This window comes from Chrysemys picta, chromosome 6 (assembly GCF_011386835.1).
Source record: "Chrysemys picta bellii isolate R12L10 chromosome 6, ASM1138683v2, whole genome shotgun sequence".
NCBI classification, from domain to species: domain Eukaryota; kingdom Metazoa; phylum Chordata; order Testudines; family Emydidae; genus Chrysemys; species Chrysemys picta.
The window spans coordinates 15,549,352-16,698,049 of NC_088796.1; the positions used below are offsets into that span (position 1 = coordinate 15,549,352).

Below are 1,148,698 nucleotides of genomic sequence, written 5' to 3' on the forward strand. Positions count from 1 at the left end.
CGTGAGAAGTTTACTAGAAACTTTCTATTAAACAAATGCCTATATTCTCATTTACCATGTGACTCCAGGAGCTGGAGTTTTAAGAAAGACTATCTAATCTTCTAGCTGAAGTACTTATACAGCTCTCATCACTATAGTACCAGAGCACTTCACAATCGCAACAGCCCTATGAGGTAGGAAAGTGCTGTTATCCTGATTTTACGGCTAGGGAGCTGAGGCACAGGGGCTAAGGCTGTGTCTACACTACAGACCTTACAGCGGCACAGCTATGCCGCTGCAACTGCACCACTGTAAAGTCTCCCATGTAGCCGCACTATGCCAATGGGAGAGAGCTCTCTCTTCAGCATAATTAAACCATCCTCAAGAAGCAGCAGTATTGATGCTGGTGGAAGAGCAGCCAAGGGGTGTTTCATTTAATAAATACCCCCAAGAGTAGAGTGAGATCCCAGATAATAAGATCCATGATGATAAGTTACATTCACTTAGCACCTGTTAGTTAAAAGATTCTCAAATACTCAAACTATAGCTGGGGATTGCTTCATCCACTAATAAATGACATTGCCTCAGGGATGGAACACAGCAGCTGTTTAACAGTGCATACAATTTTTTTCTTTCCGTCCTAAAATATTGTTATCCCCTTGATTCTACAGGGGAATTTAAGTAGGTAGAATATAGCTAATTTAGTCATGACATCAGAATTAATACAAACTTGGCAAACTCATGCAAAATGTACTATGGGATCTTAATGATCCCATGTGGTTGGAGTCCCAGTTTTATGTCTCCTCCAAAACCACTAGACTATCACCTACTTAGCCAAGGTGGGTGAGAGATCTTTTTGTTGGACCAACTTCTGTTGGGGTAAGAAAGAAGCTTTTGAGCTTCCACCATGCATTTAACTGTGACAATCTACCTTTTTGAAACCTGAAGAAGAGCTCTGTGTAAGCTCAAAAGGTTTTGTCTCTTTCACTAACAGAAATTGATCCAATAAAAGATATTACCTCACCCACTTTGTCTCTCTAATATTCTTGGACCAATAGGGTTACAAAAACACTACAGATATTACCTACTGCATCACATATATACTACTACCTGCAGGATTTGGGTTTTCTTTGGTTGTCTCATATTTAATTGCATCAATACTTAGCTTATAAGATCTGATATGTTCACAGTCCAATGTGGTGTGACTCCATCAGTCAATGTCCATTTGACTTGTTTAGATTTTAGTTTTTAAATAATTATTTACATTTAAATCCCCCTTTACATTGGAACATTTATAACCTTGACTCACAGAACTTGGGTCCATTCATGGATTCATATGACACCACTTTCCTATAAGACTGGAAACAGAACTATAATGCTGCAGTTGTCATCCTTCTGATTAATTCTGCTTATAGCCAGAGGCTTTTCTCATTACCTGTTGAGATATTCTGGGATATTCCTTAATGTCTTGGCCTAATTTCATTTTCTGATAATAGTACAGTACTTTCAATTAATGGGAACTCAGATAAATATAAAAAGTTGAATGAAAAGCAACTGTTACAGCAATAGGAACATAGGATTTGGCATACTACATCAGACTCTTGCATTATCAAATCACTTACCCTGCTTCCGGCAACATCCAGTATGTGTGTGTGTATATATAGCTATCTAGCACGGTATTTTAAGGTTTTCTATTGTGTCCATCAATATCTATTCAATTAAGAATCTCATTCTTCCGCTGAAGATGAAAACCCTCATAGTGTCATGAGCCCAATCCTGTTATCTGTGTGCACAAAATTATATATAAAATTCGAGTAATGCAAATGTAAGCAATAGTATTTTAACCTTGCTACAGGCAGACAATATATGACAAAGCAACATAATCTGCCTTAGAACATAAGCACAATATATAAATTATCATTTATTTATGCAATAGTGAGTGATTTGGGGTGGGGACTGTAATTTGTTGAAGTGGGAGGAGTGTTTGGGGACTGCAGGAGGCAGTTTGCAGTCACTCCCTAGGAAGAGGGAGATGGTTTGGAGCTGGTACACCCAGAGAAGATCTCCTGGTTAAGCCAGGGTGGTCTCATTCCATACTTCCTCTCATTCCTACGCAGTGTATAGTTTGCTGTTGTGCCCTTAATAATGTCTCCTTGAAAAACTGCCAACTTCCTGAGTTTGCTAAAGTCTGCCTTCTTGAAATCTATTATCTTCATTGTGCTGTTTTCTTTCCTACCATTTCTTAGAATTGTGAACTCTCTCATTTTATGATCACTTTCACCTAAGCTAGGGTTACCATATTTAACAAATAAAAAAAGAGGACCCTCCACGGGCCCTGGCCCTACCCGTTTTCCACCCCCCAGCCCCACCCCAACTCCGCCCCTTCCCCGCCCTAACTCCGCCCCCTCCTCCCTCCCACTCCCAGCCACGTGAAAAGGGCTGCCCGAGCGCTACCGGCTTCACGGTTTGCCGGGCAGCCCCCAGCCCCTGCGCCCCCCGGCCACCGCTTCCCCAGCGCAGCTGGAGCCTGGGAGGGGAAGCGCCCAGCTGGGGGCGCAGGGTCTGGAGGCTGCCCGGCAAACCGTGAAGCCGGTAGCGCTTGGGCTTCAGGCAGCCCCTATGCCTCCGGACCCTGCGCCCCCGACCGGGCACTTCCCCTCCCGGGCTCCGGAGGCGCAGGGTCCGGAGGCATGGGGGCTGCCCGAAGCCGGTAGCGCTTGGGCAGCTCGGCTCTTAAACAGAGCCGAAGAGTCGGGAGGAGCAGAGCAGCCGTGGGAGGGGAACTGCCCGGCCGGCATTTTCCCGGACATGTTCGGCTTTTTGGCAATTCCCCCCGGACGGGGGTTTGATTGCCGAAAAGCCGGACATGTCCGGGAAAAACCGATGTATGGTAACCCTACCTAAGCTGCCTTCCGCTTTCAAATTCTCAATGAGTTCCTTCCTATTTGTTAAAATCAAATCTACAACAGCCTCTCCCCTAGTAGCTTTCTCCACATTCTGAAATAAAAAATTGTCTCCAATCTGTGCCCTGCTGTGTTATTTTCCCACAGATGGCTGGAACGTGGTCTACAGTAACGAGGAAAGTTGATCTAAATTGCACCAGTTAAGTTACATAACTTAAGGCGACATAGCTTAGTTCAACTTACAGCGGTGTCTACTCTGTGCTATGTTGATACTCTCCTGTCAACATAGCTTTCACCCCTTGGGGAGGTCACCAGGAGAGCGCTCTCCCATCAACTTATCGCGTCTTCACCAGACCCACTAAATCGACACCGCTGCAGCAATCACAGCAGTGCCGATTTAGCTGGTGGTGAAGACAAGCCCTAGGCAGGGTGGATTTGATTTAAGTCACTAGTCAGGAAGACTCAATTTAATCATGGATTTCTACATAAAAGGGCATTCTTGTTGGTTGTTATAACCTTAATACATATTCTTCACAACTCAAAGATAGATGAGACCCAAACTGGGTCTCTTTTACGGCCTGCTGCCATTATAGGTTTTCCCTTCTAGTGAGAGAATGGTATGGTAAATCTCAAATCAATGAAGGTGAAAAGGTGGGAGTTGCCCTACCATCTCTAAGAGGCTAATTAATTAAGATGAGGCATTATCAGCGGGAGGAAAAAAAACTTTTGTAGTGATAATCAAGATGACCATTTCAGACAGTTTGACAAGGTGCGAGGATACTTAACATGGGGAAATGGATTTAATGTGTGTAATGGTTCAGCCATTCCCAGTCTTTATTCAAGCCAAAATTGATGGTATCTATTTTGCATATTAATTCAAGTTCAGCAGTTTCTCATTGGAGTCTGTTTTTGAAGCTTTTCTATTGCAAGATTGCCACCTCTAAGTCTGTTACTGAGTGACCAGAGAGGTTGAAGTGTTCTTCTGGTTTTTGAATGTTATAATTCCTGATGTCAGATTTGTGTCCACTTATTCTTTTGCATAGAGACTGTCCGGTTTGGCCAATGCACATGGCAGAAGGGCATTGCTGGCACATGATGGCATATATCACATTGGTAGATGTGCAGGTGAACGAGCCCCTGATGGTATGGCTGATGTGATTAGGTCCTATGATGATGTCACTTGGATATGTGGACAGAGTTGGCATCGGGCTTTGTTGCAAGGATAGATTCCTGGGTTAGTGTTTTTGTTCTGTAAGGGAGACAGACCTGTCCTCGCAAGATCTGTGAGTGAGGGATTATCTTTCAGGATAGGTTGTAGATCTATGATGTGCTGGAGAGGTTTTAGTTGGGGGCTGAAAGTGACAGCTAGTGGCGTTCTGTTATTTTCTTTGTTGGGCCTGTCCTGTAGTAGGTGACTTCTGGGTACTCTTCTGGCTCTGTCAATCTGTTTTTTCATTAAAATAGGAAAAGTTACTGATGTATATTAGGCTATGGCCCACTCTTCCATTGCTTGTGGCTGGAGCCTTATCTCTTGGGATGTTCTAAAACTGAACTTAAAGAGATAAGTCATACAAGAATGTTTCCAATTAATACATGGCAGTGGGGAACTGAACTTCTTATTTTAATATTCCACTTAACAGTTGATTATTTTATTCTGTATGGCACAGGTAACAACGCCTGTAGTTAAAGTTCCACATCATTTCCCATTATAAAAACCCTGTTAAGTTTTTTTTATAACTATGCCAAACTTCAACCGTTCAGTTTGAAATTTTCCATGCTTTAGTGCCTGTCTCAGCCTGAACTCTTTTTTGAAAGTTAAAGATGGTTCAACCGATCCCAAGAACGAGATTAGGGAAAAGTGTTTTGCCGAGGTTAAATTTTTTTCACAACCATTTTGTTGAGAAGCTCTAGGGCTAATGAGCTTTGGAGCAGGAACTTGAAATGTAACCTGGGTCTCTTGTTCCTGTCGCTGTCCCTGTGAACACTTGCCCAAGTTATAAGCCTTTGAAAGATCTCAGTATGCAGATAGTCAGACTTGTTATTTTGGCTTCACAGTTCTTCCAAAGATTCCATTTGTGCTGAGCATGCTCCAGGTCAGGGCTGCAGGGGCCATGCAGGACCTTCCCTGCAATTGATGCTGCCAAGAAAAATTAGATTTGAAACACTAAGGTTGCAAAGTCAAGCATTTGCAGGCTAGGAAATGACACTTGTGGCAGAGGATAATGGGGTGGGGAGGTGAGGAGGGGAACATGGCCTCCAGTGGCAACAGAATCAGATGAGGAGACAACTCATCTGGGGGAGGGATAGCTCAGTGGTTTGAGCATTGGCCTACTAAACCCAGGGTTGTAAGTTCAATCCTTGAGGGGGCCACTTAGGGATCTGGGGCAAAATCAGTACTTGGTCCTGCTAGTGAAGGCAAGGGGCTGGACTTGATGACCTTTCAGGGTCCCTTCCAGTTCTAGGAGATGGGATATCTCCAGTAAATTATACTGAGTCAGACCAAAGTCCATCTAGCCCAGTATCCTGACTTCCAACAGTGGCCAATGCCAAGTGCACCAGAGGGAATGAACAGAACAGGTAATCATCTAGTGATCCATCCCCTGTGGCCTATTCTCAGCTTCTGGCAAACAGAGGCCAGGGACACCATCCCTACCCATTCTGGCTAATAGCCATTGATGGACCTATCCTTCCTGAACTTACCTAGTTCTGTTTTGAACCCTGTTATAGTCTTGGCCTTCACAACATCCTCTGGCAAGGAGTTCCACAGGTTGTCTGTGAGTTGTGTGGAAAAAAGTACTTCCAGTAGAAACAAGAATGGAAACAAATGGTTACAATATAAAACAAAATCATAAAATGTGAATTAGAACTTACACTTGTTACCTTTCCTAGCTAATAAAGTAGGGTTCTACCTCCTCTCCCCCTGTCAAAGTGCAGTCTGGCACAGAGCTGGATGGCTTCCCAAGGACCAGGATCTAATCTTTCATGAAACACCCCTGCTCAACAAAATGTCTCCTCAATGAATGGATGTAGAGTGTCTTTCTCCATCCTGTGATATACTGAATCAGTGTTTTGGCTTTATTCACAGACCGGATGATCTCATGTCTCCTATAATGTTCCTTTTTACTTCCAAGTGGTTTTCACTGTTTGCAGTTGTCTGATTGTTTTCCACTGATGGTTCTGGCATAAGGGAATGGTAGAGATAGGGCTTTACCTTACTGGCTAACCAAGTAGGGGGAAAAACAACCTCCCACTTGAATGGGCCATCACTGAGACAGTCACCAGGGACTCTCAACTTTTACTTCAAGGCCATAAGGAATAGATTTCAATATAGTTACATTATTCCTTAAAACTACCCATACACCCAACTTGCAATGATTATGAGTATTGCTAAGTTACAAGCTTTCAGCTGAGACCTCACATGCTACCCTTCATGAAGAAATACTCTGAAAGTGGTACTATATTAGGTATAATGAGTTTGTCAGGTCTGACACAGGATGGGCTTGTAAAGGACAATAAACCCTTTTTCCAGATGGCACCAATGGGCCTGTCACAGGTGTCTATATGCATCTTTAGGCACCTCATCCTGGCCCTAGGGGAGCTTCAGACTAAACCCCCAGGAGCTTGATCTGCATAATGTGTAAAAATACCACTTAAGAACCAGGCAGAGACAGATGCATCCTGGAGGTGTATGCCTGGCTGCGAGGATGGTGTCACCAAGAGGGCTTTGGCTTCCTTGACCATGGGATGTTGTTTTGAGAAGAACTGCTGAGCAGACCACCTACTGAAGAAGCATCTTTGGATACAGACTGGCTCACCTAGTGAGGGGGGCTTTATATTAGGTTTGATGGGGGTAAGAGACAAAAGCCCACAGGTATGTCAAAAACATGGAGACCTGGGAGAAGGGTCAGAATCTGGGGAGAACAAGGGCCATTATAGCAGGGATAAGGGAAAAAATAGAGGGGAAATCAAATTGGTATCTTAGATGTCTGTATACTATTGTGAGAAGTATGGGGAATAAGCAGGAAGAACTAGAAATGCTAGTTGTTAAACACAACTATGACAGTTGGCATCACAAGTAATACACGACTGGAATATTGGTATAGAAGGGTACAGCTTGCTCCGAAAGGACAGGCAGGGGAAAAAAAGGGAGAAGGTGTTACCTTAGATATCAAAGATGCATACACTTGGACTGAGTTTGAGATGGAAATAGGAGACAGACTTGTTAAGTCTCTGGACAAGGATAAAATGGGTAACAAACAAGGGTGATATCATGGTAGAGGTCTACTATAGGCAACCTAGCCAGGAAGAAGTGGCAGATGAGGCTTTTTCCCCCCAACAAACAACAAAATAATCCAAAACACAGGACTTGGTAGTGATGGGGGACTTCAACGGCCAGGGTGGATAAAAATCAATGATTTAAAAAAAAAAAAGTTTTTTTTTATAATAGTTTTAATTAAGATACGTTATAGCTCAAAGATATCTCATCACGGAATAGGAATTATAAATTCAAATTATATAGTATGAGACAATATTCAAGTAATGTTTAAGAAACATTTTGTAAATGAGTTCCACTAGTTCATGGATTAGGGACCCAATCTTATGAGGTTCCAGGGGCTTCTGTATAGATTATTTAGGTTAATCTTTCTATCTACCCAATGGGACTCAGTGCTGTGTCTCCTAGTTATGCCCTCCATGAACCACCCACAATAGTTCTTCTCCAGACCGGTCATATATTTTTGGACTGTTCAGTAGAAGGAGCCCCTCCTCTGAATTGCCTTGACTCACGTACGATTCCAAACAGAACAGTTGCACTGGAGGTGTATACAGAAAGGGACTATTACCTTTACGCTCTGCAGAGCTGAAAGGCATCTAAAATAGCAGTGTTTCCATTAATAGAGTTAGGAGCAGAGCAGGACAGAAAGCAGCTTTTTCTATTGGGGGGCCAGACCTGGCACTGGATGAGAAGTCAGGAAGCCAGCCACAAACAAAGCAAGCAGTTCAGATGCCATCCCTGTGTTGGGGTCCCGGTCTATATAACATTCCCCTGAGCTTTGAGATTCTTCCATTCCAAGAACTAAATTTTAAAATAGAAAGAAAAAAATACTAGAAACATTTTATAAGAAACAAATGTTTTAATAAAATGCCATTTTGTTTTAATTAAGTTACATAAGCAGGTTAACCAGTTTTTTCTGGACTTATTCTGAATTTTACAATTCTGATATCTATAATCTTAACTATGGCGGCTTGCACACAACATAGTAATTTTCTCATGCTATGTCCCTGCCATTCCTCAGGACTTGCTTTCTGCTTCCAATAAACTAAATAAATCCTGTAAATATTGCACCCATTCTAGCTTATTGGTTACCAGGTGGAGATCTCTTTTTATAAGTTTTCTTCATAGCATTGCCAAGAAACACGCTGGTGTCTTCAGTGCAATCCATAACATCTTTAGCAGGGATGGGAGAGTTATAGCTCTTACAGCAAGAGACTGCACGTTACTCCATCGAACTATATTGGATGAAACCCTAACCTTTTGCCTGAGGCTCTGAGAGCAGAGTAATGAGCTACAATGAAGTTTGAGTTTCAGGAACTGTTCTAAAATACATGGATTTTAGATGCATTACAAGACAACTATAAGAAACTGACACATTTACCATGTAAAGCTTTATTTATTGATAAAAATAAATTAATCTAGGATATCTAACCTTATCTGAACTGCATTACAGATGCAGAGAATTTCAGTGAGTAAAATGTAGTAAGGAATAAGAATAGTTTAAAACAACTTCTCAAACATCTTAAAGAGAGCTGCTAAATTCACCCAGTTCAGTGGCAGAGGAAACCCTCCGCTATAAACAACTCATGCTTCCTTTCAGGTAGAAGGGCCACCAAATCTCAAAGTGGGAACAGTATCACCAGTTCACATTGTACAGCAAAGAAAAGTTTCTTTAATCAGTCTTCTTGTCAGAAACTTTTGTTGGTCCCTTTGCAGTGATTCCATTTGCGACCCCATTGCTTTCAATCTGAAATTGGAAGTAAGAGAGAGTACCATGAACCAATGGCAAAGAAAAACATTCTTCACATTCAGAACCCTAGAGTTTAGTTGGGGAGGAAAGAATGAAGAGAGGAGTTCAGAACATCTGCCTCAGTTCTGAGAAATTTGCACTAACAGACTGAAATTTAAAGAAGTTAGGTAAAGCCTTATATACACAATTCTTACTTTCTAAAAGGCCAGAGGGGGGAAAAAAAGTATATAGAAGAGCTTATGCCCATTTCTTTGGATATTAAAGTGTAATTATGGTAAAAAAAGTTACCGTGTTATAAAAAAAAAAAAAAAAAAAAAAAAAAACCACTTGAAACATGTTGGTCAGTAAACACGACTTTTTACTGGGACTGTAGAGCCAGTACAAGAAACTGGCTTCTGTTCTGCTTAATGCATCAGATGATTTAGGATTAGGATTTAATTGCTGAATTTTTTGTAGTGGAAAAGGAAGGAGTCAGAAAAGCTCTTAAGCAGAACTATTAGATATAGCTGGGATAGAGCATGCCATTCTAGGATGATTCTGTTCCAAGAGGTCTCAGAGGTTGATTTGGGGCAATTGTTCTCCCTATTTAAGAATACTGTACCTGGTTAGACAGTCAACCTTTTCTGTCATATCTGAATTTCCCCCAAAACAATCCTCCATGCCCTTGTGACTTCCAGGTTGGATTGTTATAGGGTGCTCTCCTTGGGGATTCCTTGCTTAGCTACCTCCCTCCCTCCTCTAACGTGCTTTAAAATATATTGCTTACCTTATACATTCCAAAATCATCTGTTGGGCCTAGATTTGTGGTTGAAGTCCCCAGAATAGTTCCAGTACTGTCTCCTTGGCCTTGTTTGGTGGCCAGTGTTCCCTGCACAGCTTTCCTAGGCCATATGCGCTTAACGAAAGGTGAAATTATAGGGTAGACATATGGCTCAAGGAATTTCTTATAGACCCAGAGCAGAATTGGAATGACGATACAAGGAATGCACACCATGGTTCTTTCCAATCCTCTGACAATCTGTTGATATAAGAGGCAATAAAATAGCATCGAAAACCAAGGGACTGACATTTTTAAAAGTCTTTAAAAAAAATAAACTTCTAAAAAAAACTTTGCAATGCTTTAAGTTTAAGAAACCAGTTTAAGTCCGTAATTTACATCAACAAGTCTACTGCTTGCTCTTCATCCTTCCAACAGCTTACACAATAGAAACAGTGAATTTGTTTCTATAATGCAGTGTTCAGGTTGCAAACAATGCATGGGGGAGGGGGGGGGGAGAGAATCAGTCCTCAGCTAAATACTGTTTTTCATTAAAACATTTAGAACTAGTAAAATTATTTAGAAATTCATGTATCAGAGGGGTAGCTGTGTTAGTCTGAATCTGTAAAAAGCAACAAGAGGGTCCTGTGGCACCTTTAAGACTAACAGAAGTATTGGAGCATAAGCTTTTGTGGGTGAATGCCCACTTGTGTCTGATGAAGTGGGCATTCACCCACAAAAGCTTATGCTCCCAATACTTCTGTTAGTCTTAAAGGTGCCACAGGACCCTCTGTTGCTTTTCAGAAATTCATGTTAGTTTTTGTGAACGTTTACCCAAACTTTGGACCTGAACTATCTGAAATTGCCTTTGTGTTGTCCAATTCTGCTTTGCCTGAGGACCACAGCAAAACTCCCATTGACTTCATTGGGAACAGGAACATCCTCTTGGTAAAGCTGAACCACATACAGTATTTAAAGTACGTAACTTAAAATAAGGACTTAAGAAAAAACTTAGTCAAGATAATGAAGATCTTAAACTAGTCATCCTGTTCTGCCTCTTCATGTTGTATAAAGGGAACCTGAAAGTTTTCCTGCTTATTTCTTTATATTAGAAGTTCAGATGCTGTCTAAGAAACTAAGAATGGAGATTTCTTGAAACAAGCAAATAAGAAAGTTAAGACTGAGCAATGGAAAGGGGAAGGGATTTTAGTCAGTGTTAAATTCTTTGTTTTCATAAAATCAATTTAACATTGGGGATAGAGGAAATCTTTGTTAAAACTTCAATTGATCCCAACTCTTCCATTAAGTTATGCAAGCAAACAATATATGTCTTGGGAAGAAGGGGTGTCTCAAAAGTCTTCCAGCAAAGCCCAGAACTGGCTTGCATGACATGTCAATGGCCAGATGGTTTCAAGGTCAGTGTTCTTTTTACACAAGAGGGTGTTTATGTTGCAGCGACAAAGCTGGAATTGAGTGAGAACTTTTCGCTAGAAGCGCAATAGTCAATGAATGACAGGCAGCCTTGCAGGGGTGACCCATCACAAAGGATTTAAACCAACCAACAAAAACTTGAACTCTTTTCCTGTTTATGACACACAGATGCCTAAAAGGGATTTATTTGCAGGAGTTGGAGGGAAATGGTTAGCGCAAAGACTCCAGGGGCCCAGCCACCTCCACCAGCCATAACAAGGCCAGAGGCAAGCCTGGGCATAGGGCAAGAAGGGCCTCCCGTCTTTCAGTGCCCCCACCAAGCACGAGGGGCACACGCGGGGGAGGGGGAAGGGGGGTGTCCAGGGCACCAGAAATGAGGGGAACGAGGAAAGCAGGCAAGGTAGGAGGGGATCAGTCCAGGAAGAAGCAGGTGGGTCAATCAATGATGGTGGGCGTGGGGGCGTCGGGTGGGTTCTCCCTTCACCGGGGCAAGCCACCAGCTCCCCTCGGGGAACAGCGCCCCCTACCCGCAGGGGCAGTGTGCGACACCCGGCAGGAGGCGCGAGGAGGTAGATGGAACAGCCCCCCCCTTATGAGCGGGGGGGGGGAAGGGAGAACAAGGAACTCCCTGAGCGTAACGGACCCACCTGCCGGCTTCTTCTCCCACAACGGCCCTGGACCAACGGCACCAGCTGAGCTCTGACCAACGCCGCACCGGAAGCCGCCCCTTCACTTCCGTCTTCCGGATGGAATTGATGACGTTACCGGCCCAGCGCCAATGGGAAAAGGAGCACTGTTGGTCACGTGCTCAAAACATAAGGGGTGGGAGTTGACGCCAACCGCCATGACACCAGAGGCAAAGCATTAGAGGCCACAGCTGAAGAGCCTGGACTATTCTCCCCCCTCCGGCAGGACACGGCCAGACTGCTAGAGGGTAGAGTCCTGATCGAGCTGGAGAGGAGCTGGCCACCCAGTCCCCTGAGCCGTGGGGGAACTGGATCTTCCAAACAGGAGTTACCCACCCCAGAGTGGGCAAAGCTAGAGCAGTGTCGCACAGGCAGCACGGGCCAGGTTATTTTGCTAACCCCATCAAATGATTTAGGTGCATCACACAACCTTTTTTTCCCCCCAGTCCGCATGATCACCTTGAGCAGCAAAAATTTCTACTTGAAGAGAGCATACGCATTGCTAAGTTAGCTGAAAACCCACAGCGCCAACGCTAAGCTCGAAGGCCCCTTTCTTCCGTATGTCTTAAAGCAGTGGTTCTCAAACTTTTTTCCCCCACGGACCACTTGAAAATTGCTGAGGGTCTCAGCAGACCACTTATTGATCTTTCCAACTGTTTGTACCATTAGCTAACTATTATAAAGCACTTTGGATAAAGGCTCTCTCTCTAAAAAAAAAAAATGTAAACATTTTTTTGTTTTATAAATAAAAGCACACAACTGATAACAGTAGTCTTACCGTTCTAATGCAATGGATGTGCCCTCTCCCCCCTGCCACGGCAGCCCCTGAGCTGGGGCTGGGAAGAAGGGGGGTCTCTCCCTGGCAGCCACAGCCCTGGAACTGGGAAAAGTCGCCTTTTTCTCTGGTCGCCGCAGCCCTGCACATTCCAAATTCCCCCACCCCCTAGTCTCACCCCAATGCCCCCTACCACCATTGCCCCCAAGGCCACCACCTCACCTCACCTGTGCGTCTTCTCCAGGGTCCAGGCACCTAAATTAGTGGAACCACGCCTGCACGGCTCCACTAATTAGATGGGTGGCCCTTCAGTCTCTCTGTGCAGTCACCCAGGCTCGCACCTTAGAGGGACCTATCTGTGGACCACTTGAATGGAGTGGTCCGTGGACCAGTTTGACCACCTCTGTCTTAAAGCACTTGGTGGTCAATATCATTAGCACCATTATCAGTAGTGCTGTTCAATGCTTGGGAAATGGGAATAGGGTTACCACCCTTTCAAAAGGCAAAAGTGCAGGAGCCCCGCCCCCAACCCTTCCTCTTTCAATGAGGCCTCACTCCCTGCTGCTCCTCTGTCCCAAGACCCTACCCCCCTGGCCAGGCAGGAAACGTGAGTTGGGCCATGGTAAGAGGAACACAGGCTGCTGTGGGGAGCCCTAGACCCTCCACCTGCCCTTGGTGGGGGATTAAGATACCCAAGAATAGCCCGTGGCCCTGCCTGCTGCCCAGGGTCCAGGACATTGACCAGGGGTGCACATGCCTGATACGGCTTATACAATCAGGGCCTGTATTACTGGCACCAAATACTTAAGTGTTCATTTCCATAATTTAAAGCAGGGCTGGGAAACTTGTGACTTAGGGGCTGCATACAACCCACCAGATCGGTTTATTTGGCCCACAAACCGTTAATAGATTTATTTTACTATATTTTTTCTTAACATATTGCACATAAAAAAGTGGAAGACTAGTTGGTAGGAGTGGCTGTGCACTTCTTTAGTTTGACAGTAATTTTCATCTGCACGAAGAACTTACAAAGTTAACCTTATTGCAGACAACAAAGGGTCCAGATATTTTTGATGTAGTTGCGGTTGCAGATTTTTGAAAAGTTGGTGGCTGTTGTTACAGATGGAGCACCTGCTGTGAGTGAACTAAAGGTCAAGTTTCAACATTTATCAAAGCAGTAGGGTTGTGTAGAAAAATTGCTGAACACAGATCATGTCATGAATGGGGTTGTGAAAGTTACAAACTTGATTGGAAGTGGCAACACATCACTGCATCATCGCAGATTTGTGGTAAATGCTTTTTGAGAGATTCCTTGCACTTCAAAGAGATAATTGCCTTTCTGAAAAACACTGCAAGTTTTGATACGGAGGAGTTACTGGAAAAGCTGGAATATTCCATTTTTCTTTTTAATAGGGCATTTTTTATTGACACAACCCAACCTCTGAATTATTTGAATCTGCAATTACAAGGCATAGACCACACTGTTAGATCTCATTGATCACCTGGATAGTTTCAGAAGAAAAGTTGGACTTTTCAAGACTCACCTGTTGCATTTGGATTTTGCCCATTTTACTCACTTTTGCCCAGCATGGCATGTACGCAAGTCAGTTTAGCAGGAACACTAGTGATGGTGAAATGATGCTTAATATCACCAAATTTTACACATTTTCAGCCTCACCTGATCCTTTTTAATGATCCACTTGCAGCTGTTGTCAATGCCCAGCCTTCTGAACTGCACCAGTAACTGCAAACTGCAGGCTGATCTTTTCTTGGTTGCAGCTAATGAAAGTGATATTCAGTTTTGGAAACTGCTTTCGGAGTCCTGTTTCCCAAATCTGAAAAACTGGTTGTTTAAATTGTGTTCTATGTTTGGAAGCACTTACATCTGTGAAGGTAACTTCTCTACACTGAATCACTTGAAATCAAAGAAAAGGAATTGACTAACAGATGAAAACACTCTCCCATCTTAATGAGTTAGATGCACTAAAATTGATAGATATAAATTGATATATAGACTGAAGCTCACCCTCAAGTTTCACACAGTAAGATATTGTAACAATAAGCAGCAAAGAAAAACCGTTATTTGCTATTTTCATTTATTAATCCCCTGCTCTTCTGCATATTGAAAAAGATTAGTGAAAAATGTTTAATTTTTTTCTTAATTCAAAGGTGGTGCTGTATTTATATTTAAGAAAACTGGTTTTACACTGTGAATAGTTAGCTGTATGCGAACATGCTGTACCGTAAAACATTTGAGTTGCACAATAAACTAAAAAGGGTTTTAGTGGATTTTGTGGCCCTTTACTTCCTTAAAGTTGCCTATCTCTGCTTTAAAATTAGGATTTCACCTTAAACACTGACTTGTAATTTTTATATTTTGTAGAAGAAATAGATCTAATAGCAATCAATTCAATTTTGTCCACGCATTTACTTCAGTACAACTCAGAATATCAGTTTGAGCACAGGATTTTTAGATCAAATATATTCCTCAAATTTTGCTACACGAGAGATGTAAATACTTTAATCACACACCCCCCCCCAAGGTTTTGGAGTAGAAAGGAAGAGTACTGGGATTAAGAGAACAGGTAAGGAATTATAATTCCTAATTTCAGGAAAAAACATTTTCTGAATGTTTGCATTGTAGACATTATAAAAATGAACAATGTCCTAATACTAACAAATCCCAAACATTCAATTGTTTTTACAATAAAAATGCAAGACTTCAAATGGTGCTATTTAGAGTAACTCTGCAGGTTAACAAGCAAATTAATCTATTCAGAGAAGAATACAAATACACCAGGGACAAGACTGATCAGGGGACTGGAAGCCTTTCAACTATTATCACCTCAAATCCAGCCCTAGTCAATGGTGACCAACATAACTAATGAGAACTGTTTAACAGCCTAGGTGAAATGAATGGCTGGACTCAGTCCATGTTCATGATGGGATAGCTTTCCACACAGAAAACCATCATAATGTACCTATGTGCTCCCCAGATGCCCAGGATCAAATGGGCATCAGTCTCCTCCCAAAAGTGGTCTTTCCGCAGAGCACGATTGAAAAACTGATGGGACAGCATGGAGAAATCTGCACTAACCGTTTGTAGATAAATAGAAGAGTTAAATCTACTGTAATGTATAGCCATCTTTCAGCAATAAATTCAGTATCTGCTAAACTAATTTCCTGCCTCACCTAAGAGAGCTACAAGTAATTCAATCCAATGTTATCTATCTACTATTCTCATTTATGAAAGTTAAAATAATATTGCTTCCAAAGTGATGTAGTGGGGGTAGAAATGAAAGACCAGGCATAACTCTGGACATTACACAACTTTCAAAGGTAAGTAAGTTCATTAAAAAGCAGTCAAAACACTTGTGTAAAAGAAGTTTACACTACCAGTTGATTTTACTGTAACTTTTGTGATGCGTCTTATCATGAAGGCCATAGCTGATAATCCAAACAGAATTTTCAAACTCCAATCTGGAGATAATTTACAAATAACTGCTTAGGAAGGAATAGGAAAAGAAGCACACTTTTCAAAGACTTGATGAATCTCAAATAGTAACATGCAAATATTTAAATAGGGCAAAAAAAACCAAAACAGTTAAATATTGCAAATAAGTTATGATCAACAAAGCAAAACCCTGAAAAAGTTAATCACTCAAGAAAAGAGGCACACACGATATCCGTTTTCTTTTTTATTTATGTACATCTGTTATGTCAGATTTACTCCCGAGCCATAAGTTTTTGCTTCTTCAGCTTCTTTTGAGAGATCTGAAAAATAAAAAGGAAAGAATGAAAATCTGCATCTATCAAGGAGATTATACCACCACTCTATATGTGACCTATCCATCCTCATCGAAAACCTGTGAAACACTTTCAAAAGACAAGCGTGGGAGCTTAAATCCATATCTTTGCTAGACACTAAAAATCATGGTCTTAATAAATACACTGAATTTATGGCTTATTACAAATCTCCCCCCCACCCTTTTTTTGTCCTATAAATACAGGAGTATTTTAACAGGCCACTTCATCTTGAGTCATCCCTTAGAATATGTGCTAACTACACCTCAACCCCCATATAACGCTGTCCTCGGGAGCCAAAAAAATCATACCGCGTTATAGGTGAAACCGCGTTATATCGAACTTGCTTTGATCCGCCAGAGTGCGCAGCCTCGCCCCCTTGGAGCGCTGGTTTACCATGTTATATCCGAATTCGTGTTATATCGGGGTAGAGGTGTACTTAAGTGGTTCTCAAACTGTGAATCCAGACCCCAAAGTGGGTCACAGCCCCATTTTAATGGGGTCGCCAGAGTTCGCATTAGACTTCCTGGGGCCGAGGGCTGAAGCTCTTGGGCTTCGGCCCCTCCCCCAACCTGGGGTGGCAGCGCTCAGGCAGGCTCAGGCTTCGGTCCCCCCTCCTGGAGTTGTGTAGTATTTTTTGTTGTCAGAAGGAGGTCGCAGAGCAGTGAAGTTTGAGAACCCCTGTCCTAAACTGTTCGATCTTCTATTTAGCTATGACACTTAGTACCTTTCCCACACCTGAAGAAGAGCTCCGAGCTTGAAAGCTTATCTCTCTCAACAGAAGTTAGTCCAATAAAAGGTATTATTACCTCACCCACCTTGTCTAATATCCTGGGATCAACACAGCAACAACAACACGGCCTACAATTAGGCCATTGTCATTCTCAGTTTGACATAAGAGTTTGGAAACCTTAGAAATGGGACTGCCCTAAGTGTGTACTATTTCACCAGCTGTCCTCTTAGTGTGACTATTTTAATAGCCCATTTTGAAATAACTGAACAACTCCTTTTACCTTGAAGTTATCATGTGAATTTTTCTTCAGGAACAATTACCATATATACTCGTTCATAAGCCGAATATTTTTGGTAAAAAAGTGACGCCTCAAAGAGCGGGGGTCGGCTTATAAACAGGTCTACACCAAAATTTGATCATTTAAAACTCTATGGAATCATTGAATTGAGTATCTAATACATTGTCGTTTTGTTTACTTGGAGCATCTGCAGGCACGGAGCCCCTCAGCTCCCTGTGGCCTCGGTTCGCCGTTCCCACCCAATGGGAGCTGCGGGAATGGCGCCACTTCCCGCAGCTCCCATTGGCTGGGAATGGCAAACTGCAGCCACTGGGAGCTGAGGGGCTCCGTGCCTATGAACGCTCCAGGTAAACAAAACGTCCTAACCTGCCAGCGGCTTACCCTGACAGGCCGTGAGCCAAAGGCTTCCAACCCCTGAAATACAGGGTCGGCTTATGAAAGGATCATACAGTTTTTACCTATCCATCTGGGTGTGTGTGTGGGGGGTGGGGGTGGTGTCAGCTTATAAATGAATGGGCTAATGAACAAGTATATACGGTATAAGTATTTTTAAATCGGGGACTGGAAGCATACAAATGAAAGCCATCCCTTTCAGTGAAGTTATTTATAGAGAATCCTTTCATATTCTGAATGCTATATTTAAATTGTAACACTATTAAGGTTGCTCAGAATGCATTTTTTTCCATGGTTATTTCCAAAGGTGTCCTAAGATAAAATTGTTGCTATTATGATTATCTGAAAAATGCAAGTTAAAAATTCAGATGTGTTTAAAACACTGACAAATGAACAAGTCTATAATACGCAAGATCAGAGAAAAACCACTCAATAAATACCACTAAAGTTTTCTTACCTTTTTCTTCTGAGCAACTTCCTCTTCTGGCTTTGGAACAATTTGCTCCTTCTCAGTGAGGATCATCTCAATATGACAGGGGGAGCTCATGTAGGGGTTGATACGACCATGAGCTCTGTAGGTACGCCTGCGCATTTTGGGGGCCTTGTTGACCTGGATGTGCTCAATTACCAGAGAATCCACATCAAGACCCTGAAAAAATGCAACAGTAACTTGTAAGATTTATTCTAGGTTTATTTTCCTCTATGAACAAAACATTTTTGTTTGTACCAAAAAAATGACAGAACATGAAAACTGAAGTTATTACATAGGAACATGTGCTAGTTTATCATGGAAAAAAATCTCACAAAAGTACATAGCATTTTTACGCATTTATAAAGTTGAAGAGTCAACTAATAGCTCAGGAAGACTAAAAAATTCAGACAGCCTTTTACAAGAAATATTCAAAATCATATGATGGCTCAGAAATGAAGTTTGTTTCATTGTTATTCGAAAGGTGTCCTAAGATAGTCATCACTGCCACCACAGGTCACTACAATTTAGTTACGACATTATAAACAAAATGCAAGTTTTCCATGTGTAAAAAAAACAACAACCTAACTGTGGATCTTAAAAGACTCATTTTTGACACATGTATTCATTCTTTATGTAGTCAAGTTGATAATTTAGTGTATGAACTAGGTACAATTTATAAGACTTCACGCCATGTTTTGTGCTCCAAAGATGTGCATAAATTTAAATATTTTAAGAGATATGGTGCCAAACCAAAACCCCAGATCCAGACCTCAGTACACAACTCAAAGCTCTCCAGGCTCCTCTGACCTTTCAGATTTTTTAACCACTGTTTAGGAGTATTTGGATCCAAGGTTTTGAGCTGCTTTAAATCAGTGGTACCCAAAATCAATAATGGAATGTGTCCACGTCTCCCCTCGCCCCTCCCCAAGCCAGGGGCAGAGCTGCAGCCAGGAACAGGGGCAGGCGGCCAAGCTGCAGCTGAGCCACACTCCCCCCCCCCCCCCCCCCCAGGGGCTGGTCCATATCCCACTGCCCCCCCCCCCCTACATTCCTCCAAACCGCACACTCTAGTTTGGGGACCACTGCATTAAAATGTACATGTCCATTTGCATTTTTAACATACCTTGAGTTCAGCATTACTCTCAGCATTTTTGAGCATGTGCAGTAGGAACTCTGCACTCTTTTTAGGCCAACGCCCCTGTGTCCAGCCCCACTGCTTGGCCTGGAACGTTTAAGAGTTTTGTTTTAATTTTACTCAAAACAAAAACAATCACCTCTCTTTTACAAAGGTTGCTCAGAATACACATTTCTTTTCATGGTTAATCCAAAGGTGTCCTAAGAAAGTCATCATAGCAACCATAAATGCACATGACTCTACCAGCAATTCTAACCCAAAAATATAGGATGAAATCCCTTTTTGCTTTTTTAGCTAACACACCAAAATGACCGTATCTTCTTTCCAAATGCAACTAGCCCCGCACAAGCTTTCCATTCCCCTTTACCAGTGTTGAGGATCAACCAAAATACATCTGTCTTCTCATTTTATATACATGCCCAAATTGGCTTTGTGGGCTTATTTTTTGTTTTGTTTTTAAAAGATATGAGTGCTATAATGTCAGCCTCCCCGATGCATGTCTGAACACATCAGTTCTGACTTACAGTATCGCTAATGACTGCTGCCCTGGACCTTCTAAGCAAAGGCTGCCAACTATGTGAAGTTACACGGAGGTTTACATTCATTAGAATGGACTGGGCTCACACTTATTTTTTGCTTATGATCTAAATCCGGGGTGGGCAAACTATGGTCCGAGGGCTGCATCTGGCCCTCCAGACATTTTAATCCGGCCCTCGAGCTCTTGCCGGGGAGCGGGGTCAGTGGCTTGCCCCACTCCGCCACGGCTCCCAGAAGCAGCGGCATGTCCCCCTCTGGCTTCCACACATAGGGGGCAGCCAGTGGACTCTGCACGCTGTCCCCGCCCCAAGTGCTTCCCCTGCAGCTCCCATTGGCCGGGAACCACATAGGACCCAGACAGAGGGAGATGCTGCCGCTTCTGGAAGCTGCTTGAGGTAAGCGCCGCCCAGAGCCTGCACCCCGACCCCCTGCCCCAGCCCTGTTCCCTCTCCCTCCCTCCAAACCCCTCGGTCCCAGACCAGACCATCCTCCTGCACTCTGAACTCATTTCTGGCCCCAGCCCAGAACCCTCATCCCCTCCCATACCCCAACCCCTAATTTTGTGAGCATTCATGGCCTGCCATATCATTTCCATACCCAGATGTGGCCCTCGAGCCAGTTTGCCCACCCCTGATCTAAATACACCATTTTTTGCTTGTCATCAGTGGTGGGATACACACAATGCAACCTAGCCCTCTTCTACCATGAGAATCAATTATTCAAAGAGTCTTTCCAAATTTCAATCTCAACTCTTACCTGAGCGCATCTGCCAACTCCACCATTGTAACGACGGAAGGGAACACACTGCTTTTTTAGGGTCACATCCTTTAAGTATTTAGTGGCTTTCCGGATATGCATGCCCTTGATAGCTTGAGCTGTCTCACGAGTGTTCTAGCAACAAAACAAAGTATTGTACATTCATGGATAGGTTTCTCCAAGTTCTTTTTTTACTGGCAATTTAAGTATTCTTCTATCTAGGCACTACTTAGGCCACCCTCATTATAACTGTTTATTTAAAAATAGAAATAATATTTCTCTTGCTTCTCAGCAGAGAAGGGGAAATAGCTGATTAGTTCTAGTTTTACATTTTGTTGCTTAATTTGTGACTTAATAAATGCAAAGAAAGATTTTTTATTTAGTTCTGAATGCGATGAGGTTAGCAGACATTGTCTAGTAGTGAATTCCATATTCATGGACTGACTTATGAATATTGTGCTTCCTGCATCCCTAAGCCCCATCCCTCGCCACTTCAACTGACAGTTTTGTAGTTCTTATATAACCTAGCTGCTCCTTGAGGTCACTGGGGGGGACACACCAGATCTTTCAAGTAACAGTGACCAAACCCTTCACTATACTTCCTATTAATTACACCACTACTGATAGTCGAACAATGTTTGCCAAAATCAAATGCATAAAAAATTACAAATATTCAGCTACTTCAGACACAAAACATTGACATAATTCACTCTTGTATTATGGTGGGGATTGGGCTAATTTAATACTATTTCATCCACTACTTCAGAGCCAAATAGCCAGTAAAGGCTATTCTCAGAACTGTACCAAAAACAATTATAAAATCAAGGAAACAAAAAAAGGGGTCATATTAATTTCAAAGCCATATAAGAAAACTGGAAGGAGGGAGATGAATTAATAGCTAGCAAATGAAGGAAGATGCATGATAAATGAAATTTAACCTCTGGAAAAGTAGCTGCTCAGAACTCCATTTTCTTTTCATGATTAATCCAAAGGTGTCCTAAGAAAGTCATCATTGCAGCCACACAACACTGTTTCTCCAACAATAAAGGATGCACCCTTTCAATATGTAGACAGATATTACACTGCAATTATTCAAATATTTTTCTTTGATGGTCAGTATGACACAATAAGATTGGCATAATGGTCTTTACGAACAGTAAAAAATAATTTAATGAAATTTAACAGAACTCCTCAGATGTCTCTATCCTTAAGCATACGAACAACAAAGCATTAAACCAACATGTTTGAACACTTTTCCACTGGTTGAAAAAAAAAAAAAAAAAAAAAAAAAGAATAGGACTAGATGAACCAGTGGTCTGATCTGATATATATTAATTCCTATGTTCCCCTTATAAGCAGCTACTTTTCCCACTGTGTTGTATAATCTGCTAGGCAGCAAACTTCTTGGGACACAGACTGTCTTGTTTCTATATTTATGAATACAACCACTACAAATAGATTTAATAGATTCCAAGGCCAAAAGGGACCATTGTGATCACCTAGTCTTACACAGTAGAACTACCCATGTGCTGACAGTACTTTATACTACTATTCTTGTATAAGTAGTAACTTTCTTGAATTCATTAAATACAAAAGGAGAAGGTATTTTCTTCTAAAATTAATGTTTTTTCTATTCCTTACAGTCTAAAAAAAACAAAAACAAAAAAAATCCAAACATACACTCCACATACCTTGAAGTGGACTCGAAGGTTAGAACCCCTTGACTTGCATGCTATGGAAACAAAAAACAACATTTTGAACTTACAGAACCTGATCGATTCCTGAAAAGTGCAACCAATACTTGAAAAAACACTTACATTTGGTGGGGTTCTCTGGATCAAGTGAGTAGCGGACCATTTTCAGAGCTTAAACTGCAAAACAGTAATGAAGAGTTAGATTTCAAAGTTCTATCACATGTATGTCCAATATGCTGTTATTTCTTAGTTTGGCTGAGATAGCAGAGAGAAGCAGCTGCTCAGAAATCCATTTTATTTTCATGATTAATCCAAAGGTGTCCTAAGAAAGTCATCACTGCAGCCACAACCTTCTCATGAAAGCGGTTTTTAAGAACAGTTCCTGTACCGTTTGGCAGAGGGTAAACACACTATACATATGACCTAAACCGCTCACATTGTGTGTGGCCTGTTGCAACACAACAGTAAAACATCCTTAATCTATCAGGACTTCTGGAAGATCAAACATATGGGGACTCATGAATATATATATGTATTTCTACATAGAATCATTCTTTGGATTTCCATTCTGAAAACTCGTTATATACCATATACACATACATGCACCCACAGAGAGAACTTGTAACTATAAATCTTGTTACCTAAACATCTTCATCCCAAACAGTTTCAGACAGAAATCTAGCCATTGCCTTAACATTTTAGCCCCAGTGCACTGGGCACCGGTGCTCAGATACTCCAGCAATGAGCGCGGGCAGAAGAACAAGCACGTAATAGCCCAGGCCGCGAGTGGGCTCCTTTCAGCATGTAACAGCCTCACTTCCCCGATCAACACATCAGGAACTAGGGCTCTTACCCACAGTCTAGTCAGAGAGGCAGCGATTAGCGAGCCACGTACAGAGCGCGCCTCCCACTGCAATGAGCCAGCCCAGTCCCCCAATCTCCCCCCCCCCCCCGCTGCAATGAGCCAGCCCAGTCCCCCAATCTCCCCCCCCCCCGCTGCAATGAGCCAGCCCAGTCCCCCCCACCGCCACGTCCGAGCCCCTCACCGCGGCGTCTGGCCCCGACATACGGACTCTGTCGCCCTGCGTCCCCCAACAACTCTAGGCCGCGCGTCCCCTCCCCAGCTCCTCACCCGAGCTGGCACATCCGGGTCATTCGGAGCGTCCATGCGGGGGCACTCAGAGTCCGCCATTTTGCTCCCCCTCCCCCGTCCTCCCTGTGGCGGCCCCCGGGCACGGAAATATCGGTGCCAGCAGGCGGCTGAGCCCGTCCCCTCGCCGCCCGGAGCCGGCTCCGGGACTCCCAGGGCAGGATGGCGCCGAGGGGCGGCGGATTGAAGCCGGATCCGGGGCAGCCGGGAGCAGCTGCCATAACAGACTCACCTCTGGGGCCACCCGCACCGGGGAAGAGAAAGAACAAGGGCTGCTGGGAGATTTCGTGAAACCTCGAAGTCCCGCGAGAGTCTAGGAGGTGGGACGGGATTTCAGTTAGGGAGAGCTGTGGTGGTGCTGAGCTGGGCGACAGACGAGAAGAGCAGTAAGGGACCGTCTGCAAATAACATGTATTTGGGTAATTCAAAGTGTGCTGCAAAAGATTAAAACTAGAGGAGTTGGGGTTTTTCCCCAGTACTGAGACCTCCAGTTTCTACGAAAATGACAAAACTGTCAATTGTGTGAATTCAAACTTATAATTAATATACATTTTTGTAACGTCTTTCATGTCAAAGAATCCCACAGAGCCTGAAATGCAGCCAACTCTGGGGATGTGGAGGGTACCAGGTATAACCCACGGAAAGTGGGCCAGAACCAAAACCCCAGATCTTGTTTGTTACTTATCTGAATCCTGGAGTCAGGGTCCTGGGCACTACCAGACTATAAAATATAATAATTTGATAATAAATCATTAACAACAGCAATTAATAAAAAGCTCCCCCCACATTATGCACCAATCACAAAAATTCTAACTGGCTGCTGCAAGAAGAATTCTGTGGCACCCTTGCAGAAAGTAGGTATGTGGTCATAAACTGTCCCTGTCATGAAATGACTTTCATACTCCCCATGATAATTTGGTGTCACTGATTGTACCTATTCATATGCGTAGATTGTATATTCCTTGGAAAATGGATTCTGTTCTTTGTTCAGTACATCTAACTTTCTTTTAGTCAGGATAACTGGAATACTGGATGGGGTGAAGCAGTAGATGTGATATATTAGAATGTTAATAAGGCTTTTGACACAATTTCACATGATATGCTCAAAAGGAAACGAGAGAAATATGATATAGATTAAATTACTATAAAATGAGTGCATAAGTGGTTGAAACTTCTCAATGAATACTAATCAATGGTTTACTGTCATAGTGGGAGGACATATCTAGTGGAGTCCTGCAGGGGTCTGTCCGGGGTCCAGCATTATTCAATATTTTCATTAATGTCTTAGCTAATGGAATGTATGCTTATAACATTTGCAGATGACATTAAGCTTGGAACGGTTGCAAGCAATGTGGAGGACAGGATTCGAATGCATCAATTTCAGAGATGGACTGCTTCTGCACACCGGAAGGCTGATCTTGCTCCCCCTTGCTTGTTGATGTAGAAGACCATTGTTGCAGTATTGTCTGACATTATCAGGACATAAAAGCAGATAAACAGAAGAAAGGACTCGCACATGTTCCTTGCTGCCTGAAATTTGAGGACATCGATGTGCATTCTGGCCTCTCAAGTTATCCACGTTTCTTGTGCAGTGTGGTTGCCCATATGTAGAGCCTTGTGCTGATACAAAATTTGTATCAACGTCCGATTCGTGATCCTCAAACATGGTCTGCAGATAACTGCATCTGGATATAAAACGGATATTTGTAGGGCTCTATCCCTACGGGCTCCCCAACCTAGTAGGGACACATCGGTAATGATGGTCTTGTCCGGCAAAGAGGGAAGAAAGGAGATTCCCATGCATAAGTGATGAGGATTTGTCAGGACAGTACCTTGGTGGAATCTGCCAGCATTAGGTTCATGGAATGACAGTTTGGGAAGTAAATCGACTGTAGCCATGCTTGAAGGAAACTAAGGTGGAGTCTTGCAAATGGCGTGCATGAGGCCATGTGGCCAAGTAGGGACAAACGTGTTGACCATTACCCAAGGGTAACTTGTGATGTGAGCTATGATATTGTTCATGGTCTGGAATCTGTCTGTGGGCAAGTATGCCCTTGTGGTGATGGAGTTCAAGGCTGCTCCAGTGAAGCCCAAAGAATGTGTAGGGGTAAGAACAGATTTTTCTATGTTTACACAGAGTCTTTACCAAGGTATTTTCAGTGGTAGCAACTCACGTCAGGCATCATGGATTCCTCATTTTCCCATACCAGGATGACTGGGTCCTTGCCACCAATCTCACCAAGAAGTCTGTACGTCAACCTCTCTCATGCCCAATTATCACAACACTGCCCAGAAGGAATTCAGTGAGCCTCTCCCAACAGATAACTGATTCATCCTGGCAGGGACTCTTGCACCAGTCTCTCTAGTGTCATTTTCAATATAGCAGCTAGTCCTTCTTGTATCTGGACTCACACCGCCGTACCAGGCTTCATCTCCCAGGCACAGTACTGCCCACCAGCAACAGTTTACAGAGATTCAAACTCTCTGTCCTCAGAGGTTTTAAAGATTTTATAATGCAATAATTTTTGAAATATTCATAAACTTATCCATGGTACCAGTCAGCTGCAATTAGGGACAATCCATGTGTCATGGAGTCACATCTCAGTGCTCTGAAACTTCTCTGAATGAAGTTCAGACAGGACTCTAGTGCAGTGTGTCTCCCCTCAGGGCACACTTTCACCAGGGCAAGAAGCCTCCTAAGCTTCAGTGCTTCCTGGGTCTGACCTCGGAGCATTCAGCACCCCTGTTCACACCGTGAGCTCCCCGCTGTGAGTCCACCTGGATGGGACACCTGGGGAAGCCTTACATGCCCCCAAAGTGGTGATGCACCCCAACTTCACAGTCAGAAGTGACTCCCAGATCTTAGCACAGAAATCAGGAACATTCAGTAAAATACATCTTTGGGGGATCCAGGACCCTGGGCTCTCTTCCTTGAGTCCCAAACCAGGAGACTGACTAGTTTCCACCAGCCCAGCCTCAGACACCTCTGCTGCCCCACCTCCAGGCTCTCTCTTTCCCAGGCAAACAGGTCACCTGGTCTCTTTGTTCTCCATTGATCCTTGCAGAGGAGAGGGCTTGGCCATCAGTTGCCAGGATACAGACTATCAGCCATTCTCTGTCCCTAGGTAGCCAGTCAGCAGTCAAACCTGCCCTCTAGGAGTCTCTGCAGCAATGCTCCTCGTACCTAAGCTAACGATCCCTGCAGCGGCCAAAAATCCTGTAGGGTTTGCTCATCTAGTGGGTTACTACCAGAACAATTGTAAAGTGAAAGTGGGGATAGAGACGTGCTGAACCAGGGCCATATGAAGGTGGCAGATTGAAAGTGCTGCTCAACCCAGCCTGCTCAGGTGTACTCTATTCCGGTGTGGGGCCCATGGCATAGGAGGGTGGTAGCTTGGAAGTGCTGCTTGACCCAGCCTACTGAGTCCAGGGACATATAAGGGGTCGGCTTGGGAGTGCTGATGAACCCAGTGCACTCAGACACACTCTGATAATGTGTGTGTGTGTGTGTGTGTGTTCGTGTTCATCTGATTCTGGGGCTGGAAGAACCCAGCTGTAGGGAACCTAGGTCCTGCAGAATAGCTCCATTGGGAGAGAACCTGCAGCAGGGAGAAGTAGAGCTCTGTATGAGAACACAAGTGACACAAGCAGTACATTGATATAGTTACAGAACACCCTCCCCCCCCCCAGAAAAGTAACCCTAATAAATGAGCGTACCCCAAAGTAAGAGGCAAATCTAGTAACAAGAAAAACATGAGTAACAGAAAAGCTGCCTATAGTGACATCTAAGGGTTTAATAAGCCAGTGAGTGGCTCCTTGCCCTATCACTTCAGTCACGGTAATACACTGGTGTGTGACATCCCCTGCCGGAATTCTAAGCATTGAAGAGAGACACCCCACTATCAAGCAAAGCTGGCTTACGAATGCCTTCTATAACTGATGACACAGTGGGGCATTCCCACGCATTCAAGGTAATGTAGGTAAGATTCCTGGATGAGTGGGAGGAGGCTGGCTTGCTATCCCTATTGGGGATTGGTTTTTGCTCCATGGTTTGAGCATTGTCCTCCTAAACCCAGGGTTGTGAGTTCAAGCCTTGAGGGGGCCACTTAGGGAACTGGGGTAAAAATCTGTCTGGGGATTGGTCCTGATTTGAGCAGAGGGTTGGACTAGATGACCTCCTGAGGTCCCTTCCAACCTTGATATTCTATGATTGGGGGGTGAAGGAAACGGTTCCAGCCAGCAAACTGCTTCCTACCCCCAAGGTCAGCTCCTGAAACCTCTGCACCTCCTCCTTCTGTTCCTCATTACACCTCTCTTCCTCAAAGGGAATCCATGGGTACTCACAGCTGCCTCCTTTCCCTTGTCTGTGCCATCTCCAACATATTCTGCTTTTTCAACCAAAGTCTGAACATTAGTACGGCCCATATCAACACCGCATGACGGGGTGTACAAACCCCACACTCAGCAACAAGGGCTTGAGGGCTCATTTTGGGATCACCCAGTTCCCCCACACACACACACACACATGCAGCAAATGCTCCATCTGCTGGAGGAATTAAAAGGCAGCGAATTAGCTCAGTTGGTGAGCAGACCTGCAGCCCACAGCTCCAGCAGAGCAGAGTGAAGTGAAACCTAAAGGCTCTGACACAGTTGCCCAAAGGGGCCCTCCATGAGGGAAGGGAGGACCCTCTGCAGAGACAAGCAGAGAGGGAAGTATCCTGTGGCCCTGGATAGTGGTGACTCCCTCTTGCTTCCTTTTGATTTGGATTTTCCCACCAGGCGAAGGCCTGGGACTGAGGTGACCCCAGGGTGGGGGAGATGAGAGGAAGAGGCCCCGGGAGGACAGCCTTAAATAGTCTTGGTTGCCAGGTTACTGGTAGCTCAAAGGGCCCTGGGCTGGAGCCCGGTGGGAGTGGGAGGGCCTGGGCTCCCCTCCCCACAACCCCTTTGGCAGTCTGGGGTTGCGGCCATGACCACTAGGTGACGCTTCCCAACCAGACCCTGAGTGGAGACCAGTACACATCATTTGAACTGCCTCTCTCAGCTCTGGAAGGAGCCCATCTATAATAAGATGTGGGTAGCCTGGATCATCATGAGCTGGATTATTCATAACCAGAGAATAAGCAAAAAAGAGTCAGGCCTTGTCTACACTACCAAGTTTTGTCGACAAAAGTGATGCTGACACTCAAAAATCGGCATAATAAAAATCGGAAAGTCATGTTCACGCTCGCTCCCTCTGTTGGCAGAGCGCGTCCACAGTTGGGGCACAATCACTGACAGTGTGAGCAATGTACTGTGGGTCCCTATCCCACTGTGACGTTGTGCAGTCTATATGGTTTTATAAAAACTTGATAATAAGTCAATATAATGTAACTGAGATTGTTTTAGAGAAAATACGGTAATAAGTGAATGTAAGTAACTGGGATATGCCTCACGCAAAAGGTCTCTTGTAAGGTATCATTACAAAGCTTATAATCTACTGAGTGTGATCATCTGATTTGTATAAATGTACCACTCTTGTATCTAAAACTAGAAATATAAAATGTAACTCTGAGGGCCTATTGTAATTGTGTAAAGTGTGGACCATTAATGATGGTTTGGAATCTTGATGACTCCCATTGTCTGCAGATGGCTGTATTTACCTGTGAGTCTTCCTGTATATGTGTGTGCTGGCAAGTGAGTAATGAAGTCTTGCAGTGACATGTGATCATGTCACCTGAACTGGAATCCATCTTTAACCTGGTGCTTTTCCAGTGAGGGGGGGTGGAAACCCAGAGAGACAAAGAGTTCCCGCCTTATGCAAAAGATATATAAAGGGGGGGAAGAGAACAGAGAAGAGGAAGAAGCCATCATGAAGAATCCCCTAGCTACCACCTGAGCTGCAACAAGAGCTGTACCAGGGGAAAGAATTGTGCCCAGGCCTGGAAGGTGTCCAGTCTGAGAAAAACTTACTGAAACATCTCTGAGGGTGAGATTATCTGTATTTAGTTTGATTAGGCATAGATTTGCGCATTTTATTTTATTTTGCTTGGCGACTTACTTTGTTCTGTCTGTTACTACTTTGAACCACTTAAATCCTACTGTCTGTATTTAATAAAATCACTTTCTATTTAGTAATTTACTCAGAGTATGTATTAATACCTGGGGGAGCAAACAACTGTGCATATCTCTCTATCAGTGTTATAGAGGGCGAACAATTTATGAGTTTGCCCTGCATAAACTTTATGCAGGATAAAACGGATTTATCTGGGTTTAGACCCCATTGGGAGTTGGGCATCTGAGTGCTAAAGACAAGCGCACTACTGCGAGCTGTTTTCAGGTAAACTTGCAGCTTTGGGACAGGAGATTCAGACCCTGGATCTGTGTCTGGAGCCAGACGGGAGTGTCTGGCTCAGCAAGACAGGGTGCTGGAGTCCTGAGCTGGCAGGGAAAGCAGAAGCAGGGGTAGTCTTTGCACATCGGGTGGCAGCTCCCAAGGGGGTTTCTGTGATCCAACCCGTCACACCCACAGTCCAGCTCAACATCTTCTGTTGCTACGTGTTGTGAGAAGAGCGGATCGCGGCGCATCTTGGGGCTGGGCTCCTCAGTGTCCCGTGATGCATTGCTTTCTGTCCCAGCGTTCCATGGGCTTCCGGCTTTCTTTCACAACATTATTCAATGGCCGTTCTTTGCTGTGCACCCTAGCATCTTTGTGAGAAGGGACGGATCCTTCACTGCTCTCCTATGCTCTGTTAACTGTCATGAAGACATCACGGATGGCAGTGCATTTAATCATGAAGTTCCTAACTGAATAAGACTCCCAGTTGCTTGACATGCTGTGTGATATGGATAGGAGCAACTTTAGATTGCTTTTGGCCTCCACACAACAGCTGCATAGGGTAGACCGTTGCTTTTGGGCTCGGGAAACAGGCACTGAATGGTGGGATCATATCGTCATGCAGGTGTGGGATGATGAGCAGTGGGTACAGAACTTTTGGATGCAGAAAGCCACCTTTCTGAACTGTGTGTGGAGGTCACCCCAGCACTGTGGCGCAAGGACACCAGAATGAGAGCTGCCTATCAGTAGAGAAGTATGTGGCAATCACTGTGTGGAAGATGGTGACTCCAGACTGCTACCGGTCAGTCTTGAATCAATTTGGAGTTGGGAAGTTGACTGTTGGGGCTGTGTTAATGCAAGCGTGCAGGGCAATAAATCGCATCCTGCTATGAAGGACCGTGACTCTGGGAAATATGCGTGAAATAGTGGATGGCTTTGCAGAAATGGATTTCCCTAACTGTGGAGGGACAATAGATGGCACACATTTTCCAATTTTGGCACCAAACTACCTTGCAACGGAGTACATCAATAGGAAGGGATACTTCTTCATGGTGTTGCAGGTGCTTGTGGATCACTGTGGGAATTTCACTGACATCAGTGCAGCGTGGTCCAGGATGGTGCATGACGCATGCATTTTCAGGAACACTGGCCTGTATAGAAATCTACAAGTGGGGACTTTCTTTCCAAACCAGAATATTACAGTGGGGGATGTTGAAATGCCCATAGTGATCCTGGGAGACCCGGCATACCCCTTACAGCTGTGGCTCATGAAACCTTATACAGGAAACCTGGATAGCAGTAAGATGTGGTTCAACAACAGTCTGAGTAGGTGCCGGATGACAGTGGAATGTGCCTTTGGCAGATTAAAGGCGCGCTGGCGAGCCCTTTATGGCAGGTTAGACCTCAATAAGGATAATATTCCTATGGTCATAGCCGCGTGCTGTACATTGCATAATCTCTGTGAGGCTAAGGGTGAAAGGTTTACTCAGGGGTGGAGTATTGAGGCAGACCACTTGGCTGCTTATTTTGAGAAGCCAGAAACCATCAGAGGGGCCCAAAGGGGGGCAATTCAAATCAGGGAAGCTTTGAGGCAACACTTTGAAAATGTAATGTATATCTCTGTGATTGGTACTGCAATGTTACATTACATGTAGTTTTCTTAGAAAGCAGTGGTGAAATGTGGGGCCTTACATTCCAGTAAGTAGATGATTAAACGTCCTGTGTATGTATTGGTAGTGACTGCTATCTTAATTTGTAGGAAACAATTAAAGATGAGTTACCATTCAAAAACTTGGCTTTTGTTGCACAAGAAACAACTCACACACACACAAAGATGCTTGGTGGGAAAGAGGCACCAGGCAAGGGCACACTTTCAGAGCTGTGTGTAGGTCCAGCTATCATTTTGAAAGTTGTCCGAGGGGGTGCAGTGAAGGGGAAACCGAGAAGTCCCGGAAAGCAGAAAGACTGAGCAGGCAGAATTTCGGTGGGGCATAGAAAAGAGTTCTGAATGTGCTGCAGGGGAGTGTGGGCACAGATCTGCTCAGTCTGCAGCATTTTTAAGGACTTCAGCATCTGTGTATGCTCCTCTATTGCTTTAATCATCCGTTCAGTAGTGTCCTTAACGAACTCCTGATTTTCTTTTCTGTCTTACCTTTTGGCTTCCCTCCACTACTTGCATTCCCTTTTCTCTGCATTGGAGAAGTGCAGTATCTCCCGGAACATGTCTTCACTGTTCCATCTTGGGTACTTTCTTATCTGGCAGAGATTTTCGGCCGGTGTGTGGGGGGTGTTCCTGAAGGCCACATCTGCCAAAGCACAAGGAACAATGCACAGAAGCACGATTGTTAAATTCACACATAGTATTGAAACATTTCATTAAAATACTTTTGTAACATAACAATCACTTTCTCACTGACCCTTAGCAAGCACACATCTCTGCGAACACCCAAAGCATGGTGAGTGTTGGAGGGGGTGTGCATGTCGGGGGACGGATGCTCCATATGGGAAAAAGAGCACTCACTCAGCAGGTAGTTGGAACAAATCTTTATTAAGGCAAAACACTCAGCAGGTAGTGATCAATTACCCACAAGTGGGAACCCAATGGGACAATCTCATCACAGTCGCTTCCAGCACCAGACAATACAGCTTCAACCTTCCTTTCTTACACAAACTTATTTATGTCTTTGTTATCTTTTCTTATACATATGTATTAGTATCTCCTTTCCACGTTAACTCTTCTCCCCTATCAGTTCAGGTTTAGTGTTAATTCAAACCAGTCTTTTCTGGCTTTTTAGTTACTTTATCTTTTCTTTTTCTCATAAACATGATTACTCTGCAATTTCTTACACATGCACAGTTCTACTTATGCTTATTCTGTTAAATGTTATCAGAACAAACTCTTCAGAGCCACAGCAGGCTTCTGTCAGCCCTAAATATGCCTTCACTCCCAATATACAGGAGAAAGTGTATGAAAGGAAATATACCGAAGTAATAGAACTTGTGGTCTTTGCTTTCCTCCCCTTCATTAATGGTCATACCATGTCCTTGATCCAAAGCAGATCACCCACACTGCAAATGAAAAACCCTTGAAAAAGAAAAAAAACCCACAGAAGCCACTAGGTGGAGCTGGTTAGTAGCCCTATAAAATCAACTAACTATCTACAACAGAGGTTCCCAACCTTTTTCTTTCTGAGGTCCCCCCAACATGCTATAAAAACTCCATGGCCCACCTGTGCCACAATACCTGGTTTTCTGCATATAAAAGCCAGGGCTGGCATTAGGGGGTAGCAAGCAGGGCAATTGCCTGGGGCCCCATGCCACAGGGGCCCCCATGAAGCTACATTGCTAATGTTTCAGCATCAGCCCCTGGGGGCGGGGCTCAGGGACATGGGCTTCAGCCCCAGGCAGTGGGGCTTCGGCTTTCTGCCCTGGGACCCAGCAAGTCTAATGCCGGTCCTGCTTACAGGCCCTCCTGAGACCTGCTTGTGGCCCCATAGGGGGCCCCGGACCCGTGGTTGAGAATTACTGATCTACACATCATTTGCAGGTTAGACTGGTGTGTTTTGCAGACTGTCGGACAACAGCTGTATACTGCACCACTGTCACTTTTATATAAATCATTTTATACCATGGAACAAAAAGTGCAAGTAAAGTTTACTAGATACTGGAGTGCTACATAACATTATGTATGTCTAAAGTTTAGGCTGTGACCCTATATGTAAATAAAACACAGTAGATGACAGAATGCACAAACGAGAATTTCAATTTAAAACAAATTTGCTCCAGTAATTTTGGTGGGATGCATACTGAATGTGAATAATTTGGGACAGCCAACCTGACTTTTAGGAAGCAACATGCCTGGTGTACGCATAGACACCATGTATACAGGAATATATGTATGAAAATCAGAAGCTATCTTGCAATAGCAGTATTTTGGAGAGGTCATAGCTTGTGTGGAGACTAGCTCCTGAAAGACTTGTTTGTACTAAGAAAGAGATGTCTTCCTTAACTACAAGGAATACTTAAACCCTACCGATCAATTAAGATATAGCAGCTGTTTACATCTCAGTGTGCAACACACTTGTGTGCCAAACGTCTTAATGAACGAAATCAGAAATAACCATGGTAGACTCTCAGTCATGTGTTGAAGACATGCACGATGCCTTGTGTTTTGTTTGCATATGCCTGGTAGCAATGCCACATTCAATCTAGTTTTATTAACTACTGGCTCAACAAGACCACTTCTAGTTACAGTAGGAAACAACTAAACTTTAAGAGTGAGAAAAGAATAAGGAGCAAATCAGAGAGCAGCAGCTAGGTGGCAGATTCGGATGAGAATAAAAACAGAACAGGAAAGTGTTTCAATAGGATAAATAAACCAATCTGAGAGATGGACCAAGGATAATAATTTCTCGGGAACAATTTCTTTTATAAATTGCAAGTGATAATAAATAAATTAAAAGCTTCAGAATAAAGGAAGAGAAAGGTGAATGGCTGTATGTTAATAGTGATGATGTGGACTTCTAGAGTGCATTTCATCCACCTATCTTTATAAGGTGCCTTGTACCTTGGCATCTAAGCACAGTCTCTCTGCAGGATCTCAAAGTAATTTGCAAGTGCTGATGAATTAATCCTCACAGTGGGGGATTATTATCATCCTCATTCTATGGATGAGGAAATTGAGGCAGCAGCCCATATTTTCAGAAACTCCCACTAACTTCTGGCACTTAAATATTTGGGGGTCCAGTTTGAAATACCTATTATCCAGTTCTCAGAGGTACTGAGCACCTCCATCTTCCATCAGCTTCAACTGGAGCTCAGGTTGCTCTACACCTTTGACTGGTAGGTCCTAGTTGGACTTTTTAAAATGGAGGCTCCCAAATTAGTGGGCATTTTTTTAAATTTCAGCCTCAATGACTTTTCGCAGGTCACATAAGTGATCTCAAATGAGGATTTATAACTAGACTTTTGTGACTCTCTCAGGGTATTAAATTGTAAATCATGTATACATATTTGGTACAATAGAGCTGTACACATATCTAACAGTTGGATCAAGGGGATGGTAGTTCCAGACAAGATTGCCGTAGGCAGGTCCTAACAGCTTGTTGTCAAGATATCTGGAATCACATTTATTTGTAAACAGGACATACCTACAGATAAGCAAACAAAAACAACCAAAAAAGAGGTATTCAGCTCCTTTGAAAATCAGCCTTTAAGTGTTTTATGTTGAGCTCTGAAAAATGTGAGTCATTCAAAGCTCAGAAGCAACTTTTGAAAATGTAACCTGGATCTCCCAGTGTCTCAATTTCCTCTTCTGTAAAACGTGGACAATGCTAATTTCTAGGAATGCTGGAAAATGTACTTAATTAAGGCTATAATGCAATTTGAGAGCTGTAGATAAAAGTTACATATCAGGGACTTACATGGGCCTATAATCACAAGGGGCCTTAGGTGTTGCAACGCTGAGCCTACGTTTTAGGTGTCTAGAAAAATCACAGAAACATCAAGCCACAAAGCCTGAGCTAAGTGATGAGGCTCCGTGCACAATGAATGGCAGTGATAGGCACCTTAGAATGCGATCCACAAAAGCCAGCACACAAAGCAGGGAGCCACCTAAGCCAGCCAACGGGGGTATGTGCTGAGCCCTGCTCCCGCCCCTCTCATGGAGATGCCTAAGTCAGGCACCTCCTGGTAGCCCATCTGTGCTTAGCAATTCACAAATGGGAACCCAGGCCTGGAGTCAGACAGTTTAGGTGCAGTAATGAGTTAGGTGCCTGCCTTGCTCCACACACACAATTGTGGTGCCACCAGCGCTAGCCTTATAACTTTTAGCCCCTGGTTAGAACACTCACCTGGGAGGTGGGAGACCCAGGTTCAATTCCCCTCTCTGCCAGAAGGAGAGACAGGATTTAAAAGACAGTACTCTGATCACTAATTTATGGGATATGCTGATGTGGGACTCCCTCCGTCTCTCCTCTTGAAGCTGTTCCACTGTGAATAAATAATGAAAGAGTGGTTGGAGTAGAGTGACTGGACCCGGGTCTCTCACCTCCCTAACCAGTGGGCTACGGAGTCATTCACTCTTTGGCTCAGTGGTCTCCTCCTACTGTCAGATTAAACTGAGCATGCACATAACCAAACTCCTGACCTTCCCTCTGAAAGCCTTCTCCACTTCCCCTCTTCTTCATCATTGTGGACACTACCCTTTCTTCCTGTCATTCAGGCTGGCAGCTGGAGGTTATCTCTTTCCCCGCCCCATCCATGCCATGTCCAAGTTCAGCTATTTCTTTCTCTGCAACATCTCCAAGATTTGTGTTTTCTTTCCATTCCCACAGCCAAATCCCTTGTCTGGGCCCGCATTGTAGCCTGCCCTGACTGCTGCCACATTCTTTTCTCCAAAACACACACACCTCAGTCCACACTTCAGTCTACACAAAATGCAGCTCTAAAGTTATTTTATTTGCTTATTGATTTGATCACGTTACTCCCCTTTTTGAATCCCAGCCACCGCTGGCTCCCCATCTGCTGTTGCATGAAATATCAACAACTAGTCACCTCCTTCAAATCATCTATCCTTGTTTACTTGTCCTCCTTGGATGACTTTCACATCGTTCCCTCATTCCCCCTCTCCAGCCCCTCTACTCTGCTTGAAAGACAGACAGACAAGCATAGAAATATAGGCAATCATAGAATCATAGAATATTAGGGTTGGAAGAAACCTCAGGAGGTCATCTAGTCCAACCCCCTGCTCAAAGCAGGACCAACACCCACTAAATCATCCCAGCCGGGGCTTTGTCAAGCTGGGCCTTAAAAACCTCTAAGGATGGAGATTCCACCACCTCCCTAGGTAACCCATTGCAGTGCTTCACCACCCTCCTAATGAAATAGTGTTTCCTAATATCTAACCTAGACCTCCCCCACTGCAACTTGAGACCATTGCTCCTTGTTCTCTCATCTGCCACCACTGAGAACAGCCAAGCTCCATCCTCTTTGGAACCTACCCTTCAGGTAGTTGAAGGCTGCTATCAAATCCCACCTCACTCTTCTCTTCTGCAGACTAAATAACCCCAGTTCCCTCAGCCTCTCCTCATAAGTCTTGTGCCCCAGCTCCCTAATAATTTTCGTTGCTCTCTGCTGGACTCTCTCCAATTTGTCCACATCCCTTCTGTAGTGGGGGGACCAAAACTGGATGCAATACTCCAGGTGTGGCCTCACCAGTGCCGAATAGAGGAATAATCACTTCCCTCGATCTGGCAATGCTCCTACTAATACAGCCCAATATGCCTTTGGCCTTCTTGGCAACAAGGGCACACTGTTAACTCATATCCAGCTTCTCGTCCACTGTAATCCCCAGGTCCTTTTCTGCAGAACTGCTGCTTAGCCAGTCGATCCCCAGCCTGTAGCGGTGCATGGGATTCTTCCTTCCTAAGTGCAGGACTCTGCACTTGTCCTTGTTGAACCTCATCAGATTTCTTTTGTCCCAATCCTCCAATTTGTCTAGGTCACTCTGGACCGTATCCCTACCCTCCAGCGTATCTACCCCTCCCTGCTTAATGTCATCTGCGAACTTGCTGAGGGTGCAATTAATCCCATCATCCAGATCATTAATAAAGATGTTGAACAAAACCGGCCCCAGGACCGACCCCTGGGGCACTCCGCTTGATACCAGCTGCCAACTAGACATCGAGCCGTTGATCACTACCTATTGAGCCTGACAATCTAGCCAGCTTTCAATCCACCTTATAGTCCATCTATGCTTCCTTCCACATGACCCCACATTAGAATAATAAATAACATTAGAATAATTATTAGAATAATAAATAACAATAATACCTAGCTCTCAAATAGCACTTTTCATCAGTAGATCTCAAAGTGCTTTACAAAGGAGGTCAGTATCATTATCCCCGGTTTACAGATGTGGAAACAGACACAAGGAGGTGAAGTGCCATGCACAAGGTGACCCAGTGGGCCTCTGGGAATTGAACGCTATGATTTCTCTGAACTCATCCACCAGGCCCCTATTCTCTCCTGCTTTTAACTTCTTAAGAACCCACTTCTGCTGTGCTGCCTGTAACTGATTTGTATAGACAATTCCTTTCATTGCTCCCCTACCCTGACCTCTATCTACTTGTCTGCCTGCCTGTCCTTAGTCTATGAGCTTCTTGGGGCACGGACTGAGCCTTCTTGAATGTCTGGCAAGCATCTAGCATTTCATCGGGGAAACACAAATAAATAATTAATAATACATACCCCAGTTCCTTATAGTAAACTTGCTCATTTTAATAATATCCATATTTTCTTCACACACAAGCAGCTGATAAAGGGAGTGAGTAATTAAGAGGATAAAAGTTAAGCAATAAATGGTAAATAGCCAGAGCGTAAACAAGAGTTCTATGCTGGGGTACCATTTTCAGATCCATCCTGATCCTTTTCTTCCTGCACATAACAAGAGGTTCTTCACATTTCACACACAATTAGTGTGTAGATTTGTTTATATTAACTTTTGATTGTACATCCAGGGGTCAGGCTGGGGAGAGGGGAAAGGTGGCAAGGCTCTTCTAAGCTCCGCCCAAATGAGTTGTTAGCATGAGATGCCGCTCACAGTATATTAGGCAGATGCTTAAGATATGATAATGCCCGTTCTCTGAATGTCACTGGCTCATCTTCAGGGAGGCTGAAGGTGTCCATACTGGGCTCTGTCAGGCTCCATGTTAACTTGGGGTGGGGAGGGAAATGATGGTTTCTCCTAAATACCACCTACTTGTGGCAACAAAATGAGAGTCGGAGCAATTGTGCAAAACCGTGAGAAATGAAATAATTTAAAATGTCACCATTGTAAACTAATGTCTGAGTTAAGACCTCACTGAGAAGAATGGGAGAGTTCATACCTCTCAGAGGTATTGTTCCAGGCAATCTGCAGGCTCCAGTAGACGTCTCTGCATTAGTTTATCCTTGGTTCACATTTCTGAGATTCTCTTTGCAACCCTAACAATTAAAGACATATTTTATATACATCAAAGGAAAGTTGGAAATCAGAAGAACAAGATAGTAATTTAAGAGAGGAGCTGGTATGTAGTACAGCCTTGTACTGTGTATTTCCAAGAGCTGAATTTATACCTCTCTGTCTTGCTCTTATTGAAATAGAAGACACCGTGTTAAGCTCATTTGTAGTTTAAAATATCAACACATATCCATTAAGATGCGTGACAGGGAATGTAGTAATCCAGTGTAACCCTTCTGCCAGCAACAAGGGCCAGGTTCAATATCTAGGGGTTCCTCTTAACAATTAAAAATAGAACCAGCTCGAGCCCCCACCCAGTAATCTGGGAACACTTGACCCCACCCCAGGCACCTCTAAGAGGCAATATTTCCCCACTTGCAAGCACAGAGTCTGTGGTGACAAAAAGAGAACTTTTAATAAAAGGGAAAAGGAACCAAGCATTAGTTTGGAAAACACCACAACCACATTCAAAAGTATGTAACCATAAGAAAAACCCAATCCCACAGTGCGTTGGGCAGTGCCCTTTGCCTAGTTTCTCACCTTGCGATGGGAAAATCCAACGAATGAATGTCCCTTTAACACATCACTCCCCTCTCCCTCCGCTGCACCCCACTTGTCACTGGCAGTCCTTGGTTAGCGAAGATCCAGGGTTCACAGGGGGAAAGGTCCAGTCAGGGGAGCGAGACATCGAGCAATGTCTGTGGTTGCTGTGCGCCTCTGCAACTGGTGGTTGCTGCAGCCTCCGCTGCTTTTTCTGCTGCCACTGGTGGCATGCTGCCGCTGTCAGACACTCACTGCCCCTTCTGCGATGCCACGTTTGATGTTCCACCACTTAACCCAGGTCTTTTGTGATTTCAGCTCTTAGTGACATCACCGGGTAGCAGAGCTCAGTGTGGACTGTCTGAGCCTATTACAAAACCAGAGGATGCAGACAGGAATAGCAGGTTTTATAAATCCTCTATCTCTATTTAATTCCACCTTTCCATACTCCATGGAATTCATGTCATCCTCTTAAGAAATGTACCCCGTCATCAAATGATATGTCTGATAGCCACATATACAGTCACAAAACCAGGGCAAGTGGATGCTCATTTGAACAATGTACTGCAGTCTATTTTGAGCCTCAATCTGAATGTTCATTTTGTTGGTGTAACCCATGTGACTAATGGTAGATATCTCTTTAAGAGCTCTATAGAGAAGGAGGAATGGGAATGAGTAGTGTCTAAGGCTATGTCTACACTACCGTGGTAAGTCAACCTACGCTACGCAACTCCAGCTATGTGAATAACGTAGCTGGAGTCGACGTACCTTAGGTCGAGTTACTGCGGGGTCTACACCATGGGGGGTCAACAGGAGAAAAATCTCCCGTCGACTTACCTTACTCTTCTCGTTGGGGGTAGAGTACAGGGGTCGACTGGAGAGCAATCTGCTGTCGATTTGGCGGGTATTCACTAGACCCGCTAAATCGACCGCCAGTGGATTGATCTCAGAGCGTCGATCCTGGCTGTAGTGTAGACCTGCCCTGAGTGATGGCTGATAACCACTGGCCTAGCAACATTTTCCATTTCCAGAAAATTTCAAATGGAGGTGCGGATCCCTTTGGAAATTCAACCTCTGGTCCATGGACCCTTACCATAGAAGCCTTAGACAGAAAACTGAGTGAACAGAATTCAACTACCAATGTTGCATGTGCTGGGTATGGCATTTGATGCAGCATGAGAAAGGGCACTAAACTGTGGGCTGCTATGGTAACAAGAACACTTCTGGGTTTTGACCAGTAGGTGGGGATATTCACATTCTTTTGATTGATCAGGAAAAACAGAATGCCTTTTCTGGGAGCTGAAACTATTTTCATAGTCACCTTTCACGGACGCCTTAGACATAATCTGCAGAACTCCAGGGATCCGCAGAGCACAAATTGAAAACCACCGTGCTAGGCTGATGTACAATTAGCACTCCACACTCAGAAGTTTCTGGATTGGGTGTGGCAGTTCTGGGTATGCTCAATAGGTTCCCTGCAGCTGGACTCAATCTCCATGAGAGCACAAAAGGCCATGTGCCCTGCGTGGGTTAGGAGAAACTGAACCAGAGGAGCAGAAAGCAGGCCGTTTTCCCTAACTCTGAAGCATTTTGAAGCAGTTTAGTGATGTTGTTAACTCTCCAACGGGGAAGCCCTGGCACTGTTAGTTATGGAAAGAGGAAACTGGGAGGGAAAACTCATTTATTGTATTTAATTTTAATTGTACACTTGGAATGTTGCTTGATTTTAGCCAAACCGTTTTAGTTAAATGGTCTCAACCAGTATGATTCACCAACTCTTCTCTTATTTAAGATGTGATGATGTGGAAAGAGTCATTTATATTTCGCTCTTCTCAGTTTCGTATTTTTCTTGTTACAGGATTTAAAAAAAAATCTATATATTTAAACTGAGTAATTGGCTAATTAGTTAGCTAACTAGCTAACAGAGTGATTTCAGCCGAGGAGGAGGAAGAGTCTGCATGGATTCCAGCTGAAGATTTCTATGAGCAAGTGGAGGGAAGTTACTGTTGCAGTGCTTCTGACCAGCAGCCTGTATAGCTTTTGGTGATCAAAGACTGTAAGGCCTTGGCTACACTTACCCGCTAGTTCGGCGGCTGGCAATCGAACTTCTGGGTTCGACTTATCGCGTCTAGTCTGGACGCGATAAGTCGAACCCGGAAGTGTTCGCCGTCGACTGCGGTACTCCAGCTCGGCAAGAGGAGTACCGCGGAGTCGACGGGGGAGCCTGCCTGCCGAGTGTGGACCAAGGTAAGTTCGAACTAAGGTACTTCGAACTTCAGCTACGTTATTCACGTAGCTGAAGTTCCGTACCTTAGTTCGAATTAGGGGGTTAGTGTAGACCTGGCCTAACTGAGACTCAGGTGAACTCAATCTAAGATTTTGGGAACTCAGTTACTTCTCACTGTATTTCTGTGTGGACTGACCTGTTTGGATTTAATGTTGTGTTCTTTATTTATGTTTATGTATCGCTGAAGGTAATATATGTGGATTATAAAGTAGCCATGTTATGTTATAGAAATTAAGTTATGATGTTTCTTTATCATGATACGATTTGATAAAGTTGGTATTTAATAATTAAGTACATTTATTTTGTTCTTTTTGGACTTGATTATGGGAGGCTGACCCTGTGCAATCCTTGCTGAAAATCCCCAGTGACTGAATTGTGGGTCTCCGTGTGCTTTTCTGTGGGAGTTGGGTTTTTTTAGGCCCTGGAGAAGGGCAGTGAAGTAAACTCTCCCCCACCCAAAGGTTACTTTGGCATTCACACACACTCTCCTCAGGGACTGGGCAAATCATCCCCAGAGATTTGAAGGAAGAGAGTGAGAGGTCCAGTCTAGTTCAAGGGAGCTATAAACATACTTAGATAAGTAGCAGGGATGGGAAAGTCAGCTGATGCATTTAGAAAACAGGGAAGGAGAAGAAATATTGTTCTTTAAAAAAAAAAAAATCTTGTCCCTGTTACTGGGTGAGGAGAAAAGTGAAGCTAGAGAAGCCAGAAAAACACCATTGAGTATTCATCCCTCTCCCCCACACCTTCAAAGGGTGAGGGCTACTGCAAGGACCAAGTCAGTACTGGGGGTCTTTGAGACAAAGAACAGGTGTTGGTAGGGTGACCAGACAGCAAATGTGAAAAATCCGGATGGGGGTGGGGGGTAATAGGAGAGGTAATAGGAGCCTATATAAGAAAAAGACCCAAAAAACGGGACTGTCCCTATAAAATCGGGACATCTGGTCACCCTAGGTGTTGGAGAGGAGCAATAGCAAGCAGACACCTGTCTGGAAACCCAGTAGCTAGAAAGAGGAAACTCTTACCTGAGACGCTTTGGAAGAACACTGTGTGAGTCAAGAGCAATCTGAACATTAAGGCAAGTCAGAGGTCTCGGGGAGAAAGCAACTAAAAATAAGGATCTAGCTTGGCCGGCACTGGTTAAGAAGGCCAGCGTGAGCAGGGAAGGGTCCCAGGCAAAGAGCCTCTCTTTGGTTAAGGGTCAGCCCACCACAGAATAGGGACCTGCCACGGGGGAGAGGGGATGGATTCAGTTCAAACCATTCTGAAAATCTCACTGCTGACAGAGATGCCTGGAGGCAGGTACACCCTGTAACTCTCCTCACTGCCTGACAACATGAATGGGACTTAACATTTTCCAGGAATGCATGGATTTACTCTTTAGACTGCAGCTCTTAGGGCTACAGTGGGCCTGAACACTGCACCAGGGGAGCATGTGCTTGATAAGAACACGCGAACAGATGCCAGGGGATTTAGTGGTGGACATGAGGCCCATTGCAGGTTTTCAGATCCCTGGCAGGGTCTGTTGTAAATATCTATTCACAATTAGAGGCATTCATTTAAGGATTACGTGCTGTGGTAAAGTAAATTTGCGGCTAACAGAACACTTAGTGGCCAGACAGTTAAGCTGGCCATCTAGCTGCAATTTATCCTCCTTGATCACTTTTACTGCATCTAAATATCAGTGGGGATATTGAACCTGAATGATACGGCATAAAAAACAGATTAGAAGAAATATGAGGTGGAAGGGGGGGTTACCTTCAGCAAAGACAACTTTGCAGAGATCAAACTGGGCCTTCAAGAGAGGACAATGCCATGGAAGATTGTGGCCTGGCATCACCAAACCTCCAGGCCATTAGCTTATTCTGTAAGCAAAAAGACTTGTTTATCAAAGAACATGAAGGAACCGAAGCGTTGTCCTCATAGCCATTCAGTGTTGGAAAGGAATCACTATGGGGGTCGGGGGGAGGAGAGAAGAAATGTGTTTAGGGTGGTTCACAGAGGAATGGCTTTGAAATAAATGGGATGGAATTGAGGCCTCGTTTAAGCCGGGATTTCCAGCCACAGCTGCTAGTGTAACTGCCCCCGTGCAAACCCCTAGTATACACAGCCAATGCCATGATTGACACGAGTGTAGCTTAACCCTGCTAGAAACTTGGGCAAACCACACACATCAGTGCAAATATGGATTTATAGAGGTATGCTGGTGGCCAGCTACCGGTGGCTGTGACCAGGGCAAATCCTCAGTGCAGACAAGTCCTGAGCTAATGAAAGCATCCAGAGTGGAAGCCCTATTGCCTGAGACACGTAAAACTGAACTGGACAAGTCATAAGAATGGGAGCTGTAGGGAATGATCCTGCCCTGAGAGGTAACTAGGTGACCTAATGGAAAAGCCTGCCCTAATTTCAATGGTGGTGAGATTTCAAAGGTGACCTAGACCGTGGGCCAGCCCTATGAAAAAAGTGGTAGAATCCCAGTTGCTGGAAGTAATCAGAGCTAGACCCGGGAAGGTTAACTGGCTGGAGGTAGGCAGGTGTTGACTATGGAAATCACTTGAAAATATTAAGCAGGGAACAATCCTGCCTTGGCAGTGGAAATGGTCTGAAGCAGTGGTTCTCAACCTTCCCAGACTACTGTACCCCTTTCAGGAGTCTGATAGATCTTCCATACCCCAAGTTTCACCTCACTTAAAACTATTTGCTTACAATATCAGACATAAAAATAGAAAAGTGTCACAGCACATTATTACTGAAAAATTGCTTACTTTCTCATTTGTCTATATGAAATTTTAGTGTGTACTGACTTCACTAATGCTTTTTATGTAGCCGGTTATAAAACTAGGCAAATATCTTGATGAGCTGATGTACCCCTTGGAAGACCTCTCCATACCCCTGGATGAGAACCACTGGTATGAAGGATCTTAGACGCTTTTTCCATCTCTACATTCTGCTCTTTGGTCATGAATCTACTCTGTATGTGTGAGCAAAGGGAGACAATGAGATTAGGGTCACCTGCCAATTATGCAGAATTTTCTGGGTTCCTTTCCTTTACTCCACTCATACATTTCCCCCTTAAAGCTTTGTCTACACTAGCATTTTTGTTGGCAAAACATTTGTCTGTCAGGGGTGTGAAAAAATACACCCCTGACTGACATAAGTTTAACTGGCAAAAGCACCAGTGTGCACAGCACTATGTCAATGGGAGATGCTCTTCATCAACAGAGCTACCACCACTCATTGGGGGTGGTTTAGTTATGCCAGTGGGAGAGCTCTCTCCCATTGGCATAGAGCGGCTACAAAGAGAACTTACAGCGGTGCAGCTGCATAAAGTCTGTAGTGTAGACATAGTCTTAATCTCAGTCTAGCCTCCTTGCCCTATTCCTTTGTCCTTGGTCTTTCTGTACTCTTCCTCCCCTCCATTCACCAAAAAACAAACTCTCCTTTCCCTGCCAAAAAAACAAAAGAAAGAAAACCACCAACCAATGCTCAAATCTCATCCCCGGGTTGGCTGTGCTCAAATGTTTTGTATTTCTAACTATTAGGGGCACACTCTGTCCCAAAATGCAGTTTTTATCAGAAAAGATGGGTGGGTAATGCTGGTTCAGTCCTGCTGGGTCCAGTCCTACAACTCTACCTTCATTTCATACACCTCTCTCCATTTTGCACAATCATAGAAGGTTAGGGTTGGAAGAGATCTCAGGAGGTCATCTAGTCCAGCCCCCTGCTCAAAGCAGGACCAACCCCAACTAAATCATCCCAGCCAGGGCTTTGTCAAGCCGGGCCTTAAAAACTTCTAAGGATGGAGATTCCACCACCTCCCTAGGTAACCCATTCCAGTGCTTCATCACCCTCCTAGTGAAATAGTGTTTCCTAATATCCAACCTAGACCTCCCCCACTTCAACTTGAGACCATTGCTCCTTGTTCTGTCATCTGCCACCACTGAGAACAGCCGAGCTCCATCCTCTTTGAAACCCCCTTTCAGGTAGTTGAAGGCTGCTATCAAATCCCCCCTCACTCTTCTCTTCTGCAGACTAAACAATCCCAGTTCCCTCAGCCTCTCCTCATAAGTCATGTGCTCCAGCCCCCTAATCATTTGTATTGCCCTCTGCTGGACTCTTTCCAATTTGTCCTTGGTCTGTAGTGGGGGGCCCAAAACTGGATGCAATACTCCAGATGTGGCCTCACCAGTGCTGAATAGAGGGGAATAATCACTTCCCTCGATCTGCTGGCAGTGCTCCTACTAATGCAGCACAATATGCAGTTTGCCTTCTTAGCAACAAGGGCTCGCTGTTGGCTCATATCCAGCTTCTCGTCCACTGCAATCCCCAGGTCCTTTTCTGCAGAATTGTCATTTAGCCAGTCGGTCCCCAGCCTGTAGTAGTGCATGGGATTCTTCCGTCCTAAGTGCAGGACTTTGCACTTGTACCTCATCAGATCTCTTTTGGCCCAATCCTCCAATTTGTCTAGATCACACAGGACCCTATTTCTACCCTATAGCACAGGGGTGGGCAAACTTTTTGGCCCGAGGGCTACATCAGGGTGCAAAACTGTATGGAGGCCGGGTAAGGAAGGCTGTGCCTCCCCAAACAGCTTGGCCCCCGCCCCCTGACTGCCCCCCTCAGAACCACCGACCCATCCAACCCTCCCTGCTCCTTGTCCCCTAACCGCCCCCTCCCAGGACCCCCCCGCCCCTAACCGCCCCCCTGGAACTCCACCCCTATCCAACCCCTCTGCTCCCTGTCCCCTGACTGCCCCCCTGACCTCTATCCAGAGGCGGGGCTGAGGACTAGCCTCCCCGGCTAGGAGCTCAAGGGCCAGGCAGGATGGTCCCATGAGCCGGATGTGGCCCGTAGTTTGCCCACCTCTGCTATAGCATATCTACCTCTCCCCCCAGCTTAGTGTCATCCGCGAACTTGCTGAGGGTGCAATCTGTCCCATCATTCAGATCATTAATGAAGATGTTGAACAAAACCAGCCCCAGGACCGACCCCTGCAGCACTCCGCTTGATATCGGCTGCCAACTAGAAATTGAGCTGTTGATCACTACCCGTTGAGCTGCCTGACGATCTAGCCAGCTTTCTTATAGTCCTTATACCTTATAGTCCAGTGACACACTCATGACACACACACAATGACACACTCATCAAAGGCAGGCAGAAGGAGGAGCATAGATTCAGGACAGCATCACAGAACCAGACACAGGGACAGCACAAAGGAGCATTATCTGCTTTCTTTACTCCACAGTTAGCACCAGGAAGAGATACCCCTTAAAGCAATAGAGTTTTTAAACTTCTCCTCCACTGATAGGAAATACTGGGATATATTCTGCTTCATGACAGAACATTGGGCTGCATGTTATAATACAAGAAATAATATTGGCCTGAATAGGCACAGAACTGTGTGATGATAAATCAACGTGTGTGATATTGCTTCTGCTGTCGTCGGCCAGGACAGTTACAGGAGCAAACTAGATGTTGTTGCCAGATCGATGGCTGGTGTATGTGTTATATTGATTCCTTAAGAATTCCCAGTTAACACCCTGAGGTTTAATAGGTTTTTGTCCCAAGGACAGGCCCAGTATTATTAACATTACTGCTCATTTGGGAACCCTGATGTGCATGGTTGTAACACTCACAGTTAGGAAAACCCTTCTGTATTTGTAATAGTTTTATTAATGCACTTCACAAAGTCACCAACACTCTAGCCCAGCAAGGTAGATAGAAATAGTACAGAATGTCCATCTGCACAGGATGGTGTGAGTATATGAATGTTTATAAGAACCTGAAATGTTAGTCATTATCTTCCTCATCACCATTATCTCCCTCTTCACCACTGCCAATGGCCATCATCATGGCACCTCCCAACAACAGCTTCATCTCTCTCTCCCCAAACGCACAGGCTGAGATACAACTTTCATAATATGTTATGCTGATACCACTATGCCTAATGCATATTCAATAGAGGTTTCTCCCCTCTGCCTTATTTGTATTTCCTCACCTTACTAATGTTGGGGTGCCCTTATCCTATAGGTTATCCTGCTGGAAAGGCATAACAAGTGGGGTTCCGCAGGGGTCTGTTTTGGGACCGGCTCTGTTCAATATCTTCATTAACGACTTAGATATTGGCATAGAAAGTACGCTTATTAAGTTTGCAGATGATACCAAACTGGGAGGGATTGCAAGTGTTTTGGAGGACAGGGCAAATTGGAGAAATGGTCTGAGGTAAACAGGATGAAGTTTAACACAGACAAATGCAAAGTGCTCCAGTTAGGATGGAAAAATCCGTTTTACATATACAAAATGGGAAGAGACTGTCTAGGAAGGAGTACGGCAGAAAGGGATCTAGGGGTTATAGTGGACCACAAGCTAAATATGAGTCAACAGTGTGATGCTATTGCAAAAAAAGCAAACGTGATTCTGGGCTGTATTAACAGGTGTGTTGTGAGCAAGACACGAAAAGTCATTCTTCCCCTCTACTCTGCTCTGGTTAGGCCTCAGCTGAAGTATTGTGTCCAGTTCTGGGCATCGCATTTCAAGAAAGATGTGGAGAAATTGGAGAGGATCCAGAGAAGAACAACAAGAATGATTAAAGGACTTGAGAACATGACCTATGAAGGAAGGCTGAAAGAATTGGGTTTGTTTAGTTTGGAAAAGAGAAGACTGAGAGGGGACATGATAGCAGTTTTCAGGTATCTAAAAGGGTGTCATAAGGAGGAGGGAGAAAACTTGTTCACCTTAGCCTCTAAGGATAGAACAAGAAGCAATGGGCTTAAACTGCAGCAAGGGAGGTCTAGGTTGGACATTAGGAAAAAGTTCCTAACTGTCAGGGTGGTTAAACACTGGAATAAATTGCCTAGGGAGGTTGTGGAATCTCCATCTCTGGAGATATTTAAGAGTAGGTTAGATAAATGTCTATCAGGGATGGTCTAGACAGTATTTAGTCCTGCCATGCGGGCAGGGGACTGGACTCGATGACCTCTCGAGGTCCCTTCCAGTCCTAGAATCTATGAATCTATGAATCTATAATAATAAATTTAGCTTATTACCATATACATTAAAATTGTTGCAAAGGCAAATTTGTGGTTAAGCATTTGCCAATGATTCTACCCTAAAATATCCAAGTCTAGGATCAATTCAATATTCCTGTGGTTGCCTGGAGTAATTATGTACCAACTTCTCCCTTAAGCACTCTGTTCCCAGTTCCCCAAAATGCACAGGTGACCATTGGGCCATTTATCTGTGCCAAAGTTCTTAGACCTCAAGCATTATACTAACTGCTGAAGCCAATGTCTTACAGGATACAGGCCTGTAGGCCCCCTGCATTACTGCTAAAAAAAATAAGTGCCAAAGCTAGCCTTGTACTTAGACTGTAAACTCTTTGGGGTGGAGACTTTCTCTTTGTACTGTGTACAGTGGGTTCCTGGTCCATGACTGGGGTTCCAGCTGCTACAGTAATGCAGATAAACTGGAAATTCCTAATAGTCCTGCGAAACATGGAACATTTTGTTCAATGGAAGTTATCACAGGGGGACCTTTTCTCCATCTGATCTACAGAACATCCAGCACACAACTGACACTGTGCAAATAATAATTAGCAACCACCCAGGGCTCCTGACTTGTGCTCAGTCAACTACTAGACTGTATAACTTAATGACAAGGGTCAGATCACAATGCCCTTACCCTTATTGACTACTCTTACTCCACAGCTAGCCCCATGGACTTCAATGGTGTTGAACCTGACATCTGAATCTGGCCCAAGATGTGTAACAGACAACATTTCCCATGGGCTAGTGAAAGGCTTTTGCTTTTCTGAACCCAGGAGGAGAAGTAGAGCTCCTGGCTGGTTTGGAGAGGAGGACGCTCTGGAAAAGAGTCAGAAGGAAAACTGCTGGAAAAGGAGACGGTTGTTCTTTTGTATAAAGCAGGGAGCAGTGCACTGTGTGTGCTGTGGTGCTTTCTTTGGAGATACACTAAGTGCCCTGTGCAAGATCATATAATGTGGAATGGAGTCAGTGTCTGCACAGACGTACCTGACACACAGGATGCTGGTAGGTGTAGTCAAACTGAGTTCTTGGGAAATCGAGTGGAAAGAGGTTTCAGCGGGAATCCCAACAATAGGGTGCACTCAACAGCACTCCATTTGCCACAGCTCCCATCAGATCCTTTAGCCAGGTCGGTGTCCCTGCCCAGCATATGCACCTTCTCTGCCCTTTCCCTGTCCCCAGCTCCTGTGTGTTCCAGGGTTACTGCCGGTCAAAACCGTCCCTTCCCCACATCGCTCCATTCATTCCCCAGCATTAGTCTCCCCCTCTCTCTTCCCCGCTCCCATCCCTCTCAAACCCAGATTAGGTGGCGGGAGCTGGGAAGGGAACCTGGTAACCAAAGTCTATCCCATTAAATCCTGATGCCCAAATTGCATTTGATAACTAAACCTTAAAAAAAAAAAAAAAGCTGTAAATCCTTCATTCCACTCCCTCTGCAACTGGAGAAGAGAAAGGAAAATAAAGTGTGGGGGGGAGGGAGGGAGAGTGGATAATATATATGGGAAGAGGTTCTGTGTATTGGTGTGCATGGAAGAGAATTGAAAAGGAACCCTAACAACCTAGTATTGGGTCATTACCATACCCTGGATTTCTGATCGGAGATTAAAATATAAAACTCCTATTCAGTTTTATTTGTATCTTTGGTGTGCAAATCAAAAGTCTTTATTGGAATACCTCCCACTCCTATTGTTGTGCCATTAATTTCAATAATAAATACCCTGCTAACCCCAAGTAGCCCAAAGCCATCATACTCGCAAGAGAATGACTTGTTTGTTTGTGACTAAAGTAAAACACCTAAAGATGGCTTGGCCTGCAGAGAGTTAGTCCCAGTACAGAACCCAATCCACATTTCTTCTCTGCTTTCCTGGTTGTCTATTATATAGTTAGGTCCAAGCTAAGAAGTTCTTATACTGACCTGGATCCAAAGTTCAGAAGGGGCCATTCAGACCCAGCGTTCCACTTTTGCCCAATCTGTAAGGTTAATGAGACAGGTTTATAGTTATAAGAGAGAATAATTTGCAGATCGATTTGGAAATGTACATGCATTATCTGGCTAACTAAATGCACTAGTGCTGGGTAAGGGACTGTTTTGTTCTGTGTTTGTACAGCACCTAGCACAATGGAGACCTGGTCCATGACTAGGGTTCCTACGTGGTGTGGTCATACAAATAATAGGCCTGAGATATTGAACAGTTTATCTAGTGTTAATGAATGAAGTTCCTTGGTGAGAGTTTGAAGTAGCTTGTGAGTTCACTTTCAGCCCCATTCACACAGATTGTTGCTGTTTATTTCCCATTAAAAATTTCAATCTAGATATATTATTCGGACCCTCTGAAGTTCTTTGATCTTTTTGATGTGATTTCACAGGACCCTCGCTTTTCACTTAGCACTTATGTGGCATGGTTTATTCATAGACCTCACAGTGTTTAACAAAGGGAAGGCAAGTGTCACCCCCATTTTACAGAGGGGGAAACTGAGGCACAGAGTTGGCAAGGCCAAATTTTTGAAAAGTGGCTTCTGATTTCAGATGCCTTACTTGAGACACCTTAAAGGCCTGATTCTGGGCATTGCTGAGCCCCTATAGCTCTGAGTGACTTCAACCGGAGTACAGCACCTGTGTAAATCAGATCAAGTGTGTCATTGGTGGGCACCCAAAAATGGAGACACACTAAATGTGAGGCCACTTTTGACAAACTGGCCTTGCCTCAGGACACACAGCGAGTCAGTGGCAGAGCATGGAGTAGAAAATAGATCTCCTGGAAGGGCTTTAAATGGCGAGAGGGAACGGTTTGGAAAGTGCCTGTAAATGTCGAGAGGGTAACGATTTGGAAAGTGCCTGGGGGAGGCAATTCCGTGTGAAAGGTGGCATGGAAATAAACAGTGTTGGTTTTCCGAGTAGAATACACTCCCCCCACCTCAAAACTTAACTCCCTTCCTGTCTTTTCAGCGGGGAGCTCTACTCTGGGTTTACAGATGGAAGATAGGTCAATCCCCGCCTCTCAGGCCAGGGCTGAGATGAGGAGAGTAGACATTTCTCCAGCCCATTCAGGTTACTGAGGGGAGGGGTCACTGCAGATAGTATTTTTGGTCCATGCATTAATACTGTGTCCAAGCCCCTAACTTCAGAATTAGCCTCTCCAGCACAAGGCCCACATTCCATCTTCCACTGAGGCAGCCAGGAATTACTCTGCCGCAATTATTCCTCCTCCTTTCTCTCCATTCTCATATAGTCTTTGCTGTGGGAAAGCTAACTGCAGTGAATGGTGGTGGGATCCATGTGTAACCCTTCAGCCAGGTGGAGCCAGCAGCAACCAGGGCCGGGTTCAATATCTTGGGGTTCCTTTTCAACAATACAATACAGAACTGGCTCAAGCCCCCACTCAGTAACCTGGGGAAATTATTCACCACCCCTGGGTGCCTCTGAGAGGCAATACTTCCCCTCTTGCAAGCACAGAGTCTGAGTGTAGAAAATAAACTTTTAATGAAAGGAGGGAAGTCACCCAGCATTAATTAGGGAAAATGCCACAAGCGGGATTCATAATCACAAAACCGTGAGCAAAACACCCATCCCAGAGTATGTTGGGCAGCGTCTTTTGCCTCAGGTTCTTGAGTCCAACAACCAAAAGGGCCTTTAACCTGCCCCCGCATTCTCCCTCCACCACATCCCACTCACAGTGGTTGTCCTTGGTCAGCGAAGACTCAGAGTTCAGAGCTGTATCTGCTTGAGTTCAACTCCCATGCTGTGGGGGTTGGAAGGGAGAAGGCACCTTGCTCGCTCTTCCATCTGAGCGCTTGCTCTGGTGTCGCCACGCCACTGGTTGCTCCGACCCACTGGCAGGGTAACCCAACAACACAGTTCCTGTCTGCTCATACCTAGGCAGAGTGGGTGTGTTCATGTAAATACAGTCTGGTCCTGAGATATTTTCCCTTCCCCAGCTCATCATTAGCTGTCAGGGGAGAGTTCATTCAGACCTTGCATACATACAGTTATTCCCCTCCTTCTGGAGCAATTCCAGTCTTGGACCAGCTAAAGCTCCCTTGCTGCAATTTAAGCCCATTGCTTCTTGTCCTATCCTCAGATGTTAAGGAGAATAATTTTTCTCTCTCCTCCTTGTAACAACCTTTTATGTACTTGAAAACGGTTATGTCCCCTCTCAGTCTTCTCTTCTCCGGACTAAGCGAACCCAATTTTTTTTCAATCTTCCCTCACAGGTCATGTTTTCTAGACCTTTAATCATTTTTGTTGCTCTTCTCTGGACTTTTACCAATTTGGCCACATCTTTCCTGAAATGTGGCACCCAGCACTTGACACAATACTACAGTTGGTCTCAGTTAACAGTTCTGATCATCTTCACAGCTGCAGTCTAATAGCTACATGACGAAAGACTTCACAAGAACCAAACTATGTAGCAATGAATTAACATTCATGCTTTAGGGGATTTACTGCATTCTACATATTGGCAGGTAGCATTTTAATAGTATAATTTTCTGCCAATATGTAGAATGCAGTAAATCCCCTAAAGCATGAATGCTACAGTTAAGGCCTAATCAGCGTGGAGTAGAACAGATTAATTACTTCTCATGCCTTGCTTACAACACTCCTGCTAATACATCCCAGAATGACGTTTGCTTTTTTTTGCCACAGTGTTACACTGTTGTGTTGTCTCATATTTAGCTTGTGATCCGCTATGACTCCCAGCTCCCTTTCCGCAGCACTACTTCCTAGGCAGTCATTTCCCATTTTGTGTGTGCGCAACTGACTGTTCCTAAGTGGAGTACTTTACATGTGTCCTTACTGAATTTCATCCTATTTTCTTCAGACCATGTCTCCAGTTTGTCCAGATCATTTTGAATGATAATCCTGTCCTCCAAAGCACTTGCAACCCCTCCCAGCTTGGCATAATCCGCCAACTTTATAAGTGTCCTCTCTATGCCATTAAATCATTGATGAAGATATTGAGCAGAACCAGACCCACGACTGATCCCATGGTGACAGGTGCGCTTGGCATATGTAGACAGACATGGGGGCAATGGATCAGGAAGTAGCTGCCCTGGGGGGGGGGGGAGGGAGGGAGGAGAGAAGCAGGCAAGGGGTTGGGTGGAGAAGACAGTGGCAGGGGGGGAGGTAAGGGTGTTGCTGGGAGTCAGAAAGCAGCACTGTGGCAGGGAGGAAGCAGTAAAGCACCAGGGCTGGCTCAAGCAACTCTGGGACCCCGCAAAGCCACTCATTGGGCTGCAGCGCCCAAGTCTCCCTAAGTATAAGTATAAGCAGAGTCTCCTTCTCCCCACGCCAGCCTCCTTTCCCAGAGCAGCTGCGGAAAGGAGAAGGGCTCCCTCAGCCCCGCGGGGAAAGCGAGCGCCTCCCACACGCGGCGGCGGAGGAGCAGTCCCTGGAGGTGTCCTGTTACACAGGAGAAGGGGGGGACAACTGCGATGCGCCCCAGCCTATGAGAAAAGGAAAGATCCCGCTGCCACCCCCGGGCCCAGGACACCGCGGGGCAGCTCGGGCCCCGCGTGGCTGCAAGTCTGGCAGCCGCCGCCAATGCCATGCGGCTCCCCAGTCGCTCTCCTGACTCGTTCCGCCGCTCGCCGGGGGCGGCCGGCTTCATTCAGAAGATTTGGAGCGCTGCCGCCTCGCGTCTGGGGAGGGTCTGACCAATCGGATCCCGCAGTCATGCATAAATTAGTCAAGCCCATCTGGCCATGGATCAGGTGACTCCCAATTCCCGACTTTAACAACTACCCCCCAGCCCGCCTCTTGGCAGGAGCAACGCTTCACCGGCAGCGCTAGGCGCCTTGCAGTTGCTCTTCTCGTTTTCTCCTTTTCTTTCTCTCTCCTCTCTCTCTTTTTTAACTTGCTACGTTCTCTTTCCTTCTTCTAGGGGAGGGATGCTAAGAAGCGCTGTGCCTCTGTCACCCCAGCTCTGATTGGAATACGGCCAGCAGCAGTAAAAGAGAAAAGACCCCCCCACACACACACACAAAAAGAAAAGATCCTGACTTGTTTAAGCAATGAGAAGCTCTGCTTTCCTGCTGTGCATTGGAATCGTATATTGCATTGAAGCGAGGGACTCCGCACCGGTTGCAAAGGAAGAACTGCTGAAAGGTAATTTACACCAGAAATTACTGTAAGGATCGGTGCAACAGTTGTTTCATTGACTTAACGCATGGATTAGGCATAAAACTACAGTCAGAGTCCACAAAAAGAACAGGAGTACTTGTGGCACTTTTTGCGCATACAGACTAACACGCTGCTACTCTGAAACCAGTCAGATTCCAGTCATTTATGTGCCCCACTTATAACTCCATATTGATTTTAACTTATTCTTGTCTATGCTCCTTTGGTTGTTACAGTACCTACTTTCATACTTTTTTTGTATGGGTTATTAAATACGCTGGTATTGTAAACATAAAGTTCATATAAATTTAGTTTAACATAATGGTTTAGTTCAGGTGGATTTCTCCACCTGAGACAACAGTCTTGATTAATAGATACATACGAGGCACTAAAGTTTCAGATTTAAGGGGATAACTGCTGGGAGAGGTTGCTCTATTACTGTAATAGCAAACATCTTAAGAGAAAACTTGCTGTGTGATTTCTTTTGAAGTATTTGACAAGACTAGTGTGTAGAAAGCTGGTACACGCATCATACAGTGTAGGCATAGGTTAGGAAATAGAAGTAGCCTTTTTCAGCTGAACGGGTAGACGAGCTAATGCTCTAGGAATGTATGAACGTTCCCCCTAAACGTTAGAAATATTTTACTCACTCTACAAGCTTTAAGGCATAAGCAATATTCTCTAGCACCCCTAACTAACTGTCACTTCTTTCTTTGGAAGCCTGGATGCAGGAAACCTGTTAGACATTCTCACATACACATGTTTTCATAGCTAGTTCTGCTCACGTGTTCTCATGAGCTGCCAAGTCCTGCTGCATTCTGTAACATGACAGAGACAAGGAAAATGGCATGTTGAGGTGATCAAGACACACGTAATCTCATGTTAACGTGTGCTTGATCCTACGTGTTAGCTGTAAGATGCTAGTAAAGGCATAGAGGTCTAAAGCAGGTGTACTTCCACTGAAGTCACAGGAGTGGCATGAGGGCTGGATTTCCTTTCCGTTTATAAAAGTTGCACTTACAGTAAGACTAGACACCAATTTTGAAATGAAATTAAACTGATTCAGTGTCAAATATAGCACTTGCTGCTCCACAAAAACCCAGCTGTTAATCAGCCCCTGCCTCCACTTCAAGTTCAGATGGGAAGGTGAAAGGCAAATTCTGTAACTAACCCTTTCTCAGAACTACCATCAAAGTCAATGGGGATTTTGTGCTAATAAGGGCTGCAGCATTTTCCATGGATAATTAGATTTTGGAAGGTCAATAAATTTTGGCCATGCTCTTGAAAGCCAATCAACATTATCTACTCTGCATAACTGACTTACACTAATTAAATGGACAGCACAGTATCCCCCCATGGCATCCTTCTGGACACCTCCCCTCACCCCTGTCATGTCTGTGAATTCCAAAGCAAACTACTGTGGCTAGCAGACTGAAGTGACTGGGCAGCTCACCAATCTGTAATCAGGATAGTTTGCCATACTGTGTAGGAGATCCTGGGTGAAGTTCAATTACAGCAAAGTGGCTGAAGTCCCAATCTTCCATTAAAGAAGCCCCAGGCCTCAGAAAAGTTTGGATATTACCGAGAAACCTGTTTTCCAAAACTGTAGAAGAACACGGCATGAAGCTTCTTGCTTTGACAGAACAAAAGCCAGCTGTTGAGCTGGAAAATGCTGCTCTACTGGATGCAGGATAAGTAGGGGGATGTAGTGTCTGACTTTGAATCACTTGCAGAGGATGTAGACAAGGGCATTTACGGAAGTTGAGGTATCCTCCCTATGCAGCTGTCTCTGAAACTACATGCCAGCTGGTATCTTTTAGAGGTATCTTTAGAAGTACTGTATTGTGTAAGCCAGAAAATCACCTCCCCTTCTTCAAATTGAAGAAGTGGAGAATCTGATTTCCCATCTCCCAGCCTTCATTTGATACCAAAAGGGCAGCAAACAAACTCTTAAAATACTCCTCCTTCTCTGTGTTTAAAAAATAAAACCCTACTTTGCACTTACTTTGTTGAATCAGACCATAAAAGTAGTAACCATGCACCCTGCTGATCTGTCTCCAGATGACACTATTGCTGAGCTGCTGAAGAAAGAAAAAGAACTTGCACAGGCTCAAAAACTACAAGTGAAGTTTAATCTTCGCTCCTCCACAGTTCCAGGGGGCGAAGGCTGCTTTCTCTCCATTGGCCAAGACAAATGTTTAGAGGACTGCAAATTCAATTTGACAGCTAAAACCTTCTTTATTATTCATGGATGGACAGTGAGTATGGGGAATTCTGTGTAGCTCTAGGCACTACTTAGTTTTCTTTGTGCTCTTTAACTGGGCAGCACAAATGGCTCTAACAATATTATTTGGTATGCTTGAGTTTCCATGCATGTGTCTGTGTCTAGAACAGAGGTGACCCCTAGAAGGGGTGTGTGGGGGGTCAGAGGCAGATTAAGATTTATTGGGGTCCTGGGCACAAAGAACATTTGGGCCCCTACACATTTCCTCCCCCTTCCTGCCACGGGCCCTGTCCCCTGCTCACTGCCTTCCCGCAAGGCCCTGCCCCCGGCCTGGCTGGAAGCTGGGGCCGGGGTAAGAGCTGCCCAGGGAGCCCAGGCTATTATGGGGAGCCCTTGACCTTTCACCTTCCCATGGGTGGCAGGGACACAGGCCGGGGGCTCCCAGGCACCTCAGCCCCCTGCCCAGGGAAGATGGAGGGCTCTGGGTTCCCCACAGCAGCCCAGGCTCCCTGGGCAGCTCTTATCACAGCCTAGGGTGGTGGCCCCCAAACTGTGGGGTGTGTCCCCTTAGAGGGTCACAGAGGAACATTCGGGGGGGGTACAGTGAGGCTGGGGGAGGCGCAGTGGGGCTTGGCTCAGCCCCCAAAGGGGAGGGGTGGGAGCGCCACCCAGCCCTGCTCTGCCCGCAGCTCCACTCTGGGCCCACCCCAACCCCAGCTATGGCTCCGTTCCCAGCTGCGGCTCCGCTTCTGGCTGCGCCCCAGCCAGACCTCTGGCCATGCTGCTGACCGCGGCCTCACTCCCAGCTCCTGACCGCAGCTCCTGGCCTCAGCTTCGGGGTGGGGGGGAGGGGCGTGGACCATGGATGGGGAGGAGGGGGACGACTGGAAAAGTTTGGGGACCCCTGGCCCAGGGTGACTATATGTCCTGTTTTGGCCCTGGGTGTCCCAACTTTTTTGGCAAAATTGGGCATTTGTCCCTCCCCCTTTGCTCTTGCCAACTGATCACCAGTTGGCAAGACCAAAGGGGACAAATGCCCAGTTTTTCCCAAAAAGGGGCTACGAGAACGGGGGTGACCGGCAGGATCAGGCCAGCCCTTGGTGGGGGGAAGGGGGCCTTGGATGAGCGGCTCGGGATATCTCTGCATGGCGGGAGGGGCTCAGGCAGCTCCAAGCTGGGGGAGTAGCAGAAGAGGGGAGGACTATACTCTCTACCATAGGCTCCTCTTCTGGCCTGGCCTGGTCTCGGGGTGGGGCCTCGGAAGGAGGGGGATGCAGAGGAGCTGTGGGGGGAAGAAAGTACCAGCGCTCCTGCGTGGCCTCCAAATTGGCCAGGGCACCCTGGGCCTGTGCGGTAATCTGCCACTGCAAGTGCCCCCCCAGATTGGCCTTCTGAGGATGGGGAGGGAGAGGGGCTCCCCCCAACATGTTCAGACGCTCTCCCCGGCAGCCAGGTGGCAAGCGGAAGGGAGCTGCTTCTGCATGAGAGAGCCTGGCTTGGAGGCAGTGGCGGCTCACTCCTTGCCCAGGCTCGGCTGCCGGGGACAAGAGCTGAGCGAGCCGGAAACATGCCAGGGCGGAAAGGGGCTCTGGCTTGCTTGGCCCTTGTCCCCGGCAGCCAAGCCCGGGCAGGGAGTGAGCCATCGCTGCTTCCCAGCCAGGCTCTGTGCCAGGGAGAGCAGCCAAACGTGCGGGGGGTGGGGTGAGGAGGCGCAGGGAGAGAAGGACAGAGGCCCTTCCTCCCCCCACAAATAACGTGGGGCGGGGAGAGCTCCATGACCCAGGCTGGGGGGAAGGTGGTGTCACTGGGCAGAGGAGATGTGGGGCAGTCATGTGTCCTCCCCTTTAGATTGTGCCCTTCCCCCACCAGTATGCGGAGGCACAAGTCGTCTCTGGTGTAGAATATACAGGATACTGTACTTTTCTTGTTCTGTACTGTGCAACCTCCTACTCCTTATGCTTGAAGGCATAATTTGAGGTAGTGATGCAATGTTGCTAGCACTTATAAGAACTCGGCAAAATCATACTGACCTGCCCGTGTCTTTTATTCTCATTTTACATTTGTGCCACATGAAGCTGACCAAAGAAATCAAACTTTCTAAATGAAAGCGTGGAGACATTGTTCAAAAGCAGACTTCCTTTTATAGAGGTAGTAGCAAAGTGCGGGATACAAGCACTGGTGCCTAATGAAAGCTGGAACTGTAAAAAGTTGACCATGTAAAATTTAAAGTGTATAAGGCTAACCTAATGGCATGTGTGTGTCCAGCTTTCTATGAGCAGGAAGAACTAATATATTCTCTCTTGTAGATGAGTGGCATGTTTGAAACCTGGTTGGAAAGCCTGGTGGCCGCTCTTCAGGAGAGAGAGAAGGATGCTAATGTGGTGGTGGTGGACTGGCTTGGACTTGCCCATCAGCTCTATACTGATGCTGTGAACAACACAAAGGTGGTTGGAAAGGCCGTTGCAAGGGTGCTCAACTGGTTACAGGTAAAACTTGTAATAATGGCCCCTGTGTTGTAGTGTACCGTATCATTCAGTTTGCACACGGGAACAGAACGTATGCCAGTTCTAGCACTTCCGGAATGTGAAAGATGGTGGTGTAATTCTTGTCCTCAGTTCAGCGGCACGGTCAAGCACCAAGATGTGCCAAATTCAAACCTTGTGTAAGCATGAGGAACTCTTAAGCGATTCTGTTCCTGCTTTAGTGAAGATACATCTGCTTACATTAGGATTGGAGTTCCGGTCAATGGGATGACCTTATCTAATGCTACAGACAAGAGCAGATATACAGTGCTTACTGAATTTAAAGTTTAAACTCTTCACTTGATGAAAACTAAGGCCCAAGTGTTCAAGTGGTGACCAGTGATTTGAGTGCCTCCATTTGCGGATATCCAGATTGGGCATGTGTTCAGAGGTGCTGAGCAACAGTGCTGGAACTGGGGGGGGGGGGGGGGGGGCATTTTTTAACATGGGTGTAGTTTGGGGGGCAGGGGACAGTATTGCCCTCCAAACTGAGCTGATCCCCACCACAAAGCACAGCCCCTGCCAGTGCCTCTCCACGCCTGCCCGAGGCTTGCCGTTTGGGGGGTGCAATGCTGCCCCCTGCCCGAGGCTTGCCGTTTGGGGGGTGCAATGCTGCCCCCTGCCCTCCCCAAACTATGCCCATGTTAAAGTGATGGGCATGGCCCTGTGGCCCCCCGCGTTCCAGTGCCGGTGGGCCCTCCCCACTTCTACAAATGTTCCAGTGCCCTTGGTGCTGAGTACCTGCAGAACTAATTGACTTCAGTTGGAATTTGGGTGCTCAGACCTCTGAAAAATCAGGCTCAAGATGTCAAGTTAGGCATCCAAAAATCAGTACAATTTCTGGAAAAAACGAAAGCTAACCTGCTAATGCTGATACTAAGTTACTAAACCTGTAGGGCTACAAAGCAAAACTCTGAATGCACTGAAGCCCAGACTCATCACTCCAGATAGTTTTTCCAAAGCATACCTTTACTGTGACTGAAGGCTAGAAACAAGAAGGGACTGACTAGTCTCCAAACTACTGAATCATCTTGCCAGTGTCTTGAGAAAACATAACAGTTGGAGGTATGATCCAAAACCACTTTTACACTGGGGATGTGTAGACCTGAACTTTCCAGTTTGAGTCCCTCTGCTAGATAGGAGTTATCAACTCTCTTGAAAATATGAACAAACTTAATTATTTCTACACTTGCAGGAAAAGCAGAACCTCCTGTTTGAGAACGTCCACTTAATTGGGTACAGTCTTGGTGCCCATGCTGCTGGATATGCTGGTAACTATGCACACGGAACAATAGGCAGAATTACAGGTAAGGCTGTCCTAAAATACTACAATGCAATACTTTCGTCGTCTCCTGCAATGTTAATGGGATTGTCAGAACCTCAAAATCCTAACTGCTTTGTTGAGATGTCTTACTCTGCGGTTAGTAATAATTAAAGTATCCAACTTTTCTTTTGTAATTCTCCAGTCAGACACTCCTCACTGATGGTTTTTCTTGCATCTCCAATTCTACCTCCCACTTATTGCCAAAAAAACCCCAAACCCTCGTGGATTTTTATTAATCCTGACACTTTCTCATGAAAGTGAGACTGCTGGCACAGACTGGCATCAGGTCTCACCTAGGTGTGCAAGCTAAACTCTGATTCACTCAAATGCTCTCAGACACATCCCTGATATCAAAATTCTAAATCTCGGAGTAGACATGGCTTACAAGCCAGCCTAAGCGAGAGAGCCATTTGCTTCCCTTTTGGCCAACATCAGATTTTAAACTCTGCCCTTCCTTTGTGAAGAGCTACTGTGTCCCTCCATAACTCGCTTCCTAGTAAAGTGCCATTGGTTCAGAAAGCCAGTACTCTAAAGAGAAACTTTCATCTTTCCATGTGGAATGATTTGGATCTTGTACAGATTATTGTGGTGAACAGAACATTGTTCTGATTGTACAGAACATGGTGGGGAGGGCCGCATTTGAGAACAGGACGTTCCCCGCAATAAAGTGTATAGCTTAATTACCTGCTACAGTAGGGATAAGATATGCATCTCCCCATAAACACTCGCAACAAAGCCAATATAAATGACAGGGGAAAGCAGGTAATACCACCATTTGAATAAACTAGTATTTAAAGTTAATAAACAGTGGAAATTTACATTTCCACCTGGTGAACTCCAATTGTCAATAGTCCTCAATTAAGAGACAACTAGGTTAATTTTTATTAGATACGGCAAAATAGGGGAGTGGGTAGTAGTGGCTTATAACTAGGGTCCTACCAAATTCACGGCTATGAAAAATGCCTCGGACTGTGAAATCTGGTCTTTTGTGTGCATTTACCCTATACTATGAAGATTTCACAGGGGAAGACTGGTGTTTCTCAAGTTGGGGGGTCCTGACCCAAAACAGAGTACTCTTACTTCTGCGCTGCCTTCAAAGCTGGGTGGCCAGAGAGCGGCGGCTGTTGGCCGGGCGCCCAGGTCTGAAGGCAGCACCCTGCCAGCAGCAGCACAGACATAAGGATGGCAAAACCATACCATGCCACCCTTACTTCTGCACTGCTGCCTTCAGAGCTGGGCGGCCAGAGCGTGGCGGCTGCTGACGAGGGCCCAGCTCTGCAGGCAGCGGCGCAGAAGTAAGGGTGGCTATACCATACCATGCCATCCTTGCTTCTGCTGGCGGTAGCTCTGCCTTCACAGCTGGGCTCCTAGCCAGCAGCCACCACTCTCCAGCTGCCCAGCTCTGAAAGCAATGCAGCCACCAGCAGCTGCGCAGAATTAAGGGTAGCAGTATTGCAACCCACCCCCTCCCCCCCAATCCTTTTTGGGTCAGGACCCTTACAATTCCAACCCTGAAGTTTCAGATTTAAATAGCTGAACTCATGACATTAATTACTTTTTAAATCCGCTGACCATGAAATTGACTAAAATGGACTGTGAATTTGGTAGGGCCCTATTTATAACCAGGTCCCTCACGTTAAAAATTGCCAAAGTGCAGGATGGTTCAGACCAAACATTCTGGTTTTGACCCATCTTTAGTTCTTAGTCTTAGCCAGCTACTCTTGTCTAGACCTTATTACCATAAGGAAACTTCCTATTGTCCAAGGTATCAATATGGAATTACTAATAGGAATTTGGATCCCTTGAACACTGGGAAAGATCAATCGTTCAGATTTTCTTCACTACCTCTCTCTCTTCTTCCCCACCAGTCTCTCCTCGGCCAATTTACCTTCTGGAGTCTGCAGTGGTTCCTCTCCCCTATAGAAATTCATGCTTCATAGACTGTCTCCTGTGCCCCTCCTATACTAATGAACCTGTCTCCAAGTCACATGTCTTATGCCCCTACATGGAAAAATCTCAACTAACACACCTACCCCTAGAAGTTACCTTGTGTTGGAGTTACTATTTATGCAGGGTATTACTACAATGCTAATTTAACCATAAATTCCTTTATTAAATCCAAAGGCCAAATGGTATTTATACAATTGCTGTAAACATGCCTAAATAAGTTATTACATCCAAACAGTAACAAAATGTTGATAAGCATTTGATCAAGATACTACAACAGGCTAAACCCAGGAATGCTTAAATCCATATTGGTTGGCTCCAATGTGGTCAGGCAGGTATTCGCAATGAACCCTTTAAGAGTTTACTTTTTTATACCCTTTAACAAGAGATGTCATTGCCAATTATTGACGTCAGCTAAAAACAAATTTGAGACCGTTTACCCTCATTTCCAGTCTCAGTCCAGATAAGATTTACAACCACCTTTCTCCAAGGCTATTCCTCTCCTCCTCCTTTCTGACAAACATTTTTTTTCTGTTGCACCTGGGTTCACATAGGCCCTAATTTTTGAGATAACACTGGTATATGGGGTGGGAAGATCCACGTTGGCTCATTTTAAGACAGAGAATCTGTCTTATTTAAAACCATCTGCAGTCATCGCTATCAGTCAGAGACCTTCTTTTTAGAAACTTCCCTTATTTCATTAGTTACTTTGTGCACCTGCCACCCTCCCTACTTATAACTCGTTACTTTCAAGGCCTTTCTCTTAGTTGCTAGTTAGGGCCTTTCTTTACAACACATTTCTTTAACCAAATTTAAGCTTAACTTTAATCCTCTAGTTTTATATCCATTCTACACCATGTGAAGGGATAATAAAGTGTCCTACAGGGTAAAGGCCTTCACTTGTTCAATCCACTGCTCACTCACTCAACTCCTATTGAAGTTCAGATTTAGCCCTGAATACTTAAGCAGTAAGACTGATGCATTTCAGAACTGTATCAACACAAACGTCCTCCTTTCATGACCTGAATAATGGCTAAACATAAATGACCAGCTTTCTCTCCTGGTGATCAGACACCTCGTGGTGGTACCTGCTCTGGTGTGCCACACCATTGGATCCCTCTAATACAGACTCACAAGTGCCTAGTGGCTGGAGTGTCCAGCACCATGGAGACTTCACAATTTTTTTTTTTTTTGGACTTTTGTTCTTTGCATCACAGCTGCTAACAGCAGCAGTTTTGAAGAAATGTCCCTTAATAACTTGAAGATTCCAGATACTAATGCACACTCTCACTCCACGTGACATTGATTGAATGAAAACTTGATACTTGGTTTTCTAGATTGTACTCTGTGGGGTAGGGTCTGGTTGTGTCACACTCTGCTAGGAAAGTACCTAGCAGATTTTTTGCTGCTGCTGTATTGTGCACTCTGCTTAACAGGTTTGGATCCAGCTGGCCCTATGTTTGAAGGAGCTGATCCTCAGAGACGTCTCTCCCCTGATGATGCAGACTTTGTGGACGTTCTTCATACGTTTACGAAGGAAACACTGGGTGTCAGCATTGGGATCCAGATGCCTGTGGGTCACATTGACGTCTATCCCAACGGGGGAGATTTCCAGCCTGGTTGTGGATTAAGTGATGTTTTGGGAGCAATCGCATATGGGAGTAAGTTCTTATTTTTTCCTATTTAATAATTGATGGGGGGGGGGAAGGGGGCGGGAAGAGAAGAGACACCCACCTTACATAGGCAGGTGTATTGGAATAATAGTTACAACCTAACAAGAGGTAGTTCTCCATCTAAGCTGTCTTTAGACTGCCCTCTCCTCTTTAAATCAGTAAATCTGGTAAATCTGGTGTTAATCATCATGAACTGAAAGATGAATTTTTACTCCAGGCCACATTATACTGGCTCTGAAGTCTTGCCTTCCATCTCTGCAGCTAAATGTGTTTGAACAAAAGTCTGTCAGCTTTAAATGAAGTGTATTAACATCTCGTTGTTTTTCACTGAAAAGTGGTTTTGGTCAGACTTAACTTTTGTGTTGAACTACAATTAATCTAACTCACTAACTTGTGCAGCAGATTGTAGGTGTTGGGGTGGTGAATGCTAAATTGCTGAAGTCTATCTCCCCCCCGCCACAACTTTCTCTATTGAGCTAGATATTGGGGATGTTGTTAGATGTGAACATGAGCGAGCTGTACACCTCTTCGTGGACTCCCTTGTGAACCAAGATAAGCAGAGCTTCGCCTTTCAGTGCACCGACTCCAGTCGTTTCAAGAAGGGAATCTGCCTGAGCTGTCGAAAGAACCGCTGCAATAGCATTGGCTACAATGCCAAGAAAATGAGGAACAAAAGGAACAGCAAGATGTACTTGAAAACCAGAGCGGATATGCCTTACAGAGGTAGCGTTTTTTTAAGCTACTGGGTACATAACTTTAAAGAGGACATAATATTTTTGTCAGAGAGATGAGTAGGTTATCTGCCTCTGTTTCAGAATGCTTGAATTCAGATTTAGAATTTGGAGAGCTTAGCAGAACCTAAAATAGAACAGATGTGTAACAGATAGTGACAATAAAAGCAACTTTCACTAATACACATATGCTTCAGGGTAGCAAGACAGCAACGTTTAGTATTAAGGAAGAACGTTCAAGCTCCACCTCCCCACTAAAACAAATGTTTCCCTGACTACTTCTATAAGAGGACTCTTTCAACAGTGTTCCTCTGTGTGGGGACGGTAAAAGATTGCTATGATTCTGCTGCAACACAAGGCTCAGGGAGTGCTCGAAGAGTAGAATGGTCCTAGAGTTCCATCTGTGGCTGAGTAATTATCAGCTTTCTAATCTGAGCTAAGGCTCATAGGCACCCATCAAGGCTACTTGTATGGGTGATCTTGTCTCTGCCAACAGGCACCATCTTGCAAACCATGACTTGTCATGGAATAAACAATGCCCTCTATTCACAAACTGGGCTCTGTGCTTGTCTCTCTTCAGTTTACCATTATCAGATGAAAATGCACATCTTCAGCTACAAAAGCTTAGGAGAAACAGAACCCACCTTCTCAGTTATCCTTCATGGTACCAATGGCGAGTCTCAACCCCTCTCTCTGGAAATGTAAGTGGAGTACAATTGACTCATCTCCCTATTTTGATGAGGGCAGTGGGAAGGACTCATGGGACTAGAAGCAACAGTTAACAATAAAAGTAGAATTGAGAGAGAATTATTGCTATTGTTGCAGTTGACTCTAATATCCAAAGATCTGCTGAATGATGGCTAATTAGTGCCAGATGTTATTCTTGGGGAGATGAACTGCCATGTAGGAGACAGTAGATACACCCTGGGCTGTAAGGGGTAATGTGCCTTGTTTCCACTTTTCTTTTCCCCACCATCAATCTTACCAAAGACCTTCCCTCTGCCTTGCACGATGGAGGATTTTTATTTGGTTTAAAAGCATCCCCCTATAGTTTGTTCTTGGCAAAAAGCATTCCTCATCCAGGAGAATTACAAAAGGGGTGTATGGTTCCTTCACATCATCCTTCTGGAGGAGTAAGTAAATTGTAACTGCATGTTGCCTTAGGAGGGATGGAAAAAATGGAGGAGCCAAATATGAGACACCCCACAAGGATAACACTAAACCAGATAGCCAGAGTCACTTTCTTTAATCAAACCAGTAACAAACTAGAACCATGATCTTCAACTTCCTGTGTAGAATGCTTGATACTCTCTCAAACTCTTCTTTTCCCAACACAAGTGTTTGAGAAGTACAATAAGTTGCTTCATTAATGAGGAAGAATACTGAGTTTCTGCCTATTTTTCAGACTTGAGCAAATTGGCCTGAATTCTACTAGCCCCTTCCTGGTCTATACTGAAGAAGACATTGGTGACCTCTTAAGGATCAAGCTCACCTGGGAAGGATCATCTCCGTCTTGGTACAATCTGTGGAGAGAGCTCAAAAGTTACTGGTTCCGACCTGATAAATCTTCCAAGGAGCTGCAGATCAGACGTATACGTGTGAAGTCTGGGGAAACTCAACAGAAGTGAGTAGAGCAGTAGTTCTTTAGGGAACACTCGTGACTTGGTGTGAGCTTGAGACTTCTGAATCAAGAGTGTTCAGATGTGTCAAAGACCGCAAGAAAAGTAACTAATTGCTGCGTAGTGAGGGAACTTTGATGGTTCAAGCAATGCCTCTGTTAGATGGCACCCTGTAGCATGGCTTACAGTGGTGGACTTCCTGATGCTCTTGTTAGAGAACAGGCTTTCTGTGAAGCTAATGAATTCAGAAGAATGTACATGCCATGTCAAGGACTTGGCTTCTTACTGCCCCTTACATTACCTGTAAAGCACTAAACTAGAGAAGGAAACTAATTATTTTGAATGCCATTCAATAGCAGACTGATCACTGTTAAAACTAATACTCTAGAAGGGAGTGGTGCAACAGCGTTCTTGAAATAGAAATGGCCCAAATCCGACAAGAATTGCCTTCCTGGCAGTGAACAGTGCTAGAACTCTAGCTGACCCCTTCTCTGACTCTAGAAAAGAATGATGGCTATGTGTTCCATTTAGAAACTACTTTCCAAAGTGTATAAATAACTTGCATCAGTTTGTAAGTGTAATGTCTCCATGGCTTCTGACCTTTTCCTTTCAGGTTAACTTTCTGTGCAGAGGATCTTCAGCTGACCAACATATCTCCTGGTAAAGATCTTTGGTTTGTGAAATGTAGAGATGGCTGGCCAACAAAAAACCGAACAAGGTAGGGTTTAATTAAATGCTTACCTTTTGAAATCCTATTGTCTAAGGCATTAGGCTATGTATAATGAGGACAAGTATAACCAGATTGACACTAAAATTTCAGTAAGTGGGGAGAAGTTTGAAACAGATGTTCTTATAGTCTTGAGCAAGAAAGCTTAATAAAACTCAGTGGACTCCTAATTACTAAAGGTGTGTTAATGAAAACTCAGCTGGCCCATTTAGGGCTATATAACCCCTTCTACAAAAGAGGTACTCTAAACTCTAGTGCACCCTCCTGATCAATTAGGATTGCTACTGCAGTGTGACTTTAAATCCATCGAGTGTTAAGTAGTGAGGATTTGATGACTCCAACTATCCTATGTTTAAAAAAAAAAAAGGTTCAAATTTGTTCTAGATACACTAGAGGTGAACTTGGTCTAGTCCAAGATGTAAAAGAAGAGTCTGTCCAACACTAACATTTTGCATTTTGATTAAAGCTTTTGCAAACGCTGTAACAAAGCCCCGTGTAAAAAGTTTGCTTGCAGTTGCCTCAGATGGCAGATTTCTGTCTTTGAGCAATCTCAGATGGTATCTAGTGCCAGATTTGACAGAAATAGTGAATTGCTCTTAGTGTTGCTACTGTGTGTATTAAGAATTTCACAAATGAAATTGTGCAAAGTCCAATATAAAATTCTCCTGGGAAAAGAATTGGAGAATGTGCTAGCTGAAACACATACCCAGAGCTATCCCAGAAGGTACAAAGGCAGGCTGCAGTAATGCACTTCCCAGTAATGCCTACATAGCAGAAGGATAGCTGGCAAACCCTGCTCTTCCTCATGGTGTAAGTTCACTTCTGGAATTACTGCTTTGGGGCTGGAACCTACCACCCTTCCTCATGTGATGTAGTAGCTTACTTGACAAGTAAGCAGATTGAGTATTAATGGATGGGCAGAGTCTGGCCCTCAGGATATATCTACATTGCAATTAAACACCTGTGGCTGGCCCATGTCAGCTGACTTGGGTTTATGGGGCTTGGGCTACAGGGCTGGTTAACTGTGAGGTAGACATTCATGTTTGGGCTGGAGCCTGGGCTCTGGGACCCTGCAAGGGGGAAGGTCCCAGCCTTGTCTGAATGTCTACACCACAATTAAACAGCTCCTTAGCCTGAGTCAGTTGATATGGGCTAGCCACAGGTGTTTAATTGCAATGTAGATATACCCTCAGTGAGTTGGAGTTAGATAGATTTGTAGGTCAATGTATCAATCCATCCTTTAATACAATTGAATGTGCAGGCTCTAGAGTCAAAGATCTTAAACATATAGTTTGTCTGTTAGTAATTACCTTTTTGCCTTGCGTCACAGCCATCTGCAAGTTTGTCTAAATGCATGTTACACTTGGTACAAGTTGGAGTTCCCATAAAAGGTTCCAGCTCTCTGAAAGTTATTGTAGGAAAAGGTTCCAAATAGGACAAAATACTAAACTGCACCTAGTCTTCAGCCTGTCTCACCGGTCCATGGTTTGCTTTCTTACTAACCCCTATGTTACAATTTTGAACTTAAAAATAAAAAAAAGCAACCTTTGCATTTTACCAGGTATTTCTTCCTATCATCCATTTCTCCCCTTTCTTTCCTTAGATCAGCTTTGAATCTGCACTGAAGGTTTTTCTGAAGACTTGCACAAAAGGACCTAACTATCCAAAACATATGAGAAGACTACTGCAGAAAATTACATAGGTGGAGAGACATTTATGCAGTTTGTCTTAGTACCACTTACTATTCAGGACAGAAAACTCTGTCTTGAACCGATGCAGGCAATATTTCTGGTGAGGAGTGATCCATATGCATTCAGTTGCTGTCCTAGAATAACTTATTAAAATTACTAAACTCATCTTACTTAGGGGAGTCTGGTTTATGTGCATTAACCTACTTTTCCTGATCGGTGGTATGCTCTGCATAGTCTATTCCCAATTGTCCCAGTAAATTGGGACTATCAACAAAGTTGAGATAAATCTGTGCCTTGGTTCTAGTCTATGTGCCATAGAAGTCAAGGGGAAATTGATTTATCTGATCAGAATAGCTGAATACAAAGCTACTGAGAATGCATGACCGTGTCTGTATAGCTTAGGGGGACTACAGAATCTAAAATTGCACTAGATGATGTGGAAGAAGGGGTAGACCAAACCAGCAAAGGGTAAAAAGTCTAAAGTAGTCTCTCCTCTAACTTCCATCTTCTCTCCATTCTGTCCTTTGCTTTTCCCAGAGACCATTACTGTAGATCTGCCGGATAGTGTAGTACACATGGCTAATCTTGTAAAAAAGTCCAATACTCCATCCCACTCTGTTCTATAGAGAAAGCAGATCCTATGTACTGAAGTTATTGGCAGCTACTTTCCTTCAAAATGTTTGTTCTGATAAATGTCAGTATTTTATTTCAACAAGGACTATCCAGTACTTGCTTCATGCAGATTGTATCCTGAAGAATATAGAAGGGCAACAGCCATCTACTTACTGTATACTTGGAAGATATCTGTACTGCTTCAGGCAAACTTGACATTCAATGATATGTATTTTGAGGATGCATTCACCTCTGCAAACTGAACTTGAATGCAACTGCAGCAGCAAGGCACATTTTAAGATTTTGTGTGAGTAAGTGCACACACATGCACTTGACAGGGTTTGGGTACTAAATTAACCTACAACATAGAACCATGCTTCCCCCCCCCCCCCCCCAAAAAAAAAAAGTATTTTAAAGTTATTTTTATTCCATGATTCCAGAGAAGCTTGGTTTTGTAATGGAATTAATCTAATCCACTCTGCAGGAATCTACTGTTCTGACTAGGCCCAATTCTTGCAGGTACTCTCTGCTTAGGCCAGAGGTGACCTGACTGTCTTTTCAGGGGTGGGGGCATTTTAATATATTTGGGATCACTCTTGGCTTTGGTGTTAAAGTGCAATGCTTTCTACACAAACACCAAAAGCTGCTATGAGCCTGATGCTTTAAGTTATGAAGACCATCATCAGCTAGGTCTCTTTAAAGGGCCAACAAGAGTGTGTTAGTTTGGCTTCTTTCTTAGTGTCTCATTCCAACCAAAGTTAAAATTAACCATACACATTTGGAGAATAGTGTGATGTTTGTCTTGGTTATGTACAGTCTTCAATAATTGAAGCCTCTGGTAACTATCTGTGATTTGTCGCCCATATATTTATACAATGGTCTTGAAGCTCTATTTGTATATTACGGTTTTTGTACCACGTGGAACACTATTTCTCAAATGTACATATGTAAAAAGTTTAAACTTTGCTTTGGAGTAACAGTTTTTATAAACTTTAAGCAGAAAAATAAACAAGTCTCTTGTAGAAATAAGTTGCATAGTTTGTAATTCTGGGAAAGGAAAACACCCTGTAAGTTGGCCATGAAATCTTTCTGCCTATTTTATTCAAACTTATAAACCATACAGATCAAACGCTGTTGCCAGTGAAGTCATTGAGAACAGGATGTGGTTGATAAATTCCGAGGCCAGCATGAAGTTTGTGATCATCTAGTCTGACTTCCTGTATAACTTACACCATAAAACTACTCCAAAATAATTCCCAGAGTTTTTTAGCATAACATCCAATCTTAATTTAAGACTTCAGTAATGTAAAATCCAAGACATTACTTACTGTTAAATTTATGCCTTATTTCCAGTCTGACTTTGTCTAGCTTAAACTATGGTGTTTGAGATCAGTGAACATAAGGGTAATGCTAGCCATTGGGAACAGGGGCAAGGAAATACACATTCTACTCCATCTCCATTGCAAAGTTTTCCATACTTTAGTGAGGATAGCTTGGGTGCTCTCTGCTATAACTTTGCCTGCATTTAGATTAGACTCTCTCACTGAAGTGAAGTTATTACACTTGCTTTAAGAAAACAAAGCATAGTCTAGACAAGTTACTGCAGCAGGACAATTTGAGACTTCAGCCATTCTAAACACCCTCATTTACATTCCTCCAAATTAAAAAAAAAATGCTATTGACAATGTTCTGTAACAAACCTGCATTGCCAAAAGGATGACCTTCCCTTTGAAAAGGAACTGCAAAGTGAGTGTGTTCTGAATTTGCACATCTGTATGTTAAAAACGGGAGGTATGGTTGATTATGTAAAGAAAATAGCTACTTTTTGGAAAGGTAGCATAGAAATGATCAAGTAAGGTGGCTTTTCAATGTACATGCTTAGAATCAATCTTCATCCAACTGACAACTCTCTTGTAACAGTGCCACACAGAATTCCCCAGAGTAACCTCGACTCACCCCAGTTTGAGCCCCAATACCAGATTGTTAGCAGGAGTACTTCAGATTTTCTCCTTATCTAGATGTTACAGCGGGCAAGTGGTACCATCTCCTCCCATGCAGACAGTTCCCAAATGATAGAGCAAAATCAATGCCTTGAATTGAAGTGGAAGCCAGTACTGGTGTTTAGCACTGGAAACCATGGAGAATATGCTACACAGATTTTCCACAAGTGAAGTTCCAAAGGTAGCCTCACATGTAGCATATTGCAATAATCTGAGGAACTGAAGGTTATGATCTTGAAACAACAATGGTAATGAGTTGTGATTTTACTCCTGCTAGAATGTATAAATCCCAACAGAAATTATACAGTTCACTGGCTTCCAAGGAATTTTTTCTAGCCTGGTAGTGAACACACAAAATTTAGCAAATTTTAAAATCTGTGCGAAAGTGTCAGCAAACTTTATACTGCAGATAAGAAAGGATAACAGTCTTTCCTAAGGCCTTGGCTACATTACAAAGTTTTGTCGGTAAAAGTTATGCCACTTTAATTAGAATGCTTTAATTAAAACTGCAGTTACATGTCCACACTAGCAGCTCTTGCATCGACAGAGAGAGCAGTGCACTGTGGTAGCTCTCCCACTGTGCAACTGGCCGCAGGGTGCTTTGGGCAGGGTTTGCAATGCCTCCTGGGGCAGGTACAGCGTCACATGATGCAGATTTCTCAATCTCATTGTTTCAGGGGTGTTTTAGTAGATTGGCAGCCGCTTTTCAACTGAAGTGTGTGCAGGGAGGGAGAGGAGAGCGGTGTGTTTGGGAGGAGAGGGGTCAACCAACAGGCAGGGGAAAGGGGACCCCAACCCCATGTCAGCTCCCAGCTCTGCTGCTCAGCACAGCAGTCTTCCCCAAGCAGCCCGCTCTGCCTGCCTGTGGTTCTGTGATTCCCTCGGTGTTCTCCTACGGGAGTGGCATCCCCGGTGTTCCTAGTGCAGGGGAAAACAGCAGTATTCCACCTTAATGATTTGCTCTCTTTGTTCCCAGAACAGAGCAGCACCCACAGTTGTCAGATGGGGCGCATGCCTGCAGGGAAGCAGAGATCTAAACAGTAAGCAGAGCGGTCACTGCAGGCATTGTGGGATGCTGGTGGAAGCCAATTATGTTGACAAAACAAACAGCAGTGTACGCGGACGCTTTGTCGCTTTAACTTTGCCGCAAAAAGCTTTATGCCTCTCATTGAGGTGGTTTTATTTTGTCAGCAAAACAGCAGAGTTTTGCCGCCAAAAGTAGTTTTGCAGTGTGTACACCCCCTTCCCCCTATTTTGCTGACAAAACTTTGTAGTATAGATAAGGCCTAAACAAGAACTGACCCAGACTCCAAACTTAGTCAAATGGAATCAGATCTCTTTCTGAGGTTTGAAAAAAGAATATACTGTTGTACATCCCTACCTTTTTTGTTCTAAGACACTCTGCAAAACGTTTCACCCAGCTCTAGGAGTTTCATGGCCAGCATTACAAAGAAGATATAGAAGGCAGAGTATTCCAAGTAAATTCCTTCTGACACAGATTGCCACAAGAAGGAAAATTGAAGAGGGGTTGAAGGGATAACATTCTTGTTACTAACATAAGATGCCACCAATAAATTCTTTCCTGGTCACACTATTCTGTCTCTTATAATCAGTGATCCTAGTTATATAGGGATGGGCAAATTGGTTGAGATAAAAAAAGAAACTACCCAATACTTGTACCAAAGCCAAGTCTGGTTAAATTTAGCCTCCTTTTGGCTAACAAAATATCAACAGCAAGGATGCTTTTAGTTTCAGCTGAGCAAAATATACCTCAAGAAGTGGAGTACCTTGTGTAACATTATCTAATTAAAATATGACCACGCAAATCATTGTTGCTACCACTGTTCTATAATTGAAACAAATCTTATACAAAGTGTGACACATGGCCAGAAAGCGTTAAGCAGTTTGCAGGCTAAATGACCCAAAGCCAACCTTTAGAGACATGTTAGAAGAGTATGCAAATGGTAATTAGGGCCATTCCATGGTAGATAGGCTAGAAATTTGAAATGCAAACCTATATTGTTAGAGGTGATACTAATTGTATGTGTGTACTCATGTCTTGTTAAAGGTTAGCCATGTAAACAGACAGTTCCTGTCTGCCACTATAGCTATTAATTCAGAGCATGTTGGGTGCAATAATGTCATTGTCTATATGTCTCTTTGAAGTTTATGACAGACTGCCTAATGAATAAATTGCCTTATGTTAATTTGTGTAACTAATTACTGGTGGTGCTTAGGAAATAAGTCTCCATAATTGCCTATTGTTCACTGAAGGACTCCAACCTGTCAAAGGCCTGAAACTGTATAAAAAAGGGCTAGGGTCGTCATCCTTTTTATCTCATATCTACTTGATGCTTCATGCAGGGGAAGCTTAAGCCCAACATTGAGATCTCCAGTCCTAACCTGGAATCACCCTGAATATAAGCATCATATGTATACTGATCTTTTAACCAACACTCTCACTCTTTTCTTTTTTTAATAAATGTTAGTTTAGTTAATAAGAATTGGCTGTAAGCGTGTACTCAGGTGAGATCTGGAATATTCATTAACCTGGGAGGTAATGTGTCTGATCCTTCAGGATTGGTAGAACTTTCTTATATGATGAATAAGATTTCCAGTAATCCTCCTCATATTTGACTTGGGTGTCTGGGTTGAGGACTGAGGCTGGGTTGCTTTAAGGGAACTATGTTGTTGGCTTCTGGGTAACCAGTGAGGTTACTATAGAAGCTGTTTTGTGCTGGCTTGGTAAATCTAAGTATTGGAATATCTGCCAGCTTTGGAGATTGTCTGCCCCATTCTTTGCAGTTCACCATAATTGAGTAGCCTCAGTGGGCTCCCCTGGGACTCTGGTCACACCTTGAGATCACCCTTATTAGTCATTTTCCTCTCAGAAGAGACTACCCCAGAGTATCCTGAAATGTTAGGCAGAAGAGGACCTGTGTTTTTACAGATCTCCATGAAGCAACCACATTTTGTTATTCCCTAGAATGATCTGTTACGGTCATCTTGTGGGAAAGCCCACTTAATAATACATGTACAACCATAGATCTCAAATAAATATCAAATAATGCTAGCAATTGTGCTATAAAGTATATTAATATTGACACATCTATTTTACAGATGTGTAAATTAAGGCAGAGTTCACTGGCCTCAGTCAAATGCATTTGTTGGTCTCAGAACTATCAAACAGGAATCCACATGGCAAGACCTACCACCATAATGGGTATTAACTTGCACCACTGCAAAAAGTCTCAGAAGAGAGGCCAAGAACTGACTGGGCATGGAGAATGGTAGTGCTTCCTGGATAGGATTGAGGCACATTGGATGGGAACCTTTCAGCGCTGTCTCCTGTTCTGCGGGTAAAGTAATGCCCAGTGCTGTTAACCCAGCATCTTTCAGAGAGTTGTGACAAAGTTCCTCCTCTATCTTGGTGGGTCCTGCGCTTATTGGCGGATTTTCTTGCCTCAGAGATTCACCATGTGGGTTGGGGAACAGCCCAGAGACCTTCCCCTCTGGAAGAACCCACAGTCCAGGTCAATTGGGAGGTTTGGGGGGAACCCGGGCCCGCCCTCTAATCTGGGTTCCAGCCCAGGGCCCTGTGGACTGCAGCAGTCTATAGTGCTTCCTGTAACAGCTGCATGACAGCTACAACTCCCTGGGCTACTTCCCCATGGCCTCCTCCAAACACCTTCCTTATTCTCACCACAGGACCTTCCTCCTGGTGTCTGATAACGCTTGTGCTCCTCAGTCCTCCAGCAGCACACCCTCTCACTCTCAGCTCCTTGTGCCTCTTGCTCCCAGCTCCTCACACTCCCACCACAAACTGAAGTGAGCTCCTTTTAAAACCCAGATGCCCTGATTAGCCTGCCTTAATTGATTCTAGCAGCTTCTTAATTGGCTCCAGGTGTTCTAATTAGCCTGCCTGCCTTAACTGGTTCTAGCAGGTTCCTGATTACTCTAGTGCAGCCCCTGCTCTGGTCACTCAGGGAACAGAAAACTACTCATCCAGTGACCAGTATATTTGCCGTCTACCAGACTCCTGTACCCCACTGGTCTGGGTCTGTCACATATCCCTCCCCCCTGCTCAACGCCAAGGGGTTGGGCAGCTTGGGATGCCAGATAGTGCACAGGTGACAAGCCATCGGCGTTGCCATGACGGCTCCCTGCTCTGTGTTGCACACGGAACTGGAAAGGTTGGAGGGATAAGAAACATCTGGTCACCCTTGTATTCTTCTTGCTCCGCTGCATCCATTGAAGAGGGGCATGGTCAGTCACAAGGACAAATCTGCGCCTGAGCAGGTAGTAGCGCAATGTTTCCATGGCCCATTTTACAGCGAGGCATTCTCTCTCCACCACTGCATATTTTTGTTCCCTTGGAAGGAGTTTCCGACTGAGGTATAGAATTGGGTGTTCCTCCTCCCCGACCATCTGTGATAGAACGGCCCCCAACCCTACTTCCGATGCATCCGTCTGCAGGATAAATTCCTTGGTGAAATCAGGGGCTATCAGTACAAGGTTACTGCAGAGGGCCGTCCGTAGGTCTGTGAATGCTTCCTTTGCTGCGTCAGACCATCTCACCAGATCAGGTCCACGGGCTTTCACTAGGTCTGTCAGGGGGCTTGCCCATGTGGCAAAGTGGGGGATAAATCGTCAGTAATACCCCACCACACCTAGGAACGCCCGGACTTGTTTCTTGCGACTTGGTCGGGGCCAATTTTGGATGGCCTCTAACTTGTTCACTTGGGGTTTTACCAGACCTTTCCCCACAATGTAGCCAAGATATTTGGCCTCTGTAAACCCTACAGCCCACTTGGCAGGGTTTGCTGAAAGGCCAGCTCGCCTGAAGGTATCGAGGACTGCCTCCACCTTCTCCAGGTGGGTTTCCCAGTCTGGGGTATGAATGACCATATCGTCCAAGTAGGCAGCAGCATAACTGTTATGTGGGCGTAATAGCTTGTCCATGAGGCGCTGGAAGGTAGCTGGGGCCCCATGTAGTCCAAAAGGGAGGACAGTATATTGAAAAAGACTCTCTGGTGTAGAGAACGCAGTCTTTTCCTTTGCGTCTTCTGCAAGGGGAATCTGCCAGTACCCCTTTGTCAAGTCTAGGGTAGGCAATTACCCAGACGGTCCACTAGCTCATCTATGAGAGGTATGGGGTACGCGTCGAACTGGGATACTTCGTTTAGTCGCCAGAAGTCGTTGCAAAATCTTGTGGTGCCATCAGGTTTGGGCATCAGCACGATTGGGCTGGACCACTGACTGTGGGATTCTTCGATGATCCCCAACTCCAGCATTTTTTTTACTTCTGCTTTTATTTCCTCCCTTTTTGCCGCTGGCACCCGATAGGGCCTCATTGTTACTCTGGCCCCAGGGTTCGTGACGAAGTGGTGATATGTCTCCGTTGTTCGACCCGGTTTTGTCGAGAACACAACTTGGTTCCGGAAGATCAGTTCAGACACCTCATTCTTCTGGTCTGGTGTTAAATCGGGAGACACTTTCACCTGTTTGGAAGGCTCGTTTTCCTGGGTTAGGTCTTTTTGGACCTTTGTGCATGCCTCTTGTGCATGCCAGGGTTTCAGAAGGTTAACGTGATAAATCTGTTCTTGTTTTCTGCATCCTGGCTGCCGCACCTTGTAGGTTACTTCCCCCACGGGTTCAACCACCTCATAGGGCCCCTGCCATTGGGCCAGAAGCTTGCTTTCTGCTATGGGTACCAATACCATAACCCGATCCCCTGGTTGGAACTGTTGCACTTTTGCCTGGCGATTGTAATGGGTTCGCTGGACCTTCTCCAAATGTTCCCGTACAATAGGGGTAACCCGGGCTATCCGGTCTCGCATCTGCATTACATGCTCTATTATATTTCTCCCCTCATTAGGTTCCTCCTCCCAGATCTCTTTGGCAATATCTAGTATGCCACGGGGGTGACGCCCGTATAATAACTCAAAGGGGGAAAACCCAGTTGAGGCCTGAGGTACCTCCCGGATAGCGAACATAAGGTAGGGTAGTAGGGTGTCCCAATCCTTCCCGTCCCAACTTACCACCTTCCTTATCATAGCCTTGAGAGTTCGGTTAAACCTTTCTACCAACCCGTCAGTCTGCGGATGGTAGACCGAAGTTCTCAGGGTATGTATATGGAGAAGCGTACAGAGGTCCTTCATTAGCTTCGACATAAATGGGGTTCCTTGGTCAGTTAATATCTCCTTCGGTAGCCCAATTCGGGCAAAGATCCCCCCAGCTCTTTGGCTATAGTTTTAGAGGCCGTGTTCCGTAGGGGGACGGCTTCTGGGTAGCGAGTAGCATAGTCCAAAACAACAAGTATATATTGGTGGCCGTGAGCCATCTTCTCCAGGGGTCCCACTAGGTCCATGGCTATTCGCTCGAAGGGGACCTCTATGATGGGAAGGGGTACTAAAGGTGCCCTCAAGTGGGGACGGGGACTGTGCAGCTGACACTCGGGGCAGGAGGCACAGTACCTCCGCACTTCTTCATGTACTCCGGGCCAGAAGAACCGTCGTAGGACTCATGCCAGGGTCTTCTCTACCCCCAAATGCCCCCCAAAAAGATGACTATGAGTAAGACTTAATACAGCATTCTGATGTTTTTGAGGTACTAGGATCTGCTGTACCTTCTGCCCCTGTACTGGTGCAACCCGGTATAAGAGATCCTTCTTCATTATGAAGTAGCGTCCTGGTCCCTGGGTTTTCCCTTCCACAGGGACCCCATCTATTTCAGTCACCTCCTTCCTAACGTTGTCATACCTTGGGTCTTCTGCCTGGTCCCGTCCAAAATTTCCTCTCCCGGGGCTAATCTGCCCAAGATCTAGGGGCCCAGTCTCTGTTGCCTCTACTGGTTCAGAAGCGTTAGGGTGGGGGTCAGACTCAGGTGCATCTCCCTCCTGCCTGGCCTCCTTTTCAGCTGCGCGGGTCCGCCTACCTACAAGAGTGACCCTCTGGCTTTGGGTCAGTATTCGGGTTCCCAAGGCCTTAGCTGCCCTTCTTTCCCTTTTTGTCTTTCTACCTTGTCTGGGAGTGGAGAACAAATCTGGGGATATTTCAGAGAAGATTGGGGGTTGAAAGTCTGCTGTGGATGCCTCACCAATTTTAGGGTCCCCATCTTTCTCCAGTCCCCCTATTGGGAGTAAGTTTCCAAACCCTGCAAAGTCCCTCCCTATGAGCACCGGGTATGGGAGTTTAGGGACTACACCTGCTGCTACCTCAGTAGTGTTCCCTTGGATCTCGATTTTTACTGGGATGGTGGGGTAGTAACTAACTGTCCCATGGACACATGTTATCCCCGTACGTTTAGCCTGTAGCAGCTGACTACGCTTCACGAGCTTCCCTGAGATAAGCGTGATAGCACTCCCCGAATCAACCGGTGCCGTGGTCCCTACCCCATTTAGTTTCAGTGGTCTGGTATACATATGTGGGGTTAGTGAGACCCCCCCACAAGGTGGATCAGGGAGCATGGATCTGCCCAGTTCCCCAGGTTACACTGCATAGGCTCCTCAGCATTGGAACACTGTGCAGCTATGTGTCCCCACTCCCCGCAGGCATAACATCTGTATGGAGCCCTAGGCATTCCCCGGTCTCTTGGTTTGGGCAGTCTAACATCACGATCCTCTTCTCCCTCAGTGCTCCGACTCTTTGTGGCCTCTGATGGGTCTTCAGCCTCTCTCTTTTTCCACCTGGGCCCTCCTGGTGGCCCAGTCACCCGAACTTTAGGGCTTGGTGCTGCTAGTTTAACCTGGGGTGCCTCTTCCTTAACTGGTCGGGTCAGCTCCCTCGCTGTCCTTCGCCTCTCTACTAGGGCGACAATCTCGTCATAGGTGGTGGGTTCGTTCTGGCTTACCCAGGCATGAAGGTCTGGTGGTAGTCCCCTCATGTATCGGTCGATGACCAGAACCGCTAGTATCTCTTCCGGACTCCGGGACTCTGTTTGCAACCACTTTCGTGTGAGATGGATGAGGTCATACAATTGGGACCGCGGGGTTTTGTCTTCCTGGTACCTCCAACCATGATACTGCTGGGCCCGCACTGCTGTCGTTACCCCAGATCTGGCCAGGATCTCTGCTTTCAGTTGGGGTTAGTCTGCTGCAGCCTTTTCAGGCAGATCATGGTAGGCCTTCTGGGCCTCTCCACACAGGAATGGGGCAAGGATGCCAGACCACTGATCTTGAGGCCAGGCCTCCCGTAGGGCTGTCCTCTCAAAGGCCAGAAGGTGTGCCTCTACATCATCCTCCCGTGTCATTTTCTGCAGCCAATGGCTGGCCCGTATGAGCCGCGTCCCATCATGGCCGTGATTCAGCTCTGTAAGGGACTTTACCTGGTTTACCAGTTCCCGCAACATAGCTCGGTCTTGAGCAGCCTGGTCCATCAGCAGGCAATTAGTCTCTTGCTGCAGCCATACTGCCTCCTGTTGGGCGGCTGCCTGGACACGGGTAGCCTCCTGCTGGGCCGCTGTAGCTTGTATCAGTGCCTGCACTACATCATCCATTGTGGTGAAAAAAATAATAAACCCTCTCCCTTTTATTCGTTTGTTGTTGTTTTTTTGTTTTTTTTTTAAATCACCCTCCTTCCACCACGCTGTGCACCCCAAGATCCCACTCCTGACACCAGTGTGACAAAGTTCCTCCTCTATCTTGGTGGATCCTGCGCTTATTGGCAGATTTTCTTGTCTCAGAGATTCACCAGGTGGGTTGGGGAACAGCCCAGAGACCTTCCCCTCTGGAAGAACCCACAGTCCAGGTCAATTGGGAGGTTTGGGGGGGAACCCGGGCCCGCCTTCTACTCCGGGTTCCAGCCCAGGGCCCTGTGGACTGCAGCTGTCTATAGTGCCTCCGGTAACTGCTGCATGACAGCTACAACTCCCTGGGCTACTTCCCCATGGCCTCCTCCAAACACCTTCCTTATTCTCACCACAGGACCTTCCTCCTGATGTCTGATAACGCTTGTGCTCCTCAGTCCTCCAGCAGCATGCCTACTCACTCTCAGCTCCTTGGGCCTCTTGCTCCCAGCTCCTCACACTCCCACCACAAACTGAAGTGAGCTCCTTTTAAAACCCAGGTGCCCTGATTAGCCTGCCTTAATTGATTCTAGCAGCTTCTTCTTAATTGGCTCCAGGTGTTCTAATTATCCTGCCTGCCTTAACTGGTTCTAGCAGGTTCCTGATTACTCTAGTGCAGCCCCTGCTCTGGTCACTCAGGGAACAGAAAACTACTCATCCAGTGACCAGTATATTTGCCGTCTACCAGACTCCTGCACCCCACTGGTCTGGGTCTGTCACAGAGTATATAAACTCTTTAAAAAACAGCCACCCCCAACTTGAGGCACAGAGAGAAATAACTGACTGGCCTAACTGTTACTCAACAAATCAGTGGAAGAGCCAGAAACAGAACTCAAACGTGCTGATCCAAATCAACTGTGCTAATCACTAGACATGCACTCTCTCCCCAAGAGGCTTCTATACATATCAGACAAATATTCAGACTTTTGGGCACTTATCTAAAACCTTCTTGTTTTCACCCATCTCCTGCTTATACATCTACCCATACCGAAGAGAAAAGCAGCTGAAAACCCCATTTTGTCATTTCCCATTTTGTACTTGTGCAGTTGATTGTGTGGAGTACTTCTCAAGTGGAATACTTTGCATTTGTCCTTATTGACTTCCCATCCTTGGTATGGAAAAGAAAGGAAAAGCATTCAGTATTACTTCAGAGTGCTCTAGCAGAAACACTTTTAATTAACAAAGAGGTTAGCATTTGTGTACCGAATATTTTCCTTATGTTAATAAATAAAGCCCAATCAATCAAAGTCAAATGATATTTTGGCTTGCATGTAAGCAACATCTACAGAGTTTCAACTTGAAGAAACATCTGCTTTTGTTTTTGACTTTGCATACAAATGAAACATTGTGCAACAAACCAACAACAAACTCGTGTTCTTTTCAGATGAGTAAGTATCCAAAGAAAGTAATTTACAATTACAGTTAAATTATTAGTTGCTATTATGATATATGTAGCACCTCAAGTATACATGAGGCTATACAGAAGGTGGCCCTTGCTAAATAGATAATTATAGAATCATAGGACTGAAAGGGACCTTGAGAGATCTTCTAGTCCAGTCCCCTGCACTCAAGGCAGGACTAAATATTGTTTAGACCATCCCTGACAGCTGTTTGCTCTTAAAAATCTCCAATGACAGAGATTCCACAACCTCCCTAGGCAATTTATTCCAGTGCTTAACCACCTTGACAGTTCGGAAGTTTTTCCTAATGCCCAACCTGAACCTCCCTTGCTGCAATTTAAGCCCACTGCTACTTCTCCTATCCTCAGAGGTTAAGGAGAACAAATTTTCTCCCTCCTCCTTGTATGTACTTTTATGCACTTGAAAACTGTTATCATGTCCCCTCTCAGTCTTCTCTTCTCCAGACTAAACAAACCAAATTTTTTTCAATCTTCCCTCATAGATCATTTTTCTAGACCAGAACTGGACACAATACTCCAGTTGAAGCCTAATCAGCATGGTGTAGAGCAGAAGAATTACTTCTCATGTCACTTCTGCTTATACGTCCCAGAATGATTTTTTTTTTGCAACAGTGTTATTCTGTTGACTCATTTAGCTTGTGATACACTATGACCCCCCAGATCCCTTTCTGCAGTACTCCTTTCTAGGCAGTCATTTCCCATTTTGTACTTGTGCAGTTGATTGTCCCTTCTTAAGTGGAGTACTTTGCATTTGTCCTTATTGACTTCCATCCTATTTACTTCAGACCATTTCTCCAATTTGTCCAAATCATTTTGAATCCTCCAAAGAACTTGCAAACCCCTCCCAGCTTGGTATTGTCTGCAAACTTTATAAGTGTCCTCTCTATGCCATTATCTAAATAACTGATGAAGATATTGAACAGAATCAGACCCAAAAGTGATCCCTGCCCTTGTCCCAAATGGTTTACAATTTGTGGCCCCACTTCTGCAGAGACTTAAGCACAAGTTTAGCTTTGTCCATTGGTGTAGTCATGATGAAGTCAATGAGACTGCTCAGAGCACATAAAGTTAAGCAAATGCATAAGTCTTTGGAGGATCAAGGCCTCAGGGCCCAATCTGATTCCCATTGAAATTCATCGGATTTTTTCCGTAGACTTCAGTGGGGGTTGGATGAAGCCAAAGGCACGACTCTGCTGAACACTGATCCTGCAAGGTCACAAGCACTCAATTCCTGTTGAAGACACTCGGGCTCAGATCCACAAAGCGATGCAGGTGTTGCTATGTCTAACTTTTAGGTGCCTGGCCATCCAGTGGACTCCAAAAGCCCTGGGTTAGATGCCTAGGTTCCCTATAGAATGCATGGGAAGAGACAGATGCCTGAGAACGGGATCCACAAAAACCAGCACGCTAGGCACGGAGCCGCCTAAGCTAGCCAGTAGCAGATGCTGATGAGAGGGAGTTTAGTGCCCAAGTTGGGTCTGGAGGGAGGTGCCTATCTCTGCTTGGGATCCCCAGGAGAGGGTTCCTGGCTGGAGTCAAGCACCTGAGCCCATTTCGTCTAAAAATGGTGAAGATGCAAAATGAGGGGGGTGGGTACAGGGTGAGAAGGAGTAAGATGACAACTCCCTTATATCTTTTAGCCCAGGGGTTAGGGATCTCACCCAAGATGTGGTTCAATGCCCCCCTCCCTCAATGAGAAGGGATTTGAACAGGGGTTCCTCAGCTCTCAGTTGAGTGCCCCTAACCCACTGGGTTATAGAGCGATTCTCACTATCTGAGATTTTTTTTTTTTTTTGCAGAGGAAACAGATGGGGCTCCACTGAAGGGCAGGGTCAGGAAAGGAGTGGAAGGCTGCACCAGTGAGAACTGCTCCCCTCCCCACCAGACAGAGTTCCCTTCAGAGTGGCCCCTCTGCTTTCTCTTCACAGTGGGGGGAGTGAGAGGGGCAGCGAGCTGGGACCACTACACTGAGACCATCCCCCCCCCCCCAGTGTGCACAGCACACCTCTCCCCATGACCTTTGTTTTCAGCTTTTACTGATTTCCCCTCCCCCCACATTTTTTAAATTTTAGAACAAACACTGATAAATTCCTGGGAAATAAAAATCAAAACAGAAAACAAAGGGCCTTAACAACATCCCATAGTCTAGACAGGAAGCAATCAAATTATTTTTGTCAAGGTCCAAATTTCTTGGTCAAGGTACAGGGTCGAGGTCCAGACTCCAGATCAAATACAAAAACAACAATAATGATAGTAATAATAATAAGTAAATAAAGAGATTTCACGGTCCATTCAAAAGCATCTGGTGGTCCAGATTTGGCCTGCGGTCCGCTCATTAACTACCCCTGCTCTAGTGGTTAGGGTACTCACCTGAAAGGCGGGAAACCCCTATACAAATCCCCTCTCATCAGGCAGAGCAGGAAATTGAACAGGGGTCTCCCACACCCTGTGTCAGCCTCATGGAGTTCACTCACCAGAGTGGTGCCTCCTCCTGGCCATCTTGGGGATTAGCTCTCAGGTGGTGTGCCCTCTCCTGGTGATGTCTCCCCCGCCACTTTCTCTCCTGCAGAACTGTCGCAGCCCAGGAACTGCAGTGTCCTTTTTCTGAGTCGGCCCTCTCGCCACGTCAGCATCTGTGTTTTCCCCCTTCCAGGGGTGGGGATTCAGTATCTCCATAAATAGTCCAGCCACTTCCCCAGAGGCAAGTGGGAGGGGAACCCGGGCCTGCCCACTTCTCCAGGTCCTGGCCCAAGGACCCTGTAGATAGCAGCCTCCTGCTGCCTCTCCTTAACTTTTCTGCCAATACTGCTTCAATTCTCTGGGCCACTTCCCTGCAGCCCTAGCACCTTCTTCACCCTCTTCTCCAGTCCACAAGTCCCAGCTGCCAGCCAGGAGCTCACTCATGCACACCTGGTCCCTGCCAGCAACTGCTCTGTCCAAGGTGCTACCTTCCTGCAGCCCACTAGGAACACAGTCCTCTCTCCTTGGGCTCCCTGCAGCAACTGACTGCCTGTGGCCCTTCAGCTCCTTTTATTTTAGCCTGCTGGGCCCTAATTGGCTGCTCTGTGCAGCCTCTTTCCAATTGGCTACTCCCTGTGCAGCCTCCCTAGATTGCTTTTAATCCCTTCCTTTCCGGTGTGGGGTGGACACCCCATTCCAGGTGAGTTTCCTAACCACTGGGCTAAAGGTTATAAGGGAGACCACCAGCCCACCTCCAGCTGTTTTGTGTGGAGTTAGGCATGTTCTCAGCACACCTACCAGATCGGACAGGTAGAACAATGCCTATCTTAGGGTTACCATATTTCAACAATCAAAAAAGAGGATGGGAGGAGCCCCCCTAGCCCCGCCCCTGTCCTGCCCTAGCCCCTGTCCTGCCCCTCCCCCCACTCCTTGTCCCCGTGATTGCCCCCTCCTGGGACCCCTGCCCCTAACTGCCCCCCAGGACTCCACCCCCTACCTAAGCCTTCCTGATCCTTGTCCCCTGACTGCCCCCTTCTGAGACCTTCCCCACATCCTAACTGGCCCCCTAGAACCCTACCCCCTACCTGTCCCCTGACTGCCCCAACCCTTATCCACACCCCCACCCCCTGACAGCCCCCCCCAGAACTCCTGACCCATCTAAACCCCTCTGCTCCCTATCCCCTGACTGCCCCCTCCTGGGACCCCTGCTCCTAACTGCCCTCCAGAACCCCACCCCCTACCTAAGCCTCCCTGTGCCTTGTCCCCTAACTGCCCCCTCCTGAGACCCCCCCCACGTGTACTCTGACTGCCCAAAACCTTACACCCCCAACCCCCAGACAGCCCCCCAGTGAAATCCTGACCCATCCAACCCTCCCCCTGCTCTCTGTCTCTTGACTACCCCCTCCAGAACCTCCCTGCTGCTTCTCTGACCCCCGGCCCCCTTACTGTGCTGCAGAGCAGCGCGCTCAGCAGCAGGGGGAGGGGAGCAGGCTCGGAGCTCCAGACTGCCGGAGGTCCGAGGCGAACGGCCAGCCTGCGATCTGCAAATGCGGGGGGGGGGGAGGGAGAGGAGGGGAGTGGTCTCAAGTTGCAGGGGAGAGGAGGGGGAAGTGGAGGAAGGGCTTGCGAGTGGCATGATCTGGCCGGCAGCACTGTTAGCCGCGCACTCTCTGCATGGGGGGAAATCCGGACATTGACAAATTCCCCCCGGACGCTATTTTTAACTCAAAAAAGCCGGACATGTCCGGGGGAATCCGGACGAATGGTAACCCTAGCCTATCTGCACCTTATTTGATGATCATCCTAAGGCTTAGGCATGAGATAGGCATCCAGTTGCTTGTGTGAGGCACCAGTGCATGTACCCAGAGACAGAGACGTAGGCACCTAGGTAATGTTCACAGCAAACCTTTAGGTGGTGAGTGAGTTTAAGCACCTACAGGGTGAGGCAGCAGCTAAACATAGCTTTTGTGGATTGCAGTAGAGCCTAAATCCAGGATTTAAGCACCTAAATCTCTTTGTGGATCTGGGCCTAGGTGAGGAGGATACTCAGCACTTCACAGGATTGGGCCCTAAAAGGTACAACGCTAGAAGATTAGCTTCACATTTTTGTTGGGTCTCATCTTCCCAGCACCCCCAGTTGCTGTCCTAAACTCTTATCTTAATTCCAAGCAAGTTGCAGTAACAATAACATCGAAATGCGGATTTTGATTGATATGATAGTCCAGCCTACAGGTACTTAAAGGGACACCATTAACTTTAAATCTAGTGTGCTTTTTAAAATTGAGCCCAAAGTAGCTCCAGATCCTATACTTGTTCCAAAGTCCCTTTATCGACTTTTTTGTCTATTTTGTTATTTCTTTAAATGTTCTTCTCCCCCCTATTGCTGAGTGAAAGGCTGTCAGAGACAATTGGGAAAACTGACTATACAGAAGAAAGAGCAAAACTGATTGTATGTAACCTTTGGGTGGGCTAGAGTTTATGTCACCGCTCCTCTCCTAGTGCTTAAACACTGGAAACAAAATTCCTCTGGAAAAGCACATGGAGACCCAGAATTCACTCACTAAGGATTTTCAGCAAGGATTGTACAGGGTCAACTTCCCCACAATCAAGTCCAAAAGATCAAAAGGAATGAACTTAATTATGAGTACCAACTTTATAAAATCTTATAATGATAAAGAAAAATAATAATTGCTTAATTTTGACTACATAACAAGACTATTTCATAATCCACTTACATTATCTTCACAATTATACAGAAATATAATCAAAAATGTAAATCTAAACTGATCACGCCTCACAGAAACTCAGTGAGAAGTAACTCAGAAGGTTGAATTCACCTGAGTCTCCAAGTCTTTGTTCATCAACTCTCTATAGTTTGCTGAGTCTAAAGCACTACACTAACTTCCCTTCTCTTGCTTGCAGACATCTCCAGTTGGAACCCATGCAGACTTTGTCCCACTCTGCTGAACTGCTAGAGTCATTCAATTAGCTAAGTATCAGAGGGGTAGCCGTGTTGGTCTGTATCCACAAAAACAACGAGGAGCCCGGTGGCATCTTAAAGACTAACAGATTTATTTGGGCATAAGCTTTCGTGGGTAAAAAACCCCACTTCTTCAGATGCATGGAGTGAAAATACAGATACAGGCATAAATATACTGGCACATGAAGAGAAGGGAGTTACCTTACAAGTGGAGAACCACTGTTGACAGGGCCAATTCAATTCCCTCCAAGTGTAGTTCCAAAGATGAAGCAGCTGAAAAAGTATAGTTTTCACTGTTGTCTCTGCCTCTCCCCGTGATTGTCCTGTTCTGTGTGGTAGTGAGCAGCCAAGCAGGGAGCCTGTATGGGGCACTGAGAACTGCGTCTTAAAGAGGACAGGCTCAGCCACCTAAAGACCAGTCAGGATCCAACACAGAAGCTGGGGAAAACACTGCATCCTTCCTGTGACTTTGCAGCAGGTAGGGAGCACGACACTTGGTAGCCAGCTCTTTCGGTCAGTGGATTTTATGATACGGAGGCCAGTCCACTAAACTGGATTGAAACCACTGATATTTTTCATATAAGCCACTTAATTGTGGGTAGACTATAATGACTTTCAACCACTATTAGCCCTACCAGGGTTTGACCTACTGACCTAATAGTAGACAGTTTAGGTACCCGAAGCCTATTACCCAACCCCTGAGCCACGCAGTCTTCCGAGGTCAGCTGCATTTAAAGTTTTTAAAAAGCAGTTGCTCCAGAAAGTTATCCACATCCAAGTTTGTGTATGGGAAGGGGGGTAGAGGAGAGAGACCTGAAAAATGTCCTACAGCATAAAATGCTGGGTTTTAAACACATCAGTAACTCAATGTAAATTTTACTAAGAACAAACATGAGAAATTGCAGCTTGAAGATCAATGATTTATAGCCCCCTGAAAACAGGGTCTTGGAATAAAAAGTGCCTCCTCCACTGTAACTCCAGCACAACTACCATGACAATGGATACCATTACGGAGTGTGTAAGGTCTATGGATACTACTGGAGACTTCTGATTGGCTGACATTAATGTCTGACCCATGGCTGATAGGATAATGATTATTGTTTTTCAAAAGTCAAGTGATTGGGAGTAAGGACGCTGGAGGGAAAGGGCCAGGAAATAGGAGGAGCAAGGCTTCTATGGTACGAAGAAAATCATTGTGTTTTCCCTGTACCTAAACCCCATTGTTTTAGCAAAATAAATGTTCTGTTATAGGAACTTAGCATCTCTCTTCTTTCTTCCCACAGCAGAACTCACACCCTACAACATGCATCTAATACACAGTAATGTGTATTCTGATGTTTTAAATTATAAATTCCAGCTCACATTGGAGTCAACAGGAGTTTTTCCATCAACTCCAAAGGTCCTCAAAGTACTTAGTGCCCCTGACATCCTGTAACTTCAGTGGCAGGTGAGGTTGCTCAGCACCACAGCAGAGGATCAGGCCCTTCATTATTAATCTCACTACATTGAGAGAGTCTGAATTAAGTACAACCCCAATCCTGCAAAGACTTATGAGCATGCTTACTTTATGCACTGCAAGTACCACCATTGATTTCAATGTGACTACTCACAATTCATAAAGTTAAACAGGTGTGTAAGTCTTCGTTGCAAAGAGTCCTAGGGTAGCAGACATCTGGGCATGCCAATATTGGTTACTTTCCCATACAGCCTGGCAAAGTGTGTGCACAGCAGTGTAAGGACTTCTTGTTTTAGCTCTTATGCACCCTGCATGAAAACCCAAGACTAGTATTTTTAATGTAGTAACACACACACACACACACACACACACACACACACACACACACTGCAGCCTGGCCTACACTAAAGTGAGGTTGACATAAGCTACCTTGCATCAACCTAGTTGTGCATGACTATACAGAAGTCAATTTGTCGCCCACTGATGTAAATGCCCCCTTACAGCAACATAGTAACACTGCCTCTCTGAGCGGTGTTGAACCATGGTGGATGTGTGGAGGTCAACGCAGCATGAGTGTAGACTCTGTGTTACTTATGTTGACCCTAACAGTCCTCCAGCAGCTGTCCCACAGTGCCCAACACTGACCGCTCTGGTTACAGTTGTGAACTCCACTGTTCATGAGTCATGGAGACTGGAAGCCCCCCCTGCAAATTTTTGAAATGCCTTTTCTTGATTGTCCAGCTTGGTGAACACACCTACCAGCTCCCCACTGTTGTGTGCAACTGCCCAGGCAGCCCAGCTGACCATGCTGGCTACACGCTCCAGACATGCTCTGGCTTGGAGTAGACCGGAGATATTGGATCTCCTGGGCCTGTGGGGAGAAGAGGCTGTGCAAGCACAGCTACGGACCAGCCATAGAAACGTGGACATCTACAAGCAGATTGCACAGGGGATGCAGGAAAACGAGTACAACAGGGACCAGCAGCAGTGCTGTGTGAAAGCGAAGGAACTTCATCAGGCATATCAGAAGGCCAGGGAGGCCAACAGTTGAGCTGGTGCTGCGCTGCAGACCTGCCACTTTTACAAAGAGTTGCATGCCATACTTGGTAGAGGCCCCCACCATCAACCACTACCCCACTCTGTATACCTCCAAGGAGCCTGAGCCACAGGCCCATGGCATGAACAGCAAGCACCACAAAATTAATAGATGCATTGACAAGGTTATATTCATAGATGTGCACCAAGCACCACACAATTCCTAGCAGGGCCAGCTAGAGCACAGTGAACCACAACACATTACTGTGTCTCACTGTTTAAGGGCTCTTTCCAAGCCTTCCTGAGCTATATAACTCCACGTTGAGCTCTTCTAATAGCCCTTGTGTCTGGCTGTCCAAACCCAGCAGACAGTCGCCCCAGCGGCAACTTTCCCCCCTTTGCTTCACAGATATTATGCAGGACACAGCAGGCAGCTGTAGCCACCGAGATGTTTTTGCACTGAGATCCAATCTTGTAAATAAACAATACCGGCGTCCCTTCAGTCTACCAAAAGCACATTCAACTGTCAATCTGCATCTTCTGAGTCAGTTTTTGACTCTTTCCTTGGTAATGTTGAGGTGGCTAGTGTATGGCTTCATGAGCAGGGGAGCAAGGGGTAGGCTAGGTCCCCCTAGGATCACTAATGGCATTTCAAGATCCCCAATGGTAATCCACCACTCAGGAAAGAACGTCCCTGCTTGAAGCTTTCTGAAGAGTCCTGTGTTCTTAAAGATGTGTGAGTCATGCACCTTCCCCCACAGTAACACATCAGCAGCCCCTGTCAGCTCCCCCCTCTGCCCCCAGTGTCTCCCACCCGCCAGCAGCACCGCTGATCAGCACCTAACACGCCATCCCTGCGCCTCCCACGATCAGCAGTTGTGGTGTGCAGGAAGCTTGGGGGTGGGGTGGGGGAGGAGGAGCAAGGGCGCGGCAGACTCAAGGGAAGGGGCGGAGGCCTAGGGGGAAGGAGTGGGGCTGGGGCCTGGGGCAGAGCCAGGGGTTGAGCAGTGAGCCCCCTGTAGCACATTGGAAAGTTGGCGCCTGCAGCTCCAACCCCGGAGTCGGTGCCTATACAAAGAGCCGCATATTAACTTCTGAAGAGCCGCATGTGGCTCCAGAGCCACAGGTTGGCCACCCCGGTCTATATGATCAGAAATAACAAATATTTTCTTCTTTTCTAGTTAATTTAGTGCTGGTGGAAGGTGCTGGGTCATTAGCAATCTGGGGTGTATCACCTGTGGGTCACCATGTTAAAAATCTATATAGCCCCATTCCACACCCTTAAAAAAGGGTATCATGTGCCCCTGTAACAACATGAAGAACAGGAGGACTTGTGGCACCGTAGAGACTAACAAATTTATTAGAGCATAAGCTTTCGTGGGCTACAGCCCACTTCATGGGCTGCTAGCAGGGGTTGAAGTCAGACTCAGCACACATCACTGCCCTCTGAGCTGAAGGGCTGATTACTTATGGCGAGGTGCTGATTTGACAGCATGAGAATGACAAGTTCGAGCCACAGCACACGGAGTAGGCTTCAACAAAGAATGAAGTTATGAATGGGAAGAACATGCTTGTCTACATTATCTGAGACAAAGTGAAGTGGGTGCTTATGCTGTGCTTCAGGGCCCAAAGCTCATCTTCAGCTAAGATCAAGGAAATTATTTTTAACAGGTTTGTCAATAAACAATGGTTAAAGGCAGGTTGCTCTGTTGTAAGGCCAGATGCTGCTTTCATCATACTGGTGCAAATCCAGGGACTCTATGGATACTGGTGTAATAAGAACAAAAGCTGGTTCTTAATTAGCTTATTGGTGTATATGCTATTGGGACTTGACCTTTTGCTGTGCTGAACAGCTTCCTTTCCTAAAGAATCAGAAGGCACTGAGGGTGTAGGGTGACCAGATGTCCCGATTTTATAGGGACAGTCCCGATTTTTGGGTCTTTTTCTTATATAGGCTCCTATTACCCCCCACCCTCTGTCCTGATTTTTCACATTTGCTGTCTGGTCACCCTATGAGGGTGGGATCCACAAAGGGACATGGGTGTTGCAATGCTGAGCATCATGGCACCTAGATAATCACAGGAACAACACCAGGGTCATAGAATATCAGGGTTGGAAGAGACCTCAAGAGGTTATCTAGTCTAACCCCCTGCTCAAAGCAGGACCAACCCCCAGACAGACCCCTAAATGGCCCCCTCAAGGATTGAACTCACAACGGTCGGTTTGGCAGGCCAATGCTCAAACCACTGAGCTATCCCTCCCCCCTGAGGGCTACAAAGCCCATTTATGCACCTTGGCTCCCTATACAATGAGTGGGACGAGAGAAGCACCTAAGAACGCGCTCCACAAAAACCAGCACACTAGGTGGAGCGCCACCTGGGTTAGCCAATGGGAAATGCTTATGAGAGGGGTGTGCACTAAGCCCTGCCCCTCTCTGGGGGACAGGTGCCTAGGTGAGCTTAGTGATCCATGAATGGGAACCCACCACCTGGAGTCAGGTGCCTTAGGCATCTAAACTGCTTTTTGAAGGAATGAGTTAGGCGCTTGCCTTGCTCCACACAAAACAGCCACAGGAGGAGGTTGTGACCGCCTTATAACTTAGAACACCCAGTTCAATTCCTCCCTCTCTGCCAGAGTCGGAGAAAAAAAAGACTCCTATTCAAATCCTACCTTGCAGGAGCAAACTCTAACCAGTGAGATATGGGATATTCTGATACAGGGCTCCTTCAGTCTCATCCTGTTGAAGCCATTGCACTGTGGATAAGTAATGAGAGTCAGTGGAGAAGGGGGACTGGACCCAGGGTCTCCCACATGTGTGCCCTAACGGCTGGACTACAGAGTCATTCACACACATGCACATCATTCCACTGTGGTTAGATATTTAAACAGGCACTGGGCCAGAGAAAGAGACTTAGGGCGTGTCTACACTTACAGCACTGCAGCAGCGCAGCTACACAGGTGCAACGGTGCCGCTGCAGCACTTAGTGCAGATGTTACCCATGCCGACAGAAGAGCTTCTCCCATTGGCATATGTACTCCACTTCCTTAAAAGGCGGTAACTATATGGATGGGAGAAGCCCTTGTATCGAGATAGTGCTGTCTACACCATAACTATGTTGCTCAGGAGTGGGAATTTTTCCACAGCCCTGAGTGACAGTTATACCAATATAAATTGGTTGAGTATACCAGGGCTTAGACGACTGTGCCACTGTCTTCCCCTCAGATCAGGGGTGGGCTAATGTTTTGGCCCAAGGGCCACATCTGGGTATGGAAATTGTATGGTGGGCCATGAATGCTCACAAAATTGGGGTTGGGGTGCAGGTGGGGTGGGGGCTTTGGCTGGGGTTGAGGACTCTGGGGTGGGGCCAGAAATGAGGAGTTCAGGGTGCAGGAGGGGGCTCTGGGGTGGGGCTGGGGATGAGGGATTTGGGGTGTAGGAGGGTGCTCCAGGCTGGAACTGAGGGGTTCAGAGGGCAGGAGGGGGATCAGGGCTGGGATGTGGGCTCTGGCGTGGGGGTCAGAAATGAGTTCAGGGTGTGGGAGGGGGCTCTGGGCTGGGGGTTAGGGGTGCAGGGTGGGGTTGGGGGCTCTGACTGGGGGTGCAGGCTCTGGGGTGGGGCTGGGGATGAGGGGTAGAACCTCAGAGATATGAACAGCTCAGGAATGGAGGTTGTCCATAACTCTGAAATGTTTGTTACTCTGAATAAAATGTTATGGTTGTTCTTTCAAAAGTTTTGAACTGAACATTGACTTAATACAACTTTGAAATTTTACTATGCAGAAGAAAAATGCTGCTTTTAACCATCTTAATTTAAATGAAACAAGCACAGAGATCGTTTCCTTACCTTGTCAAATCTTCTTTAAAATGTTCCCTTTTATTTAATAGTTTACATTTAACAGAATACTGTATTGTATTTGCTTTTTTTTTTTTTTTTTGGTCTCTGCTTCTGCCTGATTGCGTACTTCTGGTTCCAAATGTGGTGTGTGGTTGACTGGTCAGTTCATAACTCTGGTGTTTGTAACTCTGAGGTTCTACTATATTAGTGCAATCTTTGCCACCAGTCCCAGCTGACGTAAACTGGTGTAGTCCCAACAAAGCTATTCTAGTTTACACAGCTGAGGATCTGTCCTGTAGAATTTAAACAGTCATTGAATGCCAAGTGCAGGGGAGATTTCCATGCCTATATTGCCCTGCAAAAAGAGCATTCTAGCTTGTTTGTAAAAAAAAATCCGAATGATCTATTCCAGTATCAATTCACTGTACAGTATGCCAGGCTGTTTCAACCACCCTTTCATCCTCTTTATTATTTCAGTCCAGAATCATTTTTGTTTTTAACAGACTCATATCATTAAGATGTACATTGTTTAGTCCTCTGGCTGACTAACAGAAATTGTTTTGAAAATTCCTGCTGCGTTTTTTGGTTTTGTTGACCCTCACAATTTCAGTTTTTAACTTTCATTAAAGGCTTTTTTTTTTAATTATTAAAAAGAAGCTAAATCTGTTTTTATAATCCTACCGATTTACCTTCTTAAACAGCTTTAGCGGCATTTTCTTTTCCTGACGCAAAATGGAATGCTGGTTGTGCCAAGTTACTCACACTGCTTTGCCAGTGCAATGCTATAGTATTTCATAGCATTACTGGTGACTCAGCATCAGGGAATAAAACTGTAAAATGTAGATGGGTTTGAGCATGTACTGATTTAATTTCTTCAGCCTTCTGTTCAAATGTTTAATTATTATTTTGGTAAGCTGAGGGGGGGGGCAGCTATTGTCCTGTGGATTGTGTATGTGTAGGAGTTACTAGACCTGGGTTCTGTGCCCAGCTGTTCCAGTGACTCGCTGTGTGACCAAACTAGACAGGGTGTCCCTTAGATGCCAGGGGTTGCTCATGTGTATGATCAGATGTGAACCTATTGCAGAATATGCAGCAAGTGTGTGCTTGCTGGATACTATCACCTTATTAAGGAGCCCTGTTGCAAATTCTCCAGAGGCATGGGTACCACTTTAAATGGTCTGCCAGACACAGAAACTAAAGTGGATTAAGTTGCCTCAAAGGCTAATACACAACTGCAAACTGGATTCAAGGCATGGTCGTCTCAGTTATGTATCCAGGGGTCTCACAGCCGGCTTGTGATTTCACCGCGATGAGAGGGAAACTCTTTGAAAATGAAGGTCTGACTATCTATGGCAATCATATCATAGACCCACAGGATAACATATTGAAAAGGAAACACGATGGATACTGGGGACCTCACAAAATGCCATGATTGAGCCCAAATGTCAGGTGGTGGCCCAGCAAAGGGCAGGAGCTAAAACAGAAGTTGGAACCATGTGAGTTTTGCAGAATAACCCGAAAAACTCAAAGGCCCTCTCAGATCCACCCACGTTACCTGATGGGCCTTGGATAAGAATACCACGGGCGCAGGGACAAGAAAAAGGCCATACCTATCTGGTACTCATTGACTCGTTTTCTTTATTTGTAGAAATTCTGCTTCTCACTACACCTGCGAGTCAAAAACCAGTAGAAAAGCTACATGGAATCTTTCCTCATTTTGGCATCTAAAAGATATAGTCACTGACAAAGGGGCACACTTTGAGAGCAGTGAATTACAAGCCTTTGGAATACACTGTGGCTTCAGGCATATTATTTCCAGGTCCCACCACACACCAAGGAATGGAGTGGCAAAGAGAGCAGTACAGATTGCTAGGAGATTTTCACAGCAGAAATCCTATATTAATTCTGCAGAGCTAAATGGCAACCTTTCATTAGTTACTGGAGTTGGCCCAGGTCAGCTGCCTGTGGGTACACAGATGAGAACTACTCTGCTAATTGTGGAAGTAAATTTTGTCTTCAGTGCCCCAAATTTAGAGGTGTTGGAGTTCACAAGCTAGCTGGGTCTGGGCAGCATCCAGAAACTGTCCCAGCTCTGGGTCTCTGAGGCACACGCCCAGGGTGTGGGCTCTCTGCCTGAAACCCTTCCTTGGAACATGAGACTCCTACAGTCCATCCACCGCAGGCCCCCAAGGCCAATGCTCTGAGGCTTCCCAGTTGCTAAGGCAGGCTTCCTCCACCCCAAGTTCCACCACCATGGACCACTCCAGTTTCCAGTTTAACTCTTTGGGACTCATGGCAGCAGGGCCAATGCAAGGAAGTTTCACGCTCTAGGAGAGTTACAGATCTTTAAGTAAAGCAACAAAAACCTATACACGCTCTCCCCCGAGTCTATGCTCACCTCTTCTGTGAATACTTAGGCCCAGTCTATGCATAAGGTACCAGGTGTCCGGTTTTTGACCAAAACACCTGATCAAAAAGGGCTTGTGGCGGCTCTGGTCAGCAAGAGTCTCTCTGCAATTCATGCCTGCATCCTCTGTGAAGAAACTCTGTGTTAGGAGTTATGGGATTTGAACTCTAGTCTGTTACCAAGGAAAACAAGATTTCATTTACTTTTTTTAGTCTCTTGTAACAGTCTTTTCATAATCAGTTTCTAGGGTCCATGTCTGCAAAATAAATGTTTTCTTGGACAGCTTAAAGGGTAGGAGGGTAACTCAAGTCTCCCACATCTGGAAACACCTTTTAATCACACACTTTATAGTTATAGAGCACCTTTAATCAGGATGATGTTGAAGCATTTACAGGCCATAAGCCAAATTCTGCCTTCAATGATATCTGTGCAACACTATCTTGATTGCATGAGGGCTTCATGGATGCAAAGTGGAGCAAAAATTTCCACACTGTCAGTATAATAATACAATGAACCAAATTTGGTTCACAGCGACAGTTAATAGGATGTGGATCTACTGGTATAAGAGGGCAGAATCTGGCACACAGGGCCTAATTATTGTTTGTATTACAGAAGCATCATAAGGCCTTAACTGAGATCAAGGCCCCATTGTGCTAGATTCATAGATTCTAGGACTGGAAGGGACCTCGAGAGGTCATCGAGTCCAGTCCCCTGCCCACATGGCAGGACCAAATACTGTCTAGACCATCCCTGATAGACATTTATCTAATCTACTCTTAAATATCTCCAGAGATGGAGATTCCACAACCTCCCTAGGCAATTTATTCCAGTGTTTAACCACCCTGACAGTTAGGAACTTTTTCCTAATGTCCAACCTAGACCTCCCTTGCTGCAGTTTAAACCCATTGCTTCTTGTTCTATCCTTAGAGGCTAAGTTGAACAAGTTTTCTCCCTCCTCCTTATGACACCCTTATGACAGATGGGCGCCTCCGTCCCCCTCAGCAGAGAGTCTACGACCAACACTACCCTACGTTTCCTATTCGCAGTGGTGGCAGCAGACCTCCCAGCCTTAGGGGTACGAGGCTTCTCCTCCTTTACTGTAGGGGGTGATTCCTTCTTTCCTGTATCAAGAAGAGCATAACGGTTACCTATTACCACGGCAGGAGGGTTCGGAGCAGGGGTGGAGCGCTGCCTGCTGCCAGAAGTAACGAGCTGCCAGTGTCCACCCTGAGACATTTCCTCCTCCACCAGTGGTGTATCAGCAGTCCTGTGTACTGGGACAGCTACCTCAGCTGTCTCCACATTGCTCGTGGATTCGGATGCTCCTCAACCTAGCCACCTCCTCCTGTAGGTCTCCCACCTGCTGCCTGAGAGATTCCACCAGCAGGCACCTCTCACATTGGATGGTCCCCCCAGCCTGGATATCAGTAAGTGGAAATTGCAAGTTACAGTCTCTGCAAAACCACACCAGGATCTGGGTAGAAGCATCCATGCTCAGGCGCTCTGTCTGGCTACAGGCAAAGGTGGAGGAGACAGAAGCAGTGCTGGCACAGGTGTTGTGGGTCTTCCTAACCATCGTAAGCCTCCCTCTGTCCGCTGAAAGGGTTGTTAAGCAAGAAGTTTTGAATGTAGTTGGTTTATAGGTTTTAAGGGGAATAAAGGGAAAACAGATAGAACCGGCAAGGGACCCTCACCCCCTTCCTGCTCCCCTTCCAAACTCCCTTCGAAACTCCCTGTTAGCAGCCCCTGGTCGCAAAAGCTCCCTGGTCGCTTGTGCACTGCTTTATAAAGCCCTGGCCTGTATGAATGCCCCGCCCACTGATTAAGGCTCAGCCACTTACCAGAGGCTTCTAGCTTTCAAACCTTCCTTTGAAGCTCACAGCTAGGTGCTGTATAAACTCTTAGTAAGAGACAGTGACTGCCTCACAGAGCTGACAGTCTAAGAGCTGGTCTGCATTAGAAAGTTGGGTTGACCCAGCTATGTTGCTCAGGGGTGTGAAAGCCCCAGTGCAGACAGTGCTAGGTCGATGGAAGACCTAGCTACCACCTCTTGGGAGGTGGACTTACTACAGTGACGGAAGAACCCCTAAGTGTCTACACTGTAGAGCTACAGTGGCATGGCTGCAGCGCTGCAATTGTGCCGCTGTAGCATTTCTAGTGTAGACATAGCCTTAATAGACAAGACAGAAAGGTGGGGGGAGGGGAAACAAAGGTACAGAGAGGTGAAGTCATTTACCCAAAATTACAAAATAGACTCCAGGTATCATGACTCTGAATCCCTTGCCTTACCTACTAAATAACCCCACCTCTCCATCTATACCTCCAAGTGCTACAGATAATATTGAAAATAACACAACGTTTTATGAGTGTGACAGAATAAAATTCAGACCTAGAGACACAATTTACCCACCACTGGAATGCAGCCACCTCTGGTGTGAAACGTGCAGCTGCCATTCTATACCTGCTACATTGCACCAAGAATTTGAAGCCTGTTGATGTTTAGTGTCTTAAAATAAGGAAAATCCCTATTATCATAACATTGCACGTGACATTGAATGTGGCAACCAAGTCCTTCAGAAATATTTAGAAAACCTTACTAGTAATTTAAACATCAGACTCTACGTATGCTTAAGGGTCCTGACTGCATACAGTACCTACTCCTCAGTAGGCTCCAAGGATAAGTGGTGTGGGTCTGACGGGGCTACTTTGTCAATGAAAAGATTTCCATTTATTCAGTGGTGCAGGTTTGAACCCATTATATTAAATCCTACCTAAGTTGAGTACATGTCAAGGATTTAGTGGGGGATGGGTAGGTTCATTTTCTTTTATCCTTACTGTCACTAATTGTTCACAGGAATAAAAGCGGCAACAACTTATCCTTGGATACCAGAAACAATTGACTTTCCAGGAGGTTTCTCCTAATCCAAATAGAAAATGTTGGTATTCTCAAGGATTCTTGTGATAGAAAACCTGTGACACTCTCACTAATCCAACTGCTTTCTCTGCCAAAATTAACCAATGAACTTATTTCTTTTTTGAAATGTCAACTGCGTGATGGATTGAAGCTGGAAATGCCTTTTTCTCAGGATGAGTTTGTGCTTGGAGCAGAAAGCTGGAATGAGATAAATCCAAACTCATGACATACAGTGGGCTACGGTGCAAACTCACCCCATTCTCATTACCACATTAACGCTATGACCTTGTGGTCCACTTTGGCTGCTCCCAGCCCAAGAGCTGGGAGAAAGAAAGCAGAGGAACTATTCTGCTTGAAAGGCTTAGCTGAAGCACTGCCAGGTGGAGCCCAGCCAAAAGGCAGCAGACTGACAGAGTGACCTATAGCATTTAGACAGCAGCAGTTACTCAGGGAAAGAATCTAGCCAAGGAAGCAAAAACACACACAAGTGGATGGAATTCTGCGTAAGGTCAAAGTCCAGTTTAGGCACTTTATAACTCATTTAAGTCTTGCCTCGCTTTCAAGGGCAGCACAATGATGATGTGTGCACATGAATCCCTATCTCTGCTCGAGATGGATGAGGATTTGCATTTGAAGTGACTCACTGATCCCATTCCCAGGAGGTTTACTTGAGGCAGAGTTTAGCAGGATGCATGGGTTAGTTTATTTACCCCGGAATTTGGCACACGCTGACTGTTCCACATTCACAAAGCATCTGACAGAACATCAGCACTGAATGCAGGCTTTAATTTCACATGCCACATGGAGAAATTATGGGCCTGATTTCTCCTGGGGCTGAGCAATCCCATTGCAGTCACTGGGAACTGAGGATCAAGGTCTAGATAGAGTCTCTGCCCTTGCACTAGGATTCGGAAGAGCTGAAAGCTTTTCTTGGCAATCCTGTCACTTTGACCCAGGGCATGAGTGATATGGGATATGTCTCCACTGCAGCTGGGATGCTGCTTCCCAGCATGAGTAGACAAACATGCTAGCTCTGCTAAGGTAGCATGCTAAAAATAGCGTGACTGCAACAGCAGGGGCTCAGGCTAGCCACCAGAGTACAATCATGCCCAACCCCCTGAGTATGGACTCAGGCATCTAGCCCAAGCTGCCAGGGCCACACTTCTATTTTTAGCACACTAGCTCAAGCAGACCTAGTGTGTGTCTGTTTACCTATGCTGGGAAAACACACTCATCTGCAGTGTAGACACACACACGGTCATGCTACTTATCTGTCATTTGGAACTTGAATAGTAAATATACAGTACATATATAGTTTGCTCATTGTAAATGTTTGAGGAGTTGTGTATGAACTCCAGCTGGGTTATATTATTAAGGGATTGAAGGCCATGCTATGTTAGTGGAAAGTTTATTGCAAAGCTAAGAAAAATTAAGTCTTGAGTTTGACTTACAGTATACTGCTCAAATCTATTCAAGGTATTTGTGTCAAACAACCTCTTAGAAGAATTTTGAGAGAGGAAGTTTCTGCCATATGTGAAGGGAAAGATTATTGTACTTGTATAGGAAATTAAGTGTCATATTAACCCAATGACCCCAGAGAACTGACAGATTATTAATAGTTACTTATTTATAGTAATGCCCACTATGTGCTTTCCAAACACTTGAGAACAGTCCCTGCCCCAGGGAGCTCACGATCTCAGGAATAGATGTAAAACCCTTATAGACTAGCAAGAACTGAAAGTCAGAACACACAGTTGGAAAGATAATTCTACAGTGATTTGTAATTTTGGATTTAATCTGTATGACACAGATGTCATGAAAATATCGCCATCTTAATATTCCTATTCCTCTAATCTGTACTTGTGCAGCATATTTATACTGTATGTCAGCATACTAAATCCCCTCAATATTTCATATATTCATATTTTTGTGCGCTTGATTCTCTACTAACATCCAAACTCTACACATAGTGGACTGGTGAATCTGCTCCGTATATTTAAAATCCCTGATATACAGGGGACAGTGGGAGTTAACATTCACTCAGCCCCTCCCAGTAGACTCTCAGCAACTTGTGGGATCACACCCCCCATTTTCATATTTTTCCACATAAATAAGACACTTTGAAAATATGCATGAATGGCCAAAAGTAAATTACCAACAGGGATTTAGAGGCTACACAACCACCTCAGAATCAGAGTGTACTGCTCAGTTAATGGATTAAACAAACTGATGGATTTTGTGAACATTTTTATTTTTAAATACTGTGGTTGTAGGTGTTGCACTCTGTGTACATCTCTTCTTACACTGTTTTTGAAGAAGCAGAAACTAGGGCTGTCAAGCGAGTTAAAAAATGAATCACGCGAGTCAAAAGGAATCGCAATTAATTGCGCTGCTAAACAATAGAATACCATTTATTTTAAATATTTTTGAATGTTTATTACATTTTCAAATATATTAATTTCAATTAGAACACAGAATACAAAGTGTACAGTGCTCACTTTATATTTATTTGATTACGAATATTTGCACAGTAAAAAACAAAAAAAAAATGTATTTTTCAATTCACCTCATACAAGTACTGTAGTGCAATCTCTTTATCATGAAAGTTGAACTTACAAATGTAGAATTATGTAAAAGAAACTGCATTCAAAAATAAAACAGTGTAAAACTTTAGAGCCTACAAGTCCACTCTGTCCTACTTCTTGGTCAGCCAATCACTCAGACATGATAGATTATAAAGGTGCTTTTTTTTTTTTTAAAAAAAAAGGTTCCTCTTTTAACCAGTTATTGTAAATTCCCCCTCCTTAACTGAATAAATAGTTACAGATGCAGCCAACGCTCTCCTCCATCTATGGGTGAATGGGAGACTGCCCCCAACATGTTGCATTTAGACTTGGTCACTGTCATTCATGCATTTGCAACCAGCAGCCTTCATTACTGAAGTGGACTGCACTGTCCCTGCATTTGGAGCTGCTGATCTTTAAAAAAAAAAAAAGAAAGAAAGAAACACACCTCCAATTAGCACACAATGTAACAGTTCAATTATTGAACAACATAGACTACCCAGGGGACATGACTCTGTTCCAGAGGCAATACTGGGGTGAAGATGAAGGCTTCAGTCCTGATCTTTAAAGGCCTCCACAGGAATGGCGCAAGCTACCTGAAGGCCCAGCTCATTCTCCAAGGGGTTGACCACGCATGGCAGCTATGTTTCATTGCAACAATGGACGCATACATCAACAAAAACCATTATCTGCATCTGTGCAGCTTATCACCTGCCCCTGGTGTCTGGATTCAGGGCAAATCTCCAGTGTAGACAATGGAGAGGAGCAAGATTTGGAGATGGAGGAAAGGGGAAAAAAAAGAAGGACAAAGTAGCAGAGTGTATAAGGAACAGGGTAAAAAAAAAAGTAACCCAAAAAATCAAGGGCAGAAGTCAGTAATGGGACACAGGAAGCTACATACAGTAAAGTAGCAAGTGGATGGGAGGAAACAGACTTGTGTCCTGGTTTTTGTTCAGAAATATTGTCACTCTAGGGTGGAGAGAGGCAGTTGAGTAGAGCCCAGCACAAGAGAAATTATGATGTGGCGCAATCTCAAACAGTACTTCATGGACACGGCCAGGCCAGAAACAACAGACAGATTAAGGTCAAGGGTGGAATCTGGTTATGGATGACATGCATAAAACAAACAAACAAACAAAAACAACACACCACACAGAGTGTAACAAGGGACCAGGCTAAAGGATTTCAAAATAAACTATGATACTTACACCATTATCAGTTCCCAAATACAGTTATGCTGACCTGGGTTGCATGTCCCAGCGACGGTCTCCCACATAAGAGAAACAAGGTCAAGTACAGTCAAACAATAGATAAGGTCTATTGAGCGGGACGCCATGGTCAATACAGGAAAAATAAAACAGCAGCTCAGTTAAACAAAGAATTAAAACAGGGGTTGGAGGAGAAGCTTCTTTGAATCATGAGAGGCCCAGCCAGTAAAAAGTGATTAATAAAAATCAAAGCTGAAGCCAAGATTCAGCTGCATATAGAGCCATTGAGGCACCAAAATAATTGTCTAGATTTTCAAAAGAAAATGCCAAATGTGGGTGCCAAGGCCTCTTGGATATCGGGTTGCAAGTGTCACAATGGAAATTGCTGAGAGCTGAGCACTTTGGGAAATCTGCCTGTGACAGGATGCTGTTAGCAGCTATAAACAGAGCCCTTTGGAGGCCAGCACGCTGGTGACTTAGAACACCAAGGTTACTGGGTATAGTTAGAGAAGGAGGAACGTAGGTAGTTTGGGTTTGGAAGGATAGAAGGGATCACTTGCACCTGTAGAGGGCCTGATGAGCTAATGAGGTTTTTAGCGCACCAACTGGCTGGCACTGAGAAGCAAGAAAGCAGTTTAAAAGGTTGAGCCAGGGAGCAGCAAGGGGACTCGCACAACTGCTGCTATGCAGGGCTGCCCAGAGAGGGGGGCAAGTGGGGCAATTTGCCCCAGGCCCCGCAGGGGCCCCCACGAGAATATAGTATTCTATAATATTGCAACTTTTTTTTATGGAAGGGGCCCCCAAAATTGCTTTGCCCCAGGCCCTCTGAATCCTCTGGGTGGCCCTGCTGCTGTGTTGTGATGAATTTCACCTGGAACATAAAGAATAAAGACAATTGGTGGAGGTACCATGGTGGACTGAGTGCTGCTTAATTCACAAAGAGGGCTTGCCAGACAGGGGGTCCAGGAGCTCAAGGGGGAGCCTGTTCACACTGCTGCTTATCTAGTGCCTAACTGGGATCTGAGCTCTTTCAAAATCAGGCCCCAGCTGTGCGTCCTGAGCACTCGAAAAATCATGGCCATAGCACTCAAAAAATCCAGCGTAGAGGGATTGCATTAAAATGTTTTTCTGTTGTCTTTTCCATTCTGTGGCTGCATATGTGATAACTTTATGTAGAGTGAAATCTGATATATCCAGCTATTGAACCTGGCCAATGATGTGCTGGAGCAGCAGGTAGCTCGCATGGGTTAAAGAGTGCTCAGTTTGCTGGTAGAGGTTCTACTTGGACCATTAGTCTAGTCTAGTATCAGTTACATATGTTTAGAAGAGTCCGACTTTTAATACCCATCTGCTTCATATGGCATAATAGCCCAGAACCATTAGACATCTTCTCCCTGTAATGTCAATCTAGGTTCCTTTACCACATCCAGGATAGAGATGGGACAACGTTCCCCTGATGTGGTATTACTCCAAGAAAGTTTCATTTCCCCAGAACCTTGCAGTAATATCTTCCTCTTATAAAGGAACATTTTGACATGATGGGATATTTGGCATGGATTTGACTAAAATAATCGAATGCTATCCTATTTCTAAGGTATTTATTGCCATGGTATTTAAGTAATGACAAAGAATAGTGACAGCAGAATTAGTATTAGGTGAACCTTAAAAAGTTCAGAGTTAGGATTCCATTTGGATAAGCACCCAAAAGTTTGAATGCTTATCAAAACTCAATGAACCTGAAGAACTTGGCGGGAGAACAGGCTGACTTCCTATATTACTAGTCCTTTCTGATTCCAGTTGGAATGAGCCCAAACTACAAAGTTTGGCTTTGGAACTGAACTTCAGAGGTGTTCAGTAAAATCTAGCCCTGATATTTGTATCCATATTTATGATGATGATGATTATTATTATGGTGGTGGTTGCTCCTAGACACCTCAGTCAACTCAAGACCTCACTGCTCAACAACTGGGTGCTGTACTAACACACAATCCATGTCCCAAAGGGCTTACAAGCTAGAATTCAAGATTTGGATCTGAGCTGCACTAGACTTTGGGGGTGTTAAGATCTGGGCTTTTTGGTCTGGATCCATCTTTAGTTTAAGCACTTGTCATTCTGGTCCCATCTGGAACTTGGAGATGCAGAAGTAAAGAAAATAAAAAATAATGGGGAGAAAAATAAAATTCTGGTTAACTTTAAAACAGGGAGCTTGGAACCTGGGCAGAAGTTCAAAGGGTATCACAGAGCACTGGGTGGGAAATTATTTTCCCAATCGGTAAAAATTTTCAAGATTTCAAAATAGTTTTTCCATTCTGAATCAGGACAAAAAACAGTAGAAGTCTCAATTTATGTGAATCTAAAATCTGATTTTTTTCCAGTGTGGATCAATCAACATTCTTAGATAAAGTTTTGTTTTGATTTCAACCATTTTCATTTTTTTACTCTAATTAGCCTAGATTTTAAAAACAAAGTCATTCTTTTTGCTTCAAAAACAAGACAATTTTGACATTTTTCAAAAATAAATTTCAAGTTGAGAGATTTGTTGAAATTGACCCTATCCCCGCAGTTTTCACAAATCAACTTTTTTGTTGTTGAAAAATGACAATAAAAAATTCCCAACCAGCTCTAATCACGACTACCATCTGTTGACCCAAAACTCAGTCAGAAAAAAGCAATTTAGTGTTTCTTCTGAGTGGGGAAATAAAAATTAAATACATTGCATCTGAACAAATTATTTCCATGTGTGTTGACTAAGGGTTTTCTGTCTGATCCCTCCAAGATGTCATAGTAGTGTATTTAGAGGGTAGTCATGTTAGACTTCTTCCCTCCTTTACCAATTACGGTTCCTTAGAGATTACTAAACAGCCAACACAAGAGATCACAGCAAAACGTTAGAAACAAGTTTATTCACAAATCTTACCTATCAATATTAAACCCATAGTTTTTTTGTAACACACACTGGGGATTAGCAGCCATAGGTTTAAACTATATACACAATAAACATAAGGAAGAACACTTTATGTTGTGCATATAGGAAACTGTCTAAAACAACTTACATTAATCAGAAGAATGATGACTTATCTGACTGTAGAAAAGTCTACCAGTCACCACTTAGTCATTTTATTTTCTTATTCCAAAAACTCCAAAGGACTAATTTTGAAATAGGCTACTCAGGAAAAAAAGTTTAGATGCCTTTCTCCTCTCCACTGCCTTCACTCTTTCAGCATTTGTATCTGTACCATAAATGTAATCAGACAAAAATAAATAGCCTTTGTGAGTGTCTATTCATTGAAATAAGTGCATCTATACACCTCTACCCCGCTATAATGCAGTCGTGGGGAGCCAAAAATCCCTATAGTGTTATAGCTGAAACCCCGTTATATTGGGGTAGGGGCGGCAGGGCTCCGGGGGTGATTTAAAGAGCTCCAGGATCCAGCCGCTGCAGGGAGTCCAGGCGGAGCCCCGCTGCCGCAGCCCCGGGGTAGTGGCAGCAGGGCTCCAGCAGTGATTTAAAGGGCCCAGGGCTCCCCGCAGCAGCTGGAGCCCTGGACCCTTTAAAGCGCCACCGGAGCCCCGCTGCTACCGCGCTATACACGAACCCATGTTATATCGGGTCGCGTTATAGCGGGGTAGAGGTGTATTTATTTAATTGCAGACACTGTCAGAGAGATGCTCACATAAACATGCATCTCTCTTATATGTTGCACTCTAACCACAACCAAAAATCTACACCAAGACTCTTGATCTGATCTTCATGGGTGACTCTTATCCATATAATGGATCAGTTTCCAAATAGACTGAAACACACCCAAACTGTGGACAATCTGGACATGGATCTGGGAGGTTCACCTATCTTTATTTTTAGATTAATAGATTATAAAGCCAAACAGGACTATTAGATCATCTAACCTGACCTCCTGTATAAACACATCATAGAATTTCATCCAATTTCAATTTCATTCAGTTACTCCTGTATTGAGCCCAATAATCTGTTTAACATATCTTCCAGACGGGCATCCAGTCTGGTTTTGAAGAGTTCAAGAGACGAAGAATCCACCATCTCCCTTGGTAGTTTATTTCAATGGTTAACAACCCTCACTATTGATATTTATTCCTCTACAACCATCACCAGTTCTCAGTGGGCATTGAGCCGGACCTTCAGCACCTAAAAATAGTCAGACCTAAATAAGTGCACCTACTAAGGCAGCGTGTTACACTTCCACCATATGAACTATACTAGCTGATAATACTATAGCCAAATTCATGCCCAATGTAAGTCAATGGAGTTACACTAGGGGTGAATTTGTCCAACTCACAGTAAATAGTGGGTTTTCCTATTGCATAGTAATATAGGTTAGTGAAATCCCCACGCTGTATAGATCAAATATGGACTTCTCAGTCTGTACACTCCTCAGGGCAGGGACTGTGTCTTCCTCTGTGTTTGTATAGCACCTAGCACATTAAATCTCTGGCTATGATTGGGGCTTCTGGGCAATATTTAATACCAATAATAAATACTGCTGCTCTTTCTAATGTTTAAAATGCAGCAGCGTTTCTTCATTGAGTGCATAGAAAAACCCTGAAACAGTTTTGAGGAATGAAATTAAAAGTGCCTAGAGAGGAAGATAGACATCTCACACTCATATTTCAGAAACGACTGCACAGATTCACTGGAGAACTTTTCTGTAAAATGTCTTTGAGGACGAGACCAAGCCAGAGAAATTTCAGCTGAAGTGGCAGCTTTGTGAAATAGTTATTATCTGAGGGTTTGAGAACAGCACAGTCCTCTCAAGATTAACTAGAGAAGTGTGCATTAGCACTAAAGTGGGCTTGGTTCTAGCAGAACTTCTGCTGCTCTCAAAAACAAAACAAAAATAAAAAACTGGACCTCTCCTGACACACCTGTCCCCATACTCCTGGCACATCATCACCACCACAGCAAAGAGTACACTAGAGTCTCTCCACAAGTGGCTAGTTGAAGAGGCCAGTGGATGTGTCTGGGGTTAGAACAAAACATCCCTATGTACATGTTATTCTGCCCTTGTGAATTATGGAGTTATATTTTGGCACCTTCCACTGAAGTGTCTGATGCCAGCCATGGTCTCAGACAACATAAAAGACTAGATGGGCCACTGCTCTGAGACAGGATTGCAGTTCCTATGCAGCTCCAAGGATCTTAGCTTAATCCTTCTCCTCTAAAGCATTGCTTCCATGATGAAACATACAGTAGGTCTTGTTCTATTACTGTAAGAAGAAGTCAATGGGAGTTACAGAGCCAATTCTCCTGTTGCAGGATTTGGGTATGTCCCACACAGATACATGAAAATAAAGAAAAGAAGATTGTTAAAAGCTTTGCCCTTCTGGGTCCCGTTTGTACATTTGCAGCTATCAGATGGTTATAAATTAGGGCTGTCAAGCGATTAAAAATTAATCATGATTAAAAAAAATTAATCACATTTAATTGCACTGTAAAACAATAATAGAATACCATTTATAAAAAGGGAAATAAGAACAACCCAAGGAATTACAGACCAGTCAGCTTAACTTCTATAACCAGAAAGATAATGGAGTAAATAATTAAGCAATCAATTTGCAAACACCTAGAAGATAAGGTGATAAATAACAGTCAGCATGGATTTGTCAAGAACCAACCTGACAGCTTTCTTTGACAGGGTAACAAGCCTTGTGGATGAGGGGGGGAAGTGGTAGATGTGGTATATCTTGACTTTAGTAAGGCTTTTGATACTGTCTTGCATAACCTTCTCATAAACAAACTAGAGAAATGCAACCTAGATGGAGCTACTATAAGGTGGGTGCATAATTGGTTGGAAAAAACTGTTCCCAGAGAGTGGTTATCAGTGGTTCACAATCATGCTAGAAGGGCATAACGATAGGGGTCCTGCAAGGACCAGTTCTAGGTCTGGTTCTGTTCAATATCTTCATCAATGGATTTAGATAATGGCATAGAGAGTACACTTATAAAGTTTGCAGATGATACCAAGCTGGGAGGGGTTGCAAGTGCTTTGGAGGATATGATTAACATTCAAAATCTGGACAAACTGGAGAAATGGTCTGAAGTAAATAGGATGAAATTCAATAAGGAACACTCAGCCGCACTCGTACAAAATGGGAAATGACTGCCTAGGAAGGAGTACTGTGGAAAGGGATCTCGGTGTCAGTGGATCACAAGCTAAATATGAGTCAGTGTAATGTTGTTGCAAAAAAAAAAAAAAAGTGAATATCATTCTGGGATGTATTACCAGGAGTGTTGTAAGCAAGACACGAGAAGTAATTCTTCCGCTCTACTCTGCGCTGATTAGGCCTCAACTGGAGTACTGTGTCCAGTTCTGGTCACCACATTTCAGGAAAGATGTGGACAAACTGGAGAAAGTCCAGAGAAGAGCAACAAAAATGATTAAAGGTCCAGAAAACATGACCTATGAGGGAAGATTGAAAAGGTTGGGTTTGTTTAGTCTGGAGAAGAGAAGACTGAGAGGGGACATGATAACAATTTTGAAGTACATAAAAGGTTGTTACAAGGAGGAGGGAGGAAAATTGTTCTTAACCGCTGAGGATAGGACAAGAAGCAATGGGCTTAAATTGCAGTAAATGTAAACAAACTTGTTGGTCTTAGTGATTGACTGAACAAGAAGTAGGACTGAGTGGACTTGTAGGCTCTAAAGTTTTACATTTCACTCAAAAACAAAAGTTATGCAAGAAAACAAGATCTACATTTTTAAGTTGCACTTTAACAAAGAGATTGCACTACAGTACTTGTATGAGGTGAACTGAAAAATACTATTTCTTCTGTTTATCATTTTTACAGTGCAAATATTTGTAATAAAAATATACACTTTGATTTCAATTACAACACAGAATACAATATATATGAAAATGTAGAAAAACATCCAAAATATTTAATAAACTTCAATTGGTGTTGCATTGTTAAACAATGCGATTAATCACGATTAATTTTATTGAGTTAATCACGTGAGTTAACTGCAATTAATTGACAACCCTACTATAAATAAAGAAAAAACCCACAATCTCTTGATTTTTCCTTGTCTTTGCACTCAGAGAATGAAAACTTGATTGTGTTGTATCTGCCAGCTTGGGGCCAGACATTAGAATGGATTTAACCAATTAGCAGATTTCCGCTTCAAGAGGCTGGACGGTCGGCGGGTAAATCTTGCACATTATCACAGCTGATAAGCTAAACCAGGACTCCTGTGATCTATACACAGCCGTCCTGCCAGGGGAGACATAAAAGAGTTTCCCTTTAGGTAAACCAAGAGGAGCGGTCTCTTAGCTGGAACCTGATCTTTCATATCTTACAGAGTAATTTAGGCTTAGAGCTGATACAGCACTTGAGATAACAGCATGCCAGGTTCCAGATCACATGCTCATTTGTTACACACAGGATTACAGAGAGCTGTTATTAGAGACAAGTGCTTCTGTCTGGGCAAATAAAAATGAGTGACCTGCTGCCAGCCAACAGTACTGCACCTATGTTAGAAAAATCAGTTTGATGGCTGGAAAGACCTCTCCCTGCAGGTTTCTCTGCTTCATGCCAGGTGAGAAGATATTGTTTTAAAATGCGCATGTGGATTTTTTAAAAATGAAGTTGCATATCAGGAAACAATAGACTCTGGAATACGATTTACCCAGCTGTCAGTTGTACTGCTACATTGACAGGCGCCCGAGAGCCATACTTAACTAAGATCCAATAGAGCAGATTGTAATTGTTCTCATGTTTAATATGGTAGTATAGCGGTAGAGACTGCAGGTCCCAGTTTGCATTGCTCTATACTGTCACAGGGCCACCCCCAACACATTAAACATGGTAGGAAGGCAGGTGGGGGTCAGAGTAGAACTCTTTGGCTGCTCTTGTAATAGAGCGTATACAAAATAAACACGAGATGCAGTATAAAAGGAGGGAATTCAGCTCAGTCTGGGCTGGTGGCCGCAGGGGAAGGACCTACCTGGGAAGCTCCTGCAGAGGACCAGCCGACACTCTTGAAGCTGCCAGGAATGGAGGCTTCTAAGGCCGGCACGAACCCCTACTGCGGGAGGAACCGGGGGAGGTGACGGACCCGGAGACCCGCGGAGAGCCCTGGGATTCGTGGGAGGCCCCAACTCCCAAGCCGGTAGGAAGCGACCCGAGGTGGTGACGGACTAGTACCTTGCCCCCAGTAAGCCTCAGCGTGTTTTGGTAGGAACCCCCCGCTGAGCCAGTAGTAAGCTCCTACAGCCTTGTAACCAGGGGCAATTCTATGGACTCTGTAAAAAGCAACAGAGGGTCCTGTGGCACCTTTAAGACTAACAGAAGTATTGGGAGCATAAGCTTTTGTGGGTAAGAACCTCACTTCTTCAGATGCAAGTCTTAAAGGTGCCACAGGACCCTCTGTTGCTTTTTACAGATTCAGACTAACATGGCTACCCCTCTGATCAATGGACTCTGTCCACTAGGCTGTGCTGCCCTGTAACCAGGGACGATTACATGGACTCTGTCCACTAGGCCGTGCTGCCCTGTAACCAGGGGCGATTACATGGACTCTGGCCACTAGGCCGTGCTGCCCTGTAACCAGGGGTGATTACATGGACTCTGGCCACTAGGCCGTGCTGCCCTGTAACCAGGGGCGATTACATGGACTCTGGCCACTAGGCCGTGCTGCCCAGTAACCAGGGGCGTAAACCCTCACACACCCAAAGACCAGGACACGCAGCAGAATCCATTCACCAGTGGTCTTAGTTCACTCCTTCTACATGTGTAACATAGGGTGTGAGGCTCCCAGACAGGATTTAAACTTTGCCAGTAAGAGGTTTGACGCTGCACCAGATGCTCACCTTTGAAGGGGGTCTACAACCAGCCTGCACAGCCTCCACATGTTACTCTGCCCAGGTGGAACTGCTGGGGGAGGGATGTGGTGCAATGGCACTGAAATGTGCCCCTTTCTTTCCCCTTAATATTTTATTAATCTTGCAGAGGAACTTAGGGGTCTCAAGAGGAGAGAGACTCTAGTTGTACCCAGGTCAGGGTGGAGTGCTGCCATTCCTTTTGGCAAAATCTCCTTCTGGACAGCTGCCTAACAGAGAGCAAGGTGAAAACTCAGTGTGTGACATTCACTGAATGAGCCTGATGTGGCATGTGACAGGCTTTGCTGATGCCTTAGGCATCAGGTGATTGCTTTTCTCAGTGATGATCTCTATGAAAGGGGGCTGCATGTGCTTTTACATTCAGATGCTCCACTGAGACACTACGTCCATTGTGAGTCATCTGACCTGTCACAGTGCTGCCAGCCTCAAGCATTCACAAATCAGGATCCTGGCCCTTACCAAAAATCACGAGACTGGCTTAAAAATCATGAGATTAAAATGGGTAGTTTCTTTGCCTTCTCGTTTTTTAATTTGTAGGCTACAGTGGGGTCACATTTTCCAGCTTTTCTCCACAATCACACAGACTGGAAGCTTTGTTTAGTTATTAAATGAAAGCTGTGATTATCACAACTGCAGGAGTTGGGTGTTTAAGAAAAAAGAAAAAATGTCAAGACTTGCTATAAAAATCACCTAGATGATCCCCTAGAGGATTCCTTTGGTTTTAAAAATATCAACACTCCAGATCAACTAAATGGTAAAAAAAAAAAAATTACAAAGATGGCTGTCATAGAGGACCAAATACCAGATGCATATAAAGACAAATAGGGGCTTTGTAGTTAAACTCTGAAATTTTGAGGTGAGCTCTTCAGCTGCTTTGGATTTTCCTTTTTCGCCTCCTCAAAAATTCAAAGGAATTAAATGCAGGAAAAACAAAACAAACAAACAACCCCCCCAACCAAGGTAGCACTGAATTATTGTTTAAGGCTGAAAAATTCCAGCCAGGGAATTCTGGAAGCTAGGCTTATTTCCACATTGTTAACTTATGCACAGGCAGATGCCATTTAACAGAAGCGATCTTAACTGACCACGTCCCCAGGAACGTAAACCAGCGTTAGCTCTATGGGTTCTTTCCCTTTACAGGAGTATAACAGAGTTTAACTTTAACTCTTCAGAATGTAGGCATGCAGTGCACATTAAGGTCCTTTAACACTGCCACAGCAGCATCAATGGACCTCAATGTGAGAAAAATAACCCTAGGAGTTCTACAGGACTGGATCACCTAATTATCCAAGCCACTGATTAGCCAAAGCTTCAGGCTGTCCCCTGGACCTTTGGATAACCTGGGTTTACCTGGATAATATTTTTTACAAGGAAAACTTCATGCACATTGGATCTTACTCTTTGTGTTATTAATCAGAGATGGTTGAATTTTTTAATAAAAACTATTTTGGTGGAAAATGGCTTTTTAATGGGAAAAAAAATTGAGGAAAGTTTTCACTTTGGACAAAAATTTTCCACTTTTGTAACAGAACCCCAAATTTTTTGGTAAAAAGTTTGGAGGTTTGGTTAAAAAAGTTTGAGAACTGATTTCCCCCCCCCCCCACACACACACACGTTTTGTTGAAAAAAACCAAACAATTTTCAAGGGAAACTAAAAAAAAAAAAAATTTTCTGCAAAAATATCATTAGCATTTTTCAACTAGTTCTGTTATTATCGTGTACCAGTTAATGCTGCAAGAGAAAACTTTTGAAGTTTGACTTTTGATTGCTTCACTTTGTAGTTTTCCCATAGCCTCAATTCTAGAGGGTTTTTTCCCCCCAATCAAACTTTACTTTAAGCAATGAAGGAGCTCTTTCCCCCTCCCCCCCCGCCCACTTACTGCTATTACTCTGTGGTATACCCCTCAGTAGGTTCTGTCTTGTTAAAACTCCTTCCGACATGATTCCCACTGACGTAAAAAGGTGTTTTAATTGCAGCGTTTCTACAGAATTGGGCCCTATATGAATGAATAAAGATGACTTGGTACAGTGAAGTGAGGGAAGTACAATGGCATATGTCTAGGGTTACCATATTTAAAAAAATAAAAAAAGAGGACACTCCACGGGCCCTAGCCCCGCCCCTTTCCCACCCCTGGCCCTGCCCCAACTCAGCCCTTTCCCCGCCCCTTCCCAAAGTCCCCGCCCTAACTCCCCCTCCTCCCTCCCAGCCACGCGAAAAGGGCTGCCCGAGCGCTACCGGCTTTATGGTTTGCCGGGCAGCCTCCAGACCCTGCGCCCCCGGCCGGCACTTCCCCAGCGCAGCTGGAGCCCGGGAGGGGAAGCGCCCAGCCGGGGGCGCAGGGTCTGGAGGCTGCCCAGCAAACCATGAAGCCGGTAGAACTCGGGCTTCGGGCAGCCCCTATGCCTCCGGACCCTGCGCCCCCAGCCGGGCACTTCTCCTCCCTGGCTCCAGCTGCTCTGCTCCTCCCCGGACTCAGACTTCGGCTCTGTTTAAGAGCCAAGCTGCCTGAGCCAGCGCTACCGGCTTCGGGCAGCCCCCTTGACTCCGGACCCCAGCTGCCGGCTGGGCACTTCTCCTCCCCGGCTCCAGCTGCTCTGGTCCCACGGCACAGGGTCCGGAGGCACGGGGGCTGCCCAAAGCCAGTAGCGCTGGCTCAGGGAGCTTGGCTCTTAAACAGAGCCAAAGTCTGCGTCCGGGGAGGAGCAGAGCAGCCGCGGGAGAGGAAGTGCCCAGCCGGTATTTTTCCCGGACATGTTCGGCTTTTTGGCAATTCCCCCGGACGGGGGTTTGATTGCCGAAAAGCCGGACATGTCCGGGAAAAAACGGATGTATGGTAACCCTACATATGTCTCACAATTCAGCCTTTAATAGTGTGTGTTGGCTCAGAGCACAAGAGGAAGAATTGGACATAGTGTAACTGCTACACTGCTAAGCAATGTTGGTATGCGGTGTATGCTGGTGAACTTATTTAGTAAACACCTTGCCCCTTTCTCCTCTACGAATCTAGAACAAGATTTATTAAAAACTCAACATTGGGATCAGGCATTTCTCCCAGAAAAGATTACAAAAAAACCCACAATTGCTGGATTTGTCCAAGGTTGTGTGTGTGTGTGTGTCTCTCTCTCTCCCCCCAAGGAATAAATATGATCCAGACAAGGTCATAAGCACTAATAGGAACCTTAACTCAGTTTTTACTCCAACCAGACTAGCTAACTAAACTCCTTCTACCTGCTGATGTCTTATGACATTGGCTCAAATTCAGCCCTGGTGAAAGTACTGAAGTCAATGTAGTTGTGCCTGATTACATGAGGATTGAATTTGGCCCATTAGAACTAAAGGGGTCTCAACCAAGCTCTTAAAATTGGGGTCATAATTTTCTGCACCAGCTGTATGTTTCTGGGTAGGCAAAATCTTTCATTTGTGCCTGCATTGGATGTATCTCAATTTACATGCAAAAAATATACTTGTATTCACAAATTAAATAGTTTTTTTTTTTCCCACCCAAAATCCTAGTCATAAAAATCTGGCCCATCAAAAATCACTATGGAAAGTCATGCCTCTTAGAGCAATTTTTGAAATGTCTCATTGTATGCAGGTTTCAGAGGGGTAGCCATGTGTTGTATGTAGTATTTCATAGATCTTGGCAGCCTACAGAAAACAATGGACGATCTGAAAAGGAAGAGTTCTGTGTAAGCTCAAAAGCTCACCAACAGAAGTTGGTCTAATAAAATACATTATCTCACCCAACTTGTCTCTCCAACAGGCGTAGCCAGAGACACATGTATTATAATAAAAAGATGCAGCTAGATGAGCAGAATGTGTAATCGCATGAGTAAATTCATATCTGGAAGCACAGTTAAGTTGTTTCATGGGCTTTTGAAACAAAAATCATATAATCAAACACATGAACACAGCTGCTTATTTTGTAATTTTTTCATTTTTTTATTTTGCTTACTTTGCATCCACTGTGTGGAAGCAGCAGGGAGCTGTGCAAGTAAAGGTTCCTATTTAGCACGCAATCACCTGGTTTTGTCCATACACAGGCACAATTTAAAGCTCTATTGTTGAAAATCAGCATATCCTATATGATCTACATTAGAGGGTGGGCACCTATGCTTCCCCACTTTGGCCTTGTCTACCCTAGGCTTTTGTGCCACCAATTTTCCATCGTTGCTATGATCAGTTTATTTCTACCAGTGGTAGCAACCATGGAAACATTCACATAGGGTCTAACAGGGTTAGATTTAACTTAGGGCATCAGGGAGCGATTTAGTGAAGTCCCGCTAAATCTATGGCAGAGTGCTCTCCGGTTGACCCCAGTACTCCGGCTCTCTGAGAAGAGTAAGGGAAGTCGACCGGAGAGCATCTCCTGTTGATGCAGAGCAGTGAAGACACTGGGGTAAGTCGACCTAAGCTACATCAACTCCAGCTACGTTGTTAATGTAGCTGGAGTAGTGTAACTGAGGTCGATTTTCCCCCGTGGTGAAGACAAGCCCTTAGCTTCGACAACATAGTGCTTAAAATGCTGGCAGCTGCTTGGAGCCCTGTCTTTGAGATCTCCTGCATACAACACAGCTTAACAATGCATGCAAAATATACAATTGCATATTCAGTCACTTGTTCTACTCATGCGATTGCACATTTTTCCATGCACAATTACCCAATTGCAGCCACATGGATGCCACATAGATTAACCACATACAGTGCATGCTAATTACCCTGAGTGTAGGATCAAGTATTCAGAAAGAGTTGTCTGACACACATTAGTTGGTTTGCATTTAGCTTGTCCAAACCTATATTTTTGGACTGAGAACACAATAGCTCAGCTGACCCCTGCTGATTACAGATACCAACCACAAATAAGACAGACAGACAATATAAATAACAGATGTTCAGCTGCACTCTTGGTCTTTCCACTCACCTTTTCTGTTTACAGCCACTGTGTTTCTGTTTACATCCAATGATGCTCTGGCTAAGTATGCTAACTCAGACTCAGAGATGCCTTTCACGGGGAGCAGCTGTCCTTCCTCACATGGGCTCAGAAAACTAGTGGAAGGAAGGGAAATGGAAGCAACAGTAGATCAGTCTCATTCCTATTACTGGCAATGCCTGACTGTGCCTCAAGAATTAAATGCTACATCCGTTGATTTCATCTTAAAGAGACACCATTCCCCTAAACCGGGATATGTCAGTAGTAGTAACAACTTAGATTATTAAAACTGAAAGATTGAAATGTCTCGTTTAGACTGTCTTTGCAGCTGAATCCATTCTGGTGGACTTTTTTCCCCTTCAGCAGCCCAATGGCTCAGAACAGCCATCCTTACTTCTCTGCTGCTGGTGGTGGCAGTGCTGCCTTCAGAGCTGGGCACCCAGCCAACAGCTGCTGCTCTCCAGCTGATCAGCTCAGAAGGCAGCACAGAAGTAAAGGGTGGTACACCTCTACCCCGATAGAACGTGACCCGATATAACACAAATTCGGATATAACATGGTAAAGCAGCGTTCCGGGGGGAGGTGGGGCTGCGCACTCCAGTGGATCAAACCAAGTTCGATATAACGTGGTTTCACCTATAACGCAATAAGATTTTTTGGCTCCCGAGGACAGCGTTCTATCGAGGTAGAGGTGTAATACCATGACCCCATTACAATAGGCTTGTGACTCCCTTTTGGGTCAGGACCCCCAGTTTGAGAAATGCTGTGTACTTTTGTATACTTTTACCCTATAGTATAGTATAGTGGTAAAAGTACTCAAAAGACCAGATTTCATAGTCCGTAATTGGTTTTTCATGGCCACAAATTTGATAGGCCCTACCTATAAGTGAACTCATTGTGATGCATGAATAGGGCCCTACCAAATTCATGGCCATGAAATCTGGTCTCCACCTGTGAAATCTGGTCTTTTGTATGCTTTTACCCAATACTAGACAGAATTCATGGAGGGAAACCAGCGTTCTCAAATTGGGGGTCCTGAACCAGGGGTCTCACAAGGTTATTTTAGGGGAAATGTGGTATTGCCACCCTTACTTCTGCACTGCCTTCAAAGCTGGGTGGCCAGAGAGCAGTGGCTGTTGGTCAAGCGCCCAGCTCTGCAGGCAGTGCCCCGCCAGTAGCATCTCAGAAGTAAATGTGGCAATACCATACCATGCCATCCTTACTTCTGTACCGCTGCCTTCAGAGTTGGGTGGCCAGAGAGTGGCGGCTGCTGACTGAGGGCACAGCTCTGTAGGCAGCAGCTCAGAAGTAAGGGTGACACTCCCATACCATGCCATCCTTCCTTCTGTGCTGCTGCTGGTGGCAGTTCTGCCTTCAGAGCTGGGCTCCCGGCCAGCAGCCACCACTCTCCAGCTGCCCAGCTCTGAAGGCAGCACCACCGTTAGCAGCAGCACAGAAGTAAAGGTAGCAGTACTGCAACCTCCTGCACAATAACCTTGCAACCCCCACACAACTCCTTTTTGGGTCAGGACCCCTACAATTACAACACCATGAAATTTCAGATTCAAATAGCTGAAATCATTAAATTTATGATTTTTAAAATCCTATGATTGTGAAACGAACCAAAATGGACTGCAAATTTGGTAGGGCCCTATGCAGGAGACAGTATTCACACACTGTCTGAATAATGCTGAATATATTCATGATATCTTTTACACTGTGAAAAGGTTTTCAAAAGGAGGTGGTTTAGGTCCTATTGCTTGAATCATTTGAGACTAGACAGGACAAAGCAGTGGAAGACACTCAGGGAAAATTTTGCGCAAGTTGGGAAAGATGAACAAACAAATTGAGGAACACGTTTATCCAGATTAAGAAATAATGGCTCACATCTGCATTTGCCTACAGAAGGATTACAAAATAAACCACATAGTAAAACTAAAGCAAACTCCCACAAAACCTAGACTATCTAATCAAGGATGAAATTCAATTATTAATTACCTGTTATTATTACAATGTATAGCATATGCAACATGCTGGAACATCCACCATGTATTTGGAGTCTGTTGTCATACCAATTTACTTAGCAACCTTCAGCATCTGGGGGTTTCTCCACAAGAGAGAATACATCAGTAATGAAAATTTCAAGCTAGGTCCAATGACTCAGAGCCAGCCTCTCTGCCAAACAAAAATGGGCCTAAGGGGGAAAAAACCCAGAACAAAGAGCAAGTGAAAAAGGAGGCCCTAAAAAAAGGTCAAGAATGAATTGACTCAGACAGAAAGGCTTAAAACCTGAGCCATGAAGAGATCCACAGAGCAACTCTAGCAAACATTCTCAAGGAAGAAGTTCAACAGACTGGGTCTCTGTAGTAGTTTTGGGCCGTGGTTCGGCCCTCAGCGGGGCTGTGGGGTAGCTCACCGCCTCGCTACAGTCAGGAAAGAGCCCCGAGCCCCCAATCAGGGTGGGGCAGTACTCACACAGTCAGGCAAATACCCAGGCCCTTAAGCAGGGGCTGGGTCAGAGTTTGTAGCAGCCCAGGCCCTAGGTCAGGGTGGGGCAGCAAACAGATAGTCAATCGGTGGCCCAGGCCTTTAAGCAGGGTCTGGGTCAATTTGTGGCAGCCCCCAGCCTCTCTAGGCCAGGGAAAAAGGGGGGAGTCTGCCACCCAAGGAGTGGGTGGCAGGGGGGACGCAGGCCCTCCCACTCCACTGCGTCCCAGCCCAGGGCCCTAGCAGCGACGGAAACTCGCTGCTGTCAGTGGGGATCCTAGCCGCAACACACTGACATTGGCTCTGGCAGTGCAGCAGCCAGACTGGGGTCGGCTGCCCCCGGGCTACTTCCACACTCCCCCTCGTATGGTACCTGGGCCGTCTTGCTGTCGTCGGTGCTCTCCACCAGCATTGGCTCCTCTGGGTAGGTGGCGAAAGGCAGGCTCGGCTCGTCCTCTGGGTACCTGGCACAGGGCAGGCTCGGCCGGCCCGGTCGCAGTCTGCGGCTGTTTCCCCAAGCAGGAGCTCGGCCACGGACGTCTGCTCTCTCCGCCGGCCTAGGCTCCATTGAGCTCTGCAGGCAGGCTTTCATACTTCCGGGTTGGGGCCGTGACCTCAGAGGGGCGGGCCCCGGACCCGGTGGCTCCGCCCATGTTGGAGTTAGGGGAGGTTCGGCCCTCAGCGGGGCTGTGGGGGTAGCCCACCGCCTCGCTACAGTCCCTTACAGGAGAAGGCCCTGTTTCCATCCAACATGTTCAGGTAGAACCTCAAGAGAAAAAGAGCAAAGATAATTCAGTTGAGCTCAGGAGTCTTGGAGGGACATAGCAGGAGAGATGATAGCTGAAGTACCTCCAGCTTAGGTACACAATGATTATGCGAAGGACAGAGCTTTAGAAATGGTTGTGAATTTCTTTACCTATGCAGAGGTTTATTTGTTGTCGTTTGGTTACATATGTAACAAGAATACCTAGCTCTTACGTAGCACTTTTCATTTGTAGATCTCAGAGTGCTTTATGGAGGGAGGTAAGTATCATCCCCATTTTACAGCATGGGGAAACTGAAGCACAGATTTGCTCAGGGCAGTGGTTCCAAACTTGAACAACCTGTGAACCCCTTTCACTAAAATGTCAAGTCTCACAAACCCCGTCCTAAAAAAATGACTATTTTCAGGGATTTTGTCCTTTGCTCGAGTATAAATTATAAAAACAGTGCTCTTGGAAATATAAAATTTGTTTTTATGACATGCTTATTACACACTATTTATTATTAATCATTACAGTATTTTTATTACATTATGAAAATGGCAACACTCTTCCAAGATCTCACTTTCGTAGCTTGTATCACTTTAAATAAGCCTGTTATAAGACAAGGCTCCTATGTTTCATCAAGGAGTATCAGATGTGAAACAGCAGGAAGGTATTTCAGAAGCCAACTCAAAGAGTTCCTCCTACACAAGCATTCAGGTCTTGAGCAGTTCAGGCAAAGAACACATGATACAACAAAGCTTAAACTTGTTCTTCATAATAATTTTAAAAACAGTACACGCTGACTACTTAATTTTAAAAACAGCAAAAAATATCCACCTCCCTTTCCATTTCTTAGAAGGAGTCTTGAAGTTTAAATCTCCTCAGTGGGATAGATATGCTTGCTTTGATCTGCTTAGCCCTTGGAAGTCCAGGGCCCCATCACACTGGTGTCTGAACATTTAGGGTACAATCACTTCACATTTTCAAAGTTTTCTTTGCAACTATGAGGGCTAGAAACTTACTTTTTCCAAATGGAAAGCTGAGATTCTGATGCAATCACAGGAATCCAGCAGGTGGGGCTTTAACTCTCTCCTGTTGAAGCTGTTCCACTCTGGGATAAATAATGAAATGGTTCAGGGAGACTGGACACAGGGCCTCCCAGATGAACACCCTAATCCCTGGACTACAGTCTTAGTCATTCTCTCTGACCCTAAGTAGTTGTCCCTAGTGGAACAATCACTGGCTGTAGGCACTCAGGACTAATGAAGTGGTTTACTACCCTGGATAGTTCCTTAGGGTGCAATTTGGCAGCTTCTACGGAGGCTGAGAAAAAGGGTCTCTTTCTGTAATAATAGCCTCAGCATAGAATTTTTGCATGTCTTTGTGTTTCAACCTGTCCATAACATCGCTCTGGGGCTGTTTGAATTAACCCTTGTAGTACATACTTTCTTGTCTGTAGAACACTTTGAGATCCTTGCATGTCAGGTAATATAGAAAGAGAGTTTTTTTTAAAAGGCATGTTAATAGTGATGGGCCTGAAGGCTGAAGTTTGAATTCAAATCAGTACTTTACACTGGTGTGTGTGCACATGCATGGACATACATATAAGATGTCAGATTTGGCATTCCATGTTGGTCCCATCTCTAGTTCACAGTTATGCAACCCCATCTCAACAGCTTTCCAAGGAGTAGCAGTAGCCTAAAGATTTGAGCACTAAGCAATCTGGTTATTGCACATGATATCTACCATGAGTCCAAGTAAGGCATGTTGCAAAAGGAAATTGGTTGGCAGACTTTGGCTGTGCATATCTCACTTTCCTTGGTGAAGTGGTTGGCCATTTTCCCTTTTAAACATTTTTTAAGTCACACTTTGAGGGGAAATGCTGCCTGGAGAGGCTTGATGCATGGGTCTATTTACAGTTTTTCTTACTTTTTGCTAATTGTTTTTGTTCCTCCCTTCCCCACATTCTCTCTTCTGTGAATCAAAACCACAATCTCTCTCACACACACCCTGCCCCTCCCAACTGGTTCTCTTATCATTTTCTGGCATCATTTAACGGCAAAGAGCTCTTACATTTCAGTTTCCTAGAAAACTCTACCTCTGCCTTAAAGGTATATGGCCTGAGTGTAGCTAGTCCTTTTGCATGTGCACATGGGAGTCTTATTTGATCTCAGGACCAGGCAACTTTTAATCCGACCAATCACAACTGAAAATACACCTGAAGTGTATGGGGGTGAAAGCAAGAGGTCAGAGGACAAGATAACACAACTAGCATCTGTTCATTATTGTAGTCAAAACTCTGTAGTGGTTTGGGGGCTGTGTTTGTGAGCAGTGACAAATCTCTTTTGCTCCTGAAAAATGTGCTCCAACCTGCCTGCAGCATTTCTCTGCTCATAGACTCTGATCCTGAGCTGTGGCCAAGGAATACTCAGCACAGCTCAGGTATGGAGAGTAAAAAAGGTATATTTAAGCTGCCTTTGCACCCTTGCCCAGTCCTGGAGCTGACCATCCACAAAGACACTCCCCAAATTGTCCACCTAATTGTGACAAGTTGAGCACCCAAAATTGAGAAATCAAAAATTAGTGGACACCTTTGATACTTTTGGCCCTGTAAAGTTAAGTTTTCTGAAACTATTTAATGTTCAAGTTAGATATTTGAACAGACCTCCCCTGACAATCTATTGATACACCCCCACAACTCCAGTTAGAGTCATAGGAAGTTATTGGAGCCCATGAAGTTGAGGAAGATAGAAGCTTTACAGGGGACACTTGAACCAGAGATAGACATTTCATTGCACTTGTAAGAGTATAAACACAATTTGCATTTAACTCATTTTCAGTTTTGAATGGAGCCAGTGTTTCTCGTTGTTGAGTGGCCGGATAGATACTTCTGGAAAAATGTGTTTATCTAAGTATTGGTGGAAAGTCCCAGATGGATAGTTGCTGAGCTGAAATTCTCTGGTTATCTACAGCCCCACACTACCAAGGGCCTTTGTTAGGAGTGAGAGAATAATTTAGTCGCCACACTCATTTAGTCCATGGCTTCTCAGGTGAAATTGCTAATGGAGTTTCCAACTGAGGTGGTGGGTTCTGAGATATTGGCACTTTGTCTAGTAGTAAGTGGGAAAGACCACAAACTCATTTCACCAAATAACTGTCTGATGTTAACAATTCCACTCACCACCACTCTGAATTGGATTTGAAATGGTGATCTCTCACTACAAGTCACTTGAGCCATCCAGTCCCCTACTGCCGGAGACATTTTAAGCAAAATGGCTTTGGATTGAATATATGCGATATTCAGCTTCATGCTGACACAGAAAATCTACTCACATTTGAGAGAAAAGAATCCTGAAGCTACTGTAGGTCATAAGTTTTCATTATCTGTAGAATGTAAATTGGTGCTTTAATTTATTGCTGCTTAACTATCACTTGAATACCAGCCAATCAAATATTGTCTGACCTTTGTCTAGTGTGAACAAGTGTGTCAGAACTCGTGGGTGAATACCATCTGGTCCTGGTGACTTATTACTGTTTAGTCTATCAATTTGTTCCAAAACCACCTCTAATGACACTTCAGTCTGGAACAGTTCCTCAGATTTGTCACCTAAAAAGAATGGCTCAGGTTTGGGAATTTCCCTCACATCCTCAGCTGTGAAGACTGATGCAAAGAATGCCCTTATCATCCTTGAGTTCTCCTTTAGCATCTCGATTGTCCAGTGGCCCATTGGTTGTTTAGCAGGCTTCCTGCTTCTGATGTACTTAAACATTTTTTTGCTATTACTTTTTGAGTCTTTGGCTAGTTGTTCTTCAAATGCTTTTTTGGCCTTCCCAATTATATTTTTACACTTCACTTGCCAGAGTTTATGCTTCTTTCTATTTTCCTCACTAGGATTTCACTTCCACATTTTAAAGGATGCCTTTTTGTCTCTCACTGTTTCTTTTACTTTGTTGTTTAGCCACAGTCACACTTTTTTGGTTCTCTTACTATGTTTTTTAATTTTGGGCATACATTTAAGTTGAGTCTCTGTTATGATGTCTTTAAAAAGTTTCCATGCAGCTTGCAGGGATTTCTCTTTTGGTGCTGTACCCTTTAATTTCTGTTTAACTTATTCATTTTTCTGTAGACCCCCTTCTGAAATTAAATGATGCAGTGTTGGGCTGCTGTGGTGTTTTCCCCACCTCAGGGATGTTAAATTTAATTATATTATGGTCACTATTACCAAGCGGTCCAATTATATTCACCTTTTGGACCAGATCCTGTGCTTAATTACTTGTCCTATGAACTGACCACTACTAGCAGCAAAGAAAAATAGTAGCTCATTCCGAACTGGAACAAGAACATTGTTTGTTTTAAAGTCTATGTGGATAATTATGATGCTGTTGCTGACTAATGAACTGAATAACCAAAAATACATTACACGACTGTGTTTGTGCTTGCTCTTCTCTCCTTTGATTTATAAGAAAGGCTTTATAAGAGTTTATATTTCCTTCCTGCCATACAACCTCTCTTCCTGGGGAACTTTGGTGGGCACAAAGGTCCTTTCCTCCTTGCATGCCTGGTGTCAACTCTGGATCCAACTGCAGGCCATTCAGTTGGGGGTGGGGGGGAAACATAAGGCTTGCCCCTTCAGGTTCCCCCTTGAAAAAAGTCACCCCCACAGCTAAGACAGGGCTGGTAGCACCATGGCACCACCCTCCTCTATACTAGCCCACAGAGTTGGCTGCATGCATGGAGGGAGCATGCTGTAGCATACTAAGGGATGGTGCAGTGTGCTTATTCCTCTTGTACACCAGAGTGCTCCAGGTAGGAATGTGCCTTTTGAGGCCCGCTCTCTCGTTGAGCTGCTCTGCACTGCCCCTTACCCAAGGCAGAGTCTGGTCCAAAATATTATTAGTAGCACCATGGACTTCAACTACCTAATATTGATTAGGTTCTACAGCAGTAAATTTAAGTTCATTCAGGTATGAGAAGGTCCTCAATTCTTCATGACTTGCCTACAAGGCAGGGACTTTGGATGGTCAGGGGAAATCCATGAAGGAACTTGTTCAGCATTGCAGCATCTATCACAGTACCTAACTTTTAGGCACCTAGAAAAATCACAGGAACATGCAGTGAGCCACACAACTGAGTTAGGCACCTAAGCTTCCCTGTACAATGAATGGGAAGAGAGAGGTGCTAAAGACTGCAATACACAAAAGCCAACCCACTAAGCAGGGAGCCGCCTAAGCTAACCAGTGGGAGACGCTGATTACAAAGCTGTGTGCTAAGCACAGTCCCTCTCTCACATATAGGCGCCTGCATCAGCTCAGTGATCCAGAAACAGGGACCTGCCCCCTTGAGTCAGTCAGCTGAGGTGCCTAAGGGATTTGAGGGAATGAGTTAGGTGCCTGCCTCACTCCATACAAAGCAGGGAGCAGGACTTGTAACTTTTAACTCCATGTTTAGAGCCAGGGCCGGCTCTAGGATTTTTGCCGCCCAAAGCAAAAAGCATTTTGGCCGCCCCCCCCTTCTTTAATTACCCCACCCCCGGCCCCGCCTCAACTCCGCCCCTTCCCCAAATCCCCAGCCCTGCCTCCTCCCCCCAGGCTCTCAAGCCTAGGAGGGAGGGGGAGAAGCGGCGCCCGCGCCGCGGCCACTCAGAGTCTCCCCCTCCCTCCCAGGTTTGAGAGCCTGGGAGGGAGGGGGAGACCCCGAGCCGCCGCGGCGCGCGAAACAGCTGATTCGCGCGCCGCTGCTCCCCCTCCCTCCCAGGCTTGGGCGCCTGGGAGGGAGGACGAGTAGCGGCGTGCAAATCAGCTGTTTCGCGCGCCGTGGCAGCAGCAGCGGAGGTGAGCTAGGGCGGCCGGGGCACATTTTTAGGGGTGGCATTCTGGCGCCGGCCATGCCGCCCCTAAAAATGTGCCGCCCCAAGCACCAGCTTGTTTTGCTGGTGCCTAGAGCCGGCCCTGTTTAGAGCACTCACTTGGCATGTGGGAGACCCAGTTTCAATCTCCCCCCCTGCACCAGAGTGGGAGAAAGGACTTGAACAGGGGTCTCCCACCTTTCAGAGAGTGCGCTAACCACTGAGCTATGGGATATGCTGATGGGGAGCTCCCTCAGTCTCTCCCTGGATAAATAATGAAAGACTGGTTGGAGCAGGAGGACTGGATGCAGGGTCTCCCATCTCCCCGCTGAGTGCCCTCTCTTGCCCAATGACTGAGTATCTATGCACAGTGGAATAGTCACTGGGTCAGAGAGAGGCGGCTGAATGCCTGCCTTCCTCTGGTTTGTGAATCACTGTAGTGCTTGGGCAGGAGATGGGCATCCGGACACCTAGAATGAGGTTGTGATGGGTTGGATCCCTTGGGAAGCCACCTGATGTGCTGAGATACCACTGAGTCTACCTGTTCTGCCAGCATGGATCCCCTTTACCCTGTCTTGCTGAGCCCGGCTCTTAAAACCTCCTCTGACACACACAAGCAGGGCCACACACAGATGCAGCTCAGCTCTGGGAAGACTCAGCTTAAGGGACTTGCTCCAGCACTCAGACGTCCACCTCTCTTGGAGTACAGACCCAAAGATATATTATGCAATTCACTCCTTCCCTCAATGTGGAGAGAGGTGTGCACATTGCTTGCCTCCCCAGTTAGAAATTACAGAAACTGGGTTTAATAAAAAACAAATTTTATTAATTATAAAAGGCAGATTTTAAGTGGCTAAAGGGGTAACAAACAGAACAAAGCCGATTAGTAAGCAAATGAAATCAAACACACAAACTAAGCTTAAGTTTCACTAAAGAAATTGGTTACAAATAGTATTTCTCACCCTAGATATTGTTGCAGGCAGTTTGCAAAGTTTCTGTGGTTCAGAGTTCCAGTTATATTCCTTTTCAGACTGGACCCCCCAACCCCAGCCTTCCCTTTTGCAGTCTTTCTTCTTGGGCAGACAGGCCATGGAGAGGAGGAGTCCTGTTGACCTTCCTCCCCACCCTTAAATAGGATTTACATAAGGTGGGAATCCTTTATTTCCCAAACTTGACCCCCCTCACACACTTCCCTTACAGTGGAAAGTTACAAGAAATCCCAGGTAATGTTTTAGTATCAGGTGACAAGACCACCAGACCCTGTAGTATCACAGCATCCATGAGTCAGGGGCAGTATGGAGGATCCACAGGAAGGCCAAGCTTTTCACAGTCCATTGTCCTCGTTGATGGGCCATCCGCCCTGTCTGGCTGTTCCATTGTTGTACCCAAAGTGTTTGCAGTGGGCATCACCCAAAGTAACAGTTGAAATACAGATACATAGTCAATATTCCTCATTTCAGATATAGAAATGATACAGACATACAAATTGGATAATCGCATTCAGTAAATCATAATCTTTCCAATGATATCTTACATGAGCCATCCTGCATAAAGTATATCTCAGTTATGTCATATTCATATCATAAGCAAATTTTCATAAAGATATGGAATGACATCACAGAGACAGCAGTGCACATGCTCAGAGGCAGGAACATAGGTGCCTGGGGAACTTTTACTCTGAAAAATGTAGGTGCCAAGGTGAATTTAGGCACCTACAGGGTCTGGTGGAAGTTTTGTGGATCACAGTGGAGCCAAAACTGGGACTTAGGTGCCTAAGTACTTCCGTGGATCCCTTAATGTTTAGTTTTCTTCACAAAGCGATCCTATCCTCCACTACTTCTGCCCTAGCACATGGGGCTTTGTACAACATTTTAAATTAACAATAGGCCCAAGTTACAGAGTTTGGGACCTAAACAAAACAAAACAAAAAGGCTACAAAACCAAATTTTACCTCTCACGGCGGCAAGCTGGGCCTCCCCAAAAGCTGTAGTTTTCTCCTTCATCCTCACTATTCCTCCCTCCCTCCCCCATCTGTTGTCTTTTTATTATGTCTTTGGTCTAACTAAAATGTACACCCTTGGTGGTGGGGACCATGCACACTTGTGGCGCTATGTGTGTAATAAATTTTGATGCAGCACTGGATCAAAACAGGAACTTCCTCAAAATGAGTGTCTATGGATCCACTTCTTACAGTTAAGCCACAACAAAAATATGAATAGTGAAATCAGGAAACCAAGATAGTTTCACCCACAGGAAGTTGTTCAAAACAAACAATGTAACTGATTTTGAGATCAGTGAGCCTGTTGCTCTTGTTCCCTTTTGAGTTTCCTGCTTCACAACATACCCCAAGAAGTCTCAGTCTAGTTTTCAGGGCCCCACATTCTGAAAGCAAGATTAATATGTTCGTCCACTTCAGAGAACACTCATCCTACTTTATGGACAAAAACAAAAAAAAACAAAAAACAGGTTGTCATCCCTGAGAGAAAGGGAACGGCAAAAGAACCAAGAAGTCCACCCCTCCCATCCGCCTTGATAGAATTTGGACAAGTTACCTAAACAGAAGCCCTGGACACTCTGAGCATCTCAGAATACATGTGAAACTGCAGAAGGGAACATCTAGAGCTGACAATAATGCTTCCTTCAAAGAAGGTAAACGCCTAGACACCCGCAATAAAGAGTGAGCAGTCCAACCAGTGCTCTATATGGTTGTATCATGACTTCTGTTTAAAGGTCGACATTTCCAAGTCCCCTCTAAAACTGACATGCTTAGTAGGATTCCTTTGAAATTTGGTGTGCCTCTGGAGAGTGTTGGGTAGGTTTAGTGACCCACATTTGAGGTAATTTGGGCCAGGAGTTGGAAATATAAGCCTTGAAAAAATAGCCAAAAATATTCTAGGTGGGTTTTATTGCAGAGCTGGAGACCGAACTATTGATGTGACGTGGGTGAAAATGGTCTTATCCTGTGGAGTTTTACCCAAGGGAGTCCATGGCAACTACCAAATCTTTTGGGGGTGGGCCCAAACTGAGAAAAACATTTAAGAAAATGTACTTTTTTACATCACATACACACCAATACAGAGCAACAGCTAGAGGGTTTCCATTCCCACCATTTTATATGCTTTAAAGCTCAACTCTTGTAACTGCTCTATAATCTGAATAGCTACTTGGCTTGCTTTGGTATTTGGTGTTGCTCATAGGGGCATAGGGTAGTGTTACTGATACAAATTTATGGTTATTTGATCAAGGGTTTCCCCCCCAAAACACCTTCCTTCTGCTGCCTTGCACTGTTAAACAAAGATACTAATGACTGCATGATTCCCAGACCTCATTGAGACTGATGGCTGTGAATTCAGCCTTCAATTAAAATAACTAAAGGATAAGTTAATCACAAGTGCCCATCTAAGACAAAGTTTTGTACTGCATGGCTAAAGGTTGCTAACATTTTGGTGATGGATGGCAATTTTACTTTGCGGAGGGGGGGGAGTGGAATGTAATCAAAATATTTGGGGGGAAATTACACGTGACTGCTTCCTGGGAAGGGAGGGGTATTAAGGGGGAGAGGGATTATAGGTGGGGGAATAAATGGGAACTGGTGGTAGGGGAGGAGAGAAGGGTTGGGAGTTCAGGTGAGGGAGGGATATTCTCCACTCCTATGTGTGTGCTCAAATCTGGGGGGGAATCTTGCCCCTTTTAGGGGTTTAAGCCCCCTTATGAGCTGGGATATGGGGGGGGGGGGCCCTTTGACAATCCTGAGGCCCAAGGCCCTGGGATAGCTCAGTGGTTTGAGCATTGGCCTGCTAAACCCAGGGTTGTGAGTTCAGTCCTTGAGGGGGCTATCTGGGGCAAAAATCTGTCTGGGAATTGGTCCTGCTTTGAGCAGGAGGTTGGACTAGATGACCTCCTGAGGTCCCTTCCAACCTTGATATTCTATGTCTGTGCCAGGATCTGGGGTGTCCATACCCATCTATAGGGTTTGGATCCCCATTCATGTGAGCCAGATTCAGGAAGTATCTGAGGACCCTTCCCTGTCCCCCATATGAGCTAGGATCAACAGAAGTCCTGCCCCTTTGGGTGGGGAGCTGAGAACAGGCAGCCTTGTGTAGAGGAACCCCATTCTTCCTGCTTAATGGATGGGAATTCCAAGTGCTCTAAAATTCACAGGTTTGCACAGATTTTCTTGAAATTTGCTATACCTTGTGGGTGTGCAGAGTTAGTGACCCACATTTGGGATCATTTGAGACAGGGGTTCCAGAGATAAAAGCCCCTCCCCCCAAAAAACTGTTTTTTCAAAGAGTTCTAGGAGTGTGGGGTGGAGTGTTGTGTCGTGTTTTGTTTTGTTTTGGCACAGAGGTAGAGATCAAATTATTCCTGTGATGTGGGTCAAAATGGTCTCAATGAGTCAACTTTTACCCAAGCATGGCACCCACTAAGTCTTTGGAGGACCTAACTTGTGAACGGTACTTAAGCACATGTTTACTTCTCTGCTTGCATAGATGTACAACCCAGAAGGATTAGCATGCATGTGCCCATAACGAAAAGCACCATGAGAGTGTTTCTGTGCAGCTACTTTATGCTTGCTGGGGTAGTTCAAGGGTATGTGCTGATGCCATCTCCCCTGTCGACCACCTCGCCACTGACATTTCTAGTCCAAACTTTGGCAATAAGATTTAATAACTCCTGTTGCTTTCTACAAGCTGTCTGTTATTTTACAGCAAGGTTTACTGTGAACACAGCAGAATAATCAGCCTCTGGTCTAACCAAAATTTGTTAGGGAGGCACCAGAGACTTTGAGCAGGCTCTGGAAGGGGAGCAGGGTTCAGCTGGGGAGGGATTGGGAGATACGGATAGGTGGTAGACAAGCCTTGGACTGGTTATTGGAGAAACGTCTGTATTTTACTATGTCCTGAAGGAGGACTGGAGGCAAGTGTCTATTTCCAGATTTTGGGCAGATTAACATGGTGTGTCTTTGGAACCATCACAGAGGTTTGGAACCAATAGCTCAGGTACCTTGACTGCTGGGAGGGGGGGGGAGAATCTATACGCTGCTAAGGTTGCCATCCTGTGGATTCTGGGTGATTTTTGGATTGTTGCAGGAGCTTGTGGGACAGCAAGGAGTACACCAAGCCAGGAGGACTACTGACCACAGTCTGATTTGGGCAGAGAGATTTGGCCTGTGTTGGTATCCTGTATTCACTGTCTACGGTGGGTAACTGGTGACTTAAGGGGTTGTAATTTATTGGACACTGTGGTGATTCACTTGGGCAGAAATGATCTGGACTTTATTCCTGGTGTGCACCTCATACAATACGAGAGCAGATTTGGACCACATCAGACATGCGTCCAGGAGCAGTGATAGTTCTCTCTGATTTGGCTGAGTGTCTAAATAATGGCTAAAGCAACGATACAAAAGCAAGCAGAAAGGGCTGGGAGAAGATTACTGAGGAAATTGGAGGGCTCATGGCTGACCAGAAAACATTCTGTATGGCAGTAAGGCAGTGTGCTCACCAAATGTAGCGCCCCCTTATGTCAATATGAGGCACTTCAAGGATCCTTGTGACTAGCACCTCCTGCTGGTTGGGGCTCTCTTGCTGGGTCTTCCATAACTCAGCCCTCTTGCCAAGTCAAAGTTGAGCCCCATTCCCAGGTAACAAGAAGCTCCAACTAAAAGTCCACAAAACTTTCCAACACAAATGAGCCTTCAGCTCCCACCTCCCAGGCTTTCCTCACCCCATCTTTCAGGCAGATCAGTTTTCAGCCTCAATATTCCTGCCATTGGGCTTGCATACTCCTTCCTCAGGGGTTGGTAGGGTAGCCCAGGCTCATCCTGTACTCTGGGTTCTAGCCCAGGGACCCTGTAATAAACAGTTAGGTCCACTTCATCAGATGTGCTACTGCTTCCTATCTCTAAGCCCCCTTGTGCTGCTTCCCCACAGCCTCTGCTTAACACAGCCTCCCTTTGGTTCCCAGGCCTCTGGCTTCTCCCTAGGTCCTCTCAGCTTCTTCTTTCTCTGCTGAACTAACCACTCTTCCGCTCCTCCTTAAGTGCTACAGACATGCTTTTACCTGACCCTACCTCAGAGCCACTGCTGCTACCTCCCAAGTCTGGCCTGCTTTTTTTCTGGGTTTCTCACCACTGAGAAATCCTCCCCCAAGTCTACTCCCTCAGTTTCCTTTATAAGGCCCAGATGCCTAATGATGCTTACCTAGCTCCACCTCCCCAGCCAGAAATCAATCAATGACAGGTGCACTAATTGGCTCTTACACCTGTCACCTATTTGACAGGGGGTTAAGCCCCATCACAATAGCATAGACACATTACAAGCTCTGTCACAGCACTGTTTCTCAGAGATGGGGTACATCTTTTGGCCAGGGGTCAGACTCAAAAGCTCTCTCTGTCTCTAAGATAAAACTGTCAGTATTTTGGAAAAGAAACCCCATCTATGATTTCTCTGACCAGCCCTGTCACAAACTCCGCCCTCCACCCATTCTGAAACATGAGCAGGAACACTGTTCCACTAGAACAGCGGTTCTCAAACTGTGGGTCAGGACCTCAAAGTGGGTTGGGGCCCCGTTTTAATGGGGTTGCCAGGGCTGGCTTAGACTTGCTGGGGACTGGGGCCATAATCCGAACCCCACTGCCTGGGACCAAAGCCAAAGCCCAACAGCTTCAACCCTGGGCAGCAGGGCTCAAGTTATGGGCCCCTTGCCTCGGGCTGAAGCCCTTGGGTTTTGGCTTTGCTCTCCCCCCACCCACCCCCAGGGTGGCGGGACTTGGGCGAGTAATCGGGCGGGGATCATGTAGTAATTTTTGTTGTCAGAAGGGGGTTGGGGTGTGTCAAGGCTGCTTCCCCACTCTGAACTTTAGGGTACAAATGTGGGGGCCTGCATGAAAACTTCTAAGCTTAATTACCAGCTTAGATCTGGTCCGCTGCCACCATTCCCAAGTGGATTCCCTTCCCTGGGAAGCCTTGAGAAACTCTTCACCAATTCCCTGGTGAATACAGATCCAAACCCCTTGGACCTTAAAACAAGGAGAAATTAACCATTCCCCTCCTTCCTCCCACCAACTCCTGGTGAATACAGTTCCAACCCCCTTGGATCTAAAAACAAGGAAAAAAGTCAATCAGGTTCTTAAAAAGAAGAAGACTTTTAATTAAAGAAAAAAGGTAAAAATCATCTCTGTAAAATCAGTATGGAAAATAACTTTACAGGGTAATCAAACTTAAAGAGCTCAGAGGACCCCCGTCTCTAGCCTCAGGTTCAAAGTACAGCAAATAGAGATGAACACGCTAGTAAAAGGTACATTTACAAGTTGAGAAAACAAAGGAAAACTAACACGCCTTGCCTGGCTGTTTACTTACAAGTTTGAAATAGGAGAGACTTGTTTAGAAAGATGTGGAGAACCTGGATTGATGTCTGGTCCCTCTCAGTCCCAAGAGCGAACGAACTCCCAAACAAAGAGCACAAACAACAGCCTTCCCCGCCCCGCACAAGATTTGAAAGTATCGTGTCCCCTTATTGGTCCTTTGGGTCAGGTGTCAGCCAGGTTACCTGAGCTTCTTAACCCTTTACAGGTAAAAGGATTTTGGAGTCTCTGGCCAGGAGGGATTTTATAGTACTGTACACAGGACAGCTGTTACTCTTCCCTTTATAGTTATGACAGGGTGCAATGAAGTTTGAGAAACCCTGCACTAGAGCATAGTTTCCTTTGCTGCAGGCACTACATATGAGTTGGGCTGTACGAGTGGGGGAAGTAATGGCAATCCAAACATTTGTATATGAGGGAGTGAGGCCTTCAGGAAGATGTTTCCTGCTTATGGTGGTGGGGGATCTGGGTACAGCAGTGGGGAACGGAGAGGAATAGGTCACAGGCACGGTTAGGTAGCTGTGCCAAAGTAGGGCTGGGGGGCCCTGCATGCAAATTGTGGACCACGATAGGTATAACTGCCTAAGTGACTTTTGGTTCCTGCTGACAACATCTCTCTTCCTGTTTAAAAAAAAACTAGGAAATTCAATGGCATAAAACTCCATTAATGCAGAGTTAAGGTTCCTAGGTGGTAGCTCATCCCCTTGCAGAACACTGAGTTAAGCAAAACTCAAACTTCTGAAAACTAGGGAATGCACAGTTAAGGTTGCTCATGCAAGTAAATGTGCTGCGCTAAATGATAGAGGCAATAGTTGGGCCTCCTTGGCAAAGTGTTTGTGACATGAGGAGGGGTGTGAGTTACTGTCAGGTGCGTGACAGAACTGTGATTACGATATGAGGAGATCTTCAATGTACGTAACCAAAGGGAAGAGCTGCAGGTGTACCTCCAGGCTCCAGTCTGCATCATTTCTGTGCAGAATTGAGTACGTTATAATAGTTAGCAGGGCATAGGGGTTTTAGTACAGAGGGTATTGTCAATAGTGAGCTGGGATATGAAGGCAGTCTAAGCATTAATTATCTGAATACAGTGCAGGTAAAGTGAGTGTGATTGGTGTCCGGTGTATCTGTACTGAATGGTGGAGGCAATAGGTAGCCCTGCTTGGTAGAAGCGTTTGCAAGGTCTGTGGATTACTCTGAGCTGTGACTGTGACATGAGATCTGTGTTTTCCACCCTCTTGTGTGTGAGCAAAGGGCAGAGGTGCATGTGTCCCTTCAGGATGCAGTATCCATCCTTTCTATGGAAAATTGTGTAGGTGGTCGGTAGCAGAGCACAGGACTTTATTACAAAGGATATTGACAGCAGTGAGGTGGCGTATCAGAGGCTTCTAATGCTTTAATGATGGTTAAGTGAAAATGCAGACTGAGATGGTAACCCGTAAATAAGTGCAAGGGAGTTGTACAACTTAAGAACCAGTTCTCAGTCTTTTGCATGTGAGGTATTCTTTCTGGGTAGTTGGCCATGTGTGAACGTACACCAGGATCTGCAGCCTCCTGAATCTTATAGTGCAAATGGCCCGTGTGAGTATGTGCATATGCCGGCATTGCTCAAAGAGGGAAGGTGGCATGGTCAATTTTTCTTCCTTTTTGTCCTTTAACAGGGATAGATGGAATCCAGTGGGTGAGAGTGAATGGACCGTAAAAGGAGGCAAAGAGTTTGTACATTTCAGCAACTGTGGCGTTGGCAGAGCAAATGTATGTCTGTAGCTGAAAAAGGGCAGAGTTAAGGTTCCATAGGCAACCTTAACTGCGTATTTCCTGGCTTTCTGACATTTGAGTTTTGCTCATCTCAGTGTTCTGTGATGGGATGCCCAACCACCAAACAATCCTAACTCTGTGTTAATGTAGTTTTTTGCCATTGAATAAAATCAATACTGATAAAATTTGCTGTTGACCCATGGATTGGCTGAGTGGTAAATAATGAGAACAGGGCAGTTACATAGCATGATCTGGATCACTTGGTAAGCTGACCCATACAAACAATGTGTTTTAATACAGTCAAATGCAAAGTTATTAATGTAGGAACAAAAGACATAGGCCATACATACAGAATGGGGGACTGTATCCTGGAAAGGAGTGACAGTCTGAAAAGGATTTAAGGATCTCACTAGACAAGTAACTCAACATGAGCTCCCAGTTTGATGCTGGAGCACAAAGGGCTAATGTGATCCTTGGATGTACAAACAGAGGAGTAGTGAGAAGGAGTAGGCAGGTGATTTTATGTCTATACAGCATTTGTGAGACCAGTATGGAAATACTGTGTCCGGTTCTGGTGTCAACCTTTAAAAAACATGTTATAAAATTGGGGAGTGTGTAGGAAAGAGCCACAAAAATTATATGAAAGCTAGAGAAAATGCCTTACAGTGAGAAACTTAAGGAGCTCAATCTCTGAGAAAAGGATTTAGCTCTTAGTGAGAGAATGTAACTCAACTGTATTCACTCATTACACAGTTTTAGGGTGGGAGAATGGAGTACAGTTTATGAAACTGCAGGAGAAAATCTGAAGTAGACAGATAATTTATAGCCTGGGAAAAGTATCAGGGGATCTTTAATGACCATAAGTGGTCAGGACCTTGGTTTTATGACTAATCACAAAAGATAAGGGTGAAAAGGGCTAAAAGTTGTGGTCTGAAATTTAAGGGATTTTCTTTTAAACAGTTCTTCACAGTTCATGTTCAAGTGATTCATCCCTTATCTACTGTATCTGCCACTTCTCACTGTGGGAACAGGACTTCCTACTGATATCAGTTCCTGCCTGTGGCTGACAGAGTTGCTATCAATGGAGAAATATATTTTCTGTCTTTTTCTTTTGTCTCCATCTCTCCTTTTTAATAAAATAATACTCCTTCATAGAAAACATTTTATTCAAGGATCTCAAAGAACTTTATGAAGATGGGTAGTTATTATCCCCATTGTATGGATATGAGAGAGGTTTAGGACAAATTTTTTAGACGGAAGTTAGGCACTTTAATCTACCTTCAGATACAATAAAATTAAGTACTTGTGGCTCCCATTTAACTTCAGTGGCAATTCTGGGTGATTAGCACCCCAATAAATAAATCAGGACACTTACTAAGTGTGCCTAAGTACAGATTTTAGGCACCTCTATTTGACAATTATGGCCTAAAGGCCAGATTCTCAAAGTTATTTAAGGGCTGGTTGCAACCATGGGGAGTTAGGTCCATAAATACTTTTGAGGATCTGTGTCTAAGGGTAGGTCTACACTACCCGGTAGTTCGGCGGCAAGCAAATCAAACTTCTGGGTTCGACTTATCGCGTCTTGTCTGGACGAGATAAGTCGAACCCGGAAGTGCTCGCCGTCGACTGCGGTATTCCAGCTCGGCGAGAGGAGTACCGCGGAGTCGACGGGGGAGCCTGCCTGCCGCGTCTGGACCGAGGTAAGTTCGAACTAAGGTACTTCGAACTTCAGCTACATTATTCACGTAGCTGAAGTTGCGTACCTTAGTTCGAATTGGGGGGTTAGTGTAGACCAGGCCTAAGTGATTTACCTGAAGTTACAGTGAAGCGGTATTAAGCAGGGATAGATATAATCATTCCACATCTCCAACTCTGCTGCTCCAATTACTGTACTGAGCTACTCAACGTCCTCCCTCTCCCTTCATCCCATGTACCGCTAGCAAAGTACGAAAAATGCGGTTTGAGAACTCATTAGAGTTCGATTTAAAGATATTTAATTTGAATATTTTGACATCTGGTGAAGACAGTTGTGTTAGTGTTTATGAAGCGTTAACTCTTTGAATCTCATCATCTACTCTCATTAAATAATTGTCTCTCCCCTTCTCTCCTGTGACACCTCATAATTTCCTACAAATTGTGAAAATTTAAATTGATAAAAAAATTAAAACATACTTAAACAAACATCTACATTCTGCCAGAATTAAAAAAAAATATATATTAAATTCTGCCAAGCTTAGTTATTTACTTTTTTCTGTACTACAACCCAGATCCTCAAAGATATTTAGGCACCATTGATTTCAATAGAAATTAAGCACCTAAATATCTTTTGAAGATCTGGGCCTACATCTTTCCATTTCTTAGGAGTCAGCAACAGAGGCAGCAGCTACACTTTGAGGCAGTGATGTTACAGCTGGTTAGAGAGGAGACACACACGGATTTTACTTTTGTCAGGTTTTTGTTGTTCCCCTTACTCTACAGTAAAAGAGAATCAGATGGAAATATGATTGCATGTTGCATTTGGAGAAATGTAAATGTTTACTCATCTCTGTCTGGCATGCAGACTCATTGTAATACCAGGAGGGTGACAAAATTACAAGTATGTTTTTGTATTTTTACTAAAAACTTATACAAAGGAGGAATGCTCTTTACATTAGAGGAGGAGAAGATGAAAACATCTTTAATTCTCTGGGTTTTGCCTTGGCTAAGAGGGCTTTATTGACTTTATACAATAAAATATTTACTATATCCATGTAAAGTTTTCTCCATGACACTTGAAAAAGATAGTATTTAGTATGAAGGCTGCTGAATTCTTATTTAAATAACAGATTATAGCAATCAGAAAAAGTTTCAGAGATAATCCCACTGAAAATCCCTTAGGTGTTGCTGAAAATATCAACAAGTATAGAAAATTTTCCAGCTGAAGAGAAATTGGAACCATTAATTTGAGAAAGAGGAGTCGATAAAGAGCGGTCATGAAATTATATATATAAAGTAAATGATCTAGAGACAGTAGGTTAGGTACTTCTCTTCACAACAGAAGAAGAAGTGGACATTCAATGAAATGGAAAGGCAGCAAATTAAAAACAGATAAAAAATGTGTTACAGTGTTCACTTGGTCTGTGGAACTCATTTCTATAGATGTCATTAAAGCCAACATTTTAGTAGGATTCCAAAGAGGACTGGACACTTGTAAACACGGAACACTTGAAAACACCCAGTGGTACAGCATTAGTAAGGATTAAGCCACAAAAGTTGGGAAGGGCATAAGCCAACCTCTAATTCATGGGAGATGGGAAGAAACTTTCCCAATGAATGCCCACTTCAATGCTTCAGAGGAAGATGTAAGAAATCCTGGAGACAGAATACTGGACTAGATGAACCATGGGTCTGATCCAATGAGGCAATTTCTACTTTACTAATTATGAACTTCTGAGAGAGATGTTTATATAAAAGCCCATCCTTCAAAATCATAGTATCTCTCGTCTGTTATTTTTAGCACAAAAATAAAATAATGAACATTTTGCCTACAAAAATTCTTACTGTGAATTTGTTCAGACATGAAAATGCATAGGCTGCTGTTGAGCAAGTCTGGTAGACTGCAACGAGCTCTTAGGAAAAACATTTAGTCAAATTCTGCACTTAACTACCCCATGCCACCCCATTGGCTCAGTCTTTCCCTCTGTTTTTACTCTCTACTCCACTTTCGTGTAGTGATGTGGACACAATTCTTCAAAGGTTTGTAGGTGCCTAACTTCCATTGATTTTAATAGGAGTGAGAAGCCTAAATATCTGTCCGGAGCAGGGCCATGACTGTTTACAGCTGAAGAAGAGTGGAATTGACTCTCTGCAGACCTTACTATTATTTCTTTAAAAGCCAGCAAGAGTTACTCTTTCCTCTACCACATGGCCTGACCCTACTGCCTTGACACCACTTGCCTGGGAACCTTAGACAAAGATGCCTATCCCTTGTGTGACAGTGCAACTCACTTCACACAGCTGAACTGGCAGAAATGCTGATTTTTCTCAGAGTTCCAGACATACATGCTCTCTCGTTTCTGGATGGTGTCCAGGAACGTGCAATGCATGTTAGTATTTGCCCAATAGTCTTTCAGAGTTCTACAGAGAAATGCAAGTGCCCTTCATCCTCCAGCCTAAAGACTGGGGCATGACCCCTCAGGCCCTGTCCAGGATGTGCTTGGTCTCTGCCAACACAATCTCAAAATCCTTCCCGAATCCAGGTTTCCCATAGGGTAGGACAGTCTCCATCAGCTGCTGCCTCTGCTCGTTCCAAAAACACAGATGTGATATAGGGTGTGGTTGGTGTAGAGGTTGCCAAGGTCATTGGAGCGGAGCACAGAAATTCATTTTAGGTCAGACTCCCCTTTTTACTGTAAAAAAGTGAAGCAGTTCTGGTCTTAACTGACATCTAGTACAAAACTGTTTTTTTGTTTTCAGGTAAATTTTAGTGCATGTGGGGGAGGAGATGGTGTACACACCTTCTAATTGATCTTGAAAACCTTGTTTAATTAAAAGTTATCTACTGTAGTTAAACTGTGAGAGCTCTAGCATTAACTCTTTGCATAGCCTGTGAAAACAGTATCTTTATTATTATTGTATTTGCCTTCAACAATAAAGAATGAAATGTAAACATAAAGGGATGGATCACAGTGTACTAGAATGGAATGTAGCACAACCCCATGCCTACTGTACAGATTTATTCATTCATTCTCTTGCTCATGTTCCCTCATTTTCTCCTCTATTCTCCCGTGACCCCACAATGAGCCAGCACATTCTTCCTAGCGAGGAAAGATGGATGCAGCTTAGGTTGGAGCTTGTCAAATGCTGTTCTTGGGTCAGCCAGAGGCCATCACTCACCTGTTAGCCTTTCCTCCCCACATCCTGGAAAAGTTAAGGAATGAATTTGATTTGAACTAGGAATTCCCCACCCACCACTGCCTCGCTCACTCTCCAAACACTGGACCACAGGGCCAGTCTACTACAAGAAGTGGTGTTGATGTTTCAGCGGGTGACACTTTTTTAACCCAAGAGTCAGTACTAAACCAGTGCCCCAGCATGGAGTTGGTGGCACTGTGCTGCTGGAGGAGGCATCTTTCAGATGGGAGGGAAAAGCAAAGTCCTAATTGCTTGAAGTCATTAAGAATCCCATGGCACTTTTAAATATTTAGTCTGGTATCCCGGCCAAATTCTGGTTAGTTATCTTTTGCCTACATATATTTTCCCCAGCAGTTTCAATAAGACCATAATACAGCCTTCACTTCCTGCTATAAACTGCTGTGTCATTTTTCTTTGAGACTAGTTGTTGTATTTCACTTCAGAGATTAGTGCATTTCAGCAGCGCATGACAGTTAATTGTTCACATACTCGAACTGAAACACAAAGACTCTGGGGCCTTCTGATAGGGGAATTTAATGATTTTTAATTTTGTTGCTTTAGTTCTTTTATTTTTTAAAAAATATTAATTGTTGTTAATTATTTCACAAAGTGAATCTAAATGCAGAATTGCTCCAACTACTGTTGTGCCAGATGTCAGCAGTAGCTTCTTGAGCTGCATTTCTAGCAGAGGAGTTGCTATGAGAAACAGGCTCAATTTGAAAAGTTGTGTTTGCTTTAGGGGCTGCCGGAAACAAGTTTCCTCAGCAGATTCCTCCCCCGCTCGCCAAGCTACTTTCATGAAAGAAAAACTATGAAAGGATCCTGTAATGTCTGAAATGCAAAGAATTAGCTGAATAGGAAGAAGTAACCTGTGGACTTCATGTCCTAGTTACAGTCAGTGCAAATATTACAGCTAATCCCTCTTCTTGAGGCACTGGAGAAGAGACGGATAGCTGCCCATTGGGAGCATTTTGTCTCTTTCAGGCTACACTCGAGAGCACAATTTTGTGTGTGTGGGTAAGTAATAGGACTGAGTCGTGTTAAGAGGCCTATAATATGGTGCTGTAAGGATATTGTTTGTTTGGAATTCCTTCTACCAAGTACAGCACCTAAAATCTTCATATAGAAGGAGGTCTTTATTGACCCATTCATTTCATCGAAGTACAAGAAAGCTATTCATCTCAAGTAAATCCTATTTTACCATGGCAACCCCATCCCTGCCCCTCGCACATAACAGTTGTTCACAAGGATAGTTGTTTTTTTTGTTTTTGTTTTTTTTTTTTAAACTAACTACCACACATAATGTACAGTACTAACATTTTCCACTTTGAATATTTTGGCAATTGCAAGTCTGTACTGTCTAGATAGCCAGATCAGAATTAACCAGAGGGGAAAGACAAACACCACACTTATTTCATCTGTTTCCTAGAAGTCCTTTCCCCTGTCAACCTCAGGGCCTGAAATCTCCAAAATACACCTTATCAGACATAGAAGTGTCTAGCTTTTACCTAAATAGAAGTCACCTGTGTCCCTTGGTCCTGATCTTAAAACGCTCACTTTTTTCCCTTTCTGAATCAATTGCTTCCTACATTATTTAGTTTTGATGACTGTTTCCCTTCAAATGTTTGTCACATATGCTGTGGCTATAATTTAAACCAGGTTAAGACTGCGATTAGTCCTGATGGAAAGGAGAAGCTAATACCACTGTGCAAGGGCTAGACACAGTCTTGGTCCTTGAATGACTGGCAAGTGCTAGAGTTGCCAAAGGAGATGGGGGAAGGGTAGGATGAGGCGGCTGATGCCATGTGTGCTCCCCAAACCTGCCACCAACACATCTAGCCTTTCCACACCCACACAGGGGTTGCGGTTGAAGGAGTAGGAAGGGTATGTTGCCGTTTTAAGTGTATTATCGATTTCCAGTAAAGCACTCCCCTGAGCCAGACATCGCTGCTCTTTGGTGCTGGCTGGCTCACTCAGAGCAGTGGTCTGGCATGCAGAGGCATTACCTCAGAATCACTTTTTAAAATCCAGAACAGGTTGGCAGTGACCAGTACTCATCCTTTGCCAATATCTGTATAATGACCTGTCTGTGAAATGGGTTAGTGGTTTCACTCCAGTTCCCAGGGCCTGTTGTTCACATCTCAAAAATTACCACCACATTTGGAAGTCATTGGTGCCCTTAATTTCAGCAGGGAGCTTATTGAATCCCCGCTAGTTGCCAGCAGAGATTGGCCCTCCAGTTCGGGACTAAGGCACGTTGGTAGGGCCACATGTGGGAAGCTAGAATTTGCACTGCTCACACTGTACCTGTTTTCTTTATATATCTGTGCACATCATCCACTCACCCTCTTTTTTCAAGTCTCAGCTGAAGCCATACGACATTCAGATTCATCCTAGGTGTGATTTAATTGCCAACACTGGACTTATACTGGAGATGCATTTGGTCCATGATTCCTCCTTCCTGAATACCTCTCTCTCATCTGCTCTTCTGTCATTCTAAAACCATCATTTCATTCTGTAAAGCACTTTGGGACAGTTAGCATGAAAGATATGATACACAACAGAGCTTTAGTGTATTGAGTGGGTGGGGGCACCCTGTGTTCATTAAGCGGAACCCAAAACATGTGCCTGAGAGAACCCTGCTTGCCTCCCACAAGGCCCAAATGCCCTGGTTTCCTTCCATAACCCACGTGGGGGAAGGCATTAACTCCAGACAAATGCTGCACTCAGCTATAAAAACATTTTATCTGGGCAGAGGCAAACCCTTGATTAGTACAAGGGACCATTTGGGGACACCTGCGCTGAGTCCCACATACCTCCTCTCCGAGCAGTAGCACAATGGACTGAGTCTCCAATTTCTAGATAGAGGGATACTCTCTAACCCAACTGACTCCAAATAGCGCCCCCCCCACCAGTTCTGGTCTTAGTCCCAAGCACTGGCACCTTATGCCCTTTGCACTGGTAATTGGTGCTGGGTACAATGCAGGTTTAGAGCGTGAAGCCCATGCCCACCCCTAGGGTCACCATATTGGTCAAAACTCCTGTTCTGAGCCTTAGCTGTTCCTTCAGCCTGGAGGTGGTCATGCCCCTGGCCTGCTCACTAGGTCAGGCTCTTAGTTCTGGGTTCAGGCTGCATTTGTGCCTGCTCCTCCAGCAGCAGCTGCATATACCCAAACCTGAATATATGTTCACCAAACCTTCTCCAGCCCCATCCCTGTTTTATCAGACTGGCCCAAAGCAACCAGGTGGCCTGCAACTAATGCCCTTTCTCGACTTGGGCAATGCTGAGCTCCAGCTCTGGAGTGATCTACCTCCTCTCCAATAGAGAGATGGGCTGGCACCAGGCAGTCAGGGTGGGATTGCCTCCCAGACCTCTAGCAAACAGTTGGCTGGGTCCAGCTCCTCTGTCTGCATAGTCCCTAACCAGTCAGAGCTGGCCTTTTCTCATGCTGCTGATCTGTGGAGTGGGGCTCCATGATTGTATAAATCCATTGAGCAACAAAAGATTCCACTTTCCTGGTCTGTAAATCTGGTCCCTTTCACCAGCACCAAATTTATTTGAAAAAGAAAGAAGAACTAGGTATGAGATGTCCATCCATGAGAGGTCATCTTCTCCCACTATAGTCAGGTCTTGGGTGACTTCTTGCACTCTCACAACATTATTTACCACCACTTTGCTGACAATTCCCAGATCTACCTCTATGCCCTGTGCCTCTTCCACTCCATTCTGTGTTGTCTGCAACTGTCTTTCTGACAATTCATCCTGGAAGTCATACCTATGTCTCTTAGCCTGCCCTGAGAGCAAACAGTCCTCGTGCCCCCAGTAGATAACACTACTGCATATAGAGAAAACTGAGGCACACATAGGAGTCATAAAAACATTACAGAAAATTCCCACTTCATCACATGTGCTTCTAAATTATCTCGTCACGTGAACATTTCACCTAGAAAATTAAATATCCGATTATATCTGCTGTGGATGCTACATTCAAATGAATGCAAACAAGGTTCCAGAAAATTAATACAAAACCTCTTCATTAGGTCTCCCAAGAAACAAAATGTTTTAATGGCAGTCTGGTTCTTCCTATAGAGCCTGAGTGGTCTGGGAGGCAGAGAGCGAGAAGAGAGAAAAAAATATCTTAAAGCTGGTCCACACACAAATTTTCACTCTAAGGGTACGTCTACACTTACCTCCGGGTCCAGCAGCAGGCAATCGATGTTCTGGGATCGATTTATTGCGTCTGGTTTAGACGCGATAAATCGATCCTGGAAGTGCTCGCCATCGACGCCGGTACTCCAGCTCGGCGAGAGGAGTATGCGGCATCGACGGGGGAGCCTCCCTGCCGCGTCTGGACCCGCGGTAAGTTCGGACTAAGGTACTTCGAATTCAGCTACGTTATTAACGTAGCTGAATTTGCGTACCTTAGTCCGAAGTGGGGGGTTAGTGGGGACCAGGCCTAAGCCTACATACTGATGTTCTGTTCACACAAAGGTTTGCACTGGTTTAACTACATTGATTTTAAAGTGGATTTTAATGAAACCAGTCAAGTTGTTTGTGTGAACTGGCCCTTATATAATAAATAATGTCATTCAAACTGTGCCTGTTGGTGTGGCGCTGATGTCAGAACCGTTGAGCTCTTTGCATAGTTAGTGATCAATTCACCTCACAGTGGAGGGTCTTTAAAAGCCTCTTTAGGGAGAGGAATGGATACTGCTTTGTATTTAGATACAATCAAACTTGGGAGGTTTTATACCAGACATACCATGAAAATAAATGTCTTTAATCCTTCACCTTCAAGGAGTCTTTTTTCAATATTTAAAAAAACAGCCACCAAAAACTAAAGATCCTTCCCAATGGCAGAGATAAGAAAAGAATCCACAAGACTTTGCCAGATGCACAATACATTAGAAATAGGACAAAACTGGAACCTTTTAACCTCAACTGGCCTCTTGTATCCACCCCCAACCTGGGTGGCTTAGAGATAAAATGGATCCTGGACCTGAACTGCTCCTGCTTTGCAAAAGCCAGAGCTGAAGGATGAGGTTTTGCAAAACTACTTGTTGCCTTTTTATAGAGATGGGAACAAATCCTAACCTTTTATTCAACCCACTGGCGATCTTTGGTGAGTTGCCTAAAATAGAATCTGAATGCAAACTCCTCCCAAATTTGAGGTTTGGTCTTGCAAAACCAAAACAACCTTCTAGGCCCATCTATAAAATAATGCTTTGCATTATCTCTGTATCTCAGCAAATTATTTTCGTCAGAGATAATGAGTGCACTATAAAAGCAATAACCTGAGACAGTGTACTAGATCAGGGCTAACGTACCATGCTCAAGACAACAGAGAGATCAAACAAAGCTCTCTTATTGAGATAACATGCTCTGACAAAGTTAAAGACATCCGTCCTCTGATTTATTTACTTTTATTTTCATGGAAAGTCAGTTGGCATCTTCCTCCCCCCCTTTCTCAAATAGAGTATAGAGCCATAGATTATTAGGGTTGGAAGGGACCTTAGGAAGTCATCTAGTCCAACCCCCTGCTCAAAGCAGGACCAATCCCCAACTAAATCCCCAAATGACCCCCCTCAAGGATTGAACTCATAACTCTGGGTTTAGCAGGCCAATGCTCAAACCACTGAGCTATCCCTCCCCCTACAAGAACTCAACTTTATCTTCCTTCCAAGTAGTTTCCAGTAATTAATTTCTGTGCAATACTTTTGTGACAGGCTCTGTGGGGTGCAGCCTGGGACTGTGGGACCACTGTGCCCCCTCCCCAAACTCTCTTCAGACTGGGCTGTCTCTCACAATGCCTTGCTAGTGTCCAGCAGCAAACCCCTCCAGGTGCCGTTATCACTCAGCACAACCACATGTGGAGACCAAACACCCAGCTTGATTGCATGAATGCTCCCAGAGCCACTCATGAATCTCACAGAGAAAGGCACCAGAGCCAAATTCCCCTAGCTCCCAGCACTGTACCTCAGGAATATACCATCTTGTACTGCTCAAGACGAGCAATGCAGATTTATTAATTGGTTCATCACTTCATCAATGGAAAGTGGATATACACCAGTCTTTGCAAAACCTGAGCAGATTTACCACACACTTCAGACAAACTCACTGGTAAAGATAAACAGTTAAACAAAATTTTTTTGACTACAAAAAGATAGATTTAAGTGATATTAAGTGACAGGCAAAAAGTCAGAGTTAGTTACCAAAATAAAATAAAACATAAGTCTAAACTCTCAACCCTATTAGACTGGGCAACATCTAGATTAAGCAGTTTTTCTCACCCCCCTGGATATTGCAGTTCATAGTACACAGATTTCACCCTTGAAATCTGGGCCAGTCTCCTCTGCTTAAGTCTTCTCAGTGTCCTTGTTGCTTGCAACATAGGCTGGTGAAGGAGAAAGACCAAGCCTGAGCCCCCTGTGTTCAGTTTTATACCCTCAGTCCATGTGCTCATAGAACACAAGTCCAGACATGTCTGGGAGGCATTGCTGAGTCTCCAGATAAGGTTGAGCAAGTCCAGTTACTGCAGGTGAGGGAGGTGGGGAAACACTGAGTCATCACCCACACAGCCCCTACTCAGGTGGGGCTGCCTTCTACCTGCATTGAGCAGCTGCAGCTCCCAGCCCTGGCTCTGCAGGCAAGTCCTTCCCAACACACACAGGGAGGGGGGTAGAGTAGTGAGTGATGGGGGGAGGGGGAAAGAAGAGCAAATGGAGGGTGGAGCCTCAGGAGGAAAGGGTGGGGCCTTGGGGGAAGAGGCAGGGCAAGGGTGAGGCCTGGGGGCAAGGGTGGAGTCTCGGGGAGGGACAGGGCAGAGCCTCAGGGGACAAGGGCAGCACAGGGAAGGTTCTGGCACTCCTGCTGGAGTGTCTGTTTTTCATATATTACAAAATTGGCAACCCTTGAGTATCCAGAAGGGAGCAGTACCTGGAATTGGGGCCATATTTTTAAGGGCATTTATCTCCTATTCAGGCACTCAAATATGTGGCCTGATTTTCAAGAGTTCAACAAGAACGTCTTTTGAAAACCTGGTCTTTATTTAGGTGCCTAAATTCTGACCCCCACGCCTGCTCCGACTAAAGCCAGTAGCAAAATTCCCATTGATTTCAATGGTGCAGGATCAGGCCCTAACTGAAGAGTTTCCTAACAATAGGGCCCACCACTTTGCAGCATTTATTGTACTTTTCACTGGAGAACAGACAATCTCATTGAAACTTTGCTTTTGTGGAGACTCAGCTAGTAACAAAGTACACAACCTGCAGGCAGCAATGATCTTATCCTATAACCAGGCACCCTTTCTATAATTATATTAAAGAATGTTAAATCCATATGTATTAATGGTTTTATGCTGATGGCTTAGGAATTGCAAGGACCCCTGTTTGCTCCCTCAAGCCTCATTAAGAGCAACTACAGCATTAGTACCTGTGGAATCTAAATCTAAAAAATTGCTCTTTTGAGTTCAAAAAGCCAGAATGAAACAAAAGAGCCCATTGTTAAGTTGAAGGGCCACTACTATGCTGGGGCTGAAACTTTCAAACAGAAAGGAATGTCCTTCAGCAAGATTTCAAGTTATTCCATTCTGGCCGCGTTCCTTCTGATTTGCAAATCAGACTCATTCCAGCAGCCAGCGAATGAAGGAAACGGGCTTGTTTGCTGACATTTCAGCCACACTTAACTAGGGAAGACTTAAATATCCAGCCTTGCATTTTCCTTTCCTCACCTCGCTGTCCATCTCTCTCCCCGACGAACAAAAGCAAGAAGAAATCTTTAGCTTATCAGGCTTGGCCATTAATTTTTGATGTCTGCTTTGTGACTGGGTGGCGTCTTCATTTGACATGACTCCAGGCAGAAGGATCTTTCAATCAGTCCAAGGTACCAGCTTACAATCAGACCTTTTGATTTTACCATAGCACAGAAAGTCCTCCAGTGCAGGTGCCCCAGTAAAACTAATAAGACCAGCAGCAAAGTAACTCATGAGAAACATAACAAAAGTTCTAATAGTGTATGTATAGTATCTATCGTATAAACTGATGATTGGACCTATATCCCATCAACAATCCCATAAGACATTTATTTCCCCATGGGAATGAGCTATTTACTCCTTCTAGCCTGGGAAATGGGAGACCCTGACAACACCACCATTCGTTCTAAGGTAGACAAGGCCAGATACAACATCTTCATTCCAATTCCTCACAATGTGTTAACATTCACTGTATGCCTTATGGAAAGTTAATGTCATCATAGCTAATATATAACAGCGTGTTTTTCTTCAAGGGATCCCATTAAATTTAAAGAGGTGGGATGCTCATTGCTCATTAATGTGTTCTGGACTAATAGGACATTTGATCAGTTATCAGAACTGAATTAATCCAGCTTGACGGTGACCAGTCTAAGATAACCCACGTGCTATGCTCTATTTAGCTTTATTGCTAATCTTATGCTATGATTAGGCAAATATGACTTTATATACTGTACAGTGGCTGAGTTGAAGTAAAAAGAGCTCATTGGAAGACACTGTCCAGTGTCCACATTATAGAGAGCTGCCAAGAGACACAAAGTTTCTTCCTAGACTTATTCAGAATAAATGTTTACCTAAACAAGAATTTTCCTAACTTGGTTGCATGGATGCAACTGAGGGTGAATTTTGGCCTATAGGTGTTAAGTTGCCACACACAGGAGCATACTTGTATTGGGTTATTTTATCAAGCAAGGCATTCAGGTTCCTTTAGGCTTGTCAACTGATAGTAACACCCTCCCAGAAATATTAGAGTGTAGCAACATCAGACTTCACTTTCAAGGCCCTTCACAGCCTGCCTCCAATACTACATATCATCTCTCATTCACTAGCAAGAGATCAGCTCCTGCCTCCAATCAACCATTGAACCAATCTTCATCACCTACTTGTTAAGTAGTCAAACAAGCACTGTCTTTTTCCCATGCTGCCCCTTACACTTGGGAGAAGCTTCCTGTAAACATTTCCAAATAACAATAGAATAAATTAATAATAAATAATAATAATCAATTTGGATCATAGAATCATAGAATATCAGAGTTGGAAGGGACCTCAAGAGGTCATCTAGTCCAACCCCCTGCTCAAAGCAGGACCAATTCCTAGCTAAATCATCCCAGCCAGGGCTTTGTCAAGCCGGGCCTTAAAAACCTCCAAGGAAGGAGACTCCACCACCTCCCTAGGTAACGCATTCCAATGTTTCACCACCCTCCTAGTGAAATAGTTTTTCCTGATATCCAACCTGGACCTCCCCCACTGCAACTTGAGACCATTGCTCCTTGTTCTGTCATCTGCCACCACTGAGAACAGCCGAGCTCCATCCTCTTTGGAACCCCCCTTCAGGTAGTTGAAGGCTGCTATCAAATCCCCCCTCATTCTTCTCTTCTGGAGACTAAACAATCCCAGTTCCCTCAGCCTCTCCTCATAAGTCATGTGCTCCAGACCCCTAATCATTTTTGTTGCCCTCCGCTGGACTCTTTCCAATTTTTCCACATCCTTCTTGTAGTGTGGGGCCCAAAACTGGACACAGTATTCCAGATGAGGCCTCACCAATGTCGAATAAAGGGGAACGATCACGTCCCTCGATCTGCTGGCAATGCCCCTACTTATACAGCCCAAAATGCCGTTAGCCTTCTTGGCAACAAGAGCACACTGTTGACTCATATCCAGCTTCTCGTCCACTGTGACCCCTAGGTCCTTTTCTGCAGAACTGCTACCTAGCCATTCGGTCCCTAGTCTGTAGCAGTGCATGGGATTCTTCCGTCCTAAGTGCAGGACTCTGCACTTGTCCTTGTTGAACCTCATCAGGTTTTTTTTGGCCCAATCCTCTAATTTGTCTAGGTCCCTCTGTATCCGATCCCTACCCTCTAGTGTATCTACCACGCCTCCTAGTTTAGTGTCATCTGCAAACTTGCTGAGAGTGCAGTCCACACCATCCTCCAGATCATTAATAAAGATATTAAACAAAACCGGCCCCGGGACCGACCCTTGGGGCACTCCGCAAACAAAAGTTTGTGGTGGCCTCCATTATTATAAAGGGCTGAGAAGGTGGGAGAGGGTAAGCGATTGAGGAAAGAAAAGGTAAACATTCTTTTTCTTTTTTAAATATATTTTTAAGTCATTGTACTTTCGCCATCCAGTTCCACATGGCCATCTTATACTTACTTTTAAATTAAAAGGGGATTTCCCCCCTGTGTTCACAACTTTAGGTTTCAGAATCATTTGCCTAGAGCTGCAGTAGGTTTTAACTTTTTTTTTTTTAACTTAAGAAATTTTGAGTCATGTGCTGCTCTCTGACATATACAGTCAGCTTCTACTATAACCAGTGAGAGAGAAGAATTTAGCCCATAATTTGAAGTTTAGTAGACATATCTATCTCAGATATTCCTATAGCACTAAACACCACAGAATCTAGCTTAAAAATAATATTTTGTGAAATAAGATGAACTGAACAAGAAAAATTCAGCCATTGCAGTGTAGCTAACATGATTTTAATCATAATTCTCACGATAGTTGATGTTTTCTTAAAGCCTCACTGCTGGAAAATCTGTTTTCATTTAAAAATAAAGTTAAGCTTCTAGCTCATGGTTGCAGAGAAAAGCTGAGACATATGAACCCAAAATACTCCGACACATAGAAGACAAATAACTCCTCCCAAAGTATTTTTTGAAATCATGTTTAAACATTTTTTATGATTTGGGTGTGGCCTTACTTGTGACTTTTGAACTGTTGGGGTTGATTGCCATTGAAACTATGATAATACCATGCAAGTATCTGAAGCTGCAAAAGCAAAAGAGGACTTATTTAGCGAAGACTGAATATAACTAGTACTAATGGGGAGAAATGGAGCATAGAATAGTTTCCTAAGGGAAGCAGTAGAAACTTCATTGCCTGGGCCATTTAAAATTAGAGGGGGCCAAAGCAGAATGTAAAATGCAATGCCCCCTTAGACTTCACAGGATTTTGTATTTACATTCACTCTTCAGCCATTTAAGACTGTGTATGAGATTTTGGGGCAGGGGGGTACATGTACTCCCTAGATCACATGAAAGACATTTAACAGATATCACCGACAGCTGCAGCCCAGTGCCTTCAGCTATACCAGGGGTAGGCAACCTTTCAGAAGTGGTGTGCCGAGTCTTCATTTATTCACTTTAATTTAAGATTTCGCGTGCCGGTAATACATGTTAACGTTTTTTAGAAGGTGTCTCTCTCTAAGTCTATATTATATAACTAAACTATTGTTGTATGTAAAGTAAACAAGGTTTTCAAAATGTTTAAGAAGCTTCATTTAAAATTAAATTAAAATGCTGATCTTACGCCACCAGCCTGCTCAGCCCGCTTCCAGCCTGGGGTTCTGTTCACCTAGGCCTGCAGCGGGCTGAGCAGGGCCTGTGGCCGGGACGCCGGCTGGCAAGGGGCTGGCATCCGGGACCCCAGACCTGGGGTGGGGGGTTCAGGGGTCAGGGCAGAGGGTGCAGGGCAGAAGGCTGGGTGTGGGGGGGGGTTCAGAAGTCAGGGCAGAGGGCATTGGGGATGTGGGGGGTTCAGGCAGAAGGCTGGTGGGTGTGGGGGTGCAGGGCAGAAGGCTGGATGTGTGGGGGGTTCAGGAGTAAGGGCAGAGGGCTGGGGTGTGTGGAGGTGCACGGCAGAAGGCTGGGTGTGTGTGGGGGGGTGCAGGGCAGAAGGCTGGGTGTTGTGGGTGACTCGAGGTCAGGGCAGAGGGTTGAGGGTGTGTGGGGGGTGCAGGGCAGAAGGCTGGGGTGCTCGGCTCGTGGGGGTGCTCCCAGCCCCCTGCCCTGAGCGGCTCATGGCAGGGGGCTGGGAGGGATATGCCCTGTTCCACCCCCTTCCCCCAGGGAGAGGGAGGGGGAGGAGGAGGAGGAGGAGGAGGAGGGGCCGGAACGCACCAAGCTGTGGGAAGAAGCAGGGGAGGGGAGAAGCTTGTCTGCCGCAGGACCAAGCTTCTGCCTCCTGCCCCTGCTGGGGAGAGCGGTGGGCGGGGGGCTGAGTGGGGCGGGGGGCCGGGACCCCCCCCACACCGCTCTCCCCTGCCGGGGCAGGAGGCAGAAGCTTGGTCCTGCGGCAGCCAAGCTTCCTCCCTCACCCGCTTCTTCCCCCAGCGTGGCGCTTTCTGGCCCCTCCGCCCCTCCTCTCACCGGGCAGGCAGTGTGCCACTCAAAATCGGCTCGCGTGCCGTGTTTGGCACACGTGCCGTACGTTGCCGACCCCTGAGCTATAGACACTGCGGGGCTCACAAATCCAAAGGCCACCTAACTATAATGCACTATATAGAGACCTATAGAGGTCCAACAAACTTAGGGTATGTCTGCACTTAAAACACTGCAGCGGTGCCACTGTAGCACTTCAGTGCAGACACCTATTCCGATGGGAAGGCTTCTCCTGTCGGCACAGGTAATCCACCTCCCCAAGAGGCGGTAGCTAGGTTGATGGAAGAATTCTTTGTCAACCTAGCACTATTCTGGGGGCTAGGTCGGTAAGGTTACGTCTCTCAGAGGTGTGGATTATTCACACCCCTGAGAGAAGTAGTTATACCAATGCAAGAGTACGTCTTCACTACCCGCCATATTGGCGGGTAGCAATTGATTTATCCGGGATCGATATATCACGTCTCATTAAGATGCGATATATCGATCCCCGAATGTGCTCACCGTCAACTCCGGAACTCCACCAGAGTGAGCAGCGGTAGCGCAGCCGACGGGGGAGCCGCAGCCTCGATCCCGCGCTGTGTGGACCCCAGGTAATTCGATCTAAGATACTTCGATTTCAGCTACGCTATTCGCGTAGCTGAAGTTGCGTATCTTAGATCGATCTCCCCCCCCCCAGTGTAGACCAGCCCCAAGTTTCTAGTGTAGATCAGCCCTTATTACATGGCATTGTCAGTGGAACAGAAATGTGGGTGGTGATGGATAGGGGTGGGCAAAATTTGCCAGATCACATTATCATATTTATCATGGTAGTGCCTACGGGCCAACCACGAATGGGGCCCCCTTGTGCTAGGTGCGGTATAGACAAGAGCAGTAAATGATATTTGCCCTTACAATCTATATAGATAAGACAGTGAGGTAGAATACACCGCCAGTCAACAATGAGATGGTCGCTGTGTGAGTGCCAAATTTTTTTTGGGGGTGGATTGACTCAGGAGAGATCAGCTAAAAGGAAAGAGGAGAGGGGACAGGGCAAGGGAGGAGATGGAAGGAGGGGCAGGTGTGGAGTGAAGCTGAGGTGAAAAGCTATCAATGGATGGGGAGGTTTGGAGCAAATAGCCAATCAGTACAGGGCAGAGAAAGCCAGAACATTCTACAGATTTAACTGGAATGCTGAGAGGTCCCACCCTTGGCTGAACTTCTGAGTTCCCTGTGGCTGGAGTCTCTGGCTCCTCTCTGCAGTTGTCCCCTAAGGCCACATGTCCGGGGGTGGGGGTGGGGAAACAGAGGTGTGTTTCTGAGTCGTCACCCTGTGTGAGGAGTTAGACAGCCATTATGTTCAGAGAGGCTGTCAGAGGGGGACACACACAGATCTATTATGGGATTCAGCTTCATTAGGAAAAAGGTGTGTTCTTAATTGTGTGTTAGCTAACATGCAATAACTAACACAAGGTAAAGTACTAGTGAAGATGAGGCAGTTTGTAGTTTTCACACATGAACAGGTTGAGGTAAAGATGGGGGAAGGGGCTAGGGGCTAGCTTGATCAGCTAACTTGTGTGCAAAATTACAGATTCTCTTGTCTTCATTGGGTTTTTACTGTGTGTTAATAACCACACATCTAAAACAAAAATACAGGTCTTTGCCATTAGAGCTATACAGAGAACTCCCTGAGCAATAGCAGGTTACACCCCCCCTCTATGGACCAGCTACTAGGAGGCAACGTCAGACACAAAGCCAGTATATTACATAGCCTCCATATCTGACACAGCTGAAGGAATTTGGTCACCTCTGGGTCCTGTCACTCTCTGTAATACTTAGCACTTATTTTCAAAGCGCTGTACTAACCTTAACAGAATTTAAGTCCAGAAAAGACCATTATGATCATGCAGTCTAGCCTCCTGCACAAAAGAATCACTAACTAATCCTCGCAGCTCCACAGTGAGGAAAAATGAAGCACAGTGTGGTTAAGGTGGTTGCCAAGATGATGGAGCTGGGCTTAGAACTCAGCAGTCCCTCGCTGCTAGCATCATGCTGTTGGTCTGTTTTTCATTCCTCTTATGGTGTGTTTAATGTTATAACTGTACGGACTAGGACATGGGCAGTCAGGCCTAGTGGTCAGAAACAGGGTTGGATGCCAGGAACCAAAGCCAGAGTCAGAGTTGGGGTCAAGTTCATGCCAAGAGTTGGGGTCAGGACTGGAGTCAGAGAGCTGTGCCAAGGGTGAAGCCAGAGTGAAGAACCAGGGAACAGTGCCAGAGTCCAAGCCAAGCTCAGAGTCAGACAGCAGCATCAAGGATCAAACCAGAGTCAGGGAACAATGCCAAACCACAGTCAGGAGTTAGGGTCTAATACAGCAGGATATCAGATATTCACTCAGGTGGTCTCCTTCTAGCTTAAGTAATGTGTCTGGGCCAATCGGTGGGGCTGGATGTCTGCTCCAATCAGGAGTTTCATGGGCAGGAGTTTCATGGTGAGCCAGAGTTCTGCTAATTCCTTTCTCCAAGGATTTCAGAGAGCTGATAGTGATAGTTGCAGTCTGGGTACCAGTTGGAGCACTACAGACCTGGGTTCAAGACCTGTGATCCTTCACCATAACTCCTTTTGTCCTCTTCAAGGTGGTGATAAAGTAAACAGGAGTCACCAAAAAAGCCCACTTTGTCAGTGTTTATTTTCACATTGTAAGAGCCATATTTAATTACAGTGTGAAGCGTAGTTGCTTGGCAGTCTTTGTAATAGTGTCTCTTCTCCATTATAATGCTCTTCATGGATTCCCTACAGTAATGTTATGTTTATGAAATTGTTCCAACCTCTGCAGTCCAGCCCTCATTTGAACAATGTGCTCAGTGTAAGCTAATGAATAGAAAACATCAGACCATGGTGATATAACACTGGTCAGTGCCCAACCCAACACATGGGATAAAAGTGCTTTTCAATGCATACTTAAGGGGGAAAAAATGCTTACACAGTATTCCCTTCAATCTGCTAATGCTACTAACAGCCATTGATAGTAAGAATTAGCACTAATCTTAGCAAGAGGTTCCCATGACCTTTATGTCTCTGAAATGCTACAATTTTTCTTAAAATTATCCTTGTGGGGAAACAATGGAAAATATACCGAAGGATTTCATGGCAAACAAATGGCCACTTGTTAAAAAGCAAGAAATCTTATAACACTGGATTTGCCTTCTGATTATGAATCTGTTCCTGGGGCTAGAGAAATCCACAATATTGACGTATTAAAGGGCAAAACAAAAGCAAGACTAATCTAAAGATTGCAATATACTTTTTACACATTGGGGAACTCACTGCCACATGATATTTAAAAATTAGACATTTTAATTTACAAACAGCACCAAGTGATCATGGCCACCCTCTCTTTTTTAATGACAGCTTCAGAAGAGGATCTCAACATTTATATTCTATTGTAACATGGGGTCAAGATCTGAGGAAGGCGGAGAGAACCAGTGGGTTAGACTAGAGATCATAGAATGAATCCTTAGGAGAAGCAGCACAAAGCAATGACACAGAGGTAAAGTATTGCATGAAGAGAGGATTGGATTGGAAAAACAGACAAAGTAAATTTACTCTCCCCAATTTCTTTGTATGCAACAAATGTGAGAAAGCTGTTATTCTGGGCTCCACATGACCAGACACTTGCTGAATTGAAGTCTAGAGGAAATATGACAACTGGAAAAAAATGGAAATCCTGGCAAGAAAAATGCATCAAAAGAAAATGGTACAAAAATGGTAACAGGAACAAACCCTGAGAGATTCTGCACCAAAATGAATCTGACAAGGGAACAATATGCAAAACTGCCTTGAGATGGGAAGAAAAAACATTCTAGAAATGTGTCACATCAGAACAAATTAAAGTTTCAGTAACACTGAAAAACAGTTGACAGCAAAATGGAATAGTCCCACTCTTTCATCAATAAATGAACAATTTCATATCAGACCTTTTTTATAAAAATAATTATTCAGCTATTTTTTTTATGATGTGGAACAAGATTAAAAGAAGAACTTATTTTTGTAGTTAAGATCTCAGAGCTATATGTTTCATTTTTGCTAAAACTCCTACACCTCTAACTGTATTTGACTAAACATCTTCTGTTCATGCACATCTGTTATGGGGGCCAGATCCTGAGAGGTGCTTAGTATACTCAGATATGAAATCACAGACTGCCCTCTTTCCTCCCTTCACACCAGCCCATGGGAGAGCAACCTTCTGCTCAATTCACTTCCTGAACAATTCTCTCCCTTCCACTCCAACTTAATTCTCCTCAGCCACCACTACCTCACATGCCATTTCCCTCCAACCTAGCAATTAGCTTCTGTTGCCCTCTGACAATTAAAACAATATGAATTCCTCACCCTCTCATATCAGTGTCTTGACCACAGGAAAAAAAATCACCTTTCAACACTCCCTCTCCGAATGCATTGTCCCTTCAGGTACCTGTCCCCAATCCTCCTTTTCCAAGTCTTGGCTCATTTGTGGCCAGCTCTTACCTCTCCTGCCCTTACCCCTTCCAGAGCCCTCCTTCCTTCCCCAGCCCTACTGTGGGCCTGTTTCTTTCCTCCTACTTCCTTTCCACAGTCCTGTCTCAGCTACTTCCTAGCTCCTATACATTTTAGGGACCCTGCTCCCCAGTCCTTCTTGTTTCCGATACCAGTCTCCTCCTATCCTAAGAAGGTAATGAGGACTCCGTCTCTACCTATATCTGCCTGAAGAATAATTCCGAAGGAAGCCCAGTAGTCTAGCCTGGATTTGACCATAGTCTCACTTCCAAATGAGACTATGCACAACATTGGCGCTCCTTAGAAATAGCAAGACACTTAAGATATAAAAAACCGGGCAATCTTCATGCAAACATGACAAAAAGCATATCCAGACCTCAGGGCAATACTGGACACTTGTCCATGACTCCTGTGAAGAAGACCTCACTTGGTCATTGTGTGTGTGCGCGCACTCATGGATGTCCTAATGTTGTGTCTCATTACACCATGTGCATTTTGTGCTTTATCTACAAAAAAACAAAATAAATGTGCTATGCTAGGCCCTGGGTGCTGGATGACATAAAAGTCGACATACATGTACTCCTGGATGGGGAAATCATTGTGTCACCCCATGGAAATCTGTATATCAGAGGGTTTTTTTCCTTGCATGTGTTTGATTTTTAAAACCTTACACACAAGTAGGTTGTTTTTTTTTAAAGGATAATAAATTGGTTCTAGAAATTGGTCTCCCTCATTTTAATCCAGTTTTAGAAGAAAGTAACATTGAACCTTGCTTGTCCCGTACTCTGATTGCAACTTGATTCCTTTTAGGGTGACCAGATAGCAAGTGTGTAAAATCGGGACAGTGGGTGGGGGTAATAGAAGCCTATATAGGAAAAAAACCCAAATATCGGGACTGTCCCTATAAAATCGGGACATCTGGTCACCCTAATTGCTTTAGGTGTCGTATCTTTTAAACAGCAATTATGAGCCAGAACTGCAGTTCTTACTCAAGCAAAATTCGTTGGCCTTGTCTACACTAGAGGGTTAAGTCGCTGTAAGTTATAAAGCTTAAAGTTATGTAATGTACATAACGTTAAGTATCAGAGGGGTAACCATGTTAGTCTGGATCTGTAAAAAGTGACAAAGAGTCCTATGGCACCTTATAGACTAACAGAAGTATTGGAGCATAAACTTTCGTGGGTGAATACCGACGGAGTGGGTACATAACATTGTCGCAATGTACATAACGTAAGTAGATTACATTGACTTAGTGTGGTGTCTATACCACGATATGTCAGCGGGAGATGCTCTCCTGCCAACTTAGTTTCCGCCTCTCATTGAGATGGAGTACTGAAGTTGATGGGATAACGTTCTCCCATCAACTTATCGTGTCTTCACCAGACCCGCTAAATCAACGTCGCTGCATCAATTGCAGCAGTGCTGATTTAGCCCGTAGTGAAGACAAGCACTTTGTTGCAGACAGTAAGGAGTTTTGTCCAAGTAAGGATAATCAGACACCTGCTGCCCTGGACATCATTTATATAGCTCTCAGTCAGGAGTAATCACTCTGCTTATTAGATGTTGCCAGTAAGAGTGAGAAAGACCTTAAGAAACCTTGAAGATATTGAGCCAAATTGAGTCCTTTTTTAAACAGGTGAAACTCCATTGGCCTGTCCATTTACTCCATAGATCAGTGGCATTTCACCCATTTGCCAGGTCTGATTATAGCTCATTGTTCTCATTGACAGCTTGCATAATGATGGCTAGTACAAATTTGAACCGTCAACAACTGAGAGGATGGAATATTTGCAAAACTTGTTCAATATTTCTTATTCCATTTGGCATTTCATCCACAATTCCTTTTGGGAGATTTCTGCTGCTGCTGCTCAGGGCTTTTCACCTGGACAGTTGAGCTCTCCTCAGGAAACTGTTCAGCATGAAGGAAATTAGATAAACAGAAGTCACCAAACAGCTCAACCAGGGACTGGAAAAGAAAGGATTTTGCTTTCATAATAAAATAGCTGTCAACTTCCCAGGGAAACCTTCATGGGAAATTCCCCAAAACTCCTACTGTGAGACTAGTACTAAAATGATCCTGAGTGAGCTTAAGATGGCTGGTGTAGTGGATGAGGCCCATCTAGCTGCTGGCCTTCAGGGCCAGGGCCTCTAGGAAGAGCTTAATTCCACAAAGAACAGACACAACTCTGTCCTGTCTTTATGAACTGAAAATCACGAGTACAGTATTATCTCTGCATAGGTCAGAAACAAAAAGGAGATGTACAATAAGTCAGCAGAAGCCAAGCAACATGTGAAGTAAGGAAACATCTGAAGCAGGCAAAAAGGCTTCCCCTTCATAAATGCTGTGTACACTGTTTAGTCTAATGGTTTTAACGAGTGCTGGAAATATGCCCAAGCTGAGCCCCACAGTTCAAGTGGAAACTTTGGTAATTTTCATGACAGGAGACTAAATTAAACCCCAGCAGACTAACCCTAATTCAACATTGTCAACTCTTATCCTTGTATTGTGAGTGTCATGATATTTGGTGTTTTTCCTTAAAGCCTCTGGAACTATGACTACAAGAAAATCTCAGCTTTCATTTTTTTTTTAAATGGTGAAAAAAGTGTGGCAACATAACCCATGTGCACCCTAAAGGCTTGAAAACCAAAAGGAAAATAAAAGAACCCAAAAAGTGTATGATTTTTAAGCCAATCTCATGGTTTTTGGGGGAGCCTGTCTCCTGAATCTTGAATGTTTGAGGCTGATAATGTTGCTAGTTCTGAATTCAAACATTCCTACAAGACAGAAAAGGGAGGGAATTTCTAGATTCAAACTTCCTGTAACTTCTGGAGGTGTTCAGATCCAAGGATTTGGTTCATGCCCATATGTAAAAGCTGACAACTAGTCTTAAAGGTTAGCTTTAACTTTGTCTTTGGACAAAGATGGAAATCTTGCAAGAATAGGCTCCCTTATTAGGCTGGAAAGACCATGAAAAGAGCCATTCTCCTGGCACTTCAGCATCTCCTCTCCCTGCTCCAGCTAGAATTTGGAAATGCACATGTGTGGGGAAAGTGAACAATATTTTAAAAACGAAGAAACAAAAACCCTAGAGTGTTGTGAACTTCACAAGAGAGTTTAGGCCTAATTTAGGGCAAACATTTGTGGTGAATAGTTTTCCTCCATCAGAATTAATTTAGCTGTTCTTAGGTTCACGTGCATAGTAGTTGCTTATAACAGAGATAAACAGCAAGAAGAGCCTCTGTTGGGAATCCTTCCAAAAGGGCATTAACATTAGCTTGGAGCTGGAATAGAATTCAGTTTATAAGATGAGGAAGACCAGAGGCATAGTTAAAGCTAAACTTTAAGGCTCCTTGTCAGTTTTGCAGCAGCTGGGCATGTCTGAAGAGGAGACAGAGAGCAATGAAGAGTCATTACAGATAGGAAATGTTGTGACGAAATGGAGACCTTGCGATAAGTATAAAATGTGTCCAATAGATACTTAGACCAAATAAAAATCTCACACGCACAGAAAGTTCCTGGGCCTAAAAAGTTCTGTCTGTTCAGATATTAAAAGCTTAACTTGCTTCTTTTTGAGATGGGCCCAAGCCAAAAACCCAATCCAAAACACTTCTGAACTCTGGGGTAATTTGGATCCACTGTCCAGGTTTTGTGATTTTTGAATAGTTGGGGTTGGCAGTGCTGCAGCAGATCAATAATAATCTTTAATCAAAAGAACAAAACCCCATCTATGTTAGTTGATTTCTCAAAAATGTTTTTTGAACACGTTAGAGGCAAATTAAAGATTTTGTTTCATGTTGCTAATATAGTGGCCTCCACAACCACCAATCCTACCTAAACTTGTACCAAAATTGCAATCATCTAACCACTAGACCAGGACTCAGCAGATGTTTCAGTTTTGCTAGCAAAAGAGGATGATGGGATTTTCCTCTACACAACAACAGCATATCAAATTCCCTGAACCAAGTGCTATTTAGAGAAATGAGAAAGCTCACCAGCTCATCCTGAATGTTCTGGTGTTACAGCTGATTCTCAAGAAATCCCTCTAAGTACTGTACTGTTTGTTAGTCAACTGTCTTCTCTTAAATTGCAGGCAGCTGTTTATATCTGAAAACACTTCATCTCAGTACAAACACACAACAAAGGCTGATTAGCCAGACTAATCCATCTACGCAAAGTTTACTGAAAGGAAGATTTCATAGTTGGATATTTTTAGACGCATATAAACTCTAAACCTTCACTCCACTAACCAGTGAATAACTTTGGAAAGGAAAAATCCCACAGATTCTTCTGCACTTAATTACATTCTTAAGTGGGAGCTGGATTACTGAGGGGACTGTGTGACACTCTGTACCTCAGAGTAGCACCCTGGAACCCTCACATTCACCTCTGTATATAATTATGATATGTTTTGTACAAAGTATACCTTGTGGGGTATTATTTTTGAAGTCTTGATCTGTTGAACATTAATATCTTGTTGGATTGTGTGTGCTATCATTATATGTGAACTTATGAAATATTGCTGTATGTGTTACTGAAATATATTGTGAGGTTGGGAACACCAACAACCAGCCTTTCAGGTACAGCAATGGAATAGCCAGACAGGGTTAATGGCCCATTAAAGGGAATCCACTCTCCCAAGCGCCATCCCAGAGACTTCTCCAGGGGAACACATATACAATGGAGACTGCTTGACCAATGGGGACTGACTGATCCCCACGTCAAAGCAAAATGTCTTTCCAGCAAGCTGGAAGAACATATAAAAGAGAGGCAGTGACATCATCACTTGGCCTCTCTTTTTCCCCAACTCAACACCAGAAAGAAACGTCCGGAGGACAAAGACTTTGAAGTGGGGAAGGGTTGTCCCCGTTTGGAAGGCAGTTCCAGCCTGTATACTGACGATCTTTCTGTAGTTAATAAGCCTGTTTTATATTTTACCTAAAACAGTGTGTTTTGGTTGAAGTGCTTGGGAAATCTCAGCTGAGTTTACAAAGGGGAGTCCATTCCACAGTGAGGGAGTGGCAAACTTAATGAACTTACACTGGTCAGGCTTCTGACCAGTGCAAGATGGTACAGTTCTGGGGTGCAAGGCTGGGGATATGGGGGGGAATTGGCTCCCTATTGATGGTTCATGAGTGCCTGGGAAATCATTCATGTAACTCACTTGGGTGTGTCCCGGCCTGTGGATGTCTATGTAAGTGCAGGATCTGTCAGAGGTTTGTGGATTGACACAGCATCACAGTGTGAGAGGGAAACCCCAGGTTAGGGTGACGGAGAGCTCAGCGGTCTCACAGTCTAGGTTTCACCCCATGACCCTGTCACAGTGGCACAGCTAGCAGGGTAAAATGCATTGTTCTGAGTGAGATTTGCACTTCATACGTGGGTGTAGAGATTTTAAGTGAGACTTTAAGTGTGAACATAAGAACAGCCATACTGGGTCAGACCAGAGGTACATCTAGCCCTCTATTCTGTCTTCTGACAGTAGCCAATGCAGGTGCTTCAGAGGGAATGAACAGAACAGGTAATCATCAAGTGACCCATCCCCTGTCACCCAGTCCAAGCTTCTGGCAAACAGAGGCTACGGACACCATCCCTGCCCATCCTGGCTAATAGCCATTGATGGACCTATCCTCCATGAACTTATCTAGTTCTTTTTTGAACCCGGTTATAGTCTTGACCTTCACAACATCCTCTGGCAAAGAGTTCCACAGGTTGACTGTGCGTTGTGTGAAGAAATACTTCATAAGAACATAAGAATGACCGTACTTTGTCAGACCAAAGGTCCATCCAGTCCAGTATCCTGTCTACCGACAGCAGCCAATGCCAGGTGCCCCAGAGGGAGTGAACCTAACAGGTAATGATCAAGTGATCTCCTTCCTGCCATCCATCTCCATCCACCCTCTGACAAACAGAGGCTAGGGACACCATTCCTTACCCATCCTGGCTTTCTTTTGTTTATTTTAAAACTGCTGCCTATTAATTTCATTTGGTGACCCCTAGTTATGAGGAGTAAATAACACTTCCTTATTTACTTTCTCCATAGCAGTCATGATTTTATAGACCTCTATCATATTACCCCTTAATTGCCTCTTTTCCAAGCTGAAAAGTCCCAGTCTTATTAACCTCTCCTCATATGGAATCTGTTCCATACCCCTAGTCATTTTTGTTGCCCTTTTCTGTACCTTTTCCAATTCCAATATATCTTTTTTGAGATGAGGTGACCACATCTGCATGCAGTATTCAAGATGTGGGCGTACCATGGATTTATACAGAGGCAATATGATAGTTTCTGTTGTATTATTTAGCCCTTTCCTAATGATTCCCAATGTTCTGTTCACTTTTTTGATTGCAGCTGCACATTGAGTGGATGTTTTCAGAGAACTATCCACAATGACTCCAAGGTCTCTTTCTTGAGTGGTAACGGCTAATTTAGTCCACATCATTTTATATGTCTAGTTGGGATCATATTTTCCAATGTGCATTACTTTACACTTATCAACATTGAATTTCATCTGCCATTTTGTTGCCCAATCACCCAGTTTTGTGAGGTCCCTTTGTAACTCTTTACGGTCTGCTTTGGACTTAACTAGCTTAAGTAGTTTTGTATCATCTGCAAATTTTGTCACCTCCCCGTTTACCCCTTTTTCCAGATCATTTATGAATATGTTGAACAGCACTGGTCCCAGTATAGACCTCTGGGGGACACCACTATTTACCTCTCACCCTTCTCTGTGGTGGCTGAGAAAAGTCAAAGAGAAGGTTACAGGTTTGTTATTTCTCTGTTTGATTATTTCAGAAAGGGGAAGTAGGGACAGAAAAAGCAGAAAGATGAGTGAAAGTGATGCAGTTGCGAATTTGGAGCTGTACAGACTGAGGCAGCAGAAAAAAAAGACAAAGAACATCAGCAACTCTTGGCGCTAATAGAACTGGAGATAAAGAAAAAAGAAGAAGCTCAGAAGCAAGAAGCTGAGTTAGGACATCAGCAGGTTCTCAAGCTGAAAATCCAAGAAGCTGAAGAAAGCGAGAGAGCAAAAGCACCAATTGGACTTGCTAGTAAAGCAGAACCAGAACCCGCCCACTTCCCGGAGAAACCTTCATGGGAAATTCCCCAAAACTCCTATTGTGGAACAAGTACTAAATGATCCTGAGTGACCTCAAGGTGGCTGGTGTAGTGGATGAGGCCCTTCTAGCTGCTGGAATAGCGGGCGCCAGATTCTCTGTTACTCTGCGCCAGGGTAGTCATTTACGCTGGTGCATAGCAAGCCGCAAGTGGACATAACCCACTGGTGTGCTGGTGGCTCCCTTTGCTGGTAGTTAGTTCCAAACTCACACCTTTTCCTTGGCAGGAGAAGGATCTCCTACAGGCTTCACTCAGAAATCACCCCAACACCTTTATCAGCAAACAGCCCAGCTTCCCCTCCAGTGTCAGCCTCTCTCTCTCGTTGGGGGTCTGGCTGATTCTCACATGTGGTACATGCAAACTAGCTGTGGCCTGGGCCTGTCCCCCAGCCCTGAGTGCAGACTCTCTATCTGCTATGTTCCAGCCCGTGCAGTTCCTTCTTGAGTGGCAATCCCATTCTTCAGTGGGAGGACAGCTGGCAGTAGGAACTATAGGCAGAAGTTCTTGCCAGCTCTCTGGGCTCTGGTGGTGTGTGGAGTAGGGGCTCCACACTACTAAATCCAGAATGACGATGTACATTGACTGTACATGTTGCAAATGACTGTACATGTTGCAGGGCAACAGTTAGTTTGGCCCCTGATCTTTAACATCTAACTCATCCTGCTATGTCAAACCCAGGGGAAAACAGGGGACACTGGAAAAATCACATCAGACCACTGAGTGAAGCAGATGTTTGTCATGCAGCCGATAAGCATAAAAGAGGTTAAGATCTATTTAACTGAACTCCTCAAAGAGGTGTACAAATATTTCTGTTTGGCAAATAGTGACAGCTGAGCACGTGCTGTTTTCATAAGTAAGAATCATCCTCATGCCCATTCTAGTGGCATTCTTTCCTCCTCTGTCCACCCCACGGCACATGTAGTGCCCCCTTCCTGCAAGGCATCCCAGGCTAATTTACATAAAGGTAAAATTAGCATGTTGAATAATGATGAATAAGTCACATTAAACCAATAAGTCTATCGGCTGGATTTAAAAACTGAAATGAAAGCCAGCATCGCAAACCTCCGGGGCACAACCCCAGAGGAACAGATCCATTCCACTCTGCAAAGTACAGGATATGCCTGAGATTTTTTAAAGGCACTGACAGGACTTAGGAACCCCAAATGACACTGAAATTCAGTGGAAGTTGGGCATCTAACTTCCCGATGTTTCTTTAAAAAATCCCAGCCTCAGAGAAGCCTCAGCGAATATCACCCAAAGACAAAACTTGTTTATGGTATTGTGGGCTCTACTGTTCCTGAAACAGCAGCTCCTATCAGCAGCAGCATGGAAGCAGAATGCCACAGGGTTGCTCCATGAGGCATTGAGCATGAAACAGCCTCACCCCTCCATGCCTACTTTGGAAAGGCTACTGCCAACAGTGCAAGCCTTGCAGTGTCCTCTCAGGACCACACTCTACACAGGCCTTCGGAGGGAGGAAGATTCCTTGCAACGGCTGTACTGCTCCTAGACCCACATGCACATTGTCCCAGGCTAGGCACTGTCTTGCCCTTAAGGTGCAATTTTAAGTTACAGGAACATAGTTTTGCACCTCACCTGGAAGAGGTCACCTCCAGCCCCATAGTGCTCCCTAGCATTATCCAGGGACATTGGTTCAGTAGGGAAGATTTTACCTACTGAATCACCATCATTATCCCTTGCAGCACCTGGATTTTTAGTTGGTGTCTGGTCCAAGCAATGCAAAGAAGGAAGTGATAATTCTCCTCTACTTAGCACTGGTGAGGCCACACCTGGAGTATTGTGTCCAGTTTTGGTCCCCCAACTACAGAAGGGATGTGGACAAATTGGAGAGAGTCCAGCGGAGGGCAACAAAAATGATTAGAGGGCTGGGGCACATGACTTATGCGGAGAGGCTGAGGGAACTGGGGTTATTTAGTCTACAGAAGAGAAGAGTGAGGGGAGATTTGATAGCAGGCTTCAACTAGCTGAAGGGGGGTTCCAAAGAGGTTGGAGCTCGGCTGTTCTCAGTGGTGGCAGATGACAGAACAAGGAGCAATGGTCTCAAGTTGCAGTGGGGGAGGTCTAGGTTGGATATTAGGAAACACTATTTCACTAGGAGGGTGGTAAAGCACTGGAATGGGTTGCCTAAGGAGGTGGTGGAGTCTCCATCCTTAGAGGTTTTAAAGGCCCAGTTTGACAAAGCCCTGGCTGGATGATTTAGTGGATGTTGGTCCTGCTTTGAGCCGGGGATTGGACCTGATGACCTCCTGAGGTCTCTTCCAACCCTAATATTCTATAGGCACAGACAGAGCCGGAGGAGAAATTTTCAGAAAGGAAGTCAACAATGCAAGAAGGACCATTTGATTTCTCTAAACCCCCTAATCTTTAGGTTACTAGTTTTTGATGCTTCTAAACAAAGAAGAAGCTGAAACCGAATATACACCCTTTACATGTTAGTCACAAGAACATTTGGTTCCAGATTTTGCCTGGCCTTTGTTTAGGTGCACGAGAGAAACGGAGGGTGAAGGAACTCTAGTAGTGTAAAAAAACTGCAGGACTTGTGCCTGCATTCTGCCATCCAGGATTTTATATTGGCACCCATCACTGTACAGTAGAATCAGCTGATAGCCTGTGCAAATGAGGAAGGGCACAGGAGGTGAGCCAGGACAACCTTCTCCCCTGCATTAGACTGTGATGTTGGCCAGGTGCAGAGGGAAACATAGGTTGCACCATCTTTAAGGATCGTATGAAGGCTTTAACCCCTTGGAGCTGTAAGGGGACAGCCTCCAGTCCAAAACTGGGGCTTAATGTCAAGGTCAACATTTCACCTTTGAGCTCTTTGTGTAATTCAGGTTCTGCAATGAAGCCATTACTTAGTGCCTTCACTCAAACTTCCATGCTACAATTAAGGGTCAAGTCTCCTAAGGCAATTAAAGGTGTATCATGCCAGACATTCCAATGCAAGTGAGAGAAACAAAATCAAGGAAAGGAACTTTTATTTGTTTAACCATGTTCATTTATTTTAACACTTAATATCAAAAAGGATTGACTGAAACCAGGTGACAGGTCACATTTGTAAGTCAACACAATATGCATGAGAAAGAGCAAGCGAGAATACTCCCAGGGTCTCTAGTGATGCAAACTCAGGCTGTGTACTCATCTACTCTTATAAATAAAGCTAAGTCAATACTTAGATGAAACCTCCAAGAAAAATCCATGCTGAAGGGCATAATTCAATCGGAGGCCATCCAAGTCAGTATTGAACCAATGCCTTCCTGTGGTTAAAAACAGAGCTATGGTTCTCATTGCAATTTTTATGCATAGCCCTATTTTCATTATTAAATCACACATTTCTAAAGTATCTATTCCTGTAGAACCTGGCATAAATTCCAGCTCCAGTCCACCTTAGAGTTCTCTTCAGCTACAGTATTCTTCACTTCCTCTCTTAACTCCTGTCATACAATGTTTCTGGCACAGAATGCTGTCGCCCTTCTCCGTTGAAGTGGATATCAGTGGTCGGTGACTGAGTACTGGGTGAGCAACCCAGAGGTGCAGAATATTGATGGATGGTCTGCTGTGAAGTCAAAATAGTTTTGATTAGATAGAGATCTTCAACCCATTCACACATTGAAGTCAATGTAAGGTGAGCAAGATTTGGCCCCTGGAGACAGATATATGGGGCCTGATTCGGATCACACATCACTGTAATCAAGAGTTACACCAGCGTAAGACAAGCACTCAATAAGCATCAGGCCCTTGCAATTTATCAAGGTTCTGGGGATGCTTCAATGGTCAAAGGCACTTGTGATAGGGGACGAGCACCTCCATTCGATTGGGTGCAAACCTGCACACTCTCTCTCTGCTCCCAGCTCCTCCTGTCAGCTGTTAACCACATCAGGTGGGTCTTCGGTAGCCCAGCCCTCCAGCTAAGTCACACGAAGTCTAACACATGAAGGGACCCTTTCCAGGGTAAAAGGTCCAACAGGGCCTGTCCATGTGCCCTTATTAGAGTCTTTATCCCTGTCTCTGGGCTCAGCCCCTTCTGGATTAGCTTTATGTCCGTGCCTGCCCTGTTATAGAACAGTGCCCCCTTCTCTCGGGGCACTCCTTGCCTTATCAGTTCTTATTGCCTCTGCTCTCCAGCCAGGTCACTCCTTCAAGTTCAGTCCCCTACCCAGGGTAACAAAGTTCAACCAATGGTTGGCCCTCTGCAGGGTCTTCAGCCCCATTCTAGAGCCCTTTAAACTCCAGTTCTATGCTTTGCTTCTACAAGAAACTTGCCCCCTTCTGGGGACTTTGGCCACTCTGCCTGTGGCTAGTAGGGGGACCCGGGCCCATCCATTACTCTGGGTCCCAACTCAGGGACCCTACAAAATAGCAACCACATGCTGCTTCCTTTAACTCCGTTGCTGCTGCTCTTCCCTGAGCCACTTCCCACATAGCCCTTCCTCTTCACCCTGACCTCAGGTTTCTCCATCTGTTCCCTGCTTGAGCAGGGTCTCTCCCAGGCCTCTTTTCTCCATTGAAGTCAAGGGCAAAACTCCCGTCAACGTCCATGGGACCAGGATTTCACCCTGAGTTTATTGCACACGTGGTTCACTCAGTCAGCACAGCCTGTTCGGGTCAGCATTGTGTGTTTATGGAGCTGTTCTGTACAGATTTACTTTAGTTGCAAACTCCAACTATTTCTTATAAACAAGCTCAGCTTTCATGATAGCACTTCCGGCCAAGTGAGCATCTTCTGGGAACACACAGCATTTAATACACAGTAGGTAAACACTCACTTGGTTTTGTATCCAAAGTAAACACAAACAGATGGATGTGCAATAATTATCAGAAGTCTGCTGCTGCAGCCATTCCTTGGCAGTTATATTTCCATGCTGGATATTTACCTGTGTAACCAGGCCTTGTCTTCCACCTTCCACATCATTATACTGATGAAGAACCTTTAATAAAATGGGGACATGGTCACCGTGCATGCTGTAGCTGCATGGCTTTTTATACTGTGTATCTGGCAAGCCATACAGATTCAGGGAAGTCCTGTTCTCTCCTCTCCTGACAAGTCAGGCTCCAGTGTACATTAATACCTTTCCCAAAGAGGAGAAAAACTTGTACTTTTGGGACTGACTGATCTGAGAACAGTGATGTATGTTACAGAATATGTCACTGTCCTGTCATTCTGTTTTCTGTGGATTGGACCTAGTGGAATCCCTGCTTAGGGGCATATTTGAGGTAGCTGCCATCCTGTGCACCATCTCTGGGACAGAGTGTTACAAACTGAGTCACCATGCACCATAGGCGTGCGCAACACATTTCATTAGGGTGTGCACCCAGGGAGTCCCACCCTAGCCCTGCCCTGCCCTAACCCCACCCCCATCCACTCCCTCCTACTTCCCGCCCCCGACTGCCCCCCTCAGATTCCCCCAACCCCCCCTGCTCCTTGTCCCCTGACTGCCCCGTCCTGAGACCCTCCCCCCCTGTAACTGCCTTCCTAGGACCCTACCCCCTACCTGTCCCCCGACTGCCCTGACCCTTAACCACACCTCTGCCCCCAGACAGACCCCCAGGACTCCCATGCCTATCCAACTGCTCCCCATCCTCTGACTGCCCCCGAGACCCTCTGGCCCATATCCAACCCACCCGGCCCAGCCCCCTTACCACGCCACAGCTCAGAACAGAGTCCCCACCAAATCCCACCCCTTGGACATCCCCTTGACCAATGGCATGATGGCACTTACAGGGCGGGCGCAGAGAGCGCCAACCAAGCTGGAGCGCAGTGGTGGAAGAGCACTATGACTGATGTAAGTCAACAAAGGTCATGTGTAGCGCTGGGGAGGCAGTGATTGGCTGGGCGGGGGTAAGAGGGTTCTGTGTGGGGCAGTCTGGGTGCAGGCAGCTCAGTGGGGGATCTGGATGTACAGGGAGATTCCAGGTGCAGGGGTAATGGGAGTCTGCAGGGGGGACCAAGTGAAAGTGGCTGGGACTCGGGGAGGGGGGGCGTTCTGGGTGCAGGGGCTCATTTGGATGGGGGTCTGGGTGTAGGTGGTTGGGGCTCAGTGGGGAGGGTGTCGGGGGGGGCTCATCAGGATGGTACAGATGCAGGGGAGGTGGGGCTTGTCAGAGTGAGGGTTTGAAGGGCCTATTTAACAAGGGAGCCCCAGCTGCTGCCAAGGGGATCTGCATGCTGGGCCCCCATTTCCCCCATCCCCTTCTCTTTCCCATCCCATGCCCCTTCCCCACCACTCCATCTCCTCCCCATCCCACCCCCCTCTTTCCCCCCTGCCCTGCCCCGCCCCACAACTCACTGTTGTACAAGATGAAGGATGGCTCCCAGCACACAGAAGGGAGATCAACCAGCCCTAGGACCCAGAAGGTGATGTCCAGCTGCAAAGTCCAGGGAGCTGAGCATCACCTTCTTTTTTCAGCAGGGCTGCAGCAACTCTGTGTTCACAGAAATGGGGGTGGGGAGAGGGGGGGCAGTGGCATGACCTTGCATCCCATGTGGCCCCCCACCCCTCACCTCTATTTGGGGGGTAATGCCCCCAAACTATGCCATGAACATTCCCAATCACACACCCGTTTCTCCTTCACTTTCTGCGGGGAAGCAAAGAACGTTGCAGGAGGGGGACCTGGGCTGTTTTCACTCCCCCTGGGGCCCAGGAGTACCCCACACAGACCCCCACTGCCCAGCACCATCCCCAGAGACCCAGCGCCCCTGCCTGCCTGCCCCCCAGCCACACTCACCGGCCTGCTGGGTTGGGGCTATTTGCCTTGCCTGGGCTGAGCCAGCGTCACAGCTGGGGTTGGTGGGGGAATCAGAGTGGGAGGGGCCTGCCCCCTCATAATCCCCTTGCCTGGGGCCCAGACGAGCCCTCCCCCCCATGCTGGCCAAGAATGACCCGGCCCCTGCACTGGTCCCAGGTGGCTCACCCAGGAGGTAGGGCAGGCTGAGCAAGACAAGCTGGAGCAGCTCCCTCCCACTCCCTGCTGGGGAGGCGCAGTCAGGGAGCTCTAGTACTGCCCCCCCATAGCTCCCATTGTCCGGAGTTCCTGGCCAATGGGCTGGGAACTGGGTCAGCGCTGGGAGGGAGGCAGCAGGCAGCATTGCCTCTGCCGAGACTCTCCCTGCACGCAGGGGAGGGGGGAGCTGCCCCCGAGGTGAGAGCACCCCACCCAACGCACCCTGTTCCCTGTCCCCCAACTGCCCCCGCCCCTTATCCAACCCCACTCAGGCTCCTAGCAGTGTCTGGCTCAGCACGGAGCCATATACACAGCCGTGTGGGAGCATACAGCCCCGCCCCCCCACAGCTCTAACTGCCCTGCATTAGGGTGTGCACGGGCACACCTGGCACACCCCATGCCCACTCTCTTTCAAGAAGACTGTTTTCCTTCATCTAGGCTGAGAAATCACACTTTGCTCACTGAGCAGGACATAGAGGCAAGTATTAGAAAACATAACATTAGCCATTTAAAAAATGACCCAAAGTCACTATGTCCAATAAATCGGTATTATTCCTGAATAATTTACTCATTGGCAAATCCCCTCTTAAGAATCAGAGACCTGGGATGAGATTTTCAAAGCAATCTAGGACATTTAGGCATATATCATCCATAAATTTTAACAGCAGATAGTGTCTGAATCCCTTACACGGTTTGGAAAATTTCAAGCCTGGTTTCTTTCTCACTTCTCTCTATTTATCCCACTCCATGCTACCTCCTTTTTATTGGAAAGTCATTGTTGATAGAGAGGCCGTATGAACATTTCAGTCAGCTTAATGTTAGCATGCTTTTTGGTCTAACTCACCAATTGTAGTTTACAGTGTTGGAGTTGTGTTGGTCTGGGATATTAGAGAAATAAGGTGTGAGAGGTACAGGGTTCCCTCTAATTTTTCCCACCCATGTGCAGAATGAATTTTGTTATGTGCACCAATATGGAGGTGATGTATGATGCATCACCTTCATAATGGTGAACATAAAATTCATGTGGTGGGGTGGGGGCCAAGGGGTTTGGAGTGTAGGGGGGGCTCTGGGCTGGGGCAGAGGGTTGGGGTGCAGGAGTGTGAGGGCTGAGGCTAGGGCCAGGGATGAGGTGTTTGGGGTGCAGGAGGGTGATCCAGGGCTACAGGAGAGAGAGGATTCCCCTCAGCTCTCTCCCCTCAGCAGCACCTTTGAGCTTACACAGAGCTGCAGAAGAGCTCTGTGTAAACTCAAAAGCTTGCTCTTTCACCAACAGAAGTTTGGTTCAAAAGATATTACCTCATCCACCTTCTCATTTATTGTAGCATGCTTATTCTAGGTAATGATGACTGCAATTATTCATTACTAGAGCTTTGCAAAGTTTTTGGTCCAAAATGGTTTTTATTTTGGACCAAAAATGCAGCTTTGGGGGACACTGAAATATTTAGTGAATTTGTGTTGGTTTCACCAAATGTTGTGTTTAAAAAACACAACTTAAAGTTTAAACTTTTGTTTCAACATTTTAAAACAAACGGTTTCAATTTTTTGATTTGAAAGAATTTTCATTTCAAAATCCCCTTTAATTTTTTTTGACAATTCAAAAATCTTTAAAAATGTTTGAAATCAAAATGGAACATTTCAGTTTTCAAAATAAAATAAAAAAAAATTCAGCTTTTCAATTTGCTGAAAGTTTTGAAATTTCTCATTTTCTGTCTAGCCTGAATTGATTCCCCCCCCCCCCCACCCAACTTTTCAAAATTGCCAGTGAACCAAAAATCTTATTCACACACCCCTACTCAGCACATTGGCTTTTCCATTCTCCAGTCTGCTCATGAATCGCTTGGTACATATTTACTTGGACTTACTCACTGCATATTAATAGGCTGTGTTTCTGTAAGAACATTCATTCCTTCCATCTCCAGAGGAAATCACAAAATATAGACCTCAAACATAACTAACTTTTTGGCCTGAAAGCTTGTATGTTGCAAATTAGCTTCTGATCTAATAAAGGGTGTCACATTCTATGCTGACTTTATCCATAAAGTTGTTAAGGCAGCTCAGTGATTGACAGAACTTTCATTTATTGAACTGCTACCCAGCCATCATTGTTAAAGTACCATAAATTAACCAAAAAAATCCCAGTTCTACATAGGGGTTATAATGCTATCAACATGCATACAAAAAACTTGACAATCATTAAGGAGTGCCATCATGCTGACTACTATTACTTCCTTGTTTCCCTGTTAGGGTGACCAGATGACAGGAAGAAAATATCGGGACACAAGGGGGGGGGAAGGGGGGGTCACTGGCGGAGCAAAAAAAAACCAAAAAACCGAGTGCTGCCGGTGTAAGGACACAAACAGCTCCCTCTCCCAATTCCCTACTGTGACCCAGTGCTGCCGGCAGTCGGGGGCGGGAGCTGAGAACAGCCCAGGGCTGCGGGCAGTCAGAGGAGATTATGCACCCTTCCTTAGGTATGCATACCTTCAGCCTCTGGTTTTTAGGAGCGGGGGGGAAAAAAACCAACAGAGAACAGCTGAGTGCTGCCGGCAGAGAAAAAAAAAAAAAAAGTGGAGTGCAGCGTCCGGACCGAAGATCAATCGGGACGCAGGACAAATACCTAAATATCGGGACGGTCCCGATTTTGTCGGGACGTCTGGTCACCCTATTCCCTGTGCATAGCTGTAAAGGCACAGGACTCACCCCTGTAGCACCTCCTGCTGGTTGTCTCTGGGAATTAGCTCATCCAGCCTCCGGAGCACCCTCTGCAGGCCGGTGTCCCACTACCCCTCCCCCCTCATGTCCCTCCTGGGAGGCAGTGCTCCTTGTCTTTGGGCACTGCCCCCTGGCAATACCCCCACAGTCTCAGGGTCTCCCCACCCAGGGGAACCCCCAACCCTCTATCCCCACCTTGCCTCAGTCATGGGCTACTACCAGTCACAGGCTACCACCAGTCACCAACTAGCCCCCATTCCCTGGGGCAGACTGCAGTATAAACCATTCATCACTGGCAAGGAGGGTTTAGACCTACTGCCTCTGCCTACCCTCTGCAACCTCCAGTACCCATTGGCCTTCTGCTAGGCCACAGCCTGGGGCTTTCCAGGATGGAGCCTCCCCAGCTCCTCTGCTTTTCCCCAGCCCTGCTCCACTCATGTACTCTGCCCAGGTCCCTGCAGCCAGGTCCATCTCCCTCTACAGCTAGAGAGAGAATAAGTGCCTAGCTCCCAGCCTCTTATATAGGGCCAGCTGAGGCCTGATTGGGGTGTGGCCCAGCTGCAGCTGTTTCCCCAATCAGCCTAGGAACTGTTTGCCCCAGCCCCAGCCCTCTGCTGGACTGTTCTAAGCCCCTCAGGGCAGGAGCGGGTGACCACCCCGCTACACTATCCACTTGTTTCCCTTGTCTTATGCTTAAATTGTAAGCTCCCCTTGGAGCAGAGGCCATCTTTTTGTTCTGTGTTTGTACAGCATCTAGCACAATGGGGTCCTGGTCCAGGACTTTGGGCTCCTAGGCGTTACCACAATACAAGTAATTCATAATATGTCCATATAAAAAAGAACTGAAAGCCCTCATAGACTCTTTTTATTGCTAGCTGGTTTTCTTGTTACATTTTTTTACTGAAGCTGTACATCATATTTTGGTGCTGGACTGCAGGATATTCAGATAGGAGCCCAAAACAAAATTTTAGACCTGAATAGCCCTGATTTTAAAAGACACAAAGATAGTTGTAAGAGAAATGGATGGCACTGTGGGTGGAGTGGAACTGATATGACAAGAGATTCAATAATCAAGATTTAAGCATCAACAATAATTTTAAAGAGTGCTTCTTATGTATGCACATCTAAAATACGTTAGGGGAGTTAAAGAGTATTCTTAATAATAGTTTTGGCACTGGAAGTCAGAGGCTCAACAAAATCTACTGAAAATCAAAGGGGCTTTCTGTTTCTTAAACAAACGAGGTACAAAATAGCCACTGGATTTACTACTGTTGCTTTCCCCTACTGTGTTTTAGACTGTAGGGCCAGGGCCCTTAGGGAGAACTTAATTCCACATGGAACAGACACAACTCTGTCCTGTCTTTATGAACTGAAAATCACGAGTACAGTATTATCTCTGCATAGATCAGAAACAAAAAATAGATGGTACAATAAGCCAGCAGGAGTCAAGCAACATGTGAAGTAAGGAAACATCTGAAGCAGGCAAAAAGGCTTCCCCTTCATAAATGCTGTGTACACTGTTTAGTCTAATGGTTTTAACGAGTGCTGGAAATATGCCCAAGCTGAGCCCCACAGTTCAAGTGGAAGCTTTGGTAATTTTCATGACAGGAGACTAAATTAAACCCCAGCAGACTAACCCTAATTCAACATTGTCAACTCTTATCCTTGTATTGTGAGTGTCATGATGTTTGGTGTTTTTCCTTAAAGCCTCTGGAACTATGATTAGAAGAAAATCTCAGCATTCATTTTCTAAAAAGTATGGTCAGAAAAGTGTGGAGACGTAACCCATGTGCACGCTAAAGGCTCAAAAACCCAAAGGAAAACCCCCAAAGTGTTTTTTTTTTAATCTCATGATTTTAAACCAGTCTTAGGTTTTTTGGGGGAGCCTGTCTCCTGAATCTTGAATACTTGAGGCTGATAATGTTGCTAGCTCTGAATTCTAACATTCCTACAAGACAGAAAAGGGAAGGAATTTCTGGATCCAAACTTCCTGTAACTTCTGGAGGTGTTCAGATCCAAGGATTTGGTTCATGCCCATATGTAAAAGCTGACAACTAGTCTTAAAGGTTAACTTTAACTTTGTCTTTGGACAAAGATGGAAATCTTGCAAGAATAGGCTCCCTTATTAGACTGGAAAGACCATGACAAGAGCCTTTCTCCTGGCACTTCAGCATCTCCTCTCCCTGCTCCAACTAGAATTTGGAAAGTGTGGGGAAAGTGAACAATATTTAAAAAACAAACAAACAAAAACCCTAGAGTGTTGTGAACTTCAAAAGAGAGTTTAGGCCTAATTTAAGGCAAACATTTTGGGTGAATTGTTTTCTTCCATCAGGATTCATTTAGCTGTTCTTAGGTTCATGTGCATAATAGTTGATTATAACAGAGACAAACAGCAAGAAGAGGTCAGGCTTTACAAAGCCCTGGCTGGGATGAGTTAGTTGGGGATTGGTCCTGCTTTGAGCAGGGGATTGGACTAGATGACCTCCTGAGGTCCCTTCCAACCCTGATATTCTATGATTATAAGAGCCTCTGTTGGGAATCCTTCCAAAAGGGCATTAACATTAGCTTGGAGCTGGAATAGAATTCAGTTTATAAGATGAGGAAGACCAGAGGCATAGTTAAAGCTAAACGTTAAGGCTCCTTGCCAGTTTTGTAGCAGCTAGGCATGTCTGAAGGGGAGACAGAGAACAATGAAGCATCATTACAGATAGGAAATGTTGTGACGAAATAGAGACCTTGCGATAAGTATAAAATGTGTCCAATAGATACTTAGACCAAATAAAAATCTCACACTCACAGAAAGTTCCTGGGCCTAAAAAGTTCTGTCTGTTCAGATATTAAAAATTTAACTTGCTTCTTTTTGAGATAAAACACTTCTGAACTCTGGGGTAATTTGGATCCACTGTCCAGGTTTCGTGATTTTTTAATGTTTGGGGTTGGCAGTGCTGCAGCAGATCAATAATAATCTTTAATCAAAAGAACAAAACCCCATCCATGTTAGTTGATTTCTCAAAGATGTTTTTTGAACATGTTAGAGGCAAATTAAAGATTTTGTTTCATGTTGCTAATATAGTGGCCTCCACAACCACCAATCCTACCTAAACTTGTATCAAAATTGCAATCATCTAACCACTAGACCAGGACTCAGCAGATGTTTCGGTTTTGCTAGCAAAAGAGGATGATGGGATTTTCCTCTACACAACAACAGCATATCAAATTCCCTGAACCAAGTGCTATTTAGAGAAATGAGAAAGCTCACCAGCTCATCCTGAATGTTCTGATGTTACAGATGATTCTCAAGAAATTCCCCTAAGTACTGTACTGTTTATTAGTCAACCGTCTTCTCTTAAATTGCAGGCAGAAGTTTATATCTGAAAACACTTCATCTCAGTACAAACACACAACAAAGGCTGATTAGCCAGAATAATCCATCTACGCAAAGTTTACTGAAAGGAAGATTTCATAGTTGGATATTTTTAGACGCATAAAAAATCTAAACCTTCACTCCACTAATCAGTGAATAACTTTGGAAAGAAAAAATCCCAGATTCTTCTGCACTTAATCACATTCTTAAGTGGGAGCTGGATTACTGAGAGGACTGTGTGACACTCTGTACCTCAGAGTAGCACCCTGGAACCCTCACATTCACCCCTGTTATATAATTATGATATGTTTTGTACAAAGTATACCTTGTGGGGTATTATTTTTGAAGTCTTGATCTGTTGAACATTAATATCTTGTTGGATTGTATGTGCTATCATTATATGTGAACTTATGAAATATTGCTGCATGTGTTACTGAAATATATTGTGAGGTTGGGAACATCCACAACCAGCCCTTCAGGTACAGCAATGGAGTAGCCAGACAGGTTTAATGGCCCATTAAAGGGAATCCACTCTCCCATGCACCATCCCTGAGACTTCTCCAGGGGAACATGTACACAATGGAGACTGCTTGATCAATGGGGACTGCCTGATCCCCACATCACAGCAAAAGATCTTTCCAGCAAGCTGGAAGAACATATGAAGGAGAGGAAGTGACATCATCACTTGGCCTCTCTTCTTCCCCAACTCAACACCCGGAAGAAACGTCGGGAGGACAAAGATTTTGAAGTGGGGAAGGGTGGTTCCCATTTGGAATGCAGTTCCAGCCTGTATACTGAGGATCTGTGACCTGTTTGTGCCATCTGTCAGGGTGAGACACTGCTTGATTCCAATCCTGTTTAGTTTGAAGCACTTAGGCTGCAAATTTATTTTTCTTAAGTATATATTTCTTAAGTAACCAACTTTGATCTCTGTGCTTGCTACTTATAATCACTTAAAATCTATCTTTCTGTAGTTAATAAGACTGTTTTATATTTTACCTAAAACAGTGTGTTTTGGTTGAAGTGCTTGGGAAATCTCAGCTGAGTTTACAAAGGCTAGTGTGTGTCCATTCCACACCGAGGGAGTGGCAAACTTAATGAACTTATACTGGTCAGGCTTCTGACCAGTGCAAGATGGCATAGTTCTGGGGTGCAAGCCTGGGGATATGGCGGGGAATTGGCTGGAGCCTCCCTATTGATGGTTCATGAGTGCCTGGGAAATCATTCATGTAACTCGCTTGGGTGTGTCCCTGCCTGTGGATGTCTATGTAAGTGCAGGACCTATCAGAGGTTTGTGGATTGACACAGCATCACAGTGTGGAGAGGGAAACCCTAGGTTAGGGTGACAGAGAGCTCAGTGGTCCCACAGTCCAGGTTTCACCCCCAAGACCCTGTCACAGTGGCACAGCGAGCAGGGTAAAATGCATTGTTCTGAGTAAGATTTGCACTTCATACGTGGGTGTAGAGATTTTATGAGAGACTTTAAGTGTGAACATAAGAACAGCCATACTAGGTCAGACCAAAGGTACATCTAGCCCAGTATCCTGTCTTCCAACAGTGGCCAATGCCAGGTGCTTCAGAGGGAATGAACAGAACAGGTAATCATATTGCCCATTCCTGGCTTCTGGCAAACAAAGGCTATGGACACCATCCCTGCCCATCCTGGCTATAGCCATTGATGGACCTATCTTCCATGTACTTATTTAGTTCTTTTTTGTACCCTGTTATAGTCTTGGCCTTCACAACATCCTCTGGCAAAGAATTCCACAGGTTGACTGTGCATTGTGTGAAGAAATACTTCCTTTTGTTTGTTTTAAACCTGCTGTCTATTCATTTCATTTGGTGACCCCTAGTTATGAGAAGGAGTAAATAACACTTCCTTATTTACTTTCTCCACACCAGTCATGATTTTATAGACCTCTATCATATCCCCCCATAGATGCCTCTTTTCCAAACTGAAAAGCCCCAGTCTTATTAACCTCTCCTCATATGGAATCTGTTCCATACCCCTAATCATTTTTGTTGCCCTTTTCTGTACCTTTTCCAATTCAATGATTTCAGATTACCCCTGAAACGTATGGAGTAAAATGTAGGAATCTGAAAAGGGGTATGAGTAATGGGGAATAGGTGAACGAGATGAAAGATTTGATGGGAAAATGGGTAAGGGGAAAAGGGCTTGCAAGTTTTGAAGAAATGTTTGACCTGGTTGCTCAGGAGCATCTCCTGGGTATATGTAAAGATGATGTAAACAGCATCTATGGGACAAAAATGTGAAACCTGTGGCAGATTGAAAGTGCTGCTCAGGCGTACTGTATTCTGGTGCCATGCCCAGGGCATATTAGAGGGACAGCTTGGAGGTGCTGTTCGACCCAGCCTGCTGAATCCAAGGGCCTATGAGGGTGACACCTAGGAAATGCTGTTCGATCCGGCCTACTGAGTACAGTGACAGATAAGGGGTCAGCTTGGGAGTGCTGATTAACCCGGTCCTCTCAGATGCACTCTGTTAGTGTGTGTGTGTTCATCTGATTCTGCGGCTGGAAGAACCCAGCCGTAGGGAACCTAGGTCCTGCAGGATAGCTCCATTGGGAGGGAACTTGTAGCAGGGAGAAGTAGAGCTCCGTATGAGAACACAAGTGACACAAGCAGTACGTTGATAGAATTACAGAACCTCCCCCCTCCAGAAGAGTAACCCTAATAAATGAGCGTACCCCAAAGTAACGGGCAAATCGGGTAACAAACTGGTGGAGGAACGCGGGAAGCACATGATCCTAATCACTTGGTACTTGTTGAGTAGTTGCTGCAGAGTGGGGAAACCGAGGCATAGACCTGAGCAAGCTGTCTCTTTTTTTTTCAGACTAAGCTCCTTTAGTGAGGTCCCTCTCTCATAGAATATTTGGTAATATCTTGTAACTTTTAAGTTAAGAATCATGCTTAGAATAACTGTAGGGCCGTGGAATAAGGAGTTAAAGAGTTGTGCCTTAAAAGTAAAGATTTTAATAAAAATAATAAAAAATAATAAAATTTTAGAGCAATACTGTGACTGCATGAAAGGGCTTTCGGTAGGGATCATTAGTGAGATAAGGGAAGTAAAAATGGCTAAAAAAAAAAAATATTGGCTGCTCGTTTGAGGCAGAAGAAAACCCACATGTTAGAGAAATGGGTAATGAAGAAGAGGAAATGCCACTGGGAAAGGGGGTGCTCTAAGGAGAAGGAGGCCTCTCTTATGTAATCATTTGTTTCCATCAGAGTGGCTCCACATGAATCCTTGAAATTCCTTGAACCATCCCAAACTGAATCTGTCACAGCCAGAGCCATCCCTTGGGTAGGGCAAATCGGAGCGACCACTCTGGGCCCCGCACTTCGACATCATGGTGTCAGATGCAATACTTTGCATGCACCCATCAGAGTGTGCATGTGTGTTGCTCGGGGGATTCGGGGATCTCGGGGGCCGATTGGGGCTGGGGGATCCCGGGGGATCCTGGCAGTGGTTCTCGGGTTCACCCGCAGCGCTGGCAGCGGCAATTGTCCCTGCATGGGCCCCGGAGACGGTGGAGGCAGGATCAGAAGCAGGAGATGGCGCTGGGAGTGCAGGGGGGCAGAGGGGAGTGCGGGGCTGGGGAAGCGCAGCCAGGCAGGGGCATCCCATGGACCGGGACCTCCCAGACCCATCTCGTGGGAGTCAGTGCTGCCCTCCCAGTGTCCCCGGCCCAGCCTGTGGCTGGTTATTTCTGTGCGGGGCAGAGGGCTGATCCAGCCCCCATGGCCCTGGCCCATGAGCTCCCTGCGGGGGTGAGGAGCAGCTCCGACACTGGGCCCAAACTAGAGGGTCCACACACAGCTCAGTCCAGGTGTGGAGCTGCCTCACGATGAGTTTTTTTTAATTATATGAACTTCATTATAATTATACATAAGAACTACAATATAATATAACTCCATTATAATTATACAGCTGGGCACGATCAATATTTAACCTGCAGCTGCCCTTGAAGTTCACTGCAACGAGATTCCACCTGTATTAAAAATGATAAGGGAGGACCCATACAGGCTGATTTGTCCTGGGCCCCGCACCCCACTAGGGACAGCCCTGGTCACAGCAGCTTTGGAGATGTTACAGCAGCGCGTTTTCCTACCCCAACCCCTTCTGTACTTTGAGAAGCAACAAGGAGATACACCATTTTAATGTGAATAAGAGAAAGGTATTGTCTTGGGGCCTGAACAAAGGAGAGGGAGCTGGGAATTCCTGGGTGGAGCTGTCTCTCTCGCATGCATCAAGAGGCCTGTTCTGCTGTCTATAGAACCAGCCTCTCACTCTAGCCCAGTGAATATTTAGTTATTGATACAAAGTGGAACAGCTCCAACAGGAGAGACTGAGAGAGTCGCACCCTAGAATAACCTAAAGCCCCGTGGTCAGGGCACTCATCTGGGATGTAGCAAAGGCAGGTTTGAGTCTCTGTCCTATATCAGGCAGATCAGTGACTTGAACCTCACCCCCTTCCCAGGTGACTGCCCTAACCACAGAGCCATTGGCTATTGTGGGGCTGGTTTTTCAGGAAAAGGTCTGTTTCATCCCGATGTGGAACAGAAAATTTTTCTCCAGATGGGAAAACTTGTTTCTTGGCCAGCTCTGTCCAAGTACTAGTGCTGACTGACTCCCATTAAAGTCAATAGAAAGAATGCCATTGACTTTAACGGGAATTGGATCAGGCCCTTCATGGCCAGCCCCCAGCATGGAAAGTCAGGCTGCTGGAGAAGCTGCCTTTCAGGGTAGCCATAAAACTGAGGCCCTGATCATTTGTGATAATTAAAGGTTCCATGGCGAGCCCCACTAAAGCAGGTGTGTTAACAATCCTAGTGCCCTGGCCAAATTCCAATTGGGGTAATTATATTCTACCTACCAATTCCGCTGCAATTTTAATGAGATGTAGGTGACCCAGTCCCATAGAGGACTGAATATTTCCTCAGACAAACACTGCTTTAGTGTTCTGGGGTGGGAACTGCAAAATGGGGGTGGGGTATTCAGTCTCCTTTTCCCCAGGACAAATTCCTGGCCACTATTATCATAACACCTTTCACGAGGCTGACTGACATGCATCCAAACCTAGCCAAGCCATTTTACATAAAAAGAGTGTGTGTAGCCAGGATGTTCAGATCCTCCCTGCCTCTGAGGCCTGCTGCAGAAGCACAGCCCAGCTGCTCTCAATGGTAGTGACTGGTTTATACTGTTACATTTTCTAGGCTCTTCATATAGAAAAAGGCTAGAAAGTTATTTGCTGAGATCCTCTGTAATAAGATGCTGTTAACCATCCAGATAATCAGTTATATGAGTAGCCCCAAGATTTCAGCCCCCCTGACAAAATAAAAACACATCTGAGAAGTATTCCTATTGAGCATAATTCAAGAATTACAATAGCTCTGATCTGCAGTGGAAAATTTTCAAACCCTTTGCCTCTGTGAATAAGGGTCACTAGTTCAGCAGCGCTTTTGCAGGCTTGTATTAAAGACAAAGCTCATCTCCTGTATGTCACAAGAATATATAAAAACCGTTAGAAATTGTGGTTTGTGATGCAGTATGTGTGTGTGGGGGATGGATAATTGTCTAGGCTAGATTCATAGTTGTGGACATTGCAGCATTGGTTTTCACAATGTGTTTTTGTATCCTGTCCAGTGGAACTGAGTTAGGGCTTACTTCACCCTGGCCACCAAAGTAGGGTGGCAGCTTAACCGTAGAACAGTTGGAAATAACTGACTATTTAGAGGCTGTTCACATAGCAAATTTATGTGACAGCACAATCTGACTAATGCTGCCCTCATCCTATTATTTATTACAATTCCTTTTCTGCATTTGTTTCAAATTAGATTGCAAATTCATCAGGGCAAGAACTATAGATTCATTGAACCTGATTCTCATTTAGGATTATTTATTTATTATTTTTGTCTTACCGTAGCCCTAGGAGCCCTAGTTATGGCTCATGACCCCCATTGTGCTGGGTGCAATACAAACAGAACAAAAACACGGTTTTATACGTGATGTTTCAATATAAAGGGGCCTCAGTGGAAATGAGACGGAGGCCCATAGATTTTAAGTCCAGAAAGGATCATTATGATCATCTAGACTGACCTTTTGCAGAATGCAGACCACAGAATTCTCTTCAATGCAGGTATCAGAGGCTGAATTTAATATATTCCTAGTTATTTGTATGGTGCCTTTGATAATGGGGTCCTGATCCAGACTGGGACCTTTGGGAACTAGTGCTTTATAAATAATACTAACTTTTAGTTACCATTTGGATTGAATCCAACAGACAAAAAGGTTTCATATCCCATTACCAGCCTGTGACGGGGTCTCTGAAGGGCAACCTGGACTGTGGGACTGCTGAGCCTTCTGTGCCACCAATCTGGGGTGTCCCTCTCACACTGTGATGCTGTGTCAAGCCACAAACCTCTGACAGCTCCTGCACTTACAGCCAGGACACACCTCCCCCTTTAGTTTATGGCATGGGTGGTGGGTGGAGCCCCCAGCTCCACCCCTTCCTCCTGCATCCCTCCCTCCCCGCCCAGCAATAGCTCCAAGAAGAGCCCCGGGCTGGCCGGCGGCCCGATCGCCCCTCATCCACCCAGAGGAATCCCAGTCCAGCCAAAGCCCCAAGACCCACCCACCCCCACCTGCCCGGAGGAGCCCCGGGCCAGCCACAGCTGCACCACGCTTCCCCTCCCAAGATCCCAACCTGCCCTGGGGAAAGAAGCTTTTGATATGCCCCATGCAGGTTCCGGGGTGGCTAAGGAGGTGGTATTTGCTACTCAGCTTCCCGGGTTCCTCAGTACTCTCTCTCTCTCTCTGGACTCCAGAGAGATTACTGAGGAACCCGGGAAGCTGAATAGCACATACCACCTCCCCAGCTGCCCCATAACCTGCATGGGGCATAATAAAGCAAAAAACTTGCCCCCCCCCCAACTTAGCAACCGGGGGTCCAGCAGCTGCGGCAGCACCAGGGGAGGCTCTATTATACCTGTTGCCCATGGTTTACTGCAGGATTGTTAGTCACTGACTAATGTGGAGGGAATGTGCCCAAGGCCCTCTTCAGGTTTTGACCATACAACTCCCAAGCATTGCTAAACATTGTTGTGTTACCCACACATGCTCTTGCAAACTTCTGTGTACCTTTTAACACTTTGTGGATCAGTCTGGTAATTTCAAAAATTAGCAAATGTGTTTTCTTTGGGTTGCTAGAAAGCATCTCTTTGTATCTGTGCAGCATTGTTAACTGTTCTGCTTTTCCAACTGGTGTTAAATCAATGCAGATATTAATGTGTTCCAGAGCATAGGTATCTTGGCATTTGGCCATCAATGCCATAAAGAGCATGCCTCAGTTACCCCTTCCACACAGCAGACCAGGTTTATTATGGTTTATCTTCTGTGACAAGCTTCATGCCTGTTTACAGGTACTAGCTGAGACATAGTCTTACAATAGTGTTACCAGATTTGCCCATTACTTTGGGGCATCCTCTTTGGGGGAGGTTCTGTAACCATATCAATGTACTGCTTGTGTCACTTGTGTTCTCATACAGAGCTCTACTTCTCCCTTCTGCAAGTTCCCTCCCAATGGAGCTATTCTGCAAGACCTAGGTTCCCCAGGGCTAGGTTCTTCCATCTCCAGAATCTCTCTCTCTCTCTCTCTCTCTCACACACACACACGCACGCACACCCCCTACCTGAGAGGACTGGGTTAATCAGCACTTCCAAGCTGCCACCCTCATATGTCTCTGGACTCAACAGGCTGGGTCGAGCAGCACTTCCAAGCTGCCACCCTCATAGGTCCCAGGTTCAGCATGTCCCTATCCCCACTTTCAGGTTACAATTGTTCTGCTAGTAACCCACTTGATGAGCAAACCCTACAGGATTTTTGGGCGCTGCAGGGATCTTTAGCTTAGGTTCAAGGGGCGTTGCTGCAAAGCGAATGGGGAAGCCAAAAAACACCCTCGAGGAGGATACAGAGGGGGAAAAAACCCCAGCTTAACCATGAAAGTTATTTGTTACCAGGTAATAACCATACAAGGGGAGCCAAACAAACAAAACAGTTATAATATTAAATCTAACTTAAATTTGATTATAAAAGTCAGGTTTAGAAAACTATAACTGATCACACAGGTCAGGGTCAGAAGGCTATACTGAGAGAGGGAAGCTTGAATCAATCTGGGCTGCCAGGTGATGGTGGTAGCAGAGGGTCCGGAGTGCTGAAGACAGGCAGAGCCCCCAGCACAATCAGGCAGGAGAAGATGAAGTCCCAATGGAGCTGATGAAGATTTTGGATCCAGGCATCCAGGGCCGACTCCAGCATTTCTGCTGCCCCAAGCAAAAAAAAAAAAAAAAAAAAAAAAGCCGCGGCAGGTCCTTCGCTCCTAGAAGGAGTGAGGGACCTGCCACCCCAGAATTGCCACAGGTGCTGCCCTTCTCCCTTAGCCGCCCCAAGCACCTGCTTGTTAAGCTGGTGCCTGGAGCCGGCCCTGCAGGCATCAAAACACTTAGCTGAGTATGGGTAGGGGTTTTTGTAGGGAAACAATGGTTCAAGGGAGAACACTAGATTTGTTTATGGGTAAACTGTGGCTCAAGGGAGTATACCAAAGTTGTTTTGTTCAGGCTAAACAATAGGAACTGATCATTCCTGGCTGTGGGAAGTGTTCCTTTGAGGGAGCTCGCAATGCAATTAGGCAGCTTCTGTATTTAGGATACCAATAAAGGATTTATAACTAGAATTGGTCTGATAACTACTGAGCTGGGTGTGTGCAGGTGTGGCTTCTTTAACATCATGCAGTGCTTCCCTGCATTTTTGGTCCCAGAGTTCTGTGCGGTTCTTGCCTTGGAATTTCTGTTCTCCATTGGTATGCTAATAGAGATGCCTCCCTGTCCCATCTTCGATGCAAATGAGGCTAGGGGAGTTTCCTTCATCCAGTCACCCTTGTCCGGGTGGGGGGGGGATGGGGGGGGATAGGTGCGTCTCCCACTGCCTTTTTATTGCTTTTTGTAAGTTTTTCTTCTAATCGGCTTTGGTACAAGCAGAGGCTGGCGAAGTGAAGTGGGGGGGGGGGGGGGGAAGTCCTTCGTGAGTCAGACAGGTTGGATACTGCGCCCTGGTTCCCCAAGAACACAGCTGACAGGTAACAAGTCCCCGCCGTTGATGGGGCACTTGCGCTGAACAAGTATCCCCATCACATCCTTACTCAGTGGTACTGGGTCTGATCTTCAATCCATTGCAGCCGCTGGATCCAGCCAACCAGTAGAACCAGACCAATTGCTAGTATAATTTGGAAACTGATGATCACCACAATGGGGTGAAGCATGATATTTAAGAGACCTGTTGCACTGGGGCTTCAGCCAAGCAAAGTCTCCCACCAGGAGCGTTGGCCTGTGTTTTTAACTGTAGCTGCTAGCCTAGAGATATCCTGGTTGTGTGTTGAATCTCGAGTTTGCCATTCTCCCCCAAAGTTCGGAGCTTCTGCAGCTCAGTTGGTAAGGAAGGATGAGTTAATAGTCCCTTAATGGCAGTAAGGCCCATTCCCAGTGAAATGGGGGAAATCTCCTTGTAGAGCTCAGGATAGGCTTTCAAGTGTTATACAGTCCATATAGGCACCGTGAACTTAATATTACAACTAACAATAGTGGTTACATTACAGAAACAGCGATTAACGTAAGGCACCATGGGTTGAATCCAATGTTAATTAATACAATATTACATCTCATTTTTACATACACACACCCCCCTTTACCAACATCGATTAAAAACAAAAAGAACAAGGAGTACTTGTGGCACCTTAGAGACTAACAAATTTATTTGAGCAAATTTATTTGTTAGTCTCTAAGGTGCCACAAGTACTCCTCGTTCTTTTTGCTGATACAGACTAACACAGCTACCACTCTGAAATAGATAGAAACAGACTCATTGTTCCTTTGATGTTATCCAGGAAAAGGGGACTTATTCCTAGTTTGTAGGGAAAAGCATTCATCATGTTCTTCCAATGCTTGGTTTTCAGAGATATAGCCCAAACCTTCTTTTCTCCTACACCCCTTTACATTTCTATGTTCCCACCATTATCTTTCTGCCAGGCCCAAGTGTTAGGATCTCTGGAGTACATTACTGATTTATTATTAATCTGTAATCCCAGTGGGACTACTGGGTGGATTACTCTAATTTCTTTGCCTGCCACAGTTATCAGGAATGACTGCAAGCTTTGCTGGTGTTGATTGTACAAAGCGTTAACTAGTCTTCACCAGAGCCAGAGGACTAATTTTTTCTCCATTACATGGGGCCCAATCAAGTTGATTGGCTCCCTGGGAATTTGTCCCTGCTATGGCTTGCCAAATTATTTCCATTATTATGTTCTGGGTGAGAGCTGGAGTCTGCTTACATGCTGAAATCAATGAAACATTATTCTGGAGGGACTGTACACCAAACATTATTAACTTTTCTTTTTTAAAATGAGTCTTTCCCACCCAGGAAATACCTTACTTATTAACTGCTGTTCCTTACTTAACTGTTCCAAAGATGCTGCTAATGGGGTTTTCACCTTTTCTATATTTTTGGTGGCACATGATAGTTTATTAGCCAGAACTTTTATGTTTGCGGCATTAACTAAAGGGATTCCTGTTCCTACAGGTGCAATCCAATCATTTATTTCACTTTTTACTCTATTTACATTGTCGGCCCCTTGCCACATTCTTACCCATTCATCCCAACCCTATGGCTAGTTCCAATCAAGAGAGCGCATACAGGTGCAATGTGAGAGATTTTCATGCCTTCTAAGTGGATTTGAACCTCCTTCAGAGAAGTCTGAGGTTGAAGAATCAAATGTTCTTGTTGATCCAATTTCAACACATGGGGTCCTGAAATTGGGGCTCTTAAACGTCGGAGAGGAGCAAGGTTTGTGATCAGAGGGTCAAAATTTAAAACTTCTTTTTTGTTGTTGGCCCAATTCCATTCTGTACAATCCGGGCTCATGGAATTCCTCCGAAATGGCAATGTAGCCACAGAATTGAAACCACATTGTTGGTATGAATTTGTCACAATGGGTGCCCTTTAATGGAACTACCCAGTCTGGGGGACCCTGCTGAATCAGGTCATGTCCAGCTAAAGTCCCGTTCAGCGGTTCCCAGTTTACGGGATGCCCGTGCTCCGCCCCACCCACGCTCCCTCTGCCCCGCCCCGCCCCACCCCATCCTAGTACTTAGAATTAAAACTTGAAATTGGACGCATTTTTATAAAATGAACCATAGCAACTTTGGGGGCAGGGACAAACTGATGTCGAGAACCAGGACAGCAGGATCTGGGGAAGAGTGGAAAATGGCGGCATTGCACGGGTTAATAGGAGAGGAGGGTAGACGGAGTTAGTTCGTAAGTTACAGAGACAAGGGAAAGAACAGGTTCAATTTACATGCTGGTAAAAATGCCAGAAACCACTGGAGACTTGTCTGGTCTAGGGCTTCCATTGATACTAACAAGGATGCAGTTGGACAAGTGGTAGCAACACAAGGAATACTTTGGTAAAGAATCATGAATGGTGTAGTGAAAATGAATAAGGCAGTGTTATTTACTCCTTCACATAACACAAGAATCAGGGGTCACCAATGCATTTAATAGGCAATAGGTTTAAAACAAACAAAAGGAAGTAGAGTAGAACCCAGTTTATCTGAGCCTCCATTCTCCGGTTCTCTGTATTAACTGAGCCACCAGTGCACACAGAGGAATATGGGAAATTGACACTTCAGCCCCTGGGCAGTGGGGGTCCAGCTGTCAGCCCCTGAGCCCCACCGCCCAGGGGGCTGACAGCATCTTAAAATAATGGATAGAAAGCTCTTTGCCCAGTCTCCTGATTATCCAAATTTTTGATTATCCAATCTGGCCTCGCTCCCAATTAGATCGGATAAACGAGGTTCCACTGTACTGCTTCACACAACACACAGAAGTCAACCTGTGGAACTTGTTGTGAGGAGATGTTATGAAGGCCAAAATTATAACAGGGTTCAAAAAAGAATTAGATAAGTTCATGGAAGATAGGTCCATCAATGATTGTTAGCCAGGATGGTCAGGGCTGTAATGCCATGCTCTGATAGTTCCTAGCCTCTGAGTGCCAGAAGCTAGGAGTGCATGACAGAGGACGGACCACTGCATGATTGCCCTGTTCTGTTCATTCTCTCTAAAGCACCTGGCATTGGCCACTGTCAGGGGACAGGATACTGGGCTAGATGGACCATTGCTCTGACCCATTATGGCTGTTATGTTCTAGAATCCCTATTTTAGGTAAATCTAAGGGCAGTTCAAAGTCTAAGAGAGAGAAGCCTGTGGCTTTGGAACTGAAGAACTAGCATTCTAGTCTCAGCTCCCTTGTGTAACTGAATGCTTTCTCTACAGTTAGGAATTCTAAGGCCATTAGTGACTCACGACCATTGTTACGTTATGAAGGGGAGGATGGTTATTGCAGGAATGCCTTCCAAAAATAAATTGATATACCAGTAAAATCAGATCTGTGAGGAAATGCTTCAAGCAGCTCATTAAATGCATTGAAGGCCAGATCTACCCTCCCTTAGAATCTCCAATACTTTCACTTGCCTATGAAGTTTCAATAACATTCTGCTGGGAAATAATCTAGAACAGGTGTTTTCCCAAGATATGAGGCTTCTAGATAAGCATTTCTCACACCTGTGATAATTGACTCCTTGAGCCAAACTACATCCTATTCTCTCTCTAAGTAAAAGTAAGTATTCTCTCAGAGTAAGCAGAAGAGTATCTTTCAGATAGGACCAGAATCTGTATTTTCAGGGACTGCTTCTTCTGATCTCATGACTGTTTTCTTACCACAAGAGGCAAAATTTGCTGCTGCTTACGTCCTACTGTGAGGTAAGCATGATACTTTGTTCATTATGAATTGCTAGTAATATCAAGCCATTAGTGATCTTTTAGCCCATATGCCAGTAGCTTTTTAGTTTCCTATCTTACCTCCGAGGCCCTACATTTTCAGTTTTTATTTTGAGTCAAATTACAAAAATATTTAAAATGGTGCAAAAAATTAATTTCACAGTTGTGTGTGAGAATATTGGGGTCAATGCTGAGGGAGGGACAGACAGAAAATAGCAACAAAGAGAAAAAAGTAAAAGTATTGAAAGTAAAACCAGTGTAATGCTTTGGTTTATTTCATGAACTGTATATTAATAGGACATACACATATGCATGCATGTGTATCTTCTACTACTTTGCCTTACTTTAACACACAGCTTCACATTTATACTTTAGACTAACTTTCTATAAACTTGTACATATCTACCTAATGTAACGGACTGGATTTTCTTAACATAATCAGTATTTTCATGTACTTAGGTGGTCCAAACCTCAAGTGGAAAAAAAAAGTCAATAAAAACAAAAAAATTACTTTTGTAAAACCCAGGAATTTATCAGTAAAAAATTAGTAAAAACTAAAAAGGAAAGGCCAAATGAAGGGCCTTACTTATCCCTTACACCATACCTGGGTGGTTACCGTTGAGGTCTCGGCATATCTGCTGGGTTGAATATGAGGTTGTGTGTTTGAATGAACCTATCTGGTTCCTGAGCCGATATATGTGGTTCAGCCAGAATGCAGAGTCAGTTTACGAAATCTAGGGATTCAGGGCTATAGAGGTCTAAGAGCGCTTAAACATTAGAACATAGTGTCCATTGTTTGACGGCATGTTAAATATGGTAAGACACTCAGGATCCCTATATCTAGCCTCAGTATTGCATCACATTGGTAGGGCGACATGGGGAAGCCTGGACTGCCATTGTCTGTGTACTGTGCCTTTCCTATGGATAAAATGAAGACCTCATTCTCTAAGGCTGTGTGGTTCTGGTACATTTCATAGACACTACAAGAAACATGCACTATAATGCAAAACAGACATCAGTGTTTCACAGAAAATCAGGCAATTTTGCAGCAGATAATGACAAACACATTCTCTTCATACAGGAATACATGCCTCCAAAGACAGAAGAATTAGAGGAACAAAGCAACAGGCTTAATATTAAAGCAGGATGAATAATTCAAAACCAATAAATTTAATCTGGTAATGTAGCTCCATTCCCTATTTGTGAATTGGCCACAAACAATGATTTTTTTGGACTTTAAAAACTTTGGCCTAGATGTCTTGCCCAAGATCATACAGAGTCACTGTCCAGAATGGGAATAGAATCCTGGTGACCAGAGTTAAAGTCATTTGCTGTGGACCAGAGGTTTTCCAATTAGAGGGTCTCACAAGGGTGCCCAAGGGGTTAAGATCGCCCCACCGTTCCTGTTTTACTAAATGGGAGAGGGATTGGGTGTGAACGCATGGGGGCATGTCCCAGCATGGAAAGGGGGGTTGCAGTACAGAAGAGGTTGAAAACCCCTCTTGTAGACCATACTCCCTCACGGAGAGGAAATGGAATGCAACCTGTTTCAATGAAATTGCAAGTAATGCCAGTTAAGAATCCTTCCGTCAGATCACTCCATAATTCATATATTCATACAGTTGCCTGTCTTTGTGCAGGATTGGAATTTCCTGCTAATAACTGGGTTACCCAGGGAGTACTGTGGTAACATAATATATCCGGTTCAGTAATGAACTATGTTTCCAGCATGATAGGGGGAGGACGAATCATTTGAGAAAACTATTTCCACACCCTTGCACTTTCGTTTCTGTATGAACAAAAAAGGAGAATAAAACTGTGGACATAGTATTAATATTGTTCTTTCATGTGGCTTAAAGGGATATATATATATATCCCTTAGGAGCCAGCTCGCCTTGCCAGAGCACAAACTTGAAAATCTTTGTGTGACTCACTGTGTTTCTTGAGTCTGATTGGTTAACCAACTCTCCTGATTCCACTCTGTTAAATTTGTCTGTTTTCTATTGGGGGAGAGGGCCTGAGCTGTTACCTGTAGAGTTACTAAAGTTCACTGACTTAGAATAACCTCGGATCGTGGTAAACCGTATCTCATGATTTCACACTCCTTCCTCCTATTCATTCATAGCTGAAATGTTAATGATCCTTATAGTAAATACAAGTAAGATGTAAACTCTAGCAGAAATGCCTAGTATCATGTTTGTGGCTAACCTATTTCTGCAAGGTAAAAATATCTGCCAGGCTGACAAAAATTCTCTTTTTTCCTCTAAAGTATTAAACCTGCAGATCTGCTTGGGTACATTTTGAATGAAACAGACCTTTATGAACAGTCTCAGCTTTCTTTGAATTACCTTTAGGTATCAGATCTTGCTCAGTAACAACTCTGGTCTAATCAAGAGAGAGAAGGGCTGGAGATAAATTCAGTAGAGAGAGGTGACTTACAATTAATTTGGAAACATCTTTAAAATCAGGATGGTGGGAGTGGATTTTGCAAATGATTTATAAAGAAAAACTGATGCATAAGGATGCTATGTGGTCAGCACTGGGAGTTTGAGGAGATCCTTACTCCATGAAATATTAGAACCTATTTTTTATAGAACCACAAAATTGTGACCCCCAAAGATTAACGTGTATGTAGCAGTCAAAGTGTACTTGGTACTTTACAAACACACACAAGGTATGTTCCCTGTCCCAAAGAGCACACAGGCCCGGGAAGAAAAAGAGTGTGAGGGTTACTAATGAAAAGGGAGGAGGGGCTGCTTGAAGGAAGGATATTAAGTAGGAGAGATGACAAATGAGGAAAAGGGGACTGTTCTAAGACTAGGAATATGTAAAGCTGAGTTTGGAGGAGACAAAGGAAGAGGTGGAAGTGGCTAGTTTCCCAATATTTCTGCTGTATATTATTTACACCATCTCCTACCCAATGTAATTATTCCACATTCTAAAAATAAAGGTTTCTGAGCTGGGTTAACAAACTGATTATTCAAAACTGAATACAACTTCTTCCAGAGACGCAGTACAAACAGAGCCCATGAACAACTGTATTTCATCTAAAATAAGGTGCAGTCTACATCACTTACCATAGTGCTACTGGAGAGGAGATATTTCCCAGTTACACAGAACTCGGGAGTGATAACATATGAAGCTTCTTGTTTGTTTTTGTTCTTTGGTTTGTGTGTGTGTGTTTTTTTTTTTCTTTTTTTTTTTCTTTTTTTTTTTTAAGGAGAGCATTGTGTTTATTTAATACACATACTTTACCTGTTAGCCAAGGAATAGCACACTTGAAAATCAATTCCTTCCTCTCCCAGTCCCTTTTGGACATACTCCACACACCTCTCAGATGTCCTAATCAGAGGTACAAGATTTGGCAAGTCAGGATGGTGGAGGAAGGGCATTGCTTGTTTTTTTTTTTTAATTACTTTGTTAATGAAAGCTGTGAAATTCTTCAGCTGGGATAGAGAGAGGGCAGGAGAGTGGTTTCTTTGAACTAGAAGGTGTTCACCATACATGACTTGAATAATTGTCTACTGATGTTTCCTGTATTTTTGTGTTTATATATAAAAAATCTTAACGTTATATATATATATATATATATATACACACATACACACACACACACACACACACACAGAGAAATATGCACTTTAAAACTATGCAAACAAAATTACCTACAGACCAGATGACTATATTGTGAAGCTGTGTATGTGTTTTTTATAGATCTTCTTAGTGATCATCTGTTTCTGAACTTACCATGTGCATGAGCCTACACACACACACACACACACACACACACACACAGATAACCTCTCTCTACATTATGTGCATGTGTTCATTATATGGAGTACACATTACAGTGTTGCCCTGTCTTCTGCCACCAGTGTCCCACTCTGACACCAGCGCTATCTCTCTGCAGAGCAATAGCAGATGTCCAGGGCCTTGCAGGACATCTTCACAGTTGAAGAGAACTCAGTGACCCAGAATCTGGATATAGTCTAAATGTAACTTGTTTTATTTGTATATAGACACGTCAGTCAGTCCCAGAACAGAGCGGGCCAGTCCTTTCTTTCAGGAGCCTTAGTTCAGCACCAATGGCCAGTTCTCAGAGAACAACTCTGCCGAGCACTCACAGAGCTCCCTCTCTAAGGAACACTGCATTGAGTCACAAAACCTTGCATAACACAAACTGATGACAGTCCCAAGACTGGACATTTGCTCACACACTAAGAAAAAGAATTTGGAAAACTATGTGAATCAGCACTACCTGGTGACACCTGTCATAACATATATAAAGATATTTTATCCTGGGATTTTTTTATCCTGGGATTTTACTACAGGCACAAGGCTGTTTCCCAAATTACAATATATTAGATTAAGTTAATTATTTCTTGGGCCTTGATAGACGTTTTCCTTTCCCTCCCAATTGATATTTTTGCATATCAAAAGGCATTGTTCCATTTCAAAATGCTGGTGATCTCATGTAAGCAGAGCTCCTTTAAAGTACTTTATCTAAAAAATCCTTAATTTGTTGTGGGTTGTCTTGCCTCACTTCCTAATTTGAAAAGGCCTTCAATCTCCTGCGATGGAGTGCTGGGTGTCCCAGCAAGCATCTGTGATAGAGAAAAGTCTATGAGCATCTTAGCTGCATAAGACCTCTGTTTCTTTAACTGCATTGTCAGTTTAATCTAGTTATTTTAGACACAAGCTTAAACCTATTGTCAGTTCACACAACCCACTGGATGACAAGACAGACCATCACATCATACTGAGGTTTTACTAGCACAACAGTCACCAGGCAGACAGACTCTCTCCATCCCAGATGTTCACACCCCTATGAACCAGCTTATCTCATATTTTGTGGGTAAATTCTCCCCTTTAACTGCAGCCTTTCACCCACTTTTAATCACCAGCATTTCCAAATCTTTCAGAGCATGAGTGGGACCACTGAACTGGCCTGCAGCCACTTATCATAGATGTGGGTGAAGGAGATAGGCACCTTCCCATCCTATGTGCGGAGTGAAGGAGATGGACCTGGATACTTCTGCATTCAGCCACGCTAGCAAAGCCCCCACATCCTTGATCCCCCAAGACCGTAAGTCAGCTTGTCCCAGACCAGCTGACCCCCCTCACGTCGCTGTAGCACAGCCTGCAATAGAGAAGGAAGCACTGTACTGAAGAGCTACGGCAGTACTGACCTTCTCTGTGGGTTACGCAGACTTTGTGTGATGTTCCCCCTTCAGTGCAGTGATCAATAGAAGGAAGATTGGAACTAGAGGGTAAAGAGAAGTGAGAGGTCCAAAGAATGGATGGAGAAGTGAAGGGGACACCTTCTTCCTAGCTGTTTCCTTTGAACACTATATTCTACTCACACTCATTCGGATAATATGATGGGTACGGCACACAGAGAAAGTCACTCACACACTACTGATTCATCAAAACATGCTCTGAAGTGTTCCTAGCCTGTTTGCCGGAAGCTGAGAATGGGTGACAAGGGATGGATCATTTGACAATTACCTGTCTGTTCATTCCCTCTGAAGCACCTGGCATTGGCCACTGTCAGAAGACAGGATACTGGCTAGATGGACCATTGGTCTGACCCAGTCTGGCCGTTCTTATCCATCAACCCTTCGCATAGGTTATTTTCATAGAATCATAGAAGATTAGGGTCGGAAGAGACCTCAGGAGGTCATCTAGTCCAACCCCCTGCTCAAAGCAGGACCAACCCCGACTAAATTTTAGGTAGCTAATTTCCCCATGATCTGTTACCAGGCTACAGTGGTTTACACCCTAAACCACTAGCTACAGATGAGTCTCTTTGAACTCTCAGTTCTCAGTAAGAAGTGGATAATTGCATACTTGCCCCTCTTAGCACTTCTAAACTCTCCAAATGCCACCCCCGAATCATCTTCACTGAAACCCAGAGAAGAAGAGAGCAAAGCAATCAGATGTTATTTCAATCTGACTCATATGCTGAGGAAAATACCCAATCACCCCATACGTTCTGATTTGGAGGCATCATCTGAGAAACGGCAGATAGGGTATGCAAAGAGGGGGGAGGTGCTTACCCATTATGTAAAATGTCACATTACTGATAATATGCAATTTTTAATAGAAATGAAATGCCTTATTTGGTCACCTGCACGGATAGAGAATGGTGTAGAAATGTCTCTTCCGGTATCTTCTCTACTGTTTTGTCCAGCCAATCATGTATAACTCTGCATCATCTGCATGTGTTTAATACTGAGGGAGATAAGGAAAGGGCCACCATTGTGCTCCAAGACACATTCAGCATGTTTCAGAGAGAATTTGATCCTTATTGATATCCACTGTGCCATTGTCAGGCTGGGTCATTCACTGAGTCTAGGGTGCTGCTTATGTGATTCTTACCCTGTGCAGTTTAACTGGCTTCCTAATCTGGCAGAAAGTGATGCAGAAAGAGGAAGACAGAAAGCAAACAGAGCAACAGGAAAACTAATGCTCAGGGAAAAGTTTTATGACCTGTTGGGAGCTGCACATATAAGTCACGCGAAAGACACTCATCCTATTTCTTTACACATTAAGTTTAGACATCTAGACAGCAATTGTCCTCCTGTATTTAAACAATTGACTTCCTTGTGTAAGTTTATTAATTAAATTGCTTAACATCCCTGTGAGGTAGGAAATCATCATCACCACTTTACAACTGGAGGAACTGAGGCATAGAGGTTTAGTGACTTGCCCAGGGTCACATGGGAAGTCCATCAGAGCCAGGAATAGAATCCATATCTCCTGCCTCCTCAGTCCTATACTTTAAACCACAAAACTATTCACTCACTAACACTGACTCTTATTGCACTTAAGGCTTTTCCTGGGAAGTCTGCCCTAGCAATTTTATTACCCGTTCATCTGGAATTTGGGGTGTGGGTACCACAGCCAGGGAGATAAAAGCAAGCAATGCTGTAAAGAGGCAGAATAATCTGGGGAAAATCCAGAACAATGAGTATTTTAATTAACATGAGTCATGAAAGATGGTTACAAACCTGAAAGTGTTCTCCCCTCCCCTGAATAACTTTGGATAGCAGAGACAGGCAAGGCATTACACGTTGTGGGGAAAGGCAGCAATTTCTTCATAAAGGGAAGGTAACTTGGCAAACTTTCCATGCCAAGTTAAGGCAGCTAGCAGCACTGAGAACGAACATGACAGTGGATGATACGCACTGGGCAATGTTTCCTTCCATGATCTGCCAACTAGCCTGTCCAGGCCTGAGACTTTATTAGGTGACAATAATAATCCTCCCTGAGGATCAAAATCAAAAGTAATTATCAAGCTATGAATGGGAGATGTAGAGGTGTATTCTTTATTATAGCACAGGGAAACTTGACTATTTTGGTTTACAGGGGTTCTGTCTGACTCCAGGCCTGTCTGTTGCCTCCATTTCCCTCTCTCCCTCAGATGGTTGATTTTGTAAAGGGCTGGCTCAGTTCAACAAAAATAAACTTTTACTTTCAGGATTGCAGGCTGGGAACTTGCTGCTTTATTCAGCTGCATAACAATGGAGTGGGAGGAGAGGGGCACTCCAACTGACAAAACAGGAGGAGAAGGGTGGAGCATGGCTCCATCCCATAAGTCTATTGGTAACCCTATCATGTCCACTTTAGTGCAGTCAATCACTAGCTCCCAGCACTTTTTAAATCTCTAAGGGTACTTGCCCTCCTGCTTAGTCATAAAAGGAAAGTCCACCCCTTCCAGAGCTTAATCAGAAATGCAAACTGAAGCACAAAACCCAGTTCTCCCACCTCAGCCTGGTGCTAGCCACAACCCTTCCAGCAAGGGTCTGTCCTGTTCCACAACCACCTGCAGCTCTTCTCCTGGGTTCAGCTTCCCTCCTTCCTAGGCTACAATCAGTCACTTTGTCCCCATCTTGTTGGCAGGAGTAGCTGCACCACCTCATAAAGCGGCAGCACAGGAGGAAAACCCACCTCCACCCTCTACTATGTGTTCCTGACCCTGAGACTCATAACAATTGGGCTACCTACCTCATAAATCAAATGGTGCTGTCTTTCTATCCAGGAGCTCTTCCTATGCATCCAATCTAATCCTCCTCATGGCCCCTTTCCTGGCTGGTCTTCTGCTTTTAATGAAGCGCTCCCAAGTCTGCCCTCCTTGTAGTCTCCCTCCTGACTGACCACAGGCTGCCTTTTTAATCTCTCAGCACACCTGGTTTAATCACATGCTTTCTCCTTGTTATGTGACATGTATACTCATTCCTTCCACCTAGGGAGGTGGTCTAAACATGGCACAGGTGTAGCGGAGTTCCCATCCCTTTGGAGGGCCAGCCAACCCTCTGACAGGTTCATGTGAACATTGTTTTCCAGTTTGCTCACATGGGTTTTGCGTTGCGGTTTGAGCAAAACCCCTAACTGCAAAGCAACTAGTTTCACTTCATTCCAGGCCAAACACTCCAGGCTCAGTCAGAACTCATCCCAACAGGACTCCACTTCCTGAAAAGCATGAAAGCGTTCTGCAAACCTGGAGGAAGTTTTGGATTCGCTTTTGTAGTGTCTATGAAAGGCCCAGTGAATGCCACTGTGGGAAAAGCCAGCTGGGAAATTTTCAGCGCAACTGGTTTTTGTCAGAAAATGCCAATTTTTGATACCTAAACTCTTTGCACTAATGTACTGGCTTTGATGGGACTTTTGTTGGGAAGGAGTTCTTAGGTCCACAATGGAATTTCTGGACAAAACCAGAGAGACCAGAATAACCAATAGCTTGGTTAGGACTCTGACCTGTGATGTGCGTGACTCAGGTTCAAAGCTGACCTGAATCAGGCAGAGCAGGGACTTGAATGTGGCTCTTTCACATCCCACATCAGTGCTCTAACCACCAGGTTATTGGCTGTCCAGGGTGCTTTCTCCCCTCCCTCAACAGGTCTCAGTTTCATCCCAGTGCAGGACAGGAAAACCATTTCCTACCCAGCTCTAACTGGGGCCTGGTTTTGAAAACTAAATGGTCATGTGGAGGCTTGAAATGAAACCTCTGCAGTCCATAGGCACGATATCTACCAGGTGAGCTGAACATCCCCTCCCCTTAGCTACACCTGTGAGAACTGAGCAAAGCTCATTCAGCCAGACATTGCTGTCACAGTGCATCATGCTGGGAGACATGCAGCCCTGTTCTGTTTCATTACTACGCTTCTCTACACGTGTCCATAGTGCTTCAGATTACAAATTGATTTCTTCAGGTGGGCTTCTTTCAGGGACAGACATTTTAAAATATTTTAAAAGGAACATATAGGGCGGAAACTAGATTGGATTCAGGCTTCTAGTCTATTGGACCAGCACCTGAGACTAGGGCTGAAATCCTGGCCCCTTTGAAGTCAAGGGAAGTTTTGTCATTGACTTTAACAGGGGCGGTATTTTACCCTAGTTGTCACTGTAACCCACTGTTAAGTGTATGTTATGCAGCGCTCCCTGTGGCTGAGCCACATGGGCTATGAATCTACTACAGCTGTGGGTAGGGGATTTAGTCCTGTAGCTCAAGCTACACAGACAGCCTGAAAGCATGTCTATACAGCAGCAAGCTGTGATGTAAATCTACAGCACAAAGCACACATCTGTGTGGACTCTGCTGCTGAGCACTGGGAGTTCCCCAGGGCCAGGGGTAATCCCAGGCGATCAGAGTTGTTTATAACATCAGGAATTCTGAGCCATTTCCAGCTGTGGCACTGATATGCTGTGTGACCTCAAGCAAGTCACTGAACCTTTCTGCCTCGGTTTCCTTATCTGTAAAATGAGTCTAGCCACACACATGGGGCTTTGCGGGGTTTAACTGATGTTTGTAAAGTACGTTGAGATCTTTGGGTGACAAGAACTACATAGTGCAAGATACATATTATCATGCAGTAATTATAGTGGCTAATATTCCTCCTGTGCTGGGTGTGCATTGTCCCAGTGACTGTAGCTGCAGGTGGAATGCTCGATGTGCAGAACTGCTTTTCATCATCACTGCTGAAGCAAACCGTGTCATTGCAGCAGCCACTCACTCTCCTTTGGCAACTTCTTTCAGGAGAGCAACAAATAAGGAGCGTGGGAAGCATGGAAAGACCAATGCATTGATCCTCCAGGACTCAAAAAATCCTGTTGTGCTTGCTTGTTCTTCTCACTAACCTTGGCCTCTTTGTAGTTGTGACCTCTCGACTACAAAGCTGATGTTTTCCTCAATGGTATTTCAGCATCAACCAGGGGCCTGAACAGAGGAGCCAGAACACAGCTCTCTTTGTTCAAATAATTGTTTTAATATATGTAAATGGAGGGCATAAGAGAAAGGGAATTAAATGTTTATGATTTGAGCCCTTATGCTACCATCAGCAGGTATCTACCTTTCCTTTGATTGACAGAAGATTGTGTGTGTACTCTGCAATCAGGCACATGTTTTTTCTGGATCAATGGATCGTATTCTTTGATCTTCTATAAGAGCCTCTCATCAGGGAGAAATTCAACTACCTGAAAATATAGCTGTTAAGTCTGACATTTTGGAGGACATTTTCCTCTTTCCAGGAGTCTGAAGATTTTGGGGATATCATGAATCTTTGAAGGGTTTCCTGACCAAAACTAATTTCATAGTCATACTACTTTGCACTTTACCTTTTGCTTAGTGCTATGCAGACATAGATCCTTACACTCTAAATAGACTTCAGTAGACACACAAAGGCCTTGGCTACACTCGCGGATTCACAGCGCTGCCGCGGCAGCGCTGTGAAGCGCGAGTGTAGTCGCGTCGCCAGCGCTGCGAGAGCTCTCTCGCAGCACTGCAAGTACTCCACCTCTCTGAGGGGAATAGCTTGTAGCACTGCGAGCGAGCGTGCAGGGCTGCAGGCGCTGATTACACTGGTGCTTTACAGCGCTGCACTCGCTGCACTCAGGGGGTGTGTTTTTTCACACCCCTGAGCGTAGCAAGTGCAGCGCTGTGAATTACCAGTGTAGCCAAGGCCAAAGGGTAGGAGGCCAAACGGGGAAAGAGAAGGTCAGTGACTTGTTCAAGGTCACGCAGCAAGTAGGAAGAGCTCCGATTAGAACTCAAGTGATTTGAAGTCCTCTCTACTGGACAACGCTGCCTCCCCTTGCTGTTGTGTCTTGGGGTACCTGGGATGGTGCTGACATCAGAAGGGCAGAGTTAGAAAAGAGTCCAGATAGCGTAAAGGAAGGCAGGTGGCTAGTGAACACCATGTGGGTACTCAGGCCTATCGAGAGAGAGAGAGAGAGTGTGTGTGTGTGGTAAAGGGTGAGGCGGCCTCCTTTACCTCCTTCTTCCCTTGTAGTGGTGGAACACCTGCGTCTGACACTGAGAGCCGGCATTACAAGCTACGATGTTCTTCAGGGGACTGGATTCTGCAAGGTGCTCAGCATTCGGACCCTGATCCATGTAAGTACGTCCTTAACTTTAAGCACATGCGTAGCCCCATTGATTTGGTCAACAACCAGCAAACTCAAGGTCTGACTGACGGACATGAAGAAGTTTCCACACCCGTGAGAAAGGCGCCTCTGAGAAAAGCTGTGGGCTTTCCCTGTCATTGCATTTGAGACTGAGGTTCATCAAAGTCTATTGTGATACACCCCCATGACACAAAACAGATGAGTGGGACCATGGAAAGAAAAAGCATGCAAGGCCAGGTGCAACTCAGATGCACTTTACCCGTGAGTGCCACATGCCCCACTTTATTTGGTGAGCTTTCACGTGGTAGCAAAGAATTACAGGGCTAGAGGATTAGTAAAAAGGAAGCAAAACATGTTCTTAGAAAGGAGAGGAGTATGATAAAAAAAGCTGAGCACACGGAGAATTGTACAAAGCATTTCTCTTTGAGTTTTGATCTTGTTCCTTTTGATCACATTCTCGGTCTCCTCCCCTAACTTCTTTGTTCAGTTATTGGGCGTGTTATAACTTTCCCTCTTCTCTCCCCACAATGCAAAGAAAGAAATGTGAGTGGATGTGAGGCTAGAAATTTTCAAAGGAGCTCAGTTCCATGTAGGCACCTAAACATGGGCCAAACTTTAAAAAGGGCTCAGCACCAACTGTGAAGACCCAGCTCCCAATGGCACCCAAGAGATCTGGGTCCTTTTCTTGGCTCTGCCATACACTTCCTGGGTCAACTTGGGCAAGTCACTTGATGTCAGTTTCCTTGTATGTAAAATAGAGCTAATTATATTTTTCTGCCTCACAGAAAAACAGGTGGCAGTGTCTGTAAGTATAGAAGTGTTCATTAGTGTTTGTAAAGTGCTTTGAGATCTGCAGATGGAAGGTGTTATGAGCGCAACTACAATGATTATTTAACAGTAATAGAATAGTCGTGTAGTGGTTAGAGCAGAATCCTGGGAAGCAGACTTTCTTGTTTCTATTGCTGATTCTATAACTGACCTGCTGGGTGACAGCGAGCAAGTACTTCATCTCTCTCGGCCTATTTCTTCTCCCATCCTTGGTCTTTCTGTTTAGATTTTTAAGCTCTTTGGGACTGTCCATCATTACGTGTTTGTACAGCATAGCATGATGGGGCCCTGATCTCTTTTGGGGGCTTCCAGGTGCCACTGTAACATGAATAAACAATGATGCCTTTTCTCTTCTTGACAAGATATAGGAATTGGAAGGCTAGTTGTAAAAAACCTACAAAGCTGAGATGAGCAGACTTTCACCGAGCAGAGACCCAGGACACAAGACTAATTATTAGGTTTGTCTAGTAATGTAAGTTGCAATGCTTATAAGCAAAAATAGTTAGAGGTGGCTTGTCAAACAAAGAAATTGCTCAACTCCTGCATAGTTTGTGTCTCTTGTTCAAATTTTAGGGGAGAGGGGTTAATAGGCAGGGTGGAGTACGGAATAAAATCTGTCCTTGATTATTATTTTTTTTAAGTATTGCTTCAAAGTAAGCTGTAATGAATGAGAAAATACAGGGCAAACCCTGCTTCATAGCAGCTGCAGAAAATATTTTGCTTACATTAAAACAGCCACCCACTTCAGGCAGTGATCTCAATCTCTACATTTATCTGAGGGCCTGGGAAAGTAGCTCACAAAGAAAATGTAATATCCATATTTTGAATCTCAATGTAGAGTCATATGAAAAGGGCGATTTTACTCTGCTGGGGAGGATGATGACTGACATAACCTAGAGCTCTTCCAAAGTGATGACAACCCTCTTGAAATGCATGGGGATGGGAATATGGCACTGCTTCCAATAACGTTACAGCTCTCTGATTAGCCCTCAGGGAGGAGTCACCCATGAGCAGGTTAAATAGGTAACTGCAGTATGATATATGCAAATCGCCACCCCCACTATCTTTTACTTCCCATGTTGCACAGTTGTGTGATACAGCCAATTTAAGGTTCCAGAACTGTAGGCAAGACCCAAAGACAATCATTTTCAAGGGGCAGATATAACTTTTAGGTGCTGGTATTAGAGATGAGCAAGAGTTGCAAAGCTGAGATTGTGATCCAACATTTCCTGCAGTTTAGAGGTGTTTTGGGATCCAGAGTTTTATTGTAGCTAGCTTACAGGCCCTTATCCAATACTCACTGAATTCAATGCAAAGACTCATGTGCTTCACCAAGTGTTAGATCAGGCCCCTAATCCTTAAAATGCAGATATGGTTTAAAAAAAAATGGTCAGTGAAAGTGGCACCTTCTTATTTCACAGATCTGACCCCTGTTTCTGCTTGTACTATTCCTTATTTCTGATATTACTGCAGAATCAAAGCAGCTTTGAGAGTGTGAGATCGACCATTTTCTGCTGATGCATTATTAACAGAGTTGTTAATGAAGTCCCAGTTGCAGAATCTTTCTTGATGCTGATGATGGATGAGCATGAAATAACCCACCTTGGTTCTCACATCCCAGGCTGAGTTTTCAGAGGCTAGCAGTTAGAAAAAACATCTTTTTACCTGTAAAGTGAGCTTGTTTGAAAGGGAGGCTTTGAGAAGCAAACAGAACTTCATGATTCCCCCAGTGTTATCCAGGGCCGGCTCCAAGTTTTTTGCCGCCTCAAGCAAAAACATTTTCCCGCACCCCCCCGACCCAACTCCACCCCATTCCAACCCCTTCCCCAAAATCCCCGGCCCCACCTCCTCCCCCGGGGGCGCCGCATTTCCCCTCCTATCTCTCCCTCCCAGGCTTGCCTGGGGGTGAGAAGCGGAGTGGTAGTGTGCTCAGGGGAGCAGGCGGGTGGAGCGGAGGTGAGCTGGGTGGGGGGAAGCGCAGTTCCTCTGCCCCCCCGCCAGGGTTACTTCCTGCGGACCTCCCCGCGTCCCCCACCGCGTCCCCCACCGCTGCAGCTCCACTTCTCCCCCCTCCCTCCCAGGCTTGCCGCAAAACAGCTGATTCGCGTGGCAAGCCTGGGAGGGAGGGGGGAGAAGCGGAGCGGTGGCACGCTCGGGGGAGCAGGCAGCAGTGGAGCGGAGGTGAGCTGGGGGGAGGAGCGGTTCCTCTGCCCCCCTCCAGGGTTACTTCCTGCGGCCCTCCGCGCGCCCCCCACCGCCGCAGCTTACCTCCGCTCAGGGCCGGCTCCCGGCTTTTTGTGCCCCAAGCAAAAAAAAAAAAAATAATAATAATAATAAAAAAAAAGGAGCCGGAGTGCCGCCCCTTGGAAAGTGCCACCCCAAGCACATGCTTGGAGCGCTGGTGCCTAGAGCCGGCCCTGGTGTTATCCAAACATTTCTGAATTTTTAGGCTCTCCTTATATTTCATCCCTTAATACTTTAATTAAACTCTCCAGAATGCACTGTAGAAAACAATAAGGACTGGGAAGGCTGATGTTCCAGATGATCTAATAGGTCTTTCTGTTATTTTTCCATCACTGTATTGCTGTTGTCCTTTCCTTAGAGGTTCACAGAGTGACAATATTGTTCTATCAACACTTATCTAATAACCAAAGAGTCTAGATCATTTTAAGTTTCTTTTTACATATTCTGGCTGGATTATGGCAATCCTCTCCACGCCAATCGTCTCTTAATGATGAAGTTATACCATGAGAAGGGAAATGTGGAGTGGCAGCAGCTTTCTCTTGCACTTATTGCTAGGTCTTACCTTTCTCTACAAGAGTTGCAATTCAGACTGTCTCATTCAATTATCTTCCTGACTTGGCTCCCCTGAAAGATGGAACGGATGGAACCTTCCTTTTTTGCAGCCCAGCAATGGGTTCAGAGACTCCAGAAAGGTGTGTCAGTATCTATTTGCTAACTGGGCTGCAGCGCTGGCTCCCGCCTATTTTTTGACCTTTATGGAAGTATTTTTCTTTTTCCTCTTCCTCCACTGTTTCCTCCTTCATCTTTGAGTGCTCAGATTTAGGACATGACAATGGGCCTTCTTGCTGCTATTCCGGTTCTGCTGCATGTTCTTTGGATTTTGGTATGTAAGGGTTGGTTCTGCTTTTCTGCAAGGTTTTTTTATTATTACTGTATGGTGCTTGAGTTACACTGTCGAGAGTTGGAGGAACAGCAGCAGAAGTGGGAGCAAACTGCTGCTTCTGCAGAGCACTAGAACCACACAGACTTGCAAAGCTTGCCTGAGAGCATGGGTGTAAGGGCAGTCAATGTAACCATTAACTTTCTTTTCCTTGAGGTTTTGCCCCACGGCTGTTGCTGAACATTTCAATTACTTTATGTCGAGAAAAACCTACCTGCTGAGTATCCAAGGAGCCAGTTAGTCCTAAAATTCCATTGACGACCGTGGAATATCAGTGAATAATTCATCACATCAGATGCAGGCCACAAATAGCCAGCAACAAAAAGATCAATGGTGTTACCGAATCCCATGCTTTAATTGCAAGTCTTCTTGTGTTTGGGGTGGGGTTTTTCTTTTTTCCTTACAACCCTAATACACCTCTACTCCGATATAACGTGACCCGATATAACGTGAATTGGGATATAACGCAGTAAAGCAGTGCTCCGGGGGTGGGGGGCGGGGCTGCACGTTCCGGCGGATTAATGCAAGTTCGATATAACGTGGTTTCACTTATAATGCAGTAAGATTTTTTGGCTCCCAAGGACAGCGTTATATCGGGGTAGAGCTGTACCTCCATTCACGAGAATAGGAGAATCTCAGTTTTCATTCAAAAAAATGGTTTTTGCCCTTATGGTTGCACAGAAAAGCTTGAGAATGAAGACCAAATGTAACTTGAAAGCTCAGAAAACAAAAGACAAATAAAATGAACCCAAAATGTACTTTTAAATGATTTTAAAGCCAATCGTACTTTTTTTCTGGGGCCTGACTCATGATTTTTAAACATTTATCTAATTTACTCCTGTAATTACTGTCCCTAAATTCCAGCCCTTTTGATGAAAAGATGGAAAAGAAGCTAATCAAGCATCCAGCACTTTTTATAGCTTCTTGATTAGTTTGGAAGGAGCACTGGGACATATAATACTGAGCCCCTTACCCACTTTGAAACTCAACACATCACCTCTCGGCCTAGCCTCATTGTGAAGTGCCATCTGGCTGCTCTGTGACCCAGATAATTTATTTTAATGGGTACTGACACCACACCATCTCAGCACTTGGCACACTTGCAATATATGAGGCGTAACTTTTGCTGTCAAAACTTTGTAATGTAGACAAGGCCATAATCTGAACATAGAAAGCAAATTTTAGGCACTCAATTTTGAAAATCTTGTGTGGTGTAAATGAATCCCAACACACCACACCCACACAGGATTGCTGTGTGATCACACTCCAGATATTTGAAGGGATCAAACATTAGCTCAGAAACACATTACAAAGTTAAAAATAATATCATGGGGAGCTGCTGAGTGCTTTCAAAAAAACAGGATACTTATTTAGGGGCTTAAATAGGGATGCAGAAGCCCAAATGTAGACACTTGTTTATGAACATCTTGGCCTGTGCCTTTTGGGTAAACCTGCTAAAAAGGCTATTGAGCTGTTTCTAATGTGACAAAGTTCCTCCTCTATCTTGGTGGGTCCTGCGCTTATTGGCAGATTTTCTTGCCGCAGAGATTCACCATGTGGGTTGGGGAACAGCCCAGAGACCTTCCCCTCTGGAAGAACCCACAGTCCAGGTCAATTGGGAGGTTTGGGGGGAACCCAGGCCCACCCTCTAATCCAGGTTCCAGCCCAGGGCCCTGTGGACTGCAGCTGTCTATAGTGCCTCCTGTAACAGCTGCATGACAGCTACAACTCCCTGGGCTACTTCCCCATGGCCTCCTCCAAACACCGTCCTTATTCTCACCACAAGACCTTCCTCCTGGTGTCTGATAACACTTGTGCTCCTCAGCACACCCTCTCACTCTCAGCTCCTTGCACCTCTTGCTCCCAGCTCCTCACACTCGCACCACAAACTGAAGTGAGCTCCTTTTAAAACCCAGGTGCCTTGATTAGCCTGCCTTAATTGATTCTAGCAGCTTGTTCTTAATTGGCTCCAGGTGTCCTAATTAGCCTGCCTGCCTTAACTGGTTCTAGCAGGTTCCTGATTACTCTAGTGCAGCCCCTTCTCTGGTCACTCAGGGAACAGAAAACTACTCATCCAGTGACCAGTATATTTGCCGTCTACCAGACTCCTGTACCCCACTGGTCTGGGTCTGTCACACTAAGCAGAAGAGCTCAGAGCTTGAACAAACCTTTCATTTTTGTTAAGCGACGAAGAAAAGAATTATACAATGGTAAACCTATGAAACCAACTTCACAGTACAATACTTGATGCACTTCACAGCAGCAATTGATTTTTAAAGGTGGCAGAATTGTGTATATTTTAGATCTTTACTCTCTTTCCCCCGCTCCTTTCTTTCTGCAAAATATATTTCCAGGAATCCTCCTCTGAAGAACCTGTGGCAAAGTAGCTTTCATTTCCTCTTGAAGTTACAGAATAAAACAATTGTAACTAACACATGCTCGTTCTTTGTAAACCATTCATGGTTCCATTTCAAGGAACACAGCATGTCATGTAGTCTGCCAGTTGGGGCTTTTTTCTGTATAAAACTTACTCAGATATAAACGATCACTTTCTCCCTTGAACAAACCCTGTGGCCAATTAGGACGTCACAGTTCAGAAAGAAGTCACAGTTGCTGCTGTAATTTGAGACTGGAGTCCAGCTGCCATATTTATCTCTGATTTAACTTTGTTAACTTCTGTGGAGTTATATCAGGGATGTATTTAGCCCCAGACTTCCAATTTCCCAGGTGAGTCATAAAAAAGAATGATGGCTTATGAATATAACCTAAACCGATCTATGTTGTGTCTTCCAAGAAGTTCTACAGACAGATACTTGATTTAATGCAAGGGCATTGGCTAGCAGCAATTTTCTGTTGTGCAGAAGCTAGGGGACACAGAGGAGTCCTGCAATGAGAGCTAAGGAAGGATACATGAAGGCAAGTTGCAAAAATCAGGTGTGGCTAACACTGAGAAATACCAGTGTAACACAGAACACCCGCTCCAACTTAAATGTGCTAACATGTGTGTACCTCTATCCAGGGCCGGTGCTACCATTAAGGCGAACTAGGCGGTTGCTTAGGGCACCAAGATTTGGAGGCGCCAAAAAGCGGTGTCCCCAATTTTTTTTTTACAGCGTTCCTACGCCCCCTCTCTGAGCGCGCAGTCGCCGCTCCACTTCTCCCGCCTCCCAGGCTTGCAGCGCCAATCAGCTGTTTGGCGCCGCAAGCCTGGGAGGGGAGGAGAATTAGAGCGGGGGCGGCATGCTCGGGGAGGAGGCGGAGCAGAGGTGAGCTGGGGTGGGGAGCTGCCACGCGGCTCCCCGGGCCAGGGGGGTAGGAAGCTGCCACAGGGGTGCCTCAGGGCAGGGGGGGGAAGCTGCCGCAGGGCTCCCTACCCCAGCTTACCTCTGCTATGCCCCCTCCCCGAGCACGCCATCGCTGCTCCAATTCTCCTGCCTCCCAGGCTTGTGGCGCCAATCAGCTGTTTGGCGCCGCAAGCCTGGGAGGGGAGGAGAATTAGAGCAGGGGCGGCGTGCTCAGGGAGGAGGCGGAGCAGAGGTGAGCTGGGTTGGGGAGCTGCCGCACGGCTCCCCGGGGGGAGAGCTGCCGCGGGGGGGGGGCACCTCAGAGCGGTGGGGGAGCTGCCGCAGGGGGGATGCCTCAATGTGGAGGGGGGGATGGGGAGCTGCCGCAGGACTGGGGGGGGGGGTGCAATGTGGAAGTTTCGCCTGGAGCGCGAAACTTCCTTGTACCGGCCCTGCCTCTATCACTGCCTTCTGTTAGATCAGATGTCAGACCTGCTCAAGCAGTCAACAGTTTCCAGCAGTCCTGCTCTGTAATGGCTGGCCTGGGAAAGGGAAGTTATCGTACAATAGTGATACTATAGTTATTGTTGAAAAGGCTGCAATCTGTCAGAATTTTTTTTTTCCATTATACAAGCCAAGGATATTAAATGGAAGAAGCTATATAATTGCAATGTTAGGATTGAGATGTATGTACAAATGTCAGGAAAGAAAGTAAGAGGTCCCAGTAACTTGACCATAGTAGTGCACTACCTATACAGAGAGAGTGAGATGGAAATAAGAGACATCAAGATTGCACCATATACAGGAAATAGAGTTAAGGTAGCTGCTAGAACCTTCACTGTAAATTTGCAGAATTTCATGTCTTCAAAAGACCAGTCATAATTTTATATCAATGACTTAAAATAATTTAAGCCCAGTGATTGCTAATGGAGAATCTAGTGTAGTTCAAGCTAGAGACCTACATTTTTGGACCTTGAATTCTATTCTCTGTTGTGAAGGACTGTGACTAGCTAATGCCCATAGTGTTTATGGCACAAATTGTTACACTATGAGTTCTACCGGGAATATTCTTTCTTTCTGACATCTGACTTTGAGGATGTGCTACCTTCTTAGGAATAAGAGACAAAGGCTAGGTCTACACTACCCGCCTGAATCGGCGGGTAGAAATCGACCTCTCGGGGATCGATTTATCGCGTCCCGTCGGGACGCGACAATCGATCCCCGAATCGACGCTCTTACTCCACCAGCGGAGGTGGGAGTAAGCGCAGTCGACAGGAAGCCGCAGAAGTCGATTTTGCCGCCGTCCTCACAGCGGGGTAAGTCGGCTGCGATACGTCGAATTCAGCTACGCTATTCACGTAGCTGAATTTGCGTATCTTAAATCGACTCCCCCCTGTAGTGTAGATGTACCCAAAGAAAACCACAGTAAAATGGAAATGAAGCTTTTTACCTGATACTGTAGCAGTACGTTCACTCTGCAGCAGGGAATGGAAAATGTCTGCTTTAAAAGTGCAGCTTCCTCCCTCTCCCAGATTTAAAGGGCTGACTACCAGAACAGCATGCTGGGAAGTGATTCTATAAAAGAATGAAACCATAATGAAGGCTAGCTAATCATGAAGAAGAGGTGAAATTCCTACCTTTTGGGGGGGTTAGATGGGCTGGGAGGAAAAAGACGTCAAGAGATTATCAGTGCTGTCACCTGCTGTATTTGAGATACTTGAGTCCTTTTGTTTTCTTATTATTAGGGCTGTCAAGCAATTAAAAAAATTAATCACACGATTAATCACGCTGTTAAACAATAATAGAATATCATTTAAATATTTTTGCACATTTTCTACATTTTCAAATATATTGATTTCAATTACAACACAGAAGACAGTGTTCAGTGCTCACTTTATTTTTGATTACAAATATTTGCACTGTAAAAAAACAAAATACAGAACTGTCGCATCTTACGCAGGGGTTAGGTTCTAAAGCCAGAGCGTAAGGCGAAAATTGCATATAGTCAAAACCCCAGACCAGCAGCGAGCTGTGCTGGGCCGGCGGCCGGAACCCCAGACCGGCTCAGCCTGCCACTGGTCTGGGTTCTGTCCGCCGGCTCCTGCCAGCTGGGGACACAGCCCCGCTCAGCCCGCTGCCGGCCCGGGGTTCCGTCCATTGGGCTGAGCAGGGCCAGCAGCCGGGACCCCGGCTTGCAAGGTACTGGCGACCGGAACCCCAGACTGGCGGCAGGCTAAGCGGCTCAGCCACATGACGGTCTGGAGTTCCGGCCGCCGGCTCCTGCCACCCGGGGTCCCAGCTTGCAAGGGGCCGGCGGCCGGAACCCCAGACCGGCGACGGACTAAGCGGCTCAGCCAGCTGATGGTCTGGAGTTCTGGCCGCCGGCCCCTTGCAAGCAGGGACCCTGGCTGGCAACAGCCAGTGGCAGGAACTCCAGACCGTCATGTGGCTGAGCCGCTTAGCCTGCCGCCAGTCTGGGGTTCCGGCCGCCAGCCCCTTGCAAGCCGGGGTCCCGGCCGCTGGCCCCGCTCAGCCTGATGGACGGAACCCCGGGCCGGCAGCGGACTGAGCAGGGCCACATACCCTAGCTGGCAGGAGCCGGCAGACGGAACCCCAACCACGCATAGTTGAATTTGCTTAAGTTAAATGCACGTATGATGCGACTCCGCTGTAAATAGTATTTGTCCATTCACCAAATACAAGTAGTGTAGTACAATCTCTTTATCATGAAAGTTGAACTTACAAATGTAGAATTATGTACAAAAAACCTGCATTCAAAAATAAAACAATGTAAAACTTTAGAGCCTACAAGTCTAATCCGTCCTACTTCTTCAGCCAATTGCTCAGATAAACGAGTTTGTTAACATTTGCAGAAGATAATGCTGCCCGCTTTTTGTTTACAATGTCATTTGAAAGTGAGAACAGGCATCTGCATGGCACTGCTGTAGCTATGTCGCAAGATATTTACGTGCCAGATGCACTAAAGATTCGTATGTCCCTTCATGCTTCAACTTCATTCCAGGGGACATGCGTCCATGCTGATAATGGGTTCTGCTTGATAACCATCCAAAGCAGTGTAGAACGACGCATGTTCATTTTCTTCATCATGAGTCAGATGCCACCAGCAGAAGCTTGATTTTCTTTGTTGGTGGTTTGGCTTCTGTAGTTTCCTCATCAGAGTGTTGCTCTTTTAAGACTTCTGAAAGCACGCTCCACACCTCATCCCTCTCAGATTTTGGAAGGCACTTCAGATTCTTAAATCTTGGGTCGATTGCTGTAGCTATCTTTAGAAATTTCACATTGGTATCTTCTTTGCATTTTGTCAAATTTGCAGTGAAAGTGTTCTAAAACAAACAAAATGTGCTTGGTCATCATCCAAGACTGCTATAACGTGAAATATATGGCAGAATGCTGGTAAAACAGACCAGGAGACATACAATTAGCCCCCGAGGAGTTCAGTCACAAATTTAATTAAAGCATTAATTTTTAACAAGCGTCATCAGCATGGAAGCATGTCCTCTGGAATGATAGCCAAAGCATGCAGAGGCTTCTGAATCTTTAGCGCATCTGGCACATAAATGTCTTGCGACACCAGCTGCAACAGTGCCATGTGAATGCCTGTTCTCACGTTCAGGTGACATTGTAATTGAGAAGTGGGCAGCATTATCTCCTGTAAATGTAAACAAATTTATTTCTCTTAGCGATTGGCTGAACAAGAAGTAGGACTGAGTGGACTTGTAGGCGCAAAAGTTGTACATTGTTTTTGCGTGTAGTTATGTAACAAAAAGCCTATATTTGTAAATTGCACTTTCATGATAAAAAGATTGCACTACAGTACTTGTATGTGGTAAATTGAAAAATACTATTTCTTTTGTTTATCATTTTTACAGCACAAATATTTGTAATAAAAATATAAAGTGAGCACTGTACACTTCGTATTCTGTGTTGTAATTGAAATAGATATATTTGAAAATGTAGAAAAGCATCGAAAATATTTAAAAAATTTCAGTTGGTATTCTAATGTTTAACAGTGCAATTAATCGCGATTAATTTTTTTAATCGTGATTCATTTTTTTGAGTTAATCGTGTGAGTTAACTGCGATTAATCGACAACCCTACTTACTATATCAAGTTTCTATAGTAAACGTAGAGGTTTCTGTGGGCATCAGCTGTTTCTTATGCTTATAGTTTACGACCACTGTATCCCATTGACATGTAGGCACTTAATTGTTGAAACCCAGAGCTGAGCATACTAGGATCAAAACTTGTGTTCTTACAATGTCTGTTGTACTATTAATAATGTTCATTAGCCTGACTCCTAACACAGTTATTTTAAAATCCATGCTGCAAAGGTATCAGATACGTTATCTCCACTTTACACCTGGGTAAACAATGAGGTGACTCAGCCAAGGGGAGGAAGGAGGAAGCCAGAGAAGTCTGATAAAGCAGTGGTTCCCAAACTGGGGTTCGTGAACCCCTGGGGGTTCGCAGAATGTTACAGGGGGTTCGCCAGAAAAATTTCACTAATGGCAGACAGAGGACCCCGGGCATTGGAGACAGCAGGGCAGACACCCTGATCCCCAGGGAGAGTGGGGCCGGGCAGTTGGGGCTGGCAGCCTGAGCCCTGCCACCGTCAGCAGGGGAGCCGGCAGCCTGAATCCCAACCCGAGCCCCAGGGAGAGTGGGGCCGGGCAGTTGGGGCTGGCAGCCTGATCCCCAGTGCTCTGTGGGGGGCTGGCAACCCGAGCCCCAGGGAGAGCAGCCAGGCAGTAGGGGCTGGTAGCCTGAGCCCCGCCCCCATCAGCGGGGGAGCCGGCAGCCCGAACCCCAGCCCGAGCCCCAGGAATTTGCCAAATCTCATCTAAAGCCAGAACCACGGCCCTCCAGCCACAACCTCACCAGAAACTAGAGGTGGGTGAAAAATACCAAGCATTTTTCACAGAAAGTTTTGAATTTTTTTCACATTTTTCAAAATTCCCCAAGAAAAATTTACAAAAAACTGAAACGGAAAAATGGTCCATTTTCAAAAACTGTTTTCATGAAACATTTTCTGATTTTTGAAAACCAAAAATGAATTTATTTTTATTAGAAACCATTTTTTTTAAAAACAAAAGCCAAAAAAACATTTTACAGAAACATCTTTGGTTTCTGGTTTTTCTATGTTCGTTAAAAAAAAAATATTTTTCAGAGGTTCATAGATTCCGGGGCCCAGCAGTTGGGGCATCCATCACACTGAGGAAATGTAAACTTAAATCCCTGAAAATATTCATTTTTAGGAGGGGGTTCACGAGATTTCACAATTTAGTGAAAGGGGTTCGCGGGCTGTTAAAGTTTGGGAACCACTGTGATAAAGAAAAGGTCTTAGAATGAAGCAATTCCTGTCTCCAACCCCTGTGGACAAGAGCTGTTACCTTCATATAACTAAAATGATCAGTAGGAGATGGAATAATAAGTGCTGCATTCAGAGAATCCAAATTAAAACCATTGCACCAAGAAAGATAGATTTTAGACCTTAATTTACTGAGGGAGGGAATGCTGGCCAGGATAGTAGGATTATCTCCCTACACCTTTTTAAAAAGGTCCATAAAGAGGGGGTGTGAGGGCACTTACACTGTTCTATTGGGATACAGGCTTTTCCATGAGCATTGCCAGCACAGACCAAATGAGCACATTATGTGCGTCATTAAGCCCCGTCTTCCTAAGGATCCTGTGTAAGAGGAGTGCTTGAACAAAAAGTGAAATGCTGCTTCTGATGGAAAGAGCAAAGAGCCAAGTTTGCTATTAGTGACTGTTACTATTCATCCGGCTAAACAGCATCTGACATTTGGTCTTGGTGGGTCTCAAGTTTCCATCTAGGAAGATGTGGGCTGACTCCTCAGCGGCCAATCTTGGTTGGAGTTTGCAGATTATGTTGCATGCGGAGAGCCGAGGCATGCAGGCATTGCAAATGACATGGCAAGCCACTACATTGTGGGAATGTAAGGAAAGCCTCAACGGGGATGACCTCAGCTGCACCAGCTGTGTGGCACCACTTCTCATTCCTCCCGCACCTTTCTACTATGTTGCTTTATTGTACAGCTGTGAATTGTCCTCCTGTGTTCACTTTGCTTCTTTTTGGTTTCATTATGTAAGTGGGGGAACGGTCCTGCTATTATGGGGATCTTTCCTGGCTTATACACTACCCCAGTGGAATTGGCTAGTGAAAGGATCTGAGTCCTCGCTCCCACTCCCTTCACCCAGAGACCTGTCTGACCTCAAGGACTCCCCTTCCACTCTCCTGTGCGGCAGAGTCATTGCCACCCTGACAAGGCTGGGCCCAGGATTCCTGGGGGGCTCGACCCTCAATCTTGTCATGGTCACTTAAGGCAGGGGCTAGGGTGTCCCCACGCCGGGGTGCTCTCTCTGCACTGGACACTTCCCTGACCCACTGATCATTACATACAGTTCAAAGCAAATACAATTTATCAAACAGCAACTAATTTAAAAAATGATGAAATGGGAAAGGTTAAAGGAAAACACAGAACGCCACTCTGTGGGCACAGGGAAACCACAAACAGCGTCCCTGGAATGTAAGGGAAGTTCACAGTCTGCTCCTCACATGCCCCAGGCCTCCCTCTCAGGCGCTGGATGTGCTGCAGGGGGTGGGACACTTGCTCTGGCGGTGACCACATGCCCATAGGCTCTAGGTGGCAGGACCCTTCTTCCCAGCCTCGCCCCCCTCCCCCCATTGGGGTTACGATCCCCCTCCAAGTCCATCCTGCAAGGCCTTGTGGCTGGTGGTGTCTCCCTGCGCTGGGCCCTCTGCCCAGGTTCCCCCCTCGCCTTCCCCACCTGCTCATCGCACCCGGCTCCAGACTGCTCCAGCCCCAACTCCACTCTGCCTCATCAGCTCTGTGGCTGCAGCTCTGCCTCCAGTTCAGCTCCCTGGGCTCCTTCTGTGGTTGGCTCTGACTGGTGCGGCTCGGCTCCCAGCTCAGGTTGGGCTCCTGCTCGCTCCTTAGCGTGGCCTGCTCTGGCCCAGGCAGCTCCAGCTCACCCAGAGGACAGGACCCCTGGGGTCCTGACTCCCTCATTGGCCTGCCTGTCCTGTCAATCAGGCTGACCTGGAGTGTTGGCCTCTCCCCATTGGCCCTAAGTCAGTCTCAGGGTCTTGATTTCTCATCAGCCCTTCCGCTTTCTTTTGGTACTGGGAGAAGGCCAACCAAAAAACTCCACTGAGTTTCAGTAAGAGGGCAATAGTCCCCTTACACTTGTTTTATCTAGCTTTGAGAACTGCTTTTTCCCTGTTGTAGGGTTACCATATTTAGTGCCTCCGAAAGGAGGACACTAAAGGGGTCCCAGCCCCGCCCCCAGCCCCGCCCAACTCCGCCCCCTCTCCAAAGTCTCCGCCCCCTCCCCTGCTTCCCGCGAACATTTGAGTAGCGGGAAGCCTGAAGCAGGTAAGGGGGGGTGTGGGGGGAGGAGGCGCTAGGGTTACCATACGTCCGGATTTTCCCGGACATGTCCGGCTTTTGGGGGCTCAAATCCCCGTCCGGGGGGAAATCCCCAAAAGCCGGGCATGTCCGGGAAAATCGGGAGGGCTCGGCCGGGGCCTCTTTGGCCGGGGCCGGTGCGGGGCCGGGCCGGGGTCGCGGGGCCGGGAGCCAGGGGGTCCGCTGGGCCGCGGGGTCCGGGAGCCGGGGGGTCCGCTGGGCCGCGGGGCCCGCGGGGCCGGGAGCCGGTCCGGGCCCGCGGGGCCGGGAGGGTCCGCTGGGCCGGGAGCCGGTCCGGGCCCGCGGGGCCGGGAGCCGGTCCGGGCCCGCGGGGCCGGGAGCCGGTCCGGGCCCGCGGGGCCGGGAGCCGGGGGGTCCGCTGGGCCGCGGGGCCGGGAGCCGGTCCGGGCCTGCGGGGCCGGGAGGTCCGCTGGGCCGCGGGGTCCGCGGGGCCGGGGGCCGGGGGGTCTGCGGGGCCAGGAGCCGGGGGGGCCCACTGGGCCGGGAGCCGGGGGGGGTCCGCTGGGCCGGGGGCTGGGGGGCCTGCGGGGCCGGGAGCCGGTCCGGGCCCGCGGGGCTGGGAGGTGCGCCGGGCCGCCGGGGGCCGGCAGTGCTGGGCGGGCCGGGGGTGGTCAGCCGGGGGCCGGGGCCGGCACCCCAGGGCCCGAGCCGACCCAGGCTGGAGCCGCAGGGGGGCCAGCCTGGGCCGCGCCTCCTCCCCCCACACTCCCCCTTACCTGCTACAGGCTTCCCGCGAATTAAATATTCGCGGGAAGCAGGGGAGGGGGCGGAGACTTTGGGGAAGGGGCGGAGTTGGGGCGTGGGCATGGGCGGGGCTGGGGGCGGGGCCGGGGCCCGTGGAGTGTCCTCCATTTGGAGGCACAAAATATGGTAACCCTAGGAGGCACGGCCCACCCCCGGCCCCCGGCACCGCAGGTCCCCAGCCCGTCCCCCGAGCCCCCGGCCCGGCCTGGCACCCGAGCCCCCGGCCCGGCCCGGCACCGCCGGCCGAGCCCCCCGACCCGGCACCCGAGCCCCCGGCCCGGCACCCGGCACCCGAGCTCCCGGCCCGGCACCCAAGCCCCCGAGCCGCCGGCCGAGCCCCCGAGCCCCCGGCCCGGCCTGGCACCCGAGCCCCCGGCCCGGCCCGGCACCGCCGGCCGAGCCCCCGACCCGGCACCCGAGCCCCCGGCCCGGCTCGGCACCCGAGCCCCCAGCCCGGCACCGTGCCCCCCCGAGCACCGCCGGCCGAGCCCCCGGCCCGGCACCCGGCACCCGAGCTCCCGGCCCGGCACCCGAGCCCCCGAGCCGCCGGCCGAGCCCCCGAGCCCCCGGCCCGGCCCGGCACCGCCGGCCAGGCCCCCCGAGCCCCCGGCCCGGCACCGGGCCCCCCGAGCCCCCGGCCCGGCACCGGGCCCCCCGAGCACTGCCGGCCGAGCCCCTGAGCCCCCGGCCCGGCACCCGAGCCCCCGAGCCCCCGAGCCGCCGGCCGAGCCCCCAAGCCCCCGGCCCGGCCCGGCACCGCCGGCCGGGCCCCCCGAGCCCCCGGCCCGGCACCGGGCCCCCCGAGCACCGCCGGCCGAGCCCCCGAGCCCCCAGCCCAGCACCCGAACCGCCGGCCAGGCCCCCCGAGCCCCCGGCCCGGCACCGCCGGCCGGGCCCCCCCGAGCCCCCGGCCCGGCCCGGCACCACTCCGCCGGGCCCCCCGAGCTCCCGGCCCAGCACCGCTCCGCCGGGCCCCCCGAACCCCCGGCCCGGCACCGCTCCGCCGGCCTGGCACCGCATGTCCGATTTTCCCGGACATGTCCGGCTTTTTGGGATTTCCCCCCGGACGGGGATTTGGAGCCCAAAAAGCCGGACATGTCCGGGAAAATCCGGACATATGGTAACCCTACCTGTTGCAACAAAGAGAACAGGAAGATGTTTTATGAGAGAACAGTGTCAGATTTCCCCTCCCCAAACCTCTAAAATGGAGCTTGGTGCAATGCACCCAACATTCTAATTCGCAGTCCTGTTTGTAAACAATCATCTAAACAGATTCTAGATGGATGGGAATTAAAAGCCATACTAAAAGCAGGTGGTTTGCTGAGCTAGCAAAGAAACATTGCAGGGAGTCTGAGTTCAAATCTTCAACATGGACACTTATTCCCTGAGCTGATCAAGGCCTCACTTACTTGGGTGACCAGATGTCCTGATTTTATAGAGACAGCCCTGATTTGGGGGTCTTTTTCTTATATAGGCTCCTATTACCCCCTACCCTGATTTTTCACATTTGCTGTCTGGTCACCCTATTTTACTCAGAATGTCACAGTTAAATACAAGATCATAGAATATCAAGGTTGGAAGGGACCTCAGGAGGTCATCTAGTCCAACCCCCTGCTCAAAGCAGAACTAATCCCCAGACAGATTTTTACCCCAGTTCCCTAAATGGCCCCCACAAGGATTGAGCTCACAACCCTAGGTTTAGCAGGCCAATGCTCAAACCACTGAGTTACCCCCCACCCCGATGTTTAGCATAAGTAGTTAACACATATTTCAAGGGACCATTAAATGTGAAGTGGCCCATTAACACCTCTCCAGTCACAGGGCACAAAGAAGCAGGGAGGGAGCAGTTGGGCGGGGGAGTTATTAGTGGGCTATAGATTGTTGTAATTAGGGTGACCAGATGTCCTGATTTTATAGGGACAGTCCCGATTATGGGTCTTTTTCTTATATAGGGTCCTATTACCCTCCAACCCGTGTCCCGATTTTTCACACTTGCTGACTGGTCACCCTAGTTGTAATAGGCCTTATTACACCAAGTAAATTGTGTAAGGGCTCGTCTTCACGTACAGCGCTATAGCAGTACAGCTGCACCACTTTAACGCTTTATTGGGGACGCTCCTACACCGACAGAAGAGCTTCTCCTGTTAGCACAGTTAATTCACCTCCCCAAGAGGTGGTAGCTATGTCAGCGAGAGAAGCTCTCCCATCGACATAGCACTGTCTACACAGGGGGTTAGATCGGTATAACTATGTTGTTCAGGTATGTGGAATTTTCACACCCCTGAGCAATGTCGTTATACTGATATAGGTCTGTAGTGTACACCTGGTCTAATCTGCCCAGACCTGAAGAAGAGCTCCGTGTAAACTTGAAAGCTCGTCTCTCTCACCAAGAGACGTGGGTCCAATAAAAGATATTATCTCATCCACCTTGTCTCTCTAATATCCTGGGACCCACACAGCTACAACCCTGCAGCCAGTCAAAATAAGTCAGGTTCATTCTTTGTTACTAAAATAAGTTGCTTAAATACCACTATTTATATTGAGAGCAGAGAACTAAAATACTCCCTGCCATGAGAATGATCAGGAGCAGCATAACATAGCAGGAATTTTGACAATTTAAAAGTTCACCTGTTTAGTTTGCAGCCAAGTATTTGTGAACCTTGCCTGTAATCTTAATGATCAGTCTCTTTTCATTCATTACACTGCTGCCTCAAAAGTACCTGTTGTAGTTGCTAGAAACAGCTTACATTTCCTGGGACTATTACTGAGTGGAGTTTGAATATGTGGAGTTGACTGTGCAGCTTATTTGAAAACTGATCCTAGAGCCTCAAGCCCACTCAATAAAATGACTCATTGAATGACCCTCCAGCAGTGACCGACTCCTTCAGAAATCTATACTTGGGGCACAATCCAGAGCCCACTGAAACTCCCTTTGACTTCAGTAAGATTTTGATAAGGCTTTCAGACTGTTTTTACAGATAAAGGGCAGTCTATGTTCTAATGATTCCATGGCCCCATCTACAGACCATTTTCCAAACAGCACAATATGGGCACTCAGAACATCTCAATCCTAACTGGGGAGAGAACTCAGGTCTCTTCACCAAATCTTACTGAAGAAGAATCTTGTACTTTTTTACATCTTTCCCGCACCAGTGTCTTCTTAAAGTTTCTCTTGGGTGCCCTCATTTGCTCATACCAGTTGGTTTCCAAATGACAGCTTCATGTGGGCATTTGTATGTTAGCATACAGAGTATATGCCCCAAATACGTCCAGCGCTTCCTTCTGATTCCGGTGGAAATGAGCTGTTGGTTGGCAGTCTCTTGGCTCTCTTGTTCGTGATGATGTCTTTCCAGCCAATTCCCAGAACCTTTCATAGGGTCTTATTTTTGAAGGCGTCTAGTTTTCTGCCTAGCGTTTTGGTAGATCTCCAGCTCCCACAGTCATAAATTAGCACCGAGATTACATTTGAATTGAAAAATCTGTTTTGTTCTGGTGCTGATTTCCATATGTTGCTGATTTCAGTAAATGCTGTGGATACCTTTCCTATCCTTGATGTTGCTTCCTTCTTGAGGTCTCCATTGGCTAATATGCTGCAGTCCAGGTAGAGGAACTGCTCTACTTTCTTGATATATTTGCCTTCTAATGTGATGTTACTGCTTGATGTCTGAGTTTCAAGGATGTTTGTTTTCACACAACTGATTTTGAGCCATGGCTGGCCTGCTTTTTTTGCCAAGGTGTCTGTCTTTGTAACTTTTCGGGGGGGGTGTCATTCAGTAACACAATATCATCAGCAAAGTTTAGGCTTTCTAGGCATTTGCCATCTACCCATGCTATACTAGTCTTTGTGTTGCTAATACGTTTCTTCATTATGCAGTCTATGGCTATGCCAAACGACAGTGGCGATAAAATGCAGCCCTGTTTGACACCAGTGTCCACATTGAACTGCTCTGTGTTCTGATTGTTCACCCTTATACAGCATTTTGCATCTCTGTACATGACCCAGATGATGTTGATGACTTTAGCTGGAATTCCATAGGACTGAAGATTATTCCACAATGTATGTCTGTGCAGGCTGCTAAGTGCCTTTTGAAAAAAATCGATAAAACTGATGATTGGGGAGCTTGCCATTCTATGCATTCTCCTATGATGGTCCTTACTGTGAATATCTCAACTACATACGATCTCTTGGCCCTGAATCCCTAAGCTTTGCAGAGACTGCTTCTGCCGCTCTGTGTAGTATCACTCCACAGAAGGCTTCCCTCAAACAGAGAATAATGTAACTCCTCTCCAGTAGTTACAGTCGGTAAGGTCACCCCTTTCTGGGTATTCTGACAATGAATCCATGGTTCCATTGGTCAGGAGGGATCTCTTTTTCCCAAACTTAATTGAACAGCTCCGTCAATTTTATTAGGATGGTGGTATCTATCAAGTACTTTTAGCATTTCTGCTGTAATTTGATCACCTCCCATCACTTTGTTATTTTTCAGCTTTCTGACTGACATTCTGTATAGCTGACATCTCTTTTGGATGAAGATTAATGTCCGGTTGATCAGGTTCATGTTTCATCAAAATCTGGTGCTGAGGTAGGACTTATTTTAAATGCTCTGCCCAGCTGCTTTTCTGTTCTACCTCAGTTGTGAACATTTTTCTATCTTTGTGTTTTGTTGGCCCATGCCCTGTTTTGAAATTTCCACATAGGGTTTTAGTCACTTTGTAAATGGCTGTGTGGTCTTCTATCATAGCAGCAGCTTCAGCTGCTGGGTCTTCAATATATGTTTGCTTATTTTTCCTTGAGTTGCTTTTCATTGCGTTGTCTGCTTTCTTATACTCACAGACTCTGAGGCCAGAAAGGACCATCATGATTCAGGGGTCTCAAACTCAAATGTCTATGAGGGCCACATGAGGACTAGTACATTGGCCCGAGGGCCGCATTTACTGACACCTCCCCCCCGCCGCCCTCGGCCCTGCCCCCATTCCACCCCTTCCATGAGGCCCCACCCATGCCCCACCACTTCCCACCCCTTCCCTGCCCCCATTCCAACCCCTTCCCTGAAATCCCCACCCCAACTCTGCCCCCTCCCTGCCCTCAGGGGGTGCAGGAGGGTTGTGGGGTGTGGCGGGGGCTCAGGGCAGGGAGTTGGGGTGTGAGGTGCAGGAGGGGTGAGGGGTGTGGCAGGGGGCTCAGGGCAGGGGGGGGTGGGGTGCAGGAGGGGTGCAGGGTGCGGCGGGGGCTCAGGGCAGGGTGGCAGGGTGCAGCAGGGGGTTCAGGGTAGGGGGTCAGGGTGCGGGGTGCAGCAGGGGGCTCAGGGCAGTGGGTTGGGGTGCAGGAGAGGTGTGGGGTGCAGTAGGTGGTCGGGGTGCAGGAGGGGTGCGGGGTGCAGCAGAGGGCTCAGGGCAGGGGGTTCGGCTGCAGGAGGGGTTCGGGGGGCGGGCTCCGGCCCGACGCGCACCGGGGGGGGAGGGCAGGCTCCCGGAAGCCGACAGAACCTGGGGAAGGAGGGGCGCAGGGGTGTGTGTGGCTGTTGTTTCAGGCATCGCCCCCAGCCGCTCCCATTGGCTGGGAATGGGGAACCGCGGCCAATGGGAGCTGCTGGGGGCGGGGCATGAAGCAACAGCCACACACACCCCTGCACCTCTCCTTCCCCAGGTTCTATTGGCTTCCCGGAGCGGTGCGGGGCAGGGCCGGCAGGCAGGGAGCCTGCCCTGCCCCCAGTGCGCGTCGGGCCGGAGCCGCTCTAGGTAAACGCTGGGGGAGGGGGGGGGGGGGGGCGCGAGGAGCTCACGGGCTGCAGCAAATAACCCCGGGGGCTGCGTGTTTGAGACCCCTGATCTAGTCAGCCTTTCTGCACATTGCAAGCCACAGAACCTTGCCCACCTATTCCTGCAATAGGCCCACAACCTCTGGCTGTATTACTCAATCCTTGATTTGAAGACTTCAAATTACTGACAATCCTCTGTGACACAGAGGTCCATTTGTGGTTCATTACGCCAAAGTGCTTTACAATAGTTAGCTAATGGTACAAACAATATTTGGAAAGATCATTAAGTGGTCCGCCGAGACCCTCAGCGATTTTCAAGTGGTCTGTGGGAAAATAAATTAGACAACAAAAACAATCAGGGTACTAGACTTTATTTTCATTTACTTCCTATTACTTATAGGAGGAGGATGAAGAAAAAAAGAATGAAAAACGGGGGCGGGAGGGAGATAAGAGAGAATGTTCTTTTTCTTGGCTGGGTCCCAAGGACGGGCTCCAAAAATGAAGCTGAGCCCAGGGCCCCCTAACCCTAAATCCGCCACTGCTATTTACATACAAATCAGCAGGGGGGTGGGAAGTGCACAGGAAGGGAAGAACAGCATGAGGTCATCCTGAGTCTTGGGGAAAAAACAGTACATTTGGGAAGATATAGGGAAAGAGAAGATGCCATCTTGGCTTCCCTCACTGGATAGACATAAGGGGCCAGAGCTTTTGCAAGCTGAGAAAAGCTGAGTCTTTTAACCCAGGGGGTTGGAGTCTCTTGGAATGGAAGATTGGTAAGGACTTTGAACAAAGACTATAGCACTGGGTTGTAGTCATTAGAAAGTATATTTTTGCTTTTGTTTGTTTATAACCCTTTCTAACTTTAATCCTTGTACTTGACATTACTTAACCTATGTCCTTTTGTTAATAAACTTGTTAATAAACTGGGGAGTGTTTGGAGTCACCTTACCAGTTGTTAACCAAGGCTGGTGGAGACCAGTGAAAATCTGTGGTATTGCAGGCAGGCTCCTCGACACATGGCGTTGGACCAGAGCTGCTCAATACATAGACATAGAATGCATGCTTGTTGCTGACTTTGAGCATCACAGACAGAGAACTACAGTATCAAAAGCTTCTAAAACCCTTAAGGGTTACAGCATAAGAGGTGCAAAAAGAAGAACAGGAGGACTTGTGGCACCTTAGAGACTAACAAATTTATTAGAGCATAAGCTTTCGTGGACTATAGCCCACTTCTTCGGATGCATATAGAATGGAACATATATTGAGGAGATATATATACACACATACAGAGAGCATAAACAGGTGGGAGTTGTCTTACCACCTCTGAGAGGCCAATTAATTAAGAGAAAAAAACTTTTGAAGTGATAATCAAGCTAGCCCAGCACAGACAGACAGTTAGATAACAAGTGTGAGAATACTTACAAGGGGAGATAGATTTCAATGTTTGTAATGGCCCAACCATTCCCAGTCCTTATTTAAACCGGAGTTGATTGTGTCTAGTTTGCATATCAATTCTAGCTCAGCAGTTTCTCGTTGGAGTCTGTTTTTGAAGTTTTTCTGTTGTAATATAGCCACCCGCAGGTCTGTCACTGAATGACCAGACAGGTTAAAGTGTTCTCCCACTGGTTTTTGAGTATTTTGATTCCTGATGTCAGATTTGTGTCCATTAATTCTTTTGCGTAGAGACTGTCCGGTTTGGCCAATGTACATGGCAGAGGGGCATTGCTGGCACATGATGGCATATATCACATTGGTAGATGTGCAGGTGAACGAGCCCCTGATGGTATGGCTGATGTGATTAGGTCCTATGATGATGTCACTGGAATAGATATGTGGACAGAGTTGACATCGGGGTTTGTTACAAGGATAGGTTCCTGGGTTAGTGGTTTTGTTCAGTGATGTGTGGTTGCTGGTGAGTATTTGCTTTAGGTTGGGGGGTTGTCTGTAAGCGAGGACAGGTCTGTCTCCCAAGATCTGTGAGAGTAAAGGATCATCTTTCAGGATAGGTTGTAGATCTCTGATGATGCGCTGGAGAGGTTTTAGTTGGGGGCTGAAGGTGACAGCTAGTGGTGTTCTGTTATTTTCTTTGTTGGGCCTGTCTTGTAGGAGGTGACTTCTGGGTACTCGTCTGGCTCTGTCAATCTGTTTTTTCACTTCAGCAGGTGGGTATTGTAGTTTTAAGAATGCTTGATAGAGATCTTGTAGGTGCTTGTCTCTATCCAAGGGATTGGAGCAAATGCGGTTATATCTTAGAGCTTGGCTGTAGACAATGGATCGTGTGGTGTGTCCTGGATGGAAGCTGGAGGCATGTAGGTAAGTGTAGCGGTCAGTAGGTTTCCGGTATAGGGTGGTATTTATGTGACCATCGCTTATTAGCACAGTAGTGTCCAGGAAATGGACCGCTTGTGTGGATTGATCTAGGCTGAGGTTGATGGTGGGATGGAAATTATTGAAATCATGGTGAAATTCCTCAAGGGCTTCTTTTCCATGGGTCCAGATGATGAAGATGTCATCAATGTAGCGCAAGTAGAGTAGGGGCGTCCCCTAACGCCCCTACTCTACTTGCGCTACATTGATGACATCTTCATCATCTGGACCCATGGAAAAGAAGCCCTTGAGGAATTTCACCATGATTTCAATAATTTCCATCCCACCATCAACCTCAGCCTAGATCAATCCACACAAGCGGTCCATTTCCTGGACACTACTGTGCTAATAAGCGATGGTCACATAAATACCACCCTATACCGGAAACCTACTGACCGCTACACTTACCTACATGCCTCCAGCTTCCATCCAGGACACACCACACGATCCATTGTCTACAGCCAAGCTCTAAGATATAACCGCATTTGCTCCAATCCCTTGGATAGAGACAAGCACCTACAAGATCTCTATCAAGCATTCTTAAAACTACAATACCCACCTGCTGAAGTGAAAAAACAGATTGACAGAGCCAGACGAGTACCCAGAAGTCACCTCCTACAAGACAGGCCCAACAAAGAAAATAACAGAACACCACTAGCTGTCACCTTCAGCCCCCAACTAAAACCTCTCCAGCGCATCATCAGAGATCTACAACCTATCCTGAAAGATGATCCTTTACTCTCACAGATCTTGGGAGACAGACCTGTCCTCGCTTACAGACAACCCCCCAACCTAAAGCAAATACTCACCAGCAACCACACATCACTGAACAAAACCACTAACCCAGGAACCTATCCTTGTAACAAACCCCGATGTCAACTCTGTCCACATATCTATTCCAGTGACATCATCATAGGACCTAATCACATCAGCCATACCATCAGGGGCTCGTTCACCTGCACATCTACCAATGTGATATATGCCATCATGTGCCAGCAATGCCCCTCTGCCATGTACATTGGCCAAACCGGACAGTCTCTACGCAAAAGAATTAATGGACACAAATCTGACATCAGGAATCAAAATACTCAAAAACCAGTGGGAGAACACTTTAACCTGTCTGGTCATTCAGTGACAGACCTGCGGGTGGCTATATTACAACAGAAAAACTTCAAAAACAGACTCCAACGAGAAACTGCTGAGCTAGAATTGATATGCAAACTAGACACAATCAACTCCGGTTTAAATAAGGACTGGGAATGGTTGGGCCATTACAAACATTGAAATCTATCTCCCCTTGTAAGTATTCTCACACTTGTTATCTAACTGTCTGTCTGTGCTGGGCTAGCTTGATTATCACTTCAAAAGTTTTTTTCTCTTAATTAATTGGCCTCTCAGAGGTGGTAAGACAACTCCCACCTGTTTATGCTCTCTGTATGTGTGTATATATATCTCCTCAATATATGTTCCATTCTATATGCATCCGAAGAAGTGGGCTATAGTCCACGAAAGCTTATGCTCTAATAAATTTGTTAGTCTCTAAGGTGCCACAAGTCCTCCTGTTCTTCTTTTTGCGGATACAGACTAACACGGCTGCTACTCTGAAACCTTTCAGCATAAGAGGTGACAATTCTTCACCCATCTGGATTGCACCCCAGAACATGACATCCTCCTTTGCCTTTTCCAAGAGTTTGTTGGTCTGCATTCAGGAGTTTTCCTTTCAGTACGTTTTTTCCTCAATGACTCTCTTGGACTACCCAGTTCTTGCTCTGTCTATGCTGATGTCCAACTGTGACTGCTACATCTTGAATCCTGTTGTCTCTGGGCACTACCCGGAGTCCTTCAGGTCCAGGTAGTGGTCCATTCATGTGCCTCTGACAGTGCCTCAAATGCATTCCTGAAATCAGGTTGGAATTTCTCACATTACTCTATTGTTTTCAGTTTCATACTGTTGATTTTCTTTATCTCTTTTGGTTTAAAATTGAGCTTTCTCAAGTTTAATTTAATCGATTCATAGATTTTAAGGACAGAAGGGATGATTGTGGTCACCTAGTTTGACCTCCTGTATTGTACAAGCCATAGACCTTTCCCAAAATAATTCCTAGACCATATCTTTTTTTTAAAAAAAATCCAATCTTGATTTAAAAATTGTCAGTGAAGGAGAATCCACCACAACCCTTGGTAAATTGTTCCAATGCTTAATATGCTCACTGTTAAAAATGTATGCCTTATTTCCAGTTTGAATTTGTCTAGCTTTAACTCCTAAACGTTGGCTGGTGCTATATCTTTCTCTGCTAAACTGAAGAGCCCATTATTAAATATTTGTTCCCCAGGTAAGCATTTATGGATTGTAATCAATTCACTCCTTAATCTTCTCTTTGTTAAACTAAACAGATTAAGCTTTGTGAGCTAATCACTACAAGACATGTATCAAAGGGGTAGCCGTGTTAGTCTGGATCTGTAAAAGCAGCAAAGAGTCCCGTGGCACCTTATAGAGTAACAGACGTATTGGAGCACGAGCTTTTGTGGGTGAATAAGAAGTGGGTATTCACCCACGAAAGCTCATGCTCCAATACGTCTGTTAGTCTATAAGGTGCCACAGGACTCTTTGCTACTACAAGACATGTTTTCTAATCCTTTAATCATTCCCTGAACACACTTCAATTTATCAGCATCCCTCTTGAATTGTGAGCACCTGAACTAGACACAGTATTCCAACAACAGTCTCACCAGTGCCAAATACAGAGGTAAAATAACACTTATACTCCTACTCAAGATTCCCCTGTTTACGCATCCCAGGATCACATTAGCTCTTTTGGCCACAGAGTCACTCTAGGAGCTCATGTTCAGAGGATTATCCACTACAACCCCCAAATCTTATTCAGAGTCACTGCTCCCCATGATAGAGTCCCCTATCCTGTAAGTATGGCCTACATTTTTGTTTCCAAATATATACATTTACATTTAAACTTATTAAAATGCATATTGTATGCTTGTGTTCAATTTATCAAGCAATCCAAATAGTTCTGAATCAGTACTTGTCTTCTTCTTTATTTACCACTACCCCAATTTTTGTGTCATCTGCAAACTTTATCAGTGATGATTTTATGTCTTCTTCCAGGTCATTGATAAAGATGTTAAATAGAGTAGAGACAAGAACCAAGCCCTGAGGGACCTCACTGAAAACACCTGCTCAATGACAATTCCCCATTTGAGATCTATCAGTTAGCCAGTTTTTAATCCATTTAGTGTGTTCCATGTTAATTTTATATCATTCTAATTTTTTTAATTAAATGTTATGCAGCGCAGTATCAAGTTAGCTTGACAGGATGTATTTTCCATAAGCCCATGTTGATTTGCATTAATTACATTACCCTACTTTAACTCTTTCCTAATCAAGTCCCATCTCAGCTGCACATTATCTTGCTCAGGATTGATATCAGGCTGACAGGCCTATAATTACCTGGACATCCTGTTTATCCTTTTAAAAACTTGGCATAACATTAGCTTTCTTCCAGTCCTCTGGAACTTCCCTAGTGCTCCAATACTTACTGAAAATCAACATTAACACTCCAGAGAGCTCTTCAGCCAGCTCTTTTAAAACTCTTGGATGCAAGTAATTTGCATCTGCTGATTTTAAAAAAGTCTAACTTTAGTAACTTCTGTTTAACATCTTCCAGAGATACTAGTGAAATGAAAAGAGTGTTACCATAACTATATGATGAGACTGCATAATCTGTTTTTTCCCCAAATACAGAGCAGAAATATTTATTGAACACTTCTGCCTTTTCTGCATTATTACTGATAATGCTACCATTTCAGTTTAGCTATACAAAGATTGTGGTTGCTGCTAACATCTACTGCTTGATGTTAATGCAGATTTGGTCTGTCTGATTTTTCGTTTTTCCATCTGATGAATTCCATGCTTCTCTGTGTATGTTTTTGTGAGGGAACAGGGTACTTGCAAGAAATAGGTCAGACACCACACACAATTCAATGCGTCTCTTCCTCACTGGCTAGTTCCATTCCTTGTTTAATGCTAAAGTAGGGATGTGACAAAGTCGCTTGTTACACAGAATGAATCATGTGTAAGTATTCTGTCAATGGCATTTTGGAGGCAACTGTAGAACTTTATCCTCATCATTATGTTCCTCTGTCAGACTGTAGCACTGTATGCTTGACATCTTTAGGAATCTGGCTTGGATTCTGGCCTATATGATGCATTGGTTAATAGGCTCCCAGTTGATGAGTGGTTTTTCTGCACAAGCTTTCATAATGAGAACTACTCCTAAGTATTGGTTGGCACTACAACCTGAGTAAATGAGATTTCCCCCCCCCCCCTTGCTTGAAGCACTTATCTGCACCTATTGATCTGATCTCACTTATGCCCAAGATTTCAAGTCTATAATAGTCCTCCTGGCATGTTAGATCTTTGAAACATTGTTCTCATGTTCCAATAACCAACTCTGAAGTGTATTCTAACCAAAATAATGGGGCAATATGCCCACATCTGTGCATCCCAGAGCAGGAACAATGGCTAAAACCAGATGGGAGGAGGGTGTAGAGAAAAATACATATTGGGCCTAATTCGGCATCCATTTCTCATCCAAAATTCTCTGACTTCACTGAACTAGGCAACTTTTGTTATCTTCAGTGAGTGTTTCGGTACACAGAAAAAGGAAACAAAGTTTTGAATCTAGCTCAGAATGTGCTATTTTGTGTCTTTCAGAGGAGAGAGAATTCCACTGTTGAGGGGAACGCTCTGACATCTGTCTTCTAAAGGTTGTCCCATAGGATGGTTAGCAGTTCTAACCCTACCAATCTCAATGATCACAATCGGATGTAAGGCAAAGGGTGGCCCCCTTCCATATGTACGTAAACAAACAAACAAACAAACAAACAAAAAACCTCTTCAGTCTAAAATTACGAGGAGTGTCACGTGCAGCATGACCCTTAGAAGAGCTAGGAGGAAGACACATTGCTGAAGCATTGACTGATTGCCATTTTAACTTTCAGTTAAACCTTGCATACTGTATTAACTTGGCAATAAATTCCACTGATGACGTGGGACTCATTTTCTTAGAGCTGAGATGCGGTGCATCAGTTTGTGTTTAGAAATCTCTCTCTCACACACACACATGCCGGGAACAGCAAACTGCAGCCACTGGGAGCTGCAGGCAGCCATGCGAATGTAAACAAACTGTCTGGTAGCCCACCAGTGGATTACCCTGATGGGCCGTGTGCGGCCTGCGGGCCGCAGGTTGCCCACCACTGGGTTAGAAAGAGCAGTCTTCAGTCTTTAGAGCAATCAATCAGACACTTTCCACCTCCACTGCCCCTTTTGGGCCATTTCAGCTGGAGGTCAAATAGATCAGCACCTTTGGCAGCCCAAAATTCACTTAGAAAATGTAAAACTAGTAAAGAAAACTGCAAGTAGATAACACAGCATTATTTAGGAAGAGCTCTTAGTCTGCAAATAACAACATTCCGTAATTATCACTAACACATCATTTGACCTCTGAGGAATCCAGTCCAGATTTTCCATTCCAAAACAACAGTGAAGAGAAGAGGGGAAGGCTCAGTTGCAAATTCTCCAGGTTGTTTCCAGCTGGTAGTTTAGGCAAGATTAATTTCAGGTGCAGGATCCTAGCAGGGGCTATTAAAATCCAGACTTTAATTAACACTAAATCAATATTATATAGAGCCAGTGATGGCTTAAAAAGCAGTTACTGCCAGACTAATTGAGTCTCACGCTGACCTGAATTGAGCTGGCTGCTCATGTGGCTAGACTTGAGAAGGAATAAAAATTCCCTATTGGCTAAACAATGGGCTGCCCAAATACATTTGTCAGAGACCACTGAAGAGGCTTACTGCCTTGTTGGCAAATGCAAGTGGGGCACAGGCATCGTGCCAACATAACCTCCTGTTACCTCATACTGGATTCAGATTGCAAGTTTCTGCAGCAATTTTGTTGCGTGGAAGAGTCTTGTGGGTCTCAGCTGTCTGCTGTTGTCAAGGTGAATGAAACAGCTGTGCCAAACAGTAAGAGGCTGGGATAATAAATGTGCACAGAGCCCTTTCCATCAGCACATACTGTATCCCAGCCCAGGGCATCTGCTACGATTCTCTTTGATCAATGAGCTACATGGCCATTAAATGCCTGCGCTAGCTTTGCTGAAGCTTGACCTTGTTGCAGAGGTGCTGGCAGCGTTTCCATGTGACACTGTACATGACAGGTTTGAAAGTCAGGTGCTGGGTCATGCCCCAGAGTCTCCTGACTGCCTGTCTATTATTGGCTCCCGCTGACAATAGACTCCCATCTACTAGCATTCCTTGAAATCTAATTGCTTAAGACTAACATGGGGAGTGGGCATTGTACGTGTCCTGACCAATTGCCTGACAGATCTGATGCTTTGAATTGAGGATATCCAGATCATGCAATTGAAAGACAGGATTGGGAGAGGGTGGGAAATACCGTTTAGATCTAGATTACGAACAGTTATTTTTTGGGTGAGGACACTGACAAGATTTCAGATTTTGGGCAAATTTGACTTCAGGTCCAAGTGTCTCAATTGTAGATTATGAGCCAGCAGGCTGGATTGTTCTGGGATGACAACTGGCTTTATTGTGGCCAAAAATGCAACAGTCACATTTTAGTTTTAAAAAGCAGCATGTGCTACTTTAATGTGTTATTTTCATGGGAAGTATTTAAAATATCTAATATTTACTTTACAACAAAATTGTTTCATATCATTAAGCAATATTTAACTAATTGTTTAAAACCATTTAAAAACTCATGTTCCACTCCTGTTCTGTTCATGAGTCTGGGCCTGAGCCAAAGGCCATTGAACTAATTGGCTGTATACTAATTTCAGTGGGGTTTGGATGAGGGCCCAGGAAAAGATATTTGGTCTAGGCATTAGAGCAGAGGATTGGGACTCCAGCCTCTGGAATTCTGTGACTGGCTCTGCACTGTCTTGCTCTGTGAACTTGGACAAACCACTTAACACAGGTTCTGCCTCAGTTTTTTGGGAGTATAGGGGTGTGGGGTTAAGCAGAGATTCATTTCTGTGGCGCTGAAGCTCAAGATCTATTAACCAAGATCAATATTCTCCTCTCAGGCCAATACGCCTTAACAGTCAGGTCAACACAATTCAATATCTGCGTATTATACCCATTTACAGCATAAGTGCAAAGTAGCATTAAAGTGAGAAGGTTTTTCTTTTTTCATGAGTGAAGCTGACCACCATGCTGTAGCAGGAATTCATCTGCCCTCCATCCAGTTACCAAAGGAGTCCAGAGTGGCAGCAACAGGGCCAGCTCCAGGATTTTTGCTGCCCCAAGCAGCAAAAAAAAAAAAAAAAGCTGCGATTGCGATCTGCTCTACCACCGCCGCTTCAATCTTCGGCGGCAATTCGGTGGCTGGTCCTTCGCTCCGAGAGGTAGTGAGGGACTCGCCGCCGAATTGCTGCCGAAGAGCCAGACATGCCGCCCCTCTCCATTGGCTGCCCCAAGCACCTGCTTGCTGGGCTGGTGCCTGGAGCCGGCCCTGGGCAGCAAACAAAAAAAATATCACTTCTGAGGCATCTGCAGACGCTGTCCCTTTCTAATGCATCTTGCTTTCCACATTGTCCTTAATCTAGCTACAAGCATGCCGTGTCTTCTACAGCTGGCTCTAGAACTTGTGACTGAAAGTCAGCCTGGATCCCATCAAACCACATTGCAGCCTCCACAGGATTGTGGACTCTACACCCCCTTGAAGCTTTGCTTCCACTGCGTGTCCCTGAGAATTGGGGATGGGAGGGACTGTTCTCACAGGGTCTGCAGCTAGCACTGATGGCCCTTGGCGCCACTGGTTTTCTATACAGCACAGGAAGGAACAAGGCAGAAACGGCCTTTTTGTTCTGTGGTTGTACAGCACCTAGCACAATGGGGGTCCTGGTCCATGACTGGGGCGCCTGGGTGCTACCACAATACAAATAATAGCCAATCAATTGGAACTACCACCTTTCCTCTGAACCTGCATATAGCATTGAATAACTGGCCATGTACATTATGGAGAGGGGATTGACATGACGCTGAAGAATCAGGTAATGGCTATTTGCTGGAAGCAGAGTACCGGACTTAATCACGGTGACAGACACAGTTTTGACATTTCCTATTGCTTGTCATCTTTAAACCCTAAGCTCTGATATGATTTTCAGCTGATTTCCCTTCTTCTGCAACAGGATCCACAAGTCAAACAAAAGGTTGTGTGGCATGGCGATTTAACTAAGAAAGAGGGAAATAGACTATTAGGCACAATTTACCTGCTGAACCTGTAGTGCTAGATGAACTCACTCCTGCAGAGCTGGGACCAATGGCACATGTACGGGGAGGATAACAAGGAACACCAGTTGGAAGGTCATCTGCCAAAATGATTATCTCAATCAACCCCAGCTAAGAAATTTTTAGGAACAGAAAAAGACGGTGTTGCCCTTTTCTTCAGCTTTAACCTATCCCATAATCCCCCTCCTCTCTAAACAACACTGAATCTCTTGAACGTTTACGCACTGCCGTCTAATACCGTTAGAGCAGGGGACTGGAAAACAGGGTTCCTGCATCCTATTCATACTTCTACCATTGACTCACTATGAATCTTTGGCCCAGTCATTTCAATAATCTGCACTGGCAGTTTATTCTAGATACTCTTGATTTTATCATGAGTTGGCAACAGTGTCTTATGATATTTGTATTCTTCTTGATGCTCCACATCCCTGAGTCATGTGATTGTGAGACTCTGAACTTTCATTACAAACACGAACACCCCCCGCCCCAATTTCTAGCCCTGGTTGTGCAGAGAAGCATGAAAACATGACAGGCGTGCACCCTGAAGGCTCAGCAACCAGAAGCAAATAGTCTAATATTTGTTAATGATCTTATGGTGTTTGGGGTCCAACTCATGATTTTTGAATGCTTAGTGTTGACAATATTGTATACATTTACCACCTCCATGCTATCAGTTCTATCTTTGTTGTTTAGATTATGGCACTTTGTTTTTGAAGCTTTTTCTGGACTTCATCAATATGCCTTCAAGATCTGGAAAGTGTCTATAATGAAACCACTGTTAGAAGAACTATAGAGTGTAAAAATATTCTATTCTTACACAGAAACCACCTCAAGATCTTATGCAGGAGCTCTCTTCTGAAGTTACTTGTCCCAGGGCCAAACATTCATAGAGAGTGATTGAGAGCTTTTCCTGGCCTCATAAGTACAGTTGTACTAGACAAAATAGGTGGAATGATAACACACGTACGCCTGACACAGGAAAAAGACTTGTTTGGACTTGGTACCGTGGTGCTAAAGAACATTTTATCCTTGTAAAGTTATGAGTCTGGAAATGTTGCCAAGGTCAGGATCATACAAGGTAAAGCTGCCTTGGTGGGCTTTACTGTATACATATATATTTTTTCCACAATCCATTTACAGATTAATTTGGGCCAGAAATCAGTAACATCTTTAAAAAGCCTGTTTTGTGTGGCATAAATGAACAAATATTTATTTGATGGTAAGCAGCAAAGCAACATAAAGAGTCTAGGAGGGTTGTTTTTTTAAAACGTAGATTTACTGAGTGAAATTTTCAAAAGGGCCTAAATGACTTAGGAGCCTAAGCCCCATTTTCAAAAGAGACTGAGACTTGGTCTTCAAAGTGCCTAAGTCACTTCTGAAAATGGGACTTAAGCTCCTAAGTCATTTTTCAAAAATTTACCCCCATCTTATTACTTCACCTCTCACTAAGAAATACATATGCCATTCCATATTTTGTGGTCTGTGTTATCTATTACACAGGTAGCAAGAAAAATAACCAGGTATGCAATTTAAACCAGCATGTGTTCCAGTGTGTTTGTTGATCTCAGGTCAGTTGCTACTGAACATGTCACCAAATCAGTAAAAGCATCATCACAACTGGCACCCTTGTAAGCAACATCAGCAGAGGGAAACTGCACCTTCATCATTAGAGCTCCCTACCCCCATTGGTGTAGTCCCTTCAAGGATCAATTCTCTCTCCGATCCTAATCAACATCTACATGCAGCCACTATGTGGATTGGTCAGCACAGCTGCCAACTTTCACGCAGTAAATAAGAACCCCAACTTTCACAATAAGCCAAAAATCAAGCTAATCCCATTTCAAAACAAGGCCAACACAAGCCAATCCCTAAGAACCCCAACACTCTATGTGACTAGATCCCCTCGGCATGCAGTCTGGGACTGTGGTGGGCCCACTGTGCACCCCTGACTCTCTCCCCCCCTTGTCCCTGCTTGCTGGCAGCAGATCAAAAAAAAGAAGCAACAAGCTACAAGCCAAACAAGCAACAAGCTATAAGCCAAAAACTAGCCAACAAGCAACTCACAAGCCAATTAAGCCAAAAACAAGCCCAATTTCTGAGTTTTTTTCATGGGTTTGGCATGTCTGCTGGATTCAAGTGCCAGTATGGTGATGACACATGGCTCTACTTAGCCATCACCACATACAGTCGTACCACTTGGATGAGAGCATCTCATGGACAAACAGCAGCTGGTTGAAGCTGAACCTGAGCAAGACGGAGGTGATGCCGATGGACAGAGCATTTTGAAGAATTTGCAGCCACAGTGCAGTCACCTTTTGTTGAAGTCATGCACCCAGAATTGGTTAAGTCAGTCTATAGTTTAGGAATATGCCTGTAGTCTTCACTGACGCAAAACTTTCACCTATAAAGCATTACTCCCAGATGCTTCTATTATCTCCAATTGACTAGGAGACTCCAGTCCATACTGGAAGACGATGACCTGACCTTGGTTATTTGTTATGTCACCTCTTAGCTGGCCTACACCAGTGCAATCCACCTGGGTAAGAAACCTTCAGCACTTCAGAAAATCTAACTACTGCAGAACACAGCAGCACATGTTTCACATTCTGGGGTGCAATCTAGACCAGGGAGCGGGTGTGTCACCACCTGCCCTGCAACCTGGGTGCCTCACAATGCTTTGCTCTTGTAGCGCCCAACCTGAGATGCTCACAAATAGCCGACCAGCATGCAGGCCACACCCTGAGTGTCTGTGGATAGCCACAGCCCCGGTCCAGCAGCTCTGACCCAACAGCCTGCCAGCAACACTCCAGTCACATACTGGCTTCCACCAGCCTTGCAGGGTGACCTCCCCACACTCCCAGTCCCAAATTTCCCCCAAAACATGTGTTCTGCACTGCCCAACCGTCTCCTGACAGTTCAGATATTAAAGGTCTGTTGCCCCTGTAAAGGATCAATAGTCAACAGTCTGCTACTTTAACTCAAGTTACCAAACAGTTCAGTTTAAACACAGCCCTGGATTGGTTTAGATTAAAGGATAAAACAAGTTTATCAACAAAAGAAGATAGGGTTTTAAGTAAATTGACATAGCAAGTCTTAAAGTCAGAAATGGTTCTAATAGAAATAAAGACAAAACACTTTCTAGTACCTAAAGTTTAACAGGCTAGACGTGGTTCAAGACGTGGTTCCTTACCACATGTTCCCAGTAATATGGCTGACCAAAATTTGCAGATCAGGATCTCCCCCAAAGTCAAAGGGCTGGTTCCTTTGTCTTTGCAGGTGAAAGAGAGATAGATAGCTTGGGGTTTTCAGACCCTTTCTTTTATAGTCCAGTTAACCTTTGAAGTGGATTCTTCTGAGCAAAGCAAAGATTATTCTAACAGTAGAAAAGGTGACGGAGTCTGGTGGTGAAGGAGGCTCCTTGCTTCTCCTGCCAGCTCTTTTCCCTGCTGTCTTGAGGATCCTGTTTACTGCTTAGATGTAAATTGAGGTAAACACATATTTCTTCACACAGGCAGAAGTATCCTGAATGAATATGTGCTAAGAACATCATACGGGGGGATTTCATAACTTTAGATATAATAGTGTTATGTACATTTCACCATGATATTATTGATCAGCAAGTTATTCATTTTCAAATGATACCTCACAAGGCATATTTTGTACAAAGATTATTACAATAGTGGATAGGACATCTCTTCAGCAACATCGCCTATTGCAAACACATCAACACTGTCCTCCTCTCCCTACACTGGCTTCCCATAGGTATCCCTCAAGACTTGAAAACCAGAAATCAAATAAAAATAACCCAACAATTATAGTTTTTAAATCTCATTAATGTGGGGTGGAGGTGAGGGACGGGACTGATTCTTGACTTTCTAATGTCTGTGGTTGGCAAACACTGCAATTTTGTCAAAAAACAAAACAAACAAACAAAAACAAAAACGGACCCCCTTCGTCACCCTCTTGCTTCACACTCCCCTTCAGTCAGCCACCCAATCCCTTCACTCTCCCTAAATACTCAGTTTCCTGTCTCATTTCCACCTCTCCCCCACTTCCTTCCTTCACCTTTTCATTTTCCTGCCCTCCTCATGATAACTAAAAGGCCTACCACTGTTCCTGAGGGAAGCCTGGCTTCAGTCCCCTTGGAAACATGGGACATGGTGGCCAGCTTTCCTAGGGCAACCTCCCTTTTATCTACAAAGGTGAAAGGGACATAGCCATTATTTCGCTGAGCGGAGTCTCTGGCTTCAGTCCCGGTGGCAGCAGTGGGACATTACTGCCATTTTGGATAAGAGCATATAATTCCTGAGACTCAAGGCAGAAATCCAAGAGGACTCTTTTAAAGTCTTGTGCAAGACACATGATGAAATTGTGAGTGCTGGCAACACGGCAGAGGTATTGTGAGGTTTGCCTAAACTTGTGTGTTTAGTGAGCTTTGAAATCCTCTGTTCAGGATGCTATACACATGCAAAGATTAATTACTAGGCCTTTAATCAGATTGTGTAACACAGAGCTCCTAGTACATATTCCAGAAATAGGTGCCCTCACCTCTACAGACATCGTTGCTCCACATGCAGTGTTTCTCCACAATGTGTCTATGTACTGATGAAGGCAAGTGTTTAATTAACAGTTTACTTTTTGGACCTGAGGATACTAGCTTTTCGTGCTCTGTAGGAACAAACATATGATCTGTCCTCTCCTCCTTCTGCTCTCAACCCCTACCTACTGGACAAATTTTTTAGAGAAGACTACAACAAACTGTAGGAGGAGCAATATTACTAACTTGAGCCCAATCCTGTAAAGTGCTGACTACCGTCAAATGCACTTGAAGTCAATGAGAGTGGAGGCTCTGGCTCCTTGGCCCATGAAAAAGATGTGTCGGCATAATGCTGCATTTTCTTTGAAAAAGCAATAAGAATGAGAGGTGGGCCCAAATAACCCAAATCCTGAGGAAATTCAGCACAGAACCTGGCTCTATCTCAAATGAAAAGCAAAACTACTATATGCAGGGCAGACACAATATCAGAACAGTAAGCTCTGTAACATGTTTAAAATATGCCACCTTGTGGCAGTAAGCTTTATCATCATGTCTTTACTCACAAACATGATATGCAGATGGATTCATACTGCACATCCTTCTATAGGCACAAAAGGTTAACTCTTTCCTTCCATACGTCTTCCAAGAAAGTTAAAGCCAAAGATTTTTTACACTTTTATGGTGTAATACTGTAAGAGAGAGGCAAGCCACAGTTATAAACACTCCTGTCAAACACGTACACACCTACTTAGCTGTACATATGCAAGCAGTCCTGTTGCAGTCACCCACTTTTCTTCCAACATTTTTTGTTGACTCACAGCACATCAGAACCAGAAAATACTAGTAACCAGTGTGAATAACATGTTGTCAGTAAAAAGCTCTTTCCTTCCCCTAGTGGGAAGTAGCAACATGCTAACATTGTCCTCTGGAAGCAACAGAGTTCACTGGGGGTGGGGTGGGGGGGGGTGTAGAATAGTTGTTTGTATAGACTGTGGAATGCTTTAGAATGAAGAAAGAAAGAAAGAAAGAAGTAAGACTCTATTGATTTACAGAGACAGGCTCAAACCGAATCCCCAGAGTCAAACATACTTGAACATTGTCGCAATTTGGCTCAGGAACCAAACTTTGCAGGTTGTGTCCATCTGTACTTATTACACAACGTAGTAAAGAACAGCTGAAGTTTTAAAGACGCAACAAGTGTTTGTACAGCACCTCACAATGTGGCTGCCAGACCCGGATTTGGACCTCTATATGCTCCATAATCCAAGTAATAAATAAGTAAACTCACACTGCTCAGGAGCTATAGAAGTAGAACTTAAGACACCCACTCTATCGACAAAGATCATTCAACAGCATTCAAAAGAATGACCTCTCAAAATAGACTGAAGTTCTGATGACTGTTTGGTGGTCTGTACGATATAAACTGTCTCAGCTCCATCAGAGTTTATACTGGCACTAAATAGTACCTTCACTGGCAGCCTCAGCAGAGAATCCAAATACTGAATGGGCACTAGAAAATGAAATCACTTATCTGGGTTTTTTTATACAGTGCTGCTCTTTTTAGTACTTGAGCACAGCTCCCACCACTAATAGTAGTCCATGCAGGTCAGGTGTGAGGCACATAGAGGAGGAAGGTTGCACTGTTACTGACTCAGCTGTTCTTGTTCTGTGGGCAGAGGATTTAGATCTCCAGGACTTTCAAGCTGATACTTTTCTTGAGCGCTAACTGAACATTTACAAAATGGAAGAAAAAGACCAAATATGAATTGACCCTCAAAACAAGTGTATTTCCCTTTCTGGAGTTTCAGAGCACAGACAACTACCATCCCCAACACTAAAAAGAAGAAAGGGGAAAAAAAGATTGGCGGATCTGTGGTGAGAATGACAATAACACACTCTAGAAGCATAGTATGCAGGTGTTCCAATATATATATAAGTATAGTATACAGGTGTCATTGGAAATGCTCTTACCAATCCCTATGTGCTTTCTTTCAATCTGTAATAATAATAACCATCTGTCTAAATAGTTCTAGGTGCTTTACAAATCATGAAAGCTACTGTGGGCTAAAACCACAGAGGAACTTAAGCATGATGACACTTAACTTTAGGTGCCTAGCTACCCAATGGAACTCTAAAACCCTGGGTTAGGTGCCCAGGCTCCCACACAATATAGGGGAAAAGTTAGGGCCTAATAATGTGTCACAATAGCCAGCATTTTGACTGGGGAGCAGTCCACTAACCAGTAGAAAATGCCAAAGAGAAGGGGGGGGGGTCTAAGCCCCACCCCTCAAAGGAAGTTAGGTGCCTAACTCTGGTCCAGAGGGAGATGCCTATCTCCACTCAGGATTCACAGCTGTGAGCCTTCTCCCGGAGTTGGGCACTGACGCCAGGTCAGTCCTTTCTTGGGAAAAAACAGAGGGAAAGAGACTGCCCCCTGCCTCATTGCATTAGATCCACTAGCCCAGTAGGTAGGATGTTCACCTCAGATGTGGGAGATGAGTTTTCAAATCTCTGTTTTACAGATTTGGAGCAAAGGCTTGAACCCAGGTCTCCCCCAGCCCATGTGCGCGCCTTAACCAGCAGGGTCCTGGGTAGTCTGGGGTGGGTTAGTGTCAATCTCTCCTGTTAAAGCTGTTCAACTTTGTATAAATAAATATTCAATAGAGCAGAGTTGAATTTGGATTGCCCATATCCCAAGCGAGTGCCCTAATCACTACGCTGTAGAATCACTCTCTTGCTTCTCCTCCACCACGTAAATAGTTAATGATTTATACAAAGTGAAACAGTTTCAACATGAGAGTGGACAAGACCCACCTCAGAATAGCGTGAGGGGTCAGGGCACCCAACTGATATATGGGCATTGTGGGTTCACGTCCCTACTTTAAATCTGGAAGAGTGGGGACTTGAACCTACATCCCAGGTGAATGCCCTAGCCACTGGGCTACTGGACATGCACAACTAGCCCTCAAAATTCCTGATCTGCGCAGCCTGGTTTTCTTGTGTGCAAGATCCAATGTGACAGGCATGGTCTGAGAACAACTACCGTCTGGTGCCCTGCAGACGAGACAGGCAGGGGAATGCCTAGTTTGCGAATCCCATGGGGGTGAGATAAGTCCTGGTACCACTGAGCTGCTCAGGACCCTAGGCAGGTTTGCACATACCCAGCACCTAGGGAATATGGGAACCTCCAGGGCTAGGCAGCAGTTGAATTGAGGTTTCAAGGATCTCAATGGCACCTAAATGTTGGAGTTGGATGCCTGAGACCCTTTGTGGATCCCCTTCCGTGTCAATATCAAATACCACAAATAAAACTGGGGCGTAGCCACAGATGGGCCATGCCTCACCCAATTAGCACCCAGGCCCACCCAAATCTGAGCTTGAGGGCATGTCAGAGACACACCCACAGTAGCTCTCAAGTTAATGCACTAAAACAGAACGTAGCTGCGGCCACAGCAGCACCAGCAGCGTGGATGAGGGTAGCTGCCCCGAGAGTACACCCATCAGCAAGACTATGTATTCAGGGCAGCTAGCCCGTCCTGCTGCAGCTACACAACTGTTTCTAGGCACTAGTTGGAGCAGAGTTTGCGCAGATACATCTGGCAAAGGTCTACACAGCAGATGGGAGAGTGCTTCCCAGCATGGGCAGACAGACATGGACTAGCTCTGTTCAAACTGGCACAGTAAAAATAGTGGCCCAAAGTAGCCTGGAGAGTATGTAACAAGGGAGTGCATGTAGTCAGTAGAGCCAGCACATCTGTCCTGCTGAGCTGGGAAGCAGAACTTAAGCATGCTCCAGCTGCTGTGTAGACATACCCCAGAGCTCCCAGCCCATCCCAGGACTGTACTCTCCTCGGCAGATGCTCCTGGCCGGGCTTGGGATGGCTCTGGAGTGCAGCTTTGGGGGAAGATGCCGAGAAAGAGCAGGAAAGAGAATCTAGGCAACTCCAGGGACCTGGATGGATCTTAAGGGGGTGCAGCCTGGCCAGCGCTTCAGTCGTCAACACTTCAGAGACACGGTAGAGCAGCAACCCAGCCCAGGACACTTCCCCTCCCCATCTCCTTTCTGTCCCCAATTCCCCTCCATCACCCTCTGCCTTCCCTGGCCCACCCAAGGCTACATCCTTGGGACAAAACATAGACACCCCCCACACATGCGGGTGTAGGGAAGTTCAGTCTGGACTTGTCCCAGGGACAGGTCATTGCTCATCTACCCTATGCTGGGGCCCACCCAAATTTCCACTCTAGCTACACCCCTGGAGTATAGTATGAAGACCATACACTTCAAACATCATCCACCAAAACCAACAATCCTTAATGTCAGCTATGTCCTATGTAAACCGAATTTCCCTGGAAGCAAGACAACCTGGGTTCAAAAGTGATTTCCAGTTTCCTACATACGTTAGTTGAGTCGTACAGACAAGCTGTGGGGCGGATGTGCTCTGGCAGGGGGAAAGAGAGTACAGTAAAGGTTATGGTGTTGGCTACTGTAGTACTGATACAGCTGGAGCAGCATTGGCTACAGAGGCAGTCAGTTGCCGCACCTGCTCTCCCTAAATGACTCATGGCATAGGGACAGTCTTACAGGACAAAGGTAAACAGTGGGCCATTGCAACGCATACAACACCTGAGTTGTGTGCAGCAGACTCCTATTGAAAGAGTTATAGCGGTATGTCAATTGCCATTGAAGATTCAGATATATACAACAGTTACCAGTTAGTCCCTCATCCGAAATACAGGGATGGGAAACAACATCTCAGATAACAGTTCGACTTTTTAAATGTTGAGCACTGAATGATATTGGCAAGGTTATGACCCAAATAAGTCATCTAAACTTATTACACTGATGCACCTTTCTTGGACGAAAAACAAAAATCAATAGGACAAATTCAGTATCATTTTTATTGTTTTATTATGAGGCACAGTGGAGATTTCACATTTTTTTCCTAGTTCTTTCAATATGGCAAGTACAAAATCCACACAGTATTCTGCAATATTTGCTTTACATAGAAACAATCTTCAAACAGAAAAAAAAGACAGCCACATTTTCTGGCAATGCAGCAGGAACACAGATTTTCAAAGATGTTTATCTTAGACAACAGAACTGATTGAAAAAATAATCAAAGCCCATATTGGCATGACTTTGGCACTCTCACCGTAAAGCAGGTTTGGCGGATATTTGACAGTCAGACCTAATTTCCTGAAGAGTTAAGGGGGAATGAGACACACATTTTATTCAACTGGAAAGAGTGTGAAGAAATATTTCAGAAGAGAGAAGTGATAGTGGCTTTACATTTAGTTTAATTACAAAAGACATCATCAAAAAAAAAATCAAGTTATTTGGTTCAGAAATTGGACTTCGCGGCCTTTCCTTCATCTTGCAGGATGGTCACCAGATGAATCTAGATAGCGATGCTCTGTATTTGTACTAGGTATTATCTTTTCATTATTCCTTTATTTGGTGAGCATGTAACAGTCGGAAATAGTTGTGAGACATGCACTGAAGTCTCCAATTTCTCTTAGGCTGTATTCTCAATAATGAGAGCAATACCTTGTCCACCTCCAATACAAGCTGACCCAACTGCGTATTTGCCACCACGACGCCTATACAGAAACAGGAACAGTGAAAACAGAAATTGTCTCCCTGATTTACTACAAAAGGAAGTTAGTCAAAATGCATTGAGAAACAACTATCAAGAGTTTTCAGATGCACAATTAAAGAGAGGGTGTTTTGGAACATTACAAATATATATAAAATTTTAAGCAGAAGCATAAAAAGTGAAATGTTTCTTCAATGGAATTCAGACCTGTTGATCTGGGGCATTCTAAAGGATAGTATGATGGAGTTGTTCTTTGGAGTTCAGGATACGAAAGAGAAAAGTAATTGGAAATCTCGGGTTTCAATGTAGTTTAAATGGCATGGATAGAACATCATTTTACAGTTAAGTAAATTTCTAAAAGCACAGCAGCATTGCTCTGCAAGTTGCACATTAGTGGAGGTTTGCTTTATTACCGAATATTGATAAAGTACTGCAGAAGTATGAATACAAATAGAAAGACAGTCTCTGCCCTCAAGACATTCAAAACCATGAGGAAACTGTTCACGTTAAGAGTGCAGAAAGATCACTCTTGAGGAGACCAATGCAGGAAGAATTTGTGGAAGCAGGTTTGAAGGAGAGGGAAAGCAGTGGAGGAACAAGAAGTGAGAGTTTTCAAGGTGTGTGTGTGGGGGGGGGGGGTTGGGGGAAGGAGTATAAGACAACAGGGAGCAAACAGTGAGAAATAAAAGGCCTAGTCCAATGCCCAGTGAAGTGTAGGGAGTCTTTGTATTGACTTCAGTGGGTTTAGGATCAGACCTAAAGGGAGCAGAGACGATTGGAATGAGAGTAGGAGGAAACAAGAGTGGAGTTGCGGAACCCTGAAGTTAAGGACAACGATGTGAAGTGATGCAGTGAGAGACGGGAAGCCAGTGAAGGGATTCTAGAAGGGTGTTGAATGGCAGGAGAGGAAGAGGCTTTTACAGCTATACAGTGTCCAGCCACAACCTTTTGTACTTGCATCAGCTTTGCAAACAGTGTTGCATGTTTTATCAAGAGCTTCAACTACATACACACCTTAATTCATGAACCAGATGAGCAGTGATCCTTGACCCTGATGCTCCCAGGGGATGACCTAGAGCAATGGCACCTCCATTGACATTGGTTTTTTCAGGGTCTAGGCCCAAAACCTTTTCAACTGCCAAATACTGAGGAGCAAAAGCCTCATTGACCTGAAAACAGCAGAGACACAATCAAAATGTAGGTGCTTGACTTTCCATCAGAATTCACATTTTTAAGGATCTCTTTACAATTGTAAGTTGAAGATTTTTTATTTTTTTAAATAGAACATGGAGCACAGGTCTATGACAAAGCAACAGTGTAAGATTCCCCTTCCCACTCCACCAAGAGACCTCAAACCAGACCTGCAGTAACAATCTCCAGTGAGTAAGTGGACAGTTCAGTCTTCAAAGCCAATCAATCCACAGCTTCTTTTAAACACAAAAATAAAAAATAAAAAAGCCAGCGGCAATATGGATACCTGCCTTTTAGGATTGGACCAGGGCCACTAACATGTTTCCCATATAGCAGTAGATAGCTATCAGAGGGTAACCACTTTTGGTCATTACTGACCAAGGGCTGCATTTAAAAATCATTACCTTAGCCTCTCTGTTGCCTAAGAGAGCATGTCACTCCTAGACAAGTTATGAACTACAGGATGTTTTTTAATAAAGGAATTTTAAGCTCCTGAAAACAGGAGTTTAGTGGAAGCACTGAAAGAAACTTAGTTAAATGGCCAATAGCAGTCACTGCAACAGCCACATTCTAGGCTTTCCTTTCAGTCCATCATACAGCAAAGGAGAACCTTCTAGATTAAACACATCTCATTAGATTATTAACCTACTGCTCCTAATTAGATATAACCTTTCTGTCCACACTGCTCTCCTTACCTCTACCAGATCCATGTCTTTCAGGGAGAGTCCTGATTTCTTCAGGGCCTCAGTAATGGCAGGCACAGGGCCTATTTCAAAATTATACAGACATGAGTAGCTGAAGAATTTTACAATAAGCATTTAAACTATATTGTACATGGGATAGGCTCATCAAGCCCCACCCTGTGAACCTGAAGGTGCTCATCAGGTTTCCCAACCTACTGTGGGCCCCTAGTAAGCATTTGGTGGTTTGTGACACCCTAACCAAGTGTCTTATTAAGCAATTTGAGGGCTCCAAAGCACAAGAACCCTTAGGAGTGGCTAGTTGGGAACTTCTTCAATCCACTATCCCACAAGCTTAAGAAGCCTCATTACTGCTTTCCTCTACATCCACCCACTCCTTCAGGCTCTTACTTAACACACCATACAGCTCTCTAGCCAAAATGGGGCCTGCCAGCTTCTTGCCAATCCAAATGAGGCCTAACACTACCTGCAGTCGTCAGGAGCTCCACGAGGCAGCTGCAAATGCCCCTGATCTTCTCCCCCAAACCAGTTCTTCTCTCCAGATATATAAAGTACATTAATAAAGACAGACTTTTTGAACTGTGGTGAACATGTGTCTAGTTGTGTGTGTCACAAACTGGGGGTCCCCTTACTGCATTTGTGGTAGAAAAATTGTTGCTCAAGAGATGCAGGTCTAAGCTATAAAGTTTGAGGTCAGTGAGAGCGACTTTCTGGTGGATATTACAGGGGGCGATGGTTTAAAAAAAAAAAAAAAAAAAAAAAAAATCACCCTTCTAATGAAACTCAGCTATAACCTAATCTAATTGAATACACTGGGGGAAATTAATCCAAAACACAGAGACACTCAATCCAGAGAGATACTTGAAAAACATAAATGTTAAGGGAGAATTTGGATTACTAGTGAAAAGCAAAGTAGAGAGGAGTATGCAATGTGAAGAGGAGAGGAGACAAATTATTTTTTATACAACACTGGGATGACCCCCCCTTAGAATAGTTTGAGGACTTCAATACTAGAAAGATTTTGGCAACTCAAAGATAAAAGAATATTAATAAAAGCAACAAAAATGAATAAGGGACTGTAGAGAGAGGTAAGTAAAGAATAACTAAGGCCCTTTCTTTTTGGCTTTTACCAATTTTTAACAAAAATATTCCCCGATTTTACAAAAGCTATTATTCAGTATTTACCAACTTTCACCTGAATTTTGGACCATCCAACTGCATGAAAATGCTGGTTATGTTAAGAAAGTCTAATACACTACATTAGGTAGATTCATTTATTAACATAAATACTTCTTAGTGTAAATGCAAGGCTGTTAAGTAACGCAATGTAGTGGAAAACATACACACACACAAATGTGTGTGTATATGTGTACACCTTGTTGACGTACAGTTCATGAAATAAATGACAGCATAAAACTTCTCTTATTTTCAATACTCTCAGTCTCTATTTGTTGCTTTTTTAGGTCTATCCGTCCCCCAGTATTAACCCAATTATTTACCAAAAAAACAAAGTTAATTTTTGTACCTATTTTCATTTGTTTAATTTTTTTAATAAAAACCACTGATACATTTCCACAAAATATTAAATAAAGTAAAAACCAAAACCAGGCCTGGACAATAAACCGAATAAAGGGCCTGATTCAAAGCCCACGGAAGTCAATGGAACGATTTGGACTTTGGACCAGGGCCTACGCGAGGATTTTGCTCACACATGTGTGTGTAGGAGTGTTGGACATATCACCACACACCTGATAATATACACAGTGAGTGCCAAGGAAGGAAATAATTGTTAGTCCTCTAATGGGAAAAATGGGATGAAACCAAGCATGGGAAATTATGTTAAATATCTTGAGCAATATCCTAGCTAGCTGCCAAACAGGCTCCCAGGAGAATTGGGAGAAGCTCTATTTACTTCAGTCACTGAACACTAGCCTGGGAAAAGCAGGGCAGAGAGTACAGTAGGGAACAACAGAATGTGCGGGGGTATTCACCTCCCATATTGAAATACTTTATGTTGTGTCGTTTTCTGAGATGGGGCTCCAACGAGCGAATCCCTTTTCTGACAGAGCTCCTCCTATCCCCTAATGGTCAAGGCCCAGCACTGCAGATGTCATTCTTTAAGCCAAAGAGATCAGTGCCACTCTGCAGTCAGATATAGGAGAGACTTGACAGCAGTCTACCCTATAATAAACAACTCACATAAACTGTTCCTCCATTGCCATCAAGGCCCCCACAGAACGCCCAACACAAGAATACTTTCATATTTTTTCATGCTACCAAAAGTTTTGCTTCACTGCAACTTACCAATGCCCATGATGTTGGGGTCACATCCAGATGCATGATAGGCTACTATTCTAGCCAGTGGAGTGAGGCTGTGTTTTTTAAGTGCCGCTTCACTGGCTATGACAAGTGCCCCAGCTCCATCACATACTCCCTTGTAATACAAAAGGAAAACATTCTCAATGCACTAATTGCACAATCATTTTATGCCAGAGATATTCATGTAAGAGGAACTTGATGGCAATTGTTTATTACACACATTAAATACACAATTCTATTCTTAAAGGTCAGTTTGTTCTAAATAATCAAATTCTTTTCTTATTTTGTGGCATTTGAAAATTAATACTAGACATTGAGATTTTATATATTTCAGTGTTTTAAAGAAAGTAAAATAGATTCTCTGCCCTGTAAATCTATTTCAGATACTTTAAAAGTCAATATGTGGACTGGGGTCATCATTAACATTCAATAATTTTTCAGGGCTGTTAAGGATGCATGACACTTTACAAACACTTGTACCATGTTTTCCCATCTGTGCTGTGTGTTATGCAGGAGGTCAGACCATTTGATCGCAGTTGTCCTTCCAGCCTTAACAAATCTACTAGTCTAGAAGATTTATGCCAAAAGATAGGGTACCTAATGTCACGCTGCTAAGCCCATAGGCTGCTCTAAGTTACATCAGCACTTGGTTTGGCCTACAGATGACTCAATGATCAGGGTCCTCCACAAAGCACAGCTCAGCTGAAGCCAGAGATCTAGCCCATGACTCCTAAATAATTTAAAATGCTCATTGTCCATAAAGGAAAGAACAGCAGCTATTCCCAGCAGAGTTCCACACAATCAGTGCAAAGTCAAATCTGCAGCAATACTGATTCAAGGCAGATGAGAAAGTGTGGATGTCCTGTTAAGTGTGATGGTACCAGCTACTCTACTGCATTGCGTTTCTAGAAGAGAGAAGGCAACTGGAGACTCATTCATTGTAGGGGTGTTGACAAAGCCACCCAGGCCCAAGCTTTGTACTGCAATTTGGGTTCCAGAATCAGAATTATCTTTTGCAGGAGCCACCCTTGGCAGCCCAGTAACCTCTCTGCAAGCAAGAAGTACGGAGAAGAAAGACTATGAGAATCCTTGGCATCTAACCGACATATAACCCTTCTCAGATCAAAATTCTAACTCCTTATAGTCCACGAGCTCACCGAAGCATTCCCAGCAGTGACGGTCCCATCTTTCTTGAAGATGGGAGGGAGCTTTCCCAGCTGTTCTATGGTGGTTTGGGGTCTAGGATGCTCATCCTGTTCCATAGCCTGTTTCCCTTTCTTTGTTTTTACTTCAATTGGCGCCATCTCAGCATTGAAGTAACCAGCATCCTGAGCTGGAATAGCAGAAAGAAATGACAAGATTAGAATTAAACAGCAGCAGGTGACTGATCAGTGCCGGCAAACATGTATTTTCATTTGCAATCAACTTTACACTTGTCTATGTAGGTATTTAGAGCCTTTTTTTCAGACTTTATTTATTCTATTTAAATTGATTTTTTAAAAATTGGGCAAAAGAATGCAAACAGTTTTAATTTTTTACAGTGAAGAGTCACCCAGTTTTAAATTTGAGTGTTTCAGGCTTAAATAGTGATTCTGAAGTTTACAGTTAAATTTGAACAGTACTGAGTGCATATGCACTAGCATTTACATCTCCAATGTACATTCTGTCCTGCTGTTGGTTCTACATCTGTATGGCTTGTCAGAGAGTTCAAAAGCTGCACAGTTCACTGAGACAAGAAGGGAGAAACACGTTGGGCCAGATCTTCAGCTGGTGTAAACCAGTGTAGCTTCTTTAAAACTAACGCCAGTTTACACCATCTGAGGACCTAGCCCCTTAACGTCAGCAGTATCAGTGTGGTGCAGAATGTACGTTAAACAATACCCCAGACAATAAAAAGACAACCCTTCAGATTCAACACCAAGACATTTACATTGGAGGAAGGTCTGAAATAGTCTTATCTGATTTAATCCTAAAGCTACTGTCCCTGTTACTCCCGGGGGAATTCTGTGCCACTGCACTATGCAGAATTTCTGCAGAATTAATGTTCTGCGCAGAATTTCATTTTTCCCTGCAGAATTGGTGCCGCCACTATGGGCCGCTGGACCAACAGAGCCCAAGCTCTCCAGCTTGCAAATACAGCACACTTGCTGCCCGGGGGGGATGGCGGGGGGGAGAGAAATGAGAGAAGGAGGGAGAAAGAGGACTGGAGAGTTCTGGGCAGCTGCGGTTCGTCCTGAAGAAAGGAGGCAGCATACAGGAAACTCCATACAAGCCTGGGACTCAGCATCAGGCTGTTCCTCGCTCTCTCTGGATTCCTGGGCTTTAGGGGATGTGGGTGTCTGGGCTGGGAGGTGCCCCATGGCTGGGCTCTGGGGGTAAGGGATGCGATGTCTATAGTCCCTAACACCTCATTCGGTAAATTAAAAATAAAATCACCTTATAGAGTGACTAGTTTGACCACTATGCAAAGAAGATTGGTGTGGATTATGGTATTATAGCTAGAAAAAAACAAAACAAAAACGTGACTGATCAGGCACAGTAAGTTATCCTTGAGAATTGGTAGTACTTTTCTTGGGGAAAATGTCATGACCTGGTCACGTACTTATGTCCTATACTGAAAGGCTTCAAAATGAGCCATTCCAGTCTGCTAGGTAGACAAATTCTTTTATAAACAAATTTAGAAATACCAATATACCCAGTAGACTGGATATAGAACTGCCTGAGACAGATTTGCCCTCAATATCCTGACAAATCCAGAGGATCCTTTTCATATTTCAGATACATGATACTTGAGTTACACATTTTTTGGATTTTTTGTTTTTAAATTTCTGTACTCTATTGATCCTGCAAAAAGTTATTCATCTGATAAACTTTACTGTCTTAAGTGGCACTTCTCAAATGAGTACAGTTACTTACGTGCATGAGTCCTTACAGATCAGGTCCTAAAATTATTATTATTATTAGGGCTGTAAAGCGATTAAAACAATTAACTGTGATTAATTGCACAATAAAAAAAATTAATCATGATTAATCGCACTGTTAAACTATAACACAATATCAATTAATTTTGGGATATTTTCTACATTTTCAAATATATTGATTTCAATTACACAGAATACAAAGTGTATATAGTGCTCACTTTATTTTTATTACAAATATTTGCACTGTAAAAAACAATAGTATTTTTCAATTTACCTAACACAAGTACTGTAGTGCAATCTCTATCATGAAAGTTGAACTTACAAATGTAGAATGTCGTACAAAGAATAACTGCATTCAAAAATAAAACAAAGTCCACTCAGTCCTATTTCTCGCTCAGCCAATCTCTCAAACAAGTTTGTTTACATTTGCAGGAGATAATGCTGTCTGTTTCTTGTTTACAATGTCACCTGAAAGCAAGAACAGGCATTAGCAGGACACTGCTGTAGCCAGCGTCGCAAGATTAGCGCATCTGGCATGTAAATAAGATTCATATGTCCCTTCATGCTTGAACCAGCATTCCAGAGGACATGCATCCATGCTGATGACGGTTTCTGCTCAAGAAGGATCCAAAGCAGTGCAGACCGACGTATGTTCGCTTTCATCATACGTCGCATTCACCAGCAGAAGGTTGATTTTCTTTCTTGGTGGTACAGGTTCTGTAGTTTCCGCATCAGAGTGTTGCTCTTTTAAGACTTCTGAAAGCATGCTCCACACCTCATCCCTCTCAGATTTTGGAAGGCACTTCAGATTCTTAAACTTTGGGTTGAGTGCTTTTCTATGTTTAGAAATCTCACATTAGTACTTTGCGTTTTGTCAAATCTGCAGTGAAAGTGTTCTTAAAAAGAACATGTGCTGGGTCATCATCTGAGACTGCTATAACATGAAATATATAGCAGAATGCAGGTAAAACAGAGCAGGAGATGTACAATTCTCCCCCAAGTAGTTCAGTCACAAATTTAACTAACACATTTTTTTAAACGAGCATCATCAGTATGGAAGCATGTCCTCTGGAATGGTGGCTGAAGCATGAAGGGACATATGAATGTTTAGCATACCTAGCATGTAAATATCTTGCAATATGGGCTATAACAGAGCCACGCAAACACTGGTTCTCACTTTCAGGTGACATTGTAAATAAAAAGTGGGCAGCATTATCTCCTGTAAATGTAAACAAACTTGTCTGTCTGAGTGATTGGCTGAACAAGAAGGACTGAGTGGACCTGTAGGCTCTAAAGTTTTACACTGTTACATAACTGCACTCAAAAACAAACAAACAAACAAAAATCTACATTTGTAAGTTGCACTTTCATGATAAAAAGACTGCACTACAGTACTTGTATGAGGTGAATGGAAAAATATTATTTATTTTGTTTATAATTTTTACAGTGCAAATATTTGTAATAAAAAATAATATAAAAAGTGAGCACTGAACACTTTGTATCCTGTCTTGTAATTGAAAACAATATATTTGAAACCGTAGAAAAACATCCAAAAATAGTTAATACATTTCAATTGGTAGTCTATTGTTTAACAGTGCGATTAATCGTGATTAATTTTTTTTTAATCACCATTAATTTTTTTTTAGTCAATTGGGTGAGTTTATGGAGATTAATTGACAGCCCTAATTATTATTTTAGACAAGACACGTTCCTCGTACAGTCATAACTTCTTCCCTGGCATTCTTATGGCCTCCGGGAGACAAACTCACTATTTGAAGTACGTGTGTGGGCTTTAATAATTTTCCCAAAGACAAACCTCTCTGCACCGAGTGTTTTAAAACTGCTCTCTTTCTCTCATTTATAATCAAAGTAAAGTAAGTCTTGTTTGGATGAATAATGGCAATTAATTTTTTAAACTATGGAATCATTTTCAGAAAGTAGTTGCTTTATTGTCTTGTTTTCCTTTAAAAAAAAAAATATGCTGGCCGAGTGGAACTGGAGCACGTGCAGAACGTAACTGAGCTCTTGGGCTTTTGGGGTTCAATCACTGGGAAGAATATTGGCTTCCTTCCTTACAGCAAAGCATTGGTACAGTTACCAGCAATATATCTGTACCACCACCAGCAAATAGGCTATCTTTTCAACAGGCAACACTAAGGGAGCTATTTGGTAACATGGGAGAGAGAACAGTACTTTAGGGAAAGATAACGATGCTTTGTATTTCTAAAAGCACTTTCCACCCAAGGATCTAACAGCACTTTATAAAGCACTGAGTTATGCCTCACAACACCCCCTGCAAAGTGAGCAATTCTGATTTTACAGATTGAGACACCGAGGCAAAGGGGATGTTAAGTGCCTTGGCCAAGGTCACAGAGCAAGTCAGTGGCACGGCCAGGACTAGAGATCAGAATTATTTCCTGACTGCCAGTCCTATGCTTTAACCTCTATGCTCCATGAAAGCACTAATTAAAACAGGTAATGGGTTTACAGCAGCAGACGGAGAATCATTTGTAATGATGCAAAATCTGCTGAAAAACGAATGTTAACAGGACAGAGTCAACTTAAGATAAATGAAAACAATATAATGTCTACCTGGAAATCTTTGACCTATTGGTGTTACAAGTAGCTACTAAAACAACTAATTGAAAGAGATTACAGGATTAAAAAAGTTTTTCTTCTGTGGACATTTGATAGCATTTTGTGTATATCATCAGTGCAGTCCCAATCATGCAATGGGATCTGCTAGAATAGGCTTGAGAACCTGACTCTAGCAACTTCCATTGGTGTTTCAGAATCATAGTTACTCTCGTTTGTGCAGGTTTTTTCACTCAGGGCTGGTACACACTAGCTCTTACTTCGGTATAACTTAAATTGCTCAGGCGTATGGAAAAGTCACTCCCCCAGTGACGCAAGTTACACCGACCTAAGTGCAGGCGTGGACAGTGCTATGTCAACAAGAGAAGCTGTCCTGCCGACAAAGCTACCGCCATTCATGGTAGTAGAGTAATTATGCCGACGGGAGAGCATCTGCACTAGCAGCGCTACAGCGATGTAGCTACATCGGTACAGCTGCGCCGCTGTAGTGATTCTAGTGTAGACTAGCCCTCAGCAACAGAGAAATAAGGCACTTAAAAAAAAAAAAAAAAGGAAAAAATGTTAAATTAAACACACAAAAATTGCCAGAGGAACTTGGGGGCAGGTGTACAACCTGAAACTACTTTAAATTGGTGCTTTATAGTTTGACTGGATTTGAAGTTGACGATGTCCATTAAACTTTTAATTCTCAAAGTTTACTGACCAGCTTTCCATCTCTGCTGTGATTTCATTGCATATCGGTCACAGTCCTCTCTCGAGATGTTATATTTTGCAGCCAGATTTTCAGCTGTAATTGCCATTGGGGTATTAATGTGCTGGTCCGTTAGGCCTGCCCACAAAGAGTCTTCCATCTGCCAGAAACATTATTAAAGGGAAAGTCTGACGCAGAATCAATATTACAGTATTAGTACTTCAACAAGATATTCACCAGTGCTTTATAAGTTATCCTTTAAAAAAAAGAAAATCTTGGTCACTAATTATGTTTTAAAACTTTATCCAAAACAGGTGCATGTGGAAAAGTACTTCTGTGTAATTGACTACAAGAACTATAGCAGAACTGAAGTGACAACGTACACAAAGAAAACTGGTGAGATCAACAATGCCACAGAGCAAAAAGCTTCATGTGCAGTTCTACCATCAAAAGGGATTTGGGAAAAATAGCTGTGTTTGTCTTTCAACAATTTCCAAATCAAATATTCTCAAGTAAACTGCCAACCCTTCAAATACTCAGCCGGGGCTTGGCCGATATGTCTTCACTGCAGAGTTACGTTGAGTTATCTACACACCAGTTTCATCTCTGGAGTGAGTAGCCACACTACAAAACAATACTTCAGTTGCTGTATTCACTTAAGTGTGATTCTCACTCATGTGTGCTATTAAGACTTCTGGGAATACATCTCATAGTTCTTAGGGCTGCACTAATCTGCACTCTATGAATTCTTTATCAGAGAAGTGTGTGAGAACTCATCTGTCCTTTCTGGATCCAAGGAGGGAATCATGGGAATGCAATGGAAGACTATCAGAAAAGGTTTTCAATTGTGTTCAGTATTTTGAAGCAATAGATCAACTAAACTGAATTCTGAAAGTTTAGGAGTTAATGGATGATGTTTAATTCAGTATAGGTATTAAAAATAGTTCTGGAATAGTTAGAAAGCTGGCAGTCTTAACAAAAGCTTAGCTGGATCAGACTGACTGTTTTGATAAAACTATTGTACATTAGATAAAACACCTCAACATCGGAGTCTGAACCTAATCCACATTAGTTTTGATTACAAAATTATGGGTCCAGTATTTTCTACTGCTCTGAGAATGAGACCTAATTTAAAAAAACAAACAAACAAACAAACAAAAACACATTATCAGACCTTGAGATCTGTTCCGAATTTGGTTCCAAATCGAATGTTTCGGACGATGTACGGAGCCTGGCTCATGCTTTCTGATCCACCACAAAGAACCACTTCTGACTCGTTAAGGCAAATTTCCTATTAAAATAATACAGATGCATCATGTGTAGGTTTTATGGTATTTTATTTTCACAGACAACAGCAATTGCTTCAGTAACATACCTTGCCAATTAGAAAACTAGGTGCATAACTTAAGAAATAATTCATGCTTATACTGTACTAATTTTCTGACAAGAATCTTCAAAAAGGTGACGCCTTACCAGATGTCACCCACCTTCCCCATGGACACCTGCTAGGTTTCAAAGTCCTTCAAAGCCTTTCAGCAGGGTCTGTCCCTCTTGTTTAGTCTCATGTCAGTTCCATTACGATCCTCTACAGTAGGCTGCCCACTTAATACAAGTCTTAGTTCTTTGTTTGCTGGGCCTCTTGAGGAATATTGGGTTCAGGAGGTGGTACTTTTACCCAACTGTTTACCAGTCTAGGGATTTACATTAGTTACCCCTCAGTGATTTTAGTTCCCGCTAGTTCACTCATGCTAGGTGGACTTCCCCATAGTCATTGCATTGCTTGTCTTGTTTCAAGAAAAAAGTTAACTGTGTCACACCCAATGGGTAACAATACAAGGTGAAAGGGGAAATCGAGTCACTCTCGTTCATAAAAACATATCGGAAGTTTCTCAGTTCTCCACGCTGCTCGCTATTTCAGCTACCCAAGTGGGTACATCAGCAGAAAGTGTGAGAGCTAAAAAATACTCTGAAACTTCTGAAGCCCAACCTGCTTCTATTGACTCAAGTGGGTGCAGGATCAGGCTCCATGACGAAGAGAACAGAGTGCATCTGCAACGCAGCTGAGCTTTATTGAGGTCAGCTGACTTGGGCTCGTGAGGCTAAAAATTGCAGTGTAAACATTTGGGCTGGGCTGGAGCCTAGACTCTGGGACCCTCCTGCCCCTCGCGAGGTCCTACAGCTTGGGCTTCACCCCAACCCTGAACGTCTACAAGCAACTTTACAGCACTGCAGCCTGAGCCCCGTAAGCCTGAGTCAGCTGACAGGGGCCAGCCACAGGTGTTTAAGAGCTGTTTAAGTCCCCTTAATTTTGTAAAAGTTGCTGCTTTCTCGTCCCCCATCCCCTTCTCAACTAGCCCTAATGAATTTTTTTTACCCTAATTATATGAATGTCTTTAGAAGGTTGAACTCTTGTATGCAACACCAGAGCCCCATGGGAAATCCCTATAAATATGGAAAATTAAGCAAACACATTTGATTTTCAGTTCCAAGGCACTCCAACATTTACTGCAAATGCACCTTTAAATTCCTCCTTAAGATACATATTTATTGAAATGCTCACAGGAGATCACTTACTGATAATAGCCGAACACCATCACGGTATTCAGCAGGGAGCCATTTTTCAGCTAATTCAAACCCCCAGCACTTGTGTCAGAACACATCCCCTCTCTCACTACAGCAGTTTGATAAAAGCTATGAATAATATATCATTGTAGCTCATATACAGAGAACAAGTATTGTACCTGACATCCATTGGCGATGGACTGGAAACCAGAACCACAGAGTCTGTTGACAGTAAGGGCAGGAACTGGGATAGGAACTCCCACACGCAAACCAACATGCCTTGCAATATAAATAGCATCTGAGGAGCTCTGTAAAGTGAAAAAAATAGCAGCATTTGTAAACCGCTAATTTACTTGGACAACAACTGTTTCAATCAGCTCAGAATAGGATACCTAATACCTCAGGTAAATGTTAGTTCTGGAGGACCCGATTCCTTGACAATTATAAGCCACAGGAAGTATTTATATGGTTTCAAGAAATCTCTTCCCAAAGTATCTCCTGAAGGCAGGTTTCTGAACGTATTTCAAAGAGAGATCCTTTCCCACCAGAGCTACACATCAGCCTGAAAATGGTACTGCAGCTGAAAAGTTTCAAGTGAGGTATCGGGGGTAATAGTAACTAATTCCCTCCACTAACTGATGATAACCACACACTCAGTAGGAGCATCTATGTTCAGCAAGAAGGTAAATGTATTGATTTATATTTGCTTTGTGTGAGAGTAAAGACAACTGATAGATTTTTTAAAAAGCCCTAACCCATTTGTATAGTAAAATCTCATTTCCTAAGGAGGTTTTTGAGTGAGTTACCAGCCATTGCCCCACTGCTGTTTGATGATCAAAACACCTGTACATAGACTAGTAACATTTAGGGCCAAACCCACAATAACTTCCATCAGAACAAAGAGATCTATTAGTGCAGGGGTCGGCAACCTTTGGCACCCAGCCCGTCAGGGTAAAGCTGCTGGCGGGCTGGGCCGGTTTGTTTATGTGGAGCGTCCGCAGGCATGGAGCCCCTGAGCTCCCACTGGCTGCGGTTTGCCGTTCCCGGCCAATGGGAGCTGTGGGAAGCAGTGGCTAGCATGGCCACATTTTGATTCAAGACAGACATTTGTCTCTTGTGGGGAAAAAAAGAAAGCTTGATTTTGGCAAGACTACCATTACCACTGTGATTTTATTAGCATGGCACTGTTCTTCGTACAAAAAACAGCCTGAAATTTGGATGCACTGATTTGTCTATGATTCTATCTAGACCATACTTATAAAATGGGATGAAACCAAACAAAACTGTTCAGCTGCTAACTGTAGATGACAAAACACGAGTATCAAAGGGTAAAATGTATATATGGTTGGCAGTTATTAATGGGAGAAGAACAAAGCAAAGTTTATTTATACTTCATGACCATTCTCTGGTCTCGGCACTCTTGGAAAAAACAGTCACCAGCCAGGCACAATATTTTTAACACTGAGAGTAATTAACTACTGGAACAATTTACCAAGGGTTGTGATGCATTCTCCATCACTGGCAATTTTACAATCAAGATTGGACGTTTTTCCTAAAAGACATGCTCTACGAATTTTTTCAAAGAACTTCTATGTTATAAAGGAGGTTAGAGACCTATACAGGAGACTAGACAGTTGTTCCTTCTGTCCCTGGAATCTATAGGTTGAAGATGAAAAAGATCCTAATAATGCTTAGTCAGCCTGTTCAAAACAAAGCTAGTGACCTAGCATGTGGGTAAGTACAGACTACTGCATTGTGCCTTGAGACAGTAAGCTCTTTGGGGCAAGAGCTTGTTTGTTGTTTCATCCACCCATCCAGGCCACTAACTTGCCTGGTGCAATCTATAAGATATCACATTTATTTTGCATTTCTTTAGAGAATTTCTAGGGTTCTCAGGTATTATAAGCCCCAACCTGTTACATGGTCTCCAGCAAAACAGCAATGAACTAAAACCCAAAGAAAACAATGTCTGTTCAGTTCTAACTCTGAAGTCATGGACTACTAAGAAGAGCAGTATACGTAGGGGCTTGAAATTCAATGAGAATACAAACTGTTTTTTTAGTCAGATTGTATTTCACAGAAAGACAGGTTTACCCAGTTTAAATTATCCTGGTCCCAACAAGGTCAATGGAAGCATGGTCAGCCCCTTAAACATAAAAGAGAATCACTTTATTATTAATACTTTGGATTTCCAGCCCCTTGATTTATTTTTTGGCTCATTCAACAACAACCAATTGAACAACAGATGCAGTTATATGTAGAAATGCATTAGGGAAAGGTGTTCAGCAAGTAACTAGGTAGCAGCAATTATTCCTTCCTACCAACCTGCATGACATTACCAACAATGACACTGTCAATGATCTCAGGGGAGACTTTGCCAGCAGACAGTGCAGCGCGTGTAGCACATTCAGTCAGGTCAGTGGCTGTGAAGTCCTTGAGCAGACCTCCGTAAGTCCCAAAAGGCGTTCGCTTGGCTGAAACAATGAACACACCTAGAACACAAACAAGAAAAATCCCTAAGTTTAAATTAGGAAGAGGATGGACAAGATTCATTTGATTTTCTTGAATGAGATATGGATCAAATCTGTGAGGAAGAGAATGGACATTGAATAAAGAGATGTTTCAGGTAAATAGCAGAGGTGGATTACATCAGTGGTTCTCAACTTTTTTCCATTTGTGGACGCCTAAAAATTTCAAATGGAGGTGCAGATGCCATGGGTCCGAGGACCTCAGGTTGAGAACCAGATACAGCCTGGAAAAATATTTTAGAGAAGGAGGCACGTGTGAAATGACTAGTCAGGAGCAGAAGCTAAGAAGGATTCCATGAATAAGTGTTTTTTAAAGAGGAATTTAGAGGAAAATAAGGGAGCGTGAATGTGCAATAGACAGAAATTGTCATATCAGATCAGTCCAGTGCTCCATCTAGTTTAACGTCCTATTTCTGACATTGGTCAGTACCAGATACTTCAGAATGTACAAGAAAGCCCAAAATGGACAACTATAGAATAATCTGCCTATTGGGGAAATTTCTCTTTAGTTGCCATCAGTAAATTGTTGGCTTAGACCAGGAAGCAGAGAGGGCAGCCTCTAAGTTGAAGCAAATTATTTTAAATCACCTCATTTTTTTAAATTTAGAGGCTTTTACTTAAAAACAAAACAAAACAAAAACAAAAACGCAATTCCCTCATCTAAACATGGTTTCCGAGGGGAAAAAATTCACATTAAACCTCAGCTGATTGCATGTGCGTGCATCTCATACAGACCCACACACAGTGAAGAGAAATAGCCTAACTTTAATTTTCTATATCACAAATGGAACTCTCTGCATCTAGGTGAAAAGTGACAGGAGCAAGCCACAAACGTTTACCCATAGCTACTTCCTCAATTTCTCGTCTGGTGAAGGGTGCCTAAGGTATCTAAACGTATTGCCACACTTGCCATAAAGTATCTAAACGTATTGTAAGAAACTTTAAGAGGCTGTATGAAGATGTCGTAGTGTGGAAAAATGACAGTGATTGTTCCTTAGGCCAGTATTTATCCTCATGAATATGTCAAGGCCTTCTGCCAGAGACGTGCGTCATCTGTTACTCTGAAATGGAAAACTACCTTCTGTTTCTCCCACTCTTTTTATATTTTTGGAGCCTACAATGCTTGTGATTGTAATGATGGCTATTGTAAAAGAACTGCCACTTTAAGGGAACTTTCTGAACTGACCAAAGTTCAAGCTTGCCCACTTCGATGAGGATTGGATGTATTGTTGGAAACGGAGACATCTGATATCCCTGATTTGCTTGGAAGACCTTCTGGGAGGTGCCATAAGGCAGAGCATGCTAGAATTTCAACAGTCAAGACAGACATTAGTTGGGATTCCAAAAGGTGAAATCAAAGGAACTAGAGACCTAAGTATCTTGGCAGAATTGACAAATATTTTTAGGCACCTAACTTCCATTGATTTCAGTGGGGAAATAGACACCTAAATGCCTATGTGAATCCCACCCATTGTGTTCTTTTGTCCCCCCATGACACTTCTACTTTTCAGGACCAGCCTTATGGAAGCAGATAACACAGACTATGACAGGCCACATCAGCCTGTCCAGCCTAAATGCTTGGAAAACCCTACCAGTTTGTGGTACTGGCCAGCGATGCCATATGAGCATCAGTAAAAGTTCATGTTGGCAAAGGTTCCAACAATAATTCTCTAAACAAGTCCTGCTTAAAAAATTAGAGTATTTAACTGTTTCCTTGGTTTAGTGAGAAGTGTCAGCAAAACCAAGAGCTGAGAGCTGTTGTTTACTATTGAATTACAAATAATGTATTCTGCCCTGGGCACTGGGGGGAAGCAAATAGGACAGACATTTAAAATTCAGGAACTTCAGGAGGGAGATTCAGTTTACTTTAAGGCCCGAGAGGTAAACTAGCTTGGTTTTGATTTTAAAATTTCAACCAATTCAGTTGATTTCTTTACCACAGGCAAGGTCCTATAAGGGGGGTTTGGAATTAAAGGACAACTGCATTCTTAGGTTCCTGGGGTTAGGATTTATAAGAATTGACTATGTGCTGTACTGACCTCATGATTTGATTACTGGCAGTAATAATTTGACATAACTAATTGGCAATTTAATTCAGCATCATTATTAACTCACTGATTGGATTCCAGTTGTGCCCTTGATTTGATAACTGTACATTTACATTTTAGTTAGTTTAGTAAGAGCTTATGGTAGTTGGCCTTAGTGATATGTTTATTTGAACTTAATTTTGCTAGTTTATTAATTTTAATAAAACTGTACAAAAAAAGTACATAGCCATTTTTTCTATCAAATTAGCAACTTGGGCCAGAATCCTTGAGAACTAATGTAAATTAGTCAAATTACTCAAGAGCCTACTTGACTCTCTAAATTAAACCTTGTCTCTCATGCATACCCTCCCTCCACACCAAACACAATCCACTCTCTACAGCTGGTAGAATGTGGCTGATACCATCTGAACATTCAGAATTTTGTGATGAGCAAAGTGAGTTCAATCATCATCAAAACAGGACAGACTGATTGGCCTCAGTCATCTTGCACTGCTCAGGAGTTCTTTATGCATTTTGTTGAGAGGTAAACGAAACACCCTCTGATTTATTGCTTTCCCTCATGGACATTACGAAACATCTGAAGTCCTTACTATTTTCTGGGAGAGGAAACTAGAAAACAGCAGACTGACCTAAAATGTATAGAATAACCGTGGATTACGGACATCCCCGCCGAGCATTCTCAAAAACAAAAGCCCCATACATATCTTTGCACAGAAGGACTCCTTGTTATGAATGGAAATGATGGAAAGTTAAGGAACCATAAGAACACTTGGAAAAATCTTGTGCCAACACAGGAGAATGAGGATGCTGAATTAATAGGGTGACTATACATCCTGTCTTGGCCAGGACAGTCCCTTTATTAAGCCCTGTCCTGGCTGTCCTGATTTTTTTGGCAAAAGCGGGCATTTGTCCCATTTGCTCTTGCCAACTGATCAACTAGCATCAACTATGTTCTGATTCAGCAGAGCCCACTACAGACTGATCCCACTGAGTAGGAATAACATATTGAGGAGGATAGCATTTCACAACTGAAATCCTGCGCTACAGTTACGCTGTTAGCCAGGCTGTAGTGTGTCGGTGCGGCTCCCCGCCGCCCCAAAGGGGAAGAGCCCATCCGAAGGCCGGAGTGGGCGGAGCTAGAGAGCTCAGAGCCCATCCCCCTAGAGGGTCAGGCGGTGACCTGGAAGTATAAAGGCTCGCCCTCAGAGCTCATGAAGGCCCCAGCTGCTGGAGAGACCAGACGTCTCCAGCCTAGCTTGTGGCTTGGAAAACTCCATGGCGGCCACCAGAAGCGGCCAGGCCTGCCCTGCGCCCGCTATCCGGAGGAGCCGCTGGGCCTGATGATCAATCCCTGCCCTGACGACCCCATGGTCCTGGATCCCCCCCAGAGGCAGACACCAGGACTCAGGTAGGCCCCAAGGGGGAGTGTGGAAGTAGCCCGGGGGCAGCCGACCCCAGTTTGGCTGCAGCATTGCCAGAGCCTATGTCAGTGTGTTGTGGCCAGGATCCCCACTGACTAAGCAACGGGCCTTCTGCCGCTGCTAGGGACCCGCGCTGGGACGCAGTGGAGTGGGAGGGCCTGCGTCCCCGCTGCACCCAATCCGTGGGTGGCAGTCTCCCCCTCTCCCAGGCCTTTTGAGGCTTGGGGCCTACTGTTGTTGCTCAGCCCTGACTGAGGGCTTGAGCTCTGACTCAGCGTTTGTCTGACCGACCTAGGGCTCGGGCTTAATACTTGGTACTCGTTTGTTGCTCAGCCCTCACTGAGGGCCAGAGCTTCTGACTTTGCATTATTGCCCACCCTGAGCAGGGCCAGGCTTACTGTGTTCTTCCGGTTACAGCAAGAGCTGCCGAGGGAGACCCCACGGCCGGACGAATTTCTCTAGCTCACCAGTGTGTAGTGAGCCGGTGTGGCTCCCCGCTGCCCCGGAGAGGGTTGAGCCCTGGCAAACTCTTGTACACAGGCACAAAGCTAAACCATAATAATACTTATTTGTACTCTGGCTGAACCTAGGGGCCTACTCATGGAACAGAGCAGAGCACCAGTACTAAGCACTACACCAGGGTTTCTCAAACAGGGGTCGCCGCTTGTGTAGTGAAAGCCCCTGGCAGGCCGGTGTGAGCCCCGTCCGCAGGTCCGGCCGATCACGACTCCCACTGGCCGCGAATTGCTGCTCCGGGCCAATGGGAGCTACTGGAAGCGGCGCAGGCCGAGGGACTTACTGATCGCCGCTTCCAGCAGCTCCCATTGGCCCGGAGCAGTGATCCGCGGCCAGTGGGAGTCGCAATCAGCCGGACCTACGGACGGGGCTCGTACCGGCCCGCCAGGGGCTTTCCCTACACAAGCGGCGACCCGTTTGGGAAATCCTGCACTACACAAACACATTTTAAAAAAAAACAAAACACATTTCCTATCCCGAAGAGCTTATAATGTAAGTAAATAAGCAATGAGTTTTTTATCTCAAGCTCATATACAATCTACCCTTAGCTGAGAACATCCATTGCTATTAACAGATGTGTTAAAACGGGTTCTCAATCTTTTTTCCTGGGACCCCCTTTAAAAGTATTTCGGGCCGTGATGACCTCTTTCTCCCCTCCCTCCCCCCCCAAAAAAGTGACAACCCCTCCATACCATGCCATGTTTACTTCAGTGCTGCTGCTGGCAGTGGCACTGCCTTCAGAGCTGGGTGCCTGGCCAGCAGCCGCCGCAGCTCTCGTGACCCCCCTTACAATAGTCTTGCAACCCTCTTTTGGGTTGCGACCCCCCCCGTTTGAGAAATGCTAAAGTGTTACACTTTTACCTTTAAACAATTATACAGGTTCAATCAGGAAGTGAGATTCAGAAGATAGGGGGTGCCATCAAATTCTTGGGGCAACACCCTGATGAGCAGCAGAGCCCTTCGACTCCGCTGTTGGCAAGCGGAAGAATGCTGGGATTTTTACTACAGTGCTGGCCCTGGATCATGATATAGGGCTTTAATGACAGCTTTGGCCAGTGGGCTTTTCCAAGTCCTGGATTCATCAGTACCAAAGAGACTGATCAAAGAGTTAGTGAATGGAGAGGTCTTAACATTACCAAAATATCTTGTTCAAAGTCTTCATATTGAGCAAGGCAAGCAATGCTTTAACCCTTCCCCCAGTTTTCTTCTCTGGATGGCAAAGTGGTAACAAATAAGGCCAGCACAATTCACCTTTGCCCTATATGAATCTACTTCCAAAGGTTAATTAACATAGAAAGATGTTTAATGATACAACTGTGAAGGTGATAAATTCAAGCTCTGGAGCGAATATGGCACACTGTATTTCCTCTCCATCCCTTTAAAAAAACAAAAACAAAAAACCCAGTCGTAAGGTAAAAATATATCCAAATCCATGGAGAGCCAAAATGTTATTGCTTCCCATGGTTTTCTGAGTTGACTGGCTAGCTGGGATGGGGTGTCCGAGCACTTGAGACTGGTGACCCAGAGCACACTCTTTAAAACGTTTTCAGTATATTTTCAACATGCTCCAAGACTATGGACTTAAAGCACTGCCTTTTTGGGTGAGCCGGGCAAAGCCCTCTTGTTCATCTTCAACTGTTTTCTAACCAAAGGTTTATTCTCCCTGAACCTTTAAACAAACAAAGGTGTAATGAAAACAAGGCATTTTAGATTAGAGTGTCTAGGAATCAGTTAGTGAATTAAGTCAGCCAGCTATATATTGATTTCAGACAGACTGAAGTTCTAAATTTTGTCTGAGATTTCTACATTCCAGGACACTGGAGGCTAAGTATATTAGTGAAATGATGACCCAATTTTCTGAGATGCCAATGCATATAGTATTTAATAGACCCCATGCTAGTTAATTAGACAGAACAACGCAGGCTTTGAAGAAGGCACTTTTTGAGCCAGAGATACGAGATTAGGGCAAGGGCGGTGGGGGAAGAGATAGCAAATAAAAATCCATTATTATATGTCAGTGAAAAGAAAATGGTGTATCCCTTTTTGCTGGCAGGGGAATGGAGAAACTGTTAGAAGACCATACAGACATGATTGTAAAGATATAAAAGTATGCAAACACACACACTTTCAACTTTTTGAATCTCAACATCCCTCCTTATTGTCTGACTCCAATAATTTCCTGCAATAGTGAACATGTAAATTGATGTCAAGTATCAGGGGGTAGCTGTGTTAGTCTGTATTTACAAAAACAACAAGGAGTCTGGTGGCATCTGTTAGTCTTTAAGGTTCCACCAGACTCCTTGCTGTTTATGTAAATTGATAAAAACCTAAAAACAAGCTTAAAAAATAAACGTGAATCTTAGCCGCTGAAACTATAAACAAAATAAAAAACGAGTTTTATGAAACTTAGGTACAGGGGTGCTGGCAGCGATTTGCACCACAGATCAAACGCCGCCCGCAGCGAAGAGCCCCTGGAAACAGAGACCTCGCCCTGCAGGGGTCAGACACTCGACCCTTTATTTCGTGGCAACCAGGGGAGTGGGATCGCCCTATAACGCGGCGCACAAGGGAGGCTGCGACGGGACAGGCAGACACGCGGCGTGAGCGGGCTGCTGCCGGGGGCACACGGGAGGGCAGGGCCTGGCTGAAGCGGAACAGTTTTGGGGCGAGCGCCTTACCTCTGAGCAGGGCCATGGCTGCGCTGCTGCTGAGGCCGGAGGTCCCCTGCTATCTGCTCCGCAGCCCAACCAGCGGGCGTGGGATGGGACGCGACTGCCCAGGGGCCCGCCCCTTATCCCGCCCGCCTCGCACGTCGCTGCCCATCGGGAAAAGCACATTCGGCGCAAGCCGCGTTATGGACCCGGCGTGGGGGGGGGGCTCGTCGTTGTTAACGCGAAGGCCTCGCGCCAGAGGCGGGTTCCTGGAGGGCAGCAGCCCCTCCCCCACCTTTCCCTAGGGCGCTGGGGGGCGGTGGAATCGGCGCCCGCGGAAGTAAAGCGGAGCCGGGGAAGAGGTGGGCGGGGGAGCCTGGCCCGGCGGTGACGCCAAGGCGGCCCCGAGTGGGGCGCGTGCGGAGGGGCAGGTGTGAGCAACCCTCCCGTTTTGCAACTTGTTTTCGTTATGCCTTTTGGGTGACTTTAGTGTTACGATCTGTTATAAAGAAAGTGCATTTCATTGATTGATTTTAATATGAAATTAGTAACTGGAAAAAATGGCCAGTATTTTTTTTTAAACCTGTGACAATTATAAACTACTGTAGTCTGTCGTTTACTTTCTAGAATCGAAAGTATATCTAAGTGTAATCTAAAGTTCTCCTGCAAAACGCCGGCTGTGCAAACCCTTCTGTGGCTGGATCGTCCTTGTGTTTTTATTTTAAGTACAAAATAAATATGTATAACGAATTTAAAAGTATGTCATTAGTCATTTGATATGTTGGGTGGTGCCTTGTTTTATGTGTTTGCTCCCCTGATGTTAGAACCTGGCTATGTCGCTGCTGTAGGGGGCTCATCACCCAGCAGCTGGGGGCCACCATGCGGGCTCGGCAGGGCTGCTGGCCACAGGGCCAATGGGTGTGGATGGGATCTCGGGAGTCATGTCTCAGGGATCTGCCCCGCTCCCCAGCACTGCTCCAGCTCTGAGCGGTCTCTGCTGCCTGGGACCTATGGGGCCCCACCTGCCTCCCTGGGGGAAGAGCCAGCTGGGACTGGTGCAGAGGCTGGGCCAGTCACAGGGGAGGGGAGAGAGGGGAAGGCTCAGCTGGGTCCTGAGGGAGCCTGGCCTGGGTAGGCTTTGCTCCTGCTCAAGCCTAGCTGATTGCACCACTCCCAAGGGGCCGGAGTTATCCTGCCCCAGGACCAGCTCTGGCTGCACGGCTGGCTTAGCCTGGCACACAGTCACCTCTCATCAGGGCCGGCTATTGTGGCTGGGGGTTAGGGTGTGGGAGAGTAGTAGGTCTCTAGTGGGTCTGGGGGGGTGCTGGGCAGTGGGGGGTGGGGAGATTGTGTGTGTTGGGGGGCTGTGCAGTGGGGGAGATGTGTGTGTCAGGGCGCTGGGAAGTGTGGGGGGGTCTGTGGGGCACTGTGCAGTTGGGGTGGTGGGGGGCACTGGGCAGTGAGGGGTCTGTGATGGTGCAAGGCACTGTGCAGTTGTGGGAGGGCTGTGGGGTGTCTTCAGCTAGGGGTGCACTGGGCAGTGAGAGGATCTGTGGGGGGGGGTTCTGAGTGGGTGGGGGAGTGGTCTGGGAGGGCACTGGGCATGGGGGTTTGTGGGGGTCTCTGGGTGGTGTGGCACTGGGCGTAGGGAGTCAGAGGGGTGCTGGGCAGAGGAGTAGCATGGTGCAGCATGGGCCCACCCCCAAGGGGAAGAAGCACGATGGCAGTGCAGGGCCGGGCTGGACAGTATGGGTATGGCAGCTCCTGGTTTGTAAACAGTGCCCTTATACTGGGCTGGGTGGAGCGGGGCCCTCCCTGCCATGCCATGACCCATCTCCCATTGCCTCTGGCCAGCCCCTCACTCTGAGGACTCTGCCCCATGTCCCCATTTCCCCCATGGGGGCCCACAAAAGGTTAATCCAGCCCTTTTTGGGATGCAGGCTCTGGGATGGAGTTGGGGTGCAGGAGGGTTGCAGGCGATGGGGAGTTTGAGTGAGGGGTGCAGACTCTGAGCTGGGGCAGGGGATTGGCGTACAGGAGGGGGTGCAGACATGTGGGCTCTGGGAGGGAGTTAGCAACTCAGCACGTTGTATAAGAGAAAGGAGCAGCAGTGATTTCACATAGACATAGAAACTGATAAAAGACTATTTTACGTATTCAAAATGTGAGATGCAGAGTTGGAGGGAGGGAGTACAATATTTCACCGCATTCAGTCTCCTGGCTGTAGCAGTAACGTAGCCCCGCAGCACTTGTATACGATAGAGAGGAGCTTTGACAGGCTAGGAATTGGAGGCTTGTGCCTTTAAGACCCCAGTCCCAGGAACCCACCCTCTGCTCCGGGGCTGACATGCAGTATCCTGTGAGCAGAAGGAAAACAGCCTCTGCCCGCCCCTCCCCCCCCAGATTAGCGAGCACAGTGGGTGGCTCATCCCATGGGGTCACTGTTCCCCCTCCCTAACTGGGGGGTTTTGTCCCCGCACGGGGTCTGGCAACGCCCCCCCGCTTAACCCCGACTCCTACCCCCGCTTTTTCCCCTTCAGCCCCTCTTCTGCCGCTACCTACAGCAGCTTGATTCCCCCCCAGGCCAGTAAATTTCTGCCCCCTGCTCAGACCCTGACAGCCCCCCGCTGCGCTGTGCCCCCCCCCCCTTAATCCTTTTAAACCCCTCCAAAGAGGAGGCAGCAAATCGTAAGCAGAAGTAAGAACAGAGAGAGGGCAGTGGCAACAGCGAACGTTACTGGGCATGCTCAGTGCGGGTGCGCATGCTCAGTACACCCAAAGTAGGGAATTGGAGTCAGGGGCTGTTTGTGTCGTCACCGGTGTGGTCCCGGGCAGTCCGGCGGGAGAGATGGACGCTGCGTCCTTAGCAGGCGGCCAGAGCCCGGCCTGGGCCGAAGCAGAGCCCAGGGGGAGCGCCGCGCCGCGCCCCGCCCCTGGGGCAGCTCTAGACTCTTCCTGTCCCTCATTGCTGCTGCCTCGTGTTATGGAGCCCCGGGCCCAGGGCCCCTGTGCTCACTGCCGCCTGCCCAGTGACTTCTCTTCCTGCCCCTTAACACCCCTCCTTCTCCTTCCCCCCTTTCCTTTGGGTGCAACATACACAGTCCAGTCCCCTGCCTGGGCGGCCCTCAAACCCAACCCAATCCTAGTATTCCCCCCCCCCCCCCACACACACACACACCACACACCTCCCGCGTGCGCGCACACAATCCCTTGTACACACACACAATCCCTTGCACATTGGGGATGCTCCTGTAATGGCAGCCCCCCCACTCCCTAGGGAGGAGACCAGCTGCAGGCGTCCTGGGAGCGCTGGGGAAACGGAGCTGGTCAGGCCCGCTGATCTCCTGGGGTCTGCGAGTTTGTCAATCGATCCCACTGCCTTTTTCATCGGGGGTTCCCCTGACCCCAACAGAACAATTTGGGAGAAACTCCATGAAAACTTGTGATTTCGTTCCCCGTTGCTCCTATTACTCAGCACACCACCCCCTTGGGAAGAGGCTTTTGTTCTTCAGAGCTAGAAATAGACAGGTAAATGTTTTAGAATACACATATGTATGACATCATATTGTGGTGGTTTTAAAATAAAGTTTTTATTGTGTAGAAGTCCGTGTTAGAAGATTTCTGTGGTGTGAGAGATAATTAGGCTTGTCAGAATTATTTTTTCATAATTTTGATGGATAATATCAGTGTTTTATTTATTGTTAAGCGTTCTTTATTTTGATTGCTTTAAATTTTCTCAATAGATCAACATTACCGGTTTTAAGAATTTCTCCAACCACCTTATTTACACAATTTAAATTTTCACAGTTGCAGGAAGTTATGGGGGGGAATCATTATTTAATTACAGTAGACTAAATTTTTAAAAAATTAAAGCTTTATATCTGTTAAAACACAAATTGTCAGCATCACATATCAGAATATGCAAAGTAAATATCCTTAAATCAAATTGAGTTCTCAAGCAGCATTTTTTACTTTGTCTATCTGTAAATTTAGATGATCATAGATGGAAATATTTTAATTGTTTTGTGCTCATACAGTGAAATTGACATTCACCAACATTTACTGATAAAAATCTAATCCTAGTTCTAATGTGACTGGGAGAATGACTGGTGGGAACATCTTGCATGAAGATGGCAGGAAAGAAAAAGTGTGGAGCTCACTAAGCCCTGGTCTGTGATGATTAGCCCACTGCGCAATCTGAGTTCTGCAGAACTACATGATGAGATTTGTGCTGAGAAAGGCAGCTGAGACCAGAACAACAACATATGTCCTGATTCTGAAGCTGGAGCCACATGGGTGGCCCCTGCTCAGAACCTCATTGGTGTCTTTTGCAGGATCAAGATTTATACAGCTGATTTCTAATACACATTACAATAATATTTGAGGACACCTCTGTAATGAATCTGTGCTTAGAGGATAAAGTAAGGGATCGGGAATCAGCAGTTCTTGGGTTCTGTTTCTGGCTCTGTGATCTTGATCACATCACAAGATCTGTGTCTCAGTTTCTCTATCTGTAAAATGGGACTTATGATACTTACAGTAGAAGCTCAGAGTTACAAACACCAGAGGTGGATGAATTGACCAGTCAACCACACACTTCAATTGGAACTGGAAGTACACAATCAGGCAACAACAGAGACAACTAAATACATAAATAAGCAAGTACCGTATGACATTAAACAAACTACTAAAAAAAAGGGAAAATAAAAAAAAGATTTGACAAAGTAAAGAAACTGTTTCTGTGCTTGTTACATTTAAATTAAGATGGTTAAAATAAGCGTTTTTCTTCTGCATAGTAAAGTTTCAAAGCTGTGTTAAGTCAAGGTTCAGTCCTAAACTTTTGAAAGAACAATAACGTTTTGTTCATAGTTATGAACAACCTCCATTCCCAAGGTGTTTGTAACTGAGTCTACTGTACCCACTCTGTGGCATATAGAGGTCTGTAAAATGCTTTGAGATGATTGGGTGAAAGGTGCAAATGATGAGGCTATTTACAAACAATTTAAACTGCATCCCTTTTGAGAGAGTTATAATAGGATGGGCAGTAATTTCCGGATTCTCCATTCTATACAATTTTGTTGCTGAGATAGGGAGTGGATTAAAAGTTTGTGTGTGGCTCAAGGCTCTGCATCAGTAGTGTGACATTTTGGGGATCCCCCAGACCAGTAAGGGATTCTGTCACTGCCTGTCTTATAACTTTGGGTGCCTAAATGCTGTACTGCTATGGCTCAGAGCGCTTGACACCAGTAGCCAGCCTACAAGCATGAAGATCTCAACCCTGGCTTCCATCCACCTAGTTACTCCTTGCAGCATGACCCCACTAGCCCTTCTGGTCCCAAGTCCCCCCAAATTCACCTCCCTGAATTTTTAACTACCAGTCAGACTTTTCCCCTCTAGTTCGTCACCTCCAAAAAGGAGTGAAACCTGCCCTCAATTATCAGTTCACTTTGACACACACAGTTTGCACAACCCTGTCTGGGATAAAAGTAAACACAAAGTTTATTTAATAGAAAAATCATAAATTCAAAGATGAAATAGTAAAGAAAAACAGACACACACAGGTTACACAGAAGATAAATAAAGATGCAATCTCAGACTTTGCACTTTAATATTAGCCAAGTTCCCTTTTCTAAAACAAGTTATCTGTTGCCTCTGAACAGTTTTCCAGCATGCCCTCTGTCCTAGAGGGGATCCAGTGTTCCACATACAACAGCAGCCTGCTTAGATGTTGTTCCTTGTAGCTCTTCCAGATAACCTTCACTTCAAACCCCTTCCCTTTAAACAGCCTACAGGGTTTGCAGGGCTTTTTTCCCCCTCTCTCAGGCTACATCTACAATGCAGCACTTATGGCTGTGCCACTGTAACACTTGTGGTGGAGATGCTCTAAGCCAACCATCAGTTTAATAACTCCTGCCTCTGCAAGAGATGGTAGCTATGACAGGGGGAGAAGTTCTCCCCCTGACATAGCGCTGTCTATACCAGCACTTAGGTCGGTATAATTTATGTTGCTGAGCGGTGTGGATTATTTATGTCCCTGAGCAACGTAAGTTATACTGAAGTAACCTGTAGTGTGGACAGGGTCTTAGACTATGGTAATTCATGGTTATGCAGAGCGGCAGCAACACTCTCCTTCTTTAGGGTATGTCTCCACTTAAAATGCTACAGTGTGATGCTACATATGCTGATGGGAGGGGTTCTCCTGTCAGCATAGTTAATTCACCTCCCTGCAAGGTGGTAGCTAGGTTGATGAAAGAATTCTTCCATGGACCTAGTGCGGTCTACATTGGGAGATAGGGCAGTATAGCTAAATCTCTCTGGGGTATAGATTTTTCACACCCCTGAGAGAGGTAGCTATACCGATATAAATTCCTAGTTTAGACCAGCCCTTAATTTTCCAAGACTTGGGTTTTCTTTTCATTTTCCCTCTTTCCATTAACTAATGGCCCACCATTGTCTTTCCCTAAGTTGTACAATGCTAGGTGCTTACAGTTAGTTTTATGTAAACAACTAGCCTGAAAGGTGACCCTCTCTGCCTGTTTACTTCACCCTTCTGTTGTGAAGTGATGCTGTAATTGCATCCTAGTTACATTTACAGTGTTCTACACATATATACATGCATACATTCATAACCAGCCTGTATGTACATATCTCCTAATGATCATCAAGTTTAGAACATTACAAGCTTTCATAAAAGACCTTACTTCATATATTTCCATTATATGTATCTAAGGTATCCAAGGGTGCTGAGGGAGTTGGCTGATGTGATTGCAGAGCCATTTTGAAGCACTTGGAGGAGAGGAAGGTGATCAGGAACAGTCAATATGGATTCACCAAGGGCAAGTCATGCCTGACCAACCTGATTGCCTTCTATAATGAGATAACTGGCACTGTGGATATGGGGAAAAAGGTGGATGTGATATATCTTGACTTTAGCAAAGCTTTTGCTACGGTCTCGCACAGTATTCTTGCCAGCAAGTTAAAAAAGAATGGATTGGATGAATGGACTATAAGGTGGATAGAAAGCTGGCTAGATTGTCGGGCTCAATGGGTAGTGATCAACGGCTGTATGTCTAGTTGACAGCCAGCATCAAGCGGAGTGCCCCACGGGGGTCAGTCCTGGGGCCGGTTTTGTTCACCATCTTTATTAATGATCTGGATGATGGGATTAATTGTATCCTCAGCAAATTCGCAGATGACACTAAACTGGGGGCGGGGAGAAGTAGATACGCTGGAGGGTAGGGATAGGGTCCAGAATGACCTAGACAAATTGGAGGATTGGGCCAAAAGAAATCTGATGAGGTTCAACAAGGACAAGTGCAGAGTCCTGCACTTAGGAAGGAAGAATCCCATGCACCGCTACAGGCTGGGGACCAACTGGCTAAGCAGCAGTTCTGCAGAAAATGACCTGGAGATTACAGTGGACAAGAAGCTGGATATGAGTCAGTAGTGTGCCCTTGTTGCCAAGAAGGTCAATAGCATATTAGGCTGTATTAGTAGAAGCATTGCCAGCAGATCGAGGGAAGTGATTATTCCCCTCTACTCTGCACTGGTGAGGCCACACCTGGAGTATTGCATCCAGTTTTGGTCCCCACACTACAGAAGGGATGTGGACAAATTGGAGAGAGTCCAGCAGAGAGCAACAAAAATTATTAGGGAGCTGGGGCACAAGACTTATGAGGAGAGGCTGAGGGAACTGGGGTTATTTAGTCTACAGAAGAGAAGAGTGAGGGGAGATTTGATAACAGCCTTCAAATACCTGAAGCGGGGTTCCAAAGAGGATAGAGCTCGGCTGTTCTCAGTGGTTGCAGATGACCGAACAAGGAGCAATGGTCTCAAGTTGCAGTTGTGGAGGTCTAGGTTGGATATTAGGAAACACTATTTCAGTAGGAGGGTGGTGAAGCACTGGAATGGGTTAGCTAGGGAGGTGGTGGAATCTCCATCCTTAGAGGTTTTTAAGGTCAGGCTTGACAAAGTCCTGGATGGGATGATTTAGTGGGTGTTGGTCCTGTTTTGAGCAGGGGGTTGGATTAGATGACCTCCTGAGGTCCCTTCCAACCCTAATATTCTATGGAACCAGTTAATTCAATTGCTTATTCTTTGGAGTTCAGACCCTCTGTTCTCCTCTTGGTATGTCTTGACCCTGATATTCATACACCCCCTTGTGAGTTTGATGCTGGAGTTTTGGCCACTGGCCATCACGTAAGCTTCACCTCTGTCCCCTCTTTTCTGGACAGAGTGTCGGCTATCTCCAGCCCATCAATATGTTTAATCTCCATATCACACTGCAAAGCTATGCTCCAGCATAGCAATCTGGAGTTCCTTTCGTTCTATGTAGCTATACCAGTAGTGTGTGGTCTGTTAATACCCTGAACCGCCTAGTGAACAGGTAGGTTCTGAGGGCTTGTCTACACCTGAAATGCTACGGCAGCACTACAGCTGTGCTGCTGCAGCGCTTCAGTGCAGATACTACCTACGCTGTTGGCGTAGGTAATCCACCTCCCTGAGTGGCTGTGGCTAGGTCAATGGACGAATTCTTTGGTCAATCTAATCATGTCTAGGTGGGAACTTCAATCGGCTTCACTATGCCACTCAGGGCTGTGGATTTTTCACACCCGGGAGTGATAGTTATGCCAATCTAATTTTCTAGCATAGACCAGAACTGAGTTATTTCACAGCCCATAACACTCCTTGTCTATTATGGGGGTTCAGTGGGAGACAGTTTTTTTGCTCAGCAATGCAATGGGGTGTTTCTTGTTGTCCTCCCCAGTCTGCATTAGTATAGCTGTGAGACCTTTGTTGAATGCATTAATGCACATTTTAAACATTTTCTTAAAATCTGGACTGGCCAAAATGAGTGTCTTTGATAAAATTTGTTTAACTATATCAAAACCCTTTTGACAGGAGTCTGACCAAACCCCTTTTTCTGGTTTTGTTTTCTGGCAAAGGCTCATGATAGGAGCAACAATGTCACTGAAACCTCCTACAGCTTTTCGATAATAGTTAACCAGACCTATAAAAGATTGAATCTGTTTCCTAGTTTTGAGGACAAGGCAATTCACAATAGCTTTCTGCTTTCAGGAGATATGGGTAGACTTGGCCTCTGCCCATCTAATGATGCAGGTAAGGGATCTTTGCTGCCTCTACTGTATATTTGACACCTTGACTATGCGGCCTGCCTCCCTCCCTGAGGCTTTTCAATATCTTCCCCACATATGTTTTGTCTTCCTCCTAGGAATTGCTCAATATACCAATATTGTCTATGTAGCTGAGAGCAGTGTCCTGGAATCCATATAGTACCTGATTAACCACCCTCTGGAATGTGGCTCCTGCTTTAATTCATCCAGAGGATAGTACCTTAAACTCAAATAGTCCAAAATTAGTAATGAATGGAGACTTTTTATGTGCCTCTCTTTCCAAGAGAATTTGCCAGTTGTCCCTTGGTTAAATCTAAAGTAGTTAAATGTTTAGTTCTGCTATATTTATCTAACATATTATCCACATGAGGCATAGGGCAAGCATCTGGGACTGTAACCACATTCAGGGCTTGTGTACGCTTAAAATGCTGCAGCTTCCCTGCTGTAGTGCTTCAGTGAAGACACTCCCTCCTACACTGACCTAGTGCACCTCCCTGAGAGTCAGTAGCTAGGTTGATGGGAAAATTCTCCTATTGACCTAGTGCTGTCTACACCAGAGTTAGATTGGTTTAACTGTGTCACTCGGCTATGGATTTTTCACGCTGCTGCGCAATGTAGTTATACCAACCTAATGTCCTGGTGTAGACCAGGCCTAAATTTTCTGTAATCCACATAAAACCATACTGTATGGTTCTTCTTTGAGACTAGAACAACTGGGGAAGCCCAGGGGCGGTCTGAAGTCAGATCTACACTAGGATATTACACCAGCATAGCTATGTCCCTCAGCAGTGTGGAAAAATCCACACCCGAGAGAGAGGTAGCTATGCCAACCTAACTCTTGGAGTAGACAGCGCTCGGTGGATAGAAGAATTCTTCTGTCGACCTATACGCTGCCTCTCAGGGAGGTGGATTACCTACACTGACAGGAGAAACCCTACTGCCGAAGTAGGTAGTGTCTAGAGTGAAGCACTACAGGGGAGCAGCTGTACCACTGCAGTGTTTCAAGTGCGGAGTCCAGGAGAGGTGATACTTTGTGGTCCTCATCTGCATAGCATGCATACTATAGCTGCTGTTATTGTAAGCTTTCAATCTGTTAATATATACAGTCTGGAGAAAGCACTGGCTATAGGCTTTCTGTACCTGGAAAGTGACTTCATTTAGTCTCTGTGTCATCTCAAAGGGGCCTTTCCATGAGTTCTGCATTTTATGCATTTTTACAGGGGCTAATACCAGAATGAAATTACCTATATCAAAGGCTCTTTCACATGCCTTTTTGTCATACTATACTTTTTGTGCAGCTCATCTCTTATCAAGATGATGCTGTACCATCTCCATGATGGATTTCAGTTCTGCCCTGAATTGATACAAATTCAGTTGCTGGTTCCCCTTCTGAGTCAAAGTTACCTTCCCATGAATCTCTGACCAGGTCTAGGTGGCCTCTGATCTTCCTTTCATACAGGAGGTCAAATGGCGAGAATCCTATTGATTCCTGGAATACTTCTCTGTAAGCAAACAACAATAGGTAAGGCAGTAGCATGTCCCAGTCCCTTGCCTTCTTGTCTACATACATTGTCAGCATGGATTTAAGTGTCCCATTAAATCTTTCAACTAATCCATTTTATTTCTGGGTGATCTAGGACAGACTTTAGTAGTTTTAACCCACACCTTTTTCATAACTCAGAGAATAAGTGGAACATGAAATTTGACCCTACTAAATATTGAAAGGAGTGCAGTTGCCACTGTTTCTGCCTCTGTATTAGCCAGGTCTACTGCCTCTGTGTAGCTGGTAGCAAACTACAATGTACTTTTTTTTTTTTTTTTTTTTACCATTTTTGGATGGCTTAGGAAGTGGACCAGTAATGTCTATGGCAAGTGGAATGCTTCTCCAGTTACAGGCATTGGTTGCAATGGGGCTTTGCGGAGACTATGTATAGTCTTTTTCTGCTTTTGGCACAAGTCACAGGACTTTCAATAGTCCTTTTTGTGCAGGTTTACACCAGGCCAGTAAAAGTGTCCTTTTTACTCCTAGGTGTCCAGCAAATGGACAATGGACAGTCATGGGCTAACACTAGTAATGCTGCCCTGTGCTTTTTGGGCACTAGGAGTTGTTTGTAGGGCTCCCAGGGTCTCTTGTTCTTTCCCACTGGGGTTTCCGGAAGTATTCTACCTTTTTCCATAAAAGCCTCCGTCATTATCCTTTACAGGGGTATTGCTATGAACATCCACTTTTCACGTGGATGGACCCCACCCCTTTCCCTTCCTCTTCCCCCTGAGGTCCCACCCCCTGGCCAGGCGAGCGTGGAACCCAGCCAGGGAGCCCGGGCAGTTGTGGGGGGGAAGCTGCAGCGGACCCTTCACCTGCCCAGGGTGTGTGTGGAGGGCTGAGAGCAGCCCCCGGCCTGTGTCCCTGCCCCTCGGGCTCTCCGCCTGGCTGAGGGCAGGTGGAGGATCCGTGACTCTACAGCTGCCCGCATGGCTCTTCCCAACCTGGCTCCGGCCAGCTGCAGTCTGGCCACGGTAAGAGCCATGCGGGCAGCTGTAAGGAGCCATGGAGTCACGGACCCTCCACCTGCCCTCGGCCAGGCGGAGAGCCTGGGGGGGGGGGGTAGGCAGGGGTGAGGACAGGCTTCCCAACCCCGCTCCAGCTTCCAGCTTGGCCGAGGGCGGGACCTCGGGAGGTCTGGCGCCCTTGGTTAGAGATTGTTGTAAAAAGCCATAAATCTAATGTCTTTATTAAGACCATGATTTTTAGTGTTTAGCAAAGTTATAAATTTAAGCTGCTCAGCTTGTCTTTTGAAGGTGTTGTGCAGGTTTTGTGCAGATTTCCTTTGAGAATAAGGACTGAGAGGTCATATACGGAATGATCATTTTGTGAAAAGTGTTTGTCTACAGTGATATGCTGTTTTTGTCTTATTTTTCTGAGCGTTCATTGGAGAGCATAATGATTGTTTGGTTTCACCCACATAGTTGATATTTGGGCATTTAGTACAGTGGGGTGAGGTACATCACATGCTGTGATAGGATCCAGGGGGGTTTCTTTTCAGTTTCTATGGTCCACCATTGTCTTTCCCTAGGTAGTGCAATGCTAGATCCTTAGTTAGTTGTGTGTAAACAACTAGCCTGGGAGTTGACCCTCCTTGCCTGATTACTTGACCGCTTATTGGGAGGTGATGCTGTAGTTGCAGACTAGTTACAATTACAATGTTCTATATATATATACATCCATACATTTATAACCATAGCCTGTCTACAATATCGCCTCATGACCATCAAGTTCAGAACATTACAAGCTTTCATAAAAGACCTTGCTTCAAATATATTTATACACAATATCCTTGTATATAGCCAGTTGATTCAATTGCTTATTATTTGGGGTTCAGACCCCCTGTTCTCCCCTGAGGGTATCTGGGTCCTGATTATCAAAGGTAGTCAAAGGCTGGAAGCAATAGAGGGCACCAGCAGGTGTGATTATAGGTGGTGGCAAGCACTCAGGCTCCAGGTGGCTTCAGACCTACAGCCATGATTACTAGTGATGGTAGCAGGTGCCACAGGGACAAGATGTACCCCCAGTCCCAGGATATGGCATGATCTGAGGGAAGAGGGATACAGCGGCTTATGTAATTCCAACATTTAATGGTCCTGTTGCTGCCTGTTAAACATAAGGGCTGGAGCATGAGGTGAGGATGAGGAGTGAATGAAGTAGGCACAATATTGCCAACTTCAGGAGATCAAAAATCATGAGATTGGCCTCAAAATCATGACATTAAAAAAAAAGATTATATTGTGTTTTTTAGATCAGTCTCTTGATTTTTGAACTCCCCCTGCCTATCCCCAGCGTGTGTGCATGTAACAGTGTTGCCCACTCTCCCACATGTACTGGATAAGGTGATTTTTTTGCCCCGCTGCAGAAACTCTCACTCCCATAACTGTCCATCTCCTGCCTAGCGATTAATCCTGTCTCCCAGTCCCTGCGTCAGATCTGTCCCCACCCAACCCCCCTCAGCTCAGCCCCCCTCTTAGTTCAGTCCCCAGCCCCCATACTCACCACCCCCATCAGTTCAGCCCCCATACTCCATCGACCTCCACTGCCCTCAGTTCACCCTCCCAGCGCTCACTCCACCTGCTCAGAACCCGCCATCAATATAGCCCCCTCACTCTCCTCACTTCAGCCCCCAGCCTCATCTCTGCTCCTTAGGGTTCCTCACCCTCCCCAGGCCTTGAGGGGTGCAGTGGGGTTCCATCTCCCACTTCCCAGGCTAGCAGCCACCTGGGGATGACAGCTGGAGCGCTGGCCGCACCTGGGGTGGCTGACAGGTTTTTCTAAATAAAATTAAGCCTCACTTTTAGAACGCTCAAATGTCAGGGTTTTCCCCCCCAGTTGATTCAATTGCTTATTTGAGGGTTGGCCTCCCCACCTCTATGAAGTTTCTCTGCCCTGATGGGATGTAGCTATGAGGTCTCTTGTTAGTTTAATAGCTTTGTTTGTCTGGTATGTAACTGAATTCACATAGTCTTTCAAAGTACTTTAGAATTAACTGCTGGTGGAGAAACCTCATTGCTTTGTTTGAGGGTAGGGGGTAACTCCTGTTTGACTGGAAACACATTTGTGTGGTGGCTGAAAAAAAATCTTGACATTTGAGATTTCTATTGTGTGATCATGAGAGAGGCTTAATTTCTCTGAGAAATCAAGAGTCTCGCAATCAGTTCACGAGAGCTGGCATATCTGGGGTCAGAGCAGGGAGAAATCTGATATACAGACCACTAAAGGCTGAGGTACAGACATGAGCTAGTGATTGGACTTGGTGGGAACATAAGCTGGGGTGTGTGTGTGGAAAAGCTGGACTGTAAGGCTGTGAAGAGAAGCACAACCAATGGGAGTAGTTATCTGACCTGCTGGGAGAGAGCAAGCTTGTCTGGGGATCCACAAACTTCAAGTGTCCTGATAAGACCTGGTGTGAGCAGGCTCAGATGCTTTGGTGCTTTAAATGATGGGGGCAACTGGTGGCTCAGTTAGGGTGGGGCTCTTTATGTTGCCAATACAGTGGGACTTTTAACAGGTACACAATGGTGGGAAAGCTTTGGAGACCCTCACAAGACAGGGCTTTTTTGCATAGAGCTTCTCCCCAAAGGACAAGTATGAAATGTGCTCATAGGGGAAGTTTTCTTTGTAATGCTATGAGATTGGTTTATGCCCTGAAACAAGGTTTATTTTCCTTCCAAATGTTTATACTACCTACCCTAACTGTGGATGTTTTAGTAACCATATAATCCCCATGCAGCATGCATGCAGATTGCTTTTTCCAGGAACTAGAGCTGGGCGTGAACCTACACCTCAGCTCCATGTATTTCTGAACTTCTGGGTAAATTCAGATCAGTAGCCTAATTTAGCAGCTGACCTTAGTCTCTATTCTGGACAAAGCCCCAAATTCTGGGAGAGCTTGGATTTAAAATTCAGATTCATGATCTATCTTGATGAGGAACAATAATCCGAGCTGGGCAGTGTGCATAGGAAATGAATGTGGAACATGCTAAAAAATGACATTGCGTCTTTGGCCTTTGAAGGTGCAGATAGGCACCTACTGGGATTTTTAAGAACACTTAAGCAAATTAGTGGCCTAACTTCCGTTCATTTCAATGGAATGTAGGCACATATCTACATCTTTAGGCACCTTTGAAAATCTGGTCCTAAATTCATACACACTGTAGTTGGGTACATCTTACATCACTACAGAAGAGAAAAAAAAGTATTTACTTTCTTTGAGCCAGATCCTATCCATATTCTCCTTTAGTGTAAAAGGTCCTACATGAAGAACCACCACTGTGATTCCATGGCTCATGGGTTTTAGGTCTTGGACAAGAGAGAGATCATGGCTTGTGACTTCATAGAACACTGGCCATGTCCCAGTGCCTATGAATGGGAAGTGTAGGGCAACAGCTGCTATTATAGCCTATTGCTACCAAGACAACTATGCAGCATCTGTTTGCAGATTGGACAGGGTGTTTTCCTCTCAACTCTTGCAAAAGAGCCCCCGCGTAAAGCAGGTTTCTTTAGGCTTTCTGTAGCAATTTGGAGGCTACATCAAACTAGGACTTGGGCCCAGTGGCAAATCATTGCTCCAAATTTGTATAGAGGATGACAGTTTTAGCAGGAATGATTCTGAACACAGGGGCAAATGAGAATTTTATTTAACTCCTTATACACCTCTACCCCGATATAACACGAATTTGGATATAACGCAGTAAAGCAGTGCTCCGGGGGTGGGGTGGGGTGGGGCTGCGCACTCCGGTGGATCAAAGCAAGTTCGATATAACGCGGTTTCACCTATAATGCAGTAAGATTTTTTGGCTCCCGAGGACAGCGTTATATTGAGGTAGAGGTGTACCTCAAATGGCCTGAATAATTTTTAAGAATAAGGGATCCTCAGAGTTTAATTAAAAATAATAATATTTTAGCTGATCAAGTACTTTGCCAATATGGTTCAGAGTGCCATTCTTGTCATGTGCAAATGGGAAAGAGCTCCTTTTTCTTGCACTCCTTTCAAGAAGGATTTTGTCTGATAAACTGAGTCATTCGCTATTTGAAAAGCAAATACAATAATCTGGAGGGTACAAAGATTAGGTAAACAGCGCCACTTGTAATGGCTATATCCCTCCCAAAGGGTTCCTGCTTTAAAGGTCCAAAGTCGATGATTACAGTGTCTGCCCTCTGTGTTATCCATAAGCCTAATAAGACTGCTAGTTTGCCTATTTTTCTGAGGAATATTTGTAGAATTTCAGTAAGGAGTGTGGTGGGTTTAATCCTTATTGCAGTTTAACAGACATTTTCAAGAGTGGACACAGTAAGATCTGCTTTCCAGAGATCGAAGTTAGTAGCGGAATGGCTCTTGAAAACTGTCAGGGGCTTCCTGAGTGACAATACTGTTGCAAAATATGCAGGTATGTATTTCCATGTGTTCTAGTCAAGACTGGAAATCACTTTCCGTTGTCGTGGCCCGGTGTTCCCAAAGTTCTAATAATAGAGTATTATTTATTATACACTGTCTCAGACACTCTCCCATTCAGGATCTCTATGGCAGCCACATCAATTGGTTATATAAAAGAGTCATATCAGGAAAGTACTGATGCATTTTTCAGCTGTCTTTAGAGCAACATGTGTTTTGTCCCTTTTGGGGAAAAGACATTTCTTTGCTCATCATTTCATCTCCCTCTCTCATTGGTATATTTTCTGTCAGATCAACCCAGGGAGACGTGACAGCACTATTTGATCAGGCACTCTCGTTAGACCATCTGCAAAGCTCCACAGATCATAGTTTAGGAACCTCTGATCTAGTCCCTCCCCCTTTCACTTCATCTAGTCCAGTGGTTCTCAAACTTTTGTGCTGGTGCCCTCTTTCACATAGCAAGCCTCCGAGTGTGACCCCCCCCCAAATATATAAAAAGTGTTTTTAATTTATAACACCATTATAGATGCTGGAGGCAAAGCGGGGTTTGGGGGGGAGGCTGACAGCTCGTGACTCCCCATGTAATAACCTTGCGACCCCCTGAGGGATCCCAACCCCCAGTTTGAGAACCCCTGATTTAGTCTGTCCAGTGCCTGTATTGTTAAATTTGCTCTTATGCGTGCACACAGAGCAATTCCACTGGGAATGTATTTTCCTTCAAGTAGTGTCCCTAGTGGTGCTCCACTATAGGTGTCCGCGCGCCCCTGTGCTGTCGATCAGAGAATTTCAATAGCAGTCCATCCTGCCAGCACACACGCAGCTCCTCGGCTGCCACGAGTCTAGCCAGCGTGCGCAGGCATTTCTCCCTCAGTTCCTTCTCAACCACCCTAGGCTAGAGACCAAGCTGAGAGCGGTCCATTCACAGAACGTTAACTCCTGATAGTTGTGCTATTTTTTTCTTATTTGAAGCCCCTTTCTTTTAGTACTCATTTGTTTTTAGTTGGCTATGCTGAAAAAAATAAAAAATAAAAGAAAACAACAATAAGGTCTCGCTACTGCCCCCACACTGGACAAGTCACAAGGGTATGCTTGGCTCCCCAGGCTTCAAAAAGTGTCTTAGCTGCAAAGATTCCATCCCAGTAACGGACTGACACTAGCAGTGTATTCACTGCCTGTCATAACTATAAAGGGAAGGGTAATAGCTGTCCTGTGTACAGTACTATAAAAATCCCTCCTGGCCAGAGACTCCAAAATCCTTTTCCCTGTAAAGGGTTAAGAAGCTCAGGTAACCTGGCTGGCATCTGACCTAAAGGACCAATAAGGGGACAAGATACTTTCAAATCTTGGGGGGGGGGGGGCGGGGAAGGCTGTTGTTTGTGTTCTTTGTTTGAGAATGTGTTCGTTCTCGGGACTGAGAGGGACCAGACATCAATCCAGGTTCTCCACATCTTTCTAAGCAAGTCTCTTCTATTTCCAACTTGTAAGTAAATAGCCAGGCAAGGCGTCTTAGTTTTCCTTTGTTTTCTCAACTTGTAAATGTACCTTTTACTAGAGTGTTTATCTTTGTTTGCTGTACTTTGAACCTGAGACTAGAGGGGAGTCCTCTGAGCTCTTTAAGTTTGATTACCCTGTAAGGTTAATTTCCATACTGATTTTACAGAGATGATTTTTACCTTTTTCTTTAATTAAAAACCTTCTTTTTAAGAACCTGATTGATTTTTCCTTGTTCAAGATCCAAGGAGTTTGGATCTTGATTCACCAGGAGTTGGTGGGAGGAAGGAGGGGAATGGTTAATTTCTCCTTGTTTTAGATCCAAGGGGTTTGGATCTTGATTCACCAGGAGTTGGTGGGAGGAAGGAGGGGAATGGTTAATTTCTCCTTGTTTTAGATCCAAGGGGATTGAATCTGTATTCACCAGGGAATTGGTGAAGGTTTTTCAAGGTTTCCCAGGAATGGAATCCATTGAAATGGTGGCAGCAGAACCAGAGCTAAGCTGGTAGTTAAGCTTAGAAGTTTTCATGCAGGCCCCTACATTTGTACCCTAAAGTTCAAAGTGGGGATCCAGCCTTGACACTGCCGTAGGGAGAAGCACAATCTACAAAAGTGTGGTTGGTGCCAGCAGCTAAAACCCAGGTCGAGGAAGGACAGAGTTAATGCCAGAAGTCCTGCTTATGGAGTCAGCCCTTCAACCTCCAGAGTCCTGGAGTGAGATATCTGTGCAAACTTATACATTGAGGCAGGTGATTCTAAGGAAACAAGCCAGTCACTAAAGACCGGTAACAAGAGGTCTGTGAATCTCCGTAGCAAGGTCTTGTTAAAGATAAAAATGGAAAAAGTAAATACCATTCTCATTGCCCCCACCTGGCCCACTCAGACATGGTACCCTTACCTGACTCAGCTGGCCTTGTGTTCACCAGTGACCCTACCAATCAGTCTCTACCTCCTGTCACAAAACAAGGGTTGCACCCTTCACTACAATCCATGGGTCCTGCATCGCAAAGTGTGGCTTCTTCATGGTTCCAGCACATAGAGGCATCCTGCTTGGAGGTGGTATATGAGGTATTATTGCACAGTACGAAGGGTGCTACTTGTCACACCTACCTACAGAAAATGAAAGATTCCAGATATGGTGCCAACCCAAGGATATCACCCCTAATTCAGCCACCTTACTGGTGATCCTCGACTATCTGTTATCCCTAAAGAAATCGGGTCTATCTATTAGCCCACTGAAGGTTAACTTGACAGCAATTGTAGCCAGAAGGTAGAAAGCTACTCAATCTTCTCTCACCCAGCTATGAGGAGGTTTCTAAAACGTATAGCAAACCTTTTCCCACAACCCCGGGCCCCACTCTGCAGTGGGACCTCAACCTAATGTTAAAGGGCCTGACTAGGCCACTTGCTTGTTAGCTCACCTTTCCAGGAAGACAGTGTTCCTCATTGCCATCACTTCTGCCAGAAGGATAGGGGAGATAGCAGCTTTGAGGTACATCCCCCTTTTACGGCCTTCTTCCCGGAGAAGGTCACGCTCAGACTGCACCCGAAGTTCACTCTGAAAACTTCTGCATTTCACATGAATCAACTCATTCAAGTCCCAACAGCCTATCCAAAACCTCATACGGATAACAGAGAGGCCATCCTCCATACGCTTGATGTGAGGAGAGCTTTGGCCTTCTACTCAGGACAAAAGCCTTCCGAAAATCTCTGAGGCTCTTCCTTTCAGTTGTGTAAAGGTCAAAAGATGCAGTGATCTCAGCTCAGAGGCTCTTCAAGTGGGTCTCTGACTGTATTAAATTCTGCTACCAATTATGGCAGGGTAGTACCCCCATCTTCAGTACTCATGCATTCCACAAAGTTGGTCTTCTCATCAAATGTCTTCTCTAAGGGTATCCCCATATCAGAGGTATGCAGAGCAACTACATGGGCATCCGCAAATACCTTCCCAGAATACTATGCCATTCTGAGTGATTTGGCTTCAGACGCCCAATTCGGGGCCTCTGTACTACCATTTGTATCAGACTCAACTCCGAAGTCCCAGCCTCCAGCAGTGGGTACTGCTCAGGAGTCACCTACATTGGAGCTCCAATAGGGACACTACTACTCGAAGAAGTAGTTACTCACCTTGTGTAGTAACGATGTTCTTCGAGATGTGTGTCCCTATGGGTGCTCCACAACCCTCCCTCCTGCCCTCTACTTCGGAGTTCCACTTGTTGACTCTACAGTAGAGAAGGTACTGAGGGAGAAATGCCCACACATGCTGGCTAGCCTCATGGCAGGTGGGGAGTGGTGCATGTGCAGGCAGGACAGACTGCACAAGGTGAGTAACTTCTTCCTTCTTAATTATACTAGGCCAAATTCTGCTCACACCTACATCTGTGCTATCTAATTGGGCCTATCACCACAAAGGATAGAAATGACTGAGTACACAAATGGCTCATGTTACCTGTCCAGCCAAATTTCTGATAGGAACAATGTTCTGAAGAGAATAAGAAGGTTGAGTTTTGTGGTTAAAGTGCAGGGCTGAGAGTCATGAGCCTGGATTCTATTCCCAGCACTGACTTGAGTTTCTTGGGCAAGTCTCAATCTCTCTGTGCTTCATTTGCTCCCTCGGTTAAAGATGATGATGATACTTTACAGGGAAGTAGTGAGGCTCAGTACCAGGCAGTTCTTAACATGTTCGTTAGTAGCGTACAGTACTCAAACCCTATTGAAGTCACTTCCATTAATTTCATTGGGCTTTGGAGCAGACCCTTAGATGCCCATAATCCTAAGTAAAAGCTTTCAGGATTGATCATTTTAATGTTTGTAAAGTGCTTTGCGATTAAGATGGAAGCTATTGTTGAAATGCAAAATAATATTACATTTTCAGTTTTGTCCAAAAAGTCACAATTTAATTTATTCAAAAGTATTTATTTCACAAATTTTTATCCACAGCTGAATATTACAGTAACTATTACAAGCATTTTCCTATAAACAAAGGTGTAGTTTACAGATTTGTTCAAAATGGAAAAATATTTTATCAGCAGTAGTATTTCATCTACAGTCAGGGTTTACCCCCTGAATAGCATTCAAACTCCTTCAGAACAGCTGCACCTTCTGCTTGTTAAGGTAATGAAACTTCACACACAAAAAATAGGACTTGGACTGTAGCACATTTTTGGACAGAGTTTGATTGTTTAAATTTCAGTTTTGTTTCAAGATCTATTTTCTGACATTTGCAGTTTTTAAAAAATAAATTCTATACTTTTGAAGGGAAAAATATTTTCCAAATTGTTTCACTTTAACATTTACTCTTCTATAATTTCAGAAAGAAAATAATTTTCAGTTATGGTTGTACTATATGTAATTCAATAAAGTTGGAAGAGAAGGTTTATGGTGGTTCATGCAATATACTTTAATTATATTGGCACATTTAAGTGCAGTTAGGAAATGTTAATTCTGCAACACTGTCCGCAACAGTTTTAATCTGACGAGAATAAATGTACATAGTCAGATAATAGGCTGAGTGGGAAAGAAATATGACCTATTATTACAAGTGTTTTATCATTAATGACACTTACACCTTTTGCAATTCACTTGGGCTGTACAAATTGAGGGTGAAATCTTGTGAACACTTACACATGTGAGTAATTTTACTCATGTGGTCAGTCAGATTGGGTTTGAGTCTCCACTATTATTATTGGTCTTACAGCTAATAGAGTGGAGAATCAGGTCTATTGACTACAATGGGACTACTCACAAAGTTATTTATGTGTATGGTTGCAGGATCTAGGTATACAATCTTGCTATCCTTGCTCACGTGAAAAATTCTCACTTATGATTAGTTCCAGTGGATTCAATGATGTAATTGAATGAGGATTTATTTTGCACAGGCAAGGGTTGCACAATTCAGTTTTGAGCTTTGATGGCGGATGTTCCTTTCACCAAGCTCTTAGTGTAAATTTACAGTAGCTGTGACAGATCAACAGGAGCGGCTACAAAAATACAATTGAAAAGAAACTGAAGCCAGTTTCAAACTAAAATGAAACTTTTGGAAGTTATGTCCTGGATGTTGTGGAAGTGTCTTGAACATGGACTACAGAGCACAGAATCATGCATGAAGTCAAGTTTATGGTTATAGTCAGTGTTGATTATTTTTATATTACATATAGTATATATTTCCTTGGAGATTGGGGGCTAGTCCCAATCATACCCATAGAAATACAATGCATGGGAAAAAATGCGATGAGATTAAAAACATTTTTGCAAACCTTCTCAGTGTAATGTAATGCTTTATAAGAGAACTTCTGAATCTATGGACTTTATGATATGACATTAAAATTTTCCCACAGTTTAACACTTTTTTCAGAGCAACATTGAGAAGTCACAGTTATCTTAGTAACAGCTAAAGGCACACAGTGGGAAAGTGCTCATCTTAGTCATCAATATTAAAAACAAATCTGAAAAGCAAAGTTTTCCAAAAGCCGTGCTTTTACATTTAACATTTTTGTATTTTTTTTTAATGTAAAGACATTGCAGATTTTTGAGGGAAAAAGGCCTATTTGAGCATGATAATACAACTGAATTAAACCAGATATTTTAAAAATTGCTAACAGAAAAGATCATGTACATTAAAGATATTTTCTGCAGAATCCTTTTCCAAATGCAGCTTAGTGGATAAGTTTAATTACTACACATCAAAACATTAAATACCCAGTTCCTATCTATTTCAATACTAATGGTTTGTAAGAGATTCTTTTTATAATACATATAAATTAAGTTCCTTACAGCTCCCAGTGAAATACCATTATCCCTTTGAAGAACATTAACCACATTTTACACCTGTGATTAGTAACAAGACCATTGTGGAAGAGGATTCTGCAGCGGTCTTTAATTTAGTCTGATTAATAAGCATTAAGTTTGGTGAATCCTGTTGGAATCGTACAGTGAATAATTCACAACATTAGAGAGAGGTAGAGACCCGAAGAGCCTGAGAGGAAACTGCCGGCATAAGATGAGTTGTGAGGATAGCATCTGTGTAACCATCTCACCGGACTAAGTTTTGCTTTAGATTATTTTTCTTTAGTGTGAAGATGGGTTCACAGCAGGAGAAACATAGGATTTAATTGAAAAATAAAATGCAGTGAAAAATTTACCATATGCTTTGAAGAAATATTGTAGAGGAAGAGGTAGCTATAATAAAAAATACTACTTTAGACAGGCATTTGACACTAAGAAGAGCAAGAAAGCGGGTTTTCTGAGCTGCAGCCAACATGTAGTGTGAGACTGTAAATGGAAGGAAAATGAAGGCATTACTGAATACATACAATAGATGCAAATGATCAAGGAGTGTAGTTTGGAGGTAGTGCTGGTATTGTGCAGGCAATAAAATGTTCTGCTATTCTCTATTATGGGCACTGGTTCTAGGAAAAGATTCCTCCTTCATTGTGAATTGGCTTAATTATATCCTTCACTGGTAATAGCTATGCTAAACCAGAGTCTTTTGTTTGAGCGCATGTACTTTTACTGTAGACATAGTCCAATATAACTCTTACTAGCACTCATTTCTTTAACATTTGCTTTTTATAGCAATATACATATACAGGACTATTATAGTATGTGCATATACATAGATTATATACATAATGTCTAAATCAAGACACACTCCTTGTCTAAAAGGTGACCATGGTATGGCGTGTTTGGGGTGTAGTGTATGTCTAAGAGAGTCTCATGTTCTGGGATAATTGGATACCTAATCATAAATTTGCTATTTGGAGATTATTTACAGCAACTAAAAATAGTCTGAAAAATGCAGATAGGTTTTTCTAAAAAGCACTTTGTCATCATGGAACTGCTGAGACACCGTAAGAACCATAGCAGTAAATGCAAAGAAATCAAGATTTTCTTAGGCAGGACCATTATGGAGGTGAACAGGCCTACATGTTCATGATTTGCAAAAGATTGGGCCTTTGCAAGTGACAAATATCCCCATTGCATTTTGCAGCCTGGAAAGTTAGAACTGCAAAAGTGTTGTGACCTTAAAACTGCAAAGGTCATAATTTGCAAACATGCCCCATCACAAATTAATACAATCATTGCTGTTATATGGCACTGTCTACCTTTAGATGCCATTTTCTTCTGGCAAGGATAGCATTTCCTATCACTACTGGGAATTAAATAGATTCTGGCAAGTACTGAGAATGATCAATAAATGCTTTGGGAATAGCAGACCCATTTTAATTCCTGAATTAATTCCTGAATAGTGAGGAAGAGGGAACTTTTTATATTAAGGATTTCAAAAAATCCTATTGGATTACAATTCAGATGATTTTATGTGATAACTTCTTGTATTTGACAGGTTTTAATTCATTATTCTGATAGGAATTTAAGATTATTGTTGACATCTGGGTTCTGTTAAAAAGTGCTTTGGGTTATCAAAATACTAGTTGTAGGATTTTTGAGTTGGGCCATGTCTACACTTACAAGTTTACAGCGACACAGCTATATCAATACAGCTATGCCGCTGTAAGAGCACTTATTTATCTGTGTTATGCCAACAGGAGAGAGCTCTCCTGTCAATAGAATAAAACCAGGTCAGTGAGAGTCTCCTGCCAACATAGCGCCGTGCACATGAGTGCTTGTGCCGGCAAAATTTATGTCGCTCAGGGAGGTCTTTTTTTCACATCCCTCAGCGACAAAAGTTTTGCCGACATAAGTGCTAGTATAGACATGGACTTAGTCATTCCATTTCTTACCCATTCTCTTTTGCTTTCAAACACTGTGAATTAAACAAATTATTGCTAGTATTCCTTTTGTTAGCTTAGGCCCTGAAGCTGCACCACTGATCAATAGAAGTATTGCTATTGAATTCAATGGGTAAAATTCTGACCCTGTCTAAGTCAATTGGAGTTTTTCCACTGACTTAATTAGGGCTAGGATTTCACCCAGTGTGAGCAGGATCAGGAACTTCATTTAACTAGATTGGATTTACATGTGTTATCCCTGCATATGAAAAATGCCATAAGTTATAGAATGGTATAGGCAGAGCTATCCCTTGGGTATGGCTAATCGGGGCGACCACCCCTGCCCCACGCTTCCATAAAATTGTGAGGAGGCGGGTAGGGAGGTGAGGCAGGAGGGCAAGCAGGGTCAGAGGGCAAATGGGGAGGTGAGCGGCAGGCAGGAAGGGAATGAGGAGGCAGGCGCACGGGCAGACAGCAACGAGGAGAGCAGCGTGCGGGGGGGTAATGAGGTGAGCAGCGGCCACTGGCAGCCCCCCTACCAGAACCTTCCCTTCCCCCCAGCACCTGCTTCTCAGCGCCTACCGTGGATCAGTTATTTCACAGCGTCAGGAAGTGCTGGGGGGGAGGGGAGAGGAGCGAAACTGGGTGGGGAAGAGGCGGGGCAGGAATAGGCGGTACCTTGGGGGAAGGGGTGGAGTGGGGGCAGAGCCAGGGGAGCACCTCTTGACAGATTAGAAACTCGGCGCCTATGTCCCGGGCCCGAAACCCCCCTAGGGACGTCCATGGGTGTAGGTATAGTTTTGTTACATGGATTCTGGTACTGGCTATATCAGCCCATGGAAACAGCTACTGCCCTCCATAATTATGTAAGGTATTAAAAACCTGTAGAGCAATGGTGACTTTCAGGAAGTCAGAATTCTTGACAAATGAAATCCACCTTGGTGAAAACAAACATAGTTTTCAGTCTGTCACCTTAACCTGTGTGATGAACACTTATTTGCACATTTTGCAACTTACATTCCTGAACTGACTATTGTGATACAGTGACTAGCAACAGGAACAAATGTGAAATTGTATCTCTGCATAGAAATGCATTAATATGTACAAATCACCTTATCAATGCCATCGTTTTTCTGAAGACCGTGTTTTGACTTTGATTTTTATCTGGAGTTTCTTCATAGCCCCTTATGAAGACCAAATTAACCATCTCCCACTTGCCCAGTGTTTGCTGTTCATATCTGTTGGAGACTCTGCTATGGGCTTTGCACTATTTCAACATGAAATCAAGCAGTAAAAAAATTCTGTATTTCAAGAATTCTTATTTTGAGCTGCAAGTTACCAAAAAAAATCACGTACAAGATCAGTTTCTTACTATAGTATAAAGTTTAACACTAACTGATTACTGTGTATTGGTTCTTCCATAATCTTGTTTGGTCCACATTAAAAAGATCTTTCTTTTTTTTTTGCTTGAATTCTCTGGCGAAGGGGGACCGGTTCGAAGACATTTTCTTCAGACTTCATTGAGAAATTCCAAGTTGAGAGAAGCAGGGATGTGAATAGAGTCCATGGTTATGGAGGATGGGCTGAACGGAAACAAAACTGGGAACATATATTTGTAGTCTAACAGAAGCTGTGGAGGGTCATTTCGCTCTTGCAAATTTGCCTATGAGGTTTGTGTGGAAAAAATAAAAGGTTAGTGTGTTTTTTCATCTTGATCATTGCTTTATTTACTTGCATTTGCAACACTTAACACAATAAAAGGTCTGAAGAGAGAGAGTTTATATAGGATCTAAGGATACAGGAAAAATGTGCTCCAGTTTCATCCCAAGAGGGAAAAACTTATTTCTTGAGCACAGCATGCTGGACAAATATAAAAGATGGAGTGATCCCTGCCCCAATCAACATACAGTATGAAATTAGGAATATCAAATATAAAGTTTCAAACACATCTCTATGATTGTGTGTAACTGGAGCCTGACCAAATGGAATTTCTGAATGATGTAGGATACAGGATTTAGAGAGATGACAGACTAACCAGCACTTTTTATGATTAGGGGAGAGGGAATAAAGATACACCAAGTAATTGAAATGTTATCAACATAAACTTAAATCCTGGCAGGTGCTAGGCATAGCACTGTGGCCAATCAAAAGAGCACGGGCAGAAATATGTTCCCTATCCTGGTTTGTCTAGACCTGCTCTGGCAGGCACCAGAGAGGAACATTCCAGAGTTGGGAGTTATGGGGGTGGGGTATTGAATGTATGATCCTGTACGCAGTCCCTACAAAAAATTTTGCTGCTTCTTTTCCAGTATGTTTTTGTGCTTCCTTGGGGACAGTTATGCCACTTCCCCTACACTGGCCAGATTTTGCCCCATTCTCTTTTCTGTCATCAGAAGTCAGCACTGAATTTTGTTATCCACCCAGTATTTCTTTTCCAATAATTCCTCCCATTTTCTCCTCCACTGTGTTTTGCAGTGATCTTCCTTCAAAGCAGTGAACAGACCTTCCCGCCGGAGATGCATCCATGATGCTGCATAAGTAGCCAGGAAGTTTGCAGCAGAGCAACACACGTTGTAACTTGTCACAAAGTGATGGAAAGTGCTGCCCATTCAACTCCAGGAGTGAGAGTGTGGACCTGGACACTGAATATGACTCTCTTGTGTAGCAGCACACACTACCAGCAACATGCTTGTCCTTTTATCTAGTACATCAGCAGGACTGAGAAAAATGTTAAGCACTAGTTACTATTTTCCTGCTTTCTCTTTTTGACATTCAAGATGCCATGGCACGCTTCAGAAGAGCAGGACCTTTTCCTAGTCACCTGGTAAAAATTTCCCCGCTCTCCACTAATGTACAGTATGCTGGGTGGGAGTTGATTGCTGTTTTCCATCTCACAAGTGGCTGCATTTCAGTGATGTCCGACATTCCTGTATCCTACTAGCCTTACTTGCAGGACTAGTCCCATTGAGAAAATGAACACTTGAGTGCCCAGATACTATACCGATAAGTAGAACTGGGCAATTTTTATTTTTTTTGGTGAATAGTAAACCAAAACGTTGCAAATTTGACATGAAATTGCTGAATAGTTTCAGCCAAAATCTTGTTTTCAGGATTGAGATGCCATTCACAAAATGGCTGGAGGATGAAACAGTGGTAGTGCATGCCTTGTAAAGTGTCGCTCAGAGCACTCACCTAAGATATGAAATAGGAGTCAGGTTCAATTGCCCCCTCTATCTGATCTGAAGAAGGGATTTAAACTTGGATCTCACATACAGCAGAAAAGTTCCCTTACTCCTGGGGCTATTGGATAGTCTGGAGTGGGACTTTCTCAATCTCTCCTGTTGAAGTGGTTCCACTTCATATAAATAATTAGTCATTGGAGGTTGGGACAAAGATAGAGAGTGAGAATGACTATGCAGCCAAGTAGTTAGGGCACTCTTCTGCAATGTGGGGCACCCAAGTTCAAATCACTTCTCCATATCAGGATTAGGAGGGAACTGAATGTCTCTCCCCCACATCCCAGGAGAATGCCCTAACTACTAGGTTAATGCTTCTAAGGGAGGTGGCACCATCACCCCTACTTCCTCCTTTTAAAGACATCTAGAAACAAAATGTTTCCTTCGACCCAAAACACTTTTTCAATTCACCAAAGTCTTTTGGAGTTTCCAAATTCAAGCAGACCCAAATTTATTTTGTTTGGTTTTTGGAACTGCCGGAGAACTGATAAATAATTATTCGCCCAGCTCTACTGATAAGGGCCATGTAAGTACCTACATAGAAGTGAACAGAGCTCAGGTTATAATTTATTAAATGAATTGGGATCATTTATAATGAAGGGTTCTACGTGCATGTAAAGAATTACTACTCATTTTTCAGTACACCTCTACCCCGATATAACACGAATTCGGATATAACGCAGTAAAGCAGTGCTCTTGGGAGGGGGGGGGGGCTGCACACTCCAGTGGATCAAAGCAAGTTCGATAGAACGCGGTTTCACCTATAACGCGGTAAGATTTTTTGGCTCCTGAGGACACCATTAGATCGGGGTAGAGGTGTATATTAAAGCAGAATAAAAATGCTTTCTGGCTTTGATGGAGGTGCCTGGTATCTTTTCAAGATCATAAAATATGTAAATTCAAAGAAAGCAAAGTTGAGAGCGTCTTGTATCATACACTGATTTAAGCATCATTTCCTTCTGTTCTTTGCTACTGTACACTGTGGAACATTTGATTTATTAGAAATGAATTGTGAGGTAAACTGAACTCAAAATTGGATAATACAATTTTTATAGCATATCTGACTAGAAAATGGAAATCTTATCGGAGAAAGCAGCATGATGGGGCAAAAGCAGCTATTTTGCGTAAATATGTTTTTACCCAGAACATTAAGACCTCCCCCCCCCAAAAATCCATATTGCAACTGTAACTTACAATACAATATTTGTCTTGTTTCCTGTTGGGTAATTTTAGAGAGACCCTCAATCTTGTTTTGTCTTTGTTTTACAATAAAAAAGTGTGAATGAATTTGAATAACTTGATGTTATGCCCTGTTATGTGCATGTACAACTAATATGAAACCTATTAAAGTAATATACTAAAATTAAACAAAAACCTGATGAGTAATTCTAAGGATTAGATACCAGTAATCCCCATTCTAGCTATCTGTTAAATGTAAAGTTACTTTGTGTATTGAATCTAAATTAATTTAATTTCACATTTGTATACTGCCTAGCCTTTTGTGGTCAGGAACAATCCCATGACGCAAAGGTAGAAGTGCTGACCGTTACATTCTGGCCAGTTCTGATTAGGCAGCATATATTTATCACTCATGACCTGCCTCTTGTTATTTCAGTTGGATATAGTATGCTTCTTTCCCTTTTAAACTGTTATGTGATGTTCTGGTGTTAAACAGTGTTGAAGGACTGCCACATCCCTCCCCAGAGATGGCTGCGTTTCAGTGGTGGGTAGTGAGAGTAGTTGTTAATGTGCTGTGAGGCATTCTTCAGGAAGAGAAGTTTTGTAGAACAGTAGATATTACTATTTAAGGATGTATACGTGAAGGCTTCAGTAGGCTGACAGTGTCCCTTTAACAATCAGAGAACCTTTGATTACAAGCACTGAACCTTCATAATCATGTGTTAAAAGCAGAGAGAGAAGTGAGATGGAACATTAATGCTAAATCGATACCATTTTCTCTTTGGATTTTCACAGTTGCTGATCTTTCACTGTTGGTGTTTGTCTCCATTTTATGGCCATTTAACTTACCTGAATGTTTCGTATGAAGGCTACTGTCACACGTTCTTCAAACTCATTAACAGGAGTATAGAGATTTAATATTTTTACAATCTGTTGGAAACAAAACAACAGGGTTTTAGATGGCCAGCAGCAGCTGAACTTCTCAATGGCATGAAGCGCCGCTACCCAGTTTCTTGATGTTGCCACTTTTGTAGAATTTTGCATCAGTCTCCATATAGGAGACAGCTAAGGCGTGTAAATTGAGGAATGCTGGGGGTGCTCCTTCATGTCATTAGAGAAGGTTGTGAACTAACCATCTTAACTTAGTGTAAATACTTAGAATCTCAAGAAAGCTGAACAGAACTGAATGAAGAGTAATAGGAAAACTTGTACGTAGAAAATAGGAGATGAGTGTCTACAACATTCATCTTTGAATGTCATTAAACCACCTGTGGGCGAGCAACCTGAGTAATGGCACGAGCATATGTCGAATTTCTCGTGCTCCCTTGTTCCCTTCCTGGTGCATGTTATGTCCTCAGGTATCTGTCAAGTCCATCTTTTAGAACAGTACTTGCCAACTGGTGGGTCTCCACCTACAGGTGGGTTTGTGATGGGGACACCTGAAAGGTTGCACCACATGTGCATTAAGATCCAGGAAGACTCTGGATAGACAACTTGCTCCCTCCTTCATGCTCCTTCGGCCACACCCTTTCTGGTTTTAGCCCAATCCTGCTGCAGCTCCTCATCCATGGCGCTCAACCCCCTCCACCCACCCACCCATTCCACTCAGCTGCTGTGGAGGACAAGTGTTAATTCCAAAGGCTGCACGGTGGTGGAGGGAGGATTAGAACACCCAGCACCCCACACTACTCCTCGCTTCCACTGTTTGTCAGATAAAAGGGTGTACAATTGAATATTGAAGATTAAGGACCTGCTCCACTGAAGTCTACAAGAGTTTTGCCATTGATTTAAATGGAAGCCTGATCAGACCCAATGAGCAACTGGTACATTGAAGTAGCAGTTCTCAACCTTTTGTCACCTCAAAATCTACTCATGAATTCTTGCTCTGAGCACAATTTTTTAGGATAGAGTGGGCCTTGATAAGAAGCTGCTTGTGGATGCTGGGTCACAAAGACAGAACCACTGATTTATACTTTAAGCTCCTCAGGGTAGGACCCTGGCTTTCATGGTCTACGGGCGTCCCTAGCAAAAACAGTGGCACTGTGGAACATTCTATGTAATATGATTCTAGTATTGTCACTCTGAATGTCTGAGTCAGTGTGAAGCAATGCAAACAGTTACAAGCATGGTTGAGAACTCTTTTTGTTCAGAATATTACCAGGCTAAATCATCACTGGGATTCACAGTCTGTTACAGTCTGATTTTTATGTTCTCAGCCATTTTGACTTAACTAATTACACCCATGTGACAGCAAGGCATGCATCTATACCGTGCCACAAGTCCTAGACCATTGTGATATCAGAGGCTACTCAACCAATTGCCATCCTTATTCTACAGCTAGTTTGCATACAAGTGTTTCATTGTATGAGGGAGATTGCACAGATGATGGATTATGGCCCAATTGCCACACCTATATGACAGCACAAGCTTTCAGCTACTAGGACTGAAAAACAATGACATCATCTGAAAGCTCAGCTACAGATGTCAGTCCCTAAAAGAATATTCTATATTGTAAAAGAATATTCCATGTTGTAGCATGTGTCTTGACATCTACACGCTGCAGTGAAAGAGACTGGCCTGTACCCAGAAGGGATGACATGGGAGATCTCACCTTTTCTCTCTCCCATTTTGTAATGAGGGGTCCCAGAGGCATAGATTTCTGCTCTACTCCTCTTTCCTTCCCTTCCCATTAAATACACTTCTTTGTAACGTTCTTGTGAAGTCTGGTCCAAAAGAAACTCAGAGCTTTTATTCTGGAGGCCTGTAACACTTACTGGCAAATGGTTTGTTCATTATCTGCCAAAGGCAAAGCTGGAAGGCAGCCCACAGGCCAACAGTAAATCAATTTTGAGGCACCACTGCTACAGATTTGTAGACGATTCTTGTTATTACGTGAGATATCTCTACTGCTCAAAATAGCAGGATGGTTTTCTTACATTTTTACAGAATACCTATTGCATTTAAAAGAAGTATCACTCACTATTCAGCAGAACTGTTAGTTATGAGGACCGCCCCACAAGTGTTTTCTCCCATTGTAGCTGCCTGAGTTGTGTATGTTTCTGAAGCAGGTGGGATGGTCCTATCTAAAGCTGGAAGCGGTGGAGGTGGCATCACCATCCAGGGAAGTCACAGCTGGGCCCTGAAGCCACTACTAACGGAGGAAGAGGAATTTGAAGTGGGGGCGGCTGACAGAGATGTGTGTGCATTACCCACAGCTGATTCATGGATCCTGATCCTACCCTGCACAGCAAATGTAGAGATTACCTGTCAGGAGAGTTAGAGAGCTTGGCAGCTAGTTTCTTGGCAGCAGTAGCAGCTGGGAGGGCAGGATGTGACCAGAAAATTACTCAAAAAGGGTATGTCCCACCCAGCATGTGACACTTGAGGAGTACCATGTCCTAAAGCATCCTTACTGCTGTAATGCATGGGAAAGAACTCGCACCTGTTTCATAGCAAACATGTCCTCCAGTCCCTTACCTGCTGCGTAGAGAGGGATGTACATAAGGAACAGATAGCCTCAGCATCTTCTGAAGTTTTCTTTTTGAGCTGAAGCAGTTGTGCTGCCTGGATCAGGGGTTCCACTGTCTCTGCTGCTCCACTCTGTTGCAAATTCTTCCCACGCAACCATTCCTCCAGCTGGCTTATGTTATACCTGGCCCCACACAAGTAAGATGTCAGTTGAAAGTTTCCTTCTGAGGGCTCATTTACTAGTTTAAGAAACATTGCATTGCTGGAACGAGTGGAGTTTTTGATGCAGATGTGTGATGCGTACTGATTAAGTGGTCTTGAGAACCAGTACAAACTCCTGGACTCCACAAAACCACAGGAGAATATTAATAAAGTTACGGGCTAGATTTTATCTAGCTGTGTAAAGGTAGAAGGGCACAAGCAGCTAGATTTTCAAAGGTATTTAGGTGGCTGGTGTGGTTTTGAAAAGTACCTAAAAGCAAGTTAGGCACCTAACTTCCATTGATCTCAATGTGAGTTAGTTAGTTAACCTGCTTAAGTGCTTTTGAAAATCCCACTAGGAGTCTAAATACCGTTGAAACTCTGACCTGAGGTGCCTCCCCCAAACTTCGGTGCCCAAGCACAGTCCTAGTCTTTCTGATCTCAGCATGCAAGCAAAATATCATTAGGAGTTTGTTTTTAAATCATCATTAATGTTTATCACAAAAAGCAGTTGAAGGTTTGTGCCATGGCAGGTAAATTTTCATTGCTGTTTTGTACGGTTGCACTAAATGGAATTCCCATAATCACAGCAAATTAAATACCTATTAAGATAGATACTAGGCACCTGGAGCTGATTCTGTAATCAGATCCATGTGGACAGACCCTTGTGCCTGCATGGAGCCCATCAGAAGTCAACAGGGATATACGCACAGGCTCATAGGTCTGTCTGCATGAACCTAATAGCCTCAGATATTACTATGGTGGGCACGTTAGAAATGTCTGTGATACCGCAGTACAGATGGGCACTGCAATGAGCATTTAAATCAGAAACACAAAGCGAACAATCTGTTGCAGTTATTATGCAATTGGAATTCACTTTATATTCTGCTCCTTCCTTCCTGCTTTTATTCCTGGACTTTTGTGGTTTCTGATGCATTCCCTGTTTTATTTCACACAGCTTTGCTGATCTCGTAAAATTTCCTCCTTATTTCTGCTGGAATATTTAGTCTACTACCTTCCCCCCTGTACAAATTAACAAGTTGCCTGTATATAAGCAGGTGCCCTCCCATCACTGTCTCAGCCAATGTCCTACCTGAGCTGCATACCAGTGCTCCACGAACAGACATCTTTTCTCAGCAGGAGGTTGTTCAGCGTTACTGCACTGATCATGTAGAAGAGCTGCTTGAAGACTTGCTGAATAATCTCCGGGTCCAAGCCCTGGTCACACATGATGCTGTGAAACGTATTCAGTTGGCGAATGACTGCGTCTAAGCTGTAAGAGTTGTCACCATCTACCATGCTGGATGATCGGTTCCTGTAGCCCATTGGCTTCACGCCTGACAGACCCTGGATGCTCTCACTTTCCAACATTGCAGACACTGGGGGGGAAAATTTCAGAAAGGAATGGGGACAAGGCCTACATTTCCCTATAAATCACCAGGAATGATTTGTTAGATTACCTGTAATCTGTGGTTAATTTTATGTAGTTGCTAATATGCTACATTCTACAAAACAAGACAATATTATGGCCTAACAGTATGAGGAAATGACTGGGATCCAGGAACTCTCAATTTCTAATCCCAGCTCTGCCACAGATTACTTCTGTGGCCTGGGGAGAGTCATTAACATCTGTAAATGGGGATAACTAACTTACTGTACTTACCTCGGCAGCGTACTTCAGTTAGGAAGATTAATTAGTTAATAGCTATAAAGTAATTTGAAGGTGAAAAGTCCTATGTATTAATGTTAAGAAGAATTTACTTAACATACTGTGAAAATTACAAATACCTCTGCCCAGAGCTATAATAAACTCTCCTTTTAGTCCCAACCTGTAGCCTTAATCAAGTCTACATTTAAAGTGATTAAGTGGCTGGGAAAGAAGATTAAAAGAAATAAATCTGTATCCATTGGCTAAGTAATGATTAATGGAGGGATATGACACGTCTCTCCAAGGAGCAGAAGGCTGCACACGCTGAGATGGTACAGTCCGGTACAAGCAGGTATAGGTAGGAGGGGTGTGGTAACAGTTTTAGAAGAACATAGTGTAAACATTTCCTAACAGTCTCCCAAGGGAAGTGGTGGAAACCTCATAGCTAGAGAATATATATTGTTGAAGGGAGAGTCCTTCGCTGGCAGAAAGATGGACAAAGTGACTGAGATTTTTGGTCCTACAGTTGCACACAAACTTCATATCTATGTCAGTGCCTGGAATGGAGGACTGGGATTAGAAACAATGTCATAGCTCCATTTCTTGGCACTACCAGCTCCCCAAAAGGAGGAGGAAGACAGACTATTCCATCACTGGGAAAAATCCCATTGACTTTCCCTTCAGTTCAAGCACTGTCTCATTCATGAACTTTATAAATAAAGCCACCAACCACACTGGCCTTCTCCAGAGCACTAGGGATATATTTCTTAAACTGTTATCTGTTTTATGCCACCACATGCTTTTGTTTGGGTGAGAAGAAGTGTTGCTAACACAGAGCAAAGGTCTCATATACACCTTCACATAATATAAATACCCCAAACATACCTATCATTGGTTGCAACATGCCTTCTGCTATCTTAAAGAGCTGCTGATAGATCTGAATGGAGAGGTCACTTAAAACCTGCCGGTACTCCGTGAGGTCAAAATTCTTAAGACAGTGCTCATTCTGCTTAGCGGTATTTTGTGTCATAAAACCCTAAAAACAAAACAAAACAAAAAGAGAGACCAACCCCCCCCGTTCTGTTATTCCGCCTAATAACAGTCCACTGACATCACTGCATAAAGGCCTGTAAAAGTAAATGAAAGTGTAATGTTTCTAGAATGCGACCTACTGTAGATTTTGGTCTTAACAGTTGAAAAAAAGATCAAGACTCAAAAAATCACCTACGATTATTCAACAGCTTATTCATAAGTTATTTGAATTTTTTAAAATGAAATATCATTAAGTAATCAGCTTCATTTTAATTTCAGCAAGGGGAAAGGAATGCCAATTAATTAAAAGATAAAGCATGTTTCCCACTGAATTGAAAATGACTGTTTCAGTTCCCTATTAAACACTAGGCTACCCATTTGTTATATCATGAGCACATACTTATATAGAGCCACCAGGAGCCACATATGTTAATCTTCAAGTTAAAACTTCTTTGTAAGAATGGAAATATTTGCATGATAATAAAATATTTTGACCTCTTGGTTAACTTATGAATTATACACTAAAATACCTGATTTTCTGCAGGTGTCTCCCAAAGTTTTCAGCTCTGCTTTAAATAAACAACTTGAGAATTCCCCTGCAGAACTGGAATTAATTTGCAAAGTGGACACCATCAAATTAGGCCTGAATAAAGACTGGGAGTAGATGAGTGATTACAAAACCTAATTTCCCCCATACTAATTTCCCCTACTGTTACTCACACCTTCTTGTCAACTGTTTGAAATGGGCCGCTCTCATTACCACTATAAAAGTGATTTTTCCTCCCTTGGTATCCTACTGTTAATTGAATTGTCTCGTTAGACTGACCTCCCACTTGGTAAGGCAACTCCCATCTTTTCATGTGCTGTGTATTTATACCCGCTACTGTATTTTCCACTCCATGCATCTGATGAAGTGGGTTCTAGCCCACGAAAGCTTATGCCCAAATACATTTGTTATTCTCTAAGGTGCCACAAGGACTCCTCGTTGTTTTTGTTAAATGCAGTACTGCTACAGAGACAGCAGAGGGCATACAGAAGCACAAACCACTGTTACTGACCAAGCCTTACCCATACAATTCCTTTCATACTATATACAAATTATTGGCTATACAGTGTCTCCCACATTAGATTCTACAGAAACTTGACAGATAATTTGATTCCAAGGAAATATTGGGCCTAAACAAATATTCTTGCCTGTATCCTTTGAAGCGTGACGGCTGGCTATGTTTAACACAAATCGAGAGTGAATTAGAAGGAAACTACACAAGCATCTCTATGTTCCAAATTTTGGTACCATAGTATATGGCTGTACCTAAAGTAGTGTCAACATCCCAGTGGACAGGTACCATATAAATATTTTTTATATTACCAGAACTGCGATAATCTGATTTGAACACAGATTATCAAAGTTGATTGACACTAAACTGAACAGGTGTGAAAACTGTGAAACTGTATCAAGAAGACTGGTATAAGAGATTACCTCCTCCCTGAAGAAACTTTACATTATGATTAATAGTTTTTGAAATCTCGTGCACCTCAGAAGTTCAGAACTAATTGAGCACAATTTAAGAAAAAGCAGTAACTTTCAGAAAAAAATTTAAACCCATTTTTTTCTGTTTAAAAATCATCTTAATGAAGGGCCCAATCCTGCAAACTGACTGCACTGAAGTCAAGGGGAGGGCTCTCAGTATTGGACCCAAAAGAAGATTTTTTCAATCACAGAACAGCTAATTGTGAGTTTGACCTTTGAACATTGCTAGAACTAGAGGGAAAAGTTTTAAACTAAGGGACTGATATTCTACTGCAACAAGTTTTACACCAGTATTCCTCTACGAACTTCACAGGAGCCACTCCTGAGTGACACCAGAGTCAGTGAGCAGAGACTCGGGCCCTTGTTGTAAGAATCTCTCAAAGCTTTTTAACATTTCAGCATGATTATTGATAGTTTAACATCCTAGTTTGACCCCAGGCATGGGGTGCCTGGAGATGAGCACTTAAGTGGAATGAACAAGAGATTTCAAAACGGGGTGAACGTTTTTCCGAAGCGCTGTTCTTTACATAAATGTCTCACCGTATCCCCGCTGTACTGCTTTAGACAATGTAAGAGGCGACAGGTGTTAGCCAACCAAAATGACGTCATCTGAAAGTCATCATTGTGTTTCTGTGAAGAGCAAAATTAACATGTGAGATTCCTCTTTGGCATATGAAGCTGGTCTATTCGGACAAGGTGGTTGTCCTAATAGCAGAACTATAACCCTGTGTACAACACATGCAATGAATGGCATGCTATTTTCATTCCTGCATGAAATCTCTGTTACCTTCTGTTACCATGGCTGCTACTAAATTCTGCTCTTAATTAGAGCAGGGTAACTCCAGAGTAATTCCATTTGAGTCACTGAAGTTGCTCTGAATTTGCAACAGTGCAGCACAAAGCAGAACGTGGCCCATATAGTAAGATTAGCTAATCAAATCACATGCTTCAAGGTATAAACAAATCACCTGCATGGATTAGGAAGGATTCTCCACCAACACGTATGACACTGTTCATTTGGTTAGATGCATTGTGTTAGTTTGTTTTGCCATTCTCTGAAGCATGAGATATAGGCCACTGACAGAAACAGGACACTGGATTTGATGGTCTAATAGCTATGTGAGACATCAAGAGATGTGGCATTGAGCATAAGTTTAACCTGTATCGCTACTGTATTATATCTGACGTGCCCTAGGGCCTCACTCTCAGTGCGGAGCTTTCTGTTTAACAAAAAGCTTCCTTAACCTACAAAAGCTGAGAGGCACCACTGTGTGGCCTAGTGGATTGAACACCTGCACAGTCACCAATAATTTTAAATTCCAATCCTACTTTGACAACGCACTCGCTGCCATCAGGCAAATCACAACCTCTCGGTGCCTCTGTTTTCCCATGTACAAAATGGATATAAACCCACCTCCTTTACGAGGCAGGCGAAATAGCAATTCGTGTTAGTACAGCAATTTGGAAATGAAAAGCACGACAGAAGTACTCAGTATAATTCATAGTTCCATTTTTGTAGTTCTTTACTGTAGTGCAGCTAAACCCTGGAAGATTCTTTGGCTAAGAACTGAATGTTAATTAGGATGAGATGGCCCTGCTTGTTCTGGATCTTTAATGATTCATCCCACTGCAGAAATTTCATTCTTTGTCTTTGCTTGAAATGAAGCAGGGCCTAGTTGAAAGAGATTGGGAGAAACGGTTATAAATCAGAGTCTATTTTGGGCTGGAGTGTCGTGGACATTAAAGCGATATGTGACCAGCACATTAGGTTATAGCACAGGTACATAAAAGAGCCAGCCTCCCCTGTTCTCAATTCAGGTGATTTAAGAGGCAAAAGCCAGAAGGGAAGTAAAACAATGAGTTAGCAGGTCAGGAAGCCAAAAAAGAGACTAGTGGCAGAATTAGTTGTGTTCTATGGATGGTTCACTCACTGAGCATCTCTCCTATCTGTAGAAAAGTAATTTACATCTAAGGGCTGCTCTACACTGGGGGGGGAAGGAGGGGTAAGGTTCGAGGTAAGGTACGCAACTTCAGCTACGGGAATAGCGTAGCTGAAGTTGACGTATCTTATTTCGACTTACCTCCTGTCCTCATGGCGCGGGATCGACGGCCGCAGCTCCCTTGTTGACTCCGCTACTGCCGCTCGCCCTGGTGGAGTTCCAGAGTCGACGGGAGCGCGTTCGGGGATCGATATATCACGTCTAGACGAGACGTGATATATCGATCCCCGATAGATCGATCGCTACCCGCCTATCCGGCGGGTAGTCTGGATGTACCCTAACTCTTCGATGATTTTTAAAACCCACGTGTACTGGGACAGTTTTATTATCTATATTTAGTTGACTTTAAAAGAAAATCCCAGAGTAAAACAAACAGCAATAATCAATGGGAATATTATCATGTCAATATTATACTCGGGGCATGAGTTTGTTGAATATTTGCATGATTGCCATCTGAATCTATAAAATGAGACATCTTTAGGTACCTATTTCAACCTCAGAACTAGAGCGTTACATCACATGCAGCCTCAGAGCTCATTTTAATACAAAGAAGACATACCTTTAATACTTTCTTAATGCCGTTTATGGTGGAGGTGAGTAAGGAGTGCACTTTCTGGTCGTCATTGATGTAATCTGCATGCCTGATGCACATGTAGAGGATGTAAGCAGGAAGACATGGAACTGTGGCAGAAACTGTCTGCGGTTTGAGATCTAGAAGTGGAACAAAACAAAAGGGAGTCTTCTTACAACCTAACTTTTGTTAGCTGAACAGGAGAATCAGAAACAGTAGAGATGTGTGGAAACCAACATCTCACATATCTGGGAAAGATCAGTTCTGAATGTTGCAACTTAAGCTCATCTTCATACAAGCTGCCTCGCTATCGTGTACAGAAACCACTCCAGAAATACTATCTACTAAATCTACTCTTCATCAACACGCTGAATCAGGATAGCGCGTGGTGGAATTTACTAAATATTTAATGTGAAAGCAGGGATTGCCCAAAGAGGAGGAACTTTAAAAGTTACTGCTGTGATCTGGTACCATTCTTCATTTACTTTTTGTAGAGTTTCATTAAACGCGGGTGTGATAACAGAAATCATAAACACTAATGCGTAGTGAGGCAAGTGTGACAAAAACCTGAGTATTGGATGGTGGTGCATGTGCCAGCAGTGGCTCCAACCAAAGCCTTCAGCATAAATAGCGCTCAAGAAGCTGCATATTGCAGAGACCTCAGAATGGCTTAGATGACAAAATGTTTCTGTTCCACAGGCCTACAAGAGGCTGAAGGTCTGTATTGTAATATCCCTTTTCCATGTGTCAACCCATCATGGTGTAATGTTGACAATTATTGCCCACTTAAGGAATTACAGCTTCATTTTAGCATTTTCAATGCATTGTCATCCTTGAGTAAGAATTATATCTAAGGACAACAAAAGAATGAGACAAATTGGAGGTGAATTTGTCACTGGTGTAACTCCATTGAAGTCAATGAATTTCCTATGAAGGCATGAATTCTGTCCATACCGTTTTAGAACACTAAACGGCACTGAATTGAAAGCACACTATTAAGTGGAAAGGGAAAACACGAGGATGGCTGCTTATATGAGAGAGTTGGATAAAGGAGGTTCTTGATCTGACCACTCTTGTTTTTCATTCTCTCTTTCGGGGCTCAGTGCTGCAAGGTTCTGAGCATCTCGCGCAGGGGCCTCTGGACACTCACAGTTCTAAGCAAACACACATGGTGCTGGGCTTCACCTAGAAATAGTTCCAGATTTCTGGGCCAGGGGAATCTCAAGTCCTGTGTCACAGATGCTGGTTACTATTTGTTGGAAGACGATCAGAAGTGTGGCTAATTACCAGTCCCTCAGGGGTTTGCTGGGCAGTTTGAAGGGATTATTCCCAACACTGAAATCAACATGATTTAAAAAAACAAAAACAAAAACCCTCCAAAACCCTTTGTTTTTATAAAATTCTTGAAACAGTTTGAGAGATTTCCCCTGGCACTGTCGGTGCTGCCCGTTCTCAAACATAATGGAACTCTTCACAAGTGAGGAACAGCATTTATGTGCCGCCAAACCCATTTCTAGTATGCTACTATTTACATGGTACCAAAAGTGTGCTAAATGTGTGAAGATATGGGGCACAGCACTGAAGAGGTTCAAACAGGGGCTACCAACTCCAGGACACCAGATTTACTTCACTGATTTGGAGAAAAAAAATCCTCTCTTCTGGAACAATCACTTTTCCTTGAGTCTGTATTATCCTCTAATTTTTGGATTCATAAAATGAAAGTCACAGGTTCCCTTTACAAATTATATTGAGAAGCTTCAAATTTGTAAATTCAAAGTGGGAGGAACCTCCATCCTTATCCTTACCCTCCCCCTGCTTACAAGGACATGCACACATAAGATACCAACATAAAACAGAAGCTATTAATATAGAATATAAACCCAAGCGAGGACTCAAGGTTGGTTTATTTACTGCTTACCCTGTGCTATATCTGTGCACATCAGAAATAACTGTGCTCATTTACTCTAACAAAATACTAAATGAATGAAACATTCCAGCACTTGCTTTTCAGGAATGATTGGAGAATCACGTACAGAACCCCATTGCTATTAACCTGAAAACAAATTTTGAAGTCTGAAAAAAGAAAGTTATAATCCGTAAAACACACGATCCGTTCTTTTCTTTGTAATTATCGACTTCAGACAATTTAATCTAAGGGAAAAAAAAGTCAAAGCTAGCTGAGAATTTATGCCCTATTCAATAAAGCATTTAAACACGGGTTGAAATCCATTCTTATTCTGCAAAGCACTTAAGCACATTTTGAAATCGTTTGCTGAATCAAGGTCTTAGCTAGGTAGCTGAGTACCATATGCCTTTAATATGCTCAATTTAGAGAGGTTTTACAAATATCAAACTATGTTATACCTTGAAATAAAGCAAACTCATTTGAATGGTTAAACACACACACACACACACACACACACACACACACACACACACACACACACACACACACACACACACACACACACACACACACTATATCTCCTGGAGTGATACAAAAATAAATTGGGTTAGTATTTCATATTTTAATGGTTTAGAAGGAAACGGGAGAGGGAAATGGAAAGAGAGGCAAATAAGGTCCTAACCTGTAATGAGGTTTCGGATGAGAAGTGGCTCATCTTCCTTGTAATATTCCAACATTCCCTGGAAATCTTTTTCCTTCCGTTGGACAGTGACCTGCCTGGTAAGCTCATGTCGCCTCCTCTCTGTCTGTGCTGTAGCTTGGGTCGCTGTGATGAGAAAGAGACACAGCTGAATGAATCACCGAGCGCGGTACTTCCATGATAACTATGCATTACAGGTCTGATCCAAAGTCTGTTGAAGTCCTTTGTGTCTTTCCTTTGACTTTAACGGCCTTTGGATCACCCCTGTGTGAATGTGTGACATGAGTTTGTTATAATATTAGCTGCTTTAGATAGACAGATAAAGGACCAGAACCATAACTTGAACTCCTCATTCGGGCAGAACTCTCACTGACAAAGTAAAGGGTACAAGATAAGGCCTAAAAACCTACAAACATTAGTTCCTTTAATAAATGTAAGATTCACTGGACAATATTCAGAAGATGGTGACCTTACTGGAATCTTATGAACGTATTACTAACACTAACAAAAGCCAGGCTTTGGGAAAATATGCGTAAGCAACATATCTTGTCGCAGAATGCACAGCAAAATTAAAAACTACCGTGTCACGCAGCTGAGTATTGTACCTACATACAATTTTAATCAAATGGAAAATTATGAAGGCCTAATGCAAGTAATGGTAAATGTCAGTCGGATGCATGTAAATTACAGTGACAAAAGCCATCTGCACCAGCTGTGCTACTGTGAAATTCCCTGTTTATTCAGCTTAATTTCACTTAATGTCTAGTTTTCTGAAATCAGTTCATAAAATCAGAGCACCAGAGTTTATCACTGTATCCAGTGAGGAAGAGAACTAGTTTCTATGCCATATAGATCTCTTGTCTCCATATTATTTTCTCATCAAACTTGGGGCATTTTTCAACAACCTTTCTAAATATCTTTAATCCCCGTGTTAGTCACAGAACAGAATTACTTAAGAGTAGGTGGAGTTTCCTTTTGAAACACTACATCAGCCACAATACACACTGCATTAAAAGAGCAAGGGCCACTTAGAGTCATTAAAAGGACCGTTTCAAATCCCACATCATGTACCAAATATGTCAGGTAAATGCCTTCTAGTAAGAGCTGAACATCCATTCTCGCCTCAATTCTGTGGATGATTTATCAGGTTTAAGATGATCCACATCAACAAATCCAGGATCTTTGGAAGAGGTTGACAATACAGGGACTGACAACGTCCACTGAAGACAATTGAAAGATTTCAGCATAATTTGGGAAATAACTTCGCAGTTATCTCCACCCTTTGGTTTAGGACTATACATTGAGGATGGATGAGGTGACTGACTGAAGGTTTTTTTATCATAACGGTAACTGAGACTAAGGTTCAAAAGTGCCCTAAGCATGGCTTGGGGTGGGGTGAGGGAGGTTAAAAACGTGGGACCCAATTCTCCTCTTTCACACCAGGCCAGATCTCAGTCCATTGAACTCAATGACTTCACCCATACAGTAAGGTGGAATGACACAGAATTTGGCCATTGGAGCTGAAGCAGAAGTTCTTGTGCACATCCATCTGAAGAGCAATGCATACATTTCACCTGTGTCCAGCTGTTCCACTATAGAAAGCTGCTGGGCTCATCCCCTGCCCAGAGTATCGTACCAAAATAGAATACAGAAGAATTACAATTGGAAAGGTCACAGAGACTCACTGGGCAACAGAGAGCTTTGTGGCAGCTGCAGAACAGAGTCTCCATTTGTTATGCCTATTATATGCACGCCAAGAAGTTTGACTCCTCCCTCTTGCTCTGAAGCCAGGCCTCCTCCATGAAGAATGAAGCTTTGAGAAAGAAAACCTATACGATGACCTGCATTGAACACCTAAATTACTTGGAGAAGAAACTGGTGACTAGTTTGTAGGATGACAAAGAAAAAAGATGAGGAGTATCTGACAAAAGTGTTAACTTTTAATTACATTTAGTAAAGAGAGACATAATTCTGAACGAGATCAAAGAAGAAAGAGCCTAAAAAAAGTCTATGATGATGGCTCTAGGCAAATACTTTTATGACGGTCATAGCACTAACTCCAAATCCCAAATGTTGCTATGGAATATGGGGGCTGGTATCTGGTCCTGATTGCCTGCATGCCTTTTGAGGCTAGGCCTGCATACATAGGAAAGAACGTCATTGAAACACGTAGCTGAATGGGCAGTGTAACAGTAATGAAGAAAGTGCCTTAAGACTTCTGAACAAAGGTCCCAAAGAAGGAGCTGGGGGACGAATAGGAAGCAAACTCATTGTTAGACATCTGAAATATGGAAGATGAACTACAGAAGAGGATGGTTCTATTTCCTAGTTATGCTTCAATACTATAGAAAACCTGCATACAAATAAGAGGATAATCCAAGGAAACCCATCCTGAAAGGTGAAAAAAGGATGGCCAAGGAAACCTAAGCTACGTGTAATGGCTTGTCTAGATGAACACCGAGTGTGTGGAGTAAACTCTACCGTCCACCAGCAAGCTGCGCACTAACTGTCCATGTGTACCCTCCTACTGCACACTATAAATGCCCTAGTGTTCTTTGACATACTCCCGCTTCAAAGTAGAGTATGTCACAGCACACTAGGGAACTTCTAGTGGGCAGCAGCAAGGTCCACATGGACAGTTAGTGTACAGCACACTGTAGGTTTACACCACCGTTTGCTGCACACTCACTGTTCATCTAGACAAGCCCCTAGAGTGCTACAGAGGAAGAATAAGGATTAAATGGATAGACCACCCTAGGGGATTCTTGAGGCCTAAAGAAATGCACCTCCAGGTGCATGTTTAAAAAGTCCAGTATAATAGCAGCAATGTGATGGGTTGTGATCTTTAAACTCCTTGTTCCATAGTCTCTAGGGCTGCAAGTTCAATGGGTCAGGAATCCTCAGGAGAAAAAAAAGAATAAGGGCATCAGGATGAAGGGATTCAACCTGCTAGACGCATTTTAGAAGCTTGTGGAGGCCTGGAGAGCTCTTCTCTCTCTCAGATGAGGCAAGGGGTCTAACTGTTATACAACCAATAGGCCTAAATTGACATTTCTTCGGACATGAGCATTCAGGGCATTACTGTGACCTGGCATACACTGGAGAAGAGAAAAGGACCCAAATCAAGGCCAGGTCCTAAGATTTCCTTATTTCCAACAAAGTCACTTGTTTTGCCTGGCTCTGTTGAAGTCACTAGAGTTACACCAGGGATGAATCTGTCCCCAAGACAATTTAAAAAAAGGAGACATACCAAATGCTCAAGCGACAAATGTTCAGAACTTGGAATCGGAGATATGTCCAAAAACGCTTAGGTGCAAGACAAGTAAGTGCTCACTTAAAACGGGTACTAGTGAAAACAAGCTTTGATTGCCTCAGGCAGCTATCCATTTTGCAGGTGCATGTTTTACATTCGAGCACAACGAAGGTGCCAAGTTATGATTATATGACCATGAGGGTAACACCTCCAAGAAAACAGACCACAAACATACTGAATGCAGGAACGTCAAGGCCCAGATACCGTTAGGAACAGTGAAGTGAGAGTCATGCACATTGTTTCTATAGGAGAGAACTGACAGGCATGTATTGTGGGAGGAAAAGCTTCTGAGAATGACGTGCAGTGATCCTTAGGGGTGTCCATGGGACACCTACAGGGCCGGCGCTTCCATTTAGGCAACCTAGGCGGTCGCCTAGGGCACCAGGATTTGGGGGGGGGGCGGCAATTCGGTGGCGGGGGGGATCCTTCCGCGCTCTGGGTCTTCGGTGGCAATTCTGCAGCGGGTCCTTCACTCGCTCCGGGACCCGCCGCTGAAGTGCCCCGAAGACCAGGAGCGTGGAAGGACCCCCCCCACCGCAGAATTGCCAACGACGACCGGGAGCGCGGAAGGACCCCCACCTAAGGCGCCAAAAACCCTGGCGCTGCTCCTGGACACCTACATGCTTCTCTGTGGTGTTGGAGGTGGAGACAAAGCCACAGAACAAAACCCAGACACCTAGTCTGAGCCTAGAGTAACAGAATTCCATTTCCCCAGAGAAGGTAACAAAACCAGAATTACCTTCAAAATCCTGGACCTTCTTCATGTAAATCTTTAGCTGTTTCTTCAGCTTCTTCTCATTCTTTTCTAGTTTTTCTAGTAACTCTTTGAGATCCTGAAAATTAGGAAAAAGGGTATTTAAAAAATTGCCCCACTGGCTGATCATGACCCAGCCCTCTTGGATACAAAGACACTGAGAAGTACATATATGCTGTATTGAAGCATGTTAAAAGGTGTGTGCAAATGCAACACTCTGTAAAGCTTCCCGGAGAATAGCGGTTTACATCTTTCCATTGATTTGTACTATGATCTGGATCTCTGAAAATGTGCAGCACTTCAGGGTCAATTTCTACAGCAAAGATAAGAAAACATCTGCCTTTCAGACTTGTCATGTCCACTGCCACCTGCAGAATTCCTGTGGCCAGGAATCACCCAATCACCAGGGAGCTTGGAAGAACAGGGTCAGAATGGCACCTGTACACCCCTACCTGCAGAAAGCTTGTTTATTCCGAGGTACTGAAAAGTTTAAAAAATTAGCCCATCTATGCACATCCAATGTTTAAAAAAAACCATATTGTCTTTGCAGAGGCCATTTCAGTCAGTGTCAGAACAATCAATCATGTAACCTGAGCTTCTTCTTTTCAAGGAAAAGTAGAGAAAGCCTGCTGTCAAGTTTCTCCTGCACACCGGTGAGAGAGAGGGAGAAAATGGCAGCTTTCAAACAGTTTCCTACATGATGTTATTTTAAAGAACATCTTTCTTCTCTCCCTAGCAGCAACCTTCTGATCCAGAATTTATGGTGTGAGGCCCTGATGCTGTGAACTTCTGAGCTCCCTCAATTCCCAATGAATCTAGTGGGACTGAGAATGCTCAGCCTCTTGCATGTTCAGGCCCTCAATGACTGCTTTTAAAAAAGTCTTTTAAAATAATGTTGCCATGGTATTTAAAGCATGACTCTGCTCCAAGCAGTGACTCCAAAAAAACAGCAGGAGGGAGTCCCTGTTCATTGCCTTTCAGTGACTCCCATAAAAACCCTACTCAGTTTACAAGTAGACAGATTATTTTTCCTAAGGCCTGGGCTACATACATTTTTGTGCTGGTTTAATTATCTCAGGGTGTATGCAATTATTTTGGTTAAAAAAAGTCATAATGGTACAATCCCTAGTCTGGATGCAGTTTTATATCAGTAGAAAGGTGCTTTACAGTTGATTCTCCTTCCCATACAGGATTAGCTATAATGACATGCGGCACCTTTATACCGACATAATTGCATCTATACTAGTGAGGATGTAGTTTCAGCCGTACCAGTATAGTTAGAGCAGTACATCTTGTGTGTGTAGACAAGCCTGCAAACTCACCCTAGAACCTGAGAATCCCACCTCATGTACCACTGCCAGAAACAAAGCGTTTGCAGGCCAAATTAGGCCTTCAGTTATTCATGTGCTGCCTCTCACACATATAACAGGTCAGAATTTCACCCTGCAACTGGAACTTGATCATAATTTTTTTTCTTTTTTGATGATTGGTGAGCGAGGCGAGAATCCAGTTCCCTCTCCTACAGTTGTGCTGACTCTGGTGGTAGCAGGAGTAAACAGTAGTAAAACTTATATTTGTCATTGAAATCAGCATATGTGATTGTGAACACCCACAGGGCACAGAAGTATTGAGTAAGGAGGTGCCTAGTCTCACTTCAGAGTAGATCTGCACTTCACGTGCTTTTTGGAAAAAAAACTCGTCTACATCTGATTCTTCTTCCTAACCTCCGTATAGGGAGTCAACACTACAAAATGAAGTTGACCTAAGTTATGTTGACATACAGCCACTGCAGTAATTACATTGCTTTTTTCATGTCCACACTATGCTCCTTGTGTTGGCGGTGCACGTCCTCCCCAGGAGCACTTGCACCGATTTAATTGTCAGGGTGGGGAATTGTGGGATGGCTTCTGAAAGGCAGCAACATAGAATCATAGAATATGAGGGTTGGAAGGGACCTCAGGAGGTCATCTAGTCCAACCTCCTGCTCAAAGCAGGACCAATCCCCCAACAGATTTTTACCCCAGTTCCCTAAATGGTCCCCTCAAGGATTGAACTCACAACCCTGGGTTTAGCAGGCCAATGCTCAAACCACTGAGCTATCCCTTCCCTGCAATGCAATGATATAAGCAATGCAGTGCCTACACTGACACTGCATCGACCTAGCTACATCACCCTAAGTGCTTCACTTCTCACAGTGGTGGAGTTATTAAGTTGGTGTAGCGGGCAAATTACATCGTCAGGAGCGACATTTTAGTATAGACACTTACAGAGCTAAGTCCATGAAAGCTGCCTTACGTCAACCTAACTCTGTAGTGTAGACTGGGCCTTGGGCTTTGTTATTCTACATCCTATATCCCCATGATATACTGCTGGTCATCCCCTCCCTTTGATGGCTATGTAAAGCGTTAATCACCCACTAAATGACTGATAGGCTCATGGTGCTGGGTTAGGATGGGCTGTTTTGTTGTCAAGGCATAAGCATAAATGCTATATATTAATCATTTGGCTGGATCCTGCTCCCATTCAAGTCAGTGGCATAAGTGCCACTGACTTCAATGGAACAGGATAAGCGCTAAGCTTTTCTCCTTTATCTCTAGGGTTTGCTGCTGCTACCGTCACTGCAGGCAAGAGATGCACCTCTGCCAAGGGATGAAAGTTGAACGCCTCACACAGCGAGCAAGAGATTTTTGTTTTGCTGTATGACATACTTTTCCCTAACACAGAGGATTAAGAATGAGTTAACAGTTGCCCCCCAAATTGGTCTCATGGGGTCTCCTCTCTGAATGACTGTTTAACATCAGCTGAAGAGGAAATCATTCTTTCATCTGTCTACATGTTCACATAAATAAGCCCAGGTCTCCCGTTCCTGACTCCTCCTGGAAGTATTATGCAGTAGGTAATGATTTATAGTTTATCACCTCAGGGCTTTATTTCCTGGCTGCCATTCATATGTAAATGATTCTGACTTGTCTGTTTGAACATGATAAAGTTCTCCAAACAGACTCTCTTGAGTGAGGCAGCAGCATCTACCCACCCACATGGGCTCAGGAAATGCCAATGCTTATAAATAAGGCTACGCTTTTGGCACACACATTTTTAATAAATTTCACAGCACAGGTGTGCAAAAGAATGAAAAGTCACAGAAAGGTCACCAAATAATGTAGTTTTTGCTACATTACCATACAGAAGACTATTGGGGGTGCTGAAGGTGAGGCACTGTGGGGAAGAGAAGATTTGGCAAGCAAGCCCACCCTGCATTCACCCTGCAGCAGCAGGTCCTAACACATGGGACGGGACCCGATTCCCTGCTCTGGGTGTTGCACATGGAGATGCAGTGCCTCTCAGGTATGGCCCATTCACCCTTCTATAGATGGAGATGGCGGGGCGGATGGGCCAAACCCAAATGGTGCTGTGACCCCGTGCACCAGGTCACCATGCCACTCAGTTTGGGGGCCTAATCAAAAGTGTTTTTACAGCCATTTCCAAGATGTTACAGACTTTATTCAAATTCATGATTTCTGTGACAAAACCGTAGCCCTACTTATAAATAACGTTAATAGATTCAGAGGTTTAAGGCCAGAATGGACAACTATGATCATCTAGTCTGATTTCCTGCATAAGATGGACCATAACATTTCAGCCATTATTCCTGCTAGTGTAGGGAGTTATTCTTCCCCACTATGTATATTAAAGCGCACAGGGCCAGACTGTGGCCTTAAGCCATTTTGCTTATGTCCAGAGAATGGCACAATGTCACTGGGTACATCACAAAATATGATCTTTTACAGCATGCAGCATGAGTTCTCCTACTCACCATCCAACCCTTATAAACCAGTGGTTCAGTGTTCTACAGCAATTGCCCACTATGTTGTTGGAGCACCACTGGGAGTGCTTGGGACGACTAGTGCATATAGCTTATGTGAAGGCAGCTCTGCTGGCTGGCTGGCTGGGTTCATATACAAGGGTGGGTGTGATGGGAGTACTTCCCATCTCACCTCTATCAACCACTGATCTGTTTTTACAACATAGGTCATGAAGAACAGTGGTTTTACATGATCTCTTACCAGATTTTCATTTGTGAGACGTGTGATTTCTTGCTGGATGCCAAATTCCACCTGGGCCTCTGGTGGTAGCTGTAGGGTCTGGAAAAATGCCTGCTGCTGTTTCTCCATCTCTTCTCTCAGGGTTTCCATCTGGGTTTTCAGCGTTTCCACCTCCTCTTCGTGCTCTCTCCTCTGATCCTGAAGCTGGGCTTCCAGGAGCCTGATAAGAGGAGGAGTGAAGGGACCATTATGATAATCTATTCTGATCTTCTGTATTACACCGGCCAAAGTACCCCAGTAACTTCTGCATCAAGCCCATGACTTCTGTTTGAGCTCTAGCATATCTTTCAGAAAGACACCCAGTCGTGGTTTAGATTCAAGTGATGGAAAAATGCTACGAAGATTCGTGTAGTTTTGTGGGGAGGGAGACAATTTGGTGCTATGGCCCTGGTCCACCACTCCCTGAAGTTAACTGAGGGACTCCCATTCACTTGATTGGGAACTGGATCAAGCTCTCAGTGTGCTACATGAAAGTTACACTTCTCCTACAAAGCAGCGGTAAGGGGTTTAGTTACTGTACATCCTTTGCTGAGAAACCCAAATATCTACAGATACTTTAAAATAACTAGATAAAAAACAGCCAAGTATGAATTAGTGAAGACTTAAGCCTAGATTTAAACAACCACCAGTGATTTCAGGTGTTTCCATTTTTAGATGCCCAATCTGAAACATCTTAAAGCAGCTTGATTTTCAGACAGTGGATGCGAAGCAATTTCAGGAAATCAGGCCGCTTTAAGTTGGCTTCAGCTTTGCATCCAAACACTGAGATGCCCCAAACCACTAGTCACTTCTGAAAATGTAGGCCTAGCTTTATAACCCTTTGCAGTGGAAAATATCACACTGACTCAGATACGGCAGAAAGACTGCAAGAAGTTTCCATTTTCCATTTATTTTTTATTCTTTTCTAAGTCATCTTGAAGAATAACAAGTTAAATAAACCCCTTAGAAAGTGCATCAAAGGAAAATTGAAACTGTGGCTTGGGGGGTGGGGGGGAAGGGGGTCCTTTAATCACAAAAGGAGAAGAATTCCATGTGGATGCACAGCATGTAGTTCTGTGCAGTGATAAATTAAAGCACAAGCTGTACTTTCAGTAAAATGGACCGTATGAGCCATTTTTGCGCATTTCTCTCTCCTTTTCCTCCCACACACCTTCCTAATTCACATGGAAGAACGATTCATCATGTAAAGGTTACTGCCCCCCTGAATGGGGCTGCACTGCTGGGTGTACTGATAAACAATGTTTGGCAAGTTAATTTATTTTTAAGGGTACCAATTATAGTGTACCAAATGGAAATCTCTCCCTTAGTGCTTTTAAGTATTCCAATAGGATCTAAACAAGATTACAAATGCTAGCAAAGTGGTTGCAGCAAGACTGAATGGTTTGAACAAGAGACTGAAAGTTACAAAGTCCAAAGATTTAGCTCTGTCTCTGCCACTGATTTCCTGTGTGGTCTTCAGCAAGGTACTTAAGCACATGCATGAAGTCTGGCACATGAGTCATCCCACTAACGTCAAGAGAACTATGCTTGTGCTTAAATGTAGACACGTGCTTATGTACTTTGCTGAATCAGGGCCTTAATTAGGGCAGGTCAAAAAGGTTTTCTATCTAAATTGTGCTTCAACAGAAAACTTGGTTTTCAACAAGCCAAAGTTTTTTGTTTTTTTGTGTGTGTGCAAAAGGTCTGCTTTCCATGGAAAATGTTGTCTTTTTGATTTTCAGCTGAAAACTTTTCAGTTGTTCTGTTCAGCGGAGTCCAACCTCCTCCCCATTTTCTGCATATATATGCACGCACGCACACACACACTTTATATCTGTCAGATGGAGATAATAATGAACCTGACCTCAATGACATATTGTCAGAGGTTAATATTGTGTTGAGCTTGGAAGGTGCAAAACCTTCCACTATGCAGAAAAGTACAAGTATTTTCATGATGCAGTTTCATGTGGGATCAGGTTAGATCTGAACCAAACACACAGACAAATATGGTCCTCCTGTAACTGCTGTTCTGAGGAATGTAGGCAGCCAATCATCCCCGTCATATTTTTCATATTATTCTCGAAAGAGCTGCTGCCCACCCTCTGATTGCTTTAAAATTGACACTACATTTTAATAAATATTACTACTACTTTCCCCCTGATAGTGCTTTTCATCAGATCATTGCACTTTACAAACACTGATGGAGAGGCTCACAGCACCTCTCTGTGAGGCAGATAAGTATTATCATCCTTGTATTACAGAAGGATAAAGTGAGATGGTAGAAAGATTATCAGAAGTTCTGAGCACTCCAAATAGTATCAGAATTGGGAATAGGCTACTGGGAATTGGGACTCCTAGATTCTACTTTAACCATTATTCATCCTCCTAAAAGGTGATTAGTTTGGAGAAGTTATTACAAATGCACTGTCCTTGCACGGGGGACACTGAAATTGCAGGAATCACCTACAATGTTTCCCTCTGATATATTCATCCACAAAACAGGAGTGCATTGGAATGAGTGTCGGAGGTAGTAATAATTCTCCTTCTGGCACACTTCTAGACATTGGATTAAGTGGAAAAGGAGTAATCCAGGTGAATTTGAGCATGCAAAGAGGACAAAGAAAACTACATTTAAAAGGGACTTAGCATCCTTTCTTACATGTTCATGAACAGAGCACTTTAATACACTTTTACATAAGGAGAAGTGCAGTCAGAGCACTTATAAAGGGACTATAATTATGACACTTGGGGCGAAACCCTGACTCCACTGAATTCAGTGGAAGTTATGCCATTGACTTCAGTGGAGCCAGGAGTTCGTTCATAAAATACCATTGTTCCTCCCCACCAAATATAAATATCTCTAAAGCACATTCAGCCTAATCCAAAAAGGTGCTGAGCACTTGCATTACCCACGGATAGGGTAAGGTTTCCCAGCACCTCTGGGAATCAGGTTCATGGACACAGTTTTAGTGTGGGATACAGTGATACATGCTTGCAGTAATGCTGCCGAACTGCATCCCAACCCAAACTTGAGTTGGTTGCTGTATTCCTAGAGACGGGCATGAGTGCCAAGGTTTGGCTCAGGACCACAATTTCCCAAAACCTTAGAAAGGTTCCATCTCCCCCTCAAAGTTATGGTGGTTCAGCTTGGGTTAGCCCCATCTCCAATTCCTATTGTAAAGGACAGCGAGGCAGAGAGAGTACATATAAGCATATGGAAGAGGTGGGGAAAAGAGGAAGAAGAAAAAAGCATTTGACCTGGCAACTTGCTTTAGACCCTGATAGGCCAAGCCGAGCTCTCCATCTTCATTGAGATAGCCCCAGTCCTCAGTCTTGCTAGAAATAAAGGGCAGAGAAAAGGGAAACAAGAGGACAGGAAAGAAAGGCAAAAGGTCAATTGCAAGAGAATGGGGGAAAGTAAGGAGTTCCCATTACACTCAGGCAAACTCTTTTAAAAAAAGAATAAGACTGTCATTAAGCTCTCTCCCCCCTTTGGCATCACTACTAAAGTGTACATTAAGAGCCCGTCTGTATTCCTTGGTCAGAATCCTCTTCCTACCCCTGTACTATCACAGTCAAGTGGTTGTGCCCCCTTCCATGGTAATACAATAGTCACCGTCAGACTCTGCACTCCTCCACCCCCGGCACAGGTGGAGCCACTGTTGCCAGCTCACATAATTTTATGATGTCTTGTGTGATATTTGCTGTTTTACTTCCAGACCCAGCTTCTGGAGAATCTTAGCTTTCATATTTATAAGTGGTTAGCCTACATGGAGAAAAGCTGGGAAGTCTGAGCCAAATGAACTCAAAAGGCTCAAAAACCAGAAGGCAAATTAAAAGAAGCCAACATTTACTATCTATTAAAATCTCATGATGTGGGGGGGTGGGCATAACTCATCATTTTTAATGTTTGGGGTTGGCAACACTGGACTCTCAAGGTGATTGACTGAGGTAAGTAAGCAATATCATCCCTTTTCATGCAGAAAAGTGAAGCGACTTGCCCAAGATCACAAATGGAGTCAGAGGGAGAACCAGGAGTAAAACCAAAGTCTTCTGACTCCCAAACCTGCACTCAAGCCACTAAGCAGTGTTGCCTGTCATGGTAGCAAACTGTGACGTTGCCAACACTGGCTTGTGACAGTCAATGTACAACTCAGACAGGTGGAAGCTGTAAAAAAGGATAATCTACTGTCACACAAGCATCATCGTAATGGAGAAGAGTGTGGTAGTTTGCCAAATCCTACATATTTCTAATTTGGTTGAGTGAGGCCATCACTCTCTATGGCAAAGATTTTGTGGATTCCTTTTCCTGGTGGACATGGATATTATCGATCTGGAGGCAAAAGGGGAGGATAAACAGTGGAATTAAAGAGTTAGGAAAGACAGAAGGAGGACAGAGAGAAAGAGCACAAGTATTGCTGTCCAGCTGAGCCATTGCACGCTGCTCCTTCAGTCAGTGGCCATGCCCCATACACGGAAGCCTAAAGGGACAATACTATGCCCAGCAGTCCTGACTGAGGATGCGGGGAAGGAAGGTCATTTGTGTTTATAACAAAAGTCCCGGGAAGAAAAGGGAAAAAACAATGGAAGGTAAAAACAATCCACAGAAAGTAATCAGCGGTGGTCTATTGCTAGCCCTCATTATAGCTTGGATTTTAGTAAGGCTTTTGACACTGTTTCACATGACATGCTCATAAGTGAAGTGTGGCTTAGGAGAAGGGCAAGCAAGAAAGTACCTATCTTTAAAAAGAGTACCCTGGGAATTACAGACCAGTCAGCCTAACTTTGATACCTGGAAACATACTGGAACAAATGATTAAACAATCAATTCATAAGCACGTAGAGGATAATAAGGAATTTTCTTCGTTGAGAGGGTTACTGGCCTAGTGGATAGTGGGGAAGCAGAAGACATGATATATGTTGATTTTAATAAGCCTTTTGACATAGTTCCACATGACACCCTAATAAGCAAAGAGGGAAATATGGTCTAGATGAAATTACTATAAGGTGGGTCCACAACTGGGTGAAAAGCTGTACTCAGTAGTTATCAATAGTTTGCTGTCCAACTGGGAAGGCATATCTAGTGAGGTCCCACAAGGGTCAGTCCTGGGTCTGATACTAGTCAATATTTTCCTTAAAATCTTGGATAATGGAGTGGAAAGTATGCTTATACAATTTGCAGATGGCTCCAAGATGGGAGGGGTTGCAAGCACTTTGGAGGACAGGATTAGAATGAAAAAGGACCTTGACAAATGGGAGAATTGCTCTGAATTCCACATGATGAAATTCAATGAAGACAAGTGCAAAGTATTTCTCTCAGGAAGGAAATATCAAATGCACAACTACATTTGTACTGCTGAAAAGGATCCAGGGGTTACAGTGGATGATAAATTGAATATAAGTCAACAGTGTGATGCAGCTGCGAAAAAGGCTAATATCTTCCTAGGGTGTATTAACAGGAGAGTCATATGTAAAATAAGAACAGGAGTACTTGTGGCACCTTAGAGACTAACAAATTTATTAGAGCATAAGCTTTCGTGGACTACAGCCCACTTCTTCGGATGCAAAATATGGGAGGTAACTGCCCCACTCAAGTTGGCACTGGTGAGCCTCAGCTGGAGTATTGTATCCAGTTTTGGGAACCACACAGTTTAGAAAAGATGTGGATAAATGGGACAGTCCAAAGGAGAGCCACAAAAATGAAAAAAAGGTTTAGAAAACCTGTCCTATCAGGAAAAGTTAAAAAAACCTGGGGATGTATAGTCTTGAAAAAAAGAAGACTGAGAAAGAACCTGCTAACAGTCTTTAAATAAGTCCAGGGTTGTCACAGAGAGGCTGGTGATCAACTGTTCTGCACGTCCACTGAAGGTAGGACAAGAAATAATGGGTTTATTGGCAGAAACGGAGAATTTAGAGTAGGTATTAGGAAAAACTTTCTAACTAGAAGGGTAGTTAAGATCTGGAACAGGCTTCCAAGGGAGGTTATGGAATCCCCATCGTTGGAGGTTTTTAAGAAGAGGTTGGACCAACACCTGTCAAGGATGGTCTAGGTTTATTTGGTCCTGCCTCAGTGTAGGGGTCTGGACTTGATGACTTCTCAAGCTCCCTTCCAGGCCTACATTTCTATGATTCACTAGTGTGGCAGGGGGGGTATGCATTCATACATACTCACTCACTGTCTTCTGGTACAGGCATATTAGTTACAGTTTTCTTAGGCCCTGTGGTCTTGATTTGTCCTCTAACTCAGGCCTGTTTTACAGCGGTGTAACTATTAACTTCAGTGGAGTTACTTTTGATGTACACCACTATAAGATTTTGATCCTCTTCCCACTGGAGTCTGGCCAATTACTTCAATGGAGGGGTTGGACCTTTTGAGGGGTAAGAATCAGGTTTGTGTTTCAGCAAAGAATCAGGTTTGCGTATCAGTTGGTTCATGCTGGCAAACAGCAGCAATGGAAAATGCTCAAGACACTGGTTGTTCCGTTTTCTCTGTACATTCTGGCTCAACTGCATTTTAGTTACTTTACTAATATTGGTCTAAACCCCATTTCAATGCAAGAGGCTCAGCTGGCAGGGGAACAACAATCATGATGGATCAGAGCATTGAAAAAAATCTAGCCTCTTTGGTGCAGCCAGAATCAAAGAAACTCACTACTACTGTACTATCGTATGCTTTTGAGCCATATAATCAGCGGGAGTAGATCAACATAGCTGCATTGAGATGAATGGAGCTCTGCTGACTTACTTTAAGCAGGTGATCTGGCCCTCTGAATTTGAGAACCTAGTCAGTTTCACTTTACTCCTCTTCCCCCCTCCTGGCAGTGAAGCTGAAGGGGATCTCAAAATCTAAAGCAATATTTCCCACAACTTGAAATCTTTAATCTAGTCAGTTTCATTTTGCTGTCAGCCAGACATAGACAAAAGTGAAGAGAGAGGACCCCAAGAAAAAGAAGAGAAGCCAAAAAAGCAAGGGGAACAACCATCATAATGAGAAAATGCAATAGAGATCAAGGGGTAGGCGAGCAGAGAAAGTGGAGAGGAAATGGCTTTGAAAGCACAGTGCAGCTCTCAGGTTTGTTACACATCCACATCAATTCCTCAATTGGCAAAGCAGCATGAATGGTTTCAGATAACATCATTCCCACTGGCTCTAGTGGGCAAAGCACTGGGACGAGATTCTAGTCCAAGTACTTGACCTGGGTTGTAGCTGCAGCTTTTGCTACTAGCTCACTGTGTGACCTTGGATGGTCCAACCCGCTGTGCCTGAATGTCTCCATCTCTAATACAGGGGAACATAATTACCCATCCCTGCATACCTCTGAGATCTTCAGATGAAAAGTGCAATATAAAAGGAAAAGGTCTTGTCACCACTAGAAAAGGTTTGCCCATATAGCTATGCCAGTAAACTAGTTTCCAGTTTCCCCGAACAGAATTCACCATACTGGTAAAAGACTGTTTTGCTGTATAACTGTCTACACTAGGGCTTTTGTTGACGTACACATGACAGTTACAGGTGCAATTTTTCACTCTCCTGATGCTGCTATGCTGCCAAAACCTATAAGTCTAGACTAGGTCTCAATTCTTTCCCATTCTCCAGTAAGTTGGAAATTACTGGTTTTCTACATGAGATTTCTCCCCTTCTTTAAGTGAGGAAAGCAAGAAGCGGGATTGTGATTAACCAAGCCTGGGCTGGTAAGGGCCTGATGGTCCTTTTATGGTGTTTTCCATTCTTACTTCAAAGGAGGAGTGTCTTTTCAAATCTGCTGAGAGAATCAAAGACACTGAAGACATGAAAGGATTATTTAGTCTTTTCCTCTCTCCCTCTGCTTATACAGGATTGCCCTGTACAATATATTCTTCACTTCTTTGTCCAGTCCAATTTTAAAACGACTCAGTTACTAGCACTTCCACCGCTTCCTTTGGGAGACCATCCTACAGTGTGATAGATCTCACTATTAGGAACACTCTCTTGATAGCCTCATTTTCCTTTGCTCAATCTCATCCCTTCTATGCTTACTTATACCACTCAAAACGATTTATCTCCCATCTTTGCATTTACATCCTACCAATTCCTCTACTCTCTTAGAACAGCCCCTCTTAGTCACTAAGGCAAGCTGTACATGCCAAGTTCTTTCAATCTTTCCTCAAAACCATCCCTTGAACCCCTCAATCTTTTTATTGTTACTTTTCTCTGCATTCCCTCTAATTCACCCATATCATTCTGGATAAAAAGGTGCCCAGAAAAATCTTGTCTCACCTGTGTTGTAGAAGTGAAATTTAATGTGGATAAATGTAAAGTAATGCACATTGGAAAAAATAACCCCAACTATACATACAATATGATGGGGGCTAATTTAGCTACAACAAATCGGGAAAAAGATCTTGGAGTCATCATGGATAGTTCTCTGAAGATGTCCACGCAGTGTGCAGAGGCGGTCAAAAAAGCAAACAGGATGTTAGGAATCATTAAAAAAGGGATAGAGAATAAGACTGAGAATATATTATTGCCCTTAAATAAATCAATGGTACGCCCACATCTTGAATACTGCGTACAGATGTGGTCTCCTCATCTCAAAAAAGATATACTGGCACTAGAAAAGGTTCAGAGAAGGGCAACTAAAACGATTAGGGGTTTGGAGAGGGTCCCATATGAGGAGAGATTAAAGAGGCTAGGACTTTTCATCTTGGAAAAGAGGAGACTAAGGGGGGATATGATAGAGGTATATAAAATTATGAGTGATGTGGAGAAAGTAGATAAGGAAAAGTTATTTACTTATTCCCATAATACAAGAACTAGGGGCCACCAAATGAAACTAATAGGCAGCAGGTTTAAAACAAATAAAAGGACGTTCTTCTTCACACAGCGCACAGTCAACTTGTGGAACTCCTTACCTGAGGAGGGTGTGAAGGCTAGGACTATAACAGCGTTTAAAAGAGAACTGGACAAATGCATGGAGGTTAAGTCCATTAATGGCTATTAGCCACGATGAGTAAGGAATGGTATCCCTAGCCTCTGTTTGTCAGAGGATGGAGATGGATGGCAGGAGAGAGATCACTTGATCATTACCTGTTAGGTTCACTCCCTCTGAGGCACCTGGCATTAACCACTGTCGGCAGACAGGATACTGGGCTAGATGGACCTTTGGTCTGACCCAGTACTGCTGTTCTTATGTAAGTTGCGCATTAGCGGTCTTTTTTTAATTATTGAAAAAAGCAATCAGTTTTAATGACAAAATGAAGAAAGCTCATATAACTTTAAATGAGGTGTCTGGACATTTTACAAATGAATAAAATGAGATTTGTAATCTGGCCAAGAAACATTTGTTATAACATGATTCATGTCACTTCAGTTCCGAAGTGAGTTTGAAGGTCTTTAAAAAAGGAAAATAAAATTCACTTGATGGTTTGACTTTCAAAGAAAAGTGAGCCACTAAAGAAATACATTCTGTGCTATATAAAACGCTGTAGCAGGAGCCACCCAGCTGCAAGGAAAAGCCCTATCTTTTAACCGAAAATGATTTCCTTTCTGTAGGTAACTCTCAAAAGGGGCGGGAGGGATGGGAGTCAGATGTGCCACTCTCAAATGGAAACCACACACAAAGTGTGAGTCTACTCTGCAAAGTGACACTGGAGAAATGGCATCATGGAGCCCATGGTTATCCTCTCTCAATGATTTCCAGATCAATTTTGCTCAATTTACAAGAAAAATGATTTTTTTCCCCTGACAGCTCTCTATATTCAGCCTTGGATATGACAGTCAAGCACCTGAATTGCACATCAGTCATCTAATACATCTGAGCTGAGTCAGGTTTCTTGCAGATGAAGCAAGCATATATCAGTAAATAACCCAGCCTGACTTTCAGCACCAGCTTGAGTTTGGAAAGCTGGCTGAAAAAAATCCAAGCCCCCTTTTTTTTTTTTAAACTTGTAAGTTGAATAATTCGAGTTGGAGTCATTGAGAGAACATCCAACCCCAAGATGTCGTTTCTACAGATTCACTCTTCAAAGGAGTTCATTTTCTAGGTGCACAGAGATTTTACACCTAAAATTGGTGGGAGCATTAAAAGCTATTTATTTCCTTTTGGCCAAGTTGATAAGCCTTAACACAATTACGTGAGTCTATCATCCCACCGGCCACCCCAGGTTATGAGGTATTCCTTGTTGTTGCAGAAGGAGTATAGAAGGGTACTAGTGTGCGAAAGGGAATGTCTACATATGCATATTACCGTGAATGCTCTTCCATCTCACAGCTAATTCACAGCAATGCTAATGTCTGAGCTCTCGAAACGAAGCACAGATTAGATACACTGGCCAGTGTTCAGAGTTGTTTTCTATGTGCTCTGCTTTCAAGCCATATATAAAGTCAACCTATGGAAGAACATCCAGAGTTCTTCAGGCCTATGGCAAATATTTTCTAAACTTTGGTGCCTAAAGTTAGTTTTCTCAATCCATATTTAGGTGCCTAGATAAGAGTGGCCTTTATTCTCAGCTCCCTGCGAGCTTAGGTCCTCAGTACTGCTAGGCACAGACTGCCTTTATTTAGGTGCTTACATATGCATTTAAAACCGTAACTCTGGACATCTATCCATTTGAAAATTTTGGTCTATATTGTCTTACTCTGATTTCTCCCAGAGGTGGAATAGCCAGCTGAGTTATAAAGTTTATTTGATTGACTCGGGTCAATCTGTTGTTTTAAATACTGTTTTGTTACCATGCTTGTGGTTAGAGGCTCGGCACTGGGACATTTAAACATTGACAAACAAATACATGATTCCTTCACTGTTTATTAAGTATTATTATTTGCACACTACTAACAGGAGAATTCTGACTGGATGGTGATTTTTCCCAGTTGATGTTCTTGCAAGACAAAAATCCTTCCCACCTCCTGTTTTTATTTTTTATCCATATTAAGATGTGGTCAGTTATGAAATCAACTCAAAGGGGTGCCATTATCTTAAGAGAAAACCGCTTTGGGAATAATAGGCAATAAGCATTTAGTCTGGATTCATCAGTACGGTATTGACTCAAAACCACTGAGGGTTCTTTCACCCAGAAGTTCAGATTGACTGATTCATTAAAAAGTCAATAGGACCACTCTTCTTTAATTAAGTAGATTAGTTAGTTAATGTTTACACCACACTCATTTGTCAAAGTGCAATGTAAGCACTGCCATCTTCTCTGAATAAAATCTGAAAGGAATTTTGAAACATCAAACTCACAAACTTCACTTAGTTCAGCTCCAACTAGGACCATTTTCAGTGGTGCTGATGAAAGGTGCCAGCTCTGCTCCACTGAACAGAGAAGATCTCTTCTTGCCCATGTGGTGTATTTAGATAGTATTGTTACCATTTGTTTTGTGTGTACTGCACCTTTAAATGGAGAGAAATTCCCCTCTCAGATTTTATGAATTTCTTTTCTTGATGGAAAAGGAAAGCTTTCATCTGCCAGAGTTTACAAACTGGCTAGGTACACTATTTTATTAGAAACCATTAGTCAAACTCTGCAACAGTTAGGTCTCATGAATACACTGGGTAAATGAAAATTTGCAATGGGAAAAAAACCCTATTCCTGTCAGATAACCAGGTAAAGACAAGCAAATATTCAATTTTCTTGCAGTAAAATAAACATTTAATTCACTTATTAACTTGTCTCGTCACAAGATATTATCTATATATTTTATGTACTCCTGGATAGTTCCACAAAGTGAATTTCTCATTAACAGTATAAACTCTATTATTGTTATTATGATGATGATGATGATGATGATGAAGGAAGACAAATTCAGGGTATGAACTATCACTCTAGGAAATCTGTAATCAAAGAGGATTCCTGGCTCAGAGTTTAGATACAAAAATAGCAGACAATGTGGGTGATGCCTGAGACTGCATTGATGTGTACATTAACTCATTTCACTGGAACAGACTTTTTGCCTCTAGGGAAATGGGATAGGCATTCTCCTAACAACCGATTTCCCAGCATGACATTAAGAGTGTCTGAAACGACTAACTCATAATTCTTCTCCAAAACATAAGCCATATTCTACTCTTGCTGCTATATCAGGGCTGGATTTAAGATTTTTATATTTAAAATCTCTCAGTCCTTCAACTCCATTGGCTTCCATACTGCAGGAGTGCTCTGCCCAGTTTCTGGACTCTACTGGAGTGCACTGCACAGCTTCTGCAGTATGGAAGCCCATGTAGTGGGGGCAACTCGGCTTAGGTGGGCATTTATTTTTCTCTCTACAACCTTTGGTTGTTCCACCTGCCCAGTGCTTCCCCTCCTTCAGCGAGCGGCGGACCCAATCCTCTGATCTTTGGATCCTACTCCCAACTTCAAGGCTCTTTCTCTCTGTAACAAGCCCAAATCAGACACCGAAAGCCAACAGTGCCCCACCATCCAGATCTTACTTCAGATCTGAATCTATGCTTCGTGGCCTAGGCCCACCTTTGCTGTAAAGATCAATGAAGACGCACTTACCGATTTGTCTGACACACCCCATGGTAGGCCTCAATTGCATCCTCTGCATCGACATGCTTGTCGCTGTTTGGCCAGCTGGTATACGTGTTGATGTTTGAGTCCTAAATTTCACATGCAGAACAACATCATCATCATGAAATCCCTTGGGTCTCATTCAAGTCTTTCAAACTCTGGATGCTAACAGCGTGTTTAATGGCCTTTCCTGGAGGGTCTATTCTGGGCCTATTGCCTTACGTGGACAAGGGAGGAATCTGTGGGATTCATGCAGGTGAGAGTGGGCCTCAGTAACGATGACAGATCGAGGGGGCACTCTGTCGGTTTGCGGATGAGAGAGTTTGGGATCATGGTCTGAAGTATGGAAGGTGCTAAAACCTTGAGAAAATGAAGTGGAAATTTACAACTCCAAATGCTGGAGAGGGGGGATTTTTATACATAACAGACTTGCTTTAAACAGAAGCAGGAAAAAAACCCTCACATAAATTCCAGGGGACAAGTTTGGCTCTCGATTACCAGGTGTAAATGGAGTTACTTTTGCTTTACACCCACGTGCACAAGAGCAAAACCTGGCCTAAAATCTGTTTTCCTGTCATCGTCCCCCTTCCAAATGTTACACAAGATCACTGGAGAAGTTTCAGATAACCATCTACTGTCACCTACAATTGACCAAAGCAAAAGCATCATCTTTCATGAAATCAGGACAGGTAATGAATAGTCAATGATAGGAGCGGAAAGGAAAGGAACAAGATTTCCCCTTTTAATTACCATATTTTTGCCAGTGTCTTTTTGCTGGGCTGCCTTTATAATCTGTGTCCTTAGGATAAGCACCTCCTCTTTCCGCACTTCCAGTTCCTCATTGGCTGATTTAAGCTGGTTTAATAAGAGGGTATAACTGTCCTGGATATCACTGGATGAGTTGTTTTGGGTCACCCGGTCTACAATAGTCTTCCTCAGCTCATTCAGTTCATTTTTCAGTTTCTTGTTCTCCGATTCCAATTCTTGCCTCTGTAAAATACCAAACCATTATCTAGTTCATCCAAAGCGTCCAGCGCATTTGTACAATTGCCTCACTTATTTCTGTTATGTCTTTAACGTAACTCAATTACAGATGAACACAACTAAAAAAAAACCAAAAACTAGTGCTGATATCAGGGTTGCTACCAGTCCAGCCATGTGCATTTCAAAAACGATTTTTGCTGCCTCCCTTACTTCAAGTTGTACCAGGCTGTAATCAGAGACCCTTTGTGATTTACCAGTAGCCGCTACAGTGTAATTGATATCCATGAGAGCCAGTTAGAATGCTCCCATTTTGCTTAAGAGAGTTAAACAAAGGAAGAGCAGATCCCACAAAGTGTCATTTTCAACCTGCATGAACATGAAGAAGTTCCTCTAGGAGACATCTGAACCCAACATTCAGATATTTCTCCCTTCCCTTCTCTTTTTAATTAAGAAATCAGCACCTGAATGGTGGTGGTCGAAGTGCCAAGGATAAATTTGAATATTTTGAAAAGCCAGCCGCTAGGGACACATTTACTACCCAAAGTTAAGAGCTACAGTTTGGGGTAGTCCTTTAGTAAATTCTGTCTCTCTTTTAAAAATTAACTGCAATCTCCCTCACCCCCCCAACAGTACCCTTCCACCCCCACCACCAAACCAACCAGACAGTACCCCTCCACCCCCACCACCAAACCAACCAGAAACCCACCCAAGAGTTCAATGTGTTTGCTACAGGTGGAATCTTACAACTACCTAAGGTGGAGACACACACTGTTTACACTGCTGCTTTGCCATTTTAAATCTCCAGCTGGGTGAGTTACGGCTGTTTGAAAGCACAGTAGGATTTATTAATCTAATTTGTAGGAGTTGCCTCGACTGTGCTGTTTGCAGTTAGAGCATTTTCCTTCTCTGACTGCTGTCAGCCCACAGCATTTGACAGACAGGGTCAGAAATTCACAGGTTTTACACCAGGTGTTTCTCTTGAATAATGATGTGTGAGACTTTGTTGTACCTATTTTTGCTGAGATGGTTGCAACATTTACTATTTTATTTTTGCTAGGCAGGAAGGGGATGAGGGACAGGGATTAAAGTTCGAAGGCTAAAGCAACCACCACCCTGCAGATGAGAATTCAGCAGTAACAACTGCTGGCAGGTAGCAAGTAAACTGCAGTTTAACCCGTTTACCGATATCTAGAAAGCACCTGAAAAATCTATTTGCAAAGTTAAGAACCCCCTGAATTAGAAATCCACTAGAGGCAGCATTGTCCATTGGTTACAGCAGCAGGCTTGAGAGTCAGGACTAGGGCTGTCAAGCGATTAAAAAAATTAATTGTGATTAATCGCGCTGTTAAACAAGAAGAGAATAGCATTTCTTTAAATATTTTTTGATGTTTTCTACATTTTCAAATATATTGATTTCAAGTACAACACAGAATACAAAGTGTACAGTGCTCACTTTATTTTTGATTATGAATATTTGCACTGTAAAAAACAAAAGAAATAGTATTTTTCAATTCACTTAATACAAGTACTGTAGCGCAATCTCTTTATCGTGGAAGTTGAACTTACAAATGTAGAATTATGTACAAAAAAACTACATTCAAAAATAAAACAATGTAAAACTTTAGGGCCTATAAGTCCAATCAGTCCTACTTCTTGTTCAGCCAATTGCTCAGACAAACAAGCAACAAAGAGTCCTGTGGCACCTTATAGACTAACAGATGTAGTCTATAAGGTGCCACAGGACTCTTTGTTGCTTTTTACAGATACAGACTAACACGGCTACCCCTCTGATATCAGACAAACAAGTTTGTTTACATTTGCAGGAGATAATGCTGCCTGCTTCTTGTTTACAATGTCACCTGAAAGTGAGAATAGGCATTTGCATGGCACTGTTGTAGCCAGCATTACAAGATATTTACATGCCAGATGCGCTAAAGATTCATATGTCCCTTCATGCTTCAACCACTATTCCAGAGGACATGCTTCCATGCTGATGACAGGTTCTGCTCAATAATGATAGAAAGCAGTGCAGACCGATGCAGATCACTTTAATCACCTGAGTCAGATTCCACCAGCAGAAGGTTGATGTTCTTTTTTGGTAGTTCGGGTTCTGTAGTTTCTGTGTCAGAGTGTTGCTCTTTTAAGACTTCTGAAAGCATGCTCCACACCTCGTCCCTCTTAGATTCTTGAAGGCACTTTAGATTCTTAAACCTTGGGTCAAGTGCTGTAGCTATCTTTAGAAATCTCACATTGGTACCTTTGCGTTTTGCCAAATCTGCTGTGAAAGTGTTCTTAAAATGAACAACATGTGCTGGGTCACCATCGGAGACGGCTATAACATGAAATATATGGCAGAATGAAGGTAAAACAGAGCAGGAGACATACAATTTTCCCCCAAGGAGTTCAGTCACAAATTTAATTAACACATTTTTTTTTTTTTTAAATGAGCGTCATCAGCATGGAAGCATGTCCTCTGGAATCGTGGCCGAAGCATGAAGAGGCATACGAATGTTTAGCATATCTGCCAAGTAAATACCTGGCAACACCAGCTACAAAAGTGCCATGCAAATGCCTGTTCTCACTTTCAGGTGACATTGTAAATAAGAAATGGGCAGCATTTTCTTCTGTAAATGTAAACAAACTTGTTTTTCTTAGCAATTGGCTGAGTGGACTTGTAGACACCAAAGTTTTACATTGTTTTGTTTTTGAGTACAGTTATGTAACAAACAAAAAAAATCTACATCTGTAAATTGCACTTTCACGATAAAGAGATTGCACTTCAGAACTTGTATGAGGTGAACTGAAAAATACTATTTCTTTGGTTTATCTTTTTTACAGTGAAAATATTTGTAATAAAATTAATATAAAGTGAGTACTGTACACTTTGTATTCTGTATTCTAATTGAAATCAATATATTTGAAAATGTAGAAAAACAAAAAAATATTTAATAAATTTCAATGGGCATTCTATTGTTTAACAGTGCAATTAAAACTGCGATTAATCGTGATTTTTTTTGAGTTAATTATGTGAGTTAATTGTGATGAAATCATCAGCCCTAGTCAGGACTCTTGGGTTCTAATCTCTACTTTGAGCTTCACTCGGTGAATGCGGGCAAGTATCTTAACTTCTCTGTGCCTCAGTTTCCTCAGCTGTAAAATTATGTGTATCACCTAGTGACCCCCGAAACTTCAGTCATAACCGGGTTTCTATCATGCTTGGTACAAATGCATAGTAGGAGACAATTCCTTCCCCAGAGAGCTCACAATCGAATTTAAGACAAGATGCAACAACTGAGTGAACGGTTGGAGGGGTACAGGGTGAAAGGAACATCTCACTATGTAAACTAGCGTATGTGCCCGATTAGCATCAAGTGAGAGACATATCTAGCTAGCTACTTCACACCTACCCACCTCCTTTGCTAAGGACCATTCCACTAACATCACTGCTCAGGGACAGTGCACCCTGTTTTCAATATTTCTAACGGTTTGGAACTTGAAAGAAAATTAATCATATTGATCTTGCTTTGTAATAGTATGAGCCTCAGTTTCTGTTCCTTTCTGGTCCTATCATAGTGTGCTCATATTCAGTGTCTGGGGTTCACCTTGAAGACCGTTTTTCCCCTCTCTCGCTCATGCAAGCGTGCACACACTGCCAGCGACAGCTACTGTAGCGGGGTTAAAAGCCAGCCCTTGGAGAGGGTGGGCTAATTGGGAGGCAGCCACAGCTGTGGCCACGCCCTAAACAGACTCAGCTGGGGTGCCAGGAGCAGAAACACAGTCTCTCTAGGGTTACCATTTGTCTGGATTCCCATGGACATGTCCGGCTTTTTGAGCTAAAAATAGCATCCGGGGGGAATTTGTAAATGTCCGGACTCCCCCTCCCCCATGCAGAGCGTGCGAGGCTAACAGGGCAGCCGGCTGGATGGTGTCACTTACATGGGGCTCCGACAGCCAGAGAGAGCCCCTCCTCCGCTTCTCCTGCAGCAGAGATCACTCCTTCCCTCCCTGCATTCTGGCAGTCTGGAGCTCCTCGCCCAGCGTGCCGAGACGAGTGGCAGGGTAAGGGGGCCAGGGGGTCGGAGAAGGGGCAGGGAGGTTCTGGAGGGAGCAGTCAAAAGACGGGGGGGGCTTTCTGGAGGGGGGTGTGGATAAGGTTTTGGGCAGTCAGGGTACAGGTAGGGGGTAGGGTCTTGGGGGGCAGTTAGGGGACAAGGAACAGGGAGGCTTAGGTAGGGGGTGGGGTTCTGGAGGGCAGTTAGGAGCAGGGGTCCCAGGAGGGGGCAGTCAGGGGACAAGGAAAGGGGGGGAGGGGTTAGGAGTTCTGGGGGCGGGGCTGTCAGGGGGCAGGGGTGGGGAGAGGGATCTGAGCAGTCAGGGGACAGGGAGCAGAGGGGTTTAGATGGGTTGGGAGTTCTGGGGGGGGGGCTGTCAGGGGGTGGGGAGTGGTTGGATGGGGCGTGGGAGTCCCAGGGGTCTGTCTGGGGGTGGGGGTTTGGATAAGGGTTGGGGCAGACAGGGTACAGGTAGGGGGTAGGGTCCTAGGGGGCCAGTTAGGATGGGGGGAGGGTCTCAGGAGGGGGCAGTCAGGGGACAAGAGGCAGGGAGGCTCAGGTAGGGGGTGGAGTCCTGGGGGGGGCAGTTAGGGGCAGGGGACAAGGAGCGGGGGGAGGGTTGGGAGTTCTGAGGGGGGTGGGAAGTGGGAGGGAGTGGAAGGGGCAGGAGCAGGGGCAGGGCTAGGGCAGGACGGGGGCGGGGCTCCTCCCGTCCTCTCTTTTGCTTGCTGAAATATGGTAACCCTAGTCTCTCTCTAGCTGTAGAGGGAAATGGACCTGGACCTGGCTGCAGGGATCTGGGCAGAGTACCTGAGTGGAGCAGGGCTGGGGAAAGGCAGAGGCACTGGGGAGGCTCCAGCCTGGAAAGCCCCAGGCTGCGGCCTAGCAGAAGGCCAGTTAGGTACTGGGGTTGCAGGGGGCAGCCCATGGGTAGGCAGAGGCAGCAGGTCCAAACCCTCCTTGCCAGTGATGAGTGGCTTTTACACTGCAGTCTGCCCCAGTGAGTGGGGGCTAGAAGGTGACTGACAGTAGCCCATGACTGAGGCAAGGTGGGGATAGAGGATTGGGGGTTTCCTTCAGTGGGGAGACCCTGAGACTGGGGGCATTGCCAGGGGGCAGCACCCCAGATAACAGGGCACCAGGTCCTGGGAGAGACATGGGGGCCTGCGGCAGCGGGACACCAGCCTGCAGAGGGTGCTCTGGAGGCTGGACAAGAGCTAATTCCCAACGACCAGCAGGAGGCGCCACAGCGGTGAGTCCCACACCGCTACACTACATACTAACAGCAGATGAGCCAGCTGCTGTGACAATGCTGCATATTGGGCCTGATCCAGAGCCCACTGAAGCTGATGGCGAGACTCCTGCAGACAGCTCTTTAAGCTAGCAAAATAAAAGGCATAAGGAGATCTGATGGTGGGAAGCTGAAGCTAGACAAATTCAGATTAGAAATAAGGTGCACATTTTTAAACAGTGACGATAATTAACCAACAGAACAATTTACCCAGTGATGTGGTTTCTTCATCACTCCAAGTCTAAGTCAAGACTGGGTATCTTTCTACCAGATATGCTTTAGCTCAAAGAGAAGGTCTGAGCTTGATGCAGGAATTATTGGGTGAGGTTCTTTGGCTGTGTTATGCAGGAGGTCAGACTAAGTGATCCAAATAGTCCCATCTGTCCTTAAAATCTATGAAACTCTGAATCTCTGACTTCAGTGGGCTGTAGATCAGTCTCTCATAGAACCATTTTCTATTGCATGTTGGTACGTGCTTGTTTTAGGAGTGTGTGTGTGTGTATATATATATCTATATATATATATATCTATATATATATATATATTATATATATATATATATCTGAAAAAGTTAGCTTAATTATGTGATTTTTCTCAGATGTCTTACAAACATTAAGTAACTAACCCATTTGGTGGCTGAACAGACTGCGTGCTCTTAGCTGGACCGACACTATTGTTAGCGGAGCACCATCAGGTGCTTCACACCGTGAATTGATCAAAATAGAGTTGGATCCTGCAATCCGTCCATGTGAGTCCCACTGACTTCGGTGGGAGCTCAGTGCGTGAAGGCTTTGCAGGAAGAAAGGGTTCTTGACGTGTGCGTGAAATGTACTTTTGTTCAATAAATCCTGTTTGCAATAGGTACTTTAAAAGTTACAAGGAAAAAAATTTGTACAGGAAGCCAAGGGGTTAACGGATTTGAATTAAATTGGATAAGAAGAGGTGGTTTGGAAACTTTTCACACTGCTTTTCATTTTGCAGAGGGGTTGAATTGGTTTGGGGATATTTATATGAATGCTAATTGCATAGACTGCTGAGCAAAGCCTAGAGAAACTGCTTGTTGAGTAGGAGGGCCGCTGCGGTGCGCCTTGAAGCGTAGGGCGCGGGCCCGGGTGGAGCCGCCACCGGTGCAGATCTTGGTGGTAGTAGCAAATATTCAAACGAGCACTTTGAAGAATGCTAATTGCATAGACTGCTGAGCAAAGCCCAGAGAAACTGCTTGTTGATATTAAAACATACGAAGAATTCCTCTAGCAGCACCCGGTTAGAGCTGGGAATGTCGAAGGCAGGCCAGGGTTAGAACTCCGTTGAGTCTTTCACTATAACAAGTTGATACAATTATTAACTGGCTCTATTTGCCTATTTCTGCTCATGCTCAGAGGTGACTTATGGACGGAAGACAGGGTTTGCATAAACACTCCTCAAAACAGCAATCCACTTGGAAAAGTAGGGTTATTTGCCATAGAGGGTTCCGGTTTTCTTTTCATTCTCATCAGTCTCTCCCCTTGCATCTCCAAGGGTTACATTGCCGAAGGTGCTTTGGTCAAGAATAAAAACTGGGATTCCACACCCACATCCACTCTACAAGTAATCGAACTCTGAACACTGAGGGTAAGAGCAAGTTTCAGATTTGTTGGAAAGATGCATAGCTACATTCGAGTTGACTAATTCATGTGTTAGAACTTCTATATTTTCTCTCCTAAACGTTAGCTTCTGAACTGTAAATATTTGCTTATAAGAGACTGTTTTGATTTATAAAATGTAACACATTAATTTTACTGTAAATAACAACATTACCTCCAGAGCTACATTACTACCAGTACTTAAAATGAGGCAGCAGTAAGCCTGAGAGAGAGTAAGGGTGCGCGAGAGTCAGAAGTGTCCTCTAAATTACACACGTGTAATAACCAGCAGTTTGGGAAGAAAGGACAGACAGGGAAATGTATCTCTCATGTTATCTTTCCATTTCCTTCTTGGTTGAACATAACTCGCTACACATCCAGCGGGTGAGGCAGCTTAGCCATAGTGTTTCTTCTGCGTGGTTTCAGGCACAGTATGATCTTCAAGCTGACATGAAAATCTCTTTTGATACAAGCAGTATGTGTGATTTGACAAGCATCTCTCCTGCACTCCGTAAGTCTCCTGCCTTTTCTTTCCCTTCTCTACTAATGCCATTGTTAGCGGAACAGTTAGCAGCATCTAAGACAATTTGGAATTACAATTTCTACCAACAGGTTCAAAGAGGTTAATTAAATTACTTTCAACATGACTGAAACAGCTACTGTCCTCATCCAGGAAATGTAGGCACAGAGTGGCAAAGTGACTTGCCCACAGTAGTAGAGAGAGTTAGTATCAGAATTTGGGATTAAAATTCAGAGGGATCAGGCTCCTCATAGTGCACTTAGGCAATGTCTTCACTAGCACTTTTGTTGGTAAAACTTTTGTCGGCCAGGGGTGTGAAAAAACACACCCTGGACCAACGTACGTTTCACTGACAAGTGTGCCGGTGTGGACAGCGCTATGTTGGTGGGAGACGCTCTCCTGCTGACATAGCTAATGCCGCTCTTTGGGGGTGGTTTAATTATGCTGATGGGAACCCTTCCGCCAACTACATATTCTGATAAGACCATGGATCCATTCAAAGGATTACACTCAGAGAGAGAAAATTTCCTTTGAATGAATCAGTCCTTGTATCAGAATGTGCAATGGGAGCAGGGATTTCTGACTTGTTTGTATGTATTGCAGATGCAAATCTGGTTCCCACACCTAATCAGAATAACCCCCAGCCTCTAGAAAGGCATTTCAATAGCAAAGTTGGGTAAGGTCCGACCTTCTAAAAGTCCTGGACCTGAAGGAGAATTTAGCATTGGTGGTGGTCAGTAATCTGTCCTCTCCTCTATTTCTTATATTTGATAGAAAAATCTCTACAATGCTCTGTTAATATTTCAAGTTCAAGGTAGAAAATAAACACCCCAGCTAATTAAACCAATGGAAATTATGCACTGTGTTCTGCTAGGAGCAAAAAATCACCCCAAGGACTTCTCAGTGCTTCCACTCCTACCCCCCTTTCCCAGACAGAAGAAGAAATCCAGAAGATTGATAAGCGCCTTTTTGTTTGCCCAGTCATGGTTAAGTGACATTCTTTACGTCACTCTCTACAGGAAATTACACGACCAACCCTATGTCTGCTTCATTTTATTTCACCCTGCTGTCCTGCCATCACAATGCCTTGCAGCACAAGTTCTGTCAGTGTCTGTACCAAGCCCCTTATAAATCTGTTTAATTTTACACATACATGCATGCCCATGATAAATACATGTTATTCCCATTTACATTGTGAATTTATCAAATTTCTCTAGGAGTAAGTGCAACAAAACAAAATAATAATTATCTAAATTCATATGTTCAAAAAACCCTCTGTGACAGATACACTAGGACAGGGGTGGGCAAACTTTTTGGTCCGAGGGCCACATCGGGGTTCCAAAACTGTATGGAGGGCTGGGTAGGGCAGGCTGTGCCCCTCCAAATAGCCTGGCCCCTGCTCCCTATCCACCCCCTCCCACTTCCTACCCCCAGACTGCCCCCATCAGAACCTCTGACCCATCCAACCCCCCCTCCGCTACTTGTCCCCTGACTGCCCCCTCCCGGGACCCCCCGCCCCAATTGCCCCCCCCGGAACTCCACCGCCTATCCAATCCCCCCTGTTCCCTGTCACCTGACTGCCCTGACCCTTATCCACACCCCCGCCCCCTGACAAGCTCCCTGAGACTTTCACACCTATCCAACCCCCCCGTTCCCCATCCCCTGACCGCCCCCCCCAGAACCTCCACCCTATCCAACTGCCCCCTGCTCACTGTCCCCTGACTGCCCCACGGGACTCCCTGACCCTTATCCAACCCCCCCGCTCCCCACCCCCTTATCATACTGCTCAGAGCACCAGGACTGGCAGCCGCACCGCCTGGCTGGAGCCAGCCACGCCATGGCGCAGTCTAGAGCACTGGGGCAAGCTGGTGGCTCTCGCAGCCACGCTGCCTGGCAGGAGCTCACAGCCCCACTGCCCAGAGCACTGGCGGCATAGCGAGCTCAGGGTGAACCCTCCACCAGCTAGCTGTCTCCATGTCCTGATTTCAGCTAGACATTGGGAAAACTGAGTGAATGAGTTGTCAGTCTGACAACACAGATGCAGAGCCGAGCGTCAACAGCATACTGATGACTCTCCAACCCAAACTTCTCACTGTCTTCCCAAGCTGTTTCACATTCACCGAACAGAGGGGAGAGCGAAGCCCACGAGATGGATGAACAGTGGTCCTGGCTTTCCAAGAGAGAGAAAAGAATGAAGACACTCATGTACAACTCCTACCTATCTCTGCCCAGGTTTGCAAGTGGGTCAACAAAAGCTCAAGATCAAGGTTATCGAAGACTGCTGTCAGATCTAAAAAGAATCAGCACAGACACCTGATCTATGTCCATCACTGGAGGCAGATGGTCAACTAATGAAACCAGCACAGCCTGTGCATCCTACCCAAGGGCAAAGCTCAGGGTGTAAAGGATCGGGGTATACACTCGACTCTAAAAGGTGCCAGAGCTGCCTTGCTGCAACCTTCTGAATAATCTTTCTAGCGCAAAGCAACTGGGCAATAACTGGAAAGAAGCGTGTGATTTATGAACTAGGTACTACAGGACCTGGGGGTGTAGGGTTTAGTAGGACAGTAGAACCAAAAGCGCTATGGTTCTTTCTTGCTGTAGTTTGGCCGAACAAGTCTACTTGCAAGAAAATGTTATGGTTCTTCCCCACGTTAGTTTAGCTGTCTGGGAGTGTTTGCAAGAGAAAACATCCCCTCCCCCTTACTTTAAAGGAGGAGGAATGAGAAAGAGACATGGCCTCAGAGGAGGTGGGTACTAAAAATATAGTCCAGATATTGATTCTGAATGAAAACAGTTTGCCAGTGATGTAATAATGCTAATCTTTTTTCCATGCTGTGTTGTAGCGGTGTTGGTCCCAGGACATTAGAGAGACAAGGTGAATGAAGTAATATCTTTTATTGGCCCCAACTTCTCGTGGTGAAAGAGACCAACTTTCAACTTACACTGAAGAGCTCTGTGTAAGCTCGAAAGCTTGTCCCTCTCACCAACACAAGTTGGTCCAATAAAAGATATTACCTCACCCACCTTGTGTCTCTAATATTTTTTCCACTCTTTCTGATATCTGAAAGAAATTCCTCCAACAGATGCACATTAACCATTTATGCACAAGTTTCAGACACCTCAGGCATTAATCATAAGCCTAGGAAGGCAGGAAAAAAAAATCTCCATAAAACGAAGACTTTTTAAACCTCTTAAACTGGCATAAAGGAAAAGTAAATTAAATTATGCAATTCTCATGAAGGAAAGAGAGACTATAAATATTTGAGAAATAAATTAATGGGGGAAAACCACTAGAGAAGAGAGAGAGAGAGAGCATAGTTCTGTTACAACATGGCACCAGCTGCCAAGGGGATGCGACGGGAAAGTAGCACTCAGAACCAGCTCCGAGTAATGCTTTCTTTGCAAACGAAGCCCTTTTTAGCAGAAAAGATGTGTGCTACATGCAAAGTTGGGTAAAATGCCAGTGACCTATATTTTTGTTTCTCCAGCTCTTTCAATTTGGAGCTGGTTGCTCCCAGGTCAGCCCACCTATGGGAATAAGAAGTACTTTTGCTGCAGGAGTTTATGCTTCCTGTCACAATTTTGTATAAAACTGTTGCTTCTTGCTTTTAGCAGGAACTGTAGCCCTTTTTAGACAGAAATGTCACCAATGTGTTAACTGACTGAGATGTTACAAAGCTTGACAGCACAGGGTAGAAGTGTTAGACATAAATTATGACTTCGTAAAATGGGGCGAATGTTTGCTAGTCTTAGGTCAATTCTCAAACTATGGCTCAGAGAATCAGTGGTCCATGGACTCATTCCTTATTGGTCTGCACATATAAAGAAGCGATTAGAGGATTAGGATTTTGGGAGAGTAGGTGGGTCCAGGAGAGGATTTCTTTTTAAATTAACAGATCCACAGATTTGAAAAGTTAGAGAATGATTTTCATAGGTAAAAGCTGCTCCATACAGTTGCCAGCTCACATTTCCATGTTGCTAACCAGGGGTGGCTCTATGTATTTTGCTGCCCCAAGCATGGCAGTGAGGCAGCCTTCGGCGGCGTGGTGTGGGAAGTCCGCCAATCCCGCGCCTGCGGCGTACCTGGCGCTGAATTGCTGCCGAAGCCGCGGGACTGGCGGACCTCCTGCAGGCACGCCGCCGAAGGCAGCCTGACTGCTGCCCTCACGGCGACTGGCAGGCCTCCTCCCACGGCTTGCCGCCCCAGGCATGCGCTTGCTGCGCTGGTGCCTGGAGCCGCCCCTGTTGCCAACCACACAGTGTTTTCCTTTATACAAACAGAAAAGCAGCAATTGCATAACATCAATACCAAAACAAGGTTCTAAGGAGCTGCATTTTATTCAGAAGTATGTTGGTTTTAGACTAAACCTTAAAAAAATACATCTCTACCCCGATATAACGCTGTCCTCAGGAGCCAAAAAAGGTTACCGCGTTATAGGTGAAACCGTGTTATATTGAACTTGCTTTGATCCGCCGGAGTGCGCAGCCCCGCCCCCCTGGAGCACTGCTTTACTGCATTATATCCGAATTTGTGTTATATTGGTCGCGTTATATCGGGGTAGAGGTGTATTTTGAAACTAGCGTTACTATCCATACAAACAAAACTGCATTAAAAGACAGTTATTAAGGTTACAGAGGGAAGAAACTCTAAAGTTAGAAATTTACAAAATTAAGGTTGCCCTCTTGCAACTTGTGCTTGAGTTAAAGTGACAGGAGTTTGCAACCCCTCATGTTAGTTTTGTGACCCCCAAAACAATGGGAGAGATTGACACAGCTTGAACCTGCAAAGTTTGTCCATCCCAGTTGCAATTTTATTTTGTGATAATAGCTCAAGTGACTTAAAACTGTTGTAGGTGTATTTAACCAACAACAGTTGGAAGAACTCTGGGGCAGGGATTTGAGGTACCGGTCATACTTCCATCTTGAGCTTTGCAGAGATACTAATAAAGCACAGTAGGTATCTACTGACAACACACTATGTCCAGTGAGTGTAAATGCAGCCCCATTGCTTTAGTCACTGATAATTAAGCTGGACAAAGCACCAGAGAATGGTACTGTAGGCAGTTGTGTTTATAGAGGAGATAGACAATAGATCTTTTCCATCTCTAATTTCTGTTTCTCTGCTTGAACCTGGGGAGATAATGCAAATGGTACAAATGGGTACTATGTGGTCTCTGTAGCTTAGTGTGTGACCTTCTATACTTGGTTAATAAACACTTTCTCAGATCTCCTGAGAGTCTTTCCATGTTTGTCCAGGAACTAGGGAGAGGAGAAGGAACCAAAATTGAATTTCTGCACTAAAAGCATTTGTTTTTGACACAACATCTCTGAGGATGAACTAGCTGAGCAGGGTAAGCCAAGGAAGAGTTGTACTGAAAATGAGTTTGCTCGACAGTCAATACATGCATAAGCACTCCAACACAAACATAGTCACACAAGAACAAGAAGATAAAATCTTCTCTAAAGGAAATACTATGAAAATGCCCATGCAAAGGGGAATGTAGCGGGTTTACTGTCAGTGAAGAGAAACACATGTTTTGCCTGAAAGAGGAGAGCAGACCGCTTGTACAATAGACTCCGAGCAACAATCCACCCTGCAAAACATTTTCACTCACATATTATACAGCAAGGCCAAAAAGCACTGGTGTCACCTTCCAGTGTAAAGAAGTGCTCTCATTTCCTGCCAGGTTTACTTAATGCATCCTTAGAGCTAAACAAATAAAAAGGTCATCACCATTACAGTAAACCTCTGCAATTCATATGAAAACAGTCGCTTGGATGTCAACTGAAATGTTGACTAAACTGCACTCTCCTGCACAACATCCAGGTGCAAGTGGTAAGAAGAGCCAGATAACCTTATCTCAGCCTGTATCTGCTAGGCAGAGAGCTGGGGCAGGAGGATTGTGGGTGGATAGCTCAGGATTCTGTTGTGGGGGGACAGGAGAGGATGATTCTGTCGCTGAGAGGTCACAGGGAGACTGGGTTGGACCAAAGCTTCTGATGAAGAGCTGACTTTGCAGCTGGGTTCAATGCTACCAATGTGATAGGTGCCTTAGCTATATGAGAGAGATTGATTCAGAATTGGGGAGAGTGGGTGTTTGGAGTTAAAAACCACATCAGTGCAGCTAGGGAAGGAGACACGCATGTGGATTCACAATTGCTGCTGATCAAGTTACCCCAAATGCAGTATATGGATGGACCAATGTGCACCTGAAGATCTTTTGATGTGCAAGAGGAGAGTCAAGCTGGGAGGCTTGTAGTGACAAGAAGCTCCCCCCGCATCTTAACCATGCCAGCATTTGCCAGTCGGCTCTCACATAGATAAAATCAGTGGCACAGCAGATGGCATATGCCAGTGAGGCGGCATTCCCTAGGAACATCTGCCATCACTCTGACTGCTGGAAGCTACAACTAGTCCAGAGAGTAGAGAGTAAGCTGCAGAGTGCCTTCAAACTGCCACATAATATCAGTCTTTAATGGCCAGAATGAGTTAAGAGAGGCTTTGGTTTATTACCCATGTCAGATGGATTTACTTAGGCTGTTTGAGCCATTCAAAAGGTTATTAGCACCGAACGCATGAAAATAATCTTTCATTCCAAAATTCTTTACCTTCAGACTGTTGTAGGCTAGATCTGTATCACGGTCTGAATCCATTTCATTCTTCGTTTCAATTACCTGGATGGATTAAAAGACAAACAGATATTTGACAGCTGCCTAGAGAAATAGGCCGGTTTTCCAACTCAGGCAATCTGACTTTGACTGCAGTTCTGGGTCACCTCCAGTATTTGTTGTTGGCTGGTGTTAAAGTGCAACCAAAGAAAGCAACTACCCTAAATTGTGTATGGTAAACAGACATTAGGTGAAACGCAAAGGCCAAGGAGGAATATAATAGGGGAAAATGTACAGGGAAAAGGATAAGAAGTGTAACCATCCTTCCTTTCCCCCATACCAAGACTGTATTCAGACTAAAACCTTGTCTACACTAGAACTTATGTCGCTCAGGGCATGAACAATCCACACCCCTGAGTGACGTAAGTTATACTGATCTAAGCACTGGTGTAGACAGCGCTATGTCAGCAGGAGAGCCTCTTCTGGGAGGCAAAGTAGTTAAGCCGATGGGAGAGCTCTCTACGACAGCAACACAGCTGCATCGGTGCAGCACTTCTAGTGTAGATGCAGCCCCTGTGCCTGAGGGCTGGGATCTAATTTATGTCTGAAGGTTCGTCACTTTTTTGGGTGTTATATAAATAATATCAAAATATGTTTTAAAGAAAGGAAATGATGGAATTTAGATTGGATACTGGCATCTTCCCCAACTTCTTTTGGAGTTTTCCCAAAAAACATACTACTGGCAAATGAGATCGTACTTAAATCCATTGCATTATGCAAGTCTTGCCATAAGTAACGTACAGTTCTTGTAGCTCAGAGACTCATAAAACCAAAACCACATTTTACAGCAAAAATTATGGTTTCGGCTCATTTCCCCACATGGCCCTGCCAGATGGCCCAATGCATCAGGGTCAAGAACATAACAAGTGTCTTGAAGCACACAAATGTAATGTTTAAACTTACATTACATTAGAAAATACCATGCACATGGGGCCTAATGTTATTTCCTTAAATTCATCTCAAGGTCAACTGAAGGTGGCAGAACAGAATAGTTCTCCACTCCGTCAACTTCCATTCTCCTGCCTTTCCACTGAGGGAAGACATAGCACTGAAATGCAATTCCTTACAGGCACACTCATCCACTGTTCTAGGATTAACAAGTAACTAGAGGTATGTCTACATTACAAAGAAAAACCCACGGGGCCAAGTCTCAGAGTCCAGGTCAACAGGCTCGGGCTAGCGCTGTGGGGCTAAAAATAGCAGTGTAGACATTCAGGCTCGGGGTGCGGCTTTGGCTCTGAGTCCCTCCTCCCTCATAAGGTTTCAGAGCCTGGGCCCTAGTCTGAACCCGAACGTTTACACTGCTGTTTTTAGCCCTTAGCCCAAGCCCCGAGAGTCAACTGACCCAGGCTCTGAGATGCAGCACCACAGGTTTTTCTTTGCAGTGTAGACATACCTAAGTCTTTATTTTACAAAGACTCAGGTGACAATGAATTTTTTTTTTAATTACTCATCTTCCTCCCACTCTAGAGCAGCCAGAGTCACTCATACAGAGGAAAGATTAGTCTGAATCTGTAAAAAGCAACAGAGGGTCCTGTGGCACCTTTGAGACTAACAGAAGTACTGGGAGCATAAGCTTTCGTGGGTAAGAACCTCACTTCTTCAGATGCACTTCTTCACTCTTGCATCTGAAGAAGTGAGGTTCTTACCCATGAAAGCTTATGCTCCCAGTACTTCTGTTAGTCTCAAAGGTGCCACAGGACCCTCTGTTGCTTTTTACAGATTCAGACTAACACTGCTACCCCTCTGATACTCATACAGAGGAGTAGGCCCAATAAGCCTTAACTCTGTGAAATGCACAGGGAGTACCAGCCCTGGAGGTCCCAGAGCAACAAGCAGATGTAGAGTGAAGCTGCTACCAACCACAATACACTCGGACACTATAACTTTCTTTCAAAGCCAGCAGAGCCTAATAAAGAAGCAGGAGCTAAGGCTTATCAGGCGGTTTGGCTTCTTTAGGTTCTTCGAGGGATCTCAACTGCAGAAAATGTCAACTGCTGAAAGGACAGGATTTAAAACTGCTGTGAGGCTCCCTATAACCACTACCTAAGCTAACTCTTACTCGGTCCTGACCCAAGTGCAAGCAGGTCAGTAGTGCCAGACATTCTTGATTTTTACTTTTCTCCTCCCTTCCTATTTCTGTTCCCATGCAAGGTCAAACTGCTCTTTCATCAATAGAAGCAATTACCACCAAAAACTGATCAACTCCCAGAAATGAAACCATCAGTTAATTCCTTGCACCAAACCTCATCATTGAATCACTAAATGTTTTTGTGCACTGAGCCTGTTTGATGGAGAAATCCCCATATCCAGTTGGGATCACTAAGATTTGCAATTCTTGGACATTTTATTCCATGAATGGATGGGTTAGGCTTCATCTGGGTCAAAACATGGGCTGAGAGGAAGATATAAGAGAAGCTCATTTTCCTATGCCTATCACCCTCTGCATAAATTATAGATATCTGAAAGGCGACACAAGGTTCTGGAGACTGGGACAAAAGAGGTAACAACACTGATATCCAGAAATGTCATATTCTGCTGGTTGTTTTCCAGAGAGGATGAGGGACTTTGAATATATTTCAAAACCAAACATTTCCATCAAGGAGCACGTACAGCGGGGGCTGAGTTTGCTACCTCTGTAGTGCTACCATAGAATTAAAATTTAAATGCAAAAAGAAGCACCGAAGAACTGGCAGCACTGACAGAAATGCTATTTTTGACTTCCCCTCTTCTTCTGTTGGGCAGTGAGGAACCGTGACAGCTCGACTCAAATCACATCAAGTCCAAACTGAAAACTGATCTGGAATTAGTCATGCCCCAGAGCAGGAGTGGGCCTGCTGAGGGGTGAACCTTGACAAGGACCCTAATCTTGGAAATATAGTTAGAAATGGACAAAACTATGAATGCTTCAGAACCTTGACCAGTTGGAATGAACCCTACTAAAAATGTATGGGGAGATTTTAGGGGGGTAAAACATTCAGGGTTTTGGCTCATTTGTAGTTAACTCCTTAAGAGACACAGGTCAGCTTCAGAAAGATTTAAAAACATGAGGGGAGCAATTTATGGCATATTGGCAGGAACCTTGTTTTTTAAATCTCTATCAATGAATGGAGATTATTTGTTAAAAGCAGTTGTGCATCTCCTATGTTGCGTTCCTGCAGTCACCAGATGGAATAATTTTATTGACGTTCAATAGGAGTATCTGGCTACAGTGAATTAGAGATGATTGATATCACTTCAGTTGACTTTGCTACTGCTTTTATAAATGGACACATGGATCTCCTGCTTAAGAGAAATAAAGGAATAAATACCTGAAAAACATGCATTAAAACAGATAAAAAATAACTTTTTTTTATGAAACCAAGAACTGTAATAACTTGGCATTTTATATTCAGCTGCTGTTGCCGAATACTGTGTACTGTACTATGCAGCTGTATAATGTATGATATATATATTCTTCTCATAGAAAGAACCACTATAATTCAAACAAAAATACCACCTATCATAATGGGCTCTGAAATATCTAATTTGCAGAGGTTACTTCTCCCGAAGAAAGGGAAAATACACAGGTTGCCATGAAAAGTTGACCTATATTAACAGTTATCACAGCGGTATTTGTGAAAACACAGCTATTCTCTATCAGAAGGACAAACTGCTGTCTCAGACACCACTGTGTGGGTTAGTACTTGTGGGTAAATATTGACCTTTTAGATAACTGTACTAATAAGGCCCAAAATATAGGAAACTATTTTTTTTTTGGTAAAGCAACTCAGACATTCTGCACAGTGATGTTGGAGGAATAAACTCTGCTAGTCACTATACCTCTATTGCTGTTTTGCAGTTTATTATCTGAGGACTGGCCTACACTTAAAAATGAGATCGACCTAGCTAAGTTGCTCAGGGCTGTAAAAATTTCTAGCCTCAAGCTCTGTGGTTAGGTTGACAGAAGAATTCTTCTGGCTGCCCCTGGTGTAGATGCGGCTAGGTTGACAGAAGAATTCTTCTAGCTGCCATGCCTCTTGGAGAGATGGATTAACTACATCAATGGAAAATCCCCTTCTGTCACTGTAGGACGCGTCTATACTATATCACTACAGTGGCATAGCTGCAGCTGTGTCACTGTAGCGGCTGTAGTGCAGACATGCCCTTAGAGCTGGCAAGGGCTGTAATACTATATAACTATTACTGGACTCAGTCTTGAAAATATGGAGCTATAAAATACCCAGTTTGGGGCACAGACCTACCTTGTGTCTGTAGAATGCCTACCACACTTGAGAGTACTATAGTCAACATTTCCCCTTTTTCATTCCTAAAGTTGAACTCCTAAATTCACATATAGGCACATAAATAAATAGTCTGGTTTTCAAAGGTGTTAAGTATTGAAACCAACAAGAATGAAGGACACTTAGCACTTTGAAAATCAAGTCACTTACTTATGTGACTTCATATACATTTAGATGCATGGCCTCAGATATCCACATTTGAAAGCACTGGCCCATGTTAGTAACAAGAACAGAGTGTTATGGTCTCATGTTTGTAAGACTCATACGTGTATGAATAGACAGTGCCTTGATTTGCCTTCTATTATTCAGGCTGCCTTTTCACTTGCTGGTCTCAGATATTAAAACTGAGTTCACAGCTAAAATTTCCCATAGGGATAGTAAACAGGATCAATGGTATACTGAATTCATTACACTCGAGGCCAACAGCCATTGCAGGGTCAATTGTCTCTGGGGTGGGATAAATCATTCCAACATTGATTTTACATTTCATTGATTTCAAAGCCATTGCTCATGTGGAGGAAGGTGTCAATAAAATAAAATGACATTGTTACTCATGGATGAATAGAGTGATGTATATATTTAGAGAGAATGAATTACTTTGCTGGGTTGACTTTATATTCTGTAAGGAAATGGATGTATCTGATAGTACAGGCACCCACCTGTTCTAGGAGATCAAATGACTCAGGCAGGCTAAGCTAGCAGAGATGTGCGAGACTCTTCTCTCTGGATATTTGTCCCTTTGAACCTCTAAATTGGTCTCTGATTAGGTTAAACTTTGAGGAAAGAACTTTCCTCCTTTTTGCTCAGGGTGGCAACGAGGCAGGATATGAGCTCTTTTGTAGTTAGAGTGTGGAGATTACATTTAAGGAAGCTCATGAATAAGCAGTAAAACTTCCGTTTATCTGTTCAGATACATTCCAATTCCTCCAAGATTGATCATATTTTTGAACCTCTTAGCTCTTACATAGTATCTTGGGGAAATGCAAATCTGAGATGGATCATGAGCTGCGGATGTGTGTCTGAGTGGCCTAAACATCATGTTCTAGAGAGAAAGGATGGTCCATTGGTTAGCCTGGGGAGCCGGGTTCATTTCTCTGCTCCACCAAAGACTTCCTGTTTGACCTTGAGCAAGTCATTTAGTCTCTCCATGCCTCAGCTCTTCATCTGTAAAATGGGGATACTACTTCACTTTTTCACTGAGGTGTTGTATGGATGAATACATTAAAGATTGCGAGGCTCTCAGATACTAAGATAATACGGGTTTCAGAGTAGCAGCCGTGTTAGTCTGTATCCGACAAAAAGAACAGGAATACTTGTGGCACCTTAGAGACTAACAAATTTATTGGAGCATAAGCTTTCGTGCATCCGAAGAAGTGGGCTGTAGCCCACAGAAGATTATGCTCAAATAAATTTGTTAGTCTCTAAGGTGCCACAAGTACTCCTGTTCTTTTTATGATAATACGGCCATATAAGTACCTATGATGTCTACAAGACAGATACGTGTTCTAAATTCTTTGAATCTTTAGAACCACTGGTTTCAATGCTGACAAAGTTAATTCATCTCTTTACCTGCTGAGACAGATAAACAGAATACATGCTTCACTGTGTACGGTTGTACCTGTTGGACGATATCTTAAACTAGGCATGGACAATAAAAGTATTTTCATAAGACTAGGGGTTGCTCAGGTGCTGTTAGCTAAAAATTTCACCTTGCTCACTACTGTAAATAGTATTGTGCAACTGTAAACTACAGGGATGCTGCCCTCCATTCTGGAAGTGGCTGCCTGGCCTCCATCCTCTACCTCAGAAGAGGCTGCATTTCAGTGCTTCTGTATGCGTCTACAAATCTGTAGATCCCTTTGGGGTCCTTTATGATGAAAGCTGCTATATAACATCCAATATCTTGACTGGGAATTATACATGTTAGGGTTGGAAAGTATAATTTGGTCATCCAGTACAGCTTTCTGTAAGAGGATTATTCATATATATCTTCCCATCTATGCAGCCACTCTCAAATCAAATGCTTCTAATGACTTTGTCATAAACCATCTCATCAGGCAAAACCGTTCTGCTGGCTGATTGTCCTTAACTGCCAGAAAGGTTTTTCTCCTCATTTCCAAGATCAATTTGACCTTTCTTAACTGAAGGCCATTGTACCCAAATCTTAAATCACACACTGCATGCCCTAAGGCACTCAAGGAAAGCCAACTAGGATATGAAATTTAATAATAAAATCAATAAAAGGGCATCTTTTACCTGGGATTTCTTTTTCTCCAGCTGGGTTTGTAGTTTCTTTCTCTCCTGTTCAAGCTCCCTCACTCGCTTTTGTAGCTTCAGGAAGAGAGTCATATCCATGGCTGCTTTATCCAAACCAACATCCTACATGGGTGGGAGAGAGAGAGAGAGTAATTTTATCAGCCCAAAAACATTAGTGAATAGAGCTGGGGGAATAACAGATTTTTTGGTTCACAGACAACTTTAAAAAATTAAAAAAAAAAAAAACTGTTTTGGGTCTGACCAAAACTAAAACTTTCAAAAGAAGAAGTCAAAACAAAAATTTAGTTTGGGGCCAAACAAAAATCTTAAATGAAAACATTTTGTTTCAATTTTGAGCTTTTAAAAATATTTATTTATTTTAAAACAAGAAAACGTCTAAATGAAAATTCATTTCAAACCGAAAAAATAACACTGTTAAATTTTTTTTTCAAAGACTTGGATACCCACTGCCCCCAAAACAATTTGGCAAAACTGACACGTATTTGCAAAACACTTTGTTGTCACTGAATCTGTATTTTTCTCTGAAAAAAGTTTTGGTTAAAAAATTTCTCCCAGCTGATGTGGTGAATGCTCCACTCAGTAACAGTATGTGGACTATGCACTGCTCTGTACGTTCATGTCACCTTCCAATACTTAACACAAGAGTTTCAAAAAGTTTCCACATTTTGAAAGACCAGTATTAATATTTAATATTAAAGGCATACATTATATTAAGTTTCCAATCATAAATAGGTTATAAAGGGTCAATGAATGGTTAATGGGCATTTTAATAAATTAATCAATTGTTATATAGTTCACGGAGTCAATATGTTGCTTATAGCCATGACTTATATCCATCTATAAAACTCTCCACTGATTGGCTTAAAATCATCTAGGAGACATACTAATGTATGTAACAGGCTTAAAACATACATTAATCTTTTATTAAACACTTCATATGTTACTTGTAGATGGAGCTTTAATACTGAGGTGTAACCAACACTGAGGTTTTGGTATTGTCTAGAGGCCCCAATCCATTGTACTTACATAGTGGAGGCTTTCATTAGTGGTTCTCAGAAGGCTTGATAGATATCAAAAAGCCTCATGACAGCCAGGTGAAGTAGGTAAGGGATTATACAGATGGGGAAGCTGCAGCATGTAGTGATGACATGACTTGCTCAAAGTCACAGACTAGAAAATGGAACCCAAAGCATCCCAGGCCTTTATTCTAGCAAAGACTGTATTTTATACTCCAACTTAAATATGCAGTGTACTGTTTATATAACTGATCTATGCCACTGTTAGCAGGGAGTAAGCAAAATATACTTCCCCTTCCTCCACTTCCCCCTTCTTCACTTCCTAGCTCAAGTCAGATATTTAACTAGGACATTTCCTTCTATATTGAGATATTTGAAATTGTTCTTATAGAGAGGATGTATTGGCTGGCAAGGATTTGTAAAAAAACAAAGAAAGAAAACTGTTCTTTAGGAGGTTTCTAATGTAATTTGGTATCCTTTGGAATGAATGATGCTATAGAAATGTAACCTTACAATCAGTATTGATAGTCAGTCATAATAATGTTTAATGTTTTGTGGGTGTTTCCATATTTACCAGGATGCACCCTACACATCAATTCATTATGTTTAAACGGTGTTTAAGGACCTGATCCTGCACTGAGTTCTTAGTAGTTCTCTATGCAGGATCAGGGCCTTAAGATTTCCCTCTCATACAATTAACAAGAATCATTCATAGCATGAAAAAAGAAGCAATTCTCACTAGTCACATTTCATACTCAAAGCCGTACTCTTTCTCTATGGGCTCCATTTAGAGTGAGCCACATATTGATTATTCCCTCTTGACTAGCCAGAATCAGACAGAGACGCTTAGCCAGTCTGACTTATAGTACCTCCACTTGTTGTATTGCATCCTCTGTGTCTCCTATCTCAGATGTAGAGACTGATGGACAATTGGAATCAGACTCTAGACTGCTCTGGTTAGATGGGTTCCTTCTGTGTCCTGGAGTCTGCTGTTAAAAAAAAGAGAGATAATAGAGTGATTTAGTAGAAAAGACACTGTATTAAGGATTATGTAAACTAAGTTTTTGGGACAGGGACCTTCTCTATTAGGTGTTTTATAAATAATCATGTACACTTATGGCACTTTCTACTTAAAATAACGGGTCCATATTATTCATCAAGTCAAAGTACTGTGTTCAGGACTTTACAAAACATAGAGGGAGAGACAGCTCCTTATCCAAAGTTCTTACAGTTTAAGTAGCTGGACAAGACAATGCAGACACAATATATCTGCTGGTCAAAAGGAGGATTCCTCATAAAGCGGTTTAGTTTAAAAAATATTTTTCGATATTAAGATGACGGTCATAAGAGGGTCGATCATTTGCTTGCTTTTGGGCTTCGTTTTCTGGTTCTTGTGCACTGGTGCACATTACGACAGGGGGACATTTAATCAAAATGTAGTTTAAAACAACAAAACACAAACACACCCAACTCCATTCACATATATATAAATAAACAACCACAAACAACAACTTAAAAAGTGTCTATGCACCAGACACCAATTTTCTCATGTATTCTTGGAAGCTACTTTAACACATCCAAGCCTGGCTACCCGCAATTTGTGAAGTTTGGACACACACATCTGGGTTTGGAGCCTAATATTTATCACAATATCCTTATGGTTTTCTTTTAAAATGTTCAGCCTTTGAACTGGATGACAGCATCCCTTAATAACTAATTATCAATGAGGCTATTGCTAAAACTCTAGCAAGGCTGAATCTAAAACTTAGACTTTTATATTTATAACGCCACAATGATTTTCTTAGAATTGAAAAACAGAGTATATCTGTGATACTGAAATAGAGAAAAGATAAACAGATTTTTGCCTTGCTGTTCATAAGGAATCTGTAAATGCGTGACCAAGTGGCTACAGAAAACCATGTATTTCCAGAAGAAGTTGCTCTTGGTCTAATATCAATGCATAACTTCCCCCTCAGAAATATCAACACGAATGAGTTCTAGAATAGCATTGTTGTCATCAAATGAACTCAGTTGCATTATCCAGTTACCAATAATACACACAGGACATCAGAGGGGAGGGGTAATGTAAAAAGCCTCTTCCATTACCTTTATAATAGTCATCTCATCCCTCAAATTGTCATATCTCTGCTCCAGCCTTGAATACTCCTTTACCAGGTTCTGATAACGAGATCGCTCCTCTTCCAGCTCCTTCTTCGTCAGGAGATTTTCCTTGACAGTGGTTTGGGCAAATTCATCTTTAAAAGATACATATTGAACTGTGATGTTCAGTTCTGAATTGATTTCTTACAGGAAACTGCAATATGATTTATAGTTCAACAAAATGCTCTCTGCTAAGAGGCTTTTTTGTAATCTTGCACTCTTATTTAGTGAATACACTGTAACAAATCTGTGGCCAGCTAGGAATTTCATGGTTGTCACCACACTGCAAAGAACAGCTATTTGGAACTTCATGGATGCAGGTAGAATAGATCCCCAATACTCCTGGCTCCAAGGGATAGCTCAGTGGTTTGAGCATTGGCCTGCTAAACCCAGGGTTGTGAGTTCAATCCTTGAGGGGGCCACTTGGGGATCTGGGGCAAAATCAGTACTTGGTCCTGCTAGTGAAGGCAGGGGGCTGGACTCGATGACCTTTCAAGGTCCCTTCCAGTTCTAGGAGATGGGAAAACCAGAGATCTCTACCAGTTGAGTAAAGGATAATCTCCTTTAGCTATTAGAAATACGTCTCTGATGCGCAAACGAGCAGTGTGATTGTATCCAATAGAGGGCAGTGGTGCATACATATTAGCCATATTACTCTATGGAAATATCTGATTTACCAATGTTGGATGTCAAGTGGGAAATCTATGCAAGTATGGTGAGAGACTGTGCCACACACTCTCAAAGAAACTGAGGAACCACCTGATCAGCATCCTGTACAGCAGACAGGAGAAGATCAAGAATGAGCTCTCAGAACTGGAGACTCTCATACAATACCAGCCTTCTACACAAACTTCAACGTGGCTGGACTTTACAAAAATGAGACAAGCCATTTACAATGCACATTTCACTTCTCTACAGAGGAAAAAGGACTGTAAGCTATCTAAACTAATACCTGCCACTGGGGGCTATAACAATGGTACCCTCAACTCATCTAACAACATTGTCAATCTTTCCAACCACACACTTAGCCCAGCAGAAGAGTCTGTCCTATCTCGGGGACTCTCTTTCTGTCCCACCATCCCCACGAACATGATACAGTTCTGCGGTGATTTGGAAGCCTACTTTCGTCGTCTCCGACTCAAGGAATATTTTCAACGCACCATTGAACAGTGCACTGAACCACAGGAACCTTCCTACCAACACTACAAGAAGAGGAACTCTGCGTGGACTCCTCCTGATGGTCGAAATGACAGACTGGACCTCTACATAGAGTGTTTCCGCAGACGTGCACAGGCTGAAATTGTGGACAAACAACATCACTTGTCCCATAACCTCAGCCGTACAGAACGCAATGCCATCCACAGCCTCAGAAACAACTCTGACATTATCATCAAAGGGGCTGACAAAGGAGGTGCTGTAGTCATAATGAACAGGTCAGATTATGAACAGGAGGCTGCCAGGCAACTCTCCAAGACCACATTCTACAGGCCACTATCCTCTGATCCTACTGAGGAATACCAAAAGAAACTACACTATCTGCTCAAGAAACTCCCAGCTACAGTACGGGAACAAATCTACATGGACACACCCCCAGAACCCCGACCAGGGGTATTCTATCTGCTACCCAAGATCCATAAACCCGGAAACCCTGGACGCCCCATCATCTCAGGCATTGGTACTCTGACAGCAGGATTATCTGGCTATTTGGACACTCTCCTCAGACCCTATGCTACCAGCACTCCCAGCTATCTTCGAGACACCACCGACTTCCTGAGGAAACTACAGTGCATTGACGTTCTTCCTGAAAACACCATCCTGGCCACCATGGATGTAGAAGCACTTTATACCAATATTCCACATGAGGATGGACTACAAGCTGTCAGGAACAGTATCCCTGATGAGGCCACAGCAAGCCTGGTGGCTGAGCTTTGTGACTTTGTCCTCACCCACAACCACTTCAGATTTGGGGACAACTTATACCTTCAAGTCAGTGGCACTGCTATGGGTACCCGCATGGCCCCACAGTATGCCAACATTTTTATGGCTGACTTAGAACAACGCTTCCTCAGCTCTCGTCCCCTAGTGCCCCTCCTCTACTTGTGCTACATTGATGACATCATCATATGGACCCACGGAAAGGAGGCCCTTGAAGAATTCCACCTGGACTTCAACAATTTCCACCCCACCATCAACCTCAGCCTGGACCAGTCCACACAAGAGATCCACTTCCTGGACACTACAGTACAAATAAGTGATGGTCACATAAACACCACCCTATACCGGAAACCTACTGACCGCTATACGTACCTACATGCCTCCAGCTTCCATCCAAGACACATCATACGATCCATTGTCTACAGCCAAGCCCTAAGATACAACCGAATTTGCTCCAACCCCTCAGACAGAGACAAACACCTACAAGATCTTTATCAAGCATTCGTAAAACTACAATACCCACCTGGGGAAATGAGGAAACAGATTGACAGAGCAAGACGGGTACCCAGAAATCACCTACTACAGGACAGGCCCAACAAGGACAATAACAGAACACCACTGGCCATCACATACAGCCCCCAGCTAAAACCTCTCCAGCGCATTATCCACGACCTACAACCTATCCTGGAAAATGATCCCTCACTCTCACAGACCTTGGGAGGCAGGCCAGTCCTTGCTTACAGACAACCCCCCAACCTGAAGCAAATACTCACCAGCAACTACACACCACACCACAGAAACACCAACCCAGGAACCTATCCCTGTAGCAAACCTCGTTGCCTACTCTGTCCCCATATCTACTCTGGCAACAGCATCAGAGGACCCAACCACATCAGCCACACCATCAGGGGCTCATTCACCTGCACATCCACTAATGTCATATATGCCATCATGTGCCAGCAATGCCCCTCTGCCATGTACATTGGCCAAACCGGACAGTCCCTCCGCAAAAGAATAAATGGACACAAATCGGACATCAGGAATGGTAACATACACAAGCCAGTAAGTGAACACTTCAATCTCCCTGGTCATTCTATCACAGATTTAAAAGTCACTGTCATTGAACAAAAAAACTTCAGAAACAGACTTCAAAGAGAAACAGCAGAACTAAAATTCATTTGCAAATTCAACACCATTAATCTGGGCTTGAATAGGGATTGGGAGTGGCTGGCTCACTACAGAAGCAGCTTTTCCTCTCCTGGAATTGACACCTCCTCATCTATTATTGGGAGTGGACTACATCCACCCTGATTGAATTGGCCTTGTCAACACTGGTTCGCCACTTGTGAAGTAACTCCCTGCTCTCCATGTGTCTGTATATAATGCCTGCATCTGTAGCTTTCACTCTATGCATCCGAAGAAGTGAGGTTTTTACTCACGAAAGCTTATGCCCAAATAAATCTGTTAGTCTTTAAGGTGCCACCAGACTCTTTGTTGTTTTTGTAGATACAGACTAACACGGCTACCCCCTGATACTTGACTATCACATACTGTTGATGACTACAAAGAGGTAACCAAACTAGAGGTGATGGGGGAAGAGAGAAAGAATCCCCCTAATACAGAGCTCTGGTAGTGCAGGATTACTCTGTACAACACAGTCTTTGCTATCTGTACTTCCCAAAAATGTTAATCCTTTCCTACTGCACAGAATACCATGGGCATTTTAAAATAGTTTATTTTTGCATGTGATTTAAAAGAACTCTATTCTGAAACAAAATTGGTTTCCCCCTGTTATTTGAAGAAGAAAAAAAATTAAAACTGGTAAGTCAAATTACCATTTATTTTTTATTTAGCCAAACATTAAATTAACATTTAAATTAAAACAACAACAACTAAACTAACTTTTCTCAAGCTTTTACATAGTGGAAACATTCACTCACAGATAGGGAACATTCGTGGCAAGTTTCACTTTGCAAGGGATTATGGGCCTGCTCCTGAAATCAATGGTTTGAACGGTGTAGGATAGAGCCTCATAACAACAATCCTACACTGGAAAGGAGATGGACTGGGTGACCTAATAGCACTTTCCATTTCTACAATAATCTTCAGAAAATAAGGGTGGGATGTGTAAAAGTGCTCAGGGTCAGCCTAGCTCTTCTCCCGTTCAATGGACGTGTTCTCATTTACTGCAATGGGAGCTGAGCGGAGACTCTCAGTAATTCTTTTTTTAAAAAAATTGAAATTTCATCCAAATTTCAAAATTTGAAAAATTCCAAGCAGCTCTAATGTTTCTAATATTAATGCTCTCTCAACACTAGTTATAGCTGTGCTTAAAGATACCACTCTAAAGAGGGTAAATGGTCAGTGTGCTGGGTTCAAATCTCAGTCTGCTCTAAATAGAGGTCAACATTTCCAAATATGGATGTGTCTAAAGTTAAATATTGACCAAGTAGTTCAGGTGCCTAAATAAGTGGATTGATTTTCAAGAGTGCTGCGCACTCGGCGATTCCTGTCTACTTCAACAGGAGATTCTGGGTGCTCAGCACTTGAAAAAATCAAGTGTCTTGTTTAGGTTTTAGGAGTTTAATTTTTGAAAATCTAAGTCCTGGGATAGCTGGCAGTCAGTCAGGACTGAAGTGCCTGGACAGGGGTCCACTGGGAAGCTTCCACAGAGCCCGGCATGCATTATGCCTAATGCTAGCTAGTGCCTGCCGAAAGGCACTCAAAAATTCACCTCTAATTGAAGCCAATATATTTTGCTATGTTAAGCTGAATAGAGTCTGATAATAAGCACAATACATGCAAGGGTGGAATGTATTCCTTTCATGTCCTGGGACTTTCCAGTTTGTTTCCCTCTGTAGTTCTCTCACAATCTAAATCTCTGCTTTAAAATTTCACTTCATTCTGTCACATTCAGGACGCCATTCATCATTGTCCAAATATTACTGTTTGAACATCTCTGCTTCTAGGCTCCCATCTGTCAGCATTAAAGGGTTGTCCCCCCCATCACCGTCATCCTGATGAAATTCTAAGATGTAATTGAATGGAAAACCCCTCTAGGTACTATATTCCGTGTTTAATCCCTCCCTGATTAAATCAGGTTCATGTCTTGTCTTATCCCCTGGCAGTACAGAGAGAATAGAACTGTTGAATAACAACAAACATTGTCAAAGAAATAAAGGATGCTGGAAGATTAGCACATTTCAGTTTATGAGCTATTGCTGGGGCATACGGGAGAAACTAATTTTATGAAAAACAGCTTAATCCTCGGTTTATTACAAGTGTTATGAAGCTATAAACCATTCTTCTTACCTTCAGACTGACATAGGATTCTGTTGTTAAGCTCCTCTTTTTCCTGTTTCAAAAGAGCATTCTCCTCTTCTAGGTCTGATACGCGCTAAGGAAGAAACAAGGCAAAGTAATACCTCTTGTAGTGTAGGCCAGCTCAAGGTCAGGCTCTCTTCAGGGGAATAAGTTTCACTCACTCACTCACACACACACACACACTCACACACACACACACACACACACACACACACACACACACACACACACACACACACACACACGTTTTTTGGTGTGTTTTTTTTGGTTGGTTAGTTTCTTGATTGTTTGTTTTTTTAAACCAAACAGGGTTTTTTTTCTCCTTGCCATTTTGGAGCTATTCTCACTGCATCAGGAGCATGAATGGTAAAAAAAGATATTAACTGCAACTGAAGGGTGTTTATTTTCAAAGTAAATTGTCCCATAGACACTAGGTTTACTGCAAAACCTCAATGCAAAAAAGGTCAAGTTGGCAAATTATATCTATTTCTTTGAATAGGAACACAATACATACTAGTCACAGGGCTCCAATAGTTGATTATGTCATCCAAATACTGAGAAGCCCAGGCTCAAAATTAAGTACTGAAGATCTATACCTCTCTTAAAAATTACAACATTGACTTTGTTACAATGTTCTGCAATTGATCCTTCTACTACACAGTATCACAAAACAGGCATTTGCTAGGTATAGATTTCTATGGCAGCGCAAATGCCATTTGCAGGTGTTACAATTACAGGACTGGGAATGTGAAAGAAAACAACACCATGACATGTGTTAGAGACAAAGTATCAATGCTGCAGCTGTGAAAGGGTTCAGAAAGGTGAAAAGGAACAGAGAAAAGGAAAAAACAGAGGAGGAAAAAGTACACCATTGTTCTGAATATTCTAAAAAGAATGAAAAAAAAAGTGATGTACAATATAAATGAAACCAGAATGCTATACAGGATTGGATAGCCAACTGTCCAAGCAGATGTGTTACCAGCTATAACAGCATTTCAGTGCACCTGCCAATTAACAGGGGATTTACAGGCAAAATAAAGAGAAAGAAAATGTTCTCAGACAAAAAAGACTATGCGGAAGATTTAAATTTTCCAGGTGATGTGTCTGTCTAGGTCGTTATACTGTGCTTATCACCAGGGTATGTAAGTGACTGACAAACAAAATACTACATATTTCAAATCTTTTTAAACTCTGAAATTTTATGTTTATACCCACTCATTGAACTTTATACTCCGATTATATGCACTCCGGGATAAGAATGGTTTTACTCTGTTTTTACAGGACCTAGCAAATTGGTTCCAATCCTGATCAGGGCCTCTAGACGTTACCGTAGTACAAAGATAAATCATAATAATTCCTCCTCCTCCTCCAACAGTAACTGACAGATAGTTGATTACTGCACTGACTGAGCACTAACAGCCCCTATTAAACATGGAAGTTATAAGAAATGCTATTTAAAACATGAGAAAAAGTAAAACTAAATATCATGTAGGACACCAACTCCTGGAGTGAAACTAGTAGCATTACGCTACCTACTAAATCTATTTATCCTTGGTACTGTTAATTTATTCAATAGTATTAGTTTAGACAAGTCAAAACATGAAAACATTATATTAAGAAGTGTGACGTATTGCTCTGTTTAAGTTGAACACTTCTACTGTTGCCAGGAAGGAGAGAACAAAACAACACAGTATTCCAGTATAATGTTATTCGCTAGGTCTCTGCCGTTGCAGTTCATAGCGTGACCATCATAATTTAGAAAATAAGCTGCAGAGAACATATGGGGATCTTGAGCTGCCTGAAGAAAACCAGCTCCATACTACAGCATAATAAAGGTTTTTCCACTGTCCAAGCAAGAATAATGACACGATCCTGCTAAAACCCATGTATCTTTAGTGGCAGCCTAATTGATTTGTTCATATTGAATTCCTCAGTTTTCTGGGAAGGCAGAATAAATTGAGATATTTTATTAAAAAAATGGTTACCAAAATTGTTAGTGGAAGTAAAAGCAGAGAGAACAGTCTAATGCAATCAGAAATTCAACCTGCTTTGCACTATGGTGTTCAAGCACAGTAACTTACAAATCTTTTATAACGATCTATTCACAAGCTATCACTATCCACATCCAGCTCTCTGCTATGTCTGCATGCATAACAGGTTTGCATCATAGAATTGTAGGACCGGAAGGGATCTCGAGATGTCATCTAGTCCAGTTCCCTGCACTCACAGCAGGACTAAGTATTATCTAGACCATCCCTGACAGGTGTTTGTCTAACCTGCTCTTAAAAATCTCCAAAAATGATGGAAATTACACAACTTCCCTCTGCAATTTAGTCCAGTACTTAAATACCCTGACAGGAAGTTTTTCCTAATGTCCAACTTAAACTGCCCTTGCTGCAATTTAAGCCCATTGCTTCTTGTCCTATCCTCAGAAGTTAAAGAAAACAATTTTTCTCCCGCCTTCTTGTAAGAACCTTTCATGTACTTGAAAACTGTTACCATGTCCCCTCTCAGTCTTCTCTTCTCCAGACTGAACAAACCCAATTTTTTCAATCTTTCCTCAGAGGTCAAATTTTCTAGACCTTCAATCATTTTTGTTGCTTCTCTCTGGACTTTCTCCAATTTGTTCACATTTTTCCTGAAATGTGGCACTCAGCACTGGACACAATACTCCAGTTGAGGCCTAATCAGTGTGGAGAAGGGCGGAAGAATTACTTCTAGTGTCTTGCTTACAACACTCCTGCTAATACATTACAGAATGATGTTTTCTTTTTTGCCAGTGGTACACTGTCGATCATATTTAGCTTGTGATTCACTATAACCCCCGCAGATCCTTTTCCACAGTACTCCTTCCTAGGCAGTCAGTTCCCATTTTGTATGTGTGCAACTGATTGTTCCTTTCTAAGTGGAGTACTTTGCATTTGTCCTTATCGAATTTCATCCTATTTACTTCAAACTATTTCTCAAGTTTGTCCAGCTCATTTTGAATTTTAATCCGATCCTCCAAAGCACTTGCAACCCCTCCCACCTTGGTATCATCTGCAAACTTTAAAAGTATACTCCCTATGCCATTATCTAAATCATTGATGAAGATATTGAACAGAACAGGACCCAGAACTGATCACTGAGAAACCCCACTAGATATGCCCTTCCAGTTTCACTGTGAACCACTGATAACTACTCTGAGAATGGTTTTCCAACTAGTTATGCACCCACCTACACGTAGCTCCATCTAGGTTGTATTTCCCTAGTTTGTTTATGAGAAGGCCATGAGAGACATTATCAAAAGCCTTACTAAAATCAAGATATACCAGATCTACCACTTCCCCCCATCCACAAGGCTTGTTACCCTGTCAAAGGAAGCTATCAGATTGGTTTGACACAATTTGTTCTTGAGAAATCCATGCTGACTGTTACCTATCTCCTTATTATCTTCTTGATGGTTGCAAACCGATTTCCTAATTATGTGCTCTATTATCTTTCTGTGTACTGACGTTAATGGATACTGCTGCAGACTAGAGAGAGAGACAGAGATAAAATAAAGAAAAGCCTTTTTCTAAACCATGCAGAATTACTAATGACTGTCTGAGCTGGATGAATATATGATTATGCTGTACCAGAATATGAACTTGAGTTTCATGTATTTAAAATATTTTATTTCAAATCTTTGGATGTATAAATGGGAATATCAGCTAGGAGTAGAGAGGTTATTTTACCTCTGTATTTAGCAACGGTGTGACCTCTCCTGGAATAATGTGTCCAGTTCTGATGTTCACACTTCAAGAAAGATGTTGATAAACTGGAGAGGGTTCAGAAAAGAGCCATGAGAATGATTAAAGGATTGGATAATATACCTTATAAGTGCTAGATTGGAGGAGCTCAGGCTACTTAGTTTAACAAGGAGAAGGTTAAGGGGTGATTTGATCAGTCTATAAGTACCTTGATGGGGAACTGAAATGTGTTAAGAGGGCTATTCAGTCTAGCAGACAAAGTGTAAAAAGATCCAACAACTGGAAGCTGAAACATGAATTAGTTCAGGGAAGATCTATGGTCTGTGTTATGCAGGAGGTCAGAGTAGATTATCACAAATGCTATTATTCTATGAATTTATGAAAAACTAAGTATTTCTACTTTGAGAACTGGAGCATGTTTTAGTTTTAACTACACATTTTTACAGGACACTAGTATCCAGTGCCATACCTGACAAAAAACAAATGGAGAAAACTCCAATTTCTGCTACAGAGCAGATTGTATGGTAGAGCCTTACATTAAATACCTTTAAAGCTAACTGAGTGAAAAATATTTCCCAAAGGCTAAAGTACTATGTATGTGCCCGTTATGAAAGTAACCCACAAACACTGGGAATGGAAAAACAGAGATTTTGCAGCCTCAGGCCCAACTTCGATTGGAGAAAGAAAAGAATATAGAATAGAAACAAAAAGAAATATCCTTAGCTAGAAGCTATCCTTTATCCTTGATAAACCCTAAATTAAAGCTCTTTTATATCAGACCTAATGGGTTTTGTTTATTGCTTTCTTATTTCCATATGAAAGAGAAATGGGAACTTATCAACATTCACGTTTCAGAGAAACGTGGTGAGAATAGAAAGGTCCATTTAATGCAGGTGTAGATAAGTAGAGCATGTTATTCAGCAGCAATGCTGCAGAAATTCCTTCTCCAGTTGGAAGTCTCTATCTTCAACACATTTCCTTTTGGGCCAGATTTCAAGAGAGCTCAGCTCACATTTGCCTACATGAAGTGGCTGGATTTTCTGAAGCACTCAGCAGCTCCCATTGAGAACTGTCTATTTTACCTATTTGCATGGTGGGGGCTGTTGGGTGCTGAGCAGTTTTGAAGATCTGGTCCTTATTTGGGAGCTGTTTTGAAATCTGGCCCCAATTGTGGGTGCTGAGCACTTTTGAAAGACTGATCCTTTAGACTGGCAAAAGATGTTAGGATTGTCCTTAAAAAAAAAAAAAAAAAAAAAACTTTGCTAGCTTGTGAGAATCCTCACAACTCACCAAATAACTCTGTTACGAATCTCTTGAAATTCATAAAGAACTGTTTCTAAGTATTCACACCAGAAAAGGAAAAGGAGATGCTCAGGCTACATCTACACTACAGGGGTGAGTCGATTTAAGATACGCAAATTCAGCTACGTGAATAGCGTAGCTGAATTCGACGTATCGCAGCCGACTTACCCCGCTGTGAGGACGGTGGCAAAATCGACTTCTGCGGCTTCCTGTCGACGGCGCTTACTCCCACCTCCGCTGGTGGAGTAAGAGCGTCGATCCCCGAGAGGTTGATTTCTACCCGCCGATTCAGGCGGGTAGTGTAGACCTAGCCTCATCCTATAAATGAGAAGAATTATCCTAAAAGTAGGAAGATGGCAGAGAAAAGCAGAAAGAGTAAGACTTAAGAACAGATTTTGCAGTTAAATCGGAACCAAAATGGACTTGATCATGTCGGCAGCTGTCACAAGTCCAAGAAAGCAAAGGACACATCAACTTGATCTAACTGAAAAAAAATGTTCTCAGGTGATTTTTGTGCTAAAATCTAAAGAGAATGCATTTCTGCCTTTCTCACCATGTTTCCATAATATTGCTATGGGGAAAGCTTAGGGCTTGATGATCTAAGGAAATGGACTGGAATAGCAATTTGGAATATTCCAGAATAGCTTCCTTTGCGGACACTCTATTCCGAAACTAAAGTCACTTTATTCCACACGATAGCTTTTGTGCAGTAACTATTCCTGTTAATTTTCCTGTACTTACGAGCCGTTAGTCATAGAGTTTTGATGATTTACTATGAGAGCCACATTATCAAATCACTCAAACAGCCAAAGTTTTACAATTAAACCCAGAGGATGCTTAGTACAAGCACGCTTTCTTCACATCCAATCCCAACATGGAAACCAGCCTGAATGTCTACATAGCAATTTGACAGCCCCAAGCCCAACTCAGCTGACCTGGGCCAACCACAGGTGTTTGCTGTGTAGACGTACCCTTAAGGCTAGTGTCTGCTCACACTAGTGCTTTTCTTGTACAAAGGCTCGATATTGCCAACATTTTATATAACTTCAATTTCAAGAAAGATGGATTGCTCAGGTGTATTGACATACCGGGGCAGAAAGGAAGTTCTGCCTCTAGTGCAATATACTGATTCAAATCCAGCGAAGCTGGTAGCACTGAGAGTTGTTAGAAATGGCAGGCTGATTGCTTATGGGAAGTGATTTGGCAATCTCAATCCAGTTCCTAGTGCACAGGTACCCACAACACAAAACCACCATGATCAGCATCATCAGCAGTCTCACAGCCACAGATTGAATGGTCCTGTGCAACGAACAAGCCCTCACTCCCGACACTGTGTCAGAACATGATAGTATCCTTTAAACAGTTTTGTGTGCCCACTAATGGTGCTCTCTGTGCCCTATGTTTTAGAAGCCACCAGAAACCAGTCAAAGCAGCCGTACATATGTGGCTAGGCCTTGCATGTTTGTGTAGTTAGCGAACACAGTTATTTGGGACCCAACTGTGCCCACATGGTTTCTTCATAGTTATTGTTGTGCAAAGTTGACCAGATACAAACACCATCCTAACACTGTATGCCCAGGCCATGGCTAAGGCACAGAGGCAGGGAAGCTTGAACTGCCACTTGCTCTCCGCATTGTGTGGATAAGCAGTGGACTTCATGTAGTGAAAGGATGAAAAAGCAGGACTTTCAAAAGCCCCTGAAGGAGTCTGATGCCTCACTCCCACTGAAAGTCCCATAGATGCTTTTGAAAATCTCACCCTTAGATTCTTAACAAAAACATCTGCCTCTGATTGCCTGAAAAAAAAAGGCCTACCCTCCATGGTGCCTTCACACCACATGGAGGGCACGTGATAAACACAACACATACCTTTCGGAGTAGATCTTTCTCCTTATCATAGGTGTCTTCAATAATCTTCCTTTCACTGTGGGATTTCTCGAGCTCCAGCCTGAGGCTCTCAATCTCTTTTTTCAAGTTTACAAGCTGGTTGGTATCCCCCCGATTCTGCCGATATTGCTCCAGCTCCTTCTTCAGCTTTTCCACATCAGTGGAATAGGCAGAGGTAAGTGCAGAGAGCTGCTCATTCAGGTGCCTGTATTCTTTGTTCTGCAAGCCACGACCCAGGAAAAAGAAAAGGATTACGTGAGCAGGACCAATTGCAAAAGCAACAGATAGAAAAATCCTGAATGTGGTAGGTAATAAATTTTAAATAGTAGATGTCAGTGCGCATATATGCTCCCCTTTCCTAATTAATAAAGCAGACATAAGCCAAACCCAATTTAAAATGACAACAGGAAAACTTAATAGTAATATTTCTGTAACAATTATATACGCATTTATTTACTTTGTTAAACTAGAAATAAATGCAAATAATGTTTGTTACTTCTTGTAACAGAAACAGTAAACTACCTTTTTATTACACCTTCAAAATAAGCAGCGTTGCTTAATGCAATTGGTTTGCAGTATTTTATGCTGCAGTTTATCTTTTTCTTCTCAGTACTTATGCCTTCAGGATCCTGCTGTGACAATGAACTGTAACGTAATTGCAGGCTTGAGCACAAGCTCTATGCCTCATCTATGGGATGCAGTGGTTCAATAGGCCTTTTCACTCGCTCTGATTTTTTTTTTTTAACCTGTCACCAATTGCTCACTTAAGTAGCTTCCTCTAAAGAGTTTGAGATCTGAAAATTCACCGCCCCTTGGTTGATGCTTGTGGCTCAAATCAAAGTTAATGGGAATCACATATCGTACAATTCCCTTGATTATTATTACAGTCAACCGCACAAAAGAATTTCTCTTTCTTCCCCTGAAAATTCACAAATCACAGCAGCATGTCCTCTTAGGTGAAAAGTCTATCAAATATCATTACTAGTATTACAAAGCCATCTCCCTGGGTACAGTTGCTTATGATAAATAAGGTTATTTAAAAACTCTTCCTCTTTTCTTTTGCTTTTTTTAAAGTGACCTGCAAAGGATTTTTAAAAACTGGGTTTATGCCCTTTTTTGCATCTTTTGCTGTATTAACAAAACCTGAAAGATTTTTTTTGTTTTTTAAACAGTTTGTCTCTGGTTGAGTTTTACTTGGTCTTCCCTAGCTTTGCTGGAGGATGTGTTGATGGGTAGGGGGCATCTCAAGATGTATAGTATGAGCTCACACACCTTGACAAGGGTGCTTCAGTTAACTCTCATAATTTGGTGCTTTTGTCAAAGCTTCAGCTCAGGAGTCAGGTGAGTACAGGAGAATCCCAGCTTTCATTTTGATCAATTAAAGTTTCTAGCCCATGTGACAGAGAAAAGCTTGAAAATGTGAAGCCTAAAGGCTCAAAAGCCAGAAGGCAAAAACAAAGAAGTCACAAATGTATTATTTTTAAAGTCTCATGATTTTGGGAGGCCCAGATTCATGAATTTTGAATGCTTGGGGTTGGCAATGCTATGAAAGGATCAGGGTATTAAATCTTTAACAATTATCTCCTTTGCCAAAAAATGGTCATTAGTCACTGAAGTTAAATAGGTGTTAACAAAAAACAAACACGAAGGCTGCAGCCCTGGCCACAATGAAGTCAATGGCCATTTTCAAAGAGGTCCATTTAGAAGTAAAAGTTATGCTTTGGCTGTGAAGAACTGCAACACATTCTCTCCAGCTCATGAAACTCTGACACTTCCTCCTCTGTAAAGGCACTTGTGACCACTGTCTGCTCTCTTAATACTAAGTAAAGTTTTCTGCATGAGCTCCAAAGATAAGATTTTGGATCTGGCAGGTGATAGACATCGTTTCAATACCCATTAAGAATCAGGGCACTTTTTAGTCACAGAGACAAAAGAACATTCACCTTCCCAAAGGCAGCAAAGCCACATGCATCTAGCATTGGTTGTCTGAAGCATAAGTCACCTGCACAGTACCAAAGCAAACCCCTCTGAAAACCAACGAGGTGTGTGCATGCATGTAAAGCTATGCAGATTCACAGTGCGCTTCTTTGGTAACAGTCTCACAGGGGAGAGTCACAGGCAGCTACTTTATATGTAGGTTTCATCACCTTTTTAGGACACACAACATGGAAGCATAAATGGCTAAAATAATAGGCCTGATGTGATGAAATGAGGTACCTGGGGGTAAAGTACGTTGTCCCCCGTCTTCATGGCAGGACCAAATACTGACTAGACCATCCCTGATAGACATTTATCTAACCTACTCTTAAATATCTCCAGAGATGGAGATTCCACAACGTCCCTAGGCAATTTATTCCAGTGTTTAACCACCCTGACAGTTAGGAACTTTTTCCTAATGTCCAACCTAAACCTTCCTTGCTGCAGTTTAAGCCCATTGCTTCTTGTTCTATCCTTAGAGGCTAAGGTGAACAAGTTTTCTCCCTCCTCCTTATGACACCCTTTTAGATACCTGAAAACTGCTATCATGTCCCCTCAGTCTTCTCTTTTCCAAACTAAACAAACTCAATTCTTTCAGCCTTGCTTCATAGGTCATGTTCTCAAGACCATTTAATCATTCAAGACCAGAATGCAAGAGTCACGATAACTAGATAGGCACTAAATTAAAATTTGGGTAAAAGGCCGCTTGAGAGGCTCATGTGAACCTCCCAAAACAGTAATAAATGGTGATCCCTCGTCTTTCCTGAATGGAGAGCTCGGAATGACTTGCTGGAGAGAAAGCAGTGAGGATTAGAGGGTACTAATTCTTCCTACTGAAAGGTGCATAAGGTACAAAATCTAACTTCATCAAAAAGAGAAACTCCAACAAGAGATTTGGTGAAGCGCTGGACGAATAACTGATTTTTCAGTTCATCGGCAGTTCTAAAAAATAATAATAAAAACAATTGGTTTGACCTGAACTGAATCCGGAAAATTTCAGAATTTTTCAGCAAATTGACAAAGTGCGTTTTGGGTCAAAGAGAACATTTCCTCTTGAAGCGCTAGATTCACCAGGGGATTTTGGCACTAGTCCCAAAACAGACAGAGGGGGAAAGAGCCATACCTTATAACTTTTAGCCCAGTGGTCAGGGGAATCAACCAAGCATGCGGGGAGCTCAGGTTCAATTCCCCACTCACCTTGATGTAGAGCAAGGACTTGAACTTGGGCCTCCCACCTCCCAGGTGAATGCCCTAACCACCAGGATATAGGCTATTCTGGGGTGGGTTATTCTTAATCTCTCCTGATGAAGCTGTTCAAGTATTTCATACAAAGCGGAATAGTCATTGGGTGAGAAAGAGAATGATGATGGCCTAGTGGTTAGTGAACTCTCTTATGAGGTAGAAGGCCCAAGACCCAGACCCTGCTCTACTAAATATTTAAATTATTTATACTAAGTGGAAGAGCTTTAACAGAAGAGATTGAGAGAGACCTGCCCCAAAATACCACATTGCCCAGTGGTTAGGGTGCTCTCTGGGGAGGTAGAAGACCCAAGTTCAAATCCCTGCTCTATATCGGGGCGGGGGGCGGAAATGAACCCAGGAGAGTACCCTAACTACTGAGCTGAACGTTTAAAGGGGCACTCTTAGCAGCACCACCTCCTCCCCATTTTGTAAATAGTGCAGAAGTCCCCTTGTGAATCAAGCACACACGCACACACAAAACTGGCCAAAACTATTCAGCGAATTTGCAAATAGTTTTCAACCAACCAAAACTGCATTTTTCAAATAAACTATTTGACTGGGTGGGCGGGGGGAAAGGCCCAGCTCTAACCCAGCACTAAGCCAACTATTTCTATCTACCTATAAGCTTCCCAAGTCCTGCTTCCCAGCTGAATGATAACTCTGCATGACGCTTTGCCATTCAGGATCAGAAAAGCCAACATTATCTGAAGATTATATCTCCTCTATTTTGATCTTTGCACCCTTTTCCTTGCAGCAAATAATGACAAGTGGTTGAGGAACAATACAATGGATACCAGCAGAAAGTTTGGTTTGGCAGGAGCTTTCTTCTATAACACAGCAAATCCCACCCAGGGGATCTGTCTCAGTGAGTTAACATTTTTCTTACTTAATTCAGTGTGAGCTAAGGTTAAATGAGGACAGGCCCGTGTTTTTACAGATGAAAACAGGCTGGCGATTTTTTCCTCCTAGCATGCTGTAACCTTCACAACCGTGTTCTTTATGCAGTCTGCAGGACTATACAACTACAAACAGCTGTAAATGGGCTCACTGTAGGCTAGCTTTTGTGGCGTTTAGATTCTAGTTTTGATTTGCATGCTGCTATGTAAGCTGCCCGTTGGGTGGCTAAGATAAGGTAACTAAGTCTGCATTTGGGTACTTGGATCTCTAAATATCAATTTTAGGTACCTAGGTGTAGATGCAAGTGGCCCAAATTGGGCATTCTAATCCAGGCACCCAAGATTGAAAATTGGACTCACAGGCTTCATTCACCACTGCCATACGTGAGTGCCACTCATTTGAAGCTGAAAGAGGTGACATTGGCTCATAGTATTAATTACTGATGGCTTGATTGTCTGGACTAACGTATTTAAGACGGCACATACAAATTTCCTATCCTCTTCAATACTGCAGGCAGCCAACAGGAACTCTTGTATAGTACAGAGGCATGCAAGCTTTAAGGCCGTGAGAGACTGCACGTGGTACAGAACGTTTCCTGACTTGCCCCCAACAGAATGACAAAAGGTACTTGCTAATGAACGGGTACCACATAACCCAGCACCTTTTATCGTCTGTGTATATGGTAACCAGAATGAGAACTTATCTGAAAACATCACCATCACCAAGTGAATTGCAGTGAAGGAGTCAATTATGGAGACTGTTTATCTGGAAAGGGACAATTGAAGAGCCCACCTTAATAGGAATTTTTCCATCTCACAACTGAGCCATTTGGATGATCTCCAACATTTGGCTTTGAAATGCTCATGTTATGTTGTGAAGCTAAATGGATAATGCAAAACACAATTAATTAGAATAGCTCACTTACTTCCTCAATAGCGAACAGGGAAAATCTCTTAAACTGAATTCTTCTTGCTAAAAGACCCGTAACCAAGAAGCTATTCTGGAGCCTTCTTATGACAAACAGCACTTGATTAATGACTTCATCTTTTCCAAAAGCCTCCATACTAAAACTGTCTCTCAAACTGTCAGGCATCTGTCACCTAAAACGTACCATTTCAAAATGCAATGTATTTGTATTACAAAGATGGCTGGTCAGGTTTAAAACACGCCTATTCAAAAGGCTTTGCAAACTGTATATTTATTCAATTTATTCGTTACCTTCTAGTTGGTTGTCAAATGAACTGACTCCCAGAATATATAGATTCATAGATTCTAGGACTGGAAGGGACCTCGAGAGGTCATTGAGTCCAGTCCCCTGTCTTCATGGCAGGACCAAATACTGACTAGACCATCCCTGATAGACATTTATCTAACCTACTCTTAAATATCTCCAGAGATGGAGATTTCACAACCTCCCTAGGCAATTTATTCCAGTGTTTAACCACCCTGACAGTTAGGAACTTTTTCCTAATGTCCAACCTAAACCTTCCTTGCTGCAGTTTAAGCCCATTGCTTCTTGTTCTATCCTTAGAGGCTAAGGTGAACAAGTTTTCTCCCTCCTCCTTATGACACCCTTTTAGATACCTGAAAACTGCTATCATGTCCCCTCAGTCTTCTCTTTTCCAAACTAAACAAACCCAATTCTTTCAGCCTTCATTCATAGGTCATGTTCTCAAGACCTTTAATCATTCTTGTTGCTCTTCTCTGGACCCTCTCCAATTTCTCCACATCTTTCTTGAAATGCGGTGCCCAGAAATGGACAAAGTACTCCAGTTGAGGCCTAACCAGCACAGAGTAGAGCGGAAGAATGACTTCTCGTGTCTTGCTCACAACACACCTGTTAATACATCCCAGAATCACGTTTGCTTTTTTTGCAACAGCATCACACTGTTGACTCATATTTAGCTTGTGGTCCACTATAACCCCTAGATCCCTTTCTGCCGTACTCCTTCCTAGACAGTCTCTTCCCATTCTGTATGTGTGAAACTGATTGTTCCTTCCTAAGTGGAGCACTTTGCATTTGTCTTTGTTAAACTTCATCCTGTTTACCTCAGACCATTTCTCCAATTTGTCCAGATCATTTTGAATTATGACCCTGTCCTCCATAGCAGTTCCAATCCCTCCCAGTTTGGTATCATCTGCAAACTTAATAAGCGTACTTTCTATGCCAATATCTAAGTCGTTATTGAAGATATTGAACAGAGCCGGTCCCAAAACAGACCCCTGCAGAACCCCACTTGTTATGCCTTTCCAGCAGGATTGGGAACCATTAATAACAACTCTTTGAGTATGGTTATCCAGCCAGTTATGCACCACCTTATAGTAGCCCCATCTAAATTGTATTTGCCTAGTTTATCGATAAGAATATCATGCGAGACCGTATCAAATGCCTTACTAAATTCTAGGTATACCACATCCACAGCTTCTCCCTTATCCACAAGACTCATTATCCTATCAAAGAAAGCTATCAGATTGGTTTGACATGATTTGTTCTTTACAAATCCATGCTGGCTATTCCCTATCACCTTACCACCTTCCAAGTGTTTGCAGATGATTTCCTTAATTACTTGCTCCATTATCTTCCCTGGCACAGAAGTTAAACTAATTGGTCTGTAGTTTCCTGGGTTGTTTTTATTTCCCTTTTTATAGATGGGCACTATATTTGCCCTTTTCCAGTCTTCTGGAATCTCTTCAGTCTCCCATGATTTTCCAAAGATAATAGCTAGAGGCTCAGATACCTCCTCTATTAGCTCCTTGAGTATTCTAGGATGCATTTCATCAGGCCCTGGTGACTTGCAGGCATCAAACTTTTCTAAGTGATTTTTAACTTGTTCTTTTTTTATTTTATCTGCTAAACCTACCCCCTTCCCATTATCATTCACTATGTTAGGCACTCCTTCAGACTTCTCGGTGAAGACCGAAACAAAGAAGTCATTAAAAGCATCTCTGACATTTCCAAGTTTCCTGTTACTGTTTCTCCCTCTTCACTGAGCAGTGGGCCTACCCTGTCTTTGGTCTTCCTCTTGCTTCTAATGTATTGATAAAAAGTCTTCTTGTTTCCCTTTATTCCTGTAGCTAGTTTGAGCTCATTTTGTGCCTTTGTCTTTCTAATCTTGCCCCTGCATTCCTGTGTTGTTTGCCTATATTCATCCTTTGTAATCTGTCCCAGTTTCCATTTTTTATGACTCCTTTTTATTTTTTAGATCATGCAAGATCTCGTGGTTAAGCCAAGGTGGTCTTTTGCCACATTTTCTATCTTTTCTAACCAGCGGAATAGCTTGCTTTTGGGCCCTTAATAGTGTCCCTTTGAAAAACTGCCAACTCTCCTCAGTTGTTTTTCCCCTCAGTCTTGATTTCCATGGGACCTTACCTATCAGCTCTCTGAACTTACCAAAATCCACCTTCCTGAAATCCACTGTCTCTATTTTGCTGTTCTCCCTTCTACCCTTCCTTAGAATTGCAAATTCTATGATTTCATGATCACTTTCACCCAAGCTGCCTTCTACTTTCAAATTCTCAATGAGTTCCTTCCTATTTGTTAAAATCAAGTCTAAAATATGGTACGGTCCAATGGAATGTAGCAGTTATTCTGCATTCCAGGTATTTGTTAAAGCAGGAAGCTTAAGAAAAACACTTTTTCCAAATTTATGTCTGAAGTATGTGTTTCAATTCTAGCTATTCTGGATTTTCAAGCATGTGGTTTGAAATTGCCTGGTTTTACTTTTCACCTCAATCAACACGGCGTGTTTTTCAGAAGAGAGGGTTACTCACCCTCTGCAGTAACTGAGGTTCTTTGAGATGGGCGTCCCTGTGGATGCTCCACTTCAGATGAATGTGTGTCCCAACGCTTTTGTTCAGAGAATTTCAGCAGCAGTTCTCATCTGGGTCGCACATGCACTCTCCCAGTCTTGTGCCGTTGTCGGTACCTATCTAGCGCACTTGACCAGACACCTTCTCAGTTCCTTCTCTACTGTAGAGTCAGTATATTGAACTCCGAAGTAGAGGGGAGGAGGGCAGGTAGTGGAGCACCCACATAGACACCCATCCCGAAGAACCTGTTACTGCACAGGGGGAGTAACCCTCTCCTTCTTTGAGGAATGTCCCTGTGGGTGCTCCATTCCAGGTGATTGTTGAGCGGTGCCCTTCAATGGATGGAAAGAGCTTCAGAGTTACATGGGTAATTGATGACAATACAGTAAGTCCTAACAGGGTGTCCGATCTTGAGCCTGGTCTATTGCATAGTGCTCTGTGAACATGTGCAGATACCCAGGTAGCTGCTTTGCATAGGTCTATGATCGGTGCTTGTTTAAAAAGGCTACTGAGGTTGATAAGGATCTGGTGGAGTGGGTTTGGATCCCTGCTGGGGGTTGTAACTCCTTCTGTTGGTAACAAAGCTGAATGCACCCAATAAATTGAATGCACCCAGAGTCTGTTTTGGAGCTAGTGGAACCTTTAGATCAGTCCAAAGTTGAAATGAAAAGCCTTAGTGACTTTCTGAAGGGTGTAGTTCCTTCAAGGTAGAACACTAGTGTGCGTCTGACATCCAGAGTGTGTAATATTGAGTCCCATTTGCTCCCACGGAGTTTAGGGAAGAACGAGGGAAGATGGATTGGTTGGTTCAAGTGAAAAGAAGAAGGTACTTTGAGTAAAAATTTAGGATGAGGGCTTAGCGTGACCTTGACCCTTGAAAAAGTTGGGTGTATGGGGTGTGCCAGAAGAGCCCCTAGCTCTCCCACTTGTCAAGACAGCCACCTTCTTTGATAGGTGTGTCAGAGAGCATGTTGCTAATGGTTCCAATAGGGCTCTGGTGAGGCAGCAGAGAACCAAGTTCAAGTCCCAAGGTGGGTAAGTACTCAAATTTCAGGTTAGACGTTTCTGATATTCTTGAGAAAGCGTTTAGTTACAGTATGGGCAAATAGAGATATCCCATCCACCTTGCGGTGAAAAGAGGCAATAGACACGAGATATACTCTAATGAAGCTAAGCGATAAGCCAGATTTTTTAAGTTCCAATATGTATTTTAATATCATTGGTAAGGGAGCGGTAACAGCCCGGGCTTGTTTGTTTTGGCACCAGATGTTGAATCTCTTCTATTTATGCAGGTAAGTATTACATGTGGTTGTCCTACGGCTGTTTAATAATATGTTCTTCACCTGTTCCGAGCAGGTCAGTTCTTCGTGATGGAACCATGTAGGTGCCATGCTCTTAGGTGAAGCCTCTCCAGGTTCGGGTGGTAAACCTGTCCGGCATCCTGCGATAGAAGGTTAGGTAGAAGGAGAAGAGTATGTGGCGTACATACTGCCATTCTCAACAGATACAAGTACCAAGTTTGTCTGGGCCATGTGGGGGATATCAAGATGACTTTAGCCTTGCTGGTCCTTATTTTGTGAAAGCACCCTCGATAGCAGGGGGATAGCGGGAAACGCATATCGTAGTGGCCCATCCCATTTGATGAAAAAGACATCCCCCATGGATCAGGAGCCCAATCCTGCTCTCGAGCAGAATTGCAGGCATTTGTAATTCTGAGATGTCGTGGAGAGGTCTATTGATGGGACCTCAATGTCGGAATATGCTCTGCATGTTTAGTTCCCACTCATTCCCTGGGAGAATTCTCTGCTTAATGTATTTGTTGTGGTGTTTTAACATCTTGGGAGATACGAGGCTAATATATTGACATTGTGCTGGACACACCAATTCCACAGTTTGATGGCTTCAGTGCATAGTGAGTGTGATCTTGCCCCTTCCTGTCGGTTTATATAAAACACTCAGGCAATGTTGTCCATCATTACCCTTATGGTCTCAATTCTGATCAAGGGTAGGAAGCGCAAGCATGCGCTGCAAACTGTGTGCAGTTCCAGGTGGTTTATGTGCAACAGTGTCTCAGAAGAAGATCATCTGCCCTGAATTGTGTGGTGCTGTAGGTGAGCCCCAACCCAGCCTATCAAGGAGGCGTCTGTTGTGAGAATCATTTAAGGTGGAGTCTGTGTGAAAGGGACTCCCACACACATGTTGTGGGGTTGGGTCCATCAGTGTAGAGTCTTTGACTTTGAGTGGCATGGTGAGGCGCTTGTTCAGAGTGTCTTTATGGAACGCAGATGGTTCTTAGCCAGTCCTGAATGCAGTGCATGAGAAGTCCTGCGTGTCATACCATAAATGTGGTTGCCGCTCTATGACCTAATAGTTGGAGGCCGGTCTGTGCTGATATCTGTGGGCTGCTCAGTACTGTGGAGATCAGATTGACTATAATGACAAGTCTGTTTGTTGGCTGTGACACTTTGGCCTCCAGAGCACTGAGATGGGCCCCAATGAAGTCCAGTTTCTGCACGGGCGTCAGTGTTGATTTTGGTATATTTAGTTGTAATCCCAGATGTGAAAAGAGGGCGACAATCCTGTGAGTAACGTCCAGGGCATGTGCCCAGGTAAGTGCCTTTAGTAGGCAAACGTCCAGATAGGGAAATATTATTACCCGTTTGCGGAGGTGTGCTGCCACTACCACAAGAATTTTGGAAAACACCCATGGTGCTGTTGAGATGCTGAAAGGCAGAACTTTGTACTGACAACGTTCTGTCCTCAGAGTAAATCAGAGAAACCTCCTGTGAGTGGGATGTATGGTTACATGAAAACAGGTGCCTTGGAGGTCGAGGGCCGAGAACCAGTTCCACTGTTTCAGTGCTGGTATTATTGTTGTTAGCGTGACCATCCTGAACCGCCGGACCTTTACAAATTTGTTGAGTTTTCTGAGGTCTAAAATAGATCTCTATCCCCTATTCTTTTTCTGGGTTAAATAGTAGTGGGAATAAAAACCCTTCCCTCTGTGTTGTGATGGCACCTGTTCCAGAGAGCACAGATGTAGGAGGTGGTTTATCTCTTGCTGTAGAAGATGTTTGTGAGAGAGGTCTCTGAAGAGGGATGGGGAGGAAGGGTGAGAAGAAGGGATGGAGATGAAAGGTATTGAACAGCCTGTGTGCATTATTTCTAGAACCCAGGGTGATGGATTTCCATGCTGAGCAGAAAGGGGTCAAACAGTGTCTGAAATGGGGGATGGTCAATGATGGTGTCAGCACTGAGGAAGTGGGAGGTCATTTGGGCCCTCGACCAAACCCTCAAAATTGCTGTTTTGCAGAGGGTTGCTGGGACGCCAATGACTGAGGTGCAGGTGGTCAATGCCTTGGAGGTCTCGATCTGTGCCTTTGTGTGTCGTATTCCTTCTGTTGTTGGGCATACGGTGCTGGGAGGGATAGTATTTACCCTGTTTTTTTCTTGTTGCAGGTGTGTATATCCCCTGGGTACAAAGGGTTCCCCAAGAGTCCTTCAGGATGTGGAGGGACTCGTCAGTCTTTGTTGCAAAGAGCTTCTGGCCATCAAAAGGGAGGTCTTCCATAGTGGATTGTACCTCTCTTGGGAAGCCAGACAGGTGGAGCCATGAAGCTCAATGCAAACTATGGTGGTGTGCCATGGAGTGTGCCACCATGTCTGCTGCATCTAGAGATGCCTATAAGGCATTTCTGGCTAGGAGATGGCCTAGGAGATGATGGCTTTACGTTGGTCTCTTTTGTCTTCTGGTATGTAATCAATAAAGTCTGTGAGTTTGGAATAGTTTGTGTGGCTGTATTTAGGCATCAGTGCACCGTAATTTGCAATCTGAAATTGAAGAGCGGCTGATGAGTAGGTCTTGAGGCCAAAAAGATCTAATTGTTTCCACGCTTTGTCATATGGGGTGGATTGGTCTTGTCTGCCTCGTTGATTGACAATGTCAACAACTAAAGAGTTCAGTGCGGGGTGAGAAAATAAAAAGTCCATCCTTTGAGGGAATGTAATACTTTTTATCCACTCTCTTTGCAAGTGGGCGGTATTGTTGTCTGCCATATGTTTTTTGCCAGCTCCATAAGTGTTCGTTTATCAGAAGAACTATTTTTGACGAAGATGAAGTTTGGAGAATGTCCAGTAATTTGTGTTGGGACTCTGGGACCTCCTCTACAGGGAATCGGCAATTCTTTTGAAGAGCTCCTGGAAATGTTTGAAATCATCAGAAGTTGTGGATGGTCATAGCATTTTTGCCTCATCTGAAGAAGAGGAGGAAGTGTTGGCTGATGGTGTCATTTCCTGCTCCAGGACTGCCTCCTGTTCCTCAAAGCTTTACTCCAGAGGTTCTGATGGTGTAGCCAGTGAAGGTGGTGAGGGAAATTTAATCCTCTCCCTGTAGAAGTTTGGGGGCCAGGCATATTGTTTCCTGTATGCCCTCCAGGGGTCCCAGTAGGGCCACTGCATGGGGAATGGCATAGGTGATGGCATCTATGGGTGGCCATTACCCAGTCTGGGTGTCAACCCTGTGGTAAGACTTAGGCTGTACAGGTGAGCCTATGCTGAAGTAGTTTGGATGGGAGAGGTGTGGTGGGTCGACACGGGACTATGCGTACCAGAGATACACTGGTATCAAAGAGTGGTGATTCTGGCGTCGCTGAGATCAGTAAGTCTTTCTGGTGCAGGAAATGATGCGGTGCCGGTGGTTTCAGTGCCGAGGTGGTTGGTGCCGACAATGTTGTTGTGCATGCAGGCGTCAGTGCCGACACACGAGCTCTCTGTGCTATGGGACCGGAAGGTGGCGCCATAGCCTGTGGGGACTGCACCGGTGCTGCATCTTTAGGCAGCTCTGTCGGTGCTGTGGCAGAGGAGGTAGGCTTCTGTTTGCCTCTCAACTCTGAGCCTGCCAGCTTCGGGAATACTAAAAGACTGTTATAATCCTAAACTAGCTATCGATTTTAATCATTGCTGGGAGCTCCGTCTCAGGCCAAGGATGGTTGAGAAGGAACTGAGGGGGGGTCTGGTCACGTGCGCTAGATAGGCGCCAATAATGGCGTGCGACAGGGAGACATGCGTGACACAGAGGAGCACTGCTGCTGAAATTCTCCAGTCAAAGGCGCAGGGAAGTGGAGAACCCACAGGGACGCTCCTCAAAAGAGAAATATTAGCTACTATCTATGTGACAACTGGTCAAACTGTGTTCCAGAATGTGATTTCATCATCTTTCCATTTTTTCAGCTAGCAAAGCTATGACACATGATGACAGCTAGATTAGTTTTGGTAAACGAATGCAGTGAAACAAGCTTTTCCTGTTCTTGTGCTTTTGATTGATCAGTGAAATATGTTTCACATTAATCATGTGCGTGCAGGAAATCTCTACATAGGGTGACCAGATGAGAGGAAGAAAATATCAGGACACATGGGGGGGGGGGGTGTCATTGGCAGAGCAAAAAAAAAAAAAAAAAAGCGGAGTGCTGCTGGCGGAGCACAAAATAATAATAATAAATAAATAAAAGGAGTACTGCGAAATATCGGGACAAATTGCATCCCGACCAAGCATCAGTCCAGATGCGGGACAAACACCTAGATATCGGGACGGTCCTGATTTTATCGGGACGTCTGGTCACCCTATCTCTAGAACTTAAGCAAGAACATTAACTCCCATGGTTCTTACGCATTTACCAAGTATTCTGCTGTATTTATTTAGATTTCTTAAAAGCATAATCAGTAATCTCTTGGCACGTGTAAAAATATTAACAACAGAATTAAACAAGGAAGTTTAAGAGGCGCAATGCCAATAAAACACTTCCTCAGCCACTGAATTCAAAATCCCATAGCCACTGTACCTCAGTACCTTCCCTCCAGATCAGAGAGGGATGGGGAAACAAACAAAAAACTCCACCAAACAGACTTGGCAGCATGTCTTGGCTTTGGCAGACCGAGGCCAGGAAGTGAGTTCATGGAGGATAGGTCCATCAATAGCTATTAGCCAAGATGGTGAGGGATGCAACCCCATGTCCCTAGTCACTTGATTGCCAGAAACTGGGAGTGAACATCAGGGGATGGATCACTCACTGATTGCTTGTTTTGTTCATTCCCTCTGATGCATGTGGCACTGGCCACTGGCGGAAGACAGGATATTGGGCTAGATGGACCATTGGTCTGAGCCAATATGGCCGTTCTTATGTTCCAGAGGCAAGGACCTTTCATTGAGAATGCCCTGGCAGCAGCTAGCTCAAGTGCTGGCAGCCAGCCTGAAATCATTCAGAGAGTGGCAGTCTCTGAGGTAGGCAGGGCCCATGCAGAAGACAACACAGTATTTAAAAAATCAACATCTTAAACTTCACCTATACATCAACTGGCAGCCAGTGCAAGCTACTTATGGGAAGTCGCATTGAACAAATGGTAGCCACATTCTGCAGTGGCTGCAATTCTCGGGTGTGCTGAAGGTATAGCCCCACGTAAACCACTCTGGAACAATACTTGTTACATAAAGTCTAGTCAGCCACTCATTTATCCACTTCCCAAATTCTGCCTGCGTGATACATGCAAGGCAGAAACAGAACCAAAGTTGTTCCAATAGACCGTACTCTGGGGCTCACCTGATCATCTATCTTCCTCTGAAGCTGAACCACCTTGTTCTCCATGCCGATATTGAGTTTCTTCAAGTGCTGTGCAGACCGTGCTTCAATCTTCAGTTTCTTCAGCTCTTGCCTGGCCTTCATGCGCCTGAAGTAGCATTGGATGACCACAGCTGCACACTTGAAGCGGAGGAATTGCTTACGCGCCAGCCAGGCCCGGGCACGTTTCTGGATGATGGTAGCTTTGTGCTCCAAAAGGATCTAGAAAACATGCAGAAACAAAAGACAATCAGGAGAAACATGCAGAAACAAGAATCTGGAGCATAAAACAAAGCTGCTATTGGTTAGTAACAATGGCCCAACTGAATTTACTGCACAGCACTGCCCTGTTTGTTCCTCTCACATTTCTCCTCTGCTCTGCCCCGAAAGGAATTGAAGTAACATCCCTGCATCTTTACATTATTCTAGTAAAACAGTTGCAGGAACAGATGAATGATCATCTAATTGCTATTATTTTAGGGGGGCTTCCCCCCTTTTTTATATTTTCCATCTATCTTCAGTACCTGTATGGCCACTATCACTATACTATCAAAGCACCTCACAAATATTGATGTATTTACCCTCACAACACCCTGTGAGGTAGGAAGATGCTGTTACCACCATTTTACAGATGAGGAACTGAGAGGCTAAGCGACATTCCCAAAGTCACACAGGAGTCCATGGAACGACAAGGAACTAAGGAGGTGCTATGCAAGTATCTCCACACAGCTCTTCCGATGCTTCTTAGTCTTCATTTACAGCACTCTATAATTTTTGGTCTTGGCACTTTCATGAATACAGGCTGCTGTAGAGATGGGGATGGCTGTTCCCAAGGAATAAACAGGAGACCTACTAAATTCACTTAGCGATCTAATGAAATTTTATGCTAAGATCTTCTGAGGGCAATAGGGGAGTACACTAACCCACTGTGCCAAATGTGGCAATATATGGAGCCACACATCAGCTGTAAAGTTTGCATTTGGACCCAGCTCTCTATCTAAACTTCCCTAAAGCTTGAGGGTGTTTGGATCCAGAGGCTTGGTTTCCACCAAACTCTAATACTTGATTGTTAAGGTTTGAGTTCTCTTGAATAGTGGATAGTTAAAAAGAATAGTGTTTCTGAACAGTGGTAGAATAGCAGCCCTATCTACAAAACAGGTATTGTGTGAGCAATGACAGTGAGAGTCCCCCCACTCCCCAATCCAATGGGAATCAGCTGGGGCCTGCAGGGATCTTCCAAGTGGCTAGTTCAGTCTACATGCCCATTCATTCTTGGCCTCTTTTCTAGACCGAGGGTACAAGTGACCTTACTTATTATCAATTGTAGTGATGCTTTTTGTCACATGGGTGTCTGCCCTTTGGAAACTGGACTGAAACCACTGAACAACCATCTGATAGTAATCACTTTTGGTGACTACCAAGTGGAGCTGGATCTCAGCTGATGACTTTGATGTGGAGGGTTCCCTATGCCATTACCCGTCTCCTGAGCCTGGCAGTCCTTTCCTGTGTCATTTATTATGATCATCAGCATCACTTATTTCCTTTCACTTGGCATCTGTTACTGCATTAAAATTAATGGAGATCATTAATTAAATAGGCAATAGCAGTAAATGTGAAAGCAACTAGCCAACTTTCATTTATGCTTGACTTTAACAGACAGTAGCATGGCTCAGACGTGTACATTTTTCCTCAGGTAAGATTTTCACTGGATGTATTACGTCAGATGACATTTCCTGATTTCCACTATGCCCGTACGCATCTGTTTGTGTGAATAAGCTAGTCCTCTGAGGTGCTGCTGCCTAATCATTTCTGCTCGCACAGCTTTAGTGCTGCAATATTTGCAGTTAATACTTGGGAACTCCCGAAATACAAAACCTCACAATTTGGGGAAAAGATCAAAGCGTCTTCAATAAATACACGACTGGACTGAACTCTTGCTAGATAAATTTAAAGGCATCTCTCCCTAATGCAGTGACATTTTGTGAAGTAGTAGTACCTTGTGGTAAATTTTCCTGACAAACATGCCCCGAGCGAAGGCCTGAATAGTGATAGTGGCGTTGCGGATTTTCTGGAAAGCACGAAGGATCCTCAACATTCGGTATTGTTTCTGGAAAATGATGGCAGCTCTTGTTTTCCTTAGGTGGTCTGCCAGTCTGTGAAGTGCAAGGAAGAAGAGGTTAATGGTAATAAGTATCAGAGGGGTAGCCATGTTAGTCTGTATCCACAAAAACAACGAGAAGTCTGGTGCATCTGAAGAAGTGGGGTTTTTTACCCACGAAAGCTTATGCCCAAATATATCTGTTAGTCTTTAAGGTGACACTGGACTCCTCATTGTTTTAATGGTAATACTAATTCAGTTCCACCATGTCACCCATATCTATACACAACATTTTTGCCATAGCTGGTATTAAGCTGCATTAGCAAACAATCCTTTGTTGATGAGTTGTTTGACACTATATGAGAGAGAAAAACAGCAGTAAACTCAGGAAACGAAGCTGATGCCATCTCTCCTGTTAAATTATGGTGATGTGCATCCATCCATTAAAGGCTCGCTGTATCTGGGGATATTTGAAACACTAACAGCAAATGTAACATTTGGAACTACTTTTAGTACTTCTCTTTAAAAAAAGTTTATTTTTTCCATCTCACTCTCTCTCTTGGTTTCTTTTTTCCCTGTCTTAAATCCTCAAAACTCTAAGCCGTCATCATCATCAAGGTTCGTTATTCCAGTCCTCTACTACCAAAAACAAGAGTAGTACAGCGTGTTCACTGGTTACAAGTACATTGAGCAAAACAACAGCAAATTGATTTGACATTTAAAGCAATGCGCACTGGTTTGGCAACATTCATGAGCAGGACTCCAAGCGATTCATGCACAGTGGATAATTTGGGAAGTGATTAGTACCCTTGTGTGCTGCTGCCATTCTGAGACTATATGGGGAAAATGTATGACCAATTTATTGTTAAATCTCTTAATAAATATCCATAAAACCACAGTTTAGTTTGATGGTTAGCTTGTTTCACTGATTTTATGATGTATTCATTGCCCTCAGCATGAAACATCACACTTGTATTTGCTTTGGTTTTACAAGTTGTGTTAAACTTTTTATTAACATTAAATTTAAAAAAGGCTCTTTGTATGGGCCCTTGTATTCCTTCTTACAGACACACAATCCCTCACTGAATCGCATAGAACTGGAACCTCTTAACAACCAGGGAGGGGAGGCAAGAGCAAACAGGGCTGCCCGGGGGGGGAGGGGAAGGGGGAAGTGGGGCAATTTGCCCCAGGCCCCGGCCCCTGCAGAGGCCCCCACGAGAATATTGTATTCTACAGTATTGCAACTTTTTTTTATGGAAGGGGCCCCTGAAATTGCTTTGCCCCAGGCCCCCTGAATCCTCTGGGCGGCCCTGAGAGCAAAAAGGCTGTTTATCCAGCAACACCATTCTCTATGCACCCAGCACGAAGAGATGGATGTCACAGCAAGGTCATCTCAAAGGAAGCAGAGGGTTGAGGTAAGGTCAATCAGGATAGAACATGAATATGGAACACCAAGTATTAGATTCCTCTCTCCCTCTTCCCGCTCTCCCGCCACCCCAGCTCTAGAGGTCATGACTGCTTGATACACAATCTCAATGAGATCTCAAAGAATCTTCACTTTCGTGTGGAATTGTCAGGAGAAATGTACCATACAACCTCCTACTTGGGTTGTGCTTGGCTGCGCTAGGTCTATAATCCTCTTCCACTGTGCACTGTTTGCGCAAAGCTTGTCTTATGAAGGCACATTCCTAAGATATGCCATTCACCTGGAAGGTCTGTGTTTCCTCATCAGCTGATACGAAGGAATGCAGCCCCAACACTGTAGGTGCCCCTTTATTTCAACTCCTAACAATGCCAGGCAATTTGCATTATGGCAGCACACTCCTGGGGATTAAGGGTTTTCAGGCTGGGTCTTCCCAGCAAGTTCCAGCCACTGCTGAGGGAAAGGGCTAGCCAGTCTTCCCTGATTCTCCATCACAGGGCCAAGGTCTTAGAAACAACATGTCCCCAGCAGCCCTTATATAGGTAGGCAGAGGGATGGGGTTGAACTGATCTATGCAAAAAGGAGCAAGAGGGTGGGAGGCAAATAAATAATATTTAAAAATGTGTGTAAACTGTCAAATGTTGCACAACGTGAATCGACGTAATTGGGTGAGATTAATTACTGCTACCCGTGTTCTCTTCCTTCCCTCCCCTCCTATTTGTCATCCTCACTTGTTATGCCTCAGCTTTAAGTAGACTGTAAGGTCCTCGGGGCAGGGACCACGTCTATGTGTTTGTACAATACCTGGCACCGTACAGCCCTGATTAGGTCGTGTGTGCACTACTGTAATAATAATGAAGTACTGACTGGACAGGAGTTGCGGCCACTACGTGAGACATCTGTGACTGTTATAAATAAAATCACCCCACTCCCTGGCTCTGCTCATCACCGCATTTTCCATGAGGTTGTTACATTTCATAACTGCAAACAGAATGAATCGAATTCAGTTATGACAACTCTAAATATACATCCGCAATATAGCGTGATTTATAGGAAATCAGTGGGTCACCTCTGAAGGGACAGAGATTCCTCAACCTCAGCCATCCAAATTAACTGATAAAAATCAACATCCACTCAGTAAACCAGGAGAAAAGGACCGGCCGTGTTTAAAAGATAGGATGCCTGAAGAGGACGCTTAGCTCAATAGACAGCATCTTGTGTCACCCAAGTACAAACAGGGTTAATTGGGCTGCAGCTTATTTTGCAGTACCTCTGAATGGAACACATTAACTCAGAGCCAAGGAATAGATTACTGCTCAGCAACCTTTCAGCTAACAGACTGAATTCCATCGAGAGAAATCGTAAATGGGGTTGAAGGCAGACAACAAAGGATCAAAAACCCGCTCTGGCACATGAGATTGCTAGTCCCGTAGCAAGGATTTTTAATAAATCTATTCACCGGTAGGACAATACGACTGGAGAATAGCTAACATTGTATCTATAGTTAAGAAAGGGGGGGTGGGAAATGTGATCCAGGCAATTACAAACCTGTTATTCTGACCTCAGCAGTATGCAAGGTTTTAGAACAAATTGCTAACTCCTAACCTTTTCAAGGTGGTTATTCATCCAGCTGGGTTGGGAGCCTTTCCCTACAAGTTTCTTCCCCTTACTTAGGATGCAAATTTCAAATCATTTTTGTATAGTTTTTATTCCTCTCTCTCCTCTAAACAGACAAACTCTTCAATACCTGTATTCCAGTCACGAGGGCTACTCCATCTTGTTTCTGTAATCCCTGTAATACCTGATTTGACTTCCTGTACCTGTAGTTACAGTTCCTCCATTTTATTGCCCAGGCTCCTTGCATTCGTGTGCAAGCAACTCAGTTGTTTCCCTTGGACCTCACCAGGTTTTCTAGCTTGTGGTGTTCCATTATCCCTTACTATATCTTCATTTAGGGGATTTTCCTGCTCCTGAATACTGAAGCCAGGTGTGGTGATTTCACAAGTCTCTCAACCTTCTCCTCATCTCCCAGTTTAAAGCCCTTCTTATCAATTGGGCCAGGCTTGATCTCAGAAGGTTAATATCCTAGGTAGTCAAGTGGAGCCCATCAGTTGATAAGAGTCTTCTTTCTGTAAATGCCTCCCAATGGTCGATCATCCCAAAGCCTTCCACAGAGCACCAATCCTTGAGCCATCTGTTGATCTTCATTATCTTGCCACGCCTTCACCATCATTCTTTAGAGACCGGAATTACTCCTCTATAAATCACGTGAGCTTCCATTTCTTTAAGTGCCTTACCCAGCTGAGCATTCCAATCCATTCCAGTGGGAATCCAGCAGTGTCATTCATCCTGACATGCAGCACCATCAGTGGATTTTTCCTCCCTCACATCAGAATCCTCTTTAGCCTCACATCCATATCTCATGCCCTTGCTCCTGGCACAGAGCACACACTTCTGTTTTCTGAATCTGGTCTGGTGACATGCCTGTCAATTCTTTGGAGTATTTAGTCCTCGCTCACATGAGCCTGTCTCTCCCTGGTGCTTGTATGACTCTGTTTTATGTTCTCCGTCACAGCCTCCTCATATCATATTCCCATTCTTCCTTAGGCTTCAGTCCGTGGCTATCTCCATCTCTTCTGCAGGGATTGGCATTGCTTCTTTTCTTCCTCACCTTCTGCCTGTTTCTCCTCCTCATTCCCCAGTGCAGCAAATCTGTTAATCAACCCAATTTTACCACCAATAGCTGGTGTCCTCCTCTGACCTGTCCCCATAGTCACATTCTTCCATGGATTATCCTTCTCTTTCGGCAGTCCACCCTCCAGGTCCTTTTGTTTGGCAGGTGTCCGCAAAACTTGGGTTGTCTATCACCTCCTCTCCTGCATTACACCTTCAAATTCCTGCCTGAATTCCACCATTGTCTCCAGCTGCATCTCTAATCCTTGAATCTTCTCCACCATGAGCTCTACCAGGTGACATTTCAAGTCATGTTTTCAATATATATATATATATATATATATATATATATATATATATATATATATATATATATATATATATATATATATATGTGTGTGTGTGTGTGTGTGTATATATACACACACATGTTTTCACTATACACACACACACACACTATACACACACATATACATACACACACACACTGGTGCAACACCAATAAACAGTGCATTAACATATGAGAGAGAGTAGACAGGTCTGTTAGGATACAGATATTCAGGCCTGTCTGGAAAGGCCTATACTTTAAGAATTTAGGTGTATTCTTATCACTTAGCTAGTTATAGAGGTACAAAACAAGAATCAAAATCAGTCTCCCAGGTTATAGGCCTTCTCTCACTATGATAGTCTAAGGCCTTGTTCTTAGGCTAAGGCCTTTGGCTAAACAGCAGAGGCAGCCATAGGCTGGAAAGCATATGGTCACATCCTCACATTCCAAACTAGTCACATTGAACTAAGGCAATCTGGGGCTGTTAGAAAGATGATCCGATCGATCACTTCCAGAGAAAGGGAAGAGTCTAGAAGATTTAGTTTGATAGCATCCTGTCTGGCAAGAACTCACTTATCAATAGCTGGGGAGTGAAATCCTCATTTCTTTGTTGTTCTATCACTGCAGTCCCCACTTCCCTATTGATTGTCTGTATAATCTGTGTCTGGTTCCGTGATTTTGCTGGGTGTAAATCAATTAAGGTGGTGGGATATAATTGGTTAGATAATCGTGTTACAATATGTTAGGATTGGTTACTTAAATTTCAGTAAAATGATTGGTTAAGGTATAGTTAAGCAAAACTCAAGTTTTACTATATAGTCTGCAGTCAATCAAGAAGTAAGGGGGTGGGGAATTGGAATCATGCTTTGTTAAGGCAGGGAATGGGAACAGGGACACAGGCAAGGCTCTGTGACATCAGAGCTGGGAAGGGGACACTGAGGAAGGAAATTGGAATCATTGCTTGCTGGAAGTTCATCCCAATAAACATCGAATTGTTTGCACCTTCGGACTTCAGGTATTGTTGCTCTCTGTTCATGCGAGAAGGACCAGGGAAGTAAGAGGGTGAAGGAATAAACCCTCTAACAAGGGCTAAAAGAATTTAAGCGACCTTCCTAAAAATCACAGGTAGAGTTGGGGACAGAACCCAGGGATTCTGACTCCCATGCCCTTATTCTTACAGTTACACCACATTGTCCATGGTCTACATACACATAGAATGGGCTTTATTTTCAGAGGTGCAGGACATCTGCAACTCCCTATAAAGTCAATGGCAACTGCAGGTGCTTAGTGCTTCTGAAGATAAGGCAGGTCATGTACTTGTGATATCAAGATCTGCTCTAGGAATTATTTTGGGTAAGTTCTATGGCTTGTGTTATGCAGGAGGTCAGACTAGATGATCACAATGGTCTCTTCTGACCTTGGAATCTATGAATGTACCCAGGTTTCATAACACAAGGGGTATCAGATGATTGAGTAGTTCTAACAAGAGAGCTGGAACTATTCTCCACTCTATAGTTCCCAGCTAGTCATTCTCTAGAGATAACGCTTACCTGCGAGCCAGGTGTCCTCGTGTATACCTCTGGATTGTTATTGCAGCATTTCTCATCCTTCTGTACTTCACCCTCTGCAGCCAGCCCCGCACTGTCTTCTGTATCATGATAGTAGCAGCTCTGAATTTATCTGCCCGCAGTTTCTCCAGATATGCCACCTGGCCTGCACGGAAAAAGATCTTGGTACGTCCAAACTGGAACTTGTCAGGATCCTTTTCAAAAGCATAAGGGAAACTGAGTTAAGACAAACATTTTCCTGAGGAATCTATGCATTTGCTCAGCATTGTAGGGATGGCAAGAGTGAATAAAATTTACCAGTTCAATTCCCATATCCGTTCAACTGGCTTAAACAAACTTTATCCCACAGCACCAGTTTCAGCATATAAAGCCAAGACTCACGCTTTTAACCCAACAATCCCGATTTTCACATATTTGCACTAACAGCTGACAAGAGTTAAGGACCAAATCCCAGTCCCACTGAAGTCAATGGGAGTTTTGCAATTTACCGGGATTTGTCCTAACTAGGCAATAGCAGGGACCATGAAGGCTTGTCACCTTGCTCTGGAACACAGATGGTGTTTTCAGATCAAGGGGCATTTGTCATGTCATATCACAACCGCACGAGGTAGGGCATTGGCATTGCTGGACCGTGGACCTTTCTGTTTCCAGTTTCTGTATTTCCATTCTAGTCAATGAATATGCAAACTGGATGTAAACACTTTCTTGGCATGTTATCCTCTCTGATAGGGTGAAAAACAAAAGCTTGTTCTCCTTCATTGTGACGAAACTTAAGAGATGAGCTAGAACCAAAATTTCTGAGCCAAAGACTCCCAAACTGTGTGTGGGAAATGAGAGGAGTGTCAAAATCTGAACCCAGATCTGTGCCAACACTCTAAAAGTGGCCCCATTCCTTACAAAGAGGCTAAGCCAAACCGACAGACTGAGCGCATGTTCAAAATCTGGATGCAAAAGCTGCATTTTGCAACTTTAGATCATCTCTTTAGAAAAAAAAAAATCAAAGCTGCGATCCTGCAAAGGTGTGCATGTGCTTTAACTTTACCCACTGACATCAACAGGACGTGTCAGTGAATAAAGCTGAGTCTTTGCAGGACCGGGCCCCAAGAAAACAACGAGCCAACCTGTCAGAGGCCTCAGCAACAAAAAAGGCCTCAGAAATAAAAATTTAATCACGGAGAAAAAAAATCATTGGAAAATATCCTTAAATTTAAAAATGAACTCAAATAGTTCCCAAGGAGCCTGAGTAATGACAAACTGAACCTCCCTCAGCTAGAGCTTGTTAATTTTTTTTTAAAAAAAGGACAGAACAAACTAATAATTGGAAAAGAAATCTCAGTGCCTAGACTGTTCTCACAGTATGTGACCATTAAGAATTTCCCATGCAGCAGACATATCATGTTTGTTGCATTTTCTCTTTATCATTTGTATGAAAAGGTGATTGGTGACTCGCTTTGGGGGTCTCTGTGCAGTGAGAGATAGGCCCTTCGGCCACTCCATCTCTTGACTGGGATTCCTCATGCTGTACGCCGTGTGTGAAGCCGGGACTCTAGGATTTTATTCCAATTGTCAAAAAGAAGGAAAAGGAATGGGTTTTGTGGGGATAGTAACTCACTATCATTTACTGTCCACGAACGAGCTGTGGAATTCAATTGCAGAAAAAAGGCTTTTTCAGCTTGAATGCAATCAACAGATCTCATGCCATGTCTCATTTAGTCTCATTATTCGTTCTGAGATGGTTTGACTTTGGAAGACGCTCCTGAGTGCCAGGGACACATCAGCATTTTCAGCTACAGCAGGCAAATGGGGAGGAAGGGAAGGTGAGCTGAGATATTATCAGTGTCAACAGCTTCTGCGCTTTAATGATTGTTTCCAAAGCTTCAGTCCCAGCTCACCTTAATGAGGTTTTCCAGAAGCGTTTTACAGATCAACTTCTTGTCATTTTTAGAGATCTCCCTCTTTTTCATAAGAACTCGATACCTATTGAAAAAGTCATGGTAGGACCACCTGAAAGCAAAGCACAGATAAAATTAAACAGGGCACTGGGTTTCATTTATTTAGCTAATGTTTAGAATTAGAGCTTAAATAAACCAAACCTCGAAGCCAAACCTTTTCACATTTGGAGGAGAGAGAGGGAGAGTGGGGTTTAAAATTAGGTCTGAACCCAACCCCCGCTGGTTCTGGACTGGGTTGGAAGGTGCTTCCCCTCCCTCCTTCCCCCCTCCACCAGCTTGTACTGGATCAGGTATATTTAAAATCACAAAGCAGGATGGGTGATCTGGAAAGATTTACATCAGTTGGGACCAAAGCATCACAAGAACAGCTAGCCAGATTTCTGCACCATTCATGTGAACCTCAACTTCGGCCCTGATTTGGTGTTGAATGCAATTGCCAGCCTAACTCGAATTTGGGTCTAAATGTTAAGGCTCCTCTCTCATTTTAAGTGTTCCAGAAAGTTTCCCGCTTGATTATGACACAGACACACGCAATTTGGTGCCGACGACGCCCAAACAACCACAAGAACCTTTCCTCCTTCTAACCGGAAAGCATTGCCATAGCAGGATTGCAGAATTACAATTTACAGTATCTGCATTAGAGGGATTTATGGAAATACCATTCGGACAAAAAAGTACCCCAAATTGAGAGACAGATGTAAAATAAGACAAATCAGGTTGCACCGAAGATCATGACACATGCCGGTCAACCACCTGAGGTAACCACTGTCCAAAAATGCCAAAGGATTTTGTTATATAAAAATTGGGCCTACAACCTCTTCTAATCACACTTGTCACTATCTCACCATTGGACTTCCACGTGTTTTTTTTTCAAATATTTTTCTGCAAGTAATATTTTGTTGCCTGATCCTGCATGTCCTTAGGCTGGGAACTGATTCAGATTGATGGGTGTTTGGCCTGAGTTAGGATGGCCAGGTTGAGCCCTACAGAAATTTGTCATTATTTGTTCAGACTGTATGCATTGTGTCTATCATCAATCCAGATTTGCTATAGAACCTCTTCTTTTATCTGCACTCCCACAAGCTCCTTTGCTAAGACCTTGGTTTGGAGTGGAACCACTGCGGAACACTTCAGTTCTATTCCCCTGACCACCAGTCTACTGCATTCCAATGAAATCACTTAAGAGCAAGAACAGTTTTGCCCCTGGACACATGTGGGTATCTTCTATAGCTGTTGACATGCGTTATGTGCATATTTTGAGGAGAAATTAAAAAGCAAACACAGTATATGGCATGGAACACATTGAACATAGTTCTTGCCTGGCTTTTGTTTCCAAACTCGGATGCATATACATTAGAACACTTCTCGTGTTGAGAGTTCAGGCCTTTAAGGCACATGCTCGAACTTGGCTGCTCTCCTGGCTGTTATTAGATGTTTGGCTTGGGACAGGTAAAGCAGGTTGTTTGGAAGGCTCTGCACCACAAACAATGAAGTCTCTAAACGTGGCAGAGCTGTAATTCAAGAAATCAGGGCACTATATTATACTGCTAGGAAGAGGCATCTCCTGCCATCTCTATGAGATTTAGAGTCTGCATATTAGATCTGAAATTGATTCACAGTCCATTAAGTTTCAGCCCTCTGCGAACTAAAACAGCTGAGTTATGAACCCATCAAAACCAGGGTTTTTGGTGAAAACACCAGGCATTTCCAGTGCTGCTACAATTATTTTAAACATATGCAAATGAGCGTCCAGGAAAAGAAGTGAGTGAACTCCAAAATGCCAGACTTCTGCCTAAACTCGAGCAATCATACTATGGGCCTGATTCTCATTTACACTACGACCACTTTCTACTGCTCTGGCACCACAAAGGAGTCTTAAAATGGAAATACATTAAATGAGAATTGAGCGTTTGGAAGTCTGTCCATGGTGCAACCAGAAGTTGATCTATGCTTTTATATATACATGCAAAATCCAAGCAATTCTTTCTGCTTTTTCCACCCCACCAAAATGAAACATTCCAGGGCTCAATTTTGAACAAAAAAATGCGAGTAGCACAACGCTCCTGAGTGACCCTCCCACCCGATAAAAAAACTGCACATACGCAACAGAAAAAAATACGCCCCCCCCCCCCGAGTGAAATACATTTCAGTATCAAGCTGCCATGGGTGTTTGTAAACCAAAGTAAAAAATAAAATGGAAAATGCCTTTAAAGAAAAGTGTTCCTCAATATTTTCTATTTCTATTTCTGCAATAAATCCATCTATAATAGTGAAAATGTCTACTGCCCACCATAGTTAAGCACTGAACTTTCCATTCTAGCCTGCCTTTATTGTTAGCCTATTTCTCAAAGAAATTTTGGGATGGAAATTGTCAATGCTCTGTCTCAGGTGACTTGTTATGGAAAGTTTGCACAAAACAGGCTTAAAGTTTTAAGGTTATGTTAGTGATCTTTACCCTACTTCCACCCACATGGGTGTACACATTTACCCAGATGTTCAGATCAGGATGTCGCAATTGCATATCTAAAAATTGCTTTCCCTGTCCCAGCTGAAATACCTTAACAACCGCAGGGGATTTAACTGAGGAAGGCAACCTTAAGGCTGAGTTAATGCCAAGCTCTTGTATAATGGTTTGCATTCATAGATTCCAACGTGCTTTGCAAAGGAGATCAGTATCATAGTTCTGCTAGATCCATGGAGCTTGTATCTCTGCATGTTGAATATTAATACAAACATCTATATTGCAGTAGAGTCAAGAAGTCCTATATGAAGATCATGGCCCTAATGGGCTGGGTATTGTATAAACACATACAAAGATGCATGTCCTCCCTCCCGAAGGATTTACAGTCTAAGGCTGCAACCTGAAAACACGTATACACATACTTAAAAGCACATGAGTAGTCCTATCGAACTCATGTGTTCACAGGCCGAGGGCCTAAGACGACAAGTGACTTACAAATCGTAGGGATACAGTTAAATACATTCTGCTTCAATATACAAACATACATTTCTTTTTTATTGCTATAAAGCGAGCGATAACTATCTCCATCTGCCCCTCAACTTGCTGGTATTCAGTGGCTTGTTCCTTATCAGAATTGCAGTAATGGGTCTTGGGGAGGGAGTTGAAGGAGAAAGGGTCAGTTTGAAGTAGGAGAGGGTGTTTTCTGCAAAAGGGGCAGGATGTCAGAAAGGATGGAGACATTAATGTGAGGCACTGACAGATCGGGTGTACAAGGCTGGTTTCATTGGTGGGCAATGCTCCATTGTCAAGCCTTTTACACGCTCGGTTAAGGATAGCTGCAATAAGATACAGCAGTTTCACAGTTGCTTTTACAAGACTTTCGGAGGGAGGAGCAGTTAAAGAAGTTAGCTAAAATTTAAGACCTCTTGTTAAACTACCTGCGGCATGTCTACACTGCATCTGGAGAGAAGCCTCCCAGCCGGGGTCTACAGACTTGATGCTAGTGTGACTTTCTCTAGTGTAGGGGTTCTCAAACTTTATTGCACCGCGACCCCCTTCTGACAACAAAAATTACTACATGGCCCAAGCAGGGGGACCTAAGCTGCTGCCCTCGGTGGGTGGGCCAAAGCCGAAGCCCGAGTCCCACCACCCTGGGCAAGGGGGCCAAAGACGAAGCCCAAGGGCTTCAGCCCCAGGCAGGAGGCCTGTAACCTGAGCCTGGCCACCCAGGGCTGAAGCCCTCAAAGCCTTCAGCCTGGGCAGTGGGTCCCAGCAAGTCTAACGCCAGCCCTGGCGACCGCATTAAAACAGGGTCCCGACCTACTTTGGGGTCCCGACCCACAATTTGAGAGCCGCTGCTCTAGTGTTCTAAAAACAGCTGTGTAGATGTTGAGGCTTGCGCTGGAGTTCAGGCTCTGAAGCCCTGGAGGGGAGCCCAAGCTGGATTTCAAAGCACCATCTACACAGCTATTTTTAGAGCACTCATGCCAACCTTTGTCTATATTAGTATCTTGTCTTCACTAGGATTTTACCTCAAGTTAATTACCATGTCAGCTAACTCAAAGTAACAACAAACCTTTTTTTCCTAGAGAAGACAAGGACAGTGAATGTCATCAAACAAACTCAGTTTGAAGTCCTTAGCTTCCACTATGGTTATGTAACGGCAACAATTCTGATTGGAACTACTGGTGAAAGTGTGTTTTTCCTTCCTGCTGGTACCGTTGAAAAAATAAATAGACAAACTGATTTTTCTCAAACTTTCTTAAGAAATTCATCTCTGGGCTGAGACCAAGCATGAGCAACCTCAGACCCAACAGATTTATGTTGTTTGTTTTTTAGAAAGTTAGCAGCAGCTAGAAAAGAGGATATGGGGGGGGTGGGAAGAGATGGCGTCCGAAGAAGTGGGCTGTAGTCCACGAAAGCTTATGCTCTAATAAATTTGTTAGTCTCTAAGGTGCCACAAGTACTCCTGTTCTTCTTTAAACAAACAGGGAAGTGAGAATCACTGATCCTGTTAAAATAACATAGTGCAGACCAACCCCAAGTACCTCTGATTCAAAAAACTTAAGCACTCCAATAAAAGGGTGGCAGAATTTACAAGGGTCCCAATCCTGCAACTTGTGTGTGGGCAAACTGCTGGGCATGCCTGAAGCCCCTTCTCGATGCTCAGCACAGCAGTCTGCCCACACCCTACAAGCTGGAAGACTGTGGCCTAACTCAAGATTTCTTTGATCTTCCTCTTTTCCCAGTTAAGTATCTAGCACCCTAGGAATTAAAGAATAGCTAAGTTAAGGCACCTGGGGCAAAATCCTGAACCCAGTGAAGTCATTGGAGCCCAGTTCCTCAAAGGCATTTAGGTTCCTAACTTCCACTGATTTAAGTGGGAATTAGGTGCCTAAGTATCTCTGAAGATCTTGGCCTGGGAGTTTTACCTCCAGTCCACAATTGCCAAGAAATTCTCCACCTGGGCATTATACTGTAATTACATTATCGGCAATGTGACTTGGGTGGAACTGTGTTCGTCCCTGCAATCTGGGAGTTGAATAATGGAAAATCCCCACGTCTTATAATTTACCACAATATTTTATTTCTCTGCAGCCTGAAATTGGTATTAAAAATATCTGTCTAGCACATTAAAAAAAGAGAAAAGAAAAAAGACAATGCATGTGGCTGTTTTTGTTTGTTTGCATCTCGGATGGGTTATTTGTTATAAACTGAACTGTAGAAGTAACTATAATAGGACGTGTGCTATTCTGAAAAAACCCTCTGAACAACTATTGTGTTATTGCAATGTACAAACAGTTGACTGGGTATAGGCTGAACATTTTCTTCTCCTAAGGGTTCTTGGCATGGGGAGAGATTGTTTATGTGCACTGCCCACAGCAACTTGATACACCATAACTACCCCACAGAAACAAGGATAAGCTGCAAACTGCACTATGGAGACCTTGACATTACAGACCATAATGGTTTCTGCCATCTGCTAAGCACACAGTTTTGTTTAAGTGGAGGACCTAGAGTAAGTGACAAATGGAGAATATGATATAATCCATTTAAGAGATCCACATTGCTTAACACTATAGAACACAAAAAAGACCAAACAGTAAACTTTGTTCAGGAACTATGACTCTTTGGGACATGCGGGATGCATATTTGAGATAATTTTTGCCCTGGGTTACTTTAGAAACAGCAGGTGAGGATATAGTGCCTCTTGTTTTGTGTTACCATGCCATAGCAGAACAGATTTGCCTTCCAATTAATTATTAAGCCTTCAGATTAGTGCTGCCTGAAATTATCCATGGATCTAATGCCCAGAACTATTCCCTAGAATATGAGAGTGAAAATATTCACCCTAACAAAGCAAACAAAAAAAGAAAGAATGTTAAAAAAGTCCCATATAAAAGAACAGCAAACAAATAAGGTACTATCTGTAGCCAAATTAATTTACAGATCATGTTTCTCTAAAGACATTTCCAGGCAGATAAAGGCACATTATGGAAAATTATTTCGTACATAGGGATGCCCTTGAAACATTTAAATTATGAATGTTTAATGTCTGTAAGGTTTAGCAGCTGTGATATTACACAAAACTGGTACAAAGTTGCAGTATGTAATAGACAGCTCAGATGAACAAAAAAGCAGAAGTGAAATGTCAGGAATATTTAAGTGATAACCAAAACGGCTTCTGGCTAGATGAGGTAATATATATATGGCTAAATTGATCTCAGAAATTCTAAAGGACCAGTTCATGTGTGTCAGAAGTCAGATTCCACATTTTTGTTTTATATGATATACACATACACACAGAGACATCCTTCCTTAAAGGTACAGATTATATATACTGGTAATTATTGTAAAGGAAGGATGGCTCTATGTATTTCATAAGCCACAAAAGGTGAACATTTAAAATAACCAGTTAGCATTGGCAACACTAATCGCTATTCTCGAGAGGATTTTACTATTTTCCCTGAAGGTAATAAGTCCGAGAGGATGAATTTGAAAACATCTCAATGTTTGCAGACACTGGCCATAGCTCATGGATGCATCACAGACTGTCCTAGATGAGGAATTCAATTGCTCAAGTGAATCCTGCTATTCAGTCAGCGCTGACAGAATTGTGTTAATCCCCAATTTCTGGGTTTAGTCTAAAATGCCAGACTCAAATCAAACTGGACAATCACTTGTTTTGGTCCACGATTGTTCAAAATTAATTCACTTATTCTTGCGTTACCTTTCATAGAAAAATTTCAGCGTAATTTTCCCCAGATTAGATATGAGTTAAACTAATTGAAATCCTTGCCATCAAAACCCATACATCTCTGACTTTGTTTATTGAAGGAGAAACCTCAAGACAAATTCCTGCTGATTAAGGGGAAAAAATCAAATCCTCTTTGACATGTCTGTCACTGGCAATGTAGGGCTTCCACCTAGGTTGGAATGGCTGAGTTGAGGCATGCTATTTAGTAGATCTTTAAAAGTTGAAAACAAATTCTTCCAAGAAATTGAACTTGAAGACCAGAAGTAGGGAGACAAATGAAGGCAGAGGAGAGCTTTCATGCCGTATTTTTGTTGTTGCTGTAAAGCTATCTAGGCATGTTAATACATGTGTCCGGTCCAGACTAGGAGGCAACATTAAGGATATACCTACACTGCAATTAAAAACCTGTAGCAGGCCCCATGGCAGCTGACTCGGGCTCTGGTGCGGGTTAAGTGACTGTTTAATTGCAGTGTAGATGTTCAGGCTTGGGCTGGAGCCTGGGCTCCAGGAGCTTGCGAAGTGGGAGGGTCCCAGAACTTGGGCTGCCGTCTGAGTCCAATTGCCTACACCACAATTAAGCAGTCCATTCAGCCCAAGCCCACAAGCCTGAGTCAGCTGGCATGGGCCAGCCACACATGTCTAATGTAGACATACCCTATAACAAACAAACAAAAAATAGATAAAATTGGGTTGAGGAGATGGGGTTTAGAGTTTGTGGTGAAGGACAAGTCAGGAGTGGGTGTTCAGATTTGATGCTGCCAAAAATAAAATAGTTCTTGCACGATTTTGGTCCGAAGTAGCAGAAATACCACAAGATTTCTCTCATATCCTCAGCCAGAAAACTGGGCAATTCCAGTTTTGGAACTGAACTGGGACAAAAGCCTACTGGGACAGGTTTGGAGAGTCAAATACAAATGCCCCATTACCAAAATTTGCAGCAGGCTGGATATGAGCGCTTCAGCTCATCTCTGAACAAAGGAAATTCTACCTGGTAAAGAATAAGGAACAAACATTGGAAGTTAATTGTTGCTAATATGTGGCATTTATAGTGCTTGATATGTTCCAAGCACTTTCTAAATAATAAATAGTAAGTATTTAATCCTCAAAACACCCTCTGCATGGCAGGCAAGTATCATGAGCAATGTTGCACAGGGAAAGAATATTCTAGTGGTTCGGACACTGGCCTGTGACTCAGGAGATCCAGGTCCAATTCCCTGCTCTGACACAGACTCTCCATATGACGTTGGGCAAGTCACTTGATCTGTCTGTGCCAGGGCCAGCTCCAGGCACCAGCGAAGGAAGCAGGTGCTTGGGGTGTCCAATACAAAGGGGTGGCCCTCCGTCTGCTATTGGGGCGGCATGTCCGGGTCTTTGGCGGGAATTCGGCAGTGGGTCCCTCAGTCCCTCTCTTCCTCTTTGAGCTGCTGCCAAAGTGCCACCGAAGAGGAAGAGAGGGAGCGGAGGACCCGCTGCCTAACTGCCGCCAAAGAATGGAGCGGCATGATTGAGCTGCCGCCAAAGTGCCGCTGATTGGCTTTTTTTTTTTTCTTCGCTGCTTGGGGCGGCAGAAAACCTGGAGCCGGCCCTGGTTTTGTATGTATCTCACAGGGGTGTTGTAAAGATTGTGAGGCACTCAGATACTATGAAAAAGGATAAAGTACCTTCAATAGATTGTACAGCATGGAAACTGAACCAGATGGTTCTGAGATGTGCACCAGAGTCCGAGCTGTTTTCTAGATCCATGCTTAAATCACTAGACCACGCCTTGCATTCACAAATTGACCATGTACAGAATTCTTACAGATATACTACAACTGAGCATTCTGAATCGGCCGGGCCCATGACTTCATTCAAGCCACCGGTATTAGCTATGGATTCAGTTGTACTCTTAATAACTGGGTGTCATTAATACTTAAACGCTGAGAGGATAAGAGAACGACTATGACAGATAAAGTCTTGTCTTATAAAGTTCTCAAGTTCAAAGATTCCTAAAAGAGTATTTTGTTAGTGTTGATGGAGCAACACATTGCTTCAATTCTTATTTTCTCTAGATTAATCTTCATTGTAACCAGCTTCTAAAAAGAAGACAAATGGTTTTATAGTGGAGAGACATGTTCCATACTTTAAACATAAAAGCTGATGATGGATACACTTTTCATTTCTCTAGGACAGCGCATTCATCACAGTGGTTTATGTACATAATAATGAACATATTTCTTAACTACTGCGTAGCATTTCAAATTGGATGATACATTTTCATTTTACATCAAATACTTGCAGAATATAGTGTTTCATGAAAATGATAAATATGGCAAAGCATATCCTATATCAAAGATGGGGGAAACTGCCAAGCTCTTTCTTGTAGTGGAGTTTATTATTTTCTTTATATGGTCTGCAGAACACTGAAAAGCAGTATTCAACTTTTTAAGAACTGGGTGAAAAGTCACCGTACAAATAAAACCTATTCAGAGTAGTGACTATGGGAGTGCCACAGTGACAAAAGCAAAACATTTAATGTCAAAATATTGGCTATTTCTTTCCAAGACTATTCACTCCCAGAAATACCCCCTGTAATGAAATGTTGGCAAAATATAGGAAAGGTTGCCTTGTATATTAAAAATGTATACACTTGGACTGAGGTTGAGATGGAAATAGGAGACAGACTTGTTGAAAGTCTATGGATAAGGATAAAAAACAAGTCATGGTAGGGGTCTACTACTGACCACCTAACCAGGAAGAAGAGAAGGAGGTGGATTTTTTTAAACAAATAACAAAATCATCCAAAGCACAGGACTTCGTGGTGATGGAAAACAGATCACAGATTATCCAAGAAGTTCTTGGAATGTATTGGAGACAATTTTTTAGTTCAGAAGGTGGTCATTTAGCGTCTGAAGAGCTGCCCGGTCTTGCACCTCTTTAGAGTAGACCAATAACGTCAGACAAGAGGAAGATTTGGATGCTCCATGTATTAAAAAATTATCCACCACGAAAGAAGTGGGAAAGAAGTGCTCATAACCAAAATCGCAACTGTCCAGGTGCCAGCTCAGTGGAATGCTGACAAATACATAGCTGGAACCAATCTGGCTCACCTGTGTATTAGCATTGTTAAAATAGGCATTAGCATTATAAGAATGTGTTTAGACTTTATTGAATGCCTGAGAGTTGCTGCATAGATTAATCTCAGTTATAGTATCTGTATCCCATACTGTAGGGTAGTATGTCAGTGTTTACATTGTAAGCCTCGGTAACTGTGTAAATCAGCAGACAGGAGGGAGACATTAACTAGTGTGAAATGCTGGTCTCCAACAAAAGGTGTTATGTCCTGTCCGACAAGGAAGGCCCATCGACACCAGAGGGACTAGAGTGGAACGTTAAAGAGGACAAAAGACTTTGTTGTTTACTCCCCCCCCACCCCATTAAGATGAGTCTTGTAAGTGAATTCCTCCCATTAGCTGAGTTTGCAGCTTAAAGCAGAAGGGGGTGCGGGGGAGAAAGGGAATAAAAACCCCTAACAAGGAGGAACTGTATACCATTGCTTCTTGGATTCTGTGGGGCAAGGTTTCTAGGCATAAGCAAGGGATCCCCAGCTGCTTAGCTAGAGTTAGCCCTAAAGGACATACAAAGCTTGCTTATTACAGAAGCTTCTATTACCTTTTGATACTTGAGTGTAACTCATTTGTGTATATATGTTTACTTGCTTTAACCTTGTAAATAACTCTCGTTTCTTTTTCCTATATAATAAATCTTTAGATAGTTCATTACAGGATTGGCTAAAAGCATTGTCTTTGGTGTAAGAGCTAAAGTGCAACTGACCTGGGGTAAATGGCTGGTCCTTTGGGACTGGGAGTAACCTGAATATTGCTGTGATTTTTGGTGTAAAGGAGCATCTGTCACAAAGGTAAGCTTACCTGGGTGGCAAGACAGATGGAGTACCCAAGGGACTGCCTGTGACTCCATGGTAAGGCTGGCACAGTGCCTGAAGAGTTTAAACTTGACATTTGGTTGGTGAAATCTACGTACAGAACTCACCACCAATCATGCTCTTGAGTCACTGCAGGACCGTTTGATATGAGGCTAAAGCTTTCTTTGCCTTGTGAGTTTTTCAGTGTAAGAGCTGTTGTGTATGTACAGCGCCTCTCACAAGGGACCCCTGATCTCTGTCTGGGCCTTTAGGAACTACTAAAGTTCAGTTACAAATAAATATTTTTTATATCTTTTTCAAATAGATAAACACATCTAAAGACTCTTATAGACTAGACTGCATGGGCCTAATGATGGACACCTAGTGCAAAACTGGAGAAATCAGGCCTTATACAAGGGATTTCTGTTGGGGGGGGGGGTAATCAATTCTCTCCTTCAAATCACTGGAAACAGAACCACTGAAGCTGCTCTGAAGCCACTAAGAGAACCCATGTGCAACCATAAATTCAGAGATCCATCTGCTCTGGGTGAGTATTTATGCCAGTTGATCAGTGTAGTCAGGGCTGGCTCTGGCTTTTTGGCTGCCCCAAGCAAAAAACAAAAAAAAACAAAAAAAAAACCCAGGGCAGCCAGAACGGCAAAGAAAAAAAACAAACAAACCTGCGGCGCGGCCAGAGCGCGGGTGCAGGGGGACCGGCTTGGGGGGGGAGGGAGGGGAAAGGAGCGGGCGGGAGAGAGAGAGAGAGAAGGGGGTGGCCAGGGCTACAGCAGGGGCACTGCCACGCGGCCCCTCCCGCTGCGCCGCCTCCTGCCGCCTGCCGCGAGGGCTCCGCTCCGGTCGGCGGGGAGGGAAGGAAGAGGACTGCCCTGCAGGGCGCTCTGGTTCTCCGCGCCGCCGCCCCCTACAGGACAGCCGGAGCGGAACAAGAAAAAAAAAAAAAAAAAAAAGCGGCCGTGCCGCCCTAGGATTGGGCAGAATGCCGCCTCGAACAGTCTGCCGCCCCAAGCACCAGCTTGCTCAGCTGGTGCCTGGAGCCGGCCCTGAGTGTAGTCACAGATCTAAGATCCCTCTGCTATGCTGCAGAACATACCATGTGGCTTGCTGGCAGCATGTACTCCCCTTGGTGTCCCCGTTCATAAAGAAAGCCTGGCTGTTCCACTACGTCTTAGGGCCTTCCACACATAGGAGGGCAGAAGCAGGATTTGGCCCTACTGATGCCTTCATAAACATGATTTTAAAGGTGCTTGGCTCATTTTGAGTTATTTTCCCCATTGTTTAATCTTAGAGATGACAGAAATTTAGGCATCCTCATCTTACCAGTAGCTGATATAGATCCCTTTATGGAAAAGTCTTAGAGAATTTAATAGGGTGGAGCCAACAGTTAGGGTTACACCACCTTTTATAATTCTAGAGAAGGGATGTACATTTCTATTACACTCTACAGCATGCTTCTAAAGTTTCATGGAAAAGATACAATTTTTCTCAATTTCTACAGGATTTTTCCATAAAGATTCATCTGAGTGAACTAGAGCAGACAGCAGGCCTTCCTGTTTTCAGTATTTGTTTGTCCAAAGGTGTGGCGGGAATTCCTTCTGGATGTCAGAAAGCACCAGGAAGATTAAATAATTGGCAGTGCTGCTACTATAAGAGCTGGCATAAATTCTCAGGATCTATTTCTTGCTGCTTATAAGCATGCAAGGGTTGAGAGTGAATTTTCAGGCAGCACATTTCTCCAAAAGGACAGTGACAGGGCATTGAACATCCCAGTTAATTGACTATTTTGGAAGCATATTTTTAAGTCCTTTGTTCCATATAAAAAGGCTGATCGCTACGCTGATATTAACACAAAACTGCTCAGCAATAAAGCAGACCTGATGCATTTTCAAAATTATTTGCCCTTGTCATCTTCAGGCCTGATTTAGAGTTTCAGCTTTTGAATTTACTGGGCTCTAAAATATCATTTGAAGCTCAAATCTTATCAATGAGGCTCAATTACCTCCCACCTTTCTTCCTTTATTTTTATGCAAAAAGTTTGATGCCTGATATTCTTATGATATGTGGACTATAACAATGGTTTAAAAGATTCATTCCCTCCATGTGCATACACTGAAACAAACATCTACATTTTTTGGCTGCAATTGCTATTATAGCAGGTGTCTGAAGCCTGAAAACAAAGCAATACATGTAGGCCCTGTGGGGACCTTTTCTAGAGTGAGCTTTGGTGGCTGTGGGGGGAATCCTTCCTTATAGGCAACATTTACTTCTGAACAAGAATAACACGTTTAGAACTATAACCAGCCTGGGAAAAACACCATTACTGTTTCTTGTTGTCCATCTCCATATGAGATCAAATCCAGATTCCTATCAATTTCTTACTATCCACACACAGCATTGTTGAAGATTTTATTGTTCATGGTTCCTTGCTAATTAACATCACCATGTGAAATTATTTCTCAGTGCCAGGTTGAAAGCACCAAGTGTAACTCTAAGCTCAATAAACAGAACATACTCTATGGCTGGTTTATATTTCAGCTTGTGGCTTGCCAATGAACTTCTCAGAATTGAAGATTTCAGGAGCTGGTGGGATTTTTGTAAAACAAACATCTTTTTGAAAGGAAACACTGCTTTTTTCCCTTCCAGGTGCCAAATTCACTGAATAAAGCATGTGACATAGTATAACACAAGGTGTCTTTGGCAGTACAATACCTGGATGGGTAGCCAGCTGCACTGATACGGATGGTCTCCAACACACCACAGGCTCTTAACTGCTGGACTGCTCTCTTTGGATCAAATCTGCAATTACATGTTATGATGATACAGATGAGCACAGTTTCCCACTCCATGCACAAAATGAAAAGAAACCTAGCAGCAGAGTATCCGGAGGCAATGACAAGAATATTTACATTGGCAACCTTTCCAATACAGCTGGGTTTCATTTCTGCTTATATGCACAGCACGTACAGAAAGAAACTCTACCATTTACGTTCTCCTGCATGTTGGGAGAGCTCAATTTGCTGTAGCCTGGAACTCCTTGATTGGAATTCTTTGAGCAGGTGGATTAACCTGTGACTTATGCAGCACTGTTAAAGGTTTTCAGGAGAAAGAGCTGAGTTGCTGGCTAACAGAAAGACATCACTGGGCAGAAAGAAGGATGTGATGACTGCACCACTGCATAACCTATGATAAACAGTACAAGGTGCTTTTCTGCATAGCCAGAAAACCCATTCATCTGAGGTCTGTAAGATGCTACATTTTGTAACAACCGCGTAATAAGGCTCTGCTGTAAAGGACAATGAAATTCTTAGGGAAGACACCACCAACTTCAATATGAAAAAACTTTCTATACAATCAATACTATTACAATTAATACCAAACAAAGTAATGATCAGATCCCACTTAACTGGCTTTGGAAACCATATGAATTTAATGTGGTTTAGGAGCTTTAATCTTCGTTCCAATGGAACTTTGCTATCTTAGAGAGCACAGAGCCATATTCTATTCTGGTTCTGGGCACTGAACCCACATTGAGATCAGCCGGTGTTCATACAGAACAAGCATAGTAGACAGAGTCCATTTTCCACACCATGTGCACACGAAGGTCCTGATTCTCCACTCTTTGGCACCAGACCCTGCATTTCAATGGGACTGCCCTGGGGTAAAACAGGTGCAATAGAGCAGAGATTCATAGATTCCAAGGTCAGAATGCACAATTGTGATCATCTAGTCTGACCTCCTGTATATCACAGGCCATAGAACTTCCCCAAAATAATTCCTAGCGCACATCTAGAAAAACAACTCATCTTGATTAAAAATTGTCAGTGATGACGAATGTACCACAACCCCGGTAAGTTGTTCCAGTAGTTAATTACCCTCACTGTTAAAAACATTTCACCTTATTTCAAATCTGAATTTGTCTAGCTTCAACTCCCAGACATTGGATCATATTATATAGATTTGTCTGCTAGACTAATGCGCCCATTATTAAATATTTGTTCCCCATATAGGTAGTTACAGACTGTAATCAAGTCACTCCTTACCCTTCTCTTTGTTAAACTAAATAGATGGAGCTCCTCAAGTCTATCGCTATGAGGCATGTTTTCTAACCATGTAAGCATTCTTGGGGCTCTTCTCCAAATCCTCTCCAATTTGTCAACATCTTTCTGGACTTGTGCAACCAAACTGCACACAGTATTCCTCGAGATTCCTATTTATGCATCCAAGGATTGCATTACTCCTTTTGGCCAGAGTGTCACCCTGGGAGTTTGTGTTTAGCTGATTATCTATCACAATCCCCAAACCGTTTTCAGAGTGTCTGCTTCCCAGGATAGAGTCCCTCATCCTATATGTATGACCCACGTTCTTTGCTCATAGATGTGTATATTTAGCCACATTAAAAACGCATATTGTTTGCTTGCGCCCAGATTACCAAGTGATTCATATCATTCTGTATCAGTGACCTGTCCTCTATTATTTACTAGTCCCCCAATTTGTGTGTCATCTGCAAACTTTATCAGTGATGATTTTGTTTTCTTCAAGTTAATTGATAATAAAATATTAAATAAAGTAGGGCCAAGAACTGATCCCTGCGAGACCTAGAAACACACCTGCTCCGTGATGATCCCTCATTTACAATTACATTTTGACACCTATCAGTTAGCCATTTTTTAATCTGTTTAATGTGTGCCATGTTAATTTTAGATCACAATATTTTGATTAAAAGAGAAAAATGAGGTACCAACTCAAATGCCTTACAGATGTCGATGTCTATTACATCAACATTGTTAACTTTATCAACCAAACTTGTAATCTCATCAACAAAAGATATCAAATTTGTTGACAGGACCTATTTTCAATAAACCTATGTTGATTGGCATTAATTATATTACCCTCCTTTAACTCTATATTGATTAAGTCTTGTATCTGCAGCTCCATTATTTGCCTGGGATCAATGTCAGACTGACAGACCTGTAATTATCCAGGTCATCCCGTTTACTCTCTTTAAATATTGGCACATCATCAGCTTTCTTCCAGTCTTCTAGAACTTCCCCAGTTCTCCAAGACTTATTGAAGATCAACATTAAATGGTCCAGTGAGGCCCTAAGCCATCTCTTTTAAAACTCTTGGATGCAAGTTATCTCGACCTGCTGATGTAAAAGGGTTTAATTTTAATAGCTGCTGTTTAACATCCTCCTGAGATACCAGTGGAATGGAAAGAGTGTTTTCATCATCATACGTTATGACTATATCATCTGCTTTTTCCCAAATACAAATTTTTCCAAATTCAGAAACAGCCCCATAATTCTCAGCACCATTAGTACCACAAATTGCCACATTCTGGCCCTGTAAGGTACTTGGTTTGGAAACTATCCATACACTATTTTGATGGTCAACCTTACAGAGACGTACAGATGCCTCTGGGTAGCATCTGTCTATTTCAGGCACTATCCTAACTGCGTGTGGTAAGGTGACACTGCTCATCAAGGGGAGAACAGGTCCCTATATGTACGTTGGGATTCTGAATGTCCCTAATGTTTCAATCTGGAGATCAAGAATTCATGAACAATTTTTAAATTGCTCAACTGTGCTAGAGCAGTGTAAGAAATATACCTCTGCTATTTTCCGCATTTTTAAACTCAGCAGTGCTGTCAAGTCCACAGTGAGTTATCCATTCTAATACCAACAAGAAAAAGAGCAGAAGTTTAACCTGTCACTCACTCCAGACAGGAATCCAAGGGGGTACAATTTTAATAATAATAAATAATAGCAATGTTAGCAACTTTCATCCTGGAGGATCCCAAAGCAATTTATACTGTATATAAAGAGATCTCTCTGAAATGCAGCCAACTGCTCTAAACCATAGTCACCTTGCAGGTGGAACGTAGCAATCAGTCTTCACCCATAACACTATTCAGCATAGGAAGAGTCAAATAACCTCTCCAACTAAACTATAAAGGGAACTTTGTGTCAGTAGATTATATTGTTTAGTCTGCCGAAGAGAAGATTGAGGAGGGATTTGATAGCTGCTTTCAACTACCTGAAAGGGGGTTCCAAAGAGGATTGATCTAGACTGTTCTCAGTGATAACAGATGACAGAAAAAGAAGCAATGGTCTCAAGTTGCAGTGGGGGAGGTTTAGGTTGGATATTAGGAAAAACTTTTTCACTAGGAGGGTGGTGAAGCACTGGAATGGGTTACCTAGGGAGGTGGTGGAATCTCCTTCCTTAGAGGTTTTTAAGGTCAGGCTTGACTAAGCCCTGGCTGGGATGATTTAGTTGGGGATTGGTCTTGCTTTGAGCAGGGGGTTGGACTAGATGACCTCCTGAGCTCCCTTCCAACCCTGATATTCTATGATTCTATGATATTCACTCAAAATAACATTTGGCCAAGTTACTTGAGTTAACTCTCTCTTCTCTAGCAAAAAAATGCTCTGGGGTCTATGACATCAAAAACTTGGCATTCCAATCTCAACGTTAAACAACTTTCAGTATGATGTAAGGTAGGAGTTATGAACACAACTCCTGGGTGTAGCTACTTGGAATTGTAGTTGTAACCACTCTTTACATTTCACTACACTAAAAATAAATATCTACATAAATAAAAATACTCTAGAATAAAAGATCACACAGATGAGGCTGTTACCACTTCTCACTTTAGCTGGATCAATGAATAACTAAAAATTAAGGAAATAATAATAATAAATTTACCACTCACTTCTTTTTTTCTTGACTTGGGAGGCAGAAAGGTCTAGTGGATTGAACATGGCCTGGGACCAGGAGCTATAATTCATGAGTTCTGCCATGGACCCAATGTATGCTCTTAAGCAAGTCAATTAGACCAACATTTTCAGAAGAGCTTAAACTAGCCATCTAAGTCCATATTTAGGCACCTAAACAAGTGGCCTGAGCACCCAGCAATTTCCACTGAAATTAAAAGTGTTCCATGGAGGAAGTTATTGGGAGCTTGAAAATGAGGCTACCTGTATAAGTACCTAAATGTGGATTTAGGAACTTAACTTTAGGCTCATACTTTTGAAAATCATTGCCTCAATTTCTTCATTTATAAATCACACATACAATTACTTGCTTATCTAACCCGAATGTTGGGAAAAACTGAATTAACATTTCTATAGCACTTTGAAAATAGAAAGGATACGATTTTCAGACTGGAAGCCAATGGGTCTATGGCTGTTCAGCAACGCTGAAATTCAGTCTACGTTTGTTTAGGTGCTTAAATAAGAATTTAGAAGGGAAACATTCAAAGGCACAAATAAGAGCTAGATACCCAACTTCCATTTGTGCCTTTGAAAATTTCCTCCTAGTTGACTAACGTTAAACACAATGGTTTGAAAATTTTGGCTGAAGTGCTTTGCAAGTAGTAAGCATTATTCTTATGGTGCTGCAGCTTCTTTCATGCTGGAAATCTGACACTCAAGTGTTTGATTCCTGAGCTAATGTTCAATAAACTAGATTTGTGAGGAAAAAACGTTAAATACTGAATTCTGAATGTCTCATTTTAGGAAAAAGTCAAAAAAATTATCTATTGATATAAGAAGGTTTAAGAAAATGTTCCTCTTTGAATAAAAGGTTCATATTCTTATGCCAAATTACTAAAATAATCACAGTGCTATAAAAATCACATTTTAATGGCACTGCCCTACCCCAGAACTAGCATTCCACTGAATTGTTTCCTCTAGCATGGCACAGCTGAAAGGTGAACTGCAGTATCTTTATCATTTTGTCTGATATGAGCAGGATTTTTTAGAGAGCAAATTGGTTTAATTTAAGTGATGCCAAAGACTAAAGTTGTTTAAGCTGGTGGCAATAAGGCTTAATACTAGTTAGGATTCCTGGATCACCAGTATCAGACAAGTAGACTCCTCTGAGGAAGGGTGGAGATACTGATCTCTAGCAAGGGGATAGTGATGTGAATAAGCCTGAACCAGTGTTTTCCAGTTGACAAACAGGGAGTGCAACGTCAACCATCTCACCCTGGAGTATTTTCTTGTCGTGCCTGCTGTTTTCAGGATATGATGTACACAATGGACATACGGACACCTGCACTGCAAACGAGATTCATGTGCGCGTCAGTCTGGAAGAGTAATTCTTGGATCTACTTTGGTTTGCCCTTTATTTTGAAAACTTCAGTTTGGCAACTCCGCCGTTGCCTATTAGGAAGCATTACATCAAACACTGCAGCGTCACCATTCTGGGACCATGCCTAGAGAGACTATAATAGCCAGTCACACTTGTATGCCTGCAACTTGTTTCAGTTTTGCACCTGTGATGTGTAGGTACAACTGATGTCATTTAGAATTTGATGATTAGTTACTTGACCACACCTTAACACGATTTATAAATGGGCATCAGTTGTATCCTGAATAGTTGGGGGGAAATTGGAATGCAAAATTGAAGGTGAAAAATTGAATACTCAGCTAAGGCTGGGCTGAAAATTGAGCCATGTGGACAGATGAGTCTCACAGCTCCCTGATTGGAAAGACCAGGTCATTTCACCTTGGAGGCTACTTTGCTTCCACTCTCCGGGGTTAGAAAATACTTCCATAACATAATCATACAGGTAACAATCTGTTTGGCATTTGCCGGTGTAGGTGTATGGTATGCCATTTTGTAGATACAAATTAGATTTGTACAAGATTTTCAAATTGGCTTTGAGTGGCAGTTGTGTTAGAATAAAACCGGACTTGTGGAATTATATATCACATCAGCAAACAAATGTTCATTCCTTATCACTCTGATACTATAGGAGACCTTGAAGTTATTAATAGGATTGTATAAGCACATAGAACTACTCCATCATGGTTTTCTACTGTCTCCAACAGCAGCCTATAGCAGGCCCTTTAGAAGACACCTAAAAGGGAGCAACATTGGGTCCTTTTAATCAGTGGCAAAATTCCACTGACTTAAATAGAACATAATTGGGCCTAAATACATTCTTCCAAATGGTAATACAGAAAAGTTGTATCAGCTCACTGTAATTATCTGTCCGCCTTATTTAAAATACGTGTGTACTCCTCGTAACTGCTGTGGGAGGTCAGGTCATCTCCTCAATCAAAATTCTATCACTCACACAATTGGAACACTGTATCAGCTGATATGAATCACGTTTTTGGACTTCTATTAAAACAAATACGTAAAAGGAACAAAAAATACCTGAGGCACAAACGAAGTGCTTTCAATGGAAATTTAAGGAAGTAAACCACAATAGTTGCTTATCCCTGTCTTTTCATTTCTCTCCGTCTGCTCTTATTCATTGTCTATCACTGTATCTGTGCAATTTAACTCTAATGTGTTGTGAGCTTCTAAGATATAATTTGATCAGACACTATTGCAAAAGCAATAGTACTGCATCGTATTGTACTGTGATATTGTATGTGGTTAGTCTGGGTCAGCGTAGCAGTAGCAGAGTATATTTGCTAGTGTGGGCTGCATTTTTCTCCCTCTATACCACTTGGAGAATACCACACTTCTAATATGTTCGACCATTAAAACAAAATAAACCGTGAAGCATATTTTCAATCATAAGGGCTTCAATCAACAGGGGACACTGATTATGGGACAACAGTTCTTAGAATTATATGAGTTACAGAATTTGAAATTCTTAACTTTAACTAGCCATGCAACAAATTCCAAGCGCTTATACTACGGTGCTGTAGTATAAACCCCTATGATAGGTAATCCCAGTAAACTAGTAATAGTCTTTCAGGACCCACCAGTAACTGTACACCCTCAAAACTCCTGTTGAAAGCAGCAGGGCTTGAGGGAGATCAAATGCTTAGAGCACATTTTAGAAGAACCATTTTGTAAAAGGACTTGTTCCATTCCCCTTAAAAGTGACTCCAAATATTTTAATGTAGAGAGACTTTTCAGCCCTTTTTACTATGAAGTGCTAGAGCAGCTAGATGCGTCGGCTTATCTTACAGTGGAACTTACTTGAATGGAAGTTTCTCATCATTTGGCTTGATGCAGCGCACATAGTGTGGAGTGGTAGCATTCAGTGTCTCCATCAATAAACGCAAGGAGTTTCGGAACTGAAAGAGACCAGAACAACAAAATAATCCATTAATCTTTAAGTGGCAGGGAGGGAAGGGGTGAATTTGGAGTGTTGAAACTCTAAATTAGGCCTGAAGATAAGGGCAAAGTTGGAGTATATACTAAATCAAAGACAAAAGACTACTTTACAAGCAGACATCAGTGATAAGCGGAAGCCTGAACCAGCCTATGGGTATGAAAATAATATGAATTTTCATATAAACCCAGATTGTACTCTAGAACTCTTGGTTCTACACAAACAAACACAAGAGCTACATCAAAGCGAGAAGTCATTCTTCCGCTCTACTCCGCTCTGGTTAGGCCTCAGCTGGAGTATTGTGTCCAGTTCTGGGCACCGCATTTTAAAAAAGATGTGGAGAAATTGGAAAGGGTCCAGAGAAGAGCAACAAGAATGATTAAAGGTCTTGAGAACATGACCTATGAAGGAAGGCTGAAAGAATTGGGTTTGTTTAGTTTGGAAAAGAGAAGACTGAGAGGGGACATGATAGCAGTTTTCAGGTATTTAAAAGGGTGTCATAAGGAGGAGGGAGAAAACTTGTTCACCTTAGCCTCTAAGGATAGAACCAGAAGCAATGGGTTTAAACTGCAGCAAGGGAGGTCTAGGTTGGACATTAGGAAAAAGTTCCTAACTGTCAGGGTGGTTAAACACTGGAATAAATTGCCTAGGGAGGTTGTGGAATCTCCATCTCTGGAGATATTTAAGAGTAGGTTAGATAAATGTCTATCAGGGATGGTCTAGACAGTATTTGGTCCTGCCATGCGGGCAGGGGACTGGACTCGATGACCTCTCGAGGTCCCTTCCAGTCCTAGAATCTATGAAAGCAATGTTGTAGGATAATACCAAGGGACAATTTTGTGGTTTGAGGCATCATCACTTCAACTGAGATGTTAAAGGATCCTATCTATCTTTGGTAGTTCTACAGAGAGAAGCAAAAAGTATCACTGGCTCTTTAATAGAGCGCCAGGTACACTCATGGTTTAACACCAGTATTTTCAATAAAACATGTTCCAATGAGTCCTGCACCAGCCTTTGTGCTCCTTATTCCATGTCTCAATCATGGCCTATCAAGACTACTGAAGTCAACTCCTTTATGGTCTTCCTAAATCCCTCCTCTCTAAACTTCAGGGGGAAAGTCAGATTATTCAGTCCACTCCAATAAGCAGGCCTATCTTAAACTCTCCCTCACCATCTTTCACTCTCAGTGGCTTCTTCGTAATCTCTGCATCAAATTCAATATGTCCTCCTGTCTTCAGGATTCTATTTATGACCTTGACTTCACCTTCCCTCTCTAATCTCACACCCATCTATTCCTTTGACTGCTCATTCTGCTCATCTCTTTTTGCTTTCTCTCTGTCCAGTTCCCTTTACTCTGCACAACTGGAGGTTGCTTGTCTATTTGTGTCGCTCCATCTTTGAAACGCTCCTCCTATCACTGGCATGTTGAGCCAGTTTCTCTTTTTCTACCACTTTTTTTCTACCACTTTTTTTCTCCTCTGTATCTTATGGCTGACCCACATGGTAAACAGTTTTGTGACCCAACATCCAAAAGACACCACAGTGCATCGTAACTTTAAATTATTGCTGTAATATCCAAGGCTGAGCTATTGACTATTACAAATAACTGCCCCATGTACTATGGTCACTATACTACTTTTTATTTCATTACTTTGCAAAGGGTTTGGGAAGAACTAGAGAAGGAAAGTTGCTATGTAAAAGAGTAGGCTTTAAATCCAGTGAAGACTTTACCTGGTGCCCCACGGTTTTCTTGTGCTCTTTGTTGGCAGCTTTCACAGCTGGTCTGGCAGAACGGACGCTGATTTTGGGGGCAGCTCCCTTTATGTTAGGAGTAGCAGGCACAGAATCCTTTTCATCTTGAAATAAGTCAGCTACCATTTGATACTAAGAGGGAGACAGGAAGACCGTAAGCATCTATACCATCTATTATGTTTACCAGAGGAATTGCACCCCGAGTCACACTGTAGCGAAGACAACTTGCAGGTGTTCTCAACCTAAACTTCTAAAACTAGGCCTGAGTTACAGGTGAGAAAAGGGCAACCAAACAACATGACCAGGATTAAAAAATCTTGAATATGCATAAACAGTGCCAGATAGGGTTATCGGGTATTTTGTTATGTAGGTTATCTGATGAGGACTTTCATTTTTGTTAAAAGACCTATCTGAACGGCTGTGGCATTTAAAGTAGAAATGCTGTTCAAAGCACAGGGATCAGTGAGAGAAAGGACAATGTTCAGTTCATACCACAAATCTCAATTGCATTGTTACTGTACAGTCTGCTAGGAAACAAGTCCAGTTGCTGGTATCTTAAGGGATTCATTTAGTTCTACCTGATATAAAACTTGCTCAACATTCTGTTCTCAGAAGGGAATGGGAGAGTTCTGCTACTGTTTAAAATGTCTCCTCAACAACAGTGACTATTCCTCCCTTTCAAGAAAGTCGTTCATTCTTCATGCAGCAAGAAACGCTGTCAGAATAATGTTCCAGTGCTGTCAGTGACTCACGGCATATTGCTTGCCATTTCACTCACTAAAATAGAGCCTGATTTGTAAGACAGACGGAAGCTTGCTGGTTCTGGGATTTCAAAGCCAGTCTTGTTTGTCAACCCAATCAGATTAAATTGGCACCCAGCACCCCAATTTCTTGAATTTCACCATTTACAAAGAGTAACAACAAAAGACAAGGACAGACCCAGACCCATTTTTCTGCTACTGAACCTCTTCTTTCAACTCTCTGGAACTAAACCAGATGCTCTAAAAGCCTTGTGCCCCTGGCCATATAGCAGCACCATCCGTGTCTAACACAAAAAAGAAGCAAACGTGAAAGTTTTACAAAGCCAGGTAAAATGGGCCAGCATCTTCAAATTTCGATTAGGTTAAACACCTCCAGTACATACGGGCACGTAAATAAGCCTGGCCAGTTTTTTAGATGTGCTGAGGTCCCGCCTGTCTCATTCAAATCCAGTTACGTATCTATTTATTCAGCTTTCCCCTTCAAACCAGATCTAAGTTATGGCTGTCTGAACGGAAAAAAAATATATACAGTATCTTTTATTCTTTGCTGTTCTTTACTATGGCCTGATGTGGAGACTACTAAAGTAAACTGCAGTATGATTCAACTGTTCAACCAGACATTAGTTAGCAAGGAAATGGAATTCCACCTCGACTCAAGCGCCCCAGGGTGTGGGAGGGGGTCAAGCGCACATAGTATGCTGACTAAGCGTGGTACAAGAACCTATATAGACTAGAACAGAACAGACTGAAGCCTTGTGGTGCTTATGATGTGGCATGCACAGCAGATGAGTGTTTAGAGAGAAAGCATGGTAAACAGGAAAGCCCTGCACAAACCCACGTACTTACTTGTTATGCAGCCCCAGAAAGGTCTTGTGGCAAGGGGTGAGGGCACTACCTGGTCCCCCTACAAACAAGAGGTTAACTTGGGCTCTGTTTTTCCTTTCACCTTGCACAGGTGCTCAGGGGAAGGATTATAAACTGGCTGTTTGAGAGAGAGTGGGAAACTGCCTTAGGACCCACACCAGGGTTATAGAACTGGGTTAATCCTAGGTTGGGGGAGTTTAATGTTACTGATTCTCTCCCCACACTTTAGGCTAACTTGGTTGGATTTCTGATTATCCTTTGGAGGAATCCCTTGCTGACTCCTTGGGAGGGTTTGTTTCTGTTGTGTCTGCCCTCCACGGGACATGCCTGCAGTGGTGAAAGATTATCAGATTCATTTGTACCGGCAGTCCTTGGCCAGGAACTACAACTCTTTAAAGAGGCAGACATTCCAATCCTCAGTTCCTGTACCTATAGTAAAAGATAGGGTCATTTCTGGCTTCACTAGATACCTGGATATTTATTTGCCCAGCCTGGTAGCATAGCAGTCTAAATCCCACAAAGGAAATCAATCGGTTTACATTACATTATCATTTTGCTTAAGACAGCACACCTTGGGGGTTTGGCTTTATGCGTATGGGTTTTTATTTTAATCTCAGCAGCCCATAGCCCACTCGTCTAATACCTCCAGTAACATGCCAAATGAAGGCTAGCAACTTCTTCAGCTAAGTGTCTCCTTCTGCTTCACACAGGCACCCTGACAGCTGTTTTATTTTCACAGAACTTTAATATCCTGTGCGCTCTGACTATTACAAAAATGGGATGTTTGGGTGGTAGGCGCTTGCAGCTGGAGGCCAACCAACAGATTTCAGTTTGGTAGCTTACCTGACAATGCAATGCCATGCCATACAGTCATTTCAAGTTCTAAAATAGCTTCGTAGCACGCAGTTGCAGGGTTTTTTTCATTGAATCATCTACCTGATTGACATTAACATCAAAGTAGGCACTCTAATGTTGAGGATGGTTAGTAAGTACATGCCCCAATCTAGGCAGCAGATCCTCACTGGGTGTAAATATTCAGAGCTCCACTGAAATCAATGGAGCTACAGAAGTTGGCATCCCGAGATGTTTTAAGATTGTAAGTTCCTTTCTTTGAGTCTTACAGCGCTGAGCATGCTCTTGGCACTTAATAACGATAGTGAATTGTTATATTCTGTCTTAACAGCATATGCTCATGCTTTTGATCTATGATAAAATCAGTTCTCTCTGCTTTGAGTCATCTCTTTACTTTGTTTTGATACTATAGGGCTGCTGAAAACTAATTAACTGCTTCATAAGTCTTTTGCTGTCTGATTGGCCACAATAATTGCCTTCCAATGGCTGTAATGCAATTTCACCTTGGCGGGAGTTCTTCATCAAGGATCTGTTTTCTCAAGTGGAGGTGCGTAAGCACTCATGGTGTTCATTTCTGGGGTTTCCCCCCCCATTCCTAATACCATATTATGTACACTGGCCTGATCCTGCCCCATTGAAGTTTGGCTACTGACTTCAAAAAGGGTCAGATGTGCAGAAAAAAGTTCTGCACATGTCAGTTTTGCTCATGTCTGTGTCCCTCTTTCCTGGCTCACCAAGGATGCTAGGTATAACGTTACTATCACTAATGGAGATTTTCCTTTGTTTCACAGGGAAAGGGGCCTGCATTTTTGAAGCAGGAGGCCCAGATTGATATTTCCATTTATGACTGAAGTCCACATCGTGATTGTGTGAGAAACAGCTGATAAAAATAATATCTATGTTGCCACTGAATCAATATCACATGATACTGAAAATGCAGCATTTTAGAGGCTTAGCTAAGGGCGTGACTTCACTAGAAACGTTAAAGCCACGTTTAATGTGGCTGTGTAGTTGCGGCACCAGCGCTTGGAGAGGGGAGCAGCTATGAGCTGAAACTTGCAGCGCTGTAAAGTGGCAGTGTAGACAAGCCCTAAAACAAAGCAACCTCTGTACTGTACGCAGATGCATACAAATGCATATAAACTAGTTCTATACCTCCACATAAGCGTAAAGATATTTAAAGAAGAACACTCAGCTTCAGCAGGTAGTGCGGCTAACAAGAATGCAAAGTGAAAATAAAATCTCTTTGCCTCTCCCCCATGGAATAAGATGCAGGGTCACTTTAACTGCAGAACACAGACAGCCAATGCAAAGTGCTGATAAAGGGTGTCTTTAGACAGCCAGTTCAAAGAAAGGAGTTACACCACCTTGCACATCACATCTACATTTGGCCCTGTGAAATTAAATTATGAAGAAAGAATCAGGGAGAGGGAAAATATCTTACTAATAAACCCAGAACAGGGTAATAAACCCACAACTCAGGTTGTGCAATACTAAATGAGTGAACTGTAGGTGACAGATGTGTATCCATGGTTCAGGGCTGCTCTAATAAACTATCCCAAATTAACTGCAGCTCCCCTCCTCAACTGCAGCGTGAATGTAAGGGTTACCGGAAAATCCAGCAGAAACCTTCCAGACACTGTCACCGCTGGAGGATTGCTCATGACAGCATGCATGGCTGAAGAATTCGTGCAGCGTCAATTTCCTACCGATTACCTGGAGTTTTTAATAAGCTCTAATCATAGAGGTTTTTCAAGGTAAATTGTGCAGGCTTCCTGAGGACATGGAGCTTTTAATTTTGAACATTATTAAAGCCCACTTCCACAGTCATTAGACCAGAAATTGCCCACGTGGACAAGAAAATTGCACACCTCGGCATTTTCATATGAATCTATCATTGCTCACCAGAGCAAACTGCTGACAATGCTCAATTAGTTTCCCGTTCTGAATCTAGCTATATTTATATCTATATTAAAACTCCTGCTTAAAGTCCCCTGAAGAAGTGCTTTCACTCGTCTCCCCTCTTGTCATGTTCTTGCTCATTTTGTTGTGGTTTTGGAGGTCAATGGTATCCCTGCTAGTTGTTAAACCAAAGGAGAAAGGCATGACAAGGCTCCTGGGAAATAAACCAGACTTGAATGGCCTCGCTCCATGGGACATTGAACAGACTGCAGGAAACAGATAACACTGTGTAAATGGCACGTTAATTTCACTTCATTGAGAGGCTTCAGATGAATGGAAAGAAAAAGCCAACAGAGAGAAAAGTGGCCTACAGCTGAACAGGCAACACAGATGTCTGTTTGCAAGGTTCGGAGGGGATTCAACAGTTAACCTGTCCGTCATTCCTAAAATGGCTAACAAATGCTTGCTCTGATCTGGGCTTTACTGGTACAGGATTCTGCAACATGGCTGCTCTTAGGACACCAAAGTGCACTTTCTTGTCGAATGAATATTGTACCGGCCCCGTGCATACACAGCACTAGTGCTCTGACTGATGTCAAGATTTTGTTCTCCAGGACTGCAATCTACACCCTGATTTTAGGACTTTCCAAGTCTCAGTTCAATAGCTGGACTTTGTAGAACTAGAGGACTGAGTTGGTAAAATGAAAAAACAACAATAGGGTATTTTTAAGTCGTAGGATGAGAATCAATAGGATTGTGTACTATAATGATTGGACTAGTTCACAAGAATTTTCCAATACCCTTATGGTTACCTCATTTTTTTAAAATCAGGGAGTCCAAGAAAAGACTTCCTTATTTGAATTCTTAATCAAAACCATTTGCGGAGGGGTTTGCATTCATTTAAAGATCCTAAGAGTGTGATACAAAATTAATAGGTGAAATCCTATCAGGAGATAAGAGCAAGTTACTGAGATCCACGACTGGGTTCTATTCCAGGCATTGCCACTGACTATCTGACTTAGGTCAAGTCATTTAGCCATTTGGTGCCTCAGTTTACCTATCTGTAATTAAATATCAATTAAATTAGAAGGGACTGAGCTGCAAAGTTTGAATCTGGTTCTGCCAAAACGTGGGTGTTTGGGTCTGGGGTTCTGGTTCAGGTCCATCTCTTTTAATAAATATTTGTACAGTGCTTTGAGATTCTCAGATAAGCAACCTGTAAATGCTAAGTCCTATTATTGTCAAACTTGACTTTTTCAGCCAATCTCATTGAGACCTTAAAAAATTAAATTACATTTGCTTCAAATGTAAAATTAATGAGGAGCTCTCAAATTTGGTAATTTCACTGATGCACATTAGAGCTTTCCTATCTATTTTTAACACATTTGCTCAAGATGTGGACACTCCACTCTGTTGGCAAAGCTTGCATGCTCCAGAAGCCAATTTTTTCTGGTTCAAGAAACCTACCAAGTTTACAGCTTGCAAAGCTGATGGAGCCTGTAATCTTCAGAGGCCTAAGAGCCCTTTATCAAGGAACTTATTATTCAAAGTCAGATACTCCATTAGAATTGCTGGAACTCGGAGCCAGGGAGTTTACAGGATACACAGCAGAGAAAGCCACAGGGGCAGGTACCCTGAAACATTGGTGTGAGATTATAACATATTGCAGCTTTTCCTTGACTCTCGGGTCAGTTTCTTTGGTCCATTGGTCCGCTTCCCATTTTTGATGGTCACAGTCCTTCTCTATATTAGCCATTTCCACCCTTTTGGTCCACTCTCCAAGTTCCAACTTCTATAACTATCTCAGCTCGTTTGAATTGTGTGGCTGCCTCATTGAGGGCTATGTCTTGGCCCTCATTTCCTTTAGCAAGTCTACTTATTTTTTACACTTCCTTTTGTTCTATCCTCACCCGAATAAACAAATAGAAAACAATAAAACAGTGACCTCTGACATTTTCCCCAGTTTCTTCACTTGAGAATCACTTAAAACTAATCTTCCAGTGCTTACAGTGTAAACTTCAGTTAAAATAGCAGGCTGGGTGTACATCCTGTCTGACAACACCATCGTAACAGACTGCTGGGGATACCGAGAGCTGGGAGCCACAGCATTACCCCCATGACGCAGCAAGGGTGAGCTTTGCTGGAGATTACATTGGGGCCTGGTTTACACTATGACTTTAATTCGGATTTAGCAGCGTTAAATCGAATTAACCCTGCACCCATCCACACAACAAAGCCATTTATTTCGAAATAAAGGGCTCTTAAAATGGATTTCTGTACTCCACCCCGACGAGCGGAGTAGCGCCAAAATCGATATTGTCATTTCGAATTAGGGATAGTGTGGCCGCAATTCAATGGTATTGGCCTCCGGGAGCTGTCCCACAGTGCACCATTGTGACTGCTCTGGACAGCAATCTGAACTCGGATGCACTGGCCAGGTAGACAAGAAAAGTCCCACGAACATCTGAATTTCATTTCCTGTTTGCCCAGCGTGGAGAGCACAGGTGACCACAGATAGCTCAGCTCATCAGCACAGGTAACCATGCAGGCCGATAATCGAAAAAGAGCACCAGCATGGACCGTACGGGAGGTACTGGATCTGATCGCTATATGGGGAGAGGATTCAGTGCTAGCAGAACTTCGTTCGAAAAGACAAAATGCCAAAACTTTTGAAAAAATCTCCAAGGGCATGATGGAGAGAGGCCACAATAGGGACTCAGATCAGTGCCGCGTGAAAGTCAAGGAGCTCAGACAAGCCTGCTGCTGAAGGTTAACAGGAAAACCACAGCAGTCAACGGGCTTTGCTTGGTATGTGGGAAAGGAGGGCGCAGAAACCGAAAGACAATGGCTTACCATGGCCGCATACAAGCTGAATTCTGTTGCCCGGACCTGCGTCTGTGATCTCTAACATCAAAGCCACAGGCACTCAATATTAAGATGGAAAATGCGACCTTGTACTGAAATCACATGTGCTATGTAATGTGAATAGTGTTGTTCACCATGAAAGAGTATAAGCATTGTTCTGTAAAATATATCATTTTAAAAACTTCTCTCCTTTTTTTCAACCCTCCCTCCAGCAGCTGCAAATTTTTCAAGCCTTCCTCCTCCGTCCTGAAGGTTCTCTCAGATAAGGTGGAGGAGAAAGAGGACGTGAGACGAGATGTTCATGGAAATAATGGAATGCACCTGCAGTGAAAGGGCTCATTTGAATGAGTGGAAGGACACGGTATCTAAATTTAGGAAAGATGCCAGTGAACGTGAGGTCATGAGGGACGCTCGAGATGAGAGGTGGCAGGCTGCAACGCCGGCGCTGCTGCGTGATCAAACGGACATGCTCCGGCGTCTGGTGGAGCTTCAGGAACGGCAGCAGGATAACAGACTGCCGCTGCAGCCACTGTATAACCTCCCTCTCCCCTCACCATGTTCCATATCCTCCTCACCCAGACGTGTAAGAACGCGGGGGAGGGGGAGGCTCCGTGCACCCTCCCACTCCACCCCAGTGGACACCCCAATCAAAAGGCTGTCATTATATTGAATTTTTTCAGTGGCCTTTTACTTCCCTCCTATCCTCCTCCCAAACCTAACCCTTGTCGGTTCTCTCCCTATGTTTATAATCAATTAATAAAGAATACATGAGTTTTAAATGATAGTGACTTTATTTCCTTTGAAAGCAAGCTGGGGGAAGGGGGCGGGTGGGTTCCTTACAGAGAATGAGTCAATAAAGGGGGCGGGTTTTCATGAAGGAGAAACAAACAGAACTTTCACACTGTTGCCTGGCCAGTCATGAAACTGGTTTTCAAAGCTTCTCTGATGCACAGCGCTTCCTGGTGTGCTCTTCTAATTGCCCTTGTGTCTGGCTGTGCATAATCAGCAGCCAGGCTATTTGCCTCAGCCTTCCACCCCGCCATAAAAGTCTCCCCCTTACTTTCACAGAGATTGTGGAGCACACAGCAAGCAGAAATAACAATGGGGATATTGGTTTGGCTGAGGTCTGAGCGAGTCAGTAACGAGCACCAGCGACCTTTTAAATGGCCAAATGCACATTCTACAATTCTGCACTTGCTCCATCTGTAGTAGAACAACTCCTGACTCCTGTCCAGGCTGCCTGTGTATGGCTTCATGAGCCATGGCATTAAGGGGTAGGCTGGGTCCCCAAGTATGACTATTGGCATTTCAACATCCCCAATGGTTATTTTCTGGTCCGGGAAGTAAGTCCCTTGCTGCAACCCTTTAAACAGAGTAGTGTTCCTGAAGACGCGAGCGTCATGGACGTGAGCGTCATGAACCCTTCCCAGCCAGCCCACGTTGATGTTGGTGAAATGTCCCTTGTGATCCACAAGTGCTTGCAGCACCATTGAAAAGTACCCCTTGCGGTTTATATACTGGGTACCCTGGTGCTCCGGTGCCAAGATAGGGATATGGGTTCCATCTATCGCCTCACCACAGTTAGGGAATCCCATTGCAGCAAAGCCATCCACTATGACCTGCACATTTCCCAGAGTCACTACCTTTCGTAGCAGCACCTCAGTGATTGCTTTGGCTACTTGCATCACAGTAGATTTGCCCACTCCAAATTGATTCCCAACTGACCGGTAGCTGCCTGGCATTGCAAGCTTCCACAGGGCTATCGCCACTCGCTTCTCAACTTTGAGGGCTGCTCTCATCTTGGTATTCTGGTGCTTCAGGGCAGGGGAAAGCAAGTCACAAAGTTCCAAGAAAGTGCCCTTACGCATGCGAAAATTTCGCAGCCACTAGGAATCGTCCCACACCTGCAACACTATGCGGTCCCACCAGTCTGTGCTCGTTTCCTGGGCCCAGAATCGGCGTTCCATGGCTATAACCTGCTCCATTAACAGCATGATCTCCAAAGCACCGGGTCTCGCGGTTTGATAGAATTCCATGTCCATATCCTCATCACTCTCGCCGCCGCGCTGCCGTAGCCTACTCCTCGCTACCTGGTTTTGCAGGTTCTGGTTCAGCATAAACTGCACAATAACGTGTGAGGTGTTTACAATGTTCATGACTGCTGTCTTGAGCTGAGCGGGCTCCATGCTTGCCGTAGTATGGTGTCTGCACTATTCACCCAGGAAGAAGGCGTGAAATGGTTGTCTGCCGTTGCTTCCCTGGAGAGGGGGGAGGATATACCCAGAACCACCCGCGACAATGTTTTTGGCCCCATAAGGCATTGGGATCTCAACCCAGAATTCCAATGGGTGGAGGAGACTGCGGGAACTATGGGATAGCTACCCACAGTGCAGTACTCCAGAAATCGACGCTAGCTCCGGTACATGGACGCACACCACCGAATTGATGTGCTTAGTGTGGCCGCATACATTCGACTTTATACAATCTGTTTCCAAAATTCGAATGATATAAATTCGGATTAATCCCGTAGTGTAGACATACCCTGTGTGTCAGCCCCCTGCCACACCAGTCTGTCTTCCTCATCAGCAAGCTCCCTCAGCCCAAACCTTGCCTAGCAGGTAACAATCAGTGAACTCCAGCCCCCAAGCTCCACAGAGAGGTTTCTCTGCAATGCACAGGTCCTATCACTGTTCACAGAAGGTATTAACTTCGCTGCACTTTTAAAGATTCAGTACATTACAGCTTATTAACTTAACTGGAGTAAACACACTCTTCAAGTATAGCTTACATGGAAGCAACAACAGTAACTGTGGCATACTGCAGTGAAGTAAAAAGTAAATGCTCTTTCATCTATAAGCATTACACATTTATGGCCCAGGATAGCAGGGTACCACCTGCAATATATGGGTTTAATTCCTGATCATGGTCTTCTAATCTCTGGATCAGCCGAGGCTGGAGGTGCTTCAAAGACCGTGCACATAGCCCCAGGGTGGGAGAAGGGCAGGAAGGGAGAGAGAAAGAAAAGAAAGCTTCATTGTCATTGAGCAGTGATACTTCTTTGGAAGTGAAATCACTCGCATGTAGACATCCAGCACAAAACCCACGCATCACTTAAATCCTCAAAATAAGGATTAAGTGGGACTTAAGTGGTGCATATACCTTGGGCTGGCCCTCTGTACTGAGGTGATCTTCACCCTGCCTGACTAAGGAGTCAGGTCAGCAGGTTGTGAAGGGGGTTCCCATCAAGTCAAGTTGATTGAAAGATGGTGGTCATAATTTAGGACCTCAAGCATGGCAGGGGATATACAGCAGGGAGAAGATTGTGGGTTACATGAATGAAGAGAACACCTGGGTAAAATGACAGTTTAAGTTCACTTTTTACATTTGCTCCTGACCGTGTAGATTGTAAGAACTTTTGCACACACTCCTGGGTGTTTTAAAATGACCAGAGATATTGAAACAGTTTACCAATGCCAACTTTGGTTTAATGTGGACTATTTTCCAACCCTTCTGCTCTTACCTTGCTGGCCTTCAGTATGTTGATCTGTTCTTCATATACAGTGTCCCTATTTTTCTCCAGAAATCCATCAGACTGATACTCCACCTACCACACAGAGCAATGGAGAAACGGAATGGTGGTTAAACCCCTTAGAATGCGTCTACACTGCAATTAAACACCCCTGGCTGGCAACCATTAACTGAGTTGGGCTCCCACGGCTTGGGCTGTAATATGGTAGTGTAGACATTAAGGCTCATGCAGGAGCCTGGGTTCTGGGACTCTCCCAACTCTGGGGTCCCAGTGCTCAGGCTCCAGCATTGCAATTGGATAGTCCTGCAGCCCAACTCCAATGGGCCCAAGTCAGCTGACTCTGGCCAGCTGCAGGTGTTTAATTGCAGTATAGCCATATCCTCAGATGAGTCCGCATATCGCAAGTCTCTTGTTGTAATTACGATGTGTAATCTCTCATGGTTTTAGCCATCATATATATATTGCCATAAACTCATTTGAAAGGTGGTGCGTATGGCTGAATGAATGGGGGTAAAGTGTGAGGAAGGTCACACCAGTTTATCTTATTAATGTAAAATATTTGAGTGTAAGATACAAGACGTTACACAAGACTTAATTCAAACACTGTACATTACCCAGTTAGTCCCCCTTCAGGATCCAATCCTGTTCCCACTAAAGTCAATGGCAAAACTTCCAGGACTCTACCATTCATATGGCACTCTTTGGAAGACCCACTCTAGCATTCCTGGTAAGCCAGTGAATAACCACCCAAACCTCAGTCTCAAAAGATCTTGGAGATCTCTGGGCTAGGTCTCACCCAATCTCTCTTGCAAGTAAACTTTTTTGGAATTTAGAATCAGTTGTTTTTCAAGTAAGACCTGGCCAAAAAGCACTGGATGAGTCTTCCAAAGTTTGAGTAAAACCTATTTTTTTCTAATTAAAAATTCAAGCAAATTTCTAACGGTCACAGATCACACATGCAGAATTTGAAATGGGAATATCTTCTTTTGGAAGATTTGGTGAGAATGTGCTTAAAATAAGGTGTATAATGGAACTCGAGCCCCAGGCTTAACTGTGAATAGTGCAATTCACTCTCAAGTTAGTATAAAGAGACTCAGACTTTATTAAGGACAATAGACAGTACTTGGCTGTAGCATGAGTGTCACATGACTCCTTTATGCTTACTCAGACCTGCTTCTGATTTCCATTTTAAACACAGAGACAGATACATGGGTAACTACAACCTCTTCACAGATTCTTCCCTGCTCTGAACAATATCCGTCAAATCATGTTTTAAATAAAGCTTGAGACCACTACTGGATGTTACAAACATCAGCCTCTAAGCTTTGGAAAATCAAAAGTTAGAGTTTTCTCCCTCACGGAGGAGGGAAAATGGTCCCAGTTCCACTCATATCTTACACCTGTGAAACATGAGATTTTTTTGGCACGCAAGAAAATGTCCTTGTTTCAATCTTTCCTGGATGTAGCAACCTCTACTAATGTTAATCTGAGCAGCTCTCTGAAGGAGGTTGTTTTGTTAAACCAGAAGACTCAACTATCCCGGATTAAAACTCAGTACAAAGTCTAAGGCTGAGATTTTAAGTGCTTACTAAGAGATTTGGATGCCCAATTAAAATAAAATGGCAATTTGGCATTCAGATACCTTAGGCAACTTGGAAAGTCATCGCCTAAATAGCTAAATGTGGTTTTAAAAAAAGCTAACTCCTAATGCAAACCCCTTCCATCCTGGGTATTCATCCCAAACTCTTGTGTTTAATGTGCTGAATGTTTAGTACACGCCCTGATACCTTATCTGCAAAGTGAACAACAATGAAGGAGGTATTGGACATTCGAGGTTTTTGGAAGTGCTGGCTGCTGGAATGTCTGTCATATAATTTCTGTGCCCAGTTCTGGTCAGTTCCTTTAGGAACCTAGAAAAAACAAAAGGAGAGGAAGAAAAAGGTTTACAATTATATCACACGAACTCTCAAAGGCATAGATACTACACACCTTCATGGTTTCATTACATTATTATTTTAAATTTTTTTTTAGCCCATGTCTTATAGGTGATGGCAGAAATGAGCCTTTAGAAGGAACTGGACTCAGCAGAGGAAGATGGCTTGGTACCAGGTTTAGGGAAGTCAGCCCACACATAGCGGGCAGCATGGAAGATGCAGAATTCAAGGCTAGCATCACCAAAAGACACTGCATAAGGGAGCACAAGGATGAGTTTATAGTAATAGGTATTAATTAAGAAACCAAAACCCTAAGTTATTTCTCCATCTGGATTTCTCAGTGTGTCCACAGATCTTCAGCTGGTAAAAGTCACCATACCTCCATAGAAGTCAATGGCACTCAACTGATCTACACCAACTGCAGATCTATATATAGGTCTCAGACTGAGCTCTTTGGGGCAGGGACTAAGTCTGGATTCTGTACAGCTCCAAGACCATTGCTAACCAATGAATAATGTGAATTACATCAAGAGTGTTGCCATTTGTTAATATCTGAGAAACAAAACACGCCATCATACCAATCTCTCTTTCAGTAACCCAGCTCTTGTTGGCCTGATTGCTGCACTGTCATAGAATATCAGGGTTGGAAGGGACCCCCCACCAGTGTTTTCATTTGTCATGATTAAAGATCCCATAGCACTTTTCCCACAGTGGGGGTGTTAGCCACTATTTTCAGGGCAAATAGCAATTTATCTGATTTCAGTCTGCCTACCTAAATTGCTCTCATAGTTTTAACTTCACAGGGTATTGTCCATGTCCTCTCCTACACTGGTGTGAAGTGTTGTTGTAAGATCTTCAAACCAAGAACATATATATAGTTTGTACAGCATCCTATATTAGTCTCTTAAATTTGTAAAGTGCTTTAGGATCCTTCTGGGCGAAAAGTTCCTATATAAATATAGACTGTTATAATATTTTAAATATATATTAAATAAATATACCCTATTTGAATAAGCGACTGACCACTTGCTTTGTTACAGTAGGTGCAGCTCACAGCATTCTCAGCAGTCACCCACGGGAGGCGTTTCCATTTCTGTCTGTTCATTTAAATCTATGCAGCATGTGAACCTGTCAAGCCACCTCTACTAGGCCAAAACCTAGGGGAATGAGTTATGTCTCCTACAAAACTTTGGGATCCCATTGCTCAGCATGATGCACTGAGTGCCACCAGGCCCACCACCCAAGGCGTTTTAAACGTGGCATATTCCCTGTCGCTATTAGAGCACTTCTCCCTTACCTCTCTCTGCACAAACTAGCCAAAAAAACCCAAACAAACATAAAAAATAAAAAGAGAGAGAGAGAGAGAGAGAGAGAGAGAGAGAGAGAGGGGAAAGCCTTAAGGAGAGCAGTCAACTGTGATCAAGGTCACTTTTGTTGCTGTCTCATGGCTGAGATGTTCAGCCTAAAGGAAGCTGACGAATTCCCAAGGCTGTCAGTGGAGACTGCTGAATGAAGGGGATATTTAATAAAAAACTACATTCTTAGCTGCGTGTATGTGCCACACTTTCATACTGGTATGGGAAAGCAATCTCTGAGAGCCACAAACCCAGTCGCATGCATGTGCGTTATATGGTGATTATGCAGCAGAGGCCCTACCACTAAGTTTAAGGAAGTTTGTTCTACTAAAATCAAGATCTTGAGGAACAATTGGTTGCTTAATCCACTAAAAAAGGTCGATGAAGCGCCACTATTCTCTGCTAGTCATCCCCTATAAAGGATTTTTTAACAGAAAATAGTGTCATCTATTCAAACGCTGGATCAAAGGATCAGGAATTCTAGGAAATGCAGCTAAATACAAATGGTTTATATTTTCAGACAGCTGTTGGTTAGACTTCACCATGCTGTCAGTGCCTTCAATTGTAATCAGGATCACGCCTACATTCTGTGGGACTAAAATCCAAGTCATGCTGACATTTCTCACTCCTTGATTTTTATCCCCGATTACAGCTTTGCCAGCAGCGTAAATTTACAATGCTGTGATGAGGCCTTTTCATTATTCCTACCTCACTTCCCTGACCACAACACTGGTGTCAAATGAGATATATGGAACTAAAGTCCACTATTTCACTGACTGAGGCAACTGGACCCTTTAAATTATTTACATTTATATCAAGCACCAACAAAAATGCATCTCAGGTTTCTCCTAGTGGGTAAAATTTGTCTTTGTCAGCCGTGAGAGATTGAAAAATTTAACTGCTGTGAGAGAAAGATGAAGGGTTCTTTCAATCTGCACAGACATATATTCTTTACTGTCTGCTTCTGATTTTGAATCTATCGTGTTTTCGAAGTTGACCTTATATAGCACCTTTCGATATCAAAGCACTTCACAAATCAGGCATATAAAACACAGACACCCATGGGATGGAGGGCAACAATTAACCAATGCACAGCACAAGCATGACACTCAAGGGAAGAGGAATTTTGGCCATGGACAACAGACCAAAACTGCAATGCAACCTTTTATATCAGGGGTCCCCACATTTTTCATGGTAACGCCTCCCCTTACTTCTGTCTACACCCCCTCCCACAGGAGCTGGAGCTGGGAACGGGGCCACGTGGACAAGGGCAAGGGGGCCGAGGCTGGGGCTGCACCTGGGGGGAGGGGGAGGGCTGGGGCCGGGAACGGAGCCACGGCCAAGGCCGAGATGGGGGCAGGGTCAGGAACGGAGCTGTGGCCAGGGGTCGAGGCTGGGGCTGGGAGCAGAAGCCGTGGCTGGGCCTCGGTCAGGGGCCGAGGCTGGAGCAGGGCTGGGTGGCGCTCCTTCCCTGCCCCCCCATGGGAGCTATCTCAGGCCCCACTGTGCCCCCCCAAATGTTCCTCCATGGCCCCTTAGCCCCACACTTTGGGCACCTCTGCTTTATATCGTCGCAGAAAACCTTGGTTATAAAGTGACACCACCACCGCCAAAAGCCCCCCATACAGAATAAATTGAAAAGAACTCAGTTTATACAAGGGCTTATCGACACTTTAAAAGCAACCACATTTGGGAACCTAGTTAAATATTCATCACACAAAAGGGCAAAAGGAAAAACATTAGAAGAATTGGTAAATTTTAAACTAATAATAATTCTATCACAACTTCCTGCTGGGGAGAGGAAGGGAGAAAAAGAGCCACATGAGACAGATGCTAATCCCGTTGCTTAATCCCGTTTTGGGACGCACTCAGATTCCATGGTGATGGGCACCGTGTAAGAAGCTGAACTGAACAGAACACTACACTGTAAGCCATCTCTGTAACGTCGATGGTGATCTATGATAAGTATTTCCCCTACAGTATATTCCGCCTACTAGCAATCCTGATACTAGCAACTGCCAGTTAATGGCAACATATTGCCGGGAACCAATCCCATCCCATTAACAGAATTCAATACTGAGGATGGTATGCCACTTAACAGCACTCTTTCCCCTCCCCCTTTTGTTAAAGAAAGAAAGTCCCTACCTGCTGCAGGCAGGTTTCGGAGGCTGCAGCCAGGGAAGGAAGCACTGAGATATGCCTTCCCTGGCTGCAGCCCTGCAAACCTGCCTGCAGCCAGGCCACTACTCAGTCCATCCTGCAGCACAAGATGTAAGGAGCTGCGGGCCAGGAGGGCAGGCTGTGGGAAGGGCAGTAGTGGGAATGGGGGTTGCAGCTTGGATGTCAGAGCGGCGCGATACCTCTCCCTGTACTCTCCAAGCTACGTCCTGCTGGGGGACTGCAGGCAGGGAAGGAAGCACTGGGATGTGCGGAGCCCTGACCCCCAAAGAGTGAAAGAAGAGGTATGGTGCAGCCCCACATGTCTGCAGCCCCCGGTGTCTTCTAGAAAGTGCCAGCATCCACGGGCAGGTTTGCAGGGCTGCAGTCAGGGAAGGCATGGCCCAGAGCTTCCTTCCCTGACTGTAGCATCATCAACCTGCCACTGGATAATAGCAACTTTTTGCTGGCAACTGAGGAGCTGCTATTCTAATAAGCAGAGTGTACTGTATTTATAAAAAATATTTGTCATTACTAATGAAAAACAACAAGATTGTGAGATCTTTGTAGCATCTGTTTGTTCTGTGTTCACGCAATGCCTAGCACAGTGGGTCTTCAGCCATGACTAGGGCTCCGAGGCACTACTGTAATAAATAAGTAAATAAATAAATAAATAAATAAATAATGACGACTCATGTCTCTGGTGCATGGAAATGGTAAGGTCATAGGCTATCTAGTCTTAAATTATTTGTTTCCAAAGCATCGGATCAATCGTGAGGCTTTCAAACAAGGAGTGATTTTTAAAGCGCTGAAATGATTATTTAGTTTAGAAAAATATCAAAGGCGATACATTATAAACAGTATATACAATGAAATTGGACAGACTCTAGAAAACATACAGAAGGGAATAATCCAGTAGTGCTTGGAGAGGGACTAGATCATCTAACGGGACTTTTAAATAGAGGGAGATCCTCGGCTGTAGATATAAGCTCTTCTATAGCACTTCATGAGTGGATTTCAAAGTGCTTTACAAAGAAGGTCAGCATCATTATCCCCATTTTAAGATGGGGAATTGAGGCACAGAGAGGTGAAGTGACTTGCCCAAGGCCCATCCAGCAAGCCAGTGGCAGAACTGGGAACAAAAACCAGGTCTCCTGAGTCTCAGTCCAGCATGCTATCCACCAGGCCACACAGAGAATGCCGATTGGGTGTTCCTATTTACCTTGTCCCAGTATACAAGTACAAGCAGGAAACAATTAAATTTAAAGGTAAAAATTTAAAACGATAACTAAAATCTTTCTTTATGTAATGTAGAATTAAGCCATGGAACTCACTGCAGCTGCGTAGTTAGAAAAATATCATGTTAAAATTAAAAATTGGTTTAGACTCTTATGGGCCAGAACCTTAGTTGGTGTAAATCAGCATAGCTACAACCTAAATAAAGTTACACCCATTTACATCCTCTAAAGGCTGTCCATGCTGTTTTTAGCTTTTCTCCACCCTCTTATCGCTCTAACTCAGCAATAGGAAATGGGGGCGTTTAGTCCCACTAACATACAACATTAACACCTACCAGATACATATAGGGTGTAAGTCATGCACTTCACAGTGGAACCCATTTATTAGAGAATTGGACTTTAGCATAAGTAGACTGAAAATCCACAGGCTTCATTCCTCTTCCCTCGAAACAGAGTTTCACGATATTCAAGTTCACTCTAAATAGCTTTCATTGTGTTACTGCACAATGGAACGGGTGCATTGTGCAGTATTTTTAAACTTCCCAAGTAGTACCTGACATAGGCCACTATTGGACATGGATTGTCATCTGTACTAGAACAGGAGTGTGTGTGTCCTTATGGCATTTTAAAGCCTTTAGAGCCTATGATTTGTTTACACAGTACCTAGTCTAATGATAATGACCAGGGGCTACTGCACTAGAAATAGCTGCTCCATCTACTCAGGATTTTTCAGGATTGGACCGTTTCCTTCATGTTGGAAGGGGTGTCAAATAAATAAAATTCTCCCAGGGCTCCAAGGAATCAGCCAGCAAAGATCAGGGAGCTATTCAGAGTAAAGGAAACATTAAATCCAACCTTAAATCTATCAGGGGGGGAAAAAGGAATGGGATAACTAAGGAGGCTTCTTCAAACCCACTGATCCAGCAATTAGCATTATAAAAACTAATACGGAGAATTTTAATGGTTTCTTTCTTCCCTGCCCCTCCAACATATGCTAAAAACCAAGCCCGGCCCTGGATATGTCAAAGTTCTGTAGCACTTCATACGGGTAGGGGCTGCACATTCTGTTGCTTCCTCACCACACTCTGGATGACAACTGGACGGGTAAGTCGTTATTCTGCCATTTGATTAGAACGAATGAGGTCCAAACCATAAACTCCCCAGAGGTTCTCCCCCTCTTCTTAACCTACATGCAGCGGTTCATAAAACAGAAATCAGAGGAAGTAGCTGCCCAGCATTGAAAGATGCCACTTTGTTTTCCAATGATTTTCTACAGACCAAGCAACCATCAAATCAAGGAAAACGTATTTTTTTTAATAGTGAACTTTACACTGACATGTGCAGAGATATCAGTGGGATTCAAAACCAGCCTGCTAAAAAATTACCAGTAACCTGATTTCATTGTTTTTGGATAGTGAGTAACTATACTCTGACTCAACATCCACATTTATAATTGGGACATTTAAGGGATACATAAAATAACTACAACCTGTCCTAAGATACATAGAGAAAAAGTATCCATTTTAGAGTTTGGGGATTGTGAAAGTTTCCATGTATGGTCAGAAAAACTCCTTCAAAACATGAGGAACTGAGCTTCTCTCTTCAACCCCTGCCTGAACTCAAAACCCATTTGTTTCACTGGTGACTCCCATCTCTCATTTGATTTTTAACTGTGTAGCTATATTCTTGCTATGCTCTGTAGCTATTTGTATTATTTAGTTCACTCCAGTCCATTGGCATACAAAAGTCATATGGAAGAGGCTAAATAAAGAACTTGTATACATTTTAAAAAAATACAGGAAAAACATTCCGTGAGGCAAGAACTTTGGTGACAAATACCCCACTTCTGCTCTAGCATTTCATTATGGTGCCAGGCCCCTTGATGGAGTTTCAGTCCCAGAGTACCTTTATCCACTGTATTAGTGGGCTTGCTTGCCAACTGGCTTATTGTACTTTTATACCAACTACGGCCAATAGCAAAGCAATTCTCTCCCCATGGTGCCACATAACAGAAGAGGTTTTGCTATTTTATAACAGCAAGGAGGAGTGGTGAGATTCTAAAAATACAAGCTCAGCAACTGGGATGTGGGTGTGAGTAGGTTTTATCGATAAAATGGTGCTTTCACTCACCACGCTCACTGAAAACTCTGTAAGGCCGTGGAGTGTTTGCAGATTATTATAAAAGGGTCCATTATAGAGCTGTGACTAATTACGCCACTCTCAAGCTACAGGAATTACCACAGAAACTGCGGGAATTGATGTGTGCGGGGTTTGTTCCTCTGTTTCAGGTTCCATGTCAAAGAGGTGTGGACTAAACGTAGTACTGGGTTGGAACTGGACAGAGTTCTGTGTTCAGGCTGTCCCCATTAGGCAGCAGGGCTCTGTACAACACCAAAGCAGGGTACCATTTATTTTTTATATATAGGAATTACTATAATGAATCAGAGCAATGGTACATCTAGTCTAGTAGTCTGTCACCTACAGAAGCCAGTACCAGATGCTGTTTTGAGTTACAGGGCAATCTGCCATCTGGGAAACTTTCCTCCTAGCTCCTAATAGTTAGAGGTCTTCTCAAGGCCTGGAGAAAGAGGCTTGACAGTGCAGTGGATGAAACAAAATGGCACTAAACAGCTGAGCTTAGATTCATGACCTTCTTCTGAGCCAGTCCCCAGTGTGATACTATGCAAGTTTTAATTTGTTCTCATTTGTTAATTATAATCAGAAGCCATAATTGACAAGACAAGACCAAAAATATGCTAAACATAGGAAAGTCCTCATTTAATTGTTGTTTTGCACATCCTCAGAGCAGTTTCCATTGGCTGGGCCTGGCTGGTGCTTCAGCCATATGAAGTTTCTCTCCCAGTGGAAACCCTGAGGGATGGCAGACAAGAAGCAACTACAGGGAACATTTTCAGTAGGAAGGATGCAATTAAATTGGAATTTGGCCAGTACATCTACCTCTATCTTCCCTTACAAGAAGGGAGGTGGGATCTTTAATGACCACAAGTGCTTAAGTCATTGTGTCTCACCCAAAACAGAGCGCCTCCAGGAACAGAATGTCATCTACTACTGTGCTTGGGCATTGGTTCAGCACTGAATCAGAAGGGAGAGTAATACCACAAACATGTGCCATACTCCACCATGCCTTCTACTTTGCGTTATTCACAACATAACATTTTACCTTATGATTTCATTAGAATGCACAAGCCAAGCAGATTTATGCAACCAGTAGGCATTTCATAGACGAATGCTCAGTTTAAATAAAAAAAGGGTCAAGGATACTTAAATAATTAAAGATCAGATTCACTTAACCAAGTGAAAAATCTCAGCTCTGACTCACTGTAAATACACAAATAGAAATCCCCGCTGTGAATGTCTTCATCACAAATTATTACAGCCAACCATCAATAGTATAAGACCCAGCCACTAGCCATGGAAGACAATGCAATATTAAATGGGAAGGAAAGTCGATGTGCCACATAAGAAATGGAAGGAAGCGAGTGCTCACCGAGAAGTCACCTTTCTCTCATAAAGGAGGACAGGTCACACTCCTCATTAAATCCCAGCAGGAACAAAGGAATTTAAATAACAAATCTGAAAAGCTTCCCTTTGACGTAAATGACACTTCTGCCTCCTTCTCACCTTGGGCCTGTGTTATGCTCATGAATCTCAATGGAGCTAACAAGAGTGATTAGTGTCCTTTACATGCCTTGCTACAGGAAAGGCAAGGTCCACTACACTGACTGAACATGAAGGCTAACAGTTTACCCTACTGCATATATGCACACAGACCCACAAGGCCATTTCAATGCGTGCATAACATTTCTCGTGACAGGCAGACCTGAGTCTTAATGCAAACTTTCTTGCCTAATAACAGAGGGTTAAAACACTGACCTGTAATCACACTAGATGGAAACTGGTATGAAGAACCACTTCCAGGAAGTTACTCCCTTGTGTTAAAGGGAGATTATGAGCAGAAAAGTGATTGCAAAAATGGCACCTTCTTATTCAACAGATCCTCCCCCTTGTGTTTAGGCAAAGGTATTTCGGCTGTTTGCACTCTACCAGCTCCTTACCCTACCAGCCCTGCCGATCTAACAATCTCTGGATTCTGCTGGCTCAAGCATCATGTTAACTAAGCTGCAAAATTGTTATTGCTGGTGACAGATGAGCAAGGAAGAGTCCAACTTGACTTTGGGATTCTAAGGTGAGTTTGCAGTTCTGGCTGTTACTGACTTAATTTGTAAGCTGAACACATTTGATCAGGAGTTGCTGAGCAGCAATAAACATGGAAATCTGTTTCTACAGACTCACTGTAAGAGAACTCTTTAAAATGTGCCCAAGCTTCCCAATGCCATTTGTCTGACCTTTAGTTAAAAGCCACTTCAGCCAGGTGAACTGATTTTTGCTAGTCCCTGAGATGGACATTTAAGACAAAATCTCACTGTATGGAATCTCACTGTTGCAACCATTATGACATGGAAAAAGTGTACAAATGACTGACTGTACCAGCACCCAGATGTCTCGGTGGCTTCTGCTCTTTGGTATAGAATCAGGGTGGCAAGTGCATCTGATTTCAGCAATCTGGACAACTTGGATGAAATCCTGGCTACACTACAGTCAATGGGAGCTTTGCCATTGACTTCAATACATCTAGAATTTCACCCCTTGTATAAATGTGATCTGTTATTATCATTATTTATTATTTGTATTACTGTAGTGTCTAGGATCTCTAGTCATGGACTGGGACCCCATTGTGCTATGCATTGTACAAACAGAATAAAAAAAGATTATACCTGCTCCAAAGAGCTTACAATCTATCCCTTCAGGATTGCAACTTGTCATTGCATCATCAACTTTATTAATAAACTCCTTCAAATCTAACAAATTAAAAGGCTTTTGATTGGGCTCAGAAATCTACCCTATTCTGGATCCAGTATCTGACCCACCAAGAGGAGTGAATTCCAAAAGGTGGAGATTCAGACTGAGAAAGCCCTACCACCCAAAAAGACTTTTAACCCAGGAACCACAAGGAAAAGCAGCCAATTTCAACTGCTGTGAAAGGATATAGGCTTGGAGAGGGGAACTCAAAAAAACCCCCCCCAAAAAAACCCCAGGTCCCATTTAGGGAACTAAATATCAGCACGAACATCTGTAACTACACCCAATGTAGAAATGAGAGCACTGGTGTGGTGTGTCAGTGGTCTGCCCAATTTAGGAAGTGGGCAGCAACCTTCTGCATCAGATGATGTTTACCTGTGGTCTTCAACTGTAGCCAGAAGTAAAGCACATTGCAATAGCCTTACCTAGTGTAGAGGTCACAAAGAAGGGGATGACTACTGCAAAGTCTGCATCTGAGAGGAGTGGTCATAGCCTCCTAGTCAGATGCATTAGATAAGAGATACTATAGGCTACTGCCTCTACCGGAGAACCCAGGAGCAGTGATTCAACAAGATCGCCAGATTGCAGTTCGTTTTGGACAAGGACTGTTTTATTGGCCCCCTCCTGCTTCTGGAGAGTGCTGGTTTGGGGACCCATCACACTGAATGCAGCATGACTAGCCTGCTAAAGTTACTCTGAGAATGATAAAAATGGCAGTGATGACATCAGTGTTTTTCTTTACCTTACACTCTTCATCCAATAGGTCCAAGATACCAAGTTTGGCTTCTATAAGGTCTATGCAGGGCTGATTGTCATAAAAATCTATAAGAGTCCAAGGGATTTGTTCCTTCATATATTCTTCTTGCTCCAGCTTAAATACATGCTGTGATCAGAAAAGACAGAAAAATTTTACTGAACTGTTACCTTTTTAATAATTAAACTTCCCTCGTCCCACTTACCTATTGCAATTATTAGAAGTGTAGAGTTTTCCTGTACATGGCCGAGAAGTGCTAGAATTTTCAGCTGCAGACAGTGTGCAGTGTAACTAAACTCTGCTATTTGTTGATCCCATGTACAGACTAAGGATCTCAAAGTCTACCATTGTAAAGCACTTGGGTGGGGATATTTTCTTTATATATAGCACTGGAAAATTATTCAAATGGTCCCTGCAGATAAGTGAGAGTGGTATCCTACCAGGGGAGCATAATGTAGCTTATACATTACTCAAGATCTCTGCCTCCTCCCCTAATGATTCCTCATTTTCATATGCCATGACAGGTAAATTATACAGTGAACTAGAATACCCTAGATGTTTACCTATCTAGGTTCTTATATTGGTGCACACCATCAAAGTATCTGAGCACACTTCCACACAAGTGGGAGACTGTGTTGATTTTCCTAAAAGAGTATCAACATCACAGCTGTGATTCAGAAGACATTTTCAATATGGATTCCTGTTTTCATACACACAACTTTCTGGAAAAAAATGTTCCCCCACAGGCTGAAGTTTCTCAGACTGATCTCCAAGAGGTTAAAATTTCTTTGATCATTTCTAAGATATTCTAACCACGAGAGGAAAAAAGGTCTGGCTCAGATGCATTGTTTTCCTTCAAAGGTGGCTTTTAAAACCTCTTCAAACATGCCATCACTGAATTTGAATGTATTTGCTTTAGAAGCAACAGTTATACATATTAAGTTGTGTACTGTGCAAATTAAACCCATCACTTTCCTCTTCATTTCTTAAAGAAGCATTGATATATAATATGATGCTTTACATATATTGCAACTGTGCATCACTATATGTACAGAACAGTTTTAAAGTACCTCGACTGCCCCACAGAATTTAGTTCCTCAAATTTAACAAATTCTCTTGTAGACCCACTTTATCCAAATTAGGATCAAATCTTGCTCCTACTGAAGTCAATGGCAAATTTCCCATGGACTTCAATGAAATTGGAATCAGACCCTTAATTGTGTAAAGTTTGACATTTTTATGTCTACGCAATGTAGATATTGAATTCCATCTATCTATTCACATCCCAAGACAAACACTACAAATTGTGTTAGAATGTGTATAATACAAGCATACAACATGAAGTAGTTTCAGTTCGCAGCAGGTTAGGTCAGCCTCCTAGAGGTTTCCACTCCTGAGTTCTCTTTAAATCCTGAAACAGATTCAGAACAGCCAGGTTTAGCTTGGCTTGGGGTTGAAATTATGCAAAAACCAGTTTTCTCAATGGTTTCACATACAAACCATTCAGAAACATCAGTGGATCCAGGTTGGAATAAATTGTTTACAAACCTGCTAAGAGATTTATAACAAAACCAAAACCAAGCAAAACTCACCTCTAGCAATGAACACATAGTACAGTTCTACTGCAAGATTGCTGCCCAGTGTGGATTATGCTATAACTGCCGAATTCATGTTAATAGTGAGAGTTGGCCAGAGTGGAGACAAGTTTGTCTAAGTGGAAGCCTGGCACAGGGAAATGTGGCCAGGCTTTTATCCAAAGTTTTCTATTAATCTTATGAAACATTTTCAAGCTGACCTTACCGAGTTGAACTGCTGTTGGAGTTTTTCGTTGGCATAGTTGATACAAAACTGTTCAAAGCTATTCACTTCAAAAGTTTCAAACCTGCAGAGCAATGAATAAATCAGCGTAAGTGTTGCTTCCTCTGAAATCGACTTAACTCTGTAATGATGTTATCATCCACATGCTACGCTAGAGAACATCAGTTACCCATCAGAGTCCCCAGATTCCCTCTTTCCCAACTCCACAAGTATGTTAGTCCACAAGACGTGCATCTCCGCATACCAGAATTTAAGGGACTGGAAAGGATTCACTCATTAGGCACTACTCAGATGTTCAATACCAGTACAGCTTGTAACACATATAATGCTATTATATCCCCATCGGAGATAGGAAGGCTAACAATCACTTGGGGCACAAAAGTATTAAATAATAAGGCTACACAACTTCATTGTGAAGAAGACTGCTCAGCTATCAGCTACTGAAGAATTATGATAAAATATATATTTGTGAATGGAATTTGGAAGGGATTATTATAATCTTCATTCTAATATTCATTGTAGGATGGGCTCTAAGGCCTTGCAGGTCCTCTCCTTCCCTAGCGTTATGATCTCGAAACAGACTTTGGGGTTAGATTCAGATGGAAAAATGCTGCCCCGGTCAGTAAAACAATACTCAAGACGCAGGACTATGCCCTCTACGTAAGAAGATCCCTGGGCCAAGGGGGAAAAACACGCAACTGCATAGCTATGGGTCCTGAATCTCTGCCCTTCCACAAACCCATCAGTGCCCCAGGTTCTGCAGGGGGAGCTCATTCACAGTGAGACTCCACACAGGAGGTGCGTGCCCTTTGCACCGCCTCCCCATACCCAGCTCTGCTTCCTTTGCCTGACAGCCCTCTGCAGGGGAGGGGTCTGAAAGAGCTCCATACTGAAGAACGGCATCGGAGTCTGATCCTTCCTACTCCTCTTGAAGCCAATGGCAATTTTGCCACGGACTTCAGGGGGAGCAGGACTGAACCCACTGCAATGGCAACACTAGGTTAAATTCTGCTGGCATAACTCCACTGACTTCAATGGAGCGATGCAAGCAGAGAGTTTGGTCCTTTCACTATAAACTTAAATTGCAATCAGGCCGTTACAAACCAGTGAAACAAGCCAGAAGTTACATACTACTTGTAATGAAATTGGATACTTATACACCAGTTGATGTATACTGTAAGCATTTTTCTAGATTCCGCAGGGTATCACCGGGAGTTAATGGTGTGAATAAGTATTTCTAAAGCAAAGTCTACGAAAAAAAGACTGACATCTGGAGATAACTTAAATTATTCTTTGAGGGAAGAAGCAAGTGGCAGTGCCTACTTCTTAAATTTAATTAATATAAGCCTACTGTAAAGAAAAAGGCACAGCAAGGCAATTGGTCAGATAATGGGAACGGTGTTCACTGACAGAATGTTCTTACTGCACCACAAAGAAAAAGGGTTTAAATATCTTCTCTTTGTCATTTTTAAGGCTTACTGTAATACTCCACTCTCTAGAGTCTCATTATTTGATACAGCCCAAAATTAGTTCATAATTTCCCAATTTCTTCAATACTATCAGGAAACAATTCCCAGACCATCAAATGTAATGACTTAACTCCAGTCATCTGAAAATGAATGAGGTTAGATAGGCTGTAGCTTTTACATTTTGTAACAGAATTGCCTTTAAGGAAATCGAACATTCTCAGGCTGATTAACAAAACTCTGTCGTTAGGAGGCAGTTTAATACATTTGTCAGCATTCTCATCATCAAATAGAGTTACCAGGGTTATAAGGTTTCCTCCCCCACCTCCTAAACAACGGATCAACGATGTTATTATTCATGACAGATGTCAGCACAACAGTTTCTAAACTGAGGAATTCAATTCCTCATGCTATATCAGTGAAATCAATCTCTGAAATATTTAGTACAGCAAATTTCCTTGGCACTTGGAACTGAAAGCCGTTTACATGTCACCATTAAAATATTGCTGACTATTTGACATAATTTGCCCTTGAAGAAGTTATGATGTGTTTCTGTTTGATTTCGATCCCACTTCTTTGACCACTGCATTCACTTGAGTTCCCAGGTGTAATGAGCTCTGTGAAAAATATCCTACTGCAGTACTTTTAATAGGAGTCTTTGGAACTCCTCTTTTAAGCATGATAACCTAAATCCTCTAGATACTAATGGACACTAGTCTTTTGGAACTCCATAAAAATACAAATTCCAGCAACTTGGTGATCACGTTGAGCAATGAGCCAAAGAGAGATTTAATTAGAACAGATTTAATGAGGGAGGGAAGGCACATGGAAGAGTGGTAGATAGAAAAGTATATTGCAAATGAATGAGAGAGGAAGAGAATGATATCAGAGTGGACATGGTTTTTCTACTTCAGAAACCTAGGATTTGATCTGTGAATCCCCTCTGAAAGGTTGCCAGGAGTAGGAGAGCAGCTGTATACCTAGTCACAACAAGCTATCAAAAGAACCTGTGAATGCAGCAGTGGTATCATGCCTCCAATCCTCAGCATGCATTTTCAGCACTGAAGCCAGACACAGAAATGTGTGTTTTTACCAAGCTGAATTCATTTATTTTCCCAAGATCCAGGAGACAAAGTAAAAAATGGGAAGGGTGTTTGTGATTTATCAAATATTCCTGGTGGCGAAGGCTCAGTCACATGAAAAGGAAAACCCTACCTTAAAGCATTTCTCTTTGCTATCCGTCAAGCTGAGGATCAACTCAAAGGCAATTTATGTGAACTTGCTAATTAAGGAAACAGTTTCACTGATATTTGCTAATTGATAGAGCGGTTTGTTTTGTCTGCTCTGTATGTGTTCTGACTAGGAGGTTTTGCTCTTGAAAGATACCTTGTGCTAGGATGATCTCCTAATGGGAAAAGCAAACAAATGGCTCTTTTGTTTCAATTAATTTCATTGCATTCACTAAACCTTGGTGCAAAAAATAAAAATAGAAACCTTCCCCCATATCTTCCTATCTGCTACAGGGGACTGACAATTCAACCAATAAATAAAAAGCAGACAGGATGACAAATTGAATATGGGCTGGTCTACACTGGGGGGGGGGGGGGGAAATCGATCCAAGATACGCAACTGAAGTCGAAGTATCTTGGATCGAATTACCTGGGGTCCAGACGGCACGGGATCGATGGCCGCGGCTCCCCCTTCGACTGCGATACCGCCGCTCGCTCTGGTGGAGTTCCGAAGTCGACGGTGAGCGCGTTCGGGGATCGATATATCGCGTCTTAATGAGACGCGAAATATCGATCCCAGATAAATCGATTGCTACCCACCGATACGGCGGGTAGTGAAGATGTACCCTACGATTGGGCAGGGTGGCAAGGAGGGGGAGCCAGAGTAATACCTAGGCAGCTTTTAACTAGTCCACGCTGCATCAGTTTACACCAGCTGAGAATTTGGCCCCAAGAATGGGGATCTCTTTTCATACTTACCAAAACAAAATGAAGGTTTAATTCTACAACTTTCTCATGACAAAACCCACCCAGAAGTTCATATCTTAATAGGGTGACCAAACAGCAAGTGTGAGAAATCAGGACGGGGGTGGTGGGTAATAGGAGCCTATATAAGAAAAAGACCCAAAAATCGGGACTGTCCCTATAAAATCGGGACATATGGTCACCCTATATCTTAAGTATGGAGTGTTGGACCAGTCTCATGCTCATCTGTACATTTTTGTACTTTTTCATATTGCAAACAGTAAACAAATAAAACAAACTATCCCTACGTCTGCCAGTGAATCAGGATCTGGCATCATCAAGGAATACCAAGCAATGGTAGGTAAATAGTATAATGGCTAACAGGGGTCAGGCTAGAGACTCTTGCCTATATGCTCGGGTTCTTACTGATCGCCATATTTGGGGTCGGGAAGGAATTTTCCTCCAGGGTAGATTGGCTGAGCCTCTGGAGGTTTTTCGCCTTCCTCCGCAGCATGGGGCAGGGATCACTAGCAGGAGGGTCTCTGCCGATTGAAGTCACTAAAACACAGGATTGGGGACTTCAACAGCAGAGTCCAGGGAAGGGGTAGGGACGGTTTTATGGCCTGCAGCAAGCAGGGGGTCAGACCAGATGATCATAATGGTCCCTTCTGACCTTAAAGTCTATGAGTCTATGAGTCTAACTCCCTTATAAGAAGGAGAATTACACTCCTAGGATGCTCAAGAAAAATTTTGGGTCTCAGACTTGAGCAGATATAGGCAGCTCTGACTCACTGTCTTGACTCCCATCTAGGGTTACCTTTGCTGACTCTGGAGTCTGAATTACAGAAAGGTTTAGGGAATTTTTTTTTTCAGTCTAGCAAGGAAATGATCACAACCCCACCTCCCCATCATCACTGCCCTTATTGCTGACAGACAGACTCAGGCATGAGGGACTGAGTAGGCCATGAAGACCAAACTTTTGGCTCATCCCTTGAGGTGGCATCACTTGGTCAGGGTTGAGGCAGGCGAAGCCTAAGTTGTCTCTATGCAAGCTGTACTTGTTCTGAGGAGAAACAAAGGTCCTCAGCAAGGCTGTAAATACCAGACCTTTCACCAGCACTAGAAACCAAAAACAAACAGGTAACTGGTTCTGTGAGTGGGAGAAAGCAGCACAAATGTAGGAGTTAACAACAAAGTGTCAGGCCTTACTTTGAGTTTCAAGACTTCTGGTAGTAAGTGTCCCACTATTTACATATGAATCAAATGTTGTGTCCTCACTGGTTTAAAAGACAAAACAAAGAACAACAGACCACGGTAATTTCATGGAGGATTACAAAATACATTATGGAAAGGTACTGCACACCAGTTACCGGCCTGGCCAAAACAATAAATGCTGTATTTAGATAATCTTTCTTTTACAATGCCTCTTTCTGTCCCCTCCCCACTCCTGTCTCTCCCTCCCAGCACCTCCTGGGAGGGGGAGAAGTTGATTAGCGGGGCTGCCAGTGGGGGAGAGGCACTGGGAGAATGGGGGAGCTGGCTGCCGGTGGGTGCTGAGCACCCGCTAGTTTTTTTCCATGGGTACTCCAGCCCTGGAGCACCCCCAGAGTTGGCACCTATGACTTGATCACATACTACTTTTTTCCACAAGACCCCTACCATAATTAGGGCACAGAATGGATGGTGTTTAATTAATGAGCAGCTATTCAATATTTTGTTTTATCCTCACTGTTCAATGTGTGGCCCCAGGCCTTATTTACTGCACACTACTCAAACTCTGCTCTGAAGACAGAACTGTTAATTTCCTCATGGGATTTTCTACAGTGCTCACCACTACAGTATCGGAGTACTGGACAAATATTAATGAATTATTTTCACACCTCTGAGATGAGGGGGTATTACCCTCACTTTAAATATGGGGAGCTGAGGAACAGTATATGTTGGATATTTTTGGTAATTTGTTCCAATGTTTAACTACCCTGACAGTTTTTCCCCTCATGTCTAACCTAAATTTTCCTTGTTGCAATTTAAGCCCATTACTTCTTGTCCTGTCCTCAGTGGATAAAGAGAACAATTTATCACCTTCCTCTTTATATACATGCTTGAAGACTTATGTCTCCCCTCAGTCTTCTCTTTTCCAGACTACACAAACCCAGCTTTTTCAATCTTGCCTTGTAGGTCATGTTTTCTAGATATTTCTTCTTGCCAACCACTCTCAACTCCTACGGTTTCTCAGTCCAAACCCAGTCTTCTTGCTCAGCAAGTCAGTTTCACCCCTCCAGTCTCCATCCCTACTCCCAGTTCCCTTGCCCAGCAATTCACAGTTCTCCCTCTGCCCCAGCTCCTCCTTCTATCTGTCTCTCTACCCCAGCCTGCCCTCCAGTTGCCCCACTCCTCTCCCACCCCCATTCCCTGGCCCCAATCTCCCTCCCCAGGCTTCTTGTCCAACCTCAGGTTCTTCCTCCAAGTCCCAGAATCCTTGCCTCACCAGCCCAATCTCCCTCTCTCCTCCCCCATACCATCCAGCCCTATTCTCCCTTCCCACCCACTCCCAGACCCTCTCAGTTCCCCATCCTGCAGCTCTTATCCCCATTGTATTCAAATCATGCAGTTTCCTCCTCCACACTGCCTGGGTGCCAGCAGGGGAGACATTGAGAGCACAGGAGAGGCTCCCCTGGTCTTGCAGTTCAGGTGCCCAGACCTAGCCCACATTGCTGCAGACCAGAGATGCAATTACAGGGAAATCTGTTCAGTCAAGGCTGGAGCATGACCAGCATGGGCAGAATTTTTTAACATGGGCAAAACAACGAATTTCTCTTCAATTTTGTTCTCAGAAACGGTTGAATTGTTTTGGCTGAAATTTCAAAAAAAAAAAAAAAAATTCACCCTGAGGCAGACTCTGGCACAGAAAAGCTTAGCCCAGGTGGTTAAAGGACTGAAATCCAGGGCCTTATCATGGGCAATATTAGGCAACCTTAGTAACAGGCAGTGCTATCAGCCTCAGCTATAACATTGGATAATAAGTAAATCCTTCAAGGACACATTTTTGTTCCTTTACAAACAACATTTCAGTATCAAAAAATCATGGGTTCATGATAAAGGTACAAAGAGCAAACACCCATCTCCCATAGGGATAACGTCCAGGATTTGGCCGGACATCTTAAATATATTCCAAGATACAATGTAGTCTATAACTATATATACACCTTTTAGTACAATGTAACCTTAAGCAAGATTCAAGGTGATAAGAACCATATACGCTGTGTTATAATAATAATGTTGTGAATTCTTACCTTTTATATAGTACGTTTATCTTCAGAGACTTATGACTATTAGCTAAACAATCATCAACTCCCTGTGAGATAGGTCAGTATTATCTCTCATTTTACAGGTAGGGAAACTGATAGAGTTTAAGTTACTTGTTCAAGGCTCCATCAGGAGTCAGTGCTGGGAACTCCAAGTCCAGTCCTTAGCGCACCAGGCAATTCTGATTATAACACTGTTTTAGCAGGAGAGGAACTGCCATTTACTCTCTGGTGGGGTGCACAGCCTTACGCTGGTTTTCCCTGTGAACGTTTAAGGGCAGAACCCTATGCAATCATTTCTTAATGGAATCAGTAAAATAATCTCTTTCCTCTGCTGCTGGTGGGGCACCATGGGGAGCCTCATGCTCTGTAGGACTTTGGTTTCCACAGACATCCATTCAGAACCTTTCACTAGCACTGAATTCATACACTAATTCACTTTAAAAATGTTAATAAGTGCTAAGGCTAGCCTTTTCAAAGGGGTCTAAAAATCCCAGCCTAAAAGGTCCCAGGCCTGATTATGTGTGAGGGAGAATAAGGAAGCTGATTGCTAAGCTAACACACAGACAAGTCCTTTACCTTGCAACACCACTCTTTCAGAAGAAAGAGGTTATACAGAACTTACTAATGCCACAATCCCCACATTAAGCTAGATGAAATACTCACAAAAGCAAAGAAGGAGTTATGGAATGCCCATCTGGTAGAGGGGCATCGGAACTGGGGACAATTTTATTTTGTCTCAGCTCACACCATTGTACCCAGCTAATAACTTGCGCCAGCAGCATCTGCGCAATCTTGCAACCTTGTGCAAGACTGTGCCATCTTGGTTCAGTGTTTTAGGGGAAACACATTTTTGTGATCTTCAGCAGAAAGGTCTTGTGGTTGTGTCACGGTAATGGAGGTTTTCTTGTCTAACTTAATATTTCATGGGCATTACCCTCTAATCAACTTTTATTTACATTTCTGCAAGTGCTTGTCTGTCTCTTATTTTGATGTCAACTGACTGGTACACTTTCCTGGTACAGTCCGTATGGCTCCTTCAATAATAACATTTTTCTGACACATTACAGTCCACGGGGAATCTCTCTGGAATCAAGGCAACTTGGACAGGAAACAATATTTTGTTAAAAGCTCCTCTGACTTACACTCCTTTAGAACCACTCCTCAGCTGATGCTGTCTGCAGCTGGCAACTTTTTGGCCTCAAGGATTCTCTGGATCTTGTAGTATCCATGTGGGTCACCCTCGGTGCTAACAAATCCCCATGCCAACAGCCACACCACTTCAAACTGCTCTGTTGTCAGATCCCAAAGTAGGCAGGATCACACTGGCTCAGAATTTTGATGGGAGCCTTCCAGGATCATGAAGGTGCTGCAGGACGTGCTGATTCATAGACTCATAGACTCATAGACTTTAAGGTCAGAAGGGACCATTATGATCATCTGGTCTGACCCCCTGCATGCTGCAGGCCATAAAACCGTCCCTACCCCTTCCCTGGACTCTGCTGTTGGAGTCCCCAATCCTGTTTTTAGTGACTGCAATCGGCAGAGACCCTCCTGCTAGAGATCCCTGCCCCATGCTGCGGAGGAAGGCGAAAAACCTCCAGAGGCTCAGCCAATCTGCCCTGGAGGAAAATTCCTTCCCGACCCCAAATGTGGCGATCAGTAAGACCCCGAGCATATAGGCAAGAGTCTCCAGCCCGACCCCGTTAGCCATTATACTATTTACCCACCACTGCTTGGCTTTCCTTGACTACTATGTTTTACCATTAAACCATTCCCTCCATAAACTTATCTAACTTTATCTTAAAACCAGACAGGTCCGTCGCCCCCACCGTTTCCCTCGGTAGGCCGTTCCAATATTTCACCCCTCTGACGGTCAGAAACCTTCGTCTAATTTCAAGTCTGAACTTCCCCACGGCCAGTTTGTATCCATTCGTTCTGGTATCCACGTTAGTACTAAGCTGGAATAATTCTTCTCCCTCCCTTGTATTAATCCCTCTAATATATTTAAAGATAGCAATCATATCCCCTCTCAGCCTTCGCTTTGTCAGACTAAACAACCCAAGCTCCTCTAGTCTCCTTTCGTATGACAGCTTTTCCATTCCTCTGATAGTGAATGTGTAGGCAGCATCTCTTCCAGCACAGTCAGTACTTCACTGATGCTTCAGCATTGTGTTTTTGTGGGCTGGGGGGAGAGGAGGGCTTGGTGGCTGAGGGTAGGGGCTTTCTCTCAGATGGGATATTTAACAGACGTCCCAGTCATGAGAAAACAATGTTAAAAATCCCAAGGTGCTTTATGCAGAAGTGAGAATCCTGCCCCAATTCCATTAACTGAGTAGTGACTAGCATTGTGAGAGCTTTCTGTAAAGAACTCAAAATACGCTTAACTGGGGGTATCATTTTTGAGTTCTAAACTCATTAGAATTTGACAAGCCAAGTTTGTGACTGCGCCTGCCATCAGGTGGGTTTTTGCCTGGTGTTAGGCTTCTTTCTCTGTTGCTTGGCAGCTTGCCCTGCCCTTCCACTAATCACTTCATCACAAGAGACCCTGAGCTCTCTGTTATGTCTAACAGTTGTATGCAGGTGGGCCAGTGGCCGTCTACCTGGTCCATTCTTCCTGACGTCTTCAGGGTGGGGAGATGGCTGATTAGCTAGCTGTCGCCCCTTTCAGCTCTTACGGGGGTTGCTGGCAGTCCCATTGTTTCACCTCTTTTCCTTTAGCTGTAAGGATAGGGATGGAAATGGCCCGCTCTCCACTGGTCTGGATCTTCTGGGGACCTGGCAGGCTGCCCAGCTCTTGTTCTGCAGCAGTGATGTGGAAATAATCAAGCTCCTGCTCTAGCCACTCTGCTGCTGGCCCTTGAACGCAGGTGATGAAAGGTGGCACAGGCTGCACTGGGTTTAAAGGGAATCCCCATCCTCGTACATGAGCTTCTGGGCAAACCTGGCCTAAGTTCTAAGGCCAGGTTACCCAACCCGTGGGTCAGGACCCAAAATTGGGTTACCAGAATGTTTCAAAGGGTCATGTGGCAGCTCCTGTCCCACAGGGCTGGCTGGACTTGGCTCCCTGTTCCAGGCACTAGGGTCCCAGCACCTAGGGACCCAGCACCACTCAAGTTTGGCCCAGCCATCACGATGACAGTAGTCTGGGTAGGCCAAATTTGAGTGAATTGCATTGCAATGAGACAGGTCACAACTCCACTCACACAAATTTGGTCCAGTCATGGGGGCGGGGCCAAGCCCAAGGGACACTGCAACCCCATCTTGCTTCACAACACCCTTGTGACACAGGTATTACATTTCAGAGCTAAGCAAGCTGAGACACAGAGCAATTTAATTGAAGGTCACCCAGCAAGTCAACAGCAGAGCTAGGAAGAGAATCCAGCTCTTTGACCTCCCATCTTGTACCTTAGTCACAAGATCATCCTTTAGTCTAAGTCAGAGATCCTCAAACTGTGTGGCCCACCCCCATAGGTGGGTGCAGAGGAATGTTTGGGGGGACACAGCGGGGCCCAGGACAGCCCTCATGGAGGGAGAGGAGAAAGCGCAACCCAAGCCCCACCCAACCCCCAGCTCTGCTCCATCCCTGCTGCCAGCCATGGCCCCGGCTCCCAGCCCCAGCATGGCTCCACACCCAGACAGGGGCCCGGCTGCTGTCCCCCACCACAACCCGGCGGTGGCTCCATTCCTAGGGTTGCCAACTCTGACTGAAGCTATTTCAGGAGATTTTTTCCCCCAACATGATGTAATGTCATTTTCTTAAAATATCCTATTAAAGCCTCCCAGATTGCTTTCAATAGTCACTAGGAGATTGATGACATTTCCAGGAGACTCCAGGCCAATCCTGGACGGTTGGCAACCCTATCCATTCCCTGTCCCACCCCTGCCACCAGCCTCTGGTTGTGGCTCTGTTCCTGGCCCAGAGCCAAGATTGAGGCTGTGGGAGGGAGTGGAGTCACACCTGGCACCCGCCCACCTCCATGCCTGGCTGCACCTCTGCTCTCGCCCTCGCCATGGCTCTATCCCTGGCCCTGCTCCCGGCTCCAGACCCACCCCCAGCTGTGGCCCCAGCCTCAGCCCTCTTACTCCTGTGTGTCCCCTTCCCCTGGTCCCCTGTGCCATGTTCATGCTCCCAGCCCTGGGAGGGGGGCATGGACATGGGTGCAACCCTCAAAAGTTTGGGGACCATTGGTCTAAATGGAGGGCTGCTCTAATAGATAGTATATGCACTTTGGAATTCAGTGAAAGCAGTCAGGACTTTAATATACACAAAGCCCCTTCTCCCTCCTCCTTCACAAAAGCCTACTGGATAGAATAGAGATGGGCCCGGACCAAAGTCCAACATCCAAACAGACCCAAGTCTGCAAGAGCGGGGAGGGGGGGGTCTTTGAAATCTGAAGCAGGGTTCCAATTTTGTAATACAGACAACACATAATGCTCTGTACTTGTTCTCTTTCCACTGTACCAGCTTGTACCCTCATACTGTAAGCTCTCAGAGGCAAGGACTTTGTTACTTGTTTAGCACAGGTCACCAACTGTAGCACACCATGTCATCCTCCTAGGCGGAAGCCCACAGAAAGAACTCATGGTGTCTGTGCAGTAACAGCCCAATACACTGACAGGGTATTCTAAACAAGTCGTCATAATTCTACTTCACTATAAAGAGAGTTGCACTACGTCTGAGTTCCCTACAAGCCTGATCCATTGTCTTTATTGTTTTAGAGGGCTAAAGTAATAACGGCATGATCCTGCAAGGGGCTGGGCACTTTAGGGAAGGCAGAGGATGACACCAGTGCTCCTGGAGCTCAGCACTTTGCAGGATCAGGCTACAAGTTATCCTGCTCAATGCAACTTCTACCATTCAATGTATTGCAAATACAGTCACCCCTAGCAATCCATTCTGGAACAGATTTTGCATGGATCAGATTTCTAAAAACTCATGTTTAACTGAAGTGGAACATGGTAAGCTAAAGAAAGCAGAGCAACAGACTGGCAAATGAAAGCGGAAGAAACAGAGGCCTTTCCTACCCATAGATATCCAGAACCCCAATGAATGAGTGCTGCTTGACAGTGGTATGCAGGGCTTTGTTGATATGCTCCACAATCCAGTTAAACAGCTGGGCATATATATGCTTGGCCAGCGCATTCCTGGCATTCACGACTTGCTGCACAGACATGGGCTTGATGTACGTCTCAGCTGTTGTGACAAGCTTCCGATGGCACAGCCAGTGCTCCATCTGGCTGTGCTCCACTCCAAGCAATCTGCAAAAATTATTCAGGTGTTCATCCTGTTTCTAGGATATAAAGAGAAATATAAATTCAGCAGGAGCTCAACGAGCTGAGGCTGAGAGACAAGAAAACACCCACATATCTAAGCTACAGGGCTGCCTACGATTCTGATTGGAAAGTGTGGGGAGGAAAAAAAAAAAAACAGCTTTAGTCCTCAGGAATCAGGTCCATTTCTGAAACTGCTGCCTCACAGATACCATTTATAACAGAAGCGGTCTCACTGAGATTGGCAATACTAGAGTTATTGTGCAATTTAGGATTTTAACCAACCTCAGATTGGCTTCATGATGTTAATTTCCTACTTGGTCATTAACTGTGGATAACTAATTTGTAGGGACTATCTATTTATCATAGATTCAGAATGAGATAATCTCTTGAAATAATGTTAAGCACTGAAGAGATGAATGACCTGGTGGTAGATTCCTAGAGAGAAGTTTGATTCAGAATGAAATTTTAATTCTAGATTTCCAGGATCTGGATCAAAATACTGTAATGAAATCAGCAGTTGGTTTCTACCTTGTTTAACTGTGGTTGACAGAGATGACATAAAAATGAGAACTTTTAACTGAAGCTCTCTAGACTTTGGGAAGATACGTTAAATGAAGCCCAGCTCCACACAACGCTGTTCGTTTTGCAACCACAGAACCACACACTGTATGGCTTCTCTATGCCCTGGGCATCTTAATAAATAATAAATAAATAATAAATTAATGGAGATATCCCATCTCCTAGAACTGGAAGGGACCTTGAAAGTCCAGCCCCCTGCCTTCACTAGCAGGACCAAGTACTGATTTTGCCCCAGATCCCTAAGTGGCCCCCTCAAGGATTGAACTCACAACCCTGGGTTTAGCGGGCCAATGCTCAAACCACTGAGCTATCCCTCCCCCCTTAAGTGACACAACCTTAATAAAAAGGACAGGTTTCAGAGTAGCAGCCGTGTTAGTCTGTATCCGCAAAAAGAACAGGAGTACTTGTGGCACCTTAGAGACTAACAAATTTATTAGAGCATAAGCTTTCGTGGACTAAGGAGTAGAGTATCTACAATGGTTCAGTTTTGTTCCTTCTACAAAGCTCAAACTATGCAACACCTAACAGGTAACCAGCTCTCTAAGGACACTATCCTGCGAGTTGCTGAACAACCTCAACTCCCATTAAGTGATTGAGAGCCAAAACCAGGATGGCTGGCTCTGTTACTCTAGATGCACTTCCTTGTGTTATTACAAGCCCCTAAATATACCACCACTGCCAGACAGTACTTCAACTATTTGGCATTTTGAGGTGGGGGAGGGGACTTGGGGGCAGAACTCCCTGTCTGGAGATGCTGCTGCTGTTTCCTTCTACATCAAAGTAAAAACTTGGATTCCTTTTACCGTTAAGGGCTTGATCCAGAACCCATTGAAGTGAATGCAAAGACTCCAACATTTACTTCAATGGGCTTTGGATCAGGCTCTAAATCATTAGCTTGGCACTGCCAACTGTATTATTAAATTACAGCGTGCCTTTTGCAAAGCACTCTTGGGATTTCTTGGTATAATTAGGCCCCCAAAGTATATGAGATTAAGTGGTTGTTGTTGACCTATTTTCCAGTAGTTATTTTTTAAAAATGTAGTTAGTTAAGAGTCTTAAGTTCACATTTGTTTTTAGTGGCAGAAACCAACAAAGTCCTGGCCAGTTGCTGGGTTTCATACAGTACATGTGAGTGAGCCTGCAGGCACCTTCTTGTAAGAGTGGGAAATTGTTCAGTCTTTTGTTAACATTACATCATACTTCAAAATAAAGTAAAACAAAAATACCCAGCTAGATTTTGGGAGGGGGGTAAAATGCTTTTTTAAATCCTCTAGGATGCTTGTTGGCTCTCCCACATTTTTCTGATTGCTGATTAAAAGTAATAAACGCCGTCCTGGTTATTTCATGCAGTCACATTTAAACTTAATTAAATAATGCTAAATCCATTACAGAATTCAGCATTGTGGGAGCAGATTAGTTTTATGCGCCCAGATTGCCAAATATCTAAAACAAATTGCCCCCCCGTGTCCAACTAACTGCACACTGAGCATCTCCAGGGTAACACTAGCAATATGTGCAGAGCACATCCTTATATTTTAATTAAGAATAAGCTACCCAGTATGGGACATGGTGATAATTGGTAGGACAACAAGTATTTTTAGTATTTTAGTATTCTTTTAATAAAAATATGTGGTACATAGCCACCCTGTGTTGCTATCTATGTTGTACTCCTTTGCGTACTGGATGGCTACATTTCAATGACAAATATATGGGAGCGTCATTTCTCACAGCTCTGAACTCCAGCAACCAAAACCAGATAATTTAATTAGTTGCACAATAGGGCCATTTCTTTATTCCAGCATTTATACTTGTGCTGAGAGGCCAACATTTCCAAAAGTGATGAATTCTGGATCCAGTTGGAAATACGTTAAAGGGGCCTGAATTTAAGAGAGCAAATTCAGCCCTTTTAAAAGATATTTCAAGTTGGGCACCCAAAAAATAAATATATAAACAATAGCACCCATAATCACTACCATTTCTGAAAGCCTGTGCTGCAATATGCATCCCAAATCTAACCCAGGAACCAAAAAAAACCCAAAAACCCATAAGAACATGGGGAAATGGTTTAGGCCAGAGTTCTGACACATACTGAAAATTATTACAGTCTGAAAAGGTATAAAAAGATGCTCCCATTCCATTCTTCTTTAAATCCCCTTGGTATTTGAGAGACACCAGGACTGACCAAATTCTGCGCCTGGGGAAAATCCAAAACCAGCCATCTGAAGTCAGTGGAGTTACATTTACAGAGGAGGCACTAGCCCATTGTTTCGGATTCTTATTCACCAGCAGCTACTTTCAGCACTAGCATTGCCCCTAGGGTGCGTGTATTCCCAACCACTATTCTGCAGACAGCACTATTGAGTCTGATCCACTGGTTGCCTTTAAAGACTTGTCAATTTTACCTTGCGTAGGGGGTAAGGATCACAGTATTTGTACCTCTGTATTTGCAATACTCTCTCTGTTTCCCTAATATTTACTCCAGGGAATGCTGGAAACACTGAGGTAACATTAGATTTGTTAGCTAGGGCAATTGGTCAGTTTTTAAGGGTGACAACCATTGGACTTTAAAAACCCAGGAAGTAAGCAAACACAGTCATGTTGCTTTACAAGTGAAAACAAGTGAGATTGTCTCTTTCCATCTGGGAAATAATGCAAACACATCAGGGAAATAAGATTTATTGATAAGTTGCCTACAAAAGCAATAAAACACGAGAAAATAAATAGAAATTAAATTATTAACTAAACATATTTGATGGCATCCTTTGTAGCAAGAGACAGGCAATTTGGCTGGATTTATTAATACACAAAATTGCACACACAATATCTTCTGTGCCTGCTAAAAACTTACCGATATACTACAAGAGTCTCCATCTCGTTCTGCTTGAATTTCCAAGTTTCCTAGGTGCAGGATGGAAGCTATTATCTTAAAAATGCTCATCTGATGAGACTCTTTCACTCCTGAAAGAAACAATTGACATCCAATTTTCACAACATAAAAAGTGTTTTATTCTCTTTTAAAATATTTATATGGTTCGATTTCCTTTCCGGATGGATGATTTCAAAAACAGTCAGAATGCCCTCAATAAACAATCATCATTCAAGGTGACAGCTGAGATTGCAAGAGGAACGTCTCAGATGAACTGTTAAATCCTCACACCCTAAACAGTCATATCAAGGTGATTTTATTACAGATGGATCGGATACTATTTTAAACTTGCATGAAAGCTAAGAAACTAGGACGATCAGTTAAACTCATTTGGGATTTCAATTCAACCAACTGCAGAGGAGACTGTATAGGGGCTTGCTTTGTTTTTTAGAACACAAAAGGGAAAAACTGCTTACCTGTAATAATTGTAAGATCATACAAACAACTGTGGCGCACAAATTGCAGGCCAATACCAGTGAAACCAGGTTAAGCTATGCTACTGCTGTAAGCCAGTATTTAAAATTGTTACTGGGTATTAATAGTGCCAAGGAAGAGCACGTACTCAAATAGTCCCCATTGGAGTCACTGGGATCACTTGTACCAACGTGAGAGAGTTGTACAATAAAGCCCTTAACATCCGAGCTACACGGCTGACTGCCCAGTTTGCCCACTCCCACTTGCACCTGCAGTTTAACGTTTTTGGATGTGCAAAAAAATTCACATCCAAAACCGCATGCCAAAACAACTTGCAAGTGTGTGACAGAAGTACTTGTTAATGGCTTTCCATTGCTGGTGCAAGACTTTCCCTTCTCAAGTGTTTTCTGACAGATACTGGTTAGCTTCCCCAGCAGGAACATCACTCCCAGAAATCTGAAAATTGTTACTCTGCAAAATCTCACTTCAAATCTCAGCAGATTTCTGTTCCTCTTTAAATGTTCACTGCCTGCTCTGCACATCATGTTCTACAGGTTTATGACTTGCTCTGGATGTTCTCGGTCTGTCGAGCCTGCTTTTATATCTCCAGAGATTTTTTTTTTTTTTATCATCAACAGTGATGGAAAAATAATTTAGGGTTAACAAAAAGCAATACTACTTGGCTGCTCTATGGCACTGTTTATCAGAGGTAAATGTGGACAGGCTAAGGGATTTGCAAATGAGCGCAGGGAGTTTGCATCATGCATGGACGGCTGAGTGGAAGAAGGCATGGTGGTGATTTTATGAAAAGCTGACACATGCACATAGGCTTGGAGCACTAGTGGAGGGGAGGGGCTTGAGGAGACACAAAGCCCATGAAGGGATTCGAAGAGCATGCATGACATGATCAAACTGACAGATAAGAAAGGTGACTTTAGTCCACACAAAATGCAGACACTAAAGCAGGGGCAGTGTCTGTGGGCGGTCAGAGGAGGACATTGCAGTAGTCAAGGCGGTATGTTAGGAGGACTTGAACAAGAGATCTGGCTCTGGGGTGAAAGGAAAGAAGCATTCAGACCTTGACAGGGCCGGCTCTACTGTTTTTGCCGCCCCAAGCAGCGCGCCGAATTGCCGCTGCGGACCGCGGGGGCAGTCCGTGTGCCATTAGGGCGGCAGGCGCGTTTCCGTGGCGGCGGCAATTCGGCGGCAGCTTCAGCCGGAAGACAGAAGCTGCTGCCGAACTGCCGCCGCGGAAACGCGCGTGCCGCCTGAACGGCACTTGGACTGCCCCTGCCGTCCGCGGCGGCAATTCGGCGCGCTGTTTGGAGCGGCAAAAACACACGGACTGCCGCCCCTTGCAGATTGCCGCCCCAAGCACCTGCTTGGAAGGCTGGTGCCTGGAGCCAGCCCTAGACCGTGAACACGTTAAGAAAGGAGAAACACCAGGATTTGGATGCAGCCGGGCGGGGTGGGAGGGGGGGGCGGGCGGGGATGAGGGGCTGACGGGCCAGAAAGGGAGGAGACAAAAAGAATTCAGATTCACTAGCCTAAAAGATGGGGAGGATGGTGATGGATTTATAGCGGTAAAGGAGGGTGGAAAGCAGAGAAACCTTGTAAGTGAAAAATGAGAAGCTCAGATTTAGTCATGTTCAGTTTAAGATCCTGACAAGACATCCAAGAGTGGGATATCACAGAGCCAGGAAAAGACTTGGGATTGGACAGAAGGAGACAGATCAGTGGTGGAGAGAACTTTATGAGTCATCAGCATAGAGATGATCATTGAAACTCTGTAAGCAGTTGCAGCTGTCCAGAGACAGAAGTGAAAAGACTAGGAGGCACAGAGATGGAACCTGGGGACACCCTCAGGGGGCAACAGAGAAGAGGAGGAGGAGCCAGCAAAAACAGACACACAAAAGAGTTGGAGGGACAGGAGAACCACGAGAGGACAGTATCTCAAAAGCCTCGCCTGAGCAAGATGTGAAGAAGGAGAGGATAACTGACAGGCTCACAAGCAGCAGAGCCAAAGAGGATGAGGATAGAGCCCCTGAGATTGGACCAGGAGAAATGAAAGAGAAAAATATGTACATCTGAAATTTGAGTGTAATTCAGAGACTCTCAGCCTGGAAGGGTAAGTGAAGGACGCACCTGTAACAGTGCATATGGTAATCCCCTGTGATCGGTGCAGCCACAAGGTCAGCGACCCCTTGTCCCCCCCAGAGGCAGCACACACAGTGCTAAAAACTCCTCTTCCAAAACAGGAAGAAATAAAATGAAGTGCAGCGAGGAACGAAAAATTACATTTAAAAGATTAACTACAGTTAAAGAACGGGAATAAACCCCTGCAAATGTATAAGATTCTGAGAGAGCCAATTATTTCCTCTATTACAAATTATTTTCCTTATAAGTAGTCAGTACTGCAGTCAGGTCACCGAGGTGGCAGATTGCTGTACTGTACTCTAGAGGAACGCTGCATATGGTTATTAATACTGGGACATTCCGCCATTGGCTACATGTGCATGGCTTCCACTGACTACAAGGTGCACTGTGTATACACAGTGAAGAGTCCAATTTGGCCCATTATTTCTATTGCTCTGATACTTGGCAATGATAGTATGACGGTGTATGCAATGACACACATCACCCTGTGTTTAGCCAGGCTGAATAGGAACTAAGTTAGAAAGTAAAGATATTTTTGCACCTCCTGGAAACAGACTAACAGAAACAAAACTGAGACTAAATGAAAATGGCCATGTCGCTTTAAACCTAAAATGTTCCATTTGGGGTAATCTCTAGTCAGTCATTCTCCCAATTCCCCCCTCTGTTTCACTAGCTATTGATGTGAGTGTAAGAAACTTGGTGTCATCCTCCCACATTCCCTACCCAGAGAGCAAGGTAAAACCAAGTAGGTCAAAAAGAAAATGGATTTATGCCTCCGAGGGTTACATTATTACATTAGGGCTTATGCAAAGTATTGAAAGCCTTTGCAAGACACAGACATCCAAGTGTTCTACTAGGAAGCTTTCCAACTGGACCCTTTCAAATAATCCCTTACCAAGCAGGGTGAAAGCATGTCTGGTTTTGTCAAAATCATCAGCATCATCAACTCCATCAATAGTTGTGTCGCCTCCCATAGAAGTGTAGAAAAAGTCTTCAGCACATGCTAGGAGAAGAGCAAACACAGAATAAATGGAGGCACATCATCTGCTGCTTACATTTAGTTGTACTTACTTTAGAACACTCCCCATGTAGCTGCCCAGCCGCCCACCTTAGAAGGCAGATGGTCTCCTTAAAACAAAGTTCTGCTCTAAAAAGTGACTATGTAAAAATAGTCTGTGCACACAATCAGATCTGCTTGTTTTAGCAATAAAACCATTGTGCTTTCTATTCCAGATATTTCTGTAGTGCCAACTCGACAGAGAGGAGGAGCTGGATTCTGTTCTTTCTTGTAGATCAACAAAATTGTTCTCAAAGTTCCAAGTAGTTACACCTGTACAAATCCACAGTGGAAGTTACACACGTGTCACAGAAGGCTGAATTTTGGTCAGTAGAACATTTTTGCCAGAGACGGTCATGGAAGGAAAGACCCACTTTGACTCAGACCCCAAAGTTTATATGAGTTTGAGTATGTATGTCTGGCAGTTAGGGGGAAAAAAGTTTTTGCTTGTAAGCAAATTGCGTTTGATACAGAAATCAATGGGATCCAAACCTGGAACTCCGTGTTGCCCATTTTGAAGAGTTATTTTTCAGCATAAAACTAATTCCACTTTTATTGAAGTGTGAACAGTTTGGCACAATGTAGCGTGGATTTACTGTCTGTTCATGGGAGACAATATCAATTACATTGCACAGAATTTATCGTCTCTGCCTGAACCTACATAATGTGTATATTTAAAGCTTCCCATCTCTACGATTAGTTCAGCTCTTCTGCTTGATTAACTAGTCATTTGACAAACTCATCTTTGGGACAACGAGCAGGAACTCGGGGTTTTTAAGTGAGATAGCTGTATTTTAAACATGAGCGAGCATTTTAATACTTATCTTACACTGTGCTTCTTGATATATTATTGGCTGCGTACTGAAATGCAGGGACACCCAAGCAAATGTTGGCAAACGCAGTCACACTATTCAGTACAGTGAACTTTGTGCAACTGTCTATATTTTAATGCAACTTTGCCAGGCCCTCCACGTGCAGGATCCCTATTGAAGTCTATAGAAGTTCAGCACATGGATGGATAAAATGACTGGAACAGAGGTAACTAAATCTGTGTAAAATTGAACAGAACGCCAAACAAAGTGTAACTTCCCTGAATTGGTGGTTTTATTACAGGAATAAAACTCAAGCTAGGTGTACCAAGTAGTTTGCTGAGGTTTGCCCCAATTTTTTCCCAGCCTAAGTGGAGTTTTGAGCAAACTCAGGACTGAATTTTGGGTGGAAACCATGTGAGAAATAACAGGAGTACTTGTGGCACCTTAGAGACTAACAAATGTATTTGAGCATAAGCTTTCGTGGGCTACAGCCCACGCTCAAATAAATGTGTTAGTCTCTAAGGCAGGGGTCAGCAACCTTTCAGAGGTGGTGTGCCGAGTCTTCATTTACTCACGCTAATTTAAGGTTTCGTGTGCCAGTAATACATTTTAACGTTTTTAGAAGGTCTTTCTATATGTCTATAATATATAACTAAACTATTGTTGTATGTAAAGTAAATAAGGTTTTTAAAATGTTTAAGAAGCTTCATTTAAAATTAAATTAAAAGGCAGAGCCCCCCGGACCGGTGGCCAGGACCCGGGCAGTGTGAGTGCCACTGAAAATCAGCTCACGTGCCGCCTTTGGCACGCGTGCCATAGGTTGCCTACCCCTGCTCTAAGGTGCCACAAGTACTCCTGTTCTTTTTGCGGATACAGACCAACACGGCTGTTACTCTGAAACATGTGAGAAATGTGCTAGTTTCACATCATTTTGACTTGAGACCAGACAAGTCTTGGTTAGTTTCTAAGGAGGGTTTGAATTGTTTCAAATACAAAGTCAATGTAAACCCACATGAGCAGAAAGCAAAAAATGGTTCTCATGAACCCTGGCAATCTGAAGCTGTGGAATTTCAAGCTGTTCCAATGGAAGCACTATCACTAGAAGGTACAGATCCCACAAAGAGTTAAAGCTTGTGGGAAATGGCAAATCTCTTGCAGATTTCAGGGGCAACAGAAAAGACTCCTGTATTATTGCTCAATAGAGACATTTACAACAAACTAGAAGAATTCAAGGCACAGGCAAAGAGCCATAAATGCACTTTATTAATTTCTCTGAGTGAGCCAAGCCTTACTAGAAAATTAAAGCTAAAAGGGAAACTCTTGTGCAGCCACATCTTTCGAGACTCTTAAAGGCTGCTGGGTAACAGTATGGAAAGAACTGCCTGGCTGCTTAGCTGGCATTCCACTTTTAAATGTGATCAGAGGGGCTTGCCAAGCAGAGCTTGGAAAGATATTAGACATGTAAATACATTACTATAGTATTACGAAACAATGGAGCAAACAGCCTACTGTGCAGATGGGTACAATTCCATTTTGGGCTGCCAGTGACTTAAAAACCCCTCAATAATGCCACCTGAATGTCTCCACTCATTCATAACCTTCCCAGGTGCATTTGGTCAGGTGTATGTTCAGGTTGGGAGTATAGACAACATTAACACTTCTTAAACATATACTCCAGTGGGTCCCACAGGTATCACTAACCAAACTCGCAGTTCTGTGGTCTAACACTGGAAACATCTATTTGGAGTTAGTCAGTCAAACCCCCTGCCAGGTCAGGATTGTTTTCTACATTACTGATCATTTGTCCAGCCTAGTTAAAAATCCCAAATAACGGGGTGTCCAAGAACTTCCTTTGGGAGGGACTCCACAGTTTAACAGATCTCATTTATGTTAATAGGTTATTTTTATTTTAACCAAATTTTCCCTTTCCTAAATTTCATCCCACTACTCAGATACAGAACCATGTAAACAATAAGGGACAAAGACATCATTTGTTTTCTGGAATCCTGATGGGCGGGGGGAGAGGGGGGGAAAACGTCACTGGAAATAAACAAGATCAGTTCTTTGATCCCCTTTATAAGCCTTTATTCTACAGGTGTTACAGCAGGAATCAATGTTTCCCTTCCATGTAATCCCAGTAGCCTCAATGAAATTACACCAGAGTTTAATCTGGACCATTATGCTAAACTAATCATTTGGTTGAGTATCTGTTTTATTTGGTCACTTGGCCAAATGACCAGAACTGCCAGGTATTTGGCCAGGTAACTGAAATTATGAACCTTGAAAATTATTTATTGCGTACAATACACCACACAAGGTGCATTGTGCTCACAGACAATACAAATAACGGCTCGGTGCTCCAATGATTTTAACAATCTAACTTTGATAGAGCACAGCGAAGAGTGTGTAAGAGGAAGGCAACCTCTAGGAACCTGAATGCAGAGGCACAGAAAATGTGCCGAGTCATCTTGTATGTATGAAATGCAGCGTAATAACTGCTTAGTCACATAGCAGATGGATTCATTTAGGCTTGTTGCTTAGATTGAAAATAAGAGCAAATCTCAGGCAGGTAGCAAGTCAGAAAACCTAGCATTGCAATAAAGGATACAGAGATCAGCATGGGGATCTCACGTGGTTATGTGCCCTAACCAAGTTTACTCAGTATCAAAACTATAGCTTGATTAAAATAAGGTGACTATATATACTTGTAACTAATTTGATACAGAACTATGTATACAGTGCCTTAACCACGCTGTGGTACAACAATCTGCTGGGTGGACAGAGGAGCTATCCATTTGCCTTTTAATTTAGGATGTAAGCACCACAGAGCAGGGACTGTATCTACCTCTGTAGGCTGTTTAGCACAAGAGATATTGTAATATGGGGTGCTTCCTCTTTTTCCCCATTCTGGAGAAAGCTGGCCAGGTTAAGGTTTGTAGACCAAAAAAACCCCTGAAACGCTGGCTGTTTTTCATCTTCCTTTTAAGATCGTGTGTATCAGGCTGACATTTGCATTTTTAAAAATAAACCTCTTGAGGAAGCCACTTTGATACTCATTTAAAACATGCACAATGATTTTAACAATTGCAAACCCCTCTGATTCACTACTATGTTACTGCCTTGTGCTGTGTGTTAGTACCATTAATTATTTTGATTAATTATTTTCAGGAAGCGCGTTGCGTAGCACTTGGAAACAGTCCAGTTTAGATATAAACTGAAGCAATTCTAGACTTAATCGATGTGTTTCTTTTTCCAGATAAAATGAAAAACTTAAACCCAGATCCTGCACTTGCCCCACATGCAGAATTATCTCAGATTTCAATGGGAATTTAACAGCCAGTGTGGGTGAGGAATGGGACCCTTACTTGATCACCCTCTACAGATCTACAATTGGCTCAAAGCTGGTTAAGTCAGAGATAGAAATAAGTTAACTGTCTTATCCCATGAACATCATGCCTGTTGGCACAACTGGCAGTGGGTACTGGAGAAAGGCACAGGAATAAAATTGCAAGGGTGCTGCAAATCAGCCCTGAGATTCATTAACAGGGCTGTGTGTGGGAAGGATTGCACAGCACTTAAGCAAACAGTGCCTGGCAATACCTATAATTAGAACTAGGAAAAATATTAAAAATGTAGACAACATTTGTGAACAATGATTGGTGATTTTCAGCCAGCTAAGACAGTGGTTGAAATATTCTGAAAATTCAAAATTTTGAGACAAAATAAAATAAAATAACCCATGTGGTTAGTGCCATGTCATTCTCTCAGAAGCACCGGCTCCTCTCTCCCCTCAAACTAAAGACTAATATGAGAATGTGTAACATACACATTTTCTTTACTTCTTTTCTGGGGTTAAATAAAGTTTCAAGTTCCTTTTGTTTTTAATATTTGTCACGAAATACAGTAGATTCCATTTAATAGCAACCCTGATAATAGCAACTTCTGGTTAATGGAAACATATTGCCAGGAACCAATCCTGTCCCGTCAAGACCAGTGTTAATGGGATTCAGATCGTAGCAACAGGCATGCCGCTAATGGAAACCTTTTTGATTTAAGAGAGAAGGTCCTCTGAGCATGCGCAGCTGACCACTTCCACTGTGTGCCATGGCTTCCAATCAGTGGACCTATCTCTTGCTGTTAAAGTTCAGGTCCTGGAGGTCCTATGTGAGCCTGGTGCTAAGCAAGTGAGAGGACCCAAGAGGTTTGGTGTCTCAAAGTTTTGCGCATTCAGAAGAACAGCCATAACTTTTTACAGGAGCACAGGAATGGCACACACCGAGGCTACAAGCACCAATGTGAGGGAAACGAGGCAGATGTTGGTAAACCCCTGGGGCTCTGGTTTCAGCATAAGCTTGGCCAAGGTGCTCAACTCTCAAGACCGATGTTGTAACAGAAAGTGAATCAGCGGGGCACCTAGCAGGGGAAGGACTTTAACCCTTCAGACGGAAAGCCCAACACAACACGGTTCAGTGTAAGGAGCATGGCGAGAACTTCTGGCTGCTACTGAATACAGTAGAATTGCGTTCTGCTTTACAGTATTTCTTGTGACACATACCAAGCTGAAATTTCCTAAGTGTGCTCTATGCCAGCGGTTCTCAAACTGTGGGTCAGGACCCCAAAGTGGGTCGGGACCCCGTTTTAAGGGGGTCACCAGTGCTGGCTTAGACTTGCTGGGGCCTGGGGCCGAAGCCCGAGCCCCACCACCCAGGGCCAAAGCCTAAGGGCTTCAGCCCTGGGGCTCAGATTACAGGCCCCCTGCCTGGGATTGAAGCTCTATGGCTTCGACTTTGGCCCCATTCCCCCACCTGGGGCAATGGGGCTCAGGCTTCGGTCCCCTCTCCTTGGGTCGTGTAGTAATTTTTGTTGTCAGAAGGGGGTCACGGTGCAATGCAATTTGAGAACCCCTGCTCCAAACATTATGGTACACTATACATTACTGTGCATCATGTTTGGTTTTCTTTAATACTGAAAGTGAATAAACAGTTTCACAACTACTGTTTTGTACCATCTATCATTGTTCCATGCTCCCCTTTCTATGTATCCCCCTGAAAACAGTTCCTTCTGCTTACTGGCAGCTTCTGGATAATAGCATCTTTTAGTGTGAAAAATTGCAAAGCTACTTTTGGTCAAAAATTTCCACTGGTGAATTGTGAAAAAGCTTAGATGAGGTGTGCTGGTGTCATCTGTAAGATAGAGACCTTAATCTTCACATACCTCCTACAAATGAATGTGGACATGTATCTGTATTTTCATATTTTGCTTATGTATTTTACAGATTGGCAGAAATAGACCCAGACAGGTAAGTGAAGTGATGTATACTTCAATGCAAGGGCATGAATAAGAACATAAGAACGGCCATATTGGGTCAGACCAAAGGTCCATCTAGCCCAGTATCCTGTCTTCCAACAGTGGCCAATGCTAGGTGCCGCAGAGGGAATGAATAGAACAGGTAATCATCAAGTTGTGACGTTGCACTCTGTATGATTTTATGAAAATATGCTGATGAGTGTGAATATAATGTAACTAAAATATGCTTCATGCAAAAGGTCTCTTGTAAAGTACTGAGTGTGGTCATCCTATTTGTATAAATGTATCACTCTTGTATCTGAAACTAGAAATATGAAATGTAACTCTGAGGGCCTATTGTAATTATGCAAAGTGTGGGCCATTAATGGTGGTTTGGAATCTTGATGGCTCCCATCAACCAGGAAAATTGACTGTGGGTGGCTCTGTTTGTTTGCAGGCAGGCCTTCCTGTGAGTCAGGCTGGGAGGAATGAAGGCTTGGGGTCTTACAGTGACATGTGATCCTGTCACCTGAACTGGAATCCATCTTTAACCTGGTGTTTTTCCATTGAGCAGGAGGGGTGGGAACCCAGAGGGACAAAGAATTCCCGCCTTATGCAAAAGATATTTAAGTGGGTAGAACAGAACAAAGGGGGCTGCAATCATGAGAAATCCCCTAGCTACCACCTGAGCTGGAACAAGGGCTGTACCAGGAAAAAGGATTGTACCCAGACTAGGAAGGCATCCAGTCTGTGAAAGAAACTTATTGAAACATCTGAGGGTGAGATTTTATCTGTATTCAGTTTTATTACTGTATTAGGCGTAGACTTGCATGTTTTGTTTTATTTTACTTGGTAATTCACTTTGTTCTGTCTGTTACTACTTAGAACGACTTAAATCTTACTTTCTGTATTTAATAAAAATTACTTTTTACTTATTAATTAACCCAGAGTATGTATTAATACCTGTGGGGGAGGGGCAAACAGCTGTGCATCTCTCTCTATCAGTGTTATAGAGGGCAAACAATTTATGATTTTACCCTGTATAAGCTTTATACAGGGTAAAACGGATTTATTTGGGGTTTGGACCCCATTGGGAGTTGGGTATCTGAGTGTTAAAGACAGGAACACTTCTTAAGCTGCTTTCAATTAAGACTATAGCTGTTAGGGGATGTGGTTCAGACCTGGGTCTGGGTTTGCAGGAGGCTAGTGGGTCTGGCTCAAATCAGGCAGGGTACTGAAGTCCCAAGCTGCCAGGGCAAGAAAGCAGAGGCAGAAGTAGTCTTGGCACATCAGTTGGCAGTCCCCCCAGGGGTTTCTGTGATCCAACCCATCACACAAGTGATCCATCCTCTGTTGCCCATTCCCAGATTCTGGCAAACAGAGGCTAGGGATGCCATCCCTGCCTATCCTAGACCTATCCTCCATGAACTTATCTAGTTCTTTTTTGAGCCCTGTAATAATCTTGGCTTTCACAACATCCTCTGGCAAAGAGTTCCACAGGTTGACTGTGTGTTGTGTGAAGAAATACTTCCTTTTGTTTGTTTTAAACCTGCTGCCTATTCATTTCATTTGGTGACCCCTAGTTCTTGTGTTATGAGAAGGAGTAAATAATACTTTATTCACTTTCTCCACACCAGTCATGATTTTATAGACCTCTATCAGATCACCTCTTAGTCATCTCGTTTCCAAGCTGAAAAGTCCCAATCTTATTAATCTCTCCACGTACAGAAGCTGTTCCATACCCCTAATCATTTTTGTTGCCCTTTTTTTAATCTTTTCCAATTCCAATATTATGTACCAGATAGGTCAGTGTCAAAATCCAAGTCATCGGCTGTGTGATCTTGGGCAAGCTGTTTAACTTCTCTGAGCCTCAGATTCTTTACCTGTGAAACGGTGGCCTTTCTGAAGGGTTTGAGCAGAATTCTTCTCTTCAGTCGATTTGGCAGATCTAGACTTCATTGTTTTGCCCTTCCCTACCAACGTGAAACAGTCACCGAGACTGGTGCATGTTTACTGTATGGAAAGCAGGCTATAGCATCGATCCGCCATAGAGATCACAGTAGTGAATTTTGGCCTTTATCTGGAACATGGTCTCATATGTTATTGCCATTAACAATACCCACTACACCCTGCATTTAACTAACTTTCCTTCATGTTCTGCCAAACAAGGCTAAAATTTAAAGGAGGAAGACTCCTTGAGCACATCCATTGATAATAATATAATTATAATAATTAATGGAGATATCCCACCTCCTAGAACTGGAAGGGACCTTGAAAGTTCATTGAATCCAGCCCCCTGCCTTCACTAGCAGGACCAAGTAGTGATTTTGCCCCAGATCCCCAAGTGGCCCCCTCAAGGATTGAACTCACAACCCTGGGTTTAGCAGGCCAATGCTCAAACCACTGAGCTATCCCTCCCCTGCAAAAGCCAACTGCAGTGCTTTCACTTGGGAAGAGAGGTGATCTCTGAGGTCAGCAAATCATAAAACATTTAGAGCTTTAGATGTCAAAATGAGCACCTCAGAGACAACCCAGAAAATTAACTGGCATCTAAGAGAGGCTACAGAGCAGCTGTGTAATGAGCTCTCTGCGTGTTGCACCACATAATCAGTGTGTAGAAGTGTTTTGCACTAGGCTCTGCATGTTGCACTTCTGTCTAGGTTCTTATATGGCCCTAGTATCTCAGCATCTCTGTAGCATCTGAACTTCCAAGATGTTCAAGCACATTACTAGTCTTGTCTAGGGAAGATAAAAGTGTGGTTCAGTATGCCCAGGTCCACACTGGAGAGGAAAAGTGGCATTCTTCTTGCCATGTGCCAGTCAGTGCACATGTTCTGTTTTTATATTGTATCATGCTAAATAATGCCCGCTATTAATTTTTAATGGAAAATTAAAACTAAGTAATGAATGAGCCCAGTCCTAACTGGGTGACAGAGAAGTTATGCAAGGCTCCTGGATACCATCCTAGACTGCCGGCATTCCTTTCGTGTGGAATATGCAGAGATCAATGGAATTAACAAGTCTTTTTAAACAATGCTCCTAAAAATGCAAGGTCTGTTCATATCATCTGGCAGCACTGAAGGGTGAAAGAGTGTTTTTCCCCTGGCAAATCAAAGAGGGCTTCTTTACACTGTTATGACTCTAGCTTTCACCTTCAGTGTCTGGAGGGAGAACCTGTAATGGAAACAGCCAGCACAATATAGCGCTACTGGCTAGTGTGTGATTGGGAGGTTAGCCCACAAGGTATTTCATTGTTTTTTGGTTTCTGTTTAAAGCTTTATGAAGAGTGCGTGTGTGTGGTCACCAGCTGTGTTTCTGCCTTGCTACTGTTCCAGTGTTAATTACATCAAGGCATGTTTTAAGATCCATAGGGACTGCTCCTAGCCCGACCGTGAATTCTAGGGCTTTGACTAAAATATAATTTAAAAAAAGAAAAGTCTCTCTCTGAAGTAAAACTTGTCTCTCTCTTTTTAGTTTTTCTTCTGTTGCAGCCTTGTCATAGCTCAGATTTTGAAAACCTTCCTCTGAAAATCTTTATAGCTTGTGAAATTTATGGTCTGTGTCACAGTGATACCTCCATACATACACTTTGGGTGTTAGCATGTGAAGTTGAACAGTTAGGGTATGTTTACATGATAGCAGCACAGCTAGAGTGCTGCAGCTGCGCTGCTGTAGTGTAGACACTTCCTGTATAGACAGAAGGGGTTTTTCCACCAATGTAGTTCCATCCACCTCAACAAGAAGCTACGGCTAGTTCGATGGAAGAATTCTTCCATTGACCTAGCTGCATCTATGGTGGAGATTAGGTCAATCTAACTACATCACACAGGGAATGACATTTTTCACAGCTCAGAGTATTGTAGTAAGGTCGAACTAAGTTTCAAGCGTAGTCCAGGCCTTAGTGCTTGGCAAGCCCAATGCCTGAGGGAATTGGGGAGCAGGGCTGCCTGAATGGGAGAGAGGGCCTCCTGAGAGCTAATCTACTCTATTCCACGTCGAATCCAGCTTTGCCACTGGCTTGCCATGTCTAGCAATTCTCTAAACCTCTCTGGCTTTGACTTCTCTTCCCGCCCAATGAAAAGTATGTCATTTACATGGACACAGCTATCTTGATGTAAAGTCCTAATGGAGACAAAGCACAGGTAACTTTTACCTCAGTGTAGCTAGTTGAGGTAAATTTCATATGGGGGAGCAGGATTAGCTACACTGAAGTAAAAATTACCTGTACCTTGTCTGCACTAAGATTTTACATCGAAATCGCTATCTCAATGAAAAAACAACAAAAAACATATTTTTGCAATGAGGCCATAGCTTCTCTGTTTCCCCATTGTGAAGTGGGAATTAGCGCCTCTCTCACAGGGGTGCTGAGAATTGACTGAGTGAAGTTAGTGCTGTTCTTTGCCAGGGCTGAGCATTATTATCCTGCAATGGATTCAATACCAATTCAGTGCATTTTACGGTCATGTTATGCTCATTCACATGATGGTAACATGATGCAATACACACATGCACACCCTCTTTTGGGTTTGTCTCAACTAGACCTAAGAGAAGGATTTTTTTTTTTTTTTAAGAACACGTTAGCTAGCATACTCAAAATCTAGTGCAGACAAGGCAAGCTGTACTTTAGCAGGGGCTAAATGGATAAGTTGAAGCCTAAGCTTCCCTCTTAGCTTCAAATCAACCAGCTACCAGGTGTGGAAGTACAATTAGCCTTGCCTATCCCAGAGTTTTAGAAAGAACGTGCTAGCTAGCATATTCTGAAACACCTTTCACCTTAGTCTACATAAACCCTTATGGGTCAGGGGTGATCGGGGCTTGGCCAGTGACTGGTGAGTCAAGCAGTGAAGTTATAAGCAGTTCTGTGTTACCCAGAGGTAAGATTTGGGTATTCAGGTATGTAAGCTCATCGCATCTCTAATAATTTGTACATAATGATACACACCAAGACTTTACTGCCGCCATGCATTAAGGATTAATTGCTTGCAGGCATCATGGAAATTCAATTATTATAAGACAATTTCATAACTGGGACACAAGAGTCGATTAAGGACGTTTCCATGAGCTCAGAGATCAAAGCCAGTGTCCTTTCAGACTCACATGGCTGATCTCTAGTCCAATAGTCTTCCACCCCATCTGCGAGGAACTCATAGTGAGAACAGACTATATGAATAGAGATCTGCCAGACAGAGCTCTGAAAAGGCTTCTAACCTTAGACTTTCACTCAGATGACTGGCAGATAGACTGAGGTATCTAGTCAACAATATTCTGACTTCTAATATGCTACGGTTCTTGCAGGTAGTACCACATTCCCAGCGACTCCTGCAAAGTGGAAACACTTTTTTTTTTTTTTTTTTAGATCTTTACCTTGGCTTCTGCAATCTGTCCCTATTGAACAGCACAGAAACAAAATGAGAGAAGATGGTGCCACGAAGTGCATTTATATTTGCTGTCAGTCTTTCATCCAAGTGACTCATTCTTCCTTCTGAAGTAAAGAACACTTTTTTGTTCATCTCTCTGCTTCTTTGTATGCCTGAATGTGGGCGTCAAACAACAACATGTATGCTCAGGCTGGCTCAGATATCAATGTTGGCTCTGCTTACGCTGAACAAAATGCAGTTTCACAGCTCTATATACCTTTTCCATCTCTAGGGCTCATTGTTTGCATTTTGCAAACAATATTTGTATATTGCTCTGAGCTCTTGGGGGAAAAAAAAAGGCAGAGCTTTGGAAGAAATAGTACCCATTGTTTAGCATAGCAAGCTGCAAGAGCGCATGGTAAGAAGCAATTCTCAACATATCTGAAGTGTGAAATAAATCGGAAAATATGTTCCTAGTTACAATAGGAATTTCTGAGCTTGAAGCTGGTGGCTACCATTTTGTTGGGAAGTTACAATTCTGACACTAAATAAGAACCATAATTAATAATAAGCAACTGATAATATTTCGCATTCGTACAGAACCTTTCATCCAAGGCTCGCCGTGTTCTTTGCACACCTTAGTTAGTCACCACAACAGACTTGCGAGCCGAAGTAGTATTATGTCTAGAGGGTTAAACTGAAGCGCAGAGATATTCAATGGACTTGCCCAAGGCCAAGGGAATCTCTACCAAAGCGAAAAATTGAATCCAGGAGTTTTAACTTCCAGTCATCGCTCTATCCTCTAGGAAACACTAACTCCAGCAGTCTGAGAGCCCTGCCTAAGAATGACAAGTTTCCATGCTGCCTTGTTCATCACACCTGATAAATTTTAGTAACACGAGTATCTGGGGACATATTTGCAATACTAGCTTCCCTTTTTTAGTGTGAGCACAAGTCCTATTATTTAAATGCCGAAGACACTGATTTTTCCTCCCCGTGCTGTTCTTAAACATCTGAATAGTAGGATTTATGCCAGCAGTTAATTGTGGACACAAGTTTGATGGCACAATTAATTATAAGCACAAACATTTTCCTGCAAAAAGGGAGACCAAATCAGAGCCCCTTAAAAAAAATCAGACCTGTAATATTTTAAATAAAACAAATGATGCTAAACAAGGATATGCGCTCATCTACAAAGATCAGTCGGGCTCCACAATCTTGGTGTCACAACGAAGTGTCACTTTTTAACAAGCAGCTTCTATAAGATGTATTTCACTCAGATTCATCATGAGTGACCTCTATAATGGTTTGTCATTTGTTCCCATTTTAAACTTTGAGTAACGGAGTTCACAAAAGTGAACCTGATGACATCAGGTAGAGCACCGCATAAGATTCCTTACACACCTTCGCAAGGAGCCTCAGTCTTAGCCTCCAGCCGCTCAGCTATTGCAACCTTGAGATTTAATCTGACTGATATGCACCATACTGTCAGATGATGGGCTGTGGACAAACATGCACTCTATCGACAAGAACAAGCCTCCCAAATTTATTTCCGTTTTAACCTTTTTGGTAAGATGTCTAGTTCTGTAGCTGGCACACAGAATCTAACCAATGAGACTCCGTAGGGCTGCATTTATAGTAATAGTGTATATTTTTGTTGCTATTACAAAGAACAGGCTGCATGTAGCAAGCACCTCAGAGATCCCAGTGGGTTGCGGGAGTAGCGTACTTACTTAGTGCTAAGTCTTTAAATTCTGGAAGACTGGCAGAGGCACACAGCTGATAGAAGATATGATAGTTTCGTTCATCATCTGCCTACAAAACAAAAACATGGAGTTACTTTACAGCCAATGACTTAAGGACAGTCAACAGTCTTCATTTTTCTGCCACTCACAGCAGGGTCTTCCATACCCCAAGGTTCATCCCAACCATTGCAACTTCACATAACTATGTGGTCAGCATGGCTCCCTAAAGGCAATTCAAGGGTCAATTTTAAGCAATACAAGCTTCTTTCCTTTCAAGGGCATGTTGCCTTCATGGCATTCTTAGGGACAGATTTACCAAGGCATTTAGGTGCCCAAAGATGCAGGTAGGTGCCTAAATCAGGTTCTTTTGTAACTCCTTCTAAGCACCTCTCTGCATCTTTGGGCACCTAAATAACCTTGTAAATGTGTCCCTTGGTCCCTACTAGCCCAACCTAGGGAGCAGGCAATCAGGAACCATTACTCTTCCGTGTAAAACAACAAACATATTACCTGTGTGAATGTAAAGCAGCTACACTGATTGTGGTAGTGTATATAATTAACAGTGAAAAAACGTGAACACTTTTACTTTCACCTTACTATTAAACCAACAAACACTTTTAGATTTAGAGAGAGAAACTGTTTGACAAGATTTAGCCAGCTCTCCTTAACGCACTGGGCAGCCGTCTTTACTTTGGATCACACCTACAGTACAAGAGCACTGCTACCCTGCTTATGCCACTTTACCACAGCCACTGTCACAGAACCTGCCAATTACTGGAATTTCTAGGTAAAGATAGATTGTTATGGGGGGGGGGGGGGTGAAATGCTGTAAGGATATTGACTAATCTGCAGTTCATGAAGTCAAGTGTCAAAGCCTCTCAGAAGAGCTGCATGTCCAGGTGAGTTACAGCACACATCAAAAGCCTTGAAACTTTAAGGCTCAGCCAAGACTCCCCTCTATAGCAGAAACCTTGATGTTTAAGAATGAAGAGTGCCTGAACTAAGTGAAGGTTTCGTTAACTACAGGTAAAAATATTGATGCTTGGGGATGCTTCTTTAAATGCAAAACCTTCTTATTATTTGTGAATCATGCTTTGAGCCATGAAAGCATGCTTGGCAATGTACAAATGATAGAAGACAGCAAATTCCCTGCCCTGGGCTCCGATTCAACAAAGCACAGAAGCACATGCTTAAGTGCTTTGCTGAACCAGATCCAGTCAACTAGCTAAGAGATAGAAAGCACAGACTGAATGAACCTAATGATGCACATACTTATACATAAAACAAATGCGTATCTCATATGATCCTGACTATCCTCACTACGCACGCGCGCGCACACACGCACGCACACACACACACACACACACACACACACACACACACACTCTATGGCCTGATTTGGAAAAATACTTAAGAATGTGCCCAAATTTAAGCTGATGAGTAATTCCATTAAAAAGACTGTTCACATGTAGGAAGTTAGGGATATGTGTGTGACACACACACACACACACACACTCATTTATATAGTGGGATTTGAATTTGAAAAGTGAGGTTGCAGATAAGGAAAGAAGAGTTACAAAAATACTATGGAGTGAATTGTTTGAAGAAAATTGCTCCCCAAACAAACTATTAAAAAAAAAAAAAAAAAAAAAAAAAAAAAACACCACCACAAATGAACAAAGTCTTACCAATATGCAACTTTTACTTCAGTACCCACCTTTCATTAAATCTCTGCTGAGAAATGGGGGCCACGACTGCTCTGTTTGGTGTGCTAATCAGAACATTTGCAGATTAGCAAGGTTCTACTATACACTCAACACAAGTGTTATGACTTTCCGAGGGGCTTTTTTTTTTTTTTTTTTTTTTATTTTAACCTTAGAGTTCTATGGCTTTTACTTTTTAATATAACTACAAAATTCTAATACATTTATTTCCTAGATTAATATATTTACAGCCATAATTCTACTTTATCTTTGTTTAGTAACAGGAGCCTTAATGCATTGTATTTATCCTGTGATCTCTCTTTCTGCATTCCAATTCAGTTCATTTATTTTATTTAAAAAAATAACACGAAGAATGATAAATGAGCTCTAGGTACCCTGATAGCTATTACATTTACAATCAAAGTACAAAACAATCATGGTATGTTTCACGAGCATATCTACAGTGTAGCTGGGCAATGAGTAAGGCAAGAACGCAACCCCGTGCTCTGGGTTTCCCTAAACTTCTGACGGTCAGAATCTGGAACTGGATGACAGAGGATGGATCACTCGATAATTGCCTTGTTCCGTTCATTCCCTCTGAAGCATCTGACACTGCTAGAAGACAGGATACTGGGCTACATGGACCAGCAACCTGAGCCAGCATGGCCATTCTTATGTTCTTATCGTTTCAAAAAGCTTTTTAAAAACAGAGCATTGATACAAAGCCAGCTCTGACAATCAAAACCACCATCATATGTTCTCAGCTTCTAACCCTGAAGAACTGTCAAAATTTGTTAGACTAGTCTCCAAAGTCGGGGTCTGCCAAAAGTTTGACTTATAAAAGGGAAGGTTTTAATGTATCTATATCTATCTTTAAGAAAAAAAATGCAAGTTCACTAAAAAAATAAAAATAAAATTAAGGCGTCCAAAGGAAAATGTTGCATAACTCACCTGGAACACAACTCTTGATTTTTCCAATAGATACGTCCTCATGTTGGCACCAATGATATGGTATCTTTTATCAAAGCCAATCTGAATGTATTTCCCAAAGCGACTGCTGTTGTCGTTCCTGGTTGTTTTAGCATTTCCAATTGCCTGTATGAAACAGAACACAACATAAAGAACAAGGATCCCCTTTGTAAGTTTGCATATTATCTCAGGATGACAATTTTTACTCTCCAGAGCCTAGAAATAAATAAACTTAGCACATAAATAGTCAAGTGAGGACTGGAGAGACAGAGTTCCCAAACGGAGGTAGACAGAGAATTTGAAGTGCAGTAAATTGATGAAGGCAGAGGAGCTAGATGGTCTTTGATATGGCCCAGTTCACTGTATCAACATTAGCTGATTTAGTTTCCAGGACTTTTATTGTGGAAGAGTACTGGAAACTGAATAGACAATGTTATAACATTCTCAATAATTAGAGAGAGTATGTCACTGACATTCCAATGGCCACAACAGTCCTCTGACTTGCCTTTTAACCCCCCCCCCCTTAGCCTTTATGAACCTATATCTAAGGGTATGTCTATACTGGAGCTGTTTGTGTAATTTCCAGCATGGGTAGACAGCCCACACTAGGTCTAATTGAGCTACTGCACCAAAAATAGACCTGTAGCTGCTGTGGTGTGAGTGGCAGGAGATGCCAGCCCAAATATAGTCCCATCTGAGACCCTAGATACATATTTGGGTGGCTAGCCCCTCACACTGCTTTCACTGCCATAGCTACACTTCTATTTTCAGCGTGCTAGTTTGACTGCACTGGCATGGGTATGTCTACCTGAGCTGGAAATTATACCTCCAGCACCAGTGTAGACTACCCTTAGGCCTTGGCTACACTTGCAGATGTACAGCGCTGTGAGTTAAACCTGACTTTGTGCAGCTGAGTAGGGAAAGCGCTGCAGTCTGTCCACACTGAGCTGCCCAGCGCACTGTCGTGGCCACATTTGCGGCAATTGCAGCGCTATTGGGAGCGGTGCATTATGGGCAGCTATCCCACAGAGCACCTTTTCCCATTCTGGCGCCGTGGGTTGTGGGAAGGGGGCGTGGGTGCAGGGGATTCTGGGTCCTGTCCCAATGCCCCGTGATGCATCGCTTTGCATCCCAGAAATCCCTTTGTTTCCGTCCACCTTTGGCGCCATCTTTCAACGGTTTCTGTGCAGCGCGATCTGTCTGCAGGAAAAGGAGTCCGAACTGCTGAGGCGTATGCTGACGAGTCTCGCCAGCACGTCACGTTTGGCTGTCAAACTATTCCTTAAGATCCTGCATAGCTCCAGGGATTCCAGGGTGTCTCTATCCGGCCCACCACCATCACTCCCGTTTTCCTCCTCCTCCTCCTCTTCCTCCTCCCCCCACCACACCGGCTCTGAAGTGTCCATGGTGGTGCTCGGAGTGGAGGTGGGGTTAACCCCAAGTATCGCATCCAGCTCTTTGTAGAATTGGCAGGTCGCAGGGGGAGCACCCGAGCGGCCATTTGCGTTGCGGGCTTTGCGGTAGGCACTCCGCAGCTCCTTCACTTTAATCCTGCACTGCAGGGCGTCCCGGTCATGGCCCCTTTCCATCATGTCCTTTGATACCTTCCCGAAGGTATCGTAATTCCTACAGCTGGAGCGCAGCTGGGACTGGACAGCTTCCTGATGAGGTCCAGCAACTCGCCATTGCTCCATGCTGGGGCTCACTTAGCGCGTGGAGACATGGTCACCTGGAAAGATTCATTGATAGCACTCCACGCCACGCCGGGCTGAGCAAACAGGAAGGGGATTTTTAAAATTCCCCGGGAATGTAAAGGGTGGGTCACATGGTTGGTTACCTGAGGCCAGGGCAGTAGAGTTTGAACTGATGACCACAGTGGCTAGAACAGGCATTGTGTCATACTGCCGAATAATTCTGGAGGCCATTCACAGCACGTTGGGCAGCCACACTTGGCACACAGTGGCAGCGCAATACTCGCTATTCCTCTCAGAGAGGTGGAGTACATGCAGCGCTGCAACCATGGAGATAAAGCGCTGCAAATGCCTTGCCAGTGTGGACGGGGAGTGAGTTACAGCGCTGGGGGAGCCTTTACAGCGCTGTAACTCACAAGTGTAGCCAAGGCCTTAGTCTATTGGTTTTACACAACCACTTCAGTATTCTCAAGGAGCTTAGGCTAGGATTTTGAAAGTAGCCTAAGAGAGTTAGGTACCTAACTCCCATTGATTTTCATGGATCAAAGAGTCAGCATTAGGAACACAGGAAGAGAGGCTAGTTCAAATAAAGCATAAACCTGGTTAGATAAAGACTCAGAGGATAAAGGAAGCTTGTAGATAAATGGGGCTTCAGGTGTAAGGGGAGCTAGCCACCTGCAAGAAGGCTGACCAGTACATCCCCATCCTTGGTAGGAAGTAAAAAAAAAGTCAAACTACTTTTCATATCAGCCACACTGGGAGATCCTGGGTTACGTACAATCCCCAGGACATACACATAACCAAAACTGTGCTTAACCAGTGTATTACTGTTAAAGGTTGTATACAAATGTCTGCCAATGGGGCTTTATGGTTAAAAGTGGCCATGGAATAATTATAGTAATATATTTTGCTGCTTAATTTAAAGAATGAAATGTCTCTCTGGCAATAGCATTTCTAAATTTATTCTGAATGATGTACATTGTTTTTCCTATTTGTTTCATACCCACCATAGTGATCAGCAGCAGAGATTGCAGGGTAGAAAAGCTAAACTTGCAATTTTCTTCTGTTTATTTCAGGGGGAGGCTCATAGGTTCCCATCCCACTTCCGAGGCCAGATTACAATCCCAGATGCATGTCAGAGACAACCATAACGTAAAACTACCCTGCTGTGACTGGCCAATATCTGCAGTAGGGCTGTTGATCAATTGCAGTTAACTCATGCGATTAACTCTAAAAATTTAATCGCAATTAATCGCAGTTTTAATCGCACTGCTAAACAATAGAATACCAATTGAAATGTATTAAATATTTTTGGATTTTTTTTCTATATTTTCAAATATATTGATTTCAGTTACAACACAGAATACAAAGTGTACAGTGCTCACTTTATATTATTTTTTATTACAAATATTTGCACGGTAAATGACAAACAAAAAATAGTATGAGCTGAATTGCAAAATACAAGTATGTAGTGCAATCTCTTTATCATGAACATGCAATTTATAAATGTCGGATTTTTTTTGTTACATAACTGCACTCAAAAACAAAACAATGTAAAACTTTAGAGCCTACAAGTCCACTCAATTCTACTTCTTGTTCAGCCAATCGCTAAAACAAACAAGTTAGTTTACATTTGCGGAAGATAATGCTGCCCGCTTCTTATTTACAATGTCACCTGAAAGTGAGAACAGGCATTCGCATGGCACTTTTGTAGCGGACATTGTAAGGTATTTTATGTGCCAGATATGCTAAACATTTGTATGCCCCATCATGCTTCAGCCACCATTCCAGAGGACATGCTACCATGCTGATGATGCTTGTTAAAAAAATAATGCGTTAATTAAATTTGTGACTGAACTACTTGGGGGAGAATTGTATGTCTCCTGCTCGGTTTTACCCACATTCTGTCATATATTTCATATTATAGTAGTCTCGGATGATGACCCAGCATATGTTGTTCATTTTAACAACACTTTCACAGCAGATTTGACAAAACACAGAGGTACCGATGTGAGAAATCTAAAGATGGCTACAGCACTCGACCCAAGGTTTAAGAATCTGAAGTGCCTTCCAAAATCTGAGAGGGACGAGGTGTGGAGCATGCTTTCAGAAGTCTTAAAAGAGTAACACTCCGATGCAGAAACTACAGAACCCAAACCACCAAAAAAGAAAATCAACCTTCTGCAGTGGCATATGACTCAGATGATGAAAATGAACATGCATCAGTCTGCACTGTTTTGGATCATTATCCAGCAGAACCCATAATCAGCATGGACGCATGTCCTCTGGAATGGCGGTTGAAGCATGAACGGACATATGAATCTTTGGTGCATCTAGCAGGTTAATATCTTGCGATGCCGGCTTCAACAGTGCCATGTGAATGCCTGTTCTCACTTTCAGATGATATTGTAAATAAGAAGTGGGCAGCATTATCTCCCGCAAATGTAAACAAACTTGTTTGAGTGATTGGCTGAACAAGAAGTAGGACTGAGTTGTAACTTCAACTTTCATGATAAAGAGATTGCACTACAGTAGTTGTATTAGGTAAATTGAAAAATACTATTTATTTTGTTTTTTACAGTGCAAATATTTGTAATAAAAATAAATATAGTGAGCACTATACACTCTCTATTCTGTGTTGTAATTAACGTTGCTGTTTGAAAATGTAGAAAACATCCAAAAATATTTAAATAAATGGTACTCTATTACTGTTTAACAGTCCGACTAATCACGATTATTTTTTTAATTGCTTGACAGCCCTAATCTGCAGTCCGAATCTAGCTCACAGACGAGAGTGAGCATTTATAGCATCTGACAAAAAGAAATGCAGACTGCACAAGCACAAGGGTGAATTGTGTTTACAAGTCAGATAAGAAGCCTGCACCATCTCCTAGAGAAAGAGACACTAAAGCTTTATTTGTCCGTGCATGTCAGAAAACTCAAGGAATCAGTGTGCTGAACGCATCCTGGCTGTCAATTCACCTACACATTTGAACCACTGGGAACAAGATTTGGGACATTCAGCTCCAAAACAGCAGGTGAACCACCATCAGCTATATTAATATTAAGGCTTCTACGCTTAGATCCCTCTTTGGTTCAGCCCCTGGGGGTCAACCGGTTTATATACATTTGAGTCTGATATTCCATGCAATAGAGTGTATGTGGCATCATGAGGGTCTTCACACCAATTAACAACAGTTTGTCTTCATGCATAAGGAATCCAACAGTCTGGTGTAAATTGCTGACTGCACACATGTCAGCATCATGGCTGTCAGCTAGATCTTGCTGGAAAGAATTGAAAGGCAGCCAGTACTGTTCATATTAGTTTCCCCCCATACTTCAGTTAATGTTAGAGATACTATCATAATACACAAAGGTTGCAGAGGGAAAACACAATACTACTTAGTACATCTTTGAAGCACTTTACAATCAATAACCCAGATCAACACATCTGTCAGACAGACAAATATTATTAATCTTATTTTATAGGGGAGGAAATAGAAGCATTGAGAAAATAAATGAATTGCTCAAAGCAACACATTGCATCAGTCAGTGTCAATGACTGGAACCTGGGATTTCCACTTCTTGCTCCTGTACTCAAACCACAGGTCTCCTCCCCCTAAAGTAAAAATAGCACATTTTTACTAGGGTTTGGCCACTCGCTCATGTGCTCAACTTCACTTTGACTTTAAAAGGACTAAGCGGATGAAGAATCAGGCCTCTATCAAATTTAGTGCTTCTTTTCTTGGGAAGCTGTTTGCCGAGACTGAAAACTTCTATTGAAAGTTGCATCATTTGAGCCAATACGAAGGGGAGAGCCTTGCATTCTGAAAGTCCTTGTGAATTATCAGATGATATGAAATTTATGCAATGATTTCTATCTGCTCACATTTCACATTACAGGAATACCTTAACATTGAACATTGACTGAAGAAACTGCTGTTTTCATGCGCAAAAAAAAAAAAAAAAAAAAAAAAAAAGGGTGGCACATATGTTCCACAGTCCGAGCGAGCTTGGTGGGCTAGCAGCAGCCCCAGCACCCAACGATACACAGGATCTGTGCTGGACGCTCACTTCATCACAAAGTCAAGGAAATTAGAGATTCAGAAGACTCACCATACTGGACATGTATTCCATCGGGGGCCAATGAAAAACTGTGCAAGAGTGTGTACACACACCCCTCTCAAACTTCTGCATTATCCCTAGCAACACACACACACACACACACCCCTCAAACTTCTGTATTATCCCTAGTAACTGGCCATTCTGGTGCGACACCACCTTGGCGGGACGCCCGGATGCTACAGACCATGAGCTTCTTGCATCAAGACCACAGGAGCTGGGTTGCTGGGGTGTTTTTCCATGATAAACAACTCGGGGCAGCTTCTAAAGTAACTTCACAATAACACCTGACTGTCCAGGAAGCATTAGGGCTGTGGGGACTACTTCTGTACCTTAGGGTTCCCGAGTGACCAGAGTGGCTCTGCCACTGCTGCTCTGCTTGGGGAGGGGGTTGGAAAAAGAATTATTCTCCCCTTCTCCCTTCCCCTGCAAATCTCCACGGCACCATCTAAGCTCCTTGTGCTGGGTGCTCAGCTGAGGATTTGCCTCGTCACATCTGAGCTATGATAAAGGGTTTACTAATTCCATCCTCTCATCAAAACCTTTCTAAATTAAAAATCTGTCATTAAAACTTAATCCCCCAGGGATCCCAGCTTCAGACAATGTCGTGTAAGTCTCCATTACAGGCATTTGGATTTGATCGATTAAGCAGGAACAGAGAAATGATTACATGGTCGATATTGATGGCTCTGCAGGGGATAACTCCATCACAGAGCACAGTGAAAAAACAAACAAAAAAATCAACTACAATTAATCTGTCCCTTGAGTATCACACCTTTAATTCAACTAGCTTTAATACGACCCTCCCAGAAGGTTCTAATCCAAGTTGGATGCTCAGAGATACCAGACAGGCTTGAACTTTGCTATGTTTTACTAAAATTTATTATTTGTATCATGGTAACTCCACAATCAAAGGCCCCTAAAAACAGGGCTTTGGAGCAAAGCCCGGAGCAGCTCCGGAGCAGTGAAACTGCAGGTTTTTGCCTGGAGCTGGAGCGGAGCCGGAGCACAGCTCCAAAGCCCTGTCTAAAAGGACCAGGCTGCCTCTGAGTGAGGCACTGTACAAACACACAGGATGATATGATCCCTGCCCTGAAGAGATTACGATCTAAAACAGATAAAAACAAACAATAGCATTGCTAATGACAGGACTTTGGATTTTGTTTTAATCAATGAAGACCCATAAAACACCTGATACAACAACAATAATTAAAATTGGTGTTTATCCAAGAAACACCAAAAAGCTCTCCAAAATGGCTACTTGTCTGTAAGGGCTTGTGTACCTGGAGTAGCAATGTGGGCTATGGGGGTGGGGGTGATTTCTAAAGCACATTAAACTGGCTGTGCATTAATTGGTCCATGTAGACCCTGCTGGTGCTCACTAAAGGTACCCTAGTGAGCTGTAACATAGCGCTGTTTGAAACAGCAAAAGCACACTAGGGAACAGTACAAGAGCCTGCTCATTGCTATAGTACATTGATTTAATTCTTTGAGGTATATTTTTAGCAAATGTTTCTGCTTTTTTGTATAGATGTCCAAAAAATCAGATTTTGGGGGACCCACTCTTTGCATATATTGTAATGAGTAGTGCATATTGTACACATTACTCATTACAGATACTGTACTTTACTCATTACAGTATATACAAAGAGAGCCCATCAAACCCAGATTTGTGGACATCTATATAAAATGCAAAAATTGTTAAAAATAAACCCAAATAAGATCAATACCCCCCCAAAACACAGGCCCTATAATGTGTATACACACACACACTTTAATGAATTTATTTTCACAAAAACTCTGGGATGAGTGGGTATTATCATCATCCTCATTTTAGAGGTGGGGAATGGAGGCACAGAAAGCATTAAGGTCAAAACATCCACTATATTTTTGGTACTCTATTTGAGATACCAAGGGCCTGATTTTTCAGAGTACTAAACATTATATAGCACTTTATATGTTCAAAGCACAGCTCCCATTGACTTCAGCTGCAAGTGAGAGTGCTTAGCACTTCTGCAAATCAGACCCTCAGGTCTACCCAGGCACCCAGAAAGTGGGCACTGAATGAGACACAGGTCCTGTGGAAAAAAATAGTATGTGATCCTGTAAGTAAAGATGGTATCATAATGAATACTCCCAGGTTGCACAGGCAACCTGAATTCTGCCATTTACTAACTTTTGAGGGCTTGACTTTGAAACCTTAATGTTCTTTTAAACAGTTTGGGTGTGTGTGATTACTTCTACTACCCATAAATATTCTCAGCCCTTTACACTAGAGTTAAAGACTGATTCTCTGCCCCCAAAGTGCTCAAGTACTTACAATCTAAACCGAGAGGAGAACATGGGATGGAGAAGAACAAGAGTACAATAAAATCATGGGGTCACTCAGGAGGGGCATGCATGTGTTTTGAATGTAATGAAGTATTCTACAGTGATTTTCTTCTTGTGTGTGAGATGCTATCATTTACATAAACCTTCTCGAGAGGATGTTGAGAAGGAATTTCAAAGAGGTGAGAAAGAAGACCTAGCAGATGGGGTCAGGGAGGGAGTTCCAGACATAGGGGCAGCATGAATGAAGACATGGAGGACAACGACGTATCTGGACACATGCCTTTTACTAATTTTCTGTGATCATTTGGGAATCAGACTGAGCTGTGGAGCTGTTATATCAAGTAACATCCCACCGGCGCTTAAACACACTATCTCTGTATATTTGCTATGCTGGTATATCTTGTTAAATCAAATTTTAAAAATCCCAATTATTGTACGCAGTGTTGTTGTAGCCGTGTTGATCCCAGGGTGTTAGAGAGACAAGGTGGGTGAGGTAATGTCTTTTATTGGACCAACTTCTGTGGGTGAGATAAAAGATATTACCTCACCCACCTTGTCTCTCTAAAAATTCTCATTGGCAATCCCTGTGAAAATGTGGTTGGTAACATATACAAGTATCCAAGTAGTGGTTAGATACTACTGTGATAGGCATCCTAAACATAGATTAGATTCAATATCCAAAGACATGAAACTCTAAATAATGGAGCTTAGAAGAAAAAAATCCTTAAACTTAATTATAGCAGCACTCGTAGAGCCAGGGACATCTCTTGAGATTTAATTTTGTTTTATTTAAGGAGTGCCCTACTGTGGTATCTAGGTGCCATGAACACTAGTACCTGAACTATAAGGCCCAGAAGTTGTAAATACGAATGCATGTGCTTTACTCATATAAACAGTCCCGTTGACTGGCTTAATTTTGTTCAGATAAGCAGTCTCATTCAAGTCAAAAGGACTACTTATTCTGAGCCCTGATCTTTGCAGGATCAGGACCTAAAATTGCTCATCTTCTGGAGAATCTTAGATTCTGTGTCTAGCAGCCACACACTGCCGTTCCCTACATCATTAACTTGCTTTTGTGAAATTATTTTTTTTTAAATGGATTGAACCCGGCACATTTCCCAGAATGAGGGAAATTAAACCCCTGAGGTAGCTGAAATTAGAGATTTAGAGTAAAAAATGTAAAAGTGCTTAAGTCCCACTTTCAAACGAGATGTAGGCACTTTAAAAGTCAATGGGACTTGGGCTCCGAAGTGACTTCTGAAAATGGGACATAGGGGCTTTTGAAAATTTTACCCTTAATCATTATATCTGCAGCACACAAGCACAACCTCTTTTTCTCTTCTCTTAAATTGGCAGAGGGATGACAAAGGGAATCTTTCTATTTTATTTCACTTGCTGTCAATTGTCTACAGGACGTTTGTGCTTATGGCTTAGGGTCAGAACTCAATATGTGGGTCAGGTCAAAGAAGTCAGGCCAGAGTTCTGCTGGCAGGCTTTCAGCTGCAGCTCAGAACTGAGAAAGTGCATTCCTTTTTAATGGAACAAGAGACCACTTGCTGGCAGAACAGCAGAATCCTAACACATTTTGTCATAAACACCACAATTAATTCTCTTAGCCACACAAATTGAAATTAGAGTTGGCAGAAAGTAAAGATTTATTTTCAGCACATGTGGCGGAAGGAGCCTTCAGAGAAGAATATTGAAAAATGGATGCCGATAATAAAGACAACGCTCTCAGCAATCGAGAAAAAAGAACTCTTATTGAAGAAGGCACATTGGACTGCCCCAGGGAAACACTAGGACTGAAATGGCCCCAGGATTGGAAGAACAGAAAGGTGGCTTAGAGCCATTTATCCCACCTCCCCCATTTCCCAACGACTTCAGCATCAAATGTATCTTGACCACCTCCAGGGTCGGCGCAACCCATTAGGCGACCTAGGCAGTCACCTAGGGCGCTAACATTTGGGGGGTGGCAACCACGGCGGCCGGATCTTTGGCCGCCCCGGTTGGGGGTGGCATTTCGGGGATGGGACCTTCCACCACCTCTGTCGGGGGCAGCATTTCGGGGGCGGGACCTTCCGCCGCCTAGGGCGGCAAAAAAGCTGGCAGCGCTCCTGACCACCTCTGATGATCTCCTTCAGTGTCTATATTTTACCAATTGGAGATAGATAGGGTCCTGGTAACAGGGAGCAAAGCTGTTCTCTGTAGAATTGCGAGGAGGTGCAGTATTTGAGTCACCTCCAGTTTTATGAAGATCCAAGTTACAATCCGGCATTAGCAAGGAGATGGACTAGAGGACCTAACAAGTCCTCTCCCTCTCGAAGGGCTATGACGGCCGCACCGGAACTGCACAGTGAAACAGAACTAAAGACAATTTGCCATAACTAAAAACTGCACAGGTTTAGCTGGAATGGATTATCTGTCTTCCCTTCATGTGTGGAGGTTGCTAAACCCTCAGAACACTGCTGAGAGTAAAAGGAAAGGAAGCCACGACACGCTGAAAATAGATGGGTGAGACACAGAGTGCCATTGCCTAGGAAAGGGGAATGCGCAAGGGTTGACAAGTTCAAACCAGGGGTATTTACAGGGCAAAGAGCTTCTTTGGAAAGGGTATTGATTCCATGCCAGAACAGCACTGGTACCAACCATTAGCGTAACAGCTGAGACTTCATTTAAAATGGAACAGGGCTGATGATAAACACACACTTACGGAAGACCCACTGTGATCAATTATCATTCAGATTTAGGAAAGCTTGGTTCAAGTCAGTTACTTCAGGTTTTTAAGACAAGTGAATTTCATGCTGGTGATAGCTGCCAGACTGACATTCCTGGTATTTCGTGCCCTCTCTTTATACGTGGGACGAGTACAGCACGGGAGGGCAGCAGTGCCAATTTCCCCCTTACTGCCAGCGTGTGCCTCAACTCTTACTCCTTCAGGGGTTAGAGGATTTTTTGGCACCATACCAATAGCTGCTGACTCTGTGGGTGCTCCGGGGCTGGAGCACCCACAGAAAAAAAAAAGCACCCACCAGCCACAGCTGTTTGGCGATGCCCCACAAAAATAGGTGATCCATGGGGCACCGCTGACCAGCTGTTTGGCAGCTGCGGAGAGGCTTGGGGAAGGGCAGAGAGTAGCGGGGGGGGGGGGGTGTTGGGGACGGGGCGGAGTAAGGGTGGGGCCTCAGGGGAAGAGATGCCGTGGGAGCGGGGCTTCAGGGCGGAGCAGGAGCGGAGCACCCCCGTGGAAAAATAAAAGTCAGTGCCTCTGACCCATGGCCACTCAATCATCATTCAATTTCATTTAGTACTTGTATAGCACCCATAGTGTGTTGGAACTTTACAGACATGTAGAAGGACATGGTCCCTACCACAGGGAGCATACGATCCAGGTCAACCACTTACCAGTGTAATGAAGTATCTCTCAGGTGAGACTACCAAACAAGAATGCTGATTAATAACAGTTTGTGATGGTGGTTTTCTGAGGTGGACTTATCGACACTTAGTCCACTAGGAATTGGACACATCACTTAATATACTGTAGGTCTGTGGATCCTCATGTGCCATCCACTTTGCAGAAAAAGCTTAGAAAGGTAATGGTAACCTTGTGGATAGTCTGAGCAAAGAGGCGGACTGAATGAGCTGGAGCCTGCACGCCCTTCTCATCTCTAATAACGGTCTCTTCTCACCCATGCTGAAGCATGTTGTCGGGGCACTGTGAGGGAAGCATGCTCTTTTGACATGGATATCCCTAGAAAGTGAAGTCCTCCATCACATAACGGGGGCGATCTGGCACTTTTTAAAATTCACAGCAATGAAAATACGTCCATTTTATTGTTACAGATGTACAGGTGTGTCCACTGGGGCATCGCGGGGGTATCCGCCACCCGACATGGGAAAGGCCTGTCATCGCAGCTAAGTTATTGTACAACGGTGGCAGCTCTCCAGACCCAGCATAGGCACTATGCGCTGTGCCTACAATATCGGCAATAAATGCAGCCATTATTATATATTTCTTCGGTCGCTTTGGAAAGGATAAAAATAGAGCTGCAGTCTAGATGCATCCAACAATTGTATGTATGAATCCCTGCAGCCAGTATGTCAATGAGTAGGACAGGGCCCGGCTCAATAACCCCACAAGTAAATCTGTCTCTCCAAAACATAAATCCACTGCCAATGCCGCAGTGTGCCAGGGTAAGAGTTCAGCCTTGATTTCAGGTTATAATCGACGAAGTCCCGAATACCCCAGTCTCAAGTTATGTCAGGGTACGTCTACACAGCAAAATAAGATCCGTAGCAGTGAGTATGTCTACACAGCAATTTAAGCCCGGGTTCAAGCCAAAATCCCAACATCCACACTTCAAACGTGCTAACCTAGGGTTCAGACCCAGGGGCCCAGGACCCTGCAAGGCCGGAGAGTCTGAGCTCTGTCGGTTCCCTGTATGCCCATGGCCCCAGCAGCCCTCTGGAAGTATCCCAGAGTTCCTGGTGGCAGAGGAGCAGCACTGAAGGCAGCCAGTGCAGCAGCCGGAACTAGCGCCATAACTGTCTGGCCAAACGTCATCCCCCTTCCCGCTCCTCTCATGCCGGTCGCTCTGGCTCCAGCTCCTCCTCATTGTTGTGCAGAGCGTGTCCAGAGCAGGGAGCAAAGCTGAAAGGCAGGAGGCGGCTCCTGGACATCGGGATGGTGGGATCATTCCTCCTCTGGCCGTGCTAAAGTGGGAGCCCTGCCGCTCCCTCGCCCTGCAGGGCAGCCACTTGGTCCTGCTCCGCTCTCTGGCCTTTGCTCCCAAGCCCCAGAGCCCTCGCTGGGACTGCGTGTGCAGGGGCGACTGGGCTGCATGCACTTTCAGGGCAGCAAGTGGGAACCAGCCCCCAAACTTCCCCACAGCCTCCCAGGGAGCCCTTATCCCTGCTTCCTGGGGTGCAGGAGCACACAGTGCACAAGCCCTGGGGATGCACTTCACCGTTCTGCAGCCGGCAGCAGCCAGGCTGGGGCGTGTGTGCTTTTCCTCTGAAACCTACATTTTATGCCAAACTTCAAGACAAACCGACAAAAATAAATAAAACAACAAGCAAACCATCTTCGTGGAACGTCTCATTTTAAAAATTAAGAATTGCAAAGTTTCATTTTAATTCTTTGACAGCCCTGGAGACTGACGTCCTCATTACCCTCAGAACCGGTGCACATGGGCATTTCCTGCCAACGTGACTCAGCCTGGAGCTGGAGAGCTCAATTCTCAGACTACAGCCTTCCCACACTGCACTTATTCTACTGACAGCTACCAAAGGAGTTCACTATGCAGCTTATGTACTCAGGTGCTTCTGATGGGTCAGAAAATTCTTAACTTAGGGTTAAAATGCAATGCAGATGCTCAAGCCCCGGGGTCCCCGACACAGGACAGCTGACTCGAGTCCCATTAACCGTAGGCTTACATTGCTGTGTAGACATAGCCAGTGAGTCTCAAAGCCCAGGTCAACTGACTGCGGCTCACACTGCAGAGCTAAAAATAGCACTGTAGACATGCAGGCTCTGTCTGGAACTTGGGTGCTAAACCCAGTGACGGGGGTCTCAGAACCCAGGCTCCAGCCTGAGCCCGAACATCTACACTGATATTTTGAACCCCACAGCACAAACTCAAAGTCGGCTGATCCAGGCTCCGAGACTTGCTGCCGCGGGTTGTTTTTTTCCCCACTGCATAGATGTACCCTAACACAGCAACTAGACACCTGCAGTTGGCCTGTCCTGGCTGACTTGGGCTCAAGGGCTTGGGCTGAGGGGCTGTTTCATTGCTGTGTAGACTTCTGAGTTCAGGCTGGAGCCTGGGCTCTAGGACCCTGTGAGGTGGGTGTCTAGTTGCTGTGTAGACATACCCTAAGAGACATTTCTCCCTGTCTGTTCCACCACACCACCTGCATTTGTCAGAACTCTTAAATGATGTGCCCTCAGTATGAAGATGGAAGGAGCTAGACCACAAGGTGTGCTATGGAACTGTTATCAGAAATACGTTTAGTGCTAAACCTGATCACTGATAGGGTTATTGTGAATTACCGATATTTCTTAACCACCACCAACATCCTTGTCAGGGTATAGTTAGATGCACCTGTTTGTCCAGGCTTTTCACTGAGTTTTAAACTCACAGGTTAGGCATCCCTCTCTCAAAATCATTTAAAGTTATGCTGATGCTGGGGGTTGCAGAATATTTACTTTTAACATCAATAAACAAGACTAAATTCTTTGGGACAGGGATTATATTTTTAACCACGTCAATTCAAGCCATGTAAATTCCACAGTGATGGATGCACTATAAATGCCTTCATTAGTAAGGCGAGAAAAAATAAATAAATTAGTTCAGAGCAAAAGAGATCTCCACGTGCCTAGTCAGCAGGTACTACTATCACCAATACGTCCTAATAAGAGAATATGAAAAAAGTAGATCTATGTTGATTCAATCTATAGATTCAACAGAAACCTCTCTCCATATATGTAATTAATGAAAACGTTAGGGATGCTACAAGAAGAAAAGAGAGGATAATGAAGGTGAAGATGATAGATAATTAATGATGTAGATAAGGCCACACAAACATCATGTCTGCAGTGTTATCTGAACTCTGCTACCTACAACCTTTTTTGTACACGGCTGTTATCAGCACAGTTCTAGCAACACTGAGATCGTTCAAACGGTCTCCATGGAGCGTTCAATCCTTGGCCTCGCTCCTGAGACGGGCAAAAAGTGGGCCAGTTGTGGTGGGCTTCCCCCTACCCCCATCTCCATGATAAAGAACTAGACAGAGACCCAACAGCATATTTCACATACAGTGGGTCACTGAACGGACATTTTAACAGCTTATAGTCACTATCAGCCTGCAACAGATCTTAAACCGGTGACCTATACATAAAAAGTTGCCTGAACTAGTCAATCCCAATTATTATTTTTAAAAAAACCTGACTATATTTAATAATTATATACAAATCTAGTTAAAATAGCTATGTTTTCCTATTCCCGGATCTCACTTCTGAGACTGAGACAGGTCCTGTACATAAACAGGATGACAGAAACCCCCATCTACAAGATAGAGGGAGGATCCCAACCCTGAAGCAACCCCACCCTAAGTTGGTGCAATTTGCGAATGCTAGAAACAAATGCACACAGATTGCTCAAAGTAGAATAAAAATCTATGTAATTTCTTTTGGGCCAGCTTTACCTCCATGATTGGACTGGATGCAAGGACCTTCTCTTCAATGTTGGTCTCACTGGCAGAGCCACCAACAGATGCGAAGAAGCGCATGGCATATTTGGCAGAGACTGTCTTTCCGGCACCGGATTCTCCGCTTACGATAATGGACTGGTTCTTCTCATCCCTGTGTGTCAGAGGAGAAAGGCTTTTTATAAACTCATCTCCTTGTAAAGCTCTGCGTTGTCTCTCCCACCTTCAATGGCCCTTGCTTTGTGTTTTTGCATCTTCATATGCATCTTAATTTTGTTTTAAGTTTTCCTTATGTGTGTAGATTCTAGGATGAATGAAATATTCACGCTATTGAAAAAAAGCATGACTGACACAGTATCAGTACCATACATTTCCCAGTTGGAAACTTTAAAAAGTTAATGCTTCTGAGCATCTTAAAACAGAATTCCTTTAATCTTACCATCCACTGCTACAATTACAAAGCACCACTGCCTCTTACTGCAGGGAACTAGCATCCTGGCATTTACCCCCTGGTGCTACAGCACTCCAATAACAATAATCCTGCTGTTTGAGATTCCTCCTATCATCACTCAACAGGATTATGCTGGATATCAGCCACTGACTACTGTGCTCTTGGTCTCTCCCACCCTTCATTCCTTTCAACAACAAACTGATGTTTCATCTAAGCATTCCAACAAACAGAGAACTGGACTCACAATAAGGGTGTCCCTGGCCTCTGTTTGTCAGAGGGTGGAGATGAATGGCAGGAGAGAGATCACTTGATCATCGTCTGTTGGGTTCACTCCCTCTGGGGCACCTGACATTGGCCACTGTCGGTAGACAGGATACTGGGCTAGATGGACCTTTGGTCTGACCCAGTACAGCCATTCTTATGTTCTTATGTAAGTATGTTAATATGCCCTTTAATTGTGAAACTCCTTGCTGTAGGATACTACTGAGATACAACTTAGTACATTAATAAAAAAAGAGATTAAACATATGTTGTATACTCCTGTTGATTCAAAACGCTACTGTCCGAGCCTCTGCATTATCTGAATCACCCTCCTTATCCCCCAGCATGAGATATGTGCTGCAGAGGGACAAGGAAGGGATTCGGATAATGCAGAGGTTCGGATAAGAGAGCAGAGATCCCTGGCCAGCACTGTGAAGAGGAGGAGGAGGAGAAGCCTTCAGAGGCAGAGGAGGCCACCCTGTTGCTGAATGGCTGCTGCAGCCATGCAGGGAGCGCCTGGCAGCCCCACTGTCATTGGAGGAGGTGAGAACACCTGTGACAGCAGAGCTGTAGAGGGCGGACACGGGGCTGGTGAAACCTGATCCCTGCAGGAACAAGCTGCAGGCAGAAGAGTCCTGGCTGAGGGTCTCAGTGTCAGTGGCTCCAGAGCAGCAGAAGGAAATTTTAGCACCAGTATAGAAGGTGTATAAATAACAACAGAAAATATAAATGGAAGAGACCTGTTAGAAGATCTAGTCCATTCCACTGCCAGTGCGAGATATAGTGCCTGGGGAAAGGACATATTCGGATATCAAACTGGTAACAGTCACTACTATTTAAACCAAAAGGCAGAGAGAAGATATCACATGACGCTGCAACCCCAGCTTCAGAAGGATTCCTTCAGGCCCTCTGCTTGAAATTATTCTGCCACCCTTACTCTGATCTCTAAAATTAACACGATCATGGAATGAAGTGCTACTCATAGGGTTGCTAGGCATCTGGTTTTTTACTGTCATGCCGGGTCGAAAAGGGACCCTAGAGGCTCTGGTCAGCACCGACTGGGCCGTTAAGCGGCCGTTGGCGGTGCAGCAGGGCTAAGGCAGGCTCCTTGCCTGCCCTGATTCCACACAGCTCCCGGAAGTGGCCAGCATGTCCCTGTGGCCCCTAGGCACAGGGGCGATCAGGGAAGCTCCGCACACTGCCCACGCCCACAGGCGCCGGCTCTGCAGCTACCACTGTCCGGAAACCACAGCCAATGGGAGCTGTAGGGGTGGCGCCTGTGGGCACGGCAGCCTGGCTACCCCTGCAACTAGGAGCCGGACATGCTGGTCGCTTCTGGGAGCTGCACGGAGCCAGGGCATGCAGGGAGCCTGCTTTAGCCCCGCTGTACTACCAACTGGGAGCCGACGGAGGTGGGAGCTGACGAAGGTAAGAGTCGCTTTGCTGGAGCCCAAACCTCCACCTGCATCTTCCCGAGGTTGGAACCCCTTCTGGAGCACGCACCCCATCCCTCCTCCTGCAACCCAACCCCCTGTCCCAGCCCTGAACCCCCTCCCGCATCCAAACTCCCTCCTGGAGCCCACCCCCAGCCCTGAGCCCCACACCCCCACCCAAACTCCCTCCCAGAGCCCGCACACCACGCAACCCCTCCTGCAACCCAATCCCCTGCCCCAGCCCTGAGCCCCCTCCTGCACCCCAAACCCGTCATCGCTGGCCCCACCCCAGAGCCCACACCCCCAGCTGGAGCCCGCACTCCCTCCTACACTCCACCACCTGCCCCAGCTTTAATCCCGCTCCTGCACCCAATCTCCTTCCCAGAGCCCGCACCCCGCGCAACCCCTCCCGCAACCCAACCCCTCAGCTCCAGCCTGGAGTCCCCTCCTGCACCCCTCATCCCTGGCCAGTGCACTCGCACCCTCCCGCACCCCAACCCCAACCCCAGCCCAGTGAAAGTGAGTGAGCGTGGGGGAGTGCGAGCGACAGAGGGAGAGGGGATGGAGGGCAGGGCCTCAGAGAAGGGGCAGGGCCTTGGGGAAGAGGTGGGGCTGGAAGGGTGTTCAGTTTTGTGCCATTAGAGAGTTGGCAACCCTAGCTACTCAGCTTGCGTAAGAGTGATGGAATCAGGACCATTACGTGAAATCTTGGCCCCACTGGGAGTTTTGCCATTGGATGTCACCAACTGGGCCAGGATTTCAGCATCACAAGCCCAGGAACATCCAAGCTATTTCGGGAAACCACGGGCACATTACATGCCAAAGGTTTTATAGAACATTAAATTTACCACATAGTACACAGCAAATACCCTCACCTGACTTTCAGGCTGAATTTCCATTCAATGTAAAATACAAAAACCAACCAAATAACCCACCCAGGTACCTCAGTCAAGCACTCAGCCATCAGGCAATGCCTAAGTAATATTTACATACATGGCTTTAACTTCATCCCCTTTGTGTGTATGCATTTCCCTTTGGCAGAAGATTCTTACTCCAAATTTACACCAGTGTAACTGGGATCAGAATCTGGGACACAATCCTTTCATCCATGATTACGTAACATTACAGCAATATTACTACACACTAGTAGGTCTCACCGCTTTCCTGGTAAAGTGCATATTCTTTACTTTTTCCAAACTCAGAGAAGCTAGATGGAATTTGATAAAAAAATCTTTGAACAGAGATCAAGCATAGAAAATTTCAGCACAAAACGCAACTTTTAGAAAGAGTGAGCCGCTGAAAACAGAGGGGCTCTAATGGAAACTATTTTGCAACTAACTCTAGCAGCTACCACCAGACCCCACTATACTTTAGAGAGAGGAATCCCAAGATACTCTTTATCCAGCTACCTGGGCAGCTTGATCAGATTGCTTAAAGAACATTAGCCAGTGTGGATTCCAGGTCACATCTACATGGTCTCCGTGTATGGGACAGTTAATTAAGTAGAGTGAAGTACAGTGCCTGGAAACTCTTCGATCTCACCCAAGCAGCAAACAGTTCAGAGAGAATCAGTGTTCCAATGCGTTCCCAAGGACGGAACAGGTCACATCTAGATTATGAATTGCTAGTGTATAGCTACCTGCTCTCCGGACTTCTTGCTGAGTCAACACCAAGCCCTTCCTGTAAATATGAATGGCTCACAAGGACAGGGTGAGGTGCTATTAGACAACATATTGATCTCTCACTTCTGGACTCCCTAGTATGGTGCACTGTGAAATGAGCTATAGGAAGCACTGCTTGAGAGGAGGCCACCAAGTAACAGCAGTACCACATTAAACACCTAATAAAAGGAACTGGTAACTATTGCTAGCTCCAGGCACAGAGAGGAGGTACCCAATAAATATGACAAGCAGCACTGTTTAGTTGAAGGCCATAACAGTGGCATCCCAGGAGCAAATTGAGGAAGTGATTTAAAACCGCTAAGGAGGGAAGCACTGCAGTTAAACTGGTGAAAAGATCCGTGAGGGTTGTTATGCTAAGCTTGCTAAAGAACTATTTGCTGGGTTTCCTGTGGAGAGTAATTTGCCACATATAGCATGAAATCAACAGGATCAACACCTATATGTGGAAAGAAAGAAGTGTATTCTCATATGCAAAAGAGAAAGACAGAAAACAAAAGGCTCTGGAATTTGCCCCAAAGTGCAGATGAACAGATTATCCCTTGCTGGGTGAGGGAGAAGAAATGGAAGAAAGAGGTCACATACATAATACATCGATCTGCACTGCTTCTCCTGGATTTTTCCCCTCCTAATGGAAAAGTGTCTCCCTCTGCCAATAAATTCACAAGTGAAGACAGACAAGAATGATTCAGACTAAGGCCAGAAGGGGACCATCATGATCTAGTCGGACCTCTGCACATTGCAGGCCACTAAACCTCACCCACCTACTCCTGAGTTACTGAAGTGATCAAATCATGATTTAAAGACGTCAAGTTACAGAGAATCCACCATTAACTCTAGTTTAAACCTGCAAGTGACCCGTGGCCCCACACTGCAGAGGAAGGCGAAAAACCCCAGGGTATCTGCCAATCTGACCCAGGAGAAAATTCCTTCCAAACCTCAAATATGGTGAGTATGTGAACAAGACCCACCAGCCAACTGGGAAAGAATTCTCCGTAGTAATTCAGAGCCTTCCCCATCTAGTGTTCCATCGCCAACCGTTGGAGATATTTACTACTAGCAGTCGCAGATAAGTCCTGATACTGCGTCAAGAAAATCAGACCTCATGAGCTCAGTGGCGTGTATATAGATGACGTAAAAATCATGTTCAAGCAGCCTGATCAAGGATAAATAATAATTTAACATAAGAGGATGACTGCAGCTGACAAATCCTCACGCCATTCTAAATATCTTGTTGCACCCACAAGGACTGTCACGTAAGACATGGCGCACCTTTTCTTCCACTGCATATTTTACTGTACTCATTTTGCAAACACAAGTTTGCAAGGACAGGATAAAAGCAGCCCAGTACATTATTTCCAACGGCAAAGCCTACTACAACATCTCATCCTGCAGTCTTAATTCACCGAAATGAAACATAAGATAGTCATTAAACAAGTTACAAATTGCTACTGTTCTTCAAAGAAGCAATGTTACCAGCTGAAAGCATGCATTTATTGTGTAGTGTGCAATCAGTTACTGCAGTCTACATTTTTCTATTTTAAGACTAGCCCTATCCAGAAGCATTTACAACCACTGAGTGAAATCCTGGCACCATCAATTTCCATGGGACCAAGATGTCACCCATTCTTTCTAATTGGTTAAACAAAAGGGATTGTGGCAGAGACTCTGTGAAAGAAAACCATGGAGGTCTCTACAGTGTTGAATCTTTTCGGTGTTACCTTAGATGCCCCAAAAATGTGTTCATCGGTTGATTCTAGTTGACAAATTAACTGTATGTTATCCTTTTCAATAGGCTTATGTAAAATAAGTTTTAGAAAGTGGTGTAGTCTTATTTTCAGAACCAGTTAAAGGTTCTTAAAATCTAAAGCTGGCTTACTTGTGGTCTCTTACGTGTTGCTAGAGGACTATTGTTTCCTATCAACTACCTACTCCTAGAGTGCCCCTCATATAGTATCTAACGCATCACAGAAACATTTGTTTTGTTTATTTTAGCCATGGAGATGAAACTTAACTGATCTGAGCTTACTGTCTTTTGTCCCCTAATGAAGCCAATAAAGCATTACTGAATGGAGGAATTATAACTGATTTAAAGTCCCCAATCATGATCTATCACAACTTGAAATGAATGGCATACAGCACTGGGGAGACGAAGCCATGATTTTTCCAATAGTATCCAGCAATAAAGTTTAAATTTCTAGTCCTGACAAAGGCCAGTTGCAAGACACCAGATCTTAGAAGCACATATTTCCAGAGAACACACAGGATCTCCCACCACTACCACCTCCTCAATTTTGACATGGGGTTTAGCAGCTGCTCTCCCAGAGATAGCTGGGCATACAGGTGAATGATTTGAGGATACATTTGAAGGCAGAACACAGGGCTATCTAGCTGATATACTGCATAAGTTTCTCGCTCTTGTTCTCAGGACAGGATATAATTGGCCGCTATCTGAAGTACACAGGGACTGGGCTGGGGTGGGTGGAAAGGATTTTATGTCCTACTGTCCTGTGATCTGCCAGCATTAGAAATGCTTCTGTGGACCAGTAGCAAGATTTTCCATACATGTTTCCAACCACTCAAACTGGACGGACATCCAGGACACTCCCACGGCTACTTATCTAAATACTTTTATGGTGTCCTTCATCAAGGTACCCATTCACCTCCCCTATAATGTGAAGTACAATACAGAAAGTTCACCTTCTCCCCTGCAATGTGATGAAGAAGTGAGATCCCCATTTAGGCAGCTTATATCGCATGCCTTGCACACAAGAAGTGCCCACTTATGTCAAGGGGAATTTTAGGTGTGTAAGGAAAGCAGAACCAGTCCATAGCTTTCAAACAGACAGCATGCTAGAGGAGGCCTGGCAGTGGTGGAGCGTTTTTAGAAGCGCTGAGGATTCTGCCTGGGAGAATCGGATTACAGTGTATGAGGAACATAACTCCAGTGTCAGTCCCCATTACATACCATCTCTGTTTCACTACGAAGAGATTAAAAAGATTGGGTCTGTTCAGCTTAGAAAAGAGACCACTAAGGAGGTCTATAAAATCATGAATGGTGTGGAGAAAGTGAATAAGGAAGCATTATTTACCCCTGCCCATAACATGAGAACCAGGGGTCACATTAAGAGGCAGCAGGTTTAAAACAAACATAAGGAAGTACTTTTTCACACAGTGCAGTAAACCTGTGGAACTGGTTGCCATGGAATGTTGTGAAGACCAAAAGTATAACTGGGTTCAAAAAAGACTTAAATAAGTTCATCAATGGCTATTAGCCAGGATGGTCACAGACGCAACCCCACGCTCTGGGTGTCCCGAAGCCTCTGACTACTAGCAGCTGGGACTGAACAATAGGGGTTGGATCACTGAACAATTGCCTTGTTCTGTTCATTCCCTCTAAAGCATCTGGCACTGGCCACTGTCAAAAGACAGGATTCTGGGCTTGGTGGACCCAGTATCCTGGGCTTGGTGGATCCATTCGTGTGGTTTTATTTATACTATTTTGAGTGAAATCACGTGACTGTTTTTCTGTGGAGCACTGCAGTGTGCTTTAAGTGTCCTCTCTGCTCTGGGATCAGATTTCCTAACTTTTGCCTTTACAAGTAATGCAAAGGCCATCTCTAATATACTAGCCCATACATTTTATGATGTTAAGTGGTTAGTTATTAATGGGTGTACCTTCTGTTCTGGGCACAAACGTCATCAAGGACAGGAGACAGTCAAGTACTTCACAACCAGAAGCAGGTGGGAGGGAGAACCCAACAGATTTCCTTTCCCTACAAGAAAAGCCCCTGCTACCAAGGACTTAAGTTCATGAGGATTATAGCAATAGTTGGGGCATCTATTGAACCGTGGAAAATAAAACAATCATTGGTCAATAAAGTGTGCTAGCTAAATTCTTTAGCTGCTCTTTGGCAGCATGTAGGCTACGCTGTCTAGCTCACAGACTGCTTCCCCACTGCCATGCAGCTTGCGTAGTTATCTGTACCAATGCAAAGTGGAGATGAAATGCCACCATTCAGATGTGGCTGCATTCTACACTTGCTTTGTACAGGTGTCAATGACTTCACAAGGCAGCCGAGAATCACGTTCAATCACTTTCAACCCTTCTCTTTTCCTTGTTCTTGCTCCTAATCCAGCAGTGGCCTCTTCTGTCCTGCCACTGATGGGGCAAGAGCCTTCTCCTCTTGCCATGTGTCAACCTCTCTGTATTTCTCTGCCTCAGGGACTCTTCATCCCCTCTCAAATCACAGCTGAATGCTTCTTCTCTCTTACCTATTCCTCTTAATCTTTCCTTGTTATTTTTACAATGCTTCCATCATATTATAAGTCATTCAGGGTACAGTTTGCAGGAAAGATGGTACACAAAAGCTGTATTATCTCCCACAAAGATTTGATTTTCTGATACAGATACAATTCCCCACCCTCCCTCAAATTAAAAAGGTGCCTTATGCAGAGTGAAGCTTTGACCAAAAGTCTAAAACCAGAGAAAAGGAAATTACCACCAGCAGAGTCTTTGAGAGCCAATTAAGCACGACTTGTAAAATCCAAGTTATAAGGCTACGACCACCAGCAAGACGTATCAGAATCTCAGGGCAGGGACTATTTCTGTATTTGTATCCTGTGCAATCCTGAGCACATCCTTGCCACTTAAATATTTTTTTAGCGGGCCACATCTGTCACTACTCTCCTTTCCCTGCAATGTTCCAGGCTGAACTGAGCACTTTTCTACTGTATATAGTTGGGCCATTGCTGCTGCTACCTTCTGAGAATTGTGTAATTGCAAAAAAGCAGATTAATGACAGTACATTTAAAAAGACGAAGAAATCAACAACTAAATGTGTGCATGTATATATGTATTTTATAGCAATTAAAATATTTTGAGGATAAAAAGTTCTCACACACACACATTACTGTACTACGCTGACACTTTAAATCAGATGCCAGAGATGGAAGTATTTTTTCTAATGTTTTGTCTAGTCTAGTTTTAAATGTCCCACCTAATGGGGGATTCCATCAATAACTCCTTCAGGAGTCTGTTCCACAAGCTCCGGATCCAGGCCATATCAATGGGATTCAGATTAGATTATGAATTGGCCATTTCTGTAATATTTTGAGTGCTGTTTGCTATTTCTCCTGTCTTTTCTGTTTAAACGTACTGTTGTTCACCCACACATACTGATCCCAGTGGATTACAGTGTGATAAAAGACAGAGCAAACACCATTTGCTGCTAATACAATCAGCTTGTCAGGTCACATTTTTCTGAAGTTTCACAAAGATTTGCCTTAACTGCTGACCCATTCCTGTTCAGAATGAGTCAGCTAGGTTCTCCAGGCCTGTTGAGGTTTTCTGCCCTTTTTTTATTTGAAATACTAGCTACTGTACTAAAAACAATTGTGAGATCACCTGGATCAAATGGTTCTTATCTTTCTAGTTAAACTCTGATTACAAAAGAATGATCAAAGTGACAGTTTCTACAAAAGAAAATGCCTTCTCTCTAAAATTCAGTCAATATTTTCCAATGAACTGATTTTTGTTTTCCTCTGTGGCAGCAATCACTTGTCTGACACATCACACAGTACAGACAGTACATCCCCCTTCCCCAAAGACTGATTCTTGATTAAAGATGCTACTTTAAAATGCAGACAATTCTTTGCACCTAAAACAGGAAAAGAATACCCATGCCACAGAGTATAAGGGAATCAACAGCTGGGGTCCAGAGGAAAAGAATCTAGGGATCACTGTGGACAGTTTGATGGGGGAAAATACCTGCTCAAGGATTAGAAGAGGGAGAGGGGGAGGGACGGGGGAAAAGCAAACAATATGTGGTTGTATTCAGACCATAATAGGCAAAGATTCTGAAAATATATATGCCGGACTTGAAGCTGGGGTTGTAATTCCTAGCTTGAGGAGACATTCATGCTTAGCTCTGATCAAGCGAATGTGCTCAAAATAGAGCATAGCCGGAGAGGCAAGTCACTCTGAGTATACACCTAATGTCTCAGACTGGTACATGCTTGGGGTGGCTAGCCCCTCCCACCACCACAGCTACACTCTATTGGGTGCCTGAGCTAGCACAGACATGTCTCCTCAAACTGGGAATTATACCTCCAGCTCCAAGTGCAGACGTGCCCACAGTGACTTGCCCAAAGTTAGAGATGAAGTTTGTGCCAGAGTAGGGAATTGAACCCATGTCCTAGGCTAGTGCCCTAACCACTGGACCATCAACCTAGGGCAGGCACTGGCAGAGCAAGCTTTCCCCGCTGCACCCCCCCGCCCCCCATTGATACCTCTCAATATTCTTCTTCTGCAGAAGATTACAGTGGGGATTACAATGGATGAGAAGCTGGATATGAGTCAGCAGTGTGCCTTTGTTGCCAAGAAGGTCAATGGCATATTGGGCTGCATTAGTAGAAGCATTGCCAGCAGATTGAGGGAAGTGATTATTCCCCTCTATTCGGCACTGGTGAGGCCACACCTGGGGTATTGAGTCCAGTTTTGGACCCCTCCACTACATAAGGAATGTGGACAAATTGGAGAGAGTCCAGTGGAGGGCAAGAAAAACGATTATGGGCTGGGGCACATGAGGGCCGGCTCCAGGCACCAGCTTAACAAGCAGGTGCTTGGGGCGGCCAAGGGAGAGGGGTGGCACCTGTGGCAATTCGGGGGCGGCAGGTCCCTCACTCCCTCTTGGAGCGAAGGACCTGCCGCTGAACTGCCGCCACCAATCGCAGCTTTTTTTCCTTTTCTTTTTTAAATTGCCGCCGCCGATCACGATCGCAGCTTTTTTTTTTTTTTGGCTTGGGGCAGCAGAAATGCTGGAGCCAGCCCTGGGCACATGACTTACAAGGAGAGGCTTAGGGAACTGGGCTTATTTAGTCTGCAGAAGAGAAGAGTGAAGGGGGATTTGATAGTAGCCTTCAACTATCTGAAGGAGGGTTCCAAAGAGGATGGAGCTCGGCTGTTCTCAGTGGTGGCAGATGACAGAACAAGGAGCAATGATCTCAAGCTGCAGTGAGGTGAGGTCTAGGTTGGATATTAGGAAAAACTATTTCACTAGGAGGGTGGTGAAGCACTGGAATGGGTTACCTGGGGTGTGTGTGTGGAATCTCCATCCTTAAAGGTTTTTAAGGCCTGGCTTGACAAAGCCGTGGCTGGGATGATTAAGTTGGGGTTGGTCCTGCTTTGAGCAGGGAGTTGGACTAGATGACCTCCTGAGGTCACTTCCAACCCTAATCTTTTATGATTTATGATTCTATTTCAGATGGATTGCCTCTATTGGCGAGAGGCAAACTCAATCTTTCTATCTGCTTAAACTGCTAGTCAGAAGAGCTGGGTTCAAACCACATACCCCAAATATGGGGGTTTAGGATCTCAAGTTTTGGCTCAGCTCATTATAAAGACAGGGATCATTTGAAAAATGGTCAAACCAAACCAACCCCTCAGATATGATCTCTACTAGCAAGGTTGCTAGCTGTGATGGTCTTTTAATTTTTGTTTCCAGTAGGAACTCAACCAGGTAATGACCTCCTCACAGGTACATAACCAAACAGCCATTGGATAGTAATGATTTTTTACTTGCTACTGACTGGGGTGGAACTAGAATAACTGACCTAGAGGTGAAAAGTTCCCTACCCCAATGCCAGTTCCTTTACATGTTAGTGTTTAATTCATCGCTACAGTGCACGGAAAGGTTAATGACAAAGGTTAACGGAGCTTCTTTGTATTCCTCTTCTATCAGTATGATTATTTCAGTAACGCATGGGGCAATAGCCATTAGTTCTGCAGCCTTTAATGCAGAGGTTTTTTTAATCTATGTTTAAGCTGTAAACATGGTACATTATGCAAAGAGGACTGTAAATCCAAATCCACTTTATCCTGTTTAATAAATGCCCTCAGAGTTTTAACCTCTTTTTATAAACTGCTTAAGTGGGGCACAATACAGGTAACAAATTCTGAACTCCCAACTTCCTACCAGCCCTGTTTCTGCATCACATAAACAATGACATCCTCTCCAGGGTTAAAAATGTATTCTGTCTCCCACGCTGCTCTCTCTTCCTTGGATAAACATTGACATCTGATGACCTGTGTATGATTGAGAAATGGATCAGAACAATTGTCTGAGGGATACAGAAGAGCTCAAGTGGAAGATAAACCTCTTGCAGCCCCAGGCTCACAGAACTTAGGAGAAGTCACAAGAATAAAAAAAAATCTGGGTGTTTGCCTAAATGTTCTAAAAGTTATGAAACACCTAGAAGTCTGCAAAGTTATGTTTCTTCTTCTGAAAGGTTGGCCAAAAGCCAGAAATTCTGGGATCTGTACTGACATCTCGAATGGGCGATTCTCAGCGATAAGGCACAACAGCCACAACTTGAACCCACAGTATTTAATGTTGTTACTTTTCTTTCAACTAAGTGGAAATTGAATCCTTTATTTTTCCCAAAAGTTTTATAATTAAACAGTCACATTTATAGCTCTTCGCACACACACACCCCACTGGCACATACCCTGCCGAACAACACGGAATACAAATACGTACTCTGAGAAAATACCATGGTATTTTTGAAATCCATCCATCCAGAGCAAATAGGACCTTGGTTTCAAAGGAAAACTATCAACTTCCAAATCAAAGCCAGAATTCTTTTTGTTTGTTTGTTATTGGTAGTGGGTTTTTTTGTTTGATTGTCTTTGTCGAAGTTGCTAATAATTGTGGGTGCCTCAACTTTTAGGTGCCAAAGCTTAACAGGGCTCAGTTTTCAGAAAATTCAGAGCACCCACCCATTATTCCTTTAAAGTACTTGGCCCATATATGGCCAATAATGTCTATCTTCATTACACTAATGGCTATTTTGTTTATTAAAAAGGAGAATTCTAAAAATCCATTTTATTTTTCAGTGTTTTATGCCATTTGTTGATTTTTCTGCATTTTCAAGGACAATGAGAATTGGTGAAGTCACTTTCACGTTCTCATTTCTGCAAATTTACACTCAAACACTTCAGTAGCATATGTATTTCTTCAACACATGGCTTCATTGGGTTGCGTTGTTTAAAAAAAACCCTCATAAAAACACATCTATTGGCCTTCAGTCTTGTAGAAGCATTTGCTGGAAGCTTCAGCACTTCTGAAAAGTCAGGCCGCTTCTTTTTAGAAAATATCTAAATTTTTTGCTAAGATTTGATCTGGTAATGTCTGTTTAAGGTGTCCTCTCAAAGACAGACAGACAGACGGAGACAGACAGACACAATCTCAATTTATCTACCTCAGAAGGGTGAACAGCTGAGTCTGCCTTGGAAAGAGGAGTGTAGAGACTTGAAGACAGACAATTAAACCCACTAAGCCATTCCCCTCCAGTTCTAAGCTGATGTTGGGGGGCGGGGGAGGAAGTCTTTTTAGCTAATACTAATGCACAATTGCTATAACGTATTTCAGTGTAATTTCCCTTCTCTCTCACACACAAAAGCCTACACACCAAAGTAACACAAATAAAATTTCCTATAACTATACAAGCCCTCATTTTGCCAATGCAGAGTCAAAATTAGCAAGAATTCCATTTCTGAAGTAGTGTAAACAAATTGGGAACACAACTTCCCTGATTATTACCATGAGTCATACTTCAGTTCATTCTTGTTGCTGAAGATACACCACATATACTGTAGTCTAAAATCCATTCTTCCCCACCTGGACAATGTACTTTGGTGACGAGAAGGAGGTAGATCTGGTTTAGTAGTTATAGCACTTGACTGGGAGCTAGGACTACTGGTTTCTATTTACTGTTCTGACAGCGCTATGGGCAAGACAATCTCTATGCCTCCGTTTCCCCAGCTGTATTATGGAGAAAAGAATATTTACGGGTACATATGTCAGGTGGGTGGGAAGGCTTAGTGTTTGTACCATCACCCAAATCAAAGCACTCTGATGTCCTCATATGAAAAGTACAGCGTACTATAATTATTTAGACAACAGGCCAAAGGAAGAATGAAAGTAACAGATTTTCTCCATTCATTTTTAAAACTACCTGTCCAGTGATCTGAATTTCTATAGACATAATGGCATAATAATGCTAAAAGATTCCAGTATCCAAATGTTGTGGTGAAGAAAGTACAGCAGAACCTGAGAACTACGAACACATCGGGAATTATTGTTCGTAACTCTGAAATTGAACAAAAGGTTAGGGATGTTTTTTTCAAAAGTTTAATGCTGAACATTGACTTACTACAGCTTTGAAACTTTAGTATGCAGAAGAAAAATGCTGCTTTCCCCTTTTTTTTAGTAGTGTATGTTTAATACAGTGCTATACGGTATTTGCTTTTTGGGGGGAGAGGGCTCTCTGCTGCTGCCTGGGTGTGTGGTTGACTGGTTCATAAATCTGATGTTTGTAACTCTGAGGTTCTACGGTAAAATCCAGGGTTTGAGGAAGTCTAACAAGTGAGAAAAGGATCCCTCACACTCAGCTGCTGGTTCTAAATGGATAGCTGCTGATTACTCTACTCTGCATTAAAGAAATATGTTCCCCATTAGTTTAACAATCTTTAATCTGCTGCAATACAGAGAAAATACAGCTCATCAATTCTAATGCACCTCCAGGGTTTCTCTAAAAAGGACACTAAGTCCAAGCTATAAACCTACATAATTTCCTCTGATGGCAACTCCATTACGCATTGGATATGCCTTCTGAGGAAACCCTAGTATTGAGAAAACTAGAGAGAGTTTTGATGCTTCCTGAATATTTCTTTTACATACAACGTTAAAAGTGTCAAGTTCTAACTAAAGCTTTCCTCCATTTTCACTCTGGGACCAGTCCTGGCAGTAGGGTGTAAAAACTCTGGCCTCAAGGACCTCCCCCTGCTGCGATAAACTGACTCAATGTCAGCTCAGTTCTAAAACCAGCCTTTTGATTTTAATCAGAGAACAATGAAAGCATTGATGACAATTTTCAGCTCTGGAACATTTTCTTTAATAAAATATATGAAGTCAGAACTTTCTGGCCTCTGTAATCTAATACAAACTAGCCGAGCTCCCCCGAAGATCTCCACAGCTGGCAGGGATGGAGACAATCACTCTAAACAAGTTAAATGTTTAAAGCCATGTTGTCCAACCACGGAGCCTTCACCCCCACCCTTCTAAGCCACATCTGTAGACCTTGTATTCCCTGACCGCAAGAACCAGGAGAGTCTAGAACCTCGAGGGGAAGGGAGAGGTAAATTCAAGCCCGTGATTATTTCCCTTCCCACCACCAGCAGTAGAGAAAGGCTGGCATAGTGGGGAATGCACACTTCTCCCTTTTCCAGCCCCTACTCTGGCACAGGACTCGAAGTGTACGTCTACACTTTGAGTTTTTGGAATTTTTGGAGTTTTTGGAAAGTGTAGGGGATAATTTCCTGGTGCAAGTGCTGGAGGAACCAACTAGGGCAGAGCTCTTCTTGACCTGCTGCTCACAAACTGGGAAGAATTAGTAGGGGAAGCAAAAGTGGATGGGAACCTGGGAAGCAGTGACCATGAGATGGTCGAGTTCAGGATTCTGACACAAGGAAGAAAGGAGAGCAGCAGAATACGGACCCTGGACTTCAGAAAAGCAGACTTTGACTCCCTCGGGGAACTGATGGGCAGGATCCCTTGGGAGGATAACATGAGGGGGAAAGGAGTCCAGGAGAGCTGGCTGTATTTTAAAGAATCCTTATTGAGGTTGCAGGAACAAACCATCCCGATGTGTAGAAAGCATAGTAAATATGGCAAGCGACCAGCTTGGCTAACAATGAAATCCTTGCTTATCTTAAATGCAAAAAAGCAGCTTACAAGAAATGGAAGCTTGGACAAATGACCAGGGAGGAGTATAAAAATATTGCTCAGGCATGCAGCAGTGAAATCAGGGAGGCCAAATCACAATTGGAGTTGCAGCTAGCAAGGGATGTTAAGAGTAACGAGAAGGGTTTCTACAGGTATGTTAGCAACAAGAAGGTGGTCAGGGAAAGTGTGGGCCCCTTACTGAATGGGGGAGGCAACCTAGTGACAGGATGTGGAAAAAGCTAATGTACTCAATGCTTGTTTTGCCTCTGTCTTCACAAACAAGGTGAGCTCCCAGACTACTGCACTGGGCAGCACAGCATGGGGAGGAGGTGACCAGCCCTCTGTGGAGAAAGAAGTGGTTCAGGACTATTTAGAAAAGCTAGATGAGCACAAATCCATGGGGCCAGATGCGCTGCGTCCGAGGGTGCTAAAGGAGTTGGCTGATGTGATTGCAGAGCCATTGGCCATTATCTTTGAAAACTCATGGAGATCGGGGGAGGTCCCGGATGACTGGAAAAAGGCTAATGTAATGCCCATCTTTAAAAAAGGGAAGGCAGAGGATCTAGAGAACTACAGGCCAGTCAGCCTCACCTCAGTCCATGGAAAAATCATGAAGAACGTCCTCAAGAAATCAATTTTGAAGCACTTCGAGGAGAGGAAAGTGATCAGTAACAGTCAGCATGGCTTCACCAATGGCAAGTCATGCCTGACTCACTTAATTGCCTTCTGTGATGAGATAACTGGCTCTGTGGATGAGGGGAAAGCAGTGGATATGTTATTCCTTGATTTTAGCAAAGCTTTTGATATGGTCTCCCACAGTATTCTTGCCACCAAGTTAAAGAAGTATGGGCTGGATGAATGGACTAGAACGTGGATAGAAAGCTGGCTAGATCATCGGGCTCAACGGGTAGTGATAAATGGTTCCATGTCTAGTTGTCAGCCAGTATCAAGCGGAGTGCCCCAAGGGTCGGTTTTGTTCAATATCTTCATTAATGATCTGGAGGATGGCGTGGATTGCACCCTCAGCAAGTTTGCAGATGACACTAAACTGGGAGGAGTGGTAGATACGCTGGAGGGTAAGGATAGGATACAGAGGGACCTAGACAAATTAGAGGATTGGGCCAAAAGAAATCTGATGAGGTTCAACAAGGACAAGTGCAGAGTCCTGCACTTAGGATGGAAGAATCCCATGCACTGCTACAAACTAGGGACCGAGTGGCTAGGCAGCAGTTCTGCAGAAAAGGACAGAGGGGTTACAGTGGACGAGAAGCTAGATATGAGTCAACAGTGTGCCCTTATTGCCAAGAAGGCTAACAGCATTTTGGGCTGTATAAGTAGGAGCATTCCCAGCAGATCGAGGGACATGATCATTCCCCTCTATTCGGCATTGGTGAGGCCTCATCTGGAGTACTGTGTCCAGTTTTGGGCCCCACACTACAAGAAGGATGTGGAAAAATTGGAAAGAGTCCAGCGGAGGGCAACAAAAATTATTAGGGGGCTGGAGCACATGATTTATGAGGAGAGGCTGAGGGAACTGCGATTATTTCGTCTGCAGAAGAGAAGAATGAGGGGGAACTTGACAGCTGCTTTCAACTACCTGAAAGGGGGTTCCAAAGAGGATGGATCTAGACTGTTCTCATTGGTAGCAGATGACACAACAAGAAGTAATGGTCTCAAGTTGCAGCGTAGGAGATTTAGGTTGGATATTAGGAAACACTTTTTCACTATGAGGGTGGTGAAGCACTGGAATGGGTTACCTAGGGAGGTGGTGGAATCTCCTTCCTTAGAGGTTTTTAAGGTCAGGCTTGACTAAGCCCTGGCTGGGATGATTTAGTTGGGGATTCGTCCTGCTTTGAGCAGGGGGTTGGACTAGATGACCTCCTAAAGTCCCTTCCAACCCTGATATTCTATGACTCTATGATACACTGCAATGTAAGATCAGGGTTAGTGGGACTTGAGACAGCCGACCTCTGTAAGGGAACCATGAGCTTGAGCATCTATATTGTATTTTATCCTTATGTTAAGGCTTTTCTTACCAGTGCTCGGACCTAGGGCTCTGCCCACCCTGCTTGTTACCAAGAACAGCTCGCTTTGCAAAAGCTTGATTGGTTCCTTCTCTATTGCAAACCCAGGAGGTTCTCTGACAGTGTGCATGCAGATCAGTTCTCAGAACAGAATGGGTTAACGCTGACCTGAGCTGCTGCTGTTTGCAAAGGAGGGATGGCATTTGTTTCCAATAGAGTGGATTGCAGATTGCTTGTACAGAGAGGACTAAGGAAGTTGTCCTGTGGAATTGTGGGATACTTCCAGCCAACACTGGGCCCCAAGTCAAGCAGGGCTGTGTCTACACTGCAAAGCAATAGGGCTCAGACCCTCCAGCACTTCAGGGCCCTGGGACCCGGGGTCCAACACCTGGGCTAGTGCAATTGCAGTGTAGACACAAGGGGGAGGAGGTACGTTTGAGGCTGGGCTCAAGCATGGGCTTACGCTGCAGTGTAGACTTTCCCTCAGAGAAGTTATGGCTGAGTCTGTCACTGTGCCCCTGGGAATTCCCACTATAGCGTGGTCCATTCTTATATTCTCCCAGCTCTTCTAACAGGAGCTGGTTTAGGAAAGCCCAGAATACAGGCTTTATACATCAATGTGTGCCACTAAATGCATTTATCCTTGTGAGTAAAATCCCAGCAAAACTAATACAAAGCTATGCCAGCAAACTTATGCTAGTGTAGCCCTAACTAGCCAATTTGATCTTGCTTCAGAACAAAACTAACAATATCAATAAGGTTTTGTTATTACAAAAACAGATGAAACCTGCTCTTTAGGGGACAGCCTTTGGAAAGTCCCCTTTTGGCAGGGGGAACAAGCATCAGCATATTTTTGGGGGGAAATAGGGACATGTCCTTTGGCCCCCGTTAAAATTCATTGGAGTAAATAGAGAGTATGAAAGAGCAAAATGCTGTTTAAAATATACATTAAAATATCACTGGAAACTTCCTATCATGACACTATAGATCAGCTGGGAGGCTGCATGGCATACACTTTTCCCAAGCACATCTCAGAAGTTTTGAGACTTTCAGGTAGCAGGTGCGAATGATACAGGTGTGAACAATACAGATATTGTCACAGGTGACACAACTGTGACAGTGATGTGGAGTAGATGAGATAGGAGGAGGGGCAGGGCGCAAGTCCTGTTCATGCAGCATGCAAAGAAAAACAGCTCTTGAATTCAAGCCTTAAATTGCTTTATTTTCCTAATCTTTACCCTCCCCCCCCCAAAAAAAAGATCTATTTTTTTCTGTACACATCACAAAACCTGGGGGGAGACAGGCATTGCAGAGTTCAGCTGAGATGAAAATCTCAATCATTTCAATTTAGCTTTTTAGACAAATACATTCCTGGGGTTAAACCTCCAGGACTAGCATCCTCTGACAATTGACAGTTGCTTTTCAAGCTACCCACAGGCAAGCACTTGTGTGTAATTTACTGTTATTTACATTTGTACTGTGAGCAAGCGTCTCAGTACTGCAGTGAGGGGCACTCTGTTTATTGATTTTTTGTAATCGTCATAATGTATGTGTATGAATGCAATGCTCTAAGTGGGGCCAAGCAAGCGCAAGGTTGTAAGAACACCCCAGGCGCAGCAGCTGTCCCAACCCTTGCAAATGAAGTATTTGATACCCCATGTTCATCAGTACAGAACATGTAGAGTCTTTTTGTCTACCTGCTAAGGAAGACCAAGTTGCTCTTGCAAACTCATCTCAACATGGCGTATTCAGTTAGATACTACTGTTACAACCATGTGCTGTATCTGCTGTGCTAACCGGGAGCCATGAGAGCCCTTTTGTATGTAAATCTGCAGAAGACCCTGTGGCATTCCGCACCTCAAAGCAGCACCCTGGAACCCCCATATTCACCCCATCATATAATTGTGATATTTCATACAAAGAATGCCATGTAAGAGATCATATGAAACCCATTGTTTGTCCAAATATGTATATTGTTAGTTACAGGTTGTAACCCTGGTTAGTTCCAGGTTGCCCAGCCCCAGGCCTCACCCCCACTCAACCCCTTCCCCCAAGGCCCCACCCCCTCCCCGCCTCTTTCCACCCCTGCTCCACCTTTTTCCCCATCTCTTTCTACCCCCTCTCCCAAGCGCGCCCTATCCCTGCTCCTCTCCCTCCCTCCCAGCACCTCCTACACGCCACGTAACAGCTGAGGCACGGTGGGTGGAAGGCGCTGGGGGGAGAGAGAGCGCGTGGCTGCTGGTGGGTGCTAAACACCTGCTCATTTTTTTCTGTGGCTGCTCCAGCCCTGGAGCACCCATGGAGTCGGCGCCTATGACCCAGGGTATCCCGTCACACCCCTAAGGTAGTTCATGGACTCAACAGTCACACAGTTACTCAATTTTGGAGTCAAAAGGGGTGTTCCTATTTCAAAAAGCAGAAGCAGGGCAAGCAGGGAGAGGAAGGGTAAAGACAGTTCGGCAGGCACCCTATGAGGGACTATTGTTTGCAACAAATGCAAGTGGGAGAGTTTTACAAGCTCATCAGAAGCAAGGAAAGTGTAACCTCTGTTACAAGGAGAAAAGCTGTAAGAGGCAGCAAGTAAATAAGGCCAAAATGATGAATAGTTGCTGGGGTTTGGTCTTTTCTAAAAGGGAGATCACTAACAGGAGGTTAACACACAAGTTAACAAGCTGAGCCAGAGGTCATGAGGCCAAATTACCAGCAGAGAGACAAGTTAAAGAATACTTTCAATGTACTGAAATCACCACTGCCTAATAGAAGTCATACTGAATTGCAGAAAGCACTGGCAGAAGTAGTATGAGAACCACTGAGAACTCATGGAGGGCAAGAAAGGTCTGGAAACCTAGTGCCTTTTTAAAAAAAAAGGAGAGGAAAAAGGAGATGCAGGGAGTCCCAGACCAATAAATGAATGCACAGTACATTTCTAGACAAATAAATAAAGCTGATTACTAGTGAGATTTTAGAGGAAAAGCAGTAATAAACAGTAACTCATAGGCAACTAGTTTATCAAAGACAAGTGTCATAACTATAAAGGGAAGGGTAACAGCTGTCCTGTGTACAGTACTATAAAATCCCTCCTGGCCAGAGACTCCAAAATCCTTTTACATGTAAAGGTTTAAGAAGCTCAGATAACCTGGCTGACACCTGACCCAAAGGACCAATAAGGGGACAAGATACTTTCAAATCTTGGGGGCGGGGGAAGGCTTTTGTTTGTGCTCTTTGTTTGGGAAGTTGGCTCTTGGGACTGAGAGGGACCAGACATCAATCCAGGTTCTCCAAATCTTTCTGAACAAGTCTCTCATATTTCAAACTTGTAAGTAAACAGCCAGGCAAGGCGTGTTAATTTATCTTTGTTTTCTCAACTTGTAAATGTACCTTTTGCTAGAGTGTTTATCTCTGTTTGCTGTACTTTGAACCTAAGGCTAGAGTGGGGTCCTCTGAGCTCTTTAAGTTTGATTACCCTGTAAAGTTATTTTCCCATCCTGATTTTACAGAGAGGATTTTTACCTTTTTCTTTAATTAAAACCCTTCTTTTTAAGAACCTGATTGATTTTTCCTTGTTTTAAGATCCAAGGGGTTTGGATCTTGATCCACCAGGAGTTGGTGGGAGAAAGGAGGGGGATGGTTAATTTCTCCTTGTTTTAAGATCCAAGGGGTTTGGATCTGTATTCACCAGGGAATTGGTGAAGGTCTCTCAAGGCTACCCAGGTAAGGGAATTAGCTTTGGGATGGTGGCAGCGGACCAGATCTAAGCTGGTAGTTAAGCTTAGAAGTTTTCATGCAGGCCCCCACATTTGTACCCTAAAGTTCAAAGTGGGGAAGCAGCCTTGACAACAAGTTATGACAAAGAATAGTGAGAAATTTATTGGATAAAGGAAATTCAGTGAGTATCAAGTTCATCTTAACTTTACCAACACATTTGACGTAGTTGTACATGCAAACTTACAGGCAAACTAGAGAACCGTGGCTTAATACGAAGGTGGATATAGAATGGACTGAAGACATTCAGTTTTGGAATAAGCAAGTGCAATGCCATTGAAATCAATGGGGTTAACATCATGGATGAACTGGGACCAGAGAATATTTAACATGAAAGAGAGGGGAGGAGGAAGAGATTCACTGGGAGGGATCTCCAAAAACTCCGGTGAATATTAATAATATAGAACAAGATCCTGAAAAATGGGCTGATAGCAATAAAACAAGATTAAATGTGGGTGCACTGAAAATGGTAATCAAAATGCATAAAAATACTGCTGATTAAGGGACTACTGAATAGGCAGTAGTACCACAGGATAGGTTCTGGGAGAAATAGCAGAAGATAAATTGAATGAGTCAACAATGAAGTCACAAAAATAGGCAGATGAGAGAATTGTATTAATAGGAGTATGACATATAAAACAAAGAAAATTATTCTCATCTACTTAGCGGTGGTTAGGCCTTCCCAGGAAATGCTGTATTATATTTGGAGGCAAATGACAAATTTTAAAGAGAGACAGAAAAGAAGGAAAGACACAAAAGACAAATGGAAAGACTTCAGAAGGGGGTTGGCAAATGAGCCAAGCAAAGAGATATGTAGAGATCTGGATGAATTCACTTTGGGGAAAAGGTGACTGAGAAAACCAAGAAAAGAGTGTGCAAAACCCCACAGGATATTACAAGAAGACAGGAACAATTATTTATTGAGGACAGAAAAAGTAGCATTAAGGCTTCAGCTGTAACAAGGAAGATTTCAGACAAGAGATAAGAAACACTGTTAGAGCAGATAAGCAGCAGAACAACCTGACTAAGGAGGCTGGAGACAAGTCAGGACACATCTATCTGGGTTGGTTTAGTGACGAACAAAAAAGCAATCACATCACAATAGTGTGAAGAAAGGTCAAGGTGAATCAGTCGAGATCCCTTCCAACCTGTAGCAACATACAGGCATTTCACCAACACGTGGAGACACAAAGGAGTCCCAGCATCATTGGCCACTTCCAATTTTGTCCTGCTTACAAGCAGCGTTAAATACACCATGTGGCGGAACAGTCCTTGAAAGAAAAGTCAAATGGTCCCAGCCAGGTTTTCCTACTCACCATCAGCATGTGAAAGGCTTACGTGGAAGGGAAAGAAAATTTTGCCTCCATCTCCCTATCCTTCCCCTCATAGGCCTGCAGGGTCCCTCTGCAGTGCAAGGCTCCCACCTCTCCCTTGCTCCCAAGCTCTGTAGGCTGCCTGGGGCCAAGTCAGACAGCCTCACTTTGGCACAGCACGTGCCTTCCGTGAACTTTTAATCTCCCAAAACACGATCTGGGGAGTGGATTTTGTTGAGAGGTAGCATGGAGAATATACACCCAAATTAGTCAATACAAAAACAGCCTAACTAACTGTACCATGATTGCATTAATTTCTTATGCTATGAATAATACTGTAAAGGAGGGAGGAGTTCTCCTAATTGAAAAGAAAAAAGGCTAGTACACTATTGATTAGAAGATGGACTTTGAACTGCAGAATTACCATTCATGTCAGTATTAAACAGCTAAATCAAGTATGGATATGTTTAAACACTTTGATTCACTGGTGTATTGGGATAGGAGGAGGAGGTTCAGCATATCATTTGTGGCTTGGCTTTGACCTGCCAACTCAAATTCTATAACAAAAAAATCAAAGAATGCTGAAAGAACACAACAATGTTCACACTTTTATATGCCATGCTCTTTTGTTAACTGCTATGAGTTAAATAACTCAACTTGGCTAGTTAGCGAAGAGAAACATTTTCCAGTGAGGTTTCCATCTCAATTAAGTCCAGTGTCTACAAACAAGATCATGAGTTTAACATGGTGGAAAAAAAACACAAAGGGGGGGGGGGGAAGGATCAGGTTACATTTAGTAAAAAAACCCAACTAGGGAAAAGTTTGAGTACTGAAAAGATCTGCCCGAGACAAAGATTAGAGCTCTTATTCCATCTCCTCTCATGTCATGATTCATCAACAGGACACTGTTCTGCTCCACTCACTGTCTTCCTGGTAATTTTCAGCTTACCTACTATCTCGTTAGCATAGCTTCATAGTTTGCATTCCTAAGATAGCTCAAAGCTACCAATCATGTCTTGATAAGACAGACTACTAGGCTGGGAAGTCAAGCAAGCAGGCCATCATTCCATCTGTTATGAATGGCTGGATGGCTAACTTTAGATAGAGAAAAAGCAGCAGTTTAATATACCCCCACTAGATCAGTTCTGTCAACTCCTCCAGTAACAGACACAGGCCCGAACAAACCCACTGCTTTGCCACTAACACTAAGAAGTGCTATTTATGATAGCCAGAATGAGATTACAAATACAGGCACCCTCTTTGCTGTGCTATCATTATAAGGTTACCAACAATATGATATTATCCTCTTGGCCTCCAACTTGAAGAAAGCCCTTCTCCAAGGTACATCTTAGCTATAATGAGAAAAAGTCTCAGCCTTTGGGAGCACCCATTAATGGGGGCGGGGGAGGGGAAATCAGTATGGATAAAAGCAAAGACAAAAAAATGCACAAATATCCTGAACCCAAGTTCTCCTGAACCTAATCATCTCAGTATGATTTTTCTCCTTCAACTTTACAGTTACTGAGGTAAAAAATAAATAAATAAAGACACTGAAGAATCTTAGGATTCATTAAAAACAGATTAAGTTAACATTATTCAGGGGGCCATCCGAGGTCACCTATACAACCTTCACTGAAACCATCAGCTTTAAGCATAGCTGCTCAACACCTGCAACGCAGTCTTGCCAATGATGTCCACGCAGAAATCTGAGGGAGCTTAAAAAGACCAAATTCCTCCACCTTTTAGGCCCATTTCAGTCACTATGGCCTGATTCTGCCCCATCACCACATATTCTCTGCTGATGAAATTCACCCGTGCCAACTCTCAGCACAGGAATAAATTTCACCCCATGTACATAACAATACATATCCAAGGCACACAGAGGCTTAATTGAGAAGGCTGAGCTTAGATTAATGAATTCCTGTGTCAGCGCTGAAACAGCCTCTCCTGTGTGGCCTTGAGCAAGTCACTCACCTCTCTTTCTCAGTCAGACAGCATTAAAGAGATAATACTTCCCCTGTCACACAAGGTTGTTGCAGGGATAAAGTAGCTCTAATACTGGCATTTGTAAAGAAGCATTAGGAGTAGATGAAGTGTTTTGAAGATGAGAAGTGCTTAGTACCATTATCTGTACTTAAACTGAAGCCACAAAGCCAGGGCTGGAGCTGCCACACAGCTAAAACTGGCCATCAGGTAGATGGAAAGACTTAATTGCAGGAGGGTATGGAAGAAACGGTAGCAGGGACACAAGTGATATGCTTTCCTACATTACTTAATAAGATAAGAACGGCCATACTGGGTCAGACCAAATGGTCCATCTAGCCCAGCATTCCATCCTCCAACAGCGGCCAATGCCGGCTACTTCAGAGGGAATGCACAGAACAGGTATTCATCAAGTGATCCATCCCTTGTCACCCATTCCCAGTTTCTCGCAAACAGAGGCTAGGGTTATTGCAATGGCACATGGGAAATCCACAAAGCAATGCTTTTTCCAACAGACCATTTAATCAAGTCCATGCTTATTGCACTTTGCACCATGGTTGTACCAGTGTGCTCTTTAGGACACTGGAAGCAACTATATGATAGGACCCAGGACTTTTGGATACAGTCCACATTCAAAGCACTACATTGTGGCATGGAGCTTTGAGGTCTGTCTAGATGAACGCAGCTGCAATATTTTTGGTTTTTCATCTACAGGGAAAAATCTAGATGTGAGCTGAAGGCCTCAGTCCAATGTTTGTAAAACTCTGGGACTGCTGTTCTCTATGCACACAAGGCACTGTGAACGACAGACATCCAAAACAACTGACTCTTGCAACATTATTTTTTAAAAGAACAGACAGCAGGTCAAAGAACACCTTTAATGGGTGAAATTAACCCCCATGCAGAGGCAACACAAGACTTATGAATCAATTATCCTCCACTCAAGTTCTATTTTCAGGGTTTTAATGGGGGAACAGATCTCATACCGACCCTCTGCACGGGAGTGAATATTCACTCAAAGGTATTATCTAATGTCTTTCAATTAATTTGTATTTGTAACATCTATTTACTAATCACTGGTTTGAAAAGTATATTATATCGTGCACCATATATACATTTGGACTCAGACACAGCTTGTCCCCATCGGAGATCACTAAGACGAGCTTTGTTACAGTACAGAGTTCTATCACACTCAGCAAGTCTTCTCCCAACATTAGTATTATTTGTGTTCATTGCCTGCACTTTCATCAGTTTCAAAGGTTAGCTCTCTCCGTGCCTTTTCACACATCATCATCATCATGGGTTTGTTCTGAAACTTATTTTGCATCATTTTGATAATCAGATCAGGAAATGGGGGTGCACAGAAAGCTTCGCTGGACTAATATCTTGCAAGGAAAGTTTTTCAAAACAGTGACATGCCAGGTAAACTCAGGTGCTTACAGCTTTGAGCCATTCTGGATGCAGAAGGCAGACAAAACTAAGGGTACGTCTACACTACCCACCGGATCGATAAATCGATCCCCGATCGCTCTGCCGTCGACTCTGGAACTCCACCATGGCAAGAGGCGGAAGCAGAGTTGACGGGGGGAGTCGACGGGGGAGCGGCGGCCGTCTATCCCGTGCCGCGAGGATGCGAAGTAAATGATTCTAAGTCGATCTAAGATACGTCGACTTCAGCTACACTATTCTCGTAGCTGAAGTTGCGTATCTTAGATCGATCCCCCGCAGGGTAGACCAGGCTTAATACATTTTAGGTGTGGATATTCCTGGCACAGTGTCAAAAAAAGTGGTCAAAATCCGGAGTTATTCCTCAAGGATGAGGAGCAGGCGGTGTTGAGAATGTTCCCTCATTAGCACTGAGCCAGCGCTAGTTATTGGATTCCTAGATGGCACTGAAGCCTGGAAGCTTACATTAGCAACCCAGTCATTCATAACCATTGACTATAATAAGTGGCCGTGATAAGGGAAGAGAAATTGTTAAGTACAACAAAATATTCGAAGAGAACATAGTCCAAGTGGAAGATATACACATACCTGTATACTGCTGTATGTTTATTTATACACATTCCCATTTTAAGCTAACAGCCCCTTTGCATCAATAAAACGTTTCCCACATTTGTTAAGATGAATAAAAACAATGCTTCATTATGGACCAAATGTCTTTGTTTAATGATGATTAGTAACGTCTCTTCTTGAAGAGACTCCGAAGCCATGAATCATTTACACGCATTTGAGTGGAATAATTAGAACCTAGAGCAATCATGCTGCGAGAGGTTTTTTAAATGTGTGTTTTGCTTTTAAACCTCCCTCTGTACACTTTTTAAAATCCATACTTGTTTTAGCATTTGACCAATTATATCAAAACACACTTTTGGCAAATGAACAAAATGCTAAGAAAGGCACCAAATGCAATAATGCCATCCCACCTTCAAAAAATTAAGTTAATCATAAAATCTAAACGTTCCAAAATCATGACAATTCTGATCAAACTATGAAACAGGTCCTGTCAATTCACAAGTTAATACTTTGTGATGCAATTGTCAAAACGCAGAAATATTTACCAATGTGATCACAAGAATGACAAATACTATGCATTTACCTAGATCCTCCTGCCCAAACAGCTTGATAACATTCACGTATTAACCCACACAACACCTGTATTGTAGGTAAGTATTATTAGTCCCTTTGATTTTTACAAAAAGAGACAGACATACAGACACTTATCCACAGGAAGTCCATGGCAGAGTGGGCAATAGAAGACGTATTTTTGACTTCCAGCTGTGTTTTAGCAACAAGAACATTACTTCTTACCCCGAGATTCATTCTCTAGTATAAACATTTTTTTTCACTCCATGCACCTTAAGAAGTGAGTTTTTTACCCACAAAAGTTTATGCCCAAGTAAATCTGTTAGTCTTTAAGGTGTCACCGGACTCCTCGTTGTTTTTGTGGATACAGATTAACACGGCTACCACTCTGATACTTACTCTCTAGTATGATCACCTAGTTTACAATCACTGGCTTCCTCAGATTGGAGGATGCCAGTGATTGTAAACTGAGCACGAAACAGTGTTATGCTATATAGACAACTCATTCCCTTCTGAGTGAGTGTAGGGACAGCAAATCTGACAAACAGAGTAAGAGAAAAGTCACCACCTCTGTATTATACAGGAAACACAAGCTGCAATTCCGAGAGTGAATGCTTTTTTCAGAGGCATGTTGATCTCGCCTACCCTCCTGAGGGCGTTGTGGGGATTAGTGTTTATAAAGTGCTTTGAAGACGAAAATTGCTACGCAAGTATAAAATAGAATGCTGCTTAGCACATCCTCCATGGGGACAGAAAGTTTGATGGAATCTCTCTCACTTTCTTCACTCCCTATCTCAAAGTTTCCATATTGCAATAATACAGGTGCAGCTCTCTCCACAGCACACATCCCTGCTACTGCTTCAGTCAGCCAAGGGAGCTATGCTACAGTAAGCACTCCCTTCCCTAAAGAGCTGGGCACGCTGCCTTCTGTCCCAAAGACCTCAAGGCAGAGGTCAGAAGCCAAACTCTGATCCACTGTGTGGCAGTAGTGCACTGCCACCAGGCTACTGACATTGGCTTGGTTGATCACGCCCATTGTCACTGAAATGACCAACCCAGCTGTGGGTTGTAGGACAACTTTTTACAGCACAGTAAATGCTGGTCTCCAACAGCTAATAAATAATGGTTTTAGCAGGTCCCTTGATGGGAGAGGAGGGAACAGTCCCCACTCTATTACACATGAAATACTTAAAGCTTAACATTTTCTAAGACTGAAATTTAATAGTATCTGCACTGGAGGATGTTACTTGCTTATCTTTCACATGAAAGTATCCCAAAATGATTCATAGCCAAATGCAGTGGGTTAGACTGACTGATATTTCAAGCCTGACCAATCATTCATTTGTGTGGGCAGCAGGGATGAAAGTAACTTAAAAGTCTTATCAGTACGAGGGCCCAGCTCCAGGGCCTCGGGCAGAAGGGGCAGGGCTGGGGGTCGGGGGCCAGCCTCCCCCAGCCAGCCCTTCCGCACTGCCCAGCTCACGCCGCCCAGGGCTCCGGCAGTGATTTAATGGGCCCAGAGTTCCAGCCACTGCAGCAGTGGCCGGGAGCCCCGGGCCCTTTTAAATCGCTGGGCCCTGGGGCAGCTGCCCCCTTTTGCCTCCCCCCCTCCTTTGGCGGCCAGGGCCGGGGGGCAAAATGGGCAGAGCTTTAAGCTCAGCTGTGTATGGGCCCATACCGGTGACCACTTCTTACCAGTATGCTGTACCGGCCCACTTTCACCTCTGGTGGGCAGAGAAAAGTGATCACGTAGGAAACACATGGATTCTTAGCATTGCTCCACTCTAATCCATGCAGTGTCTCAGAAAACCTTATAAATCTCAATGAAAACTACTAAAATTAACATGTAAGGAGGCTTGCTACCTGCCGCATCCTTTCTGGGCTTGAAATGAACTAGCAATTGTAAAGGCTAGATTTTCTGAAAGTATCAAAGTTTAGCCTACAATTGATGAGCTCAGCATGGAAGAGTCAGAATTAGAACCACCTAGTGCACCACGTTAAGAGCACGTTCACTTTCACATACCTGGCTTCCAAAGGACTTGTCCAAGTTAAAAAGTCTGCAGTGGCACAGAGAAGATGCTACCTACACCAACTGGAGGGCTTCTGCCATTGGCACAGGTAATCTACCTCCCAGAGACTGGGGAAGCCCTCCCATCAACATAGTGCTGTCAACATCAGGAGTTAGGTCTGTATAACTGCATCAGTCAAAGGTATGGACCTTCCATACTCCTGAGCGACACAGGCATACCGTTGGTAGTGTAGACCAAGCCTACGTGCTCTGGACCAAATTGTGATCTCAGTTAGGTTGGTGTAAACCTGGACTAACGCCAATGAATCTACATCTTAGTTTTTCTATAGCATCCATAACTATAATAGGCCCCAATTCATTGAAACACTTAAGGATGAGCCTATTTATCCTTCTTAGCTGGCACCCAAGTAATGCAAACAATGGAATTAATCTGGTGTAACTGAGATCAGAATCCTGGGACCCCTTTCCAGCTAAATGCTCCAAGTGCAAATCTGACCATAAGTGTAGGCATCAAATGCAGGAACTCTGTACAGCTGCTCTATCTTGAAAACAGCATTGGGATTACACCCAATATCTGAGCATTAACATAATTTGACAGTTTCCTGGAACACCCAGAACCTGCTTTATGCAGCTGTGGCTGGGTACAGACTTAGTCGTGTTTCAGAACCAGCAGCTGAGCATTTTGTGCCTGTGTATGTTCTTATGAGCCCTCCAGCAACTAGTACACACAAAGGGAGTCCAAATGCAGTAAGTTTACACCCCATGGAAAGCTGAACTCTAAATGCTGTACTTGAGATGTTTTCAGGATCCCTCACATTCAGATGCATTGTCAACTGGAAGAGAACAAAACAGCCTCTTCCCTCTGATAAAGCAGAATTTTATTTCTCTTGACTAATGAAGTTTTATGCTGCTTGTTCTCAGAGCTATAAGAGGATAAATTAATTTAGCCAAATCTCCTCTCTTGGAAAAATTATAAGGGCACATTTATACAGCCCTGTGGTTGGTGAGTCTAGCAGAGCTGGACCCTGCAAAGGAAATTAAAACCAACAGTAAAAGGTTCCATAGCCATATAAATAAAATGAAAACAAGGAAAGAAGAAGTGGGACCACTAAGCATTGAGGACTGGGTGGAGATTAAAGATAATCTAGGCATGGCCCAGCACCCAGACTAATACTTCCTCCCCACCCTGTTTTTAATAATGGTAATGAGAAGGTTTGGGGTAGTGGCAGGTGGCTAATGCAAATGAGAATGTGGAAGTGGAAATTACTACATCTAAGGTGGAAGTGAAACTCAAAAAGGGACCAAATCAGGGGGCGCCCAGCTAATTTCCATCCAAGAATATTTAAGGAACTGGCACATAAAATTGCAAGCCCAATAGCAAGGATTTTTAATGAATCTCTAAACTCTGGGGTTATACCCTATGACTGGAGAATTGCTAGTATAGTACCTATTTTTAAGAAATGGAGGGAAAGGGATACAGGAAACTGCAGGCACATTAGTTTGACCTCAATTGTACGCAAGGTCTGAAAAAGAATTTTGAACGAGAAAGTAGTTAAGGACCTGGAGGTAAAAGGTAATTGGGATAATATACAGCATGATTTTACAAAAGTTAGACCATGCCAGAAACCAAGCCCCATTATCAAAGTATTTAAAATCATTCACTTCTCCTTGTGTGAAGCTGCTAATTTAGCAACAGGCTTTAAAATGTATTCACCTTTTTAACCATTCAAGCCTTTTACAGTTAAATGTAATCTTTTCCATTCAGCCATGGGGTGGACAGACAGCCCCTTCCCTCTACATTTTTTCTTGACAAAATATAAAAGAAGGTGCGTTGCTGGCAGACCAGCTCAGGGTAAAGCAACAGGCAATTCACCTGTGTATGAATCTCAGAGGAATATCAAGAGGCATTGTAATGTGTTTTAATCAATCCAAGGGTAAAATGTAACTGTATTGTTAAGATTGTCTATATCCTGTTTATTTGCTATTACACATGCCCTGTGATCGATAACCCTAAGATCAAAAGGAAATACTAATGTTATTGTACCCACTTTTCTGTTTCCTGTGATTGCTATCCTTGTACTTCATTAACCTCTCAATATAGAGATGAGAATTTTAGTGTGCCAAACTTCATGAATACTAATGAATGATACTTGTGATGGGTCCACTTATCCACCCCTATTGTGACGAATGGCAATTGCATTATGTAAAACATTGTAACTGGATTACTTGGGTATGCATAGGGAGTAAAATGTTAAACTTCAAAGCACGGGTCTGTACATTCAACAATGGAAACCCACAACTTTGTCTGTAAAGCGGAGCCCATGCTGTGCTGAAGAGACTTGTCAGATTGTTTTCAACTATAAGCAGCAGCTTAGGGAGCAAGCCTTTTTATGTCTGGACTGATGAATTCTGAATGGGAGAATTCTGAACAAAAAGGACCTAGATTGCCACCAATTTTGGGAAACCCTGAAGAACTTATGGAGAACTAGCAGACATTACATCTTTGCATCATTTGGACTACAAACTGTAATTCACCTATAATGTATTTTACATGCTTTAACCTCTCAATACTCTTTCTCTCTCTCTCCCCTTATATAATACATCTTTAGTTCAGTTTACTAAACGATTGGCTGCAGCATGGTCTTTGGTGAGATCTGAAGTATACCTTGACCAGGGGGTAAATGACTGGCTCTTTGGGGTTGGAAGAACCTGATATAGTGTGATTTTTGTTTTTAATAACTTTTTATCATTAAGTCCAGTTTGTCTGAGTGGTAAGATTGGCTGGAGAGCTTAAGGTGACTGCCTGTGGCTCAATGGTAAGGCTAATATAGTGATCCAGGAGTCCACATTTGTTACTGGTTTGGTGAAATCTAATTGTAGAATATACCACCCCCAGTATGGGAGTGTCTGCCCAGTTTCCTGACAGTCTGACCTATATCGGCACGTACAGCTGTGAGCCACACCAGACAGCATGACAAAGGGATTTCTTTTTACCCACTGGCAAAGCAAGGGGCAATGTAAATATAATGGTGAGCATGAATCCAAAGGGGCCAAGTTCATGCAGTCTAGCTAGTGTTTTGCTTTCACCCGATAAGATGTACCATCTTTGTCTCAGTGGGTGATTTGCCGTACATGCAGAGGGCCAGCACAAGGCCTATGGAACATTTAGTTTGAGGACTCACATGGGACTGGAGTGATGCACAGACCTTTTTTTGACCCTCCACACAAGGGTTAGTTCAATTATACATCAGTGGAGCTCTGTGGTCAACTCCACAGACATTAATGGAGAAATAGACCCTCAGAGCTAGAGAAAATAAACTGCTGTCCTTGAAAAGCATTTGGACTGTCTGCTTGACTTAGAGTGTTTTTCTATAGATCTCTTATGATGTCTGGGGTACTGCACGCAAGTCACATGGGCTGGAATAACCTGTCCTTCCATTCTTATCCAGTAGTATTGATAGGCGCATAGTGGTCCCCCAATTGAAGCATCGTCTGGAACCAATTTCAAAATATGGTGCCTGATCCTGTTCCTGTGGTCAATGGGAGCAGGCCCCACATTCACACAGTGCATGTGTAATGAATGACAAAGGACAAGTTCAGAATTCATTACACTCACGGCAGTAGTACCACATAAGAGTTCAGCTTGCAGAATGGTAACTTACCCTTCTCAAATCACAAGACAAAAATTACAAAACAGCACATTTCTTTTTATCCAGTGCTACACCTTGAACACGTGCACAGTTCCATGCAAAAATGATGCATGTCTTTTCTTAGCCTTCTTACTCCTTTGACAGCATATACACCAAAATAATAATCCACCCTGGTGCACTTAAGATGTCACCGCAAAGATCAAAGCATTTCCATATGAAGCTCTGGCAGATCAGTTACCCTTCCAGCCAAAGCCATGGAAATCCTACTAGATGGGGCTAATTAATTAATTAAGGCAACTTTCTTTGTGCAGTCGTTTGGAACTTTTAATCATGGGAAAATCCTGCTTATGCCACGCTATTACACAGTGGGTTTATGTGAACTACTGATCTGTGTCCATGCTTTTCAGGAGTCCCTTTGGCATCAAAGAAATGACCTCGTAGCCCTGGATTTATGACATACCTAATACATTAAGATGTACAACACAGCTCTTTAGCTACAACAAAACATCAGCAACTCCTGTGTGCTGTCTCAAGTGAAAGCGAAGTATATATCACACTGATTCTACCTGCTCACGGCCGCCCAGATGTCCATTTCCACATCAGAATCACAATACAAGCAGCACCAGCTCTGTTCAAACCCTCTAATCAACCAACAGACTGCTGAGTGTTACAATAATACTTATATGTACTGAGAATCATAGAATATCAGGGTTGGAAGGGACCTCAGGAGGTCACCTAGTCCAATCCCTTGCTCAAAGCAGGACCAATCCCCAGACAGATTTTTACCCCAGTTCCCTAAATGGCCACCTCAAGGATTGAACTCACAACGCTGGGTTTAGCAGGCCAATGCTCAAACCACTGAGCAATCCCTCCCCCCATGAGCTTCTATGAGAGCGCCCACTCCACACCACAGAATAGGACCGCAAAGGGGCTATTGTTAATACCTGGCTCTTGTTCTGTGTGCCTGTCTGATGTTGTACCTTTTAGCTATGTGCACTATATTATTGTATTTCCTACAAGATTCAGCTATTCCAATCTGGAAATGCATGAGTGGATATGCACATCTAGGTGAGATTTTGCTTATACTACATTTTATTACCCTTTGAGTTTATTGCTCTGGAGGAACAACCCTACTGTCCATCTTTTATGAGCCAGGTGCAGAAGTTCTGCTGGTCCTTCTTCTACCCCTCTAATGAGTAGACACAAACCTGTGTGGAAGCAAGAGCTCTGTTCCAAGAGAGAAGAGCAAGCTGCTCCAGAGAGCGTTGCCCACGTCACTCCATTACATCTGGTAGTAGAGCATTCAGTACTAGAGGCATCTATTTAATTTTGCATTTTATTAAGCATAACACATGGAAATCACAATTTTTTAAAAAGGCCTGGAGAAATCTTGCATCCTTACTTGTGAATTTCTATTTACAAACCGTTAAGCGCATTCTCTTTGAGGGTCACTCATTCACTGGAGCAAAATGGCATTAATCCCAAACACGGACTTCACCTTGTGCTGTACAAAAGCTGCCATATGCAGATTCTGTACACAGTTTGTGCTGCTTTATAGCAGAAGGGGAACTTACTTCAATATTTCCCCTAGTATGTGACAGTTATGGTTTTTTATATTTTATACATACACACACACACACACACACACACACACACACTATTTAGAATCAGGACACTGAGATAAGCACCTATTTTCTATGCAAAGCATCACTTATTTTGGGAGGCAATATGGCCTTGAAACTAGAGCACTAGACCGGGACTCAGGATCAATAACCCTACCCTGCACCTCCCATAGGGCAAAGCAAATTTCAAGACAATTCAACTAAGCATATGGATTTTAGATCCCTAAAAATCAGCAATCCCAGGGGTACTGGAACCATTTTTATAGTGAGGGTGCTGATGATGGAAACCAGGTTTTTGGTGCATGTTATTACTACTTCAAACCAGGGGGTGCACCACTGGCTAGGATGACCAGATGTCCCGATTTTATAGGGACAGTCCCAATTTTTGGGTCTTTTTCTTATATAGGCTCCTATGACCCCCACCCCCACCCCCAACCCGATTTTTCACACTTGCTGTCTGGTCATCCTACCACTGGCCAATCCTTAAAAAGAAAGTGACATTCAACCTTATACTAGAGCAGGGCTGCCTCTCTGCTACAATATATGATCAAAGAGGATGTCCCATACAGTATGAGAAAAGGTGAAGAACAGTTTGTGGGATGAGACAACTAATTAAGGTGAATTGAACGAGCAGCGCATAGGGTACAAGAAGGCATGTAAGAATGAGGGGTGAAATCTTGGCCCGTTGAAGTCGATGGGAAGGATTTCACCCCACGAGACTGAGTGTGATACAGAAGGTGATCAAGATCGATGACAATCTTCAAATATGTTAAGGGCTTGTTATAAAGAGGACAGTGATCAATTATTCTCCATGTTCACTGAAGGTAGGACAGGATGTAATGGGCTTAATCTGTAGCAAAGAGATTTAGTTTATATGTGAGAAAAACTTTCTAACTATAAGGGTAGTTAAAAGCTCAGGAATAGGCTTCCAGAGGAGGTTGCAGAATCCCCATAATTGGAGATTTTTAAGAACAGGTTCTAGGTTTACTTGGTCTTGCCTCATGGCAGGGGGTTGGAGTTGACGACTTCTTGAGGTCCCTGCAGCCCTATATTTCTATATGATAAGAGCCAATACAGGAACTCAAGGGGGGGAGGGGGGGAGGAGTGACAGTCAAACCAGTGGATGTCTTTATCAGCAACGTGTTGGGATACAGCCCTAAGAAAAAGAGTATCACCCCTGTGATTCATACAAGTCCTATTAACATTAATGGGAGCGCTGTGCATGCATCAATTGAACAAGCTTGAGAGTATAATGCAAGTAACTTTCTTAATTTAAGAAATTCCACCCCTTTTCACATTTCCTGAACCGGACAGGAAACAGCAAATTTTCCCTGTAACATGTGAACGAACAGCTGAAACACTGGAATTTTCTACATATATTTATTCTCCCAAGGGGAAAAAATGCAATTCAAACACTTTTCTTGTGGGTATGCAGCATATACAAAGCAGTTTTGGTTTGCCCAGTGACTCTGATGCTTAGGGAACAAAGGATGTGTCACACTGAATTAGATTGCTGGATTATCTAACCTTGTATCGTGTTTCCAACAGGGGCAAATGTCTGATGCTTCAGCGAAAGGCAAAGAGACCAAGCCCTAATTTATCTAGCCAAGTTAGCAATGCTCCATATTAGAAGAGGGTGGAGATAGAAGATGGGATTAGAGAATCTTCTTCACCTGCAGACAATTAATGCTTCAGGACATAAACTAAACGGTTATGGCAATATCTTAGGACAGCAGAACAACAATTATTAGTAATGACCATAAAATCACCCAGGCCTCTCATACAACCAGCCACAGCACTTGACTCCATGCCTTCCATTAGCAACAAATCCCACAAGTTAACTATGTGCTGTGTATGTGTCTTAAATTAGCACACTTTTTACCAATTGAGTATTCCCTTATTCTCATACTGCATCCATAAACATTTCTAAAGAATTCATCACTGTTATATTATGGGACCGTTACATGTCTGAGTTTTCTCCAAAGGAGGATTCAAATCCTCTGCCCTTCTCTTGTTCTGGGTGTTAAATGGTTTTCCATGTGAACACTGTCGGACCCTTCTGCTCCATCATCTGGGGAAACCATTCCCGTAGTGATGAGTTTTGTAACATGTCCTGAAGATGGCAAGATTTAGGTGCCTTCTCATCTATTTTGTCCTGACTCCTGGCTACTTACAAGACCACTCCCTTTTCTGTGCATGCTCCTGACAACGGACCATTGCACCACTCTTCTTGACAGGTCCTAGATTTTAAACTCCGTTTGTAAAGGCAGGGCATTCTCCAGGAAAGGCCCTAGACTTCGGAATTCCCTTCACTCTGCTTACTGTTCCAACAGAGCCCAGTTTGGGGGCCTTCAGGGCACAGTGCAGGGCCTCGCTGCTCATCCATGAATTTGCTAGCGAATGGGGCAGATGCAAATGGACCTCTTCCCCTCCGCTGTGGAGGATGCTTGCTGATGCTGCGTTCTATTACTAGTATTAGCTGTAGTAGTGTGAGGGGTGTAGGCAGAAGGTAGGTCAATGTTACCTCTTCTTGTACATTAATGGATGTTGTAAATTCTGTCTGCATGCCTAGACTTTGTGCAATGGTTGTGTATTATAAAATACTGGCACAAATAAGGTAAAATATCAAATTGCCTCCAATTCTTCTCACCCTAATACCATCTTTTGCAGTCTCTCAATGTCCTGTAATCCATTAAGCTACCTTCAATGACCTTCACTAGACTTCTCAATCTCCATTGTATCTCCTAAAGTGAGGCAACCCAAAGAAGATGGGAGCCTGTCTTCAGCATGAAGGCATAGCGCTATTTGATAGGTCATTATACATTCTGTATTGTATTCCATCCCTTTCTCCTACAGCCCAAGCATCCCTATTTGCCTTTAAAAATCTGCTGCATGCTCAGCAGGCTTCTTTATCGGTCTCTCTATAAAAGACTCCTAAGTGTTCGCTCTCAGAGGATCCTCAAAGTTTAGAGTCCACTGGCATGAGATCAGTTTGCACCGTTTTTCCTATGTGCTTTATGTTACATTTATCCAGGTTGAATTTAATCTTCTGCCCTGCAGGTGAATTGCCTCAATACATTTAAATCCTTCAAAAGTTTCTCATCATCCAGCATAGCTTTTATTAAGCAAAGTAACTAGTGTTAACAGCAAACTTCTCCAACTCACTCTCCGTTTCCTTCTCAATATGGTTAGTATCCATTAGTCTCACTGCTTGAAGGAGCAGATGACAGGACTTTAACCGTCAGCATCTGATTGGAGAATAAATCAATGACAGTGGATTATATTCTTGTTCTATTTGCACACGTACACCAGTCCTCAAACAGAAGTGGTTACGAGTGGCACTCAAGAAATACCCTCTTTCAAGGATCTTTGCCTGAAACCAATGCCTGTTTTCCAGGAAGCATCAAGAATTGACTTTAGTTAGAAAGTTTAAGGCAAAAAGTATACTTCCTTGCTGCTTGCCACAGCTCCCCCACAGAAACTACAATAGAGAAAAACAAACAGTACATTTCTCCGAAGATTAAAAACTTGCTCACACACCAAGTCGTAAGCCTATAACACAGCACCATATGGTGGCCCCTGCAACAATATAAATTCATAACACTGGTCCCCAATATTTATCCACTGTTAACACCTTTGCACCCAAAGGGCCATCTGATCACTGCAATTGTTTCCTATCACTTCACCAGTTTTTAAACTAGAATAAAACTTTGCCTTAAACTCTCCATGTCCCCTCACACTCACCCACCATCATTTTCGTTTCTCTTACCCTCCAGTGAGAAACCCTATCAAAAAGTATTTTGGAAATCCAAGTGCATGTCCTTTACTTTCTAACGTACTAACTAGAGCTGGTCAAAAAAAAAATTATGTTGAGACCCTTTCTTGGAAAAAAATATTGAAAGTTTCCATAGAGATTTTGAATTTTTGAAAAATTTCAACCATCTCGATTTATAAAAATCCAATATGTTAGAGAGACAGTGTCATAGTCACTGACTCTCAAGCACCGCTCCTAGCTGCTAGCCTGCTCCTTCCCAGCCAAGGTGTGATCCAGGCCTCTCTCTTCCAGACTTTGCCTTTTTATCTTCTCCCTCAGAGCGATTAGATACAGAATATACTCTAGCCCACCTGGGCTTCATACAGCTTTACGCGCCATGCCCTCACAACACACAAACTCTTTCACCCTACTTGGACTAGGTGCAGTGTTATCTAGGATTCCCAGCCTTTCACCCCAGTTTTTGCCTCTTTTCTGGGGAACCTTTGTGGGATCCTTTTCTCTCTCTCTCTCTCTAATTCCTCATCCCCCAGCCCATCCTGGGCTCGTGCCAGAGTCCTTCTGGCCTCTAGCGGCTTTTTCTCATTACTTCTCCAGGGAGCTTCCCCATTGACCTTTATAGACAAGGTGGTGACTAATTAGTCACAGGTGGGCTTTGGACCACTCTCTCACAAAGGAGCCAGGCCCATCTATGGCACAGCACTTCCCCTTTCAGATGCTGTGCAGGTTTGATCACCTCAGGTTAGCGACTCTGTCTGAGGCTACATCTACACTCCAAGCTTGCGGTGTGATTCCCAGGTCACATACACGTACTTGCACTAGCTCAACGACAGTGGCACAAGCAGCTGAACCTTGCCAGTACGAACTTGGAACAGCTACGCCATGCCACTGCTGTCGCTACTTGTGCTATGGTGGCTATCCTGCTATTTATGCTCGTGCTAGCCATCAGGCACGAGTACGTGTATATGAGCAGAGAATAACATCCAAGCTCGTAGCGTAGACATAGTGTAAGTGTTGTACTCTTCTAGTCTTAATTTGAATCTCCATCCATTGCAGACTTTTGAAAAGTTAAGCGTTTTATACCCATGACGTCAAAAGAATAGCAGCTTATTAATAAATAGACCAGATTATAAAAAGAGGTTCAGGCCACCATCCTGCAAGCTGATCCGCATGGGTAGACCCCTGCATTCACGCAAGTCCCACTACACTTGAGGAGGGCTCCACATTGGCATGGCATATGCCTGAGTGGTTCATCTGACTGCTGCAGGCCCCAACACATTAGAGTCCCTATCCCATCAAATGTGCAACCATAACAAATACACTCGTTATACAACTTCATCACGGTCCTCATGCTGCTAGAGGGAGGAAAAAAGAAACTTCCATGGTTCATACTTTTGAGAACATCAAGCACCTCCGAAAGCATTTTAGATTAAAGTATAATTAGTTACATTTTAAAAGACCCACAGTGCACTTACTCCCAGGCATGTTTCAATCAAATAACCTCTCGCCTCCAAAAAACACACTTTAAAATTGCACCACAGCACCATTTAGAGTCCCTCTCTTTTGTTTCTAAGTCTGCAATTAGTATAATATCAGCCCAAGATACAGAACATAAAAAGTAGTTCCAAATAGAGAGTATCATTTTTAGTTTTCTGAGGGTTGTTATTCTGATGTCCCTTTGCAAAGAGAAAATTTCATAGCTTACAGAGTTTAGGCAGCACAAAATTATAGGGGCAGCAGTCAAAGCCAATATACTTAAACTGGGAAGGCAGGTTTCTAGTGGTTAGAGTCAGGCCTCTTGGCTTCTGTGTCGATCACACCTAGTGCAGTCAATCATTGGCTGGTACAGTGCCATATTAGAGGTATACTGAGAAATAACATCATGAAACCATTTAGTTTCTCAGCTGAAACATGCTGTAGAATTAAGGGACAAAATTTTCTGAAGTGACTAGTGATCTTAGCTGTCTCGGTTGTTGGTGCCCAAAATGAAATAACTTAAATAGTGGCCTGATTTTCGAAGATGCTGAGTCTTCACCCTCTGCTCACTTTAACTGACCAAACTAAGTTTTTACTACTTTTTACACTCCTGTTTGGACTACAGAACAACACAGCTCTGGGGGACTGAGCTAGATTCTATTTTCACTTTGACATCAATCAACAGTATTGGTAGCCAGGTTCCAACTGTTGAAACTTTGCTCTTGATAATAGGTGATCCAAGTACCACCCAGCCAGAAAAAAAAAAAACTAGTCCTCTTGCTCTGTTTGCAAAACTGAGCAAAATCTGGAATAAATCACCTTTTATTTCTTCACTGAGCCAATCTGAAGTGATTCAGATACAAAACAGTGAAACACATGCTGCCATTTTTACATAGTAGCTTTTCCAGTTTAGAATCTTTCTTTTTAAAAAAACAAACAAAACAAAATCAAGGCACACATGAACAAAAGCAGAACAGCAGAGCATCATTGTAGGCATGACAGCATAAAAATAAAACTCTGCCTCAGGGTGGATTATATGCAGAACCTGGGCAAAATTTCACACATTTTAAAAATGCTCTCTTGGGTAAACCCACAGACCCTGTCTATAATGGCCAGGAAAGCTGTTTGCAGCTGTCGAGTAAACTATGTTTAAGCACAGTTCTCCAGAATGATGCTAACTAGGGCTGGCTGGAAAACAACAATTCTTTTTCGTGAAAAATGTCACGGTTTTGAAGTTTGGTTTTGTTCCAATGCAGAAGTGTGAATGAATAAGAACAGCCAATACCCCAGTGGTCAAGGGATTCGCTTGGGATGTGGGAGACCCAGGTTCAAGTCCCAAATCAGACAGAGCATGGACTCGAACTTGGGCCTCACATTCTGGGTGAATGCCCTAGCCACCAAGCTATTGGCTATTCCGGAATCCCTCCATTTCCCCCCCAACCAGAAATTCCATCCTGGACCCGGGGAACCTTTATTAACAAGATTTTCATTGAAACACGTACATTTCTGCAAAAAACATTACAAATTTAGACAAAACATTTTTCTATGGAAAATGCCAACAAGGTTTCCAGGCCGCCGTACAATTCCCAATACTCTGCATCGGTATGCAAGGATGCTTATATTCACTTACACAGATGCTTGCACTGAAGCTGTAATGCCTGTATAATCCAGTGCTCAGCATGAGTGCAGGATGTTCAATAGAGCAGTCCTCACTGCATTGTTATGACTGGCTCAGCAGTTTGTGGCTGAAGCAACAAGTCAGCCTGGATTTGTTTAATGAGTAGAAATACAGACATACATCTGTTTGTTTTTATTTTCAAACCTTTCCCAAATAGTTCTGCAGGACATGAGCGAATAGTGTCAACATTTTTCATACAAATCATTAGGACCTGGGCATTGCAACAGCAAAGATGCACAAAATGAGCACTAGCATTGTTGTCATTCAATGCTCTTTAGCTTGCCAAAACACTGCAGTGTTTTATCCTAACAGCTGGTCATTTAAAAAAGAATTACTAACCTTTGTGCCCAATTCTAATATCAGGTGTGGTGCTTCTACCTAATTGGAACAATCTTTGTTTGGGACTGGTCAGGCTCAAGCAACAGTGGCTATTTGCTTATATATGGCAATGAATACTTGAATATCTGGGCGTGGATTCAGCTTGTTTAGACTACATGCTTTGCAGAATTGGGGTCCAAACACATGCTTCATTTTAAGTACATGTGTCAGTCCAGCCTCAGTCCACTCAGTAGGGATGCACTTAAATGCAGGCTTACCGTTCAGCATATATTTAAGTGCTCTGCTGAATTGAGGTTGCTTCTGCAGCACAAACAGAGGGTTCTCAGCTGAGAATGTATGTAACCCACAGGTGAGTGTGCATGTTACAGCCCCCTCATTGTGGTGATCCACAGAGGACAGACGTTGCTACAGAGTCTTGGCTCCTTTTAGCTCCAGCCGTAGCAGCTCATACTTTTAGCTCAGAGGTCCACAGTTAAAAAACCGAACAAGGCTTTCCTACTGTTTTAAGCTAAGTACAGTACATATCTTTCTCTCCTTGGTCGCTGCAACATTATGGCTTAACATCAGATTCCCACTGAAGCCAACAGAATGGTAAAGGCAGTGAAGTAGCAAATAAGTCTGGGATGGCTTTTCCCCTCTGTACTTTCAGTATCTTCTCACTTATAGACTGTTATTGTGCTGAATTCATAACAGGCATCCGGCCTTGACAGGGAAACAACAGTTTCTTTGCACACTGACACCAGCAACACTTTTATCTTCCAGAGTAGCAAATAAAAAGTCCAAAAAAGCCATTACTATATAATGGTAGCAATAGGGTCACTCAGTCTCGGCCATGGGGAGCACAGAAGCTCCATATTCCATCCTGACCACAAATAAGAGCTGCTGTTTACTTCAGTAGCTTCGTACAGCCGAGCTCACCAGTGTCATAAATAGAGCATCTTTAGGTTCGACATAATATTTTATTTTTCACACATTGGTCCCATAACTTTCCTGTAAAGCGTCTCAGGATAAAAACTTGACTGCCTCAGCTAGTGAGAAAAAAAACATGACCAGATCTGGTTTAAATCTTTCAGAATTACGACCAGCAGACAAAACACCTGCAATATCAGATGCTTTCTGGGAAGTCTTAAAATGGCATCAAGTTAATACAAGATCACTCACTGGTGAACTCACTCACTAAAAGAATGGCAATGGGATACGGAAACATTCCTTCTCTAGTCCCACCCAGTCAACTAGCAACAAATATAAACTGTCCAATGGAAATTATTTGGTGGCTCTTAGAAATGGTGCTTGAAGATCTCATTTCTGTTCTAAATGCCACAACCAGCACATTACCTGTGTTAAAAGCCACAGCAGAGGCAGCCAGAATTCTATGGATGTGGAGACTGAACCATTTCTCACCTCCGGGAATGGCACACTCAAAGCAAGTTTGAAACACAATGGCAGGGTGGTAAAAGGAAGCTCGCATTGGTGCCACCCATGCTGTGCATAAAGAGAAAAATTCATTTTCTTTTGTAGCATCTTCCATTAGTACAGATTCCTCCCCATGTGAAGGAATGTCATGTAGTTAATTCTAAATATTAAATACTTCTCACTGTCATAAGACAGTTTTGTGTGGTCACCTCAATACATACTTGCTGCAAAAATGAAAACTGCCATACGGATTACATGGCACGCTATTGTCTTAAATACGTCAACTCCCAATGTCAAGATCAAAGCTGCCAGCTTTCATATCTTGAGGTCAACAATTTGTTGACGTAATGTAAATTAAATTCATATTGAAACAATAGTCAGTATCCAAAGGGGGAAACTTGAGTGTATTTTATCAGTAATCCATGCAAAGGATCCGTAGGGCTCCTTAGGGAAGTTGCTATTATATCAATAGGAGGTATTAAATAACTCTTCTACACTACATTATGTCAATAAATACTTTCTTTCACACTGCCACTGAGGGACTCAAGAGAACAATTATACATGGATAAAGTCTTATACTCTGTTTCAGTGACACATTATTTCCTTCTTTTATTTAAAGAAATAAAACTAATAAAAGTGTATCAAACACAGAAAACACTAATGAGATAATGAGTATACTCAGGAAATTCCACAAGGAAAACTATCAAAATATTGTCAAGTATCAGAGGGGTAGCCGTGTTAGTCTGAATCTGTAAAAAGCAACAGAGGGTCCTGTGGCACCTTTGAGACTAACAGAAGTATTGGGAGCATAAGCTTTCGTGGGTAAGAACCTCACTTCTTCAGATGCAAGAAGTGAGGTTCTTACCCATGAAAGCTTATGCTCCCAATACTTCTGTTAGTCTCAAAGGTGCCACAGGAACCTCTGTTGCTTATCAAAATATTGCAAGTCATCTTTCACCGTCTCAGCAACACCGAGAAACAATAAGCATCATCAGCCCTGGGTCTGATCCTGCAGCATCCTGAGTGCTACCCTCAACACATCAGCTTCAATAGCCCCCAAGGGCACTCAGAAGCTATAAAGATTGGGCTCCAATTTTTAGCTCATTTTCTTGTTTGTATGGGTTTATGTCAGACTTTTAATGATTTAAGTTTAACAGAGTATTTTGCATTAGTGCTCCACTAGGAATCAAAGGCTGAAAACTATAGAATACTCAAAACACAGAAATGCTGGGCTGGAAGGGACCTTGAAAAGTCATCGAGTCCAGCCCCCTGCACCAATGCAGGACCAAGTAACCCTAGAAAAACCCTGCCAGGTGTTTGTCCAACCTGTTCTTAAAAACCTTCAGTGATGGAGATTCCACAGCCTCCCTTGGAAGCCTGTTCCAAAGCTTAACTACCCTTATACAGTCATTAGAAAGGTTTTCTAAATATCTAACCTAAATCTCTCTTGCTGCAGATTAAGCCCATTACTTCTTGTCCTACAGCCAGTGGACATAGAAAACATTTGATAGCAGCCCTTCACATGCTTGAAAACTTATCATCAAGTCCCCCATCAGGCTTCTTTTCTCAAGTCTAAACCTGCCCAGTTTGTGTTTTTTACAATCTTTCCCCATAGGTCAGGATTGCTAAATCTTTTATCATTTTTGTTGCTCTCCTCTGGACTCTCTCCAATTTATTCACATCTTTCCTGAAGTCTGACACCCAGAATTGGACACAATACTCCAGCTATTGACTTACTAGTGCCGAGTAGAGTGGGACAATTATCTCATGTGTGTTACATACAACACTCCTATTAATAAACTTCAGAACATTTAGCCTTTTTAACAATAGCATCACATTTATCATGTTATTATTTCCCAGTTATTTCCCATTTTGTAGCTGTACATTCGATTTTTCCTTCTTAAGTGTAGAATTTTCCACTTGTCTTTATTGAATATCATCTTGTTGCTTTCAGACCAATTCTCCAATTTCTCAAGATCATTTTGAATTATCCTCCTCCAGTTTGGTGTCACCTGCAATTTTTATAGGCACAGTCTCCACTCTATTACCCAAGTACCAGGACTGACCCCTGCAGGACCCCACTAAATACCCCTGCCCCCAGTTTGATAGCAAATCATTGATAATTACGCTGAATATGTTTTTTTTCAACCAGTTGCGCACCCACCTTGTCAATTTCATTTAGACCACATTTCCTTGTTTGCTGAGAAGAATGTCATGTGGGACAGTGCAGAAGCCTTACTAAAATCAAGATATATCATGGCTAAGCCTATGTTTTAGTCACGGGTATTTTTAGTAAAAGTCATGGACAGGTCAAGGGCAATAAAAAAAAAAAAGTCATGGCCCCGTGACCTTTCCATGACTTTTACTAAAAATACCTGTGACTAAATCTTACCTGCTGGGAGGAGGGCGCTCCTGAAGATGACTACTGCTGGGCGGGGGACCTGCTGCCTGGATAGGGTGACCAGATAGCAAGTGTGAAAAATCGGGACAAGGGGTGGGAGGTTATAGGAGCCTATATATAAAAAAGCCCCAAATATCGGGACTGTCCCTATAAAATCGGGACATCTGGTCACCCTATGTCTGGGGCTGCCAGAGCAGCAGCCGATGTGGCTGGCCCCTGGGCTTCCCCAGCTGCTGGGGTGGTCCTGGGGTCAGCTGCAGCAGCGCTGCAAAATTCACGGAGGTAACGGAAAGTCACAGAAGTCACGGCCTTAATCAGTTCTACAGCTTCCCCCCATCCACTAGGTCTGATAGAGAAGGAAATTCCTTATAATCCTATTATCCACTGGGTGCTTACAAACTGATCATTTAATAGATTTGTCCCAGTATCTTTCCAGGTATTGAAGTTAGGCTGACTGGTCTATAATTCCCCAGGTCCTCTTTGTTCCCCTTTTTAAAGAGAGTTACTGTGTTTGCCCTTCTCCGATCTTCTGGGACCTTACCAGTCCTTCATGAGTTCTCAAAGATAATTGCTAGCAGTTTTGAGATTGCTTGAGCTAGTTCCTTAGGTACCCTAGGATGGATTTCATCAGGTCCTGCCAACTCAAATACTTGCAATTTACCTAAATATTCTTTATCCTATTTTGGCTTGTGTTCCTTCCTCCCTTGTTGCTAATATTAATTGTGTTGAATATCTGGTCACCATTAACCTTTTTTAGTGAAGACTGAAGCAAATAGGCATTAAATACTTATGCAGGCTCTTACCTCAATGTCTTATATGACATTGGCCACTGTTGGGCTAGATGGACCTTTGGTCTCATCCAGTATGGACGTTCTTATGTTCACTTATTAGAGATCAAACAGTTGCATAGACTCCTGTCTCTCAAAAAATGCAATACTCAAAGATTCTGCTGAGTTTGAATATAACAGGCCAAGTTCAGACCTGGAATGGGTGGGTAAAACTCCATTTAAGCCAGTGGAGCTGCACAGGCTTGCAGGGGTCTCAATTTGGCTCATGGACTGTGATCCTTGTTTTGTAGCAGTGATGATAGAGCTGCCATATAAAGAATACCAATGGTAAAAACATAATAAACTACTGATATGCACTGTTAGGTCACTGCTGAAGAAGGGCTAGGCAAGACATTTCATAAATGTATGAAAGCACTCGTGTGGATTTTTTAAACTCTACCAGGCATACAGGTTCCAACATGTATGGTTAAAATTGTTTTTGGCCCCAGCCAGATTATTTAACCCAAGAATTCCAGTACAAGCCTGATTGCTCCAAGTCATTTATTGAGATTTGTGTGTCCTCGGGTGAACTCACTCCTAGGGTGACCAGGTAGCAAGTGTGAAGAATTGGGACACTTTTTTTGGAGGTATAGTTGTGTATGTAAGACAAAGCCCCTATTATCGGGATGTCTGGTCACCCTACTCACTTGAGACGTGCTTACATAGTGGCATCATGACCTGAGATTCTAGGGTTAACCACAGCTGTAAAAAATGTATGGGTTCCCAATGACCTCGTGAACTAGTGGGCTGCCCTACATCACTACCCAATTGTCTACATGGGATGGAGCTGCAGTCTGACATACAACTCTACTCAGCACATATTGAGGTCATTTACAGACTCAGCAAAGTTGATTTAAAAGGTATTCTGAAATGCTTGTTTATTGAAGCTGCCACGACCACTAGGGACCACTGAAAGTTGTTGTACCACAATGTGTACTGGCGTCAGGCAGACAACCAAACAGGATGCTGCCACAGGAACCAGGATATTCTAAACTTCTAAAGAGTTGGAATCCTCACAGATCAGAGGACTGCTGAAAGACTGCTGGGGTGAGTTTGGGAGCAGAAAAAGTGGGGTACACCCCACTTTGGGGAGGCATAAGACCCTCAAGGTAAGTTTTCCTTTTTTGTTGGGTTTATGTAGATAAAAGGCCCAGATATTGCATAGGGTTTTCTTCCTAGCTGAGATGCAAAATTTTGCCTTGTCCTCCATAAAATTACACTAATTTTCACTGAAATTATATAATCTTCACCACCACCAAGGAAGAACAGCCTGGTTCTGGCTGTAAGCCTCTTAACCAACATATCACCTACCTAGCCATTTGCTTGTAGGCTTCTTCTGCCACTGCAAAGATGTGAGGATCCATGTCCCCCATGTTTTGGCCACTGTATGCGTAGATGACATCTTGTTCATAGATTGGCAGTTGTTCGTATGGGTTAATGGCAACAAGTACAATACCTAAAGAAAACCAGACAAACATGCAGACATTAGAATTAAAACCAAGTCACAATAGTTTAACACCTTTTTGTAAATATAAGGAGATTCAAAAAATGCACAGAAAAAAGGGTCCAGGTTCTTTACATCAGCTTTTCTTTGAATCTTGTAGAAATGGCTAATGCACTGGTGGAAAGAACAGCTCACATTAAGCTATGGAAGAGGAGCATAAAATATATGACCTGAATATAAGTCCGTCATATGAAGTAGGCCCTTTGGGCATTTCCCGCCCCCAAAAAGTTGAAAGATGCTGCTGTGGATAAGCCATATCCACATAATTGAACATCCACTGGACTCAAAATATTTTGGTTACTGGACTTCAGATGAAAATGCAAAACCATAAGATTAACAGAAATTAAATGCACAAATCATGTTGAAGGAACATGAAAGATCTGAATTAAAAATCTTTAAAAACGTCCTCTTTTCCTTCCTGTCGAAAATCCAGACTGCTCACTTCATCATAAAGTCACACCATTGGGCTTAGGAACCGCAGCCACCCAAAAACATGGCACCCCACCCCAGCCTGTCATCTTCTCCATATTGGGAGCGTGGGGGGAGATATCAATCAATCCATGGGATCCCCATGAATTCGGGAGGGTTGTCTGCATGGTTCAGAGAGTATGTGTGCTGCACCAGCTACTGACAACAGCATGAAAGGAGGATAGCATCAGAAGCCTTCCTCTAAATACGTTCTGGGTTTGTGGGCTTAAATCAGACACTAATGTTATTTTAACCTGCTGTAGGAGGAGTGTGGTCTGGTGGCTACAGGTAGAGACAGGAGGACAGCTTAACCTTGAATTTTAAATATTCCCAATTGATGTTAAGTTGTTAAAGCTAAGAATGCAATAAACCAAACTCGATTTTCAAGTTCAAGCCTGTAGGTCCATTACAGACAGACAATTTAATTAAATAGAAGACCCTGGATGGCACTTTGAATGATAGAACCAAACTTCCAGAGAAAATTATTAATTAAGCAAACAGGCATACAATTATCATTTACACAGGTACTACAATTATACTCACTTTCAAAGACGGAAGAGCTTATCAATGGGTGATCAGCCCACTGACAAGAGAATGAAGTATAGTTTATAATCCTGTAACCTAACGGTATCCTTTTGGTGTTAATTGGAGATCTCTTACAATTTAGAAAGGCTACTCTTTTTATAATCCATTATAATACTAATTAACATTAAACATACCCATTACCATATTCACATTTCCTCCATCTCTTTATTGGCTCTTTACAACACACATTATTTAAATTAACATTTGTATCAATGTCCTTCTCCTGCTATCAATATAGATAGCGGTTTAATAACACATTCCAAATTCTCAAAAAAACACTCATAAAAAACCCTGCTAAAACCAAACCCAGGGTTACGTCCTTGCTAACTTCAATTTTCCCATCTTACTGTCTCCGACTTCTCTCTCTAACTTTTGCTCATACCAACGAGCTCAATTTCTCACTCCTCTATACTTAGGCCAAAGTCTATTTTCTATTTATTTCTTAACCTAACACCTTTTGTAGGCTGCAATAGGACACCTGGGTTCTACTCCTACTTCTGCTACTGACCGCTCTGCACCTCAGTCACTCTAATCGTTAAGACAGGTATTACATTATCAGCTCCACAGAGGCGTTGTGTGGCTTAATTAATTAATACAATAAAAGCTTTGTTATCTGGCATGTTGGTAGAATGGGGGGGGGGGCGGGTGCCAGGAAGTCAAAATTCCGGTTAACCAAGAGGGAGGGAGTTTGGGTGCAGGAGGGCACTTGGGGTAGGAGGTTGGGGTGCAAGAGGGGTTTTGGGGTGCTGGATCAAGGAAGCACTCACCTTGGGTGGCTCCCCGGAAATGGTGACATGTCTCTGCTGCTCCTAGGTGGAGGCGCAGCCAGGCGGGCTCCAACGCACTGCCTCCACTCACAGGCGCCGCCCCCGCAGCTCCCATTGGCCGTGGTTCCCAGCCAATGGGAGCTGCGGAGCCAGCGCTCAAGGTGGGGGTAATGCATGAAGCCCCTGTAGCCATTCCTCTGCCTAGGAGCAGTAGGGACATGTTGCTGCTTCCAGGGAATGATGCAGAGCCAGGTAGGGAGCCTGCCGGCCCTGCACCAACTGGACTTTTAATGGCTATCAGAAATGCCAGTTCCTAGAGCTTTCCAGTTGGTACAGTGCTGGCTAACACAGCTTTTACTGTATATGGTAAAATCCTCAGATCAGAGGAGCTATGTAAATATTAGATTGTTATAAAAAGATTAATATTAATTTCTTATATGCCAATACTGAACAGTGCAAAAAAATCCCCTGATGCAGATGTATTGTAATACTCACCACAGTAGGTATAGATGTGATTCGATTCCAAGAATCTGACTTTTAAATTATGTAGGACAGCAGGCTCATGGAGATAACTTAGAGCTGTCAGGTCATTTTCGCCCACCAAAATATCTGGATTACGCAAGAAGGGCAGTTGGTTGGTTTTGAGATCAACTGGATAGTCACAGATCTGAAGTAATACAAATTGCACACAAAAAACAGTTAAATAGTAAGAACCATCTTGTTTCTTTCTTTCTTTCTTTTTTTTTTTTTTAAACTCATGTAGGGATAATTCTGCCCTCAAAAGATTATTTGTATTACATTAGCATCTAGAGGCCCCAACCAGAATCCAAGTCCCATTGATAGATAGAATCCAAGCCCAGATAGAATGTGCACATATTGCCTACTGAAGTGAATAGGAGTTCTATGCATCCACAGCGGTCACCCCTTTAAAAAATATTTGAAATTATTTGTGGATAACTAAACAGTATTGCTTTCGTATTTCCTGTATTCCCTGGGGATTTCCCAGTGCTGAATAAGGGCAAATACTTTGGACATTGCACAAAAGACAACATCCACTGCTGAGGGGTGAATTTCACCCTTGTTGACTAAGGGTACATCTACACTACAGGGGGGAGTCGATTTAAGATACGCAAATTCAGCTACGTGAATAGCGTAGCTGAATTCGACGTATCGCAGCCGACTTACCCCGCTGTGAGGACGGCGGCAAAATCGACTTCTGCGGCTTCCTGTCGACGGCGCTTACTCCCACCTCCGCTGGTGGAGTAAGAGCGTCGATTCGGGGATCGATTGTCGCGTCCCGATGGGACGTGATAAATCGATCCCCGAGAGGTCGATTTCTACCCGCCGATTCAGGCGGGTAGTGTAGACCTAGCCTTAGTGTATCTACTCTCACTGTCTAAAGAAAACCCAGGAAGTGTTTCAGGGTGACCAAGGAAGGAGATGGCACAAGCTACCTCAAAGTGTTAGTAACACACAGCACCATATACCAAAAACCGTAAAAGCATAAATGAATCCAACATGTGCAGCTTTATTTATTCTCCTTTAAGGTCAGCCAGAGTCACGGAATCCAGAGTTCTTCCCTTTGACAAAGTTATTTGTTGACTTTTTTTTTTAATTAAAGTCAAACACATTATGCTCTATACTCCCGTCAATCTCTTCTGACAATGGGGAAAGGATGCAAAGGAGCAAACACAGGAGCACTGTAGACTTACGTGAGGAACATGGTGATGGCATTAAAATATACGGCTCACTATATGCTAAAGAGTTTTGGCTCACCCCCAACTGAACAGCAGAGCCACTGATTAGAATCAACATGACTTTTTCCCCTTTATCTGTAAATACCTTTGTCAACTCCCCTGTGGGCACTTCCACTGTCAGACACTTAGAGACAGGAGATGGTTTGGGAAGTTTCCAGTTTGGTATTTACTGGATACATTTAACATTTGTTTATACTTCAGATGAATTATGTTCCTGTCCCCTGAACACTCTGATAGTAAGTTCCTCCAGCAATAGAGAAACCCTGCTTGTGAAAGCAGAAAGAGGCAGGTGAGAATTCCCATGCTATTCATTTTATCCAACAAGTTGTTTGGTTTAGTTAGAGAGGCACGTACTGGAAAGAGTGAATACATCAGCAATGGTACAACAGATAGTGCCTAGAGCAGAGGAGACGTAGGCAGGTGATATGTGGGTGATATATGCATGAATACTAGGCGGGGAAAAGCATACCACGGCCATTCACTGCCAACTGTGTCAAGTATGTTCTGCTCATTTGCCTCTTGGACAATCTAACAAACAGCGCCAATTAATATTTTGGCAGCTAACGGATGCTTATGGAGGAGGAGTTCATTTTTCACTCCTCAAAAGACATGCTGGCACTGCCATGTTTCAGGCCTTCAGTTCCTCAGCCAATAGCGTGGAATATTTAGCAGGGATTCTCTTGAAGTGATGTGACAAACTGAAGCCTTCATGTTGCCACTGCCTTGACTCCTCATCCGCTGAAGCCTTTACCCTCCCTTTCACCCCTCTCTCACCTTGATGGCTGCAGAGAGCCTCCTCTATGGACTCCTTAATTCCTCCCTGCCCAGATCTCCGCATGTGCGTCAGATTTAACACATGGCCATTATTCCCACATTCAAAACTATCATCAAAGATCAGGGCCCTCAATGTGCTAAGCAATGTCCAGACATGTAACAAAGAGGATAGTTCTTGCTGTCAAGGATCACAACCTAAACGGGAGACAGGACTGAAGAGGAGGACAAAACAGTCAAATAGGACAGTAGAATGAAGAAACCAAAAAACAACAACAACAACAAAAACCCAAACCCAACTTCATCACTCATTTTAGGTTCCAATTAAAAATTGTCCTCTCAAACCAGGGCTTTGGAGCGGAGCCCGGAGCTGGAGCGCGGAGCAGCGGAGCTGCAGGCTTTTGCCTGGAGCTGGAGCAGAGCCGGAGCACAGCTCCAAAGCCCTGTCTCAAACTCAAAGGAACGGTGCCATCCTGCCTCAGACGTTGCTCCTCTTCCTTGCCCATCGATTAATGCTGCTTCCTCTGTCCCTTCCAACCATCTTGCCATTGCTGGTGCAAAACCCTTCTCCTCAAACATCTTCCTCCTAGCTCTCCTCACTTTCCTAACTGATCCTCCACAGCTTCTTCCTCTGAGACAGCTTGGTATTGTTCTTTCAGTTCTGTACTGATGCCACTTAAGCTTTACACGCTAAAACCCTTTTTGTATAAAACATACTGCGGAAATGAAGCTGTGTTTCACATTCAGAGATACTATTCCAACTGCCATCAGAAACAAAGCTTCAACACAGATGAGAAAACGCTCAGCTTTTGGCCAGGCTGGTGCCATAAGCCAAGTAAATCACCACACAAGTGTTTGAGTTGACTCCCCCCACCCCCAAGAGGTCCCAGCCAAGACTGGAACCACATTATGCTCAACTAAAAGACAATCCCTGCCCCGAAGAGTTTACTAGCTAAATAGACAAGACAGACAAAAGGTGGGAAGAAAACCAGAAGCACAGAGAGATGAAGTAATTTGCCCAGCATCAAACAGCAGGTCAGTGGTAGAGATGGGAACGGAGCCTGGTCTCCCAAGCCCCAACCCATTATCCTATCCAGTAGGCCATGCTGTCTCTTTCGGATATGTAGGAGTGGCATCACCCATGCAGCATACAGACTGAGTTCTTCCACTCCTGAGAGAATCTCAATGAAGTTTGACCTTTACAAAAATCTTTACTGCTGCAACTGAGTTCCGTGTGATAATCCCCACAGTCCTGCATTAGGATTTTTGAGAGCCTAGGATTCCCATGGAGTATGTAACACTGAGTTCATCACTCCAGAAGGAGATTTGTGATAGACACAAGGAGCCAGGAACAGGTCTGCTGGAACCATAAATCCATGAAAATTCACTTAGATGAAAAGGATAAGAAAAAGGAGCTAGTAACAACAACAGCGGAGACATTTCAACTGTCAGGAACCAAAAGCTTTCAATTCCCTGAAAGAGATCCTGATGTTCATGTTACCTTCATTTGATGCATGTGTGTGTCACTCCATGCTAATCTAAAGTTTATCAGACCAACATGCACGCATCACACTCAGCAGGGACTTCATAAGAATGGCCTAAACAATAAAAACAAACTGCACAGGAAAAATATTAAAAGGGGGAAAAAATCCAGCCATATAAATCTGTCTTTTTTAAAAATGAACGGAGCCTTTATTCACTTTAGAAGCCAACTTGGCTGTGTAGCTATGGCTCTGAAGGATATGACAGACATGTCACTAACTGAAAACCTACAGTAAATTGAACGGTCACAAAATCGCCTAAAGGACAGATTTCCATTTAACAACATAAAATAACTGTGGAATAAAAACCCCAAGACTTAGTCCAGCTCTAACAAACTACTTCATTTTGGCACAGGTGGCCCTGAATGTTATCTATCAGAATGACAGGAGCGGAGTTGAACTTTTATCATGCCATATTTCAGGTATGGACTGTTCATTCTACTCCATTTATGAGACCTGTACCAGTAGGAAACAGCTATCAACACCTGTTAAGAGCAGAAAACAGACCTTTAGAACGTAACCAGTCTTTTCTAAAGGAAGATGCGTTAATTGCAAAGCAGCATCACAGGGGAAACACACTAAATCTGACAGCGTGAATCCAAAGATGAATGTGTCCATCTAACAAACACTTAAGGTATCTTAATGGTTTTATATCAAATAAACTCTGTCATAATATTGAAATGACTCATTCCTTTATGTCCTGGCAACAGCATCTATGCAGTTTCCACAACATACAATAGCAAGCAGTCTTCTGACCTTCCCTTCTTTACCACCACTACCACCAGCCAGAGATACATCACCCAGAATTGGCAGGACTCACCCTGGCTGTTTCTATCAGGTTCACCTGATCACTGAAAGTTTTGAAGTGTTAAGTTTGCTTTGGAAATTCCCACAAAACCCAAGAGGGGGAAATAACTACATAGAATTTGAAATAGTGATGAATGTTACCGGACTGACAGCACCGGAGGCTTCACATACAGCAGAGACTGTGGCCGTGCAAGCTTCACCCACACAGCCCCATTCCCTGATCTAGAGGGAGAACTCCAGGAGGTAAAAGGATAGCCAGCCAATCAAGCCAGTTAGTGCCGGTTGTGAGATGGGCAACAAGAACTGAGCCAAGACCACATGCTCATTTCACATCGGTCACCTAATTCCTTGCTAGGATACGAGCACTATCCTGAATTATTGGGCTCGCTGTTCTTCACGGAAGCCTTGTTTGATTGTCTCAGAAGCAGAAGAGAGGTAACTGATTATGGAAATAAAGGAATCCACAGCTGGCAGTAAAGCAGAAAGAAAGTTTCCTGCTCACTCTCTCGGTAGTATGCTGTAAGGGCAGGCAGCTCTGTGGGATGATCAGGGAGAGGAATGTGTGTGTATTATTGGGAAAGAGCACAGGCACTGGACTATTATTCTAAGGACATCGCATTTGCAGAGAGGAGAAAGATGAGATCCAATGGGGGCCTCAGATAAAGGAGTAGGCTGGCAAACCTGGAACACATTTATACTAAAGAGACACCTCAGTTTTGCACATGGATGTTAATCACATCACTGGATTTCATTACTTGTTAGCTGTGGGAGAGAAGAGTGAGAGTGTCTAACAGCTGGTCAGGCTGGCAGCTCCAAGGCTGGCTCTATGTTCTGGAGTTTTGCTGAGAGTCAGACACCAGGGAGTAGGGGCAGGCTCCAGCAGATGTCCAGAACTAGGGCTCTACCAAATTCATGGCCGTGAAAAAAGCATCACGGAGCATGAAATCAGACCTCCCTGCTGAAATCTACCTATTGGAGAGGAGGGGGAGGGGACAAAGAATGCGAGGAGGTCCTGTGGAGTGGCACATGTGGCACATATTTATGGATGGCCCTTGGAAGATTATCAAGCTGTGCAAATGAATGTGTCCCCAGTCTCCTCACTCAGTTCCAAGGTGTGTTATGTTGCTTTCCTAGTGACATTGGTACTCTGACATTCTGTTACTGGCCACCCTGCTTATACTGAACCCAAAAGAAGAATTGTTTTCATAACAGTCTAATCAAGCATCTCTCATTCCTGCTCCCCAGCTGCCTGTTCAGTAAGAGGGTAACACACTATGTGCCAGTGTGAAACCGGTTCATTGGCAGGAGCTGTGAATTATTCACACAGCCCTTGGAGCATTTTCAGTTTGGGGAAGCCGTGTCTGTTAACTGTTCTAGTAACACAGCAGATCGTCCCCTGGACAATTTAAAAAAATTGCCTGCTCAATGGAAAAACCAATTTAGATGAAACAGTTCATGAAAAATATATTTCTTGGCACGATTATACGAGTCACACAGATTGTAGACTCTGCAGCTCTGCTAAAACATGGTGCTGAAAGCAGTAAGGTCAAGCTGGCTTATTAGGGAATTTAGTTCCTTTAATGTTCCTCAACAGAACATCAATCTAACTGGAGTGCGCTTGGTAGTTTCAATAGCACTTGGTCTTTGTAACAAAAGAGTGTCAGTAGAGCTGACTCTGGGCGTTCAGAGATGACAAGTGGCTAAAACTCCTCTTTGTGCATAAAGCCATAGAAGCCTGGTGCACCACTTAAATGTTCAAGTTAGGGCATAAGCAGTGAATGGGCCTATGATGACCCTTGACACCCAATAAGATTAAGTCCTTCTTTAAGAAATTACCCACCTATCAAAGCAACAGACCGTAGCAGTGCTGGGAATTTCCTGAGCAAAGCTGTCCAGTTTTCTCAGACTATAAATTTGTGGAGAGCTGGGAGCTCCCTGCACTTCAGGAGCTGAGACAGTCAGAGATTTGGCTGCCCTCTACCACTGTTTTCCATGATCCTCCAAATTTTGATACAGTGAAATCATAAAGGTGGCCCTGAAGTAAATTCCATAGCCAACTCTGCACCACCATGACATGGTAGAGTTTCATCATGATGTTGGTTTTGCCACATGCTAATGTAATGTGATTGTCTCAGCGTGACACTGTCCTACAGAACAAGTTCATACTCAGATGAAAAAGGCGACATCATAACAGACCATCCTTCTTCCTCCATTCTTCCCTAAGTATGAATCCTCAGCTCAACACTACGAAGATGGTCAAGGTACTCAATCATTCATCAGTCTTTGCAAATGACCTAGCTCCAGATCATTCGTCTATAGAGCTCATTTACCTAGGCTCTTCTAACATTCCCATCAACATGACATTTATAAGAACTGGATTTTAAAAAGATTTCTCCTAAATTGGTCCAGCAAGGACTCTACTCAGTTATTACTCATTTTGGTTTTTAAATGTTAGCAGCAGCAGCTGCCCACAGCTTAAGATACCGGGTTGATTTCAGCCTGTGTTAGCAAGAGAAGTCTTTTGAAAAGTACTCTGAAAACAGACAGGCCTGAGTTCTTTTCAAAAACTCTCTCTGGAGTTTCCTGTCACCCTCCTTTAGCACCATTTTTTATTAAATAAAAAAAAAAAAAGACAAGCACTGAAATGAAATCTGGGTTTTATACTGGAGTAAACCTGAAAAGACTGAGCATACATAGAAAAAAAAAAGTGTCATTTGGCCAGTTATTTTCTGTATTCTGCTGTCTTTTACTTCTGATACTTATGGGTTTAAATATTTACTGCTTCCAATTCATCTGCCAGCAAAGTCATAATCTGGTGTTTGTGACAGTCTGCGGTTTTAAAAATTACTTGGATGTCATACACAGACTATAACTTCGCAGCAGAATCAAGTCAAAGATTGGCTGAGGCAGGAAACCTTTGATTTGAATATGAATACCTTTGAGAACCTGAGACTGTGGCAAAGTGATGTACGACGGACTTTTTTTACAAATACACCAAGAACTTGTAATGATTCAGGCTTGTTCAGAGGATCATTTGAAGCTTAGATCTACCACTGAAAAGGGCAATATATATAATTTTAATTAACTTACAGTGTCATCTTCAAATTTCAGGTGTAGGCTTTTATCCCCTTCTTTGTAATCCTTGATAATTTCTCCTGATCTCCACACTTCATCAGGGTCAGGAATCCAAACTTTTGTGTACTGAAAAGAAAAATGCATGAAAATCAGTTAGGTCAGAAATATATTCATTCACTAGGGATACAATCCTACTCTGACTGCAAAGTCAATGGAAGTTTCTGTCATTGGCTTCAATGGAAGCAACATCAAGACCCACCTCAACATATAGCACAACATTACAGTCATCAGACTGCTTCTTGACTAGACTGGTTTACTTGCTTGTTACTAACTGTAAGATCAAGTACCGTATGATACACAACTATGTTCTACCTTGTGAAGTGATCTCTGAGTTTGATTTCACTGACAATTTACCTGTCATTGTAGCTCGTAAAAATAATAGCATAATTCTTAAAACAATTTTAAGAAAGCAAATGCTTCTTCTTATGGAATGACAGAAAGGTGGCTTTTGAAATACAAAACATGCTTTCTGAGGAACAGAAACGTACTACAAAAAGCATAAGTAGGCAAAGCATAAACATTTACAATGTTATCATAAAAGAGCAGCTTCTCATTAATTCATTAATAGCTTCATTATTAAAGCAGATACAACAGCTCTAAAGATGTCAGATAAAAAGTGATGCCTACAAAGGTTTAAGGAATAAAAAATCTAATTCAAAGAGCTGCAATGAATATTCACACGCATGCCCCTCAAAGGTAAGTGGATATACTTTTGATTTCTCCAAACGTCTCAAACATACAATTACACCTCTAAACCTGCAAAGGCACCAGTGTGGGGGACACTGTCAGAGACCAAACCAAGGAGGGACACCAAAAAATTCATACATGTTTTTTACACACACACACACACACACACACACACACTTTATGTTTAAAGAACATTCAGTCAAGAAATGCCAGAAGGTTATCTGTGCCACCTTAATTTGGGCCCCCCATGTGTGTATGCATTATGATAATCTTTAATTACATGACCCTCCCTCCCCCATACTATTTTTTCACCACAGGAAACCTGTTTCATCAGTGCACAGTTAATTAGCAGCCACTCAATATTTTGTTTTATACTGTTCAGTGCAATTCCCCAGGCTTTCCCCCCTCCCACTGCATACTATTCAAACCCTGCTCTGAAGACAATTATTAATTTCCTCATGGGTTTCCTCCATTCTTGTAATATACTATAATCGGTATAGTACAAGAATGCTTCACAAATACTATATTCCCAAAAAACTTGTGAGGTGAGAGGATGGTATTAGCCCAGGGGTAGGCAACCTATGGCATGCGTGTCGAAGGCGACACGCGAGCTGATTTTCAGTGGCACTCACACTCCCCAGGTCATGGCCACTGGTCCGTGGGGCTCTGCATTTTAAATGAAGCTTCTTAAACATTTTTAAAACCTTATTTACTTTACATACAACAATAGTTTAGTTATATATTATAGACTTATAGAAAGAGACCTTCTAAAAACATTAAAATGTATTAATGACACGCGAAACCTTAAATTAGAGTGAATAAATGAAGACTCGGCACACCACTTCTGAAAGGTTGCCGACCCCTGTACTAGCCCCATTTAACAGATGGAGAACTGCAGCACAGAGAGATTAAGGTCAAAAGTATCCACTAATCTTGGATGCACAATCTGAGGTGTCGAGGACTTGACTTTATGACGTAAGTAGCATTATACAGCACTTCGTAAGTTCAAAGCACAGCTTCACCTAACTTCAGCTGCAGTTATGAGTGCTCAGCACGTCTGCAAATCAGATCTTAGGGGTTCCAGCTGAGCATCCAGAAAATGAGGAACACAGTTAATATCCTGTGAAAAGTTTGGTTGAAGTGACTTGTCCAGCATCGCACAGGTGCTCTGTGGCAGATGCAAAGACAGAATCCAGTTCTTCAGGGCAGCATTCAACTGACTAGACTGAGACCATCCTTTCTCTTCCTGCAATCCCCTGCCTCATTCCTTACACACTTTCCAGCTTCTGCAACAAACGAAGAACAGCCTCCTTTTTTACACAACCCTCATTTATTCCCAGGGCAGGATGTGCACTGTGTGAGACAAGGGTCCTGTTGTGGGGGGAAAAAGTATGTGATCACCTAACTAAAGACTGTACATGTGCACAAGCAGGCCCAATTAAAATTGCACAGGCAACCTTAATTCTGTCATTTCCTAACTTTTGAGCTTGACTTTGTAACCTTTCAACATAGGGTTTTTAATGTGTAATTTCCTAGGTTTTCCTGGGGGCGGAGGCAGATGGCAACAAATTCCATCATACTGATCCCTAGACGGGCCAGCAGCAGGGTTGCAACTTTTAGATGTACCACACAGACCTCTGCCATTTGCACTAAACACAGTAAATGACAGTGTGACAACCTAGTATTGCTTTCTGTAGACCAGCAGTAGAAGAGGACGAGACACTTTGCCTGTGGGTTTCCATAGATATTTGCTGACAGCAAAGGAATGCAGAGACTCAGGAATTTTGGGTTCTGTTCCAGGCTCTGAAGGGGCATGAGCTCTAGGCAGCTCAGACACCCCCAAGCTTGACTTATTCTGCCCCACCCCTTCCAGTCCCATCTCTTCCCATCCCCTAGCTCCTAAGTCCGGTCCCATTCACCTCCCCGAGCTAGTCCCAATTTCCACTCCCCAGGCTTCTCACCCCAGTCCCCAGGGCTGGCTCCAGGCACCAGCCCACCAAGCATGTGCTTGGGGCGGCACCTGGAGGGGCACGGCAGGGCACTCCGGCCTGAGAGCAGGGCCGCGACTGGGCTCGCCGCCTTCCCCGCGCCGCTCTGGCCGCCGGGGAGAGCGGGGCCCCAGCCGGGCTCTCCGCCCTCCACCCTGGCGCTCTGGCCGCCGGGGGCTCTCCGCCCTCCGCCCCGGCACTCTGGCCGCCGGGGAGAGGGGAGAGCCCCGGCCGGGCTCTCCGCCTCCCCCCCCGGCGCTCCGGCTGGTCGGGGATTGCGGCCCGCGGCTGGGCTCGGCGCCCTCCCCTGCCGCGCTTTGGGGGGGGGGCACGGCGGGTGGCTTTTTTGCCTAGGGCGGCAAAAAAGCCAGCGCCGGCCCTGCCAGTCCCACACTCCTTTTCTCAGCCAGTCCCAGTTCCCCTTCTCCCACACTGGCTCCTCAGCCAATCTGTCACTTCCCCAACCCTCGCTTCCACTGGACCCCCATCACTCCTCCATCTCCCACATTCCCTGCACCCATTGAATCCCAAAGCCAATGTCCTCATCAAGTCTGTGTTTCACCTCCACACCACCTTGCCCCTATAGTGCCAGGTATCCCCCTGGGCCCAGCTCCTCATCACGTCTGTCTCCTCTCTACCCCACCTCCTTCTCGCAGGCACACTGAGTCTCAGTCCCCATCTCCTTGCACACCCAATTCTCTCTGACTCCTCATCCAATCTCTCCCCACAGCACTATCTACTGGCTTCCAAGGTTCCCACTCCTCTGTTGCCCGCAGCTTCCTTGCCCTGCCAGTCCCAGTCTGCCCCCTAACTCCTGGTCTCAGTTTCCCTCTCAGTCTCCCATCCCAGTTTCCCCCCCTACTCCAAATGTCCCCCTGGCTCCTCCTCCCAATCTATTCCCTCCTCAGGTTTGGATCTTGTCCCCTCCACATCTGAATCAGGCAGCTTCTTTCTCCTCTCTGCCTGGGCCCCGCCAGTGTGGGGAGTGCATTGAGACCACAAGAGAGATTGGCTCGCTGCTCTGAATTCAGGTCATTTATAACTTGGCCAAATTTAGGAAGATTTTCATAGATCTGGCAAAAGGCACACCACTGCCACAAAGATTACACCTCTGCCAAATTTCAAGTCCCAGCTCCATAGCATTTGAAAAGATTTTGAGATATTAAAAAAAAAAAAAAAAAACATGGGCAAAACATTGCATTTTTCCCCGGGCCTCATTCTCAGAAGCAGCTGAACCACTGACTGAAATTTAAAAAATAAAATGTAACTTGAGGCTGACTTCTCGTATGGAAAGTTTCCTCCCAGAGCGTTAAAATCTGGCAAAGTTATAAGCAACTGAAAACAGGGTCTTCTGGGAAGTGTCAGCACCACCTACTACTTCGCCCAGCAGTCCTGCTCCCCACCCCCACAAAACTTAAAATGCTGTGCGATTTGTTTATGTAGTGTAAATAATTCTAACACCTCAGTTTCATGATTCCTTGTTACGGATGCAAATAGTTTTGTACAATGAGAGAGGGACACCAAATGTATGTGGAACGTGGGCAGCTTCTGGATTAAAGTGAGTGGCCTACCTTGAAACATGGGCGTTGGAGGGGTAAGAATACAATATGCATTTTGTTCATATTACTGGACCTATCCCTGGAGCAGCTAGGCACTTATTTACAAAACATTTGGTTAAAATAATATTAAACCTACCTGGTAAGGCCTGCTGAACCTGGCTGCCATGAAACTGCAGATAGTATGTGGCTTTTTCTTAACTAACTGCTTCATAGACCAGTCAGGGCAAAATCTGACTACTTGATTTTAAAACATTCTTTGATAGTTTGCATGAATGGAGATCTATTCCTGTATTCCTTCAAAACCACAATTCCCATCCATTTCAATGGGAATTTGGGTGCTCCGGGGCTGCTGGACTGGGCCCTGGAAGCTCTTGACAAAATTACTTCAGTGTATATACTGTAGTTGGAGGGGGGGGGGTGGACGACACAAGACCTACAAATCTGAGTTTTTTATGCTCCATCAAGGTGAGGACAGTATTAGTATGGTCATACCTTCCCATACAGGAACAAGCTACACGTGTGTAATGCACCTTTATACCAATATAACTGCATCCAGAGTTGCAGCAAGTTACAGCACTAATTATATCATTGTAGTAAGTGGGAAAAGTTCTGCGTGTAGTCAAGCCCTATGCGAGTCTGCAGAAAGCCAGTAACAACAGCTCTTACATGTGGGAACTGCACCCATTCATTTCAGGGAGGTGTTAGCCTAGAGGCCCACTCATTGAGATGTCAACATCACATATTTCATTCCTCTTGCGAAAAAGGAGAAGAGAGATCACAGAGCTGCACAACTTACTGAGTGACGTCTCATTTTAGTGCCACAAGTAGGTGGTGTTTTGGACAAGCTACCATTGCTCCCTCCCCACACAACCAAGAGCAAGTCCAAGGAATCTAAAAGAGCCCAATCAAGCTTCAAAGAGGGGGAGCCAGTAGGTGTCTGGGTTTTTCACTTCAAATCCAGTCACCCAAGGAATGGTAAAACACACACTGTGGTATCACAGAGGGGGACTGGGCTTCACTAGGGGGTTGCTTTCAAAAAAAGTGGGTACCTACCAAGCATGATCAGCAGGGATCCTAGAAATCCGTTTCCCACAGAAAAACCACAGAATTTGCATTTTTACAGGGAATCTTTCGTTTTTAGATTTTGTGAAAAAAATAAAGGCATATTAAATTTTACCGAAAGTACCAATGTCACTTACTCAAGATGTGCAAACAACCTCTCTTGCCATTGATTTTGGAATGTGCTTTAATTTTACAGTGGAACCCTATTTATCTAGGGTTACCATACGTCCGGTTTTTCCTGGACATGTCCGGCTTTTTGGTAATCAAACCCCCGTCTGGGGGGAATTGCCAAAAAGCCGAACATGTCCGGGAAAAATACCGGCCGGGCACTTCCCCTCCCGGGCTCCAGCTGCTCTGCTCCGCTTGACTCTTCAGCTCTGTTTAAGAGCCGAGGTTCCCGAGCGCTCCGGCTTCGGGCAGCCCCCTTGCCTCTGGACCCTGCGCCGCCGGAGCAGAGCAGCTGGAGCCCGGGAGGGGAAGTGCCCGGCCGGGGGTGCAGGGTCTGGAGGCATGGGGGCTCCCTGAAGCCCGAGCGCTACCAGCTTCACGGTTTGCCGGGCAGCCTCCAGATCCTGCGCACCCAGCTGGGCGCTTCCCCTCCCGGGCTCCAGCTGCGCTGGGGAAGCGCCGGCTGGGGGCGCAGGGTCTGGGGGCTGCCCGGCAAACCGTGAAGCTGGTAGCGCTCGGGCAGCCCTTTTCGCGTGGCTGGGAGGGAGGTGGGGGAGTTAGAGCGGGGACTTTGGGGAAGGGGCGGAGTTGGGGCAGGGCCGGGGGTGGGAAAGGGGCAGGGCCAGGGCCCATGGAGTGTCCTCTTTTTTTATTTTTTAAATATGGTAACCCTAATTTATCTGATCTAATTGGGACCAAGGACAGATCAGATCATCAAAAATTGGGCTACTCAGAAGAATTGGCAAAGGGCTTTCTATCCCTTATTTTAAGATGGAGGGGTGACTCATGCGATCAGCCCCACGCAGCGCTTATAGCTGGAGCCTCAGCCACTCGGGGCTGACCGCCCAAGTCCCACCGCTGTCAGCCCCGGGCAGCTGGTGGTTTGCTTAATACAGAGATAATGGAGGGTCAGATAAACAAGGTTCTAATGTGTATCAGTAAAACATTATGTTCAACTGATTTTATATAAATATATTTGAGAGAGAGAGAGAGAGAGAGAGAGAAGGGAAACTAAAGTCCAGCGTTTCATTTTAATTGCTGAAAAACACAGATTTTTATGTTTGTTTGTTTGTAAATCAGAGAATTTTGTTCCCCCTCCCCCCCCCCACACACACACACAGAAAACTAGGATTCCTGATGAGGCTTGGTTTACTTATGGAACTTATGTAGTTATAACAACCTTGCTCAAGGGTGTGGAAAATCCATACCCCTGAGAGATGTAGTTATATTGACCTAATCCCTGGTGCAGACAGAGCTATGTCAATGCTTCTCCCATTGACATAGCTACTGCCTCTTGGGGCAGTAGTACCTGTGCCAACGGGAAAAGCTTTCCCGTCAGCATAGGTAGCGTGTTCACTAAGAACTACAGTGGCACCTGCAGCGCTGTGCGTGTAGACATGCCCTCGGGAATTCGTAAAGTGCTTGTAGTTTTACCATCATCCAGCTAACCTTCCTCAAACATGGTGACGAACTTTCCTCAACGGGCACGACTTACACACCTAATTTCAAAGTTCAGCTGTTGTTGAGTTACCTGTGATTTTTAAACCCTGTCATTTCCTATTTTAAAAAAAACTCATTTGGAGAGAGAGCAAGCATGAAAAGAGGGGGTTATAATATTAGAATAGAAATGGTTTTGCAACATAACTACTGCAGAGTGTTTGTTACTGGGCAACCTCTATAATGTTGTTACAGGAAGCAATGAGGGGTAAACTGCCAATTATCCTCCACTAATCATATTTTCAGGTAACTTTAAAAAATTTCTTTGGAGCAGGCAGCGTGGTCTAGGAGAGAGGGTACTGGACTGGGAGTCAGGGGACCTGAAATCTACTGTCAGCTCTACCACTAACCTGCTATGTGATCTTGGGTAAATTGCTCCCCTTTTCTGCACTTCAGTTCTCCACCTGTAAGATGGGGGACAAGGGAACTTACTACTTGCCTATATAAAGTTCTCAGAGATAAAAAATTCGACTGTGGACAGATGGAAAACAAAAATTCCATATTGCAGAAATGAATTCGATCAGATTATCGGGGATTTGAAAAGGAAGTGTTACAGTTACAACTACAGCACCTGACAAAAGCAGTGTTACCCCTTTTTTTGCACAAAGTGAGCCGGCAGCAGTCGGAAACAAGACCTGGGTTTGAGATCACTTTCACTCTGGCTCCTTTATGAGGCATATAAAAGCTGCAGATACATAAAGGGGCCCTACAAGCCCTGTAACCAGCACAAACACGACAGACATACTTGTAAAGTTGCCTCTGGGACCTGCTCAGAAGCCCCCGTGTGGGGGCATGACTGGGACAAGGCTGTGTTGGAAGGGTATGTGGGGGGGAGGGGCACATGACTGCACAGATTCTAGGCAGCACAACAGCCCTGGGGAAGGCGGGTTAACTTATGCAGGTTCCCAGTGCTGTCGAGACTTATGTTGTGGGCCTCTATTCAGTCCTGTCCAAGTTCTCGTATTGCCCTCACCACCGCAGTATCTGAGCACCAGAAGTGCACTGAGTGATATGACTAATGTTAGTCAGGTGTATGGCTCATTCTCTCTCTCATCCTCTCCCGAGGAGAACTGTGCATGCAGTCGAGTATTGCATTTCAATAGGGTTTTGCTTTGGAGAATATTTTTTTTTAAATGTGCATGCTACTCTGTGTTTATATTAGAGAAGCAGGTCAGAGAAGTGCTCCTTGCATTTAGAGTGGAAGGTAGTGAGGTTTGTGATGGTGCTTTGTTCTTGTGGGAGTCTGGGATCCGAGCTGAGAAAGCTGTCTCCTGCACACATGAGCTCCACCCTTGTGGTAGAAAGTTCCACACTGCACGAGGGCGCAGAGTTGTCAACACGGTGCTTTAGATGATCTTTCAAATATGCTGGGCCCAAACTATTAAAGGACTTGAGGGCAAGGACCAAGACCTTGAACTTGACTCACTACTTTATGGGGAGTGAAGGTAGAGATCAGAGGACAGTTGTGATGTGCTCACAGTAGCCCATTCGGCTGAGAAGACCAGCTGCCATGTTCTGTAGAACTGCACATTCCTGTGTGCTGATGGCTTCACGCCCGGGTACACGGTATTGCTGTAGTTGAACCAGGAGGTGATAAAGATATGTATAATGGACTCAAGGTCGTCGTTCAGCAGGATGGGATAGTTTCCTAGCCAACCAGAGAGGACAGAAAGCACTTCTCACAGATGCTCTCCAGGCCCCAGAGCCCCACAGGTTGAGTTAAAGCCACTTTAACCCCTTCCCCCTCCCCTAACCAGCCTGCTTCTATGAGGCACAGCACAGAATCTCAGTTGAGACCGCCTGACTCTCAGTCCAGTTAACTGCATCACCTGTATATTTGTTTATAAATAAAACCTCATGAGATTATCAGCAAGCAGCACCAAGTCAAAACCAAGAGGCATAGCTTCGGGGCAGGGAAGGGAGAGAAATGACCCTGGGTACAGAACAGTCATACAGTACAACAACAGAAAGGCGGGTTTCAATGAGGGTGAAATTCCAAAAGGAAACAAAGAGAGAGGCAGGCCCAAATCTGGTATAATTTCCAGCCCCAGGAGAAACCCATTATGGAATCAAGGCTAACTCTGTTGCAGGGGAAGAATCTGCAGGCAGAGATACCTGGAAACTTCGTGAACATTTTAGAAATATTTTAGATTTTTATAGCACATTTCATCTGAAGGACTTTACAAGTTCTGCACAAAAATCCACTGGAATGCAGCTTCCTCTGGAGTGGAGACTCCAACAACAGGTAGGGGGAGAAGAAGAATCTAATGTGCAGATTGCCCACAGCAAGCCGAGAAGGAATGAGAAGGGCCCCCAACACACATCTATCAACATTTTTGTAGGTCCCCTTCCCACGCTACCTGAACATCCACTGGTTGCTAATAAGAAATCCCAAAGGCAGGCCTGTCAGGAAGATTTAAATATACAAGTCTAACCTGAGCACCTCCTGTATCCCTAATAGGGAATAAATCTGAATAGAAGAGCAGAATTGTTCATGCATAACAAGATTACACTACTTAGCATCATAACATCATGTTCTAATGAGGTTTGATTCAATTATATGGCAGTGTATTATCTTAGATGATATCATGCAATGAAATAAATACCCACATTAGCCTATTTAAAAGCATCCTACTGTGCTAAGTGAAGTAGGTAGGAGGGCAATACGGTGCATTTGCTGCACTAGCATTTGGCTCTGCAAATATTTATCAAGCACTATACATAGCAGTGAGAGTAATTCCAATAGATCGGTGGGACTCAACAAACATCGCATTTCCAGACACACAAGGCATCTTCATTGGAAGAGAAGTGTCCATTTCCCACAACAAGGAAACAACACACAAGAGTTGAATGAATACTGAAAATCCAATGCAGTGGGTCTCACTTCTGCTGACCTCAGGCAGAAGCTATGTTTACAATGCAATAGTACGTATATCCCTGACTGCACGTTCCACGCACTGTGAAACAGCCACAGTACGAACTATAGGTTACTTCCACTTAGCATAGACCAGCTTTTCAGAGTGTGAAACCAGGACACCTGCCACAGCAGGCGCACCGAGGACGGGCTTGGGAACATCGGCTGGGACAGTACTAGTCACTGGGAGGAGTAGCTGGTGCCCCATCTCATGCCTCCCGTTTCTGACTCCTCCCTTTCTTCCCACTTACTCTGTAGATTTGGCTCCATGCATGAGAGGTGCTGTGGTGAGGACTCATACAGAGGGAGGGGCTGGACTAGGAGTTCTCACAAGCTTTGGGGCAGGACTGTTGGAGGGGATGGGTCCGGAGTCCAATATGTATTCAATCAATATGCTACCAGTTTCACCAGCTCAGCTGGCCACTTCTCCCTGTCACAAAAAAGTTATTTTGTTGTTGTCAGGGACATATGATCACCCTGATTCTGACTAAAAACCCTTCACTGTAAACACTGGTGCCTAAAACCTTTAGCCTGCCTGACAGGATAAATAGTGTAAATTATACAGTAGGAAACAGAAATGGCAAAGGAATTCTATGTCAACAAAGTTCTGCATTTGCTTTTGTTAGTAAAACACAAAGAAGTCCTACATATTTAAATAAGCCTTACATAACCCCTCTCTCTCTCTCTCTCTCACACACACACAGACACACACACACACACCCCCAAATGTATCCTGATGGCAATACAGTTACATCCCTTTGAAAGCAAAACCTACTGTGCACTACTTTTAAGCGCCACTCAAGAGTTAAAGAAACAGCATTTGTAAAACTAATCTGCTCTGCAGCTGAACAGCAATGGATTTTTTATATGTATAATGCGTAATTATTGTTAAGATTGCTCAATAGCTGCAGCAGCAGGATCCTTTATGTGAATGGAGCTATACAAACACATCAGCAGAACAAAAGAAAAAACAAACATATCTTTTGCCATACACTGCACCTTATTTTGTGCCTTCCAACACCACCTCAGGGCACGCTAAGATTTTACCCTTAATAGTAACTCGCAGTTAGATAGAGGTGGTGCCATTAAAAATCTTGGCATTTACAAATTGCAGTGTATTAAAGCTACCATGGAATTACCGCAAATACAGTGCAGCAGTAAAGAAAAGGATTCTGATAGTGCCTAGTGTAACACCTTTCACCCCAAAGCATTCTAAAGCGCCTCACATAGTATTGTAGACTCACTTCAACCACTACTGAAATGCAGCCACCTCTGGGGTGAAGGATAGCAGCCAGATAGATTACTAGCACACAGCACACTAAAACAGTGGACCAAGTTCTCCCTCTGCCAAAAGACACAGAGGTAAGCCTTGCTCCTATAAGTAGTATCATGGAACCTTTAACATCCACATACAGCATATAGGACCTTTGTTTTGGAGGTCTTGTCCAACACCCCTCCCGCACACACACTCAAATTGAGTTGTGTGCCCTATGTTTCTACCTCAGGAATATGAAGGGCCATATCAGCCAGATGAGATCCAGACAGCAGAGGTATTTAAAAACTTCTACCAGCAAGATGCAACCGCCACACACAAGGAATTGCAAATGTTCTTATTCTTTATCCAAACTATCAAAACGTTTGAAAAATAATATGGGTTTTAGTTCAGATAAATTGTAGCGACAGATTAAAACAAGACTGACACTGTATGTCAGTCCCTTCAGTATGAAAAGAAACAGTACTGCCATATCCCCATCATAAAGTTTCAAAACAGATATTGCATGTAAGTGTTTAAACACAGATGTAGAAATGCCAGAGTTCAGAAGCGTAGTGGGAAGGAAAAATGTATTGCACTGGAAAGAAATTACTATGTCCCAATAGCCAACTCTGCAATCTTTTTACATAACATGTCACAGGAACATCCATGGAGGAGAGATATAGTTAAGAGAAGTGCTTGCATTTGTACAAATCCCATTTTCATGGGTTTATTACTGCAGTCTTGAAACTTCATTCCAGGCTGTAAAAAATAAAACCTGGCCTCTGACTAGGGCCCTACCAAATTCATGGTCCCTTTTGGTCAATTCATGGTCATAGGGTTTTAAAATAGTAAATGTCATGATTTCAGCTATTTAAATCTGAAATTTCATGGTGCTGTAATTGTAGGGGTCCCTGACCTAAGTTCCCTCTAAGCTGCAATGGCTGCCTATTAAGCATCGCACAGGCACTAAGGGCAGCGGCGGGGAGAGATCCCTCTTCCCAAGCCCCGTACCTGCTACGGCACCCCTCTCTCAGCCCCAACCCAAGTCCAGTGCCGAACCTGCGGTGGCCGAGGGACAGGTGCCCCTCCCCCCAGCCCTGATCCAGCCTGGCCCAGAACTGCTGTGTGCCAGGGGACAGGAGCTCCTCCCTCAGACCAGAGCTGCCGTGGCCTCTCCCCAAACCTAGCAGGACAAGCGCCTCTCTCCTGGCCCGAACCAAACCCAGCCCAGGACCTGCCATGGCCGAGGGGACAAGCATCCCTCCCCTGGCCCAGCCCAGCCTGGACCTGCCGCGCAGGAGAAGTGCCTTCTCCCCACACCCCTTCCAGCCCGGGTGCTGCTGCGGGGAAAGACCTGGGGGGGGGGGGGAGGTAGTCCGCTCTTCCCACCATAGCCAAGGGGAGCCCCACTGCACCCCAAACCCCTCATCCCCAGCCCCACCCCAGAGCCCACACTACAATCCTCTGCCTCAGACCTGAGCCCCTCATCCCTGGCCCCAACCCAGAGCCTGCACCCCCAGCCAGAGCCCCCACACCCCAACCCTCTTCCCCAGTCCTGAGCCCCCTCCCACACTCCGAACCCCTCAGCCCCACCCCACCACATGAATTTTGTTATGTGCACCAATATGGAGGTGAGGTGTGACACATCACCTCCATATTGGTGCACATAACAAAATTCATTCCGCCATGGGTGGGAAAAATTAGAGGAAACACTGGTCCTGGCCCAAAAAGGAGTTGCAAGGTTATTGTACGGAGGGTTGCGGTACTGCTACCCTTACTTCTGTGCTGCTGCTGGCGGGGCACCGCCTTCAGAACCGGGCAGCTGGCCGAGAGTCCAGGATATTGGAGACACAAGGTGGGTGAGGTAATATCTTTTATTGGACCAATTTCTGTTGGTGAGAAAGATAAGCTTTCAAGATTACACAGAGCTCTTCTTCAGGTCTGGGAAACTTACTCAGAGCGTCACAGTTAAATACAAGGCGGAACAGATTGTTTAGCATAAGCCGTTAACACATATTTCAAGGGACATTCAAGGTGAAGTGGAGACCACAGACCAGGACATCACCTCAAATCAGCACCAAACCCTGCTATAACAGATGCAAAACCTGCAGACATATCTCCACTGCTACAATGATTAACACCCTCCACAACACATCTTTCAACATCCCAGGATCCTACTCATGTGGTGTACCTCATCTAGTGCACTAAATACCCCAATAGCAACTATGTGGGTGAAACCAGACAATCGCTACAGTCTCGTATGAACGCACAAAGGAAAATAAGACAAAAACACCTTATCACCTGTGGATGAACCCTTTTCACAAATCAATCACTCTGTATTTGACCTTCTCATCCTCAAGGGAAACCTCCACAACACTTTCAAAAGATGGGCCCGGGAGCTTAAATTCGTAACTTTGCTAGACACTAAAAATCATGGATTGAATAGAGATGCTGGATTTATGGCTTATTACAACCATCTGTAACCCACTAACAAACTCCCTCCCAGCTGCTTGCCCCCCTTTCTTTGCTCTCCTCCCTATAACTGGAAGGCTGCGAACAGGCCACTTCACCTTGAATGGTCCCTTGAAATATGTATTTATGCCAAACAGTCTGTTTCATCTTGTATTTAACTGTGACACGCTGAGGGCAGGTCCACACTTAAAATGCTGCACCAATGCAGCTGTAGCGCTTTAGTGAAGATACTCTGAGTCTAAGCCAACAGGAGAGAGCTCTCCCATCAGCATAGTTAATCCACCTCCACGAGAGGTGGTAGCTATGTCGGCGGGAGGAGCAGCTCTCCTGCTGGCATAGTGCTGTCTACACCGACGCTTGGGTCGGTATAACTACATTGCTCAGAGAGGTGGATTTTTCACACCCCTGAGCAACGTAGTTATACCAAAGTAATTCTGTAGCGTAGACCTGGCCTAAGTAAGTTTCCAAGTCCTGAAGAAGAGCTCTATGTAAGCTCAAAAAGCTCGTCTCTCTCACCAACAGAAGCTGGCCCACTAAAAGATATTACCTCACCCATCTTGACCTGGTTCTAGTGACAGACACGCTGTAAGTGGTCAAATACGCAATAGACCTGCCTCTCCTCGGCAGATCTGGTCTCTATTCTAGTCTCCTTGTTGCACTGGCTCACATTTCTCTATGAAGTGTCATGTAATCACTCCATTATACCTTCTGTACAATATCCCATCATAAACCAAAGGTGAAGCAGCTCTGAGCAATGACACACAGATAGCCTTCCAGATTGGGTAAAAGTGTCTCCACAGTGAATGTCAGGATATACGACAATACAGCTCAGACAGTTCATTTCAGCGATCTGTGTGATCCCTTTAAGAAACCCATGTTTAAGAAAGCAGAGGGTGACTTCTGCTGTCAAGGCTGTTTGCTTGACCTGGAGTGAGTTAGGGATATGGAATCCGTCCCACTTCAGGGAGCAGAATGGGAGTGACGCAACATCCAGATTCCCCCGCACCGTCGTGCTGCTGGGAAAGCCAGCATATCAGGTTAGCTGTGCATCAGCCAGCCTCTGCCCCAAGCGCTATGGTTGCAGAGAGTCCTGGTGAAGCAGCTCCAGCTTGCAAACCCTCTACATAGGGCTTTTCAACCCTTCCCCTCACAGCGTTGCTCCATCTGGGGCCTCCACAGCTGCAGGGGCTGGGTATTTTCTCTATAGCTCAAGTCCTTGAACAAAAGGTCTGGCTAAGAACTCTCTGATGTCTAATTTTCCCTCTTTCTCCAAACATTTTAGAAATGTCTGAAATACTGTTTCTGTACTCCATGTCACAACTTTAAGATCCAGCTTGTATCCCACTGGGGAAAAGGGCAGAGACCCAGCTCCCCAAAAGGTCTAGAGCTCACAGTTCTAGTCCCTCTTGCTTGCAAGATTTCCAACCTTAAACATGAGACTAGTCTGGAACTGAGCACTTCCCTTCCTGCACCACAGGCCACATAGATTTTTCCTCCAAATTACCAATTTAGGGCGGAAGGAAGAAAGGAGAAGGAAACATTTATATTCTTCTTGTCTATAGAACAGTGTAAACACACTAACATCTCAGATGGCTTGTGAAGTTAGAACAGTTTGTTTAGCAGAAGTTAATTGTCACCTAAGTAACACTAAACAAAAGCAACATAAAATTGACAACTTGGAAATGAGTAGGGGGCCCTTCAGCACAGATGACTGACGCAAACTGGCCAACTTATTGGATGGACAGCTGCAGGAATATGGTTATTTATCCACAGAGAACCTACAAAAGCAGCAGCAGTTGGTACAAGTTTCCCCAAATGAGAAACCGAATATGTTGCAGCTTGGACCTGATGGATCAGCTTTAGGGGTAAGAGTTTAGTTCAGTCTCCATTACCAGTTCAGTCCTCAGCCTCTCCACCCAGGCTGCTATTTAGTGACGCAAATGTGGTGACTGGGTTTTATGCTATTTAACTGCCTATCAGATGGTAGAAGCTTTCAACCTCCATCCATCAGGGATGAATTTGAACTAGCAACCTAAGGGTTAAAAAGCCTTCATGTCCCATTAACAGTCCCCTGAGCCATCCAGTACTTAGAACTATAGTTTTAATAATAAATACTAATTTTCCAATTCACCAAGATTAAATAAAAGACTCTATAAACACGAGAATTCAACGGTTTGAAGGAAAATGGGATTTTTACAAAATATTTTGTAGGATAAGAAGAAGAGATGAACTATAAATACTACAGTTGTAATCAAAATTTAATGCAGTGAAAACTATGAGCATGACATCCTTTACTTCAAACTAGTTTCAATACAGAGAAACTTCTAAAGAAATTGACAAAAACCCACTTACAGCTCTTGTAAGTGTGATAGATTACAAAAATAAATGAAAATAAAAGATGCTAAATCAATTATAAAGTTCAAAGTAAAAACTTCCCAGTGTGACCTCTCAGAAGCTGGTTCTGCCCAGTAGCAAGTATTCTCAGCTTCTATGGATGTCAACGGGAGATGAAGGTGCACAGCGTCACAAAGGAGGTGCCCAGTACATTGCAGGATTAAGCCTTCAGATCCCAGCTTTTCCTACTGCTGCTGGAAGTAGTGTGACGGTTTTCATGAAGTAAAGATGTTCAAGGAAGATTTACTTATTGAGTCATAGAAACGTTGGGTGTGTTCAAGCGTGCAGAAGGAAATTCCCATTCTTTGGGCAAGTGACTGTCAGACTTCCTGAGAGAATCTGAATGTTACCACAGCTCCAAGACATGGAACCATATAATTCAACAGTCATTTTGGGAATAGTGTTTATATCTCAGCCTGTATGTCCATATAGACATAAGAACATAAGAACTGCCATACTGGGTCAGACCAAAGGTCCATCTAGCCCAGTATCCTGTCTTCCGACAGTGACCAATGCCAGGTGCCCCAGAAGGAATGAACAGGTAATCATCAAGTGATCCATCCCCTGTTGCCTATTCCCACCTTCTGGCAAACCATCCCTGCCCATCCTGGCTAATAGCCATTGATAGACCTATCTCCATGAATTTATCTAGTTCTTTTTTAAACCCTGTTATAGTCTTGGCCTTCACAACATCCTCTGGCAAGGAGTTCCACAGGTTGACTGTGCGTTGTGTGAAAAAATACTTCCTGTTGTTTGTTTTAAACCTGCTGCATATTCATTTCATTTGGTGACCTCTAGTTCTTGTGTTATGAGAAGGAGTAAATAACACTTCTTTATTTACTTTCTCCACACCAGTCATGATATTATATACCTCTATCATATCCCCCCTTAATCGTCTCTTTTCCAACCTGAAAAGTCCAAGTCTTATTAATCTCTCCTCATACGGCAGCCGTTCCATACCCCTAATAATTTTTGTTGCCCTTTTCTGAACCTTTTCCAATTCCAATATATCTCTTTTGAGATGGGGCAACCATATCTGGACACAGTATTCAAGATGTGGGCGTACCATGAATTTATATGGAGGCAATATGATATTTTCTGTCTTATTCTCTATCCCTTTCTTAATGATTCCCAACATTCGGTTTGCTTTTTTTGACTGCTGCTGCACATTGAGTGTATGTTTTCAGAGAACTATCCACAATGACTCCAAGATCTCTTTCTTGAGTGGTAACAGCTAATTCAGACCCCATCATTTTATACATATAGCTGGGATTATTTTTTCCAATGTGCATTACTTTGCATTTATCAACACAGACTTTTTCTTTCCCCTCACCTTCCCCCCCCCCCCCCCCATGTGTTTATAATTCTAGGCAAGACTTTTCAAAAGTGAGTGGCAATACAGGATGCTCCATCTGACACACCGTAAACAAAGTGATGAGTACTCCTTTTAAAAAGGTGTCAGCTTGGGATCCCAAAAGTTGAAGCATCCAAAATCACTAGCCATTTTGGCAAAGAAGGGCCTAGCTTTTTAATTCACTTGATACTTTAAACTTGGTATTTGGCTTCCTCTCAGTATACTTCTTAGAGGGGACCACAAAGGCTGATTGATCTGAAGTAAAACCTATCAGCTGTGGATACCTCTATTCTGCTTGTATGATCCATTCCTGTGATCAGGCAGGACTGTCAAAATACATAGGGCTTGTGAGACAATCATTCCGTACTTGAGAGAGTGTTATACCCTGACTTGTGCACAGGAAGGGAATAAAGTGTGGAGCAATAAAGTGTGCTCCCTAGGACACAGGGAAATACCTAGAAATTCAGCTCCTTGATATTGTATGATGGGTCACCCTTAGTAATTCCTCTCCATTCTGAGTGCTTTGTGCACTTTAGATATTAGCCTGTTATGATCCCATCCTTTCATCAAGCTACAGATACTTGGCTCTTCTAATCCTTCCCCATAGGGCATGTAGTCCTTTAAACCAGAGACTGATCGCTGCTTATGTTTCACCCCCTTATCCCATCTGGTTTCTCTTTTTCACCTATTTTAGAGACTGTAGGGTCTTCAGGTCAAGGACAATCCCTTATTTGATGGTTTTACATCACCTACAATAATGGAGCCCTGTCAGGTAAAACACAAAACCCAGAATGTACTATGTCACTTGTATGGCAGTAAGGTAAAATACTTAGTCCATAAATATGAATGTTTTGGAAGCGTGCTCTGGCCTTGTTATACCCATTTTACCCATGGCAAAACTAAGGCTCACAGTGGAGAAGTGACTCGCCCAGCTCACGTGCAAGAAATAGAACCCAAGAGCATGTCTACACTGCAATTAGCAGCCTGGGTCTATGCACTTCTGCTGGCAGGAGTCTAGCTAGTACTCTAGATATGCAGACACTGTGGCTTGGGCTGGAGCTTGGACTTTGAAGCCTGGGAGGTCCGATCTCCAGACTAAGCCGCAACATCAAAGCAACGTCTCCCCAGCTATTTTAGAGTGCTAGCACAAGCCCCGCTAGCACCAGCCTGTGAACCCAGGCTGAGAGGCTCACTCCCAGATGCAGTGTAAACATGTCCCAAGTCTTCAGATTCCCAGTCTGGGCACCATTAAACCATGCTGCTTCCCTGCCATAGAGTTTGTGCTACCTCTCTGTAGGCTGAGGTGTTGCAATCTATTTCACAGGGGGAAACGATGCTGAATAAATTGACACATGTAAATTCAGAATGAAAAAACACCAAGCAGCTGCCCTTTTGCTTGTACTAACCAATGTGATTGTGAATGATTTGCACACGTACTACCTAATGCAACCCTGTCTGTTTCTGAAGTATCTGTGGCTAACTCAAAGTGCCTCCGCAGGCAGGGAATAGTGGGCTGGTTTGAACACAACCACTGAGAAGGGAAAGGGAAAGAACTCCTATATGAAGTGGAGCTCACATTGACTAAGGCCTAACATGCCATAGAGATTCTTAGATAAGTAGTGGCTGGACTGATGGATTGCAATTGGTCTGGTGAGTATTGTAACAACAGTTCTAAAGCAGTGGACGTGTTTTTATTGAAAGAGAGATTAGTTGGGCATCTAATCTAAGAGAAGAATTAGTGGGCTCTGATTTACTCCCTTATAGTCTCTCCCCCCCTCAGTAGCTTCTGTTCTTCTCAGCCAGCCCTTGGACAGTGTACTCTCCTCACGCAGAGCTCCTTTTCCTAGAAGTAAACCCTTGATAATTTCAAGGCTGCATTCTGCCCCTTCACTAAATGGACACTTACCTTCTATGGCAGGCTGGCTGTCTCCTCTGGTTTCACGCTCTCCATTTTTGACATCAAATTTGTATGTCACTGTCAACCATACACCCGTGTTGAAGGCTTGGCAGGGCGCACAGAGCTTTAGTATGCCTTGCTCTCCTTGTGTCCATTTAACTGCTTCGTTTATCATGACTGGCCTTAGAATGGCATCTTCTGCCTCAATACCTTTTCATTAGGGTGGGTGCTGGGTTCCATCCAAGCCATCTTAGCAGCTTTGGCCCTTCTGAACTTGACCTTAGGTTTCACCCTCTATCTGGACAATACTCAAATCTATAGCCTCACTTCACTTTTTCAGCCCTTTCTTCACTTTCTCCCTAACCCCACCACTTTTACTCCAATATATCTTTCTCGAAGTATCAAAAGCTCCTCAGTATACATCCCGTAAAGAGGACACCTTGATTAAGGCTTGGCCCATTACACCCCCTCACTATCTGGAGGCAAGTGGGTTGATAGTTAAAGAACTAATCCCAGCTTTGCCACAGACTTGGCAGATAGAACACTGGGCAAACCACAGTCTCCCGGCACATCAGTTTCACCATCTAGAGAACAGGCTTCCCCACTTTTATAGAATACTTTGACATCTGGTATTATTATTGTTAATCTGAAAAAGCTTTTCTATACCCATTTGACCGCTTGACTCTGCACATCCCATCTCAAGGCTTCATTGACCCTAACAAAACACCCCAATCCTACTCGAGTATCCCAAATCATCCCTTATGTTCAGACCATTTCCCCAAGCTTAGCATGATTAGAATCCATGCCTGTTCTATACAAGCTCCTGAATTATACATTGTAACTAGCCTAGGTGACTGACTTCCATAGCTCAACTAATTGTTTGCAAAGTGTTGGAGGCACTGTTATATCAATTAGGCTTTAAGAAGTTGCTGTATTGTACAAAGATGACCTACCCGGCATTTTGAAGAACTCCCACATGTATATTACTAGACGACTCCTGGGAATTAAATAGACTACTTGTACTAGGACTTGGTTCACTTTCAAGTGTTCTGTTTTTATGTCCAAAATAGTCTAACTCTCATGTTAAAAATTTGTCACCCTATTGAAAATCATTATTACCCTAAGACCTTTAAATGTGAGCGTCTGACTCCAATCACAGATCAAGAAAAATTCAAGAGAACGGGTAGTATCAATGACACACAGATTAAGTCATCCTCTAGAGATAATTTTAATCTACTCTGTTTGTTAGTAAGGGTTCACTGACTGCTAGAATAGATCCTGAGACTATTGTGTTAGGCTATCCAACCTCTGCTTCTCAGTTCTAAAGCTTTAATGGATGGTTAAGGCAGAGCCTTTTTCTTCACACTGGGAACAGCATGGGTGTCTTTTTCAATAGACCTGTCTGACTCTGTGCTGCCAAGAAAGCTGCAGTCAGGAACATAGGAATTATCATTCCAGGTAAGAATTGATCCATCTAGTCCAGTATCTTGTCTCTGACAGTGGCCAGTGCCAGCTGCTTCAGAAGAAGGTGCAAGAAACCCTGCAGTAACAGCTATATAACAATGATCACAATGGGTCAGACCAATGCTCCGTTATCCCCATATCATCTCTTCTAACATTGGCGAGTGCCACATGCTTCAGAAGGAATGAACCAAATAGGGCAATTATCAAATAATCTATCCCGTTGTCCGGTCCCAGCTTCTAGCAATCAGAGGTTTAGGGACACCAGGAGCATGACATGGCTGACCATCTTGGCTAATAGCTATTGATGGACCTATCCTACATGAACTTTTCTAATTCTTTTTTTAACCCAATTATACTTTTGGCCTTCATAACATCCTATGGAAATGAGTTCCACAGGTTGTCTGTGTGTTACATGAAGAAATACAATTCCTTTTGTTTGTTTTAAATCTGCTACTTATTAATTTCATTGAGCCACCGCTGGTTCTGATGTTATGTGAAGGGGAAAACACCACTTCCCTAGTCACTTTCTCCACACATTCATGATTTTATAGACCCCCTTAGTCATCCCTTTTCCAAGCTGAACAATCCCTGTGTTTTTAATCTCTCTTCATATGGAAACTGCTCCAGACCCCTAACCATTTTTGTTGCCTCTCTCTGTAACTTTTCCAATTCTACTATATCATTTTTGAGATGGGGTGACCAGAACTGTACATGGTATTCAAAGTTTGGGTGCACCATGGATTTATATAGTGGCATTTTATTATCTATCCCTTTCCTAATGATTCCTAACATTGTTATCTATTTCCTAATGATTCCTAACATTGTTAGCTTTTTTGATTGCCACTGCACATTGAGAGGATATCTTCAGAGAACTGTCTACAATGACTCCAGGATCTCTTTCCTGAGTGGTAACAGCTGATTTAGACTTCCTTTTATAAGTATATATGGGATTACTTTTTCCAACTTGCATTACTTTGCACCTAATGTTGAATTTCAGCTGCCATTTTGTTGCCCAGTTTAGTGAGATCCCTTTGTAACTCTTGGCTGTCAGTTTTGGACTTATTCTTGAGTAATTTTGTATCTTTGCAAACTTTCCACCTCACTGTTTACCCTCTTTTCCAGATCATTTATGAATATGTTGAACAGCACAGGTCCTAGTACAGCTCCTTGGTGGACCCCACAATCCATTGTGAAAATGGATCATTTATTCCTACCTTTGTTTCCTTTTAACCAGTTACTGATCCATACACTGGGCCTTCCCTCTTATCCCATGGCTGCATTGTTTACTTAAGAGCCCAAAGGCTTTCTGAAAGTCCAAGTATGCCCTAGGGCCCTTAGTTTTCAGTTTTTATTTTATTTAATTTTTCCCGGGAATTTATCAGTGTTTATTACCACAACAACAAAAACAGGTGAAAAATCAGTGTAAAAAACTATTATTAATGTTTCTGGGTAAATATTGGGGTTTACTTTGCTGGACAGAAAGACGGGGGGAAATATTCAGCAGATTAATGCTTTGAATTCCATTCATCAATGTGGTTTGCTGCAGAACTAAAAGAGAACTCAAAACACAGTGCCACCTCTGAGTTTAAGAAAACATTACATCTCTAATCCCCAAATAAAACTTTTCATTTGAATAAACAGTTTACTGTTGTAGACTTGGAACTATTAGCCTATAAATATTTACATTTAATAACTGGGGCACACCATTTGCAGCGCATACACTCAACTTCACCCTTTTCTCTTGTTTTTGTTTTTTTTAAACTTTTGAGTACTTCCTTGTGCTCTGAAACATATTCTGATACAGATTTTCGTTTTCTTCCCACTTTAGTGTGTCAAATCTTTAAACCATTATCTGCTAAGAGCTTGAAATGTGTACGTGGTGGGTGTGAGATCCATCAGTACGTTCAGATGCACACGCTCTTCAGAGCTTGCGTGAGTGCCTGTTTGTTTATTGTGTGCGTCTTCTAGACTAATACATAGCCTTACTTCAACAGGCAGCTTTGCACATACCCACAGACTAATGTATTATCGTAATACATATATCTCATGCAATGTATTGTATTTTCCTAATAAAACATGTTTTTTTATATACATTTGAATGATACAAAAGTGAGGTGAAAAAACTGAATAATACTTTTTGTAAAACTCAGGAATTTTTTGGTAAAAATCGGTTTAAACTGATGACGGGGCTTAACTATATCCACTAAATCATGCTTGTCCACATGCTCACTGACCTCCCACCAAAGCATTCTAATAGATTGGAGAGGCATGACTTCCCTTAACAAAAGCCATGTTGACTCTTCTCCAACAAATAGTGTTCATCTAGGTGTCTGATAATTCTGTGCTTTACTGTAGTTTCAACCTATTTGCCTGCTACTGAAGTTAGGCACACCAGCCTATAATTGTCAGCATTGCCTCTGGACCCCCTCTTAAAAATCAGCATTACTTTAGCTACTCTCCAATCATCTGGTACAGAAGCTGATTTAAGTGACAGGTTATATATCACAGTTAGTAGTTCTGCAATTTCATATCTGAGTTGCTTCAGAACTCTTGCGTAAATGTCATCTGGTCCTGGTGACTTATTACTGTTTAATGTATCAATTTGTTCCAAAACCTCAATTTGAGACAGTTCCTCACATCTATCACCTAAAAAGAAAGGCTCGGGTGTGGGGATCCCTTCCACATCCTCTTCAATGAAGATCTATGCAAAGAATTCATTTAGCTTCTCTGCAATGGCCTTGTCTTCCTTGAGTGCTCCCTTATCACCTTGATTGTCCAGTGGCCCCACTGATTTGTTGGCAAGCTTTAGCCAATTGCTCTTCAAATTCTTTTTTTGGCCTGGCCTTTTATTATATTTTTACACTTGAGTTGCCAGAGTTTAATGTTCCTTTCTTTATTCCTCAGTAGGATTTGACTACCAATTTTTAAAGGATACCTTTTTGCCTCTAACTGCCTCTTTTACTCTGCTGATTAGCCAAGGTGGCATTTTATGGTCTTTTTTTTATTTGGGGTACACATTTAATTTGAGCCTCTATTATCGTGTTTTTAAAAAGTTTCCATGCAGCTTGCAAGCATTTCACTCTTGTAACTGTTCCTTTTAATTTTCATTTAACTAGCGTCTTCATTTTTGCATAGTTCCCATTTTTGAAGTTAAATGCTACCATGGAGGGTTTCTTTGGTATTTCCCTCACTACAAGGATGTTAAGTTTATATTACATTATGGTTGCTACTACTGAACAGTTCAGCTATATTCATCTCTTGGACCAGATCCTATATTCACTAAGAACTAAATCAAAGATTTAGTTGCCTCCCTCCTTGTAGATTCCAGGACTAGCTGCTCCAAGAAGCAGTCATTAATTGTGTACAGAAATTTTATCTCTGCTTCCCATCCTGAGGTGACATGTATCCATCAATATGGGGGTAACTGAAACCCCTCATTATTATGGACTTTTCTATTTTTGTAACCTCTCCTATCTCCCATGGCATTTCACCATCAGTATATATTCCCACTGCTATACTCTTTATTCAAGTATGGAATTACTATCCATAGGGATTTATGGTATGGTTTGATTCATTTAAGATTTTCACTATACTTGACTGTGCTTTCCTTCGCATATAGCGCCACTTCCCCACCAGCACAACCTACTCTGTAATTCCTATGTATTTTGTATTCTGTGTAGAGATCTTTTTGGAAAATTATAAGTTAGAGATGCTCCCTCATAAGGGACAGTATTATGAACATAGGATTTTAGAGATGTGCCCTGGTAGCAGGAGTTGAACACAGTTTAGCTGTGCACAGCAGTTCACCAAGAAGCTCTCTAGTTTGTTTTATTAAAAGTTTTATTCCTTTCTCCTTCACTGGTTTGCTGTTTAATGAACCCCAAGATCGTTACATGGTCAAAAGTGCTGAATAAGAAGGAAACTGCAGTGATTTTGAAGCGAATTCCTGTATTTGCAACTGAAAGCAGAGGAAAGGGAAGTCCATGGAGTAGCAAACACGGAAGAACTAAGGTTTTTGTATGTATTTTATGAGCACAATAGTAGTTTGACTAGCTTAAGAAAGGGGGAAAAAACAAAAATGGATGTGGTGCAACCTCCATCCAGTCTGCAATTGTCAGGCAAGGTTGCAGAGAACTGGAGAAAAAGAAAAATCAGAGATTTACATTGTATTTAGCAGGCATGGGGCAGAGAAGAAAAATGATAAAGCAAAATCATCTATCTTTTTTCATGTTGTTGGGGAGGAAGCTTGGATATTTATACAACTTTAAGTTTGAAGAAGGTGGGTGCATGAAGTTAAGTAAAATACTGACTAAATTTGAGGAGCATTGCATGACAAAAAGGAATGAGATCTTTGAGAGAGAAATGTTTTACCTGCATGCAAAAAAAACTTAGGACACCAGAAAGAAATATGTCACAGAATTAAGGAAATTCAGTAAAACGTGTGACTTCGGTGAGTGGACAGAGTCTCTGGTCAGAGAGAGAATCGTTTGTGGTATTAAAGACAACGTGTTAAGAGAGAGACTGCTCTGTGAAGGAGATTTAACTTGAGAAAAAGCTCTCCAGACATGCAGGGCAGCAGAAGCTGTGAAAGCACAAACCAAAGAGCTGAATTCACCAGAAGGGGTTATTATCCAGGTACTAGGTACAAAAGAGCATAGCCAGAATAGGTCACATCAAAAAGTGGCACCACTCCTATAAAAACCACTGCTGGGGGGAGACTGGGTGGGTACAGACTCATGTGGAAGGTATTGATTACAGCATGGCCCCAAACTGTGTGTTGCCTTTCAGAAATTCTGACATAAATGTGGGTTAAATAAATTTTTTGCAAAATGCTGCAGATCCCAAATGCAGAAAAGTCAAGTGCATTCAGTTGAAGACAATCTGGTTGAGGAGTTTTCCATAGACACACTGGGCTCGAGCATGAACTTACTGTGATAAATGAGGTGATTTTCAAGGGCAATAAGGTTGTAATTCCAATGAGCCTCCGAAAAGAAACGCTACTGAAGGTCCATGAGAGTCATTTAGGAATTGAGAAATCCAAACCAGCAGCACAAGAGCTGCCGTATTGGCTGCGGATCAATCACATCATCACTAATGTGGTAGAAAACTGCTGTTCCTGCTTGAAACACAAGCCATGCCAACAGGCAAAGTCACGGAGATCTCATCCAGTTCCACAAAGGCCTGATGAGAAGATAAGCACTGACTTGTCTGGCAATCAAAGGATTATTTAATAGTCACAGATTATTATTCTCTGTATCCAAAAATTTGCACACAGCACAGTATTAACAGTAAGTCAATGACAGCCAGCATGAAGGGAATTCTCTTTGGGCATGGAATTCCAGACGCAATCTTTAGCAATAATGGGCTGCAATTTTCCAGTGCTAATTTACGATAATTTGCCATAGTTGGGGATTTTCATCAAAAACCATCAAGTCCAAATTATCCCCAATCAAATGGACTGTCTGTCTGCATAGGTACCGACTTCCCCTCTGCCCAGTGGGTGCTCGACCCCCTGCCCCCAGCCCCTGCCCCACCTCTTCCCGCCCCTGCACCGCCCTCGCCCCACCCCCATTCCACCCTTTCCCCAAAGTCCCCACCCGAGCCCTACCCCCATTCCATCCCTTCCCCCAAGTCCCCGCCCCTGCCCTGCCTCTTCTCCACCTCCTCCCCTAAGTGCGCCATGTCCCCACTCCTCACGGAAAGTCCTAAGCGCAGCCAAAGAGCTGTTAGGCAGTGGGTGGGAAGCGCTGGGAGGGGGAGGAGCGGGGACATGGCATGCTCGGGGGAGGAGGAGGCGGCAAGGAGGGGGTGGAGGTAGCTTGGCTGCCAGTGGGTGCAGAGCACCCACTAATTTTTCCCCATGGTGCTCCAGCCCCGCAGCACCCACGGAGTCGGCGCCTATATCGGTCTGTACGGACAGTAAAGAACCGTATGAAAAAGACTTTTGAAAGTGGGGTGATTTGTATAAAGCGTTACTGGTTTACTAAAGTACATCTCTGGAGAATGGCTTTTCTTCGGCTCAGCTGTTAATGGGAAGGAGGATCAGGTCTAATTTACCAATTACTGATAACTTGCTGAAATGTCATAACAATGAAACCATACGGAAGATGAAAGAAATTCAGAAGTGGAAGCAGAATTATTATTTTGACAAAAGGGCCCATGATCGCCTATCTTTTAACCCAGGTGCTAGAGTGTGCCTGAGGAATCACCCCTCTAATACTTGGGGCCAAAGGGGTACCATTAAAGAACAGCTGCATCCAAGGTCTTCTGTAGTCCAGACAGACAGGTGGACCCATTTTGACGTAATCGAAAGGATCTAAGCGTAATCCCAGAAAGTTCCAACACACTGACAGTCAGTGTGGACCCTAGCATTTCCCAACTGACTGATGATTTATCAGCATCAACAGACAAAGGAGAAACTGTCAAGGGACAAGAGAACAACTCAGACTCTAATGAAAGGCTGATACTAAGAAGATCAGAGCAGGAGATTAAATGTGCTGAAAGACCATCAGACTTGCTAACCTTTCTGGAGAAGGGGTATTTGAGGAAAGTGAGTGGTAAAGACTCACTCCAGAGCAATGAACTGGTAACCTCTCCTCTTAAGGTAGCTGACACATTAGGTTTATGGTCTCCCTGGGCAGCTCTTACTACTGCCCAACTCCAGCTTCTGGTCAGGGGCAAGGCCTTGGGAGGGAGAAGAGAAGCAGGGGGCAGGACCTCATGGTGAGGGGGGCCTAAGGGCCTCAGCCCCCTCCCCCCCACACCAAGAAAAAACTGGTGCTGACCAGTGCCACAAGGAATCCAGGATAAATGCTATCCCAGAGTCATTCAGCCCAGGACCAGGACTTGAAACACATTTCAGGACTGTCCCACCCACTTAGGGACGGATGGTCACCCTAATCTGGAATAAGCTCCACCAACAACCCCCTGGTAGGGGGTCTTTTTGGCTAGCACATTAGTCAGTGAACCCTCTCTGCTTGAGCAAGGTTTCATATATGCACCTCAAGCAGGAATGACTCTGGGTGTTATAAGCAGGGTAGGGTGGGAAGTGTTTTCCCCATCCTGCAAAATTTCAATGTTTCAGAATTTTTTTCTTGTTGGAAGCAAATGAGGCATTTTGAAATTTCTTGCAAAAAAACAAGTGGGGTGGGAGGGACACCCCCAGCCCAGAACAGCCAATAGTCCAGCGGTTAGAGCACTTGTGGGAGATTCCATTTCAAGCCACTGGTCTGAGTCAGTGTGGTACCACCATCTTATTGGCTACTGATGGCTAGATCTCTCTCCTTGACCAGAAATTCCATCCTGGACCTGAGAAACCCTTGCTGATGAAAGTTTTGTTCAATCTGGTAAATTCCTGTGGAAAAAAGTTTTAGCTTGAACCAATCAGCATGTTCTGCCAACAGTGTTTCATTGAAAAATTTCTGTCCAGTTCTAGATACAAGGCACTTCTGTAGCACCATAAGAAGATCTCAAAGCACAATAATGAATGAATTCTCACTGTCCTAATTTAGTCTTTATTAACCTGTGTGATAAGGATTTATTGTTGATTCCCATTTTGCAGATGGGGACAAAGTATAGAAAGGCTAAATTATTTTCCCAGGTTCACTTAGTGAACGAGAGCCAGAAATGTAACCAAAAATTCCCAATCATGTTTCGAACAACTAGACCATACTCTTCTCAGTGCCAGTGGCTAATTCAAGTACAGTTATACAGCCCTAATGATACAAGCGAATACAGGTGGATGGGGAGCATCACACATGTGCAGAGGTTAGCCCTGGATCAGTTTGGAGGAGTGGGCTTAAATCAGTATACTTTATTATTGGGTTTGTTTACTAATTATCTGGTATGTATTTTAAAACAAACAATATGGCTGAAGATGTGGATAAATAGGACCAGTTAGCCATACAGCTATTCATTTGAGCCTTCAACCATATTTTTTGTCTTGTTTTCCTTTAATAGGGAAAACATACATGAAAACATGTGAAAAATCAGTGTATCAAAAGGACACAAAGTATTCCAAATAGAGTTTTCAGGTACCTAAACAGCCCCTGGAATCACGGCTAAAGATATGCCCTCCCCTGCCCTCTTCCGCCCTTCCTTCCCCCCCCCCCCGCCCCAAGTCTGAAATTGTGCCCCTGCATTTCACCCTAAATAGCCATCATTACAATAAACAAACTCCACCTCCTAAATTTGACAATGATCCTGGTTGCTACTCAGGGACACACAACAATTATTTTGTAGTCCAGCCATGTTTGTAATTCTCTTTGTACAAAACCAGGAGACTAAGAAGGGCTGCTACTGAGCAAGTCACCAGATGTCAATAAATACAACCCCAATAAAACAGCGCACTCGCCGCTACCTGACAAGCGCTGACCCTCTTATCACGTGGAGAGGTCTGCTGTTGTGATGGATCGTAGTTTAGAGTCTTCCAAAGACCAAGAGCCTTATTCATTGAGCAAATTAATCATGAGAGAAATTCCATGCAACCACATTGCTGTGCTACCATCACTCCTGTGTAGAACTTCCCCGAATTCAGTTTCTGTCACAATGAATTCTCTTTAACAGAGAAGGAGCTGCTGTCAGAATGTCTTTATGCCAGGCCCCAAGATCCTAATATTTATTCTTTTTTCCCTTTTATTTGGTCCAAAATAGCCAGAATTGGTTGCTTCACAGAACACAAAGTGAAGTCCATCTCTTTTCCCAGTCTTTAGGGAAGGGAGTTGGTGCTGAAGGCTAGGGTTGGTAGGTGGCTTTTCTGGCTCCAGGAAAACTGCTGTGTGTTTGTATTGCTTAATGCTGGTTTATATATGTTTAAATGGATGTTATTTGAATTATAGAAGCACCCTGTGGTCACAATCAGGGCTGAGAAGTTTTGTTGCTTTGGGTACTGTACAAAGTGGAAACAAAATAATCAAAGGCTCTAAGCACTTAGGAGTATGGAAGAGTCACCTGTTCAGGTTTCTTTAAGAAACAACTAAAACAATTAGTGGCATAACCAGAAAAAAAAAAGTTTACACCAGATACACAAAAGCAAACCGTTCGGTGCTTTCACAGCTGGATTGTGTATTGTTCTACCCAGGTGAAGAGCAGTTTTCCCAAGAGTGAATACTACTTTGTTTCTCTCTTGCACATTATGTTTCAGTTAGTGACTTATATAGATTTTATATTAAAAGTCTAATTATCAAAGGTGATTTACACAGATTAAAACCATGTTATTCAACTCAAAAAATAAAGAGAACAGCTTATTCTAAAATTAACACAACCTGCCAAGTGATTATAAAATTGTGGGATTTTCAAAAGAACACAGCATTGACCTAACACAATTCCAGCCTAAACAACCCCTTATTTTCCAGCTAAGGAGCGCAGCCAGTTGCCCCCACTCTCCAAAATGCCCACAATCAAACGTGGCTTTTACAGCATGCCTAGAAAGTTAATAAACCCAAATTGTAGAAGAGCAGAGCTGGAGAATGGCAGATAAGATGTGAGGGAGCAACTTCCAAAGTGAGAGGTTTTCACAGAAACCTCCCCCAACAGCCCTTCCATCCGATTTAAACCAAGAGTGAACCAGTTCAAGCATCTGTTGATCCTGACTGGGACAGTATAGCATGCAGCCTTTCTTCTCAGGTAACCAGGTCCCACTCCACTTCAAGAAGCCTGTCACAGCTAATACTATCAAAATGTGTTACGGAAAGAGCGATATTCTTAACTTTGAATTGCCTAGATTTTACAGCCCGAGCCATCTATGGAAAACCCAGAAGATATAGCTTAGAGGACCTTGCCAATCCATGGTGTTACTTTGAGAAGAGTCTGGAAATACAGCCAGTTTGCTGGAGCTAATATTTTCCTAAAATATAAGAGAGAGAGAAAAACTTAAATTAAAAAAAAAAAAAACCCTAAGCTTTTTTTTCCTGTGCAGAATGCAATCAGGCTGAGCTACAAAGCTTTAGCAGCCTAGAAGCCAATGCTCTAGGATAAAGGTAATCTCTCCAGTGTCTCATTGCAGCTGGACTATTGTTGAAGGACTGTATTGAAGAAAGCCTTGGTTACAAGTGACAGAAAAGAGTACAACACAGCAAACCAGAAACTAGCAATGAATGTTTATAAGCTTTAATGTCTCCTGACAAAACATCAGTTTGATCACTTTAACATCAGTTATTAATTATTCTGAACCACAACACAGAGCACCACCCTGAGTGGGTATGGGATACATATTGAAAACCTGAACCCATTACATCCTGTATTGGGGACCCAATGGGAGTTGGAGTGGGCTCTGTGTAAAGCAAGAGACAAGTAGTTTTCCTTGAGAGAGGATTTGTTTAGGTTGTCTGTTTAGCTTCTACAGTGGATGGCAGCGTAAGAAATAGAACCCCTATTTTCACCCTCACTACCCATTCCGTTAGTTCTGTAGAAAACCATTTGTCTGCTCCTACAAACACAGGGCTATTGGGTATTGTCAAGGCATCAGAAAGGATGGCTGTAGCGCCCACAGATTGGGGACGTGTTTAAATGGCATGGAATGTAGGAGCCAGGAATTAGCTGAACGTCACTGCCACCAGTCCAGATCAGGATATTATGAAAATGAAAACCTGGACTGTGGGTAGCCAAATCACAATACCGAGGTACCCTAAGCACATTGAAAGACCAGGTGATTGTTTTTACTTCTGCAAATGGGAGTTATGCAAAGCAGAATTTCAACAGCTGTTGGAAATCAGAAATACCAATAATTTGCATCATCATCCATCTTTTGACTTAATTCACACACTGCTTATCAGTTTGCAAAAAACAAACAGAAAAACCCACCTATCTTGCTGAAAACAAATACCACAGGCCAGTAGCCATCTAGGTTAGCTGGTTTTTTGCAAATGCGTCACGTCAGTGACACAGGCACATTGATATAGAAAATTCGTGAAGTCCGAAGTGAATGTGAAATATAAAAAAAGCTTCAAGATATTGCTTCGACAAACTCAGTTCAAAGCCCCCTGTGAGGGCAGGGCCAACATGGTGTAAGTAGTTTTCGGTATGTCTACACTGCAGCAGGGAGCATGCCTCCCAGCACAGGTAGACAGACATTCTAGCTTAGCTCTAACTAATGTGCTAAAAATAGCAGCAACTAGCCACCTGTGTATGAACCCACCCATACCCCTGGGACGTATTCAGGTTGCTAGCCCATGCCACAGGCTACGCTGCAACACCCACACTGCTATGGTTAGTGCTCTAGCTCAAGCAGAGGTAGCGCATCTGTCAGGAAACATGCTCTTAGTTGCAGCGCGTAAACATACCTGTAAGTGTTTCCAGACAACTGCCTCTAGTTGGTGTATGTAGATAGTGAGGATTTCACATTTCTTTTATGTTTTCACATGCTCACTAAATCTCTGCTTCATGCTTCTGGACTGTTCTTATCTACCCTGCCCCATTCTCAAGGAAATTAACCTCTGAGTTTCACTGCTGCAGGAAGATTTATGTGCCTCAGTGCTGGGGAAAAGAACAAGAACACTTTTCATGGACTAGGCTGACCTATGAAAATAACCGTTGTGAGAAAAACTGAGGAATCTGTGATACACCATCATCAGCCTCCTGATTCGTACCTAAGTAATTCTTAGATACCCTGGCAAAGTGTCCCCTAGAAAAGCCCCAGGAAAGAAAAGCAAATCAAATAGCAATGGAAATGTTTTTAATTCCAAAACAAAGGGACAAGAAACCAGTTTACTCCTCTTCCGAAACCAAATGCATTTACACTTTTTCCATTCTGACAGTATATGTCAACTCCCTGTGTTACTCATGAAGGGTATGTGAGATCCAGTGCTCAGAGCACTTTAAACCAGGACCAAAATATACAACATCAGATAGAAAATAATATAGGAGCTTCTTTATTTCTGGTTTTCTTGAAAATTTCTATATAACCATCAACATACCATATACAAAAATCCTACCTTTAAAACTATCACATCAAAATCAAAACAAATAGCCTTCAATGGTCACATTTCATCTATTATTAAAATGAAAGTTATCAAAATCCAACTTGAATGCATGTGCTTAATATTAATGGCACCTGAGCACCCCGTGACAAAGCAGAAGCCAAATCAAGAAGCCGTAAGAAAAAAAAATAAAAAAATAAAAAGTAATTACAGCATACAGCTCAATTTGGTTTATGAAAAAATTACAGAAATAAATGAAACCAGGTCTCTATAGCAGTCCAAGTATTACTAAAATAAGGAAACGTAGTCAAAAATTACATCTTTACAGGTTTTCTGAGGACACTGCCACCACTACCTTCTTCCCATCTACAGTTCCTCCATTCCTGGTTTCATATGAACTTTCCCCAGCTACTGTCTCTGAATTCAGAGCCCTGCTTGTTAGCAAACAGAGCAGTCTAGTACACTGCCCTAGTTCTTCTGTCTATTTCCTCTACTTTAATCTCTTGTATGCCAGATGTATCGGTAACCTCTAGATCCATACTGACCCAGAATAATCCCTTCCCCAACCATCACATCTGTTGATTTAAGAAAATGGATATTAGAATACTTGGAAAAACGAATACACAACAAAATCATAATGTGCAGATAGCCTGCAAAATAGGATTTTGTTGGGTATCATTCGCATTGCAGAAGCAAAAACAGGCTGCAACCAGGATGGGGCCCTGTTGTTCTAGGAACATAAAAGACACAGCCACTGCCTCAAGGAGTTTACAGTCTGGGGAAATGAATTGCTCCACCACAGACAATTGTCTGTTAATAATAATCCTGGTAGGTGCCATCCAGCGAGATGCAAACAGGGCCAGCTCCAGGCACCAGCCCACCAAGCATGTGCTTAGGGCGGCGCGGCGGGGCGAGGCGCTCCGGCCCGAGAGCGGAGAGCCCTGGCCAGGCTCGCCGCCCTCCCCACGGCATTCCGGCCGGTCGGGGAGAGCGGAGAGCCCCGGAGAGTCATTGAAGATCCCATTGCACTTTTAGGAAGAGCTTTACTGGATGGAGAATACTACACCTTCTTTCAACCTTTGAAAATATGATAAACAGAGACTCTGATTATTCCACAGATAGCCATCAATTTGTCCATTGCATGGACTTCAATGAACGCTGAACATAGCTCAGAGTCCACCAGTCACAAAACTGAAGTGTGAGATCATGTGAGAGGCCATGTGGCCTAATGGAAAGTGCACTGGTCTGGGACTCCACAGATCCGGATTCTATTCCGAGCTCTGCTACTAGCCTACTAAGTGACCCTGGGCAAAGTCACTTCTCTTTGGGCCTCAACTTCTCCATCTGTTAAATGGGAATAATGATACTGACCTCCCTTTATAAAGCACTTTGAAAGATACTGATGAAAAGTATTATGTAATAGCTAGCTATTATTATATTCCACATGTACCAATAGAGTTCCTGGGTGAACTCATTGGCAAAATTCCTATTGCTTTCAGTGGAGCGAGGATTTCACGCCATGTGCGTGTCAGCCTACAGACAGGAGAGGGGGGAAATTCAAAAGTGCCACGTCCTGCTATTGAATTATGGTGATTCAGATCAAAACCGGCCAATATTTTAACTGGCTAGAGCTTAGAGGCACTCTACCAGAATGATTATCTTTTAATCACATTTAAGCAGAACCACAGTTTTACAAGGATAGGTGCTTTCATTTTATTCATTAAACTACTCACTGGACAAAATGTGAGCAAAGCTCATGTTAAAACACCAGTATTTGACAGTGCCAGGGACAGGCGCTAGAATTCACACCATAAGCAGTAAGGTAGGGGGAAGCAGGCACCTGCTGCGAGGCTCTTGCAGGGACCTGCTGCTTTAAAAATCTCCTCTGCTCCACTTAACAGTGACTCACTAGAAAGCTGCATCACAACTGGTAAAAGAAAATAGTGAAGATACTTCAGGAATTTGATGGCAACAAATTTCCAGAGAGACTTGTATCTAGTTTTAATAGATTCTATTTTTGTTTTTTGATGCTGGATTGCAAACCTTTCTCTCCCCTCCCCTCATAACAGGCCTGCCCGGCATTCCTGGATTTTCATTCCAAGAGCAACTTTTCCCCTCGTTTGAGGGATTAACAAAGCTTGTATTTAGGTCAATCCCCTCACCAGCTGCAATGCGACTCCAAGACTGGCTGACCTGTCGTCTCATCTCTGGCTAAATGATCTCTTCATTTGCTTTCAGATATTACCATAGTAGTGACTGACAGGCCCCTGCAACTACTGCAGTAACATGAATGAGTGGCATCTTGCTAGCCATTACATTATGGCTAAGTTGATAGAAATAGAAAAGCCTGCCTAGATATTATCAAAAGGCAACAGATTTAAAACCAGACTTTCTTCAGGCAGATGGAGGGAATGATTAGGGTTTTCGCGAGCTGCCTGGGCTGAAGCATCAGAGCTGGTCATAAAGGCCAACATTTTCTGACAGGAGCACCTACATTTAAGCACCAAAATAAGTGGCTTGATTTTCAGAGGTATTGAGCATGGACTTCAATAGGAGCTGCCCATTGTGTGTCCTTTAGGTGACTTGAAATGGGAGCTGGTGCTCAGCTCCTGTGAAAATGTAGATGCCTAAATATGGATTTAGCGGTTTAACATTAGTCCTTGGATATGCATAATAAGTTGAGGCTTTTACTATAGCAGGATAATTAAAGCAGCAAAAACCCCTAGTATACATGCAGGTATACAGTATAAAAGCACTTATATCTGTATAACTTACTTTGATTCAGTCAAGCACCTTATAAAATTGTCTACTGTACATTATATAACTGTCAGGCCAAAAAAAAAAGGAAGTTACACCCCTTATCAACACAGTTATGCTAGTAAAATTTTAAGTGGAGGCTAGGCCCTAGACATGCAAGTCTGAACATCTGGGCTGGAAATTACGTAGTCCTCTCTTTTGCCAGCCTCTGTTGACAAATGGTGGAAATAAAGTTCAGAGGGAGTTGCCTGGTGATCTGTTCAATAAAATACATATTTATCAATAATCAAAAAGGAAGCCGGAGAGAGATTAGGTTGGTTGTAAGGATCATCAGGCAGAGTCTGACAGTCCTTTTGTACATCAGACCTTCCCCTCCAGCAACCATGGCCAATGTAATTAGAAGTGAGTCAAATGCAATTTAAATCAAAACTCTCCTCTCAACTAAGAGGACTGCATCTGTAAAGTGCAAGTAGCACTACAGAGCTGGGTGGCTGCAAAGCAGCTCTCATCGCCGGCAGTGGCACCATCATTCAAGTCTACTTGTGTGTTGAGTAAAACGGATTTATCGAACTCAGCTGCATTCACCAAGAATTTTTTCTACAGCAGTCTGAGTAACTGACATTTGGAAACTTCTGGGCTAAACGGAATGTGCGCGCACACACACACACACACACACAATTTTGTCTTCCATCACCATTCAAGGTCACCAGGCGAGTTGAATGAAACAACATTTTAGAGCTGCCCGCACAACACCAAACCTAAAGATCAACAGAGCTTCAGTGACTGCACCACTGATCCCTTAACCTTCGGCACTGTAGCAATCTGAAAGGGTTAAACTCCACAACAGCAGGATGCAGCAACAGCACCACACACACAGATTTTTAACTTCCACAGAAAAGAAACCAGTCCTGGAGCCCACAGCAGATCCCACTGGGCAGTCCACACAGAGCTGGGACTAGAGCATGCTGCAAAGCAGGCATTAGCTGCATGGGTTTTATATTTTTCAAATGAGGTGCGACGGTTGGGTCCTGACTACTTGATGTCATTTAAAATCCAGTGGCAATTTTTGCAAGCGTAGGGCCATTAACCACAGTGCAGGTTTGATCTATAGGATGTTATCGTTAAGTACCTTAATAAATATTTAACACTGATATGTTAAGAATGCTCCTTTTAGGATTTTACAATGATTTGTTTAGATAGCGCCCCGAACACTTTGGGCTGGGTGGAGGCGACATCGGGTGTTTTATAGTATACATTTATTATCTTATCCATCCTGTTTCCCTGGAGGGGCCATCGGTGCAAAGCAGGCAGCAGAAAATGTCATGCACTGTAAACTTACTGCACAAAATCTAATGTAATGCAGTCACAGTTGTCATGGTGTCTGGCCATCATTCACAAGCAAGGCCCCCTCAAGCTTAGTAAAACCTTCTGCTGATAATCACAAGAAGAAAAATCCAAGCCAGAATGCTGACCTGCAACCTGGGGTGTGGAGTCACAAGACAAGGGACACACACTATGCTGAGATGGTACAGAACATTTAGCAAAGTAACAAATGCTTGGTTTTCCTGAAGGAAAAAGGAAAGCACTTAAATCACATTTGAATGTTTGATTTAAAGAGGGCATTGATTATTGAAAAGAAAGAGGAAAAGAATCAGTTGATAGGACAAGTTCCTTTTATTGGTGATATTAATAGTGCATATCTCCACTCAGCCACTGAAAATAGACTAATCTGTATCCCTTTTGTTTACAGGGAGTTTCATTATTGACTCCCTTTTGCTACCACAGTAAAATCTCATGGATAGAAATCCTCTCTCTCCATTAAATACCCTTAGTCTACAGGAAAGTGAGGCAGAAACAAGGAAACTAAGTTCAAGTCTCTTCTTCTGCTGACTGGTGTTAAATTTCTGTGCAGTTCACAACCCTTATTACAGACCAGGACCTCATAACCTTACCAATAGCAGAACCAACTTTCAATCCCCCTTCTTTACTAGTAAGTAAAACTGGTCAAATAATCTTTCAACAGAACAGTTTTTTCACCAGAAAACGCTGACTCAGTGGAATCAAAGTTTTCCGCACAAAACCATCTATGGAAATCAGACAGGCAAGCCAGTTATCCAACCCAGCCCGCCAGGATCCCCAACTGTCCTACTCGTTAGCTGCTAGGGTACCAGCTTCACAGCTGGCCAGCTCCCCGGACTGCACGTCCAGCAGGCAGGCAGGCTGGGTGGTTACTCAGGTGGAAATGCAAAGTTTTCCATGCTATGGAAATTCATGTTCCCACACAGCTCCACTAATAAGATAATAGAAGTTGCTGAAGGTCACTTCAGGCAAAGCTACCAATAGAACTGCTATCTTCTAATACAGTGGCTCTCAAATTTTTTTTACTGGTGACCCCTTTAACATAGCAAGCCCCTGAGTGTGATCCCCCCCCTTATAAATTAAAAACATTTTTATATATTTAACACCATTATAAATGCTGGAGGCAAAGCGGGGTTTGGGATTGAGGTTGACAGCTCGCGACCCCCCCCCCCATGTAATAACCTCACAACCCCCTGGGGGGGTCCCGACCCCCAGTTTGAGAACCCCTGCCCAAGACCCCCCAAAACTCATCTACTTTGCCATACTCCATTTCAGAATAAATGCACCAAATCTTTGCATTTGGCTATGCTACTTAACTACAGCTCCACACTCCACTCTCAGAGCCAGGAACTCTGCTCTCCGAGCCAGGAATAGAACCCTGGAATACTTCCCACTGCTGTCTCAGTTATTTAAACCCAGTGGTTTTCAACCTGAGAGTCCACAGACTAGGTCTAAGTTTTCCCAAAGGAGCCCGCACCCATTTGAAATTTTTAGGGGTCCACAAATGAAAGAGAAAAGGTTGAAAACCACTGATTTAAACCAACGGCAACATGTGCACCGTGATGCCCTCTAGGGGCAGTCCACAAAGAGGACAACAGCCTACCTCTGCTAACAGTAACGCCTTTAATTCAGGGAGTCCATGCTGTAGACCTGAAGGTGCGGAGTTCAAACACACTGATAAGCCATGCAGGGCGGGGGGGGGAGGGAGTATGTGATCGTATGCTTACAGAGCATATTGTAATTCATATGCACAACAGTAGAGTTACAGTTGCAGAAGAATCTTTAGTTCTGGTATTTCCTAACTTTTGAGTGCTTGACTTGATAACCTTCGCATAACATTTTTGTTTATTACAAACATATCGGACTCCTTTTAAAATCAGCATTTTTGCAGGACTGAATCGCTCAGGACACTGTTAATGAGCTACAGAGCCTTTCACCTGAAGGTCACCAGTTTGAATCGAGTTCGGCTCAATAGGGATTAAAAGATTTTTCCAACTAATGAATGCATTGTGACTCCAACACCAGAGGACTTTGTGGAGTCTCAGGTCCAGCTCCCACATCACTGGCTCAAAGAAACATTTCTATCAAACTTAGCTTTAAAGGATAAATTTTTCAAAACCACACAGTGTTGGCCTAACCCTAACTGAAGTCTACGGTAAAACTCCCATTGATTTAAAAAGGGGGTGGATTGAGAATTCTACCCTAAAATTCTCTGCCTTTAAACCTCACTTTTGGGCCTAAATCAATGTAAGAGTATGCCTTTAATTTTATTTCTGTAAAAGTTGTGTTACTTGTTTCTATCTTTAAAGCTTTATGAAAAATTACAACACTCACATGGATTTTCTTTACCAACTGAACTAAAAACAGACGACAAATTTCTATTAAGTTAGTGTTCCATACAGCAGTCTGGTTAGATTTCTCCTTAGCAACTCTCCAGCTGCTCCTTCTACACTGTCTTCGCAATGTTTTCTACCGCAGGTTAGAAGCCAAGTCTGAACAAGATGTACAAGATTCATTTCTTGACCCGAGGTACATACACACACTACAGAACACAATTACTGCAATGAAAAGTTTCTTTCCCTCTCTCTCTACAGTGGCAATCAAGAATAAGTGATTAAGTAACTCGAATTACAAAAACTAATCCATCAGCCATAGCAAGGAATTCTAGCACTACAATAAACTGCCAAAGTGAAGGATGAATGATTAATTAAGCGACCCAAACCCTGAGACGTACTTTCAGACTGGTTCACTGCTTTAGTCTATTTAAATTTAACGTAAATGCTATGGTCGGTGACTTGCCTGTCCGATATGACCTGTATTTATTATAGGGAGTTTAATGATATGTAAATTATACTTGGAGTCTCTAAGGGCAGGTTTACGCTACCGCTTGAGTCGATGTAACTTACATCGTTGAGAGGTTAAAAAAAAAAAAAAAAAAAAAAAGAGAGAGAGAGACCCCCGTGAGCGACGCAAGTTACAGCAAACTAAGCGCTGTTCACACCGGCGCTATGTCGGCGGGAGACGCTCCCCCGTCGGCACAGAGCATCTTCCTCAGAGGTGCTGCAGCTGCGCTGATGTAGCACTTCCAGTGTAGACCTGCCCTAAGGCTTCTGAGCACTGGATTTTAGCCACTGTATGTTGCTGCGTCAGTGCAAGCCCACTGCATAGATACACAATGGTAATGAGACTCCACTGGGGCCTGCACTGTTGCAAATGCACTACTGGCTAAAATCCCATTGTATGAAGACCTTAGATTTTGAATTATACTGTGCAACTCTAACATAGGTAGTGTTAAGTATCTAAGGGCAGAATCACCTGCCTCTGGAGATTTCCATTACTTGCATCTGAAGAAGTGAGGTTCTTACCCACGAAAGCTTATGCTCCCAGTACTTCTGTTAGTCTCAAAGGTGCCACAGGACCCTCTGTATAGGTAGTGTTGTAAACGCTCTTGCTTTTATTGCAAATCTTAGGGTATTTGGTGTTTTTCTTGAAGCCCCAACTCCTAGAATCAGGTAATTGTGTAAGATTCTCAGCTTTCATTTAGAGAAGTTGCAAGTTTGTAGTCCTCACTGTTGCAGAGAAAAGCTTAAAGAACATGACCCAAGTGCGCCCTAAAAACTCAGGAACCAGCAAAAAAAAAAAAAAAATAATAACCCACCATTTTAAAAAAAGTCATGATTTTTAAGCCAATCTCATGTATTTTGTGGCCTGAACAAGTGGCATTGGCAATTCTTGTAACTGGATCAATTTTAAAAATCAGTGGAGGTATACCAGTGCAAACCCCTAGGAGTATGCACACTTACTCCAATTTAAACTTCTCTCAGAGCTTACCTACATGGGAACACTTGGGAAAATTGACCTGAATGAATTAAAGGGATGAATTTAAAGTGGATTAATTAAATTGCATTAAATCCCTATGTGGACACTCATTTAGAATTAAAGTGTCCTTAATTCAGTTTATCTTAATTCTTTTCCAAAGTAAATAGAATTTAAATTCATTTTCAATTCAGTTTTTGTCAGTTCAGATTAACTTCCCTGAGGGCTTGTCTATACTGCCCTGTAGTTTGAATTGTGGGGGTGCGAATACCACAAAGCACTGAAGTGCTGTGCTCGAACTCCCCCATGTGGTCTTTGCCTAGGTGAATTAAAAGGTTCCTAGTTAACGTCAACTAGGAACCTTTTATTCCAGGGGTAGGCAACCTGCGGCACGCGAGTTAATTTTCAGTGGCACTCACACTGCCCTGGTCCTGGCCACTGGTCCGGGGGGCTCTGCATTTTAATTTAATTTTAAATGAAGCTTCTTAAACATTTTAAAAACCTTATTTACTTTATATACAACAATAGTTTAGTTATATATTATAGACTTCTAGAAAGAGACCTTAGAAAAACTTTAAAATGTATTACTGGCACGCAAAACCTTAAATTAGAGTGAATAAATGAAAACTCGGCACACCACTTCTGAAAGGTTGCCGACCCCTGTTTTATTCTATTGCATGGCATCATATTGATACCCACATGGTCCAAACCTGCTGATGAACCATTAGATCCACCATACAGACCTCTGTCAGTTGAGGGAACAGAGTAATAGCTCAAGTGATAGCAATAGTAGCTTGTCATCGTCTACGTGGACCAACGCTAAAGGAAGAGAAGATACTTTTGTTACTGGGTTTTACAGATATTTGCTGATTGCAAAGGAATTGTGAGAAATGGGAGGGGAATATAGTCAAATGGGCACAGACTTCTCTGCCTTTTCTCCCCTCACCCACAATGACGCTTTCTCCCCCATCCCTTCCAACCTGATCCTGCTACTGGAATACTGCGTCCAGTTCTGGTGTCCTATTTTCAAGATAGGGGGTCAGAGATGAGCTACACGGATAATTAAAGAACTGAAAAACATGCCTTGTAGTGAAAGACCTGAGGTGCTCAATTTTTTAAGTTTAACAAAAAGAAGGCTAAGAGGTGACTTGATTACAAGTTATATGTACTTATATGGGGAACAAAAACATGAAACAGAAGGCTCTTCAATCTAACAGATAAAGGTATAACAAGATCCAGTGGCTGGAACTGGAAGCTAGACACTTTCAGACTAGATAGCAAATGTTTAAACAGCCAGTGGTTACTTACCCTTTCACCATGTAATAAGGGTTGTGGTGGATTCGACTTCATTAGAAACTTTAAAATAAAAACCTGAATATTTTCTAAAAGATCTGCGCTAGCTCAAACAGGACTTGAGAGAAGTTCTATGGTTTGTGCTATCCAGGAGATCAAACTGAACGATCACAGTCGTTCTTTCGGGTCTTGTCTATGAATCCACTGGTTGTTCCATTGTTTTCTAAGGATTCTGATTTTTCTTTCCCCCTTTATGCTCTTAAGTTCCAAGCCTTCAAAACAGTAGCTAGGGGTCAGGAAGCTTTGAGAATAAGGGGCGGAGGGGATCAGCCTACACAGGCAACAAGAGAGGAGTGGGTATACTACCCATGGCATTTATTCTGGCCAGCCCAGGCAAGGGATTCTAGTCCATTTTATAATGTTACAATCTTTAAATATCACCATGTGTCCAAATACAGCGGTAGGTTTCCTGTTCAGGAGCCAAGTGCTTAAGGAGTTGTTAAATTTCTGAAAGACTTTTTCCTCAAGGCAATCAGAAATGTTAAAACCCAGTTCATGCTTAAGAAGATCATTTGAAGTGTTGTATAACTAGAATGGGCTTGGCATGTGACTACTTGTAAGCAGAAAGATACCTTGCATTTCAGGAAAAATAAGGCTGTGTTGCCTTTTAAAACTAGAATGTTGAGTAAAATGCTTGGTGTAGCAGTTTTTTTCCAGGCTTTTTTCCAGGCAGATAAATAACCTCTGCTAATACTTGCAATTCCAAATAGAATATTCTGAATGGAAATATGCAAGGCCTTTTAGAATTTGTGATCGTGCTCTCAGAAAAGCGTTGTCAGTTATGGATGAGATAGACTCATAGACTTTAAGGTCAGAAGGGACCATTATGATCATCTAGTCTGACCTCCCGCATGATGCAGGCCACAAAGCCGTCCCAACCCCCTTCCCTTGACTCTGCTGTTGAAGTCCCCAAATCCTGTGGTTTAGAGACTTCAAGTAGCAGAGAATCCTCCAGCTAGCGACCCCTACCCCATGCTGCGGTGGAAGGTGAAAAACCTCCAGGGCCTCTGCCAATCTACCCTGGAGGAAAATTCCTTCCCGACCCCAAATATGGCGATCAGTAGAACCCCAAGCATGTAGGCAAGATTCTCCAGCCAGACCCTCATTGGCCATTGATACTATTTACCAGCGATGGCACGCTGTTCATTTGACTAAAATCATGTTATCCCATTAAACCATTCCCTCCATAAACTTATCTAACTTAATCTTAAAGCCAGACAGGTCCTTCGCCCCCACCGTTTCCCTCGGAAGGCTGTTCCAATATTTCACCCCTCTGACAGTCAGAAACCTTCGTCTAATTTCAAGCCTAAACTTCCCCACGGCCAGTTTATATCCATTCGTTCTCGTGTCCACATTAGTACTGAGCTGGAATAATTCCTCTCTCTCTCTGGTATTTATTCCTCTGATATATTTAAAGAGAGCAATCATATCCCCCCTCAGCCTTCTTTTGGTTAGGCTAAACAACCCGAGCTCCTCGAGTCTCCTTTCATACGACAGGTTTTCCATTCCTCTGATCATCCTAGTGGCCCTTCTCTGTACCCGTTCCAGTTTGAGTTCATCTTTTTTAAACATGGGAGACCAGAACTGCACACAGTACTCCAAATGAGGTCTCACCAGTGCCTTGTACAAGGGAAGCAGCACCTCCTTATCCCTGCTAGATATACCTCGCCTAATGCATCCCAAGACCGCATTGGCTTTTTTCACCGCCACGTCACATTGTCGACTCATAGTCATCGTGCGGTCTACCAGGACTCCGAGGTCTTTCTCCTCCTCCGTTACTTCTAACCGATGCGTCCCCAGCTTGTAACTAAAATTGTTGTTAGTCATCCCTAAATGCATCACCTTACACTTTTCACTATTAAATTTCATCCTATTTCTGTTACTCCAATTTACAAGGTCATTCAAGTCTCCCTGCAGAATTATCCCGATCCTCCTCCGAATTGGCAATACCTCCCAACTTTGTGTCATCCGCAAACTTTATCAGCCCACTCCTACCCCCTTTGCAGCCATGTGTTATCTGATTTACAGGAGAGGCTGACAACTCATCTTCCCAACAACATCAGTGGTGGTTAGTGCTTCAGCTTGACTGCCCCATTGCTAACTTTCACTGTTCATTAAAACAGCTACAGAAATCTATCACAAGCAGGAGTGGTAATGCCCGGTGAGTTTGTTTTGTTTCAATAAAATGCTGCGATTATGGCGGTGCTGCGGATCCTACTTGATTAGCCACTGAGGAAGGACTCTTCTATCTCTATGATGACCTGTAAGGATGAGCATTAAAAATTCTTCCTGTCTCGCAGAGTAAATTCACCCTGCAAAACACTGAATTGGGAGTGGGGAGGAGACCCATGACAGGTGGGATTTCAAAGCTCTGGGACAGTCAAGAGAAGTGCTGATGAGCACTGAAAGGAGCATGAGCTAGCCCTGCTGGACTGGAAGAAATGTTGCCAAAAATGGAGTAGACATTGAACGCTCAGTTGTACCATTAAGGTGATGTCTACACTGGCAATTGAACGACAAAACTTTAATTGTTCAGAGGTGTTAACCCCCCCTCCCCCCGAAAGACAAAAGTTTTGCCGCGGCAAGTGCCAGTGTGAACAGCATGTTGTCAGCAGGAGCTCTCTCCTGCCGACAACGCGAACGCCGCTCGTTAGGGGTAGAAGTATTTTGTCGACAAAAACAGCAGCTACCCTGCCCGACTTCTAGCGACATGACTGTGTTGACACGGCTGTGTCGCTAAAAGCTGCGTAGTATAGACATGGCCTAAGTCATCGCCACGTGTCGGATGGACCTGCGGGGGATGAATCAGACATGTATGGTGAAAAAGGCTGTTGTGTGTAGGACGCCTGCCTCATTTGTTGCAGAAGCTGGAAGGTATGTAGTGAATGAGGCATGGGATTGCAGGAAAAGAAAAGATGGTCTTATGGCTAAGGCAATTCAATGCTATCCTGGAGAACTGGATTCTGCCACAGAGTTTTCTTTGTGGTGCTGGCCAAGTCACTTAACCTTCTCAGATGGGTACCAACTGTGTTCCTCATTTTCTAGGTGCCCAATTTGAGACTCTGGGGTCCGATTTGCAGAAGTGCTGACCACTCAGGTGCAACTGAAGTCAATGGAAGCTGTGTTTTGAACATAGTAAGTGCGCCATAATGCTGAATACTCCACCCCAAAAAATCAGATCCTAGGCATCTGAAATTGGGCACCCAAAATTTGTGAATACTTTTAAACCTTAATTTCTCTGTGCCCCAGTTTCCCCATTTGTAAAATTGGAATAATACCACTTCCTCGTCTCATCAGGATGTTGTGAAGAATAATTAATTAAATGTTTGCAAAGCATTCAGATACGATAGTGAAAAGGCCCATAGAAAATCCCATGAGGTAATTAAAAATTCTGTCTTTGGAGCAAGGACTGAATAGCATGCAGTAAAAAGGGCACAGGGCCACACATTGAACAGACAGCTAAAACAAAATATTGAATAGCAACTTCTCAGTAATTGAGCACCCTCCATTCTGCTTCGTGAATGAGGCAGGGAAAATATAGCATGTGATCACATAATTAAAGACAGTATCATAATGCATTCGCCCAAAGGGGTCAAATTAAAATTGCACGTTTTAACTTGATAAAGCTGGAACTCCACTGTTAATTCCCATCAACTTCAATGGGGCCAAGATCTTACAGCGCTCGTGTATGGGAGCATAGAGTGAACAGTATGCAAGATTCTGCTTCTAGATTCCAATTCGTTGCCACAATCTGTTCAGTGAACAACAGAATAACTAATTTCCTGACTTTCTAAGTTTAAATCAGATCCAGTTCTCCACATGCTCCTCAATTCTTTAGTCAATCTGTTTGTTTTGCTGAAACACAGTTTTTTGAGGGGGGGAGCGGGAGACAAAAAGCCATACCCCCAAGTACAATGTCAATTTATGACATTTAAATGATTATTTCCCTCATGCTGAACTTGAATGTTATTTGAGTGAGAGTCAGAAAAAGGACGGTCTAAAACTGACATTGTGGAGGTTTGTACACATTCTTGCCATAATTCTACAGCAAAATTGCTCAACTTACAAGTAAGAGGCTTACTTTCCAACTCTGAGCAGTGGAATATCATCCTGCATTGCAAAAAAGATCAAGCGGTTTGCGCTTTTTGGTTTGCACATCACTAGATTCTGCAATCTGGATTTAGCTAGCAATTCTGTATGATCCATAATGGCTGCAGGCGCACTCTACCAAGGCTGTAATGTATATGCACTAATAAGGGCAAAACAAACAAACAAATACATTTAAAAAAAAATTGGTTGGGTCAGTAAAGCAGGAACATTTCCTAGAAGCTGGAAGAAGTGAAGAGCAGAATCTGCTCTGATGCCCTATTTGGGCAATGCTATCTGAATCTAAGCTTTTTGTTGCTTAAGGAATACCTACACTGCAATAAAAGACCGTGGTACACCCGCAACTGGCCCAGGTCATCTGGTTCAGGCTCGCAGGCCCACTGTACACATTGGGGCTCAGGCTGGAGCCCGACCTTCCCCCCGTGGGGTATCAGAGCCCAGGCTCCAGCCCAAACGTCTATACTGCAATTCTCTAACCCTGCAGCCCAAGCCCTGCAATCCCAAGTGAGCTCACCCAGGCTAAGACTAGTGCTGCAGGATTTTTAATCACAGTGTAGACACCCTCAGCTACTACAGTTATGAGCACCCTAGAAATGTGACAGATTGAAGTGGGTATAAATTAGTAACAGGGAGCAAGTGAACTGAACAAGAAGGTGTCAATTATTATGCAGTTACTTTCTGACAATTAAAAAAGTCTTCTTGTAAAAACATAAGAGTTCCTTCTTTCAGTAGTCTGGTCTACACTACAAGTTAGCCAGTCGCTGACAACATAGCAATGACAGATGCAGTTGAACCAATGCAGGAAACAGTTTAACTGAAAGTGTTGAAAAAGGACCAAACTGAGTTCAACTGCAGCTGCTGACGACACCAATTGTCAGCCACTGGTAAGGAGCCATGTCCTAGGAAAGGCATATTACATACGTTAATTCATTTGCCCACAATCCACCCCCACTCCCTCCATGCTCCGCCCCCACTCTGCCCCAGGTTCCGCCCCCTCCCCGCTCGGCCCTGCCTCCTCACCCCCTGGCCTGTCACTGGCTTGCTGCATCCCTCCTCAGTCCCCCGCCACCCACTGCTTGCTCCTCCCACCTGCCACTCACCTCCTCACTCCCCTGCCAGAAACCCCCATGCCCACCCACCCACCGGCGGCTCCCTCACTGCTCGCCTCTTCAACCCTTGCAGCACACTGGCCTTTTCACTGCCCCTCCCCCCCGCCTGCCGCTGGCTCGCCACCCAAACAAAAGACAGTTTATTTAAGAATGAGAATTACCTAGAAACAAGAGTGATGGAAACAAATCACAATATAAAACAAAATCATAAAATGCGAACCTGGGCCTACACTTATCAAGAGTTATCTTTCTTATCTCAAAGTAGGTTCTTCCTCTCCCCACAAAGTTCAGTCTGTTTGCAGAGTTGGCTGGTTTCCCAAACACCAGGACCCAAACATTCATGAAAGCAGCCCTGTTTCACAAGGGGCTTCCTCAGTGAAAGGATACAGAGTGCTACTCCCTCCTCTGTGTTATACTGAAAATAGCCTTTGATTCTATTTGGACACAAGGCGAACCCCAGTCCTGTTGTAATGTTTCTTTTTTACCTTTAAGGCGTTTCAATTTTTTGCCATTGCCTCTAATGGTGTCCCATTCAAAGTCTTACTATTGTGCAAAGCTAAACAATTGAGCCTTGCATTGCATCCCCAGCCAGGTTAGGCAGGGTGACAAATTCCCCTTGCCCCAAAGGGCCGTTATCCCCCAGTGACTAATTTCTACTCCAAGTCTATAAAGCAGACTTTTAAGGTAAATTCATTATTCCTTCAATATTACACATCTCACAAAGATTCTCACTCTTGACAACTTACCAGCCTTGTATAGATCCCTTCCACGTTCCTCTTTGTGGGTAAGTGCCCCGTAAGGCACATGTGGGGTGCAGTGAGTTTGTCAGGCCTGTGGTGACAGCTGTTTGTGAAGATCAGGGGGTCCTTTCCAAGGGGTGCTGGTGTCACAGTGACATTGGGGTGGCTGACAGTATGGGGCAGGGCGTTGAGCCTGGTGGGGCAGGTAACACTCACTGGGCTGGGGAGTAGGCGGTGCCGGGATGGGGCAGGGGCAGGTACCTGTCAGTCTCCAGTGCTCGGGCCGCACCAGGGCCAGCAGCCTCTTCACCTCGGAGTCTCCCCAGCTGGCCCGGGGGCCGCTCCTCCTCTCAGGCTCCCTGGCCACTGCCACCGCGGCCGCCCGGGAGGACGCGGAGTGGGGGGCTGTGACGCAGTAGGGAGTGGGGTGGATTGACCTGGGAATGTCGTTTAGTTTTGCTGGTACTGTCTGCATGCGGGATGGGAGAGCAGGGGATGACTTTAGGTGAGGGACAGTACCTGAGCCTGTAACCTGAGCCAGGAGGGGGGGTGGGGCGAGGAAACTGGACAAAGTGAGAGAGCCTGCTGGAGGGGTTTTTTGGTTTCAGTTTTGGGCTGGCTAGGAAGAGGCAGGGAACCCAAGTCTGGGGTCTAAGATCCTTGCCCCCCAGAAGGACCTGGCTGAGGGGTCCTGGTTGTACCTACAAGCCCTGCTTGGGACTGTGTTCCTGTCAACTAATAAACCTTGTTTTACTGGCTGGCTGAGAGTCACGGTGAATCACAAGACGTGGGGGGGTGCAGAGCTGACTCCCCACACTCCATGACAGGGGCACCGCCGTGGAGAAGACGCAAGAGGCTGGGCTTGGCTGGGGTCCCACACCTGCCGGCCGAGAGCAGCAGGAACCGGGCGCTGCTCGGGGGGAGCCGGGCGGCCCGAGCCCAGGGCAGCAGCAGCAGGCGGGGAGAGTAGCCCACCATGGGGCAGGAAAGGTCACGCTGCTGCTGCTGCTGTTTCCTCGCCCTGCTGCGCGGCGCAGGAGAAGGAAGTGCCTACAGCCGCTGCCCGCCACCGCCCACCGCCACCCATGGAGCCGGAGCGCAGGGCCCAGAGCGCAGCCCCGCCTGCTGCCCACTGATAAGGGTCGGGCTGCGTCTTCCTGCTCATCACCGCAACGCCAGGCCAGGAGCAAACCCAGCCCCCAGTCAGTGCCCCCTGCTGCCCCTGCCCGGCTCACCCCAGCGGCCTCCGATCCCCCCACTCAGTCCCGCATCACTTTCACAGTAGGGTTACCGTACATCCGTATTTTCCCGGATGTTTTTAGATATTTAAAAATTCATCCCAGATGGCGATTTAACAACTAAAAAGCCAGACATATCCAGGAAAATACGGGCATATGGTAACCCTACCCAAACTCATTTATCCCTTCGGTTTTCTTCCCATAGAACCTCACCTACCAGTACTCTGGATTCATTAAAGTCTGCTTATTCAAAGTCCATTGTCCTCATTCTGCTGCTCTCACTCCTTCCTTTCCTCCCTGGTGGTTTCGGTCAAGGTCTATACTAGTCTTTAAAACACTAGTAACATATAAACACAGGGTGGATCCCCAGTGATGGCAGAGACAAGAACTCATAACACGCTTTGGATGATGGCATGATTTCCTCCATGGACAGTTCAAAGGCTTGTATTTACAAGCTGACTGGTAATCAACAGGGAAAATCTGAATAGGCCTGTTGATTAGCAATGCATTATTGCCAGATGCTGTAAGAAACATGGTGGCCATCCGTGGGCAGAAGGCTTAACAAATGGGGGTGTGTCAGTCTGAAACCTAACAATGACGTTCTCAACACATTGAAGCATGTATTTTTTGCTAGAGGGGAGCAGGCGGTCACATGCGATGCCTTTTCTCCCTTTACAGCCCAGATTCAGAAAAGCATTGTAGCCCATCTGTATCCAGTAAGACACATGAAAATACGCACAGATGTTTTGCTGAAAAAGCGCCACAGTTAGCAGCTTGGACAGAGCATATACTGAACTCTAGTACTTGCTTATGAACAGGTTTCATCTTCCACAGTTGGTTTGCAAGGCTCCCTGCATGTAACCGAGAAAGATGCCATTGATACACATACTATATATTCATAACTGCTTATATCCCAAATAAATCAGAAAAATAAGACTGTAATAAAAGCAATTTATGTCAGTCCACCGTTTTTCTAAGCTGCTTCAGAGTTTATCAGCAGCAATCCTGGAAATGATGGCTTCATTCTCCCCTCATCCGGAATGTTATTACAATAAAAACGTCTCATCATGCACCCACTTTCCATACACCATTGTGATCTGCTTTGAGGCAGAGTTATCAGAGTCACACAAGAATGAAGGACATGTCTCACTCTTCCCCATTAGAAAGTGAGGAATTTTCAACTTGCAGCAAGATCAATTCAAAACATTTCTAATATAGATGAAGTAACTAACTTAGATCCATCTAAGTCTTATAGATTCATAGATTCTAGGACTGGAAGGGACCTCGAGAGGTCATCAAGTCCAGTCCCCTGCCCTCATGGCAGGACCAAATACTGTCTAGACCATCCCTAATACACATTTATCTAACCTGCTCTTAAATATCTCCAGAGATGGCGATTCCACAACCCCCGTAGGCAATTTATTCCAGTGTTTAACCACCCTGACAGTTAGGAACTTTTTCCTAATGTCCAACCTAAACCTCCCTTGCTGCAGTTTAAGCCCATTGCTTCTTGTTCTATCCTTACAGGCAAAGGTGAACAAGTTTTCTCCCTCCTCCTTATGACACCCTTTTAGATACCTGAAAACTGCTATCATGTCCCCTCTCAGTCTTCTCTTTTCCAAACTAAACAAACCCAATTCTTTCAGCCTTCCTTCATAGGCCATGTTCTCAAGACCTTTAATCATTCTTGTTGCTCTTCTCTGGACCCTCTCCAGTTTCTCCACATCTTTCTTGAAATGCGGTGCCCAGAACTGGACATAATACTCCAGTTGAGGCCTAACCAGCGCAGAGTAGAGCGGAAGAATGACTTCTCGTGTCTTGCTCACAACACACCTGTTAATGCATCCCAGAATCACGTTTGCTTTTTTTGCAACAGCATCACACTGTTGACTCATATTTAGCTTGTGGTCCACTATAACCCCTAGATCCCTTTCTGCCGTACTCCTTCCTAGACAGTCTCTTCCCATTCTGTATGTGTGAAACTGATTTTTCCTTCCTAAGTGGAGCACTTTGCATTTCTCTTTGTTAAACTTCATCCTGCTTACCTCAGACCATTTCTCCAATTTGTCCAGATCATTTTGAATTATGACCCTGTCCTCCAAAGCAGTTGCAATCCCTCCCAGTTTGGTATCATCTGCAAACTTAATAAGCGTACTTTCTATGCCAATATCTAAGTCGTTAATAAAGATATTGAACAGAGCCGGTCCCAAAACAGTCCCCTGCGGAACCCCACTCGTTATACCTTTCCAGCAGGATTGGGAACCATTAATAACAACTCTCTGAGTACGGTTATCCAGCCAGTTATGCACCCACCTTATTGTAGCCCCATCTAAATTATATTTGCCTAGTTTATCGATAAAAATATCATGCGAGACCGTATCAAATGCCTTACTAAAGTCTAGGTATACCACATCCACAGCTTCTCCCTTATCCACAAGACTCATTATCCTATCAAAGAAAGCTATCAGATTGGTTTGACACGATTTGTTCTTTACAAATCCATGCTGGCTATTCCCTATCACCTTACCACCTTCCAAGTGTTTGCAGATGATTTCCTTAATTACTTGCTCCATTATCTTCCCTGGCACAGAAGTTAAACTAACTGGTCTGTAGTTTCCTGGGTTGTTTTTAATTTCCCTTTTTATAGATGGGCACTATATTTGCCCTTTTCCAGTCTTCTGGATTCTCTCCTGTCTCCCATGATTTTCCAAAAATAATTATAATAGCTAGAGGCTCAGATACCTCCTCTATTAGCTCTTTGAGTATTCTAGAATGCATTTCATCAGGCCCTGGTGACTTGCAGGCATCTAACTTTTCTAAGTGATTTTTAACATGTAATCATACTTGTAAATAGAAATTGTGCACCATGAATTAGCCCACAAACAGCAGCATGGGCTACTGCTAATTAACAGTTTCAGAGAAAAATATAAGAGTTCTACGGAAAGTTTCTTAATCTGGTGGTCACCTACCTAATCCAATAGATGAAGTGGCTACGAGAAGACAAACGGGAGAGATCGGCAGGATTACCCTCTACTCACTTGGGACTAGGTTCTGTTCTCCATTACACTGGTGTACATCCCTTGGGAATTAGAAAGAACAAGGAGACCGCATGCCCTGTTCCTGTTTTTTCTCAGAAAGTCCATTGTGCTGTCAGACTATGGGACAGCTACTGTATGAACCTGACTTTTAGTCATTCGGATACTCCCTCCTCCTTCAGTGGACAGACGTATTGTTTTATCGCCACCACCAGCTCAGGAATGAGAGAATGGGTCCAGGAACAGACCCTGGATACTCAGCTGTAACACAGTGCTGGTCCGTAGGGCACAGGTATTCTGCACTCTGCTCCAAGGGTCAGCTCTTTAAGACTGATGGGCGGGAGCTCAAGAAGCATGACAGGCATCATGTGACTGCACATTATAAACAGTGCCTGCTACAAACAGAGGCCCTTAGTAGAGAGAGAGAGAGAGAGAGAGACCTAGCATCAGGGAAGGACCTGAGCAGGGATTGCAATAGTAGCCAGAAAGGGCTACCAAGTAGGGGAAGGATGGGTCCTCTCGCCATCCCAGATGGCAGAAACGAACAGTCACTTTCCCACTAAGTGCTGTGTGTCATTTTCAGCCTTTGCATCTTGCATTGATTAATAAACCAGCACTGAGGAGAGAAATATGGACATGGACCTGAACTTGAGTGTGCAGGCTTTATTTGGAGTGCACTGGTCACCCAACAGCTGACAATTCACTTGTGCAGAGACTGACAACTATGTTGTGGTCAGCCAGAACTTTTACGTTTTATGGAGAAAAGTTCTCTACGTTGCTGTGGGCCAGAGTAATATCTAAACTATTCCTTTTGCTCACACAGTAGGACAGCTCTCTCGAAAGCCAACACCTCAGCCCCACATGTGGCAGCCTTTATGGATGTAGGGGCACATAAAACATCATAGGAGCCAACGGATTTCAACAGGGTAAGACTTAAGGTAAAAATTTCACTCTTAATCTGCTCTCTGAACTTGAATTATTGGTTATAGCGTTTACAGCTAGTGCAAACAGCATTATGAGTGTTACATACTGAAAATTTACAGTACAAATCACCTACTCTAAGGAAATCCACCTTTAACTTTTACTGAACAGAAAAAGGAATTGTGAAGAGTGACAGATTAAGCATCCATCCAACAAGCCTACATTCTTCTCACTGGTCGTTCTAGTTCCTATACTGAACAAGCAACACAACTTGCTCATTTCCGTAACACTCTCTCTAAACCATCTAAACAGGTAGGTGCTAAATACTAGCAGCAACAAATGTCACATCTGTTGCCTGCTGCCAGGCACTTCTACACCAGTGGTTCTCAATGAGGGGCACGTGTACCCTTGGGGATACAAAGAGGTCTTCCGGGAGTACATCAACTTATCTAGATATTTGCCTAGTTTTACAACAGGCTACATAAAAAGCACTAGCAAAGTCAGTACAAACTAAAATTTCATACAGTCAATGACTTGTTTATACCGCTCTAAATACTATACACTGAAATGTAGGTACAATATTTATATTCCAATTGATTTTATAATTATATAGTAAAAATGAAAAAAGCGATTTTCCAGTAATAGTGGGCTGTGACACTTTTGTACTTTTAGGTCTGATTTTGTAAGCAAGTAATTTTTAAGTGAGGTGAAACCTGGGATATGCATGACAAATCAGACTCCTGAAAATGGCAGAGTAGTCTGGAAAGGTTGACTGCCACTGTTCTATACAACAGAAAGTCGGCACATCAAAAAAAGACTCAAATTTTGCCCATGAATACAAACTAACCCTCTACTAACTGGTTTAAAACGACATGGATGCAATATACATATCTATCAAGAAGCCGAAATTATGTAGAAAGAGGATTATAGTATCCAGCCAATATAAAGCAGATATAGTCAAAAGAAGAAGCTTTAAAATTAGTACCGTTTCTAGCCATCATCATTTAGCTTATATTTAATCTCTCTCTCTATGGAACTAGCATCTTTTAATTTCTGTTATATAAATCTAACTTTTTTTTCCTTTTTAAAGACAACCATATTTAGCACACACACAGAGAATGCTGCATGACAGCATTTCCCTATGTTCTGATGGCTGTGTGTGTTTAAAAGCTCCAAACCAAACACTTGCTATCCCATGCAAATTAAACCATTCAGAAAATAAAACACAGAAAAGCAACAAATAGAAAGGGAGAAAAAAGTGCCAGCCCAACAACCAGCTGCTGCTTACCTCTTCAAGCTCACCATCACAAAAACAACAGGCAAGCCACATGGTGCTGTGTGCATGAAGGTAGAATTCAAAGGTGAGTACACACATTTCATTGCAAAAGATAATGTATTCCATGCAAATAACAGACTTCTTAAAAAAATTAATTAAATACACGCACAGCATGCATGCACCAACAACCCTTGCAACAGATGTTAAAGCAGAGGAGAACAAAGACATACAAGCAGTTAATCTATATGGAGACATTTCAGAGTCTGCTACTGCCTTCAAGCTAATGGTCTTTTAACTTCGGCAGTAGACAATCATATTTTCAGATCCAGGTTCTGTCCCTTCAGACAACCCAGCTCAGGGCACCATTTCATCCAGTATAACACACTAACTCCACCTCTTATGGAACACTTTTCATCAGTAGAGCTCAAAGTGCTTTACAAAGCAGGTTGGTATAATTAACCCCATTTCACAGAGGGAGAAAATGGTGGTACAGGAACATGTAATGACTTGCCCATCGTCACCCAACCAGTCAGTGGCTGAGTTGGGAATATAACCCAGATCTGGATTCTCAGCCAGTGCTCTAGCCAATAGACCACATGGCCTCTCTCTATAGATAAGCACCTTCATTATTTGCTATGGCTCCTATTCACACTATATTTTCAGAATCAGGGGGCTGTTTATCCCATTTATTGTGAGCACTCAAATGCCAGTTGTATTGGGTCAGACCAATGGTCCATCTAGCCCAGTATCCTGTCTTCCGACAGTGGCCAACGCCAGATGCTTCAAAGGGAACAAACAGAGCAGGAAAATCATCAAGAGATCCATCCCATCATAGAATCCCAGCAGCTGGCAGTCAGAGACTTTAGGTACACCCAGAACACGCAGTTGCATCCCTGACCATCTTGACCAATGGCCATTGATGGACCTATCCTCCATCAACTTATCTAATTCTTTTCTGAAACCAGTTATACTTTTGGCCTTCATAACATCCCCTGGCAATGAGTTCCACAAGTTGACTGTGCGTTGTGTGAAGAAGCAATGGACTCAAGCAAATCAATTTTATTTTTAAGCATCTCAACCTGCACCATTTGCCTTATCAAATATTGTACCCTTCCTAGAGTTCAGCTAGAAGCATATAAAGGAAATAACTTTTGTTTCTGTCTCAATCTACATCTCATGTATACCTTGCCAGCTATAAATCACAGCCCAAGAAATCAGATAAAGCCAACTTTATTTCTCAAAGTAATAAAAACACCAGAAGATTACCACAGAAGCTGACACTCTGAATGAGCTCTGCTAAATGGATTCCTCACTTGTCCTGAAAAGCCTACTTTGACATTTGATTTTGATCAACATGATTTTGTTCAGTAAGTGATGTTACTGGGTTTTGATATTGTGATTGCTGAGTGTCCCTTTTGTCATGCTCAGACACCATATGCAGTTACCATTCTCGGTGCATCTATCTACACTCTACTGTAGCTCTAAGCCATCATTAACATTTTCCTTTCTTTTATATACAGTATTAAAATAGGAACATGTAATAGTTGCAGCAATAACCACACTCCACATGGGCATACAGTAATGTTTTGCCATTCTATAGCACCCTCTCTTAAATAGAGAGACTGCATTTTAAAAATGTTAAATGAATTAAGCATCAACAAGCATATAGACAAGTCTTATTCTCTCATCTTACAGATAGGGAAACTAAGACTTTATGCAGTCAAATTTGCACTGTTTCATTAAACTGTTTAGTTAAACCAGTGCAAGTCTCTGTGTAGACACACTTATTTTAGTTTAGAAGTGGCGTATTTTGGTTTAGTTTAAACCTGCTCTTGATCAAGTTAGGCCAGGTTTACACTACAAAGTTTTGTCAGCATAGCTATGTCACTCAGGGTGTGAAAAAGCCACACTTCTTAGCCAACATAGGTATGCTGGCAAAAACCCCAGTGCAGACACAGCTATACTGACAGAAGAGCGCTTCTATTGGCATAGCTAGCATAGTTCAAAGAGGTGGTGTTGCTAGGCTGACAGAAACATTTCTCTTGTTAGCATAGGCGGTGTCTCCATTCAGGAGCTCTGCTGATCTAGATACATAGGCAAAGCATTTGTAGTGTAGACATGGCCTTAAACTAAACCAAAATCAGCCTGATTTAAACAGAAGTAAATGTGTTCACACCGGCTTTTACACTGGTTTAATTAAATCAGTTTCTAAGTCACACTGGTGCAACACTGCATTTAGACAAGCCATGAGGCACGGAGATGTTAAATGATTCCAAAGATGGAGTGGCCAAGCTAGGAGAAAAAAAAGATTTACTTTGCTTTGGCCACAGTACCACCCTTCCCTCTAATGAAAGATTCATTATATAGTAACTATAGGAACAAGCAGCAGAAGATGACACCCTGTCATAGGGGAATTCCTTATAGAAATATTTTTTAAATTTATATTAGAGTAGCACCCGCCACTGTACGAACACATAACCAGACGTGTCCCTGCTCTGAAGAGTTAAAGCTATGTGGATAAAAACAAACAGAAAATGTGAAGACTGTGGGAAAGGTTTGTGCCAGTGTGTTTGCTTTTTGCGGACCCAATGTGCCCCTCTTCCAGCCTGCCCACCCCATACGAATTCTGATATTTTGTATTTAACAGTTTCAATCCCTAATCAACGTTCAACCCTTCCCCCATCTCTTCCCCCGCCCAGAGCACCTTCTCAAGTTAGTCAAGTTAGCAGGTCTGTTTCAATCATGGGATTCTGCTGACCTGCGAAGGTGGCGCCTGTGGGCAAGGGCGGCGTCTGTAGCCGCCTGGCCGCACAACTGCCTAGAGGCTGCAAGGACATACCAGCCACTTCTGGGAGCCGCCTGAGGTAAGCACCACCCACAGCCCACACCCCGAACACCCTCCTGTGCCCCAACACCCTGCCCCAGCCCAGAGCCCCCTCCTGCACCCCAAAACCTTCATCCCCAGCCCCACCCCAGAGCCTGCACCCCCAGCCGGAACCCTCATCCTCTCCTCTGCCCCAGCCCAGAGTCCCGTCCCGCACTTTGAACCCCTCATTTCTGGCCCCACCCCGGAGCCTGCACCCCCAACCAGAGCCCTGACCCCAACCCCCGCCCGAGCCTGGTGAAAGTGAGTGAGGGTGGAGGAGAGCGAGCAATGGAGAGAGGGGGATGGAGTGAGCGGGGGTGGGGCCCTGGAGAAGGGGCAAGGCACAACCCTAGCCTTCACCCGTCTGGCTTCCATGCAGTCAGATTTACACTGGCCGCCCCATGGGGTTAAGTTTTAATACGGTAGCATTAGGGAAACTGATCTGCTTAGTGTGCATAGGGATTTTCCCTCGTGAATCATGCTAGCAAGACCATTCTATAGACTACCTAAGGAGCAATCCATTGCAAGGTTCGAAAACATTTCTAGCAGTATTCAAGCAAATAAATGTCCTACCCCTTAGATCAGTGAAGCAGAAGTCAGACTAGGTAATCATATTGGTCTTCTCTTGCTTTCAGAGCTATGCATTCATTATTAACAGCTGGACCTGTATGCATTCCTTTAATTGGAAAGAATTTCTGTGGTGTATTTCACACTCCAGGAATTAGAGCTAAGCGAGACCAGTGCTGCGCAGGCTCCTTCACACAGCCACATCAAATGCATTTCAGTCAATCCTGACCTAAAAAACCCCTGCTTTACGATTCCCAGGGCTTTCAAGCACAGACTGGCAGACCAACAGTGATTTTTGTGCACAGACTTGGAATAGGAAGAGACCAAACTTGTGCTTTCATAAGAGTCGCACCCTAGTCTCTCGAGTTAAGACTGCATCATCTAGCCCTGAAGGTGCTGGTCTTCTGAACTAGGACTTAAGAAATGTTTCTAGTTCTGTGGTAATTCATCTTTGAAGTACTAGTTAATTTTAAAGGGCAAAGTGTGTAAATGTTGATGCCGGGGTCTTGTAGCAAGACATGTTACTACAAGCCAGCAACAGCTGCCAAGTTAATGGGTTGTGGGAAAGAAGAATAGCACCACAATCACTTAATCAACAGCAACGCAATTAACATGTAGTTTTCATCTAACTGCAATGCTGAATTATCTATTTATACGTTGTTTGCTGCAGAAGTACACAGTTATGGTGCACTTGTATGTACCTTGGCCAACATTTTCAAAACGTGGATTTTCAGAGAGCATACCCAGATTCCATCTAAATCAATGAGGGCTGTGGGTGTTTTGGCCCTCTAAAATAGAGGCCCTTCATTAAGGTACCTAAATTTCACTTCAGGCACCCATGCTTTTAAGGGGCGGCCCTTGTAAGTTAAAGACTGAGTGGACTTGTAGGCTCTGAAGTTTTACATGGTTTTGTTTTTGAATGCAGTTATGTAACAAAACAAACCTACATTTGTAAATTCCACTTTCACATCATTAGTGTTCAGAGAAGTTCAGTAAGGAAGGCCTCTTGCAAGTGTGACAGCAGCATCTTTCCTGAACCTGCAAACTTATGAATATTACAGCCCCTTTTCTTATAGACCAGTAGATGAGCTCTTTATATGTACTAACTACGCACTCATTTTCCTGGACAAATGAGAGAGAGATCTTCCTGCATATTAGTTATGTTAAAATGGAGTGGAGATTGAGACTACCTATCAGTGTTTTAGAGTAAAAACATTAGAGATGCTGTAATTATCCCCAAACAGTGCATTATAAACCCAGGAAATTCAGAGTTACAGTTAAACTTGAAAGAAATGCAGAGAGTTAGGGCAGCTAAACAATTTTAACACCTGCATTGACACCATGCAAAACCATTTAATAAAAGCAATTTAGTGTTTAAAGTTCCAGATTAAATTAAACTCATTTTTAAAGTCCCATTACACCACCCCTTGTGCTATCACTAGAGGGCAGAATTAGGAGTGTCTGAGTGCTCTAACTGCACATTGTGTTATGTGGTAAATGGGTAGCAGTTGTATAGTCATTAATCCTTCAAATGAATATCACTGTGTATACACGTATCCACTCTGAATAAAGTGGGGATTAATACAACCGATGCAGATTGTTTATTTTAGCAAGAGACACTTTGGAGAAACAAATGCAAACCCATACACACCAAAACATATAGCCAACATTAAACCTTCAGTTTCATTTAATGAAGGCTGCACTGATTCAGAATCACTGCTTATGAATAATGCAGGGTTAGAGTACTCTTCCACTTTGGGCAATAAGGATTAATAGCCACTTACATGGCTAGTTTCGAATGATCAAGAAAACAAAATTACAGTAGAACCTCACAGTTTCGAACACCTCGGGAATGGAGGATATTCGTTACTCTGAAACATTTGTAACGAACAAAACATTATATTATTCTTTCAAAAGTTTACAACTGAACATTGACTTAATACAACTTTGAAACTTTACTATACAGAAGAAAAATGCTGCTTTTAACCATGTTAATTTAAATGAAACAAGCACAGAAACAAATTGGCCTGCTAAACCCAGGGTTGTGAGTTCAATCCTTGTGGGGGCCATTTAGGAAACTGGGGTAAAAATCTGTCTGGGGATTGGTCCTGCTTTGAGCAGGGGGTTAGACTAGATGACCTCCTGAGGTCCCTTCCAACCCTAATAGTCTATGCTTCTATGACTTCCCCTTTATTTTTTAGTAGTTTATGTTTAACACAGTACTGTGCTGTATTTGCCTTAAGTCTCTGCTATTGCCTGATTGCAGGCTTCTGGTTCCAAATTAAGTATGTGGTTGACCTTTCACAGTTCGTAACTCTGAAGTTCTACTGTAACTGGAATATCCTGAACTATCTCCCTCTTCTCAACAGCCTTACACTCCAAACCACCAAGAATATGCATCACTTTTTGAAGAATGCCCTCTAGTGCTAGGAGAAACAAGAGTCTTTTTGCTCTTTGTCTCTTTTTGGATCTCCAAAAAACACTGCAAGTGGCAGTTAAGAGTTCCTCAAACTTCCTTTCAATGATTATGCAACCCACTTAGCCACAGAGATTGATGAGCTGGCCACAACCTTGGCAAACAGTCCTGGATCTTCTAGCTCAAGCAGTAAAAGCTTATGCTTGAAAAGCTAGAGGTCCCAGGTTCAATCCTTGCTATCAACAACCTATGCTGGGGTTTGGCGTTCCACTAACATGCTAATTTGACAAGTTACACTATGTACAACATGGTGTTTCGAAATGTGCATTGCACTAAAGATCCAGGATAACCGCAAGCATAAGAAAACCACTCATCTCTTGCCAATAGAACGACCGGCTATTAGGATTCAATTATTCAAGTCTGTGCAAACCAAACCTCAAGCATGACAAATTTAATCATCAAATTTAGATCATGAATTCCAGTCATTTTCCATACATGAACAAGAAGAGATTGGGGGAAAATGTAAAATTAGTGTCAACATGCCCCAAATGGAAAAAACAGTATTTAATATATAGTCTCTCATGTCGCGCAAAGAGATGCCTTTTAAAAGCACCACCACCAAACAATTTAAGTATCACTGTATGACCAGCCTGACTTGGTCTAATTTACATCCTTCTGCAGTTGGTGGGGAATTTTAAATGGAATTTCATATTGAAGAGCTCATATAAAACTTATTTTATAAAATCCAAAAAGCTTACTCTATAAAATGAAGTGATGAGAGCAGGGTACAAAATTAGAAGTAAATATCTAACTCAGTTCACTGATCTGCAGTTGAACTTGGAGGAAAACCTCCTTATTATCTCTCTTGACATTTTTCAAAGAAGCCATATATTTTTGTATCCCTGTCCTACTTACAGGAGTATTTATAGAGGTGCAATTGAAATGTACAGCTAACACAAGTGCCTCAGTTGTACCTTACCACCACCTATAATGCACCTCAGCCAGGTCATGGGGGGGAAATAAAACAGCCCAGCTTGAGGTTAGCAACCCAGGGCAAGTTTGCAGTTAGAGCATCTTTCGCCTTGTGAGCAAAACATGACTGATGCAGTACCACAGAGAGAAACACTGAAACCCAGAAGCTGGGAATGGGCGATGGGATGGGTCACTTCATGATTACCTATTCTGTTCATTCCCTCTGGGGCACGTGGCATTGACCACTATCACAAGACAGGATACTGGGCTAGATGGACTTTTGGTCTGACTCAATATGGCCATGCTTATGTTAACCCAGGACACCAGTTCAAGAGAGAGTCACTTTTTAGAACAGAACCACACACGTATACCACTAATTAATAATCTTGCTAACAAATCCAGTTACTATTTGGACAGGCAAGACTATGATCAACACACACTCTTATCCTATTATTGTTCTGCTATTTAAATAAAGAGTTTAACCATTTAGCCTTTACCATCCCCTCTGAAGCATCTGGCACAGGCCACTGCCGGAAAACAGGATACTGGGATAGATGGACCATTGGTCGGACCCAGTATGGCCGTTCTTATGTTCTTTATTTATTTACTAGATAAATAAATAAATAAATAAATAAATAAATAGTCAGCTATTTCAGGTTTAGGGGTGTTTTTGAGGTTTCTTTGTTTAAGTAAAACACTCATTACTTTTATATTTTCCAGTAAAGGATTGTAATGGGCTCTAGGAGGTTAACAGTGCACCCAAACTTTTCATTTTATTCACAGTCATTAATATACATACCTTTGGTCACATGGGGACCTCTATGCTACCCCCACCATCATGAATGCACCCTTAAAATTATTCCAGCTCCCCATTTTATGGGAATGGTGATTGGAGACTTTTGGCATGACTCCCTCAGCATGCCCTTTCCCTCGCTTTCTGGTTTCAGCCAGAGTTGTTATAACAGAATGAGAAAACAGAAAACACCACTTACACTTCAAGTAGGGAGAGAGTTTCAGAAGCTGCAGTGCAAACATTTGATTCCTCCCTCCCCAAATAAGTCTGAATTGCAAAGGGAGATAAAATACTAAACAGGCCTGATCCTGCAAGGTGCAAGCATCTTCAACTTCTCCCAAAGTTAATGGGACTTGAGCATGTACAGTACATTCCAATATTGGGCCCCAATTCTGTTTCTTATAAACACGACCGCACAGTTTCTACCTCACGGAAACTAGATTTTTATCTGCAGTACGGCAAGGCTGAACTGGACACTTAACCTTTGTCTTTACTTCTTGTAAACCTGCCTGGAGTTTTTGTATCCAATGTTTAACCAGCCAAACAAAAATTCCTTCTTGCCACTCGAGCTGGGCAGTTAAGTTCAAGAACAAATTCAAGCATATTCAAAGCATATGTCTGTCCCAGCCTGTGGGTAAGGGCTCTCAGCAAATTTGAGGAAGCAACAGGAAGATCTATTCTGGAACTTGAAATAAGTGAGGGATCTCCAGACTACACAGATGGCCTAAAACTGCCTCCTTCAGGGTAAAGCCAGAGGGCGATTATAAAACATGATTTTACATGTGAGTGTAATAAAATATCCCAGACAAAACCTATAGACAGTAATATTTAAGAACAATTGTAAAAGGTGCAGTGTCTTCCATTCTCTCCAAGATCCGTTACAGACAGCACATTTTAGAGACATTTATATGCATAATACGTATTTATGTGCATGTAAAATATATACACTATTAAGCAACTACCAATTCTTTTCAAACAAACAAATATACATTTAAAAAAAAAAATCTATGAATCAGTCCTAGGAGATTGACAGACTGAGGGAGGAGTAAATTCATGTGCAGGGTCATTAATGGAACTGTACGAAATGTTCACATGGAATCCAGGGCATGGGTAACATCCTGTGTATCTAGCCATTTTTCCATCCAGGAATTCACAAGGCCCTCATCATCATAATGTCCATATGGCTCCTGAAAACCTTTACTCACAAGTAGCCCTTACTGATCCATGTAGGGCCAAATTCAGAAATGGACTATCTCCATAATACATGTATTTAAAAATAAACAAACATGCCTACGGCTATAGTAGCTAGGTGCGCAAACGCACACAAACACTCACAGAGACAGTTTGGGTTTGTGTTACAAACTTTAGATAGACTATGTTATTTTGAAATTTCACAACAGCTCACAAGCGAGTCCGTGCCCACCTTCAAATGATTCTGGTCCAATTTGCACCTGGTATCGGCACAAAACCAGGTAAAGCTTATTTTTGATTGAGTTTTGCTCTGAGATTAGAGTTTCATTCAAACCCTTAAACTAATCAACATACAGGGGTGAAAAATCCACACACTGAACCCAACAGAAGTGTTTGCACAAACCCCTGCTAAGCAAAGCAACCAAATTCTCAACTGTTCTAATCATTCCTTCTTCTGATACTGCCCCCAAACCAAACCCAAACCAATGGCCTGAAAACCTGGCTGTTTTGTCAGGGAGTTTCAATCATTCCCTGAAAAAGTGGCTCCAAACAGACAAATGCTTTTACAAACCACTTTTAATTAAAAAAAAAAAATTGACACTCAAGAATAGTTTTCGTGCGATAATTCATCTTATTTGCACAAATATCCTAAGGGACAGCAGCCTATTCAGCACATGAGTACAGAGCCATTTGTATGTTTTAAAATTCAGAGCTAAACTGGGCTTTTTGTATGAGGCGCGCACACACACGCACGGTTTCCCTGGGCCAGGTCTATGCAGATTCATCAGAATGTCTCCACAACATGAAAAAGCAAGCGGGATTAAAAGATATTCTTCACAACAGCCCATTAGCAGACGCAGGGAGAGAGTGCTTCATAAACGGTAGCCATCAGTTATCATAAGCAAATTATTTTATACAAACACTGGTGTCCCGCAGCTAAAGGCGATTCCTTATGTAATCAGTTCATATTTAAAGTGCACTGCGTTGCTATCTATCTATAATACTTATATGGCCCCTTTTACTGTAGCAGAAGACACTATATGCTGGGACAGGTTGCAAGCACTTTGGAGGGCAGGATTACAATTCAAAACCATCTTAACTAATTGCAGAATTGGTCTGAATTCAACAAAATGAAATTCAGTGACGACACATGCAAAGTACTACACGTAGGAAGGAAAGATCTCAAACGCACAAGTACAAGATGGCTAGGTGGCAGTACTGCTGAAAAGGATCTGGAGGTTATAGCAGATCCCCAAATGAATGAGTCTCCACAATGTGATGCAGTTGCTAAGAGGCTAATCACTCTGGGCTGTATTTACAGGAGTATCATAGGTACAACACAGGAGGTGGTTGTCCCACACTACTTGGCACAGGTGAGGCCTCAGCTGAAGTACTGTCTCCAATTCTGGGCACCACACTTTAGGAAAGATGTGGAGAAACTGGAGAGAGTCCAGAAGAGAGCAACAAAAATGATAAAAGGTCTAGAAATCCTGACCTATGAGGAAAGGGTATAAAAACTGGGCATGTTTAGTCTTGAGAAAAGACAACTGAGGGGGGACCCAATAATCTCCAAATATATTAAAGTGCTGTTATAACGAGGACAATGATCAATTGTTCTCCATGCCCACTGAAGATAGGCAATGGGCTTAATCTACAGTGAAGAAGTTTTTGGTTAGATATTAGGGAAAACTTTTTACCTAATCTCGTAGTTAGACTCTAGAATAGGCTTTGAAGGGAGATTGTGGAATCTCCATCACTGGAGGTTTTTAAGAACAGGTTGGCCCCACACCTGTCAGGGATGGCCTCAATGCAAGGGGCTGGACTTGATGACTTCTCAAGCTCCCTTCCAGCCCTACTTGGCTCTGATTTTAATCATCTTATCTGGGCCAGAGTTATTTTTAAATGCAGTACAAGGAATCAAATAAAAACATCTTAACTTTTATGAAACTAAAATTATTAATATCAAGAGGAGAGTTCTAACCCTGAAAGTACTACCAAGACTCCTGTTCACTACTCTCAGTGATCCTCTTGAAGCTGAAGTAGTACATGATCAGTTTGCAGGATCAAACTTGAATCTAATAAGACAGTACAGAGTAGACTCAATGGACTGTATAGAGGTAAAAGGAGCTACACAAATGTTCAATCTTGTTGGGTTCTGGCAAATGTCATCTCCCTTTCAGATATTTCATATTGTAGGAAGTAGAAAAAGAGGATTTCTTGGCTTGCGTATGTACTTCACAAAAGGTGTGAAAAGAATTATATTCACTATACTGGTCTTCAGCAGCTGAATTAAAAAGCCTGCCATGTTTAATATTAGACATAAGAAATAAAAAAAGGTAATAGATCCAGCTGATTAGAGCGATAGGTTTACTTAATGAAAATTGCCTTTTTATTACATGCTTTGGCGTACTACACTCAGTGCAATCAAGGAAATGTTTATCAAATGGATTAGGCCCAGTGGGACACTACAACCTTCTGCATCTACAGCTTTACTACCTGAGCCCAAGAAACTACACACAGTATATACCTCTTACCTTTTACAATCTCTATTGTGACCTGCACACAGAGTCTGAGAGTACGTCTACAATGCTGCTGGGGGAGACATGCGCTAGCTCTGCTCAAGCGAGCATGCTAAAAATAGCAGTGTACATGGGGGCCTGAGTACATACCTGGGGTCCAGGCGGGTTTGTATTTGGGAAGCTAGCCTGAGCCTCTGCCCATGCGAACCCCAGCTAAACCGCTGTTTTTACATGCTAGCTTGAACCGAGCTAGCGCGTGTCTGTCTGCCTGAACTGGGAAGCACTAAAAATGTACCCTAAGTAAGAGTGAAAATGGCTATTGCTCCATTTGCCTGCTTCCTTAATAGAGAGATCTTATCAAACATTAGAATTATTACTTGGATTTTCATTTACTTTTCCCATCAACTCTGCTGTTTTTCCCTTAAACTGATTTTCAGGTTCAACATTATACCATGCACCTTTTACAAAAGGCAGAGTTCCCTTGTGTGGCTAGCAGCTTAGATTATTAAAAACTGAAGGTTTTTAAAATCCAGTTTACTTCTCATTCTGCTACTTGCTGCTTTTGGTATTTTTCAAATTGGACAGCGAAGCTTCAAAGTGAAGATCACTAGGGTTTCTTGGCCATATCGGTTTCTGGTACCCTTGCATATGGCAGTGATATTTGGGTTGCAAACTTTGCAGGGTAACGTGTAACGGGTTCAAAACACTTATTTTTGCATCATATTTTTTGACATCATGTTTCTATTCATCATACTGCAGCTTTTCTAAAAAGTACATTTTTACAATACTTATTATTTGAGGACAAATTTGAACTGAACTGCCCCTTTCAACTTACTTCACTGGAAGATACTACCAAGCACTGAGTGTTACTGAGACAGTAAGGTGTGCTCAAATTTCTGGACTAAAAGGATTCTGGTTGCTTCTGTCATTTTTATACCCGCTCTGATGCAGCAAAGCACATCATTTTAAGCAGGTGAATAGACCCACTGACTTCAATAGACTCATGTGCTTAATACTAGGCTTAGGCAATTTCCTGAATCAGGGTGACAGACGGTAGACATTTGGCTGAACTGCTCCTATGGAGTTAGTTGCACCTTTTTCTTTATCAAAAATATTAGCAATGTACACAAGCTGCCTGAGGGAAAAAACACTGATGAATTCCTAGAGTACTCAGTCTGTTAGTTCTACCCATCTGGTTACTGGAGTTTACTGCTCTTCTCTAGGAGTGAAATCCTGGCCCCATTGCAGTCAGTAGCAAAACGGACTTCAGTGGAGCCAGGATTTCACCCCAGGTGATACTACACATTTAAATGAAACTGTCATTTGTATTTCGAAGTAATGCACAAGAGAAAACGTTTACCAACCAACCATTATTTAGGGATAATTTTGTTTGCGCTAATGAACTTTAAAACATATACACGATTGCTGCTGATCAGCGGCCAAAACACATGTGCAGCCATACCAAGGGAGTCTAACAATATTGGAAAGAAGGAGGCAATTCTTGATATCCTTCTCTGGTGGCCTCCCTCCACCACCAAGTAAGTGATCATGCTCCGCTCTAGTCTACTGTACTGACCGGGAGACTGGCTTTAACATATACTATGTTGTCTTTTAAGTATTTGCCTTCAAAGCAGGTATCAGCAGAGGTCAGTGTGGTCAGCCAGATTCTAGGTGGTTGGGATTTGGTCTCATTTGATCTAAATCCCCCGAGTTCAGAGACTGAGTCAGATGAATGCTAGGCAAATAACTTACTCCTAGATTAAGGCCAGAGACCATTAGTATCACCTGGCCTGACCTGCAACCGACAAGCCGTAAAACCTCACCTACTAATTTCTGCATCAAGTCCATAATTTCTGTTTGAGCTGCAGCATAACCTTTAGAAAAATATCCAGCCTTAAATTAAAGGCATCAAGTGAAGTAGAATCCACCACAGGTCTACATCAATAACTACCCTCACTTAAAATTTGTGCCTTATTTCTAGTCTGACTACAACTACCATCAGCTTCCAATCACTGGATCTTGTTATTCCTTTGTCTGCTAGATTAAAGCACAGTCTACTATCAAAACTATTCCCCATGCAAGTACTTTTAGATGACCAATTCACCTTATAGCCATCTCTTGGATGACCTACGTATACTGATGTTCTTAAATCCCACTACAAAGGCAGATTTTTCACACCTCCGTAGCATTCTTTTAGCGCTTTTCTAAACCTTTTTCAACATCCTTTAATGGGGTCACCAGGACTGGGGCCCGGGGCCAAAGCCAGAGCGCCACTCCTGGGGCCATAGCCGAAGTCTGAGGACTTCAGCCCTGGGCAGCGGGGTTCAGGTTACAGGCCCCCTGCCTGGGGCTGAAGCCCTTGACTTCAGCTTTGGTTCCCCCACCCGGGGTGACAGGGCTCGGGCAGGCTCAGGCTTTGGTCCCCCCTTCCGGGGTCATGTAGTAATTTTTGTTGTCAGAAGGGAGGTCGCAATGCAATGAAGTTTGAGAACCTCTGGTCTAGAACACACTGACATTTTGGAATCGACCAGATGCAGTGTTTAGAAGTTATTGCATTATATCCAGACAAACAAATGCCATCAAGTTAATTGCAGGACCTCACTTCACTTGGCCAATGCATACAGTTGTAGGATAGGATTTTCTAAAGTGCTCAGGACTGGCCTAACCCAGGGCTAAGGATATCAAGAGCATTTTTGAAAAGCCCTCTCGTAGCACCCTACACACCTCCAGGTTGTGCCAGGATTGTTTGCTGTTGAATCAAAGGAAAGGGAACTCATGCAACAAGGTGAAAGTTAGGAAGAAGAACTCACAGCACAACCAAGAAAATCCTGTGTAAGTTTAAAAAAAAAAGAAGCCAATTACACAGAGAGGAATAGAAATGGAAGGCTGAGTTCTCTCACTACTTTGGCCAGAGTCGTGGCTACCCCATCGAAGCGAGAAAAGGTGTTTCCATTAGCATAGCCTAAAGGAAGCCATTAATGTTCCTAAGAACTAAACAAAGGCTTTAAGAGGAAAAACCTCAAGGAGATGAATGCTGCTAGCAACATTCACAAAACCAGTTTAGGGGACACGTTCCAAGCGACTACCATATATTTTACCATTAAAACAACTGAGTGAAGCGGCAACATTACCTACTGGACTAGGAGTTGAGATCTGGGCTCTATTTCCAGCTCTGCCATTGACCAGCTGCATGGCCTTGGGCAAGTCACTTCACCTATCTGTGCCTTTGTTTCCTTTCCCCGGTCTTGTTTCTTTGGACTGTAAACTTGTGGGGGCTAGGATTGTGTCATATACGCCCCATTGTACTATGCATGTACAGTGTACGATGCTGCCCCAATTTCATATGAGGCCTTTAAGGTGCTACTGTAATCTGAACAATAGGTCTGTTCCCTATGCAGTAACACAGAACAGACCCCTCTTTCCAATTACAGCCCCTAGAATGGGAAGATATACTGGGCTAATAGTCAGCCCTGCTGTGGGAATTATTCAAGGCCTTGTGAACAAGGCCTTGATCTCACAGCTGCCAGCTTTCCCCATTAGCAGAGAACTCATCAGGATCTTCGGTATTTTATGCATGACCCTCAAGCTGGCACTGAGATTTTACTCCACACTCCATCTGTATGTGTGGGCAGAGATGATGATGAGGATGCTCAAGACATACGGGATGGCTTTGCCACACGATCCAAATGCCGCATATGCCGTTCTAAACAAGTCAGGAGAACTGTTTGGAGGGACAGTATAAATGCTTTACACACATGCTAAATCAAGGTCCCCCTGAAGTGAACAACTCCCTTAGAGCCGGGACAAATGGGATTTTAACAGACAATATTCGGTCAATCAAAACATACTGGGTAAAGATTGGTAATCTTGAGAAATAAATAGCTAGAGAAAAACAGTCACTTTATTGTTAAGAGTGGGATTGAAAACGATATAGCTTTCTGGCTGACACTCCAAGGAAAGAGACGACTACTCCATTTGGAGAGAGACCTTTAGCATGCAAACTGTTTTTTCCCCAAGCTGTATGCAAAGAAGAGGTAACTAAAAATGCAATAGGTTCAAAGAAACTTATAAAATATTAGTGGACATGAAAAGAAGTTGGAAAAATAGCTCAAGGCCTAGAAAGATTATTCCTCCCCCAACAAAAATAAATATTGAATTGCCTATTGTACAAATACCTTCACTTCTAAGTACAGTTCACCTACACAAACCTTATTCCCAAGGCACAAATACCTTCTTGGTTGGAATGGTAATAAGTAGGTTGACACCTGAACTCAAAGTAGCTATGGGATGCAACTGAGGGACTGTAAAGTGAAATAAATCTTACACCAGGAGTTGGTGTGTGACAGGAAAGGAAAAGTGAAACTAGCAGTTGTGGTAGAAGCAAAACCCTAGAAATATGAGATCTGAGAATGTGATACTCTTCTGTAATATCAGGTCAGATATGTAATGTCTTCTACTGGTACCACGTAACCCAGTAGAATCTACCACAGGTAGATTGCTCGACAACTAAACTGGGACCCTTACCACTCACTGAGATACCCAGTGGAATGAAAAACAATATCCATAAAGGAGTAACTACCTCTGGTGCTGCTGTCTTGCACCTAGTTTTTGACTAAACAATGACTATGGAAGAAAACCCTAAACCAACCTGCTGTGGAGAAGATATCAGGGAGCTGACACTGCATCTCAGCTCTGCCCTCTGGCATCCAGAGCTGGGCTGGTTTCCAAATGTCTTGGTCACCAAGCCTTTCAGCCTAGTCAGTCCCACCGAGAGGGGCACTTTTGGTCCCGGGACAGCCTCTGCCTCCTTATTTTTCTGGCTCACCCTAGGAGCCAAAGATTCGGGCACAACGGTTAGCCTCTTCCAAACTTGCTTGTAGGAATGAGGACAACGTGCACTGTATGTCAAATGATCTAAGAGAGGTCAATAACCCTAGGAAGACTGCCATCCTTGACAGACAGCTGGAGAAGCTCAACATCAATATAGCCGCTCTCCTGGAAACCAGACTGCTGGCTGACCCAGGCACGCTATATGAGATACATTGGACCTTTTTCTGGAGTAGAAAAAGCAAACGAGACCCACTGCAAACAGGGTGAATTTTGCAGTCAAAAACTGAAGGTCCTGCTGCAACATCAGAATGTATCACATCATTTAGAATATTGGCAAAGACACCTGTGGAAAATACCAATGCATATGCCCCAACATTTTTCTCCATCTCTGAAGAGAAGGACTTGTTCTATCAACAACCCAACAGCGTTATCAGGAAGCTACCACCAGGTAAGTGACTATATACTGGGAAAGGTCAATGCTAGAGAGTCAGCTCAGAAGATGTGGCCATTATGGAGTGGGAAAAATGACAATTGGCAAAGACTACGGGAGCTCTACACCCACCAAGGACTGTGTATTACGAATATCTGCTTCGAAGAAAGTCACTGCTGGAAGGTCTCATGGAGACACCACAGATCTGGAGACTGGCACCAAATGGATTTAATTGTCACCCACAGAAAACACCTAGAAGATAAAAAGCAACAAAAAGAGTCCTGTAGCACCTTATAGACTAACAGATGTATTGGAGCATAAGCTTTCGTGGGTCAATACCCACTTTGTCAGACCTAGAAGATGTTCACCATAGTCTTAGTCTTCACAGTGCAGACTATGACAGACTATGTGCTGGTATGCTGTAAAATAAGGCTTTCACTATGGAAATTCCATTGTACCAAACAAACAAAGTTGTTGCCCATGCATTAACATGAACACCACAAGACCACCATGGGAGGTGTCTCCAATTCACTACAAATCTCAGGGAAGCTGTGTCATTGATTGCCTCTCCCCTGAATGCTGTTGCAGCATGGAACACTCTCAGGACAGATATCCATATCGCTATAACCTTAGCTTTTAGCAAAAAAGACTGTACAAGATAGAGATTGGTTTGTCTCATACTCCAAAGAAATGCTTCCAGTTATTGAAGCAAAACTGCACAGCGTATCTCCACCATAACATGAAACCCTCTTCTGAGACTGGCCTAGAGCTCACTGCAACAAATAGCAAGGCAATGTGCTCAATCATACTGACTCAGTCTGCACCAGAAGATACAAATGTCCTTTGAGAATGGTGATCTCAGGGCCGCCCAGAGGATTCGGCGGTGGGTCCCGCTGCGGAAGGACACCCCGCCGTGGATCTTCAGGGCACTTCGGTGGCGGGTTCTGGGGCGGAAGGACCCCCCGCCGCCGAACTGCCGCCGAAGACCCTGAGCGGAAGGAGCTCTGGGGTCCTGGGCACTACAAGAGTTTTCCGGCGGCCCCGGAGCGAGTGAAGGACCCTGCTCCAGGGGCTCCAAAAAACTCTTGTGGGGGCCCCTGCGGGGCCTGGGGCAAATTACCCCACTTGCCCCACCTCTGGGCGGCCCTGGGTGATCTCAGGAGGTATGTATGACAAAATCAAGGAAGCAATAGGTCCTTCAGCCGAGAAGACTTCCCCACTCAAATCTCTCAATGGAGACGTCATCATTGACTGAGGAAAACAGATGCAACACTGGCTATCACAAACTCTATTCACATGAAATCACTGTTTCTGAAGCAGCATGAAATGCAATCCTCAGTCTCCAAGCTATGCAAGAGCTTGATATAGAACCATCTATAAATGACCTTGAAAAGGCAAATCACCTCCCTAAAACTGCACAACATCTTGCTCATCTGCTGGAGGGAAGGAGTACCACCACAAGACATGAAGGACGACAACATCACAACACCATATAAATACAAAGAAAACCAGAGGGATTGCAACAACTACAGCAGAATCTCTCTCCTTAGGTTGCTGCCAAGGCATTTGCAGAGGTCATTCTAAAAAGACTGCAAATTCTTGCTTAACAAGTATAACCAGAGAGTCAGCACAGCTTTCATGCTGGTAGATCAACTATCAAAATGGGGTCTTGATGCTTTTCTTGTAGTTGCCTTTGTGCTAAGAACAAGGAAAATCCTCTTTACACAGCTTTCACAGATCTTCCCAAGGCTTTTAGCCTGGTCAGCTGGAAGGACCTTTTCCAGCTATAGGGAGAACTGGTTGTCCCCCAATCCTTCTCAGTCTGATTCAAGCCATCCATGATGGCGTGAAGGCTACAGCCCAGTATGATGGTGATCAGATAGTTTTGAAATCCAGTGTTGTTAAATAGGGACGTGGTATATCTTTGGTACATTCTTCTCTCTGCAGCTTCATTGTGGTTTCTTGACTAGCACCAAGGGTGTATATTCCCGTACAAGATCAGATGGAAAACTTCAACAATGTGCATCTAAGAACAAAAAGGAAAGCCAAACACCTGCTGATAAGAGACCACCTTTTTGCCAATGACAGAGTGTTTATCACACATAGTGAAGTGGAGCTCCAGGAACTTTGCAATAGCTTTGCATTGGCTTGTGATGAATTTGGACTAAACCATGAGTCTAAAGAAGACAGTGATTATGGCACAAGATATATTGACTGCACCAGAAGTTTTAGTAGCTAGCACCACACTAGAAGGTGTACATAAATTCTGCTATTTAGTAACAATTGCATTGGATAACTTGATGAAGAGCTTAATTCTTGCATCAGAAAGACAGCCATTATGTTCGGCCAACTGACCAAGCACATGTGCACTGGCAGGAAACTAACACTGAACACCAAGATATGGGTTTACCAGATGTGCGTTTTGAGCATGCTGCTGTATGGTGACAACCCTGGACCACCTACAGAAGGCATGAGAGACGGCTAGCCATCTTCCACACCCACTGTCTTGACTGTATCCTAAATATCAAGTAGGAAACCAAAGTTCCTAACAATGCAGCACAGCAGAAAGCAAAATTACCAAGTCTAATCACTATTCTCAAGCATCTCTGTTGCCTTGGTCATCTGCACCAGTTAGATGCTGGACATATTTCAAAGGATCTCCTCTATGGAGAGCTTTGCCATGCTCTAAGGTCACTGGGCTGACCTAAGCTCAGATTCAGGACACTTGCAAGAGGGACTCAAGAACTTTCAACATCGATACCACAAGCTGGGAAGATTCAGCTAGCAACAGGCTACACTGGAGGGCTGTGTTACAGCAGGGAGTCAAATAGGCTGAACAGAAGCCGTTGAGGAGGGAGGGAGAAGAGAGCAAAGAGGAAAGCACAGCAGGCCTCAAGCACTAGCAGTGCACCAGCTTCGGCTTCTGGCCCAGCACTTTCCACTCATATGATCTGTGGCAAGGATTGTCACTAAAAAAATTTAGACTTCGCTGCTCGCAATGCTGTAGCGTGACACATGGGAACTGAACTGCTTTGGCACTTACACCATCACCTTCTTTCGAGATGGCCAGTTGCCATTCATTCATTCTGTAACGTCACAGGGTTTGGGTCTACACAGCCAAGGCCAAGCAGTCTTAGTCCTTCAGGAGGGGTTTTTGTACTGATTATCTTTGACTTGAATAAAAAAAAAAAGTCAAAATCAATGTAAGATAGTTTGTATTGCTGACTTAACACTATAGAAACATATATAGGCGCGTGCACACACACACACACACACACACACTCTTAACAGAGGCAACAACAGATGGAGAGAATATGCCTACAGTTTGATCTATTTCTCTCGATCATACACACACTTGAAAATTGTTGCTTAATGTGCATCATTGAGTTAAATCCTTGCACGTCACCTTGAAGCATTCATAGTCTCTATAGGATACCTTTTTAAATAAAGGCCATACACAAATCATTTCCCCTCTCTCTCGGCCCAAGTATAATTATTCTTCCCTCTCTATAACAGGTCTATACTTTACTTAATATTCTGCAGGAAGTGGTCACAGTTTGGAGTTCAGAATTCACTCGGATCCCACAAGTATATATCCATCCCTTACATCTCCAGCAATACATGCAAACGGAACTAATTTCTCTCAGCGGATGTATTGGCTAAATGCCTTGCAGCGATCACTTCAGAGAGCATTTAGATGAAGCATTTGTCTCTGGAATTGTGTGTCTTCAGATATATGATGTTGATCTGAAGGTTTAAAGATGAAAGCAGCAGCCCTCTGGGGAAGATATAATGTATATTCCAGAGACTGTGTTATAAATACAATTCTGAGCATCTTTATTTTCTGTTTAACAAGCTAGCTCCCTGGTAAGGCATCATCTTAAATTTAGCTAACAGTATATTATCTTGACACCGTCTAAGAACAGTACTTGGACAACTCCTGTTTCCTAGGTTCTGTTCTTAGGCCCCATAGGAAAATTCATGTGAGCAAAGTCTGACTGACCTCCCGCGTCCCTCAAAAAAGTGACATTTTATAAAAGCCTTCTTCAATTGAATATATACCCCCATCCAGTCCCAGAGGGGAAGCAGCTGCATCTCTCCAAAAAAGCATGGCGAAGGTAACACTCTTTTCAAGTGATGCATATGAGTTTTTTCTTAATAGGTTAGTATTAAAATGAAGAATGCTGCACAAAAATCTAGAGAGGAGCATTCTGTTTTTTGGTTACATGAGAATCCTGGTTTCACTGACGTCATTGGCAAAACTTCCATTGGCCCCACTGATTAGGTACAATGCACAAATGTGGCTATAATATAGCAAGAACTCATAATAATGAATGGATGTGAGGTCACCTGCGCGCCAAGCACGGAATGATTAAATTCTTTGCAAGGAAGTAAAAGATCCTATTCAACCAGATACTTTAGAAGTCAGGTTACTGAAACCCCACTGAGGTACTGGGCAACACATTGTCCTCAAAGGAAGGGATGTGATCACACTGTGCCTAACTACCAGCACTGAGTGAAGCACGCTTTAACCATGCCCCTAGAAAAAGTTGGAGGAAAGAATTCAAGACAACCAACAAGTCTTTCCAGTTAGACCAAGTTTTCTACAACGGTAGATGTAAACAGCTTCCATTGTTGTGTCCACTGAATACTTACACTACGTGGCTGCTTGTCCCTTCCAGAATCCAGCTCAAACCTCAACTTTATTTTAAGCTCTGAGTTATCAGGCCCTGCAGGTGCTTTAAGGATCAGGTCTTTCTCCATTCCCTTATGCTCGGAGACATATTCTCACCCCTGCACTTTTTGCAGCTCCTGTCCTAGGCTTCCTATCTCTCTCTGCATCATAGCCTCCATCTTTATTCACATCCCAGCTGAAGATACAAGGTAACTCGTTCACAGGACTTAGTGGTAGTACTAGTGCGGAGAGAACCAGCATCTCAGTTGAGTACAGCTTTTAACACTGACATTATGCGCCTAGATTGTGTACTGTTACTATAGGAATCTTGCTGTTCATATGAACTTTTGGGGTGAAACCCTGGCCCCACTGAAGTCAACAGCAAAACCCCCTTTGACTTCAGCGAGGCCAAGGTTTCAACCTTGATCATCTTATTCTAAGGGTATTTAACTTTGCGCACATAAGTAAAATCAAGGCAATAATTCCACCCAATTGTCACATAGCTGAAAACGGAAGTCTTTAGGAAGTTCACATTTTGATAATCACTCAGTTCCCTGTGCTTTTCAACATAAAAGTGAAGGGCATTCACCAATGAACCCCTAATTCTAATTCAGCTCAAGGATTTTTCTACTGAGAATCCATTTTTCTACTGAGCGTCCAGATGTTTAGCTCCTAGAAGAAACTCTGAAGCAGCAGTTCTGCTGCCTCACCCCCAGGGCAGACCACAAAGCCATTTTCTGAAAGGGTTGTGATGTTTTCTACAGAATTCAAGTTTATAATTAAAAGAAAGTTTCCAGCCCATATGGCTAGGGAGATAACCATGCAAATGTGAACATAAACAACTGCAGTTAGCTTTATTGACTATACAGCACTGGAAATTGTGTAGTTAATGTATAAATGGTACTTTGAAATGGTCACATTTATATACGGTGGATATAAACGTTGATTTTGGCTCTACATGGCACAATGAACTTTAAACAAAAATAAATGTTGGTTGTCTGGTGCTTTTTTGGGGGGGGGGGGGGGGGGATTGGCTTAACTAGCACAAAAGATTCCAGCCTGGGGCGCACAGAAACTACAGAATAGATTTTAGGGGTTTACAATACGGGTGTGACGGCACCCCCCATAAGGCTTTATGGAAATAGGCTTATGAGTATATGACATAAATGGAATATGTTCTGTGCTACATATGCCATGTAACATATCTAGGTAAAGGTTATGATCTACTGAATCTATTAATCCTATTTGTATGCATGTATCATTTTTGTATTCAAAGTTACGAATATTGGCCATGTACTGGCTTGATTTCTAAATAACCTTAGTAGAGCATTTGGTCAGTTCCTGGAGAAAGGAATTTGCAAAGTTAAGTGCCCAGTCAAGAAGCACTTAAGGAACAATGCATCTTGGAATGCTCCAATCCACATAAGAAGTCTTCCTAGAGACATTCAAGATACCATGTGGGCAATGGCTTCTGCCTGTAAAAACTGTGAGTCATGCATGGACATGTGACTTGCCCAGGTGACTCCAGAACTCCATCTTGGAGCTGGACTTTGCATAGGAGAGAGGAGGGGGTCTCCACCCACAAGAGAAAGTCTATTTAAGCCCATGGGAGACCCCTCCATTTTGTCTTCAGCTGGCTAAAGAGAGAGCCTCTCCACCCCAAGGATACCTGAAAGAAACTGGAACAAAGGACAATAACCACAGGGGATGTGAGTGATTGCTGAACCCAGACTAGAAGGAGACTAGTCTGTAAAAGGAAGCTTACTGGTGAGGTTTTTATCGGTACTAAGTTGTATTACTGTATTAGACTTAGATTTGCGTGTTTTATTTTATTTTACTTGGTAATTCACTTTGTTCTGTCTGTTCCTACTTTGAACCACTTAAATCCTCCTTTCTGTATTTAATAAAACCACTTTTTACTTATTAATTAACTCAGAATATGTATTAATACCTGTGGGGGGGAAACAGCTGTGCATATCTATCAGTGTTATAGAGGGCGAACAATTTATGAGTTTACCCTGTATAAGTGTTATAAAAGGTAAAACTGATTTATTTGGGTTTAGACCCCACTGGGAGTTGGGCATCTGAGTGTTAAAGACAAGAACACCACAGAAACTTCAGTCAAGCCTACAGCTGTTAGGTGATCTGGTTCAGACCTGGGTCTGGGTTTGCAGCAGGCAAGCGAGTCTGGCTCAAACCAGGCAGGGCACCGAAGTCCTAAGCTGACAGGGCAGGAAAGCAAGGACAGAAGTAGTCTTGGCACATCAGTTGGCAGCTCCCAAGGGGGTTACTGTGATCTAACCCGTCACAACGGGGAACAAAATTTTAGAACTGTCTTTAACGAGTTAACGTTTATCTGTTCAGCCATCTCTTTAACGGGTTACTTAAGGGGGGAGAATTCACTGTCTATTCCAGAGAAAAATCACAAATCCAGCCACCAATAAATTGCCCACAAACAGCAAGAGTCCAGTTAAATGGCTAGAACAAGGAAGTTCCAATGGAGCTCTCAGGGTGGCCTACTTCTTATGACATAATGGACACGCTCTCTGTTCTTTCAAATGATGGGACAGTTTCATCTTCTCCCAATCCCAGGACTACAGGTTACTAGGAAAAAACAAAAGCATTCATTACCATTATTCACACAGAATCACCCTTCCTAGGTCTTGTTTGAAGGACTGCATTTCCCATTGTCTCAGCACTTTAAGGTGTGCAGCCTTTTATTCTTGGTCAACCCAGATACGTGTTAGCCAAAAGTCTCTGCCATCGGATCAGATGACTGTTAGATCACCTAGTGATACAAGTTGGTTCTCAGTCCAGCTCCTTACAGACAGGTATCAGAGAGACCATCATAGAATCATAGAATATCAGGGTTGGAAGGGACCTCAGGAGGTCATCTAGTCCAACCCCCTGCTCAAAGCAGCGCCAATCCCCAGGCAGATTTTTGCCCCAGATCCCTAAATGGCCCCCTCAAGGATTGAACTCACAACCCTGGGTTTAGCAGGCCAATGCTCAAACCACTGAGCTATCCATCCCCCCACCCCCCTCATCATAACTGGCATCTCCTTGATAGTCTACGCAGAAAGACCAGTTATTAAGTGAGCATGAAGAATTAGCTACTCACTCTCATACCTTCAGCTGGTACTTTCAGAAGAGAGATGAGGTACACCTGAGGGGTAGGGCGGGCAACCTCACACTGCAGATGCTGGTTATTTGTTGAATAAAAGGTAGAATTTATATCCAGAAATTCTATCAAAGGACTCTGAACCAAGAGGAGACTGTATTCAAGCTCCCTTCCTCAGCCACTTATCATAGTTCATCTTAGGTAAGTCTATCTCCTCAGTTAACCCAGATGGAAGGAAGAAGGAGGAGAGGGCATGTGTCATTTATGAGTACAAGACCTTACTGAAAAACAGCAGTTATTGCAACCAATTTCTCTTAATAAACTACCATCAGACAAGGATTTCACAGTAATGGTACTAGAGAATGGATAATTCAGATCTCAAACCCCACACAGGAAAGCTGAAAGTATGTTCTTTGGCAAGTGTAAACGCAAACAACTGCCTTGCTTCAAGGAATTGTTACCATCATGATATTATCAAAACCAACTACTGTCTTGGGATGAAAGAAGTTCATGGAACAGGGATTCTAAAATATAGTATTTGCCCATGGGATTGGGTGAGGGTTTGAAACCAAAACCATTCATTAAAGATTCTCTGGCACAGATATCAAATGGTTCTCTGCAGATCCACTGCTGAAAATTTCAAACAGCAGCTTCCAGCTTAAGTTTCTTCATGTATTAAAAGCACATTTATTTCTGAGTTGTCAGTCGTCTGCTAACATGTCAGACTCCATGAAGATTCTCATCGGGATGCAAGTTTAGTCCTCCTGGTTTATTAAAAATATATTTTTCATACCAAAAATGTACATTAAAAAGAAAGCTAAAGTTGCAAAGTAAAGCACCCAGAAATCACAATGTGACAATGTGAAGGTTGTTTGTGCAACTTTAATGCCTCGTATCCTTGTGAGACTGTAGGATGACATACATTACATGATCACGTACTGTTTTCCACAGAATCACTCTGTCAGTACACACTGTAGCTGTTCAGAATTTCTTTCTATTCTCATCAATTAGCATGTAGACTTTTGCCTTATTTACTGCACACCCTACATCAGGGGTAGGCAATCTATGGCACGCGTGCCAAAGGCAGCACACAAGCTGATTTTCAGTTGCATTCACACTGCCCGGGTCCTGGCCATCGGTCAGGAGGGCTCTGCATTTTAATTTAATTTTAAATGAAGCTTCTTAAACATTTTAAAAACCTTATTTACTTTACATACAACAATAGTTTAGTTATATAGTATAGACTTATAGAGAGAGAGACCTTCTAAAAACGTTAAAATGTATTACTGGCACGCGAAACCTTAAATTAGAGTGAATAAATGAAGACTCGGCACACCACTTCTGAAAGGTTGCCAACCCCTGCCCAACACCAAATAAACTGTGCCCCCCTCCCCCCCCCCAAATCATCATTGTAACATCCGAGCATCTCAAACCACTAAGGCACTACAGCTATTTAAATAACAGTAGCACTTCTCTGTAGAACAGGAAAATATATTCTTAGAAACAGCAAACCCATTTGTCAAACTTTCCAAAAAGTTCAATCCTAAACTGCCGAATTTCAGTCCGAAGAGGGAAAGAAAGCTGTAAGCAGCTGAAAATTAAGAGACAAAAATTGAATAGAATTAAGACACTTAGTGCCTTTGACATCCAAGGCCTTGTCCACACACACATCGTAACTATATATTTGTACAGTGAGTGGTACAACAGCTCAAGTGGGGACACAGTTATATCAGTATTAAGGTTCTTTATATTTAGGGCCCTACCAAATTCACAGTTCATTTTGGTCAATTTCATGGCCAGAGGGTTTTAAAATTGGTCAATTTCATGTTTTCAGCTGTTTACATCTAAAATTTCACAGTGTTGTAACCATGGACGTCCTGACCCAAAACAGGCTCATGTGGGGGAGAGAGGGTTGCAAAGTTGAAGTAGAGGAGTTTCAGAATTGCCACCCTCACTTCTGTGCTGCCTTCCACTCTGAAGGCAGCACAGTGCTTCCTGCAGCCGAGGGAGGTACCCAAAGGCAAGTCTGATCTCCCTCCCAGAGGCTGTGCAGGAAAGAGAAAGTCCTGTCCCTCCCCAGCCTGGTGGACTAGCAGCTAGAGCCTCGTGAATGGTAGGAGCCCCCAGGTGGGGCGCCCCCAGACCTGCCCCTTTCCCTCCCTTTCAATAGCTAGATTTTACAAGGGAGGTCTGATTTCACAGTCCCTGATGTGTTTTTCACAGCCATGAATTTGGTAGGGCCCTATTTATATGGGTATTCCTGTACACAAAGACGAATAAGCTAGACTGGTATAAAGCACCATTATACCACTACAACTGCACCCCCATTATGGGCTGTACCAGTATAGCTATTTTGGATTAAAATAAATTGATATATATCAATACCCCACTCCCCAACAAGAGTACAAAACTCTTCTAGATTGGGATCCATAATGCATAAAGGATTATGTGCTGCATAGACAAATATGCCAGGGGATATGCAAGGATTCTGGGCTGCTTGGACAAATATGCCAGAGGATATGGTTACAACACTGGCTTGTTCAAGTCTTCAGCTATGTTCATGGACTCAGCTGAGATTCCATCCACACTACAAAATGCAGTCATGCTCCAAATCTGTCAGGGAAAAGCCAAGTCACACCTGACCCCCCCGTCTCCTTTTGTAATGAAAGTGTGATGCACAGAAGTGCTGCTATGCAGCTGAACTTCAGTAACTGTATAGTAAGAAATACTAAAATTTAATCTTTTTTGGAGGAAGGGAAACCCACTGATCATAGCAGAAATATTGGTGAAGCGCCTGAAAAGGCAGCAGTGAATAGTCTCAGGTAAAACATTCTAACAGCATCTACAGCAGTTTTATAACCGTTCCATAGAACTGATGAGTGCAGCAACTGCTATGTTAATTAGGCTTCATTCATGCCTCCCTAATGCTGTAGTTATGCAATTTCCCTTGCTGCAGTTCTGCTGAACAATCATGACCACATTAGTCATGGTAGTAGGAATTTAAGAAATACCTGCTCCAACAGACACAAGAGATTTGTGCAGTGTACTCGGAGAGATCACTCTCTTTTTTGTGAAGCCCAGTTTTCAGTCATTTGGTTAGAAAAATCTTTGCCCCAGAGAGTTTTATTATTGCATTTAGTGAATGAGAATTTGAGGAAAGAGATTTAACATGACAGAGATCACCAAAAAATGATGAAATATTTGTCCTCTGAATGTTTTTCTTCCCCAGTGCAACCTTCATGATCCAAACCTCCTTTATCTGAAATTGGGTCATGTCTCCTGATGTCTATGGAGTCTGTTTAAAAATTTCCCTTGATTAGCCAAACATAATATCCTTTGTGACATTTGAATGATCGAGGTTGCTGCAATTTCTTTTTTGCAAAGTAATTCAGATAAGAATAATTGTGTGTATCTAAAAGAGGACATTCCAGATGAAAAGACAGTTACCAATGGATAGTTTCGAAATGTCACAGATCAAAAGAAAGCAGGGAGAGGGAAGCCTTCCACTGAATACTCAGAGATTAGGGTTAAAAACAGTATATTGTGCTGTTTCTATATTTTAACTATGGTAGCATTAGCTCATGCATGCACAGCGGCTTCAGACTGTCAATTCACAAAACTGTGTGCAGTGTTGTAGCTGTGTCGGGACCAAGATACTACAGAGACGAGCTGGGTGACCTGAAGACAAGCTGTGTAAACTCAAAAGCTTGTGTCTCTCACCAACAGAAGTTAGCCCAATAAAAGTTATTACCTCACCCACCTTGTCTCTCGAATTCACAGAATTATGAGGAGGTATTTTAAAATGAAAGTATCTAATTACAATCTAGAAAGTTAGGAAATCCGTATTAACATCAGATTTGTAATTTAGAGTCCATTCTTTAGGCACAGAGAGAGGGAGGGAGGGAGAGAGGTCAACATAAATTCACTGACGTTTACATGCCTCAGTTATTCCTACTTAGTTCATAGGTTACACCTAATCTGACACTAGAGCAGGAGGTCACTTGAGAAGTTAGTCCCATGCTCTATGCCTTAAATGAATAGCACTACCTATATTTGTGACTCTTTGTCAAGTTTAAAAATAATGGGCCAGTTCCTCAGCTGGCATAATTCAATGGAACTATGCCCACAGACAACAGTGAGGATCTGGCTACGTCATAAAATAAATAATAATGGCAAGTATTCATATAAGTAAGAGACATACAGCTTTTGCTCATGTCTGAAGGCCTCATCTAATTCGCATTGAACAAAGCGTATTGGAATTATCCTAACCTTTAATAATGAGAGGGGCAGCATGAACAAAGTAGAGGTCCCCACATGCAATGCTGCATCTTGATCTCATGCCATTCGGCTTGAATTAAGAGAAACCATCACATCCTGGGACTTGGCAAATCTCCAAGGGTCACGCCTCTCTAAAATTACACTGCTTACAGGCCAAATTGTAAAACCCCACTCTTTGGCCACATCTGAAATGAATTATCCGGTTTAGTACTACAGCAATGGGCATGTATTATTTTCTTCTCAGAGATGGGGTTGGCCTAGTTGATAACACAACGTCAACAAAAGAAATCACAGTGCACAGGTATGCTTGTGGCAGTACTGCCCACGTGACGCAAAGTGGTTCTCTTTATAACAATTAAGAGTGTAAGAAGAAGAGAGGACTTCAAGCTTCCCACCTCTCAGCTGAGCAAAGTGCGAGTGTGAGAGAGACAGAGAGGGAGCGCGTGTGCCAGAAAATGCATCTTTTTTCCCCCAGTTCAGAAAAATAAAAACACCTCAAGTTCCTACAACCCAACCTGAAGAAGGATGGTTTCGCATAGAAGATTTACTGTTTCCCGCAGGAACACAGGATGGCTTAGGAGTCCGGTAACAAAATACAGAGGCTTTCACTGCTAGGGCACTTGTCCATATCCAGCCTTTGGTCCAGGGTGACTGTAAACTGTTCCCACCAAACAGCTGTTCAATACACTACATTAAATGCATTGGGGAAACAGAAATGAATCCCCATTCTATTAGGCAGGTATCCCATATTCAAAGCCTACCCCCGTAGTTAGCATAAATTGGCAGTCTCAGCAGAGACCAGCGAGTGAATGTGATATGGAGGCTACCTTTATCCAGGCTGGGAAACACACAGAATGTAGCCTGCTGGGAAGGTGAGAGAGACAGACTCTCTCGGACAACAAGGGAGATGGGAAGAAGACAGAGTGGAAGAACCTAAAGTAGCCAACTTCACTTTGTAAGATGATTAATGGTTATAAGCGTTTCATTTTACACAGCGATCCCCCAGAAATCTTACAAATAGTTCAATAGTTCATGCTGAGCAAATAGGGCACAATGTTCATTTTTATTGTACTAATCCTCCCACCATAATCGGGAGATGGAGCAGTTTCCATCTGCCTACACTGGCCCGAATTCTACTATTTCCTGCATATCAGCAGTTAACCCTATTCCTAAATATTTCATCATCTCTTTGTGCCAAGAGAAAGTTCAGCTGGCGAGGTAAAGCTTGCAGAAAAAATCAAGTTACTAGGTATTTCTTCCAGTCCCTCCCATTTAATTCAGGAGGAGGAGATGCCAGAAAATAAAATATCTCTCAATGTCATGAAGTGTCAGAACAGAGGCATCTGGGCTAGAAAGGGCAAGTAGCATGTCATCGGCATAAAGCCAGAGCTTTTGATTAATCCTATTAACATCCACTCTTTGAACATTTGCATCTCAAGTCTTCGCCTTTAGAAGGGGAAAATCTGTAGTTTGTCTATAATATTGTTGGGAAAACGAGCACAGAACATAAACTGGAGAGAATCTGCAGATTGCAATTTTTTCTTTTTTTAAACAAAGTAGGGACTGGCTGGTTGTCGCTCATATTATATACATATATTTGTGTGTGTGTGTGTGTGTGTGTGTGCGCGCGCGCGTGTGTGTTTATACAGCGTCCAGCACAATAGGGCTTTGATCTAGACTGGGGCTTCCAACCACTACCATAACACCAGTAAATAGGACGTGACTGTATCTGAAAGTAGCAGCTCAAAAAACAACCTTCAATTGTATTTATTACATTTTACGTTACCAGTTACTCATTATGAAGATGATGCCAATTTTGTAAATTGCTCTTCTGTCCCTGCACTATTCACACCCTAAGGCCCCAATTCTGCTCCCTCACATACATTTTAAGACCAGAAGCAATCACTGCACGTCGAGTCTGTATCTTCTGGCCACAGAACACTTCACCCAGTAATTCCTGCATGAAGCCCAGTGACTTGAGGTTGAACTAGGCTCTCTCTTTTAGAAAGACAAGCAGTCTTAATTTAAAAATTTCAAATGAAGGAGAACCCACATCTCGGTAATTTTTTTCAAAGGTTAGTGACCCTCACTCTTAACAGATTGCACCTTACTTCCAGTTTGTCCAGCATCACCTTTCAGCCAGATCAAAGAGCCCTCTACCATCACATCTGTTCTCCCTATGTAGGTGCTTACACACTATGTTCAAGCCCATTAGAACCTTCCTTTGATAAGCTCTTTTAAGTTTCTCATTGAAAAACAGGTTTTTTCAAGTCCTGAAATTCTTTTAGGTCTTCCTCCAACTGCTCCTATTTTTCAGTATTCTCTTTTTTGAAGTGTTGACACCAGACCTGGATGCAGTATTCCATTCATAGGCTCACCAATGCTGTGTACAGAGGTTTTTAGCATCTCTGCTCCTATTTGACATACTTCATACGTTCACAGATTGCATTAGCCCTCTTAGCCACGCATGGAACTGGGAGTTCACGTTCAGTTGTTTAACCATCATCATCCCAAAGTATTTTTCAGAGTCACTGCTTTCCAGGACACAGTCCCCCGTCCCGTACATGGGACTGACATGCTTTGTTTCTAGATGCATCACTTGATGTATTAAAACTCAAGTGGTTTGTTTGTGCCCAGATTCCCAAGTGATCCAAATTACTCTACCAGTGACCGGTCATCTTTACTTACCACTCAAATCTTTGTCATCTGCAAAAATTTTAATTCAAGATTGTAAAAATATTTTTGTCAGTGATCTAGAAGAAAAAGTGTTGGGCCAAGAACCAACCCCATAGGACCCCAATAGAAAAACACCCATTTCAAGTCAATGGGAGCAGAAGTAGGCCCTAAACCATATCATAGGAAGATTGTGCTCACATAGGAATATCCCATCATCTCCAGAACACCATTAACCCCTAACTGTAGTAAATAATATAGTAGCACCACAATCAGGATTATGGCTGCATTGGGCTGGGCACTGTTCAAACATAGGAAAGAGACACACTCTCCTCTAAGGGGCTTAATACTGGTTAAGTAGGTTGGTTTTGTTTTTAAATCAGATGCCACTGAACTGAAGGAGATGGGGTGGAGAGAAGATGGGTCTGGTAACATCTGCAGTATAGAGAACTGGATACGGAGAAATAATATAAGGTTTCTGGGTTTCCCACAGGGAGCTGAGGAAGCCAACAAAATGGACTTTTTGCAAAAGGCCGACCCATCAATTAACTACACTAGCAGCTGCCACAGCACCAAGATGAGCCAGCTAATGAAACAGACCTGACAAAGGGAGCCTGACTGGGGAAGGTTGCAGGGAGGAAATCACTTCCCACCTGATAGGCTCCTGCACTCATCTCACCATTTGTCACGGCAACAGGAGGCAGCGATTTGACATTTCACAAGATGGGAGAAGCAGGACGAAGGCTGTTCCTGGCCCGTTTACTGCCTATTCCCCGACTGTGATCCATGAATCACAGCAGAATTATTCCACAAACAAAATACCGAACTGGTAAACACAGCTCAAAAGAAAAAAAATACCATGTTTTTGAGGGGGAAGTGATTCTCTCCCACTCCATCCCGCTCCCGACCTGAATTTTTTTTAGCAATGAGAAATAGCTTTGACTCAACCCCAATCCTGCACTCCAACCCTTGCCTGAATTCAGAAGGGGCTCAATATTAAACTGGATTGAACCTGCAGGATGCACAGACTGGGGATGCCTAGCTTTTTCTACTGGGCGTGTACTGAGTGCTTCTGCTTTTAAATGGTCCCACTTGAAATGCAGATTTTCATATTATAGTTCAAAAAGACAAGTTTCCCTAGAGTGGCTCTCAGGAAATTGAAATGTTCTGTTCTCATCACAACATTGCTGGAGTTTAGGCTTTTAAATCCCTGTGCAGTGAGATGAGAAGAAAGCTCTTGAGGAAGAAAAACGAAAGCCTGCTTTACATTTCTATGCCAAGCCCCAAAAGAGAGAAAGGCAGAAAGAATATAGGGTTATTCACTTCATCCTTCTCTTACGAAGCCCTAGAAGGCAAGTTTAATGAATCCTGTATCTAAAGACAGAATCTCAAAGACCAAAACTCTGTAGTGGGGCTATAGCTAATATTTGGGTTTATTTCCCACCCACAACTGATAAGAATTATTGAGATTTTTCCAAGCAGTGTTAGGGATTTAGACATACACCTTCCATTGGTTTTAATGGAATTTGTGTGACTAAGTCCCAGAACAACTTTGAAAGTCTCAAGACCCATCATTATTTATATTGTAAGGTCTCTGGGGCAGGCACCATCTTTTTGCTATGTCTGTACAACGCCTAGCACACCGAGGTCCTGGGGCACGACGAGGGCTCCTAGACACTGCCGGGATACAACCAATTGTAACAACATATATCCCTTGGACATTAGCCCCATGGATCTTTTATTGCTTCCGAAGCCCATGGCAAATTGTAAGACTACCAATTGAAACTACAACAGCAAGCGATGTACCGGGGGTGTCTCAGAGCTAGAAAGAAGAATGTTTTGCACTTCCATAGCATGTTTGATCTGAGGTTCTCCAAGCACTTAAATGTGAATTCATTAACCCACAGAACAATCCCATGAAGCAAAGTAGTACTATCTCTACTTCATAGATGGGGAAGGTGAGGCAGAAAGATTGTCTTGCCCATTGTCAACCTGCAGATCGGTCTATAAGCCAAGAATCACTGTTGAGTCTAGGCTCCCAGTCTCATATCCCTAACTCAGATACCATGTTGTTCACATCACGGTCTATAATCCTTTAGAAAGCTGTTCATTCAAATCAAACAGTGTTTTTAATAAAAGCTGAAATGGCAGTTTGCTCAGTGTTTATATTTCCCAAGTCTTTCTTAGGAAGAGTTATAAATTGTTACATTTTGCACAGTTCCCTTAAAAGCCAGTGAGTTTGCTTTGTGTGCATCTAGACAGCAGTCTTAAAATACAGGTCAGGCCCAATGCTGCAACAAGGCTACCATTTAAAAAGAGTGTGTTTGCCACAAAGAAAGGGTTGTCCCATATGCTGCCTTGAAAGGTGAAGAGAACAAAGGAAGAGCTTCTGGTAGGATAAATACTGTGCAAGAGCACCACTCAGCCACCACTACAACAACAAAAGAACTCCACTGGGGAAGGAAAAAAAACCAGCTAGGGAAAGATTATTTCTATGGCAGCAGCACTACGGAGATTGTTGGCACTGTATGAAAGTGCAAGGTGCTTCACTAGCAGGAATTAATGATGTCTCACCCCAACCGGGATAAGGTCTGCAGGCAGGTATTTACTCATTTTACACACTGGTAAAGTGAAGTATGGGGAGGACTAAGTTTATCCTTTTCCTATGGGAGGGAAAGACTGCCAGAGGGGCTAAGGGAGGCATGGAAGTACAGGTAAAAATACCACTCAGAATTACTGTCAAATTATCCCTAGTGTGTGGAGTGGGGCAGGTGGAAAGGAGAGATGTGTTTGCAGCCATGTGGCGGTGACAGGGAGCATGAATCATAGATTAGGGCTGGAAGAGATCTCAGGAGGTCATCTAGTTCAACCCCCTGCTCAAAGCAGGACCAACACCAACTAAATCATCCCAGCCAGGGCTTTGTCAAGCCGGGCCTTAAAAACTTCTAAGGATGGAGATTCCACCACCTCCCTAGTAACCCATTCCAGTGCTTCACCACCCTCCTAGTGAAATAGTGTGTCCTAATATCCAACCTAGACCTCCCCCACTGCAACTTGAGACCATTGCTCCTTGTTCTGTCATCTGCCACCACTGAGAACAGCCGAGCTCCATCCTCTTTGGAACGCTGCTGCAGGTAGTTGAAGGCTGCTGTCAAATCCCCCCTCACTCTTCTCTTCTGCAGACTAAATAACCCCAGATCCCTCAGCCTCTCCTCGTAAGCCATGTGCCCCAGCCCCCTAATCATTTTCGTTTCCCTCCGCTGGACTCTCTCCAGATTGTCCACATCCTTTCTATAGTGGGGGGCCCAAAACTGCACACAATACTCCAGATGCAGCCTCACCAATGCCAAATAGAGGTGAATGATCACGTCCCTCGATCTGCTGGCAATGCTCCTACTTATACAGCCCAAAATGCCATTAGCCTTCTTGGCAACAAGGGCACACTGTTGACTCCAGCTTCTCATTCACTGTAATCCCCAGGTCCTTTTCTGCAGAACTGCCGCTTAGCCAGTCAGGCCCCAGCCTGTAGCAGTGCATGGGATTCTTCAGTCCTAAGTGCAGGACTCTGCACTTGTCCTTGTTGAACCTCAGATTTCTTTTGGCTTAATCCTCCAATTTGTCTAGGTCACTCTGGACCCTATCCCTACTCTCCAACTTAGTGTCATTCACGAACTTGCGGAGGGTGAAATCCAGCCCATCAACCAGATCATTAATGAAGATATTGAACGAAACCGGACCCAGGACTGACCCCTGTGGCACTCCGCTTGATACCAGCTGCCAACTAGACATCAAGTCGTTGAGCCCGATGATCTAGCCAGCTTTCTATCCACCTGATAGTCCATTCATCCAATCCATACTTCTTTAACTTGCTGGCAAGAATACTGTGGGAGAGAGTACTGTATCAAAAGCTTTGCTAAAGTCAAGATTATCACGTCCACTGCTTTCACCATATCCACAGAGCCAGTTATTTCATCACAGAAGGCAATCAGGTTGGTCAGGCATGACTTGCTCTTTGTGAATCCATGTTGACTGTTCCTGATCACCTTCCTCTCCTCCAAGTGCTTCAAAAGTGTATGGTTTTACTAGTCACAGCATGAAGGGCAGGGGGGATATCAGGTTCCAATCCTGCCAATTCAAGGGGGAGCCATGTGGCCAGCCAGCTCCTCTTCACTGACCACCCACAAACATTGTCTGTCTGCGCCAGCTCTGTGGCTTCTTTACGAGATGAGCAGTCATAGGCTCCCCTCACTGCACATCCTCGCTGGCCCCCTCTGTGAAGGTTAGGGACAACAAAAGGTCTGAGCAGCATTAATTCTGGCACAGCTTTCCTCACAGCAGGACCGACCCAGCTGCTCCCAAAACCCACGAAGTCCCCATGTGGTGTTAGCACAAAGGGGCTTCAGCAGTCTCAGGGAGAGTGTATCTGCCTCTTTCACCTATACTATGTTTCCCCATTGCTGGAGTCCCTCTGGTCTTTTCCATGCCATGAGGGGTGAATCTGGTCTGCATAACTTTGACTAGATGTTCTCAAGACCGTGCGAATTTGGATGCTCAGCTGGAGGCACCCAAGGTCTGAATTTCCCAGAGAGGCGGAGCACTCACCAATCCTACTGAAATCAGAAGGAGCTGCAGGTCCTCAACACTTCTGGAGACACAATCAAGCTACTTATTTAGGTTAGATACAGATTCTAGGCACACACATTTAGGCACCCAATTTCTAAAATCTTAGCGCAGGAATCCTGACTCCCAGGTCCCAACTTCCCCACAAGGAAGGACCAGCACAGCTTATGAAACAGCAGATGGCTAGTTTGCTGTGCTTTTCAGAGTTAGCATAGCTCAGAATATGCGAAGTGTAAGCATTAAATCTTGCCAATATGCATAGAAAGGAACAGGTTATGCCCTTAATCTCTTCTCTGGTGTGAAAAAATATTTAGCCCAGATAGAAAAGGTGAGTGGAAAGAAAGTTCTGGCTGTCCAAATGCAGATCTGGAGATTAAACCAAAGATTGCCAACCTCCAGTATTTCTGGGATTCCCAGTGATTTTGGTTTCGATTGTTGTTGTTGTTAGTGTGTTTTCCATTCCAAAAGGAATTCCCCTACAAATATAAACAGCAGTTTATTGTTTTAAATACAGAAAAGCGGAAATAGGCTGCAGTGGTCTATAACAATAATACTCTCCTGTGGCAAGTACAAAGGGAGGGCAGAAAAGCAGTCTGCAATTATGCCTCTGAACTTAGTCACTAAAGACAGACTTGGAGCGCAAGACTCTCTGATTCACTCACTACACAGTGGCATCTGCCAGGCAGCTAGGGAACCATGACAGCCATATAAGAGGCAAATCACTGAGTAAATTATCACCAGTCACAAGCAATCTGTAAAATAACTTGGACTCTGCCACACTTGTAACTAGCCTGGCTGTTCTTAAATTGAGGACAGACTCCCTTAGTCCACAGTACGGGGAGGTTTTATTTTAACTTAACTGCTAAACGCCCTGGCCGATGCACTAGCTTAGGTTAGAATAAATTTCAGAACTGGGGCAATTTATTCTGCATCCCAAGCATGCCAGGCACTGTACAAACCACCTACACAAACCAGTGCCTGCCCTATAAAGCTTACAATGCCAATAGAGGAAAGAAACAAATGAAGGAGAGTAGAAAGGGATGCAGCACACAGAATAACAGAGGTGATGTCACCGAGCATTTTGTTAGCACTATTTTTGAGGAAGAGAGGGGGAGCAGGGTTTTTTAATCTCATTGACCCAGGGACTTCGGGCTATCGGACCTCACCTGCTCTGCGAAGTGTTCTGTTAGGACAGTACAGAAGCACAAGAGTATCACTGTAAGAGAGGAAGGATGGTCCAGTAGTCAAGATGTTAGCCAGGGACATAGGAAGCCTGTGGCTGAACAGCGAATTGAACTGGGGTCTCCGATGTGACCTTGGGCAAGTCACATAGTCTCTTCGTGCCCCAGGTCCCGATCTGTAAAATGGGGTGATAGCACTGCCCTACCTCCCAGGGGTGTTGGGAGGATAAAGATTGTGAGGTGCGCCAGAGATGAGGGCCCCTTAGATTCTCCAATGTCACTTGTACATGCATGTTCGTTTCCCATGCTTTGAAATGTGATATTTTCACGGAAGCGTCCAAAATTAAAAAAAGATTAAAAACAAAACTCCTAGAAGCCAAGCAGCCTCTTGATTTAGCTTGAGCTGGACCTATATATATTTACTGTACATCAAGTTTCCTGCATGAACTGCTTACAATCACATTATGCCAGAGGATCATGGCATGCTACTGGGTTTCCTCCTGTTAGCCCCCCACACACACACCCCTGCACCTAGGCAATCTTTAAAAAACAAAAGCATCTACAGGGGTGGGTCAGAGGATCTCAGTATTTTATAAACAATAAACACTCGCCTGAGGGAGGTATGAGGTCTATGTATTTTTATATATATTTTCATCATCACACTGTTACTTTGCACTCCCCTGTCAGAATGACATAAGCACCTGTAAGGTCTTTGGGTCAGAAGCGGGGTGGGTGGGTGTGTACACATACACACAGCATGTGGCACAAAAGAGCCCCTGTTCTTTTTGGGGCTTCTCAATTGCAATACAAGCTCTACATAATTTATACTGAGGATGGGCAAGTTCAAGTATGGAATGACTTGCCCAAGGTCATATAGTAAATCAGTAGCAGAGTACAGAAGACGACCTAGGAGTCCTGACTAGAGCCACGCAAGGCTTTTATAATGGACAAGAACTATAATAAAATCTCACCCTGACCCTGCCTACCGTGCTCTCCAAATCCTTCTATGAGGATAGGATCAATGGTAGCACAGTAAATCATCATTACAGCAAACCTCAAAGGGACCCAGCCTCCTTGCAGATCTAGCGCTACCCAGATTGATTTCTAGCTAGGTTCTGAAAACAGTCTGGCCCGATGTTCAGCTAGTGCAGCATAAATGGTTATTAAAGAAATACAATAACTAACATGGTGATGAAAGAATTACATTTTTGACTCAGGCATGCTAACAACATACCTAAGGAAACAAAGGGATGCACTAGGAGGAGAGGCCATCTAAACAGTAACACTTCTTAGACAGTAATTGGCGTTTGTTCTCTCACAGGGAAAATGGAAAGACACCAGACAATACCTAGACATAGTTTAAATGGATCATATCAGAAAACACTGAGCGAACAAACAAGTAAACTGGGATCTAACCATTGCTAATGGGAAGGAACCTCCTTCAATTCAGGAACTGGGCAACTTAAGTTACCGATGTGACCAGGGGAAATGATCATCATCTGGGTAGCAGGCGGACATCACCCCTCAGTAGTGATGAGAATAGGAGCAATGGTCTCAAGTTGCAGTGGGGGAGATCTAGGTTGGATATTAGGAAACACTATTTCACTAGGAGGGTGGTGAAGCACTGGAATGGGTTACCTAGGGAGGTGGTGGAATCTCCTTCCTTAGAGGTTTTTAAGGCCTGGCTTGATAAAGCCCTGGCTGGGATGATTTAGTGGGGGTTGGACTAGACGACCTCCTGAGGTCTCTTCCGACCCTGATCTTCTATGATATCATCTAAACATTGAGGGCCCTGGTCCAACTTCTCAAATTCAATGGGGGTCTTTCAGATGCTTTTTGCAGGAGTTGGATCATCCCCAAAAGTTTATTTAGAGGACAAACAAGGGGGCATCAGTCAGAGGAAGATGAAAAGTAGGGGAAAGCCTTTGCTGACACAGGGACATGCCGAACTAAAGCAGGTATCCCATAAAAACCAACAAAAAGTTCATCAGATTGAACACTGGCCAAGCAATGCCAAAGATGCAAGTCGCATTCCTGCTTAAAACCAAAAGACTAAGGGTATGTCTACACTACAGAACTACACTGGCACAACCCATAGCATAGATACAGCCACATCGGTGTAGGAACACTGCCTTCCCAAGCAACAATAGCTAGGTCGATAGAAGCATTCCTCCATCTACCTAGGTGCATCAACAGCTGGGGTAGTGTAAGCAGGATCTGAATGAGTCCTCCCCTGGCAGCTAGCTGGGACTGGGAGAGACTTCAGAAGGAAACTGTATTTACATGAACACACCTACTCTGCCAAGATATCCAGCAGACAGAGCTGTGTTTCTCAAAGTGATCAACTTTGGCTGGTGTTGGGTTACAAATCACTTTAGTACTGAACGCAGTGAAATGTTATCAATGTTGTTGTCTTTATTGTATGAATACAGGGGTGCAGATCTGTGCTTAACCTGTCCCAAATAAGGAGGTCACCCTCAGCTGAAAGGACCTCGTTAAGCCAGGGGCTCAAATGTCAGACCCCTGTGAAAGTAAGAGGCATGGGGACAGGTATCCCAGTCAGGAGGTGTGGACTCTCCCTAAGAGTCCCCAGTTTAGTTTAACCTGTTCCTCCCCACAGTTTAAGGAAGAGCTAAATAGGCTCCATTAGGAGCCTTTGTTATTTTAAGTGCTTAAATGAGAGCTGAAATCACTTGTGGTGGGACAGCGTTTCTGCACAGCCTGCTAAAACTGAAAATCACTAAGAGATTGACCTGCAGCGGTGACAGCAGAGAGGCAGGTGGCAGCAGAAAGTAAATGACGGTTTGGCTGGTGTTGGTGGCCAGCGGAGAGGAACCGCGGCCGGCCAGAGCAAGTGCTCAGATGGTGGAGCAAGCAAACTGCCTTCTCCCCCAGGTGGGAGGTGAACTCACACAGATGCACCTCTGAACCCTGGGTCCTCACTGATCAAGGACAACCACTGTGAGTGGGGTATGGTGAGGGAGCAGAGACAGGCACAGAAAAGGAACTTTTGCTTGTAGGACTCAAGAACACGAGGCAGAAGACAGTTCTGTGTTGTATTGTTGAAAAGGAACCCCTAGATATTGAACCTGGCCCTGGTTGCTGTGGGCTCCACCTGGCAGAAGGATTACATTTTAGGCACACTCCTGATCAACGTAGCTATGTCAACCTTAATTTTAAATGGAGGCTAGACCTAATAATGAGACAACCCACTTACAAGAGGTGGTGCATAGCCTTGCCCCAGGCCTGTTGTCACTTCCATCACTTGTAGCTCTCCCTTTAAGTTTCTATATTCAAAAAGCCTTGTTTTATTTAAGGCAATGGGATTATTGACTTACTTGGGGGGTAAATTCTACAAGCCATTCCCAAAGAAAAGGGAATAAAACCCCTCAAGAATAGCATCAGAGAGGCCAAGAAAGGAAGCACATAGCCCCTTAAGACTCTCATTGTCAGAGAGCAACTGCTCAGCATGTTCTGAAAAGTCAGGCCCCTCTCTCAGAAGTCTCAAATTGGACACCCCGACTCACCCAGAATCACCAGTCACTTTTGAAAATCTTGGCCACAGAGCCTGGCTCTTTTGGGGAGAACAGTGGAACCCTGGCTTGGGGCTCCATGTGAAAACTCTCAGGAAGTCCAGCATTGCACCAGAGATTCAGCTTGAGATGTTTGAGGAGATTTTTTTTAACCCGATGGGCTCAAAGCAAAAATCCAAAACGTCACACCACATTACATTAGTCCCGACTCCCAGACCCTACTCTGACCCCCAAATAGCACTACTCAGAGCTCCATTTTGCTAGAATCTCATCGCCAGCAGTGCTGGTCATTAAAAACATTTCTGTAACCCCCAAAAGATCTTATAGCCAGCTTTTTCCACATACTTGATTTATCAGGGATGTTTACAACAACATTTGTGACCTCATTATTTGTCCTACCTTAGAGACTAACAAATTTATTAGAGCATAAGCTTTTGTGGACTACAGCCCACTTCTTCGGATGCATCCGAAGAAGTGGGCTGTAGTCCACGAAAGCTTATGCTCTAATAAATTTGTTAGTCTCTAAGGTGCCACAAGTACTCCTGTTCTTTCTGTGGATACAGACTAACACAGCTGCTACTCTGAAACCTGTCATTATTTGTCCTGTTTATGCTGGGCATTGCATATCACCACATATACGTAACACTACACCAGGAAGTCCACATACCTAACCTGAGAGTAATCACGTAATAGGACTGCAGTCACGCCTGTCATTTCTAAATCCAACCCCTCCCTACTGTTTGTCACCTTGGATCATGTCTAGAATGTCAACTGTAAACTCCTTGGGGCAGGGACCATGGATAAAATCCTGACCCCACTGAAGTCAGTAGCAAAGTGCCAGGATTTCACCCAATGTTTTTCTATTTGCCCTGTGAAGTGACTAGAACCCCATCGGGACTGCACATATAAATGCAGAACTACTAACAAAACACCAATTTATTTAAAACATTTTTTAAGTCTGTGGCCTGCATTGACTGAAATGTTTGATCTTATTGTTAAGTCACAGAGCAGAGATTAACATTTGTAAAGGATCAGGTTTTGCCTTAGTGGACTAGCAGGAACTGTTTTTGTTTGGTTGGTTTTGTTTTTAAAGAGCTTTCCTTGCGTTTAGGGGGTTAGTCCCCATCTGTACAGTAAGACCAGACACTCCAAACAATACAGCCTGTGGTTTTTAAAAGAGGTCTTTAAATTTATTGCCAATCTCTCTTTCTAAAAAAATGCCACTCACTGGGACAGATTCATTCAACTTTTTGATAAGCAACAGCGAGGGATTCATATATAATACATATCGCTTCCAGCAAGCTTGCACATCAACATCCCAGCAACTCAATACTATTTACATCTTAAATATCAAAAAAAAAAAAAAAAAAGTTTCATGAGATTGTTCTTAGCTAATCATTGGGAGAGTAAAACTTTGCTTAGTTTCATTTTTAAATGCCTCATCTCCCCTAAAGGTATGCCATCTTCCCACCTTTGTACTAGAGTTAAGGAAAGCATTTTGTTGACTACACAGTACTAAAGGATGGGACCGATCAGCCTAATGGGAGTTTGATTTTTCTCCTCACTTCAGTTATTTTCAGTCTTTCCTAATTATGACTGTTTGATGACCTATTGTAACACAACAATCATCCACCACAATGGAAGACGAAGACGAAGTTGTTGTTTCAGGGTATGTCTAGCAGTTGAGTTTTTCTTTTAGTTATCTTTTATAAAAGAAATATGAAAAGCAGCACTGGTGCCTACTTAAGTCAAACGATAGATAGGAACAGGAAGGGACTACAGAAGTTAGTCACATGTTAAGATGAGTGAGTTTGGCCTAACAAACAAGGGTCAGATTGTTTGCCACTTAGCTAAGAAGCTAAGGGAAAGACACCAGGGCAATGCGGGGGAAAAGAGAGGAGATATATAAAAAGGGAGGAATTTCTCAAGACTTTTTATAAACATTATAGTGCCTCAGCCAATGTACAGACCACACCACGTGTCTTATGAAGGAGAATCCTGCAGTCCTAGGGATCTGAGGTGCATGCCACGCTATTCCTTTTGGACACTCAAGAGCAACAAAGCTAGAACACTTGGTGCTTCTACACAGTGTCTTTTCCGAAGATCTCCAAACACTTTACAAACATTAACTGAACTTCACGCTCCTGTGTGACATAAGGAATATGTGTGTCACTTCATCTGCCACTGAAGCACGGCCAACTTCAGGGTGGAAGGTGGCAGTTATTCACCAACACCAAGCAATACTATGCAACAACAACAAGTGAAGGAGCCTGTATCTACTTAATGCTCACATTCTTCCTGCAGTAAGCAGAATGCAGTTACCCAAGCTGGAATTGATCCTCCAGGACACCAGCGCTACCACCTTTTCTCTTGCAGAGAGCCACAGGATTCTTAATGGCCAAATTGGTCAGGACCTCAGCACCATTCAGCCACACAACACCCCCTATTATTTTCCTGGGCTATTGACTCAGAGAGAAGTTCTGTCTACTGAATTGCCATACAAAACTTCCTTCCAACAGCACCTCATTGTTCCATTTGCATCTCCCGTTCAAGTACACCACCCTTATAAAGTCTGGTGGTATCACAACACTGTAGGACATAACGCAGACTACAAGACGTTTAAAAGCATGTATCTGGGGTTACATAGAAATGTGGCATAAAAAGGGTTAAATAAGTTTTAGCTAAAATCATACAACATATTTAGGACTATATCACTAGCTAAAAAGCGAGTAAAAAAAGTGTTTGAACGGTTTCTGGAACAAGAAAAAAGGAAGAACGGACAACAGAGCAAGTCTCGTCTTTCAGGACTCCATCTCATCACCAAAAAGGCGCATTTCTAATCTGGAAATCAGATTTCTCTATAGCAAACCTAGAAATACCTTGACAGATGTAAGCAGCAGAAACACCATGTCTTTGTGCCCACTAACTCGCAAGACAGCACAAGAAAGGTGAAGAGTGGAAATACCTAAAACCCTTAATGCCCTCATTAATTTTCTAGGATAGATGCCCAGAATAGAAGGTCTGGGATAAATACCCTCTAAGCTGCACAGTCGTGCAGCAGCCTATTAAGCACGCAGGCGCTCAGGGCTGCAGCAGGGAGAGATGCTCTCCCACAGCCCCAGACCTGCCGTGGCGGGGAGAGGTGCCTCTCCCCACCGGCCCCAGCCCAGCCCCGAAACTGCCGCAGCCAGGGGAGAGGCACCTCTTCCCTGGCCCCAACCCAGCCCCGGCCCGGACCTGCTGCAGCCAGGGGGAGAGGCACCCCTCCCCCAGCCCCAACCTGCCACAGCCGGAGGGAGAGGCGCCCAGAGCTTCTGCAGCGGGGAGAGGCGCCTTTCCCCACAAGCTCAGATGCTGCTGCAGGGAGAGAGTCCTCTCTCCCCACCATAGCCCCAGGGCAGCCTGCACCCCAAACCCCTCAACTTTGGCCCCACCCCAGAGCCCACACCCCCAGCCCTCACTCCCCCCCGCACCCCAACCCTCTGCCCCAGCCCTGAGGCCCCTTCTACACTCTGAACCCCTTGCCCCCACCCCGACCACATGAATTTTGTTATGTGCACCAATATGGAAGTGACATGTGACATATCACCTCCATATTGGTGCACATGACAAAATTCATTCCGCAGATGTGTGGGAAAAATTAGAGGGAACACTGGCAAGTTAAACAAAAAGTATTCAAACTGAAAAAAAAAAAAAAAGTTATGGCAGAAATTACTCACCAGCAGCCCCTCTAGTAAAGGCAGGCTGGAAAAGACATGGTATTCCAGTCAACAAGGTATAGATCAAGTCCAATTACCACAGCAAAAAAAAAAAAAAAAAAATGTCTTCGGAGATGATTGATGTGCAATAGTCATCATGCTGTAAAATCCTAGTGGAGAAGAGGCACCTATAATTTTTACTGTGAGGTTACGAGATGAGGTCAACATTATGTCTCCCAGCTGGTTGATTTCACCTACTTTACCTCGCAGCAAAGACTACCGTACTTGTCTCCACTAGGATTTTACAGCAGGATAGCTGACCTGTGTTAGCTCTATTATGGTAAAATATACCTTTTATAACAATAAAGGCAAAGCCTTTACTACAGATAAGCTACGAGTTTTCTAAACGAGCAAGCAGGCTTTAAGCTGCTGAACTGGGTTCTGTATCTCCTCAGAGGTCACTTCCTTCTCTGCCCTACTCTCTAAGGGAATGTCTACACCACAATAAGAGACTTCTGGCATGGTCACAGCTGGCCCGGGTCAGCTGACACAGGCGCATAGGACTCTCAAATTTCAGCATAGAGCTTCGGGCTGGAGCCCAGGCTCTGTGACTCCGCAAGGGAGGAAAGGTGTCCGAGCCCGAGATCCGGCCTGAGCCCAAACGTTTACACTGCAATTTTATACCCCACAGCCCAAGTCAGCCGACCCAGGCTCTGAGACTCAGTGTCGCAGGCTTTTTAATCGTAGTGGAGATGCACCCGAATAGCCCTGGAATGGGAGCTGTGTTCATAGGGAATCCCCTCCAGTTCACGTACGACTCTCCAGGACAGAAGCCAGCTCTAAACATGTTTTATTTCATTGCAAGTGAACAAAAGACGGTAACAGTCTACATTTAAAGAAAAAAAACCCACAGGGAAGTCCCTTGCCGCAATTCTGATTAGGCTCCAGAATTGAGGCAAACAATGGATTATTCTCACTACTGGACCAGGGAATCCCCTTCCATCGAAGGGTTTCAAAAAACTCTTCAGACACACCCCAGCAACACAGAGAAGGTGAAACAGGAAAGCACTCTGTTTTTTCTGACCCTGAATTCCCAGCATCTGCTAATATTCCCTTCTAGTCCCCAAGAAGCATTTATATTCCCTGAAAGGGTCGAAGAGCAGATGGAGCATGCAAGTAAACAGTTTAGAGTTTTGCACCAGCTACCCTAACATGTATTGCAAACGCTAATTTAATGCCAGAGGTTCAAAGTCTGTCTTTGTACTGAAGAGTCATCTCCTGCTGATTGCCGTGATATCCTTCTTCCTAGATAACGGTTACAACTCTGTACTGCAGTACAGTTAGTGTTTTGTTCTCATCTGTCAAAGCTGCAGACTCTCATAATAATATCACTAGAGTAGTGTGCAAGTGAGGCCAAGTCCACCATGCATTATACTGCACTAAGCTATAGTGACAGAGCCAGATTTAAAAAACACGAGGATGTAACCCTTTTAAATTCATTTCTGCCTCGATGGTCAGTGGTGACTACAGGTGTATGTGCTAAGGAAGGAAGTTCAAGCTTATTCTGTTACTCCATTATTATCTGCAGCATTTCTTCACGAAGTTTAAGCTTCTGCTCTTTTTCAAAGCTCCCTGCATTACAACCCGACCTGTATTTCAATCTACACACACTCTCACCTGCCTAAAGTTCTCCTCTGACTGGCCCTTTGCCTCCTTCACCTGCTCTCACATCTCGTACTGTCCTTCACACTCACCCTTGTGCTTGGAATGACCACCATACTCACGTACATCAAGCTCATCTCTTCAAGAAGCTTCCAACCTCCCTCTCTCCCGTCATCTACAGACCCAATCATTCCACGAAGTGTCAATATTCTGAGAACCACATACCTCTGTGTGTTTGTCCTTTAATTTACCTCTGCCTACAGGGCTTGAAACTGAACACACTGACCCTGGTCCAGCAAAGCACGTAATCATGTGAGTAGTTCCTTTGATTTCAATGGAGCTACTCACCTATTTGAAGTTAAGCATATGCTTAAGTGCTCTGCTGGAACAGGGTCAGAGTACTAAGTATCCTGCAAGACAGAGCCCTCACAGAGAAAAGCCCAGATCCTCACAAGGTATTTAAGCACCTACGTCCGGCTGATTTCAATGGGAGTTAGGAGCCTAAGTATCTTTGAAGATCGGTGTCTATGCTCTTTTGAGCAAGGACTCCCTTGTCAGTTTACTCACAGTGGTGTGTCTCAGTATTAATGAGTATTGGCCAGCGCCCAGCAAGAGAGTAAAGAACTCTATACCTTTGATCCCCTCCCCTTTTTGTTATTATTTTGCTGGACCTGTTTGTCACTTTAAGTAGGTTTTCTTCCTCATATACAAAGCCTCCTGGTTCTCCTCGGAAGTCACCGGGGCAGAGAAAAGTTGACTCCAGAGTGCCTCTCAACCATTAATTTAAAAGGCAGGGTCTCAAAACACCTCACCCCACTGGATTTTTATAGCAATATGTGCTGGTCTTACCCCTCCACTCCCTAAGCTCTGTGGCTCATGGATGTATGCAAGATCAGCTCAGACTAACTGAACCAAGAGCGAACAATAGAAGTAAAGGGCGCCTCCTACTGCAGTAGTCTGTCAGTGTTTGGATCAGTGCCTCCAATGTAATCCTAACAGAAATGTTGTTAAAGCTGTAATTGAGATGAAGAATTGTGTCAACAGAAAGAAATCTGCAAAGTAATAATAAATATACAGTCCCCTCAAGCTCATGATTCACTCACTAAGGACCAATTCATTACAGCGTAGTTGGATTTATGAGCTCAAGCACAGGACACGGCCTGCAGAATACAAGTCATGTTTATTTAACACACAACAACAAAAAAGGCCAGGCCTCGCTGCAGGGTGTGATAGATCGATAGATACAAACTACACTGCATGCTGATACGGCATGTACATTTATTAAACCCATGCCCAATATCTTTTTCTATTGGCCAAGCATGCCAAAGATTCCCCAAGCTTGTACCGTTTTGTAATAGCTGTCAGACACAGAGTTCGTTCTAAGAAAAAGGAGGGGTTGTGTCCCTATCCTGTAAACAACTGCAAAGACAAATCAGTTAGGTAAATTGCATTTTAGCAAGGAAGTCTGAATATAACACCACACCCCATTTTCATCACTTCACAATCATGTAACTTTGCCCAGAGAATCTACATAGTTTTGCTTATTTGCTATCATGCCAATACCGCCTATAGAGACTTGTTCCATCAAAACAAGCCATGGAGAAATTGGGGAGGGGCAAAAAGATAAGAATTGTAAAGTTGAGCTGCTTATTTGCACTATACACTATGCCCCCCTTTAAATCAGCACCACAATCTATATACGTAGCACATACAAATTGCCATACCAGTTCAGTATTCCATTTAGCCAGGTGCAACATGTACTTCAGAGGAAGGTGCAAGAAACCCATATTGGACAGCTATGGAATAACCTGCCCATAGAGAAAGTTCTTCCTAACCTCAGGCACTTAATGGTTAGCTTATGAGCTGAAACATTAAAGTCCCTCTAAATTTTATCTTAACTGTGGATATTATTCACAGACTTTTTCAGATCCAACTAAGCTACTGCACTGATCACCTGTGGAACACATTGCCACAAGGTAATTGTGTATTGTACTGCATACAGTAACTCTTTTCATCAGTTTTAAATGTGTTGCCTGTCAGTTTCACTGATTGTTCCCTTTCTTTTGTATTATGAGATAAGATAAATAGGAGTGCCTGGTTTACATTCTCTATCCCATTTATTATTTTCCACACCTCTATTATGTTCCCTCTTATTTGTCTCTTCTCTATGCTGACAGCCTCAATCTTTTAAGAAGCCTTTCCATGTCTAATCTTTTTCATTCCCCATCTCTGCACCCCTTTTAAAAAAAAAGGGAGAAAAAAAGAAAAGAAAAAAAAAAGATAGGCCTAGTGGAGATAAACACAGTATTCCAGGTGAGGACAAGCTCTTTACTAGCATAATGTTTTCAGTTTTATTTTCTATTCCATTCTTTATGCACTCCAACATTTTAGCTCTGTGTTATGTTAAAACCAAACACAACTCATTCTTGGCTGAAAATTCTACATTTGCAGCTAACTGTGGTCATCTACACTGAAGGGCAAAACATGGTCTGCAATGGTATTTAAAACCCGTTTGTTACCATTCAGCTCTGTAGCATTTTGCACCCATTTTGGTCAGGTATAAGTGACTAACAAGCCAAGACAGCGGACTGGGAGAGCCCAGCATTATGCCATGGCATTCTTGGGTTGCATTCTTTGTTGAGTCCAATCCCTTCCTCTTTCCCCAGCCTCATGCTACCCTCTAGGTGAAATGCAGTTGCTGCACAAGAGTAAAAAATTCACTTTGCCCTAGCTTTTGGGCAAAAAACCCCAAACAACTCTGCTTTGGATTCCAAAGGAGCAAGGGACATATTACTATAGGGCCAGGGCAGAGTGGCATAATTGTGGGTGTTGAAAGATATGACTCAGGGAATTGGCAGAGAGCAGCCAGAGACGGTGAGTGGCCACAAATAGATTGTTAAACTGGTTTTACAATTCGTTTTGTGAAAACAGGTGGGTTGAAAGCATCCATGCTTGAATGGAAATACAGCTACGCCTATTACTGTACATGTTGTGGAGTATAAAGGACTCAGCCAGAGCATTTTCCATGTATAGAACCAGGGCCGGCTCCAGGTTTTCTGCCGCCCCAAGCAAAAAAAATAATAATAATAATAATAAAAGCTGCAGCAGCGCGATCACGCCGCTTCACTCTTCGGCGGCAGGTCCTTCGCTCTGAGAGGGACTGAGGGACCCGCCTCCCAATTGCGGCCGAAGACCGGGACGTGCCACCCCAATAGCAGCCAGAGTGCCGTCCCTTGGTATTGGCCGCCCCAAGCACCTGCTTCTTTAGCTGGTGCCGACCCTGTATAGAATACAAAGCCAAACAGATACGAGCTTCACAGGTAGTCCTCCTGCCTCTTCTGTGTGTGTCAAGGCATTTGTAATGCAGCAGCATTTAATATGGGATACAAATAGGGTTGCCAACCCTCCAGGATTGGCCTGGAGTCTCCCAAATCAGCACTGATGTCCCAGTGACTATTGAAAGCAATCCAGGACATTTTAATAGGATATTTTAAGAAAATGACATTACATCATGTTGGGGGGGGAATCTCCCAGAATAGCTTTCGTCAGAGTTGGCAACCCTAGATGCAGAGGAAATTCATTACTAATCACTGGTCACATTCTGCCCTTAGTTATACCTATGCAAGCCCATTAAAACCTACTTTAACTTCTCTATGCCATTTTTAGGGAGGGCTCCAGCTTTATCAGCAACATCTACTGCAGCAGGGAAGGAAGTGCCCTTGGCACGGACCTGGTTTATGATGAGCTAGTTAAAGCAAGGATATTTTACAATTCAGTGATTTTCACTTCAGTGCTCACACAACTGCAGCTAATAACAAAAGATGATTTGGTGGAGCCAATTGTAATCAGCATTTCTCTGGAGCAAGTAGCTACAATGGCCCTCAGCCTCCAAAGATGCAGATGAATACAGACATCATGTAACCAGCTCTTTCAATGAGAAGCGTTAATCTTTGTACAACAAGAAGCTGAGAAACAGCTTAAGAGTGTTTCCTGCTCTTTGCTTTTACATAAACCAGTTACCTGCAGCTGAGCTGTTTACAGCTGTCACTTTCCTGACACAAGGAAATCCTGAGCAGTAATTCAAGTCAGAATTGCATCTAACCCCCTGAGTGCTGAACGCACGCACTGCCTGTTTCTCATGTCATAACATATATCATTATGTGATACAAGCTGGTAATGTATTCTCCTGGGGTACTGGGGAAGCTTTTGATATAGCAGTTCTGGCCCCTTCATGACTATTCTCTATAGTCTGATCAAAACAGTAATAAAATGGAATGGGTTACCTAGGGAGGTGGTGGAATCTCCATCCTTAGAGATTTCTAAGGCCCAGCTTGACAAAGACCTGGCTGGGATGATTTAGTGGGTGTTGGTCCTGCTTTGAGCAGGGGGTTGGACTAGATGATCTCCTGAGGTCTCTTCCAACCCTGATCTTCTATGATTCTATGAAAAGAACAGCATACTAAAACCAGTGATTGAAAACCCAAAAAGGGAACTAAGAGACAGGCTGCCTTGTACAAGAGAGCTCTTGGAAAAACGGAAACAAATAATAGTTCTTTAAAGAGCGCTATGCTGCTCTCAATGAACTCTGTGGCAAAACTCCCATTGACTTCAATTGCGCACAATGAACCTAACCAAGTTTTTATATTTTATAAAAACAAGTGAGAATAAACGTGTTTAATGATGCACAATCGCAAGAGAGGAAAAATAAAAAAAAATAAAAATGTGAGGCTTCCAGCACCATTACTATCTCAGCAGTGTTGCATGTGCTCTGAGTTTCCCAGCATGCATTTAATGGCAATATTATAGGCATTACAAAAAACAGGAACTGGAGACAGACTGTGAACTCTGACACAGGGACCATCTCTTTGTTGTCTGTTTGCACAGTGCCTAGCACAGGTGGCGGGGAGCAGACTCTAGATGCTACCCGATATAAAAGAATAAAGAAATAATATGTTGGAAGGCCAACTCTTAAAGTATGTGCACATGCACTTCTGCATACACTTGATTTGCATACTCAAGTAGGTCCTAGAGGGATTGTTTTTATTAGTGGTAAAAGAGAACACCTCCAGAAGCATTGCTACCAGAGCTTGCAAATTCCCTAGACAAAAATGCCTGAAAGACATTCACCATCCAACATAGACCAAATATGGGGATTTTCACACTGAAACAGGGACGTTTTCAGAAGTTATAAAATTGTTAGAACAATAAGTTATAAAGGCAGTAGGTTTTTTTAAAAGGGAATTTACAAAAGGAAAAAGTAGGCTTGTGCACATTGTTGCTTGTTTTTGATGTATAGAGAAGGCCTGAAAACCTCCCTTTCCACCCTGCTTTATCAGTAACAAGTTTTTGTTATTTTTCTTGCAGGACTCTTTAGAGCAGAGGTAATTGGTGGACTTCAGGCCCAAACCGGACTGCCAGATGCTTTTGAATAGATTCTGAAATCTATTTACTTATTATAATAATAATAAAAACACAAATAACTTTCCCTGAAGTCTGGACTTTGACAAACAATAATGGACTCCCCTGCTTTAGAGGACTGGAGATCAGGAGTCAGAACTCTCTGGACTTGGCTGAAGGAGGAATGGTAGTGACTCTTTCCTGAGAGCTGTTCTTGCAAGCCTTTGTCGGGGGTTTGAATTAAATAGGTGTTAGCAATCCCACTTCTCCAGTGTCTTAATCTGACTAAAAACACTTTCTGTGAAGAGAAGCTTAAATTTAGAGATTTTGGCCAGAGTGAAGTTAACCAGGATAGGTTGTACAAGGAATTTAATAAAGAGAGGGATTTATGGATTGGCAGTCACTTCTAGATCTCTAAGTCTAAGCATGTGGACTCTGGGGTCTCTGCTCATACTGCAATTCCCCTCTCAACCGCTAATTTTTCAGTCTCTTGTGATGTCATGAGGCCACTAATCTGCCAGCTCTCTAGCAAGTAAATAAGGATGTAAAGATCAGGGGCCAGAATCTGATCTCAGTTACACCCATGGAAACCCAGAATAACTCCGCTGGGAACACTCCAGATTGGCATTGGTGAGATCAGAATCTTGTGCCTGATGTTCATAATGTAAACACATGGGGGAAGTGGAGGAAGAAACAAAACACTGATTTGGCCTTTTTATATATCAGAGAATCACCACCACCCACCCACACACCCACACCCAAAAAAATGACCAGGAAGATCTCTCTTACCCTTACTGATGATTTCAGGAATTAAAGGTGAGGAGAGTGAATCTGTTTAACCATGTTTGCTATTGCCTGTCTGCTTACTTCAAAGTACAACATCTCATCCTTGACTGAATACACCTTTTTGCCATGTTCTCTCACACGTTTTTCCACCTTTTTTTTTAAAGCAGAAATCATGTATACTGTATTCAGCACAGCTAGCTGTGATTGGGAAAAGGTCCCCTTTACAGTGGAGTTTAGCAAACCCACATTTTGTCAACTAGGATGACCAGATGTCCCGATTTTATAGGGACAGTCCCAATATTTGGGGCTTTGTCTTATATAGGCTCCTATTACCCCACCTCCACCCCATCCCAATTTTTCACACTTGCCGTGTGGTCACCCTATTGTCAACACACAACAGTATTCTGGGAACAGTGGCTCGTAGAGCCACGTTAAGTCAGTGTTTGCTCCAGCAAAGAAGAAGCCTTCCCTTCAGACAGTAGAACTGTGTTGGCTGATATGCTAGCTTTGATAGTATATATTATTAGCAGAACTGTCAAGATCAGCCAGAGTCTGGGAGATTTGTATGGTGCTGGAGAACAGATTGTTGGTGCCATCAATTCTTTAGGGTGAAAGAACAGGGCATAAGCCATCCATGTTTAATGTGAGCAAAACGCTACATTTTATACAATATACAAAATTATTTACCATTTAACTGACAGTCATTCAGAGACTTCAGGAAGTATGAAAAATAGCTCCGTAGTTATTGCCCCAATAGGGGCAAAGATTAAATTAGTCTCCTTCCCCAACCCTGCAGAAGGCTTCCACATAACAGCATCCTCCAAAGTGGTCAGCAAGGATGTTTAAAAATAAAGCGCACCGAATAATCCTGGCCATCAGTCTCATACAACCAGAGCTTTCAACCCCTCTTCCCACCCACACCTCACGACCCTCATCTATGCTAGCTTTTTCTCCTAGAAGTGTCTGTAATGGCAGTATAGTTGGTGCAGATCCACTGGGGGTGTTGCAACGGCCTAAGCATTAGTGCAGACCTGCTCCCAGGCTACCCTACTGAACTTTATAACTTCGATGGTGGAAAGGAAATCACAACTTTCTACAGAAAAATTAATAAACCCCCACCCTCCAACACACACCCCATTTTTCCTCTCAGTTTAACCATGGAGTCAGGTAAAGATCACAGCACTTCAGACCTGATTCAGGACAGCACTTAAGCACGTGATCAACTTTAAGTGCACGTAAGTGTTGCCCTGAATCGAAGTCCAAAAGTCTCAAATATAATGAAAGCTGTGGCCACAGCTGTCTGCACGTAGAGGTCACATAAGGTGCTGCACCAGTTGGTTGTTCTTGAGTCTGTTTTTTTTTTTTTTTCTTTCGCAAGGGGAAAGTTCTTGGTTTTTATTTTTCAATAGATTAATTATTTCAAGCAGTTGGAGCCTGGTTCAGGTCTATTTAGAATTATGGTAGAACCTTAGCAAGGGTTGTACTGCTGTTATTTCTGTTTCTGAACAGCAAAGTAATGCAGCATAAAATCTGTGCACAGATAAGAGTAGGGGCTTAAGTTTCCATGTGGTCCACTGGGGAGAGGGAACAGCCCTTGAATGATTCCTGTAAACCTTGGCTCCCCTTTTAAGCATTGTGCCTAACTTTAAGCACCCAAACAGTCCCATTGAAGTTAAACATTATGCCTAAGTACCTTGCTAAACTGGGGTCCTTAACAGGAGTTGTGTTCTATGGCCTAATTTACCACCCCCTCCAGCACTGGGTTGAAGTTCTTATTCTCACATTTCCTACAAGTGTACAGTTAGGAAAATAAGAGGCAATACCAACCTGATTTTGCTGAGACAGGAGGGAGAAGTCTTTGTGGTCTTTTTTTAAAACATTGTTTAATGCCTGCTATTTTGTATGTGACATTTCTTGTGATTGCCAGTGTCCCTGTGTTCATTTTGCAGCTATTAACAAGATTATAGTATTTTCTTATCCGCCTACACCGGGGGAAAGGGAGAAGTAGTTGACTTTGAATTGTCACCAAACAACAGGGATGAGGAGAAAGTTCTGGCACAACAACAAAACACTAGAATAAAGAATGAACGCCGGGGTACTCAATCTTTCCCACCTGCCTCCAATTTCCTGCTATCAGCAAAAGTAAAGAGACAACCAATGAAAAATAAGCACAGTGGAAACCTCTTATAATGAAGTCATTTCTCACACTATGAGCCAAATACAGGACTGATATAAGGTCCTGGCTACAGAGTCCCACATTCTATGGTGACTGTATAGGTGCAAGGCAGAGAATTCAGGGGCAGGCAGGTATATGGTGAGCCAGTGCACCAACTATGCAGCCAAAACTCCACACACAGGGCTGATATCCACTGTTGCCAAGGTACTATAGTAGTGACTGTGTGGGTGATTGATACACTGATTGAAGGGTGAAGGGAGGGCTGTTCCATCCCCCACAAACCTCTGAGAGAGCCTTGTGAGAGATTCCATCACATCTGTCCCCATAAACAAAGTTTCAGGGCATCAGAGTTCACCCTAACATTCTTCCACTCTAATCCAACTGGAAACTTGCAGCCTGAGAGGCACCAAACAACAAGGGTAGCTGCCTCCCACCATTTTAACTCTGCTCACAAGCCAACTCTGTACTTCAATGGAGAATGGATTGCCATTCTATCTCCCCACCAAACCCCTCAATTGTTTTAAATAAATAAATGAGCATGCCCACAACAACAGAATACAGCTAGCTAGAATCAACATTCCATTTGCAGTGCATGGCATGTGTGTGTTACATATGCTCACGATCCTGGCTGAACTAGCATTACAACTCCATCAGAGGCAGACACCCAACTCAAAAGGCATCAGTCAGAGCACAGCCAGAAACACAGGAGTTCACATTTGTTACACACTTAAATTTTCAAGTTGAAGGCAGATAGATTCTGGCATTTCTGGGAGCTGGACAGGCTCCTTTCCACTTTCAAAAGCTATTCGGAGAAGTGCTGAGATCCAGGCTGAACATTTTATCACCCCAGAATTTAACCAAGACACCAATTGAATACATTAGTATTGAACCAATGCTGTTATTGCAGGCAAGTTAGGGATGCACGTTTAACTACAACACTTCCACTAGTCACTAGAGTATTACTTTTTGCTAATATTTCTTCTACCAAGGCCATCATCAAAACAAGCTTCTTAAAAAGGCAAATTATAAATCTCTCCAATAGCAAAGTGTGAGCTAAGCAAGATTTAGAGACCCCAACACTGTGCAAGAGCAACTACATTTCTAAAAATTAGGTAATCTCATTCTAACAGTGCAGTAATACCAAGTATTTCTATCATCATCAACACACCTCAAAGCAACAGCCCCTGTAGAATAAATATAAAGTTAGAGAATAAAAGTTAGCATAAAATATCAAATAAAAGACCTTGAAAGTAATGAGTTGTAAGGTCAGAAGGAATAAAGTAGGGAGAATGTATCTGGTCCTAAAAGTAATGAAATAAAGAGGAGAGTCTAAAAAGGCAGGCCTCTGACCAATAGGGGTGCAGATGGTTTTAAATAAGATAGAGATTCAGTCTTAAAAAAAGCCAACATGAACCTTCCCATCCCACATTCAAGTAAAGCCTATGTGAATCCAGGTGCAACAGGCGCTGCTTGTTGGTCAGCAAAAAGGAGGGGAAGAAAGGCCTTGGAGAAAGGTGGTTGTAAGTCTTATTGGAATAAGACCAGAAATAAGAGTGAACTGTCTCAAACTGTTTTTTAGCTGAAGTCAGTACTTGGCAATGACATCACTGTTTGTTAAATGGTATAAATGTTAACTCTTAAAGGGCTCATTGCTAATATTTGCCTGACCACATTGGAGCTGACCAATATAGGACTACGCACCTCTCGATTTAGCCCATTTGCAAATATCTTGATCAAAGGTTTATAAACGTTTTCTTACTTTTTGGATGTAGAAATTGCTTATTATTTAGGCTTTTTAGGCATGTTTAGAGCAATTGTATAAATACCATTGGGCCTTTGGATTTAACAAAGGAATTTACGGTTAAATTAGTGAAGTGATAATATCCTGCATAAATAATCATTCCAAAAGCATCACAAACAGTGCTAGAGAATAAAGGATAGAACTGTTCTCATAGTTGCTTAGGTTGAAGCATGCCAGCCACTGGATGCCTTAACAAATTGGAAAGATTATTTTAATCAAGTAGAGCCGACCAGAGGCGTGAATCAAAAAGAAATCACCTGAATGTTATTTGCATTATAGCCAACACTGGTATTTATTGTCCATTTAAGGGGAACTCAGAAAAGTCCCCTTCTATCATTCTGAGCTTGCATGTTGACTAATGCACACACTGAACCCTCTCCTGCTCCCACTCCCATTGAAACCAGGGAAACTTTTGCCATTGACTTCAACTGGAGTAGGGAAAGGCCCATCACTTGGCAGCCAAACAAGTGCACTTTCACTACCCTTTGTTTTGTGCAATAGCTTGCCCTGGATTGAGGAGCTGGTTCTGTGGATTACCAGGTGAGAGACTCTGGTTCTTATCCCCCGAATTCATGGGCTTCAGGCATCTAAGAGGCTGTACTTGGGTACCAGAGTCAGCTGCCATTGGTTCTGCAAGGACCTTGAATTGACCATTGAGGAGTCACTAGATCCTCCATGCCCCAGGAAAGGCAGAATGACAGCAGCCATGGAGGGAGGAGTTAGAGCAGAGGGTTTTTTCCTTTCATTATGCAAGGCACTGCATTTAGCTGTATGGAGTGGAAATCCATCAACCTCATGAAAAAACTCGTACAGATACAGACAGACATCATCTTCCTTTCACACTTGTTATCTAACTGTCTGTCTGTGCTGGGCTAGCCTCAATATATGTTCCATTCTATATGCATCCGAAGAAGTGGGCTGTAGTCCACGAAAGCTTATGCTCTAATAAATTTGTTAGTCTCTAAGGTGCCACAAGTCCTCCTGTTCTTCTTTTTGCGGATACAGACTAACACGGCTGCTACTCTGAAACCTTTCATTATGCAAGGCACTGCATTTAGCCGTATGGAGTGGAAATCCATCAACCTCATGAAAAAACTCGTACAGATACAGACAGACATCATCTTCCTTTCACACTTGTTATCTAACTGTCTGTCTGTGCTGGGCTAGCCTCAATATATGTTCCATTCTATATGCATCCGAAGAAGTGGGCTGTAGTCCACGAAAGCTTATGCTCTAATAAATTTGTTAGTCTCTAAGGTGCCACAAGTCCTCCTGTAATTAACAGGGGCTTCCTTCAGCCTTTACACTGAATAACTGGGTAAGGATGAGGCACCACTGAGCAACACAGCAAACAAGACTGGCTTTGTATTTTCTGCATCATGTCTGTCTTTAATTCCAGCTTCATTTTCCTTTCATCTGCCATTGTTTCTCCAGTGCCATCTTATGGACCTAGTTCAGCAGGTGTGCTATGAAGCCCTGTCACTTCAGCAGCCTGTGCTCCTCTTGAACATATGTCTTATTTCTTTCTCTGGTCTTTAAAACAGCTCATTATGGGCCTGTTCCTACAGAGATACTGAACATCCCACAAACTCCTAGTTAAGGACACTAAGGGGTTTTTCCTTTGCTGTAGTAAATCCGCCCCCTTGAAAGATGATAACTAGGTCAATGGAAGAATTCTTCCACTGACCTATGTATACATTAGGGGTCATGTCAACTTAACTACGTCACACAGGGCATGACATTTTTCACAGCCCTGAGCGATGTAGCTTGGTCTACCTAAGTGTTAGGTGAAGACCAGATCTTAGAGTTGAAGGTGCTCTGCACCAAGTGTACACAAATGGAAGGTGAGGCCGCTCAGCACCTCCTTAAGGTGAGAGTGTTTAACCAACCAAAATAGTAGGGCAACAGGAAAGAAACTAACTCCTATCAGAAATTTTGGAAGTCTCACTCTTGCAAGATTCCTTTGTCCTGGGCAAAGAACGGCTCCAGGGGAGATAATGCTGTGATTGTGTTAGTGCAACAGAGCACATCAGATCAATAGAGCTTTTAGCAAGACACTATACTGATTGTAGCAACTAGTGCTGTCCAACTTTCTTATACCCAGAGACAGTACTTTCTTTCCAGCAGGAGAGGTTACTGGTATGGCCATACTGATACTGAATTTTGCCATTTGGACTTTAAGAAAGAGTCACCTCTTCAGTTATAGTAGCCTGTTGAAGTGCATTGCTTTGCCCATAGGCATAGTTTGACTTCTATATTTGGGAGCGACGAGGGCTTAATACTATTAATAATAGGTATAGGTCTAACTTCCAGATTTACCAATTGTTAGGCTCGGAGTTGAAATGGCTGCTGTTATTGCTAGGGGGATGCACCGCAACACGACACGAGGGGAGGGATAGGGTTGCAATCTAGCGGGTGGAAACTTTACCCCAAAGCCAGGGTCTGAACTCATCTTGCCAGCTGCCATTGCAGAGCCAGGGGTGCCCTGGTAACAGCCCAGGCTCCGGGCTCGGGGCTGCATGTTCCACTGGGCAGAAAGCCCCATTTCAGCAGCTTGCAGCAGCCCCCGAAAGGAGGCTGGACAGGGCGAGGGGCTCCCAGCAAGTGCTCCTGCCTTCCCAGGCCCCGTGAAACACCAGGTGTGCTTTCACTGAGCTGTGAGACAGCGAGGGGTGGGGACAAATGGGACAAACCTGACCAGGTGGCCAGAGCCCCAATGCACCCTCTACACCAGATCCTGCCCCAGAGATTGCAACTCCCCTAACTCTCCTGATCCTGGGGGGCAGGGAGTAATTTCCTATAGCCAGCAGTTCTGCTAGCACAATCCAGCCTATTTCCCCAAGGGCCACTTGACAGGATGGGGGGACGGAGACGGCTGTCCAGCAAAGGGCCCCACCTCCAGTCCCCTCCTATTGCCCGGGTTTATAATGCGGCAGCCCCTAACCAGGCAGCAGCACCTCCCTCCTGGCTAGGACCCAACCTGTCCTCTGTCCCAGTGCTGCAGTGAGCTTCTGTGGGGCTCTTGTCCTGGGCTCGGTGATGCCCCCCGCCACGTCCCTGAGGCAGGCTGCTGGCAGGGAGCAGGCCGGAGCCATGCGTCACTGATCACTGCAGCTGGAAGGGGAGGTAAGAGCCCGGCTGAGCGGGCCGGCCAGGGGCTATGCAGGACACAGACCGGTACCAGGACCCAGCTGGTGGGGAACCCCAACTCTGCCTTAGCTTTATGGGAGATGGTCTATGGCCAGTTTCTTCTTTGCTCCCAAGGATGGTTTTAGTTGTTTTCCCATTATCAACATATATGGGGGGGGGGGGAATGCCCATGGCTCTCTCTTCCCATGGCTGTGTTCCATCATTTGCTGCAGAGGCAATACCAACAGTTACATAGTTTTTAGAAGCCGATGTTCAATAATCCATCAAATGCAGATTTGTCTTCCCCACCACTCTGCTGAATGAAACTGAGGACTATCTTCACGCAAGTACTAGTCATCCCTTTGGCTGTTAAAGCCAGAGGTACTCGTACACCGGTAACTCATATGGATCAATTATGGCCAAGTATCATGGACATGCTTGTCTGAGCTTAACAAGCCACTGGCTGCCTTGATACTATTGGGCCCTTTAATTAGGATGCTACAGAGATCTCTCCTGCCTAGTATGGTTCCTAAGGGTATGTCTGCACAGCAACTGGGGGATGCAATTCCCAGCTTAGGTAAATGTGCATGTGTTAGCTCAAGCAGAGGGCTAAAAATTACACTTCCCCACTTCTGTGGGGGCATAACCTAAGCCGAAGGCAAACTTAGCAAGAATTGCCTGAGAAAGAGCAGTGGTAATACATGTTCCCAAAAATCTCCTTATTGTACATCACATAACTGCAGTACAAATAGTTATACATATTTATAGCAGTAGACTGGACATCAGCAGAGCTACATTCTCTTTCCAGCTGTTAGTGGTTCCATATATTGCCATAGGAAAGTCATTTAACTTCTGTGTCTTGGTTCACCCATTTGCACTTACTAACCCTCACAAGACTGTTTGCGGACTTTAATGAGATCTTCATGTGCTGTAAGTGATAGAAGTGCAAAACATAACTACAGGCCATGTGACAGCTGACATGCCATCAATTACCTCCACTAACTGTTCTGAGATGTTTAAATTCAAAGGAGAACAGAGTTTGGGACAGCAATGCATCCATTTCAAGCCTATTAACATGGCATCAGACTTTTTAAACATTCTTGGCATGTTAACATAAGTAAAATCTTCTCGGCTTAAAAAACCCCAAAACAATCTAATAACTACTAGTAAGTTATGTGAAGCATTTTCCTGCTGGTTCTTTGCAAAGAACCAGCAGGAATGACCTGCTGAGTAGATCTTTGTTTTGCTCTGCATGGGTCAACCCTGACCTCCTTAATCCAGCCAAATCATAGGCCAAGATTTCCCCAGTAAGTAGCACAGGACACAGCCTCATGGGGGGCTTTCACGGACTGACATTATGATCCATAACGCCAACACCTAATGTAACGCTTGGATCAAGATGTCTGTGCAAATGTGTAAAAAGCAACAGAGGGTCCTGTGGCACCTTTAAGACTAACAGAAGTATTGGGAGCATAAGCTTTCGTGGGTAAGAACCTCATTTCTTCAGATGCAAGAAGTGAGGTTCTTACCCACGAAAGCTTATGCTCCCAATACTTCTGTTAGTCTTAAAAGTGCCACAGTACCCTCTGTTGCTTTTTACAAATCCAGACTAACACGACTACCCCTCTGATACTTGAGCGAGTGTGGAATCAGTATCTGACCTCAGGCCTTTTGTGGATTAAGGGAAGGCATCAGATAGGAGACTTTTCAATAGTGAGTCATGCAAACAACTTCCTGTTAAAAATAGTGTAGGATGAGTCCTCCAATAAAACAGGTTTGGTCTCCATTACTTGGGCTATTACCCACTGAATTTGAATTACTGGATTTTCTACTTTGATGTTAAAGATAGACCTAAGCTGCAACTTCGGATTCAGAACAGAACTTCCCCAACAACATTTTGCATCTAGGGCCCTCTCTATCTGATACACAGGTTGTCCTGCACAGTTCCTCAAGAACCTTGACGTGTATATTTGCGGCCCAATTTACCCCAGTATCAATCAGTGCAGCTACAGTGGTGACTGTGACAATAGAATCAGGCCCTTGGTGTTTCGATTGGTCAATCTTTATAAACTCAGATGTATATTAAAAACATTTGTGCTTGGAGATTTGTTTGCTGGGTGTACAAACAGGGCAGTAGAACTAAATCAATAGAGTAGCTACCAGTTCTGAACTGCTAATTGTCATTAAGATTGTGCTGCTGTTTAACAGTAAAATATAGGGTTACCATACGTCCGGATTTTCCCGGACATGTCCGGCTTTTTGGGCTCCAAATCCCCGTCCGGGGGGAAATCCCAAAAAGCCGGACATGTCCGGGAAAATCGGGACATGCGGGGCCGGCGGTGCGGGTGCTCGGGGCCGGGCTGGCGGCTCGGGGGCCGGCGGTGCGGGTGCTCGGGACCGGGCCAGCGGAGCGGGGCCGGGGGCTCGGGGGCTGGACACCGGCAGTGCTGGGCGGGCCGGGGGTGCTCGGCCGGGCCCGGGGCCGGCACCCCAGGGCCCGAGCCGACCCAGGCTGGAGACGCCGGGGGGGGGGGCCAGACTGGGCCGCGCCTCCTCCCCCCACGCACCCCTTACCTGCTTCAGGCTTCCCGTGAATCAAATGTTCGCGGGAAGCAGGGGAGGGGGCGGAGACTTTGGGGAAGGGGCGGAGTTGGGGCGGGGGGGCTGGGGCGGGGCCCCGTGGAGTGTCCTCCTTTTGGAGGCACAAAATATGGTAACCCTAGTAAACAGCACACTGACTTTTACTACAAACCCAAATCACTTCAGAAGGGCCTCAACAAAACAGAAAAGAGTTCCCCATGTCAGTGCTATCTATCATCAGCATCTTCACAGGATGACTAATTTATTAGCAACATTATAAAAGACCTTATAAACCATTTTATATTAGTTCAGAAGCCTAAACTTGATTGCTATTTGGGATTTCAACTCCAATCATCAAAACCCAATTAGAGATATAAGCACCAAATGCCACTTTTAAAGGAAATATGTTAGTTTCCTAGAAAGTCAATGGATGACATTATCTCACAGCCAGGTCTTTTACATGTGACAAAGCTGATGCCATTTATGGATTAGGCTTTTGTCCTCTACTAACAGGGAATTTGCTATTATTCTTCCTTTTTGTTCTGATCATGCTGTCAAGTTCTGATAAGTGCACTTTTTTGTGCACGTCTTACAATAGTCAAAACATTTAAGGAAAAATAAATTGCTTTTTTAGTTGGACTTGTCACCCCTGGTGTGTGGAATAAGCAACCCAACAGGTCTTTCACTGTTCTAGGGACTCGATTCTGAAAATCTTTACTTCCACAAGTTAGTGGGATTGTTTTGTGTGATAACGTCTGAGTCCTGAGAATGCATAAAAATTCACAGGATCAGCTCTTATGATTCCTCCTGGATGCACTTAGCATTGACAGCCAAAAAAAGAAGGGCCTCTCGAAATTATGGTCCAACATGCCTCCCTAACCTTGAAACAATGTAGCAATACTGCACAGAATTAGCCTGCACAACTGAGACTTGAAAATCCACTGCTCAGGAGCCTGCAAGACGTTCAGAGCCATGTACAAGCAAGACAACTGGAACAGATTCCTTGCAAGAACTGGTTCCACTCCGGTGACTGCTGAGCTACCACGCTGACAATGATCAAAGCAAAATCTTAAAAATCCAATAGTTTAGAATGTCAGCATCTTTATACCCTTCCAGCAAACATTATTTGTAGGCCAGCTACATACAGCTTTTCATGTGTCCATGTCCAGCAATATTTATAGCTTTTCATAAGAATGTTCCCCAGGTCCTCACCCACTGAAATATTGTTAATGAAGCACCAGGAACATCACAACACCAGGACAGGATTCTCTGCCTGAAAGCAGTAATTGATATTCATTACGCACAATCAGCACCTTTCCTCATTTAAAAAAAAAAAAAAAACAAGACCAAGTTTATGTTCCCCTGTTAAAGAGGACAGAAATACCTATCGCCCGGAGAGGTGCACAGCACATACAACATTCAAATGCATCACAGCTCATCTCACCATCAGGCCCTTTGAAAGCACCTGGTGAGGAGCAGGAATTACTGGCACATTCCTTCAAACATAGAAGAGGATGCGTCTCAAATCTCTCCTTCAGGTCTTTGAGTTCTCCAAAGCAAAGGCTGTAACTTCATATGTGTTTGTACAACACCTAGCTCAGTGGGGCCCAGATCCTGACTGGAGACTTTGGGCACTACCCACACTGCAAATATTAACAAGCATTTCCTATTTAAAATGGGAAACAATTTGATACACGCCGTATAAAACATCCAGGAGAAATAAAGATCTAGATTGTTGCCAATTATGTCTTTCTTTATCAGCAATATCCCTCCCCGAACGCCAGACACTGGTCCTTTTAGCCATCAAGCTTGTTCCACTGATGAAACATGAGCTGGAAAAAGTCCTAGTTATTTTCCCTGCATCCCTTTTGCTGCAGTATGCTCTCTCATGACAATTAGCTGACAAACATACACGCTGATGTTGTTCCTACACTAAAATACACAACTTTTTTTCAAAAGTAAAGAATTGTATAAAAACGTGCACATTACAGATAAGCATATATCACAGCTATAGTTAATGGTCAGTGTTTCTATCCTGACTATAAACATAGTTTAACAGACCTAACTAGGAAGAAAATGCAACAAAGAGACCTGTGGCACCTTAAAGACTAACAGATGTATTGGAGCATAAGCTTTCGTGGGTGAATACCCAGTAGGAAGAAAATGTTATTGATCTTCATCCAGCGAAAAGTAGCTCATTTCTCTCCTCTCCTCTCCGGCATAGGATAATGAAGTTTATTTACTGCCAGATTCTGCCACCGATACTAATGCTGAAAAGCACCTTACCCCTCCAGTAGACTCACTGAAATCAACAGGACCAAGGCATAAAGACTAATTCAAAGAATAAAGTATGAAGTGGCAGAATCTGTCCCTTAACTATTACAGTGTTTATTACATCTTATTTAGTTAGCTACTCCCCACAGTAGTTATAATAGTTGGAGCAGCAGATGTTATTTCCCCAGCAAGTTATTGCATGGGAGGGAATAATGCTCCAAAAGATTAAACAATTAATTTTTTATGTACCAATTTTCTTTTTGCACAATGGGTCATTAGTATACAGAGCGATCAGCAATAAGCTTTCTGTATCACCAGGTGCTTTTATCCAACTGTAAAGCATATGTTAGACATCTGTCAGTATCTAGGCAAGATAGCCTCAACACCACATACAAGAATATCACTTCATTGTTTTCTTTTCATTGCAATGTAAGAATCAGGGGTGAGTTTTGATAATACTGCTAGTGAATTTTTCTTGCATAGGCCCTAAGTATCAGAAAAAATTCTTATTACAAATATTGATGTTACCTGTAATAGATTATAATGATAGATTTTAGGAATAGCAGGAACCAGAAAATAATAATTTTTTGCTCATATTTTTAAACATTTACAGTACCATACAGAGTACTGGTATGTTTGATGCCAAATTTTCAGAATTCTTTTTTAAATAGTTGCAATCTGGGCAGTTCATACCACATTTATCCACTGATAAAAAAAATAAAAAATCTTGTGTATAAATTTCAGTTAATCCAACAAAAACCATTTTTGGCTAACAAATCAGATAAAAAGAACAGGAGTACTTGTGGCACCTTAGAGACTAACAAATTTATTAGAGCATAAGCTTTCGTGGACTACAGCCCACTTCTTCGGTATGCATCCGAAGAAGTGGGCTGTAGTCCACGAAAGCTTATGCTCTAATAAATTTGTTAGTCTCTAAGGTGCCACAAGTACTCCTGTTCTTTTTGCGGATACAGACTAACACGGCTGCTACTCTGAAATCAGATAAAGGCTTTCACAGGTGATCACTCAGTCTAAGACTACAGTACAATGCATCAAACCCAGGTCCAATGTTACCTGTACAGGAAGGGTGGAATTCATCCCAGTACAGAAAGCCCATGAAAGTCCCTCTATATCACATCATGCCCCCACGTATTCCTTTAGGCTGTGATATATGTCAGAGTGTAAGGCTAGCAAAAGGATTACAGACCACTCATCATAATCAGAAGGTTTCAGTAATTCTTGTACCCACCCTGTGCTCAGCCATAGTGAGCATGTTGGTATAACAAGCAACTGGTAGACTGTGGGATCACAATACTTGGCTTAAAACAACTTTGCTAACCCTTGCAGTTCAAATGATTTAGTTAAATGTAAATGGAAGGCTCTCCTAAAGAAAGACATTTGGTATATGGTGAAGAACCTTAAACAGCTGAAATGGGAAGGAGGAGAATGAAAAACAAAACCAAACAACTGTCGTATAACACCATATTTAGTTTTCCAGTCTTTCCCTACAAAAAATCTCCCCTAGAACAATGTAAACCAAGAGTGTTAAAATGGGAACATATGTCACTCTCCCATTGCTAGTATTCTAATATTGACAGGTCGGCTTCAAGAACATAAAAGAGGTCTCATGCGGGGCAAACTTTTTTTTATGGTGTAGTTTATCATCCTCCTCGTGGGGAAAATTTCACAGCGGACAAGAAACTCCATTAGAGCCCAGTCACAAAGTTTTCAGCCAATCATCCCATCTTGGACATCCATCAAAGGTCAGGATCATCCATACAGAGGCTGAGGGCCCCATACTTTTTCCTGATCCCCAGACATATTTTAGTCCCCGTAACACTCCCTGCTGGCTGCAACCCTCACCCCATTCCCTTCTGGGATAAAAGAATGGGCGGGAAAAGTTTAAACATAGTGGAGGAACAAAACAAGTCAGCATGACTTTCCTTGGGTAATTCCGGTGTGGTTCTGGGAAAGGACAGCATGGTCCATGGAATCTCCCTAGTCCTGTTCCTCCTGACTCGCAGAGTCCAACCCCTGTAGCACATCCATAGAGGTAGAGGAACTTCATAGGGCTTAGGAAGGGGCAAGGTCAAACCACCAGCACTCTCCTGCCCCTACTTCAGAAGTGAAAGAGTATCTAGTCAGATGTGTGGGGGATAAGCCCACTCAAACACCACCGCCTGTTTACATCTTTCCTTGAACATCGAGCACAAACTTTACGAAAACCAAACAGCAATGTCTGCAAACACACCCTCCCCCCAACACAGACACACACTATGTGCACCTATTTACAGTGTTGGCTTCCACACAAAGTTTATATAGGATAGAATACGTATCAATAATGTGACTGGCTGTGAAACCGAGAGAGGACAACCCCACTCCAAACTGATTTATTTAAAAAAAAAAAAGTGTTAAATTTCTCTCTTTTAATAGAATACCCACCATATATGATGGGGTTAAAACAGCAGCATTTCATGGATTTTAATAATTTTACTTTATGTTGCTTTGCCTAGTTTTACCATTTCTGGAATTTATAAGTTGTTTTATTTTGTTTTGCTTAGAGATTGTTAATGAAACCTGTTGGGTATACAGGTCATAATTCTTATGTTACTACTTATGCTGATATATACCAAAGCTAAAGTGTTTTGCTCGTCTGGTCTCATGAGAAACATCTTATTTCTGAGAAAATCCCATGGAGGGCATACAACATTCATTCACTCCAGCAGACAGCACAGACAATATAAGCCAAGAGACTCAATCTAAACTAGACAGCATCATTAAGCTGTCCCCATTTCAGTTCATTTTAGATTGACAAGGCTTCTTTTTTTAAAAAAAAGTTTTATTTTTTAAGAAACCCTATGTAGGTGCCTGATGCAATAAAAACAAAGTAGGAATCATGAGCCTCTGTCCCCTCCCCTACTGTGCTACAGAAAAGGAGGGTATCAGGGTTTTGTTTTGTTTTTTAAACTATAATAGGAGGATTGTTACAAGTTGCTGAGTTGGTTCCCCCTCCAAAAATGCTGCCTAAATCTCTTTCTGGCGGTTATGTCAGTGAGACTCTGTCCTTCCCCAGTGCAAACAGTAGCTAGCCTGCTGCGGGTTTCCCAGGTAGACTCAATGACTCTCACACACCCCACCTGCATGGTAAGGAACAAACACCCTCAGTGCCAGGCAAGGGACCGTCCACATTTCCTACATGATCCAACAATCCGAGGACAGGGCTGTGGCCTAGCCTGCTTCCCCAGGTCAGCACGGAGGAAGGTACAGAGGCATTTTGCTTTAGAGCCAGCAAAGCAAATAGCCAGAATACTAAATGTAAAGGCTGTCAACAACACATACCGCTTGCTTGCAACTGTTTGGGAAGTGTCACCAGTCCCCTAACCTTTCATGTGACAACTGCAGCAACAACTCTGACATTTCCCTTCCTCTGCACACCTGTTCCGGGCTGTTCCCCGCCTACGGCTCAGCCCAACCTTTGCATAGTTACCTGATCCTGCCAAGTTCGGCGGAAACCGACAAGCCTTTTCCTTCTAAACTTATCCTGCCCTCTTCCCCCATATTAATTAAATCAGGTCTGTAGCACCATAAATTTACACACCACTTTATAGGAAAATGTGACTGATTCATGGTAACTTGGCTTTTATACCGATTAATACTCCCGGAGCCCCCACACTCAATTACTTGCAGCCGCTTCTCCCACATCAGCCTTTTAGAGGTTTGCTTTTAGAGATAATAAACGGTCCCCCATAAACAGTGTCACCACGATGGTCCTGCAGAAACGGCCTGGGGGGGCCAGCAGAGAAGAAGAAGGGGCTGCTAGGACGGGGGGGGGGGAGCCATGCAGTGCACTGGGAGATGGCCCTGCAGAATGGGGTGGATGGAGAGATGCAGGGGCGAAGGGGCAATAAACTGGGGGAGCGGGGAAGCGAACGGCATGGAGGGTATTACAGGCGGGGGGCATGGTCCAGCTAACAGCAGCGAGCCTGCAGCTGGCGTGGAGGAAGGAGCTGGCCCTGGAGAGCAGGGGGACAGCGCATGGGGGGCAGAGGCAGGAAGTTTCTCTAGGGGCAGGTGCCGCACGTGGGGGGGCAGCGCGGGGCCACACTACAGGCCCCGGGGCGCCCCGGGCCTCAGGGAACAGGCAGCGAGCGGCACCCCGGGGAGGCCGAGAGGGGCCGTGCGGGTGCCCAGCTCACAGCAGCGGAGAGAGGCCGCCAGGTGCGGGGCTCCAGGTAAAATGCTGCCGCCGCCCTCTCGTCTCACAGCAACAGAAGTTCCGATCGGCTTTAAAACCCGCAGCGCTGCGCACCCCCAGCGGGCAGCCTCCCGGCCAGACTGGGCACCCAGGAAGGGCAGAAAACTAACGCAGCCGGTAACAAGGCGCCAGCTCCCGAACCCCCCGCTCCCAGGGGCTGCGGGGCGCGGCCAGCAGCGAGCCCCGGAGACTCCCCGAGGCGCGCACGGGTGGCGGGCAGGGGACTCCCGGGGGGTGTTATAGTCTCCGATTCAAAGGCCGCCGCGGGTCAGCCCGGGACTCCCCGCCCCGCTCACCTTGGTGTAGAGCTCGGAGACCGACATGTCCTGGCCGGGACCCGGCGCAGGGCGCAGCCGGGGATGGAGGACGCGGTAAGCCGGGGGGAGTTCAGCCCCTAAGCATCCAGCCCAGCCGCGAGGCTACTAGCGCCGAGGGTCCCGGCTCACACGGGGCCGGGCGACATGGCTCCGGGCCACGGGGCTGCAGGGAGCGTCCTCAAATCTCCGCCCCGGGGCTTCTCCCGCTGCGCAGCCGGACGCGACCTTCGCACCCGCCGCCGCGGCTGAAGTTATTTATCAATCCGAGGAGGAGGCGGGTGGAAGCGGCAGGTCCAGCTCCGCCTCGCACGCCGCTCCCAGCGCAGGTATGGGGAGGTGCGGGGGAGCCCGGAGCCTGCTGGCCCAGGTCGGCAAGCTGCGAAGGGGGCCGAGCCGCGCGCCCAGCCCGGCTCCGCTCCGCTTCTGCTCCCAGGTGCCGCGGGTGGGACCGGGACCGGGACCGGCACCAGCTGCGTCCACAGCTCCCGAGCGCGCTCTCTCCGCACAGGGCGGGCACCTAGGCGAGGGCCGCCACCTGCTGGCCAGAGCACAGCCCCCTCCTTCCTCCTGAGAGGGCAGGGAGCCCCAGCCAGGCCCTGCGGTGTGTGGCGGTCCCCTCCCGCCCCCACAGGGGGAGCCAGCAAAATGGAACGAGTGGGGGAAGTTGCTTGAAATAATGGAGGGAGGTTCAGTTCTTTGCCACGTGAAAAGTTTTGCAGCCGAACCCCGTTTGCCGTTTCACACGTCGAGGTCACATGGGATCGCTGAGGTTCAAATGGAAGGGAAGGATTGTCCCTGCCCATAGGTGCTGGAACTAGGGGTGTTGGGGGTGCTGCTGCACTCCCTGGCTTGAAGGGGTTCCCATCATATACAGGGCTTACAGTTTGGTTCAATGGCTCTCAGCACCCCCACTGTACAAATTGTTCCCGCATCCCCTGCCTGTCCCTGCCTCTAGCAGAGACAGTTCCACCCAAACTCTGCCCACTGCTAAGCCTGTCCTGGGAAGGTCTACCTCCCCAGCAGGGCCGGCTCCAGGGGTTTTGCCACCCCAAGCAGGGGGGGGGGGAAGCCTCACCCGGCAGCAGCTCCAGCGCTGCTTTCTTCGGTGGCACTTCAGCAGCAGGTCCTTCCCTCCGAGAGGAACCGAGGGACCCGCTGCCGAATTGCCGCTGAAGAACCCGATGTGCCGCCCTTTCCCCTTGGCTGCCCCAAGCACCTGCTTGCTGAGCTGCTCCCCAGGCACCCAGGCTGTGTTTGGGGAAATTGTTTTTGTTTGTTTTGGGGGTTGGATGGTCCAGTAAATGTTATTGGGAAGGGTTTGGGGGAGGGTTGTTTGGTTTTGATTTTTGTTTTTTGGTTGAGGGTTGTGGGGTTTGTTTGTTTTTTGTTTGTTTGGTTGTTGTTTTTTGCTTGTTTGACACCCCACCATCCCCCATCATGGAACACCATGAACCGATTTTGTGCCTGGTCTAGCAAATCTTGCAAAAGCTGTCCTAAACAATCTCTGCCTAGAGTGGCTTTTACCACTGCCTCCTAAGCATAGTTCAGTAGACAAAAAGCCTGAACCTGCTCTCTCTTAAAATTAGTGTAAAGAAACCAGGATTAACTACTCTACAATGAGTGATGTTACAATAGCATAAACTATTGTGAGAGATGAATCAGGGCCTGCTCTTTAGAAAGCACCAGATTGCATCAAATGGCAAGTTATTTTTTTTTTAAATCCAATGTGGGAAGGATGATACCTGTGAGATGCTGCCTAAATTATCTTTATACCCCCACAGCCCACACAAATTATTCAGTTGAATGTTGCTGATGTGTCAATTTTTTTATACTAATAAACAAGGTAGTAATGTAGTAACTAGCCATCTATTTATATTACAGCCTTTATCATGATAAATTTGTATCTAAAATGAGCAGGGTTCCTCTGCTGGGTCTAATAAGGTGCATTTGAGGGCTCACGTATCATTAGCCAGAATGCTCTCTCTCTTTCATTTTCTCCTTCCATCTCATTTTGAATTTTGTTTATTTTCCCCTGATAACCAATCATTCTAAAAGCAGTATAGGCCCACTGAAAACTGCCTCTTGGCTGCTTGATTCTATATTGAGCCAGTGCTTTTTAAGGAAAATTACTTTCCTATCACTCTTTCTTAAAATTACTAAAAAGCGACAAAGAGTCCTGTGGCACCTTATAGACTAACAGACGTTTTGACGTCTGTTAGTCTACAAGGTACCACGGGACTCTTTGTCGCTTTCTACAGATCCAGACTAACACGGCTACCCCTCTGATACTTAAAATTACTAGTAAGTGATAAGACTTTGCCTTTCAATCTCCTTATCTGAAGATATCCTCTCACAGTTCTCAGTCTTGAGTCTCATGCTCCCAGCACCAGACATGGCTGAACTCCCCTAACTCTGCCTCAAAGGCTTAAAAGTCTTGTGTTAGTGGTAGGGTGACCAGACAGCAAATGTGAAAAATCGGGATAGGGGGTGGAGGTAATAGGAGCCTATATAAGAAAAAGACCCAAAAATTGGGACTGTCCCTATAAAATTGGGACATCTGGTCACTCTAGAGTGGAGTTCTGCCCTTTCTCATACTGGGAGCATGAGATCAGTGACTGAGAACCCTGTGATGGCAATCTCTTTAAAGAAATATTGTAATTCCTCCAATATGGTACTGAAATAGTTCAGCAGGAACGGTGTAGGGCTTCTGCCCACTCTGGTGTTGCTGGGCAGTGGTGGCACTGCTCCAGGGTTGATCTCAAGAGGTAGAAGGATGGGCCTGTTTCTGACTCACAACGGGAGGTGAGACGGGTCTTCCTTGTTCTGGGAGGCGAATGTCAACAGCAGTACTGGGTGTCAGCCTTGAGCTGCCAAGTAAAATATGTTTTATGGCCCCATACAGGCGTGGCCTGAACTGACTCCACGTGCTTTCATCAGAAGAGCTGAAGTTTTGGTAACAGCATACAGATCTGGGCTCATGGGACAACTGATTCCAACTAATCCTCTTCAGAAACAAAACTAAGCCACCTAGCTTGAGAATTGTAATATTCAAGGTGCCACATTCATCCCTGGTATAAGCAAGTGCTACCAGTGGCTCCAATGGAGTTATGCCCACTTACTTTAAGATCGTGTGTGGCCCAAAGGGCTGCTAGGTGTGTCACCATTTTGTCCTGCTGACAGTCAGAGTGCAGCAGTAGCATCCAGAGTTAAAGTTTACTTCCTCTATTAATCCTAAAGGGAATGGCAGGTACTGTAAAATAGGGGAGAGGCTCTCAATGACAATGGAAAGATCTTCCAACTGCCTCCCTGATAAGAGGCCTGTGTAGCATTTCCTTATGGAGGAAGCATGGTTTAGTGGTTAAAGCAGCAGACGGGGAAGGAGAAGATTGGGGTTTCCAACCCAGCTCTGCTATTGACTCACTATTGAACCTTAATAATAATGATACCTAGCTCTTTTCTAGCACTTCTCATCAGTAGATCTCAAAGCACTTTACAAAAGAAGTCAGTATCATTACTGTTGTTTTACAATATGGGGAAACTGAGGCACGGGGGAAGTGATTGCCCTAGGTCATCCAACAGGTCAGTGGCAGTGCCAAGAAGAGAACCCACCTCTCCCAAGTCCCAGTCCAGTGTTCTATCAATGAGGCTACAGACAAGTGACTTAGTCTTTCTGTGCCTCAGTTCTCCCACCTGTAAAATACAGACACCTTTGTAAAGTGCTTTGAGCTTCTCAGATGACAGGCACTAGTTAAATGAAACTATTAGAACGTACTATTATTTCCTCAGGAAAGGAGCATAGACTACTGGGCGAACAACAATACTGTGAGTCTGCGGTGCTGCTACCAGCTCTTCCACTGACTTGCTGGGTGACCTGGGGCAAGCCACTGAGCTTTTCCATACTTCAATTCCCTCCACTGTAAAATGGGGATAATAAAATGCATCTTGCAGGAGTGTTGTAAGGCTTAATTAATGGGTGGAAAATGCTTTGAGATCCTGGAAGGGAGATGCTATGGAAGTGTAAAGTATTATTAATTTTCATTGCAAAGACTTTGCATATGGGGACAAATAATGTGCTTATTAGGACTTGTGCTCTGCCACGGTTGTTTACTCCTTCGCTAACTGCAGGGAATTTTCTTTAAACCACTGTAGATGGTGTGGTTTGCTGCATTGCCTCGGTATATTGCCTTAATTTAATATATTGACAATGTCTCACCACCACAAACATTCGAGTTTACTGTCTTCTCCCTTAACTCCTCATCCCTTGAGGCAATGCAAATTCCTTTCTTTTCCTTAGCAGCAACACCTCATCCTGTTCTTTAATCCTGCCCTTCGCACAATTGCTGCATCTGAGTAGTATGCAGAGAGCCTTCACAGCATATCCTGATGTTTCAGCAAGGCTGGCAGCTGGGAAAAGTGAGCACAGTAATGCTGCTGTGAATAAAGTAATGCAGGAGCTTCCCATCTCAAACACGTTCTATCTGGAGCTTTTGTCTGCCCTCTTCTGGGCTGCTTCAGGGTCTGCAGCGCTCTTTATTTTGTCCCACACTTTGAAAGGGATGTGTCAGTGGATGGCATTCTTTGTCCTTCAGCCTTTTGTATTACCGGGCAGGCCCCAGCTGCAAGGAGAAGTGGCCACATACGGAGGCGAAACATGTTTTGAGAACTATGAATTTACATTCCAAAGAAGGGATCACAATACCACACCTCTGGCCAGCCCCTCTCAGAAGTCCAGAGAGCCCGGGCCACTTCCAGCTTGGGGCCCTTAGCCATAATAAAAATAAGAAATTACGACACATGAAATTAAACAAAATAAGGCACCAAAAAAAAGAGACATAATTTGAATATTTCTCTTATTTGCTTAAATTTGCAGCTCTAAGCTGAGAGAGAGTGTCACATTTTGGGCCGATAGGGATGCGCATAAAAACAAGTTGCAAAACTAATCAAATGCCAAAAAATTAACAAGTGTCTAAATTTGAGGTCCCTTTTGAGCTTGAGGCCCAGGCCAAATGGCCCTCTTGCCCCCCCCCCCCCTCTGATTGGCCCTGGCTCACAAGGTAGGATTTTAAGATTGAAGGGACCAAATCCAACAATCCATGCTCCTGACAGCGACAGCTAGGGTGACTAAACAGCAAGTGTGAAAAATCAGGACAGGGGTGGAGGGGTAATAGGAGCCTATATAAGAAAAAGACCCAAAAATCGGGACTGTCCCTATAAAATCGGGACAACTGGTCACCCTAGCGACAGCAGTAGCTGTGGTCCTTTATGATAGCCTGAGCAGAGAGCTGGGTGTCAGCATGGCTGAGTTCTAGACTTATCTGTGCCACTCAAGGCACATCTACATTGGGTTTTTTTTAACCACTATGCTAATGTGGCTGCAGCAGTGTAACCCCCTACTGTAAATATGCTGCAGGAGTGTAGTGTGGAAGCAGAGAAAGAACTGACAGGAAGGAACTGCAATGCATGACAGTTCGTTAGCAAGAGTCAGGCTAACTGTAACCGTAATAACGCGAGATTTGTAGAAGCGAGGATTGTGTGAGGCGAGTGGGAAAGAACTGTGTGAGAAGTTGTTGCGACCTTGTGTCGATAATGTGTAGAAAATATTGTATGTAGGCTAGAGTCAAAACAAGTGAGGAAAAATAAGATATCAAGATGGCCTATGTATAAACAAAATGCAGCTGTTGCTTGTTATTGTCTGTAATGAAAGGTATAAATGTTTGCTGTAATTGTTTACCTGTAGAGAGACCTGCTTAGCTCTCTCCCTCTGCGCAATTGTTGATAAAGCATCTGACTTGCTGTACCCAAACAAAAAGTGAGAACTCTGTTTTTCTCCGACAGTAGGTAGACTGGAATTACACCAACATGGCTTACTCCACTGTGGGAATTAAATGGGGGCAGTATATTTGATTCATGCCCTGTATTTTTTTTTTTTTTTGGTAATGCATTTTGTGATTCCCATGGAAATCCAGATTAATATCCATCCTCCTATTTGAAACTCTGCCTTAGATGAATTTGAATAAATTGCAAGTGTACTACCAAATGTCCTCTCTAATGTAAACTCCACTTACTCTTGCTCCTCCATTAAATCAAATATGGAAAAGAAATATGAAATACAAGCATATATAAGAACAAGAATTAAGATGAAGAGGGGGCAGAGAATGTCCCAGATGCAAAGCACAGCTAGTCCCAGGAAATATAGATTAGTGCAATACATAATTTTAAATCGAGTTTATTATTCTTTAAAACATTAAGTAAAAAAAAAAATCAGAAATTTGTCATAAAGTGCTGACTTACAGGAAATTGTCTTTTCCATCTGGTGTAGGAAGATAAAAATTTCTTTCCACTCTGGAATCAAACCTTTACACTTGTTTTGAGGATGTCTGATGTGAACGTCGAGCTTAACCCTTAAACAGCATCTTGAGAAACCATCTCTTGAACGCTCGGGAAGGATAGGGTGACCAGATGTCCCATTTTTAAAGGGAGAGTCCTGCATTTAAGCCCTTCTGCAGGTGTCCCAATTTTTTATTAAAAACAGGCAAATTGTCCTGTATTTTCTGTCTCCTCCCTCATCAGAACTGGCAGGTCCACCCACCCATCAGCAGCCAACAAGGAGGGTGGATGTGCAAAGCTGGTGGCAGGGCAAAGCTGCAGCACGCAGGCCCCCTGCTGGTCCATCAGCACAAACCCCACTGCATGCTGGCTCTCTCCCAGCAGGACCCTGCCCTGTCCTGTTTCCAGCCAGCACTGGCAGCGCGCTGTGGCGGATGGTGAGTGTGGGCAGGCGTCAGGCAGCGGGCGGTTACGTGTCGCCTTTGCTGCCCACCCATCAGCCCTTTATGTGCTCCCCCTCTCACTGTCCTCCCCCTACTTTGCTTCTTCAGCCCCGCTGTTCCTCCATATCCTCCACCCACCCCTGGCGGGGTGCATCCCACTCCCAGTGTTGTGCGGAGAACCAGCCCCTGGTCGGAGCGCTTAGCTCACCAACAGCCTGGATGGCAGGCTCCTTCCTTCCCCCACCGCCTCTGGCTGGGTCCCTGCCCTGGGAAAACCCAAGACCCTCCAGCCTGGGGCACTGGTGAGGAGGAGCTGAGCCTTGTGTGGTCCAAAGCCCTGCACAGCACTGGCACAAGACAGCCTCTCCATCCCTCAGCTAAGCTCTGGAGTGGCGGGGGGGAGAAGCAATTTTCAGCCTGTTCACGCCCCGACCCTGCAGACTCCATAGCACCCTCTTCACACACCTCTCCGGGGTCCTGCCCCCATGAGTGCGGGGCTGCTCCATCCCCTAGGCACCCTACCCTGCTGAGCCACCTCTCTCGCCAGGTTCGCTGAAGCTCCTGCAGTCAGGTTCCCTGGGCCCCCGTGCACAATGCATCCATAGGGCTTCACCCCTTCCTGCCCACGCTGTAGCCAGAGGACAGGAGGCAGCTGGGTTATGTCGGTGGCAGCCTGGAGGTGTTAGCTGCCTTGCAACACTATGCGGACAGGAAGGGTGGGGGGAGAGAAGAGATGAGCTCTGCAAAGACACGGGCCAGGTCATCCCTTCCCCCATCTCTTCTTCCCCTGCCGCTGGAAGCAGCTCCAGTCCTTCCCTCCCCCAGAGTGCCAAAAGGCTGCTGTTGGCCACATTATGGTGTGAACCCTGGCAGAAATCTGGGGATGGATTGCCTCAGGAAGACATGGCACCAGGTAGCAGGAGAGGCGGGGCCATCTTGAGGCTCAGCCATGCATGGAGGGCGGAGAGCACCAGGCAGGGGGGGTCAGGTCAGTTGGTCACCCCCTCCCACCCTGTGTGGGAGAGGTGTATTGGAGAGTGTGTGTGTGTGTGTCTATGTCACCTCTCGCCGTGTGAACCCTAAAGCCTTAAAGATAAGAAGGTAAATAAAAAGAATCCAACTATGGATTATTTCTTTTTAATAGGGCATCAGATTTGTACTGCATAGTTCTGATTGATTGCGGTTGAACTTGCTTGAATACGAGTAACTTTACCAGGTGTCCCATATTCAGCATAGGGAAATACGGTCACCCTAGGGAAGGAAAAAGCTGAGTCATTTTGGGACCAGGCCTGTGAGGTGATAAGCACCCTCAACTTCCAGTGGAGCCAAGTTAAAGGGTGATCAGCAGCTCAGAACATCAGGCCTTTGGTTTGCTGTTGATAGGTACTGGGACTCAGCTCTTCCCCCTTAGCTCTGTGGAGTCTGGGGGAGTGGGGGGTCATGCACACATCTATCTCCCCTGCCTGGGCAAACGGAGGCTCAGCTGCCTGCATGACAGCATCCCCTGCCCTTTAAGCACGGCAGGAGCCATATGGTGTGAGCTCCACCCAGGGGTTGGGAATGGAAACCAGGCAGGCAAGGAGGAAGGTAGGCCAAGGGAGCAGCTAGAATAGATGTGGTTTTTCCCCTGCAGCTCCCACACAAGATAAGACAGCCCATTGCTATGTTATCTGTTCCACAGAGCCCTTTCCTGTTCCACAGAGCCATGTACCAGAGGCAGCCATGCGGGGGGAAGGGGCATGCATGATGGGGCCCAACAGGTGGGGATTCACTTCTTTGCTTGCATTTCATTTTAGTGGCCCATCTCTCTTTTCCTGCAGACCAGAAGGTTCTATTGAGACCCAGAGTTACAGCAACTGGTCAACAAAACACAAACACTAGCAGGAGGCCCATGTAGCAAAGGGGTGTAGCAAGCTTCACTGTCCCAGAGTACCTCCTCACAACCTCCTCACTTTCCCCTTGGTCTTCCGTAATTCCACCCAGCCACCAATGCCTTCCATCAATCAAAACCAATACACAAAATTCAAATACAATGCAAATCAGATGGAAAACACACAGCTAGGTCTTCAGCGATCCATCAATGCTGTTGGGGAAAATAGAAAAAATAATTACCCAACCCAGCTGCACCCTGTTAATGTAGACCCCTGCTGTTTCTCATTCTGAAAATTCTGGTGTTCTACAGGGAGGGCCCCAACAGATGTCAATTGTTACTGCCTTGTGTGTGGTCAACAGTGTTGAATGCTGCAGAGAGGTCCAGGACTAAGTTTCCACTAAGCTGCGCGGCTGTGCAGCAGGATATCAAGGGCCACACAGGCAGAGAGAGGTGCCTCTCCCCCAGGCCCAGAGCTGCTCCGGCCAGGAAGAGGCGCCTCTCCCCTGGCCCCAGGCTGCTGTGGCGAGAGAGGACTGGGGGGAGTTCTCTCTCCCTGCTGCAACCCCGGGGCACCCTGCATCCCAAACCCCTTATTCCCAGTCCCACCCCAGCCAGAGCACTCACCCCCCCACACACCCCAACCCTCTGCCCCAGCGCTGATCCCCCTCCTGCACCCCAAACCCATCATCCTCAGTCCCACCCAGAGCCCTCACCCCCAGCCAAAATAATCCACACCCCTAAGCAACGTAAATTATACTGACCTAAGTACTGGTGTAAGACAGCGCTATCTTGGCGGGAGAGCTTCTCCTACTGACAATGCTACTCCCTCTCATGGGAGGTGGAGTAATAGAACCAACGAGAGAACTCTCTCCCATCAACGTACAGCGTCTCCACCAGAAGTGCTACAGCAGCACAGCTCCACTGGTACAGCTGCACCACTGTAGCACTTCTTATGTAGATGTAGCTATAGAGAGCTCATTAAGAGCATTATGGTCTTGTGATTCAGACACAGGTATGAGACTTAGGAAATCTGAATTATGTTCCTGGCTCTGCCACAAACTTCCTGTGTGTCCTTGGGCAAGTCATTTACCTTCTTTGTGCCTCACTTGCCCATCTGTAAACAGGATAATAATATTTCCCTACCTCAGAGGAGTGTTGTGATAAGTAATTCATTAACATATGTGAGGTGTCCAGCTATTCTGATAATGAAGGCAATAGTAAAATGTATATTTAAATGCCGCAGTCCTTATGTACACACACAACAGGTAAAGACTGTGCAAACAGGCTTCAAACACCCGCATCCTAAACAGTCGGACTTCCTCTTGACTATTGACAAGTGTGTTCCAAGGACTGGCTATGCAGTAACATGGCTAGATTACAGGTACACTAATTGGTACCAATACTAAATGCTTAGTTTAAAAGAGTCTTCAGTTCAACAATTTCGTTAGGAGAATAATACATAGTTGACTAATGGGGGTGATGCGAGGATTAGTTAGGTAATGATGTCTTTAAGGGGCTTTGGAGTTGTAAATCACTATAAAAAGGAGTAAGTATTAGCTGATATCATGATGATTAGTATAATCCTAGACCCAGCACATCACTTATACTATAATTTTAACATATAATTGTTGTTGTTGTTTAGAACATGAGGCGTGAGCAAGCCTTGAACCACATTCACTTGTCCAGTTCACTGCAGGAACTGGGAAGATCAAAGGAACTAGAAAGGAGTGGAAATCAATAGGACTAAGGTATTGAAATTATTTAATCTTGACATGAAACGTCACTTGCTGCATTGTTCAGCGGGACAGAATTTTTAGGGGCATTTAAATGATGCTATTACAGCTGTCAGCCTCTACATTCGGATATTCAGCTGACTGGGGTGGAACATGCCCATCCCAACTGGAATCGCTTTAGGTATGCGATGCAGTGAGGACACCAGACCCGCTTGTACTGTTCACAAAACACATGCCTTCTCTCAGAGGATTTTGGTTACATTGTGCTCCTTCCAGTTACCAAGTGGGAATTCAAGTCTTCTGCAGCCGAATCCACTACAATCTGATCCTGTAGTCCTTTGGGTAAAATTCATGAGTTTTGCCTGCAAGATTAGGACCTAGTAGATCTCTGGGAGTTTTGACCATCACCTTAGACTCGTTTTAACTACTTTATAGGTTCAGAAGCAAGATTCATAATTTGCACCGAGCCAGTGAACATGGGATTTCTATGTATCCAAGTACTTTGGTGGCTCCCCATCACTGTAGCATCTCACAATCTTTAAAGTAGCTTTCCGCACAGCACCTCTGTGAGGTAGGGAAGTTCTATTATCCCCATTTGCCACAGTTGGGGAATTGAGGTACAGAGAGACTTGAGTAACTCACTCAGGGTCCCATGTGTAGTCTACAGCAGAGAAGGGAATTGATCACCAATCTCCCAAATCCCAGGCTAACAGCCTAACCACTGAATACTCCTTCCTCTCTCGCTGGTTGCAGAATTCTCAAGTTTATAAATAATCCCTACTCCAGTTACACATGGGAAGCATATTATTATTTGTATGTGTCTACTGAAGTCAAAGCACTGACCAAAACCCAGCATCTACTCTACTTTTTAGTTTGTATTACGGGAGACTACGCTTGGTGTATTGTTCTCTCTTCTGTCTGTAGGTTCACACAGAGCTTTTGTGTGTGGAAATAGGGGAGGGTAAAATTGAAGAGATAAGTACCCAGTGCTATAAATTGCCTCAGCAGGACTAAAATTGCAAGGCCAGATTCTGCTCTCATTTATACTGGTATAAATTGGAGTCACTCCACTAAGGTCAATGAAGTTATTTTAGATTCACACACCTAACTGAGATAAGAATCTGTCCTTTTCCAAGAGTCCATAGAGTTTCCTTGAAAGATAGATACAGATTGTTGGTTCAGTGCCCATTGTAATCTGAGAACACAAAACACATACAGAAGCAGTTTATTCTGAACACATTTAAGGCTAGATTGTGTTTATACAATCAGCCCTGAGTACAGGGCAGCATGGAGCTGTGCTGCCCCAGAAACACCCTGGAATGCTGCAATGGAAAGGATGCAAACACTGAAAGAGAAGAATTAAATTCAAACTAAAAATTGTTTTCATTTAGCTTTGATGATAGATTTATGAAAACATTTCTGATCAGGGTTTGTTTGGTTTTTGTAAACAAAAATCTCCATTTTAGCTTTGAAAAAGTTATTTCTCTGTATTTGTACACACACACGTATAATTGTAGTAGTGTGGCTGGAACAGCGACCCCTTGTGGTGACCTTCCAGACACCCAAACCTGGCCAAGGGTCTCCTGGGGGAGGGAGGGGCAGGGGGAAGAAGACTATATCTGGAGTCCACTGAGGCAGGCTCTGGTCCACCAGATAGTTGTCCCTTCAGTCTTATCTGTGTCGGAGGGTGGGGATATGGGGGGTTAGAGGGGGGGCTCAACCCCAAAATGTTCAGTAATAAAAAGCAAATGTCACTCAATATTGGGCCAGCCCCCCAGCTTCCAGTGCACCCCTACCCTTTCCTTCCAGCTTGGTTCCCAAACAGTTGTTCCTCCCAGTGGCTGCTCTGGCTAGCAGGACTATCTTTGCAAGTCTGCAAGCAAAGCTCCCTTCAGGCAGAGCTCTGTCCTCCTTCCTGCCCAGTCAGGCCTGAACTGAACCAGGCTCTCCCCTTTTATTCCCCCTCCAGGCTTGGCATTGGCCACACATAGAGCAGAGCAGGGCTAGCTGGGCTCATAGGCTCTCCTTAACCCCTTCTCTGCTGGTACAGGGCCTCTCTGCCCCATCACGCTAATATTATTTTTACTGATTGTTATTTTCTCATCATTGTGAACAGTGACTAAAATATTAATTAATAAGTAAGCTAATTAATTCTTGGCAGCTGGTTTATCCTGCTCTCATTGTAGCTCATTTTATGACTTGAAGTATGTTTCCTAGGGTATGTCTACACGGTGGACGCTAGATCAGCCTAATCCTGTACTGTAGATACAACCTACATGGACGGAAGGCGTTTTTCAGTCAGTGTAGGACCACTGAGCAACAGTAGCCATGTGGATGGAAGCATTCCTCCATCAACATAGTTGCGTCTACCAGGGCCTAGCTACGGCCGTCAGCCACCCAAGAACAACCCCACTCAACCTGTCGGGTCTGGACTGGGATGGCTAGCCCAAGACGCTGTAACATTCACATTTTCTAGCATGCTCAGTACTGGGTTTACAATGGTGCCAGTGGCACCGTGGCACTGGGCCCTCACGCAGAAGGGGCCCTGCCCCCCCGCACTCTGCCCCTGAGGCCCTGCCCACAGCTCACTCCTCTGCCCCCTACCCTCCATGTTAGTGGCTGGCGGGGCCTTGGGGGCAGAGAGGAGCAAGCAGTGAGCAGGGCCTCAGGGGCAGAGTGCAGGGCCAGGGCCATGGTCTGGATGCCAGGGCCCACAAAAGGTTAATCCAGCCCTGAGCATGCTAGCTTGAGCAGAGCTAGCATGTGTCTATCAACCTGGGCTGGGAGGCATGCCCCCAGCTGCAGTGTAGACATACCCTTAGAAGTCTGCTATTCATGATGAGAATAAGCCAGGGTGTGGTGATACATTCTATCAGCTCTTCTCTAGTGATCCAGGGGGTTCTGCACAAGCTAAGCACTTATATTAAAAACAAGAGTGAGAAAGTTTCCAGACCTTTTGGTTACAAAAAATTCTAAAGCTAACCCAATACTGCAGAAACAACATCTCTCCCCCAATGAATGGAAGACCTGGTCTACACTAGGGGGGAGGATCGATCTAAGATACGCAACTTCAGCTATGAGAATAGCGTAGCTGAAGTCGACGTATCTTAGATCGACTTAGAATCACTTACTTCACGTCCTCACAACGCGGGATCGATGGCCGCTGCTCCCCCATCAACTGCTTCTGCTTCTCGCCAAGCTGGAGTTCAGCAGTCGATGGGAGAGTGATCGGGGATTGATTCATCGCATCTACACTACACGAGATAAATCGATCCCCGATAGATCGATCACTACCCACCGAACTGCTATGGCTTCTCTACGTGGAGGAGTGGAAGGATAGGCTGCAAACAGTAACTTAATATGGACAAAGGGCTTAAGTGGCCACCATATAGATCCACAGGCCTTACCTTCACCAGTAGGGAATGCACAAGAGACCCAGCTGCTCCTACACCTCGTTAACAATGGTAACAGTCATGGCTACAAAGCTATTCCAAACTGGCCTTCCTGGTTGCCAGTTTTGGTTGGATGTATTCCTGGAGATTTCACCACATGACAGTCTTTAATTAAAGATTAATCTTTAATTCCTGGAGACTCCAGGACAATCCTGGAGGATTGGCAACCTAGTGTTGTGGTAGACTTCTCTCTCAGCCTGTGTGTGAAGGGAGGAAGGCAGCACTTCATTCTAAACCCGGTGCTACCTGCACCAGTCATCTCAATGGGGTTTTAGCAGTGAAGATTGTAATAGTTAACTAGTTCACTGTGCCACTTGTTTTAGTAGAAACATCCAGAAACTCATGGACTCTGGATAGATCTAGAGCAGAGCACTACTACTTTCTTATCCGCCCCACAATCTCACCACTGGTTAGGAGCCCAACTTTTAATCCACCTCCTTCTGGCCAAATAGGTCTTCATTCTCTGGTTTCAGCCTGCATTTTGGGGGGCTGACAAGGGTGTGTGTGTGCAAAGCGTATAAAGTGACTCTTTCCTGCCCAAGTTTTGCTCTTCACGTTGATTTCATCCATCATCAGCTATGAGTGGCTCAAAGAGCTCACTGAGCTGAATGGGTCCATATTGGCCTACAATAGGAAATTGAATAGCTTGAGACTTTTCTGTTGGCTGATTACTCCCTCCGTTCCTGAACTTCTCCAGACCATTTGCGGGTTGGAGGACGGATTGTCCAACATCCTGTTTTATGACTTGAGGCAATGTGCTTCTCTGTTTAGGATAAAGGACCATGACTTTGGCCTCCTGTTTTATCCATTCACGAACTGGATTGCTGCCTTATATATGGGAGCTGTGATAAAACATACCCCTGTATTCACATCCTACACACGATTGTAATAATCATTGTACAAAATAAGCCTTGTATAATTTGAAAACTCATAATTTGCTGATTGGTACCATCCTGATAAAATGCGTGTGGCAACATTGTATGTAAAGTTATAAGATTCCACTGTATGGCAGTGTTAACGTATGTTCCAAACGGTCTCAAACCAAGGAATGTATGCTCTGCTTAATTTGCATCAAGCAGGAAGAAAACCACAGGAAGCTCAAACAGATGAAGAAAAAGCAGCAGGAAACATCCTTCCCTAGAGACTTTTTGTCTCCTGGTACCCAGCTGGAAATGTTTTTCAAAATGGAGACTGAAATTATAAATGGAGGGACAAACACCTCAAGGCCCCCCACCCCATCCTCCTGTCCATTGATTCACTGCGCCTGAAGGGACAAAGTAAGAAGCTGTTGGACTAGAGAAGGGCTCTTAATCTAAGAAGTTCAGTCAGTAAGACTGTTGAGAGCATGTGGTGAGAAAACCTTGCTTTGAATTTAACATAGTTTAAGTTAGACACTGGTAGCATTTTATCTTTAGTTTTCTTGTAACCATTTCTGACTTTTATGCCTTATTACTTGTGCTCACTTAAAATCTCTATGTAGTTAATAAAGTTGTTTTATCTAATCCAGTGTGTTTAAATTGAAATGCTTGGGAAACTCCATTTGGGGTGGCAAGATGTGTACATGTTATTTCTATTACAAAACTAACAGACATATATAAACAGGTATTTTCCACGAGCAGGCTGGGACATACATTTCGGGGGGGGGGGGGGGAAATCTAAGACTGGGAGTGTGTTGGGGTCACTCTGCAGTATAACCCAGGCTGATGAGAGCCACAGTGTAACCGGGCTGGCAGGCTGCAGTTACACACAAACACTCAGGGTGTGGTTTGCATGCTGGAAGGGTGTTTGTGAGCGGCCCATGTGGGAACTCCTTCAGCAAGGCATTGTAAGGCACCCAAGGTTGCAGTGCAAAGGTGGCACAGATGCTCATTAGTCTAGACTGTACCCAGGTATGTCCCTTCCTTTAAGCTAAATACAACAGAAAAACAAAGCATTGTGTGTCTCTCAGTTCATTATTAAAGCATAATCAATCATGAAATAAAACACTAGAGAAAATCCTATTTCTTGTTGTTGTTTTTTAGTCCCAGACAGAGGAGCAGATGACAAGGCATTAGCAAAAATATATAGATGATGGTGCAGGATTTCCCCCTAGGAAAGGACATTTATCCCATGCCTACAGCCCTACCAAATTCACGGTCCATTTTGATTAATTTCACAGTCATGAGATTTTGAAAATCATAAATTTCATGATTTCAGCTATTTAAATCTGAAATTTTACACTGTGGTAATCGTAGGGATCCTGATTCAAAAAGGAGTTGGTGGTGATGGTGGGGGTTACGGTACTGCTCCCCTTACTTGTGCTGCCTTCAGAGATGGGCAGCTGGAGAGCAGCGGCTGCTAGCTGGGATCCCAGCTCTGAAGGCAGAGCTGCCACCAGCAGCAGCGCAGATGAAAGGATGGCATGGTATGGTATTGCCACCCTTACTTCTGCACTGCTGCCTGCAAAACTAGGCCCTCAGTCAGCAGCCGCCACTCTTCGGCCACCCCACTCTGAAGAGGAAGCAGGTGCTAATTGGGGAGGACTTGTGGATGGAAGCCACAGAGGGGGGAAGAGAAGCTTCCCATCAACCCACTGCCAAAACCCTTCTGCAATGGATATAACTATGTACTGACATTTTTCCAGTTTTTTTGCTTTAAGAATCTGACCATCCTGTTAGTGGTATGTTATGGAGTGTGCTGCTGACCCCTGCGCTGCCTGTAGCTAGGTATTTCCTGCCTCAGTTTCCCCTAATGTGCCATCAATAAGTTTAATGAGGCTTTACATAAGGAACAGAACCCTTTCTGAGGGGTCTAGTTTATTAATCAGTGTCCCAAAGAGAATACAAGCACACCTTCACTTAGTGTCTCAGCTGGGAGTCAGTCAGTTTATCTGTTCCCACCTGAGTCCACCTCTTCCCCCTACCTCGGTTCTTTATCAGCAGAGTTTTCTTGACTCTGCACGCTTCCCTGGAGTCAGGCCTCTTGCTGCTACCTCGGTAGAATTCTTCCCTGGAGCCAGAGTTGGTAGAGATCTGTCAATTGAATCCCTTCTCTGGGACAGCACGTAGTTCTTGATGGGCTGTGCTTCTCACCACTGTTTGGGAGAACCTTTTTCTGGGAATAGGCCTTCTTGGAGGGCTGCCAGCTGTAACTCTGCCCTCAGAAATCTCCCCTCTCTAGAAGCACATCTAGGGTCTTTGCTTATCTCCTGATCAGCTGTCCCAGGAGTTCCCTGTCTCCAGGAGCACACCTTCTAGGTTCCCTACTCTTGTGGGTTCTCCTTATCAGCTCTCTTAGGAGCACATCTCCTCAAGAGCTCCCTGTCTCCAGAAACTCCCACCCCAGCACTGATACCCCTTTATCAGCCTCATTAGCTGCCTGCCAGCCAGCCAGCCAGCCATGTGTGTCTGGGTTGGCTCATTCTCCCTTACAGGAACCTGTCACAGGTAGGTTGGGCCCTGACTCCCCTTAAAGGGGTCAACCACCCTGAGACACAGCCTGATCCTCTGTATCTTGTGCAAGCAAAATAAAGTATTTGTGAACATCTGAGGTATGCAAGAAATGTAGGAATGAACCCTATACAGGTGGAGAATAACCCTTTTTGGAAGAAAGAGCGATTTTAGTCATCTTATGCAGTAAATTTCTCCCAGCAATAAGTTCACAGATCAGTTTTGAAGATCCTGAAGTTCCACAGATCCTTATTAACCACCAGGGTTTATAAAGATTTATATTTACTATCCCTTTGAAAGAGTCTCAGAAATAAAGTGGACACACACTACATATTTTTCAAAGATACTAAAAGTGTACATCAAGTGTTTTTTGTTTAAATCCATAATTAAAATGACCCTTTAAAAGCTGAACTATTTGTATGGCCCAATTAAAGTTTCCTGAAATTCTTCTACAAATGTGCCTTTCTGTAGATTTTTGAGGAACACTTACATGCAGTTCATTTCATAGATGCTATTCATACAGAATGTTGTTTTATTTAAAATGTAAAAATGCCTAAATCTAAACGGAGGAAAAGTTATTGTCTCAAAGAAAATCCAAAGGGGAAAAATAGCCCTTTGAAAAGGTGTCTAATTCTTATACGTATATGCGCCTTAAAATGATTTGCATACAAATACAGGGAAAGTGGAACCAGATATATTAATTAGTATGAAAAGTACAAATTCATATATACTGTTTTAAATACAGTTTAAAGGAAGCTGAAGTTGTATACATCACAATAAGTAAATGCTATACTTGCAGATTAGACATTAGTTTTCTTCTCAAGGGATGGATTTCTGCTAGTTTCATGTAGGGTCTTGATAGAATGTCTTTCATCTTTTCTTGGTACACTCTCTCTGCTGCTAGTCCTGATTCATATTCTCGCTGCTTCTCTTCTTCCTCAGCAATGTGGGCCTGCTGCTGATAGGTAATTTGAGCCTGCAGCTGCTCCCGATATTCTTTTGCCTCCTGCATTCGTCTGCAAATGACATGGCAAATGTCTCATTTAGGCTGTGTCTACACTGCCACTTTCAGCGCTAAACTTCAGTCATTCAGGGGTGTAAAAAAACACCCCCCCGAGTGACAAAAGTTTTAGTGCTGAAAAGCACCAGTATAGACAGCGCTTTACCGCCAGGAGCTGCACTCCCAGTGATAAAGCTACCACCGCTCATTTGGGGTGGTTATTTTTTTATCGCCGGGAGAGCTCTTCGCTATTGATAAAGCATGCCATGGCCGTGCTGTAATGTGGGCAGTGTAGACCTCCTCTTCGAAGTTAAAGATAGAAAATTAACAGCTCAGATTTCTTGAGGTATCATTGATCAATCTTATGTGAAATACTGCTTAAAACTTGCATCCGACGAAGTGGGCATTCACCCACGAAAGCTTATGCTCCAATACATCTGTTAGTCTTAAAGATGCCACAGGACTCTCTGTTGCTTTTTACAGCTCCAGACTAACATGGCTACCTCTCTGATGCTTAAAACTTGTTATCCTTAACTACTATTCTAATGAACAACCACCACATTTTAATAAACTGTAAACTCTTTGGGGGCCCAATATGTCTTTGCTGTGGCGTAAAAATCAGAGTACAATCTCAGTGCTTAACAAACAATGATCAATGAACAAACGATCATTAATCAAATAAGTTGTATGCTTTCCCCCCACAAAATCTGTGTAACTCTTTGTCTGTCTGTTATTGTAGTGAGGAGATGACAGAGGATTATGCAGACAATACTTAAATATTAGGTCTAGGTCTTTATCTGGCTATGTTTCATGCCTGTAGCACCCTAATATCCAATTTTCCCTCTCTTGTTTTTAAGATAACTCTATTATTATACTTCCATCTAAGAAGGCAGGCCAGAGATTCCTGCCATGGCCTTATGCTAACATTACTCTGAGAAATGGCTTGGGAGAAGAAAGTGAGTTCTACCCAAAGACCTGCACTTAACCTTTGCTATCCTCTGCAGTGCTGTTTGAACAGCCCACCTACCTACCTCAGGTATTTCTAAAGCACCCATCACCGTGGTACTTACGTGTCAACAGTTTCCTCAAAACCAGTGCATTAATGAGGAGCTGTGTGAGCCACGTGGCAAGACTCTGCTTCCTAACACTGACAAAAAAGTGCAGCACATCTAGTCTAAGTGATATGGCCAGCACCTCTTCCGCAGCACCGCAGAGTGTGACTGCCATCAAAGCCTAGAGATGGTCTGAGAACTTTTCTGTTAACCGTGTTGCCAAAACACCATGGAATGAAACAGATATTGGCTCTGGAAGGGGCTACTCGATTACTTTCTCCAAATAAGCACCAGAGTGGGCAATAGTATGGAAAAGGAATCAAAGGATAAAACATTATGGATAGTAAAATGAAACTGTAATGAAGGCCTGTGTACATGACATCCAGAACCGCTGTATTTCAGATAGTGCTAAGTACTAGTATTCTTTCCTCAGGCGATAAGCTAATGAGAAATTGTTCTGACGGTGTGGTCTTGTGTTTCAATGCCTGAATGCACTGTCAGTCGATATTCTTCAAGGGTGGACAGAGTTTTGCAATAAGCCAGAACATTCCAACTCTTATGCTTAAGTAGTTGAATTAATCTCTCTCAAAACTCAGCTAATGTTACAATCCTTAATAACTTTTATTAACAGAATTTAAGGAATACACCTCTTAAGTCACAGCATATGGGTATGTAGTTACTAAAAACAACCAGTAAGCTCAAGACAATTACACTTGGTGGAATACAACTGTATATGAACAACCAGGTTTGGGTGGTTGTGTAATACCAATTTCAGTATAACATAGGTACTACTGAATAGTCAATAGCAAATTGGCTACACAGTAGAGCACCTGCAGAGAAAATTTGCGCAGAATAAAGCCCATTGCTATTACACTACTACTTCAAAATCAGAATTATTCAATTCTGAAGAGTTTAAGACTCAACTTTATTACAAAACTTACTGACATCAGAAGGAAAACATACCTTAAATATTTTTCTTCTTCTATGGAATTGAGTTCTTTAATGGCTTCAGCTAATATTTCCTTATCCTGAGCAAGTTCTTCCTGCTGCTTTGCATTTCTCTCCACTGCAAAAGGAAAAATAAATGCACTGCTAACCTTGGAAGGATGTAAACTTAAACCCCAATAGCTTATTCTAAATGGCAGGCTTGAGTCTTGCTGCTTCTGGAAAGGCACAAAAGCAATAGGAGAGATGTTGGTATTTTTAGAAGAGAGGATTTCACATATACAATTTCAGAATGTTCTGAAATAAGGGCTTACTCTTACAATCTTTATTTGATTAGTCTTTGTTTCGCTCATGTCAATGGGATAACTAGCACGAGTAAAGACTGTTTGTATGAGTAAGGCTGTAGGATTGGGCCCTAATGCAATAGCACCTGTCTTATCAGTTGTAATAGTGTCTATGCAGTATGTGTCCCCAATTCTTTGTGTGCCCACCTCACTACCCCATACCAGGGTCCCCCATTTGTCCCCCACATGCACTTAGGGCCAAATTCCGCTTTCAGGGAAAGCATGTGCCATCTCAATTGACTATGACAGAACTTGCATTCACTTTACCATGGGCAGTACTTGACCCACAGACTAATTGTGCTGAAATTTCTTACACTTCTCCTCAATCTGCAGTCGTCTTGTATCCAGGACATCTTTCATTAGCCGTTTCCTAGCTTCCTTTTCCAATCTCATTTGCTCAGCCTTCTTGGCCCAAGACTTCTCCATCTCTTCCTCCAGCAGCTTGTCCATTTCTTTCTCTCGACGTGTCTCCTCTTCCAATTGTTGAGCCAGATATTCCCGATACATCTGCTGCTCCTTGAAGAGCTCTTGCTACAAAATGTGGACGGTATATAGACTGTCAATAAGCTAGTTCAAAAAGGCATTTCAAAAGTCATTTTATTCATGGAAAGCAGTGCCCGGTGGTGGACTGGGAAAAAGACTGGGAGCATGTCTATGCTGCATCTGAGAGCGAGACTCCCAGCCTGGGTCCACAGACTTGCGCCAGTGCACTAAAAACAGCTGTGTAGATGTTGTGGCTCAGACTGGAGCTTGACTTCTCAAGCCACCCCATGCTTCAGACCCCAAGCTCCCAGCCAAAGCGGCAGCATCTACACAGCTGTTTTTAGCGCACTAGCGTGAGCTCCACTCGTAGAAGTCAGTTGACCAGGGCTGGGAGGCTTGCTCCCAGATGCAGCACAGACATGCCCTTGGCTTCTTTTCCAAACTCTGCCACATCTCGCTGTCACTTCATCACTTTGTGCTCCAGTTTTACACTGGTCAGTCCATTGAGTTATACTGGATTTACACTGATGTGAGAAGAGAATCACACCCTATCACTGAAAAGTATTATTACCAAAGAGTTGTGCACTTCATAGCATCTGTAGGACGAGCGCATTGTACGCAGCAGGGGCTCCTTGCATCCCTCCACAGCCTGCATAAACTCCCTGTGTGCTACCCTCCCTCTATTTCAGGGACTCCCTGCAACCCCCCACCCCTCCATCATGCCAGGGGTTCTGTGTGCTCCACACTCCTTCCTTCCCCCATACCAACATCCCTCATTCTTCTCACATGCTAAGGGCTCTGTTTGCTGCCCCTTTGCCTGGTGGCAGGGGCCCTGTGTCCCTCCCAGGTTTCCCTTTCCCCCATACCATTGCTCTCCCCCCAACATTGGCAGCGGCTGTGTGTATTCCCCTCTGAAGCTGATAGGTCTGCTGATCAGATGCAATAGGCTCGGTGTCTCTCTGGCAGGGTTTTGGTCCTTCAACAGTGCCTCTTGGGGAGGTGATGGAATTGTGTGCTCACTCTGTGTCCAGTCACTCAAGTGGGGTGTTCAGTAGCACCCTGAAGGGTATGGCTCAAAGTCCACTGGTTCCCTAGCACAAGGAACAGGATACAGGGCCCTTCACCTCAGGGGACTTAAGCCTTCTTTTAGCCTCTGCTCTCTTCCAGGCCTCTCCCTGGGAGGCGGGCAGCTCAGCACTCTGATGCCCAGGAGGTAGTGAGCTTCCCCAGTGTCAAACCTCTCCTCCATTCCTGACATGACTTGCAGGTGTGGCAGGGCAGGCCACTCCAGCCAAGAGCAACTCCTTAACTCCTTCCTGCCTGGTGCAGGGTTCGTACACCCTGTCACAATCCCCTATTCCCCCCTGCCAGTTTTCCCATTTTTGCCAAAATTAATAGGATTCTGCCCCTTGACACCCACAACACTTCCTGACATTTTGGAATTGGTTGGATGCGGTGTTCGAAAGTTATTGCATTACATACAAACAGACACAGAAATGCCATCAAGTTGAATGTAGGAACTCACAAGCTTGGCCAATTACTGTAAAAATAAATTAAACCTGAATTTGAAACAAAACTCAGTTCAAATTATGAAATATTTCCAGCATTATTGCATCTTATCAAGACAGAAAACCTTTCCTTAGCGTCGGAAGCATCATTAGGCTAAAATTTACATTTTTGATGAAATAAAGAAGAAAGTTCCTTAAAGCATAACGTAATATTTTGAATTGATGAATCTAGATAGTAAATTTGAACGCAGAAGAATAATTTGAGCCAGCATGATCCAACTTAGGTCATCTATAGCACTTTCTTCTGTAGATCTCAAAGCTCTTTACCTTTTTTTGGTAATCATGATTCCCATTTTGCAGCTGGGGAAACTGAGGCATTGAGAAATGAAGTAACTTGCCCAAAGTCACACAGCAGCTTTGTGGCAAAGCCAGGAATAGAACCCAGACTAGTGACTTTTAGTACAACAACCTATCTTCTAAAGACACTCTAGCCCTATTTTGAAAGTAAACTGCAGTGTTTTTAAATATGAAAAAACTCCTTAAAATCCTATGGTAAATCATTTACAGAATACGTAGACTCATTCATACAAATACATACATTTTCTAACTACATAGTTCAAAATTATTTTTTCTTTCAATTATGTGCCAGAATCTGAGTTTAGGACTCTGACTTTTTTCTGTAACAGCCATTAACTTTACCAGTCTTGTCTATGCCGAAAGCTTTGCAAAAACATCACGCTGTTAATAACACCAGTTCAGTGCTAGCAATGCTGGGTACCACCAGTGTTTTAAGCACCAGGTCATCTAACTTTGCTCTGAACAGGTCTAACTGACATAGTGCTTTAAATGGAAGTGGCAGACCTGTACCCTTTCTATACCAGGGTTCCCACTGTTGCCTAACCCCAGTGGAACTGAACCAATGCTATGAATGCAGGAAATATTTGCAGCATTTCCCTAACATGCATTAGCTTATAAACACCTAAAGCAGAGTGAAGAGTGCAGTTCCTTGCTCAGCTTTAATGGTAACCTGCAAAAGAATTTTTGGTTTCCAGGTGGTGGTGAATCTACTTGTTTTTAATTTAAGAAATAGCAGGTCTCTTGAACTCAGATGTTTTCAGGAAACAGAGATGTTTATTACGAGCTCTAATACCTTAACTGAAGGGGACAGGTGTTGAATTTTAACAGAAACATCCTTTCAATACCAGGAAAGGAAGCTGGAGTAAATAATTGTTAAAAAAATTGTTGCGAACAGCCTGATTAAAAACAAGACTTCAATTTCTAAAGTATGAAGCAAGCAGGATTCCCTTCCCTTTTTTCCTTCAGGCTATCTTTATAAAGCATAAAAAAGCAAAAGCCCAAAAGCACAATGCAAGACTGAACCTTAAGTGCTAGTGAATTTGTAGTAGAGTCAGAGAAGTCTGAATTCAAGTCAGCTTGTGTCATTTAAAGCATCTCAATTGCAAACTTAAACTACACATATATCTAGCTAATAATTAAAGATTTTAAACAATTTTGTTAGTATTTAAATACATTTCAGTTCAGTTTAAATAGGATTTATTTTTCTCTGCGGTTACAAATATCCAGTCAACAACATCCATGAAACTGCAGAAAGCTTAGCATTAGACTTTTTAACTTATATTCCCAGCCAGGTTGTGTAAAGCCCCAAAAGAGCCACTGACTTGAACACAGTAGAAGCAGCATGTGGGTCAGACCAGATTCGATTCCATGATCCTCTGGGATTCCAGTCTTTTGCCCCAGACCTCTAATCTGGTCAAGTGCAAACCTAGCTAATGGTATTCATTTTAAAAAATATGCAGTCAAAGACCTTAATAAAATATAAAAAGATTTCCAACAAAAAAAAATCAATTTATAAACAGAATAGGGCTTGATTCCAATCTCACACCTATGTAACTCCATTGAGGTCAATAGAATTAGTCCAAATCAGGAGATCAGACACCGTTTGAAAAAGATCAAATGCCCTTTGCTCTTACTTTTCTTTGATTTTTTCCCTCTGTGTCTTCCTGGGATTCATGGGAAAGTCGTTCTAGGATCTTCATGTCTAGAGCAAGTTCCTCTTGTTTTTCCCGATTAAGACGCTTCATCTTTGCCCGAGCTGAATTGATCAACATGTCTCTGTGTTCCTTCTGTTTCTGTAATTTCTCCATCTGAACTCGCTCATTTTCTAGTTTAAACAGCTTCATTTCCTCTTCCTGCAACAATAAAAGAAGAGTACCCAACTTGCAAGATCACTGTATAAATTCAAAAAGATGGCTGGGATTAGTTTAATTGGAACATATAAGTGGAAAGATAAAGATTTTGCTTGCTGATGTTAGGGGATATCAGATTTACTACTGTCATCTAATACAGTTGTTAAAGCATGAATATTTTAGCGTATTATTTATTAGAATTCAGGATTTTCTTTCTAATTATCATGTATGTTTCATTGCCAAATGGAGAGATTGGCGCTCCCTAAATACTTATAATGGGCAATGATTCATATAGTGTTGCAAATCAAGAGTAATATCAATTCATTATTTGTATCTGAACACTTTCAAATTTTCACACAAAAGAATCTGTGTACAATAAATATTAACTAGAGCCATTTCTAATAACGGAGCCAACCTCTGCTTCCTGTTACACCAGTGTAATTCAGAGTAGCTCCACTGCGCTACACTGTTGACTCATATTTAGCTTGTGGTCCACTAGGATTCCCAGATCCCTTTCCAGATACTCCTTCCTACGCAGTCATTTCCCATTTTGTATGTGTGCAACTGATTGTTCCCTCCTTTTGCATTTGTCCTTATTGAATTTCATCCTATTTACTTCAGACCATTTCTCCAGTAGGTCAGGATCATTTTGAATGATAATCCTATCCTCCAAAGCACTTTCAATCCCTCCCAGCTTGGTAGCGTCCGCAAACTTTGTAAGTGTACTCTCTATGCCATTATCTAAATAATTGACGAAGATATTGAACAGACCCGGACCCAGAACTGATCCCTGTGGGACCCCACTCGTTATGCCCTTCCAGCATGACTGTGAACCACTGATAACTACTCTGTGGGAACGGTTTTCCAACCAGTTTTGCACCCACCTTATAGTATCTCATCTAGGTTGCATTTCCCTAGTTTGTTTATGAGAAGGTCATGCGAAACAGCATCAATAGCTTTACAGTAACTCCTCACTTAACGTTGTAGTTATGTTCCTGAAAAATGCGACTAAGTGAAACGATGTTAAGCGAATCCAATTTCCCCATAAGATTTAATGTAAATGAGGGGGTTAGGTTCCAGGGAAATTTTTTTCACTAGACAAAAGACTCTGTGTGTGTGTATATATACATATATGTATATACACACACAGACAAACACACAGTATAAGTTTTAAACAAAATTTAATACTGGTACACAGCAATGATGATTGTGAAGCTTGGGTGAGGTGGTGAAATCGGAGGGTGGGAAATTTCACAGGGAATGGCTTACTGCTAAATGATGAACTGAGCCCTCAAGAGTTAACTCATTGTTAATGTAGCCTCACTCTACAAGGCAGCAGGCATGGAGGGAGGGGAGAGAGCATAGCAGACACAGAGAGAGAGAGAGAGAGAGAGAGAGAGAGAGAGAGAGAGAGAGAGAGAGTGTGTGTGAGAGTGAGAGAGAGAGAGAAAGAAAGAGATGCACATTTCCCCTTTAAGTAGCTGACCCCAGTCTTAAGTACACTGCCTTGTTAATTAGATCAGTTTGCTGAGACCGCAGCTGCTGCCTGGAAGCTCCCTCCGTCCTGAACCCTGTCCGGTGTACCCCTTGCTCTATGGAAATGGGGTGTGCAGGAGCAGGGGGGAGGGGAACACCCTGACATTAACCCCCCCCCCCTTTCCCCCGTACAGCAAGCAGGAGTCTCTGGGAGCAGCTCCAAGGCAGAGGGCAGGAGCAGTACATGGCAGCTGCGGGAGGGACAGCTGAATGCCGGCAATTGCTAGCCTGCTGGGCAGCTGCAGCACAGGGAACTTAGGGGAGTGGGGAGCTGATGGGGGGCTGCCAGTCCAAGCCCCCACCAGCTAGCTGCAACGGGCTGCTCTTCTTGCAAGCAGTGAACAAAGCAGGCAGCTGCCAAACGACATTAGAAGGGAGCATTGCACAACTTTAAACAAGCATATTCCCTAATTGATCAGCAACGTAACAACGTTAACCGGGACGACTTTAAGTGAGGAGTTACTGTACTAAAGTCAAGATATTCCACGTCTACAGCTTACCCCCATCCACAAGGCTTGTTACCCTATCAGGTTGGTTTGACACAATTTGTTTTTGACAAATCCATGCTGACTGTTACTTATCACCTTATTATCTTCTAGATGTTTGCAAATTGATTGCTTAATTATTTGCTCCATTATCTTTCCAGGTACAGAAGTTAAACTGACTGGTCTGTAATTCCCCGGTTTATCCTTATTTCCCTTTTTATAGATTGGCACTATATTTGCCCTTTTCCAGTCTTCTGGAATCTCTCCCGTTTTCCATGACTTTTCAAAGATAATCGCTAATGGCTCAGATATCTCCTCAGTCAGCTCCTTGAGTATTCTAGGATGCTCTTCATCAGGCCCTGGTGACTTGAAGACATCTAATTAATTTTTAAACTTGTTCTTTCCCTATTTTAGCCTCTTCTGATTCGACCTCATTTTCACTGGTGTTCACTATGTTAGACGTCCAGTCACCACCAATCTTATTGGTCAAAACCGAAACAAATAAGTCATTAAGCATCTCTGCCACTTCCATTTTCTGTTATTTCCCAACCCCCACCCCCAATTGAGTAACAAGACTACCCTGTCCTTGGCCTTCCTCTTGCTTCTAATGCATTTGTAGAATGTTTTCTTGTTACCCTTTATGTCTCTAGCTAGTTTGATCTTGTTTTGTGCCTTGGCCTTTCTAATTTTGTCCTTATATACTTGTGTCATTTGTTTATATTTATCCTGTGTAATTTGACCTAGTTTCCACTTTCTGTAGGATTCTTTTTTGATTTTTAGATCATTGAAGATCTCCTGGTTAAGCCACAGTGGTCTCTTGCCATACTTCCTATCGTTCCTACACAGTGGAAAAGCTCCCCTGTTTAAGAAAATAACTGGATACCATGCTGGGACATAAACTGTGCATGGAGCCTGCAATTCTGCTTCAAAGTTACTGATGGCTATGTAAGCTCTCCAGGGCAGAGATGGAGCCTTTTAATCTGAACTGGGAAGAGTCCAGCACACTTTTGAGCACTGTAAAAATAATAAAAATATCAGAAATCACTATATCTGAGTCACCCCACATATGATGAAGAAGATGTTGAACAGTAAAGGAGAGAAGAATGATGCAGAGTAATGGCGAGTTATTGGAGGAGGAGGCAGTTTATACAGGTTTTTGGCCAAATTCTATCTTCAGTGTAATTGCATGAGTATGAGGGTGGAATTTGATCCATAGTGTTTATTCTACATATGTTGATATAGTTGTGGTACTGAAACACTGTAAAAAATTGAGTCTTATAGCAAGTGAGGACTGAAGTGCAATGGAAGAGATGTACAGGGAAACTTGTGTAGTGCTTGTCCGACTCCTGGCCAGAATAGCATGATCATTGCCACTTTCACGAGCACTACATTTATCAGTAAAATGCGGAACTGGGGGAAAAGGAGGCCCTGTGGATAAATAATAAAGACTAATTCAAGAGTGACAAGTGATTTCTGGCTACCTCAGTTTTTGGGTGCCTAACCTTAGACACCTTAAAGATGCCTTAGCATGTCTCAAAATCAGGCCCCTTTAAGGTGTCTTAAGTTGGGCACCCAAAAACAATCACTATTCACTTTTGAAAATGGAGGCCTATGTGGATAAATTCATGTTTACAATACATCTTCAGAGGAGGCTGAAGAAAAAATTAACAGCATCATGTCACCAGTCAGTGGAAAGAGTAGTTGAGCCCTCAGCTTCAGAGAGCAGTAAGTCAAATTCCAAAAAGATTTCACAGGGAACCACTGTCAGACATCAGAAAAATCAAGAATTAATGAGAGATTCATAGCTTATTTATCGTAAGGCCAGAAGGGACCATCGTGATCATCCATGAATGGATATAGAGGATAAACGACAACAATGGAATAAAGATCAAGGGTGGGACGGGATGAGGAGTGAATTAGTAAATACATCTCTAGTAACAACTGTAAACTTTGCCAACATATGATAGAGATGCTAACGCCAGAATTATTTACCCCATTCTCCAAGCTTCCTTAACACCAGTAAGCAAATTATCTGTTTAGGCATTTATCCCAAACTCATCATTGTAGCATCTGAGTGCCTGAGTCCAAAACATAAATGTTTGTTACCCTTGTGCAACATCAGCCAAAGCTATACCAATCATCCCATGGACTGATATCCCAGCTGCCAACACCAAGTAAGTGTGCTAATGTACACCACTCTTCGTTTAGGGGTACCCTCCTCAAAACAGATGCAGGTTGCAGACAGATTAGTTTGCCAGCTCCACTCTCTCAGCCTCCAAAGAGTAGATTGATAGTCTAGTATTTGATACACAGCATATACAACACTCTACTGCCAAACCAGGCCCATGAGATAAACCAGAGCTGTATAATAGTAATAATGCTGGAGCAGGGTATTTAACCTTCCTGCTCTCAACTGACTTCTCCAGCTAGAAGCAGTCTGATGCCTATGAATGGCAAAAAAATGAGCAGTAGCAGCTGTGACAAAGGACTGATCTGCATCCATATTGGATAACGTCTGCAGGGCACTGCATCCACTGTATGATGCTGTGGCATCATGTGATGGCAGCACAAAACTCCCACAGTGTTCATCCTCTGGAGGATATGGACACAGCTTTAGCAGGATTGAATGTGGGACATTCCAGAAGGGCTGAAGCATGTTCCTGCAAAACACAACTCTGCACTATGCATGTAAATCATATTAAACAGAAAAGCACTTAGCAACCATTTTCTAAGAGCTACAGCAAGCACAGGTTGGTGCTGTAAGATGGACAGGGTCCAGGACAGCAAAGATAGAATTATTTTTCTCCCTAAATAATTGATTTCCATTGCAATGGCTAGTAGAAATTGGCTATACTATGCCTATTTATCAATGCCTTCAAAGCATTTCTGAATATTAGAGGAGTTTAGTAGAAGGAGCAAAATTGTCTTCAAAGCAATAAAATACTATATTATTGCGTAGAGAGAAAACAGCTTTCAAATAATTTGTGCTAGGCCCTCACATAAACATGTTGATAAAACAAGGATACACAGACATACTTTGCTGTACATTGCCTGTATGAACCTAAATGAAACCTCTCAGTAGTAGTAGAGGCAGACACAGCATTGAAAAAATGATGTTACCAACTTCCACCTCTTCCTTCACGGAAATGACTTTTAGAGCAGGCTGCAAAGCCTATCTGTTTTAATATTTATTTCCTCTAAAGGAGCACGTTGAAAGACAAGTGATTTTAGTTTGGCTGGGTGTGCCCTGAAAGTTGCCCTGGAGCAAACAGAAATTTTCCTATGTGTGGTTTGAAATGACTGAAATGGTGCATGGACTGTTTACTGCTACATGGCAGAGATTTTCAAAGAGACCAAAGGGATTTGGATGCTTAATTCCCATTACTTTAAATGAAAGAGAGCTTTAAGTACCCTTAAGTACCTTGTGATTTATAATATGCATCTATTATTATTGAGTGCCCAGTATTGCTTGTGTTACAGCAGTGCTTTAGGCCACACCCAGGTTCACTGTGCTAGATGCTGTAGCAATATAGGCTATTTTCAAAGCAACCTGACGGAGCTGGATGCCCAATTTCCATTTTCTCTTTGAAAATCACAGCCAAATACAGTCCCTTCCCCAAAGCTAGCATCTGAGCATTTCAGTCATTGAAAACCACACATAAGAAGATTCTATTCACTCCAGGGTCAATTTTCAACCACTCCCAGCCCAGTCAGACTAAAAACATTTATCCTTCAACCTGTTCCTTCAGAAAAAATTTATTAACACAGGTGAGCTTTGTAGCCTGCCATGAAAAATCAGCAGAAGATTCAAGTCAGGTGCACACTAATTTAAATATCCATGGAAAATAAAACTTTAATTATGACCCTGCATTGAAACCCATCAAATTACCACTAATCGAGCCTCTTCTTCTTTCAGTCGCTTTGCCTCCTCTTTTTGAGCATCCAGTGCAGCTACCTGGGCATCAAGCACATTCAGCAATTCTTGATTCTGTTCAGCTTTTTTCTGGAAGTCTTCAATCCCTCGTTTTTCCTTGGCCAATCGGTCCTCTTCCCAAAGCTCTGCAAATATCTGTTCCTCCCTCTTCTCTTGCTTCTTCAATTCTTCCTTAAGGGCCAGTTGGGCCAGTCGGTCTGAACACACCTCTCGCTGATGTCTCTGACTCCATTGTAAACGAACCTCTTCGCACTGTTCTCTGAACATGTATAAAAAGACAAAAAAAGTCATAAGATAATAGCAGCTAGTTTGGTGACTTTTGATGGAGACAAAGTCAGGGTCCAATGATCTAAGCCAGGCCTGCACAACATGAGGCCCGGGGGCCGCATGCGGCCTGCCTGGGCTCATTGTGCGGCCAGCGGGGAGTGAGTAGGTGGGCTCACTGTGTTGCCCGCAGCGGAAGGAGGGTTTGTTTCTGTGGGGCAGGCGGCGCTGGGGAGGAGGGGTTGTTTCAGGGGGGCTTGGTGGCATTTGGGGGGAGTGTTTCAGCGGCGCTGGGGGGGTTGTTTCTGTGGGGCAGGGGGTGTTGTGTTTCAGGGGGGCTGCACGCTGCTGGGGGGTGGGGGGGAGAGGGTTTCAGCAGGGCCGGGGGGGTTCGGCCCTCTGCTGTTTTCTTTGTAGTAATATGGCCCTCGCCGCTTTACGAGTTGTGCAAGCCTGATCTAAGCACAGGACACAGAGCCAGAAATGGCTGAATTCTAAAACTGATTCTAACACCAACTCTTGCTAAGGCCTGGGAAAGTCACTAAACACCTCATCTTGCACCAATGAAGTCAATAGGAATTTTTCCATTGACATTAATGGGAGTAGGAGCAAGTCCTTAAGCTACATTCCTCAGTTTACCCACCTGTAAAATAAAGATCATATATAATTATACACATTCCAACTTTCTGTCTTAGCATTTGCTAATAACTTTGAAGCTGAATCACATTCAGAAACTGATCACCAGTGCTGGAAACTCTGTTACACTGTTCAGTAAGAACATACCAGATTTTAGTAACGTTTGATTAAATAAATTCAGACATTTTGCAGGATCATTTAGGAAAATGGCAGGAACAACCATGGATAGATATTAAGTATCATTCAACAAACAAGCAACACACCTGTTTAATGATATGACATCAATAACACAATTTTAGCTTTCATTTATTCACTGCACCTGAGTTACATAAAATGAATATTTTACCTTCAATTTAAGAGGAAAAAATGGATACAAGAGCACTTCTACTTTAATTTTTATAAGTAAACTCCAATTAATATCAACATATGCTATCAATGTATATTTAGTGTGAACAATATTCAAGCATTTTAATTCACTCTATAAATAAGTTGTGCAGTTTCATTGTTCACCATCAACATAAAGTAAAAACAAAAAGGAAGGTAACAGATAATGGTGAATATTTATCAGCATGAAGAATTACCATCCTGAAGAGCATATATGCATGTTATTAACTAAAAATATCCCACATTATTTAATGTTCATAGAAAACCATCTTCAACAGATTATTGCAGTGCTCACTTAGGAATTCATTGTGATCATCAATATAGATAGATCATTTACTGTATTTCAGGAACTACTGTATGACAACTAACTGGTAGTTATTTGTATAAATGTGCAATTATTATTTTATACATTGACTATTTAGTTTGATAATTTTGTATAGCAAAAATTATTAAATATTCATCAAACAACTATCTTCTAGTATTGCAGTTATCAGGATGGGACATATAAGAGTCATAACTGCAACAATGGAACAAATACCAAAGAAATCCCATTATTTAGGATTTTTTCTCACCTAAAAAGATACAATTAAAATTTTGTTTGTCAGCCCTGAAAGTGAAAGTAAACAGATTTGGACGTTGCTACTGAAGACCTGTCCATAATGAACACTGCCCCTTCTGGCTCTATTATCATCTGATAAGCACTGACAGTGAGTACGGTGCTGTACAAGATACAAAGAAAAACACTTCCTCTGCTCCAATGAGATTACAGTCTAAATAAATAGAACCGTACAAATCAGACACAAAATGCTCCAGGCGCCTCAGATGGTTATGCCTTAGGTCCCATGCCTACAATGGGATTCACATGCACAGACCCTTACTCTCACACTAATTCTCATTAACTTTAGTAGAACTCTGCATGCATATCCCTCTCTAAGCTCATGCAGTAGAAGCCCATGCATTTAGCTCCAGAGGTCCCAGGGTCAATCCCTCCACCGATGACCTGGGCCTGTGTCAGCATTACAAGTGGGGGCTCTTCTGTGATATCAACTGGGAAGTCTCGGAAGCTCAGGACATGCTTCCTCAGTTATGGGAAGTATGTAACCCATGCCTGCTTGGTGTGGCGCTCTGTCCCCCTCTAGTAGCACCTAGCACAGCTAGAGATTGATGAGTCTGCTACAGCCTTAGCTAAAAGCCAACTGGCTTTTAGCTCATGCAGTAGAGACTCATACACTGAGGGCAGGTCTACACTAGAAGCACTACATTGTCACAGCTGTGCTGCTGTAGTTCATCTGAGGAAGACACTCTATGCTGATGGAAGAGCGCTCTCCTGTTGGCATAATTACTCCACCTCCACGACAGACAGAAGCTTTGTCAGCGGGAGAGCGTCTCCTGCTGACATAGCGCCGGTGTTGACAGCGCTTAGGTCACTGTCACTTGTGTTGCTTGGGTGGAGGGAGATCTTTTTCTTACGCAAGTTAGATTGATTTAAGCGGTAGCATAGACCTACCCTAAGCTTCAGAGATCCCAGGTTCAATTCTGCCCGCTGATGACTGGGGTCCGTCAGCATTACACCTGTCCATGTAGGATAGGAGTTCATATAATCGTAGGACTGGAAAGGACAGTGAGACGTCATCTAGTCCAGTCCCCTGCACTCGTGGCAGAACTAAGTATTATCCAGACCATCCCATCCCAGTTTTTTCAATCTTCCCTCATAGGTCATGTTTTCTAGACCTTTAATCATTTTTGTTGCTTTTCTCTGGACTTTCTCCAATTTGTCCACATCTTTCCTGAAATGTGGCACCCAGAACTGGCCACAATACTCCAGTTGAGACCTAATCAGGGCAGAGTAGAGCAGAAGAATTACTTTGCAGGTCTTGCTTACAATACTCCTGCTAATACATCCCAGAATGATTGCCCTTTTTTTTTTTTTTGGCAACGGGTTACACTGTTAACTCATATTTAGCTTGTAATCCACTATGATCCCCAGTACTCCTTCCTAGGCAGTCATTTCCCATTTTGTATGTGTGCAACTGATTGTTCCTTCCTAAGTGAAGTACCTTGCATTTGTCCATATTGAATTTCATCCTTTTTACTTCAGACCGTTTCTCCAGTTTGTCCAGATCATTTTGAATTTTAATCCTGTCCTCCAAAGCATTTGCAACCCCTCCCAGTTTAGTATAATCTGCAAACTTTGTAAGTGTACTCTCTATGCCATTATCTAAATCACTGATGAAGATATTGAACAGAACTGGACCCAGAACTGATCATTGTGGGACCACACTCATTATGCCCTTCCAGCTTGACTGCGAACCACTGATAACTACTCTTTGGGAAGAGTTTTTCAACCGGTTATGCATCCACCATATAGTAGCTCCATCTAGGTTGTATTTCCCTAGTTTGTTTGTGAGACAGTAACAAAAGCCTTACTAAAGTCAAAATGTGCCACATCTACCGCTTCCCCCCATCCACAAGGCTTGTTACCCTGTCAAAAAAAAAGCTATTATGTTGGTTTGACACAATTTGTTCTTGACAAATCCATGTTGACTGTTATTTACCACATTATCTTCTAAGTGGTTGCAAATTGATTGCTTAATTATTTGCTCTATTATTATAGCCCCACAGTACAGAGGTATGGCTCTTTAGCTCAAGCTGTAGTAGCTCATGCTTTTTAGCTCTGGAGATCCTGGGTTCAATCCCTTGTGTTTCAGCCAAGATGACAGCTGTCACACAAGAAACTAATCATACATGCTTCTGAGGATCACTGCTTTACATTGTAGGGTTTTTCCTTAACTGAACTGGTTGGTGGCAACATTTTTAGTTAGCCCTGATGGCCTTGAGGGGAGACGTGAGTTTTAAAGAGGGATCTATGTGAACAGATGGTGGAACACCTGGTGCACGGGGATAGGGACTGAAGGGAGGCAGCATCGAAGAAGGCATGAAGGGGAGGGTGGTAGAAGAATCTGAAAAGAGTGGTGGGGCATCTAAGCTAGTAGGGAGAACTGATAACCTCTCATCTAAGCCAACAAAATTGGGAAACTTATATATGTACTCTGAGCATTCCAGAAGCTATAGATAACCCTGGCCTTGATATCACATATCATAAATGAAAGGCATAGATATTTGAGGCTTGCAGTAGCATGAATTCAGTTTAAGAGCTTGGACAAATAAAGCTTTTAGACATTGCAAGCCTGGCTGCCCACACAGATGTTGCTTTGTGTTGGCACTTCAAGTTAGCAATAGTGCTCAGCACCTTTCCAGCTTGTTGGATGCTTTGGTTAACATGCCTTACAACAACATTTTAGTTCTGGTTGCCTTTTCTCACAAAAAGTCATTTTTTTTGCTTTTCATAGAGCTCCAGCATGGCTTGTCGGTCAGGTGAGAGGAGACTGAACAAGATGCAAATTCTGTGATAATACAGAGATTCTGAGTGTTGCAAAAAGAAGTACTTGCTGATAGATCATTTTATAGGAATTACACTTTTGATTGTGGGCAACATTTGAGTAGCTGGTATAATATCCAGTTCCGTGAAATAGAATCACATCTTTTCTAACAAAAATATGGGCCTTTAGACATTTAAACTGTGACTTAAAAAGGAACATACAGAAGAACCAAACCACTTATTTTATAACCTGGCCTTTTTAAAATTTTTATACAGATGCCTTGGATTGTGTCGAGTTATCTCTAGCACTTTAATTGATGCCCTGCCTTAATACAGCTAACATGCCATTATATGCTACTACCACATCTAGGGAGCCAGCATGACGGTGTGGTTAGGACATTGGACACCTTCTTGGTCTTAAGTTTATTTCCTCCTTTGTAACAAAAGGATGGATAATACTTCCCCTTTTCATATGCTGTCCTGAGGATGAGTTCAGTTCTATAAAATGCTCTGAAGGTATGAAATGCAAGGTAAGTGCTAAGAATTATAAATTAGGCTCACTGGGATCTTGCTGCATGTATGAAGTGTTAAACAACTATAAAATGCTGTTTCCAGTTCTTCTGCATTTTAGTTATAGTTAACCTGCATTTTAACTTTTGGGTAGAATTTGGTGACTAGACACTAAAATAATCAGTATTAATGAGAAAATGTACTGTTTTCATAGTGTTCCAAAGGAAATGTATAGTTCTTGAGATCTGAAAGGTATTACTCTAAGGAAAACTATACTCCCTTAATAAAAGGGTTCAAAGTTCCCTCAGCCATGAAGGGATTAAAATTTTATTTTATTTCACGCAATCTGAATATAGTAGTTTCAAGTAGTTTAGTAGTTTCACACAACCTGAATTTAGTAGAATTCTCAAGGGGAAAAGGGGAAAAGTTTGCCATGGTTAGAATTTTAATATAAAATAACTATAATTGCTTGATTCCATCAAAATAATTCTTTCAAAGCAATTTTTACAGCAACATATGAACATCTGCTCCCCCAGATGGCTGTTTTACCTCTTCACTTTGCTGTCCTAAGCCTCTTAACATTAAAAATGCAGACTGTATATAGGAATTTCCAGAAGACAGAAGCCAAATTTACTTCCCTCACAGGGATTTATCCATTTAATGGGTCTGAGACAAAACTGCTGTGATAACAGCTTTCTCTGTGAGATGCTTGTAGTGTTATCACAAGAAAGAGGGGATATATTTTTATGCAAATTCTGGCATTGTAATTTTCTCTAAAATATATCAATAAGGAAAGTTCTCTTTGGCTGCAACTGATAGGCTGGGGAGGAAGAGAAAATGGAATGACTCAAAAATTAAAGTTGCCAGTGATTTAAAAAAAAAAAAAAAAGTTAAAAAACCATATTTCAATAAATAACCAGGCCCAAAGCAGCAGAGATTAGCACCACCCTCTAAATTAGAAGAATCTTCCAAAATGTTTCTACAAACGTCATCCCCATCTTTCCTAGGTTTAACTTCAGCAAGATGTCCTTCATCCAGGTTCCAATCTCATTTAGGCATCAAGATAGCTAGGATAAAATGCTTCAGTGATAGATGTGATAGAAATAGAACCTGTTGTTGTCCACATTGTCAATTGCTCACATTTGAGTTCATAACTTCTCACCATCACCCCCTGCGGTTTCATGAACTAGGTGAGAGAGAATATGAAGCTTTGCAGAACTACACCCGGGAGAATGATTATGGCTGAGGTACAACTGGCTATTACAAGCTTCTGAGAGAAGCCCAAGTAAAAGAACAGGTGCCATCTCTACCTGGCCATTGCACTTGCTCCCCAGAGAATCCAGGATTAAACTCAAGGACTTGTTCTTCCTCTTCAAAGTTTTCAAATATCTGAACCCAAAATATCTCAAGAATAACCTCTCTCCCATGACCAGGCCATAACACAACAACCAAGATAATCTGAAGCAATGGAAATATTGCTTGTGAGTATAGGGGACAAAGCTTTAAATCATGGTGATAGAGTACCCTACCACAGATTAGAATGACATCAGCTTTTGGAGACTTTAGGAGGAAGAGATCCTTTCTGCCCATATACCATGACACTAACCATCTCCACCCCTTAGGGGGAAAAAAGGATTAAAAAATACTAAGCAAATGCATGAAACTGGAAGAAAGAAGGATGATACCTGTCTTAAGAAGGAGATCAAAAGATAATTCAATCTGTTGACAGTTTGTGCTGGCTGTATTGCATTTTTTTAAAGGCACTCATATAAAAGTGACAGTTGAACGAGATGAGAATTCACTGCTGAGCTGTACTTCCTTTGTGCCAGCAAAACCAGTGCAAAGGGTTACATGCAGTCAGGGGAGGAGGTTTCCATGTGCCAAAGGTCCCAGGTGCCATCAGAATCCTCTCCATCACATTACATCTTTGTAGGTTGCACTTACCTTTTCATTATCCTATAAATAAGCTTAGTAAATTCTGAGCAACAGTTCAAATATATTAACACAATATGATTACTGCAAACCATGAAGTGACTAATGAAAATGCTCATACAGCACTGCAAGAGCTGTGGTACAAACAAAAAAATGCCCAAATCCCATGTTTCAGCATAACTATTTAGGAATAAATCATTATCTGTGTTAAGAAATGTTTATTATCCAATAAAAAGTCAATTTTTCACCTAAATATTTTGTGTCTCAAGTGAAAAGGGATAATATGAGGGATGACAACCTTTTCTGATCACACACAGCAAAGACATGCTGTAATTGATACAATCATCACTCATGGACAGAGCCTATTCTTCCACTTTGGTAGCATTTTGCATTCCATTGTTCAAAAACTAGCCCAACTCCAATTGTCTTAGCTTTATGTTACTATCTCCAATGACAACTTTGTAAACCTAATTTTCAAACGCCTTCCAAAAAACTATGCACCCACTTCTGACACACGCAATTTGAACAGTTCACCATGCAATTGCTTAACTGGGGTGTGAAAATGGTTGCATGTGCAAACTACTGAGGCAGTCAGGAAATGTGACCTTGGAACAATTTTAAGACTAAAGTGAGTTTTAACAGCGTAAATTAGGAGCAGACGGAGAGGAGGGATATAGTGTAAATTGCAAGGGCCACATTTTTGAGTCGGCATCTGAATTTGCACCTGCATATGTTGCATGAGCACCTATCCCAGCACACAAGATCAATATCTGAGAGAGTAAAAGGACATTTGTTTGTTTGAATTGGGTACTTTGGAGTTTAAGGAGAGGGTACGCTCAAGTCTTCCACCCTTGATTTTCCTCTCCAGCTTCTATATGGTAGAGAGTAGGAGCTAAGGATTCCCAAACATTGAGGCTTGAGAGGGACCCTTCTGAAAGAATTATAATTCACCTATATTTGAGTTATTTCCATCTCTTCCCCAGAAAACTAAAAATTCAAAGAACTGAGCTAGTTAGATTTATTGTGCCAACTCCTGTGATGAGCACCTACAACACCCACTGACTTCAAAGGAAGGTGCAGGGCTCAGCACCCATGAAGATTTACCCCAGAATGTCAGATCGCACTGCATGAGAAGGGGAAAAAGTTAGATCCTTAGCTCAAAATGGCCAGTTATATCACTTCTAAAAAGTTGTGCAATGAATTTAAACCCTGACTTATTTTGGATAGTTTCAACTTTTTCTCATTGAAACTCATGAAAGAATATATTCAGCTGAGCTACACAAACCTATTTTTAGGCCACATTCACTTCTGGGCATTTACACACTACGTATACCAAACTAAAATATAACTTTGCATCCTGTTGAGGAACTACAAAAGTGATTGATTTTGCCCGGTAAAGTGCTGAGACGTTCACATGTGAAATTATTTTTACTCTTTATGAATGAAAGAAACTTTCATTGTTTCTGAATGTTTGAATCAAGGGATGGTCAAAGTGCAGCTCAATGTGGCCTGCTGCCATGTTCATTTAGAATAAAATGTGTAGTTTACACACAATAGGGAGTATTGCTTGCTAGGATCTATCTTGATCTGGACCAGCATTGCAAGCTTGGACCCCTTGTCCTCACAGACTGCACCTCTTTATTGAAAATGAGGACTACAATCTGCTCCACTGTATTCAAGTTAGGTGAGGCCCTTCAACTTTTGGCAAGTAGTCAGCATGGCCATCAACTGGACAAAGTTTGGACACCTCTGCCATAAACCATGTTGAAACTTAAATATGCATCAATTCAGTTATATTTATCTTTCCCTCCTTAATTTACAGTCTCCATTCCTGTCAGATTATTTACTTACCACTTTCAGTCTGAGAAGATTTTTTCACTGAGTTACCTGAACTGTTGCTCTCGCTTTAGAGCAACCAACTTTTGTCTTTCTTCCTCTCTCTTCTCTCTCAGCACTTTTGCTCGCTCTCTCATTTTTGCTTCTCTTTCCAGCATGGTTTCTTCCATTGACTCCATCTCAGTGAAATAGCTCTTTTCTTCTGCTTCCAGAAGTGCCCGAAGCCTGAAAGGAAGAAAATATTTCAACAAAAGCTAAACAATCCTGTCGGTTGAATGCTGCAGCTTTAGTACATTTACTATGAGATTATCAGATTGAAAGTTTTTAGTTAATCTTGTCCAACAGAATCTATGCTCAGAAGTGTGTGTGTGTGTGTAATCTATTATACACAATCCATGAGAGACAAGTAGCTGCCTCAAACATTTTCTTATCTGATGGCATGTCAGTTTAGCACACTGACAAAGCAATAGATAAATCTCTATGGTCATTTAGGGCCCACTCAAGCATTGGTATGAAAGATAGTTACGCCATTGAAATTCTGATAATCACCCGAGAATGGACGGACCCTAGTGCATCTCTGCCAGGTCTGTTTCTCTAAAAGAGGAAGCAGTTAAAATATGCTGCCTCTTTCAAACCAAAAAAAAAAAAAAAGTCAGGGCATTGTTCAGAGATCAAATCCTTGGAAACCTGCCTAGGCAATGATTCTTGGAATTTATTTTTAAACATTATACTGTGTGAAAAGCACATGGTTAAATATGACATACTTCAGAAGTGTTGTAATTCACTCTGGAATCAATAGATCTTAAAGAGGTGGGGAGCAAGTCTACTGCCTTCTCGTGGAAGCCATCAGTACAAAAATCAATGCTAAAGTGGACAAAAGACAAAATTGGAGCTCAAGTTCTCATTGTAAAAAGTGAAAAACAAATACAACCCAAATGAGTTGTTTTCCAAGGGAGTCCCTTTCAGAGTTGGCATCACAAACCCTAGCTCTGGGGTCGGCTCAAAGTGCTGCACCTCAATATCGAAGGAAGTTCAGTGGCCAAGAGGGATGTCTTCCTCCAGCTGGCTGTAGAACACAAAGCACTCATCATCTTGCTTCAGGAAACATCCTCCATCACTGATTCTCAACTTGTGCCATTATGTCTCACCTCCATCATAGGCAATATGGGATAGCATTCTACATCAGGGAAGGTATTCCAGCAACTCCAGTCTAATCATCAGGTCCAAATGATGTCACTGAATGGTAGGCTATATAAAAGTGAAGGACGTGACTCTTACCAATGTCTACAAATCTCCATCTGCCAACTGGCGAACTCCTATGTTACCCATCTTTTAAGGATCTTCTGTCCATTGTAGTGCTTTTAATTCACGTCATTCCCACTGGGGATACACAGATGAGGATATGGATGGTGTGAGGCTAGAGTGGGAATCAATGGTCGATATGCAGCTTTTTTATGATCCTAAGCTGTCACCCATTTTCCATAGCAAACAACGAACCTCAGATTCTTCCCTGAGCTCACTTTAAAAAAAACAAACAAACAAACAGCTGGTCAGTACTCTCCGGTGGCCACAGAGCATAAAATGCTTGATATGCTTCCTCGAACCCAGCATCAGCCTAATCACAACAAGCACACAAATTCCCACAAGTGGCATTTGGAAACCTCAGTGGAATTTCCAGAAAGCAACCTGGGATCTGTTCCAATCTGAGTTCAAGCTCTCTGAGTCTTTACACCACATCCAGTCATTGGAATAACATCAGTGCAGTCTCCCAAGTTTCTATGATAAAATTCTGGCCACTGCAAAGAAATATATACCCCTCCACTCCCCCTTAGGATTTTGTCAACAATTCATTCCTGGATGGTCGTCTGATGCAACCAGACTATATCAGGAATTTAAATCCAGTAAGAATGAACAGGTTTGTGACAAAAAGCAGAGACCTTCTAGCTTAAACAAGACAAAAACGATGGAAAGAAACTATCTCCAAATTGAACTTCACACTTTCCAGTTGCAAAGTCTAGCAAACTATTAAGAGACTGAGTGGAGCTTCTAGGCTGGTCAAGAAGGAATACCCAGCCACAGCAAACTCCACCACATCCCAGCTGGTAGTCAATGGCAGAGCTCCTAATCAAGACAAAGCTTTCAGTCACACAGTTAAAATGATGGTTCCTGAGAAATGGCAGGTTCAGGGAGTGGATATGAACCCGATGACGCCTTTTACTCATCAAGAGCTCAACCTGGCTATACATCAACTGCAGCCTAATAAGGCTCCTAGTCTAGATACCATTCACAATGAGTTTGTTTCTCAATTTTGGTCAATCAGCAAAAACTGGCTGCTTCGAATTCTGAATTGTACTGAGAATTGCAGTATTCCAAAAGCCTGGTGCAGAGCAGAGGTCGTAGCTGTTCCCAAGCCAGGAAAACCATTGACAGTCCCAGAGAGCTACTGACCGATTTCTCTGCTGTGCGTTAACTACAAGCCAATGAAGAGATTAATCCTGATGTGGATAATGAGGTAGTCAATTCTCAGCTGCCTTGCCTTCAGGCTAGATTCAGGAGGGGACGATGCATCCAAGATCAGGAACTTTGTCTGACTCAAAATATAGAAAATGCATGAGAGTCTGGAAAGAAAGTTTGTGCAGTCCCTACTGATCTGACAGCAGCCTATGACACTGTGTGGCATGTTAACTTGCAGCATCTTAGCAGTCAGCCTATTTCTTGTAGGCTAATGATGCAGTTCATCTGAGAAATGGTTCCCAGCTGAAACTTCCTCCTGTAAACTCGGGAGAAAAATCAGTCACCTTAAATGTCTCCATAATGGCCTTCCACAAGAGTCAGTTTTGGCTCTCATTTTGTCCAAGATATACACATCCAACCTCCCTGGAACACAGGCCGAGAAGTATATGTATGGTGAGAACATCCGTATTGCTGACACTGGAAATTATTTCCATGGGATCAAAAGGAATCTCAGCCAACGTGGATATTCTGACAATTTACTTCCAGCAATGGAGACTAATCCTAGTGAAAATAAGACAGTGGCAATTACTTTCCATCTAAACAATCATCTTGCCAATTGACCGATCTCAATCTGTGTCCACGGATGACTGCTGACATTCCATCCAGTTGTCACATATTTGGGAGTAAAACTCGACCACAGCCTGACATACTAGTCCCACTTGGAACACCCGCAAATGAAGATTTCTTCCCATACCGCCTTGATATGAAAGCTATCAGGAGCCTCCTGGAGAGGAGACCCTTCAGTCCTTCATTCATCTGTATTGGCCTCTGTGCTTGCTCCTACTGAATGCTGCTCTGCAGTTTGGAGGCACAGGTGTCACACTCATATTGTTGACACTGAACTGAATTCAGCCACTCATTATTAGTAGCTGTTTGAATTATAGACCAATTTCCAGTCTGTATGTGCTAGCACACATAGCTCTGCCTGATCTTCGACGAGTTGCCCTTTCCGATAAGTCTACCTACCTGGACATCTGTGACAAATGAAACCAACCCATTACATCTCCAGTTGACTGATGCCCCATTCTCAGACAGAAAAAACACAGCACCAACTCAAAGGTCTGCTTGTATTTTGGGAAGGAATCACACCCATGTGTGACACCACAGCTGATCACTACCTCCCCTTTGCTATGGCAGCACATGCATTCTTGGATAAGAGTGCTACTGGCCCTTTACCGTGCTTGACTGATCAGCGCTTCCAGAGAGCTGAAAACGACGTCCTTACAGAGTAGAAGCATCAGCAAAAAAGAGAGTCTAAAACAGTAAACAGGTTTCAGAGTAGCAGCCGTGTTAGTCTGTATCCGCAAAAAGAACAGGAGTACTTGTGGCACCTTAGAGACTAACAAATTTATTAGAGCATAAGCATAAGATGCATATGCATCCGAAGAAGTGGGCTGTAGTCCACGAAAGCTTATGCTCTAATAAATTTGTTAGTCTCTAAGGTTCCACAAGTACTCCTGTTCTTAAAACAGTAAATAAATTTAGGAGTCCATCGCCGCACCTGCCTCCTTGTCTGCTTGATCTTAGATCCTGGACCCGCTCAACAGGGTACTCTGTGGATTGTCCAGAGTTGCTGCAACTATGCTCTGGTTTAGCCTGGTTTCTTCCTCATGTTGCGACTGGGAAAGCATTGCAGTCAATGACTCATGTAGTGAAGGGTACACATTTGTAGGTCTGTGAAAGTATAAGTGGCTCCATACTAGACTATTTTATGTTTTGAGGGGACGTTTTACTAGGAAAAGCAACAATAGGGTATAAGAAGTAAGAGAAGACATTTTGAGACATTCTTACAATCACCTGTTACTTGCTTTTCCTGGCACAATTCCTTTTTGCCCCCAGAACACAAAGTATATCAATGACTCGTAATATGCATCACCACTTACCTCTGTATTTGGCCCAGAGAGCAGTGAACTCATAAATTCTAAACCTCATTCTCACAATGACACTTTTTGTGACCTTGGGCAAGTCACTTTTTCCGCCTGTAAAATGGGGATGACAACACTTACTTAAATCACAGGAGGACTTCTGAGGAGACTAGTAAATATAATAGTTATTATTTGTAAAGCAAAGTATCTAACAACCAGAATTTTTGCTATAAGGACTCACTGGTGATGGAGACTGAACTTCCTTCTCATGGCCCCTCCAAGTCAGGGTTAAGTCATGCTTGAAAGACAGCATAGGGAAACTTGCCCTACTAGTCATTGTGCAGTGCCTACTCTCCGAACAGACGGAAGATTAATCTTCAGGGCTATCAAACCAGCATTTTTCACAACACTGAATTCACTTAATGAAAAAGATATACACTGACTACGGAATTAAAGCATTTGACTATATTCTAGGATGATTCAAGTTCAGTTCTACTCCATAAAAACATAAAATGGCATCATGAAGTCTCACATGTATTGTTTATCAACAATTTCTGGATTGAATTTACTTATTCACTAGGAACAATATTTTTTTCTAACTGCTTGCCCTGAAAGTGGGCCCTGGGATCTAAAAGTTAAATTAAAGAGGTTGTATTGGCATAACTAAGAACACAATTTGACTGTTGTGACATTGGTAAACCAGGTGCCAGCTCTTGCCATGGCTGTAGGTGTCAGCTGAGCACTGACAAATTCATAGCTGGAAAACAGACCAGCTCACTTGTATGTTAATATTGTTTGAGACAGATGATGAGCTTGTAAGGATGTGTTTAGACTCTATAAAATGGTTGTAAAGTTGCTGCATGAATTAATCTTACTTCTTTTGTCTGTATCCCATGCTATAAGGCAATGTGTAAGTTTTGCTTTATAATTGTAAAAAATGTCTGCTCTGAGCTTGTGAACCTAGGCAGGAAAAGTGGTTCCCCCATCCATCCAGAAGAACTATCAAGATTAAATGGGCCATCCAACACAAAGGCTCATTTAATGGCCTTCTTACACCCATGAAGGTGCTACATGCCAGAAAGCACATCCTATCAGCTTGAATTCTGGAACAGATAGCTGACATGAAGATTTTTCATCTCTTTGCTGTTTGGTCTCTTTCAAGGGATGGAGCTAAGAAACAAAACACAGAGACCCCATGGTCAACCTGGGTTAGCCCTAAAAAGACAGTGCTTTTGGAACCCTAGACCGAACTCATTTGCATATATATGTCACCTGCTTTAATCTGTAAATAACTCCCTTGTTTCTTTTTCCTCGTTAATAAATCCTTAATTAGTTTATTATAGGATTAGCTACCAGCTTTGTGTCTGGTGTGAGATCTAAGGTACAAAATGATCTGGGATAAATGACTGGTCTCTTGGGACTCAGAGTAACCTGAATATTTTGTCATTTTCAGTGTAAGTGACCATTTATCACTAAGCCCAGCTTGCCCGAGTGGCAAGATAGACTGGAGTGCCCAAGAGGACTGTCTGTGACTCCATGGTAAGGCTGTTACAGTGATCCAGGAGTTAATATTTGTTACTGGGTTGGTGAAATTTAATTACACAATATGCCAACAGTTTGGGGTCTCTGCCCTGCTTTTGACAGTCTGCCCTGAGGTTGGCACTCATGGTCATGAACCACTCCCAAGAGTATGACAGCCCTGCAGTTGAAAGTTTTAATAACTTCGATACATGAGCCAGAATGCAGTTCACTCTCTCTTAGCCCTAAAGAGCCAAAAAAGCTAACTGGAGCGAGGAGTGCTGAAAAATTATTTTTGTCAGTGAATTCAGCAGATATGACCCTAACACACAGCTATAAGGTGTGTGACCATGTCTGTCTCTAATGTTTGGCCCAGTAACTGTACAGCCCGCTATTTAACTGACAGTTAAATTAGTTCTCTTTTAGCTCAAGCAGTCTATGCTTCTGCCCTGGGGTCACCAATGAAAATAGCATCACTATATCCGTGGCCCCAGTTCATTACACACACACACAGCAGAAATCTGCTGAGTGATTTTGTTTTGGCAGTCACTATACTGAACATACGTGCCCTAATAACTTAAACTTTAAAGTTTCTTTTGTTCCCATCGATATTATTCTAAATCAATTTTGCTTGCATGGAAATGAGGATGAGAAGAACCTGAAATCCGTTTATCAATTGGCTCCAGCTTTTTGATTTGTTACCTCTCTCTTCTATCCTCAGTTCCTGCCAGGTACGCCTGCATCGTCTGATCGACCTTCTTCTGTACAATACTGTGAAGCCTTCTGCGTTCATTGTGATTCTCCCACTGACTGACCTGCAGACCTCTGTTGTGAACCTTTGTGAAAGCTAAGTATTCAAGACGTTCTTTTTCTTTACGTCTGCATTCCAAGACGAAACATTCAGACTTATCAGGTTTAGGAAACTTGGCCCTCTGTAAAAGAAAATGTCTTTAACAATGGAAACAAGACCAATGGCTCTCTTTTAATTTACCGTCTCAAGCAGGTAATGACCACTCATAGAGCAGGTATTAATAGGAGTTCAAAGTAATGTTAAATGTAAAATTCAAAAACTACACTTTTCAGTAAATACAAGCCACCATTCTAGGAAGGCCTAGATAGCTCAGGGGGTAGGCAACGGGATTAGGACCCATTCACCCTCTACGTCACAGAGACCACAGTTTACTGTGCTGACTAAAAATGACTCACTCCTTGGGCTCTGTCCACATTACACCTATGTCATCATAACTTATGTCTCTCAGGGTTGTAAATAACCACCCCATGAGCGACATAAATTACACCAACATAAGCACTTGTGTGTATGGTACTACAGCTTCTCCCACTGACATAGCTTCTGCTGCTCACAGATGTGAATTTTTTATGCCGATGGGAGAGCTCTCTCCCATCTTCACCACATGTGCTGCAGCAGCGCAGCTGTATCGGTTCTGCTGCCCCACTGCAGTGCTGTACGTATAAACATGGCCTTACTTGTACTCTACTTATCTACTTTACTTTTCGGTATGCATCCATTTGTGTCCCTTGCCATATACTCAGACTGTAAGCTCCTTGGAGCCGGGACCTTCCTTTATCAATCTGTGCTGGGGTCCTGGTCCAGGACTAGGGCTCCTAGTCACTATGGTAATTCAAATGAATAATGATAACGATAATAAGTTGCTCTCATCTGACAGCATGGTTGTGTCCAGTTACCCACAGCACCATAAACACTGCAAAGCCTTGCGGGCAGCCCTGATATTTCAGGCCAGGGAGTAGAGTCCCGCTGCCCTTCGCTGTAACGCAGAGGGGAGGCTGAATTGTCCCTGCCCCACACTGACCTGGCTGCGCTGCCATGTCCCACCCCGCAGCGGAAACATCACATGCTCTGGGGTCCTGCTGCCCCGGGGGTGCTGAGAGCCATTGAACCAAACTGCAAACCCTGGATATGATGGAAACCACTGCAAGCCCGGGGGTGCAGCAGCACTCCCAGCACCCCTAGTTCCCGCACCTATGGCACCCGCGCCCCACACCGTACCTCTGCGCCTGCGCCCACTCCCGCCCCACCTCCCACCGAACCGCAGCACCTGCGCCCACTCCCGTGCCCCGGCCCTTCGTCTGCGCCTCAGCCCAAGCGTCTCACCAGCGCCACTGAGTGCGGGGTGGGGCCCGTCACCTCCCGGGGGCGCTGGCTCCACGGGCCCAGCATCGCTCCCCCGGCCGCCGCCGCTGGAACCGCGGGGAGACTGCCCGGCCGCCGCCGACACTTCCGGGACGCGCGACCCGTTGCTATGACAATTGGCGGAGCAAAGCGGAAGTGATCTCAGGAGTGAGCGCTCTGTGAGCCGGCCCCTAAGGACGAAGCGACAGCAAGCAAGCGGCGCATGCGCACGAGTGAGCGGCCAGAAGGTTAGGTATGTGGGGGAACACAAATGCAGCAATAAGCATGCGCATAATGACGTTGTGGATCGTGATGGAAGCCCAGGCCTGGCGTGGTTGCTAGGTGCCCGCAGTCAGTGCTAAGGGAAGCAGAGGGCGGGGCTAGTGCGTGGCTACCACTGTCAGAGCAGGGCCTTCTCCAGGGAGGGCAGCCTGAGTCTCCTTCCACACGGAAAAGCTTCAGGCCAGGCTGCCACCGTATGCCAGGGGGTCGGCTCCGCACACTGCAGGAGCCTGATTCACTGCCCGTCTATCGGGCCACTGAGCCCTGGCTCCTGTCACACCCAGCATGTTCCCACCTGCCAGGGCCGGCCTGCTCCAGGGGTTTTGCCGCCCCAAGTAGCAAAAAAAAAAAAAAAAAAGCCGCGATCGCGATCTGAGGCGGCAATTCGGCGGGAGGTCCTTCACTCCGAGCGGGAGTGAGGGACCGTATGCCGAATTGCCAACGAATAGCTGAACGTGCCGCCCCTCTCCAGAGTGGCCGCCCCAAGCACCTGCTTGGCAAGCTGGTGCCTGGAGCCGGCCCTGCCACCTGCACACAAAGCACCGCTCCTCAGCACAGGGTCTGCTATCCCCATCAGCACACACAGCACCACCACAGAGCCCTGCCGCTACCATTCACCCACCAGCCAACACACCATCACGACCATGTATGGGGCTGTCGAGTCCAGGGTGGTGTTAATACCATACTCCTACCAGCACACGCTGCCATGAGATACGGGGCCAGAGCATGTGGGCTGTGCGCCACCACCATGCTCCCACCAGCACACATGCACATACTGCCACCAAGCCTGGAGCCTCATCACCACCATGCTCCCATCAGCACATATATTGCCCCAACATATGGAGCCATTGCTGCTAATACCATGCTCTCACAGACCCATGTGTTAGCACTTCTAGGGCACCACCACTGCTACACTCACTATGAAAATGTACATTTATGTGACTTGTCTAGAGTCACATAGTGAGTCAGTAGCAGAGTTGGGAATAGAACCTTTATGTTCACCTATGGAATATGTTCTACAAGGAATGTAATTTTAAAAATACTGTAGCTATGAACATCTACCTTTAATACATACAGACATACATATATTTTTGAGAGCTAACATCTAGGTGCACTTTAGCATTATAAAATGTTTAGAATATTGCTTTTAATTTAGATCCTTTTTCTCTGTAGATAATTCAGAATCTGGGCTCTTGTGTCAGTTCATGCTTAAACCAAGGTCCTAGGTACAGCATAGTGCTTGCTATTTTCATTTCAGTTAAACTCCTTCTATGATGCGTTCGTGACATCTAGTGGCCATTTGATTCATTGTAGTTGTGTAGTCTGGAAATGCAGCGGATGATACAGTATATGAGGCAGTATCATGGCACAGAAGTGTAGAAATTACAAGATTAACCAAAAAAACCCAAACCCTACTAGTTTTACTATCCTGCTGCAAGGGCAGTATATAGTCTCTCTAATACAGAATGTCTCAGATATTGAACTGATACACTGCACTTGATCTTAGCTGAAGAGAAGCAAACATCTGCTTCTCTGAAATGCTTCTATATATAAAAGCATTTGTACATTTTGTCAATATTCCGTTGTTTGTCTTCATGTGTTGTATTTAAATGGGACTTTTATGTTTGACTATTCCTCACTAGCTCTTACCTGTACTTATCAACTTCTTTCCTATCCTCTTTACTAGTAGATACAATTCCCTCTTTAATAAATTCTTCCTTATGAGATGTCTCGGCCTAAACCCTGTGCTCCTCTTCACCACTCAGCTTTCCCCCAGCCCTTAGCTTAAAAAAAAAAATCTCTATAATTTTTTAATCTTACATGCCGGCAATCTGGTTCTGCTTTCATTTCTGTGAAGCCCATCCTTCCTGTATAGGCTCCTCATTTCCCAAAAAGATTCCCTGGTTCCTAATTGTTGATTAATATATGCTAGCTAGCATACATATATGCTATGTTGATAATATTACCTGAAATATATATTCAAAGCATTTAAGTATACTTATTATTAAGCATTATATAGCCCCAATTGGCCTGTACCTTTATTATAATCCTGTTCACTTATGCTGTGTATCCCATAACACCTTGCAGTAGCTGAAGTAAATTTTGACTTAAGAAGTTAGGTAAACTGTCAGTATCAGGACATACAATTGTTTCCTTATACAAACAGAAAGCGAGTTACCCTCACAAACCTATTTATCCTGACACAGGCCTAGGAGGTGTCTTCACACCCCTTAGTACCTGGAATGAATGTTCTCAGAACAAAGACAAGGTTTCATCGTGCCTTGGAATTCATGGGTTCAGAACAAAAGATAAAGGGGTACACCATGGTACCAGAAACAAACAAGGTAAAATGCTGATTAATTTAATCCAATTTCGGGTCATATATACAGTACTATTTACTGATAAACAAGTAGAGTATAAAAAGATGGCTTTAGGGGTCACACTTTCCGCATAAGTAATATATATACTAAGATATATGAACTAGAGTGTCTGGCATCAAATGAGGATATTGATTTAATAAGCATCGTAGAAACTTGGTGGAATGAAGATAATCCATGGGACATGGCAATACCATGGTACAAAATATATAGGAATGACAGAGTAGGTTGAGCTGGAGAGGCACTATATGTGGGGGGGAAAAAAAGGCATTGAGTCAAATATAGTAAAAATCATAACTGAACCAAACTGTACAATAGAATCTCCATGGACAGAAATTCCACGCTTGAATAAGAGTATAGCAGTAGGAATAGGATGGCGACAGTGATTTTGCAATACTCAGGGAGGTTAGAGAGGTTACAAAGGAAGAAAATGCAATACTAATGGGGAATTTCAGCTATCCCCATAATGACTGGGTATATGCCACCACAGGAAGGGATGCAGAAATAAAATTTCTGGACATCATAAATAAGGCTAAGATTTTGTCATGCATATTTTTAGTAAAAGTCACGGACAGCTCACGGGCAATGAAGAAAAATTCACAGATGCCTGTGACCTGTCCATGACTTTTACTAAAAATATGCGTGACAAAATGGGGAGCTGTGGGGTCCCCACAATGCCCACAGCAGCTGCGGGGGGCCCGGCCCAGAGCTCCAGGGGCCCCCCACCACTTGTAGGGGCTCAGAGCTCCAGGCTCCCCTGCTGCCCACAGCTAGGAGCCCCATGTCCCCATGGTGCCCGCGGTGGCTTGGAGCTCCGGGGCGGCCCCACCACTTGTGGCAGCCAGGAGCTGTGGGGTACCCACTGCCAGCAGCGACTTGACAAAAACAGTACAAGGAACAAAAGAATACCACCATGGCTAAACAGCTGAGTAAAAGAGGTGGTTAGATGCAAAAAGGTATCCTTTAAAGATTGCTAGTCAAATCCTACTGTGGAAAAAATAAAAGAGAATTAACTCTAGCAAGTCACATGTAAAAGTAAAATTAGACAGGCCAAAAAAGAATTTGACGAGCAACTAGCAAAAGACACAAAAACTAACTGCATTTTTAAAGTACATCAGAAGCAGAAAGCCTGCTAAACAATCACTGGGGCCACTGGATGACCAAGGTGCTAAAGGAGCACTCAAGGAAGACAAAGCCATTGCGGAGATGCTAAATCAATTCTTTGCATTGGTCCTCACTGCAGAGGATGACAGATTTCCACACCTGGGCCATTCTTTTTAGGTGACAGATCTAAAGGAACCATCCCAGACTGAGGTGTCAGTAGAGGAGGTTTTGGAACAAACTGATAAAACAAATAGTAATAAGTCACCAGGACGAGATGATATTCACCCAGGAGTTCTGAAGGAACTCAAATATGAAATTGCAGAAATACTACCTGTGGTATGTACCCTATCACTTAAATCAGCCTCTGTACCAGATCACTGGAGGGTAGCTAATGTAATGCTGCTTTTTAAAAAAAGGTTCCATAGGTGATCCTGGCAATTATAGGCCAGTAAGCCTAACTGCAGTACTAGGCAAATTGATTAAAACTATAGTAAAAAACAGAATTATCAGACATAGATAAACATGATATTTTGGAAAGAGTCAACATGATTTTTGTAAAGGGAAATTATGCCTCACCAATCTATTCAAATTCTTTGAGGGGGTCAACAAGCACGTGGACAAGGGTGATAGAGTCAATATAGTGAACTTGCACTTTCATAAGCCTTTGACAAGGTCCCTCATCAAAGCCTCTTAAGAAAACTAAGCAGTCATGGGATAAGAGAGAAGGTCCTCTCATGGATCAGTAACTGTTTAAAAGCTAGGAAACAAAGGGCAAGACTAAATGCTCAGTTTTCACAGTGGACAGAGGTAAATAGCTGGGTCCATCAAGTATCTATACTGGGATCTGTGCATTCAGCGTATTCATAAATGATCTGGAAAAGGGGGTAAACAGTGAGGTGGGAAAGTTTACAGATGATACAAAACTACTCAAGATAGGTAAGTCCAAAACAGACTGTGAAAAGTTACAAAGAGATCTCACAAAACTGGGTGATTCGGCAAAAAAATGGCAGCTGAAATTAAATGTTGATATGCACATTGGAAAAAATAACCCAAGCTATCCATACAAAATTATGGGGTCTAAATTAGCTTTATTACCATTCAAGAAAGAGATCTTGGAATCATCATAGATAGTTCTCTGAGAACATCTGCTCAATGTGCAGCAGCAGTAAAAAAAAATAGCTAACAGAATGTTAAGAATCATTAGGAAAGGAATAGATAATAAAACAGAAAATACCATAATGCCACTATATAAATCCATGGGGCGCCCACACCTTGAATAATGTGTGCAGTTCTGGTCAGCCTATCTCAAAAAAGATATAGTGGAATTGGGAAAAACGGTACAGAGAAGGGCAGCAACAATGAATAGCTTCCACACAAGGAGAGATTTTAAAAATTGGGACTGTTCATCTTAGAAAAGAGACAACTAAGTTGGGGTATGATAGAGGTCTATAAAATCATGAATGGTGTGGAGAAAGCAAATAAGAAAGTGTTGTTTATACCTTAATGTAACACAACAACGAGGGATCACCCAAAGAAATTAATAGGCAACAAGTTTAAAACCAACAAAAGGAAATACTTCTTCACACAACACAGGCAACCTGTCAAACTCGTTGCCAGGGGATGTTGTAAAGGCCAAAAGTATAACTGGGTTCAAATAACAATTAGATAAGTTCATAGAGGATTGGTCCATCACTGGCTTTTAGCCAAGATAGTCAGGGATACACCTCCATGCTCTAGGTGCCCTTAAACCTCTAACTGCCAGAAGCCTGGACTGGACAATGGAGGATGGATCACTCAATAATTGTCCTGTTTTATTGATTCCCTCTGAAGCCACTGTTAGAGACAGAATACTGGGCTAGACAGACCATTGGCACACACACTCTCCTGCTACCCTATTCTCAGGTCCTTCCTGTGCCTCTTAGTTCTTTTCAGCCCATCCTCATCCATCAACTGGGCACAACTTTTTTTACTGAGATCTACTCTAGAGTAATTAATTGGAGTTTCAGTAACCACAGAGCTGGTTCAGCTGCTATTCCCCACTTCACTGTCACAGGGTGCCTTGTGACTTAGTGGCTAGCTGACTGGGAGATCAGACAGATGATGAGAAAGATTAAGGTCTTTGATTTTGTCAAGATGCTCTCTATCTTATTTTGAAGGAAGGCTTTGTCCCTCTTCCACGTGCTCAAGCAGGATCTTCCTGTGGTTCTTCCATACCAGAGGAAAAGGGGCTCTCCAGTCCACCCACACCTTTGAGCTCAAATCTAGGGCCCAGAAACAGAGTAGTAGTTTGATTTTTCCTTTCAAGTGTTCCCGCTCTGCCTTTACCCATCATGTTCCCTAAGAGAGATCCCAGAGTACAGGTAAGCTTTCAACAGATTGTAACAGTCCCAGTTCCTTGGTTCTACCCCCTTATGAAAGGCACTAAAGCTTTCACCAGATGGAAATTAACTGTGCTCCCTAGATCCTCTCACTTCAAGGAGGAATCAAAGACCTTCACAAGCAACAGATACATGGCTCCTTTTTGCTTCAGAGGCGAATCCAGATGCAGGGCCCGATTCCTCACTGCTCTGCACCTTGTATAGTTATTAACAGCTAGTTACAAAATCAAAATAATAGTGTTTTATACTTTTTTTCACAGGTGTAAATAAGTAAACAAAGATCAGAGCAATAGACTTTAGCAGAGCAAATCAGTTTCCTAGTCTTTACCCCGCTCTCTAAAGCCCTTTCTGGCCAGAAAAGAAAAACCAAACAAGGTTTGTAGGTTCTCCCTGCTCCAGGAGGAAGAAGACAAAGCCAATTCCCTAGTTGGTGTAATCAATTAAGTCAATGGAGTTACACTGATATACACCAGCTGAGGATCTGGCCAACAGTCTTTCTATTCAGTCTATAACTCCTTTCTTGCTGCAGAAAAGAGCTTTCACTTCTTCCTCTGGAAGAGAAACAACATCTTTTAAATTAGAACTAACCTTCTCCCCTGCCAAAAACACACCTGTTGTTGGCTCTCCTTGTCCTTGGTGTGACAGCATGGCTGTTAATCCAATCCCAGCAGCTCTAACATCTGATTTTTCTCCTTCCTCATGCGGGTTCCAGGCTGAGTATCTCCACCAAGCGGAGTTTGAACTCCCCTGTGGCTTTTTCACCCACTCACACTTCTAATGGTCTCAGGTCTCTGACAGATAATATATCCCATCATGTTCTCATAAGCCCTCAATAACAGTGGCTGCAGGCAATATTTACACTTGAGGAAATCATGCCTCCTGGATTCTTATGTCTATCATCAGATTTTTGTGTGTGTATGATTGGTAGAGTTCCTCCCTACTGTGTGATCAGATCCACATGACTGGCTGAAAGGTCAGAGTGAGTCAGAAATCTTCATAAGCATCTATCTATAGGCATATACTATGTGTGTAATAGTGATTTCAACTTTTAATATCTCATATGGTTTGGTCATAAGAAGAAAAGGCTTGGCTTCCACTCATTTGGTATGCTTGCAGACCAGGAATATGCCATTTTGGGTCTCAGCTGAAGTGCAAAAGGCCATACACAAAGGCACAAGTCTATCCATGGAAGGGTGTGCTATTTCCAACGATCAAGTCCATGCTCCAGGCTTGATTCTACTCTCATGGAGTTATGTTAAATTTAAACTGTGTAAGTGAGGTGCTGATATGTATTTGAAGAATTAATGATAATGATGTGTCACTGTTTCTGGAAGTAGCATCGAGTATCAGGTTATCTTTAATAAAGCAGTTACTTCTGTTGGAATCATCTGTCTTTCTGTGCTCAGTTCTCTTGGTGGCCCCACAACAGGACAAGTGAGAGGAAAATTAAGTCTTGAGTGTTTGGACACCAGCTGGATAGTGTAGTAGAGAATGTGGGGATAACTAGTTCTCCATGTTTAATCAACTCAGTGCTCACAAGAAGCTTAAAGGAGCTGCTGTGAGAAGCAGCAGCCATCCCAAAGCTGGCTGAGCCTCAAATGTTAATTGCAGAAGTAATTTTGGGGATCTGTGAAATTGCTGACTTGGAAGAAATTGTTGATTAGGTGAGATGTGGGGCAGTTAGTGGAAAAGTTCTAAATTTAACCAGGGTAGTGGGGTCTGCTACAGTCTGAGTGCACTGATTGACACTCTGGTATTTGTGCCTAGTTTAGGGCAGCACAAGATCAATTTGCTTTGCTGGCATGCTCTGGGAAAAGTCCCGTCAGTCAGGCTTTCTCTCTTATCCTGACCATCACATGGGGGTGAGGAAGATCAGCTGCTTTTCTCTCTCTCCCCACTGGCAGATAGAAGAGTTCTCTCTCAATCATGGAGGGGCAAAGGGTAACTAGAGGAAAGGGAATGAAAAGGAAAGGAGGGAGGAATGAATAATCCTAGCAATTTAAAGCTGATATGTATTAAATCATAAATACAATATGATGTGTCCTAATATACATCAGAGTCAAATGTGTTTGGAAGGTATCGTGACACAGTATGGCTTAGCTCAGAGGTGGGCAAACTATGGCCCATGGGCCACATGTGGCCCACGGGGCCATCCTGCCCAGTCCCTGAGCTCCCGGCCGGCCCTGGCCCCTCCCCTGCTGTCCCCCCTCCCCCGCAGCCTCAGCTTGCCGTGGCGGCAGTGCAGTGGTGTGGCTGGCCCCGGCCGGGCGGCGTGGCTCAGGGGCAGATTCACAAGTGAACACAGGGTGCCCTGGCACGGGCCCCCCAACCACAGAGGGACCCAGGACCGGGCACTCAGGCAGCTCAGCACCAGCGCACCCCCCGCGGGGGAGGGGCTGCACTGCAGGGGCAGGGGAGCAAGCGGGCAGTGTGGGTGGCGGGAGCACGGGGAACACGGGTGGAGGACTCAGGAGGCGCACTGGTCGGCCACGCGGCCCACCAGAGAGAAGTGGCGCTTTGAAGGGGAAACCGCCGCTTCTCTCCAGCTGCGCGGCTACCCCTGCTCCTCCAGAGTCCTCCGCCCATGTCCGCAGGGCCACAATCCAAAAGGGGCTGGGGGGGGGTGGATGGGGGGAGGTCCCAGGGGGTGATTAGGATCAGGGGGTCCCTGCAGGGGGTGGTCAGGGGACAGGGAGCAGGGGGGGTTAGATTGGGGGTGGAGTCCCGGGGGGCAGTTAGGGGCAGGGATCCCGGGAGGGGGCGGTCAGGGGACAGGGAGCAGGAGGGGTTGGATGGGTTGGGGCTTCTGAGGGGGGCAATCAGGGGGTGGGAAGTGGGAGGGGACGGATGGGGGTGGGAGGCAGGCTGTTTGGGGGGTCACAGCCTTCCCTACCCGGCCCTCCATACCATTTTGCAACCACGATGAGGCCCTTGGGCCAAAAAGTTTGCCCACCCCTAGCTTAGCTGGTAGTAATCTCGCCGCTGGGCTAGTGACGTTCAAGTCTCACATTAGGACATGGGCTCCTATCCAATGCTTTTATTTCAGTGCAGTACTATGGGGATGCAGTAAATTAAAAAAGCTGGGTCCTTCTTGCTCATCTTTGGTTGCCATCTCTGTGGAGATTACAGATGTCACTTTTAGGAACAAGTAAGGTTTGTGCCTTGGCCAAAATTCCCTCTCACAATGAATCAGGGCTGAATGGCCAAAGCTGTGTGTGAGCTGTTGCAGAAAGCATCACTATAGTTGCTATTGGGTTTGTCTGCACAGTGTATTAATAGTATCTGGTGGCTCTGTACAAATACTTTAGGACAGTGGTTCTTTCACATAGGAAGCCTCTGAGTGCGATCCCCCCCTTTTAAATTGAAAACACTTTTTTATATATTTAACACCATTATAAATGCTGGAGGCAAAGTAGAGTTTGGGGTGGAGGCTGACAACTCGCGAGCCCCGATGTAATAACCTTGCGACCTCCTGAGGGGTCCCGACCCCCAGTTTGAGAATCCCTGCTTTAGGATGTTTGGTTGTGAAAGGTGCTACAGGAAACCAAATTCTATTTTTAGTGAGGTGATGACCTTTGAAATGCAAGCGAACATACATGAATGCACTGATGAATGCAATTGCTGTCATGTTACAGTTTAATCTTTTATAAAGACTTCATACTTGTCAGTATGCAGAGTCCTTGGTTTATTACTTAAATACAGTATTGCAATAATTTGCCTATTTTAGAAATGAGAATAAAGAAAAATTGCTGAGAAAATACTTATATTTTCATTACTGGGACATAAGTTGATGAATCTCTGAAACCAGATGGGAAACTTAAACAGGAACTGAAAGGTATCTGTAAGAAACACTTCTGTATTTGAGCTTTTCAGTTGTTATTTACAGAGGAACACGTGCTAAGTCAATGTCCAATAGGCAATCGCCATCACAAGAGATCACTTTAGAGTACTGGCCAATATTTCCAAGTACAGTTTTGTTTGTAGTTAAAATGCCACTTATACGTATTGTCCATAACTTTAGGCTGTGCAATAAGATCATTATAGTATTTCTGATAATGATGCAATATTTATGGAGCCTTGGCAGCATGCTTAGCCATGTACAAAACACAGGAGACTGAAACTATTTTCAAGTTGCTTGCAGTCATTAGAACAGGGGTGGGTAAACATTTTGGCCTGAGGACCACATCTGGGTATGGAAATTGCATGGAGGCCATGAATGCTCACACAATTGGACGTTGGGGTGCAGAAGGGTGCTCCGGGCTGGGACCGAGGGGTTTGGAGGGTGGGAGGGGGATCAGGGCTGGGGAAGGGAATTGGGGTACAGGAGGAGGTCGGGGTGCAGGCTCCAGGCGGCACTTACCTCAAGCAGCTCCTGGAAGCAGCAGCATGTCCCCACTCTGTCTCCTACGTGGAGGCGTGGCCAGGCAGCTCTGCGCACTGTCCTGTCCGCAGGCACTGCCCCTGCAGCTCCCATTGGCTGCGGTTCCTGGCCAATGGGAACTGCAGAGCCAGCACTTGGGGCGGGGGCAGCATGCAGAGCCCCCTGGCTGCCCCTACATATAGGAGCCGGAGGCGGGACATGCTACTGCTTCCAGGAGCCATGTGGAGCAGGACAAGCCTCCAACCCCACTCCATGGCTGGAGCACCAGAGCGGGGCAAGCCCCCGACCCCAGTCCCCGGTGGGAGCTTGAGGGTCGGATTAAAAGGTCTGATGGGCCGGATGTGGCCCACGGGCCTTAGTTTGCCCACCCCTGCATTAGAATGATCATGGGTAGATTTTATCTGGGCATTATTTGTAATTGTGTATTTTTTAATATTGTAATACTAGCATCTAGGTTCCAGGAGAGGGACATTATACAAATAATAATAAATTTAAGAAGAAGAAAGGGGAAACAAATAAACATAAATAGCTACTTATCTACTTTCTGATTGTAAAGTGAATTTACTACTAGGGAAAGGTACTGGCCTGACAGTCCCAGGTACATACTGCAGACCACAAATAAAGCGCAAGTGACACCGTCCCATCAATCTGCCTTGACCTCAAGACTCATCTACAGGGACCTCATCTACAAGGGTCTTTAGGTCCCATACCTATTCAGTCCTCAGCTTCTTTACTGACACTGCCATCCAAGAGCTAATGAGTGCCAGTTGTGGTGATGGGTTTGGGGATGCGTACCCTTGTTCATTGGGAACTGGTCTGAGGCTAAAAGGGACTTTTCAGATGGTGACTCGGTGACTCCCATGTGAGGCCAGATGGCCTATATGAAAGTCTCTATAACCAAGGAGATTAATGAGCAGGTATAAACTGGCATAGCCTTGCAAAGTCAATGGAGCTACACCAGTTTGTATCAGCTGAGGATTTGGCCAAGGGAATAGAGGAAAAGCACTTTTTAAAAATTGCTTTTCCCCCTTGCTGAACTGCTCAGTTCCTAATAGGCAGCCCTTACTGAGTCATGTCTTCCCTTTCCCTAAACAGGAAAAAAGTTTATTCCAGTTCCATTTGCTGGACAGCACATAGGTTTTCTGAGTCACCAAACAGTTTTCCTTTTTTGCCTTGAATTTTGAGAAAACCTGACCCTGAAGCTTTCACAGGGCATCCCTGGCTTGATCCTGAGCTCAGATATTCAGACATAAAGTACCAGGAAGCTTGTAAAGTGGATGTATTTTTTTATTTTATTTCATTTTATTGTATTTACAAACGAAATAGTCCGAAGCATCAATTAATACTAGCAGGGCCGGCTCCAGGCACCAGCCTGGCAATCAGGTGTTTGGGGCGGCCGCTCCAGAGAGGGGCGGCACGTCCAGGTATTCGGCGGCAATTCGGCGGACGGTCCCTCACTCCAGCTGGGAGCAAAGGACCTCCCGCCGAATTGCTGCCGCAGATCACGATCACGGCTTTTTTTTTTTTTTTTTGGCTGCTTGGGGCGGCCAAAATCCTGGAGCCAGCCCTGAATACTAGGAATTGAAGGCAAGATTTTTTTATTTATTTTAAATATAAGAAACTTTTTTTGAGCTAGCAGAGTATAAAACAATTTGACTTTTATTAATATTAAGATTTCCCCCCTTTATACTGCATTATGATAGCTGTTACTATCAGATCAATTAGCCTTTGTCTACTTTTAGTTCCTTCCATGGCACCTCTCTAATGCAAATATCACAGTTTTCTATATGACAGCAAGTACATGGGCTGTCATTTACAACTATCTTTTCTGCCTTTTTGTAGAACATAGAGATTTTATACATAAAGAACAAAGAGATTTTCAGTCTGAATGACTTTCAGTTTAGGTTAAGATAAAAAAACAAAAGTAAAGTCTCGGAGAGAGCACTGTGTGGGTCTCATTTGTACGATTTGAACATAACATGGCTGACAGTGTCGTAGACAAACCTTTTGGAGAATTAAAGGTGCAGTTAACATAGAACCTTAACAATGACATAGCTATGTCCATCTCCAGAATTTGATCTTCAAATATTTCACAAAAGTAAACTTCAGTCTTAAATGTCATTTAGCCTGCTCCCTTCCAAACTGGGCTACTAGATGCCAAAAAGCCATCATCAAGAAAGCTATGCTGGTTAAAAAGAGGAGAAATGAAAGCAGTTATAAAAAATAAAATATAACCAGTAGAAGAAAGGGGAAGTTGATATTAATGAATATAAATCAGAAGTTGAAAATTGATAAGGGAAGCCAAGTGACTCGGGGAGAAATTTATGGCTATCGGAGTTAAGGACAACACGAAGGAGTTTTTAAAATACATTAGGAACAAAAAGAATCCCGACAATCATATTGGTCTGCTACTAGATAGATATGATAGAATTATCATTAATAGTGTAGGAAAGATAGAAGTGTTCAATAAATATTTCTATTCTGTATTTGGAGAAAAAACAGATGGTACAGTCTCATAATATTGTGATAACATTCTTTCCATTCCACTAGTATCTCTGGAGGATGTTAAACAATCGCTACTAAAATTAGACATTTTAAATCCTCAGATCAGATAAGTTTTGTCCAAGAGTTTTAAAAGAGCTGGCTGAGGATCTTGCTGGACCATTAATGTTAATTTTCAATAATACTAGGGAAATTCCAGAAGACTGGAAGAAAGCTTATGTGCCAGTGTTTAAAAAAGTAAACTGGATCACATGGGTAATTATAGGCCTGTCAGTCTGAGATGGATCCCGGGTAAGATAATAGAGCAACTGGCATGAGACTTGATTGATAAAGAACTAAAGAAGGGTAATGTAATTAATTCAAATCAACCTGTGTTTATGGAAAATAGACCCTGTCAAACTAACTTGATATTTTTTATGAGATTACAAATTTGGTTGATAAAGGTCATACTGTTGATGTAATAGACTTTTTAAAGTGTTTGCCTTGGTACCACACCACATTCTGACTAAAAAACTAGAATTCTATAAAATTAACATGACACATCTTAAATGGATTAAAAGCTGACTAACTAATAGGTCTCTAAATGCGAATGTAGACTGGGAATCATCATTGAGCTGGTCAGTTTCCAGTGGAGCCCTGCAGGGATTGGCTCTTGGCTCTATGGTATTTAACATTTTTGTTAATAACCCGGAAGAAAACCTAAAATCATCACTGATAAAATTTGTAGATTACACACAAATCGGGGGAATGGTAAATAATGAAGAGGAAGGTCACTGATTCAGAGCGATCTGCATTGCTTGGTAAACTGGGCACAAGCAAACAATATACATTTTAATACAGCAAAATGTAAATGTATACATCTGGGAACAAAGAAGGTAGGCCATACTTACAGGACAGGGGAATCTATCCTGGGAAGCAGTGACTCTGAAAAGGATTTGGGGGTTGTAGTAGCTAATCAGCTGAACATAAGCTCCCAATGTGATGCTGTGCCACAAGAACTAATGTGATCCTGGGATGCATACAAATCTTGAGTAGAAGTAGAGAGGTTATTTTACCTCTGTCTTTGATATTGGTGTGACTGCTGCTGGAATACTGTGTCTAGTTCTGCTGCCCACAATTCAAGAAAGAGGTTGATAAATTGGAGAGGGTTCAGAGAAGAGCCCCAAGAATGATTAAAGGATCAGAAAACATGCCTTATAGTGAGACTCAAGGAACTCAATTTATTTAATTTAACAAAGAGAAGGTTAAGGGGTGAGTTGATTCCAGTTTAGAAGTACCTATGTGGAGAACAAATATTTGGTAATGGGCTCTCCAATCTAGCAGAGAAAGTTATAACATGATCCAATGGCTGGAAGTTGAAGCTAGACAAATTCAGACCGGAAAAAAGGCATAATTTTTTAATGCTAAGAGTAATTAACCACTGGAACAATTTGCCAAGGATCGTGGTGGATTTTCCAACACTGGCAGTTTTTAATATCCAGATGAGATGTTTTTCTAAAAGATATAGTCTAGGAATTATTTTGAGGAAGTTCTGTGGCCTCTATAGGAGCTCAGACTAGATGATCACAATGGTACCTTCTGGCCTTAAAATCTATGAATCTGTGGAACAATCCTGTTTACATATTTTCAGTTAACTCTTCTTTTGTACGGCTCTACAAATCCATGTAGCACTTTCCTAGCTAAAGTTCCAGTAATGTACAACTGAAAAGCTCACACTAGATGGGTCATTTGTCCAATGAAGAGTGTGGTTCTTGATTTAACAAATAGTAGGGTGCACACAGTTAACAATCCTAGGTGCAGCTAATCCAAGTTAGACTTTATTTATAACACACCAATAGCTCAAAGATGGGCTATCCAGTTTTCTGCACTGAATGCAGCACAAATGATTACCTGCCATGTGGGCAGGTGGCGTATGTGTGCATTCCGTGCAAAGAGGTCATGGTCCTCAGAGACTCAGTATAGGCTCTTGAGACCAGAGTGTCTGAACTGGAAGACAGACTGGTACATAGATGAGATTTTCCAGGACGCACTAGAGCAGTCCCACCCCCAGTCTGACAGCTTCTGTGCTTTTGGGGATGATGAAAATCTTGGGGAAGGAGAACATCAAACTGGAGTGGAGGGAAACAGTCCTATAGTTGGGACCCTCCTTCCAGATGATATCATGGTATCCTCTCACACTGAGCATACCTCTCCAGGGGAGGAAATCCCAGTTATTAGGAAGAGACAGCTAATAGTAATGGGGAATTTGATCATTAGACATATATATAGCTGGGTTTGTAATGACCAGGAGAACAACATGGTGAATTGCCTGCCAAGTGCAAAGGTTGACGATCTCTTGAGACCTCTAGACAGACTTTTGTGCAGTGCTGGGGAGCAGCTGGTGGTTGTGGTACACTTAGGAACCAGTGACATAGGGAAAGGTAGGAGAGAGGTCCTGGAGGTCAAATTTAGGCTGCTAGGTAAGAGATTAAAGTTCAGGACTCCCATGGCAGCATTTTCTGAAATGGTTCCAGTTCCATGCACAGGGCCAGTTAGACTGAACTGCAGGGCCCAATGCATGGATGAGATGATGGTGCAGGGAGGAGGAATTTAGGTTTATTAGGAACTGGGGAACCTTTTGGGAAAGGAGGAGCCTATACAGGAAGTATGGGCTCCACCTAACCCAAAAGGGAACCAGATTGCTGACATGTAAAATTAAAAAGGTCATAGAGGATTTTTTAAATGAAGGACTGGGGGAAATACAACAGGTGCAGAGGAGCACGTGGTTTGGAAAGAGACATTTGTTAGGGGTGGATCTATTAACGGGGATTCTCTATATCCTAGTAAAGATGAGAGAATAGAAGCTGACAAAATACAAATACAAACTGAATAGAAACAATCAAATTAAAAAGTGTTCCATCCAATTACATCAAATGAAAGCAGACAACTAAAAAGTGACAAATTGTATAAGTGCTTCTATACAAATGGTAGAAGTCTAAATACGAAGATGGGTGAACTACAATACCTAGTATTAAATGAGGATATTGATATAATAGGCATCACAGAAACTTGTTGGAATGATGATAATCAATGGGACATAGTAATACTAGGTACAAAATATATAGGAATGACAGAGTAGGTTGTGCTGGTTGGAGAGTGGCACCAAATGTGAAAGAAACCATAGAGTCAAATATACGAAAAATATGAAATGAATCAAACTGTACCTCAGAATCTCTATACATAGAAATTCCATGCTTGAATAATAAGAGTATAGCAGTAGGAATATACTACTGACCACCTGACCAGGATGGTGATGTTGATTGTGAAGTGCTCAGGGAAATTAGAAAGGCTATTAAAACAGAAAACTCAACATTAGTGGGGGACTTCAACTATCCCCACATGGGCTGGGTACATGTCACCTTGGGATGGGATGTAGAGATAAAGTTTCTAGACACCATTAATGACTGCTTCTTGGAGCAGCTAGTCCTGGAAACCACAAGGGAAACTGGTTGCCAGCGGATGTTGTGAAGGCCAAAAGTATAATTGAGTTAAAAAAAGAATTAAATAAGTTCCTGGATGATAAGTCTATCAATGGCTATTAGTCAGGTCATGTCCCTAAACGTTTTGCTGCTAGATGCTGGGACTGGACAACAAGGAATAGGTCACTTGCTGATAGCCCTGTTCTCTTCATTCCCTCTGAACAAGGCCGGCTCCAGGCACCAGCCTGGCAAGCAGGTGCTTGGGGCGGCCACTCTGGAGAGGGGCTGCATGTCCAAGTATTCAGCAGCAATTCGGTGGACGGTCCCTCACTCCCGCTCAGAGCGAAGGACCTCCCGCCTAATTGCCGCCGCAGATCGCGATCGCGGCTTTTTTTTTTTTTTTTTTTGGCTGCTTGGGGCAGCCAAAACCCTGGAGCCGGCCTGCCTCCGAAGCATCGGGCATTGACTACTGTCAGAAGACAGGAAACTGGGCTAGATGGACTATTGGCCTGGCCCAGTGTGGCCATTCTTATGTTCTAAATTACAGGTTGTTTTTTCAAAGTTTCCACCACAGAAAGGATATAGGGCAGGGGTGGCCAACCTGAGCCTGAGACGCAGCCAGAATTTACCAATGTACATTGCCAAAGAGCCACAGTAATACCTCAGCAGCCCCCCATGAGCTCCCCCCCCCAGCTCCCAGCGCCTCCCACCCATTGGCAGCCCCACCAATCAGCGTCTTCCCCTCCCTCCCCACACTTCCTGATCAGCTGTTTTGTGGTGTACAGGAGGCTCTGAGGGGAAGGGAAGAGGAGCGAGGGCACAGCAGACTCAGGGGAGGGGGCGGGAAAGGGTGGAGTGGGGGCAGGGCCTGTGGCAGAGCCAGTGGTTGAGCAGTGAGCACCCCCCGGCAGATTGGAAAGTTGGCGCCTGTAGCTCCAGCCCCGGAGTCGGTGCCTATACAAGGAGCCGCATATTGACTTCTGAAGAGCCGTAGGTGGCTCCGGAGCCACAGGTTGGCCGCCCCGATATAAGGCATTATTTACTTCAGTGAAGTTGCACCAGGAATACATTTGGCCCAGTACATTTGGGCTGTGGCTTGTATGTTAAGTTTTGGCCTGAGAATGAATTATAAATCTCTGTTGTATTAAGCTTCCTCCCAATTTTCAAGTTTGTCCCCAAAACTGCTGACTCACTAGAGCTATTAAAATAAAAGGTTGGAAACATTTTTTTTAAATAATGGCAAAAGTGTATCTCCCCCCTCCCACACACACACACTTTTCCTTAAAACAGCTGAACTCTTCAAACTTAAAACACAAGCACACTTTAAGGCAGAGAGCAGACCTGAAAAATTTCAGCCTGATAGGTGACTTTTTTTGACTGCTGCTTGCATATTGGGTGGATGATTTCAGACAACTATCTACAATGACTCCAAGATCTCTTTCTTGAGTGGTAACAGCTAATTTAGACCCCATCATTGTATATGTATAGTTAGGATTATGTTTTCCAATGTGCATTACTTTGCATTTATCAACATTAAATTTCATTTGCCATTTTGTTGCTTAGTAACCCAGTTTTGTGAGATCCTTTTGTAGCTCTTTGCATTCTGCCTGGGACTTAACTATCTTGAGTAGTTTTGTATCATCTGCAAATTTTGCCACCTCACTGTTTACCCCTTTTTCCAGATCGTTTATGAATATGTTAAATAGGACTGGGCCCAATACAGAGATATACCACTATCTACCTTTCTCCATTCTGAAAACTGACCATTTATTCCTACCCTTTGTTTCCTATCTTTTAACCAGTTACCAATCCATGAGAGAACCTTCTCTCTTATCCCATGACTGCTTATTTTGCTTAAGAGCCTTTGGTGAGGGACCTTGTCAAAGGCTTTCTGAAAATCTAAATTCACTATATCCACTGTATCTCCTTTGTCTGCACGCTTGTCGACCCCCTCAAAGAATTCTAGTAGATTGGTGAGGCATGATTTCCCTTTACAAAAACCATGTTGACTATTTCCCAACAATTTATGTTCATCTATGTGTCTGACAATTTTGTTCTTTATGATAGTTTCAACCAATTTGCCCGGTAGTGAAGTGAGGCTTCAGGGGAAGAATTTTTGTATTTCTGTTCTAATTGTTAATACACACACATCATCTTGAATTCCTAACAACAACAACTGGGAATCCATCTTGGCTGCCCTTCTTCCCCGTCCTTAGGGATAGTTTCCTGCCCTTTTTGCCAAAAGGCAGGAAACCAGGCAACCATGTGACATGCAATCTGCCCAGTAACAGCAGGGCATATAAGGGCTAGCAAGTCTGAGAGAGGGGATGCCCATCTGAGTGGCAGAGTGCTGTACTCAGGTGTGTATGCCAGAGCATCACACCTTAGGGTTGTGGGAGGGTTTAACATACTTGCACACAAGGGTGAGCTGCTAGCTGCCACCCTCTCATCTGGATCTTACTTGCACCCATGACACCGCAGGGAGGAAGGAAATAAAACCACAGAGTTACCACCTACCTGTCATCTGAGGTTAACTTCTCACCCTGCCGAGTCATCTGGTCAGTTCTGGACCCGATTCACGCCATGAGGTCAGGAGGCTCCAGACAAGCAGCAAGAGATGGTAGAGACCTTTTAAGTTCTCCATACCCCATACCTGGGACCCGTCTTGGGGAGGGAGTAAACCCTTTTGGTCACAGTCAGTGTACTTATAATATCACCTTTACCTGTTTGCTTTACTTACCTGTGTTGGGAGTTCTTTATAGTATACCCAGTTTACTAACGTTGTTGAACTGTTGTTAGTTTAATAATCGTACCTGAATTTTACTCCTGCACTTCGTTGTTAGTTTTTATTTTGGGCAATCTTAAACCCCGATGATAGAGGTGGATAGGGAGACGAATCTCTCAACTGGTCTCCGGCCATTCTAAATCCAGTCAACAGTAAAGGAGGGCTGGAAAAAAGGTAGGCCTTGGGATTAATGTTAAGAATCAATTCAGTAGTCCTAGCACTCCATGTAAACAGTGCAGGGGTGCTGTGGCTAGTTGCTATTTCAGCCATAGACCTTTATATGAATGACTTGAATATCACCTGATCGGATTTAAATATAGGGTTGCCAACTTTCTAATAGCAGAAAACCAAACACCTTTGCCCCGCCCCCTCTCCCACCCTTCTCTGAGCCCCTGCCCCCCACTCACTCCATCCCCCCTCCCTCCGTCGCTCGCTCCCCCCCCTCACTTTCTCATTTTCACCAGGCTGGTGCAGGGGGTTAGGGTGTGGGTGGGGGTGAGGGCTCCGGCTGGGGGTGCAGACTCTCAGGTGGGGTCAGAAATCAGTGGTTCAGAGTGCGGGAGGGGGCTTGGGCTCTGGCTGGGGGTGCAGGCTCAGGGGTGGGGATGGGGATGAGGGATTTGGGTTGCAGGAGGGGGCCAAGGGGTTTGGAGTGTGGGAGGGGGTTTTGGGCTGGGGCAGGGGTGTGGGCTCTGGGGTGGCGCCGGGGATGAGGAGTTTGGGGTGCAGGAGGGGGCTCTGGGCTGGGGCCGAGGGGTTTGGAGTGCAGGGTGGGGGGAGTGAGTGCTTCGGTTAGGGGTGCGGGCTCTGGGATGGGGCCAGGGTTTGGAGTGCAGGAGAGGGTTTAGGGCTGGGGCAGAGGTACGGGAGGGAGTGAGGGGTGTAGGCTCCAGGTGATGCTTACCTGAGACAGCTACTGGGAAGCAGCAACATGTCACTCCCACTCCTAGTATATGGGCAGCCAAAGGGCTCTGCGCACTGCCACTGCCCCCACTGCAGGCGCTACCCATGCAGTTCCCATTGGCCGCGATTCCTGGCCAATGGGAGCTGCAGAGCCGGCACTTGGGGTGGGGGCAGCGTGCAGAGCCCCCGTGGACGCCCCTATGCCTAGGACCCAGAGGGAGCTGCTGACTGCTTCCCAGGAGCTGCACAAAGCCGGGTAGGGAGCCTACCAGCCCCGCACCAACTTAATGGCCCAGTCAGTTGTACTGACTGGAGCTGTCAGGGTCTCTTTTTGACCCTTTTTGAAGTGGACACTTGGCAACCTATTTAAATAGGAGCTTCACCTTGTAAAACCACCTTTAGGTTACAGTGTTATATAATTGTAACTTGTGTTTTGGCCTGTGTTCATGTGTTGACCTGGTGGAAAATTTTCAACCGGAATGTTTTTCCTTTGGAAAACAGTGATTAATTGAAACTGAAATGTTCCACAGGAACATGTCAATTTTGATTAAATGTCTTTTAGAAATGTATTTTCTCTTTTATTTTATATTTACATATTTTATAAAATAAAAATAATGTAAATTAAAATTTTATATAAAATAAAACTCAAATAAAACAAAAAAAATCAAAATTTAAACATTTTAATGGACCTAAAATGAATTTTTTTTTTTTCAAAAAAATTTCTCAGGAATTTTCAAAAATTGACTTTTTTTTCCGTTTGGTATACCTTTCTTTTTTCTTTTCAAGATCATGGAATTTCCCATGAAAGAGAAATTCTGGTTCCCGAACAGCTCTATTATTTCCTTTCTTTTCCAATATTTCAACCTGCTGCATTTCAGGGAAAAGTGAAATTGTTGCAATGGTTTTTCTTATTATTAAAGTAATCATGACTATATAAATTATTAATAATAATCACTTCAATAGCTATGGCTTCCAGACAGCGATGGTCTGAGCCAAGACTCAGAATCTGAACAACAATGAACTTTGAAAATATTGGTACCCAGGTCTGAGTTTGGTTGCTTGGGTTTACCCCTATTTGCAGCAAAGAGTTTCTTTTCTGGAATCAGCCTTATTCCTGACCTCCTTTCTAGGGTTATTCATGTCTCTTTAATTCTCCTGCAAAAGCTGATTTGCCTAGCATGAGAAAGCAGTCAAGTGGAGGGATCTGCGTGCCCCAAGGGAGCCTGGGATAGGCGTGCTAGGTACCCAGAGGCACATGTCACATTATTATGGTCAGATTTCGTTATGGACAGCATCCAGTTCTAAGTAAAATATCCAGGCTTCATTTCTTCAGAAGTTACTTTAAAAGCCAGATAGAGAAGAGGTGCCCAATCCATAGAGTGTGTATTACATCCAATGTCATGGTGACTGGTGTCGTGATTGCAGGGCTAGCTGTATCTCTGCCCTTTTCTGGTTTCTCTGAGTGCACCCCCACGGGTGTCAGGCATCATGCCTTTACCTATCTTGGGTGGAATTCTGCAGTTCTCCCACTCTTAGACCAGACTCTAGGCTACAGTACTCTGTGTATCAACCATGTTTACCCTAACCCAGCAGACCCATGTGAGTTTGAGTATCTGTGGTTCTTCCTTTCTTGAATCAGTGACCAGTGATTAATAGAGTGACCAGATGGCTTTCTTAAACCCAAGCATTGTTAATTTTAATAGTAGGAACAAAAATTTAGAAAAAAAGGATTTTAAAACAACAAACAGTCTGCACACAATGTCTATCTTACTTAAAGTCTTAGCATCTCCTGATGGTAACCTAGGCAGGCCTAACTTCTTCAGATGTCACAGTAGGTCCCTGTGTCTCAGCCTGGATCTGTCCAGTAACTAGTCTCCTCTCTTGAGAGAGTGCATGTCATAAACCTGATAGAGTTCTTGTGATCTCCTGTGCTCGCAGGCCTTTTCCTGTCTTGACATTGTCTCTTAAGTCTCATGTGTTTGCTGAGAAGTGGTTAATCTTGAGCCACTCTTTCCCTTCCTACTTGTTTTTCCTGACAACCCCCTATTGAACTAAACCAATATATTTATATAGTAAACATCTCAGTAGCCAGGTCAACATACAGTATTTATACATTTATTACAGAGCAGTGCCAAATCCGTCACAACTGGATATGACTAATTCTCCATCGCAGTTCACACCATTGAAGTCCAGCTTCCTGACGCCTTGGAGATGTCTGCAACTATACACAAAAAGTTACTGGGTGGACATTGGATAATCAGCATGATGAGGTAATTACACCTAGTTACAGTGAAGATCAGTGATTTATAATTAACGGATTATAAAGCCAGAAGGGACCACTACTCTGACTGCCTGCATAACACAGGCCATTTAAATAATTTCTGTTTGAACTAGACCATATCTTTTAGAAAAAGATCCAATCTTGATTTAAGATGGAGGATCCACCACAATGGAGTGCAGTGAAAATGTCCTAACAGAAGGAGCAGGATATGGTGAAATATATCCTCTCAATCAAAGCAATGTTGAAGTCAACTGATATGACAAGGGGGGCAATCTTAAATTGGAACAGTCCTGGCTGGGGACATCCAAGTCTTTTGTCACGGAAGGGGGCTTCTTAGACTGGCACACGGTGCTGGCTGCAGAAGAGGGCTTCTTTGATTGAAAGTAGCTACGGCTCTGATTTGTTCACTCTGATCCTGGATAAAATTAATCCTAGGGTAGTTAAGGAACTAGCTGAAGCAATCTCAGAACTGTTAGCAATTATCTTAGAGAACTCATGGAGGATGGGGTGAGGTCCCAGAGGACTAGAATAGGGCAAGCATAGTGCCTATCTTTAAAAAGAACAAAGAGGACCAGGGGAATTATAGACCATTCATACAACTTCAATACCTGGAAATATACTGAAACAAATTATTAAACAATCAGTTTGCAAGCACTTAGAGGATAATAGGGTTATTATGAGGAAGAGCCAACATGGATTTGTCAAGAACAAATCACGCAAAACTAACCTAATTTCCTTCTTTGGCAAGGTTACTGGCCTAGAAGATAGGAGGGAGGCAGTAGATGTACTATATCTTGATTTCAATAAGCCTTTTCACACAGTCCCACATGACATTCTCATAAGCAAACTAGAGAAATGTGAGCTAGATAAAATTACTATAAGGTGGGTGCACAACTGGTGCCTAGACCATACTCAAAGAGTAGTTATCAACAGGGCCGGCTCCAGGCACCAGCTGAGCAAGCTGGTGCTTGGGGCGGCAGACTGTTCAAGGCGGCATTCTGCCCAATCCTAGGGCAGCACGGCCGCTTTTTTTTTTTTTGTTCTTGTTCCGCTCCGGCCGCCCTGTAGGGGGGGGCGGCATGGAGAACCAGAGCGCCCTGCAGGGCAGTCCTCTTCCTTCCCTCCCTGGCGACTGGAGCGGAGCCCTCGCGGCAGGCGGCAGGAGGCGGCGCAGCGGGAGGGGCCGCGTGGCAGCGCCCCTGCTGTAGCCCTGGCCGCCCCCCTCTCTCTCTCCCGCCCGCTCCCTTCCCCTCCCCCCTCCCAGCCGGTCCCCCTGCACCCGCGCTCTGGCCGCGCCGCAGGTTTTTTTTTCTCCCTTTGCTCTTCTGGCTGCCCCGTTTTTTTTTTTTTTTTTTTTGCTTGGGGAGGCCAAAAAGCCAGAGCTGGCCCTGGTTATCAATGGTTCACTGTCCAACTGGGAGGGTGGGTGTATCTAGTGGGGTCTCGCAGGAGTCAGTCCTGGGTCTGATACCCTTCAATATTTTCATTAATGATTTGGAGAATGTGCTTATAAAATTTGTGGATGACATCAAGCAGGAAGGGCTTGAAAGCAATTTGGAGGACAGGCTTAGAATTCAAAATGACTTTGAAAAATTGGAGAAAAATCAAGACGATGAAATTCAATAATTGTAAAATGAAATGAATAACTGGCTAGGTGGTAGTACTGCTGAAAAGGATATGGGGGTTACAATGGATCACAAATGAAAACGAATTCACAATGTGATGCAGTTGTGAAAAAGGCTAATCATAGAATCATCGAACTGGAAGGGACCTGGAGAGGTCATCCAGTCCAGTCCCCTGCACTCATGGCAGGACTAAGTATTATCTAGACAATCCCTGACAGGTGTTTGTCTAAGCTGCTCTTAAAAAATCTCCAGTGATGGAGACTCCACAACCTCCCTAGGCAATTTATTCTAGTGCTTAACCATCCTGACAGTTATGAAGTTTTTCCTAATGTCCAACCTAAACCTCCCTTGTTGCAGTTTAGGCCCATTGCTTCTTGACCGATCCTCAGAGGTTAAGAAAAACAATTTTTCTTCCTCCTCCTTGTAACAATCTTTTACATACTTGAAAACTGTTATCATGTCCCCTCTCAGTCTTCTCTTTTCCAGACTAAACAAACCCATTTTTTTTTAATTTTCCTTCATGGGTCATATTTTCTAGGCCTTTAATAATTTTGTCGCTCTTCTCTGGACTCTCTCCAATTTGTCCACATATTTCCTGAAATGCAGTGCCCAGAACTGGACAGAATACTCCAGATGAGGCGTAATCAACATGGAGTAGAGCAGAAGAATTACTTCTCGTGTTTTGCTTACAACACTCCTGCTAATACATTCCAGAATGATATTCCCTTTTTTTGCAGCAGCATCACACTGTTGACTCATATTTAGCTTGTGGTCCACTATGACCCCCAGATCCCTTTCTACAGTACGCCTTCCTAAGCAGTCATTGTCATTCTGGGGTGTATTAACAGGAATATATCAGACATGGGAGGTGATTGTCCTGCTCTACTTGGCATTGGTGAAGCCTCAGCTGGAGTACTGTGTCCAGTTCTGGGCATCACACTTTAGGAAAGATGTGATTAAATTGGAGAGAGTCCAGGGGACAGCAACAAAAATGATAAAAGGTTTAGAAAATCTGACCTTTTGAAGAAAGGTTAAAAAAACCTGAGCATATTTAGTCTTAAGAAAAGAAGACTGGGGGCAGAGGGGAAATCTTATAACAACCTCCAAATATGTTTAAGGGCCCTTAAAAAGAGGATTGTGCTCAAGTGTCCTCCATGCCCACTGAAGGTAGAACAAGAAGTAATGGGCTTAATCTGCAGCAAAAGAGATTTAGGTTAGGTGTTAGGAAAAACTTTCTAACTATAAAGGTAGTTAAATTCTGGAATAGGCTTCTAGAGGTTTTTAAGAACCGGGTGGACAAACACCTATCAGATATGATCTAGGTTTACGTGGTCCTGCCTCAGCTCAGAAGGCTGAACTTGATGGTCTCTTGAAGTCTCTTCCAGCCCTATGTTTCTGTGATTCTATATGGAAAGAGGTTTTTGACCCTCTCAAGACTTTGATTGAGGGATCGGAGTGGAATGGATGGAAAAGAAAGAAGTGCTATAAAATAAGGAGAGAGAGAAGGTGAGGGAAAAAGCTGGAAAGAGAAAATGAAGGAGATGGATAAATTAGGCAAGAACTGAGAGAGAGAGAGAGAGAGAGAGAGTGAAAAACCCCTAACAAATGTGTGAGAAATAAACACATAGGATGAAGGAGGGATGCACAGAGGGAAAAGGCTAAAAGAGGTAATACTGCTCCCAAATATATCTGGATCCCAAAGAACTGTGGCTGCTATAAACAAACATGCAAGCCCTACTTCATAGATACTGCTACTCTGACTGGTTTCTGGCAACTTGTAAAACATCTAATGCAATGCACATCACTACAGGAATCACAAACTATTTAAAGGGTTATTAGCTGTGGCAGGGTGACTGGCCCCTTTAGGAGGTAAGAGGTCCACTTCCACCTGAGCCTCACTCAGGAAGATCACAGACTCAAGAGTGGGTGAAGGACAAGAATCCATATGGCTGGCTGTATGTAAGCGGAGACTTGGCTCAGAGGGCGAAGCTTTCTGGGTGGCCTCAAAAGTTCTGTTACATTTGAGCCTTGTTTAGTCTTGATCAGGGGTCGGCAACGTTTGGCACGCGGCTCGCCAGGGTAAGCACCCTAGCGGGCCGGGCCAGTTTATTTACCTGCTGACGCGGCAGGTTTGGCCAATCGCGGCCCCCACTCGCCGCAGTTCGCCATCCCGGGCCAATGGGGGCGGCGAGAAGCGGCGTGGGCGAGGGATGTGCTGGCCGCGGCTTCCCGCCGCCCCCAATGGCCCAGGACGGCGAACCGCGGCCAGTGGGGGCCACGATCGGCCGGACCTGCCGCATCAGCAGGTAAATAAACTGTCCCGGCCCGCTAGGGTGCTTACCCTGGCGAGCCGTGTGCCAAACGTTGCCGACCCTGGGTCTTGATCCACCCCTGCAAGTGTAGTAATGCTGGCAAGGGTTATGTTGTGGTGGCACTGCTATTAGTGTTTATATGGTAAGCTACTTAGTTGTAGTTGCAGAGCTAGTTTAGCGAGTTTACGGTAATCTCTTTTAGACAGACAGACTACATACAGTAATAAAGAGAACACTACAGTAAGATGTTGTTTTGCTCTGTACACTAAGGAGCATGTGACTGGTCCAGCGAGTTGCAAATCATGTGATAGCTGAGCAGGCCTGGCTCAGACAAGAAGCTGAGAGGCGTGGGAGGGAAGCGCACAGAAATCTGACACACACAGACTCGGCTGAATAGGCAGCAGAAGCCACCAGATCTTTCTACACAAAGCTCGACTGCCAGGCCAGCAGGAAACATGGACTGTGGCGTGATCACCTCCAAGACAGTGCTGCTGCTGCTCAGCCTCATCTTTTGGGTAATTTGATAGAAGAACCTTTAGTTTGCTAACTTTCCCTGACCGTCCTTTGGCTGCTGCCACTACTAGCTTCCTGTAACAGTCCTTTCGCCCCTTTCTCTTTTCACGGGACTGATTTAACTGCAGATGTTTTCAGATATTCTGGGGCTGATCCTGCAGTTCTTACTCAGGCAAAACTCCCTACTGAAGCTGATGGAGAGATTTGTCTGAGTCCGAACTGTAGGATTGGGGTCAGTATCTGTACTTCTTTTACTGTAAAGAACTTAGTATGCTAGTTGCTCTATAAACAACGTTAATTGTTATAAATTATTACTTCTTATTACTGCCTTGAGAGTGTTAACACTAATATGATCAACTGTCCTTTTTTACTGGGCAAATTAAGGAAAGATGGGAGAGCAATGAGTGAGCGGCAGTACAAAGCAGATGTGCCTTAAACAGGAACTGAAGGGGGATTTGGTATGGAAATACACATTTAACTCCATTGATCTATTTTTTTCTCACAGCAAGGAAGCAAACCTACTAATGTAATTTTGTACACATAACTGGTTTTTTTTCAACTAAACTTTTAAAAGTAGTTTTATTAGTGAAACCAAGCGTAAGAGGCTATGTAAAGACAATGAAAAATGCTAACTAAAGGCAGGTGATTTCTGCCTCTGCCCAGTACTGGTCACCCCAGAGTAGTAAGCTAGAGATTTCATATCAGAGTTGTAGGTAATGAAGTGAAATTTTATGAAAGACAGAAAGTGAGGACACCAGTGAGTTAGGGGGGCACATATCCATCTGGTGTAAAGCAGCGTAGCTCCAGCTGAATATTCTGTGATATTAGAGGCTGGAGGTGAACTGCCAGGTGGGAAGCAGACTTTCCTCCCTGGGATGTTGACTATAGATAGGGCTTTCTCCAATTAAAGCTTGTTGCACTATGGTGAACTCCATTAGTGTTAGCTACACTCTATTTATTTCAGTGTAAGGGAGATCAGAACTGGGCACAACGTTTCTTATTCTCTTAAAATCTTCAGGTAAGTAGTGAGTTTCAGTCTTTGAAAAATTATGTTTGTTGTTCATGACTTTATCTGAACTGTAGTTAACACATTTATTAATCTCTTGCTTTAAATGTTATCACAAAGTTTTTCTTTAAAATGAACTTTTGATTCATGAGAATTTGTAAAATTGTTTTTAATAGAAAACAAAACCCTGTGCTCATTTATGAAATTCAGATCAATATAACTGAGTTTTAATTCATTCTAAACTCAAAGAAAGATTTTGACTGATTAGTTTTAAAGAAGAAACATTTAAACGGTGGGGCTATTATAACATTGCATACATAATTTTATCCATTATTACTGCAGTGATATTGGTATCCATACACGCTGGCCATTTCATTTCGCTCTTCTCTGCTGGCTGGAATGAGAACTGATTTGCTGTGCCATAGACCATATAACACTAAAAGTTAATGGAGATTACTAGGAGAATTAGACCCAAAGTATACACAGTTGTCAAACTCTGGTCGATGAACTCCTTTCTGGGGGTCTGAGAGTCAAGCAATAAACAGAATGGGATGATGGAAGGGAAAGCAGGTCCACGAGAGGATTTCATTCTTATGAAATGGTGAATGGAATGAAATGGCTGGCGAGCCCCTGCAGCATACTCTACAACCTAGGAAAAGCAGACAAAAATCTTCATATGCTGCTTTGTGGTTTTGGCTGCTGCACTTCATTTCTTCTCCAGCAATGAAGCAATTCAGATGTGTTAGTGCTGGAAGCACTTTCATGTAAAAATGCAAGTTTCACTGTTCTTTCAGCATTTATTTTTGGACTCTGCTGAGCACCATAGCTGACACATAGCTGTATACATTGATTTTGGGCTTTCTTAAATTAGTTTCAATATGAAACTTAGAAGTTTGAGTGTAGCACACTTGATCATTTCATACGAATAAAATTAATTGAATGGTTATTTTCTGGAGACAGGCAGACCTGAACCAAAAGCCCACATCTGGACACACAGTTCAGATCTAGATCCAAATGTTACATCCCAGGCATATTACCAGGTGGTTTTGTTTTTTTTTGACTTTGTATGGAGAACATTTAGTTCCTGAACCCCAGACAAATGCATGATATTAAGAGAATCCAATTAAGTGTTTACGTTTCTGAAGTGTGTGAACATGCTCAAGTAGAAACAGTGCATTGGCAGCTTCCTTAGTCTTGCAGCTCCTAAATGGTTAATGGACACATGTAAATGAACTGCTCAGGTTGCAACATCAAAACCATTTGACTAAATGGGGGTTGGCTGAATGAGGGAGCAATGAATCGTGCACACTGTGTTAGGGGACATGACCACGTTTTGGTTAACCAGGACTTTCAGCCAACCAGTTAAAGAAACTTATGGTTAACCAGAGTGTGGTTAAATATGCTGTACTTGTGTACAAATTCCTTGCTGAAGTGGTTTCATAGAGTAGTATGATTTAGTTATATATCTGCTAAGTGTATGAGTAAAAAATTATGTTTACTTTTAGAACCATATAGTAGTTTGTCTTTAGTGTTTCTGAAGGTAAAAGTGCTGTTAAAAACTAAGAAGTAAAAGTATAGCTGGATTTGTTATACAGTTGGTCTAATGACTCCTCTATGGGTATATCAGTTCCAGGGGCACTTCAGCCCTCATGTTCTATAAGAATTTTCAGGCTTATAATTTTCTCATCATGTACAAAGATATTTCAATAGCCAGAGTACAGCTGCCAATGTTTGCCTTACAAACAGTACATGACATCTTTTTGAAAGTATTAGTAGGAAAATAACAGGTTGGGGGAGAGAAATGGTTCAAGTTGTATGAATGTGAGTCAAGAAGACCTTGGTGTAAAATTTGTGACAGGTAACTGCCCCTCCACCCCCTTTTCAGATCCCACATAGAAGCTACAGCTTTCAGCCATGATTCTCTGCTATTTTTAGGGATAAAACTCATGTGAGTTTGACTGTAGTAATATAATTTTAATGGCAATAAAGATTCCAGTTGGTATTTTGGGACTTCCCTGCCAAGTGGGAAAGTTTGAGTTATTCAGTAATAGACTGAAAGAAATGAACCGGATAGATCACTTCATTTGCAGAAGTGAGCTTTTCAGAAATAAACCCGTTTGTGGTGAGCTGTGCTCAGGGCTTGAAATGTGGCAAAACCAGAAGGAACTCAACTCCCCTTGTTAAAATGAAATAATCTGTTGATGAATGTACATTAGGGGAGGACAGATGAGATGGAGAATTCCCCTTGTTGAGTTCTTAACATTCATACCTTCATTGTGAGATCATCACTGGAAACCAAAGCTTGGATTTCACAGGCCAAAGTGTGTCCCCCAGAGGCATGCATGAAACTCCCATTGACTGACTTCAAGTCATCAGCATTTCTAATGTGAAGCACTTTTCTTCCTCTTGGATTCTTCTACAGATATTTCTGCATTGTCAGCAGTGGGCAAGGCTGGCCTTACCATGAGGTGAACTGAGGCAGCCGCCTCAGGTGCCAGACTGTGGGGGGGTGCCACTAGGACCCAGAGTGCAGAAAATTGTGTCTGCTGCTGGTGCATATGTATTCTCTCTGCTCTACATGCACAGAGATGGTGCAGTGCTGTGCTAGAGGAAGGAGGGCACAAGAGACATAACAGGCAGGGAGGAGAAAAGGTGAGAGGGAATAACAGAAAGCAGCAGGAGCTGCAGGGAGAGAGAGGATGAGGAGCATCTTATGTACCTCTCTAACATCCCCAGAAGCCTGGACTGATTAACACCAGCTTCTCAGGGAGCTTCCTGTTTCCTGCTGCTTCCCTGAACCCACTTGAGGAGAACAGGCAGTCAACTGAAGTAGTAGGAGCCAGTTAGGCCCTTAAGACGCTGATATCTTCCCTCACTCAGGCCCTGCTATCAGCCTGCTTATTTGTCCCCTTCAATTGAGTGTTGAGAGCAACTAAAGCTGGCACAGAACAGCAGTCATGAGTGAAAGAAGAAAACGCCGTGCTGGGGCAACATTCAGAAAAGCAAGCAAGCAAAGGAATCTTTTCTGTCTAAGCAGGAAGGAGCTCTCCTGAGATACATAGACACAAATGTTCATGGTGAGCCTTCCAGCCCCAGTGAGGATGTGAGTGGTGAGGAGATGCCTGATCTTCCAGTTAGTCAGAGTGCAGGTGACCTGCCAGCTACTGCAGCATCCATATCTCCATCTCAAATGGATGTAACCATGCACATTCCTGAAGAAAAGTGTAGATCAGAGAAGAGTGTGGTGGAGGCGCAAGAAAAAGCTTCTGCTGAGTTTAGTTCCTTAAGTCTAGATGATCCAGGACTGTGGACCCACTTGAGCAGTAGCCTGAGGGACTTCCTTGTACTGCATGGGCGACAGCAAGTGAAAAACTTCATGTTCCCCAAAGACAATGAAAATAGAAGTTTCCATCCAACACATTACTGCCTGAAATCCCCAATGGTGACAAAGTGGAGAGGCCATGGCTTATGTACTCAAAAACCCAGAATGCTGCATACTGTTTTTGTTGCAAACTCTTTCAGTCTAATGTTCCAGCCACATTGGGTTCTACAGGAACAAAGGACTGGAAAAATCTGGCTAGAAATCTGGCATGCCATGAGAAGGCAGCAAAGCACCAGAGAGCATTCCATAGGTGGAAAGAGTTTGAGATGAGACTAAGGTTAAAGGCCACCATAGATGATCAGCATCAAGAGAAGATTGCAAAATGTTCTGAAAAGGCTCATTGCCATTGTGAGAATGCTTGCTACCCAAAACATAGCACTGCGTGGCACTTCAGATCAGCTGTATGTGCCAAACAATGGAAACTTCCTTAAAATTGGGGAGCTGATGGCTGAGTTTGATGCTGTACTCCAAGAGCATCTAAGAAGAGTCACCACCCAAGAAATGTACACACACCACTACCTTGGAAAAACAATTCAAAATGAGATCATACAGTTACTGGCAACAAAAGTCAAACATAAGATTGTGGCAGATCTGAAGTCAGCAAGATATTACTCTGTTATTCTGGACTGCACACCTGACATCAGCCATACGGAACAAATGAGTTTAATGGTGCGTTTTGTAACAACAACAGAGTTTCACTAGTGAAAATGTCCCTGCCATGGTGACTGTCAGAGAGCATTTTCTAGAATTTATTGACATTGATGATACTACAGGAGCTGCTATGACAAATGTGCTTCTTAAAAAGCTGGAAGATACGGGAATTGCGACAGCTGACATGAGAGGTCAGGGCTACGATAATGGTGCCAACATGAAAGGAAAGAACAGAGGAGTGCAGACACGGATCTGAGAGTTAAACCCTCGAGCTTTTTTTGTCCCATGCAGTTCTCATTCATTGAACTTGGTGGTCAGTGATGCAGCATCAGCTTCTAGTGAGGCTACTGAATTTTTTAAAGCAATTCAAAGTATCTATGTATTTTTCTCTGCATCAACTTATCGATGGCAAAATTTGAAGCAACATCTGGGAACATCCTCTCTGACACTGAAACCACTGAGTGCCACACGATGGGAAAGTCGAGTGGAGGCGATAAAGCCTATCAAACACCAAATTGGGAAGATAGATGATGTCACAGTTGCCATTATGTAGGATAATGCTATGACAGGAACTGTTTGTGGGAGAACAGTGGCAGAGGGAAATGGAATCACCAGAAACATACATAACTTCAAATTTCTGTGTGGCTTAGTGTTGTGGCATGACATACTGTTTGAAATAAATGTTGTAAGCAAGAGACTCCAAGGTGTTGACCTTGATATATCTGGAGCAATGGAACAACTGGACAAAGCAAAGTCATACGTACAGTCTTACTGTTCAGATGAAGGATTTCAAAACGTTCTGAAGAGTGCACAAAAGTTGGCAGAGGAACTTCACACTGAAGCTATCTTCCCACCCATTCAAGAATACAAGAGTCACCGAAGAAGACATTTTGATTACGAGGCATGAGATAATCCCATAAGAGACCCCAAACAACAATTCAAAGTTGAATTCTTTAACCAGGTGCTAGATTGTGCAATATCGTCAGTTGAGGAACGTTTCATGCAGCTCAAGGAACACAGCAGTATATTTGGGATGTTGTATGATATTCCAAAACTCCTCACTATACCTGAAGAAGACCTACACCAGCAATGCAGGGCACTAGAGACAGTATTGACACATGATGACATGCACGATATTGATGCGAGTGATTTAGGTGATAAACTGGAAGCCCTTTCAAGATACATTTCAGCAGGCTCAACTCCAAAGGTTGTTCTGGAATATATGTGCACAAATAAGATAACCACCCTCTTTCCAAATGCTTTTGTTGCTCTGCGCATACTTCTAACATTTCCTGTAACAGTTGCCAATGGAGAACGCAGCTTCTCCAAGCTGAAGTTAATAAAAACACATCTACGCTCCACAATGACACAGGAGAGGCTGGTTGGCCTTGCAACCATCTCAATAGAGCATGAGCTGGCCCAGACTGTGGACCTTCAGGAAGCAGTTCAGATCTTTGCAACCAAGAAGGTACGGAAACCACCACTTTGATTATTCAAACAGATAAAAATGCCGGTGTTTACTATGCAGACAAGAAAAGTTACATTTGCTGTTCAGGTGTTTGAAAGTTAAGTGTTACTTAACATTTTTGAACAAGGCATTTTAAGTTGTTAGTTCTTGTCATGGAGTCCCCGGGTAATGCTCTGGAACTGCTCCCACAAAGACAGTCAGGACTTTGGGAAGCCTCCTCTCCCTCGGAGCAGACTGTCTTCAGGGCAAGAAACTCACGGCTTCACCTTCCTCGGTCTGACCTTGGAGCATTCAGCATCCTCTGCCCCTCCATGTGCTTCCCACAGCGAGTCCGCCTAGGCGGGGTCTTGGGGAAGCCAGAGGGTCCTGCACGCACCCCCACTTCACAGTCATACGTGACTCTTAGACAACCAGTAAAACAGAGGTTTATTAGATGACAGGAACACGGTCTAAAACAGAGCTTGTAGGTACAGAGAATGGGACCCCTCAGCCGGGTCCATTCTGGGGCCCAGCGAGCCAGACAACCCCGTCTGCACTCACTTCCCGTCCCCAGCCAGCTCCCAACTGAAACCTCCTCCAGCCCCTCCTTTCTGGCCTTTGTCTCTTTCCCAGGCCAGGAGGTCACCTGATCTCTTTGTTTACCTTTAGATATTCCCTTGCAGGGAAAAAGGGCCCTGGCCATTTGTTGCCAGGATACAGAGTGTCGGCCATTTATGCACACTGGAGACTTAAGAAGTGCATAGGGGAAACTGAGGCACCCACATAGTATTCAGAGGAAACATTAAGAACAGTCCACTTCGTCACAGTTCTCCTTTATTGGGGTAGGTTGCAGAGCAGTACCATGAGAGGAGTAGAACAGGAAGAAGGCAGAATTGAGACCTTTCAAAGTTTAGGCCCAAGCGAGGGGACATGAGAGCATCATTTGAGTTCCCCGCCTCAGGTGCCAAAATGTTGTGGGCCGGCCCTGGCAGTGGGATTGGTGTGCAAATATCAGAGAAAGGCCAGAGTTAAGCATGATGTGTGCAAATGAGACTGACACTCTTGAAATATCAATTGTTTACTGATCCAACAAGCAGTTCAGCACTTGAAAGAAAGGTTTCAGAGTAGCAGCCGTGTTAGTCTGTATCCGCAAAAAGAAGAACAGGAGGACTTGTGGCACCTTAGAGACTAACAAATTTATTAGAGCATAAGCTTTCGTGGACTACAGCCCACTTCTTCGGATGCATATGCATCCGAAGAAGTGGGCTGTAGTCCACGAAAGCTTATGCTCTAATAAATTTGTTAGTCTCTAAGGTGCCACAAGTCCTCCTGTTCTTCTTTTTACTTGAAAGAAAGGAGATCAAGAGCCACGAAACCTGGTGTCTAGTTTTACAGTCCTGTTTTTATACAGTGCATAAAGTAGGCACCTTTGAAGTGTTAACATTTACTGATTTGCTATGCCAGGGGTAGGCAACCTATGGCACGCGTGCCAAAGGCGGCACGCCCCCGCGCTGATTTTCAGTGGCACTCACACTGCGTGGGTCCTGGCCACCAGTCCAGGGGGTTCTGCATTTTAATTTAATTTTAAATGAAGCTTCTTAAACATTTTAAAAACCTATTTACTTCACATACAACAATAGTTTAGTTATATATTATAGACTTATAGAAAGAGACCTTCTAAAAACATTAAAATGTATTACCGGCACGCGAAACCTTAAATGAGAGTGAAAAAATGAAGACTCGGCCCACCACTTCTGAAAGGTTGTCGATCCCTGTGCTATGCAGTTACTGATGACTGCTGTGTGCTGTTTCCTGTTTGAAGCATAGGGAAATGCTGCAGTACTTCATTGTAAGCAGATGGAAATTATCCCTGCTTTGAGAGGAACCACACACTATATATAGCTCAAATTTACTCCTTCACTGGTGTTTGTCTTTATTGGAACTCAGATAACCACCAGAAGCATAAACTTCAGTCTAGTTTTGGCTATTAGGGTTTCCTTCCAGGTTTCTAGCATGTGAGCTTACAGTGCCGCAGAGAAGCCCTCCATTCCTAGGCACAGCCTTAGAACATGACAACTTGTTTTATTTGGATAAGAGGGTGGGATAACTTGGTTAACATGATAGCTTGTTAACGATTACCATTGTATGTGTTAGTCACTTCAGCTCCTGCAGGGGAAATGCAGAACCTTGAATTCAGGTTTTGGCAGATAGGTGAAGGAGGAACTGATTTTTCATCTTTTAGAATATGTTAATTTGTGGTAGTTTGGTCTTTACATGTATCTCTGATAATCATCTAAGAACTCCTACAGGATTTACTGAGATTTATAAACAGCATTTCAATTCACCTGTAAGCAATACCTCTCTTGCCCAAGCACTGAAAAACTGCCCATCTTTCCCAGCTTGAAAATGATTGTGGGAAATAATTCACCTTACGCCTACATAACAGAGGCTGCAGGTACAATGCCTTGGTAGGAATTATTGCTTAGACGTGAACTGAAATGCTGTTTTAAAAAATGCAGTAAGCCCTGTATGAGATCGCAGATCATTATCGTAATGCCTGTCTGCATGTGACTATTACAAATAAAGAGATTACAGATCAGTTTCTCTTTTACTTACCTGCCAAAAATACAGCATTAAGTGACTCCCCTGCAGGACATGCTGGTGTCAAAACACATACAGGTATTGCTACTGTGAAGGGGGAGTTTATTGGGAGTTGTGTGTGCTCAGCACCTCTGAAAAGCAGGTCACTTATTTAAGGGCCTAACCATAGACTGAAATGGCTAACGTTAGTAGCCAACATAATCAGGGGTGCTGGGACAATTTGTATAGTGCGGGTGCTGAGAGCTATTGAACCAAATTGTAAACCCTGTATAGGATGGAAACCACTGCAATCCAGGGGGTGCAGCAGCACCCCTAGCACCTCTAGTTCCAACACCTGTGAACATAGTTCCAAATTTTAAAATGTTAATCTTAATTCTCTCTGCTTCAGATGCACATTTGTGAACAGAAATGATAATGTTGATCTACCTCACATGGGGTCTGGTGAGCTTCACTGTCTTTAAAACACTTTGAGATCTTCTCATGAAAGCTGCTGTAGGAGGGCAAGGCAAATTATTGTTATGACTACGTCTGACCTTCCAGTAATAGATTATTAGGAGTAGAGCTGTGCGAAGAACTGATTTTTCAGTTCACTGGTGGTCTGTAAAATCAAAAACCAAATTCATTTTGGGTTGACCTGAAATGAATTTTTTTTCAAAATTTTCAGTAAACCAAAAAGTAAAAAAAAAGAATTTTGATTTCGGTTGAGCAAAACATTTTGTTTGACCAAAAATTAAATGTTTTGTTTAGATTTTGAGCATTTTTAAAAGTTTGTAAGTTTTCTTTTTTAATGTATAAAACTGAAGGAAATTTTAAAACAAAATGTTGTTTTTGACTTGAAACATTGAAACGTTTTGTTTCAAAAATGTCAAAACAAAATATTAGCTTTCTCAGGATTTGGGGTGGGGGGAGGGCGGGTTCCACACAAACAATTTGGTGAAACTGACATGAATTTGCAAAATGTTTTGTTGTCACTCAATTTGTATTTTCCCCCCAGAAAAGTTTTCAATGAAAAATTTTGCTCATCTCTAATTAGTCACTTTATTTAACACATCACCAGCACATGAGGGTCAAATTATTCTCAGTTTTATTCCTAGAGGGTCACACACTTGATCCTCAAGCTCCTTCTTGGACCGCCTCCCTTCCCCACCTATCCCCACAGCCAGGCCTCACTCCAGCCTGTCCCCACAAAACAGCTGGGCCCCTTGACTTCCCACTCTGACAAGTTCTCTTTCCTCCGCCCTGCCTTTCTTTGCAGTAGAAATGTTGGATAACACACAGAACTTCATGAGCAGTGAAGTAGCCCACAGCACCAAATGAACACTCTATGGGCCTGGTTTTCGTGGAAATCAGGCTTTTCTGGTTTTCTGACTTTTTTTCACCAAAATCAATATTGTTTCATAGAATATTCCCTGAAAATTTGGAATTAACTTTTGAAAATCGCAGTTGGTCATCCTATTACATACAGGGAAACGGATAGAGAAATGCGATTGAGTTGAGTGGAGGGCTTTGCTTTGTTTCTTTAAGAAGAGATATTACATTACAGACAACCTAGTCCCTGAACATAATTTCAACGTGATCTTGTAGCCTATACTCACTCTCACGTAAACTCATTTTCAGCCCTGGGGGAAGTGAGTGCAACTCACACTTCAGTGACATTACTCAGGGCTGAATTTGATCCATTGACTGTAATGGGACTTTTCATAGCAGGGAAGAAACTTTGGTTGAGGGTATGAACACTGAGGTGTTTTCTGGAAGTGGTGCACTCTACTTGTGAGTTATAAGCTACACTTTGCTTTGGACAGCTACTATCACTGTCCCCGTGTTTGCATTATTCATTAGGCTGCTAGCATAGCCTATTATTAAGGTTGCACAACACTTCCCCTTATAAGATGCTGTTTTCACTTGTTTATAACTTTGACTGTTCAGGCTAAAATGGAGTTGATTACAATAACCTGTGTTGGTATTAAAGTATGTCTTTTCCAAGAAGGAAATAATCCATTTCTAGTGTCCTAACCAACTTGGTCATAATGACAATAGCTCTTTAGATTTATTTCTTTGTTTCTACACCAGCATATGCAATTATATCAATATAACTTTGTGGACAGTGTTTAAGTGCTGCTGCAAGGGATTTCGAATTATTTTGTTGGCCCTGAAAAATATTGGTCATTTTTGCTCCATGGCAGAGAGGTGGATTTTAAGTAGGGCTTTCGATTAATCGCAGTTAACTCAAAAAAATTAATCGCAATTAATTGCAGTTTTAATCACACTGTTAAACAATAGAATACCAATTGAAATTTATTAAATATTTTGGATGTTTTTCTACATTTTCAAATATATCGAGTTCAATTACAACACAGAATACAAAGTGTACAGTACTTTATATTTTTATTACAAATATTTGCACTGTAAAAATGATAAAAGAAATAGTATTTTTCAGTTCACCTCATACAAGTACTATAATGCAATCTATTTATCGTGAAAGCGCAACTTACAAATGTAGATTTTTTTTTGTTACATAACTGCATTCAAAAAACAAAACAATGTAAAACTTTAGCGCCTACAAGTCTACTCAGTCTTCTTGTTCAGCCAATTGCTAAGAGAAACAAGTTTGTTTACATTTACAGGTGATAGTGCTGCCTGCTTCTTGTTTACAATGTCACCTGAAAGTGAGAACCAGTGTTTGCAAGACACTTTTGTAGCTGGCACTGCAAGATATTTACGTGCCAGATATGCTAAACATTCGTATGCCCCTTCATGCTTTGGCCACCATTCCAGAGGACATGCATCCATGCTGATGACACTCGTTAAAAAAATAATTTGTTAATTAAATTTGTGACTGAACTCCTTGGGAGAGAATTGTATGTCTACTGCTCCGTATTTTACCTGCATTCTGCCATATATTTCATGTTATAGCCATCTCGGATGATGACCCAGCATCAGTGTTCCCTCTAATTTTTTACATCCATGTGCAGAATGAATTTTGTTATGTGCACCAATATGGAGATGATGTGTGATACATCACCTTCATATTGGTGCACATAACAAAATTCATGTGGTGGGGGTGGCGCTGAGAGGTTCAGAGTCTGGGAGGGGACTCAGGGCTGGGGCAGAAGATTGGGGTGTGGGGGGATGAGGGCTCTGGCTGGGGGTGCGGGCTCTGGGGTGGAGCTGAGGATGAGAGGTTCGGGGTGCGGGAGGGGGCTCAGGAAGAGAATTGGGGTGTGGGGTGCTGCGGGCTCTGGGGTTGGGCCAGGGATGAGAGGTTTGGGGTGCGGGAGGGGGCTCAGGGCTGGGGCAGACGGTTGGGGAGCAAGGGGAGTGTGGGCTCTAGGATGGGGCTGGGGATGAGGGGTTTGGGTGCAGGCTGCCCCAGGGCTGTGGTTGGGAGAGAGGATACCCCCTAGCCCTCTCTCGCCACAGCAGCTCCGGGCCAGGGAAGAGGTGCCTCTCCCTGGCTGCGGCAGCTCCAGCGGTGCTGGGGTGGGGGGCGAGGGAGGGGCTCCTCTTGCCAGCAGCTCCGGCGGGCTTGGGCAGCTTAGAGGGAACCTAGCCCAGCATGTGGTTTGTTTTAAGAACACTTTCACTGAAGATTTGACAGAACACAAAGAAGCTACCAATGTGAGATTTCTAAAGATGGCTACAGCACTCGACCCAAGATTTAAGAATCTGAATTGACTTCCAAAATTTGATCAGGATGGGGTGTGGAGCAACATTCCAATGCGGAAACTACAGAACACAAATCACCAAAAAAGAAAATCAACCTTCTGCTGGCAGCATCTGACTCAGATGATGAAAATGAACATGCTTCCGTCTGCACTAATTTGGATAGTTATCGAGCAGAACCCATCATCAGCATGGATGCATGTCCTCTGGAATGGTGGTTGAAGCATGAAGGGACATATGAATCTTTAGCACATCTGGCACGTAAATATCTTGCAGTACCGGCTACAACATTGCCATGCGAACACCTGTTCTCATTTTCACATGACATTGTAAACGAGAAGCAGGCAGCATTATTTCCTGCAAATGTAAACAAACTTGTTTGTCTGAGCAAGAAGTAGGACTGAGTGGACTTGTAGGCTCTAAAGTTTTACATTGTTTCATTTTTGAATGCAGTTTTTCACTCTGGCTTTGGGATTAATTACTCCTGACAGTCTCCCCACCACCATGCTATGGGAAGCACCTCTAGGTTTAGGGGACAGGGGAGACTGGGTAATTCTACATTTGTAAGTTCAACTTTCATGGTAAAGAGATTGCACTACAGTACTTATATTAAATGAATTGAAAAATACTATTTCTTTTCTTTTTACAGTGCAAATATTTATCATAAAAATAAATATAAAGTGAGCATTGTATTCTGTGTTGTAATTAAAATCAATATATTTGAAAATGTGGAAAACATCCAAAAATATTTAAATAAATGATATTATATTATTGTTTAACAGCATGGTTAATTGCTTTAATCGCTTGACAGCCCTAATTTTAAGAAATCAATATTTTGTATCCAGAGGACATTTTACACTACTTGAAAGCAGTTGCAAAGAAGATCACAGTTTTCTTTATATTCCTGTATCCCCTGAAGGCCCCGAACAAGATTGAGGCACTATTGCTCTGAATACGCATGCGCTTAGCATTATGTCTATGCTGTGGTTGGGGTGTGTGATTGAAGCGCTAGTTGGGGTGCCAACAGCAGTGAAGCTATGGCAGCACGGGTTTCAATGTAGGCTAGCCTCCCCGAGTGCATACCCAGGGTCCCTATGGGCGTGTACAGACTGTGCTGCTGTGGCTTCACTACTGTTGGTAGTCCTGCTACCTAGAATAAAGCTAGCTTGGATATGACTTCACGTGCTGCAGTCACACCCGTACCCTTAGAGACCTTACTTGCCCCAAAGAGTTCACAAGCCAAGAGAAAGTAGTGGGAAGAGTTGGTAGGTTCCTTCCTCCTCTGGCCCTTCCTGGGAGTATGGGTAGAGGTTGGCATAGCTTCTCCTGCCCCTAAGTCCATGTAGCTCAAGCCCTTCTCCCAAACATGGAGAGAGGGTGTGAAGAAAGAGTCCTAATCCTCTGGGGCTCCCTAGGGGTGAGGGCAGAGGCGAAGCCTAAATTGCTTGACGAGTCCCTTCTAATTATTTGGGATAATAAGAAAAACTTCCAAAAAGTTGGTTCTTCTTAAGGCTGATTAAAGTACTAGTAGAGTCAGACGTCTGACTGCAAAAGTTCCACCTTTGTGTGCTGCGCTTTGTGTGGACACTTTAGCCTGTTTGACTTTGAAGGTGGGTAGATCTATCCCCGCTGGGTAGATTTTGAATGGGTTGGCTCTTTGTGTGGAGCTGCCCTGGGAGTTTGAGTCAGAGCTGCCCTCTTTAATGACAAAAACATGTTTTCGCTCTTCTCAGCACCGAGAAGCCAATGGGAGAGCAAGGTGGGCTCTGTTCTGCCTCATTCATCACCAAAGCTGTCCACTAAAACCCAACTGCAGAATTCCTGGGCCAGAATTTGGCTCCTTATTATTAGTGGTGCTGTAAGAAGCAGAAAGAACACAGCTCGATTTCCAGAGCAAATCTTGCAGGTCAGTGAGAGTGTCATTTTCACAGTCACTTTTCAGGCATTTGGAGTGCACAGGAGGTCCCAGAATAGTTTTATCTGCTCAATTCTGGCTTACTCCGTTGCTCTTTGTAGTTCCAAGACTTTAGGAAGTGGCAGGCTGTTTGTTTTTCACTCATAGCCTATTCTAAGATGTTTGCTGGCAGGCTGGTCAGTGCCCTATGAAAGGCTATGAGAGCATATACTGAGTCACAGATAGTTTTTAGTAATGGTAGGATGGGGGAGCTTCATTTGTGAACAGCTTCCCTTCCCACATGACTAGTTCTGGGAAATGTTAAAATGCCTCAAAACCCTTCTGGCATCTTGACATTACTGAATTTCAAACCAGAGCTGAGAAAGTGCTTTGCGTTTTACACTTGATAAATTCAATATATTTCCGCATGGAGGAGCTGAGCTATTTTTGCTAAGAGGATTTGTGTCCTGCGTCTCTTTAGGGTCTGACCTTGCATTCTTTGTATACCCCAAAACATCCACCAAAATCCAGAAGAGGTTTGGATGTGTGAGCAATGCAGGCTCGACTAAAGCTTACTCTAACGCCTCCCTCCGAGACACCAGAGAGATTGTGAAAAAAATCCTCCAGAAAAGCTTCAGATTAAAAATTGAGTGAACAGTAAGGACCATGCAGGAGACTTTTGACAATGGCAATTGAATTTGCTTTTGTTAAGTGAGACTGTGTGGTCTGGGGGATGGGTCAAGATATCAGGAGACATGGGTTCTGTTCCCAGCTTAGCCCTGGCTGATTTAGTGTCTGTCTTTAAGCAAATCCTTATTTCTTCCTGCCTCTCTTTCTTCATCTCTAAGAATGGGGATGAGTGATTTTCTTGCCTTTTTGAGATCCTTGGCTGAAAAGCACAATAGATGTGTAAAATAGTACTAAATGTTACGATACAAAAAGTACACTTGGTCTCATAGAAATAATGCTAACCAATTACAAGTCCTGCCTTACTCCTGTTGAAGTCAACAGCAGAGGAAATAGTACTTGCTTAATAAGGGATGCAGTTCTTAAACATAGAATTATAGAAACTGAAGAGACCTCAAGAAGTCATCCAGTCCAGTGCCCTGCGCTCAGGCAGGACCAAGTAAACCTAGACTATCCCTAACAGTTGTTTCTCTAACACATTTTTAAAAACCTTCAAAGATGGGGATTCCACAACTTCCCTTGGAAGCCTATTCCAGTGCTTAACTACTCTTATAGCTAGAAAGTTTTTCCTAATATCTTACCTAAATCTCTCTTGCTGTAGATTAAGCCCATTACTTCTTGTCCTATCTTCAGGGGAAATGGAAAACAATTGATTACTGTCCTCTTTATAACAGCCCTTAATATATTGGAAGACTGTTATCAAGCCCCCCTTCAGTCTTCTTTTCTCAAGACTAAACATGTCCAGGTTTTCGGGGTTTTTTTGGTACCTTTCCCTATAAGTCAGGTTTTCCAAATGTTTTCTCATTTTTGTTGCTCTTCTCTGGTCTCTCTCCAATTTATCCACATTTCTCTTAAAGTGTGGTGCCCAGAATTGTACACAGTACTCCAGCTAAGACCTCACCAGTGTTGAGTAGATCAGGACAATTACCTCCTGTGTCTTACATACAACAGTTCTGTTAATATACCCCTGATTGAAATTAGCCTTTTTCGCAACTACATCACATTGTTGATTCATTCAATTTGTGATCTACTATAACCCCCCAGATCTTTTTCAGCAGTATTACCACCTAGCCAATTATTCCTCATTTTATAGGTGTGTATTTGATTTTTCCTTCCTTTGCACTTGTCTTTATTCAGTTTCATCATATTTATTTCAAACCAGTTCTCCAAGTTGTCAAAATCATTTAAAATTATTGAAGCCCCTCCCAGTTTGATGTCATGTGGAAATTGTATAAGCATACTCTCCACTCCATTATCCAAGTCATTAATGAAAATATTGAATGGTATCGGACCCAGGACTGACTCCTGCAGGACCCCAGTAGATATGCACTCCTGGTTGGACAGTGAACCACTGATTACTACTCCTTGAGTATGGTCTTGTGCACCCACCTTATAGTAATTTCATCTAGACCACATTTCCCTATTTGGTTTATGAGAATGGCATGTAAGCCTATGTCAAAAGCCTTTCTAAAATGAAGATATATCACATCTGTTGCTTCCCTTCTATCCACTAGGCCAGTAACACTCTCAAAGAAGGAAATTAGGTTGACTTGGCATGATTTGTTCTTGACAAATCCATCATGACTATTCCTTATAATCCTGTTATCCCTTAGGTGCTTACAAATTGATTGTTTATATTTTATTCCTGTATCTTTCCAGGTATTGAAGTTAGGCTGATTGGTCTATAATTCCTTGTGTCCTCTTTGTTCCTCTTTTTAAAGATAGGTACTTTGTTTGCCCTTCTCCTGTCCTTATACATACCAGTAGATCAAAAGAGTAAGAAGAAAATTTGGAGCAAACTGTGGATGGAAATGTGACAAGCTCCTTGTGACAGTGGGAGTGATGTTGATTCTTTGCTGTCCTGATTTCAACACTTGCTAATGGAGTTGTCTCCATTAAATACCCCATTAACCTTTTCAGGGTTAGTACATGAAACACGTGAGACCTTTATCTAAAAAAACTATGAATAAAACAGTGATAAGGGTTTTTTTTTCCTTGTGCAGTAACAATATTCCTTTCATTCATGTCTGCCTGAGAACAAAAAGCTTTGTGTACTTTAGGACCAGGTGCGGTTGGGTAAATATTCTGTAGGGATATGTAAACTGTTCCTGTGAAACATCTTAAAATCTTGACTTGGGGTGGCCATCTTTAACTAAGGGTGCAATCTTTAACCGCACAAGTGCGGTTGATTGTACTCCATTTTATACATAATTTGAATATAGAACTCCAGGGTTTGCTCTGTGGCTTAGCCAGGAGGCTGCTAAAGCTAGTGGGGCAGTGGTCTGGTGGATAGTTCACTCTAGTGTGAAGGGTATTGGACTAGAAGTCTAAAAACCTGGATTTTATTGCCAGTTCTGCCATAGATTCACTATATGGCTCTCAGCAAGCCACTTAAACTCAGGGTGGCTACTGAATTTGAGTGCCACTAGCTTTGTTTGGATGTCAGACTTGAGACACCTGGGGGCCTTATTTCTGAAATGGTGAGTATCTGCAGCTCCACCTGAAGTAAAAATTGATGGAGGAGTTTAGGGATAGCTCAGTGGTTTGCGCATTACTAAACCCAGGGTTGTGAGTTCAATCCTTGCAGGGGCCATTTAGGGATCTGGGGCAAAAGTCTGTCTGGGGATTGGTCCTGCTTTGAGCAGGGGATTGGACTAGATGACCTCCTGAGGTCCCTTCCAACCCTGATATTCTATGAAAATGAGACCCCAGATACCTCAAGCTGGCCATCCAAGAAATGGAAGCTCCCAAAAATTTGTGGGCACTTTTGCATATTTTGCTCCAGGCTCCTCTGTGCTTTATTTCCTTTATCAATAATATGAAGTTGAGGATACCTTTGTAAAGTGCCTTGAGCTCCTTGACTCAAACGTGTACACCAAAGTTTGTGCTTTGCTTTGTGGGAAATTTAGAATTGGAAATAAACAAGAAGCAGAACATAACTGACTTTCAGGGAAGCACGTGTAGCAGGACCGAACAGTGGGGCATGTAATTTTTATTATATAGCTACTGATTTCACAACTAGCAAACTGCCCTTATGATATAATCAGATAAGGAGGGGTTGTGTTGATGGTGTTACTGAGGCAGCTTGATATCCTTAGTTCTCTCCAGCGTGCTCCTGCAGAACACTCTTTGTCCAACCAGCCACCAAAATCCTGATCCAGAGATCTTTGACGTCAATGGAAAGGCTCCCATTGAGTCAATGGGCTTTGGACCAGGCCCTAACTGAAGTACAGTCACTTTATACATGCAGTCATTTACAGCACTCAGATGCTCTGTGTTTGCTCTACCTAAGATAGATAGGTTGCTTCTGCCGTTAAGTGTGTTTGGCAGAGATTTTTTTCCTGTTAACCCCCTGGGATGTGAATCCACGCTCTCACACCCTAATCAAGAATCAGACCCCTAGACCAACAAGCCATCCTTGCCGGGGCTAGCCCGTCAGTGTTAGGGCCAGTCCTGTAGTTCATTGTCTCCTAAGAAGTGTAACAAGACCTCTGAAGCTCTCGCCGTCTCACTTTTAACCTTTGAAAATAGTTAATGGCTTTTAGTGAATTTAGAGCCTAGTGTTTCTAGTCTCAAAACAGGTTTCCAGTGATGTAAATATCTCTGACACAGCAGTTACAAAATAATGAAAACACCTGGGTTTGTTCCTGAAGATCAACCTGGATTTCCCACAACCCTTTGGCCATGACTTGTTGCTTTTGAGGCAGGCAAGGGAAAAGAAAAACAGCCACCTACTGCACCTGGTCAGTTGCTGCGGAAGGGCATATTTTCCAGGCCAATTGAAACCTGTGCCTTGTTTGCACAGAATGACTGATAAATTAAGAAATGTGCTTTGAAGGTCTGAAGAGTCCTTCATGCTTTTGTACAAATAGGCTCAATAAGATTTTTTTTTTCCAGTTACCTTCCTACTGTACATTTGAAATGAGGGGACTGAGGTTTAATGAAGGTTTCGGCAGTGTTTGATCTTGGTTGGTTATTTGCATGACGTCAAAGGTAAATCTCCACTGAAACTGCCAGTGCAAAGTCAGGAGTGCTGATTAGGACCCTATAACCCCAAACCAACCATTGCTAAATGTCTGAGCTTAATATCACTCATTCTACACACCCTAATTTCTTCCCCCCTTCCCGTGCCCCCCCCCATACTGATAGTTGTGGGGAAACTAAATTCGATTCTTAGGCCCTGATGATCCCATCTTGTGGAAAAACCGTAGGAAAGTTGATTGAAAAAAGCTGGAGCATGTACTTCTGATAGGATTCACAAGGTTTGCAGGCTAAGGAGCTGCAGAGAAAGCAGAACAAAGCCATGTGTCTCCTGGGCAAACCCCTGGGATGGCCTTCCCCATGCTGCTCTCTGAAGCTCCCCTTGCCTTGAAGGTTGCGCTGTCATTAGCTGCTGCGTCCACCCTGCAGCTATGCATCACCTGTCTATCCAAGGGGTTCCAAAGCCATGGCGGCGAGTTAAAACTGCTCTGCTCTAAATGGCAGTAATCCTGCATGTCTATTTGATTGGCACACTGAAGGCACACAAGCTTGTACTTCCAGCAGGTCAGAACTCAGATCACTTGCACGGAGTACAGTGGGTCACACCCCACCCTGGAGAATGCTGAGTTCAGCATTTGGGAAGGAATGCCCTAGATGTGTCAAGGACAAGCACTTTATGGCACCATGCCCATCCCAGATGGCAGAATTCAAATTCAAGACAGGAAAAGGGAAAGCAATCTGCTATGTACAAGGGGGATGTACAGCCAAGATGTGAGAACGCCAAATGGTCCTGCAATAGCTATTGGAGAGGGTAACACTGACTCACACAAAGCTACCTGATGTGGGGGGAGCTTATCAGGAATGGCATACTGTGGAAGAGGAAAACAGAGAGGTTTATGAAGATATGCCTGCAGACTCCAGGGGAATATGCATGGGTGAAAACAATGCCCAAAAAGTGATGCTGCTAAGAAGGAATTGGCAGCCGAAAATTAAGAAACCGGAAGGCATTGTGACACAACAGAATCAGTACTTCAGGCAGCCATAGACTGCAAAGGAAGTGCTTGAGGAAGAAGCTCAAGAAGGCACAGGAAAAAATGGATGGATTTTTAAACACGAGTAAAAAGATGTTAAGGCAGGCAGAGAATCAGAGTGAGATTTTTCAAAAGTACAGAATGTTGGACTAGCTCAGTTCCATTGACTCCCGCGGTACCGCTCCCTTTGACTGCAATGGGAGCAGAACTAGGCCATCACTGAAGTTCTGTGAATCAAGTCCTGGGAGTGCAATCAAAAATCTGGTGGGAAACAGTCTAAGGAACAACAAAACTGCAGCAGGAGCATGTGTGTATTGACAGTACAACAGCACACAAACAGAACCAGGAAGACCAATGCATCCTGCCTTCCGCTGTGGGTCACGGAGAGGTAACAAAAAGGAAAATAAATTCTTTATGGAGGAAAATGTTGCATGAAACTGCCAATAGCCAAGAAGTCTGTGTGGCGTTACACTTCATATTCTTTATGGAAATATGGTTATGATATGAATATGGTATAACTAAGATATACTTTATGCAATATGGTCTTGTAAGATATCATTGGAAAGGTTATAATTTACTGAATGTGTTTATCCAATTTGTATGCACATATCATTTTTGTATCTGAAGCTGGTAATATTGACCGTGTCTCTGTATTTCAAATATGCTACGTTGGATGAGGCCAAACAATGTTAGTGGCTGATTGAAGAAATGCACACAAGAATAAGGATTACGCCAGGAACAGTGTGCAATAGAAACCTCTCAGAGATAGCTCTATACAATGGAAACTGTTTGACCCAGGTGATAGCAAAAAAAGCTTTCCAGCAAGTGGGGGGGGAAAGAGATAAAAGAGGGACAATGACAACATGAGGGGTCCTCACTCTCCATACAACAACACACCTGAAAACACCTGAGGAACAAACTGTGAGAAATGATGGTCCCAGGCTAAGATCATTAGCCTGTGTAAGAAAACCTGGGAAAGCCAAGGCAACTTGTGCCTTAAGAATCTGCCAGTCTGTTTATCACTCAGGGTGAGAATTTGTTAATTTGTATTTTTACCTATCTAGTGTGTTAAACTCAGTCTGTGGCTTTTGTTTATTTACTAAGGTAATCTACTTTGTTCTGTTTGCTATCTCTTTAACTACTTAAAATTAACCTTTTGTAGTTATTTCTTGTTTATAATAAAACCCAGTTTATGTAATTTCTAACGGGGGAGGGAGGGGCAAAAAGTTGTGCACATCTCTCTTCACATTGAGTAAAAGGGTGGATTTTTATGAGCGTCCGCTGAGCAGATTTTTCTATATAGTGCAAGACAGTATTATTTTGGGTTTATCTCCCAAAAGGGGCATGCATGTGAGTGCCCGGGGGAGTCCTCTCACACAGAGCTGATTTCCTTCTGTGATTGCAGTGGGGTGTGGCCCTGTGTGTGTGTGTGTGTGTGTGTGTGTGTGTGTGCGTGTGTGTGTGCTGCAAGAGGCCGGAGAGCCTAATTCAGCAAAGCAGAGAGAGGGAAACCTGGCTGGTTGAGCAAGAGAGGCTCAGTGAAATCCCAGTATATCAGGTGGCACCCCAGAAGGGGGGTCCAACCCGTCAAAGTCTGGTAATAGTAAAATACCTCTTTGGAGCTATTGGGCTGTCTCCTATCCACTGCTTGTCAACAGATTTCTTGATGCCAGTCATAGAACAGGCAGGGGAGAAAAGGTGGAGGAGTTGCACTGTATGTAAGAGTCATTGAAAATGTGATTGCTCGGAGCCCCAGTATGAAACTGGAGAAAAGCCTGTTGAGAGTCTTTGGGTTAAGTTTAGAGGCGAGAGTAACAAGGGTGATGTTGTGGTGGGTGTCTGCTATAGACCACCAGACCAGGAGGATGAGGTAGACGAGGCTTTCTTCAGACAACTAACAGAAGTTTCCAGATCACAGGCCCTGGTTCTCATGTGGGACTTCCATCACCCTGACATCTGCTGGGAGAGCAATACAGCAGTGCACAGACAATCCAGGAAGTTTTTGGAGAGTGTTGGGGACAACTTCCTGGTACAAGTGCTGGAGGAACTAACTAGGGGCCGTGCTCCTCTTGACCTGCTGCTCACAAACAGGGAAGAACTGGTAGGGGAAGTAGAAGTGGGTGGCAGCCTGGGCAGCGGTGACCATGAGATGGTTGAGTTCAGGATCCTGACACAAGTAAGAAAGGAGAGCAGCAGAATACGGACCCTGAACTTCAGAAAAGCAGACTTTGACTCCCTCAGGGAACTGATGGGCAGGATCCCCTGGGAGGCTAATATGAGGTGGAAAGGAGTCCAGGAGAGTTGGCTGTACTTTAATGAAGTCTTATTGAGGGCACAGGAACAAACCATCCTGATGTGCAGAAAGAATAGCAAATATGGCAGGCAACCAGCTTGGCTTAACAGAGAACTCTTCGGGGAGCTTAAACACAAAAAGGAAACTTACAAGAAGTGGAAACTTGGACAGACGACTAGGGAGAAGTATAAAAATGTTGCTAGAGCATGCAGGGGTGTAATCAGGAAGGCGAAAGCACAATTGGAGTTGCAGCTAGCAAGGGATGTGAAGGGTAACAAGAAGGGTTTCTACAGGTATGTTAGCGACAAGAAGAAAGTCAGGGGAAGTGTAGGACCCTTACTAAATGGGGGAGGCAACCTAGTGACAGAAGATGTGGAAAAAGCTGAAGTGATCAGTGCTTTTTTTTGTCTCGGTCTTCACAGACAAGGTCAGCTCCCAGATTGGGGAGGAGGTGAACAGCCCTCAGTGGTGAAAGAACAGGTTCAGTACTATTTAGAAAAGCTGGACATGCACAAGTTCATGGGTCTGGATCTAATGCATCCAATGGTGCTGAGGGAGTTGGCTGATGTGATTGCAGAGCCATTGGCCATTATCTTTGAAAACTCACGGCGATCGGGGGAGGTCCCGGACAACTGTAAAAAGGCAAATATAGTGCCCATCTTTAAAAAGGGGAAGAAGGAGAATCCAGGAAACTACAGACCGGTCAGCCTCACCTCAGTCCCTGGAAAAATCATGGAGCAGGTCCTCAAGGATTCAGAGGAAGGTGATGAGGAACAGTCAACATGGATTCACCAAGGGCAAGTCATGCTTGACCATATCTTCTATGATGAGATAACTGGCTCTGTGGATATGGGGAAAGCAGTGGATGTGATATATCTTGACTTTAGCAAAGCTTTTGATACAGTCTCCCACTGTATTCTTGCCAGCAAGTTTAAAAAGTATGTTGCATGAATGGACTATAAGGTGGATAGAAAGCTGGCTAGATCGTCGGGCTCAACAGGTAGTGATCAACGGCTCGATGTCTAGTTGGCAGCCGGTATCAAGCAGACTGCCCCAGGGGTCAGTCCTGGGGCTGGTTTTGTTCAAACTCTTCATTAATGATCTGGATGATGGGATGGATTGCACCCTCAGCAAGTTCGCGGCTGATACTAAGTTTGGGGGAGAGGTAGATACACTGGAGGGTAGGGATAGGGTCCAGAGTGACTTAGACAAATTGGAGGATTGGGCCATAAGAAATCTGATGAGATTCAACAAGGACAAGTGCAGAGTCCTGCACTTAGGACGGAAAAATCCCATGCACCGCTACTGGTTGGGGACCAACTGGCTAAGCAGCAGTTCTGCGGAAAAGGACCTAGGGATTACAGTAGATGAGAAGCTGGATATGAGCCAACAGTGTGCCCTTGTTGCCAAGAAGGCAGGGGGTTGACTAGATGACCTCCTGAGGTCTCTTCCAATGCTGGTATTCTATGATTCTACTGTGTGTATTATGGGGTTAGAGAGGGACTCTGGTCATACTGTTTTGGAGGGAGCAGGTAATGGTTCCAATTCATCATTGTCCTGCACCTTTTGTGGTCATTTATGCCATATCAGAATGGCAGTGTTTTACCCCCACTTTACATTAGTGCAAATGACTGTCTGACTACACCAGGTGTAGGGCACTGGAGTATCAGCCCCAATTAATCAGATTGTACTCTGCCTCACTGATGATCCATTTAGGAAGATTAGGTTACCATTGCTTCACCCTCTCTTAGCTCCATGTTCTTCACTCCAAGTAGGGTTTTTTGGTTCTCAAATAATTTACAATCTCTCCTTTCAATCAGACTAATGCAGGCATGGGGTAAGAAAAACAAATCCTCCTGGCTTTAGCTGTGTGAACAATCCAAGCCATTATGACAGGGGAAGCAGCAATAATCACAGCTTTGTTGTCTCTCAGATCAGCTGTGAAAGAAGTCTTCTGACATAGAGATTTCATTCTTCCATCTCTTTAGCTTCTTTTGTAGGAATGGTCATTCAGGGATGTGCTCTTCAGGTTTGAAAGAAGTATGAAGGAATTAGCTGAAGAAATTTTGGAGCCACTGGCAACAATATTTCCAAGCTCATGAATGACAAGAGAGGTCCTGGAATACTAGAGAAGGGCTAATATAGTGCCCATCTTTAAAAAGGGGGGAACGGAGGAGCCGGGGAACTATAGACCAGTCAGCCTGACTTTGATACCTGGGAAGCTACTTGAGCAATGTATAAAACATTCAGTTTGTAAATACCTGAAGGATGAAGGAGTGATCACTAGCAGCCAGCATGGATTTACCAAGAACAAATCATGCCAAACCAGCTTGATTTCCTCCTTTGACAGGGTAACTGATTTGGTGGATAGGGTGAATGTGATGGACATAATATACTTGGACATCAGCATGGCTTCTGACACAGTCCGACATGACATTCTGATAAGTAAGCTGGAGAACTTGGTGGAACTACCATTCAGTGGATACATAATTGGTTAAACAAACCACAAACAAAGACTTAACTATTTATGGAATGATGTGGGTTGGAGGGAGGTCTCAGGTGGGGTTCCACAGAGATCTGTTCTGGGTCCAGTTTTATTTAACATCTTTATTAGTGACCTGGATGTAGGAGTAGAGAGCATACTGATCAGATTTTCAGATGACATGAAGCTGGGGAGGGTTTGCAAACATTTTGGAGGATAGAGCTAAAATTCAAAGGGATCTTGATAAATTGGAGAACTGGGCTACAGACAACAAAATGAAATTCAACAAAGACAAAAGTAAGGCATTACACTTAGGGAAGAAAAAACAAATGTACAAATACAAATTGGGGGATAACTGGTGTGGCGGCAGCACAGCTGAGAAGGACCTGGGAGTTGTGGTGGATCACAACCTCAACATGAGACAGCAATGCAACATTATTGCAAAACAAGCAAATGCAATTTTGGGTTGCATTAACAGAGGCATAGCATGCAAGTCACAGGAGATGATAGTACCGTTCTAGCTCGGCACTGGTTAGACCTCAGCTGGAGTACTGTGTCCAGTTTTGGTCACCAATGTATAGAAAGGATGTAGAGAAACTTGAAAGGATCCAGAGGTGAGTGACAGAAATGATCAAAGGGATGGAATGCAAGCCATATGGGCATGTTTAGTTTGGAAAAGAGGCAAATAAGGGGGGACATGATGGCGGTCTTCAGATACTTGAAAGGCTGCCATAAGAAAGATGGAGAAAAGTAGTTCTCTCTTGCCAGAGAGGGCAGGACAAAAGGCAATGGGTTCTAACTGCAGCATAAAAGATTGAGATTAAATCTCAGGAAAAATCTCAGGTCAATGAAAGAGACTGCCTAGGGAGGTTGTGGAAGTTCCTTCATTGGAAGTTTTCAAAGGAGGCTGGAAAGCCATCTGGCTTGCATGGTTTAGACACAACAAATCCTGCATCTTGGCAGGAGGCTAGACTAGATGACCCTTGCGATTCCTTATGATTCTATGGTTCTATGTTTCTTTGTTTAATTGGGGAGCCCTAGCAGGCAATCAAGGGAATAAAAATCAGACTAGGGAGTTTTGGGGGGGCGATTGGGGGAGTGTGAGGTTGTCATGTCTTCCAAAATCCAGTCAGCCAGTCAGCCTCTTCATATAGCTACAATGGCTTTACGTAGATCAGAACAACAACAAAATGAAGTAACAAAATAATCATGTTTGCTCAGTGAGAAGTTCTCTTTTACCAGCTACATCCAGTCTCACTTCATTCCTAAGTCTTGTCTAGACTGGGGAGTTCAGCCATCAGTGGCCAGTTGCTGGTGTAACTGCACCACAGTGTGGACAGATGAAGCTGCTATACTTGGAATTTGGACCATTGTGGTTTAACTTTGCTTTCAACCTTGTCACCCTTTTCTCTGGGGCTCCAGAATATTCACTTAATGACTTCAAAACCATGTATTTATCCATTCTTTCATTTTCAAGTGTCACTACACTTCCTATTTTTGCCTGGAAGCAGAATTGCAGAAATTCCATGAGAACAACCCAGCTCCCTGTATTTCCAGCATGACCAGAAGCAAGACGTAGAAGTTCCAGTGTGTGATTTGAATAGTGGTTTACTCAGTGCTACTCACAATAGGATTCATTTTTAGGTGCTGAGCTCCTTGGGTGGAACAAGAATCTCAAGTACCACTCCCACTGGCCAGACTGTACCTGTTGTTCCTAGAAGATTTCCCTCTTCAGGACTATCAACTAAGCACCTTTTTTCAATTGACATACACTGATAAATCACAACATACCTCCTTGGACTTTCCCAGAAATACTTAAACACACAATCTCAAGGAGTTTTAGAGAGCAAACAAACCTCTTTTACCAGTTCCCAGACAACTCAGAAGCCAGCATCCTGTTGCTTTGCAGGCACACCCAGATTTAAGTACAGTAAGCTGCAGAGCACAATTTCTCATAGCGTTGCACCTTCAGCCTGTTATGAGTCACTTCTGACCAATAGAAATATACAGCAAGTAAATGTGCTACATTCAAAAGGAGAGGTACCAAGTTACCAGTATGGGAGAAACTATGCCAATACCTGTGTTATGCCTTTGACTATGCCCTGCATGAACTGGGGGTCGGGTGTGTGAGAAGATTTTCGAGAGTGCTCTGCCCTGGCCTAGTTTTGCTCCTGTGGAAGTGGATGGGAATTTCACCATGACTCCCGTGGGAGCAGAGAGAGGCCAATTCTGAGCGCATTTGAAAATCCCAACCTCCATGTTTAGAGTCAGACTGAGATAAGTGATTGTGTAGTTAACAAAAAGTGCTGCACCTTCTCGCCTGACTCCTGCCTATTGATTGAGGCAGTTCAGAATGAAATAGGTATAATAATTAAATTCTGGATTATAATATTGTACAAGAACTATAAAACAGCAAGCACCAAATTCACACACAGTTGTGGTTTTGTATTTTTTTAAAGAGAAATTAGGCAGAGGATGAATTAAAATCTTCCATGGGCCACTTCCCTCCTCCCCCCCCCCCCCCCCCCAAAATACCCCAGGCCTTTTTGCCCTAACTCACCCTAGCGAGGGTGGTCTCCATCACTTAAGCAGTGTCTCAGTATGTTGCTGTTACCAATGTGGTTGTAGTTTGTCATATCTATTGCTGCAAAACTTATAATGAAGACAGTGGAAAAGTACAGTTTCCCTGAAGGTTTTTCAGTTTCTGAATCTTCAATTTTCTTTGCATCCTTCACTTACCTAAAAGTGAATTAGAAAAGCAGAAACTTTGCTAAAGCTGACATGTTCAAGAACACCCAATGCTGGATATTCTTAAAGGAATTATTTCACTTGGATGACCTACTGCCCGGGCGGCTTTTAACTTTCCTGCACAGTGAGCTTTTGACACGCTTCTTCAATGTTATACTAGTTCTAGTATAACAATCAGAGAATGAAGTTTTTTTCTCTCTCTGACTAGGAACATTGAAATGTAAAATCGGATATTTTTTAAATAAAACTGAAATTGGATTTTTTTTAAAACAACTGTCTAATATACAATAAGTTTTGTATTCAATCTTGACCAGATCTACTGCCAGTGTTTAGGGTCTGATCCAAAGCCCCTTGAAGTTAATGAGAGTATTTACATTGATGTCAGTGGATTTTGGACCAAGCCTTCACTGCTTACCCCTCAAAGCCATAAATGTGTAGCACTGGCTTTTTGGACCTTGCGTGTTACCTGATAGTCCCAGAAAATATTAGTCCTAAAAAATGTATGCTAAAGATTCAAAGGAAACACCAGCCATCAAATTCTGACGCTCTTCACTTCCTCTCTACAAAATGAGTGCTCTGCTCAGCCTATATTTTGTATTAGCCCAAGTGAATCTGCACAGTTCCCTTCATGGCTTCCTGTGCAAGTTTCTCATGCCAGGACCACAATTATTCCAAGAACGGAGAATAGGTAATTGCCACAAATAGAGCTGGAGGCATGTGCTAGAATTGCAGACATCCTCCCTTGACCCTGGATCCTCAAATACTGCCTTGTGGCTTAGTGCATGGAGGGGCTGCAGATCTCAACTCATAGGATTCTGGAGGAACCAGGATGGAGGTGAAACAGCAGTGAATCTGTGGTTCCTCTCCCAGTTCCTTCACCATCATACTATTAGAAGGGACTGCCAGAATTCAGCCCCAATGGAGCAGGGGTCTTGGAAGGACATGGGAGCAATGTCTTTAATACTCATAAGGTTTAGTTCAACCCCAGTTTAATGACTCAATTTATCTGAGCCCAGTAATGTATAGGTATGAGCAATGAGCTATAACACCAGAGTTGTGTGGGACGAAAGTTGCTTTAGGTGTAAAATGAGTGATGCTCCTTGCACTTGAAAATAAAGGAGGGACATGCAGCAGACTTGGAGAAAGGAAGTTAACACATGGTGGAAACTATCAACATGGTTTAGTATCAAGGACATTACTTTAAATTACTTTAAACTGGCAAACCTAATGGACCATGGGATAGTCTTGCACCTCTAGGTTGCACAGTCAAATCCAGGTGTGGCCTATGTGATATGAACATGGTGGCTTTGATCCAGTGTCCAGTGCACAGGTGCCAGCAACACAGAAATCATTGGCACCGTATTAGTAGTCTCAGCAGGGAGGCCAATGATTGAACGGAGACATGGAGAATGAACTCTCACCTTAACTGGAGAGATGGTCTCTCCACATCAATTCTGAGACATTGACAGGACACTGCGGGGAAGCTTTTGTGTTATGCCCATGCTGTTGCAACCCTTTGGTTAAAGGAGTTCAATCTCCAAGGCTGATAATCTGATATCTTTCATCAGTAATAAAATCACATACATTTATTTCATTTACTCTTTATAAACACAATTGTATGTGGACAGATGCACTAATCTGCTTCCTCCTGAATGGCAAATACCATATTTCTCTGGTTTGAGAGTCCGTTGTTCATGTTTGTGAGTGAGGGTGATGATGGCTTTTAAAGACAGCTGAGCTCTTCTGATGAATGGTTCTTATATTGACTTTAACTGGTGCAAATTTCCTAGCGGGGGATTACTCTCCAGCAGGATTTCTTCAGATGTTTGAAAACTTGGGCGAGCATTGGCTTGTCCCTTTTCAGAAAAAGAATGAAATGATCTGTGAAGCTCCTACAGGATAAATAATAGAGCAATTCCCGAAGAAAATCATCTTTAAAAATAATGCACAACTCCATAGTGGCGGTAAACACCCCACAGGCTTTCAGAACTCTCCCACAGCAAAGTGCAATATTGGTGGGGGTGTGGAAGGAACCAGGTTGTTGTTTCTTAGACAACAGCATCCCAGCGATCGTGATTGTCTCCTTTAAAAGTGAATTCCTCTGAGTGCAATTAAAATGAATGTCTGTCATCAAGAGTAGGAAGGACCTGGTAACAGCTGAGCTGAGCTGCTGGTGCTCTGTTAAACTTATATATCACCCCAGCCGAGGCTGCCTTTGACTGGGAGGTGAGTGATCCCTGGGTTTAGGTTGACTATAAGCTCTCTACAGGCCCAGGGTTGCTCCTAGTGAAATTAGTAGCAAAGCTCTTGCTGGGACTTCAGTGAGAGCAGCATTAGGCCAAAGGGCCCAGTTCTGTGAGGTGATGAGTACTTTGTACAAGGCGCTGAGCACGATCCACTCCCATTGAACTCCGTGGGCCCAGTCCTGTTCCCATTGAGATCAATGGTAAAACTCTCATTGACTTTTACGTGGGCAGCATCGTGTCCAGTCGAAGTTGTGGGCGCTCAGCACGGTCATGAACAGGCCCAGCTTCTGTGAAGGGCTTTGGAATAATCTGTGATGAGGGAAGCACTACATAGATTTAAGATCACTAACAGCACTGATAAACTTTAGCACAGTAGAAGAGCTGTTTAAGATGGGACCAGAGACACAACACGAGGGCTCTTTAAGCTTATAAAGGATTCACTGAACTAGGCAAGAATCTTGATGCAACAAGCCATGGAGAAATATCCCCATGATCATTGGAATCAGCTGTGGTTAAGAATGGGGAAACATCATCTTTTTTATTTATTCTAGCCCTTAAGCTCCTCCAGGCATCAACTATTTACCTGAAAGTCACCATGTCGATGTAGGACCCCATCATGTGAGGTGCTGAACAATTCTTGGTGGTGCTGAGCACCCGAAACCCCCATTGACATTAATGGATCATACGCCTATAGCATTATACATATACATACAGAGGATTGATCTATTAAAATCAATGGAAGCGGAGAAAGTGCAACACCCTGCCTGACTGGGTCCTAGGTCGGCATAGCAATTATCAAGTAAATAATAAGTGCCTCGGGGAGCTTAAGGGCTAGATTAAAGCAAACACATGACAAAGATGACACATGCAATTCTCAAGGTGCTTTTTCATAGATAAAAATACAAGAAACCAGCTTGAGAATGAGAGGTGTCCTCTTTGTCATGTTTTTCATTGAATCTAGACCTGAGGCTCCTTGAGGTGCTTGTTAATTATCTTAAAATTGTTCTGTGTGTCTATGTAGTGTTGTTGGTTTTTTCTTTACTTAGTATGATAGCTAAACCTCTGGAATGCCTTGAACTCTGATACAACCGAACAATAATGCTAAACCATGAAAATGCTATGACACAGGTGTCATGGACTCACAGGCCCCGTGCTCCCTCGCCTCGCCTCACCTTGGGAGGAACCCCCTTCAGTGTGACAGCCCTTCTCGGGGGTCACACTCTCTTTGGGGTTAAGCCCTGTGCTCCAGCATCTCCTGGAACTGCACCTCTCTGAGCCTTCAGCACGCGTGTCTCTCACTATGGGCCCCCTCAGGGAGTCCATGTGCTCCGGACTCCTGGGGCCTCCACACCCAGAGGGAACAAGGCAACCCCAATCTCTAAACTGCAGTGACTCTCAACCAGCATAAAACAGAAGGGTTTGTTGAAGGTCCGAACTCAGCACAGAAAGTTCTCAGGTCCCTCGAGCCTGGCAAGTCTCAGTACAGCCCAACTGGTCCTGACCCTAGTCCTGATGGGCTCTGGCTGCTCTTTGTCCCCAGTCCAGAAGCTCCCTCCTTCCAGCCAACCACTCTTTATCACTTCTCCCCCTAAACCCCTCCTCTGACCTTTGTCCTCTTTCCTGGACTTAACAGATCACTTGGGCCCTCTCTCTTCCATCCTTTCTGCCCCACTGGTCAGAACTGGTTGTGGCCAGGGGTGCTGGAACAATTTGTATAGTGGGGATGCTGAGCGCCATTGGACCAAACTGTTAACCCTGTATATGATGGAAACCACTGCAAGCCAGGGCGTGCTGCAACACTCCCAGCCCTCCTAGTTCCAGCACCTATGGCTGCGGCTGCTTTTCAGATCACCAGGGCCCTCTCTCCTCAGCTCCTTTGTCCTCCCACTGGGTTGGTTGCCAAAACGTGGCAGCCTCTGGGTCACTGTGTCCAGGCCGTTGTCCAGGGTCCAGCCTGCTAGGCGATGTCACACCTGGCCCTCTGCAACAACAAACACCCTCTTCCACCACCTCGTTAAACCAGCAATACACAGGAAAATAGAGTCACCCACACTCTTCATGCAAACCATTAAGAAAATAAGAAAATCCCCCACTCCGTCACAGCAAGACCACAAACATAGTTAATAAACAAAAACTTTTAGAAATTCTTACATATTTCCAAGATTTAGCACATCTACACATCCCAACTGATTTTGTGGGTTCCAGAGAGCTCAGCTGAGGTAAGAAGTTATTATTTATTATTATAAATTAGGGTTTTTTCATAATACAGACAATTGAAATAGGTGAGTCCCTATGAAAGATACGTAGGACTTTTTGTAATTGTTTATTGTGCTACTCTTCAACGATCCTCCTGAAAATTAAATCTAATGTCTCTAGGGCAAATTCAGCACTAGTATAAGCAGGTACGGCTCCATATATAATGATACTAGTTGTTGCATCCGCTGACGCCAGAACTGAATTTAATCTATGTGTGAGACTTTGGTTTAGTTACTACTTTCAGACCCCTATGTTTTTCCAGGTCTTTTCATCGCATAGTGACTGCAATGAAAAGGCCAATATTTTCTCCATTTATGATCCCAGGAAGACATTTAACAAATAACCCCTTGGTATTTTATTTTTGCATTTCAGGCTGCAGCAGCTGGTCTTGGCTACGTTGGGGGATACGTTATTAACACCTACAAGAATTATGACAGCTTCGTGCAGGACAAGTACACCATGCTGCCAGCAGTGATCATCGTTTGTGTTGCTGTAGTGATGTTTATCATTGGGCTGATTGGCTGCTGTGCCACTATCCGGGAGTCACGTGTTGGGCTGGGACTTGTAAGTATTGCACATTCCGCCATAATCCGTTTCATACTATATCCCTAAAGCTGGCTAGATGAGGTGCTGGGCAGAGTCAAGCTACACTGAAATGCATTGGTTCTACTGCAGGTGACGCAGCCCTTCATCAAGCAGCCTTAGATTGGTACTACAATGACGGGACTGTGTAAAACCTAAATAGATTGACAGTCACTTTTCAGGCACAGAAAGAAAACTTGGAACATGATAAGTCGGGGGTGCCCAGAGCAGTGCTGCGTGGAATATAGCTCTTTTATTTCACAAATATTTGGTGTCAGTCCATTAGCTCTGCTTCAGCAAAGCAGCTTTAAAGAACCTAATTTTTGGCCAGGTCTACACTTAAAACTTATGCTGGTTTATGATATTGGTCAGGGGTGTCATTTTTAGTGACATTTTTACATCAGCAAAAATCTTAGCATAGATATTGTTATACCAGCAGGAGTCTGTTTGCCAGTATCACTTATTTTGACTGAAGAACTGATATGAGCTATACTGGCAAATGCTCTCTTTGGGTAGGGTAGGGTAGTCATAGTTTGTTGGGATAACTATATCAGCAAACCTTTCCTAGTGTAGACTAGGTCTTTGTTTTGAGCTTGTAATAAAACCTGGAACCAAGCATGTTTTAGGTGGTTTGGAGTTTCTGTGTAAACAGTTTCCACAAATCTAGTGCAAATTTCTGAAGCTAAGGACCAATCTGAAGTCATAAATACCTGCTGCATCACTAAAGACCCTTCTGGGATAGAGGAATATCAGGGATGCACAATATCAGGGATGAGGAATTGGTTAATTTTGGCCAAAGGCAAACAGAGCAAACCCCTGTTCTTGTAAAAAGTGCAATGGCATCCTCGTCCACAGAGCACAGAGGAAGACCTTGTGTTTTTTTTTTAAAGGAATCATCAGAGAGATCCTCAGAGTAAATTTTGTGGAATTTGGTTCTACTTCAGAAGGAATGAAAGGTTGAAAGAACCCTACTAGGATCTGAACCTCTGGTTTGCATGAGCTTTGAGTATTCAAGTTCTAAGGTATAGGCCTCTAACCCAGCTGGGTAGCCCAATCTCTGTGACATCACAGCGCAGTAAAACGTCTGTATCATCTTGCAACATTAATGCATCACAAAGGATTGATATTCTGTCTAATATAACAAATCTCAGGCTCATTAAGCACTCAATAAACTTGGTATGGAAGATATGGGACAGACCCACAGAATTTGGGACTGTCTTGAAGACTTGGGTCTGATAGGCAACTCTGTTATTAGCTTTCAGAACTGGGTCAGCACACAAACGTTCATGGTGGCCGTGGTTCTTGGCTATAAGTAGGGCCTAGAGGTAACCTGTTTCGTGAAGGTGGTCTCTCCACCTTCAATTCCATGCCTCATTCCAGGAGTAGGAACAAATTGAGCCTCATCTTATGACTAACCGTTGTGGTAAAATGGATTGCTTTAGTTCACAATCTTTCCACTGGCCTGCCACTCTGCTCATGATGTTGTGTAGGGGGCACTAGTAATGGTACTTACCACTTTTCTTCAGTAGATCCCAAAGCACTTTGCAAAGGTGTGTACGTATTGTTGTCCCCATTTTGCAAAGGGGAGATGGAAACCCAGAGCAGTGAAGTGACTTTCCCAAAGTGACACAGCAAATCATTAGCAGAGCCAAACATATGATGTATGTCTTCCGACCCCTCAGTGCCCTGATCACTGGATCATTCCAGCAGTCATGTCACAGGGCAGAGGATCTGATCATCAAGAAGTGCCAAGTTTCTTTTTTGCCCCATGGTTTCTTTATTGAAAAGCTTTTCCTGTATTAGTGAAAAGAAAACTGTGTCAGTTTAAGAACATGGGCAGTTCTCTCAGTGAGGTTAGGGAAAATGAGCTGTGATGTAGGATTAGCTTGAAAGGTACACAGAACTGCCTGTACATTTACAGAGGAAATAGTAATGGTTACTTAGTTTTCAGTTCCTCAGTAACAAGTACAGTGTTCTTGCAAAACTGATAAGTCTTATATACTAGCACCAGAGGATTTGGCACATTGGATGTAATGAAGCATTGGTCCGATCCTGTGTCTTACCTCTGGCAGTGACCAATTCTTGTTGATTGAGAGGAAGGTGAACCTGTCAGTAGCTACGGGTAGACCAGCCATCCTACCCTGGTCTGTTGTCTTGCTCCTCCTCAGGCCATTGCAAATGGCTCTTTGCATCAGGCTACAGCTGCCTGTAAATAACAAAAAAGGTAGTTTCCTGACCCACACTTTATCAGTCAGATCTGCTATTCTATGGTACAAAATAAACAGCAGCAATACAGCTGCTGTGTTTTCTCAGACAGCTCTGTCTTGTACCTGATAACCAGAAAGGTAACTGCCAATCAGCCATTTTCAATTAACCTTACTGCTCTTCTGTCCAAAAGGAGCTTTGCATAGTCAGGATCAGCTCCCCAGCTGGTGCAAATAATCACAGCTCCATTGATTTCAATGGAACTATACCAGTTTTCGCCAGCTGAGGATCTGGTCCTTGGTTTTGAAAATCAAGAACAATTTGGCAACATCTGCAGGAGGAGAGTGACCTGTGTTGTCAACAGATGTTAATCACAGGCCCCTCCTGATCTTGCATAGTATAACCAGGAATGAATCCTTTGCAGAAAGTATGCCAGACTCCTCTTTCCAAAGTCTTGGGTGGTCGGAGACCAGAATCGTTCCACCACGGGTGGCGCATGCTTTTTCAAATGGGTGCTGAAGACAGTTTAGTTCTGTCTACCCTGTTGACCAAACTGTTTTCAACTCCAGGAAGAGCCAAGGGCACTGTCACTGTCCTCAAGGACCCTCTTGTGTTGTGCATGACACAACATCTCAGCAACTCTGCCTCTCTCCGCTCTTGTCGCTTTTCTCACAGTTCTCCCTCTGCATGGTTCTTATCAGGGACTTTCCACATGGGGGAAGGGAGGGGGGCTCCAGACCATCTCTCTCCTAGAGCTCCCTCTCCCAGCTGCATTGGGCTCCTTCCTTTTATTCCTCCCTGGGCTTGACACACCATCCAGCAGGGTGGGGCTACTAGAGATGTGAGGCACTAGTTAACTTCTTACTGGCCACTGTGAAATTGATGCATCCTTTCACAGTAACCGATGGCTGATACATGTTCCTAGTGTAAATAGACTTTTTGTGGTGTACTTATTCTTTGAAATAAGCCTTTGAGATCCCATGGAGCCCTGATTATTAAACCGTTCAGGTGTTATATTCTGCTGCTGTTTCACAGAAATTTCTGGAGCTCTTTCTGTTTGGAGAGACAACACTGGATAATAACAACACACTTTGCCTGACTTGTTTAGCACTAAATTTGCATGTTGATCCAAACACTCTGGCCATTCTTCTTACCGTACCTCTCTTCTGATTTCAGTTCCTGGTCATTATCCTGATTATCTTTATTGCAGAAGTGACAGCTTTTGTTATGGGATTCATTTACAGAGAAAAGGTAAGCAAAAAATTAGTACATCTATTCTAATACTGAAGAAAAAGAAGGGCTCTCTGGGACAATCAGGGTTCAGACACTTCAGAGTGAGAAATGGGGTTCTGGACCCCAAAGAAAAAGCAGTTGAATCAACTGATTGTATCCAATTTTTTGTACTATAAAAGTGTATTGAGTAAGGTATCATATAAAATCTGGTGACACACTGGCCATGAATATCATTATGTGATATATGTATGCATGATGTATAAAGAATTATGTATGTGTGCTTGAAATATATTCTTAAAATGTGTTTGGGAGGCATACATTGAGCCTGTCCTAGACAAAGGAATGTGGATTCCCCTGCCTGAGTAGCTTGATTACAGGCAGAGGACAATGAAAGTACATTTATATATAAGGTAAACAAAGCAAAAAAACTAACAAGCAATGGCGGAAGGAGCTTAGTGAACTCACCGGTTGTCAGGGTCTGCATCTCAGGAAGCCCTCCCGGCTCTTGAGGCAGAGACAATGGACTTTGGGTAATATAATGGGAGCAAAAAGAGATTTTATTTATCCGTCACTTAAGCACCCTCTGATCCCGTGGAAGTTGGATCTCCTAGCCTGGAGGGCTAGAGATGCTGGTAACTTGATGTAAGTAAGAAAGCTGCTAGCCAAAGATTGTAACTTGCTAAAATTAAGTTTTAGACACTAGAAAGTGTGTTGTGTTTTGTTTTGTTTGTAACCATACCTGTCTCTTTTTATCTTTCTAATAAACTGATTCTTAGTTTTACTGTAAACCATCTCAGTGCTATTGTAGTGAAGTAAGTGTGAGTCCTCAACTAAACTAACAGGCTGGTGTGTACCCTGTCTCTTTGGAGGCAGCAAACTTAATTTCTGTGAGTGTCACAGTGACAGGGACTAGACACTGCAGAAGAGATGTCTGTGGGGGAACTCAGGAACTGGGGTTCACTCATTGTTACCTGCAAAGCAAGGTTTAGACTGGAAGAGTCTTGAGGAATTTGCTGCTGAGGTAAACAGACTGGTGTGGCAGGGAGCTGACACAGTTAAAATTCCAATAAAGCTCACTCTTCATGAGGCAGAGAGGTAACACAGTGGCTTACAGCTCTAAGTGTCCTGAGCAGAACGTCACAATCTCCTTCTGTGAATTCCTTTTCTCCCACCCATCTTCTCACATCTGATCCTTTATTCTCAATTCTTCGGGATACAAGGGTGGAGTGTGAGTGCAGAATAGGGTTGTACCCACACATGTGCTGTGTAGAACAAAACCCTAAATAATGTGTGGATTTTTCTGGAAGAAGATGGAGACAGGTAGTACTTAGCTTAGTAGGTATCAGAGCAACCTTCTGATCAGCTTGCTGTCATGAATGTTCACAGAAGAGGGTTCTTAAAGTCAATAGGAGAATTATTTATGTCCAACAATGCCAGCAGGGTTAAGTGGCAACAGTATTTTACCAAAAGCATTATTTCACTTTTCATTGCACTCAATTTTGCTGGGTCTAGGTATCTTCTAAAGTTTCCATTTTAGAAGCTTCTGAACTGCTATCCTTATACAGAATATGCACTGTGTATTCTCATTTCAGGTAAAAACAGATGTGCAAGGCACAATGCATACAGTCTTCCAGAAATATGACGGGAAAAGTCCGGAGTCTGGTGTTGTGGATTACTTGCAAGAACAGGTAGGAAACCTTCTGATCTGCTGCTGAGAATTATTTAAAAATATCCAGTTGACATTAAACCATGCATGCAGCCTTTAGGGGGAAAATCAGTTTGCTACTTTCTAAAACCGGTTCTGCAAAATGCTCAGCACTGTCAGTTCTTATTCACTTCAGTGGCAATTGAGAGTACTCAGCTCCTTGCAGGTTTGGACCACAGGGCCCTGATCCAAAGTCCATTTAAGTTAATGGACTTAAGAAAGGCTCCTATTGACTTAAATGGGCTATAGATCAGGCCCTAAATGAGTGTGCTTAAATGGTCATCCACGGGAATTTATTTTGCCTTAGGTCCTATGTTGCTACGTATCACCATAGTATCTGAACTTTCATAATGAATAAATATTAAGAATTTTTATTGTACTGTGGACATTTAGTCTGTTTTATCTACTGGTAGGAGAGGAGAGGAGTATGTGGATCGGACAGAGATTTCTCTTAGAGGAGAGTCTATTGATAGAGATTCTCTAGGTTTTAGTGAGGAGGAGAGATGGAAGAGGATAAAGTATGGGCCAGATCAGACAAGAAACATTCACATAAAAAATAATCTGACACATCAGAAAAGGACAGACAAATAAACAGTGACAGGTTTTTAAAGTGCTTGTACACAAATGCTAGAAGTCTAAATAATAAGATGGGTGAACTAGAGTGCCTCATGTTAAAGGAGAATATTGATATAATAGGCATCACAGAAACCTGGTGGAGTGAGGACAATGAATGGGACACAATCACTGGGGTACAAAATATATCGAAGGACAGAACAGGTCATGCCGGGGGAGGAGGGGAGGAAGAGGTGGCACTATATGTGAAAGAAAAAGTAGAATCAAATGAAGTAAAAATCTTCAATGAATGCACATGTTCCATAGAATCTCTATGGATAGTAATTCCATGCTCTAATAAGAATATAACAGTAGGGATCTACTATTGACCACCTGACCAGGACGGTGAAAGTGATGATGAAATGCTAAGGAAGATTAGAGAGGCTATCAAAATAAAGAACTCAGTAATAGTGGGGGATTTCAATTATCCCCATATTGACTGGGTACATGTCACCTCAGGACGAAATGCAGAGACAAAATTTCTCGATACTTTAAATGACTGCTTCTTGGAGCAACTGGTACAGGAACCCACAAGGGGAAAGGCAATTCTCCATTTAGTCCTGAGTGGAGCGCAGGATCTGGTACAAGAGGTAACTGTAACAAGACCGCTTGGAAATAGTGACCATAATATAATAACATTTAACATTTCTGTGGTGGGAAGAACACCTCAGCAGCCCAACACTGTGGCATTTAATTTCAGAAAGGGGAACTATGCAAAAATGAGAAGATTAGTTAAGCAGAAATTAAAAGGTACAGTGACTAGAGTGAAATCCCTGCACGCTGCAGGGACACTTTTCAAAGACAACATAATAGAGGCCCAACTTAAATGTATAGCCCAAATTAAAAAACACAGTAAAAGAACTAAAAATGAGCCACCATGACTTAACTACCATGTAAAAGAAGCAGTGAGGGGGAAAAAAGGCATCTTTTAAAAAGTGAAAATCAAATCCTAGTGAAGTAAATAGAAAGGAGCATAAACACTGCCAAATTAAGTGTAAAAATGTAATAAGAAAAGCCAAAAAGGAGTTTGAAGAACAGCTAGCCAAAAACTCAAAAGGTAATAACAAAATGTTTTTCAGTACATCAGAAGCAGGAAGCCTGCTAAACAACCACTGGGGCCCCTGGACAATCAAGATACAAAAGGAGCACTTAAAGACGATAAAGTCATTGTGGAGAAACTAAATGAATTCTTTGCTTCAGTCTTCACGGCCGAGGCTGTTAGGGAGATTCCCAAATCTGAGCCGTCCTTTGTAGGTGACAAATCTGAGGAACTGTCACAGATTGAAGTATCACTAGAGGAGGTTTTGGAATTAATTGATAAACTTAACAGTAACAAGTCACCGGGACCAGATGGCATTCACTTAAGAGTTCTGAAAGAACTCAAAGGTGAAATTGCGGAACTATTAACTATGGTTTGTAACCTGTCCTTTAAATCAGCTTCTGTACCCAGTGACTGGAAGATAGCTAATGTAACGCCAATATTTAAAAAGGGCTCTAGAGGTGATCCTGGCAATTACAGACTGGTAAGTCTAGCGTCAGTACCGGGCAAATTAGTTGAAACAATAGTAAAGAATAAAATTGTCACACACATAGAAGAATGTAAATTGTTGGGCAAAAGTCAACATGGTTTCTGTAAAGGGAAATCATGTCTTACTAATCTATTAGAGTTCTTTGAAGGGGTCAACAAACATGTGGACAAGGGGGATCCAGTGGACATAGTGTACTTAGATTTCCAGAAAGCCTTTGACAAGGTCCCTCACCAAAGGCTCTTACATAAATTAAGTTGTCATGGGATAAGAGGGAAGATCCTTTCATGGCTTGAGAACTGGTTAAAAGATGGGGAACAAAGGGTAGGAATAAATGGTAAATTTTCCGAATGGAGAGGGGTAACTAGTGGTGTTCCCCAAGGGTCAGTCGTAGGACCAATCCTCTTCAACTTATTCATAAATGATCTGGAGAAAGGGGTAAACAGTGAGGTGGCAAAGTTTGCAGACGATACTAAACTGCTCAAGATAGTTAAGACCAAAGCAGACTGTGAAGAACTTCAAAAAGATCTCACAAAACTAAGTGATTGGGCAACAAAATGGCAAATGAAATTTAATGTGGATAAATGTAAAGTAATACACATTGGAAAAAAATAACCCCAACTACACATACAATATGATGGGGGCTAATTTAGCTACAACTAATCAAGAAAGAGATCTTGGAGTCATTGTGGATAGTTCTCTGAAGATGTCCACGCAGTGTGTAGCGGCAGTCAAAAAAGCAAACAGGATGTTAGGAATAATTCAAAAAGGAATAGAGAATAAGATGGAGAATATCTTATTGCCCTTATATAAATCCATAGTACGCCCACATCTTGAATACTGTGTGCAGATGTGGTCTCCTCATCTCAAAAAAGATATAGTGGCATTAGAAAAGGTTCAGAGAAGGGCAACTAAAATTATTAGGGGTTTAGAACGGGTCCCATATGAGGAGAGATTAAAGAGACTAGGACTTTTCAGCTTGGAAAAGAGGAGACTAAGGGAGGATATAATAGAGATATATAAAATCATGAGTGGTGTGGAGAAAGTGAATAAGGAAAAGTTATTTACTGGTTCCCATAATATAAGAACTAGGGACCGCCAAATGAAATTAATGGGCAGCAGGTTTAAAACAAATAAAAGGAAGTTCTTCTTCACACAGTGCACATTCAACCTGTGGAACTCCTTGCCTGAGGAGGTTGTGAAGACTAGGACTATAACAGGGTTTAAAAGAGAACTAGATAAATTCATGGAGGTTAATTCCATTAATGGCTATTAGCCATGATGAGTAAGGAATGGTGTCCCTAGCCTGTTTGTCAGAGGGTGGAGATGGATGGCAGGAGAGAGATCACTTGATCATTACCTGTTAGGTTCACTCCCTCTGGGGCACCTGGCATTAGCCACTGTCGGTAGACAGGATACTGGGCTGGATGGACCTTTGGTCTGACCCATATGGCCATTCTTATGTTCTTATGTAGTTTCTTGACGTACTGAATTTTTTTGTATAAATCCGTCCTCCATTGTGATTGTAGCCACACAAATAATATTACTAACAAAAGAAAAGGATGTATTTCTGATCTTGTTTTTGCTCTATCTGTAGTTCACGTGCTGATGAAGCAACTTCCCTTTTCCTCCTTCCATTATTTTTAGACTGCGTACAGTATCTCAAGAAGAAAAGTGCTGTATTTGCCAAATCCTGTGCAGGGCTGAGAGCTCTGAATTTGGATTTCAATGGGACTGGAGGGCATTTGCCTTTAAAAAACAAAAACAAACAAACCCCACTACTGTAGTGGTCTAATTCACTACACCTTACAACAGTGTGACTGCGGTGTTTTGATAGATTACTTTAGAATACTGTAACTTCTTTATTAGTCAGCATCTTGCAGAGACTTACCTGCATGACATTCCTAAGTATGGTACAACTTAACTCTGTTTGCATTAATTTAGTTACTTGTTGTTTCACAGCTTCGATGTTGTGGAGTAACTAACTATACCGACTGGACAGCCACCCAGTGGTTTAATACCACTGGCAATAACAGTGTTCCTCTGAGCTGCTGCAAACAAGACATTAAGAACTGCACAGGACATCTGAATGAGCCACAGGATCTCAATACAAAGGTGAGGATAAATGACCCTGAAACTGGAAAGTGCCACCATGGGCTGTGATATCATTAGATTCCTCTGAGCCAGCCAGAGGCTGAAGCTGACAGAGCAGCTGCAAAAAGCAGTCCAAGCAGAGACTCACAGACACTGAGGATCTCATCAGACTATTTTCTATAGTTTTTACTCTGAACATTCTTTTTCCTGTGCTGATTGGCTCTTTGCTCCAACCTGTTCTGCCCTCTCCCTTCCTTTGTCTTTCCATCTAGCTAATCCCCTCCTTAGGCCTGCTCTGCACTACAAAGTTAGGTTGCATTGCCTTGCATTGACCTAGCTGGGTATGTCTCTACACTTAAATTTGTCTCCCTCTGATGTAAGCGCCTTGTAACAGCAAATCACTAACACGCCTCCCTGAGCAGTGTTGAGCCATGGACGATGTACTGCGGTTGAAGCAGCACCTATGTTGACCCTAACAGTCTCCAATGGCTGTCCACAATGTCTAGCACTGACCACTCTGGGCAAAGTTGTGAACTCCACTGCCTAGGGGTCACAGAGACCAGAAGGCCCTTCCTCCTTTAAAGCCCCGCAAATTTTGAAATGCCTTTTTCCTGATTGTCCAGCTTGGTAAGCACACCTAGCAGCTCTCCATTGTTGTGTGTAACTGTGCTGCTGACCACGGTAGCTACATGCTCCTGACTTGGAATAGACCGGAGATATTGGATCTCCTGGGCCTGCGGGGAGAAGAGGCTGTGTAACACAGCTATGGACCAGCCATAGAAACGTGGACATCCATGAGCAGATTGCACAGGGGATGCAGGAAAAGGAGTACGACAGGGGCTAGCAGCAGTGCTGTGTGAAAGCGAAGGAACTGCATCAGGCATATCAGAAGGCCATGGAGGCATACAGTCGATTTGGGGCTGAACCACAGACCTGCTGCTTTTACAAAGAGCTGCATGCCATACTTGGTGGAGACACCCCCTCCCCCGCAGACCACTGTGGATACCTCCGAGGAGCCCAACCACTGACCCCGGCCATGAACAGCGAGGATGAGGAGGATGGGGGATTTGTGAGTGAGGGTGTCCAGCTATGCCGTGAGCCAGGACCTGTTTGAGGCTCCACTGCAGTCCTCTCAGTCCGGCAGTTGAGCATGGGCGAGCCCAGTGCGGGGAATGGAACCTCGGGTAAGTGTGTAATTGTATTTTCCATTATAACGATGTAATGATGGTGCCCCCAACGTAACAGGACACAGCTATTGACTTTAATTAATTTACTCGTACTAGAAGAGGTAGCAGCACAATGTGACATACCCAGGGTACAATCTAGACTAGTGAGTAGCTGTGTCACCCCGGCCCTCTAACATGGGGTGCCTTTGCTGTTATTGCCTCCACTGCTGGACTGCTCACAAACAGCCTCTAGTATGTAAATCACTCCCAGCTATGTCTGTGTGCACTTGCAACCTGCCGGCCACACTCGGGCTTTTATCTGCTTGAGTTATACTGCAGGGTGACCCCAGCACACTCCCAGTCCAGACTTTCCCCCAGAAATGAACGTCTTGTACTGCCCAGTCCTCTCCTGGACAATACAAGCGCATATAAAGTCCGGGCATTTTATATGCACAAATCCTGTTATCCCAAATGGAGTTTCCCAAACACGTCAGTTCACCACATGCTCTCAACAGTCTTACCTTGTACAAAGATTATTACAATAGTGTGTTGGGAGTACACACTGTCACAACACAGAGGGAGCATTGTTATCTGCTTTTCATTCCCCTCTAGAGTTAGGCAGGCAGGGCTTGTGGCGCAGTTTGTTTATGTACACAGGGATGTCCCTTGAATCTTCCAGAGAGATCTCAATGAAACTTACATGGAGATATTATGCAGTCTTCTCCTGAAGGATTCAAGGGCTGACAGCCTTATTTCTTCCTCTGCAGTAGGACACTTTCCCATGTCTGTCAGCAGTACACAGGCTAGCAGCATATGGATCCGGGTGGCTTTGGGACAACAGCAGCAGCTGTGCTCTTGTCACCCTCAGGAGTGAGATATCAGTTAAAATCACCACTTCCTGTGGAAAATGGTGCCAGTATTCAGAGCCATTGCCCTATATTCATTTTCATGCAACCAAGCAATTCCTTCCTCATTTCCCTTACCCTGCTGGGCCGTTCTCACCATGGCTCGAGCTCTGAGTGGTGTCATGCACAAGCACGCCAAAGCAGAAGTGTCAATAAGCCTGTATTGTTTAAAACTTGAAGGAAGCAAGTTTTTATTATTATTATTATTATAAGGGAGTTTTGAATCTTAACTTTTGCTTTCCATTGTGACTATACTGACAATGGTTCCTCTGTGTGTTTTGTCTGTAGCTGCTGCCATTGCAGCCTTGAAGGGTTCCCCTTCCACACCTGTGCAACGCCTGAGCAAGATAAGGAGGACAAAGAAGAGGACTCAGGATGACATATTCAGTGAGATCCTGCAAGCCAATGCTGCATCGAACTGTGAGCAGGGGGCCTAGAGGATGAATGTTGCACACTGTATGGAGAAGGAAAGAGCCGACAGTAGAAAGGCACAGGAGCACCATCAGGAAAAGGAGTGAGAAATGCATGAGGACATAACCGGGCTTCTCCAGCAGCAAACACAGATACTTCAGACTCTTGTGAATCTACAGGGTCAACAGTCATGGGCTCACCTCCCTTTGTAGTCTGTCGAAAACTCCATTACACACCTCCGTACACCTCCTCAGCATTCCACGTGGCATCAGGGGCTGCATCCCTCTCCTATCACTCTGCCCCAGGGGACAGTCAGGACAACCACAGCTTCACATATGCTGACCTGTGAAAGCCACGGTTCCTGTATATGTAGCTAAAATGGACGTGAATGTTCTTTCCCCTTGTTAAAGTTCTCTTCCATTAATTTATTACGTTTTTAATGTGTTTGTGTTTAAATCGCACAGATTTTTCTTTGGCCTGGTTTTGTTTCTCAAAAAATTCTATTCTTTGGAAAGTAATTCATCTTTATTAAGTCACAGCATACCACAAAATCATAGAAATGTAGGGCTGGAAGGGACCTCAAGAAGTCATCAAGTCCAGCCTATTGCTCTGTGGCAGAACCAAGTATAACTAGACTGTCTCTGACAGGTGCTTGTGCAACTTGGTTTTAAATGCTGCAGAGTGCCCAGTGGTACTGAAAGCACCCACTTATGTGTTATTGTACAGGTTGACACAACTCATCGAACCAGTGACAAACACAGTGTAATATCATAAATGGACAGCAAGCACCGCAAAATTAATAGCTGCATTGACAGTGTTATATTCATAGATATACACCAAGCGTCACACAATTCCTGACTGGCCCCAAAACAGCAGGGCCAGATAGAGCACAGCGCATCACAACGACCTACTGTGGCTTACTTTTAAAGTGCTCTTTCAAAACCTCCCTGGGCCGTATAGCTCCATGTTAAGCTCTTCTAACCAGGGCCGGCTCCAGGGTTTTGGCCGCCCCAAGCAGCCAAAACCAAAAAAAAAAAAAAAAAAAGCCGCGTCCGCGATCGCGATCTACGGCGGCAATTCGGCGGGAGGTCCTTCACTCCGAGCCGGAGTGAGGGACCGTCCGCCGAATACCTGGACCTGCCGCCCCTCTCCCGACCGGCCGCCCCAAGCACCTGCTTGAGAAGCTGGTGCCTGGAGCCGGCCCTGCTTCTAACAGCCCTTGTGTCTGGCTGTTCAAACCCAACAGACAGCTGCTCCACCTCCATCCCGGCAGCAACTTTCCCCCCTTTGTTTCACAGATATTATGCAGGACACAGCAGTCAGCTGTTACCATTGGGATGTTTTTTCACTGAGATCCAACCTTGCGAACAAACCAGCATCCCAGTGTCCCTTCAGTCTACCAAAAGCACATTCAGCAGTCATTCTGCACCTGCTGAGCCAGTAGTTGAATCTTTCCTTGGTGCTGTCAAGGAGGCTGAAGTACGTCGTCTTGAGCCAGGGAAGCAAGGGGTAGGCTGGGTCCCTTAGGATTACTATTGGCATTTCAACATTGCCAATGGTAATCTGCTGGTCAGGAAGGAAAGTTCCTGAACAGTCCTGAGCTCTTAAAGATGCAAGCGTCATACACCTTCCCTGACCAGCCAGCAGTGATGTTGGTGAAACATCCCTGGTGAGCCAACAACGCTTACATAACCATAGAAAAGTAGCCCTTTCTGTTGATGTACTCCATGGCAAGGTGGGCTGGCGCCAAAATAGGGATATGCATGCTGTCTATTGCTCCACCACAGCTTTGGGAACCCCATTGCTGCAAATCCATCTACTGTGTTCTGAACATTGCCTAGAGTCACAGTCCTGAGTAGCTGGAAATGATGAATGGTCCTGCACACTTGCACTACAATGGCCCCCCACAGTGGATTTTCCAACTACAAAATTATTTCCCACTGACTGGTAGCAATCTGGTGTTGCAAGTTTCCACAGTGCGATCTCCACTCCATTTCTCTGCTTCTCCACTGTCAGTGTCTGGTGTCTTTGTGCTGGAGGGCTGAAGTGAGCTTGGCACACAGATGCAGGAATGTGGTCTTGTGCATCCGAAAGTTCTGCAGACCCTGTTCATCACCCCAAGCCTGCATTATGATCTGATCCCACCAGTCAGTGCTCATTTGTCAGGTCTAACAGCGGTGCTTCCCTGTCTGCAACTGCTCAGTGAATGCCACCAACGACCTTGAATTGGTTTTTGCTATGTCTCACAGCAAACTGACCTTGACAAAACCGCTGGTTCGGTTCTTCTTATAGCTCTGCAAATACCGGAGGATCATGCGTCCTGTGCTTGCAACACTTACGACAATAGTCCAGAGCTGTGCGGAGAGTGAGGAAGGCCATGAGGGTTCATGGGATTTTTAAAAAAGGCCTTAAAATTATGGGATATAGATGACTTTTGTGGGACGGAGACAGTTCCATGCTGGGAAGCTGACCCCTTGCTCCCACTCTTTCCTGCACAACTCATTTCTGCCCCACTGTGCAATGCCAACACTTCCTAAAAGACTGGATAGTGGTGGGTTGCACACTGGGATACCTGTCCATGGTGCATTGCACTATGCATCTGTACAAGCACTCCTGGTGACTTTGCACAGCGCCAGCACAAGGAACCAAGTATGCATGCGCACAAGCAGTATACTAACTGGGGCGGCTGTATGCTGATGTAACTTGTGTCAACAAAAGCTTGTAGTGTAGACTTGGCCTTACATAACCCCACTGAAAGGATTTAAATATTAAAAGCACTAAAAATCACAGAAGGCGACATTTGTAGCCATCACATTGTTCTCACATTTTCATCTCCAAGGTAACTTGCCAGAAGCTAAGACTGGATGACGGGGTGGATCACTCAGAATTGCCCTGTTCTGTTCATTCCCTCTGAAGCATCCTGGCAGTGGCCACTATTGGAAGACAGGATACTGAGCTAGATGGACAATTGGTCTGACCCAGTATGGCTGTCCTTATGTTCACTCTGTATGTTATATCCCTTTCCCCTAATCTTTATCTGTCTTGACTGTTTAGATTGTAAACTTTATGGGGCAGGGACTGTCTCTCATTATGTTTTTACTGTGTCTAGCACAATGGGGCCTCATTCTTGGTTGGCCCTTAGGCACCATCAGAATATGAGTAATAATATTTTCATAATCTATGCCTGGTCAGTACTGGATAGGAGACAACCGAGGAAAACCCAGCTGCTGTGGGAAGAGTGCTGGGGATTTGGTAGATGACCCTGCTACCTCACTAATGAATCGATCCTCTTCAGCTCGGGAGAAGGATTATGCTACCAACCCTAGATTTTACATCAAATTCTGGAATAAATTATGACATTCATTCAGTATTCATAGGGTTTAATTTAGAAAAAAATTGCACCCATCTTCCCCACTTTGGGACCCCACAAACCCTCATTTTACCTTGTGGACACCACCACAAGCCGCCTGGCTCTGTATGTGGCAACTTCCTTTATACAGTAACTGAACGGGGCCATATAAGACTCATAGAAACTATAGATGGCAGAGTTATTAGATTGTCGAGTGCATCTCCTGAGCAGTGCAAGAGCAGTAGCTTGTTTCAAGGCCAAGACTGCTGCCGTTGACCACATAGCAGAGCAGCACAAGGTCCTGCCTAGGGCCGGCTCCAGGCACCAGTGCAGCAAGCAGGTGCCTGGGGTGGCCAACGGAAAGGGACGGCACGTCTGGGTCTTCGGCGGCAATTCAGCGGTGGGTCCCTCAGTCCCTCTCGGAGGGAAGGACCCGCTGCCGAATTGCCGCCGAAGAATGAAGCAGCGGCAACTTTTTTTTATTTTTTTTGCCGCTTGGAGCTGGCCCTGGTCCTGCCCCTGTGAGATTGTGTGCAAAACCTGCCCCATTGTATTGGATTTGTTGGTTTGTTCTCAGTTTAACAGGCTAATCAAATGGCAGCTAAATCTTCCTTTTCTACATCTCTACAGGGCTGTGCGGAGAAAGTGGAAAATGGGCTACAGGCTGTATTGAGCTATGCTATGCTCGTGATCCTAGGATTTGCCATCATAAAGGTATTTAATTGTAACGACGTACATTTCTTCCCCCACAGAAAACAGTGCCATTTTCCTACTCGCCCAATCCCTTAAGTAACTTTGCTGCAATTTGCTGCTCTTTCCATGGCTTTGCGTGACATCCATTTCCAAGGGAGCAAAAGCTGGGTGGAGAAGTGGGGAGGGATAAGACTGCTTCTAACAGCAATTTTCCCAGGGATTTCTGCTTGGAAATTGTTTGGGTCAGAGAGGAGGCTGCAAGAACACACTAACCAAATCCACTGCATTCCCGCTGCGTGGTCTTTGAATGGAGGGGCTTTAACAGGCTGAGGGAGAGGAAGAGGAAGCATGCCAAAGAGCTGCTGTATCCCTACTTCTAACTTCGTGTCTCAGTTTTGCACCAGTTTTCTCTTTTCTGCCTGCATTCGGGGATGGGACGATCCTGCCCAAAACTAGAAAAAGATTTGATGGGACTGAGTGAAAGGCTGAACTGTATTAGTCATTTGCTAAGAGATGCATTTTTTTTTTTTACATTTTTAAAATGGATGCTATGGCCCAGATGTAGCTTTCTAAAATACAAGATTTTCCATAACTTAAGACCCAATGTCTCCATGGAATTTTTTTTTAAAAAGCTAAGGTTTTGTTTTAAAAAAAACAAATAAATAGTCCTTTGTGTGGGAACCCGAGAATTAAATTGACTGCAAATTAAATACAAGCAAGCATGAAGCTGACTAGCTTGTTTTTATTATTCAAACTGAGGGATATGTAAAAAAAGAATCAAATTGCATAGAGTAAAAATTAGCTTTTTAAAACCCAGGCATTAAACTTTCCATACTTAAGAAGATTTGGTCCCTGAGTTTTAATCTAATAATTTCTCCTTTATCATTGTCCCTTTTATCATTTTTCCAGAGATTCCTATCCTCTTCCCCATTGACTGGGAGGACATGTCAAAGCCAATGGCAAAATGTTCCCTTAAATTATATACATGCTATAAAAGAGTTGTATCAAAGTAACTGTTTTTACTATTTAATGCCCGAGTCCTACACTTGCATTAATGTGGGAGCTAGGGTCCACTGATGCAGATCTGAATGTAGGAGGAGGGCCTGATTTGGTGATAAAGTCAAAAGTTTCCTTTTCCTAGTTCACTGTCAGGGCAAGATTGGCATCTAGAGTATATTTTTTAGCATTTTTTCTAGTGTAGTGTTAAATTACTTCAGTGAAGGGGCTTCCACCACTTCCTTCTGATTACTCCACAGTCCAATAAATTTTATCTTCTCATCACTATTATTTCTTTGTAATTGACTGTAGTCAGTTCTTCCATCAGTCACCACTTCTGTTCTCTTCTAATTGTTGTAGCATAATATGTTTTTGTCTTTTATTGCATACCTGTATATGCTTAAACATATTACAGATCTATATTCTAAACCCAGCACAGCCTTATTCATAGCAGATGCTGCCTAGGAATTAATGTTTCTGAAATAAATTTATGGGAAAAACAGTGGGAGAAAACCCAGAGTCCATATCACTATTTAAAAGTAACCTTTAAAGACACCTTTAGAAAATCAATACATTTATTTTTTCAGTATTATGTTGTTTAGAGCGCTGTTACAATGCACTTTACAAATATGTAGAAGGCAACGTCCCTGCCACAGAGAGGTTAAATTTAATTCAAGCATAGATAAAACATACGATAAATTCAACCTCCAAAAGAAATAGTAAAGCTAAAGATCCCTTTTTTCCTTTTCAGTTCTTTGGAATGCTGAGTGTCTGTGTGCTCACATGCAAGAGGGAAGACAATGGCTACCAACCCCTGTACTCAGGGGTATTTGCTTGATAAGACGATGGAAAGATAATTTTTCATCTGCTTCTTCGTGATAAAATGGATTTGTATAGATGCCCCAAATGGACAATGTATTACCCCTTTGTTAAATACTGTATTTTATTTACGTGAGCAGAAAGAACACTGTTAAGATTTGGAAGTATATGGTTTTAAGTATATCCTGTGAAATGACAGCTTCAGTGTGCAGTGTCCCTTGGTAACAACCTGATTTCATGTACCTTAACTTTCTTTAGGGCTGTTTCACACTCACATGTGTGACATTCCCTAAAACGACAGCAGATGGTGTGATAGACTCCAAAAAGAAACCCTACTTCTTGCAAGTTTTACATTTGTCAGACCTATTTGTAACCTGAAACTCATAGAAGAAATTGTTTTTAATCATTAAACTGATAATGCAGCCATGGTGCATTCTAGACTCTCTTCAATGTTTCCAACAAGAAATCAGTCCCATGACAAATGTTCAAGCAGCAAAAGAAATCTGTAAATAGAAGGTTTGAATATTCCTGTTTATAAGCATTATTATTCAAGGGTACATTTCACTGTTGCTGACATGTTTTTTTCTCTCCAATTTGTAACTGCTGTAATTCAGTTTGCTTTAAAGACGAGCATGAATCATATCCTCAGACCAAGACACCCCTGAACTTTGGGCAAATTTCAAATCCAGATCTGAGGTTTGCAGCTGTCTCTTTTGTCTACCAATGGGATGAATCGACCCCTCAGATCTGAGTATCTCCAAACTCTGGGGAAGTCTGAATTAGAAGTTTATCACTTTGGCCAATCTCTGGTTCTTTTAATTTAAAATCAAGAATTTCTGAGGCAAGGCACTTAATTTTTCCCATTTTGATACCAAGTTCTAAAATGTTATCTGTACTGATGTTTTTATATTTGTCTCTCTTACAATTAATTTTGAAGTCAGTGGGACTATTTACATGAAGGCTGCAGGATTGGTCCCACTGGAAATATGAGGCTTGGGGATTTGTTATAGTTCTCATTTAAAGTGGTGGCCTAAAGGAAGTGGCTGCACAGAGGATTTCTTACTGTTAGATTACACGTTTTCTTCACGCTTCTCTGGATGACTGAACAATTTCAAGAACCTATTACATTATGGCAAACAATTCTGTATAGTACTCTTTTTGAGTCATTAGGATTTTTTGTTGTTTTGTTTTTTTGAAGGTCTGCTGAATGTGATCACCTTTTGGGTCACATAGAGCAACAAAAATCCCTCTTAACAGCTTTAAATGTCAACCTTGAAATTATTCCGTTCCTTGTGTTTCTTTTCTTTTTAAACCAGGGTGAGGGATTAGTCTGGCTGATACAGACTGTTAGAAAAGAAACAGCAGAAATCCTCTTGAGACAGGCAAACATTTGCTATAGGAATAGAATAGAGTGTGTTTCTCTAAAGCTATCTTAAAAAGGAGTATGGGCTGAATGTGAGCTTTTAGTCTGTTATCTTTTTCTCAAGAGATGGAAAGCGGAACTGCTGACTTAAGTTTATTCCTCTGTAGATGTGTGTGTTAGGAATGGTTATTGTTTTTTTTATTTAAGCATTTGGGTCTTGTGTGCTTTGTCTTCTCTTAATGCCAAAACAAAAAACCCTTCTGGAATATATTTTAATCAATTAAGAAATGCCACTCATTACTACATTTCATTCCATCTTAAAAATTATTTATGAGAAAGATGTAAGCCAGGCCATTCTCAATGAGAGAAAACATTTCCTTTCCAAATGTACCTGGGCTAGGGCAATGAAAGAGTCCTGTCTTATGCTCTGCTCAGTGAAAGAAGCCTACTAGTGCCTTGCAAAGCAGTGTTTGTGACTGGCTGGGGTGCGTGTGGATGTGACAGGCTGTGTGTGTGTGTGTATGACAGGCTAGGGGGAGAGGATAATAGGCTGTGATGGGGGTGTAGTGTGAAGGTAAGAGTGGCGGGATACACGTAGTGTGTGCAGGGGCTGCAGGTGTGCTTGGCTGGAGTGTGTGTGTGGGGGGGTGCAGCTGTGTCTGGCCGTGATACATGTAAAGTGTGGGTATGAATGGTGGTGTATCTGGCTGGCGGTACAGACGTGCCTGGCTGGGGGAGGAGGGAGTAGTGTGCACAGGTGTGTCTGGCTGAGAGGATTGGGGTTCCTGATAGCAGTGGGAAGGGAATGCTAGGTTCGACCCAGGGCTGGGGGCCTTGCTAGGAGGAGGGGAGTGCTAGCCATGGGGCATTGCCTAGGCTCGGCGCTCGAGTCCCTGGCCTTATTGGAAATCCTGGGAGGTGGGTGGGTGCAAGCCCACCTACATCTAAAGGCCTCTCCCCCAGCCTTGTGGGAGGGACCACTGGACCCGGGAACCAACTGAAAATGGAGGACAACTAATGAATAACAGGGTTAGGAGGAGTGAAGGTCACTCGGGTCCCTGGCAGCGGGCGGGAGGATGCTAGGCTGGCTCAGGCCAGAGGGTGGTCCTAGACTGGAATCTGGACAGAACATGGGTGCAACCAGACGGGTCAAGAGGGAAATCAAGGCTGGTCTGGCGCACACTGACAAAGGGCGGAGGAGCTCCGCAATGCTCTCTCTAGGGGAGGGGTGATGAGTGGTGAGTGCAGCCTGAATGACTGTGCCAGAAGCCAATGAGAGCTCCCCGGGCTGCGCTGTGACCAAGTTGCAAAGGGACTACAGCGGAGGGAACAGGATAGGGCCAGGCCTCAGGAGCCAATCCGAGGAATAAACTAGCTGAATGGGGCAGTGTCAGAGAGACATGGGCCAATCCGGAAAGGCTCCTTAAGCGGGAAGTGAGACCACCTGGGAGTGCAAGAGATAGATAAGAGGGCAGGGCCTTAGTGGCAGAAGGAGTTTGCGGGAACCCCTCACAGACAGCGAGAGGGATTTTATCCCCACCAGGCCTGGGACCCTGAGCACAAGTAGTGCCTCCCCTCCCCTGCCCCAGCTGTGATGGGGGCAACCCCAAGGGGATTGCCCCATTCTGCCTACACAGAAATCCCCCCCATTGAGGGGGGCTGAGAGGGACTCCCCATCCCCCCACAGAGGGGGTGGTTGGGAGGGCACTCCCCACAGATCATGGCTATGAGGAAGAGGGACTAGCCTACATACACTGAGGGTGTTTGTTGGCATGTGTCCCCAACATAAGGGGAATTTTAAGTGGCACCAAGCTGCATTGCTGAGGCATTTGAAAATCATGGATCAGGCTGCCTCCAGAGTCAAGGATTGGCTTTAAAAACAAAATTGTTTAAAATAAATAAAAATGGGGTCCTTAATTGGCTGCTGTTTTTTGAACCTGCAAGCTTAATTCACCCTCTTTGGGTACCAGCAGTATGATGCCATCTTTTATTGCATGGCCCCATGCTATTTTTCCCCCCACAGGTCACCCACCTCATTCCAAGCATAGAATGGCTTGTGCTTCCTGAATGAACCATTAATCACTATTTTATTATCATGCAATGTGTCCCCCAGGCCTTATTTATACTGCACAGTATTCAAACCCTACTCTGAAGACAGAATAATTCATTTCTTCCTGGGCTGATTTATGATGCTCAAGGCTATACGATCTAAAGCCATGAGATCAGTGGGAGTTAGGTGCCTATAAACCTTTGAGGATCTGGGCCTGAATGCTTCACAAACATCAGAAAATAAATTTATTAAAGTGAGGGAGTGCTATTATTCACCTTTTACAGATGGGGAGCTCTATTATTCACCTTTTACAGATGGGGAGCTCAGGCACAATGGAATTAAGTTTTTAAAGTATCCATTTATTTTGGGTACCCTCTTCGAAACATGTAGAACCTGATTTTCTCAGAATACTCAGATTTTGTAGCATTTTATATGCTCAAAGAATAGCCTTCAGTTATTTTAGTTGCTTCTGTGAATGCTCAGCGCTCCTGTAAATCAGGCTTCTGTCTCACGTTGGATGCCCAGAAAATAAAGGACACAATTAGTGACTACTTCTGAAAAGTCTGGTTTAAACTAATTGACTGGCATCACATAGGACCACTGCAGGTCACAGCGAACTGAACATGATGCCTACTGCTCTGAGGTGTCTAAGAATTCAGCGGACGCCAGATACCACCCAGAGGTACTTTGCCTAGTTGTGTGCTCAGACAAGGAACTAGAAAAAGGCCCCACCTTTGCAAAGAACCCTTCCATCCAGCTTCCTCCTCCTGAACTGATGTATGGCCAACAGAGCCAGTGCTGGGACTTTGGGAGGAGGTTGATTAGGAAGTCTGAGAGAAACCACTCATCTCCATATGGATCCAGCCCTTGAAGCCCCTCTGCTCTCTTCACAAGCCCTTCCTCCTCTAAGCCCAGCCTCAAGGCCCTTGCTCTTCCACCCCCCCCACCACCAATCCAGCTCTGGGGACCCTTCCTGTTGCTCCCCAAAACCCAGCTCCATGAACACCTCTTGCACCTCCCCCAAACCCAGCACCAGGGTCCCTTCATGTTCCTCCCCCCCCCCCCAAACCCAACCCAGCCCAGCCCCTGGGATCCCTCCTGCCCCCAATCTGGAGATCCTTCCTCTTCCTTCTCCTGGCCCACCAAACCCAGCTCCAGGGACCCTTCCAGTTCCTACCCCTCGACCCCACAACCCAGATCCGGGGACCCTTCCTGTTCTTCCCCCGCCCCCTATAATCCAGCTCGGGGGATTTCTATCCCCTAAAGGGCTCCGCCTGCCCTTACCCCCCACTGGGTACCGACCCGCTTCCCCGTAACTCAAGTCCCCAGACTCATTGCTCCAGCTCCGCAGAGCCCTGCCCCTCCCGCTCCCGGAGCAGCACTCTCAGGCAGGGCCGGGACTGCTACCAGTGCGGGACGGCAACTAGCTTCACCGCGGCTAGTAGTGCGCATGCTCAGATTTCCCGCGCATGCCCGTGAAGCCGCTCCCGAAAGGACCGGGGGCGGGGGGGTCTCTTGACTTCTCGCGTTACTTGCCGCTGCCGAGCGCGGGTGGTTTGAATGGCTACAGCGCGCGCACTGCTCCCGGTTCATACGGGCCCCAGCCTCCCGCGGTGAGTCTGAGGGGAGGCTTGGGGCACTGAGAGGGGCGGGGGCTGAGAGGGGCCTGGTGAGCAGGCAGGGGAGGGGTCTGGTCCCCAGCACGGCTTTGGGGGGTGCCTTGGGAGGGGTGAGAGGGGCCTGGTGAGCAGGCAGGGAACAAGGGTGGTCCCCGGTATGGCTGGGGGCGGCCTTGGTGAGGGGTACGAGAGGGGCCTGGTGGGGAAGAGGGGTCCCTAGGAGCATGGCTCTGGGTGGAGGCGCCTATCTCTACTCCCCACCTGCCTAGGGAAGGGACCCAACGGCTCCCTCCCCTCTGCCAGGCACCCACTCGCCCCCCCTCCTCCTTGCCCTGCTGCACATTGTGGACCTTCCTGCAGACCCAGGGAAGGCCCTTCCCATGGGCTCTGTGCCAGCCTGTCTTGTAAGCCAGCTCTGGACAGGTTGAGGAGGAGGGGGTGGGCCTGGCTAGCAGCAGCTGCGATATAGGACCCGGTTCAGAAGGGTTATGTCACACACAGGTGTCGACATTGGTGTACATCACATGCCAAGGGGTTGGAGAAGGTGTAATGTAAAGAGGGAGAAGGGCGTGCTCACAGTTTTACACTGTCCTCCCTCTGTCTCCCTGGTTGCTTTCCCTGCCATTCAAGCTGCACTTGTGGCCCCTCTGTTTTAATCCCTTCTGCTCACTCACTGAGCTGTACTTTGCACATCAGACAGATATAAGATGGTAACATGCTTGTCAGGAGCCATGTCTAATGTATGTGGAATACCATATACCCATCTGATGTATATTATAGTAGGAGTTTGGCAGTATGTGTTGTTACTGAAGTTACACATAAGAGCGGCCATACTGGGTCAGACCGTTATAGTATCACTAATCCCCTAGCCTACTGGCCCCCTAGCTGCTGAGTTTTGTCCAGCTCCAAAATATCCTCCTCCTTCCTCCCGCCCCCAAACACCCCTTATATCTCTTCCACAAGGCTCCACCACTGAGCCTGTGTATGCCCCCAACCTCTGGTCCTCTGTAGCTCCCCTCACCCCAAGTCCAATCAGCTGGGTGAGGAGTGGGAAGTGCTGAGCCCTGCTGCACTAAGCATCCTCAAACTGTTTCCTCCTCCTTCATGCTGCTTCTTTTCTTCCACGTGAGGGCTGAAAACTGGTGTGGGAACAGTGTTGACCCCCTTCTCCCTCAGGCTGGAAGCTGTGGCAGTGATGACTTTCCCTTTCCCTTTACAATTTTGCTCATGACATCGATGGTCCTGCAGTGCCATTTATTTCTGTGCTCGCTGATGGCATTTCAGGTTTGGGTTCTTAGACCTCATTCAGCAGTCAGATCCACAGGTGTGGGGAAATCTCTTGTCATTAGATCCACAGAGAACTCCACTAATTACAGGATTGGGCATAAATTAATATCTGAGGCCATGATCTCACAAACATGCACATATTTAACTTTATATATGTGAAGAAGCACCATTGAGGACTCTGCCTGCATGTCTGTTTGTAGGATCAGAGTCTGAGCTGATATTTATAATGGAGGTTTTCAATGTAGGAAATATTAGTAGAGGGATTTTAATGTAGAAACAGATTCTGTATTGAAATTTTTGTGTTCCTGCAGAGCTGCTAATTGATGTAAGAGGAAATTGTTAGGCCTCCAAGTTCTACCAGCAAAACCCAGGGGAACTTGTAAACTTTACAACCCCAATAGGTGAGGTTCAAAGAGCATCTAAAGTCCTCTAGTAAAGCTGGTAAAGCTTGCAAGCTCCTTTATGCTTAAAGCACCCATCAATTTATATTTCAGACGCAAATGTGACTCCCCCCACTGCTGTTAAAAGTAACATCTAAAGCCCTGGTCCTCCAAACACTATGCATCTGAATAGTTCCACTGAACCTGGTGAGGCTTCCTCACATGTATAAGTTCTTGCTGGATCAAAGCCTAAGGCCTGGTATATGCTGCAAAGTTAAGTCAATATAAATTGCCTTGTGTCAACCTATTTGTACATGTCTATATACTTAAATTTGTCTCTACCTAACATAAGTGACCTGTTACGGCGATGCAGTAAAACCACCTCCCCAAGCGGCATAGAGCTGAAGTCAACCTACTGAGGTTGACGTAGTACAAGTGTGTAGACACTGTATGACCTGTGTCGACCTGAACGGTCCTCCAGTGCCTGTCCTACAATGCCCCATTCCCTGCGACAGTGACCTCTCTGGTCACAAGTGTGAACTCTACTGCCCAGTGGTCCCAGAGACCGAAAGGCACCCCACCACACATTTTTGAAATGCCTTTTCCTGATTGCCCAGCTTGGCAAGCACACCTAGCGGTGCTCTCTTGTTGTGTGCAACGATGCCATGTACTAGAGACACTCCTGTCTGGAGCAGGCAAGAAGTATTGGATCTCATGGCCCTGTGGGGAGAAGAAGCTGTGCAATCACAGCTATGGATCAGCAGTAGAAATGTGGATATCTACTAACAGATTGCACAGGAAATGCAGGAAAAGGGTATGACAGGTATCAGCAGCATGAAAGTAAAGGAACTATGCCAGGCATACCACAAAGGCAGTGAGTGCAACATCGAGCTGGGGCTGAGCCACAGACTTGCCACTTTTACAGTGACTTGCATGTCATACTTGGTGGAGACTCAACCAGCACACTGCAGACCACCATGGATAAGACAACAGACTCGCTGCTGTGAACAGCAAGGAGGAAGAGGATGAGGGGGCAAGACATGGCAGGGAGTTCAAGCCATGCCACAAGTTAGGATCTGTTTGAGACTTTGCCACAGTCTACCCAGTTTCCCTAGCCAAGCATGGATAACCCCGTTGGAGGGGAAGGGACCATGGGTAAGTATATGCATGCATTTTTCCTTACAGTGTTTAAATTTAAAGATGGTGCCCATCCTATCCCAAATTTAACCAGACACAGGTATGGACTTGTCACAGTGTTACTCCTACAAGAGGAGGTAGTGGTACAACAAACAGAGGTAAAGTTGGCATCTGCTTTTCATTCCCGTGTTGGATTAAGCGGGGGACAGGGGTTCAGAGCAGTTTGTTTATGAACATAGAGATGTCTCTTGAATCCTCCTGGGCTATCTCGATGCAACTTTCATGGTGTTGCTCTGCAGTTCATACTCTAAGGTTTCTAGCGAAGGCTGTCTTATTTCTTCCTTTGTGGTAGGATACTTTCCCATGCCACTCTGCAATGAGTTCACCTGGCACCATTGCAGTAAACAGGCTAGCAGCATATGGCTCTGGGTGGGTTTGGGATCCCAGTAGCAGCTATGTTATGTGTACCTTTGTTACCCTCGGGAGTGACATAACTAAAAATACCACAGCCTATGGAAAATGGTACCAGTATTCAGTGTCATTGCCCTATACTAGTGCCCATGGAAAAGGGACCGAACTTTTATTGTTTCATGCAACTGAAATTCCTTGCCTCTGGCCAGCCATACTCACTATAGCTGGGGCTGGAGAGCACTGCTGTGCAGAGGTGCTCCAAAGCTGAATGGAGTCAGTATGTCTTATTAAGAGTTTTTGTGGGAATTAGATAAGGGAGTTTTGAAACTTCCCTTTCCATTGTGACTAAATCCAGTGATACATCTGTCTGGTTTTTATCAGCAGCTGCTACTATTGCAGCCTTGAGGGTGCTCCCTCCACACCTGCAGAATGCCTGACCCCGATGAGAAGGAGAAAGAAGAGGAGTAGGGAGGACATGTTCAGTGAGAGCCTGCAAGCAAGTGCTGCATCAGACCATGACCAAAGGGCCTAGAGTGCCAAAATGGCAGACATGGAGAAGAAAAGAACAGAGAGGAGGAAGGCACAGAAAAAGGAGAAGATGCACCAGGACATAATGGATTTTCTCAGGCAGCAAACACAAATGTTGCAGACCCTAGCTGATCTATAGGTCCAAACATCCCAGACTCCCCACTTTCTGAAGAACTCCATGGTTACTGCTCCCTACCCATGCACCACCTCCCTCCCCCCCTCCCATGTGGCATCATGGGGTGCATCACTACCCCATCAGTTCACACTGTGGGACAGCAAGGAAAATCACAGCTTCTCATACACTCGCCTATGAGAACTACGGAGGGTGTATGCATAGCCACAATGGATTACATTTTTTGCACTGAAATGGACAGAAATGTTTGCTGCCTCTCCTATTTCATAGTCTCATTCTGTTAATTTGTTACACGTTTGTATTGCATTGTCTCTTGTTTTCTGCACATTTCTTTTGCACTATTTTTGCCATTCAATACATATCTATTTTCGGAGAATAAAACTGTTTAGTTCACAATGGATATTACAGAAGGCATAGCAGTGCTGACACAGTACTTGTAAATGCACAGAAAGCACCACATAACTCATAGGTTCAGGAACACACACAGTTGCATTTTATAAATTCCGCAAATGCTAAACAATTCCTAGCAGCACCCAAAGCTCTAGGCCCAGAGAACAGTCCAGCACAGAACACTACTGTGCCTGACCATTCCATTGCTCTTTCAAAGCTTCTGTCAATCACGTAATTCCATACTGAGCTCTTTTAATGACCCTTGTGTCTGGCTGTTCACAGTCAGCAGACAGCTGCTCCACCTCTACTCTGGGGGAAGCTTTTTTCCCCCTTTGCCTCACACACGTTATGCATTCACAACAGGCAGCTACAGCAATTGGGGTATTTTTCTCACTGAGATCCAAATCTTTTCAGTTTACCCAAATCACATTCAACAGTCATTCTGCACCTGCTGAGCAGGTAGCTGAATCTTTCCTTGGTGTGTTAAGGTGGCTGGCGTATGGTTCTATGAGCCAGAAGAGCAAGGGTTAGGTTGGGTCCCCCAGAATTACTGGGTGAATTTCCATATCACTAGTGATAATCTGCCAGTGGGGAAAAAACATTGTGCTTGCAGCTTTCTGAACAATTTTTGTCAAGTATCAGAGGGGTAGCCGTGTTAGTCTGAATCTGTAAAAAGCAACAGAGGGTCCTGTGGCACCTTTAAGACTAACAGAAGTATTGGAGCATAAGCTTTCGTGGGTGAATGCCCACTTCATCAGACGCAAGTGATGAAGTGGGCATTCACCCACGAAAGCTTATGCTCCAATACTTCTGTTAGTTTTAAAGGTGCCACAGAACCCTCTGTTGCTTTGAACAATTTTTGTTATCTTAAAGATAACTGTGACTAGCCCACACTGATATCAACGACGTGTCCCAGGTGATCCACCAACGTTTGTACGACCATAGAAAAGTAGTCCTTTGTTGATGTACCCTGGGGCAAGGTGGCCTGGTGCCAAAATAGGGATGTGCCCCACTGCAGTTCAGGAGCCCCACTGCTGCAAATCCATCCACTATGTCCTGCATGCTGCCAAGGATCACAGTCCTGCCAGAGCAGGAAATGATTAATGGCCCCCCGCTGGATTTTCAGCTCTAAAATGATTTTACACTGACGGTGAGCAAACCGGTGTTGCAAGCTTCCAGAGTGTGTCAGTTGCTTCTCCACTGTCAGTGCAGCTCTCATTCTGCAGCTGAAAGTTCTACAGCCACTGCTCGTTGTCCCAAACCTGCGTTACTATGCAATCCCACCAGTCAGTGTTTGTTTCTCAGGATCAGAAACAGTGCTTTGCAGTCAGCTGTAGCTCTATGGACACCCAACAACAGCCTTGAATTATTTTCAGTAAACTGTCCTCAAAGACAACATTGTGTCCCCCATTGTTACGGTGTTTCCTGCATGTCTGCATGTACAGGAGAATTGTGCGTTCTGTATTTTCAATGGTCATGAGAATAATGCAAAGCTCTGCAGGCTCCATGCTTCTGTCAGAGATGGCAGATGCTGAAAAATGCCACATGGGTTTGTGGAATTTTTGAAAAAGGCATAAAAATTATGGTATATGGATGGGATTATGGGATGGAGAAAGGTGCATGCTTGGAACTTGACTCCTAGCTTCTCTATAGATCTTTAAGTGAATCATTTCTATCCCACAACACATTGCAAACATTTTCCAAAAGGCATCACACTGGATGGCAGCATGTGGCACACTGGGATACTTACCCGTTGTGCACCATACTTTGCATTGACTCAAGTACTCCTCAAGAGTATGCACAGTGCCGATACAAGTAGCCATGTACGCATGAGCATAAACAAACTTCGGTAGCTATATGTCAACATAACTTGTGTGAACCAAAGGTTGTAGTTTAGACCTGGCCTATGATTGCTATAAACTGAAAGACAAACATCTGTCAGAGATGGTCTAGGTCTGCTTAATTCTGCCTCCTCTGCACAGAGGATTGGACTAGATGTCCAATCTAGTCCACTTGAAGTCTCTTCCAGCCCTTTATTTCTATGATCCTGTGAAAGAAGCTAGAGGGAAAAAATACTATTTTAACTTTTTTACTTCATAGGTTCAAAAGCACTTTGTGCAAAGTCAGCTTTACTTTGTAGATATCTGCCGATTTCCCCCTGTTGTTTGTGTGGGCCACTCACACAGCCACAAAGGAAAGAAAACATGGTAGTATTAGGAAAATGTGGTTTTAAAACTACAAAAACTGGCAGAGACTCAAGGTTTGGTGTGGCACCTCAAACCACTTTAAATTCATGTTTTGAAGTTTACACTTCCGTATGGACGGTGTCCTTTTAATAGTTTTATATTTTTTTTGTAGGGCATGGAAAATTTAAATTCAAATACAAAAATTTAAGCAAATGTAATGTTAAGGTTGAGAACGATGCTCACAAGTCAGAAAATGGAGTTTCCTGTAGGAAACTGAATCACCATGTTGCACAAGTTCTGTTTTGTATTGCTGCGTTTGTTTTTAGATGTGTACATTCCTGCTAAGAAATAGCCATAGAGTTGGGAGTTGGCAATTCCTGAGTTGTAATGCAAGCATTGTTACGGAGCTGGGCCGTGATTCTGCACCTGGTTACATGTGAGAGAGCCCCAGTGAAGTCAGTGCAGCTCAGCATGGGCGCAAGATTCCACTGGTGCAGATCCAACATCTGGACCTTGGTTATTTTGGGCATCCTTGCTTCTCTGAAAAGTGCGGATATTGCCTAGTTCACAGGAGGTTTGTGATGATGAATTAATGTTGGTAAAGTGTTTTGAACGTGTCAAGTATTACATAAATTCTAAGTGGTGTTGAGTTAATAACTGTTTATATTCAGGTCTGTGCTTTCACTCTTATTTTCCTTTGGCTCTCTCCCTTCAGTGGCTGTGAAAGACATTGTTGTTCCCATTACAAAGTGGTAATGGAAATAGCATCTGGGTGCTGTGTAGAATGTTAAGATTATTATCAACAAGCTTCAGGGAGTGGTGTTCTGGTTTTATACATCTCCTGCTGCACCAGGCAGCTGTTGACAGAGAATATTTAACCTGATTTTCTTTGTGTACAACTATATTTTAGATTGTATTACAACACTCATTGTTTTTCTCTTGTTCTGAATGATCTGTGTTAAAATTATTATTGTAATTCAAGTTCTTTAAAATGTCATATAAGAAAAAGTTTAATGGACCCTGGATGTTAAGAAAAAACTTTCTTTGTATGCTAACTAGAGTTTGAGTCAATTGGGCAGATTATAATGAGCTTTGGTTCAGTTTTACATCAGATCAAAAACTTAAATCTGTACCCCAAAATAGTCATGCTACTTTCCTACAAGTGGTATATTGGCAAAGGAAATGTACTAATTTAGGAAAGTATTTAGCTATTTAAGTATGAAGGTCCACTTAAGAGTTACTCAACTAATCTAAAACTGGGAGCTCTGGGGTAGGATGGGAACATAGGAGATAGCCCTAACTGTCTTGACTACAGTAGACATTAAAATTACAATTTTTTTTTTAATAAATATGACTATTGGCACAGTGTGATGTCAATGGGCTCAGCACTGCTAGAACTGGGAGAAAGTGTGGGACATTGACAGAGCAGCCAGGTGCATTCTGAATCATATTAGGATCATTGTCCTAGTAAGTCTAGGTGTGGAAAATCAACCTTGGATCAATCCCAAATGTAATTTTTATTTAGGACCCCAGTGTGCCTTCAGCGGAAGTTTAGCCTGAATAAATACGATGTGATTTGACCCTAATCTTAATTCACAAACACCACTTATTACTTTAGTGTGTGAAAAGTTGACCCTTTTGACCTGTGGCATTTGAAAGGCTCAGAAGAGCATATGGGGTTTGAGGCAGAATAAATCAGCATTCATTAAGAATACATATTCTAGGAATGATTGAATATTCAGTGTCGGCAGGAATGAATATACAGTAAAAGGTTTCGTAAGAAAACAGGAAACAAGTCCAATAGGAATAATTAGGTGTAATTAGCAGTTCACTCCAGATACTCATGGGGAGAGATTTAGTTGCATAGGAGTAACTACACCTCTACCTCGATATAACGCTGTCCTGGGGAGCCAAAAAATCTTACCGTGTTATAGGTGAAACCACGTTATATCGAACTTGCTTTGATCCACCGGAGTGCGCAGCCCCGTCCCTCTGGGGCACTGCTTTACTGTGTTATATCCGAATTCATGTTATATCGGGTCACGTTATAACGGGGTAGAGGTGTATTGTATATTTGCATAGTGTCTGTATATCTGTAATAAATCAGTTGGTCTCTCTCCTAATTCTGTTCTGAATATATTTGCAGAGTTTTAATCCTTTCAGCAGTCTATGTACTTTTATTTATTTAGATCTATAGAATATATTTACTAAAAAATTGCCTAGCCATGACTCTAGGTGCTTTGCCATAAATTAAAAGTGCAAATACTAAGACAAATGAAAATATATCCCAGGATGTTCTCCAACTCCAGGAGAGGGGGAAAAAAAGCACCCAACTCCAATACCAGTTTTCCCAGTCTTAAGCACACCACTCGCTACCTAAAAGCCTGAAGGAGACGGTGAGCATAGGGTGTGCCCTGAAGATTGACAGAATTGGGGTGCTTTGGATCAAGGGGAGATGTGAATTCCAAAGTTCAGGGCCCCTCATTGTAAATGCTCTGACAGCTGCTTCCTCCCTTTTAAATAGGGTGTTGTGGTGTCAGAATAGATCACTGTTTGAATAGACTGACCATAAGACTGAGAGTCAGTAAATCCAAAGGCCATGTCTACACTATAGATTTCCTGCCACTTTCACCAATTCCCTTTGTTTCTTTGGCTTAGTCATAGCCAATCTACCTGTAATTTCACGTTTGATGTTATGGCAGGATAGATTTTCCCCCCTCCCGCCTGGGAAAGTCTGACATAAATTGGGCAATACGTTTGAGAGATGTGGGTTTAAAAACCTGAACATGTTTGGAGAAATTATTTGTTGACTTGTAATATACAAAATAGTTTTGCCTAGAAACTCCAAATTTGTGTATGTGTGTTGTCATCCTTGATGAGGAGTAGTTCCTTTGGCTACTTGTAGGGTAAGTAGGGGGATTATGTAATTATTAAAGGTGGTTGATATGTACATTTTAAAAACTGCAGAGTTCCAACGTGTGCATACTATCCATTGTGCTTTAGGAACCCACCTCACACAATTAATCCTGGTTCTCAAGCATTTGTGTTTCTTAAACCCCAAAGGATTTTATTAAAGTTTTTTTTCCCTTATACATATTTACAAGTTTAACTCCGCTTTAATTTTTTTGACTGGGAATCTAGGGTCTAAGATTTTCCCGTCTGAATTTTCCTAAATAAGCTCTTTCTTATACGAGTGTGACATTTTACCAATTCTGTGGCTGTGTGTGCATAACATGAGTAGCTATACAGCTCTGCCAAGTATCATGCGTATTTCGCCAACCTATGCACTAGTGTGTGGGTTATAAAAACAACCACAACAAAACCCGTAGTTTTCAGTTCTAGTTAACCGCCAGAGGGAGCCAATACAGTCCCATAAATCTAAGGACCAATACTAATATTTTATCTGTAGAGTTCAAGCACATAGATTTCTCTAGTTTACCACCTACCTCAGTATGCTCCCTGCCCTGCTTTCAGTTTGCTCAACTAAATAGCATTTACTATGTCTGCTTCTTCAGGAAAAGCTAGGTGAAATTCCCCTTCATTTTTGTCTAAGCAGTGTACATTTTAAATTCTATTTGCATAACTAGTACTTATGATGATGGAGTTCATGTTGATGTTAACATGAGGATTCAGCAAATGCCAGTGGTGAACATGTATATGTGAGGTCAGACCAATGTGAGAACTGGAAACATGGTTATATGTGGGACAGACAAGACTGTCCATGACAGTTGCTGTCTGTAGCACACTTGTTTTGTGCTGTACACATTTTTTCACATAGTGTTAATGTGCCTTGCTTCAAAGCAATTAGTGGCAACATGACACATCTTCTGCCACCTTGCCCTGTCATGGTCTGTTGCTTCCCAGTTGCTGGGGTCAACCTGACATGCTTTCAAGTTTGACTTCAGTGTGTCTCTATATTGTTTGCACTGGCCACCATGGAAATGGGTGCCTTGCTTTAGCTGACCATAAATTTGGCCTTGGATAGGCTCGAATTGACCATATGAACAAGATGCCTGGACCAACACAGCTGAACTTTTATGAGCTTGCTTTGAATGCTAGATATCCAACAACAACTAAGGATTTTGGTATTGGAAATCTTGTCCCACCATTTGACCCTGCAAACAGACCAAAGACAGCATATATGAACCTGTGATATGTTGTCCACATCTCTCAACCATATAGAAGTGTTGGAAGAATAATATAAATTTAGCTTTGTGCTTATTTTGATACCCCTGTCATTCATTTGGTGGTGTTGCAGCATTCCGGATGTGGAGCTGGCCTTGGATATGTGTCTGATTGATTAAATATGACCATGTAGATCATTGTTGCTACCACTGTTATATAATTGCAACAAATCTTGTACAAATTATGTCAAGTAAGATGTCTATGGAAAGGTTATGATTTGCTGAATATGATTATGCTATTTGTATCATTTTTGTATTTGAAGTTATGAGCACTGGCTCTATACCTGTATTTCAAATATGTTTGCTCCTGGAGTAACACCCACAAGATATTTAGCCTGCACATCTTGAAGGAACTATTCAAATTAAGTGGCTCATCAAGGAACACTTAACTCACAATGGACCATGGGAGACGCCTATCTACACTTAATGGACTTTCCTGCTGTGACTAAGCAAAATCATGCATGGACATGTGACTTACCCATGTGACTCCAAACACCATCTTGCTACCTGTAATTTTCCACTAGCTGTGCTGAGGGCTTTGTTTGAAACAATGGATTTCCCTCCACATGGCAGAAGCTATAAAAGGCCCTGGAAACATCTCAATGTTTCCTCTTTCCTGCTCAAACCTATGGACTATGAACTTACCCTAATGGGAACATTCTAACCAAGGGACTGAGAACATTCCAATGATTTGGATGCAACCAGAGACTTGACTTAAGCTAGCAGTTTATTCCATCACTGCTACAAGCCCGAACCAAGAACTTTGTAATTATTGTATGTATTTGATTCCTTTAACCAATTTTAACTCTTTCTTTCTTTCTTTCTTTCTTTCTTTCTTTCTTTCTTTCTTTCTTTCTTTCTTTCTTTCTGTAAACCTTTAGATTTTAGATACTAAAGGATTGGCAACAGCATGATTATTGCATAAGATCTGAGTTATATATTGACCTGGGTGTGTGGCTGGTCCTTTGGGATCAGAAGAACCTTTTATTTGATGAAATTGGTTTTAAAGAACCACTCATCTTTAAGTCTTGTGTTTTTGGTGGTGATACAAGGACTGGAATATCTAAGGAAACTGCTTTTCTGACTTCTTGTTAGTCAGTGTGGTGAAACAGAAGTTTACTTGTGTTGCTGGTTTGGTATATCTTATGGGAGAATAACCACCAGTTTTGGGGTGTATCTGCTCTATTTCTCAGCAGTTTGTCCGGAATTTGGTATTCTCCGTTGTGACCCACAAAGGCATGGTTACAATGTGATAGGTAATCTCATAATCAATTGTGACATTCTGTGACAGCATATTCCCTTGGTAGCAAAACTTCTCCATGAACTTGAGAGGAACTTTGTTGATCTTAATAATAAGGTAGGACTGAGCATCCCCCTGGCACAGGTTGGTACAGTAATTCAGTTTTCTTTCGGCTGATTGTGAAACTAAAATGATTGATTGCACAAGCAAAGTGATCAGTTATAACTTGAATGTCATCAATCTAGTGAGCAACCAACGCACAGGCATCAGCAAATAAAAGCTCCTTAATTAGTAAATATGCTGTTGTCATGTGAGCACGGAAGCATTGCAGATTGGACAGCTTCCCATCAGTGTTGAACTGGATAAATAATCTGTCAATGTCATAAAATACATCCATAGGTATAATGAGAAAAAAAGGTCTGGAAAGGATGTGGAACCAGCATGCAACCTTGTTTGGTGTCATTAGGGAGTGAGAAGGGGTTTAATATCTCACCATTTGACAGAAATAAACTTTGCAAGATATCCAAAGATGAACAGAAGTTTACAGTCTCTCTCAAAACTTAGAGTCAAAAGCTTGAGCTTAGTCAATGAACACCATATAAAGACCACAATTCTGCTCCCAGCATTTTTCCTGAAGCCGAGGGGCTGTGAAGATCATGTCTATAGTGCTCTTTCCAGACTGAAATCCATATTGAGACTCTGGGAGGATGGTTTCCACAAGATAGGTGTTAAGTCTATTCAAAATGACCTGTGCAAGAATTTTCCCAGCAACAGAGAGTTGGGAAATGTTGCGGTGATTATCACAGGTTGTCCTAGCATCTTATCTTTATAGAGCAGTGGTTCTCAGCCCACGGGCCACTTGTGGCCCAATCAGTGCATAGCTGTGGCCCATGTGACATCCTCAGGGCCATACAGGTAGTATATATATTGTGTGGATGAGGTCCATACAACACAGAGAGAGTTGCATATGCGGCCTACAATGGTAAAGAGGTTGAGAACTACTGCTATAGAGGTAGACAATGCTGGCATCCTTCTGGTACTGACTTTTTTGCTCCCAGATAATGCAGAAGAGCAATGTGAGGTGCCTTGTAGTATGGTAGCTACCCTGCTTATAGATCTCTGCTGGAATGCCATCCATTCCAGGTGTTTTTCCTTGTGACATCTGCTTGATTGCTGTTATGGTCTCATATAAGGTAGGGGCTAGTGCAAGTTCTTTTAGTCGATGTTCTGGAAGAGCATTAATTGCTTCCTCAGAAATATTGGAAGGGTGATTAGAAAGCGAACTGAAATGTTCCGTCAACTGGTCAAGTATATCCTTTTTGTCATTTGAGAGTCGATTGCTGTCCATTGTCGTCATGCATACAGGGGTTATCTGGTTGCACTTGGGGCCATACACAGCACAAAGTCCAGCAAAAAAGCTTGTACTTGTAAGGTGGATATCTTAAATGTACCAATTTTTTTTTTTTGTTTGTAGAGCAGTAGTGGGAATATGGCCTCTTCAGATTTGGAAGATTTATGCTCTCACATCAACACAAAGATTTCAACTATCAAAAAGACTCTTCAGTTAAGAAACATGGGTAAGAGAGCTCAGTAGGTGTTTTTATTTTCAGGGGAGTGTATCTGGGTATGTGGATTATATTTAGTAAAGGATTTTCCATCAAGTATTAAAGATCTAAATGCTCATCTCAAGATGCTATTTTACTATACTATTACTTATGTACAACTGTGGGATAATTTTTGTTGATGCTGATCTTCTTGCTATAGCTGTGTCCTCTTTTGGAAATGTACTGTGTAAATCTGAGGAAACCAACTAAGAATTCAGTGTTTGTGTAACATGCCAGTCTACTTTGCCTACTTGAAGGAGCTGGGGCTCTCTGAGGAGAGGAGAGGAGCTTAATAGACATGGAGGACAACCAGAAAAAGGCAGGGACAAAATTGTGGGATCAAAGGAGCAATAACAGGGAACTAGAGGGGATACCAAACAGAACCTGGGGAAGTGAATGGTTCTAGTCTGACAGCCTTTTAGACTGATGATTTCTCCACAGAACAGATACAGCATGGCCAGTGGCACAGTAAGCTTTCCCATACTACCCCACCTAAAATGGATCTACCCTAACCCCCAGGAGATCACCTGTAGGCATAAAAGAGTAGGTTATTGTCTGCGCATGATAAGTCCTTGGCTTCTCTGTCAAACAAAAGGGGCAGTTCTAGTGCTGTGGGGTTTTTTTAAATTTAAAATTTTAATACTGCATATGGTTACAGAAAGCAAAAAACCCCCAGCATCCTTAAATAGTACAGATATCTGGATAGAAATCTGACATCTCTCTGTCAAACTAGTTTTTCCACCATCCTAGATGTTAGAGATGAGGTGAAATGTGGCCATGAAGTGATCATTAGAAACTGTAGTGAAAGCAGTTTCAGTGGAGTGGAGACATCAGAGGCAAGAGGGTTGTGCATGGAGTCGGAGGAGAGGAATTCAAGGCAGTGGTTGTAGACAGTACATTCACTGAGTTCAGAGATGAAGAGTAGACGATAGGGATGGGGAACTGGGAGCCAGCTGGCTGGGGGAGAAACACTGTGATGGTATGAAGAGCTGGGAGAGACTGGGACTGGATGGACAAGGAGACTGGGACTAAGAAGCAGTATTGGAGTGGATGGGAGATAGATCTGTCAAGGAGCTGAGATGTGGCAGGAGAACTGCAACTGTCCAGGCAAAGAGATTGGACCAATGAGCCATGGAGGAAGGAGACTGGGGGATAAAGAGCTAGGGAGAGGGTGTGGAAAAGAGACTGAGAATGGATGAGGATCTTGATTAGGGAGACTTGGACTTGGAGTCAGTAGTGGAAAGCGGAGAGGCAGATTGGATGAGGAGTCAGGAGAACTGACTGGGCAAGGAGACTAGGGACAAGATTCTTGTACTACACAATCTGGATTGGTCCCCAGAGTGGGTTCTTCCTGCGTGCTGAATGAGGTAGGGGTTCTGTGAAAAAAATAGTACTGTAAAACCTCAGAGTTATGAACACCAGAATTACGAATGGACTGGTCAATCACAAACCTCATTTGGAACCAGAAGTACACAATCAGGCAGCAGTAGGGACAAAAACAAATACAGTATTGTACTGTGTTAAATGTAAACTACTAAAAAACTAATAAAAAAAGATTTGACAAGGTAAGGAAACTGTTTCTGTGCTTGTTTCATTTAAATTAAGATGGTTAAAAGCAGCATTTTTTTTTCTGCGTAGTAAAGTTTCAAAGTTGTATTTAGTCACTGTTCAGTTGTAAACTTTTGAAAGAACAACTACAATGTTTTGGGTTTTTTTAGATTTACGAACATTTCAGAATTACAAACAACCTCTGTGGTTGATTTGCAGTGCTTTTTACTGTTTTGCTGAGATCTAACTCATTCTATTTCCAGCTCTCATCCCCCTTGCTGGGATGGCACCGAGCACTTTAGGCCACAGAATAATAACCCCTGTTCAAAGAGAACAGTGCCATTCTTTGCCAGAAGGTTGGGAACTATGATGTGGAGTTTCAGGGAGTAGGGAAGGAATTTAGAAAAATGTTGGTAGAGACGGGAGATGTATGAACCAGGCACTTGTGGGTTGTTGTTTTTTTAATTTTGCACTCGTGCGCGCTCTCTCTCTCTCTCTCTCTGTCTGACAGGTCAGGAGCCATCCTTGAAATCTGTGCTCTGTAAAATAGGGCATGAGATGTTTCTCCTCAATGGTCTCCTGAATAAAATGGAAATAGAAGTTGAGCATCAAGAAAAACTAAAGAATTCGCTCAAGGTAATCTTATTTTGTTCTGCTTGTAGCATTCTAATATAAAAATGAGAAGCTTTAAAGGAATCTCTTAGACCTGTCCGGAATGGTTCCTTTCTAGGTCGTTAGGTGGTATGTCTTTGAGTTATGAGAATGTTATAGTAAGTGAGTTGAGCAGAGAAGTATAATGCATTCATTGGAACAACAAAATATTGATCATTGTTTTTGCATTTTGGGACTGAGCCAGTGGGCTTTGGATCAGGCCTTTTTCCCCTCATCAGATTGGAAATATTGCCTATGAAATGGACTCTTCTTTCTTCCTGGCATAGCTAGCCCCATGTAGTCTTATTCTCCTGCAGAAGAAATCTGCACCTGAGCTGAAATGTGTCTCCATGATTGTCCATCTTATCTGCTCAAACTGTTTCTGAAGCCAGGATTTCTGAAGCCAACGGGGCAAGTTGTGTGCTCATTTGTATGTCATTGCCCAGAATATTCTTTCATTTTACAACTATTTTCTAGCACTGTTATCTGGGCTCTGACAATGAAATGATTTGTATACACTTTGTGTCCTACAATTCATACATGAGTATTCACTTGTATGTGATTACTCCTGTGACCTTTTTAATGTATTGCTCTTATTACATATCTCCTCTAATGAGTATAGTTCTATTAGGAAAATACTGTCACATTCTGTTTTTCTTAAATTTCGGTGACAGTCAAACTTAATTACAGGAGAATTACAAGGAAATGGTGAAATCATGTGAGGAAAACTCTTTAGGATGTGAAGAGACAATGGCAACCTGACACCAAATCAGCACCAGATAGTAATGTAAAATAGATCCATTGTGTAAAACTTTTTTACCTTCCTATCATTCTTCCCTATGCCTCATTAGTACGTCTGGCAACCCTTAGGTATCCTGTCATGTCAATCAAGTTATTTAAACTGAAATCTTATTTACAAGAGAGTTGCTGGCAGTGTTGGTAGGAATATGATTCTCTAAAAGCAATTAGTTGCTGTGGAAATAATCATGTCACACAAAATTATAACTTCAGGTTGAGGAATAAAAAGCAGGAAGAGACAAAGCTCCAGAGACAAAGCTCCTGTTTGCATAAAACTGTCCTTAGTAATATAAAGTCAGGAACAACAATGAAATTATGACAAACAAGCAGAATTGATTCTAAATGTTCAGAGCTGTCAGTCTTGGGGTGTGACCTCATTGGTGCCCTCACCTCAGAAGTTTCGCTTCCTTTGCATGCTAATGAGAAGTCCTTGGAGCTCCTTCCTTGACTCTTAATTGCAGCCAGCTTTATTCTTCCTGTCTTCTCCCTCTTGTTAGTGGCAAGCAGAGTTTTATTCACTACAGTGGCCACCTTCTTTTTAGTTTTTTTCCCCTCTGTAGTTGGATCACTCTTAGCTTCTCTGGCTCAAGTTATTTAGACTGAAAAGCAGTTGAATTTTTAGGCTTCACTGATTGCTTCTGGGGAGTTAGGAGTGAGGGTCTATAGTGGAGAAATAGCAAAGTTCATTAATCACATTAAGACATATTCATTAAGGGTCATTCTCGCATCATCTAGGTAGTAAATGGAAACATTTCCATTGCACCATTTTCGGTAACTTCAAACTACTGAAAGAGTCCAATATTCTTAATTTCAGGAGATGCAGGAGTCTATTAAGAGGGATTATAATGAAGCACAGCACCTCCGTGAAAATATTCCTCCCCATCTGCCCAAAGCAATCCCAAAGTGGTACGTATTACTCGCATAGGCAGATTTCCTGGTGACACTGGCAGTGTAAAAAATCTGTATATCTCTGCTCCTAGTACTAGATATTAACTGCAAATCTTTGGGACTCAGTCAAGTTCTATATATTAGTAGCATTCCTGTTAGATCTAGAGTGCTAATGCTTCTTACCACATACTGTATTTGTGCAGTGCTCAGAGCAGCAGAGTTGTGGGGGTGGTCAAAGCAAAGGGCATGATGGAGGGAATGTTGCAAGAGGTGGAACAGTGTCCAAACAGTGGTGGGGAAGTCTGAGCAGTTGGGAGTGGGGAATGTATGGGATTGTTGTCGCAGTGCAAGGAAAAGTGGAGCTGTAAGGAAGGGGTCAGAGACCCTCCCTTCTAAAAATGTCTGCACTGACTTGATTTAGGTTTTATCACTGTTCCTGCATCCTCTCTCCAATTCCTCAGCCTGTGGATCCTATGCTGACATCTGTCTCTCCATGGAGAGGAAGTCTGAAAAGGGAGAACAGGGCTGTGCGGGGCAGTCATAGACACGGGAGACAGGATGATACAGGAACAGTGGAGGTGTTCACATTCTGTTGCAAGATTAATCATTACTAAGGAGCCAAAGGCAGTGGTGGGGAAGAGCTGTGCTGTGGTACATGGGGATGCTGATGATAAATTTTTTTTAAACAAGGAAATAAAATACCTAAAACTTTGTTACCGCAGAGTTAAGGTTGCCCAGTTACTGCCTCATGCCCTTTCAGAACATGGAGAGTGGCTAAATTTAAACCTCTGAAAACCAGGAAATGAAGAGTTTAAGGTGCACATCACCCCCGCAATGCAACCTTAACTCTGTCCTTTTTAAGAGATGCCCCAACACACCAGTAGCACAAATACTAGCACTCTACCCTAACAGATGCTACAGAACATTTTGGGGACAGAGCATATGAGTAGTGCCCAGCAAATCTGCGGATATCAACGGACCATGTTTGCGGATAGCGGATCGGATGCGGATGCAAATTTTGTATCCGCGCAGGGGTCCACATATGAGCACTGTAGGGCAAAGTCTAACATCTTCTCTTTGCTCAGGCAAAACTCAGGGTTAGGTCAGATGTAGTGAACAGGAGCTACCTACATACAATCCCTGAACCTGCTCCACACAAACTACCCCAGACTTTTTAAATGTTTCTACCCCTTCAGCCTTGCCCAGTGGATTCCATCTGAGACATTGCCTTCACTTACCTCTCACTAAGCTTCAAAGACCACTATCATGTATGCCACCATACTGCTGACAATCCCCATGACAAGAACATAGTCTTGTGCACTTCTACTGACACAACCTACAAAATCCAGCACTGAAATGGGGCATACTTGATTCCACAAGTTGCACATGCATATCTCATCATATCATGGTCACAGCTCTGCAAAGCTGCTCCAGCCAATCATTCCACCACTCAATAAAGTTACACCCAATGAAGCTGGAGTCCATGCAGATAAATGTTGCAGTTCAAATCTGATGAATACAGTGCAAACAATGGCATATTCTTTTAGTCCATCATGTCTACTTATTAAGTTGTTATAGATTTTAAGGCCAGAAGGCACCATTAGATCATCTGTCTGACCTTTGGTATAACATGGTCCATAGAATTTCATCCAATTACTCCTGTATTGAGCCTGTGTTTGGTTAAAGCGTATCATCCAGAAAAGCATCCAGTCTTGATTTGAAGACCTCAAGAGGTGGCGAATCCATCAGTTCACTTGGTAACCTAACCTTTGCACCATCCTTATTGAACCATTCCCAGTGGCTATTGCCAGCTCCATGAGGCAGAATTAAGATTGTGTTGCCTTAACTTTGTGTTTCCTGGTTTCCAGAGGTTTAAGTTTAGCCATTGTGTACATTCTGGAAGGGCAAAAGGCAGAACTAGGCAAACTTAACTCTGTCTAAACAAAGTTTTTGAGCATTTAATTGCTAATTCAGCAGGTGACACTAATCCTCTTCAGACAATCTGAACTAATACTCCAGCAGGTTATCTTCGTGGTGGGGCACTGTACTGGTGGAGATGCCTTCTTTTAAATGAGACATCAAACCCAGATCATCAGCTGCACTGATATTACACTCCTATGCTACCATCAGGACATAATTATAGAGTGCTGTGGCTTGCTCACTGTCTCATACTGTTAGCCCCTGGGACAAAAATTGCAAGTCAGTCTTTCATTATGTAACACTTCAACTTTATTTTAATGATTTTTTTTTTTTTACATTTACATGGCAATTTTCATCCCACAGAATACCATAGCACTTAGCAAACAATACATAAATCAGTGAAATACATCCTTCTCTTCATATTGCTGCCCAGAATATGTAGAACAGAGGCATCCAAGTGACTGGCATACAGTACAACACTGGGGAGAAGGGAAACAGATTTTACCTAAGGATATTGATCTGAGGAGCTTGGTGGGGCAGATTTTTTAAAAAGTACCATGGGTTTGGTAAAGTTCACTCAGAGTAGAAAAGACTGTGGCTTTTCCGATCCCATCTAGGAGAACTACGCAGCAGGCTGCATGAGGTTCAGTTTATTTGCATCACAGGATAAACGGGTGAGTCAGTCTTACCAAGTTTTGAACCTGTGTTTCATAGGGGTCTGATGACGAGACCAATAAGTGCATAACCTGGCTCATGTTTTTGAGCCACAAGCAAATGATGAAAAATAAAGCCTCTCACGTTCTGTGGAATACAGTGGTATGTTGAACTTGTAACTGAGCCTGGTACCAGCCTCTCTCTAACTGAAAAATGAAGAGGTATAATGAACAGTCAATAAAAGTACATCTTATTGCAAACGCGGTAGTTTTGTCCTATCAATCAGTGGGAGAAAAGGAATTGTAGATTTGTGTGAGTAGAGATCTTGTAACTTGTTGGTATGTTCATAACTACTGATTATCAGCTATTTTTATATTCAATTTTCATTCATTTTACAGCACTGTGGGACTAATTGGGAAGTCTGAAGAACAAAGTAAAGTTGCAGAACCTGAATGTGTAAAGAAACCCGCAAAAGAGCCAAAATTTATTAAAGAAGCCCCTTTAATAACGGCACAGGAATTTGAAGGTGTTCCTGCGTAAGTAAGCAAAAGTTTTCCTAGATGATGTCAGGTACAAATGGGAGCCAAATTTAGGTTTTGGAAAAATTAACTTTTACAAAACCAATGGCTGACAGGAATATTTTATGAAATGTTTAAGATTTCAGCAGAAATGGTGTTTACCCCAATCAGCACAATGCTGCAGTATTTGAGAATCATAAATGATATTGATTAGTAAGTAGAATTGGTCAAAACTTTTCACATAGTTTCTTTTTTTGCTTAAAAAAGGCTTTTTTCCAAAAATTAGACTTACAGTAATGTCAACACTATTTCATAAAAAATTCTGTTTTTGTGAAATATTCCATCACACTTTTAATCTAAAATTGTATCAAAATTGTGTTTAAATTCAGTATAGAAACTCTTTGGGCTTGTTTAGTCAAGCAGTTAGTGCACTGCAAGCTGGGATGTAAATCTACAGTGTATTAGCATGCTATGTATTAGCTGTCCATGTGAACCTGCTACCGTGCACTAAAAGTTTCTTAGTGTGCTTTGACCCGCTCTGCTTTGAAACAGGAGTAGGTCAGTGAGCACAAGGGAACTGTTAGTGCACAGTAGCAGAGTCCACTTGGACAGCAAGTATGTGGCATGATAATGCACTGTAGATTTACAACCCAGCTTGCTGTACACTAATTGTTTGACTAGACAAGCCCTTTGTTTCTTAAAAACCACGGTTTCAGTAAGAAAACTCAGTTCACATTTGAGTGTCTTCTGCATACTCCTACTTGTGGTTTCAAGGAGCTTGCACTATGAGCTTTCAAAATCTTCTGGTGAGCAGCATCAATTGGGGCCACTCACTCCTCCTTATTCATCCTTTACAGATCGTGCCAAAGGTATAAAATGGGGAGTAGCCCCAAATGCCTTTCAGTTCCTTCTAGGCATCAATGGTGCAGTGAGTGTAGATCACACTAGGTATCCTCAACTCTTACATGGTCGTTTTTCCTTCAGTCCATTGGAGGCTATTTTTGTTTTATCGCTAGATTGTCTTCAGAGAAGCTGATTGACAGAGACAAGAGAGATGCCCATACAGCATGGGAATAATTTGATGCTGTGAAAGCAGAAAGGTCATTTCACACCCCTGCTCTCCAGGGAAGCTCTTTAGACCTAGTCAAGTGAGTCTAGCTCTGTAAATTCAGATTCTGCTTGGCATAGGTGGCAATGAAGTCCCTGCATCTGTCCTGGTTGATAAGTTTGCGCCAGAAAGGCACTTCTTGACTCCAGAGAACCACTGGCCAAAGTGGTCCTAGCGACCAGATCCATTTGGGTTAATGGGAGTCCAATATTGAGGCCCTAGCACCAAGGACTCTGGAGAACCGCTTGCCCAAAGTGATTCTGTGTCCACCTTGTGCTGTACAGAGGTCCCTGAATCCATCTGAATTTGGTAGCAAGGATCCAGCACTGTCATCTCTGGAGAACCAACTTGGTTTTGTGAGCAACATGAACAGATGAAAGTTCCTGGATCTGCCAATTCAGCCAAGACAAGTGCTGAGGGTCAGATCAGTCAAAGTGGCATTGAGGTCTCCAGATCCATCTGAGCTGACCAAGTCCAATGCTGAGGACTTGGCACCATTGATTGTGCTTAATATAAGCATCACTGCAGTTCCTGGATTCCTCTGTGTCAGGTAGGGTTCTGTACAGTTATTTTTTAAGAACCATCTGCTAAAGTGGTTCTATGGCGCTGATATAAGTAGCACCAAAGGTTTTTGGTAAATAATTTTTAAATAATGATTAAGAAAATGAAAAAATTCAATTTAAAAGCTCCATGACAGTTTGGCAGAAAAGGGTCCATTTCAAACCACGCAAAACAGAAACAATTCTGAAATTTTTTGTGAAACAGTTTTTCTGATTTTCCATCCTTTTTCTAATGGTAATTTATTATAAAATAAAAGGGAAACTGACTATTTGGGTTTTGTTGTCCCAGAGGAAAGAAATAAAAAAACCCTCCAGATAGAGAAATTAATTTGATGAACATTCAGTTATGATAACGTGTTTTAATACGCATATAGAAGCTTTTCTATAGTAGTACGGTTTTTTTTTTTTACCTGACTGTCACTATTAATCCTTTCTTTGGCAAATTAAAATTGGTTTTGGTCATGAGGCTCAGTTCCAGTGACTGCAAAGCTTCCCTGAAGCCACATGATTTTGCTAAAGCATTTTTCAAAATAACACAACTTTGCATGGTGCTTTACTGTCATGGAGGGATACTGCTGGGAGCTGCAGGGTTATTTTCACATCTGAACTCTGGAATGTAGCCCATCCACATACTGAACAGTCTGTGGAAGGCTTTTTCCACTCATTTGCATCCAAAAGACCTAGTGTCCTGAACTTGGAACCGTTGTTCTTCTGTTAAGTGCAAGAAAGGCTATTCATGCAGTGTTATTGCTGAGATTTCCCCTCATTAACTGTCTGTGCAATAAGAACAGGAGTACTTGTGGCACCTTAGAGACTAACAAATTTATTAGAGCATAAGCTTTCGTGGGCTAAGGTGCCACAAGTACTCCTGTTTTTTTTGCGGATACAGACTAACACGGCTGCTACTTTGAAACCTGTCTGTGCAATAGCACCCTCTGGTGTTCTGAGAACTGGCTGCTGTTTTTCCTAATCTTCAAATATTACCCTTGATTACCCATGTAGCTTCTGCTTAAGATGCATTGTTCTCTTGTTTCTGGTTTTTGGTCTTGGTAATGAAATACCTGGTTACTAGACATGTGGGCTGAGCATAGGACTGGGAATCAGAACCTCCTAAATTACAAGCCCATCTCTCTCTCACACACACTTTTGGTGGCCTAGGGCAAAAGATCTAAAGGTAATGAGTCTGCAGAGAGGGGAAAATACTATTTTTGTGCCTTTTTCCCTCCCACTACACTGATGCATAAAGAAAGCCAGAAAGCTTATTAATTTGTTCTTATGTTTAAATTTCGGGTATGTTAAGTCTGGTGTTCCTGTCCTTTGCTGCAAGATTTTTTGGGAGCCTTAGATTTATGGGTTGTGAGTTGTTTCAACCCTAAATTGAAGAAGTGGGGGTGCTACATTATTAAGAGAGGTCTTTTTCTAGACATTATTTAAAAAAAAAAAAAAAGGCACAGACCCAATATTTTCCTTGGCAGCTCACCACTAACCTTTGAGGTTATAAAATGGGGTTAATAAATCTGCACCTAATTGGGGCAGGGTGAAGATTAATTAGGTGAAAATGATTATAAAGTGTTTTGAAGATGGAGCTGAATAAATGCAGTTCTGTTCGTTATTGGTCAGGGCAGAGAGTGTTTATGTATGTTTCTAAAATACTGTATGCATTTATAGCCCAATACAAATGTTTGATAATATTAATAGAAATATTTTATTGATAGGCTTGGTAGAATTCAATTTTTATCATCAGTTTGATGGAAAATATCAATGTTTGTTTTTAAACTTTTTTTCTATTTTTATCAATTAAAATTTTCACTTGTGCAAAATTATGGGTTTTAAGAATTTTTAAATTTTTGTGTGTGTTGATTTCAGTTTTCAAAGTTGTGAGAAATTATGGAGGGGGCAGATAATTATTTAATGACTAGACACAGATTCAAAAACTTAAAGCTTATAACAATTAAAACAGATTTTCAACATCATGTCAAAATATATAAAGTAAATATCTTTAAATCAAACTGTAGTAAGTTCTGAAGCAGCATTTTTCTTTCTTTGGAAATATTTTTAGGTCAGTTTGTGTGTGTATGGTGAAATCGATGTTTACTGACATTTACCAATACAAATCTAAACCTTCCTAGCCTATTTATATAGCACAATGGATGTGTGACAGTTCATGGGGAGGTGATTTGGATCACTGTGAACAGTTCCTATTAATACAAAAACATTCTTCTCTGTTTGATGGTTTTGTAATGTGAAGCTGGGGAAACCACCAAACTCACTATTTTACTTGGTACCTAATGATTTGGACTGAAATCTCAGATGAGACCTATATACAATGAGCACTCCACTTCCCATGTGACTTTAAAAACACATAGTCACCTTTGAATTGGAGGTTCCTAGTTTGTCTTAACACTTTGCAATATCAACGTGCATATCAGGCTTTCCTGTGTCCAGCCCTATTGCGCTCAAATGGTACTTCAAAGGGTAATAGTCCAAATTAAATGTCTCAGATGAATTTAAGCAGATAAGTCTGCCCACGTGGTGGTGGTAAGAAATTTATAGAAGCTAATCTGATACTGCAGCTTTATAGAATTTTAATGAATAACTTCTCTGTTAAATAGTAGTAGATATCAAAGTGATTCAGGGTTCAAAGTCCTACCACATCTTTCACTTGGGATAAAGTTTCCATCATCTCTATAGAAAATTAGTGATCTGGAAAGAATATGATGGTGTTATGGTAATGATGCAGTAGTTATGGCTGAGATAGTATTTTCATTTCAAATGTGTATTTGATCATTGTAACTTTCTCAGACTATTAAGCTCTTGGTCTGAAATATGTTATGCTTGGCCTCAGCTCAGAGGGGTGCATATGTGGATATGTGTTTATTGGTGGCAGATGTGTTAGGATGAGACACTTAAATGTAGGTATGTGTTTCATTTCCAGATAAAAATATACAGTGACCTCTCTATAAAGCAGGGGTCGGCAACGTTTGGCACGCGGCTCGCCAGGGTAAGCACCCTTGCGGGCCGGGCCAGTTTATTTACCTGCTGACGCAGCAGGTTTGGCCGATCGCGGCCCCCACTCGCCGCGGTTCGCCGTCCCGGGCCAATGGGGGCGGCGGGAAGCGGCGCGGGCGAGGGATGTGCTGGCCGCGGCTTCCCGCCGCCCCCATTGGCCCGGGACGGCGAACTGCGGCCAGTGGGGGCTGCGATCGGCCGAACCTGCCGCATCAGCAGGTAAATAAACTGGCCCGGCCCGCTAGGGTGCTTACTCTGGCGAGCCGTGTGCCAAATGTTGCCGACCCCTGCTATAAAGAATACTTTCGGGGCAGGAACTGGACAGAGAAGAGGCATGACTTTAAGGCAGTATGACCCATTGTCAATATCTATTATAGCTAAACGAAACCATTCATTTATCAGTGAGAGGACATGTTTCTGACTGTTGTGTAGTGGCCAGGAATGACCACATGACATATATAAAACACCAACCTCTTGAATAAGGAATCTTTAACTGTGCCAGAGGTTTACGAGCACCAGGACTCCCAAGAGGCCAGCTCTGTAGAGTTGTCCAGCTGTCATAGAGTTTAGTATGACTGCTGCCATACTTATAAAATACATTTTGTGGGAAAACAAAATATTTATTGAATCTTGCTGACATCAGCATACTTGCTATCACTCTACACTGCCCTGAAGCCCTATAGTCTTCTCTTTGTCTTAGAGGAACGTAGGATGTTTCAAGGGTTACATGCTGAGGTCAGGGCACTGTGAGTGCTCAGTACATTTGAAATTAGGCCACTTATTTGGGTGCTCAATGTGGATGTAGGCTCAGAACTTAGCATAAGTATATATATATATATAGGTATATGTGCGCGCACACACCCCCCCCACCCACCCCCACCCACCAGGATATTCAAATGTAAGGGAGGCTTAACCAGCCTTTGCTCTTCTTCTCTGTGTGCGCATTACAGCATGCATTCATTACAAGATCACACAACATGGGAAGTAAATAAAATACTGTGAAACCTGTTTGAAGCAACCACTCAGAGGACTGCCTGTTGTAGACGGGCCTTGGTACAAGTTTCACTGTAATGGAAAGAAGCTGACCTTTTACTGTACCACTTCTCCAGCAAGACAACATAACTAAATAGAATGTTTGTACTGTTGTGTTGAAATTGCATATTTCCCGTACAGCCTTAAATAAACCTGCAAAATTCTGCATGTTGGGGGATCATGGAATGAAAGATCCAGTTGTACATACAGGGGGCAGACTTCAGGTTTATGATTATTCTGCAGTTAAAATTTCAACCTTTATATTGCTGTTAATGTAAAACGAATATATGTCTGTATATTGCTTTCCTCTAAAGCTGTCTGACTGTTTTCAATTTAGGCCTCTCAGAAGAAAACCATCATTATTAAAAAAAACATGTGACAGACACCTTAGCCAGAATGCCATTTAAACTGAACTCTCAAATTGTTACAGTGAAATTCTGTGAATTGGTTTTGGGACACTGTATATCCTAACATAGGTTTAGAAATATATTCTAATAAATAAATTAAAGCCCGAATGCTTTCTTGCACTGAGATACCCTCAGCACAGAAGTGAGGGGATGTGGCATATTTACACAAACACTTAGTTTGGAGCAAGCTGGGGTGAAAATCTACCTTGCATTAGCGTGCCATGTTCTATGTGTCTGTGTTTGCCTTGCTGCTGCATGCTAAAAGTTCCCTAGTGTGCATTGATCTACTTCCATTTCAAAGCAAGGTAGATCAAACCACACTGGCCAACTTTCGATGCACATTAGCAGGGCCCATACAGACACTTCAGGCTTGTCTATGCTGCCTTGCAGTTCAGACTATGGGGATGTGAATAAATAGTGAGTATTAAAGTGCTGCGCTGTAGCTCCGCTGTGTGGACACTGCAGGTGCAAACTAAAAGTTCCTAGTTCATGTTAACATAGTTCTTGTCAAACTGGTCTACATTAATGCGAACTAGAAACCCTTTAGTTTGCTCCCACAGCATCCACATAGGGGAGTTATAGTGCAGCACTGTTCGCATTGCTATTCGTATCCTCATCGCCCAAACTGAGGGCCAGTGTGGACATAGCCCTTGGGTAGTGCAAGGTAGTTTACATCTACAGTTGCCGCAAACTGAGGCTACATCTACACTAAGGCGGGGAGGGGGGTCGATTTAAGATACGCAAATTCAGCTATGTGAATAGCGTAGCTGAATTCGACGTATCTGATCTGACTTACCCCGCTGTGAGGACGGCGGCAAATGGACCGCCGCGGCTCTCCCGTCGACGGCGCTTACTCCTACCTGGGCTGGTGGAGTACGCGCATCGATTCGGGGATCGATTTTCACGTCCCGACGAGATGCAATAAATCGATCCCCGAGAGATCGATTTTCTACCGCCGATCCGGGCGGGTAGTGAAGACCAGCCCTAAGTGTTCCTAGAGGCTAGCAATCAGAGGGCTAGTTAGAGGCCCCTGATTCTCTGAGCCCATCTGCCCCAGTTCCGTTGTATGATAGAGTAGCTTAGTATCTGCTCTAATATACACCAACTGGAATGGTCCCCAGAGATTATGCCAGTAGAGGATTGCTGGTTCTGTGACAGCTGAGAGCTCCCACAGGCTGTGGGAATTATCAGCTGACAAGATCCGGCTGCTTTTCCAGCCCTGTTATGCATTGTTATGCAGGAGATATTTTTAGGGCGCTAATTGTCATAGTATAATCTGCACCACCTTGATATTTTTAGAACAGCAGATATCGAAGATATGGGATGTATTTGGGCACAGATTTAAAAGTATCTGGATCATTTAGAATATCTTCTTTCAATGAGAAATGTGCGTGTAACGTTAAAACTTCTGGAACAGACTTCAACACTAGGTCAGGACACTTTTTCAGTGAAAGTAAAATGTCTCAATATACTTTAAATTCAAGACAGATTTAAGTGGTTCTTTGACTTCTTTCTTAAGCTTCTTAGGGTTTGTGACGTTTTTAGGTTCTTGGTATACATTATAAGTCCCCATTTTCAGAGCTTGGTAACCAAAGAAAAAATATTGTCCGCTCTCAAATTTTGTTTTTGGTGACTGGCTGTTGGAAGAATTTGTTCCTCTGATATAAGTGGTAGATTCATTGCTTTTCTTTGAGGAAAGTAGTGTTGTGGGTTGTGGTGGGTTTTTTTTTTTTTTTTTTTTTTTTTTTTTTTCTTTCTGTTCTTGATAAATTGTGGATTAAAGGAAAAATGCAGTTGTAATAAATAAATGGCTTTTTTTGTTTTTAAATGAGACGTTTAAGCCTGATGCTTGCCTGATGTTAAAAGGGAACTAATTAGGTATAATGTAATACTGTTTACATAACCACTTTTGTTGGATTCTAATAGATCTGAGGTTTAACTTTATTAAAGTCAATGGAAGAATTTCAATTAATCTGATTTTAAAAATATAATGGTTACCTTGATTCATTTAGGTTCCTGCTGTGTCTGGATTTTAGCAAGGGTCAGATGGGAACATGAGAGGATTAGGGGATAGCTTGTTCCTACCTACAGTTGGGAGGATCAGGCAAAGAAAAACACCACAGAGTTATTCTTGTAACTTGAGAAATTCTCCCTCACAGGTAAAGAAAAAAGCAAATAGGATGTATAGTAATAAAGATACAGTCAATGAATATAAGCAAGGTATTGTTTACAATCACATAACAGAAAAAGTCCATCTAAATATAGAGTACATAATCCTCCCACAACTGCTCTGTGCTATCTGTTATTTGCACACCTCCACACCAAATGTGGTTGCATTTCAGTGGTGTGTATGTATATATAGTTCAAAGTGTTGTAGTATGTTTTTTCAATGAAAAATAATTGTATGAATGTAAAATAGGTAGTTTTAGTTATACAATCTGTGTGTAGTTTTTATAGAGCACAATTTATCTTTACTTACGTATTTCCTTATTTATTCGCATATTATCTCATCACCATAGGCTTGTGATTTGCTTCTGGTTTTTGTTTTTCTATAAACACAATGCCATTGATTGATACATAACTGGCTACAAATAATTTAGGGACAAGGTAATTTGGAATTAGAATATCTGTCCTGATTCTGGAAACCTGGCACCTAATATAGATCAATCCCATTAACAGAATAATTCTAATTTGTTTTCTGTTGACTTTAATGTTGGCTGTCACTTACTTTTAAAGTGTGATATATGGTAATACTGTTTCACACTTTTGTGTCATTAATTTCAAAATGCTGATTGATTTGCCCTTGCTCTATTTAAGAATGTTCTACTTTTTTAATCTTCTAAAGATTTAATTTCTGTAGCCAGATTAAATTGATGGAGTACAGCTTCTTTTCCAGCATTTGTTTCATATTTAATCTGCTACAGTTTTCACTGTGCTAATGCACTAATAGTAATAAAACTCTTCAAAACTAGATTGTAACTCAGACACTTCTCACAAATACATATTTTTCTACATCCTCCTAAAACTGGTACTAAACAGAATTAAAAGTTAAATCCAGTCAAGTTTCAGGGTTCTCTGGGTGGGAAACATTGTGGTAGGAAATATGACTCATAAGGACATCATAATTAATTAAATGGAGTTAATGCTGGCTATGCTAAAATAGCATGTCTGTTGCTTCCCATCTCATTTTTTATTTAGCTGTGCATGCCTTACTATCTTCTGATTAGTCTAGAGTGTTCTGCAGCCAAAAATCTTGGCTATTAAAGTGTTTAAAATAGTAAGCTAGTCAATGTTTCAACTGCCTAAAACAGAAGGGTGGGGACTCATTCTATATTTCCCTAATTTTTTTTTCCTCCAGGCTTTTTGCTTTCAGGGCCTTGGATGTTACCTACTGGTAGTTCTGCTTGACAGCTCACATAATGCAGATGAAAAGAACATGCTCATTCAGTACTCTTCATCTGCCTGGAAAACTGGATGAGAATCTCACTCTCACTTCAGCCCCTTTTACACAGGGTAAACGGGCCAGCAGCATAAAGAAACTCTAAAAACTGCAGAATTCCTTGGTTCAGAAATTGAAGCAGACAGCCACACGCTGTTCTCTGGAGACTCTTTTTGCAAGGACAGGCTCTGAGGGTTGGAAGGCTGTGTTGGGGTTAGGATCACAGCAGATAGTACTGTAGAGATCCTGGGGAGGCTGCCATAACTTAGACACTCTAAATCAGGGGTTCTCAAACTGGGGGTCATGACCCCTCAAGGGGTCATGAGGTTATTACGTGGGAGGTTGCGAGCCATCAGCCTCCATCCCCAAGCCCCGCTTTTCCTCCAACATTTATAATAGAGTTAAATATAAAAAATGTGTTTTTAATTTATATGAGGGGTGTCACACTCAGAAGCTTGCTGTGTGAAAGGGGTCACCAATGCAAAATTTTGAGAACCACTGTGCTAAATGATGTTGGGGGATTCTCCACAGCTGCTCTGGATAGCCCCAAACCAGTAGGGTGTAAGATTGGTTTAAAGCCACCTTAACCTCTACCTCTGGGTTGTAAGTTCTGTGTTGTGCCTCTAAGATGCATAGTTCAGAATCTCGCTTCTTTTCTTTAATGTCTGTCTGGACCATAAGGCAATTAAGATGCTAAGAACAAGTTTCACTTGGTCCTGTGCACGGATATGCAAAACTTTGCTATTTCAGTAACAATTTTAGAACCTTTCTTTTGGTACTAGCTTTGAATCCTCCGTTAGCATCTTAATAGTATGTTGACGTCAAGCATTTTAAATTATAAACATAGATTTACATCAGCCATTAGTGAAAATTATAACTTCGGGTTGGGATACTTTTGTATTCGGTGTCCATGAATCTATTGGCAGGGAACATATATACAGTAGTCGAAATAGTGTTTGGGAGGGTTGGGAGTGAGAATACAGGTATTGCATAGTTGTGTTATGACATTTCAACTTGTGAGACTGATTACTCAGCATTTTACAACTTGTGAATGGTTTATGGTGGATCATACTTATTTGGTGAAATATAGCATATATCATGCTGTCCACTACAAAGGATAGTGAATGTGGAATAATGTGTTACCAGCTTTTAAAATGTAAAACAAGCGGGACACAATACTTAGTGTTTGGGCTGCGTTGGCTGACTGGAAATGGAATTGCACTCCTTTGTTTTTATGGTTAATGGGTTAAAATAGTGTTTGTAGGTTGCTTGAGAAGGAGTTATCTTTGAGATATGAGTTTTGAAATGATTTCCACTTCAGCTGATGGATGGCATAGTGGAACCACATACCTAATAGCAGAAAAGTTAAGGGCTCAATCCTCCTTTCGTTGAAGTGAATAGTAACAGGACTGGGCCTTTATTGCACAGTTTAGGTCTAGTTGAATGGGGCTGAATCAATTTGCAAAGTTTTGGAGAATTAATTTTTAATTACAAAGAAGGCAGAGATGAGTTTTGCTGTTAAATAGCAGCTTTATTTTTCTGAACTTGCAAAACAGCAGGTAAATATGACCGTTTTTAATGTTTGAGTGGTAAGTTACATTGATGGCCAGCATTTTTCTGGGCTTGTGCTTTATTTTCACAATTGATTTATTTATAACTGTAATTCAGACCTGAAGGAGAGTGAACGACAGTTTTCCAAAATAGCCTTATGAAAAAGTTATGGCAGGGCAGTTTCAGAACACACATCATTTCAAAATATGCAACAACAGCTGAAAAATCACCCACATAAATTCTCTATATATTTTTTTCCTGAGTTTAGCATTGGCTTTTATTGCAATGGTTTTCAAGTTTACCTTTTATTAAGTTGGCTGTCAGTCAGCCCCAATCTGTCTTGAATTCGCTGTTTTTTATATAAATGTCTCCCAATTTGTATCAGAGCTGTTTATTTCCTCTCCCTGGATGTATGACTTTATGAATACTGAATAGCCCCTGGTTGCAAGCAATTAATTGTTTTAATATCTCAATATTATTTTGTTTCCGTCTTCCTGTGTTACCTATATCTCTAGCCTGTTGTCAACAAATCTGATCATGGTTGATAGCAGTTTAACAAAATATTTTAAAATCTGGGAAGGGAGAACTCTATATCCAACTTTAAAGCTAGGTAGCCAGCATGATTAAAAACAACCATGACTTACAAGTACAAGTAAAGTAACTAACCCTAGAAGATTAGCGGAAGAGACTCTTTGTTCTCCAAATTGCAAACCATTATCTTTTAAAGTAAATGAAATATTCTAGTTTAATTATTGCTTGCCTTGTTCTTAAGAAGCTGTGGTTGATTTTGCTTCTGTAGTTGCATGAGCTGGATGTGCAATAATCACAATCTTTTCATTTTATTTTTAAAATGTTTCTGGCAGTCTTTAAGCACTGGATATTTTTCACTCCTTAATGTAACAATTTTTTCATCTTGTTTGGACTTTCTCTTTCAGGTTATGCTAAGTGTTTTTTCAACATAGCTATTAAAGGGATCAAAGAAATTTATCAAAATGAACTACTGTCTGCTTTTGTATTTATAAATGCATGAGGAAATTATTAATTGGGTGTGACTTTTAGGAATTAGGGCTCATTGGAGAAAAAGAAAGGGAAATAGACTTTTGGCGCTCCGAGTCTGTGATTTCCTTGTTCCCAGTTTTTAATTATTTTTTTCAGGTACATGCGGGGTCGTTTAACATACGATCAAATTAATGGAGTTGTTCAAGATTTGAATAAAGCGGTGATTAGCAAATATAAGATCTTACATCAGCCAATGAAATCTATGAGCTCTGCTGTCAGAAATCTCTACCACAGATTCTTGGAAGAAGAAACCAAGGATACTAAAGGTATTATTTTTTTAATTTATGCGTGTATTTATAAAACTTTCATTCTTCTTCGAGTGCTTGCTCATATCCATTGTATGCTAGGTATGTGCATGCCACGTGCACAGTTGCCAGAGATTTTTCCCTTAGTGGTATCTGTAGTACTGGCTCAGCGGTATGAGGGGTGCCGCCAGCTCCACACCGTCTCAGTTCCTTCTTACTGCCTGTAACAGTTGCTTGGCGATCACCTCAGCCAGGAGGGTCTCTGAGATCAAAGTCCTGACATCAGAACCCCCTTATATGGTGTTCTTGAAGGACTAGGTCCAGCTGCGCCCTCATCCGACCTTCCTATCAAAGGTGGTGGTGTAATTCCCCCAAAACCAGGACATTTTTCTGCCTGTATTCTTTCCAAAACCTCACAAGACCGCTGAGGAACATCAGCTCCATACGTTGGATGTTAGGTGGGCCCTGGCCTTCTATATCGAAAGGACTACACTCTTCAACAAGTCTACTCAACTCTTTGGGGCAGTGGCGGAAAGGATGAAAGGGCTGCCGGTGTCATCCTAAAGAATCTTGTTCTGGATAACCGCATGTATCTGGGCTTGCTACGAGCAGACAAAGGTTCTGCTTCCAGCCATTGTGACTGCTCATTCCACAAGAGCTCAGGCTTCATCATCAGCGTTCCTCGCGCAAATACCAATCCAGGACATCTGCAGAGCCACAACATGGTCATTGGTTCATACCTTTGCATCCCACTACGCCATCACCCAGCAAGCCCATGACAATGCCAGTTTCAGAAGAGCGGTGTTGCAGTCAGCACGTCCATAAATTCTAAGCCTGCCTTCGATGGTGCTGCTTGTGAGTCACCTAGCATGAAATGGACATGAGCAAGCACTCGAAGAAGAAAAAACGGTTACTAATTTTTTGTAACTGTTGTTCTTTGAGATGTGTTGCTCCTGCTCATTCCATGACCCTCCCTCCTATTCCTCTATCGGAGTTATCGGCAAGAAGGAACCGAGAGGGTGCAGAGCTGGCAGGACCCCTTATACCGGCGCATACGTGTATGGCTCCAGGGGGTGTTAGAGCCGGTCCTACGGATACCACTGAGAGAAAAATATCCAGCAGCTGTGCACACACCTAACGTGGAATGGACACGAGCAACACCTCTCAAAGAACAACAGTTATGAAAGATTAGTAACCCGTTTTTTATCAGAGCATCTGGATGTTGTAGCAGAAATGTACAAGAAAAGGGGAAAGGTTTTCTTAAGTGACTAGTGATTTTTGGGTGCCTTCATTTTTTGGTGGTCCAACTTGAAACATCTTAAAGGGGCCTTATTTTCAGAAGGTAGATGCTCATTGGTTCTGATAATTAGGCCTGTCTAAGAATTTTCAGTTTGAGTGCTCCAAAATTGAAGCATTCAAAATCTCTAGTCACTTTTGAGACTCTTGGACATGCTATAAAGCAGTCTCAGATGGTGAGTGTCTAAACTAATAAATTGCAGATATGCCAAGATGGTTAATATTCTGTGCACAGTCACCATACTTGGACTTAAGGGAACTCATCTGACAATGCTCTGTTGGCACCCTCAGGCACTATCCGCAGCAGAAGACCAGCAAGTCTTACCTGCCTCAATGGGACATGAGTAGAAGGGGATTTCTCAAATAACAGGGTCCCAGACCATTAAGGACTCTCAATTTGTAATCAGCATATATTACACCCTCCTTATGAGAGGAGATTCCAAGAGCTTGGCTTGTTTTGCCTAATCAAAAGAAGGCTGAGGGGAGGTACGATTGCCCTCTATAAATACATCAGAGGGATAAATACCAGGGAGGGAGAGGAGTTATTTAAGTTAAGTGCCAATGTGGACACAATAACAAATGGATATAAACTGGCCATTAACAAGTTTAGGCTCAAAATTAGATGAAGGTTTCTAATTATCAGAGGAGTGAAGTTCTGGAACAGCCTTCTAGGCTGGGGAAACAATGGGGACAGAAACCTAACTGGCTTCAAGACTGAGCTTGATAAGTTTATGGAGGGGATGGTATGATGGGACTGCCTACAATGGGATGAGGCCCATCAGTGACTGACAGTAACAAAAATCCCCAGTGGCTAGAGATAGGATAGTAGATGGGGAGTGCTCTGAATTACCACAGAGAATTCTTTCCCAGGTATCTGCCTGCTGGGTCTTGCCCATATGATCGGGGTCTAACGGATCGCCATATTTGGGGTCGGGAAGGAATTTCCTCCCAGGTCAGATTGGCAGAGACCCGGGGCCTGGGTCACTTGCAAGTTTCAAATAGTGTAAATGGTGAATTCTTTGTAACTTGAAGTCTTTAAACCATGATTTGAGGACTTAAGTAACTCAGTCAGAGGTTAGGGCTCTATTACAGGAGTGGGAGGGTCAGATTCTGTGTGCTGCAATGTGCAGGAAGTCAGACCTAAACCCAGGGTTGTGAGTTCAATCCTTGAGGGGACCATTTAGGGATCTGGGGCAAAAATCTGTCTGGGGATTAGTCCTGCTTTGAGCAGGGGATTGGACTAGAATAATTCACTAGATGACCTCCTGAGGTCCCTTCCAACCCTGACATTCTGTGATCACGATGGTTCCTTCTGATCTTAAAGTCCATGAGTCTATGAGAATAGGCAGCCAACATAGAACCAAGTTATCATGATGTGACCAAGGGACCCCTGGGTGTCAATGGGCTGAGGGCACGGTGGATGCATAGAGTTTTACAGGGATCCCCTGCGTCGGATATATGCATAATAATTTACTGAAGGGTGCCATGTAAAGTTCCTACTGAGAGCCCGTAGTTACAAGTTGTCATAATTGTTGTAAAGTGTATGTACAGATAATATTAAGGAGTTATGTATCTATACTAAAAATTACGTTCTTAAGCTCTTGGAGTTAAGGCAGATCACCAGGAGGTGACATACCTTGGAAATGTTCCTTTCAGGCAGGAGGTAACAGACACCTATCTCTTTGTCTGGCCATTTGAGTATTGTGTATTATATGACTCTCACTGTATGCCTATCTGCATACCGAGGCACAGGCAAAATAAGAGATTATGAAAGCTACAAGAAAGGAAATCTGCAAGATGAAACAAACAACAGTTGTGTCCAGTTTATGAGTAAAGACAAAGGATGGGACTAGTATATCTTGGGGGGAAAGAAACATACTGAATTGTTCACCTAGGAGACAAGCTGACAACATGTCTGTTAATTATTAACCAATCTAAGTTATTAACCAGTCAGGATGCTTTTACTATGTTATTAACCATTTAAGTTACCAACTTGCACTAAGTTATTACTTTATTTGCTGTGAGAATGATAAATAAATATATATGTGTGTAGCTATAAATGGCTCTTTTGGGTAATGTTGATTGCTGATTTGGCTCCTGTACCAGTGAGGTCCGAGTATCACTGATTTAGTTAATAAAGTCTGGGTTTTAGAATGCATGTTATGATTTTATTTTATATGTAAACAAATGGTTGTTTCCAATACTTCTGCTTGCTATTAGAATCATAAAAATATAGGACTGGAAGGGATCTTGATAGGTCATCTAGTCCAGTCCCCTGCACTGAGACAGGGCTGAGTATTATCTAGATCATCCCTGACAGGTGTTTGTCAAAGTCTGCAATGATGGAGATTCTGCAGCCTCCCTAGATAATTTGTTCCAGTGCTCATATATCCTTACAGTTAGGAAGTTTTTTTCCTAATGTCTAACCTAAAACTCCCTTGCTGCAGTTTAGGCCCATTGCTTCTTGTTCTGTTCTCTACTTATACCTGATTTCACTATAAACCTATCTAAGTTCTGTGGGTTAAGTGAAGTGGTGATCTGAGGTGTAACTGGTAAACTAGGGTCTTTGGAAGCAGCAAATCTGTGTCAAGAAACCAGGGGCTGGATGCTCCAGGGAGATGCTCAGAGGGCTTGGTGGTTGGAATGTGCCAATCACTAACCTGTAGAGTGACAGCAGGGCCTGCGAGGCCTAGAGGGGAGTGCTTGTGTTGTCTGTAGCCAGTGAAGTTGAGGAGCTGACCTCCTGGCAGTCACAGAAAAGGGCTTTTTCCTGCTAAAGGCAGGTGGTAGTGAGGTGCATCACAGCCCTGGGTACTTCTGGGAAGTGTCACACGTCGTCCTAGCAGCCCCTCAAGTCTTTACCAGCAGAATCTCCAGAGTCCTCAATAATCTATCTGGAGGTGACAAAGGTATAGATGGCAGTAGTGAAGTCTGCTTCTGAGGAGACAGAGCATCATTCACTGGATAACCTTAAATGAAAACAGGCCGTACTAGTCACTGCAGATACAGTATCTGGGCGTCCAGAAATGGACAAGGATCGAATGTTTGCTGTAGTGCCTATCAGCAGTGACTCAGACACATGTATTGTTTGGTTATTTTGTTTTTTAAAAATACCTAATCAAACAATAGACCTTCAGTCCCAACATGCTGTGCAGTAGATTTTGCTGAGTAACCATGTAATCTCTTTGCTTTAACCCTTGACCTATCTTACTCCTTTGTTGCACCATGACATAAAGTTAGCCCAATCTGGCAAATATATTCAGCACCCATGTAGTTGTAGTTGCCTTAGACTGTAAACTCTTCTGATTAGGCCACGTAATCCTATTTGTATTTGCACTGCCTGGTGGACTTCTTTATCCAGCAATATCTAGAAGTATTAGTTAGGATAAAGGATTTGTGGTCTGGCTGGATAGTTTCACATTTCAATTTCCCCATAAAAAGCTTCCAGTGCAAACAGGTATAGCAACAGATATTCTTCATCTTCATGTTGTGCTAAAGAAATAAACTGTCTTGCTGGATACTGCAGTTTAATTTAGAATTTGATGTATAAACTGAATTTGAATATGTAACTATAAATAGCTTTTATGACTAAAGTAACATTATATAAATTCTGGCCTCAATCTGTAAAAAAACTGATTTAAGACAGAAGTGAGCTTGAACCACAAAACAGATCTGGGTCTGCAGTTGGGGAAAGTCAATGGCTAGAATACAATGGCTTTATGAAAGAGGTTGGGCTGTCATGTGAACCTTATAAAATACACCCTTCTGTTCTATTGAGTTCAGTATAGGACTAAAATGAAGCAAAATGTCTGCATGGTTTACAATATGGTCTTAATTGTAGCCACAGATTTTTTAAGATATATAGCATTGTGCATCTCTAGTTCAGTGTTTGACAAATCATTTCAAACAGCAGCAGCTGTACAGTTTCAGTGACAGAAAATCATGTTTACCTCCAGCATTTAATTTTAGAAAATGGTCAGGAACAGAACTCTTATGACAAAGTGTGATGCCAGTGCACCACTTGGGAGCTGCCTGAATGTATATTTCATCACCAAGGTGAAGTGATGGTGGAAAAAGATTGGGGTGTTACATTTTGAAATGTTAAATTAATCCTATAAAATATTTGTTTCCATCTCAATGTGGTATGTTTGTTTTCCAGGTGAATTTTTTATCGTGGAGGCTGATATAAAAGAGTTCACACAACTGAAGGTGGATAAGCGCTTTCACAGCATTCTGAACATCCTCCGGCATTGCCAGAGAGTGCGGGAAGTCCGTGGTGCACGACTCGTCCGTTACGTTATCTGCTAATATGGTTTTGGACTTGATTTTGCCCAGGATGAAGGGCATAAATATTTTGTTAGGCATAAGGATTTGTTTGCCTTCAGAAAATCGGAAGACACTATACATAGAAATTCCCTACTTTGAATTATTATAAGTCTGCTTTCATGTGCATTCATTCTCCAGGATTAGAAACATCTAACGGTCTTGAAATGTTTAAAGTTGTTTTGGTTTGAATTGTTGAGTTAGGCTACTGTCGTTTGATTCTGGTGTCTTGTACTGGCCTTTACTCCCATTATAAATAACCAATCCAAGGTAGAAATGAATGTAATTGACACTCCAATGGTTGCAGTGGTTTCATGCGGTTGTCAGGTAGATGTCTTAGCCACTGTACAAGTGGTGGCCTGAAAAACTGCATTCTCAGCAGTGTAATACTGCTTTTTTGTTTATAAAATGGAGATTGTCCTTAACAATGGATAATTGTTTGGGGGTATGCATTTCATTTTGTTAATGCATCAAACTGATTTCCATTATTCCACTTTTTGTACAATCTTTTTCTTCTAACCCTAACATTGTTTTGAGGGTTTCCAAAATGAGCCAGGCATGCAGCTCTGAAGTGGATAAATGCTTCCAAATTTGATGATGATGGTTCCATAATCTATTGGTTTTTCACATTTCATCAGTCAGATTTCTTCTTCAGTCCAACCCATTTAATCAAAACAAATACTAGAACCATGATAATGTAACTGAAAATTTTGGCTTCTATTTTGAAAATATTTAACACTGAGAGTTCTTATTCTAGAACATTGCTTACCCACTAGCTTCTATATAACCAATCTTAGAATAGATTTTGCTTTTGCAATAAATTCCAATGTTGCAGGCAGTTAAAGATGTTTTTGTTTGACAAAAGTTTTGACAAAGGTTATTTTCCTTCCTTGGGTCTGTACCTGTTATACTAACCAACTAGTCTAAAATAGCATTTTTTGTATGTTGCCACTAATAATGAGATAGTTTAATGAGCGGAAGACCCTGACTGAACCTTGAACTATTGAAAGGTCAATAAAGAAGGCTGGGTAAGTGCTCAATAGGGCTGGATTTGTTTTAGTCTTTTACTGTCTGAGACTCTGATACTGACATGATGAGATCCAAGCTGTAGTCTCCATTCTGCATAATACTTGAATGAATGTTATGTGTGGGTCAACACAAATGCCATAAGTGGAAAGAGTGCACAATCTGAATTTCAGTTTGAGTAGCTGTCAAATGGGTCCATCTGTTGTCTTCTTAAAAGTTTAGTGTACATGAAGTGAACCAGGGAGATCTGGCTTCATAGATCATTGGTTTAATTCTTACTGGTTTTCAAAAGCTTTAATGATTTTCTCTCTGAATTTCTAGTGTCTTCTGAATTTTTGGTAAACTTCAGTCTCTGCACTTGAGAATTTGTAGTGATTGTGACATTATTTGGCTAGCACAGGTGCAGCTCCTTGGGTGCTAGCAATGGTGGAAACGTTAGTGTAGGCTCGACCTGTTTAGAGTAAAACAGGGACTGTTTCTTTCTTCTGTATAGTACTATGTCCACTGGGCCCCAGCACAGGCTATGCTCTCATCTGCTTTACACTGTTCTATGAGCACAAAGTAGCCCTAAACCCAACAGCCTGCCCCCTAGACAATCTCCCCGGTATAGGGATAGTTCTCTAGGTTATCAAAGAGTCACCATAGTGGCTTCTACTTCACCCTGACTTTTGACTGCTGGTGTAGGTGGTGTGGCTAAAAAAGGGCGCATGGGTAGGCTATTTTGTGCTCTAGATCTGTTGGCAGCTGGTACAGCTTAGAATGGCCTAAAGAAGTCACTTTGGTCCATGCCAGCGGACCCGATAGTGTAATCCTACAAACAGATGGGGTAGTGCCTTAGAAGTAAGCCTATAATCAAAAGGATTTTTTAAAATTTGAATTAATGTTTAACATGTAGTTCCCAGCCCTTAGAAGTCCACCTGCTCTTTAGTTGTTGACCAGAAGCAATGTGCACAGCACTATGCAGAACACAGAATCTCTATCCTGGGCCCTACCCTAAGGAGCTTACAGTCTAAAACACATCTATACCAGAGTTACCCTCACAAGGATGGAGGAGCACATAGTGGGCACACAGAGGGTTCATAGCTCTGAGTACTGTTCAGAGGGAAGGGAGAAGTGGGGGGACCCACAGACTTAGGAATTGAAAGTTGAAGGTTGGGGAGGGACTCATAATGGAGTGAGCTGACAGGCCAGCTATGTTTGAAGAGCAGTGCAGGAGAGGGAGGAAGAGCCCTTCATTGCTCTTAGCTTTCAGTAGCACTTTCAGTCTAGGATTGCTAACTCCTTCCTCCCAGCAGTCATTGTGTGCTCTCTTCAGCCTCTCCTACTCTACATCCTGCATGTACCTCTGAGGGGTAGCAGAGGAATAGGTGAGTGGAAGAGCATGCAGTATATCCTTTGTATTCTCAGGAGTGTTTCAGAGGATAGATGAAAAGCTTAATATCCTGAATCTATCATAAAAATAAATCACCTCCATCATACAAGTCCACTGGCTCCCCATTCATTCATGCCTTCTACTTTCAAGATCCCCCTCCATAAACTCACTTCAGCCTATCTGGCAGACTTATATTCTGCCTTCTCCCTCTGCTTGTCTTGGATTGACTTCTCTTCTGTCTTCTTCCCACCAGTCCACATATTGCTGAGAACGCGTGTGTTTGCAGCTGACCACTGGTGTGATCCATTTGGAGCTGCTCTGTAATAATTTATGACTACTGTATGTTGACCTGGTTAGTGGGATGTTTACTGTATGAATAGGTTGGTTTAGTTTACAGGGGGCTGTAGACGAAAACAAGGAAGAAAGAAAAAGAATGGCTCAAGATAAGCCGCTTCCCAATAAATACTTGAGTTGTTAAGAGACAACATCAGGGCAGGAAAAATCCCCAGGAACACAGGAGATCAAAAGAACAGGGGCAGGCTTAAAAAGGAATACTTTTTCTCCAGGGGAGGGTTGTTCGGGGAATTTAGGGTCCCGCTTACTGCTTTGTTCCTACTGTTAAAGTAAACAGTAATTTGATTTTAAAAGGTCTGGTCATTCTATTCTCCACTGGTCACGGGTTTTCAAAAGGAAGAACCATTGGTGCTCAAACTCATTCAGACCTGCTTGGTAAGCATGGTTGATCCACAGGATGCTGTAGCCCAGGGCTTCATCTAGGATCAGGTAAATTATGGAATTCCACCCTCAGAGAGATGAAGGCACAAGGCGAAAAAGCTGCGGGGTGCACTTAGAGACCAGAAAGGGGACAGAGGTGCAGCTAGTCTTGTAACCAAGACAACTGGTTTAGCTCGGAGCATACACAAAGATTAACCTCTGTTTCTAAAATAGGGTTGAGCACAGTTTATTGTCTGCTTGCAGCTTGACCAGGTTCACCATTGATTCACCTGCACCTGCTGCTGACAACAATAGGTCATTTTTCTTGTCTAGACCAGGTGTGTGACCTATAGCTAGTCTTCTGTTGGTCTCACAAAGAAAGTCTTTTGGGTGGCAGATCTAATGGAGACAATATACAAAATCAAGTTGCATTATCTTTGCCTATTCACATTTCTTAACCTCTTAATATTCCTGCCAAAGTTTGTTCTGAGACACAAGGTAAGGTGAGAGAATGTTTTATTGGACCAGCTTCTGCTAGTGAGAGAGACAAGTTTTCGAGCTTGCACAGAGCTCTTCTGGTCAGAAAGCTCGAAATCTTGTCTCTCTCATCAACAGAAGTTGGTCCAGTAAAAGATATTACTTCACCCATTTGGTCACTAATATCCTGACCAGCATGGCTACAACAACACTGCATACAAAGTTTGTTCTGTTCAATCATTGTCGCTTTGGCTGCATTAGTATTTGTTTTGAACTGAGTAAGCTTGGTTACCTTGCCATACTAGCTTTTTTCCTATCTCTAATCCTTTTAACACTCTTGTTCTGGGGAATGCACGCCTTCTGTAATTAACAGGATATTAGTAAGCAGCCTTCATTTTGTTACTCTGGGCTTTTAATTTCCTAAATTATTTTCCCTGAGGCTGATTCTAACAAATTTCCTCATTATTTTAAAATCCCTTTTCTTGAAGTTGAGTGCTTCAGTGCTTCTGCTTTAGATTACTTTTCTGTTACTCTCTTGAGGAAATATAACCGCTATTTCATAGTCACTTTACTCAATGGCAAAACCATAGTAATGTTCTTCTGTAGGCAGTTTACACTGAATTGCAGGCTGGATCAGGGACACCAATGCATTACACCAATCTTGTCTCTTCACTTTCTCACGATTTCTTGTTTCTACACTCAAATCACTCTTCTTACTGTGTTACCAGGGTAAGTTATCTGGAGTCACTCTTGAAGTACAAACACCCAGCTTTTCTTAGTTTACGTGTATTTACCCCTTTCTTGATTGGTCAGCACTCACCAAATCTTTCCTCTTATTTCCACCCATTTGGCAGCAACATTAAATGTTACAGTGAGAACCTTTGTATAGCAATCCTAGCAGATGGGTGAGATGGCATAGTATAATTCATTGCCCAAAAAATTTCATTAATGCAGACTTAAGGTTGCCTAGTGCTAACTTGTGTTTTTCCAGAATGTCAAGTTCACTGACACTTAGACTTCTGAAAAACGGGAAATAATACAGTTGAGGTAACACAAACTTAAACCCCTGTACTGGGAAACAGAGTTACAATACACACTAGCCCAACTCCACAACCTTACCTCTGTCCTTTTTGAGTGACATCCAACCCACCCTGACTTACTTAATAGCACTTTACCCTTTCATAGAACATGGAGCACTGTGGGGAGAGAACAAAGGGTTAAAACACCCTAAAAAACAGATAGAGATCTGTTACTTGAGGAATGTTGCTTTCTTGTGGCTGAGCCATACAGAATAAGGTACCTAATTAATGTTTAAGGTTCTCAGATACTGCAATCAATACCTTTTGAAAAGCCTGTAAATAAACTATTCCTGCTTTGGATTCTTTGAAAAAGCAAAAGACCTAATCCCACTCCTGTGTGAGATTTATGATTCCCTGTCTGCCATAAATGGGCATCAAGACAAATTCAGGATCAGAATCTTGCAAAAGCTGAAGGGTGGCTTCTCCCAAATGCGGTGCATAAATGGCTCTCTAATGATCTACCCAGCTTCTTGCTACTATTGGTTTAAAAGAGCACAGACACCCACACTCATGTTTCCGGTGGGCTTTAGTGTGTGTTTTGTTAATAACACAAGCAGACGTCTTAGAACTTTAGAGACAAAGTGAACCAGTCAAACAAGAGAAGAAAAATCCTATTCAGTTTGCCATTCTGTTGCTGGTAAAAATGCCTTTGGTTAAACAGAAGGCTTTGATGGCAGGTGAATGTTGGAAGTTTTCATGTAAGTATTTCATTCAATATGCAACCTCCTGTTAGTTTGGGAGCTTGTGGGGATGTGGCAACTTGCACAGTAGACAGCACCTGTTTGTTTTTGTGCGGACAATGGGAGGGAATAAAGCGAGTATTTAATTTACATCAACACTGGCTATCATAAAGCCCATCTCACTAATACCAATAAATAAATACAGAAACCTATGATAGACTACATGAGGGACCCTAAGAAATGGAAATCCCCACGTTTTCTGGGTTAGGGGTAAAGATTTTTGCTCTCACTTTTAACAAGCAAGTGAACCCTTGAAGTAGAGTCTTTAATGATGCAGAGGGCTTCATGCTATGCAGCTGACTGCAGGATTGGCCCTGAGATAACACCTCACGTGGGACTACTTACACCGGTTAGTAAGTGTAAGTGTTTGCAGGATCAAGCCTTCAGTTAGCTGGATAAAGGGGCAAAGCTACAGTTTTTTCCCTTTATCCCCTCTCCCAGAAGAGGTGTGCATGCTTTTATTTATTTTTTAAACCAAATTACAAAACTTCAGCCATAAAAAGATAAATTCTGCCTTGAGGGCCACTTCCAGTTGGCAGCACTCACCCTAACTTCCAAGAATCCCCAGGTTTCCCCAACTATTGATCTTTTTGCTTGGTTTACATGACTTTTTTTGCTAAATTCCCATCACCTATGTAACTTTCACAGGGGATAGCAATGCTGGAAGCTTGGATTATTCATCAGGCTCTTACTGTTTAGAAATACATTGTTCCATCAGTAGGGGATAGCATGGCTTTTGGACTGGTAATGGTATGTAGAGCCTTTTAACTCTAGCTCACCAGTTCAAATCCAGCTCAGGTCAATGGTGACAAAAATTTGCTACTGTTTGGTGGACTATGTGAAACGAGTTTGATAATCTCAGCTCAGCACCCAGAGGACAAGTATCCACATCACAAAATGTGCTTCTAAAATTGACACTATCTGACAATCTTGCTGATGTTCTTGAGAGACTGTCAGGAATCGGCCTGCAGCAAAGACAGTCTGGAAACAGGGCCTGCACCAGAGCCAGTCTCTGGGCTACCTAATGAGCATAGCTGGCCTGTAGTAGTCTGCTTGATTGGCTACACTGCCTGATTGGCTGGAAGAGTCAGCAGCTAAATTCCCTTTAAGCTGCGTGGCCACGCAGCTGCCTATTAAGCCCTGCTCAGGGCTGTGGCAGGGAGAGATGCCTCTCCCCCAGCATGGACCTGCCACGACTGGGAGAGAGGCGCCCCAGCACGGACCTGCTGTGACTGAGAGAGAAGAGCCCCTCCCTCAGCCCAGCCCCACCAAAGCTGCCTCAGCCAGGGAGAGGCACCTCTCCCCTGGCCCTGAGCTGCTGCAGCAAGAGAGGGCTGGGGGGAGTCCTTTGTCCCCTGGGCAGCCTGCAGCCCAAACCTCTCATCACTGGCCCCAACCCACTGCCCCAGCTCTGAGGTCCCTGCCCCCCCATGCACCCTGAACCCCTCATCCCTGGCCCCACCCCAGAACCTGCGCCCCCAGGCAGAGCCCTCATTCCCACCCCCCAGCCCTGAACCCTGTCCTGCACCCTGAATCCCTCGGCACCACCCCCACCACATGAATTTTGTTATGTGCACCAATATGAAGGTGACGTGTCACACATCACTTTCATATTGGTGCGCATAAAAAAATTTATTCCGCATATGGACGTAAAAAATGAGAGGGAACACTGGTCAGCAGACTTTTTCTTAAGCTCTACAGCAATTCAGTGGTTCCTCAAAACGTTCACCCACCATTGTGATAGCTCCTGTGTCTACTTGTTCCTAGCCCAGCTCCTGCCTTAGCTCCAGCCTTACCCCTGCCTTGCCTCATTCCAGGTAACCCAGTCCTGACCCTCAGCTCCAATTCCTGGCTACGTACTCCTGCTCCAACCACTGGGCTAGATCGCCTATGTCCTGGTCACACACTGAGGACTGAATAGCAGAGACTGGAATTTCTATTAATCGTAATAACCAAAAAAAAAAAAAGCCTTCCTATTTTTCCTCTTCTGTTTTCCAGTGTGTCCTATCTTGCCCAGCCTACTTTTTCCACTCTAAGCTCTTATGGCGCTAAGGCTGCCTGTGCTTTATTTTGCTTGTGCAGTGCTGAGCCGTTAGTGCTGCATAACAAATAGCCTTAATGGCTTCATCGAAAACCTTCCAGATTTAAACCAATGTCTTGATTTCTTCCTCAGTCTGCTGACAGCATCAGCGATTCACAAGGATACTGAACATATACGGCAATAAGTAATAACTAAAAGTTCAGTAACTACGTAAAAGCCAGATTCTACCCTGGATCTTTATGCAAATCCCCCCCTTGACATCAGTGGGAGTTGTACTATGGATCGAGGGGGATACGGAGTCCTAAATTTCTACTGCAGCCCATGGAACATAATTAAAATAGAATTTGGCCCTTTCCATTGCGTGCGTTAACAGCCCCTGCTTTAGTCACTCCTATGACTCACTCAGTATGTTATTCTGAGATAGTTGAGATAATTGTCCTCTGGGTTCTGGAGAAGACTTTAGAAAAGTCTAAAACAATGGCTTTCGGGGGAGGGATAGCTCAGTGGTTTGAGCATTGGCCTGCTAAACCCAGGGTTGTGAGTTCAATCCTTGAGGGGGCCATTTAGGGATCTGGGGCAAAAATCTATCTGGGGATTGGTCCTGCTTTGAGCAGGGAGTTGGACTAGATGATCTCCTGAGGTCCCTTCCAACTCTGATATTCTATGACTTTTGAGTAAGGGTTGGGACACTGGGGCCTATTTTGTCTCTTAAAGCTGGAATGGGTTTAGGTCACTGAGACTATCCTGCTAGTTCCTGAAGAAACCTATTATGTGTTCACTAGAACTCCTTGTGAGTTGATCAATGTTCGAGTTGAATTTTGTTTTGTAGTGAACAAAATCCTCTAACAACCCAAAAGTGAAGGCAACATCATGATTACTGCATGTCTGTTTACAGTGGCTGTCTCAGTCTGAGTCATCATTGCTGGTGAAGTCTCTCTCACTGTGTTGAACAGCTGCATTACAATTACAGACTAATATTTTATATTTGATATCTCTGCAGCAACTGAGAGACCTAAATAATTAAATTTCCCTGTGGTCTAAACAGAACAAGTAGGTGTCAGATGGGATGCTTTGTAAACATGAGCTGTTCCAGTTTAAAAGATTTGTTGGCATAGCGGTTGCTAGCTGTGCATTTCCATAATAGAAACCACAGTGCTAATCATTAATAGTTCAGCTGAGGCTCAGCAAATCAGATTAACCTTTGGAAATGCACTGACTTTTTTATCCTACAAAGCCTTTAGTTTCAAAGGAGTGAAATGACACTAAGATGCTGGTACTAGTGAAACAGACCTAGGTATTTCATATTAGGTGGCACTTTAAAGGGACACTGTCATGTTTAAGCATGATTTTAAAACCAATTTCCTTACCCATGTTACTAATAATCTTAGATCAGTAAAACAAAATTTTAAAAATCTGATTTACTTTTCAGTACCAATGCTGAAAAGAAAGCAGAGAGTAAACACTCATTTCTGGACAATATAAATAAATGAGTTTCATTTTCTGGCTCTCCTGCACCAGCACAATGTTGCAATGTTTGGGTTCCAAACACTTAAGAGGGAGTGTTCAAATCCAGACAGGCTGTCTGCAATTCAGCCAAGGTACCTTGAGACCTGGCGAGATTACTGCTAGGCATGAAAGGAGAGTTTTATTTCTGTGTCTGTGACTCAGAGACCCCTTGGTGCCCACAGGCAGAGGGCATAAGGAGTGCATAGGGATTTAGTGGAATCCCTTGGGTCTGATGTCTATGTAAGAGTGCACCAAAGGGTGACGTGAGGTCTCTACCAACAGTCAGTAATGCACTGGCTGTCCTAATCAGTGCAAGATGCATGTACGGATGATATTTAAGGATGAATTTATACTAAAGCTATGTTCTTAAGGTATTTAAGTTAAGACAGGTCACCAGAAGGTGATAAACAGATTTTGTTCAGGCTGGGGTAGGAAATGTTTGCCTCCCTGGTTGACTATTGTGTACTGTGTGTCTTACTATAAGTCTCTTTTGATACAGAGCTACCAGATAGGGAAGATTGTGAAGTTGACAAGAGATCACAAAATTTACAGGAGGAAACACAGTGCGGGGTGGGGAGGGTGCTTGCACGTCCCCGCTGAGACGTGCTGGCCGCCGCTTCCCGCAGCTCCCATTGGCTGGGAATGGCGAACCGCAGCCACTAGGAGCTGCAGGGGGCCGTGCCTGTGAATGGTCAACATAAACAAAATGTCTCACGGCCAGCCAGCAGATTACTCTGATGGGTCGCATGCCAAAGGTTGCCGACCCCTGCTCTAGAAGACATATTATGATTTTGTTTCATTGGAAACCAACTGTTTTCAATACTTCTACCTACTTGCCACTATTTGAGTCTCTGTTCTTTGTTATGGTTTTCACTATAAACAAATCACAGTGCTGTGAGCTGAGTGGAGCGGTCACCTAATGGGAAACGGGTAAGCTGAGATGTACTGTTCACAGATCTACTATTCTCAAAGGAATGTCCAATGGATCAGGGACTGGACATGCCAGGGGGACATTCAGGTGTCTTGGGAGTTGGAGAGTGCCTATTGCTTACCTGCAAAGGGACAGTGGAGACTGTATAAGGGAGCGCTTGTGTTGCCTGTACCTGGTGCAATCAGGGAGCTAGCCCCTGGCAGGCACAGATAAGGGCAGTGGTAGTGAGGTGCCTCCAAACCCTGGGTATGCCCAGGAAGCGTCACAGCATCCTACAGCACTTTGCAGCTATGCTGAGACTCCCAGTAAGGATGCCTGATGGGGTGGTTTTGTGGTGTGTCCCCTAGACAATGGATTTAGAACACCAACTCATTTCATCCAGGCTACTGAGCAGCCATCAAGCTGAAACGACTTTTGGTAAACGCCAACCAGGAGCCCTGTTCTCCATACGCCCAGGATACATTTGGCTCCCTTTGATTACAAAAGCAGGGAGTTACTTATGTTGTGGTGGGAGCAGGAGAATTAGGCTGCCTCTGCTAGATTTGATTGATTTTATATCTGAAGTTGCATCCAAATTCCTGCCACATAGATCAGTGGCTATATGTCTCCCTTACTCCCAGAATAGACAGAGCATCTGATTTGTATTCCTGATCTGCTTTTCTTTTCAATTACGGCTGGGCGAAGTGTACTACCTAAACCGCCTCAGTGCTCAGACTGCGAATTTTTTTGTTACAGTTAGAACCTAAGGAGCTCCTGCTTTTCTCGACCTAGTCTCTAATCAATAGATAGTGCTTCCTTACCTCAGCTCAGTCTGACTGTATCTGGCATGTGGACGTCCAGTTTCTAGTGCTGTTATATTAACTTTCAAATGTTGTCGTCCACTTCACTTCAAGAGCACTCCCAAAATGACAGCAAAGAAGATATCCCTTTAGCCTTTACTATCTGCCTCTCCTTCTCTAGGATCCTGTTGGTGAGTGTCTTGGCTGTGATAAATACCATTATTCAAAAGTTTATACAGCTGTAAAACAAATAGTGAATTAAGAGTCATTAGTTGGTAACTGATCTGCTTCCTGCAGGAAAGAATGTGATTGACTTTGTAGTTCCAGAAACTTGGAATATAGATCGAAGGTTTGATGCCCTGATTCTATAACCATTTGAAAAAGTATCATAATACAAAAATGAAAGAAATATGATTTTCCATTCCCAAACCTCTCCTCTAGCTCCTCCATGGAGGCAGCATCCAGTATAAAAGGCTATGGCTATACAGTATTATTTTTTCCCCTCCTAACTATTTGAATAGAGACAGGACTGAGACTTGGAATAGAAGTCCTCAACTATGTCCTTTTCATTTCAGTCATTTTCCCCAGATGTCTATCAAATCCACTGCGGTCATGATAGTGTTGGCTGGTTGGCTGGTGATCTATGTACGTTGTCTGGTAGCCTCAGCTTGTGTGCTGGTGGGCAGCCTGTGGCTGAGATTGTGAGCTCAATTCAGTTGCTAATGAACAGGATTTTAAGATCACCACCTTTAACTGGAATACTTGCTGGCAGCCTCAGCGACCAGGACTGAATGGCAGGATGGCTTCAAAAATATCTTCTACCCCCTACTGGAGGTCCCTCCAGGTCAGTGTTGAGGTAGGCTGGGGGCTAGCCTGGAGAAAGACTAGGTAAATGCAGTGCAAGCTATCTACAACACACTGTATTGGCACCTGCATCCTGGGTATTTATTGGGAGGAAAACTCTTCCAGTTCTCCTCCATCAGAATTTTATATCGCAGGATAATAGCAAAAACGGAGGGTAGACTTATTGTTCATGCATGTTATTCAAAATCCCTTTGAAATTCATCCCAAAGTTATGTGCTATTCATCCCAAAGCTAAGAAGTGACTTGATCGCAGTCTCTGCATATCTAAATAGGGAACAAATATTTAATAATGGACTCTTCAACCTAGCAGAAAAAGCTATAACATAATCCAATGCCTGGAAGATGAAGCTAGATAAAATCAGACTGGAAATAAGGTGTACATTTTTAACAGTGAGAGTAATTAACCATTGGAACAACTTACCAAGGGCCACCATGGTGGATTCTCCATCACTGGCATGATTTAAATCAAGACTGGATGTTTTTCTAAAAGATCTACTCTTGGAATTATTTTGGGGAAGTTCTATGGCTTGTGCTATATAGGAGGTCAGACTGGATTATAACAGTGGCCCCTTCTGGACTTGGAATCTATGAAACTCAAAGCAAACTGAAGATGTGGATCACTTCTAAGTACCACCTTTTGACAATGATCAATAATAATTTGCACTTATATGGAGCCTTCATCCATAGACCTCAAAGTGCAAGACAAAGTTGATATGCATTGTCTCCATTGTACAGAGGGAGGGAGTAAAGTATAGCGAGGCTAAATGGCTTTTCCATGGCACAGCGAATCACTGGCAGAGTTGTGAAAAGACAGGTCTACCGACTCCAAGATCAGTCCACTAGACTATCTGTTCCAATCACAGGTAAGCACACATCTCTCCAGGTAGCATCAACCCAAGACAACCTGAGCCACAGATATCTGTGCTATGTAATAGATGGCTTTTCCTTTCCTTATAACGAGGTAAGAAATGCAGGTTGTGAAACCAAGAGAAAAGGAAAGCAATGGGGTTTTTAATTCAAACTTGAGTAGTTACCTTGTCTTCATAGCTTTTATAAACTCATTCCCATGTGTCTCATGCATCTTTGAGAAATAGAATGAATAAGGATAGATATTAAATTTAACCACATATATGAAATCACAATGCATATTTTCATTCTAGCATTACATAACGTCATACATAATTAAAATCAAATTGTTTTTATAATTTTGCTAACTCAATTTTCTAGATTTACAATATGCAATACTTCATTTTCTCTCTCTCTTCCACCCCCTCCCCTGTAAATGTATTGCTGGGGCTAGTTATTTAAACATTTCTGAGTAAATAGGCTATAGACTGTGAAATTGTTCAGCCTGCTAGGATAATTAAATGCTGTGAATGTGATCTAGATTGCTCGGTGACCCCCTAAGCTGGCTTCATGGGAGGAGTATCATAAAGAAAGATTAATCCTATCATTACTCTCAATTGATCTCAGTGCCTGGGACAGAACTTGTTTGTTGGATTATAGTAGCTGCTGCAAAGTGTAAGCTGCTTAACCAATTTAAATAGTTTCCCCCCCTGGGAAACTGCAGTGATCTTAATAGGGGTTTTTTAATTAAATAATATGCTGAGTCTATTACAAGTTGGAAATATATTTATTGTCCTATGTTTAGTCTCTCTCGCTCTAGCATGGTTTTCTTCCACTTGCCCCACTCCCTTTTTCCCTTTGAGTAATTGTGAGGTAATGGGTTTAAGGAGTAAACTCCCCACCACTCCCATTATTGAATAGCATAATATTTGGACACTGTGACTCGACTTTAAAGTTGTGTTATTACATGCCAGGATAGTTGCTATGTTTCTGCTTTGTAGAATGCATTAATCCTTAACAAACTTTGTACAGATGGACTTATGTTAATGAAATATAACAACAACAACTGGCTTTTCAGACGGAGGGATGTAAAAATAGTCCTAGTAAAATATTTTCAAACTCTCTTAAATAATTCTAAAATAGAATCTCTGTACAATATGTGGCATGTACCGACTATAATGTGGGGCAGCGCGGCATGGTTTTATTGGTGCTCTGGGATGACGGTGGTGAGTGATGTGGGCATCTCAACACTCTTGGGGAGAGTTCAGGACTGATGTGGCCATCAAATAAAATAACAGTTAACTATACATCCCTCTTATAGCATTTTTTAGCAGTAGGGCTCAAAGTGCTTTACAAAGGAGGTCAGCATCATTGGCTCCATTTAACACACTGGGAAACTAAGGCACATAACGGTGAAATGACTCGCCCAGGGTCACCCTGTGGCCAAGCTGGAAATAGAACCTAGAACTCCGGAGTCCCAGTTCAGTGTTCTACCCAGTAGACTGCACTGCCTCAACCTTTTGCCTCTGTGCTACACCACCGCATCCACGTAAGCCCTACAGGCAGCACCAATTGGATTTTAACGTTCCTATTAATTGGAAAATATTGCAGTACAAAATTTGTGTGTGTTGCATGACAGCATCATTATTGCAATGACGCAAATCCTTGTGCACCTAATGAGAACACATGGTTTCAGGCAGGTTAGATTGCAGCATCTGTGCTAAGCCTCCAGAGCAGGTGGGTGGAGTGCAAAATATCCAGTGCACGTGGCACAGATGTTTGTAACAACGTATATGTGTTCCCTACATCTTTCAACAATTCAACGTCAATTCAGTTCCTCCATGTTTGCTTTTCCCTACTTGGGTAAAATCAGGAATCACTAGACACTTTCCAGGATTTCCTCTCCCAACTTGATAAATGGATAATAAATTAGAAGAATAGCAATGTCACTGAGTCATTAAAACCCTATGAATGAAAAAAATATGCCCATTTTTCCCTTTGATGACTTTGGACTATTAACTGGTGCTTTTGTTCAGCTATGTGGAGTGTGAATAATAGGGTAGTTAAATGCTGGCGCTTTGGGGCTGACATTTAAGCAGACCTGCTGGTGGCAGCGGAACTGCTGATAGAACAATTACCTTCAGAGTGAGTCTTTCATATTGCTGAAGAAAGACCATGGCAACACGTCAGCTAGGAGCTTTGTGTGTATCAATGTGTATGTATACACCCTAATTAAAATTTAAACAGGCTCCTGAGCTAAGAGAAAGCAGCAGCAGCAGCGAGCTGGGGCATCCAGGCTGATACTGGAGACTGCAGAGGGGCCTGCAGTAGATTAATCAAGTATAAGAATAAGCTGTTCAGGGAGAGCGAGCTTGTACCTGGTGCTTGTACCTGGTGGTGTGGGCCCTGCCTAAGGGCCCCAGACACCATTTGACTCTTCCTCTCTCCACTGTGTAATAGAAGAGCTAATTTAGACTCAACTGAGAGTCTTGTTACACGCTGTAGAGCTAACATCACTGATATCTAGGTTTAAGTATTAGACCTGCTTTGGGATGGTGTCTCTGATGCAAGAGACTGCCCAGTGTGCACCAGCAGTGAGGCTCCCCCACTAACAGCTGAAATGACTGAGGGCTGTGTTAAGTGGTGGGCACGGAAGGCGCAGTGAGTGGCCAGCAGGGCGGCTGGCGGAGAGACCCAGAGCGGAGCCGTGCAGAGCGGGGCGGCGAGTGAGTGCCTGAGCAGCGGAGCAAGTAATGTGCCTCCTTACCTCTCCCACCCAACCCAGGGTGGGAGATGAACTCTGTAGGTGCACCTCTGAACTCTGGGTCTGCACTGTCCAAGGATAGTGAATGTGATTAGGGTGCAGAGAAGGGACGGGCACGTTAAAGGGACTTTTGGGTTGCTGGACTTAAGAACCTGAAGGGAAAAGGACATTGCCCAATTTACTTGGAGGTGGGTCTTTTGCTCATGGTTTATGTTTGAGCCCTTTTTGCGGTGTTTCCCCAAATTAATGCTGAGTTACTTCACTCTTTTTATTAAAAGTTTTTTTGCTACACTCAGACTCTGTGCTTGCGAGAGGGGAAGTATTGCCTCTTAGAGGTGCCCAGGGGGTGGTGTGTAATTGTCCCAGGTCACTGTGGGGGCTCGAGCTGGTTTTGTTTTGTATTGTTGAAAGGGAACCCCTAGATACTGAACCCAGCCCTGGTTGCTGCCAACTCTGACTGGCAGAAGGGTTACAGAAGCTTAAATTGATTATATGACAAAAGGAAGACGACAGCCACCCAGAGTGGTGAAAGAGTAGTCCATTGGTTAGGGCACTTGCCTCAGTCTTGGGAGACCAGGGTTCAAGCCCTTCTCTGCCTTAGACTTCCTGTGTGACCTTCAGTAAGTCACTTAGCCTCTCCGTGCCTCAATTCCTCATCTGTAAATGGGGATAAAAGCAGCGCCCTTCCTCGCAGAGGTGTGGTGAAGCTAAGTACAATGAAAATTTGGAGGTGCTCAGATAGTATGGTAATAAGGCCACATGCATATCTCAAACTGTAAGCTCCTTGCGGAAAGGGTGATGCTATGCTTTGTACACTCTGAGCACAGCCCAGAAATATCAAACACTATCACAAGTGACCTTGGAATTAATAATAATACTTCACATTCCTGCAGCAGCCACCTAGTCTAAGTGAGGGCCTTAGGAAGGAGTCTCTCATTGTGCTATTTTTATGTGAAGATTTCAAACTGTTTTATAAAGGTGGATAGTTGTTATTATCTCTGCTTTACAGATGGGAAACTGAATCACAGGGAGGTTAAATTACTTGCCTAATGCCACCCAGGAAGTTAGTGGCCAAGCTGGCAATAGAAACCATGTATCCTGACTGCCAGTCATGTGCTCTGATCATTAGACATATTGCTTCCAAATATGTGTTCATGCTGACAAAGCTGCATTTGCTCACATGAGCCATTGCCTCCGAATGAATGTTTCTGCCCAGGTTTCGAGGCTGCTTTGATATTTTGGCCCTGCATTTCCCATCACCGTTCTCCTTTTCCTCACTAAGCCACTCCCCAGCAGGTACTCACGTTCCGAATCCACCCAGCTCTGCCCCCCGATGAAATCACTGGACAGTGATGAAAAGCAGCAGCCCCAAGCCCGCCTGACATCATGGATTGAATTTCCTTTCATATTGCCGCATAACAGGAATAGTGCATGCGTCATAACGCTGGCTTTCTCTGTGTAGTTAACCAACCTCACCACTTTCCTTTCCAAATGCAAGGAGCATGTCTTTTACCTGCCTTTTCTAACCCAAAGGAGCATATACATTTTAAAAAAAAAAAGCTCCCCCCAAAACTCCCTACCAAAACACTCCATTGGGGAGAGGATGAACCACGTGATAGGTGTCAGTCTCTTCCCTTAATGCTCTGCAGGAAGGCACTCAGATACCATGGTGATAAGGTTGTGATAAAAACCAGTATAGAATAGAACTATTGCACTTGGGAACTTTCCTTCTAAAAAAAATTTGTAAAGTCTAGCTTTAGCCAGAAACAGGTCTAAAAATCACACTTTCCAACACCTCAACTCTCCTACTTTTCCTGCAAAAGCTTTCTCCTCTGCAGCTCATCTAGTCGTGAACAGCAACAAACATTTTATCTTCCTTGCCTGCCCCTCTTAATTTCTCCCCACTGCTCTATCATTTCTTATTTCAACCATGTAACCACATTATTTATTAGCTTTATAAAGCACATTCTGGAATACTGTTCGCATGAAAGTGCTCTGCAAAATGAAGCTATTTTTACTGGGGGAGCTATAAAAGCGTATGACTGTTAGCACTGGAGAGTAAATACAGCTACAGAATCATAGAATCATAGAACTGGAAGGGACCTCGAGAGCTCATCTAGTCTAGCCCCCTGCACTCAAGACAAGTATTATCTAGACCATCCCTGACAGGTGTTTGTCCAACCTGCTCTTAAAAATCCCCAATGATGGAGATTCCACAACCTCCCTAACAATTTATTACAGTGCTTAACCACGCAGACAGGAAGTTTTTCCTAATGTCCAACCTAAAACGACCCTGCTCCAATTTAAGCCCATTGCTTCTTGTTCTATCTTCAAGGGTTAAGAAGAACAATTTTTCTCCCTCCTCCTTGAAACAACCTTTTATGTACTTGAAAACTGTTATCATGTCCCCTCTCAGTCTTCTCTTCTCCTGATAAACAAACCCAATTTTTTTTAATCTTCCCTCATAGGTCATGTTTTCTAGACCTTTAATCGTTGTTGCTCTTCTCCGGACTTTCTTCAATTTGTCCACATCTTTCCTGAAATGTGGCGCCCAGAACTGGACACAATACTCCAATTGAGGCATAATCAGCGTGGAGTTGAGTGGAAGAATTATCTCTTGTGTCTTGCTTACAATACTCCTGACCAGAAGGACTGAAGAGAACACTGGATTCAACTCTGCCTTGTGCATCATCAACAAAACATGCCAGCCAAAATCTGGATTGCAGGATCTTTGCTACCAGTGATGGGGTAAAAGGCAGAAAGAACTCCTCTAGATTTTTCAGCTCCTAGGTGGAGTTTGGAGCCCTGAGAGTTTGGGGGGGGGGGGAATCACCTTTTGGCTTATAAACTGAGCAAATTTGATCTGGAGTCATTGAAAGAATGCAAATATATCATGTCCAGAGAGCCACTTTTCAGAATACTTCAAAGTAAAATGAATGTAGTACTTGCAGGTTGGACAGCCAGGGAAGTGAAAGGGCTTTGTTTGTTCCTAGGACAAGTACAGTAAAGGCAGCAGAAGCTGTATCTATTTCTACACGTTGCCCTCCCCTTGTCATCCGTCTCTAGTTGTGAGGGTTTTGTTTGTTTCCAAAGTGGAGATCTCTGGCTTTCTGATGCATAGAGGTACTGATTTCCTCTCAAGACGATTTAGGTTGGTTTGGGTCAAAAAAGAAGAGTTAAAATGGTTGGAGTGGACAACTGCCCCTTTATTTTTTTGATGGTTTGTGAAGACAATTTTTGGGGGGTATTTTGCAAATACCACTCAAAAGCAATGGGGTGGGGGTGGGGGGGAAGAGAGAGAGGTGACCAAGTGAGGGAGGGCAGCATCGCTGATCAGGCTTATGTGTGCTTCATCCTTTTCTCACCAGTTGCTTTATCTTTGGGATTTTCTTTACATCAGTGGTTTTCCACCAACCGTTGGTGGTATGCAGAGGTCTTCCAGGGGGTACATCAACTCACCTAGATATTGGCCTAGTTTTACAACAGGCTACATAAAAAGCTCTAGCAAAGTCAGTACCAACTAAAATTTCATACGGTGACATTTTTGTATTTTTAGGTCTGATTTTGTCAACAAGTAGTTTTTAAGTGAGGTGAAACTTGGGGGTACGCAAGACAAATCAGACTCCTGAAAGGGGTACAGGAGTCTGGAAAGGTTGAGAACCACTGCTTAACATAATTCAAAAACATTTTTAAAAAATCTATCAACTGTTCATTTTAATCCTACCAGCAGGAGAAGGAAGACAAGCAGACTGTTTTGAACTTTTGTTCCTTCTTTTTTAACACTTTAGATGGGACACTATGGTGGTAAATACCTCAGTAGATATTTTGAACAATAGAGGTATTGACCACCCATCCCAATCAAGTGATGTTATGGTCACTGAACTGTCATTATTACAGGAGCTAGTGATGAAATTCCCTACCCTGCCCCCTTCCCACTTGCTCCAGGCCCTTTACAAGCAGAAAGAGGCCCTGCAAATCACAGTTCTGGCTGAGGGAGGAACTGGTGCAGGCACTGTTTGAAGATACCCATAAGGCTGGCTTCCAAGGAGCCCCTTGCAAGCCCTGATGTAGGGGATGTGCAAGGGTGGGTGTGTCATGGGCAGGGTTGTAGCAGGCAGCATTGGAGATTTGGGACCCTGCTGCAGCACACAGGGCAGCCCAGGCAGGCTGTTGTGATATATACAGGCCCCTCAGGTCTGTCTAAATCATGCCAGGGGCTTCTCCACCCCACAGAGCAGCCCAGGATTGGGAGGGCACAAAGGTGGTGTAAAGGCACCTGAGCCTTCCCTCCCTCCCCTTGGGCTGCGAGTTCTCAGAGGCACAGCCCAGAATCTTACCCTAGTGCCATCCTAATTTCAAAGGAGCGACCCCAGTTTACACCATTTGAAGATCTGCGGGATCTCAGGCCAGGGCTTTTAATTGCATACACTGACAAGCGCTGAATTCATTTAGGTGTGAGGGGAAAAGGAAATGTCACTAACAAAAGCTGAACTAATTGGGAAGTCTCCCTTCTCCCACTCTATCTATTTTTAAACATTAATATCATCAGACTAACCTTTGCGTTAACCTGAAATAAAAGCAGTCTGTTTTTGAAAGAGAGAAGCTATTACATGTACCGACAAAGCACTCATAGCCCTAAAGGGGAATTAGGATGGCTGGGTTGATGCTACCACTCCAGTGACCATGCAGACGGTGACTGCGTAGCACAAAGGGGCTTCTGACAAAAGAACTTCTTAGCTGGTGAGTCATAACTTATTCATGTTTTCTGAACTCAGACACAGCCATGGAAGGCCCAAAAGGCCAGCGCGCGGGTACTTAAGTCTCTCCTTCAATTTGCAAGAAAGCATTTTCAGTTGCAGCAGCCTGGTTCTGAAAACCGCTGTCAGCAGGGAAGCTCTGGGACTTTGGCATTTCTTCAGCAACACACTGAAGTTTGTTTAGAAATTCATAGGTGAGGCTTGTTGGTAGCAAGTTGACTTAACGCAACAAACTGCCACCAGCAGAGCACTGGTTTAAGTCACAAGTGAAAGTGCTTTTGTCTCAGTCTAATGTACAAATATCCGTGTCACAATGCTGTCTTGCAATGGTGGTGCCTGGCCTAATGGGGAAGAGCAAGAGACTGGGACTGGGTTGTTCCTAGCTCAGCCGCTGACCTGCTCTCCGAACTTGGGCAAGTCACTTTGCCTCTGTTTCGCCTCCCACCCTCGTCTGTCTTCTCTATTTACGTTGTCAGCTCTTTGGGACAGAGATTGTCTCAATATGTGGGTGTACAATACCCGGCACGAGAGTGCTCTTTCTTGGATGAGGTTTATAATATATATAGGGACCTTAATGCTCCTTTCCCTAGAGCTTAAAGACTGGGCAGAATAGACTCAGCGGAGAGACTTTTCTCTCTCCCCAGTGATCACTGTAGTAGAAGTCACTAATAGCTGGTCTAGGGCAGAGCCTTAGACCTGGGGTGAAGACAGTGTTGTGGTGAGAGACAAAGCAGACGAGGTGGCAGCAGTGAATTAGAGTTGTAATCCCTAAGAGCAGGGCTAAATGGTCATGAAACTGCATGACTGGACCAGACAGGCTGAGTCGTGAATGACACAGCAACACGGTACCTCCTACCCAGCGGTCCTAGAGGTATGACTTGAGCTATGCTGGGCCAGGCAGTCTTGGCTCTATGTGACTGGAGTAGTGAGATGAGAGATGCCAAAGAGGCAACAGTATGATCAGAGGCATTGTGGGTAGCAGCAGCAAGAGATAGCACCACATCTGGAGGTGGTGGCACAATGAGAGCAGGAGCAATGCCAGAATAATTAGTTCAGGGAAACGAAGGGGTGATGAAGACCTTATTGAAGCTGGCTGTGCCTGTTGTGGTGAGCAGACGCAAATTATCTGTTGACAACTCTCTTCAGATCAAGAGACTTAAACAACTTCTGTTTCAATAGCCATAACAGCCAAGTCCCTTAACCGGTCACTTGTCATGCAGTTCCTCGGGTGCTCTTTCACCTGTGGAAGGCATATGAATGTTCTTTTACATGCAGCACTTGACAGAGGAATACTCACACCAATCACACACAATGTATGCAGTTTATAGAAGGCAAGTTTGTATTTATCCAAAAAAATTAGCAGCTGCAGCAAACTGTCAGTCTTGGATTTCTTCTGTTCTTCCAAGTGTTCAATTATTTTTGGCAAGAGTTTTATCTTGGTCTCCATACTGTCTATATTGCAGACATAGTGTTCTGTGAGAGGCTTTAATTTTAGAAAGTCAAGAAAGTTCTTATACTTTGGGTTGAGGCAGTTGACACTAATACAAATAGATTTATTTTCAGAAAATCTGTGAAGTTCTCCAGTTATCTGATTAAGCATTAGCAAAAAGGCATGTTTCCTGAAGTCTCCTTTGTCTAAAAGGGGATGTTCTTCACTTGACACTTCTTCAGTCAAAATGCTTTCCTAAATTTTTTTAGGCAAATTTTGTACACAACTGTGAACGCCCCAAACTTCAGGCAACTTCAAATCATTTTCTGAAGTTATGGTAATGGCTTCACTTCATATTTCATCAAACACCTCTTCTGAATCTCTCATGTTCAGAAATTCGCTGATTAGTGTCCACAAATAAGCCTGGCTGAGACAAGTCATACTCAACTGCTTGCAAATAATCAGATACAACTTTAAGAAGTTGAATTTTTGTGAACATGCAAAGGAGGACAATAAAAGCAAAGTCTAATACTGAACTAAGACCTCATGCACCCACTGCCCTGTCACCGCTTGGCATATCTTGAGATAGTGCAAAAAGTGTTACAAGAATGGATGAAATTGTCTTTTTCACAGCATTACAAGCAGAAACTTGGCATGCCCATCAAGAGTCACAGAGCTGCTTCAATTCCAAGACTTTATTTCTGGGTTGTACTTTTAGCATGTATAGCTGATCCAGAGAGAAAACTGTACAGTTTCTCTAGGATAGTGAAAAAATTCAGTGCATGTTTTTTTTTCCTTTGTATACATCAATAATAAGCCTGTGGTTGAAACAGCAAACGTACAATGCTTGAGATTTCTTCCCGTAAGAGAGCTTGAACACCATTAACATTTCCACTCATAATGCTAGTACCATCATTGTCTGGGCAATACAGTTCTGTATATCAATACCACACCGTGACACTGGTCTTCATGTACTTAAAGAGAGACTTTGCGTTAAGTGACTTGGCAGGATGGAAACCAAGAAATCTTTCATATACTAATTTCATGCTAATAATGTCTCAACGTAACTGACACTTGTTCTACTTTGCTAATATCTTTAGTTTCATCAACTATTATAGAGAAAATATTCGCCTCTTTCACATCTTGGCTTATGCATTCAAGACCATTTCTGATATCATGTGAATGATTTCATTTTGTATTGACAATTGGGTGTATTTTGCATTGTGTGGTCCACTTTCAATTGTATTTCGTACCTCATCGTTGTATTTTGCTATTCGACTCAGGAGCTCCCGGAAGTCCCCTTGTTGCTGCTTTCACTCTTTTCTTTTCCTCTTTGAGCAAACCCCCGGACTACAGTGAGTTGCAGGACATGGGCCACCACTTGGATATTCATGAGCTTCTCATGCACTAAAGCAAAATATGCATCAGTAATTTGTGACTGAACTGAAAGACCATTGCCTTTTGACTCAATATTTTTGACTAACGCCTATAACACTTGACAGATCTTGTGATTCTGACTATTTTCATGTGGTCAGAATCCTGAATTCTTTGCCATAGCTTTCATTTTGCAATATTTGACCCAGGGATATAAATCAAACCACTCTCTTTTCAAACTTTTCCACTCACTCTTGTATTTCGTTTAAGGATAAGATTTTACCTGTGGTTGTTTTGGGCCATGTGATACAATTTGGTCCTGGTCGACTCTTACTCCCGGGGCTTACTTTATTATCAGGTGGGTTCTCTTCCAGTTTCCATTCATGGTACATATCACCCAGTCATATCCTACCATCTCTTCTTCATCTGATGAAGAATCTGATGCCGAATGTGCCACTTCTGAGATACAATCTTCTTTGTCGTTGTCTCAGGTACAAAGTTTGGCGGTAATACTGGTAGAGCACGCTGACTGATTTTTCCAAAAGTAAGCCTATTTCTGAAGTTGAGGGTAAGTCTTGGCAATTTTCAGAGTACTTGTTTTTCTTTGATGCACTTTTTGCTGAAAAGATCTGAAATTGTTATTGATCATTTGCTTGACTTTTTTTTTTTACAAAAAATTTAGCTACTTGTATTCAGAAACGGGGGGGAGGGGGGCTCCCAGGTAGGGGCCCAGGCCAACCCCCTTTTGCAGGCTACTGCATTGGACTAGTCTAGGCCAGACCTCCTAGGCCAGCTTCCTCTTCCTGACCAAGTCCATGCAGCAGGAAGGAGTTGCCGGGGGAGGCGGTGCCAGCCCACAGCCCAAGCCTGCAGGGGGCAGATCACCTGGAAAAGAAAAGGATCCATGCATTGCACACACACCCCGCCATGGGCGGCAGGTGGACCCCCCCTTTGGGGAGGCGAGCCCCGCCCCTTCTGCATGAAGCCCCACCCCCTGCAACCGGAGCCCTGAGCCCCTCCCCGGCCCTGCTACCAGAGAAGCCCTGGGCCAGCCCCAGACAGCTGACTGACCCGAGCCCTGGCCTGCAGGCCCAGGGCCAGAGCAGCTCCAGTCCAGCATCCCGCAGCAGCGGCTTAGCCAGGGAAGGCAGAGTCTTTCCTGGTCTATTATACCCACTGCCCATGCCCCCTGCTTATGGACTTGCTGGGTATTGGCCCTGGCGAGGCAGCTAGGGGGGTCTGGCTGGGCCAGAAGCAGCCTCCCTCCCAGCTACCTTCTCTGGTGCCTGCTTGCTGGGTTGAGGAGAGGAAGACAGAGAGCGTGGGTGTGTCTGTCTGTGAAGTGCAGCCACATAGCCTTTGGGGATATTCCCCATGCAAGCAGGGACACAGGATGGTCATCAGTCTGCCTCTCACTTCTGCTGGTGTGTGTCCTGTAGGCTGCGCGTTTCAGCAGCAACCTCCCTGCTCTCTGAGGTAAGGAACTACCTGCTTGTATTTCACTGATCACTCCCACAGTCACAGTATTGCCAGCTTCAAGAGACCAAAAATCATGAGATTGCCCCCCCAAATCATGAGATTTTAATACAAGATTATATTGTGTTTTGTAGGTCAGTCTCTTGATTTTTGAATTTCCCCTGCCCAGCCGCAGGATGTGTGCACGTCACAGCATTGCCCACTCTCACGTGTGAACTGGATAAGGTGATTTTTGGCCCCTGCTCACCCTCTCCCATCTCCTGCCCTGCAATTAATCCTTTCCTACAGCCCCCATCAGTTCTCTCCCCACTCAACCCCCCTCAACTCAGCCCCGCCTCAGTTCAGTTCCCCAGATCCCATCATCACCACCATCCCATCAGTTCAGTTCCCCTACCCCACTGACCCCCACCACCCTCCCAGCGCTCACCCCACCTGCTCAGAACCCACCATCAATCTAGCCCCCTCACCCATCAGCCCTCACCCTACTCATTTCAGCCCCCCCTGAATCCTCCAGGCCATAGTTCAGCCCTCCCAGCCTGACCTCTGCTTCTCTTAGTGTTCTTTACCCTCCCCAGGTTAGGGGAGCTGCAGTGGGGTCCCCTCTCCCACTTCCCAGGCTGGCAGGAAAGGCCTGGCCGCCCGGGGCAGACAGCAGGAGCCCCAGGGCTGGGGCTGACAGTGGAAGTCCTGGCCACCATGAGGAGAGGCTCCTGTCAGTCCCAGGGCGGGCTGCCAATGGGAGCCCCGGGGGCGGTCTGACAGCAGGAGCCCTGCACGCCACAGCGATTTCTAAGTAAAATTAATCCTGACTCATGATCTGGGTCTAGAACTCTCAAATGTCTGAGAGTTCTGTCATGAGTCAGGCTTCATTTTACTTAGAAATCCTATCTCTTGTGAATAATTCATGAGTTGGCATGTCTGCAGTCACAGCTCACGCACTATAGTAAGGGAACAAATCATCAGTGCTGCTATTCTACTTCTCCAATTGGCTGGAATAGCTGGAGCAGCAGCAGGAAATATTAGGGGTGGGGACCCACTGTCCCTTGTTGTCGTCCCTGCGTGAGAGGCAGGAAAGCGTCGGAGGAGAGGTGACACGAGAGACTAGGAACAAGGCATCTCTTCTGAGCAGCCAGGGAGCACCGTGAACTCGGTGCAGTGAAGGGAAGGGGGAAGTGGCATGCTGAAGGGATATTTGTCCATTAGACTTTCACACCACAAGACGGGGAAACTGAGGCAATGGACTACTGCTCAAGATACTATGGGGCAGGAGCGACGGAAGCTGCCTAAAAGTGGGGGGACCACTAGTGCCCAAACTGTGGCCCCGCCCCCCGAGACTCCTCCCCACACTGCCCCTTCCCTCCCCACCTCCACCTTGCCACCACGCCTTCTCCCCGAGCCTCCGCCCTCGCACCACCCATTCCCCCAGGACCCTACCCCAACACTGCCTCTTCCCAGAGGCCCTGCTCCCGCGCTGTCTCTTCCCGCAAGACCCTGCTCGCTCCTGTCCGTCCCCTTTCCCCCGCCGCTCACTCTTACAGTTGGTAAAAAGTGATGGGCTCATGGCCCCTAGTCCCCCCATTCCAGTGCCCCCGGTATACGGTCAGTGTTTTACTTATTGTTTGCACACATTTGAATCATTACTGCATTTCCGCAAATTAGTGCTGTGTTCCCTCTCCCCTTAATACAAGTTTTCTTTGTGTTTACAAGTGGGGAAGTATTGCCTAATGCCCAGGGGAGGTATTTCGTTGTCCCAGGTTTCTGGGTGGAGTCTCTAGCTGGTTTTGTCTTGTAATTTTAAGAGGAATCCCTGGATATTGAACCTAGCCTTTCTTGCTGCCAACAAGAGCTGGCAGAAGGGCTGCATTTCCTAAATCTGCTCTAGTGCCTGGCTACCGCTTAGGCAACACCATTTTTTAAGCTCAAGCACAGAATTTTAATGCAAAAAACTCTTGCGGTGCATGCTGCTGTGTTTTATTAGATGCCAGGGGGAACAGAAACTGGCTTATAAAACTGTCTCTTTTTATGATAAGTAAGGATAAGATTGTCATCGATTCTGTGACTTTCATAGACTTTAAGGTCAGAAGGGACCATTATGATCATCTAGTCTGACCTCCTGCACAATGCAGGCCACAGAATCTCACCCACCCACTCCTGTAACAAACCCCTAACCTATGCCTGAGTTACTGAAGTCCTCAAATCGTGGTTTAAAGACCTCAAGGTGCAGAGAATCCTCCAGCAAGTGACTGTGCCCTACGCTGCAGAGGAAGGTGAAAAACCTCCAGGGCCTCTGCCAATCTGCCCTGGAGGAAAATTCCTTCCCGACCCCAAATATGGCGATCAGTCAAACCCTGAGTATGTGGGCAAGACTCACCAGCCAGCACCCAGGAAAGAATTCTCTGTAGTAATTCAGATCCCACCCCATCTAACATCCCATCACAGACCATTGGGCATATTTACCTGCTAATAGTCAAAGATCAATTAATTGCCAAAATTAGGCTATCCCATCATACCATTCCCTCCATAAACTTATCAAGCTTAGTCTTGAAGCCAGATATGTCTTTTGCCCCCACTACTCCCCTTGGAAGGCTGTTCCAGAACTTCACTCCTCTAATGGTTAGAAACCTTCGTCTAATTTCAAGTCTAAACTTCCCAATGTCCAGTTTCTATCCATTTGTTCTTGTGTCCACATTGGTACTAAGCTTAAATAATTCCGCTCCCTCCCTGATATTTATCCCTCTGATATATTTATAAAGAGCAATCATATCTCCCCTCAGCCTTCTTTTGATTAGGTTAAACAAGCCAAGCTCTTTGAGTCTCCTTTCATAAGACAGGTTTTCCATTCCTCAGATCATCCTAGTAGCCCTTGTGACATTTTCCGCTACAGCCCTGGGGCATCAGTTGTCCCCCCATCAGCACCCCCTCCCCATTATTTTTAGCAAAAATCATTGACATGTCACGGACTTCCGGGACCTTTTGGTTATTGACTTAGACCTGTCTGTGACTTTTATTAAAAATAACTGCGACAAAATCTTAACCTTAATGATAAGTAGTGTCGTTGTTTTTTAGCCCTGCCCTAATAGAGATGGATGTTGATTTTGCTCTACCAAGTCATCTGTTCAGGAATTGATCTACAGTGGAGCAAGATGATTTAGATGAACAGATTTCCAGCAGCAGCAGCAAGCAGCCAGGACTGTAATTTGGTCAGCATATTCATCCTCCCTCAGAGGTGCCATTGTTGTTAGACTTAAGTGGCTCACACCTCAAAATGCAGAGCAGGGTGTGGAATTAATATTTTGCCCATTAGCAAATCTATGCAGACTAAAAGGCATCTTTCTTTGAAAACCAATTACTGTAGTAAGATTTTATTTTGTCTTTATACCTGCCCAAATTAAGTTGACTAGCATGTATATGAGGCACGAGTTGATGAAGTGTGGATTCTCCAGCACTATGGCTGAGCATGAAATGATTCTTTTTATGTTATGGGTATTTTATGTCATCCTCTCCTCCCCTTCAACTGTTACTGATTTATCTCTAGTTCTCCTCTTAAAGATTTTCCTCAGGACCTAGGGCAATAAAGAAATAGTTTAATTACTCCTTGCCAGCTCTGCAGGCTGCTTATAAAACAGAGCATAGTACTGCAAGCTTGTAAATATTGAGGTCCTGGCAGTCAGAACTCGGGGCCATGTGCACAAATCAGCCTGCTTCCAGCTTAGTTTTGCAAACTCAAGAGCCTTGAATAGCTCAGATAAGATGTGGATAAGCTCAGAACACTAGAGTTTTAGGCCATGTCTACACTGGCACTTATGTTGGCAAAACTTTTGTCACTCGGGCTGGGAGGTAAAAAACACCCCCTCAGTGACATAAGTTTTGCCGGCATAAGTGGTAGTGTACACAGTACTATGTTGGCGGGAGAGATTCTCCGCCAACATAGCCACTGCCAATTATTGAGGTGGTTTTATTATGTCGACAGGAGAGCTCTCTCCTGTAGACATAGAGCAACTACAGCTGTGCACTGTAAGCTCACTAGTGTAGACAAGGCCTTCATTGGAGATGGGTGAACCAGCTGAGAGAAGAGACACTGCTCAAGACTCCCTTGAACAGTGCAAGCTCATTAATTAGTTCACCACTTCTTCAAAGGAAAGTGGACATGCACCAGCCTTTGTAATCTGAGGCGAGATTCCGCAAGCACTTCAACCAAACCCACACTGTTTTAGGTAAAATATAAAACAGAAATATTAACTGCAGAAAGATGGATTTTAAGTGATTATCTGTAGCTGGCATAGAGATCAAAATTGGCTACCTAATAAATAAAAATAGAAACGCAGTCTAAACTCTAACTTTAACAGACTAAGCAAGATTTAAATCAAACGGTCTCTCACCCTAACAGGCGTTGCAGGCAGCTCACAGTTCCTCAATACACAGAGTAAACGCCCTTCCAGCCTGGGACCAACTTCCGGCAATCTTCCAGGTGCTGAGATGGTGGGGGAGGTGGGGAAGAGGTCAAGTGATGATGTCACTGTCTCTATTTTATACTTTCTTCCAACTGCTAGAAAGATCCTTGCTGTGACATGGGGGTTAAGCCGTCCTAAGGTGCCTCTCGGAGAGCGGATTCTTCTTGATGCGCCATTAACGCCTGTCTGGCCAGTGATAGTTGCTCCTTTGTCCCTACTGAAAAGCCAGCTGTGGGCGTCTCCCAACCTCAGAACATATTTCAGTGACGCATACAGCAATACTTCATAACATCACATACAATGATAGTACATACAATCCATCAGGATATTAAGGTTCGACAGATCAAGACTTTTAAAATGATACCTCACAAGGTGTACTTTGTACAAAACATATCATAATATGTCAGTGGTGAATATGGGGGTTCCAGGGTGCTACTCTGAGGTACAGAATGTCACACCCACCCAGACCTTTGCCCTCTTTCAAGAAACATACTTGAACCAAACATGTTGCTGAGGTTCTGAGTGGCTTGGGTAAGTGTGTTTGTCAGATGCAGATGGAATCCTCAAGTCTGGAGAAGACAGATTGTGACCATTTTAAATTGGCTGTTTCACTTCTGTTCTCCAGCTGGGCTCAAAACAGGAAATGCCAGAAACGTCATCCCTGTTTTGCAGACTCAGGAGGATCAGATAGTTCAAACCAGCTTTGGAAAGGCATCCAGACTCCTGAATATCTCTCTGAACTTGGGTCATTGTTTTAGTTTTGATTTATATGGAAGTGACCGCAGGTGTGTGAGCAACATAAGTTACACCAACATAAGCCCTTGTGTGCACATCGCTATGTCAGTGGGAGAGCTTCTCCTGCCAACATAGCTTCTGCCATTCACGGTGGTCGTTTTATTATGCCAACGGGAAAGCTCTCTCCCATCAGCATAGAGCATCTTCACCAGATGTGTTGCAGTGGCGCTGCATCAGTACAACTGCAGCCCTGTACATGTGGACATGTCCAGTCATGTGAACTACGGTACAGTGTAAAGGGCAATTTGCAGTGGAAAATAAAAAAGCTAGCAAATAAAAAGCATTGTTATCAAATAGCCCTTCCCTTTAATCAAGGGGCAAGCTCTCCACGGCTTAGGAAATGCTCCCACCACAGCTCCCTCTCCCATCGGCTGCTGCAGTGAAAACTCTCTCTTCTATTTCAATCTACTCTAGCCATTGCCTTCAACACACCCAACCCAGAAGCTTGGGGTAGAGGGAGATGGAGGGCTTTGCACTATGTCTAAATCTTAGGCTGAGGCAGAGTCAAGGGATATTAATGGAAAATGTCCTGCTAGCTGCTCCCTCCCTTTTCTGCCCAGGGAGTCCTAGCATCTCCTCTGCACTTGTGGGACTGTCTCGGGGAGAGAGAGAGAGAGAGATCTATTTTCACTAGCTCAGAGGCAGTGTTCTTGCTGGTTGCTTTGGCAATGTTCATGCTGCAACAGTTCAGGGGAACTGCACCTTATTCCCTCTCCATAGTCCAGCAAGGGCACCCACTCTAGACTCCTGGCTCCTCAGCTGTCACCTCTAATGGGGGATATTTGCATCTCTTTCCCACCTGACAGGGTTTTTGCAGGCTGCACAGTTCCTTGCCGGAATTGTGAATTCCCCACCAAGTCAGACTGCCTAAACAAGCCAGCATTTGCACTTTGCTTTCTCCTTAGATGCCATAAACAGCATAATTGCCCACCTGTTATGTTATTTCACTGCCCTTTCTCAGCAAGCACACTTATTCTTAAGGTGAAAGCACTATAGAGAAAATGTATCAAATTAACTGTCAATCGCAGTTAACTCACACGATTAAAAAAAATTAATCGCAATTAAAAAAATTATTCTCGATTAATCGCACTATTAAACAATAGACTACCAATTGAAATTTATTAAATATTTTTTGATATTTTTCTACATTTTCAAATATATTGATTTCTATTACAACACAGAATACAAAGTGTACAGTGCTCACTTTATATTATTTTTATTACAAATATTTGCACTGTAAAAATGATAAGAAATAGTATTTCAATTCACCTCATACAAGTACTGTAGTGCAATCTCTTTATCATGAAAGTGCAACTTACAAATGTAGATTTTTTGTTGTTACATAACTGCACTGAAAAACAAAACAATGTAAAACTTTAGAGCCTACAAGTCCACCCAGTCCTAGCTAAGACAAACATGTTTGTTTACATTTACAGGAGATAATGCTACCTACTTCTTATTTACAATGTCACCTGACAGTGAAAACAGGCATTCGCATGGTACTTTTGTAGCCGGTGTTGCAAGGTATTTACGTGCCAGATATGCTAAACATTTGTATGCCCCATCACGCTTCGGCCACCATTCCAGAGGACATGCTTCCATGCTGATGATGCCCATTTAAAAAAAAAAAATGCATTAATTAAAGTTTTGACTAAACTCCTTGGGGGAGAATTGCATGTCTCCTGTTCTGTTTTACCCACATTTTGCCATATATTTCATGTTATAGAAGTCTCGGATGATGACCGAGCGCATGTTCGTTTTAAGAACACTTTCACTGCAGATTTGACAAAACGCAAATAAGGTACCAATGTGAGATTTCTAAAGATAGCTACAGCTCTCAATCCCAGGTTTAAGAATCTGAAGTGCCGACCAAAATCTGAGAGGGATGAGGTGTGAAGCATGCTTCAGATTTCTTAAAAGAGCAACACTCCAATTTGGAAACTACAGAACCCAAATCACCAAAAAGAAAATCAACCTTCTGCTGGTGGCATCTGACTCATATGATGAAAATGAACCTGCGTTGGTCTGCACTGCTTCGGATCGTTATCGAGCAAAACCTGTCATCAGCATGGAAGCATATCCTCTGGAATGGTGGTAGAAGCATGAAGGGACATATGAATCTTTAGCGCAGCTGGCACGTAAATATCTTGCGACACTGGCTACAACAGTGCCTTGAGAATGCCTTTTCTCACTTTCAGGTGACATTGTAAACCAGAAGTGCGCAGCATTATCTCCTTCAAATTGTAACCAAACTTGTTTGTCTGAGCGATTGGCTGAAGTAGGACTGAGTGAACCTGTAGGCTCTAAAGTTTTACATTGTTTTATTTTTGAATGCAATTATTTTTTGTACATAATTCTATATTTGTAAGTTCAACTTTCATGATAAAGAGATTGCACTACAGTACGTGTATTAGGTGAATTGAAAAAGACTATTTCTTTTATTTTTTACAGTGCAGATGTTTGTAATCAAAAATAAATATAAAGTGAGCACTCTACACTTTGTGTTCTGTGGTCTAATCAAAATCAATATATTTGAAAATGTAGAAAACATCCAAAAGTATTTAAATAAAAGGTATTCTATTATTGTTTAACAAAGGAATTAATCACGATTATTTTTTTTAATTGCTTGGCAGCCCTAATTCAAATCAAAAAAAGAACCCACATGCATGCCACTAATCTTACGTGAGATTAACAAGGACTCTGACAAGTCCTCTGACAGAAGTCAGTCCTTCAAACCCCACCAAGAGGTTGTTCTGTGGTTACAGGTTCATAACAGTGATTATCTCAGAACAAGCACATAGATCAGTCATTCATTCTTTTCTTTATACAGTTTGGGCCTTTGATTCTGTCCTCATGTAACAGGTAAGCAGCAGACAAAAGTCCCCTTCTCAGGGTGAAGCTTCAAAAGGCTGAGTTCTTGCATACCTGGAGAGGGTACATTTGGATGCACCTCCCCCTAGAGATTTCCTACGAAACCCACCTAATTTTTGTGTCGCATAAATTCATTCTTGTCTGGCACATTGTTTCAAGTAGTCCTTTGAAGCTCATAATGCTTTACACTGGTCACATTCGCCCCCGCCCCCCATGACAGTTATACATAAGCGTTGCAATTTTAATACAATGGGGTCCAAAGCTCTTGACATTTATTTCAATAAGATGTCCCAAAGATACTGCAGGAAATTGCCATCTCTGTCACACATGCCCCACATGCCCTGACACAGCTGTTGAATGAATGTGAGGTGGCTGGTCACTAAACTCACAAAGCAAAGATGGGTTCACGGAAGAGTGATAGAGGAGTCCCTAGAGATTGCTCCCTCCTGTAGCTTCTGCAGTGGACTCTGCATTTAATGATCTGTGCTGACTGCTGCTGTAAAAATACAGTAAATTACTGTAGCGAGGCTCTGAGTGAGCACTGCCATTTAGAGAAGAGCAAGTGCCATATGGTGATGATTCTCCAGCACAGTTTAATCTTAAAGTATAGTGGATCTTATTTCACCTGATGAAATGTATAGCCCATGCCAAAGGAAGAGCCAAGTTCATCTGAGCTACCCAGCTCCTATCAGAAGTAGCAGATGCTTGTATGTGAGCAAAGCCAGGCACTGTTCATTCATTTTCCTCATTAAATACCCACTCCTGTGAGGTGCTGAGAACCCACAACTCCTGTTGACTTTATTAGGAATTGAGGGTCCTCAGAATCTTGTAGGAGGAACTCAGCCTCTCACAGGATCAGGTGCATGGGGAGTTTTGCACTGGGAGTCCATTGTGCAGCTATCTGCATACGAGGATTTCCTACCTAGAAAAGCCATGGATATAAAACCCCACGATCAATAGACTTTTATCAATAGAATTATCAATAGACTCTGAAAAGGAGTGAGTCAGGGTGATTGGCTAGGGGCCCAGTCCTGAAACAGGAAACTCATGCTTAATTTTAAGCATGTTTAAAGTTAGGCATATGAATAAGTGTTTGCAGGGCCAGGGCCTAAAAATTCCGTTCTGGGCTCTGATTGGATTGGCTCCACTATCTAGAACATGACAGGAAGGAATTAATTTTCATTTTAATTTCTGGGCTCTTCTATAGACATTAGGTAACTTCTCTGGAAACAATGCTGGATTGGTGGGTAATAGCCCACAGACACTGCACTGGGGGTACCAGGCCTGTGCCAAAGCTGCTGCAAGGAGGTGGTACAACAGCTATTCTCTCTGGTAAGGGGTGATGCTGGGTGGTACTGGGGGTGGTGAAGGCATGTTGGCAGAGGGGGATTGTGAAGGTAACAGGAGCTAGGGAGCTGGATGGAGAGGCGTGTGTTCCATGCAGTGTATGCTTGCCTGCCAGTGCAGGTCAGTCTCAGTGATAGTCTGGCTATGTGGTTATAGCAGTAGGATCCTGGTTGATATAAGCACAAGTAACGATTCTCCGGCTTCCATATGTGTCACATCTGCCTGGCCCCTAAATTCCATTGTACATACCCCCAATGCCCTGTTGTTTTAGGATGCTAGTAAAAACGGTTGGCTCTCCCTTTAGTGCCAGTATCATTGGGGAGAGCAGGGTGGGTGAGACCTGCCACCTAAATCCTGCAAGGAACTAGGAAAGAGGTACCATGTGCACCCATCTTTTGTGAGAAAGAAGAGTGTATTGTGGCGTCCTCTGTTTCACGAGTCACTCTGGGGTCAGGAGAAGCAGCATGCGGTACTGAGCTCATTTTTTCTCCCTCTCGTTTATAACCCGAGCAATAAAACAAGGAAGCTGTATTTCACCTTGGTGTCCTGCCACAAAACCCCTTCATTTCCTTCAAATCCATTTGTTAAAGCCCTGGTTAGGTGAGCCAGTGTTTTCACAGTCACACGAGGCAGCGTGAGTGTATTCAATCCCTCCCTTGGTGGGAGACACTACAGGGCAATGTGCAGACATGTGCCGGCAGAATTGAGCATCTTCATCTATTATTGACACCATGATGAGGGGAAGCTGGGAATAAATTCAAGCCTCGCCTTGCCTGTCTTTAGGGCTCTTTGCTAAATGAAGATGGACTGGGTTTCCTTTTATTCCTTAAATAAAAGGCTCTGTTCGTCATTGAGGCATGTGTGAGTGTGGTATTGATCTCATGTGAAGGGTGAAAGACTGTAATTGCCACACATTTTCCAGATACTTGCATGGCTTTTTATTTCTTTTCATCCGTTTTCTTGTGTCCTGTGCTTGAAATTGAGATTTCTGGTACACAGCAGAAGCCGATAGCAGTGAATTCCATGCAGGCATACTTGAGGCACTAGTGTAGACATCTGGTGAAAGACAAGAACATTATGAAAAATGCATGAAATGAACGCATTGCTGGAGTCTGAGCTATGCAAGACCTTCCTTCCCAAACAGATTTTTTGATCTTTCCATCCCAGAGCGGGACTAAGAGAAATCATCTGCAATGTACAGCACACGCAACCCCTCTTTTCTCAAGGGCTCCTTCCTTTTTCTCATTCCCAAGAAGTGTAAATATTAATGGCTGTATTTCCTTTTCTCTGATTTCTGTCATTTGCAGTCAGCTAGCGGAGACAGGATTCTGAGACTAAGGCAGCTCAATGTATATTTGAATCTTTGTGAAGGAGGGGAAGAAATATCACAAGTGTCCTAGCCCGCGTAATAGCACCGTGCACGGATTTCAAACCACAATACACGGTTCCCAGGTACCCAAGATTTTGCTTGGAGTTCCAGGTTTGCATGAACCCATAAACTCAAATGAATTCTAGTGAAAGTCACTGGCTTCATGTGGCAGGGCTGACTTGTTCCTGTCTAGTTCCTAGCCCACAAACGGCTCAGAGACCTTCTTGTAAAACACCTCGTGTTCTTACAGTGTTCTTACCTACCACCTATACAGACTATGCCACAGCATATTGTACCATGGAGCCCTCCGCTCCTGAGTCAAGGAGGGGAGAGATCTCACTTACTCTACCCATCCCCGGCCTGTGCCTTTTGTACCCTCTGGGCTACTGAGTTAGCTAGCTCTTTATCTGGCTCCATCCCATCCCAATCTATCAACTGGGCACAGTTCCCATAATCAGGTGTGCTCTGGGGCAACTCATTGGAGGTGCAGTGGTCAGAGTGTTGGCTCAGCTGCTGTTGCCCAGCACTCTGTCACACTTCATGATGGTATCGGAAAAGGGAGAAACTTGCCCACACCCCCAGCAGCTATGAATGTGTCCCCGCTTGTATTTAGTTGTCTCTGGGACAGAGGTGGGGCAGTGACCTCCTACCCCTCCAGACAGTAGCCTCTCTTCCCTTCGCCTTCCTGCTTCTGCTTGTGGCCTGCTCCCCCAGAAATCCCAATGTACAGGGCCTGCCTGCTCCTACACTGTTAGCTCAGCTGTTGTTGCTGTTTCACTAACTCTTGCCTCCCTCGGGTTCTGAGGGAAGCCCCAGGATGCACCATGGCATTAATGAATACCTGATTTCTTTAGCCACTTGCTAGCTGGCTTGACCCCTGCTTCTGTCTCTTCAGGGAGCAGCTGGTAGGCTGGCACCCTCAGGTATTATTGTAAATGTCTTTGAAGGAGCCTGAAGAATTAAGGGTAAGGCACTCATTCCCACAAGTACCCTTAACAGTAGGCTTTGGGGCTCTACGGCCCACCCAATGACACCTTGTAAAGCCATGTAGGGAGAGTAGATCAACTGGACACTCCTACCTGCACTCCCCATTCCAGACTTACTTCTGAAATGAAGAGTGCAGGTAGGAGGCCACCAGATTCTGGATTTAAGAGGGGTGCTGTTTGGGTGGGTTAGTGTCCTAAGCTGTTCTGCCCTAACTTAAGTTCTGTTCCAGGTTTGGATTTCGGGGCAAAAGGCTCATTCACAAACCTCTAGCGACAATCCATGACACAAATTACATGGCATTTGTACAGTGCCATATGGAAGCGGGCAGCCTATCCGGCTTGTCAGAGCAAACCCATGCTCCTTGTATCATTATTGCTTTATCAGCCGCAAATTGTTTTGTGTTGCCAGTGACCCGGAACGTATTCCCACGTGCATAACAGAGTGCAGAGTGCACTGCGTTACAGGGGAGCGGAATGACATACTGTTAAGAAAGGGAAGGTACAAGTCAAAGCACACGGCAGACCCAGTGGCAGTTCAAGGGTAGCCGGATGCGTACCTTTAGAAGAATTTCGGATGGCCGAATGCAGAGCCAGCTACCCAGTATTAGCCGCAAATGGAGCAGAGCAGTGATTTCTATGACGTGAAAAATAATAAAATACGCTCAGACCCTTGTTCTGCCAGATCATACAAAACAAACATGTTAAATCAATAATTACATGGGCAACCTGCAAGGAACGTCTAGGTGCTGCAGGAAGTGGTGTTGATGACTCAACAGGGGGTTTGTTTCCTCTGGCTCAGGACTGAACTACATACCTTACCATGGTGTTAGTAAGCTCTGTGCTGTGGGAAGCACCCCTGGGTGATGTTATCTCTGGTAATTACTTAGGGCTAAATCTGTTCTTGGTCACACCAATGTAACAGTACTACTCTAGAGAAACACCACTGCTTTCAGTTACACATGGAGCAGAATTTCCTCACTAAGTCAGTATTGTCAATCTCAAATGATCAAAAATCACAAAATCATGAGATTTAAAATAATAATACAAGTTGGGTTCTTTTTATTTGCCTTCTGTTCTCTGAGCCATTAGGGAATACCATGCCAAATCCAAGTTTCCCTCACTTCCTTTGCTGGATGGAAAGTCTTCTCCTAAAGCAGAACCATCATCTAGCGAAAGGCAACTGACTCTACTACCACCAGTGGTGGCTGAGAAAGTAATTACGCTTCATTTCCTCTAGCTGCCCAATGCTGAAGACAGGAACGTTGTCGAGTTTGTATTAAAACTTGTTTGCCATGTGGTGTGGGTTCCAGGGAACTTTGCATCAATGGCTTCATTGTAAGGTCTGAGGCCTTCTTCTGCAGTAAAAGCAGCAGCCAGAGTGAGAGACAGAGGCCATGAGCTAAGCTGCAGAGAGTCACATCCTCAGGTTCCATCTCAATTGCACGAAAACAATGTAATATTGGGCTGTTAAGAAGGCGTTCCTGTCCCAATAGTACCCACCATCACCAGATAAAGAACCAGATCTTAAGATGTTTGAAGAAAGTGTTGTTTGATAGCATTCCATCTGGCAAGAAACACTTATCTATACTTACATGCATCTGACGAAGTGGGCATTCCCCCACGAAAGCTTATGCTCCAATACATCTGTTAGTCTTAAAGGTGCCACAGGACTCTCTGTTGCTTTTTACAGATCCAGACTAACACGGCTACCCCTCTGATACTTCTCTATACTTCTCTATTGTTTTGCCTTTATGGCCCCTACTTCCCTATTGTTTATCTATGTGGTCTCTGTTTGATTCTTTAATTGTTTCTGTCTGTTGCATAACTAATTTTGCAAGATTTAAATCAACTAAGGTGGTGGGGTCTGGGTAAAGAATTGTTTCATAATGGGCCAGGATTGGTGGAAAATACCATTTTGTAGCACGTTAGTGTAAAATGGTTGGTTAAGGTAGAGCTAAGTAGGACCCCTTTTAAAGATGGGCAGTTTGTTAGCCCGACTCCAGTCTTCTGGGACCTTTTCTGTCATCCATGAGTTTGTAAATATTATTACCAGTGGCTCTGAGATTTCTTCAGCTAATTCCTTCAATACTCTCGGGTGAATAGCATCCAGCCCCACTGATCTGAATTCATTCACATTGGTCAGAAGATTTCTGACATGTTCTTTATTTATCCCCGATCTGCATCCTTTCCCCTTTGTCTGTGGTAACTTTGCTAGTCATCCGGTCACGTTATTTTTTTTGTGAGAAGACTGAAGCAAAGTAGGCACTGAGCAGCTCTGCTTTCCTATCATCTTCCGTTACCAGCTCATCTTGTCCATTGAGCAGCGGACCCGCACTGTCCTTGATTTTCTTTTTTGTCTGACAAATTTGAAGAACTCCCTCTTGTTGTCTCTAACATTTCTTGCAAGCTGTAACTCATTCTTTGCCTAGGGAAAGCTTAAAGGAGACAAGTAACCCCATTCTATGGGCATGGGGAAACCACAAACAGCTGTCTCTGGAATGTAAGGAAAGTTCACAGTCTGTTGCTCACATTAGGGTTGCCAGGCGTCCGGTTTTTGACTGGAACGCCTGGTCGAAAAGGGACTCTGGGGGCTCTAGTCAGCACAGCTGGGCACTAAGGCTTCTGGAAGGCTCCTGGAAGCAGCGGCATGTCCCCCCTCCAGCTCCTAGACTCAGGGACAGCCAAGGAGCTCCGTGCGCTGCCCCCACCCCCCAAGTGCTGGCTCCCCAGCTCCCATTGGCCGGGAACCATAGCCAATGGGAGCTGTGGGGGTGGTGCTTGCGGATGGGGCAGCGTGCGGAGCCACCTGGCTGCACCTCCGCCTAGGAGCTAGAGGGGAATGCCAGCGGCTTCTGGGAGCCACCTGAGGGCAGCACCGCCTGGAGCCCACACCCTCTCTCATGCCCCAACCCTCGGCCCCAGCCCTGAGCTCCCTCCTGCACCCAAATTCTCTCCCGGAGCCCAAACCCCGCACTCCCTCCCATACCCCAACTCCCTGCCCCAGCCCTGAGTCCCCTCCCGCACCTAGACTCCCTCCCAGAGCCCGCATCCCTTGTTGCACCTGAGCCCCCTGCCCTAGACCTGAGCCCCCTCCCTCACTCCAAACCCCTCATTCCCAGCCCCACACCAGAACCCGCACCCCTAGCCGGAGCCATCACCCCCTCCCATACCTCAACCCCTTGCCCGAGCCCAGTGAAAATAAGCAAGTGAGTGAGAGTGGGGGAGAGCGAGTGATGAAGGGATGTAGTGAGCGGGAGCAGGGCCCCGGAGAAGGGGCAGGGCATCAGGGAAGGGATGGGACAGGGGGTGAGGCGAGTGTGTTTGGTTTTCTGCAGTCAGAAAGCTGGCAACCCTACCTCAGATGTGCCAGGTCTCCGGCCCAGGCCCTGGCTGTGCTGCAGGGATGCCACGGGTCAGACACTTGCTCTAGTGGTGGCCACATGCCTTCAGACTTTAGGTGGAAGCGTCTAGCTTCTCAGCGTAGACAATCCTCCCCGCCCCCCACTGGGGTCATGATCTGCCTCCACGTCTGGCCCACAACACCTCTTGTCTGGTGGTGTCTTCCTGCACTGGGCCCTCTGCCCAGGGTCCCCCCTCACTCTCCCAAGCTGCTCACCGCACTCTGCTCCAGACTGCCCCAGCCCCAGCCCCACTCTGCCTCAGCGCAACAGCTCTCTGTTCCCAGCTCAGCTTTGCTCTCTGGGCTGCTTCTCTCTGGATCTGGCCGCGGCTCTGCTGCCAACTCAGCGCAGGCTGCCACTCTCTCCTTAGCACGGCCCTGCTCTGCTCAGGCAGCTCCAGCTCACCCAGAGGATTGGACCCCCAAGCTCCTGACTCCCTCATTGGCCTGCCTGCCCCATCAGTCGGGCTGACCTGGGGTGTTGGCCTCTTCCCATCGGCCCTGGGAACTGTCAGTCTCAGGGTCTTGATTTCTCATCAGCCCTTCCCCTTTCTTTTGGTATTGGGAGAGGGCCAACCAAACCCCCCCCACTAAGTTTCAGTAAGGGGCCAGAAGTCCCCTTACACTGTGACAAAGGGACAGAGAAAAAGCCAAGATGGACTCTATAGCAACGTGGCTTGGTGGAGTCATGGCTTTGCCTGCCACTGTGAACTCTGTCTTTACCGTTGCTTCTCTGTGCTGACCTGAGGACTTCCTGATGCTGTGTTCCAGTTGACTAATAAACCCTAGTCGGTGTTGAAAGGCTGGCTGGTGTCACTGCCAATACTTACTGGAGTGTTGATCCCAGAAGAGGGTAAAAGTCTCTGAACGGGAGTTGGCCCCTGTAAATGAAGTAGGTCCAGCTCCCATGTGCCAGAAGAAGTGGTTCCAGTTTGGCCAAATAAGAGGCTGGGGCAGCACCTGGGGTGGGTTGTAAATGATCAGAGACCGGAGAGTCAGGAGACTGGAGGAAGTCTCTGGGAATTATCAGGAGGGACTAGCCTGCTGCCCTTCCTGAGCCAGAGAGCGATGGCTGGAGAAGGTGGTTCTTGAGGGAAGACTGAAGGCAAGAAAGCCTATTCTGGCTAGTCCAGATTTTGACAAGATATTTGAACTGTGCAATGATGCATCTGACACAGGCCTAGGAGCAGTATGGGTGCAAGCAGGGGGAAATAACAAGAAGCATCCCATTGCTTTCTGAAGTAAAAATCAGGGCCAGAATGCTCAGCACTTTGCAGGTCTAAATCCATAATAATGAGCCCAGTTATTTTTCTAAACCAGATGGATGCAAGGCACAGTTTCAAAAGAAAGTATCATTTTTCCAATATAACTTCAGCCTGGACTGTAAAATACCAGTTTTAAAAGAATCCTATTGATTTGTCTTCCTATGGCTGGATTTTTTATTATTGATGTGATCGCTTAGAGTAATCCATAATATGTCTGACACAGGGGATTGGCTTCTAAAATCCTCTTCTTCCAACTGTTCTCTCCCATATGCTTTCCCTTTCATTCTCCCCTGTTCCTCCCTGTTCGTGTGTTGCATACCTATGATTAAATAAATAGGCCCCGTCAAGTGAGATTGTCGTGAAAACTGGCTTATGGAATAGAAGCAAAGGATCATTTAAAATAGTAATGTTGTCTGATACAGAAATAGGCAGCAATATCAGAGATTGGTGGTTAGCCTTGGTTCTATTTAACATCTTTTAATGGACAGGAAGCAAGGATAAACAGCAAATCTGTCTGGGGATTGGTCCTGCTTTGAGCAGGGGGTTGGACTAGATGACCTCCTGAGGTCCCTTCCATCCCTGGTATTCTATGATTCTATGATCTACTACAGTCACAACCAATGGTAAATTGGGAAGTGTTGTGGGTGACGATGAGGGCAGTGAAATAATCTCAAAAGAACTAGAGAGGGTCGAAATGTCTTCAGGAAACCAAATGAGTTCTGACCTGGACAAATGGAACCTAATACATCTGTGGGAAGCAGAAACCTGCAGTGCAGAGAAAAGCCTAGGGATGAAAATGGGCAGCAAATTTGGATATAATTTTGCAGAGCAATAGGACAGCATTAAAATAATGCTCTTTGGGGAGCTATACTGAGGCATGGAGCAAGTCTGTGATAAGACCCTCTTAATAGGACTCTAGTGAGACCACACCTACAACACTGCGATCATTTCAATGCCAGAAAATGGATGACAAATCAGAGAGAATTCAGCCAAAACTAAGAAAAATGATAAAAAGATTTGAGGGATTGATCCATGAGGAAACATCACTAGAGCTAACTCTGTATAATTTCCTAAACAACTAAAGCGAGGATATGGCAACAATCCACAGGTATTTGAAGGTACCAATATTAGTCACCACAATCTTGTGTCTGTTCATAGGATACTTTAACCAATGGAAGCACAACTCCTCACGTTAATTCCAACTTGAGCCATGTGCATACACTATCAGAGAGCTAACCTTCTGTTACTGGATTACAAAGCACATATATAACACTTTCACATCTCAAACTCCTATGGAAAAAGTAGTACACCTCTACCCCGATATAATGCTGTCCTCGGGAGCCAAAAAATCTTACCGTGTTATAGGTGAAACCGCGTTATATCGAACTTGCTTTGATCCGCCGGAGTGCGCAGCCCCCCCGATCACTGCTTTATCGTGTTATATCCGAATTCGTGTTATATCAGGTTGCGTTATATCGGGATAGAGGTGTATATGCAGCATGACTTTTCCTTTGCTTGGACTCTCTACTTTCTGGATCATGAAGGTATTTATTTGTATTGCAAACAGCCTATTGAAACCAATGTGAGTTTGAACAAGGCCCTAAATGATTTGCCCAAAGTCATACAGGAAGTCTGCGGACACAGAGCTGAGTCCTAACATGCATTCTCCCTACTAGCTCTTCTCACGAGACAATTTATGTAGGCATAATGATAGATGTGAGTCTGGCAGAGGAATTTATGTGAGCCATGTCCTTCTTGTGTGTTTCCACTTGTTCGAAGCTGGAAGCATGAAAGGCTACCCAAAGCCTGCCTGTGGCTGGCAATTGCCAAATAACCTGATTCTGTAATGGCAGTTGAGAAAACAGATGCACCACAGCAAAAATTCCTGCATAATGAAACACTCCTTTTTGTATTTCTCCAACTTGCCTACAGAAGTGGCATAAAGCAGAGAACAGCTGCTCTGCTGGTAGTTTTCTCTTTCATAGAATATGAGGGTTGGAAGGGACCTTAGGAGATCATCTAGTCCAACCCCCTGCTCAAAGCAGGACCAATCCCCAGACAGATTTTTGCCCCAGATTCCTAAACATCCCCCTCAAGGATTGAGCTCACAACCCTGGATTTAGCAGGCCAATGCCCAAACCACTGAGCACACACACAGTAATTACATGTAAGATTCATGATCTTAAAGGCCAGTTACAGAATATTTTAAAAAAATTAATATCAGCAGCGGGAAAATTATTGTAATCTAATCATACAACAGTGATTGCTCCAGGGTGGCAAACTCCCTCTGGACAAATTGTGGCAACCTGATTCTGATGGACTTGCAAAGATGCCCGTGTGAAGCGCAATGTTTTTTGATGTCTGTGAAAATGGAGTCTCCTGAACTGTGGTAGATAGAAAGCTTTTTGCTTTGGCAGTTTTAGGTCAGGTTAATAAGGGAAAGACGTCTCATGAGGAAGTTGATGCAAAGGTGCTGACAGCGTTGGAAATCAAAGCCTTGCTAGAACCCTCTCCTTTCAAATGAATTTTTACTTTGAATTGAGAAAAAAAATCTAAAAATCTCTAAATGCCGCTAAATCCTATAAATGTCACAGCACTTCTGCTCTCTGCAGCCACTTGGGTGTCTGCTCATGATCGTTAGTTAATTACTTCGGCATCAGCATTACATTGAAATGAGAGGCAAGAAGAAAAGAGAAAAATAAACAAGCCCACCTAAACATGGACACTGGAGACGGGGGGTGAGGCTAGGCATATAATTATTTATTACTTGTATTACAGGAGTGTCTGGGACAGTTCATGGACCAGGTCCCCATTGTGCTTGGTGCTGTACAAACACAGACCAAAAAGACAGTCCCTGCCTCAAAGAGCTTAAAATCTACATACAAGACAAGAGACAACAGGTAGCCACAGACAAATGAGGGAGCAAAGGAAGTAATGAGCCAATAATGGTCAGCATGATAGACAGCAATCTCAGCACATCAGCTTCCGAACCACTGCCAAGTTTGTAGCTATCATGGCAAAGGGATATTACCATTTCAGGCATACTTGCTGCTGCCTTTAATTGTTGTTTGGTGGATGGGAAACAAAACTGAAATGTAGCGCTATTCTCCCCTGGAATTACTGGGTTTTGGTTGAAATTGTCCTTCAGGTCTTGGATACATGCATCCTTGTCCCTGTGCGTTCCTTTGGGGTCACAGCTCCAGCACAGTCCAGCTCATACCCCTCATGCTGCCATTCTCCTTTCTTTGTTATGGAATTTATACCTTCTGATCATTCTTATGTAGAAATAGTGGGCTGGCTGGATTGAATTCCCTTCCCTCTCTGTTTTGTTCTCATGAGTAAAAAAGAAGGGACGTAGGTGAATTTTTATTAACTTCCAAGTTGTTCCATGGGTTGCACAGCTGCATGTCCCCACTGAAGGGTAGGGTCCGCACAAGATTCAGAACTTGCTGGTACTTCATAATGTTGGTCCTTTTCAATATTGCGGACTGAGTCGTTCACCTGCTTTCATTCTTGCGTTGTCCACTCATGTGGATTTTGAGGAGCTTTGTTAATCGTATGTATGTGAGGCAAATCCCGCCCTCTTCAGCATTGAGGTGAAAAGTCTGAAAAGGAGTGTGCTATCATCGTGATTCCCCTGCCTGGGCTGGGAATAGGAGACAGGTTGAGGACCGGTTGTGCAGGGAGGGGCCTGCTTTCTCCTTGGCAGAGGAGGTGCATGGCCAATCGGCTTGCAACCTATAGGTGAGATCCTCACCTCCACTTCAGTCCCTTTATTCAAGTTAAAAAGCACTAAATGGAAGGCCCTGCAGGTCCAGAAGCCAGGCCTGTAGAACTGCTAGGCAACCGATAGCGCCATGCTGCCACCCGGCAGCAGCTATAACTAACTTGTGCACCACTGCCTATGACCCACTGTGGACACAGACCACGGAAACCTCATGACAGGCAGCAGCCTCATGACTCCTGATTGATTCCCAGCCCTATATAAACCTAAGGGGCGCTCCAGGAAGTGTCCAGGTAGCAGTGCAGACTTCCTATAGCTGCAATGACTGCCTCTTGCCCTGACTTGATTTGGACTTTGCCTCCTGAAACCTGACTCAGACTCTGGCCCTTGGTATTGACCTTAGCCTGGAACTTGACTACGCACTCCTCTGCTACTCCCAGCCTTAGGTTTGCCCCTGCTCTGACCCTTGGTCCGGACTGCCCTGGTTGGGATCCTGACACTAAAAGCCATCCAAGGGAGGATTCTGCCAGGTGGGCACTACGGATGGTAGCCATAAGGCTACCTTCTGAGGACCCTGTAAACCTTGACATGTGCTAAGGGCAGGCTTAGGGTGGAAGGGGGAGTGTCAGGCAGGGCTGTAGCTTGATGGAGATTCCAGGCAGCTCTGTGGCCTGTAGGGTAGCCCAGAGAGGCTACCATAACTTAGATTGGACCCGCTGTCTAAGTTACACCGGGGTCCTCTCTAGCTCTTAGAGCGGCCCAGGACCAGGAGAGCACAAAGATGGCTTAAAGCCACCATAGCCCCTTCACGCCCTGGTCTGCAAGTTCTACATTTCATGTACTTCGTTCATGAGTAACATGAAAGGATGCTGCTATAACTAAACCGCCTCTTTGTTAAGAGAACTATTTATAGAGATGCTGCAACTGCAGCTAGCATTGTAACCATGTGCACACAGACGTCCCAGTGCTTCCTCCAAACTCTTCTGTCCTGCCACCTTTGCTGCTCCCACCACGTTCCATTCACATTGCAATGGTACACGAAACTGCACCTCTGGGAAGCACAGGACAGCATCTCAGCCTGTGGTGTGTGTCCACTTGCTCCGTGCATAGGGGGTCACTGACCAATAACCACGGTGGAGTGGCTGCACAGTTGTTCCAAGCCCCCTCCATGTGGGCTGGGGAAGAAGGATTATTAGGCTCTTACCGTGTTATAGGCACCTGGAAATCATGCTCACGGGGATGACTAAATGCAATGAAATTGGTGTCAGCAGCCAATTCATTTGTTTTATATATGCTACCATTGCAAATAAAGCTGCACATGCTCAGGCTTTGTGTAGGGACTGAGTATGTGCTGCTTTATTTGCAATGGTAGCATATATAAAACAAATGAATTGGCTGCTGACACCAATTTCATTGCATTTAGTCATCCCCGTGAGCTTGATTTCCAGGTGCCACCTCTATTTAGAGCCTCAATTATTCTTTGAATCAATTACACCTAGTTGTCCGCTATCACATTATCTAGTCCTGGATTTACTATAGCTCCTAGATATCTCAGACCCTTCTTTATCTATTTAATTTTCCATTCTTTAAAGAGCACTGAGGGATATAGCATAGATGGTGGTAATAGATTTTATATCTTAACACTTTTCATCATTTAAATTCAGAAGAGACAGGGTATGCTTTGGATCTGTAGGTAAGAACAGGAAATTATTTCCATATAGTTATATTTGGTCTTGCTCACCTTTTCTTCTTCCGATGTCCTCGCTTACAGTACTGTAGTGCTATAGACAGAAGTTATACTACAATTGGGATGGATAAATGTGCTAAATGCACACTGGCAACTTCGTACAGATCTAATTACACTAATACCAGCATGTGAGTAAAGCTAGAAAGATTCTGCGAGTGGATCACATCATACAGGGGGACTGAATTCACTCAACCCTGAAACACAGCTATGCTTGCTTTTTTCCCCCCCAGCACCCCAAACTACAAAAGAAATAGACATGGTCCCTGCTCCAAGCAGTTTACATTGTAAATTTTAGACATGATACTATGAATGTAGTAGGAAGGGACTAGGTTGGGAAGAACAAGGGTTAGAGCAATGTGATGGTGTGGTTGTTTAAACAATTGTGTTGTCTGGGTGAAACAAGCATGTGCCTAAATTGAACAAAGACACAATTTGCACATGATGATGATGATGTAGAATCAGATGCAGTTTCTTCAATTCATGCTCAAAACCTTTGAAAAGTAACTATTCACTCGGAGGCCTTGGTAAACTAACAGGGCAGGAGAATGAGTAGAAAGCAGGGAGGGATAGCTCAGTGGTTTGAGCAGTGGCCTGCTAAACCCAGGGTTGTGAGCTCAATCCTTGAGGGGCCATTTAGGGATCTGGGACCAAAATCTGTCAGGGACAGTACTTGGTCCTGCTGTGAAGACTGGGGACTGGACTCAACTCAAGGTCCTTTCCAGCTCTATGAGATAGATATATCTCCATATTACCTGAAAAGATCACATCCTTTGAGAGACTTCTCTCTAGTAGATGCAGAGTTGCTGTTGATTATTTAGGGCCAAGAATGTGCTCAGCTCTGTAAAAGACACAAAATAACAATCTCTGGCTAGATTAGCTTGCAATCTAAAACACAAATACATAGGCTGTGCTGGGAAGCCTCCTACCCCTGTGAGTCGTTTCTTGGTAACTCCAGTGAAATCAGAGGTTTAATACCAGTGTAAATGCAATTAGATTGAGGCCTTGAGTGGTGAGTTATATCATCATTTATGTCACTGCTGAATTTGATCCAGAGAATTGCCTGGGAGAAACAGCCTCTTACATTTGTCTGGAGTTTGGCCTATATTATCTACAATAAACCTTAATTAGTCAAACAAGAATTAAATGGATACCGTCTATGCTGTGCTACATACCATCACACAGAACCTGGCAAGTTCCCGTGCTTAGCTGAATCCCATTCAAAATCCATCTTAGTCTAGGGCACCCCAGTAACAGATGCGAAACATTTCAAGTGTTTCTACAGTTGTCTTGCTGAACTTTCATTCTTTGCAGAAAATATTGCATCTAATATTGCTTTGTCTCTCATTTCACTTCCCTTAGGTGAAAGTCTTTAATAAATGAGTCTCTTAGGTAGTGCACTTTTCAATAATAAAAAAGTATATGCTTTATTAAACCGCATGTTTTTGTTCCCCACGCCAAACCAATGTGTGCTATGCTGTGTCTAGAAATATAAATGAACCTTAACAGTGGCAAATTTAGTTAGAATAGGAGCATGGACTTGGGGAATAGTCCTGGATGAAGAGCAATCAGTTTGATTGGTTTTAAAAAAGTATTTCTTTTCCTTTAATAAAGATTAGGAACTCAAGGTGATCTTTAAATATTTAATACTACACCTCTACCTCGATATAACGCTGTCCTCGGGAGCCAAAAAAAAACCTTACCACGTTATAGGTGAAACCGCGTTATATCGAACTTGCTTTGATCCACTGGAGTGCGCAGCCCCCCCCGAGCACTGCTTTACCGCATTATATCCGAATTTGTGTTATATTGGGTCACGTTATATTGGGGTGGAGGTGTATTTCTTTCTTTCCAAGCCTTGATTTAGATAACCAGTTATTTGGCAAATTAAAAGCAAATGGGAGACTTTTTTTAAGTAGAATAGTTAAGGCTAGTACAATACAGTGATCTCTGTGCAACTCTCTGTATAGGATGTCAGCAGGGTATGAGCCTACTGACTGGTTAGAGTACACACTCTCCAGTTCTATGTGCTTGATTGCACCATGCCCCTTTACTCAGGTTTTGTGAGCAGTTCATGTGTGCAAACCTCACCCTTGGAAAGTTGATCGAGGACTACTAAAATATCAAGAAGCTAGCCTATGGCCTCACTCTAGTTACCCTGTGGGGCTGGCACTGCTCCCCATTGAAGGCAATGGAAGTATTGTCACTCACTTCTATGGAACAGGAGCAAGACCTTGGTGGCAAAGCTTAATTCTCAGAATCCTGAGACTGGCCAGCAGCCTAACTCTGGTCTCAAACATGCATCCACGGAAGGCAGCGTTTTCTCCTGGGACAGCTAGTCCATTTGAACGTAACTTCCATTAAATGTCAAGGAGGGGGAGGAATTGTGTAGGGTAGTGAAAGAGGTATATCTAGGAGTGATAGATGAAACTAACAAGGAAAACTGCAAGTATTTTCAGGGCAATTGTCCTGATGGTTCCATCCATTGGGCACTAGAATAGCCTCCAAAGGGAAGCTCCATAGTTTGGAACGTCCGACCCAGACTTTATGACATCCTCCGAAACATACGTTAGGGAACCAGCCTTCACTGACAGGAGAATGGAACCCTAGATCAAGGGTTCTCAGACTTCTGTGGGCTACAGCTTAATGAATGGTTGTGTGGGCCACTTCTCCTTCCACTTTTGATCACATGGACCAAATCCTTCCCACACCCATTTTGATCACATAATACCCCTTTGGCAGCTGCAGTGGTTATGTCTATGGAAAAGCCATGCTGGGAAGGTAAGTAGGTATTGTTAGCTGTCTGCAATGGGACAAGTGCTGTATCATTTCTGTAAAAAGTTAATTGCACTGCATCCTTTTGCTCGTCTCTTTTAATCTCTTCCCCTCCCAACTCTTGTTTCCCTCTCCCTTTTTCTGTCCCATGGTTCTCTTCTCTCCCTCTGCACATATTCCTTTGTTACTTGAACCCCTTCTGGCCCTGTACATGTACTTTACCATTAGAGTCTCTTCTCCACTTATCTGCTGGCCATTCTACCTAGCCAACTAGTCGTCTTCTCTATCTCCTGCTTAGGCAGGGTTCTGCCCATGCTGAGTTCACCCCAAGATCAAGGCCTAAGTTTTGTCGGGCGAGGTTTTCACAAGTGACTAGTGAGTTTGTGCCTACCTTGAGACTCCTTAAGTTTTCAGGGTGGTTAGTGTTTTCAGGGGGGTTCACTTCCTGAAAATTGGCCTCTTCTTATGTGCAGAAAACTGAAGCCCCCTATCACTAGTCACACCTATAAAAACGTGCATATGGGTCCTTTTCCTTGGACAGGAGAAGATTCAAGTCCACATCTGGCATGTGTTGTTCTTGACCAACCCCTCCCTCCCCCAAAACTCCAAGGTCAAAAGTTGCAGATTGATCATAATATTTTTGATGCTGATTCCTGTCATTTTTTTCTGAGCAAAATGTACTGTGCTGCTTTTTTATGAATACATATTTACTTATCGATTTCCAGAGTCTGTAATCTATGTCTGTGGCAAATCAATGTTTCAGGAGTCTGTGATTAAACTGGAGGGAACTGCCACTACTTCCAACTCAAAGTCTAACACAAAGCTAAAGTTGACCAGAGGGGCGGGATTAACCTCTCACATCTTGGTGATAGTCTTGAATATTCTCAGAGATTCTCTTTCTCATGAAGGTCCTGAGTCCCCAAAGCACCTAAGTACATGTTAAAACCCCATGTTTAAGTGCTTTACTGAATGGGACCTAAAAAAATCATGCAGACAGCTGAAGGAGAAGCTAAATCAAATTATTGCAAGAAACCCAGGGGTTTTAGATTTGTTACAGACTATGTAGCAGAGGCCTTTTCCATCTCTGATTTATAGGATTCTATGATCCATTGAGGAGTCTTAATGGAAAAGTGCACAATAGAGTATATTTACAATGTGAAAGAATAATTAAAGGGAGCTACTTTTTCCAACAGTCTAAGTGAAAGAAGCATCATTTTTCAATAGTTATTGATCCCTCTCCACCAATTGTACGGCCTTTTTAGAGGTTAAACAGAACCAGTCTAGTCTTCTGCATGGAAAGCAGTGAGGAAAAAAAGGGAAATGGGCTGAGACCAAAAATATTGTCCCCAGCTTGTTCATCTAAGAGCAAGAAGTTATTAAAATGGTGCTTAAGCCCCCGCACATAATCGCTTTGCAGACAGGTGTAAAAAGAATCAGAGGTAATATCGTGTAATGGGAGCATTAAAAATGATTAATAAAAAAACCTAAGACAACTATTTTGTACACACCGAATCACAGTGGTCACGGGCAGGGACCTCTGGGAATCCCAGACAAATCTGTAGAATGTTCTGACTTTCCCTGCCCTGAGCTGATGGGCTGCTTACTCCAACCGTCCCCCTCCCTCCTGAGTCTCTTCACCTCAGGTTCATTCCACACTTGCCTCATCTCCACTGCCCCGTCCCTCTCACCTCCTTCCCCTCCCCTTTCTTTCCATTTAACTGATCCCTTCCTAAGTAACCCCACCCCCACAAACTAACATGCCATTGTTCGCTCTGCTGGTATGTTATAGCCCTTCCCCCTGTCTGTCCTGTCTATTCAGACAATATTGTCTCATTGTTTTCTTGTATTGCCATATCTATCTGTACCTGTCTGTTGTCTTTTATAGTTAGGGCTGGTCTACATTCCAGGGGGCGGTCAGTCTAAGTGACGCAACTTCAGCTACGTGAATAATGTAGCTGAAGTCGATGTACTTACAGCTACTTACCGCAAAGTCTTCATGGCAGTGTGTTGACGGGAGATGCTCTCTCGTCAATTTCCCTTGCGCTTCTTGTTGAGGTGGAGTACCGGAGTTGACGCTGGAGCGATCAGCGGTCGATTTATAGCATCTATACTAGACAAGATAAATGGACCCCCCACTGGATCGATTGCTGCCTGTCGATCCGGCAGGTAGAGTAGACAAGCCCTTAGATTGCAAACTCATTGGGGCAGGGACTGTCCTTTTGTTCTGTGTTTGTACAGCACCTTGCACAATGATGTCCCGGTGCGTGACTGGAACTCCTAGGTGCTATGGTAATACAAATAATAAATAATAATGGCTTAAGTAGTGCTGTGGCCATAGAAAGTAAAAATATTTTTGGCCCAGGACCCTCTCAGGCTGCTAAGCCTACAGTAGATTACCTAGTCTATTGGTGACAAGGTTAACAAACAGAGAAAATTGCAGGTGTATGTAAGACTCTGTCCAAAGGAGCAGAGTGGAATAAAAAATGGAATTAATACAAAATATTTGATCAAAACTGTTTTCCAACCTGGATGTTGTCCCTTGATTACTGTTTCACTGAACATGAGGACACTAGGCTCATGGTGAAGATATCCCTGCCTTGTCAATAGCTGGTATGGAGAGCTTTTGCTTACCCTGGACAAAAGTTAATCCTTAGTTTAATTCTGTTGACATCAGTTACATGAGGCATAAATGTGACCCCATATTGCTAGTTCTGCATAACCTTCCCATCAGGAATATATTTTTCAAGGTGGATATTAAAACACAAATGAAGGTTCGAGATGAGACTGGAAAATAGGCTGTCCTATGTTTCAAGAGCGAGTCTGCCCCTCTCTAGTCAAGACTGAAAGTTGTAACCGTGGGGCTTAGTGTCTCACCTATGTGGAATGGCTTGGTGGTTTCAGTCCACTACAATTATCACCAGTTGCACCCTTCGCTGAAATGCCAAGGATTGAACAGGCACTGAAAATAAATTATCCTTTTGGCCCTATAGGTTGCACTTCTATCTAGACCAAGGTTGAAACATGTTAGCAGGCTGGCTTGAGAAGTCTGCTTTGCTGTTGTACCTGCTTTGTTTCTGGGTGATTAGAGGACTTTGGGCTTTTAGCATATCTTTCACAAGTCAAGAAATGTTTACGCTCGTCCCTGTTTTTGTATCGGTTCCTTCTATAAAACCATTTGATTAAAAAAATAAGTACAATGAATTTTCTCCTTAGAATAATGTTGATTTAGATTCAGAATTCAGATTTTTTTAACTCTTAAAACAAGCTATGTGATGAAAAATGAGTCTGAATTATTTGTATTGGTTTGTTAAGAATTGGAGCTTGGGTCTTTTAAAATCTGAAAGATCTTCAAGAGCATGTCTCTGAATAGAGATGGAGAAAGGCAAAGTCACAAAAAAAAAAACCACAAGCCACTTTGGCAGTGGAGGGTGGGAAAGGAGGTTGGGTGGACCCAGGATGCCCCGTGATCCCTTCTGCCTTCCCACAAGTCTTAGCGGCAAAAGAGAAAGAGGTGCTCTGTGGGATAGCTGCCCAGAGTGCACTGCTCCGAATAGCACCGTAAGTGTGAACACGCTATTGCGCAGGCAGCTGTCAGTGTGAACACACAACGGCGGTTTTCCTTCTGCGCTCTCTGAGCGGCGCTGTAACTGCCGGCGCTGTAACTTTGCAAGTGTGGATGTGCCCTCATTAACTTCTGGGATCACAGTTTAGGGCCCACCTGAGAAGTTGGTTATCTTGATTCGGTCAATAGCTGCTTATTTACAAACTGCTGTAGGGAAATGAAGCAATGAATCTATTCCTGCACGATGCTGATTGCTCTCAGCTCCCCTGGAGCTGAAGGAGATGCTCACAGGAACCAAGCTATTATTACCAGTTACCACTCAGGAGATGCTGCATAAGGGCAGCATTCTGCAGATATTTATTGCCACGCAGAAGGCTTAGAGAGCAGTCCCCAGGGTTCTCACAGTAGCAAGTGCTACACATGACAGTGTTTGCAGGATTGAGTTCTGATGTTATCAAAATAAAGAGGCTTCCTTTTGAACAGCATGGTTAAATGGCAGTAACCCAAAACAACTGTAATTAGCTCACTAATCATTAAACAAGCAGGTGTAATTAATGAATAGACAGTATTTACAGTACAGTCTGCTGATGAATCTCAAACTGACAGCTGAGACTGCTGCATATCCAGACTTTGGCACCTGCAGCAATTAGTGGTATCATTACACATACACATACTGCTTCTATATACTTCATGTGGCAAGCTGAGAACCCCAGTGGGACCTACAGCAAATATTGCAGGGAAGAGGACTTCACTGGGGTTCTGCAGCCTACAGAGTGTCACAGGCTGGAAGCAGAATACCAATGGAGCATATTTCAATAACAAGATGGGGAGAGGAGAGGTGATGGCACCATAAGTGACTTAATTAAATACTATCTAGCCTGAATTGATAATGACTGGTCTGTGCTGCATATTAATGTCAGAGGAATTGTGCCTCTTTTAAACCAGAGAAAATCGAAGCTCTTGAAAGGTGCTTGACTGTTTACACAGGATTTGTGGTGATTGGTGAGAAAGGAGCCAGACTACTTGATCAAAGCACCTATATTAACATAATTTCCTGAAGCATATGCCAATAATGGAGGCTATAACAAACCATTTTTTCCCCACCCTGTCACAAATGGGTCTCATCATCTACTTCCCCACCCCCCTTAATTTTTCCAGGGAGCTGAAAGCAGCAGAGAATAGGTAAGTCAAAGACAAAAGGGCTTGCCATAGCCTTGTCTCAAACCCCACAAATGAACCCTTTTAAAGAAATAAGCACTGAAACTGAGGCTGTAGATGTGGAACAATTACAGAAAGAGACTGTTTCTTCTGTGTGTCCTTTACTTTTGTTCCCACTTCTCTGCCACTTCCAAGGTTTATTGGCTTTTATTTGGGTTCTAAATTTGTTTTGTTGTCTCTAACAGTTGTGCTTACAGTATTTTATTCAGAGGATGAAACTTCACCCTTGTGCCAAGGGTCAACACAAGTTTCAGTGGGACTTAAGTGTACAGAGCTGGTCCTTGGTGCAGGAACAAATTTCATCCCAATTGCATAATGTCAGTGTTATTGCTACATCTACTACAAATTATATGTATTGGACCATATTCTGTCTTCAGTTACACCCATATGACTTCAGTGATGTGGCACAGGTGTGCTATGCACATGCATTTTCCATTGACTATGTCAGGCAGCATTTGGCCCATTGTGTTTGTATGAGTAATTATAGTACCTTCTTTATTCAGAAGGATTCCAGAGTACTTTATCAGCCATTGTAACTGTGGTGTATTGCAAACGATATTGAACTTGTAAGCTGCCACTTAAAATGCTCAGAGGTTTTTCCTGTGCCTATTTGCAGGCTGGGGGCTCTGTATGTGAACTGGGCCTAGCAGCAGCCAGTCTGCAGCCAACCTGCCTAAAGTAAGGTACGTGTGTTGTGCCTCTCTGTTTCAGGGAGCAGTCTGCTTTGTTTTTCTCTGTTTTGAGGTTTGTGAGCATTATCGTTCCGCATTACAAATGTACCCTTCTGCCAGGTGTTATCGGCAGCAGAAAGGGGTGGGTTCTATTTTCTAGGGGTTTCCTTAAAGACTACATTAACACTGGCTCAAGGCCCCACCCAGAAACCTGAGAAACTGTATCCACTAGCCTGGGTGCCCCTGAGGGGCAAAACATCCCCACTTGCAAGCATGGAGTCCAATGCTTAAAACAGAGAGAACTTGACTAAGGGGGGAAAACTGGGTGGTTGGGTGAAAGACAACAGAATAAATGTAAGAAAAACAGATATTAATAAATCAACAAATTCTGTGAGGTTAAACTCCTGCTCCCTGGGTTCCTTAACCATCATCCCAACCTCAGGCCTCCTGGCAACTGTCTGCTGGTGCATTCTAGCTAGTTTCTCCTCACCAACTCAGTGCTGCTCGGGGGACTCCACACTCTGACCCAGCTGAGGTGGGTTTAGGTTTAAATGCTGGGTAGGCAGGCCCACACCACAGTCCCTATGGCTTTCTCTGTGGCATCTGCTCAAGCTGCCCCAGCTCTGCTCCAGCTATTGCTGCTCTGCGTTGTCACCACCACTCTGCGCTGTCCATTGCCTCAAATCTGCCACCTGTACTATCCATTTTCCCCAAACCACCCTGAGCTCTGCCCATCTACTCTTCTGTGGCAATCTCAGTGCTTTAGAGATGAATCCGGAATATCCTTCATGGGCCTCATTGCCAGAAAGCCACTCCAACTGGACAATAAAATCCTTTTACTCTTTTCTGTGCTCTGTTCAGGCTCCCTTGCCCAACTGTGCCTGATCGCAGTCTCTGCCAAGTTCTAGGCACATTTGATGTCAATGTCTTGTCCATGTATTTTCCAACAAGGTCAAAAGCACTTTATTGCCCCCAAACTCAAATTAACTGTATTGTAACCAAAATGTCTCCTAGCTGAAAATGCAAATTAAGCCTGGCTCATTCAGTCCATTCCCCTTTCTCTCCAACAGACACCAGCAGAGAGCTTCCTCCCCCCGGAGCACCTGCTCATGTGCACTTCTTAAGCAACTGTGGGCTGCTGTTCTCCTATTTCACCAACAGATGAGAATAGAGAGCTCTTTACTCTAAGGCTTTGGGCCACAGGGCTTACATAAGAAATAACAGTGTCGGAGGAAAACAAAGCACTCTTTTGAACTTCTCTGTGTGTCTGCTGTGAACATGACAGTTACAAGTCACAATGTGTAAGATCTCCTGTCTTCTCCCTCTACTGAAATGCAACCAGGGTTGGGGGTGACTCATTAGCTGGTTTACAGACCCTCACAAACACTACATGACCGGCAGGGAGCAAAGACTTCCCTTCCACATTAAGGACACTTGGAAAAAAATCCAAACTAGATTGCTGGAAGTGAGGTATCTAAATGGAAGTGTCCTGATTTTCTGAGATGATCACTTTTGGCCCTCAAGTTTGAAATTCTAAGACACTATTTCAACTGTGAACTCCCGCTAGGTTCCAGAGACTTGTCTTCTACGTAAATGTAACCTATTGTTAACCACTCGGGGACAAGAAGTCCCCAAGCAGATCCCCATGGGCAAATCCCTCAGCTTGTGTGGAGTCATAGGAAGCTTTTGACTACAGGGACCTAACTGCAGGACGGGGGTTTAAGTGCTTGGTAGGTGGAGGGGGAAATGGATTCTTTCCTAGACTTCCCTATTCCACACATGTACCAACCACATGCTACTCATAAAATGTTAGCCCTCACTCAGTATTTTTAGTTGCAACACAATGTTTAATTCGTAAAATGTCCTATTTATCTGCAGATTAAAAATTACATGACTATAATCCATACTTCTTAAAAATTAAAAATAAAACAAACTGAACCACATTAAGAGGATCTCAGGAAATATCTCCCCAACCTGAGGCTGATCCCCTGGTTCTCCGTGCATGGACTTCCCATTGAGGTGAATGGAGAGTTTCATGTGAAGTGTTTGCAGGATTTGAGCCGTAGTAACTACAAACTAATAAACTGCAGCCAGTTTATACTCCATGGCTGAAATTGTGCTGCAGTTCTGAAGAGGAGCTGGGGCTTTAAGGGAAGCACCAGTAATTCCTCCATCCCAGTCCGTAAGATCTCTCTCTGTTCCCTGACTGTAGCTGTCTCAGCCCCTGGTAGTGTACTTTTCCCCTCTCCTTTTATTGAGTCTGACCCTGGCCAGCCCTTCATGATGAACGGGCACATGGGTGGTGGAACAATGGCCGTGTATAAGGCTGTTTCTCTGCTTTGCTCAGAGGCCAACTACAATATAGCAATGAAGCACAGGCATGGATTAGCTTTGAGGGGAGGGGCAGGGAGACAAGGGGGCCACAGTGCTGGTTCAGATCATAGGAAGGGTTGTGGCAAGAAAACTGTCATGTTCTCATAGTGCCACACCTGTCGATCTGGATTCTAACCTGGTTATGTAACAGAGACAGCCATTGCTGCACTGGTCGAGGATCCTCTCCTGGTAATGGAAAAAGACCCAGGCTTAATTTATTAGATCTATCAGCCACCTTTGAGTCCAGGGATCACGAGGTGATGCCGACTCACTGGCAGATGATGTGGGGGTGGGGTAAGACAAAGCAGTTGCCCTCTGGTAGCTTCCTTCTTCTCTCTCGGAGAAGCGACCCAAGCAAGCTCCCTGGTGTGGGCACTGCAGGATCCAGTTCCAATATTCCTTCTGTTCAGCACATCCCCAGTTTCACTACCTCTCCTGACTTTATTACTAGTCTCACAATGGTTGTGACTTCCCCAGTCCCACCCCAAAAGGGAGGCGGATCTTGTGGTTAAAGGACAGGACTGGGAGTCAAGACACTTGGACCTTCCTAACTATGCCAGAGACTTCCTGGGAGACTCTGGCAAATCACCTACTCTCTCTCTGCTTCATTTCCCCCTAATCTAACAAAATCTCTCCAGCTGGCTAGTGGGATCTATATACTAATAGCATCAGAGGACCTTCCACCTCCAACATGGGGCTAGGGCTACCTCCCCGTGTCCACTCATGGCCAAGTGGCTCAAGGCCCTTGACTGGAAGGCTCCGTAGAGAGCAAAACCAGCCCCTGTCACCAGGTCCCTTTGGCCATTCACGCCGGTGGAATCAACACCCAATCTGGTTGAGTTGTTTGTTACTGGGGCTGTGAATTTTCGGGCTTTTCTTCTTCCCTGCAGCCGCCGGATGCGCGGTTTCCCCGGGTGGGCTGGCTGGGGACCATGCCCCTGGGGCGAGGGAAGTCCAAGGAGCTGGTGTAAATGAGAGCGGAATCCGGCCCAGCCGATCCGAAGGCGGTGCGCGGGGGCGGCCCTGGTGGCTGCCCTGGAGCAGGGCTCGGCTCTGGGAAGAAAGAGCCGCGCAACCAGGGCTGCGTTTGCGGGGCGCCCTGCAGCGCTCGGCGCGGCTCGCTGGGGAGGGCGGGGGGAAGCTGCGGCGGCGGCGGCGGGGCAGCGCGAGCGCAGGTGGCCGCCCCGTGACGTCGGGCGGTGGGCGGGGCCCCGGGAGGCGTTCTCCCGGGGCAGATGTGCCGGGCGGCTCGGGCTCGCGCTGCGGACGGAGGGGCAGGAGCGGGGCGAGCCGAGCCCCGTCCGAGGAGGCGCGCGCGCTCCCTGCTGGGCTCGCTGCGGGCAGCCGGGCAGGGCGTCTCTCCCCAGGGGTAAGTACCTGTGCCAGGGATGCTCTTCCCCAGGTAGGGAAGGCGCGGGCGGGCTCGGGCTGAGGGGCTGCCCCCCACCTGCCCCGGGAATGAAAGAAGCGAACCCAGGCAGCCCCTCCAGCCGCGGGGGGGGAATGCGCAGGGGCTCGCGCTGTTCCCCAGCACCTGAGTCTCGCTCGCCTGCTCCTGGAGCCCTTTGGTTCTTGCTCTCTTCGGGTTCACTGCGGGGTGGGAAGCGGGGGTGGAACCGGGCGGGCTTTCATGCCCGCAGGACAGGAGTGGAGATGGGGAGAGAGTTAAGCAAGGATGATGACATGAGTTCCCCCGGGGTCTCTACGATACAGCGCTGTAGTCCCTTCCCTGCCCCAGTGCAACGGTGGGGTTACGGGGCTGCTGTATTTATCCCCTGTGCTGCACTGGAGATGTGCTGTCCTGTACTAGGTCTGGCGGTGTGGACAGTGGTCCCCATGGAGAGGTGGACAGTGGTTTCCCATTCCCCAGGGAGAAAGGACTTGCTGCCCACTCCTGAGCCTGTGGGGTGCAATGCAGGAGAGGTTGGAAGGGGCTGGATGGGGGTGGGGGGAGTGTGTGATGGGAGCATGACCTGGCACGTTAGGGGAGATGGGCACCATCATTTTCACAAGCTCTGTTTCTTCCATGGAAATCCTAAATATATTTCTCCTGTCCCTGCTCTAGTTACAAATGCTGCTGCTAAGGGAAGGCAGACAGGTAAATGCGGCACCTGTACAATGTCCTGTGGTGATTAAGGGAGGTGATAACTGGTGTCTTTAAGCATGTTATTTTGTGAGAGGCATTGAATTGAGGATGGTTTTTAAAAGGCTTGGCGGGGGATGATGATGAGTCTATTGGCACCACATCACTCTATTATAACATTTCTTATACTCTGCTTCCAATATTTCTGTGGGCTGTCATCACCTTATGAGCTTGATTCCTCTCTTCCGTGCCTCAGTTAACTCCACTGAATTCAGTGGAGTTACTCCTGACTTACACTTCTGTAAGTGTGTAGAGAATCAGGCCTTATGTGTTTCCTCGCATACACTAAAGAGCATGAATATACTCCTGTTTGCTTCACTGGCAAATGTCTAAATGGCATTTGCATGAATGAACGGTGACTTTGTGAGTGTAGCGTCACCTCAGACATTTCATTTGCAGGAGCTTTAATACTTCTCTGGCTGTGTGGGAAAGGCACATTTTAGAGTAACGGATGCTGAACTATGATGTGGTGTAAGTGATCCACCAGCTCGTAGCTGTACACAGTTACTAATATGGCTCTTAATTGCCCCAGTGAAGGAAACAAACTGTCAGCCTTCTGCACCTGAAAGCTGTTGGGTGTCAAGTATTTTCTGTACTCCTGGGAACAACCGTGCACCGATGGGATGGACTAGATGACCTAATATGATTTATCTATTGCTAATAAATTCCAGTGGTGATTCTGAGCTCTGGAGCAAAACATGATTATACCTATGGCATAATTTTGGCCAATTTGGGTGCTTAAAATTAGATCTTGAAATAAATTGTGTGATTTGTATTTTACAGGGAGTTACAGGTGCCTGACAGTCAGATAAGTGACCTAACCGTAGTGTTGTTTGATAATACTAGGCTTAGTCTTTTACATCTCCTCTGCTTTGCTGTGTCTCTGGATGTGTAAAACTAATGATCGGATCCTCTTAAATAAATCCTCATCAGTGACTTACAACATGCAGCTGATTTCTGCTGCTGCCCTTCATGAAAGATCCTGTCTGCTTATTAACTATTAGCAGCACTTCACGTTTTCAAAGCAATGTATGAATATCCGTTAGATGACAAGACCCTGTGACTGGTCAGTATGACAAACCTCATTTATGAGGCAGGCAAGTTGTGGCTTTGGGGAGATAAAGAAGCTTGTTCGAGGCTACATGCAAGTCATTGGCAGGGTTGGGATTAGAGCTCCTAGAACGTAGTTTTTCAAACTGGAGGGCACCCCCCCCCCCACCAGGGGTGGCGATGAGGTTATCGGGGGGGGGGGTGAGGACCTGATGTGAAGTAGCGCAGTCTCACATCTTACCTGCTTTCCGATGAGTAGGAGATGGTGGAGACAGTGCCCCTGCCCGGGTGGATGCAATGTCAGCAGCCAGCATGCAAGTGGAGGTCCCAAGGGGAAGGGGTTGGAGAGCAAGCCCACCCCTCTGCAGTGCCTGTTACTGGCCTGGTGCGGAGGGAAGGCCCTGGGGGGGAGGGATTGGAGAGTGAGGCCACCCCCTCACAGAGCCTGTTATGGCCCCACCCCTCCCACTTCACACCCTGCCCCACCTGAGCCCCAGATACTGGGCTGGTGGTATCAGGCAGCAGGATCTGGGCAGTGAGAGCAGAGTGGAGGAAGCAGCTGGAGCCAGCGAGCAGAGTCAGCAGGCACACCCTGGTAGGCATCGTGGCCCACCATGGGGGGGGGGGGAGGGCATGCAGCAGGCTGGGTGTAACCCCCATAACCCACATGTTGGTTATAAGGGAAAAGAAAAGAATAAGAATGCAGAAACACAAGATACCTGTACGTCCAGGCATATAAGAACTAGCTTAAGTGTTTAGCATAAGAGTAAGCCCCCGCAGCCTTAGTAGAAGTAAGTCGCTCTATAGCGTTAGCATAAGTAAGTAAACTAGCAGTGACCTTAAGTCACAACATGACATAAGACTTTGTTTTGCTTGTTTTGCAATATTAGAAAATGCTGAAACTAAGCATAAAACTACTGACAGGTAACCGCAAGAAGGTAGTTTGTACCAGTTTTAGGGTATTTTGCGGGTAAATATCAGCAGATGCCTAACCGCAGGTGGCTATGGTAACTAACTTTTATGTATATGCTAATGAGTTTAAACTAATTAATATACTAATCTAAAGAATAAGGGCACTCCAATATTATGAGGGTGAGGAAGTTAAAATATGGTGAAGAAGGGAGGAGCCACTCATGAATTTGCATGATGGTCTGTAAAGGATCTGTCTCAACCCTTCTAGTCCTCCCCAAGGATAGCGTGAGCATACACATGTAATAGTGCTGGACATAACGACAGGATTGTATTACTTCGCCTTACTTGTTTGGATTGTTTATTTATAGGACTAATCGTAGTAATAATACAAATTCTGCAACTTCAAATGTTTCTTCCTGAGCGTGAGTGTTGTGGTCATTGCTGTGTACATTGGGACTCCCATCTGAACTGTAATTCTGATAATACTGGGCCCAATCTTGGGACAAAAACCTACCACATTTTGGAGTGTTAATTCGGAATTTTAAATATTTTAAATGGTTAATGTAATCGATACCTAATCAATAGATCAGGCAACATGGGAGAGTGGGAGCAAGGGAGTTTGGGGGGAGCAGAGCAGGACGTTGCCAGAGGATGTTGTGAAGGCCAAGACTATAACAGGGTTTAAAAAAGAACTAGCTAAAATCATGGACGATAGGTCCATCAATGGCTATTAGCCAGGATGGGCAGGGATGGTGTCCCTAGCCTCTGTTTGCCAGAAGCTGGGAATGGGTGTCAGGGGAAGGATCACTTGTTGATTACCTGTTCTGTTCATTCTCTCCGGGGCACCTGGCATTGGCCACTGTTGGAAGACTGGATACTGGGCTTTGGTCTGACCCGTATGGCTGCTCTTATGAGGATTGTTGACAAGTTAGAGAGAGCCTGGCGAGCATGGCCTGCCTGTTGTGTTTGTAATAACGCAGGTGAATTTTGTCTGGTTTCAGGTTTTGGAAAGTTTTCTTTACGAACCTATGTCCCTCTGCACCTAAACACCTACAGACACGATTCACTGCAGTAATAGAGTCCGAAACCAGAAGGTTCCACTGTGAGCATGTCTGATCTCCTATATAACACAGGCCATAGAACTTCCCCAAAATATTTCCTAGCGCAGATCTTTTAGAAACACATCCAATCTTGATTAAACCATTGCCAGTGATGAAGAATCCACCACAACCCTTGATAAATTGTTCCCAGGGCCGGTGCTTCCACTAGGCACCCTAGGCGTCTGCCTAGGGCGGCAGGATTTGGGGGGGCATTTTGCCGTCCTTGGCGGAAATTCACCAGCAGGGGGTCCTTCCGCTCCAGGTCTTCAGCGACAATTCGGCGGCAGGTCCTTCACTTGCTCTGCGAAGACGCGGAGCAGAAGGACCCCCGCCGAAGGCTCAGAGGAGGAGCTCTGCCGCCTAGGGCAGCAAAAAGCCTGGCACCGCTCCTTATTGTTCCAATGGTTAATTACTCTCACCGTTGGAAATAAGGTGCAAATTTTTAATCTGAATTTGTCTAGCTTCAACTTCCAGTCATTGGATTGTGTTCTACTTTTCTCTGTTTGATTGAAGAGCCCATTATTAGATATTTGTTCCTCGTGTAGATACTTATAGACTGTAATCAAATCACCCCTTAAGCTTCTCTTTCTCATTAGGCTTGGAAGGATTCTAAATCGTTAGTCGTTGGTAAGCGTCAATTTCACCTGACACGCAGCAATCGGCCAAAATAAATAAATAAATCAATCAATCCATGGATAGTAGTAGGTAGGGTGACCAGATGTCCCGATTTTATAGGGACAGTCCCGATTTTTGGGTCTTTTTCTTATATAGGTTTCTATTACCCCCACACACACACACACCACCTGTCCCGATTTTTCACACTTGCTGTCTGGTCACCCTAGTAGTAGGTAAGCACAGCCTCCCCCTTACCTAGTGCCTGCAGGTATTTGGTATCCTGGCCCCTCAGCTGTGCAAGGAGCGCCCTGCAGCCCAGCTGCCATGCCCCCGCTCACTCATTCATCAGCCAGGAGTACAGGAGTATCTGCTGCTCCAGGGCCAGAGCTGTTCAGCAGTGGAGTGGCCTCCCCCACAGCCAGGGACTCATCCTCTTTGTTGTGGTCCCAGCAGGCACCTTCCTTGCCAGGATAGGAGCACTTAGCGGGACTGGAACAGTGGCAATCATGTAACAAAGGGCAGAAGTGGCTGCCAAACAGTATTGCAGCTGCAGATCCGATTGATGAACGCAACAGTGCTCTAGGATTGAAGTTCAGAAAGAGTATGAATGCGGTTACATTTGTGGTGTGGCCTCAATTGCACTAGTACAGTAGGGGAGGCCAAGTTTGTTGTTTTATGTTAGTAATGGGTCTCAAAAGAAAACCCTAGAGCAGGGGTAGGCAACCTATGGCACATGTGCCAAAGGTGGCACATGAGCTGATTTTCAGAGGCACTCTCACTGCCCGGGTCCTGGCCACCAGTCCGGGGGACTCTGCATTTTAATTTAATTTTAAATGAAGCTTCTTAAACATTTTAAAAAACCTTATTTACTTAACTAAACGATTGTTGTATGTAATATATTATAGACTTATAGAAAGAGACCTTCTAAAAACGTTAAAATGTATTACTGGCACGCGAAACCTTAAATTAGAGTGAATAAACGAAGACTCAGCACACCACTTCTGAAAGGTTGCTGACCCCTGCCCTAGAGGAATATTGCGGTGAATAGCCTGACCTCCAATTTAAAACAGTGAATAAGTCTGGAAAGGGAGACAAGGACATTTTGTGCTGCAAAGTTGGTAAAACAGAAATCTCTGGAAAGGTACATAGTATTGCTGATCATCTGAACAGTAAATCTCATTTGACAAGCAAAGAAAGTCAAGCAAAGGTAACCCGGGCTTTGATAGAAGCCTGTTTAGGAAGAATGAGAAAAGGAAGAAGCTGCAGATTTTCCACACAATCTGGTACACGTGTTGTGTTTTGAGCCAATTCCAATGAATACTGTCCATGGGGTTGGAGGTTTTTATTAGCTCTGCTTCACAAGTATGCACCAACATTGTGCACTTCCCAGAACATCATTAGCTGGAAGAAAAATACCCGCCTGAAGTTTTTGCTCACCACCAAGCTACAATAAAGGAACTTTTGAATGATCGGAAATTCTCTTTAGTAGTTGAACCCCAGAGTTTTCCGGACCGCCAGCAATTAACATCCTTGCAGTGTTCTACAGTGACAAAAATAAATCAATGAATACTATTCTATTGCAGGGGTCGTGTCAATTTGGTTTCAATTGTGTTGTGAGAATACAGCCAAAGGTGGGAATGCTGTATGTCAGTCAACAGTGACTCCACAATAAACATGCCACGCTTAGTAAAGGACTTGAAAGAAATGTATCCCCATCCGCTGCACATTCCATGCATTGCTTATCTTTTATGTATAGCCATTGATCATGCAATCAAGCCTGATGCATTCTACAACATGAACAAATTTGCTGTACATTTTCTAGCAATATTTAAACATGCCAACAGGCAAAGGCTCTTTTAAAGTTATCTTTTAAAGTCTGTGTGAGCAAAATTGTGAGCGTGTGCTCTCTCATGTTGTGCTGTCGTGTTACTTTTCCTGGCTTAAGGCAACAAAATTCATTCATGTGCATTGGGACAGTGTGATGGACTTTCTTATTAAAGAAGAGGTAGCATTCATCTCAAAGAAGGCAATGAAACTATATCAGGTGGTCGAGAATGATGGAAATCAGCAAGAATTGCACTGCAAGTTACCTTTTCTTTGTGTATTTTTGGGGGAAATCTACAGTGTTCATTTGCAAATGGTAACAAATACACCCTTCATACATTGCCTTGATACGCTGCTTACCTATGACTTATAAGTTCCTGCTGATGTACATTAATGCCTAAAAGAAGTGGAGTTCAGGTCAGTGGACTCCAAAAGGCAATTCCTTTCATCTGCAATGCATGCTTTCTCATCAGAATTTCAAAGCAAACTGAAGGCAGCCATAACCTGGAATGTACCAGACAGACTCTATGGAGCTGGATCTCTTTTTGCCAACTGTCAAGTGTTTGATCCATTTGTCACACCTCAGATTTCTCACAATTTTAGCGACTATGAAAATATTCTGCATATTTTCCCTTGCAAGGCAGAAGAGTTCAAGCACAATTTTGATTTGTACATAAAGTATGAAGTGCCTTGTGATGACAGCCTAACTGGAGAAGTTGAAACCCAGTCATTGCCTGTCACATCCAGTGTGGTATTACATGCACTTGCAGTGCCAGTAACTTCAGTGCCTATCATTCAGTTTGTTCAGAAAAGTTCAAGACCAGTATCACATGCAAGTATCTCAAAGACCAACTTCGGCAGCTCAACATTTTTTACTACAAAAAGGATATAAGCTTAAATTTGGAGAGTTGCATGGGCGGTGGGTATAATAGACCAGGGGAGGCTCAGCTGGCACTGCTGTGGCCATTGGACCCCTCATTGCGGCTATGTGCTACCATCTCCTCAGCCGCCCCAGAATCTGCATGGGGCATAATACATCAAAAACTTCCCCCTAATAAACTCTGGCCGAGGTGGGTCTTGGTGCTCTTCCGGCCAAGGGGTGTGTGGCAGAAGGAATGGAGCCGGGGCTAGCTTCCCCGAAGGGGGGCTCCACCTGCCGCCCATGGAGAGCTTTTGAAATCTGAAATCATCTGCTGGTTCTAGAAAATAATTACTAATTCCAGTACATGTAATAAAAAGCCTGAGAGATTTTATTTATTTATTAGCTCAAACCTCCTAGCTGTGGGAACTGAAGACATTATGCGCAAAATTATGTGATTTAGGCATGTTACAAATAACACTTTTTAACTTTTTTTGAATCTTAGTATCTACTGCAGGGGTTGGCAACGTTTGGCACACGGCTCGCCAGGGTAAGCACCCTGGCGGGCAGGCCAGTTTATTTACCTGCTGATGCGGCAGGTTCGGCCGATCGCGGCCCGCACTGGCCACGGTTCACCGTCCTGGGCCAATGGGGGTGGCGGGAAGCCACGGCCAGCACATCCCTCGCCCACGCTGCTTCTCACTGCCCCCGTTGGCCCGACCCCTGATCTACTGTCATTAAATAATTATCTGACACCTGCCCCTTAATTTCCTGCAGTTGTGAAAATTCTAATTGATAAAAATAAAAGAAACTTAAAACTAAGGCTGTCGAGTAATTGCAGTAAACTCGTGCAATTAACTAAAAAATTAATCGCACTGTTAAACAATAGAATACCAATGGAAATTTATTAAATATTTTTGGATGTTTTTCTGCATTTTCAAATATATTGATTTCTATTAAACACAGAATACAAAAAGAACAGGAGTACTTGTGGCACCTTAGAGACTAACCAATTAAATTGGTTAGTCTCGAAGGTGCCACAAGTACTCCTGTTCTTTTTGCGGATACAGACTAACACGGCTTCTACTCTGAAACCTGACAGAATACAAAGTGTACTCTGCTCACTTTATATTATTATTCTTTTTTATTACAAATATTTGCACTATAAAACGATAAAAGAAACAGTATTTTTCAATTCACCTCATACAATCTCTTTATCATGAAAGTGTAACTTACAAATGTAGAATTTCTTTTGTTACATAACTACACTCAAAAACAAAACAACGTAAAACTTTAGAGCTTACAAGTCCATTCAGTCCTACTTATTGTTCAGCCAATCGCTGATACTGCTGTCTGCTTCCTATTAACATCCCCTGAAAGTGAGAACAGGCATTTGCATGGCACGTTTGTAGCCAGCATTGCAAGGTATTTATGTGCCAGATATGCTAAACATTCGTATGCCCCTTCATGCTTCGGCCACCATTCCAAAGGCCATGCTTCCATGCTGATGATGCTCATTAAAAAAAGTAATGTGTTAATAGGGTTACCATATTTTAGTTTTAAAAAAGGAGGACACTCCATGGGGCCCTGACCCCACCCCAACTCCGCCCCTTCCCCAAAGTCCGCGCCCCAACTCTGTCCCCTCCCCTGAACGCTCCGCCCCCTGCTTGTCCCCCTCCCCTGCTTCCCGCGAATCAAATGTTCGCGGGAAGCCTGAAACAGGGAGGCAGCAGGTAAGCTGGGGCTGGGGCAGGGTGCGGCGCGGCCCAGTCCGGCCCCCCCAGCCGAGCGGCTCCCTCCGGCGGCCGGCTGGCCCAGGCCAACAGGCTGTGGCCCCGGCGTCTCCCTCCCGGCTCGGCTTGGGCCCTGGGGCGCCGGAGCCGGCCCCGGCCGAGCACCGCCAGCCCTGGCCCCGGCCGAGCACCCCAGGCCGAGCACTGCCGGCCCCATCCCGGCCCCGGCCGAGCACCCCAGGCCAAGCACCGCTGGCACCGGTCCCGGCCCTGTCCCGGCCGAGCACCGCCGGCCCCTCCCTCCCTATTTTCCCGGACATGTCCGGCTTTTGGGGATTTCCTCCCGGACGGGGATTTGAGGCCCAAAAAGCCGGACATGTCCGGGAAAATCCGGACGTATGGTAACCCTAGCATTAATTAAATTTGTGACTGAACTCCTTGGGGGGAGAATTGTATGTCTCCTGTTCTGTTTTACCCACATTCTGCCACATATTTCATGTTACAGCAGTCTTGGATGATGACCCAGCACATGTTTATTTTAAGAACACTTTCACTGCAGATTTGAAAAAAAGCAAAGACGGTACCAACGTGAGATTTCTAAAGATAGCTATAGCACTCAACCCAAGATTTAAGAATCTGAAGTGCCGTCCAAAATCTGAGAGGGATGAGGTATGGAGCATGCTTTCAGAAGTCTTAAAAGAACAACAGTCAGATGCGGAAACTACAGAACCCAAACCACTAAAAAAGAAAATCAACCTTCTGCTGGTGGCATTGACTCAGATGATGAAAATGAACATGTCGGTCTGTTCTGCTTTGGATCGTTATCGAGCAGAACCTGTCATCAACATGGTCGCATGTCTTCTGGAATGGTGGTTGAAGCATGAAGGGACATATGAATCTTTTGCACATCTGGCACCAGGGGCGGCTCTATGTATTTTGCCAACCCAAGCACGTCAGTGAGGCAGCCTTCGGCTGCATGCCTGTGGGTGGTCCACTGGTAACGCGGAGCAGGAGTACCGGTGTCGACGGCGAGCACTTCCGGGATCGATTTATCGCATCTAGACAAGACGCGATAAATCGATCCCAGAAGATCGATTGCTTACCACCGGACCAGGAGGTAAGTATAGACGTACCCTTAGTGTGCCTGCGTCAACATAACTTCTGTCCATTTATCATTAGAGAGACAAGGTGGATGAGGTAATATCTCTTATTGGACCAACTTCTGAGAGAAGGTAAAAGATATTACCTCACCTACCTTGTCTCCTGAATCCTGGGACCCACATTGCGACAACACTTCCAACAACAGTGGAAGATATCCATTTGTTATTGTCTGTTCCTGTTTTGGTGGCAGGTTGTTCTGTACCATGATACTATCCCTGCCATCTTTCTCTTTTCTCACGGGGCTATATACAGTTTCCCTCATTGCTTTTTGGTTCAATCTCCTTTATCAGCTCTGATCATTCTGAAGAAATGTCATTCCTGCACTCTCTGATTTTGGGTACAAGCAGAAAATGTCTGAGGAGATGGGGAAACTTTTCTAATGATAAAATTCTAATGAGCTATAGAATCATAAGCATCACACACCTTTCACATGGAAATGTGGGCTGTTGATTTTTTTTTTTTTTTTTGCTTTCTGCCCTCCCACCATATAGCAGCAGACAACATATTGTTTCAGGGCCAATCCATTGTCTCTGTAAGCATGTCTGTCTAATCTGTCTATCTGAAAAAACATTCCTCTCTATTGGTTAAGGATTTATCCTCAAAACACCCCTGCGAGACGTGGAGACAGCATCATCTTCATTTTGCAGGCTGGGAACTGTGCCACAAAATAAGTTGTCATGGGGAGTTTATGGACAAATTGGGAACTGAACTCCTCTCCAGAGTCCCATTTTAGAGCCTTAATCACAAGACAATCCTGCTCCTAGGATGCTAGCTAATGGGAGTTCCTAGGGAATGTCATGTTTTAATCATGCCACATTTATATTCTAATGACATGAATATGATCCCTCAAAGATGCAGATGGAACTTGGGGCGTGAGCAACGATCCCACCCTGATTCTGCTAACCCCCAGTGCCGAAGTGATAGGTACACCTGACTATGGACGTTATAGGTCAGAGGATGTGCACAAAAGCTACCGATGAAAATGAAATAAGCGTCTCTGTATATGGGACTGTGATGTTCAAGGCTGGGTATTGTTCGGAGCTTTTTTTTCATTAAGGCAGTCACTGCTTCATTGCACTGCCATATGAAGTGGCAGCATATAATGTGACATCAATCAGCACTCTCCAGCTGTTCTTTGGATTCCTCACTCCCTCAACATCTAAGCTTTCGCCAATTTCTCATTTATTTTAAAGATTTGCTTGGGGGAAATGGTACAGTTCCAAGGATGTTGTGAAGCTGCATGTTTACCAGACAAAAGAGAACTCGTTTTTGTCAGGCTGTTTTTGGAAGGATTCCTCCAAATTGCTCCTCCTTCCCTATTCATTTCCAATTAGGAATTGGAGCACCCCATTTAAAAAAAAAATTAAAAATCCAGTTTTCCAGCTAAAACTGACAATCTACTGTTCCAGGCATAGGCACTGACTCCGTGGGTGCTTCGGGGCTGAAGTACCTTTGGGGGGGGGGAGATATGGGGGGCTACTAGTCAGCTGTTTGGCGGCTGGCGGGATGCATTCAGGGGAGGGCAGAGAGGAGCCAGCTGCAGGCGGGCGTGGAGGTCTTGAGGGAGGAAGCTGAGAGAAGCAAGCAAAGGGCGGGTGTGGGGGCTGGAGGAGGGGGCACAGCAGAGGTGGGAAGAGGCAGAGCAAGGGCTGGACCTCGGGGGAAGGGGTGGAGCGAGGGCGGGGCCTCGGGGGAAGGGGTGGAGCGAGGGCGGGGCCTCGGGGGAAAGGGCAGAGTGGAGATGTGGCTTTGGGGTGGAGCGCCCACCTGGAAAAATAAGTCAGTGCCTATAGTTCCAGGTGAAGGCCCCTGATGTTATAGGGGACGAGCTGACGCAGTAACTTTCATCCCACAGATCTTTTCCATACTATCTCCAGAGAAATCAGAATTAAGTTCTATTAGGTCATCTAGCAGAATTGTTCCGTACGGCATGTATTCTACATTGCTTTGTCCAGCATAGCTTTTAAGGAGTCAAATGATGGGGTTTCTACTCCTTTCCCAGGAAAATGGCTGCAAAGACTATTAAGAATTGTTTTCTGATATTGACCCTTTTCCATATTCCTTCAAATTGCTCCTGGTTATGTCCATTGGGACCAACTAAAATGATTCCTCTTCCCCTGCCTTCTCCTTGGTGCTTATGCCCTTCAGAGTGTCCTATGTCTATTGCTTAATCCGTGGTTTTTTTATAGTTTGAATGGCTGTCTAGTATCTGGGCAGAGTACTATGTCTTCTCAGGCACTGCTGAGCCAAGATGGGCTAGGACTAGCACTGGTTTATGCTGGGTGCTAATGCTGTAAGGCCATGTGTAGGGTCTTGAGATGGGAAGCCCACCAGTGAGGATTTGTAGAGGGGCCACACAGTTGGGGAAAGGAGGGATGGGCAGTGATTGGAAAGGGCATGGATCCAGTGTATTCTCTCAACTGACAGAGCTCTTACGGTGTTCCAGATGCAAACTAAAGCTTCCACTCTGTCAAAAATCCTGAGTGGGATCAGAGGCGTTAACTCCACCTGACCTCCCCTTGGGTCACTCCTTAGCCACACACAGTAGCATCATTGTCCTGGTCCTTTCCTAAGGGATTACAATCTAGATTACATTTGGGTCCTGTAGGAATATATGATTAGGTTTGGACTCCATTATAACTGTCTATGGTGTGTGTGGGTGTTTTTTTATTTTATTTTATTTTATTTATTTACCGTATTTATTCTTGCTCTCTTTCAATCCTAGGGATTTGTCCAGAGCAGTTTCTTTGTTTTATTTCATGTTGTCTTACCCAAGTATTTTGCTATCTTCACCCGTCCAGGAATGCTGCTAAACTCATCTGTTGTTGATGTTTTTTTTTATGGGAAAGAGGTGACTGTATTGGCAGTGGGTTTGTAGGCCTTAGGAAGGCACAGCGGGAGCCTTGATCTTTGATTATCTTGTGGGCAGTTTCATAGAATCATAGAATATCAGGGTTGGAAGGGACCTCAGGAGGTCATCTAGTCCAACCCCCTGCTCAAAGCAGGACCAATTCCCAACTAAATCATCCCAGCCACGGCTTTGTCAAGCCTGACCTTAAAAACCTCTAAGGAAGGAGATTCCACCATCTCCCTAGGTAACCCATTCCAGTGCTTCACCACCCTCCTAGTGAAAAAGTTTTTCCTAATATCCAACCTAAACCTTCCCCACTGCAATTTGAGACCATTACTCCTTGTTCTATCATCTGCTACCAATGAGAACAGTCTAGATCCATCCTCTTTGGAACCCCCTTTCAGGTAGTTGAAAGCAGCTATCAAATCCCCCCTCATTCTTCTCTTCTGCAGACTAAACAATCCCAGTTCCCTCAGCCTCTCCTCATAAGTCATGTGCTCCAGCCCCCTAATCATTTTTGTTGCCCTCCGCTGGACTCTTTCCAATTTTTCCACATCCTTCTTGTAGTGTGGGGCCCAAAACTGGACACAGTACTCTAGATGAGGCCTCACCAATGTCGAATAGAGGGGAATGATCATGTCCCTCGATCTTCTTATACATCCCAAAATGCCGTTAGCCTTCTTGGCTACAAGGGCACACTGTTGTCTCATATCCAGCTTCTCGTCCACTGTAACCCCTAGGTCCTTTTCTGCAGAACTGCTTCCTAGCCATTCGGTCACTAGTCCGTAACAGTGAATGGGATTCTTCCGTCCTAAGTGCAGGACTCTGCACTTGTCCCTGTTGAACCTCATCAGATTTCTTTTGGCCCAATCCTCTAATGTGTCTAGGTCCCTCTGTATGCTATCCCTACCCTCCAGCGTATCTACCACTCCTTCAAGTTTAGTGTCATCTGCAAACTTTCTGAGAGTGCAGTCCATGCCATCCTCCAGATCATTAATGAAGCTATTGAACAAAACCGGCCCCAGGACCGACCCTTAGGGCACTCCGCTTGAAACCGGCTGCCAAGTAGACATGGAGCCATTGATTACTACCCGTTGAGCCCGACAATCTAGCCAGTTTTCTATCCACCTTTATAGTCCATTCATCCAGCCCATACTACTTTAACTTGCTGGCAAGAATACTGTGGGAGACCATATCAAAAGCTTTGCTAAAGTCAAGGAATAACACATCCACTGCTTTCCCCTCATCCATAGACAGTTATCTCTTCATAGAAGGCAATTAGGTTAGTCAGGCATGACTTGCCCTTGGTGAATCCATGCTGACTGTTCCTGATCACTTTCTTCTCCTCTAAGTGCTTCATAATTGATTCCTTGGGGACCTGCTCCATGATTTTTCCAGGGACTGAAGTGAGGCTGACTGGCCTGTAGTTCCCTGGATCCTCCTCCTTCCTTTTTCTAAAGATGGGCACTATATTTTCCTTTTTTCAATCATCCAGGACCTCCCCCGATCGCCATGAGTTTTCAAAGATAATGGCCAATGGCTCTGCAATCACATCCGCCAACTCCTTTAGCACCCTCGGATGCAGTGCATCCGGCCCCATGGACTTGTGCTCGTCCAGTTTTTCTAAATAGTCCCGAACCGCTTCTTTCTCCATATAGGGCTGGTCACCTCCTCTCCATACTGTGCTGCCCAGTGCAGCAGTCTGGGAGCTGACCTTGTTCGTGAAGACAGAGGCAAAAAAAGCACTGAGAACATTAGCTTTTTCCACATCCTCTGTCACTAGGTTGCCTCCCTCATTCAGTAAGGGACCCACACTTTCCTTGACTTTCTTCTTGTTGTTAACATACCTGAAAAAACTCTTTTTGTTACTCTTAACATCCCTTGCTAGCTGCAACTCCAGTGTGATTTGGCCTTCCTGATTTCACTCCTGCATGACTGAGCAGTATTTTTATACTCCTCCCTGGTCATTTGTCCAATCTTCCACTTCTTGTAAGTTTCCTTTTGTGTTTAAGATCAGCAAGGATTTCACTGTTCAGCCAAGCTGGTTGCCTGCCATATTTACTATTCTTTCTACACATCGGGATGGTTTGTTCCTGCAACCTCAATAAGGATTCTTTAAAATACAGCCAGCTCTCCTGGACTCCTTTCCCCCTCATGTTATTCTCCCAGGGGATCCTGCCCATCAGTTCCCTGAGGGAGTCAAAGTCTGCTTTTTCTGAAGTCCAGGGTCCATATTCTGCTGCTCTCCTTTCTTCCTTGTGTCAGGATCCTGAACTCGACCATCTCATAGTCACTGCCTCCCAGGTTCCCATCCACTTTTGCTTCCCTTACTAATTCTTCCCGGTTTGTGAGCAGCAGGTCTAGAAGAGCTCTGCCCCTAGTTGGTTCCTCCAGCACTTGCACCAGGAAATTGTCCCTTACACTTTCCAAAAACTTCCTGGATTGTCTGTGCACCGCTGTATTGCTCTCCCAGCAGATATCAGGGTGATTGAAGTCTCCCATGAGAACCAGGGCCTGCGATCTAGTAACTTCTGCTAGTTGCCAGAAGAAAGCCTTGTCCATCTCATCCCCCTAGTCTGGTGGTCTATAGCAGACTCCCACAACGAAATCACCCTTGTTGCTCACAATTCTAAACTTAATCCAGAGACTCTCAGGTTTTTCTGCAGTTTCATACCGGAGCTCTGAGCAGTCATACTCCTCTCTTACATACAATGCAACTCCCCCACCTTTTCTGCCCTACCTGTCCTTCCTGAACAGTTTATAATCATCCATGACAGTACTCCAGTCCTGCGAGTGATCCCACCAAGTCTGTTATTCCAATCACATCATAGTTCCTTGACTGTGCCAGGACTTCCAGTTCTCCCTGCTTGTTTCCCAGGCTTCTTGAATTTGTGTATAGGCACTTAAGATAACTCGCTGATCGTCCCACTTTCTCAGTATGAGACAGAAGTCCTCCCCTCTTGCACTCTCCTGCTCGCGCTTCCTCCCGGTATCACATTTCCCCACTTACCTCAGGGCTTTGGTCTCCTTCCCCTGATGAACCTAGTTTAAAGCCCTCCTCGTTAGGTTAGCCAGCCTGCTTGCGAAGATGCTCTTCCCTCTCTTCGTTAGGTGGAGCCCATCTCTGCCTAGCACTCCTCCTTCTTGGAACACCATCCCATGGTCGAAGAATCCAAAGCCTTCTCTCCGATACCACCTGCATAGCCATTCGTTGACTTCCACGATTCAACGGTCTCTACCCAGGCCTTTTCCCTGCACAGGGAGGATGGATGAGAACACCACTTGCACCTCAAACTCCTTTATCCTTCTTCCCAGAGCCACGTAGTCTGCAGTGATCCGCTCAAGGTCATTCTTGGCAGTATCATTGGTGCCCACGTAGAGAAGCAGGAAGGGGTAGCGATCTGAGGGCTTGATGAGTCTCGGCAATCTCTCTGTCACATCGTGAATCCTAGCTCCTGGCCAGCAGCAAACCTCTTGGTTTTCTTGGTTGAGGCGGCAAATAGATGACTCAGTCCCCCTGAGGAGGGAGTCCCCGACCACCACCACCACCCGCCTCCTTCTCTTGGGAGTGCTGGTCGTGGAACCCCCATCCCTAGGACAGTGCGTCTCATGCCTTCCAATCGGTGAAGTCTCCTTCTGCTCCCTTCCCTCAGATGTGTCATCTAGTCCACTCTCCGCATTAGTACCTGTGGAGAGAATATGAAAACGGTTGCTCACCTGTATCTCCATTGCTGGTACATGGACGCTCCTCTTTCTTCTTTTGGAGGTCACATGCTGCCAAATTTCTTCACCGTCCCTCTGTCCCCTCTGCGCAGCCTGCTCCGATTCTTCAGAACATTGTGCCCGTAGAAGCATATCTTGACGTCTGTCCAGGAAATCTTCATTTTCTCGTATGCAATGCAGGGTCGATACTTGTTTCTCCAGACCTAGAACTGTCTCTTCCAATATGGAAACTAGCTTGCACTTTGTACAGACAAAGTCGCTTCTGTCCTGTGGAAGAAAGACAAACCTGGCACAACCTGTGCAGGTTACAACAGCTCACCTTCCATAATTTCTTCCTTCTAAGAGCTTCCTCAGCTGTTGCAGCAACTCACAGAAGCCCGCAAGATGAAAGCCTCAGTGGGCTTTCCTCAGGCAAACTCCCTCTGTTCGCGGCTCAGCTGGTTTGCTGCTGACTGCCTTTTTATAACAGTCAGACCCACTCAAGGCCCACCTGGAACAAAGCACTCCCAATTCACACTTTTCAAGCAAACAATCAAACAATCAAGCACATGGTCAAACTGTCCCCACAACAGACACTCAGATACTCACCAATACAGCCCCCCCAATGCAGCACTTAGCGTATCTCCTCTCAGACAGATCCCAGGCAAACTCCCTCTGTTAGCCTCCGCTGTTCGCTGCTCCAGTTTAATAACTGCAGAACTGTAGGTGGGTACCTGAAACTCTGAATTACTTTTACTGGAGACTATAATTTTTATCATTGTGTGGGTATTTTTTAAAAGATGAGTGGGCTTGGAAGGATGAGATTTTTTTATTGGTAAATGTCAGTTGAAATCGATTTCACAATACACACACACACACACACACACACACACACACACACACACACACGCAACATATTTCCATTGATAAGAACTGAAATTTACAGCTAGGCAAAGTAAGAAAAATGTTGATTTGATTTAAGGCTACATATTTTGTATATTTTGGATGTTATGTTAAAAATTTGTATCTTAATGGTTTTAAGACTTTAACTTTTTGAATCTCAATGACCATGCATTAAATACATTTGTCTGATTTCCTCCACCCCGATAAAATTGAATGAAAATGTAAATAATTTAAAAAAATGCTTAAAATCCATAATTTTGCTCAACTGTGAACATTTAAATAGATAAAAATTAGAACTTTTTTTAAAAAAATCCCAAGCTGTAGGCACCTCATATCTAGGCTTGGTAAAATTCAAGTTTTTTTATATTTATATTTATTTATTTATTTTATATATATAATATATATAATATTTATATATATTTAAAAAAAAACAACTTGAAAAAACAACAACAACCCACCGATGATATTCTTTGAAACTATATATAGATATTATATAGAGAATGTATCGATATTATACAAAGAATATCATCGGTGGGTTGTTGGTTTTTTTTCAAGTTTATTTATTTTTATATATAAAATAAAAATAATATTTTTATAAAAATAAAATAAATAAAAACTTGAATTTTACCAAGCCTAGATATGAGGTGCCTACAGCTTGAGATTGATGCCAGAGAAGCCACGATAAACAAACATTCTCTGTCATTGTATCTCTCTGGTTTTGTAATTACACCTCTACCCCGATATAATGGTGTCCTCGGGAGCCAAAAAAATCTTACCGCGTTATAGGTGAAATCGCGTTATGTCGAACTTGTTTTGATCCGCTGGAGTGCGCAGGCCCCCCCCCCCCCCCTGGAGCACTGTTTTACCGCGTTATATCCGAATTCGTGTTATATTGGGTCACGTTATATCGGGGTAGAGGTGTAGCTTTGACATATAAGGCCAAGTCTATGTAGAACCAAATCGAGTTCAGTTTGCCTCACTCCATGACCCCTCTTCTTGTTCCTGCTCTGCCTGTCAGTTTTTCTCTCTCAGACAGTATTCTCAATGCCGTGAAACAGTGTCATCCAGCTCAGTGTGGTATAGAGGGTGATATTTTAAAAAATTGATACACCACCATATTGTGGGTTGCTATTACCTTTTATTGTGATATTTCCTATAACTAGAATGGGAAATATTGCAAATAGCTCTGTAAGTCAACTGCTATTACATGAGGCATATGCAGCTATGTGATTGCATGGGAGGTATTATGATTCTGTTTCTTATGCACTCTACCTTCACATATGATTCTTTCTGTCTGCTGAGGGAGTCTAGAAGGCTGTTTTATAGCAGGAGGTCTCTCTCTCTCTCTCTCTCTCCCCGAAACAGCTCTATTAGTTCTAGGTTTTATTTATTTTGTTTTTAGTCATAAATCATTCTGACTTGAGAGTATGTGATTTGCTCTGTTTAATGCTACATGTGGCAAATGCCCAGATTTTACTGGCCTCCACTGAAGTGAATATGATGTAAGCACATGATGTAGTTTAAGTCAGCACTTTAGATAATACACTGGTAGGAGCCTATCTTAGATTTAAGTTAGACAGATGTAGCTTGAATAAATAGAAATGTTAAAAATCATAGTGCTTTCTGTCTGTCTAGATACTATATGGCCCTCCTCCCCAGAGTATCTGGGTGACTGCCCTTTAGCTGGCTGGATCTTCCAATAGTGAATGCTTTGGCAATATATCATTATGTCCTTCACTTACTTTTTGTGGGCCTCTATATTTGCTCCTGTCTAGCCACCACTACCTACACTCTTCAGGTATGTCTCCCACTGCAGTTAAAAACCCACAGCTGGCCTGCTGGCTGACTCGGGCTTGTGGGAGTTGGGCTAAAGGACTGTTTAATTGCAGTGTAGACGTTTGAGCTTAGAAGGAGCCCGGGCTCTAGGACTCTGCGAGGTGGGAGGGTCCCAAAGCTCAGGCAGCATCCTGAACTGGAACATCTACACTGCAATTAAACAGCCCCTTAGCCTGAGCCCTATGAGGCCGGATCAGCTGGCACGGGTCAGCCGGGGGTGTCTGATTGCAGCGTAGACATACCTTTCAAGTCTTCACACCATGTATTCTGCTCCTATTGCCACGGGCACTTGATTGCACTCGTAACAGTGGCTCAGATCCTGAAAGGATCCTAATTCCCATCTTGAGCTAGGTGCCTAAATACCTTTCAGGATCTGGGCAAATGTCCTTGAAGTCAGTAACCCTAGAGTTGAGTAAACCAATTCTAACTCCTCCCGTCCCCCCCAGCCTTCTCTTAATTGGAGCCACTGTCCATTTTTAGAACCAAACCTTTTTTTGAAGCTCCGAAACGCTTTCACATGTCCATCTAGTTTATCATAGGTCTGTGCTATTCAGAGTTCCAGCAGGATAAGTAGCCAGAAATACCAGGTGTCTCATGAGAAAGCCTTTTCTTATGAGGTCTCCAGCTTGTTTTGGAGACATGCGATATGATTTATCTGAGAAGGATCCAGACTCAAATTCTCAACTCTTTGTGGTTTACTCATCACGACTAACAATAACTTAGTCCTACATGGCGTTGAGAGCCTTCTAACAGATGCTGAACACTCTCCACTCCTGTTGTCCTCCGCGGGAACTCAGCCTCTTGAAGATTGGGCCCAATGTTCTTGTTTCTGAAAACAGCCTTTTCTGAAATTTCATCCCTGTATGCCCCTCCCTTGTCCTGATATTCAGCCTGGCTGTGAGTGAGGCCTTAGATGGAGACTGAACTCCCAGTCGGATGCCCTTCCCCATTGGTAGACTACAGGAAACTGAGTAATGAGCATATCAACCAACTTCAAACTGTTCAGTTCCCTTGGGGTATTGAAGTGCCCCTCACTGTGAGGCAGAGATCTCCCACAATGTATTCCTATTCAAATTCCTAATTATGCAGAGGAACCTTTATGCTTAAGGAGAATATTTAAATCATTACACCGTACAAGCCACTTTACCTTATTTAATGTATAAAAATAAATCACATATTGAACCAGAGGGGCAGACTGTAGAATGGTATAAATCCTGTGCAAATGGCCAGAGACTCTGTGTTAAAAAATACAACTATGATGTCACTTTAACTTTTTAAAAAAATATTTAAAGCAAACCAAGAAAAAGAATTGTGACCTTGTTAAAGCAAGGAGCTAGGATTTCGGAGTTAGGATTATGGTTCTACTCTTCTGCTGTGAGCAGCTTACATAAGGCAAAACTTCCAAACTTGGGTGCCCCAGATGTGGAACTGAAATCCATATTTAGACACCTAAATAAAAGTGCCCTGACTTTCAGAGGGACTGAAACACCTTCCATTAACATTTGCAATTCAGAGTACTTCTGTTTAGGCATCTACAGTGTACCAACTTTGGCCTTATCCTTTTGTCTTAATCTGTTTTTTAAATGAGCATGCTATTTTCCTACTGCACGGGGCTGTTGTGAGGATCAGTTAATGTTTGTAAAGTGTTTTGAGATCTTTGGAGGGAAGGTGTTATAGATCTACAACTCACTGAGTGTGTTTGCCTGATTAAGAATATGTTTCTGTCTCGGGGTGAAATTCACCTTGTGCAAAGGGCCATGCTCCATTTAAGTCCTCCAAGTGTAGGGTTAAGTGGAATTTAAGTAGGGCATAGACCTGCATGAGGCTTGAGCAGAGAAATAAATCAGGGTTCTCAGCCGATGGGTTGGGAGCCAAAATGGGTCGCTCAAATGTTTCAAAGGGTCGCATGGTTCCTGTGCCTCCTGTCCCACAGGACTGGCTCGGCTCGCCTCCCTGCTCCAGGCACTGCAAACTCTGAGGTCCCAGCACCACTCAGGTTTAGCTCTGCCATCATGACGACAGGAGTCCAGGTAAGCCGAATCTGAGTGAGTGGCATGGCAACCCCATGAGCCAGGGGGTCCAGTCAGGTGGGTGGGGCCAAACCTGAGGGGCACTGTAACCCCAGAGGTTGAAACGCCCGGAGCCAAGCCCAGCCAGCCCCACAGTACAAGAACTGCAGGATCCGCCACTCTTGGATGAGTGCCAGGCAGGACCCAACCCTTCAGGGGGTAGGATCTGACCGAAACCACCCAATGGCCTCCACCCCCAGACTATTTAGTGGGTCGCGACAGGCCATAAACAGTTACAAATGGTTCCTAAACCCCAAAAGGTTGAGAACCACTGGACTAAATTACCCTTTTGAAGACGCTCAGCTTTGGCCCTTTCTCCACTTTCACTAGGACATTACAGACCACCTGGGAATGGCCAAACTAGGAATTAGATTATTTTGGGTGCTTGTTTGTACAGCTAGTATAGGAAGGGGAGAACCCCAATAAATGTTCTCGCTGAATGTGGGACCAGTCCTATAATGCTGGATTTTACATCATGCTGAAAGTAGTACTGAAACATTAGACACTCTGTAGCCCCTCCAAAAATATAAAATCTTGTAATTGCCATTGGTTTTTCTGCTGAAAGATTTATCAGCTGGTTTATTAGTTTTTATTGATTCATTATTTATTATCATTGTAGTATTTATTTGTCTCTCATGGTTTGCAGACATGGCAAATATTGCTACTTTGTATATTAGATTGTAATTTAATATTACAAAGTAGAGTGAAACCCCATGGTTATGGCCTAAGAGCATATAGCAGATATAGTTGCAATTAACATTACCACTGCTGGGGAAAATCGGATGCTTTTTTTTTTTTTAATTATTATTTCTGTTCATGTAAGCATGGGATCTTTCTTTCTGTCTATTACATCTTCACACTTTAGCCCATCACAGCTTCAAAACTCATCAAGTGAATTCTCTAGACACGTAGAATGCAAACTGACATAGTCTAAAAGTATGCCATTGTAGCCCTCAACTGTGATGAATACGTTAATGAGGCCAACTGATAATTCTCCAACACCTCCTACTATAAAGAACTCAAAGAAGACCCCACACCACAATTTGCTTAAAGATATCATCAAATCCTTCCCCAAACAACTCCAAGAGAAACTCTACAAACTCATCCCCCATGAACCCACCCCAGGACCTTCTACATGCCTTCCAAGATACACAAACAAGGGAACCCAGGCAGACCCATCATATCTGGCCATGGCACTCTTACTGAAGGAGTATTGGGACTCATAGAAACCATCCTCAAGCCACTCACCACACAAAGGGGCAGCTTCTTCCAGGACACAATTGACTTCCTCCACAAACTGTTCAACATAAATAGCTTCCCTCAGAATATCATCCTCCCCACCATCGATGTCACTTCCATGTATACCAACATCCCTCACAATGACAGCGTAGCTGCCTGCCTCAAATATTTACAAGAAGATACAGATTAAGTATATAAAGTTGATACAATAGTCGCAAAGAGATGCATATGTCCGTAATATCTGCCTCAATGCCATTTAGATGATGGCTTAGGCTATTAGGAAGAATTTCCTAATAGTTACATTCATCAGGCAGTAAAATAGTTTCCTGATAGAGGTGTTCGAAGCCTGTCACTCAAGGCATTTAGGCTTGAGAATATACTGCATTATGATGTAATTATTTGTATAGCCTCAGCGGTGGGGTAGGTGCCTTATAGACAGGTAAGAAGTCACAGGGTGAAATCCTGTCTCCATTGAAGTCCATGGCAAAACTTCCATTGGCTCTCGTGGGGCCAGGATTTCACCCAAGATCTCCAAGGAACCGTCAAGCGACATACCATAGAGAACAATCCTCCACTGGATGGATTAGATGGTTAAATTATTTTTTCCACCTCTAACATGTATTAATTTTAAAATGCTGTTATCTTTGGAAAGGAGAGGGTGTATTCCTAACCCCGCAACTGCTCGTGAGCCTCCAGCAGTTCTTGTGGTTTAGAATATCCACGTGCCTCATCTTTCGTCTTGCATATCAAAAAGGGGGGAAAAACCAAAGCACAAGTCAGATCATGCTTGCAAGCCATGTGAAAATCCAGGTCATTGCACCAGCTTAAGCTCTACTGATTCAAGGAGGAATATATTAGTTCTACTCACTAGTCTTGTTTCGGGAAGATCTTACGAGCTGCAGGAAAGGCGGGTTCATTGTGAGGTGAGACAACGGAAGCAGAGTTCCAGTAATAGCTTTTAACAATTAATCTCTGCTTCAGGAGTCTTTCTGGAATTGGCAAGTACAAAGTGCCAGGCTTAGCACAGTCTGTGTCACAGTAAGACTGTGGGTAGAAGGAATTAGGAGTGCAAGATTCATACACTGCTCTTTCATTTGGTCAGTTATTCTGGTTTGCTGCTCCTAAGATGCCAGAGAAAAATGTTCTGCTGTTCCCATGAAATTCACAATCAAGCTGCTCGTGAGGGAAATTCCTGCTGTTGCTTGTATGAATACATCAGTTATGGGCTCCACCACTAAATCAGCTCTTTCACTGACTGAAGGGCCTGTAGGGAAATATCATGCTCCAGGTTTTGGGACTCTAGCACTAGTCTGTGATAAAGGCTCTTCTTCCTATGGTGCAAGTGAATTTAATGTTGGTGAGAGGCGCTGGCTGAACAAAAAGGCACAGCATGGGTAGCAGCAGCATATGCTATCTGTATCCTAGCCAGTTGCCTGACTTGCAGCAAATGCTTCTAGGTGTGATTTGGTAGTTCAGTCTCTCCACATCTGTTCAGGCCCGGGCATCTCTCTAACGCAACTGCCAACCGGGGCCAATTAGTGACAACTAGGGTGGTGGTCTTGTGTGATGTATCCATGGGGAACTAGTCTGAGACCACCAAGCCCACCTCGCATGGGCCAGTCGACAGCCATCCCCGGGTAAGGGTTTGCACTTATCGCTGAGCTGGAGTGGAGCCAGTGGCCTGCAGATGAAAGGCCATGTAGTCCATTAACTCACCCCTTGGGCCATCCAGGCCAATGGAAGATGGAAAGTTTGAAATGTTGGATAGTATGTTCCGAGTAAAGGCTTCAATAAAACCCTTTCATGCTGTGAGAAGGCCAGAGCTAAAATGCAAATGCAAAACTCAGCCCGGTCTAAAATGAGAATGTATTCCTAGGGGGACATTAAGGATGGATGGTAGGATGGATGGCAATCTCCGCTTCCACCCAGGGACTGGGAGTGCTGCTTTCTCATTGTCCAAGTCAAACTCCTCTGGCCCTACCTCAAGTGAGGCTGATCCCAATATACAAGTGAGAGCGATGGGCAGGGAGGAAGTGATCCGTTACAGGCCTATCCCCCTTCCTGGAGGGAGTGAAGAGCAGTTCTCTGTTTTCCTTGAGCGCTAGTCTGTGTGCTGTATGGTCCCATGTAGAATAAAGTGCATGACCCTGTCACAGATGTCTGTGCAAGTGCTGAAACTGGCCCTAACCGTCCTTCAGGGAGTTTCTGTGACAGATATTGCAGCCACATGCAGTATCTGTGAGAACCATGTTGTATTACAATTTATGTATTATTTCTGTATCGTTGTGGATTTGGGATTGAATTCAGCTCCATTGGGGAGGATTACAAGTCCTCCAGGAACTAAAAATTGTGTCTGTCTGTCTGTCCATCTTGCTGGGACCAGTCCATAAACCGCTCCAAAAAAGTACCGCCTTTGCGATAGTTTGTGTATACTAGTTCAAACAGGTACATGACTTCTGGCATAAAAAGGCTGAGTTTTTAACCTGACATTTTTTTGATTCAGTAAACAGACATGATCTTTTTCCTGGGGGCACCTCACCCTGCTGAACTATTGGAAAGACTGGAACCTGCCACATCCCGCATAGGTCTGATGGGCGGCTTCTGGTATGTTTAGATTCTGTTATTGTTTTCTGTGTGTGCCTTTGACCTTAAATGAAGATACTTTGCTTTGGAAGAGCTGTTTGGGTCACTTGTAGCTGCTGAGACACATTGGTCATAGCCCTTGGAGAAAAAGCAGAGAGGTTGGATGTTAGTCAGACCTGCTCAAAGAGGATCACAGTGAGTGCAAGGGACTGCCACCTAAATCCCAGGTCTGCAGGGAGAAGAACACGGATCCTTTCCCAGAGAAAGTTGGCAGCTAACAGCCTGAGACCTTGAGCGGGCATTCCTGAAGCAGACCATGGGGGTGGGTGGATGGAGGGAGGGGGTTTAAAGGTGCAGTTACCCTGAAACTTTGACTGTTTCTTTAATGCTTATGATGCTGCTGCCACCCTTCCTGCTTCCTGCCATTCAGGGAAGAGGGACGCCCCTGATCTCTCTGTGGCTTTGATTTTATGATTCCAAAGTGTACCAGCCTTAGAAAACATTTCCTCTTTTATATCATTTGCTAATATTGTAATGAATTGGTTTGTGCGTGTGCACACCTGTCCTCTGCTACATGAGGTGAGAAGTACTCAACTGTACATTGTAGATCATATACTGCTAATAGTTTTGGAGATGTGCCAAGAGGTGGAGGCCTATATTGATGGAGCAGGACTATCTCAGTTCTACTGCTGATGGTTCTGTTCAGTTCTGAGTTGCCATGGTGTGTAGCATAGTGAAAACCATTAGGCTATGGATTTGTTACAATAGGTAATGTCCCAACAGAGATGGGCGAGAGAAAAGTTGGATTTATTTGCACACAACAGCAATAACATTAAAAAAAACCAGGAATGTGATTAAAATAAGCAAGGAACAATAGGTACAGGAAACATAAAGCCAGTATCAGATAATCTAAAACATAGACTATATCTTAATACTAACTGCAGGAGAGAACAAACTCTTTTCCCCAAAGCTTCCCCACTTACAGAGAACAATGTTATGTCAAAGCAATTTGATCCTACTGGCTATTACTTGATTCACAGACCATCCCTACGAGTCTACTCTAAGGTGAATGTCACCTCACTGTGATTCTGCAAGATTTATGGATTACAAAATTTCCACTTCCACCCAGGCACTGGAAGTGCTGCTTTCTCCTTGTCCAAACCAGCCTGGGAGATGGGGAGTGGGCCTAGGCTATGCTGGGCTGTTACAAGACACTCGGGTAGTTGGAAAAATACTTTCTTAATGACAGCCCTGGGTTCTGAAGCTGAGCCCACCTGGTGGGAAGAGATTGCACAGCTACATGCTAAATATGCCTGCCTGTGCAGGTGACAAAAGGCTCTGGGAACAGCCAGGGCCGGCTCCAGGCACCAGCTTCTCAAGCAGGTGCTTAGGGCGGCCGCTCTGGAGAGGGGCGGCACGTCCAGGTATTCGGCGGCAATTCGGCGGACGGTCCCTCACTCCGTCTGGGAGTGAAGGACTTCCCGCCGAATTGCCGCCGCAGATCGTGATCACAGGGTTTTTTTTGGCTGCTTGGGGCGGCCAAAACCCTGGAGCCGGCCCTGGGAACAGCGAATGAGCAAGGGCAGAGGGAGGAATGGAACAGATGGGAGTGGGAGAGGAATTACAGAGCAAAAGCCAACAGCACGATCAATCTTTTATCACATTACCATTTTTTTTACCCATCTTTAATCAGAATGACAGAACTTCAAAGCAGGAGTGTCACCTAATTAAACTGCTGCTCCCAATATTTGCTGCTGTTGGGTGTGAATTATATAAAACTTTTCAGTAGTTTGAACACTTTTCCCTTGCTGCAAATCCTTCTCCTAACAGAGCCTAAGTGGCCAATCAAGTCGTAGACTGCTGTTAACCCCAGAAGAAGCCTTTCCTGTTTCCATATTTATGGGGAGCTACAACTGCCCAGTGAAGAAAATATCAAGTGCAGGATGGAAGACAAAAGAACTCGGATATTTTCTCCTCTGAACTAACTTTGCCCATGTAGCTCCTAGCAATCCTGGAAACCTGAACTGTCTGTGATAGCAGCAGCAGCCTGGGACTGAAGCAAGCAAGGGACAAATATAAGAACATAAGAAGGGCTGTACTGGGTCAGACCAAAGGTCCATCTAGCCCAGTATCCTGTCTACCGACAGTGGCCAATGCCAGCTGCCCCAGAGGGAATGAACCTAACAGGCAATGATCAAGTGATCTCTCTCCTGCCATCCATCTCCATCCTCTGACAGACAGAGGCTAGGGACACCATTCCTTACCCGTCCTGGCTAATAGCCATTAATGGACTTAACCACCATGAATTTATCCAGTTCTCTTTTAAACTCTGTTATAGTCCTAGCCTTCACAACCTGCTCAGGTAAGGAGTTTCATAAGTTGACTGTGCGCTGTGTGAAGAAGAACTTCCTTTTATTTGTTTTAAACCTGCTGCCTATTTTATTTGATGACCCTTAGTTCTTGTATTATGGGAATAAGTAAATAACTTTTCCTTATCCACTTTCTCCACATCACTCATGATTTTATATACCTCTATCATATCCCCCATTAATCTCCTCTTTTCCAAGCTGAAGAGTCCTAGCCTCTTTAATTTCTCCTCATATGGGACCCGTTCCAAACCCTTAATCATTTTAGTTGCCCTTTTCTGAACCTTTTCTAGTGCCAGTATATCTTTTTTTGAGATGAGGAGACCACATCTGTATCTGTATTCGAGATGAGGGCGTACCATGGATTTATATAAGGGCAATAATCTATTCTCAGTCTTATTCTCTATCCCCTTTTTAATGATTCCTAACATCCTGTTTGCTTTTTTGACCGCCTCTGCACACTGCGTGGACATTTTCAGAGAACTATCCACGATGACTCCAAGATCTTTTTCCTGACTTGTTGTAGCTAAATTAGCCCCCATCATATTGTATGTATAGTTGGGGTTATTTTTTCCAATGTGTATTACTTTACATTTATCCACATTAAATTTCACTTGCCATTTTGTTGCCCAATCACTTAGTTTTGTGAGATCTTTTTGAAGTTCTTCACAGTCTGCTTTGGTCTTAACTATCTTGAGCAGTTTAGTATCATCTGCAAACTTTGCCACCTCACTGTTTACCCCTTTCTCCAGATCATTTATGAGTAAGTTGAATAGGATCGGTCTGAGGACTGACCCTTGGGGCACACCACAGTTACCCCTCTCCATTTTGAGAATTTACCATTAATTCCTACCCTTTGTTCCCTGTCTTTTAACCAGTTCTCAATTCATGAAAGGACCTTCCCTTTTATCCCATAGCAGCTTAATTTACATAAGAGCCTTTGGTGAGGGACCTTGTCAAAGGCTTTCTGGAAATCTAAATACACTATGTCCACTGGATCCCCCTTGTCCACATGTTTGTTGACCCCTTCAAAGAATTCTAATAGATTAGTAAGACACGATTTCCCTTTACAGAAACCATGTTGACTATTGCTCAACAGTTTGTTTTTCTATGTGTCTGACAATTTTATTCTTAACTATTGTTTCGACTAATTTGCCCGGTACAGACATTAGACTTACCGGTCTGTAATTGCTGGGATCACCTCTAGAGCCCTTTTTAAATATTGGCGTTACATTAGCTAACTTCCAGTCATTGGGTACAGAAGCCGATTTAAAGGACAGGTTACAAACCTTAGTTAACAGTTCCGCAACTTCACATTTGAGTTCTTTCAGAACTCTTGGGTGAATGCCATCTGGTCCCGGTGACTTGTTAATGTTAAGTTTATCAATTAATTCCAAAACCTCCTCTCGTGACACTTCAATCCGTGACAGTTCCTCAGATTTGTCACCTACAAAAGCCGGCTCAGATTTGGGAATCTCCCCAACATCCTCAGCCATGAAGACTGAAGCAAAGAATCCATTTAGTTTCTCCGCAATGACTTTATCATCTTTAATTTAAAATATGAATTTTGGTTTCTTAATTAGTACATTTCAATAGTTTATCAGGCAAGAATAACAAATTGTGGGGGTGGGAGGAGGGAGAGGGGAGTTGAAAGGAGAAATCCTGTAATGACTTTGGAGACGCTTGTGCTTTGGAGTCCAGTGTTTCATGACTTGACACAGCAGTGAAACATTTTGTCCATAAAATATTTTACCGGTTCTAAGTATCAGAGGGGTAGCTGTGTTAGTCTGTATCCACAGAAACAACGAGGAGTTAATTTGGGTTTGCATAGGGACTGGGAGTGGCTGGCTCGCTACAAAAGCAATTTTCCCTCTCTTAGTATTGACACCACCTCATCAATTATTGGGAGTGGACCACATCCACCCTGACTGAATTGGCCTTGTCAGCAGTGGTTCTCCACTTGTAAGGTAACTCCCTTCTCTTCATGTTCCAGTATATTTATGCCTGTTTCTGTATTTTCACTCCATGCATCTGAAGAAGTGGGTTTTTTACCCATGAAAGCTTATGCCCAAATAAATCTGTCAGTCTTCAAAGTGCCATCGGACTCCTCATTGTTTTTACCGGTTCTGAAACTCTAAGTGTTGATTCTTCACGAACCATCAGAGAAGGGAGCTTTTGATACGTAAGTGCCAGTAGCAACAAGCAAATTGACAGGCACTCAGCCACCACCACCACCCATACCCCTGCTGCAGTCTCACCCTCCCGCAGTGCATCGCAGGACCACTCGCCAGCATCCAGGGACAACTCTCAAAGCATGTGTTTGCCTGCACTGGGGAGGAGTTATGTGCCCTAGACTGTGCTTGCAGCATAGTGTAATACACTTCTACCTCGATAGAATGCTGTCCTCGGGAGCCAACAAATCTTACTGTGTTACAGGTGAAACCACGTTATATCGAACTTGCTTTGATCCGCTGGAGTACGCAGCCCCGCCCCCCTCCCCGGAGCACTGCTTTACTGCGTTATATCCGAATTAGTGTTCTATCGGGTCGCATTATATCGAGGTAGAGGTGTATATTGGTTTAGGAATTGATATTGTCTCCCTCTAGTGGGTGGCCTGAGCAACTATAACAGCCTACTACTTCCTCCACACTAAAGGAGCTCTCTTGACGCGGAGTCTAAAGGCTTGTGGGTTTGGTAGTTAAGATCTGGGTACTATCCCTGCTGATGACTGTGGTGTCTATGCATATACAGCTGTGGTTCATCACAGTAGTGTTCTGCCCCAAACACATGCGATCCAGTGGATATCAGACATAGCAATTCACTGTTCAAGCATTCTGTTGTGTCTTTGCTCTCATAATAATAATAATAATATGAGGAAACCACATGGACCCAGTTGGATTCCAAATACCCACCTTTACTAACCATATGCTAGGTCTAGCTACGTACGTATACTGCTGCTCTAAAAGGGTTCTGGTGGCTACTGCAGCAGAAGACAGGGAGGCCCACTAGAAGGCTGCTAACTATGTAAAGGGCTATTACCCAATTCCTATACACTACACACCTCTAATTTATACGACCGCATCGCCATACCAAGCTGACAAGAAGACTAAGGAACAGAGAGCTGGTGACTGGTTAAGGGACTTAGAATCTGTGTTTGCAGTATTGTTGTAGCCATGTTGGTCCCAACGTATGAGAGAGAGAAGGTGGGTGAGGTAATGTAATATCTTTTATTGGACCAACTTTTCGTGGTGAAAAAGACACGCTTCCGAGCTACACAGAGCTCTTCTTCAGGTCTGGGGAAGGAAGCAGAGTGTCTGAGCTAAATACAAGTGGGGACAGAATGTTAAGCAGAAGGGGTCAATGCGTGTTAGAGAGGTCACTTGAAATGAAGTGGGCAACTGGAGGTTTGATTGTTAAGCGGGGTTTGAAGTGGGTAATTAAGGGTAGCAGGCAGTGTGGTGTGTTACAAATTGTTGTAATGAGCTATACAATCAGTGTCCCGGTTAAGCCAATGTTTTTTGGTGTCCAGCAGAGTTATGAACTTAAGTTCCCTCATTCTCACCTCCCACCCCACTCTGGACCCCATCTGAGGTATCATCAAACAATTATAAGCCATATTTCGGGGGGAACACATCCTGAAAGAAATCTTTTCCAAACGCCCACTTCTAGCCTTCAAACACCCCCACCCCACCTCACCAAACTCATCCTCAGAAGCAAGACCAGGACATACCAACTCAAAACAGCACCAGGCCCTGTCAGAACAACAGAGATGCAAAACCTGCAGATATATCTCCACTGCTACGGTGATCAATACACCCTACAACACGCCTTTCAAGATCCATGGGTCTACACCTGCTTATCACAGCATGTGGTGTACCTCATCCATTGCATTTAATGCCCCAATAACAACTATCTGGGTGAAACCGGACAATCACTACACTCTTGAATGAACGCGCACAAAGAAATGATAGTAGACAAAAACATCATATCATCTGTGGGTGAAATTTCTCATAAAACGATCACACCATATCTGATCTTTCTGTACTTGTCCTCAAAGGAAACCTTCACACCATCTAAAGGTGAGCCTGGGAACTTGAATCCTTTATGTGTAACAAATCTAACCCCCAATTGTCCACTTCATATCAACTGACTGCCTCCAACATGCATTATCCCTTCTGTTTAACAATCTGTCTCATTCTGCTTCCTTCACCAGACCTGAAGAAGAGCTCTGTGTGGTTCGAAAGCCTTGGACCAACTTCTGGTGGTGCAAAAAAAGATACTTCCTCACTTTCCTTGTCTCTACTGTATGATAAATGCTAGCTCATTAGCAAAATGCAAATGCTTCCAAGACCACTCTGCTAAACTTTGTCACGATAGCAGAGATGAATGTGCATCAGCAGTGTTAATCAAATTGATAGGAATGATCACAGTGCTTGAAAGTCCTCATATATATATATATCAATTAAGTGCGAAGATGATTCCATACTCAGGAAAGGCTTAAGGTCTTTGTCTCATTAAATCATTAGAAATGCCACAATGCTTATGTGAAAAAGAGGTTCAAATGATTAAAAACCACAATCTTGAAAGTTAATCAACAGTTTGCTCTTCAAATGAAGTGGAGTGGGCTGAACCCCAATTTAAAAAGAGGGAAGAAGTTTAAAGTAAATGACACTTTGTAATGCTTGCAACATCTTTTCATTATACAAAAATGTCATACGTTTTTGCAAATTTCAGAGGCGGTGCAGAGATTCATGCAGCAAAAGAGCAGCTGGGGTGAAAAATCTGAGCTTGAAGTTTGGAAAATTTGGCTTTTTTTTTTCCCTTTTGAATAATATGGGATATTTTAGTTTATTTTATCTAAACTAAGTGTTTAACAGACTGAAGGGGGAAAAGCAGCCCGTAAACTGAAATCAAGGACAACTGTCTATGCATTATTGCATAGCGCACCAATCCCTGTGTATGAAGGCTGTTTGCTCACTAAAGAGGTTGGCAGGTGGTCTATTGGAGTGCTTAGGGTTTGAGCCTGGAAGTCTGGATTTCCCATCCCTGGGTTCTGCTTCTGGCTCTGTTGCTCCTTCACTGTGATGTTGAACAGTGCTCATATGTACCGATCTATGAAAAGAGGATGCAATCAAACTCCTCCTAGCTAAACCCCACAGTATCTGAATTTAGGGTTATGTCCTGTAATGTGCAGGGGTGCTGGAACAATTTGTTTAGTGTGGGTGGTGAGAGCCGTTGAACCAAATTGTAAACCCTGTATATGATGGAAACCATTTCAAGCCACGGGGTGTGGCAGCATCCCCAGAACACCTAGTTCCAGCACCTATGGTAATATGCATTGATTACAAGGCAAAATTTATCCTCTGTCTGAGCCTCTTTATCACAATAAATTCCATGTATTTGTTACTATTAAGAAAAGCAGGTTTCCCTTGCTATAATATCTACTCTGCAGCCTTCCTTGATCCTTGTAATGTACTGTGAGATCTGCAGATGAAAGGTGCTGTGGAAATCCAAGGTATCCTTATAAAATAATAATAAAGACACAGACAGAGAGAGAGAGTGAATCTTCAACTTGGATTTTATAAAGCAAACAACTTAGCTAGGTTTTCTTGGCAAGATTCCTCTGCCAGTGATGGATATGCCACCTCCCACTGGGGCCAGAGGTTGAGTGAGATTATGCCTGCCTTAATTGCTCCTTTCGGATCACCATGTTATTACTGTACATTGAGGCAGCAGGGATACTATTAAGATGTATTCAGCTAAATATAAAACATTGGCAGGCCAGATCCTCCGCTCCTGTAAATGGGGAAAAACTCCACTGATATCAGTGGAGCTGCTGCCCTTTATACCAGCTGAGGAGCTGGTCTGGTATCTACAGAGTCTAATAAACATTTAAAAGCAATTAAAAACAACACAGAAACTCAGACCACACCAGAATTCTGACTTCAGGTGGCTGTGTCGTTCCCCACCCCGCTCTGGTGTGCCCAGCTTACAAAGGGATCAGGGTTGCTCGCTGTTCAGAGGATCCCCTTAGAGAGGACCATATCTGCTGCAATAACCAGGGCTCTGGTGACACACCACATCCTTGCTTCTGTGAATTGCGTCTGGTCCTTAATTGAAGTATAAGCTCTTCCCCTGTTTGCGTCCTTTGCAGTGAGACCAAGCTGTTGGGGTGAACTATTGTGCTCTCTGTTATCAGAGAACTTTCGGCAGACGATGGGCCGCGGTGCAACTTGCTGAGGGCCTTTGGAGAACAGCCGTCCCTTTGTGGGATGAGTGAGTCTGCAGAGGTGGGAAGGAGCCATTGTGCTAGAGGCAGGTATAGTTACTCCCAGGACTCCTGGGCAGCTATGGCTCGCACTCCCTTTGCTATCACCTCTCCCCGGGTGCAGCATATGCTTCTCTACCCCATTGGGGCTACCTCTGATAGCTGGTATGAAGAATGGCTGGGCCATGGGCTGTTGGCACTAGCCCTGAGTTATCCCTGAGTGCAAGGGTGGGGATTGCGTCTGGCCTCTCTGCAGGGCGCTAAAGGGGTGTCTGCACTACATTAGAAACCCAGGTCTATTTCCAAGCCTGCAGTGAGCGTCCATGCTGCATGGCTAACCTGGGGTTACAGTTGCATGACCCTGGTCTCACAGCCATGCTAATGTGATGTTCTGAGTCGGGTCTGCGGCTTGAGCTGCGTCCACCCTGCAAAATGACAGGACTTGGACCTGAGTCTCAGCTGGACTCAGGCTCTGATCCAACCCGCTAGTAGAGTCCTAGGACCTGGCTCCCGAGTGCTTGCTGAATTGAGTCAGACTGATTTTCTGTGTGGACAGAATGGGGGCTGTGGTTCAAACCTGACTCAGAGCCCAGGTTTAGCATGCAGTGTAGACATACTCCGAGGGGAAGGGGGAATGCTCCTTCTACACTCATTGCCCCCTTCACAACCAGACACAGTCTAGCCCTATGACAGTTCATGCTCCCTACCCATGGCTCTTGAGGCCCATTGTGATAAGGTCCTTTCAGGACGGGGTAGGCTGAGGTCCCTTTCTAGTGTATAAAATAAGAGTTAGCTCAGGAAACCAGCCTGGGGCAGGATCTGGTGAAGGTCGTTCAGGCAGGCCCTTCAGTAGCAACCCTAGTAAAGGAACACAGATCAGAGGTATGGATTGGGCCTGATTAGGCCTCAGCTGGAGTATTGTGTCTGGTTCTGGGTGCCACATTTCAGGAAGGATGTAGACAAATTAGAGAAAGTCCAGAGAAGAGCAACAAAAATGTCTGGAGAACATGATCTATGAGGGAAGATTGAAAAAATTGGGTTTGTTTAGTTTGGAGAAGACAAGACTGAGAGGGGACATAATGGTTTTCAAGTACATAACAGGTTGTTAAAAGGCGGAGGGGGAAATTATTTTTCTTAACCTCTGAGGATAGGACAAGAAGCAATGGGCTTAAATTGCAGCAAGGGCCGTTTAGGTTGGACATTATGAAAAACTTGCGAACTGTCAGGGTGGCTAAGCACTGGAATAAATTGCCTAGTGAGGTTGTGGAGATTTCCACATTGGAGATTTTTAAGAGCAGGTTAGACAAACACCTGTCAGGGATGGTCTAGATAATTCTTACTCCTGCCAGGAGTGCAGGGGACTGGAGTAGATGACCTCTTGAGGTCCCTTCCAGTCCCATGAGTCTGATTGTGTCTGATTTTCTTGGGCCTTGTTTCTCTCTTGTGGCCAGTAACCTGAGAGCTGGCCTTGTATCCTTTGAGTCTTTGCAATATTTAAACTCTGGGATCCAGATGAACGTGAGTCTCTCTCACTCCTGTGTCCAAGGCTGAGCCCTGACCTGTCCTCTCTGACCTTGCAGCCCACTCTTAATGTCACAATTACCTCAAAGAAGCACAGTCCTTTCCCTCCCTCTCCTCATGGCAGGATTACCCCAGAATAATACCCAATGGCACTTGGGTCATTCATATTCTCTAGCAATCTAGTGGCACTGAGGGTGGTGCACCCCATTTTGGGTGCACAGGGGACTGGTTCCTCTGCTTAGATCTTACTAAGATTAATGGGAGTTACAAACATGCCTCAAGGACAGAACGAGTATACCGTTCAATATTATGTTATTGCATCTATTTTTGCTATTAGATACCCTTGTATTTTTAATGACCTTTTATTGGTACAACGATGTCAACTTTTTCTGTGGAACACAAGCTGTGTTTTCTTCAGTATTCAGCAAATGCAGTAACCTCAGAGTCACATAAACTAGTACGCTGTGTTCCTCTAAGGCAAAATGTAGCCTAGTTCAGAGGGCTGGGCACCAACCCTCTTCAGCACCAAAGCCTCATTTAAGTTTTTAATGCAAAAATTGAGCGGAATCTCAGCCCAAAGAAATCCTTTTGTCCCAGCTCAAAAGAAGATCCTTTGATGTCAATATGCAGCCTAGTCTCCTATTTATTATTTTTTACTATTCTGTTAACAGCTTAAATGAAGCAAGACTATTCATAAATTAAATTTTTAATGTAAAGTTCTATAAGGCACCCCTTATAGAAAAGTCCTGTGAAATTAATAGAAAATAAGAAATTGAATATACTTTTTGGCCAATGTGTGGAAGTTAACCGAGAATTGCATCCCTGCTTTAAAATTAGGTAGAGTGATTAAAACACCTATAGAATTTAATATATAACGAGATCTTAGCTCTGTTTTAAAGTTATTCGTGTAGAATCCTAACACATTTCTATAGACTCCTGTGACATTCTAAAGGAATTTTTCCATAAGGGACCTGATTGACACACTCTTTCTATGTATAGCCACAGAACAGGTTACCAGAGGCAGCGGCGTCTCCAGGCACCAGCGCTTCAAGCACGTGCCTGGGGCGGGAAGCCATGGGGGGCGCCTTGTCGGTCCCTGCGAGGGCAGCAGTCAGGCCGCCTTTGCCGGCATGCCTGCGGGAGGTCCAGATTTGGCTGCAATTCGGTGGTGGGTACGCCGAAGCCGCAGGACCGGTGGACCTCCCGCAGGCATACCGCCAAATCTGCGGGACATGAAGGCAGCCTGCCTGCCGTGCTTGGGGCGGCAAAAAAGCTAGAGCCATCCCTGAACAGATGGCAGCAGTTACAGATTGTAAGCTGTTTGGGGCATGGAATGTCTTTTTGTTCTGTGTTTGTCCTGCACCTAGCACACTGGGGTTCTGGTCCATGACGGGTGCTCCTAGACACTACAGTAATACAAATAATAAAGAATAATAATATATAAGCTTTCCACCTCGCCATGCCAGCATGTCTCAGTCCTGACCTAGAGGGACAACCTATCAGTCAATTTCAATGTACATGTCCATTTAATCCATTTATCAGCGGACACACATGGGTGCCAGTTTGTGCTGTTTTTTGTAATATTTTATAAACAGTCATCAGCTAGTGGTAACCTGTTATCACTGTTGTCTTGAGCTGGATTTGAACTGGTAACCTAGAGGTAAAAGGCTATCCATTCCCTCAAGTTTAAAATTTCTTTTTGGCTTGACTCCTTATTGCTTTTTCTCTCTTATTTATTTGGCTTTTTAGCTTAGTTTCTGGATGCAACTGCCCATCCTGGTTTCCTAGAGGACTTACTTTGAGAAAATGCAGCCAGAAATATAGTGTAGTGCAATGGCAATATTAAATGCCAAATGACCACTGCCCATCCTGCTGATCAATACTGTCTCTTTGTTTACTTGTAGTCCCCAGTCTGTATTCAACTGTTGTCTCTAGCCTTATAGATTATAAACTCTTTGGGGCAGGGACCATCTTTTTGTTCTGTGTTTGTACAGCGCCTAGCACAATGGGGTCCTGGTCCGTGACTAGGGCTCCTAGGTGCTGTACTAATACAAATAATAAATCATAATAATAGATGTAGTGTACCAGTTTATTGGTCATGTTGTTCCTGTTCTGCAGCTAAACAGAGAACCTTTTTCTAGGGCTGTTGATCTAGTACTTTTCACAATCTCGTTCTCTGTGTGTCTGTATAAAAGAGAAAGAGCTGGGCAAACTTTTTCAGTGAATAGTAAATTAGCATTTTTCAGGCCAAACTATTTGTGAATTTGAGTCAAATTAGGCAAATATTTTGGCTGAAAAAAGTTAATTTTCCACCTTCCAAAATGTCAAAACATTTTGGTGTGAAAAACTGAAAAATAAATAGCTTTGGTTCAGAATGAACCAATTTTTTTGGTTCAGCCACCAAGATGAAAAATCAATAACTGGACATATAAAACAAACTAACTTTCTTAATTGCATCCAGCCAACAACTTTTATGTTAAATCTCAGCACAGTCTGGATACTAGGGTGATGGGGATAACAAACTAAACAGAAGGAACCAATTATAAAGGCTGGAAAACTGGTTTTATCATAACAATACAGGCAGATCCCGTAGCTGTAGAGTCCCTGCCAGATCCCACTCAGAAACAAGAGCCGCCAGAATGTATCTCTGTCTGCATTTAAGCCCCAGTGTCACAAGTTTTTTGCCCTTTTCTACAATGTTGCAAATGTGTCATAATTAAGATGTGGTGCAGTACCTCTGAGTAGAACTCAGAAAAGGATTTTTTTTCTTGAAACTTCTTTCAGCAGCATTTCAAATGTCACTTTTTTTTTTAATTAAAATTTAAGACTAGAAGGGGAAGAACAGATGGGAATTCACTGCTTAAGGCTTTCATTTTGACCTCCCAAGTGTCTTTTGCAAAGCACTGACTGGGCATCTGAACTCCTATTTGAATGGGTTATTTTAGTCATTGGACTTGTGTGACAGTTGCAGAACCTAGACTGTGAACTTCTGCGGGCAGTAACTGTCCTTTTGCTGTATGTCTGCATGGGGCCGTGCACAATGGGACTCTGATGCCTGCTTGGGGCCTCACGGTGCAATACAACTGAATAACAACAAGGATGTGTCCCCCCCACAAAGATGAAGTTGAACTGAACACAGGATACCAAAACATCTGAACACTCAAAATCCAAATCAAAATTTCACAGATTGAGCCTCTCTTCAGTGAAAAAGTCAAAGATAACCGAGTTTGTGCAAAGCGCTTAGGTTCTGGGGGTTAGGGGGTGTGTGCCTGATTCCATTTACAATTAAATCAGTGGGAGATTTGCTTGAAGGGGCTCCAGGGACATAACAAATAGGCAATGAAAGAACTGTTGTTTTGGCAGTTCTTGTTAGACCCTGAAACCAGCTGAGCTTAAAAAGAAAAAGAAAAAAGAGAGAGCTAAATTGAGTTCCTAAACAAAATGGCAACAGAGGCCTAAATGTCACTGCCCCTTTAAACTCTGAACAAACTGAACCTTCTGTTCTTTCCCAGTACAGTTTGCAAGGACAACACCTTAAATGACTCCGTCTCTGCTTTGCAAATAGTTGCCCCATTTCAGAACTCCAGGCATGTTTCCATGTGGCAAGATCTAATTTCAGGCCTACTGAGTTATCTAGTTGCCTCTTTAAACCCTCTAAGCCAATCTCTACCCAGTAAACAGAAACAAGCAGTAATAAGATGGTTAAGGAGGCAAGGAAGGGAAGAGGCTGAATTCTAGCTTTTGTGGGGAGCAGGCTTCATTATTACTAGCTGAATAGAAAGGGAAAGAGGCCCATGTCACCCCTGGTGTAACTCCATGGAAGCCAGTGTAATAAGATCAGAGATGAATTTGGGCCAAGAATTTCAGTGATTCCTGCCCATCTTCTTGGTGTGTTCACAAGGTATATATCATCAGGGAGAGATTCAAGATAACCCTGGCCTGGATCAAATGAAAATACGGGGCCCCAAGCCCATTTGTGTGCTTTGGTGGACCAGAGGCAGGAGTGGAAATAATCTCCAGAGAATGCTGGCACCTTCTTAGTGGCTGAATTGGCTGATCTATTTGATCCTGCTTTGATCCACCTTGGGGGTACCTCAGACCACAGGAGAAGTTTAGTAATTGGGAATGAATGATCAACCCAGCACACTTCTATAGAGATCAGCACCAGCACCTTTGGTCTGAGCTATTTGAATCTTTCCAGCCAGCTCTACAGAACAGCCTGTGCTTTCAGGGTGTTCAGAATCTAAAATCAGATGGGCCCGTTGCAGACCCTTCTTATCTTCATAATGGGCACCCTACCCTGCAAAAAAAAACAAAAACCCACTGTAAATTAGCACTATCCTATGGGTCTCCCAGTGCATTCTGGTGTGATCTTCCTACTTAGGCCTTTTTTCTGCAATGGGATTTGTGTGGGTGTGAACATGCCTGTGTGGCGTCCCATCGAACATTGAACTCAGTGGGATGTTGCTCAAGGGTAAAGGTTTGCCAGTGCAGGTCACATGGCAGGATTGGGCCTTAGACTGTAATCTCCCCAGAGCAGGGCTTATGTCTTACTTTTGTGTCTTGCTGTTATGGCATGCTCAGAGCTCTGCTTCCCAAATACCAATAATCATATCCCCAAACACCCCTGAACTTCGGGGTGTTTAACATTTGGATCCGAAAGTTGCAGCTTTATCTCTTACTAGAACATCACCCAGATTTTTAATTTCCCCAAAAGCAAACTTCTTGCATCTGTTTCACATCAAAACAGTAAAGAACTGCAGGTTAGATGCATCCCTAGTGCAACCCCACTGACTTCAGACAAGAGACACCAGGGATGAATTTGGCCCAGTATTTCTGTGCAATGCTCTGACTGCTGTGTCTCTTACAGTACACTTCTCTATTTCCTTGCCATACCTCTGCATGGTAGGTTATTTACAGAAGTGGTTTCTAAAAATAGCCAGCTGGTTTGAGCTGTGTCTTCTCTATCACCCCACATAGCAGCCAGACTCTGCACAGATGGGCTGCTCCATTCGGTGATGCTCTTTTTCAGAAGGTTATTCCACATAATCGCATTATTCCTGTAGGTGATTTTGCCGAGCTGCTGCTGAAGCTTGTTCCCAGCATAACTTTTTATTCTCCACGTGTAATGTTGATAGTTAAGTCTCTTGGTATGTGCTTTGTTCCGGTTCATGCTATTTTGGGATCTGGACTTGTAATACTTTTATTTTGAATTCTCTTTAGAAAATTCTCCCACATTATTTCTGACACTGACAAGCTGCTACCAGCATATTATTTTCATTGCCCTTGGCATTCAGCATTGCCAGCCCCACACATTCAAAAATCGTGTGCCAGGCCCCGAAAAATCATGAGATTGGCTTAAAAGTCGTGAGAATTTTAAAAAATAATATGATCATTGTTTTCTTGGTTTTGAACCTTTAGTTTAGGGTTCATGTTTTCCAGTGTCTCTCTCTAACCATGAAGTCTAGAAACATTCATTTAAAAAAAAAAAAAAAAAAAAAAAAGTAAGCTCAGATTCTCACATATTCCTCACACTCTGAGAGCTGAAGCTCTAGGAAAAGCACCAAATAGTGCCAGTAAAATTGCACAAGTCAGCAAAACTACTGATTAGTGTTTAATTCTCATATAGGACCAGACTGCCACCTTTATTCATATTGAGTAGTACGGACTCCTCTGATAAATCCTATTTAAAATGCATGGAACTATTTGTGGAGTAAAATCTAACTTGTGCTGAATACCAGTAGCACAGTCTGCCCCACAATGCCTTTGCAAGTTTTAATATGGAGGGCAGCCTGGAGCTGCAATGCTCTGAGGAGCTGTTGTGCCCAGCCAACAGGTAAAGCTTAAATCTCTTTAATTTCCAAGAAGACAAATGACTGGGAAGCTGGAGCAGCCTGGTGAAGTGCCAATTTATGCCAGGTCACCTAAGTGACTTCAGCGTTCCCCAAAGCTGTTGTATGGAAAGCCCTGGAAGCCTTAGTCCTCTGTTTATACAGCACAGGTGACATGTCAGTACAAACCTCCCCGTTCTACTCAGCTAGTGTTCCTCACCTGTGCCACAGATCGAAGGATGAGAAGCTTGTTCATGGAAGGAAGTCTCCAGAGTCATTCGTTCCTTGACCTCTCTCCTGAGCCCACAGGCCATGGTATCAAATGAATGTTCTCTATAAACCCACCCCAGAGAAGTATTTTATTTCTGTAGCCCTTAAGTGGTACATGGTACTGGACAGACACATTAAAAAGACAGGTCCTTGCATCCAGAATGGGAGTCAGAGAAGGGATGGCAAGGAATGCCAAGCAAAGCTGGAGGAGTAGGGACTGATATGGGAAGTAAGAGACCGTACACATTGCATTGCTTCCTATTCTTTCTTTTGTTTTTTATCATCGTGTTTGCTTGTTGACATATATTATATTTGTATAGAGGGAGGAAAGTCGGACAAGTGGGTGACAGTATGGTCTAGCAGATGGAGCACTTGGACTGAGAATCAGATAACCTGGCTTCTGTTCCTGGCTCCATCGCTGACCTGTTATGTGACCTTGGGCAAGTTACTTCACCTCTCTGGGATTCTGTTTCCCCTCCCACCTATTGTCTCATCTATTTAGATGTAAATTCTTTGGGGCAGCAACTGTCTCTTGCTCTGTTTGTACAGCGCCTAGCACAAAGAGGCCCCATTCTTGGTTGGGCCTCTAGGCAATACTGCAATACTGCAATACTGCTAAGGAAGGCGAGGAGTTGAAGAGTGAAGGTATTGGCATTTTGTGAAATAGATTGTGCAGACAAATGAAATTTCTTCTGTCTTTTTTTAAGGCATATCTTTATTGTGGTGTTTATAAGCTGAGCATGCGGATCTGCAAGCCATAAAGCGCAGCGCCCCAAAATATAATGCAATACAGCATGAGCTTTGTCAGTGAATAGCAGGATAAAGGGTGTGATGACAGACATTGCTTTCGGAGACACAAATGCAAGCACGTGTGAGATGATAGCTTAGTGTTTCTAATGATATCAGGAGCTCATCTTGCAGAGATTGCTTGTGGTTTATTACAGCCTTCAGTTTGTCGGAAGGTAGGAGTCAGTAGACAGAATTGCTGTATTCCATTTCTCTACCCGCTGGAGCTTTTAAATGCTGCTTTTATTTCCCTTGGCATTAGTTCCCTGTGGTCATTGTGAAAAGCCTCTGGGGCTGTTTCTACATTATACTTTACCCCCCTAAGTAAAAGAGAGTTTCTAAGTAAGGTTCTGGTTCTGGAGTGTTCAGGCTTTTAGGCTACCGCACCTGAGGTTACGAAATTGTCCTTGTACGTTCCTTAGATGCTTAGGATGGATATTTGGATTGGTATTGTCACCATTTTAACAATAATCTTCCTATTCTGTATCTAGTGATGATAGTCTGTTCTACTGGAGGAACATTGCCCCAGTTTGGTAACCTAGAAGGAGTGCATAGGAAAGAGATCTAGATGGCTCACTAGTTTCACACAGTAGCCTTTCTTCCATGAAGATTTACGTCGTGTTCCTTCAATGTGTTGTATATGGGTTACAAGTAAAACAAACTGTGTAGTCTCAGTTCTAGTATGGATGGTTTTAGCCTATGTTAAAGGGCCAGATCCTGACACTGTTGCTCATATTGAGTAGTATCTTATTCTGGGAATAGTCCCATTGAAATCCATGCTTGTGGGACTACTCGTAAGGGACTACTCGTGAGTAAGGCTATGAAATTCTGGCCCTAAGGGAGCCCTATGTGTTAGTCTCTGCATAGGAGTGGTCTAGGAGGTGTGGTCTGGCAGTAATTGGCTGGCAGAGCTGTGTCTTTGGAGACGCTTATGTAGCCCACATGCTTGCATGGCAGCATTTAGTGGTGCAAAGAAGGGAAGAAACAGTGGGGAGAATACTTAGTCCCTTCTTTTGGGTGGCTCGGCATGCCTGCAGACTTGCCAGAGCCACGCAGGATGATTCTATTGGATGGGCCTGAATTATCCAGAAATTGGGTGTGGCGGGCATTCAGTGTGTTCATTAGCTGTTTGAAGTACTTGGGTGACTTCCATTGTGGGCAAGCAGCCTGGTAGCACACCCATGGTCACTCTCTGGGAAGGGAACCAACAGGAACTTAAGGGGACAGGGCGGAGTTTATAAACAGGAAGAGTGGGAGCCAGACTGAAGGGTTGAATGATGTAACAGTGCAAGGACTAGAAGGGTCTGTTGTAAGGATTGTGCTCCAGGGACTTTGCCAGGCTTGTTGGATTAGACAGCAGGTTCTCTCGCTCCACTGGAGAAGAGGACTAGAACTGCAACAGGCTGTGCAAATTGCAAACTTCTGTTGCAAAAAGTCAATGGGGTTTTGAAGGAGATTGTGGGACTAGCACTTGTTTCCCCGTTTGAAGGAGCTGTCTTGCTCAACAGAGGATTGGACACCATTCCACAGAGACTGAGAAGGGTAAATCCTCCCAGGGAAGAGCTCTGGGGAGAGGGTATATATGCATGTGCACATAATTATATTTTGCGTGTGAAGATGTGATAATCACAAGTACTCAAACTTGGGGAAAATCCCCTCAAAGTATGGTCTTTAACAGTTGTTATTGACAGTATTCACAGTTGTTGCAAAGGTTTATAAGAACATAATATATGAACGACCATACTGGTCAGACCAATGGTCTATCTATCCCAGTATCCTGTCTTCTGACTATGGCTCGTGACAGATGCTTCAGAAGGAATGAACAGAACAGGGCGATTTTGAGTCGTCCAGTCTCAGGGTTTGTCTACAATTAAAATGCTACAGCGGGACAGCTACCTACCTCCCATCCCCAAGAGGCAGTAGCGAGGTTGAAGGAAGAATTTTTCTGTTGAACTAGAGCTGTCTACATGGGGATGTAGGTCAGCGTAACTACGCCACTTATGGGTATGGATTTTTCACATCCCTGCCCAATGTAGTTAAACGGACATAATTTTCTAACGTAGATCAGACTTCAGCTTCTGACAATTGGAGATTTAGGGACATCTGGAGCATGAGGTTGTGTCCCCTGACCATCTTGGCTATAAGAAAGATGTGGACAAATTGTAGAGTCAGCAAATATGATAAAAGGTTTAGAAAACCTGACCTATGAGGAAAGGTTTAAAAAAAAAAAACTAGGCGTATTTAGTGTTGAAAAAAGAAGTCTGAGGGAGGACCTGATAAGTCTTCAGATATGTCAAAGAGGTGGTGAACATTTGGTCTGCATGTCCACTGAAGGCACAAAACGAAGTAATTGGCTTAATCTGCAACAAGGGAGATTTAGGTTAGCTATTAGGATACAACATCTTAGGCTTGGTCTACACTACCCCCCCTAATTCGAACTAAGGTACGCAACTTCAGCTACGTGAATAACGTAGCTGAAGTTCGAAGTACCTTAGTTCGAATTAGTTCAAACTTACCTTGGTCCACACTCGGCAGGCAGGCTCCCCCGTCGACTCCGCGGTACTCCTCTCGGCGAGCTGGAGTACCGCAGTCGACGGCGAGCACTTCCGGGTTCGACTTATCGCGTCCAGACTAGACGCGATAAGTCGAACCCAGAAGTTCGATTTCCAGCCGTCGAACTTGCGGGTAAGTGTAGCCAAGGCCTAACTATAATGGTAGTTGAGCACTGGAATAGGCTTCCAAGGGAGGTCATGGAATTTCCATCATTGGAGGTTTTTAAGAACAGGGTAGGCAAACACCTGTCAGAGATGATCTAGGTATACTTGGTCTTGCCTCAGTGCAGCAGGCCGGACCAGAGGAACTCTTGAGGTCCCTTCCAGCCCTACATTCTGTGACTTAGTGATTAGCATAGTGCTTTCCCCAAGCCTGTTACACTTACACGTGGCCTGCCTACTTAGTGCCTGGCTCTCAGTTTCCCATTATCACATGTTCCTAAAATTTTATCTTATTAATTCCTGAAAAAAATAATTTGAAAGGACTTGCATCCCCCATTTCTGTATTTAGAAGAGAATGTTGCTCTGAAAAGAGGAGGAACGTCTCCTCTTGGTACATTTGAGCTTGGTGGTGTTTGGTGTTAATGCATATATAGGACAGAATAAGGCTCTCTAGTGTTAACCTATTTAAATAGGTAATTTTTCTATTTTTTTCTATATTAAGCATGTTTAAACGAGTGATGAGTGAACGAGTTCCAGACATCATAAAAATGAGCTGGAACCAGTGCCCCTAGAGCTGAGGCCTAAACTAAAATTCTAGATCTGATCACTTTCAACATTGGGGAAGTTCAGATCCAAACTGCATCATAAAAGCATCCAAATGGAACCCCTGAATTTTGCTCATCATTATTTGCAACCTTTACATGCAGCACCTTTGATATTCTGGAATTTGAATTTGTGCAAATTCTTGTTGGTATCTCAGTGGAGTAGCAGTAACAGTACCTGATCCTCCTCTTGATGTACACCAGGGTACTCAGGAAGAACTTCACTGAAGTCATCTGAGTTGCACTGGTGTGAGATCAGAAGTAAGCCCACAGTATCTTTTATGTTAGACTGTTCCTTTTTGACTGTGCACAGTATATAAATACATATACATACACACACACACACACACACACACTGCTGGTGGCACATTTCTTTTTTGTAATAAAAGGCTGTAGATACCAATCCAAGATTGCAAAGTGATTTGCCATGATTAGGCATCATGTTTTCACTCATACTAATTCATAAGGAGGAGAGTCCCAAATGATCCATTAGTTAATAAAAGAATTCCACCACTTCAATAATTTTAGTTATTTTTTTCTAAAAAGTGGTGTATCAAACTGAAAAACTTATGGTTGGTAGAATTAAACCAGGCTGCAAATGGAGAATTGTTGTAACACCTGTAACAAAAGATTATAGCTATAATACCAGTCTGCTTAGGGATAGATCATGTCTATTTTTCTGTGAAGTACTTGGGAATGCTATAAAACAATAAAAGTGAGGACTATGAGAGTCAGAATTGACTTGCTGAAATGATCGGGTAAGAGAAATGTATGGATTTCAATGGATGATTGTTAATACATCACTAAGTTAGGAACTGGGGTTAGCAAGGTCATGTAATGAATAATTATTTTTTCAAGGCATTATCTGGTTATCCTTTTGGAATCTATGATTTTAGACCAGCATTTCATCTTCTTACATTATCTCCCAGTGGAAAAGTGATCCTTTCCCATTTCTGCTCTGTATTCGGGTGATCTGACACTTCACACCATGGTTGAATTGGTAAGATTGTCTGTCTGACTGTGGGTCTGCTGCTGAGTGAATATCACTTATGCACTATTTTAGGTCTATTTAAGTCTCCGTGTGCCTTGCATTGCTTTCCATTCATTCCATGATCAAATGAGCGTTGTCTAATTCCCTCAGTGTAATTTGGCCTGACCATAAGCACAATAATTTACAAAGAAAAGTCCTTCCCCCATATAAGCAGGTGTTGGGAGAATATCCAGTTGGACCATACTGAATGGTATTGCTGTGCTTTATGTTGGAGTGTTCGTTTTGTGTATGTGTGCTTAAATCCAAATAAATTGTAAATATTCTACCACCATTCAGACCATGATACTGGATTGATATGCAAGCATCCATTTTTAGGGTGGAGGGTATCTTGTCTTGCAGACATTAGTGTGTGGGGCATTTTGACCCCGGATACCTGAGGAAAACCCCCTCCTACAGATTATTCCATGGCAGCTTTAAAATTTCACACAGAGCAAATAGGACTGTTTATTTTTAAGATCTTATCTAAAAGAACTACAAACATTAAACTGCATAAAATTCAACTTCCCTGTCACAGAAGGGTAAAGGTCTGGATTGACCTTGTGAGCAATTATCTTTTACAAACCCAGTTTTTAGGCTGTAAGCCCCTATCCAAGATTATCTTGCCCCTGAATGCCTTGTGATCTTTGGGTACTGCCAGTTACAAGGATTAAAAACGTAAGACCTCACACCTGGTGATGCTGACCAGAATAGCTGTAGTTTCTCCCAGGAATTCTAGTATGAGAGAATGAGGAAAACCTCCATGCTGACAAAACTGATATGATCTGGTCCTGGGTAGCTTACATGTTACTGAAGATGCGGCTCCTGCTTATACAGCATCCTGCAAAGCAGAATTAACTGTTATGCTGATTAATTAAAAAGCAGGTTACGCTAGTGCCCCTGTGACACCTAAAAACATAAAAGAACATAAGAACGGCCATACTGGATCAGATCAAAGGTCCATTTATCCCAGTATCCTGTCTTCCGACAGTGGCCAAAGCCAGGTGCCCCATAGGGAATGAACAGAATAGGTAATCATCAAGTGATTCATCCCCTGTCGCCCATTCCCAGCTTCTGGCAAACAGAGGCTAATCATTGATGGACCTATCCTCCGTGAACTTACCTAGTTCTTTTTTGAACCCAAGGGTATTTTGAACCTGGTGTATTGTGCTTTGCTAGGCCCAACAATACCCAGGAAAAAATTGAAGCAGAATTGCTCCCTGTGCTGCTACTTCTCTGCCTGTTTGGGAAGATGAAAAGATGAAGGTTAAAAACCAAACCAAAACCCAAACCTGCAAAACCCTGTGGGAGCTCATTGATTTGAACCAGTAATGAAAACACTTCATCACTGCCTGGATGAAGTTTAATAACAGAACCCTGTTATTATATCCGGTAATTTCTCTAGGGTCTCCTACCCTTTCCATAAAGGTGATCCACATTAGAACAGGTGGGGCAGACGCAGCTGGAGTATTATGCCGGTGTCAATATCTATAGCCTTTGATTGTTCTGCTTTAAACCATCCCTGCATAATAGGAGATGATTCTGAATGGGGGTGGGGGTGGCTTCGCTTGTCACAATAAGAAGGAACTTAACTCAGTGAGGAGTTCAGCACAATAACCCTCTAATTATGTAACTTCCTTTTATATGGATCCAAGTGCCATTCATTGCCAGTGCCTCAGCGCATAATCTTGTGATCCTTTCAGGGGCCTCGGAACAGGACATCTGTGATGGGAAACACTGGTGCAGAGGTAAATGAGGACAAGCTGCACAAGAACATTGCTTGTTTTTCAGCAACATTGGGAAAACTAAGTTGTCTGCATCACTGATTGCATTCATGGTATGATGTGGGGAGGTCCTGGGGAGTGGATGGTTGTCTGGGGCTCAGTTTTCCCCTTCCACTGAAATCCAGTCCTTCTGCTGGTCTCCCAGTGTGCCCTCATCTGTAGCCCAGCTGCACGCTCCCTGCAGAGCAGGAGTAAGTACTGGGCTGATGCAGCTCTTCCTCCTCACCTGGAGGTGGCATAATTTAGGTGGTGAAATCTCCATCTTTAGAGGTTTTTAAGGTCAGGCTTATCAAAGCCCTGGCTGGGATGATTTAGTTGGTGTTGGTCTTGCTTTGAGCAGGGGGTTGGACTAGATGACCTCCTGAGGTCTCTTCCAACCCTAATCTTCTATGATTCTTTGATAATGTGCACCTCGTCTACCGTAACGCTGTGTGAGGAGATGGGAGATGCTAAGGAGCAGGGCAGAGTAAATGCAGACAGGCTACTCTGGCTGGAAGGGTGGCAGAGGAGGGTAGTGGAGTTAGAAAGGAGAAGAGACGGCTGCAAATAAGTAGTGCTAGATTAAGGCCAAGGCCCTGAGCTCCTTGAGCCATATGAATGTCACAATCTCAGATTTCATTTGAATAAGGGGAATTCTCTAGTCCTCCTGGTTGTGGGGAAAAGCTTTAAAATGTGACTTAAGTGCAAACCGATGCTCTGACATCTGCCTACTCTGCATACAGCCTGATAACTGTGAGATAGGGAAACTGCCCCATTCTTCTCAATGGGGTGTTGGGGAAGTCAATCCAGGCCTTGGTAGGGGGCAGGGGTTGAGTCACTCCTGTAGTGGGAGTTCCACAGGAAAACGTTCTGCTGGTTCCTACTAGTTCATGTTGGTAAGTAGGTTTTGGAACAGAGAATCAGGCTCGTTAGGCAGCAGTTCCTGGAACTGCTGGATTGACTGTTTGCTCCTATGGAGCCATCCTGTAGGGAACAGGAGAAAGGAATTTGCCCACCTCCCATCTGCCACTAGCACCTGCACCATCAGGAACAGAAAACTGTCCAAATCTCTGAATCATGCACACGACCAGTCTGCACTAGAACACCCCTTCATTATTACTTCATTCCCTTTCCCTCACGCTGCTCGTCTCTCTCACCTGTTCTGTCTTTTCTAGTCAGACTGCAAGCTCTTTGGGGCAGGGAACGTCATCTACTGTGTTTGTACAGCCCCTAGCACAATGGGGCCCCAGCTGGTTGAGGCTACCACAATACAACTAATAATGAGATGGGGCAGGAAGGAAGGCTGTTCTAAAGGCCTTTGGTTAGGGGAGGGAGAGAACAATTAAGTGCTGCTGGGGAAGTGGAGAAAAGGGGGAATTAAGTCTTGTTACGCTCATGCCCAACTCAACCCTTGCTGTTTTTTTAGTATAGCTGTTTATAAAGGAGCTAATAAGCTGAGCGCATACAATAAGCAGACTTCATGGTCTTTCCCAGAATGCCCTCTTTGCTGCCCCAGCCCCATTTTGCAGCGCATTGTTTAATTTAGGGCCCAGTCGTCTTGTCTATTCATGAGTGAGGGTTTGCAGGATCAGGACTTTTTAGAATACAAGGTCCTCAGGCAAGGGATATGTCTGTCTGCTTTTGTTCTTTAATTGGTTCCTGTGGTGCTGTGTTAATAATAACCATGTTGCAACACTTACAGTTTAATTATCCATCCAACTAGGGAGAACTCCAGACTTTCAATAAATCCAGCAAAAATAAAAGGCTTATTTCTTAAATAGTATTTGTCTGAGAGTGCCTTTGGATCCTGTACATTATAGAGGAAGGAACCCTAGCAAGTCACCGGGCATAAATAAACCACATGGAAATTTTAGTTGAAGGCTGTCTAACAGCATAAAAAAAAACCCATATCAAAGAAGAAAAAAATAGAAAACATCAAAGACTCCCTAAATACCGTAGACTGGCACAAGAATCTAAGTAAGCCGGAGAGACTAACATGTCACTAAAGAAAACAGCAGGGTGGGTGAATTTAAAGTGATTCTGTAAAAGAGTCTGAACAGCAACATGGGAGCAAATCCTGAGTGCTTTGCTTACACATTGTACTCAGTGGATTGTGTGTGTCTATAAAGTGAGCAGGATCTGGCCAGCTTTCATGACTGTATTCATGGATATTTTATTTAAACAAAAATCAAAAGTCATTTCCGTGCACTGTTGAAACCCAGATATAATTGCTCATGCACGAGACCCATAAAGTGAAACCAACCAGGATATTTTAACTGTCCGGAGTGAAGGGCACGAAGTAAATCGACAGAATAAGTAGCTGGTAGTATGCTTTATTAGTGGTAATATTGTAGGACCAAGTGGCCCCAGTTGTAGGCTCTCGCCATGCTAAGTTCTGCAAACAGAGTTACACATAGCCCCTGCCCTTAACAGCACTTATCTACAGGAAGTTAGTGAAAAGTGTGTTAAAATGTTAACCTCTTTTCAGTGTTGATAATGTGATTAAATCCATGCAAAGAAATTTCTTAGGTTATTTTTGTCTTCACAGTGCTCCTTTAAATATTCCTGGGGAATTTGACTGTATAGTTCCCAATGCCATTTTCTTCTTCTTTTTATTGAAAAAGATGTGGTGCCCTCTTCTAATGGTCTGAACACTGGATTGAGAGCCAGGTGTGCCTCAAAATTGATGCGTGTCCTTGGGCAGGTAAAAGACCAAGATTCTCCAAATCAGATGTCTAAATCCACAGATGGTCACCCAAGTAAAAATGGCCTGATTTTCGTAGCTACTAAGCACTCACCACTCCTACTGACTTCAGTGGGAGCTGTGGGTACACAGCAGCTCTGTCAGCAAGCCGTATGTTTAGATGCCTGCATTGAAGCATCATGTTTTGAAAACTGCTTATGGCCTTAACTCCTCTGACATCCATTTCCCCATTTGCAAAGATAGTATAATGATTGCCCTTGCGATGAGTGTTGTGCTGCTGAATTAGTTCATGTCTGTACAGTGCTTTGAAGGTGACAAGTGCTTTATCAATGCTCAGTATCATTATTATCCAGTGTGTATTGTTTATGTTGTGGGGTCTTTTTTTCTCAAAGATTCTCAAAGGCTGTTGCAAGGGAACAAGACTGCTCGTGACAGCCAATGGTCAGACACTGGATGTCTCACAAAGCAATTTAAAATCAACCCATTGCCCAAACAATAAGGGAAGAACCAATTGGGGGGAGGGGGTGCAAGTGGAGTGTGGTACAAGCCTGCCCTCTTTTCAGCTATGACAGTTAGGACATTATGCAGCTAAATCCCATGCTATTCCACATAACTACATTCCTGGGTGACAAAATACACTTAGAATCTATGACTCCTGCACCGTTTTTACAAGTCCTGGAGAAGGTTACAGGGAACCATGCTGCACTAGCACTGGCAATGAACTAATAGCTCCAGTAGGCCTCTTCTGTCTCTAATTTCTGATGCTGGGAGCCTGAAGCTGAGCTAGGAACTACAGTGCTGCCAGTGATGTTCTATAGGTCATGTGTATTATAATTTATATAATAGCTAAGATTTATGGTCTGCAGATATCAAAGCTCTTTCTAAAGGAGAGTGTCCTTATCCTTATTTTATAGCTATGGAAACGGAGGCATAGGCAAATTAAGTGTCTTGCCCAAGTTCCCCCCCTCATGTCAGTAGCAGATTTAGGAGTAGAACCCATGTGTCCTGCCTCTGAAACCTTTGCCCTACCCTAAGCCCTGTTGTCTTCTGAATTTCTGCTCTCCCCTTCTTGTCCGCGTTCAGAGCAGTGGGGAATGCTTTGTAAAGCATCACCTGTTTAAATGGGAGGTTGCCTCATGTTAATCAGTCAGTAATCTCTCCTGGTGCCATTTATCATAGGAGCCTTTCCTGTGCACACTGAGGAAGGAAAACAGCTCTCAGCACCAATCCCATTAATCTGGAAGATGACAAGACCTTTTCATGTGGACTTGTAACCAGTCAGAATAATGACAGAATCACCTGACTGGTTAGGTGGTTCTCCTACCGCCAGGGCTGGTTATATCCCCTTCATCCTCTGTGTTGTGCTTCTCCTGCATGTGATTTCTGTCATATCTGGAATTTCATAGAGTCTGAATGCAGCAAAATACGGATGGGTGATGTCTTCCCAGTGAAGGGCCATACTGACAACTGGCCACATGTCCTCCTGAATCTAAGGGGCCTTTCAGTAGGACTGAGAGGGAGCATGGCATCTTGCAGCCTGTGCTCTCTGCAGCTTCACCTCTAGGTATTATAAATGAGAATAGCCACAAGTTGGGCTGGATCAACAAAGGGAACATCCATATACCCTACAACTGGTGTCCCTCTCTATTCTTACCCCTTCTGCCCCAATGTTCCACTAATGTACCGTGGTGGGAACAGCTCTGGGAGCTAAAGATTTCAGTGAGTCCATTGCTCTACCCAGAACAAAATCTCTGCTGCACTCCCCCCTCAGCAGCCACAAGCTTGCCCCCTCATCATGCTCACCTGCTGGATAGATTGACTTATTCTGAAATCCGTTCAAAACAGACAGCCATACTGTGCCACTGCATTTTCCCTAACGCGCCCCCAGAGTGCTTTAAAATGGGTGGTAGATGTATGGCCTGGTCAATTTTTAATATCTAATCATAATCTCACATCAGTTGGACTCCAATTCCTGGTCCAATTTAAATAGACTAAGTATTCCACCATCCACAGCTAAATGGCATCACTGCTGCTTTGATGATCATTGTAGGTTTTCAGCTATTTTCATAAGGTCACTGAAATGATGCTTTTTTTTTTTTTTTTTTTTTTTTTTTTTTTACAATGGGCTTTGGGAATCAAGAAGAGAGAAAGTAGATGTGCCATTACTATTATGCTCATTGACCCTGACAGAGCTGGCCTCCCAAAACTCCCATTGTATTAGGCTCGGTACCTCCTAGGATCAGGCCCTGGACTGGGGAGGCAGAATGAGATGGTTGTTGCCTGCTGTGGTAGCTGTGCCTTAACCTTCTGGGTGGAATTGTCACGTCTTTTATTGCCTGGTCCTGGACTTCCTCACCTCTGGGGTTTCCTCCTGTACTAAAGGGCAGTCACATGAAAATCACAGATGGACACATCCCTCGGTCCACTGGTGCTGCTGAGATAGAGAATCGGTTGCGATGTTTGCCTTCCTGCTGTAGCGCAGCATTCTGTCAGTTGTTGGAGCTCTGCCCTAAGGGCCAAATCCTGATCTCAATAGGCCAGGGAAAGGGGACATGCCGTGGCAGTGAGGAGGGAAGCACGGGATGCCACCCTCCCCCCAACCCACAAGGCTGTTCTGCGGGTGTCACTGCTTCCTCAGGGCTGCAATAGCCTCTGCCACTGTTGCAGCCCCACCACCATCCATAGGATTGAAAAATGGAGCCAAATAAGCAGGGATCCATCACGCATGTCCTGGCCTACCATAGTGCAATGTTGTCCTCTGTCATGGCAGAAGGCGCTTCCATGCACCCTCTGCCCAGGCTGTCCTATTCCAATCCCACTGTGCAGTGGAACCAACCAGGCATTCTTTTATTGTGGTGGGCAGGGTAGGATTTTCCCCTGTGTCCATGGTGTTTGCCTCATAGTAGATTCTTCTTGCTTGACCTATAGATAAAAAGTGCTACATAAGAGCTAGGTGGTAGTATTATTACTCTTTACCATTTTCCTTACCAAGCCTGCTTCCTGAAGGACTAGAGTTTTATTTATATGGCCCTTTCTGATCCAAAAGCTTGCTCAAAACCCAGCCAGCTGCTAAATGGTTCTGTTCACATCAAGCCCAACAGTTCCACAATAGTACCTGACAGTTCCAATATCTAAATTTTCAGAACACATGTACACACTGAATCTTTGTGCATTGTTCTCACAGACATTACCAGCTTGATGCATCTAAGGCAGATGTACAACTACTGCAGCATATCCATGGACTGAAATAAAATGGTTTCTTTTTTCATAATGCACACTGCATTTTCCCTTTCACTGCTCCAAGGACTGTGCCAATTATTAACAATTACGCCGACAAGGAAAATCTTGATCTCCTTCCATTTTACCTAAAATATTCCGATGGGCTCAGGATGGTGACACTCTCTTCTGATCACGCTTCTGACCTTTTCCCCCCTTGATTTATTTGGTGGTGGTTCTCTTAGCACCATGTCTCATCCACTCACACCTGGCCACAGCTTCCTTGCTTTAGTTAGCGCCCTTCACCATGGGTTCAAAGCTCAAAAGTGGCCTCAAACATGAGTGGCATGAACGCTACCCATGGAGTGGGAGGGAAATACAGAGAAGGGAATCTAAACTCTAACTTGTCTTATTGGCTAGTTACAGCAAACTATGGGTCCAAATTCTGGCTTTAGATTTGTACACAATTCCCCCTGAAATCCAGAGTTGTCCTAGCTCACATTCAATTCCCATGCCTCTTTACTGAAACTGCCAGCAAAGATACATACAAGTTTGGACAACTGTTTTTGTTATGCAGGCACCTGTGCATAGGACACTAGACTAAGGCCTTGTCTACACTTACCAGGGGTTCGACGTGCAGCGATCAACGCATCCTGTCGACTCCTGTACTCTACCTGAATGAGAAGCGCAAGGGGAGTTGATGGGAGAGTGTCTTCAGTTGACATCGCAGTAAGTAGATCTAAGTACATCGGCTTCAGCTACGTTATTCACATAGCTGAAGTTGCGTAACTTAGATTGTTCTCCTCCCATAGTGTGGACAAGGCCTTAGACTAGGAATTTACTGTTTTTCATAGGTCACTGGCCCTTCTCTGGGGCTAAATCAACTGGCCTGGATTTGAACCTTAAGCCTAGGCTTCATCTCTCTTTGCCAGTCCTGTGAACCACCAAATCTTTCCCCCCAGGTTTTAAGCTACCGAAGACTCCTTTTTGCAACCTTCACAGCTAAAACTGTGATGCACGTGTAATTTCTTTGCCACATAGACTTGTGAATTGTCCTCTACCTTGTTAACCTTCAGCATCAAGGTGCCATCTTTTCAGGACCTTGGGACTTGATTTTTTTTCTCCCCCTTTTCCTTTTTGTTCAGGTTTTCTCCATGTGACTTTACCATGCAAGTTTGCAGTGTTGTTATATATAGTGTTGAGATATTACTTCACTCACCTTGTCTTTCTCTTTACCGTGCAAAGCATCCTATGTGCTTTGGATTGTCCATTTAGTTGCAATATTTGATTTCCATGCTAAGGGCTTGACATGAAAAAGTCCACATTTACTGGAGCGGAAGAAGCTCCGGGGCCCCCAGAGCGAGTGAAGGAGCCCGCTCCAGGGGCCCCGAAAAACTCTCGTGGGGGCCCCTGTGGGGGCCGGGGCAAATTGCCCCACTTCCCCCCCCGGGCAGCCCTGGGCTGCCACTTACTGAGTGCCCCACATTTCCAAAGAGGTCCCTGTGGCATCCACCTGTTCTCCCTCCTTCAGGGCCCCTTCTGAGCTCTACTCAGTCTCTCGTATGAGTGGACCCATTCTATCTCTTAGAACTGGAACGGACCCCGAAGAGTCATCGAGTCCAGCCCCCTGCCTTCACTAGCAGGACCAATTTTGCCCCAGATCCCTAAGTGGCCCCCTCAAGGATTGAACTCTCAACCCTGGGTTTAGCAGGCCAATGCTCAAACCACTGAGCTATCCCTCTCCACTTGCAGCTGGTTTGACGACCACCAACTGTCCTGTATCGTCCTTAATATCTCAAAAATCAAGTGCAGCAAGGCAATCCAAGAGTTCACACTTATCTCTGGCTCTTCTGCCACCCACATGGAGCTCTTTTTCTGCTAGCACCTGTTCTTCACAGGGTCACCACTCCTAGCCATTTCTAACTGGCGCTCTGCCTTCTAGCTCCGGCTTCCTTCTCTTCCCAGCATCTCCCCTATGCTCAGGAAGAAAGCAGTTTATATACTGCTTTCCACCAGAGAGCTCTCTGGATTGGCTGGAAGAGAAGGGAGTACTGCCTCCATCCTACACTACAGGGCTTCTGGTTCCAGGCTCTTAAAAGGATAGTGTCCTGGGTTTTTTCCCCCTCCGTCCAACTACTAATTCCCCAACACCACTTTCTCTCTTCTGCTACAAGGCCATTTCCTTGGCCTTTGTTCGTTCTAGCTTCTTGGAACAGGATCTTCTGGCCCCATCTACTCTTAAAGGGCCAGTGTACTCCATTACATGCAGTGTGGAACAGTGCTGATCAATCTGATTACACCCGTGCATTCACTGGTTCAGCACAGGTAGGGAGTGTTCTCTTCCTGCCTCCCCCCTCAACTTCACCTTCTGCTTGAGAATATTAGTTTGAAAGCCCTGGAGGTAGTTTGTGCAGTTAGATGGAACCCTAGCCTTGTCTAAAAGACTGCTACACTCATTTGGTGTTCCAGTCCATGGGATATTAACTCCTTTCAGTGGATTTCAAGACTTTATTGTGCCTCCAGGTAAATCTGCATCTCCATCTCCAATAGAAGCCAATATTTACTCTCACTTCTTATAGTTACAGCTGCAGGAATTGGAGTCCCATAGTACCAAAAAGTGATCTACCTACATTCACAGAGCAGCCCAGATGATGGTTTGTAATAAGAAGACCGAAGGAACCATACTCCCTGCTCCTTGCTCTAACCACTAGTTCATTCCTGCTTCTCTGGAATATAATTTCTAGAAGGAACTACTGCACTAACATGTAATTCTTAGGGTAGAACTGTTCCACATCAGATCCTCCTCCAGCTGAACATGGCCAACAAGTTGCTTATCATTTCAGCAGATGTTTCTCTGTTTTTCCTTTTAAAGGTCAATGGAAGTTATTAAGAGATTCTCCCCACCTCTCCTGGGAGTGTATGTTAGCACAGCTGAAACCCAGAAGCTCAAGTAGGCTTTGAAATGCAATTTTATGCTCCTGAGACCCCACATTAAGCTGTCTTTGCTCACCTTATTTGCATTGGATTCTGGCAATGAGATGGGAGCTCTCTACTAAGTGAGACAAAGGAACAACTGGGATGGTTCGTAGGAGCCTCCACCTAATGAGAGCAGTAATGTATTCTGTGCCTATCAGGAATATATAAACAGGACTGGAGGGCCACCAGGTAACCTTTTGTCATGTGTTAAGAGGGCTTGAATCCTAGGTTCATGCTCAAATCAGTTTGTTTTAGCTTGTTAATGTCAAGGGAGCTTGAACGTCCCTGCAGTGTAATGCTGCATCTGTGTAACAAGGATTCTAAATGCTACATCCGAAAGATTCTCTGATTGTCATCTGCAGCCCCAGAGGGGACCATGCAGACATCTGAGAGGATTCTAAATAACACCTGGACTTGTCCTGCAGTGTGTGCATTGATTGGGGTGGGTGGGTCTGTTGGCTTTTAATAAAACCAGCAGCCACAGGTCAGAAAATAAGAAAAAGTCTTATCATGAGGTACCACTGATCCAGTGAACTATTTTAATAGTAGACACCCCTTCAAAAGATATAGGGCTGACCTGCTTTAGAGTCCTTCTATGGGGCCACGTCAAACCATAAGATTTTATTTCACATACTGGCTCTTTAGCTAGTGCTGTTATAAAAATATTCTTTGGTATGGGGGGAGGGGAGATGGGGATGTTATATACTTTCATCTAGTATCCAAGATTACAGAGAGAGCAAAACCAATTTATTATGAGAAAAATAAATGAGACAGACACTGACAATACAAGAAACTAATTGGCCTCTCTGCAAGAAAATGGAACGAGAGAAAGCAATTCCAGTAGCACTGCAGAAATGACACCTGTCTTGTCAGTTCTGTTTGCCTGTATGTCAGAGGCTTTGCATGCTTTTCCTTTTGCATTGAAGCAAAACATACAAGGAAATGCCACAAACATCTGAAGTCTCTTGTCCAGGCTATACGGGAACCTGCTCTGGTTGGTTTTGAAAGGTGCGTCGGGTGACCAGGGGTGGAGGGTGGGATCTGTTTTCTTGGAATAAGGCAAAAGCTAGATTTTATTGTTACATCTATTGTGCTAGATGGTCTGTTTTTAACGTGGGCTGTCTGACAGCTGCTGGCTACAGGCAGCTTATTTTATTATCTAATGCTGTAATTGATAATGTTGTAACTGATGCAATCACTCTCATTAGTTGGTAATATCATTGCTTGTAGTGGTCTCACAGGGGAAGGGTAGATGCATTGGTTTGGTATTCCTACCCCCAAAAAAGTTTGGGGTTTCCCATCCCCCCTTGTTTTGAAGTTTGCAATTCTCTGGTAGTTGCCTCTTGATGTTTTCCTTAGATACCAAATCTCATTTGTCACAGATGCATCATTCTGGGTTGTATCTCTGTTTGTATTATGTTAAGGAATGTGGAAGGATGTATCCCATCACTGCTGCTATAGAAACATGAATTTTGATTCTAGAGTCTAGAACTGAGACCTGACTTTGGACATCATGTCAAGAAGGGTGGTTTGAAAGCGTTTGCATGCTGGAAATTCCCATAAGTGAGTTATTGATTAGCTCTCCCTTTCTTAAGGTCACTACGTAACTAAGTGCTCTTATCCTATCAATGCAAAACTCGCACAAATTATCTTATGGAATCTACATTCCTGCTACTTTTAAGGTTTTTTACATTGTCATTTATGACATTAATAATAATACATTGCATTATCATCATGCTTTTCATTCTAAAATATTTTATATCAGACCTGACTCTTACCCACCTGAATAGCACTACTCACCAGGGGTGGCTCCAGGCACCAGCGCAGCAAACGTGTGCCTGGGGCGGCCGGGTCGCTGTGAGGGCGACAGACAGGCAGTCTTCGGTGGCACACCTGTGGGAGGTCCACCAGTCCCGCAGCAATTAGGTGGCGGGTACGGCGAAGGTGTGGGACCGGCAGATCACCCGCTGAAGGCCGCCTGATTGCTGTGCTTGGTGCGGCAAAAAACATAGAGCCGTCCCTGCTACTCACATGAGTAAGTCTGCAGTATCAGTCTCTTATTTAGGATCTTTTCTCATGTTGAGTAGTACCTTAGTCCATGATTGATTCTACTGAATTCAGTGACACTACTTCTGAAGTAAGGTATTGTTCAATTTAAGTAAAAGTTTCAGAATCTGGCCAATAGTATATATCATTTTTGTCAGTTTAGGGAATATTTCACCCACCACTAAAATACATCCATTCTGAGGTGAAACATGGCAGCTGTTTAAGGGCACACAGCAAGACTGCACTATCTGTCTAGGTATTTTTATGAGCCGCATTGCTGTAATAGCTGAACACCTACACAACAGTCTGTGACAGGAAAAGAGGAATACCTTATCCATTTGAAACTGAAAGGGAGGATTTAGATTTGGGTTACCTGAATTTAACTGGGCTAGGACATCTAGATTAAGACTCTTGATTTATAAAAATGGTGCCAGGGGATCCTAAAAGACCTGATGTTTGGCTTCAATAAAAATTAGTAATAAAGATTTCTCAAATACGCAAGACCATTCTTGATTTACTCAGGGTTGGGACTAATCAGGGCCGGCGCAACCCATTAGGCGACCTAGGCGGTCGCCTAGGGCGCTACAATTTGGGGGGCGGTGACCGCAGCAGTATTGCGGCGGTGGGACCTTCTGCCGCCCTTGTGAGGGGCGGCATTTCAGGGCGGGACCTTCCGCCGCCTAGGGCGGCAGAAAAGCTGGCGGCGCTCCTGGGACTAATCACTGAGGAACTTGTGAGGAGAGAGAAATTCTGCAGTACAGTTACTAAACTGAACTTTCTCAAACAGAATATTAGAAAGGAAAATGCTAATTATTCTGTAGGTATTGCAAAAGAAATGCACAGCTACACGACAAGTGCTTTTGTACTTAGTTTAATGGTGGAAAGTACTTTAGAAGAATCAAAGCAGTTTTCGGAAGGTCTATTTTGGGAAATCTAATTATTTGAAATTAAATCCGTGATGCTAATATTTCAAAGATCAGCTAAACATGCTTCTGAAATTTACATCAGTACAATGGATTTAAAGCTAACAACTTATTATTTTTCCACGTTTAACGGAGGAAATTCTAGAGCTTCTTGAACCATCATTTCTCCGGGTAAATTGTCTGAAGAGTCAGTCACCATACCATGTTATATAGGCAGAAAGGGGGAGTGCATATGTAACCCACATGCCTATTAGGGAGATGTCTCTTTAAGAGACCCATTGTGGGGAGGTAGGAGTGAGTTGTGTCTGGGTCATTGTTGCTAGGCAGATTAAGCACTCCACATCCAGAAGCTTCTGGAATTGGGTGTGGTAGTTTTGGGTCTGCTCCAGTAGGGCGGCCAGTACATCCCTCGGCCCGTGCCGCTTCCTGCAGCCCCCATTGGCCTGGAACGGCAAACCGCAGCCAGTGGGAGCCGCGATCGGCTAAACCTGCGGACGCGGCAGGTAAACAAACTGGCCCGGCCCGCCAGGGGCTTTCCCTGAACAAGCGGCGGCCCTACTTTGAGCACCACTGCCGTAGGGTTTCAGGGGTGGGGGTGGTGGGTTTTTTTGTGCTTTTATTATGTTTTCTTGATTGAGGATTTTTTAAAGGGCTAGATGAGCTTCATGCAACACACTGGCAGGGAAAACTTCTTGGCTCTGTCAGAGTAGCCTCATAAGGCTTCATTAATAGAGGCCTTGTGAGCAGCAATGTGATGATTAGCAGGCTGTTAGGCCCCATCGATTTAAATCCCATCACTGACCTTGATCCTGATGCAGGGGGGGAGGGGGGAGACGAGACTGTTGGTTGGGTTCATTATTTTATTATTGACTATTTTCTCTGAACTTTTTTCCAATTGTTGTTATACCAAAATATGAAATAGGAAGATAAAACAGAGGTATGTAGGAAAAAGAAAATATCAGAACAGCTTAAGTAGGTATCGGACACATTCTAGCCATTCACTAACATTGGGGTAAGCAGTGTGACGTCAGGGAAGGCCTTCTGATAAGTCTGCGTAAGATGAGCAACTGTTCAGGTGGTGTGCAGGACCTCCAGCTGCACTGCGACTACACAGAGGGCCTGAGTCCCCAGGTGTGTCATTCACTGCACACCTGGCCACTTCTCATCTGAAATGGTTGAGCTTGCTCCAGAGAGAGCACGGCAGTTTGAAGCCAGGCAGTCTCTCATCAGGCTGCGTGATGAGGAAGGCATTTTTCACAGAGGGTGCAGCTTGTTCCTATTCTGTTCCGCACAACGTGGCAGCATCCGCAGTAGAGCTGGTCCGTAACATAGCCCAGATTGGTCTTTTGCTGATGAGTTCTATATCTCTGAAAAGTGGGAATTGTGGTATCTTTTGGATTTTGTCAGGGAGGTTCTTTGCTGCCCTTTAACACCTGATGTTCGGAGGCAGGATATTGGAGAGGGCTGGTAGCCATTTGTTGTTTGTTGGTTTCATAGTCCTTGTTATTATTCTCCTAATTTGATTCAATTATAATCAACGAGTTTTGTGTGGGAAGAATTTAACACAATATTCTCCAGCTGAGTAGCAGAGAGCTAGCACCCAGCTGTGCAGTATTTGTACATTAGCTCCCCAAGTTGAGCCCGCAAGCTTATTTAGGTGTCTGTTTCTGCTCTTAATCATCTGAGCTAACTTCCTGAGGTAGGTAAATGTGTGAGTTAGAGTTACTCCTAGATATACCGGCTTTGGATCATGTACTAGTCATTCTCCATTCAAGAAGATGTTGAACTCTTGCGAAGCGTTGGTGTGGTTGAGATGGAAGCATTACGACACTGTCTTTGGCACATTGAGCTTAAGTCTCTACTTCTTGCAATAGCCACTGATGGCTGCCATGTCTTGGTTCAGGTTGTCCTCAGTCTTTTTTGAAGTCTCTGCCTCTTGAAACAAGGGAGGTGTCATCTTCATACTTGAATGGCCTTGAGATTTTTGAGGGCAGATTCAACAGCTGAAAGATCATGTGGGGGAGCCCATTAGCAGGGTACCCTACCACTGCTGACATTATGCATGAGTGGGGTGTCAGTCAGGTCACCCACAGGGATGACGGGGCAACCAAGAGCCCTGACTTCTGTTATCCCAACTCAGTCCCAGTTCTGGATTTTCCTCCCTCCCTGGGCAGAGTCCTGTTCCCCTTGCCCTATTTTAAGCACGTAAGTGTGAATGGAAGGCAGGGACCAGATGTAGTGTGAGTGCATGATGGTAAGCAATGTCTCTCGTTTTGTGTCTAGCTAACAAACACCAAGGCAGGGAATGGGGTTGGGGGGAGGTGTTCCTCTCAAAAAACCCTTCCCTCAGCTAAGGGTATGGCTACACTATGCAGCATTTAGCAACATGGCTGTGCCGCTACACCCGTGCTGCTAAAAGCTGTGCAGTGTAGCTGCTGTTTGTCAGAAGGAGAGAGCTCTCCTGCTGACAAACCCCCCCCCCCCCCCCCCCCTGTGTGAGTGGCTGTGGCTTTGTTGGCAGGAGAGAGCGCCTGCCGACAAAGCGCTGTTCACACCGGCACTTTTCATCGGTAAAACTTTTGTCATTCGGGGGGGTGTTTTTTAACACCCCTGAATGACAAAAGTTTTGCCGATGAAGTGCCAGTGTAGACAAACTCTGAGTCTGTTAACCCCTATTTCACATTGCTTGTGGTGTAGTGTATGAAAGAGTTAATTATAAAGCCAACTGCTATTAGAAGTTACTTCTTAAGTGTCCTGCCCTCAGAATAAGTTCAGACAATAGGACGTGCTCTGATCATGTGATGGGACTGAAGCTTTTTTCAGGCCAGTGGAGTTATCCTGATTTATACTGGAGTCAGGAGAATCAGGCCAGTGTGTCTGTGCGTTTTACTTGCCGTCTGTTAACACTATGTATCATGCAGTCAGAGTGGTGTAGGAGCAGCCCTGGGATAATTCTCTGTTCCATTTTACTTTTGGAGGCAGTGTGGTTTAGTGGACTGATCACGGACCTGGAAACCAAGAACTCTCCTGAATTTGATGACATGTCTGCCATAGACTCACTGTGCAGCCTTGAACAAACCCCTTGAGACACTCAGGGCCTGGTTTTCAAAGGTGCTGAGCACTTACAGCTCCCGTTGCCTTCAGTTACCTTTGAAATTCAGGCTGCAGGTGTGTCACATTGGGTGCCTAAAAACGGAAGCACCTGAAAATAGCTGAAGCTCTTTTGAAAACTGACCTCTAATCTCTCTGTGCTTGAGTTCCCCATGTGTACAATATGGGATATGTCCTAACTTACAAACAGAGGGCACTATATATTATACAGAATTGGCAAGGAGACCTTTTACCTTTAAGTTTTGCTATGATGGTTTGAACAACCCCAGTACTTAGTTGCCATAGAAACATGTCCCTGAGCCGTGATAGGGAATAGCTTGCGGGAGGTGAGAAAGGGAAGAGGCAGAAGAAATGGAATAAGCAAACAGGCACATTGGCAGTTGGGAATTGTGGAGGATTTGAATGCGTAGAGAGATCACCAGATTGGAACCACACAGGGACAGGATGGGTTTGGAAAGGAGGAACCTCCTGCACTGCGTGGGATTAGCAGGAGTGATGCCCCCAACTTTTGTATGGGGCAGTGGCTGCTCGGGCGATGATTTGTAACGAAGGAGCAGATCGTGAAGCTGAGCTACTGAGGGAGGGTGGAGGGGGAGTTACGCAGAGGCAGCTGAAGCTGTGATGTGCCTGGAATTCCTGCTGAACCACTAAGAATGCAGGAGCTGAAGTGATGAAAACGTTCAGAGTGTCACACGCACTGTTTCAGGAGATTGGCAGATTTCTCCGGGTTTCAGCAGTTGGTGCTAACAATCCCCTGCATCAGAGCAGAGGGGCACTGGTATGTAGGAATCCAAGAGGGATTCGACTGTTGAGAGTATTTTATGCTTATATGCAGGGTATTTGGCTGGACAGTTGCAGGAGAGATATAGTTCATGTGTGGATCTGAATTCAATTAGCTAAGCCATTCCAGAAGAACTGGGGCAAGATGCTGATGTGTATTGTTGACGTGCCAAATAAATGACTCCACACATAGTGTATGGCACTTAAGGTTTACTGTATTGAAAGGTTCTGCTGTCTTCAGAGACACCTTATGGAGGGATAGTGGGTAGAGTTTTTCAGAAGTACTCTGCACTGGCCTAACTCTGCTCCCATCAAAGTCAGTGGTGGCAAAACTCCCCCTGACATCAGTGTGTGGAGGTTTCGCCCAATTCCAAGTGCTTTTGAAAAAATCCCATCCTTAGGCACTGTGGTGCCAAGGACCATACAAATCCGTGGGTAGAGACAGAGAGCTCTATAGGGGGGAATTATTCGAGAAATGACAGAGTCAGTTTTTAAGGGTACCCAGTGTATGGCAGACAGTCCATGGCATAGCTGGAGTAGGTAACCAGTTCACTAAACTGTCTGCTTTTGCAGTATTGATGGTGAATTGGTGATGCTGCCGCTCAGCAGTCATATGTGAAAAGTTCTTTTCCCCCATAGATTTCAAAATGCTTAGATGTTGGTAATAGTTTGGGAGTCCAACAGGTCTGTATCTTGTCATCCACCATGCTTAGCACTGGCACTGACCAGCTCATGCACAAAGAAAAAGAGCCTGTTTTCCAGACATAGGACTGGCATCTGATGTCATAATGATTCGTGAGCTGGGCATCACGGGAGGGAAGGCGAGAGCTGGACTTGTACTAAAGCAAACGTCTTTCTCTTTCAGCCCTATATAAAATGCACTAACAATTTATCCATGTCAAATCCTGCTGGCCTTTAACTCTTGTGAATAACCCTATTGACTCTACTGCACAGAAGGTTGTGTTGGCATCTTGCCAGGAGCCCAAGTGCCCCGCCTAATTTGTATATGCATTTACTTATTCTAAATCAGAAATAAATGCGCATGGTCATAAAAACTATAACTTCCTTGGCAGAAGAACTGAAATGGCTCCTGATTAGCGTTCACCCGTGATAATAGCCTGTTAATTCTCCTCCCCTTGCTCTCTCAGCCTGTGGTTTTGAATGGAGCAGCACGCCCACTAAATTAACAGAGACATCAGGAGCTTTATTCAATGAAGGGCTGCAAAATTTTACTCTGTGAAGGGGCAGTCACCTCTTGAACATCTCTGAGTGGTTTGGTGTAGTGCCACAGTCCTCTTCTCACCCCTAATGTCCCCTGTAGGCTGCCAGCTGACCTTGGCAGGTCTTCAGGGGCTTGGCCCTCCGGCTGAGTCAGAGTTCTAATGAACCCCTTCTGGAATATTAAAGACTCCCACAAATTTGCCCTCGCTAGGGTCTCCAGACCTGTCTCTGGGCCCTTTAAGTTCAGCCTGTTGTTCAGTCTCTCATATAAGCCCTGCCCCTTCCTGTGGTGGTTGGGGAATCAGGGCCACTCACAACTTCGGTTCCAACCCAGGGACTCTACACCAGGGGTAGGTAACCTATGGCAAGTTGTGCCGAAGGTGGCACACAAGCTGATTTTCAGTGGCACTCACACTGCCCGGGTCCTGGCCACCGGTCCGGGGGGCTCTGCATTTTAATTTAATTTTAAATGAAGCTTCTTAAACATTTTAAAAACCTTATTTACTTTACATACAACAATAGTTTAATTATATATTATAGACTTATAGAAAGAGACCTTCTAAAAACGTTAACATGTATTACTGGCACGCAAAACCTTAAATCAGAGTGAATAAATGAAGACTCGGCACACCACTTCTGAAAGGTTGCCGACCCCTGCTCTACACGTAGCAGGCATGTACTGCTTGATTCACTCTGCCACCGCTGTTTCTCTGGACCTCTTCCTGCTGGACCCTTTTATTTCCAGCCCTATATTGGGGCCAACATCCTCAGGTCCTGCTCCTTCTGCAATCACAGCTGTGTAAGTTCAGCCAGCCATAAACTCTCTGTGATTGTTGGACTCCTTTGGCCAGAGAGGAGCACCTGTCTTCACTCCTCTGGTTCCAGCCAGGGACTGACCTGCTAATGTCAACCAGCTCCTTTTATCTGGACCAGCAGGGCCCTGATTGGCTGTGGCTAGCTCCTCTAGCCTTTGGAGGACCAGGTCTCTATGGTTTCCAGAATGACTGCTTTGGAGAGTCTTCCTTAGGCAAGCTTGGAGGACCCACCTTCCCTGCTCCTCTCTTCCCAGCTCGCTGCTTCTTGGGGTGGGGTGCAGTAGGACCAAAGGGCCCCCAGCAGGGAATTGCAATGGCTGAATACACCCCATCACAGGCTCCTTTTAATTTACACACAAAAATGGTACTGTCCATTCTTATCAGATGCTGTAGCCTGTCTCATGTTACTGAGGCTTCATTATTTTTTTAACGAAGAATATTTGTAAATAGAGCTAAACTGCAATTGCAAAGTAAATCGAGAGAGAACACTGTAATGCATTAACCTTGCTGTGTCAGTATTTGGGCACTCATGTAACCCACAGTGGGTTACTCAGGCATCTGTGTGATTAGCAAGATTCTGCTTCATCCCCTCTGTATGTATGGATGGGGAAACTGAGATACAGAGTTGGTGACTTTCCCAAGCAAAGCTGTGAGAAAACCAGGATTTGGGAAAAATAGTGGAGAAGTTGTGTGTTAAAGCAGTGGCTCTCAACCTTTCCAGACTACTGTACCCCTTTCAGGAATCTGATTTGTCTTGCATAACCCCCAAGTTTCACCTCAGTTAAAAACTACTAGTTTACAAAATCAGACATAAAAATACAAATGTGTCACAGCACACTACTACTGAAAAGTAGTTTGCTTTCTCATTTTTACCATATAATTATAAAATAAATCAATTGGAATATAAATATTTTACTTACATTTCAGTGTATAGTAGAGAGCAGTATAAACAAGTTATTGTCTGTATGAAATTTTAGTTGGTACTGATTTTGTTAGTGCTTTTTATGTAGCCTGTTGTAAAACTAGGCAAGTATCTAGATAAGTCAATGTTCCCCCTGGAAGACCTCTGCGTATCTTCAGGGATGCATGTAGCCCTGATTGAGAACCACTGTGTTAAAGTGTGGGAGAGGGGGTCGAGCAGTTACTTAAACATGCTCTTCTTTTACACCTTTGGTCTCCTTGGAGTGTAATCTGCAACAATTTAGACTCACTTATGCATCTGTTGAGCGGGAGTCAGGAGGTCTAAGAGAATGTGAGTGGACAGGGAATTAAAATCAGTGTGAGATATTCTAAGTTGCATCTCCTCTAAATTTGGTCTGATATCTATGGGCCTATCTAGACGAACAGTTAGTGTGCAGCAAGCTGGGGTGTAAATCTATAGCACACTAGCTGTCACTCAATATATGTCCATGTGGATCCTGATACCAGGCAGTAACAGTTCCTGGTGCATATTGACCTACTCCTGTTTCAAAGTGGGGTAGATCAAAGTGCAGTAGAGGACTTTTAGTGTGTGGCAGCAGGTTTCACATGGAGACTATGGGTATGTCTACACTTCACACTAAGGCCAGGCTCTGACTCAGGTTTGAGCCAAAGCCCCCCTTCCATCTATACATAATTCAGTCAGACTCAGGTCAGCAGGTGCACAGGACCTGCTAGAGGAGTGGGTCAGAGCCCACTGCGAGTCTGCTCCCAACCCTGTCATTGTGCTGTGTGGACATAGGCCAAGCCACAGACCCAAGTCAGAAGGTCTTCATTATGCAGCATGGACAAGTTAACAGGGCTGCAAGACCCGGGTCAAGCAATTGTAAATCCAGGTTTACAATGCAGTGTGGACACTCAAGCACAGGCTTGGAAACCTCAAGTCCACAAGCCTGGGTCCCACGGATCTGGGCTTAGTGTGCAGTGCAGATAAACCCTTAGTGTGTAGCAGGCTACTGCAGTGTAGATTTACACCCCAGCTTGCTGCACACTGTTTGTCTAGACAAGCCTTCAGACTCTCTCATTCTATCACGACATGGAAATCCCCCAGATTGTTAGTCGGAAAGAGCCCATGGCACATTCACTTTGCAAGGCTGACCTGAATTCTGAAGAGCTATTCTAACCAAAAATGTAACCCTACAAAATCGCAGTGCATTTACAGCTCTATTCTCTGTCAAAGATTGAATGTTTTTTTCATAAGCTGAAAACCACACAGACCATAGCAAGCTGCCACCCCAGCTTGGGAACCACATCTGTGTTTTCCAGGTCATATGGAAGAGAACGAAATCTTATGTTGCTGTGCATGCTGTACCTCAAAGATCTTCTGGGGTCTCGGATGCGTGTAGAATTATACTTTACTAGACTGACAAATGTATTGTTTTTTCCAACTGCGGCTGTTGCCACCAGATACAGCACTTCCTCAAGCTGCACGCTCTCTCTGGTGTGTGGGTGTTGTATACACACACCCCACTAGCTGTGTCAAACCTCAAACAAAATTGTTAAATAGAAACAAACAGGTTTGTTCCCTGTTCAAGAAAAACTTTGCTTCTCTCTCTTGAGACCTGATCCAGAAAAGAGACAGCCCATTTCTGTGAAATTCCCCTGCAGGTGACATGACACAGAGAGAACAACAATATTTCCTTGTTTGGGGGTTATTCATTCTGTTTGCCACATGTGAAAGGGGAGTAGACTCACTTTGGCCACGCATCTGTGTGATACCTGAAAAGGGAGCCTTCTCACCTAAGGATGTGCAGCTACCCACAGCAAATAGAACAAAATAAATTTTCCATTTAGGTGCTTATGTTATAGAGCCAAACAGCTGTGGTAGCAAACACACAAGAAGAATCCCATATGTTTTGCTGCCTTTAACGCTGTGTATTTAATTACAACAAATAATATACACGTGGAATAGAGACAAGGCTCTGGCTGAAGGCAGCACAGTGCATTTCAGAAGTGGGCAGGGAATTATAATCTAATTCTGTCTTCCTATGGTCCAGTGCAGAGAGAAACCTGGCCATGTCCCTTCGGTCATAGCCCATACACTAGCTGCAAGGAAAAACGGTGGAGTAGGAGCCAGTGTGCTGTTGCTATGCCATCTGAACTTTCATAATTGCGATGAAGTATAATGCTATTTTAAATGTGTTATTCAGACTGAACATCATATGTGTTTCTTATACTGCTGGCTCGGTAATAATATGAAAGGACTCCAAACTAAATTTGTTTCTAACATGCAATTGGCTTTTTATCAAGAGAACGGTCTACAAAGATGCTGTAACTACAGCTAGCATTCAAGCCACGTGCACACAGACTAACTTTCTGGTCCCATCTCCAAACTCTTTCCTCCTGCAATCTGTAGTACTCCTTCCAAGTTCCATGCAGGTTGCCACAGTATGAAGAGCAAACCATTTGAGGTGGATTTTTTTTTTAATAGAAGGAAAACAATCTGATGTATATGACACATTTTGATTGCAAACCTACAGTTCAGATCTTTTAGGGCAGCCTTGTATAAACATGGATTTCAAAAGATGTTAGTGTCTCATTCACTGCTGACTGGTGCTGGGGTTAACAGTGTGTATGTAACTGCTTGTGTAAGTAAACTAGCAATAGGTGCTATATGCAGCCACACAAAATGAGAGTGTGGATAGGGAAAACACTAATTCAAGAGAGGCAGTGTGGTATAATTGTTAGAACAAGGCACTAGGAGTCATGGCTTCTGGGAACTATTCTCAGTTCTGCCAATTACTCCTTCTATGGCTCGTGCAAGTCATGTAATGTCTCTGTCTCTCTTTACCCACCTATAAATAAAACATACTTACCATATGGGAGAGTTGTGTTTATAAGTGATTTGATTTGATTTCAGAGTAGCAGCCGTGTTAGTCTGTATCCGCAAAAAGAAGAACAGGAGGACTTGTGGCACCTTAGAGACTAACAAATTTATTAGAGCATAAGCTTTCATGGACTACAGCCCACTTCTTCGGATGCATATAGAATGGAACATATATTGAGGAGATATATATACACACATACAGAGAGCATAAACAGGTGGGAGTTGTCTTACCACCTCTGAGAGGCCAATTAATTAAGAGAAAAAAAACTTTTGAAGTGATCATCAAGCTAGCCCAGTACAGACAGACAGTTAGATAACAAGTGTGAGAACACTTACAAGGGGAGATAGATTCAATGTTTGTAATGGCTCAGCCATTCCCAGTCCTTATTCAAACCGGAGTTGATTGTGTCTAGTTTGCATATCAATTCTAGCTCAGTAGTTTCTCGCTGGAGTCTGTTTTTGAAGTTTTTCTGTTGTAATATAGCCACCCGCAGGTCTGTCACTGAATGACCAGACAGGTTAAAGTGTTCTCCCACTGGTTTTTGAGTATTTTGATTCCTGATGTCAGATTTGTGTCCATTAATTCTTTTGTTATCTAACTGTCTGTCTGTACTGGGCTAGCTTGATTATCACTTCAAAAGTTTGTTTTCTCTTAATTAATTGGCCTCTCAGAGGTGGTAAGACAACTCCCACCTGTTTATGCTCTCTGTATGTGTGTATATATATCTCCTCAATATATGTTCCATTCTATATGCATCCGAAGAAGTGGGCTGTAGTCCACGAAAGCTTATGCTCTAATAAATTTGTTAGTCTCTAAGGTGCCACAAGTCCTCCTGTTCTTCTTTTTGATTTGATTTGATACTCTGGGATAAAGAGCCCCATATAGAGCAAAGTATTAATGTGGATGATTCTTGAGGCAGAGAAAGAAGCAAGTATTCCCTATTACCCTCCCCAAAATAGATTTTTAAGGGTTGCTACACGAACTCTGTAGAGATGGACAGACTCAGTAGCAGTGGCTGCAAGGGACCAGAGAATGGGCAAGTCCAGGCTTAATTTCAGTTTCTGGAATCAGAAATTGGCCTTTTTCAGTTCCCAAAGCCCAAATATAGATCCAGATCCAGACCTCTAGACTTGAAACCCTTCCAATCTGGGGGTATGTGGTAGGAGAATGTTACTATTAAGCATAGCTTCATGAGAGAGACCATGAAAAGTAAAGCCAACTTTTATTTTCATTTTCCACTCACATATTTGTCACTCACAGAGTTGACCAAGGAATGAAGGAATTCCTGCCATTCTTACCCTTACAGATTGGTACCTAAATACAACTGAATACGTTACCGTTCCATCTCAGACTCTGCCAATCAATGACACACACACCCTTTTGGAATGACACAAAGCATGAGTCTTAATAAATATGTTCTCCTCCCTTTGGAACACACTGGACTATTTGCATTTCTGGAGGAGACATGACCTGCATTGTTAGCTGACTATCCTACTCCATTGTTGATAATACTCTTGTTCTCCTTGGTAAAGGTCCCAGATCCTGTCTGTCTTTATAAATGTACTAAATCTAATGGTTTGTCTACATGATGTAAGATTTTGGCAGCCACCAAAGTGCACAGGCATGTGGCCAACAACCTACCAAGTCTAATGTTTAGAATATTTACCACTGGACCTTGAATTCAAAGGGAGTTGCACCTGCTTATGCCAGATTTGAATTTAGCTTCATGTCTTTAAGATCTGGAGGATCTAGATGTCCAGGCTGCGGGCTTGGGCTGGATCCCAGGCTCTGGGACCTTCCCGCATTGCGGGGTCCCAGAGCCCAGGTTGCAGCTCAAGCCTGGATTTTTACACTGTAGTTTTATAGCCACGCAGCCTGAGCACCGTGAGCCCGAGTCAGCTGACACGGGCCAGCTGCCCGTGTTTTACTGCAGTGTAGAACATACCTTCGGAGGTCTTTGGGAAAACCCTTGGTGCTGATAACTCAGTAGGTGTCACTCTCTTCTCCAGCACAAAGTTAAGCTGTGCTGTATGGTTACCTTAGGTGCGTCTGGGGCCCCACTACCACAGCATCTGAGCACCTGACCACACAGTCATTAATGTATTTATCCTCACGGCAGCCCTGTGCCTTACAGAAGTCCTATTATCCTTTCTCCAGATGGGGAACGGAGGCACAGAGAAATGGCTAGATTCACAACAGAACTTAGGCACCTACCTGCTCCTTTAGGCACCAAAATCAGAACCTTTTGGGATCCACAAAGCCCCTGCTCAATTGCCTCTGAGCCTGTAGGTGCCTAAACTCACCTGGCACCTAAATTTTTGCAGTAAAAATGTCCTATGTTTCTGCCTCTGAGCATATGCATTGCAGTCCCATGCCAGACATCTCAGTCTTAGAGGGATTCACAAACCAGGGGAATATAGGTGTTTCTCTGCTTCTCTGCAGGCTCTGGGTGGCGCTTACCTCAGGCAGCTCCTGGAAGCAATGGCATGGCCCCCCTCCAGCTCCCAGAAGTAATGGCATATCCCTCCTCCAGCTCCTTTGCAGAGGTGCGGCCAGGCATTGCTCCCACAGCTCCCATTGGCTGCGATTCTGGGCCAATGGGAGCTGCAGAGCTGGCATATGGGGCAGGAGCAGCATGCGGAGCCCCCTGGCTGCCCCTACACCTAGGAAACAGAGCGGGGACATGCCGTTACTTCCGGGAACCATGCGGAGCCATGGCAGGCAAGGAGCCTGCCTTAGCCCCGCTGTGCCGCCAACTGGACTTTTAATGGCGGTGCTGATTGGAGCCACCAGGGTCCCTTTTTGACCAGGCGTTCCAGTCGAAAACCGGACACCTGGCAACCCTAGGGTCTGAGCACACAGCTCTCGGCTTGGCATCACCCATTGGCTTGCTTCAGCAAGGAGCCACCTGGAGTGCTGCTGGCTTTTGTGAATCCCATGCTGAGGTGCCTACCTCTCCCCATGCTCAGGCGCTGAGCACCGGCCTTGTGAATCCCAGTGTTTTTTTCTAGGTGCCTAAAAGTTAAGGATGGTGATGCTCAGTGTCACACACCTAAGGTTTTTTTGTGAACCTAGTTCTAAGTGACTGGCCCAAGGTCACACAGAGCAAGGACTTTAAGCCAGGTCTCCAAAGCCTTAGGGTAGTGGTTTAAGGGCTGAGCTATCCTTCCTGTCTACTGCTGTTAGAGGAACCACCTTCATTTCACATGGATACTACAGCAGTACCATGAAAGGCCCAGTCAGGAACCCTGATCCTACTGGGCTGAGCCCTGTTCAAACACGTATAAAGTCAGTCATTACCTTGAAGAATTTAGTCTAAGAACGGCATAAGGCATGCCTGTTATTTGAGGCTGCTTTATAAAGTTAAACGGTAGTTCGATTAAATCCTAGAGGTGACTCCTCTTCAGTGGCAGGTGAAGGTATTCCTGTGTATAGTTTGCGTGTCAGTTGGTAATGTTTATAAAGCATGTTAAAGTCCTTCTGAATGAAAGCACTACTGAAATGTAAGATCATTATCATAGCTTGGGCTGAGGCAGCTTTTCAATTACCTTGGCTTGTGCAGAGCACGAATGCAAGCCAGGTATTTGTGTATCGGTGGGAGTGCCTCCCCCCTCCCCCCCCCCCCCCCCGGTGCAGCATTTACGTACAAAAGAGGAAAAAACCCGAACTGACCAGCTTTTAAACAAAAAGAACATAAATTACAAACTGAAGAAAAACATGACAAATTCTTTACTCTGGGTTGCTTAGCACATAATGCCTTGTGCGTGTCATGCACCGCTAATACAGTTTTCTTGCAATTCAGTTAAGCATGCCTGTGCTGTCTAACTGGACAGTTGGAGACACAAGTGTTATTAAATCTTAGACGTTTGCAAATAACCTCATCAAATATTCAAACATTAAAAAAGAAAACCCAGCAAAACACAAAGTATGTATTATTGGCCCTTTATGTTTTCAGGTTAAAAAGACAGAATTAAGCATTTGAACAAAGCTGCTAATGATGTGTGCGTTTGGAGAGCATAACTAATTAATTTCCTAAAGGTCATAACTGATATTTCCCACCTACTGCTTTGCTCATGTTTAACCTTCAAGGAGAAAGAATTTACATAAGAGGCGCATATTTGATGTTCTTATCAAATCAATCAATCTCTTCTTTTTTTCCAGGAGGAGGGCTGAGAACCACTGAGGGATAGCCAGGAGGTATGATGCAGGAAACTCCACCAGCAATAAACGTTACAACCGGCTATAAAGATCAAATGACACTTGGGTTGGTTAATAAAAGATATACATGGGAAAAGTGTTGGAATATTGAGCATGGAAATTTACTGTGCTGAGCTCAGCTGATGAAAAACAAGTTTCAATCAGAAAAGCGGTTTACTTCTGTCAACCCTTCTGCCTACCAAATGGAAAATGAGGCCTGTATATAGAGAGAGGGTGGCAGAAAGAATAACAAAGTCTCGCTGAACTACTGGCTTCAGAGAAAGAAAACTGGCATTCAAATTCACCTCTGGAAAGTGTAGCTCTCCAGTTTGAAGGTTGTTTGAGGAATTTGGGGGCTGAAGGTCATGGTTGGAAGCTAGCAGGATCCGAAGCAATTCTAGATTCCCACGTTAAATGCTGAAACTGCTAGCTTGACTCCACTGTGAAGCAACACCTGAAGTAAGTGAGAATACAGAGACCTAGGAAAACGGCTAATTACAACACCAGCTAGCCTATTATTTCAGCAGTATATTGTAGACTTCTGAGAGAAAAAAGCGAGAGGGGCTGAAGAACTTAGAGGAGTGGATCTTTTAATAGCCTCAAGAAAAATAAACTAACTGAGTTTTGATAGGAAGAACTATTTTGTCATTGTTTTTTCTGCATTCCAAATTTCAAAGCTCTTTGGAAAGTCTCCCTCCACCCCTCCCCCCATCTATTTTGAAATATATAATTTTGCTCAGACATCTATTTTCACCGTTTCTACGTATCTGGAAGTTTCTTGTTTTGAAACTATGGGCTCAGAACAAGCAACCCCCCAGGTATCTGTGGGCAATAATGACTTGCTTTATTTCAAGATACATTTGTGATCTGGAAGTTCTTTGCCTTGCTCAGTTTTTCAAGCGATAAAGAAAGATCGGGGCCCAACGATGGCAGAGAAGTGCGACTGTATCGCCAGCATGTATGGCTACGATCTGGGTTGCCGCTTTGTTGATTTCAGGCCCCTGGGCGTTGGTGCAAATGGACTGGTTCTGTCTGCGGTTGACAGCAAAAGCTGCCGCAAAGTGGCCGTGAAGAAGATCACCATCAGCGACGCGCGGAGCATGAAGCATGCCTTCCGAGAGATCAAGATCATCCGCCGGCTGGACCACGACAACGTTGTGAAAGTGTATGAGGTGTTGGGGCCTAAGGGAGCCGATCTTCAAGGGGAGATTTTCAAGTTTAACACGGTGTACATAATCCAGGAGTACATGGAGACTGACCTGGCTCGACTGCTGGAGCAAGGAACGTTGACAGAGGAACATGCCAAACTCTTCATGTACCAGCTGCTGAGAGGGCTGAAGTACATCCACTCAGCTAATATACTGCACAGAGACCTCAAGCCTGCCAACATTTTCATCAGCACAGAGGACCTGGTGTTGAAGATTGGCGACTTTGGGCTGGCAAGGATTGTAGATCAACATTACTCTCATAAGGTATGTGAAATGAAACCGTTACTCTTTCTGTGTCAATCAGATTGCTGTCCGAGGGAGAGATGGGCTCAAACCAAATTCCCAGAACTGATCAGCCCCCACAAATTTTGGAAGAGCTCAGCTCTGGATTCGTGTTCAGTTCTGGGCAGTGGATCTGATTCCGACTTTGATTACTCTAGTTTTGCATCCACAGAATTCTATAGACTGCATTTGAGTTATTCCTGACTTAACACTGGTGTTAGAGAACCTGCATCTTCGGCCCACTCTTCCATTGCTGCTGCTTCAGCCTCTTGGTATCTACATATTTGTGACTGCAAGCACTAGGACCACAGCACTTCTTCTAAGGGGAAACTTTATTGTTCCTATTCTGGGCACCTGTTGCAGCTGCCCAGAACACCTTCTGTTAGTATTATGCTCTATTTCTGGGTGTCAGTGCATAGAACTTCCTCAACCCCCGGCACACTGCAGAATCATAGCAATCCGTCTCTAGTGTATCATTTCTCAAATGCAGTCACCATAGTCGTATGCAGCCACCAGGGGCTTTTTTTGCAGCCACAGCCCCCTGGGCAGTGATGGGGGTGGGGGAAGGAGGAAGGGGCTGCCTGATGAATTTTGCTGTTGTAATTGGAGCAGCTCAAACTTTTTGAGGTTGGTCCTATGTCAGGTTCTAATTCTGTCTTCCAGTTCCAGGGTGAATAGCTGCTGTAGCTATGCCATGGAACCTTCTCTCTCATGCACTATTTAGTGGCTGTTCAACAGAAATTTGAACAGCATGAGCCCAAACTAATCCCCCAGACCTAACTACTCTTGGAGTACTTGAAATCTGGGGATGGATCTGAGTGCTTCAGGCTGCATACCAAGGAACTGATTCTCCACTCTCTTCTGTTCCTTACCAGCTCATCAGCCAGGTTTGAACTTGTGCACTTCAGCACCAAAGCACACGTGAGCTGGAGGAGGTAGCAGCTAGCAGTAGCAGGCTGTTAAATTCTACGTGGCCTAGCTACTTTGGGGACGGGGACTATAACACACATTTCACAGTCGTGTGGTGCTTTCACCTTTCACACCTATGCAAAAGTGTGGCCACATCTGACTTTTCAAGTCATGCTCACAGGTGATAGAATTTTACCCCCACTTTGCCTAGTGTAAGTGGCTATGCAAGGTGCAAACAGTGGAGAACCAGGCCTTGGCTCTCTCCTCAGCAGGGCGCATTTATATCACTTTTCATTCTTTAAGGTCAAATCCTGCAGGCCTGACTCAAGCTGTGCTCTCCTTGGTTTCCTGTGTTACTCTTGGCCTGCCACAGCCCTGCTCTTCTAGTCTGTGCCATCTTGCCAGAAAGGATTGTGTGTGAGCATCCACGAGGACTTAGCTGAAAACACCAAACACATTTCTCTAACGCACTCAGCCTAGTCTTTAGAGGCGAAATGGTGATAAGAACATAAGCCTGGCCATACTGGGTCAGACCAATGGTCCATCTAGCCCCGTATCCTGTCTTCCGCCAGTGGCCAATGCCAGGTGCTTCAGAGGGACTGATCAGAGCAGGTAATCATCAAGTGAACCATCGCCCATTCCCAGCTTCTGCCAAACAGAGGCTAGGGACCCTTCAGAGCATGTTTTTGCATCTCTGCCCATCCTGGTTAATAGCCATTGATGGGCCTGTCCTCCATGAACTTATCCAATTCTTTTTTGAACCCTAGAAACACATATTGACTTGGTCATTATGCAGTGCTCTAGCTCAGTGGTTCTTGGGGTACACAGAGGCCTTCCAGGGGGTACATCAACTTAGCCAGGTATTTTTCTAGTTTTACAACAGGCTACATAAAAAGCACTAGTAAAGTCAGTACAAACTAAACGTTTCATATAGACAATTACTTGTTTATACTATACACTGAAATGTAAGTACAATGTTTATATTCCAATTGATTTATTTTATAATTCTATGGTAAAATGAGAAAATAAGCCATTTTTCAGTAATAGTGTGCTGAGACACTTGTATTTTTATGTCTGATTTTGTAAGCAAGTAGTTTTGGGGGTACCCAAGACAAATCAGACTCCTGAAAGGGGTACAGTAGTCTGGAAAGGTTGAGAGCCACTGGTCTAGCTGACCTCATCTGGGATTTTTGTATGTGGAACAAGGGGAAAATACATTATAAACTGATGTGTCTAACCACTCTGAAATGCAGCCCCTTTTCTGCTTTTTCGGAATCACTGACCAATGCATGGTGCATATTCTGATGCTGTTAGTAAACTAGGTCTATCTCCCTTAGTTTTTCTTATGGCAAAAACATCCCATCCATCATTCATTATATATTTTATATTCAGCTAAAGATACATATTTGCCAATCTGTTTGCCCCTTATCACAAAATCAGTCAGATCTTGATTCTTGTTGTATGTAGGTTCTGCTCTGGTTAGCCTGGCAGTCCCACTAATTAGTTCCTCTCGCTTGTTTCTGAGACGAGACATCTAAATAAGAAGACTGGGTTCTCTTTAGACTCCAGCCTATTAGAAAATCTGTCATTTAAGGCTTCACGAAGCACTATGTAAACTCCAGAAAACATCACAGATCCAACCAAGTAGATTGTAGTGCCTGACTTGCATTTTAAGTGCCTGATTAATGGCATATAACAGTTTAAGATTCTTACATAACTCTCTAAGCAGGAGAAGCTGCAGCTATATAAAACACAACACCACCAAGTGTATGGTCCAGCCAGCAAGCTCCTATCTTTTGACCTTGTGCAGCATGATCAATGCGCACCATTCATTCTGTAATGGTATGATTAGTGTGTGTATGTGCACCACTGCTCTCTACTGGAAGGACTTAGGATGGCTCAGCTGTGTGTCATAGGCCTTATACGACTTATAGCTAATGGAGATTCTTCTTTAGCTCAGTTGGAGCAAAAGGCTCAGCGATCTGTCTGTCACTGTGAAGTTCAGCTGTACTGTGGTGTTCAGCACATTGACAAGTATGAAGTCCTAGGTGGCCACAGATTTACAATATCTAATGCTTACTAGAAAAGTATTTTGAATGGAGCTTAGGCAGAGATACCTTCATATAGTTAAACCAGGATTAGACTGGAAGCTGTGTTGCTGCAGTATTTTCAGTCTCTTCATGTTTGCTACTGAAGGTTGGATGGTTTTTTTTTTTTTTTTTGGGGGGGGGTTCTTTTTTTTTTTTGGTACCAGACTGGACTAGTTCAAACAGCTCCACTGTTGAGAGCAGGATAAATGATCAACTTGTCTTAACACAGCAAATTGCAGTGCAATGCTCGTGCAAAGGGAATATCCTGTTACTGAGAACTATGCCCGTGGTACCTTGTTAAATGGCACTTTGTGCCCTTGCTGTACGCTTTTACTGCTCAGCAGGAGCTGATCGTAACTGCCTGACTAATCCAGATGAAAGAGAGAGATGCACAGAATGAGGAATGTAAAATATGTTCTGTGGGGGAGGAGGGAATGCAGGTGGTGATTTCCATGGGGTTTTATCTAACATCCCTTGCCTTCAGCAATGAATAATAAAAGCAAATCCCTCCTGACATTGCGTGATGCAAACCTCTGCTTGGGTAAGACAATGAGGAAGCAATAGGACTTGAAAAAGCATGATTTTAAGGCAGAGCTAGGACTTAATGCATCAGAGAACTGTCACTAGGGAGATTATTTCTCGTGCTGTTGAGGATTGTGATTTGCCATAGAATGAAGCCAATAGTAATGACATGTCGCTCTTATGGAGTGGATTTTATCTCTAGATCGCAAAGTGCTTTACGAAGGAGATCAGTATCATTATCCCCATTTTACAGGTGGGGAAATTGAGGCTCAGAGATGCGACTTGACCGTGGTCACCCAGCAAACCAGTGGCAGAACCAGGAACAGATTTTCTGAGTCGTTGTGTAAACCTCCCTTCACTTGTCCACACTGCCTCCCCCCCATGAAGGCAATGTGTCCTGTCTAGTCTGTTCAGCTTACACAGTAATGGCTTCTTATGTCTCTCCCACCACGGATAGGTTCTGCCATTTTCATTCCCGTCGGGCTGGATGGGCACCTTTCAATTCAGGAAGTAAGTAATGCAAATAAGGGGCATTGTATAGCTGTGCTGACCCATGAGCAGGCCTGGGATGGGTTATGACTTCTGATTGAACCCACTGAGTGACACTTCACTCTGTGAGTCATCCCACTGAAATCAACGGGGCTCCTCATGAAGTCTGCTGTCACTGAACCCAAGGGTAGTAGAATCAGCCTGTCTAAGGTAGCAGAGCCTGGCCTCTGGCTTTGTAGATACTTATCAAAACTCCATCCTTCTGCCATTGAGAAATTTAAAAATATTGCAAAAGATGCAAAGGCTGCTGTTTATACAGGGCCTATCTGCGATCTCCTGACGTCAGTGGGAGTTTTGCCATTGACTTAAATGGGGCTAGGATTTCACCCCATCGTGCACTCCTGTTGGCTCTGCAGTGAGGGTTTGTCAAGTAATATTTTACACAGAGCTGAGCTGAAAGGGTAGTTTCGTAGACACGTCGCTTTGAAAGGGGTCCCCCCATGCTAAGGCATGATTAAGTATGCCTGTATGATCAGAGCTGTCGGTGCAAAAGGAAACAAGTGAAAAAGGGTTCAAGGCACTAAATGTGGCTGTGGATCAGGATTTGAATTTTAAATACCTTCGGGGTGTTGCGGGAGGTGGGTGTTCAGATCTTGTATTTCAGTTTGGATCCCTCTTTCAAAAAGCCACGGTAATTTCAATCTCTATTAGAAACATATGGTGGAAAACACGTTGCCTGCTCTATTGAGGGTAAAACTGAGAGGGAAAGAAATGTTATTGTCTAACTTCAGAATGTGCCAAAAGGGGGGAGTGATGCCTGACGCTGTACCTTTATAAGGGAGAAAGCAGCAAAGATTAGAATGGAGCTCACTGAACATGAGCAACCTGTTTAAAAACCATTATTTTTAACCTACCACATCTATCTGGATTATACTTATTCCTTCTTACGTAACCAGGAGCAAACCTTTGAGATGCAATTATCTTCTTTCATTGAGGTCAAGGACCAAATATTTTATAAAGCCGCCCACTCCTTGGCACCTTGCATAGTGCATTATAATGCAAATACTGTACATTCCCTATTGGGAGACTCAGATAACAGCACAAAGGTGAACTACAACAAATCTGGCATTAAAAAGGTTTCATGAGAAATCCTGTTCTGTAGGGTTTATAGGTTAGCGAGGTAGGAGACTGGCTGTATGAACGGAACCTATCCTCATTGCACAGATTTCTATTGTACTGTGCTGTACATACCCAAATTATCTGTCCTCTTATAATTAGCTTAAGGTTGAATTAAACCAGGAGAACCTAGTTCAAACCGGCATGGTCTGTGCTGTGATCAAGGCTGAAAGGTTGAAGGTCAAATGCCCTTTTCGTTCCAGCCGGTGGAGTAGAGTTAACCACTCATAGTAATAGAATAGAACTATACGGCCATTAAATATTACTTAGGAGGACAAAGGGCAAGTACTATGCCATGGCCACACCCAGAAGTCCTTACTCAGAGCAACCTCTTATTTACATCATTGGGGGTATTGCCTAAGTCAGGACGGTTTAAATTGGAGGTCGGGCAGAGTCTGTCACCTTTACTCCTATTGAGTAAGCGCCTTACTCCACCAGATCGAAGACACTGCTCGGGGCATGAGGTACTAACACATTGTTACAAGGGAGGCAGGTTCAGGGACTAGGAAAGAGCTCAGGAGTTGGATTTGGATATTTTAGGCCCTGCTTACCTGGGAAGCTATACTGGTTATACAGATATACTTATACCCGTTTAGTCCCATGTGGGGACACTCTTCTACCAGAGTGTCCACACAATGGTTAAACTATTGTAACTATATCTGTTTAAATTCACAGCTTAGCTTAGACCAAGAAAATGTCCCTGTACAGAAAAAGCCTTAGAAGCAGAAAGCAAGGGAGGATGGGGAGTGGGCAGAGTTTCAAAGCCAACTCTTCCCCTTAGAATCTATACATGGTTCTCACCATACATTGGCAGAAAATGTGGTATGGTGTACCGGCAAGAGCTGGTATGCTGTACCAGACCAGCTTACCCAGGTGGAATTTAAAGGGTCTGGGGCTCCCAGCAGCGGCTGGAGCCCCAGGCCCTTTAAATTGCCACAGAGCCCCGCTGCCGGAGCCCCCGGGTAGTGGAGGTGGCTGGGATTCCCAGGGCTCTGGCTTAAAGGCCCCGGGGCTCCGCAGCGGTAGCGGCGGCTGGGAGCCCCTGCCCTGTAAATCACTGCCAGAACCCCCAGCTGCTGCTGCTACCCCGGGGCTCCGGCAGTGGGGCTCAGGTGGCGATTTAAAGGGCCTGGGGGTCTGGCTGCTGCTAGCACCTCACGCCCTTTAAATTGTCGCCCAAGCCCCACTGCCAGAGCCAGCGGAGATTAAAGGGCCCAGGGCGGTAGCGGCAGCCGGGGCCCCGGGCCCTTTAAATGGCCCCCAAGCCCCGGGGTTCCCAGCCACCTCTGCAGCTGGTAGCTCTGGCAGTGATTTAAAGGCCCTGGGCCACCCAGCCGCCACTACCACAGCCAGAGCCTGCGGCCCTTTAAATCTGGATTTAAAGGGTCCAGGGCTCTAAAGGCCCCACCTCTTCTGGTTGAGGCCCCACCCCTTCTAGTTGAGGCCTCACCCCTGCTCAGGACTCCAGCGTACTGGTAAGTCCTTTAAGTTACTTTCACCCCTGTTCCCAACTGTCTCTGTAGCACCATCTGCCCTATCCCTGGGGAGCTCATTGTGTTGTGTTAGATCTGTATACAGGAATGGGGTGTTCTGGGGGCAGGACTGAAGAGCTGGTAGGAAGAGTATATCACACAGACCTTCCTTCCTAGAGCTGAGCCCAATGACAAGAACCTGAACCTTTGCTAACTTTTCTGGGAAAACCTTCTGTGGTTTGAATCTTCCCTGACTTTATAGGATGGAAGGTCCCAAAATGGTGGCAGATGGATAGTCCTCGGCAGCAGGGCTGGTGGTAGGGTATCATTATTGTGGGGACAAGTGGGTATTTTGGGGTCTCTGGATGTTGCTGTTTTAAAAAACAAACAACCTTCCAGGCGTTCAGGAACTAGTCAGAACCCTGGAAAATCTTGGAGTTTAAGAGCTTAAAAAAGTAAAATTTGGCTACTGTGTTAGTATTTTGCTGTGATTTATAATTTTGATCTTTCTGACCAGGATTTGGGTCCCCTTTAAGATTATTTGGTGGGGCAAATGTCCCGCCAGTGGCACCGGGCCTGCTTGGGAGCAGTGTGAATGTGCAGGGAGGGGAGCCCCAGGGTCCATGCAGGGTAAGCAGTGTCTGACCTGGAGAATGCTGTGTCCTTCAACTGATCCGAGAGATCTGAGCTCTAATGCCTGAACCTCTTTGTTTCATCGGGGGCGGGGGAACAAAGCCAACCCTTCCTGATGGAATAATCTGGGAAGCTTAATAAGGGCTACTTTACAGTTTCCCTTTCCCACTCTCACAGACCCTGGGTTTGCATGGGAGGAGTGACCCAGCTCCAAAAGTGGAACTTTCTCTAAAGCAATTACTGAGTTATATACTGTAGCCTCCTCTGTGCAGCAATATATTCACAGGCAGCCACAGCATCCCACAAAGTAATCTATTTAAGGTACTGAAGTCAATTCCACCCTCAGTTATTAAAACAACCCATGCTGTATTTTTGCTGCAAACATACTTAATTCAGCATGGCAGTATCTTGGCAGTTAAGCCATCCAAAAGGGTAGTAATCCTATATGCTGCCCTCCATTCATATCATGTTTTATCTATGCTACTGATCACCCATCTTTCAAGGCACTGCTGTTTTCTGGCAGCCTCTCTCGCTGAGTTTTCTATGGGAAGCTGTAGGAGAGAAGGAGCTGTATGTATTCATCTGTGAAGAACCCTGGGTGCTGAACCTAGTTGGATTGCAAGGTGAGCACGTCTGATCCACAGGGACAGGTCTAAGAGCGGGAGAAGTGGGTGATTCCACTCCACGAGAGGTGAAGGCACAAGGGCAGACACCTTAGGAGGATGTTCTCAGAGAGGGAGTGGGGGGAGGAACACACAGATGAGTGCACCCCACCCTCTGGAAGTGGGTAATCACAGTCTGGATGGAGTGGAGGCTCTATAATGACCCACCAAAGAGAGATCATGGAGATCTGAGGTGTCTTATGTGTCAGGGAACAGGGCACATGTGGGCAAACGGTCAGGGATCCTGGTGCATGGGGCTGCAATGTGCCCCAGCAGGTTAACATACTAGCTCAGGTGCAGCCACATGGCGGCCAGACTCGGTAGCCGGAAAGGCAAGTTCACTGCCTCCTCCTTATTGTGGAAACTGATGTATTGTCACAGGGGATCCCAGTTCCTGACCCACAAGGAGCTGGGAGCAAAGAGAGGTATTTGGCTCTGTGGATAGATCAAGGAATTGTCCCCAAGGAGGGAAATGGTTTCCTCCTATACATGCAACTTGAGATGGGGACAGACACCTTGAGAAGCCATGCCTGAGCTGGAGGGTAGGGGACCTGAATCCCTTCTACATGTGCCACTGGGAAACCAAGAGTTACTGCTTGGGTCCAACCAGCTTTGAGAGATTCTACATTGGCAATGAGGATGGCATCGAAACACGCTTGCGCAAGTTATGACATTAAGGGTCTCAAGGTTCCGAGCCCTGATGATATTGCCCAATTGTTGCAGGGTTTAGAACTTCCAGTGACCAATCAAATTCCTCCTTTCCCAGTGCCGGTCTTACTTTGTGTGAAGAGTTACGGCTTCCCCAGAGTAATGGAAACACAAGAGAGTTAAGAACTTGCTGAATTAAGGGTCTAATACTAACTGATTTCAATGGAAGCTAGGGATGCTTAATGCCTCCTGGCCTCAGTCTGTGACTTTGCGGTATTAGTGAAGCCTGGTTGAAGTTTAATGAACATTCTCTATCAGGAATAGACGCTACCATGCTGCAAAACTTCGTTATCTGTGCTGCTGGGATAATGCAAACCCTACAGCACATGCTCCTCGTTCTAGCTGTTGTGCTGCTAGGTCCTGCTGTTTCCTTCCATATTTATCCTTCCATTATCTGACCTGCCAAGACATGCAGTTCTTCTCCATACGATCACAGATTTTTGTGATCAAACTGAGAGCAAAATATCACGTCTGCTGATGCTGACAAGAAAATACCCCCAACTAGTTTCTGGTACAATTACTAGTTAATTGTGCAGTAGGTTGGTAAAGTAGGATGTTGTTTGTTGCTCTTTAACTGGGTCTTTCTGAGCATGAGAGTTGGTCTCTTTCTTTGCAGCTGCTGAATTTCTCCCTATGGCAAGGTGTAAATGCACTCCAGCATGCATAGGATTACTCCATTCCAGCCTATCACATGTCTGATCTGGGTGGGGTTATAAAAGGAAAAGGGGAAATGGCTATTGCAGAGGAAGGCTATGCCTTCTCCTCTCCTGCTGGCTGTACCTGGAAAGACCTTGGGTGGTTATTTACCCAGTGGTTTGAGTTGATTTGTTCTGGTTTTGAGTCTTGGTTTTGAAATAAAACAAGCCCAGAAGAAGGGGATATGCAGTGACCTGTAGTTGGGACTCTTCTTTTTCCTTCCCCAGCTGGCCAGTCTGTACGCTGTCGTACAGCCCCTTCCTCAGATAGCACATTATTGGCAGAAGAGGGAATAGAAGCCAAGAATGCACACTACCAATCCCTTGGTTCAGTCATTGCACACTACCACCTCCCAGTCCAACAAGAGGCTCCTACCTTTAGAAATAGGTGTCTTGGCCAGACATGTACAAAGCAAATGCCTTTCCTAAGGAAGGGTAACTTTTAAAGAAATGTATTCCAAATAACACTGTGCTGCATGAATACGTAAAGTAACTGACTTAAAGAATATCATCTTCCTGTCAGAGTACAAGATAATGATAGTTGTCTAACCACTTCTGTAGCAGAATTACTATTATTCCCAAGCAGTTGTGTGTTGGATTAATATCAGCCAGTGCTGGCGGAAAGAGAGATGCCGGGGGTCAGTGCCTCCTCGTGGGATACACCTTTGGAAAATGCCATCACGTTAACACCTTCTGATTCCCTCCTAGTGTCAAGAGATTGCGGTGTTGAATAAAAACACCCTGCTCTGTAACAGGAAAACAGGGCACATAAAATTCAATCCAGTTAGGATTCCTAAAAGAGGTGCTCTTGTGCAAACAGGAATTAATTCAGGGAAATCCTATGGCCCGTGTTATACAGGAGGTCAGACTAGATCATCACAGTAGTCCCTTCTGGCTTCATAATCTGTGAATCTAGGACAGGGTCAGGCATAAGAACAGAGGCCTGTGTGCTATAGATTAACTGTTGTGTTATGAGCTTCCAGTACAGAGACACTCTGGAATATGTTAGTTATTTGTACAGTCAGGTGATGGGGGAGGGCTGTATTTGCCAATCAGAGGAGAGGATCGTAAGCTTAAAGCTAGTCATAGCAATATGACTTTCCTACTTACAGTAGGTAACATTTTCCATATGCCAGGGGAATTCCCATCCGCACCTTACCTCCATCCCTCCTGCAGGCAGTTGCGTAGCACTAGTGGGTGTGTTTCATGGTTGCTATGTCTAATCTGAGGCTGAGTAGTGTTGTCATCAACGACAACATTCACAGCCTCCGTTCTTTTAGTGCTCTGTCCCATTTCTAAGGGTCACTCCCTGTGAAAATATTGAATGAAGCAGCAATGTTCCTTGAGCATTCCTGGTTAGTCTGAATTGCTACAAGGACCAGGATGCAAGTGGTAGGCACAGCACCATCTGACATGAAGAGAGTCTGTGGTCCAGTGGATAGGCCCCTCGACTAGGCTGGAGAAAACCTTTTGTTCTAGTCCCAGTTTTGCCTCTGACCTTCTGGGTGGCCCTTAGACAAGTGACTTCAATGCTTTGTGCCCGTTTCACTTCCCGTCCTTTATTGGTCTTGTCCATTTAAACTGTAAGCTCTTTGGGACAAAGACTGTCTCATACTATGTGCCCATGTTGGTTGGGTCCATTAGGCTCTACTGTAATATATAATAATAATAAATGCAACCCACCTCCCAGCTGCTATATCTGTAGGCAGTGAATTGTTATAAAAGATCTGGCAGGTCCAACCCCTTAGAGCCTAGTGCAGAATTGTTTCCCTTAAAGAACATTTCACTTGCAGGACTCCATGACAAGAAATCACCTTTTAGTGCTTGTTTTTTGGTGATTTGTCATCACTGGAATGTGCTTAGATTGATGTCTAGGATCTGAGAACTTGCAGATTGTATATCAATCACTTACCATAAAATACTGCAGCTGTTCCGACCAAATGTGTCTCCGGTCCAACCCCTCCCTCCCTTGTAGCCCTCCAGCTGAGTAACAAAATGGCAGATAATAGCTACTGTATATTGTGACTGAGGCTGTAAATACAGTCTTTAAAAAATCAGGCTTAATAATAGTCTTTTCCTGGCAGTGTGTCTTGTTTATATGAATTACAGCAAGCAGGCATTAATTAGGATAATTATATATGGAAAGGGAGCGCTCTCCACTACTGGAAGATGCTGGTGGAAAAAGCTGGCCACTTTCATCATTGAGATTGATCAGTGACAAAGAAATGCATCTCTGTCTCTCTCTAAGCATTTGTACAGTGATTATCACCGAGGTATCCTTCTGAACCTTTTAAAAGGTACTCACTGCATCAGATAATTAGATGTTTCAATTAACCACGGAGATGAACACAGGCTGCAGAATTCAGATCTCCAAATTCTGAGGCTGTTCAGATCTGGAGTTTTAAATCTCAGGCCCATCTCTGATCAAGTTACTAAATTCCCCCCCTGGATGTTGAGACATTTGCAAATGCTTCTGCCAGACAGAGAATATCAAATCTAGTAATGGTGAATAATTAACTCTGAGTTCATCATCTTGATCCCAGCCCCTCTCCCTTCCCGCTGCTCTCACTGATACTACCTCTTCAGTCTGGTCATCTGAGCTCCTTCTGTCTCATATCCCAGTAGTCACTAAATCCTCCTGCTGCTCCTCCCACTAAAAACATCAAATTCATCCTCCCCCACTATGCCAAGCCTTTTCCATCTATCGAAAACACAGCCAAGATCACTTTTTCCCTTTCTTAAATTACCAGCTCTATTTCTGTATTGCCATTCAGTTCAAGCTTCTCATCTTCAGAGCACTCCACAGTACCACTCCTACATCTCTGATCTCATTGCTTCCTACATCCCTCCTGCACTCAGCACTCTGCTCAAGTCTCCTTAACATTTCTTTGTTTCCCTTATTCATTCCTGATTCTGTGCTTTCTTGCAGGCTGCCTTTGTATTTGGAGCTGCCGCCCAATTGACATTTTATCAAGCAGCCTCCCTCACCTTCAGATCACTCTGAAATGCTACAGATGGGTCACAATCAAAATCCAGGATCCAGACATCCCCCAGACTTCGGGGAAGGGGAGCGTCTGAAATCTGAACATGGATCTGGATTTCAGAGTCAGGGCACTTTTTCTATAATGAACAGAAACAAACAGCTCTCAACCCCACCGTCCCGTTGCCCATGGATTCAAAATCTGGATTTGAATTTTACAGTTTAGGCCAATTTCTACTAAAAATCACAGAGCAGAGTTGGGGAAGAACCCAAGGGTCTTGACTCCTATCTGCATCCATTATATCACACTCCCTCCCTGTCATGCTACATCAGTTGCTTAACCTTAAAGACTGATTTACTCTAACACAAGAATATCTAAGGCTCAAATTTTCAGAAGAGTTTAGCACCCACAACCAGGGCCAGATTTTAACCAGAGTTCAGCTCCCATTAGGGTACTTAAATAAATGGCTGGGTCTTCCAAAAGAGCTCAACCTGTTGGGGCCTCAACTCTTTCCAAAGTCAGGTCATAAGTGTCCTCCTGGGGGCTGCTGGGTACCAAGCACTGTGGGAAATCTGTTCCCAATCATAAGAGCTGAGCACTTGATCATCTCGCCCTGAGCTCATTTGAACATCTGGCCCTACAATTCCAGATAAAATCAGTAGGGGCTGGAGTTGCTCAGAACCACTACAAGCCAAGCCCAATGGCTTGAAGTCAGTGGAAAGTGCACATGCATGCAGAGGTGAATTTCAGGCAAAAATCCAAAAAGATGAATCCAAAGACCCCAAAAGCTGGCAAGTTGCTGCAAAAACATTAGATTCTTCCCTTCTCTCCTCTTTTCTTTATTTTATTTCTTTTAATATTTTATGACGGGTTGAATTAAAACTTTAAACTTTTAACTCCATGAGTTGGTGTGTGAAGGCTCTTTCCCTGCCATTTGCTACAGCTGAAATTGTCTTTGTTTTGACATCTCCACTGATGCTTGTAAAATGACCTGGTATGGCTCTTCCTTTAGAAATACCAATTTTCAGGATTTAAAGGAGCAATGTCAAGTTTTTTAGGCCTCAAAATTAACACACTTGGTCAGGTAGCAAGTTAGTAGTAGTTAAGTGGAATTACTTTTTAAAAAAGCAAAATATATTTTTTAAAAATTGAGATACCAAATAATTAACAGAAAATGTGTGGACTTTGCATAAAAAATAAATATGTCTTAATGAAGAAGACCATATCTGGAATCTGTATTCAGTTTTGGGGACCAGAAAGATATAGACAAGCTGTATTCAGAGAAAAGCAATTCAGATTTAAGAGTTCATTTCAGAGAAGAGCAACAAAAATGATTGGGAACTGAGGCAATTGACTGATGAGGAAAGTTTTAAAAGAAAAAACTGTATGGCTTGGTTAAATGCCATCTGCAGTGGAGGACACAATAGCCTATGAATATTTGAAGTATGTAATCGTTGAAGTTGCAGAGGTAATATTTGAGGTAGTACACTGGGGTTTAATTAAAAGTAATTGGATGAAATTAATAATGGGAAAACATCGGCTGAATATCAAGGGGAAGAAAACCCTGACAGTGAGAGATCTATCGAGCTGCATTGATGTCTGGCAAGGGCAGTCCCATCAGCTAGGGCATAAATTGTAGACTGGACATGTACTACTATAGGAGATTTGCAAAGGCCAGCTGCGTGCCTAAATCCCACTGACTTTCGGTGAGGAATGTCAATGAGAGCTGGGTAATAACTGCCCTTTGTGCCTTTGAAAATCTCTCCCATAGTGAACAATTCTGCGTTGGCAGGGGATGGGTGAGTTGGTCCCGTAATTCATTTCCTTCAGCAACATCTATGATTCGGTACCTGCCAGAACTTGTGGTTAGTCCCGCATATTTCTGTTTCTCCTGCACAGTCGATGAGCTCAGTGACATCTCAGGGCCTGATCTTGCTCTCCTTCCTCAGGTCCATAGACTTTTTTCTCATAGACTCATAGACTCATAGACTCATAGACTTTAAGGTCAGAAGGGACCATTATGATCATCTGGTCTGACCCCCTGCACGCTGCAGGCCATAAAACCATCCCCGCCCCTTCCCTGGACTCTGCTGCTGAAGTCCCCAATCCTGTTATTAGTGACCTCAATCGGCAGAGACCCTCCTGCTAGAGATCCCTGCCCCATGCTGCGGAGGAAGGCGAAAAACCTCCAGAGGCTCAGCCAATCTGCCCTGGAGGAAAATTCCTTCCCGACCCCAAATATGGCGATCAGTAAGACCCCGAGCATATAGGCAAGAGTCTCCATCCTGACCCCTTTTAGCCATTATGCTATTTACCTACCATTGCTTGGTTTTCCTTGACAACTATGTTTTACCATTAAACCATTCCCTCCATAAACTTATCTAACTTAATCTTAAAGCCAGACAAGTCCCTCGCCCCCACCGTTTCCCTCGGAAGGCCGTTCCAATATTTCACCCCTCTAACGGTCAGAAACCTTCGTCTAATTTCAAGCCTGAACTTCCCCACGGCCAGTTTATATCCATTCGTTCTCGTATCCACGTTAGTACTAAGCTGGAATAATTCATCTCCCTCCCTTGTATTAATCCCTCTAATATATTTAAAGATAGCAATCATATCACCCCTCAGCCTTCGCTTGGTCAGACTAAACAACCCAAGCTCCTCTAGTCTCCTTTCATACGACAGGTTTTCCATTCCTCTGATCATCCTAGTGGCCCTTCTCTGCACCCGTTCCAGTTTGAGTTCATCTTTTTTAAACATGGGAGACCAGAACTGCACACAGTACTCCAAATGAGGTCTCACCAGCGCCTTGTACAACGGAAGCAGGACCTCCTTATCCCTACTAGATATACCTCGCCTAATGCATCCCAAGACAGCATTGGCTTTTTTCACCGCCACGTCACACTGTCGACTCATAGTCATCCTGCGGTCTACAAGGACCCCTAGGTCCTTCTCCTCTTCCGTTACTTCTAACCAATGCGTCCCCATCTTGTAACTAAAATTGTTATTGGTCATCCCCAAATGCATCACCTTACACTTTTCACTATTAAATTTCATCCTATTTCTGACACTCCAATTCACAAGCTCATTCAAGTCTCCCTGCAGGATATCCCTATCCTCTTCCGAATTTACAACGCCTCCCACCTTCGTATCATCCGCAAACTTTACCAGCCTACTCCTGCAATCGGTTCCGAGGTCAGTTATAAATAGATTAAATAAAATGGGTCCCAAAACCGAACCTTGGGGAACTCCACTGGTAACCTCCCTCCAACCCGACAGTTCACCCTTCAATACGACCCGCTGCATTCTCCCCATTAACCAATTCCTTATCCATCTCTGGATTTTCAAATCGATCCCCATGTTTTTCAGTTTAACCAATAATTCCTCATGGGGTACAGTATCAAACGCTTTACTGAAATCCAGGTATATTAGGTCCACCGCATTTCCCTTATCTAATAAATCCGTTACCTTCTCAAAGAAGGAGATCAGATTCGTTTGGCACGATCTGCCCTTCGTAAAACCATGTTGTAAATTATCGCAATTGCCACTACCCTCCAGGTCCTCAACTAATTTCTCCTTCAAAATTTTCTCTAACACCTTGCACACTACAGATGTTAAACTAACAGGCCTGTAGTTACCCGGATCACTTTTTTTCCCTTTTTTGAAAATAGGAACCACATTAGCTATTCTCCAGTCTAACGGGACCACCCCCGAGTTTACAGATTCATTAAATATTATCGCTAACGGGCCTGCTATTTCCCGCGCCAATTCCTTCAATATTCTCGGATGAAGATCGTCCGGTCCTCCCGACTTAGCCCCATTAAGGCGTTCAAGTTTTGTTTCTACCTCGGATACGGTAATCCCCCATCCCGAACGCCCCTCTGTAATGGTGCTAGTATCCCTAATCCCTTCATTGGCCTCATTAAACACCGACGCAAAATATTCATTGAGATATTGCGCCATGCCTAGATTGTCTTTAATCTCCTCTCCGGCAATAGTCTTCAGCGGTCCCACTTCTTCTTTCTTTGCTTTCTTCCTGTTTATGTGGCTGTAAAACCTCTTACTATTGCTTTTAATTCCCCTCGCTAGGTCCAATTCTACACGGCCTTTGGCCTTTCTCACTCTATCTCTACATTCTCTGACTTCACTTTGGTACATTTCCTTACTGATCCCTCCCCTCTTCCACTCTTTGTACGCTTTCTGTTTTTTCCTAATCGCCCCTTTGAGTCGGTCGCTCATCCAGCTCGGTCTAAATCTCTTGCTTGGTAATCTTTTTCCCTTTTTGGGAATACAGGCCTCCGACAGCTCATGCATCTTTAACTTAAAGTAATCCCAGGCTTCTTCTGCCTTTAAATCCATTAATACGTTTGCCCAATCCACTTCCCTTACCAGTCCCCTTAATTTGTTAAAATTGGCCTTTTTAAAATTATAAACCCTAGTCTTTGACTTAATTCTGTTACTCCTTCCCTGTATTTTAAACCGAATTAGCTCATGATCACTGGAGCCCAAATTGTCCCCTACTACCACTTCCTCAACGAGGTCCTCACTACTTACCAGAATCAAATCTAAAATGGCCTCCCCCCTCGTCGGTTCAGCTACCACTTGATGGAGGAATTGATCATCAAGCACATCTAGGAACATCTGAGCCCTATTATTGCTACTAGCGTTTGTTCCCCAATCTATTTCTGGGAAATTAAAGTCCCCCATAATTACACAGTTTCTATTACTAATTACTTCTCTAAGCACATTAAATAGTTCCTTATCCATATCCTGGGTCGATCCTGGCGGTCTATAGCACACTCCAAGCACTATCCCCGGAGAGGCTCTAGAAGTCCTATTACCCATTGTAAGTATTGCCCAGACGGACTCTGAGTTGTCTAATCCATCCACTATTATTTCTTTACAGTTTATTTCACTATTGACATACAATGCCACCCCCCCACCTTTACCTCTGTTCCGGTCTTTCCTAAACAGCACATACCCCTCCATACCTGTGTTCCAGTCGTGACTGTCATTCCACCACGTTTCCGTTATTCCTACGATATCTGGTTTCAGCTCTTGGACCAGGAGCTCCAATTCCTCCATTTTATTACCTAGGCTTCTGGCATTGGTGTATAGACACCCTAATGTATGTCGTTTAGCCCGTCTCCCATTAGCAGCACTATATGTTGCGGGCCTCCTAGTGTCCGTCCCTCCTGTCCTTCCTATGTCCAATCTCATCTCCACAGCTATCTCTCCTCTCATTTTACTCACCTTCTCCATACTGGAATCTGGCGTGGAGATTAACTGTGCATCTCCCAACCGTCTCCCCAAACTTGCTAGTTTAAAGCTCTTTTGATAAGATGAGCCAGCCTCCCTCCCAAAAGTCTATTTCCTTCCCTACTCAGGTGAAGCCCATCCCGCGAGAACAGGTGTCTGTCCCCGAAAGCCTCCCAGTGGCCATACATCCCAAAGCCCTCCTTATAGCACCACTCCCTTAGCCAACTATTTATTCTCACAATCCTATCAGCCCTTTGCTGCCCTTCCCTCGGAACGGGCAGAATCCCACTAAAGATAATCTGAGCCTCTATCTCCTTGAGCGTCTTCCCCAGCCTGGCATAATCTCCCTTCTTTGTAAGGAATGCAGGATGGGGGTCTAAGGCAACTGTGGGGACCTCCTCTGAGTCGAATTTCTGTTTCACCAGGTTCTAATTAACTGAAGCAAGAAGTGTAGTTTCAGGGAAAGCGCTACTTAAAAGCATACCAGTACAGTAACTATTTCTCACCAGGGCCTGGTAAGTACAGGTGAGTCTCACCTTACGCTGGGGTTACGTTCTGCTGTCAGCGCATAAAGCGAAAATCGTGTATAGTCAAAATTACATTGAGTGTAATGGTGGGCAGAATCGCCTGCACTACAGCTACAGTATTTAAATTGTTACTTTTGTCTTTTTGTTGTTGTTTTTGCCGACTGTGCAAAGCTGAATTCGCGCATGTTAAATGCGCGTAAGATGAGACTCACCAGTAAATGGAAAGTGTGTCTCTAGACCAGGGGAGAGAAGATGATAAAGACTCCATTCCCTTGCATGCTGTGTACTCATTGACACCTGTGCAGGCTCAGACCAATTGTAGCGTCTTATATGCACTTTGACTAGGTATAAAGGAATACCCAAATTTGCAGGCTCCCTTCTGCCTTGTCTCACTTTTCTTGTCCGGGAGAGAGTAGGTTATGTTGAATGCTGCTTATCATCATCAGTACTGTCCTTTAAAGAGGAAAGCTTCTTTGAACAATGCAGGAATGATCATCGTCCTACACTGAATAACCCAAGGTATCTCTAGATGCCAGGAGAATCCTTAGACATAAGCTATGAAAACATTGTAAGGAGTTTTTACCATTAGCTAGGTGTGGGTTGGAACCAAAACCTATCTCATTGTAATGGGCCATCGCAAAAGTTCTGCACCTGTTGAACTCCAGACCCAGATTGGGTGGCTCAGTCCCACCTCTCCCTTGGCCACTCTGCCCTCTTCTCTCTTTGAATCTATTGGCACTTTAGCCAGCAACCCCAGAATGCTGCCAAATTTCTAGAAATGACTTGGGTGTGGTGGTGGGAATAGGACTTATAATGCTTGTTCTGTGTCCGTTTAAGATTATGAGAGGGAGGGAGAATATTTCTGGTGTATTTATTTATTCATTGACCCATTCATCTCGCAAGCTGGAGTTGGCTTTGTGGTCTTCTTGTTCTTAGCGTATGCACAACATGTCTCCAGTGGCACGTGACTAGGATACATCACCAAATTTGGTCCACTGGTTGGATCATTAGCTTTCCCGGCCCAGGCCGGATACTGATGGGGAGTGCTACATTAGCGGTGGTCCATGCCCCCTGGCTTTGTGGTTAGTGCTGTGCTTGGAGTAATAGACCTTCAAGGAGAAATCCTGCTTCTTCTCTAGTCCAGGTGTTGGGGTTACTATGCCTGCCTGAGCCAGAGTTCTTCCATGTTTAAACTCTGTCCTTCCATGTTTAACTCTGATCGACCTTAACAACCAAGGACAGGAATTGGAATGTGTAAATAGCTAGTTAGCAATTACGACCTTGTTCATTTCAGGTACCAAACGATAATGATGAGGTTTGCATGTTTCTAGCTGGGGAAGGGGTAATAAACTAAGGGTAAACAGGCCAAATAACTGTTTAGGGAGAAGTTACTAACAAGCTAGATTTATAGCCCTAGAATGATTTAGTTGCTTAAATGTATAAACATGCCTTTGATAGAGAGGGGAGGAGGGGTGGTAGAGAGGGGGGGCTTAGTTGTAAAATGTATAAAGAAGAGAGAAACTGTTTCTGCTGGGGTGCTCGATTTGAGACTTGCCTGTCTCCTTGCACCATTTTGAGATCTCAAATAAACTTTGATTGTTTCTCCACCCCGGTATGTTTATTGGCGTGAAGCACTCCGGGCACCGAACCCCACTGTTGCTGTCCTCGGGCCCCTGTGCCGGCAACACAGGTGTGCAAGGTCTGGACTATAAGTATGCTTGGAAGGATAATTTTTTTATCAGTAAATGTCAGTAAACATCAGTTTCACCATATACACAAGCTGACAAAAAATACTTCCATCGATAAAAATTGAAGTGTACAGATAGGCAAAGTAAGGAAAATGCTGCTTGAGAACTTACCAGAGTTGGATAAAAGTATATTTAAATGATTATAAAGCTTCATCTTTGTGAATCTCAATGTCTACCATCATTAAATAATAATTGTCTGAACCCCTCCCAATTACCCACAACTGTGAAAATTTAAATCAATAAAAATAAAAAAAAAATGCTTAAAAATAAACTTTGATATTCTCAGTCGACATTATTAAAAAAAAATATTGAATTCTACCACTATAGTGGAACTGCCAGGGTTTCCCTGTGAGTTCCAGAGATGCTATACAAAGAGACTGCATCCAGAGCAGTGCTTAAGGGTAGCATACTCTGCAGTAGCAGTGTGGCCATTGGCCATCCGGGCCATGACCTACACAACTCCTTTGCCCAAAAACCTCATGTAAGACAAACGTATCCCTGACCATTACCAGTGTAGCAGTTGTTGGGTGACAGCAGAGGTGCTCTGCAGGCCAAGAGGAGAATTTAATTCCCACTTCCTTTTTGTGTGTCACCGCCACAAAGCCTGTCTACTGAAGTTTCCTGTTGGGTGGTAAGGATTCCATCCGAGGAGCTCAGAGGTGAGAGAGGGAAAAAATGAATGATTAATTCAACTGAGTTTCATTGGCACTGCACAAGCAACCTGGGAAGAGGAAAATCTAGTTCTGTTTGATTCTGTAGACCTCCACATGCCTCTCTCCTGACAGCAGCGTATCAGATTAAAAATACTACACACCGTGCTGGAATGATCACACCTTCAGGGTCTCACGTGGCTGTTAGATGATGTGTGGAATCAGTAGATTTATACAAATAAATATTTTTTAAACATCAAAGTTACCATGAGTTAGTGGCTCCATGGACCTGAGTCCAGACATGTGAGTCTGGATGTTGGCTCAGTTTTGCAGCTGTTTTGATCTGGGGGTCTTGGTTATATGGACCAGCTGTGAAATCTGGACTTTTCCATAACTGGGGGTGGAGAGTGGGGAAGAGGACCCTTTCAGACATGGTTTTAGTTCAGGCCTATTTCTGCTAATTAGCTGACCAATTGCAGCAGCTTCTGTAGCCTAACTGGAAAATTGCTGTTTTGGAACTTGTGAACATTTGGTTTATTTTCAGACCCTTGGGCAGTCTCATCTTGTTAACCCCTATGGGTCATTTAGTTCCAGTAAAATCCCTGCACCAAGGTCCCTGTTGCTTTTATCATTTGAGAAGGATAAATCACCGGTTGCGTGGAGTTGTCTTTTATGGGTGGTATGATTTCGGTTGGTTTGTCCTAACCATCTCTACCACATTCTGTATGGTAAGGAAACCAATTAGAACGGCTAAACTAAAATAAGGTCATTCAGAATGCAAGTGCACGTTTGCTCTCGTGTGCACGACATAATTCAGAAGGATTCTGATCACTGGTGTCTGTGTGTATTCAGCCATGGAGCTGTTACAAAATGGCACCCCAAGTGGGATTTGAACTACATTGAACCTCAAGCACTTGGGACTGGCTTACCTAATAGGAAGAATATGTAATACACTGGCTGTCTCATCACTCAGTAGAGTTACAAAACTCAGAACGTCTGATTCTGATCTCACTTCCAACCATGTAACTCTATTGACTTCATTAGAGTTTCTTCTGATTTTAACACAGGTGTAGTCAAGATCAGAATTGGAACCCATAGCTCTCCTTCAAGTTTTGGTTGCATTAATAGAGTTAATCTGTTCACTACTCTGGCCCAAGTCCCTGTAAATGATATGACAGGGTACTACAATTTCAGTCTCTTTTGCAAGTTCCTTACTCCTAATACTTGTGAATTTAATTATGACTTTCATTAGCATGAATTTGCATTTAGCAGGGACGTAATTACCCTTGTTAAGGGAGACCTGTTGGTATCTTGTTTCCAAAATGTCTCTAAATCTTGCAAGTTAAAGCCTCTCATTTGTTGTGCACTTGCTAAGGGGTTCAATATAATCACTCTCAGCTCAATCAAAACAAAATTTCAGTTGGTTAATCATGAGGAAATCTTTAAAATAGGAAAAAATGGGACCTCTCCTAGTTACAGTGGTGGAACCCAGTGCCCTCACAGTTAAATGTGGGCAGATGGCTTTATTAAGAAGGAGGAAGTAACTGGAAAGAACATGCATTTTTTTTCCCATCCCTTTCGTGTGTTCTTCTAATTATTTTATATGCCTGTGTTGTCTTCTGAGGTAACTTAGCCAGCACTGCTGAACAATCACTGCAGAACAAATATCTACTAAGTAGCTAACATTTGGTATTCTGGTGGTCCCATTGGTGCTGTCTTCAAGTACTGCCTATGCCCTACATTCAGACAATGCCAAGCCTTGATTGCATGTTTGCACTTGATGGATGAGCCAGCCCTTGGCTGCTCTTGCTCCTCTGGAACACGGTGCTCTCAAGAGCACAGCCTTCGGTTATTTTTTATTTTTTCCCCTTGCCCTTGTTGTTCCTTCCTGTTTGACGAAGCTTATAATAGGCCGGGATAATTAAATAAACTGATTCCGTAATCCAAAGAGAATGAGAATACATGTCACGTTTTTTTAAGAGTCATGCAAAATGACATTTTTATTGTGCTTTGCTCTGAGCCAGGAACGGTGTTCGGCCTGTAAACCAGACAAATTCAATTTGTCACCCACGCTTTTTTTTTTTTTTTTTTAAATGCATTAAAAAAAAAAAAAAGCTGCAGTGGAATCAATCTGCTGTTGTATCAGCATTATTCCAAAAGCTTTTATTTGTTTTTATTTCAGATTCCCTCCCCCTCCCTTCGCAGTTCTTAGAACCAGGAACCATTCCAGCTCCTATTGAAGTCAATGGCAGAAATCCCACTGATTGCAGGAGCTACAAGCTGTCATATGAGATTGGTACCTTGTACCCATCCTTTGCTCTTTACGCACTACTCAGAAGGCTAGGGTCCAATGTCAGATACACTATAACTCTGGAGTAAGTCCAGTGAAGCGGAGTTGGCTTTGGGTCATGTGCTTGCAGGGCTGCCTGATTTGTGAGCGCTAGAAAAGTAAAGGAGAATCTCAAATTTAAAAAACTTCTCACCACTTCTCAGCAAAGTATTTAGTGAGGTCTCATGCTAAGATTTTTTCCATTACTCCAGGGATATTAACTAGTAAACTATGACGTGATCAGAACAAAACTACACCCTGGGGCAGGGCAGGGCAGGGGGAGAGAGAACAAAGTACATTCATAATTCAGTAACCTTGATTGCGTGTGTGTATCTGTCACTTACTACATCACAAAATTTCATTATGTGCAATGTGCCTCCCAGTCAGTGTGTGAATTACAGGGATACAGGCAAAAAAAAAACACTTTTCTCTCTCTGTGTTTTACCTTCTGTTGTTGTTACAAGCAACACCTAAAATTACTGTAGCTGAAAGATTAGAAAGAACAACTATTTCCCCATGTTTCAGTTTTTCGTGTATTGTTTGACCCTACTTTGTGTGTAGTCATGTCAGAGGGTAACTCGCCCTCTGAGTTAATCAGGGGCTCATCTTACCTCTGCCAGGCTCCACAAGGAGGAATGAGGCAGCTCAGATTCACCTGGGACTAATTAATTCGCTGAGTAATTGGGAAGAAGTTAATTAGGCAGAGAAGCATCTGGGCCTGATGAAAGGAAGGTTCCATTCCCGCCACCCCCCTTCCCCCCCTCCCCCCCCCCCCACACTTAGCCTATGTCTACACTGGCAACTGAATGACAAAACTTTTGTCTTTCAGAGGTGTTAAAAAAACACCCCTCCAAAAGACAAAAGTTTTGCTGACGACAAGCACCGGTGTAAACAGTGCTTTGTCAGCAGGAGTGCTCTCCTGCCGACAAAGCTAATGCCGCTCATTGGGGGTAGAAGTTTTTTGTCAGCAGGAGAGCTGACAAACAGCGGCTACACTGCGTGCCTTTTAACGGCACGGCTGTAGCAACACAGCCGTGTCGCTAAAAGCTGCATAGTGTAGACATAGCTTTAGTGGGGGCTAGAGAACAGGGGCTCCTGGGCAGAGGAGCAGTCTGTAGAACATAGAAAGAGAGAGGAAGGAAAGGCCGGTGAGGGCTTACCAGGAAAGGGAACCAAGGAAGAATGCTCCTTGGGTGGGATAGGCTCTGCAAGGGAGGAGCTCTGAATGCTGACTTCAGCAAAACCTAGCCCTATGGTGGGACTTTGCCACGTAGCAGCAGAAGCCCCAGATGAGAGGAATGATATGCTGTTCTGAGGAAGGGTTGTTGTGGTTTGACCACTGGGGGTTAACTCAGCCCTCTTCCCTCTTGAGCTAGAGATGCTGAGGTGGAGCCCTGTTTGTATGATGATCTACCATTGGGTTAAATAAACTAGACAGACCCCTGATGGGGTACTGTTCAATATACATAAGCTTCATGGAACTTACTGAAAGCTCACTAGAGGAAACTGAGTCAGATATTATGGTGATGCTGCACTGGGCTGCCAGGGGGTGCTTCAGGGGTGAGGGCCCCCACCACAAGTCAGTTTCACTATTTCCCTGTAGCTAATTAGTCAGTTTCCCATGTTGTTTGTACACTTATGTGACTCAGATCCTCAATTATTTAAGTGCTTAACTCCCATTGAAATCAATGGGAGTCTTGCGTCTAAATACCTTTGAGGATATGGGCCTTCAGGCATAATAGTGGCCTAGAAGGGAAAAAATAGGAAAATGACACTGTAAAATTACACACAAAAAATGATATGGGGACACCTGAAACTATTTTTAAATCATTTATTTTTAAATTATCTAGATTTCAAGTTGACAGTGTCTCTTAATGATACTTCATGGTATATTTCAGCTCCAAAATGTGAACGTTTGAGAAAGTTATGATGTACTCAAAGCATGGGGTTATTGTGGAAACACATATGCCATCTTAATATAGAGTTTGCTGTTGCTCTGCCATGGCTGTGTATGCATATTTATATTTCATGTGGTGGGGCTGATACTAAACCGCATTTGTCTTGCATCTTTGCCAGTCTCTCCAGAACTCTCCCCACTGATCTACTTCTCCTGAACCTACTTCTAATGCAGTATTCCAAGCCTCTGAGTAAATTTAAGACTGCTGGACCTTGGAGCTGTGGCCGACTGTGAACTCCAGAGAACCCCAGGGTCAGGATTTACCCCATGAAAGCCAAATGGTAGAGGCAGCTCCACTGTGAGATTCATAGATTCATAGATTCTAGGGCTGGAAGGGACCTCGAGAGGTCATCAAGTCCAGTCCCCTGCCCGCATGGCAGGACCAAATACTGTCTAGACCATCCCTGATAGACATTTATCTAACCTACTCTTAAATATCTCCAGAGATGGAGATTCCACAACCTCCCTAGGCAATTTATTCCAGTGTTTAACCACCCTGGCAGTTAGGAACTTTTTCCTAACGTCCACCCTAAACCTCCTTGCTGCAGTTTAAGCCCATTGCTTCTTGCTCTATCCTTAGAGGCTAAGGTGAACAAGTTTTCTCCCTCCTCCTTATGACACCCTTTTAGATACCTCAAAACTGCTATCATGTCCCCTCTCAGTCTTCTCTCTTCCAAACTAAACAAACCCAATTCTTTCAGCCTTCCTTCATAGGTCATGTTCTCAAGACCTTTAATCATTCTTGTTGCTCTTCTCTGGACTCTCTCCAATTTCTCCACATCTTTCTTGAAATGCGGTGCCCAGAACTGGACACAATACTCCAGCTGAGGCCTAACCAGAGCAGAGTAGAGCGGAAGAATGACTTCTCGTGTCTTGCTCACAACACACCTGTTAATACATCCCAGAATCACATTTGCTTTTTTTGCAACAGCATCACACTGTTGACTCATATTTAGCTTGTGGTCCACTATAACCCCTAGATCCCTTTCTGCCGTACTCCTTCCTAGACAGTCTCTTCCCATTCTGTATGTGTGAAACTGATTGTTCCTTCCTAAGTGGAGCACTTTGCATTTGTCTGTGTTAAACTTCATCCTGTTTAACTCAGACCATTTCTCCAATTTGTCCAGATCATTTTGAATTATGACCCTGTCCTCCAAAGCAGTTGCAATCCCTCTCAGTTTGGTATCATCCGCAAACTTAATAAGCGTACTTTCTATGCCAATATCTAAGTCGTTAATGAAGATATTGAACAGAGCCAGTCCCAAAACAGACCCCTGCGGAACCCCACTTGTTATGCCTTTCCAGCAGGATTGGAAACCATTAATAACAACTCTGAGTACGGTTATCCAGCCAGTTATGCACCCACCTTATAGTAGCCCCATCTAAATTGTATTTGCCTAGTTTATCGATAAGAATATCGATGGAAAGACAAGTGACTGAAAATGACTGAATGGCTGAACATTTAAATGCAGTATCTGCTTTCCGGAAACATAGAGACTAGTCACTCTCGAAAGATGTATTTATTGCATAATACAGTTTAACAGCTTCACAGCAGTTTTATAGTCCATCGTGAGAGATTAGCCAGTGTGTTGCATGATAGGTTGCTCTCTTCTCTCTGAGCAAAGGCTGCCACTTTGTACCCTCTAGGCAGTGCCATTTCAGTGATGGGCGAGTGATTTCATGTACATCAGGGGTGAAATCTTGGCCATGCTGAAGCCAAAAGGAGTTTTGCCACTGACATCGGTGGGGCTAGGATCATGGTCCCTAAAGTGTTTTAGGTATTGTTACATTCATGGCTCCTTCTTGTGGATAATATCCCACCTAAAAATGTATCTTCTGAGCCTCTTCACTCTGTGCCTTCTGCTGTCTGCACATCTGTCCTCCTGGGCTGGCGAAGAGAGTCTAAGTGATGTCTGTTATTTGGAAGAGGAGATTAGGTGGTAATATCAGAAAAAAGGCAGATTTACAAGGAAGAGACAAGCATTAGCAGCAAGTAACCTGGGGCAATTTTGCAACCCCCTATTAAGCAAGTAGTTCTTGTTCACAAATTAAAATAAATGAGACTCCGAAAGGGTTTGTAGGATTCAGGCACTTTGGCTGTGTGCCCATGCGAAGATAGAGAAAACTTAAGCACACCAAAAACTACAGAGGATTAAAAACCTTTCTACCTTGTCAGTTTTGCCATAACTATCTAAACTCTGACACAGTACATCTAAAATCTGGCATAATTATCTAAAGCCAGATTATTTAAACCCTTATATAATCTTCCTACAACTGAGCAAATGTATTGCCTTGGGAACAGAGGTTAAGCTATGATAACATTTCTCCATCTGCAGAACTGCATGTAGTTCTGGAAAAATACAGGGGAGCGGGGAGTTCATCACGTTTTTCAAGGGTATGTACTGTATCATATAGCAACTGTCACATTGAATCACCATGGGAATGTTGTGGCTACCCAGGCCAATCTAACTTCAGCACTATCTGTGAACACAGAGCAATCCATGTATACTTCTTTGGTTGGTGATATTCTGTATGGGAATGGATGCTTGTGCCTTTTTTGGACAGGAGGCTTTTAGTGCAGTGCAAGAATCTAGCCAGTGGCCTTACCCATCAGATCCCTATAGGTGGGTGGTTCATAGATTGGATGGCCAGGAAGGACTTTCTGATCATCTAGTCTGCCCTCCTGCATAAGACAGGCCACAGGACTTCATTAATTAATTCCTTCTTCCAGCCCCAAAGCTGTGGATTGAACTAGAGCATCTCTGATAGAAAACCATCCAGTTTTGATTTAAAAACTGCCAGAGATGGAGAATCCACCACAACCCTTGGTAACTTGTCCCCATGGTTAATTACCCTCCCCGTGAATAATGTGTGACTTATTTGTAGTTAGAATTTATCTAGCTTCAACTTCCAGTCAATGGATCTTGTCATAACTTTATCTGCTACATTAAAGAACCCTCTATTATCAAATTTCTGTTCCCCATGTTGGTTTTATAGATTGTGATCAAGTCACCCCCGACCATTCTCTTTGTTGGCGGGTTATGTTTCCTGTAGAGATGGGGAAGGAAATGAGGAGACTTAGTTGTTCAATATCTGAAATATTTGAACGTTAGAAAACGGTTTGTAAGGAAGAACTTTGAACAAAGGCTTAATTTATATAAGTGTTCATGGAGTGAGGTTGTGTTTTCTTTTCTTGTATGGAATCCCACAATGTGGCCGTTCACTTGCGTGATGAACCAAAACCTCGGGCTGAGATCTGCTGCCATAGAAAAACTGTTCTGCGTCACTTTGGGAAAACACTCAGTGAAAGGACAAAAAATGAGAAGCTCAGTGAAGGGAGTAATGGGTGGGTGGGTGGGTGGGGGGACAAGAAACCAGAGTGAAGGAAGCAGTAAAAGCAAAGAGCAAGTCCAAAATACGCATCACAAAAAAGATGTGAGGCGGGGGAAACAAACATTGAACAGAGTTCTGTTTTCAGTATTCATTTATTATTTGTGGTGCTTAGGTGCCCCAGTCATGGACCAGGACCCCATTGTGCTAGGTGCTGTACAAACACAAAAGAACTATCCTGGCCTCAAAGCAGGTGAAGACAGATGAGGGAGGACAAGGAAGCCATTAAGGACTCTAATGCTTAACTAAAGAGCCTGATTGTTAGAAGCATTGAGCCCATTAATGAGTTTAGGTGCTCAGCACCTCTCAGGATCATTATTGTATGATGGTAGTGACTAGTGCTCCCAATCACAGACTGCGTCTCCATTGTGTTAGCCGCTCTATATACATTTCAACACATTCAGATTAGGCATAAAACACACACAAAATTTAACAGTGAGGACAAGCTACCAAGGGAAGTGGCTGGTTAAAGACTGTGGCCTATGACAGATCATTGAGATGGCCCAATAGTCCCTTCTGGCATTAAACCCTCTGAAAACAGATATCAGGACTCCATTGTGCTAGGCTCTATACCAGAGGTTCTCAGACTTCATTGTACCTCAGACTTCAAGTTATTACATGACCCAGGGAGGGGGGACCGAAGCTTGAGCCCAGGGCCAAAACCCGAGCCCCACCGTCCCGGGCAGGAAGGCCAAAGCCGAAGCCCTTGGGCTTTGGCTTTGTTCCTGGGCCGTGGGGCTCTGGGTTTGGCTTTGGCCCCAGTCCCAGGCCCCAACACATCTGACCCTGGCCCTGGTGACCCTCTTTGGGGTCCCAACCCTCAGTTTGAGAACCGCTGGTCTATACAAACACCTAGTAAGAGACGGTCCTTGCCCCCAAATGATTACAGTCTAAATATATGATGACAGGCAACAGGTGGGTAAAGCAGACAGGGAAACACAAGTGAAATGATTATAATTAGCATAATAAGCAGCACTTACAGCAGGGGTTCTCAAACTGGGGGTTGTGACCCCTCAGGGGATCACAAGCTGTCAGCCTCCTCCCAAACCCCACTTTGCCTTAAGCATTTATAATGGTGGTATAAATTAAAAACACCTTTTTATATATTTGGGGGGGGGGTCACACTCAGAAGCTTGCTGTGTGAAAGGGGTCACCAGTACAAAAGTTTGAGAACCACTGACTTACAGCATTCCAGTTGTCTCATCACTGAGTATATTGTTGACCCCACAGCAGTGGTGAGTGTTAAGGAAGGATTTGATGGAGGTCAATATAACTGTTTGGTGAATTTTTACAGGAAGCTCTTCTAATGCAGAAATGGCACATGGGAGACAGAGCAAAGGATCAGTCTCTAAATTAGATACAGGTAGTTCACTGAGTGTGATGTCAAACATAGGTGCCATTTTGCATGCAGCACTAGATGCTAGAACCTTTCTGTTGCCAGAGGGAAACAGCCTGCCGTAAGGTAGGTTTAAGTGTTCTAGGGAGTCTGATGTTCCTAGGATGTTGAGTGGGATAAAGAAAAAGTAGTTAATTCAGCAAGATTGGATAACAATGCCAAAGGGCAGCAATCAAAACATCTGCTTCTCACTCTGGGTCAAGCAGTTACAGGCAGCTTCCTGACAACTAAGACCTCTCTGGAGTAACATAAGGCTCTCCTCGGAAGCCCATGGAGGGGCGAGCCCGCAGGTAGTGTAACGGAGTACACTGAGGCAGTTACAGCTAGAGTGGCACCTTTGCGACTTCCTGTTTCCGAGAGGCCAGCATTTGTAGGGGATCAAGCTGGGTGGTTTCTCAGTCAGGCAATGACTCACCTGAATCATTACCACTCATGGGAATTAGAGATGGGTGAGACTCATCCAGTCCCTCTGCCTGCCAATGCAAGCTTGTTCTTCAGTGTGCCTCACCCAGTCCTTTGTCCAATCTAATTTGAAGTGCTCCAAGAGACTGTTCTTCCAGCACTTCCTTTGGGAGTCTGCACCATAAATTAGTAGCTCTTGCTGTCACAAAGTTTCCACTGATATTTAGCCCAAGTTATCCCTTTGCTCCTAGCGCTCCCCTCTGGTACTGCCTTCCATAATTCCTCTCCATTCTTTGTGTTAGCAACCTACACATATTTTTAACTGTCATGTCCAGCGTAGTCATTGCTTAGCTGAGCTCTTTGAGCTCTGATTTAGTTGTTTTAATCTTTGCTCATCACTTCAGCCCCCTACTATTTTTTTTTTTGGTCTCCTCTCTGACTTTCCTCCAGTTTGTCATTCTCATTCTAGTAATGTGGTGCCCAGGACTGAATACAATATTCCAGGTATGACTGCACTGAAGCCATTATTGGGTTTGTCTACACTGCATGTGGAGGTGTGATTGTAGCACAGATAGGCATCTCTAATCTAGGTCATTGATAACCAGTGTCCTGCTGGGGAGCCTGGGTAAGTACCCTGATTGCTAGCCTGTGCCACCACGTCTACACTACTATTGTTACCTGTACTAGCTAGACTAAAGCTAGCAAGGTATGCTTCTCTATGCTACAATCAGACCGTCACTGGCAATGTAGACATAGCCATAGAAGGGACAACAGTCACTTCCCTGCTCTTGATGTCTCTGCATCTGCAGCCCAAATCTGCATTGGCCATTTTGCTGCTCTCTTTCTTCTGAATAGATTATACCCATCTATGATGGTCTAGTGTCCATCATTCTCACTAGATGATTAGTTCTATCAGTTAGAGTCACTTCTTCAGGGTTGTGGATCAGGCCCATCTCTAGTTAATAACTTTAGCAGCAGAGACTCAAGGGTGAAATTCATCCATGCAGTGGGCCAGCACAGTGAATGGGATCGATTTCATGCTTATAGACTAGTTTACTGTGAGTATAAGAGTGTTGTATACTTACTAGTTTCTAATAGTGTACAGAGCTGTGGTTCATGGCACTTGCTCATAGGAATGTTCATTCTACTTTGGCTTCTCGTAATGAAGTGTTGGGTGTTTTTTTGTTCTTGTTGCTTGTATTACAATAGCACCTAAGGAACCTTATTAGAGACCAGGGCCCCATTGTGCTAGTCTATATACTAAGACCTAACAAAAAGATAGTCCTGCCTGGAAGAGTGCACAGTCTAATTAGAAGGCAAGAGACAATGGGTGTATATACAAGAGAAGCGCAGATGGTTATATGTGCTGCTGTTTTATTATTTTCCCATTTGTGTTTTTCCAGAATTGTTATACATATAAGGATCGATATCGGCCCAATCAATACTGGATTCATTATTCTGTTCGCTTGGTTTGTTTATAATATTTATTACTTCTGAGCATTTGGCGAATAGAAAAACAAATTGTCCCAAATTGTCCATTTCCATGTGTTACTCAACAAGTATTTGTTGATTTTCTTGTATAGCTTCCAATAAAGGAGAGTATCTCCATTGAAGTGAATAATAGCAGTGTCTGAAAACCAATAGTCTGATCTGATAACACTTCAGGGCTTGTGTGCTATATCTGATTCAGCAACAAATGCTCGGCTAATCAGTCTCAATTAATTTATACCTTAGGGAGAGAGAAATTACAGCATTCTTTTAATAGCAAGTGCTGTTGATTAAAGTATTGACTCATGCATTTAGAAATCAGAACAAAAACCTGCATTTATGGGAAGACAGGAAAAATATAAACTCTCTCTTATCATTTGTTGTATTTAGCTGTCCCTGCTTTTATGCAGAAAAAATGGATCATAATGTGCCCATTGATCACAAGCCATCCAATCCAGAGTTACCCTAATAAGTGACAATACTGTGTTGGGCTTTTTAGTAGTTGAATCCATTTCATGATCATTTTTAAGGGCGGTGTTAGTATTTCTCTTGATAAACAAGCATACCTCCCATTGACAGTAATGGGGACTGGACACACACATCAATGGGGAGCTAGTGGGGTTGGTTGAAAATTTTCCAGATAAATTTTTTTTGATGGAAAAGTGGGGTTTTGACTCAGTAAAACTTTTTGCTACAAGTTTCTGCTTGCTGCAGAAAATGTAGACATTCTGAAGAAACACAAAATATCCACAAATGGAAGTTTTCAGCAAAATATCGAAAACTGAAATAGTGGGGCCACGATGCCTCATGAGCATTGTTGTTCAGGTGTCTTATTTCCAAGATGGACACATGGAGATATATACAAGTGAAATGAAGTGACTTCCCCAAGATCACACTATTGGTTAGTGATTAGGACAGGAATAGAACCTAGGTCTTCTGTTTCCTACTCCAGTGCCATTCACCCTGACACAGTCTACTGCCCTCAGAGTTGACAGTTCCTGCTCATTTCTTTCTCAGCTATCCTAAGTCTCTGGGTTGGTATCTCAATTTTGTGGGAGGCTTAACAAGGGGTAGCACTGATCGGCTCTTCCTCCCTAGCGTTCTGCGCCAGATAATGCCTATCTAAGGTACTTACATGGCTATAGTATCTGAACCTCACAGTCTTTAATGTTTTTATCCTCAGAGCATCCTGGTGATGGAGGGAAATACTATTATCTGCATTTTATAGCTGAGGGACTGAGGCACAGAGAGACTAGGTGACTTACCCAGAGTTACACAAGAAGCCTATAACAGAACAGGAAATTGAATCCAGGTCTCCCAAGTTCTAAGCTAGCATCTAACCACGGAGCCATTATTCCTCTTCTACCTGCCCCTTGGGGTAAGTGTGTGAGAAGAGCTCCCAGTACCTCTTCCCCATTAATGCCCTCACACAGGAACAGACATAAATACCACCCTTTACATGTACAAAAATAGTGTAGCCAAGGCTAATCCAAAATGTAAATGAGCCAGTTGAACAACAACAATTGGAGGTGACTGGTTCCTTGCCTAGATAGGGAGAGGAACAAAGCTGTGGTTATGCTTTGCTCAGCCATTTAAATGGCTAAATTGTTCTTATCTTGGCTTTTTCGGAGGTATCATGTATTTATACAGCTGACCTTTTCTTTACTTGGCTGATCAAATAATAAACATTTTAAATCAGTTCTTATAAACAAGTGTGTTCTCAATTGCTGACCCTGACGTACCCCTCTGGTGACCTTTGCCCAGCTAGTGAATGTTTATCTTCTCTCATTTTAGAGATCCTTTTGTTGAAGGAGTAAACACATATTGAACAAATATATTTTCAAAGGTTTTGGATTGCTTTGCACGTTCTGAATACAACTGTGTTTCCTGGCATGTTGCAAGAACATGTCACCTCGCACGTTTTCTTCCTAGATTTTGGGTAGCTTAATAGTGCGATTAATCTGCTGATCTCAAAGCACTTTACAAATGAACCCTCCCCACACTCCTGTGAGGTAGGGAAGTATCAGGCCCATTTTACAGAAGGGGTTGTTGAGGCACAGAAAGGTTGAGTGATTTGCTCAGAGTCCCACAAGGAATCAATGACTGAGTGTAACACGTGTCAAAATGCAGATTCTGTCTTCTGAAAACACAGGATTCTTTATTATTAGAGTAGTTCAAACACACAGCCCACACCTGTAACACAGAGCAGAGACTCAGGGGTCTGTGCAAAAACAGGGCCCAAAACAAAATGTCATCCTCAGCAAACAGCCAGCAAGCACAGGGAGTGTCTACAGATTACCACCGCAGGGGAATGCAGTGCGGAGGTTGTTCAAAAAGTTCAACCACCATGCATTCTCTTTTGTGTCACTGTGCACTCCCTTCTGTACATACCTTACAGGATCTGGGCAAAGAACCCAAGAGATCCAGTTCCCAGTCTCCTTTTCTCACCACTGGACACCACGCTCAGCTTTCTCGCAAATAAATGGGTTCCCACCCCACACCGGCTTACCACAATGGTGCATACAGCCCAAAACCACAAGTGGCAAATTGTCTCTTTCTTTTGCTTCTCAAAGACAATCTCCTGTGCACGTTTAACCTAGCAATCACACTTTGCTTCCACGCTGCCCACAGCAACCCAAGATCATGTCACACAAACTCGCCGTCGCACCTGCTGCAGGGAATCACATTGGTTCTAATGTGCCTCAGAGTAGCTTTGTATCAGTTCACAAGCACATGCATAAAGGTATTTGCTCTTTGCCCCCCTCTAGTAACCAGTCCCCATAAGAGGTTATTGAGGCTGCTACAGCTGCCAGGGAGAGAACTTAGTTCAAGTGGCAGAGGCCCATGCGGTTAGTAGTGTAGGTCTGCTGTTCAGACCCTGGTGTACAGCAGGTTGCCTGCGGTGCAGGCTCCACACAGGTGCAGCCATGGTTAAATGCTAGGCATCGTCCCCCACACTAGGAAGGGATCTCCAGGCCACAGCTCGCCAGCTCCTTTACTTGTAGGATCACAGAGCAAAAAATGGGCAGGGCGTGAAGAACAAATGGGTGTATCTGAAGAGAGAGTGACATAAACGCTGTTCCTAACATGGGGCACTGAGTTACAATATTCCCTCTTGGACATGACTAGGCAGGGGTAACTAGGGTTACCATATCTAGCAAATAAAAAAAGAGGACCCTCCACGGGCCCTGGCCCCGTCCCAACTCCACCCCTTCCCCGCCCTAACTCCACTCCCTCCCACTCCCAGCCACGCGAAAAGGGCTGCCCGAGCGCTACCGGCTTCACAGTTTGCCGGGCAGCCCCCAGACCCTGCACCCCCGGCCGCCGCTTCCCCAGCGCAGCTGGAGCCCGGGAGGGGAAACGTCCAGCCGGGGGCGCAGGGTCTGGAGGCTGCCCGGCAAACCATGAAGCCGGTAGCGCTTGGGCTTCGGGCAGCCCCCTTGCCTCCGGACCCCGCGCCCCCAGCCGGGCACTTTCCCTTCCGGGCTCCGGCGGCGCAGGGTCCGGAGGCACAGGGGCTGCCTGAAGCCGGTAGCGCTCAGGCAGCCTAGCTCTTAAACAGAGCCGAAGAGTCAGGGGAGGAGCAGAGCCGCCGCGGCCGGAGGCTCTGCTCCTCCCCTGACTCTTCGGCTCTGTTTAAGAGCCGGGCTGCCCGAGCGCTACCGGCTGCGGGCAGCCCCCATGCCTCCGGACCCTGTGCACCCGGCCGGGCACTTCCCCTCCCGGGCTCCGGCGGCGCAGGGTCCGGAGGCACGGGGGCTGCCCAAAGCCCATAGCGCTCGGCTCTTAAACAGAACCGAAGAGTCGGGGAGGGGCAGAGTCGCCGCGGCTGGAGGCTCTGCTCCTCCCCTGACTCTTCGGCTCTGTTTAAGAGCCGAGCTGCCCCAGCGCTACCGGCTTCGGGCAGCCCCCATGCCTCCGGACCCTGCGCCGCCGGAGCCCAGGAGGGGAAGTGCCCGGCTGGGGGCGCAGGGTCTGGAGGCACAGGGGCTGCCTGAAGCCCATAGCGCTCGGGCAGCTCGGCTCTTAAACAGAGCCGAAGAGTCAGGGGAGGAGCAGAGCCGCCATTTTCCCGGACATGTTCGGCTTTTTGGCAATTCCCCCCGGAGGGGGGTTTGAGTGCCGAAAAGCCGGACATGTCCGGGAAAAAGAGGACGTATGGTAACCCTAGGGGTAACTCGGTGCTCTCACTTGGCCAGGGTCAGGCCTCCCATGCTCTGTCCTGCACAGCGCTTTTGCCTGGCACTTATCTGAGTCACACTCTGCATCTGTATTGGGCCCTAAAAGAATCTGACCCATTTCTGCAGAGCAGATGGCTGGACCAAGCAGCAAAGTTTGGGACAGTTCAGATCCAGAGTTCACTGCATTCACATTAGGGCTTTGACTTGACCCGTTATAGAGATGGAGACTAGCTGCAAAGTTGAAATCCACATCTGATTTTCCCCAAAGTTTTGGGGGTGGGGGTTTCCCCATCTCTACAAAAATCCTGCATTAAATCCTCTTATGTACTTATGTTCTTCAGGAGAGGAGAGGGTGCTGTTGTTCCTCTTAATGCCTGGTGTTCCCCCCACCATATCTTCATTTGATGCAGGTCCTCTGTGCTGGCCCACATCCATCTTCCCCTGGGTTAATGGAGTTGTTTGTTTTGCTGCAGGCCTTTCACTTTTTGCCAGACTCCAGTCTCATAATTAGCTGCTGCTTCTTGTGGCTTCTGCTTTCGCTCTTCCCAGCTTCCCTCTGAACAGTCACTAGAAATGCTTCATTGCCTGGTAATGAGGGACTCTTCTGCATCCCAGGGACCTCAGAGGACGAAGCAGCCTGTAGCCCTGTGACAATGTGGTTCTGGCGGAACCCAACTGAGAGTGCCAACTCAGGACAAATTGCTCAAACAGGGCAGTTACAGCCCAAGGCTGGGGTTTTTTCCACCTCTAAGGCAAACCAAACCAGCCAGACTAGGAGGACTTCGGTCTCACCCCACTGGCTAACCGCAAGTCTCACAAGCAATCTCCTTAGACACTCCAGTTTCCCAGTATTACCACCAGTGTCACTCGTTATGGGGACAAATGGTTATGAAAACCAATACCCCAGTAAAAGAAAAAGGTTCTCCTGATCCCAAAGGACCAAGCCCCAGACCCAGGTCAATATACAAATCAGATCTTACCCACAAATCACGCTGTTGCCAATCCTTTAGAATCTAAAATCTAAAGGTTTATTCATAAAAGGAAAAAGATAGAGATGAGAGTTAAAATTGGTTAAGTGGAATCAATTACATACAGTAAAGGCAAAGTTCTTGGTTCAGGCTTGCAGCAGCAATAGAATAAACTGCAGGTCCAAATCAAGTCTCTTGGAATACATCCCCCGCTGGGATGGGTCCTCAGTCCTTTGTTCAGAGCTTCAGCTTGTAGCAAAGTTCCTCCAGAAGTATGAAGCAGGATTGAAGACCAGATGGAGATGAGGCATCAGCCTTATATAGTCTTTTCCAGGTGTAAGAAAACCTCTTTGTTCTTACTGTGGAAAATTACAGCAAAATGGAGTCTGGAGTCACATGGGCAAGTTCCTGCATACTTTGCTGAGTCTCAAGGCATATTTGCCTTCTCTCAATGGGTCCATTGTATAGCTGATGGTCCTTAATGGGCCATCAAGCAGGCTAGGCAGAGCTAACACCAGTTTGTCTGGGATGTCACCCAGCAGCATAGCATAAGTTTGAAATACAGACAGTATAGAGCCAATATTCATAACTTCAACTACAAAATTGATATACACATATGGACAGCATAATCATAACCAATAAACCATAACCTTGTCTTAGACACCCCATTTGACCCCCTTTATACAAGATTTGCGTGCCACTACAGGACCTTGGTTGCAACAATGATCTATATGGTCCCAGATTATATCAATAACGTCACAAGCCCAGTCTCCTCTTTTATCAGTTAATTGCTTCCACGCTGTTTTCCTTTCAGAGTCTCCTTGAGCCTCTGCCAGAGATGATATTGTTTTGAAGGAATTAGATAAGAGACAGGCAAAATGTGGCCTGTGGGATAAATTCAGCCTCACAGAGTCACATGGGGTAACCCGTGGCTGCCATCATTTAATATGGAGTTACAGCTTGAGGCCTGCAAGCAATGCTCAACCTTAATGATGCTTAGAGGAAGACGGAGCACTGCATTCTGGGACACGCTGAACTTCCATATTAAAGATAAGGGCAGTAGGTGAACCTAACACAGAATCTAGGGTGCTTCCATGAGAGATGCAGGTCCAATCTGATCACTGGGAATGATGGGTAGTTTAATGGCTACAAATCACTGTCTGGCACTGCCAGTCTGGTGATGTATACCCACTAGGGTTGGCAGGCGTATGGTTTTCGACTGGAACGCCCTGTCGAAAAGGAACCCTGAAAGTTCTAGTCAGCACAGCCCACTGGGCCGCTAAAAGTCCGGTTGGCTGCAGCAGCCAGCGGCTCCTGGAAACAGCCAGCATGTCCCTCTGGCTCCTAAGTGCAGGGGCAGCCAGGGGGCTCTGCGCGCTGCCCCTACCCACAGTGCAGACGTCGCCCCGAGCCAGCTCCGCAACCCCCGTTGGCCAGGAAACGCAGCATGCAGAGCTCCCATTGCCGCCCCTGCGCCTAGGAGCCAGAGGGACATGTTGCCGCTGAGGTCAGCGCCACCCAGCGCACACACCCCTCACTCACTCCCACACCCCAACCCCCTATCCCAGCCCCTCACCTCCTCCTGCACTCCAAACCCCTCAGCCCCAGCCCAGAGCCCCATTCTGCACCCCAAACCCCTCAAGCCCTAGCCCCTCCCCAGAACTCCCTCCCAGATGGAGCCCTTAACCTCCCACCACACCCCAACTCCCCGCCCCAGCCCGGAGCCCCCTCCTGTACCCCAGAGCCCACACTCCCAGCTGGAGCCCTTACCCCGACCCCCTGCCCCATCCTGGTGAAAATGAGCAAATGAGTGAGGGTGGGGAAGAGCAAGTGACAGAGGGAGGGGGGACAGCGTGAGAAGGGCGGGGCAAGGGTGTTTGGTTTTCTGCAGTCAGAAAGTTGGCAACCCTAATACCCATCCTTCCATAGATGTTGAGTTGTCTGGGACGGGGACAGTCTCTGTGGTTCATTGTTATTCCACGACTATTACTGTGAGGCCCCGATCACGTTAAGAACGCCACCTAAAGAGATTTGCAGTGCACAATAACAACAATTTGTATGGATCCTACCAAACCCAGGAACTATGCTTCGTATTCTTGAGCACCATCTAATGGCACCTACCAATGACTATTTACATCTATACAGACATCACTGGTTTATTGAGCACTTTTGTAACAATTGAGTTCCCTAGGTTCTGCTGCATAACTTCTTGTCCTTCCCAGCTGAGCACCACTAACCTTCTGTAATGTGTGTCAACAGTGGCTGTCTGGGAAAGTTATGCCTTAGCTTGGAATTAAAGTGTAACCGTCACGTTAGCCTTGGGTTCTGTCCACAAAGCAATAAATAATTATGAAATTAATATTAGCATTGCTATTACAAAATGAACCATCAGCTTGTAATCTAGAACAGAGTGGATGTGCACCAGGGTTAAATTTGGTGAGACTAAATTAAGGAACCTGGAAAATACTATTGGAGGACAAGAGAGGCAATTCTCAAAGCAGTACCTTTTATTTAATATCAAGGACTGTGCTCCAGCTAGGTATCGTTAATAATGTGACAAGTCCTATTCGCTTCAATGGACTTCTGTATGCTCAGCATTTTTGAAAGCCACATTACTTATTCTGGTGCCTGAATAAAGATTTAGGAGCCGAATGATAGTTCCCCCAGGTAAACATTTTAAGTCATAAGTGACTTAGGAGCCTAAGCCCTATTTTCGAAGCCTATGTCTCTAGCTCCTACATGCCTAAGTCACTTTTGAAAATAGAACATAAGCTCCTAAATCATCGGTGGTTTTGATAATTTTAGCCCCAGGTTTGACAATCTTGGCCCTAGAAGTTAAAGCACTGGCCTGGGTGTAAATAAATCTGGACTTTATTACCAGCTGAAAGCCTGTCTCCCTGTATGGCCCTGGTCAAGTTAAATGCTAACTTTCCTGTGCCTCAGTTTCCCCATCTGTAAGCTGCAATAATATCAGCCTTACAAGGGTGTTTTGAGGTTTAGGTTATTCAGGGCTGGATGTTTTGCTAAAAAATCTGCTCTAGGAATTATTTCGGGGAAGTTCTATGACCTTTGTTATCCAGGAGGTCAGACTGCATGATCACAGTGGTCCCTTCTGGCTTTCCAATCTATGAATGTTTGCAGTGCTCTGAAATTCTTCATGGAAGGTGCTATTGAAGAGCAAAGTAGTAGTAGTATTATAATCAAAGGGCAATCTCCTTAAAACTAGTACCAAATGGAAACCCAGGCCCAGAGAACACATGGTTTAATGGTCCAAATTCAGTTCTCAGATACCGTACACCAGTTGCAGCTCTGTGTCTGATGCTGATGTCACTTACACCGGTGTAAATCAGATGTTACTCCATTGAGGTCTATGGAGTTACACAGGTCAATAACAACTGTGAAATTAGATTTGTCCTGGGGAAACTCTGAGCAAAATTTGGCCCATTGATTCTAAAGTAGAGGAGAGCAGGATCAGGGCCTCCTTCACATGCAAGTCTTTATTTTGATTTTAACGACACTGAGGAGTGATTAGCAGATTGTCATGTACTGGTCCGACGAATCATTCATGTAAACTTCAGAATAAAGTGTAAGCCCATTGCCCCTGCATAAAAATGATGAATGCATGCAAAATTCAACAGTGAATTGTATTAAAAAAACCTCTGGTTCATCAGAGTTAATGTTCTCTGAAGTACCAGTTCAGGTGAGATACAGGATCACACATGGCGCTTTCAGAGTTTCTGCCTCCACCGCTAGTTATTATGCAGTGTCAGCTATTTAACACCTTCAGCATTATGATTCAGGGTGCAGTTTCATCTACGCTTTTAAGGTGTTGATGTCTGTGTGTATACAAACACAGTCACTAACAAATGAGCCGTAGTAAATATACGGTGTGTCTTTCTGTGCAGTACTGATGATTTTTAACTTGGGAATATTTCTAAATGCCTGTACAATAAAATAACATAAAACAAAAACCAGAACAGTAAAGTTTTTTTAACCCTCGGGCTCCCCACCCAAAACCAGATCAATAATAAAATGTTAGACCTGGTCCGTCACTTCATCAGTCAGTCCACTCTCACATTGTGGTGCTTTGCATAGAAACAATAGGTCCACTGTACAGATTTCAGAGACACAGAAAAATTATAACTAGCTCCAATTCAGTAAAGCACATGTTTAACTTTAAGCATGTGCTTAAGTGCTTTGCTGAATTGGGTTTAATACAACGACAAATTGTCCTGTGGCACCTTATAGACTAACAGACATATTGGGGCATAAGCTTTCGTGAGTGAATACCCATGACATGCGTTTGACGAAGTGGATATTCACCCATGAAAGCTTACGCCCCAATACGTCTGTTGGTCTATAAGGTGCCACAGGACTCTTTGTCACTTTTTACAGATCCAGACTAACACGGCTACCCCTCTGGGTTTAATACAGTCCATTTCTGAAACCTATAACAAGTATCTAAAATAGCGTTTATATGCAAAATAATGTTGCGATTTTAAGTTCACTTATCTTTCATTACTGATGTTCTGTGGAAGGTGCTCAGACGCTACGGTGATGGGCAGCCGTATAAAATCCCGAGACAGATCGTCTTGGGTTAGAAGTGAGTGCTCACCTTACCGGAGAGTTGAACGTTTCCCTCTCTACCTCCTGTGCGATATCAATCAACCTGTCATTTGACCAGGATTCTATATTGCTTGTCCTGCATCTCAGACTCGTGCTCTCTGGGGCGGAATTTCCACCTTTGATGGGAGCAGTATGGGGATAGAAGAAAACATCTCTCTAGCACATTGTTTTATAGTCCAGCATTGGGGTTGGGGCCCCACTGTGCTAGGCACTGTACAAATGTGTCAGGCCTGATTTTCAAGAGCTCAGCAACCACTGTACTGGCTGTTCTGACAGCCTGGCCCCAGGTGTGGGTGCTGAGCACTTTTGAAAACCCTGGCCCCTAGTAAATGACGGTCCCTATCCTGAAGAGCTTGCAATCTAAACGAGAAGATGAAATGAGCACAGTCTGTAGGCAGGCAAGGAGACTGGGGTAACAAAAATAATAGGATGCTTTAATTTAAATTAGCCATGGGTACAATCAGTGGGCAGTCAATAGCAGTAAATGCAGCTCTCCAGCCATCTAGCCATCATTAAAAAAAGCTATCGGTAACTTGCAAAGGCAGTGGTATTTTGGTCAGAGTGCAGGGGAAGTGGTGAAAGGTGCATGATCAATGCAACCTTGTGGCTTTGCAGTTTGATACCTGGAGATCACAGCTGTGTGGCTGTGTGTGTTTATACACACGCTCGCACAGTTTGACTGAATTTACCACTCACCGTCAGGCGCAGTGAGGACGTCAGTCTTGCAGTTTCCTACAGTACTGATCGTCTGGCTCAGCCTTCCTCTTTTTCATGACATTTTGAAAGAAAAAAAAATGCTGCCTGCTTCTTCGTGATGTAACTGGGACGAGTTAAAGCAAAGTCTTTCCAAGCTGGGATTATGAGTGCAAAACTCATTCCTTCACCCGGCGATTAGACAGCAAAAGGCAGGGATGGATGAAGTGTGTTTTCCAAAGTTATTTATATAGACCTGTATATTTTTAATCTTTCAGGGTTATCTTTCTGAAGGCCTAGTAACAAAATGGTATCGATCTCCACGCTTGCTCCTCTCACCTAATGCCTACACCAAAGCCATTGACATGTGGGCGGCAGGGTGCATCCTGGCGGAAATGCTCACGGGAAGGATGTTGTTTGCTGGTAGGTTTCTAATTCCTGTTTGCTACTCCCCTCCCCCCTTCTATGCCTCAAGTAAATGTTTAAAGCTGTTTCGAATGTTTAGCTGTTTAACTGAATCCCTGTCTACTTGCAGTCAGGAACAGCACAGGCGAGTGTCCTATAATACCTCGTGCTAGAGGTAACGCCTCTCACCAGAGTAAATTGCACCTGCCCAAGCCCCATTTTACACTGGTGCAGCATTAGAGTTGCCCCTGGTGCAACTGCATTAGTGCAAATTCCCCTACTGTAGATAGTCCCGAAGAGTAAGAAGATAGTTCACTGTCTTCATTTCCGTTCAGTCCCTAGTACCCCTGCCCACAACTCTGCTGCTTGTGATGGTGGCTTTTGTTACATCTGTATACCCCGGGAACTGAACTGGCCACAGAACGTGTTATTATCATTAAACATTTTTATTACTGCAGTGCATAGAGATGGCACTTAGGATCAGGGCCTCGCTGTTCAAGGACCTGCACAAACTAGAGCTGAGCAGGAAATGGATTTTATTTTCCACATAAACAATTAAATGAAAATGAAAAGTTTTCAGTTTTGTAATGTAAATCTATCTATAAATTTAGATCTATCAGAATTTTTCAGATTTTTGATCAAACACTAAAAACTGAAAACTTTTTAGGTTTGGGTTTTCAACAAAAATGGAGATGTCTTGCAAAAATTTCTAGTTTGTTTGAAAAAAAAATTGATGAAAAGTTTTGATCAACTCTAGTACAGACGCATAAGATGACATGACCCTATCCAAGAGGTTTATGCTCTGTGGTCAGTATCTTAAAGATCTTTTCCTCTGCCGTGAGAGAGAACATCCTAACGTATGCTACAAAATTTCCACCAATAACATTTCACTTTGGAAAGGACATGAAGTTCGCTGTAGGCTGATTGGTGCCTGCTGCTCTTCTGCCAGAATCCTGTCACCCTGCAATGAATGTTTCTACAATATTCTTGAAAACCAGCTGTAAAAACCCCTAAATCTAAAAACTGTCTCCTATAAAATATCTTAGATCCAGTCCTGCAGAGACTTATACACCTGTACTGTGAGTAGTTCCATTTAAGGCAAAGGGTAATACTGCCGTTGTGTAAACACATGCATGCGCCTTTGCAAGACTGGGTCCTACTGCTCACTGGGAAAATCCACTTTAGTGTTCAGTAGATATGAAGTGTGATTCTGTATTCATATTGCCGTACCTCCATTAGCTCCAATGGTGTTACCTTCTGATTAACACCTGTGAAAGAGAGCTCAGAAACAGGCCGGCTGTGTTGACTATAATGGAAGGCAAGATGAAAAATTGACATCATTTTGGTTTTTTTGCTACACATTGTGGAGGTGACCGCTACTCCTCAGGGGTCACACTTCTGGAAATGCACTGAAAGGGCACCTGCGTGGCATGTATCAATGGAGGCTTGTAAATGAACTTGCCCCCAAATCTTGCAGGCATGATTTTGGTTGCCTTTCACAGCTTTGCCCATAGCTGTTTGGGAGTTTGACAAGTTATATCAGCAAGTAATAGAGAAAGAAGCATTAAATAAAAAACAAAACAATAAAAACATAGCAAAAGAGAGTGTAGTTACTGAGAAGCTGGGCAAAAAATAAAAGTGTGATCAGAAAACAAGTCTGAAATTGTTTTAAGCTGCATGGAAGAGAATACAGGCTACTAGTGAGCACATCGGAAGTTCAGGATAGAGTTTTGCTTCCTTTCAGACTCTGGCATTTGCTGTGTTTATGCTAGCGAGAGTTCTGTATAATAAAATAATATATGGAGATATACCTATCTCATAGAACTGGCAGGGACCCTGAAAGGTTGTCGAGTCCAGTCCCCTGCCTTCACTAGCAGGACCAAGTACTGATTTTGCCCCAGATCCCTAAGTGGTCCCCTCAAGGATTGCACTCACAACCCTGGGTTTAGCAGGCCAATACTTAAACCACTGAGTTATCCCTCCCAGCACTAACTACAAAACATGCATGTCTGCTCTAAAATGAGTTCTTGTTAATTAAGGAAAACAAAAACAAAGAATAAGGAATGCCTAACCTAGTGAATGCTAATGGGAAGGGGGTAGGTTTAGCAGATAAAATAAAAAAAGAACAAGTTAAAAATCACTTAGAAAAGTTAGATGCCTGCAAGTCACCAGGGCCTGATGAAATGCATCCTAGAATACTCAAGGAGCTAATAGCTATTGACCTGTAGCTATTGTCTTTGGAAAATCATGGGAGACGGGAGAGATTCCAGAAGACTGGAAAAGGGCAAATATAGTGCCCATCTATAAAAAGGGAAATTAAAAACAACCCAGGAAACTACAGACAAGTTAGTTTAACTTCTGTGCCAGGGTAGATAATGGAGCAAGTAATTAAGGAAATCATCTGCAAACACTTGGAAGGTGGTAAGGTGATAGGGAATAGCCAGCATGGATTTGTAAAGAACAAATCATGTCAAACCAATCTGATAGTTTTCTTTGATAAGATAACGAGCCTTGTGGATAAGGGAGAAGCGGTGGATGTGGTATACTTAGACTTTAGTAAGGCATTTGATACGGTCTCGCATGATATTCTTATTGATAAACTAGGCAAATACAATTTAGATGGGGCTACTATAAGGTGGGTGCATAACTGGCTGGATAACCGTACTCACAGAGTTGTTATTAATGGTTCCCAATCCTGCTGGAAAGGTATAACGAGTGGGGTTCCGCAGGGGTCTGTTATGGGACCAGCTCTGTTCAATATCTTCATTAACGACTTAAATATTGGCATAGAAAGTATGCTTATTAAGTTTGCAGATGATACCAAACTGATAGGGATTGCAACTGCTTTGGAGGACAGGGTCATAATTCAAAATGATCTGGACAAATTGGAGAAATGGTCTGAGGTAAGCAGGATGAAGTTTAACAAAGACAAATGCAAAGTGCTCCACTTAGGAAGGAAAAATCAGTTTCACACATACAGAATGGGAAGAGACTGTCTAGGAAGGAGTACGGCAGAAAGGGATCTAGGGGTTATAGTGGACCACAAGCTAAATATGAGTCAACAGTGTGATGCTGTTGCAAAAAAAGCAAACATGATTCTGGGATGCATTAACAGGTGTGTTGTGAACGAGACACGAGAAGTCATTCTTCCGCTCTACTCTGCGCTGGTTAGGCCTCAACTGGAGTATTGTGTCCAGTTTTGGGCACCGCATTTCAAGAAAGATGTGGAGAAATTGGAGAGGGTCCAGAGAAGAGCAACAAGAATGATTAAAGGTCTTGAGAACATGACCTATGAAGGAAGGCTGAAAGAATTGGGTTTGTTTAGTTAGGAAAAGAGACGACTGAGAGGGGACATGATAGCAGTTTTCAGGTATCTAAAAGGGTGTCATAAGGAGGAGGGAGAAAACTTGTTCACCTTAGCCTCTAAGGATAGAACAAGAAGCAATGGGATTAAACTGCAGCAAGGGAGGTTTAGGTTGGACGTTAGGAAAAAGTTCCTAACTATTCCAGTGTTTAACCACCCTGACAAATTGCGTAGGGGGGTTGTGGAATCTCCATCTCTGGAGATATTTAAGAGTAGGTTAGATAAATGCCTATCAGGGATGGTCTAGACAGTATTTGGTCCTGCCATGCGGGCAGGGGACTGGACTCGATGACCTCTCGAGGTCCCTTCCAGTCCTAGAATCTATGAATCTATAAGGCGTGAGGCTAGTCTCTGTGGAAGTGGATCAGGTTTAGAAAAGGTTAGAAATGGCCAAGATTTTTACAAGCGACTAAAGATTTTGGGTGCTTACCTTGACACACCTTATGGAGGCCTGATTTTTAGAAAGTGCTAAGCCTAAGCAAGCTCCTTTAAGGTAATTTAAGTTGGGCACTCACAGATAGAGGCACTGAAAACCACTAGTCACTATGGAAAGTCTTGTCAATGCCCCTGTCACAGAGCAGGGCTTGGTATCCACTGACTTCAGTGGCTACTGTGCAATATGCATGTTTCTCTGCTAGTACAGGCTAGAACCAGACCTGAGAACAAAATGGCTGCTGAACTCTGCATGGAAGGGGTAGTTACTAGAACTCTAAAGGTGCATTTGATTGATCATATGACATGACTGCATTTGTTGACCCTGGAAGTCCCTTTTGCTTCTATGTTCCTATAATAAAAAAGGATCATTGTTTTGTAGCGCACATAGAAACCTACAATATTTTAGCAGTAAAAGCCTGGAAGATATCCTGATGTTCTCAAGAAAATCTTTATCCAAGGTATTTGCTAAACTGTTACGGTAAGAAGCAGGGGCCATATCACCTGCTAAATACTGGTTGGGCCCTTAAGCACTATATGAAGCTGGGACAGTCAGTAGTTTTTTTCAATAATGAAGTGGATACTCTGAAGTGATCAAAAATGCCCATCTTCCTTCCTGGGGTATTTAATAGTCTTCCTTCTCTATCATTATCACTGCCTATTATTATTTTGAAAGACAGGAGGAGTTTAATGCATTCATAAGCAGCCAAGCGCAGATTTTTCTAAATAAATCATCAGATCCATTAATAATGTAGAACAACCCTTTCTTTAAAAATATTTCAGTGCACTGCATTGTGCTGCAGCCGTGTGACTCTTGGTCTGCAGCCACTCCCTGGATCTCTTCATCCCTTTTATTTTATCTCAGTCAAGGACCAAAGCTTTCAACTTCCATATTTCTCTTGTAAAAGCTACAATTAAGCATTCAGTGTTACTTAGAAGAGATTGTTAAAATTGCCCTTGTCTTTGTGTATGTGTGTCTCTCTCTGTTTCTTTCTCTCTCTCTCCCCTGTAAGTTCTCTAGATAGCAGTGTGGCCATGATGGCATAGGTGACAGCTAAGGGTAATTGCCTGAGTAACCCTCCTGATCATCTGGGTACGTCCTTGGGTGGCTATCCCGAGTCGCTCCCTGTGTCGCCATTTAGGCACTAGTTCAAGCAGAGCTAGCGCATCTCTGACTACCTGTGCTGGGAAGTATCCTCCAACTGCTGTGTACACGTACCCTCAGAAATACTGCTCCGCAAAACCTGAAACCTACTTTGTTTGTTTTTTCAGAACCCAAACCAGATTATTGTCCAAGACAGCAGGATTTGGCATAAACCAGATTAGACAAAACTTTAAAACCGTGTTTGGCTCCTTGTTTTTCTGATTTTCACCATTTTATGACTCCTTAGTAGACCCCATAATGCTAATATAAAGGTGAAGATCAAAATTAAAATGGCAAGAAACACCTGTCCCTTTGTTTTGTTTTTTCCTAAGAGTAGTACTGTACTTAGTAGTCTCTATACACCCTTTATCAGGGGATCTCAAAGTATTTTCAAAACATGAATGAATTAAGCCCTATAACACCCTGTAAGGTAAGTATTACTCTTCCCGTTTTACAGGAGGGGAAGCTGAAGCATAGAGAGGTGTGTACCTGTACAAAATCGGTGGTAGACACAGACACAACCTATCAGATTTGTAGGGATTAACCCCTAGTCTATGCTCCATCTCCTGTAAGGCTTTTCTACTAGCTAGTGGTAATAGGATGACATCTTAAAAAGTTAAAATTTAGGCTACATGAGAAGAAAACTTTCCCGACTGTGGCTGTGTCTACACACAAAAGTTGTACCATGTTAACTGTACGAGGCTAGTTAATGTAGTACAACCCCTATAGTATGGATACAATTATATCAGTATAAGTGAAGTTACTCGTGTACCTATTCTTGTATGGGAAGAGTCATAAACTATACCAGTATCAGGCACTTTTTTACTAGGATTGTACCAGCATAACTATATCGAGTAAAAAATTGCACCCTTACTCAACTTAGTTATGCTGGTACAAAAGCTGTGTGCAGGCCAGGTCTGAGACACATGATACTGTGCAACAGCATCCCGGGGGGAGGATTGATGAAAACCCAGTTGTGTGAATCACTCAAACCTGACCAAGCATAGTGTGTGTGCATATATCTGTAATACTCCTGCTCTGACAGCAGTGGGGACCAGGCAACCTAGCACCACTACCTCTTATTGATCTTCAGTTTCTGCCACTCTAAAAATATTTCTGTGGCTGTGGACATGGCATCTCTCCCTGCTCCCCTGATTACAGAGCCAAGGTATGGCACAGAGATCCCACCTACCCAGGCCTTTGTGCTCGGCCCTTAAGGACCGCTTCAGGAGAGGGATCCTCTCTACATGGACACACAACTCTCAGTGTAAAGAGAAGGGCAGGCTTCTGTCTACAATTGAGAATCTCCCCCAGCTCTCTCTTTACAAGTCTGTTTTTAAATCAGAGATTTGACCAGCAGTCTGGTTTACACCTGTTTGCAGGTCTGGTTGTGTGCGTACGCAGGCAGCACAGCAGCTCAGGTTAGCTGCTCCATCCCTGCTGCACAAACACAGTGCCCATATGGTCTCTGACCCTGTCACTCTGAGCTTACATAGCATGTTTCTGCAATTGTCTCTGGCCATAAGAGACAATTGCATGATTTTGCTCACAGAGACCATTGTAAACCTCTTTATAGTTACATTCTACTGGGTTAATTGGTTTTTGTACATGCTTCAGTGATATAGTTTAAGTTGGGTGCTTAGCACGAATCAATATCATTAGCTCAATAGACTGTCTGGGATGCTTAAACAATGTAGATGAATAATGATGATCAATTATTGGAAACAACAGCTCTTAAACTAGGGTCTGTTGTTAGACCTTTGTCCTCTGTGCCTATCTGTACAGTAGATGGGGGGAGGGGAGTGAGAGACAGAGGATGAAAATAAATGAGAAGGCTACAGATACATCAAAGGGCACTGAGTATAGCAAAATAGCTCAGAAAATTGAAGTTTTGGTAATCTGTAATACCACCAGAATCAGATTTATTGTTTTTACCTTGAGAACAGAATTCACAGCCAAGCAACTAACCTGAATCCTGTTCTCTCCAGTCCCCCTAAGAGAAAATGCTTGAAATGCAAAAGCATATCATAAATCATTCTATACTATAATACAAACACAGGGCTTTTCATCGGTAGAACTCAATGTGCTTTGCAAAGGAAGTCAGTATCATTATCCCCATTTTTCAGGTGGGGAAAACTGAGACACAGAGCGGGGAAATGACTTCCCCAGAGTCACCCAGCAGGCCAGTGGCACAACCAGGAATAGAACCAAGGGCGCCTGATTACTCTAGCCACTAGGTCACACTGCCTCCCTGAATGTGGTGGTACAATTTCATGAATAAAAATAAAAATTCTGCCTGGCCACTTGCAATTCATTCAGTAGCCTTACTTCAACTTTTCTATGTCTTTGTGTAATGATCAGACAATGGGCCCCTCTTTTTGGAACGTCTTTTCCACGCTTTGCCTACCTTGCCCCCTGTTTGTAAAAGACTCTTGCATGTTTATTTGCTTCCCTTACCCTCAACATTTGCCAAACCCGTGATTTTCAGTTAAACCATATTATGGGTCTGATCCAGGGCTCACTGAAGTCAATGGGGAGCTTTTCATAGATTCTCAGGCCCTTAGTCAATAAACAGATTGTGAAAGGTGCCAGACTAATAGCCCTGGTGCGTCTGATCCTCTGTTTACACACAAAGCAGGTATAGCAAAGGAAGGAGCACTGCAAGCTTCCCCCTCTGCCACATGCTGCCGACATGCCTCCATCGGTATTCTGCCTCTTGGGGCACTGCCAACAAGTATGCCCTTTGTGAGGGGAGGTATTGTGTGTCCACTAAGAATAGGACAGACCCACCAGCTTGTGCTTCACAGAAGCCACTGAACACCTATCACTAGTGACCTTTTCTGGATTTGAACTGGTAGCCTTCTGACAAAGGCTCTAACTCCCGAGCCATCCACTCCCTGAGGTTAGCTGTTTACAACAATAGCTTAGTCCATTTTTGGTGAGAAGGATGGTTTGGATTCAGAGGCGCAAACAAGTCGACACATTCTCAGCTCGTTCTCAGCCAACCCAGCACAGCAAACTTACAGTAAATTTGATAATTAAAAAAACAGAGCAGTGTGTTAGGTCAAGATGAGGCGATGCTGCTCCACCCAGCGAAGCTCCAGGGAAGCTCCAGCGGGGATGCAGAATGTGTTTCGTCGCTTTGCTGATACAAACATATTTTTGGACGTGAGATTGGTTCCCTCCTGTGAACAAGAGGAGGAATCTGTGATTGAATCGCAGGATCCAACAATGCAGCATATTTTATGTGCCAGCGTTCTAGGGCCGAAGTCAGAGCTGAGGTCATTGAGTGCAATTCCACTGAAGTCGAAAGAGCTGCACCCACTTATGCCAGGCCCATGGGACCTGTCCTTCATATAGATATATGAATTTACAAGTAAAAGCTACATGAAATTGGGAGTGAAAAATTAAAGGAGAAAGTACTGTGATCGTGTAATATCAGGTGGCAAAAAGTATCACCACTTCCCACTCCACTTCTGTTTCTCTGCTTCATGATATCTCCGATGTCACGAGTATTTTGTCTCTTTTTAATTTTTCTGTGTGTTATGGTCTGTGGATTCACTTTCTAATAGCGAGGGCCGCATTGCAGAGGACAACCTTGGTTCAAATGATCATGAGCTAATTCAGTTTAAACTAAATGGAAGGATAAACAAAAATAGATCTGCAACTAGGGTCCTTGATTTCAAAAGAGCTAACTCTAAAAAATTAAGAGAATTAGTTAGGGAAATGGACTAGACTGAAGAACTGAAGGGTCTGAATGTGGAGGAGGCTTAGAATTACTTTAAGTCGAAGTTGCAGAAGCTAGCTCAAGCCTGCATCCCGAGCAAGGGGAAAAATTCATAGGGAAGGGTTGCATACCAAGCTGGGTGAAAAAGCATCTCAAACAGGTGATTAAGAGAAAGCAGAAAGCTTTCCTTGCTGATCCCTCCCTTTTTCCATTCCTTGTAGGCTATCTCTTGGAAGTCAGAAAGTGCCAGGATAAAATGTGAACTGCCAAAAACCAAACAGAGTTGGACCTTGCAAAGGGAATTAAAACCAATAGTAAAATGTTCTATAGCCATATAAATAAGAAGAAAACAAGAAGTGGGACTGCTAAACACTGAGGATGGGGTGGAGATTAATGATAATCTAGGCATGGCACAACACTTAAACTAATACTTTGCCTTACTTTTTAATGAGGCTAATGAAGAGCTTAGGGGTAGTGGCAGAGTGGCTAATGGCAATGAGGATATGGAGGTAGAAATTACCACATCCGAGGTGGAAGTCAAACTCAAACAGATCAATGGGATTAAATCGGGAGGCCTGGACAATCTCCATCCCAAACTGCTAAAGGAACTGACACATAAAATTGCAAGCCCAATAGCAAGGGTTTTTAATGAATCTGTAAATTCAGGGGTCATACCCTAAGACTGGAGAATTGCTAAGATAGTTCCTATTTTTAATAAGTGGGGGGTGGGGATGATCCGGGAAATGACCGGCCTGTTAGATTGACCTGAATTGTATGCAAGGTCTTGGAACTAATTTTGAAAGAGAAAGTAGCTAAGGAAATAGAGGTTAACGGTAATTGGGATAAAATACAACATGGTTTTACAAAAGCTAGATCATGCCAGATGATCTCCTTTGAAGAGAGAACTGATTTTTTAGACAAAGGAAATGCAGGAGATCTTATCCCCCTGGATTTCAGTAAGGTATTTGATACAGTTCTACATGAGAAATTATTAGTTAAGATTGAGATTAATTTGAGAATTGCAAGGTGAATAAGGAACTGGCTAAAGGGGAGACTACAACAGGTCATGCTGAAAGGTGAAGTTCCTCAGGGATCAGTCTTGGGGCCAATCTTATGTAACATTTTTATTACTGACCTTGGCACAAAAAGTGGGAGTGTGCTAATAACATTTGCAGATGAAACATAGTAGGGAGGTATTGCCAATACAGAGGAAGACCGGAATATCATACAAGAAGATCAAGACAATCTTGTAAACTGGAGTAATAGACAAGGTGGGTGAGGTAATATCTTTTATTGGATATATGTCCTTTGGTGAGAGAGACAAGCTTTGCGCTTACACGCACCCGAAGAAGCGCTCTTGTCTTTCTCACCAGCAGAAGTTGGTTCAATAAAATATATTACCTCACCCACCTTGTCTCTCTCATATCCTGGGACCAACACGGCTACAACAACACTGCCAACGGGGGATTTCTCTGACACATTTCTCTCATTTTTAACATAGTGCAGGGATCCGTTTGAAAAGTTTAATTATCCTGAGCCTGAAGTCCTGACTCCAAATCCTAGACCTGTTTGCAAGTCTAAGGGGCAGTCACCTTTCCAAAGAGATATGGCATGACGTTCAACTCCTGATACTCTAGATAACAATATTTACATAGTATCTTTAGTTCCTCTCTTGTCTTTCATAAATAATGCACTCACAATCGCCATACCAGTTATATAAATCCAGGAGAAACAGATAGAGAGGCCTGTCTTAGCATTAGCTATTTTGGGTTTCAGTTAGCAGCTTTTGTGTGGATGGATATATGCCTTTCCCTCATGTTGGCCACATTCAGCAAACAGTGGCCGGATCTTCGGTGAAATAAGAATAACCATTAAGACCTTTTGATTTTTAACGATTTGTAATTTGCATCCCACTTAGGGATTTAGCCTAACAACAAACCGTTTGTTTTCTGTTATTCTCCTTTAGCTTCACCTGGAGTCGCTTTGCAAATCTCTAAATGTCCAAAACATCGCTTTTCTATAGGAGAAAGTATTCATTTGCAGCTGGATGGAGATTAGGGGAGCATCACTGTAGCAGAACGCTGCAGGAGGGCCTAGGAATAGGTCTCTCTGTCATTTAAATTAGGCTGTTTCTTTCTCTTCTCACCCCCAAATCTGAAATATCTTTATATGAGTCCCTACTGATGGTGTGTATTGGGGGGGATGATGACCATCAGCACTAATTTAATCACTGCCTTTTGGAATGTCCATTTAAATCCATTGTTACATGCTGGGTAAGGGCTCTATCAGGCCAGTAGGCGGAACGTGGGAGGGGGGGGGCGGCGTGATGATGCATTGCTCCAGAGAGAGCCCCCTGGGAGGTATTATACACTGGGGAGAAAAAAGACCCCCTTGAACTCCCCAGCACGCAGAGGAAGCCCATCCACTGCCATACCCATTTCTAGGGCACAGCCTATCCTCCCATCTGCATGCCATTCGCACTGCACCTGCTGGTTCCTGGGGGTGGAGGCATGGTTCCATCTACCCACTGGTCGTCCTCCCTGCCCCTTTCACACTCTGTGTGACCCGTCCCCTGCAGAGAAGGTCCAGAAGAGTCACTGCTGTCCCCTAAACCCAGGGATTATAATTCTGCCAGGCCCTGTCTCCTCCTTCCCCAAGCACCCACAGAAGGGGCAGGCACCATGTGCACTGAGTGTGTAGTGCCCTCTTCCAGCTGGATTGTCCGGCATGTTTAAGTGTTTGTGACAGTGGGCCAGAATCTGGTCTGATTTACACTGCTGTAAATCTGCATTGATTTCACTGACTGGGAGTGGGAGTTACAGCAGAATCTGACCCTGTGTTTTCCTCTAGTGACTGATGCTCACAGGGTAAGCACCGATGCTGCTGTAACTGATAGACTTTCTCCTGTGACTGAAGTGGAAGGTGCCAGTTTGTTCTGGAGCTGCAAGTCCTAGTTTCTGTCACTGAGGCTGCAGTTTGGTAGTTCAGCTGGCGATTATGGTGTCTGTCGTTTGTTGTCATGGGTTCCTTACGTTCTGTCTCAGAGAGGTGATGTCTGTAAATGATGTCTCTGTCTAGCATCCCTGGTTAATAAAGGCAGGTAATTTCAGCTACTAAAATAATAATGCATGTAGATGTGAGTTTGGCAGCAGTGTTAATAATTTAGAACAATACTGATGAGATTCCAGCAAACTCTCCTGCAGTAGCCACATTCTGGGCTGGATCGCTCTATCTCACTTGGCCATCGCTAGCAGCATGCTCAGAACTGCTGGCCTGTAAATATTTCACAGATAAATGCTCATTACTCTTGCTGTAGCTTTGCAGCCCACTGTTTACTGGCAAAGCAGGTTGAAAAAAAATCATTCAACCGTAAAGGAACTTTGTAGTACAAAAGTCCCCTCTTGTTGATCAGCTATAGACATGCAGCTGATCTTAGCGGATAGGCTTAGCACTAGTGACGGGATGTTTATAATCAGAGATTCAGGCAGACAGAAGGCTGCTAGTACAGCTCAGTATTTATGCAGTGCTGCTTCTCGGTACACATAAGAAAGTGAAAACCGTCATGGGAACTCTTGGTCCAAATTCAATATTCGATAAAGAATAGAATTAACAGGTAAAATATTGACTTCGCCCCAGACTTGCTCCATTAAGAGCTGATGACACAGTGAACTCTGGATCCATTCTAACTCCTCCACCATTTACTTCTTGCCACTGATCGATAATCACCCCTGAATGGAAATTTAGTAATATCTGGACAAATACATCGTTTGCTAAATCTCAGGATTTTACGCAATGGAGAAACATACCAATATTAAAAGAGGTATCGTTGACAGTCCTATTGATGCATGGCAACCATTTCATTTAGGTCCCAAACCTGAAAAATTTTGCACGTGTCCTTAACTTTATGCGGTGAGTAGTCTAAGAGCAAGTCTACACTACAAAATTAACTCGGCCTAAGTTACATCAACTTATAGCCACCGCAGTAATTAAATCGCTTTTGCATCTCCACACGATGCTCCTTGTATCGGCGGAGTGCATCCTCCCCAGGAGCACTTGCACCAATTTAACTGTCAGTATGGGGCACTGTGGGACAGCTTTTGAAAGGCAGCAACAGTCAATGTCAGCAACGCAGTGTCTACACCAGGGATCGGCAATCTTTGGCACGCGGCCTGTCAGGGAAATCCGCTGGCGGGCCGGGACAGTTTGTTTAGCTGCAGTGTTCGCAGGTTCGGCCAATCGCGGCTCCCACTGGCCGCGGTTCACCATTCCAGGCCAATGGGGACTGTGGGAAGGGGCGTGGGCTGAAGGATGTGCTGGCTGCCACTTCCCGCAGCCCCCATTGGCCTGCAACGGCAAACCACGGCCAGTGGGAGCTGCAATCGGCCGAACCTGCGGATGCTGCAGGTAAACAAACCATCCTGGCCCACCAGTGGCTTTCCCTGACGGGCCGCGTGCCAAAGGTTGCCAATCCTGGTCTACACTGATGCTATGTTGACCTAACTACAACGGCCTAAGCGCTACGCCTCTCACGGAGGTGGAGTTATTAAGTTGGTGTAATGGGAGAGTGACATCAGTGGGAGCTGCATTTTAGTGTAGACACTTAGAAAGTTAGGTTGATGTAAGTTGCCTTTTGTCAACCTAACTCTTTAGAGTAGACCGGGGTTGAGTGACTTTGGTAGAGCTGGCCCCGTGCAAAGTAAAGCTAAGAATATAGCAAAATTCACCCAAAGGTGAAATTCATCCTAGTGCAGAGAGTCAACAAAAGCTCCTGTGCATTACATATCAATAAGCAACTGAGCAACTCAAGTGAGTCCCACATCAAGGATTTAATTGGAGTTTAAATGGTGCATAGGGCCTTGTTCCAGCCCTCTCTGCACTGGAGTCCATTTTACCCATGGAGAACATCTGAAAACTGCTTGTACTGATAAACTTCTTCCCTTGGCAGTGCTAATCCTTGCCTGTGCTGTCTGTGAAGCTTTCATACATTTGTTTGTCTTCTTTATAGAAATTCTCACTGTGTTGATCTTTTCTTATATCAGCCTGTGCATGCTTCAAGAAAAAGAATATTTTAGTACAGTCTCCAAGCACCAATCTCCAAGCACCAAAACTGGCCTTTATTTGCTCTTAATAGATAGATTGCTAAATAGATTGCCGTTAGAAAACTGCAATTGTTGAGCTCAGCTGAGAAGGAATGGTGGAACCAGATCTGAATGTTAGTCTCTAGAGCCAGGTAATTTGTAATGAAGACTTGTTTGAAAAATTCAGCCTCTTTTTCTGGTCACAGACTATCATGAGCCAATCTTGGTTCCTTTGAATTTGTTATGTGATGGCATTTTTTTAAACATTGCTGATTGTTTGAAAACAGTTCCCTTTTCTCTGTTGTTCCAGCTGTGTTGCTTTACTGCGAATTGTCAGTTAAGTCACAGGATAGCGTTTCTGGTCCCTGCTCGGATGAGTGCTCAAGTATTTCTAGAGCAAATACTGATGCACGCAAAATTCCCTTTCATGTGTATGGATATTCTTGGCCTCTGAAATTCGCTTTCACAAACATTTATGCCAGGAAAACTCTGCTGCACTGAATGTTTGTGAGAAATGAACACAAAGGGAGTGTGAATATGGGCAAAGCAAAAATGTGATTTTACAGTGACTGAAATTTTTTCCACTATTATCCTATTAAATATTATTTGTATTGTGTTAGCATCTAGGGGACACTCCTAGACCATTGTGCTAGGCACTGTGCAAACACACAACAAAAAGACAGTCCCTGCTCAGAGGAGCTTACACTCTAAGCATATCACAAGAGACAACAAATGGATATAACAGATGGGGGAACACTGAGACAAATATCCTAGCTGTCATAGTGGTCATGTGTGGACTAGGCTAGTCATTTCAGATAATGCACCAGCACTGGGATAGTGTAAAGAGAACAGCCACATGGAGGTAAGCCAGACATTCTTCAGATTGTAATACTGTAGCAGTCACCCATATATTTTAGAGGATCATTAAAGATTTCACAGCACTTTTTATAAGAGTAGGAGCATTGGCCCCTGGCCTTACTGAAATCCCACTGGTGGCAGCTAAGACACTGCCCGAAGTTTCAGTTGAGTTCAGTTGATTCTTTATCACCCACTCTAAACTATCATATAGTCTAGCTGTGCCCTGCTAAACAGAACAGATTGTTCCAGGTGGGAGGTGTGATTTGTCCAGTATGTCTGTTTAAATAAGAGGCCTCTCCTTCGGAGCACCCAGAAAACCCACTGAGGACCTTTGGAATTCGGGCCTCTTTTATTTAAGTTCCTAAGTACGGAGTTAGGAGCCTAACCTTAGGCAGTGCCTGATGTCTTGCAGCCCTTAAGTGCTACTGCTATAGAAATAAATAATCATAGGATGTCACCTTTAACTGTACTCAGGAAAACACTGGCCTGAAAAAACCCATGTGAGGCCAAAATGCTGGCTAAAAGCCCGGGTCTGCAAATGCTAAGAGGCTTTTTAATACCTGGCTGTTGGAGTGATTTCTGGAAAAGACAGATGGGGAGTTCAGGCAGAACTGTAGGTTCACTGGGCGTTCTCATTGCTAGTTTCTGAGCAGTTACCAGCCTGCAGCTGACATTTAGCCACACCGTGATGGAGTGTGTCAGTTTGTTCCTTTGCATGAGAATTTAAAATGAGGCAAGGGGGACATTTAATTAGCAAAGATTCTGCAAGGCTGCCAAATCAGAGACATAACATGGCAATTGGGTACAGTCAAATGCGACAGCAAAGGCCATTTGTCCTGTTGGTACTGTGGACCAGTCTCTTTCCCCTCCCCCCCCCACCCTGGTTTCTATGAGGCGTTGCCGGCCTCTGCACTAGATACAGTGTGCTAATGATAGAGGTTACATTAGGGTATAAAATCAGCCCAGCCTCATTTCCTTTCTCTCCTGATGTCTTAGCTGAGGCACTGCGAGAGCTCCGGAACCGCCCCCTCTGCCCGTGCACTCACCATACTCGTTGGGGTGACCTGGGGTGCGAGGAGGAAGCAGTCCTTACACTTGGGGAAGCACAGGGACTGCAGCAGGTACAATGTGGGAGCACAAGGGAAGGAGCTTCTTGCCTCTTATCCTGCCTGGGCAGTGAGTAATCTGGCCCCGTGTTTGTAAATCACGGGGTAAAGCCACACTGCCCGTATACATATTTCTTATCAAGAATCAGTTTCCTGTCCACCGATCTCCAGAACTGAAGCTTTAAATCAGGAGTTTTTCCAAACAACTCAGCCCCGCTCCCCAGTTCCAGACCTGCACATAGAAAGAGGAAGCATGGCACGCCCCGGTGGGCTCCCTAGGCATCCCATTGTGAAACCCCACAGGTCATTATGCTGCCTCCTCTAGGGATTTGCCTAAGGCCAGGTCCACACTAGTAACTTTTGCTGTCATAGCAATGTGATATGGGGTGTGATTTTTGTGTGTGCGATGTTTCTATGTCGTCCAGAAGCCCTAGTGTAGACACATATCTGCACTACTGTGCTTTTATTGGTATTGTTTATTTCTGATATAGGCTATACTAGCAAAAGGACTTTTTTGCCCATATAAACTGCATCTCCACTAGGAGAGTTTGCTGGCATAACTAAGCTGGCAGCCTTTTCCAGAGTAGGCTTGGCCTGCGTCATTGGCCCATCCTCTTCAAGAACAAAAGGGAGGTGCCAAAGCCAAGTTTGACCACTCTTGTTTTGTTTAGTGGATATAGAGCTTATGGAAGGTGCCAGGTCAATGGTTCAGGGGAGTGAAGTCCTCCTCTATTTAACTATTCAACAGACACAGCACAGACTTTTAGGGGGAAAATACCCAATGAATTCAAGACTTTATATTCTTGATTTTCCTAAGGTTAAAAAAAGAAGTGGAAAAAATCCTCTGTCTTCAGAAACTCCAAACCAAAACCACAACAACATAGAGGCACCCAACGATGAAAAAAAATCTCACCAGCACTGACAGCCTGTTGTTTGCTCATACAGGGAATCATGAGCTGGAACAGATGCAGCTCATTCTGGAGACGATCCCCGTTGTCCATGAAGAGGACAAAGAGGAGCTGCTCAAAGTGATGCCAACTTTCATCAACAGCACCTGGGAAGTGAAGAAACCTTTACGCAAACTGCTCCCGGAAGTGAACGGCGAAGGTACCGTAGCTTTAAGTCACATTTTGATCAGGTTTCTCTCATCCTCCCGATTTTAAGACCAGATCTCCCCCAGTGGCCTATACAGGAGGAACCCATCCCCCAAGCTCAAACACAACACCACTGGAGAGCTGCTGGAGAGCTGCTCTCTCCAGGAAGAATTCCCTCCATGATTCATCTTGCCCCACCCACCTCCTCAGCAACTAGGCCCTATGGTGTCCCCCGGGCCACTAGGCTCCCAGCCCCATCATAAGGAAGGAATCACATCAGGGCATGGGGAAATGTCTTAAGTTAATGCTACCTGGATCAGTGTTATGCTGGGGAATTGCTCCAGGTTTGTGGGCAATAATATTGAGGACATCTTCCATGTAGATCTGAGATCCCTGACATCCCTCTACAGTATCCCAAGGCAGGACTTTCCCCAAACTCCTGGCTGTTGTTGTTGGGTTTTTTTGGTGGGATTGGGGCAGAAGGTGTATTTACCTTCAAGACTTTCCCGCCTGGAATGACTGGTAGCACTTCAATCGCTTCCAGCACAATCGTTCCCTTCTGTGGTCAAGGGGCCAGAGAAAACTGACTTCTGTCTCCGTGCCTGAGTGCTGCAAGCAATGAGCCTTTGGACCCTGGCTTGAGCATTTCACTGGTACTCTGCAGCAGGTTTTTAATTGGTCGGGGGTGGCAGGGCAATTTCAAGAGCATCGCAGGGAGCAGATGCCAAGGCTGCCTCTGTGCTTCTGAATGCCAAGTCACGGGCTCGGCATTCATATTTGTGCTGTTCCCTTGCATGGTGAAAAAGAAGGGAACTCCCATGGCTCTTATTTGAAATCCATGGTTGGCCAAGCCTGCTCAGGTGCTGCCATGTGGCAGTGTGTTTTCTCTGTTCTCTTTGCTCTGAATCCTGGGCTGTCAGTGTGGCTGGCATTCCATACATAAGATCTACAAGGAAAAAATTGCTTTTATGTGGGTAAAGAGTCAAAACAGAGACCTAGGAGTGTAGATCAGTGTGACTCTTAATTAGAGTAGGCCATTATTGGTCCTTATCAACAGTGATACCCATCAGCCCTCATTATCTCAAGCCTGAGTCAGATTCCAAACATTAAGTACTGAAGGGATTTATTCTCTCTGATGATTTGTGGGAAGGAATGTCACTTGCCATGCTTACATAATTTACTGACGTTTTCTTGCCCAAATGACTTGAACTCTGAGTGAATTGTTTCACCATGATCCTTGTTGCAAGCCAATGGCCTTATAAAACTATTGATTCCGTCATAATTAATTAATGCAAACAGTAAAATCATCCAGTGAGAGACAACCAGGTATTGGTTAATATTTATGCACAGGTATAACAGATATCACCCTTCCTTCCTCTTTGTGATTAACTGTTAACTCTTCTTGTGAGCACACAAAGAAGCCCCCAGATCAGTTTCTTTCCAGATGAATTGGGATATTTACCAGCATTGTTACAGGTACAGTAAGTTAATATTTCCAGGATTTAGGGTTAAAAACATGATCTGACAGAAAAAATAACGCACACCTCTATTTTTATTATCTGATTTTAAGGCCATGGCCTGAGAAGCATGCCACTAAACCAGATGTCCTTAACAACCGGAGCTGACGTTTTCACATACCCTATGCAAAGGAAGCATAAACAAACAGATAGAAAAATCATAGATGTTTAAATAGTATTTCATATGCACTTTAATCTCACTATAGCTGCTCTTACATCACATTTGTTTGTGTACATTGAAAGGGTCACACTGTACTGTATTTTCTGGAAAAAAATTTATGCACAAAGAATTCTTTAAATGTTAATGGACAGAATTATTTCATAGCCTTGATTACGCCAATCACTTCAAAAATAGCACTTTTAATTTAATTCCACCTCAAATGCACATAAACATTTAACAGTTTACAGCTGTCCCTGTTTCCAGCTATGAGGTGAGTCCATAAAATGGATTTGAAAGCATGAAAGTACTGGTCACACATCCAAATTAAGCAGGTTTCAGAGTACTAGCCATGTCCCTACTCTGAGACACTGAATGATTTATATAATCACCCATAAGAGTCCCATTGATTTCTGTGGAAGCTGGACTGGGACGTTAGTATTCCACAATAACATTTTAGCCCCTTATCCTTAAATTGGATCAGTGCTCAGCTACAAGGACCTGCCTGCTGGATCAAAGCCTTGACTCTACAGTTCTCTCTTGGAGATGTAGATCTATCTCTGCCATACCCTGTGTTTTGTTAAAAGAACTAAAAACTGTAGGCTACAGTACTGTTCCAATGCATGCCCATAACTCCCAATAAGGGTAAGATCGGTACATAAGCATCCAGAACAAATATGCTTCTGTGTTAGATGTACATAGGACTTAACCTTTAATTCTGTTCTGATTTTAATGATGATTAACATCAAACAGATGGGTCTCTATGGATTCAGGAGCCTGTTTCTCTGTTAATAAAATCAGTTTTGCTTTTGGGGAATTAATGAACCTGTTTCTCTGTGGTACACAGCTATTGATTTTCTGGAGAAGATCCTGACATTTAACCCCAGGGATCGATTAACTGCAGAGATGGGTTTGCAGCATCCTTACATGAGCCCATACTCCTGCCCTGAAGATGAACCAATTTCTCAGCATCCGTTTCGGATTGAGGATGAGATTGATGATATTTTACTGATGGAAGCCAACCAGAGCCAGATGTCCAACTGGGACAGGTGCAGTATCCACAGCTTAACAGGCTAGGCAGTCATGAACTCCTTACTCACGCAAAACCCACTGACTTCATTTGGAATTTCTCTGATCCATTGTTACACGAATCAGCAATACATGCTTTAAAACCAGGACGGACACTGATCTTTTATTATACAGCTGATCATTCTAACTCAAATCTGGTCCCACTAAAGTCAATGAGAATTTTGTCATTGATTTCCAGTGGGACCAAGTTTTCACTGTGCATATAAATTACTGGGCTGTATTCTGCTCTCAGTTATATGAGTGGAATTACATTGACTTTAGCTGAGTTGCATCTGTTTAAATGAGAAGAATTTGGCGCTCTCTCTCTATTTTCTATTTCTTGATCCAAATGCTATAATACTCATTCTGGTACCCTTTGGGACCATTAAAGGTCTGATGAAGAACAGTATGTCTGCCACCTTTCAAGCTGCATAAGGCCACAGATACTGGGTCTGTTGTAGCCAGACCTAGCCAATGGAGAAGCTGAAAGGCTGGTTTGCTGCAGAATGCCTAAAATGGCAACAAGCCCCCAGTTTTGCAGGTGTGAAATGCGGCGCTCTCCCCATCTGTGCTTTGCATCTCACAGTGCTTGGGACACTCCATCCGCCCTCCTAGGGCTGGGCTGTGCAGTCTGACTGAGTTACTACAGCTCTATGGCTAGCATAAACCTCCCTCGTTGCCACAGATGGGTGGAAGGGAGGGGAGGAGAGGTCTGAGCCTAGTAGAGGGACCATGTTTTTAAGAAACTAAAAATGTACCTGGGAATAAGGTTCCTCCCAATTCATTTACCAAAGCACAGAGGACCACGTATATTAAGGGCACATGGATGATGGCTGAACATTTCCTCTTTTTAGAGCACACCTAGAATGGAGCTGCCTGCCAGGGAGATCCCAATACTTTTGAGCTGTGGCCAATTAAAACTTCTTCCTTAGATATTTGACATTTTCTCATCTGGCAATTAACTTGCCCTCTTTGAGCACATCGGGGGATTTACTGGGCATACTCCCAAAGAGCTCAGTTTTCATGCAGTTTCACGCTCCACTCCCTGAAAAGGAGCAGATACTGAGCACCATCTAGCACTCTGGAGGCACTAGGAGTGACTGGGCGGGATATCTCCTTAAAAAAATCAGGTTGCCTCTGTGATTATGGCGCTTTCAAGGGTCTTTCAGCCTTATTGGCTTGTATGTCCAGATCAGTTCCAATGCATGTCAATATCCATTTTGTCTAATTGCTCCAAAATGTGAACTGTACACGTCTATTTACTTCACACAATGGCAGAGAGGACCTACACTGCTCTTACGATTGGCTCATAGAACCATAAGGCTAACAGGGACCACAAGGGTCATCTAGTCTAACCCCTTGCCAAGATGCAGGGTTTGTTGTGTTTGAACCATCGAGACAGATGGCTCTCCAGCCTCCTTCTGAAAACCTCCAGTGAAGGAGCTTCCATGACTTCCCTAGAGAGAAACAGGCTCTCTAAGAACACACCAGATGCAAGTCAATCCAAGGCAAACGAAGGGAATGACTGATATGGGACTGGATTAATAAAGAATGAAAGGAGGGTAATATAGTTAATATAGGATAATATAAGATAGATGGAGGCATCCAGCTGCTGACCTGACCTGATGTCCCGGGAGGTGTGCTGCCTGCTTGGAGCCTGCCTCCAGGACATCACAGAAAGGTTGCCAAGTCCCATGTCTCCTTCTGAGCACTACTCCATGCTGCTCAGCCACATGGACACTAATCAGAAGTGGCTACAGAGCGAAGGTGAAGGAATCAGGTGTGTATTCTCATCCATGCTGCCAGTTGAGGGTAAAGTCAATCAGATTGAAGAAAACATTTTCAGATGACCCAAAAACTGGGTGAGTGGTAAATAACAAAGACGACAGGTCACTAATACACAGGGCTCTGGATTGCTTGGTAATCTAGGCACAAACACACACTTGTTTGTTTTAATGTGGCTAAATTGAAAGTACTACATCCAGGAATAAAGAATGTAGGCCATACTTATAGGATGAGAGCCTCTATGCTGGAAAGCAGTGACTCTGAAAACGACTGGGAGTCCATGGTAGCCAATCTGCTGAACATGATTTCCCACGGCGATGCTGTGGCCAAACGGGCTAATGTGATCCATGGATGTAAAAACAGGAGAATATCAAGTAGGTTATTTAACCTCTGCATTTGGCACTGGAATACTGTGTCCAGTTCTGGTGTCCACAGTTCAGGAAGGATGGTGATACATTGAAGACGGTACAGAGAAGAACCACAGAATGATTAGAGGGTTACAAACCCTGTCTTACAGTGAAAGACTTAAGGAGCTCAATCTGTGTAGGTTAACGAAGAGAAGGCGAACGTGTGACTCAATCACAGTCAGTAAGTACCTATAGGGGCAACCGAAATTTGCTAAGAGCTCTTCAGTCCAAAAGGTATAAAAGATCCAATGGCTTGAGCTGAGCTAGATAAATGAAGGTGCAAATTTTTAACAATGCATGTAATGAAACATTGCAACAATTTACCAAGGGTTGTGGTGGATTCTCCATCGCTGGACATCTTTACATCAAAATTGGATGTTTTTTTTAAAAGACATGCTCTTAACGAAACAGAAATGAATTCAGGGAAGTCCATTGGCCTGTGTTATGCAGGGGGTCAGACTAGATGGTGCAATGGTCTCTTCTAGGCTTGTAATCCATAAATTTATGAATGCCCATCAGCCACAAAATCATCTTTATCAGTTACTTTTCTGCAGAACACACAGATTTAAGATAGCTGCTGCCATCCCATTTTAATGTCGATTGTTCAGGTGACTCAGTCGCTGTTTGGAAAACCATACAAACTACGAAGACATCATAATAATATGCAAAATGACTTAGATCTTTTGACCTGCATAGTGAAAGTATCTATTCTGTTTGTAGTGTACGCTTATAACTTAATCATCTCAGCTTCTGGCTGATAAGTGCACTCAGCATTGTCATAGCCACGTTGGGAATGGGATTATGGTCTGTGTTTTACATTATTTTATTTCTTCATTATGTTTTAACATAGTTATAGCTAACAGGGTTTGAGTGGGGCTTCTTCTAACCATAAGGCGAGGGAGATTTCATTCCGAGAACCATGCCTGCAGATGATCCTCCTAGGCAGTCGTTAGCATAGCTTCGCCATGATTCTCAGACAAATCAACCCTGTCCACAAAGGTCAGAGAAATTGCTCTAGAACCCTGCCAGCATCTTTCTGTTTCTCTATATATCCACCAGCACATTTTCTTTGAACCAACAAGTTGTGAAACTCTGTCCCTACTGGACATTCCGTATACAGCCTATATTTCCGAGGAGGAACCCTACAGCTTGGAGAAGATTCACCTTGTGTATTAGTGTAACCCACACACCTGCTGGGTGTGGTGTTCTGTCCCATCTAGTGGCACCGAGACCACTTAGAGAGAGAGAGAGATAAAATGAGTTTGCTCTACAGCCTTAGCTAGCAGCCAGTTGGCTTTTAGCTCATGCGGTAGATTCTCATGCACTAAACTCCAGAGGCCCCAGGTTTGATCCCGTCTGCCGACGACCGGGTCTGTCGGCGTTCCATTAGCAGTTCCTGATACAGTGACTGCAGCTTTGCAAAGTAGTGCTGTTAAGCTGCTAAGTGTCTCAAAGATTAATGATCTCTTCATGGAGTTTCATAGACTCTCTCTCTCCAGGAGTAAAAGTTTGTCAAGGCAAATGATGTCTCAATCCTTTGGCTATTATTAACCCTTTTATATTTTGAGGATATGAAAGCTATCCAGGTGGGGCTCAGACTTGTACGCCATCACTGATGTGATTTCCTCCTGAGACATAATTTTCCTTCCATTCCTGTCTTGAGGGAAATAGAAGTAGATGAGATGCACAAGACAATTGAATGAATTACAAGGTTCTTTCGAAATGTCATCTTTTCTAAAAAAGGCATTTGCTTATGAGACCACAGCTGATTCAATACCCTCTTTCATTGTTTCTGCTGTTTAAAAAATGCTACTAGTTTCGACTTACGATGCTTTGGACTGAAAATAAATAAGATGCATTTGTTTTAAAAATATGGACAAGTGACACACCAGGAGGATAGCTTTATTGTGCCTAGGAAGCTGGTCTTTTATTACATCAGTGATTTTTAGTTAGTAACTGTGTAATTTAAAAGTTGCCATTAAAAAGTCAACCTTTGCCTAGAGTTTCCATCTGAGATACTGCAGGTTCTCATTAGGAAATAACTGCGGTATATCAGGAACTACTTTGTGGCAATTCTTGGCAAATGACTTTTAATGACAGAGGCTGTGAATTGTGAGGAGGTGTGAGAAGGTAAATTTATGTTTCAGTTTTAACTCCTTCCTTCCTGGGGAGCCTGGTTGGCTCAGAGGATTTTTACTGTGCTATGGAACCTTTGAAGTCCAGGCTGCACATTCAAATCCACAGCAGGTGGATAGTGACTAATCTGATGCAGTTCAGCAGCCGATGTGAAATGAATTTGGTTGTCTTGGTTCCGTTCCCAGTGAACAGGTGTCCTTTATCATTTGCTAACTGGCAGCTCTGTTGGCAGTCGAAGCAGAGAGGTCAATGACAGAATAGGCCAGAGAGACCTAACTCTATTCACATCCCCACAGCTGCTCCTTCCAGGTGTCATATCAGGTTAGGAGTCAAGTCTCCAGAACTGTCAATTCACCACATTTCACCATCACTAAAAAATAATAATTTTAAAAATCCGTCCTGTTCAACATCATTAATTTCCCTGTCTGAGTGAACAAGCATCTTACTAAGTAGGGAGTAATTTTGGGAGCCTCACTAATCATGCTGTCGGTGTAAACCTGCATATACTAGATCCTTGTCAGTTATGGTCGCCGAAGCAGCAAATCAATATCTCAAGGTCAGTTTGTCACTCTTTTATCCCTTTGCTTTTATAGTTCCTGGTATGACACATTAAAGCAGTGGCCTTGACTGTTCTCCTAGCTGCCTGGAGATCTTTGGTATAGGGAAGTATATTTCAGAACACAAGGCAAGATTTTCAAAAGTCATTAGTGATATTTGGGCCCAACAGGGGACATCTTAAAGGAATCTGATTTTCAGAAAGTACACCTGCCCCCTGAAAAACAAGTCTTTTTAAAGTGTTTCTAGGGAGATCCCCAAAGTTCACTAATGTTGGCCCAAGAGTCTAATGTTCTAGGGAGAGAGACTATGTCTAGTGGTTAGATGAATTACTGGATGTTTGGTCTACTAGTTTCTATTCCCATCTTTGCCCCTGGTTGCATGTATAACCTTGGGCAAATCACTTAAACCCTTTGCCTTTAACACATATGTAAAATGTATTTATTTCACAATAGCTTTTGAAGGTCTAATTAAATACACTTTGTAAAACACGTTGCAATCAATGGGAGTTAGGTGCCTAAATACCTTTGAGGATCTGGACCGTTGACATTTTTGGATAAAAGGTACTTTAGCATAGGAAAGGTAAAAGCAGCAGCAGAAGTGGGAACATCTATTTAAACACTCCTCCTACTTACAAATAAAGCCAACAATTGTCCATCTAATCACAGAATGTCTTTCCCAGGTATCAAGTAAGTCTCTCTTCTGATTTGGAGTGGCGACACGACAAATACCATGATATAGATGAGGTACAACGGGACCCACGAGCAGGATCCGACTCCATTGCTGAAGAAGCACAAGTTGATCCACGCAAATATTCTCAAAGCAGCTCAGAGAGATTCTTGGAGCAATCACATTCCTCAATGGATCGAATGTTTGATGTTGATTATGGGAAATCATGTGATTACAAAGTGGGGTCACCTTCCTACTTGGACAAACTGCTATGGAGAGACAATAAACCCCATCACTACTCAGAGCCCAAACTTATCTTAGACTTGTCGCACTGGAAAACAGCAACTATATCACCCACTGCAGAGTTATCACTGGAAGAAGAACCATCCAACCTCTTTCTAGAGATAGCTCAATGGGTAAAGAGCACACAGTCAGGGCTTGAATGCCCTAGTCCTCTTCCAGAGCTTCAAGAACAGAGTCTGCCATCTTCTCCTCACCATCATCATAAAGAATCCAAGGATGTAAACAGTGAAACAGACCCTCAGTTTGACTTGGATGTCTTCATCTCTAGGGCGCTGAAACTTTGCACAAAACCTGAGGATCTTCCAGATAATAAGCTCAATGATATCAACGGGGCTTGTATTTCAGAACACCCTAATGAGATTGTACAAACAGAGGTGTTTCAGAAAGAGAGGTGGTAAAGAAACAATGTCTGATATTCACTGCTAATCTCTTTGTAAGTCTTTGATAATGCATCAATTACCCTACGGTGAACAGTAATTAAGGTTTGATCTGTCGTTGAACATGTCAGTTTCTTACAGTATAATGAATGCCTTTTTATTAAAAGGTGAGCACAAACCAGGAACCCCTTTTGATGCCTTAAAAATACACTTAAAGGAATCAAGAGGTGTGAATGAAATATTGAGTTTCTTATGCTGCCTTAACAATCTTGCCTTGTAACTTCTGGGACCTATTTGGTACTTCAATGTACAATGGAGAGATGACTGTACAAGTTTACAAACAGAAGTTGAATCAACTTCCTTTTTTATATATAATATCTTAAAGGAATAAGGATGATGGGGAGTTCCCTTCATTATGGTCAGACACTCCTCTGGTTTGACAGGTTCAAAACACGTTGAACCAGAGGGCTTCTTTGATGAACTCATCTGAGTATTGTCTATACAAAAAGGAATAATGTAAGGGTATCTCTTTCAGTAATTAGTCCTATATCCACCTTTGACCAAATTCTGCCTTTAATCAGGAAATAGGGGTTGGAAGAATGTAACTGAGGACAGAATTTGGCCATCGGGACAGAAAATGAGGCTGCAAGAATATTAATGGGGAAAGAATTTGACCCACAGTGTATGGGTCATTTTGTTTTTCTCATTGGCAGAGAGAATTTTCACTAATAAGCACATTCTTCTAATCTGGTTCCTCACATAAACAAGTCTTTCCTTCTGCAGTCTAGATGTGGATCTGAAGTCTGCCATTTTTAGAAGATCCAGCACCATAACTATGGGTGGATGAATTAAAAAAACATAATGCAGCGAAACCTGTCTTAAGCAACTGCTGAAAGGACCAGCAAATACTAGCAGTGTGGTCTGCAAGGGAGGAGAGAGTTGGAAATTCGGGAGTACTGAGTTATGATCTTGGCTCTTCCACTTACTTGCTATGTAGCCTTAGGCAAGTCACTTAATGTCTCCATTACAAATTTCCCATCTGCAAAATAGGTATAATAATACCTTGCTCAAATAGATGTTGGGCGGGTAAATTAGCCAAAGTTTGTACAGTGCTTTGAATAGCCACAATACTATATAAGTGCTAAGTATTGTTATATCATTTTTCTAACAGAAATTGGTGGTCTTTGGCTAAAATTTGAACAAAATTGTACTGGAAACTTTCAAGATATGTTCAAGTGGTCATTTAAACCAATGGTTTGGCTGTTGGAGATGGTCCTCTGTGCAGGCTGCACAACAGGGACCAGCAAGGAAAGATGATCCCCTTACTGGTGGCATTAGATTCTTACACTATATATATGTATATATACAGTGTGTATATATGAAGTATATACACTTCAGATATGAAGAAACAGTCAGATCTTTCTAAGGCCCTTTGCTTTCAGCTTCCTTGGAAGGTAACTAAGTCAGTAGAAAAACAATGCTGCTTTGTAAATAACTATAACCACAACTGATCTATTGTAGGTTCTGTTTTCATCCACACTTCTGAGCACCTTAATAACTAATCAGCTAACTAGAATGTGTATATTGAATAAATGTTATATACGTATATTTAATCAGTCGGATCAAATTTTAAAAAATGGAAAACATGTAAATAGTAAGTGTTTTAAAAAATATATGTATTATTCTTGTCATCCTGCCATTTTTGTTTTCCAGCATGATGGCATTACTTTTATTTGTGAAAAGATAAACTACTGAAGGTTCATATGTCACTACTGTCACATTACAAATTCTTTTTACCCTTTTGAAAAATGATCTATTAAATATTGTGAGATGTGAAGGAAAATCTTATGAGGATTGGATGAAAGACTAACTAATGCAGAATTTAATCCTACTAACCAACATTTCTAGTATTGGTGGAATCAGGATTTAGGGACAGGTTCAGCTTTATGACAACTTGTGCTGGGTGTTTAAGAGCTGAATAACGTGCTTGTTCTTACTGTTAAGAATGTACTGTACTTAAGCTGCTTTAAATATTGTTACTCCATTTGGTTAGTTGCCCAGTTCAGGCTGCCAGCTGAACAGATTGTGGGGCAGGGGAAAACCTAGTTCAGAGGTAAAAGGCACCTGGAATGCAAAGAAAGTGACTACCTAAACGTCCAGCAGAGAGAAGGGCTATGTCCTGGTTCTTGGAGTTGAATGTTTGGGTGCCCTACTTTTAGATGTCAACACATTGTCCTGGAAGGAGAAATAAGGGAGGGACAGGAAGAGATCACTTAAAGTGTGTTAAAAATTATTTATATACCTCAACAGAAGCTCAGCGCATTTACTCATGATGAGGCAAATTCAGACTAAGAAAGTGGATGTCTCTCCAGTCGAGCTGCTCCTGTTTATGCCAGGTGAATTTGGCCCAGTGAGCTTATGACTTGTCACCCGGGGTCAGTTTATCAGTATACCTTTCAGCAAGCCATGAGGTCCTGAAACATTATTCATGGCACCACAGCATTTGTGGTATCCATATCCCACCTCCTTAGCCGCCAGGAAAGAGTATATAATATGTGTGAATATAAACCCTGCCTGGGTTTATATTATAAGAATGAATATAAATATATAAGAGTGAATATAAACTCTTCCTGGGTTCAGTCCTGAAGTGGGCTGAGTGCCCTCAGTTGCCACTGAAGTCAGGAGTTGAGCGTGCCCAATATCTAGCAGGAGATGCACCAACCTTGCAGCTGGAGGCCCAAATGAGAGGAAAACTTTTGGGACACAACAGAGCGAGTAAGATTGTAGGATCAAACAAGTAGTATGGGAAGCGACTTTTAACACTGTATATTGATAGAATAAGCAAATATTTACTTCTGTTCTGTTAAACCTCCATATTTACTGGCCTGAGAAGTTAATATTGATCAAACAATGTCAGTATTTTCCCCGAGGGACAATAAATCTTCAAGTTCACTGAAACAAGAAGCCATTTTATATTTGTTGCTACATACAATCTGAATGCCTTCATCAGAAATATCTGGGACTCTCTTCACTGTGGTGATGAATGTCAAAAGTTTATCAGTTTTTCCTTTGGAACTAGCATTGTAATGGGGAGATGACATTTGAGGCTCAGAAATAGAAACCTCAAAGAAGTAAATACTAAATTGTCATGGAACTCATTGAAGCTACTCAGGATTTTCCATTTTGAGTTGTGATCTGATCAGTTAACATTGTTCCAAATGTCAGTATTATCCACCTGTAAGGAGGTAAACAATGAAAATGTGTCTAACTCGTCACATAATTGTTTCAGCCAATGACACACCAGTTTTTTTCTCATGTATGTAACTATAATAAAATTTAAGGTCTGATTCTTCCCTTCTTGACAGTGTTCTGTCATTTTTCTTTTTGTGATATAGAGTGCGATATCATTGGAAACAGAACTTGGTTCTAAATTCATTCAGTAAATTATCATGAATACTTCTTGAAGTTTTATAAGGAGGCAACTTGGTTATTTTCTACTGGATGGGATCTAGCCAAACTTCTCGTTTTAGTTACGGTTGCATTTCATCCATAGTTTAATGTCACTGAGCTGTGAAATTCATCCCGCTCTTGATATTACCATTGGTGCTTCTGACTTTTTATTTGCTGGGGTTTTTTTGGTCATTCATGCTACTCAGTCTAATGAAAGAGGTCAGAGTTGTTCTGATTCACAGACATTTGCACTTAGGTTATTTTCTGTTCCATAGAGCAGTTGTTGCAATAGAATACAATGTATCAGCTTAATGGTCAGCCCCACAGCGAAGTGACCTATTTGGAAGAATAGTTTATCTGACTATTTTAGACCTTTTTTCTATTCACAAATAGGTATTGTAGTGATTTATACAAATATGCTCTTTTCATAATTGTTTGAATCATTTTAGTGCATGCACTTTACGCTATAGGTTATTGGCACAATAAGCGTCACCATTATTAATTATTCATAATGTGTGATTGGCCACTTAAATCACATGGTATTGGTTCAGTCTCCCTGGATGACATAGACTTTACAATTTATAAATTACTTCTACTTCTATCTGAAATGATATTTATGGTGAAAATCATTTTGTGAACAACATTTAGTTTTTTATTTAAAAGAATAAGCAGCATTGCTACTCCCTGGATGTCCAACAGCCAAAACCTGTGGCCTAACTCAGTTCTGATCTCCTATACATTACAGCCTTGTGTGTCCAAAAGTTGCAGGGAATATTTGAAATCTTTAGAAAAATTGACTTTTCACTGTAGGAGGATAACTCGCTACCCAGCTAGAGAATGGCTGTTCATCAGGTCCTTACCTCCAGAATGGATGCTGACAATCTCAGATCTCTGTAAATACTGTACAGGAATTCTGCAGTCATCCCCAGGACTATTCATGATCTACTTTCAAATATTTAACCTGTAGGAATTCCTTTTTTATTGCAATTCTGTTTAAAGAGTCTTGGCCCCATCGCAGAACTGCATTAAATGGGCTATTCTAGGGCTAGCATTGAAGTTATGCAAAAGATTTACTTAAACCCTACTTTTTAATATGATTGTGTGGGCACTCTAATAACTATTTCCTATACAAGCCACTATGGAGCCCTTGAACAGAGCTATGGCTGGCGGTATTATAAACAGGGATGTTGGAGATCAGACTATTGGTGATGATTTATAATGTCTGTTTTCATCTAAGACAAATCTATATTTGAGCAACTTCAAAGCAACAGAACCTTTTGGAATCTACAATAAGAATACTGTACAATGCTGCATACAAGCAGTATCCCAGGGTGATTGGGCCCTTGAAGAAGGAATGAGGGGCCGGGATCCAGTGCAGCTGGGATTGATTACCTGCTGCCCAGTTGAGCTCAAGGGAAGGCACCTGGGCCTTATAAAAGAGGAAATGGTGGCAAAGCAAAGTGACTGAGAATTAGAAGACTCTAGGAGTGAGTTTGAGACCCCAGGAAGAAAAGACTTCAGCCAGGTACGGCTGAGTGGCCTGCCAAAATCAGGGAAGAACCAGAAAGGGGAGAAGCTGCAGGAGTGAGTTTGTTTTCAAATTTTATAAATAAATTTGATCTAGAAGGGGAATGTTTAAAGGCCTCTGCACTGGTGGAGTTTATTTAAGGAGTCCTAAAGAGGGTAAACTGAGGCAGGATGCTTACAGAGCAAGCTCTGGCCATGAGGGAGTGCTCAGGAAGTGGCTGCCCTGTTACTATAATTAATGACTTGATCCAGGTTTCTCTGATTGTAATGGGAGCTCAAGAGGGCACCAATATACTATGTGGTGTTTATTCATATAAAATTCTCTCCCATTTTCAAAGAGACAGTTTGATTTTTTTTTAAGACAGTACAAAATTCTGATGAATCTAGTAATCTCAAACTGCAGGCATCTTAAATTTTGTGAAGACAGTGACCACAAAATTACATTAATTACTGTGATAAATGAGAGTGGGGGTAGCTCCCTTTTGTGGACACCCAGGCAGTTAGCTGTAGAATCCCTCTTGATAGTTGTTCTCTACTTGCTTTATCTGTAAAGGGTTAAAAAGTCTCCCTGCATAGGTAAAAGGAAGGGAGTGGACACCTGACCAAAAGAGCCAATGGGAAGGTTAGAACTTTTAAAAAAATTTTGGGGGAAAAAACTTTTCCTTTGTCTCTGTCTGTTGTTCTCCAGAGAGGGGACAGAGCAGAGACAGGGCTAAAACTATGCTGTAAAAAGCTTTGGGCCAGGTATGGAAAATCATCAAATCATACCTAGAAACTACTCATTTGGAACCCCGGATATGTAAGTAGATCAGGAAATGTCTAGGAAGACACGATTAAGTTTATATCTTTTATTTCTTTATGGCTTGTGGACTCCTCTGTGCTAACCCCAAATGCTTTTGTTTTGCTTGTAACCTTTAAGTTGGAACTCAAGAAGCTATCTTGATGCTTAATCCTTGTAATTGCTTTTTTTTTTTTTACCTAGCAAAAAGCCTAAGTTCCAGATGTATTTTCTTTCTTTTTAATAAAATGTACCTTTTTAAAGAACAGGATTAGATTTTTGTGTCCCTAAGAGGTTTGTGCATGTTGTTTAATTAGCTGGTGGCAACAGCTGATTTCCTTTGTTTTCTTTCTCAGCTCTTCCCCAGAGTGGGGGGCGAAAGGGCTTGAGGGGACCCCACTGGAAGGAATTCCCAAGTGCGCCTTCCTGGGTTCCAAAAAAGGGGGGTTTGCACTTGGATGGTGGCAGCATCTACCCATCCAAGATCAGAGAAAAGCTGTAACCTTGGGAGTGTAATACAAGCCTGGAGTGGCCAGTATTAATTATTAAAATCCTTGCGGGCCCCAACCTTCTGCACTCAAAGTGCCAGAGTGGGGAATCAGCCTTGACAATTACATTCTGGAAACTGGATGGTGGAATCACTGCTTATAATATTCACTTTGTTAAACTGAAAGGCTAGAATTTTATTATTCAAATAAGCAAAATTTGGCTGAAAAGACCCTTTCTTGCTAGAGCTTATCCATTCTGGCAGGACAGTCTGGTCTAAAGGGAGCCGTGAATGGTTGAGTGTGACTCTGGTTAAGCCTGCATTGAAAATAAGGATGACTTTTTAGTAAATCTGCATAAATTGTTATGCTTTGGACAGATTCCCTGTAAGAACAACTTTAATACTTCATTGTTGCACCAATGAAGAGCTGCACCCAGAAAATTTCACGGTGAACATCATGGTTCAAAGCATGCTTTGAAGAGTCGACTTACTATTTTCTAAACTGCCTCAGAACTTACTAAATGACCCCATTGCATAGTGTCTGAATGTTCTGACTCTAGACAGAAAAGGACAGGATTACCTACACATTTGATAATCTAAGGATTGGTGGAGCATTAACAAGGGGCTTAGTGCTTTATAAAATAAAAGGAAAAGATAGTCCAGTTTCCAAGCTCATGTTCTAAATGTCCATAATTTCTTATATCGATACTGTGCTACCACAGAAGTGTGTGTATGGGGACTCTGCAAGGCGCTGGCTTTTTGATTCATTTGGTTTAAGCATCCAAAAGTTACCCAGGAGACAGATTTCTGGCACAACTGGCACCATACTGTAGAACTGACTTCTGGAAGAGGTCGGAATGAACAAGGAGTTCAGTGCCTTCACAATGAACTGTAAAGCCTGCTATTTTAACTTCACTTAGTGTTCTCTTAAGTACTGCTCACCGTTCACATTATGATGCAGACAAAAAAAAAATCTCCATAAAGAAGAATGGGGAAATGAAAAACATAACTGTATGTGTTCACTTGAATACCGTTGTGATGGATGTGGTATAAGAACCTAGCCAGAAGATTTGGATGGCTATACGAATTGTATCTGAACTGCTCCAGCCTTCAGAATTAGGCTTGTGAGAACGGACTTTCATGTAAGATTTCTTTTGGTACTTCCTGGTTCTGGAGGTGGAACAGGGTGGTCTGGCCCTTTAAGGGCTGGGAGCTGTCAGTCCTGTTCATTCATCACAACCAGCTGGGAAGGGGTCCGGTGTCTTCTATAAAGGGTGGAGGAAGCACAGTAGGAGGGAGGTGGGCTCCTGCAGTACCCACTGAATCAGCGGGACTGATGGGAAGAGTCTGTCCTCCTTTTCAGCACTAAGTGAGCCTCTGGGAGCTGGAACCAGGGTGGGCAAAGCAGCTGTTTTTGTTTAATGTTTTTCCTAAGTTTTGTGTTTGAAGGCTAAAACTGGGCCTAGAAAGAGACATGGGCGTGGCAGCAAGTCCTTCCTGGGAAGGTGGGAGAGTCAGCCTGAGTGAGGGGAAACTGAGGCCGCAGCCCGCCTGAAACCAGACAGGGTAAGGTGGCCCTGCCACAGGAGGGAAATAGAATTTTTTAATCATGCAGCTGATAAGGAGATCTCTGATTAAAATAATCTGAACGGGAGGCTTCGGCCAAGTGTACTGAAAATGGCTTACGGTTCATATGGGTACAGACTGTGCTTTACAGCTGTGCTAAAAGCATCTCGTGAAACAATTCCTGAAAGCATCAAACCTTGGAGAAGCAAAGATCCTTCGTTCTCGTCTTGTACATTTTGGCATGGACCAGCATAGCAGCTGACACTGTGCCCAGCCTGTCTATAAAGCTATAAATGGCCAATTAACTTGCTGCCTTGAAAACAGTGTGCAGGAGAAAGGGGATGGAGGTGAAAAGCTGGAGTTGAGTTGCACTGCCGCAGTGACTGCTCGCCACGCTCCCTAAAGATCAGCCGTTGCCATTTCATGCTGGATGCAGTGTCGGTTTATTAAATAAGCACATCTTAAAAACATTAGGGCACATATGGCCAATTATTAGGGATATTATAAGTTGTATGTGGTCTTAGCCTACCCTCTAGCTTTCATAGTGGCCAAAAGGTACATTTACCAACCAGCCATCTTTCTCACTTGTGAAGCTGGACCGGAGGGGAAAACATTTCATTGCAACGAACAGCATGACACATTGGCAAACACACAGAGCAGGGCTGCAATCCATCAGTATTGATGTCATGTACATCCTTGTGACGGAATAGGCAGCTCTGTTATATTGTTTTCACTGTGGTTATTGCTCTTTTAACAATCTAGCTCAGCACTCTCTCAAAGCATTCAACATGAACTGACAATAAATGTAACAGATTAAAAAAATGAAAATCATCAGCCTGGTCTAACAATAGAACTGAGGCTGCTGGGAGTTGAAACCATCTAGGACTAATATTCAGCTGAGTGCAGAGAGGAATAGGCAACAGGAGGACAGACCACTTTACAGCTCATTCCATCAGCTCCAAACAGTCACTCCACCCAACATCAGATCCATCGTGGGACAGCTGACACCAGGCGCATGATGTGAAATAGGCTTTTGAATGACACTTAATATAACAAGAATTCCTTAATTTTTTTTTTTCAAATTTGAAAGATTCCATGCTCACAACCACTGTTAACTGCTTTGGTGCTGTCTAGCTTAATAGGCACACAGGAAGAAAAAAATGCATTTATCAGTTATATGTGGTATTGACAAGTGACTGTCCCAACAAAACATTACTGCTGAGTTCCACCGCTGCATAATGCTATGGAGGAGAATCACGGTGAGCATAAACGAACTACTGGCTTGGAGGGGTGAAAGGAGACAGCTCAGCACACACAAAGAATGTAATTCCCGTACAAAACATTGCTGTATGGAGAAGAGTCTAAGACAACCAGAGACAAGCTATTCTGACCACACTTCTGCTCAGCCAGTCCCACTAGTCAGTCTGGGTCACTGATGCTAGGAGAGGGCTCTTAAAAAAGGAGCATAACTAAGTGTTGTCTGTAGTGTAGCTGGTTAGTATAAAGTGTGCCATCTACTGACAAACAAATATGTAGCATTATTTGTAAGTCTGCTAGACAACTACAGCAGAACCCCATTTATCCGAGCCAACTGGGACCAGGGCCAGATCATCAAAAATTCAGATAAGCTAGAGCAGCAGTTCTCAATCTGTGGGTCACAACCCTGTTTTAAGGGGGTTGCCAAGGCTGGCTTAGACTTGCTGGGGCTCAGGGCTGAAGCCAGAGCCCCACTGCCCTGGCCAAAGCCGAAGCCTGAGGGATTTAGCCGTGGGTGGTGGGGTTCAGGTTATAGACCCCCTGCGTGGGACTGAAGCCCTTGGGCTTTGGCTTCGACCCCTTCCCCACCCAGGCCAATGGGGCTTTGGCTCCCCCACCCGGGGCAGCGGGAAGCAGGTGGACTAAGGCTTGGGTCCCCCTTCCTGGGGTCACATAGTAATTTTTGTTGTCAGGGGGGGTCGCAGTGCAATGAAGTCTGAGAACTACTGAGCTAGAGAATGGGAAAGTGCGGGGCTGCAGTGCCATCTAGTGGCTACAGGAGAGATCTCCCGCTTCTGCACCTGTGTGCGCTGGTTGTTCGGTTAATATGGAGAGCCGGATAATGGAGGGTCGGATAAATGGGGTTGGACTATAGTTATGCTCTACAGAATGCTTCCTGCCTGGGGGCAGTGGAGTGCCATTTAAAGTGTCTGTGTAGGGCGAGGAGGGCGAGAGTCACCTGACCACCACCCCCAGCAAGGACCCCCTACACCTGCTCCTTGCCAGAAGCCTCAGCCCTTGAGAGAGCCCCTCCCATCAGCCCCTGCCTTACCCCACCCCACTCCTTACCTTACCCCTCCCTGCTGATGAGCCTCACCCTTGGGTGACAGGTCCTGGTTCCCGGCGCTGGGAGCTGCTGGGGTTTTGGCAGCCGGCAGGTGAGGGCCTGGCTCCCTGAACATGCAGAGGGGGACCCAGGCACCAGCTGCGACGTGTGTGGCCACTAGTTACAAGATGGGTGTACGTGAAGTTCTACGTGCCTCACAAAAAAGAAAAAAATAGGGCTGCCACCTGCCTGGTTTTTGACCGGCCGAGCAGGTTTTACTAGTCTCTTGCCCGTCAAGAGATGTAATTTGCCTATCTAACTGTGTGAAAGTGGTCAGGACATGGCCTGGGTGCCCCTCCCTGTCTCCAAGCTGTGCTGACTACCGTTCTTCACATCTTACACACTGTCCTGTGCTTTGAGCAGCATGGAGCCTAACCACCCAAGGGGAAACTGATTCTTAGCAAACATCCTCTCTCCCACAGCAGCTGACATGCAAGAAGGAGTGCATGTGCTGTTTGGTTCTTTAGGATGGTACTGCATGACCCTGGCTCAGCTCTGGCCAGCTCTACTGGCAGGTGGAGAGGGGATTGGAGCCAGGGCACCACCTCCCTTCTTACTTTGGGGTGACTTGTGCCTTCAGGAGCACCAGAACAGTCCCTATGCATCCCTAAATGCAGGGGGATGCAATCGTGTGTTGCAGGGGGGAGAGGAAGCCTCCTTGTACCCTTATCCCTTCACCCCATACAATGAGCAGACATAATTGGTAGCTGCAACTGGGGTCGTCTGCCCCGGAAGGGTAGTGCTGCCTAGGGGTCAGCTCATCTTTCACATGGCATGACCCTTTTTGTGTGTGTGTGTGTGTGTGTGTGTGTGTGTGTGTGTGTGTGTGTGTGTGTGTGTGTGTGTGTGTGTGTGTGTGTGTGTGTGTGTAAGGACTTGGAAGATAATAATAGAGAGGACGTGGCCATGGGAATAAGTGGTGGTTGGGGAAGAAATCCTGTAATTGTTTCTTGAAGGGCCCAGGGCCAGGAGCCTTGCAGAGGGAGTGGTGCAAGGCTCCCCTCTCACCCAACCAGTTGGGGTGAGCTTTAAGGAAGAGGATCAGTCTATATGCTGCCTGTCGTCCTCCCTCACAGCTGGGCAGCCGCAAGCATGAAAAGGCCAGCCTGGGAACTCGCTGAGCTTAAGGACTGACTGGGGAACAGGGGCCAGCTGAGGGTGATGTTGGCTAAGGCCCTACCGCTCGCTAACTTACAGCCCAGCTCCAAGGAGGAGAGTGTGACCCTTTGAAGGCCAACCCCAGCTCGCAGAAAGGGGCTGGGGGTCTCCTGAACAGGGGTGAGGGCTCATCAGGCCTCTTCCATGACCCCAAAGCTGTGTGACCTGGGGCCACTAACAAAGTGACGTTTTGTAGATGTCCTGAGCACACATTGAAAGCACATAGTGAAAAGGGGTTTGAAATACTATATAGCCCCTAGCTGGTACTACTGTAGATCCAGCTATTAAAAATTGTTTTCTAGCTCTTAAAACTAATTTTTGGCTCAGCAGTACAATCACAATAATTAGCAGCCTGTTATTGAGTGAGGCAGTTAGGGTTGGGGTCAGATTGTAGCCACAAAATGTGTTGTGTTATCTATGTTCTTTCAGGCCAGTGAGGGCTAAATGAAGGGCCTGCAGTTCTCGCAACTTTATACTTTGATTTTTCTCCTCCTGGTGCAAAGCCAACGGGCCCAGTTGTCAGCAGGTGGGATTGAACCTGGGATCTCTGAAGCTTAGTGTATGAGCCTCTACTGCATACCAAGGCTGTAGCAGACTCAATCTCTAAATGGTTTAGGTGCCATTAGTGGACAGAGCCCCACACCGAGCAGGCCTGGGTTACACTGGCACCATTGATCCTATACAGAGCTACATGTTAGGCAAGATGCCAAGCCAAATAAACTGGTATCCGAGGTCAATACCTCTTGGTGCAGTTCTATAATCACACCTCCTTATCTGAAGCAATCCATAGCTGACCACCAGGTGGGAGTGGGCCTTGCATTTTGGTGGGATTACCATCGCCAGGTGTGGGGGGAAGCGGCATGCTCAGAAAGAGGAACACTAGAAACGTTTATAGGGGATGCACGTACTCCAGTCGGCCGGTCCGTACAGGCACCATTTCTTCACGGGCAGAACGCAATCACTATTTTGCACCACTTGTCCCCTTTCCCCTTCACCCTCCTACTTAAAGTTTATGGCAAATCCAATTTTGATCACTAAACTTTGGAGGATTTTTTTCTTCGTTTTGCATCTACTCTGCACAAACAACCGAGGCACTGACTGTGGCAGACCAGACAAAGTTGGTTAAAATGATTCTCCATTTCCAGCTCACTCCTGCATAGTACACAGCACGGGCTACTATCATGGGGCACAGTCCCCAACATTCCCTCCCTCCCCGCAGGGGGACCCTGTAGGTGCATTGCACCTCCCGTTCTTTGAATCACGTATGCAGACTAAATTGGTTGAAAACACAAAGCTCCTCTGTGGGGTCTGATTTATTAGCTCTGGGGGAGGGGCCTGATAGCTCAGTCTATATCTCTTGATCCTGTGCTCTCTTCCTCCTTCCTTAAGCCCATATGACTAAGGGCACTGGATACTCAGAGAATCGGGTAGTGGGATGCTAAGCTTTCCATCATTAAGTCACCAGATCCAGATCTAGTACACATTGGAGCCAAAGAATGTTATTGACATCGGATCAGTAGTCCATATAAAATGAGTTGAATGGACTCAGACAAGTTCTGGGGGCCTAGTGTTCACCGCCGAATTGAGAAAGCCCTAGCAGCCTACAAGTTGATGCCTATGTTAGCAATCTTAGCATGGTGATCAATACTGAATAGGCCAGGGAGAATTAATGACGCTTTCATTCCTAGATGCCAGGGGCTTTGAAGCAGGGTTGGGGCAGTGCGAGGGCACTTGTGCCATGGTGTGTGGATAAATTAGTCTCCAGAAATGTCTAAGAAACTTGGGAGAACACTCATGGGAAAAAGCATAAAGCAGTTCAGAGATGCTACATGGTTCACTTATTCAATCACCTGCATCTGTCCTTCCTGGGAGGACAGGGAAGTAGGAATAGATCTTTTTTGTGTGTGTGTGATAGCAGCAAACCGAAGGGAAACAATCCTGGGTTAAGAGCAACAGAGGGTCCTGTGGCACCTTTAAGACTAACCGAAGTATTGGGAGCATAAGCTTTCGTGGGTAAGAACCTCACTTCTTCAGATGCCAGTAACAATCCTGTGTTATTTATCCATACTGGACTGTAAAGGCTGCAGCTGTAGCAAAATAAGGCAATTACTGCACTCACTTGGGTGCTTCTACCTTTAATACGGAGTACTTCCCATCTGGAAATCTCAGTGGGTTACAGAGGTTGAGGTAATTTCATTTCCCACTTTCTACAGAGGCAGGAACTGAATGGCAGAGGGAGATGACTTGCTCAAGATCATACAGCACATCAGTGGGCAAATGAGGCATGGAACCCAAGTCTAACTGACTTGCAGTCCCTGGCCACTGGCCAATGCTGTCTCCATGCTCTGACCACCCCCACCTCTGTCTAATGGGTCTCTTATTTAAAATGTTTGCTCTGAGAGTGCACGGCTACATTCTGACCCCGCATTCCTCTCTCCCACTGGAGTGAAAGGAGGTTGTGCCTGAGGATGGAGTGCAGGGTCAGGGTTCTCTGCAGAGCACTGCCGGTGACAGCGTGTTTGCATGACATCATTGCCAGGCCCAGCAAGGCGGAGGCCACTGTAAAAATGCGAACTTGTCTCAGACTGAATCAAAATGTGGAAATGTCGTTCTATGAGCCCCTGAGCAACTAAGCTGTCTAATCACAGAGCGACATCCATTGAACATATGGAGGGGACAGCAGAGAGCATTTATTTAAATTACTCCTAGCCTGTGGCTTTTCAGAGTTCAGATAGAGTGCAAATCTTAATCACTGTCCATACGGAATAGCTCTCATAAAGTAAAGCTGGGAAAGACCAGTTAGCTCCTGTAGTCCCTCTCCTTGCCAGTGCAGGAGCGTTCCCTGCAGCATGTACTTCAGTGCTCTTACGTGAGGTTTCCATTGGGGAGCACAGCCCTCTCACAGCATAGCGGTTTCCAGTGACAGTCAGTCAAAATTTTCCCCATCCTTAATTTCATCCCATAACTGGGAATTGTTTCCCCTTGGATGACACGAAATAATTCCTCTTTCCATAGGCGCCAACTTCCCCTGTTTTTCGTGGGTACTCGATACCCCCTCTACCCCCAGCCCCATCCCTTCCATGAGGCCAGCCCCTGCCCTGCCCGAGGCCAGCCCCTTCCCCAAAGTCCCTGCCCCAACTCTGCCCCCTCCCTGCCCCCATTCCAACCCCTTCCCCAAATCCCCGTCTCTTCCCCGCCTCCTCCCCTGCCCCCGGAGCGTGCAAACAGCTGTTTGGCGGCAGCTGGACGGGAAGCGCTGGGAGGTAGGCGAAGGAGTGGGGATGCGGTGCACTCTGGGGAGGGGAGGTGGGGCAGCAGGGCTGCCGGCGGTGCTTCAACCCTGGAGCACCCACGGAGTCGGTGCCTATGCCTCTTTCCTTGGTGTTTGCATCTTTCAGGTACCCTGTTACCATGTCCCTCCCTTCCTGCTCGCATACATACTGCATACATACATCGTGCCCTTAATCTTCCCTTCTGACTCATGTTTTCTAGCCCTCTGGATCACCTTTGATGCCTTTTTCTGAACTCCCTCCAGTTTCAGTATCTTTACGATAAGAAGGTGCCCAGACTCTCCTTTCACCTATCATTTTGCTCTTTTAGCCCCCAACCATACTATAAATCGACAGCTAACTTTCCTATCTGGCAATAACTACTTTTCTATTTCAAAATATTCCAGGAGTGGTCACACTAAAGCCCTGGTGAAGAACTGCTGGATAACATGTCTGGTTTTGGTGCATGAGAGAAAATGACAACTGCCGCTATCATCATGCTGGACAGGACAGTACAGTGGATAAAGGGATTTAATGGGTATATTTTAGCAAAACCATTTCAACAAGCATTTTGAAAGCCTGATCCTGCACTGTTTGCACCTGGGTAACGCCCACGGTTCTCAGTAGGAGGTTTGTATGCAGAAAGACTGTAGCCAAGATTTTCAGAAGTAAGGGGCCCCCAGCAACTCACATTGTAAATCAGGCCACTTATTTGGGTGCCTAAATATGGAGCCTAGTCTAAAAATCTTGGCTGGTCATATTGTAGCTATGGGAATGTTTTGTTACCAGCCTGAAACTCTCACAAGAAGCCCAGGTGGGGCCTTGGGGAGTCTGCACCGCTCTGTGGCAAAGTATTGTCTCCCCCGCTCTTCACCCCCCCCCCCCCCAGCCAGGTGCAATGTAGCAGGTTCTACTCCCTTTTTTGCTTTGAATTTCGCAGTTTGCACGTATTAGGGAAATGAGCCCAGCGCAAACTGAAACTACGCATGGGCTCAGGCAGCAAAACGCAGGCCCAGTTTTGAACCCATCACATTTCAGGAGTGTCTGGATCTGGAGTGTTGGTTCATTTCATAACTTGCAACATTTGTATCTGGATTTGGATTTCAAACACCCTCCAAGTTTAGGGGCACCCAGATCTGGAGGCTTGGTTGGGGGTCAGTCTGTTAGTAGCTGTAGTACTTATTTGCAGTCTGGTACTGCCAACAGCATGCTAGGGGCTTCCCACATTCCTGTGGAGACCTAGTCCCTGTCCCAGAGAGATTCCGTTCTAAGCAAGACCTTCCAGGCTAAGAGAGCCCCAAAGCAGCAAATTTCAGCCAGCTGTTGTGCATGTAATCTCGAAAACCATCTTGATACGGTACAGGCTCTAATCATATTTCAAAGCATTTGACAGTCTTTAATGTAGTTATCCTCAATACCTGGAATGTGGGAAGTACTGTTATCCCCACTCTTACAGATGGGGCAGAGAAAGGCTAGGTGACTTGCCCCAAGTCACATAAAAAGTCTGTGGCAGAGCATGGGATTGGACCCAGGTCTCCTAATTCCTAGAGTAGGGCCCTAGCCACTGGACAATCCTTCCAGCTTCAACAGGAGTGTTCATATTTGGCCTTCCCCCGAGCATTGCAAGACAGGTTATTTGACAGATGACACTGCATTTACTGTGTATATTATTCTTTTAGCACACAGCAGCCAGGTAATGATATGCTTCAACAGTCATGCTAAGTGTCAATTGAAAATTTGCTGAGAATGGGAAAATGCAGTATCTGTGTTCTGTTACTGAAAGCTGCTCAAAACGCAACCCTTACTTATGAAGCAACAGGATTGTCCCTGGGCCGGACGCACACATAGGCAATTAGGATGCACATACTGCAGTATCAACTTGAAACAAGAATATCTGAAGTTGTGGGCAGAGGGTCTCTGAGGCAGGCCTGAGTGCTGGAGGCCGGTTGAATCAGAAAGGTGTCTGGGAGGCTGGATGTGCAGGAACACATCATTCTAGAGCATGCTCCTCTTAGTGAGCTACAAGAAATGTTACTGTCAGCACTGGAGGGCAATTTTCTCCCACTCACTGAACAGGTGGGAAGAGGAACCGCGCGTCTCAGTTGAGATTACAGGTGGCAAATCTTAGCCCTAAGTAATGCAGCTGCTGATGTGAGGTGGGGAATGATTGCCCTCTGCTGGTGATCTGGTGTAAGTTATGACTTTTACTCCACTGCCTACTCTTGACTGAAAACCCAAAGGCCAAACCCACATGGGAGACGTCTTAAACAGATGCTTAGGAACACTCACTATCAAGGGGAAAGGCCTGCACATGCACTTATTTTTCTTCCTTTTATTTGTTTATCACTTGTGATGTGCAGAAGAACTGAAGGGTGAGAATGTGGTTGGTGTTGGGACATTGGGGCTCACCTGGGGGGGTGAGAAATACAACTGAGGCAGATCTGTGTATGGTGAGCAGAAACCACAGCTCTGACCCTGGGAGGTGCTAAATGTGCTCCACTCCTGCTGAATGAAGTAGGAGGGCATTCAGTGTCTTGCAGATTTGGACCCCATGGGTCCAATCCAACAATGTGCTTTAGCACATCCGTATTACTCTAAGCATGGCAGCAGACCTTCTGAAGCACAGGGGTAATTCCATTGATTTTTAAGCTGGGCATGTGAGTGCTTTGATGCATTGGGGGACACTGGATCAGTATCCGAGTCCTCTGAAGTTGGAACAGGAAGGGAAATGTAGCTTCTAATGGAGATATCCCATCTCCTAGAACTGGAAGGGACCTTGAAAGGTCATTGACTCTAGCCCCCTGCCTTCACTAGCGGGACCAAGTATTGATTTTGCCCCAGATCCCTAAATGGCCCCCTCAAGGATTGAACTCACAACCCTGGGTTTAGCAGGCCAATGCTCAAACCACTGAGCTATCCCTCCCCGCAGCTTGATCTTACATAGTACAGGAGCAGAAGCCTGCATATATTAACACTAGCGTTAATAACTGCTGTATTTAACAAAACCTAAATGCCTGGTCCCAGCTCTGTGAGAGTATCTCAAAGCTTTCTGATAAGAAAAGGCAGTGAAAAAGCTCTTCCTGTGTGAAACTCAGCTGTTAGACTATGCTGGCTGAATTCACTGGCTTCTGTCCTGTTTAAAATCTAGGAAAGCTGTGTGATCCCTTCCAGAGTAACTCTGTTTGAAACATCCCGTGCTGTTAAGTGCCTTATTTATGGAGAGAAGCATGTGCTCTATTGGTCTGAGCCTACAGCAAGGAGTGAAGACCCTCTGAATTTTAACCCAGATCTCTCACTGATTCCCTTACTTCTCTGTTGCAGTTTCCCCATAGGGATAAAACATATAACTAGCTCACAGGGACATGGTGAGAATTCATCAATGGTTGAAAAGTGCTACATATCATTGTAAGTGTTCTTTGGGCCTTTTCTATGCAGTGGTTAACAGAAGGGGAATGTCTGTGTGGAATGCTGACAGCTGCTCTGTTAGAAGGTTCAGAGACTATAATGGGGTTCAAAAAGAACTAGATAAGTTCATGGAGGATAGGTGCATCAATGGCTATTAGCCAGGATGGGCAGGAATGATGTCCCTAGCATGTGTTTACCAGAAGCTGAGAATGGGTGACAGGGGATGGATCACTTGATGATTACCTGTTCTGTTCATTCCTCTGGGGCACCTGGCATTGGCCATTGTCAGAAGACAGGATACTGGGCTAGATGGATCTTTGGTCTGACCCAGTATGGCTGTTCTTATGTAGAGAGCTGCAGCATGTAGTCTAGGGAAGCTGCACAGAATGACAGAGGAAGTGACTCTAATGAACTGAGTTGGCATTCCCCTCCCAATGTCGTCAATGGAGTGGATAATCCCTGCTGCCGAGGGCTGCTCCAGTTTGCACAATTCTAAACAAGTGCTTCAGGGTACACGCCCACCTCTAGCTCAAGGGAGTCAGGAAGAAGTGAGAGATTGCCCCACCCGGCTATCTCTGCTTCACACTCAATAACTGCCTCTCTGTCAGCTTTTCCCATCTGTAAAATGAGGACAATAATACTTTTGACTAATGCAGTCTGAGGATTTAAAATGCAAAGCACTATATAAGTGTGAAGTGTTATTTTTCCAGCTTGAGAATAAATACAGGACAGTCTTCTCTTAGTATATTTTTCATACACCCTTTTCCTTTCTTCTTCACCAACCCCTTTGTACACCATCTCTTGAAAGGGGAGCTTTCAAATATCGATATATCTCAAGGAAGGTCAATATCATTATACCCATTCTACAGATGGAGAAAGTGAGACAAAGGAGCCAAAGTGACTTACCCCACATCACCTAGTAAACGCAGGAGAGAGCTGGGACTAGAACTCAGGTTTTGTGTGAATCCCAGTCCAGTGAGCAATCCACTAGGCTACACTACCTTCCCCTTTCCTTTGTAGGAAACAAAGATGCTCAGCACTGTACAGGGTTGGGTTCCTTGTCTTTCAAGATCTGATAGGCAGACAATGAGACTTTCTACTGGACCAACAAATAAAATGAGAGTCCCTTTTTGCCTTGATAATTCTGGCATATTACACCTTGAAGGACTTTTGAGCTTTCATGGGATTGATTACTTTCAAGGGTCAATATAACTAGGAAGAAAAAGAAACCACTTAGGGGCTCCTTTCCCATCCCATTACATCTCGCCCGTCCTTGGTCTCAGCTGTGAATAGTGAGTATTCTCTCATGTGCTTTTTCTGAGTGAGCCTGTCACTCCTGTCCAGAGATGGAGCTCTGATGTAATGGTACCTAGGACGACCACATTCGTATTCTGCAGTTCATATGCACAGGCCCTTTTATACGCAGAGGGAGAGAGGGCTATATAGTAGTTCCTGGGCTTTAAATCTTTTTTTTTTTTTTAAATGGAGATATCCCATCTCCTAGAACTGGAAGGGACCTTGAAAGGTCATCGAGTCCAGCCCCCTGCCTTCACTAGCAGGACCAAGTACTGATTTTGCCCCAGATCCCTAAGTGGCCCCCTCAAGGATTGAACTCACAACCCTGGTTTAGCAGGCCAATGCTCAAACCACTGAGCTATCCCTCCCCCTATGCTACCTTATTAAACAACATTGAAAGTGTCATGCTTTGCCCTGAGTTACACCCCAAGCAAACCCCTAAAGTCAATGGCATTGCAAGGAGTGTAAATCAATATGAATTTGGCCCCAACTTGCTACTGGGCTTAGTCTCCGCTTTAATCAAGTGATGTAAAAGAATGAAAATCATAAGCTACCATATACCAAATGACCAGGAGAGGGCAGTCATCCCCCTCTCTACCATCTGCATTTTTTAATGCAGTAAAAATTAACGGTCTAAGAATCACATATACTTAACTCAGAAACAAGTTTTCTTTCCATAGCTTCAGTGGGTGGAAAAAGGCCTTCCAGCGCAGGTGTTACTACCTGCAGATCATCAAATTATTAATAGTATTAATTTTATTGCAGCAGTTTCCACTGGCTTCTAGGCACTTTCCAGAAGCGGCTAAAGACACTGGGCCTGATTTTTAAGAGGTGCTGGGCCCCAAAAATTCCAACTGAAGTTAACAAGCAAAGTGATCAAAGTTACATACTTGTTCTTCTTTTATGGCAAAAGATGTTATATTAAGCACACCAAGGGCTGGATTCACAAGGGGCATTTAATTGTCTAACTGCCCCGTTAGGTGCCTAAGGCCTACATTTAGGCACCACCGGCATTCACAGAACCACCACTCAGCTGCTGCCTAACGTCCGTTGGCACCTCTTTCCACTCATAAAGTCCCCTAAGTTTCTGCCAATGGATATGTGCAAAGTCCTGACACCACCAACCTGCTAGGCACCTACACTCATAGAATTGTAGGACTGGAGGGGACCTCAAGAGGTCATCTAATCCAGTCCCCCGCACTCATGACCTAACACACCTATGCCCCAGTGGAATTCTTAAGCTAGGCATTCCCCTGCCTATCTTGCCTGCAGGTGTGCGCTGAGCACGCCCGCCTTAACAAAAGACAGATAGCAGCAGGGCTTCCCCCTTATACCAAATAGTCGAGGCACTGATCTAGCATGGGTGAGAAACCTGCGTTTAAAGTCTCCCTCTTTTTTGTAAAGCACATTTACAGCAGCGACTGGAATGCCGGTCTCCCACCTCCCCACTGAGTGCTCTAACTGCTGGCCTATCATAACATTCCCATTCTCTTGCTGGCCCAATGAATATTTATGTATTACATACAGCATGGAACATCTTCAAGCAACATTCCCCAATAGGCTGGTGGTTAGAGCATTTATGTGGGGTGAAGTTGCTGCTCTGAATCATGCAAAGTGTCAATTTGAACCTGCATCTGGAACCTCCCAGGGAGTGCCCTAACCACTGGGCTATTGGCGGAGGGCATCAGCACTCCTTCCAATAGTAATCATTCAAACTTTCCCAAAATACTCAAAGCCACGGGTGGGAGAGGATGGACAAGTAAATGTGAAGTTTGTAAACCAAACAGGTTCTGAGATGTGACAGGCCAAAAACAGCTTAGGAGACTTGCACCAAAGTGAAACATACCTCTGATTTTTTTTAAACACTCATCTGTCAAGAACTCCATGTCAAATTCCCATCAAATTTAACCCCCCAAATCCTCCTGTGGCAGAAGATCACACATGATCCATTTTAAGCAAAGTAATTTTGTTTTGGCAACGTTACAGGGCAGTCAAACTCTAATGAGCACATAATGAAAAGGCAGTTACCACCTTTACCATGCAGTTTCTGCTGCAGTTCCACATTATACATGAGAAAGGAAATTAGCGTTATCTCTAGCTATCATGATTAGGCTGGTTTTAAAATCTATGAGGACGGGGCTAACCAGGGGACTGCTTAAACCTCAACCCATTTGGCTGAGCAGGAACAGTGAAGGATGTGACTGTTACCAAAGGATGGTAACTTTCGCCATTTGGTGTTTGTTCTTTGCTCAGAGATAAAATGGCTTGTTTGTCCTTTCACCTGCCTATATCTAAACAGTAAGACTTCTTCCTTAGATTTGGATGTAGATAAAAGTTCATGTATCTGTGCTAAAGACAGTCTCTTGTTCACTTCTATATTTTTACTGCAGCTTTTCAATAACTGTAAAGAAGTAGTATTATTTTACAATTTTCTCTGGTTTGTCCTTTGTGTTCTGAGTGACGCCTGGCTGTAATACCGTGGGGCGAAAGATTGTGAGCCAGATTCTGCTCTTCAGGGTACTGATATGAAACTCAGTGTAACACATTACGTGTAGGTGGTATGTACAAATCATCAGGCTCTCTGTTATGAGGGATATTTATGATTGTGGATTTTGAGGCAGCGCGGCCTAGTGGAAAGAGCACTGGGCTGGGAGTCAGGAGGCCTGGATACTATCTCTGGACCTCAAGTGAACAGTAGGGAGATGGCTTTTACCTCTGTATATTGCAGTATGAGACTGATGCTGGAATACTGCATCTGGTTCTGGGGTCCATATTTTTAAAAGGATGTTGGAAAATGGGCAAGGATACAGAAAAGAGCCACGAAAATGATTCAAGAGCCTGAGAAAATGCCTTAGTGTGCACACTTCTAACAGTGAGGTGATTAAGCATTGGAATGGACAACCAATGGAAGAGGTGGATTCTCCATCTCTGGATGTTTTCATATCAAGACCGGGATGCCTTTTTAGAAGATATGCTTTAGTCAAACATTAGTTATTGGGCTCAACGCAGGGGTACTTCAATGAAATTCTAGCGTTTCTGATATAGAGGACGTCAGACTAGATAATCTAATGCAGTGGTTCTCAACCAGGGGTATGTGTACTCCTGAGGGTACACAGAGGTCTTCCGGGGGTACATCAACTCATCTAGATATTTGCCTAGTTTTACAACAGGCTACATAAAAAGCACTAGTGAAATCATAGAATCATAGAATATCTGGGTTGGAAGGGACCTCGGGAGGTCATCTAGTCCAACCCCCTGCTCAAAGCAGGACCAATCCCCAACTAAATCATCCCAGTGCAAACTAAAATTTCATACAGACAATGACTTGTTTATACTGCTCTAAATACTATATACTGAAATGTATGTACAATATTTATATTCCAATTGATTTATTTGATAATTACATGGTAAAAATGAGAAAGTAAGCAATTTTTCAGTAATCGTGTGTGTGACACTTTTGTATTTTTATGTCTGTATTTGTAAGCAAGTCGTTTTTAAGTGAGGTGAAACTTTGGGGTACGCAAGACAACTCAGACTCCTGAAAGGGGTACAATAATCTGGAAAGGTTGAAAGCCACTGATCTAATGGTCCCTTCTGGCTTTAAATTGTCAGCATGGATCTATGAGCTGTGAAATTGAGAGGGGCTAGTCCTCTGAAGACCAAATGGGTTTGAGATGTCTGGTCAGCTGGGATGAAAGAGTCCAGAATGTATTGATGCCTAAGGGGCCAGTAAGTCTCTGGCAATAATAAAGCTAATGCCACCACCATCACAGAAGCCAAAATAAGCTACTGGGCTGAGCACAAAACATGAGCTCAAAAGCGATAGAGGGGGACTATTTCTTTCATTATATACAATTTAGAAAATCACATAAACATAGCAATGATTTAATGAGTTATGTGGGGCATCACCAGTGCAGCCTGCGTTCAATATATGAACGAAACAGCAGCCCTTACTCCTCTCTTCTATGAAGAGTTTTTGCTGTGAGTTTTAGACCCCCAGACCTGCCACATCTCACTAACTGGAGATGAAGGCTTGGCTGCGAGGATGGTGTTGCCAGGAAGGCTTTTGCTTCCTTGACCATGGGATGCTGTTCCAGGAAGAAGGGCTGCTAAGCAGAGATGGGCTCCACCTCTGGAAGAAGGGGAAGAACATATCTGGCTACAGACTGGCTAACCTTGTGAGAAGAGCTTTAAACTAGGTTCGACGGGGGCAGGTGACAGGTAAGTCAAGAACTTGGAGACCTGGGAGAAGGGTTGGAATCTGTGGGGAGCATGGGCTGTTATAGCAGGGATGAGGGAGAGACAAGAGAGAACGTAGGGGGGAAATCAAATCAGTATCTTAGTTGTCTGTATACTAATGCACGACGTACGGGGAATAAGCAGGAAGAACTGGAAATGCTAGTTAATAAACACAACTATGACACTTGGCGGGATAATACACATGACTAGAATATTGGTATAGAAGGGTACAGCTTGCTCAGGAAGGACAGGCTGGGGGAAAAGGGAGGAGGTTTGTCTTATATATTACAAATGTATATAATTGGATTGAGATTGAGATGGAAATAGGAGACAGACTTGTTGAAAGTCTCTGGGTAAGGATAAAAGGGGTAAAAAACAAATGTGATGTCATGGTAGGGGTCTACTACAGACCACCTAACCAGGAAGAAGACAAGGTTGAGGCTTTTTTTAAACAACTAACAAAGTCATCCAAAACACAGGACTTGATGGTGATGGGGGACTTCAACTATCCAGACATCTGTTGGGAAAATAATAGTATAGCAGGGCACAGATTATGCAACAAGTTCTCAGAATGCACCGGAGACAATTTTTTAGTTCAGAAGGTGGAAAAAGCTACTAGGGGAGAGGCTGTTTTGATTTTGACAAACAGGAAGGAACTGGTTGAGAATTTGAAAGTGGAAGGCAGCTTAGGTGAACGTGATCATGAAATAGTAGAGTTCATGATTCTAAAGAAAGGTAGGAGGGAAAACAGCACAATAAAGATAATGGATTTCAAGAAGGCAGACTTTAGCAAATTACAGGAGTGGGGAGATAAGATAAAATGTGATGAGGTTCAACAAGGACAAGTGCAGAGTCCTGCACTTAGGAAGAAAGAATCCCATGCACCGCTACAGGCTGGGGACCGACTGTCTAAGCAGCAGTTCTGCAGAAAAGTACCTGGGGATTACAGTGGATGAGAAGCTGGATATGAGTCAGCAGTGCGCCCTCGTTGCCAAAAAGGCCAACGGCATATTGGGCTGTATTAGTAGGAGCATTGCCAGCAGATCAAGGGAAGTGATTATTCCCCTCTATTTGACACTGGTGAGTATTGCTTCCAGTTCTGGTCCTCTCCCTCCAACCCCCCCACTACAGAAGGGATGTGGACAAATTGGAGAGAGTCCAGCAGAGGGCAAATGATTAGGGGGCTGGGACTTACAAGGAGAGGCTGAGGGAACTGGGGTTATTTAGTCTGCAGAAAAGAAGAGTGAGGGGGGATTTGATAGCAGCCTTCAACTACCTGAAGGGGGGATTCCAAAGAGGATGGAGCTAGGCTGTTCTCAATGGTGGCAGATGACAGAACAAGAAGCAATGGTCTCAAGTTGTAGTGGGGGAGGTCTAGGTTGGATATTAGGAAACACTGTTTCACTAGGAGGGTGGTGAAGCGCTGGAATGGGTTACCTAGGGAGGTGGTGGAATCTCCATCCTTAGAGGTTTTTAAGGCCCGGCTTGACAAAGCCTTGGCTGGGATGATTTAGTTGGTGTTGGTCCTGGTCCTGCTTTAAGCAGGGGGTTGGACTAGATGACCTCCTGAGGTCTCTTCCAACCCTAATACTCTATGATTCTATGATCCCAAGAGAAGCAAGTCTAAGGGGAAAAACAGTTCGAGTTGGCAGTTTTTCAAGGAGACATTATTAAGGGCACAAGAGCAAACTATCCCATTGCGTAGGAAAGATAGGAAGTATGGCAAGAGACCACCCTGGCTTAATGATCTGAAACTTCAAAAGGATTCCAAATTACAAAGGATGACTATAAACAAATAACAGAAGTATGTAGGGATAACATTAGAAAGACCAAAGCATGAAACAAGATTAAACTAGCTAGAGACATAAAGGGCAACAAGAAAACATTCTACAAATACATTAGAAGCAAGAGGAAGACCAAGGACAGGGTAGGCCTATTACTCAATGGGGGGGGACGGATGGACGGACAATAACAGAAAATGTGGATATGGCAGAAAAGTGCTAAATTACTTTTTTTCAGTTTTCACCAAAAAGGACAGTAGTGATTTGATGTCTGACACAGTGAATGCCAATGAAAATGAGGTGATCAGAAGCTAAAATAGGGAAAGAACAAGTTAAAAATTACTTAGACTAGTTAGATGTCTTCAAGTCACCAGGGCCTGATAAAATACAGCCTAGAATACTCAAAGAGCTGGCTGAGGAAATATCTGAGCCATTACCAATTATATTTGAAAAATCATGGAAGATGGGAGAGATTCCAGAGGACTGGAAAAGGGCAAATATAGTGCCCATCTATAAAAAGGGAAATAAGGACAACCCAGGAATTACAGACTAGTCAGCTTAACTTCAGTACCCAGAAAGATAATGTTTGCATATTGATTGCTTAATTATTTGCTCCACCTAGAAGATAATAAAGTGATAAGTAACAGTCAGCATGGAGTTGTCAAGAACAAATAATGTCAAACCAACATAATTGCTTTCTTTGACAGGGTAACAAGCATTGTGGATAGGGGGGAAGTGATAGATGTTTATATCTTGACTTCAGTAAGGCTTTTGATACTGTCTCATATGACCTTCTCATAAACCAACTAGGGAAATACAACCTAAATGAAACTACTATAAGGTGGGTGCACAACTGGTTGGACAACTGTTCCCAGACAATAGTTATCAGTGATTCACAGTCAAGCTGGAAGGGCATATCGACTGGGGTCCCACAGGGATCAATTCTGTGTCTGGTTCTGTTCAATATCTTCATCAATGATTTAGATAATGGCATAGAGAGTACACTTATAAAGTTTGTGGACAATACCAAGTCTGGAGAGGTTGCAAGTGCTTTGGAGGATAGGATTAAAATTCAAAATGATCTGGACAAACTGGAGAGATGGTCTGAAGTAAATAGGATGAAATTCAATACAGACAAATGCAAAAGTATTCCTATAAAAGGAAGGAACAATCAGTTGCACACATACAAAATGGGAAATGACTGCCTAGGAAGGCGTACTGCAGAAAGGGATCTGGGGGTCATAGTGGATCACAAGCTAAATATGAGTCAACATTGTAGCACTGTTGCAAAAAAAAGGAAATAGCATTTTGGGATGAATTAGCAGGAGTGTTGTAAGCAAGACACAAGAAGTAATTCTTCTGCTCTACTCCACGCTGTTTAGGCCTCAACTGGAGTATTGTGTCCAGTTCTGGGTGCCACATTTCAGGAAAGATGTGGACAAATTGTAGACGGTCCAGAGAAGGGCAACAAAAATGATTAAAGGTCTGGAAAACATGACCTGTGAGGGAAGATTGAAAAAATTGGGTTTGTTTAGTCTGGAGAAGAGAAGACTGAGAGGGGACATAACAATTTTCAAGTACATAAAAGTTTTGATACAAGGAGGATGGAGAAAAATTATCCTCCTTTACCTCTAAGGATAGGACAAGAAGCAATGGGCTTAAATTGCAGCAAAGGCGGTTTAAGTTGGACATTAGGAAAAAGTTCCTGTCAAGGTGGCTAAGCACTGGAATAAATTGCCCAGGGAGGTTGTGGAATCTCCATCATTGGAGATTTTTAAGAGCAGGTTAGACAAACACCTGTCAGGGATGGTCTAGCTTAGTAAATGAGTAAGTAAGTAATTTTTCAGTAATAGTGTGCTGTGACACTTGTATTTCTATGTCTGATTTTGTAAGCAAGTAGTTTTTGAGTGAGGTGAAACTTGGCGGTACGCAAAACAAATCAGACTCCTATAAGGGGTACAGTAGTCTGGAATGGTTGAGAGTCATTGGTCTAGATAATACTTGTCCTGCCATGACTGCAGGGGACTGGACTAGATGACCTCTTGAGGTCCCTTCCAGTCCTACGATTCTATGATTCTTCTTGGATTAATTTCAAGACCGTTTTTAAAGAATCACCCCCTCAGAAGAAATGATGTTGCAGCATGTTTCACTGTGACTAAGGCATTTAATGTTCCTCACTCATATTGGGCCAGATCCTCAACTGGTGTACGTTGACATGGCACCATTGAAATGAATGGAGCTACACTGATTTATGCCCATTGAGGATAAATGTTTTTAAATCTCTCTCCTTCAAGCTGTCTTAGCCGGACACGCAGCCTTGAACTTTCATGTTACTATAACAAGTTTTTTTTGGTTTCCATCTTCCATACCGTGCTTATCTGAAATGTTTCAGGGGCATCAAAGCCATATTGATAAATGGAGGGGAGAGGAGGAGGAAGCAGCTGGGTATGTAATTCACAACAGGGCTCAAAATCATGTTTAGGAGAAGAGGGAGCTTTGATTAAACAGGGTTGTAGTATATATATTCATTACAGTTGTTACTATAGCAACTCTGCCTCACTGAACTACACAGTGCTCGTTCGCATGCCTACCCATCCGAGTCATCACAGCTACCATGACAATATTAATAGCTTTGCATCTTTTAACATTAACAAAGCTGCACAGCATCAGACTGGAGAGGTACAGGTCCCCAAGGAAAGGAGAACCAAGTGGCTCCAGGTGGTCTGAGCAGTGGTGGCTCATACTGTGTCTGACCCTCAAGCCAATCACCACCCCTATGACATAGGGGAAAGTATATTTTTTCTTCTGTGAAAGGGGCTGGAAGAACTGCTGTGCAGTTTTGTGTTGTGATTCTCCAGTGGGCCCTGCTACCACAGTGTTTGGCCTGCCACAGGTGCTGCCCTTCTGTCCAGAGCTGTAACAAAACATTTCAGAGCCTGGGGCAAGCAATCGTATTTGCGCCCCCCAGAGGCAATGCACAAGGTTTCACATGGGGTCATGTGACACCCCCCCCCCCAGATTTCTGCCTCACATTTAGCACAGAGGTTTTCAAAACTGTGGGGCATGCCTTCCTAGGGGGATGAACCCCACAGTTTGAAAACCGTCGCCTCCTGCCAAGAGCTGGCAGATCAGAAGCTGGTGGGAGCCGCCCGGCCCGCTCAGGCCCCTGGTTCTTTGTGCTGGCAATCCTCCCTGCCCTGCTCCCCACCTGGCTGTCTCTGCATGGGGGGGTGCTCTGCAGGCAGGGTGGGCAACACAGCTCTGAGCTGTCTCCCAGATACACTCTCCCCAAAGTGCTCCCCGCAATACTCATTCCCCTTGGGCACCTGCCTCTCAGCAGTGCGGTCACACCCCAGTCACCACCCGGGAATTTGCCATTGCAGCCAGGTCAGTCTCCCCACACTCCTTGCTCCCCTTAGCTACCCTGCTGCAGCCCCATGGCTGCCAGGCTCGCAGTCACACAGCCTACGCTCTGAGCTCAGCCTCGCAAGCCAGTGCCCAGCCCAGGCCTTGGGAGCAGGTGGCTGCTGGCAGGATGGACTCACTCCTGCCAGCTCCAGAAACCAAGGCCGTGAGAAAAGAGCGACCCCATATTTCAAGTTCCCAAATAGAGGACACGGCGCAGGGAGGGGGAGGAGAAGCTGCAGGGGGTATTTGAGAGGGTATTTGGAGGGCACTAGAGGGGGTACCTGTGGCAGGGATACCCACTGGAGGTGATCTGCCAGTTCTGGAGGCGGAATGGGTCAGCTTAAAAGGGGAGCCCCAGCTGCTGCTGCTCTGAGGTAACGCTGCCTGCAGCTCCCGCTTCCCTCCCCCCATTCCCCTATTCCCTTCTCTTTCCCGCTGTCCTCTGCCTATATCCCCCTCCCCCACATCCCTCTCCTCTTGCCCCATTCCCCTATCCCCTTCCTTCCCCCCCCCCACCACACCTCCCTTCCCCCATATCCCTCATCACTCACCCCCTTGCCCTGGCCTCCCTCGGGCACTCACTGTTAGGATGGTGGCCATATAGGGCACCCAGCACACATAGAAGGGGAAGCTGACCAGCTTCACTAGGATTCAGGCGGTGGTGTCCTGGCAGGAGAAGCAGTTCTGTGTCACGTCCTCCCTTCTTGGGCTGGGTCTCTGTTTGGGTGGGGAGGGCAACACCCCCCCCCGGCCCAAACTATGCCCATGGACTCCAGCCGATGCTGCTGGACCCAATCCTGCAGCGGGCACTGACATGCTGGGCCCGATCCTGAGCTGTCCCCTTTTTTGCATTCCTGCTGGCACCCTGGACAGCTGCCCCTCTCGCCCCGCCTTAGTTACAGCCCTGCTTCTGTCATTTGCCAACCCTTGTGTTATTAATATAGATCACTATTGTGCTATGCATTGTGATGTGTCCCAGCTCATTCATGCATAATACAGTAACATGCTAAATTCAAACAGAAGCAAGCAACAGAGAACAGCCCCCAACTGAATCCCCAACGTCTATGATTTCTGGTCCCTTTCTTCTCCACATCCCTTCTTCCTCCAGGCCCTGGGATAGGTCTAATTTTGTTGGGCCATGGGACCCCGGCCTGCCATGATTAAGAGTCACTTAACAATAGGCTGTATTTAATATGCTGTTTCTTGTAGGAATGTCTTCTGCCCTGGAGCACCCACGGAGTTGGCACCTATGCCCCAAACAATTGCTTATGTCTAATGCTATGATTTAGGCATGGGTATTTTTAGTAAAAGTCATGGAGAGATCACAGGCAATAAACAACAATTCATGGCCCGTGACCTGTCCATGAACTTTATTATAAATACTCCTAACTAAATCTTAGCTGGGGGGCCCCTGGGAGCTGCTTCTCTGGGGGGCCCCTGGGGCCAGCCTCACTGCCTGCTGCTCAGGCTGTCCACGGGGCCCGCAGCACCAGCTGTTGCTCAGGTGGTCCCTGGGGCTGAGGCTGCCCGAGCAGTGGCTCATGGGGCTGGCCCCCGGGCTGCTCCAGTGGCAGCCAGCGCGGCTAAGTGAAGGGCTGCCCGACCGTCTGGCTGTGGGGGCCACTCCAGCAGCGGCCAGTGTTGCTGTCTCGGCGCCACATGAGCAGCAGGTCCTGGGGTCAGCCACACTAGCTGCTGCAGAAGTCATGGAAGTCACGGAATCTGTAACTTTTGCGACCTCCGTGACAGACGTGCAGCCTAGGGTTACCATATTTGAACATTCAAAAGAAGGACACTCCATGGGGAGTGTCGGCCCCGCCCACAGTCCACCCCTGCTACCCCATGCTCCGCCCCCACTCTGCCCCAGGTCCCGCCCCCTCCCCACTCGGCCCCGCCACCGCATCGCTCCTCACCCCCTGGCCTGCCGCTGGCTTGCTGCATGCCTCCTCAGTCCCCCACCCACTGCTCGCCTCCTCCTACCTGCCACTCACCTCCTAACTCCCCTGCCCGAAACTCCCCTGTCCGCCCCGAGAACCCCCACCAGCTGCTGGCTCGCCGCTTCTTGCCTCCTCAGCCCTGCCCGCCGTTGGCTCACTTCTTCAACCCCTGCTGCCCGCCGCTGGCCTTTTCACGCCCCCCCACCTACTCACCCCTCACCTACTCAACCCCCGCTGCTCACCACTCGCCTCTTCACCCCGCCCCGTTCGTCTACTCACCCCTCCTGCCGCAGGTCCCTCTGGCTCCGAGGATCAGGGGCAGCCGAGGGGTCTCCACGTGCTGCGTCTGCCACAAGTGCGAGCTCTGTGGCTCCCATGGGCCAGGAACAGCGCCAATGGGAGCTACTGGAGCCGCGGAGCGAGGTTTGCAGGCACCAGCAGCGTGCAGAGAGCCCTCTGCCTCCCCCCCCCCCCCGACCCGACCCTAAGAGCCAGAGGGACCTGCTGGGGGGCGAGGTGGGGAGTCCCGGCGGTGCCTACCTGGGGCGACTCCCGGGAAGCATCCGGCAGCTTCCTCTGGGTTCTAGGTTTGGGTCGGGGGGTGGGGGAGGTGGAGGTCTCTCAGTCCACTGCCGGCGCCCACAGCTCTGATTGGGCAGGAGGGAGCCGGTGCAGCACGCAGAGACCTCCTCCACCTCTGTCCCTAGGGGCCGCCCACACTGCAGGCTCCTGCCGGCGGGCAGGCGCTGGGGGCTGCCACAGGAAGCGTCGCCAGCCCCGGGACTTTGGACTTAGGGTTACCATATGTCCGTATTTTCCTGGATGTTTTTAGATATTTAAAAATTCCTCCCGGACGGCAATTTAAGAACTAAAACGCCGGACATGTCCGGGAAAATACGGACGTATGGTAACCCTAATGCAGCCTTACTTATGTCTAAAGTTGGCTTGGTTTGGATGAACCCAGAAAGGCTTCACGCTCCTACCTCTCAAATGCCCCTTGTTTTAGTCCTTAAGTTCCCTACATTCCATGCACTGTGGTGTCCTCTCCCCTTCAGGCCTCAGATCCCCCCACCCACTGCCCCATTTCCACCTGCCACCACCTCAGTCCCCCAGCCACCCCATAATCACCTCTCCCACCCTCACCCCTTTTCCATCCCTGCAAATAACACCACCAACCTTCCCCCACCCTCGGTCTGTTCTTCATGGAGCCGAGGCTAAACCATCCCCCCACCACCTCCGTGTCCCTGCTCATCTCGCACGCTGATTGGCTGTCCCTATTGGCCTTATTAGCATCTTCAGCAACAGCTGCTCCCTCCCTCTCTCAGCCCCACCTCCCTGCCGGCGGCGTCGGGAGCCCAATAGCGGAGCGTCATCCATCCGCCACCTCTCACTAGTTGAGTTGAATTGTCAGTCAGAGGGAACGCCCCGCCCTCTGGAGTGTCCCTCCCAGGCTCTGCCCTGTCTGCTTCATTCCGTGCAGGGCACCGAGGGGGAAGGATCTCTGGCGGAGGAGAACTGCTGGCTGGTGCAGAGACCGAGGTCGGTTCAAGTCCTGGGGCAGCATCACACAGAGGGCAGCAGCAGGAGGAAGAGGTAGCAGATCCTGCCCTGGTAATTATTTTCCATTTCAATATTAAGAGCATTATAAGTCTTTTAAGGACCCATTTGGGGGCATTTTGTACAAGACTTTGTTTCCTGACCATTTCCTTCCTGAATCTCTTCCTCCTCAGGAGCCTTGTTCTGGGGCGCCCTGTCTGCTCCCTGGTGTGTGTGTGTGTGTGGCATCGGTGAGAGCCGCAGTGTTTGGTTCAGGCTGTGGTCAAGATTATAATTAAACTGCCTGGGCTGTTGTTATTTATTATTGCAGTCGCAGCCTTCACAAATACCAGGATTATAGGCAGCACTTCTGAGGGAGCAGTTCTGTTATAATAAATCCTGCTTGCTCTGTCCTGTTCTAACAGGAGCATCGCTGCTACACCTATAAGTCACTTTCACATTGATGTAGGATGATGAGGGTTCTGTGTGTCTTGCTACTGCTAAACTGTCCCTGCCTAAGGATGGCTTACTCACAAGATGCCTCTGGAGAGCAAATTGGTTCTGCAATTAGATTGCACTGAAAATTATTTCCCCTTTAGCGAGAGTACCGTTCCTCCTGCTCACATAGGCTTTGTTCTCGCTCCACTTCCTGCAAACTACTCCATTCAAATGCCGCCTCTTGAGATTAAACCGTTTGAGTAACTATGGGAGCTGCTTGCAGTCTTCTGGATCTCTTGCTGGTATATCTAATATTCCCTCTGCTCAGCCAGCAAGGGAGTGTTTCCCCCAGACAGGCGGCTTCCTTGTCAACAACTTAATCTTTTTATGAAAGGAAGCAAGAAGTATGTTGTTAACACAGTAAAACGGGTTGGTTATTCATGTGTTCTTTTTTCCAGAATAGCAAAAGTAAGAATGCAAATGACAAACTAATCAGTTGCAAGACTTTGCTGATGTAAATAGAAACCTCTTGAGTCAGGCCAGTGTGAAAAGACACTTAGATACTGTTGAAATATCTGAAGCCCTGTCCCTGAGCTGACAGTTTGTGTGCTGACATTGAACCTGGAATGAATTTTTATGGCAGAGCCATAAAGCACTGAAAGTAAAAGTTCATAATTAGTGGAAATGCTGATGCAGCATTTGAGTAGGAAATGTTAGGCCGGCTGGTATTTTTAGAACTAGCTTCTGCAAGCCTTGGTTTGACCTGTCTTTGTCTATCTGGTAAAATAAATGTCAGTGATGATTTGAAATACCATTGTTGCATTCTTGTTAGATTTCATCTTATTATTACACTGTTCATTTAGATGCTTGTGTTCTGTATGAGTAAAATTGAGAAAGTGAAGTAATAGCATTAACCAGTAGTCAGTTAAAAGAAACTCTTTTAAGATCTGATGAAGCTATGGTAGAAGAACTATTCTTTGTTCCAGAAAAATGTTACCATTGTGACGATTGAATATCTGCTTGTTGATGTGTGTATGTACATATATGTGGTCATGAGCTTGGTATGCTCAGGTTTTAATATATAAGGGCCTTCTATGCTCATCGTGACTCCTTGGAAATAACATACGTTGGTGTCATTTGGATCCGCTGGATGATACCTGACAAGAAACTAGAAGCTTGTCTCATATAAACCGAGAATTTGATGAAACTACCAATTGTAAGCTCTTTGGGACAGGGACTGTCCTTTTTTGTTCTGGGTTTGTACAGCACCAAACACAATGGGGCCTTAGGGTTGGTCCACACTAACCCCCCAGTTCGAACTAAGATACGCAACTTCAGCTACGTGAATAACGTAGCTGAAGTCGAAGTATCTTAGTTCGAACTACAAGGTACTTACCGCGGGTCCACACACGGCAGGCAGGCTCCCCCGTTGATGACGGCGATCCCAGAAGATCGATTGCTTACCGCCGAACCCGGAGGTAAGTATAGACGTACCCTTAGCCTATGACTAGGGCTCGTAGGCTCTAAAAGCCATTGTCACTGCATATATAGCATGCTGTGCTTCCGTGGGTGCTCATTAAATGTTCTACTAGATTGCAACAGAAGTTTCCATTTCAATAGTAACAATGGAGGGAACCATTTCCAACTGTTGCATGAGCTGGTATCTAATTTAGGTATGTGTTTTCAGTGTCTTTTTGTTGTTCAGGAGGGAACACATTTTAAAAAGACGTATTTGGCTGTTCAATATGTTTGGAATGACTGAGCCTTGCTTATAACAGTGCTGCTATTTAGGCTACATCTAATTTTAGCATGCAACCCAAATAGGCTCCGTTCTGGGCTTTTCTGCAGAAGAGTATTTTCTCTTCCACGCGTAGGGTAGCTATGGAACTGCTACTGGAACAGGACGGAACAATGACCATGGATCCTCTGGTTTTGTTTCATTCCTCCCCCACTGTGTCCCCTGTCTGTTGCACAGCTGTGAGCCCAGGGAATACCTCAGAATATTGTTCTGAAAACTTACTGTCTCTCCCCAGCCGGCTTTTTGCAGTGAAACCATGCTGGTTCTGCTGGGTTAAGGCCCTTCACGCTTGAAGGAAGCCTCATGAGCAGTTCACTATCCACAATCCTTATGAGAATTCTTCAGACTAGGGCACCAATCCGTCACACGCTTATGCCAGTGCTTAACTTTCCTACCATGAGACTTCCCATTGAAATCAGTGGAACTACTCATGGTAGTAGAGTTAAGCACATGCCTTTGCAGGACTGAACCCTGAAACAGAACAGCACCTTCCACAAAATAGCGCTGTTGACACAAGGCAAGGCTGTTTTAGAACCCAAGAAGATCATTGTATTAAGAACTGCAGAACAGTAACTGCCAGATCAGTTACCCTATTAAAGACTTTTCTCACATTGGGTGGTGAGATAAGAGCTTTTATGAGCCTCTTGATATCTTTAGACATAGGCTTTCTCTACACTAGCACCTTTGTCAGTAAATCATTTGTCGGTCACAAGTGTGAAAAAACCCCACCCCCTTGACCGACATAAGTTTCAACGACAAAAGCACCAGTGTGGACAGCACTGTGTTGGCAGAAGACGCTCTCCCGCTGACATAGGTACCGCCATAGGTGCCAATTCCCTGGGTGCTCCGGGGCTGGAGCACCCACAGAAATAAATAGTGGGTGCTTAGCACCCACCAGCTACAGCTGTTTGGTGCCCCCACTAAGCTAATTGGGGAGGGGCTTGGGGGAGGGTGGAGAGCAGTGAGTGGTGGGCGGGGGCTTCGGGGAGGGGGTGGAGTGGGGGTGGGAAGAGGCGGAGCCAGGGCAGGGCCTTGGGGGGGAGTGGGGGCAGGGCTTCATGGCAGAGCAGGGGTGGAGCACCCTAAGGGAAAACTAGAAGTCGATGCGTATGACTACTGCCTCTCATTGTGGATGGTTTCGTTATGCCGGCGGGAGAGCTCTCTCCGGTCGGCATAGAGCAGCTATATGGGAGACCTTACAATGGCGCAGCTGCATCGGGACAGCTGTGCTGCTGTAAGGTCTGTAGTGTAGTCATAGCCTTGTGATCTAGTACTTCTTTCTGTTTGGACTGTGAGAATGTCTAATGTCACAAGTAAAGTCTACATGTATCCTGCAGTCTTCGTTTTTTTTGTGTTTTTTTTTTTAAATTGAACTGGTGGTATTTCCTGTGCTGAATGTCTCAAACTGTGTAGGTCAGAGGCATGTTCCCCACATAAATACTTTAGATTTAGTGTTTCTCCTCCTTGTTGGAGGTTACAGAACCACTATTGGATTGATTTGGTCATGCAATGATCAGGGAAAAATAGGTCTAAAATTCACCTTTGTCTCAGATGGCCTGTTTATTATTGCTGTTTGAGATAGTCAGCATCTGCAAATGCATTGTATAATATTTTCTAACTCTATAGCACCTTCTTTCATCTGAGAATCCAAAGGCACTTTACAGATGTCAATTAAAACTGTGTTATAACTCCTGCGACGGGTACCAAAATATCCCCATTCTGTAGCTGGGGAAACCGAGGCACACAGCATTGACATGACTAGCCCAGTGTCAGAGTGAATCAGTGGCAGAACATGGAATAGGATCCAGAACACTTGACTCCCAAATATGAACTCTCAGCTCTCTCATACATACACGTATGTAATTTAAGGCCACCCTTAAGTCAAATGGAAATTGCCCCATATCTCACACTCAGCAAAGCACTTTCCTCCAAGTGAAGTAGCCCTGATGGAATCTGCTAGGTGGAGGGAAGCTGTTTTGTTTTTTTAATAGACCTCTAAAGGGAAGTTCAGTCAGACCTGGAACTTGCCCAATTTCGTAATTGTAGTCTGCTTTATATCTGCTAAAATGATGAGGTGTGTGTGTGTGTGTGTGTGTATGTATGTATGTGTCATACTTGGGAAGATTAGCCATGTTTAGTTAACAAAAGACTCCAAACCTCCATACTTGTGCCATGATTAGGCCCTTGGTTTTCAATTTTTATTTTATTTAATTTTTCCCAGGAATTTATCAGTGTTTATTACCATAACAAAAATGGGTGGAAATCAATGCAAAAAAAAAGATTAATAATTTTTCTGGGTAAATATCAGAGTTTATTTTGGTGGATAGAAAGACAGGGGAAAGGTATTCAGTAGATTAATGCTTTGAATTCCGTTCATCAATGTGGTTTGCTGCAGAACTAAAAGAGAACTCAAAACACAGTGCCACCTCTGAGTTTAAGAAAACAATACATCTCTAATCCCCAAATAAAACTTTTCATTTGAATAAACAGTTTACTGTTGTAGACTTGGAACTATTAGCCTATAGATATTTACATTTAATAATTGGGCCACACCGTTTGCAGCGCATACACTCAACTTCACCCTTTTCTTGTTTTTTTTAAACTGTTGAATATTTCCTCATGCTCTGAAATGTATTCTGATACAGATTTTCATTTTCTTCCCATTTTAGTATGTCAAATCTTTAAACCGTTATCTGCTAACAGCTTGAAATGTGTACATGGTGGGTGTGAGATTTATCAGTATGTTCAGATGCACACGCTCTTCAGAGCTTGCGTGCGTGCCTGTTTGTTTATTGTGTGCGTCTTCTAGACTAGCACATAGCCTTACTTCAACAGGCAGCTTTGCACATACCCACAGACTAATGTATTATCGTAATACATATATCTCATGCAATGTATTGTATTTTCCTAATAAAATAAGTTATTTTTATAGATTTGAATGATACAAAAGTTGGGTGAAAATCAGAAAAAAACTGAATAATACTTTTTGTAAAACCCAAGAATTTTTCAGTAAAAATTGGTTTAAACTGAAAGTAAAGGGGCTTAGCCATGATTCTGGACTGTACAGATTCACAAAACAATTGCTCCTGCTGTATGGGACTATGCTGGCTGGGCCAAAGGTGGTACTATGTAATAAACATTATGTTTTCCTAGAAAATCAGGAAGCTTAGCGAGGCCTGTTCAATCCTTTAAATTAAGCGTTTCACCCTATATTTAAAATGTTTATTACTGATTCTAGTTATTGATACGTGCATTCTGTATACTAAAGGAAAATGGTACTAATTTGCTCATCCCAGCACTCTGAAATTTTGTATAGGAAGAAATACTTGAAATATTATTTTTATGATCAATTGTCATTGAAACTGAAGGATGGCTGCAAAGCCTTTGAACATGAATTGCAACTCTGCTGAAATTATTAGAAGTATTAAAGCTGTAATTCGTGACCCAGATAGCCTCAATGTTAATTGAAGTAGACTTTGCTTTAATTCGCTCTGGGAACTACATGATTCAATTGGGAATGTAATTGTACCTTTAAAAGTATAATGAATATTTTTCCCTAAAAGCAGCCTTTGAAATTTAACAAATCTATAATTGTGCTAACAAAAACATTTGCTTCTAGATAAGTGCACTTGTATAATACTAATAATTAGTTTGAACTGGCCAGATGCCTCCCGATAAGATACTCCACTGCAGAAAACGGTCATCCAATATGCTGAAGAATGTAGACTCAGTTAAACAGTGACACAGAATGTAAACAATATTGTGCTAAAAAATACTGGCTATATTGAATCAAATCTGGTTGTATAACACTGTTCTGCTTAGGGCTGTTGCTTACTATACTATCAGTTACTGAAAGGAAAAAGGAAAAAAAAGTCTAGTTTTGATTATGCGGACAGGTTTTAGATGGCATTTTATTCCTCTTTCAGTTCCTGTGTTCTCTCTTCTTATCCCTGTTCACAACTGCATCTCTGCTTACATCTCTGCTTTCACTTCCTTTTATATATTTTTTTTCTCACAATTGACTTCCCTCCTTCTTCTGGTTGTCTTATGTACCAAAACATCACCACCTCAACTCAGATCCCTCTTTAGAAACACTCTTCTACAAAACCTTCCAGCACCCACTTACAAACTATCTAAAAGGTATTAGCACTGCCCTGTGATTGTTCTTCAGCTGAACAGCTATTGTGCTGCAAATCCAAATTGTAATTTTACAGATGTTCAATCCTTCAGTTTCTCAGTTGGAAGGTCTGCCCCTTACTAAACTTTTATAAAGAAGTAAATAACTGTGGCTTTCATTTATATTTAAAAAAAATAAGGTTAAGTTTTGCCTTTGAATATGTCTGTAACTCCCACTGAAGTCAAAGAATTTTGTGGAGCAAGATTTAGGCCTTTATTTTAAAATGCAAAGGTCCATGTGAGCTGGAAATTAGGAAGTGAATTGAAGAGCATGGAACAAGGGAGGTCAGTTCAGGGGAATGATAAGAGAGATAGGATGAAATAGAAATGAATAAGTAATAGACCTGAGGAAGGATAGTTCAGGACAAAAAAAAGTGACTAATCCATTTTATTGGGATATACAGTACCTGGAATTAAATCTCCTGCATTCAAAAGAGGAAAGGGAGAACTGTTTAGTTCATAAGTGCTCATTCGTTGCAGTTAGGTAATTGAATTCAGTTACAGGGTTGGGTGTTTTGTTTGTCTTAATTATAGTTCCTTGTTTACAATATTTAGTATTGAGAAAATGAAACCAGTCTCAGACAATGCTGATGTATACCGTATTAAGGGTTACTTTTGCATTGCAATCTCAAATAATTTTTGGCTTCATATGTACAGAGCATTGATTTGGAATTGCATAATAATGGCAAACAAGTGGCTAGAATTTAACCTGTACTCAAAATTGAATTTGCCATGCCCAAACGATGACAGTGTTGTAGCATGAATTTAATTTTGTTTTATCAGACCCTGTTCTTTACAAAGTTATTTTTGACAGCACTGCTGATTAATTCTGACAGGCCAGCTGTGTTTAGTCGTCCACCACCACCTCGTGAGGAATTACTCTGTTAAAAGCAGCATTTGTTTTTAATACTAACAAGACTTCCATTAGTCTGTCTACAAACACTAAACTAATATACTTTACAACAAACCCACCGCACGTATGTGCTTCAAATCACACTTCCGTAAAGTGAAAGACATATAGATACAAAGGAGCAGTGATTGAGAAACAGAGCACAGTTGCTGTGTAAATAGGGGTAGCGTTCTGCTACAGTAGAACCTTAGAGTTATTGGGAATGGAGGTTGTTCGTAATTCTGAACAAAACGTTATGGTTCTTTCAAAAGTTTACGGCTGAGCATTGACGTAATACAGCTTTGAAACTTTACTATGCAGAAGAAAAATGCTGCTTTTAACCATCTTATTTAAATGAAACAAGCACAGCAACAGTTTCCTTACCTTGTCAAATCTTTTTTTTAAACTTTCCCTTTATTTTTTTAGTAGTTTACATTTAACACAGCACTGTACTGTATTTGCCTTTGTTGTTGTTGTTTGTTCATTTTGTCTCTGCTGCTGCCTGATTGTGTACTTCCGGTTCCAAGTGAGGTGTGTGGTTGACCAGTCAGTTGGTAATTCTGGTGTTTGTAACTCTACTCTGTGGGCAATGCAGAAATGCAAATATGTGGGGGGCAGAGAGGGAGATAATTTTCCTGAGCATTTTGTTAGATACTTTTGAATGGTTTTCAAGGAAATTGTTATCATCAGATTATACTTTATGGTATTTCCCTTCCATCGTATAGTATTTAACAGCTGATTAGGTAATTTAAAAGACATTATAACTTCTGCCGCAAATATTCAAGTTATGTTTGATTAAGATAGTGTCGTTCTCTAATATCATTTGTGGTCCACCTATAAATCATTTAAAAAAAACCAAACCAGGTAGCATTTCACTATTCAAAAATGGTTTACACTCCTTTTGATAGTCTTGAATTTGTTACTAAGTAGTGGCTCCCTGTGCAACTTATTATTCAGTTAGTTTTGATCTCGTGAGCATATTATTGCTCACTTGAACAAATGTGTGTGCCTTATGAAAGCAAACGTGTGCATGTGAAAGCTAACCCAGCTCTGTATTTGACTGGGAAAGCCTGGCTTTGATGTAACACAGGAGCAAAGCATTAAAATATAATAAAAATCTGCTACCCCTGGCCCCGTACTGTGAAGCTCTGAGGATTATCAACACTGCATCCTTCATCTGTTGTCTTTTTAGACAGTAAGCTCTTTAGACTGTGTCTTTGTATGTGTTTGTATAGTTCCTGACACAATGGGCCACAATCCTATTTTAAGCCTCTGGGATTGCAATTATTATTAAACATTTATATTATGGTGGTACTTAGAGGCCTATCAGGCCAGCACCTCACTGTGCTAGGTGCTGTACAAATGTCTAAGTGGTAGTTCCTGCCCCAAAGATCTTGCAATCTAACCGCAATCCAAATAATAATTGAACCAATGGGATCTGAGGACATTGAGCACTTCATAGGATTAGGTTCTAGGTTTGTAAGGAAACACAAACAGGATCTTTCAGGGAGGCTCTGGAAAATTACAGCCTGCAGAAATGCATTCCCACCAATTGTCCCAGTAGAGCTCCATTTTTTAAGGACTGAAATAAGAGTCTAGAGGTGGAAGAGACCTGTTAGTTTATCTGTTTTTTTGCCTATTTTACATTTACTAGTTTTTCTCTAGTCTAGTTTTAAATGTGCTAAGTAACAGGGTTTCCATTACTTCCCTTAGGAGACTATAGCACAGGCCAATATATTTTCTCTGTCTGGAAGTTTTTCCTGACATTCAGCCTACATTGTCCTTTTCTGTACTATCCTATATAATTCTCTCCTCCTTGGTGTTTACACTGATGGCAAGTTCATTGGTTGCCATTAAAAGGTCAATATTGGCCAGCAGCAGTTTTCTATTCTAAGTACAGGGTACAACTATCAGGTAATTCATGGCACATGCTGACTGAATACAGTCCCCTGTATAGTAATAAATGTACCAATTTTCCAGCATTCTGTCAACTCACGGTCTGTCTACATTGCTCACTAAGCCCGGGCTCTGACTCAAGTCTGAGCCCAACCACCACTTCTGTCCCCACGCAAATTAGTCTGACATGAGTCAGCAAGCACTCAGGAACTGGGTCTTAGGATGCTGATAGGGGGATAGAGCCCGAGTCCCACTGAGACTCAGGTCCAAGCCTTGTCATTTTGCTGTGTGCATGCAGCTCAAGCCACAAATCCAAGTCAGAAGGTGAGGACCCCCTTCCCCTCTTCTACAGAGATACTCTCCACTTTCTTCTTACTGGCTGCCACAAAATATTATTGGTTACAGCCTATGCCTCCCCAGGCTAGCACTATCTGATGTGTATCGGTTTCTCTCTCTCATGTTAGCAGGCATAGAAATGTGAACATGTGGTTAAGTGTTTTTATATTTGATTTATTTCATTTCCTTTTTCTCAGGTGAACTATAAGAAATGCTCTCCCGATTAAGAGTAGTTGCCACTCCCTGTGCACTGGCATGTCGCACCGTGCACACGAAAGAAAAAGGCAAGCCGCTGATGTTAAATCCAAGAACAAACAAGGTTAGTAGCGTGCATTTATCGAACATCTTATCTCCAGCTAGTAACAGTCCTGTGGACCTTGTTCTGGGATTGAAAATGATACTGATGTGAGGTCAGGGACTCGTTCTGTTCAGTGCTGGATCAGTGCCACAAAAGATATACAAGACTGAGGATTCAGTGGTGATTTAAAGTTTAATATCTTAGGGCTAGCAACAAAGACTTTCTGCCATTTTCACGCCTACAAATCCCTGATTTCCAATGGCATAACTAGGACCCTACCAAATTCATGGCTATGAAAAACACAGCACTGACCGTGAAATCTGCTCTCCCCCATGAAATCTGGTCTTTTGTGTGCTTTTACCCTATACTATATAGATTTCACGGGGGAGACCAGCGTTTCTCAAATTGGGGGGCCTGACCCAAAAGGGAGTTGCAGGGAGTCACAAGGTTATTTTAGGAGGGTTGCTGTATTGCCACCCTTCTGCGCTGCCTTCAGATCTGGGCGGCTGGAGGGCGGCGGCTGTTAGCCGGGCATCCAACTCTGAAGGCAGTGCCCCTCCAGCAGCAGCGCAGAAGTAAGGGTGGCAATACCATACCATGATTACTTTTGCACTGCTGATAGCGGCGACTCTGCCTTCAGAGCTGGGTGCCCAGCTAACAGCCACTGCTCTCTAGTTGCCCAGCTCTGAAGGCAGCGCCCTCCCCAGCAGCAGTGCAGAAGTAAGGGTAGCAGTATTGCAACCTCCCGAACAATAACCTTGTGAACCCCCGCTACACGCACAACTCCTTTGTGGATCAGGACCCCTAAAATTGCAACACCCTGAAATATCAGATTTAAATAGCTGAACTCATGAAATTTACAATGTGTAAAATCTTATGACTCTGAAATGGACCGAAATGGATCATGAATTTATATTTCCATCCCCCATCATGAATTAAAAATCCCATCTTTCTGATTATCCTCTTGCTTTTGTCAAGTTGAATTCCAACTTGGCTTTAGTATTTTCAAGAAATACTAAAGCTCAAGACCAATATTTTATATCTGTGATACCAGCTTGGAATCTTGTCTTTCCAGTGGTAGAAAGTATTAACCTCTAACTCTAAGTCCTCTTAGCTGTCCGTGGGCTAGAACTAAGCCATCTCAGTGTGAAACACCCCCATAAAGAGGGCCAGCAAAAGGTCTTCACACAACTTAGAAACAGGGTTTAAGTGGGACTAAAGTTGTATGTTGACATTGTGTTGGCCCTCTGCATTGGGGAGGAATTTCACCCTAAGAAAACAGCCTCTTAACTGCAGAAGAAGATTTTTCAAGGGCAGCTGCAATCCATGAGGACAATGAAACTCTCAAGAGGTAAGATAGGGGTAATGGGAGCTGAAGACAGCCTTTTTTGGCAGCTGGTCCAAGGCTGTGAACTCTCTTCTGTAAAAGATGAGGAAGATCACAAACTTGATTGGCCTGGAGGAAAGTATAACACCTGTCTCTTTGTTGCATCCTACCCATAATAGGAGAAAAAAACTCATTACTCTGCTGCTCCTGGAATGGTGGAGAAAAGAATCGTGAGATATAACGAGTGACTCCTAACTACCCCTGAAAGGAGAAGGAGAAGACAAAACATATGTCTTTGTTCAGACCACTTAAATGGATTTATATAATTTGATAGGGTGCTCAGATACCACAGGGATGAGTGCTGTATAAACCTAGACAGATAGAGCTCTCTAGTGCTTTGAAACTGAGCACCTGCTAAAATCATGTCGAAAGTGAAGTGGGAGTGGAGCGTGAGGAGAATTATGTGATTTGTCAAGATACAAAGTCTTGTGACTTCTCCGAGCTAAAAGCTCTTGGCAGACCAGTGGAAATTATTTCAAAGCCCTCAAGCTTTTCCAAGCACTGGTTGTGCACCAATGGTCAGAAAGGAAAACAATACATGATTGCTTGTGGCAGTAGCTTCTACGTTTTGTTTTTGAAGGATGTAGTTTTATGATAAATGGAGCAAAATGCAATATTTGAAGGGAAGAAATTTGTTGTCGCACTTAATTCAAAGTATCAATTTTGACTCAGACAAATGACAATGAAATAAAGAACCTTCTGGCCTATGAGGAGTCTGTTATCCTAGGTGATACCACTTGTCTGTTAGGGAACAAGTAGCAATACTAAATGGGGTCCCTTGTTCAGCAGCTCAGCAGAGAAATTAATGTCTGACTAGGGAAGGAAATTGATTTACCCTTGCAATTGTCTTGCTGTATTGGAGATGAGACCAATGACTGGGGTGGTGTGAGGAAAAATTGCACTGCTGCACCTGATGCATGGATAAATAATAGACTTCAGTATCCATTATTGTGAACCTGCTGAGATTGTCATCTCATTGTAGGATCTTTTGTTGGCAGGTCTAGTTGTGTTGCTGTCACATTCACTTATGTTACTTAATATTTTGTCTCCCTTACCACTTGGGACTTGGAACCCATAATAATGGGGACTAAATGCCATATTAAAAGCTGTAAGATGCCAACTGATGAAATTTGCAGACCCAGATCCCAACCCCCCACCTTTTGTGACCATTAAACTTCCCACCCCAGAACTCCTGCACCTGCTTCACTGCTTGGCAAACACAAGAATTTAATTGCTCTTACCTTTTCGCCCATGAACTGGTTCCCACAGGTGCCAAATGCATAAATTAACTGCATTTGTTTGTTTCAAAATGACAGGTTTCAGAGTAGTCCTGCTTTCAAATTCTATTGTTAGGGCAGCCCAGGACAGGTCAAAAGCTATACTGGTAATGTCCTTGTCACTTCAACCAAACAATTGCAGAACATACTGTAACTGCATGAACCTATCTTTACATTCTTCCATGATGTTTGCCATCGCAAAGCTGCTCTGTGACAAGGACTCCAATTACAATCACTTAACTTTAAAGGCCTCTTGTTATGTCAGTGTTAACTGCTGTGTAAAAATAAGTAAGCTTGTTTGCTGCTTGGAATATAGTTAACCAAATACATTTGTTTACTATAGTCAACTATAAATGTTGTTACAGTATTCACTATTTGTATTGTGTTAGTGCCCACCAGTATCAGTCATGGACCAGGGCCTCATTATGCTAGGCAGTGTACAAAGACAGTACAAAAAGATGCTCTCTGCCCCAAAGAGCTTACAATCTAAGTACACCTCTACCCTGATATAACGCTGTCCTCGGGAGCCAAAAAATCTTACCGCGTTATAGGTGAAACTGCGTTATATTGAACTTGCTTTGATTCGCCGGAGTGCGCAGCCCCGCCCCCCCGGAGCTCTTCTTTACCGCGTTATATCCAAATTCGTGTTATATCGGGTCACGTTATATCGGGGTAGAGATGTATAAGCAAAGAGGCAACAGATAGATACAGACTGAGAGATCAGGGAGGAGAAGGAAAATAATTGTTTAGCAGGTGGTTTGAGGATTCCTGAGATTAAAAACTTACTGTAGGTCTTAACTTTTAAAGATGGTCTCACTTGTGTTGAAGGTTTATTATCTGTTCTTGAAGGGACCTAAATGCAAAGAGGAGTTAAACTATAAAATCTGCAACTTGTTCTCCTTTTCTATTCGAGAAGGTGTTTAGACATGTCAAAAATGTATGTAGGCTTTAGACTTACAATTCATTTACCTTAGTTCAGTCATCCACCTCAAAGCTGCTGAATTTTTTGTGGACGTGATGCCTTTGAGTGTTTCGAGGGAAAATAAAACCAACCTAGATTGTTCAATTAGAAGACCAACAGTTTAACAAAATATCTCCAATTGAGTAATTAGTGACAGTGCACAGTCTAGATCAGGGGTTCTCACAAGAAATTTTTTTGGTGGCCTCAGAGTGTGGCCACCAACTCTTGCTGGTGGCCTTACTGATACTTTTTCCTAAAATATTTGATTAACTTAAGGAAAAACTAATAAATAGCATATATACACATCCACATCATTGTTTTTTGTAGATATTACTGTGAAAAGTGATATTTGTATGTTTGTTAATATCAATCACTTTTCACAGGTCACTTAGCTATCTGGAAGGCTGTGAAAAGTGATACTTGCTGAGAAAAGTGACATTAACAAACATGCAAGTCCCAGGACAAATTAAGCCCTGAATGGGGGAGGAGGGGTCGGAGGCAGAGGCAGTGGGGGACATGGTAGAATGGATGTAGGCCGGGAGAGGCAGTGGGGTGATGCAGGGGTGGGTGTGGAGCCAGGAAGGCAGTGGGATCCAGGGGCAATGGGGAGGGCGGCACGGATGTGGGGCCAAGAGAGAGGAGGGTGAGTGGTGAGCCCCACAGCTGTGCGGTTGGAGCTGGGGGTTGGTGCCCACTGCCATGTGGCTGGGGGATCAGTGCTTGTGGCCAAAGCCCAGAGCTGGGGGCAGGAACTGCACGGCCGGGGAGGGGGTCAGTGCCGTTCCCGGATCAGGGATTTGGAGCCCAGGGCCAGTGCCCGCCACCATGTGGCCAGAGCCTTGAGCTAGGTGCTGGAGCCCAGGGCCATGTGGTTGGATCTGCGGGTCAGTGCCCGCCGCCACCGGGCTGAAGCCAACACCTGCTGCTGCATGCCCAGGGATCGGTGCACACCTGGGGCCAGGGATAGGCACCTGCTGCCACGTACCCGGGCCAGTGCCTGCTGCCGCGAGCCCAGAGCCAGCGGGCAGGACTGGGAGTCAGAGCATGCAGCTAGGGGTCGGTGCTCAGGGCCAGCAGCTGCTGCCAGAGTCCCAGGGGTCGGTGCCCAGGGCCAGCAGCTGCTACCAGGGTCAGGGGTCAGTGTCAGCACCCGAAACCCTGCAGCCAGAGCTGGGTGCTGATGCCTGAAGTCCCATGGCTGGAGCCCTGGTCCGCACAGCCAGGCTCCCTAAGTCCTGCCCAACAACACCAGGGCTGAAGCCCAAGCCTCATCTCCCCTACCCTCTAGTAGAGAACTCACTGGGCTCCTGCAGCGTTGTGCCCCACCTGTCTCCAGGGGCCGTGCAGGGCTGCGGATCCAGGAGGAACAGGGAGGAGGCAATGCTTTGCCTCTGCCCCTCCTCCCCCCATCACTGCTCAGGAAGCTGTCATGGCTTCAGGGAAACCCCCTGGTGGCCGCATTTGAGAAACATTGGTCTAGATGAAATGGTAGGTGAACAATTACAATCCATCATGCTGATGACTTCAGCTTTGCCAAATCAGCATGTGATTGGAAATAAGTTCTAAAGGATGCGAACAGCTCAGGTGATCAGTGATGGTATGCAGAGATTTCAGCATGTAAGTGACTGATTCATATTCAGCCTAGATCATTAATGAGTGAGAGTTACTGCCTGCTATCTGATGGCTGTTTAGTGGCCTTTGTGAAGTATATCAAACAAACCGAGGTTTAACTATAACAGTTGGCATCCTTGCTGCAGGTCTCACCAGAGAGGTTAAGCATTGGGCACTGAGATGAAATTAACTAGTAGCTTCATGTCAGGGTGTGAGATATGTTGATGGGAAATTCTGGAAAGCTTATGCTAATGTTGTCCGAGTTTGATATCTTCTGTGACATCAGTGTTGTCAATCCATCACCTTCCACAAACACTACATTAAGTGAAAAATATGACTGTAGTCCATGAAAGCTTATGCTCTAATAAATTTGTTAGTCTCTAAGGTGCCACCAGTACTCCTGTTCTTTTTATGATTATAAAGGTTATGTGAGACATAAAATAGACATTTCATTCATGTGGGTGAACCTTGTTAATTTGCGCTGATGACTGAAGACTTGTTGTAGAACAGTGAACTTTGTGAATTAGCAAGTAAACAACCAAGCACAATTAAAACAAATACTACCTAGCTCTTCTATACCTCTTTGCTTCAGTAGATCTCAAAACACTTCATAATCTTTAATGGAGTTATCCTTCTAGCACCCCTGTAAGGGAGGGAAGTGCTATTACCTGCATTTTATAGATGGGGAACTGGGGAACAGATCACACACACAAATACACCATCCATCGCAAAATGTACTTTATACATCTGTTTTGACAAGTGTAGCTGAGTTTTATTTTGAATGAGACTACTTTACAATATATTAATGTGCTGTAAAATTTTATGGAAGTGGTTTAATATTAAAATGAGAACTCACTGTTGTATTCTGCTATTAAATCTAAGGGGGCTTTTATTTTTTGTTAAGAAATACAAGGTCTGGAAAATGAGAGTTAATGAAGCTCTGGTGCAGAGTGTATTTGTATACTGCATCTGTATTACAGAAACTTTGAATGAATTCTAATTAAGAATAAATAATCATTTATATTAGCTTTGCAAAATGGTCATGAGCATTTACCAGCTCTGGTACAAAATACATTCACCCAGCCCCTACCACTGGTAATAATTTTAAAAGCCATCAGTATATTCTCACATATCAATTTCCTCCATTTCCCCCCTCAAAAAACGCCAAGCCTTCTTACCTAATAGTGTTAGAACAGTCAGTCCTGCAGAATTCTGCTCACCTGGTCACCTTCACGTAAGTGGATGAATGCAATGTTATAAGGCTGATTTGTATAGCACCATGCAGTTAGCGGAGTAGTTGTCAGCTAGGAGGGCCAGAGTAAGAACAGGTCCCTGTGCCAAAGAGTTTATGGATGAAGGCACAGTACAGAATGCACAGACATGCCTATGGCTTCACTAGAAGGGTGTCCGCAAGAGAACAAAGTGCTGCTTTTGATTCTGAAGCAGTATGTTGTAATGGTGGGTAGAAGCGTAGTTAATGTTCGTCGACTACTCTTTAGGTTGTGGTATCCTACACTGTGCTGGGTGATTTCCAGTACACAGGAAGATATAGTCTCTGCCCTGAGTGTACAGTCTAAAAAGGACACCTCTCTTTTCTTGGATCTCTGAATTGGAAAGAGGATTAGGACACTAATCTAGGTGAAAGTCAGGACAGAGAACAATGGAGGTCGACACCTGGAGCAGGAGAAGAGAGGCTGGGGTCAAGTAAAGAAAGTGACCACTGGGGACCTATTGCTGCATCATGCTGAGCACCTTTTCAGAGCTGCTTAGGCCCCTCGGCTCCTATTGAAGTTATTGTGAACGGAGGGTGATCATCACCTCTGAGGAGGTAAGCAGCGTGCTGCCACATTGGCAGGGGGGAGAGGGTGAGAATAGGAAAAGAAGAGGAAGGGTAGTTAAAAAGCATAATGTATGAGAGAAAACAAGTGAAGGCAGGTCCCTGGAAGATCTTGATAGTGCTGTTCTAGACTGGATATGGTCACGTCCTCATTTTTGTGTGTGAGGGAAAAGGAGGAGGAGCGAATAGAGTGGACATAAGTGCAGTAGGAGAAATAGCCAAAATATTGTATCGTTGGCTTCAGGGATTGACCAGAAATTAAGATGCATCTCTGAATGTGAAGACTCGAGTTGTCCACATATACAATGTGGGAAACTGTAGTGTTGTTTAAAAAAAATTCTAACATGTTAACACTGCAGTCACTCAAGCAACACTGAACTTCCAGGATGTCTGTAGACTGGGGAGTAGGGAGGAAAGCAAGTAAACAAGGGTGGATAGCTATTAAAAAATATATATCAAACAAGCCTTGAGATTTTCATTAAGGAACCAGAAGACTTGTGGTCACAAGGGGGAATTAAGAGAATGTCATACCTAAGTATTTATGGTCTCAGTGGTAATTGAGTAAATTGTTTTAAGGGACCTAACCAAGAACTTTGACTGAGATAATGTACTTTTCACTGGTGGATAGTTCCATATGGTTATGGATAAAATGTTAGCTTGGACTACCATGGTACACAGCTAAAGGTACTCTCGGGTTACAGTGTATTTAAAAAATTGGATAGACATTCAAGGTGTTATTGATCCATGTTTTATATACCTTCTGAAGTGATAGATTGTGCTTTGTTCCTTCACATCAAGAATCTTCATGATGCTTTTACTTTTGTAGTGCCTAAAATATGGTGAAAATATTGTTACTGTTTTCCAGTTGTTAATTTCAGATTCCGCACCTGTTTCATTGATGATAAATGTGGAGTTTGAGGGATGGTCATGTAATAGGGCATGAATTGCTGCACAGTAATGAATTAATGGGACAGTTCAAAAAATCAGGAGTTATTTGATCTATATGCTGCCAAAGTTCATTTTCACATAACTTTCCAGGATACGTTTACCTCTATGGAATGCACTAAAAGTATTACATAGGGAGTAAAAATGAAAAGAAGATGAATTTAGTTTAAAAAAAATGATGACTATTGAAAGTGAACAATTCACATGTAAACTATAGATTGAAATTTGTTTTCATAAAGTATTGGATTATAACTAGTACACTTTCAGAAATCAGGATCTGTTTGTAGATGACTCACAAACAGAAAAAGGGATAAATTTATTAGATAATTTACTATCAATAAATCTACCAGCCTGAAGGTTTAGTCTTACCAAACAACAACAACCAGCCATCTATACTGCTGGTTAGATACTTGAAATTCACCAGTAAAGGTTTTCTCAACAAAATATCAGGAAGATCAGTTACTTGTAAAGAAGTAAAATATATTAGGACTCCCAGATATTTGTATTTATCTGAGATTAGTACAATTAAGGATATTTGAAATCTTTTTTTTTTTTTTTACCCTTCATAAACTTAATTTGTTACAATTGATGGAGGAGGCTAAAGCTTTTTTTGTAGTAGGAGATTACAGTTGAAGAGATTAAGAGATCAGTTTTATCCTTAACTAAAAGGAAGGCTTCAGGTTCCAATGCTATCTATCCCAACAGAGGTCTGAGGGCACTGCAAATAACTTTTTTGGCTGGATAGATTATCAGAAGTGTGTAGGGAAATGTTCCAAACAGAGATATTCAAAAGGAACATTTCAAGAAGCAAATATCACTTGAGTGTTAAAACCCAGCATATCTCCAAAGGAATCTCCATCTGGATATAATCCAATTTTAAAGGTAGAAATGTGCTCTGGAGGAAGATATATATGCTGATGATTAAAGCACAGGAAGTCAGGAGATCTGGGTTCTGTCTGTTTGTGCCACTGATTTAAATGATTTGCCCAAGAACTCACTACTGCTCTATGCCTCAGTTTCCTCAACTGTAAAGTAGGAATACAAATTCCTTCTTCCCAGTGTCATGAGACTTAATTCATTAATATTTGTGAGGTGCTTAGAAATGGTAGTGATGGGCATCAGAGAAATGGATAGTCATAAATATAGATACATGTTATTTTGTTTAAAATTTACTACTTTAGCTGACAAAAAGATAAATAGTAAAATAAACTAACCTTTCCCCCCTTTTGTTTACAGGGCATGGCCTTTACATTACAGGAAAGACAAATGCTTGGGCTCCAAGGACTTTTACCTCCTAAAATAGAGACACAAGACATTCAAGCCTTACGCTTCCATAAGAATTTGGCAAAAATGAGTGACCCCTTGGAAAAGTAAGAATTAATCAGTATTTTGCTTACCTATGTGTAGTGCAAGCTTAAAAGACTCCGAGAAAATCTGATTTATTATAATATCAAGACAGATCTTTTGCATCCAGAGGATTTTATAATTGGCAGATATTTTTTTTAAATTAACGCAAACTGTATTTATCACCCGGACTTGTGCAGCTAACTAGGTTTTGTATTGATTTAAAGGAGGACATTTGTGTTACTCCACAGTTGTGATGTGATGTGAAAAAGAATATACATAAATGAAAGGTCCAGTCTTGCAGTACTTGCTCAGGCAAAACTTCTGTTAACTTATATAGGAGTTTTGTCTGAGCTAGGACTGCAGGATCGGGCCATAGCATTATAGCATATTGGCAGAAGCATTACTGTTATGTTTCTGGCAGCCTTTCTGTTGTACTTTAGGAGTTTATAATATGGATGAGTTGAGTGTCAGGTTCTCCAAATCTAGATATATAATTTTTCAGGTTTTTGTAGAGATGCCCAGAAAAAAATGTGGAGAAAGAAAATCAATTTAGGACTTAAAAATCAGACAGGATCAATACAAAAGTATTTAATTTTATCTTTTTATATAAATATATATATATTAACTTATGACTAGAGGGAAACAAAAGATTTTTTAACGTCTATGGGGCACTTAATGATTAATCCTCTGGTGTGTTTTTTCTTATTTTGAACTCTGTAGCCTAGAAAATATTTATTTATTTATTTATTTATTTTAAGGATGCTCCTGTTGGCTGCAATAGCTTGATGTTTTTATCATATTATTATTGACTTATGTTAAAATGTAATGTCCTAAAAGCCAGTGAGTGGAAAGCTAGAATGATTTGGGGTTTATCACTGATTTACATTATGGGGTGGGAGGGATAGCTCAGTGGTTTGAGCATTGGCCTGCTAAACCCAGGGTTGTGAGTTCAATCTGGGATCTGGGGCAAAATCAGTACTTGGTCCTGCTAGTGAAGGCAGGGGGCTGAACTCGATGACCTTTTGGGGTCCCTTCCAGTTCTATGAGATATGTGGTCCTAATGTGTATATATATATCTCCATATATAATGTGTATATATATATATATACATTAGGACCACATCAAGATTCCTACTGCTGTCCACTGATAATAGAACAAAGTAACTTGAATCAGTATCACATAGCCTGTTGGAATGGAGCAATGAAATAGTTTCCATTAGGAATACTTCTGGGACTGCTCTACTGTAAACCAATGGCCCAAAATGAACGCTTAATGAATCTCTTTTGAATCTGCATTGTAATAGAGAAAACAAAGATTCAAGAGTTTATTTTTTAATATTTAAAATCTATGGTGTTTGCAGAATCAGACCCCTAATTAACTGCATTAATTTTATATTTTTGTATTCCAACTTCTCTTTTGACCTCAGAAGGCTATAGAAAGACATCTGGAGAATGCTACTTTATTTCTATTCTAAACTATGAACATTACAATTTATATCTTAAAACCAAAATGCATTTTCAGTCACTGTATTAGAAAAAAAAATTAATGTTTCTTTTGCACAATTAAATGTCCATCCACTCATTTGTTTATCGTAGGACCCAGATGAGATTCTGGTTAGTGTTCAAAAATTCTCAGTGTAGGAACTTTTCATTTAGAAAAGAACGAAGTTAGGAAATCCTAACATTAAAAACCTCACGTAAAGTAATTAACCTTTAAACTGCAAATCAGTTGTGGCAGGGGGCAGAGGGAGGTAGGAATGATCTCCTATCGTAGTGTACATCCATAGGTTGGTGTGCTATCACACACAGTACAGTACACCCAGTATTTTTATTTAGACTTTGTCATTGTTTAATTCTATTTTCTCCAGTTTACATCAGTTTCTCAAGGCCAGGGTTGAGTCGGGGAAGGAAATGCAAAATCTAAAGCAAATTGGTTTATGCCTCGGCATTTCACACTGTATGTTTCTAGTTTAGATAGATGCAAACCATTTTAAGCTAATTCTTCTTTTGCCTTGTTTTCCTGTTTGATTACAGGTATATCTACATAATGGGAATCCAAGAGAGAAATGAAAAGTTATTCTACAGGATATTACAAGACGATATCGAGAGATTAATGCCAATAGTATATACACCAACAGTAGGTCTAGCCTGTTCCCAATATGGACATATCTTTAGGAGACCAAAGTAAGGGCAGTCATTTTATTTTTGAAATGAGTGCAAGTAATTTTCTTAAGTATGATTTTTATTTCTACTGTAATCCAGAATTTATATGGAACACTTTCACTTGCGTATTTTGGCACATGGAAAGTAAAAGGCTGGATCCTTGGCTGTGGCTAAGGAGTGCACAGTTCAGCAAAGGCAGCACAAAGCTCACCTTTCCATTCCTCTGATCCTGGGCCAGATGTTTGCTAGGCTGGGCCAGTCCCCCAGTGTAACTTAGAGCAGCCTAAAAGCAGCTCTGAGTTATGCCAGTGGTTGATATGGCAGCCAGAGATCAGTGGGACATAAAGACGCTCTGGACATGCCCCTTTCTTCCAGCCACACCCCTGCACTACCAGCAGGGAAGGGGGTAGCATAAGAACTGTTGCAGGAGTTCTATACTGATCTGTCATCCCTGGGGGAATGGGCGGGGGGTGGTGGTTCTGCCATGGCTGCTGACACTAGCTTTAGGGCCGCTTTGCCTGGTGGTGTGACTCAAACTGACTCATGGCAGTACAGAATCCAGGTCGTCTTATGAACAACTGTATGACTCTACATTTATCTTTTTAATCTAGTATGTTATCTTGGTTGCGTAGACTTAGTTATAACTGTCATTCATTGTCTCTTTTATATTCTTTTGTGTAAGCAATTGCAAAACTTGTAATTAATTAGCACCAGAAATGTAGTCTTTAAAACCTTGTTTTGCAAAGCAGATTTGAAGTTTTAATTATCAAGTATAAAAGTGTTTCCATTCTGATTTTGTTTCAGAGGATTATTTATTTCTATCTCAGACAGAGGTCATATTAGGTCAATTGTGGACAACTGGCCAGAAACTGATGTTAAGGTATTACCACCACAACACTCCTTTTTTCTAATTGTCTTTTCTTTTTGAATCCCAACTCCTCTTTTAAAAAAGTGGATAGTTTTATTGAGAGACATGCTGATGCTAAATGATGCATGGATGGCAATTGTATGAGAATGACAGCTGTATATAGTTTATAACAGTTCTGCACATAAAGATGTGTGGGGTTGTGCCCTAAATCCAAGCTTATAGTTCAAGACCTACAGTATGAAAGCTGCAGATCGACAGTGTTTTTTTCCTATGCCAATTGTGATCATCACAATATAGAATAAAAGTTACAAAACGCTTTTTTCTTAACAGTTCTATCTGGAGAGGATTTTGAGGTTTGTTTCTTAACATGCCTGTCTTTCTCTGAATTACCCACTGTTGCTGTTTTAGGGTAAGATAGAACTGGGATTTGGGAAACCTGGGTTCTATTCCTAGCTCTGCCACAAACTTCCTGTATGACCTTGAACAAAACACTTGGAGTCTGACTCTGTTTCACCGTCTTTAACATTGAGATAAAAACACCAAATTTGAAGAAATGTTCTGAGGTTAAATTCATTAAAGTTACTGGAAAGTATTTTGAGATCCTCAGTGGAAATGCAAAGTCTATTTACAATGGTAGTACTTAAAAACTTGTCAGCTGCTTTAGATAACTAAGTAATTATTTGCAGCAAGATAGGTGATTCCTGTGGTCACTTTAGGCAAGTACAGGGAACACTGCTGATACTAATGTAACCTTATCTATTTCCTCTTAGGTAAAATTAGCTAGTCCTTAAGTATTGCCACTAGAGACAATAAATTCTTTGCAAGCTATTCTTAATTTGTTTTAATGGTTAATTTTGCCAAGAAAAATGTATGCAATATTGCTTTATCGTTTATGTCCATGACTATCAAAGTTTACCTTTAATCTTTGTTTAATTTTAAGGCTGTTGTAGTAACTGATGGAGAGAGAATATTAGGTCTTGGAGATCTGGGTGTCTATGGAATGGGAATTCCTGTAGGAAAACTATGTTTGTATACAGCATGTGCTGGAATACGGCCAGATAAATGCCTGCCTGTATGTATCGACGTTGGAACTGACAATCTAGTAAGTTAAACTGTATTTTGCCTGCCATAAAGAAATCACTAATATATATTAGTACTATAAGAAGGTGTATGTATCTGAGTGAGTACTCTGTGTTAAGATTGAATCATCTTGTGTAATATTAAGTAGTTTGGAATTAATTTAAAGCTGAATATTAATATCTGAGACTCCCCAGCTATGTATATAAAGTTAAGTGGTGCATTTGGACTGTTACTTAAATGCTGATCTCGACTGCAAAGCAATGGGAAAAGGTGACCTGATTTTTAAGCTGCTGGAAGAGCGAACCAGATTTGTTAAAGCATTAGTACTCTGAATATTGATTCGTCCCATTGTAAGGACAGTGATGTAATGTTTTCAGGTAACAGTTGATATTTATCTACCCTCAGAACTTGTTCCTTTATGTCTGCGGCTATGTAGCATAGTTGTTCTCAGTGTAGTATTGTTGTCTATTTTATTTATATTGCAGAAATACTCCAGCAGGGACAGGACTTCCTTGTTGCTAACCATTGTGCAAGCATATAGGAAGACACAGTCCCTGCCCTGAAGAGTTTCCAGTTAGATCCTGTTAGACCTTTTTTGTTTCAGGAGGATGGATTCACTGTAGGCAAAATCAAACAATACTCCAATGCCTTAGCAAATCATTTGTATTTAACTACTAACAAAACTATGAAAAGAGAGAATTTAATATCTCTCCCAATTAAGCATCTGGAAGGAGACTGACAAAGGCACAAATAGGAGCTAACTAACCTTTGTGCCTTTGAAAATTTACCCCCTTTTTCTTTTCAGCTTATTTTACTTCCCGATTGTATTTTTAAAAGAAAATGTCTCCTCTGTTCCTGTGTATTTCATTTTAACCAGTTTTCCAAGATTCCTAATTCCAGCCCCGCTCCCAAGTTTCTTTTCACAAACATTTTAGACCCACTCATGTCCAGTTAAGTTGCAAGCTCAATTAGACATGAAGCATTCTCATCAAAGGCAGCTAGAATTCAAGTTTGTGAAAGTGATGGAGTTGGGGAGAAAGCAGAGGGAGAAATAGAAAGGGAGCAAAAAATGGTGGGTGACTACTAGAAAATCCAGAGAATTGCCACCAATACCTAGGATTTCTGCAGTATTTGCTCCATTGGCTGAAGAATCAAAGAATTCCTGGCTCCCTTACTACGGCTAGCTAGAAATTCAACTGTGAAAATACTCCTGGAAGGAAAGATAGCTGAAATCCTTCTCAGTATCTTATCTCTGGGTAGTGACTGAAATATGTCACTTAGAACTTTGGAGGGTGTATATTGAGTGAATGAGTGATTTCATTCTGCTGCTATCTTTGGTTTATTTTATAGACCCTATTAAAAGATCCTTTTTACATGGGCCTGTACCAAAAAAGAGACCGCTCACAGCTTTATGATGACCTGATCGATGAGTTTATGGAAGCCATTACAGACAGGTATGGTACTGAATTGGTTACTCATAAATTTGTCAAGAAGTAGTGGGCCATGAGAAACATCACACAACTTCCTTTTCAAATGTCATGTCGGGAGAGAATATTGTTGAGTGACTAGAGTATAGGACTATGAATCAGGAGACCTGAGTTCTAGACCTGGCTCTACCAGTCACTTTGTGTTTGACTTTGGGCACATCTCCTGTCCTCTGTGTTAAACATATATAAGACAGAGATAGCATTTAACCGTTTCCAGGAAGAGCCCAAGGACTGCTTCTGGCCCTAAACAACTCTGTATATATATATATATATATGAATTTTTGATTTATTAATGTGTCAATTGATAAAATATCGTGCTGTATTCTTTAGGTACGGCCATAACACACTTATTCAGTTTGAAGACTTTGGGAATCATAACGCTTTCCGTTTTTTGAGGAAATACAGAGAGAAATATTGCACCTTCAATGATGACATTCAGGGTAAAATGTTCACTTCTGACTCTTGCTACATACGTGACAACCTTTCCCGCAAAATATATTCTGTCATGTCAATCTATTCAGCTCTCCTGAGAGTTTTATTTCCTTTGTAGGGACAGCTGCAGTGGCCTTAGCAGGAATGCTGGCAGCACAGAAGGTTGTTGGGAAAGCAATCACAGAGCATAAAGTTTTGTTTCTTGGAGCAGGAGAGGTGAGTTATGCAATGGTCTCTAGTGTAATAAAAGTTAAATCCCATAGAACTGTAAAAAGGGATGTGGGTGTTCTTTGTGTTTTCTTACAGAACTCTGTATGCGAGAGGCCTACTGAACTGTATTGAAAGGAAATGCTTCTTTACAGAAGATCATTATTTATTTTGAAGTTTGGGTTTAACATTTACAAAAGGATAATTTTCAAGGGCCAGATTCTCACTTCACCCATACAGACATCATAAAGCAGATGGGCCCAGGCATACAATGGCAGGGTTTAGCCCCCAAAATTATGATTTTGCACGAGAGAGAGAGAGAGAGAAAGTAATTGTTAGTTCTTACCATATTGGAAGGAAATGTACCATGATTTTCTTAGTAAGTTAAACTGATGGATGTTTCCTTTATTTTCAACTACTTGTTCTTTATCTGTCAGGCTGCTCTTGGTATTGCAAACCTCATCGTTATGGCTATGATGGAAAGCGGTATTTCTGCAGAGGAAGCATATAAGAAAATATGGATGTTTGATAAATATGGCCTGTTGGTTGAGGTGAGGGTCTGTCAGGCCTTTTGAATAACACAGTACACGTTGCCATTCTCTTTCCTTTCCTTCTCACAATCAGAATCAACTTAAATCTTTAGGGCCGAGAACAAAAGGTAGACGCCAATCAAGAGTCATTTATGCACCAACCCCCAGACCAGGTGCCAAAGACATTTGTAGATGCGGTGAATGTACTTCGGCCGTCAGCTATTATTGGTCAGTAAACTTATTTCAGACTCCTTAGATAATATATGTTGTTAATTTTATCTTGCTGTCACTGGGCCAGTTGCTGCTTTCACTTTTACCAGTGTACATATCGCATATATAACATATAGCATAACCCCGCATATGTCAATGGGGCTACTCTGCATTTGCACTGGAGTAAATGACAGCAGAATTTGGTCCACTGTTTTAAAATACGTATAAAATGCTTTTGGGACTCAGTGTATCATGTCTATAATGCATACAGGCTCGGCTCTTTAGCTATGGCTGAGGAGCTCAAAGTGCAAATCAGGGGCCTGGCCTTTTTTTGCTCCCCACTCCAATCCTGAGCTGGCCAGTCTGCTGGTGTAGCTTAGAACAGCCTACAGACTGGTCTGAGTTGCACTGACTGCCAGTGGTCCAAAAGAACGATACTGCAACTGCGGATCAGTGAGAAATAGAGAAGATCCAGCTACTCCCATTTCTCTTGTCACATTCCTACCCCAGCAGCTGGGCGAGAGATGGTGCAAGAACTGCTTTGCATACTTTGTGTCACCACGATACCCCCTATGCTGAAGTAATTTTTCCCGTGGCTGGCTACACTGACTTTTGAGCTGGTATCTGCCAGCAATTTGGTGCAAAGCAGATGTTCTGCACCCCAGTCCCTGATCCCCAGGATTCATTGTGTGAGTATGTATGTATGTATGTATATGTTAATTATAACAACCCCTAGTAGCCACCGCTATAGTTAAGGCTGCAAAATGGCTTCTGTTATAATACCATATATGGTTTTGGGCTGAGTCTTTGCCCCTGAGTGTACGCACGTGTGTGTGTGTCTGAGTGTGCGTATTCATTTTTATGTATTTGTGCATATGTATGTCAAGTGTGTTAAACTGTTTGAGTTATAAAATGATTGTGGGGAGGAGGAATACCTTATTCTTAAGGCCCCTTCCCGCCTCATAAATAACTAAAAAATATCTGAGCTTTGAAAATTCAAGCGTACTGATTTGTAGTGTCTTCGCTGGGGTTGAATAGTGTAGGGTTTAAGTTTACAAAGCATTTCAAATTAGAGATGGAAAAAACCTTTTGGGTCATCTTGTGCATCTCCTGACAGTGCAAGATTGTTTCTCACAGCTCATTTTCTAGATACAGCTTGTTTTAATGAACGATGAATATTTATTCAAAGCCTTTTATTGGTTTTCCTGAGTGTGACTGACCTTAACAGTGATAATCTTGATTCACATCAGAAATAAATAAATACAGTGTAAACTTCCTGCAATCCTTGTCCCATTTTACATGTATAACAGTAATTTTTGTATCTTTCAATTTATTTCAGGAGTTGCAGGGGCTGGCCGACTCTTTTCACATGATGTGATCAAAGCCATGGGTTCCATCAATGAAAGACCTATAATATTTGCACTAAGTAACCCCACAGTGAAAGCTGAATGCACTGCTGAGGAAGCTTATACATTAACAGAGGTACATAGTGATGAAAAATGTCAATGCACATATATTGTTTTTCTGTCTGTAATGTAAGAGTGCAGAACCCCAAGCATTTAAACTTGGAATTTCTCCATGTAAAGAATACAACTGCTCATTATCTTCCAGTTTCAAATGCATATTTGTCTTAGTATAAATTAAAAAGCAGCTCCGATTTTAAATTATTACATTTGGCAGGCGATTACCTCATCATGAGGTCTAAAGCTTGTTTCTGTTTTGACAACAATATTGAAGTGTAATAATTGGTTACTGAGAGTAACTTGTGTTTCTAACCTTGACTGACATTGTTTGAGACTATTTTTAGCTTTTGTTTTTAAAGAAACAGTTATTTTATGTAATAGTCATGACAGAAGCCAGCTACAACCTGGAAATAGTTAATTAAACAGTCTTTATTTAACATTGAATCAGGTCCTCAGAACACGGAATGTCTTTGCTTGTCTTGTACAGCCCAAGGATCATACTCGGCACTTAATGTCCTAATATTTGAATTGCTCAGAACATTTAAAATTATGCATAGTGGACTGATTCTGATCTCTCTCACTCTAGATTTACACCCCAGTGTAATTCCACTGATTTCAATGCTGTTACAGCTAACTTAGCCCAATGTGAGTGAGCTCAGGCCCAGTATTGGCATTTAGTAAACGAAAACCCAATAAAACCTTTCTCCTTCTGCACAGTTTTTAAGCAGTGTGCACATAAGACTGTTTTTTGGTTTGAAGAGATTGGCAGAGGGGGAAGAGATAGGGGAGAAAAAGCAGAGGCAGCGTGGGCTGTAGTAGTTTTGAGCTGGCCTGCAAAACCATTTTTTGTCATGCCTCCCACTTAAATCCTTTTGACTCCTGTCGTGTAGGATCTCACCACTATCCACAGGGCTAGCATGGGGACTTTAGAAGCAGGGTGGTTAGTGAAATGGTTCTTTGGAATACATCCCAACCTTAAGTGACTCATTTATGTAGAAGTGTGTGGGCAGGGATCTTTAGGTGCTTCCTGCTGCAGAAATGTGTATTTGTGGTTTGTTCCTTTCAGCATTGGTGATCATCACATTGGTCAACAGCGCTGTACATTTTAAGGCTAAAGGGCTTGAAACTTACCTCTCTCCCTTGCCTAACCAAGAAAGCTGAGATTCTCGTATAGCTTTCTAGTTCTCCCCCAGATCAGTGGGTCTGTAGTGGAGTCTTTGCAAGGGCAAAGGCCCACTCTAGTAAAAGACAAAAGCCTCTGGACCAAATCTGGATTTTTGACTACTGTATTCCAGATTTCTACGACACCAGGGAACTCGTATGCAAGGTGTTTAGTACCTCAGGGCAATTAATTCTTTGTATACTGGCTATTCCCCAGATGTTTATTAGGCAATATTTTGGTGAATAAAATATAATACTCAAAAATCACAGTTCAGATTGAAGGTAAACAGAAACAGATGATAGGGCCAGATCTTCTGCTGCTATAAATCAGTATAGCTCCATTGATGTCTATAGGGGGTACTTATCCACATGTGATATGAATGAGGTTCTGTTTCTTACTTTAGAGAAGGTCTACACAACAACAGCTGTCTCCACGGAATCCCCCGTGTGTATGTAGAGTGCTGAAGTGCACTCTCTGGAACATTTTATCACTGTCCGTTTCCAACACAAGATAGTGCTGGGTAGATCCAGGTGCAGTAGATCATTTTAAAGTGTTTTCACTTAGCTAAACACCACTGAAAGCAAGTCAGGCTGGTACTCAAAACAATTAGTCCTTGGTAGGTGGAGAGGGAATCTTTATTTTTCTCCAGGAGCTGCCTTCTATAGCAGCTGCCTTAATTTCTATTCATGATTTCCCATAATCTACCATTCACATGCATATGTTAAATGTTGTGTTGTAATGTTAAGGTTGTGAAATATTACAGGTTAATGGAAAAAGGATTTTCATTTTTACAGTCCTCCAAATTTTATTTTTTCTAATACTTTTGGCAGTTTGTTTTCCCACCCAATATTATGTCCATTTTCAGAATAATTATTTCTCTGATGTTAGTACAGCCTCAGTTATCCAGAATTCACCATTATCTTAAGCAGGGTCATGTTCTCTGACACCTAATAATTACATAGAGAATTCCCTTTATTAGCCAAAACCTTGATTATCCAAAATTACTCAGTGTTCCCCTTGTCATTTGACTAATAGTTTGTCTTGTAATTACCAATCCTCCACTCCCAGCCCTTTAGGTTTCTTGACTTCAGAAATGGCGTAACCATTATAAATGGGAAACTTTAAAATAACACTTAATGAGAGAGTCCATAGACAAACCTCCTAAGAGCAGGAAGAAACCATCAATAAACTCTTACTGCTTATTCTTGCATTTCCTACAAGAGTATGGTGATGTTTTGGTGCCCTCTGCTGCTTTTCAAGAAGTATTTTTTGTTTTTAGTTTACATCATCTTTTGACTCTGCCTTCACATGTACTTTGCTACCTACTCAAAAAGTCCATTACTGTGTGTATGTCCACAGGCTCAAACACAGTACCAGAGCTTTTGGCATACATGGTGATGTGTTCTCATGTGTGAGAGTGATATGGAGCTGTAAACTTTTAAATTTTATTATTTTCACAATTTTCATTAGTTTTCAGGTTTGAACTGGAACAGGGAGAGATTGCTTGACCATAGGGCAAGCAGATTTCACACTCAAACCTCTAGGCTACTTTTAATATTTTTTAATAATTAAAACCATCTTCATAGCAAGAGAGGATCAATTGCATAACACATTCCTTCTAGAGGCCCTGATTCAGCAGAGCACTTAAGCACATATTGAGACCACAGCCTATCAGGCTGACCAATATTCTGTCTATCAGCCTGTTGTCTCTTATCTTATATTTTACATTGTAAGTTCCTTGTGGTAACAACCATCTTTTTGTCCTCTGCTTGTGTAGCATCTAGCACAGCAGGGCCTTGGCCAAGTCATTGATGAAAATATTGACTAGTATCTGTCCTGGGTCAGTACTGTTCAATACTTTCATTAATTACTTGGATGATGGAGTGGAGAGTATGCTTATAAAATTTGCGGGTGACTCCAAGCTGGGAGGGACTTTGAAGGACAGGATTAAAATTCAAAATGATTTTGGCAAATTGGTCTGAAATCAGCAAGATGAAAATCTGGGATGTATTAACAGGAGTGTTGTATGTAAGACACTGGGGGTAATTGTCCCTCTCTGCTCTGCACTGGTGAGGCCTCACCTGGAGTGCTGTGAAAATGGGAGACAGTCCAAAGGAGAGCAATAAAAATGATAAAAAGTTTAGAAAACTTGACCTGTGAGGAAAGGTTAATAAAAACTGGGCATGGTTAGTCTTGAGAAAATAAAAATGAGAGGGGAACTGATCAGTGTTAACATATATTAAGGGCTGTTATAAGGAGGACTGTGTGCAATTATTCTCCACCTCCACTGATGGTAGGCCAAGAGGTAACAGGCTTAATCTGCAGCAAGGAAGATTTAGGTTAGATGTTAGGAAAACCTTTTTAACTACTGTATAAAGATAGTGAAGCACTGGAATAGGCATCCAAGGGAGATTATGGAATCCTCGTCATCCAGTGTTTCTCATACTGGGGTCCCAACCCAAAAGGGAGTCGCAAGCCTATTGTAGGGAGGTTGTGGTATTGCCACCCTTACTTCTGCGCTGTTGCTGGTGGCGGTGCTGCCTTGAGAGCTAGATGGCATGATGTTGGGCGGGGGGGAGGTCATCACAACCTGAAATATTTTCAAAGAGGTCCCAACAAAAAAAGTTTGAGAACCCCTGACAAACACTTGTCGGGCCTAGTCTAGGTTTACTTGGTCCTGCCTCAGTGCAAAGGGATGGACTAGATGAGCTGTCAAGATCCCTTCCAGCCCTACATTTCTATGACTAGTGCACCTAGGTGCTGCCACAGTACAAATAATAATTAATCATAATAACTTACTTTAATCATGTGATTAGTCCCAACGGAAGGCTTTACTTACCTAGAGGGCTGTGTGCTATTAAGAGGAATTAAACAATTTAAACAAGTAGAAATCTTCCATTCCTTAGAAACCTGCATAGTTTGACGTGTATGCTTTCTACTTTTAATTTCCTGATGTTTGTAACTCAGAAAGAAATCTTGCTAATATTTTTATCTCTTCCAGGCTGTTGTTCGGTGGGAGTTTTGGTTTTTGTGGGGATGGACTGTAGAGCTTTGATTCAGCAAGGCACTTGCATGGCCCTGACTTAAAGCATGTGAAAAAATTAGGCCCATGATTAAGTTCAGGAGTGGAGGAAGCTCCCTAAAAGTGTGGGGGCGGGGGCACCGGCGCCTGAACCGTGCCATCACCCCCCCCCACCAGCGTCTTCTCTTCTCCCTGAATCCCTGCCCCGGTGCTGCCTCTTCCCTGCCAAGACCCTGCCTCCCACTCGCTCCTCTCTGCCCCTTCTCCCGCTCCCCCCGTTGTTCGCCCCTGTGGCTGGTAAAAAGTGATGGGGCCATGGTCCCCTGGCATCCCCTGTTCTGGCATCCCTGCTTAAATACCTTTACTGAATTGGGGCCTAGCTGATTGTGAGTGTGGTGTGGTAAGCCTCTCATTCATGGCGACTTTACGTAACGCAGACTCTGTGAATTACTCCCTCTTGTTTAACAGGGGCGGTGTTTGTTTGCCAGTGGCAGTCCGTTCGAGCATGTGGTTTTGAAAGATGGACGATCCTTCAAACCAGGCCAGGGAAACAATGCCTATATTTTTCCAGGTAGTATTGAGAATTCTGTTCTTCCACTTTAAGATTAGATTATTTCAGAGTTGTTACTAATACTGCAGCATTGCCTAGAGACCCCGCTCAGGACTGGGGCTCTGTTGTACAGGCACACAGTAAGACACCTTCCCAGCCCTGAAGAGCTTAGTCTAGTTTAAGACAAGACTTAAGTGAGTACAATAAATAAATGGAGGCTGTTAAGGATATGTGATATGACGAGTGATCAGAATACATGGTGACATAGGCTGTCTGTGTGCACAATTAGCAGGTTTCAGTTTGATTACTTTTTAGAAATATAAAGAACCAAGGCATATTATTGAAGACATTGCTTCCTTATGGCCACCTGCCAAAGTGTTTATTGTTTCTTGGCGCGGGGGGGGGGGGGGGGCGGCTTTCGTAAAGATGCTGTTCTTCTAATTACTTTTGCACAGATAATAGTGCAAAAGAGGCATCATCAGATAATTTTTTTTAAAACAAAACCTGTATTTCCCCCCGCAAGTTGCACATTCTGGTATGTTCCTAGGACACCAGTAACTAGTCTTAAGAACTTGTGTTTTAACATTCAACTAAAGTGAATGTATGAACCAAGAGTTTTGCTCATTAACTAAAAAATATCCAGTGCAGCACTTGAGTGTTCCACCGTCTCTCTATGCTTATGTAGCAAAATTAGCACTTCTCTCTCTCCTTTGCTGTGAATCTATTGGCACTTGACAGAGGAGGTTTAAAAAATCATATCCATAAATCTGAAACACTTTCTTATGGTTGTCTGCATTTCTTGCACCCTGTCAATGACGGGGCTGCACATTAAAAATGATTTTATCATAATATTATCAATAATTGTATTATAGGTGTGGCTCTGGCTGTAATCCTCAGCGGTGTTCGGCATATTAGTGATAAGGTCTTCCTTGAGGCTGCAAAGGTATGTGTTCAAACATAGATTATGGCTTTTGAAAGGCGAAATCAGTCACTTTGACATGATGGGCTGAGTTGGACTGATCAAACATTTTCCACTGAAATGGTTTTTCAGTAGAAAATTGGGTTTTGATTATCAATATTTTTTGTGAGAAATGTCTGCTCATGACAAAAATTTTATTTTTTTGTCCAAAAATAGAGTACCTGAAATATGAAATATTTCAATTTGTAAATGCAGTGGCAGTGCCTCATGGGAATTGTAGTTTGGTTACCTTGTGTTCCCATTCTCCTCTATGGACTGTGCTCTCTGGCTGGACTACGTCTCTTGTGATGCACCATAGCCGGGGATTCTGATGATGCACCACCTCCCTTCTCCAAAAGGGGAGACTGTGGTGCATCATGGGAGTTCAATGAGGGAGCTTGGCCTATGGAGGAGAATGGACACATGGGGCACTGCAGCAGCCTTTCCAAATCAAAATTTTTGGCCAAAATATTTTGGTTCTCAAATTTCCAACAAAAAAATTACATTTTCCACAAAGGTAGGGGAGAACCCCATTTATTGACCAGCTCTAGGGCTGAGGTTCTTTTATCTCCCTACATTGCCATGTGTAGTCCAACTTTATGGACTTGATTCACCAGCAGGAGCCTCTGCACTTTAGGGGGGGGAAAATGATTCATAAGATGGTTGGATGATGTTACTTGGAGAATTTGTAGCCAGGGCTTTTTAGGGTTGCCCGAGGGGAGAGTAGCTACGAGACAGAACAAAGGTAGAAAGGAAAAACGTCTTAAACCCTGAAATACAGTGTGTGTGGTTTTTATTGTGTGGTTTTTCTTTTTTATTGCAAACATAGGAACAAAGGGGCTCTGTCCAATCTTTGTTGTAATTTCTGTTTCGTTCTTTCATGCACCTTCTGCAGCTTCTTTTGTCTGTCTGTTTGTTTTTCCATCTCCCCCTCTCCTTTTTATATTTACTTATTTATGTTGTTTTATTTGGATGTGAGTGGAATGATGGGATCCATCATTTTGTGCGTCCATGTTAAATGGGCCAACCCTGCAGTGCAGTGGCTTCCTTGTAATTTACCTATTTACTGTTGTTAACATTGAGATGTTGACACTTCAGCAAAGAAACATCTGACTTCAGTTGAGATGCTAAAAAATCTTAATAATAATAATGAGGGAGAGGCTTGTTGCTTTGGACACAGATTGCAGCATGCATCTTTACAGTAATTTTTGAGGCTTTGACTGACTTATACCAAGCACTTTTATATGTATTTCAGGTAAACTGTCCCAGTAAGAACTCACAAACACATTCCTCTGTTTGCAGCTTAGTGATGCATTGCCTCCTGAGAGGGGTCAATAAATTACTAATATTTGTTTTTAATACAGACATTGACAGACCAGTTGACTGATGAGGAACTTGCCCAAGGAAGGCTTTATCCACCACTGTCCAACATCAAAGAAGTTTCTATTTGCATTGCTGTTAAAGTAAGTGGATAGCATTGGCCTATGCTAAAAGATATAATATACAGTGTATAAACTTCCCAAGCTCTGTAGCATGATATTTGGGACAAAAAAGAACAGACTAGCGTTCAGGCTATTGATAAAAGTGCAAAGTACTACACTTAGGAAGGAAAAATCAACTGCATAAATATAAAATGGGGAATAGGTGACTAGGCAGCAGTAGTGCTGAAAAGGATTTGGGGGTTATAGAGGATCACAAATTGAATATGAGCCAACAATGTTTCAAAAAATGTCATTGTGGAATATAGTAACAGGAGTGTTGTATGTGAGACGTAAGAGGTTGTATGTGAGACGTAAGTTGTCCCACTCTGCTCTGCACTGGTGAGGCCTCAGCTGGAGTTTTATGCCAGTTTTGGGCATTGCACTTTTTAAAAGATGTTAACAAATTAGAGTCCAGAAGAGAGCAACAGAATAAGAGGTTTAGAAAACCTGACCTATGAGGAAAGGTCGAAAGAAGTGAGAAGGCCGAGGGAGGGCCTGGTAAGTCTTCAAATATGTAACAGGTTGTTATAATGAGGACAGCGATCAATGGTTCTCCACATCCATTGAGGATAGGACAAAAAGTAGTGAGCTTAGTTTGCAGCACGTGAGAGTTAGTTTAGGTTGCATATTAGCAAAAACTTCTAATTATAAGAACAGTTAAGCAATGGAACAGGTTATCTAGGGAGATTGTGGAATCCCCATCCATATTGGTTTTTAAGACAGGTTAGACAAACACTTCTCAGGGATGGCTTAAGTATACTTAATCATGCCCAGTGCGGTGTGATGAGAAAAGACCTCTTGAGGTCCCTGCTAGCCCTACATTTTTATGTTTCTGCTATAATAAGGGAGATTTGTGAAATATTAGTTTATTTATATGCTGGTAATGATCACTAGTCAAAACTTTGTTCCTTTGATTTCTTTGATATCATTCCAGTTCTAGGTCCCTTAAAAGGTTCTGGTCCTTATTCTAGTCCTTTTAGGACTTAGAAATGTTCCTTCTTCTAGCATAATCTATTGTAGTTCTGCCCATAAGGGATTCTCTAGCTTTTGAAGCCCAGATTTGAACTCATGGGAACAGGGTAGTCTCGGTCAAGGGCCACCAGCTATGGAATTCGTTGACACCAGAAGTTAAAATGAGCCCTAGCCATACAACCCTTTAGGGCATATTGCAAGATTTTCTTTCAGCATGCCTTTGCCTAACTCATGAGTTGCAGAATGGTCCCATAAGTAACTGGCTTTAATTTGAGACAAGGAGGATAGTTTGTCATTCTCCTAGATGGTGTTGATGCTTTATGTAGCTCGTGGCTTCCTGGGTGCCTTAGAAGTGTGCATAATGATACTTTATCTGAACGTTAGATTTTGCTGTATGGCTGTATTCAAAGGGTGTGTTCCTACCTCAGCTGAAAGGATGCAAAGAAAAATATTTGATTATTATGTATCAAACATTCTTTAGAGCAGTTAATTCCACTGCATAAGATGTCAAAAGTATGGCAGCAATCTTTTTAGTATATAAGATCTTCTGGAATCGCTAATGTGAGAGAGAGAGAGAGAATAAAAGTGCCACTTCTTGTATTAAAAAAACAAATGTATTCTCCACTTTGAAAAGAACAGAGGTACTAAGGGCCAAATCCTTCCCTTGTCTGCACTTCCCTAGAGAGCAGGGATAGTGGCATATGTGTCTTGTGCGCCTCAAATTTTCCTCACCAGGCCAGGAGCTCAAGGGAGGGATCCAAGATGGGTGAGCATTCAGAAGTAGAGTGCACCCCAGACCAGCACATTGCATATCCTGCAGGTCTGTAGCATGTACACAAACTGTCTGGGGAGCTGGCCATTACCTTTTGGCTGCCAACCATGCCTTCTTAGGGACCAGCCAATACCTAAGCCACTTTTTACACTCTCTTGTGAGCATTACAGTGAGACCCTGCCCTTTTCCTTGCATAGGGGATACTTGTAATAATGAGAGGTGAAAAAAAAATCAGAAGTGTGATTTTTATTTGACACTATCTGCTACGCTCGACTAATCCTTTTTAATACATCTAATTTCACTAGCTTAGCTGAAGATCTCTTCTGTTTTCCTAGTATATCATCCAAAAAAGTATTAACAGGCACAAACTGTACATTGATTTAACTTTTCAGGTTATGGAATTTATGTACGCAAACAATATGGCTTTCCATTACCCCGAACCTGCAGACAAGAACCAATATATACAATCAAAGGTTTGGAGCTACGAATACGAATCCTTCATGCCAGACGTGTATGACTGGCCTGTGTCTACGGCAAAGCCAGCTGAAATGCACTGACATACAAAAGATCGCACTCCTCGGGTGCTGTCTTCTACTCTGCAGGGAATCTTTTTCAGACCAATTTACGATAATGACTTTTGCAACTTGTAACTTATTTTCCCTCATTTTGTTGTCTCCCCTCCATCCCCTCATTTTTCTGCGTGACTGATTTTTCCCATTAGAATCTGATCAACCATATTGGTGATGGCTCACATCACATGAATGGTATAGCTGTCCAAAATTCATTTAAATGACAGTAATGTTGTAACTCAAGTTTAGAGCCCTCTTCACATCAGAGAATTTTTAAATGGTATTTTAGCCATAGATAAATGATAATGAACTGTATTCTCCGTCTCATCATTGCTGATTGCCAAGATATTTGCTTTTGCTTTTGAATAATAAGTCTTCTGTCTAGTTTCTTCATTGTCATCACGAACAATGAATTGTTGCATCACAGAAAGAATCTGTCAAGAAAAAAGGCCAGATGTATCCAAATGGCAGATTCTGTTCCATCTGCAGAACAAAGCTACATGTGTCCAGGTTTCCATGCTTCATTCAGCCTTCTTGGCTGTGGGGAGGCCAGTGTTGTGTGCACATTTGAAATTTGCAACACTATTTGTACTCTACAGTTTAATCATTGCATAGAATTTATTATTGGAAAAAATTGTGAATTAGTTTGAAAAAAGTTGTTCTTGAAAAATCTGAAAATAATCACATTATAATCGGGAGGTTTTATATAAGCAAAAGAAGGTAAACTATTGCAGATTATTCTACTTTTTGAGATGCCGTTTATAAAGCAGTCTACAGAATCCTTTATAGTGAGTTGTGGAAGCTACGGGTGGTTCAGTTTAGCTGCAGAACTCAGAAATTATCTGCCAAAAGATTTTGGTTTGATGTGTTTTCTTTTTAAGGTTCTGTTACTTTTAAGCAAACCTCTCAGCATTGTGTTCTTCCTAGAACTTACATCCTTTGTTTTCACATGAGGCGCTTGTAGAGCCAGGTGACCCATCACTGACCAGAAGTGACTCCAAAACAGACCTGCTTGGTGCTTTGAACAAAAGTTATTTTCCCTCTTTCTTCTTTTTTCTGTTGCTGATTAAGCTGGAACAGAGGGTGCTGCAGGCAGCTGTTGATATGTGCACTTCCAGCGGTTTGACTGCATGTTTCCTGCAGTCTTCGCTTGATAGACTCCCAGTAGTTCAGCATGAACAGAAGACTCGAAAAGTCTGACTTTCGAAAGTTTTCAGTCGATCCCTTGTTCCTCTTCACACCACAGAATGTGAATTTAATTTAACTTCTATCAAGTTACTCCATATGAAATCAGAAGTTGTGGCCAGATCATTGCTAGATTAGTTCTTTTTTTCTCATCGATTCATTCAGGCTTAGCCTCCTGTTGCATGAAAGGCCCTGAATTTGACGTGGGTATTATTGTTTTGGTTCCTTCTCATTTCCCCCCATCTACTGTCTGAGTGAATCCAGTTCTCCACATTAGTAGACACAGGATGTGGCTATTGCTGGTTGTCTGTGACTTTGTTAAAACCATCCCCTAAGAGCAGGGGTAACATAAGACTAGACAAAGGGAACTGTGTGCTTTACTGGAGTTTTGCTGTGTCAAGAACCAATGGCAGAAATAAATAGCTCTTCTGGCTGAACTGACAAGCTAGAAGCCAAGATCCAGATACATGAATAAATGTATCCATGACAAATGTATGCACAGCAGGAAGCGCAGTCACCAGGCCCCCTTGAAGAGGGTGCAGAGCCCCCCGTCCTTTTATTGCTTACTCTATTATGGTTTTAAAATAAACATGAATTGATTGTTTTTATCTTTTTAAGAGCAAAAGGTGAGAGGAAGAAAAGTAGAGTTTGCAGTAGATTTTAAGTAGGTGAGGAGAGAAGACTGCTTTTTCCAAATATCTCAGTGATGGAAAAATTACTTGACAATATACTGAGGTTTTGGTAAAACACAGAGTGTGGAGGCAGCTCTAAATTCTACGTCGTTGTATTTTGTGAATTATGCGGTTCGCAATTTATATATCTATAAAAAAAGACCAACACACCGGTGTTTTTACAAAGAATTCCTTTTCATCTATTTTTGCGATGCTTGGTTTCTAGTGTATTTATAAGTTAATTTAAACTTGAATCTTATTCTGGGATCATTATTTATTTAGTACAGAAAATAACTACCAGGTCTTCTGAAAACTCAAATCTCACCAAAGCATGAATTGAGAATTAGTTATTTGTGTGTAAGTGTATTAAAGGAAACGTGCAACAAACATTTCCCCACTCCTTCCAGTGAAAATGTGAATTTAACAAAGAAAAAAATAAGCACTCCATATGTTGCCTTCATGGTATGTGTTGAAGATGAATCTTCTGTATCCTGGGTCAGCAATGACTGCAGAGACTGTGTGCTCAGCCACTGGGGGAAGGTTGTACCTTGTGACTAAATAGAAACATACATATTTCCATTTAGGGCCTTATTTCTCAGAAGAGCTGAGCAGCTACAATTCAGAGTCAATGGGAACTGTACGTACTCTGCACTTCTGAAAATTAGGCCCTTCAAGAGTGGCATTGACTGACCACAGTAGGCTGCTGCCCTAGGCTGTAAGGATAGCAGCTGATACTGTCAGCCAAAACACAGAAAAAAATTGGCAGGGACTTCCAATAAAGGTGTGGACCGGGTTTCCTGTTTTCGCAAAACATACTCCGTTATTTTCTTGCTGGCCTCCAGCTGTAGGAGCCAAGAGCATTACATTGCTCAAAAGTGACTTGTAGTGGCATTGACCAGCTGTGAATGGTTTTTGAAACTTTGTTTGAGATACAAGAAGCCACTGAAAAGGAGAGGAGGGAGCATAGCTCTTCTATCTGACTCTGTCCCTGTCTATACTACATCTATAACTGAAACAGAAGAAATATTTAAAATACAGTTGTTCCCTGATCTGGGTACAGAATGCTTCAAAGTTCTAATGTATGTAGGATCTGATTATGTCTCTGCAACTGGGTAAAGATCATAGAAGTCCAGAGTTTTAACTTATCTAACTTGTGACTAGGTTTTGTTGTTCAGTTATCACTGGATCATAACTAGAGTCTAAGATTATAGATGTAATTTACCACCACTGTGTTTTCTATTTGTGACAGGGTACCAGCTCAGGTAATCCTACTTTGGATGCATTTCACTTTTCCTTTTTATTATTTTTAAATACATGCTGAAAGGGATGAGATAGAGTCCATGCATTATCATATTTAATAAGTTCATTCAAACTACATAAGAGCATTAATTAAACTATTGAAAATTCACTGATCTGTCATCCGGAAAGGAAACTCCATGGAGTTCAGCTTCATATTTTAACATAATCTGATTTTGCTTTGCAACCGTTATCAAGGATGGTTATACACATTTATCAATAAAGGAAATGATCTTAATCCGAAGGAAATAAAATTTTATCACTGGTGTTGCATTCTGTAGCACTGAATGGTGCAGAATAGGCATACGCTTCTCGTTAAAAATCATTGCTTCGGGCCTGATCCTGTCCTCAATCTGCACATGCTCCCAGTCACTTGTGCATACAGAACAAATGCTCTAACTCTCCTCCACTCCCCGTTCTATACAGTGCTGAGCACTTCTGACAAGGGGCTGAGGGTCCTAAGCACCCATTAAAGGCAATGAAGCTGAGGGTGCTGAGCCTCTTCCAGGATTGGTCCGAGTTGTGTTCCCATTCACATCAGTGGGACCAGGACCAGTCCTTTAGAGAACAAAGGAGGGAAACATCTGTGTTTACAAGTGAAAGGAATGTGCACTTAAAAAAAAAAAAAAAAAGTAACTAAGGGTACGTCTATACTTACCTCCGGGTTCGGCGGGAAGCAATCGATCTTCTGGGATCGATTTATCGCGTCTTGTCTAGACGCAATAAATCGATCCTGGAAGTGCTCACCATCAACACCGGTTCTCCTGCTCCGCGAGAGGAGTACGCGGAGTCGACGGGGGACCCTGCCTGCCGCGTGTGGACCTGCGGTAAGTACCTTGTAGTTCGAACTAAGATACTTCGACTTCAGCTATGTTATTCACGTAGCTGAAGTTGCGTATCTTAGTTCAAACTGGGGGGTTAGTGTGGACCAGCCCTAAGGGAACATGGCTTAACTGTACAAAATATACATGTTGTTTGCACTTGTGTTTGTAGCTGAGTTGGTCCCAGGATATTAGCGAGACAAGGTGGATGAGGTAATATCTTTTATTGGATCAACTTCTGCTGGTGAAAGAGACATGCTTTCGAAGTTACACAGAGCACTTCAGACCCGAAGAAGAGCTCTGTGTAGCTTGAAAGCTTGTTGCTTTCACCAACAGAAGTTGGTCCAATAAAATATATTACCTCACCCACTTTGTCTCCTGAAAATATACTTACTCAATAAAAAGCATTTGAAAGCTTTGTATAGTCTATACTACTTTTGGCTAACAACTGTGTGTTAAAGCCAAATGTTGTATCCAGTTAATATAAAAGTGTAACTTGCCACATACATTCGTTTAGACATATAATGATGTTGCATGATGTTCTATGCATTTTACAAGCTTTAATGGGAAAATGTTGTAAGGGAAGTATTGTTTCACCTGCATCAGTATTTAATTTGTTTGCCCCAAGCAGATGAATTTGTTCTTTGTACTTTTTCCAGCGTGTTTTTTCTGTAGGAGGGGATGAAGTGATTCTTAATCACTAACTCTTTTAGTGTGAAAATGTAATGACAGGATAAAGGACAAGTGCTCCTTTTTTACTAAACAATAGTCTTGTTCTTTAAGGAATATTACTGTGAGAGAATTGGATTATTGCCAAGTTAACAGTGGCATCATTGCTGTCATACAGATACAGCCATGTATCTCAGCTCAGACTGGATTTTAAGTAGGCACAAAGAGGCAACTATCTCCTTTCATTTAGGGCCTGGTCCTGCTCCCATTACTTTATTGGTGCAGGATCAAGCTCTTAATATCATTTCATTTTGTCATCTAGCAGTCTTTTCAGTATGAAATGTGAGAATAAAAAAAATTCAGACTTTAATAGTCTCATGATTCTAAATGATACACCGAAGTTTACAAATCATATTGCTTTCTGTTTTTTATATAATGCCCACAACTGCCACAAATGCTGTATAAGAACTTTCACAACATCAATCCTGCACATTACATCTATTCATTGTATGATGCATGCTGGAGAAAGGGAAAACATCTAACTAGCGAATAATTATTGATTGAACATACAAAAACAGATCTGGGCAATAATGCCAAACCAGTACCATCTTCAGCTGAATGCTGTTGTAACATGCCTCTGGTAGAAGAGTCATCTGTCTATATCTATGTATTTGTCCATCTTGATCTTTCTAGGTCCTTCTAACATTCATGTCTCCTTAATATCTCAATGCCTACAAATGGGCAGGGTGGCACATATGGGACCACCCCAGCATGCTATAGGACTCTTCTTGCTGCTGTTACCTTCTGAAGCACAGAGTTTGGTGCTGATGGAGCGTTGCAGTGCTTATTATGGAGGGATATGTTTTAGTATCTTCTGATGCAGTGGATCATAGCTGGAACTCATTTAAAACCTCTGTTCATGGCAGCTGTTTGACTCGCTAGCAGTCCAAACCCTATGCACCTATGTAAGCACTGGAGGGAATTTAGCATACTGTGTACAGATGTCTTTATATGCAGTTCTGTTCTGAAAAATGACTAGGAATGGCCTCATGAAGTTCCATATTTATCTCTCTGACATCAGAACAAATGTGCTCAGTGTACAGGTAGAAAGTTGTTTTTTTCTAACTACTAGCCAATGCACACACAGCCTGTGAGCCTTAGAGTTATCTCTTCTTGTGCGTGATCTTCAACGCTAATAAAGTGTCTGCTGGGAGAATTGTGTCTTCACGTACAACTGTGAACTCACATTGCCTTCAACAGGCTTGTACGGGTGTGGCTGACTGGAACTTTTGTACCAGTTGTGTTGCTGATACATACCATGGAATAGAATCCAGCTCATTTTCTCCTAGCTCCATTGGCTGTGGTGGACCAGCAGGCACAAAGACCATTACAAAAATAAAAAGTTAGTATTCCAAGTCAGATCTGCTGAACATACACAAAGACTGGATTTGATGAGTAAGAAAATGTCATTTTTACATTGAACAAAAGTTTCAGACTTTAGTGGGAGCCGCATGTCTCCAGCACCTTTAAAATCAGGCCCGAGGTGTCCAAAGTTGTGCACCCAAACATTCAGAGACACAAAATAGTGAACATTTCTGAAAACTTCAGACTAGAAATGCACTTTAAGGAGCAATTTTTATGAGTCTGGATGATTGTAGAGTGCACTTTGGGAATGAGAAAGGTCCCTTCCATTTTAGTTTTGAGGGAAAGGGGAGAAGTCTCGATTACATTGGAAAATATGTTCTTAAAAACTGATCAGTAAAATTAACTGAGGCGGTTAAAATATTTTTAGCATTAAAAGATCTAAGCAAACTCAGCAGGTCTTATTTATCCTTACTGAAGCAAAACTCACATGGACTTCAATAAGGAGTTTTACCTGCATAACCTTCCTGATTTTCCTGGTTTTTAGAGCCTGATTCTGCACAATAGAAGTCAGTAGGAGTTTTATCATTGCCTTCAATGGGAGCAGGGATCAAAGTCTCTCATGGGGCACAACTCATTGTGTTATATAGGCCCTCAATCGTTTTTTCAGAATTTGGCTCATCTGTCCTTAAAGAAGTTACTCTATAACAAAAATGAAAATCAAAATTACTATCCAGACTAGGGTTCCCATAGATTCGGGTTTTCCCCGCACATGACCTCTTTTTTTTTGGTCCACCGATCTCCATCCGGGCAGATTTTTGAAATATGAACAAATGTCCTGTGATTTTTTCCTTGCTCGTCCTTTTTTTCAACATCGATTCTGGTAGAACTGCAATTGCTGGTGTGCCCTAATAGTGGCATGCATGTTTACTGGTTTGCCACCCTTCTGTGCTGCTGCTGGTGGCAACACTGCCTTCAGAGCTGGGCAGCCGGAGAGCAGTGACTGCTGTTTGGGTGCCTAGCTCTGAAGGCAGTGCTGCCACCAGCAGCAGCAGCATAGAAGTAAGGGTGGCATGGTATTGACTTTTGAGTCGCTGAAAGGGATCCTGCTTGTACAGTACAACTTCAGGCACACATCTTGCAAAGACTTTCATGGCACAACAGGAAGAAGGCAGTAGAAAAGAACTGACTGCATGTAAAAAGGTACATTTTAAATTTGATTTACATTTATTTTCGAGGCCATTACACTTGTTTATAAATGTTAGATATTCAAAGTAAAAAGAAACTGTACTCTCCTTCCCCTGGCAGTGTCCTCTATTTGGGAACTTAAAATATGGTAACCCTGCTCCAGACTACACACAGTAGATCAGCCTGCTCTTCTGGAATAAAATTAATGGCAAAATTATTTCAAACATGCTATAAAGAAATCGCTCTATGTTGGGAATGCTTGTGTGAACAATTCTAGTCTAGAGAAAGGGCCTCTTTAGGATGTCAAATTCAATCTAGGATTTGATTTATTTCAGGAGGGCCAGGGGTCAGCTGGAACAAAAATTGTGTTGAAATGTGAATTGTTTCTTTTTTCTCCTTTTATAATATTGTACCTGTACTGAGATGTGTGTTTTGGTCTTCTATTTTCTTAGTAAAATGCATTTTCCTTTGCCCAAATTATGCTTGATTCTGTTTTATTCTTAAACTAATGTATCTGCTCAATATACAGCACTTTCCAAAAGTGATACTAAATTGTTTGAGGGAATCTTGCATTTTTACTCTATTCTAATGGATTTCAGTGCCAATGTAAGTGAGCAACAACTAACGTTGTCCTACAGCAGGTCCTGTGCAAGTATCCCCCATACAGCTACGTCAATGCCCCTCAAACCTGACCTACGATATTTTTTTATTCCAGGCCTAGGTGACTTGTAAGTAGGGATGCCCAGCTATGACAACCGTTTATGGTAACATATGTAAATAGTGGGACTAGCAGGATATCTCCAAATTCATCTTCACATTAACCTAAAATGGGATTAGAATCCACAGATCTTCAAGGGGGCTTTTGTTTTGTTTTTTTACCAGTATGTTATGCTAAAGATTCTGGACAAAATTCTGTTCTCTGATCCACACTGTGGCTTTATTGCTTAGTTTGCATTCTCTCCACACTCAGAACTCCCAATGTTGTCAATGGAAATTCTGTGCATGGAACAAATGTGGAAAATGCAAAGGACTGACAGCATGGGTCAGCGAACTTTGCCCCTTGTGAGCCATTACTGGAAGAGTGGGCAAAACCCTTGTAGCACTTCAGAAAATGGTATTCCATTCCTATTTTCTCCATTAAATCAATGTTCCCCATCTTGTAGAAATGACTGAGTTTTGCTGATGAGCTATAAAGAGAAAGGGTCAGTGGCTGCCCCACTGTGAACTGTTGTAGTGCTCATCCCCCCTGGTTTTAAAGTAAGTGGTTAACGTTTGACCTCAAATATATTCCTGCAGGCATACCTCATCTTCTATATACTTTCTAGTTGTAGATTTCAAAGAACATTACAAAGGAAGTCAGTATCATTATGCCCACTTTGCATATGGGGAAACTGAGGCGCGAGAGAGGTGACTTGCCCAAGGTCATCCAGCAGGTCAGTGGCAGAGCCAGGAATAGACTCCAAGTCTCTTGAATCTGGTCCAGGGCTCTGACTGCTAAGCCAGGATTTATTTATTACTACAATCCCTTGCTGCTCAGAAGTTCTGGTGACAGTTACAGTTATGTTGCTATACCTACAGCTGCAGGGCCTCATCGTGCCCCCACGGAAATCCATGGGGATTTGTAATGACCCGTGGGAAGGGCTGGGAGCAGTCAGCCAGCCCTAATAAGAACAGCAGTGCCACTTAGCGCTGTGTGGAGAGCATCCTGAGAGCCACAGGAATATCTGGTACCATAGGACTGCTGTGACAGCCAGACTTTCAGCCACTTTCGGGCTTGTCGTTACTGCCAAAAAGATGGACTTCACCATCATATAACTAACCAGTTAGTTATTTTGCTGTAAAATCGTAGGTGAAACAAGACAGCTGTAGGTTTTAACCACCAGGTAGTTAGGTTAATTCAATGCTATCTTCCCCCACCTGTGGTTGACCTCACTAGTTTATCATAACAGGTAGGAGGAGCCCCAGTCATGGACCAGGACATGGTTGTGCAAGGCACTGTATAAACACAGAAGAAAAAGAAAGTCCCTGCCCTTAAAGAGTTTACAATCTAATGATTGTGGTTTACTTTAGGGCAAAACTACAGGTGCATTGTCTCCACTGGGATTTTACAGCAGGATAGCCCATAGAGTTGCCAACCTTCCACAATTGTCGTGGAATCTCCAGGAATTAAATGTTAATTTTTAATTAAAGATAATGTCATGTTATGAAACCTCCAAGAATTCATCCAACCAAAGTTGGTAACCCTAATAGCCCAGGATAAAAACACTTTTTTTGTTTTGTTTTAGCAATGATGACAATGCCTGTTATGCTATCTACCAGAACTTCATGGCGACATTGCTAAAAATGCTTGTTGCTCCAAAAATGCAGGATCTTTACTCTTTGGCTTGCTAACATAATGCAGCCTTTCTGATTTCATCCACTATTGGGCAGTGATAAACATACATACTAGTCAGTTCATTGCATAGTTCTCAGAATTTTGGCTGTGTAGATGTTCTGCATTGGTGATGGCAATTTCTATATATCATTTCTGCTTTGTTCAATTTTAATTGAGATAACTCTAGCCAAAAATAATGACAGGTTTCAGAGTAGCAGCCGTGTTAGTCTGTATCCGCAAAAAGAAGAACAGGAGTACTTGTGGCACCTTAGAGACTAACAAATTTATTAGAGCATAAGCTTTCGTGGACTACAGCCCACGAAGATGCATCCGAAGAAGTGGGCTGTAGTCCACGAAAGCTTATGCTCTAATAAATTTGTTAGTCTCTAAGGTGCCACAAATACTCCTGTTCTTCTTCTAGCCAAAAAGACAACTAAGAAAGCTACTTATGCTATGCATTAAACTCACAGATTATAACAGCATGCCGCAAGAGTCTACTTTAACATTTCCCAAGTAGTTTTCTTGCTTTATATATAAACTGTTCAATGGAGAGTTTTTGAAGGAGGCTTCTCAAAGATACCGACTTCCAAACCATTAGGATTTTAAATACAACTATTTTATAAAAGCAGTAAAGATCCCTGACACTAAGGTCAGGGTGAACACTGCTTCAACACATTTTTAATACTGTTTATGTACAATTACATCCTGAGATGAATACATTAGTGGGATCAAAGCAAGATGGGTAGCAGCTGGCTAGCTGAAGAACAATGTTACTAATTTGAGCAGCTTGCTGCTATCTAATTTTTCAAAGCTGAGCAGGTTTGGACCGATGTAGTATTTGGACGGAGAGCCAGCAGTCATTACAGAATGTTTAGCTGCGCTGATGTGACCGCAGTAGTTGACATTTATGATTATGTACATTAAATGTTCTAAAAAAAATTTACATGTTGAGTTACACAGCTCATGGCTGGGTGCCCTGAACTGGTCCCAGGAGAAGCATTGGTCAACGAAGGGGAAAAGATGGAAGTGAGCACCGCGTGTGAGCCAGAGCAACCTGAGTGGAGCAAATGCTTCCATCCTGTAACGGATCCCCCTGTTTCTGCGGGAAGAATTGTTGGGAAGTTAAACCCCACAACAAGAGCAACCGTCTAGTCTCGGCTGCACCACAAACGGGCTCAGGCGCCTGGAACCCCCACGACGCTCCGCCGCTGCCCCTTTCTCCTGCCCGCTCCTCACCCCCTTGGCTGACTGGGGCCCTGAGGCACAAAGCCCGGCAGCACGAGCGCTCCCCGCCCCAGGGCGCCGCAGGTTGAGCGCGGCCCGCCCCCAGCCCCGCCTCCTCGGCGGCGGAGCTTCCTCTTGGCGGGCGGCGGGGCATGAAGGTAGGAGGCCCGGCGTGCGGGGCGGCGTTCCCTGGCTCCCCTCGCCCCGTCACAGGGCGCGCTCCAGCGGCCCCCCCGGAAAGGCCCCGGCAGCAGGAGCCGCTCGGCCCCGTTATGGGGGGCGGGGGGCAGCTGGGTCTCTGCGGCCCGCGAGACGGGCCCCCTCCCGCACGGGGAACCCCAGGAGCGGCCCCGCTGCGATGCGTGAGGAAGGCCGGGCCTGCCACGGGCTCCTCTGGGACTGGCTCATCATGGTTGGAAGGGACTTCAGGAGGTCATCTAGTCCCACCCCCTGTTCAGAACAGGACCAAGCCCCAGACAGATTTTTGCCCCAGATCCCTAAATGGCCCCCTCAAGGATTGAACTCACAACCTTGGGTTTAGCAGGCCAATGCTCAAACCCCAGAGCGAAGAAGGCTGGGCCTGCTGGGGCAGGGTCCTCTCTGGCAGGGGTTCTCAAACGGGGGGTCGCAGGCTTAGGGTTGCCAGCTGTCAACCTCCACCCCAAACCCCGCTGTGCATCCAGCATTTATAATGGTGTTAAATATATAAACAAGTGTTTTTAATTTAGAAGGGGGGTTGCACTCAGAGGCTTGCTATGTGAAAGGGGTCACCGATACAGTAGTTTGAGAACCACAGCTCTAGGGCAACTCATTCATCAAAGTGTGTGAGAGAGACTGGAGCCACTCAGCAGCCCAGCTGTCAAGGGGTGCAAAGAAGGCTGGGCCCACTGGGGCTTTCTCTGAGGCTGGCCCTTCATCGCGGCATGTGAAGAAGGTTGGGTCCGCTACGGCTTTCTCTGAGGCTGGGCCTTCATCTTGAGGACTGGAGCTGGTAGGGCTGATCCTAGCAAAACTTCCTCATTACAAGGCACAAGAAAATCTGGGTCCGCTTGCATTAAAGAATGCTAACAAGTAATCTTTTTCTTTTAATGGTCAGTGTTTGTGATACTTTTGGTAGAAACCAGTGCACACTCCACTATCTCACCCTTCCCTTTTCAATTTGTCAGATATATTTTTAGTTACTGTCCTGTGTATTTTAGAAAGGGGCTGAAATTATGTAAGGATTTTAATGACTTCACTTTGTTCTGCCAGAATGTATTTGTGCAGTAGCATTGGCTGTCTGGTATCTGCACAGATTGGGCTGTAAGGTTATATTACAGGGACACCATGTAGTAGATCAGACCCAAAATTTAGGTTGTAATTATTATTTTTTTTAAAAAGGAGTATATAGTTGTATCTGGGTCAATTTAAATAGTCCTTTTGTGTGTTTGCAAAAACTAATGTGATGGCATTGTGAAACTAGTATGATGCTTTCCCTATGGATGGAATGTCTGTTGTGTTTGGACTCTTCCTACCCACGCAATGGTGTACGTATAGATACAGCTAAGAGCCATGTGCTCCCCTTAAAGCATTTAAACCCCATGGAAGGAGCAGGTTAGTCCCTATAATTGCATGACTTCTGAAGATACTATTGCAATCTTCTCTCACAACTGTGTAGATCAGAAGAGGAGCAGGTTGGAGATGCATATAAGCTGCAGCTCTTAGGTTTGTGCTATCTCTGGGATTGCAGGGTTCTCACAAGTGGAATGCTGTCAGTAGCTGGTATGGAGCACAGTCAAACTTGCTCCATTTTCAGAAGGACTCAGCATTGTGCTTGTAAAGATGTGAGGGAGAAACCATACAATAGTATGGTTCTCTCGTCTCTTTTTGGTTTTCCAAGTAAATGATATAAGTTTCTATATTGTTTCATCCTGAAGGATCTGAAATCTGTTTTATAAGCAAGTACACAGTATAATGGGATCCCTTCCCCACTACTGAAATGCAGCCTCCTCTGAAAAAGGTTCTGTGATTCACAGAACCTCCTTAATACAGGAAGTGAAGAATTGAATTGAATTGAAACTGCAGGGCAAACTTAAGGCAGCAGGTTCCTATAAGTTACCCTCTTTTGCTCCCTGCCGGCAGGCAGCAGGGCGCTCCCTCCAGGGGAAGGGCCTCTCTCTCCCTCAGTACGGAGGAGTTCGGGGAAAGGGTCCCTCTTCCCACCAGTAGCAGCGAGCTCCGGGGCCTGGGGGAGAGGCCTGCAGCAGCCCTGCAAGCCCCAACTTGTTTCCCTGCCCACCTGCTACCTCTCTCTTCTCCAGGCCCTTGCTGCGCAGCAACAGTCGTTACAGTTTGAATTTGCAAGGTGACCCAGTGCCTGACATTCCATGACCCAGTACTGGGTTGTGACCCGTACTTTGAAAAATACTGCTATAAGTCATAGGAGCATAAGACTGGAAAGGACCTCCTGGGTCATTGGGTCCAATCACCTGCTATCACAAGTTATCCCATTGTGTATTCCCATTCATAAACTTATCAAGCTTCATCTTAAAACTAATTAGGGTATTTGCCTCTCTATGCCTATTGGAAGGTTGTTCCAGAACCTCAGTCCTCTGATGGCTAGAAACCTTCTCATTTCCAGCCTAAACTTATTCATGGTCAGTTTATGGTCCAGGTAGTGAATTTAATATCCTCTTTCCCAAAAGTGACATGCGATCTCTAATGAATACAGGTTGCTAGAACTGATTTTATATCTTATCTGAAAATATGTGCTGTACAATATTGGATTGATTTAAACGCCTAAGCACATAATTACTGGACATGTTACTGGGTTAGTACCTTGAAGAGGGGTGGGGGAGGGCAATTTGTTCCCATTGAAGTCAATGGCAAAAACTCATTTGAACTTCAGCAACTGTATTGGGCTTTTACAACATAGAAGCTACTGATCGATTGGACATGCCTACATTGTTATAAAATAATGTAGCCCTTTGTGTATTTATAGTTGCTATTATATACAAAGCAAATTTTTTATTTCTGACTTCTCTGGAGCTATTCTATTTCAACAAGGTAACTGATAGAGTAATCAGGTTTAGATTAATAACATGCTATCTTCCACCATCCTGCGGGGAATCCTGTTAATATGGTGAGATAATGGACTATTGAACCAAAATGAAGAGAATCTTTATAGCCCTTTAGGAAATAATGGTTCATTTCTTTTGATATAACTACATGTGGTTGGCTGTGTGCAGTATTTTTATTTTAATACCTTTTGAAGTAGCTTTAATGGTAGTCATTTCCTTTCTTCCCTCACCCCTCCCTAGGGCAAAGACTTAATTGTTGAAATACTCAAAATTTGTATTGTTTACAAGGCTGTGGGAATGTCTGAAAATAAATTTTGAAAATTAAGTTTTTAAATTTTATTAACTTTAAGAGAATGCAAATATGCAACATAAATAAATATTAAATAAATTAATGGAGATATCCTATCTCCTAGAACTGGAGGGGATCTTGAAAGGTCATCAAGTCCAGCCCCCTGCCTTCACTAGCAGGACCAAGTACTGATTTTTGCCCCAGATCCCTAAGTGGCCCCTCAAGGATTGAACTCACAACCCTGGGTTTAGTAGGCCAATGCTCAAACTACTGAGCTATCCCTCCCCCCACCAAAACACTGGAAGGGACCTTGGTTATTGAGTCCAGCCCCCTGCCTTCACTAGCAGGACCAAGCATGAATGCAATTTACAATATTTTGCTAACAGTCTCTGGACTGCTTTTAATTAAACATACAAATAGCACATACATTCAGATCACATATATAAACATAAGACATCTTCCTTCTGACAATGTAAAGGAGAAACAAACAAAACTAATTTATGACAACTATTTGTACAAAACACTGCCGCTAAAACAGGTGCGTCAAACAGCTCGCCCATTCAATATTGTCATGTGGCTTGCATACCATATAAAGATTTTGTAGAATATCCGCTTTCATTTTAAAACCAACATCTACACTAGAAATGCTTCAGCAGCACAGCTGTATCTGTAGCACTTCAAAGTAGACGTTAGCTGCACTGACAGGAGGGATTTTCCCATTGGCATAGGTAATCCACCTCCCCGAGAGGTGATAGCTAGGGCCTGGTCTACGTGAGAAAATTAGGTCGGTTTAACTGTGTCAGTCGGGGGTGTGAAAAATCCACACCCCTGAGGGGCAATGTTTAACTGACCTAAATCCCTGTTGACCTTAGCTACTGCCTCTCAAGGAGATGTATTGCCTATGCCGAAGGGAGAATCCCTCTCATTGGCATTGGTAGTGTCTATACTGAAGCGCTACAGTGGTGCAGCTGTGCTGCTGTTATGTTTTAAGTGTAAACAAGCCTATTGACCTAATGGTAGGGGTTAGGTCAGCTTAACTACACAGCGCAGAGAGATGGATTTTTCACACCCCTAACTGACACCAACTTAACTTTCTAACGTAGACCAGGCCCAAATAAATTTCTAGCCATCATTGTTGCTAAGAGAGTCTTCTCTTCCAAATGCAAAGTGAGCATAAACCAATGTAGTGTTGTCTTTCTGACAATGAGAATATCCTTCCAATTGATATTGGAGGGGACAATAAGGTTTGTTACTGAATAAAAGCCATATTCTACCCTTAACCTTTGTGCAAACCTCATTAACATCACTGTGAGATATGTTGTGAATTGGAAAGGGCGGTCCTACATTTATACCCCAGTCCACGGACTACATTTAAAAATGTAATTTGACCCAAGTAGTAGAATGAGTTTGACACCCCTTATTTAAAGCAAAGCCACAACTAGTTGTTGTTGTTTGTTGTTTTTTCCTCTGCAGAATAAGCACGTGCAATAGACTTACAGTGATATATTTGTACACTGACTTGGGCATAATGTCCATGGATATAACTTTTCTGGGAACAGGCTCAGCATATCCATCTCCAACAAGAGGAGCTTCAGCTTTAGTCATTCGTAGTGAAGGAGAATGCTGGCTATTTGATTGTGGAGAGGGAACTCAAACACAATTTATGAAAAGCCATCTTAAAGCAGGTCAGTGCAATTGAAAGTTGTTATCTTGAGAGAGAATAATCTTCATACTGTCCAAAGGAAATACCTTTTCTAGTCAGGCTCACATTGTCTGAAGACCTCTGTAAATATGAGTGAACATCTCTAATTACTGTATTTTAGGTGGGACCACTTGAACTTGCTATGGAATTCTCCTTTATCACTCTTTATTGCAGAATTGTTCTCCAGAACAAAAGCTTTAATCTAATACAAGCTTCTAGCCTTAATGATTATAATTTCCAAAAATGAACTAAATTTAAACCTATGCATTGCCATATTCTGAGTCTGCAGACAGCTTGAAACAATAGCTTGACGTGTGAATGGTCCCATTCACTTTAATTGGGTGTTCAGAAAGCTGCGGATGTTGATGGACATGTCAACGTTAACATTAATTATTTCATGACTGATCACTTAAAAATATTTGCTGTTAGATTTGCTTATCCCAAAACACTTCGAGTACCTGTGCAAGTTCCAAAAACCCTAACTGCTTTCTACCTAGCTGCCAAAATATTCACCTTTCCCTTGTGACTTTTACAATGCAGTTGTGTTGTCCATACCAAAAACTATGGCATATCAAAAACTGCATATGGGGATAGCATGGAACTTAATTTAATATCAAAACAAATAAACACTGAGTGTGCTGCTGATTGTACATTATTTGTTTTCATGTTTGTTTAAGTAAAAACATTAGAAATCTTAGCAGTTGTATGGGCTCATCACTAGATGAGGATGGTAAAATTATTGATGATGCAGAAAAGTGTTCAATAAATATTTCTGTTCTATATTTGGAAAGAAGCAGGATGAGGTATTCCTATCACATAAAAATGAAGTTCTTTCCAGTCCATTAGTAGCTAATGAGGATGATAGACATTATCTATTAGGGATAAACATTTGTAAACCAGCAGGCCTGGATAACTTGCACCTAAGAGTCCTAAAAGAGTTGGCTGAGGATCTATGTCCTGCTGACATTGATTTTTAATAAATGTTAGAATACTGGGGCAATTAAAGAAGGCTTGAAAAGTACTCATGTTGTGCCAGTATTCAAAAAGGACAAGTGGGATGACCTGAATAACTATAGATTGATTAGCCTGCTATCAATCCCAGGCAAAATAATCAAAACATTGATAGAGGATTCAATTAATAAAGAGTTTAAGGATGGGAATATAATTAATGCCATTCAGGATGGTTTTATGGAAGTTAGGTCTTTTCAAATAATCTTAGTTTATTCTTTGAAATTACAAATTTGGTTGACAAAGGTAACTGCATAGATGTAATATACTTAGGCATTTGACTTAATACCATGGTACATTCTCATTAAAATAAGTAGTAATCATAGAATATTAGGGTTGGAAGAGACCTCAGGAGGTCATCTAGTCCAATCCACTGATCAAAGCAGGACCAACATCAACTAAACCATCCCAGCCAAGGCTTTGTCAAGCCGGGCCTTAAAAATCTCTAAGGATGGAGATTCCACCACCTCCCTAGGTAACTCATTCCAGTGCTTCAGCACCCTCCTAGTGAAATAGTGTTTCCTAATATCCAACCTAGACCTCACCCACTGCAACTTGAGACCATTGCTTCTTGTTCTGTCATCTGCCACCACTGTGAACAGACTAGATCCATCCTCTTTGGAACCCCCCCTTCAGGTAATTGAAGGCTGCTATCAAATTCCCTCTCACTCTTTTTTCTTCTGCAAACTAAATAACCCCAGTTCCCTCAGCCTCTCCTCACAAGTCATGTGCCCCAGCCCTCTAATCATTCCCTAATCATTTTCGTTGCCCTCCACTGGACTGTCTCCAATTTATCCACATCCCTTCTGTAGTGGGGGGCCCAAAACTGGACACAGTACTCCAGATGAGGCCTCATCAATGTCTAATAGAGGGGAATGATCACGTCCCTCGATCTGCTGGCAATGCCCCTACTTATACAGCCCAAAATGCATTTAGCCTTCTTGGCAACAAGGGCACACTGTTGACTCATATCCAGCTTCTTGTCCACTGTAACCCCTAGGTCCTTTTCTGCAGAACTGCTGCCTAGCCACTCGGTCCCCAGCCTCTAGTAGTGCATGGGATTCTTCTGTTCTAAGAGCAGGACTCTGCACTTGTCCTTGTTGAACCTCATCAGATTTCTTTTGGCCCAATGCTCTAATGTATCTAGGTCCCTCTGTATGCTATACCTACCCTCCAGCATATCTACCACTCCTCCCAGTTTAGTGTCATCTGCAAACTTGCTGAGGGTGCAATTAATCCCATCATCCAGATCATTAATAAAGATGTTGAACAAAACCGGCCCCAGGACTGACCCCTGGGGCACTCCACTTGATCCCGGCTGCCAACTAGACATCGAGCCGTTGATCACTACCTGTTGAGCCTGACGATCTAGCCATCTTTCTATCCACCTTATAGTCCATTCATCCAATCCATACTTGTTTAACTTGCTGCCAGGAATACTCTGGGAGACTATTTCAAAAGCTTTGCTAAAATCAAGATATATCACATCCACCGCTGTCCCCATATCCACAGAGCCAGTTATCTAATCATAGAAGGCAATCAGGTTGGTCAGGCATGACTTGCCCTTGGTGAATCCATGTTGGTTGTTCCTGGTCACCTTCCTCTCCTCCAAGTGCTTCAAAATGGATTCCTTGAGGACCTGCTCCATGATTTTGCCGGGGACTGTAGTGTGGCTGACCGGTCTATAGTTCTCCGGGTTCTCTTTTTTCCCTTTTTTAAATATGGGCACTATATTTGCCTTTTTCCAATCGTCCGTGACCTCCCCTGATCACCATGAATTTTCAGGATAATTGCCAATGGCTCTGCAATCACATCACCCAACTCCCTCAGCATCCTTGGATGCATTAAATCTGGACCCATCGACTTGTGCACGTCCAGCTTTTCTAAATAGTCCTTAACCTGTTCTTTCACCACTGAGGGTTACTCACCTCCTCCCCAGACTATGCTGCCCAGTGCAGCAGTCTGGGAGCTGACCTTGTCTGTGAAGACCGAGGCAAAAAAAGCATTGAGTACTTCAGCTTTTTCCACATCATCTGTCTCTATGTTGCCTCCTCCATTCAGTAAGGGTCCCACACTTTCCCTGGCCGCCTTGTCGCTAACATACCTGTAGAAATCCTTCTTGTTACCCTTCACATCCCTTGCTAGCTGCAACTCCAATTGTGCTTTGGCCTTCCTGATTACACCCCTGCATGCTCTAGCAACATTTTTATACTCCTCCCTAGTCATCTGTCCAAATTTTCAGTTCTTGTAAGCTTCCTTTTTGAGTTTAAGCTCCCCGAAGATTTCACTGTTAAGCCAAGCTTGTCACCTGCCATACTTTGCTATTCTTTCTGCACTTCGGGATAGTTTGTTCCTGAGCCCTCAATAAGGCTTCTTTAAAATACAGCCAGCTCTCCTGGACTCCTTGCCCCTTCATATTAGCCTCCCAGGGGATCCTGCCCATCAGTTCCCTAAGGGAGTCTGTGTGCTTTTCTGAAGTCCAGGGTCTGTATTTTGCTGCTACTCCTTTCTTCCTTTTTTCAGGATCCTGAACTCAGCCATCTCATGATCACTGCTGCCTATGTTGCCACCCACTTTTACTTCCTCTGCCAATTCTTCCCGTTTGTAAGCAGCAGGTCAAGAGGAGCACGGCCCCTAGTCGGTTCCTCCAGCACTTGTACCAGGAAGTTGTCCCCAACGCTCTCCAAAAACTTCCTGGATTGTCTGTGCACTGCTGTATTGCTCTCCCAGCAGATGTCAGGGTGATTGAAGTCCCCCCATTAGAACCAGGGCCTATGATCTGGAGACTTCAATTAGTTGTCTGAAGAAAGCCTCATCTACCTCATCCTTCTGATCCGGTGGTCTATAGCACATGTCCACCACGACATCACGCTTGTTGCTCTTGCCTCTAAACTTAACCCAAAGACTCTCAACAGGCTTTTCTCCAGTTTCAAACTGGAGCTCTGAGCAATCATATCACTCTCTTACATACAATGCAACTCCTCCACGTTTCCTCCCGTACCAGTCCTTCTTGAACAGTTTATACCCATCCATGACAGTGCTCCAGTCATGTGAAGTGCCCCACCAAGTTTCTGTTGTTCCAATCACATCATAGTTCCTTGATTGTGCCAGGACTTCCAATTCTTCCTGCTTGTTTCCCAGGCTTCTTGCGTTCGTGTACGTGCACCTAAGATAACTAGCCGATTGCCCTACTTTCTCAGTATAAATCAGGAGGCTTCCCATCTTGTACCCTCCTCCTTGTGTTGCCTCCCGGTATCCCACTCCCCCGCTTACCTCTTGGCTTAGGTCACCATCCCCCGGCAAACCTAGTTTAAAGCCCTCATCACTAGGTTAGCAAGCCTGCCTGCGAAGATGCTCTTCCCTCTCTTCGTTAGGTGGATCCCATCTCTTTCTAGCAATTCTTCTTCCCGGAACAACATCTCATGGTCAAAAAATCCAAAGCTCTCTCTCCGACACCACCTGTGTAACCATGCATTCAGCTCCACAATTCAATGGTCCCTACCTTGGCCTTTTCCTTCAACAGGGAGGATGGATGAGAACAGGACTTGCGCCTCAAACTCCTTTATCTTTCTTCCCAGAGCCACGTAGTCTGCAGTGATCCGCTCAAGGTCTTCTTGGCAGTATCATTGGTGCCCACGTGGAGAATATACAATATCAATAGAGCACAAGTTAAGTGGATTAAGAACTGCATAACTGATACATCTCAAAAAGCTGCTGTCAATGGGGAATCATCATCGAATGGGGGTATTTTAGTGGGGTCCCACAGGGATCAGTGCTAGGCCCAATGCTATTCAAGGCTTTCATCAGTGACGTGAAAGTTATATATAAAATCACTGCTGAGAATCTGCAAATTATAACAGAGTGGTCAATGATGAGGACAGGGCAGTCAGAGAGAGCAGTTTGGATTGCTTGGTAAACTGGGTCCATTAAGACAGAATGCGAAGTTATACATCTAGGAATGCAGGCCATACCTGCAGAATGGGGGAGTGTATCCTGGAAAGCCAGTGACTCTGAAAATGAGTTATTGGTCATAATAGACAAGCAATGCAACATAAGCTCCTAGTTCAATTCTGTGGAAAAAGGGCTAATGCAGTCCTTTATGTATAAATGGGAGTAATGAGTAGGAGTAGGGATGCAATTTATTTAAAAGCTCTGTGTATGACATTGGTGAGAGCAATGCTGGAATATTGTGTCTAGTTCTGATACTGACACTTTAATAAAAAAAAAAAGTTGAAAAATTGCAGAGGGTGCAGAAAAAAGCCACAAAAAATTATCTGAGGGCTGGAGAAAATGCCTTGCAGTGAGATCTAAAGAGCTGTGTAGTTTATCTAAAAGATTAGTCTATAGGTACCTTCACAACAGGAAGAAAATACCAGGTAGTAAAGGGCCCTTTAATCTAGCAAAGAAAGGTATCACAAGAACCAGTGGCTGGAAACTGAAGCCAAATTAGAAAGAAGGCACAAATTAACAGCGAGAGTGATTAACCATTTGAACAAACCACCAAGGGAATTGAAGAATTCCTCATTTCCTGAAGTCTTCAGATCAAGACGGTAAACCTTTCTGGAACATATGCATTAGTCAAACACAAGTCATTGGGCTAAATTCATGGGTGACTGGGATAAGACAGAAGGTCAGACTAGATGATCTAATTGTGACTTTTGATATTAAACTGTGAATATTTAACTGGTTAAACCTCCTTAATTGAGATTAAAATGCTGCAGAAAATCCAGAATCCTGTGCCAGAATGTACTGCCAGCTTGCTGTGGAGTACATGAAATCTTAGTTGTAAATTGCGCTATACAGCTTGTGGGAGGCCTCTTTGCATGTTTGGAATGAACTAGAAACTAGAACAAAGGCAGAAGTTCACCCAGTGGTTCTCATTGGCCCACAGTCTTCATGTGGTATGATAAAATGCAGCTCCCATCCAGAACTTGTTTGCATTTTAATGCAGCAATGGTCACCATATTAGTCAATTTTTCTTAAAACGCATTTTGATCTTAACTTTCAACCACACAAACTTTTGGCAAAAAATGGCTTGTCAACCCAAACAAAAACAATGACAAATGTAATTTTGGTTCAGACTTTTCAAATTTTAATTGAAAAAATAAAAAGTGAAAAAAAAATTCAATTAAAAAACTATACTTCTTGGTTTGGTTTTGGTTTTAAAAAAATTGGGAACTGATTTTTTTGTAAATTTCCCACAAAATAATTGGCATTTTTTAACCAGCTCTAATTTTGCTGCTGTGAGTGTAATTGTCATTCAGCACATTTACTATGGTGTCTTTTTGTTTCAATCATAGGTAGAATTACTAAGATATTCATAACTCATCTTCATGGGGACCATTTTTTTGGTCTTCCCGGTCTCCTGTGCACAATTAGCCTTCAGAGTAGTTCTTCTACAAGCAAGCAACCTGTTGATATCTATGGACCATTAGGACTACGAAACTTCATTTGGAGAACTCTGGAACTCTCCCACTCGCAACTTCTCTTTCCATATGTGGTTCATGAACTGGTACCTACACCAGATCAGTGCCCTGCAGAAGAATTTAAAGAACTATCTTACGTTGACAGAGATGAAGTCTCTTCCAAAGAAGTGCAAGGGAGAACGCTTCATCTGGATCCTGTAGAAAACTCCTACACACTGGTCAACAATCAGCAATTTGTTATGAAAGCATTTCGATTATTTCACCGTATTCCTTCCTTTGGATTTTTAGTGGAGGAGAAGCAGCGGACTGGTAAACTTAATGCGCAGAAGCTAAAAGACCTTGGTAACTAGCTTCATTTATTTTTTCCTTGAATTCTTATGACTTGTGGATATTACTTTGTTTCTTAAAATCTATTCGTGAATGTCCTTATGATATAATTGATGCATATTAAAGTCATAATAGAACAATACACTTAACTACATTTCTTATATGCTTACGTTAACTGCCAAATGCTTTATTAGACTTTCTAAGGCACCTATTCTGATGGTGTGTAAGCAAGAGTGTTATATTGTAACTGTTGAAAATGGATCCATCAATAGGTGATGGATATTCAAGTATACACAGTGTTCAGGCTGACAGCTGATTCACATTTCCAGGAATTGTAACAAAACGATATTCTTCACTAATGGCTATAGTGTCTTCTGAAAACTCCTGCAAGGAAGCTTACTGAATCAGAACAGTGTGCATCTGTCTGTAATACATTCTGAAATGGGCCACTTTATTCTTCACAAGAAAAGGGAAGATATTCTATAATTTTTTTTTTCCTCTACAAATGCATACTGGTTTGCTCATTAGAGGGGTAAAAACCAAGCTCCACTTGCTAGCACATTTATTAAGGGCTTACATGAGAAAGAGAACATAAAACTGGCTATAGAGTGTATTTGGGGGAATGTATTCACTTCAAAATACGCAACTTAAAATCTGTTGTTAGAGCCTCTTACTAAACTTAAGATTTTGTTCTCTTGGAGTATGAAATAAGTGAAATGTTAGTTTTTGTAAGTCATGGATCTACAGGATTGGTACTACACCACCAGCTTTTGAACAGGTCTCTCTTCCTTCAGCATAGGCACTATCTCTCTCTGATTTCCTCAGTTAGTTCCCCAGTAGTGAGCTAGCTTCCTCCAAACCCAGAAGTCCACATTTTATTCCCCGATGGACACATCTGTCCTTTTTTTTTTCTTTCTCCAGACAGGGCCATGCTGAGTTCAGAGCCCCATTGCCAGAGCTTGGGTTCCTCCTCAGCTTCCCTGCTGAGAGGAAGTGATTGTTCAATCTTTGGTACTACTTGTTGTCTCTCTGGACTCTCTCTGTTGATCTGGATCAGTTTCAAACAGTTCCTTAATGACTATTCATTCCACCCAGACAGCAAGGTGATACATGCTTGTGTCTCCTGTGTGGGTGCAAGAGCAATGTTTAACCCTTTTGCCCCCACTGGGTAGCAATGCAATGATAGAGAGAAACTGAGGCGCCCATAGGATTCATAAAAATATTAAAGAAAATTCCCACTTTGCCATATCCTAGTACTTAATTTGTAAGAAACCCATGCCTTAAGAATAGGTTAAATGTAAAATTTGTCAGACACTGCATTGAAATATGAGCAGCGTTTATTTTCAAAACACTAAAACTAACCATACACTTTTGACTTAACTTTCTAGGAGTTCAGCCAGGCCCTATATATGGGAAACTGAAGAATGGTGTTACAGTTGTCTTAGAAAATGGAGTAACCATTTCTCCTTCAGATGTCTTGGAGGAGCCTATTCCTGGAAGAAAAATTTGTATTTTAGGTGACTGTTCAGGTGTGGTTGGAGATGGAGCAAAGAAACTGTGTTACGAAGCAGATCTGTTAGTTCATGAAGCCACACTGGATGACGCCCAAGTGGACAAAGCCAAAGAGCATGGTCATAGCACTCCAAAAATGGCAGCTGAGTTTGCAAAGTTGTGTAAGGTTAAGAAACTGGTTCTGACTCACTTCAGTCAAAGGTATAAACCAGCTGGTCAAATTGGAGAAGGAGATATTGATGTCACGGAACTGAAGAGACAAGCAGAATCAGCGTTAAATGGTCAAGAAGTAACTTTAGCTGAGGATTTTATGACAATAGATATTCCAGGGAAAAAGCAGAAGTAGCATCTAGCTCTATAATATCACACAAATTAGCTTGCTGTTGAACTGTGAGTTTACAGCTAGGGCTTCAGGTATCCAAATTGGTTCCTCGGTTTCCAGATGAAGAAGTTGAATTGCTAAGGTGACATGCTCAGTTGCTAGAGAATGACTAAGTGCTGGATTTACTTGCTATAGAGTTTTAAGGCTCAACTCTGCAAAATGCGGAGTGCCTCAGCAACTTTAATGGCAGTTGAAGGTGTTCCACACCTCTGAGAAATGGGCCATTATAGAATGGTATTGCTGTTAACTTGCCCTCCTAGGAAGAAGGGAGATGGAAAAGCAGATTACTAGTCAAACTCACTGTCTTAAGTGAAATAGGTGTGCAGCTACCCGAGCAAGGGGGGGGGGGGAAAGGAAACTCATTCTTTGGTTTATATAAATACAACTATGGAAACATGTGGAGACAAAGCAAAATATTTATTGATCATCTAAACACTTAGCTGCAAATCTAAATAACTTTTAAAATAAAATATATGGAATGCCTTTAACTTATCTTTTTGGAATTAAGTGTTTAGGTGCTTGATTCAGGTATTTAGCCAAACAGTCTGGAAAACTTAACCGTATAGGCAGAAATCTTCTGAACACTAGACACTTTTTATTAGAACTTCAGATTCTCTAGTCTTAAGTCTTAAAATAGAATTTTGCATTTTTTGCATCTTATTTACAGTCCTCCGTGAATCCTAGTGGCATACCAAAGTAGATATTTTTTAACTTCTCAACCTCTCATGAGCTTTTGTATAAAATATTTTCAATAATTATTTAAATGATTTTATGTAAAAGGAATATTGGCATAAACAAACTAATAAAGTATTGATAACTGCCACGTGGTTTGTAAATTACTCATCACTAATGTACAGAAATACTACACATTAATATGATTATTGTATTTCATAGAACCATAAGATTAGAAGAGACTGCAAGGGTCATCTGGTCTAACTCCCTCAAGGATTTATTGTGTCATCTATTTGCTTGAAGAGATCACTAATGTCAATGAAAATTCACCACACAGATAAATGGTTGACTGTACTCCCTAGCTGTTAAAGGGACACTGTAGATTTAAATTTGGCTCAGAATTAAAATTATGGGTTTTGTAGACAAAAAAAAAATGCTGCCTAGGGCCACGCAAAGTGTGTGTGGGTTTTTTTTGTTTGTTTGTTTTTTTCTGAGATTGTTTTTTGTTCAGCATTTTTAAACATTTTCGTGTAGTGTCTGAAACACAAGCCTGGGTACACTAAGAACCTGCCAGTGAAACTGACTTTCATTGCACAAGATGAGCAGTACAGTAACTGAAGTGCATAGTAAAAAACTGAACTAAAATTTTCATTAAGATGTTAATAACATAGGTAAAGAAATTACGAAATCATGTCATTTGAACTACACTATACGCAAACTTTTATAAGCCTATTACTTGATATCAATACAAGGTCTAATTTAACAAACCACATTTGTGAAAGATTTGGAACAAAATAATTTGTTCCAAGCTATGATTTTAAAACCTTCTTATATATACTTGAGAAAGAAGTAACTGCAGAGAAAAGATAAAAACAAATTCTAGTTATGGGCCTGTTCCTTCTCCTACTTAGTCAGTCCTCTAGAGTCAGGCATGGCTTGACAGTTCTTTTTCAGACGTTCTGTGACAAAAATGAGAATTCCAGGTTTCTCTACCTGTGTAAAAAATCTCTGTACCAGTAATGTGTTTTGTGCTGTAAACCTAGTTAAATGTGACATGTTTTTGAAGGGTCCCAGAAAGTATCTTATGCAAAATAAGCATTAGTCTATCAATATAGCTGATATAAGCATTACTTTATCGGTATAACTGCATCTACACAAGAGGAGTTACAGTGATTAACTATCTTTTTCTAAACTGGAATGATTAAAACAAAATAAAAACTAAGTCCCATTTTCAAATATGTCTTCGCCTCAGAAGTATCAATGAGACTTTAGGAAATTAAGCACCAAATCACTTTTGAAAATGGCATGTAGGCTCCTCAGTTACTTAAGAACTCTTGAAAATTTTACCCTAGATACGCTTTCTTAACATGGATTATTAAAGGCTAACAATATTGAATGGTTTCTGTGGTGCCTAACTTTTTAGAGCATTTATGAAAATACAACTGATACTTAGAAAGTGAACAGTATCATATTACACTGATGCTAATACAAACCATAAAAATTAGCATCAAAACTTGTTTTAAATTTAACAGGACTTAAAAACCTAAGTATGATATAATCACATTTACAGAAATACTCGTATTACCACATCTCTCGAAAAATGGGTCAAATTCAGCCCAACTGTAAGCAGGTTCACCTCTCTTCAGGACAGGGCCACCTGTTTATACTAGCTCACTACCCAACAAGTGTCCCTCAAATATAAGATGCAGTGATCTGCCTACAGTAGCGATAGTCACTCCTCAGCCGTCAGTTGGGTTTGTCTAGAGACAAAGTTGTATCCTGCAAATACTTCCATGGTGCTTCTCCACACTGGCTGCCTCATTGAAAAGCATGCAATTCTAGTTAAGGTGCACACCACACCCCTGCTGCTAAAACAAATCTGTAGAACCATGGTATGCATTACGTAACTATAGTGGTGCATGTGAAATACTTGTGCATATTGTGTGCTGAATTTCTCTTAGCAACTGTTATGGGGCCAAAACCTATTCTCTTTACAAACACATTTCCTACCCTCAAGTCTCTTCCTTTCTTGATTGAAAAAAGCTGGATTCTGAGCTCTTGAAAATCTAGCCACTAGTGCCATTAGAATGAAGTTAATGGGACTGTGTGTGCCAGTAAGAAAAGCAGGATTTGGGCCATAGCTTGTTCTTTATCCTTACTATTAATGGATGTATCCTTTTCTCATTGATCTATTAATCATTAATTAGGAGAGGGAGAAATTGCTTAGGATTCAAGTATATCTGACTGACAATGTTTAACTTGAGAGCTGCTAAATAATGTGGTAACATACTAAAATCTCTGGATAGATTTGTGAAGTGTGCTTTAGCAACTTCTTTATTTGCAAAATTTCTAAGATGGAGAGAAACGTGAGATCCTTGACTTCCCTTTCTATTTTTATCTCCAAGAGCATCCAAAGTTAAAAATACTTCTCCCTGGGAAAAAACGGAGAGACCCAATACAGCTCACATGTCAGCATTCTAATTTTAAACTTAATTGACATGGCAGGTGTCAAGGCTCCTTCTTCACTCTGAACTATAGGGTACAGATGTGGGGGCCTGCATGAAAACTTCTAAGCTTAACCACCGGCTTAGATCTGGTCTGCTGCCACTACTCCCAATGTGCTAATTCCCTTCCCTGGGTAGCCTTGAGAGACTCTTCGCCAATTCCCTGGTGAGTACAGATCCAAACCTCTTGGATCTTAAAACAAGGAGAAATTAACCATTCCCCCTCCTTTCTCCCACCAACTCCTGGTGGATCAAGGTCCAACCCCCTTGAATCTAAAAACAAGGAAAAATCAATCAGGTTCTTAAAAAGAAGGCTTTTAATTAAAGAAAAAGGTAAAAATCATCTCTGTAAAATCAGGAAGGAAAATAACTTTACAGGGTAATCAAACTTAAAGAGCCCAGAGGAACCCCCTCTAGCCTTAGGTTCAAAGTTACAGCAAACAGAGATAAACACCCTAGTAAAAGGTACATTTACAAGTTGAGAAAACAAAGATAAAACTAACACGCCTTGCCTGGCTGTTTACTTACAAGTTTGAAATATGAGAGACTTGTTCAGAAAGATTTGGAGAGCATGGATTGATGTCTGGTCCCTCTCAGTCCCAAGAGCGAACAACCACCAAAAACAGAGCACAAACAAAAACCTTCCCCCCACCAAGATTTGAAAGTATCTTGTCCCCTTATTGGTTCTTTGGGTCAGGTGTCAGCCAGGTTACCTGAGCTTCTTAACCCTTTACAGGTAAAAGGATTTTGGAGTCTCTGGCCAGGAGGGATTTTATAGTATTGTACACAGGAGGGCTGTTACACTTCCCTTTATAGTTATGACAGCAGGTACAAAGGCTGAATTCTCCCATATGCAAGTGAACAGGATATAGCATGGATTAAAATTTCCAGCTGTACAAATTCCCCTTTGAATGCCACAAGCTACCCTCAAAGACTCAGATAACATTTCCTCTCCTTTAAGAATTTTGAGCCAAGTAAAATTTCCTCTAGCATTCATGTCTGAATTTAGTACCCTTCTTCCCCACTAGTTGGCTGCTATTCTCGTGCTATGTGAGGACAGCAAATGGATGTGCTCTCTCAGTAAATGATACCTAATTAGGCCTAGTCCTGCAAAATGCGGAGTGCTCTCAATTGCCATATAGCTCAATGGGAATTGAGAAAAGCTCCTGTCAAGTGCTGAGTGTTTAGCACCGTACAGGATTGGGCCCAATATATGTGAAGTTCATTTGGATTGTGCAACGTGGAAACGTGGACCCAGAGCAACTGAGGTATTTGGAGGGAGCGCAGGAGGAAACTGCTACTCTAGCTATTTTTTCTCCCCAACCTCTAGGATCTGGAGATGAGATGGTAAACATAATAGTGGGGATAACTGAATCCAGAACTTCTCTCAGCTATTCAAGTTCAAGTACAGGGGTAGGCAACCTATGGCACGCGTGCACTCACACTGCCCGGGTCCTGGCCACTGGTCCGGGGGGCTCTGCATTTTAATTTAATTTTAAATGAAGTTTCTTAAACATTTTATTTACTTTACATACAATAGTTTAGTTATATATTATAGACTTATAGAAAGAGATCTTCTAAAAACATTAAAATGTATGACTGGCATGCGAAACCTTAAATTAGAGTGAATAAATGAAGATTGAGCACACCACTTCTGAAAGGTTGACGACCCCTGTTAATGGCACTTTTGATGCCGAGTAAAAATAATGAAACGGGTGAGTATTGCTATCACCTGAAGATGACACTATGCATTTTCAGACAAACCAACATGATCAGGACAGTGTTGGGGCAATAGAGGTTTTGTGGAGGTGCTGATTACCATTATGTAGGCCAATGACTTCTAGAATTTTAAACTGTTTCTTCATTTTAAGATTTTTTCTTTTGGGAGGACTCACATTAGGCTGATATCAACAGAAGAGCATGAGAAATTTAGTAAAGTGCTATGGGAATGGCAAGGGAAAATTAATTTTAAAGGGTAGGGTTGTGAAATTGCAGTTTTTGTACATACAGTTCATAATGTTACCTTTTATCCCAGTTCTCTTTTTGATCTCTTTTTCCTTTTGGGGCTCTATGTCAACTTTGTAAAAGGGTCACGGACAGAAACCCTAACCTAAAATTCAGAAATGTTTAGCTATTCAATGTCTGGTACAAGCTATCTAGGGGATTAATCTGGCCCCCAGCAAATCTCCATTTACTTCAATGTGTTTGGTTCTAGGTCTGGTGGCTCCAGCCTCCAGAGAATTGAATCTCGAGGAAACAAACTTCTGGACAGTAACCATTAGAGTCGCCTGGCATCAGAACTTCCTGTTTATATCTGTTTAGGAGTGACTGTAAGTTCTAATACCTCAAGAACCAGCCGAGGTGGCAAAGAAAGCTTTTGGTCCTGGTAATCACAAAATGGGAACTTAAATATGAAACGTTGCTTTGTGTAAAAACCTATTTTAGAAACACTTCAGTGGGTTCTAAAATGTATTTGTTATGGCTTTCCCCCACCCCCATGTGGCCTTTAAGGGGTTCCAAGTTAGCCTAGCTTTACAGCAAGAGAGAGAGATAAAATAGCACCAATAACATTTTTAAATGCTATAAAACGTCTTGAGAATTTTTTCTGTACAGTATGTGGCATAAACAAAATACATGATAGTGTGATGTGGTAAAGGATTTCTGTAGCCATTTTTTGTGATTATCACTCACGAAATCACCATTTGTAAATAATGCAGCCATCTGATAAAAACCTTTATATCTCACTATCATGTATGCTTTCTCTGTGTTTGTGTGTGTGCCATCAAACATGAATTACTAGCTTAGCTCTTACCCGTTTCCCCCCCAGAACAAAGTCCCCCAGCTACAGCAAGGGGATAGTTAATGCTATAGATCAATTTCTGCTGAAGATTCATAAGTGGTCAATTATCCTTTGGTGCTGCTGGAACATGGCATATGATCTTAGTTTGGGACTGATAATTTTTCTGCCAGATTTGAAAAGAAAATGGTCTTGCCCCTTATTGAATTATATGGCTGTTTATAAAGAAAAAAATGTTGATTGTTTCATACATTTTTGTGACTATATAACTCCTATAGCTTCATTTTACTAATTCATTTCGGCAAGCTTATAGGACCTGATCCATCTCTCGCTGAAAACGGTGAAAGTTGGATTGGGCCCATAGTCACTAACGCAGCCTAAGAGCTTTAAGTGTTTTTAAAAATATATTAATTAAAATACATACTTTTGGATCCTGAAGTGGAAGAAACTAGAGAAATCCAATCAAAGTAATTGTATTAATTCAAATTTATTTTTTGCATATAAGGTGTGAAATTTCTGTCACTAATACTTGAAATTTCAAAATACAGATGAAATGTGTAACCTCAAAGGAGCTTCTAGGTGGCTTTGGAAAAACCATATTGCACTCTTCTCTCCAAGTCAGGCCCCTCTTTGTGCAGGCTGATAAAGAAATATTGTAGGGCTGGAGATGCAGCCTTTCAGATGAGCCTTAAATACTGTGGTTCGGACTGCTTGTGGTCATTAAAGATCCTACAGAATCTTCCCCAAAAGTGGGGTGTGAACTCAGTTTCTTTCCCATTGAAATTTCAATTTAGGTAGTTACATTCAGCCTACCCTACTGTTTCCCCTGAAGTTTCAGCTGTATACAATATTCATATGTTGGCTTAAACTGCTGTGTAGTTTGGCTGTACACTGTTCACCAACTGCTGTGCAAAATACCTCCTATGCTTTATATAATTACTCTGTCATTTTAAGGCCCTGAAACGGGCACATTAGAGCAGACTTGTCTGTCTGCGTAGAGTCCTATTGACTTCAGTGGGACTTTACATTAGCATGTCTGTTTTTGCAGGATCAGGGCTTAAGTTTGTAAAGTACTTGGGGATTCCTAATAGAGAGTAAGTGCTACATAAGTTTGTTCTTAATATTAACCATAACAAAAATATTAACTGTAATACTTCAAATGTGACTGGAATATAATTGTTGACAAAGCAGCAGGCTGGGAAATAAACATGCTGATTGAAACTAAAGGCAGCAATTTCAGGGCGTATCAGAGGAATGACGGTCAACTGGGAAACTGAACTAAAGTTATATGGGATATAAAAGAATGTATAATATGCTCCCAGGTAACCAAATTAGAGTGGTGAAGAACAAGTCTCCTGAACACTGCATCTACCAATGACTGTGCAGTCTTTAAGCTCAGACCCCTATAATGTGTCTGAATATAAGAAAACTGATTGACTTTTCTTGTTGAGTTTGTAGACCATCCCTCGCAGCTTGCCTGATAAGGTGCAGACTGCAGGGAACAATGTGATGTTAGTTATTCCATAATTTATTATTAAAAATCACGATTTACACTTAAAACGACTGCATATTAAAAACATAATTAAAACACGATGTCAGCAGCAGCAATTCGGTGCACAGCCTCCTTGTTACTCCAGGTGGGGCTTGTTGGCCAGAGAGCCATGAAAACAAACTAATTGTACTGAAGATATTTAGAGAATTATATTTAGGCTTGTTATTTGCCATTATACAATCAACTTGAATCTGCAAATTATAATGCATATTTCACAGTGCTTGGGGTTTATAACATTAACATTTTAAAGTTTCATCTACCGATTTGAACAAATTATCTCCTTGGATGAGTAGGCTACAGCTGGCTCTCCCAGGGAAAAAAAATCAAGGGAAATAGATTATTTTTACAAAAATAAAAATGTTTAATAACTTAATTATTGAAAAATGACTGTTTTCCATACTTGAGAAAAGCACTGGTGTAGGACTAGCATTAAAGGAATCTTTGGACAATACAGAACATTTTCCTTAGAAATCTATAATCTGGAAATTTGGTTCAATGTAACCAGTCAGTGCCGTGGCAGTCAAAAAAAAAGCAAACAGAATGTTGGGAATCGTATTGCCTTTATATAAATCCATGGTACGCCCACATCTTGAATATTGCATGCAGCTGTGGTCACCCCATCTCAAAAAAGATATATTGGAATTGGAAAAGGTACAGAAAAGGGCAAGAAAAATTATTAGGGGTATGGAACAGCTTCCATCTGAGGAGAGATTAGTAAGACTGGGACTTTTCAGCTTGGAAATGAGATGTCTAAGGGAAGATATGATAGAGGTGTATATAAAATCATCACTGGTGTAGAGAAAGTAAATAAGGAAGTTTTATTTACTCCTTCTCATAACACAAGAATTAGAGGTCACCAAATGAAATTAATAGGCAACAGATTTAAAACAATCAAAAGGAAGTATTTTTTTCACACAACGCACAGTCAACCTTTGGAACTCCTTGCCAGAGGATGTTGTGAAGGCCAAGACTATAACAGGATTCAAATAAGAGCTAGATAAATTCATGGAGGATAGGTCCATCAATGGCTGTTAGCCAGGATGGACAAGGATGGTGTCCCTAGCCTCTGTTTGCCAGAAACTGGGAATGGATAATAGTGGATAGATCACTTGATGATTACCTGTTCTGTTCATTCTGTCTGGGGCATCCGGCATTGGCCACTGTCAGAAGACAGGATACTGGTCTCTATGGACCTTTGGTCTAACCCAGTATGGCTGTTCTTATATTCTTACGTGTCAATGCTAAAATTTGTCCCCTGCTGATGTAAGCAGCTCATTACAGTGATACACTCACACCACCTCCACAAGTGACATAGAGCCACAATCAGCTTATGCGGGATGATGTAGTACGTGTGTAGACACTGAATTAGTTGTGTTCAACCTCATACTTCTCTAGCAGCTGTCCACAGTGCCCTTATCCCCATGTCACTGACCGCTCCGGTCACAGTTTTGAACTCCACTGCCCATAGACTGGAAGCCTGCCACCCACTTTAAAACACCTTGAATGTGTTTGAAATGCCTTTTCCTGAATGCCCATTTTGGTGAGTACACCTAACAGCTCACCCTTGTGTGCATTCGACTGCCCAAATGACCATGCTGGCTCCACACATACAGCACTTCTAGACTCACGCCTGCCTGGATCTCCTTGGCCCATGGGGAAAAGAGGCTGTGCAAGCTCAGCTATGCACCAGCCATAGAAACACTGACATCTATAAGCAGGTTGCATGGGGAATACTGGCAAAGAGGCATGGATACCTTTGGAGGATCCTGAGATGGAGGCACCTTCTATGAACAGCGAGGGGAGTAGGGGACACATGAGTTTCAAACCATGTTGCAAGCCAGGAACTATGTGAAACTCTGCATGAGTCTAGCCAGTCCCACCAGGCGAGCACAGATGAGCCTGCTGATGAAAGGGAAGGGAATTCAGACAAGTGTGTACATGCATTATTCCTTGCAATGTTTTTTTTGCCTTTCCTTTCCCTCAAACCTCATCTCCCTCCCTGCCTGCCTTAGTATCCCATATAAAAATGGTGCCTTGCCCATCTACAAGCTAAGACAAAGGTGGTCATTGCTTTACTGGTATAATGTTAGAAAATAAAAGGTTAGGGAATAAATTCTAACAAGGATTGTATGACAGTCTGGTTACATAATCCAGATCAGATCAGTGTCCTGTGCTCACGTAGAGGTAGACCAAACAAAGGTAGAGTCAGCATCTACAAAATGCTTTTCATTCCTTTGGCTTGTTGGGCTAGACGTGGGAGCCATGCAGAGTACTCGGTTTATCGGAATAAAGATGACTTCTTTATTTTCTTGAGAGTTCTCAATGAAACTTACCTGGAGATACTCTGCAATCCACTCCTGAAGGTTTCTAGGGATGACAGCCTTTTTTTTCGACCGCAACAGGACACTGTCTCATATTACGCTGCAGTGAGTTTGGCTGGCCCCATTGCAGTAAACAGGATATAAACATACAGATCGCAGCTTCGGTCGCTGTGTTTTTATCACCCTCAGGAGTGAGGTATCAGCCAAAATCAACACTGCCTGTGAAAACAGTGCTAATATATTCACTGCCAATTCCCTGTACCCACGCCCAGGGAGGGAGGTCTAACATTTTCATAGATTCCAAGGTGAGAAGGGGCCATTATGATTATCTAGTCCAGGGGTTGGCAACCTTTCAGAAGTGGTGTGCCGAATCTTCATTTATTCACTCTAATTTAAGGTTTCGCATGCCAGTAATATATTTTAATGTTTTTAGAAGATCTCTTTCTATAAGTCTATAATATATAACTAAACTATTGTATGTAAAGTAAATAAGGTTTTTAAAATGTTTAAGAAACTTCATTTAAAATTAAATTAAAATGCAGAGCCCGCCGGACCAGTGGCCAGGACCCGGGCAGTGTGAGAGCCACTGAAAATTAGCTCGCGTGCCGCCTTCTAGTCAGACCTCCTGAATAATACAAGCCATAGATCTTCACCAAAATAATTGCTAGAGCAAATCTTTTAGAAAAAACATCCAGTTTTGATTTAAAAATTGTCAGTGATGGAGAATCAACCAAAACCCATGGTAAATTGTTCCAGTGGTTAATTACTCTCACTGTTAAAAATGTATGTCTTACTTTTGATCTGCATTTGTCTAGCTTCAACTTTCAGCTGTTGGATCATGGTATACCTTTCTCTGCTAGAGTGAAGAGCCGATTATTAAATAGTTGTTTCCCAGGCAGGTACTTACAGACTGTAATCAAGTCACCCCTTAAGCTTCTCTTTGTTAAGCTAAACAGATGGAGCTCCTTGAGTCTGTCACTATAAGGCAAGTTTTCTAATCCTTAATCATTCTTGTGGCTCTTCTCTGAACCCTCTCCGATTTATCAACATCCTTCTTGACTTGTGAACACCAAAACTGGACACAGTATTCTAGCAGCATCTTCATCAGTGCCAAATAAAAGGTAAAATAATCTCTCTATTCCTAGTCGAGATTCCCCCATTTATGCATCCAAGGATTGCATTAGGCCTTTTGGTCACAGGGTCAGCCTAGGAGCTCAGGTTCAGCTGATTATCTGCCATGAACCCCAAATCCTTTTCAGAATCATTGCTTCCAAGAATAGAGTCCCCCTCATGTACGTATGGCCTACATTCTGTGTTCTTAGGTTTATACATTTACATTTAACCATATTAAAATGCATATTTGCTTGCACCCAGTTTGCCAAGCAATCCAGATCATTCTGTATCAGTGACCTTTTTTCATTATTTACCACTCCCCCATCCTTTGTGTCATCTGCAAACTTTATCAATGATGATTTTATGTTTTCTTCGAGGTCATTAATAAAAATGTTAAATAGGGCAGGGTCAAGAATCAATCCCTGCAGGACCCCGCTCGAACCATACTCATTCAGTTATGGTTCTCCATTTACATTTTGGGAAAAGTTAGCCATTTTTTAATCCATTTAATGTGTGTCATGTTGATTTTATATTGTTCCAATTTTTAACCAAAATGTTATGCGGTAGCAAGTTTAATGCCTTACAGAAGTCTAAGTACATTACATCAACACTGTTACCTTTAGCAACCAAACCAAACCTATCAAGTTAGTTTGACAGGGTCTATTTTTTGTAAACCCATGTTGCTTGGCATTAACTATATTACCTTGCTTTAATTCTTTATTAATTGAGTCCAGTATCAGCTGCTCCATTATTTTGCCAGGGATCAATGTCAGACTGACAGGCCTATAATTACCTGCGGGTTTAAATTCTCATAAAGTATTTCCTGGAACGCCTCCCTCTCTGTGCTATTCGGGGCTCCAGGCTTCAGTTGTGAGGCAGGGGGACTCGGGGCTTTAGCGCTGCGGGACAAGCCAGGGCTCAGGACTTCTGCCATGTGGATTTCAAAATATTTACCGGAGCTTCGCCGTGGACAGCTCCAGCTGAATTTAAGCCCTGATTACCTGTTCATCTTTTTAAAAAATATTGGCACAACATTAGCTTTCTTCCAGTCTTGAGGAACTTCCCTACTGCTCCAATATTTACTGAAAATCAACATTAATGGTCCAGCAAGTGCATCAGCCAGCTCTTTCACAACTCTTGGATGCAAGTTACCTGCTGCTTTACTAGCTACTGTTTTACATCCTCCTGAGGTACTAAAGGAGTAGAAAGCATGCTATCACTTCATACCAAACCTTGGGTTTAGCAGGCCAATGCTCAAACCACTGAGCTATCCCTCCCCCCCAATCAATCATCTAGTCATCATCTAGATCTAGATCATCTAGTGTGACTCCTGTATATCACAGGCCATCAACTTCTGCAGATTAAACCCACTGACTTGTAACAAGACAGTGTTGCAAGTTTCCAGAACATGATCGCCACTCGTTTCTCCACTGTCAGTGTGGCTCTCATTTTGGTGTCCCTGCTCCAGAGGGCTGGGGTGAGCTCGGCACACAGAGCCAGGGCTGTGGCCTATTGCATTCGAAAGTTTTGAAGCCACTGCCCATCATCCCAGACCTGCATTATGATGCAATCCCACCAATTAGTGCTTGTTTCTCAGGCTCAGAAGCAGCACCACCAGATGTAGAGCTGCTCTGTGAATGCCAACACCAACATGGCTTTTCCCCTCCACTACATCCATCAGGATCCAGTTATGGTACTCAACTATCTCATCACAGTTCCACTTGTAGCAATACTCCCTCAAGCTCTGTGAATTGTATGTCCTGTATCAGCAACACGCATGAGCATCGTGCTGAACTTTGCAGGGTCCATGCTTCTGTCAGAGAGATGGCAGAGACCGAAAAGGGCCCTGTGGGAGTTTTAAAAAAGAGTGTAAAAATTATGGGATGTGGAAAGTATTATGGGCTGGATACAGTGCCATGGTGGTAACTTGACCCCTAATACCCAGAAATCCCTGGACAAATCACTACTATCCCACTGTAGTGAGGCAGAGTGGCCTCCCGCCAAGCCTGAGAGGGAGGGACTGCTCTCTGCACCTGGGTGAGTGCAGCCAGGCCGAGCCCAGCCCTCACGTTGGAAGTTAAGAGGTGGGACAGGAAATATAAGAGGTGGGGCCTCCAGCTCAATTGGAGAGGAGCCAGGGAAGGAGACAGATGTCTCTTGCTTGCTGCAGGCCTCTGGCTGAACCGGGGAGATTAAGCCTGGAGAGGAGCCTGCCCCCAGAGAAGATTGAGCCTGGAGAGGAGCATCTGGGATGGCTGAACAGCCTGAGGAGACGGAGGACCCATGGATGCTGAAGCCCCTCCCTGGATTGTGGTAGGAAACAGCCCAGGGAAACCAGACTTTAGTCTGGTTTTGCTGTCATTGCTTGAGTTGGTGTGTTTCACTGGGATCCCTGCTGACCCATTGGTGAAGCCCTCTGCCACTGTCAGGGCCCCGGGCTGGGACCCGGTGGAGTAGGGTGGGCCTGGGTTCACCTGCACCCTGCTGCCAACCCCAACCCTGGGCTGGCAGCCTCCCCATCTTAGGCTGAAGGGTCTGTTTGTGGCTCTGCCCTGCCTGAGGGCCAGAGCCCCCCAAAACTGCTTGCAGCTCTGCCTTGCTTTAGGGCTTGGGCCCCATACATTCTAGCCTGTGATTTGCTAATTCTCCCCGCAACTGGGCTGACCTCCCAGTGAGGCAGAGTGACCTCCCTCCGAGCCAAAGGGGGCGGAAGGACCGCTAACCCACTTCACCCAAGCACTGTGAAATGTCCCAAAAGGCACTGCGCTGGAGGATGGCAAGGAGCAGACTGATACCTACCTACCTATGGCGCATCACACTGTATATTGACGCAAGCACTCCTAGTGAGTATGGGCAGAGCCAATGCAAGCAGCCAAGTGTGCGTGCACCCAAGTAATATTAAAAACTTTGGTGGTTGTACACCAACATAACTTGTGTCAACCCACTTTATAGTGTGGATATGGCTCAAGTGTTGCAGAATCAAGCACTCAGAAAGTGAGAATGGCTTTATTAAAAGAAATAAAAGCTTCTAGTTTAAGAAGCTTTGTGTGGGAGGGAAGGAAGTTTGCTTCATTTAATAGTGGTTAACACTATTGTCTGCAAACCTTAGCATAATTTTTTTTTTAAATTATCTGTACAGAAACTCAGTTCTGGATGTTATTCCTTGCATTATGCATTTTTATGTTCTTTTATTATGCTCATCACCATAGCAACTGGGCACCTTACATTTTAAAATCAAGTTACAAAGTAAGGATTAAACCCGGCCTTGGTTAGCACAGAGAGGTGATAGGGAAGTGCTGTTCTGTGTTCTCTGCCAAAAGACTCCTCCTGTCCAACACAGGAGTCCATGCGACAGAGAGGGCTGATGATGTGCTCTCTAGAGCTCACTTTGCTGCTTCTCTGAGCTGGGGTAGTGTACAGCAAACAAATTAATAACTGATACTCACTTCCAGCATGCCTCTGTCTCCCACAGAAATCGTAGAGGCACAACAGGGGTAATAGACTAAAATCCAGAACATTCTGGGGAAAAAGATCTGAGAAAAGAAGAAACAAAATCATTGCAAGGGCCCTCCTTCACCCCTCCACTGTCAGGACCCACGTTCACCCCTCCACTGTGCCAGAGAAAAATAAACAGCTCCTTATGAGTTTCAGACTGAGGCTGCTGACAGATCTAATAAAATCAATACGATCACCTTCCCATTATCTCCCTTTGAGCAATCAATCACAGGTATTTCTGTGCCTGAAACCTAAGTGGCAAGGTGTTGGCAAGTGTGCAAACTCACCAGCGGTGGTTAGAAATATCAAGTCTAAACTACAGAACACTTCAAAACCCTTTCTTCAGGACTTGCTTTGTTTCCAAAACACAAACTCAAAACCACAACAAATCAACTCAAGAGGACTGGATTACAACCACACAGGACTTTCCAGCTAGGAAGGAAAGGGCTACACACCCTTTCCTGAAGGCATTCCCTGCATCCACCAGCTGGGAGGGAGAGAACACACATACACACCCTTCCTCTAAGGGAGTCCTTCCAAACTATTATGGTAAGACCTACTCTAGGGTTTCCCTAAATCTGTATCTCTGGTGGGCTGTCCCCTCTAAATAGCAGGAGGCCTTAAGAATTCCCATGGGCCACATGCTTGCTCCTAGTCATATAAGCTGCAACTATAGCTCCTGGGTATAAAGGTCCCAACAAGGTCTGTAATAGGCATATTGAGACATGCGTATGTGCTGCAAGGCCCCGTGCCCTGATACACAGGGACTGCAGAAATATAGATGATACAGGCATTGGTCTGTTACTATATATTATAGCCCTGCCCCAGAAAATGAGAGGTTCAAACAGGGATAAGTGGAGGGGCTGTCGATGGGAAATGATGGCTCTTTGCACACCCATACCTCCCAAGCCTCAGGCTTTTGAGCAAGTGTCAGGCTTTTGAGAGACTCTTCAGACTCAGGAGTGCTTCCAGAATCTCAAGGCTTTTGACTGTGCAATTGCAAAAAGACAGTGAAAAGCTAATAAGAACATAAGAACGGCCGTACTGGGTCAGACCAAAGGTCCATCCAGCCCAGTATCCTGTCTACCGACAGTGGCCAATGCCAGGTGCCTCAGAGGGAGTGAACCTAACAGGTAATGATCAAGTGATCTCTCTCCTGCTGTCCATCACCACCCTCTGGCAAACAGAGGCTAGGGACACCATTCCTTACCCATCCTGGCTAATAGCCATAAATGGACTTAACCGCCATGAATTTATCTGAGACACAAAACCAGAGAGCTGTATCCTGTTTGGGCAGACTTCATTGAAGGCAGTTCTTATGACCTGTCATTACCTACATATCTTTGAAAATATACTATTTGCTTTGACTTAAAAACATTAATTTGCTGTAGATTTTATTAAGTCAAATGGCAAAAGCAAGCTGAGATGGGGGATGAGTGGAGAGAGGGAGGGGAGAAAGGGGTTGAAGGATTGCAGCCAAGAGAATGATTTCAGGATTTTCAATTTCCAGATGAAGGCGGGTGTATGTAGTTTCGCTGCTGCCTTGGACTGACATCATGTCCTGCTGTGCAGGACGGCATTAATGATCCCCAACAACTGCTTGACCTACCCCGTGTTCAGCTCTGCCGGCCTAAGCATCAGAGGATATCTGGACCAGTTTGCAAGGTGCTAGCCCAGCACCCCTGTTAATTTGTCAATTTCCAACTCAGGCAAATGGTGGTCTCTGTCCCCTGTCCCCTATGGGTGTGAAATAGGAGCAGACACCCTGATTTTCCTTCAGCGCCCCAGCTCCACAGGCTGACCCCCCCAGATACGGAACCAGAGCAGTAGCCCCCACACAGACATGATGCCCCCACACAGCAGCTAACAAATTCCCACCAGCAACAGGAGTCAGACAGGTGCCCCAGTAACTGCTCAAGAGTATTGCAGTCCAGAAACCTGGGGCCCTGAGAACGGGAAAAGCCAAA

At 43.8% G+C, this 1,148,698-nt stretch overlaps 11 protein-coding genes, 5 long non-coding RNA genes and 6 other non-coding genes across 34 annotated transcripts; 9 read left to right on the forward strand and 13 right to left on the reverse strand.

The window, feature by feature from the left end:
• Positions 1 to 3,336: 3,336 nt before the first annotated feature.
• On the reverse strand, positions 3,337 to 7,956 carry LOC135984195 (uncharacterized). The gene is made up of 3 exons (XR_010602089.1): positions 7,724 to 7,956; positions 5,583 to 5,678; positions 3,337 to 5,019 (listed from the first exon to the last, which is right to left on the reverse strand). It is a non-coding gene; the product is annotated as an uncharacterized LOC135984195 (long non-coding RNA).
• A 38-nt stretch (positions 7,957 to 7,994) lies between these two features.
• On the reverse strand, positions 7,995 to 11,868 carry C6H18orf32 (chromosome 6 C18orf32 homolog). Its single transcript, XM_005296885.5, has 3 exons — positions 11,741 to 11,868; positions 9,672 to 9,923; positions 7,995 to 8,902 (listed from the first exon to the last, which is right to left on the reverse strand). The coding sequence occupies exons 2-3, from the start codon at positions 9,897 to 9,899 to the stop codon at positions 8,828 to 8,830; spliced, it is 303 nt and encodes a 100-aa protein (XP_005296942.1). The 5' UTR covers positions 9,900 to 9,923; positions 11,741 to 11,868; the 3' UTR covers positions 7,995 to 8,827.
• Positions 11,869 to 16,239: 4,371 nt separating this feature from the next.
• Positions 16,240 to 23,786, reverse strand: RPL17 (ribosomal protein L17). Of its 3 annotated transcripts, none has more exons than XM_065598726.1 (7): positions 23,509 to 23,786; positions 22,500 to 22,553; positions 22,374 to 22,414; positions 20,683 to 20,817; positions 19,378 to 19,476; positions 18,240 to 18,431; positions 16,240 to 16,328 (listed from the first exon to the last, which is right to left on the reverse strand). In XM_065598726.1, the coding sequence occupies exons 2-7, from the start codon at positions 22,537 to 22,539 to the stop codon at positions 16,281 to 16,283; spliced, it is 555 nt and encodes a 184-aa protein (XP_065454798.1). In that variant the 5' UTR covers positions 22,540 to 22,553; positions 23,509 to 23,786; the 3' UTR covers positions 16,240 to 16,280. The 3 variants fall into 3 exon arrangements, with proteins under 3 accessions (XP_065454798.1, XP_065454799.1, XP_005296941.1); XM_065598727.1 differs by having other exon boundaries at positions 23,423 to 23,786; XM_005296884.5 differs by having other exon boundaries at positions 23,759 to 23,782.
• LOC112059273 (small nucleolar RNA SNORD58) lies at positions 18,050 to 18,114 on the reverse strand. Its single transcript, XR_002888535.2, has one exon. It is a non-coding gene; the product is annotated as a small nucleolar RNA SNORD58 (small nucleolar RNA).
• On the reverse strand, positions 18,696 to 18,761 carry LOC112059272 (small nucleolar RNA SNORD58). Its single transcript, XR_002888534.1, has one exon. It is a non-coding gene; the product is annotated as a small nucleolar RNA SNORD58 (small nucleolar RNA).
• LOC112059271 (small nucleolar RNA SNORD58) lies at positions 19,544 to 19,610 on the reverse strand. Its single transcript, XR_002888533.2, has one exon. It is a non-coding gene; the product is annotated as a small nucleolar RNA SNORD58 (small nucleolar RNA).
• LOC112059270 (small nucleolar RNA SNORD58) lies at positions 21,634 to 21,700 on the reverse strand. Its single transcript, XR_002888532.1, has one exon. It is a non-coding gene; the product is annotated as a small nucleolar RNA SNORD58 (small nucleolar RNA).
• On the reverse strand, positions 22,653 to 22,719 carry LOC112059269 (small nucleolar RNA SNORD58). Its single transcript, XR_002888531.1, has one exon. It is a non-coding gene; the product is annotated as a small nucleolar RNA SNORD58 (small nucleolar RNA).
• Positions 23,787 to 54,471: 30,685 nt separating the features above from the next.
• Positions 54,472 to 70,927, forward strand: LIPG (lipase G, endothelial type). The gene is made up of 10 exons (XM_005296883.5): positions 54,472 to 54,819; positions 56,893 to 57,089; positions 59,362 to 59,541; positions 60,773 to 60,884; positions 64,285 to 64,509; positions 65,002 to 65,244; positions 65,833 to 65,953; positions 66,658 to 66,876; positions 67,485 to 67,589; positions 69,202 to 70,927. The coding sequence occupies exons 1-10, from the start codon at positions 54,726 to 54,728 to the stop codon at positions 69,221 to 69,223; spliced, it is 1,518 nt and encodes a 505-aa protein (XP_005296940.1). The 5' UTR covers positions 54,472 to 54,725; the 3' UTR covers positions 69,224 to 70,927.
• Positions 70,928 to 166,477: 95,550 nt separating this feature from the next.
• LOC135984196 (uncharacterized) lies at positions 166,478 to 197,580 on the reverse strand. Its single transcript, XR_010602090.1, has 3 exons — positions 197,416 to 197,580; positions 168,357 to 168,410; positions 166,478 to 167,038 (listed from the first exon to the last, which is right to left on the reverse strand). It is a non-coding gene; the product is annotated as an uncharacterized LOC135984196 (long non-coding RNA).
• LOC135984197 (uncharacterized) lies at positions 189,120 to 229,665 on the forward strand. Its single transcript, XR_010602091.1, has 4 exons — positions 189,120 to 189,387; positions 200,697 to 200,800; positions 220,832 to 220,927; positions 229,200 to 229,665. It is a non-coding gene; the product is annotated as an uncharacterized LOC135984197 (long non-coding RNA).
• Positions 229,666 to 242,227: 12,562 nt separating this feature from the next.
• On the reverse strand, positions 242,228 to 265,497 carry ACAA2 (acetyl-CoA acyltransferase 2). Its single transcript, XM_005296882.4, has 10 exons — positions 265,104 to 265,497; positions 258,238 to 258,404; positions 256,092 to 256,220; positions 254,525 to 254,641; positions 253,363 to 253,510; positions 248,301 to 248,476; positions 247,129 to 247,258; positions 244,819 to 244,889; positions 243,947 to 244,101; positions 242,228 to 242,936 (listed from the first exon to the last, which is right to left on the reverse strand). The coding sequence occupies exons 1-10, from the start codon at positions 265,117 to 265,119 to the stop codon at positions 242,852 to 242,854; spliced, it is 1,194 nt and encodes a 397-aa protein (XP_005296939.1). The 5' UTR covers positions 265,120 to 265,497; the 3' UTR covers positions 242,228 to 242,851.
• Positions 265,498 to 267,830: 2,333 nt separating this feature from the next.
• On the forward strand, positions 267,831 to 293,836 carry LOC135984198 (uncharacterized). Its single transcript, XR_010602092.1, has 3 exons — positions 267,831 to 268,604; positions 290,856 to 291,062; positions 291,846 to 293,836. It is a non-coding gene; the product is annotated as an uncharacterized LOC135984198 (long non-coding RNA).
• On the forward strand, positions 269,244 to 269,329 carry LOC112059274 (small Cajal body-specific RNA 18). Its single transcript, XR_002888536.1, has one exon. It is a non-coding gene; the product is annotated as a small Cajal body-specific RNA 18 (non-coding RNA).
• On the reverse strand, positions 290,822 to 668,278 carry MYO5B (myosin VB). 2 transcript variants are annotated; one of them, XM_065598728.1, is made up of 40 exons: positions 667,752 to 668,278; positions 544,651 to 544,761; positions 537,180 to 537,351; positions 534,672 to 534,816; positions 486,873 to 487,029; positions 471,508 to 471,651; positions 468,842 to 468,923; positions 455,492 to 455,599; positions 451,948 to 452,057; positions 448,272 to 448,537; positions 436,482 to 436,563; positions 434,670 to 434,810; positions 424,150 to 424,272; positions 422,354 to 422,437; positions 411,569 to 411,721; positions 409,702 to 409,799; positions 402,462 to 402,548; positions 389,055 to 389,166; positions 387,145 to 387,356; positions 381,069 to 381,225; positions 379,055 to 379,294; positions 364,518 to 364,754; positions 357,605 to 357,689; positions 352,304 to 352,452; positions 351,067 to 351,186; positions 349,161 to 349,283; positions 342,562 to 342,627; positions 328,231 to 328,470; positions 327,469 to 327,569; positions 318,250 to 318,327; positions 314,974 to 315,172; positions 310,895 to 310,988; positions 306,825 to 306,968; positions 304,225 to 304,376; positions 302,206 to 302,295; positions 299,988 to 300,138; positions 298,548 to 298,833; positions 297,263 to 297,437; positions 294,635 to 294,715; positions 290,822 to 291,033 (listed from the first exon to the last, which is right to left on the reverse strand). In XM_065598728.1, the coding sequence occupies exons 1-40, from the start codon at positions 667,776 to 667,778 to the stop codon at positions 290,881 to 290,883; spliced, it is 5,535 nt and encodes a 1,844-aa protein (XP_065454800.1). In that variant the 5' UTR covers positions 667,779 to 668,278; the 3' UTR covers positions 290,822 to 290,880. The 2 variants fall into 2 exon arrangements, with proteins under 2 accessions (XP_065454800.1, XP_065454801.1); XM_065598729.1 differs by lacking the exon at positions 318,250 to 318,327.
• Positions 668,279 to 685,542: 17,264 nt separating this feature from the next.
• On the reverse strand, positions 685,543 to 715,672 carry CFAP53 (cilia and flagella associated protein 53). 2 transcript variants are annotated; one of them, XM_005296880.5, is made up of 8 exons: positions 715,492 to 715,672; positions 714,063 to 714,292; positions 707,515 to 707,688; positions 698,478 to 698,781; positions 692,352 to 692,570; positions 688,684 to 688,900; positions 688,044 to 688,146; positions 685,543 to 686,044 (listed from the first exon to the last, which is right to left on the reverse strand). In XM_005296880.5, exons 1-8 carry the CDS (start codon positions 715,555 to 715,557, stop codon positions 685,816 to 685,818), a joined length of 1,542 nt encoding a protein of 513 aa, XP_005296937.2. In that variant the 5' UTR covers positions 715,558 to 715,672; the 3' UTR covers positions 685,543 to 685,815. The 2 variants fall into 2 exon arrangements, with proteins under 2 accessions (XP_005296937.2, XP_065454802.1); XM_065598730.1 differs by lacking the exon at positions 715,492 to 715,672 and adding an exon at positions 715,190 to 715,340.
• Positions 715,673 to 742,006: 26,334 nt separating this feature from the next.
• On the forward strand, positions 742,007 to 794,726 carry LOC101947948 (tetraspanin-36-like). 2 transcript variants are annotated; one of them, XM_005296879.5, is made up of 7 exons: positions 742,007 to 742,413; positions 775,152 to 775,343; positions 778,743 to 778,817; positions 780,392 to 780,487; positions 784,605 to 784,757; positions 791,198 to 791,281; positions 793,008 to 794,726. In XM_005296879.5, the coding sequence occupies exons 1-7, from the start codon at positions 742,354 to 742,356 to the stop codon at positions 793,092 to 793,094; spliced, it is 747 nt and encodes a 248-aa protein (XP_005296936.1). In that variant the 5' UTR covers positions 742,007 to 742,353; the 3' UTR covers positions 793,095 to 794,726. The 2 variants fall into 2 exon arrangements, 1 of the variants encoding a protein (XP_005296936.1); XR_010602093.1 differs by lacking the exons at positions 791,198 to 791,281; positions 793,008 to 794,726 and adding an exon at positions 787,096 to 787,646 and having other exon boundaries at positions 742,098 to 742,413; positions 784,605 to 785,920.
• A 3,144-nt stretch (positions 794,727 to 797,870) lies between these two features.
• On the forward strand, positions 797,871 to 837,633 carry SKA1 (spindle and kinetochore associated complex subunit 1). 2 transcript variants are annotated; one of them, XM_005296877.4, is made up of 7 exons: positions 797,871 to 798,101; positions 811,463 to 811,560; positions 813,647 to 813,771; positions 815,399 to 815,490; positions 818,445 to 818,582; positions 830,826 to 830,995; positions 836,430 to 837,633. In XM_005296877.4, exons 1-7 carry the CDS (start codon positions 798,049 to 798,051, stop codon positions 836,576 to 836,578), a joined length of 825 nt encoding a protein of 274 aa, XP_005296934.2. In that variant the 5' UTR covers positions 797,871 to 798,048; the 3' UTR covers positions 836,579 to 837,633. The 2 variants fall into 2 exon arrangements, with proteins under 2 accessions (XP_005296934.2, XP_023959141.2); XM_024103373.3 differs by having other exon boundaries at positions 797,950 to 798,101; positions 811,458 to 811,560.
• Positions 837,634 to 894,524: 56,891 nt separating this feature from the next.
• MAPK4 (mitogen-activated protein kinase 4) lies at positions 894,525 to 1,041,819 on the forward strand. 4 transcript variants are annotated; one of them, XM_065598731.1, is made up of 8 exons: positions 894,547 to 894,688; positions 895,385 to 895,417; positions 919,820 to 919,920; positions 968,807 to 970,314; positions 1,012,559 to 1,012,703; positions 1,029,340 to 1,029,501; positions 1,032,010 to 1,032,211; positions 1,037,796 to 1,041,819. In XM_065598731.1, the coding sequence occupies exons 4-8, from the start codon at positions 969,769 to 969,771 to the stop codon at positions 1,038,481 to 1,038,483; spliced, it is 1,743 nt and encodes a 580-aa protein (XP_065454803.1). In that variant the 5' UTR covers positions 894,547 to 894,688; positions 895,385 to 895,417; positions 919,820 to 919,920; positions 968,807 to 969,768; the 3' UTR covers positions 1,038,484 to 1,041,819. The 4 variants fall into 4 exon arrangements, with proteins under 4 accessions (XP_005296933.1, XP_042706608.1, XP_065454803.1 ...); XM_005296876.5 differs by lacking the exon at positions 895,385 to 895,417 and having other exon boundaries at positions 894,525 to 894,688; XM_065598732.1 differs by lacking the exon at positions 919,820 to 919,920.
• On the reverse strand, positions 995,678 to 1,044,110 carry LOC135984200 (uncharacterized). The gene is made up of 3 exons (XR_010602094.1): positions 1,043,891 to 1,044,110; positions 1,031,033 to 1,031,127; positions 995,678 to 997,049 (listed from the first exon to the last, which is right to left on the reverse strand). It is a non-coding gene; the product is annotated as an uncharacterized LOC135984200 (long non-coding RNA).
• A 26,404-nt stretch (positions 1,044,111 to 1,070,514) lies between these two features.
• ME2 (malic enzyme 2) lies at positions 1,070,515 to 1,108,097 on the forward strand. The gene is made up of 16 exons (XM_008166037.4): positions 1,070,515 to 1,070,736; positions 1,080,392 to 1,080,513; positions 1,089,747 to 1,089,880; positions 1,091,891 to 1,092,040; positions 1,092,824 to 1,092,899; positions 1,093,828 to 1,093,989; positions 1,095,318 to 1,095,421; positions 1,095,785 to 1,095,894; positions 1,096,005 to 1,096,102; positions 1,096,531 to 1,096,644; positions 1,096,737 to 1,096,851; positions 1,098,173 to 1,098,315; positions 1,102,949 to 1,103,051; positions 1,103,903 to 1,103,973; positions 1,105,353 to 1,105,451; positions 1,107,606 to 1,108,097. Exons 2-16 carry the CDS (start codon positions 1,080,406 to 1,080,408, stop codon positions 1,107,768 to 1,107,770), a joined length of 1,752 nt encoding a protein of 583 aa, XP_008164259.1. The 5' UTR covers positions 1,070,515 to 1,070,736; positions 1,080,392 to 1,080,405; the 3' UTR covers positions 1,107,771 to 1,108,097.
• A 10,494-nt stretch (positions 1,108,098 to 1,118,591) lies between these two features.
• On the forward strand, positions 1,118,592 to 1,133,100 carry ELAC1 (elaC ribonuclease Z 1). 4 transcript variants are annotated; one of them, XM_024103372.3, is made up of 4 exons: positions 1,118,592 to 1,118,730; positions 1,123,394 to 1,123,605; positions 1,129,931 to 1,130,398; positions 1,131,772 to 1,133,100. In XM_024103372.3, exons 2-4 carry the CDS (start codon positions 1,123,449 to 1,123,451, stop codon positions 1,132,239 to 1,132,241), a joined length of 1,095 nt encoding a protein of 364 aa, XP_023959140.1. In that variant the 5' UTR covers positions 1,118,592 to 1,118,730; positions 1,123,394 to 1,123,448; the 3' UTR covers positions 1,132,242 to 1,133,100. The 4 variants fall into 4 exon arrangements, with proteins under 4 accessions (XP_023959140.1, XP_005296930.1, XP_005296932.1 ...); XM_005296873.5 differs by having other exon boundaries at positions 1,118,700 to 1,119,643; XM_005296875.5 differs by having other exon boundaries at positions 1,118,708 to 1,119,663.
• The last annotated feature ends 15,598 nt before the right edge of the window (positions 1,133,101 to 1,148,698 follow it).

Excerpts from the sequence above, each read along its gene's own strand:
- C6H18orf32 (XM_005296885.5), bottom strand. The coding sequence starts at position 9,899 with ATGGTGTGCATTCCTTGTATCGTCATTCCAATTCTGCTCTGGGTCTAT. Across the intron at positions 8,903-9,671 it reads ATGATTTTGGAATGTATAAG|ATTGAAAGCAATGGGGTCGC; the intron begins GTAAGCAATATA and ends TTCCAATTTCAG.
- RPL17 (XM_065598726.1), bottom strand. The coding sequence starts at position 22,539 with ATGGTCCGCTACTCACTTGATCCAGAGAACCCCACCAAAT. Across the intron at positions 20,818-22,373 it reads ACCTTCGAGTCCACTTCAAG|AACACTCGTGAGACAGCTCA; the intron begins GTATGTGGAGTG and ends TTTTGTTGCTAG. Across the intron at positions 18,432-19,377 it reads AGAGTAATGCTGAACTCAAG|GGTCTTGATGTGGATTCTCT; the intron begins GTATGTTAAAAA and ends GCATTTTTTCAG.
- LIPG (XM_005296883.5), top strand. The coding sequence starts at position 54,726 with ATGAGAAGCTCTGCTTTCCTGCTGTGCATTGGAATCGTATATTGCATT. Across the intron at positions 64,510-65,001 it reads GGGAGCAATCGCATATGGGA|ATATTGGGGATGTTGTTAGA; the intron begins GTAAGTTCTTAT and ends CTATTGAGCTAG. Across the intron at positions 66,877-67,484 it reads TCTGGGGAAACTCAACAGAA|GTTAACTTTCTGTGCAGAGG; the intron begins GTGAGTAGAGCA and ends TTTTCCTTTCAG.
- ACAA2 (XM_005296882.4), bottom strand. Across the intron at positions 256,221-258,237 it reads TTGTTGGTAATGTCATGCAG|AGCTCCTCAGATGCTATTTA; the intron begins GTTGGTAGGAAG and ends TTCACTTTACAG. Across the intron at positions 254,642-256,091 it reads CCATCGCCAATGGATGTCAG|GAAATTTGCCTTAACGAGTC; the intron begins GTACAATACTTG and ends TTATTTTAATAG.
- MYO5B (XM_065598728.1), bottom strand. The coding sequence starts at position 667,778 with ATGTCGGTCTCCGAGCTCTACACCAAG. Across the intron at positions 424,273-434,669 it reads TATTGGATGAAGAGTGTAAG|GTTCCTAAAGGAACTGACCA; the intron begins GTAAAGAAAAAC and ends TGTTTTTTCTAG. Across the intron at positions 411,722-422,353 it reads ACATACTGAAGGCCAGCAAG|TATCAAATGGTAGCTGACTT; the intron begins GTAAGAGCAGAA and ends TCTCCCTCTTAG.
- CFAP53 (XM_005296880.5), bottom strand. The coding sequence starts at position 715,557 with ATGCTGGGCCCGTGGAGCCAGCGCCCCCGGGAGGTGACGGGCCCCACC. Across the intron at positions 698,782-707,514 it reads AAGCGAGAGCAACAGTTCAG|AGAACAGTGCGAAGAGGTTC; the intron begins GTAACTCAGTGA and ends ATACATGTTCAG. Across the intron at positions 692,571-698,477 it reads AAGAAGAGGCTCGATTAGTG|GAAGAGGAAATGAAGCTGTT; the intron begins GTAATTTGATGG and ends TTATTGTTGCAG.
- LOC101947948 (XM_005296879.5), top strand. The coding sequence starts at position 742,354 with ATGGACTGTGGCGTGATCACCTCCAAGACAGTGCTGCTGCTGCTCAGC. Across the intron at positions 775,344-778,742 it reads CACGTGTTGGGCTGGGACTT|TTCCTGGTCATTATCCTGAT; the intron begins GTAAGTATTGCA and ends TTCTGATTTCAG. Across the intron at positions 780,488-784,604 it reads TGGATTACTTGCAAGAACAG|CTTCGATGTTGTGGAGTAAC; the intron begins GTAGGAAACCTT and ends GTTGTTTCACAG.
- SKA1 (XM_024103373.3), top strand. The coding sequence starts at position 797,958 with ATGCCCGTGAAGCCGCTCCCGAAAGGACCGGGGGCGGGGGGGTCTCTT. Across the intron at positions 798,102-811,457 it reads ACGGGCCCCAGCCTCCCGCG|AGCAGTAGTGGGAATATGGC; the intron begins GTGAGTCTGAGG and ends TTTTGTTTGTAG. Across the intron at positions 818,583-830,825 it reads GAATTTGAAGGTGTTCCTGC|GTACATGCGGGGTCGTTTAA; the intron begins GTAAGTAAGCAA and ends TATTTTTTTCAG.
- MAPK4 (XM_005296876.5), top strand. The coding sequence starts at position 969,769 with ATGGCAGAGAAGTGCGACTGTATCGCCAGCATGTATGGCTACGATCTG. Across the intron at positions 970,315-1,012,558 it reads ATCAACATTACTCTCATAAG|GGTTATCTTTCTGAAGGCCT; the intron begins GTATGTGAAATG and ends TTAATCTTTCAG. Across the intron at positions 1,029,502-1,032,009 it reads CCCGGAAGTGAACGGCGAAG|CTATTGATTTTCTGGAGAAG; the intron begins GTACCGTAGCTT and ends TGTGGTACACAG.
- ME2 (XM_008166037.4), top strand. The coding sequence starts at position 1,080,406 with ATGCTCTCCCGATTAAGAGTAGTTGCCACTCCCTGTGCACTGGCATGT. Across the intron at positions 1,096,103-1,096,530 it reads TGTTTCTTGGAGCAGGAGAG|GCTGCTCTTGGTATTGCAAA; the intron begins GTGAGTTATGCA and ends TTTATCTGTCAG. Across the intron at positions 1,105,452-1,107,605 it reads CTATTTGCATTGCTGTTAAA|GTTATGGAATTTATGTACGC; the intron begins GTAAGTGGATAG and ends TTAACTTTTCAG.
- ELAC1 (XM_024103372.3), top strand. The coding sequence starts at position 1,123,449 with ATGTCCATGGATATAACTTTTCTGGGAACAGGCTCAGCATATCCATCT. Across the intron at positions 1,123,606-1,129,930 it reads GAAAAGCCATCTTAAAGCAG|GTAGAATTACTAAGATATTC; the intron begins GTCAGTGCAATT and ends TTTCAATCATAG. Across the intron at positions 1,130,399-1,131,771 it reads GCAGAAGCTAAAAGACCTTG|GAGTTCAGCCAGGCCCTATA; the intron begins GTAACTAGCTTC and ends TTAACTTTCTAG.